The sequence below is a fragment of the Marmota flaviventris genome, chromosome 3 (genome assembly GCF_047511675.1).
Source record: "Marmota flaviventris isolate mMarFla1 chromosome 3, mMarFla1.hap1, whole genome shotgun sequence".
NCBI classification, from domain to species: Eukaryota; Metazoa; Chordata; class Mammalia; order Rodentia; family Sciuridae; genus Marmota; species Marmota flaviventris.
The window spans coordinates 118523144-119676576 of record NC_092500.1 but is presented as its reverse complement, the minus strand read 5'-3'; the positions used below and the strand labels follow the sequence as shown (position 1 = coordinate 119676576).

Sequence of the window (1153433 nt, the reverse complement as noted above, 5' to 3'; positions counted from 1 at the left end):
AAACAAGGTGGTGAGCCCTGGGTTACAGAGTCCAGCTGTTTGGACAAATAGGCCACTGGACGTTGCCATGAACCAGCATCTGAGTCAAAACTCCCATAGCCACTCCAGACTGATCATGGACATACAGAAAGAAAGGCTTTATGAGGTCAGGGAGCTCTAATCCAGGTGCACTGCTTGTTTAATGTCCTTAAAGGCCTTCTGCTTAGTTGACCCCCATATTAGAAGATCCCATTCTCCCCCCTTTGTGGCTTCATACAGGGGTTTTGTCATAACTGAAAGTTGGGATCCCTATGTGGCTGAACCCAGGAGCCCCCAAGAATTCTCTAGTCTGATGGCAGGTTGAAGGGACCAGAATTGAGCAGATCTCCTGTTTCTTTTGAGGCTCAGTGGTTGTTCTGTTCTGTTGTTGAGTCAGATGATAACCAAGGTATTTGACTTTTCCTTGATAGATGTGGACTTTTAAGTTAGAGTACAGTGCTGTTGCAAAGATGATGTACTCAAGCACCTTGGAGGAACTATCATTTAGGGAAGGGAGGCATACATAGAGCTTCTGGTGCTTTAAGATGCAGGAATTTTTTTTGTTATCTCCCAGTGCAGGATCTTGGCTGTTAGGATTCTCCAACTCTTCAATCTAATGTAAATCTTAGCAGAAATTGATGACCTGGGACATCATTTGTATAAAAGGCATCTATGTAAATCTCGCTGTGGGCCTTCTGCTAAGGTTGGAGGGCAGTGGTGTGGTCCCATGCAGGTCCCAGTGTGGCAGCCACATTGTACCCACCTAGGTGTTGTTCTTTGTCTGCGTGGCTTTATCCTCCTGCCAGGTGGGAGCCTGCTCTAATTGTATATAGTAGCTGTCCCGCTTGTGTTTTTGTTCAGTATGCCTGGTGCATGGGGCTCTGCGGCCCTTCCTGCTGGTGGCTCACAGAGTGTGGCTTGGAGCCAGGGTGGCATGTCCTTTGGAGTGTGCACTCTATGGCCTACTCTCGGGTATTAACATGAATATATTTCTGGTTAATTTGGGGGCTTGCAGCAGCTGAGCCCTCCTGAGGTGCTGGGTCCCGTGCATCAGATGCAGTTGTGCATATCTATCGGACCCCTGCCATATTCGTCAATCATCAACTTCTGAGCAAGTGGGAAGAAACTGAAAGGAGGGGTTGGGGCCAAAGTCTTGGGGGAAAACATTCACTCCTTCTCTGTTCAAGTCTTAGCTTTAGAGCATAGCAGTGGGTGCTTGCCCGACGGGCCATTGGAGGCTTCCCCTTTTGTCTGGCCACGCTTTTTTTTTTTTTTTTTCTTGTAAACATTTGGACCATTGGCTTTGTACTAGTGAGACCCCCGCTTTGAGTGACCTGACCTCTGGGTTTGTAAGGAGATCCATCCTCCTCTTTATCTTTCTGGTCTGCCTGTCTTTGAGTCTCTGGGTTTCCATTAATGAACACTGTGGTGGCCACCTTAATCAGCTCACTGGCACACTTATCAGTAAAGTCCTCTAGGATTGTAATTTTTGGCAATGGCTCTCTGAGTCTGTCCCACAAAGACTGCATTGAACACCAGTTGCTTGCGCCTGTGCATTTCTTCACTGACAAACTTGCACTGTGGCTGCAATGTTTGTATGATGCCCCTCCTCCCCCAGGCACCTCTGGGCAGGGAGAGGGGCAACAGTGGCAGTGGCCTGCACATTTAGCTCTGAGTCAGTTAGGCACATCTCTTTTGATTATTGCTGCCAGTTTCATAAGGCAGAGGGGCCTTAGGCAGATGTGGGGCCGAGAGAAATGTTCAGGGTTATCAAGGGGTTCCAGAGGGAGATGCTGGAGCAGCGGGAGGCTTATCTCAGCTCTGTTTGTCTGCAGATGCGCTCAGCTTAGGCTAGGGCTCAGGGCTGGCTCTGATTCCTTCTAACTCTTGAGCACAGACTGTGCTTTGTTCTCTTTTTTTTCTTTTCCTTTAGACTTTCTATGAGATCTTCTTCACATCTCTTTATCTTTAGAACTTCTTCTTTGTTGGGGCCCCGACCTAGGTCTGGATAATGGGCTGCATCAGATCAGTCATGGTCCAGGGTTTCTCCGTGTAGGAGGGAGTATGATTTTTCCAGCTTATGAGCTCGATGGTAGAGAAAGGCTGGCACACAAAACTGCCTTGTCTCCCTCAGGTGTTTCCCTCTGGTCAACATGAGCAGGCCCTTTAGTCCTTTGCAGGGGCATCTGGAGAGTTCTCATCTGAGTTGTGGCTCTAGTCTTGGAACAAATCTCCCACCTTAATCTTGGGAGGTGAAAGAGTCTTTGGTCCTAGGAAGCCTTTGGCTCTGAGGACATCGCAGAGGAAGGAATAGAAAGTATTGGGGGGTGGCTGGGGATGTGGCTCAAGCGGTAGCACGCTCGCCTGGCATGCGTGCGGCCCGGGTTCGATCCTCAGCACCACATATAAACAAAGATGTTGTGTCCGCCAAAAACTAAAAAATAAATATTAAAATTCTCTCTCTCTCTCTCTAAAAAAAAAAAAAAAAGAAAAAGAAAGTATTGGGGGGCCATCATTTGTTGCCTCTGAGGACAAGGGGGCTAGGGGACAGTCTGTTGTCCCAGTGGTCTTGGAAAAGTTGGGTAGAGTGGCACATAAGGTCTTGGGTCCTCTTCTGGCTCACGGGGAAAACTGTTCCCTTTCCTGTCTTTCCTAGTCAGGTTTTCTGTTTAGCTACTTTCTGCTGGGTCTTAGAGACCGTTATGCTCCTGGCTAACATCAGCTTGGACTGTCTATCTAGACAGGCTCTCAACCAAGGGGGCTGTTTCTGTACTATCTCTTGCCAGCAATCAATATAAGAGAATTGGTTCAGAGGTTCCAACAATCAAAAGGACCTCAGCAATGACTCTCTCATCTAAGGATCCTTCTGGTAGCCAGCCCACATCTTGGGTGGGCCATTCTAATTCACAGAGTATGCAACCTTTGTGGAGTGAGTTTCACCCCACGGTTACCAGGAAAACCTTCCTAAAGGTTTCTAACACACATTTCAGAAGGCTTAGTTTCCTTAGTGTGCCTCCCATGTTCTACCCTGCATCGGTGTCACACACTTAGAACAAAACACACTTAGGACAAGACTTGCTTCATTCATCTCCAGCCATTCCCCTTGTGGGGATTTAGGGCCCTCTTGGCCTTGTGGGTCGCTATCAAACCCCCCACACACACCCCTGGAGATTTCACCTAGACATTGGTTGGTGAAATTCCGCCATAGACTGTATGAGGTGCCACGGAACCCCGGATCAGGCTCTGCACTTGCTTCAGCCCTTGGGTTGGGTCGGAACCCTTCCCTTTGTCCGTCTCATTCACACAGACATGTCCAGAATAGAATTTCTATAGCAACAATTCCAAACCAATCAAAAAGGGAGTCACGGTTTCCCATCTGCTTGCTGACCCCGAACAGAGACTACTCGGGCGATTCTCCGGGTCCGTTTCAGCTCCAACCACTTTGGAGGGTACCCGGGACCACAGAGGTAGATCAAGCCTCTCTTCCATCAGCTTAGGCCTTGAAGGGTGAAAGGAGAGTGACCACAACACTCAGAGCAACCACAAGATCTTTATTGCAGCAGTGCAACAGAGGAGAAAAGAAAGAAGGAAAGAGAGAGAGAGAGAGGGAGCGCACGCAGGAGAGAGACAGAGAAAGCAAGAGAGATAGCAAAAGAGAGGGGGGCCTGGCAGGAGGGAGTTTTTATAGCCCAAATCTAATGGGGCCTCTGGGTCTGCAAGCTGCCTTGTTGGCTCAAGGGGGAGTTAAGTGTTCAGCTTTGAGCGGGGTTGAATGTTCAGACTGAGGCAAACAGGTGATAAAGGGCCAGATAGAGGGGGGTTTGAGTGCAAGGGCTATCTTGCAGCCAACATCTGTTCAGCCTGCCCTGCAGACAACACAGTTCAGCCTGCTCTGCACCCAACATTCCTCCCTTTTTGTTTTTCTAAGTGACACAGGGGACAGCATAAAGTCCTCTGGCTACTTCCTGCTTAATGGTGGGCGGAGTTGGACCTAGAAGGGGGAGTGGAGGAATATTCGGGGGACAGGTCTGAGAACACCAGGGCAGCCAGAAATAACACTCAGTGGCTATAGACAACTACTGTGGTAGGGGTAAAGTCCATAAAAGTTCCTTGAAGCCACAAGTCCTCAATGGCATCAAACCAGTCCTGGATGGAGGAGATTCTTTGTATCAGCCACTGGTCCTGTAGCAGGGACTCTAGGAAGTATTGGAGGTGGCTTGGTTGAATCCAGTAATGTTAAGGGTGACAGACTGATTGCATCCAGTGGAAGGGCAATCTCCTTGACCTATAAACTGAGAGTGGGTGGTGTCATCCTGGTGTCATGTCACTTGGATGTAGAAGAGGTATCTGTGGTTTGAGATAAAAACTTGAGACAGAATAATGATTAGTAAAAGAAGAAGAGGGTTGGCAAGAAATTTTGAGTTTGGTGGGCGTGGTGGAAGTCCAGGACTGGACATTTGGAACAAGTGCCTTTTTAAGGTGGGAGACATGGTACCAGGGGGAGTGGCCCAAAAGCTTGGCCACCATTGGGGTAGTAACTATGACTGTATGGGGTCCCATCCATTGAGGTTCCAATGATTGAGAATGCAGTTCCTGAAGAAAGACTGAGTCACCCAGTTGAAGAGGGTCCAATTCAGTTGGTAATTGTGCGGGGATTGAGGCGATGAATGGAACAGGAAGGCACCGGTCTGCATGTTCCCTTAGGAGTTTGCATAGAAGTGTGAGATTAGGCAGGTAGGACACAAGAGGAGAAGGAGTGATTGGAAAGCTTTGGTTGATTAAGAAAGGCGCCCATAGAACAGCTCAAAGGGGCTAAGGCCTGAGGGGGCTCAAGGGGTTGCCCAAATTTGGGTGAGGGCCAATGGCAAAAGATTGGGCCAGGACAGTCTGAGTTCAATAGCATGTTTAGTGAGATGATCCTTGAGAATGCCGTTAGGCCTCTCAACCTTACCCAAGGATTGGGGTTAATAGGAGATGTGGACCCTCCAAATGATGTTGAGACCTTTGGAGACTAGTTGAACAACCTGAGAAGTGAAGGCCAGATTGTTGTCTGACTGGATGGAGGTGGGAAGTTCGAACCTGGGAATAATCTGCTGGATGAGAATGGAGGTGACACTGTTAGCAATTTCCCTGGATGTAGGGGAGGCTTCTATCCAACCTGAAAAAGTATCAACCAAAGTAAATAGGTAGCAAAGCTTTTTGTGCCTAGGCACATGAGTAAAGTTGATCTACCAGTTTTTGCCTGGCTAGTGGCTCCTCATCTGAGGTGTGGGGAGTTTAGGTTTGATGCTTCCTTGTGGGGATACTGTAGAGCAGACAGAATAAGCACAGTGGACGTGCTGGAGAATAGTTCTCATTCCTAGGAAGTGAAAGAGGTGTTGTGAAAACTGGAAAAAGGGGTTAGAGATGGTTTTAGATGGGCACAGAGTCTCTGGAGCCAGAGGAGTTGATCATGAGTCATAGGTCTCTATCTTGGGCATCAGGGCTGATAGTCTTAAAGAAGTAGTTGATTGACCAGCTTGTTGGTGAATTTGTGTATCTGATCTTGCATGAACTTCTGTAGGCAATTTAATAGACAGGGTCCTATTAGGAGAAACATAGAGAGGACTAATAGGGGTCCTGTGAGGGGGAGGAGCCAAGGCCATACTTGACTGAACATTCCCCATGGAGCCTGTTGGCTTAGTTGCTGTCTCCTCTTTTCTAGCTGTTCTTGTCCTTTATTACTCCCAGGAATGACTGTGTTTTGGCTTAACTGGTTTTGGTAGGTGTTTAAGATCAAGTTGGTCAAAATTGACTTTGTTTCTATCTATTGTTAAGAGTCATCCGAGTTCCCATAGGGGTCGCTTGTGGGGGAACTTGAGAGCAGCTTCTTAGTTCTGCTAGTGCCATTTGCGCTAGGATGGGTCCAGGTCTTGCTTGACCATGTGGCTTCCCTTGGAAGCATCAGAGATGTCTCCTGTCTCCAATGACCCTCCTATTCACAGCAAGTGCACTGATTGGCTTTTCATTCTCCAGTGGTCTCAATAATCTCCCTGATCAGGAGGTTATGTGGCCCAGAGTTGCAAAGCTCTTTAGAGAAGTTCCCTGTTCCCTGGATTCAGACTGACTCAGAGGGCCAGAGCCAAATATTGGTTTTCTTGGCCATTTTAATTTAACTTTAAGTCTTGATCATAAACATCCAGCAAAGTCAGTTTCACCCTAAATTAAGAGTATTGGGCTTTAGCTGAAGTCTGGCCTACTTTGGAGTCATTCTGACATGTAGTAAGATGGGAAGCACAGCCTTATCTCAGGTAAGGCTAAGATTTATAAATCTTAGGTAAAGTGTTCTACTATAGAACTGATCTTTGTTTTTAAATATCATTTTATAAAGTTTATATATGTTGTTGCTTGATGTCATATGAATACTAGGTAATACGGTATATTACATTTAAATTGTACCCAGTGTATAGAACTTTATATTAATCTTATTGATAACAGGTCCAGTTATAGAACATTAAATTATATAAATAAATCTCCAATATGTTATTTTTATAAGCCTAAAATAACCATGCAATCTTTTGGAGAACACCAGCTTGATATAATTTTTTTAAAGCTTCTATCTTAATGACATATACCTGGAAAAAATGAATGCATTTAATATACAAAGAAGAGTAATAGTACCACAATTATTATTAATGTTTTTATATTAATCAAGTTTAGCTTTTAAAGAAATAACATATTATAATATTGCAAAATAACAGTTGTTGTTTAACCATAGTTGTATACACAGACCTTCATTAGCACTTACTTAAACCTATATAGCCAGCGTACACAGAAGTTATCACTTGCTTAAACCCTCTTATTTACTTAATCATATAGACTCTCTTATCTAGAAACATATTTTCCTTCTATTAAATCCATACTTAGAACCTTCTAATTTCACCTTTCCTATCTGTTAACTCCTTCTTTATTCACACTTTGAAACAATCCTTGTAAATTTCTGAATTTAGGCAAATTATTCCATTTTAATAAGAGATATTTTGTTATTTGCAACACACAATTAATCACATCTGTTGACCATTTCATGAAAACATGAACAATGTTTAGGTATATAGAATTATACTGTTGTAGGGACGGACAAGGCAAGGCACCTAAGATAGCAATGAAGATAGGGAAATAGTTTAATTTGGTTGCAGCCAGATTCAGAAGGCACAGCTTCTGTTGTAATCAATTAATCCCTGAACCCCAAGTTTAGTTGTTTCAGAATTTTTACCCAACATGTAAGGGAAGGAGCTCAGAAGTTCAGTCTGCAGAAGTTCATAAAAAGCAGTTTTTTGTTTGTTTGTTTGTTTGTTTTTCTCTGTTCTGGGCAAGTTAACCATTCAAGGACACTTGGGAAGGGGAGAGTTTTTTCTTCCCTTTCTCTCCTCTTCCCCCCACCCTCCCCACCCCTGCCAGCTGTTATCATGGAGCCCAGTTGTTAACTTCCTTATCTTAGAAATGTAACCTTCTCTGTGGAGCCCCAGCTCAAAGCCAGAGGTCTTGTTCACATATTTTGTGAAAAACTAGTAAGGGGGTGTCTAGCTTTTTGAGTGCTGATTTTTCCAGCCAGTGGCCAAGTAAAACAGGGCAACAGGAAAATAGGAAGTTTATCTACATTAAACTTTTTGTAGAGATTCTTTTGCTGAAAGTCCTAAAATCAGCCGTGGTGAAGATTTCTGGAGAAGGTCAGTTAAGACTTTTCTGTGGGCCTGGTAGGGAGGGGGAAGACGGGAAGGCGGGGCTGAGAGCAGCTCAGAGAATGAGGAAGGAGAGATGTAAAAGAATAATGGGAAAGGGGTTTGGGATTTTCCCTAGCAAGGAAAACTTGAGCAGTAGAACAGGTAGAGCAGAGGGGAGGATGGGAGTGAATATCCCAAAAACCCTGTAAGGGACAATTCTTAGTAAGTTGTTTTCAGTGATGACAAAGCAACTTTAAAGGCCATTTTCACCAGATCTCTGATAGGGTCCAAGGGCTCTCCTCAGCTTTGATATAGCAGCTTTTTACCCATTTTTTCAAATTCTCACAGTAATTGTAGAGATCCCTTAGAATGGAGGGATCCAGGGACCCAAAATGGAGGCCATCTGCTTTGGTTGTCTAAGGGATAAGTGGGTCAGGCCTGGGTGCTATATTTGATCAATTTTGGGGGGTTTTATGTCTGGTATCAAGGAGAGGGTTTTGAGGTTATCCAAGAGGCATTGTAGGGGAAACTGATTTATTGGCAAAAGAGGCATCCCCACTAGAGCCAAAAATCAGGAGTGCCTTAGTGGCAGGTTCGAGATGCAGAGATTGGTCGTCACCAAATCCTGACAGTCGAAGCTCTCGTCCTGGAGGGAGCCAGAGCCCGAGCTGTGGGAGACCTTGGCCAAGGCTTTTCGGGACCCCTCCTGGAGAGGCCGGATACTCCCAGGGCCAGAAAGAGGGTAAAGAGAGAGGGGAAGAGAGAGGAAGGGGAGGGTAAGGGTCTCTCTGACGGCTGAGTCTTGAAGGTGTGAGGACTAGGATTTTAGGAGAGCCACCGAGGCGGTGAAGATCTGGGTGGACTGTGATGTTCAGTTATCTGTTATGTGTTCCCAGAGTTTCCTTGGAGGGAGACCTACAAAGCCTATGCTGGTAAACTACCAGCTGGGAAGGGAAGGGAATAATTTTGAACCCAGGAGTCTATTCTGCCCTAGGAAGGAGTCCCTGAGGGCCACCGTGGCCTTGAAGGCTGTGATGGGGTGTTTTCCTCCCTGCAGGTGGGCAAAGAGGTTTGCTGGACAATCAACGGTCAAATCCTCCTGACACCACCATTGGGTTTAGAACTCCAGGAAGGGGAAACTCACCAATTGAAGGTCGGTGGTGCATGGATTTCTGGCGATCAAGAAAATGGGTTCAGGCCGTCCTGTGAGTGGCACTTCCGAAGGAAGAGGGACCCAAAAGTGGGTTTTAACCCTCTCCCGGGTTTCGGCACCAAATGAAAGGAAAGTGACCACAACACTCAGAGCAACCAAAAGATCTTTATTGCAGCAGTGCAACAGAGGAGAAAAGAAAGAAGGAAAGAAAGAGAGAGGGGGGGAGCACACGCAGGAGAGAGACAGAGAAAGCAAGAGAGATAGCAAAAGAGAGGGGGGCCTGGCAGGAGGGAGTTTTTATAGCCCAAATCTAATGGGGCCTCTGGGTCTGCAAGCTGCCTTGTTGGCTCAAGGGGGGGTTAAGTGTTCAGCCTTGAGCGGGGTTGAATGTTCAGACTGAGGCAAACAGGTGATAAAGGACCAGATAGAGGGGGGTTTGAGTGCAAGGGCTATCTTGCAGCCAACATCTGTTCAGCCTGCCCTGCAGACAACACAGTTCAGCCTGCTCTGCACCCAACAAAGGGGAAGTCAGGTGGGTTGCAAAACCAAATGGACCTGGGTCCTACCTTTCAGCTGGGCAGTGCTCCAAAGCCCTAATTCTGGTTCCTGTTGCCTGTGGGTTCCTTGTGCTCGGGGTGGAAGCCCCAAGGCGCTGGGTGAGTTGATCATCCTTCAGGCCAAAAGTGGTCTAGAGGAGCCAAGGGGACTGCTGTCCTCCATCGCCCCAGGGAAGTCAGTCCCCAGAGACAAGAGAGGCAGAATAGCCTTCCTTACCTCTTCTGTCCCATCTGGATCGCCAAAAATGTTGTAGGGACAAATGAGGCCAGGCACCAAAGATAGCAGGAAACAGTTTTATTTGGCTGCAGCCAGGCTCAGAGGGCACAGCTTTTGCTGTAATCAATTAATCCCCTGAACCCCGAGTTCAGGTAGTTTCAGAGTTTTATACCCAGCATGTAAGGGGAGGGGCTCAGAAGTTCACATAAAAGCAGCTTTTTCTTTCACTGTTCTGGGCAAGTTAACTCTTCAAGGACAACACCTGTGAAGGGGAGAGCGTCTCTCTTTTCTTTCCTCCCCCTGCCAGCAATTACCATGGAGCCCACTTGTAACTTATCTTAAAAATGTAGACATCTCTGTGAAGCCCAGCTCAAGGCCAGAGGCCTTGTTTGCACATTTCTTCAAAGTGCTATACTGGATATGTTTGTGAAAAACTAGTAAGGGGGTGTCCAACACCTGGAGTGCTGGTATCTTCTTGGCCAGTGGCCAAGTAAACAGTGCGACATGAAAATAGGAAGTTTATCTACATTGAACTCTTTTTCAGAGACTCTTTGGCTGACAGTCCAAAATCAGCCATTGTGAGGATTTCTGGAGAAGCCCAGTTAAGACTTTTCAGTGGAGAAAGGGATGCCACTTCAGAGGAGGCAATAAGCCCAGTTAAGCACTGCACTTTTTTTTAATTTATTTTTTAGTTGTAGTTGGACACAATACCTTTATTTGTTTTTATGTGGTGCTGAGGATCGAACCCAGGGCCTCACGCTTTCTAGGCGAGCACGCTACCACTGAGCCACAATGCCAACCCTAAGCACCACACTTTTAAATGTCTAGCTAAAGGTTTTAGATTTGTCAGGATTCTCAGTCAACAGGGTATATAACTATTTTTCTGAATTGTGGTAAAATATATGTAACACAAAATTTACATTCTAACCATTTTCACTTGATAATTCTGTGACATAGGGCAAATTCACATTGGTGCCACCATCACCACCATTCCACCATTCATCTCCAGAATATTTTTTTCTTCCCCAACTGAATCTCTGTACCCATTACACACCAACTCCCCAACCCTAGCCCCTAGCAACCACCATTCTACTTTCTCTCTCAATTTGACATCTGGAAGTATCCAGGAATACCTAGGATGTCTCCTTACAAGTAGAATCAGAGTATTTGTCCTTTCCTTCCTAGCTCATTTCACTTAGCATAACAAAGTTCAGCCATGGTTATTTTTAGTTTTGTGACCAAACCAGGCCCATTTTTTTTCTTCTGCTCACTCTGCTAATCACTGAAACAATGAGTTTTGCAAATGAGAAAGTTTATACACAAGGCAGCCAAGTGTGGCATGGTGTTCTGAGGCATGGGGAAAGGCGATTGGAGATGAAGTAATCAGGGTGTCCCATTCAAAGAATGGCAGGTTAGTGTAATCTGAGGGTGGAGTTTTGGGGTCCTGATGTCAAAAGGTCACTTCTCAAAAAACAAACAAAGAAGCAAAAAACTGCACAGGTCCAAGTAAATGAAAAGTTGGTAGTTTTAACCAAAAAAGTTCAAGTCCCTGAAAAGCTTCCTAAGCAACTGTTATCATCATAACCCACAAGTCAGAGGTGTTATCTACAGCAAAGCTAATGGGACACTAATGTATAGCTCAGCTGTATTGTAAGGGTCCCGAGAAACGTCGGAGAAAGAGACCACCAAGTGACCACTCATGCAATTGGCAGAAGGGGGATTTATTGAACCAGCATGCTGGGGCTCCGTGCCCACTCAAGAAGGGAAAGCAGCCCAGAGCCCCGAGCAGGGGCTGAGCTCTGCTTAAGTACACTTTTTGGGGAGGGCGGAGGGCTTTGTATACATCAGAACAAATCATTATGAGGCGCGGGAAAATTGAACAACAACTCCTAAACATGATTAGTTCATTCATTGGCGGGAACAGGTCAGGCTGGAGTGATAGGTCATTCCTAAGGAGAGTACACATTCAAACTGATTGGTTCAGGCCCTGCAAGGCCTACGTGCAACCACACAGAGCCCTTCAGTTATTAAACAACCAGACAATCAGGGGAAATGTTTACTGGGCGGTTCTAAGCATTGTCTTAACAGCTACAGAAATTTCAGGTTTTGCAGGTAGCATAGAAACCTAACAATACCTCCTTTACATTTTAACTCAGACCTTGCAGCTTAGAAACTTTTCCAACACCCAGTCTTTTACCCTTTAACTTTTATGCTTTAACTTCAATTTCTTTTACCCTTACAGTATGACCTCCAGAATTATTAGGGATTGTGTGTGTGTGTGTGTGTGTGTGTGTGCGTGTGTAGTGAGGATGGAACCCAGGGCCTCCTGCATCTAGGCAAACACTCTGCCACTAAGCTACACCCTCAATCCCTAAACTTGGGGATTTTTAAAGTCAACTAAAAACAATAAAAGCAAGTGACACTAAAAGGTTTATTCAGGTTTTCCCTGGGTTTCAGTTTTCCCTATTTTGTTTTTCACTATTTGACTGTAGATTTTTGCTCTCTAGTTGAGGACTCCTGACCCTGAAGACAGGAAAGCAGATGGAAAGTTTGCTTCCTTCTCATTATCTTAAAATATACTTACCTTGGCCACCCTGGGAATTCTTCAGTCCCGAGTGGTTTTTCCTGCTTTGTCCACTGGTGTGGTAACAGCTGCTCCAGCTCTCAGCTCAGCCCACACTGCTCCTCTCAGGGACTCTCTGGTCTCTCTCTCCCTCCCCCTTCCTCCTTCTGCCTCCCTCACATCTAGGATCTCAACCTCAGTATTTACTTACCAGCCTCAGGCAAAGGCTTCAGAGAAGAAACCTTTTTTACCCCAAAACAGTCTTGTGCTCATGTTTTTCCCCCCCTCTTTGTCATCATTGTCTTCTCCTTCTTTTTTTTTTTTTTTTTTTTTGTACCAGGAAGCCACATCCCCAGCCCTTTTCTATATTTTATTTAGAGACAGGGTCGCTGAGTTCTTTAGGACCTCCCTCCATTGCTGAGGCTGGCTTTGAACTCATGATCCTCCTGCTTCTGGAACCACTGAACCTGGCTGCTGCTGCTTTTTTTTTTTTTTTTTTTTTTTTAGTGCTGGGCTGGAACCCAGGGCCTTGCTCATGCTAGACCACTGAGCTATATCACCAACCCCTTGAACATGTGAACAGTAAGAATGTGCAATGAACAATCAGTTCCCACCCTGACCAGCTTGTCCTTGCTGCCCTGCCCTGTAGTCAACTGCAGTTACCTTGTTGATCTTCCCGGAGGCAGTTCACACATAAGCAAGCACACCCTGCCTGTTCCTGATACCATCTTATAACCACTCATCTGTATCATGCTTTGTGGAAAAACACAGTAAAGAGTGTACAATATGAAGTTCCCCTGTCCAGCCTTGATGAAAACATTTAATCACAGCTGTTTCTTTCCTTCATTTTTCTTACATAAAGAAATCAGATGTTATAAACGAGGTTGAACTATTCTGGGGCCTTCCTAGCCACTCCTGTTCATCTACTCCTGTTCCCAGAGGTGAGCATAGCATCGATGCATTACATTCTTTTGGTGGTTTTTGATATCTCATGTACATATAAACTGTCTGTAAACAACATACAGAATCACTGTCTGTGATTTATCAACTTATACAATAACTGTGTTTAATATTCCTTCTCTGTAGACAACCATTTAGGTTCTTTCAGATTTTGCTCTCCAAAAGATGCTGCAGGAAATTTTTTGCCAATACATTTTGTGCATACATGTTAGTGTATCTGTATGATAATTTTGTAGAAGAAGGTTTATTGGATCAAAAGATGTGTACATTTTTTTTTTCAAATGAGTCTCACGATGTTGCCCAGGCTGGCTTTAAACACTTGGGCCCAAGGAATCCTCCTGCCTCAGCCTCCCAAGTAGCCAGGACTATAAGTTCACACCTCTATACACAGCTCTTACACTTTTTATTTTGATAGCTTGTTCTGAAGAAGTGGTAACAGTTTTTACTCCTACTAACAATGTGTGGATATTAAAAAACAAAACAAAAAAATATGTGGATTACCTATTTCTTCATATCATCTTTCACACAGTAATCAAAATTTTCATCTTTACTCATCTAACAAGTAAAAAATTGCATGTCATCTTACAGGTTGAACTCACATTTCTTCTATTTTGTGTTAGTCAGCTTTTTGTTGCTGTGACCAAAATAAGCTGACAGGAACAATTTGGAGGAGGAAAAGTTTATTTTGGCTCATAGTTTCAGAAGTTTCAGTGTAAGTCCGCTGATTCCATTGCTGGGGACAGAGGTGAGGCAGAGCACAATGGTAGAAGGTCATGGAAGAGAAAAGCTGCTCCCCTTGAGGCAGCCAGGAAGCAGAGAAAGAGTGTGAGGATCCAGGGACAAAATATATAGGCATGTCCCCAGCAACCCACTTTCTCCAGCTACACCCCACCTGCCTACAGTTCCCACCCCAAAATCCATTCAGATTGTTCATCCATCAAATGGATTCATACACTGATTTAGTTACAGCTTTCACACTCTAATCTTTTAACTGAACATTGCTCCATTACCTAACATGAGCTTTTTGGGAGGACATCTTATATCCAAACCATAGCATATTATTCATGAGGTTGAGTATCTTTGATGTGCTTAAAAGCCATTGCATGTTTCTTCTATGATTTTTTTAAGATGCTTTGCCCATTTTTCTTTTGTGCTGATGATCTTACTTTGTTTATTTATTTATTTAGATACTGGGAATTGAACCCAAGGGTACTTCACCCCTAAGCTACATCTCCAGCTTTTAAAATTTTATTTATTTATTTATTTATTGTGGTGCTGGAGATTGAACCCAGGACCTTGTGCATGTGAAGCAAGCACTCTATCAACTGAGCTATATTCCCAGCCCCTTTATTTTTTATTTTGAGATAGATTCTTGCTAAGTTGCTTAGGGCCTTGCTAAATTGCTAAGGCTAGCCTCAAACTCGCAATCCTGACTTAGCCTCCCAAGTCACTGGGATTACAACCATGCACAACTGAGCCAGGCAAATTTATTGTTTCCTTCTTTTTCTGTGTTTGTCAGTTTTCTATTATATAATAAGTACCTGAGACAAATCGACTCATAAAGAGGGAAGGTTTGTTTTGGCTCAAAGCTTTGAAGGCTTCAGTTCATGATTGGTTGTCCCCATTGCCTGTGGTGAGGCAGCACATCATATGGTATCATGTGGTGGAGAGAAGTGTTGACCTCACGGTGGCCAGGATGCCAAAGAAAGAAAGAAAGAGGAAGAGGAAGAAGGAAACCAACATACTGTAGGAGTGCATGCCCTGAGTAACCTAACTTCCTCTTACTGGGCTCTCCTTCACAGATGTTCCACCACTTTCCAAGAGCAAAGCCTTCAATGCAGGGGCCAAACTACAGCACTTTCCATTTCTTTATATACCAAAATTAATCTAATACTATTTTAATCTAAACCATACCTCAGTTTTTTGTGTCCAGGGTCAGATCAACAGGGAGAAGCCAGCCCATAATTAATCCATCATAACCCGTGAGGCACCACCCTTTACTCAGCTTCATCCTGCTGTGTATATCTAGGGTATCCTAAATTTGCAACAAACACGAATGCTCCTGGACGTCCTTCAACCGGAGGGAACTTTCTGGTTCCAAGCTATTTTTTTTATTTTTATTTTTTTGTACCAGGGATTGAACTCGGGGGCACTCAACCACTGAGCCACATCCCCAGCCCTATTTTGTATTTTATTTAGAGACAGGGTCTCATTGAGTTGCTAAGCGCCTCACCCTTGCTGAGGCTAGCTTTGAACTGTGATCCTCCGACTCAGCCTCCCTAGCCACTGGGATTACAGGCATGGGCCACCATGCCCGGCCCAAGCTACTCTTCTTAAATTGAATCTGCCGTCTTCTGACCTACACTCTTGGAGGCAGCACCTGTACTCCTAGTGGGGCTGGTATAGACTCCTTCATAAACTCCCCATTAGCCAGGCACAGTGGTACGCATCTGTAATCCCAGCAAATTGGGAGGCTGAGGCAGGAGGATTTCAAGTTTGAGACCAGCCTCAGAAAATTAGTGAGACCCTGTCTCAAAAAATAAGGACTAGGGAATGTAGCTCCATGGTAAAGTGCCCCTGGGTTCTGTCATGAGCAGTTATTATTGACTCAGTCAATAGTGCAGATTCAATCAAAGCTATTTTATTGATGCTCATCACACTTCAGACATACATCCTAATTCTAAGTCCTAATTGAGTCTACACTCAAGGGTCCCAGAAGCTCACTTGTGACATGTCTTAAGTCCAGGTCACTGGAACTCGATCTGGTCAGAAGGAGTCTGGTACGAGGGACAACAGAGATGGAGGCCTCAGCCTCTTTGTCCAGGACCTGTTATTCCCGTGTCCACCCCACCCCCAGCCCGCGAGAAGTCTGTGTTTTTAAGTCCTAGTTCAGGTGCTTGCAACTGAGGTGAGATTTGGGGTATACGCCCTGGGTGTAGACTCTTATATCACGTTAAGTCTACCTAAGTTCTGCAGTTCACATTATAGCCTGGGCCCAGTCTTTTATTCAACACACACACTAATAAATATAGGATTATTGACTGTTGATTATAATATTTCTGGTATTCACATCAGGTTCAATCCCCAGTTTAATAAAACAAAAAAATCAAACAAGACCACCAGACCTAAGTTTCTTACTGTTAGAGAAGGGAAAGGGAGAAAAGAAGAATGGAGCCTGGTGCGAAGGCATACGCCTGTAATCCCAGTGGCTCAAAAGACTGAGGCAGGAGGATCACAGGTTTAAAGCCAGCCTTGGCAACTTAGTGAGGCCCTAAGCAACCCTAAGTGAGACCTTGTCCCTAAAAAAAAAAAAAAAAAACAGCTGGGGATGTGGCTCAATGATGAAGCACCCTTTGGTTCAATCCCTGGTACCAAAAAAACAAAACAACAACAAAAAAAAGCAAGAATGGACTTCATGGTATCAGAGATTATCATTGTGAACTCATGGTTTGGCTGGTTGGCTTTCTTTCTTCCTTCCTTTCTTTCTTTTCTCTTGCAATAATAGAACTGTTTTATTTAACATTTCTTCCTCTTATCTGTTCTATGATGTCAGCACCCTAAAACTCATGTTCACATAAACCCATCTTCAGCAGCAGACAGGAAAGAAGGGGTGTCCCGTCCGGCAGGACACATCAACGTGGGCAGCGAACCTAGATGGGGAGGAATGAAGGGACAAGAGACACAGAAGGTGACAGCAAGACAAAAGTTCTGATCAAGCTGCAAACTTTTATTGTTCACACAGGGGTATTTATATGGTGGGAATGGGGAAGCTCTCTTATCGGCAGTTGCTGGATGTCTGCACAAGGTGAGATAACCGCAGGATGTTTCAGGAAGATAGGTTTCAGGAAGATAGGTGGCCTCAGGATGTCTCAGGTGAGATAAGTAGCTGCAGGATGCCTCCCAGGCAGGATGTCTCCCAGGGGGCTGTCAGGCTAATCTTTGAAGGAGAATTTCCTTCTAGTCCCTGACATCTCCCACTTTCTTATATAAAATATTTGACCATACCTTACCGGCCATGTTTTTAGGGGGTGATAGAGGCTCTGTTCCTCTAGAAGGCCTTAGAATATCTCCTGATCTGAGCGAGCATCTTCACTAGGAGATTTCGTGGTGGCCTTGGCATGTTTTTGGAGGAGACGGCTTTGAGGGGGGAGCATGCCAACCGCCATGCACCAGAGCGTGTCACTCAGAGGTCTTGGGTTTTGGGATCCGTGGATCCATCCTCCTGCAGTCCTTCCTGCACCCTCTGTCATTATGGCCTAACGTCCTCACTCCATGGGTGAGTCCTCCCCCAAGCGGAGGGGCCCATGGAAGAGCGAACCCTTATGGCAAGGGCAGAAGATGGTTGGTCAGAGCTGTTACTTATACTTTTATATAAGAAAGAGAGATCTGTGGGGATGTAAACTTAAGAAATAAGCCTGAAAGAAGGGTAGAACATCCTTTCAAATGTTGGCAGCGCGGTTTTCCATCTCCAGACGATGATAGTGAACCTGTATGGGCTTAGAGGCCAAAATATTAATCTGTTCTTTAATAAATTGTACCAGCCTATTTATAATGCAGGGTCCTATGGACACCATTAAAAGCAAACCCAACAAAGGGCCTAATAAGGGAAGAAGGTAGGGTAAAAATCCATTAAGCCCAGTCCAGAGGGGATTTTCAAATAGTTCCCTTCGTCTCTTTTCTAGATCTTCTTGAAGCTGCTTAATTTTAGTGCGTACTATGCCTGATTTATTGGCATAAAAGCAGCATCTTTCCCCTAAGGCCAAGCAAATACCTCCCTGGTTAGCTGTCAGCAAATCTAAGCCTCGTCTGTTTTGAAGGACCACTTCTGCCAGGGAGTCTATTTGGTCCTGTAAATCTTTAATAGTTCCTGATAGAGTTTGTACATCATCTATAAGTTGTTGAGATAGGCGACGGTAAGAGTGTATAGCCGTGCCTAAGCCAGCTGTACCTGTGCCCACAGCAGCTGTTATTCCAAGGCTGGCAAGGAGTGGTAAGGCCTGTATTGCCCGCCTGTGTCTTTTGACTAAGGTGTCTAGGCTAGGAATGGGTAGAGGTTCATCTCCTGGGACAATAGTTATATCAGGGAGTAATAAGGCAAGAACACAGCCACCGGTCCAATTCGCTGGAAGCCTGGGGAAGGCTGAGTTTCCTCCACACATAAAAACTGTGCCATTGGGGGGACAAAGAGATGGGGTGGGTGAGGAATAATTTTTTACTGTTGAGCAATTTCCAAAGGAAGTAACTCCAACATCAATATCATAGGTATTATTCTGCATCGCGCCTAAAAGACATGATGTAAAGGTGCCTATAGGCTGTACTTTAAAAGGAAATCCAGGTTAGCATGTATTATCACTGTCTATGATAGAATTAATAGCAACTGCCATAGGCATGATTGCCCCTGTTGTCATGCAGAGCCAGCAATCACCAGCAAGGGTGGGGTTGGAATTATTAAGCAAGGAGAAGGTAGTTTCCAAAATATCTAATGTATTGGTATCTAAATCTGGGAGCTGGGATTTAGGCAGCATTAAGGGATGATATGTGAGCTCAGGGATTTGGGGTTTCAAAAGTTTGATTATCTGAAGATGCTTGACAGCATCAGTGGGTCCTCCACCATCAGAGACCCCTGTAGGGGCCTTAATGGGCCAGCAGGAGGGTTTACCAACAGTGCCTTGGCATCCAGCTGACTGTAACTTGGTATATATGCCTTCTCCTCCCCGGTCAAAGAGGAGGAGGGTATAATGAATAGTGGTCCCCTCTGCTGCATGAGTTTTAGTTAGGGTGGCTTCAAAAAATTGTTCTCCCTGCTTGTTAACACAAATTGAGGCTGACGCATAACAAGAGACATGCATAGCCTGGGTATGCGTACAAGTTGCAGAACAATTTTGGAGAGCTTTGAGAGATATCAATGAAAATATAGTTAAAATCCTTAGATATTTTGTAGACATAATTATAATTATTTATCATCTTATGAGTTTGAACAGTAACTTTGAGAATTAGAAACTACTTGAAGATTGTATTTTCACTTAAAAGCAAATTTATAGTAAACACATTTATCTCAAATATCTGTAACTGAAAAGGCAGAGTATCTGATAAATGTAAATACAAAACATAAATAATGGGTTTTCTGTTGAAGAAAAACAATTAGGCAAATATATATTAACTAATCAATTAGGCATGTGCTAATTATTTTATAGATTAACAAATATAGGTTATCTAAATATCTTAAAAATATATATATTAAGAATAAGAACATAACTTATAATTGTATTAATTTTATGTAACCACGTGGTCTTAAAATATTTGGATCCATTTTAATTTATTTTTAACTAGGAGTGCACTCTTCTATGTGACGTCACTTGATGTAACTGAAATAAAATCCTTGTTGAGTATACATATTTATTTTTTATAGTTAGGAATGAGAATAAGGATTTTTTGGTCATCACAGGAACATTGCCGGCTTTGTTCCTGTGGCGAGCAAATGCATCCTCATAACCTCCAAAATTAAAAGTAAAATATAAAGAAGCATGTTTGATATCTCTCATCAATAGAACATTATTTAGTAACACAACTATAGAGAAAAGTCAGGTTATTTAACTCAGAACTAACTTAAATTTAGGGCTGCAACATAGAAAGCTGTGGAATTAAATTTTGTCTGAAAAAGATATCTTTCGTTAGCATTTACAGGTAGGCATTCTTAAAAATACAGGTTCTGAACAGCTCCGCTAGAAATCTGAAACACAGTAGTACAGGTTAGTGGCTGGAAGGCGGGACTAGAAGTCCCGTCTGAGTGACTGTGGAAGAACCAATCGGAAGCCCGCGAAAGTGTGGGAGGTGGGACCAGGAAGCCCGGTCTTCTGGCCAGGCGCCCCATGGTTACCATGGTGATGCAAACAACATGGAGTCCGCTGCCCATTTTCGGGGCAAAAGTTCCCCAAGTTTTCCTAGCCGATTGCATTTTGTTTGATTTTGTCTGCATTTTCCCCGCCTGGCCAAGATCTTACTGCGGTAGCAGCTTGTTCTGTCTCTGCGACCTGCGGTTGCAGCTCGTGTACATCCTGCACTTTTTTCTGTGGCACGTGGGTGCTCCAAAGGTTTTTTAGCAGCAAATGCTAGCATTACCATCAGATTTTAAGTTAGTCTGTGTTTGGCATTTAGGTCAAGTAATTCAAGGGTTAAAAGCACTGCTGGCCGCAGGGGTTAGGACCCCATAGCGAGCAGCAAGCAGCAGCGGCTAAAGTCTCTTGTCCCCAGCGGCTGAGTTACAGCCATTTTGATTCATAGGACAATCCTGTAGTAAAAAGGTCCGTACATACTTTCTGAGTATTGACAAAAACAACAGAAAATTGAAACTTATTTCTCTCCAGGTAAACATCACATTTTCTCTCCCTTTTTCTCACTCTCCCAGCACAAACTTCTAGAACATAAAGGCCAAAAAATCTCTCTCTCTCTCTCTTTTTTTTTTTTTTTTTAATTAATTCGGTTCTAGTAAGAAAAGGTGGGAACAGGCACATTTTCTGGGCCAAAGGATTCATAATAATCTTTTAAACAGTCTCCTACTCTAAGCCATCTTTTACCATCAATGGTCCCTTCAAGGGGAAACCACGGACACAATTCTCCTATGTATGAAAAGAATAATTTTAAGTCCTTTTTCTTAACACACGACCCCCCGTGTCTTGAGGGCCTCCTTGAGGCCTGACAAAAACAACTCATGTGACGAAACTGCTTGTCCCATGGTGGGTCACTCACCTTGCGTCGTCTTCACTCTCCTCCTGGATCTGTCTCTCGGTTGTGTCTGCCGAGGCGATCTCGCGCTCCCGCTTGGCCAAGTCTTCCCGGAGGACGGCGTTCCCCCTCAGTCAAAGGCTCGAGCCCCACACTGGGCGCCAAATGTCCCGTCCGGCAGGACACATCAACGTGGGCAGCGAACCTAGATGGGGAGGAATGAAGGGACAAGAGACACAGAAGGTGACAGCAAGACAAAAGTTCTGATCAAGCTGCAAACTTTTATTGTTCACACAGGGGTATTTATATGGTGGGAATGGGGAAGCTCTCTTATCGGCAGTTGCTGGATGTCTGCACAAGGTGAGATAACCGCAGGATGTTTCAGGAAGATAGGTTTCAGGAAGATAGGTGGCCTCAGGATGTCTCAGGTGAGATAAGTAGCTGCAGGATGCCTCCCAGGCAGGATGTCTCCCAGGGGGCTGTCAGGCTAATCTTTGAAGGAGAATTTCCTTCTAGTCCCTGACAAAGGGGAAGAAAAGTGCAATTTTGAAAGTAACAAACAGAACCAGAGTGGGAAACACAGAGACAGAAGGCAGTGGGTTCCTTGGCTACAGACCCTCAGCCTGCTCATTATCTCTGAATAGGAAACATTTCAAGAGCAGAAACTCCCAGGTGTTAAGAAACTGCCCAACTCTCTTGGAAGCATTTCTGTTCTAATCCCATCTATCCTAGTGTCCTAATGAGCTTACTTAAAAAATTCCACACTGATTTACATCCCTGTCAATTGTCCATCTCCCTTTGAGCTTCAAAACCACAAAAAGAGAAAAGCAGTAAGTTTCAAGCCAGCTGAAACCCTTTTCGATGAACTGAAGTTCCTTCAAGTTCCTTCCTTGAAGTCACTTGGCCAAACATATGCATAGCTGGAGACAACAGACTGTGCAAACAGATCGAGCTGGAAATATCTCAGGTACCCAATGAGATCCAGTTATTTAAATCCAGCATCTGTGGGTTTAAAGTGATCACCTTCCACAGTGGAATAGTTGTGCCTCTTGTTCTTAAGAAAATCCACAACTTGGGACTGGGGTTGTGGCTCAGCAGTAGAGCGCTCGCCTAGCACGTGTGAAGCCCTGGGTTCAATTCTCAGCACCACATAAAATAAATAAACAAAATAAAAGTATTGTGTACAACTAAAAAATAAATATTAAAAAAAAGAAAAGAAAATCCACAACTTGCTTGATTGAAGCTACAAGCATGTGTTGGAGCTGGGTCCCGGGATTCTGAAAGTTCAATCCTTCAGGTCTTGGGCAAAACTTAATCAAATTCAGCACCTGGTTTGGGGCCTTAGTGAGGCCATTTGTTAGCATGAAGCTATTTCCATGGAAGCTTCCTGCTTCCCCCATTCCTGGATTGCTGAATAGATGCTTTCCCTTCTGAGGGCTGGCTCAGCACCACGTGCTTGTTGACTACCTCTAGGATATGTGTGGTAAATTCATTCATATTCTCTAGGGGCATGATCTTAAAGGCCCAGGATCTTTTTGTTCTAAAAGGACCTCAGGTGGCCAGCTACTTTCACATATGTTTCTGGAGGAACTACAGTATTTTCACCACTGGTGTCATCTGTGTCCACCCACTGATGAACATCCATGGGTGCAGCTGTCATGTCATCTATTTTGTAAACAGTATTGGTTGGAGCCTTCTCTGCATGTCTGATTATTCCCACAATAGTGATTTGAAATTTCCACATTCCCAATTTTGAACACTTCATCAACCAGAGTAGCAGCAAGCAGCTGAGATATGGTACAGGGTACAATATGCTGGGCTTGGGCTCTTATTTCACATATTGGTCGTGATTTCTTTGGGAAAGAAGTCCAGAAAAGTTCTGGGCTGGTAGGCTCACCGAACACCTCAAAACCCCGCTGCTGCCACAGCGTTGTTTCTTCTTTTCTGTGGCACCACAAACTCCTCTCCTTCCCTCCCTCCCTCCCTCCCTTTCCTTCTTTCTTTCTTTTTTTTTTTTTTTTTTTTTTTTATTGCTGAGGATAGAACCCAGGACCTCATGCATGCCAGACAAGTGCTCTACCACTGAACTACATCCCCAGTCCCATGAAGGTTTTCAATATACAGAGAAAGATGTAGCAACACATGCATATGTACAGGTGCAAGTCATATTTTTTGGCGGTGGGAGGGAGCAGTACCAGGGATTGAACTCAGAGAAACTGAGCCACATCCCCAGCCCTATTTTTTGTATTTTATTTAGAGACAGGTTGTTTAGCGCCTCGATTTCTGCTGAGGCTGGCTTTGAACTTGCGATCCTCCTGTCTCAGCCTCCTGAGCCACTGGGATTACAAGCATGCACACCCAGCACAAGTCATATTTATTTAATTTGCTTTTGTGTGTGCTTTAGACATTTGCCACACACATTTAGCTCATTATTCTTCCCTACTTCATAAGGGCAGGGGTATGGAGTGGCCCAACCACTCTCTGTGTTCTTTCCTCATCTCTTCTACCCAAATACAAAGCTCTGAATAAAATAACATCATTTATATTGGGTGCAAAGCAGGCTGAACTGTGTTGTCTGCAGGGCAGGCTGAACAAATATTAGCTGCAGGATGGCCCACACACTCAAACCCCCCTCTATCTGGTCCTTTATCACTTGTTTGCCTCAAGTCTGAACATTCAACCCCCCGCTCAAGGCTGAACACTTAACCCCCCCCCCCTTGGGTCAACAAGGCAGCTTGCAGACCCAGAGGCCCCATAAGATTTGGGCTATAAAAACTCCCTCCTGCCAGGCCCCCTTCTCTCTTACTCTCTCTCTCTCTTGCTCTTTATCTTTCTTGCGCACGCTCTCTGTCTGTCTCTTGCTCTTGCTCTCTCCCTCTTCATCTCTCCTCTTCTCTTTTCTCTCTCTCTCTCTCCTTCTTTCCTTCTTTCTTTTCTCTTTGTTGCACCGCTGCAATAAAGATCTTTTGGTTGCTCAGAGTGTTGTGGTCACTTTCCTTTCAATTTAAACATCTGGAATTAAAAATAAGACTGAGAAAAAACTAAACAAAAACAAGATTATTATTTGTTGTTGGGGACCAAGTGGCTCATCCCTCATTCCTCAGATATTCGTCACCTTCTGCTGGCCCTTAACACAGCTGCATCCTCCCTAGAAACAATCTAGCTCTATGTACCTTCCTTTCTTCTCTCTTTCCTCCCTCCCTCTTTCTCCTTTCCTTTGCCTTCCCTCTCCCCACCATCTTCCTCCTCCCACAAAGGCTTACTGAACTCCTAGAATGTGTCAGCGCTCTGCCAGACGTTGACATTCCAGCAGTAAAACATCTGCCAGGTACAAGTGCTACCTTCAGCAAGCAGACAATATAGTAGGCACCATGGGTTGACTTTGTCACTAAATAGCTCTGTGCTTCCTTCTCAATCTTCCAGCATCAAACTGCCCTTGGGGAAAGCACTATTCTGTCTCCCACTGGAGGAGAGGGCTGTTAAGTCCTCTGGTGTGGGATTGGGGATGTGACTCGACTCGGGGTGGAGTGTTTGATTGGCATGTGTGGAGCCCTGGGTTCAATCCCCAGTACTGTGCAAAAAAAAAAAAAAACCCTATTTCTTACTTCTAGCAAATTGATGAAAATGCACTGGCTCCCTTATCCTCAAGGGATGGGGAGAGGGGAGATATCATGATTTGCACTTAACAAAGAGTTGGGGACTTGCCTAAGATCACAGAGCCAGTTAGTGCCCAGCTAGCAGGAAAAGAGTCTCTCAAGAGCTGGGAGGGATATTTTCAGGGTGGAGTAGGTATTAGGTAGGTGATTATGAACAGTCTACATTTAACATTTTTTTTTTAATATTTATTTTTTAGTTTTCAGCAGACACAACATCTTTGTTTGTATGTGGTGCTGAGGGCCGATCGATCTCGGGCCTGCTTGAGCCACATCCCCTGGGAGGGATATTTTATTTTAAATTTATTCTTAAGTTTTAAGTGGATAAAACATCTTTATTTTACGTTTACGTGGTGCTGAGGATCGAACCCAGTGCCTCCTGCATGCTAGGAGAGCACTCTACCACTGAGCCAGCCCCCTGGGAGGGATATTAAAGGCCACTTTGCCTACCAATTGTTTGCCTCTTCAGTTTTTTTCCCTGGGTCTCCTGACGCCTGGACCCATTTCCCAGACAAGAGACCAGGCTGGTGGCGGCCCTGCTCTAAAGATGATCATTCTGAGAACTGACTGCATTCCTTTCACATGGCCGCCTCTTCTGTACTTTGCTTCCAAGGACACTTTTGGCTCTTTACATTCATCAGCAGATGCAGCAGAAGACATGGAGCAATCAGGCAACTACTAACTGCTGGCTGCTAGAATTGGTCCTGGGCCCCAAAAGGATAAGGAAGACATAATTCCATCCCTAAAAAGCTCATAATTCAAGAGGCTAAAGACACGTGCAGACAGCCCTATGGTGTGGAGTGAGGGCTTCTCACTTCAGAGAACCAATTGATTTCCATACTAGAGGCTTCTGCAATGCTCTCTTTCCCACAGGGAAGGTCTCAGGAAGGAAAGGACAAATTTGGAGGAAGAAGGGAGAAAAGCAACAAATTCAGGATTTTCTTTTTTTTGCAGGGGGTACCAGGGATTGAACTCAGGGGCACTCGACCACTGAACCACATCCCCAGCCCTATTTTGTATTTTATTTAGAGACAGGGTCTCACTGAGTTGCTTAGTGCCTTGCTTTTGCTGAGGCTGGCTTTGAACTCCTCCTGTCTCAGCCTCGCGAGCTGCTGGGATTATGGGCATGTGCCACTGCACCCAGCTAAAAATTCAGGATTTTTAAGCCAGAATGGAGTGAGGTCCTTGGCAAGACATCAGGTGTGTCACAAAGGCCAGAAGCAGTTAAAGAAGGGAGAGGAAGACAGTCATGAGCAGGTGGAGAACTGCCCAGGTCAGGAATCTGAATTTGTGCTGTGCTAATTGGCCCAGGTATGGGATTTTCTTCAGCCAGTTCTACATGGGTGGAAAGGTACAGAGTGAAAGCAGCCAGTGGTGGATCAAGAGAGGAGGAAATCAGGTGAGATAATGTGTGTTTAAGCATTACAAATGCTCCAAAAGAGGTGTGCTGCCGTGTAAGATGTTATCACTGCCCTGTGGGTGGCAGGAATCAGATTGCTTAAGAGCTCTGAGAAGGCTTTGCGCCTGTGAGGAAGAAAGAAAAAAGCACTTCCTGAGTGGCTCAGTTCTTTCAGTTTCACCCTGGGAACCCACATGCTGCTGAGGGGTGCTTTTCTTTTGGAAGGGCAAAGCAGGATTTGCATGTACTGGGGAGGTGGTTTGAAATGCTTGGAATGAGAGGCTCCAGGCAGGGGAGAGAAGGACCTGAAGTCACAGGAGGTCAGATGAGAAGTGTCCTGAGGAGGCCGCAGCCAGGTTTGGGGACCAGGAATGGAATGGCAGTGGGGGAGAGTTATGGTTGAGTTTAGAGAGGGGATATGAATGAGCATGGTGGTTTTCCCATAATAAATGATAGGATGCTGTTATGGTGAAATTCGGGACCCCCAAAAGACCACCAGAGACTGAGATCGATGTAAACAGCAAAGAGGTGTTTATTGCGAGCTAGCTCGGTCCTCCGCGCGCGCGCACACACACAGCAACTGGTGATGCTGAGAGGCCCCGACCCCAGGGTTTGCAGCAGTTTTATACACTCTTTGGAGAGGGCAGGAACCCCCACATACATCATAGCATCTCTTAACAAATCATCACACACCGCGGGAAAATCAAATAACAACTCTAAAACATGATTAGCATATTCACTGGTGGGAACAAGTTGGTTAGGGGTGATTGGTTACTACCAGAGGGGGATTCATTTGAACTGATTGGTTTAAGCCAAGAGGGGTGTTCCTGCTGAACTACATGGTTTCCCAACACGTTATAAAACACCATAAACTACTGGGAGGGTCATCTGGCATCCCAGGTATTTTCCTGTCTCATGCTGATTGGTGGCTGCTAGGGGGTTGCTATTGATCCTCACCTAGCCTGACTGAGTCAGGGACACCTGGTTCAGCAGATCTCTCCTTTATTTGTAGATAAACAACGTAGCAGGGTGGGAATGTGCCTAGGAGTGCTCTGTGGGTCTTTCCAAGGACAAAAGTGATGTCCTTTCCTTGGACAGGCTTTGCTCTGAGGTAGAGAGGCTGGTTTTTCAGTGTCAAAAAACCAAAAGCCAAATGTTGTCTCTGATATGCAGATGCTAACACACAAGCAGGGGGCAGGGAGGGAAGAATTTCTATTCACCTGATCAGACAAAGGAGAATGAATAGGAAAGAGAGCAGACTGATTCCAAGGTAACTTTCCTATTTCATATATGAATACACGACCAGTGTAACTCCACATCATGTACAACCACAAGAACGAAAATTATACACCATGTATGTATAGTATGTCTAAATACACTCTACTCTCATTTATATCTAAAAAGAACAAATAAAATAATTATTTAAAAAATAATAAAATCAATGATGGGGTAGTATGACAGTTCCCAGGGTGTGGCCAGTCTGACAACTGCTTGCTGTCTGGAGATGGGCTAAGAGGAAGGAAGATAGTGGCTTCCTCCATGGGCCCTGCACCTCTGTCCCTCTGCTTGCAGAGGGCCCCCATGGTGGGTAGATGGAGATTAGGACCCAAACAGGGAAAAGTCATCTGCCTGGAGGGATGGCTGAACACAGCCTGTGACAGCGGTGTGTAGAGACCCAGAGAACCCCCAGCCTGGGGGTGCTGTAGAGGAAGAGCTCTTAACCCAAACAGTTATGCCAAATGACTATGCAGGGCTTGGAGGTGCCTGTAGCCCCAGCTCCTGGAGTTAGGGCAGCCAGGACAATAGAGCAAGTCCCTGTCTCTTAAACAAACAACAAACCAAATGACATTGTCAGGGAAAATTCAGAATTCAGTTAAGACAAGAAGTAGTAGGAGTATTTTCAGGGAAGTAATTTAAAACTTTATATAGAGTTGCCTTTTCATGGAATACACTTGAGATAGGAATTTGGGGATACAGAAAAGATAGACTTTTTTAAGTTTCAAGAGAAAGGCCCATGGACTGTTGCAACTCCCAAGCAACCCAGCATGTGCCCTTCCCTGCAAAAAGTAACTTAAGGACAGGGAAAACTGACACATAATTGTGTAACTCCTCACCGGCTCCACCTCTAGTCCAGCCGCTAGCAACTGTTCTATAAATATTAACACCCCACACCAAGCGGTTTCTGTCTCTCCCTCTTGAGTTGGCCAGCATCCATCCTTGATTTACCCTAAAATCATCTCACTCTAGAGATAGCCCACATTCTCACTTGAATGGGTCTCTGCTTTCCTAAATAAAACTTTGTTGTCTCTGGCACATGCTACAATTCTTTTCCTTCATGTAAGCCAAGAATTCCACTGGTCCTGAGTCAAGGTGACCTCTCTAGGAACTCCTTGGCTGTCCTATTGACACTCACACCCTTTTTTTTTTTTTTTTTTTTTTGCAGTACTTGGGACTGAACCCAGTAGTGTTTTACCATTGAGCTACATCTCCAGTCTTTTTAATTTTTTATTTTGAAATGAGGTCTTGCTATGTCACTGAGGCTGACCTCCAACTTGTGATCCTCCTGTCTCAGCCTCCAAAGTTACTGGGATTACAGGTGTGCACTACTGTGCCTGCAGAATCTTCTCTTTTAGAACCAGAGTTACATTCTCCATGAAGAGCATGAAGCTTAAATTTCAGGGCCTTTTCTTGCCTTGTGAGATTCTGTTCATCATTTTGTATCAAAAATATTAAAAATTATCCCCTGCTGATGATATAAGTTCAGGCCTCCTAAATTTAAATTGCCTCTACTTCAACTCTACAAGTTGGAGCATGAGAGAACCTCATTATCCTAATTTACCAACCAAATCCCTACCCCTGAATTGTTAAACAATTAGCAGGAGAAATGGTAAGTATTCTACAGGGAAGTGAATTTTTTTCCTCAACATTCTTTGGCCTAGATGGTACCTGAAGCTGTATTACTGTGACCTTGTTGAGTACACAGTTACCCAATGTTCTTCAGCTCAGAGTATAGGTGAGGTGGCACGCCGGCAGAATGCATGACAGTCACATACTCAGGTGTGCTCTTCCAAGCAGGTTAGGACCAGTCACCTCAGTGTGCTCATGAATTTCTGGCAAACACTGGGACCTAGGTATCTGAGCACAGACGAGCTTTGGAGGGTTGACACACCACTCATTTCTCTTTCCTGAAATTTGTGAGCGCCCAGCCAGAAGTCTCTGGGACAGAATGTCCCCAACTCATGAATAGCTATTGTTCTCAAAGAATTTGTATGTCAATTGTTTTCAACTGAAAGACATTTTCCCAGATAAACAAGGCTATGTGTGATCTTTATTATTCAGGACAGCCCCAAAGAACTTGTGTGGCTAAAATCAAAGGCTGTACAAATGGTAACAGAAGCCCCACCCTGTGTAAACCCCATCCTGTGATTAGAAAGGAGGGGTGTTCCCCAACCCTTGTCACCACAGCCTGGGGTAGAGGCCAGTGGATGGAAAGAGCTGGGGGTGGGGTGACGGAACCCTGGAGTCGTCCCAGAACCCCTTGAAGAATCTGGCTCCACATCCAGGCCCTGGGACAGACTTTCTGCTTCTTTGCCCATTGGAAGTTTCCTGAGGTCTTCGTCCCATACACACAATGGCACACAGATTGAGGGCTTAAGAAAAAAGAACCACATTTGAGAAAGATGGAATGCACATTTTCTAGTTTATGTCCCTCCCAGGAAAGAATAAGGTAGAAGTCAGGAAGAAGAATGGTGGATTTCTGGGTCTACAAAAGACCAAACAAATCCAGATGCTCAAGGTTAGACTCCTTGCATTTGTGATCGTCTTCAGTCAAGACTTGATTCTCAGGATCTTACATGATTGAACACCTGGGAAATGCGAGGCAAGTTTAGAAAACAAGTTTTATTTAAAGAATAGTAACACAGACTTCTCCACAGAGAAGGGGGGGTCCAGAGATAGGTGCCTATGGGAGGGGGTGAATCTCATCCTTTTTTTTTTTTTTTTTTAAACACAATGCCTTTATTTTTATGTGGTGCTGAGGATGGAACCTGGATCCCGCCTGTGCTAGGCGAGCACTCTACCGCTGAGCCACAATCCCAGCCTGAATATCGTCCTTTTTACGGTTTTCAGGTTTTATATTCCTCCGGTCCCTTCCCTTAATCCCTTGGGAAAGGGGCAATTCAGGGGAAGCGGCCCAGTGAATGCTTATGAATAATTCCCTGCTGGGAGGGACAATCTCCCTGGAGGCAGGTGACTATTTGGTTAAGGGTTTGGGGAGGGGGAAGTGTTCTGAAGGTATTAACATTCCAATATCCCAGGAGCAGGTGTCTTTGGCCCTGAGCAAGCGGGGGTGGGGGTGGGGGAGGATGTGTCCTGAAGGTATTAACATTCCATTCCTCTTTGAATCAGCTTCCAACTTCCCTACTACTGGATTTATCTATCTACACTAACTGCCGAATGAACCTTTGTTCTTGCTTCATCATGAACTTGAACTTTTTAAAAAAATTCATGTTTTCTGAGCTGGGGTGGAGAAAGCTCAGTGGTAGAGCACTTGCCCTGTATTCAACAGACTCTGGTTTTCAGCACCAGCCCTGAAAACAAAGAGAACAAAACAAAACAAATCATATTTTCTTTGATCTTGCCAGGATACAAGATCCATGTATCTAGATTAGCAATTTAATTTTTAATTTTTTTTTTTTTTTTTTTTTTTTGTGTGTGTGGTGTTGGAAATGGAACCTGGGGCCTCTGAATGCTAGGCAAGCAATCTACGGCTGAGCTACACCCCAAGCCTGGTATTTCAATTTTTAAAAGGCTTATATTGTGCAAAAGTCTTTCACATTCTTTATCTTATTGCAGGCAGAGACATTATTATCTCTGTTTTCCTGCTAAGATCCCCCACCTGCATCCTGGGATCACTTAGCTAATTGGTTGGGAAGCCAAGTGAGCACCAAATCCTGCACCCTCGCTGATGTTTGAGAGGTTGGTTAGTTCCCCATAGGAACGCAGGACTCTCAGGGTCCTGGAACAGAAATGAGCCTCCAGAGAATATCTGGTTTTCTCCCTGGTTTTAGACCCGATCAAATTATCCTAAACATTCAATACCTCTTATTTTCTTAAACTTCTCTAGGGAATGAAATCCATAACTCTCAGCTTGGTAACAAATAGCCACTCTCTGATTAGAAAGCCATTCTTTAGGTCTATCTTGGGTCTTTTTGTTTCAAAAAGGAGGAGGAGAAGAGCCAGAAGAAAGAGGAAAGAAAGAAGATTGGCAGAGAAAGTGTTTTTCACTACTTTGTTGGAGGAAAAAAAGTATTAAAGGGCTTAAAAAAAAAAAAAAAGAACAAGGAACTTGTCATTGGTTACTAGGTCAATTCACAACAGTCCACAGCAGAACTGACATAACCTCATGTAAGAATGGGATCATATGCATCTTCCAAAGTTCTTTCTCATCTTCTGTGACAGCTAGGCTTCACACAAACCGAGGGGGCGGGCTGAGCTGGCTTCAGTGCCAGGAGCTAATGAGCAAATGGAAGCCTGGGAATTTCCACCAATGCTCCCAGGCAAATCCACAGCTGAGCCAGGGCTAGAATTCCAGTCTCCTAACCTGGGATTATAAAGTTAAATCTCTGTACCCATCAAAAACTCATGTTGACTTTAAGAGAGTAACAAGCTTTTTATTCTGGTGTGTTCTTAACTCAGTGCCCAAGCTGAGTTTCCAAGTTCAGGATTGCTAGAGGTAGCATGATCCCTGGGGACTTCCTTAAGAGAACACAAAGTCCCAGTTGGTTTCTGCCAGCTGGTCCTGGGGCAGAGTCCACAGAGCATCTGCAACTGTACAGTGGCTGGCTTTGCCCTGTTCAGGCCTGCTAGGGAACCAGCAACACTCAAGGCTTCCATTGAGATATTGTCCTTCAAGTCTGTCCAGATCCAGGAGCTGTGCGATTTTCTAGAATTTGAGCGAGATGCTGCTTTTTGTTACAGGGTCTATATGCATCTCTCCAGAAGAGCTGGAGGAGCAGATCAAAGAAGCAGGCCAAGTTTAGGACTTGGGGAGGCAAACCCCCAAATCCTCCTCCTCATCTGATCATTTAATGCAGGCCCTGCTGACCTGGGTGAAGGAAGCTACTTCTATACATTTTGTCACGTAGGAGGATTTGGAAACACTCTTTCCTGATTTGGGTCTGTCAGAATATGCTAATTGGGAACAGTTTACCATTTCCTTTCCTAGGTCCAACCATGAGTGTATTGACCTTATTGACTTAATCTGGATCTCCATCCTCCGACCTCTAACAGCCTGAGGCCCTGGCCGCACTTTCTCTGTTAACCCAACTCTCTCCGCAAACAGCGCCCCTACATCTCAGGAGGCTTGGTGAATTAGGGTATAGTAACCTGCCAGCAATCTTCAAACCTAGATTCTGATCATAAACACTCAAGGCATTTTTTTTTTCTTTTGTGCTGGGGAAGCAAGATAAGCAGTCTACCAATTAAGCTATATCCCCAGCACCACTCAAGGCATTTTTACTTATCTGTTTATTTTTTTGCATGGTGTGAGGATCTAACCCAGGGCCTCCTACATGCCAGGCAAGCTCCCAGACCCTTTCCTAGATGCCCTGAGTCAGAATTTCTATGACTGAGCCCCATAAGTCTGAATTCTTATTTTTTTAAAATAATTTTCAACTTTTAGGGGGCTGGGGATATAGGGATATAGTTCAATTGGTAGAGTGCTTGCCTTGCATGCACAAGGCCTTGGTTCAATCCCCAGCACCACACACACACACACACACAACTTTTTATATATCTACCTATATATTTTAGTTGTTGATAGAACTTTATTTTTATTTATTTATATGTGGTGCTGAAAATCAAACCCAGTGACTCGCACATGCTAAGGTAAGCACTCCACCACTAAACTACAACCCCAACCCCAAGTCTGAATTCTTAAATCTCCATTGTGATTTGTTTGTCATTGGTTTGGTTTGGTGGTACTGGAGATCCACCTCAGACCCTTGCACCTGCTGAGCAAGCAATCTGTTGCTGAGTTATACTCTCAGCCACCCCCACCCCCGCCCTGTGATTTTAATTCAGCCAGATCAAGGGCAAACTAGGGCTCAGGGCTGGTCTTAGGGCCCATGAATTCCTCAATCCACTCTGCTCAGTTTATTTCAAGCTTCCTCTCCCATAACATGTGAGCAACTCGCTTTGACCTAGGCTCATTTCTCTCATTTGAAGAACTGGGATAAGGAGTCCAGGACACCTTCTTTCCACCTCTCTCCTTTGACACCTTTATCCCTTCCTGACCCCTGCACTGAGCACCATTTGACAACTCTTGAGTTAGGCAGACACTGAACTATTTTTCCTACTCTTGTGCTCCAGTGGCCATATCTGGGAAGAGAAGCAAGATAAGCCTTGCTTGCTCATTGGGAAGCACAAATAATTGCCTCTACTTCTTACCTCCTGTCACCTCCTGTCCCCTTCTGGCCCTCATTGCACCCAACATGAGACATCTGTGCCTGCCTGGACACTGACCCACCAGCACGCAATGTGCCACGGCCATACTGAGTTTGGGGACAGGGCTTTCAGTGGCTGAAAATATGTGTATGATGGTATTTTAGTTGGTCCCCTTTTCTTGTGATAAAAATTATGTATTTATCATGATAGAGACTTAAGTCCCAGCATGGAGACTAAGAGGCCAGAAGAGCAAAGTAGAAAAGGGAGTTCAGAAGTTCAGTTTGTGGCTCTATCAGCTTAATAGCAGACACATTGGAGCACTGAGCACTTCTGCTTTTTTGTCTTGCTTTGTTTTGGGGCTGCAGATGGAGCCCAGGGCCCCATGCAAGCTAGGCCAGCAGTCTACCACTTAGCCACACCCCAACAGGCACTTCTTTTTTTCTTTCCCCCCACATTTTTTGCACTTCCAAATTTGGGGTCTAAGTCATTCTTTTTCAAAACCTCAGACTTAGAACACCCTAGAAAGGCAATGGAAAGATGGCTTCCCTCTATGTAACTCTGGGGGAAGCTGCCAGAGAACACCCTTGGCTCTCTTGTAAAATGATCCCACTGTGAGGCAGATTTAGATTTCATGCCTAAAGGGAGTTAACTATTTACTGTTTTATGAGTTATCTATTGTCTTAGACATGTAACCTTCCAAACTCAGTCTCCCACCAGTTTCTCTTTGCTTCAAAATGTATCTCAATATATTACCTTAGTATTTTTTTTTAATTTTTTTTATTGCTTATGTCATTAGCCTTCTATGTTTTGTTGTTGACTTTCAGTTGGTAGTCCACAAGTTGCTTCAGCCAGATGCTTTATCAAGTTAAATTCCTCTATCATTGTTCCCATTCAAAATTCCTGGTGGTGCCAGGTGAGGTGGTTCATGTGGATACCTGTAATCCCAGCTACTTGGGAGTCAAGAGAATCACAAGTTTGAGGATGACCTGGGCAACTTAGAGAGACCCTCTCAAGACAAAAATATAAAGGGCTGGGGATATAGCTCAGTGGAAGAACACTTGCCTAGCATCCACAAGGCCCTGGTTTCAATCTCTAATACTACAGAAGGGAAAAAATTCCTGGTGGCAAGATAGGGCTGATTATTGATCATATCGTGAGACTTAGCTGTAAATGAATATCTCTTACTTCAGATAACTACATTCTTTCTCTCTCTCTCTTTTTTTTTTTTTTTTTTTTTTTTGGAATCAGGGATTAAACCCAGGGATGCTTAACCACTGACCCACATCCCCACATCCCCACATCCCTACATCCCCACATCCCCAATCCTTTTATTTTGAGGCAGGGTCTTGTGAAGTTGCTTAGGGTCTAGCTAAGTTGCTGAGGCAGGCTTTGAATTTGTGATCCTCTTGCTTCCCAAGTCACTGTATTACAGGCATGTGCCACCATGCCTGGCTACAATTTTTTTGTGTGTGTGTATGTGTGTGTGTGGTGAGGAGGTGGGGAGTACCAACATAACACCCCACTACCACAAATTATGTAGTCAGGTTTCCCACTTTTGAGGAAATTACAGGAGTCAGCACATCCAGAGTACAATGGATAGGTCTCACCCTGGAAATACCACCTTCATGATCATGAGATCTCCTCTGCCAGGTAAGTATTACCATGTTCTCTAATTACCCAGAAATCCACTGAAGAGCCAGTATCAAGTACTGTGTGAGGCATAGGACATTACTTAATCTCTCTGAGTCTCAGTTTCCCCATCTGAAATAAGTGGATAATAATGCCTAGGTATTGAGAGAATTACATATATATGTATGTAAAGCAGTTAGTATACAGTAAGTACTAGATAAATGGTAGCTATAATTTATGCACTTTTTTAATGATAACCTTCAAGTAAAAATATCCAGCTGCTTGGAAGTGAGAGAGGAGCATAAACATAGCCATGACTAAGCATTTGCTTAATACACAGATGTTTCTCAGGGCTGTGCTCCATTGTGATCTTGGTGTTAGCCAAACAGGATGAAGTGATCCCTTCTGACTGCATTACTCTCCACACTCAATCTTTAAAAAATAAGTAAAAATAATGTTAACCTAATTCTTATCCAGTCCATCCAAGTGAAAAATCTAGAACTCAACTTAACTGAGATCCCCACTTTGTTTTCTGCCATCAATTCACAAGGACCCACTGACCAATTTTTGCACTAGGGTGTGCGACCCAGACTTCTGGCTGGAATGATGAGACAGTGACCCCATGTGGCTGAATAAAGAACTGCAGACTAGACTAGTCCCCCACAAGTGGAAAGTCCCACACGTTTGGACCCAGGCTGGGTGGGTCCAGAGAATGTTCTTGTTCATAGTCTTTGTCACATAAGCAGTTAGTTTGATTCCTTAGGCATAGTGGTGCACGCCTATAATTCCAGTGACTGGGGAGGCTCAAGCAGGAGGATTTTGAGTTCAAAGTCAGCCTCAGCAATTAATGAGACCCTAAGCAACTCAGTGAGACCCTGTCTCAAAAATTAAAAAAAAAAAATGGCTCCATGGCTCAATGGTTAAGCACCCCTGGGTTCAATCTCCCATACAAACACACACAACAACAACAACAAAACCCCATTTTTCAAGTTAGAAAATAAAATGAGGAAAGAAATAACAGCAAACAAATATGAGTGAAATTATTTCCTACTTTACAAATGTATCTTTCTTGTCCACCAGCTAAGATTCAAGGGCTAGATGGACTGTACTCTCAAATAAAAAAGAACAAAAAAAAGCTAGCTAGAGGGCATAAGCGAGTTTTCAAATGCTTGCTCTGTTTCTCCTCAAGAGCTGTGGAATATTCACAGAAAAATCTTTGCAATGCTTACCCATCTCAGATATTTTTTTCTCTGTTCCCCACCCCCGTCCACATTGGGGATTGAACCCAGGGGAACTTAACCACTAAGCCGCATCCCCAGCCCTTTTTATTTTTTGTTTTGATTCAGGGTCTTGCTAAGTTGCTTAGGGACTTGCTAAATTGCTGAGGCTGGCTTTGAACTTGTGATCCTCCTGCCTGAGCCCCCTGAGTCACTGGGATTACGGGTGTGAGCAACCATGCCTAGCAGATATTTCTTTTTGGTGGACTAGATCTTGAAATAGTAAGAAAAGTACGAGAAACCAGTTGATACTGTAGAGTTGTGCTGTCAAAGGGAAAATGTTTTAAATCATTAATTAGAATGGTCCTTTGAATAGGGCACAGTATTCACCTATCTACAGAATTAATCCCATTCACAAAGTTTCCTAGGGAACAGGGCCTTCACACTAGTGGACTTGGATTTTCAAACCTTACTTTTTTAGTACCAAGGATATTGAACCCAGGGGTGCTTAACCACTGGGCCACATCCTTAGCCCTTTCTATTTTTCATTTTGAGACAGGATCTCGCTAAATTGCTTAGGGCCTGGCTAAGGTGCTGAGGCTGGCTTTGAACTTTCAATCCTCCTGCCTGGGTCTCCTGAGCCTCTGGAATTACATGCCTGCACCATCATGCCCAGCTTTCCAATTCTTTTTAAAAAAGTCCCAGGACTTCTCCTATAATTATGCACTTTCACAAACAAAGGACCCCTCAATAAACATTATGAGAAATTCCATAGTAAATACTTAGGAGTTAGGAATTGAAGCCAGGGGCGTTTAACCACTGAGCAACGTACCCAGCCCATTTTGTATTTTATTTTGAGATTGGATGTCACTAAATTGCTTAGGGCCCTGCTGAATTGCTGAGGCTGGCCTTGAACTTTCGATCCTCCTGTCTCAGCCTCCTTAGTTGCTGGGATAACAGGCTTACATTACCCACTGCTGGCCCTCCCTGACAAAGTCTTAAATTCCTCTGCTCCTTTGATTTAAACTGCTAAAAAAGTTATGGGATGGTGGAAAGATCTCTGGGCCAGCAACCTCTCCCTGGAAATTTGGAATATGAATCAGGAGAGATTCAGAGTCACATGCTATAACTGGGAATATAGTCTGTTAACTCAGAGGCTGTTGGTTGCCATGTTTCCCACCATGGGGGACAGAGGAAGCTGATCCACAGAGAAAGTAAGATGGAGATGGAGATGAAGAAAGACTTGACCTCAGAGAAGAGAGAAGAGGAAGGGAGGAAAATCTAGAGGTGTCCAGTTCAGCCCCTGAAGACTCCAGAGTCTATGAGGCTCTCAGGAACCCTTAGACCACCTCCTCCTGATCTGGTTCAAATTGATTTATTACTCGTAACTTTGAGAGAACAAACTACACAGTTGCCTGGATAGTTATTCTCATTGTACTTCAATTTCCTCATCTATTCAGTGAGAATATTCTTTTATTCATTCAGCAAGTATTTTTGGGGTGCTTTCTATGTACTAGACACTATTTTAGGTTCTAGGAGAGGATACAGGGAACATAAGGAATTTAAAAAATTCCTTTTAAAAAGATCCTGTAAATAAAGTAAATATATGGAAGACATAACTTTCCAATCAGGTACCAACCAAAGAGCTGGTGGACACAACTAACAACCTAAGTGCCAAAATTTAGAACATGTACTATAAGGCCAGGGCCACTTAGAACAATATGTATTCTTTTTGACTTTAAACTAATATTAAAAGAGACTGGGGATGTGACTCCATGGTAGATTGCTTGCCTGGCCATGTAAAACCCTGGGTTTGATCCCCAGTGCTAGAGAAAAAAAAAAAAAAAAGTCTGGTGAAAAGGGTCCATCCTTTCTTTTTTGGTACTGGCTATTTAACCCTGTGGTGCTCTACCACTAAGCTACATCCCCAGTCAACTTTTTTTTTTTTTGGTACCAGGGATTGAACTCAGGGCACTTGACCACTGAGCCACATCCCCAGCCCTATTTTGTATTTTATTTGGAGACAGGGTCTCACTGAATTGCTTAGCGCTTCATTTTTGCTGAGACTGGTTTTGAACTCTTGATTCTCCTGTCTCAGCTTCCCAAGCTGCTGGGATTACAGTTATGCGCCACCGCCCCTGGCTCCCAGCCATTTTTATTTTTTATTTTGAGACCGGGTCTTACTAAGTTGCTGAAGCTGGCCTCAAAATTGTGATCCTCCTGGCTCAGCCTCCCAAGTATCTAGCATTACAGGCGCTTCCTTTCTTAGTGTCTTTTCTTTGATATCTTTTCTTGTTCCTTCTGCTGAAAGTCCCTGCAGACACTGCTGACAGCCACCTTTCCTTCCATAACTAAGCAAATCCATTTTCCCCCAGGGATATGAGTTCTGTAGTTTCCTGCTTGCTTTGACTGTGAGCAGATATCAATCTATTTTCAATTATCTGGGAAGTAGTAGATAATACACATAGGTGACACATGAAATTTGGAGATTTTTTTTTAACCACCCCTCCTCCTATGGGGTTATTTATCAAAACTAATTGGGAAGCCTCAGTGAGCTGATTTGGCTCTATCCTCCCATGCTGCCTCTGGTGAAGTCGCTAATGAACTCAGTGAAGAGCAAAAGGCAAGCAGCAGGAGGCAGTCTACCTGATAAACGCTCAACTCTCCAACAATCTAGAAAGTGCACTGGTAGGACCAACCTTCTTACTTTAGGGGAATAGGGCAAACTACCCATACTCTCTAGGTCAAATCAAGAATCAGAGCATCCTTTACTATTCCTTTTAGGATATCCACGGTGCAGAAATTCTTGTATAATAAAGAACTAACAACACTTTGCAACAATGGCTCATGTGTCCTCCTCAGCTCCCCAACGTTCCTTCTATAGAAATGAAGCTTTTCGGGGGCTAGGGTTGTAGCTCAGCGGTAGAGCGCTTGCCTAGCACGTGCGAGGCCCTGGGTTTGATCTTCAGCACCACATAAAAATAAATAAATAAAATAAAGGCATTGTGTCCAACTGCACCTAAAAAATAAATATTAAAAAAAAATGAAGCTTTTCATCATCAGGTAATCAGAGGACAGAGGTTGCCAATCAAGACAATCATACTCATCAGCTTCTCAGCCAGAAGTGATGAGTTCTTTTTAATTTTTTTTACATAGTCCAGGCCTCTAGTGCCTCTCCACCCCCCACCAAGATTAATTAAAAAAAAAAAAATCATTCCTGTGCATATGGGTGTGCATGAGTATACAAGCACATCTTTGCATGCACAAACACACACATGCACATACATACACTCTAAGATTCTCCAAAACACACATAGTATCAGCAGTGTCTGGCAATGTATTGGAGCCTGTTTTAAGATGGAAACATCTATTTGTTTCCAGCCTCTTGAGATGGTGTGGCTTTCTGCCCAAGGAAACAGGCTTCTTTCCTGATAAGCTACTGCAGCTGTAAGCTGTCTATCTCAAGGAGCAATCTCAAGCACAGGATGTCTCGCCAGCTCCTAAAACTCCAGGAGATGACAGAGTTAAATAAGATGCTGATGATTAAAGAGAGGAAGCAGCCAGAATTTCAAAGGCAATAACCAATTTGGGGTTCAATGCAAGTAGCAACTTTTGTTTCTCACCTCAAAGAAGGGAGGGTGGAAGAAAACTAAATGAGCTCTCCAAAGTAGGCCTTGGAATCCAAGTTCTTGCAAGGCTTTGCTCAGGATGGTTTTGTAAATGGAGGCTTATCCTAACCTTAACCTTGGCTGAGTCTACTTTCCTCCCTGCTCATCTACTTCCTGTCCATCCTGTCTTTTTATATAGAAGCAGTCAGGAATACTTTTCTCATAATTTCATCTTGAATTCAAGGTTAAAACAAATAGCTAGATGAATATAGGAATTGGATGGATACGCTTTCCCTGACCAGTTCCAGGCAGAGCGGGGAGGTGGTACATCCCAGGGCAACCAGTTCTGCTTTGTACCATTCCCTCTTGTCAAAAAAAGTTCCTGAGATAGCTAGGACTGCTTGTCTGGGCAGTATGATCTTTCAATTAAACTCCATATTGATGTTTATATATGCACACACACACACATAGATATATAACATATATGTATGTATGTGTGTGTATATATATATATATATATGTATGCACATACACACATATATTTTATATATTTACACATATTTATTTATTTGTTTATTGGTACCAAGGAGATTGAACCAGGGGCTCTTAACCACTGAACCACATCCCCAGCCCTTTTTATTTTTTTATTTTGAAACCGGGTCTCACTAAATTGCTTAGGGCCTCACTAAGTTACTGAAGCTGGCTTTGAACTCACAATCCTTCTGCCTCAGCCTCCTGAGCTGCTGGGATTACAGATGTGTGCCACCACACCTGGCTTAGCTCTTTTTTTTTTTAATATTTATATTTTAGTTGTAATTGGACACAATTCCTTTATTTTATTTATTTGTGTTTATGTGGTGCTGAGGATCAAACCCAGGGCCTCGCAAGTGCTAGACAAGCGATCTACCGCTGAGCCACAGTCCCAGCCCCGCTGGCTTAGCTCTTAATGACTGGAAATCCAGTGATAGTCTTTGGACACCAACATAAGATCCCCTCGGGTTCTTAGGAAAGGTGTAGCAGTGACAGGCTCTGCCCTAGAACAACTGGATTAAAATTTCTGGTGCTGAATACCTAGGATTCTGTGTTTTTATAAACATGGTAAAGTTTGGCCCCTGTGCAAGATATAGAGTCCTTATTCAGAATCCCTGAGGCTAGAGCTCAAATTTCCATGTCCCCTTCCTGCTCTAACCACCTATGGTTCTGGGCAGAACTCATTTTTTTCCAACTTGGTCAGCCACATTTCTGCTGCCTTACTGGTCACTCCACAGACAGATGCCATTCCACCAGCATGTGACAATAAATTCATAGGTCAGAGGATGCAGCAGTCTGGTATTTGCATATATGACTTCCTCCCATGTCAAAAAGAGAACACCAACTTACTCCACCCACTTGTCATGACTGTGTAGAAATACCTCCATATTTTACATGGGACTTTTCAGTCAGGCATGGTGGCCCATGCCTGGAATCCTAGTGACTCAGAAGGCCAAAGCAGGAGGATTGCAAATTTAAGACCAGCCTCAGTAACTTACTAAGACTGTTTCAAAAATAAAAATTTAAAAAATCTGGGGATATGTGTGTGGTTCAGTGGTAAAGTGCCCCTGGGTTCAATCCCCAGTACCAGAAAAAAATAAAAATAAAAATAAATTTAAAAATGAATTTCTGTGAACATGGAAATGACTTTCAAGGACTGTAGACAAGTCACTGCCAACTAATTTTCCAGTATTTGTAAGGATGACTTGGATTTCAACTCCTAAGTACTTTGAGCACTTGATATAAGGAACTCCCCAGAACTCTAGAACAGTGATATAGGAAAGAATAACATGTGACTGGGGGTTTGTAATTCCGTGGTAGAGCATGTGCTCATCATGTTACAAAGTCCTGGGTTCAATCCCCAGCAAGAACGCGCGCGCACACACACACACACACACACAAAAGTGTTTCAAGAGCCTTATTATTGTGGTTGATAAGTGACTGGTTACTTATGTTTAAATATGGTTAAGATGATTAAAAGGCTATTAATGAAGCTCGGGCATAATTTGGATCTTTTGTAGACCAGCTGACTTCAATCACTTTCTTTTATGGATGGTCACCATGAAAAGGTGGACCAAAGGAATCTGAATAACAGTGTGAGTTCCAGGTAAAATAACCCTTTGTTGGCCAGTCATTTGGTCCCGCTTCAGCTACCACAGACACAAGTGGCCTGTGTGGCCATGTATATCTTAAGGAAAATCGTTACAGTTTTGCAATATCATTTGCTCATTAAAACCCAACTTAATTCCCTAATTCCATTATTTCCCCAGAAATAAACTTTTCTGGAAGGAAATGGATATTTATATAGTTTCTAGCTCACCTGCAGGCTGGTTACTTCAGGGCAGCCTGTCCTTCTCAATAACTCCTTGCTCTCTTATTTATTTAATTTTAGTGGTGCTGAGGATAGAACCCAGGGCTTAATGCATACTAAGCAAGCACTCTACCATTGAGCCACATCCCTTTGTTTTTAGAATAATAGTATCTCTGTTGCTTCATCCCTAAGCTCTGTCTTTCTTTCTTTCTCTCTTTCCAGGTCCTAGATACTGGGGTCCCAAGCTGAAGATAGCAACAAAAAGAAGGCTAAATAGAGCCTCCTGGCTGCCAGGGCTTAACCAAAAATCTGCAAACACACCAGCATTAACTCAGGAGGTTGCAAAATGCAAGGAGAGAAAAAGGTAGGTATACAGGAAGGCATATGCTAACATCTTAGAATTCTTTTGTTCATAACAGTAACAGTAATGGCTACCATTGATTGTTTACCTTTGTGCTAGCCCTGGGGGAGAGTCCTTTAATGTAGTACCTTATTTAATTCTCACAATACTCTCCCTCTCTACAGTCGCCAGACTAGAATTCTAAAAAGTCTCAATTTCCTTACCCTCTTTCACAATGCAGCAGGGTTTTAAAACTCAAATCAAAACTCAAAGAAGATGGGGGGTGCTGCTCATTGGTACAGCCCTTGCCTAGCATGCATATGGCCCTGTGGTAGATCCCCAACACCACAGAAAAAGAAAAAAGAAAGAAAAGAGAGAGAGAGAGAGAAAGAAAGAAAAAATGACATTGAACCATACCATTGGAAGAGATTTGCACAAAATAGTGAGAAAAGCAATAATCAGAGAAATAAGGGTAACATTAATCTCTTAAGAAATGACCTATCTTGGGCTGGGAGTATGGCTCAGTGGTAGCACACTTGCCTAGCATGCACAAGGGGCTGGGGTTCCATCCTAGCACCCAAAATAAAATAAAATATAAAAGGAAACTCATGAAAGATAATTGTGTGTCCAAATAAGGAGAGGGAGAGAAACCTCGGTGAAGGATATTTAATGTCAGAGGGAAACTGTACATCTGGGCAGAGATGAAGTCAGCGTGCCAGGCCATCCAGGCCTGACCTGCCCACATGTCCTGTTGTCCATGAGGCCTCCCTTGATGGATGACAGCAGCAGCAGTACAAGTTTTCTCTCCCTGTGAGGGAGGACTGTGCAAGGTTTGCTGGGTCCCATGTTGCACCTGGGTTTCCGTAGCCCAGGCATAAAGACTCAGTTAATGTCTCTCCAGACATGGCAGGTCACATGACCCCCTTTCCTCCTGGGACAGAAATTCATAGCAGGAGCTAGTGAACTGTGGAGGAAGAATGATTCTTGCTGGAAAGACAGGCCCCAAGGGCTCTCAAGAGGTGCAGATTCCTTTGTGGTCACTAAGGTCCAAGTGACATCAGACCTCTTCTTCCGTAGAGAGGAAGTCAGTCTTGCAAATGTGGATTCTTATGTGTGCATACTGATAGGAAAGTAAGAAAGCACTGGGCCCCTTACAGAACCAATTTATATTCTGGGCAAGACCCTGCAGCCATCAGGATTTATGCTGAGGTCCTGTCACCTTCCACAGGGCCTTTTGGCCTTGTGGCTGGGGTAACGGGGCACTTATATACCCAAGAGGCTCCAGATTTCCAGACAGGATCATCTCCTCCATCTAACCATTGCCTCTTTCCTCAAGGCCATGATGGATAGACAGTAAATATTTCCGTGAACCTACATCCTGAGAGTCCTCACCAGAGGGAGGGAAAGAAGCCAGTTCTCTCTCCCACTGGGAGCAGAGAACCAGCAAAGCCCACTCCTCAAAGATTGCTAGCGTCTCTTAAATAAGCTTTTCCTCTCCATTTTCTTCTTTTAATTATTTATCATCCATCCATTTATTTATACAAATATAAAATATATTTATATAGATTTATATAATATAGACTTTTGTGAGGCAGAGTGGAGGAGAGGGTCGGGAGAGCAGGACCCTCCCGGGTTATTTACAGACATACTGGTCGACAATCTCCGTGCATTTTTTGCACTTGACAAAGCAGCACCAGTGGAACTTGCAGTGGCAGCGCTCCACCTGGACGCTCTTGAACTGGTCATAGCCACGGCCACAGCACATGAGCTCACAGCCGTCCATGCCCTCCGAGGTCTTGTTGCAGAGGCGGCCCTGGGTGCCCAGGGAGCCCGTGGTCTCATTGCGGAGGCAGTAGTCAGGGCTGGGGTCTACATAGACAAGGTCCTCTGGGGTGGGCTGGTTGAAGCGGCTGTTGACCAGCTCCAGCTTGCCCTTTCGGGTGATGCGCATGGCAGCCGCGCTGTCGTACTTCTCTTTCAGCTGGTCCCCCACCTTGCGGAACTCAGCCAGCTGGAGCCAGCAGGTCTTGAGGCTGCAGGACCCTGAGACGCCATGGCATTTGCAGGCTACATCTGCCATCTTATACACAGCCTGAGCGGAGAAGAAGAAAGAGAAAATAAGAAGAATCCCTGCCGGAGGAGGTTAAGAGGATGGTGAGGACCAGGTGCCAAGGTGCATGCCTGTAATCCCAGGGACTCGGGAGGTTGAAATAGGGGATTCGCAAATTTGAGCCCATCTGAAGCAACTTAGCAAGACCCTGTCTCAAAATTAAAAAGGGGCTGGGGCGGTAGCTCGGGGCCAGAGTGCTTGCCATGCACATGCGAGGCCCTGGGTTCGAACCTTAGTACCACATAAAAATAAATAAATAAACTACAAAAAAATTTTAAAAGGGGGGTGGGGCTGGGGATATAGCTCGTTCAGTGGAGTGCTTGCCTAGCATGTACAAGGCCCTGGGTTCAATCCCCAGCACTACCACGACCAAAAAACAAACAAACAAATAAATACATAAAATTTAAAAAGGGCTGGGGATGTGGCTCAGTGGTAAAGTGTTAGAACCCCAATACCATAAATCAATAAAAAAGGTGGGGAGGGTATCTATGGGCCAAGTACACAGAAGGGCAAATAGGGAGAGGCAGATAATTTTCAAAAATCTTTCCAGGATCCTCAGTTGCTCAGATTGAAAGAAAAGAGAAAAAAAAAAAAAGAAAGAAAAAAAAAAAACAAAGAAAGCATTATATGGAACACTAGAGAGGCAACACAAGACATTTCTATTTGCTTACAAGAATAACATTTGGGGGCTGGGGTTGTGGCTCAGTGGTAAAGCACTTGCCTCGAATGTGTGAGGCACTGGGTTCGATTCTCAGCACCATATATAAATAAAAAAATCAAGGTCCATCAATAACTAAAATGAATAAACAAATAAAATTAAAAAAAATAGCATTTGGGCCAGGTGAGGTGGTGCACACCTGTAATCCCAGCAGCTTGGAAGACTGAGACAGGAGGATCCCAAGTTCAAAACCAGACTCAGCAAAGGTGAGGCACTAAGCAACTCAGTGAGACCCTGTCTCTAAATAAAATACAAAATAGGGCTGAGGATGTGGCTCAGTGGTTCAGTGCCCCTGAATTCAATCCCCAGTACATTGCCTCCCAAAAAAGAATAGCACTTGGGACACTTTCACTGTTTATCAATTTCATATTCTATGAAATGCATTACACTAAATTTGTCATTTTTATAATCAGAAAAAACCCACCCTCCCTCCTTTCTTCTCTTTTTCTTTCTCTTTCTTCCCTCCCCCCCCCCCCCCCCTTCTTTCTTTCTTTCCTGTTTAGCAAACCTAGGACCCTTGTGCATGCTAGGCAGGCACTCTACTACTGACCTACATTCCCAAAAGAACTCCATCTTTTTTTTTCTTTCTCACTTTTAGTGCTGGGGATTGAACCTGAAGCCTCATGCATGCTAGGCACTTTTTTTTGGAATCTTGTGGTGTTGCCCAGGCTGATCTTGAACTTCTGGGCTCAAGCAGTCCTCTCACCTCAACCTCCCAAGTGCTGGGACTATAGGTATACACCATCATGCCCAGTTCAAAATTTCAGTCTTGGTCAAAGTCTCAATCAAATAAATAAAAAACCCTAAAATATTCCCAGCTTTTCCACAATCTGGGGCACAAGTCAGAAGAGAACCTAGAATGAATTAAATGGTCTCTTTTCCTGTGTTGGTATTTGGTCACTAACTCCATAGTCATGAGGAGCCTCCTATGAACCATCACATCTGTAAGCAAAGCCACAGTCTTCCACCAAAGCATCTCCTAGACACTCCCCAGAAGACCCTGTAAGTGTGGAGGAAGGTGCAGACCATGTACAATAGGAGAGCAAGCTGGTGGGCCTACCTACGGGGTAATTAATTTGAAAACAAATCTACTCCAGAAGTCACTGAACTTCAACAACATGGCGTGGATTTGAACTTGGGTTATCCCAAATCAAAATTTAAAAGCAAGAGTAGACCAGAAAGCTGCTTACAAAGTGCTTTTCAATGAAAGCATACTGATGCGTTGTGTCAAATAACCCTGGCAGCAGGCCCAGAGTGCAGATGGCAGGATAAAAAATGCGCGTCTGCTTCAGAACATTTTCTTATCCCACAGCTATTGTCACCAACTGAGTCAGGACTCGTTTTTCAAGGGTTTCTCTTAGCTTTCTTTTCAAGAGTCCCCAGATTGTGTCTTTATTCAGTGCTAAGCAGAGACCACTGCAGGTGCAAGAAATTGCATAACCATCATCAGCTCATAGGACTATTGTCAAAACTCTTCCTGATTTTTTTTTTCCTGGTAGGGAATTATTTCCATTATTTTATGGTGGAGAAACTGAAGCTCTGGGGAATCTCAGTAATCTGTCCGGGGCCACCCAGAAGGGAGCCAGAATGGTGATGACTTCTGCTCTCCAATTTTGGGATTTAAAGGCAGCTTAGGGTAGGGAAGGGAAGAAACCCCACCCCAAGGTTAAAGGCAGCAGCTCTAGGCCCAGGGCACAAAGGAACTGACACCCATCCCAACAGGCATTTCAAAGAAAGGGACTTCAATTATCCTCTGGCCCAAATCCCCTGGGTCTGAGCTGCAGTCTGACATTCCTCTGGAAATGGTCCCTGGTTTAGAGGGGGATGGCAGGCGCCTGGAGCTGCAGAAAGAAGGAAGTATTAAGGGTCTAAAACTGTGTACTTTGCCACTAAGCAACTAGGGGAAGAGGATAAGCATCTCCAATGGGAATAAACTCTCAGGAGACCTGGGGAGGAGAGTCAAAGCCAGACTTTGAGGAGTAAGGACAGGAATTTCAGCAAAACAAATTGGAGAGGAGGCATGTCACTGCCTTCCACTATTTGAATATTCATTTCAACCTTCCTTACTCCAAAGACATTGTTGAGACTGCAATATTTGTATTTTTTCATATTTTACTATTAATCTAACTAATTAATTTAGCACTAATAAATTAATTAATATGCCCCTTTTGCAGGAGAAGAAGGAGGGAGGGAAAAAAATCTCAGTTTTCGGCCTTTCCTGCTTGCTGACAAAAAAATAACAAAATGTGGGGCTGCGGGTATAGCTCGCTGGTAGAGTGCTTGCCTGGCATGCAAGAGGCCCTGGGTTCAAGTCCCAGGACTGTGATCATAATAATAGTAGTAGCAGTAGCAAAATGCTTTTCAAAATGTTTTGGTCTTACTTCTTGCCCTCTGGCAATGCCTTATTCCTTTCCCACATCTACCTAACAGTGTGACAAGCTTGGAATATGATAGGAATGTCACGAGGATTAGGCACAAAGCTTTTTATCTGAAAAATGCTTAGAAACCCTTGATGGCCAAGCAATACCAACCCACTAGTCTTGCCATCAGTGTCTAAGAGGGAGCTACCAGGGGCTCTTAAAGGCCAAGAGAAATTTCTGGCAGAGTATACCCAGGATTTATTTTAATGGTCAAGATGTCAGATCACAGATCTTTTTTTTTTTTTTTTTTCAATCCCTGCTTCCACTTAGTCCCTCCTGAAGAACTTTCTGTGTAGGTGTGAGGAAGTGGGAGGTGAATCCTTTGGCCTCAGATAGTGATTGATGGCAGAGGCCTGTTTCTTGGAAAAGGGATAAAAAATAGAGAGGGACAAGAATTCCCAACCTAGAGCAGACAGAGGCAAAGGGAGAGATAAAGGGCTAGGGAAGAGGTGTGGAGACTGGAGGAAGGAGGCCCCCCCCCCCCCCACCCCGCCGCAAGCCTGGGAGACAGACAGAGGAAGCTAGAGGTGTGTGAGCGAGAAACAGGGCAGATGGAAGGGAAGGAGCTGCCCAGATAAGGCCCAGTGCAAACAAACAAACAATTAAGGGCAATAAAGTGAGGAGCCAGCAGAAGAAGGGTCAAGACTGTGACTGAAAGGGGAAGAGTGGATGTCTCCCCCTATCCCTCCAGGGCCACAGATTAGGATACATGCCTGGTCACCTCAGCATCTGCCACAGTGCCACATGGGGAGCTCAGAGCAGAGACTGCAAGCGGCCTCCTCCATGAATTTGACCTCTTACTAGGGGGGGGAATATGGGAACTTCTCTTTGCCTCGTCACATGTGTTCACCAGTTCTTGTAAAGAAATATAGATGGCAATCCCTGTCCTCGAATAAGGTAAAAATAGAGTGAGAGATAAGATACCAAGAAAAGTATGAAAACAATCCACTGAGTTCAAATGTGAGACTAAGGGAAATGCAAAAGATGTTAAGGACTAGGTGGTATTTGAGCTAGGATTTTTGGTGGGGGTAATCAGGGATTGAACTCAGGGGCACTCGACCACTGAGCCTATTTGGTATTTTCTTTAGAAACAGGGTCTCACTGAGTTGCTTAGCACCTCAGTTTTGCTGAGGCTGGCTTTGAACTTGCTATCCTCCTCCTGTCTCAGCCTCAAGAGTCACTGTGATTACAGGCGTGCACCACCCCACTAAGCTGAGCTAGGATCTTTTATTTTGTTGTTTTGTTTTTGAAGCGGGGTCTTGCTGTGTTGCTTAGGCTAGTCTCATACTCCTGTACTGTAGTGATTCTCCTGCCTCAGCCTCCTGAGTAGCTGGGACTACCTCACCTAGCTAGGATCTTGAGAATGGGTAGAAGGTAGGCATTCAGGAGATACACCTATCTCACTGATCACTCTCTGCTCCCTGAGTTAGACACCCAGGTGGACTGCCAAACAGAGGAGGCCTGGAGAGACTGGCAGCTCAAAAGATACCCAGAGTGGAAGTCATCTAGGACAGTTCCAATCTCTCTACTCTAGCTTACTCCATAATAACCACAGACTAAAGCCAGGACCAGAACTCCAATGTCACAGACCAACCTCCCCTCCCCACATACCATTTCTTTTTTGGTACCAGGGATTGAACTCAGGAGCACTCGACCACTGAACCACATCCCCAGCCCTATTTTGTATTTTATTTAGAAACATGGTCTCACTGAGTTGCTGAGTGCCTCACTTTTGCTGAGGCTGGCTTTGAACTCGATCCTTCTGCCTCAGCCTCCTGAGCAGCTGGGATTACAGGTGTGTGCCACCACACTCAGCTCCACATACCCATTTCTGACTTAAAAAAAAAAAAAACAACAACTAGCCTTTGGATGGGACATATAAGGAAGATATGGACAAATAACCAAGTCTAATTTCTACTTGATGTCACACAGTGGATGATGCTAGGTCTACACAGGTATTGAGTCCTGACAAGCCAACATTAGAAGATCCCGACTCATAGAAAAGACATGTCCAATTCCATTTATTTGATATGTACTCCTATAAAACATCAGTTGATGTTTTGAACTTTTGATATATGAAGATAACTTTTGATATATAAGACATTTTAAGAAACATATCTATATCCTGTTATTGAATCACCAGTGAACCAACCTTAAACTTCTGACCTTATTTCTTCTCAAGAAATTGCTGTTCTTATTTTTAAGCTTGTGTTGGGTTTTGCTGCGGCACCTCACTGGGGACTCACAGTCAGCTGGCTGGACACATCCCAGTGAAGAAATGTGTGCTGCTTCCTGAGAGGCACTTTGCCAGTGTTCAGACCTTTGCACTTTCTAGGGGGAATCCTAGAGGCACAGTCACATTGCCCTCCAGTGCCTGTCAACATCCACCACACTGAACAAGCTAAAGGCAGAGCTTCCTGCCTGCAGGCTTCCTGTGGCAGAGGCAGACCAAGGCGAAGCCAGACATATGCTTGGAGAAGGATGCTCATGAATAAGGTGCAGGCAGAAAAGGGGCATGCTCTCGGCACTCCACAAAGGGAAACTGCCCGAGAATGTTCTGCACAAATGAGAAGCCAAGCTCCCCTAATTTCAGCTTCTACTGATATTGAAGCTTAGAAAGTGGCTGTTTTCAGTTGAAATTGATGAGACAGGGTGCTGCAGCCTTAAAAAGATGGCTGTCTTTTCTTATTTCCACTCTTGTTAAAAAAAAAAAAAAACTTCCTAGCAGAGACCTGACACACCTGTACTGTTCTGGAGGCTGAGGCAGGAGGACCACAAATTTAGGGAAGCCTCAGCAATTTCAGGAGACCCTGTCTCAAGATAAAAAAAAAAAAAATACAGGAATACAGGAGCTGGGGTGGTGGCTCAGTGGAAGAGCACTTGCCTAGCATGTGTGAAGCACTGAGTTCGATTCTCAGCACTGCATACAAATAAATAAAATAAAGGTCCATTGACAACTAAAAAATATTTTAAAAAATAAGATTAAAAAAAGATAAAAAACTTCCAGCAGAAAAGTATGTTTGTTTGAATATGCTTTTCAACTGGTGTTCTGGATATGTGTAGTAGCAGCTCTTAAAAGTCAGCTCTGGGACTTACCTGAGCCTTTAACAAATCATAAATCCTAGGCCAGGTCTAATGGCCTAAACTGCTAATTGTCTTCTCTGTTTAATTGCAAAGGAGGACAGGTCAGGACAAGGACTCTGCTCCATTAGTCTAGAATCCTGTTCCAAATATTACACCTAAGTCCTACAGGGACAGAAGTCCTATGAGGTGACAAATGAGGTTTCAAAAATGAGATTTGGGACCAAGGCATGAGATTCAGCACATACTCAGGAGGCTGAGGCAGGAGGATCATTTGAGCCCAGGAATTTGAAGACCAGCCTGAGCAACATAGCAAGACCCTGCCTCAAAAAGCAAGCAAAACAATAACAACAAAAAGTGACAACTGAATGTGGCCAATGGGAAGCGGAGCCTTGGGAGAGGGATTTGTTCAATAATGGTACCTAGGTCAGCAACGGTAAGGTCCTCCTCGGTTGGACGAATGCACACTTCCTTCATGGCCAGGCCACAGCTCCTGGCTCAGCCCAGGATGGGCCAACTGGCCTGCGGTGTGTGGGGAGGGGAGGGTGGAGGTCCTTCTTACCCTTCGACCTGCCTCGTTGTTCTGCAAGTTCATGAGCACTCGGCCCTGCTCCTCTGATCCCTTGGCAAAGTTCTTCTCCCGTTCCCGGGCATCCACAAACTCCTTAGCAAAGCGGTAGCCATACTCCACATTGTCCCCACAGCCACCCCACAGCCAGTCCCGGGGGAGGTCCTTGGGCCGTGCTGTCCGGCTGCAGCCACAGGTAGAAAGCTCACCCTCGCGGCAAGCGCGGCTGATGGCGTTCACCACCCCGGCGGCGCTCACAGCGTAGGTGAAGGCGGTCTCCCGGCTGCCTGCAGGAGGAGACAATACGGTGTCAAGGAGGCCTTTCCTTTTCTCCACTTCCTCTTTAAAAAAAAATGTAGTTGTAGATGGACAGCATACCTTTAGTTTTTTATGCGTTTATTTTTATGTGGTGCTGAAGATCCAACCCAGTGCCTCATACGTGGGAGGCAAGCTCTCTGCCACAGAGCTACACCCGAGCCTTCTCCACTTCCTCTAGACCCTTCCTCATAAGCCTCTGCTGTGTCCCTCCCAGGGGTAGGAAACACTGTCTGGAGGGGCACTTTCTCTTCCCACAGCTCTATTTGCCTTTTTTTTTTTTTTTTTAACCCCTGCCTCTTGCCCTTAGCTCAACCCTATGGAAGCCACACAGAATCAGAGGAATCCCCCCAGGCCTGGCCTCCACTCATATTCATTACAGAGAAGTCTATAGGACTCGAAGATTCCCAGGAGAAGACCTCAGTTGAGGGAGGATGGCAGCCAGAAATTTATGGACCACATGAGACCAGCAGAATGAGACGGAGAAAGAAATCATGGGATCAATAGTAGAAGACTGCATCCTAGCAAAAATGTCTCCCTCACAGATGCAATTCCTCACCACTCTGTGAGCTACACATCTGTCTTTTTTATTGCTGCCATTATCTAGCAAGGTACTGGCAGAGACCAGGAATGGAAAGTGAACTAGAATCACACTGTCCAAGCTGTTTCCCTCTCTTTTCCACAGGATCCACACTGCCTCCTAACTCAAGAGCAGTAGGGAACCACACCAATGGCACCTACAATTTCAGACACTGAGAATGGTCCCTCTAAAATACCCAGACCACTTCCAACAGAAAATCCCAACTATATTCCTTTTGATTTCTGTAGCAAATCGCTTACCCCCCATGATTTATGTTCTACTTCAATGAAAATGTTTATCAAAAAACAATGCTCAGCCTCCAACATGCATATCAAAAATAAAAATGAGACTTCACATCCACCAGGGTGACCATCATTAAAGATACAGCTGATAACAAGCTGGTTAAGGGTAAGGAACCCTCCCGTGCTGTTGACGGGAATGTTAAATAGTGCAGCTGGTTTGGGAAACAGTCTGGCAGTTCCTCAAAAGGCGAAACATAGAGTTGCCATATGACCCAGCAGTTCCACTCCTAAGAATGTACCCGAAGGACATGAAAACATGTCCACAGGAAAACTCACACATGAATGCTCATTGTGACGTCATTCATAATAGCCAAAAAGTAGAAACAACCCAAATATCCATCTATGGATGAAAGGATAAATAGGGTATTATCCATACAATGGAATATGGAATATTATCATCCATAAAAGGAATAAAGTCCTGACACATGCTACAACATGGATGAACCTTTAAATCATTATGCTACATGAAAGAAGCCAGGCCACATAGTATATAATCCAGACTAGGCAAATCCACAGAGACAGATTAGTGGTTGCCTTGGGCTGGGGGATAAGGGGATGGTGAGTGACAGTTAAAGGGTGTGCACTTTTTCCATGGGGTAATAAAAATGTTCCAGAATTATTGGTGATGGTTGCAAGCCTTGTGAATATACTAAATGCCATTTAATTGTATACTTTAAACAATGAATTATAAAAACAAAACAACAACAACAATAAACAGTAAACTGTAAGGGATGTGAATTATATCTCCATAAAGCTGTTTTAAGAAATAATCAATAATACCTATGCAGACACAGATGTGGAGGTAGGGAGTGGTTCTTGGCAATAAACAGGTCCAATCCTGGTCTCAGCACTGGGCAAAACTTTCTATTCTCTCTTTCTTCCTCTCCTACATCTCCAAGGTGAGAAATAGATGTCCCACGGTCCCGTCTTGGCAGATGCAGACGGCAGCAGTCTCCATCAATTAAAAGGTCTGCAGTGATCCCCCACTTGGCCCTACGTCTTCATTACCTCAGCACCACAATGACGTGTACAACCAGACCACACTGGGTGAGTCAGTTTTTCTCAATTAACCAGGGGCCAGCTTCTGGTCAGTAGTGGAATAGGAATGCCCCAAGAAAAACCCAAATGATGGCGGGAAGTTCTGCTCATGATTCAGCCATCAGGACGGATGTTTGAACCAGTGCTGAATTACAGAGTGGAGGGATCTGGTCTAGGGAGGTAGGACTGTGACATTGAGGACCGTGATGGTAAGATGGCTAAAGAGCCTCTTGGTGATGCAGGTTGGGTCCCACTCTGAGGGATTCATCTCTGAGAAATCTTTCTAGAATGTAGCCTCAACTCCCTGATGTGGTGTCCTGGGAAGGAGTCTTTGAAGCTACAGCCCATCCACTGGCAGCATTCCTTGTTCAGAATTCCTCAGGGAAGCCAGAGGGGCTTTCAAAGCAAACCATTGCATCTTTTTGTTGTTGTTGTTTGTTTCTGGTACCAGGAATTAAACCCAGGGGCACTTTACCACGGAGCTGTACCCCCAGCCCTTTTTATTTTTTGAGACAAGGTCTCCCTAAGTTGCTTAAAGCCTCACTATGTTGCTAAGGCTGGCTTTGAACTTGGTGTTCCTTTGGCTTCAGCCTTCTGACTCCCTGGGATTACAGGCATGTGCCACCACACCCAGCCTGCATCTTTTTAAAATGACTTGATCACCAGAATGTTCTTCGTATTAAAAAACCAAAGTCTGCCTCCCGACAACTTCTGCCTGCTGGAGTGACACTGTCTAATCCTTTTTCCATTTGTCAGTTCTTCAGTGTTTGAAAACAAATAATATGCCTTTTATGCTTTCTTTTTCCAAGCTACATATGTCTGATTTCTTCTACCATTCTTTAGCTAAATGCTTTCAGAGTTGAATCAGCCCTCTCAGAATTGCCTTTTAAAATAAAATGTATTTGCAGGTGAGTGTTATATATCACCAGATACTATGCACTCTGACAGTTCCAGTCCTCAGAATGGTTTGGGATCAGAACATGCCCTTGGGTGCATTAGCTGTCACTTCTGTTGGTCTAGGAGAGGCAACATCACTAGACACTGGCTGTGCGTAGCTCTGCCTGCATGGGGCTCCGTTTAGGTTTCTGGAAGCAAAGCACTAGAGCTACCTTCAGAAGAAGAACTTGAGGCTTTAGAACAGAGGAGCAATGTAGGGAGCTTATCTATATGTGAAACAACTCAGAGTTACAACTCAAACTACCTCAAAGATACAAGGCTAATAAACCATCAGCCCTAGAGCTACCTGTTAGGCCCTGCATCTTCTTCTTCCAGGCAGACAGCAGAACAGCATCACATGTGTCCTTTCACTACCACAGCAGCCCAACTGCCAGGAAGGTGCCTCGGGGCTCCTCAGGGGCCAGGTGAAGTGCCAGGGCTCCTCCAAGCAACTGCTGCCCTCTGGTGATAGACTTTTGCAGCAGCTTCAAAGAAGGAAGAAACCTCTTGGAAGTCCTAGGCCAGATAGTGAGATTTCTCAACAGGAGCCTCTCTGTCTGGGGCCAGTGGGAGAAAGGGAGGACAGCTTCTCAGGAAGTATGAGCCTTCAGGAAAGCTACATAAAGGAGTGGGGAAAAGCATCCAGTTTGTTACAGAAGAGGGTACAGTGGGATGTGCTTTCTTCCATGGGGCTGCCTTCCACGGGTCATTCCGCCACGCAATCTGAACCCAGAAGAGTGCTGCGGTACTTTATTTCCTAGAAAAAACGACACCTTCTAGACTTCACCTGAATGAAATAGCACATAAAAGGATCCAGACAGTGGCAGGCACACATTAGGGCCTCAATAATGGTCTGATTCCTTGAAGTGCCTCTGTGGACCCAGGGATCATGCTAGTGTCCTCACCCCAAAGGCAGGATAGGGAATGCTGCTGAGACTTTCACCAGGAAGAAGGGACGAATACCAAGGGAATTCTAGAAGAATCCACAAATTGTGAGTGAATCCCACTTAACCCCCAAGTCCACTCTTTCAGAAAAGTTGGCCCCTAAGGCTGTCCCAGGAACACAGGAGCATTCCTTTCTATGTACCTTGATCCCCAAAAAGAGAATGAGCAGTTAAGTTCAAAGTAAACTTTCCCCTGTTTTTACTTCTCAACATGGGATAGGGGAAAGAAGTCTGGAATAAGTGGGAGGGGATCGGGCCTCCCAAGCATCCCTGGTAATACAGGATTTTAAATCACTGGCTCCCCAACCCCCCTGCCAATGGGAAAGCCCAGCAACAGGTAACTCCAGAATGTGACCTTCTGATGGGAAGCTGTCCTGGGAGAATGTGAGACAGGACAGAATACAGTGCTCCAACACCTTCCTTTTATGGCCCTGGGGATAAGACCTAGTAGAATAGGGCCGGATTTCTCGATTTCTTGCCAGGGAGGGGAGGATTGCATTTCAAAAGGACCTAAAACAATTAGACCTCAGATCACACCTCTATCTAAGCAGTAGGGCAGCCAAAGAATCCTAGACCAGCAGTGGGGAGAGAAAGGGACAGGAATCCGGGAAGACATGGCCCTCTCATCTTTCTTCTTTAGTCTGTCCCCTTCCCCCACTCTCTCTCTCTCTCCCCCCCACCCCACACACACACCTTTTCAAATGAAAAAAGCTAAAACTGGATCTGGGTTGGGTTAATGACAGCTATCACCAATTTGGTCCAAAGTTTCTGTCTCTTGAGGGTCCAAGTGGAAGAGGCAAACATCTTTCAGCTATTCAGGACAGCAATTTTGGGTTCTGTACCCAAGACTCTAAAAAGACTAAAAGGGAGGCCCTTGTTGTCTTTGAGACAAAAGCAGCGGTGATGGGCGGGTCTCCTAAGCCACTCTAACTCAACTCAGATGTTCCACCCAGGGTGAGTCACATAGAGCCTGCCAGGGTGAAGCTGGAAAGCAGAGGCTGCAGGGACATGGAGAATTATCCAGAATGCTGCTTCTTTATGTACCTGCCTCTCTCCCTTTTTGCATGCTGCTGCCAAGCCTAGAAAGAACCCAAGGAGGCCCCCATCTGGGCTCTTGATGCGCTAGTCCTGGAACAGCTTAAATGAACCCAGCCAATATGAACACAGTTCCTGTGGCCAAATCATATTTAAGTGGTCTCTTACCTATCTGCATGACTCTGCCAAAGACAGACGTGTTGTCCACAGTGCTGCAATTCCATCGCCTCTGCCGGAATTGGTACTGGCACTCCTTAATACCCGTCTTGGCTCCCTCCCCGATGTAGGCCATGTGTTCCTGGTACAACTGGCACAGCTTTCTCTGGCCAGGGGAGAGCCCAGGAAGCTGACTGCACACAGGCTGTGCACCGATGATAAACATCTCTGGTCTCTGCACCGGGTTCATAGCTAAAGACCTACAACAGCAATCCAGAAAGCAGGGCGGGGAGGACAAGAAGTGAGTGTGTGTCTGTGAGCAGTGTAATGTCATTCAGCTAACACAATTATGGGATGTTTTCTGGTACCAGGCCCTGAAGGACCTAGGACTTAGAAGGGGAAATTAGTAAAACAGAGTTCAAGTCTTAAAAGGACACAAGGGATAAATACAAATGATACGTGAGATGTCAAATGTCTAAGACAGACAAGATTCTGGATCTACTATGATCATATAGGGAAAGCTCTTCCCCCAGGGAGAATCCTGTATAAGGAGATGGCCAGAATTTGTACTGGTCTTAAAGGATGGGGAAAAGACAGAGAAGGAGGTGGGGTGGCCAGGCAGCTGTTTATTCAAGGCAGAGGGCAAAAAGAGCCAAATGTTGACACATGCCTGTCCAAGGAGTAGGAATGATCGGTTCAGTTTAGCCCTAATGCAGGGTACATGATGGAAATCAATTCCCTTCAATGGAATCCCCTATGCCTTTAAAATAGGAGTCCAAGTACACACATCACAATGTATTCTAAACATTTTCACTTCCATATCTCACTCCACACATGCCCTAACCCACTGTTGATCAGTTCAGGGATCTCCCTTTTTCTCATCATCCATTAGACATAATAAAGCATTAAGTTAGATGAGAAAGCTACAGACTTGCCATCTGAATAAAAATGTAAGTGGGTCACAGATCATGCAAAATAAGTAGCGATCGTCTGCCATTTCCATGTTACTTGGCAATGACAGTCATCTTAAAAATACAAAAGGACACACATGGTCTTGCAAATCCCTCATCTAGTCTTTAGACTGATAAAAACAGGAATTTTACTCTTTCTGCCTCTGCTGGCAAAACAAACAAACAAACACCCAGATATCAACATACACGTTTTTTTAAAGTATTTTTTTTATAGTTGTAGATGGACAGAATGCCTTTATTTTATTTATTTTTATGTGGTGCTAACAATCGAACCCAGTACCTTACACATGCCAGGCAAGCGCTCTATCACTGAGCTATAGCCCCAGCCCAACATTTGAGACAGAGTCTTTCTGTGTTGTTCAGGCTGGCCTTGCACTCCTGGACTCAAGTGACCATCCTGTTTCAGCTTCCTGAGTAGCTGGGACTTTGGGAATGTGCCACTATGCCCAGTTTCATAGGGTTTTTTCTCTCTTTTTCCTTTCCTTCTTTCCCATCCCTCCCCTACCCAGTTCTGGGGATCAAACCCAGGGCCTCCTGCATGCTATCAATATTTTTATTAACTCAATAAAAATTAAAAAGCTATTTATAACAATTCATGAGGATAAGGAAAGGTTCAAGAAAAAGGGATTGTTAACAGGATCTAAGAAAAAAAAAGAACAAATCCTTTATTTTCAGGGAATCTTTACCTCTAAGAACTGGAGAGCAAAAAGAAGCTCTCCAACTTTGCCTGGGATGCAAGAGGCCCTATCACGTTCCTATGGATAGGGTGTGATCACAACCCATGGTGCTCCCTGCCCACACCTTGATTACCCAAGGAACCTTAGGGTACAGAGCAGGACCAATGCCCCTCTCACTCACCACCAGGAGTTGGCATCCGTCAGCAGCTGGGCCCAGCTGGAGAGCAGAGCTGCAGTGAAGAGCAGCAGCAGGCTAGGCATGGTCGGCCTCAGCCCGCCCCAGTGCCCTGGGACAGACAGCTTCCAATGTGGGGCTTCCTGGAGAAATGAAGGGAGAATCAGGGTGCAAATGCAACAGATACAGAAGACCAGGAGGGAGCAGAGGGATGCAGAAAAGCGCACGGATGGCCTCTGGGATGGACCTGAAGTCAAATCCTCCCCAAGGAAATTCAGCTCTTTCCAACTTCCACCTCTTACTGCTTATCCTCTCACCATAGGGCTTTTAGGCCTCCTACCTCAAACTGTGGGACTTAATTCCAACGGAAATAATGAGCTGAGAAACCAAAAAAGAGGAATGAAAACAAATCATTTCAAGAACAGAGGCCGCGCAGTGCTGCCCATAGGAAGCTGCTTTGACGGTTGCAAAGTACACTTTCCCTTCTAGAACATTCAGAGAAAGGAGGACCATCCCCTCCACATCTCACCCCAGCTTGGAGATCTACTTCTCTGACCTTCAGATTCTTCTTCATAGGTGAACTCGATTTAACCCATACCCAAGTAGGAGTCTTCCCTCTCCATCTGAATCCTTCTCTCTCCAAACAAGTTTTCTAAATCCCAACCCTGTTTACCCTTAAAGAATAATAGCACAGAGAAGAACGAGGACTTTCCACTTTCTCAAGGCACTTCTCTGAGAAATGTAATAGCCGTACAGCCAACCGCGAGCCCTTGTCCCAAAAGCATTGGTGGCCTCTGCGCACCCACAGCGAGGCGGTGGAGGGATTGCACGGAACACCTTTCCCAACTGCAGGCGAAGGACACAGCCGGCTCCTGGGCTGCATCTCTCTAATCCAACGCGTGTGGTGAGGACGCATCCTTTCACAAGCCACCACCCATCCCGTGGAGCACCAGAGAGCTCCACATCTTTGCCTTGCGTTTTTAGAAACTAATGCCTGTGCCCCACGTCCCCAAAGCCTTTGGAAACATACAGGAAATCCATGCTTCTGGATCCTAGAGTGAGCAGATAAACACACGCCCCCTCCTGCTCACCCCCACCTCGCTTCTCCCTTAGCTTCTATCTGGGGCGGGACCCCACATCTCCAATGAGTCTTCTTCCCAGGACCCCTTACACCTCCAGCCCTACACACACAAACACACAGCATTGCTCCAGGCTGCCCCCGCCCCCATCTCACCACGCCAGTCCGTGGGTTCTGGGTCTCCAGGCTCTCTGGGAGGGGGCGGCAGGTGCTTTGGGTCATCAGTTTAGGAAATATTTTTGTCCTGGGGCCACCAAGAGAGGAAGGTGGCCTGAGCAGGATCCAGGAGCGCTGGGACATGGCCTTTCCCCACCCCCTTTTGGTTTTTCTTCTTGAGGTCTCAGCTGGGGAGGGGGCACCAACAGGCAGGTGTGTGGGGCCGGCAGGGGGCAGATCAAAGAAGAGGCTCGCTCCTTCCCTTTGTCATGCAGAGGCAGCTCGGAAATGACCCGGCCTCTAGCGTGGCCGACTAACAGCTCCCCACACCCTACTTTCCTAACAGACCTCTCCTGCCTCCTCTAAAGGATGCCCCCGCCCCCTCCCCTCGATCCCCCATAAATCCTCCCCCGTCCCTCAGGGCAGGAGGTCTGTGAATGCATCGACTGGAACCAAGAGAGATGGAGCAGAGATAGGGCTGGCACCAGAAGCTAATGGCTTTATGGAGGGGAGGGGACCTGGTCCAGGGTAGGGAGGACCAGAGAAAAGCTTCAAAGAGTTTCCTTGTCCAAACATCCCCAACTCCACCTACCAGTCCTTCATGGGGACTAATTCCCTCCTGCTTCTCCAACTCTCTTCTCCTTTCCTTCCCTCTTGCCCACCAGAATGTCCATCCCGACTACCATGCCCTCAAACACTACTCCCCCTGGGCCAGTGGCCACACATCTATCCTCACACATTCCATCACCAGATAGCTCAGTTTTCTCCCCACTGGTGACACTTCCTATCCCTCTGTTCTCCCCCCACACCAGCGTCTCTCACCTCCCTCACACCCTTCCAACAGGCTCCAGTGAAATCTTACTGGCCCTTCTCCTCTTAGGTTCAACTGAGGCCACATTGAGGATCCACTGAGTCTGAGCCAAGGACAGGAGCAAAGTGCCTCTAACCGTCCCTGTGGCTTTGACTGCCCCAGTGACAAGCTGTCAGGCCAACAAGGGTCGGACTTCCTAAGAGCTGTGAATCCTGCTCTTCCATGCCTTATAAACATGTAGGGAGACAGGAATCACTCCCAGAAGCTATTCCCACCACCCACCGTGGTCATTCTATCAAAGTCTCAGTCTAGGAAACATTATATTTTAAAAATTACCAATTAGCAAAAAAAAAAAAAAAAAAAAAAAGATCTAGCACATGTGGTGGCTTCTTTCACTGCCTTCCAAATGTGTGGTACCTGAAACTAAACACACACACACACACACACACACACACTACAGTAACCCATGGCATGTGCACATGCACCAGCGTCTCAAGACGCTCTGTCCTGTCAGACAGAAATGAGCCACCCCATCAAGGGCCCCAGAATTGAAGCTGGGCAGCTGTTTGCCTGTGTTGCATTCTTGAACCAGGTGGAAGGGTAAAGGGGAAAGGATGTTTTAGAAAGGTAAATGTTGTGATTGGTTTCATTAGTGTGGGTAGAAGGGACACTTCTTGCCTCAAGCCCACTGGGGAGGAAGGAAGCTGTGTGGTTTGGATTTAATGAGCAGGACATATGGAAAGCCCCATGGGTGGGTCACTGGTGAGATTTACAGCAGGACTCAGCCTGGGGTGGCTCTCTGTTGGGTAGGAAGAAAGATCTGGTAAATACCCCAAAGGCAGGGAAGCTGAATGCCTTCTGCTGCCTTTGTCATAACTACAGATGTCCTGGGAGATCTAAAAAGTTCCCCCTTCTGAATAGGCCAGCATCATTTCATACACAACATACTGAGTGGTCGAGTATGTGGGAATCAGGAGTCCCTATTCTTTGCTAGTGCCTGGGAAGGCTAGGGATGGGGGAAGGGAAGATGAATTCTCAGTCAGGATCCTTCAGTGGGGAGGCGGGTCAGAATGAGCTGCTCAGACATCCTCTCTGCTCTACTTCATTCATTTGTTCATACATTCAGTAAATTCATTAATCAAATATGCATTGAGGGTCAGGCACAGCGGTGTACCCCTACAATCCCACCAACTCAGAGCATTGAGGCAGAAGGCCAGCCCTGGAAATTTAGTAAAACCCTGTCTCAAACTAAGGAAATATAAAGGGCTATGGATTCAGTGTCTTTGGGTTCAATCCCCAGTTCCAGAAAAATTTATGCATTGAGGGGAGGGGATGGGGCTGGGATGGGACTCAGTGGTAGAGAGCTTGCTTAAAATGTGTGAGGCCTTGGGTTCCATCCCCAGCCAGAGATGTAACTCTCCTATACCATCCAAGTCCTCTCTGTGGCATGTCCAAGTCCCTAACTGAGATCACACTGCCTTTCTCTACCCTTGCAACCGAAGGAGCACATATTTGAAATTAGGAATTCTAGGCTTTCTTCCTTTTTCTGCTAGGACTTGGTCATCAATTTTCATTCCCTTAAGGGGCCACATCCATCCAGCCCGGAATGAAGGCGCTGGCAGAGGGGAGGGCAGGAGCAGTTATGTGAGGGCTTAGGGAAAAAATGGGCAGAAGTTTTAGATCAGTCATAACAGTGAAATAACCAATGTCTCCAGTAAGAGAAGACTCTATGCTGACAGCATAAAATTCTATTTAAACTAACATGGAATCCTTTGACATACTAATCTGTTTGCGTTTTTGTTTCTTGCCCTCATAATCTCTGGAAATGGTCTTGTTCACCATTTTCTCTCCAGTGGTTAGGATGGTGCACAATCTAGTGCTAGATAAATATTTGTTGACTGAAAGAGAAGAGCCCTCTTTTGGCTCTCAAGGAAATAAGAAGCAGACAGTGAAGGCCAGCCTATCATGGAGACAAGAGTTCTTTTGACTTCCATAAGACCCAACTCCATTTGTCAGCAAGAAAGCGGCCTCTATCGTCATATCTCCTTATTTCAGAATCTCCTGCTAACAGAAATCTTAGAGATTTGAGGTCCCAGTTTTGTCTTTGTCCTTTTCTCAAAGACATGAGTAACATCCAGCTTCTAGCATAAAGTACCCTGCCGCTTGACAAGATAATGTGGAGACGTCTGAGGTGTTGCTCCCTGAGCTGCTTTGATTTAGCTGGGGAAAACAAAACCCCCTCCGAAAGGCAGGCAGGACACAGAAGTGCCAGAGGAGTCCAAGGAGCAATTGCAGCCAGGATGTGGGATTTGCGTAGGGCCTGAAGAATGTGTGGGCTTTAAACAGAAGGAAAAGAACAGGAAGGATTTCACATGATGACGCGGTGCGGTCACAGAGGGAACATTTCAAGGTGTTTTGGAAGGGAAAGAGAGAGATTGCAAGAAAGGAAGCCTTTAGCCATTCCCAGTGTTTTCAGAATCACTCATTATGAAAAGCAGGTAGTCTCTCCACAATCTGATATGGTTCATTCAAGAGCAATTACCCAGGAACATTCCCGTGATGATGTAGGAACAGGGCCAAAAACTTAGGGAATCAGTTACCCTGGTGCTGCTGTTTTTGACCATGAATCTTCCTAGAGAGTTAAGAAGTAGGAAGTAAAAATGCTGATTGACCAGGGGCTGGGGTTGTGGCTCAGTGGTAGAGCTTGATCTAGTACGTGTGAGGCCCTGGGTTCGATCCTCAGCACCACATAAAAATAAATAAATCAATCAAATAAAGGTAAAAAATGCTGATTGATCACTCCATCTTCCCAATCCTGCCTGTTCCTTGCCCTTCAGTTCCTTTCTTGGATCAGACTTGAGATCTTGGTGTCTTTCTGGAGTCCTCACTCTTTTATCCTGATGGCAAATCAATTGCCAAGGCCTCCTGACTGTGTCTCCATAGGATTATTATTATGATTATTTTCTATGCTCAGGATTGAACCCAGAGCTTTAAGCATGTTAAGCAAGTGCTCTACCACTAAGCTAGACCCCAGCTCTTTACAGTATTTAAAAAATTTATTTCCTACTCTTCACTCTTACTGCCATACTCTGAGCTACCACAAGAGCCTGCTAACTGACCTCTTTTCACTCCCATGAATTGTGTCTTATGTACCTTTTTTTTTTTTTTTTCTTTTTGTGGTCCTGGGGATCAAACCTAAGGCCTCTCACATAGTAGGCAAGCACTCTACCACTGAGCTATACCCTCAGTCATATCTTATTCTTATCTCTTGAATTACTAAATGGATTTCCCTACATTCAGTTCTCAATTGTCAAAGTAATATCAAGTTCCAGGTTTCTCAAAGCGTGGTCCCCAAGCTAAGAGTATCAGCATCACTTGAAAACCTGTTAGAAACTTGAATTCTTTTTTTTTTTTTAATATTTTAGTTTTCGGTGGACACAACATCTTTATTTTATTTTTATGTGGTGCTGAGGATCGAACCCAGCGCCCCGTGCGTGCCAGGCGAGCGTGCTACCGCTTGAGACACATCCCCAGCTCAGAAACATGAATTCTTAAGCCCCACCCAGATCAACTAAATCAGAAATTTTTGCAGGTGGTGCCTACCAATCTGTTTTAACAAGCCTTCTGGATGATTTTGGTGCATGAGAAAACTGGGGAACCACTGTATGAAGCCATCCACAGTAATATGTAATGAATTAATGCACCAAGTCTTTCTAGTAACACATACTTATTTAAATGGAAATTTTTGGTTTTTTGGAACCAGAGATTGAACCCGGGGTCACTTAACCACTGAACAACATCCCTAGCCCTTTTAAAAATATTTTATTTAGAGACAGGGTCTTGTTAGTTGCTTAGGGCCTTGATAAGTTGCTGAGGCTAACCTTGAACTCATGTTCCTCCTGCCTCAGTCTCCCAAGCTGCTTTGATTACAGGTGTGTGCCACCACACAGTCTTAAATGGAAATTTTTACATGCCTTTGCCTTAAGCCAATGGATCCTAACCTGGGGGACAAAGACCTGGGGGTGGGGAATCACAGAATCAAAGAAATATGCAAATCAATCACTGTCTCTAGAATGAATGAATATATCATCCATTTCTACTCTGATAGTAGTATGTATGTGGATCCTTGAAATGGACTTATCACATCTGGTAGTATGTCAAGAATGGGATCTCAGGGAGGCTGGGGTTGTAGCTCAGTGGTAGAGTACTTGCCTAGCATGTGTGAGGCACTGGGTTCAATTATCAGCACCACGTAAAAATAAATAAATAAAATTTATATATAAATATATATATCTAAGAATGGGATCCCTGGGCTGGAGATATACTCATGGTAGAGCATGCATTTAGCATGCACAAGGTTCTGGGTTCAATTAGCGGTACCAAACAACCAAACAAGCAGTACTGTTAACCTCTGGCTGAAAACAACACCAATGCCCACCAACAGTAGAATGGATGGATCAACTAATTGTGCTCTATGATGAAATATTTTGCACAAATGAAAATGAATTAACTAGCTACATACAGTTAACATGTAACCACATGCTTGAGTCTTATCAACACAATGTTGAGAAGATAGAGGTCACAAAAGAATATATTAACTATGATGCCATTCACAGCAACACTATTGTGTTTAGGGATCCATATATAGGTGGAAAATCCATTAAAAAAGAGCAAGGAACTGCTCACCATAAACATCAAGGAGTGGTTTCCTCAAGGATGGAGGGAAGGGGTTGTGATGAGGAAGGGACCCGAGGAGTTTGGGGGTGCCAGCAGCACTATATTGTTCAACCTGAGTAATGGCTAGGAGGTTATATGCTTTGTAACAACTTATTCTGCTGTGCATACATTATGCTTTATTCAATTCCCTGCATTATGTTACATGATATAACAAAAAAATGGAAAACAGAAAAAGATCTTTTGGGGCCTTTGAACATATTTTCTCAGTGGAAAGTACAGATATAGTCTTATGGGGCATATGACCTTTGTGTGGGATGCAAAAAGGATCCTCATCCTCAAAGAGAAACCTCCGCCTTAAAGGGATGTTAGAAAATTTAGGTAGAGACATCCACATGGAATAACTACTGCAGGGAGGTGGGAGGGGATTGGGAACCATGCAGACCACATAGCATCCTGTGGGTTGTGCCTGGATCAGCTGTACACAAACTAGCTTCTACCATGCCGGGAGCATTTTGTTTTCTCTCTGGGAAACCAGGATCTGTCAAAACCACCTCTGTCTCTTTTTGTTGTTGTTGTTGTCTTTTTTTGGTCATTGATTACTATTTAGTCCTGTAACCAGCTGTTCCTTTTGCACTAGTTTCTTTTGAGTATGTGTGCATACCTTTCTCCCTTAAAAGACATTTTTTATAGTGACCAAAGATTAATGTAATAATGTACCAAAGACTTTATCAGAAAATTCCATAGCCTCTTAAAAGAATCCCCAGATGCTCATCTTTCTGCTCAGCTCAATTAACATAGCCTTTCCCTGCCAGCCTTAATTATTTCTCCCAAGGGTCCCTCTCTGCCTCTAGGTCTCCCCCCACCTCTTCCTCTCTCTCTTTCTCTCTCCCCACACCCCTTCCATGCTTTGCTCAGTGAATCTTCTTAGCCCCAAGGCATGGCAATCCTTTGTGTGATCTACTTTCCCTACAGTTGGTGGATATGAAAATTAAAACCTGGGATGGGGGTGACTTTGGAGTTTATCAGCTTCACCATATTATTTTCTTTAAGAAGTCTAATCTCCCAAATATTGTATCTTTTCTCATTGTCTTTCTGGATTGAAGGAGAAGTAATACCTTAAGGATGTGGGGAGGGACACAGGGTGGAGAGTAGTGATGAGATCTAAATTATGGCCCTCAAGAAAAATGCTAAGCCAGAAATGTGTTGATATTCCCAGTGCTGATGTACATGGTTTGGTTTGAGAAGCATGAAGGACAGCATGCCCAATCACAGGGCAGGGTGGTGGGGGCACAAAAATTGATCCTGAGACCTCCACACTAAAATATAGTTTTGTTTGTTTGGTTTTGGTACTGGGGATTGAACTCAGGGGCACTTGACCACTGAGTCACATCCCCAGCCCTATTTTGTATTTTGTTAGAGAAGGATCTCGCTACATTGCTTAGCACCTCACTTTTGCTGAGGCTGGCTTTGAACTTGAGATCCTTCTGCCTCCGCCTCTTGAAGCACTGGATTTATGGGCATGTGCCACCGTGCCTGGCCTAATCTAGCTCTTGATGTTTCCAAGAATAGAGATTCCCCAGGCCTCCAGCTCTTAGTGTCTCAGGAAGTCTGATAAGTGACCAACTCATTTTCAGATGGTAGAGCAAACCCAAAGACTCCAGTGTTCTGTGCAGTTTCTGGGAGTGGTAGACGCTGGTGATTCCTCCTTGTCTTATTTGGAAAAGCATAACTTTGTCCCAGGGACCAAGCAAAAGGAGATAATTAAGAGAAATTTCCTTCTCTTAAATCCTGATAATTTAAAATGGTTTAAAAAGATGTTTTATGGGCTGGGGATGTGGCTCAAGTGGTAGCGCGCTCGACTGGCATGTGTGCAGCCTGGGTTCAATCCTCAGCACCACATACAAACAAAGATGTTGTGTCCACCGAAAACTGAAAAACTAAATAAATATTTTTTTAAAAAAAGATGTTTTACAAAAGAATGCAGCAATGTGTGACCCATAAGTCAATGTGGTTTAGGAAATTATTCTGAGGAGCATGGCAGTCAAAGCTGTGGGCTTTGTTTTCAAGGGCTTTGGGGGCATTGGGGAGAAAGATGTTTGAACGCTCTCATTTTTTTTAAGAGAGTAAGAGATTTTTTTTGGAGATCTATCTATCTATCTATCTATCTAGATATATGAATTGTTAATAGACCTTTATTTTATTTTATTTATATGTGGTGCTGAGAATCAGACCTAGTGCCTCACACATGCTAGGCAAGTGCTCAACCACTGAGCTACAGCCCAATCCTTGATGCTCTCATCTTTCAAGTAATCTATTTTTCCCTGCTCTGAAGTTTTGAGGTCCTGTACTATAGAGGAAAATGTGGATCTGAATATGTGCCACTCTCTTCTGCAAATTCCCACGTATATTTATACTTTACTGTTTGTGGTGCTGGGGATGAAATCCCAGGCTCGTGGTATAGGCAAATGCTGTGCCTGTGAGCTATGCCCCCAGCCTGCCAAATTCCTAAGTTCATATAGAGGAAGTGGAATAAGTAAATGGAGTCCTGGTCCCCCCGCCAAAAGCAGGTTGACAACCTCTCTGTATGCCATGGACTAATTAGAATAAAAGTATATCTTGTGCTACCAAGTAGATGTATTCCTGATTTTGCAAACTGGAGCATATTTTAAAAGGACCTGGGGAAATCGTTCTATTTTAAAAAGCAGAGATCACCAACTGGAAGACAGCCAAATCTCTTTGACTAATGCAATTTTTACAATTTTTGGAACATGAATGCCTTGGTGTGCAGGAGAGGGGACATGCATTTCCCCAAACCCCACTGCTCTCTGTTGCTGTTCTCCCAGCTGCTTCCCACATCCATTTTGCTTGGCAGGTTCCCAAAGGCTTTGGAGTTTGCTACTCTCTTCTTTAAAGGGAGAGACAGAGACAGAGATATGACAGTCATTTTTTCTATATGCATACTCCAAGTTTGTCACTCTGTTCTTTTTTGTTGTTGTTGTTCTTTAAAGAAGGAATGTGTTGTGTGTGTGTGTGTGTGTGTGTGTGTGTCTCCACCCCTTGATGGTACTGCAGATTAATCAATCCCAAGGTCCCCAGGGCCTCGAATAAGCTAGGCAAGTGCTCTGTCACTGAGCTACATTCCCAGCCCAATATATATAATGGAGCTTATAGTAATTTTACTACATGCATCCTCATTCTTAATTATTTGTAAATCTGGTCTTTCATGCATGGGGCTTTATGAAAGTAGGTTATGCTAAATTTCTTTTTTCTAAACAATTCAGCCATTCATTTTTCTTTCTTTCTTTTTTCTTTTCTTTTTTTTGTGTGTGTGTGTGTGCTGGGGATTGAACCCAGGGCCTTGCACAGGTTAAGCACCCCTGAGCCACATCCCCAGTCCAATATTTCTGTAATTCTCCCTGAAAGAGAAGGGATTGCCTCATCTATTCTAATTTTCTTGCTTTCTGGAAATCTTCCTTAAGTTGCCAACTTTCTGCTTTAAAAAGTAGCAATTTCCATTTTGGGAAATAGGACAGTTATTTATTTTTGTAAACAAGTGGGAGATGAACATTGCAGGGAAAGGAACAGTGGAAGGACAGCCGCCCTGAGTCCAGGGCTCATGTTACAGTCTTTACCAGTCAGGACACTTGGAAAACAAGGAAGGAAGGGCTGGGCCAAGCAGATTCTAACTGCAGGGTGGGAAAAGATGGACTGCAAGCTAGTTCTCCTCATAACTTACTGCTTATTGCAGAAATGACACTTGGTTTTTAAATTCCAGGGGGAAATCAGGAGCTCCAAGTAAATGGGCCCTCCTAATGCCAGCCCCAGCTACTGCCTCTGATCTCAAACCAGTCCTCAGGGGGTGCTGCTTGCTTCTCAGAGGGAAGAGGTGCCAAGCAGCTTTCTAATGAACCCACAGGCGAAAAGTTTTCCCTTCCACTCAGGCAGCTCATCCCTTTTATGTCCCTCTCAGATGCGACTCGCGTTTTCTTTGCCAAAACTAAAACCATTGCCAGCAGTTTTCAGACCAAGTTTGTGGGTCCCACTAGACCCTGAATTTTGAAATTAAAAGACTTCTATGGCTGTTTCAGGAAAAAGGACAATCACCCAGTTCAGGCCCGGGCAGGTTAAAGAGGCTTTTGGTTCACCACTGAGATTTTTTAATTTCATGGAGGGCTCTGCCAGGCTTCTCTTCCCCAGGTTCCTAATGGTCTTGCTAAATTGTTCCCTTGGTTGCCCAATTCCTTGGAAATGGCTGCGATGATGGGGGTCAAGTCTTGTGCTCTATGCTGCGCCAACAAGGGGCTCTGCCATAATGAGGGTGACACAAGGACAGCCTCTGGACAGCACCTAGCATTCAGCAGACTCTCGATGAGTTCTTAACAGCTCATTATTTAACAAATATTTATTTTTTGGTACTAAGGATTGAACCTAGGAGCACTTTACCACTGAGCCACATTCCAGCCCTTTTCATTTTTCATTTTTAGACAGGGTCTCACTAAGTTGCTTAGGACCTGGCTAAGTTGCTGAGACTGGCCTCAAACTTGTGATCCTCTTGCCTTAGCCTCTGAGTCCCTGAGATTACAGGTGTGTATTACTGCACCCAGTTTAACAAATGTTTATTGAGGGTCTATGATTACCTAGCATTGTATGGGCAATTATAATAAATTAATACAATGTTACTCTTATAGAACTCAATATTACTGTGCTGAACAATATGGTAACCACTGGCCACAGTGGCTATTTAAATAAAAAATGAGTTAAACGTTCAGTTCCTAGTTGCAGTAGTCACATTTCAAGTACTCAACAGCCACATGTGGCTAGTGGCTGTCATTTTGGATGGTGTAGTTTATAGATCATTTCCATTATCACATAGAATTTATTAACAGTGCTGCCTAGAATGGAAGTCAGACAAGGAAACAAATCATCACTCATACAAAGTCAAAAGCTTGGGGCTGGGGATGTGGCTCAAGCGGTAGCGCACTCGCCTGGCATGCATGCGGCCCGGGTTCGATCCTCAGCACCACATACAAACAAAGATGTTGTGTCCGCCGAAAACTAAAATAAATAAATAAATAAATATTTAAAAAAAAAAAAAGAGCAAAATGTGGCCAAAGCTCTTAAAATCTTAAAAAAAAACCAAAGTCAAAAGCTCCGTTTGAAATCTGTAATTTAAATTTGGTGCAGTAGGGGCTATGATAAAGGTACGTGGAAAGTACCATGTGCATGCAGAATAGGGGCAACTAACTCTCTAACTCATGGCCACTCTAACTCACGGTCCAGCCACAGAGATAAAATCTTTTTTCTACTCCAATGACAACCTCTACTTCTCATCTTTATAGATAATCATTAGGAAAAACAGATACTCTGTGATAAAGTTGAAGCAATTTTCCATTATCAGAACTAAGTGGGCACTATTTTGTATTTGCTACTCAGAATCAAGGAAAAAGTTCAGACCCAGCAGAAATGCCAGAAAGTAATTTAAATGGATTTTTTTTTCTGTGACTCTATTTTTTATTTACACAGAATATTTTTTTATTCTGTGACTAATTCAAATCAACTAGTATTATTGAGCACATATTAGATCTTACCTAAGGATGAGTAATAGACATTCTCTGCTATAGAGGTAAGACAAACATGTACAAAATCATAATATTTAGCAGAGAGTTATAGAGGTTCACAATGCCTAAGAGTTAATTCAAAAGGAGGGAAACTTCATAGGGAAGATGGTATCTGAACTTGTCCCTAAGAGGATACTCAGCATTCCGTAGGTAGGGACAGAGGCCTGAAAACCACATGGCAGATTTTGAGAATGACAAGAATACCGTGCACACAGTTTCATGTCTGAAATTCAACTAGACAAACAGAGCTAGAGCAAGGGAAGCAAAGTCAAAATCCAAAACTGTTTTTATTTATTATTAATTATTTAATTAATTTTATTAATTCTTGGTGAAGCAAAATCTTCATACTGGGGCCCTCATGGAGGTCTTCAAGGCCACACCAAGGAGTTTCTGCTTTGTTCTGTAGCCTGCAGGAGCCATCCAAGGCATTTAAAAAGGAGAGAGGCATAATCAGATCTGTATGTAAGAGAACTCTGGCAGTCCTGAGCTGGCAATAATGATTGATGGAGTGTAGAGAGTGAGGGTCTGGGGTCGAGGGCCCAGCTGAGAGTCTCATTCAATAGAAACGTAAGAGGCAGAATGAGGACACAGACAGCTTGAGTAGAAAGGAGGTGTGGCCTGTGTGTCATCCAGCCATGGACATGACAAATGTAAGTGCTGGAAAGTAACCACCAGTATAGCATTCTATTATCCACAGGGCAGCCCTCGGACTGCTTGCCTTTGGTCACTACTGAACTGAAATAAAGGGGATAGGGCTGGGGGTATAACTCAATGGTGGAGAGCTTGTCTAGCATGCATGAGGCCCTGGGTTCCATCCCCAAGATGAAAAAGAAAGAAAACAGAGTGCTGACTGGAGTCTCTATCTGCATGTGGCTATGGGTAGAGTCCACTATTTTTGTGCTCATCTCCCAGGTCACATTAGGCAGATGGAGAAGATTTGACCTCCATGAGATCTGGTCATCTTGCAAAAGCATACCATTAATCAGAAAGAGTCTCCACTCCTGAAAAACAAAGAGCTTGAAGTATATATACTATTGTATGGTTTGGATATAAGGTAAAGGCATCCCCCAAAGGTTCCTGTGTTAATGCAGGGGTGAAATGATTAGATTATAAGAGCCATAACCTGATCAGAGGATTAATCCATTAGATGGATTGTTAATTTGCACAGATTTCTGTGTAGTAACTGTAGGCATGTGGTGTGTGGCTGGAAGAAGTGGACCACTAAAGTGGAGACATGCCTTGGGGATTATATATTTTGTCTCTGGCTCCTCATACACTCCCTTTTTCTTTCTCTCTGCTTCCTGGTTGCCACATCCTTCAGCTATGATGTTCTGCTTAGCAGTGGGTTCAGAGCAATGGAGTCTGCCGACCATGAAGTCAACTGCTGAAACTGTGAGCCAAACTTTTCCTTCTCTAAAATGTTCTTGTCAGGTATTTTTTAATATATATATATTAAAAATGTGTGTGTGTGTGTATGTGTATACACACACACACATACATTTATTTTTTTAGTTATAGGTGGACATAATATCTTCATTTTTTTTTTTTTAATGTGGTGCTGACGATCGAACCCAGTGCCCCACACGTGGTAGGTGAGCGCTCTACCTCTGAGCCTCAACCCTAGCCCTCCTGTCAGGTATTTTGGTGAAAGCAACAAAAATCTGACTAACACAATTATCTAGGATGAGTCAGCAGAAATCTCTATGTTAAAATGAAGAAAAAGTTAAAAATAATAGCAGAAATCAAAACCTCTGTATTCCTATGTATATATGTGTCTGAGAAGTTACTTCAGCCTCAAAGCTGTTTGTGGTGGAGAGTACTTGATGGCCACTTAAAATTACACACCACTTGACTACAGTTTTCAGCATCCATTGCACTAAGATCTGGTCATACATCTGAGTTGCGTCTAATGGAATGTTAGAGGAAATAACGTCTGCAACTTCCAGGCCTGGCCCATAAAATCCTCCAACGAGTAGTCCTCCAAACTTTCTTTCCTTTTTCGATGCAGGCAAGCATGTTGGATCTTGAATGTCCCTCAAAGGCCCACATGTTAAAGGCTTGGTTCTCAGTCTGTGGCGCTATTAGGAGGTGGTGGAACCTCTAGGAGGTGGGGTCTAGTACAAGGAAGTTAGGTCACTGGGGAAGGGTTGTGCCTTGAAGAGGATAATGAGACCCCAGGCTTCTTCCTTTCTCTCTTTCATGTTTGAGCCATGAAGGGAACAGTTTCCTCTACCACATGTTCCTGCCATGATGTACTGCTTCACCACAGATCCTAAATCAACAGAGACAATTGCCTGTGGACCAATACCTCTGAAATCATGAGCCAAAATAAATTTTTCCTCCTTATAAGTTATTTATCTTGTAAGTTTTTTTGTTGTTGTTGTTGTTGTTGTTGCAGAGGCAGAAAACTGACAAATACAGAAGGCTTCAAAGCCAATGCCAAAGATAGAGTCATAAGACAGAAAGCAGCCCAGATCCCAAAATGACCACTTGGAGAACTGCCTGATAATAGGAACATCCATTTGGGTATTTACACAGGCTAGAAATAAACTTCTACAGTTTTAGAGCCAATTTATATTTGGGGGTTTTGTTACAGGAGCCAGCATGACCTTAACTAACACAAACTCTTTTAACACTTGCTCTATTTTGTATTGGACTTATCTGCACACTTTTCTAAATGCCCCTTTTAGAATATAAACACTTATTTTTCCTTGTAGTTGCTTCACTGGCTTCTAAGTCTATCAAAGAGACTTCAGTTTGCAAGAATTGTTATTCCGCATTAAAAAGACGTAGAAGTGTTCAGCTACTTGGTCCTCTAAAGACAGAGAGCCAATAAGGGAACAATGCTTGGATTCCAGTTCTTTGAGGTCTATGGCATCTCGTCTCACTGAAAAGACAGAGAAGCACAACGTCCTTGAGGTATTACAAAAAAAAAAAAAAAATCAGCCAAGCATGGGGGTGCATACCTGTAATCCCAGTGGCTCAGGAGCCTGAGGCAGAAGAATCACAAGTTCAAAGCCAGCCTCAGCAAAAGTGAGGCACTAAGCAGCTCAGTGAGACCCTGTCTCTAAATAAAATACAAAATAGGGCTGGGGATGTGGTTCAGTGGTCAAGTGCCCCTGAGTTCAATCCCTGGTACTCCCCGCCAAAAAAAAAAAAATCACTTGTTCAGGGCCAGCCTGGGTAACATAGCAAGACCCAGTCTCAAAAAAAAAAAAAAAGAAAGAAAGAAAAATTAATCCTATTTACCAATAGCAAGATCTAAATAAAGGCACATCATAATTTACTAATGCAGTTCCAACTCTACATAACTGTGTGACCCAAGGAAAAAACACAACTTTTCTAGGTCCCAGACTTCTCACTTAGAAAATAAGGAAGGGGCTGGAGGTGTAGCTCAGTAGTAGAGCACTTGCCTAGCCCACGCAGGGTCTTGGACTTGAGCCCCGGCACCACCACAAACCATAAAGAAGGATCTAAATCATAAAGCCCCTATAGTGGGGCTTAGGTTGTGGCTCAGTGGTAGTGCATTCGCTTAGCACGGGTGAGGCACTGGGTTCAATCCTCAGCACCACATAAAAATAAATAAAGTGTCAATCTATACCTAAAAAAAAATTAAAAAAAATAAAATAAAACCCCTATAGTTATTTCTGGCTTTAACATCTCTGGCATCTATTTACCAGTCAATCAATCTGTTAAATTGAATTGCTAAGTTTATTGGAAAATTCATTAATCTATCCAAATAGGGTATTTTTAGAATTTTCAACCTTTAATGAAAGTAAAACCTAATAAAACACTAAGCTGGGTGTTAGTTTAAAGGACAAATCTAGTTAAGATGTTTGAATACCTTCATTTTTGAAAAATCCTCTCCTATGATAGTTTGTTTTTTCCCCCAGTGTTGGGGATTGAACCCAGGGCGTTAGTTCATGATAGGCAAGTGTTTACCACTGAGCTACACTCCCAGTCCAATGCTATTGTGTTTTAAACTACATTTCATGGATTATCAGTGACGGCATATATTTTTAAGGTATCTATTAGCCATCTGTATTTCCGTTTTCATAGATCATTTAGTTTTAAAACGAGGAAATTGCAGTAGGAAAACAGGAGGAGGCATTTCTGTGTCTGTTAGCCAGCGCCAACTCAAGGGGGCTAAAGCATCTTGCTCAGAAATGTCGCCAGCTCAGCCTAGTTGGAATTATAGGATCCTAGCCTTGGTTCAGCCCTGTGCCTCCCAGAGTATGCCTGCCTTTCATTATGTGTTAAATTCAATGGAATAAAAGTGGCTGCAAGCATAGCATTGTGGGGTTCCATATTTATTCTCTTTCTGTGACAGCCGCATCCAATTTTCTCAGTTGAGAAGTCAAAGGGGTTACAAATTCCACCCAGGACCTGGAAATCCAGCTGGGCTGTTTGAGTTTCTTTCTGCTTCTCCATGAATAAAGATTCTACAGAGGAGCCCTATACAAACAATGCTGCTAATGATGTGTGAGGCAGAAGGGTCCTCAAACTCAACTGGCTGGGGAGACACTGGCCTTGCCTGGCTAACTCTAGCACAGAAATTTATTTTTGCCAAAAAAACTCTGTAACTAGATATACACTTGAAGTACACGGATGGTGGAAGTGTTGAATCAGAAGGCTTTTTTTTCCCCCCTGTGTTTCCAAACCTAATCATGCTTTGCAGCCACAGTACTGTCCTGAAGTCACCCTCGCATGTAGGTGATATGGTGCTTGTGCAGTGATTCAGATGATGGGAAAACAACAACAACAACCCTCTTCTGCCATCTGGGTTCTATCAGCAAAACAAAACAATGCTGTTGATTTCAAAAGCATTTAGAAATTCAGTTAAAAAAAAAAAAAAAAACTTCAAGAAACTGACATGAGGAATGAGGAACCTTTGCAAAACATGATCACTGGCCAGAGCCTAGAGTTCAAGTCTAGGAAACATTAGCAGAAATGCCCCAGCAGATCACAACTAGTGGAACAAGAATAGGGAGAAAGGAGTGTTCTCAGTCCTGTGCAGAAAGGCCGCGCCTCATGGATGTTGCTCTCCAGGATGGCTAAGTTTGAGGCAATGATGCACCGCAAACAAATGTATGCTAATGGCACACAGCAGTACCATGGTTTCCCCCTCTCCCTGGCTGCATTCAAGTAGCCTCATTTTTTTCTACTCATATGTGCCCCATTTACTTCACCACAGAAAGCCTAGGCTATGAGTGGCACCCACAGATGAAAGCAAGAACGGGAATGTAAAAACGCATCCCGATGACAGCTTCCAGCTTGAAATGCCTGGGCCCCTAGGAAAATTTCAGTGGTAAGAAATGTGTTCATGTTTGTGTGGAGAGAAACCACATACCCAACACTAAAAGCCAATATCAACAACCAAAAAGTCAATGGAAAACACACAGCATCACGCAGCAAGTATAATATGACCTGATTCAGTTCAGTAGGGAGAGGCAAGGGATGGTGTGGGGCAAATGATAAAATGACTGCATTTTTCCAATATTAAAAAAAACACTGACAAAGACAGAGGCAAAAGCAGAGGTACCTGTATAGTCTTTTTGTGTGGGGGGGATTGAACTTGGGGCACTTGACCACTGAGCCACACCCCAGCCCTATTTTGTATTTTCTTTAGAAAATACAAAGGGTCTCACTGAGTTGCTTAGTGCCTCGAAGTTGCTGAGGCTGGATTTGAACTTGTGATCCACCTGCCTCGGCCTCTTGAGTCACTGAAATTACAAGTGTGTGCCACTGCGTTTGGCTACCTGTATAGTCTTTATCCCAACTCCTAAGCAGACTTGGGTAACTCCCCAAACTCCCCATGACATGTAGATTGGTGAACCCATATATTTTAAAAAAAACTTTTCTTTTCCCTTCTCTCCCACAATCACTTCCCACCCCTAACATATTAACCAAAGAGAAATGATGTGTGTATGTGTGTGTGTGTGTGTATGTGTGTGTGTATACACACACATACACACACACACATAACAACCCTCTTCTGCCATCTGGGTTCTATCAGCAAAACAAAACAATGCTGTTGATTTCAAAAGCATGTTGCGTGTGTGTATAATTTTTTTTTTGAAACTGGGTCTTGCCATTCTTGCCCACGCTGCCCTTGAACTCCTTCTACCTCAGCTTTCCAGATAGCTGACTATAGGCACTGCCACCATACCCTCCTTGCTTAAAGTCACTATTTACTGAGTGCTGACTGAATACATTGAACCAAGGGTTGAAGGATGGGGTGAACAGAAAGAAGCCTGGACAGGTGAAAAATAGCAAGAAAAGGAAGACAAAAATCTTTTTTCCTAGTTCAGCAGTGCAAGCAGCCAGGCCAGAAATATCCAGGGAAGGAGAGATAATCACAGGCCAGAGAGCACTGAGGGGTTGAGGAGCAGGGCCAAGTAACCATTCCTATTAAATTCTGGGCAGCAGCTATACCTGTTTGGTTATCCCGTTTGAACAAACAGAACTTTGAGATGATTTGTATGCATAGAAGTAAGCATTCCTTGACCCATTAAACCTCCTCTGACAGAAACAAACAACTGTTTTATTGAAACAAAACACACATAGAGTAAAATGCACAAATATTAAATATACAACACGATGGATTTCTACATATGCACATACCCATGAAACCACCACCCAGATCAAGAACATCTGACCTGGGACAAACCAAACTGGTATGCTGCAGAAAAACGTGGGAACAGAATCCAGATGGATCTCTTATGTGCCTTTAAAAAGTTGTTTCAGGTCAGTTGTTTCAGCTCAGTGCAGAGTGCATGCTCATGCTCCATCCCCAGCACCAATGACTAAATATGTAAGTTGTTTTATTGCTGTCATTGATTTGATTCTGATATTTACAGGAAGTTTGCTCTTTCTAGGGGCTTAGATATGGGAGGTCAACTCAAGAAGAATCTAGGAAACAATTCTCTCCTCAGTTTAGGGATCCCTTGAGATTCCTAACATTTAAGAAAACATTCAGGTTTCAACCTACTGCTGCCACATGTTGACATCCCTGATGTTTAGGAACAGGCTGTGAAGCAGTTTAACTTTTATGTGTAACCTGGGTGCTTTCTCTTCCCTAACACCACAAACTTGTAATTCTCAACAGCTTTTTTATTTTTTTCTTGAGTAAGAAATTTCTTCTTGTGGTGGAATAGCAATGATTGACAATGTCATTTTCATGTCTTCCATTTCCTTTTCCAGCTTTGTCTCAGAATCCAAAGGAATGGATTAAAAAAAGGAAAGGGTTAAAAAATAAAACTTGATTTAAAAAAATAAGCAAAACCCTCAGTTTGGAACATGACCTGTGCATTGGAATTGAACAAAAAGCTCTGTCCCAGAGCCATAGATGATTGAAGATTATCTAGTTTAACCATGTGACTGTGTTGGTCAAAGATTTTAAACTGATCAAATATTCAGCACTTACTATATAATACTGAATATATTAGTTAACATTAATTTATGTAGTCATCACAACTCTGTTTATGTCACTTTATGAGATCTTTTTAACAAGTATAGGTTCATAATGAAAATTATGGGTTGGGAGTATAGCTCAGTGGTATAGTGTTTGCCTAGCATGAGTAAGGACCAGGGTTTGATCCCCAGCATTGGCCCAAAAAAAAAAAAAAAAAAAAAAGAAGAAGAAAATAGAAAATTATGGTAGCCAGAGAGATATTAAATGTAGCATAAGGAAGCAAATATGTATTAAAACTCATTAGCAGCTGCTCTGCATTTTCTATAGTGAAGCACTACAAAGACACATTGCTGATCAAAAATCACAAGGCCAGTGAATTCAATTTTAGTTCTGCCAGCAGTGATGATTTCTCAGCTTATATACTATTTTTCAAAGTAGGCTCTCTCTCTCTCTCTCTCTCTCTCTCTCTCTCTCTCTCTATATATATATATATATATATATATATATATATATATATATATATATATATATATATATATAAATAAAAGTTTATAGGAACAAGGTCAGGAAAACGAAAAAAGATCCCAAAGACTATGTTTCCCATTTTCCCACAGTACCTTAATAGCCAATCACATGCCTGGGTGAGATGCATACTCCCTCTCTTTGAAATTTCTACTTGTCCTCCCTGATTGAAGTTAAATGAATGAGCAATTCTAATCACCTAGTGCCTCTAAAAGTAATCAAATGTCTATGTACTTCTGTTGATCTCCACTATCATCCCAACTCATAGCAATTTATAGAAACATTGAGCACAAAGGTAACATCAGCAGGTGACTCCAACCCTGAGTGTGCACCTGTGTGAGAAGACTCAAAGGTGCTCTGCAGATCAGAAGAAAGATGAATTCAACCCCGACTGTGTTGTGACGCTGAGAAAGGCACCTTTTATCCTATGCCTTATTTTCATTTGTAAACAACAAGAAGCATCATCATTAAGTGCCTGCACAGTGCTTTCAGAGCTTTACAAAGAAAGTGTTGCCTACTTGAGATTTGTTATTATGCCAGAACACAGGCAACTCTAATTTAGGTTCTCTCAACCAGTGGCACTGAGGAATTCTCTAGCTGGGGGTGTAGCTCAGTGGTATAGTACCTCTCTAGCATGGGCAAGGTCCTGGGTTTGGTCCCCATCCTCTCCAATCCCAAAGAAAACACTGAGAAATTCTAATGGTTACAGTGGTAGCACCGATTATTTGAGTAAATTACCTTTTTACACTTATGTGGTAAGTTTAAAAATAAAAGGTAAATAACAAATAAGAACCTCACTGAATTTCAGGAATGAAGATTGAGACAAGTTGTCCCAACTTTATAAAAATTTGGGTTGGCTTTTTCATACAAAGTTACCCACACATAAGAGCAAGAACAACTGGGATTTCAGGCAAGCAGAGGCATCAAAATGACAGATATCAAAAAAGATGTGATTTTGATCTCTGCACCATCTTTTACAGAGTGTGTGGAGTTAACACTAGCAAGGCTGAGATTTTGCTGTTCTACTTACTCCGTGAGATTCTGGCTATTTTTTTTTTTTTTAAACCTTCAACCCTCTCTTCTTGGCAGAGCAGGAGACCTGGCTGTGAACTTTGCAACAGGGCCCATCCCCAAGACTCCTCTGGGTCTGACATTATGTAAGAAATGCAAATACTCTGGTTCATCCAACTAGGTCTTTCCAGAAAACTGGCTGGGTGCCAGCACCTTTTCAAAAAGAGAATAACCTTCAAGCTCTGCTCAGCCAGGCTCTAGACAGCAGGGTCCCAGGCCTGATGTGGAGTCACAAACCAGTCTGAGGAAGATTGATCTTGACCCTCCCTTCCCCCACTTTGCCTTTTGAAATATTTATCAAGATATGACAAGCCCAGGAGGATCCTCATACAAATGACCTTTGCAGGCTGAGAGAACACAGCCTCTGGCAATGGAGAAGCAGCAGGGTCAAGCTGTCCACTCCAGGGCGCTGCAAGTTTGGAATTTAGTCAGCTTTGAGTTGTCTCACAGCCTGTGCCTACTTCCCTTGGAAAACAGAATTGAAACTAGCTGAAAATATTGCTTCTTCACTCCCACTTCAGTCCTCAGAACTGATGTTCCAGAAAGAGCAGGAACCATCCCATCCCACAAGTATAAAACTGTACTTGATAAAAATGGGTATGCAAGGCTGAGGGTGTGGCTCAGTGGGAGAGCACTTGCCTAGCCTGTGTGAGGCCCTGGGTTCATCCCCCCCCCCCCCCCCCCAAAGAGAGAGAGGATGCAAGAGCCTGGCCTTGCTTGAGACCTTTGCTTCTCTCCTCTCTCAGATGGTCTGCCTTCCTCATCTTCTCTGCCAGGAGTACACTTCACTAATAATTATTTCTAGAGGCCCTTTCACTCTGCTCAGATTCTGTGCTCTCTTCTGGCCCAGGTCACACTACTCTTTTCTCAGCACTGTCCTTAGCTTCTGCTCACTGACTCATTTGCAAGAGAGTCACCAACACCCAGAGTGGGCTGTTTCACAGGTAAAGGGCTAATAGGGAAGCAACCACTAGAGGGTGACATAATGACAGACAAGCATGTTTCCTTCTGTTGAAAGCCAAAGACAGCCACAGATCCAGATGTGGGCCTGGAGGTGTAAAAAGGGTATCAGTTTATCTACCTGAAGTATGTATGTGCACTCATGCATTGCACGCTCTCACTTTCCAGCTTTCTCTTCTCTCTCTCTCTCTCTCTCTCTCTCTCTCTCTGTCACACACACACACACAAACTAACCTTTCCTATGTTCATATATGAATACACAACCAGTATAACTCCACATCATGTACAACCACAAAAATGTGAAGTTATACTCCACGTATATATGATACATCAAAATACACTCTACTGGGCTGGGGCTGTAGCTCAGTGGTAGAGCGCTTGCCTCGCATATGTGAGGCACTGGGAGGCACTGGGTTGGATCCTCAGCACCACATAAAAATAAAATAAAGATGTTGTGTCTACCGAAAACTAAAAAATAAATATCAAAAAAATTCTCTCTTTCTCTCTCACTCTCTCTCTTTAAAAAGTAAATAAATAAATAAAATAAAGATATTGTGTCCACCTAAAACTAAAAATAAATAAATAAATAAAAAATACTCTACTGTCACATATAACTAAAAAGAAACAAATAAAAAAAATCAAAAGAAATACTGACCTAGTGAATCATTCTGAACCTCCAAAAAGTGTTTCTCATGAAAGTGACACCTCACCGTGGACAGATCTGCTCAAACGACAGTCAATATCTCATGCAGTACCAACCATTCCTTGTATGGACCCCTCTTTACTTGGTGTCACAAAGTGATGCATTCTAGCAAGCTGGAGAGCTAAGCTTATACTGTTAGTGCAGCAAAGCATGGTAGAGTTTTGTTGTTGTTGCTGTTGTAGTTGGACACAATGCCTTTACTTTATTTATTTTTATGTGGCGCTAAGGATCGAACCCAGGGCCTCACGCACTCTGTCACTGATCTATAACCTCAGCCCCAGCATGGTGGTTTAAAATGTGGGCTTTTGATCTAGTCCAGAGTTCAGACTCCAGTTCTGTTAGCCATGTGGTCTTGAGCTGGCTACTCCCTTGCGCTCATCTGTAAAATGAAGATGATAATGAACCTTCTGCATTGCTGGTGAAGATTATCTGTGGTGATGTTTAGATAAGTAGATAAATTAATCTATGTAAAGTGCTTAAAAGAATGGTGCAGCATAGTCAAGACTCCATAAACATTAACTGGTTTTCATGACAGTCTGGGACAGTATGAGGAAATATGCATTGCCCCATTCACCTTCTCAAAACTCCCAAGAATATGAAAATCAGTAGCCCCATCTTACAGATGAGAAAACTGAGGTTCCTTGTGTTTAAATAATTTGTTTGAAGTCACAGAGCTGATAAGTGACAGTCAAGATTTTAACCTGATATCTTTGTGACTTAAAAAAAAAAATTATGTCCTCTTGCTACATTGGGAGCAGGTGGGGAATTCAGTCTTACTACCAAAGGAGCTTAAGCTTTGTTTTGTTTTGCAGTGCTAAGGGGCCTTGGCCTGCTAGACAAGTGCTTTATCCTTGAGTTACATCCCCAGCCCTAAAGGAATTTATGACCTAAAGAACAAAATTGGGTGAGAGGGGAGCCGTAAGCTCTTTTTTTTTTCCTGATATATTTTTAGTTGCTAATAGAACTTTATTTTATTTATTTATCCATTTATCCATTTATTTATTTATTTATTTATTTATATGAGGTGCTGAGATTCAGACCCAGGGCCTCACACAAGCTAGGCAAGTGCTCTACCACTGAGCTATACCACAGCCCCCATGAGTTCTTTTATATATCATTTTCAGTTTTCTAAAAAGGGAGACCCGTTAAGAGGTATGTGTGCATGTGTGTGTGTGTGTGTGTGAACATATTTGTTTGGTGCTGAGAACTGAACCTAGGGCCTCATACATACTACACACAAGTTATATCAAGAATTGTTTAAAGCAGGAGGAAAAAACCTGGGCTCTAGGAGGCTATCGTGTCAGGGGTTCTCATGCTGCGGTCTTCAGGCCAGTAGCATCAATATCACATGGGAACTGTCTGGGAAGCAACTTCGTGGGCCCTAAGCCAGACATCCTGAGTCAGAAGCCTTCCAGGTTTGTTCAGAAGCCTAGTTAGGTTGAAAACCACTGCCCTAAGCAGAAGAAAGTATAAGAGCTGGTAATGAAAACCTAAGTCGCAGCACCAGGAGGCTGTCTGTAGGTAACAGAGGACAATTTCTTTATGGGCGAATGGAACATGCTGCTCTTGAGGTGCATACAGATGGTTTGCTCTTACCCAAAGCTCATTGTATTATGCTCTGAGCTTTTGCTGTGTTTCCGCTCCTGTAACCTGTACGTTTCTTTAAAAACAGGAAATAAAGTTTAAGAAAGGTTCAACTGTCAGCAAATGTGTGTGTGTGTGTGTGTGTGTGTGTGTGTGTATATGATTTAGAGGCACATCTGGCAAGGTATTTCCCCCCACCCACTATAAAAGAAAAAACATAAATGGCTCTTACTAGGTCCCTACTATGTGCCAGTTCTATATTAGGCCCTTTCTTTCTTGTGGATTTTTTTTTCCCCTGAATGAATTATCAGACAGTTCTGGGAATAGAAATTGCTTTCATTTTATAGATGAGGAAATTGCAGCTCAAAAAACTTAAGTCAATTTGCCACAGGTCATGCAATGAACTGTAGTGAGACAGCTAGGATTCAAATGCACAGCTTCAGGCTTCAAATGTGGTATGAATTTAGCCCGAAATGTTACCTTGGGAACTGTGCTGAGGAGCCCTCCATGTCCCTGGCATGTACGGGAGACACACACAGGGAAACCACTGGCCTCTCCTTGTGGGGCCAGGCAGGACGCACTGAAGGGCTCCTTTCTGCCTTCTTGCCTTGATGGTATCATCACATTCTGTTGTCAGAGAGGGGCTCACGATGAAAATGAGAAGAAAGCTGATGAAAATCCCCCCCCCCCCGCCAGCCCCAGATAGTCTTGGTTGTAAAAACAGTAGCAAAGTGCAAATAATGAACTAAAATTTTCTGACTTCAGACACTGAATACTAATTTCAGTTAAATCAGGGTTAAAATAAAGATTACTTATTCTTGTACAAGAAAGCTAAGAATTCCTTGAGAAGGTGATTTTTTAAATTAACCTGATGCCTCAGTGTGGAAGAACCATAATAATGTAGGACAATATATGGTTGACATTATGATTTTTGTATCTTTTTTCCAAATGAGGAAATAATAAAATTTCCATTATATATAATGCCCTTTTTTCCCATCAACATCCATTCAAACTCCAGGCTTCACTGTGGAGCCTTGGAAGAAAACATTTTGTTTCTATCACTCTGTTGGCACCTGTAACACTAACAAATACTGTCATTGTCAGCAGGTATTTTCTAGCTCGCCTGCTGAATGCTCAGCACTTACAGGCAGAAATATCCTCTTCAACATCTTTGTTTACTTCACAGCACAGAGTGATGCATGCAATTTGTATCGCTATTTGCTGAATGGGTGAACACATTGGAAACCAATTTTCTAAGTGTTCTGTGTCCTGGAAATGGCTACATTTCCCACATATTTTATTTTTCCAGAGTTGTCCTATCTTTCTCTTTTGGAACAAGTACCTAAGGTGTTTGTTGATATTAATAATTGATATTTGGGATTGTTCTATTACTTTATTTTGAATCCTTTGGTTGGGTGACCAAAAATATGACAACATAGAGTTAACACTCAAAAGTTGCAAATTACAAAAATAAATATAATTTCAAAAATAAAAATTAGCACCACCCATCTGGGCCTGACTTTTTTTTTTTTGGTGTGTGTGTGTGTGTGTGTGTGTGTGTGTGGTGGTGGTGCTGGGAAAGGAACCCAGGGTCCTGCATATGCTAGGCAAGCACTCTACCACTAAGCCACTTCCCCAGTCCTGGGGGTGGTTCTTAATAGCACCAGCTTTTGATGTCATGAGTTTTCCAGTGTAGACAATACAGTTAGTGTACAGTCACACTAATGAGAGGGCTCTAGCTCTCCAGGTCTCAAACCCTATTTTTATGGTGGTGGATACAGACGATGTTAAGCCTGTGTTCACAGGATACAGCAAACTAATAATTTGGGAGAGAGTAATCAAATATTTTGGGGGGTGTTCCTGGCAATCTGTTGATGAGAGAAAGAACACTTTTTTACATTTTTTTCTTTTATTTATGTCTTATTTCAAAATGTTTGATTTCCTCAAAAAATTCATTTTTATTATGTATGTATGTATAGTTTTCTGTGTGTTTTTTTCTTTCTTTCTTTTTTTGTATGTATGCATTTTTGAGACAGGGTCTCACCATGTTGTTCAAGCTAGGCTCAAGTGATTCTCCTGCCTCCACCTCTGAGCAGCCTGGGATTATAGGTTCATGCCGCTGAATCTTTTAATTTTTTAATTGTGGTAAAACTCACATAACATAAAAATTACCATCTTAACTCTTTTTAAGAGTATGGCTCAGTGGTGTTAGGTATTTACATTATTGTGCAACCAATTTCCAGAACTTTTTTGTCTTGTAAAACTGAAACTCCATATCCATGAAAGAGCAACTCCCCACCCTTCATCCCCAGCCCTTGGGCAACCAAGGCTGTCATTCTACTATTTCTATGCTTTTAACATCCATAGATTCCTCCTGTAAGTGGAATCATATAATATTTGTCCTTTCGTGACTGGCTTATTTTACTAAGCACAACGTCCTCAAGGTTCATCTATGTTGTTGCAAGTGTCAGAATTTCCTTGCTTCTATGCTGAATAATATTTCATTGTGCCAGGCATGGTTGCACATGCCTATAATCCCAGTGGCTCAGGAGGCTGAGGCAGGAGGATCATGAGTTCAAAGCCAGCCTCAGGAAAAAAAAAAAAAAAAAGCAAGGCGCAACTCGGTGAGACCCTGTCTCTAAATAAAATACAAAATAGGGCTGGGGATGTGGCTCAGTAGCCAAATGCCCCTGAATTTAATCCTCAGTACCCAGTCCATTCATCTGCTGGTGGACATTGGGTATTGTGAATAATGCTATGAACATAATTGCACAAATATTTTTAGAGACCCTGTTTCTAAATTCTTTTGGGCACATACCCAGAAGTGGAATTGGGGAATCATATGGTAATTCTGTGTTTACTTTTGAGGAGTGGCCATACTATTTTCCAGAGTAGTTGCTCAATTTTACATTCTTACCAACAGTGCCCCAGGGTTCTACTTTCTCCACACTCTCACCAATGCTTCCTTTCTATTTTATTAACAGTAGCATAAAGAGGATACATTATTATTTTATTTGCATTTCCATAATAATTAAGAGATGTTGAGTGTCTTCTTATATCCTTGTGGCCATTTGTGTATCTTTTTCTAGAGGTGTGTCTATTCAAGTCCTTTGCTCATTTGTTAATAGGGTTATTTGGGTTTTTGCTTTGTTTTGCTTAAATCTTTTATTTGCACTCAGTGAATCAAATGCTTTGCCTTTCTTAAAATTGGAAAGGCAGCATTTTATAATCCTCAGATATCCATTTCTATCAGTTACCCACAAATATTGGAGAAGTATTGATACATATAAAGTCTGTCATGAAGATATTATTACTTCTGACATTAATTCATTCATTTTGGTTCAACATTAATGAAGCACCTACTATGTAGCAGGCATTGTGTCACAAAATATCTTAACCCCTTTGACCCAACCCATAATGGTGGACTCTGGGCCACTAGTTTTTTGGATTGATTGATAGGTTGAATGAAGCACTGAGAGCTACAAATCTCTTCTGATCTTTCTTGTGGGATCTTCCCTCTTAGAATGGGGAAGTGTGCATCTCTAAGGAAGCCTGATCTTTGGGCTGGGCATCTCAATTTTCCCAGGCCACACCCAAGTGACAAACACATTCTATCTGGGAATTTAATTTTCTTTAAAATTCTTGGTAATGTTTTGGAGAAACTCCCCATGCAAAACTTGTTTTTGCTTCTAGACATAAGTTTATAGTTCATTCAGAAAAAAAACTTCTAGTTGCAATTTGCTTAACCCATTTACAAAAAATCTCAACCTATGTTAAACAATGAACGGTCTTGCAGAACTTCCTACCGTGGTATACATCTTTTCAGACAGTACTGCTTGTCCACACATGCCCTCCATGTATTTCTATGTCCCAAATTGGAGAATAAACTGAAACTCTTAAGAAGCCACTGCATGTGAAACTATTCTTAATTTGCAGTCTGCATTAGAAATCATATATAATCCCAGAGTTAAGGAAACAGCAGGACTCATTTTAAGCTCATGGTCTCACAGAGTATTACTATTGGATGGTTCTAGAAGATTTTCTAGTCAAATCTCACTAGTTTTAGATGAGCCAACTGAGACTCAGAAAGGGGTCATTTCCTTAATGCCAAAATAAGTCAGCTGGTTTCCATACTCAGCATAGGGCTCATTCAATACCACACTTCTTTTTCCCCACCAATATTAATTTCCTAAGATGTTTCTTGATGTTGTATTTTCTTATTTATTCAATGTGAAATAGGAAATGTGATATTGCTGAAAATCTTTGTAATTTATACTTGAATACCTTAAATAAAAGGCTGTGTATCAATATAATCTTAAGAGTCAACTCCAGAAAAAGTTTTGCTAGAACAAAGACCAAGAGGCAAGTTCTGGAGAGAGTTCTTTCAGGCACCTCTGAAAGGAAAAGGAAAAAGAAAACCACAAAGCTCCTTCTCTATAGGTTTGACTCCAATCTGCAACCTGCCCCCCCCCCCCCCCACCCATGTGTTGCCTGGCACAATGTTTTGTGTTAAGTGGGATTAAGGTGCTTTGGATTAAGACCTTGACATTTACATAAACATATAAAACGTAAAAAATCCATGTAACATTAAAAAGGTGACTTTCATGTAGAGTTTAAGGTAAAAATTTAAGCAGAAGTGACTGTGAAGAATATAATCCTAAATAACTCCCAGAAGAATGTAAATCTAGGTATACCCTAGAGTTGTGACACTTATTGTCACTGCACATCTGGAATCATCTGATGACTCAAAGTACAGTCTATTATTTCAGAAAGGTTATAAAAATCTGTGGGCCTCCCTGGGTGTGGTGGTATATGTCTGTAATCCCAGTGGCTCCCAGTGGCTTGGGAGACTGAGGCAGGAGGATCACAAATTCAGTCAGCCTCAGCAACATAGCAAGACCCTAAGCAACTGAGACCCAGATTCTAAATAATGTATAAAAAAGGGTTGGGTTTGTGGCTTAGTGGTTAAGTAAGCTCCTCTGGATTCAACCCCTGGTACAAAACAAACAAACAAAAAACCCCAACAACAAAAACAATATGGTTCTATGGGCCTCATAGTATATGTAATATGGATAAAGTAAATGCTTGTAAGAATTTTTTCTTCTATATTTCCTGATTTAGGAAGGAGGAGTGGGTGGAGGTATAAAATATGTCCTATAGCTACTAGTGAATCTGTATGTACTTGGGTTTAGTATTGGTAGCCTGAGAAAAGACTAAAGGTTAGCAATGTGATACACTGAATATGGAATCCATTCAAAATCTTGTTCAGGTTCCCAAAGAATCAATGAAATCAATCTCCTTTTCTGATAGATAAATCAGATTGTCTTGAATGTAGCTGTGTGAATTCATAACTTAATTAAAAATATACAGGGTCATTTTCTCTTATTCAAAAAATACTTGGCTTGGGAATAATTAAAATGAAACTCTGAAATCCTATCCTCTGCATGTGCATTTAAGATCCAGGGATGCATTCTAGAATTAAGCATTGCTCTGGTTCCATAAAACACAGTTCATAAACCAACAGACCCTGCTGGGGCATCTTCCATCAAGTTGAACTGTCCTTCCATTTTACTAATAAGTACATTTGTATCAACACATACAAATACATTGACTATCAGTACAATTGGGCCATGGAATTTATAGCCTGAGGATGACAAGAAAGAAACTGATAAAACAAAGCCTAGGGAAGGGTGCTCCTTTTTAGCAGCAAACCAGACGGAGGGCATTGGGTGGCAGCAAAGTGCGGAAGTGGAAGGAAGTTTTGATGCATTAAGTACTGAGGCAAACACACAGTGGTGTCTGCAAACAACCAGAAGCTGCTAGAAGGAAGTAGTGATGGATAACTCTAGAAAATTCTAGAATGGACTGGAGCGTTACACTCAACTGCATAATACCCAATTTCTTCCCAGCTTAAGGCACAAGACTGCTGAGAAAGGAACTGTAGAAAAATCGTCCCAGCGGAGGAAACTGGGGGTGTGATAAGAGATGTGTTAAGGGCCATTAGGGACAGCAAATAAAGGAAGGAAAGTTGAGTGATGATTACTGAGTAATGATATTGGGAGGAAAGTCTTGCAAGAAAAATAAAGGGAGAAGGGTGTAAAGTAAGGGTCAGGAATTGCAGGATAACTGTGGGAAGGGGCTGCACCAAAGAAGGAAGAGCGCTGGGGCGTGGCTGGGAGAGGGACTGGCTCAATAACGGGCTGCGGGGTGAAAAGACGAAGGGGTGGGGAAGCGCGTTGCTGACAGCTGCTCTCCGATGGCGCCTACAGGGTTAAACCTCAGGGGCGACCAGACTAGGAAGAACTCGGTTTCCAGGGTAACGGCTCCGACAGTTCCGGCAGCGCAGGCTCGTACCATTGAGCGGGCGCGCACGGGGGGAGCCAGAAAGGGAGGAGGGGACGCGCGAAGGAACAGTCGAGCCGAGGGGTCGGTGCCGGACTCTACCAAACGCGCGGCCCGCCTGCTCGCCCTGGGGTCTGAGCCGAGCGGTGCTCCGGCTGCCGGCCGCGCGGCGTCCTTCGTGCCGGGGCCGGCAGCTCCCAACTGCCCGCGGACGGCGGGGGGAGAAGGAACGTGCGCCCGGTGGCCCGGATTGGCCTTCTGGTCCCCCCGCCTGGGCGGCCGAGTGCGGGCGGCCCGGGGTTGGGAGGTTTGAAAAGCGGGCGAGAGACAAAGGCAGCAGGAAGCCTCCCCAGCGCCCGGAGCCCGAGCGCCCGGCCCCGGGCCCCCTTGCCGGCCCGCCGGCCCGCGCAGCAGCGGCGGCGGCCGGAGGCGGCGGCGTCAGGAGGCGGAGGATGCAGCAGGGGGCGTGGGAGCGGCGGCGGCCGAGCCGGCGGAGCAGCGCGGCCGGAGCGCGGCGTGCTTAGAGCCGAGGCGGCGGCGGCCGGGAGTGAGAGGCACCTTCCCCGCCCGGGATGTGAGGACCCGCGGAGCCCGGGGCGGGGGGAGGGAAGGGCTGGGAGGCGAAGCCGGCAGGAAGGAAGGAAGGACGGACGGACCAGGAGGAGGAGCGGCGGCGGCGGCCGGAGCCGGAAGGCGGGGAGGGGCCGTCCGTTGGGCCCGAGGCGGCGGCCGGGGCGGACCGCGCTCGTCGCCTCCGCGGGGCAGGAGCGGCGGGCCCGCTCCTCCTCCCCCCAGCACCGCGGAGGGGGGAGGAGGAAGATGGAGACCCACATCTCGTGTTTGTTCCCCGAGCTGCTGGCCATGATCTTCGGCTACCTAGACGTGCGGGACAAGGGGCGCGCGGCGCAGGTGTGCACGGCCTGGCGGGACGCCGCCTACCACAAGTCGGTATGGCGAGGGGTGGAGGCCAAGCTGCACCTGCGCCGGGCCAACCCGTCGCTGTTCCCCAGCCTGCAGGCCCGGGGCATCCGCCGTGTGCAGATCCTGAGCCTCCGCCGCAGCCTCAGCTACGTGATCCAGGGCATGGCCAACATCGAAAGCCTCAACCTCAGCGGCTGCTACAACCTCACCGACAACGGGCTGGGCCACGCATTTGTGCAGGAAATCGGCTCCTTGCGCGCCCTCAACCTGAGCCTCTGCAAGCAGATCACCGACAGCAGTCTGGGCCGAATAGCCCAGTACCTCAAGGGCCTGGAGGTGCTGGAGCTGGGGGGTTGCAGCAATATTACCAACACCGGCCTTCTGCTCATCGCCTGGGGTCTGCAGCGCCTCAAGAGCCTTAATCTCCGCAGCTGCCGCCACCTCTCGGACGTGGGCATCGGGCACCTGGCCGGCATGACGCGCAGCGCCGCGGAGGGCTGCCTGGGCCTGGAGCAGCTCACGCTGCAGGACTGCCAGAAGCTCACGGATCTTTCTCTAAAGCACATCTCCCGAGGGCTGACAGGCCTGAGGCTCCTCAACCTCAGCTTCTGCGGGGGCATCTCAGACGCAGGTCTTCTGCACCTGTCGCACATGGGCAGCCTACGCAGCCTTAACCTGCGCTCCTGCGACAATATCAGTGACACAGGCATCATGCACCTAGCCATGGGTAGCCTGCGCCTCTCGGGGTTAGATGTGTCCTTCTGTGACAAAGTGGGAGACCAGAGTCTGGCCTACATAGCCCAGGGGCTGGACGGCCTCAAGTCCCTCTCCCTCTGCTCCTGCCACATCAGTGATGATGGCATCAACCGCATGGTGCGGCAGATGCACGGGCTGCGCACGCTCAACATTGGACAGTGTGTGCGCATCACGGACAAGGGCCTGGAGCTGATTGCTGAGCACCTAAGCCAGCTCACTGGCATAGACCTGTATGGCTGTACCCGGATCACCAAGCGCGGCCTGGAGCGCATCACGCAGCTGCCCTGCCTCAAGGTACTCAACCTGGGACTCTGGCAAATGACGGACAGTGAGAAGGTCAGGTGAGGGCGGCAGCACCAGCTCCCCTTGTCCTGCCCTGTACACCCTCCCTTCACCACCACCGGCCCCCATACACCCACTCGCATATTTAGACATAGTTCATGGCGATGGCTGAGATAGGGCAGCGACATGAAGCCCAAGCTCATTTCTCCTCCTCGGACGCCCCTCCCTGCTACCAGCCCCTTTCCATTGCCTTCGGGGTTCCTCTTCTACCACTGCCCTATTTTCCTCTCCTTTTCCCTGCGGATGGAGAAATGGATTCTGCTACTCACTCACCTACTTCTCTCTGCAGGGGATGGAGGACTGTTTTCAGCTACCGTATCCCCACTGCTTGGCATTTGTAAATGGGGTGGGGGTGGGGAGTGACTAGTCCTCTCCACCCCGAGGAATTGAGGAAAATGTCTGCCTTCACTTAAGCTTTCGTTTGAATACTGTGATCTGGTTTTTATTTTGAAATGTATAAAAAGCAAACCCAACTACAACGGCCTTTCACCCTTCTTCCACTTTGTAACTAATCCCAGTCTCTTCTCATCACTTCTCCTTTTGCAGTACTCTGCTATTAACACTCATTTTATTTTTATCTGCTTTCCTTTTTTTAGTTTTTTGAAGAAATTGGAAGTCATGGTCTTTTTTTTTCTGCTGAATATATTCTATATATTATATATATATAAATTATATATATATTATATATATATATATGTCTGGCTACCTCGTTTTAGTTTACTTTTTTCTCTGAAGCCCTGGAATTCTACAAGAGAGATATTTTGAGACTGAAACATTTTTGTGCCTAGACTGGAAAGATGCCCATTGGGTTTGTACATCTTTTTGTTTTGGCTTCTTCCCAACCTCCATCCACCCAGTGTGTCCTACTTCTACATTCTGGCTATAATTTTCTTTTTCTCCTTGTCCATTGGGATTTGAGGACCCAACTGTGTTCTTAAATCTTGACTTAATTTATAGCACAAATGTGTGGGAGAAATGAGAGTTGAACTGCTTTTTTGTTTGTTTGAGATGCAGATTGTGTCTTGAAAATGATTATTATATATGCAAATTATGCCCTACCCTCACCCTCTTCCAAGTTTCTCCACAAAAAGGTCACACAGTGAGGCTTCCTGTTGGAAGTACAGAGCAGAGTTGGCCTACAGAGACCCTGGGGCACCCCCGGCAATGTGAAGGGGAGGAGACTGAAATTCACGTCTTATCTGTGTTCTGTTAATAAAATGGGAGTTTGTGGGTTTTAAAAAGATCTGTTTCTAAATGGAGGAATAGATGACTTTATTTTGGTGGGGGTTGGGACTTGTGGCTTTAAAAAAAATCGCTTTTGAGTAGGATGTATATTTTTGTTGGATTTTGTTTGTTTGTTTATTTTTTTAGAATCCTCCACAGCAACATGCAAGAACATGGAGTTAAAGAAACCCAGAGACCTTTATCAATTAATTGTACTGTTTGTGAATTTGTATAAATAATAACAAAGATCCTCTTAAAACGTTTATATTCTTACATTAAAAGGTTAAACTGATATTTATATAATAAAGAGGAAATATGAAGTATGTTTTTGAAAAAAAAAGCACACAAAAAAAACTTGTATCTGTGAATTATTTTTAAGGCATTGAGTGTTTGGGTACATACCAAAGTAGGAGGTGCTCTTTGTACACTAAGATAGAAGGAAATAAGGTATAGATTTGGTTCATCCTATGTGAGTGAGCAAGCTCATGGTTAAAAATTTATTTTGTGTAAGGTTTACTGACACCCAAATAATGTTCCATTTCTAGAAATGTGATTAGAGTGGAGAATTCTATAGTTTTTGGTTTTAAACTGTCAACATGGAAATTTAAAGAAACTGAACAAAATGAAACTTTAAAAAAAAATTTGACTTGTAAAAGTCAGTTTCCTCAAACGGCCAGTTTTTCTTTGGGTGGAAATTAGATCTAGGGGTAATACTGAAAAAATGGGTCATGAGATATGGGGGTGGCCAAGAAGAAAGATGGGTGTCTACTCTTAGAGCGGCTGTGGGGAGGATGTGAAGGGTGGAGGGAGCTGAAGCCATTGTTCAGAAAAGTTAAAAGAGCGCTGCTGTCCTTGCCTGCTCCTCGCTCAGTCATGCATACTGAATCTCCCAGAGGGAGCGAGGGTCCCAGTGGAAAGGAGGAGGGCAGTTCTACCCCTCTTTTTAACATTCCCCTCCAGGCCTGGCTGCATTGAAGCACTTTCCTGGGGGCTGGGGAGGTTGGCCAGGAGTTCTTGTACATTTGCATTTTAAGCACTTCCAACATGGAGGCTGGCCACTCAGTTGAGGGTTCTTAGACTGAATTCATGCAGATAAATGAATACCAACAATTCTAGCAAAGAGTTCCCTTTGGTAGACAATAACCAAATAATCTGACACCTAGTGATTGAGCTGTGGAAACTGGTGAGTATAAATGCTCTTAGTTGTGGAGTAATTCATATTCCTGGTTTCACATAGGTTTGTCTAAGTTGTTTCTGAGATTACTTTTTTCCTTTTTTTAAACACCAAAAAAGCACTGATCCCAGTGAGAGCTGATAAGAACAGTATCAAACTTTCCTGGATCAGCATCTCTTTCCAGGAAGAGGGCTGGAACCCAGGTTTCTCTTGGGTTAAGATTGTTTTGTAAAATTTCCAAGCTTTAAGACTTGAGCATATCACAAAAGCTGCATTGTTCCTTTTTGGAGAGCCATCACAATTGGGTCTAATTGAGCCTGACACTAGATCCATCTTCCTTTTCTATGGGGAAGGTGTGGATCTTTTTCTTTCCACTTAGGTTACAGTGCTTATTGCCTAAAGGTGGGGGGTGGGGTATGTGTGAACCCCAGTTAGAACCAGGGACTTTGAATTAGGGCCAGCTTTTTTCATTGAGCATTTGACACAATTCCCGAAGGTTACACAAGCCATAGGTTCCTAGCCTATTTTTCTTCCAAGAGACTGCATGGCTGTACAGATTCACTCAGTCAATAAAAATCTGAGCACCTCCTAAGTCTGCCTCTATTCACATTCTTCATTTTAACATGCAAAATAATCCTACCACCACCTGAAGCATTTTCTGTTTTGATTTTTTTTATATTAAAAGTTATATATAAGCTGGACTTAAGGTTGATAAATTAATGTTGAAAGTTAAGATCATGGGTATCATGTCCTTATCCTGAACTAGGCATTTAATGTATCTGGACCTTCTCAGGAAAAGATTAATAAACCATTTACTGTCAGCAGTGAAGGTTAATTGCTTATCTCTCAACCTTTTTGGATGGAAAGAAATTATTATGTGTTGAGAACCTATGTGGGCATAATCCTTTTTTTAAAAAAAATTATTTTGGTACTTTATCACCAAGTATATTCCAGCCCGTCCCCCTCCCCCCCTTTTTTTTTTGAGACACAGCCTTGCTTAGTTGCTGAGGCTGGCCTAGAACTTGCAATCCTGCCTCAGCCTCCCAAGTCACTGGGATTACAAGTGTGTGTCAGGATGCCCAGCGGTACTTGTAAATTTTAATCTTCAAAACACCCTTCTAAAGGTCTCCCTGTTTTCCAGTAAGGCATAATACCTGTCTTGTGCTATTCAACCAGAAAGTGAGGGATTCCACAGGTCCACTTCTAAAGGTCAGCTCTCTTTTGCTCTGAAAAGGTTCAGTTACTGATCAGATGTTGATTTCCAGTGAGGTAACCCCTGAGAAGGTAGGGGGAACTGGGTAAACACAGCGTGAACAAGCTTATGCCACAGGTACTACTTCAAAGGGTCAGGGTAAATGTGGGGTGTATGAGGGCTTAATGCCCACCACACCCATAGGACAGAGATGCATTTAGAATGCATTTAGGAATACCAAAGGAAGTTAGTTGCTATACATAGTGGTATGAAAGTTAAAAGGCATTTCCATTAAATTTTTAGGTAGTAAAACATGATTCAGGTATTTGCTGAAACTTAAGAACTGGAAAAAACATGTAAACTTAATGTGAACCTAATCGTTCAGCAGTAATAAACTTCAATAGGAACTGGATAGTAGTCAAGAAAAGGCTTCATGCATTTTCTAATTCTTACTGGGACAGACAACTGCAGCCCTCAAAGGGCCATGATGGACCTCTAGCTAAGAGTGCTGGGTGTTGCTGCATAATTCTCCCAGCCAGGGACTCTTTCCTGCTGAATTCCTTAGTCCTACCTGGCAGGGGAGGAGGGGGAAGCCCATTTGATTTATTCTACATTTGGCAAAAGGGTGCTTGCCTAACTTACATTTATTGAAATTCAAAGCCAGTATCAGGACATCCTTAAATGGTGGAAGAAAACTCAAACTGATCATTTCTTTTCATGGTTCAAATTAATAATAAAGATCTGCAAAAGCAAATGTTCCTTTTATTGGAGTCTCTCTTTAAAGGTAAGAACTTAAAAAAGGACATACAGGATGTGGACTGAAGTATGGCCTGTCCCCCCAGACTGGTGCTTTCCTGAGTGGTTACTGCTTACATGCTGGCCTTGGCAGATAAGTTAAACCTTTCAGTTTTCTACTTAAGAGAATTTGAACTTAGGTTTTCAAAGGGGAAAGGGGTTGTGGCCCCAGGGGACCACTGTGTTTCCAAAGAATAAGATCCTCTTGATTAAAAGATCAGATTTGTAAAACAAAACCTAGACCTCATGCAGCTTCTGACAACTGTCTCTTCCCAGACCTATGAAAAGGGAAGCCCCTGGCCTCTGATCTTTGCTCTGTTCTGCTGGGGAAAGGGAGGGACTGGAGTAAGTCATCTACTGGTCCCTTCTCTCTGTTCTCTGTTCTCTTTCCTGCACCAAACATCACCCCTTTTAAAAGTTAATTCTATCCCTTTAGTAGAGGGCAAGACCTAAATTTTGTGCCATTATGAACCCCCGAGGAGCCAGAGGGATGAGGCTTTTTGATGAAATAATGTGAATCATGAGGAAAACATAGGATTAGAAATTAGAAAACTGCATTTAAACCTAAGCTAATGCTTGGACCATATAGTTACCTCATTTTTGTCAATGCTCTTATTGCAATATTAAGTAGCAAATTAAATGTTTTAAAAAGCAAATGTGGTAAAGTAGATGAAACATTGGTATTGAGAGCAGTATCAACTATTCATGATTCATAATTGATCAAAGGTATGTATGTGCACAATTTGGTGGAGAGCAATTGTTTTCAGTTCTTAGATGGAAATGGTGTTTCTAGACAATTAGTAAATATTTTTAAATGTCCACTGATGATCAGTGTTAGTCTTTTCCTCTCTTTCAGGGATTGCTCTGAGTTGCCTTTACCAACGCAGAATGCTTGGTACTATGCAAAGCCAACTCTTCCAGTTGAGGCACAAGATAAAGTGAGCTTCCCATCTTAACCGCAGCAGCCCTGGAGCAGGATGTGTTCAATCCTTTCCCCAGTAAAGTGACAGAGGTGTGTATCCTCTGCTGTTAGCCTACAAAAGGGTACTTATTTTCCTAAAAAGGACTTAAGTTTTTATTAACTCATTACTCTTCTATTTTAATTGTTTAAGGGTCAAATGCTACATGTCCTTATAAAAAACTGTGGGTAGAGAGTAGCTCAGTGGTAGAGCATTTTCCTAGCATGCTCCAGGGCCTGGGTTTGATCCCCAGCATTGCAAAAACAAACAAGGATTCTTATATTTGTGATAGTGGAAATAAAGAGTCTGAGTTACAAAGAAGGGAACTGGGTAAAACAAAACCAAGATGTCATGCAGCTTCTGACAACTATCTCTTCCCAGTCCTGTGAAAAGGGAAAGAAACCAGCAGCAGGAAAGAAACCCAGGTGAGACAGTGTTAGGAAGGTAAATGTGATCTACTGGAGGAATTTAGTTGTAACAGCATGTTCAATTTCTGTCTTGAAAATTTTCTTGTCTCGGATCTGGCAGATATGGTACATTTAACTTTACAAGTGGGGAAAGAAGCTTGACACAGTCAAAAAGATTTTGCATAGATGACACAAGGATTTAGTCTTGAAGCCAAGGCTGCTCCAGACTTTACTGAGCATCAGAAGGCAGTTGACTTGCAGGTAGCTCTTTGGAAAACACCTCCCTCTGTTCAGAAACATCCAGCACTAGAATCAGGAGTAGAAAAACAAAAATACCCCCAAATGCCAAAAGTCATTGCTGTTTAATATGCATTACAGTATGTAAACTTAGATGTGTTTTGCAAGCATTATTATACATGGGGTTACTCAAGAAGCTGAGAAACCAGGACAGGTTGGCAAATAGTCTACTTACAGACCCTTAGGTCTAAAGTGGTTGGTAGTGTCAAATGTGTTGTTTGCAAAGGATTTGAGCCAGTTTCCAAAACACTGGATTGTCTTAAATGGTAATGTGCAGTACAAATCCTGGAAGTCTATGCTTGTGATAGCCTTAAAGCCAAGAATTTACATGTATTTAATACACTACAAATATCTATCACATTCTCTTATAAAGTAGAATTGAATTGCAGGAACCTTAGTTTTTTTCTCTTCATTCAAGGATAAAAAGGCTTGACCTCATAAATGTTTTATTACAAATCCCTCTTGTCCAGAAAGAGTAAAAGGGTCTAATTTGATAGTAGAGGGTATCTTCTCATATTTATTAGTCCTTCATTTACACTCTAGTAGGACCAAGCCTACCACACAGCTGCCTTTCAATAATTACTACTCATCACGATCCAGGATTCTGGAATTAGATTATGGGAAAATAGTTCTTCAAGACCAGATTTTTTTTTTTCATAAATAATGTGGAGTTAATCAGTATTGGTTTGGGAAGCATTGTAGTTTTCATTTAAAAAGAATATGAAAGGGTTAGTTAGGGTTGTGGCTCAGTGGTGGAGCTGCTTGCCTAGCGCGTGGGGCACTGAGTTTGATCCCCAGCACCATATAAAAAAACTAAATGCATAAAATAAAGGTATTATATTCATCTACAACTAAAAATGTTTTTAAGAAATGATATGAGAAAATATTTACCACAAACATCTTGAATAATATTTCTCCTCAGGAAATCTTAACCCCAAACTGGCATTGTTTATATATGAACCTGCTTCCATCTTCTAGCCCAGGGCAAAGTTCTTTGAGAACTGGTCTCTAAATAGGGAGGAACCACAAAAATTAGTCCTGATCATCTTTAGACTGTTAGAAAAATCACTGAGGCTAAACTTTTACAAATAGTTAAAATAAGGGAGAAACCATGAGTTTAAGCCACTCAAATAAATAAATTCTTATGTTCTTAGATGCAGGACAATCTATTTAGTGCCTTCCTTTTCTACTTTCAATATTTTAAATCTTCACTGCTCAAAAACCTGCTGCTATTAACTATCAGAAAAAAAAAAAAAACTGGATGGATGGATGGACAGTGGGTGTGTCTTAAGCAAACAAGATGAAAGTGACAATTTCTAGCTCTTCTAGTTCATTTCAAATGCACACAATTCAGCCAGTCAGGAATCATGAAACCACGGGGCCAAGTTCTGTGGCTTCCAGAACTTTGTTGGGCTCACAGCTGGCTGGTACAGGGAGCAGAGAGGGTTGTCAAGTTTCCAGAGACTGGAGTAGACAGGTGAGGACCCTCCCAGCCCTCCCTGACATTGCATACACTTGAGACAGATGCCCAGCCATTGTACTCAGAGTCAAATCATGACAATCAGAACCATGTGACCCACAGAAAGGCAGCTGGTCTCTTTTTGTTCCCCATAGAGAAGGGTCTAATTTTCAATGGAATCACAAGAGGAACTGCAGAAATTCACTACTGTAAGTATGACACAGGATTTACCAATCAAAGAAAGGTTTCATTACTGCTTGCTGTAGAAACAAAAATGTGTTTATGTAGATTCGGAGGCAGAAGTCAAGCACTACATGCTATTGAAAGGTAAGGGTGGAAAACTGCTCTTTTCTATTTCTGAACTGTTCCTTGACCCTTTCTATGAAACAACAATAACAAAAATAAATAAATAAATAAAACAAAAACAAAACCACAAGATATATGGTTCTCCATTGTGATGAAGCTATGGGTTACATCCAAACAGTATTGAAGTATTGCAGGAGTCCAACAGCATGTTTTACTTTGCCCTAAGTTTATGAAAATGATTTCAGGATCTGTTATAATGCAGTAAAATAAAGTAGGGCTGATGCAAAACTAAATATTTGTTCTCCACGGGGGAAGACAGAAAGTGTAGAAATTAATTTATCCAGCACTTCTGAAAACCCTTCATTTGACCAGCAGGCGGCAGCATTGTCTGGGAGTTGGAGGCTACTTCAGCAGAACAGAACCTCCTCACAGCTGTCAGATCCCAGCTGGTCATTGTCCCTTTATGCAATATCCCCCGCTCCCCATAGAATGTCCTCAGGGTGTGAGAGTTGACAAAAGGAATCTCACTTTCTTTAAAAGATGACATCGAAACTTAAGGTATCAGTGAAGTAACTCCTAGGAGCTGGATGCTGAGAACTGCTTTTGGAGTAGTGCGGACTGCCCCACAAAGTCCCCCTGAGCTACCCAGCAGCTCTCTGTTTTTGGAGACTAGGGAAGTCAAATGTCTTCAAGACCATGTCGTACTCACAATATATGGCTAGAATGTCATATTTGGGAAGTTTGGCAAATGGGAAATTTTATAGTCATACACGGAGGTGACAATTTTAACAGAGAAAATAAGTTAGCTGTTTTATTATTATTACAGAAGAAAAATAGAAAACATATTGTCTGTGATGAAAATTCTAGAGCTCCTTTAGGAAAAAAGATTTTTAAATTTTAGGAGTATTTTTATTTATTTATTTTAAATATTTATTTTTTCAGTTGTAGTTGGACACAATTTCCTTTATTCCATTCATTTATTTTTATGGTGCTGAGGCTCGAACACAGGACCCCGTGCATGCTAGGTGAGCGCTCTACCTCTGAACCACAATCCCAGCCCCAGTATTTTTATTTTTTAGTTATTAAAAGGAATACAGTCTGATTATTGCCTAGATGAATATATTTTCATAAAATCTAAAGGAGTCCACAAAACTAGAAATGGCAAGAACCCTGTTAAAGAAGTTGCCTACATGATTTGAATTCAGAAAAGAGACATTAGGAAAAGACAGCAGGAATTAAAACAAAAAGAATTTCTAAGCCAACTTGGCCAGATTCCATAAAATGTCACAATAAGGGACAGGCTGAGGGCAGGACAGGCCTTGGAGGGCAGGGGTCTTGCCCTTTTGGCACACAATAGTCTGGCCTCAGGGAATCAAAGCATGGGTCTGCAGGGCAGCTGGCACAAAAGTGGAATTAAAAGGTGGAAGGCAGAAGGTGGCCAGCCCCCAGGGCTATATCTACCAAGCTGCGTTAGCCAGGTGAGTCCCATCTCGGTGAGCCAGTGGTCACTTTTGGTTAGAGGAAAAATAAGAAGAGGAAAGGAAGGAAAAGCTGCTGGCACTCGGGGGCTAGTCATGAAACGCATGAGTATTCCTGGCACCATTCACACCAGTCTTAGAAGAGCAGAAAATCTCCCTGGGCAACTTTATGGAAACCACAGCTGAAGTATCCCATCGGCAAGTGACCATATCAAATGAACACAGATTCAGGAGAAACAACCCAAATAAAGAAACGAGGTTGCAGAAGAAAGAAAAGAGAATGTATCACGGCACACGGAGCCCAGAAGGAGGAAACAGAGCTGGCCGAGGAGCCAGGAGGACGCCTGCACATTGTAAATTCACACAGCCCAAATACTCTTTCATAGACTAGAAAGCCATTACTGGTGTGTCACAATTAAATGAGGGGACAGTGTAGACTTAAACCACTAGCAGCTCCTAGAGGTGGTCCTAGGGATGACTTTTGAGGCTTGCTCTTTGAACAGCTGCCCTAGCCTAGCATGCGTTTTCAATATGGGGGGTCCTCTCGGTAGTAGTTTGACTTTGACTTGACGCAAAAATGCCCATTCATATGGCCACCAGGCCATAGGCCCTCAAGGGCAACACCATTACAAGCCAGAGAATGTCCTACTCAAAAATGTGCAGCAGGTATTCTAGGGGCACCCTCCCAGCAATCAGAGCAAACATTGTTTTATCCATCATTCCATTTTTACAGGGAAAGCATGCTAGAAGGGAATGTATGCATGGAAAAGTAGGAAAGCGTTTCTAGGGCAAGCTGACTGTGTGACATCCCACACGTGGGCCCTCCATCCAGGCAACAGGTGGCTCCCATGGCCTGAGTATTCCTCTTCCATCCTGCAGGACTCCATGTTATTTACGAAGGTATAGCTGAGGCTCCGACGTTCCCAGGAAGACAGAAGTTTGTATTTTAGATAAATTTCACTAGACTCTCACCCTGCAGGCTTCCATAGCTCAGTGTGTAAATTCACACAGCCCAAATACTCTCTTGCAGACTAGACAGTCATGGCTGCTATGATCTTAACCTTCCGAATAGCCATCCTACAACCCAAATAGGGTGTCCATTTGCCCTTTAAAGGGATTCAGCATGACCACTTCTCAGTTTCTTGATTTCTTGTTGGCCCCTCTGCAGATTGTCAAGAGGGACACAGATAGCATTGCCAGTGGGAGGATTTCAGGTGATGTGATGCATATAACCAGTAATGAAGCAAGACCCATGGCTGCCACCAAGCAGGCAGGAAGCACAACTTTCAATCCTCTGCCGCTTGTATCGCCCTCCAGCTCCATGCTAGTCAAAGGCTCCATGTGCCATTTTCAAACCCGTTAGTTCTCACTCCTGGGTCCACTTGCTACTTTAGCACCTGCCAGGAACTCTCAGGGAAACTAAGGAACTTGTGTGCAAGTGGTTGCAAACTCCTTCCCACCCTTCCACCAGGCCCAAAACAAGCCTGCTAATGCTAATCTACCCCCTCACTTGCAGCTCAACAGCTTTTCTCCTCTAAGCCCCTGATAATGGTTTTACTAAAATCCCCTTTTGATGGAAAAAAATCCCAGCTGGACATTTCAGGTCCCAGCACAATGTACAAGTCTGCAGGTCCCTTTCCCTACCTCACAAAAGCCTCTAATCAAGTGGAAAATGTGCTGGAGGCCAGAGGTTTGGGTCTGCAATTATTTTTTAAGGGATTACTAGAGAAGAATAGGGGGCAGCAAGGACCTCCCCCACTTTGCTTTCCATTTGGTTCTGCCTTCAGACATATCGAGCCAGGAGTACTGGTCCATCTCTCCAAGCATGAGAGCCTGTCCTCTCCCTTCTCTGAGGGAAGGATGTCATCTTTGAACACCATTACATAAAAAAGATTTAGAGAGTTTGGAAGCAATATGCAGGGCCTGTTTTGACCTCATTTAAGCCCTTATGTATAAAACTACTATTGAGCAGGATCCCAAGTGCGGGGAGAGCTCTCATTCATTAACCTCTAACCCCAGCTCTGTGTGCAGAGGGGAGAGTTCACACGGTGTCCATACACTGCTGAGATTGGGAGCATTCACTGGGGCTTCCCAGGCTTTGGAGGGCAAGAGGTCATGTTCCCAACCTTGCCAGATATCCTCCTCCTTATTTATACACATTGACCCTTCCCCTCAACACTGAGCAAATATCCACCACACTCCTGATGCTTCATCTCTGGGTAAGACATGGATAAAAATATAAGATGTTAACCATTTTAATAGGTCTACTGGAAACTTCATTTAAAAATGTACACTATGAAAGGGAGTTTGTCAATACTGAGAGGGACCTTGCTGGATGTCAACTATTTGTGAATGTTCAATAAGGCTTAATTGATAAAGATGAATCTGTCAGCTTGGCCCTGGGTTCTATCGTTCTTTTTCAGCATAGAGAGATTGCTCATCCTTCTAATCCTAGCTGGTTAGTGATGTATGCAAATACCCAGTAAAAAGGAAATGATTACAAATTCCTAAACTTATTCTGGAATGATCGAGGATTAGACTATTCATCTCTGAAAGTTAAAAGTCAGCATATATTTCAAACTAAATACCATGCTGAATAATAATTTTCAGGTCCTTTCTCTAAACCTTTGATCAAAAATAAATAATATGATAACTATTGATTTTAAAAAACTTTGGTTTGTTTTCATCAGTATAAATGCCTTATTGATATATTTTGCTTTACCAGTTTTTTGGTTTTCCCTCAGGAAAACCCCCAAACAATTGAGAACCAGACGGGTAGAAATGTAAATATAACACCTAGTATGTTACATTTAATATTTAATGCAAATATCATATTAGGATTTTACAATGGCTTTAACACTTCCTTTGGTGGGTTTTGCAGGAGGAGGGAATCGTTGAGTTTCCCTAAAGAGAACAAATGAGAGTGTACTCTTGTGGTTGTTTTTGGTGCTGGGGATGGAACCCAGGGCCTTGTGTATGCTAAGCATGTGCCCCACCACTCAACCACGTCCCCAGCCCAAAAGTAGACTCTATGAACCTCCTCCCAAATAACGACAGGGCTGGATTATGCCTGCTGGTAATCTCACCTTACTTTAGATGCAGATTAACTTCATTAGAAAGGAGATGTGACACATTCATGGGCATCCAAAGAGACAGTAGAGTGTCTCTAAAGTAAAGCCTAGGGTGGGCCCAATCGGGAAAAAGGAACAAACTGTGACATAAATCTGCATCACAGGTAGAACTGCCCCAAAGCTTCCTCCCTCAGAACTCCTTCAGTCATTTTCCGATGACTATCACCATTGTTCTGGTATTTATCATTATTCTTCTACTTCTCTACCCTTTTAATACCATGTTTCAATGGAATATCAATTTTTTTAAAGTTCCTCTTTCTTCCAAAACCAATACAATTTGATAAAACAGTGGCAACTATGCACCTCAATTTTTCAGGGCAGTTGAAAACTTTAGTGCTTTGGAATGCAAACATCTTTTGGACTCTCCTTAAATTACAATCCAGAAAAAAAAAAAAAAAAAAAACTCGAGATGAACACAATTAGAATCAAGAAATACAACATGTGAGCTTTCAAATTAAAGCAAATTTTGCTCAAGGTCTAAAGAGATAAGGAAATTATACCTTAATGTTGAAATGTTGTCAGTCCAAGTTTACTGCATCAATCTGGCATACCTCCAAGAGTGGGGAAAGTCCTTGAGTCCACCAAGAAGATGTGAAATCTTAGCATCTCTAGGTGGCGTCAGGTGGAGTAACCCACAGTGAGAAACAGAGCCTCCCTTCTCTGTGGTGTCCCCTGTAGCTGCTGTTCCAATGCTCTTGATAACCAAGGTCTATACCTCACTCCTGCTCAAACAGTTTGAGTCTTCGTTGGATTTCTTCCCACGTCCAAATGATCTCTGGTCACTCTTTCCCATCATGTCTGGGTACCCTTGTCACTGGCTTCACCTAACTCAGCAGTCATGTCCAGGCCTGACAACCCCAGCATCTGCAGACTTTGCTGGCTACCTTTTTTTTTTTTATTTTTAATTTTTTATTGTGGGTTGTTCAAAACATTACAAATTTCTTGACATATCATATTCCACACTTTGATTCAAGTGGGTTATGAACTCCCACCTTCACCCCATACACAGATTGCAGAATCACATCAGTTACACATCCATTGATTTACATATTGCCATACTAGTGTCTGTTGTGCTCCGCTGCCTTTCCCATCCTCCACCCTCCCCCCTCCCCACCTCTCCCCTCCCCTCTCTCTACCCCCTCCACTGTATAACCCTGAGGGTCTCCTTCCATTACCATGCAATTTCCCTTCTCTCTCCCTTTCCCTCCCACCTCTCATCCCTGTTTAATGTTAATCTTCTTCTCATGCTCTTCGACCCTACTCTGTTCTTAGTTACTCTCCTTATATCAAAGAAGACATTTGGCATTTGTTTTTTAGGGATTGGCTAGCTTCACTTAGCATAATCTGCTCTAATGCCATCCATTTCCCTGTAAATTCTATGATTTTGTCATTTTTTAATGCAGAGTAATACTCCATTGTGTATAAATGCCACATATTTTTATCCATTCGTCTATTGAAGGGCATCTGGGTTGGTTCCACAGTCTTGCTATTGTGAACTGTGCTGCTATGAACATCGATGTAGCAGTGTCCCTGTAGCATGCTCTTTTTAGGTCTTTAGGGAATAGACCGAGAAGGGGAATAGCTGGGTCAAATGGTGGCTCCATTCCCAGCTTTCCAAGAAATCTCCATACTGCTTTCCAAATTGGCTGCACCAATCTGCAGTCCCACCAGCAATGTACAAGTGTACCCTTTTCCCCACATCCTCGCCTTTGCTGGCTATCTTTGCACTCCTGATTCTGGAGTTGACCCTGCTCTGCCCTCCAGCCCTACCTCAGGCACCTCCTAACGGCCATGGGGTCCCCACTATTCTCCAAACCCCACATTCTATTTCCTGCAGATTGTAGTGGCCAGAGGAGTAGTGACCATGATTGCATTTGATTGGTAATCTCCACTCCACAGTTTTTATTTATTTTTATTTTTTGCAGTGCTGGGGACTGAACGCAAGACCCCACGGATGCTGGTCAAACTCTCTAACATTGAGTGATAGCCCCAGCCCCCAAACCACGGTTTTTTAAAATTATGTTTATAAAAACATGCCTGCCTATTTAAGGCTGGTCTATAAAGTATACATAAATCCTTACTTTTATTTATTTGGTTATTTACTTATTTATCATTACAGGGGATTGGATCCAGGACCATGCATGCTAGGCAAGCACTCTACTGCTGAGCCACATCTTCAGCCCCCTTTTAACTTTTATTTTGAGACACATTTAATTTTTGTTTATTTTTATTTTGAGAAAAATTGCCCAGGTTGGCCTCACATTTTCACTCAGCCTCCCAAGTAGCTGGAAATACAGTTGTGTACCCGTTGCACCCAACGTAAATTCTTATTTTAAAAAATCCTTATTAGTGAGTGGGATGTGGTGGCATGCACCTGTGGTCCCATCTATTCTGGAGGCTGAGGTAGGAGGATCACTTGAGGATAAGAGTTTAAGACCAGCAAGACCGTGTCTCTAAAATAAATAAAAATAAGAATTCTTATTAAAGAAATTATCCAGAATAGGAATGTTAGAAGACAACAAAAGATACTCTTTAATCCTCATTTAACCCCATTCTTCTGAGGTTTAAGAAGGGGCTGCATCCTGGACCCAACTTCAGCTTTCAGAGTTCCAACAGCAGCAAGGTGACCAGTTCCCCCGAATCTGGCTCTGTTGGGAGACTTGTTTTTTAAAAATATACATATATATTTTTAAGTTATAGATGGATACAATATCTTTATTTTGTTTACTTATTTTTATGTGGTGCCGAGGATCGAACCCAGTGCCTCACATGTGCAAGGCAGGTGCTCTGCCACTGAGCCACACCCCAGCCCTGTTAGGAATCTCTTGATTTGTATGAGATCTTGCAATGAAACGTGTGTCCACCCTGGTTAGCCCCCAAAGGGACGAGGGCAATCGGAGAGCACTGGACTGTCCCTTCCCCACTCTTTGGCTTAAGGATTTCTCTGAGAGCCATCAGGAGTGTCCGACACTGCCGACCGTCGAGTGGCAGGCCTGATAAAGCTGGTAGCTGACTTTATCAGTTGCAGAGCCAAGGCTCCTTTTAAGAGCCTATAAAAATGCTAAGGAATATTCCTTCTGACTGACCCACTGCAGCAGTCCTTCACCATCCCCAAATCCTGCTGGCTTACTGGGATTCCTTACTAACTAAATAGTTAAAATGCTCAAGTTTATGAATGACTTTTTAAAAACACAAATGAGTGTGGATTCAAGGCTATCTTTCACTTAGTCAATATTGACTTGGCAGCAATTACAGGCCGAGTCCTGTGCCAAGGCCCGAAGCTACAGAGGAACACCTCACACCTCCTCCTGTGGAGGTCTGCTCTCAGCAGTGGAAGAGAAAGAAGTGGGGTTGCACTGGGAACTACTCCCAAGCCACAGCCTGACAGATCTGTGTTGCAGGCTGCAATCTGCAGACGTGTCTTGTGTGTGTTTTAGGAAAAGAAAAGTCCGGAATTGCTGCTTCAGAGTTCAGCTTTGGATCCTCAGTGCAGGAAGGAGCTGGCCAGAGGCCGACAGAGGCAGAATTGGTTCCTACACACACGATGCTAAATTCCTTCTCACCTCTGGAAGCAGTAGCTCCAGAGACTGACACTGCTCTGAATCCCTACCTTTTGGTTCCCTCACCCTATCCCCTGCCTCCTTGAGGCTGTTCTGGAGGTCAATTTCCATCTGATTTCACTGGTATAAAAATATTGAGGAGCAAGGAGCTAAATGAGCGGGTAAGGACCTCTGCTGCCCCCTCAACTCTTGGCCCTCATCTCCAGGACTGCCATTGCGGCCCGTCACCCACATCATTTTAGTTAATATGCATACCACCAGCTAAACAGCCAAACCAGGTCCTTGAGTCACACAAACATTTGAATCAACTCCCTGCTTGGTCTCCAGAAATTTGGCTTTCTCCAATAAAGCATATGTGAGAAGAAAAGGAAAGATTTAAGGTTTCCTCCTGTTGTTCAAGGCTAGTTAAGTGTAAACAGAAAAAACCTGTTGGGCTGTGTCAAGGCATTGCATGCTATTTGTCATACGTGTTTTGGTGTTGACACAAACACATACTCCAAGCTGTTCCCTTAGAACAGGACCTTTCTACTGAAGATCCTGCCAAGGGAGAAAGAAGATTCAGAGATGGTGCCAAACCTGCACACCACTTTGTAATCACTTCCCGCAGCTGAGCCCAGGCAGTTCCCTGAAGACACCACCTCGGAGACAGTAACCTTCTGAAGCTTCCTGGCTCAGACACTCCAGCGGGGCAGATCGCAGTCACGCCACTCGCTCTTTTCCTACCGAGAAACCACCAGGTACCTTCCTGCGCTCCCTGGACTGTCAGCGGCAGATACCAACAGGGCATGGACAGAAGCCAACAGCAACCTGCCGCCACAGGAGCACAGTGTGCCTGGGGCCAGCGAGGACAGATTCGCTTCCCAAAGTCCTGCCCAAGCTTCTGATGGGTGCTTTTTGAGGGGGAGCAGAGACTGGGAGTACTGATCATCACTGACCAATGAGGAGGAGGATGTTCCCCCAGGGGATCCTGAGTGGCACCGTGTTAGTGTTTATTCAAAGTGCCATTAACCCCAGGCATGTACCAAGGTCTGTGATTTATGGCTAGAATTTTCGGGACCAAATAGATAGCTAGTCAGATAGACAGATGGGTGATAAATATTTTCTTTTTGTTCAACTCTTCATTGGCATCTGCTGAGAAGCCAAACTACTTTTATCTCAAAGTGAAATAAAGAAACCCCAGGAAGCAAAGGAGGATCCTGCTGTGGGAGATTTTTATTTTTACTTTAATAGAAGTTTTTTCTCCCTTGGGGTTTTGTTTATCTGTCCATATATGTCCATAGAAAAATATTATTCTTAGAGTCCGGAGTCTGTTCACATGTGTTTGTACAGACTTTAAAAGGCAAACAAAAGGCACGCAGAGATACTTTGGAGACTCACTGTTGTATTTAGAGGATGTGTTTAGATCTTTCCCATCTAGTTCAGGAGCAACTTGTTTATTCACCACTGGCCAAAAAGTACTTTTGAAATACACTATTAAGTTCATCAAGGGTAACTCATAAAAAAAGAAAAAAATCCTAACTTTTCCTCTCCTACCCAAACCTTTCCAACAGCCAGGACAATATTCACATTATACTAAATAATGACCAGGACACCAGAGGCTGGGAGCACATGGAGTGCCCTGGGTAGGGCAGGGTTCTGCTGACTGGGCACTGGCACAGCTGTGTTCCCAAAGCTTTCTGCCACATCCAATTGTTCAAGCAGGCACGAGGGCAGGATTGTAAAGCTTCATGTGTTTTTCTGTTTTGTTTTTTATTTTTTAAATCCCTGATGCTCTGGGATCACTGAGGCCCTGAATTTCAGATCTCTCAAAAGAAGGTTCTGGTAACACCTTGGGCTAACCAGCTAGGTAGCCTGCATTCGCTGCCCTGCCTCCTCAGGCGCGTCGCGGGCCCCCAGCCTTCACTTACTGCAGCTTCTCATCCACGCCACTGTTTCTCCAGGTGTGGTCTTTGGATGACCCACACGAGAATTGCCTGGGTACTTGCCAAAAATGCGTTTGGTGGGGGAGCAGGGTTCACAACCTCTCTACTCTATCCTGAGAGATTTCTTTCTAAAATGTAATCAGATCATGTTGCTCTGCTTTCAAACTTCCAACTAGCTTCCTGTTTCATAAAGAACAAAGTCCCAACCCCTTACTTTGGTACTGTGACCCCTCAGTGGTCCCCTGAGACTTCTCAGCTTTATCTCCTGCTAGTCCTCATCCTCCTAAATTCCAGTCTCTTATTCTGGTCACATGCAAGCATTTCACTCTTCTGTGCTCTTGTGAATGCTGTATCTCAGGTCTAGACTGTTCTCCTCACCCCGTTTGATTGGGGAACTCTTCCTCACCCTCTTGAGACCTGACTCAATGAACTCTGTAAAACCTTCAGCTACATCCTCTGTGTCCCGACAGGTTGTCTGAGACTCCATGTTGTCCTAGCACCTGTGTCACTACGTTGTAACATCTTCTTTGCATTCCTCTCTCTTCTAGAAGGATGCATTCACAGGCAGTTAGGGTGCCATTCAATTGGTCAGTATGAAAGTACATGTTCTGCTTCCATTAGGAGCCCAGCTCTGGACTGGGGCTGAGAATACAGCAACGAACAAACCTTGGGTTCCAGCCTCACAAAGCTTACAGCTTCCTGGGGAAGAGATAATTGGTCAGTAATTACCATAATGTGTGAGCAGTGACTTGATAAGACAAGTACCCAGTACAAGTGGAATCCAAATCTGGATGATCTAGCTTAGTCCAAGTGTCTGAGAATGCCTCCCAGACAGTGCCAGCACTTACTGGAAGGTTCTGAATCAATTTTCTTATGGCTGATTTTTTTTTTTAATTTTTTATTGTTGGCTGTTCAAAACATTACATAGTTCTTGATATATCATATTTCACAATTTGATTCAAGTGGGTTATGAGCTCCCATTTTTACCCCATATACAGATTGCAGAAGATTTTTTTTTTTTTTTCTTTCTTTCTTTTTTTCTTTTTTTGGTACTGGGGATTGAACTCATGGGTGCTTAACCACTCAGCCACATCCTCAGCCCTTTTTATTTTTATTTTGAGACAGGGTCTCACTAAGTTGCTTGGGGCCTTGCTGAGTTGCTGAGGCTGGCTTTGAATTTGCAATCCTCCTGCCTCAGCCTCCTGAGATGCTGGGATTACAGGTGTGCACCACTGTGCCCATCATGAATCAAAATTCTTAAGTGAAATGTCACCCAAATGCTGACTACCCTCAACCCAGATCTCTGGATCCCTAGGCCCAACTATTAGACATCTCTGCTTGTGTAGCCCAGACACCTCAATCTAGTACATCCAAAACCACAGATCTTTTTTCACAAATTTAGTTCACTTGCCTGGATTTACAGCCTTCATAAAAGGCACCACCTCGATGGGTAAACAATAAACCTGAGAGCTATGTATGACTCCTCTCTCACTCTCTCTCATTACACTGTATGGCCAACCAGAGTGTATTAGTCTATTTTCTGTTGCTAAAACAAAATATTTGAAGCTGGATAATGTATAAAGAAAATAGGTTATTTAGCTCACAGTTCTTGAGGTTGGCAAGGCACTACCTTCTGCTCCACTCTGGTAAGGGCCTCACGGTAGACGTTATTACAGTGGTGGGAGCAAGTGCAGAAGATGTCAGGTGACAAGACCAGACGCCAGAGGGAATCTGGGATCAGATTTGCTTTTCTTATAACAATTCCCTCATGTGAAAACCAAGTCACTCTGAGGCCAGAATTCTTCCCAGGGTGATGTCCCCTGTGACTTAATTTCCTTGCAATAGGCCCTCCCTCTTAAAGCTCCTACCACCTCCCAACATGGCCACCCTAGAACCCAAGCTTCCAGCACACGAACCTCTGGGGGACACACTCAAACACAGCACAGCACAGTTCTGCTTCCTAAATTCTAAGGGTTTGACCTCCATCTTCATCTCCTCCCTGCCCCAACCACTGGGGCCTTAAGTTAAGCCTCCTCATTTCTAATTTGGACCCAATTTCCAGAGTTGAAATGCACAAATCTGATTCTGTCACTTCCTTGGTCCCAGTTGCCCAATGGCTTGTTCTTACCACCATCTGAAGCCCTCCATGATCCGCCATGTCTCCCTCCCCGTAGATCCTCCCTCCTCCTGTGAGCAAGGCGGCTCTGAGACCTCAGCCACAGTTCCTCCAGCAGGCCACTCCCCCGGCCCACCTGGGGATGAGGCGGGGACTTTCTGAGTTACCATATGGGCTAAGGCCTAAGGACAATCGTGGTGCCTGATGCTTCTTATTTGGTAACCCAAAAAGCCAAAAGTGTAATGAATGATTTATAAGCTCTCCGGTCATGAGGGGCCTGCCTAACGGAGGGATTAACATCACTCCTGAGGTCCTGGTATAATTCTCATGAGAGTGAGTTCTTGCTCTGGAGGAGCTGGCTTAGTTATTGTAAAAGTGAGTTACAAAGCAAGGCTGCCTCTTGTGTTCTGTCTCTTCACACACCCACTTGTCCTTCCATTTTTCCACTATGTGATGACGCTGCACAAGGCCCTCACTGAATGCAGCTGCCTGATCTTGGACTTCCAGCCTCCAGAACTGTGAACTAAATAAACTTCCTTTCTTTATAAATTACTCAGCCTCAGGTATTCCTTTATAGCAATAGTAAACTGACTCAGACAAAACTATTTCATATACTTTAAATGAATGCTGTTTGTTGTATATAAATTACATCTCTTAAAGTTGTTCTGAAAAAATGTTTCCTCCCTCTGGAGAATGATAGCAGCCGAATTATATGGATATATTATGTGCATGTATGACCATGTAACAACAAATTCCACCATTAGGAACAACTATAATGCACTAATAAAAAAATATGGAAAAAAATTTCCCTCCCTCAAAACTCACTTGCATGAATTGTCGTGATCTCACCTGGCATGCTCCGTCCTCACTGGTCTCCCTACAGAGCCTGCTTTTTCCAATACCTGCCTTCAAGGCATTCTTGATTCCCATAAGCAAACATGGACGTCATTTCTCTTGTCCCTTGTCATTTTAGTCACACCTCCCCATCCTTGAGGGTAAGATCTGTGAAATCCCCTTGGTAGGAGAATTTGCAGGTAAAGAACTTAAGACTTTCAGAAAAAATAGGATTGGAGTGGTGAGTTTAAGACAGGAACCATCTTTGCATTTTGGTACCCATGTCCCTAACAAAGTACTTGGTATATAGTAGGTGCTCAATAAATATTTAAGGAACGAGCTCATTTGATTCCTAGATGAGGAAGACAGAGCTATTAGTAATGACTGCAAATGAGATAGGAACCAGCTTGCAGTAACCTTGCTAGTACCAATCTTAAAATCCCCCTGAATTTACTCAAAAGTCACCCTTTGATAATTTCTGTGTCCTTTCCTAAGTTAATAATTTTAAAGTTAAAAAAATACACACACACACACACACACACATATGAGACTAGGATATTTCAAGTGTCTTTTTCTCCCCTTGGCAATGGAGTTTGAACCCAGGGCCTTGCACATGGCCATAAAGCTACATCCAGTCTCCCTCCTCTTCCTCCTCCTCCTCCCCCCCCCTCCTCCTCCTCCTCCCTAGCCAAGGATTCACTATGTTCCCTGAGCCAGCCTTGAACATCTGGGCTAAAGTGAACCTCCTGCCTCAGCCTCCTTAGTAGCTGGGACTACAGGTGCTCACCTCCACAACCAGCCTGCAGGTGTCTTTTATTTATTTAGTGCAATACTGGGATTCAATCCAGGGATGCTGTCTTGCAGAGTTATATATCCACGTCACTTCTTAAAAATTTTTATTTTGAGACAGGGTCTAGCTAAGTTGCCCAGGCTGGCCTCAAAGTTGTGATCCTCCTACCCCAGTCTCCAGAGCAGCTGGGATTATAGGCATGCACCACCATGACTGGCCAAGCCACTTTTTAAAACAACAAAACAATACAAAAAAAACAACAACAACAAAAAAAACCCCACTGTTTAGGTTTATGCAACTGATGAGTTGTATTGCTTAAGTTCTGTTGATCAAAAAAGCAAAAATAAGCTTTTGAAGATATACACAAGTATATCTAAAAGCTAAGCTGTACACAAGATTCCAAAACAGTTTGTGGAGTACTGTCCAGTTGACCACTCATAGCAATGATTGATAATTCGTGGTAAAATAAATGCCACACAGGAAAAGATTTACTGTCAATGTGGCATATATTAATTTGCAGCTGTCCTGCAGTGACCCAGGGATTCTACAAACAAGGGTAGAAGGAGCTGACTTCTAAGGTAACACAGGGTGTCTGCACCTTGTCCACACCCACCATGAATACCCAAAAGGACACAAGTCCACAGAGATGAAGGAGAATCGACACCCCTGGGTCCATGACACAATCTCACAGGTTCATGAACTATTCAGCGAGTGCTTAGGCTAATGGAGGCAGAAATGACCGTTCCATGTGGCTCGCATGGTCCTTAGCCTGCCTGCCTCTCTCTTGCCTCATTTTTCCCCTTGTAAAACCCAAACAAAATACTAGGCATTCTACTTGCCATTGACCCAGGGAAGACTAGAGATTCACAAAGCGTGAAATGCACCCGACTCAGCACACAGGCACTGCAGGTGCGCACCTGGACTACACAGCTTCACCTCCCCAGGGCACATCTCAAGTGCCCGCTCTTGCACTTCTTTGCCCACTCTCATAGGAATTAAGGTAGGAATTAAACATCCCCTTGGAGTACCCTCAGCCAGTAACTAGCAGGAGTTAGCGTAGGGTGTAAGGACTGCTGTCCCAGCTCCTGGAGACGGGTGCTCTCCCCTGGCTGAGTTCCCAGTGGGTTTTGGCTCACTTAACCCCCAGCAGTGACCAGTAACCGTCTCAATGGCCCACTCTTTACTGGCTGCCTGGCATCTCCTGCCTCACTTACCACATTCCCAGCCCTTGAAGAGGATTTCTTATAGACGATATATTGGGTCTTGTTGGCCCACTCTAACAATTTTTTTTTTTTTTTCAGGGATGGAACCCAGGGCTTTGTGCATGCTAAGCAAGCACTCTACTATTAAGCCACACCCCCAGCCCATGACAATCTGTCTTTTAACCAGTGCACTTAAACCACTGGCATTCAAAGAGATTGCTGATAAAGCTGGGTTAATACCTACCATATTTTCTACCTTTCCCCGACTTCTTGTTTTTTTTTTTTGTTTTTGTTTTTTTTTGTTGTTGTTCTGGGGACTGAACTCAGGGGCACTCGACCACTGAGCCACATCCCCAGCCCTATTTTGTATTTTATTTAGAGACAGGATCTCACTGAGTTGCTTGGCACCTCGCCTTTGCTGAAGCAGGATTTGAACTCTCAATTCTCCTGTCTTAGCCTCCCAAGCTGCTGGGATTACAGACGTGTGCCACTGTGCCTGGCTTTTTAAAAAACTTTTTAAAGTGGTCACCCTGGTGTTTGCAATAGACATTTACAACTAATCCAAGTTCACTTTCAAACAACAGCATGCTGCTAGGTGTGATGGCACATGTCTGTATCCCGGCAACTTGGGAGGCTGAGACAGGGGGATCACAAGTTCAAAGCCAGCCTCAGAAATTTGGTGAGGCCCTAAACAATTTAGCAAGACCCTGTTTCAAAATAAAAAGTAAATAGAGCTGGGGATGTGGCTCAGCAGTAATGCACACCTGGGTTCAATTCCTGGTACCAAAAAACAAACAAACAAAACCCTTGAAACAACACTATGCTGACTCACAGGGAGGTGTGCGTAATAACGAAATAATTTTAAAAAATTTTTGTTGTTGTGCAGTTGGACAGAATACTTTTATTTATTTTAATGTGGCGCTGCTTAGGATTAAACCAAGTACCTCACACATGCTAGGCAAGCACTGTCACTGAGCTACAACCCCAGCCCCATACAAAATAATTTTCATTCCTCTCTCACCTCCCTTGTATTATCATTCCTTTAGTTTATACATAAGCACATACATGTAAGCATACATAACCAAATACATTGTTGCTATTATTTTGAACAAACTATCTACCTTTTCAGATAGAAAAATGAAAGTTTTTATTTTGCCTTAACTTATTCTTTCTCTAATGCTCTTTTCTTTATGTAGATCTGAGTTTCTGACTTTTTTTTTTTTTATTTAAACCAGGGAATGAAACCAGGGGTGCTCAATTACTGAGCCACATCCCCAGCCCTTTTTTTTGTGTGTGTATTTTATTTAGAGATAGGGTCTCGCTGAGTTGCTTAATGCCTCACTTTTGCTGAGGCTGGCTCTGAACTTGTGATCCTCCTGCCTCAGCCTCCAAGCTGCTAGCAGTACAGGCAGGCACCACTGCACCCAGCTTTTTTTTTTCTCCTCCTGTAGGTCTACTGGCAATGAATTCCCTCCATTTTTGTTTATCTGAAAAAAACCTTTATTTCTTCTTAACTTTTGAAGGATATTTCACAGGTGTTGAATTCTAGATTCAAGATTTTTTTTTCCTCTCTCTCAATCCTTTAAATATTTCACTCCACTCTCCTCTTGCTTGCATGGTTTCTGAGGATAAGTCAGGTGTAATTCTTCTTCTGTCTGTAAGGACCTTTTTTAAACTCTGGTTTCTTTCAGGAATTTTTCTTCATTTTTGGCTTTCTGTGGTTTGAACACGATCTACTTAAGTGTAGGTTTTCTGGCATTTATCCTGCTTGGAATTCTCTGAACCTCCTGCATCTGTGGTTTGGGGTCTGACTACTCAGAGAAATTCTCAATCATTACTGTTTCATGTGTTTCTTGTATTTTATTCTCCCTTTCTTCTCCTGATGTTCCCATAACACACGTTATTACACCTTTGTAGTTGTCGCACAGTTCTTGGATATTCTGTTCTGTTTTTTCCTCCCCCCATCTTTTTTCTTTTCAGTTTCTGTTGGAACATTCTTAAGCTCAGAGATTCTTTCCTCAGCTGTGTCCAGTCTACTAATCACTCCATCAAAGGCATTCTTCATTTTAGTGATAGTGTTGTTTTTGTTTTGTTTTGTTTTGTTTTTAATCTCTAACATTTCTTTTTGGTTCTTTCTTTGAATTTACATCCCTTGGCTTACATTGCCTGTCTTCTCTTTGATGCTGTCTACTTTATCCGTTAGCATTTGAATCAGAGTTGTTTTGAATTCCTGGACTGATAAACTAACATCCCTGTTGTATCTGAGTCTGGTTGTGATGTTCACTCTATCTCTTCAAACTGTGCTATTTGCCTGTTAGTATATGTTTCAAAATTTTTATTGAGACTCAGACATGATGAATTCCTATAACAGAATGCCTGAGACTGAATAATTTATAAAGGGAAGAGTTTTACTTTGGTTTTTGGTTTTGGGGGCTGGAGGTCTAAGTTTAGGCAGTTGCACCTGCTGAGGGTCTCAAGCTGCTTCAACTCATGGTGGAAATCAGAAAAAGAAGCAGGCATGTGTGGAAGAGACAGAGCATGAAGGGTGGACTTGCTTCCTATCAATCTGCCCTCAGCCAGGCACAGTGATACACTCCTGTAATCCCAGTGAGTCAGGAGAGTGAGGCAGAGGGATTACAAGGTCAAGACCAGTCTCAATAACTTAGTGAGGCCCTTAGGGAGACCCTGTCTCAAAATTTTTAAAATGCTGCGGATATGGCTCAGTGGTAAAGTCCCTCTGGGTTCAATCCCCAGTACCCAACAACAAACAATAACAACATTTTCAACCTGCTCTCGTGGTCACTGATTCAGTCTTGCTGAAGTGAGAACTCACAGAAAAGGCATCATCTATTCATGAGGCTCTATCCTCAAGACCCAAACACCTCCCATTAAGCCCCACCCCTAACATTGCCACATTAGGATTTCAACACATGAATTTTTGGGGGACACAATTGAACCACAGAAATTGGGTACAAGAGCTGCTAAAATAGACCACTAATACACGGTGGTGTGTGCATGGGGGGAGCACGCCACTGTCCTGGGATTGGGTTCTCAAAGTTTGGTGATTTTACGTGGGGCAGGATGGTCAGAGGAGGCTGGATATCCCTTCCCCCATTTCAGTTAAGTTCCCATGAAATGGCTTCTTCTGAGGTCAGACCCTGTTAAGAACAGAATGCTCTGATGTATTTCAAAATGGATTCTTTCCCCCTCCCCTACCAGAAGCATAAAGGGATTTTTCTCCATTATTCACTGTGAGACTTGGAGGAGCTCCATAGGTAAAACTCACAAAGCTGGTTTCCCTTGGAGTTTTTAACTCTCATACTTTTCACCCCCTGACTCTCCAGCAGTTCATCAGTTACAGTCAGTTTCCTTACCCCAGCACGGGTGCCCTCGGATTTGCTGCTCAGGGTTTCTATCATGGTAAACTGTGATGTTCTCCAAAGGGGGATGGTGGTTTGCCCTGTGGCCCTATTTCTCCTATGGGATTAAGAAGAGTTGCTACTTTATAAAGAGTTTTTACTTTATTCAGGTTAGTACTTGTTGTGAGGACAGAGTGGCAACTTTCAAGTCCTTTACATACTGACTGAGAAACCAGAAGTTCACAACTTTGATTTTAGGTATACGTGTTGTATATTCATCTATATTAATATATGATGTTAATATGTATATTTATTATATATTATAAAATGTTTACATACACACACACACACTCATGCATGCACATATCTGTATGCGGGTATGTATAGACATACATAAAATGATGACATATATTTCTGAGAAAACAAATTATGATTACCCAGCACTAGCTGGACACACAAGGAATTCACAACTCCCCAAAGAAAATACATCTGGATGACCTGCCTCGCAATTTTCCCACTAGACACAGGAATGTCACTGTATTTCATTCCCGGTTCCTGCCCTGAAACAATTTCAATCACTCGACAAATCATTATCACTCATTAATAATGTTTACTGAGTGCCCAGATGTAAAAGAAATCCACCCCACATTCCACAGACGCAGCGCCCTCCCCAGGGGCTTCTCTCCACTGTCATGGAGGCAGGGCAGAACGTGGAGGTCTTCCTCTTACATATTCCATGTGGGTCTGTTGCGGTTGTTTCTTGTTTTGTCACTCTCTGGTCCAGACAAATAATTTCCTGGTTTTATAAACTAAGTTGGATTGCTTCATTTCTAAGAGTCAGGGGATACTTAATTAAAGAAAAAAGATTTAAAGAGGCCTGGGGGTAAGACATGGAAGGAAGTGGAACAGAAGGCACCGGAAACTAGCCGAGCAGCCGTACTGAGCCTCTTCAGAACGGGAGAGAAATCCTGGAGGTGAACCAGTCAGCCTGGATGCAGGGATGAGACCCCTTAAGCAGGTATCAGGGAGGAATCCCCAGGACCGGAAGAGCAAAGGTCAAGCTAAGGCCAAACTGATAATAAGCCAGTGTTGTCCCATGATTACCATCCTATTATCTTTTGGGAGGGGGGTGGTACTGGGGATTGAACTCAGGGGCACTCAGCCACTGAGCCACATCCCCAGCCCTATTTTGGATTTTATTTAGATTCAGGGTCTCACTGAGTTGCTTAGCACCTTGCTGTTGCTGAGGCTGACTTTGAACTTTTTGAACTTGTATCTTCCTGCCTCAGACTCTGGAGCCATTGGGATTATAAGCGTGAGCCACTATGCCCAGTGATTACAATTCTCTCTTTTTTAAAAAAATATTTATTTATTTTTTTAGTTGTAGATGGACACAATACCTTTATTTATTTATTTTTTATGTGGTGCTGAGGATCGAACCCAGGGCCTCGCACCTGCTAGGCGAGTGCTCTACTGCTGAGCCACAACCACAGCCCTGATTACAATTCTTATTGCTGCAAAATCACCTTGTCAACTCGACTAAAATTCTCACAGATCCCATTTCATAGTCACAGAGACTGGATCCCTTATTCCTCAGCTTACACAGTGCAGAGAGGAAGACTAACCTTCTCTCCCAACGCCTTCTACCTGCCCTGTCGTAACTTGGACAGTTTAGGCTCTAGCCATAACTGTCAAAGCATTGGAGAGCTTCATCTCTTGATTGTTCTGAAAACTGGTGTCTTCATCTAGGCCAAAGACTCACTGATAAGAATTCTCTCCCTGCTCTCCAAAATGACCTTCTGGGTTGTGGGTCCTGGGGCACCAGCTTACACACTGAACCTTGCTGACCTAGGGCTTTTGCCTCCCTGAGAACATGGGAATACCACCTAGCAGTGCAGATAATGTGACGAGCAGATTTATATTGAATCACAGAGGGCTAGGGACAGTGATTTTCTAACTCAGTGACTTTCATCTTTTTAAAAATTTTTATTTTTAAAAGCAGAACTCTTTTCCACTTAAGTTGTGTGTTGATCTAAAAGAAACAAAATCATGAATGCACTTGAGAAAAGATCTCCACTGGCCCCCATGTAAGAACTTCCACAAACGCACTTACCTAGTTCAACCCCTGCACTTTATAGGTGAGGATATGGGGGCACAGAGAGGGCAGGTAAATTGCCCTGGGTTACAGAGCTGGGGACAAACCCAGCTTCCCTGATGTTTATAATCCTTCCCTCTTTCTGATATAACACCCTGTCTCTGAGAATCTATTCTGAGCGCATGGAACAACATGTGGCAATATTAAGCCACAGAAATGACTGACTCAATGCTTTCATTAAACACTGTCCCCCCCATCCATTTCCTGAGAATGAGAGGTTTTAGTTCTTTGTGCCACATTAACTCCAATTGGTAATTTTGAATTCCTCTTGGCAGAAGTAATATAGGTCAGATTCCATTAAACACATATCACTACAATAAAAAATCTTTTTTTTTTTTTTTTTTTTTTTAAACAACTCAAGCCCGGCTTACCATCTACAAACTATAGTGAGATCTAATCAGTCAGAGTTTAGTATTATACGACAAAAGAATCTGGATGGTATTGGGGATTTTACTGTAAGAAGATTCGGTCTATAGTGTATATATGGGTCTTAGGTGGATAAGTCCATAATTCAGATGACAGTTGACTTCTAAATGGCTCACCATTAAAGTGTCTGCATATTAAAAAATCCAACTCGAGGATATGGCTCTCCCAGGACCCCTACAGAGTTTATCTCCATACCCCATTTAGTTGTCTTCCAGGCAGTCAGATCTGATATGCAATTTGCTACAGAGGGTCAGAGACACCATAGGCTTCACGCCTTGACTCAACCCAGGCCTCAGGGTGGCCCATGGGAGTGGGCTCTGTGGTCCCAGCTTTGCCTCTGGGAGTCCTAATTGAAGTAACTTTGTTCAAGGCCGTTTAAAAGGAAAAAAGATAAGCAAGCCTTTGAAGGAAGTATGTGTACACATTGGAAACATCCAGGGACAGGGTAGAAGCAGGCAGGATGGGGCATCACATGGGAGTGGCACGTCTCTGAAAGTGCCTCGGAGCGGGGGTCCTCTGACTCACCCCCCCCACTACTGAGTTGGGGGAGGGGTGATGTTACAATTTCAAGAGGATTGACCGAGGAAGCAACAGCAGTGAAAAGGAGGCCACAAGGAACAAGGAAACCGTGGACATGGAGCATAAATTCAAGGCCAACATCCAAGTAAAACATCAAATTGGAAAGAAAAAAAAAATAACAGAAACATGTCAGAAGACAAGGCTGAAACTCAGTCTCTGCACTGTGGCCACTTAGGCCTCCTTTCATGCCTGACAGCTGGAATCAGAGACCTGTCATTTCTTAGAGACTGGGTCCCTGGCACGCGATGCCTCCGGTGCGATGGAACCCGCTCGCTGTGCAAGTCATCTGGGCAGGGGACCAGGTGTGTGAGGCCAACCCAACCCCTCTAGGGTTTCTCAACCATTAGCTCAGATTTGAAACCTGGTATTAGAACGGTTCATTCTGGGACACTCTCTGAACCCTGCTTGCCCTGGGTCTGGCACTTCTGTCCTACAAAAGGAGAGGATTTTAAGAGCATTGAAAATACAGCTTTTGGTGTATTGAGTCATGCGCACATAAGCATGTGATGGTAAGAGCACTGCATGTTCTAGAATATACACAATAAAAATTTCAACAGAACAACCTTTTCTATTACCTCATGGTGCCGCAAAGCTGTCAGCACTGAGAACCATACTGAGGCTTCTAAACATCTGAGACTTTTAAACACCTTTGCACAATTTATTGTTTTGGAGGGGCCTACAGCTTTCTGAAGAGAACTGAACACGGAACATGTACATTCTACAGCTCCATTGGAAGACCGCTGGGTTTGAAACTCAGTTATGATGGCCAGGGGTGGCTCAGTGGATAGTACTTGCCTAGCATACACACGGCCCTGGGTTCCAGCCCCAGCACAGCAAAAAGAAAAAAAAAAAAATCAATTATGCCAAAGATTTGCTGCACGACATTGAGCAAATTATCTAACCTCCAGACATCAGTTTCCTCATCTTTGAAATAGGAATATACAGGGTCATTGTTGGAATATATGAGATGACGTATGACAAGCATCTACCTTGGTGCCGAGTATATGGTAGATGCTTCATTTATTCAACCAACATTAATGACGCTCCTTACCATATGCCAGAAATTGTGCTTAGTGCCAGAAACAGGCTCAACACCTGCTCATTCGGAGCTTTCAGTACAGCCACCAGCTGAGTCGCCACGTAGCGGCTCATTGTGGACTGCTCGTCTTGACCAAGGTACACTGGTGGTTCTATATAGGTCACAGAGATAAGCAAGGTACAGACACTGCTCCTCAACTACTTAAATCAATGGCTTAATTGAAAGGTTAAGAGACCCACATAACTGGATGGCTCAGCCACTAATCATATAATCTTGGGAAAATCACTAAACCATTCTGGACCTCAGTACAATAAGGAGGCTGGACAGGATTCATGGTTCCCAGGTTTGGCTGTGTAACAGAATGACCTGGGGGAACTCTTAAAAATAGATTTCAGGGACCAGCCCAGACCTGCTGATCAGAATCTCTAAGTATAGGGCTCAGGGATCTGTAATGACATTTTTGGGAGGTACTGGGGATTAAACTCAGGAGTGCTTTACCACTGAGCTACATCCCTACCCTTTTTTATTTTTTATTTTGAGATAGGGTCTCACTAAATTGCTGAGGCTGGCTTTGAACTTGTGATCCCCTTGTCTTAGCCTTTGGAGTTGCTGGATTATAGCTGTGCATCACTGTGCTGGGCTTGTAATGATTTTTTTTTTTTTAGTTGTAGAAGGACACAACACCTTTATTTTATTTATTTATTTTTATGTGATGCTGAGGATTGAACCCAGTGTCTCACATGCACCTGGCAGATGTTTTAAATGTCCCAGAGTGATCAAATGCAGATATCTTGGTCTCATGAGGTTCATCTATAAGATGCCTTTTAATGAAAAAGTTCTGTGGCAAATTATTGTAACACAAAGCAGAAGTTAAAGGTGCCATAGAAAAGACCCCAGTAGTTATGAGAAGGCAAACATTGGGAGGTGGCAGATGGAAGTGGAATTTGAGCTGGGTCTTGGATGAGGACTGGAATCTAAGGGGACAGAGAAAGGAAACTGTATGGAGAACAAAAGCCAAACATTTGGTTGCTTGAATAGGAAAGATGGAACGCAAGGTTGGCAAGATAGATGGAGACCAACTTCATTAGTTCATTCATTCATTCATTAATTCATTCATTTAAACATGGAATGTTTGGCTAAAGCAAGTACTAGCTAAGCCCTGAGGATAGAAGGATGAAGACACAATCCTGGTCTAGCAGCTTGACCAAGTGGGGCAGCATAGAAGCTGAGTGTTCAAAGAAGTGCAAGTGGGCTGGGACTCGGCAGAAGCACACTTACCTGGCAGGTGTGAGGCACTGTGTTCGATTCTCAGCACCACATACAAATAAATAAAATAAATGTCTATCAACAACTAAACAAAAAAAATTAAAAAGAAAAAAAAGAAGTGCAAGTGTTGGTCCTGTGCCTGAGGAGAGGCGTCTAAATTTCCCCTTTGTTTTAAGCTTTTGAAGGGTTTCATTGCAGTTTTCTTTCAATGAAGTTCTTGAATTCAAAGAAAAAAAAGAAATGGGAGGAGGAGGAGGAAGAAGAGAAGGAGGAGAAGAAGATGATGATGATGAAGAAGGGGGGTGGATAGTAATGCAAGTGTCGAAGCAGCCCAGAGGACCAGTAGGGCTGGACAAGACCAGACAGCTGAAAGCAGAGCAAAGATAACAGGTGTCATAGGTTGAGTTGTTGCCCCAAAATGATAGGCCCCCATCCTGACGTCCAGTACTCCAGAATGTGACCTAATTTGGAGTCAGGGTCTTTACAGAGATAAGTTAAAGTGAGGTCATTGGGTGGTTCCTGACTCAATATGAGTCAGGTGTCCTTACAAAAAGGACCCATAGGGAGGGCCATGTGAAGAGTCACAGAGAACACCCTGTGAAGGAGGAAGCTTGGAGGATTCCCCTCCAGGGCTGTCCCAGGGCTCCCCACCTTATCCTGCATGATAATAGGCAATGCTGGACCTTGTCTGCTCTGTTGTAAAAGGAAAGGGAACACACGTCCCACCTGATTTGGGGTTTATATTTTGTCCCCTCTTTCTCTCTCTCTCTGATTCCTGATTGCCATGTCCTGAGCTGCTTTCCTCTGCCACACCTTTCTGCCATGATGTTCTTTCTCACCTGGGGCCCAGAGCAATGGAGTCAGTTGAAGGTGGACTAAGACCTCTGAAACCATGAGCCAAAACAAACTTTTCCTCCTCTTTAGTTGTTCTTGTCAGGTCTTTTGGTTACGGTGATGAAAGAGCTGACTAAAACAGATGGTAAGGGGAAGAGAGAACATGAATGAGAGGTTTGATCCCCAGTTTCTGAATTACTGGACTGGCTAGCTGATTAAGCACCTAGCATGGGGTCTAGCACGTAACAGGAGCTCAGTAAATAGTTCCTTAGAAAGGAATGGGATGCTGGTGGAAAAGCAAGGATGAATTCTAAGGGAGAATGGATGAATTAGGGAAGACGGGGGAATATGGGAGAATTTTAGAACCAGTTTCAGGCATGAGGAGCATCAGATAGAGACATCTAGAGGCAGCCGGAACACAGAGCGAAACTTGGAAGTGACGCCCTGGCCAGAGATTAAGTTTTGAGAATCATCCCTATAGAGATAACGGATTAGTTTTTTTTTTTTTTTTTTTGTATTTTATTTTATTTTATTTTTTTAAATTTTTTATTGTTGGTTGTTCAAAACATTACAAATTTCTTGACATATCATATTCCACACTTTGATTCAAGTGGGTTATGAACTCCCACCTTCACCCCATACACAGATTGCAGAATCACATCAGTTACACATCCATTGATTTACATATTGCCATACTAGTGTCTGTTGTGCTCCGCTGCCTTTCCCATCCTCCCCCCTCCCCCCTCCCCACCTCTCCCCTCCCCTCCCCTCCTCTCTCTCTACCCCCTCCACTGTATAACCCTGAGGGTCTCCTTCCATTTCCATGCAATTTCCCTTCTCTCTCCCTTTCCCTCCCCCCTCTCATCCCTGTTAAATGTTAATCTTCTTCTCCTGCTCTTCGTCCCTACTCTGTTCTTAGTTACTCTCCTTATATCAAAGAAGACATTTGGCATTTGTTTTTTAGGGATTGGCTAGCTTCACTTAGCATAATCTGCTCTAATGCCATCCATTTCCCTGCAAATTCTATGATTTTGTCATTTTTTAATGCAGAGTAATACTCCATTGTGTATAAATGCCACATTTTTTTTATCCATTCGTCTATTGAAGGGCATCTAGGTTGGTTCCACAGCCTTGCTATTGTGAATTGTGCTGCTATGAACATCGATGTAGCAGTGTCCCTGTAGCATGTTCTTTTTAGGTCTTTAGGAAATAGACCAAGAAGGGGAATAGCTGGGTCAAATGGTAGAGTTAGAAAGATCATATGGGAAAAGAAAGAAATGCTAAAGGCATGCTGCTCTAGTTAGGCCCATGTGTCAAAGGCATATTTGCCAGCCTGTGCCACTAGTGGGAGGTGTGGAGCCCTTAGGAGTCTTTAGGAGGCCTGTGGAAGGAAGTCAGGTCACTGGGGAATGCCCTTGAAGGGAATATTGGGGCCTCACCCCTTCCAGCTTCATTCTTTGTTTCTGGGCCACGTTAAGGTGCACAGGCCTCTTCTGCCACATGCTTCCATATGATGTACCATGATGCCACAGGCCCCCAAATGACCAGGACCAACTAACTATGGACTGAGACCTCTAAAACCTTTGCTGCTTTTAAGTTGTCTATCTCAAGTATTTTGTCACAGCAACAGAGAGCTAACACATAGATTCACCGTCATTTAGGGTCTCAGAAAAGGACAGAGAAAGAGGAGGTGAGGAAAGAGCACAATGGCATTCAATAAGACGGGAAGGAGAGGTCAAGGAGGACTTAGCCACATGAGAAATAGACAGAGACACTTTTCACATAACAATTTGTTTTAAAACAAAACATAAATCCATGACAAGTCTTGTGTGCTTTCAAGTAGAGCAACTTTTGAATTTCTGAAATCCAAGAAGAGGTTCTTGTGGGATGGGGTGGTGGGGGCGGTGGGGGCAGTGTTCGTGTTAATCCTGAGTATTTCAATAGCAACCCTAACTTGAAAAGCTATAAGAGTGGTGGATCAGACAGATAATCTAGTACCAAATATTATGTCCCTAATCAGAAGGCTCAGAAAAGTAAAGATTGGTGGATCAGTTTTATGTAGGAAAACCAGATGTTGAGAGCTGGGTTTTGATTCTGGGGAAATATTCAAATCAAAACACCAGCCATTCATGCAACACATTGTGAGCCACCTGGCACTGAGATAAAAGCAGAGATGGATAAAATCATCAAGGAGCTGACAATCTAATGGGAAGACAGACACATTACTGAATAGTTCAAAATATATTAAGGGACTAGTGGGAAGAGCAGCTGCATGATGGGACTCTTGCTTAGCACACACGAGGGCCTGAGTGTGATCCCCAGCACTGCAATGTAGTGTGTGTGCGTGTGTGTGTGTGTGTGTGTGTGTATATGCATGTAGAAGTTTTGAAAAACAAAAACAAAAACCAACAACATAGCATTTTTCTCAAAAAACTGCCCCCCCCCCACCCCCGCACTGTGCCCAGAGGGGGAACACTGAGTGGAGGATTGTTCTAAAGCTTTAAGATCTCTGCTCTTGTCCCTGTTGGGTTTTGGATTTGAGACCTATTGCCCCTTTCTTTCTTCTTATTTTTCCCTTTTAGAATGGGGATATCCCGCCACTGTACTTTGGAAGCAAAAAACTTGTTTTATTTCACAGGTTCTTGGCTGGAGAGCAACTTGCCCTGGGATAAAACGGCTCTGAATCCCAGCCATGCCTGACTTCGATGAGCTTTAGATGCAGGTTCAGTTCTTCAGCTTTTGAGTGGGTGCTGGAGACTTTGGGGCCACTGGAATGGAATGAATGCATCTGGCATGAAAGAAGAACGTGACTTTTAGGGGGACAAGGGGCGGAATGCTGTGTGAATGTATGAAAGTTTGCTCCAAACTTGTGTTGTAACTGAACCCCCAAGCAATAGTCTTAAAGAGGTGGAGCTTTGGGGAAAGTGATTAAGTCATAAGGGTCACAGATGGGATTAGGGCCCTTATAGAAGAGGCTCAAAGCAGCACTCTAGCCCTTTTCTCCCTCTCCACCCTCTGCCATGTGAGGACGCACCAAGAAGGGGCCACCTTAGAAACAGGACTCGTCCTCACCAGACAGCGAATCTGCTGGCTCTTAGAGCCTGGACTCCCCAGTCTCCAGAACTGTGGGAAATAAATTTCTGTTATTTATAAATTAAATAAATAAATAAATAAAAATAGAATTATCATATGACCTAGAAATCCCACTCCTGGTTATATATCTAAATCAGTATTTAGAAGAGATACCTGCTCTCCTAGGTACACTGCAGCACTATTCACTAAAACCAAGATACAGAACTGAGCTAAGTGTCCACCAACAGGTGAATGGGTAAAGAAAACATGGCAGATATACACAACAGAATACGATTCAGCCTGAAAAAAGAAGACAGTCATGTTGTTTTGTGACAATATGAATGAAGCTAAATAAAATTTGTTAAATAAAATAAGCCAGACACAAGAGATAAACAAGCATGATCTCCTTTACATGTGGAATATAAAAAGTCAAATATATAGAAGTAGAGAGTAGAATTCTGGTTACCAAGAGGCGAGAGTAGAATAAAGGAGGGAGAGATACTGGTCAAAGGGTACAAAGTTAGAGGAGAAATTTTCAAAATCTATTGCACAGCAGGGTGGCCATAGTTAATAATTACATAGTGTATACTTCAGAACTGGTAAAATAATACATTTTAAAGGTCCTCACTATAAAGTATGTTTGCTGAGGGATATTTAATTAGCTTGGTAGAATCATTCTACAAAGTAGACATATCAAAACATCACAGTGGACCCCATAAAGACATATAGTTACTTGTCAACTAAAAATAAACATTTAAAAATAATACTCCATTAAGGGAGAAGTGGATAAACAAAACATCCTCTATACATACAATGGAATATTATTCAGCCTTAAAAAGAAGGAAATTGTAACATATGCTACAATGTAGATGAAACTTGAGAGCATTATGTTACATGAAATAAGCCAGACACAAAAAGGCAAATGTTGTATGATTCCACTTATAGAAGGTACCTGCAATAGTCAAATTTGCAGAAACAGAAAAGTAAAATGGTTGTTTCCAAGGGGCGCTGGAGGAATAAATGGGTAGTTACTGTATAATATTAATTAAACAGTTGGGCTGGGGTTGTGGCTTAGAGGTAGAGCATTCACCCAGCTTATGTGAGGCACTGGACTCTATCCTCAGCACCACATAAAAATAAAATAAAGATATTTTGTCCACCTATAACTAAAAAAATTAAAATGTTAAAAATATTAATTAAACAATAGTATTAGTCCTGAACAGAATTTCAGCTGGGAAAGATGAAAAGGTTCTGGAGATGGATGGTGGTGACAGCTGCATATTATGAATGCACCTAATGCCACAGACCTGTACACTTAAAAATGGTTAAAAAAATTTTTTTTTCAGTGCTTGGGATGGAGCCCAGAGCCTCACACATGCTAGGCTACACTGAGCTACACCTCAGCACTATGATTTAATGCAAATGTTATGCTATCATTGGTATTAAATTAAATTTTGTCTTTATAATTGGCACTCTAAATTTCCTTTAAATACACAGAATAAAGTATGGAGAAGTTAAGTGACTGGCTCTTTGCCAAATAAGTCAATGTCAAATTCAAAGAAAGAGACCAGGTGCAAGCTGCTGTTCTATCTATACTACATATTTTTAAGTTTTCATTATAATTAATTAGTATTTGCATCTTTTTAAAAAATACTTTTTAGTTGTAGATGGACACAATATCTTTATGTATTTATTTTTATGTGGTGCTGAGTTTCGAACCCAGTGCCTCACCCGTGCAAGGCAAGTGATCTACCACTGAGTTACAACCCCAGTCCCAGTACTTGCATCTTTAAAAATAACATTTGCCGGTGCTGGGTTTGTGGTTCAGTGGTAGAGCACTTGCCTCGCATGCGTGTGGCACTGGGTTCAATCCTCAGCACCACATAAAAATAAAATAAAGGTATTGTGTCCACCTACAACAAATAAATAAATGTTAAAAAAAAAAAACAAAAACACCAACATTTGGGGGCTGGGGTTGTGACTCAGTGGTAAAGCATTCGCCTAGCATGCATGAGACTGGGTTCAATCCTCAGCACCACACAGAGATAAAATAAAGTTTAAAAATAATAATAAAATATAATGAATAAATAAAAATAACATTTGGGTTTTACTTTGTTACATGTCCATTTGCAGAAATTTTAGAAAATATGAATGAGCAGAGAAGAATTGGCAATTAAAATTTCACTACCTAGGAGAGCCACGTGAGCATAGCATTTTTAGTTGGAAAATGTCCTAAATTAGTTTTTCAGCACTGGATCCCTTGTCTGGGAATTTCCCACTCCTTCTGGGTTGCAGATGGCCAAGTGTGATCTAGAAGGGCCGAGTGATTTTCCCTGCACCTCAGTCTGTCAGGAGGGAAGTCAGACATTCAATTCTGCTCCACCCCGGGGCCTCCCTGCCACTCCAGAACCGTCCAGACGATCCGAGTCATCGCCCCCCACAGCCAGCGCCCAGGTTGAAAGGACAGCCTCCTCTGCGATGGTCTCAGTGAGCTGGCCAGCGCCTGGCCGGGCACTGCGCAGACATCTGGGTGAGGGCGTGGCCAAAGCTCCACGGGGCAGCTGGAGACCAGATGGGCAGTGCGCCTCGGAGCCCGCGAGGCCCGCCCGCCCTCCGCTCCTTCAAAGCCTTCCTTTCAGCCCCGGTCCTGCCAGATCACCCCTCTCTTTTGCCGGGCTGCCCTACCTCACTTCCTGCTCTCCCCCCACCCCCACCCCCGTAATAAGTCATCTGCCTTTTTGTGTCTTTTCTTCCCTGTCACTCCTCTATGCTCCTCCCAGACCCTCTCCCCCACACCTGGAAGAGTTTTCCTTCTCTTGCTTGTCAGTCGGATGGTTTCCTTCAAGCCCTTCCTCAAACGCCGCCTGTCCCGAAAGGCTTCCTTGGTTCCCAGCCTGGTGGTGTTCCTGCGGCTGCCCCTGACCAGTCAGCCTCCCCAGGGGGGTGCGTGCATTTCACCAAATTTACCCACACTGGCCACGAGGACAGTGGTACGTGGAAGGGGGTTTCTGCCTGAAAGTCCCCAGACGGAAGAGGGGATGGCCTAAAACCAAATAGTGAAAGGAATGTGCAAGGTTTTCTATGAGAATTTTTGTGTCCAAGGGTCTTCAGGAGCTTTGAGGAGAAAGTAAAGCTGCCAGGTGAGGGCAGGAGGCATGAAGAGATGGAATTTGGGGTAGATGAGGTAGCACCACAGGCTGGCAGGGGCAGAAAAGGGGCACTGCAAACAGCCAGCAGCATATGTGTGAGGCCCACAGCATGATGAGGAAAAAGCAAGTGGCTCTCTGCAGGGCTCTGGTACCTGCATGGGTCCATCTGGAAGAGACATCATTGGGAATGGAAGCCAACCAGGAAGGGTTTAGAACACCTCACTCAGGAGCAAGAGTCCAGCCTCCCCTGGTGCAGCCTGAGGTTCTCTTCTAGAAGGGGCTTAAGTTGGTGATGATCTCACCCAGTTCTTATTTTGCAGCTGGGAAAGTTCAGGACACTTTCCCCTTAGGCGTCAGTTCACAGAAGAGTTCAAGCCATCACTACGTGCATTGCTAAAAATTCCTAAACATCATGGTGAGTGGCGTCCTCACCTAGGTTCCCGGTAAAGCCTCGAATATTCACTGGGATCTGTTTAAGATGAATTAATAACCAACTCACACCCAGAGTTGGCTCATCTTACTAAAGATAAGCGACTTGCTCTGACAAGAGAGAGTCCCAAAGCCAAGGAAGTGAGGGAAGAACTCTCCCTCCTGAGGAATTCACATTGCATATGAACACATTAAAGTTTTGTGGTTTAAAAGAAAAAAGAGGATGTTTAATTTTGTTGAAACCAGCTTTTCTCGAACTTTTTGATCACACACCATTTTTTTTTTCCACTGAATACCTATCAGCCCCAAGGGAGGAACACATGTTGGAATGTGCTGCATTAGATGATCTCCAGTCTACCTTTCAGTCACTAAAATCCATTGCTTTATGGATGGAGTCATCAAGCTGGAACTAATAATCAAAATGTAAATGGGTTTTGGATATACTAACATTTATTCTAAGATAATGAAACCAGTGATAGGGGAAAGGGTGTGATGACATTGATAAAGGGTCAAATAGAGGCCCAGAGGATCAGAGTGAGTAGAGGAAATAATACAGAGAGCAGTAAAAAGAAAAGTCCGGGGAGGAAACCAAATTGGCTGACAGATAATGCTAGGAAAACCTGGATAAGAAGAAAAAGGACCTAACAAATGTGGAAAGCATGAGACAGTTTCAGAGAAATCCTCTGGGTACCAAGGAAGGCTGAGATAAAGGATCAGGAGGCTATAAGGAAAACAGCCTCCACCTATGGTGCAAGAATCCTGGGGCTCACCTGTGATCCCAGTGGCTTGGGAGGCTGAGGCAAGAGCATCACAAGTTCAAAGCCAGCCTCAGCAACTTAGCAAGTTCTAAGCAACTTAGCAAGACTCAGTCTCTAAATAAAATATAAAATGGCTGGGAATGTGGATCAGGAGTTAAGCACCCCAGGTTCAATCCCTGGTACCAACCAACCAATCAACCAACAAACAACAAAAAAAAAAAACCCACTTCTTCCATGGGACCTCAGAAGCCATGAAAAGGCACCTTGTCAGGAGACCACATAAAGGTGAGGAGGGTCTAGCAAGAAAGCAGGGCACATGGTATTTATATACAATTGAGTCTTATTCAGCCATAGAGAAGAATGAAATCCTGTCATCTGCAGCAAAGTGGGTGGAAGTGGAAGACACTGTGAAGTGAAACAAGCCAGGCACGGAAAGACAAATACGGCATGTCCTCTTATAGGTGGAAGCCCCAAAATGAGGGGACCTGGGCAGAGACTAGTGATTGCTAGAAGCTGGGAAAGGTGTTGGAGAGGGAAGGGGCTAAAGAAGGCTGGATGTGATCAGTGCACACTATATGCATGTGCAGAAATATCACACTGAACCCCATTGACAAGTGCAGTTAATCAAAAATAAAATAAAGAAAGAAAGTATAGCACAACCTCAGGGCCAGAGAAGAGGAGGCATTAGAGAGCCTCAGGGTGGCAAGGAAGAAAGAAGAAGGGCTAGTAAATATCTCAGGCTGCATGAATAGCTGAGTCTGCCTGGCTGTTAGTCACCCACTTAGAATGAATGGTTACAGGTTAACCCCGTCACCTGTTATCAATGCCTTTCCCTCCCTAGACTTCTGGGACCTCGCTCCACCAATCATGCTCCTCCCTCATATGTCTGTATCCTTTCCTGCCTACTTCTGAGTTTTCCTTTGATTCTGATACCCCTCAAGTTACTGCCCCATTTCCATCCTTCATTGCCCAACTTCTTCAAAGGAGTTCAGGGCACACTCACAACTTCATGGACAGACTGGCCACATCAGACTCAAATGTATCCAAAAATGACTCCATCCAGTTTCCTTCAAACCAGCCCCTAACTTTGTTCTTCTCACAAGTGCTGCAACTGTGCCAAATCAGCTAGACTTGAAGCCACTGCTACCACCCATGCCTTCTTAGATGACAAGTCTTACAACATCTGCCTCTGTGATCATCTTTCCATCTGTGCCACTCTGTCATCTCACTGCACCACCCTGACCTCTCCTAAATGTTCCCTTTACTCGAATTCCAGGAGGGAAAATCCTCAAACTTCTGTCCCTACTGCCTCTTACCTGACCCAGGACCCAGTTAATAATGGTGGAGTAATTCCTACAGAAACCCATTCACAATTCTCCTTAAAAAAGTATGCAATCCCAGGAGGCCACCAACAGCCAACCAGAGACGACACCCCCACACAATTTTATCACAGTTTAACAACTCTGAAAGCAGAATTCAAACTTCAATGCCATCAGTCAAACAGCAGTTATGATAGAATTGTTACTTCTCTGAATGAGAGAACCTGGGGTCATAGTTGTTCATACTGTCACACCAATTAAATAATGTGGCTGGTTGGTACTACACATGCTGTGTTTAATTGCCATGTCATCAAAAGATGACATCATGATTTGGCATTGAAAAATGTGAAGTTTCAATGACACACAGAAAAGCACAGAAATAGCCAACATAATATAAAATTTATATTAGTGAATCAAATGTTTGTCATTGGAAGAATGACCAAGATTCCATATTTTCTTTCAAGGAAACAATCAAAAGCTTCATGGGACTAAGGATAATCTGCACAGGTAGATGAAGCTGGGTTCTTTCTTATAAAGAGATGCTTATCACAAGCTAAACAATATACCTAGAGGCAAGAAAATGGAGCAACCCTTAGAACAGATGAAAGAAATCCTAAAGCAAGTGACTGGCATAATTCATACATTTCAAAGGACTATGTTAAAGGCATTGTCTTATAGGTAATTGGCACTATTTTTATTTAACAGTCTGTAGTCCCAGCTACTTGGGAGGCTGAGGCAGGAGGATTGGCCCACAAGTCTGAGACCAGCTTAGGCAACACAGTGAGACCCTGTCTCAAAAACAAATAAATAAAAGCATAACACAACACCAAAGTCATCTAAGAGTCAATGAATTCTTGGTTCCATTCACCTTTAGTGTCTCAGTAATTTTTACAAGAGTCTCCAGAACAACAGAAACACCTATTATTTCTATTTATTAAATAATTCAGTCCAGTCAACTTAGTAAGTACTTATGAGGGGCTAGACACCTGGCTAGCATGCATGAGGCTCTGAGTTTGATCCACAGCAATGTAACAGGAAAAAAAAAAAGTATTTATGTCCCAATGACTTAGTAGCCATTTGAAAAGGTGATGTATATAAATTAAACAATATTTTTTTCTGTTCTACAGTTAAGTAATCTGCAATGTGAATTCTCAGAACCCCTTTTAGAGATGAAAAAGTTGATGCTCAAGAGAAGTTCAGTGACTTCCCCAACGTCTCAGACAATGAATGGTTCTGCCCTGTATGAGAGTACTTTGTGTAATTTTAAATTTCTCCTGTACAAGGAGCTTTAAGCTCCTTAAAGGCAGAGACAATGCCTCCCTCATGTTAGAGCATCTTGCTGCAAAACCATGAGTAAATAATTCTTGAATCTCATAATCTCTACCCAAAGTATCCCTCTCATTAGAGTATCTTCAGCATTTTTAGTAGCTAACTCTGCTTGCCACGTTGAAGAGCACGGTAAGGGAAATTACCAAAGGAAATGGGAAGAAGAAAGGATGATTGGTCATAGCAGCCTGAACAGAGGTGCCCAAGTGTCACCTAAATGGTGGCCCCTCCTCCAACAGCCAGCACATCTGGGGAAGTCCTTGATGTATAAGCCCCTCCCTGGCTGTCCAGGCTTCTCAGATTGCTGTTCCACAGTCAGCTCTGGAGACAACTTGAACCACACTTGTGTTAGTCGGATCTCTATTGTGACAAAATACTTGAGATAAATCAACTTAAAGGAGAAAGGGTTTAGTTTAGCTCATGGTTTTAGAGGTCCACGGTTGCTTGACCCTGTTGCTTTGGGCCTGAGGAGAGGCGGAACATCACGATGGGGAGGGCAGGCAGGAGCAGAGTTCTCACAACTCAGCAGCCACTAAATGAAAAGCGGGAGAGGAAGGGGCCAGGGTCCTAAGATGCCCTCCAAGGGCACGCTCCCAATGACCCCACTTCCTCCAACTAGGTTCTACCTCCTAAACTTCCCCCCACCTCCCAGTCTCCAGAGGCTGGGGAACCCAGTCTTGAACTCGCAAGCTTCTGGGGAACGTTAAGATCCAAGCCATGACACACCGAAGGCCCTGATGCCCAACCGCCCAAGCAGGACACCTTCACTGTGGAACTGAGTCCACGGGACAGCCGAAGGGTTAATCCATGCGCACTAAATCCAGCTACAGGGAAGGGCAAAGAGTGGCCAGCCAAAGGCGCAGCGCCAGGGTCTGATACCCGAGTCCCTGCGGTTACCGTTCAGGGTCTCCGTGAAGGTGAAGGGGAATTCACTTTGGTCGGTGAAAACACAAAGCTTCCATCACATCTACAACCACACGCGCACCTCGATGGCAGAAGCACTTACAGGCAGTGCGTTGTGGAGTGGCCCCAGCTGCATTTCAGGACGCCCGATTTCATTTCTGCTCTAACAACCAAACACAGTAAAAGCTCAATCTTCTACACTTAGCTTATGGCATGGGTGTGAGCCACATTGCCCAGTTATCTGTCCTAAAAAGGGCTTTTATTTCTCTTCTGAAGAAAGCGCGGTGTATGTTGGAGGGAAAACAGCTCTCCACAGGAATTCGGTTAATTCGCTTCACCTCGTGTACCCTCCTAAATCCTGAACCTGAGGTTGTGTGTGTATGTTTAATATGGGGTGGCTGACAGAAAACGCGTCCCCAGGGAAACAGCCACGGAGAAACTCCATGAGGATTAAATGGATCTGCCATGCTGAAATGCTGACAAGCCCCTGCAGCTCTGAAATGACAGCAAGTTAAGAACACAGGATTCATAGATCTCCTGAGACCACAGAAACCATCCGGTGGAAGTTACATGTGAGACAGAAAGCTCAGTAAATAGGTCTGCACAGAAACGATCATGGGGCCAGAGAGCCCAACAGTGTGGAGATCTCTGCAAAAGCTCCAGAGTGAGAAGTTCCATCATCCCTTCTCAGGCCTCCCAGGTCTCTCACTAGCCTATTTTGATATGGGCACCTATAAGCCACCCCTGACCATTCAGCTTTCTCAAATTCTGATTTGCAATGCTGCATGATTTACTCTGGAGGGCAGAAAGGTGGCAAAACAGACCCAAAAGTACTTCCCATGGTACTTTGTTGAAATGAGTGCAGTTTCCCAGTTCACTCAGATATTTCATTTGATACCCACAATTTCAGGTGGAACGGTAGTGCCAACATTAGCCCCTGAGGACACTGTTCCAAAAGGCCAGCATTAGCCTGAGGTCACACAGCTAGCTCTCAAAACCAGAGCTCCTCAAGTCAGGGCCTGTCCACCTCATCTTTCATCCCAGCACCTCAAAGCATTCTTACTACCACACAGATGGGCAAATGGCAGAGCAAAGCAATTTGCATGAGTCATACACACACATGCGGAGCATTATCGTATTATCACCTGCTCTAGGAAAATGATTCCCATAAACTGTAAGGTCACTAGTGGAGGAAAGAACAGCCTGGCACAGGACACTTGACCCCACCAATGGCAGACGTGCCACTGAAATGGAACTCCTAGAAATGCCTTCCAGAGAGTTTAACATGATACTAATGTTCCATTAGAGGATCTTGTGAGCCCTGATTAGCTCCGATTATCTCAAGAGGTGTCATAAAATACAAACTAAATTAATTTCAATTCATATTTATTTAAAAGACCACACTAACGACTGGGGATGCAGCTCAGTGGTAAAGTGCTTGCTTAGAATGGGTGAGGCCCTGGGTTCCATCCCCAGTACAAAGAAATAAAAATAAAAAGACACCCAATATAGTATTTTGAGAGTGGGAGAGAAGAGTTGTCACTACATATAATGATAAATGTGTCCATTCCAAAAAAGTGTACTCTTATTTTTGAAGGACTTTCATTCCCCCTAAACTTATAAAGACGTTGTAGGCATAAGCTCAAGTTCCTGTGGCATTTGAATGCCCCTAAGACGCTGAAGCTCCTACCAGGAGCTGCCTCAGGCAATGCTCCCTGTCATATGGTGTGAGGATGCACAAGACATCTATCCCCAAAGGAAGTCCCCCAGCTTCTGAGCTACTAACACCCCAATAACATCAGTGACAATTTATGGTATTTTTTACTTGTGTCAGAAAACAACATTCATTACTACTAAAATATGAAGATTTATATTTTGCCAATTTGTCATGATTTGTTGAGATTTTCCAAATATGTTCAGGTTTCTTCCTCTATCAGTAATGCAAGCTGCCTCAGAGATCTATCTTAGCTACTTAAAGTTTCCAACTTCCATCTTCAGTGGCACAATGTATCCAACAGCCAGTAACCCACAAAACAGGAGAAAGGATTGGCAAACCATATATATCTGCTAAGCCACAATATATTAAGAATTCTCACATCTCTACAATAAAAAGACAACCCAATTTAAAAAATAATGGGCAAAAAATCTAAATAGGCATTTCTCCAAAGAGGATATATATAAACAGCTAATAAGCACCTGAAAAGATGCTCATTCTCATTAACCGTGTGTGTGTGTGTGTGTGTGTGTGTGTGTGTGTGTGTGTGTTGTAGTGCTGGGGATCAAACCCAAGTTCTCATGCATACTAGGCATGCATTTTACCACTGAGCTACACTCCCAATCCTGTTAACCATTAGGGAAATGCAAATTAAAACCAAATGAAATACTACTTCATACCTGTTCAGGATGTCATAACAAAATACTATTTTCTCACAATCCTGGAGACTAGGAGTCTAATAACAGCATGTCAGCATAATCAGTTTCTGAAAGGCTCTTTTCCTGGCTTTAGACCATTGCCTTCTCACTGTTTTCTCACACAGGAGAGAGGGAGAGAGAGGTGGGGAGGGAGGGAGGAGGGGAGAGCGGGAGAGGGAAAGAAAGAGAGAATCTTTTGGTGTCTGTTCTTATCAGGGCACTAGTCCCATCATGAATGCCTGTGTTAGTTCAATTTCTACTGCTATAACAAAATACCCAGGCTGGATAATGTAGAAAGAAAAGAAGTTTATTTAGTTCATAAGCTTAAAATTCAAGATCAGTTGGCCCCATGAACTTCATCTCTGGGAGGGCCCTCTTGGATGTGTCACATCATAGTGGATGGCATCATGGTGAGAGGGAGAGATCACATAGCAAGACAAAAAGTTAGAGTGGGGAGGGGCCAATATTGCCATTTCACAACAATTCACTCTCTCAGGAACTAACTGGGGTCCTATAACACTTTCAAGGACAGCATACTAATGACCCAATTACCTTGCACTAGGCTCCACCTCTTAAGGTTCCACACGCCCCGCCCCACAAGATCAACATACTAAGGACCAAGTTTCCAACACATGAACCTTGGGGATACCTGTAAACTATAACCAAACCAAGCAGGGCCCAGCCTTCATGACCTCAACTAACTCTAGCTATCTCCTAAAAGTTCCATCACCAAATACTATCACATGGGAGCTAGGGTTTTGACATATGAATTTATTAGTTTTGTGTTACTACTATGAAATACTAGAGGAAGTTAACTTATAAAGAGAAAAGGGTTATTTAGCTTATGGTTCTAAAGGTTCTAGTTCATGATCAGGCAGCCAATTGCTATGAGCCTCTATTGAGGGTGGCAAATCATGCAGGAGGACATGGCTGAGCAAACCATTTGCTTCACAACCAGGAAATAGAAAGATAGATGATAGATAGAGGGAATGAGCTGAGTCCTAAAAGCCCCTCCTCCCGAAGATCTACAATGCCTCCTAATAGCATCAGTCTGGGGACCAATCTTTAACACCTGGACCTTTGGGGGACACTGTCCATATTCCACCCATAGCAGAGAACACAGTTCACTCCACAGTAATACCCATTAAGATGGCTATAATAATAATTTTTTAAAAGGCAGTTTTTTAACAAGTATTGACAAGGATGCAGAGAAATTGAAACTCTCACAACTGCTGATGGGATCGTAAAATGATACAGCCATTTGAAAAAACTCTCTGCCATTTCTTCAAAAGGTTAAACATAGAGTTATCACCTGACCCAACAATTCCATTCCTAGGTATCTTCCCAAGAGAAATGAAAATGTATTTCCACCTATAAACTTAAACACAAATGTTGATGGCAACATTGTTCATAATAGCCCCAAAGCAGAAACAACACTAATGTTCATCAGCTGATGAAAGCATTAATAAAGGGGCTGGGGGTGTGGCTCAAGCGGTAGCGCGCTCGCCTGGCATGCATGCGGCCTGGGTTCGATCCTCAGCACCACATACAAACAAAGATGTTGTGCCCGCCGATAACTAAAAAATAAATATTAAAAATTCTCTTTCTCTACCTCTCTCTACCTCTCTCTCTCTTTAAAAAAAAAAAGCATAAATAAAAGTGAGCTAACTATACAATGGAGTATTATTTGGCCATAAAAAAGAAATGTAGTACTAAAACCAAGTCCTAATATGATCTGTAGAAAAGAGAAGAGTCAGAACTTCTGACTTGAGTACTGTCAAGTTAATGTTTGTTCATTCATTGTTTCTTTTTCTTTCTTTCTTTTTTTTTTTTTTTTTGTACTAGAGATTGAACCACTGAGCTTCAGCCCTTTTTATTTCAAAACAGCATCTCATGAAGTTGCTTAGGGTCTCACTGAGTTGCTGAAGCTGACTTTGAACTTGTGATCAGCCTGCCTCAGACACTGGAGTCACTGGGATCACTGTGCCTGACTGTTTGTGCTTTCTGCAGAGCCACATTAGCCAAGTGTCAGATCAAGCCTATGCTGGCACAAAGTGATTAGCCAGTAGTTGAACTGTCTGCCAAAACAAAAATCAACACACTTCAGAATAGGATAACAAAATCTAGAGTTTTAAAAGCAGGTGATCATGAGCTGAGGTTGTAGCTCAGTGGTAGAGTGCTTGCCTTGCATGTGTGAGGCCCTGGGTTCAATCCTCAGCACCACATTAATGATAAATAAATAAAAATAAAAACCTTGTATCCATCTACAACTACAAAAAAAAAAGAAAGAAAAAGAAAACAGGTGATCATAATGTCTAATGTCCAACCAAAAATCACAGATGCAAAATCAACTACAAACAGGGAAATGTTGAGAAAATGTCAAAAGATATTAAAGTTGACGTGGCCTAGATGTTGAACTGAATTGACAAAAGCTTTAAGGCAGCTATCATAATTATATTTAAGCAATTAAAAGAAAATATGTTCAAAGAATTTCATAAAAATATGGCCTTAGTGTCGGAACAGGTAGGTAATCTCAGCAGGAAAAATGCAAACTATAATATGAAACTTCAAGAACTAATAGGTCTGTAACTTAACAAATGTAACAGCAAATTGTAGATGGTAGAAGAAAAGTCAGTAAACATTAAGACATTGACAAATTATTTGAAGAACAGGAGAAAAAAATTAATTAAAGAAAAATGACTGGGCTAGTGTTGTAGCTCAGTTGTAGAGCATTTGTCTAGCATGTGTGAGGCACCACATAAAAATAAAAGTATTGTGTCCATCTACAACTAAAAATATATTTTAGAAAAATGGACTGAACTTTAGGAATCTAAGTGATGATATCCATCAGCCTAATAGAACTAAAGTATCAGGCTAAGAGGATGGGGATGGCACAGAAAAAATATTGGAATAAATAGTTACCAAAATTTTCCCAAATTAAAAAACAAAACAAAACTGCTAACTTATAGATCTAAACTCTAAAGTACAAACAAAAGAAGATCCATGCCTAAGCACATCATACTCAACTGCTAAAATAAGTATAAAATCTTAAAAGTAGAGGTGCGGAGAGGATACATTATATACAGGGAATGCTGACTTTAAAAAAGAACCAACTGGCTGGGTGCATGGCACATGCCTGTGATCCCAGCAGCTCTGGAGGCTGAGGCAGGAGGATAGCAGGTTCAAAACCAGCCTCAGCAATGGCCAGGCACTAAGCAACTCAGTGAGACCCTGTCTCTAAATAAAATATAATATAGGTCTGGGGATGTGGCTCAGTGGTTGAGTGCCCCTGAGTTCAATCCCTGGTAACCCCCCCTTCCCCAAAAAAGTTGGAGAAAAATTAATAAATTGGAATAAGACCTATAATTTTAGACTATAACAACACTGTAACAATGTTAATTTTCAGTTGGATTGTACTATGGTTACATAAAATGTTAACATTAAAGGAAACTAAGTAAAGGCAAAAATTCTCTGTACTGTTCTTGCAGCATTTTTATAGGTCTAAAATTACTTCAAAATAAGAACCCTAAAAGATGGTATTAAGTGTAAACAGACTAAACATCACAATTAAAAGACAGAGATTGTCTTTTCGTGTGTGTGTGTGTGTGTTCCTGGAGATTGAACCCAGGGCCTATGTGCATGGGAGACACACTCTATCAACTGAGCTATATCCCTAGCCCTCAGAGATTGTCTTATTAACTGAAATCCAGAATAACCCAAATGTCCATTAGAAGTAAATAAACAAATTGTAGCAATAAAAAGGAATAAACGGCTGATCCTTCTGACAACACAGATAAATATCACAGATGTGCTGAGAAAAAGAAGCTGAACATCAAAGCAAGAAGAAAACAAAACCTACCTTAGTTCTGGTACAATTCTATTGATGTGAAACTCTAGCACAGGTAAAACGAATCCAGAATCAGTCCAATCAGATAAGCGGTTGCCTGAATCAGCAGGGTAGTGTTATGTGCCCATGATGAAGGGGGACAAGAAGCTTTTTGGGGAAGGAGAAATATCTTGATGAGGGCAGTGTTGCATGAATATTTATACTTGCCCCAAGTTGCTGGCCTGCACACTTGAACAATGTATGGATTTTATTACCTGTAAGTTATACGCCAATACATTTGATTAAAAAGAAAAAGTGGGCTGGGGGTGGAGCTCAGTGGTAGTGTGCTTGCCTGACATGTGCAGGGGACCCTGGGTTCAATCCCCATTACCTAAAAACAAGCCCCCCCCAAAAAAAAAAGTTGCACTTTTACCATTCAGCTGTGGCAACATACTGTAGGGGGTAAAGAACGAGCAGAGTGCAAGAAGCACGGGAACTTCACTCTGTTAGGCTCTCCCTAACCCTCAATTGTGGAGGTAGGTTCAGGCTTTCTTCTCAGAGGCCTGTGATCTACACTGAACCAGAGCATAGCGCGGTGTCTGAGGCTTCCCAGGCTTTAAAGCATGACAGTGGAAGACTTTCTCTTAAGACTCTTCCTCTGCCCTCACCATTAACGGCACCCTTCCAGAATCTCACTTGTAAAGAAATATTTAACAGCCATCTGGTAATGGTTTGACCAGGATTCTTGATTGGTTATAGTATAACAAGCTGTATGTATCAAAAATGCAATGTTAGGGCTGGGTTTGTGGCTCAGTGGTACAGCACTTGCCTGGCAGGTGTGAGGCACTGGGTTCAATTCCCAGAACTACATATAAATAAATAAATTAAATAAAGGTTCATCAACAACCAAATATATTTAAAAAAAAAAAAAAAAGCAATGTTAAGGCTGGGCACAATGGCGCATGCCTGTAATCCCAGCAGCTTGGGAGAGCCAGCCTCAGCAAAAGCGAGGTGCTAAGCAACTCAGTGAGACCCTGTCTCTAGATAAAACACAAAATACGTCTGGAGATGTGGCTCAGTGGTCCAATGCCCCTGAGTTCAATCCCTGGTAACCCCCAACCAAAAAATAATGCAATGTTATTCATATCATATTACTGTCAAATTGACATGTCTGTGTAGCTTATTAATGTCATGTTTAAGAATGAAAATAATACCAACTCTACACCTTCATCCCAGACATAACCAAGCGGTTGATTTTGTCAGCAGAACTAGTTCCTGGCAATTGCCCAATAGCACTTTTTTTTTTTTTCCTCTTGGAGGTTATTTTGAAGCATAATTAGAGTGAACACCTCCTGAGTGCTTTCTATGTGTGAGGTTCTACATTCATTTAATATAAGCACTTTTATGAGGATTCATGTCATTCAGACTTCATAACAACCCTGTAGGGATTTTTAAAAAAATTTTTTTAGTTGTAGATGGACACAGTATCTTTATTTTATTTATTTACTTTTTGTATGGGGTGCCGAGGATCGAACCCTCACGCATGTGAGGTAAGTGCTCAACCAACCACTGAGCCATAGCCCCAGCCCAGCCTTGGGGGGATTTTAACAGATGGGGAAACTGAGGTCAGGTGAGTTTGGGTGACTTGCCCAAGGTCACCTCTGGATAGTGGTCTTACAGTCAGTGAACTTTTGGAGTCAGGATTGAACTGGCACCTGATGCACTGTTGGACTTAAACACTACATGTAAGAGATTAGACCTTCTCTCTCATTAGACCTTCTTCGCTCCGCATTAATTAACTCCGCATTAACTAGTAGCACACTTGGGAGACTAAGGCAGGAGGATCTCAAGTTTAAGGTCAGCATTGGCAACTTACTGGGACCCTTTCTCAAAAGTTTAAAATAATTTTTTTTTAAAGAGCTGAGATGTGTGGCTCAGTGGTAGAGCACCCATAAATTCAATCCCTAGTACCCCCCCCAAAAAAATTCATTTTAGCAATATTTTATCTGACATATTTTCCGATACCAAGACAGTGAAACAGGGAAGTATTAAAAGGAAGGGGGAGGGGGCTTGCACTCTGACTATAGAATGTAACTTCTTCTTGATCCTTCAGGATACTATTTCACCTAACCAGACAAGCTTCTACAGAGTTTTCAAAGAGAAAACTTGTTTGTCCTAGAAATAGACAAATAAGAAGTCAAGTGCCAGGTATGAATCACCCCTGAGTCACCTGAGGCTGTGTTTTGTCAGTGGATTTAAAGAAATCTTTGGGTCACATTTCCACTCTTCACATCCTCCTGTCCTAAAGGAAAGAACAGCACCTTACAGTCCTTCTCAACTACTTTTAAACAACTCCAGGTGAGATAGGCAGAGGGTGAGGTACATGAATCCATTTACAAAGCACTGGGAGACTGTTGGCACTTCATTTATTGGCCCCAGATCCCTATTAACAGAAGGCAGGAATCCTAAACTTCTGATTCTCAGGTGGCTGCAGGGAAGCCAGGATCCTTACACATTGGGGTTCAGGGTCCTTGGGGCATCTGGTCTTTGCCTAGAATTTCCTATCTCAATTTTAGCTCTTAGTCAATAAGAGGTTCAACATGAAGGCAACACTCTAAATATTGCATTTGGCAAAATCAGAAGCACATTTCCATGGGAACACCATGGTAGGCGACAGGAAATGACAATAGGTCACCTTTGAAAACAATGATAAAGAACATAACCTGATTTTGCCAAATACTGATTCTAAAATGCACCATTATCTTATACTACTAAGAAAGAAACGTGCCAGGCATGGTGGTGCATGCCTGTAATCCCAGCAGTTCAGGAGGATCTCAAGTGTAAAGCCAGCCTCGCCAATTTAGCAAGGCCCTTAGCAACTTAGCGAGACTATTTCAAAATAAAAAATAAAAAGGGCTGGGGCTGGGGGTGCTGGGTTGTGGCTCAGTGGTAGAGTGCTTACGTAGCACATGCGAGGCATTGGATTTGATCCTCAGCACCACATTTAAAAATAAATAAAGGTATTGTGTCGGACTATAACTAAAAAAAAAAAAATTAAAAAAGGGGGGCGGGTGGGGCTAGGGATGTGGCTCCGAGCTTGAGCACCCCTGGGCTCAATCTCCAGTACCAAAAAAAAAGAAGAAAGAGAAAGAAAGGAAGGAAGGAAAGCACTCCCAATTAAATCATGATTCTATATTGAGTTTAAGATGCATACTGATCTCCAACAGTGTGTCTTAGTATTGGTGAAATAGGGTTATTTCAAGACCAGCTTTCACAAATTGGGAATTATGCACTCCTTAGGTATCTCCAGCTCACTCTGTCAGTATTGCTGAGCAGCAACTATGCTGAGTGCTGGGATCGCCAGTGGGGAGAGGAGCACAGAGGAGAATCACTTTTGCCATCCAAGGGCCCATACTTCAGATTAGGAGGTCTTCTCAGGAAATTTCTAGAGCCTGGAGCTATAGAGCTCTCAAGAGCTTCATTGGTTAAAGTAGTTGTCATAAAGTGAATTTCCCCATTTGTCTCTCCAGTTATCAAAATAAACCAAGTTATAACATGCTCACTTCTCCACCAAAGTCTGAGTAGGGGCTTAGGCATCTTTGGTGACAATTCTCAACACTTTCACTTTTTTTCAAAGAAGGGTTGAAGAAAGGAGCTTAACATGAACAGAGTACATATTATGTGCAGGGCTTCACCAGAATTCACATAAATTATCACATTTAGTTCTCAAAAAAGAAAAACACCCACTCTTGTGAGTGGGGCATATTATCCCAGTTTAAGGGAAAGGGAAACGAGATCTCAGAAAAAGCTAAATGGCCAGGGTTGTGAATGGCTGAGTTAGTACTCAAACCCAAGTCCATGGCCCTAAAGGCCATGTATTTCTACTGAACAGAGGACATCAAGAGGGTGGGCAAAGACTTCTAAAGGGTTAAAAATCACCCCTAGACTGAGTGTGCAAGGCTGATATTCCAATCAAACTACACAGCATAAAACAAAATGTCTTGCTACCCTCAGCCACCCTTTTAACCAGCAGGGTGGCTGCTTGTGGATCAGGAGGGCAGCAGTAGGATTTGTCTGGAAGCAGGGTGACAGACAGCACTGTGGGGTGGGACAGGGACAAGCCCCTGCTGGGAGAGCTGCTGCCATCATTCACATCTCCACAGCAGCCACACTCAGGTGGCAGCACAGAAATAGGACACAAAACTGGAAACGATTCCCAAGGATTGAGGGAAGGGAAAACAAAGAAAGGTTGTCAGGAAAAAATTAGAGACAGTTTAGAAGAGTGAACCTCAACCAGGGGGGGCTCTTCTGTGTCCCTGCCGCTCAGGGACATTTACAAAGGCTGGGGACATCCCTGGGTGTCATCTCTGGGAACAGGGTGGTACCAGCATCTAGTGAGTGGAGGCTGGGATTGTTTGTCAACATCCTCCAGTGCACAGGACAGCCTTCCTCAACCAAGAATGATCAGAGCCAAATATCCTCAGTGCTGAGGTTCAGAAGCCTGGCTTTAGAACAACCTTAGGGAACCAAAAAGTGACTTGGGGGTACTGGGGCTGGGGCTCAGGGGTAGAGTGCTCGCCTGGCACATGTGAGGCACTGGGTTCCATCCTCAGCACCACCTAAAAATAAAATAAAGGAATTGTGTCCACCTACAACTAAAAAATGTATATATAAAAAATAGAAGTGATTTGGACATCACACTCATCACACAGCTAGTAAGCAAAAAGGCAAAGAAACCACAGGGGCTGGCTCTGCACAGATTCAGTGACTTACCAGAAAATAGACCACACACCTGTCCAGGCATCTGGACAAGTTTAATCTTCAACTTTGTGCCCTGATGTATACCAGGCCACATGACAGCACAGAAGCCAGAAGTGTAAGCTGGTCCTTGCCCTTGAGGAGCAGGGAGACAGCACAGAAAGAAACACACATCAGGCTGGGGTGTGGCACTCACCTACCATGCTTGCAAACCAACAACCCCGCCCTCCACCATGCACACACACATACCCCATACACATAAACCTGTGAATATCTATGTGCTTCTACAGCTATAAGTAGAAGAGACTAAGAAAAGTACCAGCAGGACACAGTGGCACATGCCTATAATCCCAGCAGCATGGGAGGATGAGGCAGGAGGATCGGGAGTTCAAAGCCAGACTTGGCAACTTAGCGAAACCTGTCTCAAAATTAAAAAATAAAAAAGGACTGGAGATGCAGTGGAAAGCTCTCCTGAGCTCAATCCCCAGTACCACACCCCCAAATCTCTCTACAAGCTACTTTGAAATACATGATTAATTGCTGTCCACCATAGTTCTCACCATAGTGCGATGTTAAACATTAGAAGTTATTCCTCCTTCCAGTTGTATCCTATTTCCACTAGCCATCCTCTCTCCATGCCCACTCCCCACTCTTCAGGCGTGGTTCTAAGAGCTCAATCACACAGTTCATCACACAGCTAGTAAATCAAAAATGAGCAAGGAGAAGGATGAGCTGGAGTTGTCCATGTGAAAATCAGGTCTAAGTGGGGGAAGGTCAGAAGTTGGTAACCCTAGAGAAGATCCTGCCTAGCAATCTGCCTACCTGCCCAGGGCCAAGGGAGAGGAGCAGGCAGGAGAATGAAGATGTGCAGTTTGTCAGAGCCCAGACAGTATTTACAGGCATCAGCCTTTTGCAGAGAGGAGATGAGTCCAAGGACATAAAGGAAACCATCTGTAGTCAGTGATGGGGAGGGGAGACTAGGAGAGGGAGGCGCCCTGGAAGTCGAGAGATGGCCGTGCAGAGGAGGCAACAATGCCACTGTCTTTGGCAACAGGAGACCTTTTTCTTCTTAGTTCTTTTCAAATTATATGCAACAAGGCTTTATTGGATCCTGGTGCTGTATCCAATAAATGTGCTAATCTCTTACTCAAGAGATGATGTCAGTCACCTGGAATGACAGCCTAGCAAATGACCATCCTCATGTCATTTAACAGTGACTGAGAGCCTGAGATGCAGGGCACTGGGGATGGAGCCCTCATGAAACTGCCTCATGCTTCCCTCACCGTTTCTCAGTCTGATCACACACACAGGGAAACATGCTGTAATTTCACACCCTGTTTTTTCAGTCCAAAAATTGGTTTGTAACCTGTCACCATGTAATCGTTGCATGGGATAGGTCTGTTCATCATGCCACTTAAAAGGAAAACAGAGCAGCAATGTATTCATCATGACATATGGATGCATATGGATGCACATTTGTCTTCTCCTGCATTCCAAGACTGGAGCTTAAAATTCTCAGTGCAGGAGCTTCAGTATATTTCTGAAAGCAGACTTGGGAGTTTATTTGGAACACTGCAGAACTGACTGTAAACACATCTTCCGTGAGTGGCACTGAGACGGATGTTAGGTTAAAAACCAATGATGGGGCTGGGGATGTGGCTCAAGCGGTATCGCGCTCGCCTGACATGCGTGCGGCCAGGGTTCGATCCTCAGCACCACATACAAAGAAAGATGTTGTGTCCACCAAAAACTAAAAAATAAACATTAAAAAAATTCTCTCTCTCTCTCTAAAAAAAAAAAAAAAAAGAAAAACAATGACAGCAGAGCAGAATCTTCAGATGCAAAAGACTAAATTTTGTAAGTCCATACTTTGCAACCCTGTAATCAATTTTCTCAAGTGTAATAGTTAGACTATAATGCACAAATCAATGACAACTAATGTGTTAACTTTTCTTTTCCAGACCAGAAAAATGTTCATTAAATTGTCACAAAGAAATGATACCCCTCCATTTGGACTATTCACTTTAAATGTATATTTATGAATATTCTGTGCCTTGCCCCAAAGCTAGTTGAGTGATAAATGGTTTTTAAGTAATACCAGCACATTTAAAAAAAAAAAAAAAGCTTCATGAGCTCTGCGCAATGGTGCATGCCTGTAATCCCAATGCCTTGGGAGGCTGAGACAGGATAATCACAAGTCCAAAGCCAGCCTCAGCAAAAGGGAGGTGCTAAGCAACTCAGTGAGACCCTGTCTCTAAATAAAATACAAAATAGGGCTGGGGATGTGGCTCAGTGGTCAAGTGCCCCCGAGTTCAATCCCTGGTACCAAAAAATAATAAACAAACAAATAAAAAAAATAAAGCTTTACTTATTGGTCACACTCCATTTTTTGCCCCCCCCCCCCAAAAAAAAAATGGCATAAAATTTGCAATAATTATGCTGTGAAATACAGAATTTGGCTCAAGATATGGGGGGAATGACAAACTCAGAGGTTTTGGAAGACTGTACAATAGCCATTTGTGAGTAGTAGAAGTTACTTGAACCAAAACTCCTGAGTTTGTTTGTTTGTTTATTTTTGCAGTGCTGGGGGTGAAACCCAGGGCCTTACATATGCTGGGCAATTGCTCTACTACTGACCTACCTCCTCAGCCCTTTTTAAATTTTTAAAATTTAAGACAGGGACTGGCTAAATTGCCAAGGTTGGCCTCGAACTTGTAATCCTCATGTCTCAGCCTCCCCAGAAGCTGGGATTGCAGGCATGTGCTACCATACCCAGCCAGGAGCAGTCTTATCTCCCCAGCACCTGGGACATAGCTGAATCAATATTTGTTATATGACTAATTCAATTCTCAGCAGAAATCCATTAAGGATGTCATACTTATTAGGCAAAGGGGCCCATTTCTAGCAAGGAACATGCTGTACATTTACTAAGTTCATTGCCCTAAGGTTGACAATAGCAGATCTTTATTGAGCACCTTTTAAGCTCAGACACTGCTTCAGCTCTGAGGAAGTAGTGGACAATAGGACAAACACAGTGGGGGGCAGACATTTAACAAGAGTGATAATAAATAGACAGGAGAGTTACAGGTGGTGCGATAAGCGCTCTAGAGGACACAGGAACAGAATGTCTGGGGTGGGTGGCTAACTCCCACACCAGGGCCTCTTTGAGAAGCTGAGACCTGATAGACAGGAGGAGCCATCCCAGGACAGAAAGGAGCTGGAGAGGGCCAGGCCCAGGCAGTGCAGGTACGCAGGTCCTAAAAGAATACAAGGTATGCACATGACATAAGAAGGCCCTAAGAGGCATAGGGTGTGATATGGGCTGAGGCTGGCCAGGGAGGCAGGGGGCAGGCTGGCTGCAGAGGGAGGGCTTGGTCAGCTACAGTGCCAGGTCTGGGCTGTGTTTTAAGCAGCACAGAGGCAAGGAGGGTCTTGTCGGGGAAGTGTGAAAACTCCCTGTGCATGTCAGGAATGACGCCCGAAGTGTGTAAGAAAGAGGAATCTCAGGATGTGGCTAACATCCGTTCATAATGGCTCTTGACACCTCTATAGAGAGGCCATCCTGTTACATAAGTTGGGACTTTAGGATAGGAGCAGCACTGAGAATGTGACCCCTGGACCCTGAGAAGTTGAAAGACTTGGTCCAGCCCCTAGGGTGTGGCAATCAGCTCCACAGTGGAAAAGGGCCTGGATTCAAAGGGCCAGTGGGTCTGGCTTGTCAGCTGGAAGTCCCCTGCTAGCCAACTGCATCAGGTCACTACTGTTAGGTTCCTGACAAAGTTCAACCTGACGCCTGGAGGAAGGGGGTTGGTAGGGCCAACTCAGTGAGTTTTCAATACATGAATTCAAGTGCTTTTAGGTACAATGCCCTCCCAGGTTGGCCACAGGGCTTCCTCCTTCTTCCAAGGTGTGTGTGTGTGTGTGTGTGTGTGTGTGTGTGTGTGTGGTGGGATGCAAGTGCTCTACCACTGAGCAGGCCTGGCCCTCCCAGTTGCCTTTTAATCCCTCCCCTTTCCCACACTCTTCTCAGTTACCTGCCTGGCTCCTGAATCCCCTTGCTTTCCACAGGTTACTACCCTGACTCACACTGGTAGATAGACTGGCATGAGGGGAAACAGAAGGCTCTCAAATCTCATCTTGCCTGTTAAATCTGACTTCAGATGAGACTTCACAGAGGCTACCTTTTTAAGAAAAACCCCAAATTTGACAAGTTTTTTTTTTTTGTTTGTTTGTTTTGTTTTATTGAGACACTCTGCTGCCCAAAACTGGCCCTGAAGATCTGGGCTCAAGCTATCCTCCTGCCTTAGCCTCCCCTGTTGCTGGGATTGCAAATGTGTGCCACTGCACCTGGCTTGACCTTTTAAGACTCTTGAGTAGCTGGGCGTAGTGGCGGCACAGTGGCTTACGCCTGAAATTCCAGCTACTAGGGAGGCTGAGGCAGGAGGTTTAAAAGTTCCAGGCCAGTCTGGGCAACTTAGCAAAACCCTATCTTAAAATAAAATCAAAAGGGTTGGGGATGTGGCTCAGTGGTAGAGCACCCCTGGGTTCAATTCCTAGAAACCTCCCCCCCCACCACACACACACACACAAAGATTTTGAGCAATTTGCAAACACAGGGAATATATCAGCACTTGCTCAATTAAAAACGAAACTGTATCTAAGATGTGGTCCCCAGATCCCTTCTTCCTCAGGCAGGGATTTGGTCAAGTATCAGCCAGTTAGGACACATCAGAATCCAAGGCTCCTATGGAGAACATCACTTTTCCTTCTTTCATGACAGCCAACTCTGGACATGTGTCCTGTCCCTGTCATTCCCTAATCCTCTATTCCCCTCTATATACTGATCAAAACAACTTCTGTGCCTGATTGGCACCCAGCGGACATCCACGAGAATTGTTCAAGGCCAACCTTGGCAATTTAGCCAGTCCCTGTCTTAAATTTTAAAAATTTAAAAAGGGCTGAGGAGGTAGGTCAGTAGTAGAGCAATTGCCCAGCATATGTAAGGCCCTGGGTTTCACCCCCAGCACTGCAAAAATAAACAAACAAACAAACTCAGGAGTTTTGGTTCAAGTAACTTCTACTACTCACAAATGGCTATTGTACAGTCTTCCAAAACCTCTGAGTTTGTCATTCCCCCCATACCTTGAGCCAAATTCTGTATTTCACAGCATAATTATTGCAAATTTTATGCCATTTTTTGGGGGGGGGGCAAAAAATGGAGTGTGACCAATAAGTAAAGCTTTATTTTTTTATTTGTTTGTTTATTATTTTTTGGTACCAGGGATTGAACTCGGGGGCACTTGACCACTGAGCCACATCCCCAGCCCTATTTTGTATTTTATTTAGAGACAGGGTCTCACTGAGTTGCTTAGCACCTCCCTTATACACAGAGGAACTCAGCCATGTTTAAGGTTCTCCAGTTGATAAGGTCCAGCCACCTCCGTGCCCCTTGTGCTCTTGCCTGTGAACTTCTAAACTTATGTGCCAAATATTGCTAAGGGTTTAATTGCCTTGACTGTAGGTCTCAAATCCCAAACACAATTTCTTTCTTTCTTTTTAATTTGTTTTTAAGTTTTAGGTGGATACAATATCTTTATTTTACATTTATGTGGTGCTAAGGATGGAACCCAGTGCCTCGAGCATGCCAGGCGAGCACTCCACCACTGAGCCACAACCCCAGCACACCCCCCAACACAATTTTTATGAAGTATTTAGTAATTCATTACTCAACTTTTCTCAGGAGAAACTTCTCAACAAATATAGGTGAAGTATGTAATCTTCAAGGTCAATCTATGACAGGGACTCAACTGTGCTCTGACTTTCCACAACACAGGGGGTAAGAGAAGTGGGTGGGGGTGTACCAGCCTCTTTCCCGCACTCTGTCCACTGGCTCAAGCCCAGGGCATAACACCAGGGCCGCACAACACAGTCACAGAGCCCAGAAGCTTAGGGCTGCAATGTGGCTTCTTGCCTTTAATCCGGGGCTTTCCCTGTCAAAGTGGAAAGGGCAGCGTGAGGCTCAGAAGCAAACCCGACTACCACCAGCTCCTATCAGAAGAGTGTTGTTACTTTCTGTTTCATTATGCTATATTTTTGTTCTTATATTTTTCACTCCCCCAGCAGGACTCAGCAAATCTAACAACTGAACATTTGCAAATAACTCAAAAGTGACCCTTGGGAACTACAGTTTGTAAACCCAGAACTTTCTAAGCCACTGCCTTTTCTAACCCAAGCCCAGCTATCATTTCACAGGCCTTGCTAAGTCCACTTCTGACCCTTTATAAATTATCCAGACAAGAGTAACCATTTCGGAGTCTGAATTTCTTGAGCTCAAGGAAACTTCAGAGGAGGGAGGACTGTAAACCATTTAAAAATGGACTCCTGGTGCCTCACCCCAGGAATGTAGCACCAGCCCCCAAGTCACCCGAAGCTGGAGACAGAGCCTCATCCTAATCCTTGGGATGCTGGCTAACCACAGAGGCCCCTGCCACGCCACAGCCCACAGCTAGGAGCCCTACTTGAGCCTCCAGTGCGACCACAAGCCCAGCTTGCGAGACCATGCTTTGTGAAACAGGCCCGCCCCCCGCCCCACCTCCCCAGGGTGGGAACACACCTCTGGTCTTCCAAGGGCCTGCAGCCCCAACTGAGACCTGGGCCTCAGCAGAGATTTCCAAAATCTGAAAGGGCTAAAGCTGGGCAAAGTGACAGAAAGTTACAACTGGAAGAGGCCTCTAAGACAATCTAATCCAGTGTTCTCACTTCATAGAAAAGATAGCAGAGAAAATACCTAACATGTGCACCCCACCTCTAAAAGAAAAATAAAAACAAAAACCTCAAAAGGCAGTAATGCAAGGATAAGTACATATGGGCAGGTTGAGTTCTTTGCAGGTATGGAGGTTTTGGGGGGCAAAAAAATATTTTGAGAAAACAGCCCCGTCACTTTAAGGGTGGTACTTCTGCCATGAGCACCTCGGTGACTCAGAAAGGACCCCAGAGTCTGGCAGCGGGCTGGACAATGATTAGCACAGCCCCTGAGGACTTTCAGTGGCAGCCTGAGTCTAGCTTTCCTGAAAACTCCATGCATGGTACCTGGAAGGCACCGGGAACAGTTTGCCCCCAGTACTGAACCAGGTTCCAAATTACCATGAGGAAAGAGTTGGGAAAAAAGCCACATGGGTGGAGAAGCAGGGAGGAGAGACACCAACTTTAGAAAGTCTGAAAGAAGATTCATGCAGTACAAAAAGACCCAACTGCAACCACAGGGGCGAAGAAGTCAGGAAACACTGCCGCAGCAGCCAGCCCAGTGGCCAGACCACGAGCCAGAGCCAGTGGGTCCAGCAGGGACAGAGCGGGCGGAGGGTTAAATTTAGCCAGGTAAACAGAGCCGCCCAGGAGTGGAGGGGGCCTGGTAGGAACAGAGCAATCACCTGCTCTGTGGTGCTAGGGGCATTTCTCATTGAAGGGAAAAGTTCAGAACTGAACCAAATAAGTCCATTTTCCGGGTCTCACCAACAGGCTGTGTGGGAAACACAGACTACATCTTAGAGACCAAAAGGGGGTTGTTTTTACTTTAACAGGTTGCTCAGATTAAAAACACTCAGGCCTTTTTGTTTTTACCATGGTATCTATGACTTACCCTTTGCTGGATGTTTCTGGACACAGATACAGTTTAAAGAAGTCTGATAGAAAGCAGTCCAAGATGCCCTTACATGGAGCTCACATAAGCTCTTGCCACTCAAGATTTTTATATCTATTGCTGTTCTGAGTCTTGAGAGATCTGAAGGAGTAATAAAAACAACCTCCAACTACCACTATAACAAACACTCAGAGGATTCCATTCAGGTGTGGGGCTGGAACAAATGTGGACTCCGAGGGCATATTTAGAAGATTGAGGAGTTAAATGACAGATTGAAAAGGAGCCAGGGAGAATCAAATCAGAATCGCAGAGACAGGGAAGGCTTTCATGGACTTGCTGGGTTCTATTTCAGGGAAGACAAGGGCTATCACTTCATGCAAAATGGGCCCCTATGCTACAGGTGCCAGGCTGTGGCAATCCAGAAACCAGCACAACTGTCCTAGGGGTAAAAATCAGAACATATCACTCTGGTCCTCTGCCTTTCTTGAAGAAAAACAAACCAAAAAGTCTTTAAAAAAATAATTTGAGGGGCTGGGGTTGTAACTTGGTGGTACAGTGCTTGCCTAAGACATGTGAGGCACTGGGTTCGATCCTCACAGCACCAAATAAAAATAAGTAAAATAAAGGTATTGTGTCCATCTACAACTAAAAATAGTTTAAAAAATCATTTGAGTTGCGGCTGAGTGGTGTTTTCCTCCATTTCAAAATAGTGTCTGTTCTCTCTTTGATATAGATGATTTGTAGTTATAAATTGCAAGGGGGAGGAGGAGGTGCACAGGGCAATGCTGAAGGAGACCTCTTTGGAGCCACCATGAGCAGTGATGCGGCACTGGTGATGTCAGGCACAGGAGCCCAAGGAAAGAGGTATGGTTGGCATGTTTGTTCCACATGCACATGCATGAGACCCTGGATCCCATCCCCACACCACAAAAGAACAAACAAAATCTTTCCAGTTACCACTAGATTACGAGGAGGATGAAATACATAGGTAAAGAACAATCCTAGATTTTTATTCTTTTCACAGCAATTTGGGGAATACATTATCATCATCATCATCATCATCATTGCTGGGGATGGAACCCAGGGCCTCGTCCATGCTAAACACATACTACACCACTGAGCAACACTCTTTAAGCTTTCTGGATAGAAAAAAATTTAGGAAAAGGCTAAGAAAGAAACCTTGGTCGATATTACAACCATCAAATGTACTAAGGAGGGAACTGGTTTCAGATGCTCTGGGCAAACATACACACTGTACACCCGTACTCAAATGCAGAACATCAGAACCTGGGAAAGTAGGAATCCATGGGTGGAAAGGGGCCAGCAAGCTCCTTAAAGACTGGCTCTGGCTCCCCTGGCAGGTAGACCCCACAGTGTGTCATATGTCTTCTGTCTGATTGTCTTTAAGAAGAGAAAGGAAAAGAAGGGGATGTCTCTTGCAGCTACCCTTGGAGACTTACCCTGATGTTGTGGCTTTAGGCCCCTACTCTCTTTACCCCCTGCCCTGGTGTCAGCACCATCTGCACCTGTTAGTAGAGATGCTGTCTATAGCTGTGCCTCTTTCCTTAGACTCCCACTTGACATCACCAGGATGACCCCAGCACTGCATCACTGCTCACAATGGCCCCAAAGAGGTCTCTTTCAGCATTGCCTTGTGCATCTCCTCTTCCTTGCTATTTATAACTACAAATCATCTGTATCAAAGAGAGAACAGACCTTATTTTGAAATGGAGGAAAACCACCACTCAGCTTTCCACCTCTAATAGGTCGGTATGTTTTTTGCCAGGACTTGTGTGTGGGTCTGGACAGAAGTGCGGGTGCAGGCTCTGGGCCTGGCATCCACTCCTCTATGCTTGAGATCTTGCCTTCAATAAGTAAATTACATGTGCATTCCACCACAGGAGGCTGGATGCAGGAAAGTGTCCTCAAGCTTTCAGAGGTGTGCCTGATGCTCTCAGGGACCTAGGCTGCCTTAGGGGCCAACCACAGAAGGGGACACCCTAGGCTTGCACCATGGGCCTGTATCAGTTCTGGTAATAGTACAGGAGTGTGACCCTGCCCTGCTGACAGTCTTCTGTTCCTACACTGATGGCATGGGCACAGATGTCCCATCACAGCTCTGGCAAGTGAGCACATTCCTAGACCATTGGAGAAGTTCAGGGGATTGGTAACATGATCTGGAGCCTTTTTCCTCCAGGTACCAGGCTGTAACTCTGCTCAGAGTGACCGTCACTGAAAGCTGTTGCTAATGTGACCAGGTGACAAAAACAGTGAAGAAGGACCCCCTGTAAAGTTGAGGGCAAACTGCCCCCTCCCCACTCAACTCGGCTGAACAACCATTTCAGGGCTTGAGCCACCTCAGTTTCTCTCTCTGTAAAACAGAACCAAACATTCTTCAAGCAAAATGAATTGTCTTACAATGATTTGTAAGGTGCAAATACCCGTCTCTCACCAGAGCGCTTGGCCAAATATTCAACGAGGTGCCCAAAGTGGATGGAGAGAGAGGTGGCTTCCCATCTCTCCCAGACGCAGAGAAGCAATCAAGGAAAGCAGAAAGAAAGCATCACCACCTCTCAGGGCTCCATCAGCTCTGGAGTGAGGCAAGAATTCAGGAACCTCTCGCCAGAGTTAAGGTAATCCATATGCAGTCCCGCCCAAGACCGCTCCAGGCCGGGACACACTCAAGTGGAGGGTTCCAGCTGGGCCGGGCCAATCCTGGGAAGAGTTCGAAAAGCTCTAGCAGCTCACACCTCCCCGACAATCGCGGGTAGCGCCCAGGCTCTGTCCCTGAGCTCAGAGGTGGCCGCTGTCCGGACCACCGTCTGGGTTGCCCGCCTCTCTGCGACCCGAAAGTCGCGAGCGCCAGAGCCGCCGCGGGAGGGCGAGGAAGCCCGCGCCCTACCTGCCTGCACCGGGAGCGCGCCCTCCGCGCCGGGCGCCGCGCGCTCGCTGGAGGCAGCAGCAGCACCGCCGAGAGGCAGGCAGCCCCAGCTTTGTTCGCAGCGGGGCCGGGTAATTTCCTTCGCCTTCCTTCTCCCTTCCCGCCACCTGACCAAGCCGAGCCAGCAGAGTCTGGTGAGCCAGAGAAGGGCCCGCTCCCGGTCCGTGAGCGCCCACGGCGCCCAGACCCAGCGGGCCCGCTGAGCGCCTAGGATCCGAGAAGCCGGAGGCAGCCCCAATTAAGTTTTGGGGGCCCGGGAAGTGACCGGGCGTCTCTCGGACGACGAGCCAGGGGACGGCCGCGCAGCTCCGGGTTCCCACAGCTGGCAGCGGGCGCTTACCTGCATGTCCCGCCGCTTGTCAGGCCCGCGGGCTCCGGCTCTCTGCGCGACACGGCCGGGCTCTCGCAGCGCCCGGCACCGCTGGATCCGCCGGGCGCCGCGGTGCGTGGAGGCGCGGCCCGTAGCCCTGCCCCGCCGGTGGGGTCCGGGGCAGACACTGTCCGCTCTTCTCAGCGCGCGGGCCGCTCGGGCAGCGGTACCGGACTCTTCATCCGCAGCCGGGGTGAGGGGCTGGCGACGCGGGCGAGGGCGCCCTGTTTTGGGGGTCCCACAGAGCGTCTGCCCGGCCCACTAGGTGCTGAAGCAGACGCTGCTGGGCCCGACCCGGACACTTCCAGCGTTCGGAGTCCCCGCTCGCCCCTGCCACTGGGAAGGCTCCCTGCTGGGCTCTGGACCCCCAAGCTTGGCGGGCGGGAGAAATCGCGGTTGCGGAGCTGGGGCCGAGTCCAGGGGAGGTCCTGGGCCCGGGGCGCCTGGCGTGGGCCGCCGCAGGGGGTCGTCCGTCGCTGGATTGCGCGCTTTTCTCCGAGCGCGGGACCCGAGGAAGTTTCGGCCCCAAGTTGGCTGCAGGCAGGCGGCGGCCGCAGCTCAGAGTGCAGGGGCCGGCTCCGGGCGAGTGGATCCCGGGGCTCCGCCGCCTCCGCCCCGCCTCCTGCACCGCCTCCCCGCCCCCCGGCAGCCGCGCCGGCCCCCAGCTCGCTCCTTCCCACCGGCCGAGCCCGCGACACCCCTCCTGAGGGCTCCTCCCCGTTGCTGGGACCGTGACCTCCGCACCTGCCTCCCGCCACCCGCACGCATTCGACAGAGCGGCCCGGGACTTTGACGCGGGGGTGCACGAGGAGAGCCCCCCTGCCCGCAGGCCAGCCACCCCGCCCCTTCTACGGGCCCCACACGCCCGCAGCCGCCTCCTACCGGAACTCGTCCCCTCCTCCGAAAGGACCCGGGGGACCTGCCCCGGTCTAGCCCTCTCGGGGCGCCCCGGAGCCTGTGCCCTGCGCGCCTGCCAGGAACACCTACCTCTCGGGCCACGGAGCTCGAATCTCTGAGAACAGGAGAGAGTACATCAATATCTCATATTTACGTCGAACACGGTCACTCAATTTAACCTCCTTTGAATCCTCAAAGATGCAGAGTGATTCAGCAGCTATTATTTCCACTCTGTAACACAGGTCATTCCCCTCTCAATCCTGGTCCCTTTTCCTCCAGCACCGGCACGGGCAGGTCTCTGAGCCTGGGAAGCCTGATGCAGAGAAGCTTCAAATGGGAAATACTTCTGTCATGGACCTGGGGCTGAATTACTCTCCTGACTCTATGGGAAAACTGAGGCACATAAAAGTACGACGACCAACCCTAGTAGTTAAGGGTTAGTAGCCTGCAAAGGTTACTTTGAATTTGTTTGACTTCAGCTCAGACCAAAGTTTAAATGCTTTTATTGAGGTCTCCAAGTCTTGTTAACCAGCACACCTGGTGAGCTGCCCAAAAGGGTGGTCCAGGAGGTGAAAAGAATTAGCAGATGTCCCAGGGACGCAGGAGCTCACCTGCAGCCGGCATGATTTGAGGCCAGCTTTCCAATCCCCTTTTCTTTTTCATGCTGAAAACACCAGTCTCCTCCCTGAGTAGGAGGTCTCCCTGCTAAAGAAATTGCCTTTGAATGCAGTACAGGGGTGGGGGGTGACAATAGTAATAATCAAAGAGTTTGCCTTTTCTTAATTAGTAACCAAACAAGATGACAGCCTTTCCCCTTTTGGGGGGAAGGGCAGCAGAGAGGGTCAGGGAGTGGATGGGACCAGGAACCCAGCATATGGGTTAGGCAATGAGGAGCAATTGTCCTAGGGATTTTACAATAAGGAGACTAAGGGTTGTTCTAGAGAATGCTCCACTAATTAGTCTTGGAATTGTGCAGCCATGGGCCGGAAGTGCACTGTGACTTTTCTCACATTGGAATGAATAGGGTTTATGAGACCAGGTCCAACAACTCTAAATGAGTGGCCTATAATTGTTATGGGGGTCTGCCTTCATGGAGGGAAGCTAGTTCAAGGCTTTATCTTGGGGACAGATGGGACAAGGAGGAGAACTGGCATAAAAGCTTTGAGTACACCTTGTCAAATTATAAAGAGGCTCAGTTCCTGTCTTCCTCAGCATAAAGTGTCAGTTCTGGAGTTAGGGTCTTTGTGGGAGGTCAAGGGAAAGCCTAGTCCAGGAGAACTGATCATTCCAGAAGCAAGTTGGGAAAATTTGGGAATTCACCTCACCAAGATAACTGAGACCAGTTCTCACCCCCTGGGAAGTTTAGAATCTAGAGAAATGGGGTGTGGGGAAGCACACCTCTAATTTGAAGCCTTAGAATGAGCACACAGGGTGACTTTGGCCTCAAACTGACAACCCAGGATAAGAGCAGGTGACAGATGATGGCAACCCTCACTGAAAGTCTGGTTTAAGTCCTCCACCTGACACCCTCTCTGTTCAAGATGGGTCAAAACTGGCCCTTTAGGGAAGATCTGGGCCCCCAGGAAAGGAGCATGTGGCTGAGTTGCTGGGCAGACATGTGAATGATCAGACAGCACATCCATGGGCCACAAGCCCGAGGGAAGTGGTGAGGGCCCCACTGCTTGAGTCACAGACTGCTGGGGAATCTGCATCCCACTCTGCAGGCCAGGCTGGTGGGAATGTTGACAGACCTCACCCATGTTTTGTCTGTGATTGCTGGGTGGGGTCTCTCGCCTTCTCCCCCAAATCGAACATAACCCAAGTTGGTGTGTGTGGAGGGAAGGAAAGGGGAGCAGGATGGGGGATATTTGGCCTTATGAAAAATTTTTTAGTGATTCCTGCTTTGGTTGCAGACACACACACACCCTACCCCCGCATAATGTCCTCACAGGCTGCCAGGCACACTCAGGGTCCCATTCAAGCCAGAAAGTTTAGAAAGGAAACAAAGGCCCCTCCATATCCTTAAACCTTGGTGGTTTTCCTTGGGCCCTCAGATAGTGTGTCCTTAGATCAGCTGCTTCCTGTCGACATCTGCAAGACTAGGACAAGGCACTTTTGGCAGCACTGTGGTCAGACTGCAGCACCCTTTTGATCAGAGGTCCTCCCTTCCACCTCAGGCTGCTTCTCTAGCCCCTTTCAAAGGGTTTATTTAGGATGCATGGAAATTTTCTTGGGGGAACCAGCCTGATGAGCCGTCAAAGCCCAGAACAAGATCAAGAAGCAAAGCTAATAACCTTTCATCCCAACAGCTATTTCACAGCCACTTGACCTCTATCACTCTTGTTATCCAGTGTTCATTTTCTGCTTGTTCTCTGGATGTGACATAGAAATCACTGTTTGTCTAAGAACAAGGGCTTTAAAGAACTGGTAGAGTCTGACCTAAATATCCAGACACCATCTGTAGATTACTCCCGCCAACCCACAATAGCTGAGACAACTTGGGACATCTGGTTCAGGGGAATTCTGAGAGCTGAAGGCAGCAGGGTCGGTAAGAAGAAAACCACATTAGCATGAGTTATAATCTGGTTCTGCATTTCCATGGGGGCGGGAGCGGGGGCAGGAGCGGGGGCGGATTCCTATTAAGATGCTGGAAGCATGAAGGAATTTTTACAAAAGCAGAAGGAGGGCAACCTGCGGACAGTTCTTAACACCTGTTATATACATTGAGCTTACCTGTATAACAACTGCTTTTCCACTGTATCTTAATTGAGATCCATCAAAATTATGATGGCCCTACTCATCTTTCTTGAATGGTTCTGCTCCGACCACCTCCCCCAAAGTGAGGCTGGTCCCTTCCAGGGAGGGGACCTAGTGTGGTTGCCCAGCTGGTCAGATCCTAGTCAGCGACAAGTGAAATCCACACTTGCAGTCTCTGTGATCTTGGGCAAGTCACTTATCTTGCTATGCCTCAGTTTCCTCATCTGAAAGACAGTAGTAGTAAGTTGCCTACCTTGTGCAAACAGGAGTAATAAGTATGATAATGTAGAAGCTAAGTACCCTGTCTCTTACACAAATGCATATTTGATGCATGTTAAATGATTTGTCTTATTACTATTAAATAGACATGACCTGATTTTCCATTTTTCCTTTTGGCCAGTCTAATGTTGTTCTCCTCAAACATTTTTTTAGATTTTAATCCCTCCCTCTTTTTCTGTTAGGGAACACAGAGTCCCAAATTATTCCCTCCTCCTTTTCTTTTCTTTCTTTCTATACTGGATATTGAGCCCAGGCGTGTTCCGTCTCTGAGTTACATCCCTAGCCCTTTTTTATTTTTTATTTTGAGTTAGGGTCTCAGTGGCTCAGGCTGTCCTCTAACTTGCGGTCCTCCTGCCTCAGCTTCCTGAGTGGCAGGGATTACAAGCATGCACCACTGCACCTGTCTCAAACTGTTCCTTTAATGAATTGCTGCTTCACAAGTACCTAGGGTGAAGCTGTCAAAGGTATCATTAAAAACTGGCAAAAATGAGAGCTAAGGATGTAGCTCAGTGGTATAGCAATTGTATAGCATGTGTAAAGTCCTGGTTCAGTCCCCAGCACTGCAAAACAAAACAAACAGTAAAAACCTGTAAACAGTAAAGCCAGGCCAGGTGGCACATGCCTATAATCCCAGTGACTCCGCAGGCTGAGTCAGGAGGATCAAGAGTTCAAAGCCAGCCTCAGCAACAGTGAGGTACTTAGCAACTCAGTGAGGCCCTGTCTCTAAATAAAATATAAAATAGGGCTGGGGATGTGGCTCAGTGGCTGAGTACCCCTGGGTTCAATCCCTGGTACCCCCTCACACCCCCGTCCCCAAATGAGAAAAACCTGGAAACCCCAGCCAACTGGAATGGAAAGTTTTCCTCATTTCACCACTTATCAATGCCCCATAAAAAGATGAAAAGTGTGAATAAATGCGGTCCTATTAATAAACTTCTCCAATGATTGATCCCTATCCAAATAAGGCACTATTTGGGATTGTGATTGGCAAGAAATGCCACCTTTCCTTTGAGACTCTAGGAACCCCACGTCTCTCCTTTCCCCTCTTCTTAACTTTGACTAAATTCCTGTAATGCATTCTATATTGCGGGACACTAAGAAGGAAACAGGCAGTGTCTGCCTCTACAACTTTTGCTATCGTGTGTGTGTGTGTGTGTGTGTGTGTGTGTGTAGCAGAGGCAGGATTGAAGCAATTGGAAACAGAGCAACAGAGGCCCCTGTCTGCTCCAGGTGCCAAGCCCTGACCCCCATTCTCCTCCCCACTCTCTTCCTGAGAAGCTTGGTTTATGCTGGGCAGATCACTTTCCTTCTTCTTCTTTTTTTTTTCTTCCTTTTTCTTTTTTGGCACTGGGAACTGAACCCAGGAGACTTTTCCACTGAGCCACATCCCCAGCCCTTTTAATTTTTTTATTTTGAGACAGGGTCTCACTAAGTTGCTGAGACTGGCCTTGAACTTGGGCTCCTTCTGCCTCAGCCTGGGACTATATCCCTGGCTCCTCTCTGTTCTGTAAAGAACATGGGGGTTCAATAATCCCCAAGATTAAGTGAATCTACAAGTGAATTAAAGGAAAAATCAAGAAAGATGGAACTTTGAGTGGAAGACAATGAATTTGACTTCATATACACTCAATTTCGAGAGTCAAGGGGGGCATTCAAGTGTTGACAGCAAGAAATAGGGAAATGGAAGAGAGGTTAGAGGTCAGGGTGACAGGAGATGCAGTTTCAGCGAAGTGAGCTGATAAATATGAAAGCCAGACAGCAAGGGGTCCAGGCAGGAAGAGCTGGTGAAGAAGTTGGGCAACGTGTGCAGATAATACCTACAAGTTTAAGAAAAGGGAAGGAGGGATGGGAGGGCACCGGGAAGGTCAAGTAATGTGTTTTCCAGCAGACAGCAGAAAAGGGGAGGGGTGAGCTGTTCCTGTTGTTGACAGCAATTTAGCAAGGGGGCCGGCTTTTCAGAGCCTGGGGACCTCCTTCTCCAGAGTCTGTTAGCATTCAGGACAGGCAGCTACCAAGACAAGGGAAAGGCTGCCCCAGAAGGAGGGGAAACAGTGCATCAAGGAGACGGTTGTCAGGGGTGGCTCCTGGTGAGGTCTGAGAACCCAGGTGGCAGAGGTGTCTCAGCATCACAGAAGCTCCTGGGGAAGGGACTTCCTAGGGCTCTGATGGGCTGAATTGCTGGCTTTTTAAAAATATAGTTTCCCAGGCTGTAACTCTGGCCCTTCTAGCCCTTCTAGCCCTTCTAGTGCCCCTGGAGAGCCTGGAACTTTTTTTTTTTTTTTTTTTTTTTTTGTACTGGGGATGGAAACCAGGGCTTTGAACATACATAATAGGCAAGCACTATACCCCTGAGATACACCCCAAGCCCTTTCTGGCTTTTATTTGGAGACAGGGTCTCACTAAGGATGGCCTTGAACTCAACACCCTCCTGCCTCAGCCTCCCAAATAGCAGGGATTACAGGCATGTACCATGGCACCTGCTCTGGAGTCTGTAACTTTTAAGCCCCCACATATCCTGCTGATCCTCAACCCAATGTGAGTTTCAGCTGTGGGCTCCCAACAGTCCAGCACCCAGTGAGTGGGCTTGCTGAGATGGACAGAAGCCTCTCCCCTGGATCCCAGGAATCCTTCCAGCTCTGTTCCCTGGACTGCAGTGCTTTGAGATGGGAGTGGGGAGAGCTGTGTGGTTTCCAGCAGCCTGTTCTTCCTCCCCTTTTGGCGGAGGAAGGACCAGGTGCCGTGTGCTCAACCTGAGCTGAGACTAGGTTCCGGGTTCTGCCACTGTGCTGGAAAGTCAACTTTTGCTAAATGGCACTTAATAAGGATACTAAGGGAAATCCACAGGTAATCCAAATGTCTCAAGGTAAGTAACAGTCTGTCTCCTGACCTGTAATTATCATCAAACACATTTATAAACTACTGAAACTTGGCTAAACGGTTTCTATGTGGAGCGCTTGTCCAATTGGAGAAAAAATGGTTATATAACAGGTGAGTGATAAGTGAGAATGTATCAGTGTAGCAGTTATAATTGGTAAAGTATTCAGAATGTTAAGTTTAAAGGATTTAGCCCAACACCTTCCCTTCCCTTACTCTTGGATATTTTTCAGTCTAGTTATGTAAAATCCAGATTCTAATATATAACCAGTGTCAGCAGGCTTCACTTGAGTTTTTAAAATATGTCGATTATCTAAGGCAGTGAAGTGTGCCTATAGTCTCAGCTACTCAGGAAGCTGAGGCAGGAGGGTCTCTTAAGCCCAGGAGTTCAATGCTCACCTGGACAACAAACAAGACTGTCTCAAAAAGTCAATGAATAAAAATAACAGTCAGGGGGCTGACACTGGGAACTGAACCCAGGAGCACTTTTCCACTGAGCCACATCCCTAGCCCTTTTTATTTTTTTATTTTGAGACTGGGTCTCACTAAATTGCTGAGACTGGCCTTGAACTTGGGATCCTTCTGCCTCAGCCTGGGACTATAGGCATGTACCACTGTACCTGGCTCCTCTCTGTTCTGTAAAGAACATGGGGGTTCAATAATCCCCAAGATTAAGTGAATCTACAAGTGAGTTAAAGGAAAAATCAAGAAAGCTGGAACTTTGAGTGGAAGACAATGAATTTGACTTCATATACTCTCAATTTCAAGAGTCAAGTGGGGCATGCTAGGCAAGCGCTCTACTTAGGCAAGCGCTCTACCACTTGTGGTAGAGCGCTTGCCTAGCATGCATGAGGCACTGGGTTTGATTCTCAGCACCACATAAATGTAAAATAAAGATATTGTGTCCAATAAAACTTAAGAATAAATATTTTAAAAATTAAATAAAAATGTTTTTTAAAAAAGCAAAATAACAGTCAGCTACAATATTAGTCTCCAACATTTCTCCTTTCCTAAGACTTCATGCACTGACCAAAATAAAGTGAGATGTGAAAAGATGATTACCAGCAAAAAGATGGAAATTAGATCCAGGAATTTGCCTTTTGAATTTTAAATATGAATCTTAAACATCTTTGATTCTAAGGGGATTTTGACCAGATAAATGCTGTCAGTTTTTATAGGCTTAGAGGTGTACTGAAGGTACCAGCTTACAGGCCCCAAACCTGAGTGGATGGGAGGGAGACAGATCAGGAGAGTGCTGGGCAAGAGGCAACTAGCCCGGGGGAAGGCCCGGCTGGTAACCTCCCTGTGCAGAATGCTGAGCATCCCTCCTATGCCCGTACAGCTACCTTCCCTTTTAATTTTCCCTTTATGTTTCTCAGAGCCTGGTAACATACCTGTATCCCCACCTGCCTATTTTATTCTTGGGCTGCTGTCTGTGGTGTGTTTTAAGCAGGAATTTCTGGAAACAGAAAACTACTATATCCAGTGGTAGAATTTCAGGCACCAGGCATCTGGTGGTGGAGGTATTTCAGAGCCCCAGAGGGAGGTGGGAAAGCTCCTGGGAGCCTCCTGGTACCTTCAGATCTTACCGCCCAGGCAACAGCCTGCCCCTTGAGTCTACTCCTGGGGAGGGCTCGCCTCAGGGCCCCCCCACCATCCCCACCAGTGGCAGGTGGCCAGGAGTTACTTACTCACTTTCTTTAATGGAAATGTCCATGTGGGCTTGCCATAAGTTATAGGGACAAAGGTGTCTAGGAGCTGACAGCAAAGGCCCTGCCAGGTAACAGGCCAGGCCAGGCAACCCACAATCCTCAGAATTTTTCTTTCCTGGGTGGGGTTTTGATTGTGTGTTTTGAAGATGTTTTGTTGTAACAATTAAAGGATCAGGACAAATCTGGCCACAATCAGTATTTTAAAACCCTCTTGCTTTGCACAAGAACCCTCAGCAAGGCTCTGCTTGCAATGATGACAGACAAGAGCGACCCAGACACAGGACACTCACTTGCTACATATGCCAAGCACATAAATATTTACTTAGGTAACAAGCAATGGCCGGGTGCCTTTAATGTGGCTGTGTGTGAAGGGTGAATCATGCAGGTTGGCAAATGGGGAGTTTCTTCTCTGGGGAACAGAAACAAAGAATCATCAACAGTAGAAAGGGGGAGAATGGAACTGGGGGAATATGAACATGGGGCATTCCAAGAAGCTGCAAGAGAGGAAAGTTGGTGGGCGCCACTGGGAGGACCTGACCTCTGCCCCAGAGACCACTGTTTATCAGCACATTCCAGCAAAGTATAGAATCTCAGCCTGGAGGGCCAAGATGGGAGGGTGCAGAGAGACCACATCCAGCCGAGGGCTGGGGTGTGGCTCAGTGGTAGAGGACTTGCCTAGCATGCGGGAGGCTCTGGTCTCCATCCCCAGCACTGCAAAATTTTTAAAAATAAAATAGAAGAATGAGAATTTACCCAGTGAGGGGGGCTCACAATGAGAGTCCCATTAAGTGGCCACAGGCCTACCATTCTGCCCAGGAAGGTCTGAGCTCCAGAAGCCAGGCCACCAAGAAGGTGGCCCTGGTATGGTACAGCATTTTCTCCTGCACAGATAACCCCATAACCCGCCTCACAGCCCAGACCCAGTTTTGGCCACAAAACTGTACAGAAGCCAGTCTGGCCTTCTCCTCCTGACTGCTGTCCCTCTAGTGACCCCCACCACTCTGTGGGCCCAGCATGGTGGTGGGGTGGCTGTGGCAGGCTGATGCTGCATAATCTGGGAACACTGTCTTGTCAGCACCATGCTAGAGTCTAACTCCCAGGATCATTTCTGTGGCTACCAAATGTGGGTGTTTCTTTTTTTAAACATTTTTTTAGTTGTAATTGGACACAATACCTTTTTATTTATTTATTTATATGTGGTGCTGAGGATCAAACCCAGGGCCTCACACATGCTAAGCAAGCGCTCTACCCCTGGAGCCACAACCCCAGCCCAAAGGTGGGTATTTCATCAATTGCACTGTGAAAGGAAATATTTTCTTTTTCTTTTTTAAATTTTCTACCTTTTTAAAAGATATCTTTTATTTATTTATTTATTTTTATGTGGTGCTGAAGATGGAACCCAGAGCCTCGCACGTGCTAGATGGGCACTCTACCCAGCCCCTGAAAGGAAACCTTAGGTGGAGGTTTTGCTTGTTTATTTGAGACAGGATCTTGCTGCATTTCCCAGGCTGGCTTCTAACTCCCGGGCTCCAGCGATCCTCCTGCCTCAGTCTCCTGAGGAGCTGGGACTTACAGGCATATCCTACCACGCCTGGCTGTAATGCTAGTTTTTGTGTATTCTGTATGGCATGTGGTGTCAGAAAATATACATAGGGATAACCACCTCTATCTAGGACTAACTGCTGAATGGTAATAGCATGAGGACAACAACAATAATAACCAATTCAAATTGAGATTTTGCCATGTGCTAAGAAATTTAATCCTGAAAACAATACTCCAAGGTCAATGCTGTTATGATCCCACTTCACAGATGAAAAAACTGAGGCTAGAGAGGCCTAGTTACCTTCCTGTAATCACACAGCCGGCAGGGGTCTAGGGCAGCCTTCCATGCAGTTGTTGAGGAGCCTGTCTGGAGAGACTTAGGGGATTCCTTGTTGCTTTTTAGATAAACTCTGTCCCTAACCACCAGATTAGAAAATGGTTCCACATTCCTACTTTTCAGAACCTATGTTTCTACAGTAACTCAGGGACCAGAAATCAACTATGGCTCAAATTCTATTCTATGTTATGGGAGAGGAAGAACTGTCAAAAACACTTGAGAGAAACCTATAAGATAAAGTGTTTTTTTTTAAATTTTTATTTTTTAATCGAATCTGTTCAAGTTCACAGTGATGCAGGAAACTGATTTTTCCCACACCAAGAATGGGCAAAAGGGTGACCCTTTGGTTCTGACCTCCAACTCTCATCCCTGGGGCCAGAGGGCTGGTGAAATTTCCATGTGGTTCTTGGAATTCTAGGGAACAAAGACGAGGCCACCCCCATGAGATACAGGCCTCCTAAGTTTGGGGGATGATACATCCTCCATTTTAGTGTTACCTGTCCTTTTTCACCTCTACAAAACTAGAGGCTCCAAAGAAAGCCAAGACCCCACCAAATCCCAGGGTGGGGAGCTCCCCCTAGTGGCCCAGTGGACCCACTTGTTGATGGCTCTGGGGTCTTTTGTCAACAAGGGAAGGAAGCTCTTGTTGGAGGTAGAGTCTGGCTAAGATAGAATTGTTCACTTCAGGACCAAACCAGGCTGGGACTTTGGACTTGAAGAAATACCTGCACACCCATGTTGACAGCAGCACTATTCAAAGATGACAAAAGGTGGCAGCAACCCAATTGTCCATTGATGGATGAACAGACAGACAAATTGTGGTATAAACACAAGGGAATATTATTTAGTCTTAAAAAGGGAGGAAATTCTGCAACGTTCTACATGGATGATCCCTGAAGATGTTATTGTAAGGGAAAAAAGCCAGTCACAGAAGGATAAATACTGTATAATTCCATCTACATAAGTTTCCTAGAGTCAAGTTTGTAGAGAGAAAGTAGAAGGATAGTTGCCAGGGACTGGGGAGGAGGGAATGGAGGATCAGCATTGAACAGGTGCAGAGTTTCAGTTAGGCATGATTTAAAAGTCCTGGAGATGAATGGTTGTACAACACTGTTGAATACACTTAAAGCCACGGAATCATATACTTCAAAGTGGTTAAAAAGATAGATATGTAGATTTTTCCAAAAGCCAAAAAACAAATCAAAACAAACAAACAAAATCAGAATCAGAGAGACAGAAAGTGTCCGCTCATTTTGGTGAAGAACAAACATAAAAAGCATATTTTTCCAGATACCTAAAATGTTTTTTTAATCACTTGATTCAGGTTAGAAATTGCAATGCTTGGTCTTAGACTCAAATAAAATTTAGGATGAATGTTGTTAAAATCCATTAAGTTCAAAAGAGTAAAATGGGAGGGATTATTTTCCTTGATGTAAAACTTACCAAAAGCAAACTCAAGACAGGGTCTTAGCGGAAGGTCAGACAGATCCGTGGAATAGAATAGAGAATCCAGAGCCGACCACTCAAACATGCCCACATGATTGTGGACAGGGGAGCAAAAACATTAAAACAGGGAAAGAAACATCTTTTCAATAAATGATGTTGGACAATTGGACATATACAGATTAAAAACATAAATTTCAAACTCATATTTTGTTAAAAATGTATTTTAAGCAAATCATAGATTTCCATGTAAAATGTGAAACTATAAACTTTTGGGAGAGAACGGGAGAAAAATCCTTAGGACCTAGGAATAGGTAAAGAGTTCTAAGACATGACACCAAAAGCATGATCCATAATATTAAAAATTTGATAAAGTAAGAGACCCTGTTAAGGAGATGAAAAGTTACAGACTTGTAGGGAGAAGATATTTGCAAGCTGTATCTGATTATATTAAAAATATGCAGAGAACTCAAAACTCAGGAGTAAAATGAAAAGCCCAGTTGAAAAATGAGCAAAAGATATGGCAGATGTTTCACGAAAGGGGATATATGGATGGCAATATGCACATGAAAAGATGCTCATCACAAACTCACAGGGAAATGTACATTTACAATCCAATGAGGTGCCGGGCACAGTGGTGCACTCCTGTAATCCCAGTAGCTTGGGAGGCTGAGGCAGGAGGATCACAAGTTCAAAGCCAATCTCAGCGACTTAACAAGACCCAGTCTCAAAATAAAAAGGGCTAGGGATGTGTCTCAGTGGTTAAGCAACCCTGGGTTTGAAACCTGGTACCAAAATAGATAAATAAAAACCCCAATGAGGTATCACTACACATTAGAAGAACTAAAATTAAAAACAGCGAAACCATCAGACTCAGGCAAGGATGTAGAGAAAATGGATCTCTCATGCATTGCTAGTGGGAATGTAAAGTGGTTCAGCCACTTTGGGTAATAGTTTGGCAATTTATCTTATCTTTTTGCAGTTCTGGGGATCCAACTCTGGTTCTCGCACGTGCTAGGCAAGTGCTCCACCACTGAGCTAGAGCCCCAGCCCCAGGCAGTTTCTTAAAAAATGGTACATGGACTTACCAGATGATCCAGTGATTGCACACCTGGACATCTTCCCCAGAGAAATGAAAGCTTATGTTCACACAAACGCTTATTTGCACTAGCCAAAAATTAAAAAGAGCCCAGATAGCCTTCAATAAGTGAAGGGTTAAATCAACTGTGGTATATCCATTCCATGAACTCCTGCTCAGCAATAAAACAGAATGAGCTTTGATACATGCAGGAATGTGGATGAGTCTCAAAGGCAGTGTGTGGAGGGAAAAATCTCAAAGGGTTACTAGGTGAAGGGTACAGGGGGCCTCTGTGTACTAGGTCTCTAACTTCTCCTGAATAATCACTTCAAAAAACAACAAAGCCTGGAACAAATCCACTGCAGCTCTTCAAGAGACAAGGAGCATGACTGGGGATGGACTCAGTGGTAGAGCCTGAACTAGGCCTGCATGAGGCCCTGGGTCCTATCCCTACTGGGGAGAGAGAGAAAGAGAGGGTGGAGGGAGAGAGAGAGACACAAGGAAGAAGGGGGAGGCAGCATTATGAAATGTTTGCCCTGAGCTAGGACTGAGCCAGGCGGCTTCTGTGGACCAACTGAAATATGTATGATCCTATTTTACAGACAATCAGACCAAAGTCTGATGTAGAACTGTGTTTCAAACCATCTCTCTCTGACCCTAAAGCCTCTGTTCCTTTAGGGAGCTGGAGTGTATATGAGCTCGTAAGGTTGAGGGCCTGAAGAAGAATAAATAGTCACGGCAAAGGAAAATTGGGGGGTGGGGTGGGAGTGTAGCTCAGTGGTAGAGTATGTTTTTTGCATGTAGGGGGCCCTGGTTTCCATCCCCAGCACAAGAAGAGAGAGAGAGAGAGAGAGAGAGAGAGAGAGAGAGAGAGAGAGAGAGAGAGATATTTCTGCTTTGCTTGCCAAAATTGGCACCATCTCAGAAGCAAGCCCTGTGTACCTTATTTCACCCATCACCAGTTGAATGATTCATCATTCTGTTTGATATCATTCACAGAAGCTAATCAAAACAAACCCTGAAAGCTTACACCCTTCCTTAAGCACCACTTTTGTCCTGTGGTGGCTACTGAGCGATGCTCACCTCCTTGGCTGGTGCCTGGGCACTCCAGGTTCTGCCCAGCAGCCTCCATAATAAACGTTTCCTCCCACTGCTTCCCATGTGGACGGGCTCCTCTGACAGTTTTCACTGCTCTCAGTCTATCTAGGTTCTGTCCATCTTTCCCAACCCCTGACATGGTCTCCATCTTCTCAGTCCACAAAGCCTGCCTGACTACTTCAACATCCCAGGGGTCCCCCTTCCTCACACCTAAAAGCTTAGGTCTCAGGCTGGGGACGTGGCTCAGTGTAGAACCCTTGCCTAGCATGTGTAAGGTCTTGGTTCCATCCCAGCACCACAACAAACAAAAACTTAGGTCTATCCAGCACACAACGAGCACTCAACACAGACTTACTGATGGAGTCACTGGGAACTGTCACATACGGTCTTGCATTGACACTAAAAATATGCATATTTGTCCTGCTTTTTAGATAGATAATAAATGTCTTAGTTTTTGTTTTTTGTATTCTTAATATCCCTTAGACCAATTTATAACTGATTTTAAAATAGTCACTAATCATGAGAGACTACAACTGCACATCAGCCTTCACCCCGCTGGTCAGCAATTTTGAAAACAGCACTGGGGTCCACCTACCACGGACTTTCTTCCTCCTGTTGCTCACCTCACAAAGGTGCCAGGGTGTGTCTCTTTTAGCCATGGCTCTTCTACCTTCTCTCTGTGAGGCTGTTTCCTTCAGCAGTCATCACCTTCCTTGGGGGGGCTGATGTGGCTCCTTCAGTTTCAAATTCGCATCAGGAATGAACTGAGACCCCCGTGCTCACAGTCGTGCTCATCCTCTCTGGGGATGAGCAAATTAGGAAGGAGCTGTAGAAGGTGTAACTGAAAGAATTCGTTAGTGGCTGGGGAGAGGGCTGGGCTGTTGGGGTAAATGGGTCTGACCTCCCGGCCATTCATAAATAACACCCGTGGGGCTGAGGCTAGAGGGAGACACGCCAGAGGGGGGAAGGTGTTAGTTAAACCCAGCTGACTGCAGAACTCACTCACGGGAGACAGTGGGAAAATCTGACTCGCTCACTCCCTAGTTTCTTCTGAACCAGCATCCAGGGGCTCTGGGAATCCTCCCGAGCCAGCAGGATCTTGAGGGCATCTGTTCAATATGGTGGCAGGCTAGCATGAACTATTCAGAGCAATCCTGGCAAATTCCCAGGAATCCGGGCCACCAAGCAGAATTATAAGAAGATGAAAATGAGGTCTCTAGTTTTTTTTTCTCTAAGGCAGGGGTCAGCAAACTATGTCTACCCAGCTGTTCCCAGCCCACTGCCTGTTTATGAACAACCTGCAAGCTCAATGACTTTCATGTTTAAATGGAGGGGATTTTTTTTTTTTAAGAAAAATAGTTGTGAATATGGTACTAAGTTCAAATTTCAGTGTTCACAAGTTGTTTTATTGCCCATAGCTGCTTCAGCACTATGATAGCTCAGCTAGGTCAATGCAGAGACTGTATGGGCTGTGAAACCTATTATCAAGATCAGCTATGTAATTCAAGGTACAACATAAAAATGTGGAGCTCGTTGTTAAAAATATCTGTTAAAGAGGTTGGGGTATAGTTCAGTGGTAGAGTGCTTCCTTAGCGTATGTGAGACCCTGGGCAACATCTCCAGCACCAAAAAAAAAGGAATCCATAATGGCCACAGTTGAGCATTCAGTCAAGTATGAGACCCTCTGACTCTGAGGTCCTGTGAAACTGCTTGTGAAGCCAGCCTTGGCTGGAATACTTGCCGTCTGGCTCTCTATAGACAAAGTTTGCTAATCTCTGCTGCTGGAGTTCAAACACCAACAACAAGCTTTTTCTTTTTACTATTAATGTCAATCTCTAGCAAAAGTATAGAAATTATTAAAGGGTCTTTGGAAACTTTGAAAAGAAATTATTAAATATTAGGCCACATTATGGGTTCACTAAAAAGAAATAATTCCAAATTAGATGAGTCTGTTTGTTTTTTACAGAATCATCCAAGGGATGGGTGGAGGGTGTCTGCAGAAAGCCAGGCAAGTGAATGTCATAGGTGTCCATATTAGTCCTTCCATTCAGGCAGTCACATCATATTTATGTCAAAATATCAGGAAAAGGGGCTGAGGTTATGGCTCAGCAGTAGAGCACTTGCCTAGCATGTGTGAGGCTCTAGGTTCGAGCCTCAGCACCTCATTAAATAAAAATAAAGGCATTGTGTCCAACTACAATTAAAAAAATTTTTTTTTTAAATATCAGGAAAAGAAGGTGACATTTCTTCATGTTGAAAAGTCAAATTTAAGGGTGTATATCTTTTTTTTTTTCCCTCTGTTGTACTGAGACTTGAACCCAGGGGGTGCTTTGCTACTGAGCTACATCCCATCCTATTTATTTTTTATTTTGAAACAGGGTCTCACTAAGTTGTTGAGGGTATCACTATACTGCTGAGGCTGGCCTCCACTTTGTGATCCTCCTGCCTCAGCCTCCTGGGTTGCTGTAATTATAGGCATGCACAATTGTGCCCAGCTATTTCTAAGTCTTCTTATTTCTCAGATATCATAATAGCTCATTTGAAAGTATTCCTAGTCTAATAGATGGGTTGAAAGATTACTTTTAAAAAGTTACTTCCAAGTGACTTGGGCTTTTTTCTTAGGCCATCTTCAGAGGTGGGGAATGAAGCTGAACATGCATCAGTCTATCAGTCATTGAACTTAGCCCAAACCTAGTCCACAGATAGGGGGCAGCTCCAAAATGGGGGATGGGTGAACCCTGTAAGGTTCATATCTTTGTAGTTGCTGGCAGTTTAAGGATCCAGGTGCTGTTATAGTTTGGAAGCTGCACAGAGCCTCGAACTGTCTCCACTCGACGACATCAGTTGATTACATAAAATGTGAGATGCTACTTCCACGGGAAGTCCTAATGGGGTCTCCATTTCCAGTTGGAGCAAATGGTACTGACCTTTGTCATTCTTTCTGGTGGAGGAGCGTCATATTGTTGAGGTAGAACGAGGCTGAGGGTGGGATCCAGGCCCCACTTGTGCCTGGCCTCTCTAGTTTACCAGCTCAGGGGTCAACCCTTGGGGAGATGTGCTGTTTACTTCCTGAGGACAAGGAGGCTCCCAGGGCAGGGGAGCACACTGTCCAGGCTCAGGCAGAACTGGCTGCGAGTGGGGATGGGGGCCCTGGCTTGTGTCCCTGTTAGCCAGGGCCCAGCTGTCTCCCTCAGAGGACTTGTGTGCTTCACTGACAGTAGCCAAGAGTTCAAGGACAGGGGTCCGGCTGCTGCCACTCAGTAGCCATGAGACCTTGAACACACTCCTTGGTACTTTTAGGCCTCTTTAATGTTTCCCAGGAAGAGACTGGACAAGATTACTTCTTAAGACCTTTTCTAGTTCATCATCTATGGATCTAGGATGAAGAGCTTTCTCCCATAAAAATCCGTTCTTATTGGAATTGACTTTAGTGAGCTAAAGGAGATGGGTGTAGTTGAAGGGATTCTTTCAATAAATGAGGAGCTGGGGGGACCCCACTGGCCTCTCATGCTGCCCCCAGGGGCAAGCAGCCTCTCCTTATGTCTCACATCAAGTGAATTCTCAGGAGGTTTCTGCTCTAAACCAAACAAACCTAATAAAATGTTGTCACTCAACCTCTTTGTGCCCCCTTCTCATTTGGAAAATGGAGGAAGCCTGCAGGTGGACTTTTAAGTAAACATAAGGGGGTCAAAATAATGTCCAGACAGCCTGTGTCAACAGTGAGAGGAAAGGAGGTCCCGGGCTGCCCGGGGAAGGGCCTGGGTGGGCAAGGTACCCCCAGGATCCTTTCAATACTCTAGACACACAGCCCTGAACTGGGGCCACAGCTGGGCAAAAGAGCGGCTCAGGCCTGGGGGTGCTGGTACCAGTGGCCGGTCCAGCAGAGAGGCCTTGGTGTGCAGCTAGTGAGTTATTTCTTAAAAATTTATCTTATTTGTGTTTTATTGTGGCAAAATACACACATATATATATACATCTTTTTAATCATTGTTAAGTACCCAATGGTGGAACTAAGTATATCCACAATGTTGTATAACTATCACCACAATCTATACTCAAAACTATTCCTCAACAAAAGCTCTAGCCATCAACTTACCCTTCCTCCCTTATCCCCACTTTCCATCTCTAGCCACCATTATTATTATTATTATTATTATTATTATTATTATTAGGGCTGGGAATCAAACCCAGGGCCCCCCACATGCTAAGCATGCACCCTATTACTGAGCTACAACCCAGCCGACTTTTATTATTTTTTTAAATTAATTTTTTATGTGACAAAATTCGTATAACATAAAAGTTACCATCATAACCATTATTTTTATCATCATAACAATTTTTAAGAATACAATTCGGTGGCATTGTGTACATTCACGAAGTTGTGCGACCACCACCACCATCCCTCTCCAGAACTTGTTCATCTTCCAAATTGAAACTGTATCTATTCAACACCTCACTCCCCAGTCTCTCCTCCCTCCAGCCCCAGGTGCCCAGGGCTTATGTGAGGGGCCACGAATAGGCCAAAAGACTGCTTTCTGCCTCTGTGAATCTGTCTCTTTTAGATACCTCAGGTGAGTGAGGTCACACAATATTTGTCCTTTTCTGTGTGGCCTGTTTCTCTCGGCAGCGTCTCCAGTGTTCCTCTGTGTTGTAGCATGTGTCCAGGTTTCAGTCCTTTTAAACTGAATAAATCTCCATTACACATATGTATATACCACAGTTTGTTTCTTCTTCGCTACAGCGGATGCTGCTGCTGGGAACGTGGGTGTATAAATACCTCTGAGAATCTGCTTTCAGTTTTTTTGGATGCATACCCAGAAGTGGGATTTCTGTATTTGATTCTTTTTTTTTTTTTTTTTCAGGGACTACCGTACCATCTGGAGTGGCCTTTGAAAGAGCACCACAAGCTGCAATCAGAGAAGATGTGGAGACTGTGGAAGGCAGGGGAGGAGGAACCTGGGCTCCGGGTCAGAAGGCCTGGCCTTCAGGCTGCCCCGTCACTGCCAGTCAGTGTGACTCCACAGGAGTGGAGGCCTCAGTTTCCTCCATATTCATGGAACACGTTTTTATTAACATCTAGGAGGATTCTCCAGACATCTTCTATGCCCAGGGGTATACTGATGACAAAACAGACGGGAGGCGTGGTTTCATTCAGCGTTGGTGTGCAATGTGGACACTGATCGCCAGCAACAGACATAAAGGACTAGCTCAGTACCTAACTCGTGGAATGCACTTAATGTATAGTTCTTTGACATGGCAGCTGGGAGGCCTGGTGATTGATCAAGAATATTGTATGTTCTCTTAAAAATAACCTCCTATTGAGGTAGTCATGTACATAACTGCCTTCTAATTCTCATTTTTAAAATCCAAAGAGGACCACCACCACAACAAAATCAAACAAATGTCAAGGATGCTTGATATGGAAGTACCAGGAGACCCCATGCAGGGTGGGAGGACCCCAGTAAGTTAGCTGACCATAGTGGGTGGGGGTGGGAGATGCAAAGTGGGGACCTATGTGGGCCTATGTGGGTTTGCTTTGGTAACTAAAGTAACTGACAGTTAACAGTGACTGACACAAACCTGGAGACAAACACATCTCAGCAAACCTTAAAAGGCATCTCCAAGAGAGCTGGTGAGAGAGGCAGAAAATAAATACTGGGGTCTGGGGCAGGAAACTCCTCCACCTACCTGGCCCAGCGGCAAACAGCTGGGTTTTGTGTTCTGGAGACCCAGGAAAAATTCTTTCCTGGCTCTTCTGGGAACAGATCCCACCTTGAAACTGCCCCGGGTCCACACCCCAACAGGGAGGACTCCGACCCACAGGCCAGTGCCATTCCCGCCCCTGCGGTTTCCTGATCCTGGTGGCTCTATGTATGGAGGAAGAGAAGGAAACATTTTTGTGGTGGAATCTTTTTAAGTAAAGGAGAAAACGAGAGAGAAAGAAAATAAGGCAAGGGCTGCCCCGCTGGGGGTTGGAGTCGCTGTCCCCGAGGAGCTTTCTTAGTGGGCAGGTGCAGGCGAGGAGGGCAGGGGCGCAGGGCAGGGGCGCAGGGAGGGCAGGCATTTCTTCCCCACGAGCGTGAGCAGCCCCTCCTCCCCCTCCCTCTCAGGAGGAGAATTCAAAGAAACACCAGGAGGAAGTAATTACATTTAATAGAAGCCCTGGCTGGAGACACAGATTCCCAGCCAAGAGTATTTAGTGGCTATTTACAGAGACACTTGCAAACACACGTAGATGGGGGGCGATTCCAAAGGTGTTAGATGGGGTCCCCAGGCCTCAGCCTCAGATCTTCCAGGCAGCAGACTCTGGGGAAGGCGTTGGTCTGTACACCCAGGAGTTTATGCTGAGTTGATTTAGAATTCAGTGGCCATTTCCAAGCTGTGTGGATGATTTTTAACACCTTATATAATAAAAGCAATACTTTTTATAAAGGCAGAAAGACCCGTGGCCTCCTGAAATCTTGCAGCCACTGAAGGCCAACTGGCCAGAAAGAGAGAAGCACTGGGGCGTGTCCATGGTCATGGCCTGCGTGGGTTCCTTGCCACCAAGCTAGGTCTTCATGTTTCTCTGAAGCCAAAAAACCCAGAAGGGTCAGCCCAGTGGTATGATGTGTAGACTAGTGTGGCTGCTGTCCCAAGTCCACAGGGCAAGAGGTGAGTAAGCCTCCTGTCCTCAGCAAGCTCAGACCAGTGTGGGAGTCATGAGACACTTCCAAGTTCAACGACATAGATCACCAGAGATCATACATTCTCAGTTTCAACTCAGGAGTTGAAACATCAGGTCCAGGAGCTGAGCTGGTGTGTGGTTCCTGAACTTGGTGGGTCCACCATGGGAAGACATGATGGAGAAGAATTTGGGTTGGAGGAAGAAGTGGTTCTCTGTACCATAAAGTCTTTTCTGGTTGGTCCCTTCCCCCTACCCTGTCCCAAATTGTTGTTCACTGTAGATTCCTGCCTGCATTTAAATTTTTTTTTTTTAGTTGTTGGTAGACCTTTATTTTATTTATTTATATGTGATGCTGAGAATCGAACCCAGTGCCTCACACATGCCAGGCAAGTGCACTACCACTGAGCCACAGCCGCAGCCCCTCCTGTCTGCATTTTGATTCTTTTACTGGATTTTAGAACTCCCTCCAAGCAAGGACCTTATTCATGGTTGTGTGTCTTGTGAGATGCTGGACATGGTCCCTGTCCCATGGAAGAGGCAACCAGTCTCTGGAGGAGAGAGGAAGACTCAGGTTGGGTGTCCTCAGGGCTGAGGAGCCTGGTGGGTGAGGAGCCTGGTGGGTGAGCCGCCTGGGCTGCCCTCTCTGCTTGTTTAGCCAGTGTGTCTCTAAGGGCAATTTTGGCCAATTCTGGGTCTCTTTGGGGTAGACTTTCCACTACCTTGCTATGAGCCCCTTAGGCATGAATGAGGTTCCTCTTCTTAAGGTAATTGTATAAGGGAAGGTAGATAAAAGCATAGTTTAAAGCCCCTGCCTGGGTTACCACACCAGCCTTCCCTGGTGGCCGGGTGGGTGGCTCTCAGGCTCAGCAGCCCCCATTCAGTCTTTCCTGGTTGGACGCTTTGGCTCACTCCCACCCTGCTGTCTTCCTCCACTTGATTCCTTCTGGATTAGCTCAGTGTAGCATTATCCCAAAGACTCCATCCAAGTTGGCAAGAGTCACACGTTGGGCTGTTTGGCTTTTAATAAAGTTTGTGATTTAAATCTTTTGCTCTTAACACCTTCTTTGCAAGCCTCAGAGGGAAACAAAAATGTTGAAGTTGTTTACTCATTTCCTTTATAACATGGAGACCCTCGTCCTTGGCCAGAGGTTTTGTTTTTTTTTTTTTTTTTGTGTGTGTGTGTGTGTGTGTGTGGCAGGGGAGGAACACAGAGTTAGGTTGGATAGCTGTACACACACACATATGCACACACACTCTCTCTCTCTCTCAATCTTTCTATAGAAAGATTGGCTGCATTTCAGTCCTTGGCAAGTTTCCAGAACATTAAATGAGCCCTTTAGTATAAAGATTTTCCTCTGAAGAACCACTGATACCTGCACTGCAATCGGAGCTCTCTCACCAAGGCAGTGTTCAGCTTCCCTAGAGGTAAGGAAGGCACCTTATCAGAGTGCTCAAGGGCCACTGCGAGGGAATAAAAATTCATAGAGGACTGGGGCACAGGAGCAGGGATTTCAGAGTAGGTGGGAGAGAAGGCCGCAGTCAACGTATGGATGATTTTTAACACCTTAATAATAATCAAAGCAAACAGGATCCTGAGGCTCTAAGGTCAAAGCCCAGCTGCTTCCCTCCCAGCTGTTACCACAGGAGGATGTAGCCAGGCCCCCAGAGGGAACAGAGCTCCACCCCCTGGCCAGCAAACAAGGAATCCAACAGCTAGGGCAGCAGACGGGACTCCCCATGACATCAGGTAACTGCGGGCCAGGCTTGTTCTGACCTGTCCTGCCCACAGGGGAAGTGTGGTTCATAACATCCTCGTTAATATTTCAGGGACTGATACATTTCCAATGTCATGGGCGAAAACTGGGCTAGCTGTGGGAAAGAGTGTCTTGGAGTGAGAAGCTGGCAGGAAACCTGCAGTAAGCAAAGTGGTCCTAAGCACTTGATAAGGTCAGGTCAGTGCTCGGGCCTGCAGAGGACCCAAGAGAAAGGACAGGCCCTCAGTGGGCTTGTGGTCAATGAGGACACAGGAGAATAAAATCAGGCCAGGTGATTTGGGTGGAGGGAGGTGAAGATCAAAGTCCCTCTCACTTTGGATGCTGAATGGGGACACTTTGAGTGCCTTTTGCAAATTTTAGTCCCTGTAGGAGAGTTTAGAAATATTGGAACTAGGGATTGTTTGTATGCTGCGGCTTGCACTCCATGACGTGATGTCCTGGCCAAAGAATCCCATGCTGGGCTCTGCTCTCCCTGGGTCTCTTTTGTTGCGGTGACTAACAGCCAGGGCAGACAAAGCTCCTATTCAGGAGCCATCCCTGCAGGAGGACAACGCAGCCCCAGATGATGAGGCAGGCCGATTGGCATCTGGGTTTTTTCCCTCCTAAATCAGGAACAATATGATTGTTGGCATATGACTCTCCTGGGGGTGGGAACCGAGGCCCATGCCCAGGGAGCAGCCTCCCAGGAAGACAGGCCCAGAAGCCTTCCTGAGTTGCCTTTTTTGGGGGTATGGGAATGAACCCAGGGGTACTCTCCCCTGAACTACATCCCAGTTCATTTTAATTTTATTTTGAGACAGGGTCTTGCTAAATTGCCTATGCTGGCCTCGAACTTGTGATGCTCTTGCCTCAGTCTGGGGGGTGACTGGGAGGGATAACAAGTGTACATCATCAAGCCCAGTTAGCTTTCCTGAGTTCACTGGGAACAGGGAGGGAGTTGGGAACAGCGCTGGGGTAAAGAAGTCTGCCATTCCCTCACCTTTCCCAGAGACTTTCCACTCCAGGCCTCAGCATTCCATCTGTAGATGATTTCTGTATCTACAGAGGATTTGGAAATGGCCCTCGAAGTAGGATCTGGTCAGCTTGGGATGACTTTTTACAAGGATTGTGGTTGCATTCCTAAAGATCTAGGTTTTAGGCAAAACAGTAGTGGACTTCCTCCCAGCCTTGGTGATGACCTTCCCTACATATGGCAGATGCTGTCCAGAGAGTTTCCAAAGCAAGTGTTGGCTCACCTGAGCAAATCTAATGGAAGAAATAGCTTCTAGGCACCCATCTAATGCTGTCATGGGGCTTGATGCTTTCCTTGCTCCCTCTCTTATTTAGGTATTATGTAACTGGAAGTGAGCATCACTACCCCTCTTTTAAAAATAAGAAAGCTGAAGTTCAAAGAAATCTGGTAACTTCTCCAAGGCCACACACCTTGTCAGCAGCAGAGCCAGGGTGGCAACCCGGTCTTCTCCATTCCTTGCCCACCAGCCTTTACACTCAAGGCCCAGTTTCCCAGTCTAGTCCCTACTCTGTCCTGAAATCAAGCAGCTGATTCTTTGCTATTTGGCAGGACGAGCATCCTGTTCTTCCTGTCCCCCACAGGCCTCATAGAGCCTGGAGACAGCCTTGTCTGAGAGGCACAGCTCCTCCTGGACCAGGCCTCGTCTAGGCAGCCCGCCCCATAGGAATGTCCATGATGACAGTCTGACAATAAGGCTATCTGCTTCTTTTCTTTTTCCTTAAAGGGCCAGATAGCTCCTAAAAGCTTCAGGATCATCTGACATCAGTACTTAGGATAAAAACCAGAGAAAAACTTTAGGATGGAAAAATGTGGAGTACCTCTGGGCACCCACTCAGGGATACTATTTATCTTAAGGCCTGGCCTTGGCCACTGTGGGGACAGCAGTGGCTGCAAAACTGACATCCAGAAGTTCTTGCTTCTGGGTTGTATACCCAGCACACGTACACTGCACAAAATGCACAATAAGGAGCCTAGGGATGCCAACCCACTAAATTGTGCACAACTCCAGGTCCAAGTTAAGATCACAAACAGATCCTGACCAAAACCTCATTTCTGACAACCCTTAAGAACAAAATCATAAAACAAACAAACAAACAAAAAAAACAACTCAGACCCAAGATAAACCAAACAGGAACTATCTCCTGAGAGTGAATTCCACCAGACACGGCTTTTTGGCAAGGAGGTTTCAGACATCTGATGGATACATTTTTTTGCACACATCCAACTCTCCTTTTTATTTCTGGTACTGGGAATTGAACTCAGGGACACTTTACCACTGAGCTATATTCCCAGCCCTTTTTATTTTTTTTTTTTATTTTGAGACAGGGTCTCACCAAGTTGCTGAGACTGCTTTGAATTTGTGATTTTCCTGCCTCAGCCTCCTGAGCCTCTGGGATTACAGGTGTGCGCTGCCAAGCCTGGCACAACTCTTTTAAAAGAAGCATGGCTCAAGCTCTTTGGCCTCACAAGCAAGGTTGAGGAGGCCAAAAAATCTTTGATTTTTAGATTCTCTATCAGAAAAGCAGTGGTAACACTCACCTGGTGGAATAATTGAAGATTAAATGAGATAAACTTTGCTAGGGGCCCACCTTTCTGGCATGCAGTGGTAGCTGTGCTGAAAGATGCTGTGTGATCCTTAGAGGACCCTCCACACTGCCCTCCCAGATGGCTTCTCTCTTCATGGCCTGAGAGGTCTTCCACCATCCTTAGGTCAGCAAGGCTGCTAACTGTCCCGTGTTGACAGGTCAGGTGCTTCTCTGGGGAAGAAGATGGAGAAGCACCTTTTCTTTCTTTTTTAAAAAAATATTAGCCCCTGGAAGGCTCCTATTTAATGAGGAGCCAGTGAGGGGTGGACGGCAGCAGGCATGAGGTGATGCTCTCCCAAGATGGCCTTTCTTTTTTTTTTTTTATTGGTTGTTCAAAACATGACAAAGCTCATGACATATCATCTTTCATACATTTGACTCAAGTGAGTTATGAACTCCCATTTGTACCCCAAATACAAATTGCAGAATCACATCGGTTACACATTCACATTTTTACATAATGGCATATTAGTGTCTGTTGTATTCTGCTGCCTTTCCTATCCCCTACTATCCCCCTTCCCCTCCCCTCCCATCTTCCCTCTCTACTTCATCTGCTGTTGTTCAGTTCTCTCCCTTGTTTCCCCCCCCCTTCCCCTCACAACCTCTTATATGTAATTTTGTGTAACATTGAGGGTCTCCTACCATTTCCATACGATTTCCCTTCTCTCTCCCTTTCTCTCCCCCCACTCGTCTCTGTTTAATGTTAATCTTTTCCTCATGCTCTTCCTCCCTGTTCTGTTCTTGTTGCTCTCTTTATATCAAACAAGACATTTGGCATTTGTTTTTTAAGGATTGGCTAGCTTCGCTTAGCATAATCTGCTCTAATGCCATCCATTTCCCTGCAATTCCATGATTTTGTCATTTTTTAGTGCTACGTAATGCTCCATTGTGTATAAATGCCACATTTTTTTTTATCCATTCATCTATTGAAGGGCATCTAGGTTGGTTCCACAGTCTAGCTATTGTGAATTGTGCTGCTATGATCATTGATGTGGCAGTATCCCTATAGTACGCTCTTTTAAGATCCTCAGGGAATAGTCCGAGAAGGGCGATAGCTGGGTCAAATGGTGGATCCATTCCAAGCTTTCCCAGGAATCTCCATACTGCTTTCCAAATTGGCCTCACCAATTGGCAGTCCCACCAGCAATGTACAAGTGTACCCTTTTCCCCACATCCTCGCCAGCACTTGTTGTTGTTTGACTTCATAATGGCTGCCAATCTTACTGGAGTAAGATGGTATCTTAGGGTGGTTTTGATTTGCATTTCTCTGACTGCTAGAGATGGTGAGCATTTTTTCATGTATTTGTTGATTGATTGTATGTCCTCCTCTGAGAAGTGTCTGTTCAGGTCCTTGGCCCATTTGTTGATTGGGTTATTTGTTATCTTATTGTTTAATTTTTTGAGTTCTTTGTATATTCTGGATATTAGGGCTCTATCTGAAGTGTGAGGGGTAAAACTTTGTTCCCAGGATGTAGGCTCTCTATTTACCTCTCTTATTGTTTCTTTTGCTGAGAAAAAACTTTTTAGTTTAAGTAAGTCCCATTTGTTTATTCTTGTATTTAACTCTTGGGCTATGGGCATCCTATTAAGGAATTTGGAGCCCGACCCCACAATATGTAGATCGGAGCCAACTTTTTCTTCTATCAGGCACAGAGTCTCTGATTTGATATCAAGCTCTTTGATCCATTTTGAGTTAACTTTTGTGCATGGCGAGAGAAAGGGGTTCAGCTTCATTTTGTTGCATATGGATTTCCAGTTTTCCCAGCACCATTTGTTGAAGATGCTATCCTTCCTCCATTGCATGCTTTTAGCCCCTTTATCAAATATAAGAAAGTTGTAATTTTGTGGATTAGTCTCTGTGTCCTCTATTCTGTACCATTGGTCTACCTGCCTGTTTTGGTACCAGTACCATGCTGTTTTTGTTACTATTGCTCTGTAGTACAGTTTGAAATCTGGTATCGCTATACCTCCAGATTCACACTTCCTGCTTAGAATTGCTTTTGCTATTCTGGGTCTTTTGTTTTTCCATATGAATTTCATGATTGCTTTATCTATTTCTACAAGAAATGCCGTTGGGATTTTGATTGGCATCGCATTAAACCTGTAGAAAACTTTGGGTAATATCGCCATTTTGATGATGTTAATTCTGCCTATCCATGAACAGGGTACATTTTTCCATCTTCTAAGATCTTCTTCTATTTCTCTCTTAGGGTTCTGTAGTTTTCATTGTATAAATCTTTCACCTCTTTTGTTAGGTTGATTCCCAAGTATCTTATTTTCTTTGAGGATATTGTGAATGGAGTGGTTGTCCTCATTTCCATTTCAGAAGTTTTGTTGCTGATATACAGGAATGCCTTTGATTTATGCATGTTGATTTTATATCCTGCCACTTTGCTGAATTCATTTATTAACTCTAGCAGTTTCTTTGTAGACCCTTTTGGGTCTGTTAGATATATTATCATATCATCCGCAAATAGTGATAATTTAAGTTCTTCTTTTCCTATTTTTATGCCTTTAATTTCTTTTGTCTAATTGCTCTGGCTAGTATTTCAAGAACTAAATTGAATAGAAGTGGTGAGAGAGGGCATCCCTGTCTTGTTCCAGATTTTAGAGGGAATGCCTTCAGTTTTTCTCCATTTAGGATGATGCTAGCCTGAGGTTTAGCATATATAGCTTTTACATGTTGAGGTAAGTTCCTGTTATCCCTAGTTTTTCTAGTGTTTTGAACATAAAGGGATGCTGTACTTTGTCGAATGCTTTTTCTGCGTCTATCGAGATGATCATATGGTTCTTATCTTTAAGTCTATTGATGTGGTGAATAGCATTTATTGATTTCCGTATATTGAACCAACCTTGCATCCCAGGGATGAATCCTACTTGATCATGGTGCACAATTTTTTTGATATGCTTTTGTATTCGATTCGCCAGGATTTTATTGAGAATTTTTTGCATCCAAGTTCATTAGAGATATTGTTCTGTAGTTTTCTTTCTTTGAAGTGTCTTTGTCTGGTTTCGGGATCAGGGTGATGTTGGCCTCATAGAATGAATTTGGAAGAGCTCCTTCTTTTTCTATTTCTTGAAATAGCTTGAAAAGTATTGGTAATAATTCTTCTTTGAAGGTTTTGTAAAACTCCGCTGTATACCCATCCGGTCCAGGGCTTTTCTTGGTTGGTAGTCTTTTGATGGCTTCTTCTATTTCTTCCTTTGTTATTGGTCTATTTAAGTTGTGTGTGTCTTCCTGACTCAATCTGGGCAGATCATATGACTTAAGAAATTTATCGATATCTTCACTATCTTCTATTTTATTGGAATATAGGGTTTCAAAATACTTTCTAATTATCTTCTGTATTTCTGAAGTGTCTGTTGTGATATTGCCTTTTTCATCCCGTATGTTAGTAATTTGAGTTCTCTCTCTTCTTCTCTTCGTTAACATGGCTAAGGGCCTGTTGATCTTATTTATTTTTTCAAAGAACCAACTTTTAGTTTTATCAATTTTTTCAATGGTTTTTTTTGTTTCAATTTCGTTGATTTCTGTTCTGATTTTAATTATTTCTTGCCTTCTACTACATTTGCTGTTGTTTTGCTCTTCCTTTTCTAGGGTTTGAGGTGTAGTGTGAGTTCATTTATTTGTTGGTTTTTTTCTTTTTTTGAGGAAAGAACTCCAGGAAATGAATTTCCCTCTTAAAACTGCTTTCATTGTGTCCCATAGATTCCGGTATGTTGTGTCTGTATTGTCATTTACCTCTAAGAATTTTTTAATTTCCTCCTTTATGTCTTCTGCAACCCATTGATCATTCAGTAACATATTGTTCATTTTCCAGGTGATGCAGGATTTTTCCTTCCTTCTTTTATCATTGATTTCCAGTTTCATTCCATTATGATCAGATATGGTGCATGGTATTATCTCCACACCTTTATATTTACTAAGAGTTGCCCTATGGCATAATATATGGTCTATCTTTGAGTAGGATCCATGTGCTGCTGAGAAGAACATGTATCCACTTGATGATGGTTGATTTATTCTATATATGTCGGTTAAGTCTAGGTTATTGATTGTGTTATTGAGTTCTATAGTTTCTTTATTCAGCTTTTGTCTGGAGGATCTGTCCAATGGAGAGAGCGGTGTGTTGAAGTCACCCATAATTATTGTGTTGTGGTCTATTTGACTCTTGAACTTGAGGAGAGTTTGTTTTATGAATGTTGCAGCACCATTGTTTGGTGCATACAAATTGATAATTGTTATGTCTTGTTGGTGGATGGTTCCTTTTAACAGTATATAGTGTCCTTCTTTATCCCTTTTGATTAACTTAGGTTTGAAGTTGATTTTATTCGATATGAGTATGGCCACTCCTCCTTGCTTCTGAGGGCCATGTGAGTGGTATGATTTTTCCCAACCTTTCACCTTCAGCCTCTGTGTGTCTTTTCCTATCATATGAGTCTCCTGAAGGCAGCATATTGTTGGATTTGTTTTTTTAATCCAGGTTACTAGCCTATGTCTCTTGATTGGTGAATTTAGGCCATTAACATTTAAGGTTACAATTGAAATATGGTTTGTACTTCCAGTCATGTTTATTTATTTATTTATTTTAGTTTGGCTAGTTTTTCCTCTTTGGTTATTTTTCTCCCCCTTTACTGAGATACCTCCCGCTGTTAGTTTTGGGCGCTATTTTTCAATTCCTCTTCTTGTAGTATTTTGCTCAAAATGCTTTGCAGTGCTGGTTTTCTGGCTGCGAATTCTTTTAGCTTTTGTTTATCGTGAAATATTTTAATTTCATTGTTAAATCTGAAGCTTAATTTTGCTGGATACAGTATTCTTGGTTGGAATCCATTATTTTTCAGCGTTTGAAATACATTGTTCCAGGATCTTCTCGCTTTCAAAGTCTGTGATGAAAAATCAGTTGTTAACCTAATTGATTTACCCCTGAATGTAATCTGCCTCCTTTCTCTCGTAGCTTTTAATATTCTCTCCTTGTTCTGTATGTTGGCTATCTTCATAATTATATGTCTTGGAGTTGGTCTATTACGGTTTTGAATGTTTGGGGTCCTGTAAGCTTCCAGGATTTGGCAATCCATTCCATCTTTCATCTCTGGGAAGTTTTCTAGAATTATTTCATTTAATAGGTTGTCCGTTCCTTTGGTTTGAACCTCTATACCTTCTTCTATCCCGATGACTCTCAAGTTTGGTTTTTTTATGACATCCCATATCTCTTGAATAGATTGCTTGTGAGATGTAAGCATCCTTTCTGTGTTGACTATATTCTTTTCAAGTTGATAAACTTTGTCTTCATTATCTGATGTTCTGACTTCTACTTGATCTAGTCTATTTGTAATATTCTTGTTTGAGTTTTTAATTTGGTTTATAGTTTCCTGCATTTCTAGGATTACTGTTTGATTTTTTAAAAAAATCTCTATCTCCTGGTAAAGCTCCTTCTTTGCCATTTGAATTTGTTTGTTTAATTCGTTTTCAAAATATACTTTCATTGCTTGGACTTGCTGTCTCATGTCTTCTCTAATATTCCGTTCCATCTGAGTTAGGTATGCCTTGAGTTCTTTCCCTATCCATGTTTCTGATGCTTCTAGGTCCTCCTGTAGATTTAAGTTGTCCTGCATTGTTTGTAATCCTTTTTTCCCTTGTTTTTTCATGTTGTTCACGTTACTTTCCAGGTCTGTTTGATTGCTGTGTTTCTGCACTCTCCTATAAATTTGTTTTGGTTTTGTATATCTCTGTTGTCTCTCCTTTGTGGTGGTAGACTATGCCTAGAAATGTTGGGCTTTATTGTACTTTAAAGCTGATTCATTCAATTCATAAAAGGCTTCCGGATTCTGTATGCATATAGTGATTTGTTGTTTGTTTTTAGGACTTTATGTTTAGGTTAGGTGCTATGATGGTATGAGGGTTAGTATGTCTTGGCTACTTTAGAAGATTGCTCTACTGAGAGGGGATACTAACAGGCGATTGGATCAGGATGTTGGTGGTAGCTAGGTATTTAGGAGCCCTATAGACAGCCTCGAGACATTCACCTGCTAAAGTGGATTCCCCTGGGAAGGAATTCCGTCTCCGGTGATGTCACCTCTCTGCTATGGCGGGTCCCAGGCTCCTTGCCAGGGTGTCTGAAGGGAGGGGTGGGACTGGTCTGTCTCTGGTTGGTTTCAGCTCCTGGTTGTCTACTTCATGAAGGCCTGGCTATAGACCTCTTCCTAGAGTCTCTGCACTGTACCTGCTGGGCCGCACCTTGGGATCTAGCCACCCGGTCGCCGGTGGGCGGGCGGGCGGTCTCCAGCCACCCAGTCGCGAGGGCCTGGCCTCTAGTCCCCTGGCTTCACCTGCTAGCCCGGCCTTCCCCTGTGTGATGCCTCTCGGCAGTTCAAACTGTACTCTGGGCCTGCAGTTTGCTGGTTGTGGAGGGTGGCTATTGGGAATCAGCACCCTATTGTTTGATTTTTTTTCTGCTTGCCCCTCCCCCAGAGCTGGCAAGACAGGTTTCGTTTTCACCGCTGATGGGAGGGGGAGTTGGAGGTCAGGTGTCTCCACCTTTCCCTGCGTCTCTATGCAGGCTCGTTCTGATAATCCCTCCCCCGGAAAGCCTGGGAGAGATTTTATGTGAATTCCCTGCTGTATGGGAGATGGGCTGAGTAACACACAACTGTTTTATTGTTGCAATCTGTCGGAAACTGGCGGTGGTGACGTCAGCTCTCCAAGATGGTGGCCACTGGCTTCCTTGGTGGACTTTCCGTTTTGGGGGATAGAACTGGACCACTTCCTTCCCCGTCTCAAACCCCGAACTCAGCCCGGAGCTCAGTGAGGGCACAGCCGGCAGGACTCCACAGAATCCGTAGCACCGTTTCTCTTTGCTTGCTGGTCGCTTCTCAGCGGTGCCCCGCCGTCTGTAGCTGCGGGGCGGGCCGCGTGGCGAGCGGCGGATCAGTCAGCCTGGATCTCCGGTCGCACAGTTGGCTCGCGTTTGAGACTCAATAACAGGTCCTCGGTGATGGAAATCCTTCTTCTAGGTTTCGGTGCACCCCAATTTTGCTGTAAATTCCTGACAAGATATCTTTTTGTCGTTCTAACTCGTTATTCACCTGCGCAGTGTCGTGGTACACGGGGTGTGATGCACTCTATTCGCAGCCATCTTATCATGATCCCAAGATGGCCTTTCATTTAGGCATTGGGAGCCTTTCACCATATGGGCCTATCCCACCTCCTTCCACACCACAAATATGGCACTATGTCCCCTCCTTACTCTTTAGCTTTATCTGTCCATGCTGAGCACTGGCTGTCCCAGACTCCCCACATACTTTCCCCACCTCCCTGTTTTTGCTCATGTGTCCTTGCCTCGCCTCACCCTTGAATGTCTTTGATGGCAAAACTCATCTTGCCAGGTCTAAGCTGAGGATCTCAGGAGCACTGCTGCTCCTGGCTCTCACACCAGGTGTGCCTGGAACTTGTTTTCTCCCCAGATGGGAAGTGGTCACAGCTGTGGTGAAGAATAGATTGCAGATAGAGCTGGGTCTGAGTTCTAGCCTTACCACATCCCAGCTGTCTGTCCTTGGGACAGCTGTGTAACCAGTGTCTCATCTGCAAAATGGGGTAACAAGACCTCCCTCCTAGGGTTACTGTGAGGATGAGATGGGATAAACCATGCCCAGTTCTCAGAACCAAACCTGGCAGATGGCAAACAGACCACAGCTACTGGTCCTTGTGTCTCTGGTGCCTAGAAATAGGAGTCCCAGTAATGAACCAAATGCTATGATGGCAATTTGTGAATGGCAATTGCTTGGGTACCGGGGGAAGTCCATGAATGGTGATGGGACAAGTATAGCGTATTCAGGAAAATTATGAACATACATGAGTAGGGAGAATGTTTTATAATGAACCTCATGTACCCAAAGCCCAGCCTCAACGACTGAATCATTGGCCAACCTCTGTGTTGCCCCCTCTCCAACACACAATGTATTATTTTAAAATAATCTGTAGATGTGAAAATGCAATTTTATAATTTATGCTCTTAATGGAGCTTTTAAAAAGGAAAAACATTACCATGTATTACCTTCATTATGACTTGTGGCTTTATTTTACAGAAGGGAGACTGAGAAGTCAAAAGTCCAAGGTTGTCTCTAGAACCCAGGAAAGCCTTGGATCTCAGACCAGCTTCCTCAGAGCTTCTCTCCTCACTAGAACCTAATGAGTTCTTAGTCATTTTGGGGCCAGCCTGAGATATTCTGCCTAAAAAAAATCAAATAATGGTGGTATTTTCCCAATTTAGAGAAAACCCCAAGTTAATGGATGGAATTTTCAATGGAAAGTTCTGCTCATACGTTTTCCTCAAACCCATGATCCTTGTATCCACTCATCTGCAATTGAGTGCTGGTAGACCACAGAGTGAATAAACAGTAAAAAAAAGATGAATGGAAAACCCTGGAAACCGTGTAGTTTGACAGCTTTCTGTGGACACATCTGCTTGTGGTTGTGATTTTATGTTGTGTGGAATGATACACGTTCTGCTAGTAAATTGTTAAAATTGTTCCTGCTTCATATGATGAAATCATGGGCAACACTGGTTTCTCAGGCCTGTACATAGTGCCCTGCCTCCCAGGTGCTCCTCTACCTGTCTAGAGACGGAGAAGGGGACAGTGGGCACTAGGAGGCCTGCCAGAAGAATGATGCTTGAGCCAGGCATGGTGGCACATGCCTGTAATCCAAGAGGCTTGAAAAGCTGAGGCAGGAGGATTGTGAGTTTAAAGCCAGCTTCAGCAAAAGCCAGGTGCTAAGCAACTCAGTGAGACCCTGTCTCTAAATAAAATACAAAATAGGGCTGGGGATGTGGCGTAGTGGTCGAGGACCCCTGAGTTCAATCCCTGGTATGCTCCTCCCCACAAAAAAGATGCCTGACTCTTAGTACCTGAGTCCTCCAGACCCACTCAGTGGGCATCATCATAGCTTACACAGGAGAGGAAGGGAATGCAGAAAGCAGGCTTGCCAATTCCTTTTCGGGGTAGACACAGACATGAAGCTAAGAAGAAAACTCATTCCTATAAAATAAATTCCCTAGAATCATTTCTTATTGTGCATAAGACTTCAGACCAGTACCAGAGCTGACAGTTACAGCCATTTTCACACATGGTGCCTCCTGACTCCTTTTTACTCATAGTGTTCACACTTTGCTGGCTGATCTAGCACATCAGGGCACTCCCCACTGAAGTGGAAATCTTAGTTCTGAATAAAATCCTCTTGAGACATGACCACGCCTGCCTGGTCTGCCACCTCAGCATGAACAACTCCACTACCCAAGTGGCAGATGATTCTTCTAAGCTCTGGAATATAATCAGATCTGAAATGGAGAACCTGGTGTGGACACTGAGGTGTAAAGAAGGAAAAAGGAAATTGGAAAAGACTTTGAAAGATAACTGGAGTTCAGGGAACCTAAATGTGACTTTCTCTGATGAGGACACCCCAGCAGGCCTGGGGGGTACTGTGAGTCCTCCCAACCTTGGATGTCCTGAGGACTGTTGGCCTTTTCCTGTCTTTTCAACATTGCAGGAAATGTTTTGCCTGGATGATGAGACTAAGTGAAAAATCAAAGAAAGATGCAGCACACTGTTTTTAAATAACTTTATAATTTCCTGATGGATTTAGTTTGTGAATAAAAAAGAAAAAACGAACAAAGTGTTTACAATAATTATCAAGGCAAAGTTGAACAGAACACAATTTCATTGTAATGTTGTTATCTGGTAGGCAACACGACTCCAGCAATCACACACATGTACAGTTGAAGGCAGCAGGTGTGTTTGGATCACAGATACCACCATTTAGGCTGCTGCTGCTGTTACCAAAAGGGACTCAAGCTATAAGGAGCCAGTACCCAGTGTTCCCCAACTCCCCACTAAAGTGCAACACGTCTCTTCTGAAGCAGGGGAGTGAATCCCAAGTCCCCATCCTGGACATCTTGATGTACATGGCAGGTTCCTGGTCCTGCAGTGAGGCAGACCAGCCCAGAAGGTTGGTATGTGCCCCAGGTAGGTCTAGCTGCTTTAGAGGATGGATGCAATACTGTTGTGGCATGGAAAGAAGGGCTGGGCCGGAGTGCTCTGGTCCAGGAGTGGATTATCTCACTCTAACATGGTTCACTTCCTTTCCTGACCATGGCATCTCTGGGGCCAAGAGAGAGTGCCTAGACCCAGGCAACTTGAGGTCTAAAAAGCTTCAGGGGAAGGAAGTCTAGGGTCTGAAGTCAGAAGGAACTGAGTTCTAGTACAATCCATTGCACCTGGATCGCAGGCTCCAGGCGGGCCAGTGTCGGCCCTGTTGGATGGTCACTGGATGATATAGCACCAAGTGGGCAGGAAAGAGGTCCTGTGACCTGCCAGGCAGGGGCTTCAGAGTCAAGCCCAGGTTACCACACAGTATAGGCACACTGGGTTGGGACCAACATGGGGGTTAGGGTGCTTCTGGGTCATCAACTTTAAAACCTCTACTCAGAGGTCCTGAGGATATATAGGAAAATCCTGGCACAATTGAGTCTCTGAACCCCCAGATTCTCATTCCTTTGACTAAGCAGTTGTCAGCTGCATCCAGGCAGTCACCTACCTGGAGTATGGTCATTGTGTTTCCCAAGGGGCTGGCCAGGCTGCCACCTTGGCCAAAGGGAGGACGGGGAGGAGTTTGGCTGCCCCATAGCTTGAATTCCTTTATTAAAATGATATTGGTTTGCATTTTAAAAACACAGCTCTTTTAATTTTTCAGTTCTACAACTACTTTTTAATATTTTAATATTTTCAACAATGGACACAAAGTAATTGCCCCGATTCTCTGGATCACACAGACAATATCAACAAGCAGAGAAACGAAAGAGGAGGTGGGATGGGTCAGAAGTCCACTCCCTCAAATCAATTCTTAAAACCACTTCTCTTCCGAAAGGGGCAGGAGGAGAAATACCTACAACAGGGTCACAGCACGTGCCAAACACATTGGAAAAAATCAGGAGATACTTGGTTACAGTTTTGACACTAAAAAGTTTGGAAACAGTTTTTGCTTAAAAAGAGTAGGTGAAGACAGCCATTTTGTTCAGAAGGATTCCCCTATAATGCATGTTTTCTTCTTATCTTAGTTCACATGGGGGAAAATTGCAGATTCTTTAAAAAACATTTCTTTGAATGTTTCCAGTCACTTCCTGAGAAGCCCAGGGATTGGCAGTGGTGGAGGGTTGGCCTGTGGGCTCTGCAGAGGGTGGCTCGCTGCCACGCAGTCCATTCTCTTCTTGCCCTTTCTCCTCAGGTCTGATCTCTGCAGTAGGGAGATGAGGCTGGGGAGGCAGATGTGAAAGTCATTGACACTGCTGACTCAGGGTCCACTGGGACTTAGGAAAGGCCACATGAGCGTCACATTCTATTGGTGAAGTATTTCTTGCTTTGCTCTTTCCTCAAAGACCCCATGGGTAATCAATGGGCTGATGCGTAAGTAATGCAGTCAAACAGGTGGGCACAAAATGTGTCTGGGGCCAGCAGGATTCCCTAATAGCAAGTCCAAATGTCAATCTGGACCCTCATGAGGGATGGGATGTTAGGACATCAGTGGACTAAGCTCTGTGGTGACTTCCCCTCCCTCTTTTGATTCTGGGGAGTGGGTGAGCCAATGAGCTCCTCATGGAATACCAAATAGATTTCAATTGACAAAAAGTTGCAAGTCACATTGTCACTAGCAACACTGAATGTGGTCTTAGGTCCAGTCTGCTTTCCTAGTATTTCTAAGGCCCACATTTAAGGAAGAGAGACTCACTTAGATATTCTTTGACAGTAAAATACAAACAAGAACAAAAGTTAGAGCTGAGGTGGATCTGGGGATTCCCTTCATATTTCTTAGTATGTTAAAGCTCACTTGAAGTCTTTTCCCTTTCAAATGGTATACATGTCTTCGTAAATCTCAATTCAGATACTTTTCCAATGACTCAATGAATACCTCGGATAGAGGTATATGAAAAAATGAGAAACTCACATGGTATTTCTTCTGTCATGAGTCCCAGGTTGGTTTCCATACCCTCTTTTTCTAGTCCTCCTCATGACTGACCTTGATTTGGGGTGCAGATGTGAAGTGCTAAAGGGCAACAGACTTGCCAATGGGATGGATACATGTGAGGAAGGTGTAGGCAACCTGCAGTGAGTCCTTAAGGCAATAAACCTTCTGGATCAGTGAGTGGCCTTGTGAAACTATGAATGACAGAGGGTCCTGGACCAAGTCCCAGTGTGATGGGAGTTGTGCATTTAGTAGGTGTTAGCTCTATGAATTATCTAAACTCAGTAAGATGCTCTCAATGATAGAAACCAAATTAACTTTGCCCCTACAATATAAAGGCAGGGCATATTCACTGTTAACTTTAGCTAAACTGTCCCCACAATCATTTGAGATGCCAGATCATCACCCAAGAAGGATCAAGGAGTTTACCACTGTGGTGCATAGATACCAGACAGCTGATGTCTGTCCCAGAAATTTTTCTTCCCAGAAGCACCTGACACAAAGGGCTTCCTAAGTCTTTCTGGAGGGAAGTGATGGGAAAGACTGAAATGAAAGAGGAAGGAGGACAGTGATAAATACAGTACATGGGCAAGGTGCCAAGCATGGCCTCTGATGAGAAGGGCCAAAGGGGTGGGTCTAGGGAAGCCTCTTGATGCTGTACCTTGCTAGCCAGAGAAGCTGGCCAGTGCCTGTGCCAGGCTGCTTTTGTGGACATGGGCTCTTCTATTTGCTCTGCTCTGCTGTAGCCCTGTGAAGCTGTTTTTATACCTCAGTTCTTTACATTACAGAGGGTAAAGAGATTCTAATACTCCAGTTCTGAAATACTGAGGGCTTTCTCTATGATTTATGAGCAGTGCAGTAAATAAAGAGAACTGAGGTAACTGACCACCAATGACCACCACTTACCATCTAACCCCTGTAGCCCCTGTGCCCAGCTCAGCCATCAGGAAGTATCTCAGTGAAAGGTTTATGAGTAGAGTACATTTAAACCTCTGATAAGGAACACTCCACAGCTTCTCAAGTAGGAAGGGACTGTGTTATGGCAGGGAAGGAGGAAACCTAGAGACGTGACTATGTAAAGACCCCATTGGGTAATCAATGGGCCGATGCTTAAGTAATGCAGTGGACTTCACAGGCAGCATTAAACTCTTAGTGAGTAACTAGGGAAGGACAGAGGAGAAAATGCAAGACAAAAACATTTATTCCAGCAACTCTTATGAGAAGATTTGTGTGTTTGGGGGTTCCTGGTGGTAGAGGTGGTCAAAGGGCCAGATTTGGGTTAAGCCCTCTATTTCTCAGTGACATATATATTTTACACAACTACCATTGTCTAAGCCTTGGGCAAAATGTCCTCTGAAATGCCAATTCTTCAACTGGATTTGCTACTGTAGGGTTGACTTTCTGATTTCATCAAGGAGCTGGTCCACGAGGTGAATGCAATGTGTTAAGAAATCACTGTCCACAAGCAGACACTCTTTAAGGGTAACAATAGCAAAAATTCTGAACCACCACAAATGGGATCCTGCAGGCAAATAAAGGACCGTCACCCCAAACCACCAATTCTATGATACTGAGAAATGCTGATTTGTGACAGACTTTTCTAGAAGATACTTTTTAGATGGGGAGTGGACTGGAGATACAGCTTGGAGGTATAGTACTTGCCCAGCATGTGTGCTGCCCTGAGTTCAATCCCTAGCACAGCAAGGGGGGGGGAAGCTGAGGGAGGGGACAGGTAAGCTTTTTATTGCTTTGACTCAATCAGATGTCTCAAAGAATCCACTCTCTCTCTTCCTCACTGAAAAGACATTTTCAACAATGAGTGTCTAACATGTTGACTTGCATGCAGTTGCCATTTCATAAATATTCTCAGAAATAATTGAGGGAATGTATGTGGGATAAGTCAAATTCACTTTTGTCAAAAGAAGATTCTATGTATTGCATGGGGCTGTGATTCTGAAAGGGAAGTCAAGAATAAAGTAAAAGGGTGAGGGACGGATCATACATGTCAGCAGAGCAGAAGCTGGGGACATGGGTGTGGAGGCAGAAAGCATGCTGGGAGATGTTCCGGAGAAACCAGCCTAACTGACCCGAAGAAGATCACTTTCTAGAGCAGCAAGGCTGAAGGTGGTGATGTCAGGGCTCCATGTGTCATACCCCTCTTCTCTTTCAAACAGAGGTATTTGACCTAGTGATGAAGTAACATAAGAAGAAGGGTCTTAAAAAACAAGGGAGAGCAGGGGAAGAACTGTTCATATCCTCCTCTTGTGAACTGAGGAACAGCAAAGAAGAGTGAGACAGACAGGACCGGGATGAAGATTTAAAACTTGGGGTTGAATGCCTGCTAAGCCTGCAAGAAGCCTGACTGCCCCCCCCCCCTGTGTAAAACACTACACAGGAGAAGAAAACAGGACCGTAAAGAGAAGAGTTGGGTTTCCATTGTCTCTGATCTCCTTCCCTCCTCTCATTTTTAGATTTTTTTTTTTTTTACCCTTTTAGAAGAAAGCACCCATTGTGATATTCCAACACTCAACTCTCTGGCCCACGGTGAGGATTCTCTCAGCATGCTGAACTCTGAGGAGATTTCAGATTTGGTTCTCACATCAGAGGACGGAAGGTGAGTGGACTCTACTTCATGGCCCTCTAAGAACAGAGCCACCAGCTTCCCCAGCTCCCCAGTGCTGATGATTGGAGGCTAGTTCTTCATAGAGATGTGGTCATTTACCACCTTGGACGTCAAGGACATTAGTGTAGAGACAACATTTAAAGCAGAAAGGCGGAGCAAGATGACAGACGTACAAACAGGCTGGAATCGCACTTCTTCAAGTGAGCAAGACATCATGTGGTTTGTAGTGTATGGTGCTAAGAAGTTCCTGGATGCCTATTCCTCATAGTTTTCCTTTCTTGACTCCTCTCTGGGGCTGCTGGGCTGGTCACTCCCCATGAAGCAGGGTCAGGACGACTCTTCCAGTGCATTGACCACTTGCTCCAGGATGTCGGGGCAGTGGTCTGCTATCTGCTGAAGAATGGCATTGGCAAACTCCTGCAGTTCTGCATTGTCCCGTTCGCCTTTTTCCAACTCATCCTGAAGCTGAAAGGGAAAGGAGAAGTGGATTTCAGGTAAAATTAAAAACTATTTACATTGAGTTAAGAATTATTGCTTATTAATAAATGACAAAAGAGGTGCTTTCTATGTGAAGTCTCCCTTCATCAAAATTGAAAAGTATAAAAGCAAACATCAAGGGGCTGGGGATGTGGCTCAAGCGGTAGCGCGCTCGCCTGGCATGCGAGCAGCCCGGGTTCGATCCTCAGCACCACATACAAACAAAGATGTTGTGTCCGCCGATAACTAAAAAATAAATAAATATTAAAAATTTTCTCTCTCTCTTTAAAAAAAAATGTAAACATCAAATATTTCTTCATGAAAATGAAGACGTTAATGACTAGTTCCAAGCCCAAAGCTGGTGACCTGCAGAGTTGGGATTCAACCTTCCTCTCATTCTAGGTGGTGTCTTGTTCTCCACTGTGCTGCAATCTCACATTCAGTAGTGGGAGGGGGCTCTTATGTCCTCAAATAGAATCTTAACCTTAGAGGGCTCTTCCCCCTTGGAGGACGAGTCCCCTCGACCGGGGGTGCTTTTGGGGCTTCCTCCGCCACCCCGGTTGGAGGGCTCTCCCCCCTTGGGGAAGAGTCCCCTTGACCCAGGTTGCGGTGGGAACTCCCCCCTACACCCCGGTTTGAGGGCTATCGCAGTGCTCCTTGTTCTAGGGACACATATAATTAAAAGGACTTTTGCGTCTGCTCTACTGCTTTTATTTAGTACACTAGACTCTTTGGCCTGCTCATTTACCTAAGGAGATTATTTTGAGAGATATAAGATAGTCCACATGTTTAGAAGTAAGCATATTTCTAATTTTCTATTTGCTTTCAACACCCTCTTTGACATTCCTTTAAGCATGTTAGCCGAGTGCCTACTATGTGTTAGGTAGTGAAAGATGAATGAATTTGGTCCTTGTCCTGAACCCATTTAGGTTAACAGAGGAGTCAAGCATATTAACAGACAAATTACAACCCAGCACAGTAAGGGCCAGGATGAAGCATGTGCTGAGAGGGGAATGTAATGACTATTTCCTCTTGGAGGAGACCGAGAAGGTGTTACTAAAAGGTGCCTGGCATGTGGGTCTTGAGAACCAAAGAGGAGTCTGTCTGAAAGATCAAAGGCAGAAAAGGCCTTGGAGCAGATGAGACAAATGCAGATGTGTGGAGTGAGGAAGGGCTTGGCACAGACTAGGGAAATGTGAAACACACAGCATGGCTGGAGGCCAAGGTGAGGGGACTGGGAAGAGTGACAGGAATGCAGCTGAAAAGACAGGTGAGGGCCAGGCTGTGTACGTGAAGCTAGGGAGTTCAGATGCAATCTGGTTAAAACCCAAACCCAAACCAAAGCTCCAAGAAAGAGGAAGTCCAAGTTTAAAACTGTACAGTGATATGAGCACCTTCATCTTCTTAGAAAGATGCATTAGGAGATAAGAAGGACATGCTGGATTGAGTGGAGGGAAGACTACTTCAAGAGGCTACTACTGTAGCAAGCCCAGTAGAGCTGAGGCGGCTGAAAACTAAGGGAGGCTCAAGGGCCTTGGGGAGGAACACACACATCAGCTTTTTCAAAGGTGAGTTCAGTGAGTGAGAATAGAAAACCATTTTTAACAATTCCAGCTGGGGATGACAATTTGAGGAAGTGCAGGTTTTAGTAAAGAAAAGAGGGAAATAACAAACTGAGTATAAAGTGTAGTTAAGAACGCTGGCTCTGGGGTTAGGAGGCCTGGGTTTCAATGACTGCTCTGCCCATTATTAATTTATATGACCTTGACCCCTCCTTATCTGTAAAATGGGGCCATAACATTGTTTCAGAGTTGTTTCAAGTATTTAATGAAACAGTCATATAAAGTGCAGTGTAATGCCTGGCACATTAAAAATGCTTGATGAATGTTAGATGTTAAAATTATTATTGCTGTTGTTATCAAATAGATAAGATCACCCTGAAAGAGCAGGGAAATTAAAAAGCAAAGAGAACCAAATTCTAATTCCACTGCTGTTATAATCTAGATGCTCTGAATCAAGAATTATCAAACATAAAAAGTCGAGGAATATACCTAGTACCCTTCCTTCTGCTAAATGTTGACTAAGAGACCAGAGCATTTGAGGGTGAGAATTAAGACTACAGTAGGTTCAATATAAATACCCTTCAACATAAATACCTGTTATGTAGTTTTAAAGTTATAATTCTAATATTCTAAGACAAACTGAAGTATGTAAAATATTCACTCAAAAAGTATTACCTGAGTGGCCAATAAAAAGAAATGAAGTCCTTATGTATGATACATTATTTAAACTACGTTATATTAGTGTATCTTATAAGTGAAAGAAGCCAATCATAAAATACCACAAATTTACGCCCCTTTGGGTACTGGGGGTTGAACTCAGGGGCACTTTACCCTTGAGCTACTTTCTCATCCCTTTCTATTTTTTAAATTTTGTGACAGGGTCTCGCTAAGTTGCTTAGGGTCTAAGTTGCTGAGCCAACATATACTCATGATCCTCCTATCTCAGTGTCCCAAATTGCTAGGATTACAGATGCACACTACCATGTTTGACTGACCTCATTTTTTTTCATGGCCAGATAGGCAAAAAAAGTAAAGCAGACAGAAAGTAGACAGGTGGCTGCTTCATTCAGGATGGAATAGCTGGGAGTGACGGCTGATGGGTATGGGTTTCCTTTTGGGCAGTAAGATGTTTGAAAGCTGATGATGGTGAGGATTACACAACTCTGAGAACATAATGAATCTACTGACTTATATATCTGAAATGGGAAAATTGTATGGTATGTGAATTATATCTCAATAAAACTAAAAAAATTGTGCAGTAAATACCTACAATGAAGAAGAAATTAAAATACTACTGTCTTTAGTTAAGCAGAAAGGGGAGAGGGAGGAGGAAATTTCTCAAAGAATGTGGAGGTTGGCAGTAATGAACAGAAAAAGGGTAATTTAAAGTGGAAAAACAGTATGAGCTATGGCAGCAGGTAGAAAAATGCAGTTGGCTGTTGCTGGCAGTGCAGGAATATAGAAATTTTTGGATCTTGACAGAATAACCCCAGCTTTTCGAGAATGACAAAATGCCCCTGGGCTGGTCAGCCTTGGGCATTACCCCTCGGAGAATGCCCTTCTATTACACAGATTCAGTGAAGCCACACCTAGAGACCTGTATTCCATTTCAGACACCTCATTACCTTCTGGAGGCAAACTGGAAAGAGTTCAAAGAAAAATGGCAGGCATGACTAAGAAGCTGAGAGGATAATTTTATGAGGCAGGATTAGAAGAACTAAATATATAGACCCAAAATGAGTAAAAAATAAGGGGAGGGAATGTGATTATTACCTATGAATGTCAGGAGGGTGTAAACAATAAGTGGGGAGAGTGACTAGCACCACAGGAGGAAGTATAACTAGAAGTGATGGAATGAGATTAGGGGGAAAAGAAAAAAAAAAAAAAACCAACTAGAAGTAGACTATAAGGCTTTGCTTTTCCCAAAGTCTAATGAATGACTTACTTGGGAAAAGGTATTTAAAAATAGAGGGGATCAAAAGGATCAAAAGGTTTAGAGACGGAAGTATTCCTTCAGTAGCTGGAGCTGCTTTCCATTTGGTAGGCCTTTCTCTGTTCTCTAGGGATTCTGCATTTTTTCTAATTTTACCAGTTTTAAATGTGGGCATGGCTGAGCCGGGAGAAGTTTCTTGACACCTGATCCATTAGATGCTAAAATTTCTTGACTTGAAATAAAACTCAGCGATCACCCTCTCCTGTAAAAGTAGAATTGCTTCCTCCCTCCCTTCCTTTCAAGTGCTCTACTACTGAGCCACAGCAGCCCAGCCTTGAGATTACTTTTAAAATGAGGATGTTTATTTCACCAACTTCGAAATGCAAAGCTTTGGTTATTCTCAAGTCAAAGGAGTACAGAAATGTGTGTTTAGATCACCTAGGAAAGTAGCCACGTGAAGTGACCAAACTAAAAATGTAGACAGATGTGTTATACTGCACAGGTGTGAAAACAATTCCTGAGATGGATTAGTACCTTGTTACTTTAAAATATTTTGTTAACGTGTATGTCACACGTAAAAAGGAAGTTTTTTTTTTTTTTTTTAAGGTTTTGGAATGCAGTAGATTCTATGGATACATTGGGAAAGGTGTATTCTAGCTTCTGAGATTTAACACACCAGATCTCACTCAGGATGTTTTTGCTGCATTCTTTCTTTTTTGGTGCCAGGATGGAACCCAGGGCCTTGCACATGTTAAGTGGGTGCACTACCATAGACTGCACCCCCAACTCCTCTTGCTGCTATCTACCCCTTGCCTGCTGCCTATGTCCCCTCTGCCTATCTTCTTCCCCTTCCCTCCCCTTGTAAGAAAGGTCCCATTCAGGGTTAAGGCCAAAAGAGAACTTTCCAAATGGCAAACATGTAACATTTAAAATTTAATGAAAATGTTTCTTACATCTCAGTTTCAATGAATTAATTCCTTTTTCCCTTTTCCTTTCCTTGTTAAGGTTACAAATCCAATCACAGTGGAAGTAAGACTGAGCAATCTAGCAAGAGTTTCCATTTCCTATAGCATTAGTTTGGATCTGGAATGACTCTCATCCCCGCAAAGTCCCTAGCCTGTGGTGCCACTGGTTGGTAGCACCTTTAAGAGGTGAGGCCTAATGGGAGGAAGTTAGTCATGGGGGGCATGTAAGCTACAAGGTGAGAATGTTCCTTTACCATGCACTCCTGCCATGATGTGCTACCTTGTCACAGGGCCCCCAAAGAAATAGGGCCAATCAATCCTGGACTGAAATATCCAAACTGTAAGCTAAAACCAAATCTTTTTCTCTTTATGAGTTGATTATCTCAGGTATTTATTATAGCAATGGAAAGCTAACATACCTGTTCTAAACTTTCTAACAGTGGCAGGTTAATTCCACCACCGAAACTACTACAGTGAAAAATGATACCTTCTTGTTTATTTTCTGCAAACATCACAATTTGTAGGCAGCATATAAGTTCATATGACCCCCCCCTCAAGATATAAAGACAGTTTTTTGTTTATGTATTGACAGTTTTACATCTAGAGACAAACAACAAAATGCCTAAGAGCATACATAGAGTAAAACAATTTTTACTAAGTTGCAAAACAATTTTGGTCCCATGAACTGGCCAGCTCTTCCTATAATTTAAGCATCCTCCCTACATAAAATAGAAAATATCCACAAAATGTTCCTTCAGCCTCTCAGGTACCTTAGGATTTTGTGGTAGGGCTTTTTCCCCCAAACCTTACTCTAACTCTAACACTCTGGGGAAGTGGACCTAAAATGTACACTTATGTACCTCCAGTAGACAAAATATATTCTGCTTAAAGAAATAAGGATTTCAAAATGTGGATTAGGATGACCATGAGGGCAGCAAGTCTGGCTACTTCAAGCATCCTGCATATAGTATCTGGTGACATCAGTGGTAAAGGGCACAGTACCCACAATGGTTCTGTAATGTTTATTGTGTAAGCAACCAACCTAGGGAAACTGTTCGTAAGGTAGCACCACACACAAAACATCTCACCTCAAAATGACCCCACAATGGTCCTTGTTCCTTTTTCTTCTCCAGGTTAATAGGGCTCCCTATTCACATGCTTGAGCCTTTCCTCCTCAACCATGTTCCTTCAACCAAATCTGTGTTTCCTACCTCTCTCTTCCCTGGTCTTTCACTATGGCTCCGGAGGGCACTCAAATCCCTCCCACTCTCTTTAGAATCTGCATCCCTCTCAAGATAGCTGCAATTTTTCTAGCTCACTATCAAACATCTTAGAAAAATAGTCCATATTCACTACCAGTTTCTCATTTCCATCCTTAATAACTTGGAATGAACTGCTTATGATTCAATGAAATCACTTTCTTAAAAAAATTACTAAAGACCTCAACAATTAAAACCATGACACTATTTAGAGAAATTAAAAATGTCATAAATGGAGGAATATAACAAGGCCAAGGATATAGGAAAAGTCACTAATTGTATTAATTATGCTCAAACTAATTTATAGGCTCAATGAGATCCAAGTAAAAATCCTGGCAGCTGTGTTTGTATGTAAATTGTCAAGCTGATTCCAAAACATAGGTGGGAATGCAAAGAGCTAAGAATAGCCAAACCAATCTTATAGAACAAAGTTAAGAAATTCTCTTCAAGAAAAACATTACTAAAAAGCTATAGTCATTGAAATATTTAATACTGGTATAAGAACAGACGTATAGAACCAAGGGAACAAAAAAATCCACAAAATCTTTATATATATATATATATATATATATATATATATATATATATATATATATATATATATATATATATTTGATCACTTGATTTATGACAAGGGTGGCATGCTGTACAGTGAAGGGATAGATTTTCTGATATGTGATGAGGCTGTATGAAAAAAATGTTTTGATCCCTATTCATACATACACAAAACCAATTCCTGTTGGACAATAAATATAAGTGTGAATGATTAAAATAATGCACTGAAAGAAAACACAGGAGAGATATTTAGGGAATGCAAAGATTTCTTTCCACCTTTTTCTTTTTGCAGCTAAGGATTGAACCCAGGGTCTTGTGGATGCTAGGCAAATGTTCCACCGCTGAGCTACATCCCCAGCCCCAAAGATTTCTTAAAGAGAACACAAAAAAGCATTAAGTACAAAGAGAGAAAATTGATAAGTAGGATCTATATTAAAATTAAGAACTTCTTTCTCTTAAAAGACACCACTAAGAGTGAAAAGGCAGCCAAAAGATGAGAGAAGATATCTGTAATACATTATGTGATAAATGACTCCTATTCATCAAGAAGAAGAAAAACAGTAATTAAAAAAAAAAAAAAAAAGGTGAGAGTGCAAATATCCTTTAGTATCTTCAAGGGATTTGGTATCCCCTGTGGATACCAAAATCTACTGAGGCTCAAGTTCCTTATTTGAATGGCATAATATCTGCATATAAACTATGTATATCCTCCCTTACACATCATCTCTAGATCACTTAGAATACTTAACACATTGTAAATACCATGCAATTAGTTGCTACACTGTACTGTTTAGGGAAAAATGATAAGAAAAAGGTCCATCCACTTTTGATACAGTTGCAATTATTGCAATTATTGCAGGACTAATTACATTGTATACAAATGAGGCAAGCAATGCTCAAAGGAGTGCTAGAGAGAGACTGAGGAAGTATGGAATGGTGGAAGGCTACAGCAGGGTATACCTATATATCACTTCAGTCTCATGGACTCAGTGTAGTGCCTGGTGCATGGCAAATTCAAATTTTGTTCTTCAGAACACTCTGGAAAAATTTTCCAAATATTTTTGATCTGTGATTAGCTGAATTTAAAGGCCAACTGTATGCTGGAATAACTAACAAACATAAAAAGGTATTTGTCACTAATTTTATTAATTCAGGAAAACGCAAGTTTAAAATCACTATGAGGGGCTGGGGTTGTGGCTCAGTGGTAGAGTGCTCACCTTGCACATGTGAGGCACTGGGTTCAAACCTCAGCACCACAAAAAAATAAAATAAAGATATTATGCCCACCTACAACTAAACAATAAATATTAAAAAAATAAAAAATAAGTAAAATCACTATGAGATACCATAGTGACTAACTTCTAAAAAGACAGATATACCAAGTACTGGGAAGGGTGCAGAACTATTTGACCTCTCATACACTTCTGGCTGGAGTGCAAATTGGTGTAACACTATGGAAAACTGGTAGCATCTACTAAAATTGAACATAAGTATACCTTATGACTGAAACAACTGGACTTTTAGGGATATGTAAATTCAAAAAGGACATGGACAAGAGTATTTATGGCAGAACGTTGCAATTACCCAAACCTTGGAGTAACCTAAGTGTTTATCAATAATTGAATGATAAATAAGTTATGCTATATTTACACAGTGGAATATCATGTGGCAATGAGAATGAACAGAGTACACGTATAACAAAATAAATGCATTTATAAACATCATGTGGAATGAAAGAAGTCAGACACAAAATAGTCTGTACTGCATAATTCTAGGTATGTAAAATTTAGAAACAAGCAACACTGATCTGTGGTGTTAGAAGTTAGGCCACCCTTGGAAAATGAGGGTGACTGGAAAGGTAACAGGGGTTTCTGAGGTGCTAGGTGTGGGTAAGGTTCTGCTTCTTGTTCCGGGTATTGTCATAGGAGTATGTAAAACACTCACTGAGCTGTCTACCTAGACTTTCTGTGTGTATGCTATATTTAAAAACTTAAAACAATACAACAACAACAAAACAGCACCAAACCCCAAAGATTACCTAATTACATGACCCATCAGTCTTTATGCATACCTGACCCTGATCTCCTTCTAAAGTTTCTCCCCTGTGAGTCCTGAAGCATCCACATTCTTCTGGTCTTCCTCTGCCCATCCCAACATCCCTTCTCCATTCTGGTGCTATTCTTCTTCCTTTGGATCAATCCCTCTATTCTAGAGGTCTAAGGAGACTTTCCACCATTCTTCATGCCCCCCAACCCCTGATGCCCTTTGGTGCTGAGGATGAAACCCAGACCCTTGTGCCTGCTAGGCAAGTGCTCTACCACTGGGCTAAACTCCCAGCTTCTGTTCTTCCTCTTATACCCTCTGCCTAGGTAATCTTGTCTAACTTTAGCTTTTAAAAGGAGACAATAATAACAGCAACTAATTTATTGGGATTTATTACAGCCCAAGTATTATTCTAAGTGCTTTAGTGTATTAACATATTTAATACACTTTCTTTCCAATTTAATAATATTTCTTTTGAGGTAGTTTTGCTCTTAAAAATCACAGAAAAATCTCAAATGACACAAAAGAAAATTATATAATGAATCTTCTATGTCCATATCATCTAAATATAATTATCATGCAGGTATGACAACATAATTATGACTCTAGCTCCCCTCTCTTTCTTGAGTTTCAGATTTACATTTTTAAGGAGTTGAAAAAGATCTTTTCATGAATACCCCACATCAAATCATACTATGTAATAAACTGTTTTCACCTATTAATTACTATAAAGTTTTTTGTGTGATTAAGTGTACCCCATTAAAATTGTGTTTTAGAAGAATATTTAATCTGTTTAATGGAGGTACCATTAGTTAACTATTTCCCATGATTAGAAATTTAGTTTATTTTCAAGTTTTTACTACTATAAATATTCATGTATTGAGCTTTCTTTCCTGTACATAAGTTTTCATGTGTTTACGACTGTTTACTTAAAATTCCTGGGTCAAAGAGGTATATATTTCTTTAAAGTTTTAGACATGTGGCCAAACTGATCTAAAACAACTGTACTAATTTTTAGTCCACAAAAGGCATATAAGGTTGGCCCCTTTACTCATCTTCACTATAGACTGGGGAATTAAACCAACCAACCAACCACCCAAATCTTCCCAACATGGTAGGGCTGTTTCTGCTTACATTTCTTTTCATTAGCAGTAGTGCCAAAAGTTGAGGCCATTTAACAATGCCCTCATTGGCCACTTCCTTGAGTTTCCTGTTAATGCCTTTAAAGATTATGTTTCTTTTGATTTTGTTTCTTCATTTATGTTCTGGTTATAACCCTATCACAAGGTCTCACAACCTAGCATTGTTTGTTGCAACATCTTCATAACCACTTCATTATGGTGTAAGAGTAATCTTTCTAAACCAGAATAGAATAGGCTCCCTCCTCTTCTATTGTCTTAAATGACTTCCTACCTTCAAGAAAGAATGCACACTTTCTGGCATGGCAGCCATTGTTCCAAATGCATCTCCTGGTACATTAACTTGCCACTCCTTGTCTTTGATTTTCCTTTGATGTGGTTCGTTCAGTCTAGAATGCGGCCAATCTTTTCTCTTACACACTTGTCTTCTCTAACTTTCTCATCCTTAATGGCTGAGCTCAATCATCTACTTTCCCTGAGAAGCCTGTCCTAGTCAGCAGTGAATACTGATAATAGTGTTCACTCTGCCTTCTGTTTCTGTTGATTATATGTTTAACTCTCCAACTCTCTGCAAACTCCTCAATAAATTGTTTTTTTAATATATGGATGCTGTGTAGCAAAATACCTGCACATAGTAGACAATTTAAAAGTGACCAGTGAGTGCAATAAAGGAATAGACACTGACCATGAGGAAAAGCCTTGATAACTTTCTGAGGAGCTTTTATTTTATATTGGGGATCAAACCCAGGGCAAATGCTCTACCATCGAGCTACCCCCAGACCCTAAAGAGCTTTTTAAGATCACCTCTGAAGAGTTCTCAGATCAAAACTGTAATGGACTGGGAGTGCAACTCAGTGATAGAGCACCTGCCGAGCACATGCAAGGCCCTGAGTTTAATTCCAGCACTCCATTAAAAAACAACAAAACCAAAACAAATCAAACAAGAAACCAAAAACAACAACAACAACAAAAAATCCTTTAGTAGATACTGGGACACATAAACTATACACTATAGCATTCTACTCTGCTTAAAATTCTCAAAAGATGGAGTATAGGACACACATAGAATATGAAGGTGGCCTCTGGCAGGAATTTTCTGGCTTTTGTCTGCTGAATGTTATTATAACGTATTCTGTTCTTAGTAGCTGTTCCAGCCCTCCTTGAACTTGGAGTAGTAATATGATTTCTAGAGGGACTTGAGCCAAGAATCACAAATGCAATAGCAACTCCATCTGAATGCTCAAAGCAACATGCACTAGAAGCGTATGCAGCAGTGGGGAAAGGGAGCATGCCTCAGCCTCCAGCTTAACAAAAAGCTGGACAGAGGAAGCTCTGAAGGAAAACTAAAGTTCTACAGCGTCACACCAAACAAGGGCATTGTTGTAAAAAGAGCTGGCTACGTGGGAAAGTACTCCAATCCCTTTTCTGCTTTCAGTGCAGAGAACGCAGCTCACACTGATGGACAAAGAATGATAAGGAAGTTAAATGAGCTGAATGGAAGAACAGAAGAACAGAATGACTCAGGGACATTACTGCTCCGCACAGGTTGTGATTCTAGAGAGGCTATCCACAGCCAAGTTGAGATGTTACAGAGAAGTACTAGAAATTCATGAAGTAAAAAAATCCTTTTTTTTTTTCTTCTTCTTTTTTTTTGGTGCAGTGCTGGGGACTGAACCCAGGGCCTCACACATCTTAGGGATTCACTACCATTCAGCCATACCTCCCAGTCCTGGAAATTCTTAAAGAGAGAAAATAACTAAGTATTCTGAACACTTGGCCTCATTTTAAGGTAAACAACTCTCCATGCATAGTCACAAAGGATGAGGTAAAAGGGAATAAGTATTGATAAGCATAAAAAAGTAATGGCTGGCTGGGCATAGTGGCATACGCCTGTAATCCCAGTGGCTCAGGAAGGCTGAGGCAGGAGGATTTCGAGTTCAAAGCCAGCCTCAGCAAAAGCAAGGAGCTAAGCAACTCAGTGAGACCCTGTCTCTAAATAAAAGACAATTTAGGGGTGGGGATGTGGCTCAGTGGTTGAGTGCCCCCGAGTTCAATCCTGGGTACATAAAAAAAAAAAAAGAAAAGAAAAAGTGATGGTTAAGAGCGGTCACTGGATAATTCTTTTTAATTAATTAATTAATTAAAATTTTAGGTGTAGATGGATAAAACACAATGCCTTTATTTTTATGTGGTGCTGAGGATCGAACCCGGGTCCCGCCCGTGCTAGGTGAGCACTCTACCGCTGAGCCACAATCCCAGCCCATGGATAAATTCTTTTGTAACTAGCAGTGACTCAGATTCTAAGTCCTAACTGTGGATGGTTTTGGTGATGGGCAGGAAATTACACAGAAATGCTTAGTTTCTTTTAAGCAGATAAGAATCTGAAATTTAGGTTTTAACAGCTAGGTCCCAGGATGCATAGGACCTGAGGTCTAAACTGTGAGACTGGCATAACACTGGAACCCTGGAGGTGCTTGAAAGTGGAAATGGTCCCTTATCCTGGCCAGGTTTGGCCTACAGCCCCATAACTCATATCAGCAAGCTATTTAGAAGATACAGAGACAAAGTCACTTCCTATTTTGGCTTTTCAAACAACTGGAATTAACTGAAATGCATTTTGCCATTATGTCTTTTTTTGGGTGAACCTGGGGCCTCATGCCTACTTGCTATAATACCTGTTGCCATAATAAAACTTGTATGGTTAGAGGGTATCTGAAAACACAGTAGATATTTCTTGTCTAGGCAGTTGGTCATTTTTTTTTTTCACTTTGTAGAATCCTTCTAACACTTAGTGCCAGAGAAAACTAAAGTTACTCTTGAAGAATTTGTCCTACAATGATTTCTCACAGATTAAAAACACCAAAGTCCTCTCTTCCTTGATATTTCAAGTCTCAGCTTGCAGCTGAATTCTCTAGCTTTCTTTCTTTTTTTTTAATATTTATTTTTTAGTTTTAGGTGGACACAATATCTTTATTTTTATGTGGTGCTGAGGATCAAACCCAGTGTCTCATGCCTGCTAGGCGAGCACTCTACCACTGAGCCCAAACCCCAGCCCTTTCTAGCTTTATTTCTATTATCTCTGCCATCCCCCACTGCTTGTGGTGCGGAGCCTAAGCCACTGCCACCATGGCCTGGCTCTATGCAAGAATGATTGGATGTGGGTGATGATGGCCAGGCTGCTGTGGGTATTTCGCTCCTCCCTCCCACTACCAGGTGATGAACTCCTTTGCCAGGCAATGCCTGAATTTGTTTTTATTAGAAGGAAAGGTTTCTTATAGGCCAAAAGTAAATAAGGTGTTAGCTTTCTTCCACGACTTAATCTTGAACAAAATGGTATAATAAAAACAAAAGTTCAGCTCCATTTGGGCCTGTATGTCCACTAAGTTCCACTGCTGGACAGTATGACACTGCTTAGCAGTCTCAAGATGCACATGCTGATGTAAGGGAACTGTTGCCTTTCCTTCCCTTAAAAGAGAAGCACTAAGTACTAAGCCTTGAAGCATGAAAATCATATACTAACTAATGTAATTAGTATTGCCAACAAATGCCTGACACATAGTTGGTGCTTATGAATGTTGCCATATTAATTAAAGTAGCTAGATTTTTCAATAGATCATCACATATTTTTACCATTAATTCTCAAAGGTTAAAAACAAAACAAAAACAAATTAACGGCTAAGAGGTGTGGCTCACTGGTAGAGCAGCCCTTTCTCAGCTTGTGTGAGGCCCTGACTTCTTAGCACAGTGATAAAAACAAAAAATACAACTGAACAACACACACACACACACACACACACACACACAACACAAAACAAACAAACAAACAAAAAAAACCAAACAAGAACTCCTCTGCTTTGTAGCTGTGGCACTGAAAACTCTGTGATACTATCAGCTCCCTGACCTTGAGAGAATGAAAATAGCTATAGTTCGTATAAATATAAAGCTCATCATTTTATTTTTCAGACTGTCTCCAGGCAAATATCCTACTATAGAACTACCAGGCCTACAAGTGCTAGGCTAGAGCAAGCCAGTCCTGAAATTTCAACTCCTAAGCCTGGAAGGAAACTGGAGGAGCCACCAGTTTCATCCTTTAACATGAATAAGATAACCGAGGCCTAAAGAGCTACAATGGCTGGTGTAGGTTAGACTGATGGTATTTGCTTCAGGGAAACTTAGTATGTATTATCCACCAAACCCAACCAGTGGTTAGGGGATCAAACTTACACTGTCTCTAGATGCATAAGCTCCCTGTAGAGAAAAAAAGCAAAGCTTCCTCAGACGAAAGTTTTATAGGGACTTTTGGTCTTGCTAGCTATAAACCTTTAGAGTTGCTCTATCTATCACTGTTGCTTACTCTTTTGAAGGTTGCAATCAGTCATTATTTTGTGAAAGTCAACAACTGAGAGACCAAAGAACACAAGTAAAAGTGGGCAGATGAACAGGGGTCAATGGCCAAAACTCACGTTGCTTGACACCTGTCACTCCAAATTAATCTTACATATTAGCAGGAGCCAGGAACCAGCAGATACAATGGATGCAACAATTTGGTTTCAGTTACCTGTACATAAATCAGCACAAACTTTTGCTTTCCGATGGTTCCATTTTGTATTTGCAGATGTCATGAACATACCAATGTCTTAATTTCTATTTATATCTAGACATTTCTAAAATGCTGGCTGCTTTCCTGGATAAGGAATTGTTCCCTAGCTGAGATCTGAGTTTGATAAAGGTGTTGTACCTTTTCTGAATAAGTAAGGTGAGGGGGTAGACAGACAAGGAGTATAGAAAGAAAATATGCCTATGAAAGATAAAAGTGAAATATGAAAGAGACTCCATAAAACTCAATATAAGACTTATATCAGTCTGACTGGCCCCTTATGAACTAAATTTTAAGAGCCAAGAGAAGGGAGAATCATCTCTTATGTAGCTATAGCCCTAGCATACCAAAGGAACTGTGATGTAGCACTGAACAAAAAACACCAAAAAACCAAACCAAACCAAACCAAACCAAACCAAAACAAAAAGCCAAAATACTGTATGCAAACAAGACAGTCACCTTTAGATAGAATGCTTAGACCAAAGGATGAATGAATGGTTAGAGAAGACATATTAGACCAAAGATTTGCTGATGTAGGCTTGAGAAAGTGTGGAATGTTCTAAACAAAGAAGCAAATTTCTCAGCTAGGCAGAATTTCAATTCGGTTATCTAAATGATTTGATAATATCTAACATTATCTCTCACAAATCTGTTAATGGAAGTAAATAGAGACATTCAAATGACATCCATCATTATAAAAAAATGGAGAAAAATTCCTCTTCTTGACAAAGGGATCCATCAGAGCAGCAGCAGAGTTCTGGGAAATACAGACTCAGCCAGGTTAGCTGGCCAGCCCTGTGTATTTGGTTTGGCTCCCAGAAATGAAAAGTGTCAAAAGGGAGAGGATGGAAAAAGAAAGAAGAAAGAAAAAAACAAATAAACCCAAACAATGAATAAGAAATCTACTGCTGAAACACAGGGCAGTAAGAATAAGGCTTTGTTGAAGTTGAGATTTAAATGCTAAACTAGCACAAGGCCCATGTCTCTGGCCATGCAGGAGAGGAAAGAAAGTTTCCCCAGGAACTGAGGCACTTACTCAATGCACCCTCTATGCCCAGGACTGCTGCTATTTGAAGCACATTGTATCCTAATGTAGGGCCAGTAGGTCAGGAAGAGAATGCAAAGGCTCCCAAGGAGGGCTATGGATCTTGCTGGATTTTCTTTCTTTCTCTCTTTTTTTTTTTTTTTTTAAGTACAAATTTGATATGTTTTCTGGTGTTTCCTGACTCCCTTGTAAGGTGACATAATGATATACACTCTTGGCACAGTAACTCAGAAGGACCATGGAAGGGGTCCCAATAATGACCAAAGTTCTGGGGTCATATGAGCTGCTCTGAGTGAACCTGTGTATACATATCTCAAGGAGGCCAAATGCAGTGCTGAGAAGCAAGCATGATATGAAGATATGGCAAGACAGGTCTAATTTGACTGGCATGGGGAAGGATGGGGGTGGGGTGGGTTCTGGAGTTGGGTGTTACTAATTTTGGAGGGATGAAGGGAAGAAAGTATGTCATGTTATGTGAAAGCTCTTGGGGAAAGTTGGGACTGAAAGAAAAATATTCCCACAGTCCCCTAAAGCTCAGAGATGTTTGCTGTTAGTGTTTACTTGGGTGATGAAGGGTGAGGGTGAGAGTGAGACTCCAGGGATATTTCCAGTCCAATCTGGCTCAAAGAATGCTTCAGGATCACTACACTCATGAACACAGCTACTCCAGAAAGTGTGGCAAAGTCATGGCATTGCAGGTCTCAAATGGCTTCATGCTGCTTTGCCTCCATGCGAAGTGCATGGCCAAGCATGAAATGGCAAAGCCCCTACCAAAGCAAGTAGGTAGAGGAAAGGTATCACCAGGTCTTTTCTCTTAACTTTTCCTTTCAAGGAGATAGAGCAGTGGGCTCTATCCTCAGACAAAGCCAAGGGAGGAAGGGAGCTCTACACAGACAAGGGAACATCAAGGAGTCCTAGAATCACCCGTCTGCACATAAACAGTGAAGGTCAATCCAAACAAACAACAGCCCAGTCTCTCCTGCATGTAGCTTTGTCCAGTTATCCCCAGTGCCCGCAGGGACACTGCCTGTGGGTTGAAGTACACTAGATGATGCTTATAAGCAGAACAGCAGAACACGAAGGGTTCTACTGACCACACGGGGAGCAAGTGAAGTGCTGGTGAAGCTACAACCCTGTAGGAGGTTGAAGCAACTTCTTAATACTCTTTATAATCTACTGTTAATTTTTCTCCCTAAAGAAAGCCATGAGGTTTGATTGGTGCACAATGACTGGCACAGATGTGCACCTAACTGCTGCTGCCCCTTACTGAAATTGACTCTGCCTGAGTTGGCAGGCAAGTGCCCTAGAACATCTGCAGAAGACGTCACAGTGCGGAAGGAGAATACAGTTCCTGTAGAGCATTCTTTGATAGGCTGACAGGATTTCCTTCCCAGGCTTGCAAAAGGAAGTAGTGGGAAAGGTCTGAAAGGGAAACAAATGTTTAGTCCCTGTTCTACCGCTTAGTTTCATCATCTTATACGAGTTGCTCTGGCCTTGGCTTCCTTATGTGTAAAAAGAAAAGGAGAGATCAGAGGATCACTGAAGTCTTTCCAGGTTTAATAACATGACTAAATAATAGCTCATCCCTGGTTTGCCTTATAAATTAAGAGCTGAACAGCAATCCAAAATGAGAGCCAGCAGGCTATTTCTAGCTAGAGGAGACTTTTAGTTCTCATGAAGGCAAGCCTCTGTACCTTCTCTGAGTCTTATCATCTGGGGCCAGAGAAAACTCAGTATTTTATTCTGTCCATGACTCCTCTATCTTTCTGCTAGTTACATTCTGACATCCGTCTTCAGTAGATTTACTTTAAGGAATAAATGTCTACTGACTTAGATTGAGTTTTACCAAAGCCTTACAAAAGGCTGAGTGATGTCCCATATGCTCTAGATGTCCTTAATAGCCTGAAGTCAGAGAATCCTAAGAATGATGATGCTTGGGCTGGGGATGTGGCTCAAGTAGTAGCATGTTTGCCTGGCATGCGTGTGGCCCGGGTTCGATCCTCAGCACCACATACAAACAAGGATGTTGTGTCCGCCGAAAACTAGAAAATAAATACTCTCTCTTTAAAAAAAATTATTAAAAAAAAAAAAGAATGATGATGCTTTATCACTGAGGCCCAGGCCTCAGTGGTACATATACCTCTGAGGTATATTTGGAATGCAGTTTCCAGAGTTGTTTGAAACCCTGAAACAATGACCTAAGTAGCAGTTAGGTTCTGAAGAGATTAATCTGTTGTGCATGGGTATTTTCAGTACTAGGGATTGAACCTGGGACACTCTATCATTGAGCTACATCTCTGCACTTTTGAGACAGGATCTCACTAAGTTGCCCAGGCTGGCCTCAAACTTGTGATCCTCGTGCCTCAGCCTCCTGAGGAGATGAGATCACAGTTGTGTGCCACCATGCCTAGCTATTTATGTTTTTTTAATCCAGCAATTTTGTCCTGTTTTGAACAAGATGCGCTATTATTTAGTCATGTTATTAAACCTGGAAAGACTTCAGTGATCCTCTGATCTCTCCTTTTTTTTACACATGAGGAAGCCAAGGCCAGAGCAACTGATGAAACTAAGTGGTAGAACAGGGACTAAACATTTGCTTCCCTTCAGACCTTTCCCTACTACTTATCCTTGGTTCTGTAGCCATGCTGAAGAGAAACTGACAATGTGCTACCTTTCCTAGTAGTGCCTGCTTTTAAAATGGGAGTATCTCAGAGAGAGGCTTAATATAAAGGAATAAAATGAACCAGTGAAATGTCAGGCATGAAGTTAGAAGAAACAGAATGAGCCAAGCAGCGAGACAACATTTATACAGTGTAGTAGTATACCACAATCTTCTCTCCAAAAAATTTCCAACTTCATTTATTTGCTAAACAAGTATCTGCTTCATATTTTATGGCTATGACAGAGCTCTTTTGGCAAGATTCAGTTACTAAGTGCTTTTCACAGAGTTTGCTGGATGGAAGTAACCAACAGCTCCTGCATTTCCCCTAAGGGAGTATTGTATAATTAGCAGATGAAATGGATTCTGCAATATCCTCTACCTTTGAGCAGGCAGGGCTTTGAGGTGTATTTGGAATGCAGTTTCCAGAGTTGTTTGAAACCCTGAAACAAATGTCCTAAGTAGCAGTTAGGTTCTGAAGTCATCCTCATGAAACTATTTTGCCTGTAATGTTTGTTATGAACTGGTTTGTGGACCTCTCCCCACCCAACCAATATTTATAGGTTGAGGCCTTAATTCTCAGAGCCTCAGGGTATGGATTTATTTGGACAAAGGGTCTTTAAAAGGTGATTAAGTTAAAACTAAGCCCTTTACGGTGGGCCATAATCCAATCTGACTAGTGTCCTTATAAGGAGAGGAAATGCTGACACTCAGACACCAGGAATGGTCTGGAACTGAGGATAGCGAGATGGATACAGCGAGAAGGCAGTTGGTCATCAGAAAGTCAAGGAGAGAGGCCTCGGAACAAACCTACTAACTAACCCTAACGACACCTTGATCTTGGACTTCTAGCTTCCAGAATGGTGAGAAAATAAATTTCTATTGTTTAAGCCTTTCAGTCTGTGGTATTTTTTTTTAAAGGTAGTCCAAAACAAACTAATAGAATGCTGTTGGTATACAATGCCATAGAACTTAGCCACTATTTATTTTTTTAAAATATTTATTTTTAGTTGTAGTTGAACGCAATACCTTTATTTTACTTATTTATTTTTATGTGGTGCTGAGGATCGAACCCAGGGCCTTGCATGTGCTAGGTGAGCATTCTACCGCTGAGCCACAACCCCAGCCCTTAACCACTATTTATAATGGTTGACGTACTAGACTGTGCCCTTTGAGTTCTACCTCTAGATAGTCAGGAATATATTCTCACTTGTCCCAGTGGCAACTGAATGTGGCCTGGTTCCATCTTTGCTAGGTTGCACTAGAAGAGAGTCAGGGGGGAAAATCTACTTCTATTGCAGTGGCCCCCAGCAGGATGTTCTAGTACAGGTGCAGGAGATTTTCTTGAAGACTGGGAGTAATAGCAACAGTAACTAGAATGCCTTGCTAGTGGCTGCAGTGGAGGGTTGGGTAATCCAAGTAGCTAGGATTCTTCAGGCAAGGACATAACTATAAGAAGGAAGGCTGTGGCAGTATTTCCCTAGACTCTCTGGAGGAAGCAAGATTTAGAGTTATGGGTACAGGGGAGTCAAGTGGAGAAATGGTGGCAATGTTAATTTGTATGTTAATTGGAGTTTGCTTGTGTGCTGGGGCAGTGATATAGTCTCTGGCATACATCACTGTAGATATTATCTATAATAAGTTATGTTACCTCTGTTTTTAGAATGTTACCACTAAACCTAAGAGTTTGGAAGAAAACTAAGGCAAATTTATTCCAAACACTCTGAATGGACTGAAACTGTTGTTTTCAAAGTTTCTGAGGCCCATTGGCTTTAGGACTGCAGTGCTTATTTAGGTCATGTTGGTGTTTCTTCAGCATTCACTGGGATTCGTCTTCTTCTTTGCTTATTTTGGGGAGCCTTATCTCTGGGAGATGACATAGGAGATAATAGTCCTGATTTAATATACTAGACTGTGGTCATTGTCAGTTAAAATTCCATGAAGGTAAATAACTGCCTCTGCAGGAGCTCTGGGGACTCAGGAGTGCTAACCTTCTTCTCCCATGGGGATATTTTGAACACAAAGGAAAAAGTGCAATTAAGACAGCTACAAATGCATTAAGATATTTATAAATGCAGAGTTTATCATTTATGAAATCTTCCATATTCATAGTTTAGAACTCCAAAGAATCCAGTGCAAGGCCAGGCTAATAAAAGCTAGATTTAAAAAGGCCTTAGCATTCTTTGCTGCAAAGCTGAAGGGACTTAAGACCTGAATCTGGAATAGGTGTTTTTATGTTCCATTTTATTTAGTCTTGGTAAGTTTGGGGTAGCATTAGTAACAAGGATCAGGAGCTGCACAACTGTGCTTGCCTATGTTGTGCAAGGCCCTGGGTTCAAACCCCAGTACCATCTAAATAAAAAAGCCACTAGTCAAGAAGTGGAGGGAAAGATCTGATAAATATGACAGAAAGGACAAAATAATCTTTCTCTAAGACAAGTTAAGGAAGGAAATGGCTGGAAGGTTTGTTTGCTATTTTTTTATGAGATGGGATCTCACTATGTTGCCTAGGCTGGCCCCAAACTCTTAGACTCAAGCAATTTTCCTGCCTCGGCCTCTTGAGTAGCTGGGACTACAGACATAGCCACCACCTGTGCCCAGCTGGAAGGATCTTTTACATAAAATTTTGATTTACACAAGTCTCCCAATATTCTCTCTGCACAAGAAAATTATCATACATTTAGCACAACACCTATAGTTTTGTGTCTAAGTATGTCCTTTCATGCATACATAGGCTATTCTCACATTGGAAATAAATTGCAAATACTACTTAATGTTCATGTAATTTCAAGTATGTAAATTCCTTATTTTTTCTATAGTCAAATTCCTATTTCCTCTTTCTTTCTCAACTTAATGTTAGGGCATGTTATCAGAAGCAAGGTAGGAATTTGGGGCCCTAGGGTCAACTCAGCACCCTGTCAGTCATGCCCCTCCTGTGGTGTATCTGCCTAGCTCTTCTCCAATTCCTCCATCTCTTTATTTTTTAAAAGAAGCTTTTCTTTGCCAGCTATTTCAACATCTAATTGGCAAGATACACTGGTCTTTGCATAAAAAGGTTAATGGCAGCTGTCAGAGGAAAAAGAAAGTGCCAGACTGTGTGAGAGCAGAGGAGAGAAAAAGTGAGTCGATTCCACAGCATATTTCTCGTAAATTTGTCAAGACACACACACACACAGACACACACACACACAGACACACACACCCCATTCCCAAGCCCAGTCCTGATACAGACGCACATTTATCTTCAAAGTTCTGCTATTCTTTTCACTGGATTGCTAGTCTTGCCTCCTGCGGCCTTTCACATGCTGCTGCTCTTAGTTTTTTTGGACAAGAATTTAGCATCTGAGCTGAGGAAACAAGTTCAAACATCACAAAAAGAGGAAAACCAGATCAGAAACATACGGGCTGGGAACCAGAACAAAGTTTGTTATCCCACAAAGAACCATTCTTCTTTCTTCTTTCCTCTCCCTGCTGCCCCTTATGCTTTGCTCCCCATCAGCCCCTATGCCCATTTGGCTTACTTGGGTGGTACAGCAACAGGACAAATGCATTCAAGAGGGAAGAATGAAATGTCATGTCTGTGACTGATGACTGACACATTCCCTGAGTGAGGGAGATGACTTCTAGGTTCTGTGCCCAGTGCTGCCCCAGCACTAACAGCCCCTAAACCAGCACTTTGAAAAGAGAGAGGTGCAAGCCAAGGAGCAATTGATCAAAATATGGAGAAAACAAATGGAAAAATGAATCCAAGGAAAGGACAAGATCCGAGCCAAGTTCTGGAACAATACTTCCTGAAAATTATAAAGGGACCAAGTGCTGGGAAAGAGACTTGGAATCCAAAGCTTAGTGACCCACACAGGGGGCTGGCTGATAGAAGTTCATTCCAGTGTGGTTCAGCCCCTGATGGGAGGCTGGCATTTATGGTGGAAAAACAAAAAAGAATTTGTACTCAAGGGAAATATTCCATTTTTAGTTTTTTTGGTGGAATAAGTTTTAAACAGGTCAAAAGGAAACTGGAGGTGGGGTATGATCTTTTGAAAAAATTAAACTAGCATTGATATATAGCCAAATGTACAGATCTTTAAGTATACAATTTGATGAATTTTGATAAATATATCAACACACATTGCTGTCTCCCCAATCAAAATACAGAACATTTCCATTATCTCAGAAGGTTTCCTGATACCTTTCTTCAGTAAGTTGCTCTAGGTAACCACTGTTGTAATTTTTATCATTCTGATTTGCCCTTCTTGAATGTCATATAAATGGATACATACATTAATTATGTATGTATTCTTTTGTATCTAGTTTCTTTTACTTAACACAGTGTTTTGAAGATTCATTCAAAAAGAGGCCTATACTAGAAATTCTTTCTTTTTATTGTTGAACGGTTTTCCATTATACAATATATAGTAATTAAAAAAAAATCTGTTCTCCTATTAGTGGACATTCGGGTTGTTTCCAGCTTTGGACTTTTACAAACAAAGCTGTTATGAATAGTCTTCTGTCACTTGTCTTTTTGGATATATCTTTCCATTTTTATTGAGTAAATACCACAGAATGAGAAATCTGGGTTGTGGAATAGATGTATATATAATTTAGTTAAGAAACTGCCCAACATTTTTCCAAAGTATAGTACCATTTGCACTCTGATCAGCAGTGTATCAGGGTTCCAGTTGCTCCATATCCTCACCAACCAATGGTATCAATCTTCTTAATTTTAGTGAGACTATGGTTCTAATTGTGTTTTTATATGTGTGAGCATTTTTTCATGTGTTTATATTATCTTTATTTTGTAAAGAGTCTATTAAAGTCTTCTTGCCACTTCAAAAAATATGCTTTTTTGTCTTTTGTTACTGGTTTTCAAAAATACCTTGCATATAAACTTGCATATATATATATATATATATATATATATATATATATATATATATATATTGAATATTTTCTCCCAGTGTTTTTTTTTTTTTGGGGGGGGGAGCGGGGTACCAGGGATTGAACTTGGGGCACTCAACCACTGAGCCACACCCCTAGCCCTATTTTGTATTTTTAGAGCCAGGATCTCACTGAGTTGCTTAGCGCCTCACTATTGCTGAGGCTGGCTTTGAACTCTTGATTCTCCCGTCTCAGCCTCCGAGCTGCTGGGATTACAGGCATGTGCCACAGTGCCTGGCTCTCCCAGTTTTGATGAGTAGAAATTTAAAGTTTTGTTGACGTCTGACTTAATTACTTTGCTAACCTAAGTTTAGAACACTTCCCTTCTTTCTAGTATCATGTCACTATGCCACTGAGCTGGGGTAGTTGTGGCAATATATGTGACTTTTGGCTAATATCTGGAATTAAATCATATTTATTTATTAAGGCTTAAAACAACCACCTGTTGCTAATCTTTGGTTATGGAGGCTGATTTTTACAATAAAAGACATTTGCTTTACCTAAAATTCTAGAGCCACCAAGGTTTAAAACTGAAAGTTGCATTTTCAAAAAACCAATCATTCAACATATAGGTCACTCTGGTTACTGACTGGTTGAGATGAACTGTATCAGGCAAGCAGGATATGGAGATGTTGACAAGTATAGTGGGCTGGGGAGGGGCACACTATTGTTTGGGATTCAACCTTAGTGTCTCCAAAGGGAAACTATAATATTTGTTCTGAAATCTGTTCCATGTTTCACAAGTCTAAAGTTAGAGAGCTCTTCCCCATGTTAAAAGAAATATTTCTTTTTGTAATTTAATATAATCCCTCATTCTATCCTCAATGGAAATAGAAAAAAGGAGGAAAAGGCCCTCCTTACCATTAAGGCAAAAGCCTTCATTTATCCTATAATTGAGTTTTATGCCTTTAACTTTTTTATGTAAACTACCCTTTCTTAACAATTGTTTATTTTCCATTACTCCTATCTTCCCCCTTTCAATTCTTTTATCTAATTTGTTTGTGGAGTTTTTGTTAGTATGTCACATTCAAATACAGTCCTACATTTTTTGGGGGAGGGCATTTTACATTCCTTTTACACTAGAATAAAAGACAACTGGGACTGGAAAAAACCTTACAAACAATCTAACTCAGATCATCTTGCAACCCTGAATTCCTTCTATAACCCAACTGAGCAGCTTCTCCAGTAAAAAAGAAATTATCCTGTGTTTGTTCTTTTTTGTGGACACATCTAGAAAAAATTTCTTTCTGTTAAAGTAAAATCTGCTAAATTATAATATGTACTCATTGGTTGTGAGGTAACACCAAAGCAATTTATATACACAAAGCCATTTCTTCTGGTACAGTCTGTTACTGTACCATTTTTTGGCTGCCTGAGGGTATCACCTTGGGGTCTTTACTATTTAGGCTAATAACACTTCTTAAGCCCTTGATACTCTTGTGCACTGTAATTTTCATAAGAGGATGAAATTCTTAACTCCAGTTTACTGACTTAAAATTTAAAAACCTTTTTAATTTGATACAATTAACTTCTAGAAAAGTTGTAAAAATAATATGAAGAGCTCTCATACCTCCAGATTCCTTAACTGCTAATATTTTACATGCTCTTTATCATTCATTCACTCATTTAAAATTTTTCTCAGTGGATTTAGGTGTGTGTATAAATCTCTCTATGTAAGTTGGGTGTGGTGGCACATGCCTGTAATCCCAGCTACTCATGAGTCTGAGGCAAGAAGATTGCAAGCGTGAGACCAGCCTAGGCAACTTATTGAGACCCTGTTTCAAAAAAAAAAAAAAAGGGTACAGGGCTGGGAATGCAGCTCAGTGGTAAAATGCTGCTGGATTTTATCCCCAGTACCTCCTTGCCACCAAATTCTCCTTTCTTTCCATTGATTTATTTATTAATATCAGTACAGACTCATACATTTCTATTCTATTCAATGTGTTATAATGTTACTATGGTTGTTATTTTGATGCTCAACTGTCCATGATTTTGTGAAAGGGATCCCATGGTCCTTCTGATATATATACCCACCATTCTTGGAACACTTCCTTTCTTTCTAGTATAACAAGATGTTCTGGGATTATCTTATACCTTTCCATACTCAACCTTAGACATAGTCATTTCTGCAAAGAGCAGAAATTCCTTTTAGTGGAAAAGGGCATCTAGAAGCCAACCTTTGGGTGCTAAGTGAGTTCTGTATCACAGGATGTCAGAGCTCCCAGATCCCCTCAGCAGACAAAGTTAGGAGATACATGTATGTATACAGGCAGATGAACACACACACACAGAGGAATTTAAATCTATTTATCTGTTTAAAATTGTGGTTTTTACACTAATATTTAAAAAATTTTTTTAGTCATAGCTGGACATAATACCTTCATTTTATTTATTTACTTATCTTTATACGGTGCTGAGGATGGAATCCTGTGCTTCACACGTGCTAGGTGAAAACTCTATTACTGAGCCACAAGCCCAGACCTCACATCAATATTTCTTAATAGCAGCCCAACACCACAAGGTTTGTCTTTGCCCTTTCTATACTGCTGTTCCCTTTTCCTATGATAAACCTGGGTCACACTACCCTTACATTCATTTGCTCAGTCTCCTGGGGTATAATCCATCTCTCTCAACCATGGAGGCCACCTTCTTGGCTCCAGTCTAGTATTTCCACTCATGCCAACTGATCCTGAGCCCTGGCCCTGTCAAAAATACTGGCCATGTGGGTTAAATCCTTGGTCCTAGCCAGTCACACATACCAGCTGTGCGGGCAGAATCCTTTGTCCTGCCAAATACATAGACCCAATGCTTGAATCCAACTCCATTGCCAAACATATCAGCTATGTCATCAAACACTTGGCCTCTGTCCTGCTGGTCATTTTTGCTAAATCAGTCAAATCCCTGGCCCTAGCCAGCTGACTCCTTGGCCATAAGTGGGAAAGGGCAGATGGACAGACTTTTAAAATGACTTTTCATTTAGAAGGAACACAGGATATTTACGTTGTGGTATTGGTTAGATACTATATCCTTAAACTTTTGCTGCATATAGAGAAAAACTAGTCAAGAATACTAATGTTGAGGAGGTATTGCCTACATTTTCCCAAAGACTTGAAAATTTATTCCTTATACTAAATTATACATTAGAGATGTGAGTACTTTGGGTAGCAATATCTACGTTCTCCTAGAGAATAGTTTCTTTATGAAAATGAACTTTGGTGTTATGATATTGCTGAGATGTTAAACAAATCTATGAAACTTATTATTGCATAAAATGGAAAGATGTTGAAAATGTTGCTTATAGCTTGATTCTTTATTAGGACCCATTGGGAAGAACTTTCTTTCAGATCCTAAGAATTCAAATAAACATGTTTTTGCTAAACTACTGGTTTGTTTTATCTTGTGGAATACTATAAAAACTGCATAACTAATCAAATTTCCCTCTTGACAGTGTCTGACAGCTCACTCATGGCTTTTCCTTATTTTTTTAAAAAAATTCTCACTTTCTCTTTGATTATTTGAGTTATGAGGATGGGAATGCAGAGGAGGAAATCTCTTTTGGGAGGGTTCGAGGGTCACCACCACCTCTGAGAAGCACTGCTCCCAAACTACTCTCTCAACCTTGAAGACTGTATATTGAGAACTGAATTTCTGCTTCTTTATTTTGCCATTCTGAAACATGCAACCCTGCAACCTTAAAGCTACTAATATAATACTGTGAATATAATTTCTAATTTGTTTTGTGTGTGTGTATGCTGGGAATTAAACCCAGGACCTTAAGCATGCTAAGTACATGCTCTACCACTAAATTATACCCTGAGTCCCAGTTTCTATTATTACATGACTTGAAAGAAGTAAAATTATATAATGTGATATTATCTCAAAGAGGTAAAATAAAGGCTGTTCTTCAAGTATACAAAATATTTAAAAACAATGTTTTCTTGGCCATAAAGACTATCAAATCTAATCTGGTCCAAATTTATTTAGCTGTTGGAACTAAAACGATCACAGAGGTAAAGTGGCTCTGAATTAATTTTTTGAACAATATATGCTTGGTATGGTCTAGAGACAGAAAAACCAAAGGACTAGAACCCAAATACACAATAATTCAAAATGTAATTTGGATGTATCCATTCATTGCAAACCAAAATATTTGAAGTGCAAGTGAAATAACTATTAACCATCAGTAGCCAAAATCAAATCTTCTTAGACCACCTGACTCTGGCTAATGTGTATAAAATTGCAATACATAACATTCCTCAAAAGTAGGTTATTTAGACCCAAGAACAATATTATGTTCCAAGTTGTTTGCCACATTCACTTGCTAACTATGTGAGCCATTGCGTCAGTGACAAGTTGAAAAGTTGCAGTTTACTGGTACAGGGAAATCACATTATATAGCACAGCAGTGCATAAATAAGACAGCCATTGAAGACTTATGTTTCCTCACCTCATTGTAAAGTTGAATGCAATCACTTAAAGCTATGAGAAAGATTACATACATGAATGTTGTCTTTCCAATCTCTGCACCTGCAGATATCAAAAGTTTCCCACCCTGCTGCATCTCTCTGAATCTAAGGAATTGATGTGTAGCATATGTTTGGTATGGCCTTTTAAAAACACACACAGTATTTATGTTAAATACATTGTTGCCCCTCCTGAACACTCAGGGCCCCAAATCTTGAGCTCTCTGAAAGTAACTAAGTTTGAAATTTTAAAACCAACCAACCAAACAAACAAACAAACAAAAAACCCCCCAAACCAAAAACAACTGTTTGTATTTATAATCAAGGGAAAAGTCATCTGTCAAAAAAGTTTTAGCTAAAAATTTCCCACCATTTTCATGATGTAATACTCAGCCTAGGAACCAGTAACTCAACTCCATGAGTAGCTGTCAGTTGTTTGTTAGCTGGTGTTGATGCTGGATTTATGGAGACACTAAGTAGATTAGTGTTTCCCAAGAGATAGCAAAACAAAAGGGGTTGGCAAGAAATGAGGGCATCTTGTAGATGTAAGAAGTTAGTGGTTCAGTGTGGAAAACCTGGACCCCTGGAATTACAATTATGAGCTATGATTCTGAAAGATAACAAATGATAGTCCAAAGCAGAGAAGACGTTTAAATTTAAAATTGAACTTAAGAAAATATATCTCTTAGTTAGAGCAAACCACTTTGTACTCTTAACATTCTACCTTTACAATGCCTTAATCTATTTCTTTAAAAAAAGCTTCTTTGGGGATCCAGGATCACATAAAATGGCACAAGATTCCCCTTCTCTGAAAAATGTCAACAATGTCTCTTCTTCCAATACCAAGTGACCAGTGGGCCTGGGTTCAGTAAATAATAATGACTGGAAACACAGCCTGAGTAGTATGATACTATGTATTTCAAACTCATATCACACCTAAAAAGTACTGCATATTATTTATGGACACATGTATATTAAAAATGTGTATGTAAAAATGCATACCAATTTAGGACAGCAGTTGCTACTGCAGATGGAAAAAGAAGAATGCAGTTGAGAAGGGGTATGAAGACTAATGTAAGAGTCAAGTGTTTTCTCATATACTTAGTATAATACTTCTGATATCAGATTCCCGGTGGACGCCAACTGGGTGTCCTATAATTTAGTTCAGTTCTGATTGTCCACTTGGAGATAGTATCTTTTCCTTCAGTATAAAGGCACAGTACCTCAGGACTGCCCCCTTACTTCAGATGCCAGCTGCAAGCACCAGGTTGTTATTACCTGAGCTTCTGAATGACTGACTATATAAACCAGAATTCTCACAATCCCTTCCTCAGGTTTGGTTAATTTGCTATGCAGCTCACTGAACTATGGTAAACATGTTTGCTGATTTATTATAAAGGATATTACAAAGGATACCAATGAACACCAGATAAAGAGGTGGTAAGGTATGTGGGAAGAGATGCTGAGTTTCTATGCCCTCTCCGGGTGTGCCACCCTCTAGGCACCTCCATGTGTTCAGCTATCTGGAAGTTTTCTGAACTCTGTCCTTTTGTGGAGGCTTAATTATACAGACATGAGTGAACATCACTGAACACTGGTGATCAATTCAACCTTTAGTCTAATTCCCTTCCCAGAGGTTGGGGGGTGGGGTGGGGCAGAAATTTCTAAATTTCCAAATTTATAATCACTTGGTTGGTTTTGCTGACAACCAGCATCCAACCTGAGATTATCCAGGAGCCCTCAGCCTCCAGTCATTTCATTAGCATACGGAAGACACTTATCACTCCAGAGATCCCAAATGTTTTAGGAGCTGTGTGCAAGAAACCAGGAGCAGAGCTCAAACATGTTTCTTATTATAACACAATATCACACTATATTTAGCATTAAAAAGATCTGAAGCAGATATGACAAAGTAATTAGTTAATTCTGGGTACAGTGTTGTCTATACTTTTCAGAATGCTTGAGACATTTTGTTAAAAATAATGTGATATAAACTGGAAAACATACACATACACACATGTATAAAGTAAAAAAAATGGCAAATGAAGGTTTTCATAGAGGAAACATTCTTTTGGAATTCTGTGCAAATCATTTTTTGATATATATGCTCTCAGATCAAAGCATGGTCATAGAATGACAGGAAGCTTGAGACAAAGAAAATCCATATATGACTAAAGATGTAGAATCATGCTTAGAGAACAAGGAAAAATTCCAAGGTGATATGTGTGTGTACGTGTGCGTGTGGGCGCGCGGCAGAGGTGGGGTAGGGGATGGGGTGTCCCATCAGGCTGATTCTCAGTAAAATATTAACTGAAAATGACAATGATAACTGCAATAACAGCTACCATCTAGAAGCATCATGATTCTTACAACAACCTTATGTCCACTGCAAGATGAAGAAACTGACACAGAGATGTTAAGAAGCTTAAGGGCAAATAGACAAGAGGAGGTCAGACAATGAAAATTCAAAGCTGTGTGGCTCTAAAACCTGTGCCTCTAACTTCCACAATACTCAAGCTGACACCAATAGTATATGGCATCTGTGTGTGTGTGTGTGTGTGTACAAGCATATTTTTGCCTGCCTGTTGTCCATGTACCCACCTGCTCAATTCAGTTCAATCCAAACTAATGTACCATGCCCCAAGAAACCTCCAAAGAATACAAAATTTGGGTACAGACATAGAAAACCAAAATGAAAAGTCACTGCTATGGACCTAGAAAGAAATTTATCATATTCTGCCATGTAGGTATCCCTGTAACTACCATTAAGCTACCATAGGAAGTTACAGAGGTTGGGAAAAAAAAAGTGTGATAGATCTTTGGGTCTAAACAATCTTCTAACTTTCAAAAATGGAATGCTTTATTTAGAGAAAATGAATGCCAGTTCTGTCAATTTTATAGTACCAGGAACAAAACAAATAAACCATCATATTTCCTACGTGAACCTCTGTAGAATTGACATAATGATAAGACTATTTTCTAATTTTTTCTCAGGTGCTCCCTTCAATCTATTCTTAGGATTGATCTTTAATTTTTCATTAACTGACCAAAATTTTTATATTCTCATTTCTGGATTTCTTTGAAAGATAAGGGCTAAGAGATATAGTTCAGTGGCAGAGTGCTTGCCTAGCATGTATGACACCCTGAGTTCCATTCACCATTACTTTAAAAAACCCAAAGATTTATTTATCTCTCAAATCTACCTGAACTCACTATTTTTATTCTTTATAATGCTATGGTTTATACAAAAAGAAGTGCCATACATATGAGTACCTTGTAAAGAAAGAAAAAAGCTTATAAAATTGAGAAAACTTAACTAGTGTGGAGGGAGAATCTGATAAAGGGATTCATGACTGAATATAAGGTCTAACATTAGCTCCCTTTAAATCCACCACTACTAAGTGTTTCTCTCCAATTATACTAGCAATATATATTACATATATATATAATATATTTTGGTATTATTATTTCATTAAAACTCAAGTAACCCTAGAAGATAAGCATTATTATCTCTATTTTAAAGCTGAAAAAACTGAGGCCTGAAAGTTTAAGAACTGCTCCAGTGTTGTCAAACCAGACAGTGACAGAGCTGGACTTTGGATCCAGATTAGTTCACTCCAGTGCTATTATTTCTTCTTTTTGCTTTTTTTTGCCTTACTAGGGATTGAACCCAGAGTCTTGCATATGGTAGGCAAGTGCTCTACTACTTAACTAGATCCCCAGTCTTTTAAGTTTATTTTGAAACAGGGTCTCACTAAGTTGCCTAGTTTGGCCTTGAATTTAAATTCTTCAGTCTCCTGAGTAGCTGGGATGACAGATGGGGGCTACCACAGGAGGCTCACCATTTTTTCTGCAATGCGGTTGTATATGTATGTATATTTTAAGCAATGGGAACTGTTATCTTTGAATACATTCATGAGGTTTTATTTCTGCTTGGTCAAAAGAAATTTTCCAGATTGGGTTAGATGAAGGAACAATGCTATAGTCTGAATATGGTTTGTCCCCTTTGAAACTCATGTTGAAATTTCATCCCCATTATAGAACCTAAGAGGTGATTAACACTCTGTCCTCATGCATGGATTAATTCATTCAAGGAATTAATGGATTAATAGATTAATGTGACAATGGCTTATTTCCAGATTGAGCCTACTGTGAAAGTTAGTTTGGCTAGGTCTCTCACACAATTCCTGACTATTCCAAGTGATACACCGTGCTGCCTCAGAACCTTGCCAGCAAGGAGGCCATCACCAGATACAGATCTGCCCTTCAACAGACCAGAACCAAAACAAACCTCTTTTATTTAAATTACCCAGTCTATGGCACTACATTATTAGCAACAGAACATGGACTAAGACAAACACCTTATTTCCTTTCTGATTCTCAAGCTATCATTCTTTAAGGGTATGAGAAGTTACCTTGTTCTCTTCTGGCTCTTCAAATAGTCTGTAAGCCCTATTTAGGTAAGCACAAATTAAAGTACCAGGTTACTTATCAGTACCCCAAAGCTGAAGAATTCCAATTCTTAAAACAACATACATATACAGCGAGTTGTTCTTTTCTTCTTCTTTTTTAAAATGGCATTGGGAATGGAACCCAGGGATGCTCTACTAGTTTTTATTTTTTATTTTGTGAAAGGGTCTCACTAAGTTGTAGAGGCTAGCCTCCAATGTGCAATCCTCCTGCCTTAGCCTCTGCACCCAGCTCAAGGGGTTATTTTCATCATCTCTATTTTACAAATAGTCTGCACAGAAAAAATACTGTAGCATAAGCTTAATACACTACAGCTATCTTCAGAAGCTGAATTAGAGGGTTTTAGATAAACAGAGCTTTGTGGAAATAGAGTAAAACTTCGTATATCCAAGAACCAAGAAATAAATAAAGCCATAAAATACTGTCTTCTATGCATTTTCTTCTTTTACCTTGCAAACTGACAATTATCCAAGTTTATAAGGAGCTCTACTTTTGCTTAGAATGTTGAAAGCCCTAAAAGATTAGTTTTACCCTAACAAGAAGAAGATCTGGATAATCTATAAAAATCATAATTCTTTGGAGCCTATCAGAGATTAGAGATCCTAAGGTAACTACATAAATTGAATTCAAGGGTGACAAGCCCATCTGAGGAGAGATGAACATACCTTTGGCAAAGAACAAGAAGAAGAGACAGCAGCCTTAAAAGTGGGTAAAGAGAGCAGGGCACAGTGGCACATGATTGTTTTCCCAGCTACTTGAGAGGCTGAGGCAGGAAGATCACAAATTTGAGGCCAGCCTCTGCAACCTAGAAAGACCCTGCCTCAAAATAAAAAATAAATGAAGAAAGGACTGGGGTTATAGCTCAGTGATATTGTATCCCTGGGTTAAATCTCCAGTACCAAAAAGTTGGTAAAGAAAACAATTTAATACCTACAATTTAAATAAATTCTTAAAGTCAGAACATGGGCCAGCCTGACAGAGTAGAATCCCTTGGAGCCCCAGAGAAAAAGGAATCCACTTCCACTGGCCTCCACTGAGAGTTTGTTGTAGGACTGGGTATAAAATAGAAAACCTGAGAGAGCTCTCTCTCTCTCTCTCTCTCTCTGGGGTATACATGTGCTGTGACTGCTAAAGCTGAGGGACAGCAGGAGTACTAGGGTAATCAATCTGTCCATGCTCCATGTCATTTATGACCATAGTTAGTGACTGGCGGCCAGGAGATGCTAGGCATCTGGACTGTTATTTGATATGAAGTAAAAAGCAAGTGCCAGGGAGGGCAGGAAATCCTTCAGTGCCCAGAGCCTAACCTTGCTCTGACAGGAAAAGCTGTGCACCCCTGGGAGAAGGAAAGGAAACCTTCACTACCCCTGTTCTTAGGCAGATTGACTGCCACCAGAGGAGGAGTAGAAAATCCTTCCCACCTCTTACACTGACACACAGCAAAAGCAAACTGTCACTAGAAAAGAGAGAGGAAGTCCAGTAGGCCCCTAAATATGGACTGATTCAAAGCAGAATTCTGCTTCTACTGGGGAAGCAGTAGGAAATCACCTTACAGTCTAGATCCTGCACTGCTAGTAGGAGCTGGTATCTGTCAGTGGGGGTGAGGCAGGCATGCTAAGACTGAGGTGGAAGGATGAAGAGAGCATTAATGCTTCCACTCTGAGTGATACATTAAGAAATGAGGGCAGTCTGCAGCTTGGAGAGGGCAGGAGGATGGAAAGCCCTCTGTGGTGCAGGCCACATGTACCCCATTAATATATACATGATACCCCATTGATATGTATAATTTTTATGTATCAGTTAAAAAGTAAATCTAATTAAAAAAACACAAGGCAGTGGAAAATCTAAAGATTGTGGTACAATGAAGTATAACTGTAGCAAAAACAAACCCAAACCTAGCTCAATTAGTGATTGATTTGACTCAGTCCTCAATGCTTATGGCCTAACAGAAGAAGGAATGTTTTTTTCAGTATATAAGTATGATTTACCTTAATTTCTACTGCTCAATATAGGATTTCTAGCTTCTAGAACTTGATAAATAAATCCCTGTTGTTTATAAGCCACCTAGTACTTCGTTATAACAGCCTGAATGGACTAAGACATGGGTTGACCTCAACTAATTCATCTAATGGTTCTTCCACTTAATGGTAAATTGTAGTACACAGTTCCCCAGGCTACTTTTCAAAAGTCCCTTATCCAAATATTCTAACCTCAGACCTTTTTTTAGTGGTCATCCCTTCTAAGCGATAACCTAGGGCAGGTTAATAGACTGTTCGTAACCCTCCTTTCTACATCAGTCCTTTGTGATACATAAGCAAGTATCTCTGGGGGAAGAATCAAATGGCACTTCCTTGAAATGATAATGCCAAATATCTGTTGAAGACTATTCATGTTTAACAATCTTGAATGAAACAGAAGAATGGTGGTTACCAGGGATGGGGGAGAGGGAGGAGGTTGAGGAGATGTCAGCAAGAGGGTTCAAAACTTAAGTTAGAAAGTAGGAATAATTCAAGAGATCTATTATACAACAAGCTGCTTATTGTTTATAACAATGTTTAAACTCCTGAAAATCACTAAGGAGCTGATTTTAATTAATTCTCATCACACACACACACACACACACACACACACACACACACACACATATATATATATATATATATATAAAATAAAGAAAGCATGTGAGAAATGTGTAGCTTGATTTATTAGACATTCCAAAATGTGCACACATCAAAACAGTATGTTGTCCATGATAAATACCTTTTTTTGTTAATTTAAAAAATAAATTTAGGACAGGAGATGCAGCTCAGTGGTACAGTGTTTGCCTAGCATATATGAGGCTCTGAGTTCCATCCCCAGCAAACACAAACTTTAAAAAGTAAGCAAACAAAGAAAAAGGAAAAAAATTAAAAGTACAAATCAATTAAAAGTGATATATGGAACCTTCTCCCCCAAGGTAGCGCTCATTGTATCAACCCAAATATCAGTTGAACTTTTCTAGGTTCTTGTCAAAGCTCAACTGAGAGACTTACCTGTTCCTGGGTCATCTTCTGCAGCTCATTTTCCCAAGCTGCCTGGTCATCATCCAAGTTATAGGAAGCTGGTGGAGTGAGTCCACGAAGGATTAGGGGGTCTCGGTCATGGCAGAGGGCCGTCAGGTGTCCAATATACAACTTTAACTTGCTTCTATTTTGGTCAAGTTCTAACAGGGGTTGAATAATCTGAGATGGAAAAAAAACGAGGAAAGTCAAGATCAATCTGAAAAGAGAGGTTTAAATATTCTTTATGTCTCTCAAGTCAAATAAAATGACCCAAGACTAAAAGCTCTTCTAATTACTATTACAATCTTCAGGATTATAAAGAGAAACAGTTCCACATACTGCTGCACATTTACATAGTCAAAACCCACCACCACTCTGGGAGACAGAGCATGCTGGCCTAGTATATTAACACCAGACCAAGATTTCTGTATTTGGGGGTGGGGGAACTGAACACAAGACCAGCTTGTGTTTTACAGAGATGCTATTCCCAATGTGGAAAGTCTCTAGTTAGCTCGCAATTTTTCTTTTCACTTCTTTGGAGGTAGTAGGTTTCAAAAATTTGCTAGTGAAAATTGCTCATCTGAAAGCCTGGACTACATACACTTCATTTGTTCCTCCACCTCCTGGAATAGAAGAAAAATTCTGTCTCTGGAGAAAGTGCATGTTTTTCTTGGCCAAGAGATGTGATGAGAGAACTTATTACTAAATCTGCCTCATCCTGGCTTAGCTCCCCTCATTCATTTCACAGAGGCTATCCAATATTCTTTTTAAACAGTGACTGATAAATCCTTATATAATACCATACACCTGACTCTTAGCCAAGGACTCTAAAATTCCCAGTTGTAACACTGGTTCTGTACTTTTTTAAAATAATAGACCTACTCTAAATTTCTTTTCTACTCCCTTTACCCTGGTTGAATAACTATTGAGGGCACACTAACTGACTGCTGACTTCTGCCCCAGAATTTCACTTGACAACCCTTGTGGCAATACTCTGGCCAGATATTTGATAGTCAGTCACAGCTTGGGGTGTTAAGGAAGAGTTGAGCCCAGTCCTGCATCACAGCACGCTGAAGTGCTGGAGCAGTATGCACTTGATGCACAGCAGCTGTGGGAGCTGTAAGCATTGCCAAAATGCCAGCCATTCTCAGAGTGTTCCCAGGGCTTCCAGGGCAGAGCTCTGCACCTGTTGTATGTCATCAAGGCTGGCATTTTTTCAACAGAATACCTCTGACCCACCTCATGAATGAGGAGCTCAATAATCTTCAAGTCAACAGAAACGCCTGGTATTACTTTCCATAGTGACACTGATTTCTCAGTGGACCCTACAGAAAACAATCTTTAACTTACTTAGTGAGATCACATTTCAGAGTTTAGGCCTATAGAGTATGATACAGAAATTGGGGCATAGCTAGGCAAACCAGAGGAAAATAAATCAATTCAGCATTATTGTAATTTTTACATTTATATACACACACACACACTCTTCTACAAGGATCACAGCTAAATACTAAAGTATTGCTGTAGAAGGCTCTTAGGCTTTCTAAGAGACCCCCTAATCAGCAGGCGCATGGTACCAGATCTGCTCTGGAATTTCCTAGTTATGATAGGCATATCAACACAGCAGTCACAAAAGAGAGTGTCTCAATTAGGCAGAAGGTTTGAATTTAAACAGTTATTCACAATCACCACCAAATTCTCAAAAAGAATTGTATTTTATTTCTGAACTCTAATACACATTCACTGTAGAAAGTTTTAAAACTTTTATGTATATAAAGTTGGTACGTCCGTGACAAAAGTCATGGTTTTGATACCACAACCCCTAGAACTGCAAGTAATACATTCTTATCTCATTTTCTTTCTTTCTTTTTTCAGCTTGGTCTTCTCCATCTTCAGAGACACACTGACAAAAAATCACTTTTGAGATTCTTCATTGGATTTGTGCAATTTTTTTCATTCTGTGTATGTAGCTGCCAACACAAAAATGCTACATCTGGCCTGCAAGGCTGAAAGAGCTGCTATCTTAGGTCATTACCATTTTGGATTGGAAAACTGTAATAAGAAAGTGCAGCCACTTAGGAAGGGGACAATACAATAAATGGTCATAATGGAAAGGTCATATTCCTAATGAAATGTAGGACAACAGCTCACTACTACTACCATGTGTGGAGATATTGGTTGTTTAGGTCCTTCTTCTTCTTCTTTTTTTTTTAATTTGCTCTGATCAGTTATACATGACAGTAAAATGCATTTTGACACATCATACATAAATGGAGTATAACTTTTCATTCTTTTGATTGTACATGATTTTAGATCCTTATTCTTAATCAAAAAAGGGATTTTAAACTGATTTAAATGCATTTGATGCTGATACACTGGTTAAGTAAAAAAATAAGGCAGTATTTTTGCATACTGAAAATTTCAAATATAATTTAAAAACTCAAAAAGTAACAAATTGAACTTTTCTTTTCCAGGATGAAAAACTCATTCTATGCTATAGTCAAAATGTTTGTGCTTTCTTGCTCTGTCAAATGCACATATTTTAAAAACAAAAGCAAAAATTAGAGAACCTGCTACTTAAAAGTTTATGAAACTCAACTAGCACAGAACCCAAATCTATCCATTAAAACAATGACTTTGGCCTCTCTGGAACATATTGACCATGTCAGTCATGTGGAAAACTCTTATCTCTCCTTTTTCCCCTATCTAATTTGAGCAGTCCACTTAGAAACAAAACTCCGGACTCCCACAAGGTAGAATGATACTTCTTAATCTCAAGAGGGAAGAAGGGTACTTGCCAAATAGAAAAGAGAATGCCTGGTGGGATCTGTAAATTAACAGTTTTTGTCCACATACAACTTCAGTGCATTGCCAAAGGAGTTCTACCAAAAATTATCAGGAATGTGGTCAGGCCAATTTGCTTCTATAATTATGCCAAACTACTGTGTGTGTGTGTGTGTGTGTGTGTGTGTGTGTATTTGCACCAGGAAAAAAGAAGTTAAAAATGAATTTGTCAAGATAACCTTTGGTTATACCAAATATGCCAAAATGTCAGTATTCCCAATGTTATACTTCAAATTGCAAATTGTTAAGAAAATAAATGATAGAAAGGAGACATTTTTGGTTTAAGTATTAAGTGCTTTGTTTGTTCTTACAAGGATCTGTTTGTATTAGATTCTCAAATAGGTTTCATAGGTCAGTATCTGATGGCATATGGAGACACAGGGATAGTGGTCTTGAAGGTGTTTACTTTAACCTCGTTCTCACTTGAGTAAGGTTAGATGAATAATGGGCTCTGGGAAGACAGATGAGTTGCTCCTGTATTGTTTGATACAGAGAGTAACCAGAGCCTACAGTATTTCAATTCTGCAATCTATTTGTCTATGAGATCTGAACATACTTTCTCAGACCAGTTGACTTTTCCATACTGTATACAATGTAGAGAATGAAAGGCCAGCTCCATCAGCCAACAAACGGCCTGCTATTCTCTTCCCACTCTCCTCTTTCTGTCAGATTTTTACTCTAAGTATAGGTTAGTTGTTGCAACACATTCAAGGAAGTCATTTTGAGAGGTACGGCATATACTCATCATAAAGACTCATCATAAAGACTGAATGAAGAGGTACTGAATATTATTTGGGATATTGATATTATTGCCCTCAAGGAACTGGCATTTTATTGTTTGGAAGATACCACTTTTTAAAGCTAACATGTATTGATTACTTACTGAATTCCTGGCAAATTACTTTTATGATTATTCTGTGGCTAGCTCACAGTCTGAATTGGCTACAAAATGTATTGCTCTTTATTTACCTGCTGAAGTCTTCAGAGGCAGGTCCAACTGCCTATATATTAATTAAGTAGTTTTAATTCCTTGCTGGATTATCATTCCACTGTTATCTCTCAATATAGAGTGCATTAAGAAAGACCTGAAAATTACTAACTTTCCAGAAATGTTATTGTTTTAATGCCATTCTTTTCCAGAGGCTCCAGCAGAGAGCTAAACTCAAAAAAAAAAAAAAAAAAAAAAAAAAGGAACAAAATTCATTTATCCTGCCTCAAAGTCTTTATTCCCCCCATTACTACATTTATCTTCTTGTTCAATAACATTCTTCAGAATCAGGAAAAGGAAGGACAGTGTGTTAAGCCTCTTTGCAAAGGTTTGGAGCTACGTGTTTAGCATTTTTTAAAAAAATACAGTAAAACCCTATAAATATTTTCCTTATACTGATCAGATATACTGCATATCAAATCACAATTAATAAAACAAAAATAATTCAGTTAGACATTCAGTGAATGCCTTTGTGTCATGCCAGCTTTAATTGATGAGACTATTAAAAATAACATGTAGTCCTACTCTATAAAATAACATAATTTTGTTGTTGGGTGTATATAAATATTTAAATTGTGTGAATACTTATTTTTGTTTTAACTTGAAAAAAAATTTTTTTTTTGGTAATGGGGATTGAACCCAGGAGTGCTTTACCACTGAGTTTGTATCCCCAGTCCATCTATTCATTCATTATATTTTTTAAATTAAAAAATATTTTTAGTTGTAGATGGACACAATACGTTTATTTAATTAATTTATTTTTATGTGGTGCTGAGGATCAAACCCAGTGCCTCATATGTGCAAGGCAAGCACTATACCACTGAACTACAACCCCAGCCCTCATTCATTATTTTGAGACAGGATCTTGCTAAGTTGCTTAAGGCCTGACTAAGTTGCTGAAGCTGGCCTTGAACTTGGAATCCTCTTGTTTCAATCTCCTGAGTTGCTGGGATTACATGCGTTTGCCTCCATGTCTGGCTTAACTTGAAGTTTAATTTACTTCCAGGAATACTCAAATTGCTAAATAAATCCCTTTGCCTTGATTTGAGGTTTAGTGTGATTCAGGCTTCATAAACATGCTTATGAAATTCGACAAGTTTTTATTCTTAATGGCCTCTGAGACCCACCTCTTCGACAATTAGCTTTTCTTTATAATTAATGGATTATTTAAATGTTATTGGGGTTCATTTTGAATCCTACTAAATAAGAAAAAAATTCAGAATAACCCTTACTTTTTACTTCTTCTGCAAGAAACACATGGACAAAACATGGCTAGCATGTCCACACCTAAAATAGCAGTCAAATTTTTATTAGTAGTAAGACCCCTGCATCTAAGATGTCTTTATAAAATACAACTATATAATACCTATCAAAAACAAACCTTGTGGGAGGCTGCCATGTCATGTGACCAGCGTTTTCCCCCTCCTGATTGGTTTGAGGCACTGTCAGTCATCCCTGATGATCTGGCTTCTTTCAAGTAGCCATAGATGGTAGCCCCTATCTTGAGGGTAGAAATAATGCAACCAAATGTGTCTTCATGCGCGGGTGTGCCTTCCTACGTCCCCAGGGATCGAGCTACGCTCACCTGTTCCTTGTGATATTACCCTTTTGTCCTGTTTGGGACAGAACGTTCCATGGAAACGCCCTTTGTGTGTCCCCTTCTCTTACTCTGCTCTTGGGTAGGGCCTTCCTAGATGTCAGTCAACCTGCTGACAGCAGACTTCATGAAGCTAGCCTCAACCCCCTGAAACCTGACCCCTTGCTTCATTTGAATGGCTTCTCCTCAATAAAAGGGGTCAGCACGGTGCTCAATCTCTCTCTTTCTAAGGACCCTTAGAGTCAGAGGAGCCATCACAGCACCCCCAAAGAAAAAGGTATTTCTGTCTCTTGTGTGGTTACATACATTTCTAACATTTCAGGAAAAATTCAAAGCTAGCCTAGCCTAGTTGAAGTTACAGACAGGAAACTCCAGAGCTCCAAATCTTAACCTCTACTTCATATCTATTTTTCATCTGGTTGGCTCCCACAAATAAATTTTATAGAGTGTGATCATTTTACATTTATCTTCCAAAGCAAAAATAAAAATTTATGACAAAACAAACACTCCCCCAGAATATTAGTTACCTATACTATAAACATTTACTAAGTATTTAGATCATTAATTCTATATAAGCAGGACCCTTTCCTTAGCATCCTTATAGAGGACTATTACTACTACCACCTTAATTAATGAAGAATGAAGTTTTGGGATCAGGGAATCACTAGGGCTTAATAATTTCGTTTCCTTTTATCTGTACATACAGGCAACAAGAGGAACTCAGTTACCATTAGGAATTTAAGCCCAAGGGTCACTTGGATCACTAAGATGAATAAATATTCAACAGAAATCTTATTACCTGCAGAAAAATATATGGTTCTAAAAGTAAAAAGTCTCTTCAAAGATTTCAGATTTTTAAAGTTTTTATGGTTTGTTAAAGTGCACTATGAAAACTGCAAAAGACTACAGATTCTGAAAAATGAAGAAATGTAGGACTCATAACAAGTGACCATTTCCTCTTAGTTTTACAGCTCAGAAAGGTGTTGCCAATTTTCCTTTAAGGAAAAAACAAAAAACAAAATGAAACAAAATAAGACATTCTCTATTTCTTGACCCAGATATATAGAGAAAAAATTCTGTCCCCAAAATTTTAAGGAGATAGGAAGCAGGGTTTAGAAAAAAATGAATCTTATCCACAGTACATGTAAGAAGACAAGAATTGGTGTCAACATACTTTATATACAATCAGAAATATGAAAAATTGTGCTGTATATGTGTAATAAGAATTGTAATGCATTCTGTTGTCATTTATTTTTTTAAAAATTCAATAAAAAAGAATTGTAATGCATTCGGCTGTCATTTATTTTTTAAAAAATCAATTAAAAAATGAATATTGCATTCTACACCCTAGAGCTGTTAATTTCACTCTATTCAATTTTTACTCTAGTTAAATATATCCAACCTTATACATTATAGTAAATGTTACCCACATTAAAACTAAGGATGTGCTTAGAGCAGAATGCTGGGGGGCAAGCCTAGTAGTGGGGGAAGGAAATTTGCTGAGCACATTTATATCATCTACTCAGATTTGTAGAGGATGTTAAGGCTGTAGGTAATCTGAAAAACTTGCTTTAATATATTGAAACTTGTAACAAATGAAAATAAAATCATTCACCAACAGGTAGGCTAACACATGTACAGATGAAGATGGCGCAGATAAATGGGACATTAAGTGGAGAGAATGACCCATGAGGCACAGTAGCTGCTATAAGCTAACCAAGCAAGGGCACACACAGTATGTGCTCTGAAGGGATGGCCAGATGAGAAATGAGTAAGAAAACAAAAAACTAAGAAATCTAGAAAACCCTCCATTCTGCTGTATTCAGAAATAGCAGGAGTAGAAATGTGTTCCAAATTCTTCTTCCTTGCTGTTAAAAGTTAATAAAGATGAGGAAACATCTTCAGTTCAGTTCTTGGCTTGCAGCTTTCTCTCCACCATAAATCATTTATTGTGTTTTAGTGAAAAATGGATGGAGGAGTTAAAATATTAGCATGTATATATGTTCTATAAAGTTGTCCCTGCTGTAAAGTTCCAGGGCTATATGCTGATAAGTGAAAAATGAGGGGAAAAAATCTAAGCATGGGGAAAAAATAAGGCAAATGAGAAAAAGAGCCTCACTTTTTTTTTTTTTTTTAATCAGGCAAGCCAAGTGAAGACTGATGCTGGGCTTAAAAGGGAAAATGAGGTAGGCAGTTAGCCACAGGCACTGTAAGTGGTTTTTAGTTCCTTCATGCCTGTGCATACATTCAAGTGCCTAGACTGGTAACTTGTGCTCCATTTTGACCCTTTGAGGTTTTGTGCTCAATGCACCCATTATAATTATTTGCTGCAGTTGAGCACAACAGCACTTCTTGGTGTTATTATACACAGGTGCTAGACAGATGGATCTGAGACGCTGCAACATGCTTGTTGCCTGCTGAGAAAAGCACACTAACAACCTTATCACAACATTTCATTTTCTTCCTTCTCTAATGTACAAATGCATTTGGAGTGGAGGGAATATGCAAGTGAAGTTGCTCAGAGTAAACAAAAGGAATCTCCCTACCTTGACAGTATCTCAGTAAACAAGTATGCAATATAACAGGATGTGAATCTAGATTATGAAGAATACATCTTTGGTTCCTTCTCATAGTCTATAGGACTACAAAGAACAGCCAAGTATGACTATCTATAAACTATGAGATTTGATAGTTTATTTGTACAAAGCCTCCCAAACAGAGGTGAGTCTCTGGAGGACACTCATTTCTATGAATATCACTTATTTCATGGTAAGGTTAAGGGTGTGCATATGTGCATTCATGTGTACACACAGGAGTTGGAAGAGTAGACAGAGACAGTTTGCCATTAGTCATGTTATTATTTCAATGCTAGCATCAAATAAAAAAATAGACTATGCAGATATTTAGAAGTTTACTGCTGAATGCTTGTAGGCTGTGGCCACTGTGGATATCACTCTGTGTCTGAAGCCTTTGGCAGACAAGGCTCCTCATTTAACAGTGCTTAACAAGAACTTAGCCAAAGAGGGTATTGTGGAAGGGGAAGAGAGTTTAGTTACCACCTGGAATCCAGGGGATGATATAAATGTATCTGTAGTTGTATATAAATATCAGAAATAAGGATTTTTCTTTTTGGAGCAAGACAAATTACATACAAGAATTTCATCAGTTAATACTAAAGTTGAACAAAGCCAGGAATGAACTGTGATGTGTCAGAAATGTTTGTGGTTTGGTGTTTAAGATGCCTATGTGTATGCTTGAATTGGCAAGAGGGTGTGAGACAAGATGAGAAAAAAGATCGGAGCAAAATGGACCCCAGCCAGTATGTTAGGTTTCAGTGCCACAAGAACTCTGCATATCTGAGAGGATGAGGAGATGTTCTTAATATTATGAGACAGCACTTCCAGGACTGAAACCAGTCTCAGGACAGGAGGCACAAAAGGTGTCTCTCTAATTTCTTCCTCTCATTACCATTAATTGAAATGAAGTGAGACAGAAGCTAATTCCAGGAAAGCCACGGTACACCCCTCCCACTTCCAATCCAGTAGTTTTGCTTTGTTTCAACGTACTATTATTCTCTAACTTTCCCCTGATAATTCATCTCTCTCCTTCTGCCCTGCTCACAGAGGAATCTTTATTTCTACGCCATGATAGATCCCCCCTCCGCACCCCCCCACCAAAAAAAAAAAAAAAATCCCATACATCTGAGAAGCTAAGAGGGATCTTGGCTGCCCTGACAGAGTTGTCCTTTCTGGATTTACGTCTGCTGCAGTCAATCAGGAAATCATATTTAAAGAGCAAATACTTTCTGAAAATTTTATATGCCGTGAACAAATCCCATGGATTAACGATTTCCAGACATCACCCCTTTCACCTTGGTAGTAATCCAGTCTTGGGGTGGAAAAAAAGATTTGGGAAAAACAAGAATTAGAAAGACTCTTCTCTATCAACTTTCTTTATTTGAGAATGAATCTTTCATGCAGTCACTCAATTGATCTCTCTTAAAATGTTTAAATTGTTTAGCATAACACAAATACTGATGGACACTACCATTTCAAGTTACTAGTCTTTGATACTTTAAAAATTCATTATTTGAGCATATGTCAAAAGAAGCTCAGAAGACTAAACACCAGAAATCCTACAAATTTTGGCTAATGTTATGTATTTTAAAGTGAACAGTCAGGGAAATCAAGATTAAATAACCTAGAATATGATCATCCTTATTATTTTCAGCCAAGGGTACCCTTGTCCTGTTATACATGGTCCCCCCTTTTGGAAGAAGAGCCCATGTGCCCTGATTCTCTCTACACCAAATACAGGCTCACTAAGTGTTGACTGAAGATCAGTTCTGAAGTGCAATGGCAAGAGTGGTATGGTTTATTGAAATGTGTGAGACAGAATGGGCCAAAAGAAGAAACTCCACCAAATGACAGAGTTCACAGATCCTCAGAGGGAAAGGGCAGCATAACAGCAAATGAAAAAATGGGGAATAGGCAGGCTATGTGGAAGAGTTCAAAGAACCAGAAATGGGGAAGTACCCAGACTGAAGTGTGTGCAGCTACGATCAAACAGAGTAACAAAGAGAAAACTAGGTTCCTAGTTTAGGAGTAAAGTGACTTGATACTAAAAAAGAAAAAGAAACAGAAACATCTTAAGTTTGTATAAAATCTTAAAGGGCAGAGACCAAGTTTTTGTACGGAGTAACTAACATATTATGAGTGTTTACAAAATAGGAAATAGAATGAAAGAATAAACTAAACATCAACTCTAGAGGTCAAAGAAAGGGACTAGAGAATGCAGGAACAACTTTATCCCACCATGTTAAGCTCTCTTGCTACAGTAGCAGCTTTTTCCTGATTTTCCTCCCAAGAAGTATACTTTTGCATCAAAGACTAACTGGAGGACTTGTTGTCTGCCTGTTCTAAGCAATCTGCCCAAATATATGTAACATAATTCTGAGGGACTCTTCATTCAATTGCCTCCTAGGCTTCAGCAGCTATAATCTTGCTACCGTTGACAGGAAATAACCTTTTTTTAGGTTATCCACCAGAAGCAAAGCCTCTGCCCTCTTGCTCATTTAAGTAGTAAGAGATCATGCCACTGGGTCTCATAAACTTGTCATTTATCTATCTAATGAACCATCCACACCTCATATCCTAGATATGCAGCATATCAAAGAATATTGTAAAGCCATTTTGAGGTTGATACCTTCTGAGTTTGGTGCTGTACATTTGATGTATCTGAAGTTTCCAGCATCTCTTGATTTTCATAACATGTTCTGTCTCAATGATCATATACTTCTGTACACAAGAACAAAGCATCAGATTTATGTGTTATTTAAAACACACATGTGTGTGCGCACACACACAGGAATGTGGCCTGATTTGTTAGCATCAGGCTCTCCTGAGCTGGAACTCTTGCATCCTGGCATCTCTTGGAATAATGACAACATGCACCATCTAAGAAGGCACAGCTGATTGTCTGGCTCCTTGTCCTTTCCTGCTCTCATGTCAGTCACTTCTTTCATAAAATTCTGTTTTAGCCTGGAGTTAAATTAACTTAGGTGATGCTTTGTGCCTTATGATCTTGACAAAGAACTACTTCTATTTGAATATTCCTCTGGAAACAGCTGCTGTGGTGTTTCAGTACCTTATAGTCCTATATTTAATACATTTAATGTAGTCTCCATTCTTTAGAGCCAGGGAAGGCTGTGTGGATGCTGTGAATATGGCCAGAAACATGACCCATTCAAACACCAGCCAGAAGCATGCAAACCCTTGGCTGGTGACATCATGTTAATCACTGGGTATCCAGTTTCAGACACTGTGGTTAAATTTTTTTTTCTTTTTAACCCAGAGGCTGCCCTTAACCAGAGAAAGATCTGTATCCCTTATGTTGTATGCTATGAAATCTTATGCACTCTGTGAAGCAGTACAGAACTCTTGAGGAACATAGTGCAGTGGTTAAAAGCACAGGCTCTGGAGACAGACTGTCTGGCTTGATTCTAGGGTCTATTAAAATCTAGCTAGGAGACCTAGAACAAGATGCTCTGGTAACATGTACCTTAAAGAGTTGTCATAACCAAATGCCTGTTATAGAGAAAGCTTCTTTAATAATCATTGTTCTTTTCATGCATCTGTTTCACCATCTTTAAAATGGGTATAAAAATGCCTAAGCTTGTGAAGACTTGATTACATGCAATAACTCTACCTGTTATGCTGACCCTCAGGACATTTTAACCTCACTGTTTGTGTGTGGCCTCACCAAGTAAGGTATGTGAAGTGTTGAACACAAAGAATTAGAGAATACAAGAGACCAGGAGTTGGTAAATCACAATCCATGGGCCAAAGCCTATTTTTGTATAGTCCATGAACTAGAAAGGGCTTTTACATTTTGAAGTGGCTGAAAGAAAAAAGAATTATACTTTGTGATATACAGAAATTACATGAAAATAAAATTTCGGTGTTTATATAAAATGTTATTAGATCATAGCCATGCTCATGTGTTTACCTCTTGTCTATGGCTGTTTTCATACTATAACAAAGGAGCTGAATATATTGCCAGAGAGTGAAATGTTAGTGAAGCATAAAACATTTACTATCTGGACCTTTAAAATTTTTTTGCTAATCCCTGCAACAGACCAATCCCTGCAACAGACCGATCCCAGACAACAATTAGAAATTGTAATTTTAAAGAGGAAATTCTTAAAAGAATATTACTGATATCAATAATATTAACACAAACTAAAACATTAGTTAAATGGAAGTTTAGGTTTGGCAAAAGGCATTGAAAGAAAATTAATAGTTGTAAAAAGATATAATTAATAAAATCTCATGGACAGGAAAATTTTGTCAGTGTTAAGGAATCATTGCCTGATGATTCCCAATGATTCCCACCTTGACCAATTACAGAATATGCAGGCTTTGTTTCATTGCTTTTACCTAAATAGTTACTGTGTGCAAGTTAACTTTCTGAACTGTAACTGGGTTTTTAGTTTGCCCTATTTCCTTCTTTCCTTCCTCTCCCTTTCCCGTCTTTCTTTTTGCAGTATTAGGCATTGCATCTGGGGGCAGTTTAACCCTGAGCTATGCCCCAGCCCTGTTTTTATTTTTTATTTTGAGACAGAGTCTTGCCAAGTTGTCCTAGGCTTATGATCCTCCTGCCTCTGCCTCTCAAGCTACTGAGATTATAGGTGTGTACCACTCCAGCTATTCTCTAAATCATGAAAAACTAAAAACAATTTGGGACATTCTTTGAAGAATCATATCTTCTTGATAATGAATATACTCCCACTTCTCACATGCTTCCTTCATTGCACCCACTCAGCCCTTAGCATCATTCTCCAGGATAATGCAGGATGCTCATAACTGTTCTTCCTGTTTCTAGCATTTCCCCTTCTGTCCTTCCTCTACAGACTGAGGAGGCAGTCCACTGGCTGCTGAATGCACTAGACTTAGAGCTTATTTCTTCCTCTCTGACATCCTATGATGATTTAAACATAAGCCTACAGATTATTTCACATTCCTCCCTTCAAAAAGTGGCACATAAGCTCCTCTGCTCCATTAAATGTGGGACAGTTTTAGTGACTCACTTCTAAGGTATAGAGCATAGTAGAAGTAACTTTTGATTCTCTTGTCATAAGAGGCAGTGTAGCTTTCTCCTTGCTCTGATCTCTTGGGTCACTCATTTTGGGTCACCGTGTCATAAAGACACTCTAGCAACCCTATGGAGAATTTCACATGGGGAGGAACTGAAGGTTCTTGCTAAAACCCAGAATGAATTACGAGTAAACTAAGCATCTTGGAATTGAATGCTTCCCCAGTCAAAGTTTTGGATAAATTCAGTATGAAATGACATCTTGACTACAACCCCAGGAGAGACCTATGGACCCAGTCAAGCTGCTCCTGAATTCTTGATCTATAGAAACCACTGAGATAATAAATGTTTAGTATTGTTTTATGTTGCCAAGTTTTGGTGTAATGTTATGTGGCAATGGATAATTATTATATATCTTAAGTGTTATCTATAGTGAACTACCAGGAGTACAGTCAAATTTGTTATGCTGTTTGTGTTTCTATGTTCTTGTCGAAAGTTTTATCTGCCTGGCAAATCCCTAATGCTCCAAGAGTCAGCTCAAGTGACATCTCCCCTGTGAGTCTTTGAGTCTTAAAGTCTTATGGCTTTTCCCATTGCATCTTAGACAAATTTCTCTGCTGAAGAAAATTTGTTATTTGGCATTTGCTTCATGGTCTTTAAATTTTTTTTCCCCCAGGTATGTGGTGCAGTGGAGGCATATAGAAGATAGCTAATAAATATTTTTGAATTAATTTTGTTTTCTCATTTCAGTCAGTTTTAAAGCCAAATAATAAAAGCTCTAAAGCACATTTATGGAATTAGTCTATGTGAACTTAAGGACCCAGATGTAAATAATATGGGAGTGTGGAGAATGTGTTTTTCAGTTTGTGAAAACATGAAGTCAGGGACATCCTGGATCAATTTCTGGAAGATTTAACAATTTGAATACTAGATTTTAAAATAATGATACACTAACAAAACAACAATATGACCAAATTTAAGATGTTTTCATTTGACATCCAGGGTGCCAAAAGCAAAATCTGAGTAACTTATTTCATATTCACATGAAAAGGAACCCAGAAAACTAAGACCTTTCTGTGCTTGCCAAATCCCTCCTCATGTAAAAATTTTGTGATTTGAATCTTAAAATTTAGGAAGGAACAGTGTTATATATATGTTCAGTGTGTGTGCATACACACACACACACACACACACACGTTCTGTTTGACTATCTTTTGATGAAGTGAAATGAAGTTTTCCTAACAAGTGTTTTGCCTTAAAAATCTGAATTTTCACCAAAAAGAACAAGCCATCTGTTTTGAATATTTTATAGACTAAGCCTCTATTTGTGCATTGCTTTGATCTGCTGGCATTATGGGAAGCCAGTGATACAGTCCAGCTATACCTCAATCAACTGTGCTCATTTAATTTACCCCAGAAATGCTGACTGCCAGACCCAGCTGGAAACTTTAGCCTCGTCATTCTAGCATCAGGAAGAAGGAAGACACATCAAGGGAGAACAGTTCTTTTGTTTTGGTTGATGATGCAGTTTTGTGTCCAAGAAAATATTCCTTTAACCTAAAACAGATAGTAATCCTAAAGTCAGACTGTATAGAAAATAAATTAGTGGGGAGTCGAGGACAAGTTAATGAAAGTAGTACCACAAAATTCCACTATAACAAGGCTATTGTTTTATAGATAGGCAGATAAAATGGGAGTCAAAGCATCACTATAAAATAAAAATGTGGTATGATAGTTGTTAGGCCTGTCTTCCAAAGATGGTATTAAAAAGGGGTCCCGCCATATGTTAACTGAGGGGGCTAGTTAATGAACTTAATGATATAATGTTCTAGAAGGCGCAGCTGACTGAATATTGACTGGTGTCAGATTACAGGATAACTTGTTAAGGTGCAGGGAAAAACTAAACCATTAAAAATAGCTATTACTACTATATAAACATGTGAATAAGATACATGTGACTTTTCCTCAGGGTAAACTCTAACTTTTTAAAAAAAACTTTAGGACTGGGGCTGTAACTAAGTGGTAGAGTACTTGCTAACATGTTCAAGGTGGTCCATTCCCTAGCACCACAAATAAAACAAACAACCCCCCCCCCCCAGAATTTTAAAATATTTTGGTGATATTAGAGATCATCAAACTCTAGATGTTGCACATGGGAGACAAATGCTCTACCAGGAGCAACATTCTCAATCCTCACTGATATTTTTGTTCAATAAGTACTTGTGAGCTTTACAAGGGGCCCCACATTTTCAGATGACTGTGGAAAAACAAGATGTGAAGAATTTTATTTTGCACAAAGTGCAGGAATATTTGGTTGTCCAAGAACAATGTCCAAATTACAAATAATAAATATCATAAACAGGAGGAGACAGCTCTTTCTCACTAGTCAAATCCTCATAATTGTTAAGATACAAACCCATGTATCTGAGAGCATATGTTCCAGAGATGCTTAAAAAACTCTTTAATTTTCAGTCTAAGAAATAAATCAAGTGAGTCACAGGACATGTCACCTTAAATCACCCAACAGAAACCACAAAAGTGCAGGATGTACATGTGAAACATTATAAATGCTATCTTAAAAAATACTGAATGGGGCTGTGGGTAAATCTCAGCAGTAAAGTGTATGTTTAGTATTGCAAAACAATGACAACAACAAAATAAATATTAAGAGAAAAATTTGGCTGGGGATATGGCTCAAGCAGTAGCGCTCTCGCCTGGCATGCGTGGGGCGCTAGGTTCAATCCTCAGCACCACATAAAAATAAAATAAAGATGTTGTGTTCACCGAAAACTAAAAAATAAATATTAAAAAAAATTCTCTCTCTCTCTCTCTCTCTCTCTTAAAAAAAGAAAGAAAGAAAGAAAAAAATTCCCCATGCAAAATTACTTACAACTTCATGGGGCCTAACAGGTCTTTGTTTTTGACCTTGAAGTTCATGTAGTCACCAAGCCTGGCAAGAATTACTTAAAACCAGAATTGAGGTAGATTGTAGCTTTTTTTTTTTTCTTCTTCCCTCTTGCTTCTTAGTATTGCTGAAAATTATCCTCATGTCATAAAACTCCAAAAGAAAAAAATTCACTTGTCACCATGAGGTGCTTCTTAAGAGATAATTAGGTTGGACTCAATGTCTGGCTAATGTTATCATGCCTCTGGTAACTGGAGGATAGCTGTAGTGTTGTTCTGACAGTGAGCTCGATAGTGACCCAGTCAGTGGCTCAGAAAAGAAGATTACTATCTTTTATGATTATCTTTTACTTAGAAAAAAATAATTACTAGGAATGTTGGTTTTGTATACAATTAGAAGAATGTTATAACAGGACATAAAAAAAATCTACAAACTAAACAGTGGCAGCAATGGATTTCATGGATATCTTAGGGCTGTATCACCACCACTACTAATATTGTCCTCATTGTCATTTGATTAAGCCACTTCCTGTTTGCCACCCAAAGGGCCATGAGCCCTGAATACATTATTACCTTCACAATAACCTTTGATGTAGGCTTTATTATTATCATTTAGCCAATTAGCCAATGAGGAAACTGATGCTTAACGAAGAGGCTCTGTAGGCTGGAGTTGTAGCTCAGCAGTAGAGCACTTGCCTAGCATGTGTGAGATACTAGGTTCGATTCTCAGCACTGCATATAATAAATGAATAAAATAAAGGTCCATCAACAACTAAAAAAATTTTTTTAAAAAAGGAAGAGGTTCCGTGATTTGTGGGAAGTTGCATAGATACAGAGCTAGATTCAAAGTAGGTCTATAGGGAAGCATACTCCTTAAAAATAAAATAAAATACATGTGACTAAAGGCCAAAAAAAGGCCATAAAAATAATATAAGTGCCTGTAAGGGAAACTAAAAGAAGTATATATATTTTTTGAGTTTCATAGGTGAGATATAACATTATACTAAAAAGAGGAAAAACTTGAGAATTCATCATTGTATATATCCAGATTATGACAATATCATATAAAAAACAGTAACAATTCACTAAAAATGTTAACTGAGATTGAATCAAGGTGATGGCATTTTTTTTTTCTTTTCTATTTTACAAGTGAAGTGGTTGGTGTTGGCTAACTTCAATCCAACTTCCTTATATGGAAGTTTTGATAGGCAGCAAGACACTGAGTTCTCACATAAAAAAAGTCCCCACAGAATTTGCAGACAGAGTTTGTGTCTGTCATTTCTGTCAGAGAGGGGGGATGATAAATTTAGGAGATAGGGTGAGGCTATTCCTTTCCTGTTATTGTAATGAAAAAATAGAACTGGGTGTACCATTCTCTCAGTGATCTCCCAGTTATGGGAGACTCTGGCTAGAATTTAAGAGAAAAGGTGGGTGACTATTTGCAGATGATATGATTCTATATTTTAGAAGATCCAAAAAATGTCACAAAGAGACTGTGAAAACTAATGAATTCAGAAAAGTAGCAGGTTACAAAATCAACATACAAAAATCAATAGCTTTCTTACATACCAACAATGAATCTTCTGAAAAAAAATCAGGAAAACAAGTCCATTCAAAATAGCCTCAAAAATAACAAAAACAAACAAACAAAAAAACCCAAGAATAAATCTAACTAAGGAAGGTGAAATACCTCTACAATGAAAATGATAGGATACTGAAGAAAGAGATTGAAGAAGATCTCAGAAGATGAAAAGACCTCCCATGTTCATGGATAGGCAGAATCAATATTGGTAAAATGGCCACACTATCAAAAGTAATATATAGATTCAGTGAAATCGCCATCAAAATAACAACAACATTCATCACAGAACTAGAAAAAAAATTCCTAAAGTTAATTTGGAAGAAAAAAAGAATACAGCCGAAGCAATTCTAGTGCAATTCTAAGCCAAAAAAGTGAGGTATCATAATACATGACTTCAAATTACACTACAGAACTATAGCAACAAAAATTGCAGGATAAAGAAGGCTGCTAATTCTGTTTCAAAGCATCTCTGAGCCTGCCAAGTAGAAAACATGAGCAAAGCTCACCCTCCTGAGCTGAAAGAATTTATGGACAAGAAGTTATCATTGAAATTAAATGGTAGCAGACAAGTCCAAGGAATATTGCAGGAATTTACCCCTTTATGAATCTTATGATAGATGAATGTGAGAAGATGGGAACTAGTGGGCAATAGAACAATATTGGAAGGGTGGTAATAGCAGGAAATAGTATCATCATGTTAGAAGCCTTTGAATAAGTATAAATAATGGTTGTTCAGCAGAGAAATCTGTGTCCCTTCTCCAGAGAACCTGTTTAACTATGACATAAAAATTGGGTCATGTACATTTTTATATTAAACCTTTTTCTTAAATAAACTTTTTAATAGCAAAACAAACCAAACCAAAACACTGCAGCATAGTGGTATAAAAACAGACACATAGGCCAGTGATACAGAATAGAAGACACAGAGACAAATCCATTCATCTACAATCATTTGATCCTTGAAAAAGGTGCCAAAAATATATTAGAGAACAGATATCCTTTTTAATAAATGATGCTTGAAAATCTGGTTATCCATATGTAGAAGAATAAAACTAGAACCTTATCTCTCATGCTGCACAAAAATCAAAATGGACCAAAGACCTAGGAATTTGACCAGAAACTATGCAACTCCTAAAATAAAATGTAGGATCAACACTCCAGCATAGAGGTATAAGCAAAAACTTTCTCAATTCAGGAAATAAAGCCGAGAGTTAATAAATGAAATGGTGTCAAATTAAAAAGCTCCTGAACAGCAAAAGAAACAATCAAGAATGTAAAGAGAGAAAATATAGAAGGAGGAAAAATCCTTGCTAGCTACTCTTCTGACAGAGAATTTATATTGAGAATATTAAAAAAACCCCTCAAAAACCCAATTAATAAATGGGCAAATGAATTAAACAGATACTTTTGAAAAGAAGAAATACAAATGGCCATCAAATACATTTAAAAAAGTTCCAACATCATTAGCAATTAAGGAAATGCAAATCAAAACTAACTTGAGACCCAGAGTTTGAGGAGGCTGAAGCAGGAGAACTGCAAGTTTGACACCAGCAACTTAGCAAGTCCCTGTCTCAAAATAAAAAATAAAAAGTCAATCAGGCGGTATAGCGATACCAGACTTCAAAATATACTACAGAGCAATAGTAACAAAAACAGCATGATACTGGTACCAAAACAGGCGGATGGACCAATGGTACAGAATAGAGGACACAGAAACCAATCCACAAAACTACAACTATCTTATATTTGATAAAGGGGCTAAAAGCATGCAATGGAGGAAGGATAGCATCTTCAACAAATGGTGCTGGGAAAACTGGAAATCCATATGCAACAAAATGAAACTGAATCCCTTTCTCTCGCCATGCACAAAAGTTAATTCAAAATGGATCAAGGAGCTTGATATCAAATCAGAGACACGCCGTCTGATAGAAGAAAAAGTTGGCTACGATCTACATACTGTGGGGTCGGGCTCCAAATTCCTCAATAGGACACCCATAGCACAAAAGTTAATAACTAGAATCAACAAATGGGACTTACTCAAACTAAAAAGTTTTTTTCTCAGCAAAAGAAACAATAAGAGAGGTAAATAGGGAGCCTACATCCTGGGAATAAATCTTTACTCCTCACACTTCAGATAGCGCCCTAATATCCAGAGTATACAAAGAACTCAAAAAATTAGACAATAAGATAACAAATAACCCAATCAACAAATGGGCCAAGGACCTGAACAGACACTTCTCAGAGGAGGACATACAATCAATCAACAAGTACATGAAAAAATGCTCACCATTTCTAGCAGTCAGAGAAATGCAAATCAAAACCACCCTAAGATACCATCTCACTCCAGTAAGATTGGCAGCCATTATGAAGTCAAACAACAACAAGTGCTGGCGAGGATGTGGGGAAAAGGGTACACTTGTACATTCCTGGTGGGACTGCAAATTGGTGCAGCCAACTTGGAAAGCAGTATGGAGATTCCTTGGAAAGCTGGGAATGGAACCACCATTTGACCCAGCTATTCCCCTTCTCGGTCTATTCCCTAAAGACCTAAAAAGAGCATGCTACAGGGACACTGCTACATCGATGTTCATAGCAGCACAATTCACAATAGCAAGACTGTGGAACCAACCTAGATGCCCTTCAAAGGAAAGGGAGAGAGAAGGGAAATTGCATGGAAATGGAAGGAGACCCTCAGGGTTATACAAAATTACATACAAGAGGAAGTGAGGGGAAAGGGAAAAATAATACAAGGGTGAGAAATGAATGACAGTAGAGGGGGTAGAGAGAGAAGAGGGGAGGGGAGGGGAGGGGGGATAGTAGATAGGAAAGGCAGCAGAATACAACAGACACTAGTATGGCAATATGTAAATCAATGGATGTGTAACTGATGTGATTCTGCAATCTGTATATGGGGTAAAAATGGGAGTTCATAACCCACTTGAATCAAAGTGTGAAATATGATATATCAAGAACTATGTAATGTTTTGAACAACCAACAATAAAAAATAAAAAATAATAAATAAAATTAAATTAAAAAAAAAAAAGTCGTGGGAATATAGCTCACTGTAAAACACCCTTGGGTTAAATCCTCAGTACCAAAACCAAAACAACAACAAAAAACACACACACAAAGAAAAAACAAAAAGTTACACTGAGATTTCATCTCTTACTAGTTAGAATGGCAGTCATTAAGAATACAAACAATAGGGCTGGGGATGTGGCTCAAGCGGTAGCAAGCTCGCCTGGCGTGGGTGTGGCCTGGGTTCCATCTTCAGCACCACATACAAACAAAGATGTTGTGTCCGCCAAAAACTAGAAAATAACTATTAAAAAATTATCTCTCTCTCTCTCTCTCTTTAAAAAAAAAAAGAATACAAACAATAATAATTGCTAGAGAAGATGTGGAAAAAAGGAACACTTTTACACTCTTGGTGGGACTGTAAATTAGTACAACCACTATGAAAATCAGTATGGAGGCTCCTTAAAAGACTAGACATGGAACCATCATATGACCCAGCTATACCACTTCTCAGTATTTACCCTGAAGAATTAAAGTCATCTTAGTAGAAGGATACATGCATACCTATGTTTATAGCAGCACAATTCACAAGAGCCAAACTATGGAAATATGTCACTTTGCATGGGTTACCCTAATGTTGCATCTTTGGGGGCCCTACATGTCCTAGTGGCCTTTAAAAGGAACACAGAAACAGCTACATTGAAGGAATCCTCACAGATATTTATATAGCAGAAAAACATTCTATAGGAAAAAAATGGAAGAAAGAATCTGGCCTAGTCCCAAACTATTCTGAATTATGAAGAAAAAAAAAGAATGGTAAATTGAATTTAGAGATACAAAGGTAGACAGAACATGATGAGAAAAAAATTGAGCCAAAAATACTCTGGTGAGATTATAATTAAAAAAATAAAACAGCATTCCATTCCTATTATAATGTTGAGAAAGCTTTCAAATCTGAACTAGTGTGTATTATTAGAGCTTACTCTATCAACTATTGTAGTTCAAAAAATGTGGAGTATCATATACTCTAAATTTGGCAACTGCTATAGGCTAGAACAAAGATCATAGAATTCTAGAAATTTCTGCAAGTTGTTAAGTATTTGAGTTCTAGAGAATGTTGATGTTTAGGAAGAGATCAACTCTAAAGATACAGAAATTTGGTGTCTTCTGCCAATGTTCCCACACCTTGCTCCTATCAATATTTCTATGACTTCTTTATAAAGAATGTTTTAAAAACAAAGATTTTTTGCATTAGACTTTGGAAAGTATGCAAAATCTATAGAGAAGTGACTGCTGGTTATATGCAGTTCAGCAAATAGCACCTACAAGCTGTACAGAAAAATATGGATTTACAAACTACTCTCTACATAAATGCCTCAAGAAAAGTATGTTAGTTATTATCAAACCCATTTTAGAGATGAATAAACTGAGGCTCCAAAAGATTAATGAATTACTTGAAGTCTCTTTTATTCAATGCTTATTTATTTAGTTGTAGTTAAACACAATATCTTTATTTATTTATTTTTATGTGGTGCTGGGGATTGAACCTAGGGCCTTGCCCGTGCTAGGCGAGTGCTCTATCATCGCTGAGCCATAACCTGACCTCAATGCTTTTTCTATTATAGTAAATAAGCATCTACATTTTTTCTTGGGTAATTCATGTTAAACAGGACAATGGACACGTGTAAACCTTAAAGAATCTAATAGCTCTATGTATTAGGTCTACAAAAATGATAGTTTATCTTAATATTATGTCTGTCAGAGAGAAACAACTTTGACATCTGAAAGGCTGGGATAAAGCTCTGTACAGGTCAAGTAAACTGATCAACTCTGCTTCACAGTCACTCTGGAAAGCCAAAACTACATCAAGGAGAAATGATATGCAGTAGAACTCTGTCCACTGAGGGACAACAATTTTTGTAACCAATTCCTTCTCTGTTTTATTCTTTGCTACGAGGTAAGGCTGAACAGGTACAGATCACTAGAACATCCTCTTAGCTCAGTCAGAGATTCAGGAATTTGGGCTGGTGAGAATGTTGGCATAGAAAGTTCGTTCCTTTTTTCTGTTTATCAAGGGCTTCTGTAAATTTGGCAGTAAAGAGAGGGAAACAGAAAGTTTCCATCTACTGTAGCAAGCAAATATCACTGTCCCCATAAGAAATGTGGCTACATCATCAACTAAAAAGTGCTCTTACTGTGAGCCACCAACATGACAGCACAAATGCCTTACCACAACTCTGCATATGTTGTGGTTTAGATGTGTCCCCCAAAAGCTCAAGTGTGAGACAATGCAAGAAAGTTTAGAGGTAAAATGATTGGGTTGTGAGAGTCTTCACCTAATCAGTATGTTAATTCCCTGGTAGAGATTAAATGTAGACAGGCAGGGTGTGGCTGGAGGAGGTGGGTCATGGGGGACATGTTTTTGGGGTACATATTTTGCCTGCGGCAAGGAGTCTCTTTCCGCTTTCTGGTACTATATCCTGAGCCGCATTCCGCTGCTTCACTCTTCTGCCATGTCGTGCTGCCTCACCTCAGATCCTGAAGAATGGAGTTGGCCATCTATGGATTAAGACCTCTGAAACTGTGAGCCCCTAAATAACCTTTTTCTCCTCTGATTGTTCTTGTCAGGTCCTTTGGTCACAGTGGCAAAACAACTGATTAAAACAGAATACGGATCATTGCTGTGACTAACCTAACCATGTGGTTCAGACACTTTTGGAATTTTGACAAGTTTAGAGATGCAAGTTGGAAAAGCTTTACAATGTTTTAAGTGGAACTTAATGGGCAACGCTGGTGGGAGCTCAGAAGAATAGACTGCTGACAGGACTACGGACAGCAAAGATAGGATTCATGATGTTTCAGAGGAAAAGGAAGACCCTACTGGAAACTGGAGTAGAGGTCTTTCATGTTACATTTTGGCTAAGAAGTTATCTGCAATTTTCCTGTGTCCTGAGACTTTCTGTGAATCTAAATTTAAAGAGGATATACTTCTTAATTTGGTAGAAGAAATTTCTAGGCAGCATAGTATTCAGGTGGTGGCATGGATATTGCTGGTGGCTTTTAGCCAAGTTTATTGTGCTAATCAGAAGAGGAAAGCAAACCAGAAAGATCTCGAAAACTTGGGAGTTTTGCCAGAAGAGTGAGTAAAACTGGGGCTAGACAACAGGAAAGATGGCTTGAGGGCAATTCAATAATAGGCAAGACTGCACCCATCTCAGGCTCAAGGGTATAAAAGTAAAAATTTCTTTGAGCATAGACTAGTGGGGCACCCTGCTTGTATAAGAGAGCCTAGAATTTTTTTTTTTTTGTATCAGGGATTGAACTCAGGGGCACTCAATCATTGAGCCACATCCCCACCCCGAATTTGTATTTTATTTAGAGACAGGGTCTCACTGAGTTGCTTAGCACTTCACTTTTACTGGGAGGCTGGCTTTGAATTCGTGATCCTCCTGCCTCAGCCTCCTGAGCCACTGGCCACTGTGCCCGGCCTAGGACGTTTTTCACCATGCTTAGTCACTCAGGCACTCAAAAGCTGCTGCAGCCAGGATCCTTGGAGGCTTCTGTTCAAGGTGGTCACATTAACCACGTGCTGCTGGTTCTGCCATAATGCAGAATGGTGGAGTTACGGGGTCATGGAGGTGTCCACTGAGATTTCAAAGGAAGGCCTGGGAGGCCAGGCAAAGTGCAGCAGGGTTGAAGTCCCTATGGGCAGCCCCTATGAGGGTGATGTATGGAGATGTGAGAAAGCCAAAGCTGCAGCAGAGACCCCCAAGATTAAAAAATGGCAGCAATGTAGAACCTCTGTCTAGGAAACTGCAAGAATTGAGCAAAGACAGGCCAACAGAGAGAACATAGGGGCTGCAACCAGCAAAGCTATAGGGGCAGAGCTGTACAATCTTTGGAGAGAACGTCATCATGCCATGTGCCCCAGCTGCTAGACATGGAGCTATAGGAATTGTTTATCCTTCTAGCTGGATTTTAGTCTTACTTTGGTCACATCCTTTCTTTCTATGCTCCCATTTCTTCCTTTTGGAATGGAAATGTTTACTATGTGCCTTTATAAACAGGATACATGTAACTCACTTTCAATTTTTGCAGAAGCTCATGCTAAGAGTTTGCCTTGAGTCTCAGAGAATACTTTGGACTTGAACTTTTGGGCAATCTTGGAATTGTCGAGACTGTGGGGACTCTTGAAAAATGGACTAAATGTATTTTGCATCGTAAGATTGGCATAAGCTTTTGGAGGCCATGGGCAAAACGTTATGGTTTGGATTAGGTGTCCCCCAAAAGCTCACATGTAAGACAGGGCAAGAAGGTTTAGAGGTGAAATGATTGGGATATGAGAGACCTAAATTAATCCTGCTAGAGATTAAACCAGTGTTAACTGTAGGAAGATAGCATGTGGCTTGAGGAGGTGGGTCCCTGGGGGTGTGCCTTCTGGGTTTACATTTTGTCCTTGTTGAGGAGAGCTTTCTCTGCTCCCTGGGTTGTTCCCAGCTGCTTTCCTCTGCTACACTCTTTAGCTACTATGTTCTGTCTCACATTGATCCCTGAGGAATGGAGTTAGCCATCTATGGGCTAAGACCTCCGAAACTACGAGACCCCAAATAAACTTTTTTTTCTTTATGGTTTCTTTTGCCTTTTTAACTTTTTCTCCTCTGACTGTTCTTGTGAGGACCTTTGGTCACAACAGCGAAAAAGCTGACTAAAACAGATCTGTATATTAGAGGAAAGGGAACATAGGGTGGGGGGAGGAGAGGTAAGGTGGAAGTACTGGGGACTAAATTAGAGCAAATTAAATTCCATGCTTTTATAATTATGTCAAAATGAATCCTAAAGTTATGTATAATTAAAAAGAACCAATAAACATTTTTTAAAAGATTTAACCTAGACTATCTGCTTACTGTCATTATGAGTTATTTTTCTTTTTCCTTTACTATTAAATATTAGGATATTAGAATTACTGTTGTCAATGTGAGAGGTAACAAACTTTCTGGATTAAATGTTGTTTTATTCATAATACTATTCTGACTCTTCTAATTTTGTACAGCATTCTATTCATTCTATCCCATCTATTGTTGTATAGCATCTACAACAATATTCTGACTCTCTAAAAATAGAATATAAAAAAGAAATGTACAGTTGGATAGGGTGGTGGATGCCAGAAATCCCAAGAACTCAGGAGGCTGAAGCTGGAGGATTGCAAGTTTGAGGCCAGGCTGGCCAACTTAGTGAGGCCCTAAGCAACTTAGCGAAACACTATCTCAAACAAACAAATGAACAAACAGACAAAAACATACACAGAGGAAACCATATTATCTGGCAATTTGCTATCCACACAACACCAAAAATTATTATTCAACAAGTATCTGGCTGCTTCTTGATGATTTAAAAGCCATAAAATAGATTTTAAGACAAAGAATATTCCTGGAAAGAGGGTTATTTCAAAATGACAAGTAGGTCAGTTTATTAGGAGGACACAGCAATCATAAATTGGTAGGCAATCAACCTAAAGCTTAATGCTACATGAAAGAAAAATTGACAGAATTCATGGGACAAACAAGAAAACCCCCAATTAGAGTGGAAGATTTTAATATTCCTCTCTCTGAAATTAATAGAAAGAACCCTCCTGCCCAAATTTCAGGGAAGACATAGAAGATCTAAAAAACTCTACCAACCACCCAGAACTAACTGATTCTTATACATCTCAGTCAACAACCAAAGAATACTATTTATTTTAAGTGAACAATGGTATGTTCATCAAAACAGATCATATTCTGGGCCATGAAACAACAGCATTAATCTCCAGGATATACAAAGAACTCAAAAAACTTAACACCGAAAAAGAAATAAACCAATTAATAAATGGGCAAAGGAAAAGTCTCAAAATGTAAAATAATTAAAATACTACAATGTATGTTCTTTAATCAAGTGGTATTAAAGGAGTGTCAAAAGATTTAAAGAATTTTTTTTTTTTTTGGTGGTACTAGGAATTGAACCCATGGGCAGCCCTTTTTAATTTTGAGACAGGGTCTTTTTAAATTGCCCAGGTTGGCCTAGAACTTGTTATCATTCTGCTTCAGCTTCCCAAGTAGCTGGGATTATAGGCATGTGCCACAGCACCTGGATTAACAGGTTTATTTGAGCAGACAGCATTCATGAATTAGGTAGTGCTAGGTGGCAAACAGTTGGGAACTCTGAGGAGGGTGTAAGACTGGAAGACGCCGCACCACACGACACAGATCACCAAAGAGGTTTCCACTTTATTACAAAAGGCTGTGTGTTTATATAGGTCTAAGGAGAGGTCGCAGGGCTGAGGTAGATAACAGGTCGCCCGTTTATTGGCAAGCTCTTCCATATGTCAGTTCCGGGGCCCAAGAAGTTAATTCTAATTGGGGCTAAGGCTTCCCACCAGCAGGGTTTGAACACTGGCATCGGTGGGAACGTTTCGCGCCAGTGAAAGAAACAAAGAGGAGAAAGGGGGTCGTTAGACGCCATGCTGGGGTTTTTCTCTGGGGTGCTGCTACCGTTATATGTTTTCCCAATAGAGGGGACCGGAAAGCTTTTGTAAGGTGAAAGTGGATGCAAGGCAAAGAACATATCTGGTTGGTAAAAGAGGAACAGCAGCCTTACTGGTTTGTTTTTTGCAGTGCTGGGAATACAACTCAAGGGCCTCACATGTGCTAGGCCAGCCAGGGCTCTCATCCACTGACCTATAATTCTAAACCTTTATTTGGATCATTCTTGTGGAAAGTGCCAAGTTGTTTTTTTTTTTTTAACAGATACAAATTTTTATACCTTTATTTATTTCTTTATATATATATATATATTTTAGTTGTAGATGGACACAATACCTTTATTTTATTTATTTAGTGGGGCTGAGGATAGAACCCAGTGTCTCATGAGTACCAGGCAAGCACTCTACCACTGAGCCACAACCCCAGCCCTATACCTTTATTTTATTTATTCATTTTTATGTGGCGCCAAGGATTGAGCCCAGTGCCTCCCATATGCTAGGCAAGAGCTCTACCACTGAACTACAATCACAGCCCCTCCTAGTTAGAGGTTTGTTGGGCAGTTTCTGATTGGTTAAGCTTAGTTATTGGAAAATCCCTGGTCAGGGGTTAGTTGGTGGCTTTTGACTGGCCTAAAAATATTTTATTTAATTATTCAATTAAAATTGACCTTTTATATTAGACTGATTTCTGATTTGCAAATGTAGGGACCCAGGGTGCTAGAGTCACTTCAGCCTAAAGGCCTCCTAATATATTTTATTTTTAATATCAGAAGTCAGTAACAATAAGACATCTAGGAAAAACCGAACATTTTTGAAACTACAATAGATATGTTTGGATCAAACTCTGTTCATCAAGGGAGAACAATTAAGCTAGGTACAGAGGCATATGCCTACAATCCCAGCTACGTGGGAAGCTAAGGTAGGAGTCTGAGGCCAGCCTGGACAACTTAGTGAAATCCTTGTTAGATAGGAGTTAGCAATGGGCAGTGAAATGTGAACCAATAACAGCAGGGTCACAGGGTTTCTTTGAATTGCCTTTAGTGAACAATCAAGTAACTTGTAGAACAACAGGTACACTAATCCTGAATAAACAGGTGGAAACAAAGGGAGCCAGTCAAGAAATATTTCAAGAAAGAAAAATTGATGTGGTTAACTCCTGGCAAGGTCTATTAAGGTCACTGTAAAGTTAGAATTTACAGCAATAGGTTTCTCACCATATTTCAGAAGGGAAATTTCTTCAGTAGCCCAGGAACACTAAGGTAATGTCACTGACCTCAAAACCCATATTACCATAGATTCACTTGTGGATGAAGCTCCCTTGAATAGGATGGTTGCCATGATAGTTCTGGAGGGTACCAACTAGAGTCAAAAACTCCCCTTCACGATGTGGAGGAGGAGTTAACATCTGATTGGTAAAAACTGATGAAGAAGGTGGAACTCAGTTTTCCTGGCAAACATTAGGCAGTAATAAATTTGGAAGCAGCATTATGTCCTTTGTTGTTCCTTTGTGAAAGAGAACTCTCTGCTTGAATCTTACTATCACTCATAATAAAATTCTCTTGCTTGGATTTTCATGTCTGACTTTAAATTTTCTTTCTTGGGACCCAAGAACTGAGGTTTGGAGCTTCAGATCCCCACTTTCTTGTGACATAACACCTGTATTAAAATAAAAATAATAAAATGTCTGGGGATGCAGCTCAAATGCCCTCAGGTTCAATTCCTAGTAGGGGGAGAATGGGGAAGGAACAATTAATATCTCCTAAATAAATAGTCCACAGCAGCTGATTACTCTCATTCCTTCCATCAAAGCACTGGATCCAGAGGAAAGACGGCCAATAATGCATACTTTGCTCTCTGTTCATCCCACTAACAGGAAATATACTTGTTTTATAAAGTGGTCCAGATAACTTTTTCATCTAGAATTTTGCTTTAACTTTAACTAAGATCAAAAACAAAGCAAAAACCATGCCTGTAATCCCCAGCAGCTCAGAAAGCTGAGGCAGGAGGATCCCTAGTTTGAAGGCAGCCTTAGCAATTTAGCGAGGCACTTAGCAACTCAGTGAGACCCTATGTTTAAATAAAACAAGAAAAAGGGCTGGGGATGCCGTCCAGTGGTTAAGTGCCCTGAGTTCAATCCTGGTACCAAAAAAAAAAAAAAAAAGATCTTAAAAAGACAAAGAAAAACCTGTAAAAAAAAATCCAACTCCAACTTCATTGAAGCTGTAAGATTATTTAAATGTCAGACTATCAATAGTATTTTTTTCTGAATCCAGTTTCTAAAAGGTGGTCAGCAAATTTGTATCTCTACTGAAAACTATCTCAATTCACCTAAAAACTCAGTTCAGAGCTGTTAAGTATCCTAAATTCAGTCATTGCATCTAGTACAGGTGAGTATCTTTGTTAAAAGAAACCCCAAATGTGAACATATTTAAAAATAATAATTATGCAAATACTTCCTTTAAAGACCTGTCCTAAGCAGTTCAAATGAAGGGAATCCAAACTGCACAAATCCTTTAATATGCTAATGGAACAATCAGCTAAAATAAACAAATAGTCCAGTTTCAAAGCAGAAAACGACAGGCAAAAAAAAAAAAAAAAAAGAAAGAAAGAAAGAAAAAAAGGCGAATGGCAGTTTTATCCATTTTGAAACCTTGAAAAATCTTGAACTATTCACTTGGTAGAGGTAAACATTTCTTCACTGAGAAAAGTGTTTCAAATTATTCAGTGAATATTTTCAATATATTTTGCCAGATAATTAGCATTACTTCTCGTTTTTTAATTAAAACATTTTCATTGTAGTAAGATACATGTAATAGAATTTCCCATCTTAACCACTTCTAACTAAGATTCAGTAGTGCTAAGTATACTCACACTGTTGTAACATCATACCCCAGAATATTTTCATCTTGCAGCATTGAAACTCTATATCCATTAATAACTTATTTCCTCTGTAATTTAAGTTTTTTAAAAGTACTTTGTGTCCTGAATAAAATGCATCCAGGGATTATAATTATTTGAGGCAAGTGCATTTGTAGTTTACTAAGCCTAAAATATATTATCAGAAACATATTTCTACTCAGTAGGATTTTAAGGAGTTTCTTACCGATACTCTTCATTAATTTTTTTTTTCAGTGCTAGGGATTGAACCCAAGGTCTCTCACATGCTAGGCACACACTCTACCATTGAGCAATATCCCCAGCATCCCCTTCATTTTTAAAATTTAATTTTGACCTGGGCTGGCCTCAAATTTGTGATTCTCCATTGTTGGGATTTTAGTGTGGGCCACAGCTCTACTTCATTAGTTTTAAATTGGATATTCTTTTTTTTTTTTTAATTTTTTATTGTTGGCTGTTCAAAACATTACATAGTTCTTGATATATCATATTTCACACTTTGATTCAAGTGGGTTATGAGCTCCCATTTTTTACCCCATATACAGATTGCAGAATCACATCAGTTACACATCCATTGATTTACATATTGCCATACTAGTGTCTGTTGTGTTCTGCTGCCTTTCCTATCCTCTACTATCCCCCCTCCCCTCTTCTCTCTCTGCCCCCTCTACTGACATTCATTTGTCCCCCTTGTATTATTTTTCCCTTTCCCCTCACTTCCTCTTGTATGTACTTTTGTATAACTCTGAGGGTCTCCTTCCATTTCCATGCAATTTCCCTTTTCTCTCCCTTTCCCTCCCACCTCTCATCCCTGTTTAATGTTAATCTTCTTCTCATGCTCTTCGACCCTACTCTGTTCTTAGTTACTCTCCTTATATCAAAGAAGACATTTGGCATTTGTTTTTTAGGGATTGGCTAGCTTCACTTAGCATAATCTGCTCTAATGCCATCCATTTCCCTGTAAATTCTATGATTTTGTCATTTTTTAATGCAGAGTAATACTCCATTGTGTATAAATGCCACATTTTTTTTTATCCATTCATCTATTGAAGGGCATCTAGGTTGGTTCCACAGTCTTGCTATTGTGAATTGTGCTGCTATGAACATCGATGTAGCAGTGTCCCTGTAGCATGCTCTTTTTAGGTCTTTAGGGAATAGACCGAGAAGGGGAATAGCTGGGTCAAATGGTGGCTCCATTCCCAGCTTTCCAAGAAATCTCCATACTGCTTTCCAAATTGGCTGCACCAATTTGCAGTCCCACCAGCAATGTACAAGTGTACCCTTTTCCCCACATCCTCGCCAGCACTTGTTGTTGTTTGACTTCATAATGGCTGCCAATCTAACTGGAGTGAGATGGTATCTTAGGGTGGTTTTGATTTGCATTTCTCTGACTGCTAGAGACGGTGAGCATTAAATTGGATATTCTTATGGAAATATTCTTAGGGGAGAAGAGATATCTATTTTTAAGTTCCTGGCTGAAACCCATATAACAAAAGGCAGATTAGTAAGAGTAAAGCATTCAAATTTATTTAATATAAATTTTACATGACACAAGGAGCCTTCAGAAAGACATCTCACCCCCACCACCAAACAGGGAACTTTGTATATTGTTATGATGTCTGATGAAGACAGTTCTGTGGTGGAGAAACTTGATTGGAAGACAAAGTGACCCTTGAGTGATAAAATGGGGGAAGGGGCTCAGTGAGGTCTGTTTGTTTTTCCCTGTGTGCCTCTGTCATTCAAGATAAAAGGATATTACTTTCCTCCAGGTAAGTACCCCTAGAATGAAGGTTTTATGACCTACTTTAGAAGGTCAGAGAGTTCTTTTATGGCATGGTTCAGGGGAGAAGTGCAGGGGAAGGTCAGATAGACCTTCCTGTTGCTGCTGTTTTCTCAAATGCCAAGATGCAATATTTTTGGGCAGCATGTCCTAAATGTTATCATTTATTCTCCTTCCTCCTATAATTACTATAAGCATAAAGGCATTACAACTTCTTTAAACAATGCTTCTGGTTAGGTTTCCTTGTTAGAGGTGGATCAGGCTTTGGCTTAATCAGATAACATCTAGGTTCAAATCTGGCTTCTACTACTACTTACTGGCTATATGAACTTGGGTAAGTTAGCCAAGTTCTCTGTAGCTTAATTTCCTAACTAGTAAAATACTGAGAATGGTGTCTATCTCCTGGGATTGTTGCACTGACTGAATAAGAATATGCTTATGATATATCCATACACTTACAATTTGGCACATAGCAGGATTCTTTAAACAGCAACTCTCAGTATTACCCATCATTTAGTTTCAATTCCCTAAAGTCCTTGTCAAAAAATTCCTTTTCCAAAAGTTGTTTTTGATTTCGACACAAGTTTAAGCTGCTTGGAATAGGGGTTGGGGAGCACATCCAAACTGTTTATGTGTTCCAGTGTACACTAATAAAGGTAAGAAACAGTATCCACTAAGAAGGAAGGGACTACTGAGCGACTTACTGAAGATGGAGTGCAGAGAGTGGGAGGAAGCTTAGTCATAGTAACAACGGAGGACAGAATTTTGAGACAGCTAATGAGAACCCAGGATGAAAGGATTAGGAGTAAAGGGAGTAGAACCCTCTGGAAAGCAGGAAAAACAGAAAGACATGAGGATTTTATTTTTATTGGGGGGTGGGGGGTGAGGGAATTCTGAGAATCCTGATAGGCTGAAAGCAGGTTTCTAGGACAAAGAAAAAAAAACTAGTTTGAGACAATTTGGAGGACAGAAGCCAGGACAAGCTATTAAAGGGAAATAAGGTGGTACAAGGATAATCTGAATCCAGAGCTGAAGACTAAAAAGCTCTCTCTCTATCCTCCTATTTAAAGAGCCAAAAAGGCGGGCACAGTGGTTCACACCTATAATCCCAGTGGCTCCGGAGGCTGAGGCAGGATGATTATGAGTTCAAAGCTAGCCTCAACAATGGTGAGGCACTAAGAGTGGTTGAGTGCCCTTGAGTTCAATCCCAGGTACAAAAAAAAAAAAAAAAAAAAAAAAAAAAAAAAAAAAAATATATATATATATATATATATATATATATATATATATATAAAAGGAACAACAACAAAAAAAAGAAAGTAGAGAGGGAAGGAGGGAGAAAAAGGAGAAAGGAGTAGGTATCATGCTAGAAGTGGCCAATGTTATGGTTTAGATATGAGATGCCCCCACAAAAAACTCTTGTGACAGATGATGCAGGAAAGTTCCCAGGTGAGGTGATTAGATTATGAGAGCTGTAATATAATCAATGGATCCAGCCATTTGGTGGATTAATGATCTGAAAATACTACTGTATTGGTGGTAACAGCAGGAAGGTAGGATGTGGTTAGAGAAAGTAGGTCCCTGGGCAGGAGCTTTCGGGTTTCTATTTTGTCCCTGGTGTCTTCTCTCTCTCTCTGTTTCCTGGCTGCCCTGAGTTGAGCAGCACTCCTCCTCTATTCTTTCTGGCTATGATTTACCCTACATTGCACCCAGAACAGTCAGCCTGTGTCTTCATGTTAAAGGAATTTACTAGCTAACTTTGAAGGAACAACCATGCTATACAAAGGCACTGTTTTAAGCACTTTCTATTACCTCATTTGATCATCAATCAGTCCTATGAGGCTTATGTATTATCCTGATTTTAAAAATGAAGAATCATTGGTGATTTGGAACTAGGTCCAACACCTGCATCCTGAGAAGGACCCCAAAGCATGAGAACAAGCCCAGGAAGCAATCAGCTGAGAGGACAGTGACTCAGACAAGGTCTAAGGGAAGCCAACTACTAATAAAACTCAATTTGTAGCTGTTCATGTGAACCGCTCAAGTGTATATTTTGTCTATTTGAATTTTGGGTACCCTATAGTAAGGTAGAAGTATGAGTGGGGGCTAATCATGAAATGAATGAAAAGAAACACACCTGTTTTAGCTGACTGGTTCCCCTTCTGACTCCTACATGTTATGTGAACCACAGGTTACTAGAATAAAAATTCCTACCGAAAATACATTCAGTTAACAAATGAAAAAGATTTCTAAATTATCCTCACTCCATTTTACTTAGCATGAAATGATAGGAGCCAGATTCTAGGACTTCATTATGATCTTCCTTTAAGTTTATCTAAGTTCTTTTGTTTCTAGATACTTTTCCTATCTCCCCTTTCTACATTTCCCTTTCTTGTACTAGTAGTGCTGACTTTAAAGTTCATTGTCAATTTTATTCTCTTGGTTTCGATGTAAACTACTTTTTCTACTCTGGATTTCATGAATTTGGAAGTTAATTATATCTACATATATATGTACACATACTATTCAAATTGCATATAAATATGTTTTAATCTGAAGGCCTATTAAAACTATGCATTGTTCCAGATACCAGGAATACGAAAGTAAACATAAAAGACCCTATCTTGGCTGGGGGGTAGCTCAGTGGTAGAGTATGTGCTTAGCATAAATGTATTAGGCCATGGATTCAATACTCAGTACAAAAACTAAAATGAAACAAGACAAGTTCCTATCTTTACAGTGCTTACATTCCATAGTAAAGGAAGAAGAAAGTAGAAAGAAGAAAGCATTAATTAAAGAGATAAGAGTGTAGTGTGCGTAAGCTAAGTTAGACAGAAAATCTATGCTCTGAAGCTCCCTGTTGGGTTAGCTAAGGCCAGATTTGCACCACTGCTTGAGATTCTAGGAATAAGCAATAATGTTACTGCTATGGGCTGAATGTTTGTGCCCTCCCAAATGTGTATGTGGAAATCCTAATCTCTTATGTGTGTCCAGAGATGGGGCTTTGTGAGGTAAGTATACCATGAAGGTGGAGTCCTCATTATGGAATTAATGCCCTTGTATGAAGAAATATGAAAGAATCTGCTTCCTTTCCCCACCAATGAGAAGCTTGCCATCTGCAAAGCTAAAAGCAGGCCCTTGGGGGCTGGGGATATAGATCAGTTGGTAGAATGCTTGCCTAGCATGCACAAGGCCCTGGGTTCAATCCCCAGCACCATCAGCAAAAAAATAAAAAAGCAGGGCCTCACTAAGAACTCAATGGTGATGGCATCCTAATCTCAGACTTCCAACCTCCAGAAATAAATGTTTATTGTTTAAATAACTCCATCTATGATAGATGTAATAAGCCTAAATTAAGTCAGCTACATAATAACTCCTCAGTAAATCAGTTAAACAGATTTCTGGGTTTAGATTACATTAGACCTAATGTAATTAGGTTGTTAAATGATTATTAAATCCTGCTGAAATTCTACTTAGTGAATACCTAAGAGGAATGTCTGAAAAGAGCAGAAGGAACCATGAGAGAAAGCTCACTGCATTTCACATGGATTTTTCTTAGGCTGAGGGCAGAGAAGAGGCTATATCATTCTTTTTAAGTGGAGGTAATCCTTGGTCTGAGCATCTTAGGAGGGTTTCTTGACAGTTAATTATTTTAAAGACAATGTCACTGACTAAATATCTTTTATGCAGGTGTGTACCACTTTATAGGGAATTTCTTTTTTTTTTTTTAATTTTTATTGTTTAATTTTCGGCAGACACAACATCTTTGTGTGTATGTGGTGCTGAGGATCGAACCCGGGCCGCCCGCATACCAGGCGAGCACGCTACCGCTTGAGCCACATCCCCAGCTCCTATAGGGAATTTCTTTACAAATTTCAAGGTGTTTTTCCAAGGGGAAAAAAATCTCAACATGTAGAAGATCAAACTTTTGGAGATGAAACAGAGATATAATTGCTGATATTTCTTTGCTATTTTTTTTAATTGTAATTGTGGATGGACAGAATGCCTTTATTTTATTTGTTTATTTTTATGTGGTGCTGGGGATTGAACCCAGTGCCTCATGCATGCTAGGTAAGTGCTCTACACTAAGCTACAGCCCCAGCCCTACTCTTTCTTTTATTGGCAGCCACTAGTCCCTTTCCAGACCGCAGAAATTGCTGGGGACCTTGAGTCACAACTTTCAAATCTATTTTGCATTCTTACTTATAAAATGAGGGCGCTGGACTAGATATAATAATAACAACAACAACAACAACAACAACTAACATTCACTAAAAACTTACATTTCCTCTAGATAGAGCTAATGTTGATGACAACAGCAACAATAAAAATAGTAACAGACATACTGAACTTGTTGGGTAAATACTGTTCAAAGCATTTACATTAAGCTAGGGATTTATCTAGCAACCCTCTGTGCCAGGTACTAAAAATCTCATTTTTGTAGATAAAGAAACTGGAGTTTAGAGAGTTTAGGTCACTTTCCCAAGGCCATTGGGTAGGTGAAGGAGTCTAGATTCAAAGCTGTGCAGTTTGGTAGCAGAGACATTTCTCTCACAACTCATCTACTTCTTAAAACCACTACCACCTTAAAGATGAGAAATCAAAGTACAGAAAGGTTGCATGCCTTGTCCAAAGTCGTACATAATAGGTGGGGATGTAAGGATTTGAACCTGGGCATTCTGTTCCAAAGCCTATACTCTGAACCCTTACCCTAGCTACACTACCTTCCATGAAATGGCCTCACTGCAAAACCCCTTTCAGCTCTGTAATTCTATGATTCTCTTTCCCATATGAGTATTAGTTATCTTTGGTAAGACTCATACTTTGCAAGTAATTGGTGTACTGCAAAAATGTTTTAGTTGCAAAACTTTAAGGTCTTAAGTTTGACACAAGAATCATCAATTGCAAATTTGAAATTAAGGTGAGAAAATCTGTTCTCTGTAGAATTAGCAGAAACAGGAGAATGAAATTGGATACCAAGTCAAAACTCTGCAGTGTTTTAGGGGTTACTCATGCATTACTTAAGTAAAATTGTTATCACATAATGATTTTTGTAGCATATTTTAGAAAGTTTGAAAGACTAGATCATGGGAGTTCCAGCTATGACCAACTAACGGCAATTGCACTGTGTTAAACCAATGGCAGTAACAGTTTCATTCAGTAAGCTCAATAATACAATAATTAGAAAAAGTAAAATCAAGAGCATCTGAACTCTTGCTAGGAGTTATTCTATTCTGGTAAAAGAAAAAGTAAAATAGACACTTTTTGGAACAAATGTTCCAAACAAATGTGATGGTTTGTTCACTTTTCAATCTCCAAGGAAAGTTATCTAATGGATCTTCCTTCTCAGAACATTAACATGTTTCTTCTGATTCACTAGAAAAAGCGAATGCAAGAAAAATATCAACCTGTTTATGTATGTGGGGGAGGAGCTTCCTTCTGAGACAGGCCAAGAAACTCCCATATTCCTCCAAATGGACAAGGCAGAACCATGTTCATTCCTGAGAAACAAGTAAGCTACATTGTATGGCTCCTTTATGGCTGATGATGTCAAATATGTATTCCTGTAGGGTGGCAGAAAAAGACAACCAGAACACTGATTGTCTTAGTTTTAATTTTCTCTGGCAGGTAGTACTTGAACCCAAAGAGCTTCTTGGTTGATACTGTGTATTTCACCTTCATTTGCACCCACAGGATAAAGCTGTTTGGAAAGCTGCCCATCTCAGAGTTTATGGCCCATTTCCACAACTTACCTCTCCATCCTCTTTGGCTGTGTTCAATAGTTAAAAGGGCTACATAAGACCATATCATTTTAAGCAGTTTAACATCAAGACACAGACATTTCAGGGAGAACTGACTTCAAAACAGTGAGATCATCAATTAGCATCAGCAGTGAATTCAGGGAGTGCAAGGCCACCAATATGTGTGAAGTTATTAATCATAATTATTACTTTTCTAAGAAAAGGATTTCCTTAGTCAAACCTCAAGGGCATCAGATCAAAGGGTGATACTACCACATCTGGACCATATTTTCTAGCCAATTGGCCTAGAAAAGAGAATCTAGACAGTGTCCTGGCAACTGTTGAACACAGCAGCGTTCTATGAAGAGGGAAAATAATTCTTTAGACTGACTTCTAAAAAGTCTTCCTTTACTTCTTTGCTCCTCCTCATTTTTAGGGAAAGTTTGAAAGCAATGTCAAAGCCTGAGGGCGTGTTCTAGGTACTGACCCTGAGAATTCGGAGTACTCTTCTATAGGCAGAAGCAAAAGGAATAAAGTGTGGTTCACAATCCACTTAAAAAAAATGGACTATGTATTTAAAATTAATTATCATAAGAAAGACATCTCAAACCCAGGCTATTTGATCAATTTTCTATTGCCAGTTTGATTTGAGTATAAACCTAACCAGGACACTGTGAAGGTAATTTATTAACAAAATCATTACTAGAGAAATTTAGTCATATGCCCTGGAAGTTCTCCCAAAAATGTATAGAAAGAAATTGTAAAAGTGACTATTAACACACATAGAAAAAAAAACAAAACACAAAATCCACCCCACTATGTCAAATCCACAGCAATACACACAGGAATCATGTAAAATAGAAAAAAACAGAAAGCATACCAAAGGATTTCATAAATTATACAGAAACAAGATGTGAGAATGATTGTGTAAAAAGAAAAAATGAAGACAAACAAAAATCACTTCTTTAGTTAAGGAAAGCTGTTTCTCACCGTTCTGAACAAAATGGCTGAACTAAGAGCATCTGATTGGCTATGCCCATATACCCTCCTCCTCATCCTATGGGGAGAGATGACAAAGGGAACAATGCCCCGGGGCAGCATGGGAATGAAAAAGAGTTGGTTAGTATTAAAACAAAGACAAAGACATAATGTAGCAGAAAAGAAGTTCTTAATTCTTTTTTTTAAATTTTAGATTCTAATCCTCTGAACTCTTGAAATTAGTAATTATTTTATCATTACAGTTCCGTCTTCCTGCCTTTCTCAAATGTTGTCTCTTGGTAATATTATCCAGCTGAGATTGTTTTTTTCTTTCTTTTATGTTATACCTTTTCTTTTTTCACCTCTGTGCCAACCACCCCTCCAATTCTCTGTTGTTTCATGGGAAGGATCTAACATGCATCTTAGATATGCTGGCATAAATACAATTCTAGGTATTAGGAAGCAGGCAGAGAAAGCAAAGTGATTTCTTGGCAGGGAAGGACTGCTGACATCAAGCAGACCATTCTCCATTTTGCTTTAATTAAAGACTTCCCTCTAAAACATAAGGTGGGCTTCAATTGGCTTAGTACATGTCAACATATTAGGACTATACTTTCTGAATTTCAGAAATAATAGCAATTTGGCTATCACTGCTACTTTCATCTGCAGTATTTCTGCTACTTCTCTTAGGACAGTGCCGTAGCTGTCATTTATGGAGATGTTTAGCAGGGGAGTTTTTTGTGACTCTTTAGTCATATGGATGTAATTACTTGATTATTTTTTTTCCCCTTAGCCATACATTTTAAGACTGGGTGTGATGGAGATGTTGAAATCCGAGTTTTGGCTATGGGATATGAGGTAATCTGTTCACCACTCTCCCCCATCCATCACTTTCAAGATTTTGGGAGAGTTCCCTTCTTCTAAAAAACTAGAATTGAATATGGCTTCCTTTAGGCACATCAATGTCTCTTCTGCATTTATGTGAAATTGAAGGCAACGATTTTCCTTGAGAATGACATGTTAGAGGGAACTGCCAGGAAATGGAGTGAAGAAACTTTCACTTTTAATAGGTGATGAGCTGAGATTTCATAATCTGCAATTAAATAGAAGTAACCTCTACACTAAGTTGTGCCTCACTGAGCTTACAAAGAGAGTCTTGTTTTTCTAACAAGGCATTGTTATTTAATAAAAAAAAGCAGGACTTTTTTCCCCTGTGCAATTCAAGGATTCCTTGTCATTTTCAAATTTTTCAAGAACCTGCTTTTAAAAAATTCAGAATCATCAACTTCCTATGTGGAAATTGAGTCTGTGTTTAAAAAAAATGTGAAGGAGTTTTCAAACCTGAATTAGATACTTACTTTTCTTTTTCTACTTTGTACCTCAGAAACTGCAGCACACTAGTACAAAATACATCAAAAAAAAGGTGTGGTTTTTTTAAAAAAAAAATAAAATATTCAGGGGAAATCTTACCTGGTCTGGAGAGGGCTTATGATTCGTTTGATTGGAATGGGAGGACTTGAAGTGGTCGTCTTCGTAGTTGTCGGCCATTAGCTTCATTCGATTTTGTGTCTGAGGAAATGATTCATAAGGTTAAATTTAGACAAATCTCCTAATGACACACTATAAAGCAATAAGTACCTTAAGAATTTCATAAGGATAAAATAAACCCCATCTTCAATGAAATCAATTAAACAGGATTTCTGAGATCACTGGAACGAGTTTAGGCACTGTTATGGACAGAATTGTGTAACCTCCAAATTTATATACTAAAGCTCTAACCTTCAATGTTACTGCATCTAGAGATAGGATCTTTTTCTAGGGAAAGGGGGAATACTAGGTGTTGAACACAGGGGTGCTTTACTGCTGAGCTATGTCCCTACTCTTTTTAGATTTTGAGACATTGTTTTGCTAAGTATGATCTGGGCCACCATGTTTGGGGGAGATAAGGTCTTTAAAAGGCTATTAAGGTTAAAGAAGTCATAGGGTAAGCCAATATGACAGTGGCCCTATAAGAACAATAGAGAGGTCCATCTCTTCTTAGTTTTTTGCCATGTGAAGAAACAGAGAGGAAGAGGCCTCTGCAAGCCAGGAATAGAGCTCTCATCAGGAACTGAATCAACAGAAACCTTGATCTTAAGACCTCCCAGCCTTCAGAACTGTGAGAAAATAAATTTCTATTGGGTAAGTTACCTGATCTATGGCATTTTGTTTGGTTTCTTGAGCTAATGAAGACAGGTACCCAAATTGGTACTGGAATTTTTTGAGAGGCAACATACCCAAATCAAGCATTTATTTATACAGTGCTTTTTATTTTGAAATAAAGACTGGATTCTACTATATATAGGACTCTAACTTTATTTTTTACTTTATGATATATAGGACACATATTTCCATGTTACTATTACAAGAATCTATACATCTTTTAAAACACCTATTCAATTTTTTTGAATGTTATAGAACATATAGACCACAAATATCAGGGGAAAATTTATCATTATTTTTAAGTGAAATAATTATATAATCATCTAGAAAGTTCAAAAGAATCATTTGTAAAATTATCACCAACTTACTATAGAGTTCAATGATCAGACAGAAACTACATATATAAAATTCAATAGCTTTTCTTTATATCATCAAGTGATACTTCAGGTTTTGAAAATCAAATATTCTAAAATCTTTCTCCTCAATCTTAAATCAAAAGATTAATATCCCATTGCCATTTCTCCATGTTTACCAAAAAGGAGGAATGCACTGGTTATTCTATGTGATTGGTTAATTTAAGCCCTGAATAAACGAATAATATACTGAACATTTTAGAAAATCATTTCACCAAGTATGCAATTCAAAAAATGCAGAGTACACTGTGCATAAAGTTAAACCCTAATATATGTTGAAATTCTAATATATATTGCACTAATAAAATATTATAAATACTTGAAGTTTTAAAGTATTAAAAATTACTATTATCTGAAAAATAAAGTTAAAAAGAAAGAAAAATTACCTGTGATTCCTCTAATCTGTGATAATCACTATAAATATTTACATATATTCATTTGGTTTCTTCTCTGAGAACATAAAAAGGTACACGTTCTTCTGATTTTTCTATTTCTGGTCTATTTCTATTCTACAATGTTACTTTAAAAATTATGGTATTTTAGGGGCTTGTGTTGTGGCTCAGTGGTAGAGAACTTGCCTCATATGTGCGAGGGGCTGGGTTTGATCCTCAGCACCACATTAAAAAAATAAAGACATTGTGTCCATCTATAACTTAATTTTTTTTTAAATTATGGTATTTTATAGTTTATATTTATATCTATAAGGACGTGTTGTCCCTTCACCAATTTTATTTGGTCAAAATTTAGTAATCTTAGGGTTATGGTTATTTAGTGGTAGATCACCTGCCTAGCATGTATGAGGCACTGGGTTCGTTCCTCAGCACCACATAGAAATAAATAAAATAAAGGTATTGTGTTCATCTACACCCCCCCCCCCCAAAAAAAAAAGTAACATTCTTTTAAAAATTAGGTTATTCTTTAACAATTTTTTTAGAAACATTACAAAAATTTGATTTAGTTTCATGAAGAAGTTTACAGAGATACATAACGATGACTGGGCAAGCAAGTACTTTAGAGTCAAACTGCTTGGTTTGAATTCTGGCTGTACCTATTATCAGCTTGGGCAAATCACTTAAATTCTCTGAGCCTGAGTTTTCTTACCTTTAAAATGAGAACAACTTAGAAATTTCATTCCTAGCATAAAATCAATACCCAATAAATTTTATTTATCAATCTTCATCATAACTATTTTTTCATGTCATTAAATATTATTTTAAAATCTATTTTTTTTTTATGGCTGCAGAGCACTCAGTTGAATGGAAGTTTAATGAGTCCCATATTGTTGGTCATTTAGGAGCTTTTTATTTTCATTTAATACATACATATATATATATATATATATATATATTTAGTTGTAGATGGACACAATATCTTTATTTTGTTTTTATTTATTTTTATGTGGTGCTGAGGATCAAACCCAGTGCCTCACATGTGTGAGGCAAGCGCTCTACCACTGAGCCACAATCCCAGACCCTTAATGTATATTTTTAAACCAGTTCTTCCTCTAGTATGCAATGGTAACAAAGAAAATACAAATCAATAACTTATCTGCAATATCTAATCTCTCTTTTCTGGAATGGTCCCATGACCTTTGTTATGGTCTGAATGTTTGCATCCCTCAATGTGGTGGTAAGAAGTGGGGGTCTTTGGGAAATGATTAGGTCACAGATTAATAACCTTATAAAAGAGGCCTGCAGGAGCTTGTTCATACCTTCTGGCATGTGAGGATGAAGCAAGAAGGTGCTATTAACAAAGCAGAGGGCAGATCCTCTCCAGACACCAAATTGGCTGAGGCCTTTGATATTGGACTTCCCAGTCTCCAGAATTTTGGGCAATAAACTTCTATTGTTTATAAATCACTCACTCACTTATTTTGTTATAGTGGCCCAATTGGACTAAGACAACTTTGAATAAAAGTAGGGAATTTTTATTCTGTCACATGGTATTACATGACAAATGGAGTCTTCTGAAAAGTAGCTTTTAGAAGAGGGAGTGAAGGATAGAGGAAACAACACAGGCTCAATCCAGAAAGTGAGCAAAGCATCTGCAGTATCATTCATTTGCTTACAAAAGTTTTCCATTATAATTTTAATAGGAATGTATACTTGGCTAGTTACTTTCTTAGAGCATGAGACAATCTTTAATACTGATATCTAGCATTAGGTTAAAAAACTTAAAAAAGAAATTCAATAAAGCATGCACAAATCCATTTTCAAGCCAGAAAGTATTTCAGGTACTTCTTAGGAATGAGTATGTAAGCCTGAAGAAACCCATTCCAGTAGAAACCTAAGATCAAAGATTACTTATTTGATCCAAGTAAGCAAATATACAAATAGTCTTTAAGAACTTACTTTTCCTTCTAAAAGACATGACAATGATCAAAGTTTTGTGTTCCTAGGTTAAGTATTCAGAAATTGGTGCAAAGTCTGTTCCTTGCATAGTCATGATGCTGAGTACTAAATGTCTGACAGCTCCCACAGCATGAGATGTTACATAGATCATGTAAATGACTCTACTCTTGAGTTTTGCTCTTGTACTGCACTCTTCTCAAGATAAGACTGTCCAAGTGTCTTCACTTTTGAACTATGCCATGTGCACATAGCTCAAACCCCCTTGTCCCAATGACATCAAGAAAAGAAAGGAAAGAAGGAAGAAAGGGAAGCAGGAAGGAGAAAAGAAAGGAAGGAAAATGAATAAACTTTATGAAATAAATGGCTTTAGTTATAAGTGTGTATCTATGTATTCAGGCCTACATATCCTCTCTGAGGAAAAGTAGTTTATTGTTTATTCTGTTAATCTTTTCTTCCAAGACTAAAATGTCAATGCCCAAACAAAGGGCTACAAAAGTTATATTTTGTAGAAAAAAATTTAGGCCAACAAAAAGGATAAGTTTATTATCTAAACCTGGGTTTTAAGAAAAGTCTGAATTTCAATTGGATTTATATTGTTGTTATTGGCAAAACTATGAGAGTTATAACAGACTAAAAAATATTTATTAATCCTTCAGTAGAGACCTTAAGGGACATCAGATTGAATCACTGCTAAAATTATTATCCTTCTAACAAACAAGAATATAAGGGTTGGGGCTGTAGCTCAGTGGCAGAGCACTTGCCTAGCATGTGTGAGGCCCTGGGTTTGATCCTCAGCACCACATTAAAAAAAAAATAAATTAAAGGTATGCTGTCCATCTACAACTATTAAAAAAAAAAAAGAATATGACAGGATTCCAGGCACGGTGGTGCACACCTGTAATCCCAGCTGCTCGGGAGGCTAAGGCAGAAGGATCATGAGTTCAAAGCCAGCTTCAGCAAAAAGCGAGGTGCTAAGCAACTCAGTGAGACCCTGTCTCTAAAGAAAACACAAAGTAGGGCTGGAGATTTGGCTCAGTGGTTGAGTGCCCCTGAATTCAACCCCCCCCCCCAAAAAAAAAAGAATATGACAGGGGCTGCTGGTGAATCGTAAGTTGTTCTTCCAAACTGTCCTACTATTTCCTTTATCTTGCTTCTTATCAGAATTACAACTTCATAATGAAGCAACACAGAGGATGGCATATATGACTACATGGACAGCACTGTGAGCTCCCTTCCTTTTCTAAGTCTTCTCATCATTCCAGGTATAATTCTCCACTGAACTTCTTATCTCCAGGAATGTAGTCATTATTCACCCAGTTGGGTACTTTAAAAATCTCAGAATCATTTTTTTTTTTTTAAAGAGAGAGAGAGAGAGAAAGAGAGAGAATTTTAATATTTATTTTTTAGTTTTCGGTGGACACAACATCTTTGTTTGTATGTGGTGCTGAGGATCGAACCCGGGCCGCACACATGCCAGGCGAGCACGCTATCGCTTGAGCCAAATCCCCAGCCCAAAATCTCAGAATCATTCTTGACCCTTTATTCCCAACTTCTGTTAAAAATGAAATCACAAAGTCCTGTTGACTCTGCTTCCAAATTTTCCCCCAGTAATTGATTACACTGTTTCATCCATATTATTATTGATGAACGTCTAAAATTGTTTATATACATTGCTGCCATAGTTACTATCTTCCAATAAAAAAAATGTAATCCTGACTATTCCTGCTTTAAAAAAGAAAAACCTATCCATTGGCAGCAGACCGTCCAGTCTTCACAGTGAACAACACCACATCAAGACCCTTCACCATCTAGCTATATCTTACCACTCATGTCTCATTTTTCTTTTCTTTACCCCTTTCCTTTTTCCTCCTTCCTCCCTTCCCTTCCCTTCTCAGTGCTGGGGATGAAACTCAAAGCCTCATACTGGTTACCAAGTGCTCTACCACTGAGCTACACCCTAAGTCCAAAGACGTTTCAAAAAGTATTTTTACTTGTAGATAAACACAATACCTTTAATTAATTAATTTATTTTAATGTGGTGCTTAGAATCAAACCCAGTGTCTCACACATTGAGAGGCAAGTGCTCTACCACTAAGCCGATATCCCCAGCCCCCAAAGACTTTTTCTTTCTTTCTTTTTGAGATTATTCTGGACCTCTATTTTTTAAAAAATTAATTTATTTTAATTTGTATATATGACAGCAGAATACATTTTGATTCATTGTACACAACTGTAGCACAACTTTACATTTCTATGGTTGTACACAAGATTTTTTCTTATTATTTGCTGTTTGATATTTGGTGGAACTTGCCTCTAAAAACAATTGGGCTTTGTATTTGTTGGAAGAGTTAAACTGATTTAATTTGTGGTTTCAAGGACTACTCAGGTTTGTAAAGTTACATATTGGCATAAAAGTCTTCATCATATTTTCTTCTAATTTAAAAAGTCTTTTTGGTAGCTGTAAATGTGCCTCCTTTTTCTTTCCCAAATGCTGTTCATCTACATCTGCTATGGTTTTTTTTTTTTCCTTGAACAATTTGTCCCACTATATTTGACATCTAAATCTTATCTAGTTTGTAAGTCTTCCTCAAGAATCAGCATTTAGTTTCAATAATCTTCTCTAAAGTTTGTTTTCTGACTCATTAATTTTGCTTTTAATTTTCTTTCCTGGAGTGATTTACTATGACATTCCTGTGTTCCTTTTCTAAATTTTGTTGTTGTTGTTGTTATCGGGGGCTGAAACCAGAGGTGCTTAACCACGAGCCACATCCCCAGCCCTTTTATATTTTGAAACAGGGCCTCATTAAGTTATTTAAGGCCTTGCTAAGTTGCTAAATCCTGTCTTGAACTTGTGATCCTTCTGGCTTAGCTTGCTGAGTCGCTGATTACAGGCATGCACCACTGTGCAGTTGTCCTTTTCTAATTTCTTGACCTGGATGCTTATCTCACTAATTTTCAATATGAATTTAAGGATTTAAATTTTCCTTAAAGAACCACTGTACCAACATCTCACAACTTTTGATATAGCATTTTACTATTGCTCTAAATATTTTGCAATTTCCATTTGTAACATTTGCCATTTTCCAATTTTGCAATATTGCCCTTCAAAATTTTCTCTATGATTTTTCTGAAAACTCCTATGAGATGAATGTTGTGCCTTCTCAGCCTATTTTCCTTGTCTCCTAATTTCTCTTTTTATATTTTCTATCCCATTTTATCTCTGCACTGCATTTTGGGTAATTTTTGTAGCATTACCTTCTAGTTCATTAATTCTCTTTTGAGATTTGTTAACTTGCCAACTAAGTTTTTAATTGAATACTGGATATTGATTATTTGACAAATCTACATGTACTTTTCAAAATGTTATTATATTTTTATACCTTTATTTTATTTATTTATTTTTATGTGGGGCTGAGGATCGAACTAGGCAAGTGCTCTATCACAGAGCTACAGCCCCAGCCTCAGTGTTTTCTGATAGTAGCATAACAGATGATGATAGTGGGACACCATTATATATATGCTGGGGTGCTACTGCTGCTGGGTTATCTTTACTGGTAGGCTACTTCAGTAAAATCTAGGAAATTGGCTTTTTGTTGGTTTATTTTTGTTTTTAAGAAAGAGAAATTATGAAATAACAGTTATTTAAAATTCATATATTTTTTTAAATATTTATTTTGTAGTTGTTGGCCACAATATCCTTTTATTTATTTATTTTTATGTGGTGCTGAGGATTGAACCCAGGGCCTCACGCATGTGCTAGGCAAGCGCTCTACTGCTGAGCCACAACCCCCGCTCCTCATATTTTTTTCTTTTTTTTCTCTTTTTTTTTTTTTTTGAGCTCTAGGGATGAAAAAACTCAGGACCTTCAACATGCTAGCAAGTGCTCTGTCACTAAGCTACATCTCAGTCCTTTTCTTAAATTTTATTTTTAGACATTTCTCACTAAGTTACTTAGGCTGGCCTTGAATTTGTGATCCTCCCGCCTTAGCTTCCCAAGCAGTTGGGATTATAGGCATGTGCCATTGGACTGGCCTTTAAATTCAGATTTAAGATTATAACTCTAAATCTAATTTAACTTTTGATTTTATATCTTTTTTCCTTATGCCAAAAAAACATGATTCCCAACAATAGCAACATAATTACTTCCCATTTGTTTGTCAATATAATGCTTTTCAAATATCAACACCAATACAGTTACTATCAACATGTCTATAGAATAAACTTTAAAATTTCTTTGCATTATTTTTCTTCTCTTTGGAGTTTATCCTACTGAGGATATACTGAGAAAAATCCGCATTGAAAGGTTAGCTGAGGGCTGGGGATGTGGCTCAAGAGGTAGCGCGCTCCTCTGGCATGCGTGCAGCCCGGGTTCGATCCTCAGCACCACATACAAACAAAGATGTTGTGTCTGCCGAAAACTAAAAAAAATAAATAGTCTCTCTCTCTTAAAAAAAAAAAAAAAAAAAAAGAAGGTTAGCTGAACTAATTCTTTGTTCTATGTGGTTATGCCAACAATTTAAGATATAATTAGACTTGTTTCAGTTTGATTTCAAATTTCAAGGATTGCTTTTCCCCATTTTCTGATCAATTTTATTTTTCATTATGTGATATTCATTTCATTTTAGAATGAAAACTATATAACTAGGTACATTCAGAGAAGACTTGCTTCTATCCCTATCTTCTCTATCCAGTCTCCTCTTTTTTGTAGGCAACTTTTTTGTGTAAGTTTCAATTTATTCTTCAATTGTTTCTTCTTAGAATTATAAGCAGATACACACACTCTGGCACACATTTATGCACATTACTCTCTTTCTTACATAAAATGTTGCATATTAAATATTCTGTACTTTGGTTCTTCATTAAATGGTGTATTTGGGAAGTCTCTTCACATCAACAGAGATCTTTCTCATTTCTTTCTATAGTTGCCCATTACTTTACTCTGTTGAATATATACTATAATTGACAACTAATATCCCACCTTTGGGAATCTGGGTTATTTCTAATCTGTTATTACAAATATTATAGCAGGCTGGAGTTGTAGCTCAGTGGTAGAGCATTTACTTTGCAAGTGTGAGGCACTGGGTTCAATCCTAGCACCACATAAATCCAAATAAAGGCACTGAGTTCATATGCAACTAAAAATAGATAAACAAAAAAACCCCCAAATATTATAGAAATAGAACTGGCATGGTGGTGCCCACATGTAATCCCAGCAATTTGAGAGGTCAGGCAGGAGGATTACAAGTTCAAGACCAGCAAGCCTCAGCAACATAGTGAAATCCTCAGCAACTAGGTGAGACTCCATCTTAAAATAAAAAGAGGACTGAGGATGTAGCTTAGTAGTAAAGTGCCCCTGGTTTCAATCCCCAGTAACAAAACAAACACCAAAAACTTAACCAAATAAAATACACACACATACCACACACACAAATATTATAGCAACAAATTATCTTGTGTACAGGTCATTCATTAAAAAAAATTTGTAGTTGTAGATGGACAGAATGCCTTTATTTTATTTGTTTATTTTTATGTGGTACTGAGGCTCTAACCCAATGCTTCACGCATGCTACGCAAGTGCTCTGCCAGTGAGCTACAGCCCCAGCCCTAGGTAATTCATTTTTGAAGATGTATCTTTGGGACACATTCCTACAAGTGAAGCTTCTGGGTCAAAAGTCAATGTACAGATGCCTAATTTTACTAGACAGTGTCAAATTACCTCTATAGCAGTCTACATTTTATATTCCGACCACTAGGGTATTAAGGGCCTAGTACACACAGACTTGTCAACTGAGTATGTTGTTAAATTATTTATTTGGGCTATACGGCACCTTAGTTGCTTTTATATTTCTTTCTCTGAGATCTTTTTAGGTAGGAACTTATACCAAGAAGTAATATAAATTTATATTTAAACCTGCAGAAAGTACAGGTTTCAGAATTCTTATTTCTTTTTTTTTTTTTTAAATACTTTTTAGTTGTCAATGGACCTTTATTTTGTTTATTTATATGTGGTGCTAAGAAATCGAACCCAGTGCCTCACACGTGCTAGGTAAGTGCCACATCTGAGAAACGATCCCAGCCCTCAGAATTTTGATTTCTTAGAGCAAACTCTGGGTTCCTTCCTAGAGAAATGGCAGAAAAAAGTTTCTTTATTATCTACCAGTGGTAGATGTTTGACTGAATTCATCTTGTTTTCCCTTCTATTATAACCCTTGGATTGTTTAACCTTTAGCAGAGGTTCAGTTCCAACTCCCATCATGTAAGCTAGATGCTTTATCTCCTTTCTTGTAGGTGTTAAAATCCAAGTTCCTGATCAGAACGAGGCCTGACAATTTCCCAATTAGCTGCTACGTTAGTTAACACACCTCATTTCCATCCTTTGATCCTCACTTCATTTCTGACATCTAATGATTTTCCTTTCTCTCACAGGAGCTCAACCCATATATCACAGATTTTGAGACATAAAACTTATCCAGCCTCTTAAAGTTTGGAATGCTATGTGGAATCTGTTGTCAGATTCCAATCATCTGTGTATGCATCTTTTCTTCCAATAGAGTAGGAGCTTATGAGGACTGGAGCAGTTTCATTCACCTTTATATCAACTAGTATCTAGTCAAAAGCTACATATTTTGAAAGCTTCTTCTATTGAATTTCCTTCAGTAATCATTTTGCATTTGCATTAATTAAAAATGGATATACTTATTAATTAGAATTTAAAATCCACAATGAGTTATCTCAGTCAAAAGCAAAACAAACTACCAGTATCCAGACATTTTAATTAACTAGCTTAGTTTTATCCCAGATAATGAATTTATTACACTATTTCAAAAAAGAACCCTGGAATTCAAAGACTCCAGTTTATAAGTATCCAAAAGTTAAAAAACAAAAAAAAAGTCCTTACATCTAAATACATTTATGTACGAAAAGGAGAATTTTTGATTATAAACATTTGCTTACGCCAGGCATGGTGGCCCATGCCTGTAACACCCAGTGAATTGGGAGTCAGAGGCAGAAGGATCTCCAGTTGGAGGCTAGCCTGGGCAAAATTAGTGAGACCCTGTCTCAAAATAAAAGTTTAAAAAGGCTAGGGATGTAGCTCAGTGGTAGAGCAACTCTAGGTTCAATCCACAGTATTAAAAAAATAAAAATTTGCTATTTATTTTAAGACTCAGTGGATTTTTTAAAAAAAACTATGTTAATTTTTTCCCTTTTATCTCAGAGTATTCTTGGATACAACACCATTTATGGCAGGATGTCTGTTGTTCTTTCAATATATCTCTATTTCCCACCAAAACCGTTTTTTTTTTTTTTTGTTGTTGTTGTTAGCACAATGTAAAGAAAAGCCCCAATGCACAGCAAACTGGCTATCAGCTCATTTCTGAGTACAGCTTCTCCTTTCTGATATGACCATTCCTTAGTTCTCAGAAGGGCTTGTGTAGGATTTCTTGCTTCTTTATCACAGAGACATAGAAGATAGCTGAGAAGATTTACAAACATGGTTAACAGATTTCACTGAGCTGATGATATTCCTTCTCATCTGCCAGAGAGAATATTTTAATCTTAATGGTTAATTCTGATTGCTGTGTTTATCTAGCACTTCCCTATATGCCATGTATGTTTTAACTCTGTAGGATAACAGCCTATATATTCTCTCTTCAAACACATATTAACATGAGGGTAAAGACATACTCAGCATTTCTAAATTAAATTTTTGTTTTCTCAAGAATTTCTATTTTTCTCCCAGTTTTGCAGAGCTGTCTTGCTCTCTGGCAAGACCATGGTGTATAACTGCAGCACACTATGGTGAAAAAGTCAGAGCGAGATCCACAAAGCCATATCTAATGTAAGTCCATGAACTCAATTTCCAGGAATGAAATATCTTGTAGAACAATTTGCCTATAGTGACTCAAGTGCAATGTCTGAAGTGAGACTGTTCAAAACTAAAGTACAGTGTTGAATTTATTCCTGATCACTGCTATGTTTTGCAGTTCATAGTTCCTCATCCTTGTAATAAACCTAAAATAAATGCTTCTAATTTTTAATATATAAGGATAATTATTCCCACTGTATCTGCTCTCAAAGAAACCAGAATGCATAAGAGTAAACTTAGCTGGATCTAGTGAGACTCAACAGCCTATCTAAAGAAAAAAGAAAATATAGGCAAGTGTTGCTGTTACTAGGAATCAGTGAATGACGGATCTAAGAGCATTTACCACAGTTTTATCTATGGTTTAGGCTACCTGAGTGGCTGAGTATACAGGAAAATTTTATAGACACAGAGGGTATGAAATCAAGAAATTACCTAAAGTTTTTCACACAAATGGAAAAGAGCCATTAAAAATAAAATCTTGGGGCTGGGGCTGTGGCTCAGTGGTAGAGCACTCGCCTAGCATGTGCAAGGCGCTGGGTTCGATCCTCAGCACCACATAAAAATAAATAAAGGTATTGTGTCCAACTATAACAACAAAAACTTTAAAAAAATAAAATCTTAAATGATGATAAATGCAAGTTAAGAAAATTATTTTTTCTAGGATGACGGCTCAAACTGTTCATTTCAGTTATAATGCACCCCAACCCAACCAAATTAGTGCTGAAAAGTAGAACAGTATAGTATTTCCCCTTCACATAAAAGTATGGCCATTTCTTAAGCAAATGTACAGAAATTAAATTACTTTTTTTTTTTTTTTTTGAGGGCGGATACTGGGGACTGAACTGAGGGCCACTCGACCACTGAGCCACATCCCCAGCCCTATTTTGTATTTTATTTAGAGATAAAGGTCTAACTGAGTGGCTTAGTGCCTCGCCAATGCTGAGGCTGGCTTTGATCCTCCTGCTTCAGCTGTTGGTATTACAGGTGTGCGCCACCGTGCCCACCTGTAATGTTTACATAAAGAAAGAAAACATTTTCTTCTGCTTGAAAAACAGCTAAGCAGGCAAAGGGGTGATCTTCAAAAATTCTAAGCACTTTAACTATACTCTCACTTTCTCTCTCAGACTCTCTCTCTCTCTCTCAATTTAAAGAAAAAATATTTAGATCACAAGAATAAAAATTCTTAAAGCAAGATTTTTTGGGGGTATTTTATCTTTTAACAAAACTCATGGTCTGTGTGTGGGAAGGAAAGAATGAAACTGATTCAAAATGAAAGCTGACTATAAATTGTACACTTACATGTACATTCACTGGAGTATCTCTTAATAATCCTGGGGACATGAAAGCATTCACATTCTTACTAGAAACCATTCAGACTGAAGGCAACTGACATAAGGCCATACTCTACAGTATCAACTTCTCCTCCTATTCTCTGATAATTTATTATAAAAGGATTTCTTTTTATATTCTGATTGCATAAACAAACATACACTTTTGGTTAAGTTGTTCAAAAATTTCACACAACAACAGTACATTCTTGATGATTTTTCTATTCTCCAAAATTACTTCCTTCAGATATAAGTGACTAACTGGATTTTAGTCTTTTGTATGTGTGTGAAGAAAATTACCATTTGTTAAAATAAGGTCTTTCTAAAAAAAAAATAAATTTAAATGATAAAAAGGTATCTTCCCCCCACCCCTTTTCTTTTACAGGTTATGGGGATCAAACCCAGGTCTCATGCTATAGGCATGTGATTTACCACTGAGCAACATCCCCAGCCCTGGAAACCTATCTTAAAAAATGTCTACTCATGGTCAAAATACTTCCACACATCATTAGATATAACCAAGTATTCAAAACTTTAAATGCTGGATGTAGTGGGCATGCCTATAATTCCAGCTAATTTGTAGGATGAGGCAGGAGGATCACAAGTTCCAGGCCAGCCTGGGTAATTTATTGAGCCCCTGTCTCAAAATAAAAAGGACTAGATGTAGCTCAGTGGTGTCTAGCATGTGCAAGATCTTGGATCTGAATGCTAGTATTGCAAAAACAAACAAAAAATAAAAAAAAAATTTGATTTCTAGACATAAGAAGTATTAGGCATAGATTCTGATGAGGAATATTTATTCCTTATCATCCCTTAAGAACCACTTAAAAGGAATTGGAAGCTGAATAAAAGAATGCTACTACACATCAAAACCTGTTATTAGAGGTATGGTCCTAAAATACATAAATGTGTGACTGAGGCTGAAGGGTAAGGTAGTGATGAAAATTATAACTTAAAATATTGGGTTATTTGAATATAAGCTCCAAAAGTCAAGCTGTTGATTACTTACATACCTAAGCCCAGAATATACCTTTTGTTTTCCTAAAGAGAAAGGATAGTTAACGCTTCAAAAATAAGCATTAACTTTAACTTCTGTTTCTGCAAGCTGGAGCAGCCATAATCTTCTCTATACTTCCCACCTGTCAGACTTTCTACTTGACCTATTCTTGATATCTGATCAAATTCTTTCTCTTTCACTATTGTATCTTATATCTCTGGTCTGTCCTGAGCTGAGTTTATTAAGCTGGTCTAGCAAAAATTCCCCTGGTCTTGATGCTTCCTCATAGATTTTCTATTTATGACCCATGGCTTCCTTGCTCCTTGGCCATACATCTACACTTATACTTCTTGTATTGAGTTGAGCTAGATCTCTCTCCCCTAACGTAAAACCCAGTTTTTAATAGTCTCTCTAATAAAAGTCTACCTTACTTTCTATAACATATCAGGAATAATTTTTGTCTTTAACACAAAAAGTATCAAAGTACAATTAAAAACTACACACAGAGAGATAAACATAAAAAAAGATGGAAAGAAGGAGAAAGATCAGTTAGGAAAACTGCAACATGCAAGGAAAAGATGGAGAGAAGGAGGCAGATCAGTTAGGAACACTGCAACCCAAAGAATGACCCCATTAGTAGGTTCCCTTGATTTCCTTTTTGCTTTACATACCCATTCATGGATATGAAGAAGCTAACAACCTGAAAATGCCAACAGAAAGCCCCAGACCAAAGCCTGCTGTCTAAAGAACTCTCAAAAAAAAAAAAAAAAAAAAAAAAAAAGATGGCCCAGTGAAACAACAAACTTTGAGATGATAATCACACTACTCCAAATACCATAGAAGAAACTATGGCCCAACTGCCATCCATACCAGCAAAGGCCAAGTGGTGAGCCCAGACCTCCACCCTGCTAGGTTGTATCGAGGTGCTCCAACCTCCCATCCCCATTGGAAGGTTTCAGAGAAAGTTCAAGGCACGAGACTTAGCTTTCATCCCCATCAGGCAGTAACAAAGTTTCCCTTATGCAGTGTTACTGGAGACCAGGTGGAGATTCTAGAATTCTATTTCCAGAGTAATAACAAGGTGCCCCTCTTCTGGAATTGTCAGAAAGGCTTAGTGGAAAATCAGGGCCTCCGCTACTGTAAAGCACTAATGAAGCTTCTTATCATTTGCCCCATGGTGTCATGGTGGAAGCATTCTTATCCCTTCAAACAGGGAAATACAAGTGGAGCCTAATAGACATACCACCTCACGTAGAGGCCTACCACTCAGGTGTTAATAGAGGCTAAGTGGGAGACTTTTACCACCATTGGGAAATAATGAGGCAGCACCCCTGTTTCTCCTGGAGTGATGGCAAAGAAACCAGCACTCCCCGCCCCCACCCCCACCCCCCAAAAGGTTTAAATATCCAGAGCCACATAATACCCAAAATAGTCTAGTCTTAACAAAAAATTCACTCGGCATACCAAGAATGAGGAGGACCTCAAATTGAAAAAAAAAGAATCAGGATGAGAGTTATAACAGAGGCCTAAAATGTTCACTTTTTTTTTTTTTTTTTTAAGAGAGAGAGAGAGAGAGAGAGAATTTCTTAATATTTATTTTTTAGTTATTGGCGGACACAACATCTTTTTTTTTTTTTGTATGTGGCGCTGAGGATCGAACCTGGGCCGCACGCATGCCAGGCAAGCGCGCTACAGCTTGAGCCACATCCCCAGCCCCTAAAATGTTCATCTTGTCACTAGGGCTGGGGAAGGGGGAAGCAGCTGATTAGCTATCACACAGCTGAACTGCTGCTGGGTCAGAAGAAACCAAAACCTGCTCTGAAAGACCTGTCTACATAACTGTTCTCTCCCTAATCAAGCCTGTCCTCAAGCCTTCATTCATTTCCTCCCTCCTCCTGGGACAGGGTAGCACTGGGAAGTGGAGGGTGGGGTGTGTCTGAAGACCACCTCAACTCAAATTAGCAGCTACCAAGAAACTTCTAGGGCAGGAGGCTTGTCCAATTCCAGTTCTTGTAGCAACATGAGCACAGTAAAACCACAACTATGTCCATTTAATCTCCTCCAACTCATGGCTGACCACAGTTTTATTTTGGTGGTGATTAAACTTCCTCCTACCTCTAAGAGAACTGATGATACCCCCAGAAACACTTTACCATCTTGAGCATGTTTGAGTAGGTACTCCGGACTTTTCCCCTTGTTTTTAAATTTAGAAAAATTCCTTTTTTGTCCCACATGTTGCTCCTTCCTATTATATCAATAATAATAATAAATGCTACTTTTATCAACTTAGAAGTTCATCAATTTAGTATTTTTTACTTTCACCAATTTGAAAAATTAAACTATTATTTTTAATCTTATTGATTTATTATTCAATACAATGAACTGTTACTGTATAAGATTTAAAAAGAATTCTTAACTGACATCATACCATCTTAGGCATAAAAATAGGAAAAAAATCTTAATTTATATCATACTCTCATAGGATTATACTGTCCTAGAAATAGAAATTTACTGGCTAATGATCAGGTCTAATTATATAGAAAAAATATCAGATATGCTGATTCATCTAAACCAATGTTTACAATTATGATTAGAAAGAAATAATTTACCAAAGAAAACAAAATTTAAAACCAAATGTCTACTAGTATTTTGAAATATAATTTATTTTATTTAAAACATTTATTATTACCACTACTACTACTACTGCTACTATGTGGTACTGGGGATGGAACCTAGGGTGCTTTACCACTGAGCTATACCCCAGACTTTTTAACTTTTTAAATTTGAGACAGGTTCTTGCTAAGTTGCTTGCTAAATTACTGAGGTTGGCCTTGAATTTGTAATCCTCGTACTTCAGCCTCCCAAATTGTTGGGATTACAGGCAGGTGTGATGATGCCTGGCGAAGTATAATACCTTAATGTATAAAGATTTGTTCATGAAATAAAATAAATGTAGCACTTAAAATGAAGAGATAAACCTATCCAAGTGCTTTTTTTTTCCTTACAAAAGGCAGCACACACACACACACACACACACACACACACACTTTTTATTTTTTTTGCTAAGAGATCCAGTGCAGAAAGGGCAGAAAATTTAAGATGCTTTTGAGGGAAACAGACCAAAAAAGAAAAAGAAAAAATCAACAGGATATGGACAGATTATTTCCTAAGGAATTTTTAAAAGTTACATTATTTTACCTCTTCGGAAGTATAAGTATAGCATTTATACCTTATATCATTCTTATTTCCAGAAACAGAATTTTGTAAGCTATATGGCAAAACACCAAAACCACCTTAGGGTCCTTAACATTATAATCACATATGACATAGAGTGCCATAAATATTTATATATATATATATAAAATTTGTGACAATAGATCTTAAAAGCCTCAGAATCCCATAAAAATTTCTAGTAATTTGTACCCAATAAAGCAATTTCTGAAATTAGTAACAACAGGTTGTAAAGAGGGTATATGCTCATTGAATTATATTCCATGAGGTTAAAAAGAAGACAGTACAATGAATTGGACATAACTTTCCTATGTTTATATATGAATATACCAGCAGTGAAACTCCACATCATGAACAACCACAGGAATAGGATCCTAACTAGAGTAAGTTATACTCCATGTATATATAATATGGCAAAATACACTCTACTGTCATATTTATCTAAAAAGAACAAAAAAAGATAGAAAAGAATAGCATGTTTTAATAATGAAATGTAAGTCAAAAAACAGTTCAACGTAAATACAACTTGAGTATGCTATTCTATTTCATAGTTTTAATTAGCACTTCTGAAACATACTATATTAACTATATTGTTTCTAGCTCTCACTTTATCTGCAGCATCCTAATTCTCTAGCTAATTGCCTTATTGACAATCTACCTGAGTATAAACCATAGATATGACTAATTGACTTCTACTAAAAATAAGCATATATTCTCTTTCATAGATGGTCTTTCTTTGAGGTTACTCATGTCAATTAGTATGACCACCTCCACTTAACCAAACCAGATATTTGACTGTGGCTAATATCCCATGCCTCTGTGGATATACATGACCTTAAGGCTCAAGCAAAAAGAAAAACAATGGACCCTCCAGCTCTTTAGTCCTTTGCTACAGTGACCAATGAGCCTTCATTCTGAAAGAGTTATGTTATCAAAGTTTCAGCAGAGCTGTACCACTGAATTGCTGCATGGAGGGCAACTACCTCTCAGAGTCAGCAAGACATACATTGGAGTTTGCATACTTGAGTAATAAACATTAACTATGTTAAGTCACTGTGATTAGGTGGTGTTTGAAAAAAAAAATAGCCCTGTATTCTTGTCCTTATCATTTCATGTTTGAAAAATTAGAATAGACTCTTAAACAGTCTTTGTTTTTAATCTTATCACCACCCTCTTTAGGCTCCCTATACTTTCCTCTATTAACTGCCAAATTTATTCATTAAAAAAAACCTGAAAACATCAGTAAGTTTATAAACTTCTCCATGACTTGTCATTACCTACAGGCTCAAGCTAACTTGAGCATCCCTAATCTTGTCTTTTTCTAGCCCAGGTCTCTTCCTGTGAGCAGCAAATACTTGGTAATAATGGATCTCTCCTAGTGCTCTGATCTCATGATGCCCCATGCCTTGGCACCCCTGGTCATATTAATTCCTTTGCCTAAAAATGTTTTTTTTTTTCTGGCTTTCTCAGGAAGCTAACTCTTATTAGTCGTTAGCATTCTCCTTTCTTAGAATGTATTATTTGACCTTCTCTGTCCCAAAGCTGTCTTAAGAATGGCTTCTCTGCATACAACAACAAATGGTAATTATTTCATAGAAATAATTTACTTAGCAATCTCTTTCAAATAAAGGGGAAAGCTTATATACTCAAGGGAAAAAAAGCCTTTCACATTCATATTTGTGTTCTTATATCTAGAAAAATGCTTGTCATAAACCCAAAAACTGTTAAATTGAATTTTTGCCCCTTTCCAAAATAAATACAATAAATGTTTTATTATAATGATAAAATCAGAATATAGGTATTAAAAATATACTTTTCCAACCTTTTCTAATCATACATATTTCAGAAACCTGAAGATATAGGAGTTCATCTGTTAATATGAAGGACTCGAGAAGCTATATCACCTATATCCATGTATTTGTGTATTATAGCTGTAACCTGGTGGCTTAAAACAAGATAAATTTATTCTCTCACATATTTCAAGGTCCTAAGTCCAAAAGTAAGGTATTGGCAGGGCCACATTCTCTGTGCAGACTCTAGGGTAGAGAATCCTTTCTTGCCTCCTTCAGTTTCTGGAGGCTGTGGGCATTCCTTGGCTCATAGTCACATCATTCCAATCTCTGCCTGTGTTTTCATATTACCTTATCTATCTTCCCTTGTCTATCTTCCCTTGTGTCACTCATAAGAACTTTTTATTGTGTTTAGGGCTCAACTGGGTAATCCAAAAAATCTCATCTTAAGAACATAAATTTAATTCCACTTGTAAAGACTCCCTTTTCCACATAAAGTCACATTCACAGGTTCTAGATATTTGGAAACTGACTTAGGTTTTAATAGGTCATAATTCGAACTACTAGAGTCAGCCTTTTAGTCCAACCAAATTCATTTTTCTCCAATACATAAAATCCATTCATCCCATTCAAACATCCCTCAAAGTCAGCCCATTACAACATCAACTCTAAATCTCATCTAAAAAATATTTTAAAAACTCCCAGATTTCAACATCTAAATCATCTGAATTGGGTCTAAGGGAGATTCTGGTGCCATCAATCCTGAAGCAAATCTCATCTTCAGTGGATGTATGAAACTAGAAAACAACTTATCAGCTTCTACAAATACAAGGGTAGAATAAGATTCTGATAAGACATTCTAAATGCAAAAGGGAAAAATTGGAAGGAAAAAAGGGGTAATCAGTCCTAAGCAAGTACGAAAACCAGCAAGCAAATTCCACAGGTTTCAAGGCCTGAGAATAGTCCATGGTGACTCGGCTTTACCTTCTTGCCTGTGGTGGCTGACCTGCCTCTGCCTCTGCGGCCCTGGTGGCTCTGTTGGCATAAAAATCCTAACGTCTTGATTTTAAGATAAAATTAGATAATACTATTTTAATTCAGGAGAGTAGATGCTCTGGCAGGGAAGGTGTCTGAAGAGAGAGCATGAGGGCTTGCTCCTGAGGTGCTGGTAACAAACTGCCCCTTGGATGAGGATTCTGCGTTTCCTTGAGAAACATTGTGCAGTGTTTTGGTAGACACAATACCTTTATTTTATTTAATTTTATATGGTGCTGAGGATTGAACATAGTGCCTCACTCATGCTAGATGAGCACTCTACCACTGAGCCAAACCCCCAGCCCCCCAATTTTTAAAAGGCTTATAAAAGAAGTTTTAAGCAATAGAGGAAATGATCTTTAAACAAGGAGGATCATTTCCTTTAATTATGGTTCATGTTTTTTCTTCCTAGAATTATAATATTATAATAATGAAAAGATGTTAAATTAGAACATAAGAGAACCAGTTAGTCTTAAATGTTAAAATATATAATTTAGCTGTCTTTCCTATCATCTATTAAGAGAAATAGTCATTTCAGTGCACAGACATTAGAACACAGCTCTGACTCCAATTAGGAGTATGATCCAGGCTTAGGAAATATTGCTGTGGCCACTGTCTTGATGTTTAAATACAGAGTTGTAGTTGTCAATCAGCTGACTAGAACCAGTCGTGAAAACTGATTGCGTACAGCATGAAGCTCTTCCTGGTCGTTGTTTCTAAATAATAAGGCAGACAACTGAGCAAACTGTTAAATAACAATAACTTGATTATAAGAATCTTCCCTTTGGCAGAGATTGAAATTAAGAAGTGCTGAACATTGCAGACTACAGGGATATGATGCTACTATGTCCTTCCCCTGGATTCAAATTGAGATCCAATGAAAAATCTACTAGGCTTCTATGTGTGTGTGTGTGTGTTTTTTTTTTTTTTTTTTAAGAGAGAGGGGAAGGGAGGGAGGGAGGGAGGGAGGGAGAGAGAGAATTTTAAAATATTTATTTTTTAGTTTTTCAGCGGACATAACATCTTTGTTTGTATGTGGTGCTGAGGATCGAACCCTGGCGGCATGCATGCCAGGCGAGCGCGCTACTGCTTGAGCCACATCCCCAGCCCCTTCTATGTGCTTTTTATAAGGTTGGTCTTCATACTCACAGTTTAGTATTGTTTTCAGGTCTGCAATTTGGGGAGGCTTGTGAAAGCGTATGCATATTTAAACATAGTAATATCCTCTTAATCTTTTTGTATATTTTTGATGAATCAGTTAAAAGCTAGGTAGGCTCAGAATGAACATGTTCAAAAGTTATTTTAAGAGAAGCCATAATTTTAGATTTGACCATCAATAAGTTGTAATTTTATACAAGTCTAGAAAACACATCACACCCAATTCAGAATAACCTGTTCAGGAAAAATACTGACAATACCTCAAACTTTATTTAAAGTATTCTCTATCTTGAAAACCAATTATACCACAAACACTGTTTTAGTATTAAAGCTCAGTGATTTATTTACTTATTTATATAAATTATTTTATTTTATAAAACTTTGAAATACAGGAAGAAAAAAAAAACCCCTTGAACCTTAGGCATAATAGATATTCATTCTTTAACAGTAATGCTTTTCAACAACAGCTTCCCAATCTCTCATGTAAATAAGCTCCTCTTGAAGACTTAGGATTTTATTTTATTTTATTTTTGCAGTGCTGGGTACTGAACTCAGGAACCTCGAGTGTGCCAAGCAAAAGCTATACCATTGAGCTAAATGTCCATCTGGAGCTGTCCTTAAGAATGCAAATTAAAGGGCTGGGATTGTGGCTCAATGGTAGAGAGCTTGCCTAGCATATGTGAGGCTCTGGGTTTGATTCTCAGCATCACATACAAATAAATTTTAAAAAATTAATCAACAATAAAAATATTTTTTAAATGCAAATTAACTGATTCTTGAAATTTCAAAAAAAAATGTTGCTGGTCAAAAGCTATAGTAAACATTGTGCAGTGTTTTGGGGCCAGATATGTTTATCTGTATATGTAAATATGACAGTCATAATATTTAAATAACAATTATGTGATGGTAATTTAGGTTCTAGTAATGAGTTTTCAAATCTCAGCTTCTTAAAAATCAGTCTATGATTTCACCCTCCTGCCTGACCTACAGCTATTCATTGAGTCCAGTCAACAATTTCTAAGATAATTGTTGAAATGAGAAGATATCTTTTGATATAGAATGCAAAAGATATTTTTACCTGTGAAGATTCTGAATCAATTTTTAGGAATTGAGAGCAACACTTTGCTAATGTATATTTTTACTATAACTTAAGACAAGGGTAGATAAAAGTACATTTATTACAAGAGAGTATTATGGGGTTACTAATATGGCTGAAGGTACTGAAATCTCTTACCCAAATCACATAATGATGGTAAAATATTTTGGAGTAGTGATTAGGGTTATCAGCTCTGGAATGATATAATCTGTTGTTGTCTCTTACCTCAGTCACTTGCTAAGAGTGACTTAGGGCATTTACTTTACCTTTTAGCATCTCAGCTATACAATAAGGATATATAAGGTTGTAGTGAGGATTAAATGAATTAATTCACGAAAGGCACTCAAAATAGAGCTCAGCTAAATAAATTCTAGGTATTATTATCTTCAAGATGATTAATGGCATGAATATACTGTTTTCTAGAAAGTCATGCAGTAACATAGATGACTTGATTTGGTCATGAGTTTACTATGGCTTCTGAAAAGGGCATTCCTCTGTGACAGCTCAAGTTCTACTTTATTAAACACCATTCCTTTTGTCTTTGAATGCAAATATCATTTAATTACTTATTCACTTTTAATAAGAATCTGCATTAGGTTAAAAGAGATAAAAAGAGGCAGTAAACAATAGGTTCTGTGGAAAATATTGGTCTGAGTCTCACCAAGGGAAGTTTGATAGTGGTGTGTGTATGGGGTGGTGGTGGTGGGGAATCCCCCTCCAGCCAATCTGTCCACTTGTACTTTATGCTTAATTAGATCCTCAGACCAAGGTCAGCGAGCATAGAAAAGGCAGCTATAAATCATGCCACCTGACAGACACACAAGAAACGGGGATAGAAAGGCACTAGCATATGGGCAGGAAATCTAGGTTGATTTATTTGCATTGAGACAAATTCAAGAGGGATCAGGGAACTCACAAGATTTATAAATTAATTCCCTGTGGCATCATAAAAGGCAGCAGTCTGACAATAGGAAGGATGAGTTCGATTTGATGTTAGACAAGAAGGGTAGAAAGAGCCTTATCAAATTGTAGTGAAGAATTTCCTACATCTGGAATTGATGACAAAAAACCCCAAAACAAAACAAAACAAAAAAACAGATGGATGAAAAGAGACTGGGATGGATCCAGGTTTCCCCACATTTCCCAACCTCTGGATTTCACTTACCTGCAATTAAGCAGAATTCATCAAAAAAAAAAAAAAATCTATTTCTTTACAGAGTTCAAAAAAGGCTTCAAGGAGATAGTGAGTAATCAAAAATGTTCTCAATCTCAAAATGCAATATTTTGTAATGAAAGTAACAATACTTTCATAAAATAAGCACATTTTGATAGATTTAACCAATCCTTATACATGTCTTTCTTATGCTTTGTGACTACTTCTTTTTAAACTATTCCTAATACCAGCAATTAGCAGATAATATAGCTATAGGTAGATGTGTTGATTTATCGAAATGTGTGTGGGGGGGAATTTTTTAGACTTCAACATTCATTTGATCTATCCACCCAATAATGTAGATGAGGAAGTTACAGCCTTAATAGGCAAATTAGGTAGCTTGTAGCCTGATTTATAAAAAAATAAAAACCAAATTAGCTAGCAACAAAAAAATCAAGAGATTTAAATACAAAGCTAGATTCTCTGGGGAAAAATGGAGGCTTAGATAACAGAGTTTACATTGTTTATGGTCACAACAAGCTGAAACTAAAGAGGCTGCCTCTGTAGACATAGCATGTGGCCCCTAGTTTATCAGTTTTCTTTCTCCTACTGCCTCACACCACTTCACTCACTTTTATTAATGATATCTGCCTGGCCCATATAGTGCTAGGGGCAGGCGCTATAAGGTACTTTGCATGTAATAGTACTTTGTAAATTATGAAGTGCTGTCTGTATATTAGCTGATGGTGTTATTACTGCTCAAAGTTACACACTTATTTATCAACAGAGTGGGAGCTACACAGCCCATGTCTCATGGCACTCAGTTTAGTGTTATTTCTATAGTACCATGCTGTTTCATACAAATAAGAAAAGAAGTAACAGTTACAGAATGGGAATTCTTACATTTGAAGAAATAAAAAGAAAATATCTTGGCTTATAATAAAGAGTAGATAAATTGTAGGACAATGAGTGGAACAGTTTCTCTTTCTTTCTCTCTGCAACCTCCTTCTTTATCACTTTTCATTTTCTTCAACTTATGCCAAAGGGAGTATGAATACATGAATGAAGAAAGCACAGAATGGTTTTGCTAGTGAAAAGAAAAAATAGTGAGGGCTGCAGGTAGTTCAGAGGTAAAAGGCTTGCCTAGTATGTGTGAGGCCCTGGGTTTTGATCCCCAATGCTATACAAGAAAAGTAAAGAAAGAAAAAAAAATATTGATTTAATTGCTAGGAAATTCCAAACTACAAAGATAAAACTTTTTTTTTTTTAAGAGAGAGAGAGAGAGAGAATTTTTTTTAATATTTATTTTTTTAGTTTTTGGCGGACACAACATTTTTGTTTGTATGTGGTGCTGAGGATCGAACCTGGGTAGCACGCATGCCAGGCAAGCGCGCTACCTCTTGAGCCACATCCCCAGCCCCAAAGATAGGTCTTGAAGCAAAGATTAAAGTATAGATTAGGCTGAGGAAGCAGAAGGCAATTCCAGAAGTGAGGACAGTGGATGGAAAATGCTTTGCCACTATTCTGTTTCAAGTAAATCTGGATATCATTAGCAAGAACAATCTAGATAAAATTACTTGGTTGTGGCTTAGAGGAAGAATTATTCATACTAAATACTTAACATACAAAAACTTAGAACTGAAGAGAGAATAATTTTAACACTAACATTTTTATTTGACCAAGTCAGTAAGAGCTATTGAATCATTAAATATAGACTAAATCACAATTTGCTATCAACTTCTGAATACTGTATATCCTAACTAAACAGAAGGTTTTCACTTTCTATGATAATAATATAATGGTTTCCATCCAGCTGATGTTGCATAGAAGAGGTTGATACTTGTGTATACAGCAAATACAGGATGAAGCTGGAGCTGCCAAGTGCAACATAAAAGGGAAACTATCAGTGCCTAGCATTAATGTGTTCTTTTTTTTTTTTTTTTTTGTACCAAGGATTGAACTCAGGGGCACTTGGTCACTGAGCCACATCCTCAGCCCTATTTTGTATTTTATTTAGAAACAAGGTCTCACTGAGTTGCTTAGTGCCTTGGCTTTGTTGAGACTGGCTTTGAATTTGTAATCCTCCTGCCTAAGCCTCCCAAACTGCTGGGGATTACAGGAGTGTGCAACTGTGCCGGCTCAATGTGCTCTTTGAGGAATGTCTGTCAGTCATGCCAAAAGCACCTGCGCTAGCCAGGAATGGTAGTGCAAGCCTGTAATCCCAGCGGCTTGGGAGGCTGAGGCAGGAGGATCATCAGCAAAAATGAGGTGCTAAGCAATTTACTAAGACACTGTCTCTAATAAAAAATGCAAAATAGGGCTAGAGATGTGGCTCACTGGCCAAGTGCCCCTGAGTTCAATTCTCCGTACAAATGTATAGATTTATATATAACAATGGATGCATGAATGCTTTTGGGGCTGGTCTCAATATGAATAAGAATTTAAACAGCTTAGTGAGGTGGATGAATGTCCAAACATTTTACTTTCCACCAATAGTTTCTGTTTCCTTCCAGCTACTTTAATACATGATGTTTAATTTTCCTTTATTTACAACGTTGCAGCTTTACTGTTGTTCTCTTTTTATAGAATGTAAAATAATTTTATTGTTCTCTCTCCAATTTTCAACTAATTTTACTAGCATGAGTGGGTTTGTCCAATTGTCCCAGAACTGGTGACCAGGACTCAAAGATGATGACAAGTAAGAGCTATGCAACCCATACATGACAAAGACAGCTTAGTAAGAAGCGGCAAAACAAGCACTACTGTTACCAGTCCAGTAGCTCAGCATATGCCTTTGTACACAAGACAGATATGTGCTAACACTGGTGAAGGATTCCTCACATGGGGAGTTATCTGTTCATTCACAAGATTGCCTAAGCCAAAAAAGAGGGGCTGGAAGAGAACCTCCCTAAATATTGGGCATAAGTATAAGAAAAGGAGAGACTTTTTAATCTAATTTTTTCATTTGGTATCTACTTAGGCATCATACTTATTGATATGCCTTGTGTATGCCTGAGAAGGAAAAAAAGAGAACTGGAGACAGATGAAAGGATGGACAGAGAAGTGTGAGGCGGCCTACAGAATCTTGCCATTTGGCATGTAAAGATTCAAAGAGTCTCCTGTGGATCAAGTTACATAACAAAGTAGCCAGGTTTGTGTCTTTTGGCTGCTGCTTCATGCCAACAGGGTCAATTTTGGCTAGTGAAGCAGTGTCAGAGGACTTAAACAATACCCACAGGAGGAAGAAAAAGGGGGAGAGAAAGAGCACTTGTCCCTTTCTCACTGCAGGTCCCTTCAGTGAGCTAAGGGGAGAGAGAAAATGAAACAACTTTTTCTTTATTGTATGATCTGCTTTCTTACACCAGATTAAAATAGTCTTTTCTAGAGTTCAAGACAAATGTGGAATCATATAGTTAGTATGTACTTTTCTGTCTTCTTTTGATCAGTGTGTTTTTGAGATTTATCTATATTGTGTGTATGTGTAGTTCATTTCTATTTTCTGCTGAGTAGCATTTCATTGCATGAGTTTGTTCATTCATTTGCTGTGGTAGCCAGCCTTCAAAATGGCCTCCAAGGATCTCATTCTCCAGTAATTCACACCATTGTGTTGTTCCCTCCCATACTGTGCAAGTGTTGTTTACATGATCAATGGAATAAAGCAGAAGTGATGGTGTGCTATTTTGTTTTAATTTTTTAGTTGTTGATAGACCTTTATTTTATTTATTTATATGCGATGCTGAGAATCAAACCCAGTGCCTCACACATGCCAGGCAAGTGCACTACTGCTGAGCCCCCGTCCCAGCCCAATGGTATGCTATTTTTGAGGTTAGATTATAAAAGACACTGGGTATTTCATCTTAGTTGCTCCCTTTTCCTCTTGTGGGTCACTTGCTTAGGGAAAAGCCAGCTATTGTGTTCTAACCAACTCTATGGAAGAACCATACGCTGAAAAGCTAAGAGTCACATGAAAAAATCTGGAATAGATCCTCTAGCCCTATTCAAACCTTCAGGTGGCTGCAGGCCTGGCTGACAGCCTGACTGCAAACATAGAAGGGACCCTAAATCAGAACTACCTGCTAACATGCTCCCCAATCTTGATCCTCAAAAACAGTATGAGACAATAAATAATTATTTCTTTTTTTTAAATAAATATTTTTAGTTTTAGTTGGACATAATACCTTTATTTATTTTTGTGTGGTGCTGAGGATTGAACCCAGGGCCTCACGCGTGCTAAGACAAGTGCTCTACCACTGAGCCACAACCTCAGCTCCAAATAATTAATTTTCTTAAGCTACTAAATTGAGGGTAATTAAAAAAATATGTTTTTTAGTTGTCAGTAGACCTTTTATATTTTATTTATTTATTTATATGAGATGCTGAGAATCAAACCCAGTGCTCAAAAGTGCTAGGCAAGCGTTCTACCACTGAGCTACATCCCCAGCCCCTGAGGGTAATTTTTTTTGTAGTAATAGATAACTAATATATATTGGGAACTAGGAATGAGATAGTTCTGTAACAAAACTTAAAATGTAGGACTGAAGACCTGGGAAGACCTGAGTAGAGTGTTAGGGAAAATCCAATATTGCTGTGAATAGACTGTTAGGTAGAAACATGAGCTTTTGGAGGCTGACAATAGATTGAAATTTTATTATTAGTATTTTTTTGAAGTTATAGGTGGACAGCATGACTTTATTTTTTTGTTCGTTTATTTTTATGTGGTGCTAAGGATCAAACTCAGTGCTTCACACACGGTAGGAAAGTGCTCTGCCACTGAGCTACAGCCCCAGCTTGTCAAAAGATCTGAAACAGAAGTGAGGTATATGTTTTTGAGAATATGTATTACCAGAACTTTTAGCACTATCATCACCTGCAGTATATGGAATATAGGAAATATTATCTAATGAACTGAATGATCTGAAAATTTTACCCAGAACACTAAAGGTGTGGCTTGATTTCTTCTCATTGTTTACAGTAAAATGTGAGAGAAAATATACTAACTATAGTCATCCTGAAGACCATTTACCTTGGTTCTTTTATGTGTTTATGAAAATTTACAGATAAAATCAGAATCTAAATTATATATGTATATATATATATACATATATTTAAAAACCTCCTATGTGTTGTATTATAGCATCATATTGAAAGTGAAAAATTAGATGAAAATGCCACATAATATATTCCCTAAGTTAGTACATATTTAGATTGAAAATAATTGCTCTTTGTGATATATAGTCATTCCCAGAATCCCCCCACAAGACACCAGAATCTGAGGATACTCAAGTCCCTTATATAAATGGTGTAGCATTGCATATATCTACCTGCATTGTATTGTACACTTTAAATCGTCTCTAGATTACTAAAAATACCTAATACAGTGTAAACAGAGGTCATACTAAATTGGGTAAGGAGTACTGATAAGATAAAAAAAAAAATCTGTGGACACCATTAAAAAAACCAAAAAAACAGTTGTCCCTCCATATCCATGGGTTCCTCATCTGTGGAGTCAATCAACTGTGGATAGAAAGTACAGAAATTTTTTTTTTCTTGTCATTTCTAAAACAATACAAAATTATGGCAACTCGAGATTATAAATTACATATATAGTCTTAAAGGCTAAGTCTCCTTATTCTTGTTGGAAAGAAACTTCCCTCAAGAATTCATTCATAATGAAAAGACTTTAAATAAGTAGCCCTCTGGAAATACTTTCTTCGCTAGCTACAAGAATTTTTCATACAATGATTTCTTTCTTCATAGAAAAAGAGAATGATAAATCCAAAATGGTAACTTTCATCAAACGTGGTTCACTTTAGTAGACAATTAGTATGTCCTCACACTATTTTAGCTTTGTTAAGAAACAATTTATATGTACTACCATGAGCCAATAATAGATTTGACAGGTAAGAATTCAATGATTTGTTGTGCTCCAAATTGGTTGCCCTGAAAGTTGTTCCAATAGGTGGATCAGGGCCTGTGTCTAAGAATTTGAAAACCAAATCAAAGCTTTTCTCTCCCTCTCTCTCTTTAATGTATCGAACCCATACTTTTGTTCTAAATGTTAAGCAAGTTCATCTCAAAACTTAGTAAGAAAAAAAATCACATTATTCATATATAAAACAGATTTACATTCTTTACTTGAAACTTCAAGATAGGTAAAGGAGGACTCATTTCAAACAAGTAAAAGAATTTGGGGTTGGCTTAGGGAAGAATCAATATTCAAATTGCTTTTTCTTTCATATAAGTTGTGATTTAAAACTAGAATTTGGAAACAAATGACAATATTTTGTTGGGTTGTTATAATTCTCATTTTCAAACAAAGGGAATTCAATGAACTTTCAAAAAAATTCTCCTTTGTAATAATAGACAAGGATGAGAAATTTTACTCCAAAGGATGATTTATTTGGTAAGTTCCAAGTGCTTTGAGTAGTTATGATAGAGTATCTTTTCAATTACAACATCATACTTAGCAGACCATGCTACTAAGAGAGATAAGTAGCCACCAATGACATGAGGAGGGAAAGATAACCTGATACATATCTACTGAGCCAAAGGCCAGCTCTGTAATATGTGAGAAAATAGTAAAAAAGTAAAAAAAAAAAAAAAAAAAAAAAAGAAGAAGAAGAAGAAAAAGAAGGTTAATAACTTCTAGACACATTTTACCCATGAACTACAAGGGAATAAAATATTCCCAAATAAAGGAATCAAAAGAGTGTGAGTCTACATTACAGAACAAATTGTTTGAGTGGCATATATGCATAGAATATTGAACACTGTTGGTATGGTAATCGCATTCTCACAAACTTATGGGAAAGACTGAAAGAAGGTACAAATGTGAGTTTTCAGATAAGTGATTATTTTTTAGACTGGAGGAAGTGCCAAATCAAAGTATAGGGCTTCCTTGCCCTAATCAGTGACTATCAGAGCACTTAGCTTTACTTGATGAAGCAATAAATAAGCATAAAATATAGCATACAAGGTAGTGTGTGTGTTCTGTGTAGCTCCTTCAGAGACTAAAATCAGTCCACTATAAAGCAGATACAACTTAATAAAAGAAAATCACTTAAATATTATTCACTTGATTCACACATTTTTCTTATTGTATCTATTAGGGCAACAGCCAAATATCCCCTTTCCATCAAGAACTTAGAAACTGGGGAAATAAAGTGGTTTCTGTGAGGGTTAAGCAAATAACATACACGTGAAACAATACAGAATTAACAAAATATATGAAAATGCTTGATTGCAGCAAATGGAATCATCCCCAGTGTCAACTGAGTATAATCTCATGGAAGTAGAACTAGAACAACTGGAAAAAGACTGTGGACAGAGAGGTGATACTCAGCTTGGAACAGTAAAAGTGAAAACAAAAGAGACTAGGGGCAGATGGTGCTCAACAAACTACATGTAGGTGATAAGTCTTGGCATTAGTATCTACTTGACAATCAGCCAGCTTCCCCCAGTGTAGGGCATAATGTAACGTGGGGCATGTTGCATCAGAAAAGAGGAAACTTAACTTGCTGGCTGCTACCCGCTTCCCAGTCCTGGGGCCACATGTGGCTAAGAGAGCACCTAGCGATTAGCCAGAGGGCATTGCCCTAGGTTGTGATGAAGAAGGGGACCACCTCTAGGATAGGCTCAGAACCCTTCTGCCCTCAAGGACAGCTCATGTCTCCCATTACTGCTTGTAGGATGGGTGTAGATGTAAATTCTCCCCACCCTGCTGACCTTTACTCTGATTGGCTCCTGTACATTATATTAGCTGTGTATGTTTTCTCATTAAAGGAGATCCTGCTTTGACAGTTCTCTCTCTCTTGTCTGATTGTCCTCCAGGAGGGAGGGCTGGGTGTGGGCAGCCAGTCGACCTTTACCTTTCTTGGCCTGTCCTGGTCGGAGTGTGCTCCCCAAATCTCTCCCACAGGTCAGGAGGGAATGGGGGGCTAAAAACCCGACACCCAAGTGACAGACATGTTTCTGTAGCATATACATCAGATATTAATTTCTTCTCAAGAGGATATCGGTTCTCTCCGAAGATATCAAATAATTAATCTTCAAATTTCCCTAACAGGAATAGAATAGGGGTAATATTCTTTCTGAATTTGGGGGAAAGAAGCATAAACACACAGCAACTCATTCAGGGTTTTTCAATATGTAGGGAACCATTATTTATGAACCATTAGGTCTAATGAAAAAATCCATTCATAGTGAGTTTACTGAGCACACTGGAGACTTACAATTGTCCAGAATAGATGAAACATGGACAAATTATAATCAGTTCAGAGTTTTTAAAATGAGGCAGACTGAGCAAGTGATATATGCAAAATCAATAATGAAAAAAATTGTTTTTGTTCTGTTTTATGAACAAAGAAGTATAGCTTCTTTATCAGACCAGATATTATGGTTTGGATTTGGATCCTTAGTGTTCTCTAAGTTCATGTGTTGAAGGATTGATCCCTAAAGCAAAAGTGTTCAGAAGTGTGGCTTTTGGAAGGTGACTAGATCATGAGGGCTCTTGTCTCATGAGTGGATTAATCCACTGAAGGATTTATACTTTACTGGGTTATTAGGAGGTGATGGGAATTTAGGAGATAGGGCCTATTTGGAAAAGCAGATTAAGGAAAGCAGGGTAAGTATTAAGAAGGTTGAGTTTAGAATTAAATAGATCCAGAGTTCCAATTAGAAATGTTGATATGGCTGTGTAGGCTACTGCAAAAGTGTAGATCTTTTCTTCTTACAAAGCTCTGATACTCAGAATTGATTTATGCTGATAGCCAATTGGTAACTCAATTTTACCATCTGTGAAATAGAACTATACTATGAATAACTGATTCTGATTACAGGATATCTTATTAGAAAATGATAACACAATTTTGTAAACACAACAAAGAGGAAATATAAATGTTCAACATTATAGATAACCAAGAGTTAATATGTGTATATAACAATGTATTGCCATCATGATTTTATAAAGAGTTAAAAAAAAAAAAAAACTTGACTGAATTCTTAATGTATCTCTGTTATCACATTTCCTGGTAGTTATTTTAATAGCTCATTAATGAGAATATTTCAGGACTTGGAGGAGTATAGAAGAGTTGAAGATTCAGAAATTTAATTAATGCTAATAATAATTTTCCTAATAAACCATGAATCTGAGAAATTCATGTTTGAGAACAAAATGTTAAAGTCTAAAACATTTTTATGTGATGTTATTTAGAAGAACCTATTACTTTTAAAAAAATAATAGTTTTGATATAACAGAAAACTTAGAGCTGAAAACTTCAATGAATAAAATGAAAAATATAACTGACAACTTCAGTAGCAAACTAGAACAGGCAAAAGAATTTCTAAACTTAAAGATGAGATGTTTTAAAATAATCCAGTTTGAAGGAAAAAGAAAAATGAAAGAATGAAGAAAGGCTTTGGGATCTATGAAACACCATTATGCAGATAAATAATCACAGTACAGGTGGTCCAGAGGAAGAAGAGATGGAGAAAGGCAAATAAAAGGCCTATTTAATAATAGCTGGGCGTGGTGACATGTGCCTATAGTCCCAGTGGCTTGGGAGGCTGAGGTAGGAAGATCACAAATTCAAGGCCAGCTTCAGTAATTTAATGAGGCCCTAAGCAACTTAGTGAGACCCTGTCTCAAAAATAAAAAAATAAAAAGGGCTGGAGATGTGGTTCAGTGGTTATAAATACCTCTGGGTTCAACTCTGGTAACCCGCAAAGCACTCCCCCCATAGAAAGGTCAAAGACAATTCTAAAAACAGCAAGAAGAAAGAGATCACTTAAAAGTGAATCCATGTTAGGTTACTAGCATATTTCTCAGCAGAAACCTTGCAGTTCAGGAGAGAAGGGTCTAATATATTCATAGTGCTGAAAGGAAAAAAAAAAAGTCTCATCCCAGAATATTATACCCAGTAAAGCTATCCTTAGGAAAGGATAAATAAAGAAGAAAGAGAGGGTGAAATGAAGTCCTTTCCAGATAAGCAAAAGCTATGGGACTCTATCACCACTAGTCTGGCCTTACAGGAAAGAGAGTCCTTTAATCTAAAATAAAAAAGATAATTACTATTACAGAAACACAAGGAAAAACTAAATTAACTAGTAGACATAAATTTATAATCAAATTCAGCATGCTCCATTTTTGCAATGGAGTATTTGGAAGTTAAAAGAACACAGTTAGGCATGGTGGTGCACACCTGCAATCCCAGCAACTTGAGAGGTAGAAGCAGGAGAATTGAGAGTTCAAGGCTAGCCTCAGCAACTTAGCAAGACCCTAAGCAACTTAGTGAGACCCTGCCTCAAACTAAAAAATGAAAAGGGATGTTGATGTGGCTCAGTGGTAAAGCACCTCAAGGTTCAATCCCCAGTAATAACAAGAAGAAAGAATACAAGACTGAGAGAAAGGCCATATTGTGACAATCACTGTGCTGTGGCTAAACAGACTGTATTAATGCTTTGCAGGGTTCTATATGAGTTTATATGAAATCTAGAGTGGGTGCCTGACAATCACAGAGAGGGCTTCTTCATGACTTACAGTCTGAACACATTGGTTGGCACCCACCACATCACATCTGGAATTTATTAGACAACTTTCAGTTTTTATTTTTTTTCATCAGCCCTGGCCCTTTCCTCTGATGCAGGCTCTCTAAGTATTGCTTTGCCATGAATGAGTCAAGGAGATAAGTCACCCTGGGTGTGAGTAAATTGGGAATACATTAGGGATGACCCCCAAATCTGTATGTCCCTATTGCTTCACCTCTTTCTGAGGATAGGAATCACTCATGAATGCCAGAACTTCTTAGGGCAGTGGCAGCTCTATTTACTGGAAGCCTGGTCAATGCTGACTGCTTCTCTGTTAGGAAATAGTCTTTAGATTGTGGCACATTCCAGCAATTCAAGGACTAGAAGCTTTAAATTAAAACAACATTGATGCCATATCCTCTTTCCAAAAGGCCTCTCCTTTGTCCATAAGTTAGTACACACACTTAGAAGAATTAAAGAACTAAATGTCTTTAAAGAATTAAATGCCTTTGGCATGACTCCTTCCTTCTCGCTCATAGCATCCCATTTTTGAGAGATAAAATGACCATAGGAAGAAATCCTAAGAACTATAAAACATTCAGGGCATATAGTTAGAAAAAGACACTGCATTTTTTTTTTCTTTTTGCTATGCTAGGGATCAAAGTGAGGGATTTCTGCATGCTAGGCAGGCTCTCTTCCCCTGAGTCACATCTCCAGCCTGTGGGAATCTTTACTCCTTTCTATGTTAAAATCATAGATTAATTTCCTTAATTAAAAAAATTTTAGATGTTGACTGACCTTTATTTTATCCATTTATTTATATGTGGTGCTGAGAATCAAACCTAGTGTCTTACACATGCTAGGCAAGTGCTCCACCACTGAGCCCCAGCCCCAGCTCCAGCCCCTAATTTTCATCTCCAAAAACAGGAGAGACAAGTAATCAGAAGTCCCCTGTGAATGAGATATAATGTTCTGATCTTCTAGGCATTCTATTCTATTTGACATGCTAGCGTGAAGGACCAACACTACTCAGATTATGTGCTTATATAATTCAGGCTTAAAAAAGTTAAGTAGTATGATATTGTTAAGTTTATATACTCAAAATCAAGTGAACTTCTTTCTTAAACCATAGTATTTTCATATTAATCAGCTTTGGACAGCCAATTTTCAGTTTTCAACTACTAGACAGATGTCAGTAATAATTATAATAATAATAATAATAAGAAATATTATTAGTAGTAATAACACATTCTTCCTATTTTACTTAATAAGCATTAAAAATATGAGATGATGACATTCTCATCTTGCTAAACATTATTATAGGACACTTGAAAAGTTTTCTTTCTCTTGTAAATGAGCAATGGATTACTTTTCTGCTGGTCTATTATTTCTCCTGTAGAGAAGGGATATATTTTGGTATTTTCCTCAGCCAAATCAGCTACATAAATAAATTTTTTGGGGGGAGGGTACCAGGCACTGAACACAGCGGCAATTGACCACTGAGCCACATCTCAAGCCCTAGTTTATATTTTATTTAGAGATAGGATCTTACTGACTTGCTTGGCACCTCCCTTTTGCTGAGGCTGGCTTTGAACTTGCAATCATCCTGCCTCAACCTCCTGAGCTGCTGGGATTACAGGCATGCGCCACAGCGCCTGACAAATATAAACTCTTTTTAATAAGTAGTTCTAATATTTATCTACAAAAATACCTTTATTGTACAAATACTTATGAATTTAAACATTAAGTATTATGCCAAGGTACTACCAATTGCTGACTGATCTCTCTATATAGAAAAGAAGACATTCTTTATTTTAAAAGTTCTTTCCCAGTCCAATTACTCAGAAGAGTATATTTAAGAAGCCAAAATGTATAGGATTGTTGATACTGCAAATTGTACAGGACTAGTCAGTGAAGATATTAAAGTTAAAGCAGGGAACTAGATTTGAAAACTCAGCTTTCTCGTTATTTTCAAAAGGACAATCTTTCCCCCATTTTATAACTGTGATAAAATATACCCAACATTACCATTTTAACCATATGAAGTGTATGGGTCTATGAAATATAGTAAGTATTAAATTTTGGAGGGTTTTAAGGTTGGAAAGGAAAGGGCAAAACTCTATTCATACCTTCAAACACTATTCAACCCTGAATAACAAGAAATCTCTTAATAAAAATATAGTTAAATGCCTTTGTAATAAGAACATAGTTGGATATAAGAAATTTAAATGGGTAGAATTTCACTAATTTCTACCAGCCATAGCATAAAATTAAGAAATGTTCTCATGGAAGACTTATGACATCTTCTAAACTGGCCCTATTACCAATAATACTCTTGTGAAAGTCGAAATCTCTAATTATGAAAATTAAGTGAATGCCATTGTCAGATGTCTAATATGAAACACAAGACCCTAAAGTACACACTGGTAAGACAAATGTGGAGAAAATGGTGTGAAAGCTGGTCTCCTGGTCCCCTCCCTGGGCCCCTGACATTACTAATACCTGCTGTTTGAGCTGCTGTACCAGGCGATCCTTCTCACGTTTAAGTGCAGCCACTTCCTCTTGGGTCTTTTTCTTAGAGGACGAAAGTTCTAAAAGAGCTATATTGGCATCTTTTTCACTAATGGCAGCCAGAAGAGCTTCTTGCCTGAAAAAGAAAGAAAATGCCATTTTCATTTAACCCTTGTAACAATTCTTTGAAGTTATCAACCCCCATTTTATGTATGATAAAACCAAGGCTTGGAGAGTTCATGCAGCTTGCCCAAGTTCACACTTGGGTATATGGTACAGCAGGAAACCCCATTCAGGTTTTTCTGATTCTAAATGTTTTCATCTTGTTATATTGCTATATTAATTCAAGGATTCTTACATAATATTAAATGAAATAAGCCAGTCATAGAAGGAAAAACATTGCATGATTTCACTTACATGAGGTTATCTATAATTGTCAAACTCATGGAATCCTAGAATGTACCATAGAGATTACCAGGGACTAAAGGAAGGGAGAAATAGAGAATTGTGAATCAAGGCATAATTTCTCAATTTTGCAGGATCACAATTCTCAGAGACCTGCTGTACAACATTTTTCTTGTAGTTAACAACATACTGTTTTGTACATTTAAAAATTTAACAGCGTGGATCCAGGTTAAATACTCTCATCATAAAAATCAAAAATTTTAAAATGTTTAATTTTTGGAAAAACTACATACATAGTTTTCCTTTTGTGCTGGAGAATCACACCCAGGGCCTGGCATATGCTAGACAAGTGTTCTATCACTGAGCTAAATTGCCAGCCTAATAATAACTTAGGGAGCTGGGGTTGTGGCTCAATGGCAGAGCACTTGCCTTGTACATGTGAGGCCCTGGGTTTGATCCTCAGCACCACATAAAAATGAATAAACAAAGATATTGCATCCATCTATAACTAAAAAATATTTTAAAAATAATAACAACTTAGTATTTCATTAAAAAAGAAAAAAAGAGTTTCTAGATATAACTATGTTTAAACTTGAAAAATAAAGTTAGTGACTTTTTTTTTGTTTAGTAAGAGTAGTCCTGTCTCCTCTGTTTCATCCATGTAACCTTAACCCATTTATTTGATAAGTATGTGTAGCTTCCAGGAAAACTAAGACATTAACTTTGACATTGAAAACATTTTCATGTACAGAATATATAACAAATTGTTAACCTTAGTAAAGTGAATTTAGAAACACAGCCTATATTCTTGGGGCATTCTGGAGATTGGTAATTCTTTTTATCTCATTAATGCAATAAGTTTAGAGTTGTGACTTTATTGGCAATGATCCACACACTTTGAAACAGTAATTTAAACTTCACAGATTCCTTGTGGTTTGGCTAACTACTTGTGGTTCATGTCCAGAAGGAAAAGGAGTAGATTTAGTAGTGAGGTGGATATAAGAAACTTACGAAATAATCAGAATAAAGTTGGTGAACAATTTAGTCTCACAGTCCAAAATGCATTCTTCAGTAGTTCATCTTTTATGTAAAAAGACAGATTTGATTTACAAGAACTATATAAGTGGCCTAAGCCTTTGACCCGAGGAAATGCTGAATCTGAGAATGTACTGCCCAAGCTTAACTCTGCTTCTGTCTTTTGTTAAGATAATTGAACTTCAATAGCAGTCATATGGAAGAGTTTTAGTTAAGCCACAAACTGGAAGACCATCATTTGAATATTCTAAGGGATATTCTTTATACTGGATGGGTTGATGTACAGAACTCTGAATAAGCAATACTAACAAATGCAGGATATAGATGAGCTTACATCATGGAAATGAAGATTTGTTTAACTAGTATTTGCTGTTGGAAAGGAAGATCCTCATGGACCCCAGTATCACTTTCCACTGTCCCCACACTATGTAATTCTAAGAAAGGCAGATGGCTTAAACCAGGAGGCTCCAGTCAACACCAAAGGGATAATGACAGTCTAAATATAGCCAATGGCCACTTGAAAAAAATATGTTAAGTGGTGAAATAAGCATAAAGGTGAAGGAGTTCAAGATGGTCTAACTATGCAGTTTCCTGTTACTTGCTGTCATCTGTTCCCTTTTGGGAAGCTCAAAGACTGACAAAGTTGAAATGAAAAGAGTGCTTTCTCAAAAAGGGCGCTGCATTTCTTTGCACTAGGAGTCAGAATCACACACTTAGTAGCAGGCAAACAGCAAAAGATGAATGAAAAATTTCATTCTATCTAAATCTAGATATCTAGGTTGAGTAATCAACACTTTTAATAAATGCCAAATATGAAAGTGATAGCATTTGAGTTACTACTTTGTGTTTAAGGAAAGTATCATAATATGAAATATTAGAATTTATTGTATATTGTTGAAGCATCTTTATTAAATTCTAAATTCTTTCATATGATATGCTTGGCTAGCTAGTATATAGTACGGTACAGTTAATCTCTGGGGCAAATGTCAAATTTCCAAGAATATGATATATAATATGATATAACAGGTGATTATTTACATTTCAAATTTCAAAATTGTAAAGGATGTACCTACCACAGGAGTCCAAGCCCCTGGAACAATGATTTTCTAATAAGATGAAACTGTTTCTATAATATAATTCAAATAAAGATTTTATTATGTCATTGATGCTATTTATTTTCTACTGAGAATGATAATTATGCTGTATACTGCACAGAGTCAAACTTTTCCTCACTATACCCATGAATTCTCATCCTCTAAAAATTCCCTAGTACATGAAAACTGTATTGTTGATATGGATTTCTACAATTGTATATGTCTAAGAAAGGCAACTCACAGTTAAGAGAATAAAGTGTTTTGATTATGTGCTGTACATGTCATATCAATTTTGGATAATGTCAATATCTCTTTTAGGCTTTCCTTTTATTTTTGGAAAAGGATGGAATTGATTAAAATTGTTTTCTTGGTTATAATTTTGGTAAATCTGAAATGAATACCACTGAAACCAAGGGAAAACCTGAATAAACCTTGTAGCTTCGCTTGTTTTTAGTTAACATACTTTTATTTCAATTTTAGAGGTCACACAACCAAGAAATAGACTCCTGTTAGCTTTGCTATAAATAACACATCTAATATATGGGTTATAATGGTGATAGTTACCTATGTTGTTTTCTAGGATACCTCAAACCAGTCGAAATCACTGACTCTTCACTTAGGTCTGGGCAAGTGTTCAATGTGTGACCTTATGATATCAGAGAGCCCCAAATTCCCCCTTCAGGGAATGGTAATACAGTCATTTTCTAAACATACGTCCTATGAAGAACTAAGATGCTTGATTATGCAAGCAGAGACCACCTTTCCTTATCTCCAATCACCTTTCCCCATACCTCAGAATACCCTGTGTCCCACAGATAACCTAAACCCTATCCTCGCGGAGGCAGATTTGAGAGTTGGGGCTCCTGGCTTCTCACATTTGGTCAGCTCATGAATACACTCTTTCTGTTTTACAAATCTTGTCCTTTTGGTGATTAGCATACTGTGCAGTAAGCATAAGAGGCCTCGTCTGGTAACACTATCAGAAAGAAAAATCTCTTAAAAACATTCTGGAAGATCAGTAAGGATGTGAAAATAAACACTAGAAGTCATAGCTCATGGGAAATAAGAAAATTGTTAATTTCCTAATATACTTCATTAAAAGGACCATGTAGTACAGTTGAATCTACATGGTTAAGTTTTACACAAGGCACTCAAACATATCTAGACTAAAAATTTTTGTTAGGAATGCTACTTTTCAGAGGTAAAGGAATTCAAATTAGAAAAAAAAATTGTGAAAAGATTCTTATTTTAGTAGCTACCTATTTAATACAATTATTTCTTTATAAAAATATATTTTCTGATAAAGATAAAACACATACATTGAATAAAACTGAAAGATTCAAAAATAAAGGAAATAAAAAATACAAAAAGCAATTCCTTTGTAAAGAGAGTCAATGGCTTGAGATCTAGAACTACTGCTAAGGATATTTTAAAGAAATTGAACCTTAATAGGGGTTAATCATTGACTCAGAGCTTTCCTAACTGAAGATTATCCACAGAAAAATGAGACTTGCTCGTGTAGCACATTCTGACTTTGTTTCCCATGAGCCTGAGGGAGTAACATGAGCACATAAAATGGAAAAGGTAATAAACGTATGTCACAAGCCCAGAGCAAAATAAAAACTTCACTGTTCTTCCTGTCAGATCACTCTTGTTCTGTGTCTTTTCCTTAATTACCAAAAAGGGGGGGGGGTAGAAAAAGAAAAACGTGGATACAAAACCTTTCAAGTGATTAGTTATCTGCTAATGCATGAAGAGCATGTCATTATTACTAGCATAATGAGTAGGTAGCAACAGAAATCCTACCAACTTTAGGTCATTACAATGGTGCTTCTATCCCTGGTGCTTTCAACTATCAGACTAGTTGAGCTTGCCCTTTGACCTGCACATTTTAATAGAATCAAGATGGTTCTAAAAGTACTCTGCTGTGGGGTTTAAGCTTCAGAAATAGTAGGACTACCCTTCTGTCCCCTTACCCTTGCTGGGAAAAATTCAGAAACTGGAGCCAAATATTAAAGGCAAATGGAGCTCTAACTCCTTTTGATAATTTCTGAATTCTTGAGAACACAACATTTGCCTTCTATTGACAATAAATAAGAGATGTGTAATCAATGATGATGAAATGATGATGGTTAACAATGTAGCAGTGTATCCGTAACTATGCATACTATGAATTAAGGGATTTACTGAAGTTTACCATTCCCTCTTCCTCTAAATAGGTATTTCAAATTGAACAGTTGTATAATCATGTATTAAAAATTCCATAATTCTGAAAATATCAGGAAAAAGACCTGATAAAATGGCTTTGGCCATTTTAACGTCATGGACATGTAGGCATAGTTACAGTTACTATAACAGAGGTTAAATCTGAAATCTAGATTCTATTATTGATGCATTAAATAAACGTTTGATTTTTCTGCCTTCTTTATTTGATAGGTAACCAATTAGTTATCCAGAGTGTGTAGTAGATTTACCAGGACATTACTTTTACTATTTGGTCATTTCCTTCAATTACAATTTTCTCCTACTTTCCTTGAAGAAGTTTCAGAGAGGATGGTAGATGCACTATCCATTTAAACTCTGTGAAAGTTACAGTCTGGGCGAACTGTTATGGGTAAACCTGAAGGAAATGCCTGATCTCTCAAATATTAGTCCCTGTGCATCATATTATATCCCTCAAGGTCACCTTTTATTTACATATCCAGAAATATCTTTAATGTAAAATGTCAAAATTAAATTGACTTTTCCTTCTACCATCACAAATCAACTTTTCAATATTAACAGAACCACCAAATTCCTGTGTCCCTAAGTGGACAATCTTTAAATTAATTTTATGTTTTCTTTGCTTCCCATGGTCTTTATTCAAGTTTTTCCGATTCTTTCTTTCTAATAGTTTCTTTTCTCTCCCTCCCTTCCTCTTTCTGTCTTTCTTTGTGGTGCTGCAGATCAAACTCCATGCCTGTCACATGCTAGGCAAGTGCTCTACCACTGATATATCTATCCCTAACACTTTGAAAATTTTTTATTTGAGATAGTTTAAAAAATTTTTTTAAAAAGTTGAGACAGGAGAATTGCTCAGGTTGGCCTCAAACTTGTACCCCTCTTGCTTCAGCATCCCATGTAGCTGGGATTACTGATAGGCACCACTGGAACCCACTGGTTTGTATGAGCTTGGTCACTATTGTAGTCATTACTACCCTTCTACGTGGGGCCTCTAGTATACTTAAAGCTTCTTTACTGGTCTTCCCATAATTTAATACTGTCCTACTTTTCTGAGGTCATTTTCTCTTACCACATCGGATGCTTTAGCCTAACATTTAGAACCACCCACAATTTTCAACCCATTTCTCACTGTTCTCCAACAACTTTCTCTGCCAATAGAATGTCTACTAATTTTCACTTAGATGCATGCTATGCTTCTATCTCAGGTGCATATAGCTTTGTCTCGTTAAAGATCTGGCTCTGCTCGTGACTAATTTCTCTCTTCAGCATCTCCTTTCAGCACTTTCACAGTTTGGATCATATTAACAGGAAATTACTCTGTAAATGTCCTTCAATTCTTCTACATTTGCAAAGTCTGCTCCCCCAATGACAGTAATTTTACTTTATTTTTTATAATTTTTAAATGATTCTAGGAACTTATTTGACTTTCAATTTATTTACTCATTTTAAAAAATTTTTACTATGAATTTATAACATATATAATTAACAGCCAAACATGGTGGCACATGCTTGTAATCTTAACTACTTGGGAGCCTGAGGTAGGAAAGTTGCAGATTTGAGGCAGCCTGGACAACTTGGTGAGACCCCATCTCAGAAAAACAAAAATAAAAATGCAAAAAGGGCTGGGTATGTACTTGAGTGGCAGAGTGCTTTCCTAGCAGTGTCTGCTCCTGAGTTTAATCCATAGTACTGTAAAAAAATGAAACAAAAAACAAAAAATCCTCACAAAACACAAAATCTACCATCTTAACCATTTAAAAATGAATGATTTAGTAGGGCTAAGTACATTTACAAACTGTAAACCAATCTCCAGAACTCTTTTAACCTTGCAAAATTGAAATCATACCCATTAAACAATAATTCCTCATTTCCCCGTCCCCAATCCCTGGTAACCATTATTCTATTTTTTATGTCTATGAATTTGACTACTCTAGGTATTCATGTTAGTACATGTAGTTTATCTTTTTGTGATCGGCTTATTTCACTTGGTGTAATGTTTTTGAGATTCATCCATGTTGTAGCATACAACAGAATCTTTTTTCTCTCCTTTTTTTTTTTGAGGGGTGGGGGTACCTGGAATTGAACTCAGGGGCACTTAACCACTGAGCCACATTTCCAGCTCTATTTTGTATTTTATTTAGAGACAAGGTCTCACTGAGTTGCTTAGTGACTTGCTTTTGCTGAGGCTGGCTTTGAACTCACAATCATTTTGCCTCAGCCCCCCAAGCCACTGGGATTACAGGTGTGTGCCACTGTGCCCAGCAGAATCTTATCTTTTGATGTTGAATAATACTCCATTGCACATACAGATCACATTGTATTTATCCATTTGTTCTTCATGGGCATTTGGGTTGTTTCCAACTTTTAGTTATTGTGAATAATGCTGCTATATTTAAAATTTCAAAAATATCTTCCTTACAGAGTCTCAGTTCATGGTTCTGAAAACCAAGAGCTTTCAAATATTGTTTATTTTTGGCACTGCATGCACCTAAACTATTTATAATTTTAAAATTTTACTTAGGGCTATACTATCTATATTCTTTAAACTCTGATATAATTTGCCAGTCTTCTTTGTTTGCCCAAATCCTTTGCTTAAGAAATATCTGGAGGGGCTGGAATTGTGGCTCAGTGGCAGAGCGCTTTCCTTGCACATATGAGGCACTGGGTTCGATCCTCAGAATCATATTGAAATAAATAAATAAAAATAAAGGTATTGTGTCCATCTACAACTAAAATAAATAAATAAATAATAGCTGGAACTATAGACCCCAATGAAAGCATAAATGTCAAGAATAGTTCCGGGCATAGGTAGACTTTGAATAAGTACATATATATTGATCCAATAGCTCCTCAAATTCTGACTTTATTTCTATCTGTTATGGTGGTTTCCTAAATGTTGTAGTGTTTTGTCATTTATTTTGAAACTGTAGCTTTAAGGCTTAAAAAAAAAAAGCCGGTAGCATATAAAGCAAGTGAGCAGAGAGTTGAGTAAGACATATCAAGTTCTGGAAATATGAAAGAAATCAAGACTGGAAACAGACCACCAGCTTTGGCCAATTTACATTCCATTTAAAGAAAGAGTTATATTTTCTCTAATTAGATGGATGACAACCAAAATACTAGATTCAATGCTAGATGTCACAATTCAAAAGGCAGTGCAAAAGTAAATGGTAAACAAAAGAAGACGACAGGTGGGGTTATAAAAGGGCATGCTAATCCAAAAAGGTTTTCTAAAATCTAGCATAAAAATTGGTATATTTTACAGGTTTGTTTTGCAAAAACAGGATACTAAATCCTTATTTCACTAGAGAGCACAAATGACACAAACAGGATGGTCACAAAAATATAGATTTCGGTTTATAAAATGAACTAACACTTGACAATAAGCAGAAGTGGAAAGCCTATGACTAGATATTTAAAGAGATTATCAAAGGTATTGTATAAGTGACTTTGTTTTGAGTAGTAATTTTTTAAAAAGATTTTAATATAGCTAATGAAGTCAAATCAATGCATGGTATCAATGCATGGTATGAGTAGTAAATGATAAAATAATACAGATAGGGAAATCATACTAGAATGAGGATGTAGGAATTGTGAAGGGCCCCAATTTGAAAAGTAATAAAAAAGAGAAGCCTGGCACGGTGGCGCATGCCTGTAATCCAGCAGCTTGGGAGGTAGAACTGTAAGTGACAAATTGCTATTCCATTCAATGAATATTGCAACACAAAATCCTATAACACAGGCTTTGATCGTGGGGGGCAGAAACCTTTCAAATGTTACCTGATATAGAGTATTGAGAGCATCTAATCCAATAGTATATGTGGAGGTTCTACCTAGTATAACCTTCTTGTAGCACATGGCAAGTTGTTTGAGAGCACAATTTCTGAATCCTCTCATATTTTGTATCTGTCATCGTCTTCTTTTAAAAAATTTTTTTTTTAGTTGTTGACAGACCCCCCCTTTTAAAAAATTTATTTATATGTGGTGCTAAGAATCGAACCCAGTGCCTCAAATATGCCAGGTGTGTACGTCACCACTAAGCCCCAGCCCCATATCTGTCTTCTTAAACACAGGAAAGGAACTAGAAATATATTGACATGAGAAGAAATACAAATTATGCCAATGGGACTGACTTCTATTTCACAGAACTCCTTGAAAAAAAATTGTTGGTAATTATAGCTCAGTAAATAAGCTGATTGGAAAAAAATGGTGTGGAAAATGTGTATTCAGTGTTTTTCTTCACTTTTGCTGAAAAATGAACATGGTAATATATCTAGTGCACTGCAGATTATGGTAAGCTTGTAAAACTTAGTTTTATTGTTATACTGATACTTCTCCTGTTATGAAGCTTCTGTTTGCTCCTCAGATTGGCCAAACCTGACTTTTGTTAGGAAAATAAGTTTATATTTTCTCCATTTATTTAAAAATATAATACACTGTACCTCAATAAAGTTAATTCTAAAATTATAAAGATCTTCTGAATGAGGAATTTTTTAACCTAGCAAACACAGTAACTATAAGCACAATATTTTTATTGTGGTAAAATATACATAACACAAAATTTGCCACTTTAATCTTTGTGTGTGCACGTACGTGTGTGTGTGTGTGTGTGTGTGTTTTACTGGGGATCAAACCCAGGGTCTTATGCATGGTAGGCAAGGTTCTACTACTGAGCTACAGTCCCAGCCCCATTTTAACCATTTTTAAGTGTATGGTTTAGTGGCATTAAGTACAGCCACAATGTTGCACAACTATCACCTCCATCACTCTCTGCAGCCTTTTCATCTTCCCTAACAAAAACTCGTGCGTATTAAGCACTAACTTCCCCTTCTCTCCCTGCCTCTAGTAATCACCATTCTACTTTTTGTCACTATAAATCTGACTATTCTAGGTTCCTCATATAAGTGAGACAATATAGTATTTGTTTTACCTAGCTTATTTTACTTAGCATAATGTCTACAAGTACAATAAGTTTTATGCTCCCATGTTTAAATGACCTTGATACAAAATGCTCTATATGTATTTTTCCCCACACCTTTTTTTCAAATTTATTTACTATATTTTCAAACAATAACAAAAAAAAAAAAAAAAAAAGGAGGAGGAGGAGGAGGAGAAAAGAAAAATAGATTTCTAGAAATCCATGAATTCTACTTAGCCACTGTTGGACTAAGGAGGAGGAAAGCTAGATGAGATGAACTGGAGAAGCACTGGCAGGACTTAGTGCACAGTGGCACCTTAGGAGTTCTGATATCCTTTCTTATCAAGTTTAGTTAAAAAACACAATATATGACCATAGGTTCTATGCTGGTAGACTGGATACTATATAATAGTGAATAATTTGATTTTTGCTACTTAATGTTAAATATAATTTATAGTCATATTGAAAAGCCAATTTGAGAAACTGGAGATAATATTTATATAGTTATAGAATTTGATTAATATTCAAGGATACAAAACTTGTCTAATCTTCTATAGGGTAAAGAAAAAAATTAACAGAAAACAACATCAATTCAATAAAGAGTCTGCTATAGTTTGAATATTTGCCTCCCCCCAAATTCACACTGCTTTTTTGGGGGGAGGTGGAGGGGGCAGTACTGGGGATTGAACCCAGAGGCACTTAATCACTGAGCCACAGTCTTTTTTTTTTTTTTTTTTTTAAAGAGAGAGTTGGGCTGGGGATGTGGCTCAAGCGGTAGTGCGCTCGCCTGGCATGTGTGTGGCTCCGGGTTCGATCCTCAGCACCACATACAAACAAAGATGTTGTGTCCGCCGAAAACTAAAATAAATAAATACATATTAAAAAATATTTAATAATATTTAATAAGAGAGAGAGAATGAGAATTTTTTAATATTTATTTTTTAGTTTTTGGTGGACACAACATCTTTATTTTATTTTTATGTGGTACAGAGGATCGAACCCAGCACCCCGCGCATGCCAAGCGAGTGCATTACTGCTTGAGCTACATCCCCAGCCCCACAGTCTCTTTTTTTTTTGAGACAAGGTCTTGCTAAGTTGCTTAGGGCTTCATTAAATTGCGGAGAATGGTTTTGAACTTGTGATCATCCTGTCTCAGGCTTCCAAGTTTCTGGGAGTATAGGAATGACCCACTGTGCCCAGGTTCCTGGTCAAAATCCTTAGGTTTCTAATATAGTACTAATGGCAATTTAGAATTTCTGGTTTCAGGGTGGCGAATAACAAAAAGCAGAAACAAACTGTTGATATAAGAAGATTTATGTTATATTGAATGATAATACAATAAAAGAAAAAAATGGGTAACGAAATTATTATTGACTTAGTACATGGAAACCAATACAGAGTGCCTACAAAGAGAAATGCCTATGAGAAGGAAGTAGATTTACTGTGCAAAATCCAAGAGTCAGGAATGATTAGATCAATAGCTGTGGAAAGTAGTATAGCTTATTACATTGTATCAGATTTCCTTTCCATGGTAGTTCTCACATGAAAGAAATTATTCAAAATGGAAGTCTAGGCTGACTTCTGATCTACTGAATCTGAATTTTTGGGATGATATTTTATTCTGAAGAAACTCTCCAGGTAATTTGGAGACTCACACCTTCATAGGAAGATAAATTAATTTAAATGGCTAATAGTAAAAAGTATTAAGTATTACTGATTCCCCACATCCTTGCAAAGGCTGAAATTTTATTATTTTATTTTTTAAAAATATTTTTTAGTTGTCAATGGACCTTTATTTTATTTATTTATATGCGGTGCTGAGAATTGAACCCAGTGCCTCACACATGCTGGGCAAGCACTCTACCACTGAGCCACACCTTGGCCCCCATCCCGCCCCCCCCCAGTGAAATGTTAGCATTTGAATTTATTCTTCCTAATTCAACAGTTACATTTAAAAAATTTCAATTCTATAGTAAAAATGATCAAATTTATTTTAAACTTTTGAAATCTGAAGAAACTACAGATACTCAAAATACTGAATATTACTAGATTTCATAAATACAATGTAGCAGTGACTACAGTCTGCTTCTATCCAACAGATTATCTGAAACAAACTTCAAGAGAACATCTTACAAAATATACACAGGCAAATTTCCTCTTATCTTTGTGACAAGGGCTAACATAAGACAAACAGACCAACTTAGGATCTTTTGCTTTCTATATATCTGCCTTTACAACAGCTGGCAAACCAAGGGGGTTTCTGTTGGGAATTTACTCAAATCCAATCAAAATCCCCAGCGAATTATGTCTTAAATCCACAGACCTGTGTTGGAGATCGGGGAGCAGCAAAGCTTAGTATGTGTCTCAAGAGACAAGCTAAGTGGTGGGCTCATGGTAACATCTGGGGATGGTCTCCATAAAAAGATTTACACTGACCTTTTTTTTCATGTTGTCTTTGCTGTTTTACAACACTATGTCCTTTCTGCTTCATGTGTGATTGTATAACATGAACTGAAAATTTTAGAATATAATCTCATAGGAAGATGAAGTCCCTTCAAAATCAGATACACACCTGTTATTGTATATGAATATTTTTTGGCTACACCATTTATCTTGTCCTCTTTCCTTAGGAAGTCTATTTCCAAAGGAAAATAAAGTCTTCTTAAATTGTTTCTCAGAACTTAATCTCCAGAATGCCTCCATTTACATCAGTGTCTGCTTTAAGAATTATTGAATGCTTTCAGAAATTAATCCCTATACTTTGTCACTGTCCCACTGTTTACTTAACCTTTTCTAGTTTCAGATGGATATCATGCCCATACCAGCTGTCCACACTGCTTCTGAGGGGGCTTGCTTGCTTTTTCTTTAGCTTGCATTGCATTCCAAGTCTATTTGCCATGACATTTGCTAGAAGAAAGCTAGTGGTGTCATGGCATGCAGTTTTCCACTTCCTATGTAGTTTTCCATGTAGTTTTCCTTCCAGACAATCAAGAGCTAATTGTGTCTTGATTTCACAAGATAGCCAACATTACATGAAAGATCTTAGCTCTGGTTTTATAGTACCCTACCCGGAAAAAATGTGGAAACTATTTCAATGTGTAAATACCCAAGATCTTCTTTAAGCTGTACAGAAAGCATATGAAAGCTGTAGGGAAAAATATACGAATGACTGCTGGGGTATGCCAAGAGATAATGACAACTTGGGGACTGCTGAGATACAGGGGTCACCAAAAACAAATCATTTAATTCATCTTCTGATATTAATGATTCAACAATTATACCATTCACCTGCTGTCAATATGCTGGTAAATATTATAAGAACTATTCACAGGCTATGAATGAGATACCTGTTGGAGAAATTATGTGGGGATGGGCTAGAGACTGTGCTCAAATTAGGTGGATGAGTTGTTGTTTTTATCAACTGGGATAACTGTGTTTTCTCTGCATCCTCCTGTAACTTCTAGCTGCTTGTCAAATGCAAGACATAACTCTGAAAGAATGCTTACTCCACCTATTTTCGTTTTCATAAGTAACTATAAGGGACACACTATTAGGCATAAAAGGATGGGAAATGCAGGATCTTTTTTTAAATGCAGAATCTTTTAATTAAAGTGTTTTTTTTTTCCTTAATTAGGGAGAATATGTTCAAAAATAGTAAAGCAGGGGCTGGGATCGTGGCTCAGTGGTAGAGTGCTTGTTTAGCATGTGTGAGGCACTGGGTTTGATCCTCAGCACTACATAAAAATAAATAAATAAAATAAAGGGATTGTGTCCACCCACAACTAAAAAAAAAAATAAAAATAGTAAAGCAATAACCTTTGCCTCTATTGAATTATATCTTTACCTCTCAAACATATAAGAAAATGACAATTAATAATATTATTTCAGGGGCTGGAGGTATCAGTCATTACTAGAGTGCTTGTCCATAATGCACAAGGCCCTGGGTTCAATAACCAGCACTGCAAAAGAAAAAAAATTCAAACAGGTTTTAGTATCTTACACATACAAACTACAATTTTAAAATAAGTTTAAGATTTTTGCTTACTTTTTAACAAGAGCAGTAAATACTTTAGAACTACAGAAACAGGTATCTGTTATTTCTGATATTTGACATTTGCCTTTTGGGCTTTTCTTCCTCTTGACTAAATATTACATCTCACTTAGAGCTTACCACTATTTTGTCTTATGTTACAGCCACATACATGTTTTTCCCATTTCTGAAAGCTGACTGATGGCATGGACTTCATCATGTCTGCTTTCTATTTAGCTTACCTGGGATTGGGCTGTAGCACCTTACTGGTGTCTTCCTCATGGGGTGAATTCAGTTTTTCAATGTGCCATTCTGTCGGTGGCCAGTTAGCTCAGCTGATCAGAGCAAGAGTAATAAAGACATAGTACCTTCTCTAGGTATTACCAGTTCAAATTTGATCTTCTCCACAGTTCAAATTTCACCTCTAGCACACATAACTATTCTATAGGTCAGCATTCCTCAAAAATGCACTCCATAGAAGTATAGCAAGATAATAACAAACACCCCATGAAAAAAGATTTCCACGGTCAAATAAATTTGGGGAGCACTTGTCTTAATTGGACTGCTGCAGAACCTAGAAGACTTTTTTTTATGGTATAAGTTACATGACTTTAATAGGAGGCTCTATTTTATGGTAGGGATCAGCAAACAACTGCCCATGGCCAAATCTGGCCCACTGCCTGTTTATGTATAGCCTAAAAATGAGGAATGGTTTAACATTTTTAAATGATTGAAAAATTAAGAAAATAATATTTTGTGTCACAAAATAATACATAATAATATTTTGTAAAGATTATATGACACTTAAATTTAGTGTTCATAAATAAAATTTTAATGGAACACAAATGTGCTCATTTGTTTACATATTTTCTATGGCTGCTTTACTATTACAACAGATTTGAATAGTTATGAGAGACTCAATGAATGGTCCACAAAGCCCAATAAATTTATAACATGGCCTTTTACTGAAAAAGTTTGCTAGCCCTACTACAAAGCACTTTTCAAATTTAAGTGATCAACTAACTCTACTTTCTCTCTCTCTCTCTTTTTTCTGGGTGAAACATCAATTAACACTTTTAGGGACAGATACTAATACTTCAGGAAAACAGTTTGGAAAGTAGTGATTTAAAGCTAAGTCAATGGTTCCTCAACAGAATGGGTACCAGACTGCTTTAGTCAGCTTTGTGTTGCTGTGACCAAAAGACCTGACAAAAACAATCAGAGGAGGAAAAGTTTATTTGGCTCATGGTTCATAAAGGGCCAACTCCTTAGCTCTGGGCCTAAGGTGAAGCAGAGTATTATGGAAGAAGGATGTGGTGGAGGAAAGCAGCCTAGGACATGGCAACGAAGCAGAAAGAGGTCCCTTCACAAAATGTAAAACCCAAAGGCATGCCCCCAGTGACCTCCCACCTCCTCCAGCCACACCCTACCTATTTATAGTTACTGCTTGGTTAATCCATATCAGTGGATTAATCCACTGATTAGGTTACACTAATCATTTCATATATGAAAATTCTTGCATTATACCAGTGTTTAGGGGACACCTCAAATCTCAACCATACATAGAGTATGAATGAACTGGGTAAAAATTCACTCTATTACTTCAGCAAAATTATGATAGGGCCAATCAACTCTACTAGGCATCTTGCATAGATTAAGTAATTCAATCCTTACTTCGAGGTTATGAATTTGAGAGAGGAGATTTCTAGTTGGCAGTGTATTGATGGGCCTGAAGTTGGCCAGAGTTAAAGCTGAATGCAGGAATGATCAGCACAGAAGGTAACTGAAATCACAATAGTGCAGGAGACTATCAAGATAAGAGGGCATGTACTGGTGGAGCAAAAGTCAGAAAAGACCAGGGGGAATAGTCAGCAATACAAGAAAACAAGGAGAGAATGGTTTACTGGAAGACAAATAAAGAAAATCTCAATAAGAGATGGTCAAGACAGAATGCAAATTTTCCATTGGACCTAGTTTTCCAAAGTTACTAGTTCATTTGTAAAGTAACTTAAGTGTAATGAGCAGAAGCCACATTCAAAAGGGCAGGCGGCAGAGGAGAGAGTAAACACCAGTGAAAAAATGGGAAAAGACTATATAATAGACTTTTAGGATCCTGAAGAACAAAACTAATCACATGTTCTTAGCATAACAAGAGGCCAATATGTCAAGAACTATGTAATGTTTTGAACAACAACAACAAAAAAACCCCAAAAAACAAGAGGCCATATAGATAAAACCCATTTATGAAAACTATTGCTTGAATTTCTTCTATTGCATTTATGCCATGTGATCCCCCAGACTCTGCTTAAACACATTTAATTAGATGGAACCCTAGCTGCCTCAAAGCAGTTTACATTAGCTCGGATGAACTCTCAGAAAATTACTTTACATAATAGACCCTGAAAGCTGTCTCTTTTTAACTTCCAGAGTTCTATCCCTTCAGGACACATAAAGAAATTTAATCATTCTTCCAAATGACCATCCTTTGAATATATGGAAATGTTATTCTGTTTCCTTAGTGCTACACAAGTGTTTCTCAAAACTTTGACCAAAGTGCTTTGGCTTAATTTAGCTCTTCCTTAAGCTCCAAGGCACCGAATACAAGTCTTTTAAAGAGCTAGGAGACATGTATGAGCTGGCACTTGATGAGCTGATACACTGATTAATTTGTAAGATAGCAAATATGGCTAGAAATTTTATTTAAATCAATTTTAAGTTGTATCATATGTAAACACCATTCTTGGAAAAAAGAAAACCTCAATTAAATATGCTGGACCTCCTGCCTCGATTATTGTGGCAAACAAAGTAAGTTTTGAGACTTTGTACAAAGAGTACATATAATAAATATGGATCTTTCATGGCTTTGTCATGATTAGACTGATTTAGGAAATTTTACAGAGATTAAGCCATAACATCATCTCTTTTGTAAAGTTCATTATTTTCCTTGTCCAAACATGCTTCTGGATAAGAAGACTTGATTGCTTCTTATATCCTGGAATTTTATCACAAAGGAAACAAGAGATTTGATTGAATATACAGATTAAATCACACTTATATCTATATTTTAAAAAGAAAAAAGTTATTTCCAACTTAAAACAGTCCTCCTCTAGAGTAAATATACACTGTATGACACAGAAGACAATGAATATATATTTGTATGTCCTCTGTTGTTGTTTGATTTTTGTTTTGTGATGATAAAGTGGAACCCAGGGCTTCATGTATGTTAGGCAAGTACTCTACAACTGAGTTATATCCCCAGTCCTACTTGTATGTACCTTGAAAGAAACAAAAAGAGAGTCCAATGGAAAGAAAAAAGTAAAAATAAGTTTTGCAGTCTCTAAAAAAGGAGATAAGCTCTAATTAAGCATATTATTTTCTCAAATTTTTATAATCATTAAGTGCATGTATGAGAGCACTTGAGACACCTGCTTTAAGAGCTAAATTGAAGGTATATGAGAACAAGAAATTATTTGGGGATTTACTGATAGATTTCAATTTGATGCTTCTAAGATAAATTTTAAGAACATTTTAAACAAGTATCTAAATACATGAAGTATACATGATGACATTCAAAACATTTATTACAGTTTGTCTCCAACATAAATTTCTAACCTGACGCCCCAGTCATTTAGAAGTTTTTTATATTCCCTAAATATATGCTGCTCCTTCCTTTGACAATGTCTTTTTTTCTTATCCATTATTTAAAATGGTAGTCTTCTGACCCTTCTTGCCCCTACTGGTTCAGCTCAGTTCACTACACACACACACAAAAACACACACACACACACACACACACACACACATATATATATATATTTTTTAGAGAGAGAGAATTTTTTAATATTAATTTTTTTTTTTTTTTAGTTTTTGGCGGACACAACATCTTTGTTTGAATGTGGTGCTGAGAATCGAACCCAGGCCGCACGCATGTCAGGCGAGCGCGCCACCGATTGAGCCACATCCCCAGCCCCACTACACATATATTAAAGGCCTTCTATGTGACAATGGTCGAGATAAGCACCAAGAAAATCAAGATGTGGACCCAATTTTGAAATGTTATTCTATGAAATTTTCTACAACTGCAACGGGGTGGCATAGTTAAGTCTTATGGTAGACAGAGGCTGGTGAATCCTAACAATATTGCAAGACAATGAGGTGGGTAAGGCCAGAGGCCTTTGGAGGTGGGGGAAAATGGGGAGTTCAGTATTTTGTGCTGGATTAAAAACTGGAGGCTAAATAGACCTTTGGGTCCTTTGAAGCAATATATGCTAAGCAGCAATTTATTTATGATCTCTTGAACCATGGGGTAGGGGACTATTTGCTTCCTTCTAAAAAATTGTTTGTGAATGACACTTATGTATTATTGGTAAATAAGCCTTCTCCAATTCAACTAGATAATCACATGTACTTGGAAGTTCTTTTTCTTCTTATTTCATTAATAATGTCCCTCCACTAAAATGGAATTTTAAATAGTTTAAGCAATTTGTATTGTGGATACTTCTGTTGAAAAAGAAGCATGTACTATTATTTTATGTATAATTATGTTAAAAATTTCCAAGATCAGCTGAGGATATAGCTTAGTGGTAGAGTTCTTGTCTAGCATGAATGTGTTTGATACTCAACACTGTCCCTTGTGGGTGGGGGGGAGAAAAAAATCAAATAGTAAGAGAAAGAGAAAATTAGCAACTGAATAGGAGAAAATATTTGCTAAAGATAGATCTGATAGAAGGCTGTTATCCAAAACATACAAATAATTCTCAGAATTCAACAACAAGGAAATAAACACTCTGATTAAAAAATGGGTCAAAGACCTAACAGACATTTCACCAAAATAAGAATACAGATGGCAAATAAACATATAAAAGACCATATGGCATCAGGGAAATGCAAATTAAAGCCCTGAGCTACCACACACCTCTCAGAATGGCCAAGGTCCAGAATATTGGCAATACCAACAATGGTGAGAACAGCAACTCTCAATCATTGCTAGTGGGAATGCAAAGTAGTACAGTCACTTTGGCAGACAGTCTGGTGGTTTTGTAAAAAACTAAACATATCTTAACATAAGATCCAGCAATTCACTCCTTGGTATTTACCCAAAGAAGTCAAAAACTTATATCTAAACAAAAACCTGCACACTATGTTTATAAAAGCTTTATTCATAATTGCCAAAAGTTGAAAGCAACCAAGATGCCTTTCAGTAGATGAACAGAAAAACTGTGGTATATCCTAACAATGGAATATTATTTTGTGCTAAAAAGAAATGAATGATTAATCTATGAGAAGATATGCAGAAAACTACTAAGCAAATGAAACAAGTCAAATTGAAAAGGATATATACTGTATGAGTTCAACTATGTGACATTCTGGAAAAAGCAAAGATATGGAAATAGTTACAGATTAGTGGTTGTCAGGGTTGGACATGGATAGAGAGGGATGAATAAGCAGTGTACAGAAGATTTTTTAGGGTGATATTCAATTCAATATGATACTATGATGGTGGATGCATATCATTATATTTGTCAAAACTCATAAAATGTACAATACCAAGAGTGAATCTTCATGTAAACTATGGACTTTGGATGATTATGATGTGTCAACAATACAGGTTCACTGACTGTAAAAAATATACCATTCTGGTGAGGGATGTTGACAGTGGGGGAGGTTGGGTATGTGTGGGAACAACGGGTATATGGAAATCTCTGTACTTTCTGCTCTAGTTTTCTGTAAACACTGAACTATTCTTAAAATTAACTTTATTAATAAAATTTTAAAAAATAACAAGTCACATTTAGTCAAAAGATGAAAAGATAGGATACAGATAGGAAAAATATGTGTAAACCACATATCTGACAAAAAAGTAGTGTATAGAATATATAAAGTATTCTTAAAACTTAACAGTAAAAACAAACAAAACAAGCAATCCAATTAGAATATGGGCAAAAGAGATATAAGCACATGATGTTCAACATTTTCCTCATTAGGTAAATGCAAATTAAAACCATAATGAGATATTACTATATATCTATTAGAATAGTTAAATAGCGACAACACCCAATGCTGCTGAGAACATGGCAAACAGAATCATCCATACAATGATGTTTGTAAGGTAATATGATATAGTCATGTAGAAAAGAGTTTGTCGGTTTCTTTAAAAATTAAATATGATCCTGGGAATTTATTCCAGAAAAATGAAACCTTAGATTTACACAAAACCTTATTTGCAATTACTACAGACTGTAAACTACCCAGATGTCCTTCAACAAATAAATGGTTTGGAATGTGATGGACATCATTATACAAAATACATGTATGAAAACTTGAATTGGGTGTCAAAATATTTTATATACAAACAGAGATACAAAAATTGTGGTATATATATGTATTAAGAATTGTAATGCGGGACTGGGATTGTGGCTCAGCGGTAGCGTGCTCGCCTGGCATGTGCGGGGCCCTGGGTTCGATCCTCAGCACCACATAAAAATAAATAAAATGAAGATTAAAAAAAAAAGAAGAATTATAATGCAAAAAAAAAAAAAAAAAAAAAAGAATAGCATTACCTTAGATTATGTAGAGGAAAGTAAAAGGAGGGGAAGGCTGGGGATGTGGGGATAAGAAAGCTAGTAGAATGAAACAGACATTATTACTTTATGTATGTATGTGACTGTATGACCAATGTGATTCTACAATATGTATACTCAGAAAAATGAGAAATTATATCCCATCTATGTATATCAAAGTATATAAGTGCAATCTACTGTCATGTATAACTAATTAAAACAAATAAAAAATTTTAAAAAAGATAAATGGTTAAATTTGTGGTACATTCAAACCATAGAATATCACTCAATAATAGAAAGGAATTACCTGCTTATAGCTGCAACAACCTAGATGAGAATCCAGAGAATTATAGAGTAAAAAAGGCCAATCCAAAAGGATCACATACTGCAGAATTCCACTTATATACATTTTTTATTTATTTATTTTTAATTTTTTAAAAATATTTTTTAGTTTTTGGTGGACACAACATCTTTATTTATTTATTTATTTTTATGTGGTGCTGAGGATCGAACCCAGCACCCCTCACATGCCAGGTGAGCGCACTACCGCTTAAGCCACATCCCCAGCCCCTTATATACATTTTTTAAATAATAAAAATAGTGAACAGATATCAGTGTTTGCCAAGAGATGAGGAAGTGATAGGGAGAGGGAAGTGGGTATACCTACAAAAAAGAATCTTAGTGAAATGCTCTACATCTTTACTCTATCAATGTCAACATACTGATTGTGACTTTATATACAATCTTACATCTGGTTTTGTAAAATGTCACCATGGGGGAGGGGAGAGAAGAAATGGCTAATGAGTACATGGGATCTCCTTATATAATTTGTTACAATGAAATGTGAATCTACAGTTATCTAAAAATAAAGTTTGATCAAAAACAGAAAAGGTCGGGACTGGGCTTGTGGCTCACTGATAGAATGCTTGCCCAGCACGTGTGATGCACTGGGTTTGAGCCTCAGAACCACATGAAAATAAGTAAATAAAATAAAGATATTGGGTCCATTTACAACTAAAAATATATTTAAAAAAAACAGAAATGTTATTTCATGCAAGTTAAAATAAAAATTTATTATGTTGTCTACTTTGGCAGCTCAAAATCTGACTATCCCACATAAATCCTAAGTGCAATTTTAATAGCATCTCCTTATTAGTACTGAGGAGTCCAATGAAATTAAAAAGGTAGGTAGGAATTCTTATCATTGCAATACAGTACTGGCAATCATAATGTAGATACAAAAGAGGGTGATTGATCAGAGGCTTAGTACAGTGTGGTAATTCCTGAAACATAAAAAATTGCTTGAAAAACTTATGAGCTACCATCTAAAACAAATATATCCAAAAGAAAATATTAGTGACAAGAGTACTAGACTACATCTCAGAGGTTTTTTTTTTTGTTTGTTTGTTTTTAAAAGCAAACAAATCAGAGTGTATGAACTAAAACAGGTTATAGAGAGCCCAAGGCTACATTATAAGAAGGACGCTCTAGAGCTTAAGTCCCATATAGGAGGAAGAAAACTCTTGAATATGACAGGAGCTGCTGTGGCTCTGTCCTATCTCACTTTACTTGGGAAACTGCTGTAAATCCATAAAGAGCCATCCCAGAGACCATGTGTGGCTTACATAGTTGCCATTCCTACTGTGGTATGGCATTAATAAATCATGGGACTTGGGTCAGTACAGCTAGTCTGTGAAGTGATTCATGGAGCCAGCAGTACCATCCCCTAGGACTGTATACTTTATTACAGTAAACCTTAGAACAAGTACAATTTCCTGACTCAAGAAGCAGCCTTTAAATCAGGACACCTGGGCAGCCCTAAAACCACTTAAAAAATACAACAGGTCTTAACGCATCACTGTTTCTCAGGGCTGGCCTGGACTTGCCCCAGGCCTGTCACTTTCAACACTAAATACTAAATTCAAAATGAGTATCTTCGGAGTAAATTATTATGGTGGCAGAACTACAGAATGAATATAATGCATCCCATCTTCTTATCTCCATTGTCTTTTGTTTTTCCCTGACTTTACTTTCCAACTGATGAAAATAATATTCCCCAGGTCAAATTTCCCTCAGTCGTTTTTCTATTCTTTAAAACTCATTACCAAGAAGAGTTCCTTTTGGCATCAAAATAAGAAAGCTTTCCCACTAGATAATTCAATAAGGAGCACTAGATAGTGATTCTGCAGACCAAGCTGCCAAGGCGGTCTCTGGGCTAGAACCTACACTGCAGTCAGAACAAATAGTTTTACGTAGATGATATATACCTTAAACCAAGATTGGCAATAGCTCCATAATCTTGTTTAGGAAAATTGGAAATAGCACCAGTTGTAAAGGTTATATGTTTGTTGAACTGCTCAGGGCTTTTTACTTTAAGCTCTTAAGAATTATCACCAAGCTACCTTTCATGTTCTCAACTGTTTGAATAAAATGCTTAAAGTGGCTAAAACAAATAAAACCACATTCCTAGGTATCAAAAAGAACTCCTTTAAGGCCAAGATCTCAGACTGTTTTTAGCTAGACAAAAAGCTATTAATCCTAATCAATCTCACTTTATGGATTTACTGAAGCCAAAGACCAGTCATATACTAATATTATTTTATGCTTCTTCTTGTAGAATCCTGAGAAAAAGCATGTTGGGACTCTATTAAAACCAAGTAAATGACTCCAATGCCCTGGTCTTCTTGGATACATCTGAAGCAAATTTACTTTATTCAGCCAAGACTACTTGATGCATACATTTTGTGCACATGTGGCCAGCAATAGACACACACAAAAAACAGTCTGTTATTCTATTCCTTTACAACAGGAAAAGAAAATATAAGGAGTCTAGCTCATGTGCCTTTCCACATCTTCCCAAATGAATGAAACATGGAGGTGTTCAGAAATTTAAGCTTGGCAACTGAAAGTCAGTGTAAACTGCAACAATCAAATGATAAAACATTTCAAGGCTCAATGCTTTCCAATGAATCATAGAAAGGAAAGAAATGATCGAGAATTCTCAGCAACGACTCCCAAAATGACACTTTGATGACAATGAGATCTCTCATGCAACTTAAGGGGCAGAGGTCTCTACAGATCCTGAGTAGGGAAATCTTGTGTGGTACAGGAATCATGTTGTGGTATATTGTGATATATTACACATTTTTTTTCTTAAGCTGATTCTTCATCATTGACTATACAGTCTAACAAGTTTCCTAAAGTTTCAGTAACAAAGCTCTATCATGAGCAAACATTAAACTTCCAGAGACAGCAACAGCATACATATTCCTTGTTAATGACCTGGCTTAATTCTTGCATCTGTATCTTGCTAGAGAGGACATTCAAACTAGGAGAAGGCAATGGCAGACCATGTATATTGGTCAGACTTGCTCTTCACTAGGTGTATTAGTTAGCTTTTTCTTGCTGTGAGAAAATAAATTTAAAGGAGGAAAGAGTTATTATTAGTTCAAGGTTTTCATGGCTGCTTGGTCTCATTGCTATGGCCCTGAAGTAAGGCAGAACATCATGTTGAGGAGTACTTGACAGTTAGAACTATTCACCTCATGGCATTTGGGAAACAGAGAGTGAAGAAGGGGCCAGACACAAGATATACTACAGCAACCAACTTCTTCCAACTGGGCCCCATCTATAATTTTCACCACCTCCCAAGAGATCATTCAATTATGAACCCATAATGGATTAATCCAGTGATAAAATCAGAACCGTCATCATCCAATCACTTCCTAGTTATCTAACAGTCATCCCTAACTGTTCCACTTCCTAATATACCACACTCAATTAATAACCAAAATGCCTTTTCTGTCTCCTAAATATTTCTCAAAAATCTCTTAAACCTCATTAGCACTGCTTTAGCTCAGATCTCAACAACTCTGAATTCCCAATGTTTTCCTAATTCTTATCTTTCCCTCTACATCTCATTCTCTAAATTATCTCCAGTGTCATATATCTGAAATGCAAGATGGGTATTACTTCAAAATATTTAGCAACTCTTTTATCTCTTCTAGAATGGGGTAGCCAGCCTCCAATATGACCCCCAATAATACAATCTAGTATTTATATGCTTATAGCCTTTTCCTACAACATACCAGCATTGGTGTGTGAAAACAGAACACAGCAGGAGTGATGTATCTCACATCTGAGATTGGTTTATAAAGACTCTGTGGCTTCTGTTTTAGGTGTTGTCTCATTTTTGGGTAACTTGTTCTGTAGGAAGGCAGGGGCTGTGCTGTGAGCAGCCCGACAGAGGGGCTCATGAAGTGAGGAAAAAAGGCCTCCTACAAACAGCCAGTGAAGAAGCAAGGACTCCTCTCAATACCAATCAGTGATCCAGATTGAACAAGGAAGGCTACTGTCATCATTAAGTTTCAGGTATGCAGCCCCAACAGACACTTTAACAGTGACCTCATGCAAGATCCTGGGCCACAAGCATATACCTGCATGGTTCTTGAACCCTGGCCATCAGAAACTATGAGGCAGTAAATGTTGTTTTAAGTCACTAAGACTGGGGAATTTTGTGATATACCAATGAATAACCAATACACAGGATAAAATCTCAGCTCAGCATGACATATAAAGTCCTCCATGGCTATGATTATCCCTCTTCAGTCTTAAATTCTGTCATTCCTCATTTTAATTTATCCTCCAATATTACTGAGTTACTTGTGACTCTCAAATGTGCTATCAACCTCTATTCAGCTTTTAAATACTTTTTTTTTTGGTACTGGGGATTGAGCCTAGAGGCACTCAACCACTAAGCCACACATATCCTCAGCCCCTTTTGTTTTTTGAGAAAGGGTCTCACTAAAATCCTTTTTTGATAGCACATCCTTGTAGAAGCTGTCCCTCATCATCAATTCTTTATCTCCCTTTATGTCTTAAATAATTTGAGCAAAGCCAGAATTCTGTGCTACTTTTATACACAATACATTCAGGATCAACTGTATATCACAACTTCGATTACAGCCAATGGGTGAATGGTACAGTGTGGCCATACAAAGTAGCTTTATGTATATGCTCCCATATTTGAAGTTGATCATGATGTACCACTGTTTATATATGTTCCTCCTTGGCACCTAATATAGGTATTCAATAAACACTTATTGAATGAACAAGACTTGTACTGAATTTTTGATATCACCATGTTATGCAAACACGTAAAGTACATAGCTTTAAGAAACATACAGAACCAGCAATTATAATCCTCAATTCCTACTTTTAATTATTATAACCCCAGAACCAAAATAAAAGGAAAAGTGTGTAGAAACATCCCTGGCAATTCCATAACCAAGGTAAATTTTGTTAAAAAATACAAACAAACTTGTGGATTAGGTCTTGAGGTTTAAATAAGTGTTTCTGACCCTCTTTATATTATGGAACACATAGAAAATTATTTGATGTATGGAAAATTGAACTAAAAAGATGACCTTGCTCTTGGCACACACCTGAAACCTATTTGTGACTTAGCGGTATGCTACAGCACCCTGGATCATTTATATAGAATAAACTTGTAGGCTTTAAAATTAAATATGGCAGTTATCTCTAAAGTGATAATTACAAAAGTTTCTCCTCAATACTTAAAATAAATAATGCACTGCAAAACATTCACCTGTAGCAACCAGATAAGAAAATTAAATATGGCAGTTATCTCTAAAGGTGGTAATTACAAAAGTTTCTCCTCAATACTTAAAATAAATAATGCACTGCAAAACATTCACCTGTAGCAACCAGATAAGAAAAAGATCACAATTTCAACTTTTTTTTGTTTTTAAATTGATTTTTAAAACAAAATTTTTTTAAATTGTAGATGGACACAATATCTTCATTTTATTTATTTATTTTTTAAGTGGTGCTGAGGATCGAACCCAGTGCCTCACACATGCAAGGCAAGCACTCAACCACTGAGCTATAACTCCAGCCCCTAAATTGATTTTTTAAAAAATAAATGACAAGGGATGGAAGATGGTGGCGAATAGAGTGCATCACCCCCGTGTACCGCGTCACTGAGCAGGTGAATAACGAGTTAGAACGGCCAAAAGCTATCTTGTTAGGAATTTACAGCAAAATTGGGGTGCACCGAAACCTAGAGGAAGGATTTCCATCACCCGAGGATCGGTTACTGGGGCGCAATCGCGAGTGAACCGTGTGCCCAGAGACTCAGGCTGATTTATCGGCGGCCCGCCCCGCTGCTAGATAAACAGCGTGCCAGCAACGCAGAGGAACAGTGCTGCAGATTCTGTGGGGTCCTGCTGGCTGTGCCCTCACTGTGCTCCGGGCTGAGTTCTGGGTTTGAGACGGGGGAAGGAAGCGGTCCAGTTCTGTACTTCACATCGTACAGCCCACCGAGGAAACCAGCGGCCACCATCTTGGAGAGCTGACGTCACCACTGTCAGTTTCCAACAGACTGCAGCAAGTTCAGCGATAAAACAGGTGTGTGTCATTTAGCCCATCTCCCATACAGTGGGGAAATCGCATAAAATTGATCCCAGACTTTCCGGGGGTGTGATTAACAGAGTGAGCGTGAACAGAGGCGTGAGGAAAGGTAAAGGCACCTGACCTCCAACTCCACCCTCCCACCAGCGGCGAAAACGAAACCTGTCTTGCCAGCTCTCGGAGGAGTGGCTATCAGAGGGAATCAAAACAATAGGGGCCGGTTCCCAATAGCCGCGCTCCACATCCAGGAAACTGCAGGCCCATAGTGTAGCTTGAACTGCCGAGAGGTATCACACTGGGGAAGGCCTGGCTGGCAGGAGCAGCGACGAGACTAGAGACCAGGAATAAACCTAAGCTAATGGGTTTTGAGAGACACGGGGTGGGGGGGGGGGGAAGCGGCCTTACACGGATTATTTCCTACAGCCGGAGGGCAAAATCTTGGCCCGGAAGGCACAGCACCACCTACTGGAAGCAAAGAACATAGAAGCCTAACAGTGCCTTTTTTTTCTCTTTCTTTTTAAAAATTTTTTAATCTTATTTTTTTAAATTAATTTTTTAATTGTAATTTTTATTTTACTGCATTATATTATTTTTTTATCATAGTTTTCTTTTCTATTCTTTTCTCTTTCTTTCTTCTCTCCCTCTCTCTTTCTTGGTTTGCTTCCTTAACTTTTCCCCATCTTTCCTCAAAGCATGACCACCCAGATTACATATATCTTACTAAATGCAAACAGATGAATACTACGAATTGGTCTATAGTCCTCCTAAGCCCTTAACTACCCCCAAGTACTCCTGTCTATTCTCTTGTTAATATCCGCCTGCATTCGAGCAATCCCCCAAAGAAGCTAACATATACTAACCTCCATACCATCAAATCGCCTGACCTTAACATAAAATCCTAAATTCAAACCTCAATTCTCTATATGCCATCAAAATCTGTAGGCCTTTAATGAAACTAATGAATTTACCTTAAATCACAATTAAATCCAACATCTCTAAACATTGTCTCCCAACACAAAGGAGAGATATTGGAACTATAAAAAACAAAACAAATTTAAAGGAGAAAACAGAAACACAGCATTCAAACAGAGTTGGAAAGTAACGTGAGCACCATGCAAAAACAAGGGAAAAAGGATTACAAACAATGTAGGACAACTTAAATTAACAGGAGAACCTAGAGGCATCAGAAAAATGGACAGAGAAAGAACTCAAGGCATACCTAACTCAGATGGAACGGAATCTTAGAGAAGACATTAGACAGCAAGTTCAAACAATGAAAGTATACTTTGAAAACAAATTACACAAGCAAATTCAAATGGCAAAGAATGAGCTGTACCAGGAGATAGAGATTAAAAAAAAATAAAACAGTAATCCTAGAAATACAGGAAACCATAAACCAAATTAAAAACTCAAACGAGAATATTACAAATAGACTAGATCAAATAGAAGTCAGAACGTCAGATAACGAAGACAAAATTTATCAACTTGAAAAGAATATAGTCAACAAAGAAAGGATGATAAGAAATCACGAGCAATCCATCCAAGAGATATGGGATGTCATAAAAAAACCAAACTTGAGAGTCATTGGGATAGAAGAAGGTATAGAGGTTCAAACCAAAGGAATGAACAATCTATTGAATGAAATAATCTTAGAAAACTTCCCAGATATGAAAGATGGAATGGATTGCCAAATCCTGGAAGCTTACAGGACCCCAAACATACAAAACCGCAATAGACCAACTCCAAGACACATAATTGTGAAGATATCCAACACACAGAACAAGGAGAGAATATTAAAAGCTATGAGAGAAAGGAGGCAGATTACATTCAGGGGTAAACCAATTAGGTTAACGGCTGATTTTTCATCACAGACGTTGAAAGCGAGAAGATCCTGGAACAACGTATTTCAAACGCTGAAAAATAAAAAATAATGGATTCCAACCAAGAATACTATATCCAGCAAAATTAAGCTTCAGATTTGACAATGAAATTAAAATATTTCATGATAAACAAAAGTTAAAAGAATTCGCAGCCAGAAAACCAGCACTGCAAGGCACTTTGAGCAAAACACTACAAGAAGAGGAATTGAAAACAGCACCCAAAACTAACAGTGAGAGGTAACTCAGTAAAGGGAAGAAAAAAAAATAACCAAAAAGGAAAAACTAGCCATATTAAAATAAATAAATGAATAAATAAGCATGACTGGAAGTACAAACCATATATCAATATTAACCTTAAACGTTAATGGCTTAAATTCACCAATCAAGAGTCATAGGCTAGTAACCTGGATTAAAAAAACAAATCCAACAATATGCTGCCTTCAGGAGACTCATATGATAGGAAAAGACATACACAGGCTGAAGGTGAAAGGTTGGGAAAAATCATACTACTCACATGGTCCTTGGAAGCAAGCAGGAGTGGCCATACTCATATCGAATAAAATCAACTTCAAACCTAAGTTAATCAAAAGGGATAAAGAAGGACACTATATACTGTTAAAAGGAACCATCCACCAACAAGACATAACAATTATCAATATGTATGCACCAAACAATGGTGCTACAACGTTCATAAAAGAAATTCTCCTCAAGTTCAAGAGTCAAATAGACCACAACACAATAATTATGGGTGACTTCAATACACCACTCTCTCCATTGGACAGATCCTCCAAACAAAAGCTGAATAAAGAAACTATAGAACTCAATAACACAATCAATAACCTAGACTTAACCGACATATATAGAATATATCAATCATCATCAAGTGGATACACGTTCTTCTCAGCAGCACATGGATCCTTCTCAAAGATAGACCATATATTATGCCATAGGGCAACTCTTAGTAAATATAAAGGTGTGGAGATAATACCATGCATCTTATCTGATCATAATTGAATGAAACTGGAAATCAATGATAAAATAAGGAAGGAAAAATCCTGCATCACCTGGAAAATGAACAATATGTTACTGCATGATCAATGGGTTACAGAAGACATAAAGGAGGAAATCAAAAAATTCTTAGAGATAAATGAAAATACAGACACAACATATTGGAATCTATGGGACACAATGAAAGCAGTTCTAAGAGGAAAATTCATTGCTTGGAATTCATTCCTCAAAAAAAAAAAAAAAAAAAAACCAACAAACCAACAAATAAATGATCTCACACTTCATCTCAAAACCCTAGAAAAGGAAGAGCAAAACAACAGCAAGTGTAGTAGAAGGCATGAAATAATTAAAATCAGAGCGGAAATCAATGAAATTGAAACAAAAAAAACCATTGAAAAAATTGATAAAACTAAAAGTTGGTTCTTCGAAAAAATAAATAAAACTGACAGACCCTTAGCCATGCTAACAAAAAGAAAAAGAGAGAGAACTCAAATTACTAACATACGGGATGAAAAGGCAATATCACAAAGGACACTGCAGAAATACAGAAGATAATTAGAAATTATTTTGAAACACTATATTCCAATAAAATAGAAGATATTGATAAATTTCTTAAGTCATATGATTTGCCCAGATTCAGTCAGGAAGATACACACAATTTAAACAGACCAATAACAAAGGAGGAAATAGAAGAAGCCATCAAAAGACTACCAACCAAGAAAAGCCCTGGACCGGATGGATATACAGCAGAGTTTTACAAAACTTTCAAAAAAGAATTAATACCAATACTTTTCAAGTTACTTCAAGAAATAGAAAAAGAAGGAGCTCTTCCAAATTCATTCTATGAGGCCAACATCACCCTGATCCCGAAACCAGACAAAGACACCTCAAATAAAGAAAACTACAGAACAATATCTCTAATGAACTTGGATGCAAAAATCCTCAATAAAATCCTGGCGCATCGAATACAAAAGCATATCAAAAAAATTGTGCACCATGATCAAGTAGGATTCATCCCTGGGATGCAAGGCTGGTTCAATATACGGAAATCAATAAATGTTATTCACCACATCAATAGACTTAACGATAAGAAGCACATGATTACCTCGATAGATGCAGAAAAAGCATTCGACAAAGTACAGCATCCCTTTATGTTCAAAACACTAGAAAAACTAGGGATAACAGGAACTTACCTCAACATTGTAAAAGCTATATATGCTAAGCCTCAGGCTAGCATCATTCTGAATGGAGAAAAACTGAAGGCATTCCCTCTAAAATCTGGAACAAGACAGGGATGCCCTCTCTCACCACTTCTATTCAATTTAGTTCTTGAAATACTAGCCAGAGCAATTAGACAGACAAAAGAAAATTAAAGGCATAAAAATAGGAAAAGAAGAACTTAAATTATCACTATTTGTGGATGATATGATACTATATCTAACAGACCCAAAAGGGTCTACAAAGAAACTACTAGAGCTAATAAATGAATTCAGCAAAGTGGCAGGATATAAAATCAACACGCATAAATCAAAGGCATTCCTGTATATCAGTGACAAATCTTCTGAAATGGAAATGAGGACAACCACCTCATTCACAATATCCTCAAAAAAAAAAAAATACTTGGGAATCAACCTAACAAAAGAGGTGAAAGATTTATACAATGAAAACTACAGAACCCTAAAGAGAGAAATAGAAGAAGACCTTAGAAGATGGAAAAATATACCCTGTTCATGGATAGGCAGAACTAACATCATCAAAATGGCGATATTACCAAAAGATCTCTATAGGTTTAATGCAATGCCAATCAAAATCCCAACGGCATTTCTTATAGAAATAGATAAAGCAATCATGAAATTCATATGGAAAAATAAACGACCCAGAATAGCAAAAGCAATTCTAAGCAGGAAGTGTGAATCAGGTGGTATAGTGATACCAGATTTCAAATTATACTACAGAGAAATAGTAACAAAACCAGTATGGTACTGGTACCAAAACAGGCGGGTGGACCAATGGTACAGAATAGAGGACACAGAGACCAATCCACAAAATTACAACTTTCTTATATTTGATAAAGGGGCTAAAAGCATGCAATGGAGGAAGGATAGCATCTTCAACAAATGGTGCTGGGAAAACTGGAAATCCATATGCAACAAAATGAAACTGAATCCCTTTCTCTCACCATGCACAAAAGTTAACTCAAAATGGATCAAAGAGTTTGATATCAAATCAGAGACTCTGTGCCTGATAGAAGAAAAAGTTGGCTCCGATCTACATATTGTGGGGTCGGGCTCCAAATTCCTTAATAGGATGCCCATAGCACAAGAGTTAATAACTAGAATCAACAAATGGGACTTACTCAAACTAAAAAGTTTTTTCTCAGCAAGAAAAACAATAAGAGAGGTAAATAGGGAACCTACATCCTGGGAACAAATTTTTACTCCTCACACTTCAGATAGAGCCCTAATATCCAGAGTATACAAAGAACTAAAAAAATTAAACAATAAGATAACAAATAACCCAATCAACAAATGGGCCAAGGACCTGAACAGACACTTCTCAGAGGAGGACATATACAATCAATCAACAAGTACATGAAAAAATGCTCACCATCTCTAGCAGTCAGAGAAATGCAAATCAAAACCACCCTAAGATACCATCTCACTCCAGTAAGATTAGTAGCCATTATGAAGTCAAACAACAACAAGTGCTGGTGAGGATGTGGGGAAAAGGGTACTCTTGTACATTGCTGGTGGGACTGCAAATTGGTGAGGCCAATTTGGAAAGCAGTATGGAGATTCCTGGGAAAGCTGGGAATGGAACCACCAGTTGACCCAGCTATTGCCCTTTTTGGACTATTCCCTGAAGACCTTAAAAGAGCGTACTACAGGGATACTGCCACATCGATTTTCATAGCAGCACAATTCACAATAGCTAGACTGTGGAACCAACCCAGATGCCCTTCAATAGATGAATGGATAAAAAAATGTGGCATTTATACACAATGGAGTATTACTCTTACACTAAAAAATGACAAAATCATGGAATTTGCAGGGAAATGGATGGCATTAGAGCAGATTATGCTAAGTGAAGCTAGCCAATCCCTAAAAAACAAATGCCAAATGTCTTCTTTGATATAATGAGAGCAACTAAGAACAGAGCAGGGAGAAAGAGCAGGAGGAAAAGATTAATATTAAACAGAGACATGAGGTGGGAGGGAAAGGGAGAGAAAAGGGAAATTGCATGGAAATGGAAGGAGACCCTCATTGTTATAAAAAATTACATATAAGAGGTTGTGAGGGGAAAGGGAAAAAAAAAAACAAGGGAGAGAATTAAATTACAGCAGATGGGGTAGAGAGAGAAGATGGGAGGGGAGGGGAGGGGGGATAGTAGAGGATAGGAAAGGTAGCAGAATACAACAGTTACTAATATGGCATTATGTAAAAATGTGAATGTGTAACTGATGTGATTCTGCAATCTGTATTTGGGGTAAAAATGGAAATTCATAACCCACTTGAATCTAATGTATGAAATATGATATGTCAAGAGCTTTGTAATGTTTTGAACAACCAATAAAAAAATGACAGTGGAATGCATTATAATTATTATTACACATATACAGCATAACTTTTCATATCTCTGGTTGTATATAAAGTATGTTGACACCAATTCGTGTCTTCATACATGTACTTTGGATAATGATGCCCATCACATTCCACCATCCTTACTAATATGCTGCCTCCTCCCTTTCCCTCCCACCCCTCCACCCCATCTAGAGTTCATCTATTCCTCCCATGCTCCCCCTCTCTACCCCACTATGAGCAGCCTCTTTATATCAGAGAAAACATTCGGCATTTGTTTTTTTGGGATTGGCTAACTTCACTTAGCATTATCTTCTCCAACGCCATCCATTTACCGGCAAATGCCACGATTTTATTTTCTTTTATTGCTGAGTAAAATTCCATTGTGTATATATGCCACATTTTTTTTATTCATTCATCCACTGAAGGGCATCTAAGTTGGCTCTACAGTTTATCTATGTGAATTATGCTGCTATAAACATTGATGTGGGTGTGTCCCTGTAGTATGCTGTTTTTTTTTAAGTCCTTGGGGTATAGACCAAGGAGAGGGATAGCTGGGTCAAAACGTGGTTCCAAACAAACTGAGATCAGAAGTAAGGGAATGATTTTGTGAGAATTACCAATAATATTCCCAAATTTGGAGAAAGAAGGATAAAGAATTGAAAGAGTGAATTATCAGTTTAAGAAATGAAAATCAGTAGAAAATGCTCATCTATAGTAACCTTGGTACAGGCAAGGAATACTATCATTTCCTAGTTATTCCTGAAGAATTTTGCAAATGATTTGAACCCTACTCACCTTGGCCAGGATGAATACACAGTATTTATCAAATTCCAGAAAAAAAACCCTGAGTCAAGTCCTTCCACAAAGACTGTGCATGGCTTTAGCTGAGCATTGCCCCTGCTACAACATCTCTCAGGCTATAGAAAAGAAGACTAAAGTAAGTTCTCAGTTTCTTAGCTCTTCCTTAGATGTACGCAAGTAAGTTTCAGACATGGTAGGGATGGGAACATTCACTTACTCTACATGAGAGGAAACACACTTAAGAATTCATGACAAGTTATTATTCTTCAAGTATAATGGCAAACAGACAGTATCAATCAGGCAAAAACAAAAAGTAAAGAGCATATTCAGTATCCATTAAGTCTTTCCTGAAAAAAGCCAATTAAAAATATAATTTGACAAACAAAAAGATGAATTAAACCAATTTAGAGATAAAAAATGTGGTAAAAATGATAAACAATTAATTTAAATGTTGAATTTAGACCTGAGTAAATTTAGAAATTTTAAAATGAGTCATGAAACAAATGTTATAAACCTTGGCAAAGCTGAAACAAAATGTATCTTTAAAAGTTGGAGAGAAGTAGTCTTAATTTCATTTTTTTAGAGTATGGAGCTAGTTAATACTGATTAAAAGAAAAGATAGGGATGTAGCTCTGTGGTACAGTGCATGCCTAATATGCAGTAAGATGCAGGGTTTGATCCCCAGTACTGTAAAAATTATAAGAAAAAAAAAAGGTTTTGTTATTAAACATGACCCTAATCTCTTAACCTTGGGAGAAATGGCTTCAGAATTCTCTTTTATGATAAAGAAACATTGTACTAAAATTTCTTTCTTTCTGTTTTTTTGGAGGTCTAGGAATTGCACCCTAGAGCTTTAGGCTACTGGTATTTTTTTGGGTAGGGGGGTTCTGGGGATAGAACTCAGGGGCACTCAACCACTGAGCCACATCCCCAGCCCTGTTTTGTATTTTATTTAGAGACAGGGTCTCACTGATTTGCTTAGCACCTCGCCATTACTGAGGTGTCTTTGAACTTGCGATCCTCCTGCCTCAGCCTCTCTAACTGCTGGGATTATAGGTGTGCACCATTGGGCCCAGCTAAAATTTCCTTTCTGTTAAAGTTAAATTTCGTTTTTATTAAAAATGGCATGTTATTCATGCCAAAACAATCAGTAGCAGAACTCCAAACTGTAAAATACAAAATGTAAAATACAAAATGAATACTGAAGCTGCTATATTTTGAGTATCCCATGAAGTTTGTTAGTTAGTATTAGGGTACAGATATAAAGGGTAAATACTAGTGTGACAAATGGCATTGTCTTTTGAGGGATGAAAAAAATTGGTTATTTGTTTATGGAACCTGTTTTCAGAGGGCTCTGTTGACCTCATGTTTCGTACAGGAGAGGTCCCCAGAAGAGCCGTAAAGTCAGCCTTTAAGTCAGGTGCTCCAAATCCTGTATGTCAAAACACAGCTATTTTCTTAATAAATATTCCAAAGCTAGGACTGATTAGTTTAGGGACTGAAAGGAGTTGTATGGACTGCATATATGACAGGGGAAAGAAACAGATATTGATATTGGTGTTTATCTCATTAACACTTAATTTGCTTAATTTGTAAATTTCAGGAGTATTCCTTACTGGATTCATACAATAGATCCTTTACTAGTCTTCTGCACTAGTCTCTCCCATTTTAAACCATTCTTCCTTTTTTTTTAATTTCTCTCTTTCCACAGTTTTTTTTTAAATTGGTGAATTATAGTTGTACATAATGATAGGATTTATTGTTACATAATCATACATGCACACGATATAACAATATAATTTGGCCAATATCACTCTCCAGCACTTCCCCCTCCCCTCCCTGCCTTCCACCTCCTGATCCTTTTCCTAAACTGATCTCCCTTTGATTTTCATGAGATCCACCCCCAGTCCCCATCTTTCTTTTCATTTTTCCTCTCTAGTTTCCACATGAGATAAAACATATGACCCTTAACCTTCTGGGTTTGGCTTATTTTGCTTAACATAATGGTATCAGGTTCCATCTATTCTCTTGCAAATGATGTAATTTCATTTTTTTATGTCTGAATAGAACTTTTTTTATTCATTTTCTTTATTCATTCATCTGTTGATGAATACCTAGGCTGGTTCTATAGTTTGGTTATTATGAATTGTGCCACTATAAACATGGATATGTATGTATTATTGTATGATGACTTTAATTTTTTAGGATAAATACCAAGGAGTGGTATAGCTGATTCATACAGTAGTTCTATGTCTAGTTTGTTTTTTTTTTTTTAATTGAACATGGACACAATACCTCTGTTTTACTAATTTATTTATTTTATGTGGTACAGAAGGATTGATCCCAGAGCTTCACGTGTGCAAGGCAAGAGATCTACCACTGAGCCACAAGCCCAGCCCTTCTGCCTAGTTTTTTGAGGAACCTACATCCTGATTTCCAAAATAGCTAATTTACAGTCCTACCAACAGTATAAAAGTTAGTCAGTTTTGTGCTGCTGTGACTAAAATACCTGATAAGGACAATACCTGATAAGGACAGATATTTAGTACATGGTAGGCCAACTCCATTTCTCTGGGCCCATAGTGAGGTAGCACATCATGGTAGAAGGGTGCAGAGGAAGCACTGCTCATTTCTTGGTTGCCAGGAAACAGAGAGAGGGAGAAGATGAACCCTTCCAGGGCATGCCTCCAGTTACCTATTTCCTCTAGCCACACCCCACGCTGACAGTTACCACCCATCATTCCAGTCAGGATGGACTGGTTTAGATTACAGCTCTCACCATCCAATCATTTCATCTCCAAACACTCCTGCATTAACAGGCGCTTTGGGGGGACACTTTATACTCAAACTATAACAACTACCAATTGTGTGTGTGTGTGTGTGTGTGTGTACACATATATACGTTGTACACAAACACAACATCTTTATTTATTTATATATGATCCTGAGGATTGAACCTAGCGCCTCACACATGCATGGGAAGTGCTCTACTATTGAACCACAACCCCAGTCCCCAACTGTATATTTTTAAAATGTTTAGGATGGTAGATGTTATGTGTGCTTTTTATAATAATTATTTTTAATTTAAAAAGACAATTACAAGTTAAATATAAATATATAAATGTATACAGAGAAAGCTTATAAAAGTCTTATTCTAGAGCAACATCTAGATATTCATAGTTTTAGACTGAGATGAATAACAGAATTTCTCTTGTAGGAAATTTGTATTTCTGGGATGTAGTTTGTATCTTTGGGAACTTTCCCCATTTCCTGTGACATATTTCCCATAGTACAAAATAATGGACATTCGAAGGAAAATTAAAATGTTAATATTCTTAGTTTTAAATTAATATGTATTTGTTCCTCTGGAAGAAGAAAAGAGAATGGCAAATATCACTTAGAGTTAAAATAATAAGAATTTTAAAATATCATATCCTTAACAAAAGAGCAGATAAATAATTTAAGGTATCTCATTGAGTAGAATATTATATGTTACAATTAAAAATGATGAAAGCTGAGCATGGGGGAGCATGCCAAATATCAGGTACTTAAGAGGCTGAGGCAGGAGGACTGAAAATTCAAGGCCAGCCTCAGCAACTTAGCAAGAACTGTTTCAAACTAAAATAAATTTTTAAAAAAGGCTGGAGATGTAGCTCAGTGGTACAGTACTTGTCTAGCAAAGGGGGAAAAAAGGGATATAAATTGACATTAGTTTATATAGAAAGTTTTTCATATTTATTGCTAAGAAGGAAAACATGTTTATGTAAATATAAAAATAAATAATAGTTTCTACAGTTATACATCAAATATTCAGTTAGGTTTAATTTTCATTTCCCTCTTTAAATATTTATGAAATGTCTGAATGTTTAAAAAGTAGTATTTTTATATTGAGGAAAAGAACCCTCAAGTCTTTCTACTTCCCCACCAAAGAACTGGAGTAAAGACTGAAGATATCAAAATTGCTTCCTGAGGGTTGGATTTGCCTTACACAAGTGTCTTATTTGTCTGCATGGCATATTTCAATAATTTATATAACCTGCTTGATCCTTGAAAACATCTATATTTGTTATTACTGACGTAAGGACTGAAACCTGGACCAAACAATCGTGTAGAACCTGCTCACTTATGTGGATTGAACAGTGTACTTCTTATGTTTATGGAAGCTGCTTACAAATTTAGAGTTATCCTATGAATGCAAAAGCATCAGCAGTTGGTGGGACAGGACTGGTTGCAGCATAGTATATTGCTAAACCTGGAAGTATCTCTGTTTTCACTTACCCTGGGATAAAATAATAAATGCCTAAGCATTTGAGCTTAAACTAGAAATCTTGGAACCTAATGTGGCCCATTCAGAAATCTGGGCCAGTAGAGATACCACTATATAAGAGTGACAGTACTAGAGAAGGGTAAAAATATCCATAGAACCATGCATGACCAACTACTCAAGCCAAACCCAAACCAACTATTCCTGATTCCTCCATTTCCTTCATCATCAATATCCAATCCATCAGAATGCCAAAGGTTCAACCTACAAGATACATTCTAGATATATAAGTTTTGAAGATGTAAATTTGACTCATCACTACCCTGGTTAAAATTCTCTGATAGCTTCTCACTGTACTTAAGAATAAAATTCACATTCCTTCAAGGCATTCCATGACCTGAGTCTTGCCTGCTTTTCTGGGCTTATTTCCTTCACTTATTTATACTTGCTGGTCTTGTTTCTGTTTTACAAACAGGCCAAGCTGATTCCTGCCTGTCACCCTTTGTATTTATACAATCTTCTGCCTGGAATGCTCTTACCCTATTGGCCAGATAGCTAATTTCTCATCTTTAAGGATATAACAATTGAGAAAAACCTAAAAGAAGCATTCCTTAACCTCCTCATCTAAAATTTTTCCCACCACACCATGAATCACACCCCCAGCAGTCACTTTGTATCATAAAATCCTCATTTTTTCCTGACACTTAATCACTATCCAAAAGTACTTTATTTATTTTTAATTAATTAATTTTTTTGTGGTGCTGGGGATGGAACTCATGGCCTCATTCATGGTAGGCAAGTGTTCTATCACTGCACAACACCTCCAGCTCTGTTCACTTATCAAATGTTCATTCCCCCTCTAAATAAATGCCTAAGTATTTACCCTATAAGGTAGGATCCTTATATATGTTAGTCACTTGTTTATCCCTATAAATTAAGAATATTCAGCAACCAAGGGATATTTAATAAATGTATGCTGAATGAAATAACTGAAATGAAATAATTATACCACTTGGTAAGAATTACCTGAGCTTACCGACTATACTTTTTTGCCTAATTTCTAGAAGTTTTTCCAGTTCATTGGAGACCCATTAAATAAAAGAAATATAAATAGAAAATAAACCCATAACAATTAAGTCAATAGAAAGAGGGTCAACACCAGATGAGTGAATTCAACATATTTCTGGCTGACGATGAACAGAACAGAGAAAACTATATGCAGATACATCCAGGATACATGCAGAAGGGAGCTAATAAAAAAGATGGGAGCAGATCTTCCCCTGGAAAACTCCAAAGAGGTTTAGAACTCAAAAGTAGGACGTGTGGAAGGTAAGAACAAGAAGACAGAAACAAGAGATTTCACTGAAAGTCTTATCTTTTGCAAAGTTGCAACATCTGCTCTTCCTTATTTCCCTATTCTCTTGTCCACAACATGCAGCATATTATGTAATTATAATAAAAAAGCAAAGCAGGCAAGCAAAGAAACCCCAAACCCCTGAGATAGTAAATAAATTATGTGGGGGAGACCTAGAACTGTTTACAGGTTAGTGTCCTGGAATAAGTTATCTTTCTTTCTCAAACTTGGTAGGAACCTCCATACTAAGTCATGTATTTAATAAATTGCACAATACCGTCAACACTACTTTTTTATTAAATAGATTTTGCATTAGATGATTTTGCCCATATTTATTCATCCCAAAGAAAATTGATGAGTTCTGCCACTGTATATAAAGCTACAAGTCAGCCACTGTTTTCACAAAGACCTACCTGGGAAGCAAATCTATAAATACCACCAAAGAAATTTCAATTCAATCACCTACCACAATCAATCCAGTTCTTAAATATGAATGGGCAATTAAGTATCAAAGTCGTATGTGAAAAAATCCACAATGAAAGAAAAAATAAATCTAACCACCAAGGCTAGAGGAAACAATTCAGGAAATGAAGTCTTTAAAAGGGTTTTAATTTTCTCAGACAATCAAGAAAACATGACAGTTTACAAAACAGATACAGAAGGCCATGAGAAAACATTCAGATTCACAGAAATACTTCCATGAAAATTGTTTAGTAAACTGTTGAAATGATTTAGTAAACTCATGCTTTGATGCATAAAATACATAGCAATGACTGATAAAACAGAGATCAGGAAAACTATAGCTGGACTCAAATACAACTTTGGACGAGAAATGGACCAGAGAGCTCCAATGTGTTATGAGAGAGAGCAAAGCCATGGCCTGCAGGAATCTGGATCTGAATGCATGCTGGGATAGCTAGCAACCTGACTCCTACTCAATGATGGAGCATCAGGGCAGATCCAAATTCATGGCTTAAAATCTGTAGCTACTCTTTTCCTGTCCTATCAGTTACCTTTTAGGATTAAAGCATGGGAAGAGGAAATAGTCTCAATGTCACAGAATGAATCTCTGTGACAGTTTTAATATCACCTGGGTCAGGAACCACCAGAAAACTGGAAATGTTCATGGTACCTGTTTATAAGACCCCCAAATAAATAATGCATATTTCCATCAATTATTTGAGTGAGTAGATACCTATATAGATGAATTGCTAGGTATATAAATACAGACAGGCTCCAACTTATGATAATTCAACATGATTTTTTAAATTTTATGAGAGTACAAATGTGTACCCATATAACCACTGTTTTTCACTTTCAGTATTGAACAAATTATATGAGATATTCTACACTTTATTGTAAAACATTTTGGGTAGATTTCTTTTCCTAATGGTAAGCAATGGAAGTACCTTTTGGGTAGGTGAAGCTAAGTTACGATGTTTAATAGGTTAAGTGTACTAAATGCATTTTCCACTTAACGATATTTTCAACTTACAATGGGCTTTTACCAGGATGTAACCCCATTGTAAATCAATGTAACTCCATTGTAAATCAAGAAACATCTGTATTGTATATTCCCACAATATACTACTACATGTGAAAATGTTTATGAAATTTATAATGGAAGGTTAAGAAAAACAAGACATGAGAGTATTTACTTGATATCCATTTATATATAATACAAAACTAAGTAAAATTACAATTGCATTCAGAAGTCAGAATAGTGGTTACCTAAAGGAGGTGTTATTAACTGGGGAGGACAAAGAGGCTTCTGGAGTACTGGTAATATTCTGTTTCTTGATTTGAGTACTGGGTTACATAAGTTTTCCAGTTTGTAAAAACATTGTGAACTGAAAGCACACTCATTTCACCTATAGGTGTAAAATACTTAAGTAAAAAAAAAAATTTAACAAATGTTGCTAAAATTAAAAACAAAAACTAAGTAGGAGATAGTTCATTGAATGTAGCTAAAGAGTGAATCAGTGAATTGGAAGAAAGAGGAATTTACTCAGAACACAGAAGAGAGAGATGAAGCAACATAAAACAAACAAGAGAAATTAAGAGATATGTAAAAATGTCTCAAACTCTAATATAAGCTTACTAGGAGCTACAGAAGAAAAGAATTCTATATAGAGAATAGGGAAAATATTTTAAATAGATAATTATTTTCCAAAAGAGAAGAACAAAATGAGCTGTTAAGCATTGGTACATATCTCATGTAAATTAGTAGAAAATAGAAGTTAACTGTCCATAAGTCAGAAGCCAAACTGAGGGGGGGAAAGAAAAAGTGGCAATAAGGGTAGAAGTATTGATAATGGATAATCTTATTTTATACAGTGACCACTCAGTGAGCCTAAGAGAGACTGACAAAACAGAAATTAGGGCTTTAAAAAATATACTTATTTATTTTCTTTTGCAGTGCTGGGGACCAACTCCAAGGTCTTGTGCATGCAAGGTAAGCACTTCACCACTGATCTACATCTCCAAGTGGAAATTTAGAATTTTGAGTGTATGATTTAAAAGATACAAAGGTAACAAAAAGGTATACTAAAATAACAATAAAAAATAATGAAAATTGGGAGAAAGAGTAAGGGGAGGCTGGCAACAATCTAAGTTCAAGAAATAACCTTAAACTTATGAGTCTAAAATTTAGAATGATGACTTAACCCGAAAAGGAATAATTCATCTAGTGAGTAAAACTAGGGGATAAAAGTAAGAATATTATTATTTTTTATTATAAGTGTTTCTGTACTATTTGATTTTTCAGCATTGTCATATATTATGTTTCTTATATGTATCACAAGAGAAAATAACAGAAAATATTGGTCCCATAAAAAGTAAAGTTGCTGTTCCTAGCAACGTAACAGGTGATATTGGTTCTTAGTCATAAAACAAATACTGCTTAAAACTACAGGGTTAAATCCACTGTTGCAGGTTCTAGGGTTTATCTATCCCTAACTCAGCTTTTATAATTTTCTTCCACTGGGAACTGTTAAACTATTCTCCAGAATTTCTTCAAAGGAGAAACCAAGCACACTAGAAAACTGAGGTCAAAAGCCCCATGAGCTTTTAGCTTAAATCATCTTTTAACTCCTCCCTTTTCTTCAAACTCTACATATCCCATTGTCATTAAATCTTCTGTTCATGCAACTACCTCAATATTTCTTCATCTTCCACCTCTGACATAACTCGAATCCATTATTTCTTTCCTGAATTACTTTAATATCCACTTTTTTGGTATCTTAATTATTCATATTTTTCCCTTCCCCAAGTAGGTAGGACCCAGAAGAGCTACAGTAAATGGCAAAATGAAACCAAGGTTATGGAACATTCCTTCCCATTTATTAGTATAACTGAGGAAATGGCTCACTTTATTACAGCTTCAGTTTCCTCAACTATGAAATGAATATAATGAAGGCAGCTCTCTCACAGGCTGCTGTGAGGCTTCTGTAACTTAACATGATAAATATTTGGAAAATATAAAACAAAAAAATATTATTGTATTTAGTGTATTTTTTTGCATTCTAAACAGAATTTCATTTACAGAAGGCCATCATTAAATATATGTGGGTATTATAAAATTATTTGATATATTAGATAAATTTATATTGAAAATTGAGAAAAAATGTAACTTTTTCTAAAATAAAAAAAAAAAAAACCACTTACCTTTATTTTCTTTATTTTTGTTTTGTCAGTGTTGTGGATTGAACTCAGGGCCTTGTGCATTGCTAGGCAAGTGCTCTACCACTGAGCTACATCCTCAGGCCCAAACTAATATTTTTTTAAAAATTTATTTTTTAGTCTTTTTTTTTTTAAGGCAAAAACAATGTCTTCATTTTATATTTATGTGGTGCTGAGGATCGAACTCAGTGCCTCATGCATGCTAGGCCAGCACTATACCACTGAGCCACAACCCCACCCCCCCAAACTAACTTTTTTTTCCCTTTTTAAAAAAATCTACATGACAGTGGAATGTATTACAATTCATATTACACATATAGAGCACAATTATTCACATCTCTGGTTGTACACAAAGTATATTCATACCAATTCATGTCTTCATACATGTAGTTTCAATAATGATGTCCATCTCACTGCACCATCATTTCTAACTCCAATCACCCTCACTTCCCCTCCCACCCCTCTGCCCTATCTAGAGTTCATCTATTCCTTCCTTGTTCCCTGTCCTCACCCTACTATGTATCAGCTTCTTTATATCAGAGAGAACATTCGGCATTTGGTTTTTTGGGGGATTGGCTTACTTCACTTAGCATTATCTTCTCCAACTCCATCCATTTACCTGCAAATGCCATGATTTTATTCTCTTTCATTGCTAAGTAATACTCCATTGTGTATCTATGTCACATTTTTTTATCCATTCATCTACTGAAGGGCATCTAGGTTGGTTCCACAATTTAGCTATTGTGAACTGTGCTGCTATAAACATTGATGTGGCTGTATCCCTGTAGTATGTTGTTTTTAAGTCCTTTGGGTAGAGACTGGGGAGAGGGATAGCTGGATCAAATGGTGGTCCCATTTCCAGTTTTCCAAGGAATCTCCAAACTGCTTTTCATATTGGCTGCACCAAACTAACTTTTAAATAGACACTTACTCATTTGTCAAATGAGCTCTGAGGAGTTCCAAGAATGCAAAAGACAAGGAGCCTTCCTGTCTCTTTGGGAGCAGAGAGTGTACTACTTACAGTTTTACAGCCAGCATGCAGACAGTGACTGCCATTGACTCAAGGTATTCTTAATTCAATAGAAAAGAAAACGTGTACACAGATGGCTTTAATTCATGGTGAAAAATGACAAGTAATGAAAGTTTCTAAGCAAACTCAGAAAGGAGTGATGTCCTGCTGTAGTATTATTCTTCATGGAAGAAGTAGGATTTGAACTGAAGTAGTGCAAGTGGGGAGAGAGAGGGATAGAGGAAGAGAGATGAAGACATGAGGGGGTGAAGAGTGGGAGGCAGTGAGAGAGAAAGAAGTGTGGAAGTAAAGAGAAAGGATAAAAGTAAGGTGCTAAGGGTCAGAGTACGGGGAACAATGGGGAGGAGTGAGATTATGAAGAACCTTCAATACCATGCTAAGGAGCCTAAATTGTATAATAAAAGTAACAAGTAAGTAGACTTTGGAAAAATTTAAGGGGAAATAATTGACATAAATATGTTTTAAAAGTATTAACCTGGAAGAAGGAGAAGGAAAGAACTGGCTTAAGGACACAAATGGTTAAAATGCTAAAATGTTGTTGCAAAAACAAAAGTGATAAATTATCAGAATAATTCCTAAGGGGAGAGAAATAAAATGATGTGAAGATATATTTCAAAGTTTGAATCAATAGGCTATATGATTGAAACAGCTATAGGAGGCAAAAAAAGAAAGTAGTTAGGAATATGCAATAGTTTCTGGCTTGAACAACTGAATGAACGGATTACATTTATTGATGCTGAAAATACTGATGAGTGTTTTCCTAAAAGAAAATAATGGACATAATTTTAGACATGTTGAGATTGTTTGTGGAATGCTCAGCTAAAAGATGATACACAGGTTGAGAGCCTAAAAGAAAGATGTGGATTGGAGTAAACTACCTGTGTGTTTGTATTGGGAAGTTACCAGTACTTATAGATAGTATTTGATGTCACCAGACATCAGATAAAATTATTTGGAGAAAAGAGTTACAAATGAACTCATGGGGGCCAGTAACATTAAGGGAGAGAAAAAGAAACCTTTTGAGGAAGAAAATCAAGATAATTAAAAGAAGCAACGATAATTGTCACTGTCAAGCAATGTAAACAACTTCTATACAAAAATGTATTTGGGGTCTGAAAATAATTAAATTCTATATAACCGTGGGAATAAAAGGTCTCTAAATGATTTCTAAGTAACTCTAGTGGGTCCACAAACACATGAAAATCATTTTAATCACTTAAGTAGAAATTCTTACTATTTTCTTCTCTGAGGTAGCTGGCCCTCAAATCACAAGGTTATAAAGTTGAATTAAGGGGCTGGGGATGTGGCTCAAGTGGTAGCACGCTTGCCTGGCATGCATGCGGCCTGGGTTGGATCCTCAGCACCACATACAAACAAAGATGTTGTATCCGCCGAGAACTAAAAAATAAATATTAAAAAATTCTCTCTCACTCTCTCTTTAAAAAAATAAAGTTGAATTAATGTAGCAATTAGTAACTTCAAGACATAAGATTCAGAACCAAAACTAATCCAGTATAATAGGAGATGAAGGGGCTGATGGTATAGTTCAGTGGTAGAGCTTGTGCTTCGTATGCATGAGGCTCTGGGTTCAGTCCCAGCACCATCATCACCCTTGCAAAAAAAGGGAGATGGGAGATGAAATAATTTTAAACTGTGTTTAAACTGTGTAGATTTTCAACATTAGATATAAAAAGAGTTAAACAGAAAAGAAAGAATTTATGAACTATTGACTGTTAAGGAGATAACATGCTAGGACATGTGTTTATCACCAACTGAAATGCCTCAGGACTACTAGGATATAAGTTAACTTAGTACATACTACTTACAGGCATTTGTCATTATTAAAAAATATAGTTAATGTTTGTACAGAATTGAGCTTGGAATAATGTGGCTATTCACACTCTGTATTTTGGAGAAAGACATGTACATAGGAAATTCTACTTTCTGTTTATAATCTATAACCTTAATTTTTTTTTTAGAGAGAGAGAGAGAGAATTTTTTAATATTTATGTTTTTAGTTTTCAGTGGACACAACATCTTTATTTTTTTATTTTTATGTGGTGTTGAGGATCGAACCCAGTGCCCCGCACATGCCAGGTGAGCGCGCTACCACTTGAACCACATCCCCAGCCCAATATAACCTTAATTTTTAAGAGAGAATAATAATGAATTTCACTGATGAAAGAAAATATCCTATGAATTATCCATAAATGGAGAAACAAAAAAATACTGAGTTTTCAGCTTGTCCTTATAAGCAATTCCTATCAAAATTCAAGGGAGACTTTCTTCTGTATATCTAAAACATCACCTTTCTAACACAAAGAATTGTGGCATGTAGTCTCCAAGTTTTTTCCTATCATTTTTTTGGCTTTGATAAAGAATGACTAAGTATAATTTGGAAATGGCATCACCAGGCAGGATTCAAACTTAGTTTGCTTCCTTTTTGACATAGATGAAATGTCTTTTTGCTTCAAAGGGTTAGCTTTTCTTATGAAGGTCTTCAGTGTTAAGGATTCAGAATTATTCCAAATCTGAGGAAGAATTATCACTTGATAAACAGTTCAGGTGGAATAATGGAATTTAAGGCACTCAATTATTCAACCTGAGAGGTCAAGTATTGTTAGACCAGATTCTGGCTTATCCCTTTTTAGTTTATGTGATTTGAGTAAACTGTGTTGACTTCTACCTTGTTTCATTTTGACAGAGACCACAAATCAGTACTGCGAGAATTTTTCTACCTTATTTTCAGAAAGTAAGGATTCAGAGATAAACTTTTAGAATATTCTGGCATCTTTAAGGTAAAGAAATAAAAATATATTTCTAGGACTACTACTAACACTAACTTTGACTCATTTTCTGCAAAGGTGTAATTAGTTGCTAGATCATAAATATCTAAGTAGAAGAGTGGCAGTTTTATACCACATGCAGGTTTGATTTCAGCATGAGTTTGTATATATGAAACCAAAAAACAAGTATCAAACTGAAATGATTGAATATAGTGTTAACAATTAATGACCAAATAAAGAAATGAAACAACCAAACCAGCTAGTAGGTTTGGAAAAATGAAAAAGGAAAGTCAGTGCATTAGTGCATTACAGACAAAAGATAAACTATATTCATGAAAGAAAAAATGCTGAGTCAAAACTATAATCCTTAAATTCGTCTTCTGTGTCCACACATACATTTGTTTAGCTTTTTCTCAGAAAAGAGGAATAAATGATTGGTATGGTCAATTAAAATAGCTAATTACAGCAAATGGAACTGAAAGAAGCTAATATATATATATATATATATATATATATATATATATATATATATATATATATATATATTCTTCTCCAATTTGTCTAATGTTAAATTTGAAATCTTTTGAAATATGCTTATTATTATGCTTATCAATGAAATCAGTTGTCATGGCTTCTAATGGTTTTTATTCCTACAGCAGAGAAAACACCAGTTCAATACGGTAAGATACAAAAGCCAACTCAATGGTGAAATGACAAAATTAATAACTTTAACCAAACCTCTGGACACACAAACTCTATTAGCATTTTTTTTTACCCTCTAATCTAGTTAAAAACAGTACACTAGAGGTTCCTTGAAATTCATCAAGAGAAGCTAAACAGGAAAGGCCTTGACAGTTTGGCAATACTCATCTGTACAATACAGACTCTGGAATGCTGACACATTCTGCATTATTCTTTTTTAAATTTATACCTTTATTTTATTTATTTATTTGTATGTGGTACTGAGGATCAAACCCAGTGCCTCACACATGCCAGGCAAGTGTTCTACCATGGAGCCATAACCCCAGCCCCTCTGCTTTTATTCTTAATGCCTATTAAACACATGGTTTTCTGTTTCTCCCTTATTAAAGTGCTGGACCACTTTCCAGTTAAAGACAAAGACAAACCTGAATGGGAATAATAATGAGACTCCTTAAAACTTCCCAAAGTTCAAGTTCTGCCTAATATTGAAAAGGGAAGCTGAAAAACTTCTTTATGAAGATTCAACAAACAGGAATGTATTATAATTGATGATTTTTAAAGTTTTTCAAAATTTATTGATATTCCATGTTTAGCACACTTTCAGTGATTAATCTAAAAACATTTTGTACATTCACATTAAGCTGCCTACTGTATGGGTTATAAAATTATAGTGGACTCTCCATATCTGTGGCATCTGTATTGGCAGATCCAACTAACTGCAGTTTGAGAATATTTTTAAAAACTGTCTGTACTTAGTTTGTACAGACTTTTTTCCTTGTCATTATTCCCTAAGCAATATAGTATAGTAACTGTTTACCTAGTATTTACATTGTATTAGGTATAAGTAAGCTAGAGATGATTTAAAGTTTATGGGAGAATGGGCCCAGATCATCTGTAAATATTACTCCATTTTATATAAAGGACTTGTGCATCTATGAATTTTAGTATCAGGGAGGGTCCTGGTACCAATCCTCCTGAACAGCTGTTTGAGGGGCCACTACCAATGGAGTATACATGAAGGTGGGTGGTGGTGAAAAGATGTAAGCACTTTACTGCTGTGATACCTAGCCCCACCAAAAAGGGCAGTGAAAGCTTAAACTGAATTTGGAACAATGGGAGATTTACTAACATTCATAATGGAAAACAAAACTAAAAGATTAAATGTAAGTATTGAGATCATTTCCAATTAAGTTTGAGACTGTCAGAAAACATGCTAGAAATCAAACAGGACTTTCAATGGCTAATTTGGCATATTTTATGAGATATAATTATTTCAATGGAAAGAAAAAAAGATTTGCTTTTAAAATGAACTCTGTATTCAGGCCCTGCTTCTAATGCTTACTCTCTGACTGAAATTACCAGAGTGATAGAGACTAAGACCTCTCATTTGCTATACTGAAAATTATACATTCTTTGGTATCCATGAATGATAAATTATACTTCTGATATGCATCCAGGAAATTGTACCTGTTAACCTCCTTGAAGTGAATTCTATTAAAGAGCAAAAATTTTGGCAGGCTCCAGAGAGGCATGCTTGCTGTCTGGGTTCCTTTCCCACCCAGCCAGTAGAGCAGACTTTGGAGTTCATTATCACTTCATCAGTACATCTGTCAGCTGCCAACAGTGAGAGAAGACTAAACCAGTCACTAATTCCTAGCCTTTCTGGCTTCTCCAAAGCAAAAGAAAATCCAGAACAGATGGATATTTTTTAAACCCACTATATCCACTTGCCCATTTTAATTTACTTGATCAATTATCAACTCAGAATAAGGAATGACTGACACTAGATATGCCAATAAAGGGACACCATTTAGGTCCCCTATTGTCAGGATTATGAGCAGGGAAAACCCATATATGAGCTGTGGGGGAGACAAGAACACTGACCTACTTTTGATTTACTGCTAATAATGGGGTCAAGTCTGACAGAGGTTCAGAGCATGGAAGTTAAGGAAGAAAATTCTAGTAAAAGAGGTAAAGTATACTGGGAGGTAGAAACAACTAACCATATAGATTTTTAAAGTAAAGAGTAGTTTCATGTTACACATTTAAAATAAGGAATAGAAAAGACAAAAACAAAAAGCAATCACTCCTTCTAAGAAAAATATTTTCCCAATGCCTTTTCTATTTTGGAATGTAGTGGCTTCAACTCTTTAATTTCTCCCTGGATAAAATGTGGTCACAGTTATTTCTCTGACACTAGTTTGCTATACTTTTAACCTACTCATACTCAGAGAAAACTTAAAGAATATTTAGAAAATGGACTCTAGGTATAACATGTAAGAGAATATAGTCCAGATTTCCTTATACAAATGTAGCATATGATTTTCAATATTCACAATACTCATGGATTAATAATCTTTGAGGCCTTTTTGTAATGATGTAGCAGTAAGACTCTTGGAAAGTGACCATTTCTGTATTCTGAAAAAATGTAACTATATTTATTTGTATATATATCACCAGTGCATAAAAGTGCTTTGAAAAATTGGAAAATGTAATTTTAAGGAGTTATTATCTTCAAAGTTAACTATTATCACATTGACTAGAGGGAAAGCTAATATTGAAGTGAAGGCAGAACAAATATTAACTGTAAAGTGACGTCTGAGGTTGCAAGCTTTCTTTTCACTATTACATGCCTCATAATTCAATTCATCAAGTGTTTTCATATTAAAAGCAGAATTATTTAGGTTTTAGACACTGCATATTCATGTCCAAAATTATTTGTCAGAAGTTTAATATTACCTCCCCACAAAATACAGTCATATGCTACATAATGACATTTCAATCAAGGATGGACTGTGCATACAAGAGGGTTCCATAAGATTCTATTGCCTATTTAATGTTAGTTTCTGGAAGCATATTCTATAATATTCACACAATGACAAAAGCAGTGATGGATTCCTCAGAACACATAGCTGTCATTAGGTAGGACATGGCTAAAACACTATATGCCAATGTGGTTCCTTTTTTTGTAGGACTTAAGATGACTTTATACAAATGTAATTTTTTCCTATTATGGTGATAAAGTAGCATGGCATTAACAGAAGAGAAACAAGGCTTCTTAATTTCTACACTAAATTTTTCTTTTTTATCAATTCACTGCTGGGAATACCAACTCTAATATTTAATAAAAAAATCCAAGGAAATTCAGATGTGGAAATAGAAGTAAGAGATAATTAAATAAAAGCAAAATCAAGGATATCCTTGCAGCTCTAAAATGAATAAATTAAAGTTTGTAAGCTGGAAAAACAAGTTAGAAGTTTAAGTCTAGTAAACAAAGGCATACTCAAAATGGTAAAATGACAACGGAGGCAAGTTACAGCAGACTTTAACCCAGAAAACCTCAGAATTAGAAAGTTTTATCAGTTAAGATGGAAAGGAAACTGCTGAGAATGGTGAAATTATCATTACTACCAAATCAGCCATCCTGAATAGCAATTTTTAAAATTGTAAAACAAAAGAATAGAAAAAGAAGAAAGGAAACTAACATTCACTATGTGCTTTGTGTATTTGGTTATTTTCACCGGTTGACAAAACTCATTTTATGCTTATAAATTCCATTTGAATTACTTATTACTATGCACATTTTTTAAATATTTATTTTTTAGTTGTGGTTGGACACAATATCTTCATTTATTTATTTTTATGTGGTGCTGGGGATCGAACCCAGGGCCCTGCACTTGCTAGGCAAGCGCTCTACCACTGAACCACAACCCCAGCCCTAGCCTCATTTTAATAAGTAATAAAACTTGATTCAAGAGGACTAATTTGCTCCAGATCATAACTTCACAATAAGCAGCTAAGTCAGGCTTTGTCAGGCTTTTTCCATTTGACTTTGGGTTTCATAATTTTTTGAGGGGTTACTAGAGATTAAACCAAGAAGCAGCTTACTACTATTATATTCCAGTCTCTGGTACAGCACTTGTCTAGCATGTGAGAGGCCCTCCTTTCATTCTCCAATACCACAAATAAAACAAAAAACAGAATGGCTGATTTGTGCAGTCAGAAGGCCAGTTAAGTGACAGATCTTGGTTGGATTGCACCAATGGCTTGATTACAACTAGATTCTATCTATTATAACAAGCAACATCCACATTTCCTTCTTGCTGAGACTGGCCTTGAATTTGTGATTCTCCTGCCTCAGCCTCCCAAGTCTCTGAGATTATAGGCATGCATCACTGTGCTGGCTGAATTCCATAATTTAAATGAAATAGTCATTGCCTTTCTACCACTCCCAAAGGTGGCCTTTACCTCAATTCTCTGTGGTTTTATTGATTAGAGACTGGCCATTCCTATTGCTAATGCTTTACTCCAGATCACTCTCTGTCATGCTGTACCATTTCCCTGACAGGTTCTCCTGTCCCCAATCTCTAGCCTCCCTCCCAATAGGATGCCAGAGTCTGAAAATAGAGGAATCAGGAGACAATTTACAAAGCAAAGAAGAGGTGATGAGGGCTCTAAGTGAGGCAGAGAAGGAATAACTATAGGTAAGGAGGTGCAGACAGGAGGAGGAATCAAGGTTTTAAAGTTGAGGTAACCAGACAAAGGTAGTGCAATAGAAAATGTAGAAGGCAGAATAGGTGTACGATAGAAATAAGCTTTGGTTTAAAATTCTAGTAGACACTAATAAAAGGTTTGGAAACCAAAGGTACACAGATAGCAGTTAGATCTGAAAAAGGGGTTGGGGAGGGTAATGACCATTATCACTTAACAGTTGTGGGACAGGCCCTGTTACAAGAACAGATATGTGTTAACTCAATACATCTTAATAATACATGGAGGAGTTTCCACTACTTTTAAAGATAAAATTGAGACATAAAGATTAGTATTATCTTGCCAAGGTCACATGATTAGAAACTGGAAGAGCTGGGATCTAAACCCAGGTGGTCTAGTTTTCATAGCCTCTTATTAGCATAAGCAAGTCTTTCACTGTCCAGAGTTGAGCTTGTCGATGGGAGATGATCAAGCTCAGGCTGTCAGGGGGTGTTAATACTTCAGGGGTGGAAGTAGATTACATCTACAAACATGCAGCAAGTATCTACTATGTAACCATTAATATGTGGCAGGGGTGGTGTTGTGGCTCAGTGGTAGAGTGCTTGCCTAGGATATGTGAGGTACTAGGTTCAATTCTCAGCACACCAAATAAAAATAAATAAAGGTATTGTACCCATATACAACTAAAAATATTTTTGAAGATATTGGGGGAGTATGAAGATAAACAAGGAAGAATTGGGTTATAATTAACTAAAATATAAAATGAGGGTTCAGTAACAGAGGATCACTACCAGAGGGATTAAAAGGAATAGTTGAAGACAAACAGGAAGGATGAGACAGAGGCTTCACAGAAAGCAAGGGAGGAAATAATTTCAAGAAAAATTTTTTAAAATGAGTAAATAGAGAGGGTTGGAAGATAGCGGCGAGGGGAGTGCATTGCCCCCGTGTGCTGCTTCACTGTGTGGGAGTATGACAAGTCAGGACGGCTAAAGGATATCTTGTTAGGAATTTCCAGCAATAGTGGGGTGCTCCGGAACCTGGAGGAAGGATTTCCATCGCACGAGGATCAGCTACGGGGACTCAAACGCGAGAGGTTTGTCGCACAGAGGGTAACACTGCTTATTCAGCAAATCGCCCCGCGGCTAGAGTCTGCAGCGTGCGCTGGGATAGAGACGCAGGGTTACAGCGCTGCAGTTTCTGCCAGCCGCGCAAGCACCGTACTCAGGGCTGAATTCTGGGTTCGAGACGGGGGAAGGAAGCGGTCCATCTCGGTTCTCCACACCGGTCAGACCACAGAGGAGGCCAGCAGCCACCATGTTGGTAAACTGACGTCACCACCCCTGTTTTCGACTGACCGCAGTTCATTCAGCCATAGAACAGGTAATTTCAGGCTGCAATTCGCCTGCGGCTTGCAGACAGATTGCTAGGGTTCAGCGCCTGGGTGCTTCTTAGAACCTGATCTTATCGGAACGAACACCGAGAGCGGGGGGCCCGAGTTCCGGCTCCCGGAACCATCCCGGAACCGCCCTGGCCCAGGGCTGCTGAGCCTGCGGAGGCTGCTTCTTGGACCCTGCCCCTATCAGAGCATACAACAAGCACTAAGCAGCCGAATTCCGGCTCCCGGAACTGAGCCCGCGGGGACTGCTTCTTGGAGCTTACACTTATAGGAGCTTACACCGAGCACGGAGCGGCCGAGTTCCGGATCCCGGAACTTCCCTGGCCCGGGGCTAGGAGCCCGCGGAAACTGCTTCTCGGTCCGGGTCCTGCTGAGGGCCGGTCAGGACCCACCCGGTGCTTTGGTTGCCTGGCAAGGGGAACGAAATGCTGCCATTCGCATAGGATACCAACATGGCAGAGATCTGATGTCATCAGAAAGCGGCGGAGGAGAGAACTTCATCAATACCAGCGGTGACATAAGCAGTTGGTCTCCTGGTAGGGGGGGTGAGGCACAGTCACCCGAGTCTCCTCAATTTGTCGTCGAGCCAGAGGGGAGGAGCCGGGCCGCCACCAGCGCCCAGAGCAGGCCCAGCGGCTCGCCAGCGTGGTGACGCGTGACCCCAATTGGAGAGGGGGCGGAGCGGAGCCGCCACCCGCACCCGCAAGGTGGGCAGACCCGCGACCCAGTGGTACATGGGCGTGGTAGGAGGGGCAGGGCAGAGCCGCCGTTCGCGCTTGCAAGGTAAACAGACCTGTGACAGCCTGGCGGGTCAGGCCCAGTGGCCTGCCAGTGTGGTACACACGTCACCCCAACTGGAGTAGGGGCAGAGCAGATCCTTCTCCCACGCCCGGATCAGGCCCTGCCGGTGTGGTGGTCACGTGACCCCAATTGGAGTGGGGGCGGAGCGGAACCGCCACCCATGCCCGCAGGGTGAGCAGACCAGTGATCAACCTGCAGATCAGGCCCAGGGGTCCGCAGGCGTGGTAGGAGGGGCAGGGCAGATCCGCCGCCCGCGCCTCCAAGGTAGGCAGACCTACAACAGACCGGCAGATCAGGCCCAGGAGCCTGCCGGCGTGGTACAAACACCACCCTAATTGGAGTAGTGGCAGAGCAGAGTCGCCGCCCGTGCCAGGAACAGGCCCAGCGTCCTGCAGGCGGGGTAGTCACGACACCCCAATTGGAGTAGGGGCAGAGCAGAGCCTCCACCCGTGCCCGAAAGGTGGGCAGATCTGCGACCGACCAGCGGGACAGGCCCAGTGGCCTGCCGGTACGACAGACACGTCACCCCATTTGGAGTAGGGGCAGAGTAGAGCCGCTGCCCGCGCCTGCAGGGTAGGCAAACCTGCAACCGACCGGCGGATCAGGCCCGGTGGCCTGCCGGCGTGGTACACTCGTCACCCCAATTGGAGTAGGGGCAGAACAGAGCCGCCGCCAGCTCCCAGAACAGGCCCAGTGACCTGCCGGCGTGGTAGCCACGACACCCCAATTGGAATAAGGAGAGAGCAGAGCCGCCGCCCGCACCTGCAGGAAAGATACGCAAGCAGTATGAAAAGACAAGGAAAGAAAGGACCACAAGCAATGCAGGTCAACGCAACTTTAGAAGAGGTAACAGCTGCAGCAGATGGAATGTCAGATAAAGAATTCAGGATATACATGCTTCAGATGATCTGGAGTATCAAGGAAGACATTAAACAACAAAATCAGACAATGAAAGATCACTTCGACAACGAATTACGCAAACAAATCCAGGAAGCAAAGGATCAACTATACAGGGAGATAGAGGTTATAAAAAACAAACAAACAGAAATCCTAGAAATGCAGGAAGCAATAAACCAACTTAAAAACTCAATGGAGAATACTACCAGCAGAGTAGAACACTTAGAAGATAGAACATCAGACAATGAAGACAAAGTATTTCAACTGGAAAAGAACATAGACAGCTCAGCAAGACTGTTAAGAAACCATGAGCAGAACATCCAAGAAATATGGGATAACATTAAGAGACCAAACTTAAGAGTCACTGGGATACAGGAAGGTACAGAGCTCCAAACCAAAGGAATGAGAAGTCTATTCAATGAAATAATACAAGAAAACTTCCCAGACTTGAAGAATGAGACAGAATCCCAAATCCTAGAAGCCTACAGGACGCCGAATGTGCAAAATCATAAGAGATCCACACCTAGACACATTATAATGAAGATGCCCAACATACAGAATAAGGAGAGAATTTTAAAAGCTACAAGAGAAAGGAAGCAGATTACATTTAGGGGTAAGCCAATCAGGATAACAGCTGATCTTTCAACACAGACTCTGAAAGCTAGAAGATCCTGGAATAACATATTTCAAACACTGAAAGAAAATGGGTTCCAACCAAGAATTGTGTATCCAGCAAAATTAAGCTTCAGGATGGATGATGAAATTAAAACCTTCCACGATAAACAAAAGTTTAAAGAATTCGCAGCTAGAAAACCATCTCTTCAAAACATCCTCGCCAAAGCATTACAGGAAGAGGAAATGGAAAATAACAATGAAAACCAACAGTGGGAGGTAGGACAGTAAAGGGGGGGGGAATAATCAAAGAGGAAAACAAACCATGTTTAGTAACAGAAATAAACAAATATGGCTGGAAGAACAACCCATATCTCAATAATAACCCTAAATGTTAATGGCTTAAACTCACCAATTAAGAGACACAGGCTAGTAGAATGGATCACAAAACAAGACCCAACAATATGCTGCCTACAGGAGACGCATTTGATAGGAAAAGACATACATAGGCTGAAGGTGAAAGGTTGGGAAAAATCATATCACTCATATGGACTTCGGAAACAAGCAGGAGTGTCCATACTCATATCAAATAAAATAGATTTCAAGCCAAAGTTAATCAAAAGAGATAAAGAGGGACACTACATACTGCTTAAGGGAACCATACACCAACAAGACATAACAATCATAAATATTTATGCCCCAAACAATGGTGCAGCTATGTTCGTCAAACAAACTCTTCTCAAGTTCAAGAGTCTAATAGACCACCATACCATAATCATGGGAGACTTCAACACACCTCTCTCGCCACTGGACAGATCTTCCAAACAAAAGTTGAATAAGGAAACTATAGAACTCAATAACACTATTAATAACCTAGACCTAATTGACATATATAGAGTATACCACCCAACATCAAGCAGTTACACTTTTTTCTCAGCAGCACATGGATCCTTCTCAAAAATAGATCATATATTATGTCACAGGGCAACTCTTAGACAATATAAAGGAGTAGAGATAATACCATGCATCTTATCTGATCATAATGGAATGAAACTGAAAATCAACGATAAAAGAAGGAAGGAAAAAGCATACATCACTTGGAGAATGAACAATAGGTTACTGAATGATCAATGGGTTATAGAAGACATCAAGAAGGAAATTAAAAAATTCTTAGAGATAAATGAAAACACAGACACAACATATCGGAATCTATGGGACACACTGAAAGCAGTTCTAAGAGGAAAATTCATTGCTTGGAGTTCATTCCTTAAAAAAAGAAAAAACCAACAAATAAATGATCTCATACTTCATCTCAAAATCCTTGAAAAAGAAGAGCAAAACAACAGCAAAAGAAGTAGAAGGCAAGAAATAATGAAAATCAGAGCTGAAATTAATGAAATTGAAACAAAAGAAACAATTGAAAAAATTGACAAAACTAAAAGTTGGTTCTTTGAAAAAATAAACAAAATCGACAGACCCTTAGCCATGCTAGCGAAGAGAAGAAGAGAGAGAACTCAAATTACTAGCATACGGGATGAAAAAGGCAATATCACAACAGACACTTCAGAAATACAGAAGATAATCAAAAACTATTTTGAATCCTTATACTCCAACAAATTAGAAGATAGTGAAGGCATAGATAAATTTCTTAAGTCATATGATCTGCCCAGATTGAGTCAGGAGGATATAGAAAACCTAAACAGACCAATATCAATTGAGGAAATAGAAGAAACCATAAAAAGACTACCAACTAAGAAAAGCCCAGGTCCGGATGGGTATACAGCAGAATTTAACAAAACCAAGAAGAACTAATACCAATACTTTTCAAGCTACTTCAGGAAATAGAAAAGGAGGGAGAACTTCCAAATTCATTCTATGAGGCCAACATCACCCTGATACCTAAACCAGACAAAGACACTTCAAAGAAAGAAAACTACAGACCAATATCTCTAATGAACCTAGATGCAAAAATCCTCAATAAAATTCTGGCGAATCGGATACAAAAACATATCAAAAAAATTGTACACCATGATCAAGTAGGATTCATCCCTGGGATGCAAGGCTGGTTCAATATACGGAAATCAATAAATGTTATTCACCACATCAATAGACTTAAAAATAAGAACCATATGATCATCTCGATAGATGCGGAAAAAGCATTCGACAAAGTACAGCATCCCTTTATGTTCAAAACTCTAGAAAAACTAGGGATAACAGGAACATACCTCAATATGGTAAAAGCAATCTATGCTAAGCCTCAGGCTAGCATCATTCTGAATGGAGAAAAACTGAAGGCATTCCCTCTAAAATCTGGAACAAGACAGGGATGCCCTCTCTCTCCACTTCTGTTCAACATAGTTCTCGAAACACTGGCCAGAGCAATTAGACAGACGAAAGAAATTAAAGGCATAAAAATAGGAAAAGAAGAACTTAAATTATCACTATTTGCAGATGATATGATTCTATACCTAGCAGACCCAAAAGGCTCTACAAAGAAACTATTAGAGCTAATAAATGAATTCAGCAAAGTGGCAGGATATAAAATCAACACGCATAAATCAAAGGCATTCCTGTATATCAGCGACAAATCCTCTGAAATGGAAATGAGGACAACCACCCCATTCACAATATCTTCAAAAAAAATAAAATACTTGGGAATCAACCTAACAAAAGAGGCGAAAGACTTATACAATGAAAACTACAGAACCCTAAAGAGAGAAATAGAAGAAGATCTTAGAAGATGGAAAAATATACCCTGTTCATGGATAGGCAGAACTAACATCATCAAAATGGCGATATTACCAAAAGTTCTCTATAGGTTTAATGCAATGCCAATCAAAATCCCAACGGCATTTCTTGTAGAAATAGAGAAAGCAATCATGAAATTCATATGGAAAAATAAACGACCCAGAATAGCAAAAACAATGCTAAGCAGGAAGTGTGAATCAGGCGGTATAGCGATACCAGACTTCAAACTATACTACAGAGCAATAGTAACAAAAACAGCATGGTACTGGTACCAAAACAGGCAGGTGGACCAATGGTACAGAATAGAGGACACAGAAACCAATCCACAAAACTACAACTATCTTATATTTGATAAAGGGGCTAAAAGCATGCAATGGAGGAAGGATAGCATCTTCAACAAATGGTGCTGGGAAAACTGGAAATCCATATGCAACAAAATGAAACTGAATCCCTTTCTCTCGCCATGCACAAAAGTGAATTCAAAATGGACCAAGGAGCTTGATATCAAATCAGAGATGCGCCGTCTGATAGAAGAAAAAGTTGGCTACGATCTACATACTGTGGGGTCGGGCTCCAAATTCCTCAATAGGACACCCATAGCACAAAAGTTAATGACTAGAATCAACAAATGGGACTTACTCAAACTAAAAAGTTTTTTCTCAGCAGAAGAAACAATAAGAGAGGTAAATAGGGAGCCTACACCCTGGGAACAAATCTTTACTCCTCACACTTCAGATAGAGCCCTAATATCCAGAGTATACAAAGAACTCAAAAAATTAGACAATAAGAGAACAAACAACCCAATCAACAAATGGGCCAAGGAACTGAACAGACACTTCTCAGAGGAGGACATACAGTCAATCAACAAGTACATGAAAAAATGCTCAACATCTCTAGCTGTCAGAGAAATGCAAATCAAAACCACCCTAAGATACCATCTCACTCCAGTAAGATTGGCAGCCATTATGAAGTCAAACAACAACAAGTGCTGGCGAGGATGTGGGGAAAAGGGTACACTTGTACATTGCTGGTGGGACTGCAGATTGGTGCAGCCAATTTGGAAAGCAATATGGAGATTTCTTGGAAAGGTGGGAATGGAGCCACCATTTGACCCAGCTATTCCCCTTCTCGGTCTATTCCCTAAAGACCTAAAAAGAGCATGCTACAGGGACACTGCTACATCGATGTTCATAGCAGCACAATTCACAATAGCAAGACTGTGGAACCAACCCAGATGCCCTTCAATAGACGAATGGATAAAAAAAATGTGGCATTTATACACAATGGAGTGTTACTCTGCATTAAAAAATGACAAAATCATAGAATTTACAGGGAAATGGATGGCATTAGAGCAGATTATGCTAAGTGAAGCTAGCCAATCCCTAAAAAACAAATGCCAAATGTCTTCTTTGATATAAGGAGAGTAACTAAGAACAGAGTAGGGTCGAAGAGCATGAGAAGAAGATTAACATTAAACAGGGATGAGAGGTGGGAGGGAAAGGGAGAGAGAAGGGAAAATGCATGGAAATGGAAGGAGACCCTCAGAGTTATACAAAAGTACATACAAGAGGAAGTGAGGGGAAGGGGAAAAATAATACAAGGGGGACAAACGAATGTCAGTAGAGGGGGCAGAGAGAGAAGAGGGGAGGGGAGGGGAGGGGGGATAGTAGAGGATAGGAAAGGCAGCAGAATACAACAGACACTAGTATGGCAATATGTAAATCAATGGATGTGCAACTGACGTGATTCTGCAATCTGTTTATAGGGTAACAATGGGAGCTCATAACCCACTTGAATCAAATTGTGAAATATGATATATCAAGAACTATGTAATGTTTTGAATAGCCAACAATAAAAAATTTAAAAAAAAATAAAATGAGTAAATAGAGATGCTGGGCACAGCGGTACATGCCTATAATCCCAGTGACTTAGGAGATTGAGGAAGGAAGACCACAAGCCTGAGGCCACCTTGGGTAACTTAGAAGACTCTGTCTCAAAAAACAAAAAGGGTTAGGGATTTAGCTCAGTGGTAAAGTTCCTCTGGGTTCAATCTCCAGTATGAAACAAGCAAACAAACGAAAAGAATAAATCATGTCGGCAAAATATGATATAGAGTGTCTGCACAAAAAATGAGAACCAAAGAAGTGATCATAAGCTATAAACAAATACTGAAATTTCATATTGGAAAAACCGGCATCTCTCATTAGATGTTTTCTCCAGAGGTACATTAGAAATTTCCATAATCTAACACTCATTATGACTAATTCAAGAATCGAAGTGGTTCGATACTTGAATCAGCTGAGTACGTATCAATTCAAGTACATAATGCTATCTGAGCATCAGGACATTCATTCAATCTCCCACCACAAATTTAGAAGCAGATTACTACTTCTCAAAGCATCAAAACACAAAGAATTCTTTGATTGTTAGTTTTAAAAGGATTACCACTGCTGAACATGATACAGAAACAAGTCCTTAAAAGATGCTATTAATTAGGGTGTAACTTTTAGTCTTTTGATTATTTAATTAAGTATAAAAGGAGAGAAAAGCTTCACATTTGTGTAAAATGATTTTCATATACTTCTGGAAGAGAAATATAAAATGGTTAAGATAAAAAACGTTCATTATACTGAACACCCAAGTATTATTTATGAAGTCTTCTAACGTAACAGCATACTTTCCTACTATGTCACCAAAAGCCAAGGGTAAAAGAGCCTCTACTTGAAGTGCCCATAGAGAATATCCATCAGATATCCATCAGGAAGAGAATAAGCTTTAGTGGTCTCAAGTTTCCAGGAGTGAAGCCATTTTGCCTTTAAATTTTCTCCCAAGTAAAACAAATCATTCAAAGCAGAAGCTGCTCTTTCTATGCTAACAACTCAGTGTATCATTGATTAAATGAAAACTTCATTGTTAATCAGGGCCCACAGTGTTTGGATAGGGCAAGCAATGGCTACTTTATAAGAGATACCTATACCTCATGTGGTAACTGAGAATATATACTACAAAAGAAATTCAAGCTTGAGATAAAGTTAGGCATTTATCAGTAGCAAGTGAAGACCATTTGTTCTGTGTAATAAGTGCTGGAAAAAACTGGATCCTGAGAAAATAAGAAACCTAGCTTGATAAAACCAGAAGTACAGGCAATCAAGTACAGCTGACGCTCCTTACTTGTGTTAGTAATGTTCTACAAAGCAGGTGTGAATAATGAATTTGCAAATACTGAACCATTGGTGCTAGGGGAATTATAGGACTAGGTCATGGAAACTTCTGGTCACATTTTTATCACCTGATTGATGTAAAATCTTATTTCATATGTGTTTCTATTTAAAGGCATCTTATAGTTAACACGGAACTCACAGTCAATAGCACTGTAAATCATGCCTGAATGATGCTTATCTAATGCAAGTTTTCTCTGTAAGGCACATCGCAGCCTTCTTGTGCTTAGGAACACTAGACAGCACTGCAGCATTACTGTTTAGGGGCCAATTTATACCTTTATTTTATTTATTTATTTTATGTTATCGAACCCAGGGCCTTGCAGGCAAGCACTATACCACTGGGCCACAACCCCAGCTCCTAGGGGCCATTTTAAACAGAATTCATTCACAGAGTGCAAAAATGTGAAAAATGTGGTACTAAGCAGACCACAAAAATGACACTAGTTTGTACCAGGATAGCTGAAACAAGAAGGCAGAACATCACCTTGTTTGACTTCAACTCGAAACATGAACATGAAATGACTCAAAAATTGTCATTCTATCCATGTCCGAGAATGACTAGAAAAACATAGTGACTACTGTTGAAGACTACAAATCCATTTGAGCAAGTAGGCATATTCACAAATATTGAAGCTGTTAATAATGAGGATTGACTGTATCTGTTTCTAAAATGTATTCAATGAAAACAAAATTTTCACTTCTTTTCCATCCCATTGATAGTACTATTTTTTTTAGAGTAACTACAATATGACAGAGTCTATTTCCTCTTTTTGCTCCTGGTTTAGAGAAGCAGCAATGGTAATAGCATGTCATAAAACTAAATTCAGCCTAGGATTATCTGAGGGATTCATTATGCTTCAATTGCAACTTTATAAATTCTTGGAAAAAAAAACAAAGAAAATTATAAGTAAGCAAAGATCAAATTTAAAAATGGATCTGAACAAAAATTAGAATTCATAATTCATTACTTCATCATGTTATATTTTACATAAGAATTCTCATTTTTCAATTCTAAATTTTTCATTTCTAATGGATTCCTAAAAGGGAAGGTTTGAAACACAAATGATAACAGTTATTATCGGTATTCTTCCACTAATTGTAAAAGCTTAATTTTTTTTTAAGTAATTTTTTTAGTTGTAGTTGGACACAATATCTTTATTCTATTTATTTATTTTTTTGGTGCCTCTCAAGTGCTAGGTGAGCGCTCTACAGCTGAGCCACAACCCCAGCCCATAAAAGCTTAATTCATTTACTTATTTGGGTTGAACCCATGGGTGCTCTACCACTGAGTTACATTCTCAGCTCTTTTTTATTTTTTATTCTGAGTTAGAATCTAAGTTGCTCAGGATGACCGTGAACTGGGGATTCTCATACCTCAGCCTCCCAACTGGCTGACATGCTGGCAGAGGATGTGGAGAATGCATTACAATGGGACAATAAGACCATTTAGGAAGAAATTAAAGAAATCCAAGCTAAGATCATCATGAAAGTATAAATTATGGTAGTGACAGCAGATATAGGTGGGGTAAGAGATGAAAAATCAAGTACACAGAATTAACAGGAGTTGGTGCCAAAATGTTTGTGTGTGTGTGTGTGTGTGTGTGTGTGTGTGTGTGTGAGAGAGAGAGAGAGAGAGAGAGAGAGAGAGAGATCAAAAATAGGTTTTAGAGATGTTCTGGAAGGAGCAAGAAGCACTTTTTAAAAATTGCAATATTAAAATAATCTATAAAGATTAGCCTACCTTTGTACACAGAAGAAATTCTAAAACAGGAATTATTATAAAGTTACTAAAAAAGTATCTTTGCACATTTTATAAATTGGATAGATCTTCTATATCATATAGGCAGAATGGGATATAAATGGAAAATTGCATACCTGTTACATGATTGTTCATGCTGTACTTTGCCTGCAGAAACTGCAATGTTTATAGATCAAACAGCCTGTTTGTAGATAAAACAGGTTGACCTTAGAGGGAAAAATACTTAAAAACCACTGACTTTTGGCTTGTTGAGTTTATGGAGCTTTTTCCACCGTTCCTACACTAACTATATTTTATTGAATTTGAATAAAGGTCGTTCAAAAACTTATAGGAAAAATATAATTGTTATATTAAATTTTGGAATGTTACAGTTTTGCATATTTTTCAATAGGAATTCTTATAACATTTCAGAGGAAAATCTATAGAACAATCAGATTAATACTGTACAAGTCAATTTAATTATGGTAACTAAAAATCACTTTTTTTTCCTACAATGCAATCTTCTTTTATTAAATTATTTATTTATTCTAATTTGTTATATATGATGGCAGAATGCAATTCATTTCACATTATATATATAGAGCACAATTTCTCAACTCACTGATCATACACAAAGTATTTTCACACCATTTGTGTAGAACTCATTCCACCATCATTCCTACCCCTAGACCCCTCCTTTCCCCTCCCTACCCTTTGCCCTAAGTAAAGCTCATCCATTTCTCCCATGCTCCGCCCACCCATTGCCATTATGAGTCAGCATCCTCATATCAGAAGAAAACATTCTGCCTTTGTTTTTTTTGGGATTGGCTTGCTTCACTTAGCATTATAATTCTCCAACTTCATCCATTTACCTGCAAATGCCATGACTTTATTCTCTTTTAATGCTGGGTCATGTTCCATTGTGTATATATACAAAAGTTTCCCTCTCCATTCATCTACTGAAGGGCATCTAGGTTGTTTTCACAGTTTAGCTATTGTGAGTTGTGCTGCTATAAACACTGATATGGCTGTGTCCCTGTAGTATTCTGTTTTTAAGTCCTTTGGGTATAAACCCGAAAGTGGGATAGCTGGGTCAAATGGTGGTTCCATTCCCAGATTTCCAAGGAATCTCCATACTGCTTTCCAGATTGGCTGCACCAATTTGCAGTCCCACCAGCAATGTATGAGTGTGCCTTTTCCCCTACATCCTTGCCAATACTTATTATTGTTTGTATTCTTGATAGCTGCCATTCTGACTGGAGTGAGATGAAATCTTGGAGTAGTTTTAATTTGCATTCCTCTAATTATTAGAGATGTTGAACATTTTTCATGATTGTTGACTGAGAGATGTCTGTTCAGTTTATTGATTAATTTTGTGTGTGTGTGTTAAGGTTTTTGAGTGTTTTATATATCCTAGAGATTAGTGCTCTGTTTCATGTGCTTGTGGTAAAGATATGCTCCCTATTTACCTCACTGATTGTTTCTTTGGCTGAGAAGAAGCTTTTTAGTTTAAATCCATCCCATTTATTGATTCTTGGTTTTAATTCTTGCGCTATAGGAGTCTTATTAAGAAAGTTGGGGCCTAATCCGACACGATGGAGATTTTTTTTTCCTTCCATTAGGCACAAGTTCTCTGGTGTAATTCCTAGGTCTTTGATCCACTTTTAGTTGAGTTTTGTGCATGGTGAGAGATGTTTAATTTAATTGTGTTACATGTGGATTTCCAGTTTTCCCAGCACCATTTGTTGTAGAGGCTATCTTTTCTCCAATGTAAGTTTTTGGAGACTTTGTCTAATATACGATAACTATAGTTATGTGGGTTAGACACTGTGTCCTCTATTCTGTACCATTGGTCTACCAGTCTGTTTTGGTGCCAATACTATGCTGTTTTTGTTACTATTGCTCTGCAGTATAGTTTGAGATCTGGTATAGTAATGCCACCAGCTTCACTCTTCTTGCTAAGGATTGCTTTGCCTATTCTGAGTCTCTTAATTTTCCAGATGAATTTCATGATTGCTTTTTCTATTTCTATAAGAAATGTCATTGGGATTTTAATTGGGATTGCACTGAATCTGTATAGTGCTTTTGGTAGTATTGTCATTTTGACCCTATTAATTCTGCCTATCCAAGAACAAGGTAGATCTTTTCATCTTCTAAGGTCTTCTTTAACTTCTTTCTTTAGTGTGTTGTAGTTTTCATTGTAAAGGTCTTTCACCTCTTTCATTTATTCCCAAGTATTTTATATTTTTTGAGGCTATTATAAATGGGGTGGTTTTCCTAGTTTCTCTTTCAGCGGATTTGTTACTGATGTACAGAAATGCCTTTGATTTATGTGTGTCAATTTTATATCCAGCTACTTTGCTGAATTCATTTATTAGTTCTAGGAGATTTCTGGTGGCATGTTTTGGGTCTTCTAGGTATAGAATCATATCATCTGTAAATAGTGATAATTTGAATTCTTCTTTTCCTATCCACATCCTTTTAATTTCTTTCGCCTGACTGCTCTGGCTGGAATTTCAATAATTATGTTAAATAGAAGTGATGACACAGGGCATCCCTGTCTGAATTCAGTTTTTAGAGGGAATGCTTTCAATTTTTTTTCCATTTAGAATGATGCCTGGGGCTTAGCACAGATAGCCTTTATAATGTTGAAGTATGTTTCTGTTTTCCCTAGTTTTTCCTAGCATTTTGAACATAAATGGCTGCTGTATATTATCAAATGCTTTCTCAGCATCTATTGAGATGATCATACGATTTTTATCTTTGAGTCTATTGATGTGATAAATTACATTTACTGATTTCCATATGTTGAACCAACCTTGCATTCCTGGGATGAACCCTATTTGATCATGATGCACTTTTTTTTAAAAAAAAATATTTACTTTTTTTAGTTTTAGGTGGAAACAATGTCCATTTTTTATTTTTTTATGTGGTGTTGAGGATCGAACCCAGTGCCCCACGCATGCCAGGCAAGCTCACTACCACTTGAGCCACATCCCCAGCCCCAGTGCACTAACTTTTTAAGCAATAAAGCAATAAATTTTAACCAACAGAGACTTTTAGAACAATTTGCATAAGTAATTAATTTATCCTTTTAATAGAAGGAAAAGAGAAAGGAAATGGGTAAGCAAGTCATGGAGGGGATAGTACTGGGAATTAAATTACATTATATACTTTTATGAATATGAAAAATGAACCACACAATTATGAATAACTAGAATACACTAATAAAAATAACAAATTTTGGAAAAAATAACTGTTTGCCACTTCAGATGGACAGTATTTGTAAGAAATAAGTTATCAGGTAAGAGTGCACCAGTAAGCTGAAGCATAACCAAGCAAATTGATACAGAGATAAAAGGAAGAAATTAATGTAATAGATGTAAAATCTTAGCAGAGCACAATGGAAAAGAAACCAGGCATGGAAGTGTATGCCTGTAATCCCAGCTACTCAGGAGGCTGAGGCAGGAGGATCCACATTTGAGGAATAAACTTTTCAGTCTTTGCAATTTGGCATCCTTGATAAGAAATGTTTTATGAAATCTTTGACATTCAAATGATTTGTAAAGAGAAAAACAATAAGAGTGAATTTGACAGAAACAAAGATATTTTAAAAGTACCCTGATAATATCTACTTACTATTTTACCAAGTTGTTATTCTTGCACTAGGTATGTATGTGTACATATCACTAATTCAATTTTCATTTCTATAGGAATTACCCAGAAGCTATCACTGGTGAGCTGCACTGGCATATAAACAGATTCAGTTATCGTCCACACACACACACTCTTGCCAATACCTACACATGCCTGACAGTATATATGAACTTGGCTTAAAGATTGCATCAGCCATAGCTTCTGGAATAGATGTTTTACTCATTGAAACACTACACCAGCTCTATTCTATATTCATTTTTAGACATATCAGTTTCTCAGTCATATTTATTTTTCCATTTTCTGTTAATATTTTCATGACTTCTTCTGAAGTCACTGTCACAAAAATCAAGTCAGGGTAATGGCCTCTTTCCTACTAAAACAAATCACTTCTGCCTCTATAGTCACATTTAAAGAGAAAGAGGAACAGATAAGAGATATTCTGTGCTAAATTTTATTCCTCCAAATATAACCTCTCAGACATTTCATACTGCAGGAATAACTTTGGCAGACAGCATGAAAGAACTTAATTTTTATTGCATGCATTATGTGCTAGCCTATGTTACAAACTTTCACACACAATTTCTCACAACTCTATAAGACAGGCACTTAGTAGTTTCATTTACATATATAAAGAAACTGAAGCTCTGAGTAAATTAAATGTTTGTCGTGTGACCTTAGTAACACAGTGTACATTTAAATATAGTTCTCACTGAAGAGTTCATGCTTTTGCCATTATATTAAAGAAATATGTAAAATATTAAAACATTCTTTCATTTTTCTTTCTGTGCTGAGGACTGAACCCAGGGCCTTACACAAGTAAGGAGGCTCCAAGCTATACCACACCAAGCTATATCACCAGCTCCATTCACATGGCTTAAAAAAAGTATAAAAGTACATATACATATGGACATATACGCACAGAGTAAAAAATGTTCCTCTTATTTTTCATTTACCCCCACTGATCAAAATAATCTGTGTCTGCATATGTATATCTTATTCCTCCCTCCTTAAATAAATAGTAGCATACTATGCACACTGTTTTCCACTTAAAAGTGTCAATTAGAATTACAAATGCATAACCCTCTGATCCTATAATTCCACTTCTTAGATTTTCCTACAGACAGACATATGAAAGGACTTCTGTATAAATTATTTTAATACATATTTATAAAAACTGCATTACTACATATTTAATATTATTTTGAGTACTGCATGTAAAAATGATGTCAGAAGTAACTTAAATATCCACTGATGGAAGACATTACAAATAGTACTATGAAATACTATTCCACTGGAGGAGAGATTAAGTCATAATATGAAAAGATATTCCAAATATAAAGATAAGTCATCAAAAATTAAAAAAATGGATATTATCCAGTACATATAACAATGTAGGAAATATATCTTTGCACACATAATTGATGAAGCATTTGCAGGTAGAGCCTTTTAAGAGCAATTTAGCAACAGGCATCAAAACAAAATATACATTATGTTTTTACTTAGCAGTTTCCTAAAAAACCTATTCTAGAGAAAAATGCTTACATATATGAAATGATGCATATATTATGCCCTTTGTAGTATTGTTTGCAATATTACTAACTGGAAATAATCTAAATGACCTTCAGCAGAGAAATGAGTAAATAAATAATGCAGTACTTATGCACTATACACAAAGCAGTTATTAAAAAGAACATGGATCTCTGGTGGCATTTCAAAATAACCACAGATATTTTTCAGCTAAAATACAAATTGCAAAATGTATCTAACATTTTATTTATATGAAATCAGGAAAACAAAAATAAAATAAGAATGTCCCATACATATAGTCATTTTTAAAATGAAAACTTATTATTATAATGAGTAAAGAAATACAACAGGCAAAGCCTATCTTTGTGATGGCCAAAGGATAAAAACAATCAAAATTCTGAGGTCTTTACTTCCTATTATGAACTCAACTTATGAATTTATTTCAGAAATGATACCAAAATGTAATTTATAAAAATCTAAGTAGAAAAACAAAATCTCAAATGTCACATCATTACAATGAAGTCTTGTATAAAGCCTGAATGATATTTTTAGTGATGAGTTTATAGGACTGACATGGGTTGTTAATTTACTTGAAAAAAAAAATATATATATATTATATATCCCATAGAGGACCTGAGAGTGGTCTTCATACACAGAGAACATAGTAAGTAAAAAGCAATGTAAGAAAACAAAATTTTGCAATACTGAAACTCAAACTGAGTCACTTGACAACAGGTAATCCCCTGTTTAGAGGCTTTCAAATCAGTTACCAAATTAGAGATGAGGTGTATGATTTAGAATTTTCCCATTTTATATAGAAACAAGAGCAAAAGGCTACAAATAAGAGACAATTACTGTTCTTAAAAAAAAAGAAAACTATGCCCACATGTAACATAAATAATATGGAATGAATTAAACATCAAAATTGATTCTTAAAGTTATAATCATAGCATAAATGGATAGTATCACTGTTGGCTTTTAAAACTAGGCAACAAAATCGACACTGACTTGGGACCAAAGAATGAAAAATAAAGAAAATGATAACTGTGGAATATAAGACAGCAGAAATAATAAGAACAAGTACCATTAAGTTCAAAAGTCAGAAACATGGAAGATACATGGGCTGAAAGTTGGGTTCTTTGTAAACCCTCCACCACCACCACTTTGTTGAGGATTTGTTCTACACTTAATTACTCCCACAGACAAAAAACTCTTCTTTAAAAAAAACCTCTTCTTCAAAATTACAAAGAGCTGAGAATTACACAGTAAATTTTTGGCAATTAACTTGGAGAGACTGTTGCTTGGAGCTGCTACATCCAAACAGTGAGTTTCTCAGCAAACAGGACCTGCTGTGGTCCATAGACTAATCTCTGTTGAGGGCCCCATTGAGAGACCCACATATTCTATTGCTCAGTGCCAACACCCTTTTCAATACTCCAAAGGTTCACTTGCAACTCTGCATAAATTGCCAGTTTCTCTTGGCTCCAGAGACAGCTTCACCTGCAGGGTTTCATTTTTCTGTTTGACACCTTAATGTTGATTTTCCTGAATACTACAAAAGAGCCTTCGCCAGTGCTTCTCACACAATTACACAATCACTCCATTGTAACTCAGAAGAGGATTAATGATTGGGTTTTATTTGATTGTAGTTTTGATTAATCCTGACTTTGTTTAATTTGTGACCTTTGCTGGAATCCCAAGGGCTGGGAATTAGAACATGCACACTGTACCACTGTACTCTGAGCAGTTTGAGCTTGCCAATTTATTTCACGCCTCATTAGCCACAAAAGCTATGAAATTTTAGTCCAAAAACAGCTCCACATTTTTTCAGGGCACGGTACAAAATCTTGTATGAGCTTTTCATTTTGATTTAAATATGGTAAGCCAATAATTAAGTCTATACTGGTTGTGCCTACAGGGTTCTAATTCCAATTGGCAGGTATCTCTGTAAAACACCATACCCAGGCAAGTCATATCACGATGCAGCTGCCCTGATTTCCCATGGCTCAGAATTAGTTTTTGTGAAGAACAGGGGAAAAAAATCTAATTTTTAACCCCTCTAGCAAACTATAACATTCTTTTGAAAATATTTCCTTGGAATCCAAAGCAAATACATACAAATAAACTTAAGTTTGTGTTAAATCTTAAAGATATCATCCATCATGGGAAGTATGCTGTAATTTTATTTACTACTTGAGAATCGGGTAAAAAAAATTACAATAATGCATGCTTTATAAAAGCTTTACATTTTAGAGTTCCAGAATCAACAAATTGCTCATGAAAAACTATAGAAGCCCTTTTCTATATTACTCAAGTCTGACACAGCAGATTAACTAAAAGATTTATTAAATTTTTCTGATTTTTAATGTAGGTGAGGTCCAAAGCTAAGGGTATGAGCTGATGCCTTAAGCTCCCCATGTCACTGTCTTTTTTATATTCTTAAAATTCTGGTTTTCAAATGTCTTAAGTACATTTCAAAGCAATTCCAATTTTAAACACCTTAAATTAAAAAAATATTCTACCAATATTCAATAATTGTTTTACTTTTACCTAAAAGAACAAGAGCAACTTTCTTCTCCCTTCACCCTTTATCTTTCTTTTTTTTCTTTCTGAGACAGGCTTGGAACTTCTGGATGCAAGCAATGAATCATTCCTGCCCAAACCTCCCAAGTAGCTGTGATCATAGGCATGCACCACTGTGCCCAGCTATAGCAAGAGCAATTTTCTGATGACTTACCTGTATCGATTTTCCCCAAACTTGCAGCATTAGCGTCATACAAATATTTTTCTTATTCAAGTACCTCATTGGATCATTTAATATAATTTCAAAAATAACTAGAAAAAATAAGTTTGGGAACAAACATAACTAATTTTTAATAATAATACAATAGACTCACACAGACATGCATGGTATATTTGAAAGTATCTAATAACTGGGCATCAATTGGTCCAGCTAACAGAAAATTAAGTCTCAATTAATCTAATAAGTATAGTTTAGGGAAGGTTTTTCAAAAGCGTTTCTTATATATTTAATAATGGCCGGTACTAAGCTAACCTATTAAAAGTGCCTATTAGTTTCAATAAAATGCATATCATTTAAAACAGTGGATTCATGTTTTAGAAATGATATTATTATCAGTTTTATAAAGTGGTAATATATAGAAGCTACACTTCACTTTGTCTTTCTGTAAATTCAATTACTCAACATCACTCTCTTTTCTCCCCATCATGTACTAAGTCCAGAATGTAAATGAATAGAATATTTTTCAGATACAACAACACTAGGGAAGGAGTAAGTTTGGAGATAAATTTGGGAAGGAGTATAGCTTCATATTCATTAAAAGGCTTCATTAAAAGGCTTAGGGTATAGCTCAGTGGAAGAGCACCTATCTAGTTTGTGCGAGGCCCTGGGTTTAATGCCCAATGCTGGGAGAAAATTAAATTAAATTAAAAAAAAAAAAAGAATACCTGTAGAAAAGCTTCTGAGTATGGTCATTACTTACTAAAATCCAATGAAGAGATACCAGAAATAAAAGTCTTTTATGGCACTAGAACATAAGGCATGTTATATCTGGACATACTTTAGTGAGGTTTTGGATTAGATAAAATAGGTAAGACCAAAATGGACAGAATAAAACAGAAAACAAACAAACAAACAACAGCAAATGAACCAAGAAACACAATAAAATTTATCTTAAAAAGTTACTTATCTGTGTCTATTTAAAACTGGTTGCCACTTATTATAATGTGGAGGAAAAACATACATGTTCATGGCTTCAATTTTATTTTAAATAAGCAAGGTTTGTCATTGAATTATACATTTATTCCCTAAAAAGTTCCATGAACTTAATTGTTACGGGAAAGGAAAAATTTGGCTAGAGTTTGAATTTCTTCATTGAATCATTCATTGTGTACTTGTCTAAAATTATAGTATAAAAGTATATTGAAGTAGAATTATAGGGCTGAAAATTTTAGGTACTTTTAATGCTTTTGATAAATATGAGCAAACTGCCCTTCAGAAAGCCTTACTACTTTAGATTGTCTAACTGTGCCTGAGAATACCTGTTTGTTTTTTCCTTTTTTTCTTTTGGTGCTGGGGGTTAAACTCAGAGCTTCAGGCATGCTAATCATGTAGTCAACTACTGAGCTATACCACCAGCCTTAATTTTTTTGGTGGCACTGGCTATTACATCTCTGCTATTATGTTAGATTTTCAGAAAGTTATCTTTCATTTTATTTTGTATAAATGAGCTTAATATTTTCTTTTCTTTTTTTTTTTTAGAGAGAGACAGAGAGACAGAGAGAGAGAGAGAGAAAATTTTTAATATTTTATTTTTTAGTTTTTGGCAGACACAACATCTTTGTTTTTGTATGTGGTGCTGAGGATCAAACCCGGGCCGCACGCATGCCAGGCGAGCAAGCTACTGCTTGAGCCACATCCCAGCCCAATATTTTCTTATAGCTTTAAGAGGCCATCTGCATATGCATTTTAATGAATTACTTATGTTCTCTGCATACTTTTCTATTAGGGCTAGTAACTCCCTCATGTTCTACAGTGTATGAATCACCTTCCTGGGGTTAAAATTTTACCCTTCTCATCTTTTAAAAACAATAGGCTATGAAGGAAGCACTACCAAAGTGAAGAGGTAGAAAGTGAGCATATTAGCAAGGTAGACTCTCTAGCCAATCCCCACCAATACATCATAAAAAAAGAGTAAGGAAAGATTTTAGAAAGAATATTTGATATTTTTGGGAAAAAATGTTGAAACCAATACAAAGAAAAATCAGAAAACTTTTGGTCTTAACACAGATACTATTCATTTTTAAAATAAAGTTCGATTTACCTATGGAAGGTGATTACCTCTTTGTAGTGGTTAGAATTTCTTTAAAGGTCTGACTCTGGTCCTATAATCCTATCGAGACAAAAGAGTCTAATATGCTAGGCAATATGGAATTAGTCTGCCTCTAAACAGGACACACACTGCAAGTTCCTAGTTTGATAATTATCCCCTCAACCTTGTTTAGTAACAGAATCTAGACTTTGTATCAGACAGCCATTGCCCAATTAAAACTTGATTTTCAAGCTTTTCTTACAGCTTTGTGTATGCATGTTTGTGTGTGGGGAGGATCAGGGCAGTACTACACAGTCAATAAGAAAAGAGGAAATCTAGTGGTAGGTCTTTGATATGGCTACTGTTGTTTTGATGAAAGAGTTAGACCCCAGTTGGCTCATACATTTAGCTTCTTGTCTTTCTTCATAGTCTGCAATATGCATGCAAGGCCTCTGTGCACAGCCATTTTGCAAGCATGGGGATAAAAGTGATACACTAAGGATAGCAGGAAAAGATAGTCCATGGTACCATGGAATCACTGTAGCAGCCTGAAATTGCCTAACTTTCCATTTCTTTTTGGGTAAGAAAAATAAACCCTTATTTTATTGTCTCATGCTTTTATTGTAATAGGAACATCATTTGGATTTGTATTAAAAATGAACAAATAGAATCCTGAATGCTAGTGAAGTTACCTGTCCAAAGTAATAATCTACAAAACTCATTCCAGCATTTATGTCAGATAGTTTAGAGTCAAGAGAAGAGTTAGGGAAACTGGTTCTGCTTATTCAAGGGAACATGTAAATATTAAAAGTGGCTGCAGCAGAAACTGCCATAGAAAGAAACATTTAAAGTAAAACTTAAAAACAATTCAACTCATGTGAAAGAATCAAATAGCTCATAAACATGGTGGATAATTCATGCCTAAAATTAAGTGTAATTTAGCAGAGGGAATTATCTTTCAAGTGAGGAGAGTATCAACCAAAGTCAATATATTAAATGTTTATAAATCAAAAAAACTGCTTTGCTTCTCTGCAAAACAAGTAGATTGTCAAAAGAATCATTGTCACCATTAGTGAGTTAGGAGGTCACAAGCAAATAAATCAGTTTCTTTTGCCTCTGGCAACTGTTTTTCTTTAGCACCTGTGCTGCTTCAGGCTACAGGTCAAGTTCAAGATACCAAAAGGGCATCAAGCAACACTATCCCCAGAATGAAAACTCCATACAGGGTAAGAGTACTATTTCCACAATGGAAATTCTGTAAGGGGATACAATCATACTCGATTACTTAGAGATGTCCAGAGCCCCACTTCTTCCCTTGGATATTGATTAAAAAAATGCAAATAGTAGTCACTTACACCAGAAAATGCATTACTAATTGAAGAAATTATGCTATTCAACCCCTTAGATACAAAAAATGAAAGGAGGTTGTTAAAAAGAGACGTTAGTTTTCAAATAATGAAACTATGTACCTTGGGTAATACAAAAAAATAGTTTAATTTTACGTAGTGGAAATTTAATCATATACCGCCAATGGAAATGTTTTTAATATTACTCAAACCTAATCAAATTTCATACCAGTCATCTGGTGAAAACATTTTTTTTTTTTTTTTTTTTTGCTATATAATGCATCTCCACAGGAAGAAAGAAAAGCTTGGCTAGTCAAGTGAAATAGCCAAAGGGATAACTGATAACTTTATACAGTAATTGTTCTTTTTTAAACAAACAATAAAACAGTACTCATAAATTTTATGCCAAGGTTGGTTACCATTTCCCAGAACTTCAGGTCTAAAACAACTTTTACTAGTTTAGTCCTGGTTGCCTGGAACACTGGAAAAACCAATATAGTTTTACCTACACAGGAAAAAACCTGAAATTTTCAGATGCTTATAGGCAAGTGATAAGGAATCACTTTAAGGACAGCTATAGAATTAGGTTAGAAGAAAGAATAAAAATACTACTAATTATTTTCCCGGAAATAACAAAGGGCAAAGGTGTGGTTAGAGCTGTTACTTTCTTAGGCTTTTAAGATCTTTTGTATTAATCAATTTTGAGGCTGGTCTCATACCTCTAATGCTACTAGTTTAATAAAAAGCAATATCAACAATTTCAATATTCTATCAATAGAACAGGGATGAGAAATTAATGGTCAATTTTTCCTGCAGATGCACAAAGTAGTTGTCTGTTTTAGGGTTCTTAATCATTTGAGACTGTTCAAGCCATCAGTAAGAGGCATGGACAAGGTCCCAAAACCCTGTGTCTGTTCAAGATCACACCAGAAAGAAAATCTAACTGCTAAAAGTTGCAAAATACAAACTTGATTGTTGATATCTTGTATCCTTATAGGTTCCCCTGGTTAGGACATTCTCATCTTGGACATTTCTACACTTGTTTCCAGTCTCACTCATATGTGAGTTGACTGGCTGGTTTGGAAGAAGGAGGTGAACATGCTCAGCTCAACCTCTTCTGCTCTTCTCTCTTTAGATATGGCTGCTACATACGAGGTCCATCCTGGTCTACTTCCTGCCATGTAGTAAGAAGTCTGCAGTTATTTACAGTGCTAGTGGAAAGATCTAATTCAGGAAAAATATTAGTAAGGCCATTTGGATGCAAATAAAAGTCATGTTCTCTAATCACCTTTGTCAGTAATAAACACTGTTTTTTATTTCCCTTATACTGACTTCCCTGTATATTGCTCAATTGGATTCAAATTTAGAAAAAATTTGGCAAGGGATATGTAATCCATCTGACCAGAAGAAAAATTTAGGAAAAAATTCAGCCCTTTTACTCTATATAGTACCATTTAAAGCTTACAACTATTGCTTTTCTCTAATTTCCAAATATCCTAACCTCTGATTATTCACTGAAACTCTAGTAAAAAATAATTCAGCAATAATAGGCAAGTGCCTTTTAAAAGTGTTTAACATGTATAAATTCATTTAAAGTCCTCTCAGTGCTCTGTACTAATCCCCATTTTACAGATGAAAGAACTGAGTGACTGAGAGGTAAAGAATCTTGCCTTTGGTCTTAGGTAGGACATAATGAGGGCCATAATTTTAAAATCAAGTTGGGACTCTGTGTCTGTGTCCTTAAATTTTTTCCTTAAGCTGAGTGGTCTTGAGGGCATTTTAAAATGCAAAGTAAAAGATAAAAGGGAAAAAGAAAAATTTCAGCATGTACATAGGGTACTGTGTTGGTAAAAACTTATTCCAGTTGCATGTGTATCAGGGGGAGGAGTGTAAAATGCTTTTCTTATTGGTGTCAGCAAAAAAATTAAGAGCTATTGTTCTTTAAAACTATGCCATGCTATCTCCCCAAAGATATGCAAATATCCATAATTATTTTGTTAAAAGACTACTAAATGATTTACCCACTTCTCCAATGGTCTGACAAACTAAACTAAGATGCCACAAACACTTATTAGGTAATCCTATTGTCTACAACAAGACCTTGGTTCCCAACCTGTGCACTGTAGTAACCTAGGAATCTCAGAAGAAAACTGCAACATATTTTAAAATTTGGGAAAACACAGTGATCTGTCAAACAATATACAAATTATTAGCCTAAAGTAGTTTGTAGTTCAATATGAGATTATACTACATTATTCTTCATTATATTCTATCTTTGTGGAATTGAGATTTTGATGGTTGCTGTATATTTTAGTGTGTTTAGGACACTATAACAATATAAACTAGGTAACTTATAAACAGCAAAAATTTATTTCTCATGGTTTTGGAGACTGAAAAGTTTAAGATCAAGGCAATGGCTGATTCAGTATCTGGTGGTGGTCCACATTCTGGTTCACAGATGTGCCTTCTCACTGTTTTTCTCAGAGTGGAACTTAGCCAAGTTCTCCGGATTCTCCTTTACAAGGGCACTAATTCCATTCATGAGCGCTCCACCCTCATGAACCAATCACCTCCCAAGGGCTCTACCTCCTAACATCATCAGCACCTTGGGGGGCTAGGATTTCAACACATGAATTTGTGTGAAGTGGGGAGTGGGGGGCACAAACACTTAGACCATAGCTCTGTGATCAAAAGTATAGCACAGTATTGCACAGAAATCAACATGGAATAAGAAATGAAGGTGAAGGTGTCCAGTATGATTTCAAGGTTTGAAAAACTGTGCCATGTTCAACAAGCACATATCCTATTAGGAAATAATTATGGTTAATAATAAAATTGAAATATAATTTTTCTTTAATATATCATTATTTTAAAGTGATTACAAATTTGTTAGGATATAAATATTTAAATTATAGGCACCTAAGTACTGTTAGAACTATTAGGCATTTATTTTGGCCTAGGGAGTCATAAACAATTTGTTGTCTGTGCTGGAACCAAGATTATTTGAAAACCTCTACCTACTATAAAGAGACAGATGTTGTATGATACCTGGGCTCAGTGCTGTATGCTGGTGATCACAAATTCTTGAGAGACTAAGATGTGAGAACTGTGAGTTCAAGGCCAACCTGGGCAATAAGGTGAGACCTCAATCTCAAAAAAACCCCAAAATGAAACAAAACAAAAAACACTAAAGTTATGTGATAATGTCTACCATTTAAGTTTGAAGTATCTTTAAATAGTCTTTCATTGTGTATGTGGAACATAAATTGCTTTAGTTTTTCAATAAAATTTCTCATTATAATATAATTGAATATAAACTCTTTTCCCTCCCTTTCTCTCAGGTCTCTATCTGCTCTAAGTTGCTTCAAGACACTAGCATCCAAATAAAATGTGCTTCTGAAATAATCACTAATATTCATGCACAAACAAAACACCTCATAGCTAAAGAAGAAACAGAACCTCAATGGCAAAAATTACTGTAATTCAGCAGTCACCGACTTGCATCTTACCTCTATCCCTACCAGAGGCTAGGATACTGCTCAACCTTAAGGGCAATACTGCTATTTTTAAAATAATGAAATATGGTCTGACATATGTACAATGACCAAACACAAATACAACCTTTGGGATCTATGTTCTGATATTCTGAACCCTGTTGTCAGTATTCATATGGGGTTTACAATGAATCAAAGGTACCACTGTTCATATTACATTATATCTGTGATAGAGCACAATGAGATACCATAATATTTTAATTTGGTACTTTTTATTAGCTTACAGTTCAATTCAATTCTAGTCAATAAGTTAAGAGCCTTTATTTATAACACTGCTTTAAAGAGCTGTGATGAAGGAAGCCCACAGGATATGAATTCTTGGACTGAAAAGCAAATAAAAAAAATTCTAAATTAAAAACCTAAAGGAATTATCAGTTTACCTAAACAGTGATTGGTTACTAAAGGGGTTCTCTGAAATTAGCTTAAAATAAAAACAAAATACAGAACCTTCTTAAGCTTTGAAAATGAAAATAAAGATATAGTATTAGCAGGATGCAACAGGGATGTACCCAAAGTCTTAAAATGGTAGGAGGGGACGAAGCAGCTACAGCAAAGGAACTACTTCAAACTAATGACAATCCAGAGTTCACAGGACAGAAGTAACTTCCTTCAAAATTTAATATGTAGCTTCTAAAATCTGAAATCCTGGAAAACAACAAATATTGGACTCATTCTAGTATTCTATATAATACTATAAAATGGGGTGAGGGAGTTGCAAAGAAAGAAGAAAATATATGCTCACCCAACGCAGAGTAAAATGACAAAGAACTTATTTTATTCAACATTTATTAAACTCAACTATTTCTTTATTTATTGGTTCAAAATTAAGTGATATGATTAGCTATATTCAAGAAAATCTTCCTTTTCAAAACAATCAATCTCAGAATGTGACAACAGTTCAGATTTGCTAAAAAGAGCTATCTTTCAGTGATAAGAGATGGGACACTAATGAGCACTGGCATGTAATGAAAGGTCTCTCAGGATGCTCTTGCTCTGGAGCCCATCAGCACTTCCCAGAATGGTGCCTGGGAAGAATGGGCATTTACTTACATTACCCCCATATGAAACCTCCAAACTACCATCAGGTAAAAATATTTCTATTGGGATCTATGTTCTGATATTCTGAACCCTGTTGAAACCTCCAAACTATGATCAGGTAAAAATATTTCTATTGTTCACATGTAATTTGTATATAATAGTTTGTGTGTCTTGTGCAATTATTTGGATACCTCCTAACAGATGGAATAACCATAAAATGTGTAATTAACATATTCTTTAATTAGTAGAGAATGAACTATAAAATGTAAATCTGTCCTGGTAAAGAAATTTTCTAATTAGGTCCCCTTCCGCACCTGGAAAGTGTTGACAGCTCCACAGGTTATCATTTTATCACAATAGGGCTTCATCCCTAGCAAGCAGTGTGTAGAATCTACTTAATCATATAACAGTTTAATTCATTTCCTGGAGTCTTAGAATTGAAGTATTGAGGAGTTTAATCATATTAGGGTTGCCAATAAAGTACAAATAGGGAAAATGAAAAAAAAAAACAGACTTAGAAATGAGAAGGAATCTTCTCTAATACAATTTTACACGGACAGATGGAAACACACAAGCACAGTGTGACTGTCCTGTCCTCTCCGGGAAATTAATAAGTGTAAGAGGTTTACTCCTCTGGTTTCTACTTCAGTATTAACGGTTTGAGCAATTACCACATGGAATAAGCCCCTTCAATAGCACCTGGTCTACTTCCCAGCAGTAAGTTCCACTCCCAGCCTTGTCATGGCTCATTTAAATAGTACAGTATGTTCACTCTGTAAGCCAGCTCCTAGAGCTTATGCAGTTTAAGATATAATGAGATACGAAGGTGTTTATCATGAGGTAGAATGGAACTCTGAGCCAAAGAAAAAGGAGCTGGATATCATAAGCAGGCCAGGAACAGAAAAGGTTTTTTTTTCTTTAAGGTGTCCTGGAAAAATAAACTATCCCATAAGACACACATAAAGTTTGGGTAAAGGCAAAAATTCGAAGCAGAAATAACTTACAAAAATGTAGGAAACAAAATAACATTTCAAAAATCAAGATGAAGAGCAGTAAGTACATCTTTCATCATTGCCTTTTGCTGCCTTTCCATATAAAACTGTGGTTCAATAGAGTTGTAATTTATCCCATTGCATAAACAATGGCAAAAATTTTGCAACAGATACCCTAAAGAGCAGCAATCAAAATTCATGTGATGAATTTTTAAGATTTCAGGAAGGAAAACTATGTGTATAAAAAATAGTGGCTGTCAAAAATTAGGACAGGAGACATGGAGAAAAAACTAAAGAACTGAAAATAAATTTGATTTAAATTGGAGCTTATATTTCTGATAAGCACTGTGAACAAACCCAATGTAAAAGGACCCTTCCCTCTTATTTCAAGGGCATTAAAATATATGTTTAAGTATAAAATATTTGCTAAATCAGAAGGGCCAATACTGAAGAAAGAACTCAAAAGACAGAGCACTGATGAGAATTTAAGTAGAAACGGCTCATGGGAGTCAAAAACTAGATTCTAGGCCTTACTAGCTGAGAATCAGGGTGGAAGTTCCAGGATTCAAGTTAAAGGAGAGATAGAGCTAACGTCTCCATTTAAAGTTAAAGGAAATCATAAAGGTTGGCTCCCTCTGTAAAAACAGAGACCTTTGGGAAAACTTCCTACCAGCCCAATGAAGCAGCCAAAGACCCTAGTGTTACGGGTGGGGAAAGACTCACTTATGAGAAATCACTATATGAGAGAGAGAGAGAGAGAGATTTCTATGCAAAGAAAATACCATAAAAATAAACAGTGAATGTAGTAGATATACACAGAGACAAAGCTGACCTGAAGGAACAGGACTCCCAAGAAAAGCAGCTCCACAGAAGATAAATTTGTAATCATATTACTAACCATACAAAAAAACCTATCCCTATGAGGACAAGTTAAGAGCTACAACAAACAAGAGACTTCACATTGTAAAAACCAGCAATAATAGAACCATGTTAGAGGACCTTTATCCAACATCCCCTTTCCTAGTTCTAATTTTTCCATCTACCTTTTTTTCATGTATCCATATCCCTTTGAGTGGCTGAAAGACACTATCTCTAAGACCTCAAAGGCAGATACTGATTAGTCTTAAGCCAAAAAAGTAAATGCCACTTTCCCTTCCCAATGCTTGGCATGTGACTCATCTGGAAAAGAAGACACTGAAGGAGACATTGGAGGAGGCAGGAGAGAAGGACTTCTGAGAAAGATTTTCTCATGCCTGAGAAAGAGACTCAGAACACCTGGAAATCATCCTGATAAAAGTCTAAGGATAAAATCCAAATAGTCTAATACTCTGTTATCCTTTGAATCTAAAAATGGTCCCCTAAAGAGCTTATGTGTTAGGCAATGCAGGAGTGCACAGAAGTGAACTGATTAGATTATCAGAGTTGTGACCCCATCAGTGGATTAATCAGGTAGATTAAAAATCTGAAGGGACTAGTGGTTTGTAACTGTAGGGAGGCATGGTCTGGTTGGAGGAAATAAGTCACAGAGGGCATGGCCTTAGGCTATATCTGTCCCTGATCATTTCCTCTCTACCTCTGTACTCTCTAGCTGTCAAGAGCTGAGCAGTACTCCTCTGCCAGGGCCTTCCATCTTGATGTTCTGCCTCACTCCAGGCCAACAACAAAGGAGTCAGCTGACCATGAATTGAACCTCTGAAAATAAAGTTTTTCTCCCTGTAAATTGCTTGTCGAGCATTTTGGTCACAGCAAAGAAAAGCTAACATATGCCTAAACACCTAGTGAGTGGGTAATTCTATTGTAGTAATATTTATGTCTCTGTGCTTTCTTTTATAGAATTTGTGCTCACAATAATGTAATAATACTGTAAAACCATTAGTGAATACCTCTCTTCCCACCCCCAATTTTAGGAAATTAAACCAGCAAACTTGAGATAACACACAGGTTAGAAGAAAAGCTCAGGAAACCAGAAGACTTATAATACATAAGAAAATCTCTATCAAAACTTTGGATATAACTAATGGAGTACTTAAAGAAAAATTTATAGATTTCTATTATGACGAAAAATATTTCATTCAAATAATGTGGAAAAAATAGTCATGGTCAATCTAAAGAAAATAAGGAGGTAATAACAGAATAGAAACAAATGAAATAAAAACAAACATAGTCAACAAAATCCAAATCTGGTTCCCTGAAAAGAAACGTAACATAGGAAAACCTCTGGGAACAGTGAATAAGAAATAAAAGTCACAAAGTGTAGGAATAAAAATAGGGCATAAATACAACACAGATATAAAATGCATTCACTAATCAAGATTAAGCGCACTGTAAAATGAACAAGAAAACTCAACTGTAGTATACCACTGAAATCTTGGGGCTGGCCTTTCCAGCTACTTGTGCCACCATAACTAATGACACTAATACACATACAACAGGATACACAAGAGTAAATTTATAAATATAACCTTTTTTACACACCTGCAATAAAGAAATTAGAGAAAAGTATCATTCATGATAGCAAACGAAGTTCTCAAGGATTAAATCTAATATAGATATGTGAGAACCTTTGCTGAGAAAATACAAAAGATGTCAATGAAGATCACAAAGGAGAACTTGAACAGATGATGATGGAGGATGGCAAAACTATGTTTTAAAATACTAAAGTTTGGCAAATGAGTCTATAAAGTCAATTAAAATTCCTATCAAAGTCTCATAAGGATTTCTTTCCTTTCCTTTTTTTATTTTTGGTACTGTGGATTGATTGAACCAGGGGTGTTGTTTAACCATTTCCTACCTCTGTGTCCCAAGTCAGTGGGATGACAGGTGAGTGCCACTATACCCAGCTTTTAAAAGAATTTTTTTTAAAAAAACTACTCAGCATCATTACAAAATTCAGATGAAAGAGTAAAGGTTCCAAAACTTCTAACAAAGAACAATGAGGGGAGATTTGCTCTATTATATTCCAGAATCTAAAAGTAAAATAGTAAATAAAACAGTAATAGTAAATAGGTTAGTGAAACATTGCACTTAGCCTAGAAACAGATTCAAGCACAGACTTTATTAAATTATGTGAGCAGGATTCTGACTGTCTTTCCATTTGGAAAACTAAAGAACCTTCCTCATGCTAAATACAGTTCAGTCATATTAAAGACCTACACAAAGTTTAACACATACACAAACAACTTTATTAAAATATATAAACTGCAAAGTCTTTAACATATACAAAAAACTCTATTAAAATATATATCTCCTCCAAGAGGTTTTATCAAAAGATGCACCTCACTCACATTGGCTGTTTGTTGATATTTGTTCAAAAAACATTACACTTTGCTCTATAATTATTTTAAACACAACATTTTATGTGTACATGCCTGTGAGTTCTGTGAAGGTAGGAAATAACACCTCAGTGAAGGTTTTATCTAGTTTCCAGCATAGTTTTAGAGCATGTATAGTGCAGAAATAAGGTATAAATAATTTTTAATGTCCTAAAACCCAAAACAAAACAAAACAAACAACACACTAAGTGATAGGAAGACTAGTGATGCCTAGGGAGATGTAGGCAGGTTTCCCAGCATCCAGTGGGTTTTGGTTTGAGCCATGAGAGAGTAGAATCAATCTTACAAGGCAAAGTAATGGAAAAAGTAGTTACAGTAGTATAATTTTAGGAATGGAGATAAGAAGTATAAAGGAAAATAAAGTCAGAAATGTGTCTAAGGATAAAACTACGTAGGACTGAGTGAAACACTGAGCTTCTGAAGGTTTCCAAACACAAGTGCAATGTAATTACATTTATGCCCTTAATGAAAGCAAGGGACTTATTTCTTTGAGCAACTTTTCAGAAAGAAAATGTTTTGAAATTCACCCATGTTTGCGGTAGGTCACCACAGTACTTTTGTTCAGTCCATATTAAATTCAGTAATGTGGACCACACTGCTAAATCCCAAAGATGAAAAGCAAAAATAAATAAACAAACAAATAAATAAATAAATAAAATAAAAGCAAGCAAAAGCAACAACATGAGACAAATACATTTCATATTATCAAACCATGGCATGAAATGGATACTTCTAAAATCCACCTTTGCCCAAAGTGACAGAGAGATTTCCATTCATATTTTTGAAAGCTAATAAGAGTATCTACACACATCTCTGAATCAATCATACTTTTTGAAGAAGAGAGGGCTACCCTATTTTCTTTGTTACACATTTTATAAGCTTAATCTCTAGCTCCAGGTTTTGGCTACTAGAAAAAGGTATTTGGGCAACTCTGAGGATTAAAACATTTTATAAATGACCTTAAAAATTATGAACAAAAAGAAAACACAAGACAGAAAGGTAATAACAAGAAATAAAGAAGGAAAATAAAGGAATGCAGGGTAGATGAAACCAAAGACAAAATGACACTAAGAGGGTTACTGTATTTTTTGGTTACTTTGGGATAGCCAGGTAACCTCAATCACAATGCCAAAGCCCTGAAGAGCAGCTGTATGCTTGATGGGTCTCTCCAGATTCATATACTGCTACCTGTGAAACTCAAAGATTAATTTCAAGATCAAGAGTGTTATCACTATAACATAGTGTTATCACTATAACATAGTGTTATTTTTCAGCATGTTAATACTACACTAAAAAATAACCCTATTTCTCTTCAGAAAAATGCAGGCATGTTCATAAACACGTTGAGGAGGAATAACTTCATTCTGTATGAGAAGTTACATTAATCACAATAGGATGCTACAAAATGGGATTTGTGGGGAAGGGACAAAGAAGAGAAAGAATGAGTTTAGCCACAACTGCTTTCATATGCATAGTGATCTGTTTCCCCTGACAACAGCTTATGGGTAAAATTCATGTGTACATCATAAATATTTTTTTGTATTAACTGTTCCTAATCAAATGAGCATCTTTTATTGAATTTCCTGAAATCTTAAACCAGAGAGAAAATAAGAACTCTGGGTCTAAACAATGTTCAATCTGTCTTGAAGATCTAAGGTGTAGGACAGATAAAGAATATAAAAGCTTTTTGATCAGTCATTTGCCTCAATATCTACTTGATTTAATTTAAAAAAGAATTTTTTTTCTTAGTTGTAGATGGACACAATACCTTTGTTTTATTTATTTATTCTTATGTGGTGCTGAGGATCGAACCCAGTGCCTCACACTTGCTAGGCAAGTGCTGTACTGCTGAGCTAAAACCCTAGCCCCTTGATTTAATTTTTGAGGATAAAATAAATCAATATAATTTAAAAACACAATTTCGTGAGTGTCAATTATATGTAAGACATGTTTGTTTCTGCAGATTCAAGAAGAGCAACAATTATGAATGTCAAGCATCTGGAAGAAGATAATAAAAACCTGCAAAAAAAAACCCAACTACAGTCTAATGTAATGTTTCTAAATCCCACAGCAACTCAGGTAAAATTGAAGCTTAATTATTATTTCATTATGTTCATATAAGTACTTTTATCTTTAAAATCTTTTGAAGAAGAACTTTTATTCTGATTAAGTCCAATTTATTCATTTTTGTCTTTTATGGTTACTACATATTACACAGTAAGACATTTTGGGGAGCCTCAAAATTTCCTGTTTATCTTGCAAAAAAATTATAGCTTTGTCTTTCATGTTTAGGTCTATGATCCATTTTGAATTAATTTTTGCATATAATATACAATTCACATTTTAATTCTATGAACACATGGTTATAATTTTTTTATTTTTATATTTATTTTTTGTTCTGGGGATTTAACTCAGGGGCATTCAACCACTGAGCCACTTCCCAGTCCTATTTTGTATTTTATTTAGAGAAAGGGTCTCAATGAGTTATTTAGTGCCACACTTTTACTAAGGCCTCCTGCCTCAGCCTCCTGAGCCACTGGGATTATAGACGTGTCCCACCTGACCTAGCCACAGTTACATTTTAAATCATTTGTTGAATAAGCAATCATTTCCCCATTAAAATGCAGAGTTTCCTTTAATCACATAAATGTGGGACTATTACTGTATGCTTTATTCTGTTCCATTATTGTATGTCTACTTTTGTGTTAATACCATATTGTTTTGGTTACTGTGGTTTTAATAATAAGACTTCAAATTAAGTAGTATAAATTTTCCATCTCTGTTCTTTTTCAACAGTAGTTTTAGCTCTGTTAGATTCAATGCAATTCTATGTAAATTTTACATTCTACTTGTTAGTTTAGAGAAGCCTTTATGATTCTAACTGGGAATGTCACAAATATAAATCAACCAGGGAGAAATAGGCATCTTAGAGCTTGACTGATCCAAATCACTGACTAGGTACATCTCTATTTATTTATGCATTGTTTAATTTCTCTCAGTAATGTTTTGAAGTTTCCAGTGCGATATTTGTAAAATTTGTTAAGTATGTTGTGCATTTTATACTATTTTAAGAAATATTTTCTAATATTTCCTGAAGTTGCCATTTTTTTGTTGCTAATTCATGGAAACAGTACTCTCTTACATACTATATAGCTCCACTTAGACACCACATTGTCTATGAATAAGGAGAGCTTTTCTACTAAATTTTTAAATTTTACCCTTCAGAATTCCCTTCCTTCCTTTTTTTGCATGAGCTAGATCCCAAATATTAGCATAATATTGAATAGGAGGGGTTTAGGGCAGACAACCTTGTCTCTTCCACAGTCTCAGTGGAAAAGTGTTCTACTTCTATTGCTATTTATGGTGTTATACGTTTTTCATAGGTGCTCTTTGAGCTGAAGAAACTGCCTTCTATTTCTAGTCAGCTAAGAATTTTTAATTTCATGACTATGTGTTGCCTTTTGTTAAAACCTGAATATACTGAAATGATACAATTTTGTATTTAGTCTGTTAATGTAATGAATTTAATTAATTCATTTTTAATAATTAATAAACCTTATATCCTGGAAACAAAACTAAATCAGTTAATTATATATTAGCTTTCTTATTTATTTTGGATTTCTAAGACCTTGCTGGGGGACTATGACAATCTGAGGGAGAAAACTCTGTAATTTTCTTTTCTTTTTTCTTAACTGTCTTTGTCATGTTTGGATATAAAAGTAACTCTGGATTCATAAGCTGAATTAGTATTTCCATTTTTTGTGCCCTCTGAATAAGTTTCTTCAAGGTTATATAATTTCTTGCTCACGTTTGATAATTCAAAGTCATGTAGGACTGGCATTTTCTTTGTAGAAATGTTCTTCATAACTATTTCTTTGATTAGAAGCCTGCTCAATTTTTAAAAATTTATTTGTTCTAATCAATTATACATGACAGCAGAATGCTCTTTGATTCATTGTACAGAAATAGACCCCAATTTTTCACTTCTCTGGTTGTACACGAAGTAGGATCACACTATTCATGCAATCATACATGTAGCTAGGGTTATGATGTCAGTCTCATTCCACTGTCTTTCCTATCCCCATGCCTTCTCCCCTCCACTCCCTCCCCTTTGCCCAATCCAAAGTTCCTCCACTCATCCCATCCCCCTCATTATAGATTAACATCCACTTATCAGAGAAAACATTTAGCCTTGTTTTTTTGGGGGATTGGCTAACTTCGCTTAGCATGATATTCTTCAACTCCATCCATTTATCTGCAAATGCTATAATTTATTCTCTTTTACTGCTGAGTAATATTCCATCGTGTATATATACCACAGTTTTGATTACTTCTGAAGGAATTTTGATAAGTTGCAAACTTAACTAATAAATGTTGCTGAAAATATTGTTATTAACTTTTTAAAATGCCTTTAGAATCAGGATATTTTGTTTCATTTAAGGTACTGATAATTTGTGTGTATTCCTTTCCCTTTGATCAGTCCTGCTATGGACCTGTTACTAATTCCTTAGGGACCAAATTAAATTTTTTGTATTGTTTTCTATTTCATTGATGTTTTACTATCTTTATTATTTTCCTTCTTTTTATTTACTCTGATTTATTTTACTTCTTTTTCTATTTCCTTCAGTGTAGAAACTCACATCACTGAATTGAAATTTTTCTTCTTTTCTAACAGAGATATTTATAGATATAAATTTCACTCTAAGCACTGTTTGAATGGCATACCTAAAAAATTTCTAAACCAAATTTTCATTCAGTTCAAAATAAGCTCTGATATTCCTTAAAACTTCCACCTGAGCCATGGTATTTAGAATTATGTTACTTAATTTCCAAATATTTGAGGCAGTTTCTAAATATCTTATTTTTATTAACTTCTAACCCAATTCCATTGTGGTTAGAGAACAACTTTGACATACTGCAGTCTTTGAAAATTTATTGAGACATAACTTTTATGGCCCAGCATATGGTCTGTATTAGTGAACATTTCATGTGTACTTCAGTTGCTGGATACAGTGTTCTGTTAATGTTAAATACGTTAAACTGAGAGACTTCAGATCTTTTGTATTTTTGCTTTTTGTTGTTTACTATTTCTATCAACTTGTGAGCAACAGAGGTTAAAATTTTCAGTTAGGACTGAGGACTACAGATTTTTTTTTGTCTTTATCTTTCATATATTTTGAAGCTTTTATTAAGTACATACATGCTAGGATTATGACAGCTTTCTGATAAACTGCCCTCTTTATCATTTTAAGTGCTTTATGTCTATGAATACTTTTTGTCTGGAAATCTTGTCTGTTATTAACATAGCCATGCCAGGTTTCTTATGATTACTGTTTCCAAAATCTACTAAACTCTGTATTAATTAGCTTTCTGTTACTATAACAAATACTTGACATAAAAAAACTTACAAGACAGGTTTATTTTTGCTCATAGTTTGGGAGGTTTTAGTCCATAATCAGGCCTACTGCTTTTGGGCCTGTGGTAAGACATACATTACAGTGCAACATATGGTGGAAGAAGCCCTCACCTAATGACAATTAAGAGTGAAAAAGAAAGAGGAAAAGGGTTGGGGGTCCTGATATCGCCTTTAAGAGCATGACCCCAGTGACCCAATTTCCTTTCCACAAAGCCCACTTCTTAAAGTTCCACTACTTCCCAATAGCACTACAGTTTGGTGGAAAAACTTTTTAACACAGGGGCCATTGGGAAACTTTTAAGATCCAAATTATAGCAAACTCTTTCCATTCTGTTTTTTTTTTAAGAGAGAGAGAGAGAATTTTTAATATTTTATTTTTTTAGTTTTCAGCAAACACAAAATCTTTGTTTGTATGTGGTGCTGAGGATCGAACCCGGGCCACGCATGCCAGGCAAGGCGCTAATGCTTGAGCCACATCCCAGGCCCTCTTTCCATTTTTTCATTATAGTCTATGTGCATTTCTTATCATGTGGAACTTTAATTTGTACATAGCATATATGTGGGTCTTGCTTCTTTAAAAAAAAAAAAAAAAGAAAAATTCACCCTAATAAGCTTTGTCCTTTATTTTTTTTTTTAATTTTTATTGTTGGTTGTTCAAAACATTACATAGTTCTTGATATATCATATTTCACACTTTGATTCAAGTGGGTTATGAACTCCCATTTTTACCCCGTATACAGATTGCAGAATCACATCAGTTACACATCCATTGATTTACATATTGCCATACTAGTGTCTGTTGTATTCTGCTGCCTTTCCTATCCTCTGCTATCCCCCCCTTCCCCTCCCCTCCCCTCTTCTCTCTCTACCCCCTCTACTGTCATTCATTGCTCCCCCTTGTATTATTTATCCCTTTCCCCTCACTTCCTCTTGTATGTAATTTTGTATAACCCTGAGGGTCTCCTTCCATTTCCATGCAATTTCCCTTCACTCTCCCTTTCCCTCCCACCTCTCATCCCTGTTTAATGTTAATCTTCTTCTCATGCTCTTCCTCCCTACACTGTTCTTAGTTACTCTCCTTATATCAAAGAAGACATTTGGCATTTGTTTTTTAGGGATTGGCTAGCTTCACTTATTAGCATAATCTGCTCTAATGCCATCCATTTCCCTGCGAATTCTATGATTTTGTCATTTTTTAATGCAGAGTAATACTCCATTGTGTATAAATGCCACATTTTTTTTTATCCATTCGTCTATTGAAGGGCATCTGGGTTGGTTCCACAGTCTTGCTATTGTGAATTGTGCTGCTATGAACATCGGCGATGTAGCAGTGTCCCTGTACCATGCTCTTTTTAGGTCTTTAGGGAATAGACCGAGAAGGGGAATAGCTGGGTCAAATGGTGGTTCCATTCCCAGCTTTCCAAGAAATCTCCACACTGCTTTCCAAATTGGCTGCACCAATTTGCAGTCCCACCAGCAATGTACAAGTGTACCCTTTTCCCCACATCCTCGCCAGCACTTGTTGTTGTTTGACTTCATAATGGCTGCCAATCTTACTGGAGTGAGATGGTATCTAAGGGTGGTTTTGATTTGCATTTCTCTGACTGCTACAGATGGTGAGCATTTTTTCATGTACTTGTTGATTGATTGTATGTCCTCCTCTGAGAAGTGTCTGTTCAGGTCCTTGGCCCATTTGTTGATTGGGTTATTTGTTATCTTATTGTCTAATTTTTTGAGTTCTTTGTATACTCTGGATATTAGGGCTCTATCTGAAGTGTGAGGAGTAAAGATTTGTTCCCAGGATGTAGGCTCCCTATTTACCTCTCTTATTGTTTCTTTTGCTGAGAAAAAACTTTTTAGTTTGAGTAAGTCCCACTTGTTGATTCTAGTTATTAACTCTTGTGCTATGGGTGTCCTATTGAGGAATTTGGAGCCCGACCCCACGGTATGTAGATCGTAGCCAACTTTTTCTTCTATCAGACGCCGTGTCTCTGACTTGATATCAAGCTCCTTGATCCATTTTGAGTTAACTTTTGTGCATGGCGAGAGAAAGGGATTCAGTTTCATTTTGTTGCATATGGATTTCCAGTTTTCCCAGCACCATTTGTTGAAGATGCTATCCTTCCTCCATTGCAAGCTTTTAGCCCCTTTATCAAATATAAGATAGTTGTAGTTTTGTGGATTGGTTTCTGTGTCCTCTGTTCTGTACCATTGGTCCACCCGCCTGTTTTGGTACCAGAACCATGCTGTTTTTGTCACTATTGCTCTGTAGCATAGTTTGAAGTCTGGTATCGCTATACCGCCTGATTCACACTTCCTGTTTAGCATTGTTTTTGCTATTCTGGGTCTTTTATTTTTCCATATGAATTTCATGATTGCTTTCTCTATTTCTACAAGAAATGCCGTTCGGATTTTGATTGGCATTGCATTAAACCTATAGAGAACTTTTGGTAATATCGCCATTTTGATGATGTTAGTTCTGCCTATCCATGAACAGGGTATATTTTTCCATCTTCTAAGATCTTCTTCTATTTCTCTCTTTAGGGTTCTGTAGTTTTCATTGTATAAGTCTTTCACCTCTTTTGTTAGGTTGATTCCCAAGTATTTTATTTTTTTTTTGAGGATATTGTGAATGGAGTGGTTGTCCTCATTTCCATTTCAGAGGATTTGTCGCTGATATACAGGAATGCCTTTGATTTATGCGTGTTGATTTTATATCCTGCCACTTTGCTGAATTCATTTATTAGCTCTAATAGTTTCTTTGTAGACCCTTTTGGGTCTGCTAGGTATAGAATCATGTCAACTGCAAATAGTGATAATTTAAGTTCTTCTTTTCCTATTTCTATGCCTTTAATTTCTTTCATCTGTCTAATTGCTCTGGCCAGTGTTTCGAGAACTATGTTGAACAGAAGTGGTGAGAGAGGGCATCCCTGTCTTGTTCCAGATTTTAGAGGGAATGCCTTCAATTTTTCTCCATTCAGAATGATGCTAGCCTGAGGCTTAGCATAGCTTGCTTTTACAATATTGACGTATGTTCCTGTTATCCCTAGTTTTTCTAGAGTTTTGAACATAAAGGGATGCTGTATTTTGTCGAATGCTTTTTCCGCATCTATCGAGATGATCATATGGTTCTTGTTTTTAAGTCTATTGATGTGGTGAATAACATTTATTGATTTCCGTATATTGAACCAGCCTTGCATCCCAGGGATGAATCCTACTTGATCATGGTACACAATTTTTTTGATATGTTTTTGTATCCGATACGCCAGAATTTTATTGAGGATTTTTGCATCTAGGTTCATTAGAGATATTGGTCTGTAGTTTTCTTTCTTTGAAGTGTCTTTGTCTGGTTTAGGAATCGGGGTGATGTTGGCCTCGTAGAATGAATTTGGAAGTTCTCCCTCTTTTTCTATTTCCTGAAATAGTTTGAAAAGTATTGGTGTTAGTTCCTCTTTGAAGGTTTTGTAAAACTCTGCTGTATACCCATCCGGTCCTGGGCTTTTCTTAGTTGGTAGTCTTTTGATGGTTTCTTCTATTTCCTCAATTGATATTGGTCTGTTTAGGTTGTCTATATCCTCCTGACTCAATCTGGGCAGATCATATGACTTAAGAAATTTATTGATGCCTTCACTATCTTCTATTTTATTGGAGTATAAGGATTCAAAATAATTTCTGATTAGCTTCTGTATTTCTGAAGTGTCTGTTGTGATATTGCCTTTTTCATCCCGTATGCTAGTAATTTGAGTTCTCTCTCTTCTTCTCTTCGTTAGCATGGCTAAGGGTCTGTCGATTTTATTTATTTTTTCAAAGAACCAACTTTTAGTTTTGTCAATTTTTTCAATTGTTTCTTTTGTTTCGATTTCATTAATTTCAGCCCTGATTTTCATTATTTCTTGCCTTATACTTCTTTTGCTGTTGTTTTGCTCTTCTTTTTCTAGGATTTTGACATGAAGTATGAGATCATTTATTTGTTGGTTTTTTCTTTTTTTAAGGAATGAACTCCAAACAATGAATTTTCCTCTTAGAACTGCTTTCAGTGTGTCCCATAGATTCCGATATGTTGTGTCTGTGTTTTCATTTATCTCTAAGAATTTTTAATTTCCTCCTTGATGTCTTCTATAACCCATTGATCATTCAGTAACCTATTGTTCATTCTCCAGGTGATGTATGCTTTTTCCTTCCTTCTTTTATCGTTGATTTTCAGTTTCATTCCATTATGATCAGATAGGATGCATGGTATTATCTCTACTCCTTTATATTGTCTAAGAGTTGCCCTGTGACATAATATATGATCTATTTTTGAGAAGGATCCATGTGCTGCTGAGAAAAAAGTGTAACTGCTTGATGTTGGGTGGTATATTCTATATATGTCAATTAAGTCTAGGTTATTAATTGTGTTATTGAGTTCTATCGTTTCCTTATTCAACTTTTGTTTGGAAGATCTGTCCAGTGGCGAGAGAGGTGTGTTGAAGTCTCCCATGATTATTGTATGGTGGTCTATTAGACTCTTGAACTTGAGAAGAGTTTGTTTGATGAACATAGCTGCACCATTGTTTGGGGCATATATATTTATGATTGTTATGTCTTGTTGGTGTATGGTTCCCTTAAGCAGTATGTAGTGTCCCTCTTTATCCCTTTTGATTAACTATGGCTTGAAATCTATTTTATTTGATATGAGTATGGACACTCCTGCTTGTTTCCGAAGTCCATATGAGTGATATGATTTTTCCCAACCTTTCACCTTCAGTCTATGTATGTCTTTTCCTATCAAGTGCATCTCCCGTAGGCAGCATATTGTTGGGTCTTGTTTTGTGATCCATTCTACTAGCCTGTGTCTCTTAATTGGTGAGTTTAAGCCATTAACATTTAGGGTTATTATTGAGATATGGGTTGTTCTTCCAGCCATATTTGTTTATTTATGTTACTAAACATGGTTTGTTTTCCTCTTTGATTGTTTTTCCCCCCTTTACTGTCCTACCTCCCACTGTTGGTTTTCATTGTTATTTTCCATTTCCTCTTCCTGTAATGTTTTGCCGAGGATGTTTGGAAGAGATGGTTTTCTAGCTGCAAATTCTTTTAACTTTTGATTATCGTGGAAGGTTTTAATTTCATCTTCCATCCTGAAGCTTAATTTCGCTGGATACACAATTCTTGGTTGGAACCCCTTTTCTTTCAATGTTTGAAATATGTTATTCCAGGATCTTCTAGCTTTCAGAGTCTGTGTTGAAAGATCAGCTGTTGTCCTGATTGGTTTGCCCCTAAATGTAATCTGCTTCCTTTCTCTTGTAGCTTTTAAAATTCTCTCCTTATTCTGTATGTTGGGCATCTTCATTATAATGTGTCTAGGTGTGGATCTCTTATGATTTTGCACATTCGGCGTCCTGTAGGCCTCTAGGATTTGGGATTCTGTTTCATTCTTCAAGTCTGGGAAGTTTTCTAGTATTATTTCATTGAACAGATTGCTCATTCCTTTGGTTTGGACCTCTATACCTTCCTGTATCCCAATAACTCTTAAGTTTGGTCTCTTTATGTTATCCCATATTTCTTGGATGTTCTGCTCATGGTTTCTTAACAGTCTCGCTGAGCTGTCTATGTTCTTTTCAAGTTGAAATACTTCGTCTCCGTTGTCTGATGTTCTATCTTCTAAGTGTTCTACTCTGCTGGTAATACTCTCATTTGAGTTTTTAATTTGGTTTATTGTTTCCTTCATTTCCAGAATTTCTGTTTTTTTTTTTTTTTTTTTTTAAATATATCCTCTATCTCCCTGTAGAGTTATCTTTTGCTTCTTGGATTTGTTTATGTAATTCATTGTCAAAGTGATCTTTCATTGTCTGATTTTGCTGTCTAATGTCTTCCTTGAGACTCCAGATCATCTGAAGCATGTATATCCTGAATTCTTTATCTGACATTCCATCTGCTGCAGCTATTACCTCTTCTAAAGTTGCGTTGACCTGCATTGCTTGAGGTCCTTTCTTTCCTTGTCTTTTCATACTGCTCGCGATTCTTTCTGCTTGGTGAAACAGTTGTGTTTTTGAAATTTTCCCCCTATATATTTATATTGCTCTTGTATAGTTGAAAATTCTCCCTTGCAGGGTCGGGCGGCGGCTGTGCTCTCTAAGACGGTGGCTGCTGGCTTCCTCTGTGGTCTGACCGGTGTGGAGAACCGATTGGACCGCTTCCTCCCCCCGTCTCAAACCCAGAATTCAGCACTGAGCACGGTGATTGCACAGCTGGCAGAAGCCCACAGATGCCCGCAGAATCCCAAGCTTTGTCCTTTAGTTGGAGTGTTTAGTCCATTTGATTTTTTTTCCCAATCCTAGTGTTTTATTTATCAAAAATGTTACCAAAAAATGCATTGAAGCGTTTCACCACACTCTGGTGTTATTTTTTTAAAAAGAAAGAATCAAAGAAAGAAATTACGCCTGGAGTGGAAGCACAAGCCTGTAATCCCAGCAACTCAGGGAGGCTGAAAATCAGAATTACAAATTCAAACAAGTCTCAAATTACCAAGGGCCTGAACAATCTATTTAGAGACTGACTCAAAAAATAAAATGGATTAAGGATATGACTCAGTGTTGTAAGTGCCTCTGGGTTCAATTCCAATATCCAAACAATGACAAGAAAAAAGTAAGTAAATTAATTTTAAAGACACTCACAAAAAAGTCTTGTCTTTATCAGAAACCACTCTTCATTTAAAAAAAATTTTTAATATCTCAAGTGTGGTCAGGATAGGTGAAACAACCTGTAAACCGAACAACATACTCTATTTCAAAATACAATTTAAAAATAAAGTTTAAAAAGGAGACATGATGTACCCTAGCAATAAAAACCCCATGAAGCCAGGCATGGTGGCCCACGCCTGTAATCCCAGTGGCTTGGGAGGTTGAGAAAGGAGGATCCCGAGTTCAAAGCCAGCCTCAGCCAAAGTGAGGCACTAAGCAACTCAGTGAGACCCTATCTCTAAATTTCTAAATAGAAATACAAAATAGGGCTGGAGATGTGGCTTAGTGGTTGACTACTCTTGAGTTCAATCCTGCTACTACACCCCTCAAAAAAAAAAAAAAAAAAAAAACCCAAAGATCTTCTGAAAGCTTAAAGACAAACACATATATTCAACACAACCATCAACTATATGTTTTTAAAATTGCACACACATTGGGCTGGGGACGTGGCTCAAGCGGTAGTGTCCTCGCCTGGTATGCGCGCAGCACTGGGTTCGATCTTCAGCACCACACACAAATAGAGATGTTGTGTCCGCCGAAAACTAAAAAATAAATATTAAAAAATTTTCTCTCTCTCTTAAAAAAAAATTGCACACACACACAAAAAAAACCCACGCCATCTTCTAAAGCTTAAATAAGGGCTGGAGATGTGGCTCAAGCGGTAGCACGCTCGCCTGGCATGCATGCTGCCCGGATTCGATCCTCAGCACCACATACAAACAAAGATGTTGTGTCTGCCGAAAAACTAAAAAAGAAATATTAAAAAAAATTCTCTAAAAGCTTAAATAAAACCAACACTACCCAAAGTTGAGGAAAATATTGTAAAGTGTTAAAAAAAAATTTAAAAATCTATTCTTCGCCACTTATGAGTTAAATATTAATATGGCTGAATTTATATATCTCATCCACTTGTCCTTCCTGTTCCTTGTTTGTTTGTTGTTCATTTTTTTGCCTTTTTCTTCTAGGTAAATGAAATTTTTACAATTACATTTTATTTCCTCTATTGGCTCCTCAGGGGTTTTTTGTTTGTTTTTTATTTCTTTTCCTTTTCTTATTGTTATTTGGGTAGATGACCTACAGCTGCCAATATACATCTTAAATGATCAAAGTCTACGTAAACTAGAAATTGTACCACTTTACACATAACATGTCCAAATCACATATATAACAATTTTACAACACTATAGATGGTCCCCAACTTATGATGGTTGGATTGAATGATTCTTTTTTTTTTTTTAACTTTATAATGGTTAAAAAATGATACACATTCAGTAGAAGCAGTTCTTAAAATTTTCACTTTTTCCTCAGCTGGAAATATGCAGTATAATATCCTCTAGCTATGGTAGTGAGCCATAGCTCCCAGTCATCTTCATAATTGCTAAGCTATGATGTTTGGCAGGTTAAGTATATTAAATTCATTTAATTCATTAATTAAGTATATTAAATTCATTTTGAACTTTCAATTTATATTGGGTTCATCAGTACCTAACACCACTGCAAGTTGAGAAGCATCTGTGTAATTCCACCACCTAATCTTTTGTGGTACTGTCATCTTTCACTTTTACACACACTATAAATTCTACCTTACAGTGTTATTATTTTTGCTTTCACTCATAAGTTCTCTTTTAAGGAAATTATGAGAACAGACATCAGTTTTTGAATAATCTACTTATTTATAAAGTCTGGAGTTCTTTATTCCTTCCTGTTAGATTCATGCTCTCACTTGGTTTCATTTCCCTTCAGGTGAAAGAACATGCATTGGCATTTCTTATATAGAGTATTCTTTCCATAAGTACTTTTCATTTTCATTTATCTAAAAATGTCCTTATTCAATCCTAGTTTTTAAAGGATGTTTTTCTTTGATCAGAGAATTTTATTTAGGCTGATAATCTTTAAAAGAAGTTTTATTTCCTTCAGATCACCAAAGTTTTGACAAAAACACAGATATCATAGTTTCCCTTTATCTACTGCTCTATTTTTTTTCTGGCTACTTTCATTTTGCTCTACATATTTTGTTTCCTGAAGCAAGATTAAAGTGTTTCTAATTTTGTTTTCTTTGTATTTATCCTACTTAGTTTGACTATGTTTCTAGGATCTGGAAATCAAAATTTTGATTTAAAATCAAATTAAGAAAAATACTTCAGCCAATGATGTTTCAAATATTCGTTTCTGTCTCACATCTGAACTTGTCCCACAGGTCACCGAGGCTCTGTTCTTTTTTATAAAAATCATTCTCTTTCTGTTCTTTGAATTGAATAATTTCTAGTTGATCTGTTTCAAAGTTCACTGACTTTATTTTGACAGCTATAATTTGCCATTAAGACCATTCAGTAAACTTGTCTATATTAGTTCTCAATTTTTCATTTTTAATAGTTTTCCTTTCTATACTAAGATTTCCTATCTGCTTCACCACTAACATAATATTTTCTTTTAATTCTCTGCAGTATGTTTTTAAGAGTGACTTTAAGTCTGAGGCGATTTCTACTGTAAGTTCTTTTCTTCATTGTGGGTCATGTGTTCTGTTTCTTTGTCAAGCAATTTTAAAAACTCAATATAAATTGCTGCAAAGGCATGCTATAACTGGTAAATTTATATGTTTTAAAAATTGCATACACATTGGGCTGGGGATGTGGCTCAAGCGGGTTCTGTAATCTTCTGAAAAGCAATGATTTTTATTCCAGTATCAAATTCAGTTAACAGTTGACTCCTTGAATGAACTTGTGTAGGCTTGGATTTATCCATAGCTAGGCAGATCTGTTGAAAGCTCAAGGTATTTCCCTGGCCGCTCTTGATTGGTAGAACTCATCCTGCAATTCTGTCTATCTTATAGACTTTCTAGGGGCTGTTTGGTTAGCCTGGATTAAACAAAGGCCTTATATTTGGTCATGGTCCTTATTCCTAAAACCTAGCCTTGCTGGTACTCTCCTAGATTTTAACAAGGACTTTTCCACTCTGGCTTGCTGAACCTCTAAATTCTCCAGAAGGTTTTTACCTCTACATTATAATTCTATTGTCACCACTTAGCAAGTAATCTCTGATAAGCCTTGAAAAATCTCACCTAGTGAGTGTGCAGCTCCATCTTCAGCTAAGAATTCATGGATATATGGCCCCCAACTTCTCTTCAGCATGGTGTTTGTACTTGAATTACCACCCTGATTCACACAGGGAATGTACAACTACAGAATACAGGAACTTCAGAAAGTTATCTGGCCAAAGAAATACCTAATTTTTAAATCCAAAGGTGCCGGGAGCTGCCACATAGAAACCGAGTGCCCCCTAGCTTTGAGCAATGAGAATGGGGAGATGTGGCAAGCCAGACATAGGCTGTGTACATGTGAATTATGGGTATTGAGCACACAAAATGGACTGAATCAACGTTGCCCATTTTGTGGGCCACGTATGAGTCTTTTAGGATGCTCTGCCTATGATCCCCACACAGCACATGAGATGGGCATGGCTTCCTAGATGTCAGTCAATCTGCTGACAGCAAGACATCATGAAGCTAGACTCAACTCCCTGAAACCTGACCCCTTGCTTCATTTGAATGGCTCCACCCCAATAAAGGGTTTAGCAGGTGCTCCTCACTCTCTTTTTTGCCTGCCTTGCCTCCCTTGTGGCAGCTGTGGCTGAGGAGCTGTCACTGAATCTAAAGTAAAGGTACTTTCTATGTATTTTTATTTATTCCCCAAATTCATCTGGAGTGACCCTGATCCATCTAGTCCTGTGTCATGACAAATAGTGCCCAAACAGGGACTCCAGAGTGAATTTTAGAAATTTAATGGGTTTGGAATTTCTCCCCAGAAGTTAAGCATGCTTAGGAATTCAGAGTATCACGCGTGGGTTTATAAAAGGGGGAAAATTAGACAGAAGAAAGTCAGTGACCTTAAACTTACAATATTTGGATTTTTTTTTGTTCTTAGAAACAACAAGAATTTATTTTTTTGCAATTCTGGGGACAATACATAGACATAGAAAATTAGAAATTAGAAAATTGTAAGTACCACAGAAATTAAGATGATTGATAAAGGATATGTTGCTAAGTTTGGTCCTCTCCCATAGGAAAAGTGCTTTGTGGATTTTTTGATTTTTGTGAATTTTTATAATTTGAAATATTAGGTAAAGATTTTTTTGGTTTATATGTTAGGAATCCATGCTTGGAGAGTGCGAAAACAAAGGCAAAGATTTTTATGGTGAGACTGATGCGGGAGATTTTTGTACTTCCAGAAAGGCAAATTTTGTTTTTCTGCTGTTTTGGGGTGATGCATGGCTTTGATTGCTGTCCCCTGTGGAGCCGCCAGATAATTCTGCCCCTTGGAAACCTTGGTTTAACTGGGCGCAAACTGCTTTAGGATTTAGCAGCGCCAGCATCTGCCCAGGGGCCCATTTTAAGTTAAAAGACTTTTTGAGATGCTTGCAGGAGAGGATGCACTGCAGGAGGAGGATACAGAGAAACAGTCTTTTGACTGAGAGAGTGCTACCTGCTTACCACGGAGCAGGAAGCAGAGAAAAGCTGGATAGCAGAGGCTTGCACAAACTTGCACCAGCCAACCCTGAATCCAGGGCTCTAGCAGGCAACCCCGGGAGCACCCATGGTGGCGCTGTCAGAGGGATTCCAAGCAAGGGGAAAAAAAAAAAAAAAAACAGACTGAGCAGAATCTGGATATCTGGGAAAGTGCACTGAGCCACTAGCATTTGTCCCAGATAATTCCAAGCCGCCACTGTTGGGGGTGTTGGGCACAAAGTCCAGACAGGGCCAGGCCACTGCCCAACAATGGCAGTCGCCCCTAGGGCTCTAGGCTTCCAAGTTCTTCTTCCTGATTAGGAGGAAGAGCCCGCTAAAAGGCGAAAGAAATTAAAGGCATAAAAATAGGAAAAGAAGAAGTTAAATTATCAATATTTGCAGAAGACATGATTCTATACCTAGAAGACCCAAAAAGGTCTACAAAGAAACTACTAGAACTAATAAATGAATTCATCAAAGTGGCAGGATATAAAATCAACACGCATAAATCAAAGGCATTCCTGTATATAAGCGACAAAACTTCTGAAATTGAAATGAGGAAAAACACCCCATTCACAATATCCTCAAAAAAATAAAATACTTGGGAATCAACCTAACAAAAGAGGTGAAAGATTTATACAATGAAAACTACAGAACCCTAAAGAGAGAAATAGAAGAAGACCTTAGAAGATGGAAAAATATACCCTGTTCATGGATAGGCAGAACTAACATAATCAAAATAGCGATATTACCAAAAGTTCTCTATAGGTTCAATGCAATGCCAATCAAAATCCCAACGGCATTTCTTGTAGAAATAGAGAAAGCAATCATGAAATTCATATGGAAAAATAAAAGACCCAGAATAGCAAAAGCAACTCTAAGCAGGAAGTGTGAATCAGGCGGTATAGCGATACCAGACTTCAAACTATACTACAGAGCAATAGTAACAAAACCAGCATGGTACTGGTACCAAAACAGGCGGGTGGACCAATGGTACAGAATAGAGGACACAGAGACTAATCCACAAAGTTACAACTATCTTATATTAGACAAAGGGGCTAAAAGCATGCAATGGAGGAAGGATAGCATCTTCAACAAACGGTGCTGGGAAAACTGGAAATCCATATGCAACAAAATGAAACTGAATCCCCTTCTCTCGCCATGCACAAAAGTTAACTCAAAATGGATCAAGGAGCTTGATATCAAATCAGAGACTCTGCGTCTGACAGAAGAAAAAGTTGGCTCTGATCTACATATTGTGGGGTCAGGCTCCAAATTTCTTAATAGGCACAAGAGTTAATAACAAGAATCAACAAGTGGGACTTACTTAAACTAAAAAGTTTTTTCTCAGCAAGAGAAACAATAGAGAGGTAAATAGGGAGCCTACATCCTGGGAACAAATTTTTACTCCTCACATTTCAGATAGAGCCCTAATATCCAGAGTATACAAATAACTCAAAAAATTAAACAATAAGATAACAAATAACCCAATCAACAAATGGGTCAAGGACCTGAACAGACACTTCTCAGAGGAGGACATACAATCAATCAACAAGTACATGAAAAAATGCTCACCATCTCTAGCAGTCAGAGAAATGCAAATCAAAACCACCCTAAGATACCATCTCACTCCAGTAAGATTGGCAGCCATTATGAAGTCAAACAACAACAAGTGCTGGCGAGGATGTGGGGAAAGGGGTACACTTATACATTGTTGGTGGGGCTGCAAATTGGTGCGGCCAATTTGGAAAGCAGTAAGGAGATTTCTTGGAAAGCTGGGAATGGAACCACCATTTGACCCAGCTATTCCCCTTCTTGGACTATTCCCTAAAGACCTTAAAAGAGCGTACTATAGGGACACTGCTACAACAATGTTCATAGCAGTACAATTCACAATAGCTAGACTGTGGAACCAACCTAGATGCCCTTCAATAGATGAATGGATTAAAAAAATGTGGCATTTATACACAATGGAGTACTACTCTGCACTAAAAAATGACAAAATCATGGATTTTGCAGGGAAATGGATGGCACTAGAGCAGATTATGCTAAGTGAAGCTAGCCAATCCCTAAAAAACAAATGCCAAATGTCATCTTTGATATAAGGAGAGCAACTAAGAACAGAATAGAGAGGAAGAGCATGAGAAGAATGATCACCACTAAACAGGGACGAGAGGGGAGAGGGAAAGAGAGAGAGAAGGGAAATTGCATGGTAAAGGAAGGAGACCCTCATTTTTTGTTATACAAAATTACATATAAGCGGAAGTGAGGGGAAAGGCGGAAAAAAAACAAGAGAGAGAAATGAATTACAGTAGATTTGGTAGGGAGAGAAGATGGGAGGGGAGGAGAGGGGAGGGGAGGGAAGGGGGGATAGTAGAGGATAGGAAAGGCAGCAGAATACAACATACACTAGTATCGCAGTAGGTAAAAAAGTGGATGTGTAACCGATGTGAATCTGCAATATGTATATAGGGTAAAAATGGGAGTTCATAATCCGCTTGAATCAAATGTATGAAATATGATATGTCAAGAACTTTGTAATGTTTTGAACAACTAATAATAATAATAAAAATAATAAAAAGGCGGGTCACTGGCCCAGGAGCCCAATAGGGAACTAACAGCAGGCACTTAGGACCAGCCAATTTTAACCATGCACATTTCCCTTAGGGGCTATATAAGTCCCTAGAACCACACTGCTGCTGCTGCAGATGCTTCCTCCTCTACTGTAGTCTGCCCTGAGTAAACCGAACTCTGGCGATCTAGTGTACTCCCTCACTTTCGTACTTCGAGTGGTTGGGGTTTTTCAGGGGGGATGCTAGCTGCTAGCTGAGAGGCACAGGGACTATAAGCCTGGCCATCACCCACCTCCCTCACTCCCAAGCAATAAGAGGGCACCTGCAAAATGGCCATTTACAGAGGCAGAGGGAGGCACTGCTATTACCGCTGGAACCTCCATAGCCCCAGAACAACTGGTGGCATGTCCATGTTACGCGCACTGCGTAACTGCAGCTTGTAGAGCCTAAAAGGGCGAAACGCTGGTGTGGCCATTCGGGTGCAAGCCCACCAATGATCTGTTTTGGTGGAGATGCTGACAGGGAAAGGACAAATTGCTGACTTGTGACCCCACCTTGGATAGCCCAGCATATAACACAGCGGATCCAGGAAAACTGGCAGGACACACACAATGCAGCTGCTCACATATCCTCTGCCCCATGCAAAGCCCGCCCCAAGAGTGGGAGCCTGAGCCCCATAAGGCCACTGCTTTTCCACTCTTGTTTCACCACCTTGATAACTGCATGGAGCCTGGCCAGGCCAGGGAGGCTCTCACCTAGCTCAGGCTAGCCCAGTAATCCTAGAGAACGCGGGCCGCGCCCTCGACCTCCATGAACCCAGGGAGATGCCCGCACCATGCGGTGGCAGGGGATTTGGAGAGGAAAAGCGAACAGATGGCCAACATCGGGGATTCTCGCCTGGAGGCTGGTTCCATGCTTCTACTCAGGGATTCTCCAGCCACATGGCTTGGACAAAATGTTGTAAAAATCCCTCCTTCCACATTAGTCCTTTCACTATCTCTCAAAGGAGGCTTTTGGCCCTGCATCCCAATTACTAACCTGTACTTCCTGTTTCACACAAGCCTGCTACCTAAGAGGCCACAGAACCTGCATTTTACCTAAAGATGCCCACCTGTCAATATAAACAAACAACTTCTTTTTCAGGCAAAATATGGTTCAACAGGCACCTACATTACAGCCTTGAGCTTGACTTATTCTCAACGCTAAACAACCCATTTTTTTAAATAGCTCTATTATTAAGAAAAACTGCAGAGGTAATGTAATAATTGTAAGAGATACATATGCTTGCTTATATTTTATTTTTGGAGGTTATGAGGATGCATTTTCTTCATCACAGGAACAAATGCCAGAAACCTGAGACAATTTTCTCACAATGTTCCCGTGATGACCAAAAAAAAAAAAAAAAAAAATACTTATTTTCATTTCTAACCATACGAATACAAAAAAAAAAAAAAATGTATAAACTGGGATCTCATTTTAACTACATTAAGGTGTACCCATAGTTAAAATTAAGTAGGAATGGATCCAAATGTTTTAAGAACCATGTGATTTCATAAGGTTGACATAATCAGAGCTATACCTTTATTCTTAGTGCATAATCTATAATCAGTAGTTCATAAAATAATTAACATGTATATTTGTTTAATTAATATGTATCTATTTGCTTCTAATCGTTTTCCTTCAACAGAAAACACATAATTTATATTTCTTATACATGCATTTATCTGATGTTCTGTCTTTTATACTTGAAAATATTTAAGAAAAATGTATTTTAGTATAAAAAAAGTTGCATTCAAGAGATAATACAACCATCAAGTAACTTCTAATTCTTTTATAAGATGATAAACAGATATGATTCTGTCAACAAAAATGTCTAAGGGCTTTAATTATATTTTCATTGTAACATTATCAAGGTACAATAATCTGTATAGATTCTAAGATTTACAGAAATTGTTCCAAAGTATAACCAAGAAAAATTCTAATAGGAGAAGAAAATACTTCTATAGAGAGGAATCACACATTGGACGTCCTAAGAAGAAGAAAGAAATCATCTTTGGGTAAAACAAGATCTTTATATTTTAGATTTTAATGATAGAAGAACTTTCCTAAATAAGGAAATCCTTATATCATTATCTAGACAGATGATATAGAAGTTAAAACAGTTGAAAAACAGATTTATGTATAAATGGAATGTCTATAATAATTTGAACTGATTCATTCTAGTATATTTCAGACTTTCCCTGATTGTATTATATTAATATGAACCAAGATTTTGTCCATATGTTGATATGATAAAGACCTATTAAAATGTTAAGTTTATTTCCATTAAGTAAAGGTCTTTATTTACCTACTGATTCCTAATGTTTAAGACAAGGATTAATTTTAGTGAATAAACAATAATTAAACAATAAATATTTTAAAATGCTGACAAATTCCAATTTTGATACTTCTCCTTGGAGACTAAATTTGATTGACTGAAAGATACCAGTAACAATTACTGTTAATTCTTATATATTACTTATGTTTTTGGACATTTGTGGGAATTGGGAGAGCAGTTTATTGGAACTGGAGCTCTCCAAATTAAAAATCATACATTAGTTTTGGAAAATAAAAGCTGTAAACTTTCTTGGAAATTCATTTGTATTGTATAAATTCTCTGACTGGACCTATAATCCATGAAACATTATAAGACTTGTATATTGCTCCCTAAACTGGGAAGTAACCTTAATCATATTTTCTAAAAGACAATTAAGAGACACCTATTTAAAGGATAATATTCTGAGATACAGAGATATTTTGAGACCTTCTCTCAGAAAGAGATTGAGGGTTCTTTTAAAATTGTTAGGATGGATCAACTAGTCTATATACTAGGAAATTAAAGCAATCAATAAAACATTTCTCATTTTCATATCTAGCCTCAACTACTATCATCAAAGAAGGCTTTAAAAAATTACCTGCTGGAAAGAAAGATTGAAGAACCTCTCAGACTTGATATAAACCAAAACAAATTCAGAGAGATTTTTTAAAAGATCCAAATTCATATAGTATAATATTTCAAAATTTATGCCAGATGTCTAACCTTATCTAGAGAAATATTATGCTATTACTTAACTAAACTTTAAAATACACAGCCATCTTGAGAACAGTTTTACAGGAGATTTATCTTAACCATGTCCCAGTAACACAGAATAGGTACAAGCCTGACAGTTTTTCTGGAGCATAGACAGTTTTCCAGGACAAATTGGTATCCAACAGGTAAACAAAATGCCTAAAAAATTATTTTAGTAAGCCTTTAGAAAAATCCTAATATTTTCATAGAGAGACTCAAAAAGACAGTACAGCACCCTAAACTTATAGGGGGCCACCCATTTTCAAAGATGAGTTTATCATCCAGCTAGTCCTAGACATTCCAAGGATTTACAAAGATTAGCATAATTCTAGCCAAGTTTAGATGTTACATCATAGTTAAATGGAGCCCAAATGAAAAAAAAAAAAAAAAGAAAGAAAGAAAAGCAAACATACAGACAGAAAGAGATTAAAATGCTAATCTTACCTCAAGAAAAATAAACTTCCAAGTTAAAAATTTTACTCCTAGGTTATAATCAGATTTTGAAAGCCTCTAAACATTAAAATAGGGCCTTACTTCAAACCCTTGTCAACAGTTTATCACTGAGAAAAATGACACCAAAAATAGTTATCCCTAAAATATTAAATAGATAGCTATAAATAAATCAGATCAACAGCTGATAGCTTATTTCAATAAAAATTTTTACCATGATAGACCTTTTCACCACTTTAATAATATGAGACAATATCAATAATATATACATTGATATTTTTAAAATTAGTAAAATCATAGATTACACATGGTTATTGGAACTAATTTTTCTACCTTAAACAAAGTTATTAAGGATGCTTTCTTTATAAACAAAGATTATTTTGACATAAACCCCTCAAAATGTCATTGATAGTTCAATGTCCTATAAATTTTAAATTAGATCACTGTTAACCCCTCAAAATGTCATTGATAGTTCAATGTCCTATAAATTTTAAATTAGATCACTGTTTTAAACCACACTGTTGACTTGTCTTTACCCATTAATATTTGAGATACTAACTCCCCCTACTTAGGTCAACACTGTTTGATAACAATGATGACAGTTTTTCATGGATTCATAGATAAAAGACTATTCATTTCTCTATTTTGTTCTTTATTAATGGCAAAACTCAAAACATCCTCTCTAGGCTTATTTAACATATGTACTTCCTATTTTAGACAGATGTCTATAATTTTTTCATGCCCCTAGTAAAGACCACCACTCCTAATTTAAAAACTCTGTCTCTAACTTCATTCCAAATTAAGATAATTATTTAAGTTAATCTAAAGCTAATTTCAAAATATAAATTTTTATATACAACTTATTGTATTCTTCATTTTTGGTAATTCTGTTAAAGTCAAAATCAAGTCATCATAATTTAGTAAAGGCTGAGTTTCTATTTACCATGGTTCCTTTAAATAACTTCTGTCAAAATTCACGACCAACTAAAGATGGTAATTCTTTTCTTATTATTCAAATACTTATACTATTATCTATAACTCAAACTGATGATGCTATGGCTTATGCTAGGCCTTTAGTCAATTTCATTACAAAAAGAGGGAAAACAGGACCCCACAGGCACATAATAGATCTTACAAAATATTTTTTAAATTTTTCTTAATTGTGATACTGAGAGTCTTACTGCTGATGAATGTAATTTAGTAAGTTAAATCAAATATCAAAAGATAGAATTTAAACTGGTCATCATGGAAAGGTTGTCAACCCTGACACAGGAAGGTAAATCTCCCAGCTGCAGAGTTTACAGCCATGCAGCTTCACGAGCTTGTCAGGCAAGTAAAAAATTATGAACAAACTCCTATACTCTTATGGACCCATTTCTCAGGTACACCTCTAATGTGCCTTGCAGTGAGGACTGAAAAGTCCACCCATGAAACTAGATTAATTGTAATGACTATAACGGTCAGTTAGACCTATATGTTGATCCTGTGGTAAACAGGATGTCTGGGAGTATCTTTTGAGAAAAAGACAGCATATGAGAAACCTAAACCAGCCAATTATGCTGGTCCTTAGAAATTAAGACTATGTATCTAGGCAATTGTCAAAACAGAAAGATTGTTGAAACAGAAATTTTCCTATACAGGCCAGTTATTTACATAAAATATCCACCAATGTATTACTGCCCTAATCATTCTACAATAGAAACTGACACCTTTTCTAAGAGGATAGATTGTACGTATGTCTTGTCAGTACAACATAAGGTGTGTAGAAATAGCGGACATATTTTAGGCTGGTCTCCTAGAATTATATGAGGATGCCGTAACTCCTAGAAACCTTAATTCTCTGCGAGATGGCAGCCAAAATGATGTTTTGATCGTTGACTTCTACCTTCAGAATATTTACATTACTGACAGACCTAAAAGACTCCTTAAATGTGAGAATTGAGAAAAAGGATGATTACATATTCTGTAACCTATAAAAGGTACAACTTGCCTAATTTTATCTTTAGTTATAGTAGAGAAAAGGGACACTGATCCTTCATCAAGTTCCTTTGTCCTATTGCCAGCTAGCATGCTGAAGTTAACGTGCAGGCCTTAGAACAGGTGCATGCCTTTAACCAGACCTAGGAAAGCTCTTGATCTCATCATTCTTGAAGTGACAACTTTAAATATTATTCATTGTTTCTACAACTAAAACCTTTATGGCTATGTTTTAAAACTTACAACATATGGATTTTCTTAATAATTTGACTTAAATTACTTCCAAGATCCTTCATAGACAGATAAGTGCTGATGAAAGGATTTAAACTAGTTAAAATGCTCTAGAAGCCACGTAATGAATAATGAGAATGAGCCCTCTCCTCTATAGTTTCTGGAAAGGCTTAAATACCATGCCAAATAAAAATGTCTGTGTTACTATGGTCAAACACATGCTTTCCAATAAAATTGGGAAAAGATTAAGAATCTTCTGGTGAGTGTTTGGCAGAGTAATAATAATAACCTAGATCTTCCACAGTTAATTAAATGACCTTAATCCTAAATATGCTGAAATATTCTACATGGTATGTTATTGAAATGATATGTTTTCTACTAATTCCTTTTGTGTTTCAATAGTAGATCATGACAACCTCAGACCAAAAATCCAGTGACTGGAAGATATAATTCCCCAATTGCCTTTTCATACTAAGAAAGGGGTATATGTCAGGAGCTGCCATATGGGAACCAAGCGCCCCTTAGCTTTGAGAGATGAGAGTGTGGAGATGTGGCAAGCCATGGGCTGTTTGTGTGTGAACTATGTGTATTGAGCACACAAAGTGAACTGAATCAACAATGCCCATCTGTTTGGGTGGGCAATGTATGCATCTTTTCACACCCTCTGCCTATGATCCCCACCCAGCATGTGAAATGGGCAGGGCCTTCTTAGATGTCAGTCAACCTGCTGACAGCAAGATATCACGAAGCTAGACACAATCCCCTGAAGCTAGACCTGACCCCTTGCCTCATTTAAATGGCTTTTCCCCAATAAAAGGGTTCAGCAGGTGCTCCTTGCTCTCTTTCTTGCCTGCCTTGCCCCCCTTGTGGGAGCTATGGCTGAGGAATGGTCACTGAACACAAAGAAAAGGTACTTTCTGTGTCTGAAATTATTCTGCAAATTTACTTGGAGTGACCCTGGCTGGTTTAGTTGTGTGATGAGACAAAATAATTTTAAAATTTAGAAAAACCTTTTGATTTCTGAATGAGATGGAGGTCAGAGCAGAGCAGAAAGGATATGGAAGAAAGCTGGACAATAATCACTCTTCCTTCCCCTCGGGAGAAAAAGACAGATATCCTTAATTTTATTCCTGCACAGGTGAGGACTTTTGTGCACACAGACTGTATTAATAAAGAATTTTAAAAGTTTAAAAGAGAAAGGGATTTGGGAGGGGCGTTTAATCTGAAAATTTTAGTTTCAGTTTTTGACTTGCTATGTAGAGATTACTCCAGCCATCTGAGGCTTTCTACATGAAATGGTGATTTGGAAGCATGACTTTTTCTTTTTAAATATGATTTATTTCATTTGAAGTTACATTTGACGCTGAATGGCTAAAATATGTAATCTTTTTAGGCTTAAGGGAAGAGAGACACAAAGGACATTTAGAGTTATATGTATTAATTCAAATTTAGGGTAAGCAACTAAAAAGATTTATGGAAAACATTGAGTTGTAATGTTTTTATTGTGTAGGAAGCTGAGCATCATGGTCAAAATTTAGGGGCAAGAAGTAATAAAGAATTCCAATAAATGTATTTAAGAAACCACATCTACCACCACACTGTTAACAACTCAGAGCCCCAAAGGAACTATTAGCTCTCTTGACATAAAGATGTTAGGAGCAGTCTGGAGCACAGATTCAATAAAGTTGAGTAGGCAAGATAGCTGGACGTTAAGGGTGGAAAGTTCACCAAAGCTAGGGAAGAAGACTCAAGGCACAGATTACAGATCTAAACTATGCTTTATGATTTCAACTTGCACCAATCCTGCCAGTGCTTTCTGTTTATAGCAATTCTGTAGGGCACATCCCCCCCTCCCACTACACCCAATTCAAGGGTAGGAAACTTTTATTTTTATGTGGATTTGCTATAGCATATTTAAACCTCAGTATTTTAGTCCACTGTGACAAATGCTTCCAATCCCAATAAAAGTTCTTTACCATATGTCTAATGACAAAAAGGGGGGTGCTTCTGGCGGAAGCATAAATACATATGGCTTTGCAAAAAGTATGCACATCATTATGTAACTTAGAATGCATTTCAATTTTGGATTTCCTCCCAAATTGTCACTCTTGTATAATTTGCATGACTATTTATAATGTTGTGCTAGAACATTATGTCGTCATACATCCCCAAATGGGATTTTTAAAAAATGTCAGCAACCTTACAAACATTTTTAAAATGAAATACTATAGGTTATCAGGGGAAAATAATTTAAAATACAGTTTCTTTTTAATTATTTAAAGCATAATGTATTGATCACCTATCATATCCCCAAATAGCCTGACCATCTTCTTGCTCATAGTTTCAGAGGTCTCAGTCCATTGACAGCCAACTCCATAGCCAGGGACTGAGATGAGGCAGAACATCACAGGGGAAGAGTGTGGGGAGGAAAGCAGCCCAGGACATGGTAACAAGGAAGCAAAGAGAGTTCTGCTCACCTGGGACAAAAATATAAATCCCAAAGGCATGCTCCAAGTGACCCACCTCCTCGCCTAGTTATCACCAGTTAATCCATTCAGGTGGATTAATGAGCTGATTATGAGAAGATTCTCATAGCCCAAATATTTCACCTCTGAACTTTCTTGCATTGTCTCACACATGAGCTTTTGGGGGACACCTGATATCTAAACCCTAACAGTAAGATGATGCTATAGTTTGAATGTTCTCCAAAGGCCCATGTGTTGAAGGCTTAATCCCTGGCTCAGCCTACTGGAGGCAATGGAAACTTGAGGTAGGGCATAATGGGAGGTTTTAAGTCACTGGGAGTGGGCATTCAAAGGGGACAGTGGGATCCTAATCCCTTCCTTTTTTTCTCTTTCATTCCTGGCCATGAGGAGAATAGCTCTACTTTCCTACATGCTCCGTGTCATGATGTGCTACCTCACTTCAGGTCTAAAAGTAAAGGGGCCAACTGACGATGGACTAATACCTGTAAATACTATAAGCCAAAATAAATTTTCCTCTTTGTAAAGTTTATTTATTTATCTCAGGCATATGTTACAGTCACAGAAAGTTGACTAACACAACTACAGACAAGTAATTAATACATAATTGTCAATAACTTTCTTTCCCAATGGTTGGCACACGTGTTTGAAATTAGAATGTAATTTAAAAATGTAAATTAAAGATAACATAAATTACACACTGAATCATGTCTGCCAGAGTACCTTTTCTTTAGGGAAATCTGGTCATACACATGGTAGTCCATCAAGAATCACCTCAGACATAAAATCATTCCTTATTGTTTTTGGTCAACAATTACCATTTTCTTGTGCTTAGGAAAAATTGGGTGAATATTTCAGGTTGCAAACATTAGCCCCTTATAATAACACTGTTGTCTAGTATGATGCTCAGCTTCCTGAAATTGATTCATTGTAAGATATGTTGCTTCATTGTTGTTTTATTTTTATTTTATTTTTTGAGGGGGTGGTACCGGGGATTGAACTCAGGCACTCAACACTGAGCCATATCCCCAGGCCTATTTTGTATTTTTATTTAGAGACAGAGTCTCACTGAGTTGCTTAGTGCCTTGCTTTTTGGCTGAGGCTGGCTTAGAACTTGCCACTGTGCTGGCTTCTTTGTTATTTTTATTGAGTTAGTTGCCTTAACTTCTTCCCTGGATGCCCTCTCAGGGACTTTCTCCTTTTTTTGTTGTTTTTAAATGTATTTATTTTGTAGTTGTCGGTGAACACAATACCTTTATTTTTTATTTTTATGTGATGCTGAGGATTGAACCCAGTGCTTCACACTTGCCAGGTGAACGCTCTATCACTGAGCTCCAGCCCCAGCCCCAGCCCCAGCCCTCCTCTTTTTTAAAAAAACAAACAAATAAACAAACAAACATGAAGATTTGTTGTTCATATTTATTTTCTCTTTTGTCCTCTTAGAAGTGCAGGCATTGTAAAATGCTTTGCCATGATTTTAAAATGTCAGCAGTTTTCATCTATTAGTGTAGAAACAGAAATTTTTTTGTGCAACCCATGTAGCAATGCCACAGGCTTGGAAACCAGGAAAAAGTGCAATCTATGATTTCAAAACTGCTGTTACAGAAGAGTTTACATTGTTTGTTGACTTGGTTTTGATGGGGAGGTGGTGCAGACGGTTAGCAGAGAGCAAACCAGTATTTAATGCTTATTGTGGAAAATGTAACCCTAAAATGCATAACATTTTAAGTGCTACCTATGCAAATAAGTAAGTTAAAAAAATCATTAGCAAAGCAAAGGGAACATTTAGGAATACGAAGAAAGAACCTACAGAATGGGTGGAAAGTTTTGCTAACTACTCATCTAAGAGAGGATTTATATCTAGAATGTATAAAATGCTCAAAAAACTTACACCAAAAAATTAAATAATACAGTTAATTAGAGGACAAATGAACTAAACAGACACTTCTCAAAAGAAGAAATACAAATGGTCAACAAATACATGAAAAAATGTTCATCATTAGCAATTAGGGAAATGCAAATCAAATTACACTGAGATTTCATCTCACTCCAGTCAGAATGGCAGTCAAGAATACAAATAATAATAAATGCTGGAGAAGATGTGGAGGAAAAGGAACACTTTTTCACTGTTAGTAAGATTATAAATTAGGATGACCACTATGGACATCAGTATGGAGGCTCCTCAAAGACAAGGCATGGAACCACCATATGACCCAGCTATACCACTTTTCAGTTTTTATCCTGAAGAAATAAAGTCATCTTACTGGTAACACATATATAACCCATGTTTCTAACAACACAATTCACAACAGTCAAACTGTGGAAGCAGCCTGGATATCTATCTATGGATAAATGGATAAAGAAATTGTGGTACATATATACAACAGAATTTTATTCAACCATAAAGAAAAGTAAAATTATGTTATTTGCAGGAAAATGGATGGAAATAGAGACCATTATGTTAAGTAAAATTAGTCAAACTCAAAGGGTGAAGGATCATTTTCTCTCTCATATGCAGAAGCTAGAGAGGAAAAAGAAAAATAAAGGTGGGGTGGATCCCCTGAAAATATCAAAGGGAAATCATGAGAAGAAAGGGACCAAGTGAGGTAGGGAGGAAAGGGGGAAATGCTACAGAGTGATACTGACAGAATTACATTGTCATACTGTGTACAAATATGTCATTATACAACAAATCCTGTCATTATGTACAACTATAATGCACAATAAGAAAACGTGGGAAAAAACTAGAGGGAGAGAGAGAAAACCGGTCTTCTGGACATGTCTATAGGATCAGTTCAGGAGATTCTAATGTTTTACATTTTCACCCATGTGTCGAGATTATCTTTTAAGTAACTATTTTTGAATTTTTAAGCTCCCAATCAACACAGTAATTAATTTATTCCTATCAATTCATTTCATTGTTTGCTTTAAAGAGTATTAAATGCAGGCTCACAGGCAGAGAGTGAACAAGAGAGGCAGCACATGTACATGTGGTAAATGAACACAATGGCTCAGGGTAGAGACAGCTACCAGTAGTCTGGATACAGGATGCTACTTACTGGACAACTCTGCATTCTCAAAGAACCTAAAATATCCTTCCATCCCTTTCCTGAACAAACTGGCTCCCAAGGGGGGGGGGATTCTTAGCTTGATAAAAATTTTATCAAAAATCAGAATTGTCTTTTCATCTTTACTCTTCATGCCCATATAGGGTAGGACTGAAGGAGTTTGAATGCTAAGGCAATGGAAAATGAACCAGCTCATCCACAATTTTTTAACAGTGAACCCCATGACCTCAATTGATACTTAAAACTTATTACAGCTGTTATTTTATTATTTTTCTCTCACTCTCTTTTATCCTTTCTTTCTTAAGGGAAAAGAGCTACTAGAAAAGTAGAATAAAAAATAATGGCTAACAAAACCACAACACAAGGAAAAGAAGAACCATGGTGCAATCTGCCAATATAAATGTTCCTTCTCTTCAGGGATGGCTAACAAACTCAAATGTTTCTAATGAACCACTGGCAAACTACCAAGTGTACAGTCTTACATCTCTCCAAACTCATAACCACCATTTATCTGTAACAGACACGTGAAAATGACAATCTTAAGTGCTAGGTATGGAAAAGAACTTAGGCCATTTCCTTTGGTTTGATGAGGTCAGGATTATTCCAGAAAACTAGAGTATTCTAGTGCTTTGCTGAAGAATTCCCTACAGAAATGTGCCAACTATCTTTTTTTAATTAATTTTTTAAAATTTATATACAACAGCAGAATGCATTACAATTCATATTACACATACACGGTACAATTTTCACTGGTTTTATACAAAGTATATTCACTGGTTGAATACAAAGTAAATTCACACCAATGCCAAGTGTCTTTTCCTCAGGGAAGCCTATTTCTTATTCTAGATCCAGAGTCATACATATGCATTTATCAGGCTCTTTGCATGTTGCATTTTCTTCATATTTCTTCTACTTATCAATTTCTCTACTTACACTGAGCAAGTTCTTTTGCTTTTGATAATTAAATAATTCAAATGAAATAACTTAAACCTTTAAAAATACAATGAGTCCTACATTGACTATAGAGTGAAGAATCTGTTGTTGTCAATAGTCACAGGAAGGATGTTGCCTTTCTCCTCTTAAACTCTACTTAAATAATTTTGTTTTCATATAAATCATCAGCAAGAAAAAACTTACAGTAAAAGCATAGTTATAAGTGCTTTCTGTTCTTAATTCTTTATATTGCTAATTTATTGTTTAATTTATAAGAAAACTTTTATGAAGTAGGAACTATTATTGCTGTTTTAAAATGAGAAGACTAATGAGTGCAGACAGGTTAAATAGCTTGCTGAGGCCATGGAGCTAATAAGTGGCAGAGACAGAACTCAGATTCAGGTTCTTTTATTGTAGGAAGTATGCTTTCTCTTTCCACTCCCTACCCCAGAATTTGGAATTACACTGGGGTGTTCTACCACTGGGCTACATCCCCACCCCTTTTTAATTTTGAAATAGGGTCTCACTAAATTGCTGAAGCTGGCTTTGAACCTGAGGTCCTCCTGCCTCGGTTTCCTTAAGTTGCTGGGATTATAGGCATGTACCACCACACCTGGCTTGGAACTCTGCTTTTCTTAGTATCAAAAGTACTCAGACACATACAATCATGCTATCTGCAGGGTAAAAACCTCCTTACAAACTGACAACAGAACATATTCTGAACAAATTTTTGGAAACTGAGGCACCTTTGGCCCAGGCCAGATAATTAGAATTTGCTCAAAATATAGACAGCAGGAGTTCAGAACATAGAAGAGGAAAGACTATTTCCTCAGTCAGCTACACAGTGAAAAGGAACTGAAAATTTACTGTATTTGGAACCCATGATACGTCATTTATGGTGCTTTTAGTATAATTACACTTAGATTTAACTGTGGAGTTTTTAGTAGAGGCTCTATGAATCATTACTTTATATTGAAAGCTAAACTTTAAAAATATATTTTTTTTCAAAAGAGTATAGGAATTTTTCAAATTACTGTTCTATATGGAAAGAAGAGAATAAATGATGCTCCCTACCCCTGGTAGAACCACATGTCTATAAGGCAGTACAAATAGAAACTGGGTAAGAGCTAACACTTTCTCAACAAATTAATTAGGCCTAAAGTACTGATGTAATTTATTAAATGAAAGTTAGTGGACAAACATCTTAATAAAATTTGAAAGTAAAAGGCAACAAGGTAAAATTAAAGTCTTTTAAAAACTTAAAAAAATGTTACAATCTGCGTGACACAAAACTTGTGAAAAATCTGCCTAAGAACATCAAGATGCCACATTAAGGCACCTTGAGCAACTGAAGAAGGTGAGTCAAGAAAATAATCAGTCCTCAGATCCAGGTTTTAACACTGTATTTCTAGAACTTTTATTTAATGTTTATTTTAAAAAATTTTTATATTGTTTACCATTCCTCTATATCCTTCCATTATCCTATGGCTTATTGTATGAGTATAACATACAACATAATACCAATAACATTCTGCCAATCATAGTATTTATTTTCTAGAAATAAAACCTCGGATAGCAAGGAATAAAGTTTGGTACTGTGATAGAAAAATAAATCACATACAATTCTCTTTTTACTCGAGCATTCTTAAAATTCTTTCATATCATCTCAAAGTTCTAATGATAAAGGGAAATATACTTCTACTTGTATAAAAGTAGCTATTTAAACTGAGGGTAAAAGACCTGACAAGCCATATGTTGGTGCTTAGAGAAAACAGAACAATATATTGCTGCTTTTAATAAGGCCTGTTTCTCCATAGGAATATCACAGATGATACCGTGTTTTCCCCAACATTATCTCCATCCTGACTCCATTTTCTTAAAAGCATAGAGATCTGATTCAATTTTTTTCTCACCTCTGTTTCTTAAGATGTTCTAGAATGGTTCCCAGACATATTCACATCTAATGATTTCACTCTCTACTGCCAAATAATTATCTCTACTACTTTACCTCCAAAATGTTAAGCTTTGAATTTTGCCTACAGTGACAAAACTCTTATCTAAAACCTCTTTCACTAACTTGTTCCTAACAAGTATACTTGTAATAATTTTTCTCACAGTGATACTCAGAACCATAATCTCTACTGTCCTAGGACATCTGTCTATTTCTGGCTTCACTTACTCATTTGTTCCAAAAGCATATCATCTGTAACACTCTTCTCTCAACCTTGCACTATGCCATTCCAACCTGAAATCACAGGTAACAGCTTAACACTCACTTCCTCAACCCTTGAGTTGCTATCACTGTATCACAGTAGTCATGTCTCATGAAAACTCAAAAGCTATTTACTATGGCAAGATCCTTGTCTATTATATAGGTGTTCAAAATTTATTGATAGTTCAAAGTAGCAGAAAAGAAGAGGTGATGACAGATTAAATGAGTCAGGTTGAAAAACATGTATTTATTTTAGCCAGAGAGGAAGAAATAAAATACAAAGAAGGAAATAAAAGAATGTGAACATAGGTGCTGGGGTTGTGGCTCAGAGATATAGTGCTCGCCTAGCATGCGTGAGGCACTGGGTTTGATCCTTGGCACCACATAAAAATAAAATAAAGATACTGTGTCCATCTATAACTAAAAAATAAACATTAAAAAAATAAAGTGAACATAAATGTGAGAGAATACAAATAAAGGAATATTGCAGAGGAGCAACCAGTGCTTAAAATTTCTTACAAAGATAAGCAGCCAGCCTTATAAAGGAAAAAGAACACCTCCTCAAAGACAGACAACAACAAAAACACAGACAACTGGTAACTAAGAGATCTCATGTTAGACTTGGTTTTATTAAAATGGGAATAGGTCTTTAGGTAAGGATGGTAAATGGTTATCAATGGTAAATGGCATTTATTGGATTATTATTGGACATTTAATAGAGATATGTGTTCTAAACAGAAGGTCACGGAGGAGAAAAAGAAGCATCTATTATGTAGTAGAAGATGTATATATACTTCACAACAATGACAGTCTCAGGAATCCACAGATGTGGAGCAAATAGGAAAATGAGGTACAGCAAACTTTTGCTAAAAGTGACCATTTTGTAAAATACTGGCTTCCAGTGAAGCATAATGTTAACTGTTGAATCTGAAGGACAGGTAAATGGAGGTTCATTAGACTACTCTATTTTTTCTATACCTTTCAAAATGTTTATAGTAAGTATTAAAAAAAAATTGCCAAGTACTGTTTTTTTTTTTAAGAGAAAGAGAGAGAGAGAGAGAGAGAGAGAGAGAGAATTTTTTAATATTTATTTTTTAGTTTTCGGCGGACACAACATCTTTGTTTGTATGTGGTGCTGAGGATCGAACCCGGGCCACACGCATGCCAGGCGAGCGCGCTATCGCTTGAGCCACATCCCCAGCCCCCAAGTACTGGTATTGATGGTGGTGGCAGAGTGCTTGCCTAGCATATACAAGGGCCTGCTTTTGAATCTATGAAAAAAAGAAAATTCTAGTAGTAGTCATATGATCTCAGAACCAATAACCCTCTTCCCTAATTATCTGACCAATTTACATAAACTTTCCCATGATTTTAGGAATTTCAGAGAGGTAATTAGATGCAGAAACATATACATGAGAATACTCTAAAATTCACTGAAAAAGTGCCTCAAAATAATTCTGTTTGAAAAGGATTTGTGCCACATGTCACCAAATTTGTTATATAGTGAGAATGCAAGCTAGCATAATGATTAGGCTAAGTGTAGGGGTAATAAAGATACAATATGAAAGTTAGAAAGAAAAGCATTTCTACTAAGCATGTGCTTAATTAAAGAACAAGGTTATAAACACTTACTTCATCTCTAGAACTTCCTCTAAGTGTTTCCTTCTCTCTGCCCGAAGATTGGTCAAATGAGTTTCCTTTTCTGCCAGAGACTGCTGAGTGGAAGACAGCTTTGCTTTCATGGACTCTAGTTCCTGCTTTACTTTCTCCATGGCCATCAATAGCTCCTCCACCTATGACAAAAATGGAAAGGAGAAAAAGAGAACATTTTGATCATTCAAAAGTCAGCGAGGCTGCAACATAGGCAACTACTGGGCCCATAAAATTGAGGGCACACAAGAATACACAAAAATTTCTCTACTCTTTCTGGATCAGACCTATATATCAAGATATAGTCAATAATGACTTCCTGATTCTATAATTCTTTTTAATTTAGATCAGAAATAACTTATTTTTTTCTGGTATGTACATATATAATTTTCTTTTTGAAAGTGCATATGTAAGTCATCAGTTCAAAAAATCACACTTTGGGCTGGGGTTGTGGCTCTGTGGCAGAGCACTTGCCTTGTCCATATGAGGCACTGGATTCAATCTTCAGCACCATATGAAAATAAATTTAAAAAAAAAGATATTATATTCATGTATAAAAGATATTATGTTCTTGTATAACTAAAAAAATGCTAAAAAACAAAAGAAGTAACACTTTACTATAGAAAAATCCCTAAATGAATGTTGTTTGAAAATGGTCCAGAAATTTCCATGGAAATAAAACATAAAAATACAAAGAAAAAAATCATAATAAATATTGATAGGAGAATTTTAGGAAATAAAGGACATAAACTTAAAAAGATTCAGCATACACATAGTTTTATATATATATATATAAAGTTTTATATATATATAAATTTATATATATATAGTTTTATATATATATATAATATGTATATATATATAAAAAACTATATAGTTTTTATACACCTAAAGTATCATTTTTATTGTTTACACAATTAAGAATTTTTTTAAAAAAATAGCAGCCTATTGTCCCCCCAGCACTATTTAAAAAAAAAAAAAAAAAGAAGTCATAATTCAACCAAACAGTTACTTACTGTAACACCAGGCAAATAGACTTTTTTTTTTTTTTTTAAAGAAAGACCGAGGGGACTGAGGAGACGAGTATCTGTCTGGTTGATACTGTTCTATCAACCAGATGGATAGGACAGCGAATGCTTTAAATACACTGGGGTAGGAGGTGGAGGAACCTTGATAGAAACAGACCTGAAAAACAAATAAAAACCACCCAAGGTGTGCATGAAGGGTGGAGGAGGGGATGCTAAATCATATGGAAAAGAAACTCAGAGAGCAAGATATGTATTTTTCTACTTACTCTGGGTGTTTACCTAATCAGAATTATTTAAATAAACAAGGTCATTTTTAATTCAGAAGTAAAAAATAATGCTGATGAAAACATGTGTTATCACCAAAAAATAACCTCAACCAGGTAAGGAAATAGCCAACTGCATGGGTATTGCTTTTCAAGAAATAATCTTGGTGACAACAGATGTTTTCAGAAGTTGCGATAGGGATAGGTAGAGCATTTATCATTGCTTGACTCCTACATAAACTAATTGGTGTGATACTAAAACTAAGCGCTGTCTGGAGAAAAAACTGCAGTATAATACACCAGAGTTGTTCACTGACCCCTAGAAAATAATGTCTGGTAACTAATCACATCTTGCTGTTGACTGGAATCAGCTGCTAAATACTCATAGTAGCAGATATATTTTGTTTTTTGGCACGTGCATTATTTTACAGAAATAATCAAGTTGATGTCCTCAGCTAATGGGATCCTCACAGTCCAAGTTACCATGAGAATATACTGTCATGCAGATTTCCTTGGGTATGTATTAATATCTGCAAGTTTTATATGAATATATATCTCCCTCTGCCTTGTAAGAACTACTGAAAAGATTGATTCAATTTTATCAGTTTAACTCATGTAAAATCTTATCTAAAATTGTGTACAAATGTTAAGTTCTTATGATACCACAAAATCAATAGTAGATAAGCACCATTTGTGTCCCTCTTTTATGGATTTACCTAAACAGATCTCAAAAAGTCTCCCTTCCACTCTATCCTTCACCATTTCAGGCAACCAGTGATATTAGCTTCTTAATAACTTGGAGAAATATTTTGCTGTACACAAGCAGGCATTGATTCCTCCTTTTCCTACCTATACACACTCACAAGCATCTAAACTTTTTTGTTCAATCTTTTATTTTAGTACAACATAAATACAGAAAAAATACTCAGACAATAAATGTACTCATTGAAGAATTTTCTGAGTGAACCCATCTTTGTAATCAGCACACAGATCCATAAACAGAATACTATCAGTACTATAGAAACCACCCTTATATCACCTTTCCAGATAAGGGTATTCACTACTCTGTTTTTCCACACTCTAGACTAGTTTGCATTTTTGCTTTAATTTTGTACAAATAGAATTGAAAAAATATATCATTTTACAGATTTTCTCAGTTTTAATCTGTGAGATTCATCCATATTTTTAGGTATAAATACAGTTCTGAAATTCTCATAATTCTATGCTATTACACTATGTGAAAATACCATAATTTATTTAAGAGTTGGATAAAGAGAATTTTTTTACCTTTCATTGAGTTTAATTAATTTTTCTTTATATTTTTTCTATGTTAAGAGCATTTTGTACACTGAATAATATTTTTACTACTTTAGGGTTATAAGGATACACACACACACACACACACACACCAAAAAAAACCACTTGATTTCTGTATATATTGTAATGGTCAAAATTCATTTTTTTAAACTAATATAGATACCTGACTGAGAACTATAAACAGCACAAATTTCAAAAATCATGATTAGAAATAAATTTCCACCTATTTTGAAAAATATCAGAAATTAAAGACTACTTATGATATATAGGAAAAATGTTTCAACAATACTTCATATTGTAAACAACAAATTTTAAATTTCATAAATGAGCAATGTGAAATACAGCATGCATTTAAAAACGTCTTCCATATATATATGTTTCAGGATTAAGAACAAAACACACATCTACATACAGGAGTCCTCCCTTATTGATGATTTTGCCCGTGGCAGTTTTCAGTCACCCATAGTCCAGAAATAAACGATTCGTAAGTTTTAAATTGTGCACTGTACTGAGTAATGTGATAAAATCTCACACTGTCCTCCTCTATCCTTCCTGGAATGTGAATTCTTTCTTTGTTCTGTGTCTCCAACCTGCCTATCAATAATTTAGTAATTATATCAGTTATCAGATGCAGTGCCTTGGACTTTTAGGGTTTGTATTCAAGTAATCCTTATTTTATTTAATAATGCCCTGAAGTATTAAGTCGCAATTCAAATATGCCAAAAAGAAGTAAAGTGCTTCCTTTAAACAAAAGGACAAAAGTACAATAAGACATTTTGAAAGAAAGTATATGTCCATTCACATAATTATTATTATACATTGTTGGAATTACTCTATTTTTAGTTCTTGTTGCTAATTGTGTCAATTCTTAAATTTTATCATAGGTATACAAACACATCTGTAACAATATACTGCATATAGAATTCAGTATTATTTGTGGTTTTAAGCATCCATGGAAGGGGCAGGTCTTAGAAAGTATCTCCCACATATAAGGGAGAACCACTATAATCACTACCCAGGAGCATTGAAAGTGCAGTTAGCCAACTGTATGTATTCCACTAAATCTTTTGAGAAAGGTAATTTATGTTACTTTTTCCCTTATGTGTCTCTTTTTAACCTCATTTACGTATTTTATATGTACAATCTCCAAATAAAACACTACTCATTTTTATCAGTTTATGAACTTGTATAAATAAAATCTTTCTTACTTCATCCAACATTGTTTTTCATGAATATTTTTTAAAAAACCTACCATATGTGTGTATTCTCGAACCAAGAGCAAAACAGCCCCATGTACTCACCACCCGGAAGTGAGAAGCAATGACAACCCAGCAATACTGACCGCTGTGGCAGTCAGATTATGGTTTACCACTAAATTGAACAGGCTCCTTAGAAAAATGGTTGAGTCCAGATTTGGGGCTAGAAACATACAAATCATCTTTGCACATCTTGTGCTAGAAAGCAAGAAAAACAGGGATCAAGGTAAAAGGACACCAAAATTGGTGCCAAAACAAGCTTAAGATATCATGTTGGAGGGGGTGTGAGTGACTACAGAAAGAAGTGAAAAAAGCAATTCACAACCTCTATGAACATAGATACAAAAATGCTCACTGAAATACTCAGAAACCCAAACATGAACACAGTATCATGTAAAAATTGGGACTTACCCAAAGAATGGAAGTTGATTTAAAATCATATTAAAGAATACAGTATAAAAATCATATTGTTATTTCAATAAATGTACAGAAAGCATTTACCAATTCCTAGCATCCTTTTATGATAAAACACTTTAAAAACTAGGAATAGAAGAAACTCCCTAAAATGATGGACCAAGAACAAAATCAGACTATTTGCTCTTACTACTTCTATTTAACATTGTACTAGAGACAGAAAAATTAAGCCTTGCAAAAAGAATAAAAGTTATCCTGGGCTGGGGCTGTAGCACAGTGGTAGAGTGCTTGCCTAGCATGTGTAAGGCACTGGGTTCAATCCTCAGCACCACATAAAAATAAATAAAGGTCCGTCAACAACTAAAACAAGATTAAAAAAAAAAGTTACCCATACTGCAAGGAAAGCATAAAACTTCCTCTAGTTGAAGATGACATGCTGTTGTGTAGAGAAAAATCCTAAGGAATCTATTAAGAATCATTTATAATCAATGAACAGAGGAACATTGTTGGATACAAGACAAGACAGACAAAAATCAACTGTATGGCCATACAGAACAATACAAATAAAATTTTAAAAAATTCCATTTAAAATGGCATAGTGAACTGTGTAGGTATAAATTAAAAACAAAAGAAATGTAAAACATGTATACAAAAAGTTATAAAACATTCTTCAAAGAAATTAAAGATGACATATAAATGGAAAGACACTCAAGTTCCTGGATAAAAAGGCTTAATTTTGTTAAGATGGCAATACTCTGCAAATTGACCTACAGGTTCAAAATGATTCGTATAAAAACCTTAGCTGTTTTTGTTTGTTTGCAGAAATTGGCAAGATAATTCTCGAGTTCACATGGAAATAAAAGAAATTCAGAAACAGACAAAATTATCTTGGAAAAAAAATATTGCAGAACTCAAACTTCTTTTTTTTTTTAATTTGTTTTACTGAGTTACACATGACAGTACAGTGATCTTGACATATCATACATTTGAAACTTTTTAGTTTGAATTCATCCCATTTGTTGATTCTTGGTTTTAATTCTTGTGCTATAAGTGTCTTATTAAGGAAATTGGGGCCTAACCCCATGTGATGGAGATTAGGGCCTACTTTTTCTTCTATTAGATGCAGAGTCTCTGGTTTAATTCCTAGATCCTTGATCCATTTTGGGTTAACTTTTGTGCATTGTGAGAGACAAGGATTCAATTTCATTTTGTTGCATATGGATTTCCAGTTTTCCCAGCACCATATGTTGAAGATGCTATCCTTTCTCCAGTGCATGCTTTTAGCACCTTTGTCTAATATAAGGTAGTTGTAGTTTTGTGTCTCTGTGTCCTCTATTCTGTACCATTGGTCCACCAGCCTGTTTTGGTGCCAGTACCATGCTGTTTTTGTTATTACTGCTCTGTAGTATAGTTTAAGGTCTGGTATATTGATACCATCTGTTTAGAATTGCTTTTGCTATTCTAGGTCTCTTATTTTTGACTCATACTTCTTGACTTCAAAGCTTACCAAAAAACTGCATGGCTGATATTGCTTTAATGAAATAGGTTATCAATGAAAAAAAAAAACAAACAAACAAACCCAAAAAACTCACAGTCCAGGGGAAAAAACCTAACTTTTAAGAGTCAACTGATTTTTGACATTTTTGATCAAGACAATTCAATGAGGAAAGAATATTCTTTTGAACAAATGGTGCTTGAACAAATGCCCCAGTTCTTTACATTTTAAATTTCCCATGCCATGAACTCTTTTGGCAAAACTGGGTCACTTTTGTTCTATTCAATGCACAATATTCTGGTTGACTGTTTTTTTGGGGGAAGGGTGCCACTTAATTTGTTCCTCCTATTCTCTTGTTTTTTGTAAACCAAAAGATCTAAAGACATAAACAGATTTGGATTTGATTTTTTTTTTGTCTTTTTGATAGCATTACTTCATAGGTAAGGCTATGTAGTTCATATTACATCATAAAATTGACATGTAATGGCTACCTGTCCCAGTTTTAGCATTAACATTGGTGTGTGTGTTCAGACAGTGATTTCTTCATTATTAGTTTCTCAATCTTTCACCAAATTCTTATGTCATCTCAATAATCATCAGTAAAGTCAAACAATGCTTTGTTTTGAACCATTTGCATGACTGCTGCTTTTGTAAATTCCCAGTCAAATCTACCTCCCACAATCTAACACCGCCATTGGTTTGTTTGTTATTTTTGTGGACTTGATAGTCATAAAAATATAAATAAACATATATTCCAGACATATATTCTTTCATTAATTATGTGTAAAGCAAATCTCCCAGTTGAGATCTTATGTTTTCCTTTTATTATGGTATTCTTCAATGATCTCAAATATATAAATGTAATTGACCATATCGAGCATTCATTTTAGGATTTGTGACTACTGTAACCTGATTAAAAAATCTTTCCTTAAACCCCAAATCACATATTTCCTATTGAGCTTCACTGGTAGACTAAATTAGTGGTCTCAATTATCCATTCCTCTAAAGTACTGTCCATCTACATACAGTCTTGTCACGGCCTCATGGTAGGCAGAGGACATTGATTTTGGTTAGGCTATGTGGCTTCCTTTGGAAAATGGGATGTTAGCTTATCTAACACAAGCTAAGGCTTATAATCTGTGTACCTGGATTGCATTACTACCACTCTAAGAGAATAACAAAGTAGCTGTGGCCCCCTAGTTGTATCCTAGGATAAGCAATGTAGAGCAGAGCCACCCCTTTTTTATTTTTTTAGACTTGTTTCTGTAAGAATAGGAAAATATTTGCTTACTTTAAGTTTACTAAACATCGATCAATATAAATCTCTGGGTTTGAAAATTTTTATACTTACTCATTCTTTTTCAAGTTTTCTTTTTCATATTTAGCTGGCTTTGCCAAGTTCCATTTTTCTTGGCATTTGGTCATTTTATCTAAATTTTTGAGTTTACTGGCAAAGATACTCTAGTATCTTTTTAACCCTCCTGTCCTAGGATAGTAGTTATGAACCTGTAATCATTCTAAATATTACCCATTCTATGTCTTTCTTTTTTCTTTTAGTTTCACTGAAGGCCAGTCAATATTTTTAGTGTTTTCATAAAATTTTACTTTATAAAATTTTTCTGAACTTTATAAAATTTTTTTTCTTTTTAAATGGGGGTGGGGTGTTGTTGGTTGGCTGCCCTGAATCTTTTCTTTTTTTTTTTTCATAGTTGTAGATGGACAGAATGCCTTTATTTTATTAGTTATGTGGTGCTAAGGATCAAATCTAGCGCCTGACACATGCTAGGCAAGCACTCTGCCACTGAACCACACCCCAGACCAGGATCTTTTCTTTATCCTGCCAAAATACAAAACTCAATGTTCAAGTTCTACTGCTTATTAAGTATTTATCTTTGAATTGCTTACTTGGGTTAAGGATTTCTTTTTGGGGGTTTGGGGGGCAGTTTATTTTATATAGCACCTTCAACTATTTCTGTGGAAGTCATTTTCCTGGCATGTAGTCTACCATTTCTAAAGATATGTTTTGCCTTCCATCTAAAATTTTTACCTCAGAGCTTTGTGTTAGTACCATGTTCTTAAAGATGGCTTTAGTTTCCTATCCATTTGTGTCAGATCTACAAGGTATTTCTGCCTCAGATTATATATCTATCCAAACAAGTTTTAAAGCATTTTAGTATTGAAAGAAAGAATGATAACATAAACCAAGATTTCTAGTTAATCACCTGATTCACTCTCTGGCTCTAAGCCAATGAAACAGTTTCAAAGTCAATTTGAATGACTTTATTTTTTGTTCTTCTATAATCCAGGAGAGCATACCCAGCTAGCACTATTACATGCTACCACAGTCCTCCTTGCATAGTATACTGAGCATCATAATTGAAATGAAGGTCATGAAAACTAAGTAGAAGAAAAAAAGAGATAAATCTTAGACTAAACAATGAAGAAATTCTTTATAATTTTAAAATATGCTCCAGGTCAGAGCACAATTTTTAATAGCAGAAGTTTTAAGACACACACAAAAATCTCTAGCCAGAGCTGGGATTCAAGTAACTTAACTGCCTCTAGTAACATATTATGGAGAAAGCTCAGGGCTTGACAGTGTGCAGTGCCAGCAGGACCAGATGGTTTGCTTAAATCACAAGATAATAAACTTTTACTCAGAATAAGAAAGGAACAAATTATGATTCCACCACAGACCTATTTTCCTTAAGAAAGCAAAGCAATGAAATGCTTTAGGTGCTGGCAAAGCCCACATCTTCATTTCTCACTGCCTTCTATTCCACAACAGACAGCAAAGTACTTGTTGTAGTTTCCAAGATGCTTATGGAAAATCTTATTATAGTTTCTTGGGAGGGTAAGAAACCTAAGTCTACAAAGGAAGATAAAGGGAGCGGTTAAAATTAAAAAAAAGAAAAGAAAAAAGAAAAAAACACCCAAAATTTTATCTAAAGGTTAAGCAATCACCATGTAAGCCAGTTTGTTCATCTGAGTTTACTGGTTTTCTTCACTTGAACAAAATTTGAGATTAACACCCATCTTGTTTTACAAGTATCAAAAAAAGTTACCAAGCTTCTTCTGGGCCAAGAAGCATGTATGAAATATTAGTGAGAAAAGTATATATGTATACATATGTGTGTATATGCATATACACTTTATTAATGGGTACGTGTGTGTGTGTGTGTATTTACTTACACACAAATCCTATCAACATATTTTACCCAACTCCTTTAGGTGTTTCATAATCACTGCCAATGAGAATTTGAATGTATATTTACTAACAAAGTTTTATGCTAGTGTATTTACACCAGGAATCTCTTTTTTTCTAATATGTTCTTTTTGCCAATGCATGGTAATTCTTTAACCAAATACACATCAATAATACAATATTTTATGGATATGGAATAACTATAGCTTCTGCCAATAATAACAACAACTTACATTACCACTTTGAAGGGCACCGTTCTAAGTGTTTTACATATATTATCTCATTAAAACTTCACAATGATCCTACGAAGTGGGTATTAGGTATTATTATCAGCATCATAACCATCAATTCTTGTTTCTGTAGCAGAAGAAACAGCTTTAGAGGGTAAAGTGCCTTGCGCAACATCATACAGTCAGAGGAAGCAAAGCTAAGATTCCAGCCTAGGCAATCTGACTCCACAGTATTCACATTTCATGCTGTTGTCCTTCAATGTATCAGTATTCAACAAAATCTGGAAAAGCTTTTCACATTATATCTAATGAGTCATTCTGGGGAGTATTCTAATGCCTACGCTTGCATCTTTCTCTCCTTTCTTTCTCTCCCTTTTCTCTTATTCCCCCCAAATATTTAACTCATAGTATGTGCTGGACACAAAGTGCTATGCCCTCATGGCATACTAGAAAACAAAACAGACATGTGCCTCCAACTCTAAAGCTTAAAATCCTATTATCTTTATGCTTAGAGATACAATCACTAATTAATAAAATTTATTAATATATAATTATAAACAGTGAATATTATATAAATGAATATGTTTCCCTAAGACAGCCAAGAAGCAGGTGGGGAAGAAAAGGGTATTCCACTTAGGATCCCATAGTAATAGCAGCCTTGAGGTGGGAAAGCAGATATCTACCAAAGAAGACCCCCCCCCCCCGCAAAAAAAAAAAAAAAAAAAAAAAAAAAGCACACATCTACTGTAAGCCCTAGAACAAGGGGAATAAGGATACAAATGTGGCTGAAGAAGGAAGAAAGAGATGAAGATGGATTTTAGACCATATTAGGGATTTTGGTATATAGGCCAAAGCAACTGAAAGGTACCAAAAGGATCTGATTAAATAGAGGAGCAAGAAGATTTAGAATGTTAAAATCAGAATTACTAAAATAATAGCTCAAGGAATCTAAGCATGACACAGAGAGAAACAAGGAAAGGGCTAATGGATTAGGATAAAGCAAAAAGCGACAAAGATCTAAAACTTCAAATGATATAGAAAGGTGGTATAGCAGGAATACTTGACAAGAAAGCTAAAATAACAGGAAACTGTGATTAGAAACAATGCTTTAACAATGAATAGGGAGGTAGACTAGATTAAAACAAGGTCTATAATGCTTGAGATCAAATGAAGAAAGACACTGGAAACAAAGGCTTCTGGCCAAGAAACTTCGAAGACAAAGTCACAAATGATTACTACCACGTGGGTATTTCTCACTCATGAAATCACTGAGACTGCAGAAGTCTTCAATGAAAAACTTCAGCACAACTGAAGGTTGTGGCATACACCTGTAATCCAGCTACTTCAGAGGCTGAAGCTGAAGGATCGCATGTACAAGACCAGCATGGGCAAATAAATGAGTGAGACCCTGTCTCAAAATACAGAAAGAAAAGGCAGGGAGTTAGGGTTGTTGTTCAGTGGTACAGTACCTCTGATTTAATCCTTAGTCCCCTCCCCAAAAAAGGGCAGGGGGGTATAGCTCAGCGGTAAAGTGCCCCTGAATTCAATCCCCCTACAAAAGAAAAGCTTCAGTGCCAGAGTTGAATGGTATGAGCCTTGAAGAAGCAGGGATTCTTATATAAGAATGTGATGGAACAATGATTGAAGATATAGTGGGATGAGAGTCTATATCTAGCCATTAAGATTAACTATTTATTGATCACCAGAAAGGGTTGTTGGCAGCAGCCAGAAAAGAGATAAGATTATATTTCAGGCAAAGAATGTGAAAGATGGTTCAAAAAAAAAACGCTGTCAAGGCCTGGCATGGAGTAGAAAATTAATGAATATTTGTTGAATTAATAAATTAATTAATGAAGACAAAATAAACTTGTGAATTTTGATGATTCAGAAGGGAAATATCAGAAGGATCAGAGGAACTGGAGGATTGGATTAAGAAAGTACATAACAATAGAGGGATGACAGTGCAGTGAAGCATAGATGACTGGGGGTTAATTCTTAGACAATGTCTGATGAAATCCAGGATGGTAGGCACAGTGAAAGTAGCTCTTCTAGTTTCTTTGAAGATGGGAGACATTGGTTTCAATGGATGATAACATCAAAATAAGCCATATGCCACGAAAGAACTTATAAATTTTATTTTTTTGTTATACTACCCATTTAAATGCATATGACTTGCATAACAATGCAGATAATTTCTAGTCTGCTGTTTCAAAATAATTTCTAAGTTATTCCTGATGTAATCAATGATAACAATATCACTGAATTATGCATTACATTAGGCTTAAAGTACTTTATCTTTTATTACTGTTCTTATGAAGGACTCACGTGTAGGCAGGAGTCAGACACAGAACTGAAGAAGACACCATTTTTCTACAATTCAAATTTGGGTCTTAGTAAGTTTCTTGATTTTTAAATACATTTTTGCATTTTTCCATTAAGTCAACACTGCCAAAGATTTGTGAGAATGAATAAAAATCAGTAAATGACACTTTAAATAACTGATGTGCTTCTTGAGTAGGGAATTTACAAAATGTTTTTACTGTCTCTCGAAATACGGTTCACATTCCCAAAGAACATTTAACAATGCTGGGTATTTCTATGAAAGCATGTGAACTGGAAATAGCCACAGAGTTGAGATTGACTGCAGAGGAGTGAATTCATAACAATTGGCTGTATTCTTTCACTGGCACTGCTTTTATGTTTCCAGTAATATTAACTTATGGCAACGAATCTCTGCAACTGAAGAAATTTTTAAAAAGAGAGTGGAAATGTTAGGGTGAAAGAAATGCTTCCTTTTCAAGCCATCTCAATTTTCCTTTTCTTTTTTTTAAGTAAAGTCAGAGGGCTTAGGTAGATAAATCCTATAATAAGTACGCATCGTTCTAAGTAGAACTTGAAAAATCAGACATCAATAAAACATGGGTGCACATTTTCAAAGCAATTATCACCCTGATGCTATCATCTTGAGTCACCAAGGTTGGAAAAAGGCCTAAGAACTGCCAATGTTTTTAATCACTGCCAATTCTATGTAGGTGATTTTGGGAGACATAACATCAAAACTAAAAATTAAAAAAACCTAAATTAATGTACTGAAAACAAATTCTTATTTCAGCAGACTATTATTTGATTAAACCTCTTCTATAATTTGCTTATTTAGCAACACACATTGCACCAGAATCAGATAAAAAAATTAATAACTTCCTGGTCCATATAAGCTCCACAGTCCTTCTGTACTACTCTAAGAAGAAAGAAATAATCTAAATAACAGATCATGCTTTTGTTCTCTAGTAGCAATAGCAAAAAAAGATGTGGCAACCATCATTTTATACTTTCTTCTGTATCTGGGTCTTGAGAGCTCTTTATAGTTCATTAGGGTTTGTGACAAATGAAGTAATTTAGGAAAGAAAATACAAATAGAGGAAGAATGATGATACCTTTCCTTCAACTCCAAGCTCTGGTAAGTTCTCAAAAAAAAAAAAAAAATGTTTTGCCTACTTTGCTAGAACTTGTGACAACAGAATAAGTTTTAAATGTCTATAAAAACATCCAAATGTTGGAAAGAAATTTCCCTCTTAGATGAAATGATTTGATATTTTAAATGGAAAAAGTTCTATTTGCATTTTATTATCAAAAACAGCAATTCCTTTACTAGCAAAATCAACAATGCAGAATATAACCTGAAGATCCATTCTTCAAGGATCGTACTGAAATGGTTTGAGTAAAACAGCTTTATATTATTTCCTTAAGTTTTCAACAATAAAAACAAAAGTTAACTGGCATTTTAACTGGAAATGTTATTCCTCATTTACAATGATGAAAAAAAATCAAACTACTATCTAGAAGTAACCAACATTGGTTTTTCATCAATGAGAGATAACATTTTGTGAAGAATGGTTTGAAACAAAATTCTAGCAAATGGAATGACAGTTGTTTGCCCTTATTAAAAGCTTACTGTTAGCAGAAGGAGAAAAGTTAAAAGAACGACTTAATGTGTAGCAACCCAAGGACATCAAGGGGTAACCCATAAACATTATGTAAGTGTGTGTATCAGACACACACACATGTACACATGCACATACACACAGAATTATTTTGGTCATAGTAATAAGGCTCAACATTTGTATGCATTCTTTAGTCTTCTACAATTTAATCTCAATATGAAGTATTGAATGGATGTTCACGGGGGTGATCATTTCTTCCATTTAGGTTAAGCTATGGAAGCTTGTTAAGAGGATAGAACTTACCCGAAAACACAACCAATAAACAAAACTTAAGAAATGAAATCCACACCATTTGACTCCTAATCCCATGCACTTTACATTAATTCTTACTGCACTTTTGTTTACTAAAAAGAAGAGAGATAAGAGAAAGAGATAACGAGTGCCAAACTTGAGCTTAGGACATGTCACTCACAAAAACTATCTATTGAGTAGGATAAACCCTACTGTGCACATTTCTCTAGGAAAATGTCTTTCATTGAAAACATCCAGGAAGATGCAGCCATGGAGAACATAAACTGCATATAAAAAGCAGTGGGAGGCCATCTGGCTCTTGTGGCTTCACCTCCAGCCATATCTTGGATGACTGCCTCTATCGTCAATAACTGGGTTTATCAAACCTCTCTGCAGGAGAGAACAGAACAAGGGCCAAACACCCCAAGATCTGATTGCGAGCAAAGTATATATCATCTGTTACAGAATTGCACATAAATTCCAAAAGTTCTGCTTCCTTGTGTAGTAGATGTCAAACAGTTAAGATGAAAGTATAAAAACCCATTTATTTAGAAAACAAGTTCAATAGTCTCCTCATGCTCATCTCTGAGGTTCAATTTTGGAATGTACCCATTTTATGTTATTTCCACTGCAGACAGTTTTTTCACTTGGTCCTAGCATTTGAAAGCAGAGATGTGGCCCTTTTGTTGAATAAAAATGAAACCTCAAGCCTAATTCTAGAGGCATAAACAGTCGCTGTATTTCCATGAAAATATGGTCATTTATTACTTCATGAAACATTTTTTCAAAAGGAAAAATTATGATAACAAAAAGACAAAAGACAAATACATGATTTTCAGAATAACTGTTACAAACTGCTCATGTTTCTAGAGATTTTTTTCATTATTCCAAATCCTGGGGGCTTCATTTCTGTCTTGGAGTTTCTTTAGTAGCTGTCTACTGACCCCAGCTGGCAAAATTATTGAGGAAGTTACAGTGGCTAAAGTTAATGCCAATTCAATTTTTACATTCTATGTAAAGAAAATTTTTAAGAGAAATAAGAAAACAGAAGATCAAGGTGAAAGAATCTAAAGATTCTCTAAGCTTTATCCTCCTACATACATAGGATGAGAGAAAAAAAATATACACAACTAAGAAAAGGTCATGCCACTGACTTGTAGGGTTTTAGGTTCCAACCAATCCATATTTCCAATTCCCATCACATATTAAATGTCCATATTTTTACTTCCATATTATTTGTTACATTTTTCTGTTTTCTTTTGCAAGTTTAGTAACTATGATTCCATCACAAAGATATCATTTAGGGCTATCAGCATTCTTAAAATAATATTCAAATTGCTGCCTTTTCCCTTGTTAATCTTCAAGATGCTTGTTATTATTTTAATCTTTTTTTTTTTTTAATCAAGAGTTTTATTAGACTTGGCCCTATAGCACATGCCTGTATTACTCCTACTAGGGACGCTAAGGCAAAAAATCTCAAGTTCAAGGCTAGCCTGGGCAACTTAGTGCACCCGTACCTGATCTCAGAATAAAGCTTTAAAAAAAAGGCTGTGGATGTAACTCAGCACTAGCACACTTGCCTTGAATGTGCCCTGGGTTCAATCCCTAGTACCTCCAAAACAACAACTTACAAACTAAAAAAAAAAAAAAAACAGTTGCATTAAAACTCTGGGATCATTTTTGTTGTTTAATACAAAGACAAGGCTAATTCCTTCAAAACTGTCTCCAGCATAACTGCATGAATATGATTTTAAATGTTCAACAAGGAGGGGCTAGGGATGTAGCTCAGTGTACAAAGTTTGCCTAGCTTGTGTGAGGCCTTTCGTTCAATCACCAGAACCCCAAACAAAATAACCCACAAATATACTAGGAGATAGTTTCAAATTTTAAGACAGATCTTAAACTGGAGAAATGTCTGTTTCAACTATGCAAACTGGTCTTGAAATTCTAGATATGAGTTGTGTACTACTCTTACTATCAACATTTAAGATCTGGTATTCTGAAGGGACTAAAAATTTCAATGAAAAATAAGAAGGGACTTTTTAAAAACAGTTTTGCTTTATTCACCATCTTATTCTACATTTTTGAAGGTGGCTACAACAATTCTTCTTTTGAACATTCATTCTCTAAGACACTGATAATCAGACTTGTTATTTGAAAGTATTTGGGTTATTTCAATTACTAAATGAATTGAAATGGAAGATAATATTTGGTTACCATTACTACAGACTATTATCATTCCTCTAACTTAAGGCCATTTCATACATCTTTCTCAGATCAAAAGAAGTCTAAACACTGAGATTTCTGCTATGGCAGGGTACAGCCATTTAACAACTTCTTTCCACAAGCCAGAGATGGCAGAATTCTCTTTGAAGTGGCAGCCCTGTTGGCCTTTGAAGTCCCTTGTCAATTGCAGAATGGCTCTGGTGGGGTTTGTTTTGTAGCCAGCTGTCACCATGAAGGCAGACATGACGTATTTCCAGCAGTCTCACTTCAGGGTCTGTCAAGTGACTGATTTCATAACCAGTCACCATAACAAAAGAGATTCAAACTCCTTGACATTAGAGCAAGAGTCTATAATGAAACTTACTAGGCTCCTCTTGACAGAACTTCATTTTAATATTGAACTGATTACACAATGACAAAGAAAAAAATTATTGTGAACTTAACTGTCATATCTCTTCAGATTCCTGGAACTGTTTAGTGTACTTTCCATACGCTTATCAATGACATTTCAAAATCATGTCTTACTTTTTAAAAATGAAGTATCTTTGAACAACATTATCTTTGATCTGTGCATTGATCAAAAATGATAACTTCTGGAAAAATCAGTAAACTGTTTTACAAGCATGGTTATGTTGTTAACTTACAACTGAATTTTATTTTTATATGACTGAATGATTCCACACAGTTCTGAGAAAAAAGTTTTTAATTTGTAGTACTTTTAGACTGCTTAGCTACTCATCTCAAGAATATCTACAGATACAAATCAGTTTCAGACTTTATAAGGGTAAGCAAAGAAAAATAATTTAAGATATGTTAAGAAGAAACTTCAATAAAGGAACCAGTTTTAATAATATTATAAACTGATTTCTGGGGTGGGGAAAGATAAGACAAATCTTGAAGAACCCAATGTCAAGTTTACCAGTGATGGATAACAGAAGTACCAGTCCCAGCAAAAGAAAAGAAAGTAGAATCAAAAGATTTTCAAACTAATTGGATCACAGTTCATATATGATCTAAAGGTTATTTTGAATTTTTATGTTTTTATGAACATGATTCACTGCTACTTCAGAGTTGAAGATCAGCTGCTTTATAAGACTTTCAATTATCTCCCACTAGCCCAAAGATGAAAAATAGTGGGCTACAATTTGCACATTCACTGTCTGTGTCATGTAAATCTAGCATTTTCCCACTGAAGGGCAGGTCAGGGATAACAATGATTTCTAAATTTTATTGTTTCCTTCTGACTATAATCCTCTAGAATTAACAATTCAAAATAATGTAAAATACTTTTGAATAAATTATGTGTACTCTAAGTCCTTAAATGTATAATTCTGAAATCTTTGAGGGTTTTAGTTCAGATGACAAGGTGCTTTATTGAATCCAGGGGAAAAGAAGTTGCAATAGAAAATAAAAACATTTAAAAATATTATCATTAAACTCTAAGCTGTTAGTTAAGTGACATTAATGTCAGAATATGTACAAACATTTAGGAGGTCAAAATAAAATTTTATACATTCACTCAATAAATACTTCTTGAATGTTGCATGTGCCAGGTATGATGATAGCTATTAAGAAAACAACAGGAAACAGCTCCTGCCCTCGAGGAACTTGTGTTCTATTAAAGAAAATAGTGATGGTCTCAAAGGAATAGGTAATAAATACATAACAATAACATAGTGTTATAAAACAATTAGGGGGCTGGGGATGTAGCTCAAGCAGTAGTGAGCTCGCCTGGCATCCTCAGCACCACATACAAACACAGATGTTGTGTCCGCCGAAAACTAAAAAATAAATATTAAAAAAAATTCTCTCTCTCTCTCTCTAAAAAAAAAAAAATTACGGCTATGTACAGGGCATTGTTTAGAAACATAAGACAGACACATAAGTTAGACTTAAAAGGTCACAGACAGTTTTTATGGAAGGAGAAGTGGGATTTATCCAGATGAGGAAATAAAGAAAGGATGATGAGTGATTCATGCAGAGGGAACACTGTAATTCAACACAGTAAAACTATTTCTTGGCAGTCATTAAGAATACAAATAATAATAGATGCTGGCAAGGATATGAGGAAAAGGGAAAACTTATACACTGTTGGTGGGATTATGAATTAGTACAATCACTATGGAAATCAGTATGGAGGTTCCTCAAAAGACTAGGAGTGGAACCATAATTATGACCCCACTATGCTATTCCTTGGTATTTATCCTAAAGAATTAAAGTCATCATATTATAGTGATATATGCATACCTATGTTTTATGAATGAATAAAGAAAACATGGTATATACATACAATGGAATTGTATTCAGTCATAAATAAGAATGAAGTTGTGGCATCTGGAAAATGGATGAAACTTGAAAGCATTAAGTGAAATAAGCAAGTTTCAAAAAGTCAAGGATCATATATTTTTAAAAAAATCAATAAAAGAAAAAAATAAAAACAAAGGCATTGTATACAACTAAAAGAAATAAATATTAAAAAAAGATTATTCTGGATATTATATGAAGAATAACTAGAATGAGAGAAAAGGTTGCATAATTCAGGGACATGGTAGGGTAATGGCAGTGGAGATGCCATTAATTTTCTTAAATGTAGAAGTTAGAAAGAAAAAAGGGAATAAAATGGGCGGAGCAAGGTTGATGAAAGTAGAAAGACTATCAGTCCAGTATAATAGAAGAGCGAGACTAGGGGGAGGGAGGAAAGAAGAGAAAGTGCAGGAAATGGGAAATGAAACTGACCAAATTAAGTTATGGTACATGTACGAATTCCCAACAATGAATTCCACTACTATGTACATTAATAACACCAATTAAGAAAAACATTTTAAAATACCTTTTTTAGTTGTCAATGGATGGATATATATATATTTTGCTGAGAATTGAACCCAATGCCTCACACATGCCAGGCAAGTGCTCTATCAACTAAGCCAAAACCTCAGCCCAAGAAAAAAAAATTGTTTTAAAGAGAGAGAGAGAGAGAGAATTTTTTAATATTTATTTTCATTTGTATGTGGTGCTGAGGATCGAACCCAGCACCCCACGCATGCCAGGCGAGCGCGCTACCGCTTGAGCCACATCCCCAGCCCCAAGAAAAAATTTTAAAAACATTTTTTTACTTGCAGATGAACATAATACCTTTATTTATTTATTTATTTTTATGTGCTGCTGAGGCTCAAACCCAGTGCCTCACAAGTGCCAGGCAAGTACTCTACCAACTAAGCCACAACCCCAGCACCAAAAAAAAAATTTTTAAATAAACTTAAAAAAAAAAAAATCTAAAGCCATTCTTTATCTTTTAAAAAAGGACCCAATGAGCACTAATGCTAATTTTCTTTTTAGAAACATTAAAGATATTTAATAATTTGTTGTTTAAATGAGTAAATAATACTACTAAAATATTTATCACAGTAATTGGTAGACAGTAAATAATGTCAATTTCTCAAGTCTGGGAGTTTATTATCAAAAGATGTACTTACTTCCTGTGTCACATTTTCTAATAAAAGGGCAATTGTATTGTTAAGGATTCATCAAAATTTAATCCTTACATAGAGAGGGAGTAAGCATGCATTTTCTCATTTTGAAATTAAGTGAAGAAAGCTATATGTGGTAAATAGCTAACACAAAGATAAAGAGAAACCAACCATGTCATCTTCCGAGTTTATACTTTAGCTCAGAGCATTCTTTTGACTTAAACCCACATATCTATCTGCCTAGTGGATATCTTTACTTGAAAGAGGTCATAGACATCTCAAATTTAACATCTACAAAGATGAATTCTTGTCTTAAATTCTTCCTCCTCCAGTTTTTTCTACAGTTCAATAAACACCATCACTATCCACTTAGATCTGCATTCTAGAAAATGTAAGGATTTTCCTTGTCACATCCCTCTCCCTCCACATGTAATCAATCAGCAAGACTTATTGAATCTATCTCCAAATGGACTTCTCCATCTCCACTGCCATTACCCTACCGTGTCCCTGAAATAATTCAACCTTTTCTCTCATTCTAGTTATTTTTCATATAATATCCAGAATAATCTTTTTAAAATATTTATTTCTTTTAGTTGTACACAATGCCTTTGTTTTCATTTTTTCTTTTATTGATTTTTTAAAAAAAATAAATGACAGCGGAATGAATTACAATTCTTATTACATGTATACAGCACAATTTTTCATATCTCTGGTTGTACATAAAGTATGTTGATACCAATTCGTGTTTTCATACATGTACTTTGGATGATGATGTCTATTACATTCCACCATCCTTGCTAATCCCCTGCCCCCTCCTTTTCCCTCCCCTCTGCCCTATCTGAATTCATCTATTCCTCCCCCTCCCTACCCCATTATGAATTAGCCTCCTTATATCAGAGAAAATATTCAGCATTTGTTTTTTGGGGGGATTAGCTAACTTCACTTAGCATTATCTTCTTCAACACCATCCATTTACCTGCAAATGCCATGATGTTATTCTCTTTTATTGCGGCCACACCCTACTTCAATTATGGCTCTTTTGAGAGAGGTTGCTGGTGCAGAAGGGACTGTTAGGGTCCACAAGCCCTTCTCCATAGCAGACCTTTCACAGATTGAAAAACGCTTGGGTTCCTATACCACCAACTCTGCCTCATACTTAAAGGAGTTTCCAAGCCTATAGCCTTACTTTTCATGACATTTACATGGTCCTTTCTCCCAGAAGAAAGCAGGCAGATCTGGGAACAAGCCCATAAATTATGCTAATGAGGTCCATCAAACCCCCCTGATCCACCCATTAGGTGCCCAGGCAGTTCCTAACCAGGACCCTAAGTGGGACAACAATACCACTGCAGGATTAGCCCTGAGGGACAAATTTTCCACTTGCCTAGTTGCCAGAAGGCTGTAAACTTTGAAAAACTCCAAGAAATCATTCAGGACAAAAGCGAGAACCTTTCCACCTTCCTAGACAGACTGACTAAGGCTTTCCAGCAATAAATATACTAATTTAGACCCTGAAACCAATTTAGACCCTGAAACCAATAGGAGACAGCTCCTAATGACCTACTTCTTCTCCCAGAGCTACCCCAACATTCAGGCAAAACTTAAAAAACTAGAATGGGGACCTTTGACCCCTGAGACTGAAGTCCTGGTCACAGCCTTTAAGGTGCACCATAACCAGGATGAGAAGGCCAGAAAGCAAAAAACCCAGATGTTGGCACAGGTTCTACGGGGACCTACCCACAGACCCCTTTGTTTTCGGCCAAATGCCCACCACCCAAGATGCCCCCTGGGCCCTGTTTTAAGTGCAGGATGGAAGGACACACAAGAGTGCCCTAATCCCAGGCCACCTAAGTGTCTATGCCCTAAATGTAAATTAAGGAGTCACTGGGCTGTAGACTGTCCCGCCTCGAAAGGGGAAGCCAAGTCTGCCCCAAAGCCAGACCCAGATCTTTTGGGACTAGCCACGGATGACTGAAGGGGCCTTAGGACTCCCTCCGGGACAACCACCATCACTTTTCAGGAACCCAGGGTCACGATTATGGTGGATAGACGCCCAATTAACTTCCTTTTAGACACAGGGGCCACTTAGTCTTGAGGGAGTTTTGGGGACCCACTGTTCCATCCTGTTCCCCCATTGTCGGGGTAGGGGGACAAACAATCCTTCCCCTCAAAACCCCCATGCTCGGGCCTGGGGATGTGGCTCAAGCGGTAGCGCGCTCGAGTGGCATGCATGCGGCCCTGGTTCGATCCTCGGCACTACATACAAACAAAGATGCTGTGCCACCGAAAACTAAAAAATAAATATTAAAAAACAAAACAACAACCAACAACAAAAAAAACACCCATGCTCTCTTATAAGTTTTACCACCATCCTTTCTCCCACCAGTTTTTGGTAATGCTCCAATGCCCCATTCCCCTACTGGGAAGGGACATCTTAGCCAATTTCTATGCCTCCATCACACGCCATCCCAGCTTTTCATTTATCCTTGCCCTTGCAGAAGCAACCCACACCTCCACAGGCTCTCCTCTTTCTCTCCCTTCGGAGATAAACCCTCAAGTATGGGACACTTCCACCCCCTCTCTAGCTCACTGTCCCAGTCAGAATTCATCTTAAGGACCCTCAGCATTTCCCTTATCAACCTCAATACCCTCTTCCAACTAGCAGTCTTCAGGACCTAAAGCCCATTATTAAGGACCTATGGCACAATGGCTTAAGACCAACCCACTCCCCTTAAAACACTCCAATTTTGGCCATAAAGAAACCTGATGGACAGTACCATATTGTACAAGACCCTCTGGTGCAAAATCTCTACAATGTCTTCTCTTCCATTCCTTACTTTTCTTCCTAATTCTCAAACATCAACCTGAAGGATGCTTTCTTCACCATTCCCCTTGCTCAGGATTCCCAGGACATCTTTGCCTTCACTTGGACCAACCCTAAGACACATCATTCCCAGCAGCTTACCTGGCAGTCCTCCCTCAAGGTTTCAGAGATAGTCCACATATCTTTGGCCAAGCCCTGGCACAAGACCTTGGGGTCTTACTCTTCCCCACTCTACCCTTCTGTAGTATGTGGATGACTTACTCCTCTACAGTTGTTCCCTACCTGTCTCCAAGAGCGACACTGTCTCCCTCCTTAATTTCCTCTCCAAAAAGGGTTATGGAGTCTCTTCTCAAAAGGTCCTGCTCTCTCTACCAGCAGTTACCTACTTAGGAGTCCAGGTGTCTCAGGGTAAAAAGGCCATCACCTTGGAACGGAAACAGTTAATTCAAAATTTGCCCACCCCACTCACCAAGGAAGATATTCTCTCTTTTCTGGGGCTGGCGGGATACTTACGAGCCTGGAGCCCCAATTTTGCCCTTTTAGCTGTCCTACTATACAATATAATCAAGGAAAAATCATCGGCAACCACTCCTAAGGCCATCTAAGTTCCATTCCACAAACTTTGGCAGGCCCTCCTCCAGGCCCCAACCCCCCCTCCACTTACCTGATATGCATAGACTCTTTGTTCTATATGTCATGAAAACAAGAGCCTAGCCCTAGGGGTGCTAGGCTAACAGCAGGGACCATTTGCTCCAGTAGCCTAATTATCTAAACAACTGGACCCTAGGGTGCGGGATTGGGTCCCTGTCTCAGAGCTCTGGCAGCCGCCTATGTCCTAGTCCAGGAGGCCAAAAAACTTATTTTGAAGGGGAAATCACCATCTCCTCATCCCACCACTTGAAGGAATTACTGACCTATAAGGGCTTAAAAACTCTTCCTCCTTGCCGAGTTCTCTCTCAGTATCTTTTATACACGACCCTACCATTTCTTTCCAGGCTTGCTCCTCTTTACACCCCGTGTCTCTCCTCCCCGTCTCTATGGACCTGCCACTCCATCAGTGTACTCAGTCCACAGAGAACCTTCTCCCATGTCCCTCCCACATTAAGGAGGGACCACTAACAAATCCCACCCACATCTGGTTCATGGATGGAAGTTCTTTCCTGACAGAGAATGGCAGGCGGGCAGGATATGCCATCATCTCCCTCTCGGCGGTCACAGAAGCCAAACCTCTACCACCCCATACAACTAACCAGCAGGCGGAACTCATGGCAGTCATCCGTGCCTTTCAACTAGCCGAAGATTGTTCCCTCACTCTATATACTGATTCCAAGTATGTCTTTCACATTCTCCTTTTGCATTTGGCCATATGGAAAGAGAGGGGACCATTGACCACCAAAGGCACCTCCCTAACTAACTCAAGATTCATCACTGATCTTCTAAGGGCATCTATGATTCCTTCAGAGATTGGGATTATTCATTGTGGATCCCATCAGACTCCTCACCCATCACTATGGGTAAATCTAAAGCAGACCAAGCTGCTCAGCAGGCAGCCATGTTACCAGCTCCACTATTGCTGCCATAACTTCAAGTACACCCCTACCTCATACCCATCCAAATAAACAGGACCTCTTCTTCTACTTGCATTCCCTGTTCACTAGCCCTCAGAACCTCAAGCTCTTCTTACAGACATTCTTCCCACTCTCCTCAGATGATGCTAGGTTCATCCGCAACCTCACCACTAAATGTACCATTTATCAAAGAACCAATCCTAGTACCCCTCTCAAGACAGGCTCCTGAGGATCCAACATGGCGGCGAGAGGGGAGGCAGCGCTTTCAGTACCTCCTGAACAATGGGGTCAGAGAGACACATGGATACGCTTAGATTCGACCTGCTGAGAAACTCCTAGCAAAATTCCACTAACGAGAGATCGGCCGGGAATCGGTAGGATTTTTGGAGGTGACAGACTGCGCTAGACGAGTGAATCTCCGCCACGCAGCGCAGCGCACAGGTCCAGACCCACCAGCCGCTGCCCGCGCAACTCGGCGACTGTCGGCTGCCTGCACGAGGCCCCCGCGTCAGGGCGGATAGCCTCCGAGGCGCAGCGCAGCAGGAGCGGTGCAGGGACTCTAGGAAGAGGTCTCTCGCCAAGCCTTCATGAAATAGCGAACCAGGAGCTGAAACCAACCAGAGACAGACCAGTCCCACCCCTCCCTTCGGACACTCCGGCAAGGAGCCTGGGGCCCGCCATAGCAGAGTGGTGACATCACCAGAGTTCCGCCGACAGAATTCCTTCCCAACGGAATCCACATTAGCAGGTGTGTGACTCCCAACCCCTCCAGATACAAGCAGCCAGGAAACTACCGGGGGCGTGTCTGTAGGGAAGCAGAGGGGATTCCAGATCCCCACCTCCCCTTAACACCAGCGGCGACACCCAAGATCTTAGCCACCAGTTTCTGGGGGCGTGCCCACCAAAGGGGTCCGGAAAAATTAAACTGTTGGTTCCCAGATCACCCCACCACAGCACTGGGGCTTAGATGAATGACAGAGAGGGTGTTCATCGTTTGGGATATAGGACACGTGGTGGGGCTGCAAGTGTAATCAGATCCTTGGGGAACCGCCTCTGGTGAACAGGACCTGGCTGGCTGGCTGGGAGGAGGATCAGGGGGACGGGCCGGATAAGTGAAAGGGCTATGGACTAACAGGACTTAGAAACTCCCAGGAGCCACCGTACAGGGATTTCTGTCAGCACATAGAGGGCAGAAGCTCGGCTCAGAGGGCACAGCTCCGCCTATTGGAAGAGAAGAAAATGGGATTCAGCCATTGAACAGGGGATGCCAGCATGGCAGAGATCTGATGTCATCGGAGAGCGGCCGAGGAGAAAACTTCATTGGTGCCAGCGGCGACGGAAACAGTTGGCCCCTGGTAGGGAGGGTGAGTCACAGATACCCGAGTCTCTCTCGCTTTAGCGTGGAGCCAGAGGGGAGGAGCGGGGCCGCCGCCCGCGCCCGCAAGGTAGGCAGACCTGTGACCAACCTGCAGATCAGGTCTGCAGGCGTGGTAGGAGGGGCAGGGCAGAGCCGCCGCCCGCGCCGGCAAGGTAAGCAGACCTGCGACAGACCGGCGGATCAGGCCCAGCGGCCTGCCAGCGTGGTACACACTTCACCCCAACTGGAGTAGGGGCAGAGCAGAGCCTTCGCCCGCGCCCAGATCAGGCCCAGCGGGCCGCCTGTGTGGTGGTCAAGTGACCCCAATTGGAGTTGGGGCGGAGCGGAACTGACACCCGTGCCCGCAAGGTGGGCAGACCTGCGACCAACCTGCAGATCAGGCCTAGCGGTCCCCGGGCGTGGTAGGAGGGGCAGGGCAGAGCCTTCGCCCCCACCTGCAAGGTAGGCAGACCTGCGACAGAACGGCGGATCAGGCCCAGGGGTCCGCGGGCGTGATAGACACCTCACACCAACTGGAGGAGGGGCAGAGCAGAGCCCCCGCCCGCACCTGCAAGGGAGACTTTTCAACTATACAAGAGCAATATAAATATATAGGGGGGGAAAAAATTTCAAAAACACAACAGTTTCACCAAGAAGAAAGAAACGCAAGCAGTATGAAAACACAAGGAAAGAAAGGACTACAAGCAATGCAGGTCAGCTCAACTTTAGAAGAGGTAACAGCTGCAGCAGATGGAATGTCAGATAAAGAATTCAGGATATACATGCTTCAGATGATCTGGAGTCTCAAGGAAGACATTAGACAGCAAAATCAGACAATGAAAGATCACTTCGACAAGGAATTACACAAACAAATCCAGGAAGCAAAGGATCAACTATACAGGGAGATAGAGGTTATAAAAAACAAACAAACACAAATCCTAGAAATGCAGGAAGCAATAAACCAACTTAAAAACTCAATTGAGAGTACTACCAGCAGAGTAGAACACTTAGAAGATAGAACATCAGACATTGAAGACAAAGTATTTCAACTTGAAAAGAACATAGACAGCTCAGCAAGACTGTTAAGAAACCATGAGCAGAACATCCAAGAAATATGGGATAACATTAAGAGACCAAACTTAAGAGTCATTGGGATACAGGAAGGTATAGAACTCCATACCAAAGGAATGAGCAATTTATTCAATGAAATAATACGAGAAAACTTCCAAGACTTGAAGAATGAGACAGAATCCCAAATCCTAGAAGCCTACAGGACACCAAATGTGCAAAATTATAAGAGATCCACACCTAGACACATTATAATGAAGATGCCCAACATACAGAATAAGGAGAGAATTTTAAAAGCTACAAGAGAAAGGAAGCAGATTACATTTAGGGGCAAGCCAATCAGGATACCAGCTGATCTTTCAACACAGACTCTGAAAGCTAGAAGATCCTGGAATAACATATTTCAAACACTGAAGAAAATTGGTTCCAACCAAGAATTGTGTATCCAGCGAAATTAAGCTTCAGGATGGAAGATGAAATTAAAACCTTCCACGACAAACAAAAGTTAAAAGAATATGCAGCTAGAAAACCATCTCTTCAAAACATCCTCGGCAAAACATTACAGGAAGAGGAAATGGAAAATAAAAATGAAAACCAACAGTGGGAGGAAGGACAGTAAAGGGGAGGGGGAATAATCAAAGAGGAAAACAAACCATGTTTAGTAACATAAATAAACAAATATGGCTGGAACAACAACACATATCTCAATAATAACCCTAAATGTTAATGGCTTAAACTCACCAATTAAGAGACACAGGCTAGTAGAATGGATCTCAAAACAAGACCCAACAATATGCTGCCTACAGGAGACGTATTTGATAGGAAAAGACATACATAGGCTGAAGGTGAAAGGTTGGGAAAAATCATATCACTCATATGGACTTCGGAAACAAGCAGGAGTGTCCATACTCATATCAAATAAATAGATTTCAAGCCAAAGTTAATCAAAAGGGATAAAGAGGGACACTACATACTGCTTAAGGGAACCATACACCAACAAGACATAACAATCATAAATATATATGCCCCAAACAATGGTGCAGCTATGTTCATCAAACAAACTCTTCTCAAGTTCAAGAGTCTAATAGACCACCATACAATAATCATGGGAGACTTCAACACAACTCTTTCGCCACTGGACAGATCTTCCAAACAAAAGTTGAATAAGGAAACTATAGAACTCAATAACACAATTAATAACCTAGACTTAATTGACATATATAGAATATACCACCCAACATCAAGCAGTAACACTTTTTTCTCAGCGGCACATGGATCCTTCTCAAAAATAGATCATATATTATGTCACAGGGCAACTCTTAGACAATATAAAGGAGTAGAGATAATACCATGCATCCTATCTGATCATAATGGAATGAAACTGAAAATCAACGATAAAAGAAGGAAGGAAAAAGCATACATCACTTGGAGAATGAACAATAGGTTACTGAATGATCAATGGGTTATAGAAGACATCAAGGAGGAAATTAAAAAATTCTTAGAGATTAATGAAAACACAGACACAACATATCGGAATCTATGGGACACATTGAAAGCAGTTCTAAGAGGAAAATTCATTGCTTGGAGTTCATTCCTTAAAAAAAGAAAAAACCAACAAATAAATGATCTCATACTTCATCTCAAAATCCTAGAAAAAGAAGAGCAAAACAACAGCAAAAGAAGTAGAAGACAAGAAATAATTAAAATCAGAGCTGAAATTAATGAAATCGAAACAAAAGAAACAATTGAAAAAATTGACAAAACTGAAAGTTGGTTCTTTGAAAAAATAAACAAAATCGACAGACCCTTAGCCATGCTAGCGAAGAGAAGAAGAGAGAGAACTCAAATTACTAGCATACGGGATGAAAAAGGCAATATCACAACAGACACTTCAGAAATACAGAAGATAATCAAAAACTATTTTGAATCCTTATACTCCAATAAATTAGAAGATAGTGAAGGCATAGATAAATTTCTTAAGTCATATGATCTGCCCAGATTGAGTCAGGAGGATATAGACAACCTAAACAGACCAATATCAATTGAGGAAATAGAAGAAACCATAAAAAGACTACCAACTAAGAAAAGCCCAGGACCGGATGGGTATACAGCAGAATTTTACAAAACCTTTAAAGAAGAACTAATACCAATACTTTTCAAGCTACTTCAGGAAATAGAAAAAGACAGAGAACTTCCAAATTCATTCTATGAGGCCAACATCACCCTGATACCTAAACCAGACGAAGACAATTCATAGAAAGAAAACTTCAGACCAATATCTCTAATGAACCTAGATGCAAAAATCCTCAATAAAATTCTGGCGAATCGGATACAAAAACATATCAAAAAAATTGTGCACCATGATAAAGTAGGATTCATCCCTGGGATGCAAGGCTGGTTCAATATACGGAAATCAATAAATGTTATTCACCACATCAATAGACTTAAAAATAAGAACCATATGATCATCTCGATAGATGCGGAAAAAGCATTTGACAAAGTACAGCATCCCTTTATGTTCAAAACTCTAGAAAAACTAGGGATAACAGGAACATACCTCAATATTGTAAAAGCAATCTATGCTAAGCCTCAGGCTAGCATCATTCTGAATGGAGAAAAATGGACGGCATTCCCTCTAAAATCTGGAACAAGACAGGGATGCCCTCTCTCACCACTTCTGTTCAACATAGTTCTCGAAACACTGGCCAGAGCAATTAGACAGACGAAAGAAATTAAAGGCATAAAAATAGGAAAAGAAGAACTTAAATTATCACTATTTGCAGATGATATGATTCTATACCTAGCAGACCCAAAAGACTCTACAAAGAAACTATTAGAGCTAATAAATGAATTCAGCAAAGTGGCAGGATATAAAATCAACACGCATAAATCAAAGGCATTCCTGTATATCAGCGACAAATCCTGTGAAATGGAAATGAGGACAACCACTCCATTCACAATATCTTCAAAAAAAATAAAATACTTGGGAATCAACCTAACAAAAGAGGTGAAAGACTTATACAATAAAAACTATATAACCCTAAAGAGAGAAATAGAAGAAGATCTTAGAAGATGGAAAAATATACCCTGTTCATGGATAGGCAGAACTAACATCATCAAAATGGCGATATTACCAAAAGTTCTCTATAGGTTTAATGCAATGCCAATCAAAATCCGAACGGCATTTCTTGTAGAAATAGAGAAAGCAATCATGAAATTCATATGGAAAAATAAAAGACCCAGAATAGCAAAAACAATGCTAAGCAGGAAGTGTGAATCAGGCGGTATAGCGATACCAGACTTCAAACTATACTACAGAGCAATAGTAACAAAAACAGCATGGTACTGGTACCAAAACAGGCGGGTGGACCAATGGTACAGAATAGAGGACACAGAAACCAATCCACAAAACTACAACTATCTTATATTTGATAAAGGGGCTAAAAGCATGCAATGGAGGAAGGATAGCATCTTCAACAAATGGTGCTGGGAAAACTGGAAATCCATATGCAACAAAATGAAACTGAATCCCTTTCTCTCGCCATGCACAAAAGTTAATTCAAAATGGATCAAGGAGCTTGATATCAAATCAGAGACACGCCGTCTGATAGAAGAAAAAGTTGGCTACGATCTACATACTGTGGGGTCGGGCTCCAAATTCCTCAATAGGACACCCATAGCACAAAAGTTAATAACTAGAATCAACAAATGGGACTTACTCAAACTAAAAAGTTTTTTTCTCAGCAAAAGTAACAATAAGAGAGGTAAATAGAGAGCCTACATCCTGGGAACAAATCTTTACTCCTCACACTTCAGATAGAGCCCTAATATCCAGAGTATACAAAGAACTCCAAAAATTAGACAATAAGATAACAAACAACCCAATCAACAAATGGGCCCAGGACCTGAACAGACACTTCTCAGAGGAGGACATACAATCAATCAACAAGTACATGAAAAAATGCTCACCATCTCTAGCTGCCAGAGAAATGCAAATCAAAACCACCCTAAGATACCATCTCACTCCAGTAAGATTGGCAGCCATTATGAAGTCAAACAACAACAAGTGCTGGCGAGGATGTGGGGAAAAGGGTACACTTGTACATTGCTGGTGGGACTGCAAATTGGTGCAGCCAATTTGGAAAGCAGTATGGAGATTTCTTGGAAAGCTGGGAATGGAGCCACCATTTGACCCAGCTATTCCCCTTCTCGGTCTATTCCCTAAAGACCTAAAAAGAGCATGCTACAGGGACACTGCTACATCGATGTTCATAGCAGCTCAATTCACAATACCAAGACTGTGGAACCAACCCAGATGCCCTTCAATAGACGAATAGATTAAAAAAATGTGGCATTTATACACAATGGAGTATTACTCTGCATTAAAAAATGACAAAATCATAGAATTTGCAGGGAAATGGATGGCACTAGAGCAGATTATGCTAAGTGAAGATAGCCAATCCCTAAAAAATAAATGCCAAATGTCTTCTTTGATATAAGGAGAGTAACTAAGAACAGAGTAGGGACGAAGAGCATGAGAAGAAGATTAACATTAAACAGAGATGAGAGGTGGGAGGGAAAGGGAGAGAAAAGGGAAATTGCATGGAAATGGAAGGAGACCCTCAGGGTTATACAAAAGAACATACAAGAGGAAATGAGGGGAAAGGGAAAAATAATACAAGGGGGAGAAATGAAGGTCAGTAGAGGGGGTAGAGAGAGAAGAGGGGTGGGGAGGGGAGGGGAGGGGGGATAGTAGAGGATAGGAAAGGTAGCAGAACACGACAGTCACTAGTATGGCAATATGTAAATCAATGGATGTGTAATTGATGTGATTCTGCAATCTGTATATGGGCTAAAAATGGGAGTTCATAACCCACTTGAAGCAAAGTGTGAAAGATGATATATCAAGAACTATGTAATGTTTTGAACAACCAACAATAAAAAAAAAAATTAAAAAAAAAAGAAAAAAGACAGGCTCCTTTCCTGCCCACCATGCTCGAGGACAATTTCCAGGAGCCGAATGGCAATTGGATTTCACACACATGCCCAAGGTCAAGAGGTATCTCTATCTCCTCATCTTTGTAGACACCTTCTCAGGATGGGTGGAAGCTTTTCCAACCACCAACAAAAGGGTATCCACAGGCGCCTCTGTTTTGGAATCAGATATCATCCCAAGATTTGGGATCCCTGCCTCCTTGCAATCAGATAATGGCCTCGAGTTTACCTCTCAAAACACAAAACACATTGCTGGTGCTCTCCACATTCCCTGGAATCTACACATCCCCTATCATCCCACCTTTAAGACAAGGTAGAATGCATTAACCGCACCCTAAAGGAGACCTTCACCAAGTTCTCCCTCGAACAACATCTTGACTGGGTCAAACTTCTACCAGTCACCCTGTTTTGGGTACTCCTCAAAAGGCCAACACAAACATCCCCTTTTGAGGTGATGTATGGACGTCCACTACTACCACCTGGGGTGACCCCTTCACCCTGCATTATTCCAGAACATCTCAGTCATCCCTTCTTAGTTTTATCCGAACACAGGTTTGGAAACACCAGGAAACTCTATTACCTGATCCCTCCAGGTCATATGTGTCTTTCCCCTTAACCCCAGGCAACTGGGTATATTTCTCTCCTCCTTCTGGTGACATGCCTACTCTGATACCTAAATGGAAGGGCCCCCTAAGTGTTATCTTGTGCATTCCCACTGCTGCCCGCCTACAGGATTCCCCAGGCAAAATAACTTCATGGATTCATATTTCCAGGCTGGAACCGGCTCCGCCTCCAATGGAGGGAGCCCAGGCTGACTGTTCACCATCCTCCTCCCACAAGTACATCTGCTCCACCACTCCTAAGAATCCTTTAAAGCTCCACATCTCAGGCCTTAGGGTGGAGGACCTTCCTCAACCTGAGAAACCCTCACAACAACATGCCTCACTCTAGTTCCACCCTTCTCTTTGCCATCCTTCTGGCATCCATTTCCCACACATTTAACTTTGTCTTTGCTTCATCGGACATCCAATAATTGCCCCCAATAATTAGGATTTTCTTGTTTTGTGCCTTTATACCATGTATCATAAAATTCCTGCAGAATCAAATAGGCAAAATATCTAATCCAGACATTTAACCAGCTTCTTCTCACGGATTACCAGCTATTTGCTACCTTGGAGGATACCTATCCCTTATGTGAGGGCCTCACCAACTGCTGATGGAACTTCACTATTGTGGATATGGAGCTACAAAATAGAAACAGCACTAGAGAACTTCACGCAGGGTTTCTAGGCCCATTTGCTTTTCTGTGCCTCCTTCTGACCGCTGGTCTTTTCTCAGCAAGTCCCTCTCACTGGACCTCTGGCCAGAAGCTAATGTGGTGTTTCCTCTTCCCTCTTCTTCTCCTTGCCTTCAGGTATCTTTTGTGTTTTTAGGCTCATTGTGTGTGGCGCACCTGGTTCATGGAGTTTATGGAGGCCCTCCAACAGGACAGCTAGCTGACTCCCCCATTTGCAGGGACAAAGGATTGGATCGAGACTATCCATGACCTATGGCTTCAAGGAACTTTCATCGATTTCAACCCCAAGGAAATTTTATATCATAAAGCCCTGGCCTTTACAGCTGTGCTTCTCTTGTCCCTACACCATGACCATCCCCCCCTTCCTTCACGCTCGACCATCCCTCCCTTCCTTCACACTCGTCGTCCCTCTTCAGCAGGAAGTAGCCAGACAATCTCAACGCCCTGCTTCCAACACAAAAACAAAAAGGGAGGAATGTTGGGTGTGTGGGAGACCTTGCCTTTGGTTTTATTGCCCCCCATCAGGTTTCTCCTTGCTGAAGTTAAGTTTCCATTTCTCAAGAAGAACATCACATAATCCCTTACCCCTCCACCTCCTCTCTGAAGGGTGCCAAGCCGGGAGGGTGGCAAAGTCAAAAGTATTCTCAACCAATCCCCACGAGACACAGTGTCTGCTCACTCATTTCTGAGTCACCTTCCCAATCACCAACCGACATGTCACCAAAGCAACCCTTCTTATACTGAAGCTTGCCGGCTCACGCGGCTGCTCTCTGCCTCTCCTTTTCTTCCCCTTCAGGCAGTCCCCAATAAAATCTCTTGGTTGAATTTCTGTCTCAGGTGAGTCACTCACTTTTCAAATATATAAATGTTTTATATCATAAAGAGAAGCAAAAAAATGTAATTTCTTGGGTTCTTTAAAAATTGTTTATTAAGAAATAAAGTATCTAATGACAAAAGTAAAAAAAAAAAGTATCTAATGAAATATAAATACCATAGTGATTGACATCCATCATTACCCATTTCAAAAGTAGGAGGTCAAACTATTCTTTAGATGTTCTTTTTTCTCTTGACTTTGTTTCCATTCCCTTCTGCCTGGAATTTTATAGTAACTTAGTTTATTTTACATTAGACTATTTTTATGGATCATCCTTCATAGTTTTCTTAACAAAAATACATGTATAAATTTAAATCTGATCATTTAAAAATTTCTTCTAGTCATAACTGTTAAAAATATCATGAATTGATTTATAATTATAATTACTAATAATATACAATAAAAACAATATGAACATTTAATACGAAAATTACTAAAAGTCTTGTTAGGGCTGAGATTGTGGTTCACGGGTAGAGTGCTCGCCTAGCACGTGTGAGGCACTGGGTTCGATCCTCAGCACCACATAAAAATAAAATAAAGGTACTGTGTCCACCTACCACAAAAAAATAAATATTAAAAAAAAAGTCTAGTTAAACATATTTATCTGAATGGGACTAATGAAACTCACAAGTTATTTTTAGTTTGATAGGAGGTATAGCTCAATGGTAGACTGCTTGGGTTCATGGGCACGGCTCTGGGTTCAATCCCTAGCATCACAAGAAAAGAAAAAAAGATATCCCTTGATAAATAATGCTTGTTAGAAAGATACAGGGTTCAGCATAAATTCTATTGGTGTGTTTCACTTTTATAAGTGTGAGCACTGAGAAACCTGTTTCATATAAAAAAAAAAAAAGAGGAGCAGTGTTACTCAATTCCTTGCACTTCTTTAGAATTATATACTCTATATACTTTAGATAGATATATAGATACTATATACTCTATATACTTTAGATTTATATACCTATCATAAATAATTATTTTTAACATTGTATCAGTTGGCAACTTAATTAGTTCCTCTGTCAATTCTGTAGGAAACAAAGAACTGGAAACAACAACCAGTTCATAATCATTTGTTTTCTTTATACTGTTTTGAACTATTCCTTTGTTAAATTGCACAGTTTTTTCCCCCAAGGAAAATACAGGTCAGAAAGTGAGGAGAGGTGTGCATAGTTGAAAAGTGAGAGGTACATAGTTGTGAAAGGAAAAATAGAAAAGGTGATTCTGCACATAGTACTTGCTGTTAGAGAAGATCAATTTGAGGAAAAGCTATGTTTGGAAACTGAAAAACTTCAATCCTTTGAGAGAGCATTCCTGTATTTCCAGGTACAGACACTTCAGTCTGAAGATATCTGGCCTAAACACTCTAATAACTCATCTGATTTTTCTTTCACACTTATCCACCAATTCATTCTCCCATAGCAGATGGAATGATCTTTTAAAAACACAAATCAGATGATGTCCTATTAAAACTCTTCAATGGCTTCCACCACTCTTAAAAAACACAAACTTCTTGCCAAGGCTTCCATAGGTACTGCATACCACACATAGCTCCCAAAAGTAATAGAAGTCTTACTCAGAAATGTCCAGTTCTTATTACCTCCATAATTACCTTATTACCATCATAATTGCTGATTCCTCCCCCACTCATCACAAGGCAAACTTCTCAGTTTTCAGGGCTCTTATTAAATGTCCCTTTCTCAGGGGATCTTTCTGAGTGCTCAATCTAAAGCAGGTTCTAATCTAATCAATTTATACCAAATAGAAAACTATCCATAGGGAGTGGTTTCAGGATCCCTGTGAACACCAAAATCTGTGGCTGGTCAAGTCCCTTCTATAACATGGGTGTCTGCATATGACCTACTCACATCCCCCTGTGTACTTTAAATCTTCTCTACATTAAATACAATACCCAAGTCACACCTGCCATATAAACAATTGTTATACTGTGTTGTTTTGGGAAAACTGAAAAGAGTATACATGTTTGATACTGACACGTTTTTAAAAAAAGTATTTTCAAACCACAATTTGTTGAAGCTGCAGATATGAAGCTCACAGAGATAGAGGGCAGACTGTAATTATCTATCTAGTAAACCATAGAGAAAATTGTAAGTTCTTGAAGGTCAAAAATTTATACTTAACAGATAATATCTTATGATTTTGAAAGTGAAGAATTTATACTAATCTTAAAATTACAAATAATGTCAAAATGTCCATTTGAAGCTGGGTGGTGGTGCCCACCTGTAATCCCAACTGCTTGGGAAGCTACGGCAGGAGAATAGCAGTCTGAGCAGATTAGTGAGAGATTGTTTCAAAATTAAATGTAGGGGCTGGGTCTCAGAGGTAGTGCACAAGTCTGGCATGTGTGAGGTACTGGGTTTGATTCTCAGCACCCTATACAAATAAATAAAATAAAGGTCTATCAACAACTAAAAAAATATTTTTTTAAAAATTAAATACAAAGGGCTGGGGCAGATGTAACTCAGGGATAAGAGTTCTTGCCTACCATATATGAGGTCCCAGGTTTAATACCCAGGCCTCCTTCTTCCAAAAGACCACTTGAAAAAATGAGTATCGCTATTAAAAATTGAGTTTTAAAACAAAAATCAGAACTTATGTGTAAATGTCAGTTATTTTGATAGAATATACCTTTAGGTTACTGGATAAGAATAAAATAGTTCATAAAACCAGTTTAATGAACTATAAAAAAAAGTCTTCTTACTTTACTGGCATTTTTGAAAACTCTTAGATAACAAAAAAATACATTTAACCACAAAGAATATCACTGAAAATACTTAAAAATTTTTTAAGTTCACACAAACATGGCTGAACTAAGGATATTACAGGATATTCATTTCTGGCCATTCTGAGACTTCTTTAGAACCTGTTTGTCCTAATTTTAAGTAAACAGAATCTCACATTCAACAAAACACAAAACTCACCAAAGTTGAGCAGATGTGGAAAAGGATAAAACAAAAGAAAAGAGTCCTTAGGTTTTCTCCTGGGTTTTTTTTACTTAAATCTTTCAATTTGCCACCACTGGTAGGTGGGCATCTACTTTTACTACACAATGTCTTTGAATTTCTGGCATTTGGAATTTTAAATTTTGGCATAATGGTGCCTCATTCAAGAACAAACCACTTATAAACTATGATTACAATAAGCTGAAAAACACTGCAAGGCATACTTACATGTTTATGATAATGCTGGTATAAATCTACTGTATTTCTGTCACATAAAAGCATAGCAACACAATTATGTACAGTATGTGATATCTGATACGATAATAAAGGATCATATTACTGTTTTTTTTTTTTTTTGCTATAGTGTAATTTTTGTTGTTGTTTAAAGTTTACTCCTACTTATTAAAGAAAGTTTGCTGAAAAGCATTATGCCATGTTATGTGGGCAGCAGACTCACACAGCCCATGCTTAACCCATCTCTTGAATATATCAAGAGAGGACAGCAAGTGACTGACCTACACCATTTAGGTCTGTGTAAGTACAATCTATGATGTCGACACAATGATGAAATTGCCTAATGATACATTTCTCAGAACGCAGAACACATTCCCTAGGTTAAGCAATGTATAAGTGCATTATGAATAATAATAATAATAATAATAATAATAATAATAATAATAAATGCATGGAGATTCTGTAAGAATATAGGAAAATCGTTTAAAAAAAAAAAAGCTTCTTTTTGGGATTTTTTTCCCTCTTCAAACTTGAGACAGTTTTCTTTTTTATTATATTATTTTGAGGTACTAGAGATTGAACCCAGGGACTCGCAGGTGCTAGATAAGAACTCTGGCACCGAACACAAGCTCCATCCCATTTTTTATTTTATTTAGAGAGAGGATCTCATTAAATTGCCCTGGCTGGCCTCAACCTTGCAATCCTCCTGCCTCAACCTACTTGAGTAACTGGGATTAAAGGTGTGTGGCAATAGGCCAGCTCTATGTCTTTTTTAACATGAGCCATGGTTCCCATTAAATTTTACTTTTAGGAATCAAGAGATGAAGATATCCTGTTTCTATTAGTGGGATTCATTTCATCTCAGGAGGCTTAATTTAAGAAATAGTTTTATGACCTAAGAAAGATAATCAGAATAATGTCTTTAGCTAAAAAACTTCATCCATTTAAAGCGTTTAAAAAAATTATCTATAGGTAATAGTGCACACAATTAACACAGGTAAGTAAAATTAACAGTGCAGTTAGAAGACAGAAAAGGATAAGAATAAGAACAGAAGATGGGGAGGAGGGAACAGTGGGTGAAAGTTTTAAGGCTTCATTAGAACAAACATACAAGCAATTTCTTCATACCTTGAACCACTTAAAGCCCAAATGACTGGTCTCATGCAATATTTCACTCAACAGCTTCAGATAGGCAGTAAGTAGCAGAATGGTGGAAAACAAGATGAACAGGAAAGAGAAGGAAAAAAGCATAAAGGCAAATTTTATATAGCCACTTTGGAAGATAGTTTGGCAGTTTCTTACAAAGCTAACTATCTTACCTTATGACTTTACCGTGCAATGCAGAAACCATACTCTTAGATATTTACCCAGATAAGCTGAAAGTTCATGTCCTCACAAACACCTGCACATGAAGTTTGCAGTGGGTTTATCCATAATTGTGAAAAGTTGGAACAAATGAGATGTTCTTCAATAGGTGAAGGGGTGAACAAACTGGAAAACCCAATACAATAGACTATAATTCAGAGATGAAATGAGTTATTAAGTCATGAAAAGATGGGGAGGAACCTTAAATGCAAAGGCTAAGTGAAAGAAGCTAATGTGAAAAGGCAGTATGCTATATGGTTCCAATTACCAGTAAAGAAAATGGCAAAACTGTGGAGAGAGTAAAAAGATGGCGGAAGAATGAAAAAGTACAGCACAGGAGATTTTTAGGGCAGTGAAGACACTGTGCAATACTATAATAAAAGATACATGGCCTTATACATTTGGAAAAATCCATGGAACTGCATATCATAAAGGGTGAATCAATGTAGACTGTGAACTAATTAATAATACTGTATCAATACTAGTTCATTGATTTTACCACAAGTATCACACTAAGGCAAGACATTAATAACAGGTGGAGAAAAAATTAAGTGAAAAGTATTTACTGTGCAATTTTTCTGCAGATTTAAAAACTGCTTTAAGGATAAAGTTAATAAAACATACTTCAAGAACGCACATTATAATCAGCTCACATAATATTTTAAAAAGAAAAACACAAAAGTTGATGTATAATAATGATAAAATCTATTGTCAGTTGCCAAAACTTCCACACAATCTCTGATGTTTATGACTTGTCACTAAACACCAAGACCAGAACAGAAGGAAATTTTTATAGAAAACATGTGTATGTTGCAGGACAGGAGTTAAAAATAAAGAAGAAAATACAAAAAGAGTAAAATCAAAATCCCTAACACCCTGGACAATGGACAATGGCTGTGGTCATCCTATCTCTGAAGCCTTCCACTACTCAAGATTTATTTGTACATTATGAAAGTGTTCCAAGATATTTATCTAGGAAAGGGCACCGAAAGATACTCATTCCGCAAAAAGATCAATTTTCCCTCATCTTTGTTAAGAAATATCAGCTGGTCTTTTGTTTTACATTTGGAACTGAAGAAGCCATATCCTTGCACCTAACATGGCTATGAAAGGACCCCATGGGATACACACTACACTATGTCTGCCTTGCAACAAACCCTTCTTTACTACCCAACTACCTTAACTCCATAACAACACTGGTCTGATGGAAGGGGTTCCCCAACAGATCCTGTCATCCTCTAGTTCAACTCTTTTTAACTGAATGACATTTGTTCTTTCACAAGGAAATAGAAAGAAAACAATTAGTACAAAAACGAAATGTCATCAATCTCTATGTGAGGTAGATTCAAAAAAGATTCAAAACCACAAATCATAGTCTCAGAATGGAAACTGAGATTACAATCTTAATTGTTAAAACTCTTTCTTTCACTCATGCCTCCAATCATTAGTAATTGTTTCCAATAAAAAGTCAAAAGCAAAGGTTCAGGGGTCTAAAAGAAAAAAGTAGAAAATATACAAAACAAATGCCACAAACAGCAACAGAAGAATTCTTCAAGTCCTCTCAAGGTTTAGACATGCTTGCTGATATGGGACTTGAGGACCACAATATCTATGTCTTGCATATTTTCTACTAACATTAATTTGTTATAATATTTTTTAAAAATATATTTATAGTTGTAAATGGACACAATACATTTATTTTATTTGTTATGTGGAGCTGAGGATCAAACCCAGTGCCTCATAAGCACTAGGCAAGTGCTTTACCACTGAGCCACAACCACAGCCCTTGTTAAGATCTTACTTCCTCTTTTGAACACAGCAAGGTTTAAAATAAACTATTTGCTATTAACATCTTTGAGTCAGAAACACTTGTGTTTTCTCATTCCATTTAAAAGCCAGGTTGTGTCTAGTCTTATAGCAGAGACAAGTTCCATTTCATCTCACCAGATATATTCGCTTATACTATGTTAATGAATCCTAAAATTATTGGAGCAGATATCTCTGTATTAACATGAGTTAAAGAATTAATATGCATAGCCATATTTCATTTATGATTTTTGTCTAAATACTTACACTTGATGAAGAGTTTTTGAAGATATAATATTTAGGTTTATCTAAACTACACTGGTTGGGTTTTACCTTGTGTTTAACCAGCAGCATTGCTAGTAACTGTATAAAATTGCAGACCTGTTTCTCAGCATTGGTCCTGGCTGATTCCTCTTGTGCCAGCACCATTTCCCGCTCTGCAGTTATCTGTACACTTTCTCTCAGTGCTTCTTCCAGCTCTTCAATCCTGTCATCCTTCTTACGGAGACTGTCCTGGAAAATGATGGAAGACTAGGTGAAGTAAATTAATCAGTTAACCTAAGGAGAGCCCATTTGTCAAGGAAGGGCTATTTGTTATTTAAATGTTCTTCCCTTTGGAATTAAATCCAGGCCAGAAAGATATTTTCACAGAGCAAAGAATTTAAAGAGGGAAGAAAAGAAGCAAAGGAGGTTGAAGAAATTTAATATTAAGAGCAAAGGGTCAAGTGAGTTAAGTAAGACAGGATAGACTTGCTCTCTGAAACACAGAGGTAAAACTATTTGTGTTAGACAGCATAGGCATTAGGAGTTTGATTATTTAAAAACACGAAGCTGTTTTGGACCTACTCTTTAAATTTAGCTGAAAGTCAGCTTTGATGAAATATCTACTTAGATTGAACACCAAAATATTTTCTTTCCGTGGAAAGTTGGACCAGATGAAAAAAGTGATGTAAATGGCAAGATCTTTCCTACTGTATTCTTCATACAGACAGTTGTTGGCAAACTAATTTTTTAAAACTGAAAAGAAAATGAGTCTTTTAACTTTCCTTCAAAAAAGGAAAGTTTTCTATTCATCTCATCTGAGAAAACTGAAAGTAACTAGATATAAGTGACTAATCTGGCTAAAAATGAGCAATTTATTTAGCCAAGGAATTCTCAGTAGCCCTAATTCGCTATGCAAGTTGCTTAAAGTATAACTTCTGCAAAGGAGAGCATATATCTATCTAAAGGACACACAAAATCCTACAGGATTTTAAGAACATATAAGATAGTAAAAATCTTAAAATAAGAAGGAAAAATGAAAAAGTTCAAGTAGAATGAACAACTGGATTTATCGGTTTATTATAAGTACATCCTCTTTAAACTCTTATAAAATCAGATAATAATAAAGTGTTGACTTTCATAAAAATGATGCAAAAGAACAAGAATTGACTAAATATTCACAGAAAAAAAAGAATAAAATTAGGCTCCTATTTCTCACCATACACAACAATCAATTCAAAATGGATTTAAAGACTTAAATGTAAGATTCAAACCTTTCAAACTACTAGACAAAAACAGGAAAACCTTCATGACATTGGGCTGGGCAAATAGTTTGTTTTTTTGTATGTTTGTTTGTTTAATAAATCTTAAAAGTACAGACAACAAAGGCAAAAGCAGACAAATAGGATTACATCAAACTGAAAAGCTTCTACACAGAAGAGCAAACAACCAAATCAGTGATGAAATAACTTACAGAATGTGAGGAAACATTTGCAAACTATACGTATGACAAAAGGTTAATATCTAAAAATACATAAGGAACTCAACTTCACAGCAAGAACACAAATGAACCAATTAAAAAATGGGCAAAAGACCTGCATAGACATTTCTTAAAACAAATAAATTGTCAACAGGTATATGGGGGTGGGGGGAACTGTTCAACATCACCAATCATTAGGGAAATGCAAATCAAAATCAAAATAAGGTACCATCTCACCTCAGTTAGCCTGAGTACTATAAAAAAAGACAAAAGAATAACAAATGTTCACAAGGATGTAGCAAAAGAGGTTCTCTCAAATACTGTTGGTAAGGTTGTAAATTATTTAGTCATTATGGAAAGCAGTATTGAAGTTTGTCAAAAAGTTAAAATAGAACTACCCTATGATTTAGCAATTCCACCACTGTGTATGTATCTAAAGGAAAGGAAATCAGTATTTTGAAGAGACATCTGCACTGCCACCTTTATCACTGCATTATTTTCAATAGCCAAAATATTGAATCAACCTAAGAGTATGTCAACAGAGGATGAAATTAAAAGAAAAAAAAATGTGCTATGTAGTCACATAGGAACACTACTGAGCCATAAAAAGAAGGAAAATGACAAACCCTGTCATCTGTAACAACATGGAGAATCCAGAAAGTCAAATTCATAGGAGTACAGAGTAGGATGGTGGTTAGCAGAGGCTGGGGAGAAGATGGGGAAGGGAGATGGAATGAGGACATTTAATAGGTACTTGGGTGCAACTGGACAGGAGAAATAATTAGTGTTCTATAGCACTGTAGGATAACTATGGTTAACAAAGATGTATATCAAAACAGCTAGTAAAGACGATTTTGAACATGCCCAACACAAAGAAATGATAAGTTTAAAGTCATGGATATACTATTTTTCCTGATCTGACAATTGTAAACTGTGTACAGGGAGTAATAAGAGAACAAAGATAGCAAATACCCTTTTACCTTCATTGACAAAGTCCACAGCTACTTATCTAGTGAGCAAAATTTGGCTACATATCTGGTAAGGTAAACCCAGAAAGTTTCTAACTACATCTTGATTCTCCTATTTAATTTAATAAAAAATTGAGTTCATGCCAAAAATTAATAGGAAAACCTTTCGTTCCAAAAATACTGCAGTATAAAGCACACTGCTAGGTCAAATTTATAATCATTCTTTCATGTCCTCATTCTAGAAGATTAAATACATTTTTCTGTACTTAAATTATACTATATGTGCTCCCTTCTCTTTTTAAAATTTAAAATACTAGAGAAAAGATCTTAAATTTTGAAAAGTCCAAATAATTACCTCCAAATGATTAAAAAATCAGAAGACACTGAGTTTTTAGTGGCAACAAAGAAATTTAGAAGATAATTGGGTAATGTTTTCAAAACTCTGAGGCAAAGAAATTAAAATTTTCAACTTAGAATTATGTTTCCAGAGTGCTGATTAAATACAATGGTAGAATGCAAACTCTAAATAAAATGTACCTCAATCAGAGACTCTTTCAGGAAGCTACCAGGGTGTGCTCTACCAATTTAAAGAAATAAATCTAGGGATTAGGAAGATGGCGGCGAGGGGAGTGCATTGCCCCCGTGTGCTGCTTCACTGTGTGGGAGTATGACAAGTCAGGACGGCTAAAGGCTATCTTGTTAGGAATTTTCAGCAATAGTGGGGTGCTCCGGAACCTGGAGGAAGGATTTCCATCGCACGAGGATCGGCTACGGGGACTCAAACGCGAGAGGTTTGTCTCACGGAGGGTAACACTGCTTATTCAGCAAATCGCCCCGCGGCTAGAGTCTGCAGCACGCACAGGGAAACGAGGAGATAGCGACGCAGGGATACAGAGCTGCAGTTTCTGCCAGCCGTGCAAGCACCGTACTCAGGGCTGAATTCTGGGTTTGAGACGGGGGAAGGAAGCGGTCCATCTCGGTTCTCCACACCGGTCAGACCACAGAGGAGGCCAGCGGCCACCATGTTGGAAAGCTGACGTCACCATCCCTCTTTTCGACTGACCGCAGCTCATTCAGCCATAGAACAGGTAATTTCAGGCTGCCATTCGCTGCGGCTTGTGGACAGATTGCTCGGGCTCAGTGCCTGGGTGCTTCTTAGAGCCTGCTCTTATCGGAGCGAGCACTGAGCGCGGGGCGGGCAAGTTCCGGCTCCCGGAACCGCCCTGGCCCAGGGCTGGGGAGCCTGTGGAGGCTGCTTCTTGGAGCCTGCTCTTATCAGAGCATACACCGAGCACGGAGCGGCCGAGTTCCGGCCATCAGAACTGCCCTGGCCCTGGGCTAAGGAGCCAGCGGAAACAGCTTCTTGGAGCCTGCTCTTATCAGAGCATACACCGAGCACGCAGCGGCCGAGTTCCAGCTCCCGGAACTGAGCCCGCGGGGGCTGCTTCTTGGAGCCTGCTCTTATCAGAGCATACACCGAGCACGGAGCGGCCGAGTTCCCCCTCCCGGAACTGCCCTGGCCCAGGGCTAGGAGCCCGCAGAAACTGCTTCTCGGTCCGGGTCCTGCTGAGGGCCGGTCAGGACCCACCCGGTGCTTTGGTTGCCTGGCAAGGGGAACGAAATGCTGCCATTCGCATAGGATACCAACATGGCAGAGATCTGATGTCTGCAGAAAGCGGCGGAGGAGAGAACTTCATCAATACCAGCGGCGACAGAAACAGTTGGTCTCCTGGTAGGGGGGGGTGAGGCACAGACACCTGAGTCTCTCTCAATTTGTCGTCAAGCCAGAGGGGAGGAGCCGGGCCGCCGCCAGCGCCTGGAGCAGGCCCAGCGGCTCGCCAGCGTGGTGACCGCGTGACCCCAATTGGAGAGGGGGCGGAGCGGAGCCACCACCCGCGCCCGCAAGGTGGGCAGACCCGCGACACAGTGCTACACGGGCGTGGTAGGAGGGGCAGGGCAGAGCCGCCGCCCGCGCTTGCAGGGTAAGCAGACCTTTGACAAACTGGCGGGTCAGGCCCAGCGGCCTGCCAGCTGGAGTAGGGGCAGAGCAGATCCTTCGCCCACGCCCGGATCAGGCCCTGCCGGTGTGGTGGTCACGTGAACCCAATTGGAGTGGGGGCGGAGCGGAACCGCCACCCGTGCCCGAGGGTGAGCAGACCTGTGACCAACCTGCAGATCAGGCCCAGCGGTCCGCAGGCGTGACAGGAGGGGCAGGGCAGAGCCGCCGCCCGCGCCTGCAAGGTAGGCAGACCTGCGACAGACTGGCGGATCAGGCCCAGGAGCCTGCCGGCGTGGTACACACATCACCCTAATTGGAGTAGGGGCAGAGAAGAGTCACCGCCCGTGCCAGGAACAGGCCCAGCGACCTGCTGGCGGGGTAGTCACGACATCCCAATTGGAGTAGGGGCAGAGCAGAGCCACCACCCGTGCCCGAAAGGTGGGCACATCTGCGACCGACCAGCGGGACAGGCCCAGTGGCCTGCCGGTACGACAGACACGTCACCCCATTTGGAGTAGGGGCAGAGCAGACCCGCCGCCCGCGCCTGCAGGGTAGGCAAACCTGCAATTGACCGGCGGATCAGGCCCGGTGGCCTGCCGGCGTGGTACACTCGTCACCCCAATTGGAGTAGGGGCAGAACAGAGCCGCCTCCAGCGCCCAGAACAGGCCCAGTGACCTGCCGGCGTGGTAGTCACGACACCCCAATTGGAATAAGGAGAGAGCAGAGCCGCCGCCCGCGCCTGCAGAAAAGAAACACAAGCAGTATGAAAAGACAAGGAAAGAAAGGACCACAAGCAATGCAGGTCAACGCAACTTTAGAAGAGGTAACAGCTGCAGAAGATGGAATGTCAGATAAAGAATTCAGGATATACATGCTTCAGATGATCTGGAGTCTCAAGGAAGACATTAGACAGCAAAATCAGACAATGAAAGATCACTTCGACAAGGAATTACACAAACAAATCCAGGAAGCAAAGGATCAACTATACAGGGAGATAGAGGTTATAAAAAACAAACAAACACAAATCCTAGAAATGCAGGAAGCAATAAACCAACTTAAAAACTCAATGGAGAATACTACCAGCAGAGTAGAACACTTAGAAGATAGAACATCAGACAATGAAGACAAAGTATTTCAACTTGAAAAGAACATAGACAGCTCAGCAAGACTGTTAAGAAACCATGAGCAGAGCATCCAAGAAATATGGGATAACATAAAGAGACCAAACTTAAGAGTCATTGGGATACAGGAAGGTATATAGGTCCAAACCAAAGGAATGAGCAACTATTCAATGAAATAATACGAGAAAACTTCCCAGACTTGAAGAATGAGACAGAATCCCAAATCCTAGAAGCCTACAGGACGCCGAATGTGCAAAATCATAAGAGATCCACACCTAGACACATTATAATGAAGACGCCTAATATACAGAATAAGGAGAGAATTTTAAAAGCTACAAGAGAAAGGAAGCAGATTACATTTAGGGGTAAACCAATCAGGACAACAGCTGATCTTTCAACACAGACTCTGAAAGCTAGAAGATCCTGGAATAACATATTTCAAACATTGAAAGAAAAGGGGTTCCAACCAAGAATTGTGTATCCAGCGAAATTAAGCTTCAGGATGGAAGATGAAATTAAAACCTTCCACGATAATCAAAAGTTAAAAGAATTTGCAGCTAGAAAACCATCTCTTCCAAACATCCTCGGCAAAACATTACAGGAAGAGGAAATGGAAAATAACAATGAAAACCAACAGTGGCAGGTAGGACAGTAAAGGGGGGAAAAACAATCAAAGAGGAAAACAAACCATGTTTAGTAACATAAATAAACAAATATGGCTGGAACAACAACACATATCTCAATAATAACCCTAAATGTTAATGGCTTAAACTCACCAATTAAGAGACACAGACTAGTAAAATGGATCTCAAAACAAGACCCAACAATATGCTGCCTACAGGAGACGTATTTGATAGGAAAAGACATACATAGGCTGAAGGTGAAAGGTTGGGAAAAATCATATCACTCATATGGACTTCGGAAACAAGCAGGAGTGTCCATACTCATATCAAATAAAATAGATTTCAAGCCAAAGTTAATCAAAAGGGATAAAGAGGGACACTACATACTGCTTAAGGGAACCATACACCAACAAGACATAACAATCATAAATATATATGCCCCAAACAATGGTGCAGCTATGTTCATCAAACAAACTCTTCTCAAGTTCAAGAGTCTAATAGACCACCATACAATAATCATGGGAGACTTCAACACACCTCTATCACCACTGGACAGATCTTCCAAACAAAAGTTGAATAAGGAAACGATAGAACTCAATAACACAATTAATAACCTAGACTTAATTGATATATATAGAATAGACCACCCAACATCAAGCAGTTACACTTTTTTCTCAGCAGCACATGGATCCTTCTCAAAAATAGATCATATATTATGTCACAGGGCAACTCTTAGACAATATAAAGGAGTAGAGATAATACCATGCATCTTATCTGGTCATAATGGAATGAAACTGAAAATCAACGATAAAAGAAGGAAGGAAAAAGCATACATCACTTGGAGAATGAACAATAGGTTACTGAATGATCAATGGGTTATAGAAGACATCAAGGAGGAAATTAAAAAATTCTTAGAGATTAATGAAAACACAGACATAACATATCGGAATCTATGGGACACATTGAAAGCAGTTCTAAGAGGAAAATTCATTGCTTGGAGTTCATTCCTTAAAAAAAGAAAAAAACCAACAAATAAATGATCTCATACTTCATCTCAAAATCCTTGAAAAAGAAGAGCAAAACAACAGCAAAAGTAGAAGGCAAGAAATAATTAAAATCAGAGCTGAAATTAATGAAATCGAAACAAAAGAAACAATTGAAAAAATTGACAAAACTGAAAGTTGGTTCTTTGAAAAAATAAACAAAATCGACAGACCCTTAGCCATGCTAGCGAATAGAAGAAGAGAGAGAACTCAAATTACTAGCATACGGGATGAAAAAGGCAATATCACAACAGACACTTCAGAAATACAGAAGATAATCAAAAACTATTTTGAATCCTTATACTCCAATAAATTAGAAGATAGTGAAGGCATAGATAAATTTCTTAAGTCATATGATCTGCCCAGATTGAGTCAGGAGGATATAGACAACCTAAACAGAACAATATCAATTGAGGAAATAGAAGAAACCATAAAAAGACTACCAACTAAGAAAAGCCCAGGACCGGATGGGTATACAGCAGAATTTTACAAAACCTTTAAAGAAGAACTAATACCAATACTTTTCAAGCTACTTCAGGAAATAGAAAAAGACAGAGAACTTCCAAATTCATTCTATGAGGCCAACATCACCCTGATACCTAAACCAGACGAAGACAATTCATAGAAAGAAAACTTCAGACCAATATCTCTAATGAACCTAGATGCAAAAATCCTCAATATAATTCTGGTGAATCGGATACAAAAACATATCAAAAAAATTGTGCACCATGATAAAGTAGGATTCATCCCTGGGATGCAAGGCTGGTTCAATATACGGAAATCAATAAATGTTATTCACCACATCAATAGACTTAAAAATAAGAACCATATGATCATCTCGATGGATGCAGAAAAAGCAAGGAGAGATATGAATTACAGTGGATGGGGTAGAGAGAGAAGATGGGAGGGGAGGGAGGGGGGATGGTAGAGGATAGGAAAGGTAGCAGAATACAACAGTTACTAATAGGGTATTATGTAAAAATGTGGATGTGTAACCGATGTGATTCTGCAATCTGTATTTGGGGTAAAATTGGGAGTTCATAACCAACTTGAATCTAATGTATGAAATATGATATGTCAAGAGCTTTATAATGTTTTTAACAACCAATAAAAAAAAATTAAAAAAAAAAAAAAAAAAAAAAAAGAATGCAAAGAGGTAGGATATGTGTAGTAATTTATATGGTAATTCAACATCATCAATGATAAGAAGTCAGCATAAATACCAAAAGAACAATAATAATCAACAATTTAAGAATGTAATCTGGAAAGGTGGAAATAAAATGAAGAAACAACAAAAGTGGTGAAAGGGCTTGTCTTAGAGAAATAGAAATCAGAGTTAGACAAAAATGAGGGAGCTATTATTATAAGCAACGAAGTATTATTTTTACTTTGTAAAATATAAATACATATAATTATGATTTTTTAAAATCAAAAGCAAATTGAAGAATATATTAGAAGAATAACATGCAGTGCAAGTAAATTAATAAGGACAGAAAGTAGTTCTGGAAATAGTTATAAATGTAATTATATTTAAGGTACCTATAACTCTAAACATGTGGGTTATTTCCCATGAAAGAGAAAAGTGCCTGTGTAAATACATCCCCAAACAGTGCTAATGGGAAAAAGAAAGTTGAAGAGACAAAACATGTATGAATTTATGAGTTTTTGAGCTTTTAAGCTTCTTATTCAAAAGTCCTATGTGTTTCTTCATAGCAATAATTTGCACAAGTGGGATAAGATTATGAGAAACTCCTTCCATGTCTTTTAGTAAGCACAGACTCTCCAAATTGAAGATTTTTTTAAAAGGGACAATATAGTGCAATAAGCTCCATTATCATTCTGAAGATTCTAAAGGTATTTAAAACTTAAATATCCCAATAGCAGATGTCTAAGGCACAGCACAAAACCAACAGGTTTTAAAGTTTTTTTACCATCCTCTTTTTTCTGTGGAAATAGTTTCTGTTTTTCTCTCATATTTACAAAAACATCAGTGAGTAGATTTTGGTTCTTATCTTCAAAATGACATAAAACTCTAGTGACAAAATTACTTGTGTATTGTAAACTTGATGGTGTATTCTGGTTTCAAGGAAAAGAAAAACCTCTAACCTGTCCATTACCTAAACTTTGATAATTGTTACCTACTTCCTTGAATGTGGGAGCCTTCAAGATGTTGACTAGTAAAATTTTTCACTTTAGAACATGTCAAACACCACAAACTTCTGCTCTCAAATTCACACTGAAGGAAGTAAAAATAACATGCTTAACCCCTGGGAAGTGCTCCTTGGTAGCTTAAATAGAGTGACTGTATCAAGTACAGCCTAATGCCCTGAATATGTGCTTTATAATCTCAACTTTATTTTCTCTTTCAAAGAGTCCACATCACTATCTTTAGGATAAATCATGAGGTAGTCATGCCATTTTGAGTATATAAAGCCAGAGAACTCTAACATTGACAGTACTACTTCCCTTCCATCCCTAAAATATTTCTCAGGTTTTGAAGGATTTGAAGCATCTGGAAATTAGGCAGTTGACCCACTGAAACTAAATACAGATACAAATGAAAGTTAAAAAAAAAAAAAAAAGGAAGTTAAGGTAGAACATGCCACATTTAAGTTTGACAAAACCATTTCTGTTGTTTTTTATGTGTACTTTTTTAAAAAACATTTTTTTAGTTTTGATGGACACAGTACCTTTATTTATTTATTTTCCTCATACTTGTAAGGCAAGTGCCCTGCCACTGAGCCACAACCCCCATGCCTTTATGTATTCTTAATGTTACAGTTTACAATAAAATATTCTTAACCTCTTCAGCTTTATATACTACAGGCTGACTATCCCTTATCTTAAATGCTTGGTACCACAAGTGTTTTGGATTTTGAAATATCTGAATACACATAAATTAGATATCCTGGGGATGGGACCAATCTAAATGTGAAATTCATTTATACTTCACATATACCTTAAAGACACAGCCTGAAGGCAACTTTGTACAATATTTTTAGTGTATCTATCTTTGATTGTGACCTGTCACATGAATGTAGGTGTGAAATTTTCCACTTGTGTCACATCTGTTCTAAAAAAGCTTCAGATTTTGGAGTATTTCAGATTTTTAACTTTCAGATTAGGGATGTTCAATCTGTATTTGCATTGTCTAATGCTGTAGTCACTACAAACCAAGGGCTACTGAGCACTTAAAATGTGGCTAGTCCAAACTGATATGCGTAATAAATATTCACTAAATTTCAAAGAGTTTCAGAAAAAGGAAAATACTTAATTGATAATTTTCATATTGATATGCCAAAGTGATATTTTAGATATATCTGATTAAATAAAACATTATTATAATTGGTATCTTTTTCTTTTAATTTCTTTTAATGAGGCATTTAAAAATACAAAATTATACAGGTAGCTCACATTATATTCTCACTAGAAAAGGCTGTGTTAACTACAGAAATTTACATATGTAATTTTCTATAAAAGAATATATACATATACACTAAAAACTCTCATATATTACTTAAGTTTCTGACTCTTTCCTAATTGACAACTATTAGCAGACAAATGTGTTACAAAGGTGATAGTCCTTAAGACAAACACTGCCAAAAGCTCCAACAATACTTGGCCCTAATAATTACCATTGTGGTAACATTAATAAAACAATTTCAAATAATATTTACTCATCTTCCAGTAGAGAAAATCAAACCATGGAATTAGAATATTCAGGCTATAGCAGATCATTTCAATATGAGGCTGTAACATATCTTTGTTAGTTATTTGTTGTTATTTATAAGTTACCTCAAAACTTAGCAGTTTAAGACAACAGTGGACTCATATTATCTCACACAGTTTCTGTTTGACAGGAAGTCAAAAGTAGCTTAACTGAATATTTCTGGTTCTAGGGTCTCTAGTGGGATTGTAGTCAAGATGTTAACCAGACTTAGTCCCATGCTACGTGGTTGACAAGAAGGACTAGCTATTGACAAGGGGCCTCTGTTCCTCTCCAAGGAGCTATGTGAGTTTCATACAATATGGAGGCTGGCTTCTAACAGAACAAATATTCTCAGAAAGGAAGGTAGGAGCACCAACATCTTCTATGACCTAGCTTCAGAAGTCACATATTGTCACTTCTGCCTTCCTCTGTTGTTCACACAGTCCAGCCCTGTCACAGTGTGGAAGAGCACTACATAAGGGCAGGAGTACCAGCAGGTAAAGATGGTTTAGAGCCATTACTGTAGGAGCATCATCACAATATTTGAACACGTAGCTCCAGTATAATAAAAACTGAATCATTAATGAAGCCAGAATTTCTCATAAGAGAAAAAATACCTTTGCTACACAGTTGTGTTCAACTCCATTCTTTAATAATTCAGTACTAAAAAATACACAATAATATGCCAATTATGAAAGTTCCTCAAAAGACATATACAAAGGAGATTTATTAAAAAGTTTAGTTGGACTTCTGAATGAGTTCTTATATCTGATTGTTTGGGAAATCGATCCATTTTTCTTGAAATCATTCTACCTTCATTGTAAGTGTTTCTACTCTTAAAGTAGAAAGAAAAGACAAAAACATTTAACTGAAAATAGTAATTCAAAATTGCATACTATTTATTTCCAAAATTGCTAAAAGAGTAGGTTTTAAATGTTCTTACTCCTCAAAAAGTAAGGATGTGAAGTGATGAATGTGCTACTCAGCCTGATCTCATCATTTTATAAGTGTACACATTTTAAACATCACACCGTACAATATAAATATATACAATTATTTAATGACTAAAATTAAACTCAAAGATAGGAATTATCTCATCATTAAGAAAGGCATTAAAGTGGCAGTCTAGGGGAACAAGACTAAGTGGGGCACATTCAATTTCATTTACCTGCTCTAACTCGGACATTTCACTCTGTTTAACCAATGCAGGCAGCCCAAGATCTAGACAAGTACTCTATGCCACAGACAATGCACTTAATAGCCACCTGAAGATAGTAAAAGGACATGTGCCATTTTAAATAGTTCATATCACTTAAGATGAAAACAGTATTCTAGAGTTTTACTCTAATTAATTAATTACTATTAATTATAATTGCATTCATCAGAATTAACACAAATGGGTTTTCCTATCACTGGATTAGGTAATATAAACCTCCTGTTAGCAACTATACCTATTAGGTAAGGTCAAATTAGAACACACTTCACTTACACAGTATAAGGTTCAAGGCAGGAGTTTTGTATAACTACTGGAGGAGGTCCAGTAGAGGGAGAAGTGGGAGGCTTATTCTAATACTTCAATGAATTTCTCATCTCCTTAAGTAAAAAGGCCCTCACACAGAAAGGAGATTAGGGTAAAAGTTTTGACAGTTGTCACTACAACCTCATGCAAGCAAATTAACAAAAAGTCTGGACCCTTAGCAATTCCCATTACACAACTAATACATTGGCTGAACTTAACTTATTGACATCAGGTCTATCAATATCAAGTTGAATTTCATTGCTGCTATACTACTTTAGCCTCCATCATGTTTCTCCAAAATCAAATGTTCAATAACGAAAGCAAAGAAAAACAAAAAAGGGAAAAAGAGTCATTAATAACTACTTTATTGTTCCCTTCAAACATCTCCATCAAAACAATAAAAAGATGCAATAATACATAGAAATCACTCAATAATAATGACAGATCTTATTAAGCATTTCCCTTTTTCACAAGTAGGAGGAAAGCCAATTCAGGTATCATATACACTGTTCAAAATAACAGCTTCCCATTCTCTCCTCCTATTTCCAACTCTGACAAGACACATTAATGAAGACCACTTATTTGAGTTACTATTAAGAGCTGCTTCCTGTGGAGTAAACACCACTTATAAGATAGACTTTAATGTGTTCTGAAAGATGATAATGTTAACTGCTACCCATTATGCTTAATGTGAAGAGACAGTAATTATTTTCTACCTCAACCCCACTGCTTATTCTGTCTCTTCTTCCTTACCCCCCAAGCATGCGTACACATGCAGAAGATTTCATGAAAATCATTCAACATGTCAGAACTCATTTACCAACTTCTCAGATACTGAATGAGGAAAAGATTGAAGCCAGATATATTGATAAAGTCAGGGTTAGGATAAGAAAGCCAGCCTAACACAGAAACAGAATTTGGTAACATACCAGCTATACATTTTTCATAACTTTAAAGTCTTCTCCTCTTTTTTTAATACTCCTTAGAAACTTCCCTCATTTTAATAGAGCTATTATAATCTAAATTATTAAAAATCAAAGTCAAAACAAAAGCAGACATGCTTCATTAGGAAAATAAAAAATAGGGGCTGGGATTGTACCTCAGTGGTAGAGCGCTCGCCTAACATAGGTGGGACCAAGGTTCAATTCTCAGCACCACATAAAAAAATAAAGGCATTGTGTTGTATCCATCTACAAAAAAAAAAAAAAAAAAAAAGATTCTCTCTCTCTTTAAAAAATAGAAGTTATTAAAAAAAAGAAAAGAAAAAGTAAACACATAAAACGATCTTTCATATAGTAACATTTACAGAGCATATACTACAAATATAGATTGGCTAGGGTCTCATCTTGAAAATTCTGATAGCTGGGTATGAGAAATGTGGACAAGGACATGGGATTTGCATAGCTGTAGGGCACTACACATGTGCAATGCTTATAAAAAGAGCAAGAATATATTTTCAAAATAAAATTTTGAAAAAAAATTCCAATTTTACTTATAATGACAGGGGTAGGGGACATAGCTCAGTGGTAGAATGTGTGCTTTAGACTGTGCAGGGTCCTGGGTTCAATACCCATCATCAAAATAATAATAACAGTAATAGTGATAAAAACAACTGATGTGATACATAAGAGGTGGACCCTAGACTTTGAGGTCTTAGTACACAGACTACATGCATGCCTGCTTCTGCTCTCTTAAAAAACAAAAAGAACCTTTTGGAAACATCACCTTCCAAATGCAAACTAGAGAGGAGCTTTTAGAATACCACCAGGAAATGAGTAAACTATTCATTTCACTGAAGCCACAATATAGTAGTCCACTTGAAAGTATTTTAGGGTCAAATGTAACTACTCATCATTTATTAGGGAGCCTTCTTTTAATAAGCTCAAAGGATGTGGCTAAATGTTGTCACGAAATAGGGCTAACCCTAACTGTAAAGAATAGTGGGTAAGTCCTATCAATAAACAATCTTTCAATAAACTTCATTGACTTTCAAATGAAACTGAATTTCTGCCAGAGGGAAAATTATCTGGAGTCCACTGCAAACACTGCAGTTTCTTCAAATAATTTTAAAGCCTGCTCTTGCTTTATTTTAACGAAGTAAAAAGTGGCATAATTTGAGGAAGGGGCTTTGAAAAGTTAGTTACACACTTGCCAACAATTTGAGTAGCACTTCCTTTGCAGGAAGAGAAATTTTATGTGTCATTACAACAACTATCCATGGAGTTGTAAGAACAGGTGCTAACTATATGTACACTTTCCCAATGTAATCCCCAACTCCATTTAATATTTATCAAGAACATCATAAAAACTTTTCTATACAGAAAAGGCCCTGCATTGCTAAGAAAAAAAATAATTTAAAAGGAAAAAATGATATAGAATTAAACATATAAGTAGGTAAAAAGGTCTAGAAAGAGGAAATCAAAATTAATTTTTATAAAAACAAGAACATGAACATAGTAAATAATTATCTCCACAGACTATCTAAAAAGGAAGGCTAAATAGTCTTATTTCAGAAATTTTAAAAAACCTATCAAAATGAAAGAAACTATTTTGTAGATAGCACATATCAAATCAAATTTTAGAGAAAACAAAATGTTTCACTGGTTCTGCATCTGAGAATATGCGCACTATATATAAAGCTGATTTCCCCATCTCTATTTCCATCATTTTCACTTTCTTTGAACTTTATTCATAATATTCATTGGTCTCAGGAGAGCTAACTCAAAAGAGCCACACCATTCTTTCAGCAGTTCCATTAATCTCTCTGACAGCAACCTCCTCAAGGTTAAATGCAGATACTTATCTTTGCATTAAATAAAAACAAAGCTCCAAATCACAACTGATTTGAGTTCCTTTAGTCCACTCTATTTGGCCTTATTAGAAGTGACTGGAACTTACAGCTTTGTTAAAAGATGTATTTGAATGGTACTACACAAAGAAAAAATACAAATAAGTAAATATTCTCAACTTAGAAAAGGTGGCATTCTTTTGTTAGAATATGCAAGGCCTTTAAAGGGACTTGAAACCCATAAAATTTTAAAGAATATGTATTTGGAGATCCAACATGGCGGCGGGAACGGAGAGATCAAGTCTCTGACCTCTTCAGCTGCGCAGGCATAGGGAGTCTTAAACCGTCTAAATGCTGTTTGCTCAGGATCACTAGGCAATGCTGAGCTAACGTGGATCTGGGGTGAACAGTCTGCGCCTCTCAGAACACACACCGAGCCCGGATCAGCTGAATTCAGGCTCCTATTCGCCTGCGTCTCGCAGACAAACCACTGTGACTCAGCGCTAAACGATCCGGCTGAAACAAGTGGTCGGTCCTTCTGAACCTTTGAAGGTTAATACAAACCGAGCCTTCATAGGCAGTGGCCACAGGATTGAGACGGGGCTTGGGAGAGCTGGTCAGGACCCACCCATTGCATTGGTCACCTGGCAAAGGGGAATGAACTGTCGCCATTCGCATGGGATACCACCATGGCAGAGAACTGATGTCACCAGAATGCGGGGAGGAGATAACTTCATTGAAACCAGCGGTGGCAGGTGTGTAACCCCCTAGCCTTCCCTCTCCACACAGCAGGGAAACCTCAAGGGCCCCTCCCAGCTCTCCCGTGAGCGCGATAGTCAGACCAAGGAAATCAGGAGCAGGACCCTTGGCTACCGCTCCCACCAGTGCTGACAACTGAGGTCTCCTGCACCAGCTCTAAAATAGACCAATTTAGAGAAGTTTTCATGTGCCGCTGAGAAGAAAGTGAATTTGTTTTATGATAGATGAAATATTCTATACATAACTGTTAGATACATTTGAATAAAATTATTCTTTAGTTCTCAAGGAGAAAAAGGAAAGTGCAAGGCAATAAAGCATAAGTATACATACAGGGTTAAAGAACAATGGAGAAGACAAAAGAGTAGAGTTTATTAATAAACAGTAATTTAGGGGTGGAAATTTTATATAGCAAAACTGAAAATTCATAGTAAGAAGATTCAGCATAAGAACAAGACTAGAAAATCAATAAACTATGTTCAAAGAAAACAAGCATTATCTAAAGCATTATCTAAAGCAGAATAGCTATGCTAGTGAGTATGCTATTGAGTATTTTACCTTAAAATGGGGTTAAAACATTTTCAGGTTTGGTCAATGGGAGATTCCAAATGCTAGGTACTAGGGTCTCAAAGTTTGTCTCCCTCATCAAAATTCTTAGAGTGAAATCCAATCACCAATGCAATGGCATTAAGAGGCGGTCCCTTTTAAATGTTATTAGGTCATGAAGGCAAAGCCCTCATGGACAGGATCAGAGCCCTTATAAGAGACCTGAGACAGCTACTTTGCCCCTTTTACCATGTGAAAAAACAAAGTTGCCACCTATGACACTGAAAGCAGGCCCTCAAGAGAAATCAAATCTGTTGATGCTTTGATCTTAGACTACCCAGTCTCTACAACTGTAAGCAATAATTTTCTGTTGTTCATAAGATAGCCACTTTATGATATTTTCTTACAGCAACAGAAACAGACTAAAACATAAAGCTAAGATGTATGTGACTGAGAGTTCCTGATCTCTTTAGATATAATTAACATCAGTAAAAATTTATGGCAGAATATCAAGCCAAGGTTACCAAAATCAGGTATAAGGGGGAACTGACATATAAACCATTAGTATATAACACAAAGTGAGATAAAATAAACCCTGAAATCAAAGAAGATACAAACTTTAATGGAATTACAACAGAAAGCATGATTAATTCCAACTGTAAGATTTATGCAGGCTTCCTAAAGGAGGGAGAAATTAAACCTCAGAAGATGTGTAACGGGCTAGGAGTATAGTTTAGTGATAATTCAGGGGTTACAGCTCTAGAACTGGGGATTGGGAGAGACACACAGATGGGTAAGGGAGCTCTTAAATCCCCAAATCACCATGGGTCAAATCAGTGAAGATTGCACTTCATGCAACTATTTATGCGGGAGGATCCTTTGGTTGGGATTTACCAAATTTCAGCTCTGTGTTCTGCAGTTACTATAATTATAATTAATATAACATTTTTAACATACTCAGCACACACACAAAAATATATAATATGCATATATACTGTAAATGGAGAGGAAATACCATTTTTTATTTATCTCGTATCCTCCCAGCCCTCAGCACAATGACTACTCCATACAGGCAATTAATAAATGTTTAGCAAAGACAACTACAGATATTCTAAAATCTGATTTAATTAGATAAAATAAAATACAGTTTAAGGAAAATTAGACAACTTCAGAACTGAATTTAATTAATACAAAGCTAAATTCTGGGTAAGGGAAACAAAACATATGGCAAAATTACAAGTAAAATATCAAAAGAAGAGACACCATAATAAAACAGCATAAAAGATAACAGGAAAGGGTCATGACTAAAAAGTGCCTCAATGTCTTTATTACTTATGTCTTATATCAGTGATTTTCAACTAGAATTGTGAAAAGTTTAATTTATCTATGGACCATGCTAGAAAATTTTAGATAACCACTGTAAGTATAGTCAAGTTCTAGAAAGCCATGTGCAAAAAAACATTCCTGAGAAGGTATGACAAAGATCCAAGAGACACTGAATTTTGGTGAGCACATGACAGAAAAACTGGCCAATGCAAGTAGCGGGATCAATATGGGTCTATTACCTCCAAGGTCAATTAGGCAAAATGGAAAGTATCTATCTTATCCAGGGGAGGTCACTATGCTACCTCTGGGTCATTTATTTCTGATACACTGGATCAGACCACTCAACTGTGCTGTCCTCTTTCTCGGTCACTCAGTAGCATTAACACAATGTATTTATAGATGTTCATCGACACATAGTGGGCCAAATCCTGCTAAACCCATTGTAAAGCAAAAATACCATTATGTAGTCAAATGATGGAAGTCGGGGGGCTCTTCTGTACTCTCTTCTCTAGAGACAATCTTCTCCTGCCTTCTGTGATGCTGTACTCTTTCTTTTTCTCTCCCATTCAACTGGCCTCTTCATTTCAGTCTGCTTCTCAGCACCATCTCCTCCTAGTGTATCCCATCTGTAAATGTTGAGGATCCTAAGGCCTCAGCTCTAATCCCATGTTCTTCTGTTAATATTTTATCTATAGATGGTACAATAATACCATATATACCAATACCAATAATACTGTGGATTTAGATATTATATGCATACACACACACACACACACACACACACACACACACACGACTAGGAATTGAACTCGGGGGCATCCAACCCCTGAGCCACATCTCCAGCACTATTTTGTATTTTTATTTAGAGACAAAGTCTCACTCAGATGTTTACTTAGTACCTTGCTTTTGCTGAGGCTGGCTTTGAACTTGTGATCCTCCTGCCTCGACCTCCTGAACAATTGTGGTTATAGGCATGTGCCACCATGCCCAGTTTTAAATATAATTTTAAGCTCATTTGCAAAACTAATTTATTTCAGACTTCTCTAAACTTCAATTTGTGGTACTGGGGATTGAATCCATGGCCTTGTGCATGTGATGCGAGCACTCTACCAACTGAGCTATATCCCCATAACATTCTTTAAATTCTTCCCATAATTTCACAAAAATCTTTTAAATATTCCAAATGCATTTCAAAGATTAGTAGGAAAAAATATTTTGAGATAAAAGTAATGATGGTTCAAATACCCTACCAATTTTGTAATAAACATACTGTAAAAACACCATATGTATAAAAATGGATTAAAACAAAAATATCAAACCTAGAATTTAGAATTAAATGGAAATTTCTATAACATTTAGCATATAATTAATTAGATGTTTAAAAACAACTTTTTAAAAGAATTTCTATTTACTAAATGTTAGCAGAATATTTTACATCTTTGTCTCATATAATACATTAAAATAAATTCTGCATAATCCAAAAGGATGAATAGTTACAATAAACAAGCATGTAGCATGTACAAACATTTAAAGAACTAGAAAAACTAATACATTTAACCCTGTTATAAACAGGAGATGAATAACAGAATTGTCTGGAAAGGTTAAGATAGGCAAATCATATTTTTTAAAAGTAGTTTACACAATAAAATGAGGCAAATCAGTCTTAAAGTAAAAATAATGAAAAGGGGAAAATATACATCAATTTGCATCAATACAAAACATTGATTCACACTAGGTTCTCAATAGAGATCCTTGTGAGGTAATTAATTTTTTACATAGAAATTTCAAATAATAGGTCAAATAATAAATCGTTATATGAGAAAAATGAAGTTTCATTAAAGAAATGAAAAAATACTACTACTTTATGTGCACATAATGAACACAAATTTAAACAAAACCAAAGTGATCATGGGGAAAATAATGGCTAAACTGTTGGCAGCATTATAGATCAGCTTAACCTTTCTGGGTAGGAAATTTGGGAAACACAACATTTCATGTTCTTTGACATAATATTCTTGCTCTGAAGAATGCCCTAAGGAAATAACCCAATTCAGTAAAAATTATCTGCACAAATTTGCTCAGAGAAAACTGGAAATAAAAAAAGGTCTGGCAAAAGAAGAACTTGTATAAAGCAGTGAACTTTTAATTCAATTCAATAAGTACAAGCATCATTATAAAAACACACAGTTTGTGGAAATGTAATATAAGCTAAAATATTGTATATATTATCATTACAATTATAATAATTTTAAACTTTAAAATTAAAGCTTAGAAGAAGTTTTGGAAGGATATAAGCAAACTTAAAATATTATGTATTGGGGCTGGGGCTGTAGCTCCATGGCAGAGCACTTGCCTAGTACAGGTAAGATACTGGGTTTAATCCTTAGCACCACATAAAAGTAAACAAATAAAATAAATACATTCTGTACATCTATAACTACAAAAAACTAATAAAATAAAATAAAGGCATGCTACTCATCTACAACTACAAAAAAGAATTAAAAACAAATAAATATTATGTATTAATTTTTTGGTATGTTAATTAAAAGCTAATTTTTAAACAATATAGGCAAAGGTATAAGATAATAAAGAAATTAGGTTTAAAAATGAAAGAGACTACAAGGAAAGTATAAATATGCAATAAAATATTACTTGGAAAATATAAAAACATTTCTCAAGGAAGAAGAAAAACACAAATAAGAAATACAGCTAGGAAACCAACCCAGGTTGTGGGTATAGCTGAGTGGCAGATCACTTGTCAAGCCTGCATAAGGCCAGGAGTGTGTTTCCCATAACAGAAACAAAGGGAGGGAAGGAGGAAGGGAAGAAGAAACTAAGCCAGAGTCAAGGACTCTACTTTTCCCCATTTTACTAGGAAAAATTTCAAACACAAACGAAAGTATAATGAGTAGTTAAATGAAACCCATTTCACTATAACTCAGCTGCAATAACTATCAATAATCCTATTGACCAATATGCCCTACTTATAACTTCAATTAAAAATAATTCCCAGATGCCACACTATTTTTTCTATAAACACTTCTTTAGGTACTTCAATAACAAAATAATTATACTTAAAAAAAAAAACTTTTTGGGTATCCTGTTAAGTGCCTGGATCTCTCCTCATAAAATGTTTTTTATAGTTATTCAAGTCAGGATCCCAGTAAATTCTAAATGATTTGCATGAAATTTATGTTCCCCAATTTTTAAAAAATCTGTAAAAAGCATCTTTCTTCTCTTTCTCCCCATTCTCATATATTAGTTGAAGAAAATGAGTTATCTGTCATGTAGAATTTTTTATAATCTGATTCAGGCATGGTGGTGCATGCCTATAATCCCAGCAATTCAGGAGGCTCAGGCAGGAGCATCACAAGTTCAAGGCCAGCCTCAGCAACTTAGCAAGGCCCTCTACATATGAGACTCTGTCTCAAAATCGAAAATAAAAAGGGCTGGGGATGTGGCTCAGGGGTTAAGCACCCTTGGGTTCAATCCCCAGTACCAAAAAAAATTTGTATTATAATCTGAGTTTGGTTGATAGCACTTCCTTGAGTAATTAACATATTTCTTTGCCTATTTTTTTTCTTAACCTGGCTCACATAAATTTAGATTTGACTCTTTGGGACATATATGCAAATGCATCATAGTCAGAGGCTTAACATGCTTGATTTTTTTTCTCTTTCTATAAGAACTGAAAGATTTATTGATAGGTATCAACTTGCTCCACCCACTATAAAGTTCTCCATTGACATTTCATTCAATAATAATAACTCACTGCTGAGTTGCCTGGATCCATGTTTATTTAGTTAACTGCAAGAAGATCATTTTCTAAATTCTCTCATTCCTTCTGCATTCATCAGCTGTAATTCTTCAACACTGAACCTACCGTGATCCACTATCTGATTTGTCTAACACAATTTATCCATAAAAGGCAAGTTAATTGCCCGATTCTTTCCCTTTATTTACCAATTTGTTCAGAATAATGAACTGGTGCTTTAGTAATCTCTAAATTATTTGTACAGTCTCGATACTAAGCTTTTGGATTTAAATATATTTACTTTAATCCACTGTACTCCAGTCCTTTTTATAAGTGCCCATACTAGGTAAATAATGGTCCCTCCATTGTTGCTCCTCTGTCCTTATTAAACAAGTTTTTATTAGTACATTGTAATTATATGTAATAGTAGTATTCATTATGACATATTCATATATGCCAATAACTTGCTCCATTTCATTCCCCATTACTTCCCTTTTCCCCTTTCCTCTTCCTTCTCCCTGACCTTCTTCCTTTACTTTAATGGTCTCCCTTCTATTTATTTATTTTTAATTGGTGCACTGTAATTATACATAAAAGTGGGATTCTTTGTGAATATTTATACATGTGCAGAGCTTAATTTGGCTACTTCATTCCCTGGTTCCTTCCCTTTTTCTCCTTTCTCTCCTTCTCCCTCTCCGTTTCCCTAGATCTATTGTTTTCCCTTCTATTTTCGTGGTTTCCCCAGCCTTTTTAAAAATTTTTTATTTTTATACTTTAATTTTCTTTTTTATGTGGTGCTGAGGATGGAACCCAGACCTCGAACATGCTAGGTGAGCACTCTACTGCTGAGCCACAATTACAGCCCTCCCCAGCCTTTTTAAAAATTATTATTATTTTTTCTCTCTAGATTGTGCTTATGAGAGAACATATTCTGTTCTTGACTTTAATAAGTTTGTGGCTTATTTCAATTAGCATGATGTTCTCCAACCATTCATTTATCAGCAACTTAAATCATTTCATTCCTATTAGGGCTGAGCAGAACTCGTGTGTGTGTGTGTGTGTGTGTACACACGTTTATCCATTCATCTGTTCACAGATGCCTTGGGCTATTATGAATTGCACTACTATAGACACTGGAATGCATATATCATTAGAGTATATGACTTCAGTTCTTTTGGATAAATACCAAGTAGTAGAATAGAGCTGGGTCATATAGTGGTTCTATTCCTGGTCTTTTGAGTAACCTCCATACCAATTTCCACAGTGGATGTACTAATCTGTAGTCCCACCAACAATGTATAAGTGTTCTTTCTCCCCATATCCTCCAACTCTTTGTCAGTAATTATTGTTATTTGTATTCATGATGACTGCATTCTAATTGGAATAAGATGAAATCTCAGTTTTGATTTGCATCTCCCTAACCTTCTTACATGACCTCAGTAAATTTCGGAAGCTTAATTCTTCATTATCACAAGATGCTGTACTACAGTAGTTCTCGAGGTTTGATTTGAGTACCAGGAATGTCCTTGAACCAAACTTCGAGAACCTAGGAATGTCATCGTCACCTATGAAGTTACTAGAAATGCAAATTCTTGCAGCTTAAGCAAACTTACTGAATCAGACCTTAAGGTCTGGACCCAGCAATCTAAGCTTGAAAAGGCCTCCAGGTGAATTCAAGGGATACTATAATCTCAAACGAACTGATCTAGAGATCTAGGTTTAGAATATACATGTCCAGCTCCAATTCTGGAACCAGCCATTTTCTCCAAGAATCCCTAGCTCCTTTCAAGCATGAACTGTATTTAGAGAATATAGTCTAGGGCTAGGAAAACTCACTACCACTAGCATAATTTTAAAATATACATAAGAGTAGTGAGTAAAAGAACTGAGATAAGATCCTAAGTATCTTAATTGTAGGCCAGTCCTCTTTTCACTGTCTTTGAATGAAATACATCCATTTCCTTAGTAGCTAAAAGTATGGCCATCAGCTATCACTGGGACACACCTTGGAAAAGTCAGTCAATCCCTCTATGTTAGTACTCTTTTTATGTAAAATACAAATAACGCAATATATCCTATCTATCTGCTCTTAAAAACAGATTATAAAAGATTACATACAAAAGCACTCATGGTATTATAATAACTGATAGAAACTTAGAATATCCTTGGTTTACAAAGACTGACAATAGAAAACATTAAATCAGCATTAGGGGAACACAAGAAATGATAACAGTTAAAGAGTGAACTAAAAGACAGGCTTGTCTTATTATAAAATAGGTATTTTCTATGATTTTTTAAAATGTGGTCATCGTTCAAGGAGGGAGGTTAAACTGAAACACTAGAAACAGATTGAATTGTTAACCAATTTCACAAAACATAAAGATACCAATTCAGCCTTGTGAGCAATGAAATAATTTCCTGTAAACATGCTACTGAAATTGTTAGGGGATAAAAAACCTTCCTCAACACACAAAATACTCTAAAGTAATTTAAAAAGCAAACATGTTATTTTTAAAAATGCAAGCAATAACAGAATAACTTTTAACACAAATTAAGACAAATTTAAATTTAAGACAAATTAAATATATGGTCTCAAAATGTGGATAAATTAAGCACAAAATTCATGAGAGAAAAAGCTACCACTGGGGGAAAAAAAGTGAGGAGATTTGAATTACATTTACAAATGAAAATTCAAGATGTGAAAAAAACAACACTTGACATCACTAGTAATCAGAGAAATATAGATTCCACAAAATAAATTCTTTTACATTCATCAGATTTGTTTTTTTTTTAAATGAGGAAGTGAAGGAGGAAGAGAAAAATGCTAATATTAACCATTGTTAATATTAACAGTTGAAAGGGTGAGGAAAAATTGATGATTCTTCTTTTCAAAAGTTGGTGCATTTGAAGTAATTTATCATTCTGTAAGAAGTATATCAGTAAAAGTTATATAAAAGAGAAACCAAAAAAATAAAAATAAAAAATTTGAGTTTCCAAGTTTAGAATGTACTTGTTGCAAAGCCTAAAATCAGTTTCTAGAAAATAACTTCTCCACATCTCTCTAGTCAAAATTGTGTGACTGTGCAATTATGGTATACATACTATATTATATCCAAAGAGAAGCTATAAAGAAAGAAAAGCAATATCACAGCAGTTTAGCTGTCATACCAGGAGTTTTAGAGGATTCCAGCATGTTTATGGGATTCCCTAAAACCTAAACCTTCATTCTAAGGTATTACTGCCAAGAAAAAGAGGACAGGCTGCAGATGAGAAGTCCCAAATAAAAATCACAGCCAAGTCACTTAGAACATTGTGTGCACTTAGGTAAGTAATTCAATGTCTTTGTTTTCCTATTTGCAAAATGTGCACAATACCACTGTATTACTGTGAAGGTTAGAGAAATGTATGACCAGGGCCTACTTTAAATACTGGGAACCTAATTGGCACTTGCATGGTAGCTGCTACTATTGTTATTTGTTCTGGTTTAATATCATCACTCCATCAAAGAAAAAAAATATGTCCTCTATGACTGTGAAATGTACTCTCTAAATTGAATATATTTTTTAAAAGGAAGGAAGGAAGGGGAAATGGAGGAAAGAAATATGGAAAGAAAAGAAAAAGGGAAATGGAAAAAAGGAAGAAAGCCACAAACTAAGATCAACAATGGTCTTTAATGAACAGAAATGGCAAACAGTTATACTAACAACCCTATAGCTTAATATAACCCACTCATTAAACTGACATTGAACTTACCAATTAAGTATGATCAACTTGAAGCAAGATGAACTTTCTCCTATGCTGAGGTGTCCTCACAAAACTGTGGAATAAAACTTGCCTTTTCTATTTAAAGCCATTCCATTATTGCTAAAAAGTTGATCTGACAGGAAGGCAGCAAGCAGGGTTAGAAAGAGAAAAAAGAGGAGGATAAAGATGAAGAGAAAAACAACATGCAATTAAGGATCAAATCTCTTCACCCAATCCTCTCAGACTCCGTGTGCTCTGACCTGCAGCTGCTGGGAGCTGTCGTTGAGATTGTCTTCCCTCCGCCGGGCCTCCTCTAACATCTGTGCGCTCTTCTTTTTCTCCACCTGTTCCTTGTGCTTCAGATTTGCTACCTTCTTATTCTGGTCTTTCACTTGCCTATTGATAGAGGGAGAAAAATCAAGCTTTTTCATATATGTGCACAGAAAGAATATGCTATGTACAAATTTACACCAACAAAATCCAACAAAACTTCTTGGTGCAAGATTTTTTTCAAGAATTTTTTTTTCTTCATATGTGTGTGTGTGTACACACACACACACACACATATTTAGTTGCAGATGAACACAATACCTTTATTTATTTATCTTTATGTGGTGCTAAGGCTCGAACCCAGTGCCTCACATGCTCTAGGCAAGCACTCTACCACTGAGACTCAGCCACAAGCTGGATTTTTTTCAACAATTCCAAATTTTTCCCTATCAAAAATAATACACTGTATACAATGATGTTCCAGTTTTCCTCTAAGGAGAATATATTTCAGCACATACTTTATGAAGCATGACAAAATTATAAAACAAAAGAAAAGCATGAGAGGATCTGAAATGATAGAGAAACCGAGTCAACCATTTATGTTGAAAATAATGGAAGCAGTCTCCTTACATTGTCACACAGATATATTATTACGACTCATTTTAACAAAGGTTTTGAAATATAACTTGAATTTTACCATTATTAAATCAATATTTCAAGCATTCAAAATGGTATATATAATATACATGTATCTGAAAATAATGGCATCAAGATCTAAGAACTCAGCTTAAGAATTAGAATATTCTAAGGCTAGGACTATATAGCTCAGTGGCAGAGCACTTGCCTAGCATGTGTGAGGCACTGGGTACAATCCTTAGCATCACATAAAAATGAAACAAATAAAGGCATGCTACAAGTATAAAAAAATTTTTTTTAAAGAACATTCTATCTACTTCTGAAGCTTCCATTGTACCACTCTCATATTCCAATGACTATTATTACTCTATCCTCCACTGGTAAGAGTAATCTCTATGTTAAATTCTGGGTTTAAAATCTCCTTGTTTTTATTAAAGTTTTGCCACATATACATGGACCCTTCATTTATAGTTTGCCAATTTTTGAGTTTCATAAAATTTACCAATAAATTATTTTTTTCCTTTCAGTTTGTGTTTTGAGAGTGATACTTAGTTTTCTTAATCTCCTCAATTTTTTTCTGCAGTATAAAACAATGTATATGATAACTGTTTTAGCCCATTCCCAAGGTGATGGATAACTGAGTTGTTTCCATTTCTTGCTATTATAAACAATGCTGCTAGATACAATCTAATAGAACTATGCAAGTTTCTCTAGGATTTAGGTCTAAAATCTCAACTGCTTAGTCCATACAGTAGGTACAACTTATATTCGTTTCAAGGTTTTATTAACTTATACTCACTAGTAGGTCATAACAATGCTTGTTATATTTCTCCATATCCACTGACATTTGATATCATCAGACTTTGCAATTTTTCCTAATCTGATAAAAAATCGTATCTCAATATGGTTTTAAAATGCATGCTCCTGACTACTGAAGCTAAAAATATTCTCATATGGTATTTGGCCATTCCTGTTTCCACTTCTGTGACTTATATCTTTTGTCCATTGTTTAATTAAGACAAATTTTCTTTAATGACATACGATTACTTTATATATACACTGATAATTTTTTTAACTGTCACATGTTATGGACTATGTTCTTCCAAATTATGAATTATTTCTTTGATTGCTTTATGTTATCACTGCATTTACAGAATCTAAAAATTTTAATTGCTTCAAACATACCAATCTTCTCCTTTATAGAGTACAATTGTATGACAATTGTATGAATTCCAAATTCATAAAACTATTCCCCTAAAGATGTTACAACCTTGGTCTTTCACACTGAAGTCATTAACCCACCTGAAATTGAAGTTGAGTGGGCATTAAGTAAAGATGTAATTTCATTTTTTTGAGTATAGTGAAAGAATAAAATTTCATTTTTGTATGTATTAATAATGATTTGACTCAGCAATACTTCAAGCATTGTCACCTCTGTCATGTGTAAAGTTTTTATATACATGTGTGCCCATTCCGGGCTTTCTACTCTGATATGCTTGTATGTTTCTGAGCCAACTTTATGCAACTGTAAGTACTACAGCTTTATAAAAAGTCTCAATAAATAGCAAACCAAGACTCCCTGATTTTTCCTCTTTTTCAGAACTATTCAGGGCATTAATCCTCTGGTAGGTATTAACTGGGTGATAACTCTAAGCTAATAGCATGTGGATGGAGGAGGTGGGTCACTCTGGAGGCAAGCCTTTGGGGGATATGTTTTGTGTCTCTGTGTCTCTGTCTCTGTCTCTCTCTCTCCCTAGCTCATAAACTTTTCTTCCTCCAATTGTTCTTGTCAAGTCTTTTGGTTATGGTAGCAAAAAAGCTGACTAAACAAACACTGTGAAAAATCATATGTCAACAAGTTGGAAAATGCAAAAGAAATGGATAAATTTCTAGAGACGTACAACCTACCAAGACTGAATCAAGAAGAAATAGAAATAGATGTAAAAATCAATAATGAATACAGAAAAAGAAGCAGTAATTAAAAAAATTCTCAAGGGAAAAAAGCTCAGAACCGGAAGACTTCACACATGAACTCTACCAAACATTAAAGTAGAATAAATATTAAAAACAAAAAAAAGTAGAATAAATAATCAATCCTTCTCAAATTCTTTGAAAAAACTGAAGAGGAAAAATATTTCCAAACTTATTTTAAGAGGCTAGCATTGCCTCCATACCAAAGTCAAATAAGAGCAGAAGAAAAGAAAATCATAGCCCAATATATCCTGGTAAACACAGATGAAAATCCTCAACAAAATACTAGCAAACCTAATTCATTAGAATATTAAAAGGATCATTCACCATGAACAAGTGGGACTTATCTCTGGTAGGCAAGGATGATTCAACATACACAATCAATAAACAGGATATACTACATGAACAGAACGAAAGGTAAAAATTACATGATCCTCTGAAAAGACTGAGGAAAAAAAGCATTTGATAAAGCTAAACATCCTTTCATGATAAAAACTCTCAATAGATGGGCACAGTGGTACATGCCTGCGATCCCAGCAACTCAGGAGGCTGAGGCAAGAGAATCATGAGTTCAAAGCCAGTCTCAGCAACTTAGTGAGAACCTAAGAAACAGAGAGACCCACTTGCTAAATAAAAAATAACAAGGAGGGCTGGGGCTGGGGCACAATGGTAGAGTGCTTGCCTCACACATGTGAAGCACTGGGTTTAATCCTCAGCACCAAGTAAAAAATAAATGAATAAGTAAAGATATTGTGTCCTGGGCTGAGGATGTGGCTCAAGCAGTAGCACGCTCGCCTGGCATGCGTGCGGCCCGGGTTCGATCCTCAGCACCACATACAAACAAAGATGTTGTGTCCGCCAAGAACTAAAAAAAATAAATAAATATTAAAATAAAAAAAAACAAAAGGTACTGTGTCAATCTACAACTAAAAATATTTAAAAAAAAAAAAAAGATATTGTGTCCTTCTATAGCTAAAAATAAATAAATAAATAGATAAATAAATAAATAGGATTGGGGATGGTTGTTAAACACCTCTGGGTTTAAGCCCCAGTAACAAAATAATAAAAAAAAAAATGAAAATTCTCAAATAAGGCATAGAAGTAATACACTTCAGTAAAATAAAGTCCATATATGACGAACCTATAGCTGACATCATACCCAAAGATGAAAAGCTGATATCTTTTCCTCTAAAATCAAGAACAAGAAAAGAGAGGCCAAAGCTGGGCATGGAGGTGTGCATCTGTAATTCTAGCAATTTAAGAGGCTGAGGCAGGAGAATCACAACTTAGATATCAACCTCAGCAACTGAAAGAGATTGTCTCAAATTAAATTTTTTTTAAAAAGAACTGAGGATGTAACTTAGTGGTAAAGCCCCCTGAGGTTCAACCCCTAGTACAAAAATGAAAAAGAAAAGCAAAACGTGTCCACTTTACCACTTCTACTTAATCAGTACTGCAAGTTCTCGCGAATTGGGTGAAAAAAAAAGAAATAAAAGGCATCCAAATTGGAAAACTTAGAAATTAAAGTGTATCAGTTTGCAGATGACAAAATCTTATATGTTAAAAACCCTAAAGACTCCATAAAATTATCAAAACTAATAAACAAAGTCAATCAAGTTGCAGAACATGAAATCAACATAAAAAATAAGTTACATTTCTATATAGTACACAATGATCTATCCAAAATAGACACGAACAATCTCATTTATAACAGCATCAAAGAGAGTAAAATACTTAGGAATAAATTTAACCAAAGAAGTGAAAGTCTGCATACTGAAATCTATAAGACATTGATGAAAGAAATTTTTCAAGATACAAATAGAAAGATAGTCCAAGTTCATGGGTTGGAAGAATTAATATTGTTAAATGTCTATACCACCCAAAGTTATCTATAGACTCAATACAATTCCTATCAAAATTCTAATGGCATTTCTCACAGAAACAGGAAAACAAACAAACAAAACCAACACTAAAGTTTATACAGAACCACAAAAGACCCTGAACAGCCAAAGCAGTCTTAAGTAAGAACAAAGCTAGAACCATCACACTTTCTGGTTTTCCCAACGATACTACAAATCTATAGTAATTAAAACACTGAAATACTGGCATAAAAATAGACACCATACACCACAGAACAGAATAGAGGGCACAGAAGTAAATCCATACATTTACAGTAACGTAATTTTTGACAAAGATGCCAGGAGGAACACATATGAGAGGATAGTCTCTTCAATAAATGGTTCAGGGAAAACTGAATATCTACATATAGAAGCATGAAACTGAACCTTTATCTCACAGTACAAACAAAAATCAACTCAAAATGGATTAAAGCATTTTTAAAACTAAGATCTGAAACTTCATAAAGAAAACATAGTAGAAGAAAGCTCCTTGATAATGGTTTGGGCAATGATTTTTTTTTTCCTTATATGACACCAAAAGCACAGAGAACAAAGCCAAAATCAGACAAATGGGATTATATCAAACTAAAAAATTTCTATATGGCAAAGCAAACAACAGAGTGAAGAGAGAGCCCATATAGATTAGGAAAACATACTTGCAAACCGTACTTCTGGTAAGGAGTTAATATCCAAAATACATAAGGGACTCAAAAGCACAAAACAAACAAACAAACAAAAACCCCTCAATTTAAAATGGACAAAGGATGCTGGCTGGGTGCAATGGTGCACATCCGTAGCCCCAGTCACTTGGGAAGCTGAGGTGGGAAGATGGCTTAAGCTAAGGAATTCAAGACCAGCCTGGGCAACACAAGATCCCATCAGCTCCCATCTGTTGGAATAGCTGTGATCAAAGACAAAAGATAACAAGTATTGGTGAGGTTATGGAGAAGAGAGAATCCTGGTACAGTGTTAATGGGAATTGGTACAGCCATTAGCGAAAACAGCATGAAAGTTCCTGAAAAACTATAAACAAAACTATGATATAATCCAGCAATCCCACTTCTGATATTTATTTGAAAGAACTAAAATGAGGATCTCAAAAGAGACATTTCTACTCCCATGTTTACAGCAATTTTATTCACCACAGTAAAGATCTGGAAACAACCTAGGTGTCATAAGAATGGATTAGGAAAATGTCAAATATACATATATAAGCAATGGAATATTATTCAGAGAAAGAAATCCTACCATTTATGAAAACATGGATAAACCTGCAGCACAGTATAAAATAGCCCAGACACAGAAGGACAAGTACTCTATGATCTCAGTTATATGTAGAATCTAAAAGAATTAAACTCATAGAAGGAGAGTAAAATGTGGTTGTCAGGGCCTGGGGAAGAGGAAAGATGTTGGTCAATGGGCACAAATTTTCAGTCACAAAAGTTTTGGGGATCAAATATACAATGTGGTACAACTAATACTATACAATACTTGAAAAAGTCAGGAAAGCTTAAGTGTCATAAACACACATATATACACACACAGAAAACAGTAGCTATGAGGCAATGTGTGATTTTAGCTTGACTGTGGTAATCTCTAACAGTGTATAGGCATATCAAAAGTTCACAGTGTACATCTTAACTATACACTAATCTTATTTGTCAACTATACCTCAATAAAGCTTGGGAAAATATTCAAGAGGGAATGGTGAATTAATGACATTAATTGTAATTCATTCTCAGATGAGAATGAATCAAAAGGTCCTATATAAGAATTCCACTTTTGGTCATCTGGAATATTTATATGATTTCAGTCACAGATAATGCAAGAAACTCAGACACCATTAGAACAAAATTTTTTAAGTAATATTTTATTTGCTTTCTCCTCACTCCATAATTTTCTGTGTTAATGTTTCTAATGTGCTAATAACCTCATATCAATTATATTAACTAATGAAATAAATAGGTTCAGATCTTTACACTAGAAAAGATGAAGATATAGAGCAAAAGTTTGCTTTCATCAAACAAATTGCTTTTCCCCAAAATTAAGTTTCTCATAATGATCACTTACTGCATACAAAGGTTTATTCTCTGTTTTAAGAGAGAAAAATATTTGAAATGGTACATAAATTCCTTTCACTTTGCATCTGTGAATTATTCCAGATGGTGCTGGCAATCCCTATCGCCTGTTGCACTAGGATGGTCATTTGGGACATTATGACACACAAGATAAGGAACCCAATTAAAATCACTTGACTATTTTCTGGTTACAAGTCAGATATTATGGGCTAAGCTTCTGATCCAAAGTCAATTTTATTTCTCAGCACTCTTAATTAGAATTATATCTGAAAGTAAATAATTTTTTAAATCCTAAATTTACCCCCTCCCAAGTCACAGAAATAGGTCATTGTATTTTTTAGTTATGTTTCAGAACAACTGAAGAAATTCATTGCTCTCATTTTACTCCACCTCTACACTCTCCATTTGTGTGTTATGTTTTTTTAAAAAAAAAGTTTAGCTGGGAATGGTGGCGCATGACTATAATCCCAGAAACTCGGGAGGCTTAGACTGGAGAATAGCAGGTTCAAGGCCTGTCTTGACAACTTAGTGAGGCCCTCAGCAACTCAGTGAGACCCTGTCTCAAAAAAATAAAAAGGGATGGGAATGTGATGCAGTGGGATACCCCATTGCCACCTCTGGTTAAATCCACAGTACCAAAATAAAATAAAATGATATTTATTTTGACCTTCGAAATATCTGGCATACAATTCTCATGACTACTTCCACTAATTCAAAAAAGGACATGATCCCAAATATAAGTGGGCATGCATGTATTAAAGAAAATTAAAAAGGAAAAAAATTTAGTATATTTTCTTGTTTGGATTTTCTATAGTGTCTATGTTTTCTATAACAGACAAAACATTTTTTTAAATTTTGTAGTTCTTTTTTAAAAAAATTTTTTTTAGTTGTAGATAGACACACTATCTTTATTTATTTATGTTTACGTGGTGCTGAGGATTGAACCCAGTGCCTCATACATACAAGGCAAGCACTCTACCTCTGAGCTATAGCCCCAGCCCTTAAAGTTATTCTTGAATAAGATACAGTTGCATCTCAAAACAGAGTATTTGCCCATATCAGACTACACAGAATGTAATACAGTATGACATATTTGTGGTCCCCTTATTATTTTTTTGGTCTTGACCTCTCCTAATCCCCTTCTTTTTATATTTTCATTCTCCCTGCTTTATCTTAGTTTTGCAGATATTTTATGTTTTTGTTCTATAGACAAAAGAATAACCATCAAGATAAAATAATTTTATCTAGTCAGACAACCAAGAATATTATAGAAAATTGTGAAAGAATTGAATCAATCCATTTCCCATTGTCTTTTACCTATCTCACCTTGTCCTGTGAAATTGTTCCTTGTGGTATATAGGTGCTCATTAAGTCCAGCAAATGTACAAAAGGAAACCAAGCATATCCTCTATACTGATTAATCTACTCAAAATAGAACTCCGAAGAATACAGTCTGTTTAAAGTTTGAAAACAATATAAGTAGATTTTTATAACAAGTTCATATGTAATTTAGCACAGGGAAATCAAGGGATAATGTTCAATGTTTGTAAATTTTATTAAATAAGAGGACACATCTATTTAAAAACTGTTTACTTGCTAAAGCCTTTCAAGTCAAAGCAAGTTTAACAGCCCAGCAGCATCAGCACTGGAAAGTTTTAGAAATGTAGAAACTTAGGCTTCCACCAAATCCATCAATTAACTAAATATGGACAAACTCCCATTCAATTTGCAAAACACCAAAGTTTGAGAGTTATTGATCTGAAGTATCTTACCAAATAATCACATTATCACCTATCTAAAATGCAATATCGCCTGGAAATGTTGATCTGTAAACCAAATGACTCAAATAAATAAATAAATATTGATCTGTGAACCAGATGACTCAAATAGATAGATAGATAGATAGATAGATAGATAAAAATAAAGGAAACTTCTCATACAACAGGCTATAAAATGGTGAGGGACCAGCACTTCTCACCTAAGAACTAGGACAAAAAGAAAAATATGCTTATTGTTAGGTCTGGAGTTACTCTGGCCTAAGGACCTAACACTTATAAAAACATGTTACATGAAATCATAAATTTTTAAAATTGTGTGAATTGCATATATATTGATAATCATATGGAACAATGCATATCAATAGCTTCCTTAAAAATAAACTCATTGAGATTGATTTTAAAAGTCTAATTGCTAATTACAGTATTATGATTTTACTCAGTTAATGAATTTCTCCCACAAAATAGTACTACTATTAAAAAAAACAAAAGATAACAAGTAAATACCTATTTTTGACAACTGCTAAGTTAAGAGGCAGAGCTGCATGCAGATTTCCACTCCAAGACCCCACATTCTGCATCTTTGGGTTCTATATATACCAAATAACACAATTAATATAACTCCCCACCTCCACACTTCAAGCAGATGAAGGGTGCTTGAAAATAGTCTGTCCAATATAATGCTGAATACTCAAACTCATATTTCAGATAAACAACTAATATTTTATTATAAGCAAATTCCAATATTTATATAACATACAAAAGATTATTCACTATTTATCTAAAATTCAATTTTAACTGGACACTCCATATTTTTATTTGCTACATCTGACAACTGTATAAAAAAATCTAATTTTGAAATACTTTTCGATAGATGACAGGTAGATCAGCCCAAGTCTTTTCTGTTTTCATACCTTTTTTACACCCAAAAAATCATTCAAAATAGTACACTGTTATCTCAGTAGCCATTAGCTAACATAAAATGTGGCTACACTTTCTTGTGTGGACTATTACAAAAACACTAGGAAATAATGTTATTTGAAAAAAAATTTAAAAAGAAAACACACTTTTATTTTTAGACTATGCTGACCAAGGTGATCTCAAATTATTCTCTTGCCTCAGCCTCTGAGTAGCTAGTATTGCAGGCATGAGGACATATATTTTTGCAGAACTGTTTAAGAAAGCAAAAGGCATGAAAAGTTATTTATTCCCTAGTGCTACTGTCACATTGAGTCAGCATCACTCTAAATAAAGAGTCTTTGTACTGAATGAAAAAGGTAGCCAGAGGAGGGCAAAGGAAGATAACTGAGGAAGAGGAGAACAAAATAAATCTATCCAAAATGGAAATGTATAATAGAAAAACTACAAGTGTTATAGCAAAAGTTATAGCAAAGTTAACAACAACAACAAAAAATAGGTTGTTAAAATAAACACTGAAGAATCTTGCCAAAGGTGACCTAATGAAGTCACCCAAAACATTCAATTCTATCTCAAAAACATCAATAAATTAAATTATATGCTATTGATGTTCTAAACTAGACTTGGGAAAGTCATAATTAAAATGGCAAAATGATTCTACATAGAAAAAAAAAATACTGCACCAAATTCTATTCTGGAACAAAGAGAGGCTTTAAACTTATCATGGTTAAGGTGATCTGTGCTGGCAGAAAAACTAAACCTATTTTATTGTGTTTTCCTTGGAAAATAAACTTATCTGGAAATAAGTACAGTTTGATATATTTACTGCATGGTAAAAGTTATTAAAATGAATCTAACATTATTACAATTAACATAATTTGTAGCTCAAGAGAATTGTGTACACCAAAGGCTTCCATGAACAAATTCTTCTGGAGTTTTTCGTAAGTTTCATTTAGAATGTGGGAGATCAAATCAGTCAAACAATAAGACAAAATATGAGACAAATAATAAAACTTTAAGACAATAAGACAAATGATAAAACTTTCCACTGAAAATATGAGTCAGCTCATAGCTTAAGTTAGAGACAAAAGTTCTCCAAACCAAGGCGAAGGATTCCATAATATTTTTCTACTGAAGCACAATTGTTTTCTGATTTCACCATAATTAGAATTACTTAGATAACTATGATATGTGGAGAAAATGTTTAGAGTAGAAAACGGGAAAGTCATTTTTAAGTGCTATATATGTGCTTGCTATTTTTACTGAAAACACTGTAAGATTTCTTCTATAATGAATAAAGCTTATTAAAAATGTAGATTCCATAAAAATTTACACAAAACAAAATAAATCTAAGTAAAAGGGCAGACTACTAATATAGATGAAAAAGGAACTTTTTAAAAAGAACATACAAGACACTAAGAGTTAAGAAACGTAAAAGAAGAAAAACCAAAACAAACTGAAAAGTGTGACCAAGGAGAGGTAACAGAAAAAAAGTCACATAAACTACACAAGAAGTTTACAGGAAGTAAGGGGGCCAACCAATAATATAAAAAACTCCAGAATCATCAAAGAGGCCCAAGACAAGATTAGTGAATTTGACATCATATTAGTAATTTTAGTATAGCAGTGAGATAAGAATCTAAATTAGATTGGTTTGGGAAATAAATAAGAAGTGTGAAAGTGAAGACAGCAAGAATAGAATCTTGATTCTTTCAAACATTGTTCAAGTAAATAAAAAAATGGAAAAGTAAGATAGTACAGTGAATTGAAGGGAAAAAAACCAAGGATGTAAAAAAGTAGTACACAACTTTATGTTCAGAATCATCAGTGGAAAGAAAGAGAATGGAAATAAGGAAACAAGGAGGATTTAATGTAAAAGGCAAGTTTTAAAAACTGATAAGAAGAAACAAATGAAAAAAATAGGAAGACTTAGCCTGGAACCGTATTCCCATCAAAATACAAGAAAGGTGAGTAAATTTTGAGACAGTTGATCACTTAAAACTCTATTTATTTTATAAAGTGGTTATCAGGTAAGAGAAAAGAGGACAGTATAAATCTGACTGAAGGACCCTTTATGAATTAGGTTTGGATAATTAATGACAAGAGGTTTCTTTTTTTTTTTTTTTACTCTGATTTACACTTCACATACACTGCTTATTTTTTTTAATTGTAGATAGACACAATACCTTTTTTTGTTTATTTATTTTTATGTGGTGCTGAGGATCAAACCCAGTGCCTCCCAGTGCTAGGCAAGCGCTCTACCACTGAGCCACAACCCTAGCCTTACACTTCTTATTTTCAAATGAGTCAAAAATAAGGGGACTTCTTCAGAAATAACAGTTAGGTTCTCAACTAAACACTGAGAAGACATTTCGGTGAACAGAAATGGGAAAGAAATTTTCCCAACAGAGCCTCAGCTTCATCTTCCACTTATAATACGAATTTTGCACCTCGAAAGGTAAGTGGAGTCCTAAAATATCATTGCAGATAAAATGTATCTTCTTTTGTCATTTTCTATTCATACACAGTTGAATAGAAATACACTTCAGAGGTCACATGGGATTGTAATGCAAACGTCATTATAGCCATCTTAGTTTGTGTAAATAAATATATCCTATGAAGTTTGCATGGTGATGAAATTACCTAATGATGCAGCTCTCAAATCGTGTCCCTTTGTGCTGGAAGTCAGTATGAACCAATAAGAACAGTACAGTATTTAAAAGAACCTGACATACATGACATCATGCTATAACATGATGGATCAAATAGCATTCCATTAAAAAGGCTGGAACTATCCTAAAGCTCCATTTGTTGACTGCTTACCTTGTGGCATATGCTACTCTAAGTCCTATTTGTATTGACTACATGTTAGTCAATTATCCCAATTTTACTGATAAGAAAACTGCAGATGAGATATCTAAGAAAATCCAAACAATTTGGGGCTACTTCATAGGTTAGAGTGCTTATAGTATAGAGTTTCAATGTTGAAATAAGAAGAGCTGGCTTCAAATCTACATATCATCCTTGGCTGACCCTGGAGAAATCTTATCCTCCAATCTTAGTTCCTCAGCAGAATAATAATCTGCCCCTCTGCCCCTACATAATCCATATGCTAGTCATGGGAATCCAAGGGGTGCTTTGAGAAACAAACAACAAATGTGTGGATGCATGTGCACAGACACACACACGCACACAATTTAATGATTATTAGTAGAGAATTGCTAGGTAAAATGCATATGGTACTAACAAATTCATTTCTTTTTTTTTTTTTTTACTTTTCAGGTTTTATTTTATTTTTATTCTAATTTTTTATCCATTACAGCAGAATACATTACAGTTCATATCACACATATAAAGAGAGCACATTTTTTCATATCTCTGGTTGTATACAAAGCATATCCACACCATTCATGTCTTCATACATGTATTTAGGGTAATGATATCCATCTCATTCAACCATCTTTTTTACCCCTAGGCTCCCTCTCTTCCCCTCCCACTCCTCTGCCCAATCTTGAGTTCATCTAATCCTCCATGCTCCCCCTCCCTCTCTCACCATGCAGAAAACTCAATGCAAAGTGGATCAAAATTAAACCAGAGACTGCATCTACTAGAAGAAAAAGTAGGCAGAAATCCCCATCATGTTGGATTAGGCCCCAGCTTCACTCATTAGACTCCTATAGTGGAAAAATTAAAATCAATAATCCATAAATGGGATGGATTGAACTAAAAAGCTTCTCAGCAAAAGAAACAATCAGTGAGGTGAGTAGAGAGCCTTCATCTTGGGAGCAAATTTTTACCACTCACACATCAGACAGAGCCCTAACCTCTAGGGTATATAGAGAACTCAGAAAACTAAACAACAAAAAAACAAATAGCCCAATCAATAAATGGACTAAGGAACTGAGTAGACACCTCTCAGAAGATGATATACAATCAATCAACACATATATTTTAAAAAGTTCTACATCTTTATCAATTAGAAAAATACAAATCAAAACAAATTCATTTTCTGAACTATCATAAATTCTCATGCTATAATTCACACTGCTGTGGCTCACATGAAAAATAACTTTAAAAATTCAGGTTTCTGACTATTTTAGGCAGCTTCTTCTACAGTTTGCTCACTAGTAAAAATGGGTAAGTTGTTAAATTAGCTTTGTACTTGTGTTTTTCAGCTTAAAATAGAAATAATTCCTATAACACTGCTGAGAAGATGAAGTGAAACAAATAATGTAAAACTTCTACCATAATGCCTTGAACACATATATATGCTGGGTTTTTTTTCCCAGTAATTCTATCATTTAGCAGAATCACGAAACAAAAGTGTAAAGTGTAAAAGTTGTATGTGTGTGCAAAGATTTCTCTTGGTAAAAAAAAACTTCAAAGATTCTTACATAAATCCATAGACTGTGTCAAATTTCTTTCTGTCATCCTTACTGTACTTCCCCCCGGCCCCATTCCTCAGGTGGCTCTTTACAGCTATAATTCTCTCAAACTCTGGTTGTCTGATTCTACTTTCACTATCTCAACTCCACCCCTGCCCCCTTTTTGCTACTGGGGTTGAACCCACCTAGGGGCGCTTTATCAGTCAGCTACACCCCTAGTCCTTTTATTTTTTTAAATTTGAGACAAGGTCTTGTTGAGGTTACCCATGAACTTGCAATCCTCTTGCCTCAGCCTCCCCAGTCACTGGGACTATAGGTACTGCCACCATGCCCAGATTCTCATTCTTTCAAAATATAAAAATTCGTATTCACTTTTAGTAAACATTATACTCAGACATTTTAAACACTCACAACCAGATTTCTAGACATTTTTTTCCTAGAATATGTTCTATCATTTTAGTGACCTGTTAGAATTGAAGCTAATGTTAGTAAACAAGGTTCAATTACATCATCTTTGTTTTTGTACAAACATACTGACCTTGAGGTGAGACTGAAGGAAACAGCAAATCCAGGATGAAATGTGAAAGAGAAAGTTAGAAAGAATTAATAAGGACAATATTCAGAAATATTAATCATGGACATAGACAAAACATAAAGCACAGGAATAAAGAACAGGACACACAGATACTGCATAGGCACTAAAAATTAGTAACTTCAGATTTTCACTCTCAAGAAGTACATTTTCTTATTAGATTACACCATCATACTTTAATCAATCTTTCTAAAGGAAGAAATTTTTGTCTAAAATTTATCATTTAATGGGACAGGAAAAAAAAAACAATTTCTTAACTACTAAGCAACATAAGAGGAAGTTAGCTACCCTCTTCTCATTTAAGTAGCTAGAACTGTCATTAAGTGATTTTACAACTTTAGTCAGCTCAGTTTTATATACTCCTACCTTATAACTGAGTACTCTTTTTGCTCCCCTTTCCATTAAGAGGATCCAATTTATCCAAAAGGAGAGGCAGAAAGACAATGACAGCTTCAGTTATTCTACAGAATACAGAACTCCCATTTACATGAGAGATTTTGAAATAATTTTCTCAAATGTTGCAAAAAATTTTTCCCTGATCACAATCAGTATTTCTCATTCCTAATAAAATCTTCAAATGGTGCAATCTAAAGGCAACAATGAACAAGAAAGACTCTGTAACACAAATTCATTTCTGACACATTGCTCAGCAGTGAGAGTTGCAAAGTTGTCATGCTTATTATTCCTACATAGCATGAATCCCCTACAGTTCATTATTGCCTTTCATAACAACAGGCAGTTTTCCTTTTGAAGAATTAATCAATTTCACTGAAATCAGTATTAACCTTCAAATATTTAAGACTTCTAATGGCCAGTGCCATCTGGATTGTCTTCATAATCCAAATTTTTACTTGAAGAATCAAAAACAAAAGGTTTATTTATTGAATGCAAGCACCATTTCAATTTTTACTTTGTTTTTAAAAATCTGGTATCTCATTTAAAAAGTCTAATTCATTTTCTAACTAAAACTAAAGTTTTTAAAAGTCACTATGAGAATTTTAAAAGGAGGGTAAGATTTATTATACCCACTATATAAAATGAAGAGATGAAAAACAAAAACAAATGACTTGCTCACAGTCACACTGCAGGTAACTGGCAGGCAGAGGATAAGAATGTGGGTATGCTGATGTCTCACCTGAAATTACTTTTATATGCTCTATGATACTTCTTCAGGAATATATACAAATCCAAGAATCTTTAACATATTTATCAGTGTCAAATACAAACAAGGTTCAAAGGCAAAAAGAGACCAATCACTAAGTAGATCATTTCTCTAAGGCTCTCTTTTTGTTGGTAATGATACAGAAAGAATAATTTTAGATAAATACTGATATTAACTGAAAGTTCCTACAGATGGTAAGGGTTTATGTAACACATGTAAAATCCATGGGGGAAGATTATTTTGAGTTTATTCCTGACAACAGCAAGCAACTTTAATCATAATTTAACCTATTTTATTGTTCATGAATCATATTTCATCTCAGTATCAAACTATAGCTCTTGGGGTATTCATTTAGGAGGAAAAAATCTGCACATGAAATAAATGTTTGTGATTCTAATGTTCACACTTTAAAGTATAAAATTAAGGAAGCCAATAAACACAATAAATCTCTATAGGTGCTGTGTCCACAAAGAACATTGGGAAGATGACCTAATAGAAATGAATATACAAAGCTGTGTAATTTTTTTTCTCCTATTAAATGAAATCAGTGAAATTGATCAAAGAGGAAGAAGAAACTAGCAACTTCCCCAGAAAGCAAGCTGAAGCAAGTGAGATCAGATAAAGAACCAGTCATGTTCAGCTGTAATACTTCAGCAACATTTTATGCCTTTTGAGGATTTTCATTTTTTTAAACACATCATTTTCTTTCAAGCAGAACACACATTGTATTATTATTCCTCTCAACCACCAGCAACCCCAGTTGTTTCCATTCTATGCCAGCAACATTAAGAACCTGTTCTTTGACATGAGGATCAAAGACACATAATCAAAAATTTTAAAGTAAGGAGACTTTTTCTTTCTTTTTTAAACCGGGAATGAAACATGGATGAACCTAAGTCATTGCATTAAGTGAAATAAACCAGACGTAAAAGGAGGAATAGTGAATAATTCTACTTACATGAGTTATCTATAGACAAACTCATGGAAACAAGAGAAAAATGGTGGTTGCCAGGGGAAAGGAGAAGGGAACATGGGAAATTAATGTTTAATAGTTAGAGTTTTTGTGTGGAAATATGAAAAAACTCTGAATTTGGATGGCTGTGATGGTTACAAAACCATGTGAATTTACCTACGTCACTGAACACTAAAAACAGTTGAAATGGTAATTTTGGGGGGTGGTGGGGGGGTACCAGGCACTGAATCCAAGGGTGCTTAACCACTGAGCAACATCCCCAGCCCTTTTTATTTTTAGACAGGGCCTCATTAAGTTGATGAGGCTGGTTTTGAATTTTCAATCCTCTTGCCTCAGCCTCCCAAGTCATTGGGATTACAAGCATGTGCCACCTTGACTAGCAGGAAACTTTTTCTTTAAAGAATCATCTTCCTCATGAATTATACAGCAATTTATACCAAAGCTATAAGCAGATCAACTTATATATGGCAGATAATGAGGATATTATACTGGGTATCCACTCAGGACTTCTTTAAGGAAAAACATTTACAAATATGAAGATTAAATACCTAGGGTTACATTTCTAGGTTATATTATATCATAAATGCCTGAATACAGTGTATTGCCAGTGTAAAATAATCCGAAACATGTTCCATTTACAAATATGAAGACTAAATACCTAGGGTTACATTTCTAAGTTATATTATATCATAAATGCCTGAATACAGTGTATTGCCAGTGTAAAATAATCTGAAACATGTTCCCAATGAGAAGAACCAAAAATAATTTTTAGATTGACCTATATAAACTTAGACTGTAGATAAAATAGTCAAAATATCTAATTATAATAATAACAGTATTAAAAAATACATTACTTTGGTGACACATTTGAAATGAAATATATGATAAAATAATGTTAATTTAGAAATACTACATTTTTCCCCTTGTGCATTCAACAATTTTGTCTACTCTCCAAGCGTGTGTCAATTGAGCAAAGATGTAAGATATATCACTAAGAAAAAAATCATACCAATTAAATTAGGCCATGCCATTACATGTACATATCAGCAATGTTAAAATTCAAAAATAAAGCTAGGGGTCTGGGGTTGTGGCTCAGAGGTAGAGCACTCGCCTGGCATGCATGAGGCACTGGGTTCAATCCTCAGCACCACATAAAGTAAAATAAAGACATTGTGTTCACCTATAACTAAAAAAAAAAAAAAAAAAAATTTAAATAATAAAGTTAGGATTGGTGTCTCATGACAAAAAGAGGGAAGAGAAACCTAGCTATTCTTTTGTTTAACCTATAGATTTAAAAATAAATCCACTGAACCAGGCTAAATTATATAAGAATACTTTAGGTACTTTTACAGAAGGAAAATTGTGTGTAAACAAACATACCATGTAAATATATGTATATACATATATCATAATATGGTAACATATAATGATCACACAAAAGAAACAAATATACAAATAATATTTTCAATCTAACTACCAAGGTTTTAAGAGACTATTTGAATCGTCATCTTTTTACTTTCTAAAGGATCTTAATAGTATGGGTGATGGAAAGACATAGGGAAGAACTGTGAGATGACTCAATGGTGGATTAAAAAAGAGGACTACCTTCATTTTTTTAACATATATATTTAATAGTTCCTCAATAAGGTGCAGGACAGAATGTAATAGATACTATCATAAGCAAAAATAAAGGAAAAGGAAGCTGGGAGAGGTGGCGTACATCTGTAATCCCAGAAGCTCAGGAAGCTGAAGCAGGAAGATCATGAGTTTCAAAGTCAGCCTCAGCAAAAGTGAGGTGCTAAGCAACTCAGGTAACCCTGTCTCTAAATAAAATACAAAATAGGCCTAGGGATGTGGCTCAGTGGTCAAGTGCCCTGACCCCGGTATCCTCCTACACCCACAAAAGGAAAAGGAGATTACTACTGAAAGGGATAAACTTTGAAAAGGATAACTGTTTTAAAAGGAGTCAAACTGCCACAAACAAATAACAGGAAAGAAAATTCTAATCAAAGAGAAAAGAGTAAAAAAGGTAAATAAGAAAAAAAAACATATACCTACTAATTTTGACTTCCTTTGTAAGAAAACAGTTCATTCTTGCAAGATTATCAAACTAAGAACTGGAAACACCATCCTATCAACTAGCTTCATTTTGGAGGATTAATGACAAATAGAAGCATCTCCATTTTCATTACATAAAAGTTCAAATAGTACTCGTAAAATCTTTAAAAGAACATAAGAAACTCAAAGGGCCATCACCCTGAGGCATTCAGTTGAAACCTACAAACTATCTTACCTAATTTCTCCAAAAGTTGCCAGTAAAGTTCTCTCTCTTAAACATACACATATGCAAGTAACATTCCCAGATAAAATCACTGCTGGCATGATAGGGAAAAGTCCCTGTTCTTTTTGTTCAAGCTCAGTTCAGTACTTTGATTCTTCATCTACAGAAGTACAGACACTTCTCATTCCTATTGAGAGGTGGTATAAGTTAATGTTTTAGCAGTTTAGACAGTTAATTCAGGGGCTAACTACCATGGATCTAAGTTTGAGCAAACTGGGACCACCCTTACTTTAAAAAAAAAAAATCAAGTAACTAAGCCCAACTAGATAGACCATATAGCATTTTAAAACAAAGTTAGTTGTTTAACTCAGAATGATTCAGAATGCAGTTCCCCTAAAAACAATATTGTAAGTACTGATTAAGTTTTCTTCCTAGTCCACAAAATTCAAGTTTAACCAGGATGTAAAAGCCTAGAACCAATAGATCTACATAAGGCATGGAAAAGATGGTTAATTAGGAAAGAAGGGAAAATTAACCTTCTCAAAACAGGAAAAGGTCCCTCTATCATAACTACTCAGAAGGTAATTCAGATGGCACCAGAAGACTTCAGAAATAACTATCCTCCAAATTAACAAGTGAATTACAATGGTGGATTGAATACGCAGAATATAGCCTTTGAATCACCTCTTTAAAAAATCCCCTGGCTCCCTTTGATGGGCAGAATCACAGCCTCTGGGACAGGGGTTCCTTGTGCTTCTCCTTTGACAGCAAATCAATAAAACTTCTTTTTCCTTTTTTCAAAAGCAAAACAAAACAACAAAAGCATTACCAAACTACCCAGAAGGCTGGTCTAACAACTATGTACATATCTATGAATGACAAAACTGACATCTAGCTCTTCCTCAGAATAGCTATCATGGCAGCACAAGATCCTAGCTTTCCCTCTCCAACCTAGATCTCTACCTACACTAGGGCTTAAGGACCTGAAATGAGCAGTCCAGGTTTCAAAATTACTTTTTAGACTTCTACCTAAACAACCTCCCAAGCCACTGTCATTTAATATTTGTCCTTAAATTAAAAAAAAAAAAACCACCAAAGACCTATGATTCCAAAGTTCAACAAGTCCCTTCTCTATGACTCTCCTATGTCCTAGGGCATGAGTTAATTGGGATGGCCAGCCCTAGTTGTCTGTTAAGTATTACTTCTCAGGAGAGTTCAACCAGACCTGAAGGAGTTGAGACTTCGTCGATGAAATTTCTAGCTGTTGGAAAAGCTGTGGAAGAATGCCTCCACTGGCATCATCTATAAAAGAAATGACAACAGGTGCTACATTGCTTAGTCTTAGATTCTTGGAGCCAGAAGCATCAATTTAACAGAGTTCAAACTAAAAGAAGAGCTAGGAGTCACACAGGCAGATAAACTATGACCTAGCAGCAAAGCGACTCACAGGCCAGTTCCCAAGCACCTGTCTTAGAAGAGGGTGTGAGCCTTTGGCCTCATCAAGGTCCACAAATAAACAGCCTCTGGATCATTTGGTTGTCTATACGACCCCATTCTAGGAAATGGGGCCATTAATAAAAACAGAACACAGTGGTTCCAAAGGAGAAAAAGAAGAAACAGACCCTAGAATTCTTAGGTACAACTCTGCTACTACTTATGATATAGAAGCAGTCATTTATCCTGTCTGGGCCTCAGATTTCTTGTCTATATAACAAAAATCCATGAAATAAGTTTTCCTAAAACAAACAAAATTCATGATATATAAAGAGGTTGCTAAAATTCCAAAACAAATTATATTAATTTTTTTTAAGAAATTTCTTGTAGAAAGATAAGATCTACCGGACACATAACAAGTCAAGCACACGAGCTTTCAAGAGGTCCTACAAGAAATCTCCACTCAAAACATATGGCAGTTTGCTTGTCAATGTTTCTTCTAAAAGAAAAGAATTGCTCATTGAATCCAAAAGAAGAGTAATGCCATATTTCAAAGTGCAATACACCACTTCTACCACAACACAAATTTACTTTCAAAAAGACAAAATTATATTCCCTTTTAAAGTGGTCATCTGGTTGGGTGGGGGCAAGAATCTTCTGTTTGTGCCTCTTCCAAACGCAATTCCAGATATCTGAGTAGGGGATAAATCCAGGAAAGATAGGGACAAAAGAAAACAAAAACGACCAAAATACAGGAAAAATAAGACTGAAATCTGTACAGACATATTCAAAAATAACAGTCTAACAGAGTAGTTTATTACTAATTTAACTGGTACCCTCAAATTATGACCTTATTTAAGAATCGAAATGGGCAATGAGGGAATCGCTTCTGATTTGGTCAAGTTATTAAGTCATTAGATTTGTGTTTTGTTTGTTTGTTTTTTTTAACATTCAGAAAGTATTAGGGAAACAAAGAGGCCCCATTGCTGCTTCTAGCACATTCGAGTGATGACTAATAAGAAAAAAAAATTAAATTCTTTTCAAAATGAATGCTTCTTCTATAGGAAAAAGGTAGGAAGAAAATCAGTATGCAATTAGTTGTATTAGTTTGAATGCATTTGGTTGCAAATAACAAAATCCTTCTTAAAACTGGCTTAAACAGTAAGAAAACATACTATCTCACATGATAAGAAGTCTTAAAAGCAGTAGTTTCAGGAATAGTGCCTTCAGGTTCTAAGCTCTATCTCTCTATGGTTTTCTTAACTATTACTCTCCGGATGCTGACTTCACTTTAGGCAGCTTACAAGGCAGTTGCAATAGTTCTGGACCTCCCATCCAGATACAAGAGTGTCCTGGAGAAAGAGGTTACCTTTCTTCTTGCAAGTCTTCCTCATAAGACAATTATTCCCTAAAGTCTCTGTAGTCTTTCTTTCTCAAATTACTTATGCATTATGTGCTCCATGAACAACTAGCCACCAGAAATTATCCTTATGGGCTTAAATGAATCAGGATTCATTTCTGGAGTTGGGGATGCAATTCACAAACTTCAGATTTGGATAATTAGTGATTAGATAGAAGAGTAACAATATTTTATTGGTATACTCTATTCTTTTCTGCGCTCCAGATGAAATAAATAAAGAAAAGCAGAAAACTAAAAGCAAAGGCAAAAGGAGGGGGCTGTGTATAAAATTAATTTAGAGGGCTGGAGTTACGGCTAAATGGTAGAGCACTTGCCTCACATATGTGAAGCACTGGGTGTGATCCTCAGCACCACATAAAATTAATTAATTAATTAAAGGTACTCTGTCCATCTACAACTAAAGAAAATTAAAAATTAATTTAGAAAATGATAATCATATCTATGGTTGGGAATGGGAGGAGATGTGCTGCAAAGAGACATTTCTGGGGGTGAAGGAAATGTTCTGTATTTTGATTGTAGTATACATTTGACAAATGTATACAGGAGTATACATTTGTCAAAGCTGAAATAAGGTAACAATAGGTATATAAAGTTGTTGGAATTTTTTTTAAGGGCTTCTAAGGACTTCTGGAGGACAGAGCCCCTCATTCAAGTGTCTTCTCAAACATTACCTTATCAGATGGGCCTTTGCTGACTGCCCCACAAATAACCTCTGTGCTAAATCTGAACACACCTCAAAATAAAAATATACATGCACTAACGTCCTTTTATAGTTCCTCAAATGAAGAACAGTAAAATTTACATTTTCCTTTAACTCTTCACATCACACAATAACTTTTATTATTCTCTAGATCACTGAAAATTCCTAAATTCAATTAACAAAGGCAATTCTTGCCAACCAAATTATATGAAACTCAAAAGATGGCTGCCATTCTCTAAATACAAAAGTTTCTTAATAGTATGTTGACTCTAATCACATTGAATGTCAGAGTAAAACTGAGAATTTCTGCTGTAAAACACTAAACTCTGAGTATTCATTAGTCATTTGGGATTATAAAAAGGCAATAAAGCAAAAATGTAAAACAGAACACAATATATGGCACGGGAAACACTGTCCCCAGTGTACTGCCATCACATGAGTATTTAGCAAAAAGGGATAACATGAGTGAAAGAGCAGACAACAAACAATTCTTTCAGAAGATTGAAAAAATACTAACAGAATTCTATCATTACTCTTGTCTCTAAAAATCATAAACATTATATAAGAGAAAAGCCTATTCATTGTGAATCTAAATAGAAACTCCAACATGCTTATTTTAGAAGACAAATTCTCAATTACATTTGGCATTCCTGAGGCAAATCTAATTCTATCCATTTATATAGGGACACTCAAACTCTGTTTTGATTTTTTTTCTATGCAAACTATCCAAAGCCACTGGATGATAGCTTTCTTGAAGTATTAACACAGCTAGGCTACAGTGCCCAGTGAGTCCATCAAACACCCATCTAGATAGATGTGTTGTGAAAGTATTTTGCTGATGTACTTAAAGCCTCTAATCAGTTTAAGTAGGGGAGATTATCCCAGATAATCTGAGTGGGCACAACTGAATCCTTCAGAAGGTCTTGGAAACAGGTAAGATTTCCCTAGGAGTGAAAAGAAATTCTACCTATGTACAACAGCTTTGGCTTGTGCTGACACAAGTTCCCTCCTGCTCAGGATCTTCCCTTCCTGTCAGCCTGCCACAGGATTTCAGACTTGCCTAATCAGCCATCACAACCATGCAAAATAATTCCTTATAACAAATTTCTTAATATGTGTATATATTTCTCTGTGTATACATGCCCTACATGTACTTTTTCTCTTAAATTCGATCTGATTCACACCACAGTAAGGAATGTGAATTTAGAAGTAGTCACATTTACCTGAAGAAAATATTTTGTATTTGCAGTTGTATAGGTGGACTTGTCCAATTTTATTTTTTAATTACAATAGGTCAAGAGACTGGTATAATGTTAAAACAAGTGAGTGCTATAACACTAAATCATTTTGTTACAAGAATTACTCTTTTCTTTAGGAGTCAACATTAGAAAGGACCATTCATTTATTTCTCTAGTCCACAAAGAATATAAGTGGAAATACTTCATGATATAACCTAAATCTTTTCATCCTGGAAATTCTTACATAAGAAGTACTATGAAATGCATAGAATACTAAGAATTTTCTTTGGTTTAATGAAAATCTATTAATGATTAATCTACTAATAATTATAAAATAGTTTGTTTTAATATTTGCACTTAAAAGATTGCTCAATGTCCTTTAGAAATGAATTCTATATGCTGAATTAAAATGTGGTGAAATAATTTTATCAGTTAAGGAGCCACTCAAAGGGCAAGCCAGTGTAAGCACAACCACATAAAAGATAGCTGGAAACAAAGACTAAAATGATTTCAACTAGCAGTACAGAACCTTACCCGAAAGAACATAGACTGATTTTATCCAAAAGCAGGTTAACTAAGAAATACAGTGTCACTGGCTGTTCTTTAATTCTGATCAAGCAAAATCCCCAGCAAGCCCCAGCAGTAGCAAGAACAGCAGAAGCAATTTACTCTAGTATAAGACTGTAGCCTTACATATCACTCACTTTCCCAGGAAGTCCCAAACAAACCCCCCAGGTGGTGCAGGGACAGAAACCTGGTGTGGAGGGTACAATTTGCGGGAGACTGGCTTTCTGAGAAACAGCATGGCCAATGGTAGAGGGAACACACACATACAAACAAAAAGACACAAAACCCCCAATGGAACAGGACCATGGTAAGACAAATCAAAAGAAAGGTGAAGAAACTCAAAATGATAAAACACAGGGAGACAGACACCCATACATACACACAGGAAACAATGGAATGGCAACACAAGAAGCAAATGGTTAGTAAGAAACACAGCCGCCACACACATGCACCTCAGTACTAAATCTAGGAACAAATATGTGACATAATCTCAGCTGTCTTTAACATAAAATGCACTGAATAACTCCTCAAACAAGCACAGTTCAGTTTATAAAAAATGGCCTTCAAGGAGCTGGGGTTGTGGCTCAGTGGTAGAGCACTTGCCTAGCATGTGTGAGGCACTGGGTTCAATTCTCAGCATCACATATAAGCAAATAAATAAATAAAGGTCTATCAACAACTAATAAAAATATTTTTAAAAAGTCAACACATCTTTAAAAAATGGCCTTCAAAAGCTAAGAAAAATTAAAATATACCTTAGTTTTTAAGTAAGTCATAATCCTATCTATAGCCACTTTTGCTTAAGACATTGGTTCAACAATGAGCAAAAAATAAATCCCATCGAGGTAGGAAGTGTTTTACAGTTGCCAGTAAGTCCAAAAAGAACATAATTAATCTTGTTGAAATAGAAAGAAAATTGAGCTGGAATTTAAAACCCCATTCTATTAGCTCCAGCTCAACCACTGTTTAATTTCAGGAGTAATTTCTTTGGCTCCTGGTTTCTTCTTCATAAAATGCCATAATAGAGGGGCTGGGAGTGTGGCTCAGTGATAAAGCGCTCACCTAGCACGTGCGAGGCCCTGGGTTAGATCCTCAAAACCATATAATAAATAAGTAAATAAATAAGTAATTTGGTTTGCAAGGGGGGGTGGGGAATGCCATAGTAGATCTCTTTCACAAATTCTGTGGTGCTACTGTTTATTCAATACCTCAAACTATGTTTCTGAGTAACAAACTACAAAGCTGATAGCAAAAACTGAGTTGGAGAAAATGTTGCATTTGTTTGTTTGGGTTTTTTTTGGTGTGAAGTTTTATTTTATTTTCTGATAGGCAAAAATCTTTGTCTCAAATCCTCAAACAAAATTACAGGTGCATGAGCAGAGAGGCTAGAACTATGCTTTTTCCAATACACTAAAAGTTACACAGGTCATGTATAACTCTTTCTTACAAAGTGAAAAACAAAGTCACTATTAAAAGCAGCTATTTGGTGTATTTTGGATACAAGATATAGACTTAGTTCTGTTTCTTATTCTCCCTCACATTATGTCCATGTCCCAAAATCAGTATAAGTCCCAAAATGCAATAATATTCTTCAAGCAAGCTTCATGGAATAGCAAGCAATATTTTCAAAATGTAGATTTTTTCTTCTTTTTTAAAAAACATACATATTTTTAATAACTTTATTTATTTACTTTTTATGTGGTGCTGAGGTTCAAACCCAGTGTCTCACCCATGCCAGTTAAGTACTCTACCACTGAGCTATAGCCCCAGCCCCACTTTTTCTTTTCTGAATGTGGTACTGAAGATTGAACTTCAGCACTCATGAATATTAGGCACTCCTCTACCCTAGACTACATCCCCAGTCTTTTTTCTTTTTGAGACAGGGTCTCACCAAGTTGCCAATGTAGGCCTTGAATTTGAATCCTGTGTCAGCCTCCTAAGTAGCTAAGTTTATGAGCAATGGACCACCTCACTCAGCTTCAAATGCAGATTTCCAATATAAAAAATCACATTTAAAAATGAAATATTCTCAAGCAACTTCTGAAATACATTTAATGAGATGTCAGTAATCAGTCAAAAGTATCATATTTTAATGTTTATGCAGTACTGCTGCTGATTTCAGGCCCATTAAAAAAGCAAAAGGAGGTATAGATTCAGATATGTATTCATGTAAATATATAAGAGTGTGTGTCTGTGTATATACATGAGGCATGCTCACATGCTGGAGAAGGAACACAGTGCAAAGATTAATGTGAATAAAAATGCACAGGGGCTAGAGTTGTAACTGAGTGGTAGAGTGCTTGCCTAGCAAGAGTGAGGTATGGGGTTTGATGACCCTCAACACCACATTTAAAAATAAATAAATAAATAAAATTGATATTTTTAGAAAAACAAATAAATAAAAATGCATACAGTCTACAATCAAGAGTTCTTAGTTTTAAATTTTTGATTTAAAGACTTATATCCATTTGTCTTATCCAGAACTAGAGAAAATGAATAGAAATAATACCAAAATAAGAGAAAACGTGCCAGCAGGTCAAAAGCCCATATTATTCACATTTTCATACAGTGTAAAACTATGAGGGTTGGAGTTTATTGCTTTGGTTTCTTGAAAATCAAAATTATATAGGTAGAAAGGGAGGAAATAATAACTTCAGAGGAAAATAACAAGCCTACCAATAACCACCCCCAAAATTTAAAACTCAGTAAATAAATTATGAAAGTAATCTAAAACTTCCCAGCCATCAAGAACATAAAAATAAATTATTCTTAAGAACCAGCCCTCAAGAAGTCACATAGCTTAGTGACTTCATTTTGTCACTGTCAGTCTTTCTGGCTGTTTAGAAGAACACAGGTAATCAATTGCTGCTGGAAGAGCTGTCTCAATGCACTTGTGAGTTCATGTTAAATACATGGTATGAAAGAAGAGATTAACAGGCATATACTTGGTCTTCAGTATAAAGTAATTTAAAAAAGACAAAATTCTAAGAGAAATATCTGGCAGGATCTGTTCAAATAGCCCATTTTGAAGAATTCAAATTCAGGCCCCATAAAAATCACATCTGCGTCTCCAAAATTATCCTAAAATGTCATGCTTCATTGACTGATGTAAGAATTTGCTTCTCCACAACCTAGTCAAAAATTCACAACCCCAAAGAGCATCTGATCAGCCAAAAGGGTCTAAACCAATGATACAATATTAACTCCTTATACAGGAGGACCATTTGCTTATTATCTAGAACAATAAATAATAAAAAGCAAGTAGTTATTTGTACTCTATCTTAATCAGTCAGTTGAAAACTTTAATTTTTCAATTAATGAATACTTTCTCTTTTGTTTAAGGTCAACAGTTTCTCAGTTTACTCCCTTTCTATGTTGCCTTTTAGAGAATGCAACAAAGAATTTGTACTGATTTAGAATAATAAGTAGATAATAAAATATTAACAAGCATTCAAGACCCTAAACTCAGAGGCACACAATACTGAAACAAGTATGCCCTCAAAAATACATACTTTACTTTTTCTAACCCAGGGAGTCCCATTCAATTTCCCTCTCCTTACCTTTCTAATTCAGCTATCTTCTTATCTTTGTCATTCTTCTCATTTTCCACTTCCTTCAAGATTTCCAAAAGGCGGTCTACTTCTGCCTGGGCCTTGCTAGATTCATCTTTGTACCTGGCAATCTCTCTCTCCAACTGCTGAATTCGGTCATTCATCTCTGGACTGGCTCTAGCTTCCAATGTTGCTTCATGTGCCTACAAAAAAAAAAAAAAAAAAAGAAAGAAAATGAAGAAGTGTTCCAAGTCTGTAAGATACACATAAAGTGAAACTGGCTGGGTAAACCATGGGTCAAAGAACTATTTATATTCAATTTAAACATAGTATTATCAAATATATAAAGGATTAATATTTAAAGTAATTGCCTTAAATTACAAATGGATTTTTAAAAAATATTATACCTCTGAATTTTATTAGGCCAAAAATCACCAAAAGCCAACTGATATTTCAGAGAGTAGTAAGATATACTAATAAACCAAAAGACTGCTATTGATCTTGCCAAACAGTATCAAAAGGTACCACCAGGATTCACTGCTAATTCACAGATAGCACCATTGCTGAGACCTAATGTCCCATTAGTTATTTCCATTTCCTTCTCCCATATGCTGCTTTACCAAATGTGTGAATCACAAGACTCTGGGCACCCAGAATTATGTAGATACTTTAAGAATGTATTGAGTCCCTTAAAATGTTTTGAAAAATATATTAAAAGGTCAAAGGTATATTCTTAGAAAATTCTTTGAAAAGCTCTAATGCAAACTACCATTAGTAAATGAGAAATGTTTGTATAAACTAAATGCTTTGTTATAAATCTAAGATTAAATTCTAGCCAGGTAAGGTGGCACATGCCTGTAATCACAGCTACTCAGGAGGTTGAGGCAGGAGGATTTCGAGTTTGAGGCCAGTCTGGGCAACTAAATAAACTGTCTCAAATTAAAATTTTTAAAAGGAGGGTGGTTGGGAACTTGGGGGTGTAGTTCAGCAGTGGACTGCTTCCCCAGTATGTGTGAGGCCCCAGGTTTAATTCCAGTGCCAGAAAATAACAAACAAACAAACAACAACAAAAAAAGAACCCTTATTTAACCTCCTCCTACACACAAGCATTAAATCTTTGTTTCAGTACTGGGGATTGAATCCAGGGGAGCTCTAACACTCAGCAATATCCCCATACCTTTTTTATTTTCAAATTTGAGGCAGGGTTCTCACTAAATTGCCCAGGCTGGCCTTGAACTTGTGATCCTCCTGCCTCAACCCCCCAAGTAGCTAGGATTATAGGTATGTAGCACTGCATCTGGCTCCATTAAATCTTTTACCAAGTTCATTTATTTAAGGCTTAATTCCTGATGAAAAAGTACTTATCTATCCAAACACTGGCTTTTTTAGGGTTGTGGATGTGGCTCATTGGTAGTATGCTTGCCTAACATGCTCAAGGCCATAGGTTCAATCCTTAAGCACCAAAAAATAAAAAATACATCATAAATGGCTTCCCTCATCTTTAACTAACTTAGGAAGTATACTTTAAAGAATAAAAACTACAAGTTCAGAAGGTAAAAGGACATCACTGTTCTGCACTGGATTTTCTCCAATATCTAAAAATCAGTTATTTCACACTGTTTTGCTAGTTTGTTAAGAGGAAAGTTCCTATAGCAATTAGTCTTTTAAGGGGAGGATAAGGCTACAAAAACTTTTCAAATATGATTATGTCTAACAGAAAATAGAGGAGGAAGTATAAAGAGTAACAGGATCAGGAGCTATTCTGTAGAAAGCTGACCATATTTATATACCAAAAAGGGAGAATCAATAAAAAGAAAAAGACCAAAGATGCAAAGAAATGCAGGAATAACTGAGGAAGGACACAATGAAATAGGCGACAGTAAGGGGCACAAAAGACTGTAGAAACAAACATGAAGGTCTGCTGCTATTCAATACTATTAAGACAACTCTGACTTATAATCACTTATTATAAATGTTTTATTTATAATTCTGCCAATGTAACATCGTGCACATCAGTGTTCTAGGCCTTCATACATGCTGAAGTGCCCTAACTCTGAGGTCTCAGCTTAGTAAATGTCTCCTCTGTTAAGGAGGTCCTCTGTGACCCTAATCTAGATTTGATGTACACTCCATCACACCCTGTGATTTACTACAACTACCTGTGTGAGTATCTATTTTCCCTGATAGAGAATATACATTCTATGAAACCAAGGGTGCAGGTAATCTTGTTTGTATCCTCAGTCCCACCATGAAAACTGACCTAGTGTAGAAACTCAACAACTTGTTGAACAAATGAATATGCACAAGCAGTGAAAGAGTTTTGCTTGATTTAAAACAGTTCATAGAATTAAGTGGTAGGAAAAGAAGAAGAATTGGGAAGAGGATAAAAGTAATCAATTATATAAGTGTAATGTTAAATGTAGCCTACAGGATGATCCAATTACCAACTTTAAAGAAAAGTCAATTAAGTTAGGGGGGAAGAATCAAAAATATATTAACCTTCCCTTACTAATTATAACAAATTCTGTATCAGAGAAGTTTACATCCAAATTCTTGCTGGGTTCATTTGGACGTTAAAATGAAATTCTAAGAATATTAAACATCTTTAAAGACCTTTGCAACTTTATTTTTTTAAAAACATAAACTCTAAAAAAGATATTTTCCAAAAGTTTTATAAACATTTCTTTAAAACAAACTTCTAAATAGTAGAATGACATTTAATTCAAGATGCAAACATATCTTATGTCCACAGAGTTCTTCTCAAAGCAACAGTTAGAAAAATATTTTCTGGATGTTTAATTTCATGGCGTCATTCCCCTCACTGCTTTTCTAACCCTTTAAATTTTAATTGTCTGTTAAACTGTGTTTTGAAATGTGTATATTTTACATGTTCTACTTCTAGAATATCAGGAAGTCAAAATCACCCGGAAGCAAAAGCTGCAAACTTCAGTGAAATAACAGTACTATATAAAACGTCACCTCTGGACAAGAAAAACTAAACCATGAACAATCCTTTTCAAAAATCCTTAATCAGGTTAAGCTCTCTGTTCTCAAGTGCTGATCTACTGGTAACTGCCTACCTTTCACATTATTAAAAACCTCAATACACATACACTGGATCACATTATTAAAACCTCAATACACATACACTGGAGGCAAGGATTTCGTTCTTTTGTATTTCATATGTCGTACTAAAATATACACAATTATAGAATCAAGCAGATAACCAAATCCTTATTTTCAAAGTATAAATTATTTAATGAGGAAGTAAAGGTTAAGAAGGGGATCTTATTCAATAAACAACAAAACATATATGGTGCCTTAGAATTATTTAAAAATACATAGTAAAAAGATAAATACATATACTGAGGAAAGCTCTGGTGCAAAGTAGCTTCAATAAAAGACATTTATGTAAATTGATTTAAATTCTTTAAGGAAGTAACAGCTATTCTTTTAAAATTATGTCCTTTACCAATTTCTTTTGTGTCAGGTTCCTTCAGTGGTGAGAATTCAGTTTCTAAACATGGCCTTTAAAGGAGATTCTACTGGCAGATAGGATTTTAATGTGTTAGCAAAATTCTATCCCCCAAAGTGGTGTGGTTAAAAGCCACAAATGATTTTACTTAAAAGCAAAGGGAAAGAGAAGCAGCCCTGAATGAATTAACCCACTGAGAACAACAACAACAACAAACAAACAAACAAAAAAAAAAAAAACAGGGAGAAAGCAGCAGAATAGAAACCTCTCCCAAAGTTTAGGGGAGAATTTTCCTCTTTAAAAACTTTTAATTCAAGATATAAACATATCTTATCTCCAAGAATCTGAACTTACCCTAATATATATCAGAATGAGTTTTGTGGGGGTTTTTGTTTTGGTTTGGTTTTTGTTTTTTTAAATTCTTAAGTTTCTATATAAGCAAGGTAAAGACAGAAGGTCAAGTACACTCAATTTTCCACTTGGAAAATTGTGCAAAAATATATGAACCACATCTGTATATGGCTTTGCCAGGTCACTTAATGGCTTGGATTAGTGTTCCAATACCATTTCTAGATACTAAAGGGAGTCAGAAGAGTTGAAGGAAAAAAATTAAGAAAAACAGAAGGAAATGGTTTAAGAATAGAATAAGCAAAAAAAAGAATAAAAGGTTAAAAAATGTGGTTTTTGAAAAAAAGCTTTAATTAAAAACTCAAGAGCCTAGAAACGGGTATTTAAAAGAATTTGGCATTTTAAGAAGTTCTCATAACTCAAAAGCTAAATTTCAGAGTTGGGGATATAGCTCAATTGGTAGAATGCGAGTCTCGCATGCACAAAGCCCTGGGTTCAATCCCAGCACCACAAAAAAAGAGAGAGAGGAAAAAAAAGCTGAATTTCAATCCTTTCCTTAATAATGCTGAAGTTATCAGCTCATGCTGATGACAAAGAATACCAAAATTCAGGTACAGGTTAAATTACCAAGGACAGACATTTCCTACTTCAAAAATTTCAATTGTAAGAAGTCTTTTGAATAAATATAAATTAGAACACTAATCTTATACCAGTTACGGTTTTCAGAAAGAAGAAAATATGCCAAACAGGATACATCTACAATTTTGTACTATTATCTACAAATAAGCTATAAAGCAAAAAATCCTTGCTACTATGGAAGATATAACAGAATTTTAGGTCTTATAACCTGCTAAAATAATTTTAAATTATACCAAATTTAAAAACTTAATGACACTACTTACCCTATTTTTAAATATAGTAATGCCATGGAATTAGAAACTTTTAGAAGGAGGTAAAATCAGAAATAATATTTAACAATTGTTTTGAGTCCCACATTTTACTGCCTTAAATCTCAATCTTAAATTAGGAAACATGCGCTCATTTATTCTCAGAAAGACTCTTTTTTTAAAAAAGTGAAAGCTTTTTTTTTCTTGCCAATTTCCAATATAAATTAATAAGAGCTTAAAAACCCTTTGCTAATAATGTGGGAAGATACTTGAGTTCATTTGAAATTTTGCAGAAAAAAAAGCTGTATAAAACTGGCATATTGTTGATTCACAGACATCTATTCTCAAATTCCTACGGATAGTTCACTTACTAATTTCATGATAAAATCTACTCTCAAATTCCTATGGATAGTTCACTTACTAATTTCATAAATATTTATGTATTAATTTTAAAAATGTGATTTCCAGATATAACCAATAAGCTACATTTTTGTTTTGTTGTTCTAGATTTTATTTTAAATGTCAAAAATCATGTAAGCATCTTCATAAAGAATAAATAGATCTGTTCTGCATGGAAAACTATAGTAAGGTCAGCTCCAACATGCAAAGACACTGGATGTCATCACTGCCACCTTTACAAGGATAAGAACAAAAGGCTGAACAAACTGAAAATTAATGACTTTTCTTGGACCTGTTAGAAAATTGAGATCACAGGGCAAACTGCCACCCAAAATATGGAGAAACACATATATTGGGAGAGTCAGAAATGAGATCTACTCATCTGGAACAGAAGCAACTCATACAAGCAATTGCAGGGTCATCATGAGGAATTGTTGGGGACTGAGTATGACAGTAAGAAACTCGTAGGGGGGGAAGAGTTTTAGGGGACTTTACCATACTTTCATATACTTTACAACCACAGGAACCCCACCAGATTTTTTAAGTGAAGAGCTGAGAAAAATCTCTGTGGTTCTGGCAGAAGAAGAGAAAAGAATAACAATTGTGAAATACCCTCAAAGCATTCATCTAAAGGCTGGGGTAAAATTTTACCAGAGCTTTATCCCACCTGGAAGGATGACATCTCACCTATTCTAACCCCCTCTAGCCTTCCATTCAAACCTAAAGGTAGAAAACCAAAACTGAGAAAGGCTTGTGAAGATCACAGCCAGGAAGATAGGCCCATGTAATAATACTGAGACATAGGATTGTGAATCTCCCCCTCTCCTATCCCTTACTACCACCCCAAAAGGCTCCAGTATGGTAAAAGTGGATTACATTTGAAAAGAAATGAAAGATGCAGACTCACTTTGAAAAGCAAAGCCCACAGCCAAAAGGAGAGACAAGGACATTAGAGGAATCTGAAGCTTCTGGCATCTACAGCAAACTAAATATAGCCCAATTTCTAGCCAGGATAATAGACAAGTATTATACTACCAGACTATTTCTACTATCCAAAAAAATCTTCAGCTTTCAACAAAAAATTACAAGGCATGCTAAAGGACAAGAAAAAAATCATAGTCTGAAGAGACACAAAACCAGACTCTCATATTTGACAGAAATGTTGGAATTATCAGAGAATTTGAAATAAGTATAATTAATACAATAAGGGCTCTAATGGGAAAATCAGAAAACATCCAAGAATAGATGAATAATTAAGCAGAGAGATGGAAACTCTAAGAATCCAAAAGAAATACCACAAATCAAAAACATGTAAGAGAAATAAAGAATGCTTCTGATAGGTTGATTAGTAAGTTGGGCAGAGGAGGGGGGACTATTAGTGAGCTTAAAGATAGGTCAACAGAAGCATTCCAATCTGAAATTCAGAGAGAAAGAAACAGCATAGAACATCCAAGAACTGTCTAGGAAGTAATTTCTTTCTTTCTTTTTTAAATAAAGATATTTTTTAAAAGATGGACAAAATATCTTTATTTGTTTTATTTATTTTTTTATGTAGTGCTGAGAATAGAACCCAGTACCTCACAAGTAGGAGGCAAGTGCTCTACCGCTGAGCTAAAACCCCAGCCCCTGGGAAGTAAATTCAAGAGATGAAATATACACACTTATAATACCCAAAGGAAAAAAAGAGAAAAGAATAGAATAATCTAAATAATAGTAGCTGAGAATTTTTTAAAACTATTGATACTTATCAAACCAGGAAGCTCCCATTATCAAGCAGGATAAACACCAAAACAAAACAAAAATCAATATTAAGGCATCTCATATTCAAACTGCAGAAGACGAAAACAAAGAGAAAAGTCTGAAAGTCCTCAGAGAGACAAACAAATCTGATAAAAAAAAAAAAAATTCATCAGATTCATCATTAGAAACCACATCAGCGCCCAAAGCCTGGCCTGGAACCCATGCATGCCCCTCCTCTCCAGGAGTCCAGAAGGGAACACCCTGCAGCTGCTGAGGTTCCCTATCCCACCAACGTGGGGCTGCACTCAAACCACCTCTATCTTGGAACATTGCAGCCACCTCCATAGCCCTTCCCACATGGTAATCTCCATAACAGGACAATAAACAGGGCCAGGAGGCAGCCAGCAGTACTGTATGCCACAGTGTGCCAATAACGAAGGCTGCCCAATCCCATCCCACAGCCCATCCTTCCAGCCCCATCTCTGAAAGGGGTTGACTCCGTCTTGGGACACCTCTACTGCCACCTTGGGTTACCTCCACTGCGACCTCTGCCACCTTTAGTTGGCACAGATTCCATCTTGGGGTACCAAATCAGGCCTGGAAGTCCAACAGCAAGGTACCTACAGGCTTGATGCTACTGCCACCACCAACTAGGGACGTGGCCACTTCCATCTAGGGACAACAACCAGGACATGGCAGACGGTCACCAAGGTCTCTGTGGGCCAGGTTGCACCAGAGGTGTCCTACTAGGTGTGCTAACAGTCACCATCCTGTTGCAGAGGCAACAGGGAGCCTTGCATGGGGTTGCCTCTTATTTTTTTTTTTTTCTCCTGCTGACAGCCAACTTAAATTCCCCACTTGTCCTATAATCTATAATACCTCTATATTCTCACATCCTATCTCATAAACATCACATCCTACCCACCCCCTTCTCTCTCTGTCCACCACTAGAAACTATAAACCCTCATGCAAACCTACTGGCTATATAGTAGAAAATAACTGTACACTTCTGTTTACAGCAGCAAAACTGTAAATGTCTAAATAGAATCTAATTGATTTATGGCTGCATATTAGTTGCATTAAACATTGATCTCCCCCTAAAAGGTGAGGTATTCATAACCTGCAGGGACACTATAAGATTATAGGGTAGAAACTACAATACCTCAGACTCACACTGCAAGAAAGAAAGACACATAGACAACATGACAAACCAAGGGAGGAAAATGCCACAAATAAACCAAGATACTATAATAATAGAATCCATTGATGTAGATGAAAGATGAAATGACAGAGGAGTTCAGATTGTACATAATTAAAATGATCTGCAAATTAAAGAATGACCTGAGAGAGCAAATACAGGCAAAAATTGATCACTCCAACAAAGAGATAACAGAGCAATTACAGGCAACAATTGATCACACCAACAAAGAGATAAAAGAGAAAGACAGCAAAAGATTACTTCAAGAAAGAGATACAGGGGGTCAGGGTTGTTGCTCAGTTGTAGAGCACTTGCCTAGCATACATGAGGCACTGGGTTCGATCCCCAGGACCACATAAAAATAAACAAAATAAAGGTATTGTGTCCATCTACAACTAAAAAAAGAAAGAAAGAAATAGACAGATAGAGATTTGAAGGGGGGAAAAAAACCAGAAATCATAAACCAAATAAAAAACTTGATAGAAAACATCACCAACAGATTAGATCATTTGAAAGACAGAACCTCAGACAATGAAGACAAAATGTTCAATCTTGAAAATCAAGTTGACCACACAATGAAGATAGTAAGAAATCATGAACAGAACATCCAAGAATTATGGGAAAATATCAAAAGACCAAATCTTAGATTTATTGGGATAGAGAAAAAAATGTACAATCTCTTCAATGAAATAATATCAGAAAATTTCCCAAATGTAAAGAATTGGAAAATCAAATACAAGAGGTCACCAAATGTACAAAATTACAACAGATCTACACCAAAGCACATTATAATGAAAATGACTAGCATACCGAATAAGGGTAGAATTTTAAAGCCGCAAGACAGAAGAATCAGATTACATATAGGTGAGACAAATTTGGATCTCAGCAGATTTTTCAACCCAAACCCTCAAGGCCAGGAAATCCTAGAATAACATACCAAAATCTGAAAGAAAATGGATGCCAACCAAGAATCTTATATCCAACAAAATTAAGCTTCAGGGCTGATGACAAAATAAAAACCTTCCATGATAAACAAAAGTTAAAAGAATTTACAACAAGAAAGCTGCACTACAGAACATTCTTGGCAAAATATTCCATGAAGAAAAAATGAAAAAACAATGAAAATCTGCAAAGGGAGGAACTATACTAATGGAAAGGCCAATCAAAGGATAAACAATGTCAAATTAAAAACCAAAAATAAACCAAAATGACCAGGAATACAAAACATATTCAAATAATAACCCTGAATGTGAATGGCCTAAACTCATCAATTAAAAGACACAGACTGGCAGACTGGATTTTATAAAAAGACCCAACAAATGCTGCCTTCAAGAGATTCATCTCACAGAAAAAGACATCCACGAGCCCGTGAAAGGTGAAAGGATGGGAAAAAATGTATCTCTCACATGAACCATACAAATAAGCAGGGTTTCTATCCTTATATATCAGATAAAGATGACTTCAAAGTTAGTGAAAAGGATAAAGAAGGACTTTTCATACTACTCAAAGGAACCATACATCAACAAGACATAACAATCATAAATATCTATGCCCCAAACAATGGGATGTCTATGTATATCAAACAAAGTGTTCTTAACTTCAAAAATCAAATAGACCACAACACAACACTGGGTGACTTTAACACACCTCTCTCACCACTGGATAGATCTTCCAAACAAAAACTAAACAAAGAAACTATAGAACCCAATAAAATAATCAATAATTTATACTTAACATATATATATGGAATATTCCATCAACGAGTGAATACATTTTTTTTTCCCCAGCAGCACATGGATCCTTCTCCAAAATAGACCATATGTTATACCACAAAGAAACCACATCAGGAAGAAAAGAGTAAAGTATTTAAAAGTGTTGGAAGGGAGAGACACCATTCTAGAAATCTAGATACACTGTAATTACTCTTCCAAAGAAAAGGAGAAAAACAAAAATTGAGGAATTCATTGTCAGAAGCCATGTGCTGCAAGAAATTAAAAGTTGTTCTTCAGAGAAAGGAAAATGAAAGAGGTCAGAAACTCAGACACAGTATACACAAAGAAGGGAAAAAACTGGACAAGTAAATGAAACGAAAATTGCATCTTTTTTCTTAAATGATCTAAAAGATAACTATTTAAAGTAATAAAGTAATAGTAAAAATGTCTTGGGTGATTAGAGCCTACAGATACATGAAATGAATGGTAACAATATAATAAGGGAAAAGAAGAAGAAATTACGAATATTCTATTTAAGATACCTGTACTGCACATGAAGTAGGATAGCAATGACAGAGTACTTTACACTAGCTAAAATTATGTTGCAAACACCAGGACAACAATTTTAAGAAATTTTTAATAAGTATAATTTATATGCTAAGAAAGGAGAAAAATAGAATCACATAAATACTCAGTTAAAACTAGAGAATGGGGTAGAGGTGTGAGCACTTGAAGCTTTGGGTTGAACCCCTAGCACGGGTTGGGGAGGGAGGGGTTTGGCTATAATATCACAAAGATAGCAGGGGGCAGGAGGGAGGGGCAGTAGAAGAACCAGAGACCACAAAGACCAAAGCTTGGAAAAGTATAATTAACAACTGCTTTCTGGGATTAGAGTACTGTACTGTGTAAATAATGTAATAGGGAAATATCAGTAATGAATTTTTTTATTGAAATAACTAAATAAGGTTTCTTTTAATAACTTTTTATAGGAAAAGAAGAAATCAAATGACTAAACATAATTATTTCAGAATTATTTCTAGAAGATAATTTGCATAATTTTATTAGTTAGATTTTCCAGGAAAATAAATTATTCAAGGCATTTTAAGAAAAGCATATTTTTATAGATAAAATAAAACTTATTATAAGGATGAAGGTCAAAAAAGCTGCTGCTAGTATACAGGAAACCAGAAAACAGAGATCACACCACAACTCTGATGATGATTTCAGTTTCCTCAGCAAAAAAGGGAGTTCTTTCCAAGACATTACTGGACATGATGTGTATGAGTAATTCAGACAATCACAACACATTATTCTCTTCTATCTTACAAAACATATAAAAAAAACCTTTCTTTTATGAGAATCTGAAACTGGAATCCTGCTGACAATGGGATCTACAACACATTCCAGGCTTCCTGCTGCAGAAAACAAGGACTGTGATGAATGATCGTTATCTAATATCATTTGTCTTCTACCCTCCACATAAAATATCAGTCAAATATGCAAATAATTCACATGTAAATAAATGGCTATCCTAAGATATTCTGTAAAATGGGACAATGTTCCATCCCATGTCCATGCCTGTCATGCTGAACACTGGTAAAATTAATATTCTAGAATTTGGAAATAATATGTGACATAGTACCCAATTTCTTTTTTTTAAAATTTTTTAATTGATTTTTTAAAAAATAAATGACAGCAGAATGCATTTCAATTATTATTATACATATACAGCACAATTTTTTAAAATGAAAAGAAATAATTGCTTAAAATAAAACATAGGAATATTTGAGAAGAAAAACAGACATGGACAGAAGTACTAAATCAGAAAAAGAGAAAGCCACCAATCTCCTCTACCCAATTATATATTTTCTCACAAATATAGATAAAAAGCCTAACATAAAAGAGACCATAAATGATGAACTATGGGTCTCAAATATAACAAATAGAAAGAAAATGTAATACTATCACAAATAAGCAAGTTTAGAATGTTAATAACATTACTCCTGGAAGTGCCTTCTGTTTTACAACCCTAAATACATTTAACAACTTCAAATGGAAAATTACCTCCAACCTTCTAATGTCAAAATACAACTGTTGCCATTATATAGCAAAATGGAGAATGTAAGCCATAAATGGTTTTATGATTTTTGTTTATTACAGCCTTAGATACTTGCACATTTATGTACATGTATAGTTTATTAAATATTCTACGGACTTGTAAAAAAATACAACTGTCAAATCTAAATTGGTTATAATTGGAATCCTTAATCTCAAATAAAGGACTTTCCCCACACAATTCGAAAGTAACTTTAAGCTACTGGATTTTCTTCCTTTCCTTAGCCTCAGAACATGATTTCCTAAATGAAGATAATATGTTAATCTATGGAAAAAGAGCAAAAGTAGAAGTCTCAAGACTAAGCTCCACCCTTCATTCATCAGTCAATGAATTGAATTCAGTTAATGTAATTATTCAGAAGTCTAAGTTTCAATTCTCATAAAGTTAGATAGGTAAGAGATTTAAATATTGAAAGGGCTCTGAAAACTATGAATTGCTACTTAAATATTACAGAAGTATAAAGCAAAGAAATAAATGATAAATATCTACACCATTCCTAACATTTTCATTGTGTTTAAGTACCACTGTTACATTATCTCCTTTCAGGAAGTTTAATTCTAATGGAGGAAAATATCACAGAATTGAGATTTTTACATCATAGTCTCAAATGTCACCAATAAGGGAGGTATATATTTTAATCTTCCTCTAAACTATAAATTTTCTAAGTGATTGGGGTAATAATGAATAAAATAAAGTAGGCTAAGAACACTAAAAAAAAAAAAATCAAACAAGACACAAATTACCATTTCAAACTTTGGGGGTTTATTATTCCACTTGTAAATTAATCCATATAAACACCCTAGACTTACCTACTGTGCTTTTAATTAAAACAAAGTAAGAAAATGGGAAACTTTTTGTTAACCTTTTTCAGCTGCGATTCCATTTTCAAACATTCCTCCTTCTTCTGCTCCAGAGCAATCTCTAGTGTCTTGAGTCTTGAGTCCTTTTTCAGGCCTGAGGAAGCCAGGGAAGAAGCATGCTCTTTCAGATCCAAGAGTGAAGCCTAAAAGAAGCAAGAAAACCTAGAATAAATATGCAGATTGAAAATTTGAAATTTACTATCATGGTGGCTTGCAGTTTCTTTCCATTTCAAGAACATTCATGAACTATAAAACAATATTAGCTTTAGCTTTCAAGTATTAATTAAAATAAGATGGATTTCTAAGAACAGTGACTTTGAGTTCTAACTATACATACTCTTTCCCACAAAACAAAAGTAGATCAAGCTTTGTGAATATAAGGAGTCAACTTTAATAGCTTCATAAACTTAAAGATAAAACATTTTTTTCCTTCTAAAGGAAATATTCTATTAGGAACTCACTTCCACAAATTTTCCTAAAGGTATTGGAAAGAAAATTCAGAGAGACCCTAAAGCTCTTGCATTATTGTTTTATCACATGTAACGGTTTTAGTTATTTTAGAATATATAAAAATACCATTAACAAGTAAGAAACTAACACAAAACATGATGAAAGAGATAGCAAAACTTAGGGAATAAATAAACCAATTTTATTATGTCTTTGCAAAACTCCTGAAATATCCTTTGAGTCATTCACAAAAAGCCTGCTGTAAGAGTATTAAAATCTTCCATCAAATACTTTTCATATATAAAACATAACAACACATACATACAACAATGCAATAACTAAGCAAACCAAATAATTCCATTTTAGTGATTTTAACTAACCTCTTTCTCTGAGAGGTCGCCTTGCAACAGGCTGACTTTTTCTTTCAAGTCTTTAAGATCTTTTTTGTAGTTATCAATTTCCTCTTGCTTCTCTCGCTCATCTCTGTCCCGCTGTTCCTTTAAGCGTTCAATTGTTCGCTCCTGAAGACAAAACACATCAACACATGAGGAAATTCCTTTCTGTGCTTAATATGACTATAATTCTGCTTTTAGCTGATAAAGTGACACTTCTATCCTCTGTTCAAAAGATTGGTAAATTTTTTAAAAATTCACTTTTTTAAAATTTATCCCTCCTTCCTATATTGTCATAACAAAGCTCCGGCTTTGCTTTTTTTGACTTCCAAGTTTTCTTTTCCTATAATTTCAAATATTCAGATCACCAATATAGTCTCTTGAAATATTCCCATTTAAATTCAATTCCCAAATAACTAAAAATTTCCATACTCACCCATAGGACAATAACTAATATTTCTTATTTATAATTCACACATTGACTACAAGTCAATGGAAATCACAACTCACACATCAAGAAAAGGGAAGGGAAGAGACTATGATATGCTGAGCCTAAAGTATACAGGAGGGTAAAGAAAAGAAAAATTAGTTTAAAATTATGTCTGTCAACAGATGCTCAGGAAGTTACAAAGTTGAGCAATGTTAAGTATATTTCCAAGTGATATTTCTAAGTATATTAAGGGAGGAAGGCTTGATCCTAGCATGTTATCCTGAAGCCTTCTGAGTCCAGGAGACTTAAGGAACAGTGACCCTGCTTCTTTAAAATAATCCAATTAAAATGTTGCATAGAGATTATCCAAACCACCTTCTAAGACATTAACATTGGCCAGCCAGAAGCAACTTAAAATCCCAGCAACTTAGGAGACTGAGCTGGGAGGACTCCAAGTTTGAAGCCAGCCTTAATGAGACCTTATGCAACTTAGTGAGACCCTGTCTCAAAAAATGAAAATGGACTGGGAATGTAGCTCAGTGGTAAGGCACCCCTAAGGTTCAATCCTCAATACCACCCACTGCCCCAAAAATACATTAACACTGGCCAGAATAGGCTAGTTCTTTAGTCAACCATTTACGAAAAATAAGGTTTACTCATAAAGCAGTATAAAATAGGAAGATCCAGACTAGAAAATTAATAAGAACATTATATTAATGAATAAAATCTATGAAAATATTAGGCACCAAAGTGAACAGTAAAGGAGGAAGACTATGTATTGCCTCCTGATATAGTTAATGTCTGGTAATGTCTCACATTCCCACATTCTAGTTGACCATATTAATAAAAAGAAATTTTCTTTTTCTTCAAAAAGCAGCAAATGGGGATCATAAGGCTCATTCTTTAGAAAAATCAGCCAGTGCCCTCTAGCATGGAATCCATCTTGCCTGGGAGCAGGTGCTCAAATTGACAAGAACTAAATGGATTTGCTTTCCCCTTTACACTAAGTATACTGGCAACAGTACAGTAGAGTTCTTTTTCCTTTTGCTAAAAAGGATCTCTTCTGTATTCTATATCCAGTTTTCAGTTAATGAGAAATCAAGAGAAACATGACCGTGAAGTGTCCAGACCCTTCACTTTATCTGCAAGACTCACTTTCTCTGCAAGGGCCTCCTCCAAAGTCGTAAGGGCAGTGTCGGTGTTGGTGGTGTCAGCCTGCAAGGATTTGACTCGTTCTTTCAAGCTGCTCATCTGCTTTTCCTTATCTCTAAGTTGCTCTTGAAGATTTTCAATCTGTATGCATTCACATTAAAGAGAAAAAAAGACATTAAGAAAAATGGAAATAAATACTATAAAAATCATTGAAAGTTAGAAACAGATCAGGGTTGTCTATGTGTGTTCTGTGGAAATCCTTTAATCCTAAAACTTTCAGAATAACGTGCAAAACCTTAAGACTAAAATTTACAGCCAGAACAAAGAAAAAGCATACACATAGATATGGACAGACAGACAGAGATATATACATATATATACAAATCCCTAAAAAAATCAAGAAGGTAGCTGAGAGAAAAGATGCAACACAAGAGATGGAAGGGCAGACAGGTATTGCACAGGAAAGCCACAAGAGTGGGATTAACTTCTAAAATGACACTACAAGTGTCAAGAAGGATTACTTCACAAATAATCAGGAACAGAATATAGAACAGCTAGACAGTAAGAAAGACAAATCAGCTACATAAAGGAAAAACTGTTCTTAAATGCTAGTGTTGTTAGATTTGACATCATCCTTTATCAAAACAACATCTACAGTAAAATTTCTTATTGTAGTCATGCATTCGTTCATACATACATGCATTCACTTACTAAAAAATCTTATTGAGTTCTTTATTGTATGTCAGACACGAGTAACACCAAGAAAAATAAGGAGACCCATTTTTATTATATGGTGACATGGCAAGAGAGTTCCCCGTTAGGTAGCTGAAGCTAAGCAACAGATGAATTTATATGCCTTCTAAGGAGACTTTATGGTAGAAAGCTAGAAATCATTAGAGATTACTAAGCACAGAAATGGCCTGGCTATTTTATTTAGATAATTCTGACGGCTGTGGAGGGGAAATTTAAAGGAACTTAAATACAGCCATGGAAAAGAATAGCAAAATGGATCAGTTCAGCAAAGAGATATGGGAACTAAGAGAATAAGACATATGGAAAATAAGGGATGTATTTGAAAAAAAAAAAAACTGTGGAAATAGCATGCTATCACTAGGGAGATTCGAGTACACAGAAAGAAAAATATTAAGGAAAAAACAAAGAAATTCTAGGGAGAGTACTCACTCTACCACTGAGCTGCAGTCCCAGGCCTACAGAAATATTCCGAATAACTAAAGAAAAATTACAAATAATTCCATTACTCTAAAACTCACAAAGTTAATTCATTTACTCAACACATGTTTCAGTTCCTGCTATCTGCCATACATACTTCCAGGCATTGAAGATACAGAAATAATCAAAACACACCCAAATCCCTGCCTTCACAGAGCTTACATTCTAGTACAAAAAACAAATGAAGAAAGAAATGATGAGAATGAATGAATGAATGAATGAATGAAGTATGTAGTAGAAAAATTAAGCAGGAGAATACTATCAGAGCTAGTACTAGAACTAGTACTTCACATGGCTTTCAGAATGCAACATAACTGTTACCTCCTTTGGGAAGACTTTCTTGCTTTTACCATGAGAATGCCATGATCATTGTTTGTGCTCCATTACATATATACATATGTGTACAACATATACACACAACACACACCCCTATCCTTCCATGTACTATAGCCTGAAGTCCTGACCATATGTAATTATTTTATACATGTCTCTGTGAGTAGACATGTTTCTGCCCCTACAACCTTGTTTTGTACCTTCGTATCTGCCCCATATCAGGACTTAAGTAAAAAAACTGTTCATTAATCAGTAAATAAATATAATGTAAGTCTGGACTTTCATAAACTGTATTCAGGCACATAAACATACACATAAACTCATGCCAAGAAAGAAACTACAAAAGAATCCTGGATCCAATATTCAGATACTTTCTTACATTAATCAATTTAATAAAAGCTCTTTAAGAACCTGTTTCAGGGCTGGGGCTGGGGCTCAGCAGTAGAGCACTCGTCTTGCATGTGTGAAGCCCTGGGTTCAATCCTCAGCACTACATAAATAAAAAAAAATATACAGGTATTGTGTCCACCTACAACAAAGAAACTATTTAAAAAAAAAAAAAAAAAGAACCTGCTTCATTCCACTGGAAAGAAAAAAAAAAAAAGGAGCCACTCTCTGGAGTCAATAAGAATTTCAGAAGCAGGGCAAACAAGCTAAGGAAAGAGATTTAGTAAATTCTAAGAGTTTAAAAGGAATACTCTAAGGCTTGAATTTTCATTCTTCAACAAAGAAGGAATTATACAGGTGAACCACTGAAACACCTGAAATGAGCTCTAGTCTTTTCAGTGCCAAAAAGAGTCCACAGCATACTGTGAAAGGAGAGTTCTCACAAATAAAAAGCATTAGTCTTCTTTTAATTTAATAAACAGAATTTCATGTGGATCAAAACTTAGGTAAAATTACAACCCCTACAGAGAATTTTACCACTCGAAATTTAGTATTCCATATACATTCAGACTACAATGCCCTGGTATTTACATATTTTAAAAGCTGTGCATGTGCAGGTCATTATAGGTGCTATTACAGGCCTTACACAAAGAAAATACATGGTCAAGCTGTTGATTAGTACTTTCTTGTGAAGAAAGGCAGGACAAGAACCATTATTTAAAATGAAATTTCAAGAATAAGCTTAGTTTTACAGACAAGAAAACAGAGTCTTCTTTTATGAGCCCACCTAATATACGAATACCCCTTACACACATGCATATAAAAAAATAATACCCTTCTATCCACTCCATCATCAGCCTCTAGAAAGAAATTAAGAAATTAAAACATTAAAAGTTCTACTTTTATAATTCATATGTAGCTAAACTATTAAAATAACCCATTATTCTTTGCTGGTAAAAATTTCTACTGATATATTTAGGTGCAAAAGGTATCAGGTCAGGTAAAAGATCCACTAGCAAGTTATCCCTAAGCTATTTTCTTTTTCAGTTATCCAGCTGTCTAGACAGATTTGGCTGCTGAATTGGAGGGGAGGAAAAGGAAGGCTATTTTTGGACTCCGATTTACTGCTAAAGGAATAAACATTCCATTGTGAAGGATCTCACAAAATGAAAAAAGAAGAGTGGACACTAAGACTGTTTCCTTTGGGCACATTGCCACCAGTGAGAAGGACCTGAAATAGATACAGATGTGCAAACTACCACGTAAGCACTGAACAAATACAAAAGATGCTGTGTGAGGGGTGTCTATAAAAATACTTATTTTTTCATTTATTCAGCAGCAAGATGGCTAACAATTGAGCCCCACTGAAAGCTCCTGTTATATATGCTCACTTTAGTTGATTCAAGTTCTGCTTTTTTGATCAAGGACCTCTGGGTTATGTGTCACTGACCAGCTTGCATTTGATCACTGACACATTATTATTCTCACTATTCTCTTCTTTTCTACTAACCTAATGTTAACATTATAAAACTGTTTGCCCAAATAGCACCATATCATTTCATTTCAGTATTTATCATACTAGTTATATAAAACATACTGCAGAGACCCTATTCTATATCAAGTTTGATTATCCACAGGATCTGAAATACTGTTATTAAAAAGCTTTGAATATAACAGCCTAGAGAAAAACCAGATCCATTTTGCACATTCTTGAATATAAAAATAAAAGTGATTGTTTGGAATCATGTTTAACAGGGAAAAATATTCAACTGTACTTAAAAAATAAAAAATAAAAAAAGCTCCATTCTGTAGAAGCAGAAACCACAGAATCCCTGTATTACAGTTATAAAACAACAACAACAATAATGGTGGTGGAAAAGAGAAGCTAGTGATGATAACAAGAGCAACCAACACTTAAAAAGAGTGTCTATGTACATATCTTACCTATTTAAGTATGCCAAAAGGACTATGAGACAACAACTAGACAATCTAACTGCAGAATCCTACTCTTAATCATTATGCAATAAGTATGTTTTATGGTGAAAAAAAAAGAAAGAATTTCTCAAAGCATTTTCACATAAACCATTCCATACCATAATGCTTATTTTAAAGCACAGCATATCATTACTACAATAATAGTAGAAATTCACCTCCTCCTGAAGCAAAGAATGAAGGGTAGGGGTAATAAACCATTGCACATGTAAAAGTATTGTTTCCCAGGAGGAACATGTATTCAAGTGCAATACAGTAAAGCTGGTGGGGAGATCTAAAGATACTTGATGCAAGAATATTACCATAATGTTATTAAAATAATCTGTTTTCCCCAACTTTCTAAGAGGAAAGGAAGCAACTGATACAAGAAAGTATGCTTATTGATAGACATGTAGACTAAGGAACACCTGAAAAAGAAATATAATATCCCCTGTCCATGCGTTTGCTTTCTTTTTTTTTTTCAACTTGGGATTAATCAGAGTTTAAAAATATTAAGTAAAAAATTTCCAGAATCAAACAACTCATAATTTTCCAGCTAAATGCCATTCTAAGTACTGTGATAACATCTCATGTTGTGCTGTCTGCCAGGGATGGGTCATGAATCATTTATTTGTCTATCACATCCACTGTACATACACTACCCACCCATTAGTCACTTAGTAGCCAACTCAGTTATAAAATATATTGCTTGGGCATCATGTGTAGTAGCCTAATGCTACATCACAATGCCTATGTTATTTACCTCATTTTATCTTATCACACAGGTGCTGTAACATTTCACATCACAAGAAGATGAATACAATAAGATATTTTGAGAGATCACATTCACATAACTTTTATTACAAGGTCCTATTATAATTCTGTTTTATTATTAATGTTGTTATCTTACTGCCTTACTATTTCTAATTTATAAATTAAATTTTATCATAGGTATATGTGTATATGACAAAGCATAGTATATATAGGGTTTCACATTCAGGCATCCACTGGGAATCTTAGAGCATTAGAGCACCACTGCAGGAAAGGGGAAACTACCTAGAAAGCTTTCCTTCTGTTATTTATTTTTAATATTGAAAATTAATAGACTGTTTACTGTAGAAAATGGTATATTTCAAACCCCATAGACTTTTTTCTACTTTATGAATAATCTGCTGGATATAAAAAGAAATAATTTAGCATGTATTCAATTTCTTCATAAGTAAAATTCTGTACAGATCAAAAGAATTGGCATTTATTCTAGAGAGCAGATCTAACAATGATGAATTCAAAAAGAAATACTTTTATATTAGCTACTTAAGATAAAGACATGTTCTTTAAAATTACCTCTTTTATAATAATATCTATTGAGTTGGAAAGAAATAGAAATAAAATAGTTAATATGTATTGCACAAAGGCTTTCTTCTTCCTAAGCCATTTTATTTTACAAAGAGAAAGAAAAACTGAAGACAGAAGAAGACTAATGGTGAATGCAATGTTACATGCTGAATTCATCAAATCTACATACCAATTCAGCATTGACATGGCTTATTGGCATCTTTTGTTTTGGTTTTTATCAGCATTGCCCAGTTGTCAGGAGCTATCATGTTCAAATGACAGTGATTTATTTCTAGTCAAGTGGAACTGATTACTCTGCCTTTAAGGCCCTAATCACTGAGTAGAAGTGGAAAAGGTTTCCTCTAGGATACAGTTCTAAGGAAAAAAGGAATCCCAAAACACTTGCAATCACCTGGCTCACTTAAGTATCACTTAAAGAAAGGAACTTTAGTGATGATATCTCCACAATCATTTTTAGGTAGCATCAAAGCTCTTATTTACACAAAGCCAGTAATCCAGAAAGGATCTGACCTTTACTTTCTTCATTTACTATCTTTCAGTATCAAAGATAGACAAAGAGGAATTCACAGTAATTAATAGTAAAAGTTTTCCTTCTTAGAATCTAAATTCCCTGCCAGGCACGCCTGTAATCCAAGCATCTCAAGAGGCTGAGGAAGGAGGATCCCAAGTTCAAGGTCAGCCTCACCAATTTAGTAAGACCTTGTCTCAAAATAAGAAATAAAAAGGGATGGAGGTGTAGCTTAATAGTAGAACACCCTGGGTTGTATTCCCCACTGCCACAAAATAAAATTAAAAAGAAAAAAGGATCCAAGTTCCTTCTTTTTTTGTTGGGTGGCTATGTGAGGGGGTTTACTAGGGATTGAACCTAGAGGCTCTTTACCTCTGAGCTATATTCCTAGCCTTTTTTACTGTTTTATTATTTTGAGACAGGGTCTTACTAAAGTGTTCTAGGCCTCCCTTAGTTGCTGAAGCTGTTCTTGAATCTGTGACTCATCCTGTTTCAGTCTCCCTAGGCATGTGCCACCACCCCTAATCCAAATTCCCTTATCTTTGCTCAGTTGTTTTGTCTACCTGCCTAGTCTCTGACAGAATATACTAATAAGGTACAACTATAATTTACCAAAACAAGCAGCTTTTGCCTAGGCTATTTATATTGGCCTCTAAAGTTTTACATGTTTGATCATGTCTTTCCAGTGGTTAGAAAGCACAAGAACAGCAAATCGTGACACATTCTAAGCAAAGTTTTAAACTCATTTGGCTTTTTAAAAGTCTCCATATCAGTACAATAGTATGTTTTTTTTCCCTAAACATACATATCTGTGATAGTTTATAAATTACACACAATAAGAGATTAACAATATAATTTAAAATAAAGTAGAGCAATTATAACAATAAACTGTGAAAAAAATGCCAACATCACTACTCCTATGGGGGCCATTAGTAGGAAAATAAGGGTTATTTGAACATAGAGCATAGGGATACCATAATAATGATCTAAGAGATAGTCAATCTGATAACTGAGATAGATGCTAAGTGACTAGACAGGTAGGATATACAGTGTTGATACACTGAACAAATAGATGATGATTCATGTCCCAGGTAGGGTACAAAGGATAGAGTCAGGTTTCATCATACTGCTCAGAATGATACACAATTTAAAACTCATAAACTCTTTATTCCTGGCATTTTCCATTAAATACATTCATATTTCAGTTAACTGCAGATAACTGAAACTTCAAAAATTAAAAATACACATAAGGGGGGTACTTATCTGATTACAGAAGGGCAGGTATAGCCCTTAGGAAAATATATTCAGAGTGCTATGCTCCAGACAGATGTTAAAAATTGCTTCAAAAGGGAGTAAGTTCCTTAAACATTTTGTTCATGGTATATATAATAGAACTGGAGACCTCTTAAATTAAAACAGTTGCATAACATAAAGCAAAAGCTGGTAAAATCACAGTCACTACCAGTCAAGATCAGCCTGGGAGACAATTATCGAAATAGTTCAGATTCTTCTTTTTATATCTGGTAGGCATACATTAATACTGTATAAACTGGGCATGATAGCGCACGCCTGTAATCCCAGCAGCTTGGGAGGCTAAGACAGAAGGATCGAGTGTTCAAAGCCAACCTCAGCAAAAAGCTAGGCTCTAAGCAACTCAGTGAGACCCTATCTTTAAATAAAATACAAAATAGGGCTGGGGATATGGCTCAGTGGCCGAGTTCCCCTGAGTTCAATTTCCAGTACCAAAAACAAAACAAAACAAAAAACTGGACACACTTTATTGAGCTAACATCACTCCAAAAAAAAAAAAGACACATAAATCCATAATGGCGTAGCAATGATGAGACTGCACACAGGCAGTCTCAATTCACATCATCTAGGTGAATGGCATTCCTTGAAGTTTTCCAGTTTCAAAGGCTACATAGAACAGTTTCAGATGATAACATCTTACTACATTTTAGTGATAAGAGAACCAAGTATTTTTTTAATAATTAAAGCATACCACTAGGCTTAGTTTCAAAAAAATTCATTGTATTATTTGTAAAAAGTAACAAAATTGGAAAAAATTAAACACATAACAATAGGAAGTTGACTAAATTATTCTATTCACTGGATAGACTATTATGCAACCATTAGAGGTCACATTCTTGAGGCTTATTTAAGATATGGAAATATGTTTATTACAAGAAAGGTTACTGAAAAGTATGTCCAATACTATCCCAATTTAAAATAAGGAAAAGGTTATTTGTGCATTTTTTTCCTCTTTGTAACTTTCATGTTTCTTAAATACTTAGACACCCATCATTTTAATGATAATGACAAAAGCAAACATTAATTAAATGCTATCCAAGACATCTTAGGAAAGATTCTTTGATCACAAACACAGAAAAATCTCTAGGAGTTTTTGTAAACAAACCTTTATTTAACCCAAACCTTTCACAGGTTCATATTGTGAGACCTAAGAAATTAGGCTGTCAGATTTGGGGAGTTTTCTGCAGTAGCAAAGACAAAAAAAAAAACAAAGAAATCAAGACTTTCAACTGAATCTACTTGAATATAAGATGTGAAGGACATAGTGATGGAATGCTATACTTATTTAAAATATAAATTCAAGCCAGCACGGTGGAGCACGTCTATAATCCCAGCAGCTCAGGAGGCTTAAGCAGGAAAATGTCAAGTTCAAAAGTGAGGCACTAAGCAACTCAGTAAGAACCTGTCTCTAAATAAAATACAAAATGGGGCTGGGGATGTGGCTCAGTGATCAAGTACCCCTGAGTTCAATCCCCAGTAAAACATTCTCCCCCAAAAAAGAAAATATAAATTCAAGTTCATCTCACTAAATTTTCACTTTCCAGACCTACTTTTTGGCTTGAAAGATACTAACTTGTCCTAATATTCTACCCTAGATTCTGTAAGGGTCCCGCGAAACGTCGGAGAAAGAGACCACCAAGTGACCACTCATGCAATTGGCAGAAGGGGATTTATTGAACCAGCATGCTGGGGCTCCGTGCCCACTCAAGAAGGGAAAGCAGCCCAGAGCCCCGAGCAGGGGCTGAGCACTGCTTAAGTACACTTTTTGGGGAGGGCGGAGGGCTTTGTATACATCACAAATCATCATGAGGCGCGGGAAAATTGAACAACAACTCCTAAACATGATTAGTTCATTCATTGGCGGGAACAGGTCAGGCTGGAGTGATAGGTCATTCCTAAGGAGGGGGTTACATTTAAACTGATTGGTCCAGGCCCTGCAATGCCTACGTGTGACCACACAGAGCCCTTATTAAACAACCAAATAGTCAGGGGAAATATTTACTGGGCAGTTCCAAGCATTGTCTTAACAGCTACAGAAATTTCAGGTTTTGCAGGTAGCATAGAAACCTAGCAATACCTAATCCTTTACATTTTAACTCAGACCTTGCAGCTTAGAAACTTTACAACACCCGGTCTTTTACCCTTTAACTTTTACGCTTTAACTTCAATTTCTTTTACCCTTACAATTCTACACCAAGCTGTATTTCCCAGGAAGCAGACAGCAAGACAGACATTACTATACAAAAGTTTACTGATGGGTGCTCTTGAGATCAATACTAGTAGAAAGCAAAAGAAGAAATGAGGATTGTAAAGAGGAAGAGAGTCAGCTGCCATAAAGTCTTGAAGGATTCAGACAATCCCCCAAGGAGCTATAAAGCTGTGGGTCCAAGTCGGGGTAAGGGGTTCAAGTTCTTGTTCCTCATAAGGAGCAGTCACTGGAAGCTGACAGGAAGGCACAAGCCCTTGAGCAAGACAGGCCTCTTTATCCAAAGCAATCTCTGTGGGGCTGACAACTGAGGGCTTTCTGTCCGCAGCACTTCTAGCATCTAGGGAATAAGTCCCTCAGGCACCAAGGGGATCTAGGTCATTCATCACAGTATCCATTATACTTAAGAACTATACTCTTTGAGGTTAAATTATAGTTGCCATGAAATTATAGTTGCTCTCAACTCCTGTTACAATTTGAACCACATAATTTTTTGGTTTTATAAAACCTAGAGCCCTTGTATCCCACTTGGTGGTTCTACAGGTGGTGGGTGTTTTTAATCAAGAGTTCATGTGTTAACTTTTAAGATGTATGGGATATTTCAGATCTTATAAATGATCTGTATGCATTTTTACATGAAAAGAGCCTATAGCTTTCATCAGATTGTCAAACAAGTAGAAAAATAATTGACCAGCAACTTTCTTTCCAAGTACCCAGTGTTTAAAGTGACCAGCTACTTCTCTTAAAAATTGCTTGCTTAGGTGCTCTATATAAATACTAAATTTGCTGTGAATAAAGGCAGAGTTTGGCCCAGGTGAAATAGACAAAGAAAAGGTTCAAACATTAGTTTCTCAGCCATATGCAACAGATATAAGAAGTCCAAAGAGCAAGCTTATTGAATTTACCAAAATTGTCGCTATAAAATTGGATAATTTTAATCAACTCAAAATGGATCAAAGACCTTGAAATTAGACCAAAAACTATGCAACTCCTGGAAGAAAATGCAGGGTCAACACTCCAGCACATAGGCACAGTCAACTTTCTCAATAGGACCCCTAAAGCTCAGGAAATAATGCCAAGAGTAAACTTTCTACATAGCAAAGGAAACAATTAGAAATGTGAAGAGAGAACCTACAGAATGGAAGAAAATCTTTGCAAGCTACTCTTCTGACAGAGGATTGATGTTTAGCATATATAAAGAGTTCAAAGAACTTTCTACCAAAAAAAAAAAAAAAGAATCAAATAACCCAATTAGCATATGGACAAATGAACTAAACAGACACTTCTCAAAAGAAGAAACACGAGTTGTCAACAAATACATGAAAAATGTTTAACATCATTTTAGCCATTAGGGAAATGCAAAACAAAACCATACTGAGATTTCATATCACACTAGTCAGAATGGCAGAATAGAAATCAGTATGAAGGTTCCTCCAGAGACTAGGCATGAAACCATTATATAACCCTGCTATACCACTCCTCAGTATTTATTCTGAAGAATTAAAGTCAACTTACTACAGTTATAGGCATACCCACATTCATAGCAGCATAATTCACAACAGCCAAACTATGGGACCAGCCTAGGTGTCCATCAACAGATGAATGGATAAAGAAATTGTGGTATATATACACAATGGAATTTTACTCAGTCATAAAGAAAAGTAAAATTATGCCATTTGCAGAAAAATGGATGGAACTAGAGACCATCATGTTAAGCAAAATAAGTCAAACTCAGAAGGTTAAGGGTCATATGTTTTCTCTTATATGTGGAAGCTAGAGAGGAAAAAGGAAAACAAAGGTGGAGGTGGATCTCATTAAAATCAAAGGGAGATCAGTAAAGGAAAGTGGGAGGTGGGGAGGAAGGGAGAAAGTGCTGGGGAATGATATTGGCCAAATTTTATTGTATGCATGTATGAATATGTAACAACAAATTTCATCATTATGTTCAACTATAATGCACCAATAAAAAAGATGGGGGTGCTGGGATTGTGACTCAGTAGCACATGTGAGGCACTGGGTTCAATTGTTAGCATCGCAAACAAAAAATAAGCACATAAAATAAAGGCATGCTGTCCATCTACAATAGCAAAAGATATATATTTTTAATAGGTGGAGGAAAAAATTGGATGATTTTTCTAATCTAAAAACTCCAGGGCAGGGGGGAAAAGAAACAAAGTATAATTAGGAGGAAAAACAATGAGGAAGTCTGGCAGTTACAGAAAGATAAAATAGATAAACAAAATATATGTCTGATGCTTGAAGCTATTTCTGGTTAGGACATCCATACTGGTGTGGCAGAAAGAAGAGCACAAAAGGCCAATTCATCAAAGCTTGATTTAATAACTTCTTCAGGTGGTTAATTACTTCAACTTTACAAGTAAAGTTGACAGGCACCCGGGCACCTATCCAACCAACCGCTCCCACGGATAAGAATTCAATGCACGATAATTCATGCCAAGTTATATGCAGTTTTTAAGCAGAAGAAAAATTTGAGTGTGTTTCAAAAGTTTGATCAAGCACTTTTTTCCAACTCTTTTGTCCCTTTGTAGATATTTATCTATATATTTATTACTGTGACAAGTTTCTGCTACAGGATCGCCTGAGAAGAGAGCTAAGAACAATGTTAGTCATAAGAAGGATCTGTCCCTTCCATGCTGACTTGTTAATTACCACATTTCAAGTTTAAAATGTGTGCTCATTTTAACAGAGGTTACAACAAACTAGAACTTGTAAAACTCTCAGAATACTAATGTGGTGTACTACCAACATAGAAAAAGTATTCAGATAAATGCAAATCATTAAATTACTCACTACTACTTGACAGTTCAAAGAAACTGTTTAATAAAGGTAAAAATTATTTCCATGTTGTAAAAAAGTACTACAATATAAGCCATCGAATAGTTATAATTTATATTACACCTTAGCACTTGAAAATTTCCAAAGGCTATTTTCTCTCAGGTTCATTTCCATTGCCTCCATGACATTGTCAGTAGAAAAGGTTTCTATATTCCACTAGCTGAACGTCACAAAGCTATTTTTTTAAATCTATCTTTATCCCAGGATTGCAAAGTTGGTTTTAACATACAAAGAACAGTACAAAGAACCAGGTAAATAAGATAAAGGACAAAAAACATATGATCTTCTCAACAGGTACAAGAAAGGCATTTTACAAAACCTAATTATCCTTCCATGATAAAAATACTCAAAAATCTAGGAATAGATGGGACCTTCTCAACTTCTTCTCAACTTAAGGACATCTATGAAAAAAACACAGTTAATATCATACTTAATGGTGAAGACTGAAAGGCTTCCCTCAAAGATAAAGACCAAGCAAGGATATTTGTACTCACACCTTTTTTTCATCATCCTATTGGAGATTCTAGTAAGGCTAATTACAGAAGAAAAACAAAATACAGCCAGGTTGGAAAGGAATAAGTACAATAATTTCTATTTGCAAGTGGCATAATTACACATATAGAAAATACTAAAGAATCCACTAACACAATTCGAGCTGATCAGTAAGTTCGGCACAATTATAGAACACAAGATAAAAATACAAGAATGAGTTGTATATCTGTACACCAAACATGAATAATCTGAAAAAGAGGTTAAAAATAATTCCATTTACAATAGCATCATAAAGAATGAAATATTTCAGATTAAATTTAACAAATTACAAAGCTTGTAAACCTGAAACTACAAAACATTAATGAAAGAAATTAAAGACAACACATCCTGTGTTCATCAACTGGAAGATTTGATTTTGTTAAAACGGCAACAATCCCCAAACTGCATCAAAATTCCAATTGCTATTGTTTTTTAATAAGACTGGACACATCATCTTAAAATTCATAGAAATTACAAAGGTTCCTAAGATTCTCAAACAATACTGAAAAGAAACAAAGGTGGAAAGTTACAGCTTCCAATGGCAAAGCTCATACAAAGCGACAGAAACAAAAACACTCTGGTACTGCATTTGGGTAGAATGTGTCTGAAACCTGCTACAACATGGATGGACCTTGAAAACATATTTAAATAAAAGACATCAGACACAAAAGGTTCAGAGTGTATGATTACATTTATATAAATCTTCCAGAACAGGCAAATCCATAGAGACAAAAAGTAGTTTAGTGGCAGCCAGAGGATTTTGACTGCTACTAGCTTTCAGTTTCTTTCTGGGATGATAAAAATGTTCTGGAATTAGATAGTAGCAATGATTGCATAACACTGTAAATAAAATAGAAATCACTGAATTATATATCATTTTAAATGATAAATTATCTGGTATGTGAACTATATCTCAATCGAAAAAAAAAAGTAGTCATCCAATTATCACTTCAGCACTAGCTTAAGGCAGTATCCATCAGTGAAGTATAAAACCAACCCAAGCTTGAGATGTATCCTGTTGCATCTCCCAAACACCACCAAAAAAAAAAAACCCCCCAAAAAAAACAAACAATAAAGGTATTGTGTCCAACTACAACTAAAAAAAATTTTTTTCTTTTTTTTTAATGGATGGCTGTGCCATTCCATGATAAGGACAGGATGAGAGGAAAGCGAAGAACTGGGAGACAGGTGAGCGAGAAATGAAAAATGGAGACCAGGCAGAGATACACCTGAGAGTTTATTTGTCAGAGATGACAAATAAAGGCACGTCTTTCTCCATAGATGGAGACAGGCAATACAGGCTTGGGTTCTGTGACTTTCATGAGGCAGGCTCAGAAATTAGAACTGGGTAGATCTTAATAAAGGCGGTTAAGGGTGGGGTTGGTATGAGAGAGTAGTAATACTCCTGGGTCAGGAAATAAGTAGGCAGTGAAGGGTTGGGTTGGTTTAAGGGAGTGATGAGCCTTTCTCAGAAAGGCCCTTGGGTAGGAAAGCAAAAACTTTTTCTTAAAATGGCAGTTATCACTTAAGATGGCCATCCAGATGCTAAGCAAGGACCTTACATTCCCCCCTTTTTTGTTTGTTATTGGGCCCCTTAAGGGACAGGGGCATAGGTCTATCTTCTGTAGCTTCTTCCTGCTGGGAAGGGGTGGCTTCTGGACCCTTGTTAGGGGTGCAGGGTGTCAATGAGGCAAGGTGATGGTCAGGAGGTGTCCCCAATGCTGACTCTAGATGGCCCAATTTTGGTGAGGGGTTGGATGTCCTGTAACATAAGCTGGTTCATGGTTTGGTTAGAGATCCTTTGAATCTGGTCTTGAATATTTAATGAAGTAAGGGACAAACATTAGCAAAAGCCCTATGACAAGGAGGGAGGTCAGGAAAGGAAGTGCCACTGAAGAAGGGGGTTATTTAGCTGTCATCCTTCAGTTCCAATGGCAATGGGAAGCTTTGAGGCCTGAAGGAGATCAGAGATACAGAGGACATAGTAATTGAAGTTTCTTTGGTGGTAAGGAATCCACACTCCTTCCAAATAGCAGAGTGGGAGAGAAGTATGTGGAAAGCGTATTTAGAGTCAGTGTGAAGGCTCCCATTACCAAAGTAAAGGCTCCAATGAGGGCAACAAATTCAGCCTGCTGATTGGATTATTATTAGGGAGAGGAGTCACTTCCACAACAGTGGTTAGAGAGACTATGGCATACCCTGCCTGATGAACTCTCTCCTGAAGGAAGGAGGAGCAATCTGTGAATGTTGCCTGAAGCAAGGGGCCTTCTGGAGGGATGTGGAAACTCCTCCAGAGTTTCAATGCATGAATGAGTAAGAGGAAAACAGAAGAGTCCTGGGGAGTGGAAAAGAGAATAGCAGGTTTAAAGGTGAGCCCCTGTGGAAAGTAAGACTGGGATCTTGGACCAGGAAAACCTGTAGAGATAAAAGGCAAGGGGGGAGGGGTGTGTAAGTCCTTGTAGGTGAGGCGTTCCTTTAGGTGATGGGGAGCCAGTGTGGTGAGTGGGTCCCCAAAGGTGAGTTTCTTTGACTCATTAATGAGTAGACAGGCTATAGCCAATGTTTCTAGGCAAGGGGCCCATTCTGGAACAGTAGGGTCAAGACCCTTTGACAGATAAGCCACAGATGCAAAGGTTAACCCAAGCATATGTCCAAGAACTCCTATAGCAAATCTCTGCTTTTCAGCCTTATAAAGGTAAAATGGGCGTGTGAGATTAGGGAGATAGAAAGTTTTGAAGTCATTCTTCTGTGTTAAATTGACAGTTCCCCCCCCCCCCCCCCAGGCCTCTTATCAAGCCTGCTGACTTTGTCCTTTGTTATTTCAATGTTAGCTTCAGTGTGGCCTTGGCTAGGGAGATTGCTGCCTAGGGCTTTACAATGTAGGAGAGTTCTGGGTCCCTTGTTTGTCTAGAAGTAGGGTCTCTAGAGGAATCCAGAGCTTTAGTAGCAAGAAGAAGCTGGGCGGGGGAATAAGAACAGCAAAGGAAAGGCTTATAATGTAGAAAGAAGAAAGCCTGCACATAAGAGATTTTTTACATTTTCCTGAGCGCTCACAAAACTTATGAAGATTGGAAGGTAGAGAGGAGACTTGTAGACTTGTGAGGAGGAGAGGAGGGAAAGGGCGATGTCACTTACCCAAATGAAGCCAGAGTGTGGATGAAGAAGAAGAGCACTAGGTGAATGGGGGAGATAGGCCAGGATCCCAAATCAGCTCAAATCCCCGGAGGGGAGAGCAAAATTGATGGGAGAACGTGACCCAGTCAATGGCCTCAATGAAAGAAAAGTGGCGCAGGACTAATACACACACCTGGGATAAGAAGCAAGTTTATTGTCAGGAGCCTGACAAGGCTGCTCTACAAAAAGAGAGAGGGACAGGGCTGGGGATGTGTCTCAAGCAGTAGCTAGCTCGCCTGGCATGCATGCAGCCCGGGTTCGATCCTCAGCACCACATACAAACAAAGATGTTGTGTATTTAGTATTTGGCGGCAAATACTAAAAAATAAATATTAAAATCTCACTCTCTCTCCCTCTCTTTCCCTCTCTCTCATTCTTTCTTTAAAAAAAAAAAAAAAAGAGAGGGAGAGAGAGAGAGAGAGGGACAGCAGCAGCAAGGGGGAAGAGCAGGTATTATGATTGGGCCAGAAAATGGAGGAGGTTTTTGAGACAGATGTAAATGGGCTCCTGGTGTGAGGTGACAGAAGAACTTGAAACATCCCAGACAGTAGTAGGGTCCACCTTGGAAAGGGTAATGGGAAGGCACTGCCAGATGGAATAGGGGATGGTCCTAAGGTAAGGGTGAGGATCAGGGAAGCGGCAGGCAAGTCTGGATGGGAGCGTATATGAGGGGAGAAGGAAAACATGGCTTCCAACTTTGTGAAGATGTCCCTTCCCATAAGGGGAACAGGGCACTGTGGAATAACCAAAAAGGTATGGGTAAAAATTAGAGAGCCAAAAGCACCAACAGCACTAGGTGTCTGTAAGGATTGGTAAGGTTTACCCTCTACCCCGACAATAATAGAGGTCATAGAACGAGTAGTAGACCCCCAGAACTCCTTGAGGACTGAATATGTACCCCCAGTGTCTAGGAGGAAGGACACAGGCCTACCTGAAATACACAGAGTTACCCTGGGTTCCCGTGAAGTAATGGCAGTAGTCAGGTTATGGGGACCTGGGCCTCATCAGTCCTCTGTAGTCAATCCTAAGAGTTGGATAGGGGAACCAGAATGACTGGATGGATGGAGGGCACTATGGGCTCAGGGATAGTCAACAGCCCAGTGTCCCTTCTGATGACATTTAGGACAAGGGTCCAGAGCTTGCGAGGCTTGGGACGTATACGAGCCCAGTGACCCATCTGACCACATTTAAAACAGGATCCAGGCGGTCCTGAGGGATCCTTCCACGGACTAGTAGAACCAGGGACAGATGCTGAGGCTAGATGGGTGGCTTGAGCGAGCATCTGATATTTCTGCTTCCGAGCCTTCTCTTCTCTCCTGTTATACACCTTAAAGGCCACTCTCCCAGTACCTCAGCTTGGGAATTAGGGGACCCCTCTCAAGGCACCTTAGTTTGGCCCTAATATTAGGGAAAATCTAGGAGAAAAAGTAGGTCATTAGTAGTTGTCTCCCATCTGCAGTTTCAGGGTCCAAATTAGTATATTGTAATAAAGCCTTGGTCAGGTTATCTAAAAATGCTGAAATGTTTTCATTCTTATCTTGGATGATTTCCTGGAGCTTTTCATAATTGATAGCCTTATGAGCTGCCTTTCTAAGTCCTGCCATGAGGCAACTAATGAACTGGTTTCTACTGGTTACTCTTCTATGCAAATTATAATCCCACTTGGGGTTCCAATCAGGGACCTCTTCAGTGCAGATCCGATGGGCAGGGGAGGTCTGATGTACTTCATCAGCATAATTTCCAACTTGCTCCCAAACTTACCTTAGGACCATCCCCTATTCCATCTGGCAATGCCTTCCCGCCTGCACTCCTCAGGCAGGAGGGTGTTAGACAAGATCATATGTACATGATGGAAGGTCAAATCATATGATTGAGTCAGATATTGAAACTCTTTGATAAATGTGATGGGGCTTGAAGTACAGGACCCAAGCCATTTTTATATCTGTGAAAGATCTGACAAAGAGAAAGGCACATGAACCCATTACACCATCTACCCCAGCCACCTAGTGTAGAGGACACAGAAATGCGGGTTGGGCAGCAGCAGCTTGTGAGCATGTAGCAGTAGGAGAGAAGGATGGAGGGAACAGTTGCTGCGGCAGCTTCTTCAGAAAGAGAATTTTGGTATGGTGGGGGGCTCATCTACTGGGTTGAAGGAGGAGGAGTCCTGGGTAGGATTTTTTTGTCTCTTTGGAAGCAGGTGTAGGGGAGGTGAGAGCTAATAGGACTTGTGTGGGAAAGCAAGAGTTGCAGAGAGAGGGCTTAGAACATAGAGAGGAGAAAGCCTGAACATATGATATCTCTTTCCATTTTCCCAAATGCTCACAATAGTTGAAAAGAACCCTGAAAATAATGGGATCTAGAGTGCTGTTAATCAGCCATTCAGAGTCACTATTCAAAGGATATTGAAGCCAGAACTAATTGCACAAACAGATAAGTTTTTGGGGTCTTAGGTCCGGGGTGAGAGAGAGAGAGAGAGAGAGAGAGAGAGAGACCAACACTAGGTTAGCCAGGAGGCAGCCTAGAGGACTATGGGAGGCAATGGATAAGGAGCCACCTATGGTGAGACGTAAGAGGTGAGTTCAGAGGTAGGGCATCCCCCAGTCTCTAGTATCACCCAGTGAGAGGACAGTTACGCTCAGGGGGTCATCACCACCGCTGGGTAAGCATCTGGGTCAGGGCCCATAGAGGCACTTGGGCGTCAGGCCAGGACTACGTAGGGGCAGAAGCTGTAGAGATTAACCCAAGGTCAAGAGGTATCACTAGGAAAAACTCCCAATCACCCTCACTGGTTTTGCCTCAAAACCCAGGACCACCTATAGACCTAGTCGATACTAGGGAATCAACCATAGCTGTGAAAGAGGGAAGGGAAGGGAAGGGAAGGGAGCAACCTAGCTGTGCCTGGAGGTGCCCCCAACCATAGGGTAACCCTGGGAGTGCTGGACGATGAACAGTAACTTCCTGGGACTTGTAGATCATTTAGGTCAACCAGAGACAGGGGTCTTCTGAAATGTCCAGTGGTAGGTGCACAGAGGACATTTGGCAGAATGGAGGCCCTGGTCCCATGATGGAATTTGGATCAGCGCCCAGGGACACTCAGTGACCCTCGAAGAGGGAAGCAGGTTCACCGGGAAACCTGATCCCAGGTTTCAGCATCAATGAAAAGAAAGCGAGAAACTAGGAGATGGGCAAGAAAGAATGAAAGACCACGAGACCAGGCAGAGATACACATGAGAGTTTATTTGTCAGAGCTGACAAATAAAAGCACATCTCTCCATAGATGGAGACAGGCAATACAGGCTTGGGTTCTGTGACTTTTATAGGGCAGGCTCAGGGATTAGAGCCAGATGGGTCCTAATGCAGGCTATTAAGGGTGGGGTTGGTATGAGGAGTGGTGAGCCTTTCTCAGAAATGTCCTTTGGCGGGAAAGCAAAACTTTTTCTTAAGATGGAGGCTGTCGCTTAAGATGGCCATCCCAATAATAAACAAGGACCTTACACAGGCATTATGCAGCAACTCATTTTTTTTCTATTATAAAACAACATTTTTTATTATTACTTTAATCATTTATATCTAAGAATTATTATTTCTAGATTATCAAAATGCAGGGATGAAGGTGTTTTGATATTTAGAGGGAATTATTTTTTGGACAGTGATGTGTTCTAGAAGTTGAAAGAATGGTGATAAAGAACATATTATAATTAAAAGATTTATTCTATAATGAGATAAATTAAGATCATCTTTTTTCCCAGGGAATAATTCTTCATAATAAAATGTCATTTGTGCAACCACATCAATGTTTGTAGCAGCTCGTTCACAATAACTAAACTATGGAACCAACCTAGGTGCCCTTCAACAGATGAATGGATAAAGAAACTGTGGCATGAGCATACACACACACACACACACACACACACACACACACACAATGGAATATTACTCAACCTTAAAGAAGAATGAAATTACGGCATTTGCCAGTAAATGGATGGAATCGGAGAATATTATGCTAAGCAAAATAAGCCAATTCCAAAGATCCAAAGGCTGAATGTTTTCTAATATGCAGATGCTAATTTGCAATAAGGAGTGGGTGGAAAATAGAGGTACTTTGGATTAGATAGGAGGAGAGGAGATATGGGGGTAGGAATGATAGGAGAATAAATCAGACATTATTCTATATGTGCATATGTGATTACACAATCTAACTCTACATCATGTACAACCAGAAGAATGGGAAATTATACTCCATTTATGCATGTGTCAAAATGCATTGTACTGCCATGTATAACTAATTAGAACAAATTTTTTAAAATAAAATAAATAAAAAATAAAATGTCACTCGTATTAGTATCATTGGAAAACAGCAATAAACTGACATACTGGAAGTTAAATCAGACTGTACCCTAAACTCTTTCCTCCTAAGATTTACCTATAGGAGAGATAGGGGAAAGTTGTATGGTAAATTTATATAGAATATATTTCCTTAGCTATTGGTAAAAATATCATCAATCAGACTTCATTTACCATGCTTTTTTTTAATCAATAAAATATTTTCAGAATTTGATTACACATATTCTCCATCAGCAAAAAAAAAAAAAACTATGTTCTATCAGACAATTATAAGAAAAAAATTTAAAAAGGAAGATGGAAAGTAAAGAAAAAGAAAAAGAGAAATAGGAAAAATTATAATATCTGAGTAAATTAAGTTTTAGATTTAAACTCATTTAGGGCCTGACTTGATCTTAAGTTAGCATTGTCAACAACTGGTTCAGACTTAAAAATAACAATATTTAGAAAATATCACAATTAATCCTTACTATAAGTAAAATGACACCATTTTATAAACAAAAGATTTCTCTGAATAAATGGGTAAATATTGGTGTTAATGAAAAAATGAATCCTCCTTTCTATTGATGTGGAGAAGTGAAGAAACTAACAATTGCCTTATTTAAGATTCCACAGAAGTATATAGGACACACAAAAAAATCTATTTGTTCTGACTTCCTACTCATAACAGAAGAGATGTAAAGAGTAAACCAGGACAAAAAAAAAAGATAGAAAGAAAAAATCCTTCTAATTCTACATATTAATCAGCTTGCTGCTACTGTTAAACTTAAAACTCTAAACATCAAAACCCGGGAAATTGGAGAAGGAAGCAAAGCAAATTAAACAGAAGCACTGAAGAGACTGCTGACAGCATCTGCATAAGCGAATTAAACTCCAGGCTACATTATCATTTATAATCAATCAAGCAAGAAGCTATACAATTTTAATATAGATTCTGAATGCAGCTCTGACTCAAATGCTCAATTACATTTTCCAGGTCAGTGATTTACTATAAAGATAAGAAATTTACTGTAACACAAAACTACTTTAAACCATAGGGGAGAGCCCTGGGAAGGAGGAGCTCAATACTAATCCCATTGTACATCAGGCCTAGCCATCTGCTATTGTCCCATTGCCTTCTCTGAGCATAGGGTTATTCGATGGCATACAAATGGGTACACTACTTAGAAAGCTAGAAGACCATGGGTGGGCAGGGGCAGCCCAGATAAAGCCAAAAGCAGTGTAGTTATGGAACTCACAACCCAGTTTTTCTTTTTTTTTTTTTTTTTGGGGGGGGGGGGGGGGAGGCAGTGCCATGATTGAACTCAGGGGCACTCAACCAATGAGCCACATCCTCAGCCCTTTTTTGTAATTTCCTTATAAACCAGTTATTACCATGGCTATCACTGTTATCAGAAAAAATAATTTGTTAAAGCATATCTAGGTTAATACCAAAGTAACATATTGCTCACCGAACTCTTTCTAAAACATTACAATATTTAATTATTATATAAATATGCAATTATAAATAATATTTATCAAAGAAGTGATTAGTGAATGCAGATTCCAAATAACAAGAAAGGATGAAAAGTGTTATCATATTCTTCTTCCTTATAGAATATTGTCTGAATCTAAAAGTAAAGCAGGATAAATATTGTACAGTTAATGCATTTCTCCAAAGATACCTAAAGTTCTATTGAAAACTTATACTGTAATATCTCACAGCAGATAATTTCTAATGCTTTCAAATGAAAGTCTTTAAGGCTAGAAGAAAGAAAACTCAAATTCTATTTGTGTCCTAATAAACTAATGGGATGATGATGACAACTATATTCACTGAAATCTTTCTCATTATGTAAGAACTGGGTCCCAGTGACTCTGGTGGCTAAGGCAGGAGGATCAGAAGCAACTCAGGCAAAATCCTACCTCAAAATAAAAAGGAATGGGGATGGCTCAGTGGCTAAGCACCTCTGGGTTCAATCCCTGGTAACAAAACAAGAAGGAGCAAAAAAAGAGAGGAGGAAGGAGGGGAAAAAAAAGAAGGGAAGGAGGAGGTGGGGGGGAGGAGAGGAGGGGAGGGGAGGGGAGGGGAGGGGAGGAAGGAAGGGCATTCACAGGCAGAATTCTAACAATATTTTTAAAGTATATATTATAAAACATTTGAAGAACAGGAGTGAAATTCCAGAGCAGGGCACACGGGCAAGTAACACTCCCTTTCATTTTTATTCACACTGCTCTCTCAGCCTAGAATATCTGAGCTCCATCTCCATCTGCCAGGCAAACATTCATTCATCTTTCAAGACAACTGAGCCTTCCTGAAGCTCCTTGCACACAAATTCAAACATAATTTGAATTTGCTTTTTGCTGTTTGTCCCTCTGTAGATCATTCATATCACTCCCACAATTCTGGGACTCTTTAAGAGCAGAGACCACATCTTTTGTCTTTGTACTTAGCACAGTGCCTACCATACAAAGGAACTATGATGGATGCATGAATAAGGACAATTTAGAGAGATTAGGAGACTAGAAAAGTCCACAAGAAAATAATTTTAACTGTGTAACTATAAATGTACTTATAAACAAACCTATCACTGAGCTTATAAGTGAAAATATTACCTAAATTACCCGTCCCATCTTACTGCTTTCACTACCTCCCGAGGAATTTACTTTCCTTGATATTGTTCCTAAATATTTCCCAGCCATAAAACAAAAATTAGATGTAATATGTTCCTTGTGTAAATATACCACAATTTACTTCCCCATTCTTCCATCAGTGAATATCTGCATAGTAATTCCAGAGATTAGAAGAGTGTTTAGTTTTGGGTTTTTTTTTTTGTTTGTTTGTTTTTTTAATACAAACAAGATTACTCTGAGCATTCCTATAGATCTCCTGGAGTTTTTCTGAGGTATTTATATCTGGAATAAAATGCTGGATCAGAGGATATACTTGAATGTAATAAGTGTTTTCCAAGGAGTTGAACCAATTTAAAACTCAACATCATTGTGTGAAAAATTCAGTTGCCATACTGCCCAACACTTACTATCGTCAGAGTTGGAGATTTTTGTCAGTACAATAAAAAATTATAGGTATAGAATGATAATATGATCTTATTTTATACTCGCCTGATTAGAGTAAAGGTAAATAATTTCTCATATTTATCTGCCATGTGTATTTCCTCTAATTGTACATGTTTTATAAATACATACACAGACTGGTAAACATGTAAAATGTGTATCTTGATTTAAGATGCAAGAACATGCCTAAACATCAAAATCAAGTACTTTCCTCTAGAACAGAATGGAAGAGAATATTATCCAGGAGAGATATGCCCAGAAATTTCAACAGTATCTGAAATTTCCCCTTAAGGTGAGCTACCTCAATTACTTATTTTATTATTCTTTATACTTTTGTTATCTGTGAAACTTTTTTAAAAATATAGAAGGAAAATACATAAACATAGTCAATAAGTAAGGCCTTGGGAAATACGGCATCCATGACCTTTCTCAGAGAAATGGTAAAATAAACTCTTGGACAACTAAGAGATAAAAAGTTTAAATCTTGGGAATAGGTAAGCTATTAAATTCATTGAAACAGAAATAAAAGCTAAAATATGAATTACCATTACAGAAAAATATATTCCCCTTCAAAAAGCAATACAATGTAAATTTTAAAAGACATAGAAAAACAAAACACAGCTTACCAACAAAAATCAAGGAGGAGATACATAAAAACTATTTTTCATACAAAGTAGTTGTACTATTACATCCTTGGTTCCTGGGTTATAATTTCCTCACCAAGACAGGTCATAGGAACTGAAATTGCTCCTCCCTTTCAGAAATTCTAATCTTTCCTTGTCTTCCTGTCTTGGCTCTGGTGGTAAAGAAATTCTTTGGCCTTAAAGAACTTTTCTAATCTTGTCTCATAGTACATCGTAAGACTCCTATTTCAGAAAGGATCCTGTCCTAAACTCAAGAAGAAGAAATGCTTCAGAGAGAGGCCAAGAACAATCTGAATAGAGCTTTCTGGGTTCTCTTACCCATTCTATTAGCCCTAGATCATACCCTTTTAGGCCAATCCCATTTTTAAATGGTTGTCCATCCTTCAATCATTCAATGAAGTCTCCACAAAGACTCAAAAGCACACAATTAAGAGAATGTTCTAGACAGCTGAACAAATGGAGGCTCATAGGAAGGTGAACAAGAACTCATCCAAACACCAACAGCCATACTCAATGGAACTAGAAGCTCCTGCCCTCAGGATCCTTCTAGACATTATCTTATGTATCTCTTCATATTTGTATCCTTTAAAATACCCTGTATTTTTTTAAAAATCAGTAAACGTAATCAGTAGAACCAGTGTTTCCCTAGTTCTGTCATCCATCTAGCAAATTAATGGAGCCTAAAAAGGGGCTGGTGGATTCTCTAATTTGTAGCCAGTCAGGTCCAAGTTCCTGACACCAGCACCTGAGAATGGTATCTAAAGGAAGGGCAGCCTTGTTGGACTGAACCCTTGACCTGTGAGATTTAACACTATCTCGATGTAAATGATGTTAGAATTTAAATTCAATTAGAGGATACCCAGCTATATCCAATGCAGAACTGCTTGTTTGCCATTGTGGAAAAATCCCCCCATATTTGAGATCCCAGAAGTGATCTGTGTTGGGTGTATATAATAGGAGAAACTGAGGGTCCACCCGCCACATGCCCACAGTGTAGTCAATGAATGTGCCTTCAACTTTTAAATTTATTTTAAACTGGTACATAAAAAGTGTGTGTGTGTGTGTGTGTGTATGTATATATATATATATGGGATACCATGTGATGTCTACATATGTATACATTATGTAATGTTCAAATCAGGATAAACCTATCTACTCAAATATTTATCCTTCCTTTTTGGTAAAAACATTCAAGATACTTCCTTCTAATATGCTTTTTCTTAATGAATAGTATATTATTGTTATCTATAGTCACCCTACTATGCAATAGAATGCCGGAACTACTTTTTTCAAAGTACTTTAGTACCTATTAATCCACCTTTCCCCATCCCTCCCCTCTCTTCAGCCACTGGTAACCATCTCTCATCTTCTATAAGATCAACTATCTTAGATTGCACATATAAATGAGATTACCGAGTACTTGTCTTTCGTGTCTGGCTTATTTAACATAATGATTGCCAGTTCCATCCACACTGTCCCAAATGATGGGATTTCATCCCTTTATGGTTGAATGGTATTGTGTATATGTACCAAAATTTTCTTTATTCAATCATCAGCTGATGGACACTTAAGTTTATTTACATTTATTGGCCACTGTGATGAGTGCTACAATAAACATGTCTTTGACAGGCTGGTTTCACCTCTTTCTAATATATATCCAGGAGTGGAATTGTTGAATCATATCGTAGTTTTTTTTTTTTTTTTTTAATTTCCATGCTCTTTTCCACAAAGGCTGTACTAATTTACATTCCTATCAAAAGTGTGCAAGGATTTGTTCTCCATCTCCTTACGAGTACTTATTATCTTGTATTTTTGCCAATACCCATCCTAACTGGAGTGAGGTAACATCTCATTCTGGTTTGATTTCATTTCCCTAAAGATTAGTAATACTGAGTTTTGGGCTTGTTGCCCTTCCCCCCCCCCCTTTCCCTCCCTCCCTCCCTCCCCTCCCTTTCAGTCCCTTTTGTTTTGTTTTGTTTTGTTTTGTTTTATACTGGAGATCAAACCCAGGGTCACTTTACCACTTCATTATATCCTCAGCACTTTTTTTTTTTCTTTTTTGAGACAGGGTTTCAGTAAGTTGCAGAAGGCCTCACTAAACTGGCTGAGCTGGACTTAAATGAGCCTCCCAAGCCACTGGGATTACAGGCATGCACCACTGCCCCTGGTTTGCCCTTTTCTCTCTTGCAGTGTTAGGGATCAAAACCAGAGCACTGTGCATGCCAGCAAGCGCTCTATCACTGAGCTACACATTCAGTTCCCTTTTGCCCATTTAAGTTTTTGAATCATTTGGTGTTTTCTGCTATTGAATTGTTTGAGCTTCCTACTCATTCTGGTTATTTACTTCTTGTCAGATGTATAAATTGCAAATATTTTCTTCCATTCTGGAGGTTGTCTCTTCACTATTAATTGCTTCCATTGCTATGCAGAAGCATTTCCTTTAGTTAATTTCTTCTTTTGTTCCACATACTTTTGAGATCTTATCCAAAAAAATCATTCCAATGTCCTGAAGAATTTCCCTTGTTTTCTTAGTTTCATATTTTTATTTAGATCTTTAATCCATGTTGATTTTTTATACCTTTATTTTATTTACTTTTATGTGGTGCTGAAGATTGAACCCAGTGCCTCAACATGTATAAGGTGAGTGCTCTACCACTGAGCCACAACCCCAGCCCGAGTTGATTTTTTTTTTATATGATGAGGGAAAAAAAGTCACTTTCATCATTCTGCATGAGGATACAGGATTTTCCCAGCACCATTTGGTGAAAAGATTGTCTTTTCTCCAGTGAATGTTCTTAGAACTTTCATCCAAAATCAATTAGCTACGAATACATGAGGTTATATCAAGGCTCTCTATTCTGTTCACTGTTCTGTGTGTTTATTTTTATAAACAGGACTTCATTCTTTAATTGCTAAATTAAGACATATAAAATTAAATATATTGTTTAAAAGTAAAGCTACAGGAAAATTAGAAACAGATTATAAACTTTTCCTCTCCCATGAAACTGTTACAATTAAAGTTACTAATAACCTTCACTTCATTCAATTCTAACATCAATTCTCATTTTATCTAACTCATCAGCTATAATTTACAAAGCTAATTATTCCCTCTATTTTGAAACACTTTCTTTAATTTCTGAGTTATTGTATTACATCAAATAGAAACAAGACTGGACTATTGTTTGAAAGAGGGCGATTTGACAAAATGAATCTGAAGGTATCTGGAAAAATAAAGTCAAAAAAGTAAAAAATTCTTCCAAAAAGAAAATTAATATAGCAGAACAACCTACTAACTGTTAAAATGCATAGTTTCACCTCAGTACACGAAATAGTTTGATCTTGATACAGAAAAATACACCAATAATTGGAACAAAATAAAATCCAAAAATAGGCCCAAGTTGATGACATTTCATTCGTGGCATTTCAAATCAGAAGAGAAAAAAGTACATTACTCAATAAATATTATACTGACAACTGGCTAGGAACACATAAAAACATAAAGCTGAATCATTAAAGCAAAACATAAAGTTTATAAAATAATTTTTAGGTTTAAGGGGGAAAAAATGGTTTAAAGTACCAGAAGAAAGTATGTGTGAATTATTTAATAACCTTGGAATGCATAAGGGTTTTCTTAATATGACCTAAAATTGAGAGAACATGACAGAAAAGACTACTAACTTGGCCAAATACCACAAATTAAGTAAAAAATAAAATGGCAAATAGGAAAATGTATTTGTAAAATATGAGAGAAAAGAGACCAATTTACTAACTAGGGAAAGAATTCCTATAAAGCAGTTAAAAAAATGTAATACAAAAATGTGAGGGCAAAAAATGAGTATGTAGTACCCATAAGAAAGAAAACGAAGCTGAGCAGAAAACATATAAACAAGTACAAATTTTTTGCAGGACAATTTGGCATCGATCAATTAGTTTGTATGCATACAATATCAAATCATGAATGAGATGGACTTATGTCATTATCATGCTGTTCTAATAAATAAGAAAAAATCCTATCAAAATCTACCTTAAAGGCTATAGGGTATGAGTTAAACTAGAATGTAAGTAAGACACAAAAAACCACATAGATACTTTCAAAAACGAGAAAAAAGACACATATAAAAGATTAAAATATTTATTTTTAAATTAATTGAAAATATGATTCCTGTTGGGTCTTAAATATTTTTTAGTTGTAGATGGACATTTGTTTATTTATTTATTTATTTATTTATTTATTTATTTATTTTTATGTTGCGCTGAGAATCAAGCCCAGCGCCTCACCCGTACCAAGCAAGCGCTCTACCACTGAGCTACAACCCTAGCCCAGTTGTTTTATTTAATTGTATAACACATATATGCTTGCATATGCATAAAAACATTACAAAGGGATGCAAAAAGAACATAACAATAGTTAATATAGCTAAGAAACTGCATTGAGAGGGTCAAAGTATGGAAAATAGGACTTGAATTTCACTTCATATGTTCTAATACTTCTTTAATTTTTTTTCCTTGATCATATCTGACTTTCAGAACTTGAAAATGAATTAATTTTTAAAACCACACTGCCATTTCTCAGTGCTTTTAATGAAATATTTATCTAGGGACTGGGGCTGTGGCTCAGTGGCAGAGCGCTTGTCTTGCAAATGTAAGGCACTGGATTCGATCCTCAGCACCACATAAAAAATAAAAAACAAATAAAAATATATAAAAAAGTTTGTAAAAAAGAAATACTTATCTGGACTTTAAAAGAGTTAAATAACGGGGTAAAAATGGGAGTTCATAACCCACTTGAATCAAAGTGTGAAATATGATATATCAAGAACTATGTAATGTTTTGAATAAATATTCATCTCAGTGAACAAAAAAATAAAATAAAATAAAAGAGTTAAATATATTTATATTCCAAATATAACAGTTGTTCTACATTATATATAAACACCAGACAAAAATGTTTCAAAGGCAAAACTTACACAATAATTGTACAATTCCCTCTCCCAAAGGATATTTCAGAATTACTTTTTCTAATAAAAAATAACTGCTGGCATGCTAGCAGTCAGTAGCAAAGCTATAGCAAGAATCCTCAGCAGGAATAACCCCAGGCCTGACAGCAAATCAAAACATTAATGAATTGGCCAAGAAAGAAAAAATCCTCCACCCATATAACAGCTTTTGTAAAGCAGAAGTGTTTCAAAGTCTCAAATTAAAAAACAATATAGGGAAGCTTCTTACAAGTTAACATAGTCTAATCATGCATTTAGTCCCCATGATCCTAGCTATTTACCCAAATGAGTTAAAATTTTATGTCTGGACACATACCCCCTCCCCCCCCCCAAAAAAAAACTGCACATAAATTTTTATAGTAGCTTTATTCAAAACTGCCAAAAATTGGAAGCAACCAAGATGTCTTTCGACAAGTTAAGTGATTAAACTGTGGTACATACACACAATGAAATATTATTTAGCAATAAAAATAAATGAGCTATCAAGGCACTAATAGAGACGAAGGAATATTATTAATGAAAGAAATCAGACTGAAGACAGTACATATTGTACGACTCCAACTACATGACATTCTGGGACAGGCATTATCTATAGAGATAATAAAAACCTTTTTGTTATCTATAGAGATAATAAAAACCTTTTTGTTATCTATAGAGATAATAAAAAGGGGAACATAGTGATTTTTTAAGGCAGTCAAACTATTCTATATGATATATCAATGATGGATACTTGACATACATTTTTCAAAACCTAATAACTATAGAAAACAAAGAGTGAACGCTAAAGTACAGCTTTAATTAACAATAATGTATCAATATTGGTTCATCAATTGTAATAAAGGCAGCATACCAAGGCAAGACATTAATATAGAAGAAACTGTGAACAGAACAGAGTATATGAGAACTTTCTGTACTTTCTGGTCCACATTTATACATGTACATAATTTGATTAATCTCATTCCCCAGTACCTTCCCTTTCCCTTCCCTCTTCCCTTCTCCTGATCCACTTATCTCCTTTCTATTGTTATTATTATTATCAGTAGTAGTAGTAGTACATTATAATTTAAATAACAGGACTCACTTCAGAATGTTCATACATGAATGCAGCATAATTTAGTAGATTCTAAGCCCCAGTACTTACCTGTGCTTTCCCCTCTTCCCTCCCTCAGAGAGGGAATAAAACTAGATATAAAATAAAACTTATCTCTCACCCTGCACAAAAGTCAACTCAAAACAGATCAAAGATTCCAGAATACAACAGTTACTAATATGGCATTATGTAAAAAAGTGGATGTGTAACCGATGTGATTCTGCAATCTGTATACGGGGTAAAAATGGGAGTTCATAACCCACTTGAATCTAAAGTATGAAATATGATATGTCAAGAGCTATGTAATGTTTTGAACAACCAATAAAAAAAAAACTATGCAATTCCTAAAAGAAAACAACTCAACATATAGGCACAGGCAATGACTTTCTCAATAGTACTCCTAAATCTCAGAAAATAATACCAAGAATTAATAAATGGGATGGCATCAAATTTAAACCTTTCTGCACAGCAAACAAAACAATTAAGACCTGAAGAAAGAACAAATAAGACTGTGAAGAGAGAACATGCAGAATGGGAGAAAATCTTTGCTAGCTACTCTTCTGACAAGAGGATTAAAGTCTGGAATATATAACTCAAAAAACTTAATACTCAAAACAAACCAATCAATAAATAGGCAAATAAACTAAAAAGATTTCTCAAGAGGAATCAACATCATTACCAATTAGGGAAATGTAAGTCAAAACTACACTGAGATTTCATCTCACTTTAGTTAGAAGAGCAGCCATCAAAATTATAAAAATAATGAAAGTTGGAGAAGATATAAAGAAAAAGGAACACTTTTACACTGTTGATGAGACTGTAAATTAGGACAACTACTAGGGAAACCAGTATAGAGGTTCCTCAAAGACTAGGAATGGAACCACCATATGACCCAGGTATACCACTACTTGGTATTTATCCTAAAGAATTAAAAATGGCATACTATAGTAATACATGCATATCATCACAGCAAAATTCACAATAGGCAAAAACTATGGAACCAGCCTAGGTGTCTGTCAATAGATAGATGGATAAAAAAAATGTAGTGTGTATATATATATAACAGAGATTTATTCATCCATAAAGAAGAATGAAGTTATCAGGAAAAATGTTTTGAAACTTGAGAAGATTATGTTAAGCCAAATATAAGCTAAACTCAGAAAGCCAGTGGTCATATGCTTTCTCTTATATGTGGAAGAGAGAAAGAAAAAAGGGAGGACATATTTCATGAAAATCAAAGAGAAATTTTGAAAAACAGAAGAAAGAGAAGAGGGGAGCATAAGGAGAAATACTAGGGTAGTTGGCCAAATTATGTTTTTATATCAAGTGCATGTGTGAATAGGAAACAATGAATCTCATTACTTATAACACACCAATAAAAATATGGGGGAAATCTGTTATTTATTTATTTATTTATTTATTCATTCTTTTACTCTAATTTATTATTTATATTATTTATTCTTCTACTCTTTTACACTGCCATACATGGATGGTTTTTCAAAATCTACTTTTTGTTTAGAAAAGTTTTGGATTTTCAGAGGTGTTATAAGAGGTACACAGATGATATAAACAGTTCTGGTGGGGCTGGGGTTGTAGCTCAATGATAAAGTACTTGCCTAGCATATCTGAGATACTGGGTTCAATTTTCAACACTGCAGTACATAAATAAAATAAAGGTCCATCAACAACTAAAAAAATTTTTTTAAAGAGTTATGTATCTGGGGGATAGTTCCCCTATTGACATCACTGAGGTTCAACAGTTACTATAAATCAATCAATATGACTTTGCATACACCCAGAGATATGAAAAATTGTGCTCTATATGTATAATATGAATCACAATGCATTCTGCTGTCATATATAACAAATTAGAATAAAAAATAAATGAGTCAATATGAATACATTATTTATAAAAGTCCATTCTTTATTCAAATTTCCTTAATGTTTGCCTGATGTTAGTTTTCAGCTCCAAGATACCCCCCCGATATACTCTCTATTTGGATGTCATGTCTTCTTGGGCTTTTCTTGACTGTTTCTTAAAGTTTCCTTTTTTGGGGAGGACTTCACAATTTGGGGGAATATTAGCCAGGTATTTTGAGTAATGTTTCAGCATTAGGATTTGCTTTTAATTGGACTGGAGTTGTGGGTTTTGAGAAAAGGACCTCAGAAGTGAAGTACCATTTTCATTGTGTTATATAGGAGATACCCATTGTCAAATAACTTATCATAGTTAACGATGACTCGATGACTCCATGACTCCCCCCTTTTTTTTGGTAATGAGGACTGAACCCAGGGGCACTTTTCCACTGAGCTACATCCCAGTCCTTTTTATTCTGGTATTTTTGAGACTCACTAAAAGTTGATTAGGGCCTCACTAAGCCATTGAAGCTAGCCTCAAACTCAGGATCCTCCTCAGTCTCCCAAAAGGCTGGAATTACAGGCAAGCACTACCACATCCAGTTCAAAAAAAAATTTAACATTATTAGGGATCTTAAGATATTGACTCTTTTCAAGTAAAAAACATGAGATATCGAGACCCTCTCCAAAAAAAGGAGCAAAATGAGCAAGAATTTTTAAACAAGAACAGTTAATAAATAACTGCTCAAATCAGTCTAGATTAACTATTTGTTTAGTCCATTTATGTGCAATAGTTTAAAGACAAGAGTTGCAAATAACTTTGAATTTGTTCTTACCTATCAATTTGGTCTGCTTTTGAAACATTTTAACTCTAATGTTCTTTTCATATCTAGAGAAGTCTATGGGAATCGAGGAGCAGGGCATCCTGCTAGCTTTTCCAGGTTTAGAAGGAAAATAAGAGCTCAATGTTTTCATCATATAAGAATGCCCAAAACACATCTGAGTTCCTTGAGTAAGACAAGCCAATGCCCTGTACTATCTGAGAGAACTGTTTCAAACTCTCTCTTAAAGATAACATATACATTTGTAAACATTTCATCCAGTGGTCAAATGCCTTTGCACTGTAAGCTGTAGGAGAATGCACTGTAAATTCCCCAAAGATTCCCCAAACAACTTTTCCCTAAAACAAAATCCTTTTTTTTCCCCTTTTTTTTTTTATTGGTTGTTCAAAACATTATAAAGCTCTTGACATATCATATTTCATACATTAGATTCAAGTTGGTTATGAACTCCCAATTTTACCCCAAATACAGATTGCAGAATCACATCGGTTACACATCCACATTTTTACATAATGCCCTATTAGTAACTGCCTAAAACAAAATCTTAATTCAGTTCTTCTCGGTATTGGTGATAATCATGGTACTGGAGTCCCAAAGGAAGCTTTTAAGTGGTTATAAGTAGACAGAAAATAAACATGGAAAAGAACAAGCACAGAAGTGATTATATGAAAAGAAGCATTAGGGCTGGGGTTGTAGCTCAGTGGTAGAGCACTTGCCTAGTATGTGTGAGGTATGTATGGGTTTGATTCTCACCACTATTCTCAGCACTGAGAGAATATATATATACTATATATTCAGCACTATATATATATGTTTATATATATTCTCAGCACTATATATATGTATATTTATAAATATACATATGTATAAATAGTCCATCAACAACTAAAAAAAATTTTTTAAAAGGATTAATAATCTAAACCAGTTTTGAAAGGAGCTATATCATCTATTTGATAACTATACAGAAACAGTGTGTAAATCTACATTTTTTTGTTGTTGTAGGTGGACACAATGCCTTTATTTTATTAATTTATATGTGGTGCTGAGGATCAAACCCAGGGCCTCACACATACTAGGTAAGCACTCCACTGCTGAACCACAACACCAGCCCCAACTTCATAAATATAAAAATGTCTGATTACACAGGCATGCACATACACACAAAGAGTCAAAAGCCAAACCCAAAAAAATATTTGGAATTAACAACAGACTAAAGGAATTAGTTATTAAATTGGAAAAGAAATTCTATAAACCAATAAAAAGTAAGTTAGTATATGAACAGATATTTGATAGAAAAGAAAAAGCAAAGGAACATAAACATATAAAAATACATTCAACTTTACTTATAATGAAAAAAAGGCAACTACACTGACAGACTGTTTTCTCATCTATCAGACTGGTACTGAGTTTGATAACACATTCTATGGACAAGTATATGGTGAAATGGCACTTCCATACACTGACGGTGGGGAAAATATTGGTACAATCTCTCTAAAGCTACATGAGGAATTCCTCAAAATTATAAACACATGCTCTTTCATCCAGCAGTTCTACTTCAAGTAGTTGACCCTAGAAACATACTTCATATATGCTATAAATTAAACATATACAACCCTTTTATTATAGCATTAATTTATGTAGTAGAAGAAATTTGAGAAAACTGTATGTCCTTGAGCAGAAATCTTGCTAAATCAATTGTAATACATCCATACGATGTCATCAGTACCAATAAGGAAGCACTTGGAAGGAGTTCCAGAATGTAATCACACACACACACACACAGGAAAGAACAAGCAGTTAAGAGCAGTAAGATGTGTGGTAAGACCAAGACACACACACATACACAAACACACACACACATATTTTTGCTTGTATATGGATTATGCATGTATTTGGAAGAATATAAGAAAAGAAGTCAACTGAATAAAGAATATATGTGTGTTTTTATATGTGTAGACGGTTTCTCAAAGAATACATAAGAAACTGGTAAGAAGAGGTAAGCAGCATGGGAGGAAATAGTGAGGATATAAATATCTCTAAAATTTTAAAACAATAAATTAGTATCCATTTATCAAGATAAAATCAACTGATATTTATAGTGACCAAATTTTTACAATTACTTACTAAAAGTAAATGAAAGCCAAAACAATATAAACTGCAAATATAGAACATAAGCTTCTATATGAAAGAAAAGTTGAACTTGAAATTTAGCAAGGAAAGTTTTGGCTACTGTTAGAGGTTAAAAATAAACTGAGACAATGTCGAATATTTCTAATCTATCACTTCGATAGCGATGAATAAATAATAGCATGGCTTGTAACTGTTATTCAAACAGTGGCCTTTATTAAGTTAAGAAAAGGGGGCAAATGTTAGTTTTCGTATTTATTCCAGAATTTGCATCCTTCTAATAATATGATAAAAGAGGAAAAAAATTCTATCTTTCCTTGAAATAGGTACATTATATGTTAATTTTAGCAGCATGTTTTTCTATTCAAAACTGTCATCTTATTAATCATGCAAATGGTCCATGTGCTGTTCAGATTCACTATAGTTCCAATCAAAGAAAGAAGAGGTAGAAGAAATGTCTGGTCAAACAGTAAGGCAACTCACAAATACTTTTTAGAGAGAACATGATAATACTACTGAAACAAAAGAGAATACTACTGAAAGATATTAATAGTGTTTACTTATAAAAATTAAAGACAATATGCAGAGCTGTTTTAGCACTCTACCTATTATAACAACAGTTCCATTTACTTGTATATGGATTATGCATGTATTTGGAAGAATATAAGAATATATGTTTTTCAAACTTTTATGCAAAAACATAATCAGAGAAATGAAAAAAAAACCTCTGACAACATGTAAGTATAATTTAGTGGTAGGAATGAGGAGGTATGTCAGAAGTAGACTTCTGAACTCTGAATGCCTGAACCTTACCTTCTTCTGAAGAACATTAACCTTCCGCTCCTTCACATCCAGCATGTCCTTGAGGTCATGTATCTCTCCAGCTTGTGTCCCTTTCTCTTCAGCCATGTCCTGAATTTGTTTTGTCTTTTTATTCAGCATGGTTTCCTTTTCTTCCAAACGCAATCGGAGAGCATCCACCTAAGAATACACAATTTTTACAAGTTATTAACCGAAAAGAATATAACTCTTTTTGAATAGATATATTATAGGTTATAAAAAGATTGAGTTTTATTATTTCTGTATAATCTACAACTATGTTTTTCAAACTTTACACACATCAGAGTCACCTCACTGATTAAAACAGATTGCCAGGTACCCCCACCAAGGTTTCAGGGTGGAAGTTGGAAATTAGCACATAGACAAGTTTCTAAGTGCTATTACATTTCCTTAGGAAATCTAAAATTAGAAAGGAAACCAAAAGAATCACCAGATAACAAAATCTACCCATAAGTTATGATGCTTTTAGGATAGCATCATGTGTGCTTGTACATCTACACAAAGCAAAAACAAAGGTCTGTTTTTCAGACACCAATAACTAAGGTAAAGTCTGACACTGAGTTACCTCTATACTTGAAGTTTAATAGCTGCCATTAGATATAACTTATTTATTGAGAAATCTAGTGATAATAATATTTATTTTAAAATCCATTTAAAGCAAATTTCATTAAGCTTTTAATATCCCATATATATTCACACACCAATTTTTTTGTTTGTTTTTTGTTTTTCCATCAAGGATTAAAACTTCAACAGGTATTTAATTGCAGAAAAACAGGAAGGTAGATTTCTTTCAGCTCGGAGAGTGGTATTTGGAGAAAATATGAGTCATATTTACAAGCCATTTTTAATCTCCTAATAGCTATATTTAAAAGGTTAAAAAGATAAAATTTTAATAACATTTTATCTAATATTTCTACAACACTGTCATTTCAAAATGAATCTGTATTAAAAACTATTCATGAGGGATCTTACATTCTTTTCTTATATTAAGTCTTCAAAGTCCAATGTATATTTAACCTTTACATTACACCTCACTAGTCACTGCAAATCTTAAAGAGCAAGTTTGCTTCTGTAAAACATCTCATCTTTAACGTGCCCAATATTACTTTTACCGTGCTATACTTAGTTACTGCGTGTGTAGTAACCCATAAAGAAAAAGCAAGTAATATGAGTAATTATTCTTATTTAGAATATATTGAAGCTCTCAGGAAATATCTAATATTGTATTTAAACTACAAGGCATCTGAGATATAGTACTGAGATATAGCATGGTATCTATATCATGTTCATAACTGTTCAGAAGCGTTATGAAAATTTTCTAGGTGACTAGTCTCAAGTACTTACAGATTATGTTGGACTATCCTAGAAAAAAAAAAACATGCAGATAAACCACACTACATTATAAATGTAGTTGCTAAACTACATTATACAAGAATTTCTATGCCACTAGTCTCAGCAAGCCAGAAGTTGGGGAGGATCTTTTTAGTTCTCATTTATAACTTTGCATCAAAGGTTTTACCTTGGGCATTCAATAAATACTCTTTCAGCTTTAATTTACCTCTACTTTACTTTAATAAAAGACATATAGTTAACTTTATTATAGTATGGAAAGACACCACTAACAATTTTCTAATTTTGATAATCTTTTTTCTGACTCACAAACACATGCATGTGGTCATATATATGCTTTTCCACCATATACACAACAGATTAAAAATCTTCAGAGTTCTATCCTTAGGCACTGTATTTTCTTCCCTTTTGTTCTTCTTGCAGACAATTCTACACTCTCCTATGGCACTTTAAAAAACTGGGACTTAAAAGCGAGAAAGAACAATGGCACACATCTATAATCCCAGAGACTCAGGAGATTGAGACAATAAGATCGCAGATTCATGGCCAGCTTGAGGCCTAACAGCTTAGCAGGATCCTGTCTCAAAGTAAAAATAAAAATTTAAGAAAAGGGTTCTGGATGTTGCTCAGGGGTAAAATACTCCTGGGTTAAATCCCTGAGGGAAGAGGGGTAGCACACAAGCTGGGACATAGATCTAAGAGAAGGTAGCAAGCGCAAGATCTCAAAGCTACCAATAAGTATTTACAGCAGGGATTGTGGTCAACTGGGCTATCTCTAGATCCTCCACTCTCAACTAATTCTATAATATACCCCCTGCCAGGGAATTTAGAGCATAATATTCCAGGCCCTCCATGATGTAGGGGTCCCATCTGACCACCACTGCCTTATCTTTGTACTACACTTCCTCACTCCATTTGTAGCAATTCCTTGCTCTAGCACCATACCTGTTCTCTGAATACATGCCATGCTTCTTATTTTACTTCTCATTCTTCACATTTTGTTCTCTCTCACAGTTCTAGAGGATAGAAATCTGACATCAAGGTTTCAGCAGGGCCATAATCTTAAGCCTGCCACCTTCTCTTATCTAAGTCTCATTTTTCTTAGGCCATCTGAGAGCTCTAAGGATAACTCTTTGTCTCTTCCTATCTTCTGTTGGCTCCTAGCAATCCTGGACCTGTAAATCCATCTGCAAAGACCCTAGCCAAATATGGGCACATTCAGATTTGGGTAGACATGAATCAATGGAGGTACTATTATCCTATTATCCACTATCCCTATTACTACAAAATGCTCTAAAATGCTAAACTTACTTTTAAATTAATAGTTGAGAACATGTACAAACTGACACACAGACACAAAATCATTGAATGCTGAAAGTTAGACCAGAAATCCAAAATGGTTTGCTTACAAATAAGTTATGCCTGCCATCCTGCTTATTCCTTTACTTATTGCTATGTCCTGAAGGACATGGTTTTGAAGAAGCCTCAGAGGACAGAAAACAAGACAGGGCAACACAAAGGAAGGTTAGAACAAAAAAACAAAATTACAAGCCTTCACTGGGCAACTGCCCTGCTTTTGGATGATCCTCAATCATCTCGGTACTCTCAACACTCCTTTATAGCACCCACTCTAAACACCCCCCTTTGGTTTCAGCACTCCTTGACACTCTTAGAAATTACACAATAGTACATGCCTGTAATCTTAGTGAATCGGGAGGCTGAGTCAGGACTATGGCAAGTTGGAGGCCAGCCTCAGCAATTTAATGAGACCCTATCTCAAAATTTAAAAGTTCAATGGTAAAGTATCCCTGGGGTCAATTTCCAGTCCAAAAAAAAATATATATATATATATATTGAAGACCCAAAGATCTTTTGTTTATATAAGTAATACTTTTTTTAATATTTATTTTTTAGTTGTAGTTAGACACAATATGTTTATAGTATTTATATGTGGTGCTGAGGATCGAACCCACGGCCTCACACATGCTAGGCGAGTGCTCTACCCCTAAGCCACAACCCCAGCCCCTCTGAGTTATACTTATCAATATTTATAATATTCAAATTTAAAATTAGTTTTCAAATTATTTATTAATTTAAAATGAGTCCATTATATAAGTTAAAATAACACATTAAATTATGGGGGAGCCACTATATTCACAAAAAATATGGTTAAAAAAAGCATGACTGTTTTCAATTTTTGCAAATATATTTAGTGTTTGGGGGAGGGGGTACCTAAGACTAAATGTAGTTTTTATATCATCTAACAAAAGTTAAACAGACCCAAAAGAACTAAACTATTTCAAAGTAATTTATTCACATCACATAATGAACTTCAATATTATTTATAAGAATACATGAATGCCCAGCACCCAATGATGTAAAACTCATAATGCCTAGCACCCAATCCACAATTACCTGACTTGCAAACACACTGGAATATACAACTCATAATGAGAAGAAAAGTCAATCAGTGAAAATTGATCCAGAAATAACATAGAGGATAGTTTGATGTTACTAACTTGGAATCTAAAAAAGCTGAACTCACAGAAACAAAGAGTTAAATGGTGGTCACCAAGAGAAAAAGATTGGAGTAGGGAGAGGAAATAGGGAGATATTAATCATAGGGTACAAATTTCAGTCATAAGGATGAAAATTTTCTAGGGATCTAATGCACACCACGATGATTACAGTCAATAATACTGTATTACATATTTGAAATTTATTTAAATATTATCACAAGGGAAAAAAGCTTGCTATGTGAGGTGACAGATGTGTTAACTAACTTGATTGTAGTAATTATTTTACAATATATACATTTATTAAAGCATCACACTTTATGCCTTAAATAAAGTTGTATTTGTGGAATATGTCTCAAGAAAGATGGGAGAGAGAAATTAGAAGGACTTATAATTCAATGTTAGACATAAAAATATTTTAAAAACCCAAATCAACTAAAGATAAAACGTCAATGTTTGAGGTGAAAAATATACTGGGTGAGATTAATGACAGATATAAGACATTACAGAAGAAAATTTTAATAATTTTTCTTTTTTTAATTAAAATGTTTTTATTTTACTTCTTTTTATTTATTTATTAATTATATATGACAAAGAATGCCTTACAATTCTTATTACACACACAGAGCACAATTTTTCATATCTCTGGGTGTATTCACAGTATATTCACACCAATTCATGTCTTCATACCTGTACTTTGGATAATAATGATCATCACATTCCACCATCATTTCTAACCCCATGTCCCCTCCCTTCCCCTCCAACTCCTCTGCCCTATCTAGAGTTTTGTCTATTCCTCCCATGCTCCCTCTCCCTATCCAACTATGAATCAGCCTCCTTATATCAAAGAAAACATTCGGCATTTGTTTTTTGGGATTGGCTAACTTCACTTAGCAATATCTTCTCTAACTCCATCCATTCAGCTGCAAATGCCATGATTTTATTCTCTTTTAATGCTGGGTAATATTCCATTGTGTATATATGCCACTTTTTTTTATCCATTCATCTATTGAAGGGCATATAGGTTGGTTCCACAGTTCAGCTATTGTGAATTGTGCTGCTGTAAACATTGATGTGGCTGTGTCCCTGTAGTATGTTGTTTTTAAGTCCTTTGGGTATAGACTGAGGAGAGGGATAGCTGGGTCAAATGGTGGTTCCATTCCCAGATTTCCAAGGAATCTCCATACTGTTTTCCATATTGGCTGCACCAATCTGCAGTCCCACAAGCAGTGTATGAGTGTACCTTTTTCCCCCACATCCTCACCAAGACTTATTGTTGTCTGTATGCATAATAGCTATCATTCTGACTGAAGTGAGATGAAATCTTAGAGTGGTTTCTTCTCAGCAAAAGAAATAATCTGTGAGGTGAACAAAGAGCCTACATCTTGAGAACAAATCTTTACCCCTCACACATCAGATAAAGCACTAATCTGGGTATATAAAGGGTATACAAAAAAACTCAAAAAGCTAAACACCAAAAAAAAACAAATAACCCCATCAATAAATGGGCCATGAAGAGACACATCTCAGAAGATGATGCACAATCAATCAATACCTGAAAAAAATGTTCATCATCACTAGCAATTAGAGAAATGCAAATTAATAATTTTTCTTTACTTCTCCACAAAAAAGTAAAGAAAGAACAAAGTAGACTAACCTTGCAAAATAGCAACACTTATTATAAAGCTATTTAAAATAATAAAGAAATTAGGCATGAGAATAAACAAATCATTGCAACAGAGTCCAAAATGTAACTCACACCTAAAGCAAAAATTTTGAACCAAGTATGTTCAATAGCACTTATTTTCTAATACGCCATAAGACAAACCACAGGTGGGGAAAAAATTTACAAATCATAAATTTCATTTAAAAAAAATTTTATCCATAATATATGAAAAGATCTCAAAACTAAAGAATATAAACTTTCTTTTTAATTGAGAAAAATATAAACAGGCTCTTCACTATAGAAGATAAAATGGAAAGTGAGCACTTGAGATACTACCAAACATTATTAAAATGGCCAAAATGTAGGCTGAATGCAGGAAGATCAGAGCCAGCCTCAGCAACTTAATGAGGCCCTGAGTAATTTAGGGAGACTCTATCTTAAAATAAAAAATAAAAAGTGCTGGGGATGTGACTCAGCACTTAAGTGCCCCTGGGTTCAATCCCCATTACCAAGAAAAAAGAAAGAAAAAGGTCAAAATGTAGAAGATTTACCTTAACTACAACTGATAAATATGTAGAAAATCTGTACACTGGCAACAGAAATGCAAAATGGAACAATTACTTTGTAAAACAGTTTGGAAGTTTCTTAAAAAGTTAAACATCCATATATGTACCACATGACCCAATCATTTTACTCCTACAGAGTAAATAAAAGCATATGTCCACATAAAGACTTTTACATAAATGTTTATAACAGCTTAATTTGGCAATAGCCAAAAATTGGAAAGAACTCAAATGTCCACCAACAGGTGAACAGATGAGCACATTCTCATATATCCATACAACTGAACACAACTTAGGAATAAAAGGAATGCATTGTTCACATCCTGTATAACATAGATAAATCTCAAAATGACGTACAGACATACTCCATAACATGGATTACTCAGAAAATAATCGAGAGATGGGAAAAAGCCAAACAAAAAGCCTACATGCTATTTGCATTAATATGTATGTAAACTTCTGAAAAATGTAAACTATTTACAGTAGTGAAAATCAAAGGTTGCCTAAAATTTTCAGGTGGGGAGATAATGAGTAAATGGAGAAGGATAAGAGTAAGTCAGTAGGAAGGGATTACAAGCGGTATAAGATAATCTGGGGGAGTAATGTAGAATATTCATTACCTTGACTATAGTGTTGGTTCCACAGAACATATGTCAAAATTTACCAAAATAGTTCTTAGACTTCCCAATCTCCATTACTGTGAGAAAATAATTGTTGTTCTTTATAAATAACCCAATCTATGGTATTTGTTATAGTAGCACATAGAGATGAAAACAGATACCAAGACAGAGGGGGACAGTATAATCAGAAGGGAAAAAAAAAAAAAAAAAACAGAATATTCAACAAATCATTTTGAGATAACTGGTTATCCATACTGGTGAAAGGGAAAAGATTCTTAACTTATACAATACACAAAAATGAATTCTAGGCAAATTAAAGACCTACACATGAGATGCATATCTTTACAACTCTTAGAAAGAAATAGAGGAAAATAGTTTTAAGTCACTGAGGTGTAGGAGGGTTTTGTTTTTAAATGCAAAAGATAAATCATAAAGAAAAATACTAAATATTAAATTCAACTGTTAAAGTTTAAAACATCTGCACCTTATAATGACATTTAAAGTATTTAATATTTTATCTGTATTTTATATGCCTATTGTATTTCTTAGTAAGAATACAGTAAGGTAACCAGAGGCTTATTTATATTTGCTTTAAAAATGTGGAGTATTTTGTGAACTGGTCAAAGTTAAATATGACTCAATTTCCAACTTTGATTTTCAAAGTTTATGATAATTTACAGTCACTCCAAAAAATTTAAAACTTAGGTATAAATCTAACAAAACATGTGCAGGATCTATAATGCTAAAAACCACAAAATGCTAGTAGAAGAAATCAAAGGGATCTAAGTAAGTCCTTCCCTTGAATACTATATGAAATGTAAAGTTAAAGTTAATAATACACATCAAGCCAGTCAGCCGACTTAATATTTTTCTCATGGACAAGGAATAAGAAAGTTGATTTATTAGTGATCTAAAAATGTAGTATACTGACAAACAGCAGAATTACAGTAAATCAAGACTAGTGAATCCAAAAGATGTTACACTAAAAATTTCCTGTTTTGGTAGCTGAATTCAGGCACACAAGCACAAGGATTAAAATTCAATGAAAAAGAAAGATGAATGACATGATGACCACCGAGTCCTGTAATGGTCCCTTTCTGAGACACAAGATGTCAAAGTAAGTTTCCTTCTGCTTTCTGTCATCTACCTATTAAAAATCAGGAACTCTTCCCTATGCAAAAACAAACAGTCCAAAAAATAAATATCTGAACAGACACAATACTGCACTCCAAAGTAAATGAAGCTACCACTGAGCAAAGACCTGTGCAAAATATGAAATTCAACAATGAAGCTGCTTTATATATGCACAGAACTCACTGACCCTTACCCACCTGGCATTCGGGCAAAGCTCAAGCCAGCCTGCATGCTTACTAATCATATTTGACAGTATCAGATTTGGTTCCTCTTAACCACATCCATTATAGGGCGGGCATCAGTACTGTGAGTAAAGAGGGTGCTTACTTAATCTGCTGACCCTTCTACACAGTTAAAAAGGTCAAAGACTTAGAAAAGTACATGTCATAAATTTTTAAAATAAATCACATACTTAATCATTTGCATCTAATGTCTTTTTTTAACTTACATATCATATACTATGTATTCCTCCTCTAAAATGTCTAACCAATAACCACAAGCAAAATACAAATCAACTCATCTAAAAAAAAAATAATATTTTACTCAAAATCTCCTAATATGCTATAACCTTCTTACTATAAAGGCAAAAGGCCCAGACATTTAAATCTTAGAGAAGTCTTAACTGCCTAATTTACTTATCTCCCAGTTATTCCAAGTATTAATTTCACAAAACTAAAAGGCTTTCCATCTTTAGATGAGGGATCATAACATAACAGGAAAATATCCCTCATCGCTTCTACACATTTCTCATTTCAATATTACCAATAGGACAATTACCATAGGACAGTATTTGTGAGACCCTATAATGAATGCTGTTTCTTTATTAAAAGTATCTAGATAGTAAAGCTGCACTTTTACTGACTCAGTTAAATGGCCTGAAAATGTGCCAGAGTTAAATAGTCATAAATATCTGCATGCCATTTTGAGGGAATGTCAAGTATGAAACCCATAGGAATTGGTGACTGAAAACGTCCAAGAATGAGAACTCTTGTGATAAATGAACATAAACCTATAGTGTAAGAGTGCTGGAAATGCAGGATTTGATACAAAAAATAGTTCATATCATAAATATTAGACACATAAATTGCCCAAGTCCATGCCTCAATTACTAAATAATCATTTCTTTACTAAGTATTCGATTCAAATCACCTCTATACACTTTTTCTTGTTCTGCTTTTTCATGCAATGCAGAATTTAAATGTGCTGGTCTAGAAATCTGAGATAAAAACAACCACAAAAACCACTTTGCTACTACTAGATTAATTGCTCTGAATTCTACACTGATCTTTTGGTTTGGAGTGAACTAAATTTGTAGTGTAATCCATATTTTGTAAACCACACACACAAAAAAACACACATTCAGGAAAACCCCTCAAAGATTAGCAGGACACACAGTCATCACCCTAACACCACTCCTGGCAGGAGCAATAAGACCTTGTTTATTCACATCAACTGAGCTGGAAGAACACCATCCACAGTTTGCCAAGCATCAAGGCCAGTGGTAAATGGGTTATGCCAATTTCAATAAAAAAGAGATTTTTCTCTACAAGGTTTTCTCCACCAATGGAAATCAACAGAAAAAATGTCTACCCAGCTATTTTGGCATCTCACTTCTGATCCTAAAACTATTAATTACCTTAACCTTGCTTTATTTTACATCAGTAAATAGATCTACCTAAATGCACAGTAGTAGCAGTAATTTATTAAAAATGAAAAAATAGCTTGTTTCCTATAATTCTTCTGTTGGCTTTGCCAATATGACCTTTCCATCTCTGTGAATGAACCTTTTCAGGTTCTTCATTCACTATGCTGTCATTTCCTCTTTTTACATATTATTGTATACAACTTCCTTTGGAGAAACTAACTCAATGCTAGGTTTTAACCACCTTTTCCATAATGGCAGTTTCCAAATGTTTATTCCTATCTCCAACACCCCCAAACAGTTCTAAAATTCTGAGATTCTAGTGATATTTTCTATTTAAGCTAATTTTTCCTTTGAAAATTAAGTTGAGAATATTTAAGCTAGATTTTTTATATTTTAGGACCTTGTGTTAGCTTTTTGCTGTGAAAAAATACATGAGAAAAATAAAGGAAGAAAGATTTACTTTGGATCACAGTTTCAGAGATTTCAGTCCTTGGTCACCTGGTTGTTGCACTGAGAGGGATCTATGGGGAGGCAGAGCCTGATGGCAGAGAGAGCATGTAAAGCAGGGCTGCTCACCTCATAATGCCAAAAAAAAAAGAAAAAGAGGAAGGAAGAAGCCTGAGACAAGGTCCTAAGTGTGTGCCACCTAGGACCCACTCCCTTCAACTAGGTCCATCTGGTACGTTTTCTACCATCTCCCAATAGTCTATGACAACATCAATGAACTAATACATCCATGAGGTTACAGTCCACATGATCCTATCACTTCTCCCCAAAAGACCTATCTCTGAACACTGCTGGATTGGGGACCAAGCTTCTAACACATGAGCCTTTGGGGGATATTCCAGATTCAAACCATAACAGACTTTTTTTTTTTAAGGACATTAAATGTGGTCAAACATTAATGTATATTAAATCTGAGTGGTATTAAAATATTTCATGCATTTTTCCTGTATCCTACAGTATTTCATCAATTTTTTAAACAGTAACATTATGTTATTTAAACTCCTAATATTAAGGCTACATACGTAATTCAGGTAAGGTGCCTACGTAGCATGACATGTCCTAGGTTTGATCCCCAGTAAAACACACACACACACACACACACACACACACACACACCTCCTAACTTTAAAGTTAAGGAAATCTAGGCCCAAACTAAGTCATTTGCCCAAGACAACTAAGTATAATTTCCTACCACTATATTTCTCATTGTTATCACCTAGAAAGGGAGCAAAATGAAGGGCACTGGGCCACGGAATTGACATCATAAAGAGTATACAAGTAAACCTTTTAAAAAGGCTATTTCTACAAACTACATCAAGCTCTATTTGAATGAAGCCTCATACATGACAAAAATATGACTGGCTCAGAGAAACATCAAAAAAAGCAACTGTATAGAGTCCATCTTCTACTCCTGATAACATAATACTCAGACTGGGTACATTACAAGTTGAAAAGAGGTTTGTCTGGGTTCAGGGTTCTGGTCCAGTGTTGCAGGGCTGCATCTGATTAGCCTTTTTGGTGTCAGAATCCCAAGGTGGCAGAGGCATCACACGGTGAGCTCATGTGTGTATGTCCTCTGGTTTTTCTCCCTCTTATAAGCCACAAGGATTCAATCACAGGGGTTCCATGCTGATGATCTGATCTAACTCCAATCACCTCCTGAAGGCCCCACATCAAAATACTATAGTCAGATTAAGTTTCTATCTTCCTAATATTTTACAATGGGGATTAAACTCCAAAATGCCTTTCAAGAGGAAGAAACTATATTCAAATCATACCAGCAAGGGTAGAGATGCACCATTCCACAGTATACTGTTTGTTTATACTTTTTTTTTTTTAAAGCAGGCTATAATTTTTCAATTTATAATCTAAAAGAGTAATGTCAATATGTCTTTTCCACTCACTTTTCCTTGAAATTCCTTATCAAAGAAGTGATGACTATACAAAGCATACAGCATTAATAATAAAACTGTGGGGTTACTTTATTTTGTTTTGTTTTGTTTTTGAACAAACAGGGGATTGAACTCAGAGGCACTCAACCACTGAGCCACATCCCCAGCCCTATTTTGTATTTTATTTAGAGACAGGGTCTCTCTGAATTGCTTAGGGTCTCACTGGCTTGCTTTGAACTCAAGATCCTCCTGCCTCAGGATCTAAAGCTTTTGGGATTACAGGCGTGCACCACCACACCTGGCCAAAAATGTTATCTTTGCTTCTTCAAACCTGATAGGCAGAGTGGCCAGCCAGTCTGGTTCTTCTACCTTGATCCCTCTCTAAGCAAACATGTATGTAACACTTCTTCATTCTGGTATCAGACTAAGATCACTAAGCCTTACAGGTCTATGTAAAAGCCCTGAGAATACTAGCATTGACAGGACCATTAAAAGACCCAGTTCAATCTATCACCCAAAGCCTGAAGTACATGAACAAGACATCTCTAATACTTGAACACTAGCAGTAATGATCAGATGTACACTTCGTGAGGCTGCCCACATCCTACTTTATAACAGGTATAATACAAAATAATCTCTTATCTTGAAGTAGAAAATAAAATGTTTTTCTATAGTTTTACCCACTAGTCCAAGTTCAACCCATTAGGACTCTCTCTTCTCCTTAACAGCCATTCAAATAACATGAGACTACCATATTATCCCAAGAGTATTTCTGTTGCAAGCTACTATTTAACTGTTCCTTAACATGCCATGATTTTGGACTCTGCATTGAAGCATGATTAAATATGTCAATGTCTATCATTGTACCCAGAACTCAGTATTTTATGTGTGATCTGATCACTTCCTTCTTATTCCAGACACTTTTAAAACAATATAAGATTTCAATAAGTTTTTTTTTGTTTTTTAGAGGGAAAGAGGGAGCAATGGCAGCCACCATACAGACTTTCAGGGGTTATTTAAGTAGAATGTCCTGTATGCACACATGCATACATTTTGCAAGGGAGGAATGGTACATAAATATTTTTACATTCAGATATTAAATTAATCCTACTAGATTTAGTCAATAATTCAGCTCTATAGATCTTTCAGAATGCTGAAATTCTCATGTAACATGCATGTTACCATCTCATTTTTTCCTACCCAATTCATTAATTAAGATATTAAATAAGAAAGAGTCACATTTAGAGAGGTACTAGATTCTATCAGGAATTTACATGTAAGCTAACATATCGTTAAATAAAATTTCTGGAAAAGTCATTTTTCAGAGAAGTGAGAGAGGTTTGTTTTGTTTTGTATTTATTTGATTGATTGGTTGGTTGGTACTGGGTATTGAACCCAGGAATACTCTAACACTGAGCTACATACTCAATCTTTTCTCTTTTATTCTGAGACAGGGGGGCCTCAAACTTGGAATCCTCATGTCTCAGCCTTTCAAGTACTGGTACAGGCATATACCACTGTACCCGGCTTCATTTTTCAAATGTGAAGAAACCTAATTATAAGCTAATCCATCCATACACTGCCCTGACAGTGCCTCCAACAAGTACAGATTTACTATATCTTCCATATTCTTCTGATCTTCCAGTCTAGAAATCCTATCAAAGAAGAACATAAAGTTAGTTTGAGATTATCTAGCTTTAATTGTTGGCTCTGAATGATCACTTCTACTTCAAGGACCTCACAAACCTTCCCTCTAATATTCCATTCTAATGTTGGATTTTGGGAAAAGATTAGGCTATGCACAGATGTGGCAATCTTCTCTTCCCTTTTTGAAACTCAAAATGACATCAGCTCAAATCCACTCTCAGAAAACACTCTCATCTTCGTGATTCATCAATGATCACCAATATCAGATCATTAATTTTACTTGCCTCTGGATTTTAACTGTCCTAGCTAAAAGACAATCTTACAGTATTTCTCAAATTGGGGAACTTGTTAAAATGAAGGGTCTGATTCAGGAAATCTGAAGTGAGGATCAAGATTCTGCCTTGCAAGAAGCTCTTAGCTCTGGGCACTTTGAGTAGCAAGGCAATAGATCTCTTTAATGCTTCCTTACAGTTTCTCTTTTCACACAGTTGGGCTTCATTTCATTTCATTTTGCTCCTGTCTAAATTTATATTCTACTCTATCGAGTCCTTCTTCTTGACAGGGTAGCTAGAAACAATCTAGATATGAAATTTTGCCTGTTCTATCATCTACCAACAACCAGACACAATAGATAAGCTCTTCCTTTTATGCTCTTTCTCTGAAATTCATCATCTTTTTTGAATACACTTCAATTGATTTGGGGGTTTTGGCCTTAATGGCACTATCTCTGTAATGTCTGTACAAATATTTAGAGTGACATTTGATTTTTTTCTACTTATTAAATTAATGTTATTTTGTCTATTATTCTTTCTTGTATCTCACTCTTTCCTTCTGGAAACAGTTTGTTTTTGTTTTTTTCTTCTTCTTTCCAGTTCTGGGGATTGAGCTCAGGGGCAACCCCCACCTTTTTTTTATTTTTAGACAGGTCACATTAAATTACTTAGGCCCTCGCTAAGTTGCTGAGGCTGGGCTCAAACTGGGATTATACACATGCACCAACGTACCCAGCTTGCTTCTTCCTTCAGTACAGCAGTTCCTCATACAGGGATCCATAGGTACCAAACTGCTCAGTTTGTTAGTCTGGAAAATTGTCTTTATTTTACTTTTCACTGAAGAATGACAGCTATTTGGATCCACAATTCTGAGTTGCCAATGATTTTCTTTAAACTTTGAAGATTCTACTCTACTGTATTCTCACAACTATTATTGCTAATGAACAATCTGATGTTGTCTAACTGTCAATCCTTTGTAGGAAATGCTTATCCAGGGTTTCATGATGATACATGTAGGCATAAATAGCTTCCTACTCAGGCATAATTTGTTCCTATCTAAATTGAAGAAAGCATTCCTGTATTAAGTTAATTTTTTTTTCTATTTCTATATATGTGTGTGTGTGTGTATATATATATATATATCACATTTTATTTATTTATATGTGTGTGTATGTGTGTGTGTATATATATATATATGTGTATATATACTAATAAGTTGCCCAAGGTGGTCTCAACCTGCCATTCTCCTGCCTTAGCCTCCCTAGTAGGTAGCTGGGATTACCGGTGTATACCACCACATTTAGCTAAATTGAAAAATTACCTATAATTGTCTTTTAAGGTTGCCTCCTGAAAGTCTCAGGTTCAATTCCCTAGCATCACCCCCCCCACAAAAAAAAAAGAATGAAAACTAAAATTGCCTTTTATTCTCTCCTTCTGAAACTCCCATAGATATAAAATGGCCTTTATTCCCATGGAATTTTCTTTTTAAATGTCTACCTTTTTATCCTTCCCTATTGTTCTCTAGATAATATCTCACCAGTTTTAAGTTCCAATTCACTAACTTCCCTGCAGCACTCTCTAATCTATAATATACTAAACTATTACACTAAGTTTTCAACTTTAGTTACAACATATTTCACATTTAAAATCCTGTTTTGGTCTTTCAAAATATGCTTATATTATTTATAGTGTTTTGTTCTTTGAACATGTTTTAAATCCTTCCCTCATGTCATGATAATTTAATACTTTCTGATTACCACTATGTTCATATATTAACTCATCATAAAACTATTAGTAGCTCTATAATTATTTTTACAGAAGAAAAAATTGGGACATCAAATGTCTAAACTTTGAATGAAAATAAGATGCAAAGCCAAAATTTAAAGACACTATATGAAACAGTGAGAGCTTCCTTTGCTATACTGCATCATCTTTTACTCTCAACGATCTTGAAACAACATCCCAACAAGGTATATGTGATCATCCTTTCTGAAGAGTGCTGCCACACTCACTAGTCAACCTTTAATTGTAATAATTTATTTTATAGTCTCATTCTATTATCTAATGTTCATAAGGGTCTAATCACTCTATCTGCTCTTACCTCTGACAGGGTAGATTACACTCCACAGGTGATTAAGTAATTTGGAGCTGTAAATTGATTCTAAGAAGGGCTTTACCTGTGAGAATATGTGTGCAACATGTTCAAAGCACATCCCTCAAGAGCAATTCAAACTCAAACATACATGAAGAGAGATCTTTTTACCCTGAAGTCCAGGAAGAAAAAGTACTAAATTCCTCTTATCCTCAATTCATGTAAAGGTTACCACTGAGCCATGCAATTCTACTCTAATTTTATTATTATATTTCCATTTTATGTTCAATGCCCTTACTCCTTCAATATGCAGTTATTCTAGAGTGTTTAATGTTCTTCTATATTACGCATCTTGGAAATACACAAGGTGTTCTTGGACAGGGGGTGCCAGGGATTAAACCCAGAGGTGCTCAGCCACTGAGCCACATCCCCATCCCTATTTTGTATTTTATTTAGAGATAGGGTCTCACTAAGTTGCTTAGGGCCTCACTAAATTGTTGAGGCTGGCTTGGAACTAGCAATTCTCCTGCCTCAGCCTCCCAAGCCACTAGGATTACAGGTGTGCACCACTGCTACAAGGTGATTTTTATATATGTGCATTTTCATTTATATTAATGCTATATACCTCATCCTGTTTCTTACTTTTAAAAAATATCATCAAGGGCTGGGGTTATGGCTTAGTGGTAGAGTGCTCGACTAGCATGCATTAGGCACTGGGTTGGATCCTCAGCACCACATAAATGTAAAATAAAGATATATATATATAAATAATATCATCAACAGTCCAAATAAATACATTTTGGGGACATTGTTTTCTGATTTTTACATAGTATTCCATGTTATACATCTATTATATTTTTTATCTAACGCCCTAGTGATAAACACTTAGGCTGCTTTCAATTCCCTGATCCCCTAAACCATGCTGTAGTGAACATCCTTACAATCATGCATCAGTGGGAAAGTTTCTCTAGAAAAACTATTGTGGAGTAGGATTATTGAGTCCAACTATGCTACTTATGTTCTTCTTTCCTGAAATCCTCACAAGCACTGGAAGTTATCTCATTTTCTAATTTTTATCAATATGAGGAATGGAATGTAGTATTTCATTGTCTTTAAAATCTGCATTTTTGTTTATTCATTAGATTGAAGATGTCATGGTATATTTGTTAACCCTTAGGTTTTGTTCTCTGTTAACTGCCTATTCGAACACATTTCCTTCTCCACCTCCCTATTATTCCTTATTATCTTGGGAAGCACTAAAAATTTTTCTCTCCATCAGCCACCCATTTGTGGACTTTGCCAATGGTGTTCCTTCTTGAACAAAAATTGTTAAATTTGAGGGAATCATTTAAGATATCCTATCCAAGATAGACCTATCTAACATTTTCACTTATTAGCTTTGTAGTATTTTCTCTTTCATATTGAGGCATTAATAAATGTAGAATTTACTGTTTTTTTGGCATGAAGTAGATGGCCTACTTTATTCTTCATATGGTATGTCAGGTTTTCAACACTTACTTCACACTAGATAATAATATTCCCTCCATATAAATGTTTCTGATTTCACAATCTCTTCTTTCACTAGTCTACCTGCCCTATCCTATGCCATTACCACTTTGTTCTACAGTGTTGCTTGATATTTTAATAGGAATTGCAAAATACACACACACACACACACTTAGGGAGAACTAATATACTTGCAGTATTATACTATATCTTTTAACATGATATATCTTTCAATTTATGTATTTTTCCTTCTATACTATAGATTCTTGGGCTTCCTTGCTTTTTACTACCTTTCAGAACACCTTGAATATAAAAATGAATACCTATTCCTGTAGGCTTTTTTACTTTATATTCCATAGATTTTCATATTTAGTTCTTTCAGTATCATTTCTAAAATGTATGTATTTCTCTTTTAACCCACAAGTCATTTCACTAATATGTTTCAGATTCCAAACTTATCTGGGTTTTGTGTTACAATTCTTTATAAGTGATTTCTCATTTTGCTGCATTACAAGAGAACATAGTCTATTTGACTTTTGATTGTTGGGAATTTTGAAGTCTCCTTTGTGTACATCATTGATTTTTATGACTATCCCATAAGTTCTTAAAAATATTGTTTATTCTCTATTTGTTAATGCAAGATTTTACATATATACCTATCAGTCTCAGTTTATCAATGTTTATTGTAATTTTCTAAATTATTGCTTCTCTTTGTTTGACCAAATTCTGAAAGGAGCATGTTCAAATGACCAACTGCAACAACAGAATGATTCATTTATTTCTCCTTATTGCTACTTTATATACTTAAACACAATGTTGTTAGATGCATAAATATTCCCAATCATTATATTTTTATCTATTATTCCTCTAATATAACATTGTTCTGTATATCTTATAACTTACTTACCTAAAAATATAATTACTATTAAGGTAAATCAGATTAGTAGCAACATATTTTCCCAATATAAAATTTTTTATTTTTTAAGTTTTTTTCTTGGGCTGGGGATTTCACTCCATGGTAGAGCACATACTTATTTAGCATGTGCAAAGCCATGGGTTTGATTCCCAGCAGCAACCACAAGAAAAAAAAAATACTTTCTTTATATTTTTAGTTTTGCTGCTTCTGTTTACCTGTTCAATTTATCTGTTTAATTCTTATTGACAACTAATATTTTACTCTAAGCATAACTCATTTGAATTTACTGCCTCTCCCATTATTCATACTTATTTTAGTCATCTTTTTTTCATAATGTCTACACACCATCATTATTCTTTCTCCCTATCCCACATTCTTTTCTCTACAAATAGAAAACTGAGTTTTATTCTGCTGATTTAAAACTCATATGCTCCATTTAGATTCTTCTGGTATATTAAGAGCCATGCTTTACACTTACATTTTCTTGTCAATTTCATAAGTTTAACATTAGGTACCTCTTCCCACAAACAAGATATTATCCCATTACCACTGTGAGCATTGCCAACTCATCATTTGGAGTGGTTATAGGAAGTAAGCCTCCCAGATCAAGGAACCTATAGTCTAATAATCTTTACTTCTCTTCAGATAAAGCTCTTTTTTCTAAAGATATGCTGTACCCTCAGATATATAAGGGATGCTGAGAAGTAGGAACACTCAGAAGCTGACCAGTCTACCTGCACAAGCAGGCTTAATGTCATGCCTAAGTTACCCCCACAGGACCTGTTCCAAACCTCACCCCATAATTCATCCAAGACCAGCAGTTCTCACAGTAGGGCATCTGAGACAAAACATAGTCATCTGAAAAAGATTCCAAACTCTGTTCTAGTCATGGGACCTAGTTCTCTCTTATTCTAAGCAGCTGTTTCATACAGATACAATCATCAGTCTATTTTATTCACCACTATATTCCCGCTGCTTTGAAGAGTCTTCTATTTTTTAGAAGAGTACCTTAAGGATTAACTGAAAAAAACAAATGAAAGTATACACACTCTACCTGGTACACAGAAAGCACTCAATGTTACAAATAATCAAATATAGTTTTTAACTATGGAAAGCACTCAATGTTACATATAATCAGACATACTTTTTAATTATGGAAAGACTAAGTGACCTCCAAAAATACCCTCTGGTGCTAAGAAAGCCAGAACTGTATCTTAAGAGCCAGCATACCGTGGTATTGGGTTGGGGCTGCAAACAAACCGAATATGTCAAAGAACAGCATCCTAACATCTTAGCTAGTATCTGGAAATCCTAGAGCTAGAGCAATTATTTTTTTTATTGGATGTTCAAAACATTACAAAGCTCTTCACATATCATATTTCATGCATTAGATTCAAGTTGGTTATGAACTCCCAATTTTACCCCAAAGACAGATTGCAGAATCACATCGGTTACACATCCACATTTTTATATAATGCCCTATTAGTAACTGTTGTATTCTGCTACGTTTCCTATCCTCAACTATCCCCCCCTCCCCTCCCCTCCCCTCCCATCTTCTCTCTCTACCCCATCTACTGTAATTCATTTCTCTCCTTGTTTATTTTCCCATTCCCCTCACAACCTCTTATATGTAATTTTGTATAACAATGAGGGTCTCCCTCCATTACCATGCAATTTCCCTTTTCTCTCCCTTTGCCTCCCACCTCATGTCTCTGTTTAATGTTAATCTTTTCTTCCTGCTCTTCCTCCCTACTTGCTAAGAGCCAAGTATATGATGCATGGCATTTTTGGTCGAAAGGTGACGTCAGCTAGCCATTGGGATGATATGATTATGTTAAGATTTGCATTCATATGGATATTGGACTCCTGCTGTTCACCTAGGCCAGCTACGGGACTCCTGGAGAGTTCCCATTGGTTGGGGAAGTACAGTAGGAGGGAGTTCCGGGGGAGGAGCGCTCTCTGCGGTTCCGGGAGGAGGCCGCGTGGGGGGATCGAAAATCTTCCTGGGAGCGTACCGGACATTGGCGGCAGTTTCAAAAAATAAAGTTTGTTCCTGCTTGAGTGGCTCGTGATTTTGTGCCCAGCCAGACTGCGGCACCTACTCTGTTCTTAGTTGCTCTCATTATATCAAAGAAGACATTTGGTATTTGTTTTTTAGGGATTGGCTAGCTTCACTAAGCATAATCTGCTCTAGTGCCATCCATTTCCCTGCAAATTCCATGATTTTGTCTTTTTTTTTTTAATTTTTTATTGTTGGCTGTTCAAAACATTACATAGTTCTTGATATATCATATTTCACACTTTGATTCAAGTGGGTTATGAGCTCCCATTTTTACCCCATATACAGATTGCAGAATCACATTTTGTCATTTTTTAGTGCTGCGTAATGCTCCATGGTGTATAAATGCCACATTTTTTTTATCCATTCATCTATTGAAGGGCATCTGGGTTGGTTCCACAGTCTAGCAATTGTGAATTGTGCTGCTATGAACATCGATGTGGCAGTATCCCTGTAGTACGCTCTTTTAAGGTCTTCAGGGAATAGTCCGAGAAGGGCAATAGCTGGGTCAAATGGTGGTTCCATTCCCAGCTTTCCCAGGAATCTCCATACTGCTTTCCAAATTGGCTGCACCAGTTTGCAGTCCCACCAGCAATGTACAAAAGTACCCTTTTCGCCACATCTTTGCCAGCACTTGTTGTTGTTTGACTTCATAATGGCTGCCAATCTTACTGGAGTGAGATGGTATCTTAGGGTGGTTTTGATTTGCATTTCTCTGACTGCTAGAGATCGTGAGCATTTTTTCATGTACTTGTTGATTGATTGTATGTCCTCCTCTGAGAAGTGTCTGTTCAGGTCCTTGGCCCATTTGTTGACTGGGTTATTTGTTATCTTATTGTTTAATTTTTTGAGTTCTTTGTATACTCTGGATATTAGGGCTCTATCTGAAGTGTGAGGAGTAAAAATTTGTTCGCATGATGTAGGCTCCCTATTTACCTCTCTTATTGTTTCTCTTGCTGAGAAAAAACGTTTTCAGTTTAAGTAAGTCGCATTTGTTGATTCTTGTTGTTAACTCTTGTGCTAGGGGTGTCCTATTAAGGAATTTGGAGCCCGACCCCACAATATGTAGATCGGAGCCAACTTTTTCTTCTATCAGACGCAGAGTCTCTGATTTGATATCTAGCTCCTTGAACCACTTTGAGTTAACTTTTGTGCATGGCGAGAGGAGGGGATTCAGTTTCATTTTGTTGCATATGAATTTCCAGTTTTCCCAGCACCATTTGTTGAAGATGCTATCCTTCCTCCATTGCATGCTTTTAGCTTCTTTATCAAATATAAGATAGTTGTAGCTTTGTGGATTAGTCTCTGTGTCCTCTATTCTGTACCATTGGTCCACCCGCCAGTTTTGGTACCAGTACCATGCTGTTTTTGTTACTATTGCTCTGTAATATAGTTTGATATAATATATAGTTTGTAATATAGTATCGCTATACCGCCTGATTCACACTTCCTGCTTAGAATTGCTTTTGCTATTCTGGGTCTTTTATTTTTCCATATGAATTTCATGATTGCTTTATCTATTCTACAAGAAATGCCATTGGGATTTTGATTGGCATTGCATTAAACCTATACAGAACTTTTGGTAATATCGCCATTTTGATGATGTTAGTTCTCCCTATCCATGAACAGGGTATATTTTTCCATCTTCTAAGATCTTCTTCTACTTCTCTTTTTAGGGTTCTGTAGTTTTCATTGTATAGATCTTTCACCTCTTTTGTTAGGTTGATTCCCAAGTATTTTATTTTTTTTGAGGATATTGTGAATGGAGTGTTTTTCCTCATTTCCGTTTCAGAAGTTTTGTCGCTGATATACAGAAATGCCTTTGATTTATGCGTGTTGATTTTATATCCTGCCACTTTGCTGAATTCATTTATTAGTTCTAGGAGTTTCTTTGTAGACCCTTTTGGGTCTTCTAGGTATAGAATCATATCATCCGCAAATAGTGATAATTTAAGTTCTTCTTTTCCTATTTTTATGCCTTTAATTTCTTTCGTCTGTCTAATTGCTCTGGCCAGTGTTTCGAGAACTATATTGAATAGAAGTGGTGATAGAGGGCACCCCTGTCTTGTTCCAGATTTTAGAGGGAATGCCTTCAATTTTTCTCCATTCAGAATGATACTAGCCTGAGGCTTAGCATATGTAGCTTTTACTATGTCGAGGTAAGTTCCTGTTATCCCTAGTTTTTCTAATGTTTTGAACATAAAGGGATGCTGTACTTTGTCGAATGCTTTTTCTGCGTCTATCGAGATGATCATATGGTTCTTATCTTTAAGTCTATTGATGTGGTGTATAACATTTATTGATTTCCGTATATTGAACCATCCTTGCATCCCAGGTATGAATCCTACTTGATCATGGTGCACAATTTTTTTGATGTGCCTTTGTATCCGATTCGCCAGAATTTTATTGAGGATTTTTGCATCTAGGTTCATCAGAGATATTGGTCTGTAGTTTTCTTTCATTGAGGTGTCTTTGTCTGGTTTCGGAATCAGGGTGATGTTGGCCTCATAGAATGAATTTGGCAGAGCTCCCTCTTTTTCTATTTCCTGAAATAACTTGAAAAGTATTGATAATAATTCTTCTTTAAAGGTTTTGTAAAACTCCGCTGTATACCCATCTGGTCCTGGGCTTTTCTTGGTTGGTAGTCTTTTGATTGCTTCTTCTATTTCATCCATTGTTATAGGTCTGTTTAAGTTGTGAGTGTCCTCCTGAGTCAGTGTGGGCAAATCATATGACTTAAGAAATTTATCGATGTCTTCACTATCTTCTATTTTATTGGAATATAGGGTTTCAAAATAATTTCTAATTGTCTTCTGTATTTCTGTAGCATCTGTTGTGATACTGCCTTTTTCATCCCGTATGTTAGTAATTTGAGTTCTCTCTCTTCTTCTCTCTCTTCTTCTCTTCGTTAGCATGGCTAAGGGTCTGTCGATCTTATTTATTTTTTCGAAGAACCAACTTTTAGTTTTGTTAATTTTTTCAATAGTTTCTTTTGTTTCAATTTCGTCCATTTCCGCTCGGATTTTAATCATTTCTTGCCTTCTGCTACATTTGCTGTTGTTTTGCTCTTCCTTTTCTAGGGCTTTGAGATGAAGTGTCAGCTCATTTATTTGTTGGTTTTTCCTTTTTTTGAGGAATGACCTCCAGGCGATGAATTTCCCTCTTAAAACTGCTTTCATTGTGTCCCATAGATTCCGATATGTTGTGTCTGTATTTTCATTTATCTCTAAGAATTTTTTTATTTCCTCCTTTATGTCTTCTGTAACCCATTGATCACTCAGTAACATATTGTTCATTTTCCATGTGATGTAGGATTTTTCCTTCCTTCTTTTATCATAGATTTCCAGTTTCATTCCATTATGATCAGATAAAATGCATGGTATTATCTCCACCCCTTTATATTTACTGATGGTTGCCCTATGGCATAATATATGGTCTATTTTTGAGAAGGATCCATGTACTGCTGAGAAAAAAGTATATCCACTTGATGATCGTTGATATATTCTATATATGTCAGTTAAGTCAAGGTTATTGATTGTGATATTGAGTTCTATAGTTTCTTTATTCAGCTTTTGTCTGGAGGATCTGTCCAATGGAGGGAGTGCTGTGTTGAAGTCACCCATAATTATTGTGTTGTGGTCTATTTGATTCTTGAACTTGAGGAGAATTTGTTTTATGAACGTCGCAGCACCATTATTTGGTGCATAAATATTGATAATTGTTATGTCTTGCTGGTGAATGGTTCCTTTTAACAATATATAATGTCCTTCCTTATCCCTTTTGATTAACTTAGTCTTGAAGTCGATTTTATTCGATATGAGGATGGCCACCCCTGCTTGCTTACGAGGACCGTGTGCGTTGTATATTTTTTCCCAACCTTTCACCTTCAGCCTGTGTATGTCTTTTCCAATCAGATGTGTCTCCTGGATTTCTTTTTTTAATCCATGTTACCAGCCTATGTCGCTTTATTGGAGAGTTTAAGCCATTAACGTTTAGAGTTACTATTGATATATGGTTTGTACTTCCAGCCATGTTTGATAAATTTATCTTCTTTTTTTTTTTTTAATTAGTTTGTTTCTCCATGATTAGCTTTCCCCCCCACCCTCTGTCTTTACAGAGGCACTTCCCACTGATGGTTTTGGTTATTGTTTTTCATTTCTTCCTCGTGTAGTGTTTTGCTCAAGATGCTTTGCAATGCTGGTTTTCTGGCTGCAAATTCTTTTAACTTTTTTATCATGAAAGATTTTTATTTCGTTGTCGTACCTGAAGCTTAATTTTGCTGGATACAGAATTCTTGGTTGGCATCCATTGTCTTTCAGTGTTTGAAATACGTTGTTCCAGGATCTTCTCGCTTTCAGCGTCTGTGATGAAAAATCCGTTGTTAACCTTATTGGTTTACCCCTGAATGTAATCTGCCTCCTTTCTCTTGTAGCTTTTAATATTTTCTCTTTGTTCTGTATATTGGATACCTTCATAACAATGTGTCTTGGCGTTGGTCTACTGTGATTTTGTGTGCTCGGTGTCCTGTATGCATCTAAAATTTGTATATCCGTTTCCTTTTTTATTTCTGGAAAGTTTTCTGTAATTATTTCATTCAGCAGGTTACTCATTCCCTTGGTTTGAATCTCTGTACCTTCCTCTATCCCGATGACTCGTAAGTTTGGTTTTTTTATATTATCCCATATCTCTTGGATGTTTTTCTCGTGATTTTTTACCAGCCTTTCTGAGTTGGCTAGACTCTTTTCAAGATGATATATTTTGTCTTCATTATCTGACGTTCTGGCTTCTACTTGCTCCATTCTGGTAGTGATACTTTCAATTGAGTTTTTAATTTGGTTTATCGTTTCCTTCATTTCTAGAATTATTGTTTGATTTTTTTTATAATATCTATCTCTTGATAAAGATGCTTACCTTCTTCTTTTATCTGTTTATGTAATTCACTTTCAATGTGTTCTTTCACTGTTTGGATTTGCTGTCTCGTATCCTCTTTAAGGTTCCATTCCATCTGTCTAAGGTATTCCTTGGGATCTTTATATGACCATTTTTCTAATGACTCTAGATCCTCCTGAATATTTAGGCTGTCCTTCATTGTTTGTACTCCTTTTCTTCCTTGCTTTTTTATGCTGCTCATGTTACTTCTTGTTCTATTTGACTGCTGAGTTACTCTTTATTCTTATAAATTTATTTGATGCTTGGGAGGAAGTATAATAGAAGGAAAGGGAAGAAGTCACTAAAGAGAATGAGAGTAGGCAGGTAGAATTCAAGGAAGGGGGAATAAGAAAATTGAAAAGAAATGAAAAGACAAAAGAAAAAAAATAGAATATAAAGAAAAAAAAAATTTTTTTTTAAAAATAATAAACATAATAAAAAAATGAAAATTAAAATTTAAAGAAATAATACTAATAATAATAAAATAGAAAAATTTTTAAAAAAATTAAAAATATTAAAAAAAAGTTAAAGAACAACACCACCAACAAAAAAATGAAAATGAAAGAAAAAGAAAAAAAATAATAATAAATGCAGTCATAGAGTTCGATTAACTTCTCTTCCAGTAGATGGAGCTGTGCCCACTGGGCCAAGTTTCTCCTCTCAATAGGTGGGAACCATTCACTGTGCAGCAGTTCTTCCTCCCAGACTGGGCGGGTCTCCAATCCTAAGTGCCTAGGGCCTTCTCTTGTGTTTCCTCAAGCCAGGCCCCGCTCACCTGTGACGCTTACCACAATACTGGTTACACGCCAGGTCTGCTGCTCCTGGGAGCCCTGTTTTCATGAACGCCTGGGCACACTCTCTCTGTTTGCCTCCCTCAGACCCTAAGTTTATAGAGCTTGGGGGTGAGAACCCCCAGCGAATTTGCTTGCCCTCCAGTAGCCACGCCCCCAGTAGCTGGTGCAAGAGACCTCAGTTGTCAGCACTGGTGGGAGCGGTAGCCGGGAGTTCCGCGCCGCGAGTCCCGTGCCACTCCTTATTCCCTCGGTCTGGCTATGGAGCTCACAGGAGAGCTGGGAGGGGCTCTTAAGGTTTCCCCACTGTGTGGAGAGAGATGGCTAGGGGATTACACACCTGTCGCGCTGGTTTCAATGAAGTTATCTCCTCCGCCCGTGAAGTCAGCTCTCTGCCAAGGTGGTATCCCGTTCGCTGTGGTGTTCGCGGGGGTGTTCTCAGTGCCGGGCGGGCGGGGGCCTGTTCGCTGTGCGGGCGGGGCTGTTCGCAGTGCGGGGCGGATGGGGCTGTTCGCAGAGCCGGGGGTCGGGAGCTGTTCACCCGAGGGGGGGGAGGGGGGGTCGTTTGCAGCACCAAACCGCCGGAGGCGGTTTACAGAGCCGGGCCGGCAGGGGCCTGGGCAGGCAGCGGCTGTTTGAACGTTCGCCGCCGGGCTAGCAGCGGCCTTTCAGCGGTGGCTGGCAGGACTGGGCCCCTGCACCTCGTGGCCGAGACAAACTGATACTTCCAATAGACTTACTAATTCCCGGCAGGTCTCCTTTCAGCGGAATTTTGCTAGAAGTTTCTCAGCAGGTAGCATGTAGGTGTATTAATGGATCTCTCTGATCCCGTTACTGTGGAGGTATTGAAAGTGCTGTTTCCTCGCCGGCCGCCATGTTGGGTCTCAGTTAGCAGTATTGTCTAGAGCAATTATTTACTTTGTGCTGGATGGTGATCCTGTGTCCCACCGAAGAAAAAAATATGACTTCCTCCTACTGTCTCTAATAATAATGTTCATCTTGAATAAACAAAATTTCAAAACACAATTTTCTGGAGAAGAAAAAATGCTATCATGCTGAGACAGCAAGGTCAATATTATTTTAGTTTATTGATAAAATTAGCTTTGCATATTGAATTTAGTGAGAGGCTTATAGTATGGCATTAAGATTTAGGAATAAAAAGTGGGCATAAATTGGAAAGTTACTGAGAATATTATTATCAGTATTAAAAGTCCCAGGATTATTAGTAAGAGTAGCCCCAACAGTAGTATTAAATACAGTGAACTAACAACTAGTTCATCTAATCCTCAATTATAAAAGCAAAATAATACTTTCCCTGTCTAACCCACACCATTACTATGAGGAGCAAATAAAATAGAGATAAAATCGAACTGCTATAAAGTGTTTTAAAATATTTTTAACCCACTGAATTTAAGCTTCCTTCCATATTCAGAAAACAGCTACATAATTCAACACCTTAGCAAGTTGGTAATGTCATTATACTTATTTTTACAGCTGAGGATACACAGTCCTAAAGAGGTGAAGAAACTCATCTATGGTCACAGAGGAATGAACACAGAGGGAGGATGGGCTTTAAGCCCAGGTCTGATTCCAAAGTCCATGCTTTTAACCTCTATTTTACTAAATCCAGAGTATTTCTGTGAAGGTTAACAGATTAAAAGAGATGTTTATAAAATAGGAGCAAATTTGCATTCATTATACACCTAAAGGCCTCAACCCAACTGCCCACAGTAGGGAAGAGAATGGGCCAAACAGGTCCTTTCCCATACCACTTTTTTCCTCAAAAATTTTTTTTTAATTTAAAAAAAGTCCTATGACTCATGTTTTTTCATATATAAAATATATATGTATTTTTTAAGTGATTTAGACTGAACCTAGGATAGCTACCGAGAAGAGGACAAAAATCAACTAAGAGCAAAATACAGAGGGCTGGGGCTGTATCTCAGTGGCAGAGTGCTTACCTGCCACTGTGTGAGGCACTGGGTTCGATCTTTAGCACCACATAAAAATAAACAAATAAAATAAAGGCATTCTGTCCATCTACAACTACAAAAAAATTTTTTAAATATTTAGAAATACAAAGTAACTTTCAAAATACTGGGATGAACTGCCTTTTATTGGGCTCTAACCCAGGAAATTGCATTGGGAAAAGTGACTCTTGTCAAATGTCACTTTTATGTAAATGCTAATAAATAATCATAATACAATCTTAAAATCAACCCAAAATCAAAGAGAAGTTAGCTTTCATACTCTTAAATAGGGATGAAATGGTTATATTTGAGCAGTTGTCCTAATAACTTAACTGGGGGAATCCACTGAGGCTCAGTTTCTCCCACAATAGCTAAAAACAAATAAAAAACCATTCGAGAATGACAACAAATACAGTCTTTATTCTCTGTGGTACAAGAAACCAATCACAAGCCCATCTTTGTGAGACCTAGCTAACAAGAACATTATTTGAGTTGGGTAGAAAGAGAAGGATGGATTGCCAAGGGGGAAAAGTTATTTATTAGGCTGTGACAAGCTTTTAAATGTTTGCATTATCATTAGCCAACTGCTTCGTTCTCTAGTTTGCACACCTGCTGCCTCCAGCCAAAGCTATCGAAGTAGCAAACCTAAAAGCAGGGACCACCTCTAAGATACTGGCACCCTCTTCTGAGTCTTTTGTAGTACTGCATGTACAAGTTTCTGAAGTTTTTTTTTTCTTAATAAAACTATAAACTAATAACTTTGTGGGTAATACTTTCCAGATGATTTTAAATTTCTAATTCTGTGAATAAAGCTAAATTTAGCCCAATAAATACATGAAAAGCATCTTCAAAACAAATTTATGCCAATAAAAGAAAACCAACTATGTTCTCCTAACAATCCTAACAGTTTATATATATGAGCTGATTTTATTACAAGAATTATAATGATGATGACAATAACTATATATAAACACCATACGATGTTCCTGGTACTAGACATGAATAACTAGCTTAATTTTAAGAGCAAATTTAGGAGCTGATACTACTACTCAGTTCATGTTATAAATGTGGCAAGAGAGGCATCATGAAGTTAAGTACACACCCAAGGTCATGCACCTAGTAAGCAAGTGGTAAAGATAAAAGTCCAAACTCAAAAAAGATGACTCTAGAGCCTTAACCTTTATTGCACCTTGTGATTTTATACGCAAATCTCTCTCTGAGGTAGAATGGAATTGATATGATAAAATGAAATATGATTTTAAAAGAAAAAAATGTGAATTATAAGAAAATGTCAACTACATCAACAAATCTCTCATTTTCCACAAAGCATGAAACTATACAGACAAAAAAAAAAAAAAAAAAAAAAAAACAACATGAAATAGTTTCAGTCCCTTCCCCAAGTCTTTTTCCATTCCTCCCATACTTCAAGATTCTGTTTGTCCAAAACTATGATGCTTTTATTCTTTTTCCTCCACATTCCTTTGTCGATCAAACTATGCCCTTATTTATCTATTGTCTGGTTGTTTTTTAAAAAAATTAATCTACATTATATGCTTTATCTTTCTTTTATACAGAACTACTCCCTATTCCTACCTAAATTATATCTATTTCACTGAGATCTTTTTAAAATATTTTTATTAAGACAGTATCCAAATAAGAACACCAATTCCTTGTCTTTGATCCTTGAAAAGTCAACAGATGAGAATTTCCCTGGGATTACTTACTCCTCCCTGAAGTGAGGGCCAATAGATGAGATAATCTAAGATTTCTGAAAACACTAACTTTATTTTCAAGCAGGATATACATGAAAAGACACTGTCTAATGATCTATAGTTCAAAACTACACCTATTTAGAACATTTACAGATTCTACAACGTGCCTACATAAAACTATTCATAATATTAAAAATTAAGGATGTTTTGCATATAACCCAAACACAGGATAATTAACCTCATTGACACTCATGACAATTTACAATGGATGAGAATTAAGGCTTCTAACGCAATTATTTCTTTCTTATAAGTATCCTTTCATTTGAATATTTAGAATATACTCTAAAGTACAAACTTGTTAAAAGTCTAAAATATTAAAATTGTAAATAAATAGCACAGTTTTAATTTGTTAGAGCTAAGAACAAGTGGAACAAGGTGATTAGATTTTAGTACAATAAATGATCACACTGCTGAAGAATAAATTATAACATTATTCATATTTTCCAAATCTAAACATTAAAAAATAGCACTTTTGAAAATATGTCAAGGTATCAATTCCACATGCATCCCAGAATCCCTTTACCTCGGTCTGCAGAATGGCAGCTCTTTGTTCCTTAGCAGTCAAGGACTCCTTCAGCACCTCAATGTGTTGTTTACTGTCGGAGAACTGGTTTGTGAGCGTTTCTAGTTTTGTCTGCAGGGCGAGTAGTTCTGTGTCTTTTCTGGACAGCTCCTGTTTCACCTGGCCAATCTGGAAAAAAAAAAAAAAACACTCTAAGAAAAAAAAAAAAAAAAAAGACCTCTCATCTTGACCTCTGACAAATCTAAATCACAAGATATAAAACTAAGACAGAAGCCTGGGGTGTAGCTCAATGGTAGAGCACCTCCTTAGCAGGCACAAAGCCCTGATTCATTTCTCAGCACAGTAGGTAGGTAGGTAAGGTAAATAAATAAATAAATAAGATACAACATATTCATCTCCTTTCCATCATCTTATGTTGGATCCCACCACCACCTCCACATCCCCTAAAAATGAAGCTTATTCAACAAAGAGGGAAATTTCCACTTTTCATTTGTTGTCTTCTAAATATTCTTTGAAACCCTTTAGAAAAGAAATGGAAAAAAATTTCCAACTCAATTAGATAACTATAAGATAGCAGTATGCACCTAAACTCCACTGTTCTAAAAAAGCAGTTTCCATTTTATTAAATCAGATCTCTCTAGAATGTAATGGATCAAACGTTAGATTAATGTACATATATAACAGAAGGAAAATAGAAACCTCCTGATACTACTATTTAAATTCAAAAGGTAGTGCTGCATCTCTATTTTTTTGTTAAGTTTTATTCTCATTCTCAAACAAGTTTCACAAAAGCCTTATCTTAAAAGTTGTTTCTTTCAGTGCTACAAGTTATTACAGACATGTGTTTTGTAAAATTGTATAATTTTTGTTATGTGTATAAAACTTGACAAAAAAGATTCTATCTATAAAGTTCTATCACCTACAATATGTCATACCATCAAAATGGATAAAAGTTAATGCATTAAATCTCTGTAAAAACCTACATGTGTAATTTAAAGTTTGTTACTCTGAAAGGGTAATCCATAAATCAACTGATGCCATTCATTACCTCATAAAAATCTCTCTTAACTAGAAAATACTTTCTTTCAAACATTTCCTCTATATCCCTATTGTTTCTAAGAATTTTTTGAAGTCTTTTATTCTAAATGTAAACCAAATAAACATAAATTAGATCTGCTTTTATATTAAGTCTACCACCCAACAAGGTACTAAAAGACATTGTTGAAAGTATAAATTAAACAAAAAGTCAGTAATTTCATTATCACTGATTAAATGAAAAGTCCTTTTCTTTTTCTTTCTTTTTTCTTTCTGGTAGTACGGGGGACTGAAATCAAGGGTGCACTACCACTTAACTACATTCCCAGGCCCTTTTTATTTTGAGATGGGGTCTCATTAAGTTGTTACAGTTGGCCTCAAACTTATGATCCTCCTGCCTCAGCCTCCCAAGTAGCAGGTATTACAGGCATGAGCCATTGCATCCCACAAGTCCTTTATTTAAAAAAAAAACTAAATACTAGAGTATTTTTAATAATCTCAGGTAAAAGGGGTAAAGCTTTTAAAAACAATTTCCCAAAAGGAAATAAATTTTACCAGAAAATTTTAAGAAACACTACAAATAAATTTCTAATTTAGACTTCAATTTTAACAAAAAAAATAAGCATTTTTCTCATATGAAATCTGTTTACTAATAAAGTTATGCATTCATACAATATTTCTGTATGCTTATTATAGGCCAAGTACTTGTACATACTGATGATATATCTATCACTTTATCAACAAATAATTCACATTACTATTATCCCATCCCTAACACATAGATTGCACTAAAAATGCATCTGTTTTATAAATGAATATTGAGAAGAAATGTTTAAAGTGTTACCACTTCCTTAGTAAAGAACTATGGCCTAAAGGTTATTCAAATTTCCAGCTACTTCCAATCATAGGATCAAAAATAAATATAAAATCTCAGTTTCCTCATCATCTGCATTATTGAATAAGCTTCACATACTGTTATACTGGCAGGAAAGACTGAAAAAGGAAAGAAAATATTTTAAACGAAATTTAGAAGCACAAATTTTCCTTAAAGACTCAGAAGAGGAGAGAATATTATAAACAAAAAGCAAATAATAAAAAGTCACAAGCACAAGACTTTGCAGTCAGCCACATGTTAGGCTGAGAGAGCTATGTCTTTGAGCAATTACTCTGCCTCTTTAAATTTTGGTTTCCTAACTTGTAACAGGAAGAAATTATACCAATGTCACTTTCTTGTTTAGGGATTCAATAAAATAATGTATGAAATCCATTTTGCCTAACATTACACAGAAATGAATAATAGTAGCTAAAAAAATAAAGGAAATAATACATTATCTTCTCCTCTAGACATGGTCAAGCCATTAGCCAAATTAGACTCTTTCAAACAAAACAGTTTGCTTTTTATCAATACTATAAAGTGGTTCATAAACAGCAAACATACCAAATCAGCACAAGATTTTTTCTATTCTGCATTACAGTCTTAGCCAACAATTATTTCAATAAGCAGTTTTCCTGACATATTGACAAGTATGTACAAAGCTGAATACAGGGCAGACAGTGAAGAACTCACAAGCATAGTTTCTGAAAACAGAATGCTTGTATAAAACCAAACCCTGACTCTTAAAAACTGTCTTTTCCTAGGCATCATTCTGTTTTCTTGGTTTCCTCATCTATAAATTGGGGTTGATAAATTCAGAAGGTTATAAAGAGCATACAATAAATTAGTATTAGCTATTTTATTATTATTTATTATTATGTTTTGAAATGAAATATTAAGTTCATTAAACAGAAGGTTGAACTAGATTTAGATACTTGATATGTCACACACTAATTCAAATTTACTGATAACTCTAAATAAGCTAATTATTTTCTATCCATCTGCCCTAAAGAAAATAACATTTGCTGCAGAATCACTTAATGAGAATTTAAAGGCAATGTCTACATAAGAGGTATTCTACGTGAGAATTTCAAATTCAAATGAACTCTAGGTGATGGGCCTAAAACATCTGTAATTCCTGCATGTAAGAAGAAAAAAGACCACTATTTATATAAATCAACAAGTATCTAGTAATAATGGCTTGAGGGGGAAAAACAAGCTTTGAAATACCTTCCATAGAAGAATAAAAGCAACAATAAAGAACCATGTTATAGGGCTTCCAGAAAACACAGGGCTCAGTGCATATAAAGTGGCATCTGGGTCAAACTAGTGAACAGAAGTCAGTTAAAGAACAAAGCAGGCTGGTTAGTGCTAGTGGTGGGCGAAGTTGCCAACCACAGAGAATGAAAGTGTAAGCCACCCACAAGCCAGACCTGGCAGGGTCCCACTGTGGGATCACTGCACACAAAGAGGTAAATCTTACGGCAAAGACCTCAGCCTGAAGACCAGCTGCTCTCTTTTTCAGCTCCTCCCCTTGAGCCTCTTTCGAACTTAGTTCCTCCTTCAGTTGCTCTACCTGTCACGACATTGTTATTCTTTTTCACTCATGTGTCAAGTTAGGTCATCTTATTAACTACTTTTGAGCCAGAACCGCCACTGGAAATAACAATGACTCATTTACACAATTAAATCTGTTCCCCTAATTCCCTTTTCAAAGGGACATAGAAGGTTTCTCAGTTTTCACAGCATTGTGTGTGGTTTTTTCAGTTTTGTTTTGATTTTTTAATAAACTGTCATGTGCTGTCAACAAATGGAAAACATAAACATACAGACTTTATTGCAGTGTATTTTGTTGTCAAGGGGTGAAAAACCCAAACTAATAGAAGGACGGATATGTGAATTTTTAAGTTCTAAAATTAACATGAAATTGCCAGATGTCATTGATAATAGATTCTTTTTTTTTTGGCCAGGGGTGGGGGGGGGAGTACCAAGGATTGAACTCAGTGACACTCAACTACTGAGCCACATCCCCAGCCCATTTTGTATCTTATTTAGAGACAAGGTCTCACTCAGCTGCTTAATGCCTCACCATTGCTAAGGCTGGCTTTGAACTTGTGATCCTTCCTGCCTCAGCCTCCCAAGCCACTGGGATTACAGGCATGTGCCATCATGTCCAGCTGATAATTGATTCTTAATAGTAAGGAAATATTTTACAGACATATAAGGCAGGTGTGGGTACTACAACAAGAAACCAGAAATGCGGGAGGGAGTTACCATGGTGTTATCTCTTACACTACTGTGAATGTTTCAGTTTTCAGTTCTTGGGTATCCATTTGGGTAATACAGTCGAGAAATACTGTCAAATTAAAATTTTACTACCATTACAATTGTGATTTTTAATTAAACCACAACAAAACTGATACCTATAATAAACTAAATCCTTCAATTTGTCTAAACAGTTTATCAACTCAAACTAAATGACTTTGGATATAAGGAAGAAATAATGTGACTGATTTTAAAACACATGGTGTCAAGTAAGTCTCCATGGTATCTATCTTATTACACTATACCTGAAATGGACATGGGAAGCAAAAAACCTGGGGGCAAATGGACCTTCTCCAAGGGATACAGCACAGAGCTTTCCTGTATTTAAAGGGGAAACACAGTTTCATTTAACCCATTTCAGGAAGGAGGAAAAAAAAAAAGCTGGATTCAGCCTCTTGGGATTTTGACTTAAAATATTTCACAAGAGGTAGAGAACTGGATGTCTCATATAATGAAGAAAAACACATCTGGATATAATACTACTAAATCACCTCAAAAGTACTTATAGATAGGATAAGTTAAATTATAAAAATATATACTTTGTCTCATACAAGTACTTTTATTTTAAATAAAAGCTTATAATAACTGTATGATATCAGTAATTTTGACCTAAATTCTGGGAAAATTCCATTTAAAAGAATGCTTCCCCAATGTCTGATAAAACAATAAAGTAGATCTTTATCATTACTAAAGAGGTAAAAATATGCATCAATCTTTCACATCACTCCTATGAACTATAGTAGTATTATACACCATTACCTTGTTTTTCATAAATTTAGAATGGCTGCGATACACCTCCATTTGCTTCATTTCTTCCTCCCGTTCTTCAGTACTCAAAGCCCCATTTGATTTCAGCATCTGAATTTCCTCTTCCAGGTCCCGGAGCCCACGCTCCATAGAGGAAATTTTTGAATCCTGAGGACAACAGAAGAGTCAAACATTAGAGTATTCACAAAAACTCAGAGAAACTAAATAAACAGGTCTTTTTAAATGTTAAAATTAATAAAGATAAACAGATATACAAAAAATGCTGCCGGATTTGGTGACTTGCTTCTAAAAGACCTCCTTTATAGTCATCTGGGTGAGGGGAGGAGGACTTTCATATCCACAATATGATTTTCTGTACCTCTTCCTCTAGTTCTAGACCCTTTTGATCAAAATTGAGATCACTAAAGAAGTAGAAGCAATGGAGAAATGGTTAAAGTTTCTTTGCATTTTATGAGTTGACAAATTTCTGGTGGGGGGGGCAGTAAAGGCTTTTCTAGTTCCAGTAGTTTATCATTTTACTTAGTGACCCCTATAAAGGCATAGTTCCCCCCAAAGAGGGAGAAGGAGTAAGAAGGTTTCAAAGATTTATATTAATGCATGTAACTGTATATGTGTAATAAAAATTTTATAACATTCTGTTTCAGAAAAATAAAGGTATGATTATATTAACAGGTGCTTTTTATAATATTAGCAATCTTTCTCTACTCCATACATTTGAAATACTTAATAATTTTTTAAAAACTGGGAACATTAGCATATCTCTATAATGCCAGTTACTCAAGAAGGCTGAGGCAAAAGGATCACTTCAGCCTTAGAGTTCAGGGCCAGCTGGGCCACATAGCAAGAATCTTGTCTCAAAAATAAATAATACAAAATACATGTATGAAGATGAGAGAAGGAAAACAAAAAAAATAGTGTTATCCTAGATTAGGGAGAGAGAAGTGATGGGAGGGGAGGGGAGGGGTTGGGGACACAGGAAGGATAGTAGAATGAAACAGACATTATTATTACTATGTGTATATATGTGAATGCATGACCAATGTGATTCTGCAACCTGTATACTCAGAAAAATGAGATATTATATCCCATCTGATTCAAATGTATGATATGTCAAGGTCATTGTACTGTCATGTGTAACTAATTAAAACAAATTAAAAAATAAAATAAATAAAATTATTTCTATGAAAAAAAAATAAGTAAATAAAAATCCCTGTTCTTGTAAATAATCATCCTTACCACAAATATCACCTTCTAGTATTAGATCCCTCTATATTCAATTTCTTGATTTTGTTTTTCACAGTATCTAATTTATCTCCAGATTACTGATGCATCCATTACATGAAAATTCCTACATGGAATGAATAGTTCACATTTGTTGTTGCACACACTTATTTGCCTAAGAAATAGAGACCATAAAGAGTCTAAATTAAGCACAGTTTATTTTACTTAAGGCTTTAGAAAAAAAAAAACTTCGAAATTAATTTCCTTTCCCATTTACCTCAAGGATTTCTTAGTTGGCTTTCCTTGCCATCTTAATTCCTAGAGCATGAAGATCAAATAGTTTAAGGATCTGTCATGAGACAACTACAGCTAGTTATTTTCAGGTTTAAGGACAAGAGGAAGGGGAAAGTGCCCTTGTATCACTTATTGTAATACCTTTAAAAATATATATCCGAAAAAAATAATCTAGTCAAAATTTGTATTTTGTTCAAAATTAAATGTATTGAAAACAATACACTTAAACAACAATTCAACTTCAAACAGGATTATGGTTTATTCATTTAAAAACAGTCAGCCTAATGCCATCTCCCAAGCCATAAGAGTACTACTTTAATTGCACTATCTGAAATTTCCTTTTGGAAGCTTACTATAAATTTTTCTGTAAGTATCAGGATACAATTCCCTAAAAATGACTAAAATACTATCCATGTGCATGTGACTAAAAGAAAGTGAAATGTAGGTTTCCACTGGGGGTTAAAAAAGAGAACCAACTTTAAAGAGGGGTGGGGGGAGGGGGGGAGAGGGAGGGAGGGAGGGGGAGAGGGAGGGAGGGGGGGCAGGCAGGCACTTTTCTAGCAAAACTAGGGCTCCACAAAAGACAACAGAGCCCTAGGTAAGAAATCCAGCTTTGCACATCACATGGCAGATCCTACCTGTACAAAGCCTCTACATGGCCCTGGCCAAAACACCTTATCCATCCTCTCCCCCATCCTCCCAAAACAATGACAGAAAGGCAGCTCTTGACCAAATCAGCATGCATCATAAAAGCTACTTCCCAGAAAGAAACTGCAGCTCTGAAAACCATGAGGCAGACACTGGCTATCCATAAAAAGAATCTGCCAAGCTGTTGTCTGAAATCAGATGAGAAAAGTAATGCCTAATATGCAAATGGTACCAAGTCTGGATTTATTTGAGGGTAGTTACTCCAAACAGATTTCTCACTCCTAGAATGTGTAATAACTAAATAAATATTTTTGCCTTCTCATGCTCTATTTCCCTGGCCCTGGCTCCCCCATCATTGATCAAGCAACACTACTGGGCCTGATGAAATACTCTACTTCTTGCAAAATTCCCCAGGACCTCAATTTTCAAAGATTGTCTCCCTGTTCCAAGTAAAATCTGGCTTTCCCAAAGGATATAATTTCCCTAAACTCTCTCCAATAATCTCTCTGCTCCACAAAGGGCCTGGGTAAAGGGTTAGCATTCTCTTGGTTCCGTCATGCTGTTTCCTTCATATGCAGGTCCCTTTTCACTCCATCCTCCTCACCCTGCCATCTAGGGACTTCTCAAACACTCCCGCAGATTTATGAAGTCTTTGGCACAAGTTCACAGCCTTTTCTTTAATTGCCACTGTTGTCAGTCATCACCCTAGGATTTCAATGTCAGAAATCCTTGAGAGCCACAACTCCAATAACCTCACCTTCAAGTCCATTTTAGTTATTAGTTTACAGGACCATACACTGGATCCGATCCCATCATCACCCAGCCCTCTCTTCCCAGGCCTGACACACCCTTGCCCTGGTTATTTATGTTCTTCAACCTCACTTCCCTAACATTCACATTTTCTCCAAACTGTGAGTTCATGTGAATCTTCTTTCTTCCATATATAGGGTATAGTCCAGGACTTCTTATCACCCTCAATTCATTTGCATCCCAATAATTCTGCTCTATCTACCCAGTGAAACTCAGATGTCGCGACCCCTTGCCCGCAAGGAAGACGCAACACTCAGGAATCTTCTCTCAGCAGTTTATTCAGGTCCCTTGATATTTCTTATTCTTTCTTCTTCTCACCTTCCCGGATGCCCTCCCAGCCTTAATAAAGCATCCCAAGCGCCAATGCAAAGCCGCCGCGTGGAGCATTCTCACAGGGTGGTGAAAAATCATGTGCCAACTCTCTCAGATAAGGAGTTGTTTGTCACATACCACAGCGGAGCCAGCGCCATCTCGTAATGGCGACCATACTCTGCAGAAACGGCAGAAGCGGCTCACCACACTCAGACCCTAAGGCAATACAGTAATTCTTCCTTGACCCTCCACTAGTGAAGGAAAAAGAAAGAAAAAAGAAAAAGGTAGAGATATAAAATGAGGCAGAAAATAGGAAGGGGGCAGAGAAATAAAGGAGGAAAGGAAGAAAGGGGGTAGACGAAGGGATAATAAAGGAAACAGAAGAAGAAGAGAAAACCATACTCCCTTGACGATTACTGAGTTGTTTCACTGTGGATCATTCTTTCTCCTATTTCCCCACAGACTATCCCAGTCTTCATAATTCTCCCAAGCTCATGCCGCATTCTCAGAAACTCAGCTATTTTGGTTATGAGTTCAGCATAACATACACTTGACCCCTTTGGTCCACCAGAATCTCTTGTATCTCAACACAAGGTTAACACACTTAAAACAGACTCACTGCTAAGTAATACAATTACATTTCCCTGTTTTGTCAAAATATGAGTAAAAGAATAATTATGTAAATAGGTACATTCATGTTTTGTTCTTAGGTATCAACAGGTATCAGGAAATAACATGCAAAATAAATCTGTGGTGAATGTGAATAAGGTAAAACCATGCAATTAAACCATTCTAAAGGCTCTTACAAGATTGTATTCAAGACTGCTAATTATAATAACTAGCCCAGAAATCACTCATTTGAAGTGGTAAACCATTTCACCATTAAGAATAAAGATATAGGCAGCTGGGGTGTGGCTCAGTGGTAGAGCGCTTGCCTCCCATGTGTGAGGCACTGGTTTCAATCCTCAGTACCACATACAAATTACATGTATGAAGATGTGTGGTGTCAACATACCTTGTATACAAACAGAGATATGATAAATTGTGGTATGAAGGTGTATTAAGAATTGTAATGCAAAAAAATAATAAGAGCTCATGTATAATAGCATAATTTGGCATGAACATATTTTATATACAGAGTTATGAAAAATGGTGGTGTAAATGGATAATTATGAATGTAATGCACTCCACTATTGTCATGTATATAAGAAATACATTAAAAAAAATAAAGATATTGTGTCCATGTATAACTAAAAAATATTTTTAAAAAATATATATATAATATAAACAAAGTTTTAAGAGGAAATTGTCCAAATTATGAGAACAATTCTTATAACTGTACTTGAGAATTATCTATTTACATAAAATTATTCATATACCAGTATCTAATATTCTTATTGAATCAAAGTCCACAAGCAAAACACAATCTGGAGCTTTTGGAGGGATACAAACAACTTAAAGGGGAGGGAGATAAATCCCTATATTAAAACCTTCATAAAACAGAACAAAGTTAATATCAGCAGAAGCAGATAATACAGATTGCTAAGAGCCACAGCCAAGTAATATGATCATGGCATTTTTGGTTGAAAGGTGATGCCAGCAAGCCATTGAGATGATATGATTATGTTAAGATTTGCATTCATATGGATATTGGACTCCTGCTGTCCACCTCCGCCTGCTACGGGACTCCTGGAGAGTTCCCATTGGTTGGGGAAGTGCAGTAGGAGGGAAACTTCCTCTTGGGGTTCCGGGGATCCGGGAAAACGCCGCGTGCGTGGATTGGCAATCTTCCCAGGAGCTTACGGGGCATTGGTGGCAGTTTCAAAAAATAAAGTTTGTTCCTGCTTGAGTGGCTCCTGATTTTGTGCCCAGCCAGACTGCTGCAACTGGTGGCCCGTACGGAGAACGCCTGAAGCTTGGAGGTAAGTAAAACTGCTCGCCCCTGAGGGAAGGCGAGAGAATGGGTGACCATTTCAAAAAACAATGTGTTCTTGTTTTGATTTATTTTGTTTTTGTTTCAAGCTGTCTATCCTTAGAACTTTCTCAGGCAAACTGGGAAAAATGGTTAGCTCAAGGTTTGAAGTTCTTCCGCCCTGAGAAAGAGAAAATTGATACAACGATTTTTTGTTCCGTTTTTGTTTCATTCTGTTTCAGTTTTGTTTTATGCTATCTTATTGGGTTGCGTTACCTTTATAGTAGATTAGAAACTAGTAAAAAACAAACCAAAAGACTGTTAAGTAAATTGTTAGAGGTCCAGACTATGGTAGAAAACATGTTAGGTCAAGCAAAAGAGAAGGTCTCTCGAGCTAGTCAGACAGAGGAAAATTTAAAGGAAGAAAGCTTAGAGAAAAAACAACCACCAGGGGGGGAGTTACAACAGGAGGCTGCTACTAACTCCGTTCTATCACCAGAGGGTGTAATTCAACCAACAGCTCCATCTACAGCTGAGCGACCCTCAACTCCCATAGTTGATGGACGGAATCCTAAGGCAGGACCTCAAAGACTAGCATGCCCTATACTTGAGCAGGCAGGAGGGCAACGAATTCACTGAGCTTTAGATTTTAAAACAGTGAAGCAATTAAAGGAGGCTGTAACAACCTATGGTCCCCAAGCACCCTTTACCATAAGTATGGTCGAATCTATTACCAACTTGGACTGGGCTAACATGTGTCGATCTGTGCTAAATGGAGGACAATATTTGTTATGGAAGGTTGTCAATGAGGAATTTTGTACGGAGACAGCTAGGCGAAATGCAGCAGCCGGTTACCCTCAAAGAAATCTAGAAATGTTGTTAGGAAAAGGACGTTATGAGGGTCAATGGCAACAAATTGAATATGATCCTGGCGTATACGCACAAATTGCTGTAGATGCGGTTAGGGCATGGAAAACTTTCCAGGGGCATGGAGATTTACAAGGACAATTATCTAAGGTAATACAAGGAACTAATGAACCTTCGCTGAATTTGTAGATAGGCTTATTCAAATAGCTTCTAGAATATTTGGGGATACAGAACAGGCAATGCCATTTATAAAACAACTGGCTTATGACCAAGCAAATCGTTGCTGCAGAGAGGTCATTAAACCATGGAGACATGAAGATTTAAACACATATATTAAATTATGTAGAGACATTAATGAACAAGGGCAAGTCTTGGCAGCAGTACAACAGGCTTTAGATGCCAGGCCAAAAACATGCTATAATTGTGAACAAACAGGACATTTTAAAAGGAGTTGCCCCATAGGAGGAGGGTTTAACAAAGCTAGGTATCAAAGGAATAGAATAAACGGGTATTTGCCCACGATGCCATAGAGGGAGACATTGGGCTAATGAATGCCGTTCTCAAACAACCACAGAGGGTACTCCGTTACCAAGTGTTTATCCACGATATCGTGGAGAAAGGCATCAGTCTCCATTGCCAAAAAACGGACTGGGGGGCCCAATGCTCCGGGGCCCAAAACCACAAATATACGGGGCAATGGAGGAACCCAGCAACACCATCAGGGTAGTGCCCAGGACACATTATCCATTAAATCCCTCATCAGACAAACTAGAGGGAGCGCAGGGTTGGACATCTGCGCCTCAGCCAGAGCAGTACTAACTCCAGAGATGGGAGTTCAAATCATTCCCACAGGAGTAAAAGGACCTCTTCCCCAAGGAACAGTAGGGTTATTATTGGGACACAGTTCTTCTACACTAAAAGGACTTATGATAAGTCCTGGGGTAATTGATCCGGATTATGAGGGTGAAAAAAAAATTATAGCTAGTTCTCCAAGAGGTATATCAGTAATTTCACCAGTAGATAGAATAGCACAGTTATTAATAATACCCAGCCTACATGATAAATTTTCCAGTCGTACTGTAGAAAGAGGTTCCAGGGGATTAGGCTCCACAGGTGTAGATTGGGCTATGCTGTCTTTAAATTTAGATTCTCGCCCCATGCTAAAACTAAATATTCAAGGACATGAATTTAATGGGCTACTGGACACAGGTGCTGACCTTAGCATCATATCGCGTCAAGAATGGCCAAAACATTGGCCATTACAACAAGCCACTCAAACGCTTCGAGGCCTAGGAGTGGCAACTAATCCCCACAGAAGTGCAATGGTATTAGATTGGAAGGATCCTGAAGGATGTGAAGGAACTATACAGTCCTATGTATTGGATCATCTTCCTATAAATTTATGGGGACGAGATGTCCTAGATCAATTAGGTTTGACATTAACAAATAACATCAGTCCTAATGCGCCCACTACTAGGGCTAGACAAGGCTTTAGGAAAGAAAAAAGATTAAGAGAACAAGAACAAGGTATGACAGCACCAATTCAAATAGATCAAGAAATAAATAGACATGGATTGGGTTTTCAGAAAGAGCCACTGAGACAATAAAAATTACTTGGAAATCAGAAAGACCAGTGTGGGTTCCTCAGTGGCCCCTGACTAAAGAAAAGATACAAGTAGCCCATGACCTGGTCAAACAACAATTAGCAGAGGGACATATACAACCTTCTGTATCTCCCCATAATACTCCCATTTTTGTCATTAAAAAGAAATCTAGTAAATGGAGATTATTGCAAGATTTAAGAGCCATTAATAATGAGATGGTTATTATGGGACCTGCTCAATCAGGGATTCCCCAATTGTCTGCTTTACCAAAAACCTGGTATGTTTTAGCTATAGATATTAAAGATTGTTTTTTTTCAATTCCAATTCATCCTGAGGATAGTCCATATTTTGCATTTACTATCCCTGCACTAAATCATGAAGGTCCTGATCAGAGATATGAATGGAAAGTACTCCCTCAAGGGATGGCTAATAGTCCCAACTATGTGTCAAATTTATGTTAACAAAGCAATCCAGCCACTTAGAAATCAAAATCCTGAACTACAAATATTTCACTATATGGATGATGTGTTATTGGCACATAAAGATAAAAACACATTGCTAGAATGTTATGCCACACTTACAAATTTATTAAAAAATTATAATCTAGAGATAGCAATAGATAAAGTACAATTAAATCTTCCAATTAATTATTTAGGAGTTCTATTATCCTCAACCATGGTCCGTCCACCAAAAATTCAAATACAAGTAGATCAACTCAAATCACTTAACGACTTTCAAAAGTTATTGGGAGACATAAATTGGATAAGGCCTTATCTAGGCATACCAACAGGAGAGCTAGAACCTTTATTTGATATCCTAAAAGGTCCATCAGATCCAAATTCACCCCACATGTTAACGCCTGAAACAAGAAAGGCATTAAAAATCATTGAAACATATATGGAAAATATGCATTTGGATAGAATTGATATAAGTTTGCCTTTATTATTTATTGTACTACCAACAAAAAAATATTCCTACAGGAGTATTTTGGCAAGAAGGTCCATTATTGTGGATACATTTATCTTATTCTCCTAACACTATTCTTACTAGGTATCCTGAGGCTGTAGGACAATTAATACTCAAAGGAATAAAAGCAGCCAAGGGAGTGTTTGGGATTTCTCCCAATAAAATTATTACTCCATATACTATGGATCAAATTGATGAGTTAGCTAATGAGTTAAATACTTGGGCAATAATCATGTGTAAATCTAATGTTTCATTTGATAATCACTTACCATCTAATCCTTTGTTGTCTTTTTGGTCTAAGCATCCTGTAGTTTTTCCAAAAATGACAAGAAAAACCCCTATCATGAATGCTCCAAATATATTCACTGATGGGTCAAATAATGGTACAGCAGCAGTAGTTACCCCTGATCAAACTTTTACATTTTTAGTACCCAAACAATCAGCTCAAAAGGTAGAGCTTAATGCAGTATTACAAGCTTTTATGATTTTTAAAGATTCTGTATTTAATTTATTTTCTGATAGTCAGTATGTAGTTAATGCTATAGTATCCCTTGAAGATGCTGGTAGGATTTTCCCTTCTTCTACTGTTTTCTCTTTGTTTTCCACTATACAAAGTCTAATCTGGGACAGAAAAGATCCATTCTTTATACATATCAGGGCACATACAGGACTGCCTGGAGCCCTTAGTTTGGGCAATGAATTAGCAGACAAATCTACACATGACATACATATTTTCTCCACAATAGAAGAAGCTATAAATTTTCATAAAAGGTTCCATGTCAATACTAATACTTTACAAAAGCATTTTAAAATAACTAAAGAACAAGCCAGACATATAATAAAGCAATGTCAAAATTGTGTGACATTTTTACCACAAGTTAATCTTGGAGTCAATCCTAGAGGACTGATACCTAACCATATTTGGCAGATGGACGTCGCACACTTGCCAGAATTTGGAAAATTAAAATATTTGCATGTTACAGTTGATACTTCTTCCGGATTTTTGATGGGCTCCCTTCATGCCGGAGAAAAAACTGAAGATGTTATAGCTCATTGCTTACAAAATTTTGCCACTGTGGGCGTTCCAAAACAGTTAAAAACAGATAATGCCCCTGGTTATACCTCTACCTCTTTTAAACAATTTTGCTCATCATTTCGCATTACTCACATAACAGGAATTCCATACAATCCACAGGGACAAGGCATAGTTGAAAGAGCTCATCAAACTATTAAATTGTACTTATTAAAACAAAAGGAGGGAATTGGAAAGGGATATATATCCCCCAAAGATAAACTTAAAATAACCCTTTTTACTCTAAACTTTTTAAATTTGGATTCATCGGGGCTTAGTGCTGCAGAAAGACATTTGTATCCAAAAAATGTACATAAGCCTAAGGTACTTTGGAAGGATATTCTAACAGGACAATGGAAAGGTCCTGACCCAGTGATTGTCTGAAGTCGGGGCTCTGTTTGTGTGTTTCCACAGGGAGAACAACAGCCGATTTGGATTCCAGAGAGATTAACCAAAACAATTTCTACAGACCAAAAGAAAGATGATTTGACTCAAATCCACAACAGCTGATATCCAGAACTCCAGCTTGGCTATTCTTACATCTGCGACAGTGATTAACCAGGATGCTTTTTTCAATATCTATTTTATTATTGCTTTTCCCACATCATAAAGTTCTATTTTATTTTTAAGCTCATACAGACCTAGGTTAATGTTTTTCTGATCAGTTTTATTTTTTGACTGTGGAGTTTTTAAACACTGCAATGGAGATTTCACCTATGTAAAGCTACAAAGCCTTTACTATTGTCTTATGTGTTGTATGTTATGTGTGCACACTTCTGTTTTGTGTTGTATGTCTGTATGTGAGTATTTCCATATATCATATTGAGGAGTGCTCATAAATAAATGGATCCGAATTTTTTTTTATTATTCACGTGATTTTAATGGTTTAATTTAAATTGGGTAAACAGCTGTTGAGGATTGTTTTAAAATGTGTACAAATAAGCAGGTTAACACATCTGTTTGTTTACTTTCACCTTTCCTTTTCATTATATTTAATAATTCTCTTCAGGATAATGTAAATTGTTCAAAAAATTGTTTTCTTAGTACCTGTTGGAATATTACATAATTCTTTTTTTTTTAGCATCATTGTCAGAATTCCTATCTTCATCCCAGTGCCGGTGAAGACAAAGATGAAACCAAACTACAGTTTCTTCGATAGTTATCACAACAAACTGTATAAACTGATGCATCTATGAATAATAACTCAACAAGTAATGCTCAATCAATGAGTCGATTTATTTTGGGAGGAAATGGACATATTGATAGATTCCTCCACTTTGAACTGCTTACAGAACTTGCCTGGACTATGTATCACTTGTATGCATTGTGATCTATCTGTTGATGCAGCGAATTATGGTAGTGCTGGCATATCTTTGCTGATGTGTCACCAGTGATGCAATTTTTCCTAAGGAGCCATCAATTGACTTGGTGTTGTGGCATTTCTGTATCCTCCTCCCTTCTACTAGTGATGGTCTAATTTTGGGGGCCAACAGAGGTGAGGCAAAGAACCTCACCCCCCCAACTGGTGCATAGGCCTATCCACAAGTATGGCTATATGCTGGACCGGTAGTCAGTGACGGGTATGATCCAATTGCAGTGGTATCAACCTAAGACAGGAGGCTGACGCCTAGAGGTCAGTTCATCCCATGACGGGTAAGAACCATATGTTGAATTGGACAAACCTAACAGGCACGGTCCCTAGCCACATTGCTTGTTGCTTAATTAAACAGAAGGGGGGAGATGCTAAGAGCCACAGCCAAGTAATATGATGCATGGCATTTTTGGTTGAAAGGTGATGCCAGCAAGCCACTGAGATGATACGATTATGTTAAGATTTGCATTCATATGGATATTGGACTCCTGCTGTCCACCTCGGCCTGCTACGGGACTCCTGGAGAGTTCCCATTGGTTGGGGAAGTGCGGTAGGAGGGAATTCCGGAGGAGGAACTTCCTCTTGGGTTCCAGGGATCCGGGAGAATGCTGCGTGCGTCGATCGGCAATCTTCCCGGGAGCTTACGGAGCATTGGCGGCAGTTTCAAAAAATAAAGTTTGTTCCTGCTTGAGTGGCTCGTGATTTTGTGCCCAGCCAGACTGCTGCAACAGATTATATGTTTACTATGCGCAAGGTCCTATTCAAAGTGTTTTATATGTTTTAACTAATTTAAATCTTAAAACAATCCACTGGATTAGACTCTTCTCACCATTTATCAACAAAGAAATTAAAGTCAGACGGGGTGGTGCACACCTGTAATCCCAGCTACTCTGGAAATTGAGACAGGAGAATTACAAGTTCAAGCCCAGCCTGGGAAACTCAAAATAAAAAATAAAATGTACTGGAGTTGTAGCTCAGGAGTAAAAGCACTTACCTAGCATGTGTAAGGCCCTAGTTTCACTCCACACATATGAGTGAGTGAGAGAGAGAGAGCAAGAGAGAGAGAAACTGAGGCATAGAGGCTAAGTGCTCCATAGCACACAACTATTACACTTAGATTTGAATTCAGGGAGTTTAACTCAGAAAGCAAGCTCCCAGTCACCATTCTGTATGGCCTAAAGTCTGTGAATAATTCATTTGTTTAAAGCAGAGTTTTTAACACTTTAGAACACTGGGGGTCTCCTAAACCCATTCACAGAGTCTGTAGGATCAAAACTATTTCCATAATAATACTGTGGTAATGTTTGACTTTTCCACCATGTTAACAATTGCACTAAAGGTATAAAAGCAACAGTGAGCAAAACTGTTAGTGCCTTAGCACAAATCAAGGCAATGGCACAAAGCACTCTGTGAATCATTATATTCTTCAGTGGCAAACATTCACAGAAAAAAAAAATTAAAAAGAAAACAACATTTTATAAGAATGTTCTTGGTTAAACAGTTAAAAAAAAAAACAAAAACAAAACAGTGCTTTTAATAAATCTCAACCCTCAAGGATACATCTTTTTCATATTTCATGTGACAAAACAGGGGCAGGCATGAAGCACTTCTGCTGTATAATGAAATATGACAGTTGTCCCTAGCAACAGGACTTGTGGTTGTCCTGAGTTGTGAGCTGAACTGGGTACTTTTTTCATGGAACACAATTTTTACTTCAAGGAATGACTGACAATTTGTGGTTACTGAAACTCACTATTTGGCGGGCATTTTCTTTAAAAAGAAGATGTGAGCCTGTCACATTAAGGGAGGTATTGGGTCTTGAGCCAATCAAAAATTTAGAGAACAACTGATGTGAAGGCAAAAGACAAAATTTTTTGGTCTGATTTGAATTATGGTTTACAACTGAATGAAAATTGGAATTATTCTAAGACATTATTTTCATTAAGTCTTAAAATGTCCTATCTCACAAGTGAGTGAAATATTATTAGCAACTATTTTCTAAGACTCACACTTGAAACCATGACTGATAAGATTCTTTATGAGATTTATTAGGCTCTTACTTACCTTCATCTCAATAACAGTTTGCAGAGCCTTGGTCTTGGCAGAATCAGGAGCATTTTCAAACCTCCGGTGTATCTCCTATATAACAGAAACAAAGGAGAGTCAGTGCCCTCCTCCCCACTATGGACTTTTTAAAAGGGAATCGAGGGGCAGGTGTATGTAAAAGATAATTACTCCAACTTTGTCAGTATCTGCCTTATTTCTGAAAGACCAACCCTTGAACAGGGAATCCAGACTACATTCAGTCTATTCCAATCATGAAGCCACAGAAGAATATCTGACCCTGAGCATTTAGTTATTTAAAATTGGTCACACCCCACATAGAGATAAATAAATAAAGATATTGTGTCCAACTACAACTAAAAAGTATTTTTTAAAAGGGGGGGGAGCTGGAGTTGTGGCTCAGTGGTAGAGCGCTCATCTCATACATGCGGAGCCCTGGGTTCGATCCTCAGCGCCACATAAAGATAAATAAATAAAATAAAGGTATTGTGTCCAACTACAATTAAAAAATATTTTTAAAAAATAAAAATAAAAATAAAATTGGTCACACCAATGCCAGTTCCTACAATAGCTGAAACTATAGCATATCACCAGGGTGGTGTGTCTATCTTTCACTTGACTCTAAGACCTACAATCAGAACTGCAAATGATCCAAAAATTAGAAAAGTTCCCTTTCTTACAGGAGAAAATGAAAGCTATTACAACCAGTCTGCACTGCACAAAGTATTGAAAATATCTGGGTTGACAAGATCCTTTCCTTAGTATTCACCCTCAGAGTTAATAACTACCTGGGTACCTAATGATGAAAATCTCTTGGGTGGGGCTATAGGTAGAAAGAAAAAGATAAGACTGTTGAACAACTTTCCTAAATAGTTCGGGTTTAGAAAATGTCAGAAAAACACAGATCTTTTTTTTAACCTCAGAATTTATCTCCCCCAACCCACAAACTGGGGATTGAACCAAGGGCTTTGCGAATGCAAGGCAAAGGCTTTGCTGCTGAGCTGTATCCCAGCCCTGACCCAAAACCTATAGAGTTCAGGACTGGAAGGAAGGATGTAAATGTCTTCAAGGGTCACTCTGAAGTTACCAGACCACCTCAGGCATTTCTCTTGTCAGATTCTGTGAATGTCTCTGAGTTAAAGGGTCAACAAAGTACCCTGGGCAACCTCTAGTGACCCCAGGGAATACAGAGATGAATAGTCTCATCTGAATTAAGCATAATAAAAAGGATGGATAATACTTTAGTTATACATTTCACCTAATTTATTCATTCTTGCTTGAGTAGAAAGAATAGTTTGAGAAATCAAAGTATAACTTCTGGGGCTGAGGTTGTGGCTCAGTGGTAGAAAAAAAAAAATGAAACACTTTAGAACACTGGGGGTCTCCTAAACCCTCGCATGTCCGAGGCCCTGGGTTTGATCCTCAGCGCACATAAAAATAAATCAATAAATAAAATAAAGGTATTCTGTCCAACTAAAAAATAAATACATAAAAATACATATAATTATTTATATATGTGTGTATATTTTATATATATATATGTATATCTGCAACTTTACTGAGTTACTTTTTCTTAAAAAAAAAAAAAAAAAAACTGTTTTAATGAACTCACAGAAGTCCTAAATTATAAACAGTCAACAGATTAAACACCAGTAATTCCTAAACACCTACACGTCTCTTCTGCCTGCTAACACTATACCCCAAATCTTACATGTTTGAGCATTCCCTAACCTGGAAAACTGAAATCCAAAACTTTTGAGTGAAAACAGTAATGCTCAAATTTCAAGTTCAGAGCATTTATGATTTTAGATTTTCATATTAGAGGTACTCAATTGATGAAGTCTATTATGAATGTGCCAAAATCTGAAAAACTCCAAAATCTAAAAAACTTCTGATCCCAAGCATTTAAGGGATAATCAACCTGTATTAACAGACCCCACCCCTTTCACTATCCCTTTCCCTAATTCCAGTTCTAAATAACTAAGTATCCCACTTGCATGTTTAACAAACATTTTATTAAACACTTTTTACATGCCCAAGACTAAATTGATGGTGCCTCCAAAGCTGCTCCACCCTTGCAGTTGCTGCGGCCTAAAACCTGAGTCTTATTCATGTCTTCCATTCTCTCTCAAGTCATCAAGAAACCTATCTAGTTAACTCTGTCTTGAAAACATTCCAAAAATCTAAGAATTTCTTGCCATTTTCACTGCTACTATAACAATGATCCACTTTATGCTTTGAGTAGCCCTTGCTGCTCTGCCACTGTAACTTATTTTTAAAAGGACACATTTTCTTTCTCTCCTCTCCCCCAACCCCAACCCACCCAATCTCAGCAGAAACAGAATTACCTTTCTTCCCCATCCTCAGCAGTTATCTATCATTGAGCACACACTCACCACAGGATCAAATTAACTTAGACTTTGGGGACAGCACCAGAAGATCTCAGAAATGACTAGCTCCCAGATCAACAAGTGAACTACAACTCTGAAAGAACACATATGTAGCCTTTGAATCACCTATTTAAAACCCCCTGTTCCCTGATGGGCAGAATCACAACCTCCATGACAAGGAGTCCCCCGTGCTTCTTCTTTGCTAGAAAAGTAATAAAACTTTTTCCTTTTTCTCAAAACCATGTCCTCATTATTAGATTGGTATTTGGGGGGGGGGGGGGGCAAATACCAAGTTTCTGACAACACTACCAACCAGCATGCTACTTTAAAAAAACAAAACAAAAAACTTTTAATCAACCTCCTCCTCCTGAGCTTGTCCTCCACTGCAATAGTATTCTAAACAGAGAACCTTTTAAACATAAATTTGACCTTGTTACTCCTGTGCTCAAAACCTTGTTTTGGCTCCCCATTATGACTTAAAGTAGAGCCAAAGTCTTCTTGGTAGTTTATAAAATCTCATGCCTTATCAATCTTCCCTAATTAATATGCTTCAGTCACAAAGGACTCCTTGCTGCTCCTCAAATATGCTGGGCATGCTACAGTTCCCTGAGACCTTTGCACAGGCTGCCTGAACTCTTTTTTCACTCAACTGAAAAGGGTAGACTTCATCTTCTCCTAGTCATGGCTCAAATGTTTCTTCTACATTATTAGGTTTATTAACTGTGATGATACTAAAACAAACTAAAATAAAGACCCCCTCTGAAATTAAGGGCACTTCCTGATAACTTTTTTCCTGCATGCCATGTTTTCTCATACCGAGAATAAAGCCTAAAAGACTGCCCCCCACCCTCCACCACCAAGGTCCCAAGTCCAGAGAAGGAATTCATTAAGAGAATAGGAACTACTTCTCTGCTCTGGCCTGTCTAGCACAGGCTAACTTAAATCTGCATATCTATTTCCTTCCTTATGTCCTAGTTTGCTGCCTCTTATAAAAAGCTTTCCTGATCCTTCAATTTTCTGAAGATGGAAATTTGAAACATAAATTTCTTCTATCTTCCTTCAAAGCTGACTTGAATAAAACCTGTTTTCCTACCAATCTGACTCCAAATATTTGCCTCCCCTCTACTATGGATTTTTTCCCTTTTTTGTTCCTGCAGACTTCCAAACACCCAAAATAATCTGTAACACCATGAAAGGACTCAAATATTTGTCATGTCAATAGAGAACATAATTTTTTAAAATAACTACAATTCATATGTGAAAACTGATAAGAAGAAAACATCCACAGTACTATAAGGGAATAGGAATTCTCACCAAGTCTACAAGTTTTTTAACATTTCCTCAGGAATACTTGAGAGCTGAAGTACGAATGAAGTTAGAGTACAATTGTAAAAAGAGACAGAAAAACTCACAGATATTCTCAACCAACTAAAATGCAGAAAATGATGGGGCTGGGGTTGTGGCTCAGTAGTAGAACACTCGCCTAGCATGTGCAAGGCCCTGGGTTCGATCCTCAGCACCACATAATAAATAAATAAAATAAAAGTATTGTGTCCAACTACAACTAAACAATAAATATTTTTTAAAAATAATAAAATGCAGAAAATGACAAGTGGAAGGTGAAAAGTTGAAACTGCCTGCATATACCACTGGAAAATCTTCATGAACACCAATGTATACAAACACCCCAGCCTGAAAACTGATGGGTCTACATCAACTACCGTTCCTTCCTCCTCTCCTGTTCACTCTTTTTTCTTTAATTGATTATATAATATTTCAAACATATAAGATCCCTTCATAATAATCATCCTAATCTGGTTTCTTTTCCTACTCCTCCATTGAAACAACCCATCATATCTGAACTGCTAAATCTAACAAACACATTTCTGTCCCAGCCTTCCTAGAACTCTCAGAAACATCCAAAGTAAGGGTTCATTCCCACCTAGATATTTTATTTCTCTTGACTATCATGGTACCACACTCCCCTGATTTTTGTTTTTATTGTTGTTACCAGGGATCGAACCTAGGAGTACTTAACCACTGAGCCACATCAACAGCCCTTTTTATTTTTTTTATTTTGGGACAGGGTCTAAGTAGCTTTGGGCCTTGCTATGTTGCTAAGGCTGTTTTTTTGTTTTTTGGTTCTGGGTTTTTTTTTAAGAGAGAGAGAGAATTTTGTAATATTTATTTTTTAGTTTTTGGTGGACACAACATCTTTATTTTATTTTTACATGGTGCTGAAGATCGAACCCAGTACCCGGCGTATGCCAGGCGAGCGCGTTACAGCTTGAGCCACATCCCCAGCCCTAAGGCTGGTTTTGAACTCATGATCCTCCTACCTCAGCCTCCCAAACTGCTGGGATTACAGGTGTGTTCCACAGGCCTGGCCTCCCCTGATTTTCTTTCTTTTTCCAATTGTTCCCTCTCTGTTTTCTTTGTAGGTTCTTCCTTCTAAATTACACCTCCAAGTCCTAGGTACTCAGGACACTAAGGTGGGAGAATCACTTCAGCCTAGGAATTCAAGACCACTCCGGCAGCCTGGGCAACATAGCAAGACTGTGGCTAAAAATAAATAAATAAATATTTGTTTAAAATTTTTTTTAATATCTTTATTTTGTTTTATTTATTTTTATATGCTGCTGAGATCGAACACAGTGCTTCACATGTGTGAGGCAAGCGCTCTGCCACTGAGCCACAACTCCAGCCCAAATTTTAAAATTAGACCTCCATGTTATGTAGCAGTCCAAACTCTATACTTTTTCAAATAAACTCTGATCTGTACTAGTTGGCTTTAAATATAATGGAGATGCTGCTGATAAGTATCTAGGCCTACCCTCTGCTCTGATTTCAAGAGTCACATCTCACTGCACATTACACAGCTCCAGTTAGATGACTAATAAGTAACTCAATTTTTTTTTTCCTAAATGCTGATTTTCTCGCTCTTCCCTGGCCCTTCATTTGAGGAGATGTGTCTTCACCGTCTCATTAAAACAATATTGCCATCCCAGTGGCTAAAGCAGAACACAGAATCTCCTTTCCCTCCTTCCAATCTTCATTTCCCACAACCCATTCAATAGTAGATCCTAATTGTTTTATCTCCAAAATCTTCAATCTATCCATTTCTAATCTAGTTTAAGCTTAAATTACTACACAGACTCTACTGAGTTTTCTCCCATATCTTTTATCCATTCTCAAGATAGCACTCCTGTGATCTTGGCAAAATAGGAAAGAACACTGTGGTATTAATCTGCTTCAAATCCTTCAATGAACTTCCAACTATACTTCTCACTCTGCAAGATCAGCACAATCTGACTATAATGGAAGTTAACAGACTGGCCCTTCTGTCATAGACTATTAGAAAATTACACAATATGCATGAAACAACTGTTTTCAGACACTGGACAACAAGCAATTTGAGAATATGATAATTTGAGAGAAGAGACATAAGGTGATGGCCTGTGGGGCATAATGTAACATGTGGGGCATGCTGCATCAGAAAGGAGGAAACCTAACTTGAAATAGGGCATGCAACATGTGGGGCATGTTGCATCAGAAAAGAGGAAACCTAAATTGCTACCTGCTTCCTGGTCCTGGGGCCATATGTGACTAAGATAGTGCCTGGAGATCAGCCAGAAGGTGTTACCTGGGGTGAGGAAAAATCAGACCACCTCCAGGATAGGCTCAGAACTCTCCCCACCCTGCTGACCTTTATCCTGATTGGCTCCTGTACATTATATTAGCTGTGTGTATAAATATCAAGGGACCTGAATAAACTGCTGAGAGAAGATTCCTGAGTGTTGCGTCTTCCTTGCGGGCAAGGGGTCGCGACATGTTTTCTCAATAAATTGAGATCCTGCTTTGACTGGTCTCCCTGACACATCTGATTGTCCTCCAGTGAGAGAGGGCTGGGTGCGGGCGGGTTTTTCTGGGTTTATCCTGGCCAGGGTGTGCTCTCCCCAAACTCTCATGCGGGTCAGGAGGGAAGGGGGGGATGGGGCTAAAAACCCCGATAATGGCCCAGACTTGCTGTCTAATACATGACACAAGGAAAGAAAGCTCAGAGACCTTAAGACAAACCAGCAAGTAAGACTTCTAAAAGCAGTGGAAATTTATGGAGCAAAATAACACCAAGAAGAAAGCTCACCAGAAAACCACTAGTATCTAATCTGGTGGGGTCCCTTTGAGTCTGGCCAAATACAAAGCTCTGCATTCCCAGAAGACTCCACAAGGTCATATGAAGAACTACAGAAAGAACAACTCTCTGGGAGCTGAGTTGAGCAACTGCCTGAACTGCCACAAAAAAATTCAAGTTCCAAAGAGCCAAAGTGGAGTGAATACAGTGACATTCAGCAGAGATACCAGAAAGGTCAAGCCTTAGGAGTAGAGCTAAGTTATCTCCAGAGGGAAGTCTATTCTAAACCAGCCCTAACAGAGTTTAAAAGCAAGTCTTCAAAGAACACAAGTAAATTAACTCTTGCAAGGCAAAACTTCATTAAGGGAGACAAAAGAATCAAAGCATTTAATAACAATTCATCTAAAATATCTGTACTATAATAACAGAAAATTACACAATATATAAAGATTACTAAACATATAAAGCAGGAAAATATGGCTTAAAATCAAGAGACAAGTCATTTGACTGAAATAAACACAGAAATCACAAATATGATAAAATTATCATTCTAGCTAATAAGCTAAGAAATGGTTGAACCACATGAGGAAAATGGGGAATTAAAAGGAAATTTGTAAGAAATTTAAAGCACATTTTTGAGAAATGGACCAAACTAAGACACAACATCTAGGGATGGTACTTAGGAATGATATTAATTTGTTAATGGAATATAACTACTGTAATGTTAGGGATACATATGTGATGTGTATAATAAAAATCAAAGGTATGGCTGCTACAAAAAGCCAGGATTGTGATTACTTTTAGAAGAAAGGGACAGAGTTCTGACTGGGATAATGTACCTGAGCAGCTTCCAGGTGGCTGTTAAAGTTCTCTTTCTAGACCTGGGTGGTGGTTACAAGGCTGATGACTTTATAATTTATTCAACTATAACATATGTTTTATACTATTTTCTGTATGTTGTCTTTTTAAGTTTTTAATAATCTCTTGAAACCATCTGCTTATCTTCCATCTCAACACCTAACACATCAGTTCAGAAGGTAATAAACTCCCACTTGCATTTAAACAAACTAGCCAGCTTTCAGTTTGTCTACACTGAATCTAATTTCCATTCTGTAAACAAGGTGATAGACTGGATACATAGTAGATACTTTCTCTTGTTTGTTTTTATGTGATGCTAAGGATGGAACCCAGGGCCACACACATGCTAAGGCAAGCACTCTGTCGCTGAGCTACAGCCCCAGCCAATACTTAATAATAAAATGAGTATGAACTTTTTAAATATATACCCCAAAATAAAATAGACCCTCTAATTTTAAACAATCTTCATATATTAATAAAATGCTATAACCTACACTTTGACATTTCTTATTTGGTAGTTCTATACACAATTGAAAATATTAAAACTGCACAACTTTGAAATACCTCATAATTGAAATTTTTACCTAGTTTATGACCTTTCCTCTTCCCCATTACCTAATTCCAAACAGGTAAGTTCAAAATGCTCTACTTTAAGAAGAAACTAAGTTCAACTATAAATTCTGCAAGCATATAAGGAAAATGAAAAGAAAACAGAAACCATTTGAATAAAAATATCTGTCTGCATATAGTAAGGAACTAGTAAACATTTTAAACCATTCACAGGAATAAAGCTTTCCTAGTGCAACAAGTGAAAACCCATCACTCATAGCAACCTTCTATTCAGAGGCCTGCACATTAAAGCTCACTATGAACACAACTTATTGTCAGTGAGGTCATAACTACACTGTCCCACTAAGTACATCAACCCTCTGACTCATGCACTGTTAATAATGAAAAGAGATTCTGGTAATAGAAGTGAATGTACTATTCAAACTAGTGTAAAAAGAATATATCATTTGTTCACTTCATTTTGCTCCTACTGGCCTGAAATTTTTCATTCAAAAAAATAAAGAACTTCAAAGTAGGGGTAGAATTATCTGGACCTTGTCACATTGTCAACTGTGGTAGACAGAAGAAAAATGTGTTTACTTTCTCAAGAATAATGAGTAATCTAGAGTTAGAACACAAGTTAGGAACCAAATTTCATATTTCTCCTTTTCTTTAGCAGGCTTTGTTTTGTTTTGCTTTGCTTTGCTTTTTGGTACTGAGGATTAAAGCCAGGGGCACTTTACCACTGAGCCACATTCCCAGCCCTTTTTATTTTTTATTTTGAGACAGGGTCTCACCAAATTGCCCAGCCTGGCCTTAAATTTGCAATCCTCCCACCTCAGCCACCCAAATCACTGGGATTACAGGCATGTGCCATTGCACCAGCAGTAGTGATTTCTTTCTTGAAAGTAAGCCAACATTTAATTTTACATCTGTATTAAAGGAACATTCGTAACTGAAAAGCAGTATTTAGGTCTGAAATTTCTTTTGCTCAAATTTTAGATTTTAGCCTTCCACACTCGAGTCAAGGGTAGAAGCACCAAATGTGTGTAAAGCCCTTTCAGTGATTCACTCCTCCACATGTGTTCTGGGTTTGCTGTATTCACAATACAGAGGAGATAAAAATAAAGAAAGGGAAGTTAAATAGGAATCACTTTTTCAGCATCTTCATGAGACAATGATGAGTAGCATAGTACTTTAACATTTTGCCTCCATTAACTTCATTATGCTGGGAAATCATACCTTTTTGCCAAAATAGAAAAGAGAGGCCAATGGCACCACAAAACAGAGGAGGAATAATAGCATGAATAAATGTAACATTCAACTATTCTCATTTCAAAAATCACTACAAAAGATGGCAACAGTCGCGCTCAGCAGCACATGCCTATAATCCAGCAGCTCAGGAGGGTAAGGCAGGAGGATTGCGAATTCAAAGACAGCTTCAGCAAAAAAAAAAGAGGCATTATGTAACTCAGCTGAGACCCTATATCTAAATAAAATACAAAATAGGGCTGGGATGCTCGGAGGTCAAGTGCCTCTGAGTTCAATCTCTGGTAACCACCCCCCCCCCCATAAAAAGATCAAACTAATTTAGGGACTCCCTTTTCTTTTTTAATTACACCTATTCATTGTCAAAATATTTTACCTATTGCTTTTCTCTATATAATCTCTATTTTTTCCTCAGTCTCCCCTGTTTATACCTTCCAGCAGCAAGTAAAACAGAAAGGCATTCCTCAAATGTTCTAGTTATATTCAGAATTCCTAACCTAGAACCTACTCAAACATGAAACTTTTAACCTTAAACATTCTATAAACTCTAACAAGAAAGCAGTTATACTAACAAGGTTTGTTGATTAAAATATCATATTAACAACAAAAAAAAAACTAGCAGAATGCAATAATAGTTTTAAATAAATCTGTATTTTACCCATCACAAGAGTTACCTACATTTTTAAGAACTGGAGCACACACATAGGTTTGAAATATATTATTGAATTGGCCTAAAGACAATACCTTTAGATGTGAATACAGATTAAAGATCAAAACATTCCATACCAATTTGGATATTCTCTGCCAACAGACTAAGAACCAAAGTTTAGATCTCAAACTTGGTGTATTAACAGAATCACCTACAAAGCTTGTTAAAACTCTATTTCTGGGCTGGGGTTGTGGCTCAGTGGTGGAGCACTTGCTTAGCACGTGTGGGGCACTGGGTTCAATCCTCAGCATTACATACAATAAATAAAATAAAGGTGATATATATATTTCTAAGCCCTACCACTAACCAAATCTGACTTGTAATTCAGCATTTGTCCAATAGATGGCATCACTCTTTTACCAATCAAAGGAAAGGTGCTACAACAAAACAACAACAACAACAACAACAACAACAAAAAACTAACAGTAGTAGTCAAAGAACACTGTAATTTCAACATAAACAAAATACAATGGTTAATTGAAATTTTACTTTTTCCTCTTTGGCTTTATAGGGAGAATTATTTGCTGCTATCTACAGAATCATGTTCATAAACAAAACAAAACTTTTAACAAGTCATACCATAAATATTACCACATAGAACTATTGTTTAATGCTATTATATTTCATCAAATCTAAAATGCCACTGATTATAAGACAACACTATTTTACGTGCTGGAAAGAAATGGGGGGAAATGCCTCAAAATAAATTCTGACACAATTTTTTATTATTTAAATTTTTTTAATACTGATTTTAAGAATTCCAATTTCTCACTTAATTAAAAATAATTTAATCAGACATTATTAACTGTTTTCATAAATTTGTCTATATTTGGCTACTCTGTTTCAATGCTGATTCACAGAATATTTCTGAAGATACTAAACAAAATTAAAGCTAACATGAGAAATATTAACAATGCTCATACATCAACTAGAGTGGTAACAAAATGAACATTTATGAGTATACCTTTGAGTACACAGGTAAATAAATCAGAACTGCTGCTTTACTGACAGTAACTATAAAATCCTATCTAGTATTAAGCCTTAACTCATGAGTCATACTAACAATCAAGATACCACTCACTTAACCTAGATTAAATTTCTTGCTAGACTTTCTTGTTCATGTCTGCTCTCTCCCTGCCATCCCACACAATACTCTCACACAATAAGAGTAAGTTTTAAAAGCTAAATCAGCTCATAATCCTCTTAATTAGACAAGTGGAACAGTTTTTCTCGGGCACTTTGAAGAAAATTATCCTATTATCCGCAAGGATCTTGAAGGCAGGAACTTTGCCTCCTAGAGGGCACGGATTTAACTTTGTTCACTGTTATCTCCTTATTTCTTTGCACATGGTTGGTATTGGTACACAAGAAATGTCTGATGAATGGAATGAATTAATGAATCTAACTCTGGATACTTTCCCAACTTCTCATCTCGTCAAGCCTTCTCCTTGTATAGGATGCTGCTCTTGGCCTTCCTCCTGTTCCCTCAAAACTTCCCACCAGGCCTTTGAAACTTGTTAACCTCTTTTAGAGAAATGATTTTACCAAACTGCTCTGCAAGGTTGACTACTTCTGTTTCTTCAGATCTCTACTTTTTAAAGGGCACTTCCTCAAAGACATGTACCTTGTTTAAAAAAATCCCCTTCTTCAACATAAATATTGTAACTACACCCATATCATTTATTTCATCTCATAATTATGAGTTAACTGTCTCACCAGATTTTTTAATTCTAGGAAGACAAAGACCATGTGTTCTGACAGAAAAAAAAAAATGTATATTCAGTGCCTATTCCAAGATGAAATACACACTACAGGCTTAATAAATGTTAGATGAGTAAGAGAGAGACAGAAAGACAGAGAGATTGATTCAGACACACAAAGCACTTCCAGCGTCTTACTGCTTTGGAAACAATCTTTATGTAACAGTCTAATCATGTTACAAAACTTTACCCTAAAATATCATTATAGCTTCAGATTATATCTTCTAGCAAACATGTTTAATTTTTTAAGGTTCTTGCTATGGTAATAAGTCTTAATTGTCAAGGATTTTATTAAAATCGTTTTGCTTACATTTTCTTCTAATGTTTTTATTTTTAAAAAATTAGCTCTTTAGGGGGCTGGGATTGTGGCTCAGCAGTAGAGCGCTCCCCTAGCACAGGCGAGACCAGGGTTCGATCCTCAGCACCACATAAAAATAAAGGCATTGTGTTGTGTCCCTCTACACCAAAAAAATAAACATTTTTTTTTTTTATTAGCTCTTTAGGGCTGGGGTTGTGGCTCAGTGGCAGAGCACTTGCCTCACGTATGTGAGGCACTGGGTTCGATCCTCAGCACCACATAAAAATAAGCAAACAAAATAAAGATATTATGTCCATGTATAACTAAAAAAGTATTTTTAAAAAATTACCTCTTTGGGGCTGGGCTTGTGGCTCAGCGATAGAGCGCTTGCCTAGCATATGTCAGACCCTGGTTTAATCCTCGGCACCACGTAAAAATAAATAAATAAATAAATGTATAAAAAATTTGAAAGAATTTTTTAAAAATTAGCTCTTTATTTCATCTGGCATTTAATGTGGTATAACTAAGATGAGTGTTTTCCAAATGACAGCCATTATACTCAATTCATGTCATCTTTATATTAACTCTGGGTTCAATTCTGTTTCCTTGATATAGTTATCTACTTATGTGCCAGTTCCACACATTTTAATCCAATGGATCATGTATCATGATTTACTTAGGTAAGTCCACCTGCATTGTTCTCACAAATAAACTGCAAAACCATTTGGGCATGTTTCAAGAATATTCCCATTGCAGTTCTGCTACAGTTATAGATTTGGGGGAAGCTGACATATTTATATTAGTGTTTCTAACTATGCAATAATGAAAATTATGCTCCATCCTTTTCATTAATGATGCTATTTATTCAATTTCCTTATCTACCTAACATTTCCAAAATAATGTCAAATACTAATAAGAACAAACCTCTTTGACCACTTCCTAACTTCAGTAAGCATTTCCAGTATGTGATCATCAGTAAGCATAATACTGGCTATTAGTGTGAAATATGTGTTTTCAAAGTACATTTATTGTACTATTATTTATTTAAAACAGGATATAAAATATCATTCAATTATTACTTTATTAAGAGTTTATTTGAACTGATTGTCAAAATATATAACATTTTACAATAGCCAACAAACACCATGAGATTCTCTTTTCCTTTCACCTAAAACAAATAAAATTATGTATTAAGTCATCCTATCATTCCTGAAATAAACTCCTTTTGGTCATGTAGTATTTTCCTTTATCATAATGCTAACCCTATCTGCTAATATTTTATTATAATGCTCATATCTAAATATATAAGCAAAACTGGTTAGAAGGAGTTCACCATTGTTGTTTCCTTTATTTTTCTATATGGGTCTCACTATGTTGCCCAGGCTGACCTCAAATCCTGGGATCAAGTAATCTTCCTGCCTCAGCTTCCTGAGTAGTTGGGACTATAGGTGCATATAACATAACTTTGGAGGTTTGGTTTTGACCTTTATCCATTTTGGGAGGAGGGAGTTATCCTTCTTTCTTTAAATAGATTTAATTATCTCTGCCAATATTTCAATTTATTCAACAAGCATTTATTAACAAATACTGTGGACTTGTCAGACACTGGCACTATACAGATAAAAAATGATTTGTGTTCCCATAAAACTCATATGTTGAAACCCTAAATCCTCAGTGTGATGGTAAGAGGAAAAGGGGTTAATTAGGCTTTGAGGATAAGCCTATTCATGGGATTAGTGCCCTTATAAAAGGGACCTCTCTTGCCCTTTGTCACCATGTGAGAAGGGGGTCACAGGAAGATGACAGCAGTCTTAAGAGAGAGGAAACAGGTCCTCATCAGACACCTGTACCTTGATCTTGGACTCTCCAACCTCCAGAACTGTAAGAAACAAGTGTTGCTGTAAAAGCCACCCAATCTATAGTAATCTTTGTCATTGCAGCCAAGACTAAGAAAATATATAACCCTGGTGCAAAATATTATGTGAACAACAATGAAGAAATACATACGGAAGTGTACATATGTATGATCAATACAATACCAAAGCTACAGAGGGAGACTTCACAGAATTAAAACCTAAAATCTTAAAGGCAAGTATGAGAAACAGAAAGGAGAATAAATATTCCAAAACTTTTTTGTGAAGAAATCATTTACACTTGCTCTCAAATAATTGTAAATAGTATGTTTACATTTCCTATAAGATAATGCTATGTTACTAATGGCAACCTGAAATTGTGTATTGGTATGATTATTAGCAAGGCCTACATTTCTTCCCACATTATGTACATAAGACTTAATATTTGTAGATTTTCTTGTTTTTAAAAACTCATCCTGAATTCTTGGGTTTTCCCACTACTCTTTCAAATTTACCGTATTTCTTATTGTTCCCTGTGGCTTTCTACAATCTTTAGCTATTCAGCATTTATGAACTCCAAAACTCAAAGAACTAGCACAGGCTGAAATATTCAGAACAAGACAAGCAGCAAAAATTTAACATTCACATTTCATCATGATGCTGGTATAGTTTTCATGTTGCATGGTCTCTTTGAGATTATGAGAATTTCTTCAACACTGATCTACAGCCAGGCTCTGATCTATCTTATTAAATTATAAAGTCTTGAATGTAAACTGAAAGAAACTCAGGATTTTTTGTAACATGGTATATGACAGAAAGTGTCCTCAGACAATACATTATGGTAATTTGAAGAGTGCAGTATGTACATAGCTGAGATTAATCATAAAACAGTACATATTGCTTGTAGTATAAAATGGCCCAACCACTCTAGAGGACAAGTGTATTAAAATTTTGAAAATGTACACACCATTTAAGCAAATTTCTTTCTATGAATTTACCCACCCCACCAAAAAAAAAAAAAATCAAAAAACATACATGGATATATAGCTAAGAACATTCATTCAGTGCATCAGTGTTTTATAATACTGAAAATTGCAAATTTTCAATAGGAAAAGATGTTCAAATAAATGCAATGGAATATTATAAAGTCATGTGAAATTACCAAAATCTGTAAGAAATGATGGAGAAAGATGGTCAAGGCAATTTATGAAAAAAAAAAACATAAGACATCATATTATGCTTAGTCGTACTAAAACAGCAGGCATTAGTTAAATGTATATACTAATAAAAATTTTATTTATCTATAAAAGTTACATTTAAATAAATTTAAAATTAAGTTCCTCAGTCACACTAGCCACATTTCAACTGCTTAAAGAGCCACATGCAGCTATTGGCTACCATTTCTGACAGAGCAGATATGGAATATTTCCACCATTATAGAAGTATTACTGAATAGAAAAGGAAACAGAAATAATGAAATAAACATATGTAGGAAAAAAATGACTATAGTGAAACATGAGGATTACAAATTGGAAGCCAACCTGGGCAACTCAGATTCTTTATCAAAATAAAACATAACAAGGTCTTGGAATATACCTTAGTGGCAGAGCACCTCTGGGTTCAATCCAGTACAGGGGGGAAAAAAACTGGAAACATTTAAACAACAAATAACAACTTTTAGTTGTTAGTAATACATTGGGTTTTTAAGTTTTTGCTCATCTTATTTTCTAAATTTAAAAATAATCAACTACAATGGATTTTCTATGTACTAAAATCAATTTTTTTTAAAAAACAATGAAATTTTTAAAAATAAAATGCCCCAGCTGTAAATAAAGATTGCAGATTAATTTTTTTTCTTTTTTTACAAAAGGGGAAATTATGGAACAAACTACAAACTTAGAGAAGTATTTTTTCAATTACTACTTTGCTGCTTTGAAAATGTCTTTTTTAAAAATATTTTTTTAATTGTCAATGGACCTTTTTTTCTATTTATTTAAATGTGGTACTGAGAATCAAACCCAGTGCCTCACACATGCTAGGCAAGCACACTACCACTGACCCACAATCCCAGCCCATATATCATTTTTTTAAATCTCTTTCTTTGCAATTTATTTAAAAAGGGATTACTGAGACCCACTAACAAAGTTTGGGGATTTTGCCCTGTATCCAAATGTGAGTTATCCTAAATCTGACCATAAGTTATTATAGCTATTAATTTATTTTAACGTAAGATGAATTCTTCTTATGCTTCCTTAAAATGAAGCATTACCTAGAAAAGTGAAAAAATATCAATAATCACACATATCAGCTCAAATCTGAGTTTCCTCTCAAAAAATAAGTAAGAGTGTGTCTCTATGTCATTCTTTCCATCTGAGCCTCCATGGTAGCAAATGATTTTTATCTCACATCTTTTATAGCAAGGCAACAGTTTCCATGGAAACCACAAGGCAAACATCCACTACTGCTTCCAAGGACATTGTAAATACACGTAAACTAAGGTACCAGCTTACTTTCTCTTATTAATATTTTAAAATTCAACAATAGTTAGCTACTGCTTTTGTTGTGTTGTCCTGTGAATAAATCTATAGGTAAGTAATTCTATGCCCCTCAAGCATCAACCAGCATCTAGAAATCAGGTATGTGTGTGGTGAAGGGCAGGAGATTCCAGAAAGCTGTGGAGCCAGCATGTATTCCAGATGATGTCATCTCTTACAAGTAAGACAGCAAATCAGAATAGAAATCAGTGAAGCACTTAAACAAAAAAGACAAAACCCCCTTCTAATAGCATGGTAGAGCATATAAATTTAACTAGGCCAAGAAGCTGATTAAAATAAGGGGGAAAAGGCAAAAATAAATCACAACCGAAGAAGTGGTCACTCACCTCTCTCAACATATTGTTTTCTTTTTCCTTCTGTTCCAAAAGGCTTTCTAGGTGGTGGACATGCATCTCTGCCTCTGCCAGCCGTCTTGTTCTTTCATGGTCTTCCTCAGTAGCCTTGGCAGACAGACCTTTGCTCTGCAACATCTCCAAAAGCTTCTTAATGGACTCATCCCGAGCATTTAAGGTTTGCTTCTGCGTCTCAATACGAAGCTCCATTTCCTCCAGGGTCTTTCGTAGAAGGAACAGCTCTTTGGCCTGCCGCTCATGCTCAGCATGCAGCCTCTGGAAGTTCTCCTCTGTCAGCTCTGCTACACAAGGTTCACCTGTCCTACTGCTACTGTCTTGCTGAAACAACTGATTCAGGTCCCTCTGGATTCGCAATTCATCCTGGAGAGCCTGGATTGTCATCTGCATGTGCTAGAACCAAGACAAAAAGAAAAACCCAAATCAGCTTTCCCTCTCAAGTAGCAAAAACAGAGCAGCTTGGGAGGAGCTGAAAATAGCTACAAGGTCTGCCTTCAGCAAATCAGGATTCAACTTATTCTGTTTTATAGTTTCTTTAAAAACAACTGAGATAATCTGCAAAATGTCAGTAATTCAACTTGCATTTACTCTCAACATGAAGTATTCTACCACTGAGCCACATCGATAGCCCTTTTTATTTTGAGACAGGGTCTTGTTACATTACCAGACTGGCCTCAAACTGCTCAGCCTCCAGAGTCACTGGGATTACAGGTGTATGACTCTGCAACCGGCTCCAACATGTGTACTATTAATTTCGATTTTCTGACAAGGACACTGAGCTTAAGGAGGTTTAAGTAACCTAAGAACACATGGTGACAGAACTGGCTTCAGAGAATCAGTATCTTAATACATCTTTTTATTTTAAAGATCTATTTTTTAGTTATAGGTGGACACAATATCTATTTTATTTTTATGTGGTGCTGAGGATCAAACCCAGTGCTTCACACATGTTAGCTAGTTAATACATCTTTTGATTGAGAATCTTGATCTTCTACAGTTGTTAAAAATCTTTAAAATATGCTGGCATTTAAATGCATTTTAAGAATCATATTCATAAATTAAAATTAAAATACCTAATAACTTATTATAAGTTTATTCTTGGTAAGAAAAAGTAGTGCTTTTTAAGCATTAGAAGACTACTTGCTAATAAAATAATACCCCAGCTGGAAAATATTTTAAAAAGCTGATGTCTTTGCATTAATAACAAAAAACTGGGGGTTGGGGTTGTTGCTGTGTCACAGAGCACTCGCTTATTGTGCCAAGGCCTGGTTTCAAGCTTCCAACAAAGTACTGCAAAAAATAAATAATACCCTCTAACCCTCCCCTATTCTTCCCTTTAAAAGTCACCATAAACATTGTGAAAAGAAAAATTAAAAGAGTTCAAAAAATATTTGTAACATACACAGGAAGTAAAAGATTATTTTCCTAACATAAAGATGTCTTAAAATAGATTTTTTTAAAAATGTCCCAGTAATAAAATGGGGAAGGACAAGAACAGCTGAGTCACAAGAGGGAATACATAGTGCTAGTAGATATGTAAATAGATATTCAGCCTTACTTACAATAAAAAAAAATGTAAAAAAATAAAATAAAAAAGAAATTAAAATAACCAGTCAAAAGTATGGGGAAATGAGACTGAGTGCTGTGGTGCAGGCCTGTAATCCCAGCTGCTCAGAAGGCTGACGTGAGAGGATGGCAAGTTCAAAGCCAGCCTCAGCAACTTAGTGAGACCCTGTCTCAAAATAAAAAATAAACAGGGCTGAGGTTAAGTGGCTCAGTAGTTAAGTGCCCTTGGGTTCAGTCCCCAGTAATCACCCCCATGCACCCCGCTCCAAAAAAAAGTATGGGGAAATGAAATGGCTATTTCTAGACATTGCATGGTGGAAGTTTAAATCTGTAAAGGCACTTTGAGAAATAATTTGTATGCCCAAATTGAAATTGTGCATACTTTAATCCATCATTTACATCTTTGCCAATTTATCCTCAAGAAGAGTTTGGATATGTGTACAAAGATAGGTGTACAAAAGTACCATTCACAATAGTGAAGAATATTTATTAGTAGTTATAAATAAAATAATTTAATATCCGTAAGTAGAATTCTATGCAAATATCTTCCCAATTTTTTATTGAGGTAAAATACATATAGCATAATATTTATCATTTTAACTATATTCAAGTATGCAGTTTAGTGGCATTAAGTACATTTATATTGCTATAAAATCATCACTACCATCCAACTTGCAAAATTGAGATTCTAACCAATTACACCAGAACTTCACATTCCCTTCTCCTCTTAGCCTTCTAGCAGCACTATTCTACTTTCTATTTTCATAAATTTGACTATTCTAGACAATCATGGAAGTGGAATCTATAGTTTGTGTCTATGATTGTATCTCATGTCACCTAGCCTAATGTCCTCAAGGTTCATCTGTGTTGTGGCATATATCATAATTTTTTCCTTTTTAAGGCTGAAAAACATATGTAGGCATTTTTTTAAAATATTTTTGAATGAGTAAAATACATTCAAATGACTCAAAATTGAAGAGTTGAGGGGAGGAGGAGATGGGGTGTGACTGCTAATGGTCAAGGATTATTGGTGACAAAATGTTCTAGAAGTAGGTAGGGTGATTGGTGTAAAACATTTAACATGCCGAAAGCCACTAAATTGTATACTTTGAACAGGTGAACTTTATGGTATAGGAATTCATATCTTAAAAAGCTGTTTTTAAAAAAAGCTCAAGAGGAATAAAATAAGTACATTAAAATGTTTTTAGAAATTTCCCCTCAATTATTCTAGTTTTTTAAAAAATGAAAATTACTTGGGGGGGGGGTGCTGGGTTTGTGGCTCAGTGGTATAGAGTACTTGCCTAGAACAAGTTAGGTACTAGATTCGATCCTCAGCATCACATAAAAATAAATAAACAAAATAAAAATATTGTGTCTATCTATAACTAAATAAAATAAAAATAAAAATAATTTTTTTAGTTGTAGATGAACATAGTACCTTTATTTTATTTATTTATTTTTATGTAGTGCTAAGAATCAAACCCAGGGCCTCGCATGTGCTAGGTGAGCACTCTACCATTGAGCCACAAACCTAACCCTGTATACTCATTTTAAAATCAAAATTGGGATCATCCTATACTTGCAAGGCATGTCCTCTACCACTGAGCTACAGCCTCAGCCCCTATAATCTGTGTTTTTATACTTAAAGATTATATATTGTGACCATAGATTTTGTTAATAAATATAAACCTAAATTGTTCTTAATTTATGCAAAGTATTAAATTCTGTAGACTAGTTTCTTTCAGTGGACTGTGAGGACTATTTTGGTTTGAGTGCCAGTTCTGTCACCATGTAATTCTCTGAAGCCTAGTTTCTTTCTTTACCCTCTAAAGTTACTTTTCTTAGTGAATTTATGCCAAAAAAAAAAAAAAAATGAGAAGTTCAATAAGAAAACTGATTTCTAGGTATAACCATTCCTCCTTTTTTGAATATTTATCATTAATTCACAGAAGCCAGGAGAAGTATATGTTGGCTAAGGCTAATAGTGTCACACATTGACACATATGATTAAATCTAGCGTGGCAATTTTTTGATGAAGAAAATACAAACTACTGATGTGTCTATGAAGCTCTGCTCCCACCCAGTTCACTATAAATTTAAAACAATGCTCTGATGGGTGGCCTAGAAGGCAATTTTCTCCTCAAATCAGCATTCTCTCTTTAGGCTACAATCACGCTAGATTTATAAAAATTCCTGCCAACTGCTTTGGAAGATAAAAAAAGAAATAGGCTAAAAGCCAGGCTACTCCTTCTCTAGCATGTTCACAAGAAGATAAAATGAGCATACTCACAAACTTCATATACATTTAAACAGATTCACTGATTTTAGTGGAAAGATCTCTTAGGAGAATTTCTATTCCAGAATTCTGCTCCTGACACTGCAAAATTATCTTACACTCCAAATTTTATAACACCCTACTAGTCTACTTTTCATTCTAAACTTAGCTTAATAAAACACTTAAATGTAAAACACTAAAATTTACTCTAAGAATTATGCTACTATTACACCAAGCTGGACCTCAATGAAATGGGAGGATTCTGAGAATAACAACAGTGAAAATTCTTCAATACCTGACAGGGACCTATGACTTTTATTAGAAAAATTATCATGATTTTCTCTTTCTTTCACATTATAATTTTTATCTATTTAACTTCCCAATCAAACTACATGCCTTTTGAGGGTATTAACTCCTACTTGCATTTGTGTCCTCACCATATGGCACCATGCCTGGTACACAGATGGTCCTCAAAAAAAAATTTTTTTTTTTTTTTAGTATTTGCTGAATCAATGAACTAATGGGATTGTTTTAATTTAGTTGTTTTTTGCCTATTTAACCTTTCTACCTTCCTAACTATACTGATAAGTATTGTCAGACTTAGGATGTTTTAGGAATAACATTCTGTTCACATCTCCTGTACATCTACTTATACTCTTTAATATGTTGCCTGTTCTTTACTCTCCATCATAAGGCTATAAATTGGTTTGAATTGGTTTCCAGGAATTTTATTACACTGAGATTATTCATCCATAGTTCTCCTGCTTCAAAAGACAAGAGACATACCAATGATGTCTCCTTTCCTACTCTTTAACTACAGAGAAGAAACAGAATGGAGCTGCAACAAATCACAGAAGGCATCATACAACTAAGATGACTATATATACACTGCTTTGCCACAAAAGTTATGAGATTCAATTCTGCAGCTTTCTTAGAAGTTGGTTCAATTTAACCAGCATACTACTGTGGGGATGAGAAAGAAAGAACAGGAAAAAGGAAGGAAGGATTTTGTGAAGAGAAGCACTGAAACAAAGTAGTATCCCAAACCATACATCACAATAGTAAAAATATATTAAGCAATGCCAAGATTAAAGAGACTCATTCATTAAAAATAACATCAATTATTACTTTCTAAAAATGTTAAAACTAAAATTAATCACCAATCCGATTCCATAACAACCATGTCCTTAGTAATTAGCTTGAGAATGCTGTTGGTAATAAGCAATGGGAGGAATTACAAGGGTCTATAAAGTTACTGTTCATTCTAGCACCGTTTTCTTTTCTTTCTTGGTGCTGAGAATCAAACTTAATAGAACATATTAAGTACATGTTCTACCACTGTGCTATACCCACCAGCCCCCCAAAAATATTTTCTTGCTTCACACTCTAACCCCAAAGTTTCAAGCATCTGTAACAGAGGTAAGTGAGGTATACAAAATTTCCAAATTTGGTCACTGAAATAATAGTATATAAATCAACAATGAGAAAGAAAGGCAGAGAAAAGGAAGGTTAGGTGGTAAGAATGAGATATGAAAGCATTAACAACTCATCTTGGCAATGCTGTTATTGCGAATGGATTTTGCTGAATGAACACAGATTGGAGGGAAGAGGCTTGGCTATCTGAGGGGAGTCCCTGCTGACACTCAGCTGTAGCATATATCATACAGCCTACAAGGGCCAATTTATGTCAAGCAGAGCTGTATCACCACTGAATTTACTGTGTGCTCAAAGCTCATCACCAAGTTATGGAATTTTTTCCGCCAAATCCCATCCCCACTACCACCTTTCCTTCAGAGTAAAAGAAGAAGCAAGGACCAGTACAGAGTTCATAACCTTACAGTCTCAAAAAAGCACTAATGCACAGTACTATTGTTTTAGGTGCATTCACATAAACTATCACTAAAATCAGCAGCAGCAGCATTTAAATTAAGATGAAACTAAATTATTTATATCAATAATTATCTCTGGGGAAGAAATTACAAAAAGTATACATAAAGAGTATCTGTAAATCAGAATTATTTAAAATTATTCACATTTTTTAAGACTTAGCACTTTTAGTAACATGCTTTCTTATAAAACTCAAATCTAGCTATTAGACTAATCCAAATGAAAGTCACTACACAAAGTAGCTGACAGATTTTAACAAGTAATCCACTGAAAAAGATTAACTGATTCCAGATCAGCAACATCGTAATTTACAAGTGTGTTTTTCAGTATACTGTACTGTATATATCCCTGCAACATAAGTAAAATATAGGTAGCCTGACTAGTACACAAAAGAAAATGTCAGCTAGTTCTTTTAATGTTGAAATTCTAGTGTAGAGCAACTAGAGGCTAAAAGGTATATATGAACAGTCTTACAAATTTTGTCCAAAATGTATTTCATTAAAAGTATTGGGACTCAGGGTGTAGCTCAGGATTGAAGTGCTTGCCTAACATGCAGGAGGCTCCTGGGTTTAATCCCCAGCACCACAAAAGGAAAAACAAAAAAAGTATTATTTACAAATATAAATCAATCAACCTACCTCATTCCACAACCACAGAGATGTTCCCCTCCTCATGAAATTATCCTACTCCAACCAAAGAACTTCAGTCTTCAACTTCCAATTTTTCATGTTTTTTTTCATATTATAAACCATGGCTTTCAAGTTCAAGGCTAGGCTAGAAAACTTTGCAAGAGCCTGTCTCAAAATTTTAAAAAGAGCCAGGCGCATGTCTATAATCCCAACCTCTCCGGAGGCTGAGACAGGAGGATAGTGAGTTCAAAGCCAGCCTGAGCAAAGCGTGAGGCACTAAGCAACTCAGTGAGAATGTCTCTAAATTAAAAAATATAAAACAATAGGGCTGGGATGTGGCTCAGTGGTTGAGTGCCCCTGAGCTCAATCCCCAGTACCCAACCCAAAAAAAAACAAAACAAAATTTAAAAAGGTATAGCATCACGGGTTCAAGCCTCAATACCTTTAAAAAAAAAAAAAAAAAAAAAAGTGTCACAGATCCACTACCACTCACTGCTGATCCCACAGCATTCCCTTTTTACGCTATTCTATCACCAATTTTCCAACCACTAACCATCAATCTCATCTTTTTCAAGTGCTTTTTTTAATCTTATTTTACCTTATTATCTCCCCCTTATTATCTATTACCTTATTATCTCCCTATATGTTCTCTACTGATAAAACACATTTTCAGATGTAGATATCACAGAAGTCTCTTCAGATCTTCACTGCTTCTACCTACATCTTCTAATATGTTGCCAATTCTTTGGCCTCAAAACAATAGTTTTGAATTACTTAAGCAAATCATTTGCTTCCCAAGACCTGTTTCTTCACCTATAAAAAGGGGCTGAATTCAGTATCTGTCAAACTTGCTCAGAGTTTAGTCAGTAGATATACATCAACTTCCACTCTTTGTTCCAAGCAAAGTTGTGTTCCTTTTCTTTGTTTTACAGATTTAATTTAGACTAGTAATTGTCAGGCCTATCACATATTTGAATAACCTGGAAGGTTTCAGGACATTCCAGAGCCCAGGCATCAATTCCTCAGAGATTCTGATTTGACTGGTCTGGGGCCGACTTAGCTAAGAGTTTAGCTTTCTTTTTCTTTTTCTTTTTTTTTTTTTTTTTTAACTACATAAGACATAGTTGGACAAGGATTGTGGCTCAGAGGTAGAATGCTTGCCTAGCACATGCAAGGCCCTGAATTCCATCCTCAGCACCATGTAACAAAAAATAAATAAAATAAGAGTATTGTGTCCAACTACAACTAAAAAAATAAATATTAAAGAAAAAACACATGGTTGATAATTCCAAATTCTGAAAAACACTGGCTACAATTCTTGGTGCTGCATTCATGTCCTACAAATCTGTATGGCACCTGAACCTAGATTCCTTACAAAGGTCCAAATTCTGAAATCTAAGACTTTTTTTGCAAACCACTAGAAATCTCACCAGTAAACTTAGAATGCACACGACTGTTTTTAGTTTTTATTTATCCTACTGTAAATATTTATACCTATCACAGAACAAATAAACAAAAGAAAAAACCATAGGATTACATTTATGTACAAACTTTATAGTGTTAGGAATCAGGATGGTGCTAGGGGAAATAACCAGAAGAGGTCACAAAGGGGTAATTCTGATTGTTGATAATAAGATATTTTTTCATCTGGGTGTTACATCTAAGTGAATATTCACATTGTAAAAACTCAAAGTATATGCACTTAGGATTTGTGTGTTCACTATTTATGCTATATTTCAATGTGAATTTTACTTTAAAAATTGTATGATACCATATTTACAAGAATAAATCAACATGTTCTGTTTTTCTCTGTAAGCTCTATTAAATTTTATTTCTCTGCAAGCTCTATTAAATTTATTTCACAGAAGTGGGCCCAACAGACCAAATGCATTTGGAGTTTAATTGAGATAACCGGGCAGTTGCAGGAGGCCCTGTTAACTAATTGATTAAGCTATAAACAATTAACTAGATAAGGTACAAACAGCTGACTGGTTGACAAACTAAGCTGCAGCCAACTTTTCTATGCATCTTCCATTTTCTATAAATACTAACAGATCAAGTTGTTGGCTGGAGTTCTCAGAACCTGCTCTGGTCTGTGAGCTGCTCAATTCATGAACTGGTCTTGTTTTGGTTTTGTTTTGTTTTGTACAAGTAAACTCTACTAAATTTAATTAATTTAATTCTAAGAAAATCTCCTTTTAAAACCTCTTTCACATATCTCTACCTCTGGCTCACTATCTCCATCTTCATCTATCTTTCTCTATCATCTCTTTCTAATACCTTTCTAATACGTCAGACAACAATTTCAAAAAAGAAATGCCAGGCTGGAGTTGTGGCTCAATGGTAGAGCACTTGCCTAGCACAGGTTAAGGCACTGGGTTCGATCCTCAGCACCACATAAAACTAAATAAATAAAAATAAGGCATTGTGTCCACCTACAATTAAAAAGATACTTTTGAAAAAAAGAAAGAAATGCTATCATTGGGGCTGGGGTTGTGGCTCAGGGTAGAGTGCTTGCCTCACATTGGGAAGCACTAGGTTCAATTCTCAGCACCGCATATAAATAAATGAATAAAATAAAGGTCCGCCAACACTAAAAAATATTTTAAAAAAAGAAATGCTAATCATTGACCTTTTTTAAATATTTTTGTTCTTGTTGATAGACCTTTATTTTATTTATTTATTCATATGTGGTGCTGAGAATTGAACCCAGTGCCTCACACATTCCAGGGAAGCACTCTACCACAGAGCCACAACCTCAGCTCTATCATTGACTTTTTGCTAATAATTTGAAGGCTTAAATAAAACAGAAAAATTGCTAGAAAAATAAAATTTACCTAAAATCACTAAAGGAAAAACAGTAAGTAAATATACACCTAGAGACTGAATTAGAAGTTTAAGTCTTCCCCAAAAAAGAAAACACCAGGAACAGGCAATTTTCCTAGAAAATTTCTGGCAAAAAACATGTAATTCCAGGTTAATACAAACTTTTCAAGAAAATAGGAGTAAAAATCCCCACCAGATTTTGAGACTGGGATATCTGATACCAAAACAGAAAAGTGGCAGCAGAAAGCCAGGTACTGCCAATGTTGCTAAGGAAAACATGCAAACGAAGAACAAAAACCCTAACAAAATTCAGCAGTAGTTTAAAAAAAAAACATCGCATCTACATTAGAGAAATGTCTTTCTAGAATACAAGGTTTAACTTCATCGTGTTAACCATATGGTTTCCTGTTCTAATTTGTTATCTCAACACAGAAAAACACACAAAAAAAAATCAATATCCATTTATGATTTAACAAAGAAAACCCTCTCCAAACAGGACTATAAGGGATGTTCACTAACCCAATGAAGAGTATCTCCCAAAAACCTACAATATGAGAGAAATATCAGAAGAATCCATTTTAAAATCTGGAATGAGAGAAGGGTATCTGCTAACAGCATTAACATGAACATTCTTCTAGAGTTGCTAACCAATGAAATAATATAAGGAAGCAGAGGCACAGAGACCTAGGAGGCTGAGGCAGGAGGATTACAAGTTAAAGGTCAGCCTGGGCAACATAGCAAGACTCTATATCAAACATAAAAATTTCTTTAAAGGGCTGGGAGTGTAGCTCAGTGCTTGCCTGGCATACATAAGGCTCTGAGTTTAATCTGCAGTACAACAAAAATAAAAAGAGAAAAGGGAAAACAAGGTATCCAAAATTAAAAGAAGGAAACAATCTTTCTACAGAGATTGCGTGATGAACATACAGGAGAAATTACTAACAATATACCTATATCTTTAAGCATTCAGCAAGACTGGTAAATATAAGACCAAAATGTAAACATAATTAAATTTTTCCAATAGGAACTAATACTTTAAAAGTATAATTAATAGAGAAAGAAAGAAAAACTTGGTAAGAATGAAAAGGTACCTAGGATTTAAAACAAGAACAAAAAAGGTACTGTTTTGGGCCAGGGGTGTGGCTCAGTAGTAGAACATTTACCTTGCATGTATCAGACCCTGGATTCCATTCCCAATACCACAACACAAATAGCCAATGCTTTTATACATAAAATTATAAAATGTTCTTGAAAGTAAAGCAGAATATAAATATTTGTACACAATTTTAATATTTTCCATGGCAACCATCAAATAAGATGTGTCTACCATTTTTTTTAGAGAGAGAATTTTTTAATATTTATTTTTTAGTTTTCAGTGGACACAACATCTTTATTTTATTTTTATGTGATGCTGAGGATTGAACCCAGCACCCCGCACATGCCACACGAGTGCGCTACTGCCTGAGCCACATCCCCAGGCACCTAACATTCTTTTCCATGTGATTTTGTAAAGCATCTACATTCTCTTGTAAGTAGATAAAAGAGCATCACAAAAAAATTACTGAAGAAAATTTTTGAAAAATGAACAACAGAAATTGTACATAAGTTTACTTCATGTTGTAGCAGCATTATTGTGAGTAATAGGAATACCACATGTAAAGGAAAATAAATTTACTTTTCAGACCCCACCAAAACTATCATATGAACTACAATATCTGTATTTGCTACCATTACTTCAAAATAAAAAATAAATATTTGTCTCCTGCTGTTTCTTTTTATTTCTTTCTTTCTTTTTTTTTTTTTTTTTTTTTTTTTGTTGTTGTTGTTGTTGTTGTTGTTGTTGGCTTCAATCTCCATCCTAGACTCAAAGAATCCTCCGGATTCAGCTTCCCAAACTGCTGGGACAACAAATGTGCACCATTGTATCTGGCTCTTACAGAGTTTTACTTGCCAATTCACATATGTAATTTGAATCAGGTCTCTGATCATAGTACCTTTCACAATCATTTCAGCTGTCTATGCACGTTTAAGGGAAAGATATTTGGGTATCTGTTAGAAAGCACTATTGGTAAAAATTCAAGATATATAAATTGGACTTCATTAAAATTTAAAACTTCTGCTTACCAAAAGAGACCATTACAAAAACAAACTGACAAGCTACATGCGGGGAAAGATATGTGGAAGGATTTGTACACAGAACATATAAACAATTCAGTAGTACACAAACAACCCTGTTTGTTGGTGGTGGTATTTTTAATAAGCAAAACAGAATATTCAAATAAGAACGTATAGGCTAGGGTGTATAAAGCTAGATGGTAGAGCACACATTTAGCATATGCAAGACCCTGGGTTCAATCCCCAGCCCCAAAAGAGAAAAGGAGACAGTATATAATTAGCTTATACACAAATGAAAAGTGGCTAAGGAAATACATATTAAAATCACAATAAGATACCACTACATACCTACTAGATGGGCTAAAATTTGAACAATAAGAAATGTTGGTGAGGATATGAAACAACCAACACTTTCGAATAATGCTAACTAGTCTAATAAAATTAAACTAGCACCTACTCTATGACCAAGCAATCCCACTCTTATATTTCCCTAAGAAAAAATGAAGGTATGCTACAAAAAGTGCTATAAAGATTTAATGCAATTCCTATTAAGGTTCTGATGATGTTCTTCACAGAAATAGAAAAAGCATCCATGAAATTAATTTGAACATAAAAGGCCCAGAATAGCCAAACCAAATCTCAGCAAGAAAAGTGAAGCACAAGGCATGTAAAAATCAGATCTTTAATTACACTAGAGCTGTAGAAACAAAATATTTTTTTTGTTCTTTTTAGTTACACAAGACAGTAGAATGTACATACAAAGAGTATAATTTCCCATTCTTAATGTTGTACATTGTTGAGAGCCACAGCCAAAGGGGCCCCAGCAAACTTCCAGCTGCCAGCAAACTTCCAGCTGCCAGCTGATGATTGGCTCACAGCAGCCCCAGCAAACTTCTAGCTGCCAACTGATTGGCTCCTCTGCGGTGATGCTCATTGGGTTGTTTCCCCACCCTTTCAGACCAGGGAGCTGCTCATTGGGGGACTTTTTTTTGGCTCCGCCCACGCAACCCAGCCAATCGGCCTCAAGAGCAGGAGGAGTGGGGGAGATGGAGAGGCTTGTGGGAATCTGGTGGTGGCAGTTGGGCTCTGAGGGTTTTCCTGAGGAGCTGTGTGGTGCGGTGTGTGTGTTCTAAAAATAAAGTTCATTTCTTTTGACAAGTGGCTCCTGAATTGTGCCCAGCCAGACTGCGGCATTTGGTGGCCTGCTCGGGGAACGACTGAGGGTAAGTGATAAGGTAAACTGCTCGCCCCTGAGAGCAGGGCGAGAGGATGGGTAGCCATTTTAAGATTCTTCTTTTGTTTTGCTTCACTTTTTTTTAAGTTGCCTGTCCCTGGAGATGAGTGAGACGGAAGAAAAACCGCTCACATCTGAGGAAAAACTATTTGCATCTGAGGAACATATAGGGAGAAAGGACGGATGGACATTTCAGGAGGATAGAAAGGCTGATATAATGATTTTGTGTTGTTCCATTTTTGTTTCATTTTATCTCGGTTTTGTTTGGCGTCATCTTGTTGGGTTGTATTATAGTAGAAATATGGGATTAGAAATTAGTAAAAAACAAACCGAAAGAGTGTTAAGTAATTTGTGAGAGGAAGGAGGCATCTCAGTAAAATCAAGAACAGTCAGGGCATACATTGACACAATACAAAAATGTAGCCCATGGCTTTTTAAGGAGTAGTTGTTAAATATATCACAATGGAACCATCATGGTGAAGATTTAAAAAGAATAGAAAAGAAAAGCCCAGGAACTCTGCCAGTTGGCACATTGCCATTGTGGACGTTCATATCTTGTTTGCTTAGTCCAAAGCCTTCAGTTCAGACAATGGTAGAGGAAGGAGAAGACATATTGATTCAAGTAAAAGAGAAGGTCTCTCAAGTTAGTAAGACAGAGGAAAAGATTCAAGTAAAAGAGAAGGTCTCTCGAGCTAGTCAGACAGAGGAAGAAAGTTTAGAGCAGAAAAAGCCATCAGGGGAAAAGTTACAACAGGAGACTGCTACTAACACCTTTCTATCACCAGAAGGCGTAAGTGTCCAACCAACAGCGCCACCTCCATATGCTGGGAGGCCCCCAAACCCCGCAGTTGATAGTTGGGATCCTGAGACAGGATCTCAAACATTAACATACCTGTATTTGAGCAGGCAGAAGGGCAGCGAATTCACCATACTTTAAATTTCAAAAAAGTGAAGCAGCTAAAAGAGGCTGTAACAACCTATGGTCCTCAAGCACCCTTCACTGTAAGAATGGTCGAATCCATTACCAACTTGAACATGACGCCAGCAGAATGGGCTAATATGTGTAAAGCTGTGCTAAATGGAGGACAATACCTGTTATGGAAAGTTGCCAATGAGGAAATTTGCAAGGAGTTGGCTAGGCGAAATGCAGCAGCTGGTTATCCTCAGAGAAATCTAGATATGTTGTTAGGAAAGGGACCTTATGAGGATCAGCAGCAACAAATTGCATATGATCCTAGCGTATACTTACAAATTGCTGTAGATTCAGTTAGGGCATGGAAGACTTTACAAGGACATGGAGGTTTACAAGGTCAATTATCTAAGGTAATACAGGAGCTAATGAACCTTATGCTGAATTTGTAGATAGGCTTATTCAAACAGCTACCAGAGTTTTTGGGAATACAGAACAAGCAATGCAATTAATAAAACAACTGGCTTATGACCAAGCAAATCGCTGATGCAAAGAAGTCATTAGACCATGGAAACATGAAGATTTAAACACATATATTAAATTATGTAGAGACATTAATAAACAAGGGCAAGTCGTGGCAGCTGCATTACAACAGGTTTTAGATGCCAGGCAAAAACATGCTACAATTGTGAACAAACAGGACAATTTAAAAGGAATTGCCCCATAGGAGGAGGGTTTAACAAAACTAGGTATAAAAGGAGTAGAATACCGGGTATTTGCCCACGATGCCGTAGAGGGAGACATTGGGCTAATGAATGCCGTTCTCAAACCACCATAGAGGGTACTCCATTATGAAAAAAAGAACAAAGACCAGCTGTTTATCCACGATATCGTGGAGAAAGGCATTTGGCTCCATTGCCAAAAAATGGACAGAGGGGCCCAATGCTCCAGGGCCCAAGACCACAAATATACGGAGCACTGGAGAAACACAGCAACCCCATCAGGGTAGTGCCCAGGACACATTGTCCATTAAATCCCTCACTAGACAAACCAGAGGAAGTGCAGGATTGGACATCTGCGCCTCCGCCAAAACAGTAGTAACTCCAGAGATGGGAGTTCAAATCATTCCCACAGGGGTAAAAGGACCTCTTCCCAAAGGAACAGTAGGCTTATTATTAGGACGCAGTTCTTCTACTTGAAAAGGACTTATGATAAGTCCTGGGGTAATTGATCCCAATTATGAACGTGAAATAAAAATTATAGCCAGTTCTCCAAAGGGTATATCAGTAATTTCACCAGGAGATAGAATAGCACAGTTATTAATAATACCCAGCCTACATGATAAATTTTCCAGTCGTACTGTAGAAAGAGGTTCCAGGGGATTAGGATCCACAGGTGTACATTGGGCTATGCTTTCTTTAAATTTAGTTTCTCGCCCCATGCTAAAACTAAATATTCAAGGACATGAATTTAATGGATACAGGTGCAGACCTTAGCATCATCTATCGTAAAGAATGGCCAAAACATTGGCCATTACAACACGCCATTCAAACGCTTCGAGGCCTAGGAGTGGCGACTAATCCCCATAGAAGTGCAATGGTATTAGATTGGAAGGATCCTGAAGGATATGAAGGAACTATACAGCCATATGTATTGCATCATCTTCCCGTAAATTTATGGGGATGAGATGTCCTAGATCAATTAAGTTTGACGTTAACAAATAACATCAATCAAAATGCACCCACTATTAGGGCTAGACAAGGTTTTAGGAAAGAAAAAAGATTATAAAAACAAGAACAAGGTATAGCAGCACCAATACAAATAGATCAAGGAACGGACGGACATGGGTTGGATTTTCAGAAGGGGTCACTGAAACAATAAAAATTACTTGGAAATCAGAAAGACGAATATGGATTCCTCAGTGGCCCCAGACTAAAGAAAAGATAGAAGTAGCCCATGACCTGGTCAAACAACAATTAGCGGAAGGACATATACAACCTTCTGTATCTCCCCATAATACTCCCATTTTGGTCATCAAAAAGAAATCTGGTAAATGGAGATTATTGCAAGATTTAAGAGACATTAATAATGAGATAGTTATTATGGGACCTGCTCAATCGGGGATTCCTCAATTGTCTGCTTTGCCAAAAACCTGGTATGTTCTAGTTATAGATATTAAAGATTTTTTTTTTCAATTCCAATTCATCCTGAGGATAGTCCACGTTTTGCATTTATTATCCCCGCACTGAATCATGAAGGTCCTGATCAGAGATATGAATGGAAAGTACTCCCTCAAGGGATGGCTAACAGCCCAACTATGTGTCAAATTTATGTTAACAGAGTAATCCAGGCACTTAGACATCAAAATCCTGAACTACAAATATTTCACTATATGGATGATGTACTATTAGCACACAAAGACAAAAACACATTGCTAGAATGTTATGCCACACTTACAAACTTATTAAAAAATTATAATCTAGAGATAGCAATACATAAAGTACAATTAAATTTTCCAATTATTTAGGAGTTCTATTATCCTCAACCATGGTACGTCCACCAAAAATTCAAATACGAGTAGATCAACTCAAATCACTTAATGACTTTCAAAAGTTATTAGGAGACATAAATTGGATAAGGCCTTATCTAGGTATACCAACAGGAGAGTTGGGACCTTTATTTGATATCCTAAAAGGTCCATCAGATCCAAATTCACCCCGAATGTTAACGCCTGAAGCAAGAAAGGCATTAAAAATCATTGAAACATATATGGAAAATATGCATTTGGATAGAAAAAATAAAAACAAAAAAAATATTCCTACAGGAGTATTTTGTCAAGAAGGTCCATTATTATGGATACATTTATCTTATTCTCCTAACACTATTCTTACTAGGTATCCTGAGGCTGTAGGACAATTGATACTTAAAGGAATAAAAGCAGCAAAGGGAGTGTTTGGAATTTCTCCCAATAAAATTATTACTCCATATACTATGGATCAAATTGATGAGTTAGCTAATGAGTTAAATACTTGGGCAATAATCTCGTGCAAATCTAACGTTTCATTTGATAACCACTTACCATCTAATCCTTTATTGTCTTTTTGGTCACTGCATCCTGTAATTTTTCCAAAAATGACAAGAAAAACACCTATCATGAATGCTCCACATATATTCACTGATGGGTCAAATAATGGTACACCAGCAATAGTTACACCTGATCAAACTTTTACATTTTTAGTACCCAAACAATCAGCTCAAAAGGTAGATCTTAATGCAGTATTACAAGCTTTTGTGATGTTTAAAGATTCTGTATTTAATTTATTTTCCGATAGTCAGTATACAGTTAATGCTACAGTATCCCTTGAAGATGCTGGTAGGATTTCCCCTTCCTCTATTGTTTTCTCTTTGCTTTCCACTATACAAAGTCTAATCTGGGACAGAAAAGATCCATTCTTTATAGGACATATCAGAGCACATACAGGATGGCCTGGAGCCCTTAGTTTGGGCAATGATTTAGCAGATAAAACTACACATGACATACATATTTTCTCTAGAAGAAGCTACAAATTTTCATAAAAACTTCCATGTCAATGCTAATACTTTACAAAAGCGTTTTAAAATAACTAAGGAACAAGCTAGACAAATAATAAAACAATGTCAAAATTGTGTGACCTTTTTACCACAAGTTAATCTTGGAATCAATCCTAGAGGACTGATACCTAACCATATTTGGCAGATGGACGTCACACACTTGCCAGAATTTGGAAAATTAAAATATTTGCATGTTACAGTTGATACTTCTTCCGGATTTTTGATGGGCTCCCTTCATGCCGGAGAAAAAACTGAAGATGTTATAGCTCATTGCTTACAAAATTTTGCCACTGTGGGCGTTCCAAAACAGTTAAAAACAGATAATGCCCCTGGTTATACCTCTACCTCTTTTAAACAATTTTGCTCATCATTTGGCATTACTCATATAACAGGAATCCCATACAATCCACAGGGACAAGGCATATTTGAAAGAGCTCATCAAACTACTAAAATGTACTTATTAAAGCAAAAAGAGGGAATTGGGAAGGGGTATATATTCCCCAAAGATAAACTTAAAATAACCCTTTTTACTCTAAATTTGGATTCATCAGGACTTAGTGCTGCGGAAAGGCATGTGTGTCCAAAAAATGTACATAAGCCCAAGGTACTTGGGAAGGATATTCTAACAGGACAATGGAAAGGTCCTGACCCAGTAATTATCTGGAGTTGGGGGTCTCTTTGTGTGTTCCACAGGGAGAACAGCAGCTGATTTGGATTCCAGGGAGATTAACTAAAGCAATTTCTACAGACCAAAAAGAAGATGATTTGGCTCAAATCCGTAACAGCTGATATCCAGAACTCCAGTTTGGCTACCCTTACATCTGCGACAGAACCAGAATGTTGTTTTCAATATCTATTTTATTATTGCCCTTTCCCACATCATGAAGTTCTATTTTGTTTTTTGAGCTCATACAGACCTAGGTTAATGTTTTGCTGATCAGTTCTATTTTTTGACTACAGAGTTTTTAAACATTGCAATGGAGATTTCACCTGTAAAAAGTTATAAGGCCTTTACTATTATGTTATGTGTTGTATTATATTATGTGTGCACACTTGTGTTTTGTGTTGTATGTTTGTATGTACGTATGTCCATATATCATACATGATGAGCACTCATGAAAAAATGGATCCAAATTTTTTTTTTATTCACGTGATTTAAATGGTTTAATTTAAATTGGGTAAACAGCTGTTAAGGATGGTTTTAATATGTGAACAAAAAAGGAGGTTAACAGATCTGTTTACTTTCACCTTTCCTTTTCATTATATTTAATAATTCTGTTCAAGATAATGTAAATTGTTAAGAAAATTGTTTTCTTTTAGTGCCTTCTGGAATGTTACATAATTTTTTCTTTAGCCATTATTGCCGGTGAAGACAAAGATAAAACCAATCTACAGCTTCTGCAAGAGCCATCACTGAACTGCTTGCAGAACTTGCCTGGACTATGTATCACTTGTATGCATTGTGAACTCACTTGTATGCATTGTGAACTATCGGTTGGTGCAGCGACTTGTGGTAGTGTTGGGGTATTTTAGCTGATGGTGTCATCGGTGGTACAATTTTTCCAAAAGGAGCCGTCAACTGGCTTGGTGTATCCTTCTCCCTTCTGCTTGTGATGGTCGTTCAGCTAAAATTTGGGGGCCAACAGAGGTGAGGCAAAGAACCTCACCCCTCCGCTGGTACAAAGATCTATCCACAGGTGTGGCTGTATGTTGGACCAGTAGTCAATGACGGGTAAGATCCAACTGCAATGGTACCAACCTAAGACAGGAGGCTGACGCCTTGAGGTCAGCTCATCCAATGACGGGTAAGGACCATATGTAGTATTGGACAACCTAAGGCAGGCACCATCCCTAAGCCACATGCTTGTTGTTTAAACAGAGAGGGGGAGATGTGGAGAGCCACAGCCGAAGGGGCCCCAGCAAACTTCCAGCTGCCAGCTGATGATTGGCTCACAGCGGCCCCAGCAAACTTCTAGCTGCCAACTGATTGGCTCCTCTGCAGTGATGCTCATTGGGTTGTTTCCCCGCCCTTTCAGACCACGGAGCTGCTCATTGGGGGACTTTTTTGGCTCCGCCCACACAACCCAGCCAATCGGCCTCAAGAGCAGGAGGAGTGGGGGAGGTAGAGAGGCTTGTGGGAAGCTGGTGGTGGCAGTTGGGCTCTGAGGGTTTTCCTGAGGAGCTGTGTGGTGCGGTGTGTGTGTTCTAAAAATAAAGTTTGTTTCTTTTGACAAGTGGCTCCTGAATTGTGCCCAGCCAGACTGTGGCAGTACATGATATAGAGTTATACTGGTTCTGTATTCATATATGAACATAGGAAAGTTATATCCAATTCATTCCACAGTCTTTCAATTCCCACCCTTCCCCCCATCCCCCCAAGTCCCAATCTAGTGAACTTCTACTCCTCCCTCCTCCCCACCCGCACCTATTGTCAGTCACCATTCACATATAAAAGAGAAAATTCAGCCTTTGGTTTTTGGGGATTGGCTTATTTCACTTAGCATGATAGCCTCCAATTCCATCCATTTACCAGCAAATGCCATAATTTCATTCTTCTTTATGGATGAGTAATATTCCATTGTGTATATATACCACATTTTCTTTATCCCATTCATCTACTGAAGGGCATCTAGGTTGGTTCCACAATTTAGCTCCTGTGGTGAGCTGCTATGAACACTGATGTGGCCGTATCACCATTGTAAGCTGATTTTTAAATCCTTTGTGTATATGTCAAGGAGTTGGATAACTGGGTCAAATGGTGGTTCCATTCAAGTTTTCTTAGGAATCTACATACTGCTTTCCAGAGTGGTTGCACACCAATTTGCAGTCTCGCTGTGATAGTAGGAGCAAATGTGACTCCATTTTGTTTTATGACTTCATCCTGTAAAACAACCTTGCCAAGTAGAAGAGTCATGACTGGAGCAAGATGTTCTTTTTCTTTTGCTATAGAAACCTTTAAGAACACAAAACTACCTAATGGGGTATTGTTTCTGTAACTAGGGTAACGGGGCTCTGTTTCTCTAACAGGCATGACTGGGCTAATTGTGATTGGTTAGGCTTCCCTCCACTTGACTGCACTGTCCTGCTTCTGTAACCTGGCTTGCTTGCATTGGCTAGACCCCCCAAACATCCCTTTTGTGGTTTTTAGGCTTATAAGGAGTGCCCTTGCAATTGTTCGGGGCTGATCAGGGGAACAGCTTTATGTTCTGGTCAGCAGCCACCAGTGTGCTTCAATAAAGGCTTGATTCGATTATATGTGAGTGGTCTGAAAGTCAGTTTATGAAACCCTGGGACGAAGCATTAACTATAACATCTGGGGGCTCGTCTGGGATCCATTTCTTCCCTACCCTCACACCAAATTTGGCTCCAATGACAGGCCTTTGGACCTCGGCCTGGGAGTAGAGGGGAGCTCCTGAGAGATGTTCCTCAGCCTCACTCCAAGGACGACTCCAATCCGTCCTAGGACTCTATGAAAAGCCTACCGCTGGCCTGTCAGTTCTGGTGAGTCGACTCTTCTGGGGCAAAGGGTCAGATTGGACACAGTTGCTTATACCTTCCCTGGGACAGGACAAGACGTTGTCACTGTCTCCCTGGAGGTCTCCCTGTGTGACCTCATCTGTCTGTATGTGGGGCCCACTGGAGGCCTCCCTGGGAGGCCTCATCTGTCTGGGGGCAGGATGAGACGTGGTCTCTGCCCCATTAGAGATCTCCCAGTGTGACCCAGCGATTGTTGCTTGTCCTGTGTCTATTCTGCTGTTTGTCATTTCTCCAGCATCTTCTGCTGTTTATCATTTGTCCAGTGTCAGTTCGCCGGCCATTTGATCTGTTTGCGTGGTCTCTGCCCCATTAGAAGTCTCTCTGGGTGACCTCAGCGATTACTGCTTGTTCTGTGTCTGTTCTGCTGTTTGTCGTTTCTCCAGCATCTTCTGCTGTTTGTCATTTGTCCAGTGTCTGTTCGTCGGCCATTTGTCTTGTGTTTATCTGTCCGTGTGTTGTGTGTCGGCCCTTTTCTTGTACTCCTAACCACTCTTCTTTAATTAGGATTCCTTCCCTCCACCGACATCATGAGACAAAGAAGCGCTATAGAGATCTCCACCTGTACCCCTTTAACTTATTTTCTTAACAATTTTCAAGACTTTGTCTGTTGGTTTGTTTTTGTTTGTTCCCTTTGTGTTCTGTGTTAATTTCTACCTCAGTTTGTTTCTAATGAAAAAAAATTGTTTAAAACTGTCTTAACTGTGCTCACTACAGCTTGCATTAAAATGTAAAGTGCTGCCAACAGGACTAAAAGATTGTCAAAAGTAAAAGCTAAAGGTAAAAAAAAAAAAAAAAAAAGGTATTCTACAGATTGCCTTCATTTACGAACTGGGCCAGGTGGCCAACTGGGTAAATCATGTCAGTTCCTATAGAGGACAGATTAAAACTAAAGTGTTTTATAAAATTATTATTCCTAAATTTTATAAAAAGCATAATTTTTGTCTAGAAAATTTGGCTTTGTCTCACAGTATTTGCAAGCATGAATAACTATTAAAAAAATGGTCTAAAGATTTTTCAATGTCAGGCTAAAAGTTGGTGGCTGCTATCCAAGAAACCAGAAAAAACAGTTTAAAATGGGACCCCAACCTCGGGGACTCTCTCAAAGAGACCAATGAAGCTGCGTCTTTGGGAAGTTCCTCCAGGGAAAAATAAGCCCCCTTCGTTTGCCTATGTTCCCTCAACTCTTTTTAGCTTTCATGAACAGGACCACCTCAGGAAAAAGGTCAGAAAACTTTTAAAACTCTATATTTATTAAACTCATAATTTTGATCCAATATGCCTAGATTAATATGTTTTTCTGATTATACTCTGCTTTATTCTAAGGCCAATTTACAAGGGTTAATTCTCAATCTAATAGATTTTTAAAAATAAGCTACAAGGCTTTTGTTTGTCTGTTTGCTTTGTGTGGGTGCAACGGTACAGTCTGTCTACATGTATTGCCATGTCCACATATATTTGGTACAAAAAATTAACATATGAGCTCATAAATTAAAATTTTAAAAAATGGATCCAAATACTTTTGGTTAATATGATTTAAAAGTTTCAATTCAAATTAGGAAAATAGATAAAAGTACAAATGTCTTTAAAGTTACTAATACACAGTTTGTTTCTAGATGGTTAAATAGCTGCTAAAATGTTAATGTCTATAAAGTGTCTGATATTCATTGTCTCTAGGATTTTTATTCAACAACAACAAAAAAAGATTACTAATACTATTCAATGCACTAGTCTGATACCTTGTTTTTTAAAAAAGATATGTAAATTTCATCTAAACGTATATAAAATTAATCATGGATGTGTTTGTTAGAGACATCTAATTGCTACAAAGTTAAAATGCTAACTGTTAGAATAGACATTATGATTGATGTATGTATATAGGTGACTCTATGACCAGTGTGATTCTGCAATGGGTACAATTAGAAAAATGAGAAATTATACCCCAATGATACAAATGTATGAATTGCCAAGATCACTGTAATGTCATGTGTAGATAATAAAAAAAAAGATGATTCAAAAAAAAATGCTGTTAAATATAACATCAAGTACTCTTAAATCCTTAAATTCCATAAGGTAAAATATTTAAACAATGTTAGTGTTTTCATAAATTGGTAAACTAAAAAGGAAGTTTAAAATTATTTTGTGTTATTATAAAAACAAGGTTACTATAAATTACAAAGTCCCAACAGGTATAATTCTACAAATGAAGAATCAAGAGGTTGCAACTGTATTTCGATTAAACTACTGTAAGTAACAAATATTTCATCTTATTAAAAGGAATTAATTTATCTAAATTCAAAAACTTATAAGGGTTATTTCAAGGTAAAAACAAAAAAGGAGGATCAATGGGTTAAAAAATTATTAAAATGTTCTAAATATAAAAATATATTTAATGAAAAACATTTCCAGGTAAAAAGTCTTTATATGATAAAGCATAATTATAATACATTTAAGTAAACAACAAAAGGGGCTAATTAAGTAATATAAAGGTCTATAAATAAAAGACAAATATTAAAAGGTTTATATGTAACTAAGTTGGTTATATATGTAACAAAAATAGTTAAAACTATCCAAAGTTGTTTTCTAAGGACAAATAATAATGTACTGATATATTTATATGTTAAAATGACAAAAACTTCTAAAAACATTAATTACATTATGACTGTTAAGTTTTATCCCCTAGAACAAGTAATCTTGGAGAAACTAAGGTTTGTACATCTGTGGCTAAACAGCAACTGTTATTTTAAAGTATTATCCTACATTACAAAGTCTAGATTTTCCTTTAAAAGCTAACCTTGGTTAATATAAAAACATTAATAAAAGTGTGGTACATTACTCTTCTTTACAGATTAAATGTGTTCATGTCTTTCAGGTATACAAGTCTTTAAGGTATAAGGTTTAAAGGAACATTTTATCAAGCTAGTATTCTCCAAACTAAAGTTGTCTGTAATGGTAATTTAAACTTTAAAGATAATAGATTTTATTGGAAATTTATTTATATTATTTGATATGTTTTGTAACATATCAAGGATGTTATCTTTTACATTGGGATATAAAAATTTAAAGATATTTTAAAAAGTAATGAGAGACTAATCTATTTAAAGATTAATAATGATAAAACATTTTGTCACTTCTACATGGAAAAAAAATGTTAAGGGCTCTCAGCCTTTCCTTAATTAATGTTTCAGAAATATGTCATATTGTGCCAGCTAACATTCATACAGAGTCAGGAAACAATATATGTAAACTTTATAAAATGATATCTAAAAAGAGAGACAAAGATCAGCTTTAGAACTAAAACACTTTAAAAATTTGTAAAGAGCCCCTGCCTTACCTGAGATAAGGCTCTGCCTCCCACCTTACAGCATGTCAAAATAACTTCAAAGTAGGCCAGATTTCAGCTAATTTACAGTTATATTCAAAGATTAATTTTATTAAAAAGATTACTGTGATCTCAAATAGAAAATATAATGTATACCTCAACCAAAGTTCAAAATTATATACAAGCTAAATATGTTTTTACTATTGCTAATTTCACTTTGTATTTTCATTATAACTAAAAAAAAAAAGTGACCACTACACTCAGAGCAACCAAGAGAACTTTACTGTGACAGTGTTTGATTAACAAAAATAGAGAGGGGGGGGAAGCACAAAAGAGAGAGAGAGAAGAAAATGAGAGAGAGAGAGAGAGAGAGAGAGAGAGAGAAGAAAAAAGAGAGAAAAAAAAAGTGAGAGGGAGAATGAGAGACAGGGAAATGAGAGGAGGACCTGGCAAGGGAGTGTTGAGAGCCACAGCCGAAGGGGCCCCAGCAAACTTTCAGACTGCCAGCTGATGATTGGCTCACAGCGGCCCCAGCAACTTCTAGCTGATTGGCTCCTCTGCGGTGATGCTCATTGGGTTGTTTCCCCGCCCTTTCAGACTACGGAGCTGCTCATTGGGGGGCTTTTTTGGCTCCGCCCACGCGACCCAGCCAATCGGCCTCAAGAGCAGGAGGAGTGGGGGAGTTTGAGAGGCTTGTGGGAAGCCGGTGGTGGCAGTTGGGCTCTGAGGGTTTTTCCTGAAGAGCTGTTTTGTTTGGCGTGTGTGGTTCTAAAAATAAAGTTTGTTTCTTTTGACAAGTGGCTCCTGAATTGTGCCCAGCCAGACTGCGGCAAGGGAGAGTTTTTATAGCCAAAATCTAATGGGGTCTCTGGGTCTGCAAGCTGCCTTGTTGGCGTACAGTAATTGGATCATACAGTAGATGCTAAGGTGTCATCTTCTGCCTTTAGGCAATCTTCAGCATTATATAAATTAATAAAATAAGGATACTGTGTTATGTAAAAATTAACTGTAAAGTTATAAACATTAAAGTTAAAACCCAGCATTCTTACTTTAAAACTGGTAAAACTGACTTGCTGGATGTTTAAGGCCAAACTTAAATATTAAAGTTAAAATAAATGGGCCAAAAAGAAAAACAAACCAATATTTGGCTCTTGCCCTCTGAGTCAGCCTGAACCCAGGAAGGGAAAAAGCTTTGCAACTCCGGGTCACATAACCTCCTGATAAGGGAGATTAATGAGACCTCTGGAGAACAGAAAGCCAATGAGTGTACATGCTGCAAAAGAGGAGGGTCATTGAAAAAGGGAGACATGCCTGATGCTTCCAAGGGAAGCCATATGGTCAGCAAGACCTTGACCCATCCTAATGCAGATGACATTAACAGAGCTAAAATGCTGCTCACAAGTTCCCCAAGAATGTCCTCCTTGGAAACTCAGCTGACTCTTACCAATAGTTAGGAACAAGGTCAGTTTGACCAGCTTGGTTTTGAACACCTAGCAAAAACACTTAAAACCAAAGCACAGCCATTCCTGGGCATTTAAAAAGAAACAACAGTTATTTTAATGTAACTTAAAATGTACACTAGTGTTAGCACCCCCCTAAAAAAGGTAAGACTGGAGGCAACAAAAGAAAAATTCTTAGGCAAAAATGCCTAATAACTATCAATTAAAAAAATACAGAAAATTTTTAGTCAGTTTAAGGCCTAGAGATCTTCCTAACTTCATACACAGGTAGACTTAATCAATGTTTATTAATATAATTATCTAACCCTAAGTAATAAAAGGATCTTTACTGAACACAGAGGTCATGCCAAAAAGATATTTTTACAAAAATCAGATGACATTAACTAATTTAACTAAATGTTGTGTCTACATTCCTGATAATTCTGACAATGTTAAAGATTTATGTTCCCTTAAAAAAAAAAAAAAGTGCCTTATTAGGCTTTGTTAGGCCTTATTATGGGGAAAATTTCTCAGGTCTTCCGCCTCCTGCTAAACAATTATTAATTTCTGTCATTTTCATGATATTCATGGACAGGTTCCAGATGTACAACTGCTATTTTGTATTAATCTTACTTCAGCACTCATGTCTTTTTGTTTCTCTCATAGAAGTGCCCACCCCAGGTGAATTTACATCCTGTTTTGTATTAATCTTACTTCAGCACTCAAGTTTTTTTGTTTCTCTCATAGAAGTGCCCACCCCAGGTGAATTTACATCCTGTTCTTCCTGAACCAGATTTTTACCATGGACTCCTTGACCCACTCAGTTTCTAAAAAGGAACTCCAAACTGCTTGCCCACTGAACATCGCCCCGTTTCAGCTGGAAGTAGCAAGAATGGTCATCGCCCTTTTCCCTTACAGCAAGCAGTAGGAGGTCCCTAATATTAGAGGAAAAATTATGGTCAATACAGATGTTCACCAATATGTCTAGCTCAGAAAGATGTACCTGGAAAACTACTCCCAAGATTACACTGGGTGATCTCCCAGAGAGAGACACTTGCTTCCACAACTCAACTTATAAGTGGAACAACTCCCCATTCACCAAAAATTGTGCTTCCCAGATCCCACTTCAAACTCCTTGCCTAAATCTCCAAACTGTCAATAACTCTAAAGTAAGTAAACTACTATTTTGATGGAGTAAAAGGAAAAGAACACCTGGAATTATTAAAAGGCCAGAGCCCACTGATTTATCAACATAGACTGGCTGCCCCCATTTTAGTTCCCCTCCTAACTGGTTTGGGAATAGCTAAATCTACTGCTTTGGGAACTGCAACGCTTATCACAGGCTCTCAAAATTTTAAGTCCCTCAGTGGTCAAATAGATATAAATTTAAATTTCAGGCAATTGGTTCCAAAACCTGTTCTCATGGTCCCCTTGTCCACCATCATTTCAGCCATAGTTGGGCCCCTAGTCCTTCTCCTGATTGGGATTACTGTATGACCCAGCCTCTTAAAAACCATCCTAAACCATGTACACAAGAATGTAGGTGAGATCAGACTTATGGTCTTGCGAGCCCAGTATAGTTCCTTAGACACAGAAGGATGGAAAAAAAAAAACTGAGGCCTAATGATGTGCAAGATGACATCAAACCTACTAAAACCAGTGGGGAATGTGATAGTAGGAGCAAATGTGACTCCATTTTGTTTTATGACTTCATCCTGTAAAACAACCATGCCAAGTATAAGAGTCATGACTGGGGCAAGATGTTCTTTTCCTTTTGCTATAGAAACCTTTAAGAACACGAAACTACCTAATGGGGTATTGTTTCTGTAACTAGGGTAACGGGGCTCTGTTTCTGTAACTGGGGTGACTGGGCTAACTGTGATTGGTCAGGCTTCCCTCTACTTGACTGCACTGTCCTGCTTCTGTAACCTGGCTTGCTTGCATTGGCTAGACCCCCCAAACATCCCTTTTGTGGTTTTTAGGCTTATAAGGAGTGCCCTTGCAATTGTTCGGGGCTGATCAGGGGAACAGCTTTATGTTCTGGTCAGCAGCCACCAGTGTGCTTCAATAAAGGCTTGATTCGATTATATGTGAGTGGTCTGAAAGTCAGTTTATGAAACCCTGGGACGAAGCTTTAACTATAACACCACAACAATGTATGAGTGTACCTTTTCCCCCCACATCCTCACCAACATTTATTGTGTGTATTCTTTTCTTAATTTATTTATTTTAATTAAGTATATATGAGAGCAGAATGCATTTTGATTCATTGTACACAACTGCAGCACAACTTTTCATTTGTCTGGTTGTACATTTCTCTAGTCCTCCAGTTGTACACAACATTTGTGCAATCATACATGTACCTAGAATAATGATGTCCATCTCATTCTACCATCTTTCCTGCCCCCAACCACCTTCCCCATTCCTCCCTCCCCTTTGCCAAATCAAAGTTACTCCATTATGCCCATGTGCCTCCCCTCACCCACCTCACCATTACAGATCAGCATCCACTTATCAGAAAGAACATTCAGCCTTTGGTTTTGGGGGGGATTGTCTTAATTTGCTTAGCATGATATTCTCCAACTCCATTCATTTACCTGCAAATGCCATAATTTTATTCTCTTTTAATGCTGAGTAATATTCCATTGTGTATATATATATCCCAGTTTCTTTATCCATTCTCTATTGAAGGACATATAGGTTGGTTCCACAGTTTAGCTATTGTGAATTAAGCTGCTATAATCATTGATGTGACTGCATTACTACTGTATTACTGCACTACTGGATTATTGTGTTGTAGTCTATTTGCTTCTTAAAATTAAGAAGTGTTTGTTTGATGTACATAGATGCTCCGTTGTTTGGGGCATAAATATTTGCAAATGTTATGTCTTATTGACGTATAATTCCTGTAAGTATGAAATGTCCTTCTTTGTCCCTTCTGATTAACTTTGGCTTGTCTACTTTATCTGATACAAAGATAGAAACCCCTGTTTGATTATGACATCCATGAATGAAATGTTTTGGGGTGGTTTTTTTTCCTATTCTTTTACCTTCAGTCTGTGGATGTCTTTGCCTATGAGGTGAGTCTATTAGAGACACATATTGTTAGGTCTTGTTTTTAAATCCAATATGTCTATGTCTCTTGATTGATGAGTTTAGGCCATCTACATTATTGCTGAGAGATGACTTTTATTCCCTGTCATTTTGACTTATTTCTGGTTTTAAATTTGAATTTATTGCTCAATTTACTGTTCTTTTAGTGTAGTTCATCCCTTTGCTGGTTTTCATTTTTTTCTTCATGAAATATCTTATTATGCTTTGTAGTGCTGGCTATCTAGTTGTGAATTCCTTTAACTTTTATTTATCAAGGAAGGTTTTTATTTCATCATCAGTTCTGAAGCTTAATTTCGCTGGGCATAGTACTCTGGGCTGTCATCCATTTTCTCTCAGAGCTTTGTATATATTATTCAAAGACATCCTAGCTTTGAGGGTCTGGGTTGACAGATCAGCTGAAAACCAAATTGGTTTCCCTCTAGATGTTACCTGCCATTTTTCTCTGGCAGCCTTTAGAATTCTATCCTTATTCTGTATATTAGGCATTTACACAATAATGTGCCTGGCTGAGGGTCTGTTGTAATTATTGTAAACCTCCTGTATTTGATTTTCCATTTAACTTTTTAGATTTGGGAAATTTTCTGTTGTTATTTCACTGAAAAGATTGTGCATTCCTATTATTTATTTCTCTAAGCCTTCATCTATCCCAATAAATCTTCAATTTGGTCTTTTCAGATTATCCCACATTTCTTAAAAGTTCTGTTCTTTTCTCAACACTCTGTCTTCTGAGTGATCTTAGTCTGTTGGTGATATTTCTGATTGAATTTTTAATTTGGTTTACTGATTCCTTCATTTTAAGAATTTCTGCTTGTTTTTCTCCAGAATGTCTGTTTTTGAAGTGATCTTTCACTTTCACCTGTATTTTCTCTCTGATTTCACTCCTTATACCAATCTTTACTTTGCAGATCAGTTTAACTATGTACATTCTAAACTCCTTTTCTGACATTTCTTCCACTGTGGTGTCGACATTTTCTATTATCGGAGTATCTTAGTTTGTTTGGAGCGATTTGTTCTCTTCCTTTTTCATGTTGTTTGTCTACTCATCTAACAATATGGATCTGAGGCAGAATTTCTACCCTGTGGACTTATAGTGTCCCTGAAGATTTCCATTACCTCATTGTTTAGAAAAAGGCAAATAACAACCACAACTACCACCAATGCAAACAATATACAGCATTAAACCAAATAGTTTCTACTCTGATATCTAGAAAGTTAATTATCACAATAAACAGAAATCATATGATGATTTACTGCCTACAATAAAAACAGCAAGTTTACAAAAAGGGTTTACAATTTCAAATGGTGGACAGGGGAGAACAGAAGTGGTATAGGATGTGAGGATAATAAGAGAGGAGGAGAGAACATAGGAGTAAATTTTAAAGGAAGAATAAATGAGAACAGAGATTGGCTGTTAGTAGAAGAAAAGAGAGAAAGAATCAAGGGAAACAAGAGGGGAAAAAATATATATATATAGTAAAACTTTAAAAAAATTAAAAATAAAAATAAAAGAATACAAAACTAAAATATATTAATCAAACATCCTAGGCTTCAAAAAAACTGATCCAAGAAAAATAACTGGCTTCAAAAATGCTAGAAATGGGGGGGGGGGCGAATATAAATATGTATAAATGTCCACATACCATTTAGGTCACAATTAAACAGAGAAAAGGAGAGAAAGAAAAGAAAAGGGAAGGCTGGGATTGTGGCTCGGTGGTAGAACACTTGCCTAGCATGTGTGGAGCCCAGGGTTCAAGCCTTAGCACCACATATAAATAAAATAAAAAGATATTGTGTTCACCTACAATAAAAAAAGACTTTTAAAAAAGGCGGGTAGATAAAATCTCAATGAAAAGTTAAAGAACTCTTTCTGTTGGAGTTCAAAAGATTCTCAGCTTCTCTGCAGTTTTAGGTAGGGTTCTCTGGAGTGTGATTCTCCACCCTTGGAATTGTTGGAGTGGGACTGATAATTCCATAGGCAGGAATTCCTGGAGGCAGGGTTTTTGCTTAGGGGGCTCCAGGATCTTTTGCTGAATGCCAATTAGTCGTCTGGAGATTTTAAATCTGGAGATTTTAAATCAGCACACATCCAGGGCCAAGTAATTGCAGGTCCACACTAGAAGACTATACCCCAGAGGTCTCCCCTGGGTTCCATTCCTGTGGATGGAGGAGCCAATTCTTAGTCCCTTCTCACCTGTGGCCCCCACATTTCCTGGTCTTGAGTTAAAACTCCCAAATTCAATCTCTCCCTCCCCCATCCTTCCAAATTCCCAGCTGGGTGTGTCTTTCCTAGTTGGTTCTGCAAGCAGCAGGATTGGGGTGGGGAGGGACAGAGATGGGTGGGTTTCCAAAACCAGTTGTCCCCTATGTAAACCTCTCTCCACATTTGATTTTCTCCTGGTCACTGAAGTATACTCTTCATTGTGTAGTGTGTGTTTACTGCACCTATATGTCAGACCAAACTCAGGTTTGCCAGGAATCGGCTCCCTCAGCTGCCAGCCATTGCAACTCAGCTGCATGCAAAATAGTTCCTTTCTTTATCCTCCACATGCCACCTGGAGAGATGGCAGCTTCTTTCCTGTACAAGGATATTGTACAGTGCATCTTTCAGTTTATTTAGGCAATATCCTTGATCTCTAAACAATCTATACACAGACATGCCTCAGGCCTCCTACATAGGCCTCCTGAAAATGCGAATTCCTTTAATTTCCTTACCTCTCCACTTTCAAGAAGGGACGGTCCTGGATGGTGCTTTCGGCCTTGCCACGGCAGCAACTGTGGCACTTGGGGATTTCTTATTGCGTCCAACCTCAAAAATCCCTGATCTAGTTTGAATGTCCAGTTTTAAATTCCAATAAAGCTCTCCCACTTTTGTGTTCACCAACCTTGCTAAGAAGCAAGCTTTCTTGGTTTCACACCATGGAGCAGCCAGGAAAGCAACCTCCTCTAGACTGCCATCTTGAAAGTCTCTTTCAAAAGCACTCATTTATATAAAAATGTTTGCAGCAATTTTATTCATGTGGGATGATGGAAATGTTCTATCATCTTGATAGTACTATATATTACACAGGTATTGGCATTTGTCAAAATTCCTGAAATTAAAATACTTAAGATATGTACGTTTTACCTCAGGAAAACTATATCTCAACAAAAAAATATTAAAATAGAAAAAGGAAAAGGTTTAAGAATAAAAAAAATATTCAAGAGAATTTCTTATCAAATAGAAGGGGGCTGGAGATATAGCTCAGTTGACAGAGCACTTGCCTACTACGTACAAGGCCTTGGGTTCAAAATCCAACACCACAAAAAAGAAAGAAAAAAAGGAGGGTAATTTAGTTGATTTTCAAAAAGACTTGTGCTTTGTAGTACACCTATCACCTCATTCAATGTAATCTTGCATTCTTAAAGTAAAAGGTTTAAAAGCAAAAACTTAGGGTTAAGAACTCATTCAAACATACAACAAAGAAAGGAAATCACCATTAACAATCTGGGTTGTCTCAGACACCACCTCCCCATTGCACATAGTTATCTCAGCAACTTGCTTTTGAAACTCAACATAATGTGTTTGAGATTTATCCACATTGATACATGTACCTCTAGTTCATTCATTTATATATATATATATATATATATATATATATGTGTGTGTGTGTGTGTGTGTGTGTGTGTGTGTGTGTATAAAAAATATATATATAAGTTCACGGTTCTTTATCCAAAAATCTAAACTCTAAAAGGCTTCTAAAGTTTTTCCATAACTTCTTTGACTAAAAAATTTAACTACGAGGCCATATATGGTCTATTTATTCCATTTAGAATGAATACTAATAAATTTGCTATGGAAATATTATTATATTATTTTATTTTGGATTTCTGTGTATTGCCCAGATTTCTGGGAGTGGGGCAGTAATCCAGTGTCTATACTAATTAACTTTTAAAGCCTGAAAAATTCAAAATTCCATATATCTGCCCTAAATGTTTGAAGAATGGAACTGTGTACCTGTATCCATAATATGACCAAATATCAATTTATCCATCTACCAAAGAATAGTTAAGTACTTTTCACTATTATAATACACACACACAGAACTACCTGCTTGTACATGTTTTAGTCAGCTTTTTCACTACTGTGATTAAAGAACCCAACCTGAACAATTGTAGAGGAGGAAAAGTTTATTTGAGGGCTCACAGTTTCAGAGCTCTTAGTCCATAGAAAGCTAGCTCCATTCCTCAGGGCTCGACATGAGGCAGAACATCATAGTAGAAGAGTATAATGGAGGGAAGTAGCTCACATGATGATCAGAAAGCAGAGAGAGACAAAGGTCTCTACTTCCCAGATAAAAATATATACCCCAGAGCCATGCCCAATTCCTACCCCCTCCAGCCACACCCTACCACTTTAGTTACCACTCAGTTAATCCCTACCAGAGGATTAATTTACTGGTTGGGTTAAGGCTATAACCCAATCATTTCTCCCCTAAACCTTCTTGCATTGTCTCACACATGAGCTTTTGAGGGACACCACATCTAAACCATAACAGCACATGTATAAACATTTCTCTCAAGAAGACAACCAGAAATGGAACTGACAGTTACCAAAGTATGTCAACTTTCCCAGTCATTTAAAGTTGCCTTTTTTCAATTTAATATAGAGATAGGTAAATAATACAGATGATTAAAGAAGTAAGATATCCAGCCTCATATTTTTTTATCTATGGAAGTATTAATGATGTAGCACTGTGATAGTAAGAGATCAAGGTGCTATTTCATTAAAATAAGCTAAATGATTAAGCATTCAATTTTTCGAATAAAGAAAACAATATTTTCAAAGAAAACTGTGAATTATGAACTACTTTAGCACATCCCTAACACTTATTCTGAGGAATGACAAATATTTAAAAGAAAATATTTTACTCATGGAATTTTAAATATTCCCAATATACGATCTTACATGTCTCCATTTTAACAAAGAACCCCTCCAAAAAAAGAAATAATCCTTTGTGTTTTGTTACTTAATGTCACTTTCAAGATATTTTAAATTACTTAAGAGGTAGATATACATAAAAAGACCATCTTCACCTTCTGTGTACACCAAGAATATGCAACAGTTCCCATGAGAACCAAGTTGCTTAGGGCCTGGCTAAGTTGCTGAGGCTAGCTTTGAACTCTCATCCTTCTACCCCAGCCTCCCAAGCTGTTGGTATTACATATAGGTGCGCACCCCAGTGCCCCACACTAATTAGATAATTCCTAAGGAAGCAAACTGATAAGCAATAAGATATACCAGAGAAATTAACTTTATCATAATGATAAACTCTGAGGTTTTTACTCATGTAAGAAACAAATTATCACTAAAATCAGGGTTTCAAGGGCATATGATGAAATGGCAGTGTATTTCTTTTTTTTTTTTTTTTTTAAAGAACTCTAACATTCTAGCTCATTAGAGGCATAAAATTATTCCAAGAAATCTAAACATCTCTCTCCATCTATGTTCTTTACCACCCTGCCTCCTCCTCTTTTTCCACTTTAATTTCCTCTCTCCTTCCCCAATTATCTCTCTTTCTCAAGAAGGGATGAGAGAAGAATAGATAAAATTTAAGAATTCTAATTTCTCTCCTTCTCTTATTCTATATCCTAAAAAAAATTTCCATGAGAATTCCCCAAAATGCAACTACTATAATATTCGTGCTAAATTGTTGAACTCAAAGATCCCTATAAAATTATCTTGATGTCTGGGCATGCCCTTCAGTAAAAGAGAGCTTGCTAGCATGTGACAGGTCCCAGGTTCAATCCCCAGAATTGTAAAACAATAATCATAAAAGCACTAATTTGTGTCTGCTGCAATAGATGCTTATGTGATTTTTTTTTTCTGGGAGTTTTAACAAATTCTTTGGTCCCCACATTAAAGGCAAAATTAACATTTCAGATAAAGTTTCTTGTTTAACATTAAACTGTCTAAACAAGAATAAGAAAATGGGTATATAGCTCAGTAGTAGAGTGCTTATCTCATATGTGTGAGGCTCTGCATTTGATTCCCAGAACTGCAAAATAAATAAGAAAACTCAAAAGAGATGTTCATGCAAGAATAATTTATTAACATTAATGAACCTAAAATATTTTGTGTTTATTTTTAATACAGAAAAAAGAAACCAAAAGAAAACTTGAATTCTAAGCTATAGATTTAGTACAACAAAACATGATAGCAACCCCAAAACACCACTTTATCCTAGAAAGACAAAAACTAATCTGGGAGGCTATTTTAATAACATAGAATGTCTGAGAGGATTTTGGCCACCCTGGGAGTTCTCCCATCAACAAAGGCTAGTAATTAATACGAAAAAGCTTATTGCAGATAGTTCTGCTTGTAAAGAAAAGGAGCCATTGCTGCTATATAACCTAACCAAACAGAAGAGAATGAAAGAAAAATTATCTATCATTAACTGAGGAAATACTTTTATTACCTACCATATGCTAGGCTTTATGCTTCTCACTAGAGATACAGCTATGTAAACATGATGTCTACCCACATAAAGGTTAACATACAGCTGAGAAGATAGTCATTAATCAAATAATTATAAAACTTATATGCAATTATAACTGTAAACAGTGATAAAAGCTACAAATTCGAGGTCCACCAAGAGGACATGATCTACTTTGGGAAATTCAGGGACAGTTTATCTGAGAAAGTGATTTGACAGCTGAGTGAGATTTGAAGAATGAGTTAACTTCTGTATTCCTACCTTTATCTGCAGGGAATATTTCCAAAACATTACCAAATCCTACATATATATATATATATATATATATATATATATATATATATATATACACACACACACACACACACATATATATACATATATACACACACAAACACACACACCATAAAGTTTAATTCATAACTTAGGCATTAGAGACATGACATTCATTCTAGGAAGAGAAGACAGATCATGTGAAAACACTGAAGAAAGGGATGAAGGGGTAATGACACATTTGAAGAACTGAGGAGGCTGAAGCATGGAAGAATTTAAGGAAGGTATAGCAGGAGTTTTAACAGACTTTAAGGACAGTGAGAAGATACTGAGAAAAGAAGTTTTGAGCAGGGTATCATCACCATCATCAACACTAGTATGTATCCAGTGCTTACCACATGCCATACATATTTACCTCATTTAATTCTTAGAACAATCATATAAGTAAAAATTATGACAGCCATTTTACAGATAAGAAACTAAGGTTTCCACAGACTTAGCAACTTACCTAAAGTCACACAACTAGGAATAGTAGAACCAAGATTCAAAACATTACATGTACATTTTTCAAAGCTGAAACTGGCTATAATGTGGCTACACATTAGGGAAAGAGCAAGTCTATAGAAAACTGGGAGACTATGCAGTCATCTGAGCTACAGTGATGATGATCAAACTGGTAACAGTTGCAGCAGGTACAGAAAAATGATTGGCTTAAAGAAATATCTGAGAAAAAAATAACTACCAGGATTGGTTGGCAGGGTAAGAACTACAGGAATGTGAGGGTCAAGGAAGATTCTGAGATTTCTGATTTTAACAGCCTAAATAGTTGGTAGAATATCATAAACAAAAAATGAGAAAAAAGAAAGAAGGAACAATTTGAGATTTTAAGGTACCTCAGAAATGTTAAGGTACCTTAAAAGTTTCAAGTGAGAAGTCAGATGTATGTTTCTAGAGCTTGGAGAAATGATAGGAGGTAAAAGGATAAACATGTAGGCTTTGATACACAAATGTTAATTGAAACCACAATAAAGACGACGACTACCTAGGAAAAGAAAACAGAGTAAGAGAAGATAGTCATAAGACTGATACTACATTAAATGGCAGGGAGAATATAAGAGACTAGCAAAGGAGATAGAGGTATAATTGGGGAAGTGGGTGGAAATCAGGAAACACAACATCACAGAATCTAAGGACCCTTTCTTTAGATAAAAGAGAAAAGAACATAGACCAAAAAAGATATGGCTCCAGGTTCAATTTCTGGTTCTATCCAGATGACTTTAGTGAAGTTACTGAAATACTGAGCCTTAATTTATTAACCTATGGGCATTATAAAACTTAACCTACAGGTTATTACAATAATTAGCAATAATATAAAGACAGCACCTATCACACTGTAAATAGCAAAAAGTGGTAGTTACTGTGATTGTGTGTTGTTAGTTATAAAGTCAAAGAGTTTGTTCACAGGGTTTTTGAACAAGGCTCTATGAGGCCCTGCAGATTCTGCAAAACATCTTTAAGGAATGCCTAGCAAAGGCAATATTAGGGCTTCTGGCTGCCACTCCTGTCTCAATCAGAACAGCTCTTTGTTCTCTTTTTTTAACTTTCGTTGTTTTAATATTTTGAGTTGTAGATAGACACAATCCTTTTATTTTATTTATTTTAATGTGGTGCTGGGAATCGAACCCAGTGCCTCATATGTGCTACCACTCTACTACTATGCTATAACTCCAGCCCTCTTTTTTTTTTTTTTTTTTTTTCACTTTTTAAAATAAGTTTGTTCAAAGACGAGTCGGGGGAGAGAAAGGGAGAGAGAAGGGAAAGCATATGGAAATGGTAGGAGACCCTCAATGTTACACAAAATTACATATAAGAGGTTGTGAGGGGAAAGGGGGGGGAACAAGGGAGAGAACTGAACAACAGCAGATGAGGTAGAGAGCGAAGATGGGAGGGGAGGGGAGGGTGGATAGTAGGGAATAGGAAAAGTAGCAGAATACAACAGTCACTAATACGTCATTATGTAAAAATGTGAGTGTGTAACCGATGTGATTCTGCAATTTGTATTTGGGGTAAAAATGGGAGTTCATAACCCAATTGAGTCAAATGTATGAAAGATGATATATCATGAGCTTTGTAATGTTTTGAACAACCAATTAAAAAAATTAAAATAAGTTTGTTTATATATCCGAGTAATATTTGCTTGAGAAAAGGATCTAAATCTTTAAAAGAGATATCAGAAACAGGGCTGGGGTTATAGCTCCATGGTAGAGTGCTTGCCTAGCATGTGTGAGGCACTGGGTTTGATCCGCTGCACCACATAAAAATAAATAAATAAATAAAATAAAGGTATCATATCCACCTACAATTAAAAACATTTTTAAAAAATTAGAAACAAATGACTGGGGGTGGAAATGTAGCCAAGTGGCAGAGCTCTTGCCTGTCATGTAAAAAGGCCTGGTTTGGTCCCCAGAACTGTCCAAAATAAAAAAAAAAAAAAAGGATCATCTCAACAAGATCCCTCAGTTCAAGTCCATCTGAATGAGTTTATAATTCTTCACCAAAGTAAAATACATCAGACTAGGACCAAAACAACCCATGTGACAACATGATCTTCAACATAAACCTTATAATTTATTAAAATTTATTAAAATAATTGTGATAGTTAGTAATTGGCTGTTTTTATCTAATGAAAACTGCAACTATTCATCAAAAACCAGAAGAGAAAATTAGAAGCCTCTAAATGTTGTAGACACAAGAAAATTTCTGTGTGATATGTCACAGCAAGGAAAACTGCAGTAGCCCTTTATTCCCATAACTTTGTTCAATAAATAAATGTCTTTATTAATATTTTAGTTCTTTATTTTCCAGTATAACACAAAGAACCAATCACCCTTTCAGAACTCATTTTGCTTTTCATGGCATATCTTTCAAATTGAGCCCTCATGTTCCTCATTGAGTTATTAAAATTAAACAGCTCTTGATCCATCATCAGCACCTTTTTAACTGCTCGCAATTTCTTTCATACAACTGTTGGGATACGTAACACACAACTCAAAAGGAATATGATTCTTTAAATATTTTTTTAGTTGTAGATGGACACGATATCTTTACTTTTATTTGTTTATTTATGTGGTGCTGAGGATCAATCCTAGGGCCTCGCGTGTGCGAGGCAAGCACTCTACAACTGAGCTACAACCCAAGCCCTAAAAGGAATATGATTTTTTTTTAATATAGATCTTCTTAATCATTGATGGACCTTTATTTTATTTATTTATATGCGGTGCTAAGAATTGAACCCAGTACCTCATGCAGGCTGGGCAAGTGTTCTACCACTGAGCCACAACCCAGTCCCCAAATGCAATATGATTTTAAAACATTTTAAAAAGATAGAATAAAAGTCTTTTAGAAATACAACCCTGTCTTAATATTTGCTAACTAAACTACCAAGGTTAACTTTTTTCTTTTTTTTTCCTTTTGGTACTAGGTCATTGATGAATCCAGCAGTGCTCTACCACTGAGCTACACCTCAACCCTTTTTAATTTCTAGACAGTGTCTCATTAAGTTACCCAGCCTGGCCTTGAACTTGTGATACTCCTGCCTCAGCTTCCCAAGTCTCTGGGGTTACAGGTATGTACCACTATGCCCAGTTAGCAAATGGTAACTTTTGAGACAAATGCCTTATAATACTAAGGAATGTAAATTTCAAAATTGTTTAAAGGATTACTACATCTCAATTACACAAAAAGAATTTTAATTCTACTGCATAGTATGATGAATAATTAAATGAAGCTAATTAATATATCACTCATCTCACTTATTATTTTTGTGGTTATAACATTTAAAAATTACTTTAGCAATTTTTAGATGTACAGTATACATCTAAAGAAGGAAAGATTGTGGAATGAGATGGATATCATTACCCTAAGTATATGTATGAAGACACGAATGGTGTGACTCCACCTTATATACAACCAGAGACATGAAAAATTGTGCTCTATATGTGTACTGTGAATTGAAATGCATTCTACTGTCATGTATAACAAATTAGAATAAATAAATTAAAAAAAAACACCAGGAATGTAGCTCAGTGACAGAATGCTTGCCTAGCATATTTGAAAACCTGTTTGATAGCCAGTACCACAAAACACTTTTTTAAAAAATGAGAAAATAAAGAGTTCAGAATGGCAAGAATACATATATTTGAAGGTATTTTTTCGATGCCCAGCAAGCAATTAACAATAATTTAAACCTATAATAAATAAATAAGTCTAAATATATTTCAAACAGACCTTATAATATATAAACACTTAATAACAAAAAAGAAATGCCACAAACCAAAAGAAAAGGGATGTATCATTCATAACACAATGTTAAGAAATTTCTGCTATAAATCATTAAGGAAATACCAAAATAAATGTCTCGTCATGGCCTGGGGTTGTAGCTCAGTGGTAAAGCGCTTGCCTAGCATGTGGGAGGCACTGTGTTTGATCCTCAGCACCACATAAAAATAAATAAAATAAAGGTATTGCATCCATCTACAACTAAAAGAATATACAAAAAAAAAAATGTCTCTTCACACAAAAACACATGACTCATTTCAGGAAGATTATGAGCTAACTATAAAATTCAAATTAATTAGAAAATAAAGACACATTTAAGGATAGTCAGATAAAGAATAGCTTTTCTAAGAAAAAATATTTTAAAAATTGTAAAAAACAGTGTGATACATTTTATACTGCTTGGAAATTTTAAAATTGTTTACATCAAAAAACAAAAACTAGGGGCTGGGGCTGGAGCTCAGCAGTAGCGCACTTGCCTGGCATGTGTGAGGCACTGGGCTCAATTCTCAGGATAGCATATAAATAAATAAAATAAACATCTTCCAACAACTGAAAAAAAATTTTTTTAAAAAAACTACAGAGAGGGCTGGGGATATGGCTCAAGTAGTAGAGCGCTTGCCTGGCATGTGTGAGGCACTGGGTTTGATCCTCAGCACCACATAAAAATAAAATAAAGATATTGTGTCCACCTTAGCTAAAAAATAAATATTTTTTAAAAACTACAGAGAAAATGACAAACACTGAAAATTGTTTACAGCAAATGTGACAGAAAAATATTTATTCTCACTCTACTGACATAGGCATTCTTATACACTACTAATAAATCACCTGAAGTCTTTCTGGAAAACTATTTCTCAAAAGGTTTATCTAAAACAGCCTTTCTAAACCAGTATTTCAGTAAAGAATTAAGTACTATATAAAATGATTTCAGTGACTGTTTTCTTAATTCCCCCAAGGTTAATTCAAGATTCACAGAAAATAAGTTAATTTCTTCCATACATAAAGTCTAATGGCATTAGAGCATAATTTTCTAAGGAATCCAACTGAAAAGATTTGTACTGGAGCCACTAGGTGAAAAAAGTTTCTTAAGAGGAAAATTATAATCCCCTTTTTGTTTTGTTTTTCTGTCATATTGGGGATCAAAACAAGGGCCATGCCCATGATAGGCAAGCACTCTATCACTAAGTTACATCCTAGACAGCACAATTCCTTATATTTTGTTTAGATATTGTTTTTAGTTGTAGATGAACACAATACCTTTCTTTTATTTGTTTATCTATATGTGGGTGCTGAGGATCAAACCCAGGGCCTCACCCGTGCAAGGCAAGCACTCTACCACTGAGCCACAATCCCAGGCTCCCTTATATTTTATAAGAATAGTTGTGTCGTCCTTAGGAAGTAGGGCCTGTATTGAAGCTATGCTGCTTCTCTCTTTTATATATGTGTGTGTGTGTGTGTGTGTGTGTGTGTGTATTCATTTTTTAGTTGTAGTTGGACACAATCCCTCTATTTTATTTATTTATTTATTTATTTTTATGTGGTACTGAGGATCCAACCTGGCTCTACCACTGAGCCACAACCCCAGTCCCTATTGCTTATCTTTCTAAATACAAGATTGATCATACAATACTCTGTAGTCTTGTTTTAATAATACTTTCTTAATCACAAAGTTATAAATATATAAGACAAACATTTCAAGAATATATAATGAAAAAGATTCTACTATAATTATTCCCTTGATAATCTTTGGCAAAGAGATTTAATTGTCTAGAAGCCTACCATAGGAAAATATTTGGAAATGTGAAAATGTATTAACCAAGGTATCCTTAACAATAAGATAAAGCTGAAATATTCAGCAATAGAAGATGGCTAAAAGTATGACATAATTTTATGTAGTCATTTAGCAATTTTTTTTAAGAGAGAGAGAATGTTTTAGTATTTATTTTTTAGTTTTTGGTGGACACAACATCTTTATTTTATTTTCATGTGGTGCTGAGGATCGAACCAAGCGCCCCACGCATGCCAGGCAAGCACGCTACCGCATGAGCCACATACCCAGCCCCAGCAATGTTTTAAAAAATATTTAATAACGGAGGTCATCTCGTAATCTTATGTTTTTTGAATATAAAAGGTACACTGGGCTGATAACGTATCTCAGTAGGACAGATGCACAAGGCCCTGGGTTCCATCCCACACACAGAAAAAAATGTGTATGTATGTTAAAAATGCACACACACATATATACCTAAGTATAATTCCAACTGGGTATGTCTATTACAGACAGAATTACAGGAGTTGTTCTCCCCCTACATACATTTATGTATTCTTAAAATGTTTTACCCTAAGTATGTATTACCTTGAAAAGAGGGAAAAGTGTTACAAACATGACTCTACAGCTGGGCATGGTGGTGAACACCTGTAATCCCAGCAACTCAGGAGACTGAGGCAGGAAGACCTCAAGTTCAAAGCCAGCCTCAGCAATTTATCAAGGTCCTAAGCAACTTAGCAATACCTGTTTCAAAATAAAAAAAAGTTGGGGATGTGGCTCAATGGTTAAGCAATCCTGGGTTCAATCCTGGGTTAAAAAAAAAAATTACTCTACAAATGACTACATTATCTAACCTGTGTTTAGAGAAGCAACATTGCTAAAATACAATGTCTGCTTCCTGAAGATGACACATTCTGCTTATAAAATAAAGGAGACAAAAAAAATAAAGGAAACAGAATAAATATTCTCCTTCAATATCTGGATCAATATTATTTCTAGTGCTACTGAGAAAATGAGAATATACCCTTCCACATACTCCAAAGTCAATTCCTCAGGAGTAAAGTGAGTCTCCAGTCAAGAAACACTGCCCACAACTATATGAACAGTCCATAAACTAAATGTTTACTAGTAAGTACACTAACATGAAGAAACTTGCTGACGCTTCAAATATACACTACGTGAGAGACATTTAAAAGCTAATAAAGCAATATTTTTCCTTGAGCTTTAACCTGTATGTAAAATCTGCCAACTTTAAAAAATCTTTTCTCCACTCAGTATCCTCAAAGTTGTAATCAATTTCAAAGTTCACACAGTGTTTAAAACTGAATCAATATATAAAATCTCCATTAGTCAATAGAAATATAATCTCAAGACTAGAGAGAAGCTCTCACTTAAGCACTACATTCAGACAAAAATAACAAAGAATCTGTAAAATCATCTTATACTCTAACAAAGCTTCAGTGAGAGTTTATGCCTATCATTCAGGAACTCAAATTCACTGTTTGACATTTGGAGCAAGATTATAATAGGATCTTTGAAATCAAAATGTCAAACTGACACACCAGCTATGGAAATTACTCTAAAAAAGTAGCTCAAATCAAATACACTGAAAGTAGCAAACTCCAAAGGATATACATATGGTCTATTTTATTATAAAATGTGGTTTTTCAGTATGAATTAGTTCATATATGACCATGGTAAATAGAAGACTATCATTACATCAAATCTGTATTGGTTCATAAGTGATTTTTCTAGGCAAAAGAGCCACAAAGAGCAGAAGTAGAACTACGGCCTTCAGTAAACAAGAAAAATGCCCTCAGTTTGGCTACTGTATAAACAGGAATCCCGTCAGCTGCACCGTAAGAAAATTAAAAATGTGCAACTACATTTAGAGCACTCCTTTAAACACTCATGGCTTTCTATTTAAGATAGGCTGTACCTCCTTCTCCACTGAGAGATCCACATCCATTGCCCTGTTTGGGCACTGCAAGCAAATATTTCTACTCAATTATTCTTGTGAGTTTTCAATATCCACTGGAGCAGCCATCAGCCACAGTGACCTGCAATCCTAGGAGATTACCCAAGTAATCTCCTAAGGTTGCATTTACTTTTCGGTCCTGTTCTTAAAAGTATTAGTATAACCAACCTAGTGGGTGGACCGTGATAACTGTGGTTTTGATTTGCATTTCTCTAATGTCTCATAAAATTGAGCATCTTTTTCACATGCTTATACTTTCTTTTTTTTTTTTTTTTTGAGGCAAAAGGAAGATGATTGAACCCATTCAGCTATATCTTCAATCCTTTTTATTTTTTTATTTTTTTTTTTTCAGATAGGGTCTTGCTAAATTTCTGAGGCTGGCCTCAAACTTGCTATCCTCCCTGGTTGCTGGGATTACAAGCGTGCATCACCACATCCAGTCTATTGTGCTCATAATCTTTTCAGTAGCCTTTCCCTTATATGTAAAGAAATCCCTGGTATGAGTCCTGCTTCCCCAATGCAAGAGTGAAAAAGTAAATTCCTATAATTGTAGCTAGAACAGAGCTATGTGAACCAGAGTCTGCCAATTAGAAGCACAAAAGACTGATGTGTAATAGTAACACAAGGAAGGAGCTTCTATTTCTTTTTTAGCTAATGCAGATGGTGACAGATGAATCCAGCTTTAGAATACAGTGGTTGCAAGGTCAACATTTGGCTCATCAGTGACATCCAAATATCAGTATTTAAGTGAGGCAAAAGGAGTAGTGAAAGTTTCTTCATCAACAGTGCATAGCATTATAGATGCTACCTCAAGCCTAATCTCTAGCCTTATCAGCAATTCTTGAATCACTCAATATCTACTTGATAAACTCCTTTTCTGTCATGTATCTTTCTGGAAGAAGGGCTAGATTTAGTCAGTCTAGCTCAACTGAAAACCTTAGATACATGTCAACTACTTACATGAAAGCAGATTTACTTTAATCCAGGAAAATTTCCTTGCACTTAGAAGTCTACCCAAAAATAAATAAATAAATTATTAGAGGGAACAGCCAGTCACTGCAAATTTAACATTAATATCACATGATCTGTGGCTCATTTAATATCATTCAAATGTTTACTTATTTCCTCATAACTAATTTTCGATTTTGTCATGTAATGACTTCCATAAACATTTGGACAAAATTTTATTTTTATCTTTTCTTTATTATAATAAGACATTCTTATTCATTACATGGAATAAGAAGGAAGCATACATAATTTCATAAACATCAATAATCCTGGGCACTGAAAACACTATAAATATCTAGTAGATAGGAATCCTTCAAAACTTTATTTTTTCCCCAGTCAGTACTGAGGATTCAACCCAGGGGCATTTTACTACTTAGTTACATCCCCGTGTCTTTTTCCTTTTTGGTACTGGGAACTGAACCCAGGGATGTTTTACCACTGAATTACATTCCGAGTCCTCTATACTGAGACAGGCTCTAAATTGCTTAGGGCCTCACTAAATTGTTAAGGCTGGACTTGAACTTGTGATACTCCCATCTCAGCCTCCCGAATTGCTGAGATTAGAGGCATGCACCACCAACACCCAACACAAAACATTTTTTTCTATGCTAACATTCACTTTTGAAAAAAAAAAAAAAAAGACCACTGATTAAAGTAACTGACATCTAATTAGTACTTACCACACATGCAGACCCTCCCTATTCTGAACACTTCATGCATGCATTTTAACTTACTCAATCCCCACATGTTCCCCTTCATGTACCATTATCTTCATTTTACAAAAATGAAAACAGAAGTTACCCTTTGATAAGAAATCACAAAACCTCCCATCTTTCTCTCGGTTTTTTTGTTTGTTTTTTGGTAGTACTGGGAGATTTAACCCAGGGCTTGTGCACACTAGGCAAGTGCTTTTAACACCATGCTAGAATGTGACTCTACAGTGCTTCCAAAAATTGATCACTGTATATAAACTATATAATTTCCCAAATATATTATGAACATCTTCCCATTCTATTAATTTTTTTAATATTTATTTTTAGTTGTGATTGAACACAATATCTTTATTTTATTTATTTTTATGTTGAAGTGGCACCCCCTTTCTCCACAGAAAAGCCCTCTTCACCACGGGTGATTTTAGGACTGTCAGAAAAAGAGTCCATTGTAGATAATTTCATGTAGTCCATTTCATGTCACCCTGTTTACTTGGCCACTGGCCGAGAAGATACCAGCACTTCAGGTGCTGGACACCCCCTTACTAGTTTTTCACAAACATATCTAGTGTAGTACTTTGAAGAAATGTGCAAACAAGGCCTCTGGCCTTGAGCTGAGCTTCACAGAGATGTCCACATTTTTAAGATAAGTTACAAATGGGCTCCATGGTAACAGTTGGCAGGGGGAGGAAAAAAAGGGGGAGAAGAGGCTCTCCCCTTCTCAGGTGTTGTTCTTGAAGAGTTAATTTGCCCAAAATAGTGAAAGAAAAAGCTGCTTTTATGTGAACTTCTGCAGACTGTGAACTTCTGAGCCCCTCCCCTTACATGCTGGGTATAAAACTCTGAAATTCCCTGAACTGGGTGTTCAGGGGATTGATTGATTACAGCAAAGGCTGTACCCTCTGAGCCTGGCTGCAGCCAAATAAAACTGTTTCCTGCTATCTTCGGTACCTTACCTCGTTTGTCCCTACAACAATGTGGTGCTGAGGATTGAACCCAGGGCCTCACACATGCTAGGTGAGCACTCTATCACTGAGCCACAACCCCAGGCCCCTCTATTAATTTTTAAATGCTCAAATGGTGTACAAAAAATTACATATAAAATTAATTTTTTAAGTTTACATGTAAAACAGTAAATATAGGTTAAATTTAACATTAAATCAGTAGCATTAAAAGTCTCACTTAAATGAAAAAGATGCACCTCAGTAAGAAAGAACCTACTCTTATGACTAATTCTCTTTTTTTGGAGATAAGGTCTGGTCTTGAACTCAACATTTGCCTCAGCCCTCAGCCTTTCAAATGATGGGGCTTATAGGCATATGCCACCATACCCAGTATGAATAATTCAATTCCTGAAGCTACTCTGAGCCAAAATACTCTAAAATTCCACCCCTCCAAAAGTTCATGTTCATGAAACCACACAGTATGTATATTTTATATCAACATGACTTTATACTCCTCAAATGCATGCCTGTTTCTCTTTCTCCCCATCCCCTTTAAAAAAAAAAAAAAAACAACAACTCAAAATATCCAGCAAACTATTGAGCATTCATTGTAGGAACTCAATAAATATTTAATGATAGACTGATTAGACAATGCTATGTTGAAGTAGAGACAATGCAGAAACAAAGGTCATCCTGTGAAATTGAATGCAGCCAGACCTCCCTCCTCTCATCAGAACACCATAGATATACTCCACAAAGATTTCACAGATAATGCAGTGGTATACCAAAAGATAAACAGCTTGCACTGACACCCAATTTGCCACCATGCTGAACTTTGTACTCTCTAAGGTCAGGTAAATCAAACAGGCTAAGTACAAAATAAATCAATTTAAAAGAAAAAGATTGGGGCGGCGATTGTAGCTCAGTGGTAGAACGCCTGCCCAGAATGTGTGAGGCAATGGGTTTGATCGTCAGCACCAAGTAAAAATAAATAAAAGAAAAAGATCAAGAGTACTAATGGAACAAAAATTAAGCAAAAAACAAAAATCCTGAAGGAATTGCAGTTCCTATTACATAATGTGCTCAGATACAGGGAAGGCATTTGACCTCAGAGTAGCCCTCTACAAAAAAGGAGAGCAATTACTCTTTGGTCTCTAATGTTTGGCAAGTCCTCATGAACTGAGAGCTATGAGAATTCAAAATTTAAATACATGATTTTTATAATATAAAACATTTAAAATAATGTCTGCTTGTCAATTTTTAGATTCTGATCTGTGAATACAGGGAATCCAGTTATTAAAATACTAATAACAACATTTTTTTCTGAATCTAAAAGTCCCAGACCATAAAGATAACAGAAGAAGGATGCTCTGACTTGCTGGTCCTGATTACAGGGAACACTTGAAAGATGAGCACACACTACCCAGAAGGTCAAGACTAGCCTAAAGATCACATTCTCATTTGCAAGATAAAAAACAGGTTGTTTCCAGGGAAAACAGGAAAAACTCTGGCAATGTGAAAACTGAAGCAAAAATATGCATAACTGGCAAAATTCTTGATTTGTTTTTTTTTTGTTTGTTTGTTTTTATTTTCTTTTTGTCTACCACTACCTGCAGATTCTATGTGAGCCGTAGAAAAAGCTAGCCTCCAAATTACTCAAGGAAAATGGAAAGGATTATTTTTCCTAAAGTACAGTTTATGAGTGAAGATAAAGAGTTCTAGCAAGAAGGAACAAATAATCCAAAAAGGAAAGCAAACAGGAAAAGAGTTCACCAAAGACAAAATAGAAATAAACAAGTCTGCCAAGAGGATAATTATGGGAAATACCAGGTATAAAGAATGAATAGAAAGGCAGACAGAGGTAGGGAGAAAAAAGGAAGGACAATTTGGAGCCATACAGAATTTTCATTAAAAAAAAAATAAACCCATATTTTCCACAGCCATATATAAATCCTCATATCAAAGAATGGTCAGGAAAATTCACAGAAGCTACCAAGTTCAGGGAAATCTAACATCAGCTTCAGGATGAAAATGCATAAAGGTAATGAATAATGCCCTTCAGAAGAATACAAAACAGCTTTATTATCTGACAGCATTATCTGGCAAAACCAACTTGGCTGAGATGGTCTCTCTGGAATGAAGAACCTATTTAAAACATGACGTAAGGCTAGGCAAGATTTATCAAAAGTACCCTAATTGTTCTGACAGTACTGAATAGCAACTCAGTGTTTGTTGAATGGATAATACCCATTAATACTTGTTTTATCCTCTGGACCAAAAGATTTATGCAGAATGTCAACTTTGGAGGAATGAGTTATTTTAGAACTGAAAAAAAATTTTTTTAAATTGAAAAAAATGTTTTCATAACATTGTCAAAATTTTTAAACCACCATACAGCTTACTCTTTCTCCCTCAAGGTTTCTTGATATATAACATAAATAAATCAGGTTATTAAGCCTGTGAACTATTCAAATGAACTATTCAAACACAAAAACACAGGATAAAATGATTGCATCTGACAGCATCACTTTTAAATATAGATAATATTTTTTAATGTTTTTCTCAGAGTGAGTATATGGTCTACGCTATATTTTTGTTTTGCTTTCCTTGCTTCACTTTGTCTCCTAAAAAGACTAATGAAACAATAACAAAGCACAGTTGTTTCTTCAATAACCCAGCAGTTTAACCTAAAGAGAACAAATCTCTAGGCAGATTTTTTTGGTCCTTGTATTCAAAAGGGTGAAAGAAGATACAATAGTCTATTATCACCAAAAAGAAAATATTTACTCATAATTAACAATCATCCACACACCAATTACATTTGTTAATTCTAGGTGGGATAACTGACAAAATCCTTGCTTTTTTCTTTTTTTGTCTTGTATTACCTGTATATCCTGTGTGAGCAGTAGAAAGAGCTGAGCTTCATTATTTTTAAATTCTTTTGGATATATATAAAGAATATAGAGAAAATATATTTAAGTATAATACTCAAGGTTTCCCCAACTTAGTTGATGAGTGTTTCTTTCAAGGATGGTTCCCTCACCCGTAGCATGAGCATCCTCTAGAAATTCTTAGAACAAATTCTTGGGCCCCACACCAGATCTATGCAATCAGAAACTCTGAGGATGGTACCCAACAATTCATGTTTTAACAAGCCCTTTAGGTAATTCTGATGCAACCTAAGTCTCTCATCTGACTAGAGAAAAGATCTTGGCATTCACCAAGAACAAAAAACAAGAGGAATAATGTGCCTGGGTACTTCACTAATTCACCTCCCTACCCCATCACCGTCTTGCCCACATCCCCTGGTGGCCACTGACTTTACTTTTAGTTCTATCCAAAGAAATCTACCTAATGCTCATTAATTGATGTGTCTTAGTCTAACCATACTATACATTTTTTTTCAAACTCTAAATATTCAACCCAAAATATATAATTACCTGAGAATATTTTTTAAATACTGATGCCCAGACCCCAGACCACAGCAATTAAATACAATTTTCTGGGTGTGGGGATTGACCAAAAGTATTTTACAAGCCTCACAGGCAATTCTAATGTGCAACCAGACTGAAAACTCCTGTTTAAATAATTTTTTTTCTGTCTAGTTAGATATTTCTCCAAGTATGATGTAAAAACAACCTCTATCATTATCACCAGGGGAAGATTTCCCAAACTGACCTTGAAAATAATCTTCAGCAGGTTATATATGACATTTTTCTTAATAGCTATGTATTTACTTCTACAGTTTGTTTTTTATTACTTTATGTTAGCAAGTATCCCATGATACAAGTATCCCATGTATGGTAACAAGAGTTGCATTTTAAAATAAGATTCCGTTTTTTTAAAGCTGAGGCAAATCAAGAGTGTTGGCCAACACCTATAATCCCGGAGACTCAGGATGCTGAAGCAGAAGGGTCACAAATTCAAGGCCAGCCTCAGCAACTGACCCGAAGCAACTTGAGGAGACGGTCTCATAACAAAAAAATTAAAAGGGCTGTGGATGTAGCTTAATAGCAAAGTACCTCTGGATTCAATCCCCAGTACGAGAGAGAGAGAGAGAGAGAGAGAAAGGGAGGGAGGGAGGGAGAGAATTAAAAACAAACTACTAAATAAGTAATGGTACAAAGGGCAGGGAAAAATTGAGAAGATGGTGGGCAAAGTTTGATTACTGTTTTCAACCAGCAGTCTCAGATCGTTTGGGAATGGGTTCTAGAAATTTTAATTTTTAACAAGTGCCCACATCTGATTCTTTTTTTTTACTTGTAGATGAACACATTTATTTTATTTATTTATTTTTATGCAGTGCTGAGGATCAACCTAGCACCTCACATAGGCTAGGCAAGAACTCATCCACTGAGCTACATCCCCCAGTTCCACACATCTGATTCTTATACACTGAGGTTCAAGAAATGTAATAAGGAATTTCAGCCTTTTGTTACCAAGCAAAGAACAAGCTGGGTATAAAGGGAACCTCCTTGATCCATCCTAGATCTCACAGAAGACCAGGCAGCTATACCTCCTGGTAGGGAAGAAGTTCAGTTTCTGCTTCAAGATTTATATCCCAAAATAGGAAAGGAAGAAGTCAGAGTATCCTGTTTGCAGATGATAAAATCCTATAAACAGAAGATCCAGAAAACTCCACCAGAAGCCTGCTATAGTTAATAAACAAATTCAGCAAAGTTAGAAAATCAATATACAAAGATCAATAGCTTTCCTATATACCAATAATGAATCTGTCAAGAAAGAAATCAGGAAAACATTCCCATTCACAATAGACAAAAAGAAAAAGGGAAAAAAAAACCCTCTGGAATAAATCTAACCAAGAGAAGACCTTATTCAAGAAAGAAACTGAATAATACACAAGAAGATCCCATGTTTATGGACAGGCAGAATTAATACTACTAAAATGGTCATATTATCAAAAGCAATATATAGATTCAATGCAATCAACAAAATACCAATGACATTCTTCACAGAACTAAAATTCCTTTGGAAAAATAGAAGGCTCAGAATAGCCAAAGCAATTCTAGACCAAAACAGCAATGCTGGAGGCATCAGAATACCAGACTTCAAATTATAATACAGAACTTTAGTAACAAAACAAAAATTGCATAGTACTAACATAAAAACAGACACACAGATTAAAAAAAAAAAACACACAGAGACAAGCCCACACAGATATAATCATCTGATCTTTGACAAACATGCCAAAAATATACACTGGAGGAAAAAAAAAAAATCCTTTCTAACAAATAATGCTGGAAAAACTAGTTATCTATGTGGATAACCAGATCCTTATCTCTCACCCTGCACAAAGTCAATGAAAAATGGATCAAAGACCTAGAAATTAGACCAGAAACTACACAGCTTCTAGAAAAAAAACCTAAGGCCAACACTCCAACATGTAAGTACAAGCAATGACCTTTTGAACAGAAATACTGCCAAGAGTAGTATTAATTTGGCATCAAATTAAAAAGCTTCTGCACACTAACAAAGCAATTAAGAATGTGAAGGGAGAACCTACAGAATGGAAGAAAAGCTTTGCTAGCTACTCTTCTGACAAAGAATTAGTATCAAGAATATAAAAAGATCACAAAAGACCTAAAAAGAGCATACTACAGGGATACAGTGTCATCAATGTTCATAGCAGCACAATTCACAATAGCTAGACTGTGGAACCAACCTAGATGCCCTTCAACCGATGAATGGATTAAAAAAATGTGGCATATATACACAATGGAATATTACTCAGCAATAAAAAATAACAAAATCATGGCATTTGCAGGGAAATGGATGGCATTAGAGCAGATTATGCTAAGTGAAGTCAGCCAATCCCTTAAAAACAAATACCAAATGTCTTCTTTGATATAAGCGGGGCGACTCAAAACAGAGCAGGGAGGAAGAGCATGAGAAGAAGATTACCATCAAACAGGGATGAGAGGTGGGAGGGAATGGAAGAGAGAGGGGGAATTGCACGGAAGAGGGAAGGAGACCCGCATTGTTATACAAAAATACATATAAGAGGATGTGAGGCGAAGGGGAGGATAAATAAATAAATAAGAGACAGTGAGAGAAATGAGTTATGGTAGATGGGGTAGAGGGAGGGGAGGGGAGGGGAGGGGAAGGGGAAGGGGGATAGGAAGGGGATAGGAGGGGCAGCAGAATACAACAGACACTTGTTTGGCAAATGGTGGTTCCATTCCCAATTTTCCAAGAAATCTCCATCATGCTTTCCATATTGGCTGCACCAATTTGCAGTCCCACCAAAAGTGTATAAGCATACCTTTTTCCCCCCATCCTCGCCAACACTTATTGTAGCTTGTATGCATAATAGCTGCCATTCTGACTGGAGTGAAATAAAACCTTAAAGTGGTTTTGATTTGCATTTTTCTAATTGCTAGTGATGATGAACATTTTTCATGTATTTGTTGATTGATTATACATCATCTTCTGAGAAGTATCTCTTCAGATTGTTGGCCTATTTATTGATTGGGTTGTTTGGGAGTTTTTTTGTTGGTTTTTTTTTTTTTTTTTTTTTTTTTTTTTTTTTTTGAGTTCTTTATATAACCTAGAGATTAGTGCTCTGAAAACTTCTAGAACTAGTAAATGAATTTAGCAAAGTAGCAGGATATAAAATCAACACCCATAAATCAAAGACATTTCTGTCTATCAGTGACAAATCCTCAGAGAGGAAAATTACCCCATTCTAAATAGCCTCAAAAAAATAAAATAAAATACTCGGGAATCAACTTAACGAAAGAGGTAAAAGATCTATATAATGAAAATTACAGAACCCTAAAGAAAGAAATCAAAGAAGACCGTACAAGATGGAAAGATCTACCTTGCTCTTGAATAGGCAGAATTAATATTACCAAAATGACGATACTTCCAAAAGCACTATACAGATTTAATGCAATTCCGATCAAAATTCCAATGACATTCCTCATAGAAACAGAAAAAGCAATCATGAAATTCATCTCGAAAAATAAGAGACCCAGAATAGCTAAAGCAATCCTTAGCAGGAAGAGTGAAGCAGGTGGCATCACTGTACTAGACCTACTTAAACTATACTACAGAGCAATATTAACAAAAAAGCATGATACTGGCACCAAAACAGACTGGTAGACCAATGGTACAGAATAGAGGACATAGAAACTAACCCACAAAACTAAAATTATCTTATATTAGAAAAAAGTGCCAAGAACATGCATTGGAAGAAAGAGTATCTTCAACAAATGGTGCTGGGAAAACTGGAAATCCACATGCAAAAAAAAATGAAATTAAATCCCTATCTCTCACCATGCACAAAACTCAACTCAAAATGGATCAAGGACTTAGGAATACAACCAGAGACCCTGCGTCTAATAGAAGAAAAAGTAGGCCCTAATTTCCATCATGTGGGATTAGGCCCCAACTCCCTTAATAAGACTCTTGTGGCACAAGAATTAAAATCAAGAATCAATAAATGGGATGGACTCAAACTAAAAAGTAACAATCTGTGAGGTGAATAGAGAGAGCTTACATCTTGGGAGCAAATCTTTACCCTTTATACAGTTATTTTCTAAAAATTAAACTGCCTCAGATACAAACTTGTGATTTTCTTCAAAGCCTAAGATGATGTCATTTATATCCACAAGAAGACAGGGGTGATCCTAAGCAAGCAAGTTAAAATGAACAAACAAGTAGGATGTGCTGTGCTCATGTACTCTCAGCTACTCAGGAGAATAAAGAAAGAAAAGTCCTTGAGGTCAACCTAGGCAATGTAACAAGAATCAATATTTTAAAAAAAAAATAGATAAATAAAACAGTCAAGGTTGCAGGGCTTATTGATGCATGCCTGTAATTCCAGCGGCTAAAGAGAGTCTAAAGCAGGAGGAGTTCAAAGTCAGCCTCAGCAACATCAAGGCACTAAGCAACTCAAAGAGACCCTGTATCTAAATAAAACAGAAACTAGGGCTGGGGATGTGGCTCAGTGGTTGAGTGCCTCTGAGTTCAATTCCTGGTACCCTCTCCCATCAAAAAAAAAAAAAAAAAGAAAGAAAGAGAAAAAAAAAGAGGTCAGGGCTAAGGGTATAGATCACACAAGGTCCAGGGTTCATTCAATTCCCAAAGCAGGAAAACACACACATACATACACACACAGGGGAACAGACCAATACTATGGTTTACATGTACTGCAAAAGATATATTAAAATATAAGTTCAAAGTGCAATATCAGACATCAAAATTTACATTATTTTTGGAATCTCTGTAATATAAATCCCTGTCATTGTATTCATTATTCATTATACTCAGTTATAATAAGGTCTATTCATTAAATATCCTATACAGACAGGACTGACACACTACAAATCTGATTATGTTAAATTCAGATTTAAAATCCTATTTTGTAATAAATGACCCACCAAAAAATATTTACTATATATCATCAACTGAAAATATATTCAAAAAAGGTAATAAAGTTTAGCTTTATTCTTGGTGTAACAAAAAAATAATGTTTAATTTTAGGAAGCTAGAATTTTTCTAATAAATGAACACTTGGCATTAAGAGTCACAGTTGTATTCACTTCCTGCCATAAATGCCAGCAGGAAGTACATCCAATTTCAAGTTCCTCTGAAGCCAATGAGTGGGCAGAACACAACTACAGCCAAAATGAGGAACACATGGTATTCATTCTCTGAAAAAAATTAGTAATGGATTACAACCAGGAGGGGAAACCATCTGTCACAGGCAAAAGAGGTGGCAGAAGATGTCAAGACTATAACATGCCACCTCAACCCAGGCAGTCAAGTTTTAGATTTTAATCCCAGTTAACTCTTCAAAAATAAGCAATAGTTTTCAAAATTATTAGAGTCAAAATATGAGTGGAATGGCAAGAGGAAGAGAAATCACCAACAGTGTCTCAACTATAATCCCAGCAACTAGGGAGGCTAAGGCAAAAGAATCACAAGTTCAAAGCCAACCTCAGCAACTTAGCGAAACCCTGTCTCAAAACAACAAGGGTTGGAGATATGTCTCCCCTGGGAACAGAAACAAATAGAAACCACACAAATGCAAAATATAAGAAATCTACCAACTAACAAATTCACTTCCCTCTCATAGGGAAAGCATTGGCAATTTTATCTGTATTGTGTTCCCATTACCATCTGCCCAAGATTTCAATATGAACCAAGAAAGCAACTCCCCGAACATGAAGGTAAAACTGAAACACTACACACACACACAAAAAAAAAAAAAAAAAAAAACTTTCACCACCATCTTAATCCCACCCCAGCCCCTACACTTTGTACAATCCCATCTTTGGAATTCCACCTTTAACAAGGTAAACTCTTTGAGCAACTAACTGAGAATATTAGTTACTGGCATTTTTAAATCTGAAAACAGTGACATTTAAGACCAAAAAAAAACTAAATCCTCTAGACCTCTACTTACTTAAGTGAGTAATTTACATGATCATTAGAATTCTAGAAATCTGTTTTGAAATACATTATTTGTGAAATTAGAATTGGTCATACTAATTCCACTTTATTCACTTACTTGCTAATATTTATTCTTTCATTCAAGCAGTTTTTTTAAAAACCACACCTCTTAGTCTCAAATGCTACTTCTCTAAAGGAAATGTGATTCCCTCTTGAAGACATCCACCTACATACCAAACTATTAGTAATTTAATTCTTCAGACTTTGGCAAACAAAGCCATATCTTTTCTACAAAAAATAAAATTAAAAAACTCTCTTCAGAAAGATATTAATTAAAATCCCTATGTATTTTATAATCCAATATTTTGGGGACTAAATCAATGACTCAGAAAGCATACTTTATGCTCTTTTAAAACAACACAATAAACATTTATTTATGAGGATGGTGGAACATAAAGATATCCTCTACCAATCTAGTAACATAATTCATTATCCTAACGACACCAAAAATGAAGTCAATGTATGGTTCAGAAATTACAGATTTATTTGCTCAAAAATTCAACAAAATATAGGACATCTCAAACAACAAACTTGTGGGAAAGCCCACTGAGTCAACAGAAATAAACCAAATGTTCATAACTGTGAAATAATTAATATTCAATTTGATTATTCAGTAATAACATTGGGGGGGTTAACTACAAAATACAGCTACTTTCCTCTTTTTATAAAACAAGGTAAATAATGTGTTCAGTGTCCCAAAATCTGTTTCCTTTCTTAATAGTCTGTTCAGAGCAGAATACGGAGGCCACATTATATGCACTGGAATCCTCTGCTACTTCATGGCTATAGGACAGTGGGCAAGGTACTCTTAGCCTCAGTTTCCACTTCAATAAAATAACATTACCTACCTCAACCAGTTGTTGGGTGATTAATAACATAGGCAGAACACACAGAACAGGCCTATTTCTTAGCAAACACTACACAAGTATTAGCTATTACTTATTCCTTTGTTTAAACCAGGTATTGACAAGCTTTCTCTATGAAGGGCCAGATAGTAAATATTTCAGGTTTAACAGATCATTCACACACTACCACAGTAACTAAATTCTACCAGTGTGTATTATGAAAGCAGCCATAGACAACACATGAATAAGCATGGCTGGGTTCCAATAACATTTTATTTATGGACACTGAATTTTCATAAAAATTTTCACAACACAAAATATTACTTTTTACAAACAATTCAAAAATATAAAAACTACTCTTGGTTTGTGGGGCATACAAATCCTGTGGGAAAGATCTGGCCTACAGGCTATCATGTGATGGACTCCTACTATAAACTAATGCTTCTCAGAGCCAGTTCATGACCAAGTTTCCACCAATCTATAATAAAATTGGCACTGTAAAGTGAAAAGCTATTTTCTTAGAACTGTCCTTTATTCTGAGATTATGCAATTCTAATTCTTTTCATGTTACCAAATCTTTCCTCTTATAAAGCACTGGTAATAGTATACGGTAACTTTTCTATTCTTTTTATTTCACACTCCCATGCCAATCTTCCCTCTGGTTCCTGCTTTCTTTTTTGGTTGTTTTTATGTTATTTTTCATTTTACTGGTGTGTGAAATCCAAGTTTAGGAGCAACTAATCTAATGCTCTCTACCTAATCAAATAAGAAAATCACTGGCATGTGCCATGACATCTTCTGATCTAGACTGGGTGTGTGTGTGTATGTTGCTATTGTTGTTACTGAAGATTTAAACCAGGGGTGTTCAACCACTGAGCTACATCCCCAGCCTTTTTATTTTTTATTTTGACAGGACCTCACTAAATTGTTGACAGTGGTCTTAAACTTGCGATACTCCTGAGTGAGCCTCCTCAGTTGCTGGGATTACAAACACGCACCACCATGCCTGGCTAGACCTGTTATTTAAATTAATCAAATTAAAATTTTTTTATCTTCTCAACTGATTTCTTAACCTCTCTCTTCTCTTTCCTTTCTCTCTGTGTTAACCCCTTCCCGGTTGCCTTGGAATCCTGTTCGTGAATGTTGTTCTCCAAATAAAACACAGAAGAATTTTAATGTAGTCTATTACATTTCATAAGTGAACAAAAAATATTAATTTTTCAATAAATATTTTAAACAGGTATTTACATTTTACTCAGTTGTCCTTAGCTGCAAACAACAGCATTTTAGTTAACTTTGTAAACAAATCTGTCATTTGCCAGATATAAGACCTGAATAAATTCCTCTATTAATTTCACTTTTTTCATCTAAAAACGAGGACAACATCACTTACCAATAAGACCATTGTGAAAATTAGAAATAGTTTACATAAAGGCACATAGGATGGTATTTGTAAATGCTCTGTGATCATTATTACTATAAAAGCCATGACTAGCACTCAGATGTATTTGGCAACAAAGTCATATAAGACAACATTTTCTTTTTTTTTTTAATATTTCTTTAATTGTAGATGGATACAATGTCTTTATTTTATTTTTATGTGGTGCTGAGGATCAAACTCAATGCCTTCCACATGCAAGGCAAGTACTCAACTACTGAGCTACAAGCCCAGCCCCACTGAGCTACAACCCCAGCCCAAGACAACATTTTCTTTTTTTTTTTTTAAATTTTTTATTGTGGGTTGTTCAAAACATTACAAATTTCTTGACATATCATATTCCACACTTTGATTCAAGTGGGTTATGAACTCCCACCTTCACCCCATACACAGATTGCAGAATCACATCAGTTACACATCCATTGATTTACAAATTGCCATACTAGTGTCTGTTGTGCTCCACTGCCTTTCCCATCCTCCACCCTCCCCCCTCCCCACCTCTCCCCTCCCCTCCCCTCCTCTCTCTCTACCTCCTCCACTGTATAACCCTGAGGGTCTCCTTCCATTACCATGCAATTTCCCTTCTCTCTCCCTTTCCCTCCCACCTCTCATCCCTGTTAAATGTTAATCTTCTTCTCCTGTTCTTCGTCCCTACACTGTTCTTAGTTACTCTCCTTATATCAAAGAAGACATTTGGCATTTGTTTTTTAGGGATTGGCTAGCTTCACTTAGCATAATCTGCTCTAATGCCATCCATTTCCCTGTAAATTCTATGATTTTGTCATTTTTTAATGCACAGTAATACTCCATTGTGTATAAATGCCACATTTTTTTTATCCATTCGCCAAGACAACATTTTCAATGATAGCTATTTACAGTATTTTTAAAAGGGTACAACAATAGATCATATGTAAAAATCAAAGCGAACATCACACGTAACATTATATGTTCAATGTAAGAGGAGTAATAGGAATAATGTGAGCAAACTGCATCTTTAGGTGACACATACCCTTTTATGTAAGAGTCCAATTAAATAAAAAGCACAGTACAGAAATTAATAGTTTAAAATAAGAAGTACAAGGAAATTTAAGCAAGCATTCTTTGCCACCCATTCTCAAGAAATCTCCACTGCCTTGTGAAGGTAAGTCTTGTTCACAAAAGCACATAGTTAAAATTATTTGTAGCCAAGTATGGGGTCCATCTAACCAGCCAAAAACCTCTTACCACAGAAATAAAGTAAGCCAGTTTTAAAAATGTGTATTTCCATCAATGTCACATTCCTTTTGGGAAAATACTATATAATTCACATATGAGTCATGATGGAAATAAAAACTTTAAATAATGAAAATCACAATAAATGAAAACCCTGCAAGCTAATTACCCTACTCAAAAGTTCCTCATAATTCCTTCAGGTATATGAAGAGTGTGCTGGTAGTGATTAGTTATGCACATGAAACTTATTAAGCATTGTGACCCACTTTTCTAAATAGACCTTATAGGTCCCATGTTACTGTTTCTCTTCTAGTAGTAGACTGTAAGGTTCATTTATACATCCAAAAATGTTATAAAATGTATTTGCATTTATGAAATATTTAACTTGATTTTCATTCAACCAGTATTTATTGCACTGCATAGTTACTATGTCAGGCGTTCTTGCCCATAATTTTATACATATCATCTCCTTTAATATTTTCAGTATTGCAACAATAAAATGATTATTATCCCATGTGAGAACTGATGAAATTACATAAAGCTTCTTTTCCCTTTAATGTAAACACTGTTTTTAAGCCACCTACCTTGAGAAGAACTTCAACAGTCATGTATTTCTCACTCTCACAAGGGTCTAACTTGGCTTTATGAATCAATCCTATATTTGGGCTTTGCAATCAAAGTGAACCACCAGACTCTATGAGACTTCAGCTACTAGGAAAGAAATCTATGGAGGTCTAGCGAACAGGGGTCCAGAAAGAATAAACACTGTACTATGGCTATACACCTCATAAGCAACTGGCAAAGCCAGAAATAAAACTACAATGGAGATCTGTGATTTGATATTGAGTGTTCTCCACTCTACCAGTGATCCTCAAGCTTATCAAATCCAATACTGCCCCTAAATGTCCTTTTTACTATCCTGAAAATGTATAAATGAACCCACTCTCACATATAATTTCAAGGAAAATTGTACTGTTCTATGAAAAAAAACTCTAAAGAATGTCCTAATAAAATCATATGTAACAAGTACATCAAAAGACACACACTCAAAAAAAAAAAAGACATACACTCACAAATCAAGACTCAGTAAGTGACAACAATGCAACATTACTATTAACTTGATTTTAAAATAAAACTCTAGAAAAATATAAACAAAAAAAAACAATTCAAAACACAATCTTCCATCAACTTATGCAATAGTTACACTGCTAGAAACTTCAGCATATATTAAAGACATTCAAAAATGCTAATGTACTAATGTACAACAATGTACACATTTAGGTTCAGATCCCTATGCACAGACTTTTCACCTACACAAATTTCTGTTAATATTTGAAAATCACATAGAACAAGGAAGAACTTTTCAATGTGCAGACCTATTCTAGGCAGTGCAGGTATTTTGTGATCTTAAACCCTCTCCAGTGCAATCCTAAAAACACTTTCTACTCTACCTCACCCCCATTATTCTAGTGGCCCATGTTCTCACACCTTTCCAACAACTGAGAATCAGTATATTAACCCTTGAAATAAGTAACTATCATCAGAAATATCAAGAGAAATCCAAGACTTCATCTGCTACTCTTTAAGTAGATTATATATATATGTATATATATATATATATGTATATATATATATGTATATATATATTGAATTGTACAATGTCTTTTATGGTATACAAACTGTACCTCAATAAAAATGCTTTTCTAAAAGAAAAAACTACAACTTAGTTGAAATTTGGTGTGGTTCTGAAAAATATCTAACACTTAACTGAAAACACTCCTGCTTTTCCAAGTACATATTGTGTGAATCCTGATTTTCTCCACATATTTCAACTAAAACTACAAATTGCAACAGATTGAATACAAAAACAGATATGAGAATCTGCTATCTTCAATTATGCCAGACGTTAAAGAGACTTGCAATACAATTTTCATTTTTAAAACATTATTTATGTTAACATTTAATGCATTTGTAATTTTTAATAAAATTAAAACTCTTTAAATTTTCTATTTAAATGACAAATATTGGGCTGGGGATGTGGCTCAAGCAATAGTGCGCTCTTCTGGCATGCGTGCGGCCCGGGTTCAATCCTCAGCACTACATACAAACAAAGATTTTGTGTCCGCCAAAAATTTAAAAAATAATAATAAATATTTAAAAAATTCTCTCTCTCTCTCTCTCTCTCTCTAAAAAACTGACAAATATTGATGAATTTGGCTACAAAAACAAAAACTGCTTGGGCTCCTTTACATTTTTACAAATAAACATGTCCTGAGGCCAAACAGTTTGAGAACTGCTACTAGAAAGGACTATTCAAGGCACATCTAACACCACAGCAGTTACCCAAAGGTGACTTCAAAGCTAAATAAGTCCCTGCATATCACACGCTCTAGAAACTCATAAGTCACCAGGCAATGTTATGATATGGTATCATGTGTACATCAAGGGTGATTGACTGCAGATTCTCCATATGTGAAATTAATCTGGACAAGTGTCATTTCAGTTTTCTCATTTTAGTATTCTCTGCAAACTGTCAAACTGTAACAGAATTTACCGTGAGCGTATTAAGTTGGAAAGGCAGAGAGAACAAAGTGGGGGAAGAGAAGGCAGTTTCAAAAGCATTACTGCTAACAGTAAAGTAAAATAAAGGGAATAAATCTTGGTTAAGGACTAACTTTCCAATTCCAGAAAGATAAAGGAATACTTTTAGAGATGCACATGGCAGCACAAAGCCAATTCAAAAAACCAGTTCTAATCCTGTCCAGAGTGGAAGAATAAAACATTGTCAATACAATCATTTCCTCCCTGAATATTTTCTGCAATTACTCTTTCTCAGAAATTCACTCTTAATTCATCATACATGAGCTCTAATGAAGCTGCTGTTAACTAAAATAAAGTACATCTATTAGCAGAAGTTTGTTTATCATGGGAACATAAACTAATATTAACCTTTGGGCAACAATGAGCAGGGATTAAACCCAGGGGCACTCTTACCATTGAGCTACATCCCCAGTCCTTTTTATTTTTAATTTTGAGACAGGGTCTCCCTAAATTGCTGAGGGTTTAGCTGAATTGCTGAGGCTAACTTCAAAACTGTGATCCTCCTGTCTCAGCTCCCAAGATGCTGGGATTACAGATGTGAACCACTGCACCTGGCTAATCATTTGTAGTGATTTGATAAACTGAAAGAATCACTCAGGTTATTTTTGCCATCAAAGAAAAGTAAAACAATAGAAAGAACCAAAACACAATAATAGATTGATAAGAAAATATATATACAAAGCATGTACCATTTCCTGGCTTCTCTCTTTCCCCTCCACTCCTCATACCCATAAACAGAGGTATGAAGCTTCTGATACTCAACTAACAAACACAGTAAATTCTTTAACATTAATAAGTACATGTAACATCCACCTGTGTGCACCTAAAATCACAGTCATTAGTTTCCTATTTTCAAATGATTATGAAAAACTTCTATTCAAATATGTACACCAAATTCACTATTTCTTACTCTGAAACTGGTTGTACTTTGCCATCCCTTTCCATTGTTAAACAATAGCAAAAACATTTCCATAGTCTCAGTACCATGATTCATTGCATTTTTCTCTCTAGTCATCATAGCCTTCAAACAAATATCTCTCTGAAAATACCTCATGAATGTGCACCTTGCTCACCATGCCTATTACCCAAGTTCATCCAGGCCGTCCCCAACAAACTCACTTGCCTTCTCTGCCTTCTTTCCTTCAATCTTCTCTGTTGACCCTTATCATGTCACTCATTTCACTGTTCAATAACTCCCTAGGGCAACTTACTATTAGTTTCCTAAAATTCTTCTTCCAATAAATCAGATTAAGGAAGAAAAAACATATACTTCAAGGGTGAATTCAATTATATCTCAATTGAGGTATCATGAAGGAAGGAGAGGTGATACGGAGTGAGGAATGGAGGGACAAAGGGGGGTGAAAGGATGGATGAAACTCCCTAAAATTTCTTCACAAGTATCACAGCATTCTCCTCAGGCATCCTGAAGAAATCAAATTATTACTACATATACAGCTATCAGGAGGAAATCTGGCCTCGCAGTGCCACTTCTAGTAATGGTGAAGCATGACTAAGAAACAGACATTTTTATCAAATAGATACAGCTTTTTCAGAAAATATATCCCTTCAAGGAGCCAGAATCTTTGGGAGCTGTTACTGGGATTGAACCCAGGGGCACTTTACTTCCGAGCTATATCCCCAATTCTATCTATCTTTTGAGACAGGGTCTTGCTAAGTTGCTGAGGCTGACCTCAAACTTGCAATTCTCCTGCCTCAGCCTCTGAGTCGCTAGGATTATAGGAAGGTTCGAGCACACCTGGCCAGGGAGTCAAAAATCAACAACCCCCACTAAATTCCAAGTAAACAAACCTACCAACTCTTCAAATGGAAAGCAAATTTCCCAAACCAATTTATGTACTTTCACATGTGACAAGACCTAATGGATGGGAGCTTCATAAAATGAAAATCATTAAAAAAAAAAAAATATCAGACTCTATAGCACATAGTTCAGTAGTAGAGCACATGCCTAGCACATTCAAGGCCCCAGGTTTGATCTCCAACACTGCAAAATTCAATCAATCAATCAGACACCAATCAGAAAAAATACAGAAGACAAAAAAATTAAAGTCTCTTGCCACTCTATAACATTAAATAGAATATACTCTGCTCACACAAATTTTCAATCAAAAGTGTTTAATTAAATACTTATTTGAAGAAGCACCCAAATAAATTCAAAACAGAATTCTTTCTTTGATTCCCCACCTCCAGTACTGGGCACTCAATCCAGAGCTTCACATGTATTAGGCAAGTACTCTATCACTGAGTTACATCCCCAGCCCTTTTTTTATTTTTTGAGACAGGATCTCACTAAATTGCTAAGGTTGGCCCAAAACTTACAATCTTCCTGCCTCGGTCTCCCAAGTAACTGGGATTACAACCCAGGCTGAAAAAACAGAATTCTTATAAGATATAACCAAGAAAGAAGTATGACAACAGCTGGTTATGTATTGATTAGAATAAAATAAAACATAAAACTTATTCAAAGACTTATTGGCTCTGCAAGTCTAACAAGCTCACAACTGAATTTTATATTTCTCAAGCAAACATATGCTAAAAGCCTTTCTTATTCTCAGTTTAAAAAAAGAAAATGCAAGCTAGGAGTATAGCTCAGTGGTAAAGCTTTTGCCTAGCATTCAGTCTTCCCTGTTAAAATATAATATATATTATTCTAACTCTTCTAACTCTTCAATCACTACTTGATAGTTCAGTAACGAGAAGCATGGGACATAAAATCAGCTGGGTATTTTAGAAACAATCTTCTATAAGGATCCCATAATAATAAACCACACACATCAGGCAATTCTAAGCAAATGTGTTTTACATTTGCTAGAATTCCAGACCAAGATTTCTGTAGCCCAATGAGATCAAATATTCAGAATGGACTCAAACACCAGTCTCAAACTGAAATGGGGAAATTTATTTAATTACTGAAATCCTGTTAAACAATCTTCTTTATAAAATGGAAGATGACAGACCTCTGAGGACTACTGAGAGTATAATGAATGCAGAATTTAATTAGGACCCACTGCTGGCTGACTATAATCTATTAATTAGCATTCTCACTCTCTATATCTCATTACAGTGTTTCACTTTACTTTAAAATTGCACCCTTTGTTTTTTGGACTAAAGTTATACAATTTTAGGATTGTCTGTTAATTATAGTGGGTGCAGGAAATATATTCCTGCCAGAATTGGTGTTTAATTAGAGCAAGGGGCGGACTCTAGATAAGGCAGTACTCACCCTTCTTTTGCACATATGGTTTTTTTGGCATGAAAATCCTGTGGACTGCTTCTCTTGCACTGAAGTGCTAAGTACCCACAATTGTCTTTTCAGAGATTCAAATATTTTGCCTCTGAATGTAGCTTGATAACTGGAAAGGATACTGCATTTGTTTTTTTTCCCCAAAGCTTCTGACATATAGGTATAAAAATGTGCCTCAATTAATATCAAAATCAACAAGCATCCCAGTAACTTTTCCTCAATAAACTGCAATAAACTGGACTTTGCCAAGTCACCTGATAAGAAAAACAATCTTCTCTACGGGCATTATTTTCAGAATCATCAGCAAGATAAGCCTGGGGTTAGCTAATTCACTAATATATCCGGGAACCCCAATCACTTTCAATTTTATAGGTTTGCACACACACATACACACACACACACACACACACACACAGAGAAAATCTATATTAGAAAGGTGGAGCATTTTAAAGAGAAGTATGTATTCATATGTAAATTTTTCACAATATTCTCTTTTTTTGCTCTGGTTTTTGCTATTGTTTTCTTTGTTTGCAGAGCTGGGAACTGAACCCAGGGTCACTTTACCACTGAACTACATACCCAGTCCTTTTTTTTTTTTTTTTTTAAATATATATATATATTTTAGTTGTCAATGGACCTTTATTTTACTCATTTATATGTGGTGCTGAGATCAAACCCAGTGCCTCACACATGCTAGGCAAGCACTCTACCACTGAGCTACAACCCCAGACCCCCAGACCTTTTTTAATTTTTTTTTTTTTTTTTTAAGACAGGATGTTGCTAAATTGCTGAATCTGGTCTCAAACTTGCAATCCTCCTGACAGCCTCCTGGGATTACGGGTGTGTACCACCACAGCCACCTACAATATATTTTTATAATAAGATGGTGATTTACACACTTTAAAATTAAATGGAACTCTGTTTTTATTTATTAAAACACATTTCAGATTGGACAATATTCAATTATAATGTTTGTCTAAATACATATAACCAATTTCATATATACCACATACACACTACAAACTTATCAATATTGTTTAAAAAAAGGACTTCATACCCTAAGAACACAAGATACAGTTTCTAATACTATGCTACACTGATACTTCGTCACAAGACTGAAGAATACAAACTCATTTTTTCCTCTTCTAACATTTATAACCCAATACTACACAATAAAACTGAGAAGGTACAATTACTTTATAATAATGAATAATATATTTTTGGTGTTATATTCTATTTTCTGTCAACTAAATAAAATGTATTTTCATTTTGCTATCACATATCATTTAAGTATTTATCTTGTGAGTCAATGGTTCACAATGTGAGGATACATCAAAATCACCTTGAGGGCTTTCCTTTCCTTTCTTCCCTGTCCTACTTACCCCTTTTTTTCTTTTCTCTTGTGTTACTAGGGCTTGAACCCAGGGGCACTCTAACAATGAACTACATTCCCAGTCCTTTTTTTATTTTTTATTTTGAAACCAACTCTTGCTAAATTACCAAGACTGGCCTTGAACTTATGATCCTCCTTCCTCAGTCTCCCAAATAGCTGGGATTATAGGTCGGGATTACAAGCGTGCACCACTGGTCCACCTTACAGGGCTCTTTTGAACTACATCTCTAAAATTTTAACACTCTTTTCCCCTATATACACCACATCCACTGGGATCACTGTTATAGATAATGATCAAGTATGTTGCATCCCTAACATTACAGGAAAAAGGACAAGAAGCATGGAGAGAATGGTTCTTTGTTTCTTGGGGCTCAAGATCTGAGATTATAGGTCAGTGTTTATATAAAGCACTTGGCCTAGCATGTGCAAGAATGTGGATTCAAATCAACACTGCCCAAAAAAAAAAAAAAATTTTTTTTTTTAGCTCAAAAGTGACACTACAGAAACATCACAATTCAGTGGCATATGAGCAAGAGATAAATTTAAGAATTGAATGTATTAGCCAGGCATGGTAGGGCACACCTATAATCTTAGCTATTCAAGAAACTAAAGCAGGATAACAAGTTCAAGGTCGTACTCAGCAACTTAAGACCCTGTCTCAAAATCAAAAATAAAACATAAAGGGCTGGGGATGCATCTCAGTGGAAGACACCCCTGGATTCAATCCCAGTACCATTAAAAAAAAATAGATTAATTAGTATATACTAAATTCTAAAGATCATGAAATCACCTGAGAAGCTTGTTTAAAATACAAGTTCCAAACTCTGTTCTCAGAGGTTTTTATTTAGTTATTATTCAGTAAGATCTAGAAATCTAGGTTTTAAACAAATATAACTACTAATAGTGATGTATCTGAGCCAGCATTTAGGTAACCCCTCTACTTATGTTTAGAATCTATCACTGAAGTCTATTTCAGTTCTTTTCTTCCTTTGCACAATCTTAAAGTCTTAATAAGTCAAACTCACAGAATTTTCTAAGAAAAATTTTTTTAAAGAACATGCTCTCACAGTTGGGGTTGTAGCTCAGCAGTAAAGTTTGGGTTTGATTCTCAGCACCACATATAAATAAACAAATATTAAAAAAAAAAGGTCTGCCAACAATTAAAAGCAATTTTTTTAATGTACTCTTATTTTGTAAGGCCAGGTGTCTAACAGAAATATTTAAGAATATTAAAGCATTAAAATTTTAAGTAATGACAAATTTAATTACCAGTTAAAAAGTAAAAGAAAAATAGTTTGGGGTTATAACGTACCTGAGAAATAATTAAATTATAATATTTTTTGGCGGGGGGAGTGGTGCCAGGGGTTGAACTCTGGGATACTGGATCATTGAGCCACATCCCTAGCCCTATTTTGCATTTTATTTAGAGACAGGGTCTCACTGAGTTGCTTAGTACCTCACAGTTACTGAAGCTGGCTTTGAAATCGTGATCCTCTTGCCTCAGCCTCCCAAGTTACTGGGATTACTAGCATGCACCACCGTGCCCAGAGTAAATGAGATTTTTAACCTACCATATTATCTAGGAAAAACACAATGGAAAAGTACACAGGCATGAGAAACGATTACATATATATTAAAGAGATTTAATATATAGGAGAAATGTCGTTGGCTAAAATAAGGTCACAGAATAACACTTGTAATATTCCACTCCTGCAAAATTTCTTATGTTTCTTTAACAAGAAACCTCAAAATATTTAGGGCAATAGTGAAGTTATTAGTAGATGGGAGGATATGGGGTAAATTTTACTTTCCGTTTTTCTGTATTCATCTTATGACCAAAAACCAAATCTGGAAAAGCAGGTCTGTAGCTTTAACATACAAAATTCAATTTACCTTGAGATCTTCCAGTACTCAAAACAGATCTGAATGCCTAAACTAAGCATGATTAGCAGAATAGTTAAGACAATCATGCCAGGTGAGGGGGCACATGCCTGTAATCCTTGGAGACTCAGAAAGCTGAGGCAAGAGGATCCTGAGTGTGAGAGCAGCCTGAGCAACTTAGCAAAACTCCGTCTCAAAATAAAAAATAAAAAGGGCTTGGTGGTAGGAACTCCTGTGATTCAATTCCTAGTACTGAAAAAAATAAAAAATAAAAGACACAGATCATTTCTAATTCTCTCTGTATTTCATGGAATCACTTAAGAAAAATGCAGAAATTTAGTTGTTTATTACTTTCTTTATAATTCTTATTAGCCTAACCCAAAAATAAGTTTAATAACAACAACGAGGTAGCTACTTTAAAATTCTCCTCTAAGCTGGGTGCAGTGCCACACACCTATAATTCCAGCATTTCAGGAGGTTGGAATCACAAGTTCAGCGACAGTCTCAGCAACTTAGCAAGTTCCTAAGGAACTCAGTGAAACTCTGTCTCTAAATAAAATATATTTTTTAGGGGTTGGGGTTGTGGCTCAGTGGTAGAGTGTTCACCTAGCACATGCGAGGCACTACGTTCGATCCTCAGCACCATGTAAACATAAATAAATAAAATATTTAAAAATATATGTGTGTGTGTGTGTATATATATATTTTTTTTTCTTTTTTTAAAGGGCTGGGGATATGGCTCTGTGGTTAAGTGCCCCTAGGTTCAATCTCCAGTACCAAAAAAAAGAAATTCTCTAAAGAAATGATAGTTTTTTTAAAGGGCAAGTAATCCAACCTCCCAAATTTAAGGTATGTTCTAAAAGTATTTTAAACAAAAAGTATTTTAAGATTTTAATTACCACAGGCTAAATATGATTTGCTCACATATTTGATTTCATGAGCTGTTGCACAGTATGACACAACTATAGCCAAACATCAACTATAACCTGAGATAGTTCAGAAAAGTAAATAAATTATTTTTTTCATACAGTGTCTAAGACAGCATTTGGCTCTTCTTTTTCTTTCTTTCTTTTTTTTTTCCTTAATTTTGAGACAGGATCTCACCAAGTTGTGTAGGATCTCGCTAAATTACTAAAGCTGCTCTCAAACTTATAATCCTCCTGCCTCAGCCTCCCGGGTTGCTGGGATTACAGGTGTGAGCAACCACACCGGAAAGCACTTAGTTCTAAAACTGAAAAATTATGTGATTATAATGCCTACACATATTATTTTATCAAAACAATCAATTGTACCAAGTTGCCTTTCCTCCACCTTAAATTTAGAAAAATCAAAGAATAACAAAAACAACATCAAAACCCTGAAGTAAAACTTACATGAATATCAACAAAAAGAAGTTACTCATTTTAAGTACCTAATTAAGATTTACATCAACTTTTTAAAAGTAATATCTGTAATTTAATAACATATTGGCTTACTTGTGATAGTTTTTAAGACTGATTTTTTTTTACATTATGACCAATCTTACTGGTATATTTTACACTTAAATAATCAAAATAATTTTGGTAATGGATGTTAGAATGTGTGGCAATACTCTATTCTCACAGAACTGAAAATATATATACTTTAAAAAAATATAGTAAGTGAAAAAGAATTGAAGAAAAACAAGTAATAAGGGGGAAAAGCAGACATAAAAGCAAATCTGGAAAAGGCTGAGAAAGAAAAGACAGAAAATACTAAAATAGATAGGATAAAGAAAGATAAATGAACTAACAAGGGAAAAAAAAAAAAAGACTGGCTCATTTTATTCATATACATGAATTCAGCCAATAAAGACAGACAAGACATAAAACTCACCTGGTTTTCTTCCTGCACGACTCTATACTGTTCCTTCCAAATGGTGATTTTGGAAGCTTCATCTTTTCGAAGGGCTCGCTCTTTCTTCAACTCTGGGCTCCAGAAGGTCTTGATGCTATTCATTGAAGAACTCAATTTACTCTCCTTTACTTCCACATCCTTCCGCAAGAGATCATTTTCCCTTAACACTTCCTTTAGCTGTGTCTGCAGATCCATGATTGTATTATCTCTTGCCTGACGAAGAGAGTGAGGTACAGTGGATGCCATACTCACAGGAGGGAGGTGATGCTCTCCAAATGCTATGGTGTCACTAGCAACCCCACTGCTGGCTATGTTGGGACTACTGCCCATAGCAGTCATCCTAACACCATAAGGCAGACGTCCCCCAGAACGGCCAAGTGTCATGGTGCTTTTTGGTGTTTCTGAACCCACATTTTCATGGTCACTTAAGTACATAGGGCCAGATGTAGCATAGGCAGCATTTAAGGATTGTATATTCTCCATTGAAAGGGTTTTCCCACTGCCACCTCCAACACTGCTTCCAGAACTCCCTCCAGTACTATTGGTTCGACGATGACCTAAGCGAGGGGAACGGGGAAGCCTAGGTGAACGCCCAGGGCTCTGGTTGCTTGGTTCCACCTTCCCAACTGAGCGAGCACTTCCATACATGGTTGCAAGGTGAACTTAGGTGCCACAAAAGATGTAAAGCAGAAAACAAAAACGGAGAGATTTCTCTATGGCTATAAGTCAGCTTAAGGCTATCAGAAATATCAGGTCACCAGCTGTCCAATCTTGAATATCTTACGCCATATCTGTAATGAAAAGATCACACATTAAATCCTCTGATAATAAATATTCCCCTTCTCAGAAACTTCCCATTTCCCCTTCTATCATTTATGTACTCATGGATTCAAAATGTGATTACAGCACAATGTATTTCACAGTAAATGCCACTGTAAAAATGTTTTATGTGTCTCAAGACCATATACCATACAACTGAAAAAGAAAAAGAAGTTTAAGATTAACAAAGAAGAAATAAAGCTCTAAACTATACCTCAGAGCAATAGTAACAAAAACAGCATGGTACTGGCACCAAAACAGGCTGGTAGACCAATGGTACAAATAGAGGACACAGAGATTAACCCACAAAATTACAACTACCTTACATTAGACAAAGGTGCCAAAAGCATGCACTGGAGAAAGGATAGCATCTTCAACAAATGGTGCTGAGAAAATTAGAAATCCATTTGCAACATAATGAAATTGAACCCCTATCTCTCACCATGCACAAAAGTTAACTCAAAATGGATCAAGGATCTAGGAATTAAACCAGAGACTCTGCATCTAATAGAAGAAAAAATAGGCCCTAATCTCCATCACGTGGGGCTAGGCCCCAATTTCCTTAATAAGACGCCTATGGCACAAGAATTAAAACCAAGAATCAACAAATGGGATGGATTCAAACTAAAAAGTTTTTTCTCAGCAAGAGAAATAATATGTGACGTCAATAGGGAGCCTACATCCTGGGAACACACATCAGATAGAGCGCTAATCTCTAGGATATATAAAGAGCTCAACAAGATAAGCACCAAAAAAAACAAATAATCCAATCAATAAATGGGCCAAGGACCTGAACAGACACTTCTCAGAAGAGGATATACAATCAATCAACAAATATACAAAAAAATGCCCATCATCTCTAGCAATCAGATGGCAGCCATGATGAAGATAAACAACAATAAGTGCTGGCAAGGATTGGGGGGGCGCCGCGGGAGAGTTACACTCATACACTGCTGGTGGGACTGCAAATTGGTGTAGCCAATTTGGAAAGCAGTATGGAGATTCCTCGGAAAGCTTAGAATGGAACCACCATTTGACCCAGCTATTCCTCTTCTCATACTATACCCAAAGGACCTAAAAACAGCATATTTCAGAGACACAGCCACATCAATGTTTATAGCAGCACAATTCACAATAGCTAAACTGTGGAGCCAACCTAGATGTCCTTCAGTGGATGAATGGATAAAAAAAATGTGGCATTTATACACAATGGAATATTACTCAGCACTAAAAAAATCATAAGATCATGGCATTTGCAGGAAAATGGATGGCATTAGAGCAGATTATGCTAAGTGAAGTTAGCTAGTCCCAAAAAAAAAAATACCAAATATCTTCTCTGATATAAGGGGGTAACTCAAAATGGGATAGGAAGAGCATGGGAAGAAAATTACCTCTAGATAGGAAAGAGGGGTGGGAGGGAAAAGGAGGGAGAGGGGAATTGCATGGATGGTGGAAGGAGACCCTCATCGCTGTACAAAATACATGTAGGAAGATGTGAATTTAGTGTCAACATATCTTGACAGAGATATGATAAGTTGTGGTATAAAGGTGTATTAAGAATTGTAATGCAAATAATAATAATAAGAGAGCTCATGTAAAATAAATAAATAATAATAAATAAAAAATTAAAGAAAAAAGAAATAAAGCTCAATATTTGAACATGATTTCTCTTTTTTAAAAAAATTAGATGTTGATGGACCTTTATTTTATTCATTTATTTATATGTGGTGCTGAGAATCAAATCCAGTGCCTCACACATGCTAGGCAACAACCCCAACCCTGAATATGATTTTCTAACAAAGAACACAAGCTTATCAACTGACATATTATCAGAACCAGTAACAGAACTCAACATACTGGTCAGGAACATGTTCAATTCATAAACATCAATACTTTTAGATATTAGCAACAACAATTAAAAAATGTAGTTTCAAACTTTAAAAAATTCCATTCACAATACCAACAAAACTGTAAAAGTATTTTGATATAAATCCAACAAGATTTCAAGCATTTTTTTTTTTTTTTTTTTTTGCAGGGGGTGGGGGGAGTGTAGCAGTATTGAGGATTGAACTCAGGGGCACCTAACCACTGAGTCACATCCCCAGCCCTATTTTGTATTTTATTTAGAGACAAAGTCTCACTGAGTTGCTTAGTGCCTCACTTTGACTAAGGCTGGCTTTTAATTTGTGATCCTTCTGCCTTATCCTCCAGAGCCACTGGGATTACAGGTTGTGTGCCACCATGTCCAGCTTCAAACATTTTTGAGAGAGAGAAAAAAAAAAAAAAACCATAAAACTACTGAATGACATGAAAAAGTACCTGAAAGAAAAGCTATCCATGTTCACAGACATGAAGACAAACCCCATAAAGCTGTTCTTCCCCAACTATTAAGCACAATCCCAATGAAAATCTCTAGAGAATTTTTCACATAATTCAAAAAAACAGAAGCTAAAATTCACATGGACGAGTAAAGATTCAAGAATAACCAAAATAATCATAAACATTTGGACAAAAAAGGAAGGTATATCCCCAAACAGCAAGAAAAATTACAGATTTATAATCCAAAAATCTTTTTAAGATATATTCTTCTATAAAGTTTTAATTAGAATTTAAAAAAAAGATAAATTCTTCTTTTTAACTCATTTAGAAGGAAAACCTGATCCACTCTGGTATGAGATTATATGTACTGTTTATACCACTTAATGTGTCTATCAAAGTAATGTGTGTGTTAACAGGATACTGCAAAATGCCCACTAAACATTATGGCAAAACATTCTGGGCAAGAGACACACATCTGATCACCAGGATTTCTCACAAAAAAATTATAAAAGCTATAGTAATTAAATTATAAAAGCTATTATAAAAGCTTTTATATTATTATAATAATGTTATATTATAATAATATATTTTAATGTTATAATAATATCTTATATTATTATAAAGCTATAGTAATTAAAATTATAGTTCTATCCAAGGACTAGAGTCTAAATTATAGGATTTAGATTTTAAATATATGGGATTTTAATATTTACTAAACATAATATTTCAAAAAATGAAGAAAAGACAAATCATTCAATAAACAGGGTTTGAATAAGTGATATATTCAGAAAATAAACTGAACCCTACTCTGACAGTATAATGAAATAAATTCCATGCATATTAAATTTTTTTAGTCTGTGAAAAGTACTAGGAGAAAATTTAGGACAATATCCTTGTAAAGCTGAATTAGAATAAGGCTTTCTTAAGAACCAGAAAGTAAAAAACATAAATAACAACAATTAATACGATTAATTATGTCAAAATGTTTCCTTCTTTCTAATTTTAGCTCTTTCACATTGAGTGTTTCCCATGTAGAAATTCTGTTTACAGATCTTACATGCATGTTGAAAATATTTTCACCTAGATATTCATCTCTTAATTTTTCTTATGGTATTTTATGAAATAACATTTCGTCACTTTTTCAGCAAATGGCTGAACTATGCTCCTCACCCCTAAGATTCATAAACTGAAGTCTTAAGCTTCAAACCTCAGAATGTTGACTATATTTACAGAGAGATGGTAATTTAAAAGGTAATTTAGGTTAAATGAAGTCATTGGGGTAGGCCCTAATCCAGTACAACTGGTATCCTTATAAAAAGAGACAGAACAGACCATGAGAAGACACCAGAGGAAAATGGCCATCTACAAGGCAATCAGAAGCCTCTGGAAGTAGTCAGCCATGCTGACACCTTGATCCCAGAATGAAAGACTCCAGAATGGTGAGAAAATAAATTGCAGTTAGCGTAAGCCACCCATTTTTCTTATGACAGCCCAACCAAACTAATATACCTCAACTTCTACACCAGAGAAATACAGAAATCAAAAGGAATTTTCTGGGTGTCCTCTTGTCATACACTCTTTTACATTAACACCCATCCTTAACTTGTTTTCTCCACTCTGATAAAAGAAGAGCTAGTCTTTCCATGGTACTGCAGGGCCTATGTGCTGAGCCTTCCTCAGAAATCTTATGTAACAATTGATTTTCCTTTATGATGTTTTTGTAACTTCTGTTTATAGTCTCCCATCTCTCAACTGCTTCACACTCTCCACTTGGTTTCTTTTATCACACTCTCCTTTTCTTGTCTTCCTCATTATTTGTTCATTCCTGCTTTAACTGTTTCTGATTTCCAGAATTACATCTTCATCTCTGTATTATTCTCACACTACAATATCATCCTTAGGGGATCACTTCTCCCTACCCCTACCAGCTTTAAATATAAACTGTATAATGATGACTCCAAATTTACACTTCCAGTCCTAACCCCTTCATTTGACAATCAGAACCATATACCCCACTATCTGGGTATCTCCAATTGTACTTCTCATTAGCAACAGTACTCAGGATACATGGACAGAATAATTTTTGTATTATCCTCTTTAATACTGTTGCTCTAGTATCAAAGCATATTAAAAACACTATACTCAACTATTAAAACAAAAATGTGTCCAGAACTATTTCCTATAGAGTCTACATGTGCGGTAACAAAAATGCAACACATACTCTTCCAGTACATTTCACCGTAACAAGGGCTTTGTGAAATAATCAGTTCTCACTGTGTTCCTGAAAGTCACACATCCAAGGACTAGCAGGAAAAGCGTAGGCTCATTCAGCTTGACTATTTAAATGGACAGCTTTGGATGAATAAATGAAACTCTTAGACCCTCAGCATCTTCATCAATGAAATGGACATAAGATCTTTTTCCAGGAAGAGCTAAGAAGATCAAATCACTGAGTGAGTATAAAATACCTAGGGTTCTTAGTAGGTTTTCAGTAAGTGTTAGTCATTACAATTGTGTTTATTTTACACATATTTTCACACAAGTGGGAAAACTGAATGAAAAAGAGCAAACTACAGAATTTCTTGAAATAACAAGATTCCAGGAACAGACTATAGAATTATGGGACTGCTATACAAAGATACAAAGGCAATTCAGTGGAGAAAGTCAATCATGTCCCTCACAAAAGGAGACTGGCACATTTTCACGGCCACCACAGTCCACCCCTTGTATCCCTTCTCCACAATGGCATAAGGAGCAGCTTTTGCTTGATTCCCACAGGGCTCTCTTTTTGAGAGGACACAGAGAAAAGTTACTGGAACAAACTACAGCTGCTGGTGGTCTGAGCTCATTTTCTCCCATCCCTACTATTCTAAATTCCACTCATCCTCACTTTTTACCTCAGCAGGTCTTGGTGGCTTACCTTATGCTGTGATTCAACTTTCACTCCTAAGGGCTATAAGCCCTCGGAATCATATTCATCTCAGGCCAGGACTGCTGCACATGCCCATTCTCAGTTAAAATGGGACAAAGTAGTACCAAAAGGAGTCCAGCTGGATCAACAAGGCTCTCCTCCCCCATTATGTTCATGTGAAAAATTACAATCTAAATGGTTATGTATATTATTGGCTATATATGTTAAGGCAAAGCTACAATATGGGATACAATCTGTAATGGGTCCTCAAAAATTACTGTGTAACCAGAACCTCAGAAAACAGGGTCTTTGTAGATGTAGCCAAGTTAAGGTAATTTCATTAGAAAGGCCCTAAATGCTGGTTTGTTTGTTTGTTTGTTTTTAAATTAGAAAGGCCCTAAATGATTGATTTTTTTGTTTGTTTTTTGGACAGAGGATTGAACCCAGGGATGCTTAACCCTAGCCACATCCCCAGGGTCTGAGACAGGGGTTAGAGACAGGGTTTGGCTGAGTTGCTAAGTGCCTCACTAAGTTGCTGAGGCTGGCTTTGAACTCACAATCCTCCTGCCTCAGCCTCCCGAGTTGCTGGGATTAAAGGTGCACACCAAAATGCACAGCTGAATGATATCTTTATATGAGAAAAGAAAGGAGATTCAAGCACAGAGATACACATTAGGAAGAAGGCCAGAGATCAGAATAATGTGGCAACAAACCAAGCAAGCCAAGGATTGCCAGGGGCCACCAGAAGCCAGGAAGAAAAAAGAAAGAATTCTCTCCAGAATGTTCGGAGAAAACAAGGCTTTGAGGACATTTTTTTCCAGCGGGTGGGGGGGAGGGGCTACTGGGGATTGAACCCAGGGACACACTACAACTGAACTACATTGCCAGTCCTTTTCTGAGATAGCACTTCGCTGCCTCAATCTCCCCTGGGATTAAAGGCGTGGGCCAATACACTTGGCTCTCACGGTATCTGAATTTTGGATCTCTAGCTCTGGAACTATGAGAACGAACTTGACATAATTTGTTACAGGTGCCCTAAGAAATTAACTTATTATCTCACTGTAAATGATGATGTATCCAGGAGGGGTGGTGCAGACTGTAATCACAACTATTCAGAAGGCTGAGACAAGGGATCACAAGTTCAAGGTCAGCCAAAGCAATTTAGCATAACCATGCCTCAAAATAAAAAAGGGCTTTAGAGTGCTCCGGGGCTCAATCTTCAGTGCAGCAAAAAAATGAATAAATATATAAATGATGATTTGGTTTCATCCTCAATGTGTGGAAAAATGTTTCAAAGAGAAAACAGAAAAAAATTATAAACACAGATTCCCTCCACATTAAAAAGAAAAACATGTACTTGTAATCCCAGTGGCTCAGGATGCTGAGGCAGGAGGATTGTGAGTTCAAAACCAGACTCAGTAATTTAGTGAGGTCCTAAGCAACTGAGACTGTCTCTAAATAAAATACAAAAAAGGGCTGGGGATGTGGTTCAGTGGTTATGTGCCCCTGGGTTCAATCCCCAATACAAAAAAAAAAGGTTATGGCAGGTTACACAACCTGGTAAGTAACATTTTTAACAATGATTTTACTTTCTCATATACCTGCAGAAACTACACATTTATCTTTGTAAGAACATACTATTTTTATAATCAGGACTAAATTAAAAAACTATTCAAGAATGGGTAGATTAAAGATATCCAACAAATTCTATACTGGTCTAGGTACTATAAGGGTCAAGATATTAAAAACATTTATTGTACGACTTCTACAATAAAACCAGGATATTTTCCCTGTAGCCAAATGTAATGAATTCTCTTTACTTCTATTATATCTCATACTACTGATCACTTCTATCTTCAAACTCTCACATGAAGTCTCTGATCCTACTCTTCTGATTTTACTATCTCTCCAAGACAATCCCTTTGTCATACATTTTATTGGCTCCTCTTTCTCTACTTCTAATAAATTTTTTTAAAGAGAGAGAGAGAATTTTTTTAATATTTATTTTTTAGTTTTCGGCGAACACAACATCTTTGTTTGTACGTGGTGCTGAGGATCGAACCCGGGCCGCACGCATGCCAGGAGAGCGCGCTACCGCTTGAGCCACATCCCCAGCCCCTCTTTCTCTACTTTTAAATGACTAGTATAGCTAATAGCTCTATTTTCAAACATGTTTTCACATTCTTTATTCACTTTTCCTGGGCAATCTCATCTACAATTGTTTCAATTAATACTTATTTTACATAGATATTTAGTTTAAATTCTCTCAATCAATATTCCCACTGCTGACCTTTCTTTTGGACTGCAGACCACCACATACTAAACATTGCTGTCAAGATGATCCACAGACAACTCATCAGTTCTAAATAAACATATTTTCTCTAAAACACATCGTTTCTCCTATGTTCCCTGGCTGAACAAAATTCATTTTGACTCCTTCATTCAATTTCCATTAATTAATCCATCACTATGTACCATAAATTCTTATCTTTGTAATATATATAATTCATTTCCAAACCTTCAGCTACAACTTCATCCAGTCTGGACAAGACTATTAAAACAAACTTTTAAGTGGCCTCCTTTACTGTATGGTCTTCTTTTTCTTTTTTTCTTTTTTTTTTAATATATTTATTTTTTATTTTTATGTGGTATTGAGGATCTAACCCAGGGCCCCACACATGCCAGGCGAGCACACTACCGCTTGAGCCACATCCCCAGCCCTTCTTTTTCTAATCTATTGATGATGCCCAATTTTATTTTACAAGCCCAACATATTTAAGGAATGTAACATAGTGTAATCAATAACAGCCATTCACTATGATATAGAGATTCTGGAGTTAAGAGTCAGAGGCATATTGGAAACCCCAGAGGAGCAGTGCTGGTTTGATAAAAGTTCCATATATTCACAGGACATGCCTATAATCTGTGACTCAGGAACCTGAGGCAGGAGGATGGCAAGTTCAAGGCCAGACTTAGCAACTTAGCAAGATCCTGTCTCAAAACAAAAATTAAAAAGGACTGAAAAGTGTAGCTCATGTTACCCATGTTCAATCCCAAATACTAAAAAAGCAAAAAAGACAGAAAATTTCCTTATTCTAAAGCTCTATTTTTCCCCCACCATACCTCTGTGAGAATCAATATGTTTTGTATGCCTTTTCATTTTTTTCCATATTTATTTTTACTAGGGCACGTGTATGTTCTATAACTTATGTCACTTGCAAGCATGAATAGTGAGGTGTCTATATCTCTCTTCTCTCTCTACATGGGCCACTCCTGGGGTCTGGTCACAATATGCTACCACAGTGAGGACAGATCACCTTCTTTCCTGGTAGGAGGCAAAGCTTCCATTTTAGGACCATCAAGTGGGGTTTCCTCCTGTAGCTGCTTAACCTCTCTCACCCAGCTTTCCTTTCAGTTTCCTCCACTGCACTGTCTTGGCAAAGTAATCAGGATACAATGCCTTCTCAGAAAGATGCCAGTGATTTAAGCACTATTCTGGAATCTTGTAGCACTCATATCTCTCATAGGAGGTGCCCCCAGCAGAGTCAGGGATATGGGTACTGTGCCAGAACTCTTCTTCTGCCTCCCTCAACCACTGGATGGCATTCATTCTATGTTCTTCAAACAAGCCTCTCATCATACAAGCAAAGTACCAGTACTTGTCCCTGTGGACACACCATGACTCTAACGCAGCAGCCCCTTATAAAGCCACAACATCTTTGGCTGGTGGGTCAGAGAGGCACCCTGCACAAGAACACCATGATGCCCTGCTCTCCTTTAGAAGCCACCTGCCTTTTCATTTTTGTTTCAGCATTTTTTTTTACATGTCATATCACAAAATTCACCATTTCACTTTATAATTTACACAATGCAGTGGCTTTTAGTATCTGTAAGGGACTGATTCTAAGAACTCTCATGGATACCAAAATCCATAATATTCCAATCCCTCATTATAAAATGGTATACTTGAATGTAACCTATGCCCATCCTCGCATTATACTTTAAATCATTTCTAAATCATTTATAATACCTAATATAATGTAAATAATATGGAGGTAGTTGTGATATTTAGAAAATAATGAAACAAGTGTGTTCATATTCAATACAAATAACTTTTTTCTGAATATTTTTTATCAGCAGTTGGTTGAGATCTGCAAATGCAGAACCTGCAGATACAGAGAGCCAACTACATTCACAACCATCATCACTATCTAATTACAGAATATTTATCTCACTGAAGCTGGGGGTGGTACATGCCTGTAATCCCAGGGACTTGGAAGGCTGAGGCAGAGGACAGCAAATTCAAGGCCAGCCTCAGCAACCTAGCAAGAACTTGTTTCAAAATTTTAAAAAAGGGTGGAGGGGCAGTCCTAAGGAGTATAGTTCAGTAGCAGACCAATCTTGGATTCAATCTCCAGTACCATAAAAAATAAATATTAACATCATTGATAAAAAAAGACCCCGCAAATCCATAAACACCAATTTCAAGTCCTCAGGCCCTGGCAACTAATAATCTATTTCCTAGATCTACAGCAGGGCCTATTCTGAACATTTCAAGTAAATGGAATCAAATAGTATGTGGTCTTCAGTGTGGAAAGTGGAAGAGGAATAGTTGTGAAGAGATCAATTATTTTCCCATCTAGGGTGTTTTCTTAATATCCTAAATCCTACTTTTCATATTCTTTACGTAATCTCAATGAATTCTTTTTTTAATATTTATTCTTTAGTTGTAGTTGGACATAATACCTTTATTTTAATTATTTTTACATGGTGCTAAGGATCGAACCCAGGGCCTCACACATGCTAGGCAAGCGCTCTACCACTGAACTACAGCCCTCAATGAATTCTTAAAATAGAAAAACAACAAAACTGAATTCAGACCTGGTCACTAAAACTCCACCACCAAATTTATCAGGTAGGTCATGAAAAATACAAAAAGAATGCTCAAAATTTCCACTATCATTTTTCCCTACAAGAAAAGCATTGATTCAACAGTTAAGCACATACTAACAGAGAACATGTTCCCCAGCCTAGCCCCTCTACACCCACTCCAAATCCTAGAATATACTCAAAGGTCTAAAAATAAAAATACTTCTACACACAATGATTATATGTAGCCTTTAATTCTCACTCTCCCCACAAATAGCTACAAGCATAATATGAAACTGCAGACAGCAGTCTCTCACTTGTTCCTCAGAGATGAGAAAGAAGGATAATATTAGCTCTCAATGACCTGGATCTCCAAAAGAACACCACATATTCATAAGACAAACTAGAAAATTCTTTACCAGTAACCTAGTAACCTATTCCAAGTTAATTACAACTGAATAGGCTGATGTGGATGAGCTATGAGATATTCATAAGTTGAACCAGAAAATATAATACACTACCCATTAGCTATTTAAAGTACTATAGGTAAAATTCTGACCTAAATCTCAAAATTACTAGTCCAACCTATTGCAATTAGCAGCATGTATTATCAGAAAATGAGTTTAACTAAATATTGTTTTTAAACATTTTTAAAGATTCTTCTCTGGCTGGGGTTGTGGCTCAGTGGTAGAGCACTTGCCTAGCAGGTGTGAGGCACTGGGTTCCATTCTCAGCACCACATTAAATAAATAAATATTCTCCATAAGATGTTTTCACAGGTTTAAGAATATATGTGCAATGATGTTCAATTATTGTATTATTTGTACCATCAAGAAGAGAGAACAGTCAAGCAAGGTGATGCACACCTGTAATCCCAGCAACTCAGGAGGCTGAGACAGGAGGAATGCAAGTTCAAAGCCAGCCTCACCAATTTAGAGACACCTTAAGCAACTTAGCAAGACCCTGTGTCGAAACAAAAATTAAAAAAAAAAAAAAAAACTTAAATTTCCAACAAGGGATAGGTTAAACAAATTATGTTATCTCCAAATCTAAAATACAATTAATTAAATTTTCAAATAAGTGTATTTGACATGCCAAGACAACTAGAATACAATGTGAAATAGAAAAGAAAATGTTATAGAATAATACAATTGTTTGAATACAAAAAGGATAAACATAAGTGTCTGTGTACATACCAGAAAGTTTAGATGGTAACAAGCTATTTCTTTTTTTTTAATGATTTCTTTTTTTAGTTGTAGTTGGACACAATATCTTTTATTTTATTTATTTATTTTTTTTAATGTGGTGCTGAGGATCGAATCCAGGGCCTCGCATATGCTAGGCAAGTGCTCTACCGCTGAGCCACAATCCCAGCCCCAACAAGCTATTTCTTTTCTTTCCCCCCCCACCCGCCTTAGGTGCTGGGGATAGAACCAATGATCTTATGGACGCTAGGCAAGCACTCTACCATTCAGCTACATTCCTAAGCAACTCCCACAAGCAACTTCAGAAAGCCCAGATAGACACTTTTTCCCTTGCCTATATGTTTTAGGGGTTTTGTTTATTTTTGGTATCAGGGATTGAACTCAGGGAGCAAAACCATTGGGCCACATCCCCAGCCCTTTTTATTTATTTGGAGATAGGGTCTGGCTTTGAACTTGTAATCCTCCTGCCTTAGCCTCCCAAGTCACTGATTACACCTGGTTCTATATGCATTATTTTCTTTTCTTTTTTTTTTTTTTTTTTTCTTTAACAATGAGCATGTATTACTTTCACATTAAAAAAAAATAGTCTCGGGGCTGGGGTTGTGGCTCAGTGGTAGAGCACTTGACTAGCATGTGCGAGGCCCTGGGTTCGATCCTCAGCACTACATAAAAAAATAAATAAAAATAAAGGTATTGTGTCCACCTACAACTAAAAAATATTTTAAAAAAAAAAAGTCTCACTATATAGACTAAGGGTTTAAATAAGGACCTCACAGCACTCACTTAAATAATAATTAATAGATGTGATGCCCTGATGCTGATTGGTAACATCTTTGTGAGTAGTACAAGGTTTTTTTTTTTTTAAAAAAAAAAACTGCACATTAAAGAAAGCAGATGTCTCTGCTTCTACCCTCATGATATGATTTAATAATATGAGGTTTGCTAACATCATGCATCTGATTCTATGATCTTAATCTCATTCCCCTATATTGACTAGACATGCAAAACTACAGGACATTGGCTAAAGAAACACTGTCTCAGTGGCATATTCATCTGAAAGAGAACCATTGCTAGGAGCAACAATGATATTACCAATTTAAAGGAACAATCTTAACACTTGATGCTGTTAGCATTTCATCCCTTTTTATGGAAGGGTGAGTAACTCAGTTACAATCAGGTTAATTACAGTTTTTAATAATTCTTATCAATCAGTTAATCAAGGTAATTGTAAGCTCCATCAAAGTTCTCACCATTACAAATACTGGTCAAGAAGATATTTTTAAAAGTAAACACAAGGTTGCTAATCATAGTTGTTCTCTACTTATCTCAACAATTTTATGCCACTTAGTTCAAGAGTCTTCCCCCATAATCCATTCTTATTAACATCCTGGGGGTTTTTTGTTGTCAGTTTTTTTCTGTGGAGTGTTTTGTTTTGTTTTGGCACCAGGGATTAAACCCAGGGGTACTTAACCACTAAGCCACATTCACCAGCCCTTTTGATATTTTATTTAGAGACAGGATTTCAGTGAGTTGCTTAGGGCCTCACTGAGTTACTGAAGCTGGCTTTGAACTTGCAATCCTCTGCCTCAGCATCCCAAAAGGCTGGAATTACAGGCATGTGCCACCACGCCCAGCTAAAATCCTGGGTTTTTAAAATCCTAAAATATCAAATGGTAATGTTCATCAGCTTGCATTTTATACCACATCTCATCCTAAATTATGATCAGTTCAACAAAAGTTCAACAAATTTTACCACAAATGTCAGCCAGGTATGGAACTACATGCCTATAGTCCCAGCTACCAGGGAGGCTAAGTCAAGATCACTTGAGCGCAGCAGTTCCAGACCTGCCGAGGCAATACAGTGAGACCCTGATCTTAAAAACTACATTATGCACTTGTTCATAAATATTATTCACAAACCCGAATTCCAAAAACATGAAAATCCAAAATTTTGTAACTAAGTGGAGGCAAAACCAGAACTGAACCAATACAAAAATACCAAAGTATCTGATGAAGGAATTAGGAAGTATCTCCTGAAACTCCTTAAAAAGTTAGGTAATAGATAGTATACGCATCGTATCACCTTCCTACAACTGAGAAATTCAAAATTCCGGACAGATCAAAAGACCTTCAACATCCACCTGTATCTTTGGTTAAGGTTTAATACTGACATCATTTTTCATAAATAAAGAAACTTATAATGAGAAAGCTATAAAAAGAAGTTCTAATTCTGTAATATTTTATTTTTTAAGGTAGGCAATAAGCACACTGTTACAAATTATATAATTCTTCTTTTGCAAGTAGGAAACATTTCATAATTTTTAAAAGTACGAAAAATTATAAGTATCCAAGAGCTTTTTCTTTCCTAAAAGTATTTGGAAGGTAAAAAATTTGAAAATGAGTTAAGGATCTTAAGGATATTCATATCTTTTCAGGCAGCATGGTTGACATAAACTTGTAATCCTAGCTGCTCCTGAGGCTGAGGAGGGCAAGGTCAAAGTCAAGGTCAAGGCCAGCCTCAACAACTTAAGGAGATCAGGCCTCTAAATAAAATATATTTAGAGGAAGTGGCTCAGCGGTAGAAGCCACTAGATTCAATGCCATATATGGGGGGAGGGAGGGATAGGTTGTTCATCTCTCCTGATTCAGAAATTAATTCCATGAAGAGAAAAATGCAGAGAAAACTTCATCAAGTAAAAACATACCAGCTTTATTGGTACTCATCTCTTTAGGAAATGTTTTAAAAGTGAAATGTTTAAAACTAGCATGCAGCCTGCAAAAAATAAATTTACAAGAAATAGCTGACATGAGCCAGGCATGGGGGCACACACCTATAATTCCAGAGATGTGGTTAGGTCAAAATAGTACAATCACAAATTCAATAGGGAGACTTTGTCTCAAAATAAAAAATAAGGGGCTAACAACTAAATAATAAAAATTTTAAAAAGATGGGAAAAAAAAATAAGGGGCTAGAATTGCGACTTGGCCATAGAGCGCTTGCCTAGCACATGTGAGGGAGGCGCCAGGTTTGATCCTGAGAACCACATAAAAATAAATAAATAAAATAAAGGTATTGTGTCCAACTACAAATTTAAAAAATATTTTAAAAATAAATAAATAATAAAAAAACGGTTAGGGATGCGGATCAATCCATGGTACCAAGGAAAAAATATCTAAGATGAAAAAAATATTTATAATACAGAAAATGAAAAAGGATATAATTTTAACATTCAAAATAATCCCAAATTTTCAAATATCCATATTTAAACATAGCTAAACAATGGGAGAAAATGTTTACTTTCCTAATAGTTTTCCAACTATGCCAAGTAGGTATATATTGCTATTTTAAAAATGAAAAAGATTAAAAAGATTTAAACAGAAACAAAAGGAAAAAGCCATTGTAATCCAAGCTGAGCATTTCCTCTTTTTGTACCTGGTCTCAAAATCATTCCCCACACAACACTTTCAGCTACCACCACCAAAGGGCATTAGCACATAATATCAGAACTACCTGTTGGTCCTAAACATATCATAAATTTCATTATTTCCAATACAGATGCAAAATACCTAATATTATTTCAAACATGAATGGATATATTAGAAAACACTGTGAAGAAAGTAGTAAGATTCCCTAGAACAAGCTATGTATACAATGCAAGTGGTGATCTTTCCAGGGCAGTGGTTGAATGGCACACTGTCAGTTACAAAGCATAAGGTGGGACTTAAGGAAAAGACCTTGGAAAAGGGATTTGCAGAGCCATTAAAAGTCACAATTCCTTTCTCCTCAACCAGGAAGAGTCCATTTTCTCTTCTGTGGTATCATCTCAATAAACTCTACCAATGAATATTTTAAAACTATAATTCTTTACATGTATACATACAAATGAAAAATTACAGATTTTTTAATTCTATAGCTTTAGCCCAAAGTACCATGAAATCACACATTTAAGAATACCCAAAGATATTCAAACAGAATGCAGTGCTTCCTGGAATAACTAAGAACAGGAGCTGCATGTTTCAAAGTTTCCAAAATTAAAACAGATTTTCTATTAAGTGAAACATCACAACAGAAATGTTACACTGCACATTTTTTAAAAGCCTTTTACATCATCATATAAAGTCTTTAACATAGTAGCTGATTCATAGTAAGAACTTCTCAATATTACAATATTTTCTATTTTAAAATACACGGTTTTTTTCATATTTTAAAGTACCTGAAAGTGGTATTCAGTTCATAATTAATATGTATGACTAATGTAGGTTTCCTTTGGGCTGGGGATGTGGCTCAAGCGGTAGCGTGCTTGCCTGGCATGCCTGTGGCCCGGGTTCGATCCTCAGCACCACATACAGGCAAGGATGTTGTGTCCGCCGAAAACTGAAAAATAAATATTGAAATTCTCTCTCTCTCAAAAAAAAAGAAAGAAATGTAAATTTCCTTCTTTCCTAAAAAGAATGATTTATTAAGTTAATGATAAATTCCATAAAAAAGAAAGGGCAAGGAGCTGGGGTTGTGGCTCAGCGGTAGAGTGCATGCCTCACACATGTGAGGCACTAGGTTCAATCCTCAGCACTACATGAAAACAAATAAATAAACAAGGTAAAGGTATATTAAAAAATAGATAATTCATTAAAAAAGAAAGGGCAAACTTGAAATGAGGAAATATAGTATGTATTAAATGCAGTCAATACTTGCCAGAATAGTTCATTTAGCTATTTCCACAACCTTTTAAGAGAAATGTTATTATCCCATTTATAGATAAGAAAACTACAAGTCAGAAAGGATCAGTAAGAGACCTAAGATCACGTATTTATCTAACTCTAAAGTCATATTCGTAGCTAAAACAATATACTGCATATTCATCTACTATTTTACTCTCACCAAGATGCATTTATAGATCTTTTTTAAATGGGTCAGAGAGGTTAAAACTAGTTTATTCCAAATCACAAACTCATGTTCCTCAAAGTCCTTCTCCCATAATCTGTTTCATAATCTGCTAATCTGTTTCAGTACCTTTTTGAGCTCCAAGCCTGAACTTCCAACTTTCGAATGAATGCACTGTTATTCCTGGGCTGCACTAAAACAGTAGCCACTCGCCATATGCAGCTTCTAAGTACTTGAAACATAGCTAGTGAGACCAACAAATGAATTAATGAAATTTTTTCTTCTATTTAATTATAATTAAAACTTTAATTTAAAAAACTGAAATTCAGCTCAGTTATTGGAAAATTTTTAAGCATGATTAGAGTTGGTATGTGAATCATTTTTTCAATTGTAAATTTCATTATTTACAAATCTAAATACAGATAGGATATTTCTGATAAAAACTTAGAATTTGAATTTATGTTGTGTAAGTTCACAATTGATTTCAAAGACCCAATATGAAGAAATAATGTGTATAGCTCACTAAATTTTAACATATCTTTCAATATCTTGAAATGGATTTTGTATATAGTAGGTTAAGTAAAATAACTATAAAGTTTAAAACTCTAATTGTTTAATTCTTTAATTTTTTTTTTAATTAAAGCCATTCATGAAGGTATACACATGCAGTCCCAGCTACTAAGGAGGCTGAGGCAGGAGAATCCGATTAGGCAAGGAGTTCATGACCAGTCTGATTTAGATTAACGTAGCATCTTAAAAATATAAATTTTTTTAATTACATATGTGATTTATATTCCTATTGGAGAATACTTTGTACAGACTGCTATTACCCTACCACTACTGTCATGGATAGCTCAATGAAAAACATCACTATCTCACTCAGAACCGTCCAACAGAACCTTCTCTGATTAAGGAAAAAGTTCTACATGTGATGATGATTTAGTGATGATGGTGATGACACTGTCTAATAGAATCTGTGACTAATCATATATTACAACCAAATGTTGTGGAGTCACAGTGCTCAGGAGACTGGAGAATATAATCTGTTACTCTTGACTTTTCTCTGAGAAAAAGGAAGTAGATACCAAAAACTAGACCAGTACAGTCCAGCAGAACTTTCTATGACTACAGAAATCTTCTATTTCTGCACTGTCGAAAAAAGAAGCCACATGTCCCATCTGGCTATTAAGCATATATAACCAGATACATTTTTCTGCTTAAATCTCTGGATACACTAAAATATGATTTTGTAGAACTCTGGAAATTATTTAATTTTTTAAATAATTATTTAATACGTATGTCATTCAATATTTGTGTGGCTAGTCCAACTGAAGACCTGAATTTTATGTCTTATTTCACTTAATTAGTTAGATTTAACAATTAAACAGTCATATGGCTACTATAGTTATCAGTACTGTTCTTTGCCTAGGTGCTCCAAGTCTGGAGTCACCTTAGCCTCCTCCTGCCCAACACCAGTTCTTGCTTCACAAAACTACACATACACACAATAATGAATTACACAGTTCTGTGTTTCTTAAATCTTTCAATTTTGTGTGCCTCTCTATCTCCACTGTTACTGCTTCAGTTTTCATTCTTTACCAGGAGTAAAGCCACAGTCTCCAACGTGACCTCCTCACTTAGACTTCTCCTATCTACTCTTTGTAAAAAGGAAATATAAACCTGTTATTTCCTTTACCCACAAATCTCCAAAGTTGGTGGGTGCAGTGGCACACACCTATAATACCAACGGCTCAGGAGCCTGAAGCAAGAGGATCGTAAGTTCAAAGCCAGCCTCAGTATGCAAGGCTCTAAGCAACCTAGTGATACTCTGTGTCTAAATAAAAGACAAAAAATAGGGCTGGGGATGTGGCTCTGAGTACTCCCCACCACCCCCCAAAAAAAAATCTCCAAAGTCTTGCTATTACCTCAAGGTAAAATTTCAATCCTAACATGGTTTACAAAGTCCTTCATCATCCAAATCCAATCTCAAACCTCATCTTTCCCATGCCTTCCACCTTCCTCTTCTTGTCCATATCATTAACACTTATTACATGCTATTATAATTGCATGTTTACTTGTCTCCCTCCCATCACCAGCATCCTCAGGGCAGAGACAAGTGTCTCAAACATTATGTTGCCACAATACAGTCAAGAGTACACAAATGAAGTATTAAGCAGGATCTCACTATGCTGCCCAGGCTGTCTCAAACTCCTGGGATCAAGCAATTCTCCAATCTCAGTCTCCTAAATAGCTATAACTATAAGCCCACAAACACCATTCCTGGCTTAGATGTATATTCTAGAACAACTATAAAATTTTGTAAAAAACAAAAATTAAAATTTTATAAAACAGATAATTTTTCTAAACAATTTAAAAGAATTTTAATGTGAGTAGGCTACAAATCAATCCCTAATTTTCAACTCTTCAAAGATCCTGATATGTAACTTAAAATATAGTACAAGGGGCTGTGGGTATTGCTGAGTGGCAGAGCACTCACTTAGCATATGTGAGGTCCTGAGTTCAAGCCCTAACACCACTCAATCAATCAATACAGGCATGAGGATGTGACTTAGAGGTAGAGCACTTGTCTAGCATGTGCAAGGCCTTGGATTCAATCCCCACTTACTGCAAAAATTAAAACAAAAAACAGTATACAGATACAAAATCTGTATACTGAAATGTAACACTATAATACGGAAATGTAACATTGTTATATTTGTACTTTATTGGAATTATGAGTTTAAACATCAGAAATAATTTCTGCCTATTTTCAAAAAAAAACACATAAAAATTGCTGCTGTATCAAAATTAAACATTATCAGAAAAAGTCGGGAATCGTGGCACATGCCTATAATCCCACCTACTTGAGAGCCTGAAGCAGGAGGATTACAAATTTAAGACCAGCCTAGGCAATGTAGTAAGATGCTATATCAAAATTAACAGATGGTCACAGTGGCACACACCTATAATCCCAGCAATTCAGAAGCCTGAGACAAGAGCACTCAAATTCAAGGTCAGTTTCAGCAATTTAGCAGGACCCTGTCTCAAAATAAAAAAAATTAAAAGGACGAGGAAGTAGCTCAGTGGTAAAATACCCGAACCAAGTTCAATCCCTGGTACCAAAAAATAAAAAAATAATTTTAAATAGTTTAGAAAAAGAGAGTATTAGAGCATTGGCCTAGCACATGTGTGGCCCTGGATTCCATCCCTAGCACCAAATTATTTCAGAATACCAGTTTCTGTATATCCTGGCCAACTCTACCTCAGAGATGATCTTTTGATTTCAGCCATTCTTTGTGGGTGTCTAGCTGTATCTTCTTGTGGTAGCTCATATCTAATGATGGTAAGCATTGATCTGAAGTGTTTATTACTAAGTCAGTGAAGTGTTTATTCAAATTTTTTGTCCATTTTTCCGGGAGAGTTATTTGTCTTAGTATTCAGAAGTAAGACTTCATATGTTCTAGATGCAAATCCTTTATTCAACTACATGATTTGCAAGTATTTTCTCATTCTGTCTTTTTATTTTCTTAATGATCTCTTTTAATTTTGATAAAGATCAAATCATTCCCTTTTTTTTCTTTCTTTATGAAATACACTTTTGGTATCCATATCTAAGAAATCCTATCGAGATAGGGTAGTGCACACCTGCACTCCCAGGTACTAAGGAGACTATGACAGAAGGATCACAGAGTCCACAATTTCAAGATCAGCCTAGGCAATGTATCAAGACCCCAACTCAAGGCAAGAAGGACAAAAGGAAGATTCTCCCAATTTTAAGTTCTATGAGGTAAAGTTTGAGATTCATGTTTTTGTACAGGACTTTTGTTGAAAAGACTGTCTTTCCCTCACTGAATTATTTGGATACTTTTGTCTGGGTTTATTTTTTTATCTATCTCTTCCTGTACCAATTCCATGCTGTCTTAATTACTGACATTATAATCACTGACAGATACTGAACATCAAGCAGACATTCTTAAAAAACATGAGAGGGCTTCCTCTACAGATATTAAAACATTCTATAACACTACAGTAACTAAGAAGGTATGGCACTAGCCAAGAAACAGAAAACAATGTAACAGGAGAGAATCTGATTTATTACAAAGCAGTAGGAAAAAAAAGGAACTGTCAATAAATGGCGCTAAATCAGTCAACCAGAAGGGGAAAATTTTAACCTCAACTTCTACATCAGAGCATATACAAAAGTCAATTATAGCAGTCCACATAAAGGCATAACAATGACACGCCACAAAATTATTAAAGAGAAAAACTTCATGATTGTAGAGAAAGATGTGGTTTTTGTTGCTGATGCTGGTGTTTGGTTTGGTACTGAAGATTTAACCTCAGGTGCATTACCACTGAGCTACTTCCCCAGTTCTACTATTTTAAGATAGCATCTTATGAAGTTACTGAGGGTCTCACTAAGTTGCCAAAGCTGGCCACAGGCTGGGTTAGAAGTCAAGATTGCAAAGATTACAGGTGTGGAGCTGGGGTTGTGGCTCAGTAGAAGAGCGCTTGCCTCGCACATGTGAGGCACTGGGTTCGATACTCAGCACCACATTAAAAAAAAATGAATAAACGAAATAAAGATACTGCATCCATCTATAACTAAAATATATATATATATATAAAAGATTACAGGTTTGTGATACTGCACCCAGCAAGAAAGATTTCTTAAACAGAGGCGGGCACAGTGCATGTCTGTAATCCCAGTGAGTGGCTCAGGAGGCTGAGGGGGGGGGGGGTGAGTTCAAAGCTAGCCTCAGGAATTTAGTGAGGTGCTAAGTACCTCAGCGAGACCCTATCTCTAAATAAAGTAGAAAAAAAAAAACAGGCTGGTGATGTGGCTCAGTGATTTAGCACCCCTGGGTTCAATCCCTGGTCCAAAAAGAAAAAAAAAAGATTTCTTAAACAGGACATTAAAAGCACTAACCAAAAAGGTTCAAATTATTTGGACTACATGAAAATTCAAATCTCTTGTATTTCAAAAATACCATTAAAGAGAACCAAAATAGGGGCTGGAGTTATGGCTCAGTGGCAGAGCGCTTGCCTAGCATGTGTGAGGCACTGGATTCGATTCTCAGCACCACGTATCAATAAATAAAAAATAAAAGGTCCATTGACAAGTAAAAAAATATTTTTAAAAAAGAGAGAGAACCAAAATGGAAAACTACAGAATGAATATTTGCAACACAAGTAATCCAGGGGCTTATATCCAAAACATAAGAAAACTCCTAAAAATTAAATAGAAAGACAAACAGAAAACTGAAGAAGATGTCTGAATAAGCATTTCCCAAAAGAGGTTCTCCCTAAAATCAAGAGACCAGGTTTTTTGTCCAATGAATCTAAGCAGTATATGCAACCCATCCATTATCACTCAGTGGCTGTCTAGACTATTAGCTCCACTGTCCCACTATTGTGTTCAAGTAACTCCTACATAGTTGTTTAATACTATGTCATAATTAGTAAAAAATAATAGTAATAATAATAATATAATAAAGCAGTGATCTGATGAAATTGTCCATTCATCACATAATATATCTGGCACCTGTAATCTAAGATACCAAAGATACTAAGGGTAAAGAACATCAAGTTCAAGGACAGCCTCAATAATTCAGGGAAACCTCATCCCAAAATAAAATGAAAAAAGTCTGGTGATATGGCTCAGTGGTAGAGCATTTAACTAGTATGCCCAAGGCCCGAGGTTCAATTCTCAGTACAATCAGAAAAAAAAAAAAAAAAAAGTGGGTCCAATGGTGATGCCTGTAATCCCAACAATTCAGGAGGCTGAGGGAGGAGGACAAGTTCAAGGTCAGCCTCAGCAATTTACCTTACCAATGCCCTGTCTCAAAATAAAAAATATTCTGAGTGATATAGCCAGCCTCAGGTACTGCAATCCCCCAGTACCAAAAGAAAAAAAGAAACATAGTGGCTTACTTTCCTTCTTTAGTGAACCACTAAAAATGACCGTTCAATAGTTGCTACCCCCTTCTGAAGCAGAGGATTGATCATGTGACTCCTAAACAAAATCTATGAACACAGATTGAAAAGAATCATCAAAACACCTAGCAAACACTCATTCAATGCTTGGAACCCAGCATAGGATGCAATACCTCACAAAAAAATATTCACACCATCAAGGAATAGTAAAATGGAAAGTGGTAGAGAGGGAAAAATCAAAAGACCATCCCCCTTTATTTCCGGCTTAAGCAAACAATGATGTCACTGAATGAATTAAGAAACACCAAAGGAAGAGCATACATTCACTTCTGGATGTATTAAGCTTAAGGAACATCCAAATGGAAATACTAAGAAGCAAGCTGGATATATTGGTCCTTAAATTCAGGAAAGAGGTATAAGCAGAAGACAGAAAAACAAACACTTAGCAGATGAAGAAAAATGAGGAGGGGATGATATGCCCCCGCCCAAAATTCAAACATTTAATGAACAGGTAGAGAAAGAGTCAAAAGGTTTTTGAGAAAGAGAGTCCAGGAACCAGCAAGAGAAACAGAAGCATACTCTGAAGATCCCCAAGAGAAAAGAGAGCTTTAAAGGGCTGGGGATATAGCTCAGTTGGTAGAGTGCTTGCCTCACATGCACAAGGCCCTGGGTTCAATCGAAAGAAAGGAAGAAAGAAAGAAAGAGAAAAAGAGAGAAAAGAGAAGAGAGCTTTAAAAAGGAAGGAAAAATCAACTGTCAAAAGCTGCTGTGGTAGGCAGTCTGGAAAATGGCTCTGAGTGATCTCTGTTTCACAGTGTTCATGTCATTGTGAAATTCCACCTTCAATGTGTTGGATCTAGTGACATTCTTGTAATGAACACGATGAAGCAATAGTGATAGCACATCACTTCCAAGATTAGGTTACAAAAAGACTCTGGCTAATATCTCCTCTCTCCTCTTTCCCCACAATGGTCTTGATATAGGAGAAGCAAGGTGCCATGTTGTAGTAATCTACTATGCAAAGACTGAAACAGCAAAGAACTCCTTTCTCCAGTAAATATCCCACAAACACTTGAGGCTGCCAGTAGCCACATGAGTGAACCTGGAAGTAGAGCCTCTCTCAGTGGAGTTAGCTCTAAGATGACTGAGGCCTTAGTCAACACCTCTCCAGCCTGATGAGAGACCCTGAATCATAGGTACAAACCACATCCAAATTTCTGACCCATAGATACTATGAAACTATTCTGCTATTGTTAAGTTTGGGGATCATATGTTAGGTACCAATAGAAAACTAGCACGACTGCTAAGAGGGTAAATAATAGGACACAGAAAAATAGCCACTGGTGATGTTCAAATTTCATATTTTCATTGGCTACTAGTGGAAGCAAACATAAAACAGAAATAGGCTGAGAAAAAAAATCAAAGGTGAAGAAATGGAGATATATAGCAAATGTAGAAAATTCTTTCTAAGAAGCAGTATGGAGAATCCCTGGAGAACTTGGAATGGAACCACCATTTGAACCAGCTATCCCAACTCCTTGGTTTATACTCAAAGGACTTAAAAACAGCATACTACAGGGACACAGCCACATCAATGTTCACAGCAGCACAATTCACAACAGCTAAATTGTGGAATCAACCCAGATGCTCTTCAGTAGATGAATGGATAGGGAAACTTTGGTATATATACACAATAGAATATTACTCAGCATTAAGAGAGAATAAAATCATGGCTAAGTGAAGTAAGCCAATCCCAAAAAACCAAAAGCCTAATGTTTTCTTTGATATGAGAACACTGACTCATAATGGCGATGGGGGGGGGGGGGGAGAGACAACCGGAGGTATGGAGGAACTTTAGATAGAACAAAGGGGAGGGAGGGGGTATGGGGGTAGGAAAGACAGTGGACTGAGTTAGACATTATTACCCTAAGTACATGCATGAAGACATGAATGGTGTGAAAACACTTTGTGTACAACCAGTGACTTGAAAAATTGTGCTCTATATGTGTAATATGAAATGAATTGCAATTTGCTGTTGTATATAACAAATTAGAATAAAGAATTTAATAAAAAAAAGAAATCAAGCTGGAAAGTGTCTTCCCACTCTGCAAAAATAAAAAAGAAAAGAAAATTCTTTCAAAGAAGTTTGGCTACAAAGCAGAGAATAACAGAACACTAAAGCATGAAGCTGGAAAAGTTCTATTAAGATAAAGACTTTTTAAGTTTAAATGAAGATAATAAAAGCCAATATAGTAGAAACTATACTCTCATGGAAACTCCTATAAAAAGTCTCAATCTCCTCAAAATTTCCTCATTAACTCTGACTTAACTGAAAACTGGCTTTCTAATTCAAGACACCCCTTGCCATGTAGCCCTTTCAAGGGAAGCTATTTGGTCTCTCACAGGCCATACCCAATACTGGAAAATGAAGCTAGTACCTTTCTTTCTCCCAATGACACTGACAGATCATTATTCCTCAACCCTCACAAAAATCCTTACTCTTTTTTTTTTTTTTTTGCAACTGGGGATTGAACTCAGGGGCACTCGACCACTGAGCCACATCCCCAGCCCTATTTTGTATTTTATTGAGAGAGTCTCACCAAGTTGCTTAGTGCTTCACCATTGCTGAGGCTGACTTTGAATTCGCGATCCTCCTGCATCAGCCTCCCGAGCCACTGGGATTACAGGCCTGCGCAACCGCACCAGGCAAAATCCTTATTCTTAATGCTGATGCTAGTCAGCAACACAGTCTTCTACCTCCACCTCTTCACTATGACCTGATAACCACCTGGACACTCTCCACACCATTACATGGTCAACAACTTAACAGTTGTCACAATCCTCTATGCCACACCACTCCTGCTACTCATTCTGCTCATTTCAGTACACACATGGGTGGGTCATCTAACATCAGATCCTTGAATTCTTCATACCCAATAGCAACTGTTTTCTGGATCCAGCCACTCCATCAGGTGTGAATTCACTTAATAGAACTATTTTACATTCATTCCTCAAATCTTTACTAAGTACGTATTATTTGCTCAATAGAGAACATAACAGTTGCTGTCCTCATGAAATCCTACCTTTACTTCATATTTTCTAAAAAGAAAGCATGAAATAAAACTATCAAGTCTAGCCAGGACTGGTGGTGCACACCTGTAATCCCAGTGATGCTGGAGGTTGAGGCAGGAGAACTGAGAATTCAAGCCAGTCTCAGCAACTTAGTGAGGCCCTAAACAACTCAGCGAGACCCTGTCTCTAATAAAATATAAAGAAAGGCTGAGGATGTAGTTCGGTGGTTAAGCACCCCTGGGTTCAATCCCTGGTACCAAAGAAAGAAAAGAAACTATCAAGGGCTGGGGATGTGGCTCAAGCGGTAGCACGCTCGCCTGGCATGCGTGCAGCCCGGGTTCGATCCTCAGCACCACATACAAAGATGTTGTGTCCGCCAATAACTAAAAAATAAATATTAAAAAAAAATTTTTAAAAAGAAAAGAAACAATTGGGCTGGGGATGTGGCTCAGGGCTGGGGATGTGGCTCAAGCGGTAGCGCGCTCACCTGGCATGCGTGCGGCCCGGGTTCGATCCTCAGCACCACATACAAACAAAGATGTTGTGTCCGCCGAGAACTAAAAAATATTTTAAAAATTCTCTCTCTCCTCTCTCTCTCTCTCTCTCAAAAAAAAAAAAAAAGAAACTATCAAGCCTACAAAACCAGAATTACTGTCCATTGTGACTTATTGAATCCATGTAAGATTCTAATAATCATTATTTCTTTTGAAAAGAGCACGAAAATTACCTTTCAGATAATCTATCCTAAAATAATAACAAAGTTCAATATTAGATTGGAAGATACAATACATTGTATATTCATGTACTATTAGAATAGCTAAAGGCCATATTATTGCATAGAATGTTACTGGGAGGTAAAACAAGAAACTTGAATAGTGATGGTCTTCAAGGAAAAAGAGATGGGAAAAAGACTTCTTCCCCAATATTCTTTTCTATCTTCTGATTTGGCACATATACCTAATTTTTATAAAGTTAAGCATACGTAATTGCTATTATAAACGCCATGTACATTTCTTTCTTAAAGTACATACTTGCATTGCCTATTTTGTTCTGAAAAAAATGAAGTAATTTTTTAAAAAAACATTTTAGCTGTTTTTTATGTATTTATATGTGGTGCTGAGAATCGAACCCAGTGCCTCACACATGCTAGGCAAGTGCTCTACCACTGAGCCACAACCGTAGCTCCTAGAATGAAGTAATTTTTAAAAACCAATCTAGGGGCCAGGTACAGTGATGTATGCCTATAGTCCCACTACTTGGGAGGCTACATCATGAGGATCAAAAGTTAAAGGCCAGACTCCACAACTTAGCAAGACACTGTCTCAAAATAAAAAAGGGCTGGGAGTATATAACTCAATAGTAAAGGGCCTCTGGATTCAATCCCCAGTACTGGTGGGGAAAACAAACCAATTCCAGGGAAAGTAAAAATCTAAAATGTTCTTAATATTTGTCTCATCTAACACTAAAATATATTTAGGGGCTGGGTTTGTGGCTCAGTGGTAGAGCAGTTGCCTAGCAAATGTGAGGCACTGGGTTCAGTTCTTAGCACCACATAAAAATAAATAAATAAAGATACTGAGAGGCAGGAGTTGTGGCTGTGGTAGAGTTCTTGCCTACCATGTGTGGGGAACCGGGTTTGATCCTCAACACCACATAATAAATAAAATAAGGATATGTGTCCACCCACAACTAAAAAATATATTTGAAAAAAGATATTGTGTTCATCTACAACTAAAAAAATTTAAAATAAAATATATTTAGTCATCTATTGCTAGATATCATAGTCAAGCAGAATTCTCTTACTCAACACTCTGACACATCTTTAAACAATGACACAGTTGATCATTCCACCCTCCTTGAAAACTTCCTTTCCTCCACTTCCACAACATCACACTCCCCGAGTTCTCCTCCTTATTCACAGATCTCTTTTCAGTCTGTTGGGTTACTCTTCATTCCTCCAATGTATCTAGAAGGTAAGTCCCATGAAAGTAGAGGTTTCTGTCAGCTTTGTTCACTGCTGTATGACCTAATGGCTAAAAGAGTACTTAAACCGTCCATATTAAGTAACTGTAGAATGAATGAATCAGTCAGTGCCCCAAGGCTCAGATGTCTTCTCTACCTCAATTCATTCCCCTGATGATCTCAACATCTCTTCACTTTACATGTGTCAGCTGAAAATAGACAAATTTTCACTCAGCCTAGACATTTTTCCTAAACTTGTGTTTTCCCCAAACATGCTCCACCAAATGCCACCTCCATCTCAGTTACTGACAACCTCATTCTTCTAGTCTTTCAGGCCAAAAACTTGAGTTATTCTTTACTCTTCTGTTTTGCTCACATCCCACATCCAACCACCAGCAAATACTATAGGTCTACCCTCAAAACAGACCCAAATTTCAACCACTTCTCATTTCCTCTTGCTATCACCTGGGTCAGAGCCATTCTCATCTACAACACGGTAAAAGAACCTCCTGACTAGTGGCCTTACTTCTCCACAGCACCCCTGCTCTAAAGTCCCACTGCAGTCAGAGCCATTCTTTCACAGCATAAGTCAGATTATATCAATGGTCCACAGCAGTTCCCATACCTTACTCAATGTCAAACTTAGAAGCCCTCCTAGTCTACATGCCTCCTGCACCCTCATCTCCATTCCCTATTATTCTCTCTTGCTTCATTTCTCTTCATGGCACTTACTAGCATCTAAAATTCATTTACTGGTTTATTTACGTATTTTATCATCTATTTCCTCACTTAAGATAAAAGCTCCAAGATGATCCAGATTTTTATCTACTTTGTTCACTGCTATACTGCCAACACCTAGAATACCTTGGTAATACATGCTTAATATGTATTTATTAAGTGAATGAATGAATGAATAATGTTCATGATAAAAACGTCAAAAGATGTTAGTGAACCAACTAATTATGTGCCAGGACTGTTGTAACTATAGAACTAACTCATTTGACCAACCTAAGAAGTTAGGTATTATTGCTTTTATTCCCATTTTGCAGAGGAAGAAACTGAGATACAGGCTAAAGGTAAGAAACGGAGGTTAAACAGTCTGCCTTAGGTCATACAATGGCAAGGTCAGGATTTGAACTCAGGCACAGTGACTCCAAGAGCACACAATCCAAGACATGGAAAGACCTGAATAGCCATAGATAGAATCACATTATAGCCTATGACATGACTATGTTAGAATTATTTTATTGCATTTCTCTGAAAACTGATAATCAGTGTACTGATTATTTGACAAATCACAATATTTTGCTCCCTGATCTTTCTGTCAATGTTTCTAATACACTACACATAAAATGCACATTTAACAGCTCTCATGCTACTTCTAAAAGCATAAACATAGTATGAAACAGTGCTGTTGACATGAGAACATTCATTTTTAAGTTTTCAATACTAATGTTTAAGTAACAAACTGGCACACTAATCTAAGGATTTAGCAATAAAGAACAAAAAACAACTTATCAGATTCAATGAGGAATCACAAGGAATGACTAGTAAGCAATATTTCTTAAATAACAAAACGTAGAAGGCACAGTAATGCACACCTGTAACCCCCACAACTTCGGAGGCTAAGGCAGGAAGACTACAAGTTCAAGTCCAGCCTGCACAACTTAGTGAGACCTTGTCTCAAAATAAAAATTTTAAAATGGGTGGGGGACATAGTTCAGTGGTAAGGTGCCCCTGGATTCAATTCCCAGTAGCTCCCTTCCAAAAAAAATTGTAGGTTTTTTTCCTCAGGTATAAGAAATTCTTATTACTACATTGCTTCTAAATTGGACTTTCCCCCAAATTACATGATTTCATCCTTACAAAGTGAATAATCACACCTCACATCCAACAATGCAAAAGTCACTTTAGAAGTATATACACACAAGCTTAGCCAATATCTTAGTTCACATTTGTCCCAATTAATTAGGTCAATGTATAATCTAAAAGCCAAAATGAAATATGTGGATTTTAAGTTCTCCTTCCAATTCATCTAAAATCAAAATCAGTCACTATACCAACGTATAATTCAATCTGTCCGAACACTTGCTTAATATTTAATTTACAATCACAAACTGAAACACACATTCTCAATAGATTTATTATATACTGTTTCCTCTAAATCTCTTTAAGCAGAAGTATTTGCTAGAGGAAAATTGTCTGCTCAGTAAGTAGGCATTTTAAAAAAGCAACGATCTGCAACTACTGTAACTAATCTGTATATTTCTCTCTTGGGTTCCAGGAAAGCACTTCCCTGGCTATTTTCCCAAATAAATTGGGTAAGCCTTGGGAAAGTCACTGCTTAAATTCCGTCTCATGACGGTTTCTCTTCCTCCATAAATGAATTATTGAGAGTCATGCCTACTAACATCCATTACATAATTCATGTCTATCAAAGGACCTGTTTTCTGAAAAAGAAATAGCTTAAATAGCTTAACTGATAGGTAAGAATACTGTAATTTAACAGAAAGCAGGCACCCAGAAAAGATTCACGTTTACTGTCCTAAGTTGTGGAACATCAATGTGAACAACACTCAACACTGTTCATTCAGTAACATCTCCAATAACGTGAGACACATGCTCCCAAAATGTTGTTAGAGCATTTCAAAGCACCTAACCTTAAGAACATATCTCAGAAATTGTGACCTACCTTTAAAAAAAAATACATTTCATTTTTAAAGTGTTTAATAAATACTTAAATACATCTACAATTGAGAAATAAAAACAATCACCAAGAATTCAGTGCTGAACACAAAATTTCTAAATGTCCAGGACTACTGAAAAACAAGCTGTAAAAAAAACAGCTGTGCTTTGAAACGTTTAAGCGTTTTTCATACAATTACCTTAAAAAAAAAAAAAAACCTGTTCAAATTGTTCATTTTACCCACTCAAAGCTGTCAACAACAACCACCTGCAACTACTGCTCCGAAAGATGTCTTTCAAAGCAATCATCTGAGTCTCAGGCCTCCTCTCAAGGGGCCAGAATAAAGACTTTGAAAAAAAATATTTTAAGTGGTATAAAGAGATCTTTTAGGCACAGAGGAAAGAAAACTGGAAGACAACACCTTTAAGGAATTATGAGTAAATGAGACCAATTTCCTAAAGGTTGGTGCCAGAATGAAGTTATTTAAACCCAAGATCTCCCCTCTTCTAGGGTGTGAAACTTCAGATCCATCCACGCTCACAATTTACCCAATCCAAAGGGAATTCTCTTCACTACCCGACCCCCAACCCACCCCGTCAGGAAAAGAAAATGAAACAACCAAGACGCTAAAGTAGAAATGTGAGATTTAGTGCAAAGCTTCTCCGACTAACTCCAAGGCAACATCCAAAGCTCATCTCCTTTTTGAAATAAAACCTTTCATCTTCTACCTCACCCCCCCCCCCAAAAATAAATCATCTTCAATATTTTACATCAACCATCTAAACCCACAGATCCACCCTGACCGCACCCCAACCACAGGGCTCTTTCCCCCCTACCTCGCGCGGAACATCACACCTCATACCTCTGCGACCCCCGGTTCTCCCAGAGCCCCCACCTCCCACCTAGCCAGAGGTCCCCACCGCCACCGCCTCAGCTCCCGCCCAATCACGAAGCTCGGCTGGGTGGAGCCCGCCGGTGGGCTAGGGTGGGTTGGGGTGGGATCCGCCCTCCCGTACTTCACCATCCCCCCCCCCCCCAGCCAGCAGTGGAGGGGGAGGGGGTCCCGAAGCCTCACCTACAGCTCCGCCCCTCCCCGGGGGCGCTCTGCCCTGCCCAGCCAGGGCCGGGGGCGAGAAACCCAGTAGGGGAAGCAGAAGCCTCAGCGCCAGCGACAGGCGGGAAGCGCGAGGTCCCGCCCGACTTCCGAGCTGCCGCCACCGCGGCCGTCTCACCCTCCTCGGTGCTGTTGCTGCCACTGCCGCCCAAGCGCCCCCGCCGCAGCCACTACCACAGCCGCCGCCGCCGCCACAGCCACGGCGCGGCCCGGGCACCCGCGACGTCACCGCGCCCCGCCCCCTGCGCGAGACACCTAGACCCGCCCCTAGGCCCCGCCGCGCGACGCGCGTGCTCCTTCTCTGGCTCCCCGCCCTGTTTTCCCTCACCCTCCTGGGAACGCAACGCGGGGTTCGCAGCATCTGGGCGCCTACCGGGGCGCGTCGACACAGGGTCTAGCAAGAAGAGTGACTCGGAGCTACAGTGGTAATTCGGCGCTGAAGCCAAGTCGAAGACGCGGAGTGTACACACGGCCCTGCGGCCACTGGAGGGGAGCGCCAGGGCAGCTCTGGCAAGAGGCGGTAGGTGGGAGCGAGTCGAGGCGGCGTTTGTCTCCTTCTGCTTGCCGTAGGAAGTGGACTGCTGGAAGCCTAAAGAGCGACTCGCCTCTTTCCCAAACCTTACAGTCGCCCCACCCCCTCCTTCGCGGCCCGTTACAGGAATCCGGCCACCGCCACCACCGTAGGGAGTACTTGGGGGTTGTCTGTAGAGTCACGGCTGCAGTGGGCAGCCTTTGTCCAAGGGACGTTCGATTCTCTCCTCGCCCTTAGCTTTTGTGCCGCGGAGAGGCAGTGCGCTGCTAAGAAACACCGGGGCTGTCCACGCGGGCATCGCCGAAGTCCCTCGCCACTGTAGGTCGTTTTCCTTTGGAGATTATTCCAGCACAGGAGAGCGTGAGCGGAAATTAATGTCCGCATGCAGTCCCTGCGCTGTGCCAAGTGCTGGACTACGTTACCTGTTTAATTTAGCCCTTACAACACCAAAGGCAGATCTACCGGGCAACCGGTCCCCAGTTTGATGCAACTTAATTTTCTCACGCTGAATTGCAGTCGATTTTCGTTTTGTCAGAGCCATGCTAAGAGGTTTACAGCAGCCATTAATTTAATGTAGATAAACTATCTATAAACCGACAGAGTGACGTGAGTTATATTTATTCCCTGCCTCTCCGTGTTTATTAAGATAACTTAAAATGCCTTTGAGATGAGTGGAATTCAGAGTCATTTCATTCACACCTCCCACCACCATAATTAACTAGTTTACACTCCCTCACAGTCTCATTAACCTTTTCCCCGTCTGTCTTTAGTCTTCACATTCATTCACCTAATTCTACTGTTTGATCCCGCCCAGGTTCTCTTATTTTTTTTCCCTCCCAGGATACACTTGAATCACTGCAGCTCTTGGGGACCTGAAGTCTCCCCTTTCAGTACTTCCAACATATGACTACCAGTTGTTAGAGGAGGTGCTGCTTGACAAGGTGACTGTAATAGCTGCCATAAGACAGGCATCCTAAACTAATTCATTTCCTAGATATCCAGGTACTGGATAAAAAAAAAAAAAAGCTTTTTTTTCCTCTATTCTTTAACCACTTTCAAGAACTTTCTCATCTCAGCCTCAAAGTCTAACCAAATTTCCCTTACCAGAAGTTTGGACTTGCTTGGGATCTGTCCCCCTTTCTTTTTTCCAGTTTATCTTTGGTAATGGCACTATCTGACCTATGGGTGCCCCACCATTGTATTCTGGAAACACTTATTAACTTGTCTGATTCACAGCTGGAAAAGAATTTTGCCTCAGGATGACTCAAGGAGGGTCTGCAGCATTTGGGCGCACCCATACCTGATTTAGCTAATATATACTGAATATTCTTTATCTGAAATGCCACAACTATAAGTGTTTCAGATTGGGATTTGTTTTTTGAATACTTGCATTTATATAATGAGCTATTTTATGGAGGGGACCCAAGTCTAAATGAAGTTCATTTATGTTTCATATACACATGATACACATCCTGAAGGTAATTTTATATAATATTTTAATAAATGTAAAAACGGAGTTTCTTGGGATTTTCCACTTGCAGTATCATGTCAGCATTCGAAAATTTTTGGATTTTGAAGCCTTTCAGATTTCCAGATTAAGGATGCATCATCTGTATTTTTCTGCTTTATTTTGCTTTGTTTTTTTAAGATGGGATCCTTATGTTGCCCAGGCTGGTCTGGAACTCCTGAGAACCAGGGATCCTCCTGCTTCAGATTCCTAAGTGCTGAAATACAGGCATGTGCTGCCACACATCCAACTTCATCTGTATGTAAATAAGACTTTGGACTTACAGTTCAGCAACTGAAATGCTCAACTTTTGAGGCGGTTGATATAGGGTAAATAAAATTTTCATGTGAGAAAGACATGAATTTTGAGAATATGGAAGCATAGCATTATGGATTGAATTGGTTTCCCTCAAAACTCATGTTGAAATTTTACTCTCCGATGAAGTCATACCCAATCTGGTATTTTGATGTGACAGCCCCAAACAGACCAATATAAATACCGGGAAGAAAGTTAAAAGACAACACAGAATGGGGAAAAGTTTTGCAAGTAATGTATCTGCTATTCTACCTACAAAGTACAAATCAAAATTAAACTATAAAAAGATACCCAGGCCTGGAGGCAGACACCTGTAATCCCAGAAGTTTGGGAGGCTGAGACAGGAGGATCATAAATTCAAAGCCAGCCTCAGCAAAAGCAAGGTGCTAAGCAACTCAGTGAGACTCGTTCTTAAAATAAAATACAAAATAGGGCTGGGGATGTGGCAAAGTAGTTGAGTACCCCTGAGTTCAATCCCCAGTACCAGAAAGAAAAAAAAAAAAAACAATAAAAAGACTAATCCATTTTAAAAATAAGGAATACTGGATGCAGTGGCACTTGCCTTTAATCCTGGTGATTCTGGAGCCAGAGGCAAGAAGGTTACAAGTTCAAGGCCAACCTAGGCAATGTGTATAGAGACCCTGTCTCAAAATAAAATAAAAAGGACTGGGGATATACCTCAGTGGTAGAGTGCTCCTGGTTTCAAGCCCCAGTATGATAAGAGAGAGAGAGAGATTTCTCCAAATATATTCAAATTGTTAATAAGGATGTGAAAAGTTCCTCAACATAGTCATTAGGAAAATGCAAATCAAAACTGAAACAAGATACCATATTAAACCCATTAAGAAGGCTAAAATTAAAAAGAAATGTTGGTTAGAGTGTGAAGAATTGGAGCTCTCATATATTGCTACAGGCAATGTAAAATGATGTAGCCATTTTGTAAAATAATCTGCCAGTCCTTTGAAAAGTTAAAGTTTCCCTATGACCCATCAATTCCACTTCTAAGTATATAGCCAAGAAAATGGAAAACATGTCCACACAAAAGTTTGTATGTGAATATTACAGCAGCATTATTTATAATAAATATACAGTAGAAACTAAATCCCTCATGATTTATGAAAAAGAACCCCTAGCTTTTCATTCATTGCTGGCTTGCAAGAAAATGAGGGCATTGCCCTTAAAGTCTTAGTGGCCTATAAACAACAATTTTTTTCCTCACTAGATTGGGAATTTGTAACTGTTGGGAGTGGCAGGGGCAAGAGTTGACTGCCCTGGCAGCACTCTAGATACAAGTCAAATTCAAGTCACTTCCACATGTCTCTCATTCAAGGACCAGAATAAAGGAGTGGTATTTTCCTGATGATGAAAGATAAGCACACTACAGAACTACTAAACTACAGAAACTGATGTGAATAGAAGTTCTGTGTGCTCACATTAACAAAGCAAGTCATATAGTTAGGTCCAACATAGTGGTATAAGGAAGTATACTCTGCCCACTCATTCCACAGAGTAGAGGGAGAGAAGAAAAAGGGGAAGAAAAATGACTTGGCCTTACCTTTAAGAAAACTCAACAAAAATTGTGCACTTCACTAATCCATGTATCTCAGGGTAAAATCTTAGTGTATACAAAAAAAGAAAATTTAGTACATTGTCATTCTTTGTCTGAAGGCAGATAAGAAATACAGCCTCCATTCTGGATTGTCATGTACCCAGTTAAAATTAAGAATATCTATTACTACTGGCGTAGTGGCACATGCCTGTAATCCCAGCAGTTTGGGAGGTTGGGGAAGGAGGATCATGAACTCAAAGCCAGCCTCAGCAATTTAGTGAGGGCCTGAGCAACCCAGAAAGACCCTTTCTCTAAACAAAATATAAAACAGGCTGGGGATGTGGCTCAGTGGTTAAGTGCTTGTGGGCTTCAACTCCTGGCACCAAAAAAAAAAGAATATTACTAAAAACCAAGGATCAAGAAATGGGATACCATCAAATTAAAAGCTACCCAGCAAAGGAAATGAACATGAAGAGAGAGCCTATAGATGGAGAAAATCATGACCAGCTAGCTACTCCTTTATTAGGGGATTAATATTCAGAATATATAAAGAACTCAAAAGATAACCCAATCAATAAGAGAGCAAAAGAACTCAACAAACTTCTCAAAAGAAGAAACAAATACATGAAAATGGCCAACAAATACATGAAAAAATCTTCCAACATCTCTAGCAGTCAGAGAGATGCAAATCAAAACTACACTAAGATTTCAACTTACTCCAGTCAGAATGATATTGATCCAAAATACAAACAATTATAAACTTTGGTGAGGTTGGTGGGGAAAAGAAACACTTAAACATTATTGGTAGGACTACAGACTTATAAAACCACTCTGGAACGCAGTATGGTGATTCCTCAAAAAACTAGGAATGGAACTACCTACCATGTGATCCAGCTGTCCCACTCCTTGTATTTTCCCAGAAGATCTAAAGTTGGCATCAGTAGTGATACGGCCACTTCAATGTTTATAGCAGCATAATTAACAATAGCTAAATTATGGAATCAACAATGGAGTTCTACTCAGCCATAAAAGAGAATGAAATTATGATGTTTGCCAGTAAATGGATGGAAATGGAGAATATCATGCCAAGTGAAATAAACCAAACTCAGAAACTCAAAGGTTAAATGTTTTCTCTCATGTGGAAGCTAGAGTAAAATAAAGGAAAGAAGGAGGGAAGGATAGTACAACATGAAGATAAAGGGAAGATCAGTAATTTAGAAGAGAGATTGAGAGGTGGAGTGGAAGGATGGATAAGGGGAGGCAATGCAGAATGAATTATTTAAAAATCATGTGTATGTATGATATACCGCAGGAAATTTCACCTTTATGAATAAGTAAAAAGAACCCATCACTTAAATGTATAGATGAGTGAAAGGAAGTCTAGTAAAGTACAAGAAGGAGAATGGGAGATGGGAAGGAGGACAGGAGGGAAAAGGGGATAATCGCGGACTGGAATTGAATTCCATACATGTATGAATTTGTCAGGATGAACCCAATTACTATGCATAACTATAAAGCTCTATTAAAAATAATAATATTAATAATCCCCTTATATTTCTTTTTTTTTAAGAGAGAGAAAATTTTTTTAATATTTATGTTTTAGTTTTCGGCGGACACAACAGCTTTGTTTGTATATGGTGCTGAGGATCGAACCCGGGCAGCATGCATGCCAGGCGATCGTGTTACCGCTTGAACCACATCCCCAGCCCTCCCTTATATTTCTAGTTTAGGTTTTCTTTAAATCATTAAGAAAACACTATAAAAATATTTTACATTCCCCTTTTTCAAATTGACATATGGTTTATTCTGTTAATGTTTTGAATTAAATACAGAATACTAATGCAAATGTTTAATAATGGAATAAATTTGAATCAAGGTATATAAAAATCCAGGCGTGGTGGCGCACACCTGTAATCCCAGCGGCTAGGTAGGCTGAGGCAGGAGGATGGCAGGCTTGAGGCCAGCCTCAGCAATTTAGCCAGACTCTAAGAAACCTAGCAAGACCCTGTCTCAAAATAAAAAATAAAAAGGGCTGGAGATACGGTTTAGTGGTTAAGCACCCTTAGATTAAAACGAAAGATATATATTTTTAACAAAAGAATATCTGGGGCTGGGGTGGGGCTCAGCAGTAGAACACTTCCTAGCATGTGTGAAGCACTGGGTTCAATTCTCAGCACCACATATAAATAAATAAATTAAATAAAGGTCTATCAACAACTAAAAAAATATATTTAAAAAAAAAAGAATATCTGTTACTAGCCAGGTGCCATAGCACACACCTTTGATCCTAGCTACTTAAGAGGCTAAGACAGGAGGTAAATTTAAGGCCAGCTCAAAATACAAAAAAAAAAAAAAAAAAAAACAGGTGGCTCACACCTGTAATCCCTGGGTCTCTGGAAGCTAAGGCAGTTCAAAACCAGCCTCAGCAACAGGGAGGTGCTAAGCAACTCACTGAGACCCTGTCTCTAAATAAAATACAAAATAGGACTGGGATGTGGTTCAGTGCCCCTGAGTTCAATCCCCAGTACCACCCCTCCCCAAAAAACAACAAAAATTAATGGTATTGACTCAACTGCTGAGTTACGTCCCCAGAGTCTCACTAAGTTGCCCAGGATGACCTCCCGCGTGTGTCTCAGCCTCTCAAAGTGCTGGTATTACATGTGTATACCACCACCTGGCTCAAAAATGTAAAATATAAAGGGTTGGGGATCTAGCTCAGTAGTAGAGCACCACTGGGTTCAATCTTCCATAGGGGGTGGTAGGGCAAGGTCTATTACTGAAGTATGTAGAAAATGACTATTGAGAGGAAACCTGTGCCACAACTTAAAAAAAAAAAAGTTCACTGAAATTTCAAAACTTCATTGATACATTCAATACATCTGAAGAACAAGTGAAATGGAAGATCCAACAAAAGAAAGTATCTATAATGCAGCACATAAAAAATGGAGATATAAAATATGACAGATTAAAAAGCAGTTTCCTAGTTTAAATATATTTAGAAATCCAAGAATGAGGTCAGTTTATTTTCAAAGTGATCACGAGTTCTTTCCAAACTGATAAAAGACATTAATCTATAAATCAGGAATCCCTAAGAATACTAATCAGGATAAATGAAAAAATGTCCTAACTAGAAATATTGTAGTAAAATTTAGATCATAGAAGACAAAGACCACATCTTAAAATCAGTTGTATTAGTTTCCTAGGACTGCCTATAACAAAATGCCACAAACAGAATGGTTTGGACAATTGAAATTTTTGTCTCACAGGGAGTGTAGCTCAGTGGTGGAGCTACACCACTACACATGTGCTTTAGCATGCACATGTATAAGGTCCTGGATTTGATCTCTAGCAGCAAAAAAAAAAAAAGTTCTGGAGGCTACAAGTTCAGAATCAAGGTGTCAGCAGGATAATGCCCCCTTTGAAACCTGTAAGGACATTCCTTTCTTGCCTCTTCGTGGCTTCTGGTGATTTGCTGGAATTCTTTACAAAGAATTGCAAAGTTGCAGCACTTCAGTCTCTGCCTCCATCATCACATGGAACTCTCCCTATGTCTTTTCTCCTGTTTTTACTTGTTTTGTTTATGGTTGTTTTGTTTTGAGATGGATTTCTCTATATTGCCCAAGCTGTCCTCTAACTCCTTTATTCAAGTGATTCTCCTGTTTCAGCCTTCCAGGTGACTATAGGCACATGCCACTATGCTTGGCTTTCCAGTTCTTATAAGCCATACAAGTTATTTGGTATTAAGAACCCACTCTCCTCCAGTGTCTTCTCATCTTAACTAATTATGTCTGCAATGACACTATAGATTCTCCTCATTTATGATGTGGTTAGCAACCCTGTAAACCCATCATAAATTGAAAATATTTTGAATCCATAATGCATTTAATACACCTAGTCCACCAACCATCATAGCAACAGTACATTGTGTTATCAATTATTTCCGCTAATGATTGCATGGCTGACACAGCTGTAGCTTGCTACTGCTGCTCAGTGTCACCAGAGTATTCATACCTCATATTACTAGCCCAGGTGAAAGATCAAATTTCAAAATTCAAAGTATGCAAAATCCATGTCATTTTTGCACTATCTTAAGTCAAAAATTCATAAGTCAAACCATCATCAGGTAAGTACCATCTCTGTTTCAAAATAAGGTCAACTTCTGAGGTACTGTGGGTCACAATCTCAACATATTTTTTTTGAAGGACATAATTCAACCCATAACATCGATCAAATAAAGTTCAGCCTCCTGACAAAGGAACATCAATTAGAATAACAGCAGAATGTATAAACAAACAAGAAGTTACAGAAGGTGGAAAAAAATCTTGAGGTGCTGAAAGAAAAGAAACTGTTATCTTAGAATTGTGTACCCAATGAAACATTTTATAAGATGAAGGGAAAAATAAAGACACTTTCAGGTATATAAAAACAGTTTTACTAGCAATTTATCTTCATCAAAGAAGAATCTAAATTATACTTCAGAAGAAAAATAACCCTACAAAAAGATGTGAAACACAGGAAGATGGTGATCAAAAAAATTGGTGAACATGTAGGTAAATCCAAATACACAATGTTTGTTATTTAAGAAGAAATAGAAATTCTGAATGTTCTAGAACAAATTTAAATAATAGTAAATGCTATTGAATTTCTAAAAAAATTATACTGGGTTTGGTAGCATACATTTGTAGTTCCAGCTACTTGGGAGGCTAAGGGAGGAAGATTCAGAGTTTGAGTCCAATCTGGTAAAATAAATTCTCATATTTTTTTTAAAAGGCTTGGATTATTTGATAAATTAGTTATACAGAATATTCAAGGAAGCCAGGCAAGGTGGTACACGCTTATAACCCCAGCAGCTAAAGAGGCTAAGGCAGGAGTATTTCAAAACAAAAAAGATGTGAAAGAGAATGGTTCTACTCTAGCTCATTCAGTTAAGTATATAAAATATTGATACCAAAGCCAGACAAGGATAGTAAAAGAACATTAAATTGTAGAACAATTATACTTACAAAGAAAGATGCAAAAATATAAATTGCAAAGCAAATTCAACAGCATACTTAAAAGAGTAGTGTATTATAGCCAAGTGGAGTTTACCCAGGTTTACAAATTGACAATATTTGAAAATCAGTTAGTGCAATTCATGGGCTGGGGATGTGGCTCAAGCGGTAGTGCGCTCGCCTGGCATGCGTGCGGCCCAGGTTCGATCCTCAGCACCACGTACAAACAAAGATGTTGTGTCCGCCAAAAACTAAAAAATAAATATTAAAAAAAAAAAGTTAGTGCAATTCACCATAACATTTTAAAAATTCAATCATATCAGTAGATAAAATATTTGATAAAATTCAATGCCAGGGGCTGGGGATGTGGCTCAAGCGGTAGCGCGCTCGCCTGGTGTGCCTGCGGCCCGGGTTCGATCCTCAGCACCACATACAAACAAAGATGTTGTGTCCGCCAAAAACTAAAATAAATAAATAAATAAATATTTTAAAAATTCTCTCTCATCTCTCTCTATTTAAAAAAAAAATTCAATGCCAGTTTATCATAAAAACTTACCAAAAAGGAAATTTTCCTTAAAAAAAAAACTATTAACAGAAATCCTCCTGGACATGGTGGCACACTCCTTCAATCCCAGCAGTTCAGGAGGCTGAGACCAGAGGATCACAAGTTCAAAGCCAACCTCAGTAAGGGCAAGGCACTAAGCATCTCAGTGAGACCCTGTCTCTAAATAAAATACAAGCGGCTTGGGAGACTGAGGCAGGAGAATTGCAAGTTCAAAGTCAGCCTTAGCAAAAAGCAAGGCACTAAGCAAGTCACTGAGACTCTATCTCTAAATAAAATATAAAATAAGGTTGGGGATGTGGCTTAATAGTTGAGTGCCCCTGAGTTCAATCCCCAGTACCAAATTTTTAAAAAATCCTATAACAGCAATAAAAAATTTTAAATGTACTCCTTTTAAAATCGGGGCTGGGCTGGGCCACGCTTGTAATCCCAGCGACTTGAGAGGCTGAGGCAGGAGGATCACAAATTCAAACCCAGTCTCAGCAACTTTGCAAGCCTCTGAGCAACTTGGGAGATATGGCTTGGCAGTTAAGCACCCGTGGGTTCAAGCCCTGGTACTGAACAGGTAGTTCAGGGGTAAGGCAATTGCCTAGCATGTGTGAAGCCCTGCATTTAATTTGCAGCACTGAAAAGAGAGAAAGAGGAGGCAGGAGAGGGGGCAGAGAGAGAAATGGACGGAGGGAGGAAGGAAAGAAGGAATGAAAAAAAGAAATTACTAATTCACAAATGATATGATTGTTACCTTTAAGGTTTTCTATATGGGAGAATCTAAACATTAAAGAATTTAGTAAAGCATCTAGATACAAAAGAAATACACAAAAAGCAAGCCAATACTACTTTTTTGTTATGGGAGTGGGTACCAGGGATTGAACTCAGGGGCATTCAACCACTGGGCTACATCCCCAGCCCTATTTTGTATTTTATTTAGAGATAGAGTCTCAGTGACTTGCTTAGGGCCTCGCTAAATTGCTGAAGCTGGCTTTGAACAAGCCACTGGGATTACAGGCATGCACACCGTGCTAGGTGCCAATGCTACATGCTATTTAGAAAATGTAATTTTAAAATGATACCTGAAGAAAAATATATAAATGAGCCATAAACCTATGATGAGATACTCAACTTCAGATAAATAAAATGCAAATTGAAAATTACACTGAAATATCATCAGATTGGGAAAAATTCATAACCTTGGGCTGGGGTTGCAGCTCAGCGGTAGAACACTCACCTAGCACATGTGAGGCCCTGGGTTCAATCCTCAGCACCACATAAAAATAAATAAATAAAGGTATTTTTTAAAAATTCAAAACCTTTATAACATAGTATTAGAAATACAAGAAACAGGCAATCTCACACTTTGCTGGTGAAAATATAAAACAGTACAATAATAAGTCTTATTCTGAAGACTTATTAGGCATCATCTAACAAAACTACATATGTATGAGTGCCCTTGGACTCAGTGCTCTCTCATTTCTAGGATGTGTTAGTTAGCTTTCTGTCAATATAATAAAATATCTGAGATATTAACTTATAAACATAGAAGGTTTATTTTGGCTCGGGTTTTAGAGGTTCCAGTCTCTGGGTACACTCACGTTTATAGGCCTCTGGTGGGGATGCCAGATGGAAAAGGTGGGAACACCTCATGGCCAGGAAGCAAAAAAGAAAGGGGAAGGATCTGGAGCCCCACAATCCCCTTTGGGGGCATGCCCTGAGTAACCTAAAAACCTCCCATTAGGCACCACCTCTTAAATGTTTCGCCACCTCCTAATAGCACCATATTAACCAACCCTTTAACACATGGGCTTTGGGGGGATATTTATGATCCAAAACTGGTCAACAGATTTACCATAAATAGATACCTCCACAAACATTTAACAACACATACACAGGTTATTCATTGAGGCATTATTTATAGAAGCAAAATACTGAAAACACAGTTGGATAAACTATGGTATATATACATAATTGGGAAAAGCAGTTGTGAAAAAGAAAGAAGAAGATCTTTAAAGACTGATAGAGTGATTTATAAGTTATATTGTTGTGTGCTACCTTAGTGTAAGACAAGAAGGAAATATATGCTTAGTTTCCTTAAAAAGAAAACAGGAGAGGGGGGATAGTAGAGGATAGGAAAGGCAGCAGAACACAACAGACACTAGTATGGCAATATGTAAATCAATGGATGTGTAACTGATGTAATTCTGCAATCTGTATATGGGGTAAAAATGGGAGCTCATAACCCACTTGAATCAAAGTGTGAAATATGATATATCAAGAACTATGTAATGTTTTGAACAGCCAACAATAAAAAATTAAAAAAAAAAAAACATAAAAAAAAGAAAACAGGAAGGATGACCAGCTACTAATTAACGTTACTGTGTTATTCTGCAAGGGCTACCATAACAAAATACCACAGACTGGATGGCTTAAACAATGGAATGTATTTCTCACAGTTCTAGAGGCTGGAAGTCCACCATCAAAGTGCTAGGAAATTTGGGTTTCTGATGAGGCCTCATTTCTTGGCCTAGAATGGCTGCCTTCCATTATGCCCTCCCATGACTTTTTCTCTGTGCATAAAGAGACAGAGAAAGCACACTCTGGTATCCTTTCTTTTTACAAGGACTCTACCACTAAACTACATCCCCAACCCCAGAAACAGATTTAGTTTTTTTGTTTTTGTTTTTTCCTGCTGTTAGAGCTATCACAGAGAAAGCATAGATTCCCACTTCTCAATGGGAAGTATGTCCAAGGATTTGAGGCTGCGTTTCATCTGCCACAGCAGGCAAACCTTTGGGAAAGATTGAGAACACCAAAGATGTAGATAAAGAAGTCCACAACCATACCACACTGAACATACCCTATCTCTTCTGATAAAGGTGTCCAAGCACTGAAACATCCAATATTTAGAGAATGGTAAGATAAATAAGAACCAGCAACAGGGACTGAGGACTATTTATGCCATATGCTACTGATAAGCCGGTAAGATGAGAACTAAGAATTTACATTGGATTTAGTAATGTAAACATCAATGGGGGTGACAAGAGCAGTTGTTGGTGTGATTGAGTTGAAAGTTTGATTGGTTTAAGAAAGAATGGGTTGGATAGAAATATAGATTGTGAATATTAGCAATTATTCAGAGAATTTTTGCTGTTAGTAGGAGCTGGGGCCTAAGATGTAGCTCAGTGGTAGAACACTTGCCTAACATGTGTGAGACCCCAGGTTCAATCTCCAGTCTCAGGCTCCAGGGGAAAGAAGCAGAGAAACTTATCAGGAGCTGAAGGGCAAATGAGATCAACATTCTGTTCCCATGTACTTTCCTCCTATACCCAGATTCCATTTGACATCATCTACTTCTTGTCACTTCTGGTTTTGAACTTATAGGTGAAGGAATAGTTTTGGACAGTCCTTTATTTTATTTGCATAATAGGACAATAGCAAAAACTTGCATTAGGGACTAAGGTTGCAGCTCAGTGGTACAGTACTTGCCTAGCATGCAGGAGGTTCTGGGTTCCATCCCCAGAACCACAGAGGAAAAAGGAACTTGCTTTAAGTATCTCTTAAAACATTTAAATCCAAAATTGGAAGGAGAATATGATAATGGTTTTTGGTAATTATATAGCCATACACAATACTATCTTTTATCCTTTGTATTTGAAGTTTTTGATATCTCATGAATGTTTATATTATGTAGTTGAAACAGAATTTGCCACAGTAAGTTTTATAGTTGTAGTTTTATATCAAATTGTATAACCAAATATAGCAGCATAGCAGAACAGTTATGGGGTGAGGGCTCTGGAGCAAGACTGCCTACGTTCATGCTTCTCCATGCCCCACTTCCCATACCTAACATGGAGATAATAATAGTAACTAACTCAAGCCAGGTGTGCTGGCAGTCTCAGCTGCTCATGAGGCTGAAGCTAGGAGTCTGAAAAAATCGTGAGACCTGCTCCCCTCCCCCCAAAAAAGATCACAGTAAAATAGTAACTAACTCATAAAGTTACTGCAAGGAGTGGGAAAATACATATGAGGTGCTTGGAGTAGTAATCACTAACTTAGCTTGTAGTAAATACTTGGTAAGGTTAGCTACTATGATTGAGCAGTGACTCAGTTAGAAATGCTTTCACCTGTAAGTAGAATTCCTGGTTGACAGTGGCTTAAATGGAAGCAATTTGTTTCCCTTACAGAGCAGGTACCTTAGAGATAGGTGGTTTTTTTCAATGCCAGGGCTTTGGGTTGTCTGGTCTTCAATCCCCTCAGACTTCTCCCTGGTGGTTGTCCTCTATGAGATGTAGTTGCCTTCCTAACTCTGACTTCATCTGCTACTCTCCTAGCTCATTCTATTGCAGTTACACTGAATCCAATGCTGCTCCTATCCATAGTAAGCATATTCTACCTCAAGAACTGCTCTTTCTGATGGGCACAGTCTTCTACCCAGATAATTTCAGTAATACCAATAATCACATTCTCAAAGGCATTCACAGGCAGGCAACTGAGCCAGCACCATGGCACAAGGTCTGCTGTTCCAACTACTCGAGAAGCTGAGACAGGAGATCACTTTAGCCCAGGAATTCCAAACCAGCCCAAGCAATATAGTAAGAATATATCTTTAAAAAAAAAATAGAAAACAGACACAAGAAAGGGCAGAGGATTTCTTTTCATATGCCTCCCTCTCTTACCTGCCTTCCCTACTTTTTGTTTTGTTTTTCATGTTTGCCTTAGTTTGAAAAACAGAGGTGCTGTCAGTTGGAGGTCAGGGCATCTACAGTGCACTGTGATACAGGCAGGGGGCATGGGTGAGGCACCAAGTTGCTGCTAATAGACATCTAAAATATTTTATATTAAAAAACACAGGGGCATGGGGTAATTAATGATGGTGGAATGTGATGGTATTACTATCCAAAGTACATGTATGAAGACACGAATTGGTGTGAATATACTATGTATATAACCAGAGATATGAAAAATTGTGCTCTATATATGTAATAAGAATTGTAATGCATTCTGTTATCATATATAAATTTTAAAATTACATAAATTTTAAAAATAAAGAAAAAAACACACTTCTGATTTTTACCGCCAAACCTGCTGTTCCCATATCTCCCTCATCTTAGTAGATGGCAGCTTCATCCTTCCAGTTTGTAGACCAAATATTGGAGTCCTCCTTAATTCCTCTCTCACACACTTCACATTCAATTTATTAATAAATCCCATTGGCTCTACCTTCAGATTAGGTCCACAATCTAACTATTTTCATCAGCTCTGTCATTACTGTGCTGACTCAACCCACCATCATTTCTGGTGTGCATTATTTCCATAGTTTCAACTCTCTCTGTGCTTTCTTCCTACCTGCCCCTAAATGTTTTTTTTAATATTTTTTTTAGTTATACATGGACACAATATCTTTGTTTTGTTTATTTTTTTTTAATGTGGTGCTGAAGATGGAACCCAGTGCCTCACATGTGCGAGGCAAGCACTCTGCCGTGTGAGCCACAACCCCAGCCCTGCCCCTAACTGTTTAAAAGCAAGGTCATGGAGCAGTGTGAAGAAGAAGAGAGGAGAACGATCCCCGGACCGACCAAAGCCCCGCGCCGCTGCATCCCCGCGTCCAGCACCTGCATCCCGCTGCCCTCGCCACCATGCCCAAGAGAAAGGCTGAAGGGGATGCTAAAGGAGATAAAGCCAAGGTGAAAGAGGAACCACAGAGAAGATCTGCAAGGTTGTCTGCCAAACCTGCTCCTCCAAAGCCAGAGCCCAAGCCTAAAAAGGCCCCTGCAAAGAAGGGAGAGAAGGTACCCAAAGGGAAAAAGGGAAAAGCTGACACTGGCAAGGATGGGAATAACCCTGCAGAAAATGGAGATGCCAAAACAGACCAGGCACAGAAAGCTGAAGGTGCTGGAGATGCCAAGTGAAGTGTGTGCGTTTTCGATAACTGTGTACTTCTGGTGACTGTACAGTTTGAAATACTATTTTTTATCAAGTTTTATAAAAATGCAGAATTTTGTTTTACTTTTTTTTTTTTTTTAAGCTATGTTGTTAGCACACAGAACACTTCATTGTTGTTTTGCGGGGGAAGGAGCATATGTCACTAGTAGAATGTCTCCAAAGCTGGATTGCTGTGGGGGAAGACCCTTTCCCTTCTAGTTTTGAGAGACTTCCTCTTTGTTCCCAAGAGGAAGGGATTCCCTGATGTTGGCACACATAGCCACCTTGGCACAAATGCCTTGTGGTATGGAAAAACTCAAACTCATCTGTATGTCCTCCTGTCCCTCTCTGCCATCGGCATAGACTTAATTCCCCTAAACTCAGACCTATTGGGACCTGATTCCCAACGATTGGTTTTACCAGTGTGTGGGGCAATCTGGACTTTCCAGTGACGTCATTGAGAATAGTGTCCCTCAGAAGAGCAGCAGTTCCTTTTCTAGATTGTGAATCTTCAGATTCATAATTTTTGCCATTTTCCTTTCATTTCCTGAAAGTCAGGGTCGGCTTGTGAAAAGTTGTTAAACAACATGCTAAATGTGAAATGTCAACCCTCACTCTAAACTTTCCCTATTCAGAGGATCAAATGAAGACTTCATTGGGTTTTAAAGTGGCTTTCTGATTTTGGTAGTCCATTCAAGAAGGGAGTTTGAAAGTTGTTGTATACTGTTAACGATTGTCTGCCCATGTCCTGCCTGAAATACCATGATTGTTTATGAAAAGTATCTTTAATAAAGCTGGATACAGTTTGGCTTGGAAAATAAAAATTAAAAAAAAAATAAAAGCAAGGTCATGGTATGTCACTTTTTTGCTCAAAACACACCAGTAACTTCCAATCTCACTCAGAGTGAAATCCAAATTCTTATAATGGCCTATATTGTCCTCTGTAAGATGTCGTTGCCTCCCTAACTCTTTGACTTCATCTGTTACTCTCCTAGCACATTCTGTTGCAGTTACACTGAATCCAGTGCTGTTCCTATCCGTACCAAGCATATTCTACCTCAAGAACTGTTCCTTCTGATGGGTACAGCCTCTTACCCAAATAACTTCAAAATCTGGGTAGTGCTTCTTCACATCCTTCAGGTCTCGGATCACCATTCTGAGCCTTCTATGAACCCCTCCATAAAAATAACCATTTCCCCACATACTTCTTGTCCCCATATCCTGTTTTATTTTTCTCCATCTGATCTATATGTATACAGATGTGTCTGTGTGTATGTGTGTACTGTGCATGTTTATGTGTTTATTTTCTAACCCCCCCCACACACACACTGAAATGTAAATTCCATAAGTGAAGGGAGATTTTTGTTTCCTCATTTACCCCTGGTGCTTGGTGTAGGTATTTGACAAAAAATTTGTTAAATGAATGAGTGAATAATATTGGACATTTGGATTGCTTCAAGCTTTGTGAGTATTCCTGACATATTTTGTGATTAATTTCTCTTTATATAGTCTCAAATGAGATTATTTAAGCAAAAAGTAAAGTAGCCAAGCATAGTGCCACATGCCTGAAATCCAAACTCCTCATGGGGGCTAGGCCAGAGCATCACAAGTTCTAGGCCAACCTCAGCAACTTAGTGAGATCCTATCTCAAAATAAAAAAGAAACAAAGACTGGAGGTGTAGATCATCAGTAGATTACTTGCCTACCATGTGCGAGGCCCTGGATTTCATCCCCAGCATCCAAAAATTTTTGGATTAATTAATTAAAAATGAAAAAATTAATCAAAAAGGTAAAGGGATTTTTTGGCTTTTTATAAAATTACCTAATTGCTTTCCAAAACAAAGAAACAAAAAACCAATAGTACATAAGTTACCAGTTGTAGGATGCTCCTTCTAAGCATTATACTTTAAACTTTTCCACAAATTTTTTTTTTTTTTTTAGTTTTCGATGGACACATCTTTATTTTATTTCTATGTGGTGCTGAGGATCGAACCCAGTGCCCTGCGCATGCCAGGCGAGCACGCTACCACTTGAGCCACATCCCCAGCCTCTTTTGGGGTTTTTTTTGAGACAGGGATCTCACTAAGTTGCCCAGGCTGACCTCAAATTTGCTATCCTCCTGTCTCAGCTTGCTGAATCATAGGATTATAGACATGCACCACCATGTCTGGCTTCCATAAATTTCTTATAACAGCAAAATGTACTATTTTTCATCTTACCCATGGACTTTTTCAGATTTATTCATCTTTTTGGCTCCAACCTATCTTGGCTTTTTATGACCAAAGGCAAATTTACTAACCTACTCTGAACACTTATCCTACCTGCCCATGTTCATGATTCTAAGTCCTATTTTCTAGCTTTTATCTTAGTTAACAATCTCCTGAGAGGAAAAGGCAGTTTTTTCTGCCTCAATGACTATGGCACTTAAAAATCACCATGCCTTTCCCTACTATGTTTTCTGTATCCTCTAGTAATTTGAAACAAGCGCCCCCCAAAGTTGATTAAATCAGCACTTGTCCTGGTTACTTTGCAGTCCATCACAAGAGAAATATTAGTCCCCATAAAAGTTAAAGCATATAGATTTCTTTTCTCAAACTAAAAGAGCTACTGTTTAGCTTTTAAAAATCCATATTTGAATATATGAAGAAAAAAAATTCATGAAAATGGTGATATATGCACAATTCACTTCTATATGCATACACCTGGATTTAGAGCAACTATGTAACAGCAACTGCATAACACAAATAGGTAAAGATTTCTTGTATATACATTGCTTATATATGTCCACTTAAAAAATTTTCATACAATTATGTTTTCATAGAAACAGTAATTATATGTAGCCATATACAGGTGCACATGCACCTATATTTATTGATTGATTTTGTTTAATCTCAGCAAAGGATGTGCCTGGCTTTGGATATTTATAAGCAAAGTAATTAATAAGACATTCAACTTGCTGATATCCCATCCAAAGTAACTCCATTATCGGTTCAGTTCCTTCAGATATCTCCTTGTTTCATGAACCACCTACTCCCAAATGTTATTTCAGAGAACCATTTGCAACCACCTCCTCCCAAATGCCCACTTCCAACTGTCTTTCTGAATCAATGTTTCACAGTCTTAATCTGTTCCTGTTCTTCTCAGTTGTCATCTTAACCTAAGAGCTAATTATCTTTGTCAACCACTATTCCTCATAGACCAAACTTTCAAACTCATAGAACAATGGACAGTTTTCTGCTAAAAAGACATGTCCCTCATTTTTTCTTATAAATAACTTGCTTTTTAATTTTAAACTGTGGACAGCTTCCTGACTGCCCAATATTGTGCTAAATAAGAATCTAGTGACTACCCTTATTAGCAAAATGAGACAATAAAACAACCCAAAAGCAATGTGACTCTGGAAACAAAAAAATTATAATTATTTCACTGGAAATGAATGTGGAGTATATAAATACATTCCTCATTTCACCCTGAGATGAAGTTTAAGTTATAGAATGGAAACAAGAGTTCCTGAATCATTATTCCCCATATATATTGCTTGTGTTGGTTAGCTTTCTGTGGCTCTGCAGAAATACCTGCAGAAATGAACTTAAAGGAGGAAAGATTTTATTTAGGTTCACAGTTTCAAAGGTTTCCATCCATGGCCACTTGACTCTGTCTCTTTGGGCTTGTAGTGAAGCAGAACATCACGGCAGAGAGCCTGAGATGGAACAGAGCTGATCACCTCAATGAAACTAGGAACTATAATAAGAGAAAGAGAAAAAGGAGCCCCAGGGACAAAATATACCTTTCAAAAGCATAACCAACCCCTTGCTTCCTCCCACTAGGCCCCACCTCCTAAAATTTCCACCATCCCCAATAGACTGTTAAATTATAAATCCATCAATGGATCAGTCTGTTGATGTAGTCAGAGCTCTCATGATCCAGTCATCTCCCAAAGGTCCCACTTTTGAACACTGGTGCATGTTCCAAGAACTTTGGGGGAACATTTAAGATCCATACCATAATGTACCTATACAGTGTCTAGTATATCTCTTTATATAGTATCTTCATTTCTTTTCCCAGATTTTGTACTTCACACAATGTTATACATATATACTAAAATTCTTGTAATGAGAAAAATTATGGGCAAAAGCAACAAATTGTGAGTATGTATATATATATATATATATATATATAGAGAGAGAGAGAGAGAGAGAGAATGTATATAATATAATGTAATATATATAAGTGAAAATTTTCATATTTTATATAACATATAAAACACAGTTAACCCACAAAATTTTCATCTAAATATAAGTATTGACCATTGTACTTGTGGTTTGAACAAATTATTGTAGGAATAATGTTAAGTAAATCCTTGATTGGTGTATATGAGATGAAAATATATATATATATATATATATTCTAGAATAATCACTAATTCAACTAGATGAGGGACACACTCCAGTAATTCCAGCAACTCAGGAGACTAAAGCAGGAGGATTTCAAGTCTTGGTAAGTTAGCAAGACCCTATCTCAAAATAAAATTAAAACAAAGTAAAGGAAAGACTGGGATGTGTCTCAGAGGTAGAATGCTCTTGGGTTCAGTCCCCAGTACCAACACACACACACACACACACACACACACACACATACAATCCTCACTAATTCTTTATTTTTCAACAAATATTTACTGATTTCTACTCTGTGCAAAGTATATTTCATGATCTCAGAGATATAGTGGACAATTGCCTACCCCTCTTGAGTTTACATTCCTGTAGGGAAAGATGTGTTTAGGGACTTCTCAGGTCTACAGAGCATGCATACAGCCGAATGTATATGCTAAAAGCTTTCTAGGGTCCCAGAGGGTGGATGTAGCTCTGTGGTAGAATACATGTATAGCTTGCACAGACCCTGGTTCTACTCTAGCACAGCAAAATAATAATAATAGTTTGGAGCTTCTCAAAACCATGAATATTCTCTAACTTTCCTTTTACACTTAAGTTTAGCCTATTACTTGCTCTAATGTTATCCACTACAGATAGCACTAAAGAACTGCCTCTAACAAACACCCCAGGGGCAGGGGTAGGGTTAACCCTAAATAAGATCTTAGTCAGATCAAATAAAGGCAGTCTTACAACTGGCATCTTCCAGGGCAGTGGCAGAGAGATTGAATAAAGAGAATTCTGTAAGAATGAAGTTATGAAGGAGCTCCAACCCTGTTCAGCCCTTCTCAGTGGTTGCCAGGTACCCAGTTTCATCAGGATTTTGGACTGTTGGGTTTCAAGGATATCACGGATCTGGAGAGAGGGAAATTGAAATAGGACAAGTTAAAATATCATAAAGTTCATTTAAAAAATATTTTTAGTTGTAGATGAACATGATAACCTTATTTATTTTTTTATGTGGTGCTGAGGATCGAACCAGTGCCTCACACATGCTAGACAAGCACTCTACCACTGAGCCACAACCCCAGCCCGTGTTCTTTGTTTTTAATGAGATTTGATCATTATTCTTGAATAAGTGATTCTCAGCTTACTGAAAGCCTTCGGTTAATTTCCATAGTTTGGTCGATTCTGACCCAGTTTTTTAGTTGCTTTTATGGAGGTGAGAACTGTGGGAGTTTCTTACTCCATCATTTTTACTGGTGTACTTCATATGGTTGAATCTTACACATGCAATATCATGTAAAAAATAATACAGAATAATACAGAGTATGACTTCGTGAATATATGGTTCAAAAATAGGCAAAACTATGTGCATAGGGATGCACATATAGCTGAAAAACTCTAAAGAAAACTTTAAGGACATTATAACCATAAAATTCAAGAGGCAGCCCAGCATTGGGGGGTGGGTCTGCAGTCCCAGCTACTCAGGAGGCTCAGCCAGGAGGATTTCTTTTTTTTTTTTTTTCTTTAATATTTTTTAGTTGTTGATGTACCTTTATTTTTTATTTATTTATATGTGGTGCTGAGGATTGAACCCAGTGTCTCACACATGCTAGGAAAGTGCTCTGCCACTGAGCCACAACCCTAGCTCCTAGGCAGGAGGATTTCTTGAGCTCAAGAATTGGAGACCTTGGGGCTGGGGTTGTGGCTCAGTGGTAGAGCACTTGCCTAGCATGTGTGAGGCACTGGATTTGATTCTCAGCACTGCATATAAATAAATAAAATAAAGGCCCATCATCAACTAATACAAAAATTAAAAAAAATTGGAGACCATCTTGGGCAACACAGAAATAGCAAGACTCGGGCTGGGGTTGTAGCTCAGCGGTAGAGCGCTCGCCTGACACGTGCACGGCCCTGGGTTCAATCGTTAGCACCACATAAAAATAAAAATAAAATAAAGGTATTGTATCTGACTAAAACAAGATATTAAAAAAGAAAGAAAGAAATAGCAAGACCCCCATCTCAAAAGAAAAGAAAAAGAAATAAATAAGTAAAATCCAGGATGGTGTTTCATGGAGCATTGGGCAGGGGTATATGCTAGGCCTCTGGGGCTCCAGTCAAGTTGTAGTTCTTGACCTAGGTGATGGCTACATGAATGGTAGTTTCACAACTACTAACTACTTGTTAATTTTTACTTAAATGTTTTGTGTACATTTATTTACCCTTCCTTCCTTTCTTCTTTTCTTATGCTAGGAATGGAACCCAGGACTTGTGCCTGCTATAGCACACTGAGCTATACTCCCAACCCCTTCTGCATATGTCTGTCTTTCTTCTTCTCCTTCTTTTTTCCCCCTTGGTACTGAAGATTGAACCTGGGGGTGTTCTACATCTGAACAACATCCGCAGCCCTTTTTTAAATTTTATTTTGAGACCAGGTCTTACTGTGTTACCCAAGCTAGCCTTCAGTTTGCAATCCTCCAGCCTTAGCCTCCAGGAAACTGGGATTATAGGCCTGCACCACCATATTCAGCAGCAAAATAAAATTTTGAAAGGGCTGGGGATGTAGCTAAGTAGTAGAGCACTTGTTTAGTATACAGGGGGCTCTGGGTTCCATCCCCAGCACCACCAACCCCCTAAAAAAAAAAAAGAAAGAAAGAAAGAAAAAAAAGTATCTGCCACAGAGATAGTTTGATCAAGAAGCACATAGAGGGCTGGAATTGTGGCTCAGTGGTAGAGCACTTGCCTTGAAACTGTGAGGCATTGGGTTCAATCCTCAGTACCACATAAATATAAACAAATAAAGGTATTTGTGGAGGAGGAGGAAGAGTAGCAGGAGGAGGATGGGGGGGAGAAAATAGAATAACCTATAAGATCAAGAGGTCTTATGTGGAGTTGGGTTTGTGGCTCAATGCTTGCCTGGTACGTGTGAGGCACTGGGTTCAATCTCAGTACCACATAAAAAAATAAATAAAATAAAGATGTTGTGTTCATCTACAACTAAAAATAAAAAATCAAAAAGAGGTCTTATGTAGCATAATCATGATCCATAATAGTATAGAGCAATCATAGATGTTAATGAAGATCCTGAGACATCAAGAAATGCTAAACTATGTGTACCAATCTTCTGTAAAGAAAGCAAAGATGTATATAATATATATAATTGTGAATATATCCAATTAAATATTAAAAGTCCAGAGCCTATAGATAAGTAAAACCTAGTATCCATAAATTTAGTCTCAGGTAGCTAAAATATTGCTACATATACTTATATCTTTAAACAAAATTATCTGAAATTTTCCCTCAGCGTTTACTCAAATTCAAATTTCAAAGAAGACATATATATTCCTTTCAGGAATCATTCACAAATATAGGAATATCTGCTTTTAACCTGAAAGAAGTCAACACAAAAGCAGCAATATGGAAATGAATTTAATCAATGCAAAATGTAAATTTAGTTCAACAACTTTGCTTAGATCAATTTCTATGTTTCTCTCAAGCTAATAACACAGTTCACTTTGTAGAACAGACAGCACATTTTTTAGTGAACTCATGTACTTACTAATGAAAAAAATCCTTTGGTTTTATAAACTGTAAATAAAAACCACTATTTGGGGAGCCCAGAAGTGGAACAGCAAGTGACTTGAATTGTAACTAACACATATACAATAGGTTTGACTGAATTGCTTTAATTCTAGTAGATATTAGAAATAGATAGATAATATAAATGTATCATAGAAGATGGAGAGATGAATGGATAGGCGGATGAGAAAAAAAGATAAATTTAGTTAATTAAGGCCACTTAGACCTTTGGTGTTAGTTGAATGTCATTTGAATGACATATCCTACAGTTAAGGGTAATATTTGTAGATAAAACAAAAATTCCCTTGGAAATTTTATAAAATTAAAGAAAAATCCCAACTCCTGTCTTTCCTCCCAGTTCTCATGCAATTCATCAGCAAATCCTTGGGCAATACCTTCAAAAGTTATCCAGAACTCAACTTTTTTCCATCTCTAGCCCAGAGTGCTACCATCTCTCTTCTCAATTATTACAATAGGCTTCTAATTTGTCTTTTTGTTTCACATCTTTTTCCCATTTAAGTATCAACATAGCTGTCAGCAAAGATTTAGTGAGCAGGGCATGGTGAATGTACACCTGTAATCCCAGCTACTCAGGAGGCTGAGGTCAGAGGATTACTCAAGCCCAGAAGCTCAAGGTCAGGCTGGTCAACATACTGAGACCCCCCAACTCAAAAAAAATTAAAATAATACCATTTCCTTCATCATGCTGTAGTTATGCTGCATTTCTTTTCATAGCATTTACTTCTACAAGCAATACTATATATTTATTTATTTAATTGTTTATTATGTCTCTGCCTTCAACTCCACAAAGCCTGGAGGTTTTGTTTTTAACTCTTATCTTCAGTGCCTATACCAGTGCCTTTCAAATAGGAGTGACTTAATAAATATGTATTTAGTGATAGATGAATGAATGAATGAGAAATATTAATACTTTTACCTTGGCTGTTAAAATATTTGAAGCTGAGCCAGGCATGGTGGCACACACCTGTAATCCCAACAGTTTAGGAAACTCAAGCAGAAGGATTGTGAGTTCAGAGCCAGCCTCAGCAAAAGCGAGATGGTAAGCAATTCAGTGAGACCCTGTCTCTAAATAAAATACAACATAGGGCTGGGGATGTGGCTCAGTGGTTGAGCGCCCCTGAGTTCAATTCCCAGTACCCCCCACCCAAATAATTGAAGCTGATATGTTATACCACATTTTATGATAAACAAAATGAACTCATGTATTTTATATGGAAGCATAAGATAATTTAACTAAATAAATGAAAAAAGAATTCTTTTAAAAATCATTCTATTTTAGGGCCAGGCTTCATCTACACTTCTTAAGTCTAACAAGAATAAGTACATACAAACATGCTCAAATATCTGTCATAAAAATTCAAAGAGGCTGGAAGTTTAGCTCAGTGATAGAACCTGTGTGATCCCTAACACCAAACTAACAAACATACAAATAAAACTTTTCTTTCTTGACTCCACATTTCCCCCAAATACAATCTAGTTCCCTGATCACTTACATGGGACTTTTGAAAGTGTGGTATGTAGTTGCCATCTTATTACCTGACTTATCATCCTCTCAATTCTCCTGAGGCTTCCAGGTTACTGCTCTTATCAGAATTACCAAAAGAACCTTGTTGGGGCTGGGGTTGTAGCTCAGTGGTTGAGCACTTGCCTGGCATGCATGAGGCACTGGGTTCAATCCTCAGCACCACATTAAAAATAAATAAATAAATTAAGATATCGTGTCCATCTACAACTAAAATTATTTAAAGAAAAAAAAAAAGAGGGGGCTGGGGTTGTGGCTCAGCGGTAGAGCTCTCGCCCAGCACATGGGAGGCCCTGGGTTCGATCCTCAGCACCACATAAAAATAAATAAATAAATAAAGATATTGTGTCCAACTAAAAAATAAATATTAAAAAAAAGAACCTTGTTTCCTTACTGATGATCACTTCTGCATCCTTATTCTATCTCTTCTCAGTGTCCTATACAGTTGATCATTTGCCCCTACTTGAATCATTTCTTCTCTTTGCTTCTGAATAAAACACTATTAGGCCAGGCATGGTGGAGCATGCCTGACATCCTATTGGCTTAGGAGGCTGAGACAGGAGGATGGCAAGTTCAAAGCCAGCCTTAGTAACAGGGAGGCACTAAGCAACTCAGTGAGACCCTGTCTCTAAATAAAATCAAAAAAGGGCTGAGGATGTGGCTCAGTGGTTGAGTGCCCTGAGTTCAGTCCCCGGTACCAAAAAACAAAACAAACAAAGAAAAACCCACTATTAGTTTTCTAGGACTGCCAGACATAACAATGTACCTTAAACTGGATGACTTCAACAATAGAAAATTATATTCTGGAAACTAGAAGTCCAAGATCAAGATGTCAGCAGGACTGTTTTACCTCCTTGGCTTGAAAGTAAACCACATGTTCACTGTTCTCACAAAGCCTTAACTCTGTGGTGTACCCTTAGTGACTTTCTTTGTGTCTAAATTTCCCCTTGTTTCAAGGACTCTAGTCAGATTGGATTATGGTCCACCCTAATGGCCTCATTTTAACATAGTAATGTCTTCAAAGATTCTATCCCCAGATTTGTTTGTTTTTCAAGATGGGTTCTCCCTGTGTTGCCCATGCAGGTCTTGAGATCCTGGGCTCAAGAGATTTTCTTGCCTCTGTCTCACAAGAAGCTGAGACTATAGGCAGGCATACCACTGCACCAAGCTAACTACCTTTTTTGTTTGGTTGATTGGTTGGGTTTGGTTTTTTTTGTGGTACCTTGCACACATTAGGCAAGTGCTCTACCACTGAGCTACATCTCTTACCCAAAATATTCTATATCCAAACACAGTCATATTTTAAGGTATGAGGGTCAGGGAATCAATGTATGAATTGGGGAGGGATATAATTCATCCCATGACCTTCTTCTTTACCTCTTTGTCCATGTGCCTTAAAGTCCCATTCATTAAAGGCTTGATCCCCAGAGTGGTGCTGTTGGGAAGGGGTGGAAACTTTTTAACAGGTAGGGTCAAGTAGGAAGTATTCCAGTCATTGCAGGCATTCCCTTGAAGAGAATAGTAGGACCCCAGCTCCTTTTGCTTTATATCTTTAATCCTGGACGTGAGGTAAACAGTTTTGCTTCTCTGCATACTTCCCACCATGACATTTGCCTTACCACAGGTCTAAAAGCAATGGGTCCACCCAACTGCGGACTGAAACCTCCAAAATGGTGAGCCAAATGAAACTTTCCTCATCATAACTGGGTTATCTCAGGTATTTTGTTACAGTAATAGAAAGCTAACTAACATACCTTTTGTTTTCAATTTCCTTTGCTTTTTTCTTCTCCTCTGTCTTGCCTCTACATGTTAAATTGCTCAGGGCTCAGTCCTGGGCTTCCTTCTCTTTATCTCTATTTTATTTTTACATCATCTCATCCACTTCCATGCTTTTGAATAATACCTATGTGCCAATAGCTCCAGCATATATTTTTTCTAGTTCTATTCCCTACCCTGACTTCCACATCTCATATTAAGTTGTCATTTTCATCTGGATGTCAACAGCCTATATATTCATATTCAAAACAGAAGTATTGATTTCTCCAATCCTGCTGCTACCTCTGTCTTCCCCATTTCAGCAAATAGCACCACTATCTACTCAGTTACTCAAGCCAAAATCACAGACATCATCCTAATTCCTTTCTTTACCCTCATTATCCAAACTATGGTCAAGACCTTCAGTTTGGATTCTCTATAGATTCTTTCTCTCTCTTTTTTTACAGTGCTAAAGATCATAATTAAGGACCTCGTGCATGTCAGACAAACACTGTACCACTGAACCACCTCCCAGCTCCTCCACAGATTCTCTATGAACACATGCTCCAAATTTGTTGTCTGTTCTCCAACTTCATTAAGCCCCATTGCTCAGCTCTTGTGTCCACACTCACTTATTACCCTACAATCCATTCTCCATAAATAACCAGAGTGATGATTTTGTTCAGATCAGGTCATTTCCCTGTTTAAAATCACCAAAGGGCCCATGTTCCTTTATGAGTGTCACCTCATAAATGTTCCTGTAACATGATGAATAAAACCCAAAAGTTTTATCCTGGCATATAAACTATACATGAGCAGGGCAATACCAGACTGGAAGCAGTCAGTGTTCTACCAGTGGGTGAGGGGAAACAAGAGGAGACCTTTTATAAGCTAACTGTGAAAGCAAAACAAAGAAAATGCACTTGATTGGTTAAAGTGGAATATCCTACCAAGTGTGGTGGTGCATGCCTGTAATCCCAGGGACTTTGGAAGCTGAGGCAGAAAGATTGCAAATTCAAGGCCAGTTTGGCAACATAGAGAGAGACCCTGTTGCAAAATAAAATATTAAAAGGGCTGAATTTAATTCCCAATACCAGGAAAAAAAATGTGGGGGGGGGGGTGGCAGAAAGTACCATGAAAAACTATAGATTAGTTGGAAATTTCTTTTTTTTTTATTTTATTTTTTAGGTGTAGATGGACACAACACAATGCCTTAATTTTTATGTGGTGCTGAGGATCAAACCCGGGTCCCGCCCGTGCTAGGCAGGCACTCTACCGCTGAGCCACAATCCCAGCCCTTTAGTTGGAAATTTCTGATAGGCAGAGTCTCTTGTTAGATTACTGTCTGCTGAAATTAATTCAAGATTTTAATGCTTAAAAAATAAATACACAATTAAATAAAACCTACTAAAATCACAATAAAAGCATTTTGGTTAATACTAGGATATTTATATTAACAAATTTAAATTTTTGGCTTGGGGTGTAGCTTAATAATAGAACCTGTGGTTAGTATGCATGAGGACCTGGGTTCAATTCCAAGCATCAAGGAAAAAATTAATGTTCCTATTTTGGCATGAGCCAAAATTGCTGTTTTCACAAACTTTGCCATTGCTGGCTTTTCCTTGTCACTCAGGTGTCCATGTAGAGTCATCAGTAAGCATCACCCCCATTTAATGTCATCATAACCCCTGACCTGATATTTTATCATTCTTTCCCCCTAGAAGTCAGTAAGTATAGACTTTATCTGTCTTGTTCACAGGTGTAGTTTTGGTTCTGAGAACAATGCTAACTCATGAGTGGGGTTGATAAGAATGTGCTAAATGAATAAAATTATGTATTTAAATAAAAAAATGTGGCATGGTAGAGTTAAAAGGTACCTGGATCAGACTTGGGTTTGAGCTCTCCTAATTGATACTCCCTAACCTTGCTAATTACTTCACCTCTCTACACTGCTGCTCCCTTAACTGAAATGGTGATAATAAAATTGCCCAGTAGCCAGGCATGCTGGCGCACATCTGGAATCCCAGCGGCTCAGGAGACTGAGAAAGGAGGATCGTGAGTGCAAAGCCAACCACAGCAATGGGGAGGCACTAAGCAACTCAGTGAGACTCTGTCTCTAAATAAAATACAAAATAGGGCTGGGGATGTGACTCAGTGGTTGAGTGTCCCTGAGTTCAATCCTGGGTACACTTCCCCTCCAAAAAAAAAAAAATGTACCCAGTAGCCAGGCATATACACCTATAGTCTCAGCTACTCGAGGGGCTGAAGCAGGAGGATTGCCTGAGTTCAGGAGTTCAAGACCAGCCTGGGCAACATAGCAAGATACCATCACACATACACACACACACACACACACACACACACACAGGAGGCAAGTTTTTTTGTGGTTCTGTTTGTGATACTAGACATTGAATTTAAAGGTGCTCTACCAACCCTGTTTATTTCTTATTTTGTTACAGGGTCTCACTAAGTTGCTTAGGTGGGCCTTGAATTTGTGATCTTCCTGTTTCAGCTGTGGAGTAGCTGGGGCTACAGGTGAGCACCACTGTGCTCAGGTAGTTTTTAGTTTTGAGAATTAACTGAGATAATACACATACAGCATTACAATGTTGAGTAAATAGTCAGCATTAGGGCTGAGGTTATGGCTCAGTGGTAGAGCTTTTGTCTAGATGTGTGAGGCACTGGGTTTGATTCTCAGTACCACATAAAATTTAAAAATAAATAAAGAAAATAATATTATATCCAACTACAACTTTAAAAAGAACTTTAAAAAACTAGTCAGAATTAACATTATTTGTAGTTTTTCATAATTACTCTGTAGAAGCACAAAGTTCCAGGCCTCCATGCCTCTTTCTCTGGTGGGTAGAGTGGAAGTGACTTGAAAGCTGTGCAGCTGCCATCATACAATTGACAAGGACAGGAAACACAAAGAATAGTTATCCTCTGGGGATCACGGGCAAATTCAAAGAAGCAATGTTATTACTAGATTTGGACTATAACTAGCTTTGGAACCTGGCCGAGTTACTAATACTGCCATAGAAACACTTAAGAAAAATGTCCCCCACCTCCTCAAGCCAGACCTTATCCTATCCCTGAAGCACCCCACCCACCTCCACTTTATGTACAGGGACCTCTGAATCACCACATCCATTCTGCACCACCCAGATCCTTCCATTTTCAGTCCATGTTACATGGGAAACACATGGGAGGCTTCATATCCTGGCCCGAATAATTAGCATTCTATGGTACATTATATTTTCCAAAAATGGCTGTATCGACATCGCCCATTCCAGAAGTTCTTATATTGTGACTTCAACATGCTCCCACTGAGAGGGAAGGCATGTTTTCTTCTGAAGCCAGGAAATGAAAAGCAGTGCAGCTGTCTACTATTCCGGAATGTCCACTCTCAGTGCCTAGTCATACGGCATGAGAAACCCCAAGCAGGCTGTGGGGAGGCCCCGGGGGAAAGGAACATGGGCCCTAGCGGGTCACCCTGACTGCACTCTGGGCAGAGAGCCAGTGCTTCCTTGCCAGCCATGTAGGGAGTCCACTGGAAAAGCAGATGCTGCAGCCCCCAGTCAAGCCACCCAATGCATGCCATGGAACAGGGTGAAGCTGCCCACAATGAGATTCAAAAACAATATAAATGTTTCCTTCTCCAAGTGGGTATCCTTTATAACAAAGGAGTAAATATTAATATGCATGAAGCCCATGGTTGCCAATGTCTAGGCCAAAATGGCATTTTGTTATTGTTTCCTTTTCTTTTTCTTTTTTTTTTTCATTTTTAGAGACAGGTTCTAACTATGTTGCCCAGGCTTGTCTCTGATTTTTTTTTTTTTTTAACTGAAGGTAATTTGTCCAGATAGGGACTATTGTCTTCGTGGACTTTTTTTTTGGTACCAGTGATTGAACCCAGAGGAGTTTAACCACTGAGCCACATCCCAGCCCTTTTTATGTTTTATTTTGAGACAGGGTCTCATTAAGTCGCTTAAGCCCTAGCTAAATTGCTCAGGCTGGCTTTGAACTTGTGGTCCTCCTGCCCCCACCTCCTGAGTTGCTGGGATTATAGGAGTACACCACTGTGCCTTTTTGTTTGTTTTTGTTCACAGTGCTGGGGATTGACCCCATGGATCTTGCATGTTAGGCAAGCACACTATCACTGAGTCCATCAAGTAGACTGAAAGGAAGATGTGTAAGTGAAAAAGAAAACATTACTGGGCCATCTATTAATTGTCAGATACTAAACTGTTTGCTTTAAATGTTAACTTGCCTCATCCTTCCACAACTCTAACTGGTAGGTGCGATTTCCTACCACTTTAATACTAAAGAGCTAGGTGTGATGGTGCACGCTTGTAATTCAGTAGCGTGGGAGGCTGAGGCAGGAGGATCATGAGTTCAAAGTCAGCCTTAGCAATTTAACAAAGGCCCTAAGCAACTCAGCAAGAACTTGTCTCAAAATAAGATACACAAAAGGGCTAGGGGTGTGGCTCAGTGGTTAACTGCCCCTAGGTTCAATCCTGGTACCAAAACAAACAAACAAAAGAAACTAAGGTTCAAAGGTTTGAAACAAAATGCTCAAACTACAGAGTTGCCTAACTCCAGAATTCATGTGCTTATATAGTTTCAAGCTTTATCCCTTTACAGCAGAAATAAGGAAAAATGTGACTCTTGAAGAAAGAAAAAAGTTTACTGCATCAGAATATGTTTGGTTACAAGTAACAGAAAGTCCAGCCAATAATATTTTCATTCATAATGCCATTTCTTGTTAACAAGAGGTTTGGAAATAAAAAAAAGTCCAGAATTTGCACTTAGGTTCTAATCAGCACTAGTTACATAACTTGTGGGACCCAGTACAAAATGATTATTCAAGGACCCTTGTTAAAAATTATTAATAGCAGAGACTGGGGTGTAGCTCAGTGGTAGAGTGGGTATGAAGAATGTGCAAGGCTCTGGGTTTAATCACCAGCACCTGAAAAATTATTAATAACTTCACGATAGTAACACAGAGCATTAAACCAAACCAACCACAGAATTTTTGTCAGTGGTGAGGCCTGTTGGACTGGGCCCAGAAAGCTGAACCTGCTTGTAATGATATCAAAACTCTCGGTTGACATCTGCAATTGTCTTGTCCTTTCTCATTTGAATACAAGATGGATGCTATAGTGTAAAAGAGAATAGAAAGAAAAGTTCCCAGAAGTTGTGCACTTGGCATTTTGTTGGCCAGAGCTGAGTCATGGGACCTGTTGGAGGGAGTATGGGAAAGTATCAGGCAGTGGGGAACTGAATTGCCACAATGGACCTCGATCAACCAAGACTTAATCCTTAGAAGAGGATACATTGCTGTCCCCAATCAGGTTCTCTTAGCAAAGATGAAGGATTGGGGTGATAATGTTGAGTAAGGGGTCACCAGGTCTTCTATAAATACTTTTTCAAAGAGTTGGCATACACTAAACTTTCCTGTATCCTATGGTCCAGTCAAGTTGGATTATACCCTGAACAAACTCCTAATTTCATGGTTTTGCAATTTTACCTCTGCTTTTTCCTATACTTAGAAGTCTACCAGTGTAATTTTATGCATATATAAATTTTCAGCTTATTGAAAACGTCACTCTTGTCATGAAGAATTATCCAGTTCCCCCAGTAGTGTGCAATTGTTTTCACCCCTAAACCCTTAAGCACATTTGACTTTGAATTGTAATTAATGGGTATATTTATCTTTCACCCCTTGACTCTGTGTGTGTGTGTGTGTTGCTGTGATCAAAATATCCCACAAGAACAACTCAGAGGAGGAAGAGTATATTTGGGGCTCATGGTTTCAGAGGTCTTAGTCCACAGACTGCTAATAGTGAGATATTACATCATGGGGAAAGGGCAAAGGAGAGGAAAGCTGCTCAGTTCCTGGCAGGGTCAGGAAGCAGAGACAGGGAAGAGGCCCTAAGGACAGACAATGCACCATTCCAGGGCATGCCCCAGTGACCCACCTCCTCCAGCCACCAGTCCCCCTCACCTGCCTACAGTTACCACTCAGTTAGTCCATTCAAACTCAAACTGGTTAGGTTACAGCTCTCATAATCTGATCATTTTATCGTTGAACACTCCGGCGTTAACAGGAGTTTTTGAGGGACATCTCATATATAAATCATAACACCCCAATAGTGATTAGTTTTTTGTTTGCCTAGCACTTGGTAAGGCATCTTGCTAATCAGACCATAATAATGGGCACACTGCCCTAGCCAATTGAACAGTCTTCCTTTATAATTTTTTTAAGTTGGATCTAGGGAAAATAAACCCCTTTCTTCACTTAGTCACAGAGTCCAGAAGTTGCAAACCTGGAATGCTTTAGTTACATCCCTCAAGGACCCCTAGGCAATGTCATATTTAATGGAAAATTCTTCATTAAAAACCTAAATAAAACCTAAAATATCTAATTACTTTATCAAGGTTTAATTTAGAATTTTAATAGAAGATGTAAAAGATGGTTTTAGTGACCTACAGCCAGAAAGAAATTTTTAAATACAATTTAAATGCACAATCCGATAAGGAAAAATATCTATGAATATTATTGCATAAAACTTAAAGATTTCTGTTTAAGAAATGACACTATGAACATAGTTAATGGGCAGCTAACAGAATAAAATATTTATAAAATCAAAATCCAACAAGGGTCTAACATCAGAATGTCAAGGAATATTTGCGAATTCACAAGAAAAAGGTAATGACCACATAAAGAAGTGGGTGATTGATATGAGCAGACAATTTAGTGACTTACAACAATAGAAGTTTATTTTCTTATGGTTTGGGAGCCTAGAAGTGCAAGATCAAGGTCCTGGCAGAACCATGGTCTCTCCAGGGTCCAGGAGAGGATCTTCCAGTTTCTGGTAGCCTCAGATGTTCTCTGGCAAGTGGCAGCCTCATCGAAATGTATGAGTCCACCTTCACAAGGCCATCTTCCTTCAACTTATTTGTCTCTCTTCTTATAAAGATAGCAATTATATTGGAGTAGGGCCCACCATTAGTTAAGTTTGACCTCATCTTAACTTCATTATCTGCCAAGACCCTATTTAAGGCCACATTCATAGGAACTAGAGTCTGAGACTTCTACATATTTTTATGGAGGACAAAATTCAACCCATAACAAAACAGCATCAAAAACTATCTTAAAGATGTTGAGCTTCCAAAAAAAAAAAAAAAAATGAAACAAAATAAGATCATGTTTGTGGTGCACACCTATAATCCCAGCAACCCAGGAGGCTGAGGCAGGGGATTGCAAGTTCAAAAAATTTAAAGCCAGTCTCAGTAACCTAGTGATGTACTAAGCAACTCAGTGAGATCCTGTCTCAAAAATTTAAAATTTATATTATAAATTATTATATATCATATAAAGATGGTTTTAGTGACCTACAGCCAGAAAGAAATTTTAAAATTTATATATACAGAGAGAGAGAGAAAGAAAGACTAATGGACTAGGGATGTGGTTAAGTGGTTAAGAACCCCTGGGTGGTCCAATCCCTGTTACCAAAAAAAAAAAAATATATATATATATATATATATATATATATATATATATATATATACACATATACATATACACATACACACACACATATACATATAAAATAGCAAAAATATACATATCCTCCCAAAATTTTATATCAGAATTTTTAGGATACAGCAACTTTTGTAAAATAGAGTAGATAGTAGAGGGAAATTTATAGCTTTAAATACTTAGTTAATAGAAGAAAGGCTTAAAATCAAAGTCCTAGCTTCCACCATAAGAAATTAGAAAAGAGAAAGTTGAATTAAACATAAAGTTAGTGGGTATGGTGGCATGCACCTGTAATCCTAGCTACTCTGGAGGCTGGGGCAGGAGGAACTCAAGTTTGAGGTCAGCCTGAGCAATTTAGCAAAACCCTGTCTGAAAATAAAAAGATAAAAAAGGGGTTTGAGGTGCTGCTCAGTGGTAGAGCAGCACTTGTCTAGCACATGCTAGGCTCTAGATTGAGTCTCCAGCAACATAAAACAAAACAAAAAAGGAATCCACAGTGACCTGGAATAGTGGTTGTGTACCTGCAGTTCCTGTTACTTGAGGGAGGCTGAAGCAGGAGGATCACTTGAGCCTAGAAGTTGAAGGCCAGCCTGGGCAACATGGTGAGACACCATCTCATTTGAGGAAAAAAAAAAAGACATTTCTTGTATCTCAAACTAGCATGTCATGCAACAGAAAAAACACATTAGAAATTGAGAAAAAAAAAAAGATACTATGAAATCTGCAGAAGTCCTGCATTTCACCTTCTAGGATTCATTTACTCAGTAAGTATTATTGAGCATCTACTATGTGCTAGCCTATTTCAGTCAATTATCATGCTGAATCAAAGAAGACAGCACCATGGTTCAGCTGTGGAACAATACCGGCACTTGAAGCGCAGGTCCTTTGCCAGTGGCTTTCCTGAATTGCTTTCATTAAATCATGAAACACTGCTTTAAGTGTTTCATGTTGGAAAGGAACGTACAAGCCATTTAGTCTCAGGCAATAAATACAGAACAAGAGACAATTTTTCATGATATAGATTTTTCTGCACAAATAAAGTTGCTATTGATCACTGACCCTTCTCAGGCAAAGGAACCAAGAGGCAATCCTCTGATTGTAAAATGCCTTTTCTCAAAAGAGCAATAATTGAGTTAATAGATAAGAAACTCAATTTGTTTTCTGTAGAAGCTTTTAAAAATGCAATAAAAATAATTGTTTTACATTTGGTAGAGCCCTATAGTTTATAAAGTTCTTTTCAATACTAATAAATGTATCCTATCTGTAAAGGAACTTATAGTTTACAAAGCTCCTTTCTTTACAAGACTTAATTTAATCTTCCCCAAAATACTGTGAAGTGAATAAGACAGATAATATCTTCATCTGAAAACGATCTCATTTTAAAATAATTAAAATTGTTAAAAATAATTTTTTAAAAACTTTTTTAAAGAGAGAGAGAGAGAGAGAGAGAATTTTCATATTTATTTTTCAATTTTCGGTGGACACAACATCTTTGTTTGTATGTGGTGCTGAGGATCGAACCCGGGCCGCACGCATGCCAGGCGAGCGCGCTACCGCTTGAGGCACATCTCCAGCCCTATTAAAAATAATTTATTTTAATTTTTTTTTTTTTGGAACCAGAAACAGAACCCAGGGGCACTTAACCATTGAGCCACATCCCCAGCCCTTTTTATTTTTATTTAGAGATAGGGCCTTGCTAAATTGCTGAGACTGGTTTTGAATTTATTATCCTCCTGCTTCAGTCTCCTGAGCCTGCTGAGATTACAGGCATGAGCCACAGCACTTAGTTTAACATAATTTCTTTTTCATTTTCTTTTCTTTTTCTTTGGAGGGTCTAGGGGATTGAGCTCTGGGACACTTGACCACTGAGCCACATCCTCAGACCTATTTTTTATTTTATTTAGAGACAAGGTCTCACTGCGGTGCTTAGTGCCTCGCCTTTGCTGAGGCTGGCTTTGAACTTGGGATCCTCCTGTCTCCGCCTCCCAAACAGCTGGAATTACAGGCATGTGCCACTGTGCCCAGTTTAAGATAATTTCTTAAAGAAATTGTTTAAACTTAAAGAAAACTTGCAAAGATACAACTAATTTGCATATACCCTATATTCTGATTCCCTGAGGGTTAACATTTTACCACATTTGCTTTGTCCCTCTCTCCTCTCTCTCTCAAATGTTTTGTTTTTTTCTGAACTGTTGGAAAGTTGAAGTTTTTTACACCTAAACACACCAATGTGTATTTTCTAATAAATCATATCCTATCACATAACATTACCACATTCAAAAATCAGGAAATTAACTACACCTAATTTACATGATTATTAAATTTTGACCATTTTCCCAAAACTACCAATTATTTTTTTTTTTTAAATTCTGCTGGGTGCAGTAGCACACGCCTGTAATACTAGTGATTTGGAAGGCTGAGGCAGGAGGATCGCAAGTTCAAAGATAGCCTCACAATTTGGGGAGGCCCTAAGCAACTTAGTGAGACCTGTCTTAAAATAAAAAATAAAAGGGGCCGGGAATGAGGCTCAGTAGTCAAGCGCTCCTGGGTTAAATTTCTAATGCCCACCCACCCCCAAATTCTAAAGCTGCGTGTGTGACATGGTGTTGTAGTGCCAGCTACTCGGGATTCTGACACGTCCAAGACTTCAGGAGCAGCATGGGAAATAAAGTTAAAAATCCTAAATCCAGGTTGTATTCAGTTATCATGGCTCTTTAGATTTTGATCTAGAATAGTTCCTCAGGATTTGTTTGTTTTTCCTTAAAATTTTTATTTTGCTTTTTAATCCAGGTTTTTCTTATCTTTCATTATCTTTGCTTTTTAAATGGGTACAGACCAGTTATTTTGTAGAATATTCTCATTTCAAAATTTCCAATATTTTATTTCGATCTTTTTGTAATTAGGGATCTTGCTATTTGCTCAGGCTGGCCTCAAATTCAGTATCCTTTTTCCTCAGCCTCTTAAGTACCTGGGATTACAGGTGTAAAACGTTGGACGGGTGATGAGAGTGTTGCTCAGTGATAAAGGGCATGCTTAGTATGCACAAGGTCCTGGGGTCCATCCCAAGGGCACAGAAAAAAAAAAAAAAAGAACACAGTTTGAAAGATGGGCAGTAAATGGCACAGCTGTGATTCTAATTTGGGTCTTTTGATTTCACCATAGTTGACCTATATGTCTATGGTAATAATTAACTCGTGTATGTATCACTTACTTTTGTATATAACAATCTTTCAACCCAGATGTTTATATATGGGCAGATTGACTATTTTCTGGATGTGTTAAGTCAGCTTTTTGTCACTGTTACCAAAATACCTGACATTAACAACTTAAAGGAGGAAAGATTTATTTGAAGGTACAGTTTCAAAGGTTTCTGTCCATTGCATTGGGTTTGAGGTGAGGCAGCATCAGTGCAAGGATGTGACAAAGGAAAGCCACTCAGCTTATGGCAGCTGGGAAGGAGAAAGAAAGTGTAACAGATGAAGAAGCCAAGGACAAAATATAGTCCCCGTGGGCACAACCCCAGTAATCTACTTCCTCCGACCATGCCCTACCTACCTACAGTTTCCACCAACTCCCAGTAGTCCATTCAGTGGATCAATTCACAGAAGAAGTCAGCCTCCACAATCCAATCACTTCCCAAATGCCCAACCTCTGAATGTTGCTGCTTTGGGGACCAAGCCTTCAATACATGAGCTTTGAGGGGACATCCCAGATCCAAACCATAACATCAGGCAAGTGTAAAACCCTGAACACGGAGCAATAGAGGTACTGCAAGACTGAGAGAAGGATGTGAGTTTCACTAGGAAAGGACCACCATGTGTTCTGTATTGGGGTTACTTCTGTGGTTTCATTTTCAAAAAGATAGCCTGATCCTAGGAACTTAAAACACTTTTTAAAGCTTACTTCAAATAATGCTGAATGAAAGAATAGATAAGAGAAGTAGGAGTAGAGACATACGTTGTTAAGCTGGAGAAAGAAACCCCACCACCACCTAAAAGAGAGAGAGAGAGAGAGAGAAACCCAGAAAAAGCAGTTCTAAATAATTCAATAAACTGACCAGGCGCAGCGGCACTCACTGCTCAGGAGGCTGAGGCAGGAGTATCACAAGTTCAAAGCCAGCCTCAGTAACAGGGAGGCACTAAGCAATTCAGTGAGACCCTGTCTCTAAATAAAATACAAACAGGGCTGGGGATGTGGCTCAATGGTTGAGGGCTCCTGAGTTCAATCTCCAGTACCCCAAAAAATAATTCAATAAACTACAGAATGGTGTTCTGGGTACTACACAGACATAGCTATCATTCAACAGTCTTACATCAGTCTGGACACTTTGGTATGAAATTCCAGTTCACCTGCTACTTCCTTCATGGAGTTCTCCTGCTGCCTCTTTAGATGTAACATCTTCATTCATCTAAATTTCACCTTCTGGGCTTCTCATTTACTACTTTTAGTTTTTGTGCTAGTTATTTCTAATATGTGTCTTATATCTCTACTACCTTAGAAATTCTGGGCTGGCACCAGTGGTGTAAATCCCAGCGACTTGGAAGGCTGAAGCAGGAAGCTGGCAAGTTCAAGGGCAGCCTGGGCAATTTAGGGAAACCTTTTCTCAAAATGTAGCTCAGTGGTAGAGCACATTCCTGGTATGCAGGAGGCTATAGGTTCATCCCCAGCACCGCAAAAAGAGGAGGAAACCATGCCTATGTGGTTTCTGGTGAACCACTAATATCTTTCTGCACCATTGTTTCCATATCTGCAAAATGGGGATTATTTCTTTGATTTTAAAATACAATTATTTTAACACTTTCATCTGCCAAGTGGCAGTTATGTCGTTGATTGTCAGTTCATATTGTTTACACTTGAAGTAAGTTCTGAGCAACTTACAATGTCTCTCAAAATATTACATTATAAAGGGGCATTGAAAAGTTTTTGTTGCCAGGCACCGGGGCACACACTTGTAATCCCAGTGACTCAGGAGACCGAGGCTGATCACAAGTTCGATGTCAGTGTGGGAAACTTAGTGAGACACTGTCTTGAAACAAAAAGGGTTGGGAATGTGACTCAGTGGTAGAGCATCCCTGGGTTCAATTTCCAGTACTAAACAAACAAACAAAAAAAAAAGTTTTGGTATCTCATAAAGTCAGTGGTATCTCATTGGTTACTTCACAAGGATATTGTAAAGATTATAAGGATTAAAGGGATTACAATATATAAGCAATTTAGAACCTGGCCTGGCACAAAGTTAGCACCAGATAAGAACTATTGTTAATTTTTTATGAACTTGGTAGAGTGCTTGCCTACCATGCAAAGGTCCTGGTGTTTGATCCTCTTCAGATGTAATATCTTCATTTATCCTCAGCTTAAATTTTAAATTTTAAAAATTAAAAAAATAAATGTGTATAAACTAAGTTACCATTCCTTTCAACAGTAGCACCATCCAATCTAGCTTCTAATAGCATGAAATAAGCAGTAAATTTCAGGGGTTGCAAAAGGAAAGTTAGGGCTGGCTGTGGTATCAGACACCTGTAATCCCAGTGGCTAAGGAGGCTGAGGCAGGAGGACTGTAAATTCAAAGCCAGCCTCAGCAATTTAGTGCGGCCCTAAGCAACTAACGAGACTGTGTCTCAAAAATAAATAAATAAATAAGGGCTAGGGATGTGACTCAGTGGCTAACTGGCCCTGGATTCAATCCCCCATTCCAAAAAAAAAAAAAAAAAGTAGGTTTCTTCAATGTGAAAACATGGCTCATTTTTTTTTTTTTTTGTACCAGGGATTGAACCCAGGGGTCCCTAACCACTGAGAAACATCCCAGCCTTTTTATTTTTCATTTTGAGACAGGGTCTCACTAGGTTGTTTACAGCTTTGCTAAATTGCTGAGGCAGGCTTCAAATTTGTAATCCTTTCTTAGCCTCCCAGGCTGCTGGGATTACAGGTGTGCACCACCACACCTGGCAAAACAATTAAAGTGGAGGAAGGTCTATGAGAATAGAGAAAAGACTTATTGCATCAGGCTTTTTAAACTCATCTGAAGGAAACTGTAAATGTAAGTAAAATCTCTGGAAATAAATATATCAAGGTGTGGAGACAACACCAGTCTTATATCTCTTTATTTATTTATTTTTTTTTTTAAATTTTTTATTGTTGGTTGTTCTTATATCTCTTTAAATGGTTTCTGTGTGGGTTGGGGATGTGGCTCAAGTGGTAGCGTGCTCGCCTGGCATGCGTGAGGCCCAGGTTCGATCCTCAGCACCACATACAAACAAAGATGTTGTGTCCGCCGAAAACTAAAAAATAAATATTAAAAATTCTCTCTCTCTCTTTAAAAAAAAAATAAATAAATAGTTTCTGTGCTGACCCCCTCTGTCCCCTCTCTGGCAGGAGTTCTACCACATAAAAGATAAATCACTTGTAAAAGACTTTATTCTGAACACTGACAGATTCTGCAAGAACAAGAAGAAACTCAGTGCTTCTCCAAACTTCTGTGCCAGCTGGCAGTTAGAAATACTGAGGTGCCAGAAAAAAAATCAAACACATGCTTGAAAGTGGGTGGGCAAGGCATTTATGTTTTGGGGGGTATGGGGTACTAGGAACTGAACTCAAGGGCACTTGACCACTGAGCCACATCCCCAGCCCTATTTTGTATTTTATTTAGAGATAGGGTCTCACTGAGTTGCTTAGTGCCTCACTAGGTTGCTAGGGCTGGCTTTGAACTTGGGACCCTCCTTTCTCAGCCTCCGGAGCTGCTGGAATTTCAGGCTTGTGCCACCACGCCTGGCCAAGGCATTTACTTTTGACAGAAAAACAGTGTTGCAGAACCTGGCCAACAAGCAGGCCTGGGCAGGCAGTGACAGGTTTATATACCTAAAGGCAGCGCTGCCCTTTGCCCTGATTGGAGGACTCAGGAATACAATCTATGTGATTGGCAAATTTTAAAATTAGGGCAGACAAAAGGGAAGGGCTATAGTTGAAATGGCTCCAATTGGCTCCAATTAAGGCTGAATACTATATTCTGAAAATGGATCAGCCGACTTTATTTCTCATCCTGCCACTATGTCAGATTGACTAAAACAACTTTCCCCAGGGAATAGCTTAGTTGGAAAAAGATGTTTTGCATTGAAGTAGGGGAGTTCTGACCCAGCTGACTCCATCTCTGAACCACTGTTTGGATAGTCTGTTCCAGGTAGGCTCTGGGGAATGATGATTATGGAATGAAGGCAACACAGAAATTTTCTTTTCACTACTGTTCTCAAAACCTCTTCTTTCCTTTTTAAAAATCAGGTAGTAGGGCTGGGGATGTGGCTGGGCTGGGGATGTGGCTCAAGCAGTAGCGTGCTCGCCTGGCATGCGTGCGGCCCAGGTTCAATCCTTAGCACCACATACAAACAAAGATGTTTTGTCCTCCGAGAACTAAAAAATAAATAAATATTAAAAAATTCTCTCTCTCTCTGTCTCTCTCTCACTCACTCACTCACTCTCTCTTAAAAACAACAAAACAAAACAGGTAGTAGAGCTGGATGTGGAATCTCAGGCCTATAATGCCATTCATTCAGGAGGCTGAAGCAGGAGAATCACAAGATTGAGGTCAGCCTGGGCAATTTAATGAGACCCTGTCTCAAAATGAAAAATAGAAAGGGCTAGTGGTAGAGTATCCCTTAAATTCACTATCAATAAAATAAAATAAAAGAAAGAAAGAAAAGAAAAAAGAAACAGGAAGTAAAATATAGAAAATTAAGGGTGTTGCATATAGCATTTTGACTGAGACCCACACCCAGGTATTTCATGTTTCCTTCCTACTACAGCAGCTACTTCTGTTCAAAATGTGAACATTTTGAAGTCTTAAGAAAAAGTTGGGCTGGGGTTGTGGTGGGGTTCAATCCTCAGCACCACATGTAAATAAATAAATAAATAAATAAAGGTATTGTGTCCAACTACAACTAAAAAATAAATATTTAAAAATACATATAAAAAAGAGAGAGAAATGAAAGTAAAGTAGAATAGAACACATAAGGATAGGTAGAAAGGAGTGCAGGACAACACAAGATTGGCCATGATTTAAATTCCAGGTTTAAAGTCTCTTTCACATGGATTAAGAATGCAGATGTAAGCCTGAGCCAGTAACTCAGGCTCCAAGGCAGAAGGATCACAGATTCAAAGCCAGCCTCAGCATCTTAGCGAGCCCTGAACAATTTGGTGAGACCCGTCTCTAACTCTATATAAAAAATAAAGAGGGCTATGGATGTGGTTCAGTGGTTAAGCACCCCCGGGTTCAATCCCCAGTACAAAAAAAATCCAGATTTAAAGGTCACCTTCATGGGCTGGGGATGTGGCTCAAGCAGTAGAGCGCTTGCCTGGCATGCATGCCGCCCGGGGTTCAATCCTCAGCACCACATACAAACAAAGATGTTGTGTCTGCCGAAAACTAAAAATAAATATTAAAAATTCTCTCTCTCTCTCTCTTCTCTCTCTCCCTCACTCTCTCTTTAAAAAATAAAATAAAATAAATTCACAAAGAAAAATACATCAAACACAAATAAATAAAATGCCCCACCAAGTCCTAGTAATGGTTAAGATGTCAGAAAATGAACATGTCCCTGTCATGGTTAACATGTCCAGTTACAAAGGACAACTAGAAATATTCTCTTAGACCATATCTCTGTATGTATATTTTACAGGTATAAATATGCCTGAGGTGTCCCCTGGCTCTCACACGAAACATAAACTAAGCTGACAAAACAAGAGTTAAAAATAACTTCACAAAATTCTTTTTAAAATTAACAGCATGAATATTTTTATTTTCTTACAAATGCTCTACACTTTATTCAATAAACATTTACCAAGCATTTAAACCTAATAACTCTATATTAGCATCCATAGTAATTAAAATCTCCACTTTTTAAAATCAAATCTTTCGATACATAGTAGCTAAATTGTAATAATGTGAATATTCTGTGAAAAGTACTCTCACTACAAAATCATTAACTGTTGAGTCAATTACAATAAACATAGCTTTAAAGAAATTATTTTTGGGGGTTTGCAGGTGTGGCTGAGTGTTAAAGCATATGTGTAGCAGACATCCAAAGCACCATCAAAAAACAAAAACAAACAACAAAAAAAGTCCTAAGCAAGCACTCTACTCCTGAGATACATTCCCAGGCCAGGAATCTCTATTTACTACTGACAGAATACAAGATACAAGTTGTTCTCCAGTGCAGGCATTGTCATTATTTACCTCTATCAATATTACAAATGTATTTACCTTTTAATTGAGCAGTCCCAGTTCAGGGGATTCAACCCATAGAAACCCTCTATGCTTCACCCGTGGAGAGGGTTATGCACCATGGCCTTGTTCATTAGAAAGAATGTTGGAAACAACCAGTTTCCTCATGAGGCTGTCTGGTTAAATGAAAGATGACCATCCACATGATGAAAAACAAAGTTGAGGGAGAAAATAAAAATGAATGATGAGAGGAAATCCTTTATGTATCCATCTGGAAGGATCTGTGGCAGGTCCTGATTACTACAGGCTGAACCATGTCCAAGGCAAGGTCTGTGCCTCAGAGGTTCAGCTGGCTTTTGCCAACACCTCAAAAGTCACATTACAAGTGCACTGTCAGTGTGTGGGTCATCACTACTGCTGGGGGTTAGACTCAGCACCCCCCACCCAGATCATCCACTGACCAATCATAGGGGGACACCAGCCAGTCCCTTCAAGGAACACAGCCCTGTTGCCTTGATGAACTAAAAGCCTGCTCTACAGGGTTACCTAGAGAGGAAGAAATCACAGGGAGTTCTTTATCTGTCTTTGAGGATACAGGCCAACTTCATAAGGAACCAGGGGAAAGATTTCTTCACATGAACATTTCACAGGTGGGGAAACTGAGGATTAGTGAGGAAAGAGCCAAGGGGGATCATGAGTAGGAAGGCCATTTAGAGCATGGATTCCACATCTGGTGCTCCACAGGCCCCACCTGGGCTGGTACTGAGATGGGGACTTGAACTTGTTCAGGACCTCCACCAAAGCACCTGCTCCCACCTGTCAGGCCACATGCCTGTGACCTGCATTTAAACTTTGGCCAGATCTAGTACCAGAGCATTATGGCCTTCCCTTTAAAGGCAGATTTTCTGTTTTAATTTTCTTTTTCATATTCTTTATTTAAATTTTAAAATTCCCTCATTTAAACTTTGCTTAATTAAGTCAACTTATTATGAAGGGGCCTGTGCATGTTCAGTGCTATATTCCCAAGCCTCTAGAACAGATCACAGAAAGCACTTACTTTTTACTAAATAAATCAGTGTGTTCCTCCCCAAAGCCCTATAAGCCAGGTGATCTTATATTACATGCAAGAAGATGAAGACACAAAGAACTATTGGGTTTTTCCATCCATCCACACAGGCTCCTTCCTGTATTTTCTCCCAGTTGCATGTTAGAATAAAACCATGAATCCTTGACACGTTCCCTACCCTCGGGGCTCACAGCCCAGCAGGTGAGACAGCATCATACCCTAGTGAAGCTTTCAGCTGGAGCCTCCTCTAGCACAAGATCTAGTACCAGCACCAGACCTAGTGTTAAAGCCAGCCACAGAACCACAGGTACCTCCAGCTCCAGAGCTAAAGCTACCTCCATCCAGCTGTACACTTTCTGAAACCAAATAGTGAGAATCGGCCCCGGAAAAGGAGCTAATCGTAGAACTTCCCCAACACTACTGGGTGAGATAGAGCCAGTTCCAGCACTTTCCCAGACACCATCTTTTGTTCCAACTCAGAGCTGGAGCCAGCCCAGCACACCCTTCAATTCCAGCTCCTGAGATACCACCAGGGCCAGATCTAGTACCAGAGCATTATGGCCTTCCCTTTAATGGCAGCTTTTCTGTTTTAATTTTCTTTTTCATATTCTTTATGGTTTGTTATATTTTATATTTAAAATTTACATATGACAAAATTTGTAACCATTTAAAATTACTTTTAATTGTAATATTCAGGGGAATTAAATACATTCAAAAGCTGTGCTGCAGGCTGGGGTTGTGGCTCAGCAGTAGAGCCCTCACCCAGCACGTGTGAGGCACTGGGTTGGATCCACAGCACCACATATAAATAAATTAAATAAAGGTCCATTGACAACTAAAAAAGATATTAAAAAAAAACAACTGTGCTGACATCAGCTCTATCTCCAGCACCAGCTCTGGAAAATTTTTGAAAGCCAGATCCAGCTGCAGAAGCAGTGACAGAATCAAAACCAGCCACATTTCTGTCTAGAGATATTTCTGACATCAGATGTCAGTAGTCACTGAGCTGAAGCCATCAACAACCAAGTCTAGCTGCAAATCAGGACCAGAGCCATCTCTGCAGCAGCTCCAGAGAGAGCTAATGCCAGCACAGGATCACCCATCTCCCGTGGAGCTCAAGTCAGCTCTGCTCCTGGCATCCTTGCTAGAGACAGCGCCCCTATAAATCTAGAACTGAGTCTAGCACCAGGCATGTTAGCAGCCATGGAGCTCCAGCCAGTACAGGATCCATCCCGCTGGGACCTGGGGCCAATTCTGGCAGATCCCTCCATGCCTGCTGCAATACCAGAACAGTCCTTTGTGGCCTTGAAATAGATCTTTTTTATTTTTACTCCTTTCTGACTTTTTTTTTCTGTTGTGTATCTTGTTTTAAGTTTGATGTTCAAATATAAGAAGCAGCAGGACATTAACTATTCTAAGTAACTTAGTGAGACCCTGTCTCAAAATAAAAAAAATAAATAAAAATGGCTCAGGATGTAGCTCAGTGGTAAAGTTTCCCTGGAGCCAATCCCCAGTACAAAAATAAAAAAAAAAGTAAGGAGCAGAAGATGAGTACCCACATTTCCCTTCAAATCCCCTTCCCTTCCTGGTGCCCAACTCCCCCAACCTGCACACATATTTAGCAGAGGCTAGAGGATCTCTGGGGTCAATTATGGGCCCAGGACATTTTTCACCAGGTCTGTACCCATTACACACATCCAGCAGGTGGCGATGCTGCCCCTTCTGCATTTGGCTGCAGGAGAAGGGCCATAGATACAGAGCATGCTGTGCAGCAGGAGCATCCCCTTGGTCCCCTCATTCACTCTTCTGTGTGCACAGACTAACCCTAAAGGGCTATTTGACCAGAAGGCAGCTCTGGGCTGTCGAGGTTGCAGGTCCAGCCTGGGAAGAGGCACATCCAGCACCATCCTTCAGTACCTGGGAGGACATTGAGGCAGGCATCTTCCCTGGCTGGTGCTCAGGCATTATGCTGGGATGGGTTGGGTCTCACGCCCACTCAGCTCCATCCAGTTCTGGGATGCTGTGGCTCCGGGAATACCACCTGAGTGGGGTCCCCTGTTTCCTGCCTGCAGTAGCCCCCAACTCCTTGCATGAAATCAGAGCCAAACAGAATCTGGTCCAGATGTCATTCCAAGGGGCACTCCATACCCCAACTCCAGCCTTCTGGAGTTTTCTCACTCAGAGACCCTTCAGCACCCTTTTGAGAGCCCTGACCTTCAGCACCCTACCTGGATCCCTCATCCAGGAGGGACTGACATCCAAGGTTGGGCTCAGAGGCCTCTTCTTGGAGTTCCTGTGCATTAGATAGTAGACATCCGTTGACCTGGGTTCAGCCTCCAGCTGGTCCCCTCCACAGCCCTGTGGCAAGAAACTCCTGCAGCATGTTTTCCTGATGGAAAATGGTTCAAAGACTGGTCACTGTGAGTGTGTACTGTGGAGTCAGGCCAGCAGAGGAAGATGCCCAAAAGGCTGGACCCAGGAGGTCCCCTCCCAAGAGAGAATCCTCTGTCAGCAAGTTTGAATAATGGTGAGGAAGGGTGATTTCAAGGCCCCACTCATGGCTGGGTGAGTTTACTTCAAGTTCAGTAAGCTTGAATGCTGGTGCAGGAAAAGGGGATTTGGGGACTGGTTAAGCTCAAACATTGGTGCAGGGTACAAGAGGGGCAAGGAATCATGTCCACGAGCCATGGCTGCCCCATTCAAGCCCTGTGTGCATGCCCTGCCATGAACATGATGCATGGCTGTGCTGCACTATGCCTTCAGTGTCAGTCTGCAGAATGGACATTCCTGTGAAACCCCCCATGTTATGCACACAAAGAAAGATGAGATCCAAGCACCCTGGTGGTCAGCCCCTCCCTAGACAGGCAAGAAATTGAGGCAAGAGAGAGATAGGTTCTGGACAGAGCCCACAAGGTGGGCAGAGTTCAAGGTAGAGTGCAGTGTTCTGGTCTTCATGGAAAGGCTCAGTTCTTCTTTGGGTGTGCTTTGAGATAGAATCCGTAACATCATGGGGCTCCCTGCCTGCCCCTTCCATGTGGAGCCCTTTCTTCTTGAATTTAGTAATCCATCCAATGCCAATGTCAATGTGCAATGTCACAAACAAAAGCCCAGATGCACATCCTCACCCCAAGACTTGTCAGAGGATTAGGGTGGGGGTGGGGGGGACACTGGGAAGATGACAGGATGAGGAAAGAAGAGGATAGAGGCAGCTCTGACATGGGGCAGGGGCATACAGCCTAGCATAAAGTCCAGGGCCACTGCATAGGAGGACATACCAAGAGGCAATGGTGGTGGTGGTGAGGGGTAAAACTTCCCAGGGTTTGCCTGGACTGGGGACATTCCCAGAGCAACTTTGAGAGGACAGATTGTGGGGCCCCATGTCCACCAATTTGGTTACCATGATATAGATTGAGACACCATTTCTATAAATTACAGAGCTTAGAGTGGGTGGTCCAAGGGTCCCAAAGGCTGCTAGCTTCTTCTTGTGGCCTCAATTCTCCATCCATAACCTATGGCTCTCCAAGGTCCTTGGAAGAAGTTTTCTTATCCCTGGAGGTCCTTTTTTGTGGTGCTGGGAATCAAACCCAGGACCTCGTGTATGCGAGGCAAGCACTCTACCAACTGAGCTGTATCCCCAGCCCTCCCTGGAGGTCCTTCTGAGCAGAGAGCAGTCTGGGGCGAGGGTACTGGGATCTGGGTTGTACATAGGATATCGGAGCTCTGGACTTTTCTGGGACTCAGAGAGAAACTTCGACCTTTTTGGAAACTCTGGGTCCTCATTTAGAAATCATGGTGGGGTCATTGCTCTTAGTGGATTTTGGAAGCCTCCTGAATGTCCTGGACACCCAGGACTCCACAGAGAGTGAAAGGGGGACAAAGGAGACTCTGTTGTTCCTTATCACCCCTGGATCTGTCATATCTGGCGATTTTGCCTCTTGGGGCCCACAGCTTTGAGGACAGCTCAAATCAAAAACCCCAAGTGAAGGTTTTGATTCTGGGTTACCAGCCTGGGTACAGTGTTGGCATTGGCCACTGGGGCAGCAGTGCCCACCATGCTCAATGGAGCAAGTGGAGTCAGGGAAGAACCCCCAGGATCATGCTCTGTGTGCCGGACTTCCACCCAATGAGATCTCCCATAACTAGAATCCCTTTGCAGCGTGTGAGCTGCTTGGCAGTGGGGATGGGCTCTGATATTCTTTCAACTCTCCATTCAGCATGATGCCCAGGGCCCACGTTGGGCCCAGGCGTGGCTCTGTAAGTGACTGCCATGGGCGCAGCACTCCAGGAGCTGCTATTCTGTAGATGGAGATGCACAAAAGCTCAAAGCAAATGTATATGAAAGAAAAGAGCAAGTACTATAGTGAAAATATAGCCTGGTGCTAGATGTTGTTAGGAGTTCAGTATTAAAGAGAAACCAAACCACTGGGAGCTGGGATTGTGAGCACTTACCTTGCATGTGTGGGGCCCTGGGTTCAATCCTCAGCACCATATAAAAATAAATAAATAAATAAAAATAAAGGTATTGTGTCCAACTACAATTAAAAAAATAAATATTTAAAAAAAGAAACTACTGGGCTGGGGTTGTAGCTCGGTGATACAGCACTTGCCTAGCATGTGTGAGGCACTGGGTTCAATTCTCTTCTGTGCATATGAATAAAAATAAATAAATAAAGGTTCATTAATATCTAAAAAAAATTAAAAGAAAAGAAACCACTGGAGAACAAGACAAGGAAACAAGTCCTGTCCCTGTTTACAATAAATCCCATTACCATGACAACTCCTGTCACATGTTCAAATTTTAATATAACCAATGGAAGTAAAGTAGGCAGTATTCTAATTAGGTTTTCTAAAGTAACCAATAGGGGGGAAATTGGAATATTCTGATCAGGTATCATAAGATAACTAATAGAAGAAAATGGGGTAAGGTCTTCAATCAGTCCATGTAGGGAAGAGAATGTCCCATAGTTCAGAATATAACACCCTAATTTCCAGACACTGGGGCCTTGAGCCTCGCTTGCCCGTGGCCCATGCCATTCTATGTAACAGAGAGCTATCTTCACCTTCAATAACTCTGTTACCTGTGTGTCTCACTCAATTCTTTGTTTGTGACACCAAAGACCTGGACTTTGACTGGACATCCCAAGGGTAACAGTGTGGGTTTGAAAGTTTTGGTGAAGTGGTATTTCTGCTGAAAGCATAATGACAAGAGGTAGCCAGCCGTACTCAATTCTGGAAAGGCTCAGCAGGGCAGATTTTTGGGAGGTAAAGTTTGGCTAGGGATGGGGTAAAGAGGCCAGTGTGGCTGGAGAGAGCCTTGGCAGAGGGAGGAGGGGAAGGGCAGACCCTAGAGCCTAGACACATCATTAACTATCTACTGATGCACAACAGTATTTGTCTAACTCTCTGCTGACATTCACAAATAATGATGATGTCACAGTTTCTGAACACTGGGATCCAGGCCAGCTCAGCTGATGCTTCTGCTTTCAGGTCTCTCAGGACACTGGGGCTAAGGCCTCTACTGAGGTTCAGCTGGAAGGACTGGCCTCCAAGTTCATTCCTCTGCTATTGGCAGGACCAAGTTTGGCTGAGCCCCAGTACTTTTGTTTGTGGTCCAGGATACTTAGGGTCATCCACAGGGCAGCTCATAATATCTCAGCTTGATTCCCTACAGGGAGGATGAGAGAGAAAAAAAGACAGTCAGTCAGACAGATTAAAAGTAAGAGAGAGGGAGCCAGACAGAAATCAGACTTCCTGTAATTGAATCTTAGAAGTGATATTCCATGGGGCTGGGTTGTAGCTCAATGGTAGAATGCTTGCCTAGCATGTGTGAGGCACTGGGTTTGATCCTCAAAACTACATATAAATAAATAAAATAAAGGTAGTGTGTTCATCTACAACTAAAAATAATAATAATAAAAGAACTTTATCCCCTGACATTTGCCAATTTCCGTTCCTGAGAAGCCAGAGGTTGAATTCAATCAACTAAGAGGAGAAAGGACTAATAGTATTGGGTACCAGGAGGTTGCAGTTGCTGGGAGCCTTGGTGGGGATGGGGTCCACCTCATAAGATGAGAGGAGGCACTTGGTCAATTCTAAATCTCAGGTCTATGCTAGAGGGGGGTCAATGTGTAAATCTGTCACTTCAACCTTCCCAAGGTGCAGAGTAGGAAACATGGCCAAGTGGAGAAGTCACTTATCCCTCTATGGGACCCAGATTTGGATTGAGTTGCTGATCATTCTTTGTCCTTTTTCTTTTAGTGACTATCCTACCTCTCCAGGGGAGCAGCCAGTGTCTCAGGGGGTCTTGGGGTAGTCTTGTGTGTTTTGGAGCTGTTCACTTCACTGTATAGCAATAAGTCATTTTGCAGTCTGCTACTGTTTTCTAGGTTAGAACTTCCCCTTCTTGGTCCCACCCAAGGGTGAAAATGAATCGTCTCCAACTCTGAATGAGCCTGGCAGGGTGTGGACCCTGGAGACAAGCATGGTGGAGAAGCTTGTGAACCACTTGGTGCCTGCCCTGTGGAGCCGGGTCCCTTCTTTGTTCCTGCCTTCCTGTATACCTTCTGAAGGTTTGCCACCACCTGGCAGGTTCTGGGCCTGCTGTTCAAAAGGTACACACCAACTCCAAGCTCAGGGGCGCTTGCCTCCTCCAGGCTGAATCTTGGGAATGCTCTGAAGTGTTCTGAGCCCCTATCAGCTCTGGGTTTCTGTTTTTTTTTTTTGAAGACCATCATCCTAAGGTGTTTTGAAGACCAAGTAGGATGAGTCCTGGAGGGTCTGGTCGTATGGAGTGGGCTGCCTGGGGCTGTGGCCTTCTCTGTGTGACTGTCCCCACCCCCATAAAGAAGCTCTCTGTCTCAGGTCTCACTTCTCTGAGACCTCTGGCAAAGCAGTTTCTCCACTTGGCAAGGAGGTTGGGGACTCCCTCTGGGAAGGCCCCTTACCTAGATGTCAGAGCTGGGACTCCCAGTGGTGGATTGAGGTGCACCAGGCTCCAAAAATATCTGGGAAGGAGCTGATGGCTTCATTCGTTGCACAAACATATGAAGCTCCTACTGCACCATTTCTAGGCACTGAGCATATCAGAGTGTGGCACAGACAAATCTTCCAGCCTTTCTAATGCTTTCATTTGTCAGGAAGTCAGTCAGTTTCACTAGGCATCCTGGAAGGTGAAGGCCACAGGACATCAGAGGTGATGCCCTCCTGGCCCCCTCTAGGTATGGAATATTTCATCCAAATTGTGAGGAAGACAAACAAGTAAAGAGATGGGTAGGTTTTGGATCAATTGGGAGGGCTCCTGTCTCCAGAATGGGATACTTGGGAGGCTGGGGCAGAGGATAGCTAGTCAAATCCAAGGATCCCATACTGTGATTCCTGCCAGAGGACTGGGGTCTGGGGTTTTCCCTGCAGGAAGAGGAGATAGACAGCTGTGGTTGGGGTCCCAGGCAACTGGGGAGCTAAAGGAAGGCTGGGGACTCAGAGCTGGGTCCTGTGAAGGATCCATCCCCACTATAGCCCATCTCAGCCAAGTTTGCCCATACTTTCCTGGATCAAGGATGGACAGGAGGTGTGGGGAGCAGCCAACCCACACAACTCTGCCTTCTAAGCTTATCTGCGTGTGGGCAATATGACCTCTGCATGGGAGGAAGCCCCAGGAATTGGAATTTATCCAGGAGCAGGACTACCCTGGAACCCCAGAGACAGGGGACCCCAGTCTGGGAAGACATCCTGTTGTGGGGACAGGGGCTGGGCTCTGGGGCTTCTCTTGGAGGCAGGGAGGGATCCTCTGTGAATGGGAAAGGCTTAGGCTGGGATTTTTCTCCTGCAGTTCCAGCATTACCTCCAGATATAGATCTGCCTCTGGCAGCAGCCTTCCCAGTTGAATCCTTAGATTTTAGGCAGCCCAGTGACAGAGGACTTGAACTTGAGGAAAAGGAAAGTCAGTGATACCAGTATTACTGGAGGAAAGGTCAGCTCTGGCACCATTCCTAGAGGGACAGTGTGAGCCACCAGAGGACACAGGGCTACCTGTGAAGCAGGAGGCAGCTCAGTCCCAAGCAGCCAGGCAAGAGGACATTGCACATCTGGCAGCACATATTTTAACAGCTGTGGACATGTGGCAGCTGGGGCCACCCATGTAGAGGTACAGCCATTTACCCTTGTGGAGAGATCTTCCAGCCACAATGGATGTAAAGCTTCCAGGTCTAGAAGCAGAGAAGCTAGACTGCTTTCCAATCCTAGCAGCACGTGGTCGAGGCAGTTAGGGTAACATTAGTTGGGGTGGAGTCCCTTCCCCCTGTGGCAGCAGACTTTTCAGCCAACATGGAGCTAGAGCAGAGCCAGATCTCTTTCCACCTCTGCCGCATTTGGTTTAGCCGCAGAAGATCCTGGGCAAGTTGGGGCCACCTCTGTGGAGATTCAGGCCTCTTGCCTTGTGGCAGCAGATCTTCAGGAATGGTGGATCTAGAACTTGCAGGTTCAGAAGCAGCAGAGGCAGGCCCCATTCCACTTAGGGCATCACAGCTTCAGCCTGCCATGTGTCTACACCCTTTCAGTTACCTCCCTCAGTGTCAGTTACTCATATTCATTTAATGACAACCTCTCTGCCACTGCTGTCTTTTCCCTCCCCTGAGAAATTGTCCTGTGTATTTTTTCCATTTTTTGGTATGATATTTTAAATATTCTTACTAATTAATTTTGTTTCTTCATTTCAATTTGCATCCTGAATCTTCTTGGCATGCTGCATAACCACCAGCACTGGGTCCTGTGGGGAGGAGATGTGCAAGCCTCCTGGAGGAGGTGAGACAGAAGCTCCTTTGTATGGGGAAAACATATGTCAGGGTGGCCTAGACAGGTGTCAGCACTCAGGACAGTTGCTGTCACAGACTGAAGCAGGTGAGCTGCAGGTCCTGTGTGGTCCCAGAAATAGGGCAGGAGCCCAGGGTGCTGTGGAACCCAAGATGATGGACAACTGTCTCAGACCATGGCAAACTCTAGCCTCAATACATAGATTTTTAGTTTGATTTCCTTGTGTTTGAGTAAGAGAATTATTTTTAAAGTGTGATGATGATGTAAAGTCCCATGTCAACCACTGTGTCCAAAATCAAGCAGCTAAATGTACTTTTCCTCTTTCCAAGAACTCAAAGCTTTGATAACATTTGGAAGCATATTCCATGCCAGAAGCCACTGCATTTGTCCTATTAATAGCCTTATAGCTTCAGTTTTCAGCCCCATCCCCACTGAGCCCACCCAAGCCTGGAAGCTCCCTCAGGACAGAACAGGCCTCCAGGCATAAAAGATGAACACAGACTTTATAGTTCTGAAGGTTAAGTGCTTCCCTGCTGAGGGACACAGTCAAAATAAATACAGGTAACAACAAATCCAACTTGCTCAGGTAGAACCCAGATAAACAAGGAAAAGCTTCAGTTTAGCAGTGGTGCAGCACATGAATTTCTCACCTGGAAGCCTCTGCCTAGGATTCAGCCTGAAAGGGTAGTGATGAGTGTTGGGCCCACATCACCTTTAACAGAAAAAATTTTGTGGTGGCAAAAGCAACACTTTGGGCTAGGTTTGGTGATGCCTACTTGGGAAGCTGAGGCCTAGCTATTTAGCTGGGAAGCTGAGAATCAAGGGTAACCTGGACAAATTAGCATGCCCTCTCTCAAAAATACCAAAGGGGACAGGAGTTGTGGCTCAGTGGCAGAGCGCTTGCCTCACACACATGAAGCACTGGGTTTGATCCTCAGCACCACGTGAAAATAAACAAAATAAAGATATTAAAAAAAAAAAAAAACAACCCAAAGGCCTGGGGATGATGCTCCATGGTAGAGCAGCTGTGGTTTCAATCCCTACTACCTCTAAAACAGAATAAAACAACAAAACAAACAAAACACCAACAACATGGTGCTGGGGAAGCATATGATCAAGAGCAATGTATAATTTTTCTTACCCAAAACACTTCGCTGTCCCTTAACAGCTTAAATTCATCAAAAAAGAAAAAAATTTCTCTACATTGGTCAGTATTCAGCACACACCACTCTAGGGCTAGGTATCCATCCAGTGTGACCAAAAGTTTACAAACACTAACAGCAAACAGTTGTTGCCTGCCGTATGAAGGCTGCCATTTGAAATAAATATTCCAGTAATGCTATTTTGAATTTTTTTTTTTTTTTTAATATTCATTTTTTAGTTATTGGAGGACACAACATCCCTGTTTGTATGTAGTGCTGGGGATCGAGCCCGGGGCCGCACGCATGCCAGGCGAGCGCGCTACCGCTTGAGCCACATCCCCAGCCCCTATTTTGAATTTTTTAAAAAAATATTTGTTTTTTAGTTGTAGTTGGACACAATACCTTTATTTTTGTTTATTTGTTTTATGTGGTGCTGAGGTTCAAACCCAGAGTAGTTCAATCCCTAGAACTACCATTTAAAAAAAAAAAAAAAAAAGGAAAAGAAATTAGTCCAAAATTCAACCAGTTTCATTCAATTTTATAGGATCAGCAATGCCCAGACTCAGGCTGTTATGCTCGAAATCGGGACCCCCAAAGACCACCAGAGACCCAAGATCGATGCAAATAGCAAAGAGGTGTTTATTGCGAGCTAGCTCGGTCCTCCGCACGCACACACAGCAACTGGTGACGCTGAGAGGCCCCGAGCCCAGGGTTTGCAGCATTTTTATACATTTTTTGGGGAGGGCAGGGACTTCACATACATCATAGCCTCTTTTAGCAAATCATCACACACCACGGGAAAATCAAATAACAACTCTAAAACATGATTAGCACATTCACTGGCGGGAACAAGTTGGGTAGAGGTGATTGGTCAGTACAAAAGGGGTATTCGTTTGAACTGATTGGTTTGAGCCAAGAGGGGTGTATGTGCTGAACTACATGGTTTCCCAACTTGTTATCAACCACCATAAACCACTGGGAGGGTCATCTGGCATCCCAGGTATTTCCCTGTCTCATGCTGATTGGTGGCTGCTAGGGGCCTGCTATGGATCCCCACCTAGCCTGACTGAGTCAGGGACACCTGGTGCAGCAGATCTCTCCTGTTATTTGTAGATAAACAACTTAGCAGGATGGAAATGTGCTTAGGAGTGCTCTGTGGGTTTTTCCAAGGACAAAGGCCATGTCCTTTCCTTGGACAGGCTTTGCTCTGAGATAGAGGCTGGTTTTTCAAGGCCCTCTAGGAAATCCACAGTGTATTAGGGTTCACACCATTTCTTGCTATTTCAATAACTCCCACATCAGCAAATGAAGCTGGCCATGCCCCTCTATAGAGATAGCCTTATTTTCTACAGAAATTTACCCTAAACAAGTAAGCAAATGCCATTCACAAGGCTCTGCAGGGCCCAAAGAAGGTTCCCCACTTAGTGCACCAGGGCTTCCTCTTATTACATTTAGATACTAGTTTGCTTGCAGGTCACATGTCACAATGGCTGAATGCAGCTGACAACTATTAATTTGTAGCTCAAAACAAATAACACATTTATAAAAAATAGTCTTTCTTGAAAACAGTTATTGTCTTGAGCCCTGCAACAAAGTTAAGTTGCAAGCTGTTGAGGGCCACAGCCAAGTAGGGATGACTCATGGCATTTTGCCAGAAGGGAGTGGTTGAGAGGTGATGCCAGGGAGCCACTGAGATGATGGATGTGTATTCAATTGTATATAGACTTTTACCGTCCAGCAATAGGGCGGCTCTTGCTGCCTCTGGTGCCCGCTACTTTGGAGTTCCCCTTGAGTTCTCGCAGGGTGGGGGGGGGGGGCTGGGAGAGTTCTTGGGGAGTGTGCATGGAGTGCTGGTGGAGTTCGGGCAATAAAGTTTCCTGTTTGAACATACAAGTGCTTTTGTGGCGGCTCAGTGATTTGTGCCCAGCCAGACTGCGGCAGATTATTAAAGTCACTGAAGAATTCTTAGCACTCAAAAAGTCACTAAGCAGGGCTGGGATTGTGGCTCAGCATAGAGCATGGAGCGCTGCTCGCCTAGCATGGGCGGGACCCGGGTTCGATCCTCAGCACCACATAAAAATAAAGGCATTGTGTTGTGTCCATCTACACCTAAAAAATAAATATATAGTTTTTAAAAAGTACTAAGCAACTACTACTCACCTCAGCAGCATTAAAGCAAACTCTACTGAAGACAAGAAAGATTTCTTTGGGAATTTTGGAAGGCAGTACAGTTCAGTTTGAATTGGTGCTACCTACACTAAAACCTCTCTTAACAACCTGTGCACACTTTAAAAGCCAAAATCACTCAACTCATTCACAGCAATCACCTGGCACCCAGATGCTGAGTCTGCTAGAAAGGAACAGTTTCTGATGATATGTGACCATGGCATTTGTGATGAAGCTTGGGGACTATTAGAGCTGACTCATTTTCCTTTGCTGTCATAGTACTTTGCTTATTTATACAGTTGTTCCAAATGTAGCAGCTCAATTCTGTCATCATTGATCATCATCATCATCATCATCATCATTATTTTGGTACCAGGTATTGAACACATGGGCGCTCAACCACTGAGCCACATCCCCAGTCCTATTTTTTGTATTTTAGAGACCAGGGTCTTGCTGAATTGCTTAGGGCCTTCCTAAGTTGCTGAGGCTGACTTTGAACTCACAATCTTCCTGCCTTAGCCTCCTGAGCTACTGAGATTACAGGTGTGCACCATCATACCTGGCTCTTTCCATTAACTGACCTAACCAACATTCATTTAACATCTATACGTACAATGATACAGAAGCAGTAAAAGCAATGAGGACTCCTGAGGGGTTTACATATTAGCAGTGGGTTGATCAAAATTACTTACTTTTACCTTGACAATATAATACAGAATTCCTCAGATTTTAATGACAAGCTACACACAAAGTGTGTGGTTAACCAAAAATTAGCTCTGACATCAATGGCACACTCACCCGGCATATGTCCTGGCTCTTTGCTCTCATCCTGTCCACCGTCCCTCCAAATCAAGATTCTCTCTCTTTTATCTTTTCCAATTACAAAGTACACCTTGCAGACTGGGATTGTGACTTAGCGATAGAACACTCACCTAGCACATGCAAGGCCCTGGGTTTGATCTTTAGCACCACATAAAAACAAATAAATAAAATAAAGATATTGTGTCCAACTACAATAAAAAATAAGTATTTAAAAAAAAACAAAGTATACCTTGCTTGACATCTGTCCCTAACCATAAGCCACAGATTAGAGACTATCTGTAGATTTTAATATACATGGTGGTAAATCTTTCAACTGCACAAAGAGATTATATTTCTGGGAAATATTCAATCCAAAGAGAAATGATACCAGGATTCCCCGTCTCTGAGGCCTGCCCACCTTAGCCCCAACTCCACTCCTCAGAGAGGAAATAATTCCATTTCTCCTTTTCTCCTACATTGAATGTAATATTTTTAAAACCACTAACACATTTGGCCATAATTTATGGTCCACCATGAACACCAACTGGTTTGTAAGTAAATGGTAAGTAAAATAAGAGGTGAATGAGGGACAAAACCCACACAAGAACACTTTGGGGATTGTGTCCACTAGGGAGCCAAGGAATCAGGGACAGGGAGATTTCCTCAGGACTAGACAGGTCTTTTAAAATCAACCTTGGGCAGGGTTGAACTTGAACTCTACCCAGAGACCCCTGAGCATGCAGTCTAGAGGAAGAGTTAAGGACATTGTCTCCAGGTCAGCAATGGCAATCCCTGGGTGACTCCATTTCCTCACGTGTAGCTAGAAGAACAGAACAGCGCCTACCTACCTCGTAGGACTAATGGGAAGATGAAACTGAAGTTAAAGAGTTTAGCTTAGGGGTGGGGTTATGGCTCAGTGGTAGAGTACCTGCCTAGCACATGTGAGGCACTGGGTTTGATCCTTGGCACCACATTAAAAAAATAAATAAATATTTAAATAAAGTTATTATGTTCATCTGCAACTAAAAATGTTATTAAAAAGAAAAAGAGCTTAGCCCTGTGGCTAACTCACAGTAAACACTGAATAAACACATGTACCTCTATGTAATCTTTTCAGGGATAGAGCAATTAGAGCCCTGATCACATCCCAGTAAAGTGTGCATTATTTCGTTTACCTCCAAAACTTGAAAGTATTTAAAAATAATGTTTCAATCCTCTAGCAAAACTGCTTTGTGTGTGCCTTACTATTGAGTCACATCCCAGGCCCTATTTTGATAGGGTCATCACTATTGCAAGTGGTCTTGAATTTGCCATCCTTCTGCTTCAGTCTCCTGAGTTGCTGGGATTACAGATGTGTGCCACTGTGCCAGATTGGCATTGTCACCTGTTGAAAGAAATTATATTCTTTTAAAATCACCCAGCCTTCTCCCACTAAATCAGCATAATTATCTATAAAACCAGAAAAATTTGACAAATTTTGACAAACTATCAAAAACCCCAAATTTGTTTTCTTAATAGAATAAAAAACAAAATAATTGGGTAAATCATTGAAACCACTTTAATTAATGGCTTTAGAAATTCAAAATTACTTCAGACCCTTGGTATATCTGTATATCAAGTGATTTTTTTCTTTGAAAATTTGTGTTTGATCCTGCAGAAGAATCCATATACAGCAACTGGCCTATGTAATCTCTCTCTTTCCCTATGTTGCCAGTGTGAAACAAAATTGACAAGAGATAACAATCACTCCAAAGATCCTTTCCAACCAGCTCTTACACTATTTTGGAAGACTTACTGTCACTTAATTGCTCTAAAGGAAGACATAATCAAATTTATACTAAAAGTGTGATTGTGACTGATCTCACAAGCCATCATTTACAATTCTCATACTGAGATCCAGGAATATTCTATTTATTCAGATTTATATTTCCAAATACTTAAGAGACCTAAGAGTTTCAAGGAAAATGGGGATAAAAATATACCATCTTAGTCAAAACTGTCTCCATCAAATGAGTTGGTTATGCAGTTATCTGAAAACAGGACTCCAAGTAATTGTTAACCATTAAAGTTTAAAAGGCATACCTGACTTGGGGAAGAAGCAGTGATAGGCTAAGCTGAGCCAGATACTTTTACTTCACATCCTATTTGTTTTACCAGACATTACATAGTCTTGTAATCCTCTTGGTAAACATAAACAAGATAATGTAATAAAGCAAGTAAACTAAGCAGAAGAGCACCTAAAATGCCTAAAAATCTCAGGAAGTTATTGCAATTTCAATAGCCTGAAACTCCAAAGTAACCAAAAGTGTAATGCCAGACTCGTGGGATTCCAATATACCTCCAGGAGCCGAATCCGATGCAAGCACACAAGAGTCTTTATTGCAAGCTTGAGCCTGGACTCACAACTGTTCCGACGCAGTGATCCCAAGGAGTGAGTTCTGGTCCTTTGTTCAGTGAGATTTTATAGGTTTTGGGGGATACTCTATGTGTCACAACATCACACAGCAAATCATTTCACACCATAGGATAATCAGACAACTCTTAACATTGATTAGCACATTCACTGGCAGCAACAAGTTGGGTAGGGATGATTGGTTAGTACAAGAGAGGGATTCATTTGAATTGATTAGCTTAAGCCACGAGAGGTGTACGTGCTAAACTACATGGTTTCCCAACATGTTATCAACTACCATAAACTACTGGGGGGGTCATCTGGCATCCCAGGTATTTTCCCTGTCTCATGCTGATTGGTGGTTGCTCTAGAGTTGCTATGGGTCCTCACCTAGCCTAACTGAATCAGGGATACCTGATGTGCAGATCTCTCCCCTTATTTACAGACAAACAACTCAGCAGGGTGGCTATCTGCCTAGGAATACTCTATGGGTTTTTCCAAAGACAAGGGTCACGCCTCCTTCCTTGGACAGGCTTTGCTCTGAGGTAGAAGCTGGTTTCTCAAAAATGCAGTCACATAAGTTTCTCAAAAGAAGAAAGGATTACCACAAAACTGTGAAAGTCAAACATATAAACAGGTGACTTAAAGGCTGCTGTTGTGTATATACCATCATCCCTGACAATTACTAACAGGTAGATTCAAAGTACAATGGTATAGGTCAAATAAGTGGCTTGGAGTGCAATGTTTATGAATACATCTGGAGAGACTGTGAAGGTGTGATGCTTCTCATAACCTTCATCAGGCCAGCAACAGGCAATCAAGCTGTGGCAAGATGGGACCTGGGCACAGAAGCCTTTTCTCATTTCAGGAGGGAGACTTAAACCCATAACTTCATGAGACACGGGATCATACTCAAAGGACTCAGGAAACCTGCTTTCTGCTCCACTGGGAATCAGTCTACCAAATCTACACTGGAGCAGGCCAGGGCGAAAGGCAAGACTACAATAGCAGGAAAAACACAGGTATAGTCAATGGCTCATGTTCATAACACATTTTTCTTGCTAAAAAGCATCAGAAACAAATGTACTTATGCCAGACTTTTCACAGGGAAGATGTATTTCAATTTGCTTTTCTTGGGGAAGAAGGCAGCAAACCAGTAACCTTAAAATGTCAAAACTTGCCAGGTGCAGTGGTGCAAGCCTTTAATTCCAGTGGCCTGTAATCCCAGTGGTTTAGGAGGAAGGAGGATTGCTAGTTCAAAGCCAGCCTTAGCAAGGCACTGAGCAACTCAGTGAGACCCTGTCTCTAAATAAAATACAAAAAATGGGCTGGGGATGTGGCTCAGTGTTTCAATCCCTGGTACCATTAAAAAAAAAAAAGGTCAAAACTTTTGTTTAAATTGTACATTCAATTTCTTCTAGCAGTGCAAAGAATATCAAAGATTATTTTGAAAAAAAGGAAAAACAATTTGAACCAATAATTTCCCTTACCCCTAGTACTGGGGATGGAACCAGGGATTCATACATGCTAAGCAAGTGCTCTTACCTCTAGCTACATTTCTAGCCCTTTTTATTTTATTTTTTAAATTTTATGACAGAGTCTTGCTAAATTGCTCAGGTTTGTCTCAAGCTTGTGATCCTCCTATCTAAGCCTTACAACTAACCAGGTTACAGGTGTGTGCAGAGGTCCTATAATGTCATTCTAATGCCAGGACATATAGCAATAGAAAGCTATACTCCATTTCTAACTCTGAAGTTAGTTATATTTAAGATGTTTGCTCATAATTGAGTCAATATTTTTAATTGCATCTCAATTAATTATTCTTTTCTTTTGCCTTCTCACACCTCCATCCCTTATTGCACAAAACATGCTACAGTTATTTTCTTTTATTCTCTTTTAAAACAGGTCTGAACTCAAAAGGGCCTATATTTTATTCAATGTTGTATACTTACTATCTAGCATGGTGCCTAGCACAACACATGCAATCACTTATGGCTTATTGTATACTAACATTAATCTCTGATGGGCTAAAATAGCATTATAGATATTACCCATCAATCTTCAGAAATTCCTTATAAAATGGGCTGGATGTTGTGGCACATGACTTCAATCCCAGCAACTGGGGAATTTAAGGGAGGAGGATCACAAGTTTGAAGCCAGATTTAGCAATTTAGGGAGAACATGTCTCAAAAAGTAGAAAGGGCAGGGGATGTAGCTCAGTGGTAAAGTGTCCCTGGGTTAAACTTCCAGTATAGAAAAAAAAAAAAAAAAAAAAAAAAAAAAAAAAAAAAAAAAGAAAAAGAAAATCCTTATAAAATGAGCAAGTACTATTAATGATTTTATTAGTAAACTAGAGCTTATAGATAATTTGAAGAATAAGTAGGAAAGTGATTTCTCTAGGGTCATGTTGTTAGGCAAAAATAAATACTTAGTGGGTCATTCTACATATCTTGGAAAATGAAGAGAAAGAATATGAGTTGGGCTAGGTGAGGTGGTACATACCTTCTTTCCTGCTACTTTAGAGGCTGAGGAATGCCGCAGTCTGGCTGGGCACAATCAGGACCCACTTGTCAAAAGAAACTAACTTTATTTTTAGAACCACACACGCCAAACAAAACAGCCTCTCAGGAAAAACCCTCAGAGCCCCAACTGCCACCACCGGCTTTCCACAAGCCTCTCTCTCCAACAATACAAGCCCCTCTCTCCCACAAGCCTCCTGCTCTTGAGGCCAATTGGCTGGGTCACATGCGCGGAGCCAAAAAAGTCCCCCAATGAGCAGCTCCGTGGCCTGAAAGGGCAGGGAAACAGCCCAATGAGCATCACCGCAGAGGAGCCAATCAGCTAGATGTTGCTGGGGCTGCTGTGAGCCAATCATCAGCCGGCAGCTGGAAAGGGGTATATATACCCCCAAATTGGGAAGGGGTATATATTCCCCAAAGATAAACTTAAAATTTGGTGGCCCGTACGGGGAACGACTGAGGGTAAGTGATAAGGTAAACTGCTCGCCCCTGAAGGCAGGGCGAGAGGATGGGTAGCCATTTTAAGATTCTTCTTTTGTTTGGCTTCACTTTTGTTTTAAGTTGCCTGTCCCTGGAGATGAGTGAGACGGAAGAAAAACCGCTCACATCTGAGGAAAAACTATTTGCATCTGAGGAACAGATAGGGAGAAAGGTTATAATGATTTTTTGTTGTTCCATTTTTATTTCATTCTATCTTGGTTTTGTTTGGTGTTATCTTGTTGGGTTGTATTATAGTAGAAATATGGGATCAGAAATTAGTAAAAAACAAACCGAAAGAGTGTTAAGTAAATTGTTAGAGGAAGGAGGCATCCCAGTAAAATCAAGAGCAGTCAGGGCATACGTTGATACAATACAAAAATGTAGCCCATGGCTTTTTAAGGAGGAGTTGTTAAATACATCACAATGGAACCATCATGGTGAAGATTTAAAAAGAATAGAAAAGAAAAGCCCAGGGACTCTGCCAGTTGGCACATTGCCATTGTGGACATTGGTATCTTGTTTGCTTAGTCCAAAACCTTCAGTTCAGACAAAGGTAGAGGAAGGAGAAGACATATTGATTCAAGTAAAAGAGAAGGTCTCTCAAGCTAGTCAGATAGAGGAAAAAATTCAAGTAAAAGAGAAGGTCTCTCGAACTAGTCAGACAGAGGAAAAAATTCAAGTAAAAGAGAAGGCCTCTCAAGCTAGTCAGACAGAGAAAGAAAGTGTAAAACAGAAAAAGCCATCAGGGGGAAAGTTACAACAGGAGACTGCTACTAACACCTTTCTATCAGCAGAGGGTGTAAGTGTCCAACCAACAGCACCACCTCTACAGGAGACTGCTACTAACACCTTTCTATCACCAGAGGACGTAAATGTCCAACTAACAAGGCCACCTCCATATGCTGGGAGGCCCCCAACCCCTGCAGTTGATAGTTGGGATCCTGAGACAAGATCTCAAATATTAACATGCCCTGTATTTGAGGCAGGAGGGCAGCGAGTTTACCATGTTTTAAATTTCAAAACAGTGAAGCAGCTAAAAGAGGCTGTAACAACCTATGGTCCTCAAGCACCCTTCACTGTAAGCATGGTCGAATCCATTAACAACTTGAACATGACGCCAGCAGATTGGGCTAATATGTGTAAAGCTGTGCTAAATGGAGGACAATACCTGTTATGGAAGGTTGCCAACGAGGAATTTTGCAAGGAGACGGCTAGGCAAAATGCAGCAGCTGGTTATCCTCAGAGAAATCTAGATATGTTGTTAGGAAAGGGACCTTATGAGGATCAGCAGCAACAAATTGCATATGATCCTGGTGTATATGCACAAATTGCTGTAGATGCAATTAAGGCATGGAAGACTTTACAAGGACATGGAGGTTTACAAGGTCAATTATCTAAGGTAATACAAGGAGCTAATGAACCTTATGCTGAATTTGTAGATAGGCTTATTCAAACAGCTACCAGAGTTTTTGGGAATACAGAACAAGCAATGCCATTACTAAAACAACTGGCTTATGAGCAAGCAAATCGTTGGTGCAGAGATATCATTAGACCATGGAAACATGAAGATTTAAACACATATATTAAATTATGTAGAGACATTAATGAACAAGAGCAAGTCGTGGCAGCTGCAGTAAAACAGGCTTTAGATGCCAGAGACATTAATGAACAAGGGCAAATTGTGGCAGCTACAGTAAAACAGGCTTTAGATGCCAGGCCAAGAACATGCTACAATTGTGAACAAACAGGACATTTTAAAAGGAATTGCCCCATTGGAGGAAGGTTTAACAAAACTAGGTATCAAAGGAGTAGAATACCAGGTATTTGCCCACGATGCCATAGAGGGAGACATTGGGCTAATGAATGCCGTTCTCAAACCACCATAGAGGGTACTCCATTATCAAAAAATGAACAAGGACCAGGTGTTTATCCACGATATCATGGAGAAAGGCATCGGTCTCCATTGCCAAAAAATGGACAAGGGGGCCCAATGCTCCGGGGCCCAAAACCACAAATATATGGAGCACTGGAGGAACCCAGCAACCCCATCAGGGTAGTGCCCAGGACACATTGTCCATCAGATCCCTCATCAGACAAACCAGAGGGAGCGCAGGGTTGGACATCTGCGCCTCCGCCAGAGCAGTACTAACTCCAGAGATGGGAGTTCAAATCATTCCCACAGGGGTGAAAGGACCTCTTCCCAAAGGAACAGTAGGCTTATTATTGGGACGCAGCTCTTCTACTCTAAAAGGACTTATAAAGTCCTGGGGTAATTGATCCCAATTATGAAGGTGAAATAAAAATTATAGCCAGTTCTCCAAAGAGTATATCAGTAATTTCACCAGGAGATAGAATAGCACAGTTACTAATAATACCCAGCCTACATGATAAATTTTCCAGTTGTACTGTAGAAAGAGGTTCCAAGGGATTAGGCTCCACAGGTGTAGATTGGGCTATGCTTTCTTTAAATTTAGATTCTCGCCCCATGCTAAAACTAAATATTCAAGGACATGAATTTAATGGGCTACTGGATACAGGTGCAGACCTTAGCATCATCTCTCGTCAAGAATGGCCAAAACATTGGCCATTACAACAAGCCACTCAAACGCTTCGAGGCCTAGGAGTGGCGACTAATCCCCATAGAAGTGCAATGGTATTAGATTGGAAGGATCCTGAAGGATGTGAAGGAACTATACAGCCATATGTATTGGATCATCTTCCCGTAAATTTATGGGGACGAGATGTCCTAGATCAATTAGGTTTGACATTAACAAATAACATCAACCAAAATGCACCCACTATTATGACTAGACAAGGTTTTAGGAAAGGAAAAAGATTAGAAAAACAAGAACAAGGTATAGCAGCACCAATACAAATAGATCAAGGAACAGACAGACATGGGTTGGATTTTCAGAAAGGGCCACTGAGACAATAAAAATTACTTGGAAATCAGAAAGACCAGTATGGGTTCCTCAGTGGCCCCTGACTAAAGACAAGATACAAGCAGCCCATGACCTGGTCAAACAACAATTAGCGGAAGGACATATACAACCTTCTGTATCTCCCCATAATACTCCCATTTTTGTCATCAAAAAGAAATCTGGTAAATGGAGATTATTGCAAGATTTAAGAGCCATTAATAATGAGATGGTTATTATGGGACCTGCTCAATCGGGGATTCCTCAGTTGTCTGCTTTGCCAAAAACCTGGTATGTTTTAGTTATAGATATTAAAGATTTTTTTTTTCAATTCCAATTCATCCTGAGGATAGTCCACGTTTTGCATTTACTATCCCTGCACTGAATCATGAAGGTCCTGATCAGAGATATGAATGGAAAGTACTCCCTCAAGGGATGGCTAACAGCCCAACTATGTGTCAAATTTATGTTAACAAAGTAATCCAGCCACTTAGACATCAAAATCCTGAACTACAAATATTTCACTATATGGATGATGTATTATTAGCACACAAAGATAAAAACACATTGCTAGAATGTTATGCCACACTTACAAACTTATTAAAAAAATATAATCTAGAGATAGCAATAGATAAAGTACAATTAAATTTTCCAATTAATTATTTAGGAGTTCTATTATCCTCAACCATGGTCCGTCCACCAAAAATTCAAATACGAGTAGATCAACTCAAATCACTTAATGACTTTCAAAAGTTATTAGGAGACATAAATTGGATAAGGCCTTATTTAGGTATACCAACAGGAGAGTTGGGACCTTTATTTGATATCCTAAAAGGTCCATCAGATCCAAATTCACCCCACATGTTAACGCCTGAAGCAAGAAAGGCATTAAAAATCATTGAAACATATATGGAAAATATGCATTTGGACAGAATTGATATAAGTTTGCCTTTATTATTTATTGTACTACCAACAAAAAATATTCCTACAGGAGTATTTTGGCAAGAAGGTCCATTATTATGGATACATTTATCTTATTCTCCTAACACTATTCTTACTAGGTATCCTGAGGCTGTAGGACAATTAATACTCAAAGGAATAAAAGCAGCAAAGGGAGTGTTTGGAATTTCTCCCAATAAAATTATTACTCCATATACTATGGATCAAATTGATGAGTTAGCTAATGAGTTAAATACTTGGGCAATAATCTCATGCAAATCTAACATTTCATTTGATAACCACTTACCATCTAATCCTTTATTGTCTTTTTGGTCACTGCATCCTGTAATTTTTCCAAAAATGACAAGAAAAACACCTATCATGAATGCTCCAAATATATTCACTGATGGGTCAAATAATGGTACAGCAGCAGTAGTTACCCCTGATCAAACTTTTACATTTTTAGTACCCAAACAATCAGCTCAAAAGGTAGAGCTTAATGCAGTATTACAAGCTTTTGTGATGTTTAAAGATTCTGTATTTTATTTATTTTCCGATAGTCAGTATATAGTTAATGCTATAGTATCCCTTGAAGATGCTGGTAGGATTTCCCCTTCCTCTACTGTTTTCTCTTTGCTTTCCACTATACAAAGTCTAATCTGGGACAGAAAAGATCCATTCTTTATAGGACATATCAGGCACATACAGGATTGCCTGGAGCCCTTAGTTTGGGCAATGATTTAGCAGATAAAACTACACATGACATACATATTTTCTCTACACTAGAAAAAGCTATAAATTTTCATAAAAGGTTCCATGTCAATGCTAATACTTTACAAAAGCGTTTTAAAATAACTAAGGAACAAGCTAGACAAATAATAAAACAATGTCAAAATTGTGTGACCTTTTTACCACAAGTTAATCTTGGAGTCAATCCTAGAGGATTGATACCTAACCATATTTGGCAGATGGACGTCACACACTTGCCAGAATTTGGAAAATTAAAATATTTGCATGTTACAGTTGATACTACTTCTGGATTTTTGATGGGCTCCCTTCATGCCGGAGAAAAAACTAAAGATGTTATAGCTCATTGGTTACAAAATTTTGCCACTGTGGGCGTTCCAAAACAGTTAAAAACAGATAATGCCCCTGGTTATACTTCTACCTCTTTTAAACAATTTTGCTCATCATTTGGCATTACTCATATAACAGGAATCCCATACAATCCACAGGGACAAGGCATAGTTGAAAGAGCTCATCAAATTATTAAAATGTACTTATTAAAGCAAAAAGACGGAATTGGGAAAGGGTATATATTCCCCAAAGATAAACTTAAAATAACCCTTTTTACTCTAAACTTTTTAAATTTGGATTCATCAGGACTTAGTGCTGCGGAAAGGCATATGTGTCCAAAAAATGTGCATAAGCCCAAGGTACTTTGGAAGGATATTCTAACAGGACAATGGAAAGGTCCTGACCCAGTAATTGTCTGGAGTCGGGGGTCTGTTTGTGTGTTTCCACAGGGAGAACAGCAGCCGATTTGGATTCCAGAGAGATTAACCAAGGTCCTGACCCAGTGATTGTCTGGAGTCGGGGGCCTGTTTGTGTGTTTCCACAGGGAGAACAGCAGCCGATTTGGATTCCAGAGAGATTAACTAAAGCGATTTCTACAGACCAAAAAGAAGATGATTTGACTCAAGTCCATAACAGCTGATATCCAAAACTCCAGTTTGGCTATCCTTACATCTGCGATAGAACTAGGATGCTTTTTTCAATATCAATTTTATTATTGCCCTTTCCCACATTCTATTTCGTTTTTTGAGCTCATACAGACCTAGGTTAATGTTTTGCTGATCAGTTCTATTTTTTGACTATAGAGTTTTTAAACATTGCAATGGAGATTTCACCTGTAAAAAGTTATAAGGCCTTTACTATTAGGTTATGTGTTGTATGTATTATATTTGTGCACACTTGTGTTTTGTGTTATATGTTTGAATGTACGTATGTCCATAAAAGTTATAAGGCCTTTACTATTAGGTTATGTGTTGTATGTATTATATGTGTGCACACTTGTGTTTTGTGTTATATGTTTGAATGTACGTATGTCCATATATCATATATGATGAGCGCTCATGAAAAAATGGATCCAAATATATTTTTTTATTCACGTGATTTAAATGGTTTAATTTAAATTGGGTAAACAACTGTTGAGGATTGTTTTAATATGTGAACAAAAAAGGAGGTTAACAGATCTGTTTGTTTACTTTTACCTTTCCTTTTCATTATATTTAATAATTCTCTTAAAGACAATGTAAATTGTTAAGAAAATTGTTTTCTTTTAGTGCCTTCTGTAATGTTACAAATTTTTTCTTTAGCCATTATTGCCAGAATTCCTATCTTCATCCCAGTGCCGGTGAAGACAATGTAAATTGTTAAGAAAATTGTTTTCTTTTAGTGCCTTCTGTAATGTTACATAATTTTTTCTTTAGCCATTATTGCCAGAATTCCTATCTTCATCCCAGTGCTGGTGAAGACAATGTAAATTGTTAAGAAAATTGTTTTCTTTTAGTGCCTTCTGGAATGTTACATAATTTTTTCTTTAGCCATTATTGCCAGAATTCCTATCTTCATCCCAGTGCTGGTGAAGTCAAAGATAAAACCAATCTACAGCTTCTGCAATAGCCATCACTGAACTGCTTGCAGAACTTGCCTGGACACATTGTGAACTCACCTGTATGCATTGTGAACTATTTGTTGGTGCAGCGACTTGTGGTAGTGTTGGGGTATTTTTGCTGATGATGTCATTGGTGGTACAATTTTTCCAAAAGGAGCCGTCAATTGGCTTGATGTATCTTCCTCCCTTCTGCTTGTCATGATTGTCCAGCTAAAATTTGGGGGCCAACAGAGGTGAGGCAAAGAACCTCACCCCCCCGCTGGTACAAAGACCTCTCCACAGGTGTGGCTGTATACTGGACCGGTAGTCAGTGACGGGTAAGATCCAATTGCAATGGTACCAACCTAACGGGTAAGGACCATATGTACTATTGGACAACCTAAGGCAGGCACGGTCCCTAAGCCACATGCCTTTTGTTTAAACAGAGAGGGGGAAATGTTGAGAGCCACAGCCGAAGGGGCCCCAGCAAACTTCCAGCTGCCAGCAAACTTCCAGTTGCCGGCTGATGATTGGCTCACAGAGGCCCCAGCAACATCTAGCTGATTGGCTCGTCTGCGGTGATGCTCATTGGGCTGTTTCCCTGCCCTTTCAGACCACGGAGCTGCTCATTGGGGGACTTTTTTGGCTCCGCCCACGTGACCCAGCCAATCGGCCTCAAGAGCAGGAGGCTTGTGGGAGAGAGGGGCTTGTGTTGTTGGAGAGAGAGGCTTGTGGAAAGCCGGTGGTGGCAGTTGGGGCTCTGAGGGTTTTTCCTGAGAGGCTGTTTTGTTTGGCGTGCGTGGTTCTAAAAATAAAGTTAGTTTCTTTTGACAAGTGGCTCCTGATTGTGCCCAGCCAGACTGTGGCAGAGGTGAGAGGATCACTTGTGCCCAGGAGTTCAAGACGAACCTGGGCAACAGAGTGAGACCCTGTGTCAAAAAAGTAAAGAAAAAGAACATGATTTGGTGCTACCTATGATCACTGTACCACACACCAGAAGCCTTAACTTTGCTATTCTACACAGATGCTTAAAGAACTCATAGAATTATATCACTTTCATACAACAAGGAAGATCAATAATTATGACTGAGATTCTTTCATACCTAAAATATAGAAGTTGGAACTATATGACCAAGTCCAAGTTTGATGCATAATGTCCATGTTTGAAATAATTAGGACAAATTATATATAGGCATGTTTCTTTTTATTTCTTTACTTTTTTTTTTCAAATTTGAAATCATGCGGATTGTGTTTCCAGCATGATTTATTATATTAGAAATCAATCACCTTAAGATATATGACAGCATTAATTTATAACTAATTGTTAAAAAATATTTATTCCTAAGTTTTAGGTAGACACAATATTTTTATTTTACATTTATGTGATGCTGAGGATCGAACCCAGCGCCTCGTGCATGCTAGGCCAGCACTCTACCACTGAGCCACAACCCCAACCCTATAAACTAATGTTTATATTTAGTTCAGCTACATTTACAATAGATCTCATTTTCAAACTGGCACCAATCTTCCTGAAGTGTAAGAACTCTACTGTAGCCCAGGTCCCCTGGGCTATAGAACTGAGAAACTGATGTGACTCCATTTTTAAGAAACCAGCTTCTACCTCAAGGCCTGTCTAGAGGGAGGGGACATGACCCTTGTCCTTGGAAAGACCCACAGAATGCTCCTAGGCACATACCTACCCTGATGAGTTGTTTGTCTGTAAATAACAGGAAAGATCTGTGGCTCAATTACGCTAGGTGAGGACCCATAGCAGCCCCTTAGCAACCACCAATCAGCATGAGACAGGGAAAATATCTGAAATGCCAGGTGACCCTCCCAGTAGTTTGATAACACGATTAGGCAACCCTGCAAGTTTAACCAATCAGTTCCACCTCTTGAACCAACTAATCACACTTACCCAACTTGTTCCCACCAGTGAATGTGCTAATCAATGATAAGAGTTGTTGTTTGACTGTCGCTTGATGTGAAATGATTTGCTGTGTGATGTTGTGACACATAGAGTATCCCCCAAAACCTATAAAGTCTCACTGAACAAAGGACCAGGACTCACTCCTCGGAACCACTGTGTCAGAACGGTTGTGAGTCGAGGCTCGAGCTTGCAATAAAGACTCTTGTGTGCTTGCATCAGATTCAGCTCCTGGAGGTCTATTGGGGTCCCCCAAATCTGGCACTACAGAATCTGGGTTACTCGTGAATTGGGCTGGCCAAATAGATCACACAGACACAGAAAATATCTTTTTTGGTTGTTTTCAGGACGGCTCCTCTGACTCAGCAGTAAGCTTCCACAAGAGGGTGGGGGGACGGGGGGGACACAGGAGTCTGATGAGAGAGAGGGAGCATGCCCTGAACCCTGGTTTCTATTGAAGAAAGTCCTTTGATAGACCATTCCATCCATAAAAGGTAAAGGGTAGTATTGCAAAGGAACAAAGAAGGCAGCCCAATCCCATTGGGTAACGCCCAATCGCATTGGGTAACACCCACTCCCAGAGTTTCACTCCCCTGCCGAATAGAGGTGGGATCTACCTGCTTCCTCCAGCTCAGCTCCACACCTCAAGGCTAAGGGTGCTTAGCTCCTGTGTGGCAGTCCTGAAACTCTTATTTTTAGCAGTAATTTTATTTTTAAATATTAATGAATTATAGAGCAGATGTTTTTACTATTGTTTTTCTACTTTATATTCACCAGTTACAATATTAGCAAAGGGCTGATGTTTATGGAAAAAAGTGATCCTTCACTTTTCCCAATCCTGCTTGGTCAAAGGCTCTTTCCCTCTCCACTCATTTCTGACCTCTCTGGGGAAGCGCAGGCTTTCCAGACCTAAGGGTTTCTGAGATGAAAGGTCTGATTTTAAGTGTGTATTAGGACAAATATAAGCTGAAAAAAGGTGGGCTGGGGTTATATTCAGCGGTAGAGCTTGCCTAGAACAAGTGAGGCACCACATTTGATCCTCAGTATCGTATAAAAAATAAATAAATAATGGGGCTGGGGTTGTGGCTCAGCAGTAGAGCGATTGCCTTGCACTTGGGAGGCACTGGGTTCTATCCTCAGCACCACATAAAAATAAACAAAATGAAGCTACTGTGTTCATCTGCAACTAAAAATAAATAAAATAAAGTCATTCTGTTCTTCTACAACTAAAAATATATGTATTAAAAAATAGATGACATAAGGTTTAGTGCAGGTATGTTTCAGAGCCCTAAAAGTTAGTTATGTGACAAACAGTACTTCTTGACAACCTAAAAAAGATGAGACATTTTAAGGCGCCTGGAACAGCTCAACAGCAAGAATGCTATCTTTCTGCACTGATGGGCACTGAAGACGAGATTCTAATCCTAAGGTTATTACTAAATAAACAAGTTTAACAGAAGAGGTGTCACTAAATTAAAAAACTGAAAATACTGCAACATTTTCAATTTACATTGAGGGAAATATGGTTCTAAGTTATTCTATTAAAGAGAGATTACAGAGAAAGGGAATTGGCAATTGAGCATGCTAAATCAATTCTGTGGATACAGTTATCATGATAAGATGAAATACTATCACCCTAAAGTTGTGTTCAACTAGTGAAAACACATTCCCTGTGGAAATCATACTATAGAAAATTCATGTTGATATCTTGTATCAGAGGATATATATATATCTGCAGCAATTAACAAAAAAGCAGTATCGTGGTTTTAAATGCAAACAAATGCACCTTGGACCTACCGAACAAAGTGAAATACAGTCTAGGCATCCATGACCCAGGTGTAGTGGTGCACGCCTGTAATCCCAGCAACTCAGGAGGCTGAGGCAGGAGGATCACAAGTTCGAAGCTAATCTCAGCAATTTAGAGAGGCTCTAAGCAACTTAGTTGAGACCCTGTCTCAAAAATAAATAAATAAATAAATAAATAAAAGGGTTGGGGATGTAGTAAATTTAAGACTGGGCATTCAAATTTGGTTATTCATATAGTAGCTCTTTTTTTTTTTAATATTTGTTTTTCAGTTTTTTAGGTGGACACAATATCTTTGTTTTTATGTGGTACTGAGAATCAAACCCAGTGCCTCATGCATGCTAGGCGAGCGCGCTACCACTGGAGCCACATCCCCAGCCCCAGCTCTTTCTGTTTTTGGCAGAAATATTTGAGCTGAATCAACTAATTACTGTGACATAAATTATAATCATAAACTTTAATGTACTACATCATAATAAAACAAACTATATAACACTCTTTTGCCTTTTTCTTCTCCCTTTGTTGCAAAGCACCATATAGATTAAGTGAAAATTAATCTAAGCAGGAGTTCCCTGGCTCTCACACAAAATATAAACTGGCCAGGCATGGTGGTTCATCCCTGTAATCCCAGTGGTTCTGCACACTCAGGCAGGAGGATCTCAAGTTCAAAGCCAGCCTCAGCAATTTATCGAGGTCCTAAACAACTTAGTGAGATCCTGTCTCAAAATAAAAAATAAATGGGGCTGGGGATGTGGCTTGCCTGGCATGCATGCGGCCCGGGTTCGATCCTCAGCACCACATACAAACAAAGATGTTGTGTCTGCCGAAAACTAAAAAAAATAAATGTTAAAAAATAATTAATTCTCTCTCTCTAAAAAAAATAAAATAAAAAAAAAAAAAAAAATAAAAAGTGCTGAGGATTAAGTGGTTAAGTATCCCTAGGTTCAATCCCCAGCACCAAAAAAACCAAAATAAAAAACAAAGCTGAAGGCACCACATGTCAATGCTTCCTGATTTCAAAATATATTACAAAGCTGCAGTAATTTAGATAGCATGGTACAGGGATAAAAACATACATTTCAGGTTAATGGAACAGAATAGAAAGCCCAGAAAAAAATAAATTTACTAATATAAGGTTGACAGATCTTTAACCAAGGGTGCCAAGAGTACACAACGGGAAAATAAATAAATGGTGTTGGGAACACATGCAAGAGAATGAAATTGGACTCCTATATTACACCATAATAAAAAATAACTCTAAGTAGCTTAAAAACTTAAATGAAAAACTTGAATTTCTAAAATGCCTAGACAAAAACAGTTGAAAATCTTCATGACATTGGTTTTGGCAATTTCTTAGATATGATACTAAAAAAGCACAGACAGGGGTTAAGAGTGAGTTGTGGGATATACAGACATACAGTGGATTTTTAACCCCTAAATACTTCAGTCTGTATTTGAGGGGCTGGGGAGACATTCTATAGTTTCTAGTGCTCCAGGATACCATGGGTCACACAAACAAAAGATCAATAATCTCTGAAAATCTTTTAGATTGATCCCTGTCTTCCAGACATCCCTCTTTTCTGGCTTTAAAAGCTTTGAAGGAAGTACTAGCAGTATTGGAAGAGCGTGGAATTTGCAAAACTCATAGGAGTATCCTTTAAGATTATGGGTCATACCTCTCATACAAGGTAGGACCCAATCTGCCCCATTTCTACCTCAAAGAATGATGCTTAGGACAGAGTATAATTTTAAAGCCTAGAGCATCTTAGAAGAAATTTGTTTAAAATATACCAAGTATTTTTTTTAGATAATTAAAAAAAAATTTAATATTTATTTATTTTTTTTTTAGTTTTTGGCGGACACAACATTTGTTTGTATGTGGTGCTGAGGATCGAACCCGGGCCGTACACATGCCAGGCGAGCGCGCTACCGCTTGAGCCACATCCCCAGCCCAAAAATATACCAAGTATTTTTGTGTGTATGTGTGATGTTGGTGATTGAAGACAGGGCCTCACACATGCTAGGCAAGCACTATACCACTGAATTATATCCCCAGTCCAGGCTAATCCTACGTTGGATAACCTGAGGAAGACTCAGGATGTCGATCTATTTCAAAGTTGTGCAGGTAGTATTGAAGGCATATACCAGAAGAAACAAAGAATTCCTCAGTTACCAGTTAAATGATATACATTTTTTGTTTTGTAGATTAAACCCAGGGGTGCTTTACCATTGAACAATCCCTAGTCCTTTTTATTTTTTTAGACAGGTCTTGCTAAGTTGCTGAGGCTGATTTCGAACTTAAGATGCTTCTGCCTCAGCCTCCTGAATCACTGGGATTACAGGTGAATAACTTTTTTTCTGGGACATTTTAATAGCCCTTATCTTTTATGATAGTGACATTTTTTAAGGATGCAGTACCATCCACCTCTGTCCCTAACACATACTTCTTTTCTATTATAAATTGTATTTTCCTCATTTTGTATGTGTTTATTTCCTTGTGATTTGATTGAGATTATTACTCACATGTAATCCCACACCTGCCACCATACCTGCCAAATAATTTAAAAATTTTTTTCATCAAAGTAATATCTACCGGGTGGAGGGTAGAGGGTGGTAGAGGTATAGCTCATTGGTTGGGTTCTTGCTTAATTTGCAGGCCTGGGTTTGATTCTTAGCAGTGCTACCACCAAAAACCAATGAACCAACCAACCAAACAAAAATAGTAACAATAAAAAACTCCTATTTTAAAAAAATATTTATTTTTTAGTTTTAGGTAGACTCAATATCTTTATTTTTTATTTTTATGTGGTGCAGAGGATCAAACCCAGTGTCTCATGCATGCTAGGTGAGCACTGAGCCCCAGCCCCAGCCCCCCAAAACCTACTGATTATGAAGGGGTATAGATATATAGAAATGTATAAGTTTGTAGAGAAAAATTATCTGTATTTCTGCTGCACAGAGATTCTGGTGTACTACAAAATTAGTATCATATCGCATAATGGTATTTTAAAACTTTTTAAATTTAGAAGTAGTTTCAAATTTATAAAAAGCTGCAAAAACAAAAATAAGAGGTATCCCTATGTGATGCCCTTCCCCATGTTATGGTGTAGCAAGAAGGCCTTTGCCAGGGGCCAGTAACCTGCTCTTGGAATTGCCAGCCTCTAGATTCATGAGTTAATGCACTATTTTTTATAATTAAAAAGTATAAGATATACTTGTATACCTTTTACCTAGATATGTTTTATAGTTAAAATGTTTATGTTAACATTTTGCTGTTTCCCTTATTGTTTATCATCTATCTATCCAATTATGTGTGTGTATGTATTTATGTATACATGTGTTTCTTTTCTTTTTTTAATTAGTTACACATGACAGTACAATGACCTTGACATATCATACATTTGAATCAGATGGGATATAATTTCTCATTTTTCTGAGTATACAGGTTGCAGAAACACATTGGTCATGCAGTCACATATACACACACAGTAATAATAACGTCTGTTTCATTCTACTATCTTTCCTATCTCCTCAACCCCTCCCCTCCTCTACCTAATCTAGGGTATACATGTGTTTCTTTCCTGAATTATTAGGAGTTACATACATATCATGGCTTTTTTTTAACCCCTAAATACTTTAGTCTGTATTTTCTAAGAATTTAAAAATTTTACTCTAATATAATTAGTTATCAGCTTTATAAATATACTTTATTTAAGAATTTTATGTAATCTATCATCTATATTCCAATTTAAAAAAATTTTTTTTTAGTTGTAGATGGACACAATACCTTTATTTATTTATTTTTATGTGGTGTTGAGGATCGAACTCAGTGCCTCACATGTGCTAGGCAAACACTCTACCACTGAGCTACCACCACAGCCCTATATTCCAATTTTAATGAGCCAAAAATGTCTTTAAAAGGCACTCTCCCCCAAACAAACAAAACCCCCTGATCCAGTATAGGGTTAGTTTTTACATTTGGTTGTTATCTCTTCAGACTCTTTTTTTCTGTGGCATTTTAATAGTCCTTGTCTTTTATGATAGTATAATTTTTTAAGGATTCAGTAGCATCCACCTCTGTTCCTAATACATACTTCTTTTCTATTATAAATTGTCTTTTCCTCATTCTGTATGTGTCTATTTCCTTATGATTTGTTTGAGATTATACATTCTCTATTGGAACATGACATAGGTAATATGCCTTCACAGTATCACATCTTGGAGATACATAGTACTTTTAATTTCTAAGAAATGTTTTATAGGGGGCTGGGGATGTGGCTCAAGTGGTAGCGTGCTCGCCTGGCATGTGTGCGGCCCGGGTTCGATCCTCTGCACCACATACCAACAAAGATGTTGTGTCCGCCGAGAAGTAAAAAATAAATATTAAAAAATTCTCTCTCTCTTAAAAAAAAAGAGAAATGTTTTATATAATAATTTTTCCCTTTTTTCATAGAACATGCTGCTCTATTCATGAGTAGAATACAATATACTATTCTTTTTAGAATGTTACTTTTCTTGTTTTGCTTTTTTGCAATATTGGGGATTGAACCCAGGGGAGCTTTACCACTAAGCTGCACCCCAGCCCTTTTTTATTTTTTACTTTGAGATGTTCTTGCTAAGTTGTTGAGCTGGCTTCAAATTTGTGATCCTCTTGTCTCAGTCTTCCAGTCACTGGGGAATACAGGCAGGGCCACAACATCTGCATGCTATTTTTAAGTGTACACTTCAATAGTATTAAGTACACTATCATTGTTCAGTCTCCAGAACAATCTAACTGTATATCCATTCAACAATAATGTCCTATATCCTTCTCCTGTCCCATGGAAACCATCCTACTTTCTGTCCTTAAGATTTTGACTACTCTTTGTACCTCTTATAAATGGAATCACACAGTTATTATCTTTTTGTGACTGGCTTACTTCACTTAGCATAAAGTCCCTGAGGTTCATCCAGTCTGTAGCTGAATAATTTTCCACTGTACAGAATATTGTATCTACTGAATTTTGTTTATTCATTTGCCAGTCAGTGGAACGTGGATCACTTCTACCTCTTGGCTATTGTGAATAACGCTGCTATGAACATGATCATGTAAACATCTCTTAGAAAATCTCCTTTCAATTCTGTTGGATATATACCCAGAAGTGGGATTGCTGGATCATAAAATTATTCTTTTTTTTTTCAATATTTTGAGGACTTGCCACACTGATTTCTATGGCTGTTGTACCATTTTATATCCCACCAAAAGTGTAAAGGGTTCCAATTTCTTCACATTTTCAACAACATTTGTTATTATTTTCTCAATAGTAGCCATTACTGGGCATGGTGGCACATGCCTGTAATCCCGGACAATTAGGAGGCTAAGGCAGGAGGAACATGATTTCAGTGAGGCCCTAAGCAACTTAGTGAGCACTTATCAGAATAAAATATAAAAAATGGGCTGGGGGGCTGGGGTTGGCTCATAGATGGAGCGGTCACCTAACACGTGCGAGGCCCTGGGTTTGATCTCAGCACCACATAAAAATAAATAAATAAAAAAAAGATATTGTGTCCAACTACAAAAAATAAATATTTTTTTAAAAAACGGGCTGGGTATGAATAGGAAAAGAATAACTCAAACTATCACTATTTGTTGAGGACATGATTCTATATTTAGAGGATCCAAAAAATTCCACCAGAAAACTTAATAAATGAATTCAGCAAAGTAGTAACAGGATATAAAATCAATACCTATAAATAAAATGCATTTCTATACATCAGTAATGAATCCTCTGAAAGAGAAATTAGGAAAACTACCCCATTCATAATAGCCTAAAAAAAAATACTTGGGAATTAACAAAAGATGTGAAAGACTTCTACAATGAAAAGTACAGCTACTAAAGAATGAAATTTAAAAAGACCTTAGAAGATGAAAAGATCTCCCATGGTCTTGGATAGGGAGAATTAATATTTTCAAAATGGCCACTGTTGAGCTGGCTTCAAATTTGCAAGAATATCATGCTAAACAAAATTTACCAAAAGTGCTAATCAGATTTTAATGCAATTCCAATTAAAATCCCAATAACATTTCTCATAGAAATAGAAAAAGAAATCATGAAATTCATTTGGAAAAATAAGAGACCCAGAATAGCCAAAGCAATGCTCAGCAAGAAAAGTGAAGCAGGAAGCCTCACAATACCAGACCTTAAACTATACTACAAAGCTATAGTAACAAAAAAGGCATGGTATTGGCACCAAAATAGACATATAGACCAATGATACAGAATAGAAGACACATAGACAAACCCACATAAATCTAGTTATCTCATACTAGACAAAGGCACCAAAAACATACATTGGAGAAAAGATAGCCTCTTCAACAAATGATGCTGGGAAAACTGGAAATCCATATGCAGCAAAATAAAATTAAACCCCTATCTCTCACTATGCACAAAACTCAACTCAAAGTGGATCAAGGACCTAGAATTAGTCTAGAGACCCTGAACCTAGTAGAAGAAAAAAATAGGCCCAAATCATCATCACATCAGATTAGGTCTCGACTCTCCTAAAGCACAAGAAATAAAATCAAGAATCAATTGGGGCTGGGGATGTGCTCAAGCGGTAGTACACTTGCCTCACATGTGCAGGGTGCTGGGTTCGATCCTCAGCACCGCATAAAAATAAAATAAAGATGTTGTGTCCACCGAAAACTAAAAAATAAATATTAAAAAATTTTCTCTCTAAAAAAAAAAAAAAGAAAAAAGAATCAATCAATGGGATGGATTCAAACTAAAAAGCTTCTTCTCAGTAAAAGAAACAATCAAAGTGAAGAGAGACCCTACAGAGTAGGAGCAAATTTTTACTACACATATGTCAGATAGAGCACTAATCTCCAGATATATAAAGAACTAAAAAACTTTAACACCAAAAAAACTGATATCCAATCAACAAATGGGCGAAGGAACTGAACAGACACTTCTCAGAAGAAGATAAACAACTGATCAACAAAATATAAAAAAATGTTCAACATCTCTAGTAATTAGAGAAATGCAAATCAAAACTACTCTAAGATTTCATCTCACTCCAGTCAGAATGACAGTTATCAAGAGCACAAGCAACAATAAATGTTGGCAAGGATGTATGAGGGACTGCAAATTGGTGCAACCAAACTGGAAAGCAGTGTGGAGATTCCTTAGAAAACTTGGAATGGAACCACCATTTGACCCATCTATCCCACTCCTTGGTCTATAACCCAAAGGACTTAAAATCAGCATACTATAGTAATGCAACCACATCAATGTTTATATATACACAATGGAATATTATTTAGCAATAAAAGAGAATAAAATTATGGCATTTGCAGGTAAATGGATGGAGTTGGAGAATATCATGCTAAGCAAAATAAGCTAATCCCAAAAAATCAAAGTCCAAATGTTCTCCCTGATAAGTAGATGCTGATCCATAATGAGGGGTGGGGGGCGGAGACTGGGGGAACTTTAGGAAGGCGGGGAGAGGAGGAGACATGGGGGTAGGAAAGATAGTGGAATGAGATGGTCATCATTACGTTACCCTAGGTACATGTATGATTGCACAAATGGTGTGTACAACCAGAGAACCAGGGAAATGAATACCAGAGAAATGAGAAGTTGTGCTCCATTTGTGTACAATGAATCAAAGTGCATTCTGTTATCATTTATAACTAATTAGAACAAATGAAAAAAAATGGGCTGGGAATGTGGTTAAATGTCCTTGGGTTCAATCGCGTACTATAATAGTAGCCATCTTAGTAGTGCCTATTTCACAGAAAATGATCCTGAACGTTTTTCTGTCAATAAACATTCTTCTAAACATTATTATTATTATCATTATTTTTAATATTTATTTTTTAGTTCTCGGAGGACACAACATCTTTGTTTGTATGTGGTGCTGAGGATCAAACCCGGGCCGCACGCATGCCAGGCGAGCGCGCTACCGCTTGAGCCACATCCCCAGCCCCTCTTCTAAACATTATTTTAAATAGCTGAATATTAAACTAATTTGACATTGCAGTAATTTGTTTTGAGTACATTTTCAGGGTATAAATAATGTGCAGAACAGTTTTATGAAGAAATCTTTTGCCTGGAGAGGTGGTACACACCTATATTCCCAGCTACCTGGGAGACTGAAGCAGGAGGATTCTAAGTTCAAGACCAGCCTGGGCAACTTAGGAAGACCTCTCTCAAATAAAAAATACAAAGGGTTGCATGTAGCTCAGTGTAGAGTGCCCCTGGGTTCAGTACAATAAAATAAATAAATATATAAAAAGAAAAAGAAATCTTTGTCCTAAAGGAATTCCAGAGAGAATGAATACTCTACCACTAAGTTATATCCCATATCCCCAGGCCTTTTATTTTTTATTTTGAGATAGGGTCTCATTAAGTTGCCCAGGCTGGCCTCAAATTTGCAATCCTCCTGCCTCAGCCTCCCAAATGGCTGAGTTTACAGGTATGCACCACAGTCACACTTTCATATTTTAAACATATCTTGCCAAATTATAACTTAAAAAGTTGCACTGATTCATATTCCCACTGGCAGTGTGAAAATATCAATGCTGAATATTACCAGAAAAATAAATTTCAATGTCTAACCATAAAAGCACAGGAAAGGTCACAAAAAATAGACATCAACTGATAACAATAGCTAATCGATGAGAATCAGATTGCTTTGATGCATGAGTGCACAAGTAAAAATTTTGATTTATCTATATTACTTAAATTTTCAATAGGAAGGTACTCATGTAAAACTTGTGTAGACATAAATATTTCAATTTCTTAATTTAATAAGTGGAATACATATATACCTATATACGTGTGTATACATATATACGAGTATATGTATACACATGTATTTGTTTTTCTTTTTAGCTGTAAATGAACATAATACCTTTATTTATTTACTTTTATGAGGTGCTGAGGATTGAACCCAGTGCCTCACAAGCACAAGGCAAGTGCTATACCACTGAGACACAACCCCAGACCTCTTCTTTCTTTTATTGTGTGGTGCTAGGGACTGCACCTGGGGCTTACTACAAGCAATCTATCATTGGGCTACACTTCCAGCCGTGATATTCTTGTTTTAATATGTATGCTTTGTGTGTGTGTGTGTGGTGCTGGGTGGGGACTAAACCCAGGGCTTTGTGAATGCAAGGCAAGCACTCTACGAACTGAACTATATCCCCAGCCCATATGCTTTTTACCTTAATTAAAGTTACATTTTTTTTTGTATTTATTATGTATCTCCTTTTATGAAATATTGACTCATTTTTCTTATTATTTGTACTTTTTACATATGAACCCTCGTGTATATATATATAATAGTAGTATTTCCCTTCTTTCTTGTTTTCTTTTTTCTTTGCAGTGCTGGGAATAGAACCCAGAGCCCTATGCATGCTAGCCTAGTACTCTACCCCTGACCTCTTGTTTACCTTTTAACAGTTTATTTGACTATATGTTTTTAACCTTGTTTTATGTGTACCTGTGTTTAACATTTCACCCTTGAATTCCACTGTAATTACTTGGATGTACACTTTGACAAGATTTAAAGTTGGGGTGCAGTGGCACATGCCTGTAATTCCAGATACTGGGAGGCTGAGGCAGGAGGATATCTTGAGACCATAAGTTCTAGACCAACTAGGACACATAATGAGGCCTGAAAAATCCAAAGCAAGAGAACAAAAATAAACACAGAACAACGACAAATCTAACTTTTCTCCCTAAGTGGTTAACTAATTCCAGCATTCCATGGTGTTACTTGGAAGAATGAGTAGCCATCCAGAAAAAGTCTCTGGTGACGTACTGCCCAGATACATGTCTTTTTGAAAAGTTTTGCCTGGCGCGGTAGCCCACGTCTGTAATCCCAGCGGTTTGGGAGGCTGAGGCAGGAGGATCTTGAGTGCAAAACCAGCCTCAGCAATTTAACGTGATCCTCTCTCTAAATAAAATATAAAAAAGGGCTGAGGATGTGGCTCAGTGGTTAAGCGCGCCAGGGTTCAATTCTGAAGGAAAAAAAAAAAAAAAAAAGAAAAAGAAAAAAAAATTCAGTTCTTAGTACAGACGCTACTGGATTTATGATGGGGACGTTACCCCACTGTAAGCCCCAAATATCGTAAACCGTCTGCACTTAATTTCAGGTTCTGACGACTAAACTTTTCAAAACGTTTTAGGAGCACTGCTAATAGGATGTGTAATCGTCATTCATTCCAAGGTGAAGGTCCGGGGATAGCCAAAGAAGACCTCCACTCCCTCAAGTGGCCACCGAGTCATTTCCCTCGGGTTCTCGTTAATTTAAGAGGCCATCAGGTGAGCACCGGGCGTATGCGGCAGTGACCGGGCAAGAAGACTTCCTTTGTGAACAAATGTGTACCCACCGCCTCAATTTACTGTGCCTGCCCGCGGTGGATTCTCTGGAGGGTTCCGATAAGCATTCTTAGAAAAGTCCTGTTTCCTTTTCCTGCAATATCCCAAGAGTGCAACGACAAGTACTGCGAGGTGGCCGCAGACCCAGAAGCAACGTTAGGGAAGTTGGAGAAAGGGGTAAGCGGAAAGACTGGAGAGCCAAGCCAACGCGGAACGCAGGGATCCGCACGGCGCGCCCAACTTGTTTTACGGCATCCGACCGGTTGCTTTACGGCTCTTTTGTCTTTCCGACTTGATTTACGGCTCCTCCACGTTCAGTCTTCTTCGCCAAACTCTACAAGGGCCCCTCTAGAGTTTGAACCTTTTTCCCAGGGTCCCTTGCAACTCTTTCCCAGTCTCCTTTGCCAGCTTGTCCAACCTTCTTTCCATTTGCTTATAGTCCAGACCAAGTTCCCCGGGTGCACCGCGCGCTGCACGGGGCGCGTAAGTGGGGAAGTGAGGAAGGGGTGGAGGGGTGCAGGGGTGGGGGCGGCTCTCCCCCGGGTGGTTCCGCCCGGGGATTGTAGAGCGTAGGACCGCTCAGATTCGGATTGGAGTTCTTGGGGAGGCTGTTGAATTTGTCCTGAGTTTCCTACTAGAGATGCTGAATGGCTACGCCTGTCTAATTGGTTAGTGCCGTCCGGAAGGGCTCGGGGATCTGGGCTTCTCGACAGTTTGGTTAGGAGGACCGAGACTCACGAATCACGTGCGCCAGGACCCAGGGTGGAAGGCTGCATACGGATCTTGTGGAGTTCCCTGCGCAGCTCGAGACATTGTAAATGCGGTTTGTTGACAGGAGTGTCAGTATCCGAATGGAGTTAGAAGAAGTAGGTGGAAGTTGGGAAGGAATAGTGGATTTAAAGGGAATTTTTGACATTTAGTTTAGCAATGTATTCAGCCTTTCTAGATCTTAAAAAAAAAATTGAGGCACGATTCATTACATATGCGCTTAAAGTGTACAATTCTGTAGTTTTTAGTATATGCTCAAGGTAGTGCAACCATCACCGAATTCTTATTACAGAACATTCTCATCACTCAAAAAGAACCTAGAAGCTAGTTAGCAAAGACGTACCTGAGATTACAGGCATTCATCACTGTGTCTGGCTTGATTTCGCATCACCCTTCTACAATTCTTGTCTATGAAATTACCAGCCATGTATACACATATACACATATATGTATGTGTATATATATATATGTGTGTGTGTATATATATGGAATCATACAAGATTTGTCTTTTCCTGTATGGTTTATTTCATGTAGCATATTTTCAATACTTTTTGTATTTTGCATGTATCAGGACTTCATTCTTTTTTTATGAACTAATAATCAGTTGTATGGATATACCACATTTTGTTTCTCCCTTAGCTGATGGACATTGGTGGTTTCATAGACTTTTAAGGTCTTTAATTCCCCCACAGAACTAGCATTCGCAGGCACAAACATTTTAAGCTTAAGTTCTCAAAAACCATCGTTTGACTCTGGTTTTGGGTCAGGCATTTCAGTGGCCACAGGTTTGTGTCTTTTAGAGCAGTTTGTTTTTTTAAAAGCCTTATATTCCCAGTTCATCACCTATCAGACTATTAATAATATTGATAACAAGTGGAGATGTATTTGTGGCATGTCTTCTGAAGGTGGCAGAAACTGTCAGAAACTGCTGTTGTGTAATGTATGCTGAGACCTGTTATCCCAGGTATGTTATCCCATGGCTAATTTCTGACTACACCCAGTATTATATATGCAATGTAAGCTTCATGGCACTTTCACATCCAATATAAACTGGTGTAGTTAAGAGATGAGCATATGAAAAGCCTAATTCATCTAGCAATGGGAGAGATTTTACTAAAAATAACTAGTCAGTCTTCATCACTCATGGATTCTGTATTTGTGAATTTATCTACTTCTTTACATTTATTTGTAATCCTTAATCAGTAGTACTCTTGATGCTTTCCTAAAGTGTGCAGAGTTGTTAAAAATCTGAGTTGACTAATGCACATATTCTCAGCTGAGGTCAAACAAGATGAAGCTTTCCTAAGTGTCCTTTGGTGGTATACTTAGTAACCTGTTTGTTGGATTTTTGTGCCCCCACTTTTTTTTTTTTTTTTGGTAAGGTGAATTGAACCCAGTGGTATTTTATCACTGGGCTACATCCCTAGCCCCACTTTTTTTTTTTTTTTTTTAATTGCTGAAGCTGGCCTGGATCTTGTGATCTGCCTACCTCAGCCTCCCATGTACCTGAGATTATAGGCATAGGCGTACATCACTGTGTCTGGCTTGGTTTCACTTTTTTTTTTTTTTGCACCAGGGATTGAACCCAGGGGCACTTTACACTGAGCCACATTCCCAGCCCTTTTTTTGTATTTTATTTAGAGACAGGTCCTTGCTAAGTTGCTGAGGCTGGCTTTGAACTCACGATCCTCCTGCCTCAGCCTCCTGAGTTGCTAGGATTACAGATGTGTGCCACCAAGCCCAGCTTGGTTTCACATTTTTAAAATGGTTTCCAAGCATAGTGCTGGAGTGCTGTCTAGCATTCTTAAGTGCAAGAAGGCCGTGATGTGCTTTACAGGGAAAAGATAAGTTTCTTTCAGACAAATTTATCAGGCATGGGTTGTATTGATATTGACTGTGAGTTCAGTATTAATGATATATATTAAATAAGGTGTCTTGGGGCTGGGGATGTGGCTCAAGTGGTAGCGCGCTCGCCTGGCATGCGTGCAGCCCGGGTTCGATCCTCAGCACCACATACAAACAAAGATGTTGTGTCCACCGAAAAATAAATAAATAAATATTTAAAAATAAATAAATAAATAAATAAGGTGTCTTTAAACAGAAACACCTAAAGCAGTTATTTATTGACATGTTGAGCAACTCTATTTTTCCTTGGAGAATTGGTTTAGTATTTACTAATTTAGTGTTCATGGTGGCTGTTTAGAACATAAGTACTGTGAATAATGAGAATTGACAGAATAACCAGTTTAATTATTGATGAGCAGAAAATCTAGTGTTGGTATTTTTAAGTTTCTATAACTTTAACTGTTTTTTCTATTCAAGGCATTCATTTTTAATTCTGTTTAAGTAGTGTTGGAGAGAAGCTAAAATAGAATGCTTTTCCTTCTGTGTGTGGGGTGTGGTGATTGTGCTAATTGTTGGGGATTCAGTGATTAGTGTATGACCCCTCTGTTCTTAAATGGGTGAGTGTGCTAGTACAGCAAAGATGTAATTATAGTGTGGTATATGCTTTGAAATACATCTAAAATGCTACGGAAACATAGTATTAATTCTCTTTAGAGTGTGCTGAGATGCATAAGCCTTCAAGCAAGAAATGACCTTTGAGGACCTTTGAGAACCTTTGAGATTTCTTTCTTTTAACTTAAAAAAATTTCTGTTCTGTTGCAGTATGAACATACATTACAATGTTATAGCAGTATGAACATACATTAAAATATAAGAAAGAAACTCAATGTCCCATTCTTCTCATCAAGGTGCTCTTGGTCTTCACAATCAGAATCCCATTAATCTCTTGAGTCTCAACAATTCTACCTCCTTTAATACAGAACTAGAGTCTATCTTTTACGTTTCACGTACAAATGTTGTAATTAAGCCTTTCTCATTTCCTCTCTGGGTTGTTATAACGTAGACTCCTAACTGATCTCTCCCTTGGCTATTCATTGTTGGTTATTCACTGTTAACAAAGGGCTTTCTAAGTTTTAAGTATAATCTTGTTATTCTTACCTTAAAATTTTCCATTACTCTCTCATGGCTGACAAAATAAAGTTTTTTTTTATGGTGGCTCCTATTACCCTTCAAGATCAGGCCTTTCTTTGTCTTTAATAAAGATGAGAAGAGGTAATATAAAAGAGGAAAATTTCTTTTGGTAACATGCCTTGTTCCCTTTTATTTCTTCCTTCCTCTTTCCATAATTAATTAGAAATGCTTTTAAGTTATAAGGAAATGGGCAAGAATAAAAGCACATTTTTTTCCCAGTCTTGTTTACTTTTTTTTTTTTTTGGTGCTGGGGAATAGAATCCAGGGCCCTGTGCATACTAGTTGTTTACCTTTTTAATATCTTGAATTCATTCGTTTCTTGATCACAGCCACTTTCTTGTCCAGGCTCTTTTCCTCCTATGACAAGTTTTTTTTTTTTTTTTTTTTTTTTTGGGGGGGGGCATTTTTATTTCTTTTGGGAAAATATCTATTAAAATTCTTGGGTCATATGGCAGATGTAAGTATAAGAAAGTATCTCGATGATCTGAGGCTTGGTGGTATGAAAAGGTATCTTAGGGCTTAAAGTAGTAATCACTAAAAAAACCAAACCAACCAACCCTGATTATGTCAAAATTTAAAACTTTTCATCACAGACAACTCTAAGAAAATGAATAGGTAAACAGACACCAATCTGAGAAAGGACTTATACCTGAGATATATTAAGAACCAGTGGGGTTCAAGGCCTGTGAAGAATCTGCTGCTTGACCCTCTGGGACTGTGGCTGGTTTTTTGGAGTCCTCCTTTTTCATGAAGGATAGTATGTGTTAGCAGGTAGAATGGTTTTATTAGCCTATTTGCTGTCAGCAGTGTATGAAAGTTCCAGTTGCTTCACATCCCTTGCTAACTTTTCGTGTTGTAATTCTTTTTCTATTTTTAGTCATTCTGATGAATGTAGAGTGGGATGTCATTAAATGGTTTTAATTTTAGTCCTTGATTATTAATGATGTCCAGCACTTTTTTCCTGTTACTGACATTGCTTCCTTTGTTATTGACATATCTTCCTTTGTGAAGTGCCTACTTAAATCTTTTTTAAAAATATTATTATTATTATTATTGTAGTTGGACACAGTACACTTATTTTATTTATTTATTTTTATGTGGTGCTGAGGATGAAACCCAGGGCCTTGCACGTGTGAGGCAAGCACTCTACCGCTGAGACACAATCCCAGCCCCTAAATCTTTTGCTCACTTTGAAATTGGTTGTCTTTTTTTTTAAACTGAGTCATTAGAATTCTTTATATGTCTTTCTTATCCTGATATCAGTCCTTTGGTAGTAGTTATCTACCCATTTTCTTAGATAAACAGAAGTTTTACATTTTGATGTAGTCAATTTATTATTTTCTTTTTTCTTCTGGGTGCTAGGGATGAACCCAGGGCCTCATGCATGCTATGCACAAACTCTGCTACCAAGCTATCCTGCAACCTGCTTTTCTTTTATAGTTACTGCTTTTTGTTTTCTAAGAAATCTTGACCACTTTCAGTTTGTGAATATATTCTTTTAAAATTATAGTTTTAGCTTTTATGTTTAGATATATGAGCCATCAGTAGGTTTTGTGAATATTATGGGGTATGACAACGTTAAAATTTTTCTTTACAGATGTTTAGTTATTCTAGCAGCACTTATCAAAAATGCTGTTATACTGCATTTTTGAAATTAAGATGACAGTTTAAATAGTGCTTAATTTCTGGGCTCTCTTTTATCCTATTGGTTAATCCTTATGTCAGTACCATATGAAATTTAAATATTTTTATTTTATTTTTTATGTATTTATTTATTTATTTTTAGTTTTTCGGTGGACACAACGTCTTTGTTTGTACGTGGTGCTGAGGATCGAACCCGGGCCGCACGCATGCCAGGCGAGCGCGCTACCGCTTGAGCCACATCCCCAGCCCACCACATGAAATTTATACCGCACTGCTCTGTTGACATGTCATCCATGTCCTTTTTTTTTTTTTCCCCCCCAGTCCTGGGAATTGAACTTAAGCCCTCTACCACTGAGCTACATCCTCAGCATGTCTAATTATTTCCTGATTGAGTGATTGAGTGATTAGATTGGTAGAGCTATGAATTAGATTGATGTCTAAGTGATGTGACCTTTCAGAGAATCCACCCGGAAGCACATGATATGACTATTATTAGTTACATTAAGTTTGAATACTTAATTGAGGTGATATCTGCCAGATTTCTCCATTGTAAAAAAGAGTCTTTTACCCCCCTCCTTCTTTACCTGCAAGAACAGTAGTTTATTTGAAGATGACACCAGCACACTCTTGATAGAGGAAAGGGGACATAAGATAGGAACAGAAAGACAGTCAGCAAAAGATAAGGTATCAAGCCAGTTCTAACCACACCAAATTCCACTGGGGAACTTTGGAGCTAACATAGAGGTCCTGGCTCAGTGTCATCCTACAGAAAGGATAATAAACTTAGGGTATTTGAACACCAGCACCTGTCAGTCATAGTTTGAGGGTTGCTGACAAGGGGAATCAACTTTCAGGCACTTCTAAGTTGCCATGAACATGGGGGAAATATAGGCTGTGGATGCCAAGGAAAACTCTCAGTTAAAGAGATGCAGATGTTGGCATTTAGAAGTCAGGCCAGAGTGGTAAGAGCTGAAGGGACAGTTTGAGTGTCTATAGTGTCTGCTGTGATAACCTAGAACCTCGAGCTTGAGGCAAAAATTTATGTGCTCTTATTTTGTCAGGAAGCAGAGGTGGCGGGAAAGGAGAGTGAAGAGAGAAGCAAGTTTAAGTCAACTCAAGGGTGCATTTCCAAGTTGGCCACCCCTTGGTAACAAGTACAACTGATTGCTTGACCTCCTAAAGCTGTCTCCCAGGAGGATGTATAAAGTACTGCATCCAGGACAATACACCAAGAGAATTTACCCCTCAGCTTCTGTATTGTCATTGGAGAAAGATTTGTCTCATGGTACATTAACTCCCTGGAGCATCCAAATTGTGTGTAGGTGGGTATCAGGTGGGATCTCATAGGCTCCCTCAAAGGCAAGAGGGAAGCCAAAGGTGGGAAGTGAGAGGCATCCAGCACGAAGGAAGTAAAAGATTGCAGGATTGTGCCTGTGTACTGGAGGTTAGACCTACATATATTTTGTTAGTCCATGACACCTGGGGTGAAGACAATAGCCTCAAAATTGGCAAGGCCAAAGAAGATTTGAGATGTTGCATAAAAAATGTCTGATGTATTTAGATTCCATTTGTATTTAACAAATATGTACCCACATACAATACCCAGTCACATGTAAAAGAAAATAACAGCTATCCCATGGTGGTGGGATCCCTTGGAATTTGACTTTCTCCCATAGTTATCGATAAGTTTTTAAACCTTTTTACAGTAAAAATATTTTAATTTTATAATGAGAAAATGGTTATGGACAATTGTAGGAAGGAAGGCAAAACAAAATTTTTTTCGAAGTAAAAGAAGTTAGCAAAAAAAGAAAAGATACCATGTTTACTTTATGGTAGGGATAAGATTGTATTTTTCTTCAAGAAAAGGATGAATCTTTTAAGATTGTTTAGAAAAGTAGAAACAACTGTCTTTTCAAATGTGAGAAATGTAACTCTTAAAATAAAATTTTAAAATGTACTTTTTATATCCTGCATTGTGCATTTTTTCATTGATTTAGGCATTCGTTCATTTACTTAGACAACAGCTGTTACCAAGCACTTCTTGACTCCCTGCTTTGAGCCAGGATCTCTGCTAGTCACTGGTAAAGAAGAATAAGATTCCCTGTCTTCTTGGGATTCATTTTGAAGTGAGGGGCAATGGATTGTGAGATAATACTCATCAAATATTCAAATGCATTCTTACATTTCCCAGCCTCCATTGCAGTTAAGTTGGGGCTTTGTATGTGACAGGTTTTCTTCAGTGTACTGTGACCAGAAGAGATCCATGCCGCTTTTGGACTTTGGCAGCTGTGATCTGTTGTGACTCCTCCAACTCTCTCTACCCCTTCAGTGATAACCTTGGAGGCCACATATGCTAGATGACACAGCTATAAGATGGGCAAGGCTACTATGCTGCATCAGACCTGGCCTGACTGAGATAAATTTTATACTTTTATTGTGGTAAAATATGCATAACATAAAATTTTCCATTTTAAACATTTTTAAGTACACAATTCAGTGGCATTAAGTACATACACTAAGTGGGTATCTTTGTTTGTAACAGATAACAGTTCATTTGAAACTTTGTGCTTATCCTCTTGTCCAACAACTATTTAGTATCCATAGAAAATTACTCTTGTAAGCTATTATCATATCATTTTAGTGTAGTCAACTTAGGAGGGTCTTATTAATATTTCCTTTTACAAATGAAATTGGGGCAGATAGAGGTTAAATTATTCCCCAATTTACATAGCTTACCTGATGGAGCTGGCTGTTTAACATATCTGACTCTACACTTTGAAACATGCTTTATACCAGTGGTTGGCATCTCATCGCCTGTGGGCAAATCTGCCTTTTGTTTTTTTAAATAAAATTTTAATAGGATACAACCATGCCCATTCATTTATGTATCGTCTTTGGCTGCTTTCACACTTTTTAAAAAAAATATATTTAAATATAGCATTATGACATGATTCTTTTTTATTTCTTTTCTTTTTTTTTTTTTAAAGAGAGAAAGAGAGACACAACATCTTTGTTTGTATGTGGTGCTGAGGATCGAACTTGGGCCGCACGCATGCCAGGCAAGCGCACTACCGCTTGAGCCACATCCCCAGCCCTGGCTGCCAGAGTTGAGTACCTGTGACAGACTATATTGTCAGAAAATCTAAAATATTTACTGTGAGGTCCACTATAGAAAAAGTTTTGTTGACTTCTGCTTTATAGAATAGATATTTAAAATTTTGGTGGGGAGGAGTACTGGGGATTGAACTCAGGGACTCCACCCCTGAGCCATATCCCCAGCCCCATTTTTTGTATTTTACATAGAAATGGGGTCTCACTGAGTTGCTTAGTACCTCACTTTTGCTGAAGCTGGCTTTGAACTCGAGATCCTCCTGCCTCAGCCTCTTGAGCTGCTGGGATTACAGGCATGCACCACTGTGCCTGGCTATTTTAAGTTTTTTTATTTTATTTTATTTTTTATTTTAAGTTTTTATTAAAATAATACATGCACATATGTGAACACTGAAATACTACCAAAAGTTTTATTTTGTAGAAACCCCTTCTATACTGTTCCCCACCCCAGTCCCATGCCTCTGAGACAACATGGCATTTATTATATTGACATTCTAAACAATATTCTTATTCCCTCTTTCTTTTAAAGTATTTAAAAATTTAATTTACCCATAACTAGAAATTTATGAGATAGTGTGATATTTGATGCATGTATACAATGTGTAATGACCATATAATAGTAGTTAGTGTACCCATTACCCCAGACCTCCACTCCTTGTTTTAAAAGTTGTAGAAACTAATTATTGACTAACCTAGTTAATTATCTTAATTTTTAGGCCAGTATCTTAGTTTTTAGTAAGTTATAAATTATCATTTTAGCTGAAATATTTTATGATTATTTAAATAATTGTGTGCATTTTCATTATAAAGTATGCAAGGAAAATCAACATGAAATTATTTAGTAGCTAACATTTATTTAGTACTTACTATGTGCCAGGCACTATTCTAATGTACTTTCATGCAGTATTACATTTATTCTTTATAATAGCTATAGGACATGTAGGTACTACTATTATCTCCATTTTAAAGATGAAGAAATATCATTTAGAGATTGTGTGTCTTTCCCTTGGTCAAGTGCCTACTGGTGTGATGGAGCCAGGTTTCCACACTAGAACTTGAACTCTTAAACATTAATATAAAGCCAGATGGATTAGTGTACTATCAACAATCATAGATTAGTAGTTCTATTAGCAAATAATCTGAAGATTTAAAATATGTAAAATTTCTGGGGCTAGGATTGTGGCTCAGTGGTAAAGCACTTGCCTAGCCTGTGTGAGGCACTGGGTTCAATTCTCAGCACCGTATATAAATAAATGAATAAAATAAAGGTTCATCAACATCTTTAAATAAAAAAAATTTAAAAAATATGTAAATTTGCTGAGGCTCAACTTTGAAACAATTTCATTTGAAACAGGTGTAGGGCCGTTAGGTAGTGGGTCAATCAGTGTGGATGGTTTTTCTGAGGGTAATTCTATTTTCTAGTGGACTTTATTAAATTTGCCTAATCTCAGTCTAGTGCATTGGCTTTTAAACTTAAACCTGCAGCAGAATCACCTGAAATTCTTCTTGAAGCCCAGGTTACCATTTTCAGTAATTCCTGAAGCATAGCGTTTCTTAGCATGTCTGGGATGGGGCCTGAGAATTTGCATTTTCCCAAGTGTTGCTAAGTACTGCTGGTCCAGGGTTTAAACTGGCTTGTTGCTATTTCTGTTCTTTCTGAATGTTAGGGATCTTATATATTGCCTCCCCTTGATCTTTTTTCCTTTCTTTTTCTTTATGAGGTGGGGTCTCACTGTGTTGCCCAGGCTGGTCTTGAACTTCTTGGCTCAAGCAGTCCCGCCTCAGCCTCCTGACTGGCTGGGACTATAGGCTTGTACCTATTCCCTGGCTCTGTTTTTTCCTTTTAATTAGTCTTCTTCCTCCAGCTAGTGTGTAAACTGGAAAACAACAGTTCAGTCATGTGGCTCATATTTTTTTTTCCACCCGCCAGAGATCAGGGTCATGTTGCCTAGGCAGTAGGTAATTCTTTTGTTTTTTTTTTTTTTTTTAATAACATTAAAGAATCATCCCCCTGCTTTATTGAAGTATGACTGACAAATAAAAAGATAAGGTATACAAGATGATTTTTTTCTTTTTTTTGAGATGGAGTCCCTTTGTGTTGTCCTGGGCTCAAGTGATCCACCTGCCTTAACCTCCTGAGGAGCTGGAACTGCAGGTGTACACCACACAGTCAGCTACAATGTGAAGATTTGATATACATTGTGAAGTGATTACAAGTAATCAAGGTGTTTACCACATCCATCACCTAACATTACCCTTTTAGGCAGTAGTAAGGTGATTTTTTGCGTTCCCTTAGAAAGTGTTTGTGTAAATTTGATTTTTTCTTTTTTTTGGTTTGGTACCAAGTATTAAGCCCCGGGGCACTTAACCACTGAACCACATCCCCAACCCTTTTTATGTTTTATTTTGAGATAAGGTCTCACTAAATTGCTTAGGGTCTTGTTAAATTGCTGAGGCTGGCTTTGAACTTGTGATCCTTCTGCCTCAGCCTTCACTGTGCGCCACTACACCTGCTGATTTTTTCATTTGTAAATGTAATATATTCCTGTTGTAAAGAACACTTTTAATAGCATCACTAGAAGAGAAAAATGTTAACAAAAAGGTAGAAGCAGACTCTAAAGGATTTTCAGTGGCTTGGCAGAACACAGCTAACCACTGAGGAATCTTGTCTTTTATTGGAGCAGTTTTAGAAGCACATAAATAAAGCAACTCAGAGATATCACACATGGGGTTTTTATTTGATTTTTAGTAGAGTTTCTTGCCTTTTATCTTTAGCATTCTTTGAAATCCACTTTTTTAAAAAATCTTTTATTTATATAGAAGCTAACCAGAATCAACATGTCTGCGACCGAGGAAACAAATCATGGAGGGCATGACAGCCATCTTCCTGTTGGTGGCAACTCTGTATTGTGCTTTGGACAGGTAACGGTGTTTTTTTTTCATCTGTGGAAAGACTGAGGTTAAGTTAGAAAAGTTATAGTGAAATGATATGCATGCATAAGCTCTTACTGTAATTGGCACCCCCCCCCCCCCAACCTTCTTTGTCCTGGGAATTGAATCCAGGGCCTTGCCTATGCTAGGCAAGTGTTCTATCACTGAGCAACATACCTGGTTTCTCCTTTAGAAGGCCTACTTAGGGGTCTTTGCTGAATTGTGAGTACATTTTGGCATTTTCCCATTGAAAGATAAAAGACGTACTTTAGGTGTATATTTATTCATTCATGTGATAAAGAGATTTTGTCATATTAATATGACATAAAATTTAAAATGAAGCAAAGATTGTATGTGGAAGGTCTCTCAACTTCCCCATTACTCCTGTCTGTATGTCACTGAGTTGGCTTTCTGGGAGACATCCAAAATTATTGGAGTCACGTCTTATTCTATGCATGGAAAAGAGAATCTTTCTTTGTCCACCCAAATTATCTTTTTACTAGAGTTTATTGGTAAATATTTATTTTATTTAAATAGGGCAAAGGGGCTGGGGTGTGGCTCAGTGATAGAGTGCTTGCCTTGCATTCAACAAAGCCCTTGGTGATCCCCAGCACCACACAAACACACACACACACACACACACACACACACAGAGAAAGAAAGAAAGATAAGGGAAAAAGCCCAAACTACAAGTGGAGAGTGCAAATGGAGGTAAGATTTCCTATTCTGTTTTCCTTTTCCTTACTTCCTTGCCTGCTTAAACATATATAGACTCTGAGGTGGGAAGTTTCATTTCTTGATTTAGCTGGAGAGGGCTGAGGGTATAGCTCAGTGTAGAGCACTGGCCTGGCCTGTGTGTAGCCCTGGGTTCCATCTCTAGCACTGCAAACAAACAAAAACTCTAAACCCAAAAACCTAATTTAAGCTTGAAAAAGTTTAATAAGGGTAGCAGTAACTGGTAACTCATTAGTTCTCAAAATTTGGTTCTGGGACCCTTGGGGGTTAATAGGACCTTTTCCGAGTCTTATGAGGTCAAAATTAATTTCATTGTAACATTAATGAAACATTATTGGTTGCCTTTTTCACATACCTTCTTTCATGAGTGAACAGTGGAGTTTTTTAGACTGTATAATGTAATGGTATCATTGCTTTGATGGCTAATAAAATGTGTGCCTTTAAAAGTTTCTCAAAGTTAATTCCTGATATTGATAGGTATAACCCACATAAACAAAAACTCTGGGATCCTCAGTACTTTTTAAAAAAATTCAACTAATACATTAAAATTATACATATTTATGTGGTACCATGTGATGTTTTGATTTATGTGTACTTTGTGTGCTCAATACTTTTTAAGAGGAAAGGGTGCTGCAAAAGAGACTCACTGATGTGAGGAATGGTGGAAATGTTAAATCTGGTTTCCCCTTCTGGATTGTAGTGCCAGTACACAGCAGAAGAGTACCAGGCCATCCAGAGTGCTCTGAGGCAGAGGCTGGGCCCGGAATACATAAGTAGCCGCATGGCTGGAGGAGGCCAGAAGGTAGGGGAGGCGTCATGCCTGGACGATCTTACCACCTTTGGGTCCTCATGGATTCAGAAGGTTCTTATTCATATTACTGGATGTTTCCTAGTGCCTTTGGATGGATGGGTTCCAGCCTTCGCTGTCATAGGAAGTGGCCCAAGCATTGCCTTGAGACATATAACTGCCATGTTAAGATTTTTATTAAGTCCTTAAAAAATGTTCCCTTTGTCATTTGCCTCTAATTTTATTACTACTGCTACTACTAGTAGTATTATTACTATTGCTGCTGCTGCTGCTATTACTAATTCTTCTTTTTCCTCTTCCTCCTCTTTTTGTGGTACTGGGATGAAACCCAGGGCCTCCTGCATACCAAGCAAGCTGCTCTACCACTGAGCTACACCCCCAGCCTCTAATAGTAACTGCCACATATGTTTTTGGTCTTCCATAAAATATGTTAACCTGAGATTTGTACCTTTTTGAAAAATGTGGGTTTTGGAAACTGTTAGGAAAGTGGATATCTTTCCCCTCTGAGGCTGGTAACTACTTTCAGACAGACCATTATTTATAACTGGAAGAGACTTTGAAATACATTCATTAAGAATTTCTCTAGGGCTGGGGATGTGGCTCAAGTGGTAGCGCGCTCGCCTGGCATGCGTGCGGCCCAGGTTCGATCCTCAGCACCACGTACAAAGAAAGATGTTGTGTCTGCCGATAATTGAAAAATAAACATTAAAATTCTAAAAAAAAAAAAAAAAAAAAAAAAATTTCTCTAAATAGTTTAGTCAAAAGGACTAAGTAAATTTTTATTTACATTAAATATGCCAAGAAATTTTTTTTTATTAATTTTTTAAATTTATTTGTTCTAATTGGTCATACATGAGAGCAGAATGCTCTTCGATTCATTGTACACAAATAGATGTTCTCTTTGAGTAGTGGATGCTGATCAGTAATGGAGAGTGAGGAGGCATGGGAAATATGGAGGAACTTTGATTGGGCAAAGGAGAGGGAAGGTAGGAAGGATGCATAGGGGCAGGAAAGATGGTGGAATGAGATAGACATCATTATCCTAGGTACATGTGTGATTGCACATATGGTGTGACGCTACATCATGTACAACCGTAGAAATGTAAAGTTGTGCTGCAATTGTGTACAATGAATCAAAATGCATTCTGGTATCTTATATACCTAATTAAAATAAATAAATTAATTTTAATTTTAAAAAAAGCAAGTGGAGCACAATTTTTCGCTTCTGATTGTACACAAAGTAGGGTCACACCATTTGTGCAATCACACATGAACCTAGGGTAATGATATTCATTTCATTCTACCATCTTTCCTATCCCCATGCCCCCTCTCCTCCCCTTCCCTGCTTTGTCCAATCCAAAGTTCCTCCACTCATCCCATACTCCCCCCCATTATAGATTAGCATCTACTTATCAGAGAAAAGATTCAGCCTTTGTTTTTTGGGGGTTGACTTACTTGCTTAGCATGGTATTCTTCAACTCCATCCATTTACCTGCCAATTCCATAATTTTATTCTCTTTTATTGCTGAGTAATATTCTATTGTGTATATATACCACAGTTTCTTTATCCATTTATCTATTGAAGGGCATCTAGATTGGTTCCACAGTTTAGCTATTGTGAATTGTGTTGCTACAAACATTGACATGGCTGTGTCACTCTAGACGCTGATTTTAAGTCCTTTGGGTTATAGACCAAGGAGTGGGATAGATGGGTCAAATGGTGGTTCCATTCCAAGTTTTCTAAGGAATCTCCACACTGCTTTCCAGATTGGTTGCACCAATTTGCAGTCCCAGCAGTGTATGAGTGTGCCATTTCCTCCATATCCTTGCCAACATTTAATTGTTTCTTGTATTCTTAATAACTGCCCTTCTGACTGGAGTGAGATGAAATCTTGGAGCAGTTTTGATTTGCATTTCTCTAATTACTAGAGATGTTGGACATTTTTTCATAATTTGTCGATCAATTGTATATTATCTTCTGAGAAGTATCTGTTCAGTTCCTTAGCCCACTTATTGATTAGATTATCTTTTTTTTTTTTTTTTTTTTTTTTGCTGCGTGTGTGTTTTAACGTTTTTGAGTTCTTTAAATATCCTGGAGATTAGTGCTCTATCTGATGAATGTGTGGTAAAAATTTGCTCCCACTCTGTAGGCTTTCTCTTCACCTCATTGATTGTTTGGAGTCTTGCTAAGGAACTCGGGACCTAGGGGCTGGGATATAGTGGAGAGCACTTGCCTTGCATGTGTGAGGCCCTGGGTTCGATCCTCAGAACCACATAAAAAAATAAAAATAAAGGTGGGCTGGGGTTGTGGCTCAGCGGTAGAGTGCTCGCCTAACACATATGAGGCACTGGGTTCGATCCTCAGCACCACATAAAAATAAATAAATAAAATGAAGGTATTGTGTTCAACTACAACTAAAAAGATATTTTTTTAAAAAATAAAGATATTGTGTCCATCTGCAATTAAAAAAATATTTTAAAAAGAACTCAGGACTTAATCTGACATGATGAAGATTTGACCTACTTTTCTTCTATTAGGCATAGGGTCTCTGGTCTAATTCCTAGGTCCTTGATCCACTTTGAATTGAGAGTTTTGTGCATGGTGAGAGACAGGGGTTTTATTTCATTTTGCTGCATGTGGATTTCCAGTTTTCCTAGCACCATTTGTTGAAGAGGCTATCTTTTCTCCAATGTGTGTTTTGGGCACCTTTGTCTAGTATGAGATAACTGATAGCCAAAGCAATCCTTAGCAAGAAGAGTGAAGCAGGAGGCATCATATTACCAAACCTTAAACTGTACTACAGAGCTGTAATAACAAAAACAGCATGGTATTGGCACCAAAACAGACATGTAGACCAGTGGTACTGTATAGAAGACACAGAGCCAAGAAATTTTAACTAAGTTTTTCCTTAAAATTTCTTTTTCTAGGTGTGTTACATTGAAGGTCACAAGGTAATTAGTCTGGCCAATGAAATGTTTGGTTACAATGGCTGGGCGCACTCCATCACACAGCAGAATGTGGGTGAGTATACTTCCTGGCAGTGCTGTCTGCTTATTTTGGTGTGGTAAGGCAGGTGGATTTGGTTGCCAGCAAGAGGAAAATGGGTGAGTCACAGGGATCCTCTTCAGCTGGTTCTCTTTCCCCCTCCTAGATTTTGTTGACCTCAACAATGGCAAGTTCTACGTGGGAGTCTGTGCATTTGTGAGGGTGCAGTTAAAGGTGAGGGTGATGGAGCAGACCTGCTTCCTGGGAGGATTGGGGGGCAGGTAGTCGGAGTGAGTAGGGAGGGAAGTGTCTGGACCAATACACAGCCACGCTGAAGAGCAGGCTGAGGGTTGTGTCCCTGGGGTGGTGGTGTTCAAAATTTTTACTAATGTATCCCCCAGAAGAATTTATAAATTTACACACATACACACACACACACACACACACACACATTTTAGTTGTAGATAGACACAATACCTTTATTCTCTTTTTTATTTTTATGTGGTACTTAGAATTGAGCCCAGTATCTCACATATATGCTAGGCAAGCACCCTACCACTGAGCCACAACCCCAAACCCTGCCAGAAGAATTTTGAAAATCCATCCCCTTGAAAGAAAAGAAAAACTGCCCTGTCTTCTTGTACATTTTTAGGTTGACAACGTTTTTTTTTTCTTTTTTGCTGTACTGGGGATTGAACCCAGTGGGGCTCTGCCACGAGCTACATCCCAACTGGTATTATTTTTTATTTTTTAAATTTTGAAATAGGATCTCTGTAGTTGCTGAGGCTACCTGTCAAGTAGCTGAGGTTACAGGTGTGTGCTACCATTCTCAGCTTAAGTTGACTCTTCAGAGTTTTTACCACATATATAAGTAGTTACAAAAGGTAGGCTTCTGGCATATTCTAAAATTTGACATTTTAAAATAAAACTGTCACATCTTTTTTTCTATTTTAATTATATTTATTTATTTTTTCGGTACCCGGGACTGAACCCAGGTGCCTTGTACCACTGACCTACATTGTCAGCCCTTTTTAAAATCTTTGTTTTGAAACAGGATCTCTCTGAGTTGCCAAGGCTGGCCCTGGAACTTGGGATTCTCCTGTATCAGCCTCCTGAGTCGTGGGGACTACAGGCATGTTTTACTGTACCTTCACCATGCCTGGCTGTTACATCTTTTTTAAACCTAACAGTGGAATCTAAATACCATAGGGGATTGAATGCCATCATTTATTTGAGAAAATACATGTGCAAGCTGGCTATTTTTTTTTTTTTTTTTAGTGCTGGAGATCAAATCCAGAGCCTCACACATACTAGTCAAGTACACACTGAGCCCCAGCCCCAGCCCCAGCCCCAGCTCTTTTTATTTATTTATTTATTTTTATGACATAGGGTCTCACTAAAACTTTCAATCCTTCTACCTCAGCCTCCCAAGTAGCTGGGATTACAGGTGTGTGCCACCATGCCCAGCATAAAGCATAAAGATTTCTTTAATCAGCAGAAATCTTACATTGTTCCTTCTTTGTTTGAACTCATATTTTCATTGTTTCCCCCATTGAAATTTATCTAATATATATTTATGGTTGAAAGGTTAATGATAATTGTATTATACTTCTTTGCCTCTGTGTGCTATGGGTGTTGGTGCACATGTGTATATGTATAAAAATATATATTTAAAAATTTTCAGTGACCTTATGGCTTTAAATATTAAAGATTTCTTCTGGATCAGGTTATTAGTTATTGTTAAGACAATTCATCAGACAATGGTGTTTATGTTGAAAAGACAACATAAGTACCAAAATTTAAAGACATAATAAACTTATACAGAAAATGTCTATCTTAACAAGATGGATGGTGCTTTTTAAATTTGTCAGTTAGTTAGAACCATAGTTGAATATTACTTTTTTTTTTTTAATAGTACTGGGGATTAAACCCAAGATCTCACACATATTAGGCAAACATTCTTTCACTCAGGTACATCCCAATGCTTGTTTTATTTTATTTTGAGACAGAGTCTGACTAAGTTGCCTAGGATGGCCTTGAAATTGTGATCCTCCTGCCTCAGCCTCCCAAGTCACTGGGATTACAGGCATGTGCCACTGTGCCTGGCATTACTGATTTCTTTCTTTCTTCCCTTTTTTTTTTGTAGTTGTAGATGGACAGCATGCCTTTTTTTTTTTTCTTATTGTTTATTATTTTATTTTTTGTGGTGGTGGGGATCGAACCCAGGGCCTTGTGCATGTGAGGAAAGTACTGTACCAACTGAGCTATATCCCCAGCCCCTATTGTTTATTTTTTCATGTGGTGCTAAGGATTGAACACAGTGTCTCACATGTGCTAGACAAGTGCTCTGCCACTGAGTTACAGCCCCATCCCCATTACTGATTTCTTGAATGAGTGTTCATCATTACTTACATTCTGACCATTAATTTTTATAAAAAGTACTAATAAACCTTGTTCACACAAATAAGTAGTTGGGAATTGAAGGAATTTTATTATAGTGTCCCTCATTTCTTTGAGTGCTTTCTGATTTATTTTTAGAAAATCAGAGTGTTGTCATTAAGCATTATATTTCTGTTGACAAAAGCCAAGAAACAAAAAAAAAGATTTGCTATCAAATCAGAGCTCATTACATTAGGTACGAAATTTCAAATTATTCTTTCACTTGACAATTCCAGAGTTTTTATACTTCAGGGTAATGAAACTTAGAAAGATTTGGGATGGGTTAGAAATATGCCTTCTTATGTAACGGGCTTTGGAAGGGAGAATCATCTTGATGCCTTAACATTTCCAGGTACTTCCGGTCTAGGAAACAGTTCTGGAAATTGATGTCTTAGAACTATCTGTGCCCTGTCTACTTCAGCAAGGGTTCCATATGCATAGTTTGAACACTGCTGCTTGAGAAAAAGAAGAGCTGGGCAGTCATATACAGGACTACAGCTTTTTATATTAGAGTTTGAACTCCTTTTTCACCCCCAGGATGGTTCATATCATGAAGATGTGGGTTATGGTGTTAGTGAGGGCCTCAAGTCAAAGGCCTTGTCTTTGGAGAAGGCCAGGAAAGAGGCAGTGACGGATGGGCTAAAGCGAGCACTCAGGTAAGCAGAAGGGGTTGGAGTCTAACTGACCTTATTTCAGCTCTTGTTTAAGAGCAGTTTCCTGGAAAAGTAACATGTTCACATGGGCCCAAAATCTAAATAACATGAAAAGATAAATCTTACTCCTACCCTTGTGCCTGTTTATCCTATTTTCTCATTTTGGTTTGTGTTTCCTCAGTGTTTTTGCTGAGGTCTTCCATGTTGGAGAATGGTAGAATACTGTATTCTCTTTTTTTGTCCTTGCCACCCCAGGAACATGTCATGGTAACTTTTAGCCATGAGTACTGTGCTAGTCAGCTTGCTGTTACTGTAACAAATACTTGAGATAAATCAACTTATAGAGGGAAACGATTTGTTTTGGCTTACAGTTTTAGAGTTTCAATCCAGGATTAGTTGACCCTGTCACTTTTGGGCCTGTGGTGAAGCAACACATCATGGAAGGGACTGCATGGTAGAACAACCTATTCACTTTTTGGAGGGGAAGTGAAAAAACAGATAAAGAAGAGACAAGTCAAGTGCCCCACAATCCCCTTTGAGGACAGATCTTTAATGACCTTAACCTCCCATTAGGCTCCAACTTGTAAAGATTTCATCACCTCCTAATACCACCAGTCTAGGAATCAAGCCTTTTAAGGCATAGGTTTTATGAGTGATTTCTTAGTCTTTTCATAATCACCGTCTCTCTTCAAGGGATTTGTGTGTTATACTCACTGCTGTATTCTCAGAACCTAATCCAAGTATTCGAATGTGGCCTGTTCAGAAACCATTTATTGAGTATATATTAGATCCATTTCCTCTAATACAATTGAGAAGCGATTTGTGTACAGTTTTAACTCTGAAATTACATGTAACAATCCTGTTTTGCTTTTTTCCTCTTCCCTTTAGGAGTTTTGGGAATGCGCTTGGAAATTGTATTCTGGACAAAGACTATCTGAGGTCATTAAATAAGCTTCCACGCCAGGTATGTTAGAGTGGCTAGATGGAAGGGTAAGATAATACAACAGGTTCTCTTGTGTTGTGGGTTGAGTGTTTGGCGGATGGAGGGAGAAATGAGGATTTAGATATTTACATAGTCTTGAATGTTTATTTCAGCAATGTTATTGCTGTCAGGAATCAGTCACTTCATTTTATAGGTGGAGAAATTGAGGTCAAGAGAATTTCCATTACCTGTCTTACGTAAAGAGAACTGTGGTGGAAATGGTCTGAGTCCTTAGAATGAGCACATAGTTCTTTTCTGCCCATTGTCACTTCCCAGAAAAGCTCAGCCTTCTTTCTTTCCCTTAGCTCTGGTGTGTTTAAGGTGCAGATCTCCTTTTTTTTTTTTTTTTAATATTTTTATTAGTTGTTGATGGTCCTTTTTTAAAAAAATTTATGTTTTAGTTATAGGTGGACACAATATCTCCATTTTATTTTTATGTGGTGCTGAGTATTGAACCCAGTGCCTCACGAATGTTAGGTGAGCGCTCTACCTCTGAGCCACAACCCCAGGCTTTTTTTTTTTCCTTTTTATTTTTTTAAAATTATTTTTTAGTTGTAGTTGGACATAATACCTTTATTTTATTTATTTTTATGTGGTGCTGAGAATTGAACCCAGTGCCTCACACATGCTAGGCAAGCACTCTACCACTGAGCCACAACCCCAACCCCAGATCTCCATTCTTTCTCTAAGTATCTATCATGTGGTCTGAGCATCTGCCTTAGGAGTAGGGGATCTGCATTGCAGTATCCCTGGAGTCACTCAAGAGCCTGAATGAGTTAACCTTTGGGGTGTTCTTCCTTGCTTGGTGGTGAGTCCCTGCTTTCTCTGTGGCCTTCTCTGCCCTGTGGTCCCTGCCATGCTGCCACCAGATCAACATTCCCTGGAGCCCCTAGTAGAGGTCAGTTGGCCTCTGTCAAAACTCCATAATCTATTTTTAAAATCATTTTTAAACATTAGATGCAATATTTTGTTAAGGATTTTTGTATTGTTTACAAAAGATATTAGTCTACAATTTACTTTTTTATTGTGGCATAAAAGCACATAAAATTTACCATCTTAACCATTTTTAGTATACAGTTGAGTAGTGTTAAGTTTATTCACATTGTTGTGAAACGGATCTCTGGAGTTTTTCATCTTGAAAAACAGAAACTCTGTTCCCATGAAATAACCCCATCAACCTCTATAGGGGCAATCAACCACTGAACTATATCCCTGGCTCTTTTTTAATTTTTTGAAATTTTGAGAGAGGGCCTTGCAAAGCTGCTGAGGCTGCCTTTGAACTTGTGATCCTCCTGCCTTAGCCTCCTGAGCTGCTGGGATTACAGCCACTGCACCTGGCTGCCATTCTACTTTCTGTCTCTGAGTTTGACTCTTATGGATACTTCACATAAGAGGAGTCACATACAGTTTTTATTTTTTAGTGATTGGCTTATTTCACTTAGTATTAATGCCTCAATATTTATCCATATGGTAGCAGGCATCAGAATTTTCTTCCTTTTCAAAGCTGAATCATATTCTATTGTATGTGTATATTTCCATGTTTCATTTATCCACCGTCTGTCGATGGGCATTTGGTCTACTTCTACTTCTTGGCTATTGTGAATAATATTGCTATGATTATAGATGTGTAAAAACCCTTGGCAACTCTGCTTTCAGTTTTTTTGGACATATACTCAGAAGTGGCATTGCTGGATTCTACAGAAGTTCTATTTTTTAATTATTGAGGAACTGTCATACAGATTTCTATAGTAGTTGCACAATTGTACAGTCCTACTTAATATCATGTAATAGTTCTGATTTATCCTTGCTGTTTTCCTCTTCTTTTTTTTTTTTTTTTAATAGTAGCAGTCCTAATGGGCAGGAAGTGATATTTTATTGTGGTTTTGTTTTGCATATTCCTGATAATTAGTGATATTTAATATGCTTTCATAAACTTATTGGCCATTTGTATATCATGTTAGGTAATATTTAGGTCCTTTGCCATTTTAAATTTTACATATATTATATATATTTTACACATAAAATATATATGTAATATATATGTATATATTTATTGATATAATTTTTTTTAGCAGCACTGGGAATGGAACCCTGGGGTGCTCAACCAATGGGTTACATCCCTATCCCTTTTTATGTTTTGAGACAGGACCTTGTTAAGCTACCCAAGTTGGCTTCAAACTTGTCATCCTCCTGTCTCTGCCTCCCACATTATAGACTGCACCACTGTGACTGGTGATCTGTGATGGATTTCCTGGAGTTGCTAGAGGACTTTGGGGTTTGAGGAGTTTTATTTTGTTTCTTTGATTGGGTTTTGTTTCCTTGCTTCTATATGTCTTGTGATCTTTTTTGAGATCCGAGTATTTGAAAAACCACCCACCTTTCCAGTGTTTATGTCCTGGCTTGTGGGGTGGAAGACAAGACCTTTACCACATGGGCCGGCCAAGGGTTCTGGGATTTTTCAGACCTTTCATATCTTTTGTCCCTCATGATGTCTGCTTGCAGCTCTAAAATGTTGTGGTGCCCACCTGTTTTAGTCCCTTCCAAATTCTGCTGCCATTAGTCTATTAGTGCTCTGGGTAACAGGATAGAAAATGGTGTCTCAGACAGCTCACAAACAAGCCAGAATACTGGATATGTGATCCATTCTTTGTTTTCCATCCTGATGGAAGCTCCCTGGCAGGGGAGGTTTCCTCCCAGTTGTACCACTCTGCTCAGGGTGGAATAGTGGCTGGATGAGTGTGCGTCACGCTGCACATGCTCTTAACCCCTCTTGCTGGAATGCTGTCACACTTTTATTGGTGTAGGTGGTGTGGCTTCTCCACTAGCTCTAGAGTTCTCACTAAGGTATTCTGGTCCACATATTGTTAGGTTTCTCTATGGGGTTTCTCACTCTGTCATCTTGTCGATGCCACTTACATTTCTTCTGTTTTTAATGAATTTTTAAAATGAGGTGCAATATACAGACAACTGAACAAATCATATTAGCACAACTTGATGAATTTTCCTAAATGAACACAGCTTCTTACCTCTCAGAAAAAGAACTGTACTAGCTCTCCAGAAGCCATTTATACATACCCTTGTCACAACTTAACCTTTATCTTTTTAGTAGTAACCACTGTCTTGACTTCTCTGTCTTCCAGACTTATATTTTTTCCTGTTTTTGAATTTTATATTTCTTAAAGAATGGATTGAAGTATTAAAAAGTATACATGACATGGAGACAAGTGCACATAATATCAGTGTTCAACTTGATGGATTTTAAAACCAAACACATCCACGTAACAGCCTCTGGATCAGGACACAACATGACTAGTATTGGAGAAGTCTCATTTTTATTCCTTGCAGTCACTACCAAGGAAAGCCACTGTTGTTTTGTTTGTTTGTTTGTTTGTTTTTGGTGTTTTTTGGCAGTGCTGGGGAGGAACCCAGGACCTCACATATGCTAGACAAGCTCTGTACTACTGAGCTACATCCCCAGCCTGCCATGGAGAACCACTTTTAATAGATTTGTTTGATTGTTAGGTACTCTCTGTAATCATATTGTCAGAACTCTTCTATCTGGCTTTCCTGCATTCTGTGAGATTCATTCATGGTGCATGCAGCATTTTCATTGATGTATAATTTTCTATTGCAAGAATATATGATAATTTGTTTTTCCATTCTGTCTTTAATGGACATGTGGGTTTTTTGTAGCTTTTGGCTATTTTGAATAGAGCTCCTTTTAGCACTCTTGTGTGTGTCTATTGGAACTCAATTGTACTCATTTTGCTTAGGACTTACTAGTTCAGAAGATACTTCGTTTTAGTAGGTTCTTCTACTTTTCCAGTATGATTGTATGAATTTGCACTTCCACATAGCATTATTAAGAGCTCTAATTGTTTCATAACCTGAACATTACTTGGTATTGCCAGTCTTTTTCCCTTTTTTTTTTTTAGCTTTTTTTTCTTTTAAACAGCAACTTGAATTATTGTGACTTATAAATAAAAGTTTAAATAGATAATTGAAACACCTAAAAAATAAGCATTTAGACATATTAAATATATTTTATTTCCCTTAATATTATATTTCATGCTGTCTTTTTTTTTGGTACTTAGGATTTAACTCAGGGCCATTTAACCACTGAGCCACATCCCCAGCCCTATTTTGTATTTTATTTAGAGACAGGGTCTCACTGAGTTGCTTGGCCTTGGTAAATTGCTGAGGCTGGCTTTGAACTCTCGATCCTCCTATCTCAGCCTCCCAAGATGCTGGGATTATAGGCGTGTGCCACTGTGCCTGGCATTGCTGTGTCTTTTTAACCTTCTCAGGTACATTTCAATGTAGATAAGAAATCCAAACTATAATTTTCATTTTCATGTTATCATTATTAAAATATAGTCATTTTAATTTCTTGTATTCAAATAATTATTCATCAGCATCACTTTTATGAATTGAAAGATATGTTCTCACTGGGGATGGTGGTACATGTCTATAATTCCAGAGACTCAAGAGGCTGAAGCAGGAGGTTTGGAAGTTCTAGGCCAGCGTCACCTGTATCAAAAATAAAAAAATAGAAAGGGTGGGGATGTGGCTTAGGGGTTAAGCGCACCTGGATTCAATCCCCAGTACCAAAATGTTTTAGTTGTACTACATCATACCTTCAACTTCTTTAGTGATGAATGTTGTGTTTGTAGGGAGCACTGCTGGCTGGGAGGGCTGAGAAGATACAGGTCTCCTCAAAGACTATGTGTCATCTCTTCTCTGAAAAAAGGAACAAGGGGACAGTATAAGACAGGTCAGCTGCCAAGGAGAGATTCAAATTAGATTATACAGACTGTTGCCCTGAGTCAAAAACAAAGAAGGGTTCTTTTTTATAAAAAGATCATTAATATAGAAAATTATAAAATAAAAAGTAAAATTGTTCACTTTTCCACATGTGGTTGTGACATGTGGAAGCGTGAACTGTGGTCGCAGCTAAGGCAGGAGGATCGCTTGAGCCCAGCAGTTTGAGGCCAGACTGGGCAACAGCAAGACCCTGTCTTAAAACAAAATGACTTGGAAGTTGTGGATCTTTTTTCTCAGCCTTTTAGGACCTAGGAAGAATGATGGATAGGCGACTGGCAAATGCCATTTTCTGGGAGTCCTAGGCTATGATGCATGGAAGAGAAAGGAACGGGGTAAGCAATTTGAGCAAATTTTTTTTCTCCTTTCTCCCCTTGTTAGTTGCCTCATGAAATGGATTTAACTAAAGCAAAGAGACAAGATTTTGAACCATCTGTGGAACAGGCAAGATATAACAGCTGTCTACTGAATAGGGCTGTGGGACCTTCAAAACCACAGAAGGTGACCTCTCCATGCAGACCAAGCCACTTGGATGATCCCCACATTGTGCTCCAGGGGGACAAGGCCAGCAGTTCCCGGTAGGAGCCCAGATTCTGTCCTTTTCCTCTTCTGCCCTCTCTGTGGCTTGGGTTGCTGCCATTTCTGCTTTTAGAAGCAGCAAGTTGGTTTGTGTGCCTCCTGAAGACCTGTGTATTTGTTAGTAATTTGGTTAACTACCTTCTTGATCTTCAGATGCAGAAGCCCGACACCCTGCACCGCGGAGAGTGATGCCACATACCAGCGGAAGCTCCGGCAGCAGCAGCTGCAGCGGCAGTTCCGGGAGCAAATGGAGAAGCAGCCACGTGCTCAGATGCCTGCTCCAGAGGTTGAGAAGAGGAGTGAGGGTGTGTGAGGGCTGGCAGCAGTGGCCTGGGTGTGCTCTGAAGGAAGAAGTCTAGGGGACAGGATGACCTGATTCTGAAGAGGCCAGTAACAAGGTGGTTAGCTCCAGGCCAGGTTCCATGAGGGCCTCTATCAGAACACACAGGATAGATGAGTCCAGTAAATTAAGATGGTGAAATCTCCCATGTACTTTGCTGTTTCTGAAGACAGTGGTTTTTTGGGGGGGAAGTAAATAGGCCTTGCCATAATGTGGAATTCATAATTTCAGGGCAAAGAATTTTTTTTGGCTTCAGATACTTTGTCTCTGGATTAGAAAGCCTTATTTTTTTTCCTAAATGGCTTTGAGTGTAAGGCAAATTGGGTTTGAAGATAATGGGAGCTTTTGGCAGGTTATCTGCCAGTGAACTTTAGCTTATTTCAGAGTGCAGGTTCAGTGGGAGTAGTAAGACATTTTTTGACGGGGAGAGTTGGGGGTGGCGCAGAGAGTGGAAAGAAAGAAAGGGCATGTCCCAGACCAACTGAATTTTTGCCAATTTTCCCCACAAATGATGAGGATTCAGAGGATGTACTTTGTGTTTTGGTTATTTCATCCTCCTCAGCTTTTATACACAGGGCTGGGGATATAGCTCAGTTGGTACAGTGCTTGCCTCACTTGCACAAGGCCCTGGGTTCAATCCCCAGCAACCCCCCCCCCAAAAAAAAAAAAAAAAAAAGAAAAAAGAAAAAGAAACTGTCCTTGGCCTATCCTAAGAACGAGTTATTCCAGAGGCTTAGCTTCTGACCATTGCAGGTGCTCTCAGGTGGGTTGTGGTGGAGGAAGGCGGACTCCAGGGCTTTCCCCAAACTTATCAGTCAACAAGAACCATCGCTTCAAGCCTCAGCCTGGATGGCTTCTAAAAACCCTTCTATTTTTTAAAAATTAGCCATATGTATGTATATGTGTATGTATATATGTGTGTGTATAAGAAATGTACATTTTAGTTGTTGATGGACAAAATATCCATTAATTTTTATGTGGTGCTGAGGATCAAACCGAGTGCAAGTAGTCAAGTCCTCTACCACTGAGCTACAACTCCAGCCACCCTCCTATTTTTTCTGTTAAAGAACACACTAGCTTTTGCTTGTCCCACTTTGGTGAGAAGGATATAACAGTACAGATCTCGAAGGACAGGGACTCAGGAAGTTGAGTTCCTTTACCAGCTGAGCCTTTGTAGCCTCAGGCAGCTTTGCATTTCTGAGATGGCTCCCTCTAAACAGAGGGGAGTTGATCTGATCTCTAATTCCACTTAATCAGTCTATGTCTGACTTCTTCTTTCTCTCCTGTGTGAACTCTAGCAGCACTTCCTGCCCGCCCTTTGACGCACAGCACCCCTATAACTGACACAGAGCCACTCAAGGAGAAAGTTTTCCTTGCAGGTAAATGACATAAGAATTAGTAAGTATCCATGGAATGTTTGTAATTTACTGTGGTGCATACTTTTGGTAGTCACAGAATACATATTAAAAGAAGCATAAAAGTCCTAATTTTTGGCTGGGTGTGGTGGCACTCATTTGTAATCCCAGAGACTTAGGAGGCTGAGGCAGGAGGATTGCAAGTTGGAGACCAGGCTCAGAAACTTAGTGAGGCCCTCAGTAACTTAAAGCTTAAGGATGTTAGTGTAAAGTGTCCCTGGGTTCAATCCCTAGTACCCCCCAAAAAAGTGTGTGTGGGGGCTTCACTTTTGTCTGTTTTCTAACCTATATGAAGTTTTAGAAAAATGGAAAGAGGCCTTCAGGTAGACTAAGGGGCTCTGACTTCATAGATATGTTTAGCTCTTCTGTTGTCCCAACAAAGGGAAGCTTCAGTATACTTTTCAGGGCAAAGAAGAGAAAAATTGTGAATTTTGTTATTGGGTACTTAAGACCTGGAATTTCTTGTGACCACTTTTCCCAGTGCTTTCTGTGAAGACAATTTGCTTTTCTGTGATTTCCATTAGAGAACCTTGAAGACAATCTTGAAATGTGGGATCTGACTCCAGATTTAGAGGACATTGTCAAGCCCTTATCTATACCAGATCCACCCCAGACCTCTGCCACCCGAGTCCTGAACAATCAGGACAGGATGCCACACAGCGATCTTCACCAGAAGCCACAAGAAAAATCTGGATTCTGGCACCCAGAGACTTACAGCACTAACCAGCATGTAACACGTAGCAGTGCGATGTGTTTAGGTACAAACTTAAAGGGAGATCCTGGGCTTAATTCTTTAAATTTTAAAGGAAGGATGATATTTCATTTTAAGAAATTGGATGGAATCATTCCAAGGCAATAAATAAGCAGTGCAAATGGGAAGAAAACAGTGGGTTTAAGAGCCAGAACATTTTCTTGGGCTTCTGATTTCAGATGCTACCCTTTTTAGCCTTAGACATGACTGCATTTAGAACTTTTCCTTCTAAAAGTAGGTCCGCTTGGCCTAGGGATTAGCAAAGGTATCTAACTCCCCATAACAGTAGTTTTCATTCTTGAGCTCTTAGTCTGAACTAGGATCATTATATTAATCTAGAATTATTCTCTATCTAGCCCTTATTTTTAAAAAACATGGCAGCTGTGTTTAAGCCATTGTATCTTCCACAGGAAACTCTGAATCTCATAGGAAGAGCCAGGACATGAAGAAAAGGAAATTGGATCCATCTTAAATGACTCAGGACCTACTTGGACTGTGACAAAGGGACTTTAGAAAACTGCTTTTTGGTCTTGAAATTATTCGTCATTCCTGGGGAATGAACTTGATTTCCAAGGATTACCTTGATTCATTTTGAACCTTTTCAGAGGACTTGACTGTTAAGCCTACTACAGAGAAAGATGAGCACTTTGAAAAAGTCTGTCACGTGCTGCAGTAGGGAGGCCAAGGACAGATGAAATACCCGTCTTTTGACTCTTCAGGCTTTTTCCTCTTTACTCCTAAGCTATTTAATGTTAATAAAGGTAGACATTTTAGGACTCGCTAATGGCTACCTGCCCTCAATATACAGCAATGTAGAGGCCATGCTCCAAAAGTACTTTCAGGCTTCTCTCTATATATAACATATCCAAATTGTCAGCATCCCTGTTCTTACACTTTGTGGACATTAAATAAGGGTTACTTGAACTTCGATACAAGCATGGCAACAATGCCCAAGTTGATCTAATAACTAAGAAGAATAATGCATAGCATGGATATATTGGATAAAGGTATGATTCATGTCCTGGGTGGGAAAGCATATGATTTTATCACATTATTTAGACTGATGTTCAATCTAAAAACCTTGGAAAGCAAAATTATGGGTAAGAGAGGGAATACTATAAAATCTCTCAGATGTGGGTTCATGTCAGCACAATTCTGCATCCTTTTAAGACCAACATTCTTTGCTAATCAAAGAAATAATGATCGAAGATCAAGAAAAAGGTACATGCACCTCAGAGCATTAATCTCCAGGATATATAAAGAGCTCAAAAAACTTAACACCAAACAAATAACAAAAACGATCAGTCAATAAATGGGCAAAGGAACTGAATAGACACTTCACAGAAGTAATACAGTCGATCAACAAATAAATGAAAAAATGTTCAACATCTCTAGTATTTAGGGAAATGCAAATCAAAACTTCACTGAGATTCCATCTCACTCCAGTCAGAATGGCAATCGTTTGATTGAACACAAGCAATAACAAATGTTGGCAAGGATGTGGGGAAAAAGGCACTCTCATACATTGTTAGTGGGACTGCAAATTGGTGCTCAATTCACAATAGCTAAACTATGGAACCAACCTGGGTGTCCTTCAATGGATAAAGAAAGTGGTACATATACACATGGGGTATTAGTCATAAAGAATGAATGAATGGATGGATGGAACTGTGATCATGATAAGTGAAATAAGCCAATTTCAAAGAACCAAAGGCTGAATTTTCTGATATGCAGATGCTAATTCACAATAAGGGGAGCAGAATAGCGGTATTTTGGACTAGCAGAAGACTTGATGTAAAGGTAGGGAGTAGAAATGATCAAGAAAGCAAATTTACTTAATACTAGTAGCTGTTTGTAATGTGAGATGGAATCCACTGTAAAATAAAATTTATTTTTCACAGTATTTAGATGTTTCATGATTGTTTTCCCAAAATAATGCATTTGCAGTTTTACTTTTTAAAGTGCATTCTGGGCCTAATCTTGAAGTAGTGACTTTTTACTTTTTGGATCCCAGACCACTGATAATGGTGCCCCAATGTGAGGCAAGTGAGTCTTGAAAGTACTGGACAGCTGCTGACCTTTCCTGTTCCTTTAGAAGATGAAGAGACAGCGCCTGCCTGCCTGAATTTGCCTGTCTTCTAAAAGCCTTATTGGTGTTGCGTGGATTTGGTGTTTTCATCTTTTGATTTTGAGATCCTTAATGTCTTCCTCAGAAAAAGTCCACTTTCCTTGCAGAATCTTAATTGAGGGCAACATCACTGCTGAAGTTCCAGAGGGAATGGGAATTCAGTTGTAAACTGCACAACAGAGCCAATGAGAACATGAAAAAGGCACTTCCTGGAAATGAAACCCCACAGCTCAACAAAAGCAAGTTTGGTTTATTTGAATGGTTTCATTAAATAAGTCTACAAAGGTAACAAACTGAAGCACAAAGCGCAATCTTACAAGAAGCGCAACACCCAGAGTTAGTGCAAAATGTACAATTAACGGCTGCTGAGAAACCCCCAAGGTTTGAATTCAGTTTGTTTTTTTAAACAGTGTACATTGTTAAATAATGTAAGGAAAACATTTATAGTTCAGAAAGTTCTTTTTAATATGGAAAAGATACTTGAAGGGTACTATTAACAAAAATAATTTAAACAGTTCAGTAGCACTAGTTCATTCCTCTAGGCTTCAGTTATTTCATCCACAGGAGGGGGAAAAAATCAACAGTAAATAAAACCAGTTCTTATTTTTGTGTATAAGTGAAAAGACCTCAAAATTGCTAAACCAAAAATAACAAAACAATGTGCTGCATTTGGCACCCTCATTCCTCTGGTAGAAGTATCATTTCATTCACTTCAAGCGGTCCATTTCCCATTTACTCGGCATCATCTTTGTTCTCACTCTTACCCTCTTCCCAAGAATTAAACAGAAAAATAAGTCAGCACTTCTGCAGCAGGGCTTGGAACCCCTGCCCTTTTCATTTCTACCTCCCTAAAACCTTTAGCTCTCTCTCATTGGTATCTCTGGGGCCTAGGCCAACTTAATAAAGAAATAGAACCAGGGCCAAAATGGAACAAAAAAGATCTGGACAGCTACCAGGCTCTTCCTATCATGGAGACTCCTGGGATGTGCCATTGAGGTGGGTGAAAGGTTGGAAATACGGTATGTCCCAACTAAGTCAAGAAAAGCAGCACCCAAGAAAAAGTCCTATTTTCTTTCCCCATCTTCTCACTGAGAATATCCCAAACATAGCCAATTAGAACAGTATTTATTTCTGGAAAGTTCTGAAAGTAACAGAACTGCCCATTACAACTAGACATAGCATTAAATAATACTGGTTGGTTGCAGTTATGAAGAGGGAGTATGTAAATGAACAATGTGAGAATATTAGTTATAATTGTAGAAATATAGGTGGCACGACAGATTATGATCCTGCAACCATTTGGGCATCATCATAGAGAAAACAGAAATAAAGCATTCTTTCCTACAATGCTTATTAAATCAGAAGTTGGTCCGCTTTCCATAGAATAAGAGTACCCCAAGCTGAGAAATGCAAGGTGTAGGTGCATGAAGAGAGCTGTCCAAATGGTTTTTCTTGGAGCAACTTTTTCCATCTGCCACTCTTCCCACCTTAAAAAATGAGCTACCCATCCCCTTCTCCTTATGTTTAATTTCTTCCAGGTCTCATCTGTTCAAGCCCAGCTCAAATCAGTAAGATTTACGACAATCTGGCCAGGCGTCAGGTATCTTCGAAACAAGTGTGTGCCCCCTTTAATTAACCTTTCTTTTTCTTTCTCTTAGCTCACACCTCCCTTAATCTTTTATATTGTGCAATTTTGATGTAACACCCCTCCCTCACTATTCCTGAAACAGAACTTTCTGTTTTCAACCACTGATGTCAACTTCCCATCTTACTTATCTTACACCTGCTTTAGACAAAATTGTTGAATGATTAAAAAAAAAATACTCTTTTCAATTTCCCTTTGGCATATCCACTGCTGGGGTCACATGGACCTAAATGTTCTTTCCACATGCCCTTTGTTGATCTGGGATCTGGTAAGTTGATGCTAATGGCAGAAGCAATAGAAGTCCAAGGCACTAAAATATCCAGCAAGCAATACTGGGAGAACAGAAGTATTCAAGTACAGTAATTTATACAATTTTACATTCACATTTATTTATCTAATACAATGGAAGTACAAAGGAAAAAGTTAAAGTGTCTCAATAAGTAAAGGACAGAACTAGCTTTTTTTGTGTGTGAACTTTTTAAACCTTTCATATTTTACTCTTAAAACTACTGTTGTCCAACAACATTTATATATCACAGTGTTTCCACATCAAAACTGATGGCAAAGTTACATGTCCGCAGGGAACGTATTTTTTTTTTCCTAATTGCTAATGCTGCAGTCAAAGCTGCTATTATCTTTTGCTTAAAGCACTAATGACCTATTATAAGAAAGGGTTGCAACCCCAGTCCCCTGGTATTTTTCACTGGGTTCTAAAAGAGGAGAGAGGGAAAAAAGCAGGGATGGGGGCAGAGTAGGAGAGAACCCTATATTGTTTGATGGTTTGAATTCTTGAGGGAGTAAGGGATTTGGGGCTTGTACCACAATTAAGAGCTGTACCCACTTGCAGATACAAATGGGCTCTGGCTTTACATTGAGCTCTCTTGTAGCTTCTTGATAACAAGATTCTCTTCTAGCCCTAGGCCTCACTGGTGGGTATAGATAAATAGGAAAGCATAGACTGAAGCAGCCTCTTCACAAGAAAGTTGCTCTCTCCTTGTCCCATTCCAATAAATGGAGAGGGAGGGAGAGTCTCCATTCTGAGGGCTCAAAGCGGTATTACAAACATTCCCTTCTGGCAAGAAATAACCAGTTAAATGCAGCACTAGTAGTTAGTAAATAGGCTACTTCCCCATCCCCCCACCCTCCTTTCAGCATTCCATCTCCTGCCCCCAGATCTACTCAATTAATGTCTCTAGGTCTCACTAAGTGGTCCGCAGGTTGGAACCTGGGGGGTTGCTGATGGATTTCTGCAAATTGCTGATGTTGAAATTCTGTAAGGAGGCAGTTCCTACAGGCTGGAACTGGCCAAGTGGCTGTGGTGCTGGGCCACCCGTCCCACTCCACTGAGTGCCAAATGGGGCAGCTGGAAAACCGTACTGCTGTGGGGGGCACATAGACTTGGTGAAGTGACCTAGAGAGGTAGCTGATGCTGCAGAGATGGGGGCAGAGCCACCCAGGTTTGAGGTCATGGAGATGCAAAGCTGTCCAGGTGCGGAAAACTTTCTTGCCATTCCAGGGCCCTGAAAACAAAAAACAACTAAGTTTAAAGTCTGGTGGGGGTATAATACCCCCAGGGGTAAAATGGGCAGTTTAATAATACAATTCTAGGAGCAATGAAAATACCACGCCTATTGGAAGGAGGAAGGTGTGTGTACACATGCTCACGTAGTTTAGAATGTTAAAGGAAAAGGGAAGAAAAAAATGAGCTGACCAATAAGGAGTCAGGGATTCAGGGAAGGGAAAGTAAAAGGGCACTTGGGTGATTTTCATCTTGTTTTTCTAAGTGAGCTACTAAGGAAGGTTGTGGCATAAAAGGGTACACTAGACCTAGTAGTTTGTATCACCTCTGATTCATCTGTGTTAGGTAGTAATGTGAGAAATTAGGAAAATGGCAAAAAAGAAGCCCTTACCTCATAATTCATGTGTCCTTTGCTTCCTCTTCTGCCTGAAAGATTCATGGCATCTCGGGCCCAGTTGTCTACCAGCTTGTGTAGGTCATCTGTGAAGGTGCCCTTCCTGCTGGATGTCATGGCAGGAGGCTGAGCTTGGGCAGCTTGGCTGTTCACTGTTCCCCCAACAGTGTTTGTGCTGCTGGTTCCTGGAGTTATAAAGTAGTGACAATAGCAGCATTAAGAAAAGAGTCTAGATTATTAATTCCAGGAAGAGGGAAAATGTCACAGGATGATGAATGGCAAGCACAGAATGGGGACAGGAATTGGGAAGCCATGCAAGAAAGGAAGATTACAAGGTTTTATTTAGGCATTTGTTTTGGCACTAAAGGGTAATGAAAACAGGTTCTCTTCAGTAACTGCAGATAAGTCTGAACAACTTAGGAAGATGGCAGGTATGAAGGGCAGGAATCTCTTTCAAAGCATCTTAAAGTACTGGAACTTTCTGCCAGTGCTCTATTCCCAGCATCACACTGGGTGAGAGTATAATATGGTCAACAAGGAGCACTGCTGTGGAAGTTTGCAGAATGCAGGGCAAAAGAAGGATTTCTTGTGCACTGGGCAGGTTAAAGTTGGGGTAGAAGTTCAGAGATGGGTACTTGGCTATGGAGAATATGGGTTCTCAAATCATGTGGATATTGCCACATTTTTAAGTCATTCTTTAATAGAAAGTAGTATTAAGAGAAGTAGCATGCTCTGTTAAATTTTTTTTTCACTTTGACCCACGAATATAAATTTGTAAATATAAACTTGGAAAGAGTTAAGCCTTCAACCCTTCTCAATTTTCCATGAGTAAAGAACAAAGATTAGGCAAGGGAAGTGACCGAATCAACTTCAGGAAGACATGTTTTCCTGAAGACGATCTCAGTTTCAATTGGTTCAAGGATTCTCACACCTTCTCCCCCTCTTCCCAGAGCAGCAAACACTCCCATGTAGAAGCAACAGGACAGTTCAGCTGAGGCAGGGGTGCAGAGGGTAGAGGAAGCTTTCGGGTTATGATGAAGGAATTCTATTTCTATGGTTTGATGAAAAAGGAAGAAGGAGTCTGTGTCCTGCCTGATTTCGGCTCTGCTGGAGGGCACACTGAAGGTTTATTCGAAGAGGCAAGTTTTAGGGAAGAGGGAAAGAAGAGTCATGGTCTTATTTTTTTTTCCTCATCCCCCACTTTCTTAACAGATCTCACATTTACTGCAGAATAAATAAAAGCTACTAAAATAAGTTGTGAGCCAGTAGGCCTGACGAAACCCAAGTAATAGTGGGGCTAAATAAGTTCATGCGTTTTCCTGCTTTCAAGGACAGAGCAGCACACCAGAGCACAGCAGCACACCTGAAGCAACACTGCCACTTACAGCCTTTATAATCCATTGCTGGTTTCAAGTCAATTTGCCGTCTTTCCACTCAGGGAATGGCACATACAAGCATGTCTACACTAGAGGAACAGTTAATTCTGAGGTGAAGGTGCAGAGTGAGGAAGGTCACATGCTTCTTACCACCGTGGCAAGACACGGAACTACTGCAGTGTGAGTGACAGCTCACGTGGTGCCGCTGGAGCCACAGGGTATTGTCATTGCACACAGGGTATATAGGGGGAAGAGTGGATTCCCCTGGAGTACAGGAAACCCAAGTGGAAAAATATAAAAGCACAGGAAACAGCCTTCCTCAAATAGCAAATGTGAGACAGAGGGAAATGGAAAGTACAGGCAATGAGGACGGGCAATCATGATAACAAAGAAATCCAGACAGCAAGCACACAGCATGCATTGGGGACTGGCATCCTGCTTAGGGTGACTACTGTTTAGTGAAACGATCAAAACAAACAGAAGTCATCATGAATGAACAGGGCTGTCCAATGCCAAATATGAGAAGCTGAGTGGAGGTGAGCACTGCTTAACCACAGAGAGCTCATGCTGGGAGTCACACTTCTCTAGTCTGATGCTAGCTGCTCTTGATAGCGTGAGGCCCCTTCAGAACTAAATTTCACTTTTCATTTTAACCTGTATTACCCAGTATTGGATTCTGAAAGTGGGGCTTATGACATGAAGGAGTACGAACCATACAGTTAACTTTTTTACTTTGGCTTCTGTAAATAGGCTTCCAGTTAAAAAAGGAAACAAAAATCCCTTTCTGATGAGAAATTCACCCCTAGGAAAAGCAAGGTTGACTATAACATAGACCTGACTAGTAGAGAGAGACCTTCTAGAGAACATGCTAACTCACCTTGAAAACTTTTTCAATCCTTCTGAAAAGCCCTAAAAAGTGGTATAGACTTTAACCTCCCCAAATTCATGTTTTGATTCCTTCCTGCCAAAAAAAAACATCTCCCCTACCTCCATGCTGCCGGATCTTAGGAACCATAACCCATTAGGACTCACAACTTATTGCCTGGTATCCCAAGAGTAGAGTTCTCTTGTTAACTCTTGCTAGGTGGCCTGCTGGGTTGCAGAATTATATGAAAAGACCCCAGTCTAAGAAGCCAAACTCTCCAAAGTAGTATTTCTCTCCGCACTAATCTAGAAGCTGTCTCCCACCATGATGTAAACAATAGGAGGGCATAGACTCTGTCCACTTTGATAACTGCTAAGTCTCTACAGGGTGCAGAACAGTGATTGGTACCTACTTGCTAACTAAAGAACTCTTTCCTACAGGAGCTAGGCACCCCTAGCTCCCCATGCACATCCACAGGCACTACCAATCCATGACTGTCATTGAGCTAGGTTTACAAGGGGAGAGCACTGACTATGAGGTGGTTTCTCAATCTGATATTATAGCCAGGTGTTAGCAATTAAGCATGTTAAAGAATACATTAGAAAAGGTGCAGAGATAGATGGAAGTTGGGAAGCTGGAATTATGAAGCTTCAGAGTTCAAAGAACTCATGGATAACAGGCTTTGCAATCAAGGACCAAAAGTAACAGAAAAGATAATTACTACAGAGCTGGTTGCAAGGACAAACTTTTTTCACCATCTTCCCTGAAGCACAAAGAGAGAGCAGTGTGTTAAAGATAAAGAAACATCAGTGTAAAATCTTTAGATTCTCCAAACAGCATACAGAGTCCCAGCAAGAGAGAGCAGGAGGGGAGACAGATGGGTGGGACCTGGTAGCCTTGACATAGACAAAATTCTATGGGATGTTATCTAACTGGCTGTTAGCCTTCACACAGTGATCTGACAGAGCGTGTTGCCTGTTGAAATGTGTTGAGTTTCCACATCCAATCTCTGTTTTTCAAAGGGTAAGGGGAGAAACTCCAGTACCTAAGGTCTCACTGCTTGAATTTCAAACACTCAAGCAGTGTTTCCACTGATACTGTCTCACTTCTTGTTTCTCCTGCTGGGTTGTTATAAAGCACTCAATAAAATTAGTACCACTGTTACAATTTTAATTTAAATTGGCTATTATATTTCTATATTCTAGATAAACACACTAACCCCTTCCCTTCCAGAAAAATCTTTAAAAATATGTGGAAAACAAGCAACCTTTGAACATAAACAGAGCATTAAGCCAAGCCGTGCTTCAAAACCATTATCTATTATTTTGAGAGTACAGAATAATGTAACCCAAACTAATAAGGCCCCCAGATCCTTACAGATACCTGTTTTTTCCCCATATTTTTAAGTCTGCCTCTTAGGATTTGCACAGCAAGCTTACATACTGAATCCTGATGTGCCTTCAAAGATGTATGGCCTCTCATTTAGACCAAAGGGGAAGTGAAAAGATTTAATTTCTAATCACTTTTATTTGAACAAAGGGGTGTGATACCACCTACCTTTAAATGTCTGATGAGAACTAACAGAATTAAAGTGATACTTATCATCTCATACTTCCAAAAAAAAAAGTCTGTTTTCTTTCTTCCCTCTCAAAAGACAGGGAACGTGTGTGTGTGTGTGTGTGTGTGTGTCTCAATCATTTCAGGCTGTATATCATAGGCCTGACAAATCAAATTTATTTCAAAACACTTGTCTCCTACTACTAATGTCCTTTCATCTTTCTAGCTGGACATGCAAATTAAATGCTTATTAGCACTTAATAGGCATTGTCCAGGCTAGTCTAACCAGAAAAAATATAGATGGGAATGTTCTAAAATTACACAAGCTTGGAAAATTACCAAGCTGTGTAATGTCTTTTACCCTCTTCTTTTTAAAGATTTACAAATGTGACAGTGAGGGAAATGGAAATTAAATGTAATTTCAATGTACTCTGAAATTTGGTCACTACAGAGGACAAAGGAGAGTGTAAATTCTTCCCACCATGAAGAGGCCCAGGATCTCTGAACCATATACTCAAACACTGATGGCCTTAGCACATGCATTTAAAAAGCACTTCAATAACCACACCAGAAGTTTGAGGCCTTAACAGATAGTTATCCAAATTCTAACCAAAAAATAAATAAATAAAATAATAAATAAAAATAAAAAAATTTAAAGTTGAGCTTTGTTTGTGAAATTTTTATTTTAATATACATTTATTGATCACTTACTAAGTGCTAGATAGGCACTGGCTAATCAGAGAGTACCATGGACCATGACTATGTCCCAAGAGTCATTTATTTTTGTGTCTATGATCTTATCTGATTTATATGCCCCAGGAGATAGGAACTGTCTTCTTCACATATGGGGAAGATGGGTGATTTGCTACTGTGCTTTGCTTTTAAATATAAGGCATTGTATTGTCTTGAACAACTAATATATATATATATATGGCTAGGAAATCCCAGCAATCAGATTAAAAAGGCAGCTTTCACTTGAAGGTGCTGGGCTTTGGTCATTAATAGAATAAATGCTTTATCTTGGATAACCACAGTAAACCCCCTTTTGAACTATTAATCTCATGGGGAAAGAGGGCAGTAATGGATCCAATGAAGAAACTTCTACCATCTTTTCAACTAGTAGATGTTTAGGCTTAATGAGGAGAAAACAAGATTCCCGCCTACTCTGAAAAGACTAGAAAATATGGTAAACTTTTACCTGCTTCAAGGACCTAAGTGCATCAGTGGTTAAGATGCTTTTTGTCACTCCTAATGCCGGGGCTGGCTGAGAGACAATACTGAATATGACTAGGTGTGGTCTTCATTACTCTCAATGACCCAGTATAAAGTCTTGATCTCTTATCTATCCTGGATCCATATCTATCATGGATCTAGGAAGAAGCAATTCTACTAGAGAGTTATTTTGACATCTATAGAAATCCAATATTATTTTTACATCTTTTACCATAATTAACACAGGGACCCAAACTTCTGAGGGCAATAGTATTCAGCCAAGCCACTGACTAGATGATACACAAAGAGACAAATGAAAATGGACTGCGTGACACATCAGATCCAAGCAGCAGAAAAACAAGGACAAGGAAGGAGTAAAGGTGTTACACACAAAGAGCCAAGCAGGGCGTACTCAGAAATCGGGTCCTCCTGCCACCAGGTTTGAATGTCACCTGCTCAGATGCACAGTTAAACTTCGCACAGCCTGTGAGAGGGGGAAAACGGAAGAACAGAGAGAGGAGAAGAGACAGAACACAACTACAAGATGTTAGAAACTTGAGGCTTGAGTGGTGAAAAGCACTAAGATGGCACAGAGAAGAACAAAGCTTCTGGGAAGGTCAGATATGTAAGACAGGAAATATCAGGCCTCGGTTCCCTCCTTTTGCCTAATACTGAAGCTCTTCTCAGTTGGAATAATGTTAGCTAGTTTGTGTTCCTTAGCAACTCTCAAATCTCTATTTTCTAGTAAGTTGTGGTAAAGCCAATGTATCTTTATATTTTTCATAATTTTCTGCCCAGATATTCAACTCTTTTCACTTCTTATTCTAATGTTACTGAAAGCTCCTTCTTCTGTAGGAATGGTTTGAGCAATAATTGTTAATGAACAAAACTATATTTGGAAAGAAGAGATTATAGATGAAAAATTAAATAGTAGAGCTAGTCATCTTAGTTACTCCCATACTTAAAAAAGTTTACAATAGCTAAGAAAACACACTGTTTTTTAGAAACTGCTAAAATTCCTTAGAATTTGGTCCAGGAAATCTCAGCCTAGCAGTAAAGCCTACATTCCAAACACAAATTAGTTATTTATAAAGACTGTAGATGTAACTTTTCACAGTAATCCCTTGAAAAATAGCTCACCTAATGGGAGCAATGAACTCAATGATTCTGATCATCACTCAACTTCTCTGATGAGCCCAAAGATACATCAGTGTATAACATGTAGACCATGTTCAGGTTAGCTAGTGCCAATAGGTTTACTCATTAGGCATTTCTCCCAGGTATGGCAATTTCTTCATTTTAATGTTTCTGGAAGATGATGTTTGCTTTGATCTCTTCCTTACCTTGTCCTGGAGCAGAAAGGCTTGGTACTGAAATGGCACCATCACTGGTGAAGGCCGAGTAGAGGTTATCACTGGAAGGAGATGGCTTAAGAGGTTGTAACAGTTGATTCTGCCCGGTCTCTGCGATGTTGCTAGGAGGATGAAGGGTCTGCTGGGGGTGCAAGACTGAAGCTGCACTCTGACCAGACAGGTTACCTGCCAAAAGACCAAATGGGCTGAGGACACATGTGAAGTTTCCTTGATGCACTCAATAGGCAATGTTCTTATTCCTTTAATTTGTTCTACTGAGGATTAATCATGGGTCAAAATGCGTAAAGATTCCATTCTACATTTCTGTAAATCATTTTTTTTCCCTACTAGAAAAAAAAAAAGATGGCTCATTATACAAATCAATCCCCATACCACTTTCTTTTTAAAGTGGTATGGGGATCGAACCACCACTGATCTACATCCCTAGCCCTTTTTATTTTTATTAGATAGAGTCTCATTAAGTTGGCAAGTCTGGCCTTGACCTTGCAATTGTCCTGCCTCAGCCTCCTGAGGTGCTGCTGGGTTTATAGTATTCAGCCAAGCCACTGACTAATTGGCTCTGCTTAGACTTTTTTATAAATACACATCAAATCAGATACAAAGAGTTATCAAAAAATGATGTAGGTGACTAAAGAGGAATGGATATTTCAAATTTTTCTTGGTAGGTGGCTTTAAGTTGCTAGGTCAATTCTATTCAAATCTGACTAACTTCTGCTTCCTAGTTACTGGGTGAGTAGAAATCCATTCAAAAAGTATGTTAAAATTGGGGTTAGAATCCAAATTAGCTAATCTCCCTTATAATATCTCTACCAATGGGTTGTATAAATTGGTCTTAATATGCTCAATAAAAGGTTTAGGCATCTATGAAGGCTTCCAGTGAATGGAAAGCTGCTAAGATATTTTCAGCGCTCTCCAATCTTAAATTAGACCTGGAGAGCAAATATGAAATAAACACTTATTTTAGCCTTTTATTTCCCCCCCAACTTTGTGGCTAATTACCTATTAACACTACATACTTTTCATTGAGGATAAAAACTCTCTATTCCAATTAAAGTAGACCATGATACATTATCACAGATTTTTATTTAAACACCTTTGTAATCACTGGTAAATTCTTTATCTCAATACAGACAAATGAAATAAAATGCTGCATCAAGGATGTTACTACTTAGACACACTCAAATATCTATGCCATTCACATTCATCCTACTTGCAATTATGCAACTCATCCGTTAAAAGGAAGATTCTACCTGAGGTTTAATAAATAGGGAAAAATACATTTGTTTCCAAATGCACAAAAGTTTGGTTAAATGTGAGTGTTGTGTTAACAGGAAAAGTTAAGTGTTTATCCTCAAGAACAACTATAAATGAAGACTATTAGTAGCAGCAACATTGCAATAGAAAAAGCCATTGTAGTCATCCAGACTACTTCTACAGATTTTTAAGAGATAATAAGTATAGGGAGTTAAGAAGTCAAGGAAGCAAGAATTGGCTTTTGCCAAACTCCTAGATCACGTATTCAGCTGGACACAAAAACCAAAGATGATTGACTTGGTCCAGGTTTTTTTATTTTTACCTGAAAGCTGTGGGCTTTTATTTCCCAAGGAACTGCTGCGACTAGATTTACTGCCTTTGCTTTTAGTGGGTCTCCTTCTTCTCCCTGAAAGGGGAGCAGCTGGGGGAATAATGACAGCAGGGGGAACCTTGCCCAATTTGGTATACAAAGATTCAATTTCATGCTTCTGGCGACTCTGCAGGTCCTGAATCTCTTTAAGATGTCTACAAAAGATAATGAAACATAATTCAAAATATTATAACCATCTTCGTTCAAAAAAGAATTAAATTGTATTTTAAAATTTGCAATTAAGTATTTATTTAGTTATGAACCCTTTCCCCAAATGTACTACATCATGAGATTCTAGTTTGTCATTAACCTACCTTGTTAGTCTCCATTATCCAAGCCATATTCCCACAAGTTCCTAGCTATTATGGTTTGGATGTGAGGTGTCCCTCAAAAGCTCAACGTGTGAGACAATGCAAGAAGATTCAGAGGAAACAATGCAAGAACTGGGTTGCCGGAGTCTTAATCCAATCAGTGAATTAACACCCCCGCCCCGCCAATGGGGATAAACTGAGCAGTAACTGAAGTGCTAGAGTATGGCTGGAGGAGGTGGGAACTGTTTGGGGTATATATTTGTATTTGGCAAGTGGAATCTCTCTCTCTACTTTCTGATCACCATGTGAGCTGTTTCCTTCTGCCACACACACTGCTATGATGATTAGTCTCACCTTGAGCCCTGAGGAATGGAGCCAGCTGTCCGTGGACTGATACCTCCAAACCATGAGGCCCCAAATAAACTTTTCCTTCCCTAAAATTTTTCTGGTCAGGTCTTTTAGTCACAGCAGTGAAAAAGCTCACAATAACACTAGCCAACCACAAATAGTTGATAAGGTGTTATGGAAAAAACATTTCCTGACTTCTGAGGCCATATGCAGGACAAGTGAATTTGCTATTCTGATCCAATTTGAGAAAAATAAAATTAACAAAACTTGTCAACATAATTATACTTCTCAATGCCATTACCAGGTTCATTTGGTAGATGAACAAACAGCCAGGAATGGTTAACAGTAATGAGAAGTGCTAATGACATAAAAAATGTAATGAAAAATATAACGAGAATAATTAGTTTTTAACATGGCCACCTCATATATATGTTGTCATTAAAGGGAAACATTATAACTTGAGCAAAGCTTGCCAAAGATTAATGACTTGCTTTTGACCATACAGTGATGATGCAATTAATCACTGTGTTGGGACAGAATTCCCCCAAATAATGAGGGGCACTTTCACTGTGATGGTTATTGACCATTATGCATGGGTAGAAATAAAAGGTCAACTATAATGACATAGTGTTCTTAAGTGATGAACTATAGTGACATAGTGTTCTTAAGTGATGGAGAAAAATGCCATCTTCATGGTTAATCTGGGACCTGCCATTGACATTATTTATATGTAGTAATCACTTTGAAGATATGTAAAAGTTTCCATTTATTTCAATTTCTTCTATTTAGGGACTAAATTATGTTAAGTCCTAGGATTTCAGAATACTAACTTGTTTAGTATTAGAAGAGAATACTGTTCCTGCTTGGGAGGAATTTTTGCATTCTAAGAAAAGCAAATGTAACACAAATAGAGTGGGGTAATGATAAAACTGAAGAATATATATAATTCAGTGTAGGATAAAAGAAATAGTATTTGACTTTATTAGAGAATGAAAAAATATTTTTAGTAATAGATCTGAAAGGCATCTTGCAGGACAAATAGGAGTAGATACAGAAAATGAAAGAATTAAGTATTGTTTGGAGATGGGGATGGGACCGGGAAGAGTGATCTGGTAGGAATTCCAGGCAAAATAAATAATATAAATGAGGCCACATGGCCAGCATAGGGAACTTCAGAAAGTGCTCTCTAATTAATTGACTCAATTATAATTTGGTTAATATGTAATGGAGCAATTACAGTGAAAATATTAGATAATTACATATGGATAAACATTTAATAAAAATCTTTTCTAAAGGGTAAATTTAATACTTTTTTAACTTAGTAACTTTTTCTTCTTCCTGGCATTAAAAATAACATTTTAGACAAGAGACTTCTTGTCTATATTAATATCGCTGATTATTGATTCAGAAAACTCATTGTTTATAACCATTTAAGAAACACTGAAATTAGTCTCATGTCTAAAATGCTTCTTCAGAAATAAACACAAAAGCAGATGGTGAAATTCTTATTAATGAAAGTGAAAAATATAATGAAAATAATTAGTTTCAACATGGCCACCTCATATGTTGTCATTAAAGGGAAACATTTCCAATTACAATGACTTTGGCTATTTTCCTTAAGAAAAACTCATGGTTCTAGAAAAAGAATTCAAATGTGTCATGATAATTTCGAGTATTGTTTTTGTCGTTTGATTTTTTTTTTAAAGTTTTCTATTTTGCTGTCCTCATTTTTATTATTCTAGGAAATTTTGAGATGTGAATAGTAAACTGTAATCAGTTGATGTGATCTTTGAGCTCTATAATTGGCCTTCAACAGTACTTTGTTATTTAAACAAAGTGGCTAATAAAATATGCATGATAAAAAAAATAACATTACAGTGATAATATAGAGATGCTTAAGAAATCCCATAACTAGAAAAGTCTTAAATTCTGATGAGAAGACAGGGAATGAATTATATTGAAACAACTTGAACTTTTGCATATCACCTTCTCTGTAGAAGGAATACCACATTAGCATATTGTAGTGAAAGGACCATTAATCTTGCCACTGGGATCCACTGTCTTAATATAATATGTGCCATTAGTTACTCACAGGAGAAAATACACTTACTTTTCTCGTAGTCGTCGAAGCTCTAACTTTAAGTCTTCATCTTCAATGTCTGATTCATTGTCACTACTCATGTAAGAGGAATTGAATGAATTACTAAGGCTTTGACTTAGATTCTGAATGGGAAGACTCTTCGAACACAGCTGACGGGGTGAGTGTGGGCTACCTGAACCATCATCCACATCCCCCCTTAGAAAAGCAGCCTCCAGGTCAGAGGATGGCCCATTTAGATGTGAAGGCTCTGACAGTTCAGGCTTTTCTTTCTTTGGTATTACTGCAGGGAGAACAGCTTGTTCTGAATCCCTAAAAGGAGGAGATGTCACTGGTCCTTCTTTCTTTGCCTCAGCAATCTTGTCCTCAGTTCTTGATATAGAGAAACGACCCACTTTGTTTGCTGTAGTTGTCACCTGAAAACGTCCCACCTTGGTAGGTTGCCCAGTTTCTGACTTTGCTTCTGAGGCAGGAGTTTTAAGGGCACCATCTGGCACATCTGAGGAGATGCCATGGATTGTCATCCCATTAGGCTCTGGCTTCACCAGGGTACTCTCTGGACTACTACTTGATAGCACTGAGGACTCTGATGTGCTAGACTCAAAATGAACAGACTTTGCATCTTCTGTCTTATTTTTATCTTCTTTCTGGGTATCATCCATTGCAACTGAAACCTGATGGAAAAAGAACAGAGTATGATTGAAAATTGAAGTCCCAGACATTTAATTTCTAGCATGGACTGCTTAAAAAAAAAAAAGAAAGGAATCACTTTATTTTCTAGTCAATTAACAGACTGAATCTCTACATAGTCTATCCATCTTGGACTGCAAAAATAAATCAAATATCATTACAAAGAACAACACATCTGTACTGAGATGTAGATTCTGAGTGGCTAGAGTTCAAAGCCAGCCTCAGACAATTTAGTGAGACCTAAGTAACTTGGGAGACCTTGCTTCAAAATAAAAACCAAAAAGGACTGGGAAGGTGGCTTAGTGGTTAAATGCACCTGGGTTCAATCCCTGGTACCAAGAAAAAATAAATACCACTAAAAGGTACGAAAGGAGGATCCACATCCTTGTCCTGGTTTGTCCATGTTTTACAGATACAAACTCGGTCTAACTACAAACTCAAAGAACTTCAGTTTATAGCCAGGATCAGCGATGTTTGCCTATAACTCTAGCTACTTGAGAGACCGAAGCAGGAAGATCTCAAGTTTAAGGCCCACCTAGGTCACTTAAGCAGGACTCTGTCTCAAAATAAAGTAAAATGAAAAGGGGGTTGGGATGTAGCTCAAAGGCTGAGAGGTAGAACACTCCTGGGCTCAATCCCCAGTATGACCAGAAATAAAACAGACAAAAACCAAATCAAACCCCCCCCCCCAAGTCCCCAAAACAAAAACAACAACAACAACAACAAAAACAACCTCAGTTTACAAATGAGAAAAATCACCTACTATCCCCAACTCCAGGGGCTATCATAATTACTAATATGAAAGTAGTTCTAAAAACAGTTTAAAAAATTATTTGCAAAGCTTATTTAACTCTATGTACTAAGAGCCAGAAACTAGAAACTGCTCATTGGTTGGATCAGATGAGAAAATATGGTATCATTTGATGCTGACTCAGTATTTTCATTTACAGAGTTAAGTCTAAGAAAATTATTATAAATATAAAAAAAGTTTTTACACATAAAGATGTTCAGTTGGGCATGATGAAGACACCTGTAATCTTAGCAACCTGGGAGGCTGAGGCAGGAGGATCCCAAATTCGAGGTCAGCCTCAGCAACTTAGTGAGATCATGTTTCAAATTTAAAAAATAAAAAGGCTGGGCAACAGATCAGTGGTTCAATCTGGGTTCAATCCCCAGAATTTTAAAGGGGGAAAAATATGTTCACTTTTACTTTCCTTATTATGATGAAAAAATTAGAAATGACCAATAGAAGAATGGTTAGGTAAACGAATTACTATTTGAGGAAAAAAGAATTACACGATATTCGAAGAGAAGCAGCTGCCAGTTTTAGAAAAAACAAGTAATCTTGTGGGATGCGTTGGAAAGTTAGTATGACTATCTATTGTTTCTCTACTGTTCTAAGTATTTCATAGTTTCTTTAATTAGTATATATTACTTATATGACAGGAAGATGACAGTTATCAGGTACTATGAAAAAGAATTATATTAGGTAGGTAACAATTTTATTATATACACAACCACCCGAAAAAAGAGGGAATCAAGGCAAAGAAAATGATTGTCATACCTGAAATCGTCCCATCTTAAAAACACCAGTTCCTGAACTAGTTGCTAGGACAGGGCCTTCTGTGCTTTGGGAAACTGAAACAAATACATAGAGGAGGAAGATAAATTATCACCCTCTTTTAAAAAGTTACCTTCTATTCCCTTTGGCTAAAAATCTACTTTAAAATGAAAACCAGTTTAAATTTATTTTCTCAATGCAACACTCAGGTAAAGTCCTATAAAACAGGATAGTATAGTTCTCAAGAATCATTCATAAGTAGTTTAAGCAACTTCAAAGCCACTCAGGTCCTTTTCCCCAGGGACAACTATTTGTTTTTATTCTGAATTTCAAAGGCATACTTCAGCATATATTTTCCTTATTTTATACAATTAGAATACTGATTGATGATTCCATGCAATTAGTGAGTATTTCATATCAATGCCTTGTTCTTTTTTTAAATATTTTCTAATTATAGGTGGAAACAATCTTTATTTTATTTTTATGTGGTGCTGAGGATTGAACCCAGTGCTTCATGCATGCTAGGCGACCACTCTATCTCTGAGCCACAACCCCAGCTCAGTGCCTCATTCTTTTTAATGAACACAGAGTTTTGAATTTTATTTCTGTAACATATATATATATATTTTTGTTGTTGTTGTTGTTGTTGTTGTTGTTTTGTTTTTTCAGTGTGCCATATTTTAATCAGGCTTCTACCAATGAACATCTAAATTTTTCAGAAATTTGCTATTTTAAAAGTGCTATAATACATAATATCTTATAGATATGTGGACTAAGGAATGGAACTATTAGATAATTTGCTTTTAAAACTTAGACATTACTAAATTGATCCCCAAAGGCTTTACCAACACACCAGTGGCTACTAAAACTCCTAAATTTACCAGTGAGAGGTGAGAAACGCTATCATTTGTAGTTTTACTTTCAATTTCTGTTATCATTGAGGAAGTTAAGTATTTTCATGTCTAAATTTATTTTTCTGTATCTTATATTTGTTGGGTCCATGCTGAATTTCAGGACCTGCCCCCTACAATACTGAAGCTCAAACCCAGGGGTGCTTTACCATTGAGCTATTATGCCCCACTGGCCTTGAATTTGTGATCCTGACCTGCCTCAGCATCCTGAGTTGCTAGAATTACAAGTGTGCACCACTGTGCCTGGCCAGATTCTTTATGTTAGCAAAACTAGTCCCTTCTATGATAAAGATACACTCAGACATCCCACCACCACCACATATGTATTTCCCCAATTTTTCATTTATTTTTATACCCAATGGCATTTTTACTACATTCAACAAATTTGAAATTTATTACTGCTTGCTCTAGGTTGAATATTAAACTTAACACAATCCTCTCTATCAGTGATTAGAACAAACCATGATCAGTGTACCAAATTCAAGAGCACAATCAGACTCAATCATCTGCATTAGTCTATTGCTGCTTTGGGGCTTGACCAGGAAATCTGAATAAGATGCAACAAAGACTGCATCCTGTAAAGTCTAAAATATTACTATCTGGTAAAAAAGTTTGTTGACTCTGCTCTACACAGTTGGGGGAAAAAATTAAGGAAAATATTCCTCTCATGTATTCTTATGTAGTACTATTTTTATGATATCTTTCATCTTTGATCCATTTAAGTTTTTCCCAGATGGCTATTTAGTTGAAATATCCCATCTTCTTGAGGATTTAAAAGGTCACTTTCTTTACAGTCTACATTCCCTTTTATTTGGTGGTAAATATAATTAATCAACTTTTATTGTATTTACTTATGGTATGTGTTTTGATAATTTACAGTTTCCTTTATTTTGTCTATTTCTAGCATTTCTAATGTATCATTGATTTTTAAGTTATTTCTTTTAAAATAAGTCAATTCAATATATAATTAGCTTGAATAAAAACAATATTTAAACTAGTTAATTTAATTATATTTAATTTCTGTGTGAAATGTTATTCTGGCTTTTCAAGCTGATCTTTATCTCTATATGTCCAGTGTCACAAAAGCCAAGAAGTTAGTTGTAAATTCACTTTTATAAATGCCTCAATTTCCTAATCTTGCAAGGATCTTGCCTACCTAAGAACAAATGGTCTTATGCTAAGAAACTACCACTGCCCCATGTATAATAATCTTCTTGTTCCAATAACACCAACAAAGGCTCGTTAATCTGCTAATATCTCATGCTTTAAATATTAGTATCAATTCTCCTCAGTCATGGAAATACGTAAAAATGTTCCTTATAATAGTCTCAAATATACCCACATGCTAAAGACTGTGCCTTTGAAACAGTGACCTCTATTATCAATCATAGGCAGGACTGGGAGTAGTAATATGAAAGGAAGAAGGATGTTTCTCACCATCCTTCTGAGGCTGTGTTCCTGCTTCTGTAACTGCTGTTGGAGCCACCATGGACACAGGCTGCAAAACACATACACACACAGATACCACAAAATCTTTAGCTTTAATCAAGAATACTTTTGACCTGTTACCTTTTCTTTGGTCTTTGGAAAAGTGGAATATATTATATGGTGAAGAAACATTTATATCTAAGGGAATTTTCTTTTACAACCAAAAAAATTTTTTTTTGGTATTGGGGACTGAAACCAGGGTCATTTAACCACTGAGCCACATCCCCAGCAATTTTTATTTTGAGACAGGGTCTTACCAAGTTGCTTAGAGCCTTGCTAAGTTGCTGAGGCTAGCTTTGAACTTGCAGTTCTCCTGCTTCACCCTCCAGAGTTACTGGGATTACAGGGGTGTGCCACCGCATTTGGCAGAAAGGCAGTTTTTTTAAAGAAAATTTGAGTCTTAATCCTTCTTCATTCTTTCTTAATTTTTCTCCCAGAACACTTAAAAGTCTTATGCTAAGAAACTACCACTGCCCCATGTATAATAATCTTCTTGTTCCAATAACACCAACAAAGGCTCGTTAATCTGCTAATATCTCATGCTTTAGATATTAGTATCAATTCTCCTCAGTCATGGAAATACGTAAGTATTTCTATAGAAAACTAGCTGTTTCCTTTTCTTTATTCAAATGGGGATCTCACTATGTTGCCTAGGTTGGGCTTGAATTCACAACTCTCCTGCCTCAGCCTCCCTAGTAGCTGGGATTACAGTCATGCTCCACCGAAAAATAGTTTTAGCCTACTACAAAGCATAAATGCAAAATCCATAGGCCTGATCTGAGATATACACTAGTTAGAGGTACATAAAAAGTATCAGTTACACTTTAATTTGATCTCTTTTTTGTTGTCTGGAACAAGCAGGGACTCTGAAAAGATGTTATATTAATAACTATTTAGGTTACATTTTGTGTTGCAGAAATATAATACATTCAGGTTAAGAGATTTTATATGGATGATACCTTTATTTATTTATTTACTTATTATTTTTATGTGGCACTGAGGATTGAACCCAGTGCCTCATACATGCTACCACTGAGCCCCTCGGGTTATGAGATTTTATCAAGGGTTTAAACACTTACACTAACTGCAGATGTCACTGTAATAGTCTCTGGACTAAGCGTTCTTCTCAGCTGTGCATCAAGATCTTCTAGAGGTTGTTGTGACTGAGCAAAAACAGTTATGGTAGATATAAATTCTGTGGCACTTTCAGAGCTACTATATATAACCGATTTATACAAGACATTATTTTATGCTTTAGATTATAACATTTGTTTTCACTGGAAACAAAACCCCCAAAACCAAAATTCACATAATGCTATCAAGATTATGAAACTCTATCAAGAGTAATTCAGCTACACTTATATGATATATACTTAAATCTTACAGATGGCAGCAAGGAAGTCTGGTTATTCTGTCCTCTTAATCATGCATTATGCTATGCACCTCTGGGGCACATTCTTTTTTTACCCAGTCACAGTCTCTACTTGGTACATCTATCTTGGTTTTTATCAATCTGTTCTTACATAAGCTTCATTTATGCGTCCACCTCTAAATGCAGGTACTATCTACTTACCCTTCCTTATCCTTTATATTTCTCACTAAGCAATCAATGTTTATTTTTCTCTTCTTTTTAAAGACAAGGTCTGACTATATTGCTTGGGCTGGTAAAACTGGATTCAAGTGATCCTGCTGATAACAGATAGATACATGCCACCATGCATGGCTTTTGAACACATGTTTTTAATGAGAAACTGGTTTAAAATCATATCGGCATTAATATTGCACCTTTTTTTTTTCCCCCCAAAAATCTGGTGACTGTTGGAGTAGGTTCTCGGTTGAAGTTATTACTTTATTTTGGCAAGTTCTTTACATTATGTTCTACTGAAAATTAGAATTAAAGTAGGAGGGATAAATTCATAGTAGGCTTCTCAAGTAGCAATCTGTCATGTTTTTATTACATATAATTTCAAAATAAATTCCTAATTTACTTTCAAAGTTTACTAGCTTGTGCCATGTCAGAACCTTCTTCATGGTTATAATGGACTGATTCATATCAAGTGCTTCCCTTACGGGAAATTCAACTAAGTAGTTAGTAATGGGGTGAAATGGGAAAGGGAAACAATAATTTAAACATTACAGATGATTATGACTACTATCGTATACATTAACAGAACTGAGCGTGAGAAGGGAATCTCAAGTTCATGTGGCTGATCTCAAGTTTTTTTTTTTTTAAAAATCTTGTTTTTAGGTGGATAAAATACTCATTATATTTATTTATTTATTTTTAAAGATTTTTTTTTTTAAAGTTGTAGATGGATACAATCTTTATTTATTTATTTTTATGTGGGGCTGAGGATTGAACCCAGTGCCTCATGTGTGTGAGGCAGGCATTCTACCACTGAGCTACAACCCCAGCCCTATATTTATTTATTTTTTATGTGGTGCCGAGGATCAAACCCAGTGCCTCCCACATGCTAGGCATGTGCTCTACCCCTGAGCTACAACCCTAGCCCCTCTATGAGCAATCTTATAAAACATGTTAATATCTTGTTGAGCTGTCAATTTTTATATTAAAAGTTATAGTACATATTTTCATGCAACATTACACCTATATGTAAGCCAATTATTTCTTTAGGTGGTCAATGAAAGAAATGATAAACACTGAAGATTTTTAAAACATTTTTAAAACTGGTTTTCAAAAAAATTAAACAAACAAACAAACACCTAACTGGTTAGACTCAGAAAAAGGATATTTTTTCTTTTTTAATGAAGAAATTTTCGTAGTTAAATTTTTAAAATACATATATAGATTTTAGTTGTAGATGGGACACAGTACCTTTATTTTACTTATTTATTTTTATGTGGTACCAAGGATCGAACCCAGTACCTCACACATGCTAGGTGAGCGCTCTACCACTGAGCTACAATCACCCCAGCCCCATAGTTAATTTTGATCACATAAAATTTTTTATTTCCACATTGGCTTAGAAACTACCCTTACATTTAAGAAGCAATTTCGCTATTCTATGAAAGAATAAATGGGGGCTGGAGTTGTGGCTTAGTGATAGAGAGCTTGCCTGGCATGTGTGAGGCACTGGATCCCAGTGTCAGCACCACATGAAACTAAATAAATAAAATAAAGATATTATGTCCATCTACAACTAAAAATATTAAAAAAAAAACTGTGAATTAAAAAAAGAGTAATGTTTTCTGGCAAAACGTCAAACTTTGATATTTTCTTCCCACATGAAATATAAAAAAATATTAAATGTTTTCTAGGTGACTTGAAGCAAAATTCTAAACAAAATAATAATGAAGCTTAAGTGGGGCCTGGATCATTAGCTACATGGTTTTTATGTTTTTAAATATTTTCTTAGTTGTAGATGGATACAATACCTTTATTTTGTTTATTCTTATGTGGTGCTGAGTATCGAACCCAGTGCCTCACACATGATAGGCAAGTGCTCCACTACTGAGCTATAACCCCTGTGCAGCTACATGGTTTTTAAAAGAAAGGTGTTACTAAGTCAAAGCCAAGAAGGAACCAGAAGCCAAGGTCATGCAATGGTGAATTATTTAAACAAGCTTTGCGAAGAAGAAAAGTAGGAGCATAGAAAGAAATCTGCCAAATCTTGGGGCACCTGAGTTAGTGAAGGTCCAGGAAAAGGTGGCAGCTGCTCGCTAGGCATAGTACCAGCTGGAAGTTCAGTACCCACTGGCAGCACCTAAGACAATGAATGGAAATTCAAGTCCATGAGACACTAATAGTAAAGACTGCATGCTAAAGAGCAAACCAATTAATTTTAATACAGAAGCATAAAATAAAATGTATCTAGTTATCACCAAGGGTACACTCTTAATATCTGTCTTACATAAAGGACAATATAACAAAATAATAGAATTATAAGTGTTATTTTGAAATACCCTTGAAATGAAGTAAAATATAATAAAAGGTTGTTCCTTAGGATAAATAAAGAGGACAAAGTCTATAGGTACATAAGAGACAGACTCTTTGAGCTACTCATTTGATATAGAAAAACAAGACATTTGCTAAGAAAAACAAGACTTTTCTGAGAAAAAGGAAAATAAAAGCAAACAACTCAGAGGTTGACTTAAATAAAACCTAGAGGGAAGTCTGATAAGAAAAGGCATCAAAAATCTAATACTATCAAGTAATTTGTTTTATCTGAATAAAGACTCTGAACTGACAGTTCCTTACATATGATGGATGGTTTGACATGAATTTTTTTTTTTTGACTAACAATAGTACACAAATTATATGCCTTTAGTAGAAACCGTACATTGAAATTTTTTTCTTTATCTTTTTGGTACTGACCATTGAACCCAGGGGTGCTTTACCACTGAGCTTCATCCCCAGAGCCATTTTCATTTTGAGACAAGGCCTTGCTAAATTACCCAGGCTGGCCTTGAACTTGTGATCCTCCTGTCTCAGCAGCCTGAGTTGCTGGGATTTCAGGTGCATGCCACTGCACCTGGATTTTTTTTTTTTTTTTTTTTTGGGGGGGTGGGGGATAGGGTCTCATTATGCTGACTAGTAGGTTGATCTTCAACCCTTGGGATCAAGTGATCCTCCCACTTTGGTTTCCTGAGTAGCTGGGACAACAGGCATTTACCACCATGTGAATTTTGATCTATTCCCAGGCTACCAAAATAGGGGACGATACTCTCTTATGATGCTAAGCAGCAGTAGTGAGACACAGCTCTTTTAATCATGACATCACAAGGGTAAACAACCAATATTTTACAGTGTTTGTGTTCTAAGCTACAATGTTTAGGTAGGTATATTAAATGCATTTTTGACTTTATATTTTCAATTTTAGGATGGGTTTATGGGTATGTAACCCTATTTTAAGTTTAGAAATATCTGTATTACCCCACTGCAAAGAGTTTCACAGCAATAGCAACGCAGAAAGATAGCTGAAGTATAGAATACAGTAGCCACAATATAGCCTTGTTATTTTTGAAAAAGATCAGCAATACTGAAGATGGGAAAATGAGAGGAAATCTGCCACAGAAGAATTAAAAAATACAGTTTAGTTATTTTATTCCTAGGATTAGACTAATTCCTCTTTTATCACTTTCAGTTTTTATGAACCTCAAATTGTACTTACATGGAAAGCAGAAAATTTCCTTTATTCTCAATTGAAACAAAGTGGCAAACTACTATTACTATGCATATTTTTTTGATAGATGCCTTTATTTCCCCTTTGGGAAATAGGAGAAATGTCTACATTTTACCTGATAATAATATACATTTCAAAAAAGGGAAAAATCTTTGTGTTCATGTCCTAAAGTTGCTGTTAATTTGTTTAAGACTGAACGACCACTACATTTATAATCTTCAAGGCTTTGTAACTACATTATTAATTTGCAAGGCCAAGTTGAAAAATGCACGAATGTGATCTTATTTATCTAATAATAGTTTAACAAGAACCTTACCGGAGCCTTAATTAAAGGTGGCTTTGAGGGAGCAGTTCCAGGTTTCATTCCTGATGCAGTGCTCACTGGGGCTGAAACATAGCTGCCTGGGGTAGAAACTTGCCCAGGTGTGGCCACTGACATGACTGACAAACCAGCTGTTCCTAATGGCAAATTTGTTGGTGGTAAGCAAGTACTCGTAGTGGAAGTCATGAGTTTGCTTGGTGCAACAGCAGTGGTTGGGATGCCTGGTGTGATTGTGGTCTCTACTACTAGTGACGTCTCTAGTGAGACAGAGGCATGCTGAGCTCCAGAAGAGCTGTGTTCACTAAAGAGAGACCGCAGCTTTTCCTCCAGAGTCTTTATGTCATCAATTCCAGGAGCTTTGGGTTGGGTATCAGCATCTACTTCTGGACAGTGAGTGTGGGGTTGGTTAGGAAGCAAAGCTGGTTGAGGCTGACTATGAATGAGAGTCTGCTGTACAGCAGGCACATTGGCAACAGGTTGTACCAAGGGTGGGATACTGGGTACCTGGGGTAACAAAGGTGTAGAAGTAGGTCCTGCTGCTTGGGGAAAGACAGGAGTAGAAGCTACCACTGATGGGATGACTAAAGGATGCACTCCACCAGGCTGAGAAACAGAACTAGCCACTCCTACTCCAGGAGAGGAAGAGGAAGATGGTGCAGAGAGAGACAAAGCTAATCCAGTTGTACTGCTATGAGATGTTTTGTCCAGTGAGTGTGCACTAACCACCACTGTTTCAGCTAGAGTAGGGGCAGAGGTGCTGCTACTAAGCTGAAGGGATGGCTGTGAAGCTATGGTTGGGAATGGAGTGGAGGCAGAAACTGATGTTACTGTGGCTACCCCAGTAGTGCTTGCTGTATGCTGAGATAACACAGCTGGAGGCTTAGCACCTGGGACAGCAGTACTGCCCACTGCAGAGGTTGAAGCTGTTGAAACTGTCATAGAAGGAAAAGCGCCTGTACTAGAAACAATGCTCCCAGATGTGGGGGCCTGTACTGGCTGGGATGTTGTGGACATTGAGACAACTGCAGGTATTGTGACACTTGAACCCACACTGGCAAGTACTGGTGACTCAGACACAGGTGGTACAGGAAGACAACTTGACATAACCACACCTGTGCTGGTGGCAACTCCAGCAATCCCTTTTTCAGTGGGTACTGTAACCTCAGCCTGAATTACTGATGTGGAAATGTCATTAAGAGAGCCGCTTGATACAGGAACTGATACTGAAGGTGTGGCTGCTGCTGTGGTTGGGCCTCCGGCAATGCTACCCAAGAAAGGAGGAAATGTTGGTCCTGTGTGACTAAAGTTTGGAGGTGCTGTGTTGGGTCCTTCAGTCATTTGGGCATGTCTAAGTTCAGAAAAGGCCTGCTGGAGACTAAGGGATGAAGCAGAATGAGACAAATTCATTCCAGGGCCCTGAGGTATAGAGGGAGCAACTGCAAAGGAAAACAAAAATACAGGTTATATTTATAGTCCTTTATATAAAAGGAAGGATTTAAACATTGTTCTAACAACCTATTTTTTGATCACCAACAATGCCATGTTATCAAAAAGGTTTAATATTTCTCCCAAGAAAATAACAAGTTCTAATACTGCAAAATTGACTAGCAGTTTGTTCAAATAGTCAGCTTATGTGAGTGAATATCTATTTCCAGAAAAGAAACATGGAGTACTCTGAAAACATACATAATTTCTAAAAACAACAAAAAAGAAACAAACACAATACAGAATTATACATAGGCTGCATCTAATATGGCTATCCTTTCTGGCTTTTTCTTTAATCCTATTATTTAAATAGTTCCCTACTCCTTATGTTTATCTGCTGTTTAAAACCTCTATTTTCTACTTGTTTTTATTATCTGTGTCATCATGAGCTACTGCTTGATGACCAAGCTTCCACTGTAGCAGAGATGCTATAGGATTTATGTTATTAAATATGTGGCAGAATCAATCCTCACCTGTGTCTGATATTTCACTGGTGAAAACTTTGGATTCTCGTAATCTACTTTCTGGCACAGGACTCACTATAAACCGTCTTCCAGCAGAATGAACAACTTGAGTTAAAGAACTGGTAGGAACACCTGAAAAAAAACAAATCACGTAATTGCAGTTTTTGTTATATAACTCAACCGCATGAAACTTTAATATTTCATTATTGGCACATACAACTTCTTAAGTTAAAGGCAGAAAACAAATAAGAAGAAATTTACCGATTTGCTGTGGCATGGAAGATGTGGGAACTGGTTGTTTGAATTCTCCTTCCAATTTCTTAAAAAACAAAACCAAACAAACTAAAAGTAAGTTCATTCTCAAATGTACTCTCAATTAGACAAAGCAAATCACCATGTGAAATGAACATGAATGCTTATTCTCAGTCACAATGTGATATCAGAAGGCATTTTGCATGGCGAATTTAGTACTACAGATGTATTTTATATAAGCAAAGCTTCACTATGTGATTGGTGAACCTACCTGAGAACCTGAAAAACCATAGTCATCCTTTCCCTGCAGACTTTCCATTCCCTGGTCACCCTCCGGTTCCACACTGACATCCTCACTAAGCATTTCATCAGCTTTTTCAATAATTTCCCGCACTTGATCCACAAATGACTCTCTCTCTATTGCTAGAATAAAGTCATTGTTTACCTGTAAAACAAATGATGTCCTTCTGATCAATATAACATTTCTGAAGCTTTAGGTCATTCAATTACCACAAGATTTTTATCCCATCTGCATATATAGTGTATTATTTATTTGGTATTTAAGTTAGCCCTTCCATCCTTTTTTCTTTTTGTGCTGCTAATGATCAAACCCAGTGATTCACATGTGCTGGGCAAGCGCTCTACCACTGAGCCAGTCCTCTTTTTTTTTTTTGTCCCAGGGATTGAACCCAGGCACTTAACCACATCCCCAGCCCTTTTTATTTCTATTTTTTAAAATTCTGAGACAGGGTCTTGCTAAGTTGCTGGGACTGGCTTTGAACTTGTGATCCTCCTGCCCCAGCTTCCTGAGTTGCTGGAATTATAGGCATGAGCCACCACATCAGGCTCCAGTCCCCTTTTTAATTTGTACTTTTCTGCTACTTTACATTTCATTTAATTTTATTTTATGGTAGCATCTCACTAAATTGCCCAGGCTGGTCTCAACCTTGCAATTCTCCTGCCCTGGCCACAGTGCCTGGCAGCTCTTTCCTATTTAAGAACTTCAATACTTAATACTGAAATATGAATAATTACAGATTCTACACAAAAATATCACAATCACAGGTTAGGTGTGCTGGTTATATTCCAATGAAATACTGAATATAAAACATGAATTACAAATATTGGATAGTTGCCTAGGGTAATGGATATTTAGATGAAGTAATAGGGGAAAATTTGGAACTCCATATGCAGACATACCATAATTGTTGCTATCTCCTCGGGGTTGTCACCATCTAGGTCAAATTTGAATGTAACCATTTTCCGATTATGAGTCTCTAATTGACATTCTACTACCCGGTCTCCTTTGTTTGAAACCTGAAAAGAAAAGATACTTCATTTCTGAAGACTATACTTGGCTTTTTTTACTGACACTGAGAAAAAGTCATTCAGACTAATGCTCATATTTATGTCTGAGGAAGCATGGTATTAATATTGTAACTTGAAGCACCAATATTTGAACTGGTAGAATACCTATAAGATGATGTCAGTCTTTGAGCTACTTGTTTATCTTCCACTACTGAGTCTGAAAGGAACATAAAGTCTTTTTCACTCTATTCTTTTCCCTAAGCCTTAAGAATTATTTCAATGATATTAGTTGCTGTCTCTATTACAGATTATTTATAAACTATACTTTCTGAAAAATGTGATAGTCAAAAAGAATTGTATGAATTAAATGAAAAAAAAGGGCTATATAAATTATATATGGTGCAAAGATAAGGTATCTTTATTTTATGAAATGAATGGTTCTGATTTCAAAAACTATTCTCCGTGCTAAATTCCTTTAACAATATCAAAGCCACAAAGTCATTGATACCTACATTTAAAATTCTCAATTTTGGGCGTGAAGTCTTTTCATGACGAGAGCGACTTCTTACAGATTTTCGATAATGCCGTTTTGCTGTTCTCCCTTCATGCCTTCCACTGGATGATGGGGCATTCTCATTGCCATCACTCATACCTGAAGCAACATCTGAGTGCGCACTTTGAAAAAGAAAAAGTTCCATTTTCAATATGAGATTTCAGGGTTTGATATTCTGATGTTTTATACTATCCTATCTACAAGTCAAAAGAGAATTATGATTTTACCTACCTGTCTATAGAGGACACCAAAGTGACAGGTTGGGTTGGTTGTGACTGTGCTACTGGAACTGGCTCTGGAGGAGCAACCTGAGAGACTCCCTGAGTACTCTGTGAATGGAAAGGATAATTCAAATCTTGGTGGTAACATATTTATCATGATAAATGATCGCGATAAGATCCCTTTATTTCCTCTTATCCCTCCCCTATATCCTAGAAGCAGTAAATTTACTAGGAGTTCTTAATATTCAGCATCTACAGATAGTGATCTTAAAATTCCAAAGGAAGTTTCTAAAGCTAGTCTCTCATAAAGACTGCATGGTGTGAAGTCAGCCAACCTATTTGCTAGGCAATGTGAAACTACAACTTGCCATGCAGCCAGCATCTTACCAAAAGTATGCAATAGGGCAGGCAGAGCAAAGTGCAAAGATAAACTCAGACCTTTTTTTCCTAGGAGGGCAAAAATGATTGCTGAGAGCACAGTAGGATAAGATATTCTTATGACTGCCAATGGTATGAGTTTGTGAAAGGACAAGAATAATGGCTAAAGTACTAGCTAGAGAAGTGAAGTACTAATAGGGTTAATCTTCTCCAAGGCACACTCACTTCCCAACAGAACAGCCAGTGGCAACAAGGCCCCCACATTGGCATTTCATTCTGCTGTAAGAAAAAGTCATTCAGAAGTTAGTTTGACATGGTCTCCAAATGAGTTCTTAACCAGGGAAGCCTGTTTCTCCTTTGTCATTTTTATCCCATAGTATATATGTTTTATATATAAACATGCAATAATTCCATTTACCTCCAGAACTGCTTGCTGGGAGGATGTAGTGGGGGATTGTTGTGCTAAACTCACTGCTGGCTGGGACACTTGAACCTGTCCTCCTATACCGCCCACAGGAACCAAAATATTTGATTCCACATAAGGCTGCACCACTGTAGGAAAATAACCTGGTGTAGCCAATGCTTCTGTAGGCATGGGAGGGGATAGGACTGTAGAATGGATGCAAACAGAAGCCACGTTGGAAGAGGGAGTAATATTTGAATCTCCTGGGTATTGTGGTGGCAGTCGAGGTGGGAAGCCCTGTGATAGAAATGAGGAAGGTGAGTTAGTGCAGGTTGGGGCATCAAATTAGCAAATCAGCAAAACATGCAAAAAAAAAAAAGGGGGGGGGGATGGGGTGGGGTGGGGTAGCAGGAAGCATACAGCAAAGAAGAGTAGCCCATTCTCTTACTAATAATCTAAACATCATTCTTGAAATGAAATAGTATACTGGTTCCATTTTGGGAGCCAGCATTCTACATATCATATTTTAAATTGCTGGTTTTCCCCTGTTGGAGATTATTTAAATAGGAATTATAATAAACTTAATTCCTTCTAGAAATATATCTACTTTTTAGCAAATCTTACATGAAGAATGCAAACTCCTTCTAGTATTAGCCATTCCAGTCATATATGGAATGTTCATCTTCTAAATCTAAACTCTGAAGTTTTTTTGTTGATACCATATTGCCAACTCTTATTCCATCTATATATACATATACATATATATACATACACATACAGCCTGGTGTGCTTACACTGAATATTTAACCATTTTTCTTCCAGGTTGTGTCTTAAAAAAAAAAAAAGGGTAAGGAGGTCATCAAACATCATCACTCTACTTTTTCTTGGAATTTTACCCTTTTAGCTTCTCTAGTTAAGATCAGCAACCTTTGTAACTGTTCTTCTGATACTCAACTACTACATTTTTAGGTTTTTGATTGTCTTATTAAAATCAAACCCTCCAATGCTCTCCTCTTTTGCTAGCTAACACAGTACCTGGTATAGAACATCTCCAGAGGGAAGCGAAACCTCAGCAGCTTGTCCAAGGTTAGCTGGTATCCCCATGGACTGAACTGCTGGCTGCAGAAGCTGTGGGTGAACCTGACTTGGCAGCTGAGTCACAGGCTGCAGAAGGGTTGGAAGCTGACTAGGAACCACAGTTGATCCCCCTGGGATCGCAGCTGCTGTAGCAGATGAAGCCAAGGTGAGCAGAGGCTGATTAACGCCAGCTGCCATTGTAATGGGAAGGGATGAGAAACCTGTCTGAGCTGTAGATACATGAGGAGTTGATAGGGGAATTTGAGAGACAGGGTACTGTGGGAGTAAAGAAGTGGGGAGTGGCTGTCCCATAGGAAGGAAATGAGCACCAGAGTGGACTGGAACAACTGAGGACTGTGATGCAACTGGGATCTGAGATTCGCCTTGGATAGTTGATACTGGCTGGGAAACTGGAAGCTGAGAAAGTAAAGAAAAACAAAACAGACAAGACTTTTTTTTTTTTTTTTTTTTTTAAGCAAGGCTGCTGAAAGCAAGATTTGTGTATTAGCCAAAAAGAGGGAAGCAAACAAACAAAACCCTGCATACATTAGTTTAAGTTAATATGCCACATTACAACAGGGAAAAAAGAATAGCAGGGATACAAAAAGGATAATAAACTGGTTACTGTTCCACATTTTCACTATAGAAAAATTTGGTAATGTTTCATCACTGACTATAAAAAATAAACCTTTCCATAGGCAAGGGTTTTGTTGTTTGTTTTTAATAGGTTTATTGGCAGATATTTTGCATACCATAATCCATTGGCATGTTTTCTGCCCCTAAATCTAGAATTGCTATTGAAGTAGCTAATGAAGTTTGAAACAAGTTTCTTCCCAGTGATTCAGACTGTATCCATATTATTTCTACAAAAGTCTAGCAGCTCTATAAAAATAGGTATAATTAATATATTTCACTGATTCTAGGACAAAATAACCCTTCTCTACTACCTGGTCATTTCAACATTTGAAAAATTTGGATATATCTTATAGCTGTTGATGTGTTGATGGTATGTACTCAGTGATTCATAAAATAATGGTGCATTTTATATAGATAGTATCTCAGATATGATGAAATACGACAGTAACAATACACTGTGCACATATAAGCAAAAGGGTACAAACAAAACCGTATCTATGATACAGGTGAAGAAAGGCCATTCAGAAGAGCATACCTTCTACAAGGTACTTTTCAAATGATTAGAAGGACATCTTAGAAAAAAAAAATGCATCATTTCATGTAAGGAGCTTTTATAACTTATTGTCAAAAGGCAATAAGGGAGAAAATTTTTTACAAATCCACCTGAAAACAAAGCATAATTGCAAATACCAGATATACCTAGAATACCAGATATATCTGAATATTAGATATAGCTGACATATTTCTAGAGAATGGCACAGGTTCAGTTACCAGCATTTTTATTTAACCCATTAGGATTGTGTATGTGTGTGTGTATGTGTATATGTGTGTGTGTGTTAATGGGGACTGAATCCAGGGCCTTGCACATGTGAGGCAAACATTCCACCAATAAGCTAAATCCCCAGTGCTTTTTTTTAAAAAAAATTTTATTTTGAGACAGTATCCTATCTGGCCTTGAACTTTGATCCTCCTGCCTCCGCCTCCTGAGTAGCTGGGATTACAGGCATTCACTACCACACCAGCTACCCTTTAGGTTTTAACACCGGTAACTCTATACTGATAAACCTGTCACTGCTGTCAGTATATATATATATCCATTTATGATGCATATGTGCAAAGAGAGCAAATTTTTACTCCATTATTGCACTTGAGATTAACCAACTTCAATGGATATTTCACTATTATAAAGGATGGAAGTCTACCTATTTGAAAGGACAAGTTACATGTAGATCCTCTTTAGCATCTTTTCAGAAATTGAGAGTTTACCTGTTTTCCAGCTGACACTTGAGGCAAGACCTGTGGAGCTTGAGGTTGACTCACTGGCTGTGCAGTAGTGGCCTCAGTGGAGGCTGTTGTTTGTGGAAGTGAATACTGTACTGTCTGTTGAGGAGGGGCTGTCTGCTGTATTCCCTGCTGTTAGGAATAAAATATGATGATTCAGTTCTTTTTAGGGGGGAGGGAGGTTGGGGTCTTACTTTGTTGTCTGGGCCAGTCTGAAACTCCTGAAGTCATGTGCTCCCCCCATCTCAATCTCCCATGAGCTGGTAATGCAGTAGTGCACCACTGTGTCCAACTAATGATTCAATTTTATTTCAAATCATTGGAACATATCATGTTTCTAAGAGGTATATTAACTAAAGCCCTCAGTATCTGTTAATAATAATTTTAGTAATTAAAACATAATAACCAAATTCATCAATTTCTCTTACATGTTTTTCTTCTGATATTCTTTCTGATAGTATCATTAGGAAAAATTAACCAATATTCCAAACTTCAGAAACCACTGGTTGTTTACCCAACACCTCCCACACTCCAACAGTAGGTCTTTACAAAGATGTTTAGACACTATATCCAAATAGCTCTTTACCCCACCCCACATTTGCACCCCTTTTCTTTTGATATCAGCTCTCACTTAGGCTCCTTCAGTGGACTCATCTAGTCTCCTACTTTAATCTCTTTTAGTCTATTTTATGGATTATATAATCTGATTACGGTTACAAAACAGTGAGAAAAGCATAGAGTTTTGAATGAGACAGTTTCAAATTTTAGTTTTACCATTTACTAGATATAATACCTCAAACTACTCATTTATTATAAATATGAAGTTTCCTTTTCTTGAAAACAATGCTATACCTCAATGTGGGGCAAAGGGAAATGACATCTGGGAATTAACCATATGCAAGGCCTGTACATGTAATTTTAGCCCAATACTAAATTTTATAATAAATCAAGCAAACAGAACTTAGCTCTAAAACTAGTGCCCCCCTTTGCCTAACAAAAATCTGAACTTTGCTGGTGGCACACACCTATGATCCAAGTAACTTGGGAGGCTGGGGAAATGGGATCATAAGTTCAACTCTTGCTGAGGGTCTTGCTAAGCCTGGGAGACACAGAAGACTCTGTATCAAAATAAACAATAAAAAGGACTGGGGATGTAGGATGTAGCGCAATGATAAAGCATTCAGAAGAGCTAAATCTGAGAACAAAAAATCTGAACTGTGTAACTTCCAAGGCTTTGTAGTAATAGTAAACATAACAAATTTAATTTTTTCTTTTAATATACAAATCCATACTGTTTATAAACAATAATCTGTTAATAATGAACATTTTGGTTGTTTCGATTTTTTATTTTTTGCTACTTGAAAATAATGTTGCAAACAACAGTTCTTTATTTGTCCTCATATATCCATACAAATAAATGGTTATTGCTCATAAGATAAAATATTAATTTGTGTATTTATTATGTATATGGCTACCTTACTGGTTTCTTGGATTTTGTTAGGTGATAATCTACAGTAGTTTTTTTTTTTTTGTTCGTATTTTTATTCCTTGTTCCTTTTTAAAAAAATTTATTTATTTATTTTACAGTAGAATGCATTTTGACATTTAGTATATTCCTTACTTCTTTGAAATTACCAAATTATCACCAAACTACTGAAATAACAGCGGTAGCAGTCATGTTTGCTTTATTCCTCTCTATTTATTGGTACTAAAGATTGAACCCAGTAATGCTTATCACTGACCTATATATCCCCAGTCCTTTTTATTTTTTTATTTTGGGACAGTGTCTTGCTAACTTGCTGAGGGTCTTGCTAAGTTGCCAAGACTGACCTCAAACTTGTGATTCTTCTACCTCAGCCTCCAGAGTCACTGGGATTCTAGGCATGAAACACCATGCTCTGCTGCTTTACTTCTATTATCCTTGTAGTGTATTCTTACTTTAACATTAAGAACAACCAGGAACAAATGGCTGTTAAATTATATAAAGCTTTCCCCCAGAACCTAAGATATATCATGTTGTCAACTCTAAGGCAACTCTGAATATAAGATAATTTAGTCATTTTCTTATTGAAAGAGAGATGCTGTATTGGGGGTTGTGGCTCAGGGTAGAGCACTTGCCTGGCATGTGTGAGGCCCTGGGTTTGAATCCTCAGCACCACACAAACAAACAAATAAATGTAATGTATCCATCTACAACTTAAAAAAAATAAATAAATAAAAAAGAGAGGTGCTGAAAAAAAAAAAAACTTTTTTGACTTGAATATATTCAAATTTTAAGGAATGTGAATGAAATATTTACAATTATCTAACTCATTCATTTACATATTTAAATAAGATCAATTATATAAATATATTAATTCAGAAATATTGTTTCCCCTCCCTTAAACTCTTCAAATGTAATTTTCAATGGAGTGAAAATTAATTTTAAAATTAATATTAATTTTCTCTGGTACAACACTTTCCCTTCAAGTTGTGTCTTGAGGTAAAATTTAAAGTAACAAGCATCTGCTTGAACAGTATTAGTTTTTTGCATTTGTTTTATATTCATGCAATTTTTGTATTAACTTCTTTTTTGTTGTTGTTATAGATGGACAAATACTTTTATTTGTTTTAATGTGGTACTGCTAAAGGATCGAACCTAATGCCTCACACATAACTAGGCAAACACTCTGCCACTGAGCTATAACCCCAGCCCCTGTATTAACTTCCTAATCTTTTAATCAAGTTGTTTGTAATGACATACCATAGTTAGAATAATAAAATCATTCTCTTAAGAATTAAGGACCAGGGCTAGGGTTGTGGCTCAGTGGTAGCACACTTGCCTAGCATGTGTGAGGCATTAAGTTCAATTCTTAGCACCATGTACAAATAAATAAAGGTCCATCAATAAGTAAAAAATATTAAAAAAAAAAAAAAAAAGAATTAAGGACCAAATTGATGTTTATTCTCTTAGCTTAAAAAAAAAAAATCCAAACTCTATCAGATTAAAGTCTCTATAGAAACATTTGTCCTCAACTGTTTTAGCTCATTAACACTTTTTGGGTTGTTGTTCAAAGGATGGTGCTATGTAATATGAGATTAAGATACAGGTTTGAATTCATGGTAATATTCCTTTTTATACAAAGGAATACATTTGAGGGAAAAAAAATCTCCATTTTATATTTGGATAATGGTAAGCACAGAATCCAATTCTCTCCCCATTAATTCAGAACCATATTCACAACAAAATTTGAATTCTATCAATTCTTTCCAAAATTTATACCTTCATTAAACTGAAGGATATATTTGTTTCTGCTCCATGTTTTCTTTTTTAAAACCTTTGGAAGCCTTCTACCCTGCTCATGCCCGATCTTCCCCATTTTTCTTATTGCACAGAACAGTCTTTATTCTTATATCTGAGTCTCAGAGTCCAACATCCATCTCTCTTCCATAAAGACTTCCTGATATCCCCCTTCTGTTCAGGAGAGATATTAATTTGTATTTTTGGACATAATTGGGTATTAGTTAAATGGTGAGCTGTAGAATCAGATTATTTGGATTTCAACTATTTTCACTTCCTGTGAGTTTAGTTAGATTACCCAAACTTCTCCAGGTCTCAGCTTTCCCAGTAGTAAATAGAAATGATATGCCTTATAGGGTTCTTATAGGGAATAAATAATAATATGGACAAAGAATCTTGCATTTTGTATAAATCATGCTAGCTTTTATCCTTGTTTTATAGAAGTTTACATATGTTTTTTTAAAAATATATTTATTTATTTTTATGTGGTGCTGAGGATCGAACCCAGTGCCTCACACATGCAAGGCAAGTGCTCTACCACTGAGCTACAGCCCTAGCCCAGTTTACATGTTTACTACAGCGTTTAGGATCCATGAGAATAGTCATATCTAACCCATTTTTAGACGGCCACAAGTATCTGAACTTAAAAAAACAAAAACAAACAAACAAAAACAAACTGTATCTGGGTAGAGGGAATATGAATGATGGATAGTTAAAAACCCAAAAGTCAAATATTTTCACTGATATGTGGAAGCTAAAACACAATAAATAGTGGGAGGGGAAGAAAGGAAGTTCAGTAGATTAGACAAAGCAGAATGAAGGCAAGGGAAGGGGAATAGGAATAGAAAAGTCAGTGAAATGAACCTGATGTAATTTTTCTATGTACATATATGAAAATATTTATGTGATCCAACCATCGTGTACATTCACAAGAATGGGGTCATATTTAGAATAAGATATTATTTCATGCTTGTATAATTTTATCAAAATGGATTTGACTGTGATGCAGTTATAAAAGAACCAATTTGAAAAACAAAGTAAGCAGGGCTGGGCTATATCTCAGTGGCAGAGCACTTGCCTAGCATGTGTGAGGCAACTGATTCAATTCTTAGCACCACATAAAAATAACCAAATAAAATAAAGGTATTCTGTCCATCTACAACTACAAAAAAAAAAAAAAAAAAAAAAAATTAAAGAAAGTGAACAATACATTTTATGAACAAGTTGCCTTACTTTTTTCTTAGGATGACAGGCATCTATGCTGGTTATACCTTAGAACATTTTGGAAGAAGTACTATCTCTGGGCAGGTGAAAAGTACTTGGTGATCTGCTTGTGCATAGTCACACTGTCTAATAATCAATACTTTAGTCAAGCAGTCAGCATAACAGGCTGGCATCATGCCTTGCCTAAACATGTCTCACAAAACCAGTTCAAAAAGCTTATGTAGACTGTGTACTATTTGTTGGATGTGGCTGCTTGAGAAAAAATGTTCATATGCCCAGCTGAACAGAAAAGTAAGAATACCTGAGGACTATAGTTGCCCCTATGGAAAAAAGTATTTAGTGAGATAATTCACCACGTTGCTTATGGGCACAAAGTTTTCAGAAGGAGGAAGCTATTTTGGTACCATATTTACTACTTTCCAGATATCCAAGAAATAAATTTCAGCTAAGGTGCATTTCTTACCTTACTTTATAATACAACTAAAGATAGTTTCCTAAGGTGAGGTAGGGGCTTGACAGAACCAAAACAAAAGTCACATCCTAAAACAGACTCTAGCACTGGGGAGATAGCTCAGTGGTAAAGCAATTTATTTACCTAGCATGCATGAGGCCCTGTATTCAATCCCTATCACCACATTAAAAACAAATAAATAAAAATAAACAACACAATTAAAAAGAATATATATATATAATAAATCATTTAAAACAGACTATCTTCAGTACATAAGGATTTTATCCTTTTTTTAAAAAAAAAAAATTTTAGTTGTAGATGGACACAATACCTTTATTTTATTTGTTTGTATGTGGTGCTGAGGATCTAACCTAGTGCCTCACACGTGCTAGGCAAGCACTCTACCACTGAAACACAATCCCAGCCCTTCTTATTCCTTTGTAAAAAAAATTTTTTTTTTAGTTGTAGATAAACACAATACCTTTATTTTATTCATTTATTTTTATATGGTGCTGAGGATCAAACCCATTGCCTCACATGTGCTAGGGAAGTGCTCTACTACTGAGCCACAATTCCAGCCCCCTTCTTACTTCTTTTAAAATATGGAACCTCAGTAACAGATAAATGCAGCTTTTTGGATATCTTTGCAGAATCATATATTTCTAGGGGCTGGGGTTGCAGCTCCGTGGTAGAATGCTTGCCTAGCATGCACGAGGCACTGAGTTTGATCCTCAGCACCACATAAAAAAATAAAATAAAGATACAGTGTCCACCTAAAAAAAAAATCAATATTAAAAAAAAAAACTTGAAATAATGCTTAAATTATAGAAATCTGTTTAGAAGAAAGGTTAGGAGTAAGACAGAGCATGTAATTCCCAATCCATAATTTCTACAAGATACACAGGTATTGGTCACTGAGTAAATGCATGTATAATCAAATCAATCTATTCCCTTGTGTACAAAATATGTTAAAGTGATTTTTTTCTTGTATACTTTAGTATTGATTATTAGCAAATGTGACTATGCAAAAGCAGATCACCAAGTACTTTTCACTTGCTCAGAGGTACTACTTCTCCCAAAATGTTCTAAGGTATAACCTTAGACTGTTTCAAAATTTAATGGAAGCAGAAGCTAATTTATAATTTGGTGGTTAAAAACTACCCTTGGGAAACTATTAATGAAATACTTCATCATTAAGTTTGTGTTACACATGGAGTGCTATGAATTTTGTTCGAAATACCTATATTCAATTATGCCAAAAAAGCATTATTTCCTTGAAAAAAATTACCACCAACAAATATTAGCGGTGAACTACAGACATTTAATTTTAGGATTATAAAAATTTTACTGCTGAATATTACTACTGCACTAATATCTTGAGTTCTGGAACAAAACCTCCCAAATCAGAAGTTTGGTAAAACAAATTTTTTCGAAAAACAATTTTCCTATAGTAGTTGTTTCATTGCTGGACAATGGAAAAAAATGACAAAATGCTCATTTGTGGATGAGTCATAAACATAAGCAGAAACAAATTGATACTTTTTGTATTGTCAAATTATGTTAAGAACCATTTAAGAAGGCAGATAAAGTAATAGCTGTTTTAAACTTTAAATTGTTTACAAGTACATTTAAGGGCTGGGGTCATAGCTCAGTGGTAGAATGTTTGCCTAGCATGTGTGAAGTACTGGGTTCAATTCTCACCGTTACATATAAATAAATAAAGATTCATTAAAAAAAAAAAAAGACACATTTAACAAAGATTTCCTAAACTGCTACCCAACACAAGAAAAGCTATGCCTTGGGCTCAGTGGCAAAGCACTTGCCTTGCACATGTGAGGCACTGGGTTCAATCCCCAGCACCACATAAAAATAAATAACTAAAATAAAGATATTGTGTCTCCCTATAACTTAAAAAAAAAAAAGAAATGCTATGACTTTTTAATTTCCCTTTCAAAAACTTAGCAACTTGGGGCTGGAGTTTTGGCTCAGTGGTAGAGCACTTGCCTGGCATGTATGAGGCCTGGGTTTGATCCTCAGCACCACATATAAACAAAACAACAAACAACAAACGAACAAATAAGATCCACTGACAAAAAAAAAAAAACAAAAACACCTTAGCAAGTCATTCACATCAAGAATTCAAAAAAATTTTACATCTTTTACACGAAAGATGTAAAACTATTTTGGTTACTACTAATTAATTAAATGTAGCAATACATTGTTCTTACCGGCTGAGGATGTTGGATGGGCTGGGAAGATGGAACCCCTGCTAAACTACTTGAAGATAGTTGGCCCTGGCTCTGACCCTGCGCCTGATGGAAAGAAGTAAATATGATAAATTATAGAAGGCCTAATGCAAGTGTATACAGATCAATCTTTTGCAATAAATTTAAGGTCCTGAGAAGTTTGCTTGATCAAAATGAAACAATACCTTGATTAAGTACAGGAGAGGTCTTTGGACTATCTTATAAGAAGTTTAGAAAAGGATCATATTATAGTTCATTTTTGATCCCATCCCATAGGAACAACATTGATGGTAAAAACCTATCTTGTTTAGGTTTTAATTCTGGCCAACTAGAATATTCAGATTCATAGTAAAATTATTACTAGAAACACACACACACACACACACCAGGAAAAAGTGGTAAAACTATCAGTGTGAAACAATTTTTAATCTGAACATTTAAAGAAAATTAAAATCACTTGATAATTTTAATTAGGTTCTTCTGCTACTTCTTGCAGTGTCACAGTAACTTTTATGGAAAAATGTAAAAAAGCTCTTATAATCAGCTGCTAAGACCTATAATAATAGTCATCACCCAGGGAACATGTGGAGTATCTGGAATCATTTCTTGTTAAAACTGGGAGAGATGGCTATAGCCATCTAGTAAGTAGGGATGCTGCTAAATATTCTAAAATGCACAGAAAAACTGCCCTCAAAACAAAGAATTATCCAACCCAGAATGTTAATAGTGGTTCTCAGAAACCCTAACTAGAATGTTCCAATTATAGAGAAGTTAAAACTAAAATAAATGAGAAAGTGAGAAATAAAGACAGGACTATACTCATGGGTAGGTTAAGGAAATGAAAAGGCTACCACTTTTGTCTTTCGTTTCAATTTAGAAGAAGTTCTCTGAAGGCTCTAGGAATATATCACATTCTACTGCAATTTACTGTTACAAGCATCATTTCTTTTGTAATATGTTTGTAAATTAATGATTTTACTTTTGAAAATTTACTATGGAAAGAATGGCTAATAATACAATAACATTTATAGTATAGTTTGACAACATGAGTACTGATGGGAATATACAACATGCCCAAGCAGTAAAGATTAAGTTTCTGGATCGTTCTGCTTCTTCCTACTCTAAGAAATTGATATTTCATATACATTTTCAGAGTTATTTATGTCTTTGATGGGGGAAGAATATAGGAATAAAAGAGAAAGAACATATAGTACTTAATGAAAAAGGGGAGTACTTAATAAAAAAGGGGAGTACTTAGGAGATTCAAATGATGCCTTAAATATATAAATGCATAGTCTCCTATGTAGATTTACAAAGCTATATAAATTTGATAATATATCAAAAGAATATATGAAATAGTTACTGACTCTACTTGCTTATTCTGTATGCCTGTTGCTTTGTATTTATTTGTATGACAGGATATATGCCCATACACAAGAATAACTAAATTAATTGAGGGGGGAAAAAAAGGGCCTAAGATGTCTAATCACAAATTTTTGAAAACAACAAAAATACACCCATCACCCACTAGATTCTTAGTTGCTAAAATTTATTTAATTTGCATATATAATACATAATGACTTATTTGATGCCATTTCAAAAAGGCATCTTTTGTTAAGTTGAATTCCTAAAAGGTTTCCTTTTGCTGTCTTTTTAGACTCTCCACACTAGTAGAAAGTCTATGGATTAATTCTTAATCCTACTCTAAAAAATATTTTCACTATATTCCATTTCTTTTTTCATTTTACAGAAAAGTTACCCCTTTGCATTGTTTTCAAATTGTTTGGAGGAAGAAAGTAATACTTCATACTTTAGTATACCTATATAATCAATGCTGAGTCAACCTTACATTATAGACAACTGAATTTTCACTGTTATTTGGAAAATACCATATATAGGAATAAAAGTCTTTGATTTTGATGAGTGACTAAAATTCTAGTTTTTGGGTTCTCTTTTCCAAAGGTCTGCAAATAGTACAGGCAAATCAGGTAGCTTCCAGTTCATATTTTGTAAATGCAAGGAGTTTATAGCCCTCAAGAGATGGGGAGACTGTATTAGGAAAAGGAAAAACAAAAAACAATATTCTTCATAAATTCATGATTCAGGAAAACGAGGCATAGAAAATTTAAATGTAATGGTACATAACAGGGTACTTTAAAAGAATTGTGGAAGTTTTCCTATAACCTGTGGATGGAGTGAAGATCCTCCTGAAGAAAATGAGGCCGATAAGACCTGCTGAGATGTGGTTCCTTGGGGGAAACAGAAGAAAAGTGGGGATTCTTGTAACACTGTCTGAGGCAGATGGATAAAGGGTAATGAGACGTCAGAGCCAGAAGGTGCAGCTGTTCCCCCTGTAGGGGGAGGTGACTGAAAATCACTGGGATCTGAAGAAGTGATTTGTGAGGAATCACTGGAATACTCTGGGCTTCCTATTGGCCAGTTCTGTCCGATAGGCTCTACCACAGAAATAGTCAATTCTGGGGTATGATAATTACGCTGTTCTTCAGTCACAGGCTGTAGGTAGCCATGTAATCCAACTGACTGAGGAGGCGGTTCTTCCTGATTTGAGTCCACTGCAACCTGTCGATTTCGGTAAGTACGCTGAGGTAAAATTCCACCTCCTTCTCCTGAAGAACAGCTTGATGTTTGAGCATGAAATTCAAATACACAGTTGCTTCTGCTCTCATTGCTATGAGTTAACACAGCGGGTGCAGAATGAGGAACAAAGACAGGGTGAAATTTCAAACGTGTAGCATCTGTACTGATAGGTGCAGAAATACTAGAGAGGGGAGATCCTGGACTCAATCCAGAATCTAATCTTAAATTCTGAAGGTGTCCTACCAGGAAAGCCTGTCCAGATGGAAATTCAAAGACAGAACTTGATGTAGGGACCCCTTGTACTGGCTTCTGTTCAGGTATCTGTTTCATAGGACTTGAGAGTACTGGTGAGTTGTATGAAATGCCCTCATACTGTTCTGCCACCTGGGCCTGGTAATGTACCCCTGCTACATACACTGCTTCCTGAGGAATAAAATAGTGCGCTTCTTCTGGAAGTACTAGTCCAGGTCTATAGTCATTGCAAACTTGAGATGACTCAAACATAGGATGGACCTGTATGTCACACAGATCTCCAGTTACTCTACTGGCTGTAGTGCCCAACATAACTACAGCCTCTGGTGTCCAGTTAGTTGGGCTGCCACCAGGTGGAAGACGATTTTGGCCAACAGTCCTCAGCAGGGGTTGGAAATGGCGAGTTTGGGCTTCCAGGAAGGAGGTGCTCTTACGTCGCTGGGAAATGGCTACTTTCGGTGGACAGGTGGGAGGTGGTGAAAAAGAAACTGGACGTTCATGAATAGTTGGGAAAAATATCTGTGATTCTGGGTATGTTGGGGTACCCCCACACGGATGCGCCATGGACTGAGGCTGTATCAACATGAATAAGACAAGTAATTCATACATTCATATGTGAAATTACATCAGACATGCACAACTGGATAGTTCTGTGTAACCCTATGAAATGGTTACATCAAACATAATAAATAATACTGCTTTCAGAAACTATGTGCATAGTAAAAACCCATTAAATACATCCAGGGTCAAAGAAATCAACCTGTGGGACTCTTTGCATCAGATAAGAGCTGCTTTACCACAACTTTGCTCTCTCAAAGCGAAAAGAACAAATTAAACTTTCTAAGTGATTATTCTACTTTATTCATAGTATGTTCATTCTTAAAGACTTAAAAACTGTGTCAATGGAAACAGTTAAACAGTAAGTGCTAAAAGGCACTATTTTTATAGATATAAGAAGTATGCTTCAATTTAATCTATTGCATTAAAGTATTTCTATAGTCTATATTCTTATACTGTGCTATCTTAGAGGGTTCAATGCTACTTTTCATCAACTAACATACTTTTTTAACCATAAATCATAGAAAGATTTTTGGTGGATAATAAAATATGAACCCAATGACAGTAATGTCTTTTTCTTATCTGCCCCAATACAGTTAGCAATTCTGATACATGACCAATGTTACAGATGCAAAAATCATCAAAATTTCCACTTTTCTCATGACTGATAAGAGCTGAATACGGTGCATTTTTTTATTTCGATGGCTAGTATTCAAGGTGAAATAGAAAATATAATTGATAGCCAAACTTGATTTAAAGCATTTTTTGTTCCCAGAAGCAGTTCTGTATTTAAAACTCTAAATTTAGAATCCTAACTTTCCCTAATAATACATACTAGTATGTAATAATACATACTAGAGTAATTCACTATCATAGATTCCTTTTATAAAAGAGCAACCTCATTCTTTAGAGAAGACCCCATTAGCAAAGAAGCACAACTGTTCATAATAGCTGAGAGGATTTTTATTTTGAATCAGAATGTTCATTTTCTTGATGTTTATTAAGGTGTCCAAAGTCATAAAATTTGTTAACTTATGCATTCTCCAAAGTAAAAATCTGAAGATTCTCAGGTTACTAGTTCAGAATGTTAACTACATTCTCTGGAAAAGCAGCAGCAAGGTCCCACAGCAATTAAAATAATTTAAAAAGACAGATCTTGTAGAGACACTAGTGAAGCCAAAGAAAGGCATGTATACTACATATGTAATTTAACATTCAATGGTGTCAAGGTCCCACCCTAATCACCCTAAATAAGTACTCCCCTGAGGGAACAATTTTTAATCCTAGTTTACTGACATATCATTTCACTAATTTTTTACTCAGATTTCTTTTAACACATTAAAACCAAACACTTTTCTCCTCAATTATTCTTCACTGGGTTTGGTTAAAAAAAAAAAAAAAAAAAAGACTTGTCCAGTTTCATTAGTAAGCAACTCTTAAGAATAAAATGAGAGGGCTGTGGTAGCTCAGTGGTAGAGCACTTGCCTAGCATGTGTGAGGCACTAGGTTCAATCCTCAGCACTACATATAAATAAAATAAAGGTACTATGTCCACCTAAAACTAAAAAAAAATTTAAAAAAAGAAAGAAAGAATAAAGTGAGGAGAAAATGCAATTGGGTAACATTTAACAATTTACTTTTGTTTAAGTCAACAATTTAAAGTTAAATAACAAACATACCCTTTGTTATGATAAGAAAATGAAAATCTTTTATGTAAATGGGGGAGAAGAAAATACAATAAAAGCTAAATTTTATTGAGCATATATTGATATGTGCCAAGGATATTATTAGCCTTCTGTCTCATAGCCTCCTTGCTTGTTATTCCCCCTTAAAGCCTTATTACAAAAATGTTTCCTATGGGGATAACTAATGTCCTAAAATCCTAATACATAACCAAAAGTATAGTTTAGTCCTGTTATTTAATTTTTATTAAAATTCTTGATGCCTGGATGTATTCATTGGTAATAATTTTTCATTTGTCAGAAAGTTTACAGTTACATACAGTACTGACAAAGAGGGAAGGCAGGCTGGAGCGACGATGCTTGCGCTGAGAGGCAGAGTGCATAGGCAGGACACTCTCCAATGCTTTAGAAAGCTTTTCGGCAAAAGTTTCCTCAGGGGCAGTCCGAAGGAGGGAAGGAGAAAGAGGTGCAGACAACACTGGTGGTGGGGTGGAAGGAGCACTGGGAGAGATGCGGGATAAAAAGGGAACAGCACAAAGATGGGGAACACAAACCGACATGCTACGGCCACGACGAGGCTAAACAGAAAACAAACACACATGAAAAACACAGTACTTTAAAAAGAAAATAACCAAATGTACAGTGATAACAGGGAAACAGTTAACATAAAGGAAATGTTCCATCCTCTCCAATTCCACAAAGTCAATTTTTTTTTTAGTGGAGAGAAAACTCCACAAAGCACACGGGGCAGATGACAACTATTCTCTATTGTGTTGGGTCAAGTACAAGATTTCTTAGAAATAATAATAGTAAGAAATTATTATCCTAAATATTATGAAATAACACCAACTGTTATGAATGTATGAATAAGAAAGATGGACTGAAGGCAGCAGACAGGGAAAACAATATCAGTTTATAATTTCTGCAAACTTAGTAAGATTAGACAAGAATGAATTCTATTAATTTAAAACACGAGATTTGAAAAAGTTGAAGTCTGGATTATTCTGCAGGAGCTGTGGAAACTTAAGAAAAGGATTCTCATTTCTGAAGGCATCAGACTAAAAAAGTTTTTGGCTTACAACATTATATTTATTTTACTTGTATACTTGCCAATCTTTCTCAGCAAAGGTAAAAAGTCATATAACTAGAAAAAGTATACTTTTTAGGAGGAAATTCACAACTGGATGGACATAGGAACTATTTGAACTTTTACTAAAGTTGTTAATGAAAAAAAAATCTTCAATTTGAATTTATAAAGAATAATGTAAAAATTCTCTTTGGGTATATCAGAGATTCAACTTAGGTTTACAAAGTTTGAGGCACCTTAACAGAAAAGGTTTAATATAGATAAAAAGCAATAAGTCTAACACTGTAAGGTTGTCTGGAGCAAGTTTGTTAATATTCTTTTAGATATTGTGAACTATATAACTAATTATATTTTCTTTTCCAAAACTGGCTGCTTTAAGCCATATTTGTGGCCTACCAGTAGCAAGTATGTAAATATCATGATGATTATTTAGTTTTACTCCTGGTTCCATTTTTTTCCATCCTTATTTCTCTTTTTAATTATTAAAATTTCACTTTTAATTTATGCATTATTATATGCCAGGGTAAATTCTTTCTGGAAAGTGACAGGAAAAAAATTATAAAAATTTCTTAAAAGTCCCAAATCCTTAATACATCATCATAATACTTTCATAGACTATTGTCATTCAAAAGCAAGAAGTAGTCTGCTTTTGGAAAAGCGAATAAAAGCATGTTAGTGTCTAAATGCTTAATATCATTACAAATGATTATTGCATTTCCTTGTCTAAAAGAGGCCAATGTTCAGAACTCTGTGATGAGAAAAGCCAAGAGACTGAAGTTTGTTTGTTTTAACTGAATTATGGTTCAGAAAAAAATCAATTAGAGCAAAAGTAGAAAATGATAAGAAATGCTGATAGTTAATATCGGCCAGAACACAGAAATATATCTTCTATGTAGTCTTAAAAGTTCTTCTACCCTAATTATTTTTTAAAAAAATGTTAAAAAATTAGTATATTAGTAGTTTTCTTTGCATTATTGTGGCCATTCATCTTCAGACCTAGCCAGAGGACTGATCAATGGACACTGAAACAAAGAAACATCTTTTATTCCAAGCTGCAGCATAAATGACCAGAGTAAACAGAAGTGTTTTCAAAGAAAGATTTTTCAATTAACAAAGAGCAAGAATTCCACAAAGTTCAGATTAAAAGCTTTCTAAGAAGGGGGAAAATCAGTCTGCTTAAAGATCTTGATAAATAAGTGCTATAAAATGACCAGTCACTCAATTCCTTTTTGAGGGAGATAAATGTATTTTGTTTTCCTCTCTGAAGACTTCACAGAGAGGCAACCAAAGAAATGGGGTATTATCTGATGAGCTACTTTAACATTCTCTACATGAAAAACAAGAGTGGATAATGGTGTGTGTATATATACACACACACAAAGCATAAATTATTTTAGAAAATGCCTCTGTAAGTTGATCCTGAAAATAAATCAGTATAAAACAAGATACCAAATAAAGATAAAAGCAAATGAACATTGGGAAAGAAACTTGTGTTCAACACAGACTTTAAAGGCAGGAACACGCATAGCAACTGATAAGTAACTAAACACAAGCGCTAAATTAAATGGTAATATAAATAAAGGATTCCTTTACTCTAGAGTACTCACATGCAACATTCTATAATGATTTGAAGTTCTTACCTGTTTTTATATAGTAAGAAATCTTATAGAAAATACTTTGTAGTTATTTTCATAAAGAAGCTTTTGAAAAACTCTCATCACCCACCCCCAAACCATCTGTATGTTTAGCTTATGCTGCTTTGAATAGCTTTAAGTCTTAAATGCTGAGAATATTGCCTTTTATCAAATGCAGACTAAATCTTATACATAGATGCTTCACGCAGGGAGTTTAACTAATTCTTACACATAAATGTATACATCTTACCCTGCTTCATCTACTCCAATTTCCTTTCAAAACAGTCATCCTTCAGTATCTATAGGGGATTGGTTCCAAGACCCACCAGTACAGAGACAAATTGTTTTTTTTAAAAAACATTTTAATAACTAAACCTACCAATTGAAACCCATGAAAATGGAGGGCTGACTAAAGACCATTTATGTTTTCTATTTTAGACAAGTTGCTATTTGGATAGTAAAGACTCAGAATTTAACAGATTCTCTACAGGCTTTCATTATAGTATTACTCTCTCTTATGCATTTACTTACCATACTTGAGGGTGGGTATACTCCATGGGTCTGAGACTGTGCTTGGGCAATGGAAGCTGTATGCCCTGGGACTGTGCCAGTAGAATGTGCCTGTTCATGTTGGGAACCATATGAAACTGTCTGTTGACTGCTCACTCGAGATTCTGTGAAGACGGAAGATCCTTGACCACTGTCAACTGTCCCATCAGCTGAAGGTGAGACATCACCAAAATATAGACAGAAAGACAAATTATAAAAAGGAGGCTCAAATTTTTCCTATCACATTTCAGTCTCACCATATTACAATGAATTGGCTGTTTCTTTCCAGAAATCATCACTAAATTAAAAATGAATAGCAGTCATAGTTTTATGTAAACTTCTGAATTCATGAGAGACCCATATGGAAGACAAGTTCTGATGTCTTTTATCTGAAGAGTAAGGGAAAATGGAACATTAACTAAACTTTCAGTCTTATATATGGAGACCTGTGGACTTTCAATCAATGATTACTGATCTCATTAGTTTTCAGTCTATATGCTATTTAACTTTCCTGAAAGCTCTAAACCAGAAGAACACAATTTTAAGTAGCTAAACTTGTTCATTCTTCATTACTTTAATTTTATTTTTTAAGGAACTGAGATATGGAAATCTAGAAATTGGAACCTCCAAGATAATGAAACTTTTAAAATTATTTTATACCCTAACCAATCTTCTCAATGTCCATCCTATTCCATTAGTCATAGTCATAAAAATAAAAAGAGAAGCTAAATGACAACTATCTTGAAGATAAAAAGTCAGGAGCTGGGAATATAGCTCAGTGGCAGAGCTTGCCTAACATGCATGAGGCCTTGGGTTTGATCTCCAACATGGGAGGGTTTGCTGCTGGGGTGGGGGTGGGGGTAGAGTCAATTAGGAGCATCATTAGCATATCTTGTGTGCTTTCCAAAATACTTACATAATACAGATATACTAGGTTGCTGGTACTGTAGTTGTTGATGTTGATCTGCCTCAGGCTCTTCAGGTTCTACTTGTGTAGATACTGAAGCTGAAGTGGCAGAAGCAGTAGTGCTAGCAGAAGGGACCTGCTTGATTCCTGTCTGAGAAGGAACACTTGATTGTTGTTCAGCCTGCTGTCTGAGACTGCTCTCCTCCTGTTTTCTCTTTTCTTGCTCTTCTCGAACCAACTGCCGCTGCTCTCGTTTTCTCTTAATTAATGACACTCTGTCTTTGATAGCTTTAGCCATGGTCTTATGATCACCTTCACAGACATACCCAGATTCTACCTGCAGGGAAAAAAAGGTGTTAGAGAAAAACAGGCTATCAAAAGAAAACAACCTCAAAATAAAATGAAATATGTGATGTAGAAAAGTGGATAAGAAGGAGAAGGAATTACAATACTAGTCTTAAACAAACTGTGAAATGACTGATCTGCGGTATACATCCCCCACCATCATGGTACATACTCAAAGAATATGTACCATCTTTGTAGAAATTCACAGGTGGGTGTACTTACAATAATTAAAATAATGAGGAAAATAAACAAGCATGGTATCATTTCCATTCACTACTACCATTTCACACGTAATAATTATTAACCCGTGTTGCTATTACGTCCTTTCACCTGACAACCACTTATACAGATAAAACAAATGTGGCAAATATTTAAAGGTTTTCAAAAGACCAAAAAGCTCTTAAGTATCTCTTTCATACTGACTCCTTTTCTCAGAGGTAACTACTACTGAAAGATGCTAAGAACACTAGTAGAAAAATTTTATTGAGTTTCTTTACATGATAATTGCTGACATTAGGCAAAGCAGCAAGCCTCAATTGGTGAAGGGTTTCTACTTGGAAAAGTAGTCTTTTTGACATACTTCAAATAAGGATACAACCACAGGATACCTATTAACAATTGATCTTGAAAACTATTTTCATAACAAAAAGTGGTTTATAATCCTATGTCTATTTGTAAAGGTTTATCTAATGACTGATCCAATATTTAGAAACATAACTTTCATTCTACCTGAAGGATCTAATCATTCAACTTTATAGACTTCAGAATATATTCTAGTTCATTCTTTCTTATCCATCTCTAATTTCCTCAAATAAAAACGTCTTTTTAAAAAAGGACTATAAAGTTCAACACCCATTACCAGTAACAACACAAAAAGTACAAAGAAGGGATTTAAAGAAAAAAAAAAATCACAGGAAAATCCTATTATTTCAAAGATAGCATTTGGGGCCAAGATAATTTTATGTTAATGAGATACGTCACATATGACACTCCATAAACTGCTTTATATAAATCTACATTAACTTTTAAATGGCCAATCAGCGCCAATTTACCATTTCTTGAGCAACATCTTCTGGTACATCTCTCTCCAAGTCAAAGGAAAACTCGATAGCTTCATTGTCTTTGTACTTGCCCTTTAATTTCTTAATATCCTCAATACGCAGCCATAATTTAATAGCTATTTTTTCTCCATCATCTTCTTCTGCTAATTCTACCCGTACCCCTGTTTCCTCCTGGAAGAAGGCATGGTTCAAGAGGTCTTTGATGGAATATCTTCCAAAGAAAAAAGAAAGAAAACAAAAACAAAATGTCATTAATTTTAAAAAATAATTTTCAAATGTGGCTGATTATTGTTGTTTATAAGAAAAAAACTGAATAGAAAACCAAGGTTAATAACGCATTTCTTCATTAGTCTATTTGAATGGTGATTACAGATTTGTACTCTTAAATGATAAGACATCATAACAATCTGATTTATAAACAAAAGAACTGAGAGTGATCATTTTAAAATCAAATTATCTAACCCCTTTGGTTACAGTGTACTGGCAATGGCAAATAATGCACAGAATATCAAAGATTCAAAATATCAATAACAATATATATAGTATTTAATCCTTTGTAGAACCTTGCCCAATATCCAATAAGAGATTATCTCCTGACAATTAGGAATGAAGGCTCAGAAGTTGAGAATCTTGCTCACAGTTCTAGAAGTTGTAAATGATATAATCAAAACCAGAATAAATTCTCTGATTTCCAGTTTGGTACCTTTGACTATAGCAACTTTTTACCTATTCAACAAATTCTTCCAATTTCTTGTTCAATAATTTGTGGACTAGGCAAGCAAGAAAGCTGATTGTGAAACAATTTTCTTTAGATAAAATGGTTTCCAAATACCAGTAATCCAATAAACTAGTCCATTCAGAAAAGACATAGAGTAATATGTTTTAAGATGCAAAACAAATATTTCTTTGTTTATATTGAAAAGGTCTTAAAAGAGATTTTAGGACTCAGTGAATATGAAAACAGAAACTTAAATATCTATTAAAATGTATTAGAGATCATGTTAAATTCTTTCTTTTCTTTTTCTTTTTTTTTTAAATTCTTTCAAATAACAAAGTTATAAAAAAGAAAATAAGACTAGAAAAGTAAAGATATGGAATTCTTTAATTTGGTTGATTTACCCGATTGCTCCCATTCTTCAGGAGGTAGATTATGTTCAATTTACAACTGATATTTGTCTTAGGCTGGCATACTTTTTCTTTTTTGGCGGGTATGGAGAGACGATGAAGGTAGATCAGTTTTCAAAAACAGATATTGGACCCTTGTCAATGCCTACTGGGTGATGAATCAGCTACATGGGAGATCAGATACTTGCCACTCCTCTGAGAAAAGTCCCATGTTAGTACAAATGACTAAGGTAGATGTTCTCCTAAGCCTTTAGTAAAGTCTTCTCTTTTTACTCAAAGGAATTCTCATGTTTTGCTCTTCTTTAATTCTGGCACAATACCAAGAAATCAAGCACTGCATAGTTGAGTTGATTTTAAAGTGCCAAGTCTTTGTTCTATATTGTTTAGAATTCAATGGATAAAGGACTAAGGAACAGATTTGCTGCATTAGTACAGTATAGTTATTTGCTATAAGTGACTCTAACAGAATGGAACTATGTTTAAGGTGATTCTGATTTACTTAAAAACTCCACTAAACCTTTGTTTGTTTTTGGCAACATTGGGGACTTAACCCAGGAACTTGCTCATGCTAGGCAAGCGCTTCACCTCCAGCCCCTTTAAATTTTATTTTGAGACAGGATTTCACTAAGTTGCCCTGGCCTGGAACTTGTGATCCTGCCTCAGCCTCTGGATTTGGTGGGATTACAGGGCTGTGCCACTAAGCCTGGCTTGTATTTGTAAACTGTTCTAGCATATTGAATTTGAATAGCTTAAATAGAAAGAACCCTATCTTAAAAAGGGTTATATGGCATAAATGGAAAAACTAAGAATTAAATACACTTCAGATTAAGTTTTATACTCAGAACATTATGTTTTAGTTGTCTGTTTAAGCAACACCTAATCTTACCGTTCATCTTTGTTTTGCCGTATACATCCTTCGATGATTTCCTTCACTTCAGGAATTGCTACTTTGTCAAAACTGGCTGGCTTCACTCCCTGAAAACCATACAAATTGCCATAGAAACACATTAATGACAGCAGGGTCTTTGAATTTTGTTTTAAAATTTCCACTTGAATTCTACTAGGTTGCCCTCTTACCATCCTGGCTTTTTTTTCTGATTTGCCTACAGGAAAAAAGGTGGGCAATTTAGCTACTCAGAAGAAAACAACAAGAAAGTTTTGAGAGTGCATTTACTTACTTTTTATGTGGCAATGAAAGAATTTAGGCTAGAATAGCATCTTTTTCTTTGGGTAAAGGAAATTACTATCTAAAAAGAAAGCTAAGTGTTCCAACTGGTTAGATGTTTTGTTCAATCTTGCACGACTCTATACAGCTGAACACTGAACATGCATTTGTATATGATTTCACAGTCTTGGCAGGTATTATATTATTATAGTACTCTTTTTAAAAACAACTAGTTTAGAAAGAGTTATGGTTTGTCTTGGTTTGACATAAGTAAAGAGCAAACTGTCTTGCGTAAGTTAAATATAAAGTTGAAAAGTAATATATCTGATCCACAAGAAAGATAAGCATTGTAATTAGTTTTAGAAGAAACTCACTACTACTCTTCTATGTAAATATTATAATGAGTAGTATCATAATAATAGTTTAGAACTTTCCTAAAGTATAAGTTCTTTGAAAATAAAGCTTTCAGCATTGTATGGAAGATACATCTAAGATACTAAGAACAAAAGACTACTCTCTGAGCAATGGGGTGAAGGGGGAAAAATATCTCATTATTTGCTCCCATTTCATCCTAGCAACTACATAAATCATGAGTTAAAGTAGCTACACGAAACAGTGCTGTAAGTCTATAAATACATAGATAACTTAAGTGGGAGTGTTTAGAAAAGCTTACTGAATATGCATAAATTCTAATCATCTGTATAATTTCAGGGACAAACATAGTATAACAAAATTAGTGATGATCTAATAAATCACAGAAATACACATAATCGCTCAATCTAAATGAAATACAACTGTATCTCTTTTCCATGGCTTTGTCTTTTCACTTTGATACATAAATTCCACTACAATCTGAAAATAATATCTTGATCTTTTGAGAGACCACATTCATTTAACTTTTATTAGAGCATAGTTAAATTGTTCTATTTATTAGTTTTTATATCTTTTGCTTGCCTAATTTATTAAACTTTATCATAGGTATGTATGAAAAAGCGTGAGTATATATAGGGTTCTATGCTATGAGCAGTTTAAGGCATCCACTGGAACCATACACCAAATGGTTAGTGCTGAAGTCCTTAAATACCAAAGTTGTGTCTAAAGTTGTGTAATTCTCATCAATAATCCACTGTTATCCCAAAGTCCTGATTTGAAGAATCAGGACCCTCTAGGGCTAACTTTTCACACCAAGGAACTGTAGTAGAGCTGATCATAAAAGTTAGTTAAATTCATGTATCTAAAAAGTCTGGTTCTGAGATTGACTACAAAGATCACTATTTGCATTTTCTTCAATTTTATTTCCAAATTCAGCTCTTAAGTTTTTCCAAATTGTACATGTTGTAGCATAATTCTAAGGAAAACAAAAAAGTATGCTCCTGAAGTTAAAGGCTGCTTTAATAAACCAAACCTGGTATTTCAAACTTATTAACTTTCCTTCTTAGGAAAGGTCCATCTAAAAGTTCTTTGGTAGCAGGGGTGGGGTGGGGGTGGGGGGTGGTATTTTGTTTTCATGTTTTTTTTTTCTACAATAAACTTTAAAAATATCATTTATGAGAATAATGATAAGGGCCATTTAAATGCTGTATATATATATATATATATATATATATTTTTTTTTTTTTAAATTCAAACCTTTATTTCACTTATTTATTTTTATGTGGTGCTGAAGATCGAATCCAGGGTCTTACATGTGCAAGGTGAGCGCTTTACCGCTGAGCCACAACCCCAGTCCTAAAATGCTGTATCTTGTTTGTAGAACACTTACTATTGAAAAAATATATATATCTAAAAGACAGTTTGGTAAAATAGGTTGGACTGTCGCACATAGTTCAACTTTGCATGTAAACAGTTTAAAAAGTGGATTAAGAAAATATAGACTCTGATGAGGAAACGTCTTCCATTCGTCCATAAGCACATACATTTCAGGGGAATGTATTTGGCCTACCAACAATAAAATTCAACATATTAATTTAATAAGGCAAACTTATACCAATTCTTCTGTTTCATTCTAGCACAGGCAGGTGAGAAAGACAAAATAAATTAACAACAGAAGACTTTAGTATGAAATGAACATGCAGAAATAGTCCTGAAAATGGCCACACTATCTGCCCACCATACCTATCTAAATTAACAGAAGCAGGAACCCAAAGTCATATGTAGGTTGAAAGTTCTTTGAATTATTAAATTTGCTGACCCAATGCCACCTTTGAGTTTAAAGGCAATCAGCAAAGATAAGATGATTTACTTAAGGTTAAAAGGAAGTAAAAATTCTCTTGAACCTGTTTTTATCTTTGATTATCCTAAATAATAAATAACCTTCTTATTAACTCTATTCATTTAAACATATTCATGTCTTTACAAACAGAAACTTCTATTTACAAATAGGAATCCTAGTTAAATACAATATGTAGAAGATAAGCAAAAACAATAACTGCATAATATAACCTCAAATCTAAGAGGTTTATGCTTTTTTTTTTTTTTTTTGCCTCTAGCACAATTTAAGTATAGACCATTCCACACCAATGCTATACAACACATTTAGATGCCATTGTTTCCTTAAAAAAATATTAAGATTGCTTATTGCAACCCACTTAAGATACTGAAAAATCTAACAAAAAATTTTACCAGTCAGCTACCACCAAGAAACCAGGATTATAAGTAACCTAGAAGAGGTTTGTTGAATAATTTTATAAGCAAGAGTTTATAAATTGCATATTAAAAGATGTTCAAGAAAAATGTATAGAATGAATACTACACTTCACTGACCCAGAAGTGAACTATACAAAATAAAACAGAAAGATGAAAATACAGATACAATACAGGGGCTGGGGTTGTGGATCAGTGACAGAGTGCTCACCTAGCACACGTAAGGCACTGGGTTCAAACCTCAGCACCACATAAAAATAAAGATATTAGGTCCACCTACAACTAAAAAATAAATATTAAAAAAAGATACAATAACATTTTTTGTATAATCATCATACTTTTTCTGAAGAAAGGAGAACTTCATGTATTTTTAATAACTGATGATTTTTTAAAAAGTTGATCTAGTTTTTTAATTTAGGTATTAGTGATTGAAACCAAGGGCACTTTACCACTAAGCTACATCCCTAGTTCTTTTTATTTATGGAAACAGGGTTTTGCTAAATTGCTCAATTTATGATCCTTTTGCCTTAGCCTTTTGAATTGCTAGAACTATAGGAGTGCATCACCATGCCAGGTTTGTTGATTTTATTCTAAAACATGAAAAAGCACTGGAAAGAACAAACCAATAAAAACAAAATATTTTTATGATAAAAATTTCATTTTACTTCCTTTTACTTTATGTACTTCAACAAAGATAAGTTTAAATCCCCACAATCCTCCAAATCCCCCTTTTAACTTCCCAATTTATCCCAATTCAGACCTGTTCTAACCAGTAAAAGCAAACTATCACCCACCTATTCTGAATGAGACTAGAAAACACAAACTGGAAAGAATACTAAGGTACATAAATTGGGCTAATCTTATACAGAATAAAACTACTAAACTTTACTAGGGACACATTCTAATTCAGCAACTCTCTGGCCCTACATGTACTCTTGTCTTACTTTTGAAATCTAAACAGGATCTCTCTTTAGGCAGCAATGTCTTTTGTTTGGGGGGATGGGGTACAGGGAACAGGGTCAGTAGATTATCTCTCTTCATTAAATAAGTATGTATTGAATATCTAATGCATACACACTTGAGATATTTTCAGTGACATAAAATTATTTACTCTTTAAATAAAAAGAAGGTAATTTCTGCACATTAAATGGAGTACTAAAATAATGAACAACTGTGACCCCCATCAAGGGTACATAAAGAATTGATATAAGATAAATGTTATCAAAAGCTTAAGTTTCAAATATGTTATATAACATTTAGTATCTCTTGATTAAAGTAAAACTTTTCCTAACCATTCAAAGAACATTAAGTATTTTTAAAAGTATTCTGAAGTTAACAATTTCAGTATTCTAACTAAAACTTTCTACACATATCATCAAAGAGACCACAATATGCCCTTTATATAGTTTGGAAATTCTTACCCACCTCACTTACACAATCCTTTTGAGGGCAGCAGCAGCAATGAGAATTTACGATGACAAATACTGAGAAAAAGTCTTTCTTTGTAAAATCCATCAGAAAAGGCAAAACAGACTTGTTACAGTTAGAGAAAAATGAGGGGGAAATGGATAAGATGTAACTTAACAGTCACTTAGCCCACAGCATAAGGAGGGCAAACGGCAAAGTCAAACTGAAGCATAGTTTCTTGTTTAACAGCCATGTTTCCCCAACTCTCAGACATGAGTTCGCTCTGCTCAGTCAACAATTTATTTATTTAGATTGGCCTTGTAGACAAAAACTACATGCTGAATGGCAGGAAAACTATTCTGCTACTGTTGCTTCTGCTTCTCCTCCAACAGCAACAGATTCCTGAGCAAGCAAAATGAGACTTTTATTTGCTCAGAGCTCCACCTACTACATTCACAGGTTCTGCCTCCTTGACAGAGCTTTTCTTGGAGGCTTACCTGTATATATACTATAAATCCACTTTGAAAGCATGCTTTCTTTTTTTTTTTTAAATAAAAGGAGGATTAAATTCAATGAATAAAGTGTAAATTCAGAATATGTAGCCACAAGAACACTAGACAAAGAATCACAATACTGAGGTTGAGTTCTTTGTCTTATCACATGACCTAGATTATATCTCTTACACTCACTTAAAAAGTAGGGATAACAGACCCTCTGTTTAACTAATTTAAAAAGTGGTGATATCAGTTAGGTGCAGTGGCACACACCTGAAGGAGGCTGAAGCGGGACTGCAAGTTTGAGGCCAACCCTGGCAACTTAATGAGACTCGTTATTAGTAAACCAAAGTGGCAAGAAATTTTTCTATTTCCTTTCTCTTCTACTAAAGGCTTCAATAAGCATAAAAACATTTTCATTTGCCAGGAAGATCTCATAGACCCATATAAAAACTACATTTTATATATATATATATATATATATATATATATATATATATATATATATATATATATATATGAATAAATATAAAAGAGTGATGGTGGGAAAGCATTGTTGTAAAGTTCAACAGAATAAAGTCCTGCCCCCTATCCCTTTTAACTGTTCATGCTTAAATCCCAATCAAGACAATGGATGCTAAGGCTTCAGCGGTCTGGCAGGAATACGTCCAAAGGCTGGAAATGTACTAACTGTAATATGATTTGTCAAAGCAGCTGCCACTGATCTCTGACTCAACACAAGTAAGTAGATTAAGATGTTAAATATTGGGCAAAAAGGAAGACTGCTAAGGACTACACTTGACTAATCAAAGAGCTACAAAATAGGTGCCTTGTTTGTTCCCTGCTTCATACAGTATAAAGATATGGGTAGATTTTAAATTCTACCAGGCAAGAAATAACTAGGACCAAATTGAACCAAATTGTTATAGTCTTTTTTTGTTGTTGTTGGGGTGTGTGTGTGTGTGTGTGTGTGTGTGTATGTAGTTTTGACAAGGTTATGATATAGAAGCAAATATCTATATTCTATAAAAGCAATCTTTTCTATAAATTAAGTTTTCGACAGATACAGTGAAAATATCATTCACAAACAGATAATTCTACCAGGCAAGAAATAACTAGGACCAAATTGTTATAGTCTTTTTTTGTTGTTGTTGGGGGGTGTGTGTGTGTGTGTGTGTGTATGTAGTTTTGACAAGGTTATGATATAGAAGCAAATATCTATATTCTATAAAAGCAATCTTTTCTATAAATTAAGTTTTCGACAGATACAGTGAAAATATCATTCACAAACAGATAACTGTTTATATGTCTAAATGAATTATTTCTCTCAAAGTTAGTGCTCTTCTCTGGATTTTTCCCTTTTCTTTGAATGATGTTATCATTTTCATGGTCCAGAATAGAAATTTTAATCATTCCTGGATGCTTTTCCCACAATATTTAAGAATTATTATTGTTTATGAGCTCTTGAAACAAAGATAAATGTTAAAAAAAATCTCGTAAACAGTTCTGCTATTAGCACTCCTCTTGCTCCTAACAGCCAAAGATCTCTAACAAGGAAAATGGCCTTTTTGTTAACTCTCAAAACCACTGTTTCCCCCATATTACAACTATGAGTACCAAAGTCCTAAATGCTAAGTGAGATCAATTTAGAATGGGCCTCATTCGTTCCATTCTCTCCACCTCCAACTTGTATTTCACATTGTGACTGTCCAACCATCTGACTCCTTTTTATCATCTGACATTTAATGACTTCAGGTTATCAGACATCATTTAATTCACATCACATTACTAAAAAACTGGTTAACAGCTCTTCACATGTACAAAATGGCCACAGGATCACAGATCTAGTAAGAAACCCTCATTCAAATGGGACAATTGTAAGCTCAGAAAGATTAATGCCATGTCAAAGTCAAAATTAACGCATTAATCCAACTGGTGACTATTAAGAGTTTAATCTACTCTCAAAGGTGTCAGGCATCTAATTTGACAACATTGTATTACTTTCAGCATATAGAATGAGAAAAATATGGCTAATATTCAGTGGGTAAGGATCTAATCATTGATAAAACCAAAAGCAGAATCTAGATTTCCCAGTGCCTAGGTTCAATGTTATTACTATGCTTTTTAAATTCCTTACTGTGGTATAAAAAGCCTTCACAATCCAATTTCTCCTTACAATTTGGCTCCTACCTCCCCAAAATACGTCTAGTCAAACTGATACCTGTTTCCACTAATAAGAACATCCTTTTTAGTGGAGCAAAGTGATGCATGCCTGTAATCCCAGCTACTGGTCTCCTAAATTGGAGACCAGCCTGGGCAACTTAGTGACACCCGATCTCAAAATAAAAATAAAAAGGCTTGGGCATGTAATTTAGTGGTAAGTATCCCTGGGTTCAATCCCTAGTACTGACAAAAATAAACAAAAACTCTTTCTTTTCCCACCAAGGAGTCCACTCAAATGGATTACTTGTTTGTTTGTTGAATATTTAATGCACCTATCAACAAAAATACTCGTTATTCCCTCCCCCCCACTTTTAAAAAGCCAACTGAGTCTTATGCTTCTTTCAAGTTATACCTCAAATCATATATAGTCCACTAAGAAAATCTAGCATTTACAAAGCATCTGTAAGAATCTTTTAGCATTCAGCACTGCTGAAATGTATTTAAATATGAAGACCATCTTTCTATACTCTAGTCAGTTTTTATTCTAAAGTCTACTGGTTGTGAATTGTTGATTAATATTCAGGGCTGATACGTAAAATCAGCTTGCCAGAGAAATTCTGAAATAAGAATTTCATACCTGTTCTTTAGAACTTAAAGCACTGGGAATGATACCTCAAACAATCATTGTTAATCTTATATCACAGTAATGGAATATCTCTGAAATCACCTAGAATGTTTCAAAGATACAAAAAGTTCTCTTTTCCATTTACATTCCAAGATTATTGGACAGATATAGAAACTAAATTTTCTAAAGAATGTTTTCAGCTAATTTCAATAATTTTTTTTTCTAGCACAAAGTAGCTTTTGCAAAGAAATAAATACAAAGTTTTCTTCCACTTCCAAAATTTATCTAATCAGGAATCAGTTTCACTTATTTTTATTTAAAAAAAAAAAAGGTGAACTGCAATCTGTTATATAAAACACTAAAAGGAATTTTACCCTAACAGCTTTAATTCTGTTTTTCCTAGACAAAATGTTCAAACCTTGCAATCCAAAGGCTAATTGAATCAGTGACAAAGTCAAATTACACAAACAAAGTAATTAAAAAAATCTCCATTATTTCTAACTTGGTTGTTAAGGGGCTGGACTCAACCAGATTCTTACTGGTATGAACCATTAGTTTACAGGAATTTGAACATACCTTATGATCCCGCTGGAAAACAAGCCTTTTCAAAACTCTACCAAATTGAGCTAGCGCTATCAAAGGAAATTAGCTTGCCTCATGATTAATTCCCCAAGGCTCATTACTTTCTGGATACATGAAAGCCTGTGTATTGCTCCAACCTCAGAGACTATCTTTCATATAAAAAGTTGAGGCCACTGCGTACTATAGTTTTTATTCTGTTAATAGCAGATGAAACTTGTGCAATGTACACTGCTACTCTAACTTGGATGTTCTCATTACTAATGGCATAGATTTTTAAGATCACAGTGCCTGATCACAAGTACAGTATGCAACTAAGCTATTTTTCTGTGTTAAACAAGGATCTTGAACCTTACACAGGGCTGCAAACTGCAGTAACCATTATTATATCTATGTTACCCAAATCCCCTAAATTATTTCCCTCAGAAGATTTTTCCTTAAGGCCTAGAAAAAACGTTTAAGAAGAACAGGTAAAGAATAAAAATGTTAAAAGTTTATATTAGAGTCATACTGAAGTCCCTTCATTTCTGATATTATTATCGAGACCTCCTGCATGTCCTTAGGCAAAATGGTTAACTTCTATTTTCTTACCCATAAAAAGATGTTACCTACTTATCAAAATTCAAAAGTTAAAATAAGATAGCATTTTAAAGTACTGTGCAAGGCGATTGACGAGAAGATTATATAAATATACATTAACTCATTCTCCCTCATTAGAATCTTTACTTCATGTGAATTTCATCAAACATATTTAATTTAATGCAATTTGCTGAATATCACCAGAAAAAAGAGTAGGACTATAGACAACTTAATTTCACTAAAAAACATGTCATAATGATGCCAGCCATAATAATGGCAATACTTAACAAGTACTGACTGATAAGTCCATGCAAAGGCACTTGCTATGTTTTATATGACAACAGTTTATTATCAGTGCACTACAAAATATAACCAAAAACATGGCCTATATTTACCCCTTTCACGTCAGCGTTTACTCAGGTTAAAGGGTCCTCAGATCACAGTGACACTGTAACACATATTTATGTATTAAGTATAACATTTTGATAAAATCAGGGAACCTGAAGCCAGAACTCTTGTTCTTATCTTGATAACTAATCTTTTGCCAACCATCTAGGGTCTCAGACTACTTATTTATAAATGGTAGAGAGTGCTTACCAAAGAATTTAACTACATAATATGTAAAGTTTCAATGCAACATTTGGCTCACACTATGCATACTTATTAATATTTACAATGCTATCACATATGATTGTATAACAGTGTACCTCTGCAGGGTCCAATGTGCAGTAGTGAATTGATCTGAGGAAAATGGAAACCTGTTCTTGTGAGGCATAGTTCTAGAGGTGGGGAAACAGTTAATATCAATCTAATAATTATTAAAACAGAGATAGAACACATCTTTTCTAAGGCTCGACTTATTACTTTGCTTTTCAAAAGCAACAATTAAGGTGGGAGATAGTATATCTTAAAAATCAAAAGGAGTACAGTAGAGGAAAGGGACCAACTGGTGAGAGGCAGAAAGAGGGGGAGGGGAAATGCTAGGGAGTGATACTGGATAAATTTTATTGTTATATTATATCCATGTCTGGATATGTAACAACAAATCCCACCAATATGAACAACTATAATGCACCAATAAAAAATGAGGGAATAAAATAATAATAAAATAAAATAATAAAAAAATAAAAACCAACAATTGAATAAGGCAGGAAAAAATGCAATTATATATAAACACAATTTTAAGATAATTTTAAAGTCAATTTAGTCACATATTGCTAGCAAAAAGGTTCTATGAATAATTAAACAATTTATTAACATTTTGTCATGATAATATGTAGCTTACTTTTCATTTATAAAAATCAGGTACATAGGGTTGATATGCAATTAGTGGTAGAGTGCTTGCCTGGTATGCGTGAGAGGCTCTGGTTTCAATCCCCAGCACTACATTAAAAAACAAAAATGCTAATGATAGATCATTTGTTAGCACATGCAAAGCCCTGGGTTCCATTCCTAGTACTTAAAAAAGGGTAGAGGTACACTGGAAGGGACCATGAGGAATTGCTTACCCAGGTCATACTTCTCAAAATTCTGATGTACACAAGAACCACCCTAGGACTTTGTAAAATGAAGATTTTGACTGTAAGTTATAGGATGGGGTCAATTTTACATTAAATACAAATGCCCTGAGATGCTAATTCTGTTGATCTGGGAATAAATTAGCAAAGACCTAAAACCATTCTCATAAGTGTGGCATTAAGACCACTGAAGGTCCTCAAGATCCTTTCAGGTAGCCTAGAAGGTACTTTGTTTCCTAACAACATATGTGCATAAAGCCCAATTTTTCATATGCTTCAAAAACCCACACTGCAACAGAGTGAATTGCAAAGCACATACAAGATTCTGGCTATCTTCGCATATACCAGACGTTTAAAAACGTGTAGAAAGTAAAAATGCTGGGGGCTGGGGTTATGGCTCAGTGGTAGAGTGCTTGCCTTGCACTCCCAAAAGCAAATTTCAACATTGATGGAGAGTCTTGGTTTTAGTTAACCCATGTATTCGTAGAAATGAGGCATCTATGGCTTCTCACCTGTACTCCATGGCTAAGAGGTCAACACTAGTCAATGTTCCCTTAAATTTATTTTTAAACTTCTCCTTGGTACATAAATAAATTCCAGATGAAATATGCTGTCAATAGTCTCACCATTGATGATCTTTGTGTGTGTAGTCTTTGCAAACCCCCAAAGGCAAGCCAATTTTAACTTAGAATGGTTTCCTTTGCTGAGAAGAAGCTTAATTCGAATCCATCCCATTTATGGATTATTGATTTTACTTCTTGCGCTTTAGGAGTCTTGTTAAGGAAGTCAGATCCTAGGCAGCCGTAGTGAAGATCTGAGCCTATTTTTTTCTTCTATTAGCCGCAGGGTCTCTGTTCTAGAGCCTAAGTCTTTGATCTACTTTAAGTTAATTTTTGTGCAGGATGAGAGATAGAGGTTTAATTTCATTTTGCTACACATGGATTTCCAGTTTTGACAGCACCATTTGTTGAATACGCTATCTTCAGGAATAGGCTATCTTCAGGCACCCTTGTGTAGTATGTGGTAACTGCATTTATGTGGGTCTATCTCTGGGTCCTCTATTCTGTACTATTGGTCTACAAGTCTATTTTGGTGCCCCCTACCATGCCATTTTTATTACTATATATAGCTCTGTAGTATAGTTTAAGGTCTGGTATTGTGATTTCTGTCTACATAAATATGTAGTATACCCTATTGATAGAACATCATTCAACCATAAATAGGAATCCCACATGGATGAACTTTGAAAACATTATGCTAAATGAAAGATACTAGAAAGAAAAAAAAAACATATAATTTCATTTATATGAAATACCCAGAACAGGCAAATCAAACCCATGGTGACCAAAGTAATTAGTGGTTGCCAGGAGCTGATTTGAGGGGGTGAGGAAGGGAATGACTGCTAATTGAGGTGATGAAAAAGTTCTCAAATTAGTGTTGATGAATGCCTAACATCGCAAATACACTAAAACCCACTAAATTGTACACTTCAGAATAAATTTGTGATACAGGAATACTATCTCAATTTTTAAAAATTGCTAAACAACTGAACACAGATTAGACACTATAATAATATGGTAACAGTGATACTAGTCTTTTAAAATCAAGTTCCATCAAAGAAAGTTTCATCATCTTTTTCTACTAAGGGTCCAATAGTAAATATTTTAAGCTTTGTGGATTATACAGTCTGTTGCAATTACTCAAGTATTACAGTACAAAAAGGGCCATTAATAATATATTAGAAAGTAAGTGTGATTGTATTCCATGTTAGTGAATAAAATATGAAGATTTCCAGATAAAAATTGTAAATGTTATGGTCCTAAAATGTAAAGTTATGTATTTAACCTCAAGATTAGTTTGATACTGTTAAATCTCAACTTAAATACATGTACTTAAACTGGGCAGTTATTTTCATAAAAGTAGAAAAGAATTCCATTTTATTTTATTTGATACCAGGGACTGAACTCAGGGCACTCAACCACTGAGCCATATCCCCAGACCTATTTTGTATTTTATTTAGAGACAGGGTTTCATTAAGTTGCTCAGCGTCTCACCTTTGCTGAGGCTGACTTTGAACTTTCAATCCTCCTGTCTCAGTCTCCTGAGCCACTGAGATTATGGGCATGCACCACTGCACACGGCAAGAACTCCATTTTAATTCACACAAAAAATTCTCTCTAATTCATCTACTTTGGTTATCTCCCCTATACCTCTTCATTTCAGACTTCCTGTCATTTTCCTAGATGATGGTGATAGTCTTTGAACTGGGGTTTCAGCTTTTCTTTTCCTCACAAATTCATTTCTCTACCTTGCAGCCAGAAAAATCTTTCTAAAAAAATCTTTTGGTACAGAGGATTGAACCCCGGGGAGCTTTACTACTGCCACATCCCCAGTTCTATTTTGAATTTTTAAAAAATTTTGATACAGGGGCTGGGGATGTGGCTCAACTGGTAGCGCGCTCACCTAGCAGGCATGAGGCCCGGGTTTGATCCTCAGCACCACATACAAACAAAGATGTTGTGTCCGCCGAAAACTAAAAAATAAATATTAAAATTCTCTCTCTCTCTTTCTCTTTAAAAAAAAAAAAAAAAAAATTTTGATACAGGGTCTTGCCAAGCTGCCAAAGCTTGTACATCTCCCAAATCCTTGGGATTACAGGTGTGTATCACTGTGCCTAGCATCACCTACCAAACTTTTAAGGTGGCACAATGCTCTAGAATAAAGTCTAAGCTTTCTTTCCTTCGTTTTCCCTTGCCTCTTTGTTTTCCTACCTTCAAACCTAATAGACATACAAAACTATGCATCTCTCACATGCAACACTTGGTACCTGTCCAAACTCAATGAGGCACCACTCCTATGTGCTTTTGTTAAATACTTATCCCTAGAATAACTTTTAAAGAGTATGGTAACTATCTTCTTTACTTGTCTGTTCTCCTTACCTAATAAGCTTTTTAGAGACAAGAACTGTGTTTGATTGAATAATATTCATTACCAATCTAGGAAAAAATCTGAAATATAGAAAAGACTTGAATATATATTGGATTAAGTCAGAGTCTCAGGATTAAACTACATTCCCCAAAAAGAAATGGTATAGTTCTAATCCCAGTAACCTTAACAATGTGTTTTTGGAAACAGGATCTTTACAGAGGTTAACTTAGTTAAGATGAGGTCACCTGTGGGTAGGGGGGCCCTTAACCCAATGACTGGTATTCTTATAAGAACAGAATAGACACAAAGCAATTGTTCCATGAGATGACAGAAAAAATGACTGAAATAACGAAGTTAAAAAAGTTAAAGAATGAATTGTCTATAATTCCAGGTATTTAGAAAGCCAGGGCCATATATCTGTTATAGAACTTGTATTTAGAATATGAGAAGAACTTAATACTAAAAAAAATCCAATTAAAAATGAGTATAGGATCTGATCTAAATTTTTCCAATGAAAAGAAAGATATACATTCAACAAGGATATGAAAAAAATGATCAACATCTTTAATGATCAGGGAAATAGAAACCAAAATCATAGTAATATACCACTTCAAACTACCAAAATGGCTAGAATCAAAGTTAAATAATAACAAGTGCCAACAAGGATAAACAGAATTATTATACTTCATCTCAAATATATGTACAAATATTACACGTTAATTAAGAATAAAATAAATAAATCAACACCTTCTTGCACTGATGATGGTAATATATAATAGTGCATTTGCTTGGAAAACAAGTTCTTCAAATAGTTAAGCAGAGTAAGCTTACTACCTAGTAATTCCACTCCAAGGTATATACCAGGAAGAACTGAAAACAGATATTCAATGAAAAACTTGTACACAAATATTCATAGCAGCTCTATTCATCACAGCCAAAAGGCAAAAACAATCCAAAAGTCCATCAATGGATAAATGATTAAACAAACGGTCGTGTATATACACAGTATTATATTACTCAGCCTTAAAAAGGAATGAAAAGGCTAGAGATATAGCTCAGTAGTATAGTGCTTGCATAGAAAGCACGAAGCCCTGAGTACATCCCCAGAACCACAAAGAGAGACAGGGGGATAGAAGGGAAGAAGGGGGCAAGAGAAAGAGGGAGAAAGAAAGGAAGGAAGTATATGAATACTTGCTATAACACAGATGAACTTTGAAAACATGTTAACTGAAAGAAGCTAGTCACTAAAGACCATCTATTATATGATTTCATTTATCCAAAATAGGAACATTTATAGAGAAAGAAATATATGAGTGGTTGCTGGGCCGGGGACGTAAAAAGTAAGAGAATAAAGGTACAGGATTTCTTTTTCAGGTGATGAAATTATTCTAAAACTAACTGTGAAGATGGTTACACTTATCTGTGAATGTATTAAAATGAATGAATTGCCTATAATTCCAGGTATTTAGAAAGCCGGGGCAGAAATATTGGAAAGTTTGAGACCACCTGGGCAACTCAGCAAGACCCTATCCCAAAATAAAAAGAAAAAGGGGCTAGGGATGTAGATCAGAAGTAGAACCATCTTGGGTTCAATCCCCAGTACCATCAATAGATCAACTGAACCAATGAATTATATACTCGAAATGGGTAAATCAGACCATATAAAATATCAATAAAGCTGTTAAAAACATAAATGCACATTTTTATTAGACATATACAATAAAAAAGAAAATTATTCCTAATTAAAACTCTTGACCTGACATTTTATGCCATTCAGAGAATCAATGAATGAATCAATCAATCAATCAAATGCTCAAAGGTCTTTTAAGATTTAATAAAAGCAATAAGTACAAAGCATCAGATCAACCAACTTGTAAAAGAATTCACTGAAAATCAAATTTAAGAACTACTGAAAACCTATAACTTGATTATGTAATCAGATTTGACATGGAATAATTTATCAAATATTTATGACTTTATTGAAAAGCTGAGGGAATAAAAGAAGTAAAATTCTAAAATGAAAGATTTTGGAAATTTATGTAAACAATGTACTTGAGCATTATTAAACTTTAAAAAAAGATAGTTATAGTTCCTATCTTTCCAATCTTTCATAGAAGAAACCCATTAAATCATTTGGAAACATTAAGAAGCTATTAAGATGGCAGACATTTCAAAGGTAATTTAGTTACATATGAAATACAATAGATACTTTTAAACTTTTTCAAAGGCATTTTAATACAATTTCAAAGCATTTGCTTGTTACAACAATCTTAGTTGTGATGTAGCAATTAGGTCTACCATACTCTCAGGAGAAAATTAAGGCTCAGAAGTAATTTGGCCAAAGTTACACCATCTTTGACTGTTCGGTAACATCACTCATAAAACATGTTGATCTAAATTAACTTTAATACATAACAACTTTTGGCATTTTCCCCTCAACTTTGAATCTATTTGCTTATATTTCCTCTCTCATTACTTGGTTACTTATTTTCATAAAGATTTCAGATTTGGTATTTAGTCACATGTTTCGGGTACACAAATAACTGAATTCACTGTCAAAAGAATGAACCCAGCCAGCTGCGCATGCTTGTGATCCCAGCAACTTGGGAGGCTAAGATAGGAGGATCCAGAGTTGAAAGCCAGCCTTAGCAATATAGTGAGGCCCTAAGCAACTCAGTGAGACCCTGTCTCTAAAAAAAATATAAAAGGGGCTGGGGAAGTGGCTCAGTGATTAAGCCCCTCTGGTTCAATCCCTGGTACCAAACAAACCCAATATCTCAATTCCAAATATAAACCTTATTATAATTTTAACAATTATCACCTTTTTTTTACACATGTGAATGTAAGCTCCATGCAAACCACAATTTTTAAAATAAGCTAATGTTCACAGTATATTTCTTGGTCCTAGTTTGTAAATTAGCACATAGAAAAAATAAATGAGGCTGGGTGCAGTGGTGCACACCTGTAATCCCAGTGGCTTGAGAGGCTAAAGCAGGAGAACCATAAGTTCAAAGCCAGCCTCAGCAACTTAGCAAGGTCCTAAGCAACTCAGCAAGACCCTAACTTTGAATAAAAAACAAAAGGGAGAGGGGGCTGAGGATATGGCTCAATGGTCAAGTGCCCCTGGGTTCAATGCCCAGTACCAAAAACAAAACAAAAAAAATTAAATGAACTTTGTCAAGCGGAAAGGATAGTAATAAAATTAATTTTTCTCCTGTGAAGCCTAACTCAACTGTATACATAGCTTACTATATTCAACTCTTCAAACCTTAGTACACAGAACTGAGAATATAGAATTCTGAGAACTAAGGAAGCATATAAGCTACTATAGTTTGTTAAGAAATAAGTGATAACTTGGTCTTTTCTCCTTACATACACATAAATGAGTACAAACAATGAATGATTTATACAACAGTGTTTACCAACACTAAAGAGGAATTCTGGAGCTTGGTGCTGTTTCTCAATGATTATTATTTCCTGAGTAGATCAAAATCCATAACATTATTTTAAGACTTTATTATTAATCCTTAAAAGACATTTTTTTTTGTTTTGTTTTTAGTCTATACCTTAGAAGACGACTTTACTCATATTTCACAAAAAATAACCAGGAACTATTATCAGTAGCAGTATAAGGTAAGCAATCTGTAAGGGAGTTAAGAGTATCTTTTTTTAACAGATAAAGAAACAAAGTAGAGGGAAACTGGGTGACTTGTTCAAGACAACACAAGCGAAGCAGGGATATGAAGCTAAGATTTTATTTTTGGAGTGGGTGGTATTGGGATTGAACTCAGGGGCACTCTACCACTGAGCCACATCCCAGCCCTATTTTGTATTTTACTTAGAGACAGGGTCTCACTGAGTTGCTTAGTGCCTCACTGTTGCTAAGGCTAGCTTTGAACTCATGATCCCTTTGTGACAGCCTACTGAGCTGCTGGGATTACAGGCATGTTCCATCATACCGGGGGATAGGCAGATGGTAAAGCTAATTTTTTGTCCCCCCAAAACGTCATAATACCTGACCTCATCTCAAAGAGAAAAAACAAAACAAAAAAAAAAAAACCCCTTCCTTTATCATGTCCATTATATCAGGCTCCAGATCTCACTGAAACCTAGACATTCCTGTATCAATTAGTTACCCCAGCCTCCCACTGCCATAATTTCAACTTGTTTCTTCCTTTCTCCTTCCAAAAATCTAAGGTCATATTTAAAACAAAATAACATAACAAACAGCAAAAAAATATATATGGAGAGTTACAAGTTTACCTCCTAATTAGTGATACCTAAAACCTTTGCTCTGACAGGAGACAAGATTTAAATTAGGGGAAATCTTAGTGATAGATTTTTTTTTTTTTTTTTTTAATGGTACTGGACCTTGCTCATGCTAGGTAAGTGCTCTACAACTGTGCCACAACCCAAATCCCTTTTCAATAGAGACAAGGTCTCACTAAGTTGCTCAGGCTGGTCTCCAACTTGTAATTCTCCTGACTCAGTCTCCTGAGTAGCTGAGATTACAGGAATGTAACATCATGATTGGTTCGTATCTTTCCCTTCTAATCACAAGATAACACCTCACTCTGTTTGATCAATTTGCCTTTCCTTCAGGTATACTATGGTGGTGTTTGAAACTACAGCATTCATACTATTGTCATTTTTAGAATAGCTTCTTACTCTTATGACTATTTCTCCCTTTCTAATGCATAGTAGAGTTAAGCATTTTGTTTCCAATGTTCTTAGTGACTATTTTCATTAAAGTACTCACTATGTTTACACATTTATCTTCTATATTAGTGTCCTGAGGACAGGGAATATATATGTTATTCATCTTTAATTACCTGAGTTATTCATTTAGAATACCTCTTAGATGCAAGCCTTATTTATTCTCATTGCCAAGATCTGATTTCACATCTAACTTACTTCATACTGTGTGTTATCTTACACAGAAGTATTTTATGTTATGAATTTATATTTTCATTTCACTTAAACTGGTTGAACTTTCTTGCTATCTCTTTTTGGTATTGTGGTTAAGTGCCATTGGGTTCAATCCCCAATACAAAACAAATAAAACAAAAAAATCTTCCGGGTTGCTTATATCAAAACCAGTATAAATTAAATTCCTTTTTTTTTTTTTTTTTAGTTGAAGCCAAGGCCTTAGACCACTATGCTATATCCCCTATCTTCTTAAAATTTTGAGACAGGGTCTTATTAAATAACTCAGGCTGGCCAGGAACTTGTGATCCTCCCACCTCAGCTTCTTCAGTAGCTGGGATTATAGGCATGAGTCACAATGTCTAGCATAAAATTCTTAATATCATCTTTTGTTAGTCTTCATCTTTTGTCTGGGGCAAGGGTGGGGGGTGGGGTGGGGGGGCTAGAGGGATTCTTTTTTTTGAAGGGGTGCATTATAGTTGTACATAATGCTGTGATTTGTTTTTCTTTTTTAATATTTGTTTTTTAGTTATAGGTGAACATAATGTATTTATTTTACTTTATGTGGTGCTGAGGATGGAACCCAGTGCCTCACTCATACCAAGCGAGTGCTCTACCTCTGGAGCCACAACTCCAGCCCCGTGATTTGTTTTTAATCAAACTATATTTTAATCAAATTATATTATTGTGTGCATATATGCACACAATAATATAATTTGGCCAATGCCACTCCCCAGCACTTCTCACCTCCCCACCCCTGGTCCCTCTGAAAAAGGACTGGGGATGTAGTAAAGTAAGTGCCCCTGGGTTCAATCCCCAGTACCAAAAAAAAAGTGCTGGGGATGCAGCTTAATGGTAAAGTAACCCTGTATTCCATCTCTAAGCATGTATTTATGTTTCTGTATATCTATCTAGCTACCACTCAATCAGGTAAGGAAGCAAGCAACGCGTTAATCTATGAATAGCAGAACAGACTACGGGGAGGTAGAAACTAGTTGGAGGAAGCAGTTTACTAGGGGCAGGCCCTAGAAAGGTTTTTCTTTTCCAGATCCCTTCTTCTCTCTGCTTCTGGCTACTGTGAGCTGGGCAGCTTTCCTCCCCCATGCTCTTCTGCCATGTTTCTGCTTTGGAGCCAGCTGACCATGGACAGAATCTCCTGAAACACTGAACCAAAATAAATCTTTCCTCTTTTTATTTGCTCTTGTCTAGCCTAAATTTTGTCACGGCTTTTTGAATAGTAGCTCTCAAAACTTCTGTTAATGCTTTGCACTCGTAAAATTATTGGGGATCCCGCAGGTTTTTGTATGTTGTAACTAATGATATTTACCATGTTAGAAGTTAAAACTTAGAAACTGTGTGAAAGTATATTATAATATAAAACATTTAAAATTTTAAACTCCAATATTTTCCAAACGAAAAAAAGCTTTTTGCTTTTCTTTTTAATGTATGGTTTAATAGAAGACAAATGTATCTATGACAACTTCTGCAATTTCTAGAAAACTACACTGTATACTCAAGTAAGTGCCAATAAAAGGAAAAAACTTAGATTTACATCATTGACATGACTATTTTAAGACAAACTTCTCTTTACAGAAATATGGAGAAAAGAATAAAAGTTAAACTGTAAGAAGCAAACAGATAAATTCAGAATTATGACATTCCTCAAAATAATTAATCTAAATTCTTCAGTGAATTAATAATGGCATACAGAAAATGAAGGTAACAGGCTAAAACACAACAAAATATCTTCTGTGAGCCTTGATGGAACCTATTTTAAAGATGAACTCTAAATAGATATCACTGAAACAATGGGAAAAATATCTGAATACATTTAGGGTATACGATCCAGAAATTAGTGTTAATTTTCTCTGGTATAATATGGGTATGTTAGAAGAGAACTGTATCTTTTTAGAGATGATGAAGTACATAACTGGTAAAATGAAATGATAAGCCCTAAACAACTAGATTTCAGGTTTTAACTGGATAGCTCAAAGAAATAATCTGTCAGCATTCATGAACTATCATGGATAATTTAAACCATAGTAAGCTATTAATTTATACCTTAATTATTGTGGGTAGTCATATGCAATTTAATAAATTAACATACAATTTAATAAATTAACATTTCTCTGAATCAAGCCATTCAGAGAAAAATCTGTGAACAAATTAATCTGACAAAGCACTAAGCTATGTATGCAGTAGGAGGGAATGAGAGCTCAGATGAATTAATAGGGGATTGCAAAGTAGGTGATGAGAGTATGGTTTTAAAAATAAAGTATGTCGGGGGCTGGGGTCGTGGCTCAGTGGTAGAGTGCACAGCTAGCATGCATGAGGCACTGGGTTTGATCCTTAGCACCATGTAAATGTAAAATAAAGATATTGTGTCCTCCTAAAAGTAAAAAATAAAATTGAAAAAAAAAAAGTATGTCTCATAATAAAGTTTTAAGAGAATGCAAGGAGGAATAGAATAAATTGGTAGTTCTTTTATCTTTGCCCTCACATGCCTTGCACATACCTCAACACTTCCCCCTCCCAAAATCTTATTTGGTATACTTTGTACTACTGTTCCCTTTGGCATGGTTGAATGTTATGGAGCTTGGGTACCTTTAACAGTTAGAAAGACTTACACTGGTCACTCGACGGTAGATCTGCGCAGCATTTTGGCATTCCGAGTATGGATATTCAGATGTAGCCATCTCAAGCATGCACATCCCAAAAGCATAAACATCAACGGACTCATCATATTTCTCCTCATACATTTCAGGGGCCATGAACTCTGGAGTACCTTAAATTAAAAGAACGATTCAGACTCAATGCAAGCAGAAGGCGCAGTTGTTACTCACCAAGGGGAAGAAGCACTGGGGTTGACCTGTGAGAGAGAAGAAATTGGGAGAGGAAAAAGAGGAAGGACATCTTCATAGTCAGTCTATTCCATCCAATATCTCATAGAAGATCTTCCACTGTAAGGCCTTTATAAGAAACTTAACAGGGTCAATAACTGATTATTTATGTATGGTTTAAAATGGATCCCTATAATTCAATGTCAGAGCACAGTCTTGGCTAAGAGATAAACTAATATAACATATAGAAAATAAATGGAAGGAAGTGGTAAGAAACTAGCAGGGAACAAAGCAGATATAATGGCTTCTACTTATATATGATGGATTAAAAAAGATTAAGTATTTGTCTGCCCCCTACTGTACAGTAACTGTAAAGTGAACATTTACAGATAAGTCTCATGTCATTAACACTACACCTAATCATTTTCACTTTTAAAGGAGGCCTTGAAGTGAAAAACCAATGTTCAATACATTATTTTAAAGATAATAAAATAAAATGCAATTGATTATAAAGGTCACTCACTGGAGCCCTTTATTTCACATACTTACCATTAAACCTGCAGTATACAAACATACTGCAGATACAGGAAATAGAGTGAGGGACATCCTAGAGGAAAAAAAAAAAAAAAAAAAAAAAACCCAAATATATGCATGCACAAATACAGAACTCAAATACAGACTGGTTTATGGGCAAGAGTGTGTGATCCCACAGGACTAGGTTTTGCAATGCTTTTGAATAATTAAGTCTTCCATTAGGTAAAAACAAAGAAAATAAAAATTATCTTGGGCCAGGGATTTCTGGTGAAGATGTCAAAAAGGAAATCAGCTTCAAATAACTTTTTTCCATTCATCATGTTAATTATTATAAGAAAATGTAAAGATAGCATTTCAAATCCTAGTTACTAACATTCCAAGGAGCACACTGTTGTGAGCAAATTACATCAGTAATTTGCCTTTCCTATTAATACTTAGGATTCAACCTACTTAATAATCAGTTAATTTCTTTTTCACTATTATGCCCTTTTTGTGTGGCGTGAAGTAAACTGTCTGTGAAGGTTTCAAGTTAAATTATGATAATTGCTTCAGAGAGCTAAAAACATTTTTTTTCAGTTATGACTAACATGTGATTAAAAGTTTGAAAGGATAGCCTTATTCTTCAGATCATTTATCCTCAAGAAGGAACAGTTTTTTCCCCCACAGATCAATGTCTGCAAACATTTTTTATTATAACAACTAGGGGTAGGTGGACAGAAGGTGTTACTGCTGGTATTTTGTGGGTAAAAAGCAGAAGGATGCTGATAAATAATCCTAAAATGCACAAGACAGTTCCTTACAACAATTTTCCAGCCCCAAATGTCCATAGTACTAAGGTTGAAAAATCTATTTTGGATACTTGTAATTTTGGAAGAGTGGAAGTTAGAAAATAATATATAAAATCAACTTTTCAGAATAAACTGTCATATTTTCATATATTTAAGTAAAGTTTTAAAAAGGCAGGTCTTTTCAAATACATACCCAATGTACATTTTTTATGTCAAACTATATTTCATTAACAAAGAAAGTGATATACTAAACATACTATATAAATAGTACACAAAATATTAAGTATCGAGAGATTGATTCAATAAGGTTGATACATGACGTTTTGTCAACAAAAGTTCACCTTACTTCCCCCCATGTAATTTACAAAACACGAATAATCTTAAAAATAATTATAAAAGCATAAATATACAGAACCCCACATCTCATAAGTAGAAATTATCACCTTCTAGGTTCAAGCTATAAATTTCTGAAGGTTTATTTCATGTCAGAAAAGTTCTGACAGGGTCAGGTGTCTAAACAGAAGTAATGTCAGAAGGCTAGACAGGCTCCAAGGTACACTTGAAACATACCTATCACACTCTTGGCAAAAGAAGCTCGCTTCAGAGTTGCCAGGCCAAGGTCTCCAATCTTAACTGAGCCTGTAGGGCCAGTGATAAAGATATTGTCACATTTAAGATCCCGGTGAATAATAGGTGGAGTTCGAGTGTGAAGAAACTGAAGTCCTTTAAGGATCTGCCGGCACCAGCTTCTTAGAACTTTGATCTTCATCACTTTAAACCTTTTCAGGTACCTGGAAAAGGAAAGTACACCAAAAAGGTTATCAATGATATGAGTGTTGCTTTGAAGAATTCCATTAAATTCTAGCATACTTGAGATGGGAATATCAAATTTAGAATATTAAGATTCAGTAACCTGATTAGCGATACTTTTAGAAAGGTTAAAGAGTTTGAAATAAAAATTCTATTAAAAAAAACAGAAAAATAATTCTTCTAAGTACTTTTTCATCTGAACAGCTACAGTATTAGGTAACTAACTTTTTTTGTAAACGAATAGGAGATCAAGTTGGCTGTATCAGCATTAGCAATAACCAACTATTTTAGAGAACAAAATATTTAATTAGCAGTTGGAAAGAAAATCTTAATAACAAAACACAAAAATGAATTCCTTAAAGTTAGTTCTGCCTATTACAATGACTAAGAGGTAGAGTTCTACTTCTGGTAATGATGCAGCTCCTAATTGTTGTAAATGTATTCATAAATTCTAGTAAAAAGTATACAAAACAATGATTTGATGGTGTTGGAGAGCAATCAAACTCAGTCACAATTTGGAGGTGAATTCAATCAAGGATGAGGAAAAGCAATGCTTGAGATTCCTACTTTCTATACCTTTTCACTGGAGAGAAGGTCCCAGTATGACTATAAGGTCAGCTAAAATCCAGATAAGAAAAGACAGTTTAGGATCCGCAGCATCAAAGACATTGTTGTCCACCAGAACTCTGCCAGGACAGTCGGCTCAAGAAAGTATCCACTATCCAAATGTGACAATTTACATTTAAATGTAGAGTAACTAAAATAAAAAATTCTGTTTCTCAGTTTCAATAGCCACATTTCAAATACTCAAAAACCACATGTAACAATTGGTACACTTTTAGACAATGCATATATTAGGAAATTTCCATCACCTCAGAAAGTTCTATTGACAGTGGAAATCTTGAAAGGAGAAAATTCCAAAAAGTAGAAGCAGATTCTGCATATTCTCTCTGCCCAAATCTCTAGTTGACCTTTGAAATACGTATATTTGAGACACAGTCTATGCAACCCAGGCAACACTAGCAGAAAGGAATAGAAATTTCTAATGCTACCCACTGCAGATAAGATACAGTCTGGGGAATGCATTCTGATGCACATTTTATTGGAAACATAAAGGGGGAAAATGAAGAGCACTAATAATGTTAAACATACAAGATTAGATTTTCCTCTTACCATCTTTAAAATATATTAGACTACTTAAAGGAAAATCTAACACTTTGGGAGGGCCTATAAAATATGTAAGTGCATTATATGAAAATCACAGTATCAAGAACAAGAATCAAAAGGAATAAGAATAATGAATTGTGTAAAGGTTTTTTTATATTTTACATGAAAATGTACAGTATGAACACTAAATTGTGAAGAGTTAAGAATATAAATGCAATCTCTACAGTAATAATTCAATTTTTGAAAAAAACCTGAAAAGCTACCAGTGGAACTAAACTGAAATTCTATTTCATTTGCAAGGAGTTATTACACTGACAAAAAGGGCTGTGGCTCAGCGGTACAGCACTCGCCTAGCATGTGTGAAGTGCTGGGTTCGATCCTCAGTATCACATTAAACAAACAAATAAAGGTATTGTGTCCAACTACAACTAAAAAAAAATTTAAATTAAACTAAAAAAAACTAACAGAAGGTAGATTTTACAGATTAAAAATACATTAAAATATTATAAATACATATGCATCCAATATCAGAGCACCTAAACATAAAGCACATATTAATACACCTAAGGGGGGGGGGCTTTAACAACATAGAAGAAAAATTTAACACCAAACTTTTCAGCAATAGACATAACATACAGGCAGAAAAATCAAAGAAACAGCAAAGTTAAACTTCACCTTAAGACCAGAGTACATATTCTCTTAAATAGCATGGAACATTCACCAGGATACATCATATAGTAGGCCACACAAAAAAGTTTCAACTGTTTAAAAAAATTAAAATCCGAGTATTTCTTTCAACCACAATGCAGTAAAACTAGAACTCAAAAACAAAAAGAACTTTGGAAACTATATAAAAACATGGAAACTAACTTACTTCTGAACAATTAGTAGGTAGAAATTAAAAAGAAAATTTTAAATGTCTTGAATAAACGAAAATGGACATAACATACCAAAATGTATCGGATGTAGCAAAAGCAGTACTAAGAGGTAAATTTATATAAATTCAATGCCTACATCAAAAATGCGGAAAGATCGCAAATTAAAAACCTATCAACATACCTCAAGGAACTAAACAAAACAAGAACCAAACCAAAAACAAGTAGAAGAAACTATGAAGAACAGAAATAAATGAATAAAGACAAAAAAATTAAAGATTAATAAAAAAAATTGTTTTGTTTTTTAAATATAAACCAGTTGGGTGTGCTGGTGCACATATAATCCTACTGACTTAGGAAGGCAAGAAAAAAGGATCTAAAGTTTGAGGGCAATTCCAGCAACTTAATGAGACTCTGTCTTTAAAATTAAAGGAGCTGAGGATATAATTTAGTGGTAGACTGTCCAGAGTTCAATCCCCAGTACTATCGAAATCAAAAAACAAAAATAAACCAAACTGATAAACTCTAGAGAGATTAAAAAAAAAAAAAAGACTAAACAACAGCAAAAGTCAGAACAAAAAGGAGTTATTACACTGACACAGTAATACAAAGGATCATGGGCTAGAGTTGTGTGGCTCAGTGGTAGCATGCTTGCCTAGCATATGTGAGGCCCTGGGTTCGATTCTCAGCACCGCATATAAATAAATAAAGGTCCATTGACAACTAAAAAAATATTTTAAAAAAACGCAAAGATCATAAAAGACTACTAGGAACACACAACAAATTTAATAACATAGACAAAATGGACAAATTCCTGCTGAATCATATACACTTTACCGAGACAGATCATGTTCAATTGGGATTCATCCCAGGGATTCAAGGACATGTCAACATACACAGATCAATAAACGTGATACACCACATCAACAAAATGAAGGACAAAAACCATATGATCATCTCAGTAGATATAGAAAAGGCATTTGATAAAACTGACTTCCCTTCATATTTAAGAACTCTGAACAAATTAGGAATAGAAGCATTATACCTCAACCTAATAAGGGTTACATATAAAAAGTCCACACCTAACATCATATTGAATGGGGAAGAGCTGAAAACTTTCTAAGACCTGCAATAAGAGAAGGATGCCCACTTCCACTTTTATTCAACCTAGTATGGGAAATCCCAGATATGGAAACCAAACCAAAGAAAGAAAAAGAGTATCCAAATTGAAAAGGAAGAAGTCAGATTGTCATTATTTGCAGATGGCATGATCTTAGACCTAGAAAGCCCCAAAGACTCTAAAAGAAACCATTAAAACTAATAAATGAATTTGGCAAAGTTGCAGAAAACAATCAACATATAAAAAAAATCAGCATTTTTATACACAAACACTGAATTATCTGAAAAAAAAAATTCAACAACGTAATTTCACTTACAATTACTACAAAAACAAAGCCTTGAAATCTGATATAGCCAAAGAAGTGACAACAAAACTACACACTGAAAACTACAAAAGCATTGATGAAAGAAACTGAAGAGACAACACAAAATATTGGAAAAACACCCCTTGTTCCTGAATTGGAAATATCAACTTTGTTAAAATGTCCATATACTCAAAGCAATCACTATATTATACCATCACTATCAAAATATCAATGATATTTTTCAAAGAACTAGGGAAAAAAATCCTAAAATTTTATGTAAACACACACACACCCTCTGAAGGGCCAAAGCAATCTAGAGCAAAGAGAACAAAGCAGGGGGCATTATACTACGTGACTTCAAAACATATTATAAAGGTACAATAATCAAAACAGCATGCTACTGGTATAAATATAGACACACAGAACAATGGAAGAGAAATAGCCTAAAAGAAAACCCACACATCTATAGCCAAGTTATTTTTGACAAAGTGCTAAGAACAAGCACTGGAGAAAGTACAGTCTTAAGTAAAAATTGCTGGGAAAATTGGATATCCACACACAGAAGAATAAAATTAAGGGGGCTGGAGCTGTGGCCTAGTGGCAGAGCACTTGCCTGCCATGTGTGAGGTCCTGGGTTCAATCCATAGTACCTCATATAAATAAACTAAAAATGATTAAAGACTTATATGTAAGACCTGAAACCATGAAATCACTAGAAGAAAAACACAGATGATACATCAAACAAAAGCTTTTGCACAGCAAAGGTAATAATCAACAAAATAAATAGGAAACCTACAGAATGGGAAAAGATATTGCAAACTATAGATCTGATAAGGGTTTAATTTCCAACTATTTGAGAAATTAACACAATAAGCCCCCCCCCACTCCCGGCGCAAAGATTCTGATTAAAATATAGGCAACTGCCAGTGGATAAGACAAAGGGAAATGAAGAGAAGAGGAATAGAATATCAAAGACAGTAGAATGAACTGGACATAACTTCCTATGTTCATATTTGAATATCGACCAGTATAACTCCACATCATGTACTACTGCAAGAATGAGATCTTATTTAGAATAAGTCATACTCCATGTATGTATGTCAAAATACACTCTACTGTAATGTATATCTAAAAAGGACAAATTAAAAAAAAAGGGGGGGAATTGCCAGGCAGGGCAGCGCACGCCTATGATCCTAACAGATTCAGGAGGCTGAGGCAGGAGTATCACAAGTTCAAGGCCAGTCTCAGAAACTTAGTGAGGCCCTAAGTAACTTAGTAAGGACCTGTCTCAAATAAAAAACAAAAAGAACAGGGAGGGTAGCCCAGTGGTAAGGTGTCCTGGGTCCAATTACCAGTAACCACCCCTCGCCCCCCGAAAAAGCAATAAACTTATTCAAGCATTTCTCAAAAGACATACAAATAGTCAACAGCTATTTGAAAAAATATTCAATATTGCCAGGCACTGTGGTGCACACCTGTAATTCCAGTGACGCAGGCAGTTGACACAGGAGAATCACAAGTTTGAGGCCAGCCTCAGGGCCTTATCAAGAACCTCAACAATTTAGTGAGACACTGTCTCAAAATAAAAAATAAAAAGAACTGGAAATGTAGTTCAGGGGTCAAGTGCCCTTAGGTTCAATCCCCAATATCCAACAAACCAACAAAAACACCTTAGTATTGTTAATCAGTAGGGGAGTACAAATCAAAACCACAATGAGGTATCACCTTGCTCAAGTTAGAGTGGCTATTATCAAAAAGACAAAAGACCAAATGCAGGCAAGTACGTGAATAAGAGAGACTCCTTATATACTGTTGGTAGAAGTGTAAATTAGTAGAATCAGAATGGCAAACACTAAGGTGGTTACTCAAGAAAAGAAAAAGAAAAAAAAGAAAGTAGAGTATTTGCCTATCATGAGTGAGGCACTGGGTTCGATCCTCAGCACCCACAAATAAATAGTTATTTTTTTTAAAAAGTGGGGGGCTGGGGTTGTGGCTCAGTGGTAGAGCGCTCGCCTAGCATGTGTGAGTTTGAGTCTCAGCACCACATAAAGATAAATAAATAAAGGTATTGTCCATCTACAACTAAAAAATTTTTTTTAAAAAAGTGGATAGAGGAATTGAACATTTTTCTGAACATATAAAAATGGCCAATAAGCCTAAAAAGAGTGAAACAACATTATCAGGGAAATTCAAATCAAATCCATAAAGAGATCTAATAAGACAGCCATTAAAAACAAAAACCAAGTTTGGTAGTTTCTCAAAAAGTTAAACCAGGGCTCAGTGTATAGCTCAGTGGTAGAGAATGAAGCCAAGGCTCAATTTCTAGCAACGCAAAAAAAAAAAAAAAGTTAAAACTTAGAATTCACAATATGACTCAGCAATTCCACTCCTAGGCATATATTCCAAAGAGCTGATAGCATGTATACCATAGCAGCACTATTCATAACAGCCAAAGGTAGAAACATCCCCAGTGTGAATCAGCCAATGAATAGACAAAATGAGGAATTTCTATGCAGTGGAATATTAGTCATAAAAGAAAATGAAGTATTGACACACGCTATAACATAATGATCCTCCAAAACATGATTAGAAGTCATCAATATAAATCATTGCCTTCTCAAATATTGCTTTTTCTCATTCCTTAAAATGATAATTAAACCTAATAGGCATTTTCAATCCACATCTCATTCTCTTTTTCTGCTTTCTGTTGCATTCGGATTTCTGTTACTCTTATTTACTGTTGCTAAACCCTGAATTTTTAATTTTAATGATTTTTTTCTTATTTTAGAAGTTCTTCTGATCTTTTTCAATTATGTTTGTCCTCCCCCCGCTTTAATGAAATCCTTATGTGGCTTCTATGCCTTCTTTTTATTATCTCCTTATGGCTTCCATGCCTTCTTTTTATACTTTATATACTTTCATATATCTTCACTGACATCCTTATATAAATACTTATTATATCATTACTTTTATTCTTGTCCATGGTATCTTTAATTGCTGCAATGCTACTCTATCATTCTGTATGTTCATCTTTATTGGTGTGATTTATACTTTTATTGTGAGATCATTTTCTTTGGAAACTGTTTTGTCCATGGATGGTGGGACCAGTGAACTATGAAAATGAACCTGGGAGGTTTTTTGTGTTCTGGATCAATATGATATGCATTCCTTGGCTGGGGTTTCCTGCACCAGCCAGGTACTATAAGCATATCATAGAACCATTTACATATGAAGTGGTAGAATATACAATAACTCAAATATTGGTAGCATGCAGAGAGGCAAATGGGGAAAAAATACAAATTTCTATTTTTCATAGACTCCCCTCTTATCCACAGTCTTGGGCAAAATTCTTTGTAGTTTTCACTGGCTGAGTTCTCCTTTTTGTGTATTAGTGAGTTTAGAGTTTTTGTTTGTTTGTTTTTGACACAGGCTAAGTTCCAGCTCCCTTCTCTACTGATTTCTAAGACTTTTTGTCCTTAAATGGACATTAAAACCATAGTAAAACTCCTTAAGCATCAATGTCTGGTATGAAATCCCAATAGACCACTGAGACATCAGCTTCTGATTTGGCTCTGAGTTATCTTCTCTTTGCTTTTTATCTGGAGGTTACCCTTTCCTTTTGAAGCTTGGGGTATGTATTGAAACAGCATATATATATTATATTTTACATTTTAGTTTATTGGTGGAGGTCATCCATTCCACAGGTGCTCAGCTCAATGCATTACCCCAAGTGTCTCAACATGGTGTTTTAAACAAGTAAACCATTGTTGGGTACTCTTAAGCATGCCTTATATTCTATCATTGAATAGGCATCTATATCAGTGAAAAGAATCTCAAGATATAGACATACATACAATTACTCCACTATTTGTGTGTGTATATGTGTGTGTGTGTGTGTACCAGAGATTAAACTCAGGGGCACTTGACCATTGAGACACCCCACCCTCCCAGCCCTTTTTTGTATTTTATCTAGAGTTAGGGTCTGAGTTGCTTAGCACCTCACTTTTGCTGAGGCTGGCTTTGAACTTGCAATTCCCCTGCCTCAGCCTCCTGAGCTGTTGGCATTACAAGAGTATGCCACTGCACCCAGCCACTGTTCTTAATTCATTCAAATATTTATCAAGTTTTAGATCCAATGTTAGGTGACACAGTCCAGTGGAAGAAAGAGTTATGTGATTAACAAGAAGTCTGGATGAGTAGGAAAAAGATGTTGCCATAAAACAAAAGTCAGAGAAGTTGGTTGAAGATATTAAGAATTTTCAGGGGGAGAAAATCTGTTTGGCTTTTCAACATATTAATCTAGAGTATTCAAGGCCACATGCAAGTAACCATAAAAGACGATATAAACTGTGTTTCAAAGATCTGGAATTGGAACTGGGGTTGTGGCTCAGTAGTAGAACGCTTGCCTGGCATGTGTGAGGCACTGGGTTCGATTCTCAGCACCACATATAAATAAATGAACAAAATAAAGTCCAATTAAAAAAAAAAAAGATCTGGAATTAATCAGTTCAGTAGTACTAACTAAAAAGTAATACAAGATATGTGTGTGTGTATATATATATAAATCCAGTTTCTCTATAACAAACTAATACCACATAATTTACAATATGATCCTCAGTACAAATAGATTAAGAGACCAACTCTTACCTAAAGTTATTTGCAATGGGTAACAGGGAATTTTGCATGCTGTTTCCCTGTGAGGGATGACAGGTTTAGGTATTCTGCCTTTAATTTCTGACACTACCAGACATCAAATTAAAAGTAATCTTGAGTGATATTGCATAGTATAATTTTCAGCTGATATAACAGTTGCATAGCTGTAGCAAAAAAAAAAAACAGTATGAAAGTGATTTTTTAATGTGGGCCTTTGTAGCCAGGCATGGTGCACGCCTGTAATCCCAGTGGCTTGGGAGGCTGAGACAGGAGGATCACAAGTTAAAGCCAGCCTCAGCAAAAGTGAGGTGCTAAGCAACTCAGTGAGACCCTGTCTCTAACTAAAATACAAAATAAGGCTGGGGATGTGGCTCAGTGGTTGAGTGTCCCTGAGTTCAATCCCCAGTACTCAAAAGGTAGGGGGCAGGGCACTTCTCCAATAAATTTCATTCTCATTTTAACCACTAGAGGGCTATCTTAACATCTGATTTCTGGCACCTTAGTTTTAGAAACACCATCAATGACTTAAAATGACTAGGTTTATTCTGCAATAACTTCTCATTTCAATAGTTACCAATAAGTAATTATCAATTCACTTTTATATATCATAGAACTCTGTGGATACAAAATATGCAAGTATAATAATGTTTGAAAGGATTGTTCCTTCCTTAATATAAGGACTAAAATAAGAAAAATCAAATCCTCTCACACTTCTTGGTCAACTTTTATAATACTGATGGACTTACGTTTTAAGTGTTCCAGATGTCATAAGCTCAGTCACCAAAACAATGCACTTCTTTCCTTTTACTGTGGATTCCCAGGAATCATAGAATCGAACAATATTGGGATGCTGAAGACCCTTTAACATTTCAGCCTCTTCTTTAAATCTCTGCCTTTCAGATTTTGTTAACTTTCGATCCTAAAATCAAAAAACAAAACAGAATGTAGTTTAAAATGATAAAACAAACACATGTCACAGAGTTAAATGCTAAGTATGTGCTAAATCTTGATCAACAGCATTAAAATAAAACAGAAACACTAACATTACTAATTACAGTTATTAGTCTGTCTTAACAGTAAGAGAACAACTGGGCAGGGCGATGCAGGCCTATAAAGCCACGGGCCTCATAGTAGGCTGAGGCAGGAGAATCAGTCAGCCTCAACAATTTAGCAATGCCCTCAGCAACTTAGACCCTGTTTCTAAATGAAAATACAAAGAAGGGTTGGGAAAGTGGCTCACTGGTTAAGTGCCTCTAGGTTCAATCAGGTTAAGGTGTGCTTAAGAAAAGTTTGGATGATAAAGTCATGCTTGAGATTATTTTAGTGTCTCTACTGTTAATTTGTGCCTCGGACACAATCTCATTTTATAAGGTACAGTTAACTTTTAATTTTCAAAATTGGTTGTCAATTGCTAGAGACAATCAATTTAATGACATGGAGGGGTGTAGGTTTTAGAGACAGATTCAAATAAAAATTACAGTTCTATCTTTGCATTAATTAGAATTTTCTTTATGAATATATAACATCACTCACAGAATTATTGTGAAACTTACAGAAACTCACAGGTATGCTTTCATCAGATGTTTAAAGTACCTGATACTTCACAGGAATAATTTCTTAGATAAAGTAGGAGAAAATCACATTTAATTTATTTGTCCCTTGACAAACTAAATTGTTCTGAGAATTAAAATTGAAACTCTGTCTTAGCATACATAAAATAATGTCTGTTGTATTGTTAAATAATCCAACATTATAGATTTAGCTTAAAGACCCCTCTGTGAGTAGCTTGCCCTCCTTATGCCTACTCTTTACCCTTGTATTACCACTATCCTGAATTAAGCCATCTGGGGTTTTATATATCATATGAAACACCTGAATATATCATAATTTGTGTAATCACTGAGGAATCTTATTTGTTGCTAATACTGCAACAATGTTGCAACATTAATTTTCTTGAGCATGTATATATAACTGTCCATAGAATATGTTTCTTTCTTTTCTTTTTCAGCTGTAGATAGACACAATACCTTTATTTTACTTATCTTTATGCAGTACTGAGGATCAAACCCAGGGCCTCGCACAAGCTAGGCAAGTGCTCTACTACTGAGCTACAACCCCAGGTCTTACAATAGTATTTCTTAATGTATAGTCCACAGATTCATTTAAAGTAGGCTCATAAACTTGTATGAAAATAAATCTTTATTTTTTAATGTTGAATTAAAATTTAACATACCCTGTAATTACAAATGTAAACAACTAATGACATTCAGCATGACCTGTGAATTTTGTCACCAACAGACCTAGATATTTTCATGTCACATAACAAATGGTTACAGATTGTTCAAAAATCATGCATTAATTTGTTCAAAAACCATTAATTTGAAATGATAGTTATTAGACTTACTACTGGATCTCACCATGCATTAAATGACTGCTGTGTCATAACTTTTTAAAAACTTTGATAACTTTTAATACAGTTTCCTTTGTAATCCTATATTTCTGCTGTCTGAATGGTTCATATTGAAATGCTAACCCCAAAGATGATAGGAGGGGCTTAGTGACCTCATCAAGAGCCCTTAAGGGAGCCAGTTAATCCCATAGCTCCTTTTGCCATGAGAGAGTGCAGCAAAAGGCAGCATCCAAAAGCAGAGACACACTTAACAGGCTGGTGCCTTGATTGTGAACTTCTTAGGCTCCAGAATGTAAGAAATAGACTTCCATTATTTACAAATTGACCCTATCCAAAGTATTTTATTACAGCAGCCTGAATGGACTAAAACATACTTCTGGTATGGAATACTCAACAACTTGATAGTATTAGGGATTAACTTTTTTGTCAATCTGATGAGTATAAAATTATATCCTGCTGTCATTATTGAGCAATCTTGTTTTCTTTCCAAACTACTTAGGATTCCTCTTCTGTGAGCTGCCCACAGAAGACAAATTTCAAGTTTCTTTATCTGATTTGTAAAAGTTCTTCATTTATTCTGACACCAATCTTTTATTGGTTTTATGAATTACAAATATCTTTTCTCAATTTGTGGTTTGTATTTTCACCTTGCTTATTGATGTCTTTTGACTTGCAGACAGACTGAATTAAAGTTACATTAAAACATCTTTTACTCTGTGGGAGGTGGGTTGTGTCATCAGTTCTAAACATTGAGGCCATGATTTTTCTTCTTTTCCTTTTTAAAATATCAGTTCGTTTTGTTTGCCATATTTGGGGGATCTACTTGTTGAGGAATCTATTTCACTAGGTAAAAGAGGGATTGGTTGTTACTTTTTTCTATATCATCAACCAATCCCCCGACCCTGACCCAATGAACAATTCTTCGTCTCCTGGCCACCACCATTTTCCCAAATTAAGTACAGTTTTATTTCTGGACTCTACATTCTATTTCAATGGTCTGTCTGTTCCGAGCTTTAAAATACTGCAGCCCTAGTAAGACAATTTCTGCTGTATCCTCTCCAATATAATCTTTGAAATCATCTTGGCTATTTTCCCATGAGGGAGAGTTAACTTTTAAAATATGGAAATTACAGTGTAAGTCAATTAAAACCACTGGAATATGCTGGGTACAGTGGTGTGTGCCTATAGTCCCAGTTATTAGGAAAGCCAAAGTGGGAGAATTGCTTCAGGAGTTCAAGATCAGTTTGGGCTTGTTTCATTGAGACACCATTGTCTCGATGAAATAAAAACAAACCCTATCAGAATATTATTAAGAGTTTTAACTTAAAGTATGTTACTTGGAATAATATAAAGACAGCATATTCTTTTATTGAACATTTTCCCCCAAGTAACACATATTAAACAATTTTACTGAGGTATAATTTGGATATCACAAAAAATAGCTATTCCAATTGCCCCACCCTCATTTTATACATTCCCCCTAATATTTTAATACTACCTCATTATTCCTTAAGTAATCACTTTTTATAATTATCAATTAAACATTAAATGCTTACTTATATTTACCATATATATTTGCTCACCATTCCATTTTATTCCTACTTCTTTTCTCTAAGTTCAGCTTTCTTTTTTTGAAATGAAATCTATTTCTCAAAATCCTATCAGTGAACATCCATTAGTAGAAGAATCCTAGTCATATGAAAAGTTTATTTCATTCTCATTCTTGAATGATAGTTAATTTGGATGCAGAATTCTAGGCTGGTTTATTTTCTTTCAGCATTTTCAAGATATTGTTTAATGCTTATTCTGGTTTCTACCACAGTTGTTAGTATAAATGTCCTTAGTTGTAGGTTATGTTTACTCTCTGATGACTCCGTTTCTCTACTGTAACCTCTCCACCGTGCATCTAGTTTTATTTATATATAATGAACCTATTGAGCTTTTTAACCAAAGTTCTAAGTATTTACCTTTTTAAAAGTCCGGAAAATTCTCAATTATTATCTCTTTGAATATGCTTCACCCCTTTTTCCTTTCTCTTCTTTATAGGTGTGTGTGTGTGTGTGTGTGTGTGTGTGTGTGTAAGAGAGAGAGAGAGAGAATGAGAATGTGTGTGACCTTATCCCATCCTATCATTTAACTTCTCTCTTTAAGCTTTTCTTTCAGCTACTTTGACAATGTTCTCAGATCTACCTCCTTATCCACTAATTTCGGTTATTATACTTAACCTGCATATTACCTCTTCCCTATTATTATTATTTTTAAAAAATATTTTTTAGTTGTTAATGGATCTTTTATTTATTTATTTATATGTGGTACTGAAGATCAAATCCAGGCCTCACACATACCAGGGAAGTGCTCAACCAGTGAGCCATAACTCTAGCCCCTCCTATTATTATTAATTAAACTTCAAAGGCAGGAGGGGTGCAAAGGATATATGGCAGGGTCTCAGCCCCTGCTCCAGGAACAAGGGATAGATAATCATATGCCAGACACTTCCAACTGATCCTATATGTCTGTGAGGACTGGGGTATATATTTGGACATCCAAAAGAAAATAAAACATAGGGTCAAGCAGTCAGTCTGTCACTAAAAATATCTATGGCAGGGATGGATTAAGGGAACTCAACCCACCACTCCTTTCCCTACTCTCCCCATTAGCATCAAAAGCAAAGTTAACAGAGAAAAAGGAAGGGAAAAAAAGGGGGTGGTGGGGGTGTGTGGACAGCAACAAAAAAGCCCCAAACTGAAAAGGGCTAGATACATTAAACCTTTCAGTAGGAGAGGAATTCTCTGGCCATCTCACAAGCTCCAAATGCCTAGGAGAGAGAGATTTGTCCTTCCCTCACTCAGCAGTAACTCTACCTGCGGAATTTTCAATTAGCCGTGCTAATCAGTTGCAATGATCTCTTCCAACCTCCACTTTATTCCTGCTTTGTGAACAGACAAGTTTTTTCCCAGCTTCCTCCTTGGAACTTTCTCTCTCTTTAGATCTTGCTCCATCTCAAAATACAACTGCAAGACTGACCTCCTCTCTCAAAGCTCCACAAAAACCCACTTTCACATCCTTTTATTACATTTATTCTAACTGTCCAGCAAAAGGCTGTGCCCTCTAACAACGAAAGTCACATTCCCTGCCCACTGAGACTGAGATTCTTAGCAGCACAGCTACTGCACCCTTGGTTATCCCTGAAATCATGTATTTCCCAAAGAAGAGATAGCCAAAGGACAAGTCCAAGTATCTGAAAGGCCAAATTATGGAGGAAAGTGGTAATTCTCAATTAGTATTTAATTTCAATGCATTTTTCATTTCATTATAAAATCAAGTATTCGCTACACTACCACTCTCAACAGCATCAATGTTTTAATTTAACTCTTTTGCTTTTTTTGTACCATGGATTGAACTCAGGGGCACTTGACCACTGAGCCACATCCCCAGCCCTACTTTGTATTTTATTTAGAGATAGGGCCTCACTGAGTTGCTAAGTGCCTCGCCATTGCTGAGGCTGGCTTTGAACCTGTGATCCTCCTGCCTCAACTCTTTTTAAAGATATTTAGCTTGGTGGCGAGTAGACATGGGTTTCACTATATTACTGAAGCTGTCTTGTAACACCTGGCTCACGTGATTCTCCTGCCTAAGCTTCTATTAACTGAAATTACATGTGTGCACAACTACACCTAGTTAAAATACAGAAGCTCGATTCAATGTCATTTTTGAGGTAACGGGGATCTAATTTTGCCAAAGGTTTTGGCAGCTGACACTTATTCATGGTGGTTTCTTCATATAACTTACAATACTGAATGAGGGGGTTAGTTTAAACTGTGATTTGTCTGTTGGAATCCCATATATTCTCAGTTGTTGGTATATCCCTGTACACAGGCTCTGAACCTATTTATTTAGGTCTAGTGCCTCAGAGATATTATTTGTCCACCATAACTCCATCAATGAGTTTAAATTTGAATCTCACACATGTTGCATGTACTTGGCTATGAATTCTCAGCATAAACTTTTTCAACTGACTCAGAAATTTTGTCTTAGAGCTCTTTTCCCTGTCTCAGAAACTAAACTTTTCTCTGGTATGTTCTTTCATTAACGTTGTAACTCTTCAAGAACACTGACTTTATTAGATATCAGTTCCAATTTCTGCTTAGGCTCAAGATTTCACCTATCCTCAGACAGATACTAAAACCATGCCTCAGGGTCAACAAAATTGGCAACTATTGCTGTATTTTAGTGTCCATTTACACTTTCCCTACTCTAGCCTTTAGTTGTCAGTTTTTAAACTTTGGAGATTAATCTTAAATTATTACAAGCTCAACTATGCATTTGAAAGGACAGTTTCTGTTGTTTCAATCAAAAATTTCAAAATATCTGATGTTTTGCAGTGTTTTTTTTTTTTTTTAATCAGCTTGTCTGGTTTTCTATTTACTAACAAAGGGGATTTAAAAATCTTGTTTACCATATGTTCTTAAGTGTATCAATTTAAAGAAAATTTTGAAACAATAAAAATCTAGGTCACTTGTTGACCTAAACCTTCTGAAACTTTAGTATGGCTGAACCAACAAAATCTTAAAAGAAATTGTGAAAAGTTAATTCAATCAAATTAGATTAATAACTACATGAACTAAATGAATCATATTTTATCTACACTATGTGATATCTTAAAATTTTTAATATATAATCTCCCTATTTAATAGTCTTTTAAAGTAATCCTATCTTCAACAATATATAACATTCATTTTCATCTTAGCAATTACTATGCATATTTTCTAAACGTTTGCTTACATTTTAACAAATATGTGAATGCCCTGTATCACAAAACACAGGGTATGATGAAATCAGAAACAAGGCTCTTGCTATCTAGACCTTGCAATAAGAGGAAGAGTCGTGATTATTAAAGGGGGGAAATTTGGTGCATTGACAGTATACCACAGAAAGACCCAACTCTGTGTATGTGCCCAAGCTACTAGTTTCAACCATAGTAAGACCATTATCAGAAGGCCAACCTAAGGATTGAGTTCATAAACATGAAAAAATTCATAGTTCAATTTACATGTTTCTTTAAAAGCTTAAGACCATAAGAATCTGTTAAAAAAAAAAGACCCTAACAGTGAGCTTGGAAATGTGCATTACAGACTGTAGGCAAAAGCACTCAAAACTCTAATGATGAGCTGTGAAAATTAAATCTGTTTATTTAAGTTTGCTTATTTACAACCCACAGTTTAGAACTATTGAAAAATATATACAGTAAGCCACTTGGAATCTTGGGAGCATACATTATACAAGATAATGTAGTATAGAACTGAACATTAAAACTTACTGGGAAGTTTAAGTCTGAATAATTTATACAGCTTTCGCAAAATCCTTATATAATTTAAAATAATACTGCAACTTCAATTGTGAAATGTTTTCTCTCAACTGGAATGTAACTTTAGCCAGAAATTATCACTAGATATAAAATAAAGGGTAGCACAAATATTCTACATTGTTACTTATAATTTAAAGTCTATGTCAAGGTTGTTTCTGTTTCATACCTACATTTCCATGTTTTCAAAAATGTTTTAAAGTATGTAAAGCTTGTAAATTCTTTCTGCTGAAAACTTAAAAGTAATTACTTAAAAACTTAAAAGTAATTACTTAAAAGTAATTTAATTTAGTTTTTCTCAACTGCCCTATCCTTTCTTAAGCTATCCCCTTTCCTGCTGGATCCCTGTAATAATCATCTTATACTAATTTTTTCTACACATTGTACCCTTGTACGGTCTGTTTTCCACATTGTATGGATGCAGGAATATTTTTAACACCCATGCAATCAATCCTACAATATGCCTATTAATTCTTAGAAATACAATTTTGCATATTCTAAACAATTCTGGAAGCAGAATATGTCACACAGTTGGAGTTCTAACTTTGTAAACTTGTTTAAAACCTGAAATATCTTTCTACAGACTTTAGGATAAAGTTGCAAATCCCTGTGATCAAGAGGCACTTCTCATTTAACAGGGATGAGAGGTGGGAGGGAAAGGGAGAGAGAAGGGAAATTGCATGGTAATGGAAGGAGACCCTCAGGGTTATACAGTGGAGGAGGTAGAGAGAGAGGAGGGGAGGGGAGGGGAGAGGTGGGGAGGGGGGAGGATGGGAAAGGCAGTGGAGCACAACAGACACTAGTATAGCAATTTGTAAATCAATGGATGTGTAACTGATGTGATTCTGCAATCTGTGTATGGGGTGAAGGTGGGAGTTCATAACCCACTTGAATCAAAGTGTGGAATATGATATGTCAAGAAATTTGTAATGTTTTGAACAACCCACAATAAAAAATTAAAAGAAAAAAAAAAAAAACAGATACAAAGAATATAAAAAAAAAAAAAAAGAGGCACTTCTCCAACCCTTTAGCCTAATTTCTTGCTACACTACTTTTTCCATTCTCCAACAAGTCATGCTCCTTCCCATCTCAGGTTTTCATGTATGCTCTTCCTGCTATATATATGTTATCAACATTTTCTATTTAGTTAATTCCCAGTCCTTCAATTCAACCCTATCACTATCATTTCCTTGATGATATCTTCCCTCACAGCCCTTTAATCTAGGGTTCAATCATTCCCACCCTACCCCCTTTATGTTTTTGTATAAACTATGTATAGTACATGCCTCTTTCATATAGCATGTAATCCCACAAGCAACATATACTGAATTTTATCCCCAAAGAATAAGCCTTTGGAGGCTTGTGCTCATGAAAAGGAAGTGACAAAATGGCTTTGCATTCTATCTTTAGCATCTGATAACCTAGCATAGTGGCTTGTTCAATATCTATTTATTGAATGAATTTATGGATGCAATTCCTCTCTGCCCCCTCTGCCAAAAAAAATGTGTGTGCAGGCAGGCAGTTTATATGCTCAGGTGTTATACCTTAACAAGCAGTTAGCATTTCCCCGGGGATAAAAGAAATGCCGATGTCTTACAAGAAAGGTAAGAATTGGGAACTGGACCTCTGAGTCTCAAATACAATCCAAGCACAATGACCAATTTGCAAAGGTCAAAATTAGCACTATTTTGATTCTTAAAAATAACTTGTAAAAGCTCATCATGATAAAGCTGCAAAAAAGTTATTTACAGCACAACTTAAAAAAAAAAAAAGAAAGGAGGAGAGGGGGAAACAGTAATATTTCTTCCTCCTCAAAAATCTACAACTGGGGGCTGGAGTGGTAGTAGCTCAGTTGGAGAGCGCTCACCTAGCAGCACGTGTGAGGCCCTGGGTTCGATCCTCAGCACCACATAAAAACAAATGAATAAAGATATTATGCCAACTACAACTAAAAAATAAATAAAACCTACAAATGGGCTGGGGTGGGACTCAGTGGTAGAGCACTTGCTTAGCATGCATGAGGCACTGGGTTTGATTCTCAGCAACACATTAAAAAAATAAATAAATAAAGACATTGTGTCCTTCTGCAATTATTAAAAAAAAAAACAAAAAAAAAAACTACACCTACAATTTCCCTTGAGAATACTAGATTACTGAATCTCTAATTTTGCCATGAAGTCACCTAAGATGCTATTTTATGATTTATTAAAAGTTTTTTTTATCCTTTTTGCAAATTGTTTTTTTAATATTTATTTTTTAGTTGTAGTTGGACACAATACCTTTACTTTATTTATTTTTTTGTGGTGCTGAGGTCGAACCCAGGGCCTTGCAGGTGCTAGGCAAGTGCTCTACCGCTAAGCCACAACCCCAGCCCGCAAATTGTTTATTTTAAGGGTTCTAATAACCTGGATTAAATCTGTTATTGTAGTTTGTTTTTGTTGTTGTTTTGTGGTGCTGGGGATTAAACCGAGGGGCTTTGTACATGCAAGGTAGAACACTACTACTGAGCTATACCCCAGTCCGAAATGTTTAAGATCAGAAATATAGGTACATGAGAAAAGATTATCACTAAGAGGAGGAAAAATCCAACCAAATAATTTGGAGCTTAATAATTTGTCAATTTGTTTTACCTACAATCAAGTTATCTCAGAGAAGTACAGTATTTTACTTTTATAAGACTTTTTTTTAATAACAAAATATACATTAAATCTAGCAGAAGCATACAGATCAATACGAATGGGTTTTTAAAAATTAATAGTTGCCAAGTGTTTCCTATTTACTAACTGGTTGCTTCACTTCATTTAATTCTTTTAAAAAGGGGAGGAGGGGTGGAGAAAGATAGAAAGTAAAGAGAAAAAAAAGTCCTGTGATGCCGGGCACAGTAGCAGACACATGCTTCTCATCCCAGGGACTTGGAAGGCTGAAGCAGAGGACCGACCCCACATCTAAGGCCAGCTTGAGCAATTTACCAAGATCATGCCTCAAAATAAAAAGGGCTGAGGATGTAGCTCAGTGGCAAAGCACCCTTGAGATCAATCCCCAGAACCCAAACCAAATAAACCCTGTTGAGTTATTTTACAGATTAAGACACTCAGAAAAATTTAATATCTCCCTGAAATTCAAATACCAAAAAAAAAAAAAAGAATTGGTTCAAACCTCAGGTTCCATTCATTATACTACACAAATGTGTTTTTAAAAAATTGGAAAGCTTCTGAAATTATTTTCTTCTCCAAAGATCTATGGTGGTATTTCTATTAACTGGAGATTTTTGAAATGGACTAGGTACTAGAACTAACTATATCTGAATGTAAAATAATAGGAACTTATATTATTTAAATATTAGCAGCCATCAATCAAATTATTGTGAAGACAATGATAAAATATTTAGAAAGAGTAGCAATAAACCATCAAATGAGATTAAGAACTGATTGGCCAGCATTACTTTTTTAAAACCTTCTTTCTAGTATTATCAGACTGGATATTCCTGGGTCCTTAATACACTATCCCAACTGTAGAATTCATTACCTTTACTATAAACTAGAGCTGACAGCTATCCTACCCATTCATTCTTTCCACCTATATTAAATTGTTTTGACAAGCTAAATGAACAAAACCAAGCATCACTGTCACATGAGCTCCCATAATAACAAGCACAGTTCCAGACTGCTGGTAGGGCAGGGAGCCAGGCAACAACTGAAACAATTGTTCTTCTTGGTGCCACCCAAGTAACAGCACTCAGAAGATTATTTGCTGATGTAATTTCTTGAGTGAGAAACATAATGCTAATGTTTAAAGCAACTTGCAGAAATCTTCATTCCCTTGTTTTAAAGAAATTGTTTCATTTTAAACATCCTCTTACAGACATTTTCTCCTTACCTTCATATTTCAGTATTTTTTAAAGTATAACTCCTGTCTTTTTGCATGCCCTATTTTATATGTAACAGAGACAAGCCTTCTAAACCAATTTTGATGGTGAAGAAGGGAGATTGGTTTTCATTAAACTTCAAGTTTTCACTTTTTGAGCTAATAACTATACCCCCCAAAAAAAATCCGGTTCCCCAAATATGTACTAACTTCTATAGTATTTTATTTTTAGCAATATTCAAAATTTTACTGCTAAATTAAGACCACATATGATAAGTCTACATATCAAAAATATGGGTGGAGAAGTGTCTGGAGTTCCTTGATTAAAATATTTTAGGTCAATATTGGAGCCCTCCTTCCTTATCACTTTCTGCACCACACTGACTTTGCAAGACCTGAGCATCTAGTCTTAGTTATTTATTTATTTATAACTAATACTAATTGATAGAGAAATAGGATAGAGAAATAAAAATTCATCTTCAGGAAGAGAAACTGCTTCCCAATGTAATATGGATTTCAGCTTACCATTTGCAGGGGAAAATTTTTTTAATTATTTTGTTATTTTTTAAAAAATGAATAAGTCTGGCATATTTCTCTCTCACAGGCCTACATGATACAACAACAATTCAAAGATAACAAAAATATAAGTTATAGGTCATTTATTCTTTTTTTAGAGAGAGAGAGAGAGAGAATTTTTAATATTTATTTTTAGTTTTCGGCAGACACAACATCTTTGTTTTTATGTGGTGCTGAGGATAGAACCCAGGCCGCACGCATGCCAGGAGAGCACCGCTTGAGCCACATCCCCAGCCCACGTCATTTATTCTTAAAAAACTTCAGAATCATTATAGAGACTAAAGGCCTAGAAAGTTGGGAGAATAACTACTAGAAGCAAAATAATGATTCTCATGCAAAAACTCTATTCAAAACAAAAAAAGACTAACATGGTTTTAAAGCTGTTTTGAAATACAATATGAAAATTTTCTCTGGGTATGTATTTATTTGTAACCAGATCTACAGATTAAATTCCTGGAGGAGATTTCTTTATGACCATCCCATCTGGTACTCTTTTTCTTTTTTAAATTTTTTTTTTTAGTTGATGACAGACATTTTTTAAAAAAATTTATTTATCTGTGGTGTTGAGAATCTATCCCCAGTACCTCATAAATGCTAGGCAAGTGCTCTACCACACTGAGCTCCAACTCCAGCCCCAATCTGGTATTCTTAGAACTGAAACTGGATCTATCCCATTGAAAGTTACATTAGTTGACTAATTATTAATTTTTCTCAATAGTTAAATACACACACACACACACACACACACACTTATATAAAATGGGGGGGGGGGGAGTCAACAGGATACCGTGTCTCTTGTTCCTTAAGGAGTCTTCCAAGAATTATTCTGAAATAGTTCAAGTTTCAGGGAAACAAACAATAAGTCTCCAAAATAGTAAAGAATCTGGTTTTACTAACTTCTCCATCAGTTCCTTCTTTCCCAGTATGGCTGTTCTATATTGCACTTCATATATTTACAGAAAAGTTTTCATTTCAAAGCAATAAGAAGAAAAATAGACTCACAAGAAAGATGGGAGTACTTTCTCAAACCAGATGTGTAGTAATTTGTAGGTCCTATTCATTAAGCACCCTTCACTTAATCCCTAACCTAAATCCAGATTACAAAACTGTAAATTCGAGGCCTAAGATTATCTTTGCTTGTTGGGGCACAAAAACCACACAGAATTCTATAATATTTAGAACTTGGCATATATAAAAACCCTTAGATTAATGCTAAAAATACAACAGATACATATAACAGATGAACCACAAAAAGAAGGGAAATATTTCTTATCATAAAATGGCAAACTACTTTCACTAAATGATTTATATAGCATAACTCTTATATATAAATGACTCATATAGCAAAACTCGGAACAATACCTATCCATTTACATAAATTTGAAGTTGTTTTCTGGAAACTGATTATATATCAATTTGAATGTGAAGGCAACTAACTAAAAAGAGGTAAACTTCAACTATTCCAGGTAGGGTCTTATGCAGTACTGAAACAGTCTAAGAAGGGGAAAAGAAGAGAAGATGAATATGTATAAGGACAAAGATTGAAAAATTCTTTCTCATTATATAGGAAAGAAACTTTATGCTTCAGAGATAACAGCAGATGGGGAAAAACAGTTTCCAAAGTTTTTCTGAATGGCTGCTAGAGAGAACGCCAACAAAACCCAAACTAAAAAACTCAAATGAAATAATCAGCACTGCAATTTAGTGGGTCACCTTGCAGGAAACTGCCACTACAGCAGAGAAAATGTGGTGATGTGCATTACAAAGACAATAAAATAAGCATCTCCAAGAATTCACTGAACCTGATATCCAAAACTTGTTTCATTTTGTTCAGAAAAGAAATCAAGAAAATAAGTCTAGTATATGAAAACACAGTGTGTTAGGTTTCAATATACATGACAATTTATTCACTTACAGAAATAAGGACAAAAGAGGGAGAACTCCTAAGTTCAACACTCACAGTTCATATTAACTTTATTTTTATTTATTTCTGTGGTACTGGGCATTGAACCCAGGGGTGCTCTACCACTGAGCTATATCCCTAGCACTTTTTATTTTTTTGAGATAAGGTCTTGTTAAGTTGTAGAGAATGTGCTTGAACTTGGGCTCCTCCTGCCTCAGTCTCCCACAGAGCCGCTTATTTAACTCGATATACTGAATTTAAGTATTACTTTTTCTAGGATCCTCTTTTTATCAGCTCAATCTTAACCACTAATATTTCAGATTTATAAGGAGACCCAGCACAGAAAGCATTAAGATTTGAAGAGTCATCAATAACAAAAACAGAAAACTCAATTTGACAACAAATGTAACCTACCCTAACGAAAGTTTTATATTGATACAAACACTTGATATCTTCATGCCTGGCAAGGTCTGACTTTTTAATGTAATGTTTTACTAATTATGGAATTCAATTTAATATTTCTAAATGTCTATTGGACATTCTAAAACCAAAGACTCCAACCTTCCACAAATCAAAACAAAAAGTTTCTTCCACAAATCAGCTTATCTACTTCAATTTCCCTATTTCGATTTGTCTTCCCAGGCAGTCTCTATAATTCCATTATCCCCCACATCTCATCATACCTAATGTTGCAAACTAGTAAAAGTTACAATTCCTTCACTTCAAAACACTACCTGATTAGTCTTTTTTCACATTTCAATCTACTCCTTAGATGCAGAAAACTATTTTTATCACATCAAGTCCCATGCTCAAAAACAGTGAATGTGGAATTAACCAAGAAAACTTGTTAAACCAGGATTCTAGGTTACTACCCTGACCTAAGTGAAGCAATCTCCAGGAAAGGAATTTTCTATAATCAGCAAGTTTGGGAAACACTCTAAACATCAAATTCAAATTACAGAGCCATACAAGATACTACCTTCTTTTTCAACTTTTTCCAAAACAACCTACCAGACAAGAGCAACTCCTGTATTTTCACCTGAATGATCATTTCTTCTTTTGTATTCCTTTGTCTAAAGTAACTGCCATGAGTCATAATTTCCTTTCCTGTAAAATGGAAAGACCATCTTTCTTGACTAGCTAAGAATTATTTTAAGGATTCAACATATTGCATGTAAGTATACTTTAAAAACTGTGAAAAGAATTACACAAATTATAAACATTATTTTATGGCAGCTACTTCATTTACAGTGATTTGCAGTTATTTATTCTCCTATATACCCCTGAACACACTTCACACTTGGTCATTTTTACCATGGAGTGAAACAGGCTCTTGAAGAAGTCATCAGAAGTTAGAATTTTCTTAATTTGGTACTATGAACTTATCAGGGATGGCTAAAACAATTTGGTTTCCTAATTTAGACAATAAATTAAAAATTAATATATGTACATTCCAGCTCACTGGGTAGAGCTTTTTATTGAATCACTTTAGAAAAATGATACTCTGGTGATTTATTAATTCAACATATTAACTTTGTAAATAAATTAATTTTAGCTGCAGACATATGGACCTGTCCTAATGTTAACAAATTTTCCTAATGAATTTCTTCAATAGTTAAAAGATATCTTTTAACTAAGAAATATATGCTTATAAGACTAGTAATAAAGGAAGACTGTAATAATTTGGTTTAGACTATCAAAAACATTAATTTGACTTTCACAGGTTTTAATCTGCATTTAATTTGAAAATTGGTTTGATTTTATAGTTACTCAAAACAACAGTAGTTTTGATTTTTCATTACAAATATAAAGAATAAAAAAGTGTTGGCAAGTATGTGGACATACTGGAACTGCTTAGGTTGTAAAATGTTATAGCTGATATGGAAAATAATAAGATGGTTCCTCAAAAAGTTAAGCACAGAACCAGGCATGGTGGTGCACACTTGTAATTACAGTGACTCAGGAAGCCGAGGCAGAAACATAGCAAGTTTGAGGTCAACATCAGAAACTTCAGTGAAAGCCTGTCTAAAAATAAAAAAGAATTGGGGATATAGCTTGACACCCCTAGGTTCAATCCCCAGTACCAAAAAATTAAAAACCAAATTTTTTTAAAAAATTAAGCAAGCAATTAACATGATCCAGCAATTTTCAATTCTAAGTATATACACAAAGAACAGAAAATTAAGCAACTCAAAAAGATATCAATTGTGGTTTGGATATAAGGCATCCCAACAAAACTCCTGTGTCAATGCAGGAATATTCAGGAGAAGTGACTGGATTATGAAAGCTGTAATCCAACTGGTCCATCCTTGTCTGAATGGAGTAACTAGGTGGTGACTGTAGGCAGTTGAGGCTGGACTAGTACAAGTGGGTCTGTGCTGGTGTGCCTATGGAGTTTTTAGTTCATCCTAGCACCTTAACTATGGGTATGTGTACTCTCTGCTTCCTAGACACCATGAGTGGAGCTCTGTGCTTTTGACATATAAGCCCAGAGAAATTAAGTCAGCACTATGGACTGAACCTCCAAAACTGTAAGCTATATTTTGTCAAATATTGTGGTCAAAGCAATGAAAAGCTAACAAAATGTCCCAAATATCAATGTTCAAGGTAACATTCTCAATGGCCAAAGAAAAACAACCCAAGAAACATGAAAGGGGGGGAAAAAACATGCACACACAAAGTATGCACAATGGAATATTATTTAACTTTAAAAATGAAATTCTAACACAATACTACAACACAGATTTTAAAGACATTACGCAAAGTGAAATAAGCCAAACAAGACATATGCTAACTTAAATAAGCCACACGTGAAGAAACAAATACTATGATTCTACTTGTATGAATTACCTATAATAGACAAAACTGATGGAAACATTAAAATAGAAGGTTACCACAGGCTAGGGTCAGAGGACAATAGGGAATTAAGTGTTTAATAAATAGGTTCAGTTTGGGATGAATCTTAGATATGGCTCTGGATATGGATGGGGTTAATTTTTACAATAATGTGGAGGTAATTTTTGCCACTGAATTGGGTACTTAAAAAGATTTCAAATGTGAATTTATCTCCTGTATATTTTGCTACCAAGGAGGGGGGCACTAAACATTGCTTGATTTTGAGGAGCCTTGCTCTTGACACTTAAGGCATGAAATGAAACACAAAATTCACAAAAGGAGAGTGAGAGGACTGGGATACTACTAGGGAGAAGCATACTGAGAACTTCAAAGGAATAGTGTTCTATTCCTTATACTAGGTAAGTACTTGATAATCCTTATATATATTCTTTTACAGTTAAGAGAAAGACAATGTTTACTGGTCTTTTAAAATCAACCCCTTAAATAAGAGAAAAGTTAAAATTTTTCATATTTTTTATTTGCAAGACAAGTAATTCTTCCTTACAGTGACCCCTTGATAAATATAACTAGAAACTAAGATCATTTGTATTAATATCGTTACAACTTAATCCAATTATTTTACCCAATTGATTGGTTTAACATCTTTTAAAAAATCACTATTATGATCAATGGCGGGGCTGGGACTGTAGCTCAGTGGTAGAGCACTTGCCTTGCATGTGTGAGGTACTGGGTTTGATCCTCAGCACCACATAAAAATAAATAAATAAATAAAGATATTGTACCAACTACAACTAAAAAAATTTTTTTAAATGATCAATGGGAATACAGGGGAAATTATTTAAATTTATATAACTATTTCAAGTATATAGAAATGCAGAATATAAAAATATCTATATGTTCACCTACTATCTTTGTCACTTCTTAATGTTTTGCCACTTTGCCTCAGATTATTTTCTGTGAAATAATACAGCAGTCCCCCTGTTGTCCATCGTTATGCTTTCCAGTTTCAAGTTGCCACACAGTCCAAAAATATTAAATGGAAAATTCCAAAAATGAACAATTCATATAAGTTTTCAATTATGTAGTGTTCTGAGTACTGTGAGCTACTAAGAATTGTCCCACTCTATCTTGCTTAAGACGTGAATCATCTTTTTGTCCCAAGAATCTCCTAACAGCCTGTTAAGTTATTTGGTCATTTTCTTGATTATCAGACTCCATCTTGATTTTCGGAATTGACTGTTCCAGTGTTTATCTTCGAATAACCTTTAGTTCTACTTAATAATGGCTCCAAGTGCAAATGTACTGAAGATGAAGTTCAGATATGCCAAGAAAAGCAAAAAGCTTTCTTTAAGTGAAAAGGTAAAAGTGTATCATAGATACAACTTTACACCCATTCGATGGATAATTAACAGACAAAAAAGGGAAAGGCTAATCAACAGGTACTAAATTACAATTAGAAGTGTGAATGAAGTTCTAGAGTACTATTGTACATTAGGGTGGATACCAATAACAATAATATGCTGTACAATTCTAAAAGGTAGAAGAAAATATTTTGAAAGTCTTTACCATAAAAAAATGAAAAATGTTTGAGACATATGTTTGACCTAACTTAAACATATTACATGGTACCTGATCAATGTATAATTTTCTACTTTTATGTCATCAATTTAAAAATAAATCACATAAAAATGTTGGGGAAAAATAAATAGATGATAGGGGCTGGGGTTGTGGCTCAGAGGTAAAGCACTTGCCTAGCATGCATCAGGCACTAGGTTCGATTCCTGGCAACACGTAAAAATAAAATAAAATAAAGGTATTGTGCCCATCTACAACTAAAAAAAATTTTAAAACAATAAATAAACAGATCATGAAGTTTCATTCATTGCTGTTTGGATTGATGCACCCATTTTTAAAAAGGTTCAATTCAATACAAGTTACTGTATGACCCAGCAATCCACTCTTAAGAATTTGCCAAGTGCTGGGGTTGTGGCTCAGTGGTAGAGTGCTCACCTAGCACATGTTACGCCCTGGGTTCGATCCTCAGCACCACATAAACATAAATAAATAAAGAAAGAAAGAAAGAAAGGTATTATGTCCATCTACAACTAAAAAATAAATATTAAAAAAAAAAGAATTTGCCAAAAATAAAAATATGTGTTCCCAAAAAAGGTAATGATCTCAAACAAATCATTTAATTTTCCTGGACTTTTACATCTTTGCCTCAGTTCCAAAAAAAGAAAAGGAAGGAGGCAGAAATAGAGGGAAGGGGGAATTAAGATGGAAGGAAATTAAGAAATGGAAAGAGAAAAAACACTAAGCAAAATAAACATTGAGGCTGTAAACTCACTATCTCTCAGAATTTAAACAAAACAAAAAAAACAAAAAACTCTAGCATAAGAGACATTAGAACATTTTTGTTTTTTTAAACAGTGACCAGAAGTGATTTATGTTCCTTTTTTAAAAGTCCATCTCTCTCTCTCTCTCTCTCTCTCTCTCTCTCTCACACACACACACACACAAACACACACATGGTCAAGACAGATTCCTAGGGAAATGTGTTAAGAATGGTTACTATTCTTAAAAAAAAAAAAAAAAAAAAGGCAACGGTGCCCACAATAACAATAACAATATCTTAGGAGGATAAGCAAAAAAAAAAAAAAAGATCTTTCTTTCTACTAAATATCCCCTTGTCTACAAAACTCAGCTTAGAAATCACTTTATCCAAAGTTCATTCCTGCTCCTCTTCTATGTTCTCAAAACATCACGGCTGTGTTAAATACCCTATCTCCCCATCTCTCAAGACTGAATTATGTAGTAGGTACTGTCAATTATCTACCATTTTTTTCCAAAGCCCATTCTTGCTAACAAAAATCCCTACTTGGCACCCATCCTATTCTAGAGGGAAGGCTGGCCCCATCTCTTGTCAAGAGAATGAATTATGATCATCCTAAATCAATTATGGTGGTCCTGAAGATTCCAGTACTTGATTTAGGCAGGGACATGTGACCATAATTCTGGCCAATGAGCTAAAACATTTTGAAAGAAATTTCTTTTGCTAAGTGCTCTCTAGGGTACACATGAACAGTTAGGACCCAAACCATGAGGGACATTAATCTGAAATGCATGCTGTAAACAAATAAAAAAATTAAAATAAAAAAGCAGTAAATCAGGGGAAAAATGAAATACATGCTGAGAATGGCAGAGAGATCTTTGATGGCATAACTGAATCAATCTATCTGGAATGTCCAACTTCTCTCGAAGGATTATAAAAACTCTGTGCAACTCTTGTGTTCTTTCAAAAAATGCTTCTGTAATAGGACTTCTTCCACTTCATTATTTATTTTTGTTATACCTTTATTTTATTTATTTATTTTATGTGGTGCTGAGGACTGAAAGCAAGAGAATGGCTTCTTGATCTTTGTAGAATCTAAGTGGAGAGTATATCATCAATAAGTACCTGTTCTTGAATAACTGTGCTAATGTATGTGTATAAAAAGAGAAGAGATTAGGCTAAAAGTGATATTTGACTAATAAACTGACCAGGCTAGAGAACTAGACTTGACTTTGTAATAGGCCAGTGTTTACCAAATAGTGTCACATAGAACATGGCTCGGACACGATAAAAAAATAAGTCAAGAACAGAACCAAACACATTTGGAAAACGCTGGAAACTAAGTTAAACAAGTTTCTTCAATACAGAACTTTTTAGAACCTACAATATGCAATATGCATTCTTAATGATAGTCAGAAAAATGCAATTCTAGGGACATTAAAGGGAGAAGAAAGGACTAATATAGGTAGTAGAACTTGGGAACAGAAACTATATTTTATGACTAAGTGGAGGGCATAATTTGTCACAGTATACTGCACTGGTTAAAAGTTATACTTCCATTTTAATAGCAAAAGTTCTTTTACTTTCATTTTTTAATGTTATCTATCTATGTATAGTACAATGTTATGCTTCTCAACAAAAAACTAAAATGGAAAGCAACTAGAGTTGCTGCTTGAGACTATAATTTTTCAGGGTTTTCCCTAAATTTGACTACTGTAAGTCTGTACCCTTGTTTGGATTCAATCATGGAAAAATAAACAAATAAATAAATACATACATACATACATACATACTACCCTCTCTCAAAGCTATGGGCCACATCAGACTCTTTATCTCCACCTCCCAATTTATTTCTGTTCTAGTTTCCTTTCCCTTCCCCTTAACCCTGATTTCACCATCATAGACATACTGGAAACTCAGTATCCTCTTTCATTATTATGATTTAATAAAAGGAAACACATGGTCTTCATATCTGAGGATTCATCTAATGAATTTTCCCATAAAAAGTATTATAAACAAAAGTTAAACAACTATTAATATTAGTGGCACCAAAACAGACATACAACATTTAATGCCACTCACTTCCCTTTTTAAATAGATCTAAATATCTAAAGTTATTATCATCCGGATTCCATAAGATTCCCTACTTTCACAGTGAGGCCCACAAACAATCTAACAAGCCCTCCTACAGTATTTATTTTCTATCTATTTTTCAATGCCCAACTCAAGTAAGTGCAGACTCATTAGATTACTTGAAGAAGGCCTTTAAAATTAAAGAGCTACTAAAATCAACAAACAAACCAAAGTAACCTGGAAAAACAGAAGCTATAAAAGGAATAGAAAACTTCAGTAAGTGGGGTAAAAGTAATCTTGAAAAAAGAGATACCTTTTATACACAAAATAAGATTTTTAAAAATCTTGATCTCTTGAAAGTTAAAAAATATGTTGGCAAAAATGAAACTCAATAACATGGTCAAACCAAAGATTTACAAGAATAAATTTCACAGAAAGTAGAACCAAAATATAAGAACAGTAGAAAAAATAAGGAAATTAAACCAATGATGTAGGAGAATCAGAGGGAAGAGAAAATAGAAGAAATAAATCAGTGGAAGGAAAATTCTCCAAATTGATAGCCAGTGAGCTTCCAGACACTACACAACATGGGGATGGTGGTGGGGAATCCACAACAAGGCACATCACTGAGAAATTTCAAAACACTAAAGGTAAGAAGAGCAATCTAAAATCTTCCCATGGGGGTGAGGATAGGGGTTAGGTAACAAGGGACAGAAAAACCTACCAGCATCAGATTTTAAGAGCAATACTGGAATCTGAAAGACAATAAAGTAATGCCTTTAAAAATTTGAAGGAACTATTTCCAATCTGGAATTTGATAGCAGAACTACCAATTAAGGAGAGAAAAGGGAAGACTAAGAAAGATATTTTCAGACATTCAAATTTCAAACTGGTAGGAAACAGATGCTCAAGAACCAAGGTAATTAGCATCCAGCAGTTAAAAAGTTTTTGAGTTTTCCTGTAATGTAGCCATTTGCTAAATGTAATTACTGAATGTATCAATGAAGCACTGCTCCTATGAATTGAGATTTGTTAAGTGTAAAAACACAAACTTGATTTTGAAGACTTAACAGAAAAAGAAATATACATTTTTATATTGATTACATGTGAAATTATCTTTATATATACTGAACTACAGAAGATACACTACTAAGATTAATTCCACCCATTTTTAAAAAATATGTTGACTACTAGGCTGGAGATATAGCTCAGTTGGGAGAGTGCTTGCTTTGCAGGCACAAGGCCGTGGGTTCAATCCCCAGAACCACAAAAAAAGAATAATAATTACGTGTGTGTGTGTGTGTGTGTGTGTGTACTAGAAAATTTAAACTACATATATGGTGCACACAATGTTTCTATTGAACAATACTGAATGAAGTTTTTGGGGTGGGGGTACTGGGGATTGAACTCAGGGGCACTTAACCACTGAGTCACATGCCCAGCTCTTTTTCATGTATTTTTTTATTTAGAGACAGTCTTGCTGGGTTGCTTAGGTCCTTGCTAAATTGCTGAACCTGGCTTTGAACTTAATATCCTCCTGCCTCAGCTTCCCAAACTGCTGGGATTACAGGAATGCACCACATTCCTGGCAGGGCATTTATTTTTTATCTACTTAACCTATCAGAGATGAATAGTTATGATAAAGCCTCTCACTACAAATTTATTTCCATTACTTTCTCCTTGGATTTCATAATTGAAATCTAGAGACTTCAGAATTCTAGTTAATTTCATAAACTTAGAAACCCTAGAGTGATATATTCAATGACACTAAACCTTATACTTAGAATCCTCAATCCATATCCCCCGTGTCCCCATGCTGAGGATTGAATCCAGGAATCTTGGCACAAGGAGGCAAGTGCTTCTACCACTATACTACATCCCCAGGCCCTAGATTCTCAATCTTAGAAACATTATTCCACCAAATAATTTCCTTGATTTTTTCATCTATAAAATAGGAACAACAACATATTATAAGAGGGTCATGGGGATTATTTAGACAACTAAGTGGGTGGACTCTGCTATAGACTTTCTAGATTAAATAGTCAGCTATGTAACTACTCCTGAACCACTTTCTCTTATGACACAAGATTCAAATCCAAGCCTCACTAAAATGATAAGTAGGTCATGAACTTTCAGGGTCATTTTAGACCAAAAACCCCAAAGGTTAATTTCCAAAACCAAGTCTACGACTTCACCATGTACCATGTGTACACTATAATTTTTGATTATTTGTTATTTAAAACAATCCAAATACATAAAATTATCTTCAGATAAGAAAAAAAAGAATTATAAATTAAGTGAATAGAAAACCCAGGGTCATACAAATATTATGTTGCCAGAAAACGTTTATTTATTCTGGTACCAGGGATTGAACCAAGAGGTACTAAACCACTGATCTACACCTACAGCCCCTTTTTAAAAATATTTTATTTTGAGACAGGATCTCACTATGTTGCTTAGGACCTTGCTAAATTGCTGAGGCTGGCTTTGAACTTGTGATCCTCTTGCCTCAGGCTCCCAAGATGAGGCATGTGCCAGCCACCACAACAGGCCAGAAAACTTGATTTTAATCCTTAGATATAAAAAGCCACAAATTCCATGAGAATTCAATTAATAGTTAGAAGGAATAAAGAATTCTGACAGAACTAGAAGACAGAGAAGTTTATGTTCTCAAAAATAAAGAATTTTAATAAAAAGTAAAAAAAAAAATCATTTAAAATGATAGCACTTAAAATTAAATCTGTAATCTCCACAAAATGCCTTTTTAAAACTCAAATCCAAAAAAGTGCAGAAGATTTTTAGTGCCATTGGATTGTTATGGCTAATTCCAGTATTGTGCCTATTAATAAAGATTAAACAAAAGGTAAAAATAAAACATACCATTTAATTATCTATACTGAAGACCAGCAATTGTAGAACTTAACGTGCACCTAACTTCAGCTCTCATACAAAATAATAGGCATTTGTTCCTGTTTGCAGAGGTTGTGTTAATGATTGACAAACAATGACAGGAGCTAAAATATAGCCACTATATTTTCATTTTGTAGCAAATATTTATCAACAGCTTGTTTGACTTAGTTAAGTAAAACAATCTAGCACTATAAGAGTAGGCTATAAAAGCTTTTAAAAAGTGAAACACGGGACTGGGATTGTGGCTCAGTGGTAGAGTGCTTGCTTGCCTTTAATGTGTGAGGCACTGGGTTTGATTCTCAGCACCACATATAAATAAAAAATAAAGGTTCATCAACAACTAAAATGAATAAAATAAATAAAATTTTTAAAAAGTGAAACAGAAAATATAGCTGTTCACTAGAAAGGCAAGTGGTTTATGAAACTTTTAGCTTTTATGTGTGTACTGGATCACAATGTAAAACTTATTTTTTATAATAGGTCTCAGTCATCAAAGGTTGAAAGCTACTGCAGAGTTATCAATCCACAGAAAATACTATTTATTCAGTAACTGAAAGGGGGTTGAGAAAAAACAAACTGAATCAAAGCAAAAATCCTCCCCCTTTAATTAAGAATAACAAGTATATTTACGGCAAGGGCCTAAAGATCTTTCTACTCTACCACTCATTTTGCTAACAGGATAACAGATTCACCGAAGTTTATTCTTCTATAGTTTACATTAGAACCAAGTCCCTGTATCTCTTTATAAGCAAAATTAGGCTGTAAAAAAAAAAAAACACTTTTGCATTTGTGTGCTATTCTTAACCTATTTTGGTTTCAAATAACCAAAAGAAATTGCACCTAATACATGCAACCATTTCCTCAAGTACTATTCTACCAGATTAATGACCACGCCAGCTCTCCCATTAAAAAAAGCTTTTTCTAGCTAGTTACTTGGTACTTAGCTTTTTATGGCACTTTTCTTTTCCCATTATGCTCAGTAGTGCATGCAACTCACTACATTTAGGAATGCAACACACTTCATTTGGGAATGCATAGCCATTGCCACAATATAACTAAAATTTTCCTAAATTTCTGTACTCTGTCCAAATTTAAAAGCAAAGTACCACAAAATCTAATTAAATCAAAGTGTATGTTTGTGATCTGTGTACCTATTAAAACATTATAAATATTAGCCAGGTGTGCTGGCATACTCTTGTAATCCCAGCTACTCAGGAAGCTGGGCCAGGAGGATCCCAAATTTGAGGCCAGCCTCAGCAACTCAGCAAGGCCCTAAGCAATTTAGTAAGACCCTGTTCTCAATAAATAAACCATAGGGATTTAGTTCAGTGATAAAGCACCTCTGGGTTTAATACCCAGTATAAGAAAAAAAGAAACATTATATTTTAAGAGATCTCATTTAAAACAGTAAGAAATTCAAGTACATGCAAAATATTTCAATCCTATTGCCTAATAAAAAATCTTCACCAGTAACATGTAGGGAACTAAAGTTAAATCTGATTGTGACTAAGTCTCCCTACAAAGAACTAAAATGATAAAACATTTCATATGGGGGCAAATTATGATGATTTCACACGATTGCACAAAGGTTTATTACTATATTCTCTTTCCTAATATTCACAATAAAATGAATATCATTTTCAATTAACCCCCCCCAAAAAAGTGCCTCCAATTAGTCCTATAATGAACATTAACTGTTCACCTTTAAACAATCCAGCTAGTGATTATATCAACAAAATTCCAAATTTTAAAAAATTGCTCAGCACTGTAAATGGCAAAGGTACTGAGCCTAAACTAGTCAAACTAGTCAAGTAATATAAACTTCAAACAAATGAAGGCAAGAAAAAAAAGAAACCAACTCAGATACAATGTCCTGTATATCTAAACAATGACAAAATAACCAAATCAGTATTAACTCTCAATCCTGCAGTATACATAGTGGTACAGACATTAAAAAAATCCACCATTTTTATTATACAGTCCAATAAATTCACAAGAGTTTTAGAAGAGTAAGGGAAAGGCAGTTTATAAAAGGGATTGTATATGTGTGTTTATATCAAACTCACAGCAACATTACCTAAATTGCTTTCCCAATAGGTAATTCTGAATCTGAGAGCAACAACTCTTATACAAGTCAAAAGTAAGGGCTGCCAAAATTCATGCACTCATACAATGAAAATAGGTAAGTTATTCAAGTCTTTGGAGGGAGAACAGACAATATGATCATCACTGTCAGGAAAAATAAGTGGTACTTTTAAAGATGAGAATGCCCCTTGAACTCAGAAGGCAAAGTAAAATTCAGACTTCATCCATTTTCCATTTTTATAGTAGTAAAAAACTTCCTGTAAACTTCTCATTCCCCAAACACTTTTGTTTGCCCTATTATTGTTTGCTCCTATATTTCCATAGGTTTATTATGTTAATCTCCTTTTAAAATGTGTCCTGAATTAGAGATGTAGTTCAGTAGTAGAATGCTTGCTTAGCATACCCAAGGCATCCTGAGTTTAATTTCCAGCAAAACAAAAACATGTGCACATCTGTATGAATCTTGTCCCTTATTATTTTATATTATAATAAATAATGCATAATCCCAAACTCTTATCACACACAATGAGTGTTAGCCTCATGAACATTTTCTTCCAATTTCAAGAAACCATTTTTTAAAAAGAACTTTATTTTTTTAAAAGCAGTTATAGGTTCACAACAAAAGAGAAAGGTACAGATTTGCAGGTATCTCCTGACCCTACACATGCATAGCAGTCTTCTCCATAATCAACATCGTCCAGAGTAGTAGTTGTTACAAGTAACATACAAATCACTTTTTTAAAAAAAAAATTTTAAGTTGTAGATGGACACAACACCTTTATTTTATTTATTTATTTTTATGTGGTGCTGCGGATTGAACCTCCTGCCTCACACATGCCAGGCAAGTCCTCTACCACTGAGCCACAACCCCAGCTCACATGAATCACTCTTTAATAAAAATTTGCTTACCTAGTATGATCAAGTGATCACAATATATTGACCTTTTTCCTAGGTTTATGTTTTATTTACTCTCCCTAAAATAACTTACCATTAGTGTATGTATATAAATTTCAAGATTTAAATTTTTTAAAACTCAAATAATCATAACCATAGCTATAAAATTCTAAATTTGATATCATAAGACAATAGCCTTCTTCTTTTTTCCTACAGATTAAGAAAACAGTTTTAGCAATATTTAATCTTAAAAATAAGCAAATATGGTAAAACTACATAGGCTGATAGAACTCTTCTTAGGTTAAAATATTAAAATTTCAATCATTAGGTAGCCAAGAATCGAGCTACTACTTACAGATTTTATAGTTAAGGTCCTAAACAAATGTAAGGCTTAAAGTCCTTCTAAAGCAAATAATGTGTCTATCACCAAAAATTTTGCATTGTTTTAGTCATATGCCTGTTAACATAACTCAAAAGTCATTTGAAGCTTAAATTTAATAATACAAATTGGCCATATTACAACAAAGGTAGATGACAAGCATTCAAAGTCCAACATTCCAAAGTTTCCTGAATTTGTGGCAAAGTATTTTTTAAAATAGAATTAATGTGTTTCACTGAGCAAGAATAGTGAGCTTCAATACATATTACATATTTACCACTTGTTATTTCAAGAGAAATACCACAAGCTTTGCTTCCAAGATTTCTCTTCAAATGCGTCCCAGTTCATAATATCATAATACTTGGGAAATTATACAACTATGTACTAGTTCTATGGTAGCCCGTATCTAGCTCTGTCTCTAAATTCTAGCAGACTATGTTTGGTCCAAAGTAACACAAGTGCCAGGCATGGTGGAACACACCTGTAATCCCACTAGCTCGGGAGGCTGAGGCAGGAGGATCTCATGTTCAAAGCAAGCCTCAGCAAAAGTGAGGCACTAAGCAACTCAGTGAGACCCTGTCAATAAATAAAATACAAAATAGGGGTGGGTTTGTGGCTCAGTTGTTGAGTGCCCCTGAGTTCAATCCCTGGTAACAAAGTAACATAAGCACCTACCTGACAAAAATCTTACTGTTCAGATGAAAATAATTAACTATTAAAAAAAAAACCTAAGTGAAAGGTACAGATGCTGATTTTATTCAATAAGAATAATACTGAAGCCAGACACAGTGGCACATGCCTGTCATCCCAGCAGCTTGGGAGGCTGAGGCAGAAGGATTCCAAGTTTGAGGCCAGCCTCAGCAACTTAGTGAGACCCTGTATTAAAATAAAAAATAAAAAGGGCTGGGAACGTAGTTCAGTGGTAAAGTGCCTCTGGGTACAATCCCCACTAGCCTCCCCGCATCCTTCAAAAAAGAACAGTAACTAAAAGTAACACCACAGCATCAAGGAATGAGTTTAACATAAACACATTAATTCTCAGTAAATTACAAAGAGATCAGTTAGTTCAATTTTATCTTCAACATTTCTGAACAAATACCTACTGTGTAAACACACTCGTCAACAATTATGACCCAGAGTATCATGGGATAATTCTCTACAGTTCACTTTCTTACTTATAAATCCCTTGCTTTTTTTTTTTTTTTTTTAACTGCCTCTTGAAGTCCTTGGAAAACCATAATATATGACTTCTATCCCGAAGCACCAGCCCAGTTACAAATCCCATACACAGCAACAACACACTGAGACCTATTTTTTTTTTAAAAAAGAGAGAGTGGGAGAGAGAGAGAGAGAGAGAATTTTTTTAATATTTATTTTTTAGTTCTCGGCGGACACAACATCTTTGTTTGTATGTGGTGCTGAGGATCGAACCCGGGCCGCACGCCCGTGCGGCCTACCACTTGAGCCATATCCCCAGCCCCTGAGACCTAATTTTAACTTCACATATTTAAGATATAACATGAGACTTTTTTGAAGACTGAAAAATTATCAGATTGGTCTTTGGGTCACAAACAAGCTGAACAATATGTTTTAGTATGCGACACAAGATAATTATAAAATCAGATTCATACTAGCCTTTAAGATAGGAATTTTATAAAACAAACAATGATCTGTGTTCAATTCCCTCTTCTACCAATTGCTAGTTGTGTTCTTGGCAAATTATTTCAGTCTTGTATGTAACATGAGATTAATCTCTTGCTATTAAATGAGAATACATGTGTGAAACACAGTGCCTGGTCCACAAATAATATCAAATCTTCCACCTTTTACTCACCATTTCCAGAGCATAAATCCTTTAAGTACACACTTCAATTTTTTTTTAATCAAATTGCACCTTACACTCTGGAAATACAACACATCCTAATAAGACAGAAATTTACACATCTTAAATAAGTTGTGTAAATTGTATTATAAGAAAACTGTATTATAAGAAACAGTTTAATTATTTAATGTGCCATTTACCTGAACTTATCAAGTAATGTCTTAATTTACTCTCTAAATATTAATACAGAACATAAAAATCAGTGAATAACCACCAATGTAAATGCAAAGGTAAAATTTCAAATATTGATTAGAAGGTCGTATAAATATTTTTTAAAATTTATATGATTTTTAAAAATCATTACCAGGAAGGTAAGAGATTAGAAATTCACTTATCAACTTTAGAGGGAAGATTCACTGTACTTAAAAGTAATGAAGAAAAAAGAATAAAACCAGAAGATGATGAAACTATGGGATGGCATAAAGAGTACTATACTATTGGCACTAAATTCTCAGCACTGAAAAATATTTGCAGAAAATATAAAAGGATTATTAATTTTGATATAAGAAATTTGTGAAAATTGATTTGGGAAGAAAATACATCAAATGGCAAAAGAAATTAGTAATCAAGTATACAGAGAAAAGTTTCAAAGAAAAATTACAATGAGAACTATTTAATGTAATATTGATAAATGGGCAGTGAAGTGAACTCTCAGGTCACTAAAAATACAAACTCTCAAAAAATAAACTGGCAATGCATAGAAAGTATTTAAATGTTCATACCCTTAGAATCATTAATTCTTTCTGAAATTTAATCCTAATAGTTACAAAGAGTGAGGTACCGATTTATTTATGTTTTTTAATTACACAACTTAATAGGTAAATTCCTTTCTCCTAGCCTTGGAGTCTTTTGATTACTTTAGGAAAATCAACTAGCAGAGGCCTGTAATCCTAGCTACTTGTGAGGCTGAAGCAAGACTACAGAGATTTCAAGGACAGCCTAAGGCAGCAGAGCAAGACTCCATCTCAAAAAAATAAACCAGCAATCAGAAGATAATCTGGACTACATTATGGAGGGAGAGGATAGAAGGAATAAAGTGAAAAGTTAATGCTGGGAGGAAAAAAAGAGGGATTTGAAAGTTCATGTAGATTCCTATAATCCTCCCCACAGGAGCTACAGGGACAGGGGAAGATGATGTTGAAGTAAAAATGCAAAAACTTTGCTCAGGAAAATTCTGCAAAAGATCCTATTATCCAAGATATTCTATAGCAAGCTTGAGGCCAGCAGTGCCCCGAGTGGGCATGTCAGTGACAAGAAATGTAGATAAAAGAATTGTAAGGCCTTTCCCGATAAAGTTCTAGACTGTATGGAGCTCTACAAAGATGGAAATAGTGAGGGGACAGTAATGACCAACTAATAAACAAAGTGAAGACATGGCATATTACAATTGATTTTCGTATATCAGGAATACAATATTTCATAGTTATAACCTTATGGAGTTAAGACCCATGCCAAACTGTATTTATAGTATAAAATAATATCTATCATGGGGAGGGAAAATGCAAATCATATAAGGAACTCTCATACAGCTGTTAAAAATACTTATACTAATTTTTATGTGACAATGAATTTCAAAATTACTAGGATTTATAAATACACACAAATCTAATTTTCTACCAGAATGTAAGTTCCACAAGGACAGAGTTTTTATTCTCTCTTTGCTACCTAAGACAGCAACAGAGACATAGGAGTTCAATAAATATTTGTTGAATAAATATAAAACCCATCATAAGGTGGAGGGAGACCAAAGGAAAACATATCAAAGCAATAGATTAGCACTGTTTTTTAGTGATGGAACTTTAGTGGGGTTATTTTGGTTTCTAATTTTCCCTGTTTTCTAAGATGTCACTGAGTATATATTACTTCCAATGGGGGATAAAAACTGATTAGGAAGTAGTTCCCTTTAAATGCATTAAGAATTTCCTATATTTTTAAAACATTTTGGTATGCTCGAGGATAAATTTAACCAAAAAAATTAAATAAAGGAAGTGGACTTAAGTTAAATCTTAAGTGGGTAGGAAGTGGAAAAAGCACACTCAGCCTTTTTCCCTTGGTAGCTTAGTCAATATACAAAACTAAACTTCCTCATACAATTTTCAAGTATTTTCAGTGTTATTAAAGTCTCTCACACCTGGCTCTTACAAATCTCTGAACAACATAGTAATATTGTTCTAAAAACAAACCACTGATTTAAAGTATTTTGATAATGCCCCAAATCATCTGGGAAGCAACAAATAAACTCTCTTGCAAATCTCTAAACAAAAGCTGAAAATTAGCTTTGCAATACATCAAACTGATTTTTAAATTTTTGTTCAGAGTGATTGAATATATCTTTATTTTATTTTTTTTTAATGTGGTGCTGAGGATCGAACCCAGGCGAGTGCGCTACCGCTTGAACCACATCCCCAGCCAGTGATTGAATATATCAATGATCAATTTTCTAGACTGAATGAACTAAATATTTGCATTTCCACAAATGCAGACTTTCTAATTCATTCCAAACATTCTAATTAATTTTCTCTGAGAATTAAAAAATAATAATATATACAATACTCATATTCAAGTGTTGTACATTTGAACCTCAAGATCAAAACATAAATTATATAACTGAAAACTGCTTTTTCAGTAGCACAAAATATCAATAACAATTGTAAGTACATGCACAAAAAAAAACAGGTTTTTATTTAAAATTTCAAATTTGTATCACCGGAAATGATTTTTCTAAGAAATACATCAGGTGAACTGTCATACAACTATATATACACATGCCCTCGGGCTGATTAAAGTGTACAAACATTTTGTTGTTACCTAAAAAATCTCAATTTTTAGTACTTTTCCTATTTGGTAAGACAGGCAAACTATACTACCATAGAGTATGATCACAGCTATTAAAAACAAAAATCAGACACACAGAATTTTACAAATGTTATAAATGGTAACAGTGCTTATTTCTTGATAAAGTTATTGACTGTGGGTGATTCTTATTGCTTTTTTTCCCCTCCTCTCATTTCCCCATTTTTATAAGAATATAGTACTGCTACAATTATTTTAAAAACCTCTTTTGAAAAAACAAACCAACCAACCCTCTTTTTGTGTGTGATTTAAGAATGGAGGGAATGAGTGGGTTATAGCTTAGTAGTTTGATCCCCAAAACTGCACCCCCCCTCCAAAAAAAATTATTGGTGCTTGCCTGTAATTCCAGCTACCCTGGAGGTTGTGGCAGAAAGATTGCAAGTTCCAGGCCAGACTGGGCAACTTAAGTGAGACCCTGTCTCAAAATTTTAGAAAAAGGACTAGGAATATAATTCAGTGGCAGAGTACTTGTATAGCATGGGTGAGAAGCCCTGGATTCAATCTCCAGAACCAGGGGGTAGGGGAAAAAAGAGAGGTGTGGGGAGAGAAAGGGAAAGGATGTACAAAAACTAAAGTAGAAATAAAGTGTATAACTCAAAAAAGTTAATTAAAATCAAATTAACATGTAGCTATAAACAATCAAAAGACTTTATACAAAAGGAAAATGGGCTTCTGTGGTCATTAACTGTTTGAAAAGCATGGTAATGGCATCTCAAATACATATCATAGAACTTTATTAAAACAAAGCAGTTAACTGTATTTTCACTAACATCTTTTTTAAAAATTTTTTTTAGTTGTAGATAGGTACAATCTATTTATTTATTTATTTATTTTTAGGCGGTGCTGAGGATGGAACCCAGTGCCTCACAAGTGGAAGGCAAGCACTCTACCACTGAGCTACAGCCCCAGCCCTTCACTAGTATCTTTTCACCCTTATTTTTTTGTGTGGAGGCACAATCAAGAATTTAATTATTTTGGAAAATCTTCATGCAACAGTTGAACTACAAAGTCTCCTTTTTATAAAAAAGATAATAAAAAAAAAATCAATTTAACAGCTTGCCTCCCATGTACAAGGCCCTGAGTTCAATCCCCAGCACCACACACACACACACACACACACAGATTTGAATGAAGCCATGCACGCCTATAATCCGAGTGGCTCAGGAGGCTGAGACAAGAGAATTATGAGTTCAAAGCCAGTCTCAGCAACAGCAAGGCATTAAGCAACTCAGTGAGACCCTGTCTCTAAATAAAATACAAGATAGGCCTGGAGATGTGCCTCAGTGGTTGAGTGCCCCCAAGTACAATCCCCGGTACCAAAAAGAAAAAAGAAAAAAAAAAAGATATATGAATGAGCACTAAATTAGTTAACAAGTTTAAGGAGCAACAACAGCTAGAATTAAAGGATATAAAACAGCAAGTTTATACATTAACTATATATCCAAACATGAACAAGTAGTTTTATCTAAAATAGACAAACCTAATTACCAAATATTTTAAGATATTTGTAGTAAACACTTGAATGCTACTATGCTTTTAGCAATGGCTACCATATTCAAAGAACAAAACCGTAAGAAATATCATTTCTGAAGCAGATATGCTGGTAAATGACAAAAATAAGATAAAAATTTAAACAGGCATTCCAGTTATAATAATCAGGTTATAAAAACACCACAAACCAAAAAACAACATTTTAAAACCCCAAATTTCTGTTTGACAAAGCTAAAGAATTAGTTTGCAAGGGTGCTAATGAAAGAAACCATAAAAAGGAAGGTGCTAAGATATTTTTAAAAGGAAGTAGTAAACTTACTGCAGCATCAGCTCTTCTACAACATTTTATTTAGCAAAATAGCTTAAGTCAGTGACAGTCAACAGAAACATAATGTCAAGCTAAGTGCAATTTTAAATTTTCCAGTAGCCATGTTAAAACTGTAAAAAGAAAAGAACTGGGATGAAGCTCAGTGGCAGAGCACTTGCCTCTAATATGTGCAAAGTTCTGGGTTGATCCCCAGAGTATGGGGGCGGGGGCAGAAACATGAAATTAATATTTGTATTTATTTAACCAATATATCCAATATTATCATTTCAACTTGAAATTCATTTTTTTTAATTGAAAAAAAATTGAGGATTAATACTGGGGACATTGAACCCAGGGCTTTGTGAATGCTAGGGGAAAACAAAACTACATGCCCAGGCCTCTCCCTCTCTCTCTCTCTTTTTTGAAACAGATCTTCCTCCAACTTTTGATCCTCCTGCCTCAGCCACTAGACTAGCTGGGATGACAGGCATGACTTTCTGGGTCCTGCTGAAATGTTTTAATATCATAAATTTTCATCAGAAATATTTAACAAGTTGGACAAGCGTGTAAATCCCAGCCACTGGGGAGGCTGAAACAGGAGAATTCCAAGTTCAAGGCCAGCTTGGGCAATCTGACCCTGTTTCAAAATAAAATTAACTTTTTTAAGAAAGGGCTGAGTATATAAATCAGTGGCAGAGCACTTTACCTAGCACACTTGAGGCCCTAAATTCAACCCCTAGTACCCTAGTACTAGGGGGAGCAAGCAAGGAAACATTTGACCTGTATTTCGATTTCACACAATTTACAAAGCATGAAATAACTTTTTTCATGATTAGATTTGTTATAAAGTAGATATACATAAGCCAACTCATTCCAACCATACTTTAAAATCTTATATAAGTTTTTGGATTTTAGTTCATTAAAACTGAATAAAAATTTTAAAATTCAGGGCCTTGCATAGTAGGTGCCACAGGCCTGTATCCCAGCAATTTGAGAGGCTGGGACAGAAGAATCATAAGTTCAAGGCCAGCCTCAACAATTTAGCAAGGCCATGTCTCAAAATAAAGACTAGGGATGTAGCTCGGTGGTAGAACAACCCTGAGTTCAATTCCCAGTACCCACCCCCACACACAATTTAAATTCAATTCCTTTGTCAACCTTAGCTACATTTGCTACATTTCAAGTGCTCAATAACCACATGTGGCTAGTAGTTACCATAATGAACAGCACAGCTCTAAGATACCATAAACTGAAAAACCATGAAAGACAACTTCTAGGATAATTTGGTGTTCAAACAGAATGGAAGTTTCTAATAACACTGGCTCTCAGTGTAAACATGACATGATGTACACAATGATAAAAGTAGGTTAAAATTTTTTTAAAAACCAGAAAAACACTTGCCTAGCATGTGTGAGGTGCTGGGTTCAATCCTTAGCACCACATAAAAATAAATAAATAAAATAAAGGTATTGTGTCAACTGTAACTAAAAAATATTTTTTGAAAAACACTGAACCTGATGTTTAGATTCATAGTGGTTATCTGTGTTTATAGGGAATGACTTTGGATCTGGGTAAGGAAAAGCTCTCCTCCACTACTGCAATCTTTCTCCTGTGACCCCCCCACCAAAAAAAAAAATTAAGGGCGGTTTATATCATATGTTTAACTTTGAAGCTAAAAAGCTACATCGAAAAGAAAGTAAAGGACAGAGAAAATAAATTAATTTAAGAGTACTGCTATCAGAGAGTGAGATATTAGACTAAGCAGATATGGCAGCCCTACTGCAATTAAAGACCTGCCTAGAAGGGACATCAACCCAAAGAAGTTAAGAGACTAGCTATGTGTTCAGGGGGATTTTGCAAATTAGTGCATATATTTAGATAATAGGAACCAGATTTCTTACTCTTGAAGGTATAAATACAGAAAAAGGGAAAGTATGAATGAACCCTACTTTGAACTGGAATAGGAGTTATCAATGTAAACTCATGGCTTTTTTAAATTTTTTTTTTAGTTGTAGTTGAACACAATTATTTTATTTATTTTATGTGGTGCTGAGGATCGAACCCAGGGCCGCGAACGTGCAAGGCAAGCGCCCCGCCACTGAGCCACAACCCCAGCCCCCAGCCCAACTCATGGCTTTTAATTCATATAGATATAGAAATAAATATACACACACGTATACTTAAATATTTTCTAACTACTATGTTAGAAAACTAACTACTATGTTTGAGTGTGTTCCCCAAAATTTACATGTTGGAAATTGAATCCCCAATATAACAGGGATGGAAAGTGGCAGTTCTGCCCTCATGAATGAATTAACGTTGGTCGAACGGGACTTTCTGGTATGGATTTGTTCTCTCTTGCCCTCCTATCTTCCACAGTGTGAGGATCCAGCAAGAAAATCTTCACCAGATGCCACTACCTTGATCCTGGCATTCCCAGACCACAATTGTGAAAAAATAAATTTCTGTTCTTTATAAATTACCCAATTTATGGTATTCTGTAAGACAACCAATTCTTCACTGAAAGAACCTGGAAATAGCAATGCCCCAGTTTTTTTTTTTTTAAGATCTGGCACCCAGATCTTATTTTCTGAGTACCACTCTATACTAAAAGGAATCAGGGCTCCAAGATAAATGGCTGGTATGGGCTGGAGTAAAATAATAAAATGAATCTAGAATATCTTATGCATAAAGCAAGGACGTCTCCAAGTGTGATGGTACAACCTATAATCCCAGGTACTGGGGAGGCTGTGAGAGGAGGATCACAAGTTTGAAACCAGCCTTAGCAAATTAGTGAGGCCCTACACAACTTATCAAGACCCTGTCTCAAAATAAAAAATAAATAGGGGACAGTGGTACAGAGGGTGAGGCACTGGGCTCAATCCTCAGCACCACATAAAAGAAAAAACAAATAAATTAAAAATAAAGGTTAAGGGATGAGGCTGTAGCTCAGTGGCAGAGCACTTGCCCAGCATGTGTGAGGTACTGGGTTCAATCCTTAGCACCACATAATAAACAAAGGCATTCTGTTCATCTACAACTACAAAAAAATAAAAATAAAGGTTAAATTTTTTACATAAATAGGGATGGGGATGTAGTAAATGGGAAAGCACCCCTGGGTTAAATCCCCAGTACCACACCCCATCCCTCAAAAAAAGAAGAAAGTAAAGAAGTCATCAAAATTTAATGGAGGACTGGGGTTGTGATTCAGCGGTAGAGCGCTCGCCTCGCATGTATGAGACCTTGGGTTCGATCTTCAGCACCACATAAAAATAAAAAAAAATTAAAAAAAAAAAGCCAACATCAATTATTAAACAAAAAAACTTAATGGAGCCCTGCATTGTGCATACCTGTAATCCCAGTGGCTTGGGAGGCTGAGGCAGGAGGTTAGGGAGTTCAAAGCCAGCCTCAGCAAAAGGAAGGCACTAACCAACTCAGTGAGACCCTGTCTCTAAATAAAATACAAAAAAAGGCCGGAGATGTGGCTCAGTGAGTAGTTGAGTGCCCCTGAGTCTAATCCCCCACCCCACCCCCCAAAAACCCACAAATCTAATGGAAACTTTAATAACAAGGCCACAGAAGGCAGTTTCTAGAAAATAGGGAAAAAAATTGCTATATTTTATAGTATTTCATAGTCAAGAATTGGTTTTTTTTCAAGTATTACCATATCAGAAGATAATAAGAACAAAACTGCATTGTATAACATTTAGGTAAGTATTTACTATTGAAGAAGTCAACTTTAAATAGATGTCTAAAACATTAAACTAATAATGTATTCGCACCACCAAGTATATACTACTCATTAAAGATTTGTAAGACTATGATAGTGGTGATTATGGATAGTATGGCAGTTTCATTTCTGCCCTTATAAGATAGAAAGAAATTGGTCAAGATTTTCATGATTCTCATACAAAGCAAACAGTTATTTATAAACATAGGATACTCACCAGCAAATATCGCTATGGTACTTGTGTCCAAAAAAAGAAAAAAGCTAGGGAGACATAAAGAATACAACACAAATAACTTGTCTACCAAAAATAAAATCTAAACTAGCATCTCTTGTGAAGTAGGTAGGGTAGTAGGATACTTAGTTAAGCAGAACAAATATTTAAGTGGCGAGTCTACCATTTGTAAGTTGCTGATGGCCTTTTCTGTTTTTTTGTCTAGGTAGGAAGGAGCAATTCACTTAGGAGCACTTCTTCGATCTATGAATTGAGTGGCCCTTCTGAGTTAATTACCTGAAGCAAACAGAACCTGAAAAAAGAATGTAGTAGGTTCTATATTTCACTTGGTAAAAGCTTTCCCTATCAACAATATTAAATAATACTGACCTAAGATAAGGTGTGTAAAAGTATGCCAAAAACTAAAACAAAATGGAGAAAGCCAGGTGTGGGGCGCATACACACACACACCTGTTAATTCCAGTGGCTCTGGGAGGCTGAGGCAGGAAGATCCCAAATTCAAGGACAGCCTCAGCAATTTATTGAGGCCCTAAGCAGTTTAATGAGATCCTGTCTCAAAATTTTCAAAAATTTTTAAAAGGGCTGGGAATATGGTTCAGCCAAAAAGTTTTATAACACTGGTAATCCATATGTAGAATGAAACTGGACCCTTATCTCTCACCTTGCACAAAAATCAAATAAAAAATGGATCGAAAAACCTCAGAATTAGACTATGCAACTCCTGGAAGAAAACACAGGGTCAACACTCCAGCATGCAGGCACAGGCAACAACTTTCTCAATACAACCCCTAAAGCTCAAGAAATAATGTGAAGAATTAATAAATGGAATGGCATAAAATTAAAAGGCTTCTGCACAGCAAAGGAAACAAGTAGGAATTAGAAAAGAAAACCCAAAGAATGGGAGAAAATCTTTGCTAGCTACTCTTCTGACAAAGGATTAATATCTAGAATATATAAAAAGCTCAAAAATTTTGACACCCCCACAAATCATATAACTCAATTAATAAATGGACAAATGAATTAAACAGATACTTCTCAAAAGAAATACCAACAAGCCAAATACATGAAAAAATGTTCAACATTATAAGTAATTAGAGAAATGCAAATCAAAACTGCCCTGAGATTTCATGTTTCACGACTCATCAGGAATACAAATCATAATAAATGCAGGAAAGGATATGGAGAAAAAGGAACACTTTTACACTATTGATGGGACTGTAAATCAGTACAACACTATGGAAATCCTCCTCCACTATGGAGGTTCCTCAAAAGAGTAGGCATGGAACTACCATATGACCCAGTTACACCCCTCCCTCAATATTTATCCTGAAGAATTAAGTCATCTTATTACAGTGATACACACATAGCCATGTTTATAGCAGCATAATTCAAAACAGCCAAACTATGGAACCAGCCTAGGTGTCCATCAGCATATGAATGGATAAGGAAATTGTGGTATACACACACAACGAATTTTATTCCGTCATAAAAGAAAAATGAAATTATGTCATCTACAAGAAAATGGATAGAACTAGAGACCATCATGTTAGGCGAAATAAGTCAAACTTACAAAGTCGTTTTCTCTCATACACTCAAGCTAGAAAGGAAAAAGGGGAAAAAAAGGTGAAGTGAATCTCCTAAAAATCAAAGGGAAATGAATGGGACCAAGGCGGTGGAAAGCGGGCAAGAGAGGGAGGAAATGCTAGGGGATGACATTAGCCAAATTACATTGTTATTGTGTGCATGTACAAATATGTAACAACATATTCCATCAAGTACAACTATAATGCACCAATTTAAAAAATGGGGAGGGGAGTACTTAACGGACCCTGAATCAATTACCCTGGTAGAAAAGTCCCTCCTCCAAATATGTACACAGTAAAGGAATTTACCTTGAAAGACTGAAGAATTAAAGTCTAAACCAATACTTGGGGATTAAAGGTTGATTTGTATTTTAACAAAAGCCAAAAGTCTCTACTGACCCATGTATTCTACCACACAGAAATATTTTGAAAAATCTGCCATAATTAGAGGTGAGAACTTGTGTACCCAAGCATGGATTACCCCTGGTATAAAAGAGCATAGGATTGTTTGACCTAAACAAAAGAAATTATATTAGTACAAAGAACACCAAGGAATCCAAATCTATAGGATGATGTACTCATAGTCTCTGCTGGTGGTTACAGAAGCAAATGATATTACCTTATACCAAACTGCTAAAGTATCATGCAGGTTTTACCTACATTATTCCTAAAGCTGAAATCTCAAATCCCAGAAATACATATAAAACTAGTGATAAATATGGATTATCTCTTTTACTTAATATTTTTCTTTTAGTTGTCAATGGACTTTTATTTTATTTATATGTGGTGCTGAGAATGGAACCTAGTGCCTTACACAGGCTAGACAAGCACTCTACCACTGAGCCACAACCCCAGCCCAAACGTGAATTATCTTTAAAAGAGTATTTTAGGAAAAAGAAAAACTCTTACCCAACAGTCTATGAACTTTCATAACCCAATGCTAGCCAAATAATAAACAATAGTAGCATACCGGGTATGGTGGCGCAAGCCTGTAACCCCAGCCACTCAGAAAGGTGAGGCAGGAGGCTGGCTCAAAGCTAGTGAGACCCTAAGAACCTATTCAAAATAGATTCAAAATTCAGCAAGAACCTATTTCAAAATAAAATATAAAAAGGGCTGGGAATGTGGCTCAGTGGTTAAGTGCTCCTGGGTTCAATCCCTAGTACCAATAAATAAATAAATAGTACCCTCTATCAGGTTTAAATCAGGTTAAATCAAATGCTCTAAATTAAATAAAACAGCACCAACAAATTACACCCCCACAATCTCATTATTACAGCACATTATTACTTTACTTCTTCACAATCACTTAGAAGAAAAACAACCAAAGCCAGAAAGTAAGACCTCAACAGCACAAATACAACCCACTAATGATTTTTACTAATACTTATTTACCTTTAAAACATCTAAACAAACTTTAACAAAAATGGCAATTTAGTTGCCCAGTTCAGAATACCAGAAGCAACCATTAATAAGGAGACTGATACAAATGTGCCAACAGCAACAAGCAGTAATCACTGCCACAAGAGAAGGCTGAGTTGTGGAAAACTGGAGCGACAACTACTTTTTCAAAACCTTCAGAGTTCCAAGAATATAATAAGGGTAAAGTGCCCACCAAGTAACCTTTAAGCATACTCTTATTTAATATAATAGTTGGTGCTCTCAGTCATTTTCTGCAAAGATTCAGATCCTCCATTTAAAAGAACAAGGAAATACAAAATATTACTACTCCGAGGACAAAACTTCAATTATATGAAAACCTTACTGGAGGTAAGGGACCATCTTATTCCCATTACAATACTAAATAAATTAGACATTCCAGAGAGTTTCAAACATAGTTAAATGATTTAAATGAGATTCCATTTGGTATTCAAACAAACAAGAGCCAAATCCTTCTCAGTAGCATATATGACATGTCAAAATAAACAGTGAAGGAATGGCGGAGTAACAAGGTTAAAAAAAAGAGAGAGAGAGAGAGAAAAGTCAATTCACAGTATTAGTAACTAAGCTAAGAAACGATCACTTCAACGTACAAAGTAAATAAAACTAAGTCACATGACCATAGATAATCCTTATATACAGAAATTATTTAGACTAAGACCAATGACAATAATAAAACAATCTAGCCTCCTCCTTAGAGAATCTATACATTTACACTGCCAAAAAAGGTCATTTGAGTGGAGATCTATTTCAAGAAAAAGAATAAAAGGTATAAGATGCTCCACCATAAATTGTAACTGCTAAATGGAGCAAAAGATTTAAAATTTCACTAGAACTCAAACTTTGTGGTTTAACTAGACATAGTGTAAAGAATGAGAACCCATGTGATTTTAAACAAATGATTAAACCTCAAACATAAAATTAAGAAAATATCTGCCTTGAATTACTGTGAGCATGGTACCTGCCTCAGAAGTGGGAGCCTAATAGGTGGGTAAATAATTGTTAGTAATTATTAATACATTAGTTATCAAAGAACACTTTGCAAACACTACTTAAAATACAAAGCGTGAAGAAAGTAACTGTATATGTGTGTGTGTGTAGTTTTAAGCTTCCTGTTTTTTTAAGTTGTCAATAGATCTTCTTTCCATTTTTATTTATTTATATATGATGCTGAGGATCAAACCCAGAGCCTCACACATGCCAGGCAAGTGCTTTACACTGAGCCACAACTCCAGCCCCTCCCGTTGTTGTTTTTTAAGTCCATTTTAACTAGGAAAGATAAAATAATTCAGAACCTTCTGTGTAATGAAATTTTACTTAAAATCTAGCTGTCTCAAGTGACATGCAAAGACAGTAATTCACAGAGGTACTCCATTTATAAAGTATACCTCACAATACTGTTATGCAAAAAAGCATGAATGCCAGAGATTATAGGAAAGAAACAAGTAACTGTTTAAGAATCAACACGTTACACCAAATACAAGTAAGGATTCTCGAAACTTATTGATAAATGACATGAAATATGAAAATTTATTTGGACTGAATTTAACTATCCACAAAGAACCAAACCTAAAACAGTAACTGGCTTAGAACAGATTCTTAGGACAGATACTAAGTGAAAGTTGACACAATCCATAGTTCACTTCACGCTTCACCTTCAATTCATCTCGCCCTCCATCATGTCTTCTGCTTATTATCCAGTCTTCCCTGATCCTGTTCATTCAACCTTGCCAAAAGAAATGGCCTTCACTTACTTTCTCAACTTCCTGACCACTGGAAGCCACTCCTTAAACCCACTGCAAATTTGTAATCCCAAATAATCTGTTAACCTCTATCTTCTAATAGAAAAAGTATACATCATTAATGACTTGATTCACTAATTAATTTAATCTCCCATTGTTTACACATTAGTCTGTTTAATTCATGTAAGATTAATGTAAACACTGCCTATATGTTCACCAAAACAAAAACCGCCACTCAGATCTGGCTCTATTAAGAAACTGAATGAACTATTACATTACAGTGACCTTTCAAAGACTAGTGAAGTAGACAAAGTATGTAAACAACTTCATTGAACCTCAATGGCACAAAAACATATATACAGAAATGATGGTAAGATGTATAGATTTTCTTTTTTCAGAGGGAGAAGGGGTCTTGGGTATTGAGCTCAGAGGCACTCTACCAAATTCCCAGACCTTTTCTTTTGTTGGCCTCGAATTTTCACTCCTCCAGTCTCAGCTCCCTAGTAGGATTAGGAATGTGAGCCATCATGCTTCATGGTTTTTCTTAATTGACACAAGTACACTGATTATATTGAGCATATTTCCCACTCTTTATTTATTTTATTTAGTGGTACTGAGGATTGAACCTAGGGGTGCTCTACTACTGGGCTACATCCCAACTCATTCTTTTTTTTTTTTTTTTCTTTTGAGACAAGGTCTCAACAAGCTGCCCAGGAGGCTGGGTGTGAACTTGTGATCCTTCTGCTTCAACCTCGCCAGTAGCTGGAAAAATTATTCTTCATTTTTTTATTTGTTCCAACTAAATTAAATTCAACCGTTTCATTTCCTAAGAATTCTTGAATTCCTGAGAAAACCATTTGCCTGTGAGTCTTTTCTAAAAATCATTGACATATTCATTTAGTATAGCATGTTTATTGTTTTTTTTTAAATTTTTATTTTTTTTAGTTGTAGATAGATGCGATATCTTTATTTTTATTTGGTGCTGAGGATTGAACCCAGTGCCTCACACGTGGAAGGCACTGAGCTACAGCCCCAGCCCTAGAATAACACATTTAATATAGCAATTTTGCAAGACAAGTCACAACAGTAGAAAGTTAATTTTTATGAAAGCTTACCTGAGATTTTTTTAATTAAATCAAATTAAGGTGGAGATATTGTTTTAAAGTCAATTAGAAAACCAAGCAGATTACTGACACTTTTTCTTTCACATAGAAAGTATCAATAGCCAAATCTCCATACAAAATTAAATCTGCCAACTGTCAAAGGTATAAGCCTTTTCTAGATAAAAACATTCTTAAGAGCTTCTGACAATTTCTCTTCAGTCTGAAAAGCTATCTTGTCTTAGATTTGGTAAGATCACATAAAATTAAGAAAATATCTGCCTTGAATTACTGTGAGCACGGTACCTGCCTCAGAAGTGGGAGCCTAATGAAAAGCTCCTAAACAAATGAAAAGCTCCTAAAACACTTATCTAAGAAGTTTAAAATATTAAATTTGTAAAAAGTGACAACTCATATCCTTCAAACTGAATATATAAGTACTTTTTGTGGGCATGGGGGTGTAGCTCAGTGGCAGAGCACTTGCCTTGCATGTAGAAGCCCTAGTTCCATCCCCAGCACTAAACCTTTTGTTGTTCCTTTACTGTTATACTCTGGAAAACACTACATTTATCAAAGTGCCTTATCATAGTATTTCAGTTGATCCTCAACAATACTAAATCAGTTGGACATGTTGCTAATAAATCAGCACTACAATTCCTTACTCAAGATCAGATAATCTGTCAATTTAGAACCCCAAGTGTTCTGCCTTGGTGTTCTTATTCATTATGTAGTACTCTATTACATTACAGTGACCTTTCAAAGACTAGTGAAGTAGACAAAGTATGTAAACAACTTCAATTCAGTTCAACGTGATAAAGACTAAGGATTGCATATGAGATCCACCAAAGGGAAGAATACTTCCCAGGTACATGCAAAGTAGATGAGACAAAGATCTAGCAGATTCTGGAAATAAAGAAGTTCAGAAAAAGTGACAGGTCATGAAAGTAAATGTCAGGCAAAGGCCAAGTAAAGCTTAGGAAATTGAAAACACCAATGACATGTTCAACTCAGGGTTCCTCTTCTAAGGAACTGTTTTATACCAACAGTAATAGTTTTCTATTTTTAAGCATAAATGTAAATAAATCAAAATCTTCATTGAGTCCCTCCCTCAAAAGGACAATATAAGTTAAGATGCTGTATCAGTATAGCTACTATTTTTGTGTCAGGTATTGTCCTACAAGTTTTACATATATTTATTCACTTAATCATAACTATAAAGTAGATGCTCTTTACACTCATTTTACAGATAGGAAACTGTAGCACAGAACTTGCCCCAAGGTGACACAATCATGTAGTGGAGTTAGGATTCAAATCTAGGCAGTTTAGTTCTTAACTATTATGTTATATTGCAGAAAAATGTCCTCTTCAAACATTTTTAAATTAGAATCACACTAAGTCTCACCTATTCCTAAAGACAAATTTGTCCTATGTTAAAACCAAAAGTCTCAAAATAAAATGCAAGTTACTGAATATCTATCAATGTAACTTCAAGAACTGGTATAAGCAAAAACCTAAGAACTGTGATCATAATTATTTCATGCATACCAAGATTTTTAGGAATTATAATTTGAATGTAACTACTTTAGCTACTTTAGAGTTTTAGCTAAAACAATTTTAAAGCTACCAGAAAACCCAAAAAACAGGTGTAGGATGATTTCTGAAAATGGGACCACAGTTTTAATTAAAAACTTTCCCCACAGGGTTGGACTAGGATGAATTTCAAATGACCAGGATGTTACACTTCAATATTAACATCAAGAAATGATGTCAACAGGCAACAAAAGACTCCCAATCTGTTTTACACAAAAGAGTCTCTTTGCAAGTTCTTAGACCAGGAACAATTGTGTTACTTTGCACACCCCTGCCCCCAAAAAAAGGTAAATAAGAGAAACTGAAAGCATTTAAACTCCTAAGACTAAGAAAGAACTATATCTTTAAAAAAAAAAAAAAAAAGTCAATCTAAATTTAATTCTCAATTCCTGCACCACAAAGTTATTATCTACAGCAACATATCTACATGTATTTTAAATCAAATCTTACCTAATTGAAATCATCCTGTCACTTAATTCTGTTCTATCCAGTTTAAAAAGAACAAAGGAGCCAGGCACTGTGGCACAAACCTGCAATCCCAACAACTCAGGAGCCAGCCTCAGCAATTTAAAAAGGCCCTAAGGTCTTAGTGAGACCTTGTCTCAAAATAAAAAGGGTTGGGGATGTAACTCAGAAGTTAAGTGACCTGGTTCAATACCTGGTACCAAAAAAAAAAAAAAAAGAATAAAGGGTTATTTAAAATAAATCACCAATTTTTTTATTATTATTATTTTAGTTATAGTTGGACACAATACCTCCATTTCATTTATTTATTTTTATGTGGTACTGAGGATTGAACCCAGCACCTGGGCAAGCGCTTTACTACTGAGCCATAACCCCAGCCCCAATAAATCACCATTCTTTAATTTGTACAGTAGCTACCCTTACTTAAAGGTAAAGGTGTGATCTGAATTTTGCCAGTACTTCTTCCTAATCAGTGAGTTTCAAAACTTAAAAAACAAACTCAAATGTAGTTCCCAGGATTGCAAGTTACTACAGATTCTCACTCTAAAAAATAAGGAATACAGCACAAACTTAAAAAGTAATGTGGAACAAAAATCCTTCAATATTCAAATAGGGAGATTCCATTCAATGACTTATTTTAAAAACTATAGTACATCCGGGCCGAATGGAGCATGCCTGTAATCCCAACAACACTGTATTCCCAGTGACTCCAGAGGCTGAGACAGGAGGATCCCAAGTTTAAGGCTAGCCTCAGCAATTTAGTTAGGCCCTAAGGAACTCAGCAAAACCCCTTTCTCAAAATTAAAAAATAAATAAAAATTTTTTAAAAATGAAATAAAGGGCTGGGGATGTACCTGAATGGTGAAGTGCCCTGACTTCAATCCTCAGTACCAAAAAAAAAGATGGTGCTGGGGATTGAACCCAGAGCCTTATACATGCTAGGCAAGCAATCTACCAACCAAGCTATATCCCCAGCCCCCCAGCCCCATAAATTATTTTCTGAGTCACAGAACCATCTCCCATTTCTGTAGTACTACTAAACTTTTCATAAAACATTGAGATCATACACTCAATAGACACGAACCTTAACTTAAAAGCCAGAGAAAAAAGTAATCACTAAGGTCTACTTAGTGCTCAAGTATAAGCAAAAATTATGATTTGACTTCCCCTTTCAGGTAGATCTGGAAACACATACTGCATCAAGTAAACTCACTATTTAGTGGCAAACTGGGGAAGTATATTTAAATAAACAAACTATTCTTAAATCTGTATATTAATGTTTCCTTAAAGCAAATTTACTGGCTTTTTTTTTTTTTTTAAATGACATCCCTCTCTAGAAAAGAAATGTATATGATACAACCCAGCAGTAACATTTTCTGACCATGGCAACTGGGTATTAAAATTAAAATTAAGGAATACCATTTGCCTAATAAATCCAGGTAAAGAAATCTACATCTCACTCAAAGCATCTCAGTTATTACTGAAGTATCAAAGTATTATCTGGGTATTATTGATGAGAGGTCTGGGGTTGTGACTCAGCAGTAGAATGCGCCTAGCACATGAGGCCCTGGGTTCAATCCTCAGCACCACACAAAAATAAATAAAATAAAGGTATTTTGACCAACTTCAACTAAAAAATAAATATTAAAAAAAAAAAAAAAAAAAAAGAATCAGGCTGGGGTTATAGCTCAGTGGGAGAGTGCTTGCCTAACAAGTGTATGGCACAGGGTTCAATCCTCAGCACTACATAAAAATAAAGGTATTATCCATCTACAACTAAAAAATACATACTTTTTTTGAAAAAGAATTGATGATTTACTATATAATTATGCATACCATAACTCTAAAAATAGCTTGACAGAAAGTAGATTGATTTTTGTACCACACTCACTCATCCCCCAAAGTGTGTGTGTGTGTGTGTGTATCCATTTAAAGTGATGAAAGCAATACCCAGGGCTGGGGTTGTGGCTCTGTGGTAGAGTGCTTGCCTTTAATATGTGAGGTACTGGGTTCAATCCTCAGCACCACATAAAAACAAATAAAAATAAAGATATTTTATCCATCTACAACTAAAACAATAATAAAAAAAGGAAGACCCCAAACAAAAGCCTGAAATGTTAAGTAACCAGAATTCTCTAGAAATTTACAGCCCCTTCTACATCAAAATAATATTTATTCATTTGAAATTACTATTAACCATTTTTGGACTACAAATGTTTTAACATCTCCTAAATTATTAGATCCTAACCAGTTTAATTTTTGCTTGTCATCAGTCTATTTGTATACTCTATGACCTAGTTGGGCATGATAACCTAAAATTTCTTCCAGGTTCAATACACTAAGATTTTTTTTTTTTTTAAAACCAGGGATTGAACACCAAAGGGCTCAACCACATCCCCAGCCCTTTTTATTTTTTATTCTGAGTCAGGGTCTCACTAAGTTGCTTAGGGCCTTGCTAAATTGCTAAGGCTGGCCTCAAACTTACAATCCTCCGGAGCTGCTGGGATTAAAGGCATGCACCATCTCTCCCAGTTAAAAATTAAAAATTTTAATTTAACAACTAAACACAATATTTTCCTTGTCTTGCTATAGAAAAATAAACATGTTAAAAGTATACATTTAGTGAAAAGCTTTCCTTTCTTCCCAATGTTTTAGTAATCTTTTGGCTTGTCCTTTAATTCAGACCCAAAGTCAAAAATTCAAACACTGACCTACTGATACTTTATTAGGCATGTACTGCAAGTATCCTGGTCAAGAAAAATAAAAATACTGCCCAACTACTGTTATAAAGAATTCCTGGGCTACGATAATCATGTAGCACAAATTGAAAAATTGTAAAAGCAAAATGACATGAAAGTTTCTAAACCAAGGTACCACTCAATGAGCTAGGATGCATTTGGTTCTGCAGCCAAATCCTAAACTGGCTTAAAATTATTATGTGATGTAAGATTTTCCTTAGGTTGATTATGCTCTGCCTAGATAAAAAACTAAAAAATCCAAGAAGTTTTGAGTTCTTAGAAAAACTGAGACACTTAGACAGTTCTCATTGTGACATCAGTCAATGGCGATTTTTTTTGCCCTGTATTATTAGTTCTAAGACAATAAACTATCAGAAAATTCCAGATGATAAAGCGAAAATACACATTGTGTGAAGGCTTAAAAGTGAAATAATTGAAATTAACAAAATTAATCCATAACATGCCCAACATTTCACTGGGTCCAATCTTTTAAAACAGGAAACAAAAATCACTAAAAATTACCTATTGAAATATAAAATTATAACAGAATAAATTCCCAGATGATTAGCATCCTTGGTACAAAAAAGAAACAGATGTCGTCCTGTAAATTTTTACCTGAACACCAAAAGAAATCAGACCTAAGTTTTTGAGTCTGACTAACTATAGGAATATAGTTTGACAGGCTTTTTCTAGAAAATAGTCTGCCTATTGCCAGGCAAGGTGGCACAGCCGGGAGTGAAGGCACATGCCTATAATCCCAGTGGCTTTGGAGGCTGAGACAGAATGATCAAGAGTTCAAAGCCAGCCTCAGCAGTGGTAAGGTGCTAAGCAACTCAGTGAGACCCTGTCTCTAAATAAAATACAAAATAAGGCTGGGGATGTGGCTTGGTGGTTGAGTGCCCTGGTACCAAAAAAAAAAAAAGTCTGTTACCTTTCAAACTCTAAACCACTATAAAATTAATAAGTTGTTTTTACTTCACAATGCTTAGAAGTTCCATATCAAATACATAATTTAAGAAATTGTGATGCACTTCTGTAATCCCCATGGCTTGGGAGGCTGAGGCAGGAGAATTTAAGTTCAAAGCTACCCTCAGCAACTTATTGAGACCCTAAGCAACTTAATGAGACCCTGTCTCTAAATAAAAACTAAAAAAAAAAAAAGGACTGGGGATGTGATTCAGTGGTTAAGTGCCACTGGGTTCAATACCTGGTACCACAAAAAAAAAAAAAAAAGAAAGAAAGAAATTACTATGGTCTTAAAGAACTTGTCAGTTTTTAAGTTTACTTCCATATGCTGTGTTACCTTTCTTTCACGCTTGATATGGCCTTGGTCAGTTGGAAACTGACATTCAAAAGATTAAGTATTAACATGAAGTTTCAAGATCATGCAGGTACTTTCCTATCCTATTTCAGCTTGGTCCACTGTCTTGGCAAGAAGAATATGGGTAATGGCATTTTTCATGTATACCGTAGATTATAACTTTTCCTTCAGTGAAATTCTGCTTCTATCAATAGTCTGTGTTCACTCCCCTGTGAGCACAACAGTCAAAGCAAGGTGCTACAAATGTCAAGCAACAAGTAACCCAGCGTTTAAACCTAGAATACACTTGTCCATCAGAATGACATGTCATTATTTAACAGGAAAACCTCCCTAGGGTGTTAAAAAAAGGGAAGCATTAGTAATTCCTTTGAATTCTTGGAAAAGTTTAGCTTAAAAATCTTTTATAATAAGATTAAGGCGATGATAACATTACAGTTCTCAAAGCACTGACACAATTTTGCATGGCTATTGTAGAGTAAATGAATTAACGTCATTCCTTTTAATCAACATTCAGATTACTGCTAGCTACCATATATCTTAAAGAGCATTAGGTAGAGCAATAGCAAAAACATAACTGTATCTTAGTAGTCCCAGAGCACAAATTCCAAAGGAGCAAAGACAGTCTTCACAATTACTTTTTACTAAATGTCTGTGAAGCCAACAAGTAAGATATATTCAAAGGAACAAGGTCCCTTTTATTCTAAAAAAACAACCTGGTCTCAGGAATGAAAACACCACCTCTAACATAAGGACTTCAAACACAGGGCAGGTCATCCCTACAGAGGCTCTGATGAAACTGAAATGCACAGGGCAAGAAGACTCGGTACTTTCCTAATTCAAAAACTTCCCTATTAATTCCAAGTTTCCAGCCAGACACTTAACCAATAACAAGGAAATCATATATTTATACTGACTTTCACCTCCTGTCTACTAACAAATTCCTATATCAAAAATTTTTACCTTTTTAAACACCTAGGTACATGCTTCACATTCTCCCAATTTCAACTCCTTTCCAAAGTTGGCCTCACCTCTCCACTCAAACAGAATTACACGTAAAGGGTGAACTCGATAAACTGGCTGAACAGAGCCAAGTTTGGGATCCAAGGGCCGTAAAAATAAAGAAGTAGGTGGGGCTTTACCTGCAGTTCACACCAGGCGACTTCCACAGTGGTTTCAGTGTCCAGACCTTTGTAGACTGTCTTAAAGGAGCCTCTGCCGATTTCGATGTCGAACTTGAGAAAGCGGCCGTCATTGGACATTCCCACGGCCTTGGTTTCCAGCTCTTCGATATCATCCTGTTGCTGTCTCTGTTCCTCCTGCAGCTCCTTGGCGCTGCCACCACCGCTACCACTTCCACTTCTCGCCGGTGGTGGCTCCTCTTTGCTCCCCACGAGGTTGGGCTGGGAAACTGGGCGGTCTTTGCTGGTACTGCTTGGGGCAGTCAAGGTGACAGGGCCCGCGACAGCTTGTTCTCCAGGGGCAGCAGTGACTAGGGGCTGCTGGGCCACCTGGGAAACGGCGGTAGTAGTCAAGGTCTCCTCCCGGTGGGGCTCTGATGGAGCAATCTGCGGAACAACCGCGGGGACGCCGGGCTGGGGAATCGAGAAAGGGAGGCCAGGCAGCTCCAACGCAGTAGCATTAGAGTCGCAGATGACGCTCCGTCGGAAGAAGCGGTGCTCGGTGGTGGTAGTGGTGGCGGCCGCCCCACGGCTGTCCTTGTCCATAGTGTGGCGGCGGCGCCGGTACTCCTCGGTCCTACCAGTTCCAGCATCGGTCGCCGCGGCCCCCAGTTTCTCGCCCACAGAGGAATCAGAGCTGGAGCCATTCTTGGGGGCTGGCGCCGGCGGCGAGAGGAACAGAGAGCTCGGAGTGCTGCTCTGCTTCTCTGCGGCGCCGCCAGACATGGTTGGTCCGCTGGGTGAGGCGAGCGGCTGGATAGGAGAATGAAAAGAGGAAGGGCCCACCCGCAGGAGCCGCGAATGTCTGCAGGGCACCGCTCCTACAGCGGGTTCGGAGCGACCCGGACCGGACGACTCCCCACTCAACACTGACAAGGAGCCCCGAAGGCGACACGGGACTCTGGGCCCAGCTGCGGCGGCGGCTGCTGGCACCGAAGCTGCTGCGGCTCACGAGGCGGGCTCGTCGGCGGGAGATTCAGGTGCAGAGCCACGGGGGTTAGCGCCGCACGGTCCGCATCCATCCTGCGGCGCGCGGCGGCCGGCAGGGCTGTGGCAGCAGAGGCGCCGCAGTCATGAGGGGCAGGGCGAGGGGAGCCGGCACCCAGGCGAGGCGAGGCGAGGTGAGGTGAAGTGAGGCGAGGCGGATGCTGCGGATGCGACGACCGCTCAAGTCCCGCCGCTCGCCGAGCAGGGCGGGCTAGGCCCTGAGGGCGGCGGCACCGCGCGGCAGGGACGAGCTCAGACGCCCGGGCGGTGGCAGCCCCAGGGCACAGGGGTGGGAGGGGCTGAGCAGGGCGAGGGAGGGCCGCGGCCCGGCTCCGGTCACTCGGCAGCCGCCTCCTTCCGCACGCGCCCCCAGCGAGGGGACCAGTCTCACAGAGAGCCCATCGCCCAGATGCCGGGAGCCGAAGCTTCGAAGCTTCGGCGCCTGAGGAGCGGGCCCCCCCTTCCCCGAGGCCTCCCCGCCCGCCCCGGGCCTGGCAAACCCTCGTCCCCTCCCGGGCCGGTGCCGGGGGCTGACGGAGGGAGGGAACGGTGGGGAGGGGAGGGCCGCTCACCGCGGGCCCGAGCTCCGCTGCTTCTCTGGGCCAAGAGTAGAGGAGACCGAGAAGACTGGGAGAAGGGGATAGGAAGAGAAAAGAACAGTCACCCCCACCAGGCGCCTCTGTCACCGAAGATGGGGGTACGAGTGGCCGAAGAAGAACAGCAGCGTCCGCCCGGGAAACTCTCCGCGCTAAATGGCGCCGGAGTCTGAAGCCTCCACACAACCCGCTCGGACCCCGCCCCCCGCCGCCCGGGGCGGCCCCACCCCCACCGTGCCCAGGGCTCTCGCGCAGGCGTTCCAGTCCTGAGGCGCCCTGGGACGTGTAGTTGCAAGCGGGAGACGCCAGAGAGACTGAGGCAAAAGGCGCCTACGACTTCCGTAATACCCTGCGGCTGCTTTAGCCTGATGCCTCCTGGGAGTTGTAGTTTTCTTTGGAAACCGTCTCTTCTGGAAGCCTGACGGGAGAGTCATCGTGGGTCGTCTGTCACAAGCCTATCCTAAAGTCAGCGCTTGCTAGGAAAAGCATTATTTAGGAACAAATTGTGAAAAGAAGGGAAGAAGAAGAAAGAAGAGGGATGGAGAACAAGGGGAGAGGCTCCCATCATGCTCTGCTATAAGAGAGCTTTTAGGCTTTCCATGCAATGAAAAATTATCTGTTGTTCATCTTTAATGGAAAGAGACTCAGTAGTGTTGAGTGATCAGGGGTGGAGGGGTGGAGGGGAAGGGCAAAGGAGGATAACTAGAGCCTGAACTAGTGAAGAAGAGGGGTCAACCCACCCATAGAAAACTTTCCGAAGGTTACACATGAGATTAATATTGAGTAAATTAATTAGGGAAGAAGACAGGAAGAATTATCTTCCATCCTCTCTCCTCCACAGGCCGCATTCTCAGCTCCAACCCCCAAACGGATATTCAGATGGGCTCTCTTATGATCCAGGATCATAGTGAACTCTGCTTTCCCGAAAAAGAATGGACGGGACCGGTGCGGGGGCGGGGAGATGGGTTCGAAGAAGATAAAGTCCATGTATCCTCGTGTCTGGTCTACAAACTTGAAAGGGCTGAGTTGACTTCTGCCTCTGTAGTTGGTTGAAACTTATTTTTCAGCTTTCTTTTACTTAGGGACTTGGTATGTATATCTATCTATCTATCCACCCCCTCTCGAGCTGCACGAATGTACATATGTAATTTATGCCAAGGCAGTGGACTCAGGAAATCTGGATCCATAGGGTTCACAGTAAATGGAATGCTTTTCCTCAAAGCATCCTTGCACTCCTTGGACCCCTTTGCTCCTTGCAACTACCCAAGGTTGTGCAGGTGCTGAGCACCAGGGGGCACCAGACAGAGTAGAAAACCAGACTTGTGAGTCAGATGGCAGTTGAAGTTTTAGCCCAGCCGGTAAGAGCGGGAAGCGCTTAAACGTACGCAACCGCATCAGAGCGTGGATGCGCTGCAGCTTCTCGTCAGCGCCCGCTATGTAGCGAGCTCAGAAACGCACAGGTAGCTGCGGACTACGCTGAGAAAGTAGTTTTCGAAGCAGCTAGATAGAAAATTCGTTAGCACAATTTATCTAGATGATCTCCACTCGGAGGATTGTTGCTGTACAATTCATATTATTCAGCAAAGTATATAAAAAATGTTCTGCTTGGGGCTGGGGATGTGGCTCAAGCGGTAGCGCGCTCGCCTGGCATGCCTGCGGCCCGGGTTCGATTCTCAGCACCACATACAAACAGGGATGTTGTGTCTGCCAAATACTAAAAAATAAATGTTGAAATTCTCTCTCTCACACTCTCTTTAAAAAAAAAAAAAGTTTAAAAAAAAAATGTTCTGCTATTTTTTCTTTTTGGTTTTCCAAAAACTATACTTTCAGGTTTACAAAAAAAGTTTGTTTTAAAACAATGGTTGGTAGCTTTCATGAAGATGCTGGTTATGGTCATTTTACAATGCAAATTCAGTAGAGACAACCAGAGTACAAAAATATGTGAGTTACCATTTTAGAAACTAAATCTTTCATTTGATATGCTAATGGTAAGTCTATTATGTAGTTAATGGTTATCCCCAATGATAACCTAATATAAGCAAGGGAAGAAATGACTGTCTAGTAAGCTTGTTGTACTTCTTGAAGCTGCTTCTTAGAACTTGCTCAATAGTTGCTTTAATGGGAAAAAGTCAGCTTATAATATAAGACAACTAATTATAAACTGGTGAGTTAAAAGGAGATCAGTTAATCACAATGTTCACTTTTTGCCTCCATTAAAAAAAATAGGATGTTTCTGTGTAAGTGGTTATTAAAAGATTTTATTGCCTATTCCTGTTTACTGAGCCCTGAAACTTTGGTCACACTGCATTAAACACAAGTCCCTTAACAATCACCCTGCCCCATCAACATGACTTTTCAACCAGGAACACCTAAATTTATTGTAAATAATTGAATTAACTGTTGACTTAAAACCACATTTGCCCACATGACAGCTTTTCCTACTTGTGTAATGTTAGCTTTACTATGAAAAAGATACAATTTTGAGTATAATCATATTGTGTACATTGGTTAGATTTAAAGTTTATACTGTGTATTGTGATTTTTTACTTTAAACACTTATTTGTTCAGTTTTCTTTTTAATGCTTACCAGCCTCCAAGTAATATGATACTTTTCTGTTATTCATTACTATAATCCCTAATAGTATTTTTCTTTTCTGTTATTTCAATTATCATGTAAAGAAACTTCTCTATCATCCATATAAAGAGTAGAGGTAGCAGAAACAACCCAAAGGATATAGTGAATGCACTAGATGATATAGTGAATGCAGAGGCTTGATATTATGACTTTTGGATGCATAAAAACACAAGTATTTTATTCTCTCTCATCATGGTCTTTATTCACTCAAGTTTTTGTTCATTTTGATGTTTTTATTTTCCATGCATTCACATTTGATTTTTATGTGGTCCCTGCCACTGGTAACTAGCTAGCAACAAAAGTCAGTAACAGCTTTGATTTAAGACGTCTAAAATACCCTGAACAAGCCAAGTATGGTGGCACATGCCTGTAATCCCAAGAGCCTGAGAAGCTGAGGCAGGAGACTCACAAGTTCAAAGTCAGCCTCAGAAATTTAGCTAGGCCCTAAGCAACTTAGTGAGACCCTGTGTCAAAATAAAAACAAGAAAGGGCAGGGGATGTGGCTCAGTGGTTAAGCGACACTGGCACCAAATAATCAATTAATCAATCAATCCAGAAATAAATTTTTACTATGTTGAGATGATGAGATAGGGAACAGAAACAGTCCCATGTGACTGTATGAGAATATCATATATTAGGAAAATAGTATTTCAAGTCTATAAAGCAAGATAATAAATAATTATTCACTTGAAAAACAAATTTGATCAGTAACAACCTCACACCATTTACAAATTAATTTCCAAATGGATTAAAGAGCTGAAAATGTTTAAAAAGCTAAAAAAAAAATTTTTAATATAGACTATGGGATAGGATAGGGCTTCAAAGCACAGGGCCATAAAGAAAAATATTTGAGCTGGGTGTGGCAGCCACCTACCTACAATCCCAGCTACTTCGGAGCTGAGATAGGAGGAGTGCAAATTCAAGGCCAGCCTGAGCAACTCAGTGAGACTCCGTCTCAAAGTACAAAAAAAAAATGGGGATGAAGTTCAGTAGTAGAACATCAATTTCTAGTACCAAAACAAACCAATACGAAACTAAGAAAAATATGATGATATCAAAATTGAGAACTCTGTTCAATAAAACACAAGTGGCAAGCTGGTACAAGCTGGCAGAAAAATTTTGAAGCCCATATTCTGAAAAACCAATATCCAAAATATAAAAATAACACCATAAATCACTAAGAAAAAATCATATAGAAAAAAAGAGGCATGAAAAAAACAATTGAGAAGTGAGGAAATGCAAATGACAGAGATAAGCATGAAAAATGTTGAAATTCAGTAAATAGGTATAGATTAAAATAATTTTTTCTCTTAAAATTAGCAAAAATTTAATAACATCATAGTAAGTGTTGGCAAGGATTGGGAAAACTCATCCTTTAATGATAGCATGATTAATAAAACAGTTTTTGAGGACAATTTGTTATTGATTATTAAGATATACAATATGCATAGTTTGATTCCCCCTTTTTGGTAAGTACCTTGGAGAAATACTTGCACATGTGCACTAAGAAGCATCTATAAGTTTATTCACTTTGAGACAATTTGAAAAGTACAGAATAAAATATGAAAAAAGAAAATCATCAGCAAACTTCATAGCTAGAGATACTAGCCTTTAATATTTTAGTGTATTTCTTCCCATAAGAGATTTTTAAAAATTATAATTAAGTTGTAAACACTTTCAATGTCATTAACTGTTTTTTAGAAAGATAATTTTAGTGACTGCATATATAATATTCCATTGTATGGCATCACCAAGTGTAAGTTTATTACATCATCTGAAAAGAACACTGTGGAAAATTTTTTGAGATAGGGTCTTGTTATATAATTCAAGCTGACCTTCCTGCCTCAGCCTCCTAGACAGCTGAGACTACAGGTACACATCTGTGCCCAACTGTGAGGAATACACACATACACACACACACACACACACACACATACACACACATAATTTTTTTAAGACAGGGTCTCACTAAGTTGCTTAGGGCCTCACTAAGTTGCTGAGGTTGACTTTGAACTTGCAATCCTCTGCCTTGGCCTCCAGAGTTGAGGCATGTGTCACAGCACCTAGCTGGGAAAAATATTTTTATATGGGAATCCATAATACTTCCCAGCTTTTAACACACTTTTGCAGGAAAATATTTATCAGAATGATCTAGGAAGCATATATATTACAAAATATACCCACTGGGGTGTTTTACCACTACTCCCCAGCCAAGAAAGAATTCCCCCAGTGAGAGATTTCATTCAAACAGAACTGCACTACAAGAAATGTTTTTTTTTTAAAAAAAGGCGGGTAGAGGTATTAGTATGCTATAGATGGGTTAGGAAGTTTGGATTTCAAAAAGGAATAAAAATACCAGGAGAAATGAATACATGGGGAAATATAAAAGGCATTTTTTAAGTTATGTTAAAAGGTAAATTACAGCCAGATGCGGTGTTGCATACCTGTAATCCAGAGGCTCAGGAGGCTGAGGCAGGAGGATTGTGAGTTCAAAGCCAGCCTCAGCAGTGGTGAGGCATTGAGCAACTCAGTGAGATCCTGTCTCTAAATAAAATACAAAATAGGGGTGGGGATGTGGCTCAATGATTGAGTGCCCCTGAGTTTAATCCTCAGTATCCAATCCCCCCCAAAAAAGGTAAATTATATTTCAAGGAAGCATGATAATGAGTAATATTCATATATAATATCTGTAGAAGTAAATATATAACACTTACAGCCCAAAGGGCAAGCGGGGGAAATGGAAGATTACTGCTCTTAGAATTTTATTCTATATGAGAAATGGCATAATATTACACAATGGTAAACTCAAGTTAAAGATGCAGTTGTAAATACTGCAGTAACCACTTAGATCATAAACATAAAGAGGCATGGTTAATAAGCAATAGTAGAAAAACAACTAAATCATTTAAAAAAACAACAACACTTAATTCAAAAGAAGGCACGGCTAGGAGTATAGTTACAATGGTAGATTGCTTGCCTAACATGCACAGGACCCTGGGTTTGAATTCCAGCACTGCAAAAAACAAAAATAAACTCTTTCTCTCTTACACGTGCGCGTGGGCACACACACACACACACACACACACACACACACAGGAGAGAGAGGGGGAAAAAAAAAACAAACAAGAAAACAAGACCAGCAGGAGGATTTCAACTCAATCATACTGACAATGACATTAAAATTAAATGTTTTAGCCAAACAGAGTGGTGCATGCCTGTAATTCCAGCGACTCAGGAGACAGAGGCAGGAAGATCACAAGTTCAAGGCCAGCCTTAGCAACTTTAGCACTAAGACCCTGTCTCAGAATAAAAAGGGCTGGGGAAGCAGCTTTGTGGGTAAGCACCCCGGGGTTCAATCCCTAATAAAATAATAGTAATAGTAATAATAATTTTTTACTGATGAATGGATAAAGAAAATACACAAAATTGAGTTTTACTCAGCATAAAGAACAATGAAATTATGTCATTTTGCAGGAAAATGGATGGAACTGGAGAATATTATATTAAGTGAAATAAGACAGAAGGAAATAGAAGATACTGGGGAATGAAACTGTCCACATTATGTTAATGGGGGGGGGGGTTCGCAGAGAATTGGCTAGGGGAGCCCGGTGGAGGGAGTGTGTTCCCGGGAAGTATGTGTAGAGTGCCGGTAAGAGTTCAGGAATAAAGAGTTGCTGTTTGAACCTACAAGGCTTTGTGGCAGCTCAGTTACTTTGTGCCCAGCCAGACTGCGGCAATTGAGTGCCCCTGAGTCCAATCCCTTGTACCCCCCCCAAAAAAAGAAAACAAGAATGGCAATATTAATAAAAATTAAAAATTTTTTAAAAACCCCAAGAGCCTCATGCATACTAGGGAAGCACTCAACCACTGAACTACATCCCAGCTCTTTTTATTTTTTATTTTGAGATAGGGTCTCACTAAGTTGCCCAGAGTAGCCTTAAACTTGCCAACCTCCTTCCCCAGCCTCTGGAGTCACTGGGATTACTAGTTTACATTTTTAATTTTATAATGATGATTTTACCAAATATACTTTGCTTATTAAACTCCACAGTCAAGTTCACTCTGTAAGAGTACTTAGCCAACTCAATAATAATAGCAATATTATCATCTTCCAAATGTCTGTAGGTGTTTGGACTAATGGAAGGTAGGGTGAACTTGCTCTCAAGAGAGGATGGGGTATAGCTCAGTGGTAGAATGCAGGGCTTAGCATGCTTGAAGGACTGTGTTCTATCCCCAGCACCACAGAAATAAGTAAATCAATCAATTAATCAGTAAATAAATAAAAAGAGAAAGAGCTCCAAGTTCTATGATAGTGGGTAGTACTCCTCAGTAGATAAAAGTCTACATTCTTTTAATACGATAATAGTTCTCATAGAGTAGTTGCTTATTTCTCCAATTTAATCACATAACTCACACAATTTACAAAAAAAAAAAAAAAAAATAGGAGAAGAATATAAACAAAAAGAAAACTGGGCCACCAAGGTCAGCAGTAGTTAAGAGCTTGGTTAGTGGTGGATGAAACCTGCACAGACCAGGATTCTTCACTGAATTGAATTAATAATAAGGTGGTATTCATTTTTTACTGTGGCAAGGTACATCAACCTGCTTCCTTTGGAACTTACTTCCTTTAAGATTTATTTTATGCTTTCTCCAGGGAAATCTTCAAATTATTTCTTTGCCCCTCTCTTGTTTTCCCTCACTCACTCTTCCTAAGATACTTCTATATTCCCATTGTGTGCATATGTCATTTGGGTTTCCAGTGGAGAGGAAGTGCATGTCAAATTTCACATTTTGTGTTCTATGTAATTTTAATCCTTCAATAATTGTGTCAAACAATAATAATAGTCATGATGATAATAGGGAACAAGGTTGTGGATGTATTGGTTTGAGAATATTAAAGATAGAAATGGGGGTGGGGTGGGGTGTGGCTTAGCGGTAGAGCATTGGCCTAGCATGCTAGAGGCCCTGGGTTTCATCCCTAGCACAGGAAAAAAAAAAAAAAAAAAAGAGTGAGGGAAAGGAATGTGAGGGGGGTGTCCCTAGATAAAGACAAGATAATATTGTTTCACAGCAGAGTACATGTTGGAAGTAGCTTCTCAAATTAGAGTTTTCAACTGCCAGGCTGAGTTTAGCTCTTTATCTCTGCATCTTTACCACTCTTATCACTGAGCTTTGACAGAGGTATTAAGTTATGACAGAATAGGATTGGGGACTCTTATCATTTGTGTCTGTCTATAACAAGCCAAGACAGGTTGAAGTGTTGGATTAGCTACCGAAAAGATTCAGGACATAAGTGCTAAGTCTTGATTAGAAAAACAAAATCTGTCAGACTTTGCTCACAGGTAGTCATTAGGAGGCTCAAAAGGCTGAACACTGGCCCAAAGAGAAATTCAATGTCCCTGTAAAGAGCTACCTAGTCCTTATCTGACTGCAAAAAGTTTTTTTGTTTTGTTTTTGTTTTTGTTTATTTTTTGTGGTGCTAGAAAACAAACCGAGGGCCTCACACATGCTAGGCAATTGTACTACCACTGAGCTACATCCCTAGCACTGTTCAATTTTTTAAAATAGAGAAAAAAGAGCTAAGGGTGTAGCTCAGTGGTAGAATGCTTGCCTAGAATGCAAAAGGCCCTGGGTTCCATCCCCAGCACCACAGAAAGAAATACTTAAAATGGGAAGAAAATCTTATTTCTTCAGTTACCTTTGATACATGGCCATTACCTAAGCACAGATACCATTAACTGAGATGTTTTCAAATGTATAGATCCTCTTAAGAAATATCTTCCAGTCACAAGTTACATGAATGAATATCATATGATGGCTTGCTGAAAAACTAATAGGAGGTTATTATTGACATTCCCACATGTTTCTACAATCAGATGGAAGGAAGCCTGCTGAGAATAAGGTCTATACTTTATATTTAATTTTATCTTCTACAATATCTATGAGAAGATGCTGAACACAGTAGACATTGTTTAAGTGATTGACATAAACCTTAAATTTTAACTTTGTGTATTGAAGTCCATCCCTACACTCATACACACTCATACACAACAAACTAGGGTGTTTTGATTGTTTGTTTTTAGAGTCCAATATTTATGTAATGAGTTCATAGAAGAGAGTCATTGAAAATAATATGTGTGTGGCCGGTCATGGTAGTACATGCCTATAATGCCAGTGACTCCAGAGGCTAAGGCAGGAGGATTGCAAGTTGGAAACCAGCCTCAGTAATTTAGTGAGGCTCTAAAGCAACTTAGCGAGACCTTGTCTCAAAATAGAAAATAAAAAAGGGTGGGATGTGGCTTAGTGGTAAAGCATCCCTGGGCTCAATCCTCAGTACCAAAAACAAAATGAAATAAAATTATCCCTTTAAAAGCTAGGAAGACCATGTCACTTTTTGCTTTATTGTATTCTTTTAATTTATTTACTTTTTTGCAGTGTTAGGGATTAAACCCAGGACCTCATGCATGTTATACATGCACCCTACCACTGAACCAAATCCCTATTTTTTTTTTAATTTCAGCAGTAATGCATACTCTTTTTTTAATACAGAAAATAAAGATAAGCCAAAAATATAAAAATAAAAACACCCCACAGGGGCTGGGGTTGTGGTTCAGTAATACAGCGCTTGCCCAGCATGTGTGAGGCCCTGGGTTTGATTCTTGGCACTGCATATAAATAAACTAAATATACATTTTTCACACTAATAATCAATAATATATATATATATATTAAAATAATTGAAAAAAATAAAAAAAGGATGAAAGGGGGTTCAACTCCCATAATATTTTTTAAAACCCATAATTCTACCACAAAGAGATCACACATTAACTTTTTCTGGGGAGGCAGGGAATCACACATGCTACAGAAGTACTTGACCACTGAGATATATTGCCAGCCCCAACATTAACATTTTATATAATTCCTTCCATATTTTTTCTATGCTTTATGCATGTGCATATTTTCTTCTCTTTTTTAACCAGTCCATTGACATTTTATAATTTTTTACCTAACTGCATAATATTTTCATAACACTTTATTACTAATATCATTTTAAATGACAGCGTTGTCTTCCATTATATGGCTGACCCAAAATTTATTTAAACACCACCCCATTTGGGGATTTTAAAATTGTTGCTCATATTTCATTATTATAAACAGGATGCACTGAAGATCTGTCTTTACCCCAGGTCTGTAAGTGGAAATTCTGTTGGTGTGGAATTGAATTGGGGTTAAAAATGTGAGTTAACTATATTTACAGAGACCTCTTTCTTTTCTCTTCAGACTCACTACATCAGTAGACCTTTTTAAAGAAAGTTTATTCTTTTTTTAAATATTTTTTTAGTTGTCAATGGACCTTTATTTCGTTATTTACTTTTATGTGGTGCTGGGGATCGAATCCAGTGCTTCACACATTCCAGACAAGTGTGTTACCACTGAGCCATAGCCTCAGCCCCAAGAAAATTTATTCTTGCTGGGTACAGTGATGTGTGCCTGCAGTCCTACCTATTGAGGAAGCTGAGGCAGGAGAATCACTTGAGACCAAAAGTCTCTGCAAAACATTGTAAACCCAATGGAAGGAAAGAAAGGAGAAAGGGAGGGAGTGAGAGAGAGAAGAAAGCTTCTTCTTATTATTTAAATACTAAACACAAGACACAGAACTTCATACTCCTTATTTCTCCATCCATCTTGACCAACCCAATTATCCAATCTCCCCTTACTCCATTTTATATTCATTCTTCTTTTCAAAAAATTGCTTTCCTTTTCACACTAATAATCAATAACATTTTGCATCATAAAAGACCACTACAAAGTTATAGGATCTGATAATCCCATTGCATTTCAGTTGCATATAGAACATCCATAATTGGACTGGATACAAGTACTAGAGCATTTTATTGAGGAGTATATGGTGAAGACCAAGATTTTATTTATTTATTTATTTATTTTTGTGGTGGGTCTAGGGATGAAACCCAGGGTCTTGCACATGCTAGCTAAGAATTCTGCCACTGAGCTAGGTACAGTCCAGCCCACCAAATGAACTTCTTAATGAGATTGCTTGTGGGTCTGAACTCTGTGTTAAAGGCTTTCATTCTTACTGTTAGAGGCTCTGTAATGAGCCCAGTTGGAAAGCCCAGTAAGGAGGGGAGATGACCTGCTTGTCTGTGTTGTTCTTGGTCACATTGAAGGCCTTCAAAGTAATATTTTTTGTTCCATAGCCACTGAGAAAAACAAAAGTTGACAATGGGGAAAAGGTGGGGAAGGAAATAAGTAGGAAAATATGACAAATGGACATGAGAGCCAAACTCCATTTTAAAGGTCAGAAAATCCATTTAGATATAATGATACCTTGTCAGCCTGTAACACACTATAAGCTTTCAGCATTTACATAATATAATTAGGGATTTTAAAGACCTTCCTGGCCCATTTTTTATATTTTTTTCAGGTAAAAATAAATGCAATAGGGACAGTCAATGTTGTGTCAAATGAAGTTTGACTTGCCTAATCCTGAGAAGAATTTGATCCAGTTAAAATCCCTCATCAAGGCTTGTTCCTGAATGTACAACTGGTGACTTATGAGACTTAACATAAATGAGACTGGCAGTCATCCCCATATTTAACTTAAGATTAAACAGTTTTCTAGCTAGGCTTGCATGTCATGTTTTTTAAGGGTGTTGCAATGGCATACTCAAGCTGGTTATTTTGTAGTTCTAATGTATTTTATTCCTTTTTGTTGTCAGGGGATGGAACCAAAGGGCCCTCTGTATGCTTAACAAGCACTCTGTCACTGAGCTACATCCCCAGCCCTTGTGGTTTTCATCTTAATGTGTGTTGATTGAACTTTAATAGATTCTGACAACACCTTGTGTTTTCCTTGTTTCTTTCTCTCAAACTCAAAGTTCTTTATGTGGTCATACACTTATACTCCTTCTTCTGCCATCCCTCTGATGAAGGAAGAAGGCTAGGGAACAGAACTGATGGGGAATCTGAGACACCTTAGAAAGGAGAAGAGTTTAACTAAACTTCACTAGTAGGCTGTCTTAACTCCAAATGTAACTTCTAGCTAAACCCAAGCCACTTCATGTTAGTGAATCTTGGGATTTGTTTCCACTTATATATATTGGTAAAAAGAAACTTGCCTATCTTTTTTCTGTGTGTGTGTGTAGCGGTGTGGGGGTGTTGAGGATCGAACCCAAGACTTTGTGCATGCTAAGGATATGTTCTACCACCGAGCTACACCCCTGACCCCCAGCTTGCTTATCTTAAAGTCTACTTTGCTGGGCAAATAGAAGTACTGAAAGTGTTCTATTTATTCTCTTCTACTGAAACATAGTGTGGAACCAGGGTAGAAATCCTAAGAGAAGCAACTAAGCTTGCAGATGATTATCAAGGGTTCAATGTTCCCTACACTGAACCTGGGATTTTTAAAATACAAGACTATATATGAACTGAATCCTCTAGAGAAACTATGTGGGTTCAAACTCTGGTTCTGTCACTCAACACCTATTTAACTTCCTCATGTTCCTTAAACTCCCTGAGCCTTTTGCCTTATTCATAACGTGGGGATGATAATAGGACCCACCTCACTGGGTTATTAGGCTAAATAAGTAAGCAGATATAAATCTTTATAATAGTCCTTCACCATTCATAAGCTCTATATATGTGTTATTTATTATTAATGTAATAATAAATAACACATATATATGATATGATATAATGATTATTTACAAAAATCTTAGAAGTACAACTGTTGCATAAAATGATAAGTATATGACTCAAACCTAGAACTAATTTCTTGTAATAATCTTCATTTCCTTTTCTGATGAAATACTCACCTGCTAAATCAAGCAAATGCTGTAAGTCACAGTATCCTTTTATTTTTATCAAAGCTTATTACAGTGTCCTTTAGGATATTTTTGTGGACAAGATAGAGATACATGAGCTGGGACTGGGTGTAGCTCAGTGGTACAGCACTTGATAAGCATGCATGAGACCCTGGGTTCCATCCCCCACCACACACACAAAAGAACTGTAAGATAAATATAAATATTTATATATGTTATATGTATAGTATGTTATATATATAGTATGTATGGTTACTATATCAGAGGGAGGTCCTCAGACACATGCCATGAAACTCTGTTCTTGTCTTGTACTGCTCAACATTTTAATCAACAACTTCAACAAACACTAAAAGAAACACCAACTACATTTTCAGATCACATGGTTTGGAGAGATGAGTGATTAAAACCATGAGCATCAAACCAAAGTTTTAAAGGATCTGATTAGGGCTAAACAATGAGCTTAAATGACCCAAATAAAATTTTAGGGAGAGAAATATAGTCTTAAGCTATATTTAAGTAATCATTTGCACAAATAAGATTTGAAGATATTTCACTGTCAATCAAAAACAACCATAAAGAAAGAGAGGGAGAGAGGGAGAAAGGGAAAAAGGTGGATCATCATTTGTCAAAATTAATAAACCAAATAATCAAATAAATAACCCTGGGATAAAAGAAACCTTAGATATTATCAAATATTAAATTAAGATAGGTGATAGACTCATTATACTTTATAAATACTATTTAATAACTGGAGTCTAGCTCCCTGAATCACCTAAGTAAGAGAAGAATTTGGGGTCTACATTCTTTTAGAGGAAGGGTGCATAGTTTACATTTGATGTCCAAAGGTGTGTTTGAACCCTCCTCCACCAAAAAAACAACTACAAAAAAGAAGAAAAAAAGAAAAAAAAAACTCTCAAGAATCACTAAACTATAGTATGGTGTTCAGTTCTGAGCATTATTTTTAAGGAAGATATTTTCAAAACAACGTGTCAGTATTTCCCAGGATGGATGACAAAAACCTGGAAATCATTTCTATGAAAACAGTTGAAGAAACCTGGGAAACAGCATGGATAAGAAAATTCATATTGAGGACATGATGGCATTCTTCAAATACCTGAAGGAGTTGTGTGTGTGTAAACTGGATTAGACTTATTCTATATGACTCCAAAGGGCAGAAGGGTAGAAGTTACAAGGAGACAGATTTCAGCTTAATGTAAGCAAGAACTTGCTAATGATTAAAGCTGCCCTAAATTGGAATCCACTGTGGTGTGAGCCAGTGAACAACTTGTAACAGGAAATGTTCAGGCAGAAGCTGATGACTGATCCTGGGTTACTGATATGAAGGGAAATTTCCAAATAGGATAATAGGTTGGAATCTGTGACCACTAAGGACTCTTTTAACTCTTAGCATCTGTCATTCCTTCATCTTTATCGTTGTTGGCCAGATTCCTTAGCATCACATCCCCAAGTAAGAATCAGAAGTGTTTTTCTCTACCTTGTGTTTTTTTTTTTTTTTTTAATTGATTGGTTGGATTTTTTTTTTTTTTGGTTATGTTCAATGGAGTGTATAAAAATAGTAACTTACTATAGACAAAAATGACTTTAAATAGTGTCTTAGAAGAAACCTGAAGAGCCCTTAAAGATAATCTAGCCCTTTTCCCCATCCCCACCCCCTTTTTAAGAATAGAAGAGGAAACTGTGGCCTAAGGAAACAAAATTATTTGCCTAAGATCCTGACATTCTTCCACTAGCTAGGCTTTTAAAGCTACAGTATTGCTTTTTTAAAAGGGCAAATGTTTGAAGATTAAAAGACTTCAGGCTCTGGGGAATTTTTGTGGTGATAAGGATTCACAATATTGTATACCAGCTCCCATTCGTTATTCAGGTTCAAATGAACTATTCAGACCTTTCTTTATGTCCTCTAAGCCTCCCCATCTTTTAGAGCTGTTTATTTGTTACATAAAAGGAGATAAAAGGAAAAAGAAGCTTAGGGGAGAAAATTACAGGGAAGGATGCTGGGATAATTGGCTAAAATTAGAATTTTAGATTATTTTTTGATTTTATTTTTCTGTTATCCCTTTCCTATTATCAATTAACCCACAACAACACAATACATATTAAGAACTTACTGTATACAAGGCATTATGAGAATCCAAAAAGCTATTAAAGGGATTATAAAAACTATGTTATGCCTTCATCAAATTTGCATTAAGCCTAATATAGACTTGTAGAAGTTTAGTGTTAGATCAGAATATCTTTTTTTTCTTTGTTACTTCCAGGATGAGATGGAAACAAACTTGTAGCTGGGTGTGGGTGTATGCACATCACATTCAGAAGACAAAACTTTCTCTAGTCATTATGAATAAACAACGAGCAATCGAAAGACTCATAAATATGGGTTATTCATGAAGTAACAGGATGGAATTAGCAAAATTATTAATTTAAAAAATAACAAACCCATAGAATATTATATTTAATGGTAAGAGACTGAGTTTTTTCACCTAAGACCTGGAACAAGGGGGAATGTTTGCTTGTGACAGTTATATTCAACGTTGTACTAGAGGTTCAAGCCAGGGCAATTACACAGAAAGAATTGGAAAGGAAGAAGTAAAACTATGTCTATTTATAGATGGCATAATATTGTATGTAGAAAATCCTAAGAAAGTCACTGGAAAAATTATTAGAAGTAAAAGCAGTAAGCTTAGCAATTTAACAAAATAGAAATTGATATACAAAAATCAGATGTGGGCTGGGGATGTAACTGAGAATGAAGATTGCTTGCCTAGAATTAGTGAGGCCCTGAGTTGATTCCTAGCACCAGGGGAAAAATATTCTGTGCAGTAGCAATAAGCAAACCAAAAATGAAATTCAGAAATAATTCCATTTACAATAGCATAAAAAAGAACAAAATACTTAGGAATACATTTAACATGAGGACAAAACTGCCAGACATGGTGGCACACACCTGTAAACCCAGCAACTTGGGAGGCTGAGGCAGGAGTATCATAGGTTTGAAGGCAGCCTCAGCAATTTAGCAAGGCTGTAAGCAATCTAGCAAGGCTCTGTCTCAAAAAATAAAAAGGTCTGGGATGTAGCTCAGTAGTTAAGCACCCTTGAGTTCAATACCTGATAGAAGGAGAAAGAGAAGGAAGAGGAGGGGGAGGGGAAGGGGGCAGTAGAGGAGGGGGAGGAGAAGAAGAAGAAGAAGAAGAAAGACAAAACTCATACTTAAAAACTTAAAAAAAAAAAAAAAGCTAGACATGGTGGCACATGTTTACAATGCCAGCAACTCCAAACACTGAAGCAAGAGGATTACAAGTTTAAGTTCAGCCTTGACAATTTAGTGAGACCCTCAGTGATTTAGCAAGATCTTGTCTCAAATTTGAAAAAAAAAAAAAAAAAGGGCTGGGGATGTGGCTCAAGTGGTAGCGCGCTCACCTAGCATGCATGAGGCACCGGGTTCGATTCTCAGCACCACATAAAAAAATAAAATGAAGATATTGTCCAGATTCAGAATGATCCTATCAAAATCCCAGCTGGCTTCTTTGCTAAAGTTGACAAGCTGACACTAAAATTAGTGTGGAATTTCAAGGGAATAGTCAACACAATCTTGACAACAACTAAGTTGAAGCACACTTCCTGATTTCAAAACATACTACAAAGCTACAGTAATCAAGGGAGTGTGGTACTGGCATAAGGATCAATCTATACATGAAAGGAATAGAATTGAGAGTCCAGAAACAATTCCTCATATTTGTGATCCAATTGATTTTCAGGAAAGGTGAAGAGTAAATTGAATGGGGAAAGATTTATCTTTTTGACAATTGGTGTTGGTGCAATTAGATAGCCATCGGCAAATCAATGAAAGAGCACAATCTCAAAATGGATTATAGACCTAAATGTAAGAGCTAAAACCATAAAACACTGCCTCAAAATAAAAATTACAAAGGGCTGGGGATGTATTTCAGTGGTAGAGTACCACTGGGTTTAATCCTCAATACCAATGGTGAGTAGGGGAGACAGATTCTCCTATTTTAAAATAGGCTAAGGATATAAATAGACATTTCCCAACAAAAAATATACAAAGACCAATTAGTGCATGAAAAGATTGCTAAATAGCATTAGCCATCTGTGAAATCAAAGTCAAAACCACAATGAGGTACTATTCATCCACTGGGATGACTATAATCAAAAGGAAAGGTAATAATAACAAATATTGGTGAGGATGGGGGGGAAATTAGAGCCCTCATTCACTATTGGTGGAATGTAAAGTGGTATAGCTGGTTTGGAGAACAGTTTGGTACTTCCTCAAAATGTTAAACACAGGTTTACCATCCAGTTCCAGCAAGCCTAGCTGGATCCAGCAATTCCACTCCAAGATATATACCCAAGGGAAATAACAACACATACATATCCATGCAAAAACCAGTACATGAAAGCTCATAGCACCATTATTCTTAATAGCCCCCAAATGGAAACAACCCCAAAATCCATCAACTAATGAATGGATATGCAACATGGTAAATCCATACAATTGAATATTATTTGGGCACTAAAAGAATGCAGTACGAGTAAATACTAAAATATGGATAAACTTCTTTCATGTCTCTATTTAATCTTTCCTCTAGCATTTTGAACCTGTAGAATAGAATTATAATAACTATTTTAATGTCCTTGCCTACTAAATCTAATATCCCCATCAGTTCTGAGTTTGACTAATTACTTGCCTCATTATAGGTCATAGTTTCCTGTTTATGTGCTCAGTAATTTTGTATTTAATAACATTCATTGTGAATTTATTTTGAAAGGGACTAGATATTTTCGTAGTCCACTTAGTATTTTTTCTCTTTTACATTTTTTGGAGGGTGGGGTTGGGAAGAGTATTGAGGATTGAACCCAGGGGTGCTCTATCACTGAGCCACATCCCCAGTCCTTTATATTTTTTATTTTGAAACAGAGTCTCACTAAGTTGTCCAGACTGGCCTTGAACTTGTGATCCTTTTGCCTCAGCCTCCAGAGTTGCTGGGATTATAGGTGAGCACTACCATACTGGCTCACTGGTATTCTTTTTTTTTTTTTTAAGTTGTAGATGGATAGAATGCCTTTATTTTATGTGCTGCTAAGGATCAAACCCAGTGCCTCACACATGCTAAGCAAGCACTCTGCCACTGAGCTGTAAGCCCAGCCCCACATCCACTGGCATTCTTGAGTTTGTTCTGGGACATAGTTATTTGGAAATAGTTTGATCCTCTAAGATCTTGCTTTTCTCAGACCAGTCAATTGTCCCACCAACCTGACCAAGCATTCCCCTTCCCAACCCATTCACATCTGCAGGAAACTTCAGGTTTTACAACTTCGCTAATTTGGTAAGTGAAAAGTTGTGTCCTGATTCTTTAATTTGTACTTTTATTTACTTGTGAAATTGTATACCATTTCTTATATGCATATCCTATTTATAATTGCCTAATTGTGTCTTTTCATTTTTACTAAGGGGTCTTGGTGGTTTTAAAAAAATAAATTATAGAGCCAGGTGTGGTAGTGCATGCCTATAACCCTAGCAACCTGATAGGTTGGGAGGCAGAGGCAAGAGAATTCCTAATTACAGGCCAGCATCAGCAACTTAGACTGTGTCTCAAAATTAAAAATAAAAAAAAAAAGGCTGTGGTTCAGTGGTAGAGAACCCCTGGATTCAATTCCTAGTACCAATAATAATAACATAATAATAACAACAAATTATATTGGTTCTTTATTAAAAAAAAAACTCAATTTGATCTTGTGGGGGTGGGGTTAAGATTTGCTTGACAGAAATAGAGCAACATTTAGTCTAGTGCCAATTTTGTCCCACAACCGAGGCAAGACCCTTCTGAATATTTTACCTAATGCTCTGTGAATGATAGGAGTACTGATCTGGCAGGTGGAAACAGCCACCACTTCTGGCCCCACGTGAGTTGTAGCTATTGTTTCCATGATTTTTCAGGTGGTTCTTTCTCTGACTTGGAGTAGTATCATACATTCATGAGTTCTTGAATACTCTGCTGAATACCCAATGAGGACCCTCTGAAGATCTTTCAATTTGGTTGCTGCTAGTCTTTTTTTCTCTCTCTGTGCAGATCTCTCCTGTTATTCTACCCTGTAAACCTTAGCTATTTGGGTTTCCCTGGACTCTCAGCTCCATCTCCTCATCTCAGGGAATCTGCCAGACTCTACTATAAAGTTCTGCCTTTTGCCACCACCTAGAAACTCTCCAGGCAGTAAACTGGACAATCATAATGCTTACCTCATTTGCTTCCCATCTTTGGGGGTTATTGTCTGATGTCCAATGTCATTTTTAAAAGTCATTATTTTATATATATAACATTATAGTTAGACTGTGTGCCTCTCTCTATATATATATGGGAGCTGGGGATGTAACTTAATGATAGGAGCATGCATAGCATACACAAATCCCTGCATTCAATCCCAAGCACTAATAATAACAATACAACATCAACAGTAACAAAGAAACATTGAAAAATATTTTTCCATGTTTGTAGTCATTTCAAGTGGCTGGATAAATTTGGTTATTGTTATTCTGTCTTCGCCACAAGTAGAAGTCTACAATCATACTGTGTTTAGCAAAAAGATAGATTTAATTGGTTTTCATAATAACCATAGAAAGGAAGAAAGTACACTGGCCATCAGGTTAACCACATCAATCAGCTCAAATTACACCAGAACACTTTCTGTCTTTCCGTGTCATTTATTTCTTAGTTCTAGAATCCCTACCTTACAGCCAGAAAGCCAAGAGCAACTCCTTTTTCCATTTTCAACTTAACCCTGTGAAAGAAAGAGTGGCCTGATGTACATTCCTCCCACATCTGTTTTGGACCAACCATCAAGGTTAGGAGTGTACATCTAGAAAGAGGATCCAACAAACAAAAAACACACATCATCTACATTGCCATTATACACAGAAGTTTGAGAATTTGTAACATTTTCTTGGAATAATTTCCTAGAAATGAAATTGCTCTGTCAAAGATTTTAGCCATGGGGCTGGGAGTAATAGCTCAGTGGTAGAGCCCTTCTGTAGCATGTGTGAGGACCTGGGCTTGATCCCCAGTCCTATAAAAATGGGGGTGGGTAGGGAAAGTTATTTTTTTACATGTTATCAACCTGCCCACCAAAAAGCTTATCCCACTTTTTTCTCCCATCAAAAGTGTGTAATATTACACATTTCCCCTCAGTAATTCCAGCACTGTTTTATATATATATTTTTTACTGTTGCCAAGCCAACAGATAAAAGTGGTATGTCACTGTTATTTTAATCTGCAGTTCTTGATTAGTCCTAAAGTCAAACATTTTGCCATATTTATTTATACAGTGCCAACTATGCCTCATGTAGAATTTTTTAAAAATTTAAGTCATCTGCCTTTATTTTGCTTTTCATACCTTTTTTTTTTTCTTTAATATTTATTTTTTAGTTCTCGGCAGACACAACATCTTTGTTTGTATGTGGAGCTGAGGATCGAACCCAGGCCGCACACATGCCAGGCAAGCGCGCTACCGCTTGAGCCATATCCCCAGCCCATCATACCTTTCTGATATATAACATTTTAATACATTTGTGCCAAGTTTATCAATCATTTCCTTTATGATTTATGCCTTTGATGCTAATATAGTCTTCACACACTTCAGCTGGTCACATTTGGCATGTCTGCCAGTTTCTACTTAAGATTCTCCAAGTCATGTATAGAAATCAGCTTTTGACACATATCTCGGCTAGGGATTAAACTATTCCTGTTTCTTGCAAGACTCACATGACTGCAGGTAGGCAATTCAAAACATGATTGCTCCCAAAAGGCTAATTAAGGGAGGCAGTACTGTTTACCAAGTTCATTAAGAACAATGAGTTACAACCAGATAGTCTAGTTGATGATGCTTTCTGATTATTAAGAAAATCTTTGAATGATAATACTAATAACTAACACACTTCTCATTGAAGACCTTTTAAAATGTCATTGATAGCTAGCTTATTTCCTGGTAGTCTCTGAAGAAAGCAGAACTATTTCCTCCACCAATGTACATCTGCAAGAGCTGTTTGTCTCCTATCAACTAATTTATCTGGAACAAAGTTGCTTTTACCTTTTAATCAAATACTTTGCATATCCAGTAAGAGTAACCACCAGAACAGGAAGACTGGCTTATTAGCTATGTCAGAGGGTGCATTCTGGGGTTTGCTGCAAATTTCACAGTTCCAAATATAATTTTTTAAAACCTGTGAAATACACAATACTTTTGCTTAGCCAAAGAGATGTCCAGTGGAATTTTCTTTGATGATGGAAATGTTCTGTATCTGTGCTATTCAAGATGATAACTAAAGAGCTAAGGGGGTAACTCTGAGAGTACTTGCCTAGCATCTGTGGATCTTGGATTGGATCCCCATCACTGGAAAAAAAAAAAAAAAGATGGGGACTCAGCTGGGCTCAGTGGCACACCTGTAGCTTCATCTACTCTGGAGGCTGAAGCAGAATCCCTTGAGTCCAAGAATTTGAAGCAGCCTGGGCAACATAGTGCAAGACCAAGGATAAAAAAAAAAGTAACTAGGAGATGTTATTTTAATTAATTTAAATCAGAATAGTCATGCGCATAGAATTACCAGTTAACAAATAAGTACAGAGTGCACAATTAAATATCAATTATAAGCCAGCTTGGTGGCACACACTTGTAATCCCAGCAACATGAGAGGCTGAGACAGAAGGATCTCAAGTCTGTTTTGTTTTTATTTTTTTTAAATTAGAACTATATAGTTATGTGTATTAGTTTGGTTCATCCTAACAAACTCATACATGCATGGAATTCAGTTTCAGTTCATAATCTACCCTCCTACTCCTGGTTTTTCCTGAGGATCTCAAGTTTGAGGTCAGTCTCAGCAACTCAGCAAGATTTTTGTCTCAAAAATAAATAAATAAATAAATAAATAGGGGCTGCAGTTGTAGCTCAGTGGTGGAGGGCTTGCCTAGCATGTGTGAGGCACTGGGTTCGATCCTCAGCACCACATAAAAATAAGTAAATAAAATAAAAGTATTATGTCCACCTACAACTAAAAAATTTTTTTAAAAATAATAAAAAAGAGTAGGTTGTAACACAAGGGTAGAGCAACCCTAAGTTCAATCCCCAGTACTGCAAAAAAATAATAATAATAAATTAATTAATAATAATAATAAATAAATTACAGATACTCAACAGATAATTTTGTAGTTTAAGAAAACCCCAAGCAACACAATTATGCTACAATTATACTACAACACAATCATACTATTCTTTTTTATCTGAAATTCAAATTTAACTGGGAATCTGATATTTTATCTGGCATGTGGTTTGTGGTTACCATATTGGATAACATAGGTATGGAGTGTCCTGTTTCTTGCAAAGCTCTTCAGAGTTATTCACAAACTCCTATTGAATCTAGATCAAGAAGGAAAAAAGGATTATGATCATATTTTGGCAAGAAAAGCCACCTTACTTCTAAGATAAGTTTATTATATGTCAAAGCCAGGACTACTAAGACAATGAAATTCAAGTCAACCATTGTTTATTGGATGCCCTTTCCATGAGAACAAACATTCAGCTATACACACTAGTGTGGACATAAGAATTACTTAAGACCTAGGTCCACTTGAATTAGTTGGGCCTTTGCTGTACTGGATGTTAAACCTTTTTTTGTTGTTGTTGTTGTTTGTACTAGGGGTTCAATCCAGGGCTTCCTTACTGTTTATCTACATCCCCCCCCCAACCTTTTTTATTTTTTATTTTGAGACAGGATCTCACTAAGATGCTTCATACCTTGCAAATTTGCTGAGGCTGGCTTCCAACTTGTAATCCTCCCGCCTTAGCCTCATATATTAACTATTTCGAATATCATCCTTCATTGTGAGGCAAGAAGGAGGAATAAATATTTAGACCCTCTTCTCTAGGAATTCACAACCTGGTGGGAAAGTCAAGACACTTATGTTATTTTATTATTTTTATTTTTGGTCCTAGGGATCAAACCCAGGGACTTGTACCTGCTAAACACATGCTTTACAACTGAACTACACACCCAGCCCCAGACCCCAACTTAAAAATAAACAAAATTAAAAAGTTATTTAATATAAAACAGATTCTGTGATATATACAATGAAAGTGCTATAGGTGTATAGGAATCCACCACAGAAGAAACCATGGTGTGAGGTTGACATTGTTGTTTGAGGTTTTTGTGTTTGTTTTTTTTTTGCCAAGGTCTAATAAACTTTTTTTAAAAAATAGTTGTTGATGGACATAATATCTTTATTTTATTTATTTTTATGTGGTGCTAGGGATCGAACCCAGTGCCTCACACAAGCTGGGCGAGCGTTCTACCACTGAGCTACAACCTCAGCCCCCTAATAAACTTTTATCTTCTTTTCATCCAAGGACTTGACAAAGTAAAACTTTTAGACTCCTGTAGGATTAAATCAAGGTGGGCATATTTGTGCTTGTATTCAAGAAAATTTTGCCTACGAGGCCAGGTGTGGTGGTGCATGCCTGTAATCCTAGTGGCTCCAGAGGCTGAGGCAGGAAGATTGTAGATTCAAAGCCAGGCTCAGCAATTTAGTGATCCTGTAAGCAACCTAGGAAGACCCTGTCTCAAAATAAAAAATAAAAAAGCCTGGAGATGTGGCTCAGTGATTAAACATCCTTGGGTTCAATCCCCAGTACCAAAAAAAGAAAATTTGCCTACTTTCTTCAAAGAGAGTCAATGAATCTCCCAGTTAGGATCCCTGAGCCAATGCCATGCAATTCAATTTAAAAAGACATTTTTAGAGTTGGGGTTTGGGATGTAGCTCAGTGGTAGAGCATCTGCCTAACATGCATGAGGCCCTGGGTTCTATCGCCAGCACCAGGGGGAAAAAAAGTTTACTAAGTTTCTACACTGTGCAGTGGATGACTCCAGGCTACTGGATCACTCTTATTCCCCCTACCTACTTTCTATACTCCAAAAGAGACACACAGATTTCTCTATTAACTATTCCACCAGGGCTGGGATTGTGGCTCAGAGGTAGAGTGCTCACCTAGCACATGTGAGAACCTGGGTTCGATCCTCAGCGTCACATAAAAATAAATAAAATAAAGGTACTGTGTCCAACTACAACTAAAAAATAAATAAAAATAAATAAATAAAAAATTATTACCACCATGGCTGCCCTCTGCTCTAGGGTCATTCAGCCCTTGCTCTGCCCATGTCTAATGCAGAAAGTTACCAATACATCCCTTTCCCCTCCCCTTTCCTAATTTCAGCTTCTAGATGAGGTTCTTCCATCTTCTTCCCATTACTCCCCTCTTACTACCCTCTGGAGAGCAACAAAATTTCTCTTAGATTTCAAACTTTAAACATGACTCACTGCTACCCAGCAGGTTATTGGAAATACTGGGATTCTCACAGCTGCAACACCTCTCTGGGAATGGCTTCAGCAAGGGAGCTACCCTGCACAAGGTTATACCCCTTCCCTGGGGGCAACCAACATCAAATGACTGGTCACTAGGGAATATAAAAGGCCTGCACTTTGCCTCACTGCGGGCAAATGTGCACTGCCTTTCAGAGCTCCACACAATGGGCAGGAACCCTAACTATAGTTTAATTTCTTCCTTCTGAGTCCCTTATTCCCTACAGGTGTAGCCACTCTAAGCTCCTCATAAAAATAAATACATTAATTAATTAATTTAAAAAAAACAATTTTGCATGCACATCTCTTGTCTAGAGTTCTCTTTCTGAAGAGCCTTACTTAAGACACAGGTTGTTGAAACATCTCTTAAGTAACTGTCCAGATTCTTAGAACAAACTTGAAACTTTGTTAAAATTGACTTTTTCCTACTGCTTGGGAAAAATGAGAACTGGTCTGCCTTTTTCCAGACAGATGTGCAGGAGATGGACGAGCAGTTTCTGGAATGAGAGAGGAATTTTTCCGGGTTGGTTATGTTGAGTGGGATGATCAGACTGGCAGGTGCCTGCAATTTATCTTCCCATTCCTCAGTTAAGTACAGATGACCCAGGGAGATTTGTAGATCTTTGAATACCCTTAAACTAACCCAATCCTGTCCAATAAAATATTCATTACAGAGAAGGGATTCTAAGACCCAATTTCACTCTGTGAGGAATAACTACTTTCTCCTTCTATGAGGTTTCTCATTTATCCCTCTCCTGACAATTTTCTTGCAAGTCTGGAAGCTGCTTTGTGGAATTCTGGGAGTGGACTTGACACCTCTGATTCACAACCACTTCACCACAGGGAATTTGACTAACCTCTCTTGTAGTGCCACCTGTCATACATTCATCTTTCCTCTTGGCTTTGTCTTCTTTCAACTTAGCTGCAAGGTGGGAATGAGGGTAATTCCTTCTCACCAGAGAATGGCAAGTTCCTACTGGGTACCAAGCACTGACCTAGGTCCTTCACAGTATCTCATTAAATCACATAATAACCACACAAAGTATGTACATCTGCCCTCTGCCCCTAACACAAACACCAAGGTTCAAAGAGTTATGTAATCTAATTCCTTGCGATGTAGAACCTCTCCTCCATAGGAAGTGAGACTCAGCCTGGTCTTTATGGGATTGTGAAGTGGTGTCTTAGGTTAATTATAATGTTGCTAATGTTAGTCTTGGTAGAACTTGATTTGATAATGGTCAGACTGATTTTACTCCTGAATCTTTTACAGCCTTAACTGTTCAAATGCTATGAGGTTAAAAGAGATATCTGAAGTGGGATGGTCTACAAAATTCTTGTATCACCAGCTGATTCATGAATCCATTAAAGAGATGTTTACAGCATCTTTATTGCTTAGAGTATGCAGGAAGCATTATGGAAGGATTTGAGGGCCCAGTAGTTGAGAGCATAGACTTGATGGGCACAATTGCACACACCTAAAATCCCAGTGACTCAAGAGGATGAGACAGGAGCATCAAAAGTTTGAGACCAGCCTCCACAACTTAGAAAGACCCTGTCTCAAAATAAGATTAAAAAGGCTAGGATATGGCTCAGTGGTAGAGGGTCTCTTGGTTTAATCCCCAGTACCACAAAGAAAAAGAAAAAAGACTTTATTACTTAGTGGCCAAGTGACTTTATACTTGTCCTCAGGTTTTTCAATAAAAAACTGAAAATGAAAACCATAATTTTCAGTAAAATGAAGATAAAAATGCTTGTTTCATGGGAAGGATTTGTTTTAAATAGAATTGTCTGTGTAAAGAGCTTGGTACTTGAGTAACTACTTGATCAATGGTAGCTGTTATCTTATTATAAGACAAAGTAACTGAAGAATAGATCTGGATCTCAGGAAACAGTCTAGGAGAGGAGATAAGATACATACATAGGTAAGTATAGAATCAATTTAGAAAGTGATGATTGATGCAGAGGTAAAAATTATGTACAATCAAACTAAAAAGAAGGAAACCTTATGTCTAGGTAAGGAAGTCAGAAGAGGCTTCATAGATGAAAGAAATTCAAGCTGATGGGTGATATTCACACTATTCAATATTAAATCTGTGATTGGCAACCCTGTTGTAAACCATTAAACACCAATCAAAGCTTAAAATAATGCCAAACATAGCAGGGCACAGAAGCCCATACCTGTAGTCTCTCAAGTGCTTGGGAGACTCAGGTGGGAGGATCATTTGAGCCCAGGAGTTCTGAGTCAGCCCAGGCAACGCAGGAGACCTTGTCTTGAAAAAAAAAAAAAAAAAGGCAAATAACAAACTACAATCCAGAGTACCATGCTGTGGGGCTGTGTGCCCACTGGAAACAATGATGTGCCTATAAGCTCAACATAGGGCAATTCATGTCCAGCCCATAGATCTGCTTCCCAGTTAGTTCCCTGAAGGTTATCCTGGCCCAGGCAAAACAAAGATCTCTTGACTAGTGACCTTAATCAGGACTAGCTCTGGAAAAGATCCAAATTAATGTCTGTTACTAAGGGATTTACCAAGTGCCTACCATGAATTCTAAACTATAGGTATGGGAATCCCTTCTCCACACAGGAACACAAAACTGACCCCTCAGGGGAGTTTGTATAATCTAGTTAGGATGGTAATCTTAACATACTAAATGTTTTCTAATAGCAGTTGTTCTTTTTCCTGTTTGTAAAAGCAATATAAATTCACTCTAGAAAATTCAGGAAATGATATAGAATAAAAATGAAACCATCCCAAACCCTACTACTCAACATTAACCATAGTTAGCAATTCAAATTATGAGCTTTTATTACTCCCCTCACCCCAGACAAGCATATTACCCCTATCTTCACCTCACACTTACTCATAGGAGGAGGTTCTTAGACGAGTAGATCATATATTTTCCTATTTCCTTTTTCCCTTCTGGCTATGTCTGCCTGGGAATGTGATTTGGCTCAAAGTACAGAGAAGGGAGTTATTTTAAAGCTATTCCAGGTCCTCAGTGCAGCCATCAATCAACAGAGAGCTCTGTAAAGACTGTTTTTTGCTCAGGTGAGGCTCATTGCCTTGTAAGGAGAAGAGAAAAGGAGGTGATTGACACAGCTCCCACAGAAAAGTGAAGCTTGATTCCCATTTGGGCAGCGGAGAGGTCAGTAAAAATTATGTTGCATGTGCGAAAATGGTTTTATTCTGTGAATGTATCTCTAAACTGCACTGAAATTTTATGGTTGTTTTGTAGGTTTTGGTCTTTGTTTTGTAGTGTCAGGAATTGAACCCAGGGCCTCAAGCTCACTAGGCAAGATTTATACCAATGAGTAACACCCCCAGGCCTCAAATTGTACTGAAACTGAGAGTTGATATCAACTGGGTATGCCTGTGTATGTGTGCATGCACACGTGCATATGCATGCACAGGTTCATGTGTGCCTGAGTACATGATTCTGGATAACTAAGAAATTCTCATTTTGCTTTCTCACCTGCTGACCTACTAAAGGAAGGCCCCCTGTGGTGGTAATCTAGACCAGACACCCTGAACTAAGAGCCTCTCATAATGTTGGCCTGTGTAGTGTTGACAATTTAATTTTCAACATGAAACCAATGGAAGATATGATATAAAAATCTGGAATTCTAGCTTCTACTGAGAGAAAAAGAGAGGGTGGAAGGAGAGGCAGCAGAATAGAGAGAAAATCTGGCAATTTTAATCATTTCTTAAAAATAAAATTAGCCCTTTGAATGTCATTTCCCACCTTCCCCAGCTTATTATTTGTCTTTGGATTTGGAGGTGTGTGTTTTGGAGAAGGGGAGAGGACAGAGTCTTGCTTTGTTGCCCAGACTAATCTCAAACTCCTGGGCTCAAGCAATCCTCCTGCCTCAGCCTCTCTAGTAGCTGGAATTACAGGTATATGCCACAGAGCCCAACTTGGAGATTCTTTTTATTATTGTTGTGTTTTGTTTGTTTTTACTTCTATGTAGAAATTTAAAACTTTTTATATAGCAAAACTTATCAATCATTTCTCTCACATACTGAATTTTGCATATTAAAAAGATCTTAGTTGTCTGTGTTGGTTTGCTAGGGCTGCCATACTGAAGCTCCCCAGATGAGGGGCTTAAACAAAACAGGTTTACTTCTTTACTGTTCTGGAGGTTGGAAGTGCAAGATCAAGGTATCAGAAGGTTGGTTTCTTCTGTGACTCCTCTCCATGACTTGTAGATGGTGGTCTTCTTGTGTCTTCACATGGTGTTGTCTGTGTCCTTATCTCCTTATAAGGACATCAGTCATATAAAATTAAGGTCCATCCTCATGATCTCTTTTTAACTTTACCTTTTTAAATACCCTAAATACTCTAATTCCAAATATAATCACATTATGAGGTGGGCAGTTAGTATTTTAACATATGAATTTTGAGGAAACACATCAGCTTATAACATTAGAAAGCCTTTTTTTTTTTTCTGATTGTTTGATTTTTTTGTGGTACTGAGGGTCGAACCCAAATGCACTTAATCACTGACTATATCCCCAGCCTTTTTTATTTTTTATTTTTAGAGAAGGTCTCCCTAAATTTTTATGCTGGCTTTGAGCTTTTTTTGCAAGTGTGTGTTGGGGTGGTAGAACTGGGGATTGAACCCAGGGATGCTTTACCACTGAGTCACTTCCCTAGTGCTTTTTATTTTTTATTGTTGAGACAGGGTCTTGCCAAGTTGCTTAGGGTCTTAATAAGTTGCTGGGGCTGGTCTCAAACTTTCAATCCTTCTGCCTCAACCTCCTGAGTCTCTGGGATTACAAATGTGTGCCACTGCACTTAGCTTATTTATTTATAGTTTTTGATGGGCCTTTATTTTATTTATTTATTCATTAATTTATTTATATGTGGTGCTGAGAATTGAATCCAGTGCCTCACACATACTAGGCAAGATTTCTACCACTGAGCTACAACTTCAGACCCTTTATTTTTAATTCTCCCATGTTTTCTTCCAGTACTTTTAGGGTTTTTTTTATTATTTATTTAAATCTATGATCCATGCAAAGTAAGATGGCACATGTCTGTAGTCCCAGTAACTTGTGAAGCTGAGGCAGAAGAATCCCCTTAAGCCCAGGAGTTCAGGGACAGCCTGGGCTGTTGCCTGAATGACAGGAATGACGGGAAAACCCCATTTCTTCAAATATATAAATAAATAAGTGACCCAGCTGGGATTTGTTTTGGCATAAGAAATGAGATAGGAATCCAAATTTTTTTGGTTTTTAAAGATAGCAAACTAAATGTTCTTACTCCATTTATTTCCCTCCAATTATTGAAATTCTGTCTTTGTTTTATACTAAATTCTCATATATTTTGGGTCTACCTATGGACACTATTTTATACCTCTAATATGTCTATTCCTGTGCCATTACCAAATTCTAATTATTATTTCTTTATATTTTAATCTTTGAGATCATATCTTGCCCTGTTTTATTTTTTCAGAATTTTCATCACTACTTTTGTATATTTACTTTTCAGTAGATGAATTTAGGAAAACTTTACATTGCTTATATTATTGAGAGACAGCATTGTATACCCCTCTGTAATGCTTGAATTTTTAACCATGTACGTGTGTGTGTGTGTGTGTGTGTGTGTGTGTGTGGTGCTGGGACTTGAACCCAGGGCCTCATGCATGCTAGGCAAGCACTCTACCACTGAGCTACACTCCAACTCTACATGAATTATTTTTATGACTAGGAACATATTCATTTTTACTCTTTTTTTTGGGGGGGTGTACTGGATTGAACTCAGAGGCACTCAACCATTGAGCCACATCCCAGCCCTATTTTATTTAGAGACAGGGTCTCACTGAGTTGCTTAGCACCTCACCATTGCTGAGGCTGATTTTGAACTTGCAATCCTCCTGCTTCAGCCTCCTGAGCCGCTGAGATTACAGGTATATGCCACAGCACCCAGCTCAGGGAATATAGCTCAGTTGATAGAGTACTTGTCTCGCATGCAATCCCCAGTGCCACACACACACAAAAAAAATAGGGTTGAAGGTTAACTTCAGTGGTGGAACATGTGTGTAGCATGTGTGAGTTCCTGGGTTTAAACCAGTACACACAAATATATAAATGGATAGATAGGTAAGTAGATATAGATAAAATAAAAAATAAAGGGATACAGCAGAGGTAATCAATGGTAGCAAAGGTGAGTTTATCTAGTGAAGCCATTTTGAAGCTTCTTAAAATCTCCACTCCACAATCATAACTTCTCTTTTGTTTGTGGCTAAGTCGTGCTTTCCCATGGTTAGAATAAAATCGATTTAGCAACACATTTTGACACAGTCTGTGTGTTATATTAATGAAAAATATTAGTTCTCCCCTCTGCTCAGTCTCATTTCTTTATATTGAAAAGCTGCACTCCTCTCTCAGAGGCTGTCTAGGCTGAGGGAGACTGACTGTGAACTTGGCAGTTTTCCCTAACAGTCTCTGGCCAAAACTGTCATTGTCTGGCTCAACTGAAAAGGGTCAGGTTTCCAGTGACAAAGGAGCTGCTGCTTGGGATCCTCTTCCAGTCTCACCAGCAACCAGCTGCTTTTCTCTCCCAGCTCAAGTGTCTTTGCTGCCCCTCCTGCAGCATGCAAGCCTAAGGGGAGATCTACAGCAAGCTGGCACCTTGAGCAGTCTTTACATCTTTAACGTAAGTGTGGAAGTGCATTGGGAGTTACACTTCTCTTCAAGAGGTCATTTAGTTGATTCTTGGTTCCCAGATTAACTAAGGTCTGTATTTCCTTTTCTGTCCCATTTTCTTCCACTCATTTGCTCATTTACATGTGAGACTGATCATAGTATAGTACAGTGTAAGTCAGAGCCTGGTCATCTCATTAGCTTTTCACCTTGGAGTAAGAACTGACGTCATTACAGTGGCCCATTTCCAGTTCTGCATGATCTGTCCACCAACCCTCCATATCTCCTCATCATTCACTCAACTCTAGCCCCAGTGGTCTGCTTGCTGTTCCCTCAATGCCTGGAACACCTCAGATAGCCACATGTTCTCACCTCCTTAAATTATTTATGGAAATGTCACCCATTAGTGTAGGAAGACGGTGTAAATAGAGAAGATGGTCCTGGGACTGAGCCCTGCATGGTTTAGTTACTTCACATATCATAGTATTAGAGTTTGAGTAGAAGACCAGGAGCCTGCCAAAAATGAGCAGGAAAAACGCTCAGAGACCTAAGAAGAGGAATACAAGGAGATTGTGGTATCAATGAAGCCAAGAAAGGAACTTGAAGGTTCTGCCTGGTGTGGTGGCACAGGCCTGTAATCTCAGCTACTCAAGAGGTTAAGGCAGGAGGATCACAAGTTCCAGGGCAGCCTGGGCAATTTAGTGAGACCCTGTCTCAAAGTAAAAAGGGCTGGAGATGTAGCTCAGTGGTAGAGAATTTGGCTTAGCATGCACAAGGCCCTGGGTTCAATCCCCAGTAAACTCCCCCCCTCCAAAAAAGGTGAGAATTCCCAATTATGACAAATGCTGCTGAGAGATCAAGTAGAAATTTCCAGAACACTATTCATATGTTCAATTAATACTCAAGCAATATATTAATTATAAATATGACAAAAGCCATCTCAGTGGAGAGACAGGGAGAAACCTAGAGAGAGACGAGGAGTCAACAGGGACAGGAGTGAGGGAATGGTAAGAGATGGAGTGAATTAATGACATAGGAAAGGGAAGGGATACCAAAGAGCAAAGTTCTTGGGAAGTAGAGAGGAGATGAGGCCTGGTACTGGGCGTAGGGAGGAGAATATTCATCTCAAAGCTAATGAAACTGAACTCTTGGGGCTCTTCACTTGCCTGGACCCCTTTCAACAACTTTTTTGCTTTTTCTTTGGGTGGGAGTGCTAGGGATAAAATCATGGACCTCATGCATGCAAGCAAGTGCTCTACCACTAAGCTGCATCCCCAACCCAGGGCTATTTTTTTTTTCTTTTTTGGTACTGGGACTTGAACCCAGGCATGCTTAATTACTGAGTCTCATCCCCAACCCTTTTCACTTTTTTTTTTTTTTTTTTTTAATTTTGAGACAGTGTCTCACTAAGTTGCTTATGGCTTCATTTAGTTGCTGAGACTGACCTTGAACTTGTGATCCTCCTGCCTCAGACTCCCAAATCCCTAGGATACAGGCATGCACCACCACACCTGACCAGGACTGACTTTGATAAGACAAGTGCTCCAGTATTTTTCAAACTTGAGGGACGAAAGGAAAATAAAACAACCAAAATTACTTAACTGGCATACAATATATATCAGAGGAACCCATGGAAATTCTGTCCTCCAGTTTGAGAACCCGCTAGGCTCCTTGAGACATTCATGTACCTCACTGGGAACTAGGAGGCCTTTGGTCAATGTCTGGCTTCACCTGCACCATGTAAGCTTCACCATGTTAGCTTCATGGGCTGGGACCTATACAATACCTTGGGGCCCAATGCTTGGTTTAATGCCCTGCTATCAGTGTCTTGAAATTTCTCATAATATTTGAATAAGGGGCCCACATGTTCATTTTGTATTGGGCCCAGCAATTTCAATATCTGGTCTTGGTCAAATGATCTTGTAGGGATATATTATGACCTTGGGCAAAGTGCTTGACTTTTTAAAAAATTGAGATATAATTCTCTACCATAAGTTGAACTATTTATGACTTGATTTCCTCATTTTCAAACACCATAATAAATTTCACTTCCTGAGTAGGACATGTGATAATGAAAGTAAAGGTCTGTGACCTCCTCCAATGAGGTGACTCTTTCCATTAGGTATGCTCTCATACTTGTTGCATACCACTACTTATCATGCAGTGGTTTCTTGCAGCTGCTGGTGTGGCATTTATTTTATTTTATTTTTCATGCTGGGGATTTACTGGGGATTGAACCCAGGAGCACTTAACCACTGGGCAACCTCCCCAGCTCTTTTTATTTTTTAAGACAGGGTCTTGCAAAATTGCTGAAGCTGGCCTTGAACCTGTGATCCTCCTGCCTCAGCCTTTGGGACATTCCTATTCTTAACTAACACTAATGTGATTTTTTTTCCCTTCCTTTTCATACCCAACAAACTTTTTGAAATGAGACCTACATTTATCAATCACATTGTGCTCTTTTCCAAGTGGTCTCTGCTTGCTAGGGTTTAAATCTATAAGTGCTTCCCCTATGTGGGAGGAAGAAGTGATACAAATTCAAGTTGCAATTGAGGAATGTAAGTGTTTTGGGTCCCCTTCTCTTTATGAAAGTGCATAAAACAATAGCTCCACAATTAACAAGAAAAAGGAAAAAAGATACCCAGTTTGTCCCTAACATTTGTGTGGCCCAAGGCACGAATACAGATGAAAAAACAAATTATAAACTTAATATTTAAAATTTATAAATTAAGCTAACAAATTGTTAAAATCTTATTTAACCTTGAAAAGTATGTTTTCCTGATGTTGGCCAAGTTTAAATTGAGAGTTTTGGGCAGGGTGTGGTGGTGAATGCCTCTAATCCTAATGACTCATGAGGCTGAGACAGGAGGATTGAAAGTTCAAGCCCAGCCTCAGCAATTTAGAGAGACAGAGTCTGAAAATTAAAAAAAAAAAAAAAAAAAAAAAAATTTAATAAAGGCTGGGGATGTAGCTCAGTGGTAAAGTGCCCCTGGGTTCAATTCCCAATACCTAAAATAAATAAATAAGTAAAAATTGAGAATTTCAGGGCTCTTTGGAGTTCTTGCTGCTGGAACATGATTGTGGGAGGTGAGACAGATTCTGGTCTTGTCCACTTCTCTTCCCAACCCTGGCTCAGAAAATTTAAGAGGATTAGAGAGAAGTAGTTGCAGAGGGATGGAAGGCAGAGGGAATCAAGAACTTTCACACTTCATCCTTGACCTGAGCTGAGTTTGAGGACATCCTAGATTTTATTATTATTGTGGGGATTCATTTCTTTGTATTGGAAAATACTAAGCCCTATTTCAGGACTTCTATGACCCCACCAGGAGGGCTTGGGTCAACTGAAGAAAGAACTCAGGTTGTTCTCTGGTAGGCTTGCCTCACACACCACTGGTTCATTCTCACCTGCCACTTAATGTTCTTTTCCAGGAATGGCTGTCCCACAGCACCAGTTTCCTTTCAGGACAAAAAAGCAAGACCCAAAGCAAAGTTCAAGAAGGGAAGCAGAGACCAGCAGGAAGTTTTGAAGTATGAACCCCAAGACACTATTATTTTCTAACCACTCCACAGTGACATCAGCCTATGTTGCTCATAAGAACAGACAGAAGTAGGTGCTTGCCATGTGGACATGAGGTACATGTTGTGGAGCCTAGAATTTCCAGAGGAATTTGTGGTGAGGAGAGAAGTGGTGGTGTGATGAATGGCTCTGAGTTTCCACCCTAAAAGAATGTTAGACTACTATTGTCATCAGCAGGTTCGTAAATAGAACTTAGCTCCCGATAGTTGTCTTGCTTTCTAGTATTTTTATGAAAGAGATAATAAGAAGCAAAGGGAACTTCCAGGGGACATATTACAGCTAGGTGGAAAAAGCTTTCTTTCTCTCTTCATTATTTATTTGGCACTTGGGATTGATCTCAGGGGCACCTAACTGCTGAGCCATATCCCCAGCCCTTTCTTATTTTTATTTATTTATTTTTAGAATGCCTTTATTTTGTTTATTTTTATGTGGTGCTGAGGATCGAACCCAGTACCTCACATGTGCTAGGCAAGCACTCTGCCACTGAGCTATAGCCCCAGCCCTTATTTTTATTTTGAGACAGAGTCTCACTAAGTTGATTAGGGCCTCACTCAGTTTCTGAGGCTGGCTTTGAATTCATGATCCTCTTGTCTTAGCCTCCCAAGCCTTGGAAAGAAGCTTTCTTAGGATAAAGCCCAGACAGAATAAAGCAGAGCCAATAGACTCAGGAAGACGTGAGCATGAGCAATCTGACAACAGGGAGCCATCCCTGCTGGAAGTTTAGGAATTCTGATAAATAGAGCTAATAAACTTTCCCTCACTTTTTTTTTTTTTTTGTTCTAGTTTAATTTGGTATTTTGATCCATTTGCTGTTGTCAACAATATCAGATATGTTGTAAAGAAAAGAGGCTGGGGATATAGTTCAGTTGGTAGAGTATTTACCTTGCATGCAAAAGGCCCTGGGTTCAATTCCCAGCACCACTACCAAAACAAAAAGAGGATTATTTGGATTCAAGATTTTGGAGGTTTAAGGACTTGTATCTGGTGATGACCTTCTTGAAGGTAGAGTCCACAGAGACCACACAGCAAAAGTCAGGGAGGACCTCTATGCACGTGTGTCTCTTCTGGTCTCTCCTTTTTCTTATAAATCCATTAGGGAGCTGGAGGTGTAGCTTTGTTGTAGTGTTTGCCTAGCATGGCGAGACCCTGGGTTCTATTCCCAGCACTGAAAAAACAAAAGAGAAGTCACTAAGATTCAATCATGGGACTTTACCCTAATGATTCTATCTAATCCTAATCGGTTCCCAAAGGCCTCACCTTAAATAAAAAAAAAAAAAATTTTTTTTTAAAGTGCCTGCCTAGCAGCTAATTTCTTTCCCTTGTAGGAGTACTTTAGCACTAAACTACCTCCCCAGTTCTTCATCTTTTTTATTTTGAGACAGGGTCTTGCTAAGTTAGGGCCTTAACTGGGTTTCTGAGACTGGCCTTGAACTTGCTATCTTCCTGCCTTAGTTTTGTAGTTGCTAGGATAAAGCGTGCACCACCACCCTGGCTCCATTTATTCTTTCTTACTCTACAGTTAATGAGGGAAAACCTAAATAAACCCCTTAGCTTCACTTGTTCTTAGTTGACTTAAAAATAACTAATTTTGGAGGTCACACAGCTGGGTGATACATTATTAGTTTCTAACCAGCTTTGTTATAGATAATACCTCTGACGTGTGAGTTATGATAAGAGTTGCCTAGTTACTTTTCAGGGACTGAAGGCCACTCTTGCTGAAAACCCTGATTCTTCTATTGGGCCTGCAGATGTCTGAAGGATGACTGGAACAGGATGAAAAGGCTTGGCCTCTCTGCCTTGCTACTTTGTTTTTCTCCTTTTATGCCTTAAGCTTTGTGGTCAGAATGAACTCAGTTTTGCAGGTAGATGTGCTGATCATTTAAGAAATGTTTTGTCCAGAACTATAAAACAGGGTTAATCTAACCTAGACTTGCCTGGTCTTTCTTTTCTTTTCACCTTTCAAGGCTAAAGACACCTGCCAGCAGCCATGACAGGAAGCACCAGACCATGGAAGGAGTTCCATCTGTTCCCAGAAAGAATGTGACTATTCCTCCCCATTTATTAATCTCTCTCTCTCTCTCTCTCTCCCTCCCTCCCTCCCTCCCCCCTCTCTCCCTCCCTCCCTCCCTCCCCCCTCTCTCTCTCCCTCCCTCCCTCCCCCCTCTCTCTCTCCCTCCCTCCCTCCCCCCTCTCTCTCTCCCTCCCTCCCTCCCCCCTCTCTCTCTCCCTCCCCCCTCTCTCTCTCCCTCCCTCCCTCCTCCATTATTCCTATCCCATAGCTGTGATTCCTCAACTCCCTGGAGGGGAGAAGCTGATTTGCCAGGAGAGCTCTCACTTCTTCATTCTTTAGCCACTGAATAAATCACTTTCTTGCCAGGCCTGGTGGCACACGCCTGTGATCCCAAGGATTCAGGAGGCTGAGACAGGAGGATCACAAGTTCGAGGCCAGCCTCAGCAACTTAAACAACTAAATTTCTTCTCTTGGCACTTTCTCTTTGAGTCACTGGCTATATCAAGCAGCAGCAGAATCAGATCTTTTCTTGGTTACACCACCACGTGCCAGCCACCATCAACACACCATCTACCCCCGATTCAGTTACCTGAATTTCTCCTGTTATGTAAGGAAAGCAAAGAAAAGCTATATATAGTTCATCAACCAACTGATAATAACACCCAAGAAAAAGGGAATATTGTCTTAATTACATGGTCACACACGAACACTTCTAGAGTATAAGGTACTAGGATAGATACAAGGCAGATGTGGGGAAGAAGAAACTCTTCCCTCAAGAGTATATGAAGTAAATTGGGACATAAAACCTAACTAGTATCCAAAAAAGTTTTAAAAAAGAAAATACAAGCACTTTGGGAAGTAGTTCGACAGTTTGGTTCCTCAAAAAACAAAATAAACAAAAACAAGACAAAAAAGCCATGACATTATTATTAGATTCAGCAATTCAATTTCTAGAGTTAAATAAAGATTATAAGAGGCCATTGTTTTGGATTGAGCTCCTGCACAGACTGTGCTTAAGATAAAAATAAAGTCACTCGTGCAAAATTCCATGTCACCAAACTGAAACTAACTTGTCCATCTGCCCTTCCAAGGAATGGAAATATTGAGAAATTGGGGTTAGAGAGATAATGGCCACATTTCCCAAACAGGCCAGTTCAACTGGCGTGAGAATAAAGTTCCCTCTGCCATAATCCTTACACAAAAAAAGTTAACCTAAAGTAACCTGATGTTAGCCAATCAGTTATTTTTCTATTGTTTTGTCTCCCTGTCCCTGCCTTACAAGGAAATTATCTTTGAAACGACCAAATCACATTTTGTTCTTTGTTTCTGCCTGTCTTTGTGTATAAAACCATTTTTTTCTACTCAGCCCATTGGAACACTTAATCTATTTTATGGAATAAAGTGTTGCCTGATTCTAGAATTGTAATTTTATCCTTTGACACTAGATGTTTACTTAGTAGAAACAAAAACATGTGTCTACAAGAAAACTTGCACATGAGTGTTTACAGCAGTACTATTCACAATAGCCAAAAGGTGGAAACAACCCAAGTGGTTATCAACCAAGGAATGGAAAAAATGTGATACATCTGCTGGGCATGGTAGCACATGCCTGTAATCCTAATGACTCAGGAGGCCAAGGCAGGAGGATTGCAAATTTAAGGCCAGCCTCAGCAATTTAGGGAGGCCCTAAGCAAATTAGTGAGACCTTGTCTCAAAACTAAAAATGAAAAGGGCTGGGGATGTGGCTCAGTGGTAAAGCACCCTTGGGTTCAATCCCTGGTACAAAATTTTTTTTTAAAATGGTGCATCCATATAACAATATTATTCCATGGGATATTATTCATCCAAAGAAGTGAAGCATTATGGGATAGTTGGTCCTCCATATGCCCAGGTTTCACATACATAGACTAAACCAATCACAGGGGGAAAATACCCACCCTCCAAATTGCTTCTATATAGAACATGTGCTCACTTTCCCACCTATATCATTATTCCTTAAGCGATGCAGTACAGCAATTATTTACATGACATTTACATTGTTTGGGGTTTATAAGTAATCCAGCCAGGCATGATGGCACACACCTATAATCCCAGTGACCCCAGTGGCTTGGGAAACTGAGGCAGAAAGATAGGAATTCAAAGTCAGCCTCAGCAACTTAGCAAGGTCCCAAGAAATTTAGCTAGACCCTTCTCAAAATAAAAACAAGAAAGGACTGGGGATGTGGCTCAGTGGTTAAGTGCCCCTGGGTTCGAACCCCAGTAACCCCCCCAAAAAAAAAGTAATCTAGAAATGACAAAGTATACAGGAAGATTTTATAGGTTATATGCAAATACAGTATCATTTTATACAAAGAATATATATAGACTGTGGCGGGCAGGGGGCAGGGCACCTAGAACCAATGGCCTATATATGCTGAGGGAGAACTAAAGTGAGAAACACATTTGGATGCCAGATGTGGTGGCACATTCCTGTAAGTCCAGCTACTTGGGAGGCTGAGGTGGGAGAATGGCAAATTTGAGGCCAGTCTGAGCAACCTAGTGAGATCCTGCCCCAAAATAAAATTTTAAAAGGGCTGGGGGTGTGGGTCAATGGTAAAGCACTTGCCTAATATATTGCAAAGTCAAAAGGGAGAAAGAGAGAGAAAGGAGAGATTTTGTCTTTGTTCCCAGTTCCTGAAACAGAGCTCCTAAACTCCTTGGAAGTCATTAAGTGATAGCGGTGCTATTTGTTATTCATAATGAGTTCCTTTCAACCATACCAGGGTCTAGGATGGGAGCTGGTGTGCAAGTCAGAGAGTTGGAACTGTCAGCCCTATTCCCCATATTCTACTTCCAGGGAGGGGAGAAGAACTGGATATTTCAATTCAATCACCAGTCAATGCTTTAGTCAATCATGGCTATGTAACGAAGTCTCAATGAAACCCCTAAATTATAGTGGTTGAGGAGCTTCCAGTTGGTGAACATATTAAAATGCTGAGGGAAAGGTGTCCTGGAGAATCATCTTCCTCCTTACCTTGCCCTATGCATCTCTTCCACTTATATATTCCTTCCTTCCTTCCTTCCTGTACTGGGGATTGAACACAGAGGTGTTCTACCACTGAGCTACTTCCCCCAGCCTTTTTTCTTTCTTTCTTTCTTTCTTTCTTTCTTTTTTTTTTTTTTTTTTAATTTTGAGACAGAGCTCGCAAAATTGCTGAGGCTGGCCTGAAATTTGCAATCCTCCTGCCTCAGCCTCCCCAGTCACTGGAATTACAGGCATACTTCCCCATGCCTGGTGAGTTGTATCATTTATAATAAACTAGTAGCAATACATAAAATGCTTTTTGGAGTTCTATGAATCATTCTAGTGAGTTATTGATCCTGATGGGACATCATGGGAATCCATGAATTTGTGGTTGGCCAAGAAGAAATGCAGGTAGCATGGGTACCCCATTTGTAGCCGGCATCTGAAGTGGAGGCAGACCTCTGGGACTGAGCCCTTAACCTGTGTGATCCGATGCTGACTCCAAGAATTAGGTCAGAATTGAAGGGAACTGTAGGACATCCAGCTCATCTCAAAGAATTGAGGTCAGGAAGAAAGAACCTCAGAAGTGTTGATACATGTTACAACATGAATAAGCCCTGAAAACATTCTGCTAAATTAAACAATCCAGACATAAAAGGCCACACACGAATGATGCATTCTATTACCATTGAAATGTTCAGAACATGCCCATATGTAGAGTTAGAAAGCAGATTAGTAGTTGCCAGGGACTAGGAGCAGGGTAGGAGTTGCGGGGTTGGAAGGGAGTTACTACAAATAAATATGGTTCCTTTCTCCTCTTCATACTGGGGTTTGAACCACTAAGCTACATCCCTAGCCATTTTACTTTATTTTATTTTTTTATTTTGATACAAGGTCTTGCTAAGTTGCTTAGGGCTTTGCTAAATTGCTGAGACTGGCTTCAAACTTATGATTCTCCTGCCTTATTTGCTGGGATTACAGACATGCACCACTGTGCCTGGTCAAAAATATGGGTTTCTATTTGAGGTGATCAAAATATTTAGAAATTAGTGATGGTGATTGCATGGCTTTGTGAATCCATCCAAATCCACTGAATTGTATTGTACATGTTTCAAACAAACAAACTTTAAAAAATAAAGCAAGGAGATAGCTATATTTGCAAAGTTATCACACCAGCTTTCCAAAAAGAACAATGCTTTGTAAAAGAGGCAGGATACTGACAGAGAAATTATAACTCCCAGTCAATGGACAGTGATTTTAAAATAAGAGTGGCTATTTCAGACTCTTGTCTTCTTTTAGTCCAATACAGAAACCGTGTGTTTCTATCTTAATCACATTGCCAAATCCCCACTGAGTCCTAAGAGTAAATTCCTCTTAGTCTTATATCCCTGGTTGCAAGAAATAATTTGTTCTTATTTTTTGAAAAACAAAACAAAATAATAACAATGACAAAAGAAAGCATATCAAAAGGTGAACGCTTATATATTAGCTTGTGCTCTTCCTGGAAAACAAGTTCTGAGACCAAGACTTGAGTGAAAGTATTAGGGGGAGGGTAACCCCATGGAACTGGGGAGAATAAAAATTGGGAAAGAAGAGAAAACCAGTTTATAGGTATATTCTCACATTGCTCATTTAGGAAACATACTTTATCACTTTAGGACCTTCTGAGGAGCCATGTAGAATGGCCCCAGAATTTCCCCCTTGATGCAAGGAAAGACTTGTTCCTGCCCCCATTGGTCAAGATTTGCTTCCATGAGGCACTGAATCCCCCCTGCACTGCTAGGTTGTATATGCATGAGTGATGAGTGGGTTTTGTGGGCATCCCCTACTTTGGGCTCTGAATTCTGTGGCAGAACACAAGAATCATGCCCAAGAAAAGTTGGTTGTTGGATTGGGAGTTATCTCAGTGGTAGAGCACTTACCTAAGCCTAACATGCTTGAGGTCCTGGGTTCAATTCCCAGTACCTTAAAAAAAAAAAGAGTTGGTTGTCTCAGTAGTAGCTGGAGTAATAGTAGACCAAAATAGGGCTGGGGGTGTGACTCTGGTCAAGTGCCTCTGAGTTCAATCTCCAGTACCCCGCCCCCCATCCCACAAAAAAGAAAAGAAAAAAAAAAAAAACAGTATTATAGACAATGAATGCTAAGAGATCAATGTAAGAGCTCAATGATAGAAGGGAGTTATTTTGGCTGGAGCAATAGGACACCATCAATTAGATAAAACTGGATTTGCAATATTAATAGTGTTCTATAAATAGTTACCTGGTTTCATTACCATATTTACTTAACTATAACCTGTGTTTCTTATATATTATAATTTAAGTAACCCCCCCTTTTCTGACTAGCAGGGAGAATAAAATCACAAATATTTAGATGTGTCCATCTAAAATATATATATATATATATATATATATATATATATATATATATATATATATATATATATAGAGAGAGAGAGAGAGAGAGAGAGAGAGAGAGAGAGCACCTGGGAAAGAATAGTCTTTTCAACAAAAGCACTGGGAAAATTGGATATCTACATATAAAAGAATGAAGTTGGATCCATACTTTGCAGCATATATAAAAATTAACTCAAATGATCAAAGACCTAAACATAAGAGCTAAAACTATAAAATTCTTAGAAGAAAATATAGGGGAAAATTTGCATGGCATTAGATTAGTTAATAATTTCTTGTGTATGACACCTAAATCACAAGCAATTAAAGAAAAAAGAAGATACACTTGACTTCATCAAAATTAAAAATGTTTGTACACCAAAAAATACTATCAAGTGAGTAAAAAGACAATCCATCAAACAGGAGAAAATATTGCAAGTCATATATCTGATAGGGATTAATAATCAGAACTGTAAAGAAATTCTAACACTTAACAGAGTAGCCTCAGTCAACTGCCAACCTGAAATAACTTCTCAAAGCATTGTCACTATCACACTGTGTAACTATGGATGCAGCCTGTTATGGTTTGGATGTTAGATGTCCCCAAAAGCTCCATTGTGTGAGACAATGCAAGACGTTTCAGAAGAGAAATGATTAGATTGTGAGAGTCTTAACCCAATCAGTGAATTAATCCCCTGATTGGGATTAACTGAGTGGTAATTGAAGTGGTAGGGTGTAGCTGAAGGAGGTAGGAATTGGGGCAGTGGCTGTGGGGTATATATTTGTATCTGGCAAATGAAGTCTCTCTCTTCTTTCTGATCATCTTGTGAGCTGGTTCCTCTGGCACACTCTTCCGCCATGATGTCCTGCCTTACCTGGAGCCCCAAGGAATGGAGCCTGCTGTCTATGGATTGAGACCTCTGTAACCATGAGCCCTTAAATAAATCTTTCCTCCTCTCCAGTTGTTCTAGTCAGGTCTTTCAGTCACAGAAGTGAAAAAGCTGATTAAAACACTCCCTTTGATGCACCAGTGAGAACTACCCCTTTGAAACTGATTAAAAAACAAAACAAAAACCAAGCATAGGACTTGAATAGAAATCTCTCCAGAAAAGACATGCAGATGGCCAATAAATATATAAAAAGATGACCTGTCACTAATCATTACGACAAATTAAAATCACAATGAGTTATCACTTCAGACCCATAAAAGGATAGCAATTATCAAACAAATAAAAATACAAATGTGGTGAAGATCTAGAGAAACGATAACCTTTATGTATTGCTAGTAGAAATGTAAAATGGTGCCGCTGCTATAGAAAAATTTTCTGTGGTTCCTCAGAAAGTTACACCTAGAATTATCATGATTCAGCAATTTCATTCCTAGGTATATATCCAAAAAAAATTGAAAGCAGAGACTCAAACAGATACCTATACACCAATGTTCAGAGAAACATTAGTCACAATAGCCACAAGTTAGAAACAATTTAAATGTCTATTAGTGGATAGATGACTAAATGGATAAGTGAATAGATAAATTAATTATGGTGTATGCATACAATGGTTCAGTCTTGAAAAGGAATGAAATTCTAGTCAGGCATGGTGGCATGGGCCTGTAATCACAGCTGCTAGGGAGAATGAGGTAGGAGGATTGCAAATTCAAGGCCAGCCTAGACAACTTGACAAGACCCTATCTCAAAACAAAATTTGAAAAGGGGCTGGAGATTTTGCTCAATGACAGAGTGCTTACCTCGAATGTATGAGGTCCTGGGTTCAATTCTTGGTTAAAAAAAAAAATTCTGATATATGCTATAATGTGGATGAACCTGGAAAACATGCTAAGTGAAATAAGCCAGACACAAAAGGACAAATATTAGATTATTCTATTTATCTGAAGTAGAATAGGCATATTCATAGAGCCAGAAAGGAGATTACAGGTTACTGGGGCCTATTTAATGTGTGCAATTTCTAGTTGGGGTCATGAAAAAGTTTTGGAAATAGATATTTGTGATAGTTTTGCAACATTGTGATTGTATTTAAAGTCACTGAATGCACACTTAAACATTGTTAAAGTGCTGCTATGTTATAAATATTTGATCACAATGCAAAAAGAACACTGAAAACAACAAGAACAAAAACTAGAGAAAGGAAACAACATTGAAAATACTTTAAAGGAAATCCCCTTTAGCAACATCCAGGGAAACCTACACCATTTTAAATTTATAAGGTGATTTTTTTTCGGGGGGGGGGGGGCGGCGCACTGGAAAAGGGAATCAGGTGAATTGAATTGATGAGCCAGACAGGTAGTTTTCACCTGTGCATCAAATAGGGCCTCCATGGTTATAGTGCCTGGTTGGGACATTGCTATGAGAGAAGTCATCTCAGAGTGGCAGTTGGTTGGAGTTACTTTGAAACAGAACCCCAGTGAAGCTTAAGTTTCCTCTTGATTGTTTGTTTGGCTCCTCTTTCATTGTCATGAGCCAAGGCCATGGCCAGAGCACCACCTGGCATCCAAGGAATCAAGAGAGACTTTGATCCATATCACAGTGTCTCCTCAGCTTCTATCCCTGGCTGCTAGAATCCTCAGGCTGATACCTGCCTATTGTTCCTTCTGTCATCTTTGCTTTCAAAACTTCAGTCTTTGAGCCCTTCTAGGCATTTTTTTTTTCCCTCCAGAGCTGCTGAATGAGGCTTCAAGAACTGTTTTTCTGGTTCTTCCTGTTTAACACCTGCTATTGTAATTGCCCTCTTAGAGTCACAACAAATGGTTTTTCCTTTTTCCATTCTCCTCTGGCTGTGGCACAGAACCAACTCCAGCTGATGAGCAAACACTCTTCCTCCTTCTGCTTTGAGATTATCTTTGCAGGACACAAGCAGTGCCTGTCACAGCCACCACATAGCAACACTGTGGCAGGCTCTCCTGCATTTCACATTATTTCCCCTAAGAACTTCCAACTCCCCTCCCCTCACTTGCCCTCCCTACCCAGGTCTTGTTAAGTTGTCCAGGCTGGTCTTGAACTCTAGTTCTCCTGCCTCATCCTCCCACATAGCTGAGATTCCGACCTCATCTTCTGTGGTTCTTCAAGGCTTTATCTTCTCTGGTCACATACTTTAGGGAAAAATTCATCTCTCTCTCCTTTCAAAGCTTACACTGAGCAGGATTTTGGATATACTATCATCTTCAGACAGTTGCATACACAGGAACAAGTTTGAGAAATGTTAAGTGTTCCCCTAGTTTTTGTGTTTGCATTTTTAAACTATGGTAAAAATACATAACATAAAAGTTACCACCTTATGAAGCTCAGTGGTAGAATGATTACTTATAATGTGCAAGGCCTTGGATTCAATAACCACCAGAGAAAAAACAAAACAAAACAAAACAACACATCGTAATTATTTTTTCTTTTCTCTCTCTCTCATTTTTTTTGTGGGGGGCAGCTACTGGAAATTGAATCCAGGAGTGCTTTGCCACTGAGCCATATCCCCAATCTTTTTTTTTTTTTTAATTGGGGAGAGAACTCAGGGCCCTTTTCATTTTTTATTTGGAGACAGGGTTTCACAAAGTTGCTCAGGGTTTTGCTAAATTGCTGAGGCTGGTCCTGAACTTGCCATCTTTTGCCTCAACCTCCCAAGCTGCTGGGATTACAAGTGTGTGCCACGGCCACCACACCCAGCTCATCTTAATCATTTTTAAGTGTGCAGCTCAGGGCTGTGAAGTATACACATTGTGTGCAACTGATCTTCATAATTCTTTTCATCTTGCAAAACATTAAATAATAACTCCCCTTTCTCCTATGTCCCCAGCCCGTAACAACCACCATTTACTTTCTGTCTCTATGAATTTGGTTGCTCCAAAACCTCATATAAGTGGAATCATACAATATTTGTCTTTTTGTGACTGGCTTATTCAACTTAGCATAATTTCCTCAGGCTTCACCAAGTCATGGCATATATCAGAATGTTCTAGCCTTTGAAGGCTGAATAATACCTCATTTGTACATGTAATACCTTTTGCTTATCTATTTATCGATCATTTGGGTTGGACATTGGGTTGCTTCCACTTTTTGGCTATTGTGAATAATGTTGTTATGAACCTAGATATACAAATATCTCTTGGAGACCCTGCTTTCAATTACTTTGGGCATATATCCAGAATTGCTGGTCCACATGTAGTTATATTTTCAACTTTTTGAGGATTTACTACATTGTTATACCAATTTGTGTTTTTTTTTTTAAAGAGAGAGTGAGAGAGATAGAGGTAGACAGAGAGAGAATTTTAATATTTATTTTTTAGTATTTTGCGGACACAACATCTTTGTTTGTATGTGGTGCTGAGGATCGAACCCGGGCCGCACGCATGCCAGGCGAGCGCGCTACCGCTTGAGCCACATCCCCAGCCCACCAATTTGTTTTTTGAACTGGGGATTGGACCCAGAGGTACTCTATTACTAAGCCACATTCCCCCAGCTCTTCTGTTTTATTTTGAGTCATGGTCTTAGTAAATTGCTGAAGTTGGCCTTGAACTTGGGATTCTCTTGCCTTACCCTCTCAAATCATGGGATTATGTGCATGGACCACCATACCCTGCCATTACACAAACATTTTAGAGAGCTCAGTGGAACTGCAGCAGTAGAGGCTCAGCTGGATGACTGACTGGTCCAGTGCCTAATCTCAATGGCTACCTGTGTCTGTCCCATAGGTCCACTGGAGGCAGCCATTCTGCAAAGTTGGAGCTGGCCCAAGCCTGGAGGTGCTGGAGTTGTATAATGAGAGTGGAGATTGTACTGTCCCACCAGGCAGTAAGATGCATTTCCTCATGGCAATGGTGACTCTTGTTTCAAGGATCTGAGCCCCCTGCAAAGGCTGGTCCACATGGTGCTGTCTGAAGAGCTGGCTTGGCTGGTCCATGTCTGACCATCTAGGCTCCAGCAATTGCCCAGTAGAGGGAAGACCCTCAGTAGGACACCAGCACCCCCTGCCTGGGAGGGAGCCAGAAAACTAGAGTAAACCTCAACCCCAAGTAAGGATGAGTATATATCTGAGCAGGGTGTGGTGTTGCACACCCTGTAATCCTAGAGGCTTGGGAGGCTAAAAGAGGAGGACTGCAAGTTCAAGGTCAGCCTCAGCAACTTAAGTAGCCCTAAGTAACTTTGTGATATCCTGTCTCAAAATAAAAACCAAAAAGGACTGGGGATGTGGCTCAGTGATAAAGTACCCTTGGGTTCAACCCCCCAGCACCTCCAACCCCCAAAATGAAGATCCAAATGGGCTGGATGAGAATAAACAGTAAACTACTACCTAAATAGTGTGATTTTTAAGAACAAGGACTTCTGAGCCTCCATTCTGCTGGAGGGTATATATTCTCTGCAGAGAGCCTCTCACAGCAGATCAGAGCTAACCCTTCATAACATTTACTTCTGCTCTTAGCCAGATTCTTCAGGAAGGGCTGCGTAGTTGTTCCATGTTAAATTGTGACTAAGGATTTGCACTACTCATGATGAGTTAGAAATAATCCTGTGCATTAAAAGAGAAATTACCTTTAAAAAAAGTTTCAGAGGAAAACAAAAATTAGCTGGAGATGACCAATGGAAAAAGGATTAAAGTGATATAAGATGATAAGTCTGGTATCATGAATAGTTTTTCTTTTTTTCAGTTTTCTTTTCCTTTTCATTCCTTTATTTTCTTTTTTCACAACCTCTCCCTGACTACTTTTCTATAACACCTCTTTCTCTTCATTCTAGCCTGTAAAGATTGTACTCTTTGGGGCATCCTAGGCCTATGCAGTAGTCTCAGGTTGGGCTCTCAAAGAAAGGAACTCTGAGACAGACTTGTGTATGGAATGTTTATTAAGGACTCCCTGAGGACCAACAACTTAAGAAGAAGGCCCAGGGAGCAGTTTGAGTAGAGGGAGGAGCTTGCAGCCCTGAAGACAGCCTTCGCCAACCCCATGGAGAGCTCTAGAATGAAAAATGGCTCAAGTTATCCCACTGTTTGGCTGCAACAACAGTCATTATACCTCCTGCCTTTATTGGTAATTGGATATGGGCTGCCTTGGGAAGGACCTGACCTTGCCTTAGGGGGCCATTTATAGCTAAGACAATCCCTGAAGTGTTCAGTTACATTTCCACCAGTGTGGTTGGGGCCACAAGTCCATCCTTGAAGCCAGGTTTTGGTGTCATAACACCATGTCCTCTGCAGCAGTTTTTGTGAAAACCTGCTAAGGGAAAGCTTTGGAAGGACAGAAGATCAGGGCCACAGGCATTAGGGGAAATGTGGCAGGGCTAGTACAAGTTTTGTCATTCACTATGCATAAGAGGACCTAGGGGTGGTTGCTAGGAGCACAGATTCTAGAGCCAGACTGCTGGATTTGTCTCCTCAGTTCTGCTACTTCCTTACTGGGTGGCCTTGGTCAAGTTACTTCACCTCCTTGTGCTTTTTTTTTTTTTTTTTTTAATGAATCCATAGTAGAATCTTCCTCAGAGGACGGTTATAAAAATTAAATGACTTATTATAAATTGTTGGGGCTGGGGATGTGGCTCAAGCGGTAGCGCGCTCGCCTGGCATGCGTGCGGCCTGGGGTTCAATCCTCAGCACCACATACAAACAAAGATGTTGTGCCCGTCGAAAACTGAAAAATAAATATTAAAAAAAAAAAAAAAAAAAAAAAAAAATATATATATATATATATATATATATATATATATATATATAAATCGTTTAGAATAGTGTCATGCACATAGCATGTACCCTGTTGAAAAATATATAGAGTTTCATGAAGACTCTGAATGCAAACAAGGTTTTTAGAATTTATGGAAGCTGTGGGAAACCCAAAGGAAGTTGAAGGGTTCAGATACCTATGTGTATACTGAACAATGCAAATGAGCAAGGAAGCACTAGAGGATGAAAAATGAGAATCACTGAGAAAATAATACAAATCACAGAGAAAAAAATGTCCAATCAACATTAAAATCAAAGGGCAATAAACAAAATAAATTGAGAACATGACTGAGAAGTTGGTTCTCTGAATATTGTCAATATTTAAAGGATCTTACTTGAAGCAAAATTGCTTCAGGTTCCCATTCCGTTATCCCATTATATATCACTTTCCTCCTGCCCACTATTTAAGCCCCAACCCGCTAGTGACCAACTGTCAGGAATTGTCATTATAGCGCACGTTTCAAATGCAAATATAGTACCTCTATTAATAGAACATAAACTTTGCCACAAAGCAGATCAAGATGAGACAAGATCGATATACCAGAGATGTGCACAAGCACATTATTCCATCAAGTGGTGGCTGACAACAAAGAGAATGTGCTGCAAGAGAAAAGGTGAGTATCCAGACCCATAAGCATACTATTGAGAAAATACACACTCCCATCCTCTTTCATAATGTGCCATCAAGTGTCCCAAGGGGAAAAAAGAATAGCTGGCAGAAGTGTAATAGAACTGTCAAAAATACAGATTGCAGACCCTGACGATGTACACAAAAATCACATGTTTTCAATAACATAAAAATGAAGAAAAATTGAACTATGTCATTCCACTTAACTGACAATGATCTTTAGTTCTGACTGACTGAAAGTCCTGCCACTCTCTGACCCATGTGAGCAGGACTTCTCCCCAAACACGTTTGCCTTGATATGCTTACACTGAGGACTGTAGGATTCTCCATCCAAATCTGTTGAGGATGGAGTTGTCTTTAGTCAATAAATGTCAAGGCCATGTGTGTGGTTCTGGGTTGTATTGGATGTGGGATTCCTCTCCTGGCTTCCCAGCGTAATAGCACATCTTTGAAAGGTGGCTATGCTTCTGAAAAAGCACAGAACCAGAAGAAAAGAGGAAGAACTGTTCCCCAAGTTCAGAGCCCCATTTTTAGCTGCTATACCAACAATGGGAGTATTATTCTCATGCTTCCATTAGAAGGATCCATTGTTCTCTGGTTACAACAAGAGTGAGCTAAACAGCAGCTGGGAGGCCCTGGCCCTTCCTCCACTAGGCTTAAGCAATGAATATGAGAAATGGGCATTATTGGCATGGAGGGTCTGATTGTTGAGAGCCACAGTTTAGTCGTAAGGATGCCTGGCATTTTGCTAGAGGGAATGGTTGAAAGGTGACCCTGCTCCGGGATTAGGGCGGATCCTGGGGGGGGCGGGGAATAGGGCGGCTCCAGGATTAGGGAGGATCCTGCTGGGATTAGGTCGGATCCTGCTGCCCGCTACTTTGGAGTTCCCGTTGAGTTCTGATATATGCCATGACTTGGTGAAGCCTGAGGAAATTATGCTAAATTGAATAAGCCAGTCACAAAAAGACAAATGTTGTATGATTCCACTTATATGAGGTTTTGGAGCAACCAAATTCATAGAGACAGAAAGTAAAATGGTGGTTGTTACGGGCTGGGGACATAGGAGAAAGGGGAGTTATTATTTAATGTTTTGCAAGATGAAAAGAATTATGAAGATCAGTTGCACACAATGTGTATACTTCACAGTCCTGAACTGCACACTTAAAAATGATTAAGATGAGCTGGGTGTGGTGGCCATGGCACACACTTGTAATCCCAGCAGCTTGGGAGGTTGAGGCAAAAGATGGCAAGTTCAGGACCAGCCTCAGCAATTTAGCAAAACCCTGAGCAACTTTGTGAAACCCTGTCTCCAAATAAAAAATGAAAAGGGCCCTGAGTTCTCTCCCCAATTAAAAAAAAAAAAAAAGATTGGGGATATGGCTCAGTGGCAAAGCACTCCTGGATTCAATTTCCAGTAGCTGCCCCCCACAAAAAAAATGAGAGAGAGAGAAAAGAAAAAATAATTACGATGTGTTGTTTTGTTTTGTTTTGTTTTTTCACTGGTGGTTATTGAATCCAAGGCCTTGCACATTATAAGTAATCATTCTACCACTGAGCTTCATAAGGTGGTAACTTTTATGTTATGTATTTTTACCATAGTTTAAAAATGCAAACACAAAAACTAGGGGAACACTTAACATTTCTCAAACTTGTTCCTGTGTATGCAACTGTCTGAAGATGATAGTATATCCAAAATCCTGCTCAGTGTAAGCTTTGAAAGGAGAGAGAGATGAATTTTTCCCTAAAGTATGTGACCAGAGAAGATAAAGCCTTGAAGAACCACAGAAGATGAGGTCGCAATCTCAGCTATGTGGGACAGAGTTCTAGGAGAACTAGAGTTCAAGACCAGCCTGGACAACTTAACAAGACCTGGGTAGGGAGGGCAAGTGAGGGGAGGGGAGCTGGAAGTTCTTAGGGGAAATAATGTGAAATGCAGAAGAGCCTGTTGAGTTCTCCTGGGGTTGTGGGAGAATGCGCGCGCAGAGCCCGTGAAGGGAGTGTGTTCCCGGGAAAGTGTGTGTAGAGTGCCGGTGAGAGTTCGGTAATAAAGAGTTGCTGTTTGAACCTACAAGGCTTTGCGGCGGCTGGGTTATTTTGTGCCCAGACAGACTGCGGCATCTGATAGTTGTGGACAGACAGTGTTGATGAAGATGGGAGCATTGGATGCACTTTTTAAAAACAAAATATTATCTGCTGGGGTAGTAAGAGAAGGCTGAACTGTTAAAATAATTGCTATCACCAACAATTTCCTGTATTTTGGCATATGAAATAACTAAGTTTTGCATATAGTTTATAGATGATTAATCTATTTGCTAAGTCTTTGAGTCAATTTTCAAGATATTCTCCTTTTTTTTCATGTTTTGATTTTTGTGCTTCTTTTCTGCACTTCAAACTCTCAGATTCCCTATAATATATGATGCCCACACCGTACAGTGCTTACCTTCTTCTATGAGGTTACTGTGAACACTGAAACATTGCTCCTTGGGGCGATACCTGGGAGCCTCAGGTCATAATATCTTCCTCAACCAATTATGTGTATTTCTGTTTAAATGTATATTATTAATGATGAACTGTTGATTCTTTAACATTGAATTTGTGAACAACAGCACTATAAATCATGCCTAAATAAAGCTTATTTAACACATCTTTTTTCTCTGTTAGGCACATCACAATCTTGTACTCAGAAATACTAGACGGCTCTTCAGAACCACAATGGAGAGGACCCCCCCCCGCGCCCCCCCCCCCCCCCGCGCCCCCCCCCCCCCCCCCCCCCGCCAGGGATTGAATCCAGGACCATGTGCATGCTAGGCAAGTGCTCTACCGTAGACCCACATCCCTCAGCCCTTGGGGCCATTTTCAATAGTGTAAAAGGGCCAGGATGTAGCTCAGTGGTACAGATGCTTAGCATGCATGAGGCCCTGGTTTCCATCACCAGCAGTAAGAAAAACAAAGAACAAAGAAACTACAACAAACCTAGTGCATACCTGTAATCCCAAAAACTCTGGAGGCTGAGACAGGAGGATGGCAAGTTCAAGGTCAGCCTCAGTAATATAATGAGGCTAAGCCTCAGCAACTTAGTTGCCCTAAGCAATTTGTCTCAAAATAAAAAACAAAAAGGGCTGGGGTTATAGCTCAGTGGTAAAGTACCTCTGGATTAAATGTACAGAACTCCCCCCACCCCACCCAAAAAGAATAACTAAAACAAAAAATAGCATAATCACCAAGAAAAATCACCAAAATAGCAAAGAACATAGTACTAAATATACTGTACATTGGAAGGACCTTTTTTTATGGTATAAGAGCTCTGTCTGACCTCATCTGGGAATGTGCATTGATGTGTTTATGGTGAGTCAATTTTTTTTACACATATTGTGTGTATGTCCTCGAATGACTGCAAAAGCACTGTGAGAATTGATGTTGGGATCACAATTAAATTTTAAGGAGTAGGCAAATTCACAAATACAGAATCTGGGAATAATGAGGATCATCTGTAAACACATTAGATAATGTGAATATTTTGTGGGTGAAATCTTGCAGTGGGACCAGAGATCAAGAAAACATGATACGATCAGCTCTCAAAGAATAGAAAATTATACTCTAAGGATACTTGGGGATGTATTAAGCCTTCACATACAAAGATGACACTGCCACATTCCCTAATCCACTGTCATTAGAACATGTGCTGGGAAATGAATTAGCTCTAAGCCAGTTGTTCTCAAGCTCTGGTCCTGTTGGACCCACAGCATTAGAATCACCTTTTTATAAATGCCAATTCCCTGGACCCACTCCAGACCTACAGAATCAGAAACTCTAGGTGAGGGGGTCTGATAATCGGTGGGTGTTTTTTTTTTTTAACTTTTAAAATTTTTAAAATTCTAATTTGTTATATATGACAGCAGAATGCATTACAATTCATATTACACATATAGAGCACAATTTTTCATATCTCTGGTTGTGTACAAAGTATATTCACACCATTTGTGTCTTCATACATGTACTTAGGGAATGATAGCCATCTCATTCCACCCTCTTTTTTATCCCAATAACCCCTCCTTTCCCCTCCCACCCCTTTGCCCTATGTAGAGTTTGTCTAATCCTCCCATGCTCCCCCTCCCAACCCCACTATGAATCAGCCTCCTTATATCAGAGGAAACATTAGCATTTGGTTTTTTGGAATTGGCTAACTTCACTTAGTATTATATTCTCCAACTCCATCCATTTACCTGCAAATGCCATGATTTTATTCTCTTCTATTGCTGACTAATATTCCATTGTGTGTGTGTGTGTATCACATTTTTTTCATCCATTCATCTATTAAAGGGCATCTAGTTTGGTTCCACAGTTTAGCTATTGTGAATTATGCTGCTATAAACATTGATGTGGCTGTGTCCCTATAGTATGCTCTTTTTAAGTCCTTTGGGTATAGACCAAGGAGTAGGATAGCTGGGTCAAATGGTGGTTCCATTTCCAATTTTCTGAGGAATCTCCATACTGTGTTCCATATTAGCTACACCAATTTGTAGTCACCAGCAATGTAGGAGTGTGCCTTTTTCCCCACCTCCTCGTCAACACTTATTGTTGTCTGTGTTTATAATAGTTGCCATTCTGACTGGAGTGAGGTGAAATCTTAGAGTAGTTTTGATTTGTGTTTCTCTAATTGTTAGAGATGTTGAACATTTTTTTCATATATTTGTTGACTGATTGTATATCATCTTCTGAGAGGTGTTGGCTCAGTTCCTTGCCCCATTTATTGGCTAGGCTATTTTTTTTTTTTTTTTTTTGGTGTTTAGCTTTTTGAGTTCTTTATATACTCTAGAGATTAGTGCTGTATCTGATGTGTGAGTGGTAAAAATTTGTTTCCAAAATGTAGGCTCTCTATTCACCTCACTGATTGTTTCTTTTGCCGAGAAGAAACTTTTTAGTTTGAATCCATCCCATTTATTGATTCTTGATTTGAATTCTTGTGCTATAGGAGTTTTATTAAGGAAGTTAGGGCCTAATACAACATGATGGAGATTAGGGCCTACTTTTTCTTCTAATGGATGCAGTGTCTCTGGTTTAATTCCTAGGTCTTTGATCCATTTTAAGTTGAGTTTTGTGCATCATGAGAGATAGGGGTTTAATTTCATTTTGTTTCATATGGATTTCCAGTTTTTCCAACATCATTTGTTGAAGAGAGGCTATTTTTTCTCCATTGTATGTTTTTAGTGCCTTTGTCTAATATAAGATAACTGTAATTATGTGGGTTAATCTCTGTGTCCTCTATTCTGTACCATTGGTCTACCAGTCTATTTTGGTGCCAATACTATCCTGTTTTTGTTACTATTGCTCTGTAGTATAGCTTAAGGTCTGGTATAGTGATGCCACCTGCTTCACTCTTTTTGCTAAGGATTGCTTTAGCTATTCTGGGTCTCTTATTTTTCCAGATGAATTTCATGACTGCTTTTTCTGTTTCTATGAGGAATGTCACTGGGATTTTGATTAAAATTGCTTTAAATTTGTATATTGCTTTTGGTAGATCTTTCCATCTTCTAAAGTCTTTTTTAATTTCTTTCTTTGCGTTCTGTAGTTTTCGTTGTGGTGGTCTTTCATCTCTTTCATTAGGTTGATTCCCAAGTATTTTATTCTTTTAGGCCATTATAAATGGGATAGTTTTTCTCATTTCCCTTTCAGAAATTTGTCACTGATATACAGAAATGTCTTTGATTTATGGGTGTTGATTTTGTATCCTGCTACTTTGCTTAATTCGGTTCTAGAAGTTTTTTGGTGGAAGTTTTTGGGTCTTCTAGGTATAGAATCATATTGTCAGCAAATAGTGCTAATTTGAGTTCTTCTTTTCCTATCTGTATCTCTTTAATTTCTTTCATCTGTCTGATTGCTCTGACTATGTTAAATAAAAGTGGTGAAAGAGGTCATCCCTGTCTTATTCCAGGTTTTAGAGGGAATGCTTTCAGTTTTTCTTCATTTTGAATGATGTTGGCCTGGGGCTTAGCATAGATAGCTTTTATGATGTTAAGATAGGTTCCTGTTATCCTAGTTTTTCTAGCGTTTTGAACATGTATGGGTGCTGTATTTTGTCGAATGCTTTTTCTGCATCAATTGAGATGATCATGATTTTTATTTTTAAGTCTATTGATGTGATTAATTGCATTTACTGATTTCCATATGTTGAACCAGCCTTCCATCCCTGGGATGAACCCCACTTGTTCGTGGTACACTATCTTTTTAATATGTTTTTTTTTTGTATTTGATTTGCCAGAATTTTATTAAGAATTTTTGCATCTATGTTTATTATCAATATTCGTCTGAAGTTTTCTTTCTTTGATGTGTCTTTGCCTGATTTTGGAATCAGGGTGATATTGGCCTCATAAAATGAGTTTGGAAGTGTTCCCTCTTTTTCTATTTCCTGAAATAAATTGAAGAGTACTGGTATTAGTTCTTCTTTAAAGGTCTTGTGGAACTCAGATGTGTATCCATCTGGTCCTGGGCTTGGTTGGTAGGTTTCTGATGGCATCCTCTATTTCCTTGCTTGAAATTGATCTGTTTAAATTGTGTATATCATCCTGATTCAATCTGGGCAACTCATTTGCCTCTAGAAATTTGTTGATGCCTTCAATAGATAATCTGTGTTTTTAAAAGCCCTCCAGGAGATTCTGCCTTGTGCTCAAGGTTAAGAACAGGAACTCAAAGCCATTCCAATTACCTATTCCCTCTTGTTAATGGCCGGCAGGAAGCCTGATTTATTATCTTTTGATGTGGACAGAGCTGGGCTTGATAGAAGAATTCCACTTCCTTCAGACTGATGGTGCATGCCTGTAATCGCAGTGAGCTGGGAGCAAGAGGCAGCAGGATCACAAGTTTAAGGCCAGCCTTAGCAACTTAGCAAAGCCTTCAGCAATTTAGGGAGTCTCTCTCTCTCTCTCTCTCTCTCTCTCTCTCTCTCTCTCTCTCTGTACTGGGTATTGAATCCAGGAGGCACATTGCCACTGAGCTACATCCCTAGCCCTTTCTTCTTCTTCTCCTCTTCCTCTTCTTCCTCCCCCTTCCTCTTCCTCCCCCTCCTCTCCTCTTTCTTCTTATTTTTTGAGACATGGTTTTGCTGAGTTGCTGGGGCTGACCTGAAATTTGTAATCCTCTTGCCTCAGCCTTCCAAGTTGCTGGGATCACAGGTGTGTGCCACCACAATTACCCTAAGAATCCCTTTCAGCTGGCTTGCTAGGGGTTTTAAAGACTTTATTTGAAAAATGGGTAAATACCAGGCTACTGCCAACCATGCCTCCAGCTTCTCCCCAGTTTAGCTGAGGGAGAATATAGGTCTCAATTTGTCAACCCTTTATCTTGAGCCAAGAAGTAACTAAAACAAAAATAGAGCCAAGCAGGTTGTAGTCAAAGATTGGAATTTTTCATATTGAAAGGATTTTTTCCCTTCAAAATTGCCTGTTTTTGGTTCATGCTATGATTTGGATATGGTTTGTATGTGTTCCCAGAGGTTCAAATGTTAGGTCCTCACTGTGGTAGGGTTGAAGTGATAGGAACTTTAAGAAGTGGGGCCTTAAGAAAACTAGGGGCATACCCTTGACAGTGATTATGTTTCTCTGATTTCTGGTCTTGCAAAGTGATCTTTTATTCTGCACTACTGCCATTTGTAGTGCATGCATTTGAATGTCCTGAACTGTGAACAAAATAAACCTCTTTTCTTTATAGAGTTAACCAGCTTCAGGCATTTTATTGTAGTAATAGAAAACTGACTGATACAGTTTCTCTGTAAGGACTGTAGTTCATCTTTGGATGTATGCAGTAAGCCTGTCTTCTATTTAGACTCTGCTGGAGTCATTGTGTAGACTTGCTGTGCTGCCAATGTGTAATGAGCTCTGTTTCAATCTCTACTCCTTTCTCCTAAGCACTGGCTATGACCAATAGATTAATCAACATTTACAAAGAGAAAGAGAAGCTTATACTCTTGGAATTTTAATGATAAACCAAAGGAATTTAAATGGTTAATTTTTTTTACCCTATTTAAAATTGGGAAATATCCCTAACACAGATTTCAAGATACCTCACTAGCCTTCCCTGAACTTCCTCTTACTCCAACCCATCTTAATTTTTTGTTTAAATCTATACTTCAACTTAGATTCTGCTCAGTTAGACAAACTGATGGCCATTTCCTTCCCCATGTGATTAGGCTCTTCCTATTGCCCCAAACCTGGTCTTTTTCTTTCCACCAAATCCTCAAACATTTCAAATCTCTTTTAAAGATTCATCTCTAAGAAACCAGATCTTGCTGATCCCCATCTGGCTCCAATTACCTCATTTATTCCAAGATCCTCTTTCTCCTCCAGGCATAGAGTTATAGAAATTTTTGGCTTAGAGAGTCATCTTGTTTTTATGTGATGAGTTTGAGATCTCTAAGCAGTCAAGGGACAGAGCCAAGATTAGAACTTTCTAATTTCTTTTATCTCCATCACCACCACCACCACCACCACCATCATCATCACCATCTCTTCAGTATTCTCCACACAGTTTTGAGTAATGTACTTTATAACCATTACTGATTGCTTGGATCCTTAAAAAAATATTTTTGAGATAGAGCTCTTCACGGTGTTGCTCAGACTCATCTCAAACTTGTAATCCTCCTTCCTCAGCCTCCTGAGTAGCTGAACTCTTTTTCTTTATATCCCAAATGATTGCTGTTTCATCACTCAGTGTGTGTCCATCATGCTTAAGCTTCAAGGAGGCCAGAGTTTGTGCAGTGGAAGAAGCATAGACATTGATGCAGGAAATCCAAAGATTTACATATGAAATGTCAGATATTAAAATACAACTTACTGAACTGAAAGAACAGGAAAGCTAAGGACCATACTGATCATAATATCAGGAAATGTGACCCTACTCTTGCCTAATAGAAGTTATAGGAGTCCATGAGTATGAAGATTCTAAATTCAGATGGGCCTGTCAATTGCTGATAGGGTGCTGTGCTAACCTTGGCTATTGTACACCTGACAGCAATGAACTCCTGACTCTAGCTAACCCAATACGACTGGCAGCTCCACTACTTGTCCTGTGGGGGCTAAAATGGTGAAGTGATATAAAGCAAGTGCCTCCGTGGTCCTGTTGATAAAGCTGAGAGAATGAAGCAGAACTTCAGAAAAGCAGAGATGAGAGGCAGTAATCTTGGGTCCAGATTCACACCCCACCTCTTTGTGTGGTCTATACAAACCCAGTAAATCCACCAGACCCCTTCTCCCCGCATCACGCTTGAACCAGTTGAATGTGTTTCTTTTGCAACCAAGAAGTCTTGACTAAGGCCCTCATCGTCTCCATGGAGCTGAAAGATGAACCAGGGTTGCCAAGGACTCAGGACTTTGTTTCTTCTCTTAGGAGGCCATGCTTATCAGTCTGATCTTCTGTGATCAGATCTCACAGTCACGGTTATTTTTCTCAGTCCCATCCCCCATCCAGGCAAACACAGCAACCATCCCCAGTCTTCAGCCTTCACTAACTTCATTTCCTCTCAGTTACTTCCTTCAGAAGAACTGAGAGGAGGCTTATTTGGTTGGGGACAGAAACAAGCTCAAAGCTTTGTTAATGTGAATCTAACTGGCCTTTAGCTTTTTGCCTTTCCCTACCTGTTGGGAGGCAGAAAGGTTATTGGTCCAGCTTTTGTCACTAGCACCCCACCATCATGATTTTTGACATTTTCACATAAACCTGTATAAATATTTTCTTAATTTAAAAAATGGACTTTCTTTTCTTTTATCTTCACCTATGACATTCGTGAGACCCCTATGGGTTTGCTATACATATTGTATTTTTTCTAATATATATTAAAATGCGAAACTATTAAAATAAAAAAATTTACAAATTTATAACATCTTTTAAAAATATTTTTAGTTGTAGATGGACATAATACCTTTATTCTATTTATTTAGTTTTATGTGGTGCTGGGGATCAAACCCAGTGCCTCTCATGTGTTAGGCAAGTCCTCTACCACTGAGCCACAACGCCAGCCCCCACTTTATATCATCTTAAGGAACATTAATATGTGTGTGGGTTTTAGGGCCAGACAGACCTGGTTTCAGGTCTTAGCTCTGCCTCATAACACTTATATGTCTTTGGATGAGCCACTTTCTCTGGACTCCATTTTGAAGCTCAGTGATAGAACGCTTGCCTAGCATGTATAAGGGTTTGATCCAGAAACACAAAATAAACACACTACAATTTTGCCATAAGTGTGTATTCCTTAGAATCAGATTGAGGGTTAGATGGGATACATGTATGTATTTACTTATTTAATGTTTTTTTTTTAAGAGACAGGGTCTGTCTATGTTGCCCAGTCTGGCATCAAACCGTTGGACTCAAGTGATCCTCCTGCCTCAGTCTCCTAAGTACCTGCAACTTCAGGCATAAGCACCACGTCTAGCTTTTTTAATTTTTTAAAAATGGAATAAATTTAAACATAATGAATTTCCACTGCTTAGCACAAGCCCCAGCATACAGTAGGTCCTCAGGTGATGTTAACAATTACTGGCAATACTATACCCTCTGCTCCACTTTGTCTGTTCCTCTTTATTTCCTTTTTTTCCCTTCTCAATCTGTTTGAAACAGACACCAACATGAAATGGGTTTGTTTACTGAAGTATATGAAACGAGTACAAATCCCTTCAGCATAGAGATCTGGCTGTGGTGCATCCTCTAGTTCCAGGTTTATAGTATCTAGTGATGTGACTTATCACCCCATTGTGCTTAGGCGGCTGAGATAATGGCAGTTTGTTACTATATAGTTTCCAAGGTTTTCAGAACCTTCGTGGACATTCTATAATGTCTCAATTAGGTGTGAATGAACAAATGTAATGTCCTCATTTTTCTGGTGGGGAACCAAGGACACTCTGCATGGCACCTGGTTCACAGGCCAAGATACTGCCTTAGAACATTCTCATATTGACCTGGAAGGTGTTCATGGAAGTAAGCAAAAAAGTGTTCTATGCACAAATAAATCTGTGGACACTGAATTTTAAAAAGTTAAAACAGATTTCTGCAAGACTTGTCAATCTTTAATAAAAATGATATGAATTATGATTCTTCAACAGAGAGAGAAAGCATATATCATTTTCAAAATCTGACCATTAAGTATACCTACTTAGGAATTCTTTTTTGGGGGGAAGGGGTGGGTACTGGAAACAAAATCCAGGGGTGCTTAACCACTGAGCCACATCCCCAGTCCTTTTTATTTTACTTAATTTTTTATTTTAAGACAGAGTCCCACTAAGTTGCTCAGGTGGGCCTTGAACTTGCAATCTTCCAGTCTCAACCTCCCAAGGTCACTAGGATTATAGGCATGTGCCATCATGCCCAGCTCTACTTAGGAATTCTTAAGATAGGAATTCTGTTTTGTTTGTTTGTTTTTGGTTTTTTTTTTGGGGGGGGGTTGCCTTTGTTAATGCTTTATTCACTCAAATCAATACAATTTCATTCTATAGGTTCCTTTTGTTTTTTAAAGAGAGAGTGAGAGAGGGAGAGGGAGAAAGAGAGAGAGAGAATTTTAATATTTATTTTTTAGTTTTCGGCGGACACAACATCTTTGTTTTTGTATGTGGTGCTGAGGATCGAACCCGGGCCACACGCATGCCAGGCGAGCGCGCTACCGCTTGAGCCACATCCCCAGCCCTCTATAGGTTCTTAATCCAGAAAATGACAACCCTTAATGCACTGCAACAAACATAATAAATTCACAGCAAACAATTCTAGATTAATTCTAAGCAATGCAAACCCGCTTAATCATGACAGGCTCATGACAGACATTTACTGAGTCAAATTATGTGTGAAGACTAAAGATAGGAATTCTTAAGATCCTCAGAACACTAGTTTGGGAAGCAGGACCTTCACTGATTATATTGGCATAAATTCTACCCCTCCAGCTCCCTTCTGTTATAAAAGCAAACTGTTCTTTCTTGCTAAAACCAAACCAAAAAAATATCTGAAATAATGCTACCCCCAGATCACTTAGTCCTATCCTAAAAATTAAGTTCATTCTTGTACTGCTTATTGCCACATGCCTGGAGAATTAATATCCTCCATAGCTTATCTTTTTATTTTATCTGATTATGTATGGTCACAATACCTTCATTTATTTACTTATTTTTATGTGGTGCTGAGGATTGAATCCAGTGCCTCAAAAGTGCTAGGCAAGCACTCTACCACTGAGCTACAACCCCAACCTCTTAGCTTATCTTTGGTCACCTACCTGTTTGCTGATATATAATATTTCAACTCTCATTGTGGTTCTTAACTTCTTTGGTTAATTTGAAATTTTTCCTTTTCAAAAATTTTTGAGAACTTTGGGCTGGGGCTGTAGCTCAGTGGAAGGGCACTTGCCTTGTATGTGTGAGGCATTGGGTTTGATCCTTAGCACCACATAAAAATAAACAGATAAAATAAAGGCATTCTGTTCATCTACAACTACAAAAAAAATTTAAAAATTTTTTTGAGAACTTGAAATAACATGAGAAATCACTTCAAATTTTAAATAATAAATATTGATTGAAAGAAGAAATGCATATGTACCTTATCCAGAAAGAAAGACAAATCATACAGACTTAATCATAAAGACTGAAAGACAATAACACTTCTAAAGTGGTTCTGACAAATGGAATCAAAGAATCTCATCTCTTGACACAGTCTGTTTTTCAATTCTGAAGTGATTTATTTATGTGGTTTGTTGTTCTTTTTACAGAGCTGTGGATCAAACCCAAAGCCTTGAGTATGTTAGGCAAGAAATCTATCATGAGCAACATGTCTAGTTCTCCTTTGTTTTAGTTTACAGATGAGGTGTATTATGAATCCTTGCAATTATCTTGACTCTGTTTCTTATTTGGGTGTTGTTATTTATTTATTTATTTGGTACTGGGGGTTGAACTCAGGGGTGCTTTACCACTGAGCCACAATCCCTAGCCCTTTTAAATTTTTATTTGGAGACAGGGTCTTGCTAAGTTGCTTAAAGCCTCACTAAGTTGCTGAGGCTGATCTTGAACTTGTGATCCTCCTGCCTCAGCCTCCTGAGCTGCTGGGTTTATAGGCATGCACCACTGCACCTGGCCCTCGTTTGAATGTTTAATATAAAACACCTCGGGGGAACAAAAGAAAATGATAAGTATTGAAGTATCTGATTTAGAAATATGAAGTATATCCTAAAATACATAACCACACAGAGAACTCCTCTATTATACCACAGTGGGAGATCAGAACTAATCCCAGGTTATAGACTCACCTTGATTATATCAGACTTTTACTTAGCAAAGTGGCCATTTTAAGGATTGACAAGAAGTTTTCTCCTGCAGATGAGGCTTCCTTGTTAGAAGAGGAATGAAGCACAGTTAATGGAAAGAACCTGAAAAAGAGATAGTGTGATTAAAAGAGGACTCATGCTTTGTTCATTTTTGCTTTTTTTTTTTTGGAACCAGGGATTGAACTCAGGGGCACTTAACCACTGAGCACATCCCCAGCCCTTTGTTTGTGTTTTGTTTAGAAACAGGGTCTCACTGAATTGCTTAACACCTCAATAAGTTGGTAAGGCTGGCTTTGAATTTGTGATCCTCCTGAGCCCCTGGGATTACAGGCATTTTTGCTTTCTGAAAAGGTTTGAGACAGCTTGAAAGAAAAACATGCATATTATAAAGTTAGAATCAGATTTTTTTTTTATTTGAAGTACTAGGGATTGAACAAGGGCCTCCTGCATGCTAGGTAAGTGTTTCACCACTGAGTAACACCCCCATCCCTTTTTATTTCATTGTGAGACAAGGTCTCACTAAATTGCCCAGGTTGACCTCCAACTTTCGATCCTCCTACCTCAGCCTTTCCAGCAGCTGGGATTACAAATGTGAGTCACCATGCTAGGCCTTTTAGATCTTTATCTATTTCTGAATCATGCCTCATGTTAACTGTAGGTCATTTGGGACTCATTTATACATTGCCCTTACTTCAGGACCCAACTGATGAAGACTGTCATTACTGAATAGGAAACACTGATGATAGCTAGAGCAAAAGAAAAAAAGAACACAGTACATATGGTTCTCAAATCTCTTGCCTGGAAGTAACACTTCCACTCATATTTTGCTGACCAAAGTAAGTTATCAGGTTATGCCTCATTTTAAAGGACATAAGGATGAAGAACTTCCCTAAGAGTTTTACGTAGAACAATAATTATCAGAATCCCATAGCCTCAAACTAGATCCCTTGCCGCAGAGGCTGACACTGTCATGAATGTGATGCATATTTAGATCCTATTATATATTTTTACTATAAATACACTATACTACATATACAATATAGTTTTCATTTATGTATTTTATAAAATACTTGTGAATGTCATCAAACTTTTTTTTTTTTTGGAGCGGGGGTTATCTTACCAGGGATTGAACTCAGGGGCACTTAATCACTGAACCACATCACACCCCAGCCCTGTTTCATACTTTATTTAGAGGAAGGGTCTCACTAAGTTGCTTAGCGCCTCGCTTTTGGGGAAGCTGGCTTTGAACTCGTGATCCTCCTACCTCAGCCTCCCAAGCTGTGCCACCGTGCCTGGCGTCATCATACTTTTTATAATGTTTTACTTTTGTGTGTGTGTGTGTGTGGTACTGGGGATTGAACCCGTGGACTTGCACTTACTAGGCAAACACTCTACAATCCTCAACCCTTTAAAAAAATTTTTTTTTGTTTTAAGACAGGATCTTGCTATGTTACCCAGGTTGGCCTTGAAACTTGTGATTCTCCTGCTTCAGCCTCCCAAGTAGTTAAGATTACAAGTGTACACCCTGCAGTGTTTTAAAATTTTTAATTAACATTTTACTCTCACCATTTATCTATGTTGAATCATACAGATCTGGTTCAGTTACTTAATTCTGCACTATAAATATGCTGTGATTGGAAGCAAATTACTTCCAATTTTTTTATTATTACCGTTAGCTTTAAGCAGGTATTTTTAGGGACAACCATCAATATGCTGCAGGGATAGGTGGAAAGCTGCTGTTCCTTTAAGTAACTGTTTACAAGTCTTCAAAGTTATTATTATTATTTTATTTAAGTAAGGCCCTCCAGAGAAACTTATAAGGAACCAGCCAAAATCTCTGAGTCACTCTGACCCACCCTTTCTATATGACCTAGAATAAACTTTGCTCATTATAATACTAAATTCTCCACCCAGAGGCATTCTTTTGGCCATTTTTTGAACATGAAATGTATAAAGAACATTATCTCCAACTGAGCCCAGGAATGTTTCCACCTCTACATGTGGTAATGAGCCTTCCTTATATGAATATGCACAAGTCTCCCAATAAAAGTCCCTTGCTTGGGGAGCCACTGCATTGAGAAATATCTCCAGTGCTCCCCTTACTTGCTGCAATTGACAAAGTTTCCTTCAGTCATTTATTTCCTGATTGTACGTATGGGCTTCGCATTCACCAAGGGCAAACCCATTGCATTCAGTTACATTACTAATAGTGGGGTATTGTAAAATATGTTTGGGAAATTCCCTGGTATTCTTTCTCAATTGGGTATAATAATACAAACACTAATGTCATAATGCAACCACTGTATGTAATAAATCAACTTCTCTCCTGTGCAAGTAGAATGATACTAGTTATATGCCATCCTTGGAATCAGTTATTCTAGTTCTATGCTATAGTTCAGAAGAAGAATGTCAGTTTGAGAAAGGTCATTCAGAACTCTAAAGTAGATGTGAGGTCTCAAACTACAAATATTTCCAAACTTGCTAGATATTTTCAAATTATTCTAAAAAATGGACCTTGTGATTTACCCTTCTGTCAGATGTGTATGAGTTCTCATTTTTCTATGTATGAACCAATGCTTATTATTGTCAGACAGTTTAATTCTAGTCAGTCTCATGGGTGTGAAATAGTGTCTCATTATCAGTTGAGGTTGCATTTCCTTGATTACTAGTCAGGTGAAGCAATTTTTTCATATCTGACTATTCAGTTTCTTTTTCTGTTCATTATCGGTTCAAACGTCTGGTTCATTTCTCTGCTGGTTTTTTTTTTTTTTTTCTGTTGATGTATAGTAGTTTTTTATACCTTTTGAATCTGTTGCTTCACCTGTTACATATATGGCCACCTTCAGGTGATTCTGATATATCTTCCACCTATACATCATCCACAACCACCATGGACATGACTTCTATCTCAAACATTTTATATTTCTATGTATTGACTCTCTCTTTCCAGGTATGTGCCTGTGAGTGCTTGGGCTCTCTCTCTCTCTCTCTCATCCAAGCTAGGAAATTTTAAACAATACTACAAAGAGTTTTTTAAATATATAGCTCCTTTTTTTTTTTACTGTTGTTGTTGTTGCACTCCTGGGATTGAACCCAGGGGTGCGCTACCATTGAACTATATCTCCAGTTCTTTTTATTTTGAGACAGGGTTTTTTTAAGATGCCTAGGCAGTCCTAGAATTGCAATCCTCCTGCCTCAGCCTCCTGAGCTTCTGGGAGTATAGGCATGAGTCACTGTGCTAGATGCATTTTATATATTCCTTCTATTTCTAAGTAACTGCTTCTGTGAACAGAGGTCATGTTCTAATCTTACCTAAATTGCAAGTGATATTTGAATGGACAGATCTGTATAAGGCTGTGTTTGATGAAATACATTTAAATTGTTATTTAAAGATGAGGCTGTCCAATGCCTTCCTCATAGAGGCTGTCTTTGACCCATCAGCCAGTAGAACTGTTAAAAATAAGCTGACTACTTATTTAAATGAAACTGGATTTGTGGTCACCTCCGAACAGACCAAGGCTGAGCTGTCAGTGGTGCCCAGTTCCCATGAATTGGCAGTAGTATCTTGAAAAGGGAGAATTAGCTTAAAAGATGTTCTAAGTGCAAAAATAGTGTAGTAATTACAGGAGTAAGTGGAGAGTCAAACTTTTCTTAAAATATCAACCTTACTAAAATAGACTGAGTGTGGTGGTGTGTTAGGATCATGAAGTTACTTGTGGTATTTTTTTCTCTATTTTCCAAATGTCCTATAATAGATTTATACTCTAGTAATTATTAAAAGATCATAATGAGAACCAAAACTGAAATGTAACCCATTAGGATTCTCTATTTCTCAAGTAGGCAGGTGTTGGCCTTATGTGGGAAGAGAAATCAAAGGCAGAAAAGTGTAAGGGTCCTTCCCATTTGCAGGATTTGAAAGTAAAGTTGAAAGTGCTGGAACGCTGCAGGCTTTTCTAGGTTGTGAGAAGAATTAGCCAAACGCTGAGAATGAGAATGTATTGAAAAATTACTGGTGAAGGAAGGAGAGGAGTGGAAAGGAGCAAGAAAGGAAAATGGTGGCTTGGCCAAGTTCAAGGGTATCCTGGAATAGAAAGCAACATTTGAGAAAAAAAACATCTTCTTGATTATTGGGAATATGCAAAGAGCTCCTCTTTAATATGCAGGGCATTCAAAGCAGGGAGAACAAGATGTTTATGTTCCATAAAAATATAATTAATTAAATAAACCAGTTTAGCTTTTGACAAGTCTCTGCTAGCCATGTGCTTCTGCTTTGGCTCATTGGTGCTTTGTATTCAATATAATCATGCAATGAAATTATTCTCAATGTGTTGTCATCTATGTCTTCAGTGTTTCTCATAAATAGCCAACATTTTTCTCCTGTATTTATTTTTGTTTTTTTGGTACAAGGGATTGAACCCAGGGGCAATTAACCACCGAGGCACATCCCTATCCTTTTTTTATTTTGATAGAGGTTATCACTAAGTTGCTGAGGCTGGCCTCAAACTAGTAATCCTCCTGCCTCAGCCTCCCAAGTCCCTGGGGTTACAGGAGTCCACCACCACACCAGGATCTCCATATTTATTGACATATAGAGAAAAAGACACTCATGATATAAAATAAAAAAGAATGCAATATAAGATTTTATATATATAGGGCTGGGGTTGTGGCTCAGTGGTACAGTGCTCACCTAGCATGTTTGAGGCACTGGGTTTTTATCCTCAATACCACATAAAAATAAATAAAATAAAGGCGTTGTGCCTATCTACAAATAAAAAATATATTTTAAAAAGATTTTATATATAGTATAATCTTGATCTTATTAAAAGTCTCTCATACTGATTTATATGAATCATTACGAGAGAGAATGTGCTGTAGAGTAAAAAGCATGGTCTTACTGTCAGGAAAGACAAGGATATGAATATTGTCTCAGCCACTTACTAGCCACTTGTCTGAACTGGGCAAGTTTCTTAAGATCTCTGACCTCCATTTGTTTTGTCTGCCAGATAGAGGGGCATCAGGGGAAGGATCACATTTATTTTAGGAAAATTAAATTAGAATACATTGAATAGAATACTTGACACACAGAAAGCACTTGATAAATGATCTTATTATTTTGAGAAGAAAATATAAAAAGTCAGCTTCCTGTGTGTAAGACTGTGTAGTTGCATGGGCTCCATACTTGGTTTAACAACCAACAACAACAACTTTGCTGTTGCCCTCTTTTGATAATTTTAGAACAAGGAGACTTATATTTTCATTTTTCACTAAGCCCTACAAATTTTACTCATGCACATGCATTTGCATGTGCAGGAAAACATTAAAAAGCAATAAACCAAAATATAAACAGTGTTTATAAAAGCTGGCTTTTATTTTATTTTCTCCCTTATCCTTCTGAATAATCTATATTTTCTATAATGAACATATATTACTTTTCTGATGAGGAAAAATAAGTGAATATGCACATGTTCTTTTATAAAATTATCCTCCCCATTTTGCAGATGAGTAAAACCAAGGTAACACAAAGGAAATGACTCATCTAACATCACACAGCAATCAGTGTCTTGTTATGACAATGCTCAGGAAACTGCACTTCCATTTCTGCACCAACTCGCTTAGGTCTGTGCCACCAACAGTTGTTTTTTTTTTTTTTGATAAGAACCTCTTTGGGCATCTGCTTGGTTTGGGGACCCAGCACTACACTCTGCAGCAGGGGTCCACCTTTGGAAGCCCAGGATCAATTAGTATGCACTCATCTGCTGGGACTTACTGCTAGAGGAGGTACAGAAGTAAGAAGCAGGGCTGGGGATGTAGTTCAGTGGTAGACTGCTTGCCTAGCATGTGCAGGGCTGGGTTCAATCCTCAGCACCGGAAGGGAAAAAAAGTCAGAAGTAGAAGCACAATCTCTGTTCTCATAAGGCTTTCAGCAGATTCTAACAGTTGTATAGGAAATAGTAACATCAGTAAAACACACAAACTCTAAATGTAAGAACAGTGGTGGAAGCAGAAGAGTAAGAGGTTGCCAGAGGAATAACAAGAACACTTGACACAAAATCTTTTCACTAGGGATGTTCACAAAGAAAAAGGCTACAAGCTTTGCTCCTTTTGATTTTCCCCAGATACCATCTGTGAAGGTGTCCAAAGCTGAAGGAGATATAAATGTCGCCGTGAGTATGCATTTTGCGTATTCCATAATTCACATGTTGAAGATCTTCTTTGACAAACTGCTGAAAAGGTATAGTTCACCTTCACAGTAGCTGCAGCAACAGCTCACCCCTGTGCTTTGGTATTTTCCCTCTGCACTTTCTCTTCCTGTTTCCTTTGGCTGGTAGTCCAAATCTGAACCATTTTTGCACTGTGGCCCACCTTGAGGGTCTTGTGAACATCCATGCATTTTATCTCTTCCCTGATCCTACCGCCTCCAAGAATTGCACTTACAATTCAAGTTTCTCTCAGCAGTACAATAAGGAGGTCTTCAAAGACTAGTACCTTTAAGGAACTTCTTATGATATTTCTGGCAGAGGCTCTGGGCTGATGTGAAGGAGAAGAAGGGAAAAGAAGGGAAAGACTCAGGAGGGTAAAACTGCCAGGCTTATCTCAATGACATTAATATTAGCTTCATGTGTTGGGTTCTTCTTCCTTTCTGTCAGGCAGGTAATTCTCTTTACACTCATGATCTGATTTAATTTAATCATCACAATGATCTTTATAAACTAGATGGTGTGTTCCCCATATTTATAGGGTGAGAAGAAGCAAAATAACTTTCAAAAACATAGCTTGTCAAAACCCAGAGAATGAGGTGTTGCCCATTGGTAGAGTTTGTGCTTAATGTGCACAAGGCCCTGGGTTTAATCCCCAGCATCAAAAAAATAAAAAAAATAATAAACAACAATCATAAAACAAAACCCAAACAAAATTAAAAACCCCATATAACATACAATACCAGAATGCACAATCCTTGTGCTAAGCTAGTGTATTTAATTCATGTCTCCTGTCTAATAAATAGAACATAAACATCTTGTTCTCCCTCCTCTGAATGTCCTGCACGTTAAAGAGGAGCTCTTTGCATATTCCCAATAATTAAGAAGATGTTTTTTCAAATGTTGCTTTCTATTCCAGGATACCCTTGAACTTGGCCAAGCCACCATTTTCCTTCCTTGCTCCTTTCCACTCCTTCCCTTCCTTCACCAGTAACTTTTCAATACATGCCCCAGAATTCTGAAGAAAATATAAAATATAAAAAGTTCACCAAGAATGAACCCTAATGTAAACTATGGACTTTAGGGGATAGTGAAGTATCCAGGTTCATTGTTGCAACATGTATCCTTCTGGTGTGGGATGTTGATAGCCTGGCAGATGGGAAAGTGGTATATGAGAGCAGTCTGTACTGTCTGCATAATTTTACTGAGAACCTAAAACTACTCTACAAAATAAAGTTCATTAAAACAACAGTAATGGGGGCTGCTGGCATAGATAGCTTAGTGACAGTGTTAGCCTAGTATGCACGAGGCCCTGGGTTTGATTCCCAGCAACACAAAGCAGCAGCAACAACAACACAGTTAGGAAATAGCGGGACCATTGTCTTTGGAAGATAATGAGTTATTATTATCAATGACCTATTAAGCTTTACTGCATAGCAGCAATAATAACTGTGTGTGTGTGTGTGCGTGTGTGTGTGTGTGTGTGCACGCATTTGGTGTGAGTTAAAGACATATGTTAAGTAGCATCATGTGGAGAAAAATAAGAGTTGGAAGAAAGAATTTTCAAACTGAGTCCTGGTTCTATTACCAGCTGTGTGATCTTGGGCAGGTCACTTTAGTTTTAGATCCCACTAGGTCATTGTGAGGGACAAAAGAAATCATGTACAAAGTCCTCTGAACCTGTAAGGAACTATTCCCAGATTAGTTATTACATGCTCACAGATGAATTATTATACTCACACATTCACATGCACTTATCCATGTGGTTAAAGGGGTAACCAGGAAACTTTGATTATAAATCTCTAATTCCACATTCACCACTAAAAAGTCATCTGTGTGTTGAAGGGATTGAATTGGTACCTTCATCTTGGAGGATTTTTTGAATTTTTCATCTCTTATTTCCACTCCACTCAGAACTCCACCACTGTGCTCCCTTTCTATCCAACCAGATCTAGGGACTTGTGCATGATCTCTTTGTCCTTATACCTTTTATGTTGGAAGAGCATAAGAACCATTTCTATGGCCACTTTCTGATGTTCATCCCCCACCCCCACCCCCACCCCAACTGTGAGTCCCCTGTGCTCTTTGGGAAATAGTGCAAAAGGGATATTCAGATTCCTTTGTCTGAGGAAAATTTTGTCAGTAAGAAAGACCCTGTGGGCAAGCATCCCATCTGTTGCTGAAATAAGTGAACATAATTTGCTTTTTAAACTTTCTCATTCATTATTCATTATTCATATATATATATATATACACATATGTGTGTGTATATATATATACATGTGAGATGATCTATACATGTATTGAGATATGCATCTCTTACATACCTCATTTCAAGACTTGAAAAACTCCATATAATTTTGGATTACTTGTGATCTTTGACCCTAACACAATTGAAGGAACCTGGAGACATAAACCATGCCACTTGTCTAGAATTCAAGTCTGAAGAATGTCCAGAATTCAAGTACCAAGAGGTACCTTAAGGGTTGGCTTGAGAAATGGACAGTGAGCAAGCAGGACAGATTTGAGCAGCTTCATTTTAATCTACTTTATATTAACTTCCACCTAAGATTACATTTAAGAAAAGGGTTTCAATGGTTTAAAAAGTTTGAAAACCACTGAGATCTTGCTCTGTCCTACTGCTGAGATCAGTCATTACCCTATCACATGCCACCAAAAGAGTGCCAAGCGACTTTGAACTTCATCTCAGGGATGAGAGGTGAAAAGTGTTCCACATCAACAGAGGGAGGCTCTGCTTCTAATCAGTCACTGGAGAGTGAGTCACAGTTCAAATCCCCCTACTCTGAATTCGAAAGAACAAAGGGAAATTTTGCTTACCACAACCAAGAGCAAACCCAGGTTTCATGGGGCATTCCCACGAGAGCTGTGTACCCTGAGTTCCTATTTATGTCAAATCAGGCTTTGGCCTGATGAACATCTATCAAGTTAAGAGCAGCAAGAAAAGAAGTGGTAAATATGATTTGGCCACTGCTAAACAATGTTTTGAATAGATCAATTTTGGCCTACAGCTGCCCTGGTCAATATGGTAGTTACTAGCTATTTAAATGTAGCTAACTATTTAAATGTGAATTTGTAAAGATTTAAATAAAATTTAAAATTCAGATCCTCAGTCACACCAACAACTTTTCATTTGCTCAATACCTCCACGTGACTAATGGGTACTGTATTGAACAGTGAAGATGGAAATGTGCTCTAAAATTTTTATCATTACAGAAAGTTCTATTGGATAGTGCTAGAGTCACCTAATTGTTAATCATCCCCTTGGCCAACCTGGTACCCCATCAGTCCCTGCACTGCTAGCTTCATTCTCAGGCCCTCAAAAGCTTCCTTTTGCCCTCCGTCCTGGCCCCAGCATTCCCAAATAGTGAATTTGGAAATGGCTGAGTTAATTTGTAAATGATCATAAGTGGGTTTGTAAGTTTGTTCTGAAGTTTGCTTTTATTCTCACTTCTGTATCTTGTTTGATGTGTGTCTCATTAGCAGAATTAATGGGTAATTTCCCCTAAAATATTTTCTAATTACATTAATATTCCATTAGAGAGGGTTTTGTTGGCAATATCAAACTGAAGGTACTGGATTCTTCTTGCTCTATTCTTATGTTCAGGGGCATTCAACCACTGAGCCATAACCCCAGCCCTTTTAAGATTATTTTTATTTTGAGAAAGGGTCTTGCTAGGCTGCCTAGGACCTTGCTAAGTTGCTGAGGCTGGCTTTGAACTTGCAGACCTCTTGCCTCAGCCTCCCAAGTGGCTAGGATTATAGGTATACACCACCACGCCTGACCTTAACTTTGATACGCTAAAATTTAGACTTGGATCTGATTTTTTTTCTTTTATTATTATTTTTTCAGTCATGAAGATTGAACCTAAGAACCCATGCATGCTAAGCAAGCACTTCACTAGCTCAATTTAGCAGGGTCTCACTAAGTTGCCCAGGCTAGCCTTGAACTTGTGATCTTCCTGCCTCAACCTTCTGAATAGCTGGAATTGCAGGTGTGCATCACTGCACCTGGCTCAGACCTGGATCTGAGAACTTCACTGTTACCTAGGAAGTGTTGAATCTAAACACACACTTAGAAACAGGATTTAAAATAAACACATATTAGAAAAAGGATTTAAGAATCTTAGGATTTGCCTCTTGACAGCTTCACTTTTCACAAAGGGGAATATAAAATCCAGAGGAGTTAAATAACTTGCCTAAGAATACATAGTGACTCAGCAGACAAAGGAACCCAGGTCAACTGATTTCACCCTAGGGCTTTTCACACTACTCAAAAGTAAGAGATCTTACACTTTAGGGTGATTAGAAATAATGATAATATTTCAATGAAGCTGGGATTTTAAATATTTTCACCATAAAAAATGATAAATGTTTCTAGTACTAGATATGTTTAACCTTGATTAAAACATTACACAATGCATACACATATTGGAAAATTGCATGGTACCCCATAAATAAATACAATTTTTATTTTTAAATTTTATATCTCTAGGCCTTTTAATTTCCTATTTTGAGACAGGGTATCTCCAGGAGGGTGGCACATCCTATAATTCCAGCAACTCAGGAGGCTGAGGCAGAAGGATGGTAAGTTCAAAGCCAGCCTCAGCAATTTAGCGAGACCCTAAGCAACTTAGCGAAACCCTATCTCAAGTTTAAAAAAAAAAAAAAGTGGAGGGGCAGGGAATGTGACTCAGTGGTAAAGCACCCCAATCACCACTACCAAAGAGAGAGAGAGGGAGGGAGGGAGGGAGGGAGACAGACAGACAGACAGACACAGACAGGACCTCGATAAATTGCTGGGGCTGGCATTGAACTTGTAATCCTCCTGCCTCAGTCTCTAAAGTTGCTGGGATTGCAGGGAGTGCCACCATACCTGGCTTTTACAATTTTTATGTTAATTAAAAAATAATTTTTAAAAATAAATTATAATTAAAAATTTAGATTCTTCTTTTACTTTTACTTTTTTTTTTTTTAAGCAAAATGAAAATAAAAACTCCTGTGATCCTGCCACATCAGCCTCCCAAGTAGCTGGGATGACAGGGGCATAGCCCTGTACCAGGCAAAGTGCTCTTATTTCAGCTTCTTCAACATTCTACAACTCTGTTACTCCTGCATAGACAAATATAGGGTTTAATTTGAGCCCCACCCCCTATCCCACAGCTACTTTCTAAGTTTCTCTGTAAGTTGCCTGTAAGTGTGTGTTCTTGAACATATACTTTTTTAAGAGACAAGTTTCCCTAAAAATCTCCCTTGGGCTTCACACTGAAAAAATCACCCTAGCAGTAAAGAGAAACAGAAACCTTTCCCCTCTAGATTGAATAGCCTCCATGTAGGTATCAATTTCAGTACCTGAGCCAAATGTCAGAAGCACTCTCCACTTCAGCCTCATGTACAGGCCTGTGTTTCACCAGGACTGGATTGGATGCCTGGATGTCCCTGCAGAGCTTAACACAATATCCATTCAGTCGGGGTTCCACAGTTATCTTTCAAGTGAGAATTAGATTTGAAAGACTCTTTCTCTTAAATTCTGGGATGACGGTCAGCAGACTACAACCTGTGTGGCCAAATCAGGTGTTGTTTTTATAAATATGACTACTAGGTTTTTGTAAGTAAAGGTTTATTGGAACACTGCCATACTCATTCATTTATATATTATCTGCGACTGCTTTTACACTGAAATAGCAGAGTTAAGTAATTGCAGTTAAAAACATAACCCACAAAGGCTAAAAAATATTTGCTCTTTGGCCCCTTACAGAAAACATTTGCTGACCCTGGTCCAGAGTCACAGTGTGATAGGGTAGATAAACCACTTTCCAAATCCTACTTTCTGTTTACTTCCAAGTGGTGATTATGAGATAGGAAAGATTCAAATCCAGAAAGATCTTGGCAACAAACACATTATTATAACCAATCACAGCTGTTTCCTTTTGAGGTCAATGTGCTTATTAATAGGGAAATTTCTTTGAAAATATATTCAGGTGCTTTTCTCTTTTGCATTTTCTTTTTCTGGTTTCCCCTCTGTTAAGCCAGATGCATCCATATTATCTACAGATTAGTGGGAGTTACCACAACAAGGACACAAAGAAAACAGGTAGTATTTTGCTCTGACACCCAAATTAAAATTTTCCAGCAAGACCACACACACACACACACACACACACACACACACACACAAACACACTCTCTCTCTCACACACACACAGACACACATTTTTTTCCAGTATTGGAGTTGAACCCAGAAGTGCTCTACCATTGAGCTACATCCCCAATTTAAAAAAATATATATTTATTTATTTTGATTATTTTTTAAATTAATTTTTTGACATGAGGTTGTCCAGGTTGACCTTAAACTTGTTATCCTGCTGCATCAGCTTCCCTAGTTGCTGGGATTATAGGCATGTACCACTATGGCTACCTAAGACATATTTTTGATGGCCAGGTTTTGTTGAGAAAGAGAATTTTTTAAATTTCTCTATTTTCCTCTTTGAATTATTGTCATATAATTCCACATAAGATATATTCCAGTCAAACAGGAGAAGAAAGAAGACAAAGCTCCTCTTTTCTGATCCCAGATTGTGGGGAATATGGGAAGAAATATAGCAGAGGAAGGGAGAGCAAGCATTCTGAGATGTGGTTCAATCTCTCCTCTCTAAGCCAAAATTGTGGGTAATAAAAGACTGAATCCAGAATGCCAGGGTTTAAATTTCAGTTTAAGTTTGGTCAACTACTTAACCTCTAGTGTTTCTCTCTTCTCCTCTATAAAGTGGTAATAAAGGTATCTATATCCCAGAATCGTTGTGAAAATTAAATAAGGTGAGTATGAGCTGCAGTGCTTCTCACTGTGATTTGGATCTGAAGTGTTCCCCAAAGGCCCAGGGGTTAAAGGCTTGGTCACAGTCTGCAGTGCTATGGGGAGGTGGTGGACCACTAGGTAAGACCTAGTGGGAGGAAGTGCGCCCTTGAAGGGGATACTAGGAACCCAGCCCCTTTCTGTTCCATGATTGCCATGACACTGCCATGAATCCTTCTACCAAGCGTTCCTGCCATGATGTACTATGCTGCCATAGTCCCCAAACAACAGGACACGTGACCATGGACTGAAATCTCTGAAACCATGAGCAAAATAAACCTTTTCTCCTTTTAAGTTGATTTTCTCAGGTTTTGTGTCACAGTGGTCAAAATCTGACTAACATAGTTATTGTTATGAGGAGTGGGGTGATAGATACTGGTGGTAGATTTTCAAAGGAATGCTACGAAAGGAATGGGCTCTACATCTCCCATTTGGGAATCTGGAAGGAAGTCACCTCAAAAACTGAGCTGCACCCACCTTGCATAGCCTTATAAGAAGACTGTTTGCCAGCTTTGGTACTAGGCTTGCCTTTATCTAGTTCTTCCTTACCACCCCTCAGCTCCATGAGCCCAGGGAGGAATAAGGAGCATTAGCTGAGTATCTGGTAGAAGAGTTTCCAGAGGAGGCCACCTTAGAGAGCTGTACCACTGAGCTGGTATGTCTGGAATATTTTCAAATCATGGCCAGGTTACAGGGTGGTCTACGTCACCACAAAAGTGAAGATAGGGCATTCAACTAGGGAGACCACTGGTCCTTAAATGGAGAAAGAGAGCGAGTTCTCCTGGCCATAAACATCCATTGCCAGTGTCAGCAGGAGGGTATGGAGTAGGACCAGACTCTCCTCAGAGACTAGCAAATATAGCCATGGGGAAGCCCTGCCCCTTCTAAGCAGCTCCATAGCAGAAAACAGCAGAAACTAAACAGAGAGGCCATGGGATAATTCCAAGAACCATCCCTCATCCACCCATCTCCCTCAGCCTAGACGCCCTCTTTGGGAAAAAGAGGTAGAAATCCAAAAGACATTCTATCTATGCTGGGCTATTCACCATTTAAATTATTAAATTCAACTGCACTTATTAGATTATACTAAAGCTGAATTCTCATCCCATTGCCCAACACTTTCTCACACCACTGAATAGTAAGGTGAGAACTTAAAAAGACATTTAACAGAAATAAAGAAATTGCCCTCCAACTCCGTGCTTTGAAGTATAGTGAGGGTAAATTTGTGACTCTGCTTCTTCCCTACCACCATCATCTCTTTAAACTCTGAATGAGACTTCTCCCTGACAAACCCCTCCTTCATGCACATTCACAGACATACCCACACCCACACCAGCTTAGTTCTAAAATGAGCTTTAGGAACAAGTCAGGAGAGTTTTGGGCTCTAGGTAAACAGGAGAAAGAAATACTTTCCAAAAAAAGACTTAGTCCTGGTAGCTTTCTTTAAAAAGTAGAGAAAATGCAACCAGTTGCATGAAAAGGATTTGAAGGTACAACTTTTCCCTGCTCCATCTCTTTCTCTCTTTCTTTCATAAAGGGAGAAGTTAAAGGTATCAAACAATATGTCAACAAAAATTTGTTGTTTAATCACTTTGTAGAGTAAGGCTTATGCTTTGAGCCTATTAAAGTAAACTACCATTAAAAAAAAGAAAAAACTTTTTGGTTTTGTTCAAAGCAAAGAACCAGAAAAATTCCTAAACTTCAGTCTCGAGGCTATGCTGAAGTCTACCCCACCCTTGGACTAGGGACCCTGCTCAGCTCAACCAATGTGAACTCAAAAAACATCTTCAGGCTGACTTTCAAATTCCTTGATAAATATGCAGGATTTCTTTCCTAGTAGTAAAACTACTTACTCAAAGCAGGCTGGGTGACCTCAGATGGCTCTGCTGGGACTGGAGGGGCATTGGAAATGCTGGTGAAAATGATGTTGTCACCACCAACTCAAAAAGCCACCCATTAATGTGCCCCACGCCAGCCTCTGGAGCATACACATATGCATACACACGCAGAAACACATGCTTGCACAGGTGGACAAGTGTACACCTCCCCCAGGGGCTGAGGCCAGGATGGCCATCCCGCATCAGCCGGATGAATAGCAGGTCTGTCCTGCCAGCTGTGTACTCTCTCCCACCCAAGGAAAGCAGCAGAGACAGACAGCAGAGCCTGGAGGAGCCCACGCAGTCTGTTACTGGCACCCGGTGTGTGAAGGTTCTGGAGGGCAGCAAGATGGAATCAGAAAGAGAAATCATCGACCTTCAAGTAAGTTCTGTCTGGGAGAGAAAAGGGAAATTGGGAACAGAGATGAAGCTAGAAGAACAAAGGACTGATATTTTGGTCATTTGATATTCTCCCCTTCCCCATGCTTTTTCTTCTCCTCCCCCTTCTCTATAGTCTCCCTAGGCTTTTTTTCTCTTTATTCCCCTTTTCTCTCCATTTTCCCGTCTGGTTCTTCGCTTGTCTTGAGATATGTGAGACTGAATTGTTTAAATCCCTCTTGGCCTCTGCTTCCTCCTGTCAGTCAAAGAGCTAATTAGATCTGTGTTACCAGAAAATGACTTCACATTCTGTGCAGTGCTTTTCCCAAAACCCCAGGACAGTCAGACGATTTGAGAGCTGCCAGACAGCTCTCTGGAGACAAGGGAAGATATGAGTTTTGGGGTTGGAAGGGAGGCAGCTGGCCAACTTTGCATTTTACAGGTTGGAAAGAAACTAGTCCTTCCTCAGCTACCTGCACAAAGCTCTCTCCTGTGCAGGACAGAAAGCTTCTCATTCAGACAGAGCAAGCTAAGAAGCCAGCATAAGCTATTAGAAAGAGGCAGAGTCAACATCCTTTCCTACCAGGTATATGCTTAGAGGGTACCTTAGAGTCCAACCCACCATGACAGGGAAAGGGAATGGAAGGCTCTGGTTGAGAGCAGAGTCAGGTTGCTGGAATCTGTATTCCCTGACTCTCTGTCAATCAAAAAAAGTAGAATCAACCTTCCTATAGCCATCACAGAGGTTATATGAAAACTTCATAGAGCTTGAGGAAGAGCAGAAAATGATTTGTGCAGGGGGTTGGGGGAGGGCTGATGGGGATTGAACTCAGGGACACTCAACCACTGAGCCATATCCCCAGCACCCCCCTCTCCCTTTTTTGTATTTTATTTAGAGACAGGGTCTTGCTGAGTTGCTCAGGGCCTCACTGAGTTTCTGAGGCTGGCTGTGAACTTGAGATCTTCCTGCCTCAGCCTCCTGAGCCACTGGGATTACAGACATGCACTACTACACCCTGCTCAGAAAATGACTTTTGAGATCAATAATGTTTTTAACCTGGTCTTCTCCAACTAAATCTTAAAGCAGCAATGTAGGAAATACTTTCGATTAAAGAAGAGCTGCTTTTGTTTAATCAGAGAGGGTGTGTTGGAGGTGGGGGTGTTAGAGTGTATGAAAACTTCACAGCAGAGCTTTTGCCCTTGGTTGACCCCCCGACACAACACCAGAAATTTGTAGGATTATTTGGTGTCTTTTGTCAAAATCATTCAGCTGAGGCTGGGCACAGTGGCTCATGCTTGTAATCCCAGTGGCTAGGAAGGCTGAGGCAGAAAGATTGCAAGTTCAAAGCCAGCTTCAGCAAAAGTGAGGTGCTAAGCAACTCAGTGAGATACTGTCTCTAAATAAAATTCAAAAAAGGGCTGGGGATTTGGCTCAGTGGTTGAGTGCCCCTGAGTTCAATCCCCAATACCAAAAACAAACAAACAACAACAACAACAAAAAAACCCTCAAAATCATTCACCTGATATAACTGCATACGTAGTATTATTTTCCTGGATTATCAGCCAGCCCCAAACGTGGTCTTCCTGAAGGACTTACTGATACCTCTTCCTGGAATATTCTTTCCCTGGCTTATTCCTTGCTCCTTGGCTGGCTTCTTTTAGGACATTCAGCTCAAATGTTACTGCCTTAGGGAGACCTTTCCTGGCCCCCTCTCCCCATTTGTTTTTATCATTTGTTTTATCTTTTCCTAGCACTGCTCACCATTTGAGGTTATTTAATCATTTATTACCTGTCACTCTTCACTAGAAGATACACTCCATTTAAGTGGGTCTGCTTGATTTTATTCATTATTAGATCCCTAGGGCACTGAGCACTACTTGGTACTCAGTAAGTGCTTAGAAAACATTTGTTAAATGAACGAGTTAAGGAAACCCATGAGTTAGAAGAGATCAGTAATAGGCATAAGAACACTCAATCAAGTCCTTGACAGAGTTAGGACTCCAAGCAAGGTCCTCTGAGGTGTACTTTCTTTTTATTGCACTTAGTTCTTGCCTACATTCCTAAGTAGCTAAGGGAACACTCACTTCCAGTGTATGAAGAACATGTTTCTTATGTGCCAATGGGTAAAACAATCCTGAGTTTACAACCTATGGACTTAAATTTGATTTAGAAGGAAAGAGACAGGTGGAATGAAGACCAGATTTGATCAATGTTCTACCTCTAGCAAGTGACTGAAAAGTTAGTATAGCTTTCTCTTCTTCGTTAGAATCATTCTCTCAATATACTAGCTTAGGGCTGGGGAAGTAGCTCAGTGACAGAGTGTTTACCCAGCATGTGTGAGGCTCTGGGTTCAATCCCTGGTACCACAAAATAATAATAATAATATACTAGCCTTTTTTTGTGTGCTGGGATTGGGGCACTTACCCACTGAGCCACATCTACAGCTTCCTTTTATTTATTTATTTTTTTAAGACAGGGACTCACTATATTGCTCAGGCTAGCCTTGAATGTGCCATCCTCCTGTCTCAGCCTCCTGAGTCCCTGGGATACAGGAGTGTACCAACATGCCTGGCTTATTTTAGTCTTTATTTATACCTTCCTTTGGTCATTTATTAGTTTGGTTGGTCAGAAGGTGTCCATTATTCACTACACTTCCTGTTCAGCTCTCTGATAAAATTAGAGCTCGTATCCTTTGGAAACTATGGTCTTCCAAAAAGGCAAACTTTGGTTAAAGACAGGTAGAGTTGTCTATCCTCACGAAATCCAGAGGAAAGACATAAAGGCTCTGGAATATTACATATTGAATAGCTATTAGTTCTTCCTCCATTTTTCTTTGATGGTTTTCCAGGGGTTGTAAATTGACTGTGGCTAAGTCACTTCATACATTCATTCAACTAATATTTACTGATCAATGACTATACATTTCACTCCTTGCTTGCTAGGCACATACTTTTACTCTATCTTGTAGCCCAAGATGAAGTCTTAAACTTGTATTTTATTCATCCTAGGAAGAACAAGGAGAAAGTATGTGAGTATTTTTTAAAAGTATTCACTTTTTAAAAATCCTGTTATTATAAAAACACCTTTAAATCCAAGTTCAAATAATGAAGGTATAGCATTGAAACCAGGGCAATTTCTTTTGCCATATAAATATTGCCCTCTGGGGCTGGGGATGTGGCTCAAGTGATAGCGTGCTTGCCTGGCATGCGTACGGCCCGGGTTTGATCCTCAGCACCACATACAAACAAAGATGTTGTGTTCGCCGAAAACTAAAAAAAATTAAATAAATATTTTAAAAAAAGATTCTATCTCTCTCTCTTTAAAATAAATAAATAAATAAATAAATAAATAAATAAATATTGCCCTCCTATTTGTGATACTGATCTTGTAGGTGTAACTTAAGTACATAGATTAACACCTAATAATCTCAACCCCATCACCCAAACAAACCAAAGAAAGAACAAATATTTATTGAGCTTCAATACAGTACTAAGCATTGAATTAAACATGGTCTCTGATGTTAGGAAGCTTATAATTAAGTGGAAAAAAATATACACAATCTATACACGATTAGCTATAATATTAAAAAAAAAAAACTATTTGGTTAAACCAGTTCTTCCCCAAAATGTGGTACAATTAGTAAAGGTGTTACCGATGACTGACAACTTTGTATTATAATGGATACCTTTGTTGTTTTAATGTGTGTTGGAAAAAGTGTAACTAATGCATCAAACCTGTGATTTCAAGATTTTTATTGCTTAGAAAGAGGCTAAAGTGAGAGACATTATGTGACTTAACACTTTTATGCAGTCCTCAAGAGTGACATGGGCCATATACTGCATGCTTTCAATAGTTACATCTGTCATAACTGTTCAAAAGTGTGGCTAGTTTGGCTGATACAGGTCACAGGGATACATGACTGCATACTGCTGCTTTCTTTTCACTAGGACCTTGAAATCATGAACATGGCACAATGTAAATCTGGGAAACTCCAATCCTAAAAACATTCACTTGAGTATCAATTATCATGTTCTAGGTTGTTTGCTCAGGTCAAGACCTGTGAGACTAGGATGTTAGTAGCGATACAAGTAAGTAAGAGTGACATGTGGCTGTCTCTATCTACTAAATACCTGGAACTCCCGCTGTCCTTCTACAAGTGTGGTCTTCAAGCCTCTGCCCTTTTCCCTGCCCTTGGTGGAAGCCCTGCCTGTTTGCTCAGGCTACTCATTTTCCATGCTCTGGACTTGATTAGTTTTCCATCTTTCTCCACCTCCCAGAGTTCAGATGTGAGGAAGGTTGAGTAAAATCCCTTTCTAGTCCTTCAAGAATGGGGTTCAAGCCTGCAGTCTGGTTCCTTCTCAAAGGGGAGCTCCTCTTCTGCTTCCAGATTCCCTCATACAGCTTCACATACAGCCCCCTTTTCTACCCATGGGGGGTATAGAAGGATGTGTAAAAATGGTCTCCTATAAGAGGAACTAAGATTGTCAACATTCAATATGCAGATTCAATGTGGAAAGGGTTAAGTGTAGCAACACACAGAATGAAATGGGTATGGATGTAGAAATTACTTATGAATAGAAGGGCTATAGAGTTAAGTACTCTGAAAGTATTTTTATAGATACGTATACATTGTAAATGTATCTTTTTTGAAAGTGTTTTATTTATTTTTATTGATGAACACATATACCAATATATATATATATATATATATATATATATATATATATATATATATGTATATATGTGTGTATATATATATATGTATATATATATGTGTGTATATATATGTGTGTGTATATATATATGTGTATATATATATATTCTTCATGGTGCTGAGGATAGAACCCAGGGTCTTGCATATGTTCAGCATGCATCCTACCACTGAGCTGCACCACCAATTTTCCCTTATTTATTTATTTATTGGTACTGGAGATTGAACATGGGTGCTTAGTCATGTCCCAAGCCCTTTCTATATTTTGATTCAAGGTCTCCCTAAGTCACTTAGGGCCTTACTAAGTTGGTGAATCTGACTTTGACCTCACCATCCTCCAGGTTCAGCCTCTTGAGCCATTGAGATTACAGGCATGCACCACTGCTCCCGGCTGCATCTTTTTGAATATATATATATATATTTCTAGCAATTTTAGGTTCATAGCAAAAGGGAAAGGGCACAGAGAACTTCCCAAATCTTCTGCACCTGTATATGCCTAGATTCCATCATAATCAACTTCCTTCACCAAAATAGTGCATTGTTTTATAATTGATGAATCTATGTTAACACATCTTTAAAGCTATAGTTTACATTATAGCTCATTCTTGGTGTTGTACTTTCTCTGTGTTAGGACAGATGCATAATGGCATGTTTCCATTGTTAGCACTGCCCTAAAAATTCTCTGTGCTCTACATTTTCATGCCTCATTCTTCTCCCATGCCCTGGGAACCACTGATCTTAATACTATCTCCATAGTTGTGCACCTCTTACAGAATGTCATATAGTTAGAATCATACAATATGCAGGCTTTTTATATTGGCTTCTTTCACTCAGTAATCTAAGATTCCTCAATATTTTTCATGACTCAATAGCTTGTTTCTTTTTAGCACTGAATAATATTCCACTGTTGGATTTACCAGTTTACTGAAGGATATCTTGGTTTCTTTCAAATTGTGACATTATATATAAAGCTGCTACAAAATCTATGTGCAGATTTTTGTGTAGACATAAGTTTTCAGCTCATATGGGGGAAAATCAAAGAGTGTAGTAGCTGGATTATATGGTGTGTTAAGGGTTTTTTTGTTTTTTTTTTTTGGTACCAGGGATTGAACCTAGAGGTGCTTAACCACTGAGCCACATCCCCAGCCATTTTTATATTTTATTTTGAGACAAGGTCTCACTAAGTTGATTAGGGCTTAGCTAAGTTGCTAAGGCTGACTTTAAACTTGTGATCTCCTACCTCAGCCTCCTGAGCCACTGGGATTACAGGTATGTGCCACTGCGCCCAGCTGATTTATTTTTTTAAATTCTTTCAGTAGTTGCCCTAGCATCTGTACTATACATTTACAATTAATGCAAGTGCATTTTTAAATAATACTATACCAGTTCATGGGTAGTGTGAGTACTTTGTAATGATAAAACAATCCCAAACCCTCCCTCCATTCCTTGCATCATGTTGTCATTCACTTTATTATCATACAAACACATACATAGGTGATTTACACATAAACATACATAAACTGGGCATCATGTGCACACCTGTAATCCCAGCTACCTGGAAGGCTGAGACAGGAAGATCACAAGTTTGAAGACAGCTTGGACAACTTTGGGACCCTGTCTCAAAATAAATGATATAAAAAGGGTTGGGGATGCAGCTCAGTGGTAAAGTGCCCCTGAGTTCAATCCCCAGTACCACAAACAAAACAGAAAAATAATAAATGAAAATACCAGAATGCTCTAGTGCATTTCAAAATGATTCCTTCTTCCGCTTTCCACCAGAAACATGACTTTACTCCAACATTCAATGTGAGAACTTGGTGGGTTTCCTAGAGATAAAACTCACAAAAGTTTTCTGCTTATTCTCACCTCATGACTGGGTGCCTCTGAAGTTCTTACCTCTCATATTTGTCCACTTCGAGGCTTTGGCAATTCATCAATACAGTTCTGCTTTTCCTACCTGGTGCTGACTTCTGTAGAGATTTGTACCTTGAGTCTGCTCTGTTAAGCCATGACTCCCTGTATTCACCTGACTGTCTTTCCAGTTGTGGAGGCTTTGGTTTGCCCTATATACTCAGCTGTCTGTTATATCCAAGAAAAGTTGTTGATTTTTCGGTTCTGTTGTTAAGACAGAAATGGCTACTCCCAAGCTCCTTACATGCAGAGCCAGAAACCAGAAATCTCTTCTGGAAGTATTTTTCAAATAGGACTTCAGAAAACAATTTAGTAGTATGTGTCAAGAGACTTTTTTGTTTCTATCTAAGAAAATCAGAAATGTGTTCAGATATGCAAGGATGTTCACTGAAAGACTACTTATAGAAAAAATTGGAGCATACAATAACAAATGGATGGTTAAAGTTTGAGGCATCTGTGAATGGATACTATGGAATAATTTTTTGTGTGTATGTTTTCAAAGAATGGTTAAAAGAATACCAAAACATGAATCACATGTCAAGTTAAATATAGAATTGCATAAACAGTTAACCTTGAATTCCTTTAAAAATTATATAGAGGGGAATTGCATGGAAGATGGAAGGAAACCCTCATCATTATACAAAATACATATATGATGGTGTGAGGGGGAAGAAAAAAAAAGAGAAATGTGTCACAGTAGATTGGGTAGAGACAGGTGATGGGAGGGGAGGGGAGTGGAGGGGGGGATAGGAAGGGGAGCAGAATACAACAGACACTAGTTTTGCTGTATGTATATACGTGACTGTATAACCAATATGATCCTGCAATCTGTACACGTGGAAAAATGAGAATTCATACCCCATTTGAATCAAATGTAAGATATGTCAAGATCATTGTACTGTCTTGAGCAACTAATAAAAAAATTATATAGAATAAATATGAGAATTTAACTACTGGCAGGAAATATATCAAAATGTTTACTAGTTATTTCTGGGTTTATGAATGACTCACTTTCTTCTTTTACTTTACTTTTTATTTCCTTTGCATATTTTCTACCAACCCATATATTATATTTAGAATAGAAAAAAACCTGTAGTTTAAAAAAGATTTAAAAAGCAGTTGTGTCTACATGCAAATGAGTAGATTTCTGAATATGGGACACTTTATATATACATTGTGTGTGTGTGTGTGTGTGTGTGTCTGTCTGTCTGTCTGTCTGTCTGTCTCATGAAGTTGCTCAGACCAGCCTCAAACTTGTGATACTCCTGCCTCAGGCTCCTGACTAGCTGAGCTTACAGGTGTGCACTACCACACCTGGCCTGAAGCCCTTGTTTTATAGAGGAAACTGAGGTACAAGATGAGCTTAACTGGGCCTTAGAATCCTCACATATGATCTGCCCAAAGTCAGCCTCAGTATTAGGTAGAGTATCTGATAGACAGGAGACAAAGTTTGTTGACTTACTTATTTTTTTGTGGTGCTGGGGATCCAACCTAGGACGTGCTCAGATATGCAAGGATGTTCACTGAAAGACTACTTATTTCAAAAATTGGAGCATACAGCATATGAAGCAAGTGCTCTACCACTAAGACACATACCCAGCCCTGATACCCAATTTCCCCTGCACAGTGAAAGGGTCTTTCAAATAATAGATGCAATCTAGCTGGACACAGTGGCACACACCTGTAGTCCCAGCTCTTCAAGAGACTAAAGCAGAAGGATCACAAGTTCAAGGCTAACCTCAACAACTTGGTGAGACCCTGTCTCAAAATAAAAGATTTTTAAAAGGATGTAGCTCAGTGGTAGAGCAAAATGAAACAAAAGCAAACACATGGTGCAATTGAATCCTCTCAACTCCTTGCTCACTCCTTTCCAGGACCTTCGTCTGAGAGCCCAGGTGCCTCTACAGAGCAAAGACCATTATTCACCAGAGTTATTTGTCAGTTTCTCCCCAGTGAACTAGTTATAGAACAAAGCCCTTGGTTTTGTTTTGGGGGTACTGGGGATTGAATACAGGGGTGCTGTACCACTACGCTATGTCCCCACCTCTTTGATGGATGAGGAACTGAATGAAGCTCAGAAGTCAAGTATAAGATCTCAGAACAGAAAGTGGCAGGGGTAGGACTCAAAACTAGGTTTTCTTTTTGTTATACTCTAAGTCACTGGTTTTCAGATGTGAATCCTAAAACAACAGCATCCTATCACTTTGGAATTGTTAGAAATATAAATTCTCAGCCCCCATTCCAAACCTATCAAATCAGAAACCCTGGGTATGAGGCCTAGCAATCAGTACCTACCCTCTGTTCCAAGGTTTTACTTCCTGAGAAAACAGTTCATGAGGTCAACCATGGTCAAAATATTTAAGTGGAGGGGCTGGGGTTGTGGCTCAGCGGTAGAGTGCTTGCCTAGCATGTGTGAGGCCCTGGGTTTGATCCTCAGCACCACTTAAAAACAAATAAAATAAAGATATTGTGTCCAACTACAACTAAAAAATAAATATTTTTAAAAATTTTAAATGGAAAATTCCAGAAATAATCAATTCATAAATTTTAAATTGTGTGTTTTTCTGAATAGCATGATAAAATCTTACACCCTCCCACCTAGGATATGAATCATTCTTTTGTCCAACATCTCCGTGTTGTCTAGGCTACCTATCCATTAGTCACTTAGTGGCCATGTTGGTTATCTGTGTTGGCTAACTATTGCAGTATCACAGTCCTTGGGTTAAAGCAACCTTTATTTTACTTAATAACTGCTCCAAAGGACAAGAGTAGTGATGCTGGTAATTCAGATATGCCAAAGAGAATCCATACAGTGCTTTCTTCAAGTGAATAGATAAAAGCTTATTATAGATATGTATGTATAGGAAAAAAAAAAACATAGTATATATGGGGCTTCGTACTGTTACAGTTTCAGGCATCAACTAGGAGTCTTGGAATATATCCCTCAGAGGGAGCTACTATATTTTAACAGGCCCCCTGGTGATTTGATGCATACTAAAGTTTTAGAACCTCTTCTTAGATGCATGAATTACTGATGGATGGGGGATACAGAAACTTCAAGACTAGAACCTTTCTCCCAAGTAGTCCTAGATATGCCAAGGCTAGCACTTGCACTAGACCTAGATAAGGCAGCCTACCCAGGACCTGGTGGAGATGTTGGCCTGTCAAGCAGTCCAGGCTGGAGAAGGAGCTGCTAGTGGCTTTTTGGGAACACAAAGGATCTTAAGCCTCACAAGTTCAAACTTCTTGTTTCAATTCAAGGCACCACCATACTGTCACTGCTGCTACTTGCCTGCTACATACCTGTGGGGATTTACACCCACTCAGTTGAGAGATGGCTCTGGATTACTCCAGCCTGGGAATGAGGTGTGTTTGACAGATCTACCCCACTGGGTAGATTAAGCATAATGAAGAGCCCAGGTGAAGATGGATGTCTCTCTTCTGTCACCCAGTACTGCTTTTAATGTGATCTGTGGGAGAGAAGAGAGCCACTAAAAGCTGTGGATTTCCCATAGGGCACCTGGGTTACCGACATCTAAGAGATAGGAGGGACTCATTCTACAGAGTGAAGGAAGAAGAGCAGAAAGGACTTAGTATCCCTGTGTAATCTGCAGCACCTTGGGAACAGGGAAGGGAGGGTAAAGAAGAATATGGGAACATGAGCCAGGTGGGAGATTATCATACCCCAAAGTCTGCAGTGTCACTTCCAACCTCTGCAAAAGAGCTGCCAGTATCTTGACACAGTAAGATTCTAAACTAGAAGTTCACCAGGCTTCAGGTGAGGAGAGTGGAAACCTCTAAACCTCGCTAGATATGAACCTCCTGTTTCCTCCAACCACCATGGAGGGAAGAGGGTTTGTTGACCCCGGATTGGAGAATCAGCCTTTGGTCTTTTTGTTTTTGTGTGCTTGCCTTGTGCCCTAGGCATGGAGTCCAAGGACCAACTGTCTGCCGGATGCATGCTTCCAGTCCTGATCTGTACACAGTCTCACTCAGCCAGGACCTTTCCCCTTTAGCTGAAGTTTCCTAGAAATGTGGCCGTCCAGTGTTATGATTCAAGTGGGGCTCAGTCCTGAGGGACAGTGTGTCAGGGTGGAGTTGGTACTGTTGGATCTTTAATGCCGCACCCTGCTTCTGTCCCTGTCCCTGTCTGTCTCTGGTTTTTCACGGCAATCTGTGTAATTTAATGCTCATCCACACCCCTTGTTGTGAACTGCTGTCAAGAGGGTTTGGGGCGGGGAAGCAAAATCGTGCAAAGCCTATGACTTGTTCTGGTTGCCACAACAGCATCTTGGTAAACGGGATCCCAGGCTGCTGCTGCAGGCAATCACAGCCAGTGCCTTTCTGGCACTGGGGAGCCTCCAAGCTCCAGAGACCTGAACTTTCAGACAAGAGTCTTTGAAACTCCAGAAAAGCTGAGCTTTCTCTTCTCCATACAGGAGAAAGATGCAACCTGAGTGTAGAGGGGGTAGCTTGAAGAGGAGACAGGTGGGTAGAAAAGCAACAGGTAGACAAGCTTTCTGCTCAATACAGTTTTCATAATATCTCCAAACCCTTAGAACTCAGTATTGCCTGTGCAGCCTCCAAAATGCTTTCCACTGTAATAGTGGCTAGCACGGACTGTCACTGTGAAGGGGGAAGGGAATGAGAGGAAAGAGCAAAAAACCCTCTTATTTTGTTTCCCACTCTCCTGCAGTATTATAATGGGATCTGCAGTATTTTTCCTCCTCCCATAAGAATTTGCCTTCCTCCCCCACCATCCCTATGTGACCTACTTATCTATTCCCTTTAAAGGGAGGAACCCTGGAAGTCATCCCAACCGAGGGTGGTTCTGTCTGAATTTCAAAGAGGCAAATTCTTTAATAAGGAAAAATTGGAGGCTGTGGTAGGGGGCAAGGAGGTAGTAGGAATATTGTGAAAGATTGGGGAGAGAGGGAAAATTATATTCAGTGGAATCAGAAAACAGTATTTGGTGACCTGCCATAGGCCATTCATCCTCGTGACTGATTTGTGCCATGACTAAGGGGAATAGGTTTTGGGTCCATCTTAGAGTGCTGGAAACAGCAGATGTTGACTGCTGGAGAGAGTGTAAACCAGATAAAAATAAAATGAAATACCAGCTCTTGTGGGTTTACCACTTTCTGCCCCTAGTTCACTGAGCTCTGATCTAATTTCTGACCTCATCTACAAAATGGGGATATTAATTTTACCTCAGACAATTAATAAGATTAAATTATTCACCCCATTCTCTGTACCCTTCTACAGAAAACTAGACTAGGTCTCAGAACAATGGCACATAGATGATGGCATTTATTTATAAGTTCTATGAGAGGCACTGCATATACATTGTAACTCTCTTAATTCTGTGAGGGGAGCATTATGCCCACTGTATCAGTAAAGAATCTGATACTTAGAGAAGTCATTTGTGCAAAGTTGGGCAGGTAGCAAGAAGCAGAGCTGAGGTTCAAACTCATGCTTATCTGATTTAAAGCATATGCCCCTGTCCTCTTCTAGATTGTAATATCATTGGCCTTAATGAGGAAGGATCTGTAAAATCCTCATCCTCAAATCTTAAGTAAATTTAGAATGCTGAGTCAGATTGATGTTAGAGAAATAAAATAATAATTGGGTTGTATAATGCTATCATTTTATGCTAATCTTGGCACTGAGGAGAGATTCTCTTTCAGTCTGGAAGACATTAACTGCCTATCTGGTCTCTAGCCGCTGGGCCTCCAGGCTGGCCTGCTTCCAATTCATTCTCCTCACTGTAGCCACAGAGAACATTACTCTGCTTCTATCAGTGGTTCTCAGCTGCCCTCAGGATTACATCCAAATTCAACATAGCCATGGCCTAGTTTGTTCTTTGCCCTACCCTATTTTTATCAAATGTATTCATATTGCTCACTAAATATGATTTTATAATGTAAAATTTTTGAAAGAATTTTTAATGATTTGAATTTTGGAATTATTAATTAAAATTTCAGTTTTCATATGTAGGTTCCAATATTTTTTCCTCAGGTCTGAAATATGGAGGACCTTTGGAAAGCTCATAGCCCCAAGTACTGGGCCCACAGTGTGTCCTGGGTGAAATAGACCTGTGTATAGTCCTTGTCTATCTCCTCTGCATGCCAGGCTTTGTGTAAATACTGTTTCCTCTTCCTAAAACCTTCTCTTTCTACAATTGTACACTGCCCACATAGTCTCCCTTCCCTTACTGCCCTGTAGTCTTTTAAATATTTTTTTAAATTAATCAATTAATTAATTTACTCTGTGAAGGATCAAACCCAGGGCCTTGTCCAAACTAGGCAAATACTCTAATTCTGAGCTAGCTACACAGCCAGAGCATTATTTTGACACATATATGAAATCTCTTGGTTTCTTCATCTGTAAAATGAACCAACTTCATAGGTTATTAAGAGGATAGGATCAAGGGTGGGGATGTCACTCAGTGATAGAGTGCAAGGCCCTGGGTACAATCCAAATGTAAAAATAGATAGATAGATGGATAGATAGATAGATAGGTAAATTTAGACACCAAGGCCTTGCTATACAAATTATGATCCATGGATTATCATCTGGGATCTTTTCAAGAATGCAGAATCTTGGGCCCCACCCCAGATGTTCTGAGTCAGAACCTGCATTTTAAGGAGATTTTCCAGGTGATTCAGTTGCACTGGTATACTTAGAACAATACCTGTTATATAGTTATATAATCAACACTGATTAAATGATAATCACTATTTTTGTTGTCAGGATTATTATTTTAGGGGATAGAGGTCTTGCTATGTTGACCAGGCTGGTCTTGAACTTCTGGGCTCAAGTGATCCTCCTACCTCAGCCTCTAGAGTAGCTGGGACTATGGGCACACACCATCACACCCAGCAGTTGTTAGGATGATTAAAGGTCAGGTTTTTGCAGTCTCCTAGTTTCCTTTTTTCCCTTCTTTAACTTCCAAACACTAGTTCAATGGTTTCCAAATGGTAATCCTGGGGAACACTGGCATCCTGGGAGCTGGACCTTGGAATTTCAGCTTAATGCAGAGGTTACAGTCAGGACATAGTTCATGCACTCAAGTAGCTACTTACCTCCACAGGGGGTGTCAGTTAAGAAAATAAGCAATTTCAATAGGTGGTGTTCTGAGGGCTACCAAAAAAAGAAAAGAAAAAAAAAAAAAAAAAGGGGAGGGGGGAGTAGAAGTGCTGTAGGAGGCTTGTGGAGTCAAAGAAAAGTGTTAATTAAGACCTGAGAGAAGAGTTGGTAATTTAAGATTACCCACAAAAGTGTCAGAATCCTCTCAGACTGCTCCCATGATGTGAGGAGAAGGGGGTTCCAGAAGAGATGTGGGAGGAAAGTAAGAACACTCATCTGATGACAAAGAGCAGCATGGGGGGTGTAGTCCAGTGGTAGAGCATTTAATGGGCAAGGCCCTGGGTTCAGTTCCCAGCAACAGGGTGGAGGTGGGGGGTGTGGGGGGTTGCCGATTGGGGTGGTGGGTGGGCAATAGCCTGTGGAAAACGGTGGCTCAAACTACTGTTTGACAGTCCTCATAGGGGGAACTCTCCCATAGGGGGGACTTTCTTTATGTGTGGGAAGTACCCACCTTCTTCCTCCCACTCTCTGCTAGAAAGAACTTTAACCTTGCTGCAGGAACATCTATTGCCCCTGATGTTTGCTCCCCAAGCAAACAAGAGAACCCAGGGGGATTTGAATCTGGACACTACTTGGTGTCCTGGTATGAAGCTGAGTCACTAAGAATTGGCTGCTTGCAAACCAGACTCTCAGTAGTTCTGATTTGCGAGGGTAGGGGTGGGGTGCGAGGGAGAGGGGGAGGGCCTCAGGCATCCTACCAAGTGTCTTGCTTTGAGCTGCATCCCCAGCCCAACTACTGTATTCTTAATATCTCAGAGCCTTGGTTTCTCCAGGCCAGGAAGATGCTACACACTCCCCCAGGGTCTTGGGAGTTTTAAGAGAGAAGATATTGTGTAAAGTTCTGGTTGCACAGCGGTGTTTCTGAATCCAGGGTTCCTTCTCATTTCCCCTTTACTTAGTTTGTGAACTGTGTAGCTGGGTTGATTTAGGCCTGAAGGCTGGAATTTCTGGAAATGCAAACATTTCTTCTGAGTACTTACAAATAATGAGATAGGCTGCTCCTGTGGAGTCTGCAAACAGTAGAGGCCACTGAACAAGCTGGAAGGGAGGAGGGTCAGTTAGGGCCGCAGGTGGGGTGGTTCTGAAAGGAAGAAAAGGCCCACTGTTTCCCTGGAGCCTAACCTTGATAGAGGTTCTGAAAGCCCCCAGGGGACCGACCCGACACAGTGGGGCCTTGGTGCTTCTCGGGCAGCCTGCCTGCCCTTCAGGGGCGTATTCCCGCCAAGGCCTTCCTGGGGATGTGAATATTCTTTTCATAAGAAGGAGGCCGTGGCCTCTGAAGGATCATTCGGGAGAGCAGGCTTTCCCCCTGCCCACGCTGGCGCAGGGAAGGGCCAGCGTAGGGCGGAAGAGGCCGCGGCCAGGCCGCAGGGCATTGGCCCGGGAGGCGGAGGCCAAGAGCGCGCCGAGGAAGGAGGAGGCTGAGGCCGGCGCTCGGGCGGCGTGGAGCGGGGTCTGGGGACCTGTGGCCCGCATCGTCCCGACCGGGAGGGGTCGGAGCCTGCAAAACAAGACCAGCTGACCCAGGCAGGGCCGGGGAGGGGAAGTCGGCCCAAGGGCACACTTCCCCCCATCCGCCCCGGGGCCAGGGGGTGGCCTTGAGCTTCGGTTACTCGGCTAAAGTATCTCCACCTTCTTCCCCAGCGGAAGGCCGAGGGCATCCCCTCACCCTTTTCTAAAGCAAAACCAGCCCCGGCGCACTCCCCCCTCAGCCCAGCCCTCCGCCGGCCGAGAACCGAGCCGCAGGCTGGGGGAGGGCAGAGTCCTCTTCCTGCCTGGCCCTCGGTGAAGGCTTGCTGACGGGGGTGGGTGGAGCTCAGCCCGGCTATTTCGGTTCGTTTTTTGCAGGAGAGTTTTTGGTTTCCTGCCGAGTTACCCCTAGGCTTCCCTTAGGTTATTAATAATGAAGCTATCACTTTCTGAGCGCTCTGTATGGAACAAGCATTTTTACATTTTTTTCCCTGATTTTTTTTTTCAGGGTGAAGTATCATTAACCCCAATTTACTGATGAGAAAATTTGAAGTTCAGAAAAGATCATTTATAGCTTGCAAGGGACTCTCACCTGAGATTCACAGCCCAAGTTGTCCCATTCTAGGTGAGGCCTCTGCAGGACCACGTCAAAGACTAAATAAAATTCGACTCTAACACTGTTGACTCTAGCGTTGTGCTCCAAGACAGATATTTTCTGGGCCCTACTAAGAAATGACCTACCTCTAAGGCAGTGTTAGAAAGGATTTCCACTATAGACTGTCTTTAGCACTAGGGTCTGAAAAACCTAGGAATCTGGAATGCTTTCCTGAATTCCAAGAGAAACATCTTGGCTTGGGGCACGTCTTCCTCCCCTTCTCAGGACCCCTGCTTACCTCTTTAGCCTTTAAAAAAGTTTTTTAAAATAAAAATTGAAACTGACTGTTAAGATGAGAAGTCACAAGGCACTTGAGATGAATTGACTGTAGCTGGTACTGAAGCCTTGGAGTCACAATACCTTTATTTATTTATTTTTATGTGGTGCCAGGGATCAAACCCAGTGCCTCATGTGTGCTTGGCAAGCACTCTATCTCTGACCCACAATCCCAGCCCTCTTTAGCCTCTCACAGAAAATTGAGGCTTTGCTTTTGTCTAGAACTGAGAAAGCCAGGAGTGGGAAAAGCGGGACAGGTTCAGAGTGCTCAAGAAGGACCACAGTTTCCTGCGTCCTGTCCTACTAGTCAGGACCATGTCCCTAGAACATCTCTTCCCAAGTGAGAAGGTAGGTCTGTTTGAGAAGATGTAAGTGGTGGTTTTGCAAGCCAGAAAATACTGTACACATGGGAGGCAGGATTTTTTTTTATTTTTATTTATTTATTTTTTTTGCTGAATTATCAGTAGGGTGATAGCTGGGTTTTTATTATTTGAAAATCGTATAAGCAAATTGTCAAATAATTTCATCTCCTGAGCATGATTACTTAGAAAAAGGCCTGAAAACTACCTGGAGGACCCATACCTTAAAATCTCTAGACATGGGGTATGCAGATAATTTATGCAGATCACATCTAACCCCCATTTACTACCTAAAGCTTTCTATTTGTGTGGTTCTGATGTTAGGAGCAGTCTGCAACATTGGAGCTATGGGGGAGAGGGGTAGGATTCTTCTTTACATATAAGTAAACACAGTACAGGACACTTAAAAATAAAATTGGGAACACATTCTATTTTATTAAATAAAATGTTGTTTCATTCTAGACTAGGAAACAAAGCCAATTAAGAAAAATAAAATAGTCTGGGACTATGGCTCAGTGGTACAGCACATGCTTAGCATGTACAAAGTTCCAACACCATACCAAACCAAACAAATCCAAAAACTAAAATAAAAATTGAAACTGACTGTTAAGACGAGAATAGAAGTCACCAAGCACCTGAGATGAATTGATGACTGTAACTGGTACTAAAGGCTTAGAGTTAGGGAGAAGCCCACAGTAGTTTTGCTCCAGAATGAACTCTATTGAAAGAATTAAAATTTTCTTAGTCCAGAAGTCCTGACATCTCTCTTTAAAAAAAAAAACCAAAACTTTAGTTTTCCATTTGCAAAATGAAGGACTTCGGATATGATGGTTCCTAAGTTGCATCTGAGTTTGGAAACTCCTGATTCTTCAATGCTCAGATATTTTCATTTAATGATGTTCAACTCCTCCATTTTAAGAACGTGTTAATCATCTGACTAACTGCTCAGCTTTCCTGCTTTATGAGATCATCATTTGTCAGTTCCAAGTGCATTTGGCTGCCAGAGAGCAAACATTCCATGTGTGAACAGGGAATACATATTGCTGTGACAATAGGTCTGGCAAATTTGAGGGATATTGATTTAATCCCAAACAGCACTACATACAATGTCATTTCCAAAAACCATTAGGGTTCTGGACCTGTACAAAACTTCCTAGTTTGCTTTCATGTAGCGTGGATCTTAATTTCTCAGGGTTTGAGAAGCCAAGAATTAGGGTTCTAGAAACCTTATACCATATGCCTACATTTCTCAAAAAGTTATCAGGGCAACCTCTCACCCTTAGTGATTTAGTATGCTTGTGCCATCATTAGCCTAAACTGAGCTTCTACTTGATATAATCTAGGACGGGGGCTAAACCCTGTCCTCAGGGTTCTTACCTAGAGATCTCTGTATATTACATGACTAAATACAGTCACAACAATGGTCAAGTTCTCTCAGTAACAACTCTCACATAGTTTCCAGAAGGCATCAGTAGCTCCTTAGAGGTACCTCAAGTCCATAGAAGGATGGAGCCATATATTTGGCTGAGACTGGGGGTTTTCTTTCTTTCTTTTTTTTTTTTTTTGGTTATTTCTCACAGTGTTCAAAGTGCTATCATGGAGGCACATGCAAGATCTAGAAACAAAGAAAAGGGAGGAAAGGAGTATGGAAAGGGCCAGGTGCTGTGGTGCACACCTGTCATCCCAGAGGCTTGGGAAGCTAAGGCAGGAGGATGGCAAATTCAAAGCCAGCCTCAGCAACTTAGTGAGACCCTGTCTGTAAATAAAAAATTAAAAAGGGCTGGGGATGTGACTTGTGGTTAAGCGTTCCTGAGTTCAATCCCTGGTACAAAAAAACAAAACAAAACAAAACAAAAAACCAGGGGTTATGGAAAGGGGTACATTTATTGAGCACCTTCAGCACAGTGGTTAGGCATAGAGGCTCTGGAGCTGGACTTGGGTTTGAATCCTGGATTTGCCATTTTCTTGCTGTGCTGTCGACCTTAAGACAAATTACTAAGTCTGTCTATGCCTCAGTTTTTTTATAAAACTATTGTGAGGATTAAATGATAATTCATGTAAAGCACCAGAGCAATGTCTGCCCCATGTAAGTGCTATGTAATTGTGACTTATTTTGACAAGTCCTATGCTAACTGCCTGATATATTATTTGACGTTAACTATAATTCATTTCAAAAAGGAAAATACATGAAATTACTGAGTTATTACCACACTAGTTTGTAACAAATGTCTGTGGCTAGAAATATATGAGGAAGGATGGACCAGGCCCTTGTGTCTTTTACTAGTTCCTTCTACATAAAGGGTTTCCTACTTTGCCTACTGGCTTTGTCTTTTCTTTTCTTCTGCACAATAATAATATGAATTGTAAATCTCTCTATGTCAGAATATATAGATACATTTTATTGTTGTTTTGAGAATTGAATCCAGAGTTGTGTGTGTTCAACCACTAACCTATATCTGTAGCTCCCTATTGTTGTTATTATTATTATTTAGCACTGAACTACATCCCCAGACCTTTTTACTTTTTTTTTTTTTTTTTTTTTAATTTTGAAACAGGGTCTCACAAAGTTGCTGAGGTCTCACTAAGTTGCTGAGGCTGATTTCAAATTTGCAATCCTCCTGTCTCAGCCTCCCCAACCGCAGGGATTACAGGTGTACACCACTGTGCCTGGCCCCTATTATTATTATTATTATTATTATTATTATTATTATTATTATTATTTTCCTAGCAGAGGTTGAACCCAGGAGCACTTAACCACTGAGCCACGTCCCCAATCTTTTTTTATATTTTATTTAGAGACAGAGTTTCGCTGAATTGCTTAGGGCCTTGCTAATTTGCTGAAGCTGGCTTTGAACTCACAATCCTCCACTGGGATTACAGACATGGGCCACCATGACCAACCTCTCTTATTATTTTTAACTATTGCAGAGACTTGCATACCATGTATATGCACTAGACAATTTACATATTTATAAAACAGCACACAGCATCATTCCCCAAAAAGTTTGTAATTTTGGAGGGGAATCTCTGAACTTATATGAAATCTTCACAATACAAGAATCTATGTAAAAAATATTCCATTTGATTTGAAACTAAGTGTCAATGCTAGTATGATACTTGGTGGCCAGTGAAAAGATACAATTGAATAGAAAAATAACAAGGTTGAGCATATGTTAGAAATGGGGTCTGTCTCCTGGAAGCCCTGGCTGGAATAGAGAAGAAATTTACCCTCTAGGTCTTGCTGAAAAATTACTCAAGACAAGAAGGACAAGTCTACACTCCCTTAACAAGCTGCAACACAGCAGCAAGGGTGTCTGGGCTGGAGGTGGAATGCAGCAGGCCTGGGAGCTCTGCAAGTTGCTCAGCATGTGGGCAGCAACTTCCTTCTGGAACAAAGCAGGGGCAGGTCTTGCTCCCACCTTTTCACAGAGCCTAGCCTTGTTCTCCTTGAATCACACTTGGTGCATGTCCCCCAAGGCAGTGTCTCTCTACTCAAGGAGCCAGAATGAGAACTCCCTTTTTCAGGTCCTTAATCCTTGGTTTGGCCCTGATTCCTCCGGAAGAACTCATGGGGATGAGACAACAGTTGCCCTATAGGGCAAAGCAGGGGACATACTGTGCTTAGGTATTCATAAGCTTTTGCCAAGGCTGTATTTCTTTTACCCCACCCCTAAGTATTAATCACTCCCTAAGCCAGTAACATCTGTTTGCCACAGAGAATTAGGTTGTGTCAAACCCTACACTTGGCATTTCTTCCACAAGGTCCTACCCAACAGCCTTTTAATAACTTAGCTGGGCAAACTTTTCGACCCCAACCTTGTCCACCTATACTTCCATATATGCCTTTATTTTTATACTGATGGGATTAGTTAGTAATCAATTAATAGAAGAATATTCACTAATCACCCACTATGTATTTAGCTCTTCTGTACAAAGCAAGGGGTTGGAACATTGAGATAAGAAGGTTAAAAGAAATGAACATGGCCCTGCCCTTGGGAGCTGACAACCTGGGCACACACAAGACACAGCTCTATAGATCCTGAAGTGGTCAAGGTAGGTGGCACAGTGAGCTGTGGGTGGGCAGAGAAGTAAGCCCTGGGAGGCAGTCAAGAGCCTCCAAATAATCCATGTCAGCCCCTCTGGGAACCTTGCCAAGTGAGTTCAATAGAGGATGAATCAATGTGGCAACAAGATCCATATCTTGCTCACTGATTCACAGAAAACCAGTGCTTCCCTAGTCACTTGTCAATCAAAATGAGTAACCCATTTTGTCCTCTTTTTATTTCTAATATAGAAAAATGGAAATACTGGTACAGTGAATATCTTTGAATCCTTCATCTACATTCATTGATATTGCCACATTTTTCTTTTCTAGAGATACATTATATATATATTTTCCATTTGAAAGCATGTCATAGAGCTGGGATGTGTCTCCATGGTAGAGTGCTTCCCTGGCCAGTATGAGGGCTTGGGTTTTATCCTCAGCACCTAAAAAAAAAAAATAATAATAATTAATAATGATCAATTTTTTATCATTATTCATATTCACTTTTCCCAATTGTCCATACAGTGCCCTTTATAGCTTTTTTTTAAATCAAAATGTAAGGCTGGGGTTGTAGCTCAGTGGTAGAGGGTTTGCCTAGCACATGTGAGGCACTGGATTTGATTCTCTGCACCACATAATAATGAATAAATAAAGGTATTGTGTCCATCTACAACTAAAAAAAATTTTTAAAAATGTAATCAAGGATTACTCATGGCATTTGCTTGTCCTTTTTCTTAAGTCTCTGTTAATTTGTAACAGCACCCTACTCCCTGTTTTTGTCCTTTTATGACCTAGACATTTCCAAGAGTGTAGGTCAGTTTCAGAGAATGATGTACTGTTTTGGATTTGCTTGATATACTCCTTTATTGTTGGATTCAGGCTCTATTACCATTTTTAAAAATTGTGGTAAAATATAGTAACAAAGCCTATCATTTTAGCTATTTTTAAGTGTACAAATCAGTGTTACTAATTATAATAACAGTGTTGTACAACCATCACCGATATCCACATCCAGAACTTCATCATCTCAAATGTTCTTCATGCACCCATTAAAGAAAGACTCCTCGTTCCTCCTCTCCCCAGCTAAGTAGCCTCTCTTCTATTTTCTTCCTTCCTTTCTTTGATCCTCCTTTTTTTTCCATCTTTTTTTTCCTAGTGATGGAATCTAAGGAATTCTGTTTTTTTTAAATTTGCCTATTCTAGGTAACTTACATAAGCCATACAATATTTGTTCTTTTATGTCTGGCTCATTCACTTAGCACAATGTTTTCAGGCTTTATTCATGATGTAGCATGCATCAGAATTTCTTCTGTTTTTTTAAGGCTGAATAATATTCCATTGTATGTATGTATGTATGTACCACATTTTGTTTATTCACTTATTTGTTGATGGATACTTGAATTGTTTCCAACTTTTTTTTTTTGTACCAGGGATAGAATCCAGGGATGCTTATCCTGAGCCACACCCCCAGCCCTTTTTAATTTAATTTAATTCTTAATTTTGAGACAGAGTCTTGCTGAGTTGCTTAGGGCCTTGCTAAATTGCTGAGGCTGGCTTTGAACTTGTGATCCTTCTGTCTCACCCTCCTAAGCCATTGGGATTATAGGCATGTGCTATTTCAACTATCCTAAATAATGCTGCTATGAGCATTGGTATATAGCTATCTGTTTGAATCCCTGCTTTCAGTTCTTTTGGGAATACCTCTAGGGGTCAAATTGCTGGATTATATGGTAAATCTATGTTAAACTTTTTCAGAAAGAATCAAACTGTTTTCCACAATGGCTACATCATTTTGCTTTCTTATCAGCAGCATGTAAAGATTTCAATTTCCCTATATCCTTGCCAATTCTTTAAAAACATTTTTTTTAATAGCCATCATCCTGAGGGGTGAGAGGTGGCATCTCATTATGATTTTGATTTGCATTTTTTTTATTGGTTGCTTAAAACATTACAATGATCTTGACATATCATATTTCATACATTTGATTCAAGTGGGTTATGAATTTTAAAAATATTTATTTTCTAGTTATAGGGGGACACAATATCTTTATTTTTAAAAAATTTTTATGTGGTGCTGAGGATTGAATCCAGTGCCTCACGCATGCCAGACAAGTGATCTACCTCTGAGCCAGAACCCCAGCCCTTGATTTGCATTTTTCTAGTGACTAATAATGTTGAGGACTTTTTTTTAATGCTTTTTGGCTATTTGTGTATCTTCTTTGCAGAAATGTCTATCGAGTCCATTGCCCATTTTTGTATTTTGTTTTGTAGTATTGGGGATTGAACCCAGGTCCTCACACATGCTAAGTAAGTGCTCCACCACTGAGAGACATCCGCAGCCCTTTTTATTTTATTTTTTGAGGCAGGGTCTTATTAAGTCACCCAGGCTGGCCTTGGAAATATGATTTTCTTGCCTCAGGCTCCCAAGTAGCTGGGATTATAGGTGTGAATAGGGTTGTTGGGTGTTTTTGTTGTTAAGTTGTAGGAATTTTTCATATATTGAATATGAATCCCTTATTGGATATATAATTTATAAACATTTTCTTTCCTTGTGGGTATTGTCTCCCTCCACCTCTTACTGAAAATTAGACCCAGGACCCTGGGCCTGCTAGGCATGTAGACTACCACTGAGCCACATCACCATCCCTCTTTTCACTCTTGATAGTGTCCGTTGATGGAAAAAAGTTTTCATTTAGATGAAATCCGGTTTATCTGTTTTGTCTTTTGTAACTTATGCTGTTGCTGTCATAGTCTAGAAATCACTTCTAAATCCAATGTGGTGAATGTTTTCCATTATATTTTCATCTAGAGATTTATAGTTTTAGCTCTTAAGTTTAGGACTTTGATCCAATTTGAGTTAATTTTTGCATAAGATAAAGGTCCAATTTCATTCTTTTGAGTATGAGAATATCCACTTTTTCTAACAACATTGGTTGGAAAAACCCACTCTTTCCCTAATGAATGATCTTGGCTCCCTTGTTGAAAATCAATTTACCATTTAGGTGAGGGTTTGTTTCTGGACTCTATTGCATTCTACTAGCTTTTATGTCTGCTCTTTTCCATTTTAAGAAGTATATGGTTTCTTCTAACCTCTTTCTCATCTGTCTACCCACTCTCTGCTAAAGACAAAGAGAATGAGAAGGAAACATCTTAAGCACACAGGAATCTGAAATTATGGTGACCTGGATTTGGATGACATAAAGAGTGCACCATTTTGAAGATGCCCAATTTTCAGATAAGCATTTAAAACGTCAGGGTTGGACAGGCATTTTATTCATTCCTTCACTATCTGAGGCACAACCATTCTCTGTATTCTCTAAACAGAGAGGTCCCACATCATGTTGTCTTGAAATCTCATAGGATTGGAATGAGATCATTGTCTCTGTGTGTATCTGTTTAGCCTTTAACTTGTAGAAGACGAGGAACTACATTTAGTCAATAGTTAAATTTATCACTGGTCGCAGTGGCACATGTCTGTAGTCCCAGTGGCTTGGGAGGCTGAGGCAGGAGGATTACTAGTTCAAAGCCAACCTCAGGGTACAGTGGTAGAGTGCTTGAGTGCTTGCCTAGCATGTGTGAGGCACTGGGTTCAATTCTCAGCACCACATATAAGTAAATAAAAAAATAAAGGTTCATCGACAACTAAAAAAAGAAAGAAAGAAAGAAAAAATCCAGCCTCACTAACTTAGTGAGGCCCTAAGCAAGTCAGTGAGACTGTCTCTAAATAAAATACAAAAAAGGTATGGGGGTGTGGCTCAGTGGTTAAGTGCCCTGGGTTCAATCCCTAGTACCCAAAAAACAAAACAAAACAAAAATCAAAACAGTTATTTATCAAGCACAATATAAGCAAGGCACTGTAGCATAAAAGTCACAGAGACTTACATTCTACTGACGAGGAACATATGTCATGGAATGACTTGGTAATTACTTGGAGATGGAGAGATGAAAATTGACATAATTGGCAAATTCTCTAAAGGTGGGCTCTTTGGAGATTATTAAAGAAGTTAAGAGTAAACTCAGATTCAGGAATGAAGGTGAAGAATGCTGAGCATTGAAACACAAAGGCAGGTATGAGGAAGCCACCTGAAGACTGTGAGAAGGCCCGCCTCACTAGACCACAGCATGTGTGTGAAAGTGTACTAGTCAACAGGTGGGGTGGCACTAAATTATGGAGGATTTTTAAGTAATAAGCAAAGGAATGTGTACTGTAGTAGTAGCAGGATAGATTACAAGACAGGAATAGACTCAATTCTCATAAGACTTCCCTGGAAAGGAAAGAACTAGATCTTTACCCCATGTCCAATGCCAGGCTGAGGTATATTTCCCAACCTTTCTGTTTGGAACCTACTGTCAGAAAAGGCACCAGATCCAAGATCCTGTGAGATCTTGCCCAAATTCAACATGGCCCACTAACCTTTTGTGCTAATGTCATGAAGTTTCCAAGCTTGGTTCTGGTTTGGGTTGGCAGCCTCCCCAGCTAGCCAGGCTTTCAAGCTTCAGGCAGGGCTATAATTTTAGTTTCCTCATTTTTACAAAAGGTCAAGTTTTTTAAAGCTATTAGTGGATCAATGGGAATCTGTCTATGTTGGTGAAGGTGCATGAAAACTGGGGAACACTGCAGTTGCCCTTTAGAGCCTCCTTCCCCAGTCCCAACTCCTTTCCCCTAGAGCTAAGATTCATCAGGATCTTGTACTTTGTCCCCACTCTATCCTTCCCACAACAGCTGAAAATTACCTGTGACTCACACAAGTGGTTTAAGCTGCTTAGTCCCAGACAGGAATGTTGGGCCTTGCCAGTTGACATTTGGGGGTCACAGGAAAGAGACAGTAGGCAGGAAGTCCTGTGGGCTAGAATCAGGGGAGCTTCACAGACACCCGGAGAACATTCCAGAGTGCAGTACTGGAAGAAGGCATGTGAGGAGCCATTAGTCTGATTTCCCCTGTGGTCAGAGGCTGGCTGCCTTTTTATCTTCCTTTCCTGACATTGGAATCTCATCAAATGGCTACCATGTTTGGTTTTAAACCAGGAAAACACAGAAGAGAGATTTGTTTTCCTGTCTGCTTTTGCTGAATGGAATCTGATTCTACTTATTGGTGGTGCCTTAGAAGCCCTGGGGCTGGTGAAGACTTTAAACCCCGAGCACACAGGACTCCAGCATTACCAAATCATTTCCCATATCTTGAGTCTGAGTTTAGTCTTCATCCTCTTCTGTCTCCCAAAGTCCCTTCCTTCTATGATTAATTCTGCAGCCTGCTAATATTCCACCCACAAATTGCTATTTCGGCTGACCTTCCTCCAAACTTGAGAATCCTTAACAAATATCTTAGACACTCTCACAATCTGGTTATGTTCTCATCTGCATGATTTTCTGGAATAATCATAAAGGGATAAAAAATCTATAATTTTCAAGGCCATGCTATAAATTCAGAAATATGGAGTTCTACACTGTTCATACCTAATTCTAATCTTCCAGGCATTTTAGATGAAGTTTCCTAGAAACTGTTTTTCTTGATTTTTTTTGACTTTGTTTTTAAATTTTTTTACTCACTTCTTTTCCACATAACTGAAATTGGGGTGAAGACCGAGAAAGGGGATTATAAGTTAGAGTGATTAACAAACAGCGTGCGTGCACACGCACACACACACATACACAGAGATGTCTTTGCATTTCCCATTTCTGATCCCACAGATCAGGAAGTGAAACAACTCTCAGGTGAGTAACTTTGCAGATGCCCAGGCATGGCTGGAACATTTCCGTAGGGTCATTAGAGACTGTTCAGAGGAGGCGTAGGGGACTGTCTTCCGTTTGGTTTTCTTTCTGAACTTTTGTCCAGAGAGCATCCTGTTCTGTTACATACTTACCCACTGCCATCTCCAAATTGCTAGGTTGAGTACCATACTCAAGTGCCTGACATTGGGTTAGAAATAGAAAATGAGCTGGCAGGCCCCTGGTCCTCAGACTGTGACAGGGGCTTTTGCTAAGTCCTCCTGCAAGGGACCATTCTGCTCTTTAGGCCTCAACTTCTCAGGCTTAACTCCTACCTCAGTCAAAGCTGGAAGGCATTTTTAAATGTTTTTAAATGCACCCTTAATCCTTGCACATATTAAAGAAGTATGTCCCTCTTTCTCCTCCAGAACATTAGGCAAAAAGCTAACCCCTTCCTTCTCCCCAACCCCACACTTGGGTGAGTGGAAACACCGCCCCCTCCCCCAGACTGCTGGGGCAGGGAATGAGGCTGAGTGGGGTTCCTGCTGAGGGAGATGGCAGCCCAGGGTGTGGGCCTCAGCCCTCCAGGGAGGAAAGGAATGGGCTGGAGGCTGCATTTTGCAGGCTATGTTTAGAAGCAGTTTCCCTGCTTATAGAAAGCAGTGGCCCTCTGTGCTATAATTATAACTGAAGAGTCACTTTCTTTCAAAAACTCTATTTTCAGGTGTTTACCACTTTCTTTAAAATGGAAAAAATTTAAAAAGTGGCCTAAAGGCAGGCAGTCCCCAGAGTATTCTCAGTCTCCTGATGAAGGAACCTGGGAGTGGTCTGGTAAAATTCCATCCTGCCATCTTGTATTACCTGAGGACAGGAACTGGTGGGGACAGCAATGACTGACATCATCATCTGGACTATCTGTGAAGACTTGAATAGTAGGTTAACTGCTTGGAAGAACCTGTGAGGCAGGGTTCCTGGGTTGTGACCTGCTCTCCCCCCTCATCAGACCTTTGCTGGCTTCATCCAGGTGGCATTACAGGGCGGCTGACCATGGGTCAGATTCAAATCCCAAGTAGCTAGTTGTGTAATGTATTTATTAATTCACTTGTGTGAATTTAGGAAAGTTCTTCAACTTTCAGGCCTCAGTTTTCCCATATGAAAAATGGAGACAATGATAGTCCCTAACTCATAGGACTGTTGTGAGGATCAAATTATATATGAACAGTGTGTAGGCTAGGGATTCATACTTACTGTGTGAGCATTACCGTAATTATGGTTTTTTTTCTTTCCCTCTCTGAAAAATAAGGGAATATTATTAACAGTCATGTTGGTTATTCTGCATCAGACAGGAAGACCATCCATTGTGTGTCAAATACTCATGGAAAGTGATGCTATGAGGAGACACAGAGGAAAGGAAATACCTGGCTCCCATTCTCTGGGAGAGAAAGATATACTGCTTATGGAGATTTTCAGAGTACCACAGAGGGGGAAACGGGCTGAGGTACTGAAAAGGGGAAAAAAAATCAGATTTTTTTTTTAAAAGGAGGAAAAATTCTGCACCTTATTTTCCTTGATGATAGATATCATGACACAGGTCTGCCAGAGGCATGGGAACATGTGGCCCCTTCTCCACCCAGACCAGTGTTCCAACTCAGCCTGGAGGTGGGGTAGTACCAAATAAAGCTGTGGAAGGATCACGCAGGCCTTTTACACACTTGGCCTTGATCTTTCGACTCCAGCTCCTTGTCCCCTCAGTCAATCTTCTTACTCACAGGCCTCCTAACTGGCACAGGGTGTTGAAAGAGGAGCTGGGAGGACAGACAGGACTTGGCCTGGCACACTGAGACTTCGGCAAGGGTTGAGCTCCTGACGTTGGGCCCAAAATCTGCTCCAGGGGATTCTGGCTCCACCTCCAGCCCTGCCCTCCTAAGCCCACCCTCAGATCCCAGGCTCTGGGAACCCTGGTGCCACCACCTTTAATGTGCATGTGCTACAGCCATGACCACCCTGCCTCTCTTGAACCCCTAACTCATTCTAGGCTTTCAGAATCAGAGTCCTCACCCCCTTCATGAAGACTTCCTTACCATGCAACTATACCAACTGTCCCAATTCTCCTAGTTACCTACCTATTCCATTAGTCTGGGAATTAGAAATGTATATAATTGTAATCTCAAAAAATATTTGAGCATCTGCTTGATTGCAAAGCACTAGAGGTGAGTGTTGGGAGATCTATAAAAGCAAAGGTCAGGATCTTCTTTCATCAAGAAGCTTAGCTGGGCAAGGTGGTGCACACTTATAGTCCCAGGGGCTCAGGAGGATGAGGCAGGAGGATTGCTAGCTCTAGACCAATTTCAGCAACTTAGTGAGAACTTTTCTCAAAAAATAAAAAGGGTTTGGATGTAGCTCAGTGATCGAGCACCTCTGGGTTCAATCCCCAGTACTGAAAAAAGAAGACAAAAAAAAAAAAAGAGGTTAAAATTGCTTGCTTAGCATGTGCAATGTGCTAAGACCAATTCCTAGCAAAGAAAGAGAAGGGGAAGGGGAAGGGGAAGGGGAAGAGGAAGAGGAAGAAGAAGAAGAAGAAGAAGAAGAAGAAGAAGAAGAAGAAGATCATCTAAGGTTATAGCTCAGTGGTAGAGCACTTGCCTAGCACATGTGAGGCACTGGGTTTGATCCTCAGCACCACATAAAAATAAATAAATAAAATAAAAGTGTCCATCTACAAATAAATAAATATTTTTTTTTAAAAAAGAATAAGAAAAAGCAAAGGCTTGAAAACCTAAAGGAGTGGAAAAAAATTCTAAATGGATGGTCTGGAAAATTCCCTATTGCCATATATTACTTTCCAGGTTGAATGTTATTATTAAACTGAATAATAATAAAGAGTTACCAGACATTGGGTGCTTGTTAGGGGCCATATTGTATTAAGCACTTTATACAAATTATTTTATTTAAGCATTAATATTACCCCTATATGATAAATACTATTTTTATTTCTAATTTAGAAATAAGGAAACTAAAATGCAGAAAAGTTAAGTAATTGCCCAAAGTTAGCTAGCGAGAAAACCAGTATTTGAACCACAAAGCCTGACTCTGTTGTTTATACTCTGAACCACAACACCATATTTCTCCTGGGTTTTGCCCCTCCTGTTCTTCTTCTCCTTCAGCTGAAATGAAATTCTTTGAAGCCAGATCCACTGTCTCCACCTTCCTAGAGGGTTCTAGAGTGTAGGACTGCCTTTGTTGGGAGGAGGTATTTCATCAGTATTATGGGATGCCTTGATTAGTAGGCCCTGCAGTAGAGAGAAGAGATTGACCAAGGTTTCTTAGTTCTGGGTAAAACAATTGTAAAGAGAGGTTGGTGATATAACTCAGTGGTAGAGCAGACACATAGCATGTGAAAGGCCTTGGGCTCAATCCCTTGTAAGCACTTGTGTACTCATGTGCGCACACAGGAACAAGAATTAGAAAGAGACGCCTGTGATCCCAGCAGCTCAGGAGGATGAGACAAGATGATCACAAGTTCAAAGCAAATCTCAGCAAAAGTGAGGCGCTAAGCAACTCAGTGAAACCCTCTAAACAAAATAAAAAATAGGGCTGAGGGTGGGGTTCAGTCGTTGGGTGCCCCTGAGTCCAATCCCCAGAACCAAAAAAAAAAAAAAAAAAAAGAATTAGGAAAAAGACCAGAAATCCAAATGCTGCTATGCACTAACTCTTGGCTCACACTGTCTCCTTGCTAACCTGGCTCTGGTGGACACTAGCTGGAAGGACTTTATGCATTAACTCTTCATGGTGAACATAGGCCCATTAGGAACAAGCCCAGAGTCCTTAGTGGTTTCTAATTAATGCCTACCAGGATCAGTGAGTCAAAAAACTTACCTGGAATTTGGACTTTATTCCCTGTCTGGAGGACAGAATTGCCCTCTCAGTATTTCCCATTATATCTGTCAAGTTATAGTGATTGTACTTCTGAGAATAATGGGCACTTGGAGCAAAGAAAATATCAGTCCTTATTCAAAAGGATGGATATTTCTATATTTAATGAAAATCTTGCAACCCCAATCATTCACCTGCCATATTACCCATTTTTTTTTTTCATATTCGTTGGTTGATTAATTGGAATAAGAAGCTGTGCAAGCACCAAGACAGAAAAAAACATGGCTTCCTCCCCTCTGGCAGCTTACAATCTAATAAAGGAATGCTACCCCCACCAAAACAAACGAGCAAACACGAGGTTTTGGTTTTTGTAGTTCTAGGAATGAAACCCAGGGCCTTATGCCTGCAGCGCAAGCTCTCTACCACTGAGCTATACCCCAGCCCCTGATCCTAGCTCTATACACAAATATCTACAACATGAATCATGGAATAATGATTATCATATCAAATGTTTATTAATTGCTTTCGTTGCCTCTATTAAGTGTATTCATAAATTTTATGCTTTTTAACCTTTACAACAAAGCTGGATATAATTATTTCATTTTATATGCAATAGATCTCAAAGCCTGCTCCTAATAACCAGAGTGTCCTGCTCCTCATGAGAGATCCAGGCATGAGAACCATTGAGAACAGAGGTCAAGGTCACTTTGGGTTTGTTGGCCAGAAACAGCTGTTGGAAAAGTCTTCTGTAGAGGTCCCTCTTCTTAAGACTCTTCCTACTGCCACCTCCCAATCTCTTTTCTTTCTTTTCTCCAGTGTGACCTCCTCAGAATGACCAAATGAATCTTTTGAAGACCCAGCTACAATCCTCTACTCAAAACCCTCAGGGCTCTCCCTAAAAGTTCCAAATTCCTCTTAAGCCTGTCATTCAAGGTCACCCACATGCTGACTCTATCCTAACTTTCCAACTTTCTCTCTCTACTCTCCTTCTCTTCATTCTCACCTAATAGAACAAGTTGCTCTTCTACACGGAGGCCCATCCTGCTGCTCCCAAGGCTCTTCTCAGGCCTTCCTCCTGCCTGGAATGCCTTTTTCTCTTTGTTTCTCTAAGTCTTACCTATCCTTTGCTGTCCAGCTTAAATATCACTTGCTATGTGACAATTACTAAGCTAGGGCAAATATATATGCATGCATAAATGTGTATATATATATATATGTGTGTGTGTGTGTGTGTGTGTGTGTATCCATATATCCATATATTTGGGCCTCATATGCCTTGTTTTTCAATCTCCTTGAAAGCAGATTAAAAATCTCATTCACTTATATATTTTCCTATATCCTAGTACATCTTTATTACCCCCATATTCTAGTATGCTAACCTAATTAAATACTTATTAGATAAATTATTTTTTTTTAAAGAGAGAGAGAGAATTTTAATATTTATTTTTTAGTTTTCGGCGGACACAACATCTTTGTATGTGGTGCTGAGGATCGAACCCGGGCCGCACCCATGCCAGGTGAACGCACTACCGCTTGAGCCACATCCCCAGCCCCAGATAAATTAATTTTTAAACTCAAAGGGTTGGTGGTACAGCTCAGTGATCGAGCACTATCCTAGCATGCACCAGGCCCTGGGTTCTATCCCCAGCACTAAAGGGGAAGAAAAAAACAAAACAAAACAAAACACTTAACAAGAGGGATTTGAATGTGTAGAAGTGCTCACACCTATATAAAACCTGTGAAGACACTTGCAGCCATAGGTTTAAGGTCCTTGAAAGCCAGGATAAAGTTGAACTCAGTGGGGTAAGCTTATAGAGAACAATGAGTCATTTGATAGTACACGGGAGAGGAAAAGGATGGGACATAGAGTTCAGGGTGGGGGTAGAGGAAGGACTGTAATAGCAATGAATTTCATTCTTTGCAATATTGCCCAACATCCTGGTATTTGGGGAATTAACCTTCTTTGCCTGGTGCAAATTGCCTAGCCACCTAACCCATCTGTCACTGTTGGACCTGTTGGTTTTCCCCTAATCCCTCCAGACTATGCCTTCTCATTTGTCCCAAGGAACATGTTGGATGCAAACCAAGTCCAAGAGTAGATGCTTTGGGGCCAACTGAGCTTGGGCTCAGGGTGATAAATAACCACTGAGCTTTCACATTCAGAGTTTGAACAACAAAAAGAGTGAAGCTTTGTGTGGATAGGAACAAAACTTCCCTGATAAGCAGGAAGATGCACTCTAGACTTTTCTAGAGTGTGTCTTCATGCAGGATCTGAGGGGAGAGGACAGTGAGTGGCTGGGAGGAGACAGGAAGCTAGGAGATCCTGCCTGGAGCAGCTTTCATGTCAAGGGCCACAAGTCTACAGGCCTAGAATAGAAACCTACAAAAACTGCATCATCAGGAGAGATTCCTATTCTATTCTATTTTTGAGATGGGGTCTCACTGTATTGCCCAGGCTGGTCTTGAACACCTGGGCTCAAGCAATCCTCCTGCCTCAGCTTCCTGAGTATCTGTGACTGCAGGTGCACCCAGAATCTCTAATAGACTATGTTCCCAAGCTCCTGTCTTGGTTTCATTCACCTTATGCTTGTGACCCAGAGAACCTACCCTTGAGGGAAAATGTACCTTTGCAATTCTCCACCTTAGAGCATGCAACCTTGTGCTGACCCTGTCTTCCAAAATCTAAGATACCTATAGCAGCAGAACAGGAAATGGGACATACAAAGGTCCCATGGCACTTTGTGAGCTCCATAGAGTTATCTATAGAAAACTAAGACAAGTAAACTGAAACATGTGGAAAGCAACTCACTCAAATGCAGAATTTTCTAACTTCAGGTTTATAAGTCCCCATGAAGCTCTATGTGGCTTCAAGGGTGGTGGACCTGCTGAAATCATGTGTAAAAATTTCCCACATATGTGTGTGGATGGCTGCATTCTGGGGTGGGGGAACAGAGTGAGGGGCCACAACCTTGATTGGGTTCTGAAATGGTCTGTGACCTCCTGAAAAGTTGAACAAAACAACACATTTTTCTAGAGGATGAAGGTGGGAACTGGGTGTCAGGGGAATTCGGAGGACATTCCAACTCCTCCCATTTCCCATGTGCTGCAAACATGTGTGCAGTTGGAAACAATGACAAATACAGGAAAGTGATGGGCCACTTTTTGAAAATGGGTAGAAACCTGAGTACTTCTCAGATTTCTTTAAAAAGTTGTCTTTCTCTGTTTAGGTAATATTCATCTATCTTACCTGTCCTTCTTCCTTCCATCTTGTCTTTCCTGCCATAAGGGAACCTATTCAAATACCTGCTAGCCTAATGCTGAGGCTAAAAGGGGAGGAGTGCTTGTTTGTTGGGTTGGAATCAGGAGCATGGGTCCAGGAAAGGTGGAGCATATCCTTCATGTGATCGAATTGGAGCCAAACTTTTCAAGTACCTCTTTAAAACTTGAAAACTGTTTTTGGATTCCTCCAAGTAATGGTAATTGTACTTTGAGTACCCATAAATGAAAGATTGCATGCTGATAAAAAGCTACAGTGCATTCAATAATCCTTTAAATGTATAATTAGAAAGTTTAGCAGCATCTCTGAGTATTTGAAAACTAGCACAGCATCTGTGTGTGACATGCATTATTTATTTGGTTTATTGGCAATGTTTGGTGTGCATCTGGTTTCAGAGACCCATATCTGGAACCGAAGGCCCCCTTCTCTTTCCACAAAGAAAGAATCACTGATCTAATTTAAGTTCTTTGTGAGGTAGAATGAAGTCTATTCCAAAACCCAGAACTCTTGAATATCTCTTGGGCATTTGCAGGATGTTCACACACTTGTGGAATGGACTTAGTCTCCCAGACCCACCCCTTCTGCACTCTCCTCTCACTAAGAGATCTCCAAAGGGCACCTGAGAGAAGAGAGAACACTCTAGCCTTTGCCTGACCTGATCAACAACAAGAGAGCCAACCACACAACACACCAGACTTTGGCAACAAAGTGGAACACAAAGTGATGGCATAGCTGTCATGGGCTGAGGGTGCCAAGCTGTGGGATAAGCCCTATATCATTTAGTCCTTCCTATAAGCCTGTGAGTTAGGATTATTATTATTTCACTTTAGAGATGTGGAAACCAAAGCTTAAGGAGATTAATGACAATGTCACATGATTACTAAAAGCTTGAGATTCGATCCAAAACCAAGCCTAAATCAGACCCCGAGATGGTAATCACTATGCAGGAGTGCTTTATTCCAGGCTCTCTGGGCTCCTGATTCCTAAGTCTTCTTCATGCCTAAATTATCTTGCTACCCTTTAACCCAAGGAATCATTCTGAACCCAGCCACAGTTTACAAGTAATGCTAAGGCCCTGTCTATCTACTGCATCTTTACCTCATCTTTAAAGCCTCTGGAAGACTCCGTAAGCAAGACTCAACCCTGGGGGGCCTAGAGTGTTATTTAAGATTCTGATTTCAACTCACAGCCTATGGACAAGGGAGTCTGGGAAGGGTGCATTCCTACGCTCATCCTCCTCTGATCAGGCTGTCCTCCGTCCTCCTTCTAGTACTAATTAAAGAGTATCATCCTGTGTAGAGATTTCCCTATGAAGCCCTTCAGAACTGTGTGAGTCTACATTGATTTTTAACATTCCTTCCAGAACATTTTGTCTTTGACCTTCAGCATAGCTTCTATTTTTTCTCTTTTGATGCATGTGTGAGAGTCTTAAATCCCCAACAATCTCCTTGAAAGCAGGTGCCAAGTCAAACCTATTCTGCATTCGCTACCTGAAGTGCCCTACTTGGAACTGGACACAGCCTTAACTCTTAATAAATCCTTGTTGAGTTAAATCCATTCTTGAGAACAAAGTTCCTCCCTCCTAGACCATTCATGCTGGCTACTATGCCCCTCAAAAAAATTGCTGGCCCCCTCTCCTTACCTAATCCCCCATGAGGCTCACAACCTTTGAAAGTGCTGGGATTTGGTTTTGCTGCCCTGTCAGAAATAAGTCTGAACTTTCTAAGAATATTTTTTCTGTTGGGGTCCAGAGGCCAGTTTTTCTGCACCTGGGCAGGGCTCTCATGGAGCTCTGAGAGACCTTTCAAGGCTTTGGCACCTTGAACTTTTAAAACCAGTGTGGGCTTAAGGCAAGACATGGAGAGGTGTTTACAGTTTCTCTGCCCTCTTGTCACATTTTCAAGGGCTCCTGTTAACCAAGTGTGTTTGTCTTTTGCTACACTGTGAGGCCAAGAGCCTCTTTTTCTCTGCAGATTGAGACAGAATGTCTGGGGTAAGAGGCAATTCAGCTCCTGATCCAACACTACAGACTCCTGGGAGCCCAGTGCTCTGGCATTATGACTGAGCATCCCTTGGGCCACAGTTGGACTGACCTTCACTGGGTCAACCCAAGTGTCTAACTGTAGCCCCCCAGGAATCTTGATGAAGTTATATACCTCTCTGAACCTCAGTTTCTTCATCTGTGAAATGGGAAGGGCGGGAACAATTGATCACTAAGTCCCTTTCTGCCCTAGCATTCCTCTGCAGTCCTAAAATTCCTCCTGGGTTCCAGACATCACACAGCATTCTCAACACTCCCCACACATCCACACCTTGCCACTGATTCCCATAAGACTTTTAACCACTTGCCACAGTTAAGACTGAACTTTCTCATGGTCCAGCTGGGAAATTCCTACCGGTTTAGATAGGTGTATTGACAGAGCCCAGTAGCTGCCATCCAGTACCTTAGAAAACTTCAGAGAGGGACTGAGGGGGCTTTTATGCAGATTGACATTAAATCAATAAATCAGATTCTCCCCTGTTGCCTTCAGATTCTCCCTTGTCATCTTCAGACTATCAGAGTACTATTATTCTTTGAGTAATGTTAAAAATGATAATAATAATACCTGAAAATTTTACCTGTTCTTTGAAGTTTATGGAAAGATTTTATTTCTATTAGCTCATTTCAAAATCCTCATGACAATCTTATGTAGAAGATAGGGGAAATTATTTCCACTTTATAGGCCAGAAAAAATGAATGACTTATGCAATTACCCAACCAGAACAATAAAGCTGAGAATGAATGTGTATGTCCTAAACAGAAGCCAGAGGGACCTTGGAGCTCAGAGCAAATGCACATCCTTTCCAGGACACATACTTTGCTATGGAAGAACTCAGTGTGAGTATTTGAAGGGAGGTCTCGGGCATGTGCAAACTACACGCGAATATTAGGCAAACGTGGTTCTGGAAGTTTTGAGCCACCTTGGAAGTACTTTGCAAAGTGACACTCTACCCCTTCCCACAAGCAGGATCCAGAGAAAGCAGAGGAGCTTGTGAGGGAAGAGAATATGGGGTATTTGTTCTGGCTCCTTTGTTGTTGTTGTCATTGTGCTGGGATGAAACCCAAGGGCCCTCAGACATGGTAGGCAAGCTCTCTATCACTGAGCTACACCCGCAGAACTCTTCTGATAATTTTTGTGGGAGAAGAGATCAGAAGGGAGGTGGGATCAGTCAAGAACATGGAAAAAAGTAAAAAGCTTCCTGCATTTGGCTCCTTTTGCTTCCCCATTGCTCTTATGGGTAGGATAAGGAAGCCCTCCTGAGGTTTGAGTCTCTGAGTTTGCCTCAAGAAGCCCGCACAGGCCTCTGGTCCATGTGGTCTTGCCCTGCAATGGCCAGAGCAAGTCTCCCTGCTAGAAAGTGGCAGAGTAGGACAGGTACAGTGGTCCATGCCTATAATCCCTGTGACTTGGGAGGCTGAGGCAAGAGATCACAAGTGTGAGGTCAGCCTTAGCAACTTAGCAAGACCCTGTCTCAAAATAAAAAATAAAAAAGACTGCAGATAGTGCAGAGAGAAAGTGCCTCTGGATTTGATCCCCAGTGCTCAGGGAAAAAAGAATGAGGAGAAAAGAAAAGAAAAAGAAAGTGACAGAGTATAATTCCTTTCTCTAGAAAAGACTGAAAATGGCCCATGATAAACTATATAATCACCTTAAATTGAGGAAAGGAAAACAAAGTGGTTATTAAAAAGGCAATGCAAGACCTTCACTTCACAGAATGGCTCTGTCTGGAGAGGACAGCCAGGTCAACCTTAGGCATCTCCTCTGTGACTTTACATATCATTCAGGAGGCTCAGTCAGGAGGTGCTGAGGCCTTGGTGGCCCCCAAATTTGGGCCTTCACCCTGATACTTTGGTTCCATCTGATGCAACGTAACTTTGCTCTAAGGCAGGAAGAACCCTAGATGAGTCATAAGAAGTGGTTTGTTTTGGCCATTCAAGGAAGAATTACTGATCTGAAACTATAGGGTGACTATGGGACCATAGGGACATCATTTCTCAGAAAATAAAACCACTTTGACCTCACTTGACAAATGCCAGGCACTTTAGACAAGTCATCACTTTCAATCCTCACATGTCTATAAGATAACCTTCATTTTACAGGGGGATATGTCAAGTTCACATAGCCAACTGGCAGCAGGTCCAGGAGTCACGTTTAGGGAAGGTGACCTCGGAACCTGCACTCCTGACCAGTGTCCAGCACCACCACCACAGGAGCTGAGTACAGATATGGCAGCGCCTGAAGAAAGAGTTACCCTTTGTTAGGTGAAACCAGAGTGTCAAGTGCCCAGGTTTGGGCACAACAAAGGCCTCTGGAGAACAAGTAACTTCAGAGTGACCTGTGAAAGAGAAGCCCTTTCCCAGGAAGCAGGCCTCTGACCCTACTGCCCAATGGTTGTTGCTCAATCTTTGTGGCTAACAAAAAGCCTGAGGTGAGGAAATCAGAACATCCTGAGGAATGAGCAAAGAGAACAGAAAATCTTCTGATACCAGGAGGGCCAGGAGCTGGGAGCTCCTTTGCTACAATAGCCACCTGTGCAAGCCCGGGGAACCGTGAGAAAAAACACAGGGCCAGACTGGGCCTTTTATCCCCAGAGCTTGGGAGTTTCTCACACACACACACACACACACACACACACACACCCTAATTACAAGCCTAGGAAGAAAGGGGAGGCAAATTGTTGTGTGCTGGCCAGGACACTTGCCTCATCAGCTGCTGTGAAGGCAGGACTGGAAGGAGAGGGAATGCTCAGGTGGTGGGCATAGAGAAGCAGGCATCCGAAAGAGCTTCTAAGCAGGGTCCGTGGCTTTAGTTGCAAGTGGGGAGATCAGGGAAGCCTGTGTTGAGGACAATGTGCTCTATTACATAATTATGTCAGCTTTCCACCACTGTGACAAAATACCTGAAATTATCAACTTATAAGGAGGAGAAGTTTATTCTGGCTCATGGTTTCAGAGCTCTCAGTCCATGGTCACTTGGCCCTGTTGCTTTGGGCCCGTGGCAGCACAGTACTCCATAGTGGGAGCACATGGTGGAGTAGGGCTGTTCCTCTCATAGTAGTCAGAAAGCAAAGAGAGAAGGGGAGGGGCCAGGGCCCAATATCCCCTTCAAGGGCACACCACCAGTGGCCTCACTTCCTCCCACTAAGCCCCACTTCCTAAAAGTTCTACCACCTCCCAATAGCATCACAGGCTGGCAACAGAGCCTTTGGCAGGCGGGCATTTGGGAGACATTTAGGATTCAAACCATAATCATAATATTCCACTGGTGCTTTTCTTCTGATGTCTTCTTAGCTCACACCAGGTGTCACTAGAACAATCTTGCTGAGGTTAGAAGACCTAGGTCAAGAACAGGTGATCATGCTCTTTTAATGAAATGGAGGCAATTTTAACTTTGCAAGTGCCAGAGACGCCCAGGTAATCGCAAAGGGAATTTTAATCCCTTACTGGCTTAACTAAGCATCCCTGTCTTCAGAATTAGGTCACATGAGTGACTATTGTGTGGATGGGCGTTCCATTCTGGACAAATCTTAGAAGTGTGAGAAGCAGAGCTTCCTTATACCACTCAAGAGTTTTGCTTCTAATTTATGAACTGGTAGTTCAGCCCATCTCATGGTCATGCAGTCCCAGTTCTTGGCATCTTGACCTCTTTCCCATTTGGAGAGGGGGTTGAGGGTGAGTTTCCTGATGATACTGTGTAATCTGTATCACTGTCTCTATCCTTGTCCCTAGAATCAGAACAACCATGTTTTGCACTAGAATGAAACAAGCACCCACAGAGACAATCTTCTAGCACTATATCCCTGAACAATTTGTACCAACAACACCCAAGCATCCAGACTTGTGTCCTTCCCGGACCAAGTTCCTAGACTTATACGTGTTCCTTTGCTTATTTGCAGTCCATAGTTCATCAGCAGAATTCAAGAAAACAGGAGGTATAAGCCATAGGGGAGTAGTAAATGAGTAGGTACACAATACAGTTCCTCAGTACAGCTTGACACAGCTAATCCCAGTGATCAGGGTATTAAAACACTGCTTTTGCTTCCGTCTCTCCTGCTCTAGCTTGTATCACTGGAGAAGTCCTAAGGTCTTCCTGTCTCAAAAGTCAGTTGGGGCAATCATTTGGAATGGCAAACCAGACCTTAACTTTTCTTAGAATTTCTTCTACCCCAGTAAATTCTCATTAGCTTTTTCTAACCAATTTACCTCTGGCCCATTAAAAGCACTCCTTTCTGTAGCCTCCAAACCTAGATCAAATCCCTGTGGCATAGATTTTCTCTCTCACATTCATGTCGTTTCTCTTCAGTCCTTTCTTCCCACATGCTGCCTACACCAGCACCGACTCGCTGCCAATCATCAGGGCTCTTCTCTTGCCTTGAAATGACCCTGAAACGACCCTGAAACATGTAGGTGAAGTCGTGTGAGACACATGCTTTGGGAGCATGCTGCCCATAGAGTGACAATCTCACATGTAGCCCTCCGTAATACCCCATGGTGAGTGGTAAGCTAGAGGAATTAATCAAATGCTCTGGTGGAGAACTGAGGAAGAGGGACAAAGTCAGCCTACAGGAGCTGAGGAAGGCTTCCCCAGGGCTTAGAAAGTTGAGTTGGTCTTTGAAGAGTAAGTAGATTTATTTATTTATTTATTTATTTTGGTACGGGGGATTAAACTCAGGGACACTCGAACACTGAGCCCCATCCCCAGCCCTATTTTGTATTTTATTTAGAGACAAGGTCTCACTGAGTTGCTTAGTGCTTTGCTTTTGCTGAGGCTGGCTTTGAACTTGCAGTCTTCCTGCCTCAGCCTCCCCTGCCACTGGGATTACAGACATGTGCCACCGCACCTGGCGTAAGTAGATTCTTTGTTGTTGTTGTTGCTGTAGATGGACACAATACCTTTATTTTATTTATTTGTTTATTTTTATGTGGTGCTGAGGATCGAACCCAGTGCCTCACACATGCTAGGCAAATGCTGTATCACTGAGCTACACTCCCAGTTCGTAAGTAGATTCTTCTTTTAAGTAGAGAAAAGAAAAGAATGGGAAGAAGTACCACCTTCACAAGGATCAAGTCAGTTTTGCTTTTTTTTTTTTTCGTACTGAGGATTGAACCCAGGGGGCAGGAGCACCCCAAGTTCAAGGCCAGCCTGGGAAACTCAGTGAGACTCTGTCTCAAAATAAAAAGAAGGATATAGCTCAGTTATAGAGTGGTCCTGGGTTCCATCCCCAGAACCACTGAGCTACATCCCCAGCCCTTTTTCTGTTTTATTTTGAGACAGGGACTTGCTAAGTTTCCCAGGCTGGCCTTGAACTTGCCATCTTCCTTCCTCAGCCTCCTGAGTAGCTGGGATTGCAGGCCTGGGCCATACTATCTAGCTTGAGTCAGTACTTTTTAAAAATTATGTTCTTTTTTGTAAATAGAACATGTTTTCATTTATCATCTAGATCTCTGAGATTCTGATGTACCTTCCTAATGAGGCCTATAACTCTCCTTGAAAATCACTCATTTTTTGAAAGTGAAATGTAACTATAGATTAGTTCTATAATCCACAATGAAATCAGAGAGGATCCTCTTCCACCAAACACCTTTACACATTCACACAAATACTCTCCCCTGAATCATCAGAGAGACCATGGCATTCAGAATCCTCCTAGGATTCCTGCATGGCCTCTGTGGGTGATGTTAGGAACATGAGCTTGTGTGCTAAATGGTAGAGGTCAAGACCTCAAGACTACATCTTTTGAGCTCAGGATAGGAGCCTCCCCCAGTTGGGCAGCTTCCTTGTCTTTGCATGACAGCTATTTGTTTTTCATAGAGCGCTGACAGTGCACGCCACCCGGCGTGTGAAGACAGAGTCCTGCCCTTAGGCCCCTGGGAATCTGAACAAGACACTCATCTCTGGCTGCAAACACAGCTCCCAAAACAGACAGGTTGAGCCCTGAGGTATGAAGCCTTTGTTTTCTTCTCTGAAGAGAAAACATGAGCTAACCAGATGACTTCTGTGGACAAGGTAGCACTCAGGAGGAATAAGCAAGTCATTGAAGATCAGAGGGAGGCAGGATCAGGTTAGGTCATAGGCACCAAAGAACGTACCAAAAAAAAAAAAAAAAAGGAGGTGGTCAGAGGCAAAAAGGAAACACATGGAGTGAGGGGGCCAAGCCCCAGAGAGGAGGCAGTAAGAGGGCAGGACTGCAAAGGAAGAGTGCCATCTGTTGAGCCTTCCATGAGAGCCACCAGGCATACCACTCCTCCCTCAGGATGTTCCCTATGGCTCAGGCCCAGCACTGGTGACTCAAATCAAGCCTTGCTGAGCAAATGCCCATGGAGAAGGCTGGGAAATAAAGGCAAAAATGATCAGTAGGGATGGATCTTCAGGAGGCAGCATGGCGTGTAAAGGGTACTGGATTAGCCAGGGGCCACCTAGGTGGTATGTGCCTGTAATCCCAGCTATTCAGGAGGCTGAGGCAGGAGCACCCCAAGTTCAAGGCCAGACTGAGAAACTTAATGAGACTCTGTCTCAAAATAAAAAGAAGGATATAGCTCATTTATAGAGTGGCCCTGGGTTCTGTCCCCAGAACCTGAAAAAAAGACACTGAGTTTCCAGATAGACCAGTATCTGGGTTCCTCCCTAGTGCCATTCTTACTAGCTATGTGTCTTGGGCAAGTAACTTAGCCTTTCTCAACCTCACATTCCTACCATGGGAAAGGTCTCTTGTACAATTTAAATAAAATAATACCTGGAGAGTATGGTCCACATGGTGGAGGTACAGATGTTCCTCCTTTCATAGGAAAAAAAAAAACAATTTATTCATTTTTTTTGTGATTAAAATTTGGCATTTAATATTGAAGGGTTTGTATTGTTTTCTTTTTGTACTATTTATTCTTTAAGATATGTGGTAAGATTTAGGATTAGAAAGTTCAAGACAAAAGGATAAGTTTTCATATTTCCTAGGAGCTACAGAAATGACAGATTTGACATACCTGTCATAGGGAGTTTGCTCATTAGCATATGGGAGCTCCTCCTGGACCCTCAGAGTCTTCTCCAAAGTAGATCAGCCAGGGATGGCAGGGGAGGAGGAGTGGACTTGGGATCTGGTCCAGGTTCTGCCACTGAACTTCATGGATTAGGGCATGTCACTAAATCTCTCTGGGCACACTTTGCTTTTTACCTTTGTCTCTTTTACCCTTATAATTCTACAAGAATTGCTTGGCATTCCCTGAAAAATCCATGGATCAATTCACTCAATAACCAATTGAGTGATAATCTATCAGTCCATTATAGTTCACCTCAGATCTTTCTTCATTGCAAGGATGGAAAGAATCCAGTGTACCAAGGGGCAGGCTGCAGAGGCATAGGTCCCCTGTCTCATGAGGATGCACAACTTTACAAGGATCAGAAGAGAGGCGCTTCTGGTTATAATTAACAACAGCAAACGGAGAGCATCTAAGACCAAAGCAGCAGGAGTTATTATAAGGGCTCAGGGTCTTTCCAAGAACCACATGCAGGGAGATCAGGAAGCTCCTTTCCCTGAGCCTCTGACCTTTCATTCTGGCTTTTCTCCATGCGTCTTGGCTTAGGTATTCAGTAGAGTGAATCTCATTTCCAAATTTATGGGAAGGAGAATTTAATGGGTCTTGCTTGGAGGGAGCGCCTACCCCTAGCCTACTCAGCTATAGTCAGCCACACATAGATCAAATACAACATCGAGAGCCTGTCTCCTAAGTGAGTAGAGCTAGGGGAACTTCAGATAAAGGGGGTTATGATGGTTGTGATGCCTCAAAGCATGCTATTTTGGGATAAAAATCTGACTGCAAAAACAAGGCCCCAAAGGATTAAAGAAGATAGAAGTTCATTTCTCTCCTGTGTGCACACAGTCTGGGGATGATATGGTGGCTCCATGGCGTGAGGGACCTGTTCTCCTTCTAGCTTGTTGCTCTGCTCTTAGGATATCTGCCTCACATACACGTGGTTGAAGAAAGCATGTCACAAAATCCACCTTCCAGCTGGGGAAAGAGGAAAAGGGAGGATAGGGAAAGCATGTGCCTTTTAAGAGAACACTTGTTCCTGCTAAGTTCCTATTAACCAGACCTTGACCATATGGCTGTGATGCAAGAGAAACTGGGAAATGTTGACTTTAGCGAGGCAGTCATGCAGCCAGTCAAAAATTCTACTATCCTGTAAGAAGGTCAAACAGAGCCAGGTGTGGCGGTACACCCCTGTAATCCCAGTGTCAGGATGATCGCAAGTTTAAAGCCAGCCTCAGCAACTTAGTGAGACCCCATCTCAAAATAAAAAATAAAAAGGGACTGGGGATGTGGCTTAGTGGTTAAGTGCCCCTGAGTTCAATCCTTGGTACCAAAAAAAAAGAAAGAAAGAAAAGAAAAGAAAAAGAAGGTCAAATTAATATTGGGGGACACCTCCTACAGAGATCACCAATGTCCTTGGTTCCTTAAAAACCCACAAAGTTTTTATCTCTTCTGATTCAGCCTTGGAAGCAAGTTGTTGCCAAAGAAGAGATATAGTGGACATGGGGGAAATATCTACAAGGAAATGCTTCAGAAAATGTGACTAGGACTTGTTTAGATTCAATGATTTCTAAAATCCATTTTCACTCTTACACCATTTCAAGAAGGGCATGGGGATGTTGTGCCTCTTCCTCTGTCCTAACTTGGGGCACAGAAAAGGAAGTTCTTGGGACAGATTACAGAGGTGAATTTGATAGTACAGTTTTCTTTAAAGAATAGACTTTCAGTGCTGCGGTTCTCCTGTCATAGCCCAGTTCTGCTAAACAAGAAGGGTGAAGTCATTTCCTTCAGACTGCAGACCCACATGCTATATGCTGCCTAGCAACCCCATCTTGCAGCTGTGCTGGGCAGAGTAGTCCAGAGCAGCTAATCCACTGCTGAAGCTGGGTTGAGTGCTCACTGTATGCAGGGAACCAGGGCTGACTGCTTTGGTGGAACTTATAGAGGTAGAAGGGGTGTCCAACAGAAGGCTGTGCCTGCTGACCCCTTCCTCTCAGCCAGAAGACTGACCTTATCTTTAACGAAGGACTTCCTGTTCACCAGTAATTACTTGGTGGAGCAAGAGGCTTCAGTTCCGAGTCAGCAGATGGGATAATGAGTCATGATGTATATGGTAACTGTCTTTGCTCATGTACCAGGCTGGGCTTTGGATAGGAAAAAAAAAATAGGGCTTGGGGTTGGGATGTATCTGAATGGTAAAATGCTTGACTAGCATGTGTGAGGCCCTGGTTTCATTCCAATAAATGCAAATAAATAAATAGAGTAGGGCTTCCAGAGGTGGTTGATTTTTATGCACTTAATAGCATTGATTCGGTGTGATTTGGGGTGAACAGCATTGTGGTATGTTTGCACTTCTCAGGACAGGGAAGGCAGAAACATGGTACAAAAATGACTGTGGGAAGTTGGGAACTCAAAGTGGACTTTGTACCTTTTAATCACAGTGATGTCAGGATGAGGGAAGAATGTGAAGAACAGGAAGAGTCCTGTCACCCTTTGGTGATAAATGAACAGTGTGCATGTCCATGTTTACACATCATTTCCCCAAGTTTTAAATAAGGGGGTAATGATGACTTGCTCAACTCAAAAGGATTCACAAAATGAAAAAGAATTGGACTGTGAGCCTTGCAAAAGCTGTCTGCCTTTGATTCATCTCTGTGGCCCCTTGGCACTTGCTGTAGCACCTGCACACACACAGTAACTCTTCAGTGAGTGTTGTTAGATTCAATTACAGACTAAAAATTTAAAAATAGGGTCATGCTTGGTGGTGCATGCCTGTAATCCCAGTGACTCAGGAGGCTGAGGCGGGAGGATCGCGAGTTCAAAGTTAGCCTCAGCAATTTAGATAGGCCCCAAGCAACTCAGTGAGACCCTACCTCTAAATAAAATATAAAAAAGGCTGGAGATGTGGCTCAGTGGTTGAGTGCCCCTGGGTTCAATCCCTGGTACCAAAACAACAACAACAACAGGAACTGGGAATGTGCAGCTCTGTGGGAGAGCACTTGCCTAGCATGTACAAGGTCTTGGGTTCAATCCCCAGCATGGCAAAAACGACAAACCAAACCAACCCTGAAATTGCCTGGTCCGCTTTACTTATAAGGAAACAAAGACCCAGTAAGGAACAGGGACTTGCCTAAGGTCACCCAGGACAGCTAGTAAGATTAAACCTGGAAGTGCCCAGGATCTGACACATGCTCTGCCTTCAATCAGCATTAGTACCTTTCCTTTTTAAGTGGCAGTACTAAGACTATCATCCAATCTTTGCCCTCTGACACCTCTGCTCTTGCCCCTCCCCATATTGCCTCTGAGTTGCTTAACTGAAATCAGACAGTTCGCCAAGGTAAAATGGGATTAGTTAGCAGGAGCCTTGTTGCCAATAGTTGGCCTACCAACCTGCACCTCGGCCATGGATCAAGTACCAAGATTCAAGAGCAGGGGATCTGGAGCCAGACTACCTGGGTTTGAATCCCAGTTCTCTCACTTTTATTGTTTGGATCTTAAATGTCTCCCAAAGGCCATTGTGTTAAAAGCTTGGCCTGTGGTGCTATTGAGAGGTGGTAGAACCTTTAGGAGGTGGGGCCTCCGGATACCAAGATAGGTCATTGCAAGTGGCCCTCAAAGAGGATATTGAAACCCTGGTCCCTTGCTCTCCCTTTTTTCTTCCTGGCTACCACGAGGTGAGAAGCTTTTCCCTAACACACACTTTCCACCCTGATGTTCTCTTTACCATAGGCCTAAAGTAGCTGTAGGCCCAAAGAGACAGGGTCAAGTGACCACGGACTGAAATCTCTGAGACTGTGAGCCCCAGTAAATCTTTCCTCCTTCAAATTAACTGTATCAGATGTTATCTTGATAGAAAGTTGACTAACACAGTCACAACTAGCTATGTGACCTCATTGAATCTCTTTGTTCCTCAGCTTTCTCATCTGTAACATGGTGACTAAAATTGTATTTAATCCCATAAGGTTGTTGTGAGAATTAAATGAGTTAAAATATGTACTTAGAAAAGTGCCTGGCAGGTAGCAAGCAATCATTAAATGTTTGCAACTTATTTAGGCTACTTTTTGGCTTTTATTGCTATAACGGTGGCTCTAGAGGCAAAAACTGGCCATCTTCATAAGGACAGTCATTCAGTGATGGTAGAGTTTAATAATGAATAGGATAATATTTCTATAGATTCATTTATTTATTTATGTAATATTGGAGATTGAACCCAGGGGCGTTTAACAACTGAGCCATATGCCCATCCCTATTTATTTTTTATTTTGAGAAAGGGTCCTCTATTGCTTAGGACCTCGCTTAGTTGCTGAGGCTGGCTTTGAACTCACGATCCTCCTACCTCAGGCTCCCAAGTCTCTGGGATTACAGGCATGTACCACCACACCCAAGTCACTGGATGTTATGGTTTAGATATGAGGTGTCCAAAAACTCATGTGTGAGACAATACAAGAATGTTCAAAAGTGCAATGATTGAGTTATGAGGGCCTTAACCTAATCAGCATATTAATCTTCTGAATGGATTTACTAGGTGGTAACTCTAAGCAGGTAGGGTGTGGTGGGAGCTGGTGGGTCATTGGAGGTATGCCTTTGGGGCTTATATTCTGTTCTTGTTGAGTGAAGCTGTCTCTGCTTCCTGATTGTTGTGTCCTGAGCTGCTTTCCTCTACCACACCTTTCTACCATAATGTTCTGCTCTATCATGGGCCCAGAGAATGGAGTTATTCGACTATGAACTGAGACCTCTGAAACCAGGAGCCCCAAATAAACTTTTCCTCTCTTAAGTTGTTCTTCTCAGGTCTTTTGGTCATAGCAGCAAAAAAGCTGACTAAAACACTAGGATGCCTGGCTCCTAGCGATGGTTTAAAGGACTGGGGACTCTATCATGTAAAGTTTTGGAAGGCTGAGGTATTTTCTCTTTTTGGTGAAAACTTCTAAGGATTGAGTACAGACCCGTGTGACTGGTGGATAATTAGAAGGGAGTGACCAATAATTGCTGGGAAGATCAAAAACCTTGACTATCCATCCTTCAGGCACAGGACACTGAGTGCTGAGATGGGACACCAACTATCCACAAACACATTTCCTTTTTCCTTTAAAATCTTTACAATCGCAGCTTCCATTCAAATTTGCTCAGCATTGGAAAATCAATGGAACTCCTAGCACAAAGAGGATGGCTGGATGCCAAAGGACTGGAGCCAGGAAAAGTATGGTGAGAGGCAACCTTGTTCCTGCCAAGAATGGGGATGTGATTTCCTATCCCCACCCCCGCAGTGGGCCCCCCAACCTCCTCTCATTCCCTTTCCTCTTCCACCCCCAGTCCTATGGGCCACAGGTTTCTGCCTGAAAAAGCAATTAGGAGCTGCTAACTCAGGATATTTCCTCTTGACCTACTTCCTGAGTGCAGGGGCAGAATGCTTGCTCTGCTGAGAAGGGTAGCATTAGCTCAGCATTCCCCTGGCCAGGCGTCATCCCGGATGCTGACTGTCAGTCACTCACAGCCAATTGCCACACCTGAGAGGTGGCTTTTTTTAATGGTTTCCATGTTGACACCTGGGCTAACTGACCTGACAGGTTCCTGAAACAAAACTGATATAAATGTGATATAAATGTGCTTTCTGCTGTCTGGGTTTTGTGCTTGTTTTTGTAATTTGGTGCAGGGCTATCATTTGCTAAGGTCCCAGGAACTCTTCCTGAGACTGTAATTCTAAAGTAATCTGCGTTCAATCATCCCGATAATCGTCATCGTCATCATCATTGTCATCACATGAATACCTTAAAAAGTCTATGTGATCAGTATTTTACTATTATCTCTAATACACCACAGTTCCCTCCCGTGCATGAGAACAGTGCTTCTCAGACAATAATGTGCATGGAAATCTGGGGGTGGCGGGGGGGTGATTCTTGTTAAAGTGCAAATTCTGCACTTTAGCTCAGCAGTGGAGCATTTGCCTAACTCGTCCAAGACCCTGGTTTGGGTCCCTAGCATGCAAAAAGCAAAACAAAAATGCAGATCCTGGTGGAGTATGTCTGAGGCCTGAGATTTGGCATTTCTAACAAGCTCTAATGCTTGAGACTGCTGGTTCTAATTGCCTGTGTAACAAAGGTACTAGGAGGAATCTTGGTTACAGTGACTGAGATATACTGTGAACCAGTTAAGCAAGGAGTTTATTACAAGGAGATGGGCGTCTCACAAAGCTGAAGGACAGGATTGCAGCTGGGCCTCAGGAAGTGGAGGCAGGGATTCCAATGCCTGTCTTGATCTATTGACTTCTCTTTCCACGCACTTAATTCAGTGCTGTGTTTCCCTTCCCTTCCCACATTCTTTTTTTCCTTTCCCCTCTGTTCTGCTTGGTGCCAAGGCAACTCTACCCACAGACCTGGGAATTGCATTTCTGCCTCATCCTTGATTTACTTTCTGCTTACAGTGGTGCCACTCTTCTGATAATTCCCTATGAAAGCGAGCAAAGAAATACAATGCCTGAGTAGTAACATGACTGATATCATATTTATACTGCTTGAGCATGTGGCTGAGTATTTGTTATACCCAATGCCACTCAATTTTCTATTCTCATGTCTGAAAGCTTGTAGATTCTTCTGTCTGACCTCCAGTTCTGAGAGTCACTATGCCTTGTGCTTTAGAATGGGCACATCTTTTCTCATTAATATACTTGTCAAACCCTTTTGACCTGGAAATTAATATCCTCTTGTTATGGTTTGGATATGAGGTGTCTCCCCCCAACAAACTTCACTGTTAATGCAGGAATATTAAGAGATAAAATTATTAGATTATGAGAACTGTAACCTTATCAGTCCATCCTAGTGTGAATGGACTAACTAGATGGTAATTGTGGGTAGGTGGGACATGGGTGGAGGAGGTGGGTCACTGGGGGTGTGTTCTAGAAAGGTTCATTTTCCCTGTGTTCCCCTTGTCATTGTACCCCCCTACCCCCGATCCCTGTCTTCCTGATCCACATGAGGTGAACAAATTTCCTCCACCATGCCCTTCTGCCATGATGCTTTGCCTTGCCTTGGCCCCAAAGTCATGGACTCCTCTGTCTGAGACATAAGAAACCACAAGTCGAAGTAAACTTTTCTTCCTCTAAATTGTTACTGTCAGATATTTTGGCCACAACGATGTAAAACTAACTAACAAATCTCTGCTCTAGAAAAAGTAATTCTGAACTGTTTATTTAATTTTTTTCTTTCCTTCTCTTTTCTCTGTTCAATCTATCTGGAGCCTGTTGTTTGTATGTCAGCTCTCCTGAACAGAATTCTTAATTTTCTTGTTTTACATATTTAATTTTCCATCCTTTTTTTTTCTTTATTTTACTTTCTGTGATTTTATAAACTTGATTGTAACTTTTTGGGGTGTGTTTTTAATTTTCATATTACATGTGTGTGTATATGTGTATGTGTGTGTGTGTGTGTGTGTGCGTGTGTGTGTTGGTACCAGTGATTGAACCCAGGGGTACTTAGCCACTGAGCCACATCCCCAGCCCTTTTTATTTTTTATTTTGAGACAGGGTCTCACTAAGTTGCTTAGGGCCTTGCTAAATTGCCAAGGTTGACATGGAGTTTGTGATCCTCCTGCCTCAGCCTCCTAAGTCACTGGGATTACAGGAGTACACCACTGTGAATATTCCTTTTTAAAATAGGATATTGTTTTTATTTCATTTCCTTTCCTAATCTCTTTTTTTTAATTCGGTTTCTTATTCTCTCCCTGATTTCTCTTTCCTCTTTTTTTTCCTTTAATATTTTTTTAGTTGTTGATGGACCTTTATTTAATTAATTTATATGCAGTGCTGAGAATCGAACCCAGTGCCTCACACATGCTAGGCAAGTACTCTACCACTGAGCCACAACCCCAGTCCCCCTTATTTCTTATTTTGGTCTATCATATAGGATTGCTATGTATATTCAAGAGCGAGGCATGAGTTGGGCACAGTGGTACACTCCCGTAATCCCAGTAGTTCAGGGGGCTAAGGCACCAGAATTGTGAGTTCAAAGCCAACCTTGGGCATGGAGATAGGAAAGACGATGGAATGAGATGGATATCATTACCCTAGGTACATGTATGATTGCATGAATGGCATGACCTTACTTTGTGAACAACCAGAGAAGTGAAAAATTGTGCTACATTTGTGTAAAATGAATTGAAGAGCATTCTGCTGTCATGTATAACTGATTAGAACAAATAGATTAAAAAAAAAAAAAGAAAGAAAAGCCAGCCCTCAGCAAAAGCAAGGTGAGACCCTGTCTTTAAATAAAATTTTAAAACTCAGTGAGACCCTGTCTCTAAATAAAATACAAAATAGGTCTGGGGATGTGGCTCAGTGGTTGATCACCCCTGGGTTCAATCCCTGATGGAAAAAAAAAAATGAGGCACAAAAAATATCTACTGGAGGGGAACTAAATCATGAAGGATAGGATAGTTAAGGAGTATGGATGTCTTCATTGTACCTTTTGAATCTTCTGAATTCTGAATCATACTAATATAAAACCTATTCAAAACATTTTTTTTATTTTAAGTTTTATGCATTGGGGAGATTCACTGTGGAGATGTATGGAGGAGCTAAGTCAATTTCTTTGCTGAGGGAACTCCAAATGTCCATGTTTAAATGTCTTCTCTCTAGGCCACTTAGTCTTTCCTGATCGGAATCTTCTAGACTCCTGACTGGGGATCTGTACTGGAGGAGGGTGGAAGCCTGGCTGCCATTTTCCTGGAATGAGAGTGGGAGGTGGTATGCCACTATTTGGAATGTAGACTTTGAGCCAGGGGCTCCCAACCACACACACACACAGGCGCCTGTCGGCCCCTAACACAGCACTTTTTCAAACTATCTGTAATGAAGGGCCAGCTTTTTTTTTTTTTAATTTTTTTATTGTTGGTTGTTCAAAACATTACATAGTTCTTGATATATCATATTTCACACTTTGATTCAAGTGGGTTATGAGCTCCCATTTTTACCCCGTATACAAATTGCAGAATCACATCAGTTACACATCCATTGATTTACATATTGCCATACTAGTGTCTGTTGTATTCTGCTGCCTTTCCTATCCTCTACTATCCCCCTCCCCTCCCCTCCCCTCCCCTCTTCTCTCTCTACCCCCTCTACTGTCATTCATTTCTCCCCCTTGTATAATTTTCCCCTTTCCCCTCACTTCCTCTTGTATGAAATTTTGTATAACCCTGAGGGTCTCCTTCCATTTCCATGCAATTTCCCTTCTCTCTCCCTTTCCCTCCCACCTCTCATCCCAGTTTAATGTTAATCTTCTTCTCATGCTCTTCGTCCCTACTCTGTTCTTAGTTACTCTCCTTATATCAAAGAAGACATTTGGCATTTGTTTTTTAGGGATTAGCTAGCTTCACTTAGCATAATCTGCTCTAATGCCATCCATTTCCCTGCAAATTCTATGATTTTGTCATTTTTTAATGCAGAGTAATACTCCATTGTGTATAAATGGAAGGGCCAGCTTTTAAAATTTTCCAATCTGTCAGGGACCCTTATACGTGTTCCTACTGTGTATGATCAACCCACATCTCACACTGCGTGAGCCTCACTGTTGAGTGCAGACATCCAAACTGTCTAGACCCAGTCCAGCAACAAGAATCCCCTGATCACCCACTGGAAGGCTAAGGTGATGCCACATTGATGTAAAAATCCTAGGTATTTATTCTTGCTTTCTATACTTTTCTTATTGGGGTGAGTAACAGTTTGTGGATCCAAACCAGTTCATAGACCACATTGTAAGAGCCCTGTGCTAAGAAATAAAGAATATCTGGTTTTTTGCTTTGGGGAGAAGCTGTTACCAGGCTTGAGAATGGTGGAGGAAACCTGGAGGGTTGAACTGCTCTGTAAATAGACTTCCAGCCCATTTCCCTTCTCAGTTTACTGCCTCATTCCTACTTTCTTTAGTACCTTGTCTCTCCTGATCCAGTGCTTTCCTGAATTGTTTGTGTCCCTTTGGTCCCTTTCTATGGCCTCAGGTTGCAGCTTCTTGCTTAGCCAAGTTGTTTATTTCCCTTGTTTTACTTGTTTCCTTTCCTACTCTCTTTGATCTTGCAATTCATACACTTTTTTTTTTTTTTTTTTTTTTGGTACCAGGGATTGAACCCAGAAGGTTGACCACTGAACCACATCCCTATCCCTTTTTATTTTTTGAGAAAAGTTCTTGAGAAGTTGCTTAGGCCCCCATTAAGTTGCCTAAAGCCTCACTAAGTTGCTGAGTCTGGACTGGAACTTGCAACCCTTCTGCATGCGTCACCATGCCCAGCACAATTTATACTTTTAAAAATCGCCTTGTGAGGTGAGGAGGTATACATCTATTGTCCCAGCAACTCAGAAAGATCTCAAGTTCGAGGCCAGCCTCTGCACCCTAGCAAGACCCTGTCTCAAAAAAAAAAAAAAAAAAGGGCCGAGGATGTAGGGCACAGTGGTGCACATCTGTAATCCCAGCTACTCAGGAGGCTGAGGCAGGAGGATCATGCCTCAGCAGATTAGTGAGGCACTTAGCAACTCAGCGAAAATCTGTCTGTAAATAAAATCTTAAAAGGGGCTAGGGATGTTGCTCAGTGGTTAAGCACCTTTGGGTTTATCCCTGGTACCAAAAACAAACAAAAAGGCTGGGGATGTAGTTCAGTGGTAAAGTGCCCCCAGGTTCAATTCCTGGTACCAAAAAATTTAAAAAGAGGGTGGTAGAGTATTTTGCCTAGTATGCATGAGGCCCTGTGTTCAATCCTTATCATCAAAAAAAAAAAAAAAAGAAAAAAAGAAAAAGGAAGGAAGGAAAACGAGAATCCTGGCTCAGTGGTAGAGTGCTTGCCTTGCATGTGTGAAGCACTGGGTTCGATCCTCAGCACCACATAAAATAAATAAATAAAGATATTGTGTTCATCTACAACTAAAACATAAAAAAAAAAAAGAAAAAGAAAAACAAGAACCCACACTACCGAAAAAAATATGTACAGATTATACATCTGATAAGGAACTTGTATCCAAAATATACAAAGCACTCTTACAACTCTATGATAAAAAGACAACCTAATTTGGAAATGGGTGAAGAAGCTGAATAGACATTTTTCCAAAGAAGATATGCAAATGACCAATAAGCACGTGGAAAGATATTCAAATTAGCCAGAAGAGAAATACAAATTTAAAACTCTTTCTGGGAGGCTACTTATATATATAAGATAATAACAAGTGTTGGTAAGGAGATGGAGAAATTTAAACCTCTTCTATTACTGGTCAGAATGAAAGTAGTGCAGTCTTTTTGAAAAACAATCTGACAGTTCCTCAGTTAAACATAGAGTTACTGTATGACCCAGCAGTGTCAACACCTTTGAACTGGAAGCCTCCAGCATATCTTAACCACTGTACTTCTCTATCATCACCATGTTAGATTGCATCTGAAGTGACACATTTTTAATTGAATAGTGTTTATTTAAGAGATTGCCATTGGCTTCGTTAGGGGATGTTAATATCTTAAAATGATGTTTATTGGGCTAGGGGTGCAGCTCAGGTAAAGCGCTTGCCTAGTAGCATGTATGAGGCCCTGGGTTCAATCCCCAGTACTGGAAAAAAAATTATCAAGTAATAGGTTAAAAAGATGAATTCGACTTTGTTTTCACTTCCTTAGAAATGATTATTTTAATTTCAAAAATTAATTTTTATTGTATTTGGAAGGTGTATACAAGGGATTGAACCCAGGAGTGCTTTACCTCAGTACTTTTCATTTTGAAATAGGGTCTTACCAAGTTGCTGAGGCTGAACTTGAACTTGTGATTTTCCTGCCTCAGCTTACCAAGTAGCTGGGATTACTGGCATGTGCTACCATACCCAGCTAATTTTTTCTTTTGTACTACAAATTGAACCTAGGTGCACTTTACCACTGAATCATATCCTTAGCCCATTTAAAAAATTTTTTTTTAGGGGCTGGGGATGTGGCTCAAGCGGTAGCACGCTGGCCTGGCGTGCGTGCAGCCCGGGTTTGATCCTCAGCACCACATACAAACAAAGATGTTGTGTCCGCCGAAAACTAAAAAAATAAATATATAAAAATTTTTTTTTTTAGTTGTAGATGGACACAATATCTTCATTTTATTTATTTATTTTTATGTGGTGCTGAGGATCGAACCTAGTGCCTCACATGTGCTAGGCAAGCGCTCTACCATTGAGCCAAAACCCCAGGCCCCATTTTATTTTTTATTTTGAGACAAGATCTTGCTAAGTTGCTTTAGGGTCTCACTAAGTTGCTGAAACTGGTCTTGAATTTGTGATCCTCCTGCCTCAGCTTCTGGAGTCACTGGGATTACCAGGTGTGTGTCACCACACCCAGCCTAAAGTTAATTTTTTAAAAACATCTTTTATTGGTAGAAAATAATGCAAAAGCAACATCTATTTGCAAGCCTGGGAACGCATTCCAAGTGAGATGCAAACCCAATTTACTGATGAGCTAAAAAACAAGCATTTAGGTCAATATAGGCCCATCTGTCAAAGGACAGGGATCTCCCTACCAGAGGGATTGGGGATGTTTTAACTATTGAAGGATTCAGATAAATTTCTACATATCTTTTTAGTTGTAAATGGACATAATATCTTTATTTTATTTATTTATTTTTTAAAGAGAGAGTTAGAGAGAATTTAAAAAAAAAAAAAACTTATTTTCCAGTTTTTGGCAGACACAACATCTTTGTTTGTATGTGGTACTGAGGATCGAACCCGGGCTGCATGCATGTCAGGCAAGCGCGCTACCGCTTGAGCCACATCCCCAGCCCGTATTTATTTATTTTTTAAGTGGTGCTGAGGGTCCAACCCAGTGCCTCACACATGGGAGGCAAGTGCTCAACCACTGAGCTACAACCCCAGCCCCTCTGCATACAATTTTTTACCCTTTGAGAATTCAAGATTGATTTTTAAAAATTATTTAAATATTCAAACAACCCTAACAAGTAGGAAAAGAAGAAAGTCATCAATTCTGCCACCTGCCTTATCACTAATCTAATTTCAAACCATTTCTCCACTGTTTTGTTAAAGCTTCTAACTCCATTTCTCTCATAGCCTCCATCACCTTTCCCTCGTCAACTTCACTGCATGTCTCTCAGAAGGACCCAGCTCCAAGGACCTCCCAAGACTCACTTTGAGGAATTCAGACCTGGGGCATTGAAGCTTGGTAGCAGCCAAGACCCCCCACTTGCTCAGGAAGTTGGGGAAAATAAAGGAGTTAATGTGAATCTCAGTGCCAATTTGCTTCTGGGCACATTCCTCAGGCAGGGGAGGGAAGAACATCAGGGCTCTGCCAGGTGGGCAAAAGGAGATGCAGCTGATGCCCGAGGTGAATAAATATTGATTTAGAGTACACTCAATAGGGGGCTGCTGCTGTGCCCAGAGATGAGCAATGCTAGTAATTTGTGGTGGCATGTGAGACCCCTCAGGCACACTGAGGTATAGGTCCAACTAAGCTGAAGAGAGGCAGAGGGTCAAGCCCCAGTGATAGGCATGGAAGTCTCTCCACAACTCTTGACTGGCAGAAGCAAGTCAGGATTCAAATCCCAAGGAAGCCATTAACATGCTGTGAAATCTTTACAAATCTGAGCCATTTATTTTTCTATAAATGAGGGTAAATAATCCCCAATTTGCAGGACATTGTAAGAGTCAGAAATCATATTATAAAGTATAACCCAGCACAATGCAAGATCAGTGCTAGGTGTAATATGTGTTTATTATAGAATCTTGGAAATTGCAGGGAAAAAAAAACAACTCACAAAATCAATGTGATCTATAACCTGACTCCTCAGAAGTAACCACAATGAGCCTTTTTTAAAATTTATTTTTTTAGTTGTGTTGGACACAATACCTTTGTTTTACTCATTTTTACGTGGTGCTGAGGATAAAACCCAGGGCCTTTCACATGCTAGGCAAGTGCTCCAGCCCTACACAATTAATATTTTTCTGTTTAGTCTCTTTTGTTCCATGTACACAGCATCATAAAGTACATACATTTGGTGTCCTAATGAAGTTATTTGATAACACCTATGTCATAATAAATCTTATAGCATTTATAATAACTATCATCCAGAGATAATTGCAATTAATAGTTTGGTGGATATTAGGAATACCTCCAATGACTGATAAGAGATTTAGATTCAATTGATGATCATGATTTAAATATCTCCCTCCCTTAAGCTTCATTTCTCACAAATTCAGGCTGAGTCATGGATGAGCTACTGCTTTGAAGGTGGCCTGTGGCCAGGTCCACACCATTCAGCCCCCGGCATGGCCCAGTCTGGTAACTTGGGCAAGCCTGGGCAATCATCTCCAGGCCTTTCCTCTCTCTGAGCAGAGGAAGAGCAGGAACGGGATGGGGGCTTGTGTGCAAAATGGAGTTATGGACACAGTTATCTGGTAAATGTAGGTTCTGGCACTCGGCCTCCTGATGCCCAGGGGGTAATAAGTGAAAACACCTGCGATCTAGCCAAGTTTGAAAACATCCTTGGGCATACCAGAAACAGGTCGTTGGCAAAGTGCTATCTGTACATATCTACATGCACATGAAATTACGGCTGTGAGCTCACACACAGCGTCAGTGTGTAGATTTTGTATGTGAGCAGCTCTTTATCTCCCCATCCATTAACGAGCTCATTTCTTGACAGGAAACTTATCTGCAGATGCTTATGAAATGTGTTTATATATGAAAGATTAATTTGTCTCTGGAGAGGATCTTCCACCTACACAAATAAGCCCAGAGTTACCAAGAAAAATCCTACTGAGGAGCATAGAAGTCTTTAATACTAGAACAGGCAACATTATACTAGAGGGGTTAAAAAGGCAAAGGCCTTTGGGCCCTCTGGCCTCTAAGATCAAGTGTGGCAATGCCCCAATCCCTCCATGCCTGAAAATTAGGCCTTTTTAAAAAATATATATATATTTTTAGTGTAGATGAACACAATACCTTTATTTTACTTATTTATTTATTTATTTATTTTTATGTGGTGCTAAGGATTTAACACAGTGTCTCATATGTGCTAGGTAAACACTCTACCACTGAGCCACAACCCTAGCCCAAGGCCTCCTTTTGATATAAGCTCCTGTAGCATTTTTTTTTTCTTTTTTTTTTTATTAATTAATTTTTGGTACTGGGGATTAAACCCAGGGCACTTAACCACTGAGCCACATCTCCAGCCCTCTTTTGTATTTTATTTAGAGAGAGAGTCTCACTGAATTGTTTAGAGGCTTGCTAAGTTGCTGAAGTTGGCCTTGAACTTGTGATTCTCCTGCCTCAGCCTCCCAAGCCACTAGGATTACAGGCTTGTGCCACTGTGTCCAGCACTCCTGTAGCATTTCTTAATGTGAATTGTAATGGGCTCTGCGGTAGAGTGCTTGCCTAGCATACATGAGGCCCTGGATTTAAGTCCCAACACCACAAAAACAAAACAAAACAAAAATCATAAGCAGAGCCATTGTAAACCAGGGACCATCCATGTATAATATTTCTTTGGCTTGACATAATATAGATAATAGGTGCTGCCTTTATTCTTTGATTTATCTGTTTTTACTTGTCTATTGCTAATACCTTTAATTATGTCAGTGTCAGACAATATCCTCACATGTCACTGTGTTCTCAGTACAACCCTTAGCATCCTAGGTCAACATAATCAAAACTCCAAGAGCCTGCCTGTAAGAGAACATAGGATAATAATAGCAAACTTAAGATTTTACTGAGTGTTTATTATGTGTAAGCACTTTAACACATTAACTCATTTAGTCTTCACTACAACCCTACCGGGAACGTGATGTTACTATTTTCATCCTACAAGAGCAAATTGAGGCACAGAAAGGTTAACTAACTTGCCTAAGGTCACACAGATGGTGGTTTTTCAATTACTTCTTGGCCTTTTGGCTAAGAACAAGTGTAGAAGTTTTTCATGTGGCAGAAGTTTAACATTTTTGATGTCTGTTAACCATTTCTGCTGTGATTTCTACCATTTTAATATTTGTGAAATTCTTCTCCATTATAAAGTCTCTGTGTTATCTTCTAGTTTTATTTCTTCCTCTTTGTAGCTTAAATTTTTTAGAGCAGTTTTAGGTTCACAACAAAACTGAGAGGAAGGTACAGAGGTTTCCCAAAGACCTCCTGCTTTTATCGATGCATAGCCTCCCCTGTTATCAACACCTGTCACAAGAATGGTACATTTGTTACAATTGGTGACTCCACACTGATAGATCATTATCACATAAACTCCATAGTTTACATTTCGCTCTTGGTGTTGCGTGTTTCCATGGATTTGGACAAACTCATAATGACATGTAGAGGAGTTTACTGCCCTCAAAGTCCTTTGTGCTCTGCCTACTCACCCTGCCTTCCCTTCCCAATTCCTGGCAATCACTGATCTTTTTACTGTGTCTATAATTTTGCCTTTTCCAGAATATCTTATAGTTTGAACCATACAATATGTAACATATTCAGATTGACTTCTTTTACTAGGTAATATGTATTTAAGATTCCTCCATTCCTTTTTTTTAATATTTATTTACCTTTTTTAGCTGTAGTTGAACACAACATCTTTATTTTATTTATTTATGTTTATGTGGTTCTGAGGATTGAACCCAGAGCCTCCCATGTTCGAGGCGAGCGCTCTACTGCTGAGCCACAACCCCAGCCCCTCCTCCATTCCTTTTAATGATTCAATAGCTCATTTCTTTTTTAGCACTAAATAATATAACACTGAGTGGATTATCACAGTTTATTTATACATGTACCTACTGAAGCAACTTGATTGCTTCCAAGTTTGGGCAATTAAATACAAAACTTCTATAAATATCCATGAGCAGGTTTGTGTGTGAACCTAAGTTTTTGGTTCTTCTGGGAAAATATCAAGAAGCACAATTGCTGGATCATATGCTAAGAGTATGTTTACTTTTGTAAGAATCTGCCAAACTATCTTCCAGAGTGGCTGTACCATTTTGCTTTCCCAATGAATAGAGTTCCTATCATCCCATATCTCATTCAGCATTTGGTGTTTCAGTGTTCTGGATTTTGGCCAGTCTAATCAAATTGTTGTTTTAATTTGCATTTCCCTGATGACATATTATATGGAACATCTTTTCACATGCATACTTGTCATATGTATATCTTTTTGGTGATGTGTCTGAGGATTTTTTTGTTTTCTCCCTTCCTGTTTCCCAGGCTGGCCTCCAACTCCTGGGCTCAAGGGATTCTCCTGCCTCAGCCTGCCCAATAGTAGGGACTACAGGCGTGCACCACTATGCCAAATTTTGTCTGGGAAGGTCTTTAGTCTATTTTTTAATCAGGTTGTTTGTTTTCTTATTGCCATTCTAAGAGTTATTGATAGATTTTGAATAATAGTCCTTTATTGGAAACATCCTCTGGAATGTTTTCTCCAGGTCTACAGCTTGTCTTCTCATTCTCTTTTGCAGAGCAGAAGTTTTTCACTTTAATGAAGAATAACTATTTTAATTAGCTTTTCCTGCTGCTGTGACTAAAAGACCTAACAAGAAAAATTTTAGAGGAGGAAAAGTTTACTTAGGGCCTCACAGTTTCAGAGGTTTCAGTCCATAGACTCCATTCCTCAGGGCTCAAGGCGAGGCAGAACATCATGGAGGAAGAGTATGGCAGAGGGAAGCAGCTTCCATGATGATCAGGAAGCAGAGAGACAAACACTCCACTCACCAAATACAAAATACATACCCTAGAGGAGCACCCCCAAGGCCCCACCTCCTCCAGCCACACTCTACCTTCAGTTAACACTCAGTTACTCCCATCAGGGGACTAATTCACTGATTGGGTTAAAACTCTCATAACCCAATTATTTCACCTCTGAATGTTCTTGCATTGTCTCACACGTGAGGTTTTGGGGGACACCTCACATCCAAACCATAATAACAACTTATCCATAATTTTCTTCATGAATCATGCCTTTGGTGTTGTATCTAAAAAGTCATCATCACCATACCCCAGGTCATCTGGGTTTTTTCCTGTTATCTTGTAAGAGTTTTGGAGTTCTTTGGTGGGGGTGGGTGGATTGTTTGTTCGTTTGTACTGGGAGTTGAACTTAGGGATGCTTTACCCCAAGCTACATCCCTCAGCACTTTTTATTTTTTATTTTATTTTATTTTGAGACAGGGTCTCACTAAATTGCAGAGTGTTTCATCTCAGTAAATTGCTGAGGCTGACCTTGACCTTGTGATCCATCTGCCTCAGCCTCCTGAATTTTGGGGATTACAGATGTGTGCCACCATACTCAGTTTATAGTTTGATGTTTTATATGTAGGTCTATGACCCATTTTGAGTTAATTTTTTATAAGTTTTTTTTTTCACATTTTATTTATTTATTTATTTTATGTGGTGCTAAGGATTGAACTCAGTGCCTCGAGTGAGCTGGGCGAGCACTCTACTGCTGAGCCCCAGCCCCAGCCCCTTGAGTTAATTTTTGTGGAGGGTGTCCTGTGCAAAGATTCATTCTTTTGCATATAGTTACCTAGTTTGGGCAACATTTGTTGAAAAGACTGTCTTTGCTTCATTGCTTTTATTGTCATTGCTCTCTTTTGTCAAAGATCGGTTAGGTGTAGTTCTATAAAATTATTTCTGGACTTTCTATCTGGTTCCATTGATCTATTTGTCCATATTTTTGCCAATATCAGTCTCTCTTTTTTAAAATCCTTAAATTGCATTTTTATTTGTTCTTTTTAGTATGCCACTGTCTTGATTAGTGTAGTTTTATAGTAGAATTTGGTTAGTATCAGTTCTCCAACTTTGTACTTCAATTTCTATCCTGGTCCTTTTAAAACTTCTCCATATAAACTCTAGAATCAGTTTGTTGACATCCACAAAATAACTCCTGGGATTTTGATTGGAATTGCATTGAATCATTGGTCAAGTTGAGAAGAACTTACATCTTGATAAATTTGAGTCTTCCTGTCTATGAATATAGCTTATCTCTCCATTATTTTAGTTTTTTGATTTCTGTCATCGGAGTTTTATATTTTTCCATATGTAGATTATGTACATATTTTGGTAAATTTATACCTAAGTACTTAATTTTGTGATTTCTAATATAAATGGTATTTAATTTCCAGTTGTTTATCAGTATACAGGAAAATAATTGACTTTTGTCTATTAATTTTGTATCCTGCAACTTTGTTATAATCTTTTATTAGTTCTAAGAGTATTTTTTTCACTGATTCTTTTAGATTTTCTACATAAACAACATGTTAACTGTGAAGAAATATTCTTCGTTTCAATCTGTATATCTTTCCTCCTCCTCCTCCTCCTCCTCCTCCTCCTCCTCTTCTTCTTCTTCTTCTTCTTCTGAACTGGGATTGATGCCAGGGGTACTCTACCACTGAGCTACATCCCCAGCCCTTTTTTTTAAAATAATTTTAAAATTTTGAGATATGGTCTTACTAAGTTGTTGAGTTTGGCTTCAAATCTTCCTGACTTAGCTTCTGGAGTAGCTGGGATTGTAGCATGCACCCCACAGTCTCACGTCTTTCTATCGAAGAAATTGAAATGTGGCTAGAGTAACTGAGAATCTGAATTTTACATTTTTATTTCACATTTTCATTGCCTCCCCCAAAAAAAAACCCTGTGCCAATTTGTGATCAATTTCCAATCCCACTCCTACCCTAGGTAGTTCTAATATTGTGTCTCAATAGATTTGCCCATTCTGGATATTTCACAAAAATGGAATGATACAATTTTTAGTCTTTTGTAGCTTCTTTCACTTAAAGATTTTAGGTTCACTCATAAGGTGGTATGTATCAAAACTTCATTCATTTTTATTGTTGAGGACTGGGGATATAATATAGCTCAGTGATAGAGCATTTGACTTTCCTAGCAAGTGTAAGGCCCTGAGTTCAATCTCCAGTACCAAATACACACACACACACACACACACACACAAACACACAACTGTATGTTATTTTATTGTATAGTTGTATACGTTTGTATGTCACATTTAATTATCCATTCACTGGCTGATGGGCATTTTGATTTTATTTGACATCGATTAATTTTAATTTAAATGCTAAAGCAGGTAAAATATTTTTCCTTTAGTCACAGCTTCATTTTCTTGGTAGGTCTACGTTTCTCCTTAATCTTTGAAAATTTAGGATACAAATTGAAAAATTAAATATAAATATTCAAATATAAAATACACACTGAATTCTAAAGACTTAGAATTATTAATAGACTTAAAGAAATAGATGATTAGCCAGGCGCAGTGGTGCACGCCTGTAATCCGAGTGGCTTGGGAGGCTGAAACAGGAGGATCTCGAGTTCAAAGCCAGCCTCAGCAAAAGCAAGGCACTAAGCAACTCAATGAGACCCTGTCTCTAAATAAAATACAAAATAGGGCTGGGGATGTGGTTCAGTGGTTGAGTGCCCCTGAGTTCAATCCTTAGTCAAAAAAAAAAAAAAGAAAGAAAAAGAAAAAAAAAGAAATAGAAAATTAAAGGATGAATAAAGAATAGAAAATACCAAAATCAATTTGAAAAACAAAATAGAACTTCTAGATATGAGAAAAAGCACTAACAACTCAATAATAATAATAATTTCAAGTAACAGGTTAGACAAAGCAGAAGAGTTAAATAAAGAATTGGTAGACAACCAGGCATGGTGGTACATGTCTGTAATCCCAGCTACTCTAGAGGCTGCAGCAGGAAGATTGCAGGTTCCAGTCCAGCATGGACAATTGAGCTGTACCCTGTCTCAATAAAGTAAAAAGGGGCCAGGCACGGTGGTGCATGCCTGCAATTCCAGCAACTCGGGAGGCTAAGGCAGGGGGATCATGAGTTCAAAGCTGGCCTCAGCAATTTACCATGGCCCTAAGCAACACAGTGAGACCCTGTCTCTAAATAAAATACAAAATAGGGCTGGGGATGTGGCTCAGTGGCTGAATACCCCAAGTTCAATCCCCGGTATAAATAAACAAATAAATAAATAAAAAGGTTTGGGGAATATAGTTAAGTTGTAGAGCACTTGCCTCCCATACCCAAGGCCTGGGCTCAATAACCAGCACTGGGGGGGGAAAAAAAGAATCGGTAGAGAGCATGGAAGAAAAAATTGAGAATGCAACATAGAAAGACAACATAATGGAAAATAAAAAGAAGTTAAAAGATATAAAAAGGGGCTGGGTGTGTGGCTCAGTGATAGAGTTCTTGTCTAGAAGGCACATTCCCAGCAGTGACAGAAGAAACAAAAAGATATTGAGAATAAAAGGTCCAATTGATATCTAATCAGAATTCTAGAAAGAGACAATAGAGATGATGCTAGAGAGGTAATATTTGAAAAATTAATACTGAAAACTTTCAGAGTTTGTAAAATATGTCAATCTTCAAATTTAGAAGTCCAACAAATCCATCAAGGAAGAGAAGGAGGAGGAACAAACCTGTTTTCTAAACACATTGAGCTTAGATATAGTGAAGCTGAGAACATCAAAAACAAAGAGATTTTAAAAGCATCCAGAGAAAAAAAGACTGACAATTCAATAGCAAAAGTATAAGCCAAGTGACAATAGAATAAACTTTTAAAATTATTTTTTATTGCATATGCATAAGAAGAAAACATCTATAATGTAGAATTGTATATCCAGTGGGACTGCCTTTTTAGAGAATGTCAATAAAGATATATTCATGTAATCAAATACTATGCCTATAATCCCAGCTACTTGGGTGGCTGAGACATGAGGTTTGCAAGTTCAATGCCAGCCTCAGCAACTTAGTAAGACCCTGTCTCAACAAACAAAAACATAAAAAGAAGAGAGGATGTAGCTTAGTGGCAGGGTACTTGCCTAGCATGTGTGTGAGGCTCTGGGCTCATTCTCAGTACCACAAGGGAAAAAAAAATCAAACACTAAGAAACAACCAGATATTATGTGCATCCTGATCAAAACCACCTATGAAGTCTTCTCCCCCACAAAATTTGCCCAGAATCAGAATCCACCTCTAGCTATAATTACCTGTTTATAGGAAATCCTATAAAGGACAGAAAAATAATGAACAGAATCTAGACTATGTATCAGCTAGGTATCACTGTGTACCAAATTACCACAAAGTTTAATAGCTTGAAATAATAATAAACATTTGTTCTGAGAGTTTCTGGGGTTAGAGATTCAGGAGTCAGTTAGCTGGGCTGTTGTTCCTTGAAGGCATCATGAGATTGTATTTATGATGTCATACAGGCCTGCATCATCTAAAGGCTTGGCAGGAGCTGGAAGATGCACGTTCTAGATGCTCACTCAAGACTGATATAGTGAAGTACATCTGCAGTCCAAGTGGCTCAGGAAGCTAAGGCAGGGGATCTCTTGAGCCCAGGAGCTCATAGAAATCTTGGCAACATAGCCAGACCCTGTATCAAAAAGCAAACAAACAGCTAGGTGGTGCATGCTTGTAATCTCAGCAATTAGGGATGTTATGTCAAAAGGATCACAAATTCATGTCCAGCCTAGGCAACTTAATGAGACCCTGTCTCCAAATAAAATTTTAGAAAGGGCTAGGGACAGCCAGATTCAGTGCCACACACCTGTAATTCCTGAGACTTGGGAGGCTGAGGCAGGAGGATCATAAGTTCAAGGCCAGTCTCTGCAATTTAGTAAGATCCTCCTTCAAAAATAAAAAATAAAGGCGGGGGGGGGGAACGTAGCTCAGCAGTAGAGAATCTCTGTGTTTAATCTCCAGTACTGCAAAAAACAAGCAAACAAAAGAAAAAAGATGGCTCACTCATGGCTGGAAAGTCAGTGCTTCTAGTTCATGCCTCAGTTCTTGCCCCATAGATCTTTCCATAAGATGCTAGGGAACTGGTGATATGGCTGTTGGCTTCCTCTAGAGCAAGTAATTCAAAAGAGAGCAAAATGGAAACCACAATGTCTTTTATGACCTAGCCTTGGAAATCACACACCTCTGTTTCTGCATCCTTCTGTGAGTTGCTCAGGTCGCTTTATGCAGCGTGGGTGGGGACATCATAATATATGAATACCAGGAGGCAAAGGTTACTGGGGGTCATCTTGCAGGAGTACTACCACACTGAGTGACTCTACAGGACAAGTGAGTTTCTTTGTTCCAAAAAATAGATTTTAAGGAAAAAAATAAAAGAAAGGATGGGCTGGGGCTGTAGCTCAGTGGCAGAGTGTTTGCCTGGCACATGTAAGGCACTGGATTTAATTCTCAGCACTGTGTATAAATAAATAAAATAAAGGTCCATCAACAACTAAAAATATATTAAAATAAATATACAAAAGAAAGGAGGAGAACATTGAGAATGTCTCAATTTCATTTAATCAATTTCATAGATTAAATGAAATTGAGACATTGACCAATTGCAATGTGGGTAAATGGAGAAATTTGAACACTGACTAGATATTTGATGATATTAAGCAATTAGTATGAACATTTTTAGGAGTGATAATAGAATTGGATAATATTATTTTCTAAAAGTCTGCACTCCCTCCCCTTTAAGTGTGAGTTGGACTTAGTGATATGCTTCCCAAAAATTAAGAGTATGGAGAGGAGAGGAAAGTAACTTCATAGTGAAGAAATATGGTGTCTTAGTATGTTTTGTGTTGCTATTAAAAAATACCCAAGGTTGGGTACTTTACAAAGAAAATTGGCTTAGCCAGGCATGTCTATAATCTCAGTAACTCAGGAGGATAAAGCAGGAGGATTACAAGTTTGAGGCCAGCCTCAACAAGTTAGCAAGACTCCGTCTCAAATTTTTTTTAAAAGGAGATGGGTGAGTGAGTGGCTAGGGATACAGCTCAGTGGTAGAATTCTCCTGTGTTCAATCCCCAGTTCTGTGTGTGTGTGTGTGGGGGGGACATAGGTTTATTTACATTCTAGTTGTGGAGGTACAAGAGTATGGCACCAGCATCTGCTTCTGGTGGGGGCCTCAGGGCAGATAGTGTCAAACTGGGGGAAAGCATGTGTGTGTATGTGTGTGTGGGGACACATGGCAAGAGAAGAGCAAGAGGGTGGGGGAGGGGCCAAGCTTGATCTTTCATGCCAACCTGCTTTCTCAGGAACCAATTCGCTCCAGTGAGGCCCAACCCACTTCACAGGATAAGCATTAGTCCCTTCACAAGGGTGGTCATGACCCAATCCCCTCATAGTAGGTCCTACCTCTTAAAAGCTCCACCACCTTTCAGTAGTGTTACAGTGCAGAGTTAAGATTCAACATGAATTTTGGTGCAGATAAAACCCATCCAAACCATAGGGCCTGAAAATACGACCTTAGCCAAGTAATCAAAGCATTGCCAGTAATAAGTCTGGTTGATAGCATGTATCCCCTAATATGATATTCTGAGGAGGACACTTCACCTCTGGGGTATTTGTTGCCAAAACCCATAGTTCCCAGTCTAATCATGAGAAAAACAATAGACAAATCTAAATTAAGGGACGTTCTGTAAAATACTGGACCAGTACTCTTCAAAAATGTAGGTCATGCCAGGCACAGTGGCGCAGGACTATAATCCCAGGGACTAGGAAGGCTAAGGCAGGAGGATCACGAGTTCAAAGCCAGCCTCAGTAAAAGCAAGGCACTAAGCAACTCAGTGAGACCCTATATATTTTAAATAAAATATAAAATAGAGTTGGGAATGTGACTCAGTGGTCGAGTGCCCCTGAGTTCAATCCCTGGTACCCACCCCCCGAAAAAAATTAAGTTCATGAAAAGCAAAGACTAAGAAATTGTAACAGACCAGAAAAAGACTAAGAAGACATGACAACTAAGCACCATATCCTGGATTGAATTCTTGAATTAAAAAAAAAAAAAAAGGGCACTAGGTTTGGGGGTGTAGCTCAGTGGTACAGCACTTGCATAGCAGGCCTAAGGCCCTGGGTTCCAGCCCCAGCACCTCAAAAATAAAGAGGGGCGGGAGAGGTATTAAAAATGTATTAGCATGGGCTGGGGCTATAGCTCAGTGGTAGAGCACTTGCCTAGCATGTGTAAGGCACTGGGTTCGATCCTCAGCACCACATAAAAATAAACAAATAAAATAAACGTATTCTGTCCATCCACAATTACAAAAAAAAATATTAATGTATTAGCAAAAAAAAATCTAGTGAAATTCAAATAAGGCCTGGAATTTAATTAATATTTTTTTAAAGTATATCAACAAAATTGATTTGGTGTGTGGGGGGTATTGGGGATTGAACTCAGGGGTACTCAACCACTGAGCCACATTCCCAGCCCTAGTTTATACTTTGTTTAGAGACAGGGTCTCACTGAGTTGTTTAGCGCCTCGCTGTTGCTGAGGCTGGCTTTGAACCTACGATATTCCTACCTCAGCCTCCAGTGCAGCTGGGATTACAGGCTTGCACCACCATGCCCGGCTAAAATTGATTTTTTTTATTAAATATTTTTTTTAAAGAGAGAGTGAGAGACAGACAGAGAGAGAGAGAGAGAATTTTTTTTTAATATTTATTTTTTAGTTTTCGGCGGACACAACATCTTTGTTTGTATGTGGTGCTGAGGATCGAACCCGGGCCGCACGCATGCCAGGCGAGCGCACTACCGCTTGAGCCACATCCCCAGCCCCAAATTGATTTTTTTTAGAGCTTAAAAAAACCATGGGCCAGGTCTGGCACTGTGATGCATGTCTGTAATCACAGCAGCTTGGGAAACTGAGGCAGGAGGATCACAAGTTCAAAGCCAGCCTCAGCAACAGCAAAGTGCTAAACAACTCAGTGAGACCCTGTTTCTAAATAAAATACAAAAAAGGGCTGGGGATGTGGCTCCGTGGTATAGTGCCCCTGTGCTCAATCTCCAGTACCACAAAAGCAAAACAAAACAAATATAAACAGACCTGAGCTGGTTCAGTGGCAGCTGCTTGGAAAGAGGGAGAAAAATCATTTGACCCCAGAATCAAGGCCAATCTAGGCAACATAGTTAGATCACAGCTCAAAGAAAGAAAGAAAGAAAGAAATTGTGACCCTTCCAAATACTGCCTCCCTTTATGTCTGGGCCTAAGCAGTTAGTTATCCTATTTCTTATATATTTCTAATATCATTCTCCTTTTGTTCAACACCATTGTGTTGGATATTCCTAAGACTGTATGACGGTGGTTCAACAGTGGATACCTCCAGCAATGATGATACTCCCTTGTATTTAGCAGGCACTGACTCTTCTCTATGGAGTGTCTCTTTTTATCATCATAGCAACCAAGTGAGGGAGGGATCATCATTCTCCCCCACTTTGCAGACGAGAAAACTGAGGCTCAGACAACTTAACTGGTCCAAGGTCACCTACCTAGCAAGTATTAAAGCCAGATTTACCTCTGACTTCAGAGTCCACACTTTTCATCTATTACAGCTCAATCAAGAGTTCATCAAGAATGCAAACAAGATATGTATTTGGCCCCAGCTGGTAGCTGGGTTTCTAGGTCTTTAGGTTTAAGGAACAGTTGGAGGAATAAACAGAATGGAAGGAGCAAGGGGTTCGATGGTATGTTAAACAAGTGGGGGCAAGGGACTCTCTTTGCTCAAAATTTACCAGTTTTTCTACATACCATACCTACCACCAGCCTGTTCACTCTTTCAGAAGGCAATCCTGTTAAAATGAGGCCTGGACCTTGAGCAATACCTCAGAAGAAACACCCACAGCCCTTAGTTAGAGGCAGCTCCCAGGAAGCCTCAGGCCCACTGCACAATGAGATCAGATGGGCAGGGAGACCTGAAGCAAGAAGCCAGCCTGGTGACACTGTATTGCTTCCTCAGTGACATCTGTCCACTGCAGAAACTGACCCTCCAGGGACTCAGAGCTCAACCAAAAGGCCTCGGGTTGTAAAACCAACTCTATGGAGTCCAATAGCATTGCCCTTCCAGAAACTTCTGCAATTAGAATCACCCCCAACCCTCTGAACAAAATAGCAGATAAGTCAGCATATGCTCTTGGGCAGTAGGATCTTGGCAGCAGTGGGTCAAGAAAGTCTGCAACCCAGGACTGGTGACAGGTGTGGAATAGGCATGTGAACGTGACAGGGCTATTTTTGCGCCAGCTGAATGCTGTCAGCAAGGAGGAGGTGACAGGAGAATGCTGTAGGGTATTGTAACATCCAGACTCAGAGCCACTTGAACCTAGTTGAAGGCTGGGGCCCCAACGACCTTGGCTCATAGAAATCATGTGAAGGGGAGGGGCTTTAATAGCCCTGAATCCGGAGACAAGAGCCAGAGAACTAAGGGACCATGGCACCACTTTTTTTTTTTTTAAATATGTTTATATTTCTTTATTTATTTTGGGGATACCAGGGATTGAACTCAGAGGCATTCAACCACTGAGCCACATCCCCAGCCCTATTTTGTATTTTATTAGAGACAGGGTCTCACTGAGTTGCTTAGCACCTCACTAAATTGCTGAGTCTGGCTTTGATCTCGTGATCCTCCTGCCTCAGCCTCCCAAGCTGCTGGGATTACAGGTGTGCGCCACCACGCCTGGCCTTTTATTTATTTATGTATTTATCTATTTATTTATCTATCTGTTTATTTATTTATTTTTATGTGGTGCCTTGCACATGCTAGGTGAGTGCTCTACCACTGAGCTACAACCCCAGTCCCCAATGGCACCACTTTAAAAAAGAAGGATCACTCATGATCTTTTTTCTCTCCCATCTCCTATGACCCTGATTGTAAATGCTATTGTCCTGGATTCTGTTCAGCATTGAGCATTAGTCAGAAGAAGCCCCTGGCAGGCTTCCAGATGCTGTGGCACAGTGGTCAGTGGACTGTTGCACTTGGCACCAGGCAAATGTGCCCATGCATAAAGATTATCAAAGGTGCCCCTTATTTACACAAGAGCTGCGTTCCTGGAAAGTTGTTCATAAATTGAATCTTATTGCCTGCAATGCAGAGGGTGAGATTATAGACTGGAATGCACAGAGGTTGTCACTCAACCAGAAACACAGGGTGTCATTCTCTATCCTTCCCTTTCCCACACCCTCAGCACCCAGTCATTCACTAGTCCTGCCAGTTCTACTCCCTTGACATCTCTTTGGGAGGCCCCATGTCCATACTACCACCCCTGCTGTGCTTCAAACACAATACAATAGCTACTTACAATGGCATTTACATGGATGAGTTAAGTCAGCTGGAAATGACTTAAAATATATAAAAGATTAGATAGGTTATATGCAAATACTATATATAGAATTTTATATAAGAGAATGGAGACCTGGGGATGTGGCTCAGTGATCATGGGCTTGCTTAGCATGTGCTAAGGTTTGGGGTGGATCCTCGGCACCACAAACAGAAAAAATATGTATATAATAAGAGAATTGAGCATTCAGGGATTTTGATGTTTAAGGTGTGGGGGTACTGGAGCCAATCCCTCAGGTTATCAAGGGACAACTGCACCTCACTGGACCCTCTCCAATCTGTTCCACTCCATCCAGCTTCATCTCTGTCTCCTCCTACCACTTACCTTCCATTCACACCCAAGGACCCCTTGGGTCCTGGGTTTTGAGCCCACTGCACCCTCTCTGAGACTGCTGCCCACTAGCTGCTCATTTTTCAAGGCTGTAATCCAGTAGCACCCCCCTTCACCACAGAAGACCTGAACCCTGGAGGCTGGAGGTGTAGCTCAGTGGTAGAGCACCCGCATTAAATCTGGGGGAGGGGGAGTTCCTCAAGGGCAGGAGCTATGTTTAGCTGTTTATCAATACTTGCATTCCCAACATCTAGCATCAGTGCCTAGGACTATATTAGCTATATTTAGTACATGCTTGTTTAATAAATAAATAAACAGGAAAGGGTGTTTGTGCAGTATTTATTTACCATATATTTAATTGTGTCTTATTTTTTCCTAATTATAAAAGGATGACATAGTACTTGTCAAAAATTCAAAATGGGAAAATATATAACTTAGAGAATGTTCTAAGGGTGTTATAAATTCCTCTCCTGCTTGTTTCCTATTCTTATACTAATGCATAATATAGAATACTAATGCATAATACAGAAATTTGATGGCTGGGGATGTGGCTCAGTTGTAGAGAGTGCTTACCGAGCACACACAAGACTCTGGGTTCTATTCCCAGCACCACTGATAGTAGTAATAATAATAGTAGTAGTAGTAGTAGTAGTAGTAGTAGTAATAGTTTGATATTATGAACATTTTATTTAGCTCAGTTTACCAATGTAGGTTGATTTTTTTTTTGGGGGGGGGGGTACCAGGGATTGAACCCGGGTGCTTAACCACTGAGCCACATCTGCATTCCTTTTTTGTATTTTATTTAGAGACAGGGTCTCACTGAGTTGCTAAGGGCCTCACTAAGTTACTGAGGCTGGCTTTGAACTCGCCATCCTCTTGCCTCAGCCTCCTGAGAGGCTGGGATTACAGGCGTGCACCACCGAACCTGGCTAGGTTAATATATGCTTAATGAACTTTTCCCCCACTAAATACACTTTAGATAACTTCCCATAGAGATTTACTTTATTATTTTTAAAAAACGTATGTGGGCATAGCCCATTTTCTTTAGCCGACATACTTCCAGTTTTACAATTGGGGTCATTTCCAATTTTTGGCATTACGAACAGTGTTAAAGTGAATTATCTTGTGTGTGTGTGTGTGTGTGTGTGTGTGTGTTTGTGCGTGCATGTTTGGGGAGGACATTCTCTGTGGGAGAAATTCCTTGAAGTGGACTTATTAGGTAAATGGGAAAGAATATTTAAAATGTTAATAGATAATCTCCAAATTTACCTCCAAAAAAATGATTATGGTAAACCAGACACAGTGGTATGTGCCTATAGTCCCAGCTACTAGCCAGTCTGAGCAATTTAGCAAGACCTGGTCCCTACCAGAAAAAAAAAAAAAAGAAAAGAAAAAGAAAAAGAAGAAGAAGAAGGAAGAAGAGGAAGAGGAGGAGAAGATTGTGGTAATTTTGCTTGATACATTTGATAGTAACTTACATTCCTTCCAAGGATGTGAATATGCTCTGCTGGCCACACCTATATCAACATTGAGTATAACCAGTCTCCTAAACCTTTACCAAGCTAATAGGGCATACACCTTTGTGATGTTTGGGGCGGGGGGGGGGGCTTGTTAGTTCATATACTCTACACATTTTTGGAATTATTTATTATTTAAATACTTTTTTAAAAAATGCTTTTATTAGTGCATTATAATTGTGCATGATAGTTGGGTTTATTTTGACATAATCATACATGCCTGGAATTTAATTCAGTCCCTGGTGCCTCTTCCTTCCCTCCTTTCTCCCCCCCACCACCCGACTCCTCTTACTGCATTCTACTAGTCTTGCTTCCATTTGATTATCTACTTATTTTTAATTGGTGCTTTATAGATGTACATAAAGGTGGAATTCACTGTGGTATATTTATACATGCTCACTGTATAATGTTGTCAAATTCACCTCACATTTCTTTCCTTTTCCTGTCCCTTCTTTTCCTCCCTCAATCTCTTTTTTACTCCACTCATCTTCCTTACATATTTATATCTGACCCTCCCTCAACTTTTCCCCTTCTGTTGCTCTAGCTTTTGCATATGAGAGAAAATATTTGACCCTTCATTTTCTGAGTCTGACTTATTTCACTTAGCATCATGCTCTCCAGTCCATCCATTTACTGGAAAATGCCATAAATTCATTCTTCTTTATGGCTGAGTAAAACTCTATTGTGTATATGCTACATTTTCTTAGTCCATTCACCTGTTGATGAGCATCTGCACTGGTTCCATAATTTGGCTATTATAAGTTGTGCTGCTGTAAACATTGATGTGGCTGTATCACTATAGTATGCTGATTTTAGTTCTCTTGGATAGATACCAAGGAGTGGGATAGCTGGGTCATATGGTGGTTTCATTCCTAGTTTTTTTAGGAATCCCCGTATTGCTTTCCAGAGTGGTTCTACTAATTTGCAGTGCCTCCAACAATGTATGAGTGTACCTTTTCCCCCACAAGATCACCATTCATAAATCAATAGCTTCCCTGGCTTTCTCTAATCCAATAATTTAAGGACATGTTATCCTTCAGAACAATAGAACTTTAAAAGCAGAGGAACAAATCACGTATTTTATATTAAATCAATAAGAAAAAAAAAAACCCAATAGCTTCCATATATTCTAATAGTGATTCTGCTGAGAAAGAAATCAGGAAAACTGGGTTGTGGCTCAGTAGTGGGGTGCTCGCCTAGCAAGTGCGAGGCCCTGGATTCGATCTTCAGCACTACATAAAAAATAATAATAATAAATAAAAATAAAGGTATTGTGTCCAACTACAACTAAAAATAAATATTAAAAAAAAAAAAGAAATCAGGAAAACTATCCCATTCACATTGACCTAAAAAAAAAAAAAAGGAAAAAAAAAAACACTTAAGAATTAATCTAACCAAGAATGTAAAACATCTCTACAATGAAAACCATAGAACACTGAAGAAAAAAATTATTGAAGAAGACCTTAGAAGATGGAAATACCACCAAGTGTGGTGGCACATGCCTGTAATCCCAGCAGCTGGGGAGGTTGAGAGAGGAGGATCATGAGTTCAAAGCCAGCCTCAGCTAAAGTGAGGTGCTAAGCAACTCAGTGAGACCCTGTCTCTAAATAAAATACAAAATAGGGCTGGGGATGTGGCTCAGTGGTTGAGTGCCCCTGAGTTCAATCCCAAGTACCCACTCCTCCTCGCCGAAAGATGGAAAGACTGTTAATGTTCTTGATAGGCAGACTTAATATTGTCAAAAGGCCATATTACCAGAGTGTTATACAGATTCACAGCATTCCCCATCAAAACACCAATGACATTCTTCAAAGAACTAGAAAAAAAATCGTAAAATTCATTTGAAAGAATAAAATAGAATAGCCTCAGAATAGCCAAAGCAATTTTGAGCAAAAAAAAGTGATGCTGGGGCTGGGATTGTGGCTCAGCGGTAGAGCACCTGCCTAGCATGTGCAAGGCCCTGGGTTCAATTCTCAGCACCACATAAAAATAAACAAATAAAATAAAGGTCTTGTGTCCAACTACAACTAAAAAATAAATATTAAAAAAAAAGAAAGAAAAGAAAAGTGATGCTGGAGGCATCACAATACCTGGTTCAAAAACAGCATCGGGGGCTATGGTTGTAGCTCAGTGGTAGAGCACTTGCCTCGCACTGGGTTCGATTCTCAGCACCACATAAAAATAAATAAATAAATAAATAAAAAGATATAAAAAAGAAAGTTATTTAAAAAAAAAAAAAAACCCAGCACGGTATTGACATCAAAATACGCATGAAGACCAATGGAACACAGAGACAAACCCACATACTTAGCGTCATCTGATACTCCATAAAGGTGCCAAAAATATGTGTTGGAGAAAAGATGGCCTTTTTAACAAAGAGTGCTGGGATAACTGGATATTCATGTGAAGAAGAATAAAATTAGATCCCTATTTCTCACCCTGCACCAAAGTCAAATCAAAGTGGACCAAAGACTTAGGAATTAGACTAGAAGCTTTGCCACTGCTGGGAAAACAAACAAACAAAACAAAAAAGATAAGGTCAGCATTCCAACTTATTGAAGCAGGCACTGACTTCCTCAACAAGACCGGTAAAGCTCAAGAAATAAAACCCAAGAATTGAAAAGTGGGACAGCATCAAATTAAAAAACTTCTGCACAGAAAAGGGAACGATGAAGAGCATGAGGATAGAGCCTAGAAAATGGGAGAAGATCTTGGCCAGCGGATCCTCTGATAGGGGGTTAATATCCAGAATATAATCAGAACTCAAAAAGCTGAGCACCAAAAAATAAATTAACAACCCAATCAATACATGCACGAAAGAACTATAAACACTTCTCAAAAGAGGAAATGAAAAGAACTATAAACACTTCTCAAAAGAGGAAATACAAACAGCCCATTAATATATAAAAAATGGCCAACTTCCCTAACAACCAGGGAAATGCAAATTAAAATTACTTTGAGATTTGATCTCACTCCAGTCAGAGTGCCCATAATAATAAATGCTGGTGTGGAGACAGGGAACAAGATATTCTCTACACTTTTAAGAGTAGAGAATATCTTTAGAGTAAGGTTCTAATGGGCTCACTTTTTTTAAAACAATTTTTTTAGTTGGAAATGGACACAATATCTTTTTATGTTTTTACTTTTATGTGGTGCTGAGGATTGAACCCAGTGCCTCTCACTTGTGAGGCAGGTGCTCTACTGCTGAGCTATAGCTCCAGCCCTAATGGTCTCATTCTTGAGACTTCTACATGTATCAGGGGATTGAAATCAAAACTTCATCATGCTAAGCACGTGCTCTGTCATAGAGCTACACCACCAGTCTTCTAACTTTTAAAGTCAGAAGAGTAGGGAGTGGCTAGATCACAGATTAGACAGCAAATGCTTGGTATTCTGGTTTTGTCTCCAATTTACTAGCTGAATGACCATAGGTTGGTTCCTTATCTAAAACTAAAATAAGAAGAAGTACTTATACCATGGAATTATTATGAGAATGAAATAAATTAATGTTCAATGTAGTTTTTGGCATAAAATATGTATTTATGTAATTTTTTTTATTATTTTGCGTTCAAACAGTGGTTTTTTTTTTTTATAAACTTGCTGACTTTTTTTAAAATTTGTAGTCAGACACAATACCTTTACTTTATTTATTTATTTATGTGGTGCTGAGGATCGAACCCAGTGCCTCGCATATGCTAGGTGAGAGCTCTAGCGCTGAGCCACAACCCCAGCCCAGTGGGTTTTTGTTGTTGTTTGTTTTTTTGGTACCCAGGATTGAACTCAAGAGCACTCAGCCACTGAGCCACACCCCAGCCCTATTTTGAATTTTATTTAGAGACAGGGCCTCACTGAGTTGCTTAGGGCCTTGGTAAATTGCTGAGGCTGGCTTTGAACTTGTGATCCTCCTGCCTCAGACTCCTGAGCTGCTGGAATTATAGGAGTGTGTCACTGCGCTTGGCTAGTTTTAATTTTTATTCAATGAAATTTATTGATCCTAGCCAGATGGTGTGACATATACCTGTAGTGCTACTCAGAGGATCACTTGAGGCCAGGAATTTGGGATTAGCCCTGGGCAACATATCAAGACTCTCTCTCTCTAAAAAAAAAAAAAAGTTTATTTATCCTTTATGGATTCTGAATTTCTTGTCATGCTTATGAAAGTTTTCCTTATTCTTAGATTAGAAAAATATTCACAAAGGGTGCTATTTAAAGAAGTCTGTGAAGGGGGTAGGGATGTAGCTCAGTGGTAGAGCACTTGCCTAGCATGAGTGAGGTCCTGGGTTCCATCCCCAGAACTGAAAAAATAATTTTTTTTTTTTAATGAAGGAGTCTCTGGCATCCACCTGCAACATGAATTCTCCTCCCTTCCTCCATTTTGCTATATTTTATTTTTTATTGAGAGAGAGAGAGAGAGAGAGAATTTTTTAATATTTATTTTTTAGTTCTTGGCGGACACAACATCTTTGTTTGTATGTGGTGCTGAGGATCGAACCCGGGCCGAATGCAAGCGCGCTACCGCTTGAGCCACATCCCCAGCCCCAATTTTGCTATATTTTAAATTAATTTAAATTTGCACATACTAGTGTATTTTTTTCAAGGGGAATCCTATCTATGCCTACATCATATGCTAGGACTAGGGAAGGTATCTCTATGGCACACTGGTCTGGGAAATGGAATGTTATAGCTATAGTATCAGAGTGGGACCTTTCATAAACCAAACTACTAGTTGTTGATAAATGCCAGCCTCATACCAAGGTACCTATCTGGAAAGAGCTCACAGTCTAGTGAATAATCAGATCAATCACCAGATAGAAGGTGTCATCAAAGTCCTCATGCTGGAAACAACATTCTTCATGGAAGGAAGAGCTTACTGGGTTATGGCCAGAAGCAGGTCCAGAAGGCATTACAGACAGGGGACAGGATGTTCAATTCTTACCCTACAAATATGTATGACGTGCCTGTGATGTGCCAACCCTCAGCTCCACCTCTGCACAGGGGGACTGAGGGAGGGAGGAGCCAGGAAGAAGTAGAGTGATGGAAAATGGTGGTCAAGGGCCCGACCTCAGAGCAGGGGACTAAGACCAGGAAAACCTGGTTTCTCTGGAATTTACCTAGTCAGGTGGCCCTAAGAATGACTTCATTGCACCGAGGCCCACTTTGCTCATCCATAGAATGCAGCCTCAGCTTCGGTCCTCAGAGAGCTGTGCAAATTCTGTGAGATTGCACATGTGCAAACATTCTGTCTTGTGCAGCCTAAATATTTGACACTTTCAGGGAACTTTCTCTGCTAATTGAACTGGAGTTGCTCCTAGCTTGGGGGCTTTATGATTCAGCCTGTCTGCATTCCTTGAGCTCCTGAGACAGCTTCCTGTAGAGGGGGTTGCTTCACAGGTGTGTGCCACCACACCTGACTTCAGACAGGTTTTTGATAACAATTTCCCTTTGGCTGAATTTACCTCAGGCATTGCTATGGGCTTTCTCATCCCAGGCAGTTCTACCATCTGTTCACAATGAAACTTAAAGGCTTAGAGTTGGGGCAGGTGGGTATCTTCTATCCAGACCTCAAGTCCTCTCTAAAGTCCAGTGAATAGTGTACTCTAGTGGGCAGCCGCAGTTCTCTTCTGCAGGCAAGGTCCGGGAGGTGAAGATCACTGCACAGGGTAGCCCACTCGGGGTCCCTCCAATCCAGTCAGCACAGAAAGACACCTGGCTGATAGGGAAAGGGCACTTGATGGGCCTTATGGGATCCTGTGCTCTGGTTTCAGCACGGCCTGTTTGTGTGATCTTAGAAAGTGTCCTCCCCCTCTGGTTGTTCCCCCATTTATAAATGGAAGTTGGACATGGGGCTAAAAATAATGCCCTGTTGGCAGATGGGAATATATAAGGTTCAAAGTTGAATGCCTTTAAATGGAACTGGCCCTTCACAGTGAGAAGCAGGTCCCATCATTTCTACCAATGAAGGCCCCTGAGGTTTTGTTCTTTGCTACCCCAGTACAGACTCTTGAGAGAAGAGCTAAGAGCTTCTGGCCTTGATGGCACCTTTACCTCAAAGAGACAGAACTCTGCACTGGCCCCAAAAGGAAGAGCCAAGTATAGAACCTGATCTGGATAAGTGATCTCACCTTCTGGGGGCCAACCTTGACCCAGGTTGCAAACATAGCATTCGCTGGGTTGCCCGAGGCCTGTGGTCCTCCTGACAAAAAGAAATTCCTAATCCTGATCTCCAGTACTCACCAGTCAGCTGGACTGGGCTTACTTCACAGAGCCTGCTCAAAAGGGCCCAGCACTGAGAAGGACCCCACACTAGGTTTAACACTCTGCTGTTGCCATCTTTTTTCCCCCACTATTGCCATCTTAGTTAGTTTTTTGTTTGTTTGTTTGTTTGTTTAATACTAGGGATTGAACCCAGGGGAGCTCTATCTCTGAGCTACATTTGCAGACCTTTTTACTTTTTTTATTTTGAGAAAGGGTCTTACTAAGTTGCCAAGGCCAGCCTTGAACTTGATCCTCCTGCTTCAGACTCCCAAATCCCTGGGTTTATAGATGAGTGCTATGTGCCCGGCACCATCTTGAAATTCTTAATGAACTTGAATGACAGGTCCTGTATTTTTATTTTGTACTAGGCCCTGCAAATTATTATTGGTTACATTAATACCCATTTGGAAACCTCTTACCAGTATATTTACCAGTTGTTCTCGTTAGGGTATTGGATCCCAAGGCAGGGATTATGTAATTTTACCAGAGAAAGAACACTCAAAGATTCTTCTTATCCTTCAAGATCCTTCTTATCCTTCAAGATCCTGTTGAGCTGGCTCAGTGGCCCACATCTATAATCCCAGTGACTCAGAACACTGAGACAGAAGAATCACAAGTTTGAGGCCAACCTCGACATCTTAGGGAAACCCTGTCTCAAAAAATAAGCTAGGTGTGGAGGCACATGACAGTAATTCCAGCAGTTTGGGAGGCTGAGGCAGGAGGATGGCAAGTTCAAAGTCAGCCTCAGCAACTTGGCAAGAACCTTTGGTGAGACTCTGTCTCAAAATGTAAAAAAGGGCTGGGGATGTGGCTAGAGCACCCCTGAGTTCAATACCCAGTACCAAAAAAAAAAAAAAAAAATCGCTCTGAGATGGCATTGAGGTCCGTAATATCTCCTCTGATGTCTCTACCTGGAGAAGCTCCTGCTTTCTCACTTTTTTCTCTCTCTTACACCATCCCTATAATTAATCACAAATTCCCCTTCTAAATTATTCATCTCTGTGCAATGTCCTCTGCACACTGACTTGCCCAAAATAGACAAATGCTCAAATATTTGTTGACTGGCTAGAGAGCAAACAGAGCTATCTTCTCAGAACAGAGTACAGAACAGTGCACACAGTGGGTGCTCAATCAATACTGCTGATTTATCCAGAGAGCAGGCCGGCTTGTTGACACCACATGGTCATGCCCTTGCCTTAGCCTTCCTATCTGAAGAGGATAGAATTAACATTACGGTCCAGGTGATCTGTATAATTAGGGATTTCCTAGTGTTAGGGTAGAAGAAAACTATTCTCTACCCATCCCATAGTTTCAAAATGTCCTCAAGGGCCGGGCGCAGCCATGCATGCCTGTAATCCCAGAAACTTGAAAGGCTGAGACAGTAGGATCACAAGTTTGAGACCAGCCTGGGCAACTTAATGAGACCTTCAGCAACTTAGCGAGACACTGTCTCAAAGTAAAAAATTTAAAAAGGGCTGGGGATGCCAGGTGCGGTGGCACATGCCTATAATCCCAGCAGCTCCAGAATTCAGCGAGACCCTGTCTCTAAATAAAATATATAAAAGGGCTGCGGATGTGGCTCAGTGGTTAAGTGCCCCTGGGTTTAATTTCCAATACTGCAAAATAAATGAGTAAATAAATAAACAAATATAGGATAATATTCTCATTGTTTTGTAATTTTATTATATGCATTTTTAGTAAGTGACTAACAGCTGTCCCAAATTGTATGGCTGCTTAGAGGTACCAAGTCTTGACACCCGTGTCTGACCTTACGTGTCCATATCCCTGTAAAAAGCTAGTACTTGAACTGCAAAAGGAGCTGGTGGGATGGATATGCCCACTGTATGGCTATGAAAATGGAACCCAGGTCAAAAAGAAGGGCTAACTTTGTTTTGGGCTTAAAGGAAAAGCCCCAAACCTGTCCTGGTGTCCCACAGTTCAGCCTGGGTGAGGCCAGACTGGGCTGGGCCTGGCTGCTCAGGAGTTCCCACCTCTGCAGAACTGGACTTTGCTTTGCAGTAAACAGTCATAGGAATGACAGGGGTCAGCTGTCAGGCAGGAGGCCCAGAGGGAGCAGATGCCAGGTGGCAGGACAGAGCTGAACAGCAGTGACCCTAGAGAGCAACTGGATGGCTATTTGGTGGCCTGGAGGGCCCATGCTCTTTAGTATTTTTAGAAAGGGGGTGAGGGCACAGCAGCTACCCAACAACTGCATCCTTGTCCTGGGGCATTGTCCTGGGCTGTAGGAAAGTGCTTGCAGACTGGGTCAGGGCCAGTAGCTAAAGGCAGGACTCACATGCCTCCATGTCTGAGTTCACTCATTTATTCATTCCTGAGCACACACTACTGACCAGGTCCTGTGTTAGGCACAATTTCTCCAGGGCTCCAGGCTACCAGGATGGTGGCCAAAAGTGCAAGAGCTAAACAGTGGCAAGCAGAGTGATATGGTTGTTAGGAATTCAGGCTCTGGCTTCAGACAGACCTGGGTTCAAATCTTGACTCTCCTATCTCCTAGCTATGTGACCTTGGGCAAGTTAATCAATCTCTTTGAGCTTAAGTTTCCTCTCACAGGTTTCTGTGAAAAATAAATTAAAGAATGCATAAGAAGAATGTAGAAAGAATGTAGTAAGTTCTAAATCAAAATGGGTATTTAAAAAGAACTATGTGTATTTATATTTAAAAGAAACATATGTGTATGCAGTCCCGCTACTTGGGAGACTGAAGCAAGGGGATTGCAAGTTCAAGGCTAGCCTCGGCAACTTAGTGAGAACTTGTCTCAAAATAAACATTAAAATTAAAAAAAAAAAAAACGGACTGGGGATGTGACTCGGTGCTAAAGCAACTCTGGTTCAACCCCTATTACCAAAAAAAAAAAAAAAAAGAAAGAAAGAAAGAAGGAAGGAAAAGGAAAAAAAGAGGCTGAGAACTGGATTGAGCTCAGTGGTAGAGCATTTGTCTAGCATGTACAAGGGCCTGGGTACCTTCTCCAGCATAGAGGAAGAAAGAAAATGCTGGGAGTTTGGAAGAACAATGGAGATTTGCTGTTTAACATGTTCAGCATCCATGGTGACCCTAATTGTAGGACTGCCTTGGGTTTGGTTAGAAGTGAACCGGGACTTCTGCAGCATTTTCGTTATGGGATTTACTGAGTTTTTCAATGGCTGGTCCCTTCCATCCTCATTGTAGTTTCTCACAATGTGAGGGAGGAAGGGGAATTTTTGAGTAAGGAAGCTGAGGAGCAGTGAGATTGCACAGCCCGCCTGAGGTCACCCAGGGCAGACACGGCAGGCAGGCTTCATTCAGATCCCGACACCACGGCCAATGCCATCATTCACTCATTCACTCAACCTCAGTTTCCTTCAGACTTAGCCGGCCACATCAGAGCTGCTGCTCCAAGTGCTGGTGTCAGGGAGAGTGCTGGGCAGGGAGAGTGTGTGGTTTTGAGTGCTTTCACCTCACAGGCCCACACTCAAGTTCTGAGAAAGGAAGGGAAACACCACCATGTGAGGACCCAGGTTACATCTGAGGGTAGGAGGGCCACCGGGTGACAGCCCCAATGGGCCAATGCCTCTTCAGATTGGTAAAAGTAGGCAGGGGACAGCTAATTCAGGGCTAGCAGGCCTATGGAAGTTGGGGAAACACTGAGAACTGTTTCCAGTCAGGCATGGTGGCACATGCCTGTAGGGAGGCTGAGGCAGGAGGAGCACCAGCTTCAGCAACTTAGTGAGGCCCTGAGCAACTCAGTAAGAACCTGTCTCTAAATAAATACAGGGAAAAAAAAGAGGGGGGGCTGGGGATGTGGCTCAGTGGTTAAAAGCCTCTGGGTTCAACTCCCAGTACTCCCCCCACCCCACTAAGAAAAGAAAGAACTGTTTCTACCTGGCTGTGATCCCTGGGACTCAATGCTCCATCTCTATCTTGATCTCATCCCACTACATCTCAGCCTCATCCATAGTCTGTCTCATCCATGGCCGAGACACGGAATGCTGCGGACCACAAGGACAGAAGACACATGCTGTGTGTCTGAGGCTGTGATGATGTATGTTGTAAGAGAGGTCTGACTGACACCCCCAAAGGGCTCCATATACTAGGGTCATGGACCTCAGTTCACTGTGGTCCTGAATGAATGCAGTGAGTGACAAATGCTTCATTCATTCATCTTTCTGCTCATTCTTCATGCCAGGCTAAAAGCCAGGTTCTGATATACAGCAGTGAACCAGACAAAGTCCTTGTTCCCATGAAGCTTATCCATCAGGGTGGGATCAAAACAATATTTTTATCTCCTGTCTTCCCCCTTTTATACACTTTATTCTCTGCTAAGCCTTGTCATTTTAGAAGATTATGAGAATAGGGTTATTCGGCAGGCGGGAATCTTTATTGCATCCTAGATGCTTAGCACATGATAGGAGCTAGAAACATGTTTGTTGAACTAGACTGAATAGGAATCTTGGCAGGCTCTCTGCAGGGCTGGGTGGGGTGGGAAATTCACCACCTTCCCTTTTTCCCATCTCACTGTCAGATAGGATCTACTTCGTGAGGTCCTCTCACCTAGAATGCAGCCAGAGACTGTAGGCTCCACTGTTATTGCTTCTTATTCCAATTGCCTTAAAGTCCAAGGAAATCATTCTTGCCTTGGGGGGGGGGGGGGGGGGCGGGGCAGACAATCTAAAGGGAACACACAAAACTCATACACCATTATGTGGAATGTTGATATTTTGCTTTACAATTATTGTTCGGAAAGTCACTTTCACTTACCTATCTGGATCTAGGTTCCCTCACAAAACCTAAGCCTTGACAGAAAAAAGAGAGGCTGAGGGGTTGGAAGAGTAGCTCAGTAGTAGAACCCTTGCCTAGGAACTGCGAAGATCTGGGTTTGAGTCCTAGCACTGCAAGGTAGAAAAAAGCATTAGACCCTCTGAAACAGACCCATGAATAGGGGAACAGGAGCTGCTAGGGCATGAAGGGTACTGGTATGAAATATAGGTTTTGATCAATTTTCTAATCTATAGAAAGATCTAGAAATACTACCTATAAATACTTTAGACTGGTCCTACCTTCGAGGGGTTTGTATCCTGTACTTCCAAGGCTGTATGGTGTGTGGTTAAGGTCATGAATTCAAGGGCTTAGCCTGTCTCAAATCCCATCTAATTCTTAAAAAATGGGTGAGCAAAATTCTTGAATTGTTCTGAGCCTCAATTTTCTCATCTGTAAGAGAGAATTCAATGACAAAATCAATACGAAAGTGTCTAGCACCAAGCTTAGAAGAGAGCAAGCATGGACACATTCTGCAGTTATGCCAGTGGGCCTCAAACTTGATCTTGCATGGGAATCACCTGGAGGGCTTGTTAAAATACTGAAAGCCAATTGAGGGCTTTCTGCTGAGTGTTTGATTCAAAAGGTCTGGAAAGAACCTGAGAATTTGCTTTCTCTCTCTCTCTTTTTTTTTTTTTTTTTTTTTGCACTGCTGGGGACCAAATCAATGGCCTCACACATGCTAGGCAAGCACTCTATCAACCAGCTCTACCCCCAGTCCAGTATTTGCATTTCTTATACGCAAATGCTTAAAGCTTCTGCTTTAAGACCTACACACTTCGAGAATCACTGGTATATAGAAGAAAGAATATATAGGCTTAGGATACTGGAACCATCCCTTAGTATCTGGTGACTTTGGGTAATTAATCTCTTTGAGTCTCAACTTCTTCACTTGCAAAATTGGAGTATTAATACCAACTTTGTGAGAGTTGTACCTGGCATAGATTATGACTATTTGATTATTATTAAAGTTTAGCTGCTTGTGTTGGCTTTTGGAACATGAATAGGGCTATAGACAGCAAGGGGGGCTGAGTGGGCTTGGAGAAAGTTTCTCTGGGGAACCCCAAAGCCAAAGTGGGCCATAAAGTTCGAAGCCAGATGAGTTCAGAAGTCTCAGAGCAAGGAATTAACTCAGCAAGTGCTCATTTGGGTTGGGTATTGGGAGAGACTAGATATACTCTGTGGAAATTTCTGTATGGTAAACCTATGATTAACTTTGGACTTTGTGATGACAGTCTTTCCTGAGAGCAGGGGAGGTGGAAAATGCTTCCTATATTTTTTCTCTTAAAAAAAAAATTTCCCCCTCCAGTACTAGGGATTGAACACAGGGGTGTTTTATCACTGAGCTAAATCTCCAGGGCCACTCCCACCACCACTAATTTTTTGAGACAGGGTTTCCCTAAATTGCCTAGGCTTGGAATCCTCTAGCCTCAGCTGAGATTTCAGATGTGCCCCACAGAAAATGCTTCCTAGAAAGAGCAAGCAGGCCTCCTGGGGTTTCCATTGCAGCCCCTCTTCCTTCCCGTCCCTCCCCCAACACGTTCTGCCTCAGTTTATTAGGAACAAATCCTGTCACAAAGAGGGCAGAGCTTGGATCCCAGCTCCCCAGCAGGGTGAGCTAACTTGGGTCTTACTTACCTATTTCAGAGATAGGGAGCCCTAGTGGACAAATGAGGTACTGCAGACCTTTCCCCGGAGGCCTCTCCCTGATTCCTGAGTGTTGCAGCTCTAAGGCCTCATTGTGCAGCCTGGAGCAAGTGAGATTGTGCCCAGGAGATGGGGGAGGTTTCTGGGCCAGTCAGGGATTATTACCAGAATAGAACGCAAAAGACACCCCACCATAACATGGATTAGAGACTGTTGATTTTTAAGGGCGAGATTGCTGCTCTTGGCACAGGGAAGGCTGTAGTCGAACTGTCTACATGTAACTTGCCCCAAACAGAAGGCCTCAGAGGTCTGAGTTTTTGCAGGTTTTGACCTGACGACCAGCCTTAGTAATTCCTTCCCTGAGGCTCCCCATCAGGACTGCCACTGACCGGGTCCAGGGAGAAGGGGCTGCTCCTGGCTGGAGCTTTTCTTAAGTCAAAGATTCACGTCCCAAACACTGCTTCCCGCACCAGGAAGCCAAAGTGCATAAGACCCCACCCTTAAAGGGCCTTTCTTTTTCCTTTTTTGAAAAATCGTCTAAGTATTTCTTTCAAGTAAAAAAATAAAGTGCTGGGCTTGGGGTGTAGCTCAGTGGCTGGCCCTTGCCTAGCATGTGTGAGACTCAGTTCTATCCCCAGCACCAAAGAAAGACATGGGTAGAGGGGTGGAATTAGTGCTACTATCACTCACTGTGCACCTAATGTGAGTAAAGTGCTGAGCTAGGCACCCTGGTGACCCAGGAATATGGAAGATGGGGTCCAAATAGTAAAGAAGGCAACAGAATGAGCCATCCAGAGGCTTAAATAAGACCTAAGGCCAGTATAGCCTCCCCCCACCCCAACAGGGCCTGGTAGTGCACTCAGGGCTATGGGCTAGAAGGGGTGGGAGGCTTCCCCCAGGGGGCATGGGGAAGAAAGCCTTTAGGAGCAGGCCAGGAAGGGTAGGGTGTGTTCAGGGAGCAGTGAGTAATCTGGTGTGGCCTACCACTGCTCCTGGCACAGGCAGTGCCTTAAGGAAGGTTAGCTGTCTGCTCTCTCCCCTGTAGAGAGTTGGGTGGGGGCAGAGGGGAGAGGTCTGCAGCCCAAAAACAGAGACCTGGAGACCCTTTGTGGGCTGGCTGTGTAACCATTTCCCTCCCTGAGAGACGGGTGCAGCTCAATGGTGAGAGCCAGGAATCCAAGACAGAGGCTTTCAGATGAGCAGGGAGAAGCATTCCAAAGACACTGGGGGTGGCTGAGAAGCTAAATGGTGCCTACATTGAAATTTGTGCTGAAATCACATTGTTATGTATAATTTAAATGCACCAATGAAAATATGGAAAAAATATTTGGGTTGGGATAGGCCATGAGTCAGAACATATTATTTTAAAAAAAGACCAGGTGCAGTAGTGCAGCCTAGTAACTAGGGAAGCTGAGGCAGGAGGATTGCAAGTTCAAGGCTAGCCTAGGCAACCTAGTAAGACCCTGTCTCAAAATAAAAAGTAAAAAGACTGGGGATGTGGCTCAGTGGTAGAAGAAAGCCCCTGGATTCTATCCCCAATACTGCCAAAAAATAAAATAAAAATGCCTGTAGGCCCACTGGTGGGAGTATAGTCTTGAGTAGGAGAGATTTCTCTCTCCTCATATTTGTTTAATACTTTACAGTTCTCAAAGCACATTTGTTCACTTTATCTCATGGATATTTTTTCCTTTCCTTTTTTTTTCTTTTTGTGATGCTGTAGATGGTATCCAGAGCCTCCTGCATTCTAGGCAAACACCCTACCACTGAGCAACACTACTAACCCCTCATGTATCTTTCTAAGAATGCTTCGTGCTAAGCAGGGACGATATTCCCATTTCACAGATGGAGAAGCTAAGGTCTGGGGGAGATGAAGTTATAAACTCAGTTGTATTTTAATTTGTTTTATTTTTTAAGGTGCTGGGGATGGAACCCAAGGCCTCCAGTACTCAGCAAGCATGCCACACTGAGCTACACTTCTAGCCCTATTTATTTTAACCATTGGACCCTTAAGGATGCTTTATTTTATTTTATTATGGTACTAGAGATTGAACCCAGGAGTGCTTTGCCACAGAGCTACAACCCCATTTCCTTTTATTTTATTTTTTTATTTTGAGACAAGATCTCACTAAGTTGCTGAGAGTCTCACTAAGTTGCTGAAGCTGGCCTTGAATTTGCTATCCTCCTGCCTCTGCCTCCCAAGTCCCTGGGATTATAGGTATGCATTACTGCATCCAGCTGTATATTGTTTTTGTTTCATATTTATTACAGGCATGGTGGTGCATGCCTGTAATCTCAGGGACTTGGGAGTCTGAGGAAGGAGGATCATGAGTTCAAAGCCAGCCTCAGCAACTTAGTGAGGCCCTAAGCAACTCAGCGAGATCCTGTCCCTAAATAAAATATTAAAAAGGGCTGAAGATGTGGCTCAGTGGTTAAGCGCCCCTGGTTCAATAAACACCAAAAACAACATTCCAAATTCCAAATTCAAAAAAGACAAGGCTAGGGGCTGTGGCTCTGGCTCAGGAGTAGAGCGCTTGCCTAGCATGGGCGAGGAGCTGGGTTCAATCCTCCGCACCATATAGAAATGAATAAATAGGATAAAGGTGTTGTGTCTAACTACAATATTATATATATATATATATAAAGACAAGGCTAAAGGTGTGAAACTCAATGGCAGCACACTTGCAAGGCCCTGAGTCCTGACGCCGACATCACAAAGAAGAAAAAATTAAAAAGACAGATAAAAGTCCCTTTCTCAATCCTGTTCTCCCAACTGCCCCAGACCCAAGCCTTCTGCCTTTGAGTGTAGCACACTTTCTGCCCAGCAGCACAGGGGCTCAGGCATGCAGCCTCGCTGCAGACTCAGGAGAGTCTCAAGCAAATTTCACTCAGGCAGAAGATGAGCAAGTGTACGTATGTACCCTCACGGGACTATGAAATTGTCTTCCTTTATCTTAGGTCATGTATGTTTATCTTTAGCTCCTAAACTCCATGGAGACAATACACTTCTGGGACGACATAGAATAGGGGTCAAATTACAGGCTCTGGCACACAGAGAATGGGATTAAAAACTGCTGTGTCATCTTGGACAAGTTACTTGGGCTCCCTGAACCTCCATTTTCTCAACTAGGATGGTGATGCCTTCATCTACTTCACAGAACTGTTGTGAGGACTAGATAAGATGACTCATGTCCTGTGTTTAGCCCTGTGCCAGTCACAAAGGCATGTACTCTGTAAGCAGGAACTGCAACAGTCCAATGTATTGGAAACCTCCTACATGTGTGTACAGTGGGGCAGATCCATTATCCTTCCAAACTGAATTCTAATGGGGCATTAGGGATCTTAGACACCGGGGTTAAAAGAAATTGGCACTGAAGGCCACCCAAATCCATTTGTCTGAACAGATTGCGTTTCCTGCGCTGGATCTGCCCTTTCCCTGGATGGGAAACTAGCTTTCTCAAAGCCTG

At 38.4% G+C, this 1153433-nt stretch overlaps 5 protein-coding genes, 2 long non-coding RNA genes, 2 other non-coding genes and 4 pseudogenes across 33 annotated transcripts; 4 read left to right on the top strand and 9 right to left on the bottom strand.

The window, feature by feature from the left end:
• Window positions 1-3549: 3549 nt before the first annotated feature.
• LOC139705238 (uncharacterized) lies at window positions 3550-9395 on the bottom strand. 3 transcript variants are annotated; one of them, XR_011707142.1, is made up of 3 exons: window positions 8863-9395; window positions 4970-5108; window positions 3550-4717 (listed from the first exon to the last, which is right to left on the bottom strand). It is a non-coding gene; the product is annotated as an uncharacterized lncRNA (long non-coding RNA). The 3 variants fall into 3 exon arrangements; XR_011707141.1 differs by having other exon boundaries at window positions 3550-4384; XR_011707140.1 differs by having other exon boundaries at window positions 3550-4310.
• Window positions 9396-21875: 12480 nt separating this feature from the next.
• On the bottom strand, window positions 21876-22612 carry LOC114104839 (replication protein A 32 kDa subunit-like; annotated as a pseudogene).
• A 12272-nt stretch (window positions 22613-34884) lies between these two features.
• On the bottom strand, window positions 34885-35046 carry LOC114104956 (U1 spliceosomal RNA). The gene has a single exon (XR_003584914.1). It is a non-coding gene; the product is annotated as a U1 spliceosomal RNA (small nuclear RNA).
• An 8129-nt stretch (window positions 35047-43175) lies between these two features.
• On the bottom strand, window positions 43176-156946 carry Wnt5b (Wnt family member 5B). The gene is made up of 5 exons (XM_071610308.1): window positions 156878-156946; window positions 58556-58692; window positions 56739-56986; window positions 51415-51707; window positions 43176-44615 (listed from the first exon to the last, which is right to left on the bottom strand). Exons 1-5 carry the CDS (start codon window positions 156881-156883, stop codon window positions 44157-44159), a joined length of 1143 nt encoding a protein of 380 aa, XP_071466409.1. The 5' UTR covers window positions 156884-156946; the 3' UTR covers window positions 43176-44156.
• Window positions 89551-94494, top strand: Fbxl14 (F-box and leucine rich repeat protein 14). The gene has a single exon (XM_027951134.2). The coding sequence runs from the start codon at window positions 90305-90307 to the stop codon at window positions 91505-91507; it is 1203 nt and encodes a 400-aa protein (XP_027806935.1). The 5' UTR covers window positions 89551-90304; the 3' UTR covers window positions 91508-94494.
• Window positions 156947-191560: 34614 nt separating the features above from the next.
• Erc1 (ELKS/RAB6-interacting/CAST family member 1) lies at window positions 191561-737835 on the bottom strand. Of its 5 annotated transcripts, none has more exons than XM_071610305.1 (19): window positions 737708-737835; window positions 705538-706349; window positions 635614-636030; window positions 618915-618989; window positions 605764-605919; window positions 604172-604255; window positions 600771-600938; window positions 570875-571042; window positions 535250-535387; window positions 533653-533793; window positions 532828-532968; window positions 520100-520293; window positions 492502-492637; window positions 466985-467116; window positions 427105-427265; window positions 307823-307967; window positions 271646-271744; window positions 231729-231917; window positions 191561-197059 (listed from the first exon to the last, which is right to left on the bottom strand). In XM_071610305.1, the coding sequence occupies exons 2-19, from the start codon at window positions 706204-706206 to the stop codon at window positions 196922-196924; spliced, it is 3351 nt and encodes a 1116-aa protein (XP_071466406.1). In that variant the 5' UTR covers window positions 706207-706349; window positions 737708-737835; the 3' UTR covers window positions 191561-196921. The 5 variants fall into 5 exon arrangements, with proteins under 5 accessions (XP_071466406.1, XP_027807075.1, XP_071466407.1 ...); XM_027951274.3 differs by lacking the exon at window positions 737708-737835 and adding an exon at window positions 737296-737539; XM_071610306.1 differs by lacking the exon at window positions 737708-737835 and adding an exon at window positions 737453-737533.
• LOC114104818 (small nuclear ribonucleoprotein G pseudogene) lies at window positions 249737-249960 on the top strand (annotated as a pseudogene).
• LOC139705097 (NADH dehydrogenase [ubiquinone] 1 beta subcomplex subunit 9 pseudogene) lies at window positions 714866-737695 on the bottom strand (annotated as a pseudogene).
• A 14570-nt stretch (window positions 737836-752405) lies between the features above and the next one.
• LOC114104948 (non-histone chromosomal protein HMG-17 pseudogene) lies at window positions 752406-752886 on the top strand (annotated as a pseudogene).
• A 68118-nt stretch (window positions 752887-821004) lies between these two features.
• Rad52 (RAD52 homolog, DNA repair protein) lies at window positions 821005-850600 on the top strand. 9 transcript variants are annotated; one of them, XM_071610302.1, is made up of 15 exons: window positions 821005-821181; window positions 827208-827468; window positions 829134-829252; window positions 831340-831482; window positions 832078-832179; window positions 833624-833725; window positions 836660-836753; window positions 836884-836951; window positions 839694-839812; window positions 840698-840773; window positions 845994-846190; window positions 846345-846496; window positions 847830-847910; window positions 848471-848704; window positions 849108-850600. In XM_071610302.1, the coding sequence occupies exons 5-15, from the start codon at window positions 832096-832098 to the stop codon at window positions 849167-849169; spliced, it is 1269 nt and encodes a 422-aa protein (XP_071466403.1). In that variant the 5' UTR covers window positions 821005-821181; window positions 827208-827468; window positions 829134-829252; window positions 831340-831482; window positions 832078-832095; the 3' UTR covers window positions 849170-850600. The 9 variants fall into 9 exon arrangements, with proteins under 9 accessions (XP_071466403.1, XP_034492991.2, XP_071466405.1 ...); XM_034637100.2 differs by lacking the exon at window positions 829134-829252; XM_071610304.1 differs by having other exon boundaries at window positions 829134-831482; window positions 847833-847910.
• Window positions 850601-851055: 455 nt separating this feature from the next.
• Window positions 851056-986627, bottom strand: Wnk1 (WNK lysine deficient protein kinase 1). Of its 10 annotated transcripts, none has more exons than XM_071610291.1 (29): window positions 985695-986627; window positions 935184-935356; window positions 926079-926299; window positions 923974-924131; window positions 903207-903295; window positions 901187-901406; window positions 899799-900126; window positions 898865-899052; window positions 892707-893945; window positions 890505-890588; window positions 883307-883453; window positions 881363-881821; window positions 880343-880624; window positions 879557-879654; window positions 879285-879447; window positions 878665-878781; window positions 877736-877909; window positions 877474-877531; window positions 877222-877344; window positions 875258-876699; window positions 873439-873522; window positions 870877-870960; window positions 869747-869807; window positions 867402-867475; window positions 865160-865821; window positions 862343-862545; window positions 860737-860931; window positions 854381-854568; window positions 851056-853990 (listed from the first exon to the last, which is right to left on the bottom strand). In XM_071610291.1, the coding sequence occupies exons 1-29, from the start codon at window positions 986457-986459 to the stop codon at window positions 853673-853675; spliced, it is 8397 nt and encodes a 2798-aa protein (XP_071466392.1). In that variant the 5' UTR covers window positions 986460-986627; the 3' UTR covers window positions 851056-853672. The 10 variants fall into 10 exon arrangements, with proteins under 10 accessions (XP_071466392.1, XP_071466393.1, XP_071466394.1 ...); XM_071610292.1 differs by having other exon boundaries at window positions 883307-883450; XM_071610293.1 differs by lacking the exon at window positions 873439-873522.
• Window positions 986628-1009045: 22418 nt separating this feature from the next.
• On the bottom strand, window positions 1009046-1080362 carry LOC139705237 (uncharacterized). 2 transcript variants are annotated; one of them, XR_011707138.1, is made up of 6 exons: window positions 1080252-1080362; window positions 1079563-1079663; window positions 1074737-1074903; window positions 1049470-1049589; window positions 1009616-1009757; window positions 1009046-1009237 (listed from the first exon to the last, which is right to left on the bottom strand). It is a non-coding gene; the product is annotated as an uncharacterized lncRNA (long non-coding RNA). The 2 variants fall into 2 exon arrangements; XR_011707139.1 differs by lacking the exons at window positions 1009046-1009237; window positions 1009616-1009757; window positions 1049470-1049589 and adding an exon at window positions 1061271-1064825.
• On the bottom strand, window positions 1016846-1016920 carry Trnaa-agc (transfer RNA alanine (anticodon AGC)). The gene has a single exon. It is a non-coding gene; the product is annotated as a tRNA-Ala (tRNA).
• Window positions 1080363-1153433: the final 73071 nt, after the last annotated feature.

What these genes read in the sequence shown, in the direction of transcription:
- Erc1 (XM_071610305.1), bottom strand. Translation starts at nt 706,206, where the DNA reads ATGTATGGAAGTGCTCGCTCAGTTGGGAAGGTGGAACCAAGCAACCAG. An exon ending in AAAACAATATGTTGAGAGAG is followed by an intron (nt 618,990 to 635,613) that starts GTGAGTGACCAC and finishes TCTGTTATATAG; the next exon opens with GAGATACACCGGAGGTTTGA. An exon ending in CTGCCATTCTGCAGACCGAG is followed by an intron (nt 571,043 to 600,770) that starts GTAAAGGGATTC and finishes GTGTATTCTTAG; the next exon opens with GTGGATGCTCTCCGATTGCG.
- Fbxl14 (XM_027951134.2), top strand. Translation starts at nt 90,305, where the DNA reads ATGGAGACCCACATCTCGTGTTTGTTCCCCGAGCTGCTGGCCATGATC.
- Wnk1 (XM_071610291.1), bottom strand. Translation starts at nt 986,459, where the DNA reads ATGTCTGGCGGCGCCGCAGAGAAGCAGAGCAGCACTCCGAGCTCTCTG. An exon ending in TCGCCTGGTGTGAACTGCAG is followed by an intron (nt 935,357 to 985,694) that starts GTAAAGCCCCAC and finishes TTTTGATTTTAG; the next exon opens with GATCGAAAGTTAACAAAATC. An exon ending in CCTTTCTGCTCCAGGACAAG is followed by an intron (nt 854,569 to 860,736) that starts GTAAGGAAGAGA and finishes TTATAACTCCAG; the next exon opens with GAACCAGCAGCACAAACACT.
- Rad52 (XM_027951241.2), top strand. Translation starts at nt 832,096, where the DNA reads ATGTCTGCGACCGAGGAAACAAATCATGGAGGGCATGACAGCCATCTT. An exon ending in CATCACACAGCAGAATGTGG is followed by an intron (nt 836,754 to 836,883) that starts GTGAGTATACTT and finishes TCCCCCTCCTAG; the next exon opens with ATTTTGTTGACCTCAACAAT. An exon ending in GGAGAAAGTTTTCCTTGCAG is followed by an intron (nt 847,911 to 848,470) that starts GTAAATGACATA and finishes GATTTCCATTAG; the next exon opens with AGAACCTTGAAGACAATCTT.
- Wnt5b (XM_071610308.1), bottom strand. An exon ending in ACGGATGCCAACTCCTGGTG is followed by an intron (nt 56,987 to 58,555) that starts GTGAGTGAGAGG and finishes TTGCTGTTGTAG; the next exon opens with GTCTTTAGCTATGAACCCGG. An exon ending in ACAACGAGGCAGGTCGAAGG is followed by an intron (nt 44,616 to 51,414) that starts GTAAGAAGGACC and finishes TTCTCCGCTCAG; the next exon opens with GCTGTGTATAAGATGGCAGA.